The following is a 1,004,437-nucleotide window of genomic DNA, read 5'->3' on the forward strand; positions in this document are numbered from 1 at the left end:
CACTGCTGGGGTCGGGCTGGGTATCGGTTGGCGGGTGGTGAGCAATTGTATCCTCTCCCCTTGTTATTTCACTAATTGTTATTATCATTGGTGGTAGCAGTAGTGGTTTTGTGTTATACCTTAGTTGCGGGACTGCTCTTATCTCAACCCGTGGGAGTTACATTCTTCCCATTCTCCTCCCCATCCCTCCGGGAGCGGGGGGAGGAAGAAGGGGGGCGGGGGGGGAGTGAGCGAGCGGCTGTGTGGTTCTGAGTTACCGGCTGGGCTCAAACCACGACAGTTCTTTTTGGCGCCCAACGTGGGGCTCGAAAGGTTGAGATAACGACAGATCTGACCAGAGTGTGTTTAATCATATTTGTGATAAGCATTCATTGTTACTACTCGTCACAATGGTGATTATTTGGCTCTCAGACGTGTTGCGCTTGATCTCAGAGTTTCAGCATGTTGTACCTTACTTACAGCCACTATTTGCTGTTTTAGTGTTTATCGGCTGGGGGGCCTGGGCTAAGGTTCTTGTTTCACTGTACTTCATGGTAATGACTTGTAATACAATAGACTCATTGATCATGAAACTGGTCTGGTTTGTGCTTCCAGCGTGGCCATCACCACTATACATTGGGAGGTATATAATGAAATATTTTAGCAATTGCATATCTTTTTTTTTCTCCTCGGGGGGTAAACTTACGAAGGAAGCATTCTCTTCCTCCCCCCGCTCCCGGAACTGTCGTGGTTTGAGCCCAGCCAGTAACTCAGAACCACACAGCCGCTCGCTCACTCCCCCCCCGTCCCCCTTCTTCCTCCCCCCACTCCCGGAGGGATGGGGAGGAGAATGGGAAGAATGTAACTCCCACGGGTTGAGATAAGAGCAGTCCCGCAACTAAGGTATAACACAAAACCACTACTGCTACCACCAATGATAATAACAATTAGTGAAATAACAAGGGGAGAGGATACAATTGCTCACCACCCGCCAACCGATACCCAGCCCGACCCCAGCAGTGATCTGGGCCTTCCGGGTAACTCCCCCCGGTTTATATACTGGGCATGACGTGCTGTGGTATGGAATACCCCTTTGGCTAGTTTGGGTCAGGTGTCCTGTCTCTGTTTCCTCCCGGCTTCCCCTCCTCCCTGGCAAAGCGTGAGACTGAGAAAGTCCTTGGTTGGAATAAACATTACTTAGCAACAACTAAAAACATCGGTGTTATCAGCGTTGTTCCCAGGCTGAAAGTTAAAAAACACAGCACTGCACCAGCTACTAAGCAGGAGAAAAATGACTGCTATAGCTGAACCCAGGACAGATACAGAAGAGTATTTAGGTTTGGTTTCGGTTTTTGTTTTGTTTTGTTTTTTATTTTCAAGACACTTAAAAAAATGGTTAAGGGTTCTATTAATAGTTTCATTGAGCATCTGGCTCCAATATAATTATAATAGCCTTTGCTAAGAAGTTTGCAATTTGTAATGTTTTGATGTGACTTAATTGGTTAAATTCACTCTAATGACTGTACATTACAATGAAGACAAATCCTTCTCATATTTAAGTGCCACATACTATTACAAACAAATCTGTAGTAGTTTGGAAGATTAATTTCAGGAGATTAGCAGTTCAGTTCAAGCGTTCACATTCCTCGCTGGAGATGTTTTGATCAGACATGAGAACAGCTAGTGTATTTTCATGCCCTTTTAACTCTTCGGAATCACATTTCTACTGTCCATATTTATTTTGGTGCACTGCCATTTCAGAACTGATTTTCCTTACATTGATATTCAACAAAAACTCACGTGAAGTGTGACTTTGGTGAAAACAAATTCACTAGAAAGTGTGCAAACTGACATAACATCATGGCGGGGCTTTGAGACCACCTAAGAGCTGTGCGCACATGGAAACTCTCTAAGCTTGCAAGCAGTGTTAGCACTTTGTAGAGATCTCCTGTTCTGGGCTTGAAGTCATTCCTACAGAACACATGTAAAATGTGAGCAGTTTTTAATCTCGTCCATCTTGAAATACGAACAAAGGTGAGAATGAAGTTAAAACAGTACCTGCCAAACTGTCCTGATGTAGAATATGTCCTGCAGCCGCTGCTATCAAAATGCAATATACACTATGTTTTGCCATTAAAAGGAGTTTATTACTTAGCAGCCCACAGACACATTCTGCTTTGCACTTAATAAACTTGCTGCCTTTTAGGATTAGCAAAAAGAGCTTGTTTTTCCACTTAAAAAGTACTGCTAATCAGTGAGCCCAGAGAGAAAGGATTGTAAACTGAAAGGATTGAAGGATGGAAGTTTATTTCTGAAAAAGGAAAGGGAAAGAGCAAGATAGATTCAATAGAATCCTTCTGACCAGTTCAAACTGAAACTGGCCTTTTATTAAGTTTGTCTTCCAGTGAACGTATTATATCATGCCTTTGTCTGAGAAGAACCCACCACTACCAGGAACATTCTGCAGGACATTGGTGCTGTTGGACTGCACCAGAGTATCCCCTTGGACCTGCTCCTTGTTGCAACGGCTGAAGGCAAAAATGACCAGGGTATTTATATGAGGTCTAACCAAACACACGATTCTTAAAGAACAATTCAAGAACCTTAATATGATACTGTTCTGGTGAACCAGGGCAAATATTGCAAATAGAGAAAACTATGAATTTGAGAATGAAAGCTCTTGGCTTGGAGAAAAAATAAGAAATTCAGTTTTAAGGAGAATGAGTAACACTGTAAATTGAAGCAGGCTTGTCTCTATGAAAAAGTAGGAAAGTATGTTTTATTAAAAATGCTGCTTTTTCATGTTAGAACATGCAATCTGGGCTGTGTCAACATGCTGCCTGCCTAATCGGAGAATAAGAAGAGCTGGTAGCAGTGAGATAAAATATAAGCCAAGGCAATGTGGTCTTTTTTGTTTGTTTCTTAGTTTTTTTCTTTTAATAGTGTCTCTACCTCAAGGGTTTTTTTATTCCTAGGCATTAAGCAACCTCATACTCTTTCTCAGATTTGTAGTAAATTGGATCATTCATTTAGGAACTATAAAACAACAGGAGATTAATCCAGATGGCAGAAGGAGTTTCAGCAAAGACATTCCTCTTGAATATTGAGATATGTTGGACCCAAGAAGTTTTGGAGCGCTATTGGCCCAAAAACCTGTGAACTTTTTCCAATTTATTGCAGATGCAGTCATTGCAGAATGGAAAGGGCAGGGAAAGTGGGCATAAAACCTCAGTAAAGCTCCCACATGCAGCAGGTACACGGAACATTTTCCTGATCTGCAGTGGAAGGAAATTTCTGTGTTGCACATCTGAGACTCTCACTAATCTTTAAAGCCCTTTTGAGGGAAACAGGATATCACCTGGATGTCTTTGTGAAATGTTGGAATTGACTCTGTTGGGCTTTGGCTCAGAGTAAGAGGATCCTCACTGCATGTACTATAGCCAAACGTGGAACCAGTTAGACTAGGGAAAAAAAAAAAGGTGGGGGGGGGGAAGGAGGAGGAGAGACATATGATTAAATTCCAGAAACCAAATGTTCATGTCCAGCATATTTTGACATATTTTCCCATCATCTGGGAACTGTCCAAAAAGAGCATAAAAATGAGCTAAGCTCTATTCATTTAGTACCTTTTTAATTTCTCTAACTGGTACATTTGCATGCCAGAGACGCTGCAAATAGTTTCCAAGTTATAGGTACTGTTAGGAAATAAAGGGAAAGATTTAAATTGTTTGCAAATTGCAGCATCTCTTTTCTGTAAACTTCAGACTATGCTTTCAGCTCTATGATCTAGTTTCTTTTCTGCATTTACCAGCTTGTCAGCAATAAAAAACTAAAATGAAGAATCATAATAACACAAACATGAGCAACTTCATTCTCAAATGCAATTACAATAACTCAAAGCTGAAGAGCTGGAGCAAAACAAGTTACATGGTTTAAGTACTAATACTTTTTCACTGTTAATACTCAAAAAGAAGAGTTGAGGGGAAAGAAGTTTTGAAACCCCTGTTCAGCCTCTAGCAAACCACAGTCTGGCAAGCCTGTATTTTCTGGTACATTACATGACCTCAAGTCAGTGGCAGTCCAATGACAGCAGAGATCAGAGAAGTCCAGTGGCAACAGAATCAACAGGCAGCGCAAATCTATGTATACATTCATGTTACACATTCTTAAACATGAGGTTGAGAAAAGTAATTTTTTGGTGATCAAAAGACAAAGAAAACTGTTAAAATACCTGTATTTTCACCTGCGATTTTGCAAAAATATCCTTTATTTAATGTGAACAGAATAGGTTAGATTTTTTCCCTTCAAATTAAGGCCAGCTGTTGCTAACCCTGCTGTGTCCCTACTTTTTTTTTTCTCCCAGTATTTTCTTCCTGACAACTTCTGTCAAAGAATTACTGAAGAAAGCAATATGGACGTACAAAAAAGTGACAGAACCAGGTGTTTAGCTGAGGATAAGTATAATTTTCTTTCTGCTCCCAAACAGGATGAACTTTCTCAAGCAGATGTAGTGTTAAAAACCCAAATAAATATTTATCATTTGATTACCAAGCAGTGGTGGTCCTTTGTACCTGTTTTCAGGAGATGTGGGAAGCCATCTGCTGTCTGTAACACTCACATGAGTAGTGTAACAAGTTTTATCTGTGGATACCAAAGCACAAGACAGAAATTCAAAAGATAAGGCACATATCAGTTTTGGCATGCACAGCTAGTGAATTTTCTCATTCCAGCAAGAAGGGAGGTGACATCAACATCAGTCCAAAGTAAAATCATGGCTAAAATCATGAATCAACACAAGATTCAACTGACAGACAGCGAAGGATGTAATTAACACCATCAACACAGTTTTATGGAAAACATCTTTGAGGATCTATGGTTTGTTGAATGAAGAAAACTGCAGATGTGTAGCGTAGGGTACACAGACCTTCCTCAATTGCTCACTTTAGCTTTGCAGCATGTTCTGATAAAAACTGGCTCATATAAACGGATTTGACTTGACAGGCTGACAGATTTCAAGAATACAACCTTAATAAAGATCCATAATTGACATCACATTGTTTCTAGTGATTTCTTTTTGCATGGAAATATATTAGATCTGATACAACTGAGTTGTTTTCACCAGTGATCCAAAAGTACCTTAAAAAACTTTGATGATCAAACTGTCAGATGACAAAAATGGGTAGAATGAAAATATTGATACAGACAAGTTGTCATAGAGAACAACAGAGACAATCTGAGAAGCTGGCCATGAGATTTTAATTTTAGTAGGTTAGTACAAAGCCCTGTATCTAAACAGACTACAGAACAAACTTAGAAGATGACAGTCTCCTTCCTGGAACAGCAACCCAGGGAAGGCTCTGCCACAATGTCCAGAAATTGGTCCTCTTGGAGGTCCCAGTAACATAATGTAACAGAAAAACATGCCTATAGCAGAAAGAGGAATGTATGACAGTGACATTGAGCTATGTGTTACTAATTCCTTAGCAAAGATTGGAAATGCAGAAAAGAGTTTCCACAAAGTCCTGAGAGACAAAGAGTACACCTTGCACTTGAAAGGCCTAAATGAAGACTGAAAGGTGATGTGATCATAATGTACAAGTACTTCCCTAGGGGGAACAAGAAGGTCCTGAAGTGCTATTTAATCTAGCAAGGAAGAGTGTAACTTGGATCACCTGATGGAAGCTGAAGAAATTAAAATGGGGATTAAAATACAACTTTTCATCATGAGAGTGATTAATCACTGAAGCACATTGTGAATGAAAGCAACCGAGCCTCCATCCCTGGATGTCTTCATGACTGGGTGCCCTTCAGGAGCACACATGAATGCAGCAAAGCATTAAGCTTCGAAAGTGGCTAACTTGGTGGCATAGCCTGAGCCATAGCCAGGGTAGTACAAGAAAGGCTCTTGCCACTGTCCAGACTGTGAGAAGAGGCCCAAGCTCAGCTCCAGGAGTAGGAACAATCCCTCACACCTGCTGGTGATAGACTAGGGCACAGCTTTGATTTTCCCCTTGACCAGGACCCTGCCCACAGTTTCCTGCCAGCAGCACTCACTCAGAAACAACTTTGGAGAGAAAAGTCACAGTCCCACGCAGAGTAGGGCTGTGCATGTTCTCCCTGTCTGTCAGGTCTTCCCCTCCCTGGCAACTGAAAGGAGGAAAAAATTGATGGCTGTTTACATTGCAAGTTTAGCCAGACATGGCTCCCTCTGGGACCATCCCTCCTACTCTGATGGCTCAGGTCCAAGAGGACCTCAAAGCTGCCATTCCACTTTAGGGGCCGGAACACCTTATTATGGCTCCAGTGCTTTATAAACACAGAACAAAAGGCAGAGTCCCTTAGCCTTGGAAATTAAATAGCACAGATGCAATAGATGCAAATTTCTTGGCAAGTGGAAATAAGCGTTCCCATATTTCTGTAGTATTCACATGGATCTGCTCTAGATGCCAATTAAAACAGCACAACAACTAGCAAATTAAATATGTCAGAAGCATAAGGATAAACATTGCACAGGGAAAAGGGTAAGCATGACAGCATAAACCCTACTGCCCTTCTCAAGGTGAGAAAGAAAAGGGAAACTGCATGGACACAAAGGTCTCTGAAACAAAGCCCTGCAGTTTGAGCCAGCTGAGGCTGTGTGATTCATGGCGTTAATGATCCTGACTTCTGGGAAGATCTGGCATCTTGTGCGAGAGTTGCAACAGCCAGCTGGACAAGGATGAGCTCTGGCAGCAACAGCGGCACGTGCTACAGATGGAAATGATTAATGCTAAGAGGAGGTTCAAGGATTAAACGTGTTTATATTAACCTGCACTGCACTGTTTCAGATTTCCACCCCTCTACTCCCTTGGTTAATACCTCCTTGACAAGGTTTCCCTGTGTTGCTCTCCAGGAGGAGGTGCAGGGGCTAGACCTGATCCTGCATAAACAGTGTCTTAGCAAAAGCATAGCGAGAGTCTCCAGGGTCAGCTTTCAGTCACAGTGGCTCCAATCCTGGCCCTGGCAGTAAGTCAGAGCAATCTAGGCTTGTTCTAATCTGTAACAGTCAGTCAGGACCCACTGACCAGCAGAGATTTGACATCTGTATGAAACACTTCCCCATCCCACTCTTATACATCTTTCCAATGCTCCTTCTCCTTGGAGTTCTGCACTAATAGGGGTACGCTGACAGTCCTTCAAAGGCCCACCTTGCTTAATATAGCGGACAAACAGAGGGATCAGGCATGAATGTATTTTGCTTTTTCAAGAATTCTGCCTGAGGAGTGGAAGGCAGCAATGGCCTCTTTCCTCTTCCACAGACAGGCTGCACTGTGAAGATTTGTCTGCAGCATAGGAAGAGATTGGGAAAGCTGCAATCTCTGAAGCACCTAGAGTTTTGCTTACAGAAATTCAATTTTTGGTCAGCAGTTCTTTGCTAATGCAACAACTCTTGCTGTCGTGCCATGCATACTAGTGGGAGTTTGTAGCCTCTATATATAAGCTGGAGAACAGGAAAAACACACGTTTGCCACCTTATAAAACTGGAAAAGCCTTCAAAAGATAAAGAGGTTAGCAATCTCTTTACCCTGGGAAGTAGGAATATTTGTAAATTCATGTTTAATTTCTCTCTTCTTTTGTTTCACAAAAGCTCAAATTGTTATCTACTTTAGGCACACAGCAGAAGTTCTGCAGACGGAAGAAGAAAGCTGTTGCAACATAAAAAGGATACCACGCAATGCCTCCCAGACACCTAGCTCTAGCCTTAATCCATGTAAATGAAGTTAGCAGGGGCAGCACTGTGTCAGGTTTGCCTGGAATAATGCTTGAAGATGCCATATGCCACCTCTCTTGCCACTCAGAAAAGCACAATGCTGTCCACACTCATTCCTGGGCCAAGACACACGATGCACAAAAATGGCGTGTTCTCTTGAAGATAGGTGAATGCTGAACTCCTGCTTCCAGATCTCTGTATGAGAACAACCTTGCTTCATACATATGATTATATATGATTCAGTGAGAGCCCCAAATGTAACAGGTTAAAAACAGTGATCAGTTATACAGATACCAGTCATTTACATCTCATAATTCCTGAACTTCTAAGCAGATGACAAATCTAATGATATTAATACCGACATCTGATTTTTTCCCTCCATTGAATTGACCAGGTTCACCAACACCACTCCAAAGGCAAATCCAGGTCTGTGCCAGAAATGAAATGTCAGCCAGCCTGCTTTTCCATAAATGTGATATCAACACATTTTTCACAATCTGAAGTATGAGAAACCTTACCCAGGCAACAATTATCCAGAGTGCCTGTGTCTGCTGTATGCAGAGAGCATCAATGCTTGTCGGCAGGTAGGTGACACGCTCTTCCAAGGGAGGCATCACCAAGCTCTGTAGCTCTTTCCTCAGAGACAGGCTGAGCATCCAGATTCACCGGAGAGAGACAAAACCCTGAGTTCCTGAAGAAAAGCTCTGCTGCTACGTTTACATGTGACATTTAATATATTACATAAAATCCATTGAGCCTCAATAAATGAAACCAGGTGATTATGGACTTACCAAACATTCCCCTTTATTGTGCACACAGATTGGTACAATGTATTTCTTCCTTTTCCAGTGTTATGATACAACAGCATTTGGTAATGCAGGTTTGCCTCCAAGTACTGTGAAAACTAAGTATCTGCCGTTACCTAGTTCCTGGTAATAGTGTTAGCATCTGGCCATTCAAAAAATATCTCTGAAATAAGCAAAAGCAATAAGTAAATACAGGAGTCACTTATCAGTACAATACCCCAAAGGAGATATTAGAAAGCATTTGGGGCAATAAACATGCATTTATGACTGTACAGCACCTAGCATGAGATTTTTGAATCCTGATTAGGCTGAAACACATATACACTGCCACCTACAATAACATTAATTCTAAGGAATTCAAACACAGGCTGATCACATTCTGCGATGGAAATTGCTCTGTGCAGCTCAGACATGCAGACCACCTCCCTGTCCCAGCACAGCAAGGCCAGGACGAGACCACAAGAGGCAAAAAAATTCCTTTGTCACCCCATTTCAACCCCAGTCAAACAGAGGCTGGCTTAAGGCCTAAAACCTGACATTTAAAACCCTTCCCAAACCCTACTGTCGCATTTACAATTACAGCTGGGGTTTTGCTGACTGCTTTATAGGATGTGTCACACAGTGCAACTGCTTTCCCATCTCTCCAGGGGCTCAGGAGTGGCGAGGCCATGTTGCACTTTAAACCAAGTAATCCAACAGAAAACATTAGCCCACAGTAGCGAAAGGCAAGACAGGAAACCTTCAGACAAGGGCTTTCATGGTGCAGCATGGGCAGGCAGTGCAGTTAATGCCAAAATACCCCAGAATTAGATGTGCTCTTTAGATTTTTCCATGGCCAGTTCCCACCTTCCTTGTCGAGCACCTGCAGGAGGGCAGTCCCTTCATGTGAACACCCTTGCTGAACATAGCTGTCCTCAACCCACACACATACACCCTCCTGAAGAGCAGCCAATAATTGGGAATGACATAACAGAAAAGAGGCTAAAATTACTTATAAAAATAAATAGGATTTCTTTAAAAATGAAAGGAAGAAAGCCCTTCTTGGTCAGGCATCGGGAAATACAGGTACATTATTATTTGCGCTGATCTCTACCTCCACTAATAACATTTCTAACAGCAAACTACTTAAAGGTTGAGCAGAAGAAAAATGAAGCAAACAAACAGAAGGTAAGTAAATACAGCTATTAATCTAAACTCTTTCAAAAGCACAAGCTTTCTGTCTTGAAAAAAACAATGTCCCTTCCATCTCTGGTTTGAAAACGAAAGCCGTAACATACTACACTAAGAAAACCAAATTACAGACCAAAAGACAGTTGAAAAATTCTCATTGAAGATTTATATACCAGCCAAGACAGGGATGCATCTGGAAGAGCAAGGTGATCTACAGACTTCCTTTTATCACCCCATTACCATCTGGTAATTTCACGTCAGAACATGAAGCACCATGCCTGAGCCTGCCTATGTGTTCCTGTTGTACCTAAGGGAGGGTGACAGCTTCCACAGGGTCACAAGTCTTTCCAAGCTCTGCGGCTGACCCAAAGCCGGGCTAACTGAAATCTCCACATCTATTATTCTTAGGAGAAAATCCTGAGAGACTTGCTTTGAGACACGTTATTCATCAGGATGTCTGAGAATCTCTTCAAATCAGAGTGATTTTTTCATGCATTTAATACAAACTACACTGTAGCAGCTGAGTGCTTTCAGACCTCAGTTACACTAAAAAAAAAAAGATGGTGGAATAAGGTTGAAAGGAAATATGATTTTGTGCAGGACAGGCCAAAACTCACAGCGGGATTTTGCCTTTGGAAAACTGAAAGAGAAAGTTGCGTGCAAGGGCAATTGTCTCATCATTATGTTTCCAAGGATTTCCTTAGAAGAAAATCTTGTTGTTTCAATAAAGTAAAAGACAGCATGATTTATTTTCACAGCACATAGTGTCTGATATCTGGGCTAGGAAGCCCTTGAATCTTTATTCTGTCTGTGCCCACCACTTCACCAACAGCATCAGAGAGGGGGGTGCAGGTGAATTGTGGTGGAGGAGATGCAGTCCAGCACTCCAGATGGCAGGCAGTCTTCCTTTCTTTTTGTGCAGTTTTCTTCTCAGGGCTACTTTTCTCAAGGTACTGTCAGACTAAGGCAAATACTATATAGAGCTGTAAGGCAGAGGAAAGCAAAGGCTTCGTAGGGGCAACGTTTTGAATAAGATGCAGAATAAGGCAGAAAATAAGACGTATATTTAACTGAAGCCTGAATTATGCAGTAATACAAAGAGGGCAAAACAATGCCAAAAATATTTTCATTTTTGAGTATTTGACTTTGAAATCTTTTCATATGTTTTGGTATATAGTCCTAAATGTTTTGTTAATGGGATTTCTAAATGTTGCTTATTTCTATATAATTTTCCAGCCCCTCAGAAACGGTTAGCCACCAGCTCCTCAGCAATTCCTGAGATTTTAATGAGATTTCTTTATAGATTCAACCTTTTGACTAATTGCAGTCTTTTGCCACTTGAGTTGACAAGGTAACTGAAAGTAGTCGTAGATCCCTGCCTCTGTGGATCAGAGAAGGAACAAAATTAAACAATTTGTGAATAAACTTAACAGAAGGGTGGTGGAGAGGCCCAGGAGGTGATGGTGCTATTTCAGAAAGGCAATGAGCTGAAGGCGACAGAAATGCTTTTGCTTTCCTTTCCCCACAAAGCGGTCTATCTCCTGAGAGGATGCTTGCTTTCATCTGCTGACAGAAACTTGCATCAACAATTTCTCATGGGATCACCTTCCCTGCAGTCCTTCTGCTGTGCTTGCACCCAAGAGATCTTTCCTGGTTTGTGTTTGTGCTGTTCTAGTCTCGCAGCTACTGGAAACTTCCTTGTGTGTCACAGGAGTTATTCCCCAGCAGAGTGATTTATTTTTCATACATGAAACTTTCTGGTGGTTTTTAAGGCATTTATTTTTTGTGCTCCCATGTTCTCGTGCTGATTTTCCCTTGAAATTATGGCTGAGAATATTATTCTGTCATTTTTCCATCCCAGTACATCAGGTCTTTTCACCAAAGTCGTTGCTGCACTATATAAATCCTAGGCAGTACACTGCCCTTTGACATACTGCATCCATCACTGCTTGAAGGCACACTTCTGAGGTGGATTCCCATTTCGGCATGAGGAAGCAGTGAAGGTATTACTCCACCTTTAAACACGCATATTTGGGCACAGGCAGCCCCACGTGAAGCAGTGGATTCAAGAGCTCCACTCTTCTTTCTGGATTGTCCTGGTCGCCACTGGTTGACACAAAACACATGCAGACCCCAAAGGTGCAGGCTGGTCATACAGAGATTTAAAGGGTAGAGAGTACGAAAATAAATGCATAACCAGCATTTATACACCAACTCCCAAGCCTTGCCCTAATGTGAATCCTGGTGCACACAACCAAGAGCTGTGCTGGCCCCCAGGTAAGCAGCTTGATTTTAAGAACAGATGCCTAATGAATGAAGTCCATCTCCATTCACATGCCAGTAATGGTCTGTACTTTTCTTTCCCTGTGGACAGTACACAGAAATACATTAATATTTATTTAAACCCTAGAGGTTATGGAAATTTTTCAGTAAAAAGAAAACAAACAAAAAACCAAATCAAAAGCCTTACATAGCATAAGAAACACAGACTTTACAAATACAAAACATTACCACAACTGACAGGAAAAGAACAGGATTATCAAAAGCAACATGTCATTTTCCATTTAAAAAGACTACCATCAATAAAACCAGTTCTTCTCCCTGCCTGCAAGCTCCCTCAGAGGCAGACTCTGTCATTTCACATTGAGCTTGGAGCTGTGGCTAAAAATGCTAAAAGAAGATTGAAGAGTTACCTGGAGTAAGCTAAACAAATTGCAGTATGAAGCCTGGTGGGTATCTAAACATCATAGGCTCCTTTGAAAAATCCCGTGCTATATTAGTAGAGTGGCAGGCAAGTCTGCTTCTCATGTTATTGCTCTGAATTGTCTAAGTTTTTAAAGGGCATTGACGAGGAATATATTTCGCCCAGGACCTAACAATCAAGTACCCTTTGGTGGTGATTATTGAGCTCACAGCAAAATATCATTCTTGTTAATGAGCACACACTGAATCATAAGTTAACAGCAGTGACCGTGTGTTAAACCTAGTCTGAACTAATATACATGTATTTGTAGATTGCAATATACAGTTGTTTCTCAGCATGAGAACTGCAGTGTATTACAACACGTGTATTGCAGTGACTAACATTTTCTTTAAACTGTTACTCCTAAGGCCATATACATTTCCTACAGTTTCACACAATACTAGATTTGCAGCCTACAGATATTTGACATTCTATTTGATGTATATATCTAAAAACCATATCTTTAGTTAAAATAGAGTTCTGTTCAATAGACATGGAAGTGTAATTTGTTTATGTGGACAGGGAAGGCTGTAATTTAAGCCCTCTTTAATCTATCTGTGTGTAAGGGCCTTGATATAACATGAAGAAATGCTTAACAATCACAAGAGACTTGTTTCCCTAGAAAAACTCAGGCATGTGCAAAATAATTGCAGCTGAGCATCATGAACAAACTGCTGATAAATGATTTAATCTTGATTAAAATACCAAAAAAAAAAAAAAAAAAAAGGAAAAAGCTAACAATGGAATGCTTGTTTTTAAAAGAAAAGAAAGGAAAAGAATTCCTTTCCCACCTACTATTCCACCCATTTCAATTGACTATGAATGTCTCTCATGGAAAACAACACTGGAGAAAAACGGATCCAAAGAGATGAAATACCAGCCACAAAGACAGAACACTGTATCAACTAAAGAGAGAAGCATTGCACCATGCCAATGCTTTGTGCAGCAGGCAGTACTCCCCACAGGCTTTGTCTAGAAAGCTGACTTACTTGATAAGGCTAATCACATCATTCTTTGTTTCTAATACTTTCAGGATGCTGCACAGGTTGGAAATGTAATACAGCAACCGGTAGCTTGTGAAAGGGCTGTAAACCTGAGTGGAAAGGTTAGAAGACATTTATTTCCATCTTTTCTAAACTGAATTCCAGCCAAAGCGCTGTTGGGAACTGGATGATAGTGGGAAATTTGTATTGTATTGACAAGCCAACAGCCAGAATTGAGTTTTTTACTGACCTGGAAGCCAGTTTGAAACTGAGACATCAAATGCTCTATCATCAAATTTTCAATTGTGCTAGCATTAAAAGTAAACTTTTTATTACAACTCTCCAGCTCTCTGCACCCACTCCAGATAGAAATAAACTCATTAGTCAAAACTGGAAACAGTGATAAAAATGTATAAAGGGAGGGAACAACAGTACACCCATAAACAGAATCTGTATTCCAAAGGGAGAAATAAAACAGGAAGAAATAACGAATTCTATGGAAACAATGAGAAAACAAAGATAATTAAAACCAAAACTCTTTACCATGATGATGCCCATGTAATAGCTTCCCTACAGGAAAATAAAGGAACTATCATTTGAATATCCATGTATGGGGGAAGAAAGTTGTATTTCTCTTGGCTCCAGACATAAGTGACAAGTGGTTGGTTGTTCGGTGCTTTTTGTTTGTTGGTTTGCCGTTCTCCTCCCTCCCCACCCCCCCTTTTAATCCAGATGAGCACCAAAAAGATTTGACCTCAGTTGCCATAACATGAGAAACATTCTGGTATCATTGATTGCCAGTCATTAAAGAAATATTACATTGGCAAATACCCCTATGGCCCTTCAGCAGTTTCTTTTCCAGGCAGACTGAAACGTATACGGACTTCCAAATATTTTGAGTCTGTGCAGAAGGATTAGTCGCAGTTTTGTGGAAACTGCTTTTGTTGAATGTTACTTTTGCAGAACAAGTAATGCCTTTTATAACACCAAGATCAGGTATAAGCATCTGGTCAGCTGAGAGGTGAACACCTTATACCCAGAGTAGGTAAATGAATGACAAAACCTGCTTGCTTCCAATGAGCAGACCACTGAGCACCACAAACCACCTCCCTGCCACGTAGTTTGAGCCCATGAGCTCTCAGCAAGGCATCCAACAGAGGCAGGATCACCGCTACCTTCACTGCCCCAGCAGATTCTGACTGTGCTGCCTAGCCTTCGGGTAAGGTGGTGATTTTTCTAGAGAGGGAAACATCTGCCTTGTCTATCTGTTCAGCTAAGACAGTAACTGTATCAATTTCTGTTTTATTACTCCTTTCCTACAAGTGCTTTTAAGTGGAAACATCATTGCCTGGCCCACGCAGCAGTTTTCTGCTCACCCTGCACTTCTACAGCTCTTCCACCACCCGAGCTCCAATACTCATTACCTCGTAACTTCCCCTCCAGTGATATAACTGTACATAGTGCAGAGACTGAGCTGCCTATTTTGAGAGGTAAAATACAAATAACTACCAATAGTTACACCTTTCTTCTTGCCCATTGGGAATATTTTCCAATTGCCAGGTCTTGTGGGTTTTTTTCTACAGTTAAAAAAGCTTTTCAGGAATAATACCACACCATAGCCAGACTACTAGCAGACTGAATCCCTCCCCTGATCCTGTGGGCAGTGACTGACAGATCTATGCCTGCCTTTCCATCTCTCCAGAAACCCTTCCAGCTGGATCGTTGGCAGGCAAACTCACCCCAACATCCTGCCACCTCCCAGTGAAAACCAGAAAGGCAGCTGAAGGCACAGGCTGCAGATGTAACTACTGCTGTAGGGATGCAAAATATCCCATTTCAAGGCTAATCTAAAAACCCCACCATGCTGTGCATGGAAATTTGCCAGTGCTTTAAGAGCAGGAGGCTTCCCGAGGAGATTTCAGAGAGCATATAACCATGCGTGCCAGGGTGTATTTAAACCTTGCTTCCTTTTCTTTTATATTCTATGATTGTTAATAGTGAACCTAAGATTTAAATGCTGGGCACACAAGGCCTCTGGTGGGAAGCAAAGCCTTTGCAGATAAAACAGCTTAAGCCAACAGTTTCCTTTCCTGCAAGCCTCATCTGAACCACCAGCTGTGTCTGCCAGAGAGAGTGTTGCCTTAAATCCCTCTCCAGACATTAAGGTGAGGCTGGCAACAAGACACATCTCCTCTGAACAAGGCTCTTGGAGCCTCTCTCATGCCCTTGGCCTTTTCTGTTGTGCTCATATCTGTAACTGTTCATGTCACTGAAATGAAATGTCCCAAACCTGTAGAATCTTTACCAGGCTTCATCTTTGCCCCTTTCTTTGCTCTCTCCACAACACAACTGATGAGCAAGTCCCTGGAAGTCCCACCTGCCCCTAGCAGCAGCATTAAGCTGTTCCCCTGCTTGCAGAAACAACATACTGCATTTGTCCTCTGAGAAACATGATTTACTAAGATTTTAGCACACAGCTGAGAAGTACTTAATCCTATATGTTATCTTTAATTAAAGTCTGAAAGACATCAACCTAAACTTTAAGGCTTTGGATGCTGCCTAGAGCAGGCTGGCTGAGAGTTTTCACAATTTTCACATTTTGACCAAATTGTTGGAGAAAGAAGAGATGAGAGGAGAAGGAGGGGAGGGAAGGAAGGGTGGGGAGATGGAGGAGGAAAGGGGAGAAAAACAACAAACAACCCTCCACATGATCTTTTGGTATTCTTCAGACTCTAAAAGAAGCACTTTTTATGAGTTCAGCAATGCTGCTCAGGTTAAGATACATACTCAAAACAGCTTAAAATTGATGCAGATTACAATAAAAGCTGTTTCTCTCTGTTAAGGACACCTATAAAACAGTTTATCTGTTTGAATCACCGCAGCCTTTACGAAGAATTTTTCTGATGGCATGAGGGAAGACAACAAGCCTACCTCCCCCAGACAAACTACTAAAACTAGCAGACAAACACTAAATTTAAACACAACCCATTCTTCCTCTCTTGGAAGGATTTGATGAAGTTTTTCAATATTGTGTCTGCATTTATAGGCGCAGAATTGAATATATACCATTTTATTGTGCTGTTTTTCCTTTTCTCTAAGGAACAATGCTGGGCTGAGGAAGCATCACACATTAAAGTATTATGCAGTCCTTGTCACTGTCAATATTCAAGTATTATTTCATACTGTTTTCTTAGCAACTCCTGGTGAGATTCAGAAACAGTTTGCACATAGGATTACTAATTAAGTTCAGTCTCATTCTTCAGCCTCCCCCAAGCCCACGATACAAAATTTAGTTTTACTTTGAATTTAGAAGACTGACTAATCATGTAAGATACCTATTGGTCATCTATGGAAAAGGCAGCACTTAGCTAGAGTTTCTAAAAGAGAATTGCTGCCTTTTGCCCTTTTGCACAGCTTTGTTTCAAGACAGGACTATTCTGTAGACAGGGAGACAAACAAAGCTTCTAATGCACACAGTCCCAAATCACATAGCCTTCAGTCCCAAAGAAAGCACCAGCAGGTTTCGAAAGAGTCCTTCAGGAGGACTGCTAACCATCAGGAGGTAAAAGATGCTTGACCTAGTATTCATAGTATGCAGCTGTGATAAAGGTGCACCTTAAAGTGCTGCCTTAATCTAAGTTTTCATATCTTGGCACTGAGCAAATGCCCTTAAGTCCAAGGAAATTGATGATAACACAGATCTCTTTCTGGAAAAACTTGGCTAGCACAAATATCTTTTCACAGACCAGGTAGTTATCAGCCTCCAGGCTGTATTTTTCAGTCCCAGAATACTTGCTGTTAACATTCATCCCCTACTAACAGTATCAAAGCATCTCAAGACAGAAGAAAAGCACTGCTATATCCTCTCACATTTACCAATTTTCAGGTTTAGGATCTTTTTTCAAAAGCTTTTGTAGGTAAGAATAGAGAGTTCCAAGTGAGGAAATATTTCTGTGCAGCCTTTAAGAAGAGCACATCTGGAACAGAGGGGGAGAAAAGCAAACCTCTAATAGATCAGTTGCATGTCAGAATCTGCCAGCAGTGTGACTCATTCTGTCCTCATTTCTACTGTAATAAATTATTGCTTCTCTAGGCTTGAATTTTCTCACTTGCTGTTGCACTACAGCACTGCATGAAATAACCCAGCGCTGAGCACTGCACCGCAGGAGTGCCACGTGCAGTTAATCATTAGCAATATGATTTTGGCAAAGAATGGAGAAGGGTGATGCAAAGTATGAATAAAGAAATATTAAACAAATAAACACCAAGCAGCAGCAGGTGAATCAGAAACAAATGGCATGGCATAATTGCAGTACCCTATTTTACACCAAGTCCTCGGCTTGAGTCCAGCCTGGTTTTGTTAATATTATTACCATCAAGCAGCCACTCATTTTCCTCTGTCTAAACATGGTAGTGACCATGGTCTTTGAGATGGAAGGTCCAGATTTTCAAGCACAGAGAGCATGCCTCTGTGCAAGTAAGCAGCAAGTAAGGTAAGGAAAAGAGGCAGAGTATCACTCTGTCTCTATTCACCCCTTCTTCACAATAGGCCTTTCTCTTTTGCATTTCTGTTTTCCTTAATCAGCTTCACTACCATCCTCTCTACATCCTTCCCTTTCTCTCAACCTTTAGGTGCAAAATCTAAAAGTAATTTCCTAGAAGACACAGCTGGATGCTGTGAAGTATCAGTGAATGATAGAGTTCCCCCAAACACCTGAGATCACCTTGAGCTCCAATGTGGGTAAGAAGAGAATCATAGAATAGTTAGGGTTGGAAAGGACCTTAAGATCATCTAGTTCCTGAATAGTGATGGAAAAAGAAAGGAGGCTTATGGTGTGAAAAGGACTAACTGGAAGACTTGTCTTGCTGGGCTTTTCTAGAGTAGTTTTTCCTGAGATTGGAGGAAGTCCTCAGGGACTTGCTGCTGGGTTTTTTCCTTGCTGAAAGGAGAAATTAAAAACTCAGATTCAAAACCCAAATCAGCTCCCACCTCAAACCCCTGTGCCTCCTTTAAACTGACCAAACTTGTCCAGTGCAAGTGTCATCTGGAAGATGCTCACTGAAAGTCAAGAGCTGATGCAAGAAATACGTATTCATTAATATGAAATAATATATATTTGTTACAGAGTAAAATGACTGTTTTTAGAGCTGCTTAAACAGAACACACTTGTTTTCTTCCATTCTAGCAGATGTAGCCTGTAATTCAGATGGAAAACAAAAAGTGACAAAAGGATCATGACTTCTAATCAATAGCAATTTAAAAAGCAAGAGCAGTCTCTGTGGTGTGACTGCCCGTAAGTACTGGGCAGGCTGCAAAGACAAGAACCTTGTCTCAAATAAAAGGGCAAACTAAGATAAATCTTACTAGTCATCTCCATCACACTGGCTTGTGTCCTCGCATCTCTAGAGCTAAAAATGCATGATGTCAGATTGCTAAAAGTATCTGCAAAAAGCTGCTATTTAGATAATAAAAACAGGTGTACTGTTTTAGGTGGTAGCACAGTAACCCTGGCTTCCTGGAAACATACTTGGACAAAAGGTTGTACCTGTCTGTCACCCTGATACTTGTATTTCTGTGTATTCACCAGCAAATGACCTAAGGCCTTGACCTGGAAACTCCAGGTTTCAGGAAGCTCTTTGGCTGTACCAGACACTTCAGGCTGCACATGCACATGTGGCAAAGAAAGGAGAAAATGGGGAGCAGGGGAAGCAGCAGTCAGGCAGGGATAAGCAGGCACTGCAGTTCAGAAGCACTGCCTTGCCTGCATAGAGGCTGACCTGGTGACTTGGTATTTATACAATCTTTTCACTAGATAACTGAAACATAAACAGTGTGCTATCATTTGGTGAATTGTTTGTTCAAAAAATCTCACACTGAAACAAACTGTCTGCTCCTCAGCTGCTTGTCTGATGGCCTGAATGGTAAATAGTGTTTAAGAAAAAAATAGGCATGTTGGTGTTACAAATCAGATAAGAGTTTTGAGTCCTTTTTAAGAACAACCTATTAAAAACCAGCACATAAATGATGACATATGAATAATATTCTAGGTAGGGTTTTTAAAGTATATTCAGACATGGTCCCGAAAGGTGATGCTGGTTTTCAAGATACCTTACAAGAGGTTTAGTCTGAGAGGATGGGAGGGGTCATTCATGCAAAGTAATAGCAATCATAAATCTACAAACCAGAATTTGCTGGGGGAGGAGGGTAGGCCTGAAATATTTCTATCCAGATATAAATGCAGATAGTTTTAAGACAGATTCTTATTCCAAGGTAGAAATACTGGAAAGATATTACTAGAGTATGTGGTGCTAGAAATAACATGAAAAATCTGACAGATTTCTATCCATATTTAAATCCCTCACAGGATAGAGTTAATATTGTCAAAATCTCATCTAGCAGAAAAAAACCCTAAGTTGTAAAGTGGTTTTGGAGATACAAACGTGGATTTTGTTTCTGTTTTGAAACCTTCCAGCTTTATTAACTTAAACTGAACTGTATTGTAAAATGCAGTATTTCCCCAGCTATTTTATTTTAAAGGATTGACCTGTTGCTTATGCAGGACCAGTGGAGCCACGCTAATTTTCAGTACTTTGCTCACAGGGAACTAATAGTGATAGTCTGGTATTACTGCAGACTTTTCTGCCCTATTCTCAAGCCGCTATAGACACAAACTTCTAATTAACAACCAAAAGCAATAGACAAGACTTTAAAGACAGTCTGATTGTCCAGGTAGTTTGTAATTATACATTTATACAATCCCTCAAACCCTGGGTACAGAAAGGCTTGGGCTAACAGAGGATAAGATTATTGGTCCTCACACAAAGCACCCATGCCACTGGGAGCCTCTGCCTTGCATCTCTGCTTGGTGTCTGCAACATGGGTATTACACTATGTTTTTCATCAGCACCACTTGAGCAGAGGAGCAGATACCTGCCAGAGTGCTCTTATCCCTCTGTTTAACAGACAAGGCATGACTATACCACTTAGGATGGGAAACGCTTGGCCCTGACCTTGCCGTGACATCCTAACAAAGCGAGGAGCACACCAAGTGCTGGCTTATCTTGCTACTTGATTCTCAGTCGCCAACAGTACTCTACAGCTTACCTGCTCTTTCATCAGAAAATGCAAGAACATTGCATCGGAGGGTCAGTACTCAATCCCCAGGAGGTCAGTCTACAAGCTAGATTTTTTCCAACTGATTCTGAAAACTAATCTCCCTCACCCTCAAGAGTATATAATTTGTGGCAAATGAGGGACTGATGGCATTTAAAATGAAACTATTTCAGGGCCTTTCCCTGCAATGCTGTTTGTTTATTTGCATGGCACTAGGGATATGCCAGATGTTCTAAAAAGTCACCAAAACCTCATCTCCCTTTCAGTTTTGTAAATAGCAGCTAATCCATTTACACTCCTTGTCAAGATTGTTTCTTCAACTTGGTATTTTAAAGCTCCTGGCCCAATCATGTCATGGGCCTGAGGATGCTTTCCTAACACAGACAATAAATAATAATAACTGAAGCACTGGGATTTCAGGGATATATAACTACTGTGAAAGTGAGATCTGGAGCAAGCTGCAGACCTGTCCAGACAATTTACAGTCTCATCAGAAAACACAGACATGACACCAGCGAGCTGGCTGATAAACGATACATGACAGCTACAGATACTGATTTTCCTACAAACAATACCATTAAAAATAGCCTTGGAAGTACACCACTGTGTGAACCTGGGTGAATGCCAATAGGAAAGTGATAGGTCTCTCTGTGCTTCAGCAAGTGATCAAGTAAAGCCTCGCACACCCACAAAAATTGTAGCAAGTTACTTTTGGAGAAGGTAAATCTGATATGCATCAGCAAAGAGAGAGGCAGCAATCTGAAGCCTGGATGCTGTCAATGACAGGAGGAGGGAATGGCTTCTATTGGGATTTGTGAATAGCAAAGTACTGTGTGAAGTGGAATTCAAAAGCAACAGCAAGGTGACCCCAGTCTCCTCTCTGGAGAGGAAATCAGATTGACAAGCATGAAAATAAACTACTTGGGTTGCTATGAGCAGATTAATTAAATCTGGAACTCTGAGCTCTGTCTTTTAATTGTCCCTATAGTTAAAAATGAATTTTGCTTCCCTGGTGCCTGTTCCTGGACCACTTATTCCAGGGCTCCCTCTTGGCTCTGCAAACTCAAACTCACTACACTGTTACATGCAACTAGAATCACTGTTGTAGAAAGACAATTATAGGGAAGCTACCACAATGTTGATTTCCATTCTCTAGTTCTGTTGCGCTATTTCTCTTCAGATGGCCAAGCTACCTACTTGTTATCTAGTAACATACCCACAAAAAATGAACATGTTCATAACCATTTAGCTTGGAAATAACATAAATAGAAGAGAATTAAAAGCAGCAGAGGTGGCTTTTTTTTCCTCCAATGTCAGCGCCATCTCCAATTGTCTTGACCTTGCACTTTCTGTACGCCATGTCTCTAAAGAGATTCCACTGGGAATTAGGGATGTGCAAGGTTATGACCTGATAGTCAACACATCTTTGGCTTTGTAACTGAACACTATAAGATCAGCAGAAAGACAAGAACGAAAGTTAAAAGAGAAATGAGGCTATTCTTCAGTAAGAGTGTTTTGGGAACAGTGTCAGAACCATTCTTGTTTGCAAGTGAAATTCTTTCCAGATCCTGGAACAAAAAATGGCTATGAAGGATGCATTCCAATTCCTATCACTTGGGCACAACAGTACCAGAGCTCAAACTAGGGTCTTACTGCCCCAGTCAATAAACCCAGAGCTGATCAGAACAAGTCACAGCTCTCCTCTAGCCCAGGCATCATTTCAGTAGGGATCCAGGTCTTGAGGTCAGCATGTGGCTGTGACATGGCACCAGGCTGGGGAAGATGGGCACACATTAATCTTCAGGTACTTCAGCTGCAAACTCATGTGCAAATTAATGATATCCATGTGAACATTCATATTTCAGTTTATTTAATGAGAAAACTAGAGACTGGCTGGGGGGATTTTACATGTAACTGACCCCATTCTTTTGCTTTCAATTTAAATTACGAAGTTGGAGGAAAAGACCTTCTGTTGGCGTTTTCTACCAGTAGAACGTTTAGTGGGATATTAAAAAACCCAACAATTCTAGTAATGTTTCCTTTCTTTAAAAGTCAGCCTTCTATAAATAGTATGGCTTAGTCACTTTAGCAGTAATACCTGCATGACACAGAAGAGCCTGCAACCTTGTTCTTTTACAGTTTCCAGCTCAGTTGTCTTGATCTTGTGCTGTGTTTCTTAAAGTCGAGATAGCCATTCAGCCCTGGTAAAAAGACAAACATGAATTTGTAGCTACAAATTCATTTTTAGTTCTTTATCTTCTTCTGCCATATTATGTCTGTATTAGTCAGGAGCGTTAGATTAGCTTCAGAATTAGCAGTAAGAACACCTCTCAGATCTGTGAGCACTTTACAAGTACAGCTATTTCTATTCTACAATTGGGGTCATAAATTCAGCTGGGGTGACTTTCCTACCACATCAACATAAGCAACTAACAGAATTTGAATTAAAGTCTGCCTCTGTATTTTACACTACCAAAGGATTCCCTCAATGTGCTTCAGTGTTGTAGGATCTGTATTTGTCAGTTGATTTAATTTCCTAATGGCAAGCCCTCATGGCCATCACAGACACAAGAGCAGAAGGCACAGCCCTACATTGGGTGCACTGCTTCTGCAGGTAATGAAGAAACAGCATAGGAATACTTCCCACTTACCTCTAGGAAGCATCTGCTTTTTGCAAAAGTGCAGCCACATGTTCTTCCTTTCCTTCCCAGTTTCCACAATGAGATAAAAGTCATCGTCTTCTCTGAAAGTTCTCTGATGCTTTGAAGTCAGCATCTTCTCTGAAAATTACACCCCTGTCAGCCAGGTGGAGGTAGAGTTGGCTCAGGCACTCAGCGGTAGGAGCTGGGCAGGCAGAAGTACATCATTTTAAGCAATACCAAAATTCTTTGGTGTTGAGTAAATTCAAACTTTATTTTCCATGGGTGCACCTGTGCTCTGTGTAATGAGAGGGCTGGCAGGAACTCAGGCAACAATTTACGAAGAGTTGAGGTAGCCTGCAGGGGCTGAGAGCTGCTCTGCCCCAACACCACCCATACTTGTTCAGATTTCAAAAGGGTCTCCAACTAAATCCCAACTCTCCAGAGGCAACACACTTTACTCATCAACCTCCTGTTTAACAGTATTATCCTCACACTTCACTTACATTTCAGTAATTTCTAGGCTCCTGTTGTACTGGGGAGTGAAGACTCATGGAACAGGCAAAGATCTTTTCTCCTGCAACCTTGTAACATATAAGACAAGACAAAGTCATTAAAGAGAGAAAACAGATGGGCGATTTATCAACATGTTAAATGCTCTTTCTCCCCAAAGTGCACTCCTCTCACTGCCAATTCTCTTCTTTCAGATCTACCTAACCTCCTGAGGGAGCATGTTTTTGCTTCCGTTTCCTCTAAACTGACTTGCATTAGCCAGCCAACATCCTTCTGGAGCTGCCTTGCCATCAAGCTGCCCAAGTCAGAGCTGCTCTGCAAACACTCATCTATTCAGGTGGATATTCAAGCTCAGGATAATTCCCTCTATTTAAGCAACATAGCTTATCTCTTCGTGAGAGAGAGACAAACAGACTACCCTGAGTTAACATGGTTATTTACATGATGCTCTACAGTTCACTGTAGAGCAGTTGACATGAGGAGCTTGTTCATGGTTACATAGGAGCTAACATCCCCCTGACAGGGGCTCAGAAAAAACACACTGTTCCTAGGAGCAGAAGGCCAACCCCACATAACAAAGGTTTGCCAAGAAACCCATTGTGTAACTAGGCAATGCCAGAGTTTCTGGGTAGGGTGCTTTTATTATCATGCTCAGTCAAGCAGAACTGGCGCTGTGACAAGTGCTTCTAAAAGAGCATTAAACACTACACAGGTGAGAATAAATGCGATTCTCAACTGATGTAGCTGTACCATCAAGAACACCTAGTCAGAAGTGTAGTAGCGACAGCACATGTTTATTAATATAGCGTATTTCACTGTAAGGAACCAAACAATGTTGGTAACTCTGCACTGTACCTAAAATAAACCACATCCAGATTTGTAGAGTTACGTGGTTACACCTACAAAACTCTGCTAATTCAGATTTGGCTTGTTAGTTGTGAGGCTAGAATTTGGAAGCTTTCAAATGTTACCTAGTATTTATATTAAATGCCTTTAAAATGCATTCCTTGAATTTCAGATAATCCCCTCCCAATGAAGACCATTATTACAATAGCAGCACTTTATAGTACTTTATGTCAATGTCCATACATACTTTCCCATAATGGGTGCACACACACACAGAGTATCCATTAAAAAAAGAAATATGCATGTATACTTCTAGGTATCCAACGTGATCCAGGATGGTGTCCTTATAAGGATGTATAAAATCATGTTTCAGACATATTATAAAATATATGAAATTTGGGGAAAAAAAAAAAAAGAGTGGACAATTCCCTTCCTTTCTTCAAGCATTTTCCAAATTGCAGGTCTCTTATCAGGTGCAGTGAACAGTAAATCTACATTATAAACATGCAGGCATTGAACAACTCCTAGTGGCAGGAAAAACTCACCTGCCCGTGAAATGCATTAATACAGAAGATCTGTCTCTTAGTGAACAGCAACTACCTTTCACAGACTGTAACAGACTGGAATGATCATATTTGAATTTGTTTAGTTTTCATAAAACTGAGAATGAAAAAGAAAATTGAAGGCTTTGAATTCACTTTCATTTATTTCACATCTAAGAACATCTAATTATTCAAATGAAGTAAATCACTCATGCTGCAAATCTGGGCCACGAGGGAACTCTATTTTGGTGTGAGGGGGCTGAATAAATAGGAGGAGTTTTGTTTCAAGTGTTTTGTGGGAGCTGCCATCACCTTTCTTTGCCAGTGAAAGTTGCTACTTACATAGTGGACTGACAGATGTCATTTCTTTCTGGCCTTATTGTCCTTTACATTTTCACTATTAACGTGTTTGTCTACTTTTAATCAACAGCACTGTCTTGTCTTCTTGCTAAGGCCGCTCCTTGTAAGATTTTTCTGGTTTTGGGGAATGGGCAATGTAACCAATTCAGCAGGATGCTACCTTCAAAATGCTAACATTAGATGACCATCTTTGTTATTTCTGCAAGGCTTCACAGAATTTTACAACTGAAATTCACATGAATAAAAATCCCAACCAGACAACAGACGATAACAGTCCCATGGGCATTGCACAATTCCCTTTTCTATGCAGGAGACTGATAAAATCAGCTTTCATGCTTCATTTTATATTTATTAATCCAGAACACTCTTCAGTCGATTGCTTTTATTTTTCTTGGTACAGAGGACTTCAAGTGGCAGAAAAACAACAAAAGGAATTCAGCATAAAAAACCAGGTGTCCTCAAACAGCAGTGGAATTCTGCCTCATGGAGAGCAAAGCAGCCCTATTCTGAATTTGCCTGGCTCCTTGAGGTGCCCGTCCCTGGAATCAATTTAAAACCACAGGTTATTTTCTATTATTGGCCTCCGACACCTGAAGCACTGCCTGGAGGAGGGAGGCAGGATGAATGCCAGCCAATTCTCAGCAAGGCTCTCATGCCTGTTTTGCTTCCCCAACTTCATCCTCTGCTTTCCTTAAACATCCACCGTGCCTCTCTATCTCAGTGCTTTTGGGCAGTGCCTCTGTCTTACCATGTCTTTGGATACAGTAGTGATGGGAGCATCCTGAGGAGGAGACGAGCTGCGGTCCTTCCTCTTTTTAAAGAGAGGGTCGAAGACTAAATCCCAACTCTCCAGGCATGCTTGCAGCCTCATTACAATGTACTAGACACAATGGCTGGAATAAGATTTTGCAATAATATGGACACTTAGCAATGGGGACAGGGTAAGATCTAAACATCTGAGAATTTAGCAGATTTATGGAGGGAAATAAATAAATGGGAGAGTGGCAAGTAGAGAGAAAAAGAAAAGAAGTTGAGGTATCCCAGCAGTTTACTTCTCATAACAACATTCTCCTTGTTAAATCTCAATCATCAGAAGTGCATGGATGCTCTGGCCTCTTCTAAAGAGATCTCCCATGCTGCAGCTGAAAGCAGCACACTTGCAAATCTCTGATGTTCACCTTTCCAACAGAAATATGCTCTATACATGCATCAGATGCTGATAGACTCTGATTTATTCAGAGAGGCAAATATTAATGAAAACCGCTAAAAACCCACTTTTATGCCTTCACTGGAGGAAGCATTTTCAATGCGTTCCTTCCAACACGAGAGAAATCTCATCTGACCTAGTTTCCTTCCCTGTTTGTTACCTCCTGGCTGTCTCATCTGAGGTTCCACCTGCTGTTTCTCCATCTGCCAGCCTTTTTTAGATCAGAGGAACCTTCTGAGTTGCACGTTAAATGTCAGGCAGGCTTGAGAAAAGTTGTTTATGTCTGTACTTAAACAGATGATATTTTCCATTAAAAATGCAGCATGGAGACACTAAAGGCTAAGATGTCATTTGTTTTTGGTTACTGTAACTCAAGAGCAAGTCTGCTTATGTGGAAACTGATGCTATTTGTTCAGACCTGTGTATATTCAAGCAGAATAATGATGTCCTGTGAAAACCATTATTAATGTCTTTCCTAGCAATATTGAAAGCCTTAAGATGGGGCCAGAAAGTATCAGATAATTTAGTCAAAGTCACTAGAAGCACTGTGTGGACTGAAATCAAACCCCAAACCAGTAGCAGGGAACCATCTATCTTCTCTCACTTACCTCATTACCTATTCCAGAGCAGAACACAAAGATTTAGTTTGCATTAATATGTCATTAAATATCAATTACCTGAAAGCGTAATTACCTCTAAGGTTGCAATACCTAGGGACAACTACTCCATTCAAACCAAACATTTGAGGTATGCTGCACCAAAGCCCAGTGAGGACTTAGCTGTAGGGTTTTATGGTAATCTTTGTTTTTCTGCTACTTTCATTCCTCTTACATATTCTGCAAAGAGACCTTAATCATCTGATCTTTGCTATCTCTGAGTTCTATGCAGACTTAAGAGAGGTACCAGGAATCATCCACACCCACGTAAGTCAACAAAAACACTCCCTTTATTTTCAGTCAGTTAGGGATCAGAGCCCTGGAACATCACCTCCATTGCGCACCATCTATCCGACAAAAAAAGTACCGTACAGCCGGAGACTTAAGAAACTTTAGAAGCAAGAGTTACAGCAGTTATTTTCTCCCTAAAAAGCATATAGAAAAGAACTGGAAACTCATCACGTCGGTAGACTGCCACACATAATTTGTACGAGAAGATCAAACGCGTACTGGAGCTATGGGTGTCCTAAAACACTCATGTGAAGCCAGTAGGAATCTTGCCAGATTTCAGTGAACTTTGGATCAAATCTTAGAGGCAATTAAGTAGTTCTACTTGATATATTAAGGTTTTATGACTATGTGTAGGCAGCCATTCTGTATCTGTCTTCCATTGTGCTCCTGGAATAATTTCGGGGATTAAACGGATGGCCCTGAATCTTTGAGTCTCCCGGTGCTTGGAGGCAGAGGGCTCTACACCAGGTTTGCTACAGCTGGTTGACCTGCTGTCCACATGTGATGCTTCCATATGACAACCACTGAGCCTAGGCTGCCCATACTATGAAAGCCAGAATGAGTAAAATCTGTGCTTCCTGAAGAGATGCAGGCATGTTACTTTTCCTCGAGTTCAGGACATTTTATTTTACCTTAACTTGCCTATACCTGTCTCTAGGGAATGAATGAAAGTCTTGTAGCAGGGAGGGCATTTCTTGCCTTATCCCTCAAATACAACGATTTTAAGTCATTATACCAAAGGCATCTAAAACAAGTATTAACACTATGATTTACAATAATAAAACCATTATTACTGTGTGTCTAATTAGGAACCATTCTAAGACCAATTAAAGCTGTCAAAATAGAACAAAAAAGCAACATGTGTTTTTTTTTCCCTGGAGGACTGGAGAGAATCATTATTAACTCATAATTTGAGGACCAGAAGATTGTTTTTAGTTTGAGTTGAAATCTAGGCTCCTAAGGAAGAAAGTGCTCTGAGCTATATTCCTCTCTGGCAGGCATTGCTTAAGTAAATGTGATCACAACAGTAGGAGCATTTTTTAATACCCAGGGCAGACACTTCAAAAATCTGAATACAGCAATATCTATTCAGTTCAGCTGTAGTAGCCAACAGAATTCTGTCACTTGCAATTCATGTGTCAGTATTCATTGCACTGCAGGAAACAAGACAAAATTGCACTTAGTTTACCTGGAAAAGATGGTCAGACAGCCCTTAAGGAATCTAATTAAAATGCAACTTGTTATCAGAGCAGTGCATCTCACTGTGCTGCCATAGTAACCAGGGGTCCCATGGACTTTTGGGGCCATCTGAGGCCATGTTTGCAGGAGGCACGAGAACTAAACTGATTGCCTGTGGTACATTTTAAATGACCTGAAAACTCTGAATGATTTGCTGATGTTAACCTATGAAAGAAAATAATTAACTCCTACAAGCTTAGATAATGGACCAGTCTCAGGAGTCAATTTATTCTTATTACTGTTTTTTTTATGACATACTGCTCCCCGCAGCTTATTTAAGAAGCACACGACTTATCTGCAGCATGTGAGCAACCAAACAGTTTTAATTTGATTCCCTAATAGAGAAACAACAGAGCCATCAAGACCTGTGGGCTGGGGAAGGTAACATGAACAACAGAAATATGTATTCTACTTAGGCTGCTATTTCCAGTGCTATTTCTTGAAGTATCAGGCACCTGACTGCTCTCAGTTGTTGCTTTTGGTGGATGAGTCCCCACTAGCATGCTGGGAAAGAAAAGCACACTACAGTGCTGGGCTTTTCTTCCTGAAAACTTCTACTAGAACAAGAGATCCTTAAACAGTGTTAATAATTACACAAGGAGTATCTTACATTATGCCTTGTCCTAATATTAATTTTCCATGTATGCAATCAATAGATTTGCCACTGAGGCATTAAGATGAATTTTAACAGTAGAGATGTCCAGGTCAAGAGATTCTTTTGACACACCACCTGTGAAGAAGACTGGAAATTGTTAGTGTTTTTTTTCAGGTTGTCATGAAACATTTCTGCAAAAGAGCAGTGGACTTTGATGAAAATATCTGCAAGTTGTTTGAAATGATCAAGGAGGGTTTTAACTGCTTTGAAAAAAGAGCTTGATAGCAATTTTTCAGAAATAAATGAAATTCCTTAGAAATACGGGTTGGGACTGGGGGATGACATGAGAAATTGGAAGCACTGGTTCCACAATGTTCATGTGATTTTGGCTCACCGTGCTACACCATCAGCTCCCATTGTATACAGCTAGGATGGGTACATACCTGGAAAGATCTATTCCACATTGGGCATGCTAATATGAGGAAGGTTGCAGAAAGCCAGCTCATTTCAAGAACAAGTTGGGAGTTCACCCTCTGGGGATCTGGGTCTCTTTTGTAAATACCAGTGACACACATTATGTGGTTATGCTTAAGTTTCCACATTTACAAAACCAGACAATGGTATTTACCTGTTTCAAGATCCGTGCCCTAGAATACTGGAAAGACTAGATGTAAGCAAAGTTCAAAATCCTACTCTGGATTAGAGAAACCTAAACAAAAAAATACTATATCATTCAGTTAGAGGCAACATTTGATTCAAAATAACAGATAATAAAACATGAGAGAAGTAAAAACATCTCACATTTAAATCTTTTGGGTTGGAAAGAATTTTTTCTGGATGGAAAAATATCCAGGCAATATAATAACTAAAATTACAATGTCTAAAAACAGACAGTAAATTGTACTTTTGCTAAATAGATCTTCATACAAGACAAATTGATTGCAACTAATTTATCACTCTTCTGTATAGCCCAGTGCTTTTACAACCATGAAATAGTAATTCTTCAAAGGGCCCTGGTACTCTCAATTCTTCACCTTGTTTTTTGTACAGAATGGACTTCCCTTTGCTGGTTTTGTTCTTCCAGTTCCTTCACAGGAATACATTAACAGGGGCTTTTGGAGAGGAAAGAAGGTGGTGTAAATCATCACTAATTTAGGAGTTCCTTTTTAATGGGTTATATTTTATTTGCTTCAGTTGAACACAGTATTTACAGACACAGGTTAATAAAACATCACAAAACAATAGAATTTCAACAGCTAATATTTATAGGTGCATAGTTCATGCTCAATTACTTTTTTTTAATATGTATAATACATACACATATATATAAAGCTCTCACAATAAGTCATCTCTGCACAGAAAGAATAGTCATAGGAAACAAATAAAAATTTTATCATAAACAATATCAAATTACTGACAGCCTATCAACAAAACATGTACAGAATTAGAAATAAGCAGTAGACACTTAGGTGTTTTTATTTAATATTTTCTTTTTTAACTTTTAAACTTGAAGCCACAATATCCACAGCACAACAATGACCCTGCCAACCAGCTTTCATTTCAGCAGGAGGGAGATGCTGAAATGAGGCGGATGCAGTCACAGATACTCCAATCATTGCTGATGGAAGACTTCAAAATACACTGTAAAAACTGTAAAAAAATTTTACGACTGGGCACATTGGAACTCAGCACTTGTACAGGATGGGATGTCTTTAGCAGTCAGTAGATTTCAGGAGATACAAAGGAAGGAAAGGACTCTCATGCTTCAGGTTCATAGTCTTGATACTCTTCCTAATGAGGAGAGCAGAAATCAGTGCTACTAGTACTTTAGATAAATGCGTCCTACCTTCACTGCTTGTTCTAGTCCTAGTGGATTCAATACCAAAATATTTTCATGTGATCAGGATCCTGCCATTTATTATTATTTTGTCACATCTTCCAGATACTGTGGCTGCAGTATTTGCAGGAGAATTAGGCTTTTACAGTGATTAACACATCATTCAGCTGATGCTGCCAGGAACTCACAAGGCTACCCATGGCAATTCCCTTGGAGAGGGAAGACTACCTCTGAGCTGAAGAGCACACCAGCTACTGCAGATACTCGTATGAGTCAGTAGATCATTTAAATATGCTTTTAACTACAGTTACATGATCAGCCCCCATAATTTCAGTGATATTCAAGGTGTCAGCGATGAAACATGCCTTTAAGCCTTTTACTGGATCATGGCCTAAATGTTTTATATCTCTGATTTTCAGCCTAATTATCTGTACTACTGTAAAACTGCCACTCCAACTACCAATGCATCATGCCAGACACTGTAGTAAGATTTTAGGTAGCAGGTTCATGAAGAACAACAAAATAATTTACTCATATAATTGCATGAACTTAAGAGTATAATAGTGAACTACTGTGTTTTGCAAAGCATGATGCTTTGAAAAGCGGCCAAGCTATTAAAACAATCTAGGAAGATAAGATGCGATTTTTCCCATACACCCTATCAAACTTCAGGAAAAGATACAAGTTTACTGCAGATTACTCAGAAACCCAGCCACAAGTGTTTCAAAACATACATAATATTTTCTTGATAATGAGGTAAACTTCCTCACTATCAAGAAAGCAACAGATTTTTTGATTCCCAGATCTTGGCCAAAGAAACCATGTTCCTGCTGTGCCCTTGCAGCTCACAGCATCAGCCTGTGCCAGGCAAATGTAACTTAAGTGTGCAGTTCCCTCCTATGCCCTTCTCCTACATGCATTCACAGCAAATACCACAACAGATTTACCTCTGGAGGCATTTCATAAGCCTCATTCTCAGGATCCACAGCAACATCGGTATTATTCACCATTCCCTCCTGCAGGAAACCTTCTTCATTCTACATTTAAAACAGGGAAAGAAAAGTGATAGACTGTAACTGCTTGCCTCGTCATTGCTCCCCATCAGTGGTTGACTTCTTGGCCTGTCCTTTGGTTGAGGGATGTTGCCAGGGGTTGTGAAGAGCTCCACAGAGAATTTCTCCATGTTCCACATGGGTATCCATGGGAATTACTATTATCATCTTTCCAAATAGCTGAAGTGCTGATATCCCATTTCTCTCTTGCCATGGACAGGCCAAGAAGTCAATCTGAGCAAAAGAACAGTACCATCACCAACTTGCTGAATATCTTTGGAAAATATTTTAATCCCACATAAAATGTTTTGGTTAAGTCATGAACCAAACCAAAACAAATTTTGTTTTGCTCCTTAAGAGACATAGTCCCAAACAAATTGTTTAAGTAGGTTATCACATTAATTTCTGTTTAACTACTTGGGGGAATACAGTCACAGGCACACAAAAAGAATTGTAAAAGCGGGCAGAAAGAATTGGGTAGTATCAAGACACACAAATGAAATAGTAATTCAATTGGATATTTTTAATGTTAGTAATTCAATTTTTTTAATGTTATAGGTACTTCAATTCTCTCATAAATCATTGTTTATTGCCCATTGTTTTAGCCCTTTCACAGTAAATTTCAAAGTAGCCAAAAAAGGGAGAACTACTAGACTATTGCATGCTGGTTTTTAGCTTCAGTTTTAGAACCTAACTATATTGAGAAAAGGTTTTTTCCTTTAATGGGTCACACCTCTATGTGCTTTATTATGTCAACCGGCATGTTACTCTGTAGTCAGTATTAGCTAGTTAAGTATGTTACTCTGTATGCAGTATTAGCATACGATACACTATCTGATACCCGGCTTCTTACACTCTCTTCTGTTACTGACCATTATATACAAGCGCTTCCAATTTTAATAGCAACTTCTATAAATGCCTCTTGGAATTAATGAGACTGCAACGGTGTAAGGAATAACTTGCTAAGTAAGTTTACTTAAGTGTTGTCCTAGAACTATAGATACTATTTACAATTAGAAACAAATGCAAATTACAAAGGAAAAAAAAAAAAAACCACACACACAACACAAAACTCTAACCAAACCAAAAAACCCCAAACCATCCCAAACGGGCAAATTCCTGTAGTAGTTGTTACTACAGAAGTTCACAGAGAAGAAACATTAGCTTTGCCAGAACAAACACTGCTGGAGTTCATCCTGAACTGTAAGAAAATTGGTATGAAAACAGGTAGATTAACCCAGTGAAACTATTGTGACCATGCTGATTCACACCAGTTGATCATCTAGACAAAAATGCACTAAAAAATCATTACAGACACTCAGGAAGAAATTCACTTTAAAAACCCTGCAGGCTGGTAGCATAGACATAAGTACAAAATTAAGTAAGTCACAAACTAGACTAATGAGGTAATTCTTCAAAGTCTACAATTGATAGGATTGTGATGATAATTAAATTTAGCATATAGATAAGCTGAAAATAAGAGAAGCTAAACCTGAAACTTACCTCTGCAAGTTTAACACCAAATAGAAAATAATACACACAACAGGTGGCACTAAGCCCTCTTTACCTTCACAGAGTATTTATCATGCTTCTGCTGTTCACTGTTTGCCATGTATCAGCTCCCTCTGTGGTTTAACCAGGTGACCTTAGTCATAATACTCTGCTCCTCACCTGCTGCATCTCTCCATGCACAAATTGTGACTTTATCTGCCAGATACAAATCCTGTTCTTCCTTCATTTGGTCACCTCTCCTGGCACTGATGCATGTGCATGTGCACGTGTTTTTCACCTTCATAGTCCATGATGTGCAGAATTCATTTCCATAGTGGGGATTCTTCTCTCTAGCTCTTACTTCAGACTTTAAAAGGTCGAGTGTGAAGTTCTTTGGTACCATTGCTTCTCACTGGGGCCATATATGTTTTTTCCTCTACATGTAAACAGTATAATACTTGCGGAGTTAATGCCTACTATTCTGCCAAGCTGTCTCCATGCAGGGGCCTGCTATCAACTAACACTCTGCCCTGCTCTGTGGCATAGATAACATGGACAAATTCCAAAACGCAGCCAGGGACACCAATGAATAAGGTTGCCAATATCTTTACTTAGGCATGTGTCTTCCAGAAGAAATAGTAATTTTCGGTGTTAAATATGACAGGTAACTTTTCAAGCATGAAATTATCAGAAAAACTGGGCCTAATTACAATTCTGCTGCAGCTTATCAAAACACTCAAGCTCCTCAGATTATTTGATGTGCAATATTTAATATCTAGCTTCTAAACAAATTTTTAGGCGTATTTATGCCTATTTATTTTTATGACAAGTAATATCAATCCTTATCAACTTTGACTGAAATAGCTAAATAATGTGTACAAAGCAAACTTGAAAGCTGTTACCGTGCACTTGATCGAACATATCGGCTCTAAGGACCTACAGCTCCAGTCTACTGCTCTCCTATTTGATCCAAAATATAATTTAATTTCTGCTTCCCCCTATCATTAAGGAACAGCTTTGGCTATCAATCACTACACCAAGAAAAACTGCACCCAAAATCAGTCTTGAGGTTGCACAAGGAAGAAAGCATGCAGTTTAATGTTAACTGTAGCAGGAGAACAGATGGCAAGTGAAATTGCCATGACCATTATTTACAACGAAGAAAAAGATTTGCCAGACAGATTTCAAAGAGCTTCAAAGCTCGTACACTGTTTGTTAGGAGCCTCTGCCAAGGGTCTGGACTGTCCAGTGGGATTACAGAGACACAATGCCTAAAAAAGGCTGAATTTATCCTCTTCCCAAGTTCCTTCAACAAGTTCAGGATGGAAATTCCTCTACAGCTTCAATCACACCACCAGTGTTTTTTCAAATGAAACAAACCAAAATCCATATCAAACCATCAAGGGGACTGTTCTCCTGAGAAAGACGTATCACCTTTGTCCAGCTGGTAACAGTAACAGAAACATCACCTTTCATGTTGATGTCACTGCAGTTCAGACAAGAATGACATTACTCAAGGTCACATTTGTTACTTTAAATGTATAGCACAGGTGACTGCATCACTTTCAATGCTGGTGCATTCTGCTTCTGATGTACTGTCCCTCTGAAGTATCACAAAAGTACACCCCCCCCCCCAGTAACAAAGAGCCATTAAAGGTACACCTTATATCATTATTTATCTCCCTTAAAAGAAATGCAATTTTACATTCTCATGATCAATAACTCCATAACCTAATTCAATTATGGAAGAGGAAAAACACCCAATAGACCAATTCTTGTCTTAGTATGAAAGACACATTTTTCTCTTGAAGCTGCCACCTCTATTCTTAAACCATTTAGGAGAGCATTTCCAGAGGGAAAGCTTTTTATTAGTTCTGAAAAGCTAAATGTAAGATTGTCAGAGATTAAGTCAGTTCTTTATTGAGGAGAATGAGCTCTTTTGCAGGGAAAACACTTTAAGAAGGGAAAAATACAACTCACACAATAAACAAGGTGTTAGAAGAATGGCAAGGTGAGGATGTATACTTGTCCCCTGAAGATTGCCTTCAGAAAAATCAAATACCCACCTCTATCTCAGTTTGGAGCATGGTCACTCAGGGTGAGACCTGTATTTCTACATCTCCAGAGAGCCTCATGCCCTCAGACCCCATGTTATGGAAAGCAAGCTTTTGCGGCTAGCCAGAGCAGAGCACACAATGCTGCCATGCCCAAGTACCCTGAGCGGTGTTAGTTTGTACAATCAGCACTCCTGCCTGCCTTAACCAAGCTTTGTCACTATCAGGCTTGCACACCCAAGACCTACGTGCTATCAAGCCACCTTACAAGCAGACCCACACCTCCCTGGGAATGAATGGCTACGGTTTATGCCCGCCCTCCATCCCAAAGCATTCTGTGCTCTCATTTTGTCAAGCAATTTGTGTCATTTTATAAACAAAGGGGAGGAAGTGTCCCATCACTGCAAAGTGCTACATCTGCATGACCCTAGGGTCCAGTTCTGACTCAAGGAACAGGTACATAACAACTGGTATAAAAGAGCGTCAAAAATGTGAAGCAGAACTTATTTGCTGCAATGGCTCCAAAATGTTGGTGACAACTCCTTTACTATGACAATGAATCCTGCTGTGTGCATGACACTGTGAAATGACCCACTTTAGCAATGGAAAGTGATCAAACTAATCAAGAAGTATTCCTGAAGGCCTGGTCCTGTTTAAATTATAGAGTATTTACCAAAACTTCAGGCCTATTTCTTTTACCAGGAAAATGTCACCAAGTAGGTTTCTCTTATTTCAGTGTTTTTGGTGAAAATCGCACCCCATTCTCTCCCTTCACCTTCTTTTCCACCTCAGAACACTTGGTGGAAGGGGATAGACAGTTTAAGATTCCCTACACATATGGAAAACAGACCAAGCGGTCCGCTCATGGTACCACACCTGTGTCAGCACCATGCAGCAAAATAGTCACCTTCAGGAGAGTGCATTCAGTCTTCTTGGTTACATGACTGTGAATGTCAAGTTATTGCCATTAGAAATTAATTATTTTATCTCAAGTCACAAACAAAAGCAACTTCAAAAGGAAGCATTGTAATTTTGCAGTTTTATAATTTACTACCTCTCTGGCTAGTAGCATGTTTTAACTTTCCATTACGAATGTCAAAGGAGTCTTACAGTCACGTATATTCTCATGATTACTGGAGACTAATTTCTTCTAGAGTGATTTCATTCTATGATTCTATGTTCCGAGATAAATAAACCAGGCTACTGAAGTGTTAGCTCTTAAAACATTTATACTTGCGAGAGCAGATCACTCTGGAAGTAATTTCCACTAATCACAGAGGTTAGAAGGCACCTCCAGAGATTCTCTAGTCCAACCTTCCAGCTCAGAGCAAGGTCACCTGTGCCTGGCTGGGTCTGACCATCTCTACAGATGGAGACTCCACAATCTCACTGGATAACCGGGTCCAGTGTTTGACTACTTGCACAGTGAAAAAACTTTTTCTTACATTTAAATGGAGTCTCCTGTGTTTCAATCCGTGTCCAATGCCTCCTGCCATTTCACTGGGCACTGCTGAAGAGTCTGGTTCTCTCTCTTTTACCACTCTTGCCAGGTATTTATACACATTGATAAGTTCCCCCCATAAACTTTCACATTCACGCTGTTTTGCAATTGCTGCATTTCTGTCTGTTCTTGAGACCTCTGTGTAACTTCTCATACAGATATTGTGGGAGGATTTTTTATCTAGTAGGAAGCTCTACGTCCCCAATTAATTCAATACATAAAAATACGCTAATGCTTGCCTTTAACACATAACAATGTAACATGAGAAATCGCAGTTAATTTCAACAAAATAATTATAAACTCAACGAACACTGGTTGCACTACATCACTTGCCAGTCTGTATTGAGTGTTTTATAATTATTGACTAGCTATGAACCAAAAGAAAAGGCACTATGGAAAAAGCAGTGAACTAGAAGAGGTAAAAAATCTGGTTCACAAGATAATTTTGGTATACCTCTTTTGTAAAGACCTTTAAAATCCCTTTTGGAAAGTCCTTTGAGACCCCTAACTAAATATTTCATGCAAAGCATTTTTAATTTAGTCCAGTTGTACGTACATACCAGCTGGTACCTGGGGGAGCTTGAAATAAAAAATAAAATCAAAGAAATGCATCCAATAGCATTGTTACCTTGCAAAATTACCATGTTGTCATGGTTTAAGCAATGCACCAGCTACTAAGAAGGAGAAAAATTACTTGCTACTGCTGAACCCAGGACACGTGCTGACAAGATTACAGTAAGGGTAGTATTGCCTTGTACTGTACTTCCAAGTCCTGTTGCACACCAAGGACAGAACCGGCGGAGAGGTGGGATGCAATGCTTGCTGAACAAGCCCAAACAGTGCTTTCTCAACTTAACAGGAGAAAGGACAACCCCATCAGGGAATTTGGCGTTCCCCAAGCCGATCAACTGGTCTGAGTAGCTCATCTGGAGAAGCAGCCATGCCTGCTTCCTGCCTGCCTGCCAGCCATGGTCACGTACATCTCTGCAAGCCCATAAGTCTTGACATCTTCTAGAGAATTATTGAATTTGTTGTTGTTACAGTCTAGATAATTGTACTACTAATCTGCTTTTATTGCCACATCATCATTTAGAGAGAAATTGATTATCCCTAAAGCTGTTGGTCTCATGCCTGTTATTGCATCCCAAACCTATAACTCACCAGGGCTGTCTTAAGCCCTTACAACTGGTAACTGAATATCCCTCCAGCCTGACTAAGCCCATTTTATTTTGGTATGTAAAAACCCTGTAAGAACTTTCTTCAGGGACTGTCATTATATGGCGGAGCTTGAAGAAAAATTTTGGGATTTATTTTGTATACCCTCAAGTGCAGCTGTTATACATACTGTCCAAACTCACCTCTTGCTACAAGCTGAATAACAATTTGCTGTGCCAATGGAATTAGAATTCCCCTTTGAAAAGAAAATAATTTGTATTCTTTCTCATCCACCAAGTATCGGAATACTTAGGGGCTGGATATCGGACCTAAGTGAACAAATACCTGTCATTTTTATTTGGTAATTTATTTTTTACAGGTATTTTGACCATAAAGTCCAATTTACCCAATGGGAGACAAATACTTGAACAGAACAGCAAACTTCCAACAACATGCAAAACAAAGATATACTAAAAGGCCTCAGTTTATTTACCTCTCTAGTCCTAAGGTACAAAACACATGGAGCTAACTGGTTATCACCAAGCTGCCAGGTCAGCTTAGTATGCTCTAAAGCTCCTGATCAGTTATTACAATAGTCAGGGCCTCCAAGCCTCATGTGCGAATGACAAAGCATGAGCATCAGTCTAGTGGTTTTACTCCAAAGAGAGGAGACATATCTATTCACCAGCTAGAAAGAAGTAAACTGTTTTAACTGTTACTAAGCTGAACACCTAAGTGAATGAAATGAAGAGAAATCATTGTGTGTGAAGGAAACTAGCTGTTCCAGTGCACAACTCATTTAGAGTACCAATAATGAAGTGGGACTAGAGCCCTCCTTCTCCTTAAATGGACAATGGAAGTGAAGAAGAAACATTTAATTTAACAAATATCAGTGTGATAGCACAAATTCTATGGAAGGCCAACACAGTGCCTGCAAGTGCTACAGGCTGCATTTTGATTCATGTTTTTATGCCCTTCAGCTGGCAATATCTGCAAGTGAAGCAGGTAAAGACTGAGGCCTATGGAGAGAGAAAAAAATGTGAAGACTGTCTAAATGTCGGTGCTTATAGGTTCATCTTGGTGTCTATAAATAGGTGGAAATTTTTGCTGTTTACAACAATTTATCAAGTATTGTAAATGCCTAGAAAATAAAATTTCAATACAACATAGATTGTGTATATTTTTGTTTTCTTCCTTTAAAACTCCCTGTTTAGTATTACTTGTATACTGTTATGCTCTGTACAGAGTATAACAGGAACATTTCCGTGAGCAATCAACTTTCCTCAAACTCAGATTCATCTTTCTCATTAACCAGGCTGGTAAAGTACCTAATTAGAGCTGCTGGTATGTTGTTATTTGATGATAAATGGCTGTGGATTACATGAAGAACCTGCCCATTGCCCAGGTCAGACCAGCAAGTCATACAAATTCTAAAATGATGGACATCTGCATTAATTACAGGTGACTTAAAAGAACAGGTTGCCTAGGGGCTGAGTCAATGTGCCATCAGTAACAGATGTAAATGCACCCAGAACACAGTCCTTTCAGCTTCATCTTTTTCAGCTTCCAAAATCTACGGTGACATTGATAACTCCACAGGTAGAGAAAGAAAAAGCTGGAGCTTACCATTTAGAAAGACTTCAGTAATTGCTAATTGAAAAATAGTGGTAGCGATTCTATGGTAACTAAACTTCACACCAGAGGGATGTCACATCCATGCCTCACTTGACATTCTCCTGAACAAGGTAGAGAAGCATAGGTCAATAAAACTATTTCAGGGTAATCGATCTACTGGTCTAATCCAGCCCAAGGGTGCCTTCCCCTGAGTACAGAATTCAGCCTTACACAATGCACTTTGCTAGGGATGTTGGGAGATCCCAAAGATCAACAGCAGGAGTGATCACATCCTAAAACAGAGAGTAAAGATAAAGGAACCTAGGAATGCACAAGTGAACTAGGTTCATATAATCCTAAAGGAATCACCTGAACTAGAAGTCTTTAAGAACTGCCTGGCCCTATGTGTGTCAGGAGCAGCATGGGATTAGCTAAACCCATCTGTCGCCCTGCAGCAATGGAGGATTCCCCAATCTGTATGAACCTATCACCAAGAACAAACTCCAAGGATGATACCTGAGCTTTGTCTTCATTAAATAAACCTAGAACATAAATATACATGATCTTGTCTGATCACATTAACTAAAACAATGGTATACATCAGCTTTGCCATAAGCATAGAAACTAGCCACCTTGTTCAGATTTGGCTGCATTAAGTCAGTAAAGGTGATTTTAAACAGAATGGTTCAAGACAAAGCTGCAAAGTTATTTCACCATACTTTATTTAAAACTGTTTGAATATCATAATCACATTCCAACATTATATAACTTTTTAACGCAGATGGACTCCAGAAGAAGTTACTGTATAGACTCCATGAGTATATATTCTCTTTCCTTAGAGACAAAATTAAAGGAGGAAAATAAGTTCCCCATAAAAGAATTTTCCATTCAAACACAAACAGTGCATTCAAGGCTGTATTATCTAAAAGAGCAATCTCTAAACCATACTTATTTCTCTTAGTCTTAAAAAACAGTCTCCTATACAGAACTGCAGGACCAGCTACCCTCTAGCACCATGAACAGCACAAGTTCCCACTCCATTACACATAGCCCCAGAGACAGCACATGGTTCAGTTCTCTACCCCCTCTCCTGTGAGCGTATTCACAAGGCAATGAATAACTTCACTCATTTCCAAGGAAGTTTCAAAACAAAGAGCTCTACAGGTAGTGGAAAGAAGGAATGCAATGGATAAGCTAACGCAATCAGTATTAACTCATTTGCTTTTATTCTCTAGCACGTTGAGCTGTGGGCTGACAGGAGAGCTAGTGGCAGCACGGTCACCTCCAAAGGCTGTAACTGATTGACAGGATGTGCTGTTAGTGAAGTGGTTACCCTCCAGTTATTATAAGTGAGCACCTCTTTAAAGCACTCCTTCAATTTCAACCTATTACAACACTACCTAGCTTTAAAATATGTTTCTATTTAAAATACATACAACTTTAAAATATGTTTCTTCCAAGGAAGAAACCAGCACTTGCTCTGAAAAACACCTACAATAATTTTTTGAACTATAGAGGTTTCAGGAATATTTCCTGCAATTGTGATCTATTCAGCAGATCAAATACTACAAAAGACTAGAGAGTCAGACTGCATTTTAAAATTTATATTCCTCAGCTATTCCCTCTTCACCTAGAACAAGTATACAGCTATTCAGAGCTTTCACTTGCATCGGGAAAGATTAGCATGAAACACAAACATCACAAATATCTCTTCAGTTTATTCTCCTGTAGAAGAAGAAATGATTCTTTTGAACTAAGTGGAAAGAAATACTTAATAAAGTTTGCTTAGTAAGGTTTAGGAGAGGAGACTTTTAAGGGACTACTACCTAAATACACAATACCTGAGTATCTGTGCTTTCTTTCCTACCTCCTCTGGCAATGTTACCATTATCTTTGCTCTTCATTTCTGACTTAGACGAAGTAAAGCACCAGGCTGAAATCTGCTGTCCTCTACACTGCATGAGAGTGGAGTTCAAAGCAAAACCACCTTTCCCAGGCCAAATTCTGCTCTTAACTGTATGCCATGATAAGCCTGGTTTAACTCTTCACCTCACTAAGCCATTTTTGTACTCATACCTGTACCACTGAAAGCAGCTTGTCTCTTTTGAAACATCTGCTGCTGTCCCAAAACGGCATAAAAGTACCATAGAAATCTTCACTACTTCTTCATATATGGAAAATTGTAAGAGTGCAAGTTTGGATGACCTTGAGGAGTCACCTCTGCTTTAGGCAGGTTCAGCTTTCCCTAAATCATTCCCAACAGATGTCTGGGGAAAAGACACCTTAAAAGCCTCCAGTGACAAAAATTCCACAGCATACCCAGGCAATCTAAACCCTGCACTTAATTACTGTTACTATTAGCATCTTTCCTGGTGTCTAACCTCGATCTCCTTCAGCACGATTTAGCTTCAATATCTCTAGTCCTGTTCCCAGCAGACACAGTCCCCTTTCTCTCTGTAGAAAGGGTTTGATACTGGAAAAAACTGTTACACTAACTCATTCCAGTCTTCTGTGGACTAACCCAGCTTGTTCTGTCCACACAACACATTTAGAAAAAACCTGCTGAGCATCCACTAACCTGTACCTCATCTATGAAAGCTGCACACAAGGTTAAGTCTTAGCTAGAGTTGGGATGTGGCTACTTGGTGTTTGAAGCAGTCAAGTAGGGCAGAGACTGCTTGCTCATCAAGCTGGTGGAGGAAAAGGAGGACAAGCCCCAGTGGTGTCTAATGTGAGAAAACTACCTGAACCAGTGTGGGCTCACAATCTCCTCAGCCATAGATTAAGCTTCAAAGGAGAATTGTTACTGCACCATCTTAACCAGAAAGAGCCTTCTATTAATAAACTCTGTCAAACCACCTGAAATTAAAATGCAGAGCTGCTTTTAAAGGATCAAAGCAGCATAGAATGATAGTTGACAGAACTGTCAGAATGGCACTTTCCTTCCAGTACTTTCTTATTATTAATCACAGTAGCTCCGAAAACTTCACCAGCTAAGCAACGGTTATGCCCTCTGCAACTGGGAATGCACTGGAGTCACAGCAAAGCAATCAATATGAACTGCTACAATTCACAAGAAGCTGTTGGCCCCCACAGCCACAAGAAGCACAATGAAAGGGAAATGTCCTCTTCACATCTGTTTTTATGACTGAGAGAGGGGACTCTAACCGTACTCTCCATTAATATTTAAGCATATGACAGAAAAAAATGAGGCATACGAGACCATAGAGGTAGTGCACAAAAAAAATAGTTGAGGTAAAACATTCATTCTGTTCACTAAATCCACAAGGGTAAGTAAAACCACATTTCTGTCAGTAAGTTTTGAGTGAACTACTGCTTAGCAATTGCACTCATTATACCCTCTACTTTGGGGATAAATAGAACAAAACAAACCTACTTTTCTTCAAATTCATGGCATAACAGTCAGCTACATGTGATTTACAGATATGCAGATGAAGTTGTGAAAGAATAATTTCATGCATGTCATGCCAGAGAGAATGATTATCAAGATTCCTTCTATAGAGATGAGGGTGCTCAGTTAAAACAGAAGAGGAATTGAAAGTACACACATGGGAAATCAATTACAGTTGCTACAGCTCTTTCTCCTACAAGCCACATTCGCAGTTCCTGCAATAAACATTGATATGCTGCCCAGAGCAATATAACATGTTAAGCATTTATGTTCTCACTATGATGGAGTTCTTTCATATTTTCAGTACTGAGGATGATGCAAAAAGACTGGCGGGATGATTCCATCCTTTGGAAAGGGATGTGCATTTATGATATGACTCCCTGTAGTTTGAAAACAACACAAAAGCCTATCTGTTACCAGCCATAAAGATGTTTCTCTACACATGCTACTTGCTGAACATTTAGATAAGAATAAGAGCCAGATCTTGAGATCACCCATGCAGATCTGAACACAAGCAATTCACTTGCATGACTGCCACAGCTGGGTGTCCAAGTGTTTACAAATGCTCAAGCAATATCAGTTAGACACCCACTGGTGAATTTATTTGCAAATGCCATTTTAGAAATGAGCCATACTAGAAAATACTTATGTGGAAGACAAAGCTAGAAGTAAATGTAGTTTGCCATGAACAAACAAACTGAATGAAATTCAGCAGTATGCTATATCATCATCTTTTAATCATCATTTCCAAATCATTTTACTTCAGTTATCTTGTGATAAGTATTTGTGCATTCCCATCACAGGAGTAATTCAATGGCTGTCATTAAAGTATGATTTTTTTTTAGCGGTTTAGCACAAAGCCAGTTGACATGTTTACTATTTCACAATAAGCATTGTTCAATGAGCAGTTTCAATGAGGAAACCATACTACTGAAAATATCAGTGATTTCTGTTATACATGTGTATCATTTCTGTAAGAGCAGGCAACAACCAACTGGTTCTTATTCTTTGGTTTAGTTGCTCATCTGCCAAGAATTATCCAAGAAAGGCAGTGATATTAGAAATTGCAACAGCAACTGCTCTAATGTTATTAATCTCTCTCTTACACTTGAAACATTCAAAACATATATGTAAAGTGTGGATGTTTAGTGGGATACATTTACATAAACAGAAGACACTTTTGCCAGGATGTGCCCTGGACCATCTAGCATCCTCAAAAAGCCATTTACAGAGTAATAGCTAGTACCACAAGTATTCAGAAACTTTTCTGAATGGATTCTTGCAGAAAAGGAATTCAACACATTCTTTGCAACAACGACAACAAATGTGTACCATATGTAAGCAATCTGATAAGAGAAGCTTAAAATAACATTACTAATGAAAGCTTAAAAGCTGATCTACTTGAACTTGAATTATTTTTACACGTTTAAATTCAGATAAGCCCTGATTCAGCAAATGATTTTCAAGCATACACTTAAGCATGTAGTTAGTTCATTAGAAGTCAAAGCTTTTATGTAGGCTTAATACTAAAATAACACTGTAGTGAATCAAGAACTAACTTCAGAAATCCAAAGTGTTTCAAGTGCCAAAGAACAAACTATTTAATATGATAAGGTATGACATCTTCGAAATCTGATGTAAACTCTTTTTATCCAGCGAGATAGTCTCAGCATTTATCCATCTGTAATTTACCAAATTAAATCAGTGACAAGAAAACTTTTATTGTACTCTCAATGCAATAGGAGCATTAAGATTCACATATAAAGGGAAAGCATTCAAGCAAAGTGTGTTCCCAATACATGTTCCAATAACCCCATGGAAACCAAAATTTATGTAAGGCAAAGCAAACTTTGGAGACAATATTCCCACAACAAGTATTCACTGCAGAAACAGAATCCCTTTAGCATCAAAGTTACTTTTTTTTTTTTTTCATACTGCTGCTGATTACCCTGTGCAAAAGAAAAATGCTCCAGTGCTTTGTGTTGTGTGGGTGATGCTCCCATTTCCCAACTGAATTAGGCCCAACATTTATAGCAGGGGTGAAGTATTCTGAATTGGCTTGTATCGGTACAATGACTCAGTGATCACTGCACAAGTGGGAGGACTTCAAGCATTTAACATTGCTTCTCATAATTCTTTCTGTCACCAATGCAAATGTTAGAGAATTTAAATTCATTTTTATCTTGTCGTTTTAAAATCCTAAAATGGACCTTTGATCATTCAACAGCCTGTTAAGTATTTAGCAGTCAGGAAGAAAAGATTTTTTTCCCTCATCCATGATTGTTTAACTGGTTTCAAATCTAATACTAATTCCTTCATATGAATACAATGTATCACCACTTGCCCATTTCTCCAGGGGGAAAAAAAAAAAAAAATAAATTAAAAATTGATCTGTCTCCTAAACTTTAATGAAAAGACAGAATTAATAATAAACAGACAGAAGATGGGGTTGTGAACCCCATGAGCTACACAATCTGAATGCACAGAACATATGTACATCTTGGGGGCTTCTATGAAATAAATTTTAATTACTGTGTCCCCTTTCAAAGCCAAGTGCCTTGCAAATAGTGGCTGGAGACACTCAACTCATTGCATGAGAATTAAGACTATCCTCTTCAAAGGTATAAGGTGCTAGTTCTGTAGGCCCCAATACCCTAAAGCACTTGAACATGTTAATCCCATTGAAGTGCATGGGATTGTTTTTCATCATAAGATTAATCACACACTATGGGGATATGTATGGTTAACCAATGACCTGAAATTAAACACCTGGGAGCACTGAGATGTAACCAGCCCTGGTGCTTAGGCTTGCCTCTGTTAGCAGCCTCTGAGAGATGGCTCCTCCACCCTCTCACAAAAACCTTCTCCCGTGCTTGTTAGTCTGCCTGTGATATTTGATATTAATGACTCATCTACATTGTAAATCACCAGTTCAGACTTTTCATTAATCACCTGAAGCACGCTGGCCACTGTAGTTTGCTCAAAGTCCCTGCTCTATGAATAATTCAGGCTTCAGCGCTATGAACACTGGGAAGGAGTTTGTGGTCAGGCCTTGCATTTCAGCAATGAATTTGTAACATCACAGAAAATATCTTATGGTCAGAATCCTTTTTATTTCAGCTCACTGTTGGATACCTCCTGGATATTTTTTACCAGCCAAAATCTTGCCTTCAAAGAGTAACTGTTAAATTGCATGGCTGGCCAGGCAGTCACCAGTGGTGCATTCCCAGTGATGTGCTTGCACAGAAAATTAGTCCTGCACCGCAGCCCAGCCTACCTTTCCTGTAGAAAAAGCACTGACTAGCCTGTTCAACAGAATGAAAAACCCAGAGTAAATAATGAATGCACTGTACTGCACATTGATTTTTTTTTTTCCAGTGAAGAAAAAAAATCTCCTTCAAAATATTCTGCAGAAGGCACTATAAGTTTTCTAGGAAAGAAAAAGCCACTGAGAAGAGCTACAGGTTGTGGGGAGGAGAGTTGACTTCTAATGGACTATTGACACTTCCTCCTGCATCCCTGCCACCACTAGGTTAGTTTCACAGCTCCTTCTTTATATCTCAATCAACTAACTGTTTCTTAATTATTTCTGTAACATTCAAACATTTTTATTAACACTAACTACAAAGTAACTTGGCCTCATACTCTAGATCAAAACAGGGTTCACACAAATTAACTGTGGCAAAGCGCACTGTCAGTGAAAAACTAACAATGTGTAACTGATTTAAATTTGTCCACTGCCCACCCATCTGTTAACCCCATCAGTTTGTTCTCTGATAAAATATCAAAACTGCTGCCAATCATGCAGACAATCCAAGAGGTTTTATCACAGAGACTAACAGAATAACTCTCCCTTCTAACTTCTTACACAGATAAGCGTACCATTTGATATAGAGATTAGAGCTCAGGCACAGTGGCACAAGAAACCTGATGGCTATTTAAATGATGCACCCAGGCTGTACCACTCCTTGACATATCACTTTGTTAAAATACACATTTTCTAGGCATCTAGAACTGCATTTTTGGCAGGTATATGTCAGAGCGTTGTGCTGACTTCAGACTCCACGATTGATCACTTATCTACCCTGATAGATCACTTATCTACCAAGACTGTAACTTACCCCCAATCTTGCAACTCTCGAAGCAAAATTCATCAAGGCTACAAATCTTCTTGGAGAGGCTTTTATACATTTCTAACCGAACACTCAGCTATAGTATTTAATTAACTGTAATATAAAACACTGATAATATTTCAGAGGAAGATGGGTCAATCATATAGTCACAGTGTCATCTGAATTCTCCCAGTACATACACATTAAAGAGTAGAGATGGTCCTGATTAGGCATAACTGTTCAACTACACTGTGTGAAGGCAGATAATTCTGGTAGGGACTCAGTTCTGAATGATCTCACTTGTTTTTCTGAAAGACAGAAGCTGCTCCACAGCAGCTGATGGAGATTTGGCTGTACACAAAGCAAAATTAAATGTATTAGCTGGTTTCTACAGTGAATATATCAGTGGAAAATGACACAAAACCACAGGAACACTATTAACATAAACCCCAAAGTTTGCATTAATGAATATGCAGAGAGAGGTCCATAAAAAAAAAAACAAACAACCCACAAACCCACAGGTAAATATTTTCTTGATATTATAAAGCTGATGAACCTCTCCAATGTTGAAGGAAAAGTAACTTCAAGTAATACAAGTTTAATGATGAGAGCGATCCTAGGAGAGGAAACACGCTTATTTTATCCATCTGTGAGGGCTCATGCTGCAGCTGTTCATCACTTCCTGAGCTTTGCTCTGTGAAAAATAACAATCATGTAGAAGTCTAGTCTCCCCCTTCTCTGTATCCACAACTGAAACATATTTAAATATTAGGTTTTGGGCTTGTGTGGCCTAGTAACAACTCTTGTGTCCATCATAACTGCTTTTCATTGAGACTGTTCTAAATGGGTTTATTTTGTTTATAATCTGGTGAGAAATTTCCGCCTCTAGATTATAAAATGGAACTTTTAAAGTGCTAATGTTTGTCTGAGAAGTTTCAGATATACATTTCTTTGTGAGGGATGCAGATTTGATAACAATGGGCCGGGAAAACATAGGTGTCCAAAACCTAGCAGAAAAAATTTCTTCAACCACAAAGACTTTCTCAGATATTTCTGACTACCATTAATACTCATTCCTTTTGCTTCCTTCATACCATCAAGGCAAAATGTTTGCAGGTTATTCTGAAAGCTTTACAGCACCAGCTCAGTTGTCACTCTGCAATGAGCAGCTATCAATGTTTAATTTTAGGAATATTTCCCTGTTGTGTGACAGGAAAGAAAAATGGAAATAACTTACCTTCTGAATATACAAAAATAATAGGAATATATTAAAAAATATCAGCACAGTAGCCCAGACATCAACTGAAAAAGCTTGTTTGCATCTTTCGGGGCACCAGTTCCCAAGGAGATGGTTAGCTTCGGCTCAAGTGGTCTGCTTCAGCCAAGCCAAAGGCACAGATCTTCGTGAATGGCTCTCTCTACAAAGGGGAAAGCTTCTTCCCTGACTGTGGCTGCCAGATTGAACCCACAAAACCCTATAACACCACTGAGACTACCAGTCTAAGCAACTAATTCCCTAGCACTTGAGTCTTGGAAGCACAACTCTTAATTTCTTTCCACAGGACAACTGTCTACAGCTAGCCTAAAAGAAGCATTCATTCCTCCTTTTTCCTGCCTAAATAAATACCTTTCTGGCACAGATATGGCTGAGCACAGAAAACCTACTTTCATACATGATACATATGAGCGATACATTTTGCTGTCAGACAACCGCCTGAGACCTGAGCTCACGGCAGCAAGGGGCAGCCCAGAGCTGACAAAACTCCCAGCCCAGCTGAGCTCATGTCTCAGGCAGCTTTGGTTTTGGGCTTGAAATACATTTTCAAGTTTCCCCTTCTGCTTTTGGTTTTTAACACTTTAGGATCACAAACTGCAAACCCAGCAGCCACGTGCTGCCCACCATTCAAAGTCACAGCTGCTCCCATGAATGGCCCCTCAGCAAGGACCTCACCATCCCCATCTCACTGTGCTTTTGGCAGGCTAGTCTGCACTGACCTGTTGCAATGAACAGTCTCCTACCACTACATGGGAAGTGATGAAGCTAATCTTCACATCCCCGAAGGACCACCTACCCTGCTCCAAGTCCTATGGTCACTGCTGGGAGGCTGTCAGTGCAACTCCTCCAGCATGCTGGCCTGCTAGTTGAAGACTACCAAAATGCAGTACTGACCAGACCTGCAGTATCACTCAACACTCCAGCTTCGGGAAGATCAATGCTGCTGCTCCACCACTTTGATGCTACGTTTTATCTGATCTAGAGACTTGAAATGTCTGAGAACTATCCAATAGGTGTTTAAGTGCCCCAGCATGGTAAGAGTACTTATCAAAATACTAAAGGAGCTTTCCAGTTCAAACAAAACAACTTTTTATCCCCTTCCACAATACACTTTGCTTTAGTCATGGCAATCTGGTGCTGCTCAATAGCCTATATTTAACCAATTGCAAATTAAAAGTTGTCTTTCCAAATGGGAGTTTAACAAAGTAATGAACTCTAGCTGCTAAGTTTGCCAAAATGTTGAGTGAACTCACCCTGCCGAAATCCAAAACAGAGCTTCCAGTGGAAATTTTTGCTGGATTAGTTGTAAATATTGGGATCATGGAATCAGTCTGCCATTATTGATGTATCTATACCAGCACCAACTCTCGTAATTCAGTTCTTCTACCAGTATAGTGTACTCTGAAAAACTTCCTTTAACTAAAACTTTTTTAATTTATTTATTTTTTTCACTATAAAAGCTGCGTTGACATTTGCAATGAAGTTCTTCAGAGAGCTATACCGGTATCTGCCTGCCTTCTAAATATAATCTTTCCTTCTAAATATAATCTTTCCTACCATAACCTCTCATGGTACACACAGTCTGTTCAAGCTTTCCATACATTCAGTGATAGACTTAACTCTGTGTTTGCCAGGTTGGGGATAGTATAGATGTGCCAGCACTTCTCAGACAACATTTCTTTCCTTTCCCATGAATTATTTAAACTGTGTAGTTAGTTGTTTTCTCCCAGTGCCACCTGACTTTTAAGAAAGATCCCATTTTGAAGTTTGCAAAGTTCACAAGCAAAATCCACCCTTTGACACCTGCTCTTTACAAACTGCACTGAAGGCACTGGCTCCCAGTCCCTCCCATGGACAACCTCTCTGCTTCCCCGACCACCTCTTGAAGTTCACTTGAACTATGGAGTGATGAGCTTTGCACTGCTACAAAGCCAAATAATCCCAGAGGCTTGCCATGGGCATGAAGTCAATGGCATGCCATGTTTACTTACAAATTCTGTTTTCTACAGGATGCTTTGGAGGGAAAAGCTGAAAATTAAGTGCTCACAGCTGATACAAAGCAGTGCCTTATGAGTACAAACAAATCTTTGTACACATGCAGAGGTACTTTAGGTACCATGTTGTGACATTAGCAGATGTGTCCATAACACAATCTCTGCTTTGAAAAAAATTAGGATTTTTTTTTTTTTTGTGAGAGAAGAAAAAAGTAAAAATTCAGGTAATGTTTTTCAAAAGGCTATATTAGAGATACCAAGATAAGCAAAGTGTTCAAAAAAATCATGCAACACCATCTGCTCTCCTTTATCCTCTAATGTCTACCAGCATTGCCAGTGTTGCCAACATTAGTCACCCTCCTCATGCTATTGGGTGTTTTCCTTAACGCTATCAGCTCCCATAATTAAAATTACACAATTGCATTTTATTTAACATACATAACAAAAAACCAATCACCTGATGCCTGAGAAAACCGGTGCAAGCTAGAAGCTCAGAAAAGCAAGTTAAAACTATTTAGTCAGATTTGGACTGATAAAATTTATTACGGTAGTAAGTATACTCCAGGGGCTACTTTTCAAAGTTGCTCAGCTTTCACAAGGGTACCAAAGCGATAACCAGACTTAAAATCCAGGGTAGCGTACTGAATCTCTCAAAAATCTGGTTTTAACTATGACCACAGAATATTGGGAAAATCCTGTTGTAAGGCCCATTTTTATATTCGCCTAGCTCTTGACAGAGAAATCAATTGAACTCTCTACCTTTGGAAGCCAGGAAATGCTCAAACACTGAATCGCACATCAATCACAAGTCTCATTCCCTCCTCATCCAAGCACAGCTCGCGTTAGCGTCTAGGAGAAAAGAGTGAAAGCTCTGCCTCTCCTGCCAACTTTACACTGTCAGGATTACATGCTACTCAGCTGCTTCACACAGTTTTTATTTTTATGTAAAGTGAAGACGGTTTTTGCTATTCTGAAACAGAAAGTATGTCACTGCCACTGCCTGCTGACACTAGGGTGCAGCTCACAAGCAGCGCTGTAGGCACTGGAGAGGTACCAGCCCACACTTGGCTGGCAGGTGGTGAAGGGCAGCCCAAGGCAGTGCTGCTCACAGGGGCTTTTCATCTGACTCAGCAAGACTGAGATGGGACCTGAGTGATTTGGGTCCCTTTAGGTGTAGCCAGTACCTGGAAAATTGTCCACTGCATCCGCGGCATAGGTACCAACCAAGACCTCAGCCCCAGCATTTGCCTTTAAGAAGATCTAAGATCTTTAACTCTATCATCCTGCTTGTCTGTTTGAAGTGGAAACTGGGTGCTGCAACACGTAAAACTACTCGATTCTCTGCATGCTAAGTTATAGCCTGCATCTTTGCAGAATACTCCATGACTAATATCTGACTCATGTAAGGCCTGTATCACCAACAACATTCATCACAGCCAGAAAACAGAGTACTTGCCCTCAGGTTAGAAGCTATTTTGATGCTTCATATGTTAATGAAGAAATACGCACAAGCCTAGGTAGTTGGTGTAACCAGGCTTGAAGGAACACAATGTGACCATCATACCCAGAACCCTCACTCAGCCCAAGCACAAGGAAGTTTAAACTAACGATACCCACCAGCTCAACATATTTTAACAACAGCATCCCAGTGTCCTAATCCCACTCAGGATTTTTGCATACCTGCATACTTTGTATGCTTGAGTACTTTGCCTGCTTGAGTTCATGTACCCACACAGAAGAATGAATCCAAGCACACGCATGGCCCTTTATAGAAACCAAGTCCTGGTGTTTCTTGCATCTTGTGGGATGCAATTTTCAGAGTTGCATGTCTTTTGCTTTCTATATTTTCCAATATTAACTAGTCAAGTTTGTAGTTTCCTTACAATTGGTACAGGTCCTGTCTCCCCTTCCCCCAAGTTTTTCTCCTAGAAAACCAGGATTTCAGAACATTTAAATGTTTCTTTCAAAGTTATCTGACTTTCTCCTTTCCTGATGAGACTCTGGCCTCAATAAAACAAAGCCATTCCTCCCCCGCATTTAAAACCACTGAGCTCATTAACTACTTAATGAATTTTGTGCTTTCCTGCTGCACAAGCTGCAAGCCTCAGCCTATTTTCCATGTATCAACTTTTTTTTGGTTGTAATTTTTATTACCCAGTTTTGTGCATGGAGATTTCCTGGGTGCCGTGTGGACCAAGCCATGTTTTTTCACAGTGGGAAATGAAGAAATTGATAGAACAGCAGTATTAAAACATTTATTTGATATGCCGAATAAAACTTACAGCACCAAACCCAGAAGTTCCTAATTATATTACACTAGATTATGAAAGAATGAGATTATTAAGAATGAGAAGAAAGAGGAGAGGCCCACAAGATGATATGCTTAGTTGATTGCTGCCTGCTACTGCCAGTACAGCTCTTAGGGGGAGAGCAGGCATACGACTGACACATGCAGGAATCCATCTTTTTAAGTTTCTACAAATCAGACCAAATGACCACCTCGGCAGCATTCAACAGTTGCTATTAATAGCAGTCACCAACACATGTTCAGAAGGCATCTTTGAACTAACTAGTGAGCTCCCACAATGCAATAAGCTTCCTAAGAAGAAAGCCAGCATCTATTATAGCAGCACTTTCTCAAGTTTATATTTCACCTGATCAAAACCACATAAGGCTAGCGTGCTTGGCCTTAAGCAAAAAGCCCAGCTCCAAAGCCACCGGCATTTCCAAAATCCCAGTCAGTTTTGGATCAAGCTTTGTGGTTCCAAATTTTTCAGGACTAGAGCCATCACTTGCTTCTTAGACTTATACTCTTGGATGCTTAAAAATTATAACAAGAAGCAAAATATGAGGACATCAGCCTTATCACATCTTACCTGCATCATGTGGACTCCTCCAGCATTACCAAAACTCTCAATTTGCATGGCCACGGAAAGTGCAGTTGAAAGTCATCATATTGGAAGCAGTAATATTGGAAAGGACCATCATTTCAGAAAAGAGTCCTACAGCACCTGTAGACAAAGCCACTGGCAGCATCTTTCTCCACATCCCCAAGACTTCAGTTACCCTGTAGTGAACCATGGAGAAACCTCATCCTTTGTTCTAGGAGGGAGAGAAGAGGAGGAAGCTGAGGAAGTGGTTTTTAAGAGTAATCATGTGCACTGGGCCTAGCTGAGATGGAGCTAATTTTCCCCACAGCAGGCCTCGTAATGTTGTGCTTTGCAGTGGTGGCTAGAACAGTGTTGATAACACGCCAGTGTTTTGGCTACTGCTGAGCTCTCCGGCATTGCCCCTTGTCCAGCAGGTTGGGGATGGGAAAGATCTTAGGAGAGAACACAGCCAAGGACAGCTGACTCAAACTGACCAAAGGGATATTTCACACCATATGACATCTGCTCAGCAATAAAATTTGCAATATTATTTACAACATTTGTCTTCTGGATCAACCACTATGCGTCCTGAAGCCTTGCTTCCTGGGAAATCTGGACACTGCCTGCTGATGGGAAATAGAGAATAAAATCTTTTCTTTTTGTTGGCTTCTGCATGGGACCTTCGCTTTTGCTTTATTAAACTGCCTTTATCTTGACCCATGAGTTTTTTTCCCATCTTATTTTCTCCCTCCATCCTGCTAAGAAGTGCAGTGATAGAGCAGCTTGGCGGGCACCTGGTATCTAGCCAAGGTCAACCCACTGCACCATGTAAGCAGAGTCCACATATTACTAGCAAATAGCTACAGAAGAACTGTAAGAAAAGCCAAGAATGAATTACTGTTAGAGGCAAAAAAACAAACACACCCCCCCCCCCCGAACAAAAAACAACAACAAAAAAAAAAAACCCAAAAAGTCCTGGTTCTTTGTAGCAACTTTTCCTGAGACCAGAAATCAAGCCAGACATCCTGTTCTTGATGGCAAAGTGAGAATAATTATGGATCCTATATAGCCATTTCCCAGCAACACCTATATGAAGATGAAGAATATCCTTCTTTTCTCCTATCAACCTCAAAAAAAACCAAACCTATTACTAAAAGAAATTCATCCTGGCATTCACACATCTACAGTATTGCTCAAAGAAGTAGTGTGGATTTATTTTTCTTTTTCTTCATTAAAACAATATTTAAATATGGAAAATAATTCTTTTTGTTATTTGACATCTATGAACTTGGTATAAAAACAAAGAATGGCACATGTAAACAAAATGCAAAGATAGCGGTTGAAACACTCTCAAGATCTTACTATGCAAAATAAACATGAAAGGAAGGAACTAGCAAAAGCTATCATTACCAATCCTACTTCCACGGTCTAATGAAAGGAAATGTCTTGTGCTAGCTTTGGTGAAACTATTAGGTTCTTGGTTTTTGATTATTCTGTTCCTCTGGAGTTTCTGATGGGAAATATGCGAACTAAGTGAGGAAACAGATCTCTCAACTACTCAAAACCAATAATGAAATAAGAGGAAGAAAAACCAAAACCCTAAGAAGACAGTTTCAGACACCTTCTTACACTCAAGCCCTCCTCCCATCACTTCCATGTAATGCTTAATGTATTTTTTTTTTTTAGTGTTACCATTATGATAACAACTATGTTACCTATGAGCCCCAAATTACTGGGGGACTCCATCTTCACTTTATCACCTTTTGGCAAATAGATCACTCACAATAAAACGTCCAGGACAGGAATGACTTTTGGGAAGAGCAGTGCACAATATCCACCATATAGTTAAAGTCAAACAGTCTATACACCTCTGTCAACCACAGCCATGAATTTTAGAGTTCTGAATGCTCTGATGTTCACCTCTGCATAAGTCTTCAAATTCCTTATGACAGCATGCCAAACTCTTTCATTTTAAATAGAGAAGGCAGAAACATACTACAAGCTCTACAGGTGGGGCAATAGGGCTTGTAAAATCTTCACTGATTCAGTGCAAAGCCACAGGAATTTTACGACCTAACAGAACCATTCATCTACTTCTCTAGCAGCCTCTGTCCACGGATCCAAATTTCAAAGCAGCTCCAAAATGCATCCCAGGCATTTTAAACTCAAGAGTTAAAAATTAATTTTGCTTAGCAACATGCCCTTAAGGTATCTTACTTTCATGGAAGTTGTTTCACAGTGATCCTTTTCATTATAGAAACAGCTTGTGTTTAGTATCAGCAATGTCATTTACAACTGGTACTGGGAGAACCCAGAAAAAGCTTCACTTGATCCATTCAACCATGAATTTTCTTTCCTGCTTCTTACAGTAATCCTTAACTGAATGTCACTCTCCCCATTTCTACCAGAACAATAATTCATGCATATTACTTACTGTTTACAGTACAATATGTTAATTTCTGATTTTCTCTTGACATCCTGGGAGGATACGGAGACTTCACTGCAGGGGTCACCAACTGCCAATATCAATTACCATAGATTTGTGGAGCTTCTCTTGACTACGTGCTTGTCTGCCACCAGGAGGGTTACTGTGCATTATTATCAGTTTCTCTGACTGCTCGTTTCCAAGAGCAAAACATCTAATCGTTAATTACATCCTCAAAATTCACCAGCTTCCTAACTATAATTCACCTAAAGATGCCTTGACAAAGCCCTCACATGTTGTGTCTTCCCCAGTTTCATCCTATGAATAAGTGTCCTTTGAACTCCTTTGCCTTCTATGGAGCAAACCTACCTGTGTGTGCTTCACATACAATGCGCTGTCCCAGTCCTCAGCAGGGAAAAGGGACATGAATCTTACACAGAGAAAAAACAAACAAACAAAAAAAGGATCATTTAAACAGGTTTTTGGTGGGAGCCATATGAAAGTTTGTATATCACTCAAAAAATGCTGTTCAGGATGGGGTTTAAAATTTCCCCCATCTCCTCCCCACCCAAAACATAAAAGAAGCCTTAAACTGTTTTTTAAGCCACATTCTCCGCACCAGATACCTTGCTGGGTGGTGTTTGCTGATCACTTTGTATGCTGCTACTGCTTTTTGCCTGTTGAATGAATGTTTTTGTTTTTTCACATGCTGTTCTTCTTTGGAATAATGCAGATTGCTTCCCCAGTATATGCTGCTCCCATTATTATCTTAGCCACAGGTTGTGTACAGCTATTTTGGCTGCATCTCCTCATTATTGAGTGTAGGTTACAAGCTCTGCTATTCATTCAGCCCCATGCTGATCTTTCAAACACAGAAACATAGCTCCCCAATTACTGATCTGCAGTTTTTCATTGCAGGAAGTATGCTATCTATCATTCTTTCTGTAATCCCCAGCATCTCTGTTCATTGCCCTTACAAGAAAAAAGTAGATAAGGTGGAGAGCACACAACAGTACTGGCATCTCTTCTCTTCAAATGACTAAGTTGGTTTATTTTCTTTTCCTGCAGGAAAATCTGAAGCTGAATCCTCGAAGTGTAGTTAAGTGTATTAACTGCCATTTGTGAGCTCCTCCTCGGGAAATCTGGCAAGCATGCCACCAAAGCAAAGTCCCAGGACAAGACTTCACTAGGTAGCTGATGCCAAGTTCAAGTGATTCACAGCAGGGTTATGCTGGCAGAACATGTGATCCCAGATTTTAGTGGTGCAGTGATTTCTCCATCAGTTACCAGCAGGGGTTACAACTCACTTGGACATTCAGAGAAAAGTTTTCTAGCACACATTGTAGCCAATTTTCACTTCCCTGCTATTCCCAATCTAACACTCAGGTTTTCTTTTTTTAGTCAGAATCCTTAGGTGTTTCTCATGTTGTTCATAGAAATCACTGAGAACCATAATAAAATCACTTCCTTGCAGAATTGTGTATCATTATTTATTTTAATAGGGAACAACTTGATTGAAACATGAAAGGTGCTGACCTCTCAGCTAAGGTACAGAGAAATTAAGGCAACATAGTGAACAAGACATCTCCTGAATTTCCCAAATAGAGATAATTCCTTTTGCTTTAGTGACTATAGCTACAGCCTTTAGAAAAATCTTGTATTTTTAAATCTTATCTGCTTTCTCTCAGTCACTCTGTAATGGTAAAATTATTAGTATTTAATATTTGAGGTATCAGGCTAAGAAGTTTATCCTATCCAAAAGAACATTCCCTTTGGCTAAAAGCAAACAGTCGGTGGTGGTTTCCAACTCTCCACATCTGAGCTAGGGCAATACTTTGGTATGCCACTCCTATGGGCTCCACCAAGAGCCATCTCCTCACATTGTCATGTTATTTACTGTTTGATGCCTTCTGAGAACTGCGGTGGTTAGCAAGTTACTTGAGGAGTCCATCCCTCTCAGGGATGGGTACCTGGCTTTGCTAACACTGAAATAATAATTTTTCCTTGCCTCTGTTTTTGTGTAACAGTCTATAGGTTGGGTATCTGCAATCGCTTGGCAGAGCATGAGGATGCAGAGGAGATGCCCAATGTTCTCTCATTGTGAGTGACCACAGTAAATAAAGCTTCTGTCTGACCTGTCCTAATTAGTACTTGCGTGGTTATGCACTTGGAATCCCCAGACTCTCCAACAACTCTGTATCAAGTGTATTTTGAGCACAACACAATTGTGTCTTTCTCAGAGGCTCAAACAAAACTAGTTCCCTTATTTCATCTCCTTTTCCCCAAAGCAGCAATAATATCAGTGCTGCATTGTAGTTGGTAGAACAGTATGTCTTACAAATTTAAACAGTGAGAAGCAGCATTCCCAACAACATACTACATAATGCAAGACTCTGAGATTTACTATGTTATTCACAAGTCTTAACATACTGTACTCATCTATTCACATAGTACTGAATCTTTCTTTTTAGAGAAGTCTCCTACATGCACCATGCTAACGAAGATGACATTTACAAGTTTTACCATCAGCCTTTTTTCTCCTCAACTAATTTTGTCATGGTAGGAGTATGTCACTTATTTATGGCACGCATTTGGGTGGAGTGTGGGGTTTTAATCACCAGCTTGAGGAATTTTTGTTGGACTTTTCAGCCAAGTTTGTGTTCAAGAGTGGTTCAGAATTAGTAACACTGAGGAGCCCAATTTCTGAAGAAGCACTTGAGAAAAACGTATTTGAGGGCACTTCTAATTAATCTGAAACCTGAAGATAGAGTCCTAATTACGGGTCACTCAATTGCCTTGGACAGTGTCCCAATTTTTAATGCTAAACTGACATCACTTATTGCTGCTCAGAAGGCAACAAAGTAATTAGTTGATGTTCTTTAGAACACAACAGGACAACCAGCAGTTTATGTTTCCTTTACCTGGAAATAATCAGAATTAGAGAGTTATCAGCAAATAAGGCTTTACTGAATTGCTTTCTCCACTGCCAAGAATAGGCTCCCACTGCACAGAGAGTTGATGAGAGAGAACTGCATCATTAAAAAGCTAAAAAGAGTATATTATTCCACTTCTCAAGCAAACACTGCTTCTCCCCTTCCATAGCCTTAGAGATAGAATAAGAACATCACATTTAAAGGCAACCTTCCTTCTGGTTGCTTCAGAGAAGGGAGTAAAATAACCAGGACAAGCCTACATGAACAAACTAGAAAAACCCAACACCCCAAAATAATAAAAAAAACCTCACCTAGATGCGAAATACCATGTTTTTCAAAAGTCTGGTTACCCTCCTACCAAATTTCCTATTGAATTCTTGACCAGATCTTCAGGTAGACTAGAACAAGCACCAGTGAAAGTCAACTGACAACCACAGAGAGTTGCATGGTGTGCTGGCACTTCATAAACAATAAATTAGATACCTAGGGTGGGGATTTGAGAACAGCACCACATGGGCTCTAAAGCTGCTCTCATGGAAGATATCAGTAAGTCTCCCACTGAGCGCACTGGTAATTGACATAGGTCAACACTATACACAGCTGAAAATCCTGGGCCTGGATGGAAGCAGAATCACCAGCAGTAAACCACTAGATTAAATCTTGTCTGACAAGGTTGCTTTTTCCACACAAAACTGCAAAATTAGTGGATTAAGGGGTCACAGTGGGATTAATACCATTAGACTTGAATGAAGCAGCTGGTGTTGTACCTCAGCATCTTAATTAAAAGTTAATTGAAATCTATTTGAATAAAACAAGGCCTTGTGAATTAAAACTGAAAGGCTGAAAAGAAAAAACAATGACAAATGACAGTGTTTCAGTTTGAGGGAAGGTTGCCTCATCAGTTAATAAAGGAATTTTTTTAAACATCTTCCTTAAAGATCTCCAACAGCAAATGCGGCATACTAGTCACAAATTTAGAAGTGGTAATGAAGTGTAAATAATTCTGAATACTGGGCAGCAGAACAGGAGCCCAAAAGTCTAGAAACTGAATCTCAAGCACAAAACCTCCAGAATTTATCCCAGAAACCATACCTGTATTTGTTCACAAGCCTAAAGTTTCACTTTTTAAAGAAGTACTATTTCTAGCAGGTAATCTTGAAAACATGAGCCAAGTGTAACTGCTACATACATGTGTACTCAAAAACACAGAAACATCCAAATGACAGCTCAGAGATGCCACTTCTCCACTTCTGGCTGTTAAGTCTGAAACCTAACAACAACAGTTTAAAGGTCAGCGCAATTAGCTATCTCAGTAGGTCTCCCTACAAAAGAAGAATCCAGCTAATGCCCATACATACCCACAAAGGTAGATTCTCTGTCTCACCAAAATTTCCAACACCAGCTGTGATGATGCTCTCTGTAGAGAGACACTGCTTAGTCTTTTTTTACTTTTTAAATAAGCAGATGTCCGAATTATTGCACCGCAGCGTTCCTGAGACAGTAGTAGTTGCACGCAATTTATCTTGTACTAAAGTGGTACATCTGTTTATGGAATTTATTTTTTTTAAAATAAAGTATAAAATAACTTAAGGCTTATCATGCAGAAATAGCCAATATGAATTTCTATCTTTACATTTTATTCTTTATCTTTACAATGCCTATTTTTAAAGTATCCAGGAGAAGCTGCAGTAACACTAATCCATCACAAAATACTCCAGAACACTTGTACAAACACAATTCTTATAATCATTTCAACTGCATTCACCATTTATTTACATTCTATTATCATACATATTAAAAACCACTGCAAATATGCATGCAGTAATGTATTTGCCAGAGTATTTGCACAGTTTCTTCAGAAAGGCTTTATGAACTTGGAAGACTTTCTATCCAAGAGCAGGAACATTATGCATAATCAGTGACTAAATGCAGAGTACAAATAACAAATTGCAAAGGACAGAGCAACGAATAGGCTGGAACAGCCAAATAATTTTGAATAATAGACAAATTCATGGAAATTTAAATCTGTTCACACATGATTTGTGGACACAAAAGCTGAAATTTCTTTTCTGCATAACAAAGTTTCAAAATAAGCATGAGAAAGTGCACTATTGGAAAAAGAGGGCTACTAGGACAAAGATGGATAAATTATCAGGATTATCCTCCTCTCCCCCCAGGTTCTTATAATCATTCAATCTATGACAACAAAACCACATCTCTACTGAATAAGTTATATAAAAATGGAGGACCTCCCTTTCTCTCCCATTTTATTACAATGTGAGTATTTTACAGGAAGTATAAATAAAAACTGAAACCCAGTTAATATCAAAAATATCAGTATGAGCTGAAAGAGCTCAGATTTGACTTTTTATCATCAACTTGACCTTTACCTGTTAAACAGCACAGAGACAATGAGGAATGATAGGTCAGCCATCTTCACAGATGAAAACTAAAGGACATCAAATAAAATCACCAGTGCCATAATAAAAACCTTACTGTAGGATATGGCAGCTGCAGAGGGTTACATGCATGCCTTCAAATAACTGCTGGACAAGTTGAGGGGTATCACAGAGAAACATAGCAGCTTTTATAAAGCCTACTGGCACCTCTGAGTTAGGAAGTCCCTCAATTGCAAATCCCTGTTGGCAAGAGGAGAATATTGTGGAGTTAGATCATGCCATGCATGTCCTGCATCTTTGAGATGAGATTCTCATGCCACACTGACATTGATAGCTCTTCGTAGGTTCTTACATCTGATCCGTTTATAAGCAAAAGGACTAAACCACTCAATGCTAATTCCCAAGGTGGAGGAGAGTGGATAGTTGTTGTAGCAACTACTCATGCTCCTAGGAAATCAATGTAACTCCACAAAGAAGGAAGAGTTTTCTCTCAGGCAGTAGGCAGCAGGAAGGGAAAAAACACGAAGTGTCCAGTAACGGCTCCCTTTTACAAAGCAATGTGTTCATATAGCTTACATGTGTGGAATGTAAAGTATAAGAACACAGAATGTGTCAAAGGCCATTTCTGTCCTCTGTAGATATGAAAACAGATATGACAATTAATAGTCTTATGGCTTGTACAGTACCTCCAGTATATGACTGATTCCAGTATATTGGAAGGAAGTTCTCAAGAAAGTAGGGACTGCTTGGCTGTTATTTTTCCTGATACTTACTATATCTCTTTGGAGGTGAATATCCCTGTAAATATTCATACTGTTCCTTTACTTGAGAGTCAATAACACTTAGATAAATGTCCTTAAGTGCTTTTCTAAATTTTTACTTTAAGATCATTGTCTACTCAAGCTAATGGCAACTGAAATTACAAACAGTGCAACCACCAAGTGAGAAAAATACTCTCTTTGGGGGTAGAGAAGTTACAGAACACCCATCACCAAGCTTTGTTTTTCTTTCAAAATTCTTCCACTTGCCCTCCAAGGAGGAAAATTATTTCTGCCTAATACTGAATGCTCACTGCTGTCATTCCCAGGAACTATTTGGGTATTTATAATCAGGAGTTACATTGTTTGCTCTTTTATAGCAACACATGTTGCCTGCCAAGTATGAAACATGTCTCATGTTATAAAGCATCATTCTAGACAGAGGGATGTCTCAGCCTATCGTATTCCAAACTGAATATGCCTTTGCTCTCACCTGGTTCACCTCAACAAAGTCAAAAAAACCCAAGCCCAAACAAACCCCCAAACCCAACAGCAGCTACACAGAATAGTTTCCAAACCACAGCTGATATTCTTACGCATTCATTTTTAGACATTTCGCACCCAAGAAACAGATAAGGCTATATCAACACATGAAGTTCCAGCCATTTGGGTCTGGTTTAGCTCAAACAGAACTTAAACGTTTCCTTTTAGTTCAGCAGACAGTGTATAAGGCCAAAACTAATTCTTTTTTCTTCCAAAATCCACAAAAATATTAGCACCATAAAAAACTTCAAACACTTCAGTGGTGCTTATAATTTCAAGCAGCACGATGAACAATTTGAATCTATGCTGCAGATCTAGCCTGACGCTGAACACTCTGAAGCAGAATTACCAAAAGATGCAGCTCTGAGTCTGAACAACTCATCTCAATGTCACGTTTGAATTTCATTCTGGTCTGTGAGACTCCCCCCTGCCTGTGGTTTAGAAGCTTTTAAGTAGGAGTGCTGTTCAAAGAGATTGCTACCAAGCTTTGTTTTCCTGTTACTGTAATCTTTACTTAGATTACTTTCCTGTTACTTAATTTTTAAAAAGCTGTAGACAAACAATCGTCACCCAAATACAATTTTAATTAGTTTAAACTTAACGGGACAAGCGATTCATTAGGGTTGGGCTGTGCTTGACTAGACAGATGGCATCAAGACTTCTTTCACTGTTCAGAAACTGTTGACAGCACAGTTTCCAAAATGCTTTAGGAGTGCTGGCAAATTTTAACCAGTGTAAATATTGCTGATAAAGCCCCAGTGAATGTTAAGACATCTAAACACTACCTATAGGTGCCTAAATCAATACTGAGGCAGTGAATCTATGCTTACATATATGCCTATGTTTGCAGACAATTGGCCAGTTCAGGTTCCCACCTCTGACATCAACATTACTAATTGAACTAATTAATGTAGCTTATAATTTTCTCCCAAACAGCAAGAGAAATCCAAGCTTCCTGCCTTGCATTTCCAACAGACTAGAAGCATCTGTTCTGAAGATGAAAAGTGACATTTGGCTTTTAAGTTCTTTGAAGCAATCTGCATGCTCTTCAGCGTGTAAGGAATAATGATTTTTGTTAGTTTGAGGATCTTATTCTAGGAGCTACATTTCTGTTGCATTTTTTTCTTGGGTAGAATATGAAAAACTCCCAAAGCAAAAAGTAGTACATGTCCAAAGCCTGGAGAACTTTATTCCTCCATCCATCCAAACTACACTCTTCGGGATACAGTATGACTTCAGACAGACAACAACACAGGACTTTTCACCACAGATTACTAAAACCCATGTCATATTCTACATACGAGATTTTACTTTGGTTCATACTGGCTTGGAGGGGAGCACTGTGGGTGCTTGGAAGACAATCCCATGTGCTTGGGTAATGCCATTTTGATGTGTCTGGTCCAAGTTAGAGATACAGAAAGAGAAGTATCAACATATCAGCTTCAGGCCAACACTGGCCTGTGTGCATCCTTCCCTCAATGTGACCCATTAAGGCACAAGGTATCCTCCTTCCCAGACACACGAGAGGATTCACCCTCCATAAGGGGGGGAGGGGAGGGAAGCAAAAAGATAGCATAGTTCTAAATTATTATTACTTGCTATAGAGTTAAAAAGTCTGTGTACACAGTAGGAAATATGCTGGTCTTTCATAAGGGAAAATATGTTAAAAGGCAGTACATGCCATCACTGACCACAGCACATACAATAGACTAAATGCATATTGATACAGTAATACTTCAGGTAAGCAAACACATGACAGTGAATCATCCGTCCAATAGCCCAACTAATAGCATCTGTGTTATTAATTTTTTTTTTTATTGTGAAACACTTCTGTGCAATGCCTGAGTATTATTTCGTATATTCACAGCTAAAGAACCAGTTTCTCTCTGACAAGAACATTCTACTCCCTGGCTTTTGTACTACTTAATCTTTTTACTAATATAATCATACTAGTTCTGATTACCAAGAAGTGGAATATTCAGTAAGAAATCTGGCCATGCATGAAATTATCTCAGATTCTCAGATGTTCAGTCTCCACACAGTCTCGAAAAACAAATGTTTTTTAACAAATGTTAAAACACTGTTTATATGGCATAATTAAGTACTCAAAGATCAGAACAATCTTGAATAAAAAGCAGACCATAAAGCAAACATCAAGTAAATGGAACACAAGTTTTTCCATTGAGTAGGTTTGACTGACAACATCATCCCTTCCCGTCTTGCCCCATCCTTCCTTGCTGTACTCACCCTCAGAGTGTTAGTCCACGCTGAGGTGGCTGAGAAAACAGCAAGATAAAAACTTACTGTCAAAGGCAGTAAGAAAACTCAATTGCCACCTCTGTCCAGCTGCCACCATACCAACCTTATCCTGTTGTCCCTAATAAATTCTGGTTTCTTTAAAATCTTGCCAATCTGGAAGATATACCAGGTTGCTCAAAGAAACAATGGTAGATTGAATGGACAGTTGGCAGGCTCAAAACACTCCTTCTTCATGCAGCCAATAACACCTATCATAGGGATTAATTTAACAGACCCCAACACCATTCTTGCATGGTAAGAATATGATGTTATTTGCTGCTCTGTACTATTTGTGTTATCCACCTATTGCTTGATGTCTCTGGAAGATCACCTGCCCAGATAACTAATGTTCACTCCACAGTAAAGGAGAGGAAGGCTACACTAAAGATGCTACGCAAGAACAATGCAAAGAACAAGAAAATATTTTCATGTCACATTTTAAAGCCAGAAAAATTACACATCCATTTAGTTCCACTCTCTAGAGACTTCTTTTTAACCGTTACTCAGTAACATCTAGTGGCGTAACTCCCGGGTTTTTTGTTTGTCAAGGACAATTACTATAATTTCTCTCTCATAACCATCATCTGGAAAAGTTGTAGAAGATGATTAATGAAAATTTGAACGCTGCAGCATTGATCCAACAGTAAAAGCAGAAATGAGTCACAACTGTTCTGAGCACGGTGTCCCCAAAAAAAATGGTAAAAACTCTGTATAGAAATATCCCACAAACTGACTTTGCTTAACAAAACTATGCACTCCTTGTAGCCAGTCTAGAGACATGACTGTAAAAGCATATTATTAATGAGAACAACTACAAAACAATGTACTATTGTAGAATCATAGAATAGTTAGGGTTGTAAAGGACCTTAAGATCATCTAGTTCCAACCCCTCTGCCATGCCATTGCTAAATATTCCAGTTCCACTTCAACAGTTACATACATACCTGTGTACATAGTTTAGTTTACTTTATGTTATCAATATGCCCATTCACTTTTGCTTGTTTATCCTGCAATCACCTGTCAAATATTGAAACTCTTCCTCGCTTCTTGAGCAGCCCCAGTGGCTGCAGTTCAGTTTACCTGTGCACCAAAGCACTACTAAGTGGCTGAAGAACAGAAGATTCTTATCCTTGATGCACTTCTAGTTTTAACATTAATTTATTATAGCATTTAAGCCTAATACTCCTGGACAGAGGTGATCACGAGAAGTATACACTCAAGCACAAACATGTTTTTTTGGCAAACAATTCTTTCTGACTCCCACCTCACTGGCAAATCTGTGTCCCAAGGCATCCCAATGCTAGCCCACAGAGCATGCAAGTGTTGGACTCTGGTCTCCTGCCCTTTGATTTTGGGACTGAAGTATGCTTCTTGAAAGCCACAGTTCAATTCTTGGTCAGGCTCCCTCACTCCTCAAATTGTGCAGCTTGGATCCTACTAGCAGACCTTCCAAACTTCTGAAAGTCACTCTCTCTGAAACAAGTGAGGAAACTTCATGCCTCATTGTGAGGAAGATAGCTCCTCTGATGCAAAGATAGATGAGATCCCTGCACTTCTTTGCCTCCATCTCTCAAATCAGTCCTGAAACTGATTTGAGACTAGAGACGGTGGCACATGCAGAATGACATTTTGTCAAGGCACAGTGTGTTCTTCTAACAAAGACAGCCAGTGATCAACAGACAGTTGAGTGTTTTGAAAGACAGGCCACAATGTCTGGATACGAGCCAGCCAAATGTGTTCCTCCCCTCCAGAAGAGATTTAAAACAAACAAACAAACAAGAGAGCAAGCAAAAAACCCCACAATCCAATGCATCTCGGATATCACAATCTTAAATAACATGACAGTCTTAAAATAAGGGACATAACAGATGAGATACTGCAACACAGAAGCTCTTCATTAGTATACTACATACAGTAGCTTGAAACACACTCATGATTTTAATAGCTATGTTGAAGTGATTTTTGCAAGCAGTGGACAGTTCATGTCAAAACAAAAATTACGAATTATTTCAAGTTTTCTTCCCTCTAAAGAATCTTTAGTAAATGCTATGACAGGTGTGGTTTTCTCCCTGAATGCTAGATATATTCAGCTAAATGTAAAAAAAAAAAAAAAAACAAAAAACAACCCCAAAATAAAAACTCAACCTAAGATCTTACTTCTCTTGGACCACTGCTATATTTTAATACAGATATTTCTAGCCAAACTGCATCTTCATTTCTCCTGTACAGCCACTCTGGATAAAAGTCATGTCCCTGTTTACACCTAGGCAAGCAAGGTAGCCTTTGATAGATTTAAATCGGTGAAACTGAGTATTCGTATAATAAAAAGCCTAGTTTGACTTGTACACTGATGATTCGTAAGAAAAGCAGGAAAGCATTAATCCAGTTCTAATCTCCTACCAGTCTACCTGGGAGGTCAGGGGCAGGAAGTGATTAAAACTGTGGTATACACACAACAAACAGTCCTGAAACAGTAAAAATGGATGAGAGACAACATTTAGAAGGAAATTCTTTATACTGTCTTGAAATTGTTGGCATTTCCTTTGGTTGTCAGAATTGCACCCAATGATGGACAGTCACTCCCCTTGCCATCCTAGTATTGGTAGGCACTAATCTGCCCTTCACAAGGTGGTCATCTTTACTTCCTCAGGATGGCTACAGAGATCATGACAACAGAATGGGGAAGATAATGGTGCAATATGATGTTGCATTAGACTGATGAAATAGCTGGTCAAATACTATGCACCCATGCAAACCAAAAGGACAGCTCTCTTCCACAGGGCAGACGAGTGTTTGCAAGGCAGACTCACCTGAAGTGCAGTATGAACAGATTTTAAACCACTAGAAATTTTAGAAGGTATTCTGATTTTTTTAAACTTAGACAATTAATGAACACCTAACAAAGCACATAGCTGTAGATTTTTCTTAAGCTCATTAATCTTTGAAAATTATTTTCTCTTTCCTTCATGCATGCAAACCCATTCAAATACCAGATCCTCAGAATGTGACTCCACTGAACCTAAGATAGCACTTTCTTTCTCCTTAGCGTAAGGGGTACTGATTAGGTGAGCAAGTGACATACCAGCAACACAAAATTTAGCAACACTCAAACCCCCTCCGCTTTTGTAAACTAAGTCAGAACATGCAAAAGCTCCAGTTTTAAGTGTTAAGATGTGCTATTCAAAAACAGTCAACACTGATCAAGTTCTGCTCCAAATAAGTCTCCTGGCAATTATCAATAAGATCAGCATTAGGACTGATGCAGAACGGTTATAAAAAAGCAACTAAAACGTAATCTCTTCCTCCCATAGGCTTCACGTTCATTACTGATGTTTACCAAAAAGGCAAAAGGGTGTAAGAGTAAGGTAGAAGCATTGCACATCGTGTATCATAGGCTGAACCTGTTTTCTTCCATGTTCCCAGCAGCACAGAGATTTCTGGAGGGGGAGTTCTGTGTCAACATCCCATAGCCCAAGGAAACAGGATTAAGAGGTTGCCTCCTAGTGCTTGAATGTTAGGGGAATAAAAAAGCTGCCATCTTTCATACACAGCCAGTGTTTCACCCCTCTTCCTCATTCCCTGACCATCAGATCTCTTCTATCCAGTCCTTCCATCCTTCCTGAACCCAACTGATCCACACCATCTGCTTTGTCTACACAAAATACACTTTTGCTAACTAGAGGATGCAGAGAAAAACCTCAGAGCATTTCAGAGATGTCAATAGTAGGCGAGAGAGAAGCCTACTGTTGGCTACTATATGTCCTAGAACAACAACGCATGCTCCTAGATTTGAAACTACTTCTGTCCTCCCTCTTCTGCCCCTAAAGCATAGCTTTGTAGTAACTCTTCTCTTACCACAGGCTAATATGGATAAGGAGTAGCAGGGGCACTAAGGAGCATATGACCATGAATGCCAAGCCCTGCCTAGAAAGAGTTACTGTAAACACTGTTGAGCAGACTTGCTCACATTCACGTAAATGATTCAGGTGCTTTCAAAACAAAGGAAGAGTGCCAGCATGATCTCTCTCTCTCAGGTTAAAAACCCAAGTCAGTATTTAAAAACCTAAAGACTTGAAGCACTGTAATACCACAGACACCTCTGACCACGTCCTACACCAGTTCATCTTCCTCCTGGAATTAAGAATACCTTTGAGAGAACATCCACAGTTATGATCAGTCTTTGTCTAAATTTGCAGATTTCCAGAACATGAACAGATCCTGACATGAGATGAAGATTAATTTTCTTTCCGATTTCTCCCTGAGGAGAGGAGCATCATGGAACTGATCAAGGTTGCACAGAGATGGCAGTGACATAGTGGTAGCACACATTCTAGAGCTGCAGGGAGAAGCGGTGACAGAGTTAAAAAGAAAACTTTAGCTGCCAACTAACCTTGTAATCCATCTGAAGTAACAGAGTTACGTAGTTGGCTTTGTAACAATTAGCACAAAAAATACCCTACCTGGCTAACAAGATTTACCAGCAGAAACAAGCAGCCTTCAACAGCATTTTGTCAATGAACGCTGCCAGGTCAGGCTTAGCACCATCTGTCCTGGTCAAAACAGTTACTCTTTTCTCAGGCCAACTTTAAATCCTAGAAGGACAGACAAAATTTGAAATAATTGAAAGTCCTTAACAGTCTGTAGAACACGCTAACTTGTAGATGACACCTTGAAGAGCTACACTTATCCGTTTTATTGCAAGTACAACTGATAGTCCTCCATGTTCTCTTCTCATAGCCTGCACATGAGTATCAATTACCAAGTGTGATTCTCCTTCAGGAGGCTAGCAAAGGCTTCTGTTTAGTTGCTTCCCTTCCCATTATGTACCACACAAAAACTAGAGGCATAAAACTGAGCTAAGGAACAAAGAAGACAGGAAAACATGAATAAGCAAATCCACTATCCTCATCTTAATGGTCATCAAGGCATTTATATGACTCCAAACAGATTCCAAAGCAAGGCCTGAGCTTCCCTTTTTAAACCAGTTCCATGCCTTCTCCCAGCCTCCCCTATTTCCCAGTTTGGACAACAGCAGATAATTACAGCAGTCCAAGCAGCCGTGTTTTAAAGCATACATCTGAAATGAAGCTCAGGGAAAAATCTGCAGAGAGAACCAAAACTTAAAAACCCCATCTCATAGATGCATAGATGGTGTGTAGGAGGTGGAAAGAAGCACTGCTAAATCTGTTACCTTTCCTGTGAATGATGAGCACACCACTCCTTCCAAAAATAGGCTATGAAGGAAACGTTATGCTGCTGACTGTGAAAAGCAAGTTCACTACTCTGGTGTAGACAGCAGGTCAGCTGTATGTGAACACATGCTCTTCTTCAACACTACTGGAATAGCTACTACTTATTTATTTTTAAAAAGTAAATACATGACATTTATTGGAAATAATGATGATTGAGAAAAAAAAAAAATCCTCATTTCGAGAAGCTGTTTTATAAATTCTAAGCTAACAAAAGGAAACAATTGACATAAAGCTCCTAGCAGAAGTTTCCGTCTTCCACCTGTTTGTCTGACAACCCTGTGCTACACTCGCAACAGTCATCACTAATTCCTCCTGCCCTTGCTCTTTAAATTTCTGCTGTACAAATACGTGCTCCTGACGGGGCAGTACATAGCCTGTCTCCATGCTGTGGACAAGGAAGAGCATTTAGCTGCTAAATGCACTGGTCCAGCACCATCAAACACAGCAAATGCACTTCCAAAAAATTTCTAAGACCATGGTATGATGAAGGAGGGGGGAAATCTTTCTTCCACCTAAGGATCCATATGAAACACATTCATATTTACATCACCTTTCAGTGACTTTACTCTTGACCTGTTAGAATAATTTTCTCCAAAGAGGGAAATTAATTCAGGCCCCAGGGCTGTTTGAGCTCTGATCTTTCTCTACAAAATCATTTACATACAGTATGTCTAGCTGAACTCTGTCAGTTACTGTCTCGAGGGATTTGAAAGATGAAATATTGCATGCACAAAATTAAAAGTGACCCAACCATTAAAACTGAGAATCTGAAAAGAAGCATTTGTTCAGATGAACTACTTAAAGCATTAGCTAAGTCAGACAGGGATTAAACAAGCATCTTGGAGCACAATTCTTACATGGCTGAGATATGCTGGGTGTAATGAACTGAAGTCTTCGATGCCACAGTGTAATGTTATTATTTTTAATTGACACAAGTGTATTCATTAGGCAAAGCATAAGTGTTTCATGCACACATTATCATCTACAAACTGCATTAGGGACATAAATTCTACCAAACTGGCCAGAGACCGCATACATGCTTAGAATTCAAGCACACATTTCAACACCTTTAAAGTATTAACTGATTATAAGTTATTAGCTTAATTAATTATACTTCTACTAGAAGCAATCAGAAGCTTGCAGTCAGTTCTCAATACTAGAACTGCTAACAATTTTCACAGCTTCCAGCCTCCTTCCTAAAGGCTCACACAAAATTAAGAGTAGCTCTAAGTCTTAAAAGCATTCTCTACCCTAGCTCAGTTGCTCTTGTAATTTCCTTCCCCAAGGACATTTTGCATTTCTGGCTGTAAATGTAATTTTCTTTGGATGTGGTAGTTTGTTTCAACCACTGGCATCTTCCCTTCTTCAGCCTGAATTTCTAACTCCCTATTAGAAATACTGTCTCTATAGATAAGAACACATTTCTCATGAGTGACACTCACCCTGACACCCTAACTGAATTTTTTCACACCACTCCAGGGCAATACATGTCTGTTTAGACCAGAGTGCAACCTTTGGGCCCTGAAACCATCGCAGAGAATTCGTAAGAAAAGAAACCTCCACATATCTTCTTCACATATGATAATAGCACATGAAGAAATGACTACATTTCACAATGAAAAAGTATAGCAAAGGCCTGCCAAAAAAAAGCCCAGAGCCTTTGCTTTGTCCCACAACTCCAGAGAAGAACTACACATGGCTGACATAATACTGGCGGAGTACCTGCTGCAATAGGCGATGCCCCTTCCACACAGAATGGGGTGGGAGGCGGGACAAAGGGATTAAACAGTTCAAAGGCACAAATCCTGCTTTATGCACTTGTGAAGGAAGCACTGTTACAGACAGCTCCTCATTCTGTTTGTAGCTAACCTACTAAGCAGTGCAAAAGAAGCTCTTTATTGGCTGCGTTTCTTCATCTTGAGCTTCATTTTGACTTTTCTGACCCAAGCCTGGCAAGCCTCCTGAGCACATGCTAATAAAGCACAAGCAAACAGCTCTGAAAGCAAACACCAGGAGCTTGGAGGGCAATCAATATGTCCAACACATTTCAATATCAGGTTCTCTGCCTGCTTCAATCTTGCAAAAAGCATGGATTTTTAGAGGACAACTTTAACAGCTTACACCTCCAGTTTCCTCACAGGGAATATTTTACATTAGACAAGTCACTGGCAAAAAAAAAAAAAAGGTTTGCAGTCTAAATTTGCAGATGTATTTTTGAGACATTCAACATAGCTTTCTCCTGTAACAAATTCTAGTCTCCAGATATATCATGGAAGCTTTTGAAACTTTTTGAGACAAGTACTTCAGAATTGAAAAATTATTACTAATAATCCTTACACTTAACTTTTTCTAAGGGACAGATTTAACACAGCTGAAAGCAGGTAAGAGCCAGACACTTTAATGACAATCTACTGTAAAAAAGATGGGTCATCTCTTTTGTTATGTGCTACCAGCTTTGAAGGAGTCCCAGACACCCACAGCTATTTACAAGCTTTTATCTATTAACTCACAGATTCTTCAGGAAGTTGTGTCAGTGGTCAAAATAGCCATCAAAATGATGTATATCATATGCCACTGCTATTTGCCAGTTATCACTAGCCCACTTCCTTTCTACTAATAGTAATAACAGCACTGCCAATGTATTGGGTTTACATGGCAAGGTTTTGGTAGCAAGGGAGCTACAGGGGTGACTTCTGCAAGAAGTTGCTCTAAGTTTTCTCTATGCCCAAGAAAGCCAATGCCAGCTGGCTCCAAGACAGACCCACTGCTGGCCAAGGCCAAGCCCATCAGTGATGGTGATAGTGCCTCTGGAACAACATATTTAAGAAGGGGGAAAACGTGCTGCAGAGGAGAAACTGCAGCTGTAGAGAGGAGCGAGAATATGTAAAAGAAACAGCCCAGCAGACACCAAGGTCACTGCAGAAGGAGGGCAAGAGGTGCTCCAGGTGCTGGAGCAGAGGTTCCCCTGCAGCCCATGATGAGGCAGGCTGTCTCCCTGCAGCCCATGGAGGTCCACAGTGGAGCAGATATCCACCTGCAGCCCATGGAGGACCCCATGCCAGAGCAAGGGGACATCCAAAGAAGTCTGACCCCATGGGAAGCCTGTGTTGGAGCAGGCTCTTGGCAAACCCTGTGTCCCCACGGAAAGAGAAGCCTGCGCTGGAGCAGGTTTGCTGCAGGACTTGTGACCCATGGGGGACCCATGCTGGAGTAGCCTGTTCCTGAAGGACTGCACCCCATGGAAGGGACCCACACTGGAGCAGTCTGTTCCTAAGGATGCATCCCATGGAAGGGACCCATGCTGGAGCAGTTTGCAAACAACTGCAGCCTATGGGAAGGACCCATGGAAAAGTTGGAGAAGTTCATGGAGGACTGTCCTGTGGGAGGGACCCCATGCTGGAGCAGGGTAAGAGTGTGAGGAGAAAGGAGTGGCAGAGGCAATGTGTGATGAACAGACCACAAGCCCCATTCCCCTGCACCACTGAGGGTAGGAGGTAGAGAATTCAGGAATGAAGTTCAACCCAGAGAGGGGTGGGGGGAAAGTGGTTTTAAGATTTGAGTTTATTTCTCATTATCCTACTCTGATTTGATTGGTAATAAGCTAACTTCCCCAAGTCAGGTCTGTTTGCCCATGATGGTAATTGGCAAATGATCTCTCCCTGTCCTTATCTCAACCCATGAGCCTTTTGTTATATTTTCTCTCCCCTGTCCAACTGAGAAAGGGAGTGATAGAGCAGCTTTGGTGGGCACCTGGTGTCCAGCAAGGGACAACCCACCACAGCCAGTAATTAGATAATCCTAATAAAAACATTCTGCTTTCTTTTTTTCTTCTTCCCTCTTCTCTTAACCTACACGTGAGATTTATTTGTTTTCTTAGGAGATGACATTGGATTGATATTCTGGAAATGCAGATTAATCTATTTCTCCACAGAGAAGTATTTCCTCCACACTTCAGTCCTGAATCATTTTGAAGTTTATATAACCCTCATTGCCATATCAATCCAGGACCTCAATTTGCCACTCATACCTATTAAGCATCCCATTGCAGTGCATTGCTGAACAGAGACTGGCAGACACAAACACACATTGCAGTGCTTTGCCAAATTGTCACTTTAGCACCATAAACTTTCATTGCTAGCTAAAAACCTCCCAGCTGCAATGTTTGGCTTTTACAGTATCAGCAAATGGTACCAGCTATCATCACAAACCCTTGAAAGATAATGACTTCCAGATAGGCACTGAATGAATCACGTTTAAGGTCTTTACCTTCCAAGGCTTATCCACTTCATCTGGGCCAGCAGAGGAAAGGAATACTGAACCACAGCAGAAGATGCTAAGGACATCATTATTGTAACCCAGTAATGTTACCAAGCTTACAAAACCTGTACCTTAAGTTCCACAAAAATGCCACTATCAAGTTTGCCCAACTATCATGGATTACATAAAACTATTTCCCATGTGAAACAGCCAAATCTTTCACACAACAGTGGGCAAGAACAGGAATAGTTGGCATGAATATGAATCACCTCTAAAGGAACTTAAACATATTCCTCTCAGCAGGCAGCACCTTACTGAATATTTAACATGGGATTGGCAACTATTTAGACTAAGGAAAAAGCAAATACATTTCTGAGTACTGCATGAAATTCCACAGATGGATGCATAGGAAAGACTGGAACACAGTGAAATGGAACTGGTCCCACGTAAGCCTAGGAGACTTGCATAATAATAGAATCATAGAATGGTTAGGGTTGGAAAAGGACCTTAAGATCATCCAGTTCCAACACCCCTGCCATGGGCAGGGACACCTCACACTAGACCAAGGGAGACAAGCACATTCAATTTAAGGATGGGAGTACTTAAATTCTTCAAGGTCAAAGCTGAATCTGTGGTTGAGCAATTGCTAGAAAACAAAGAGCAATATGATGCTACCCAAAAGCTACTCAACTTAATTTCTCCACAGGTAATTAGGAATACATTATGGTCAGAAGTAGCGAAGGCAGCAGGTAGACCTGGAACATCAGTCTGAGCTAAAATGTTATCTCACAGCATGAGAGTTATTAGGAAACCAGGATATTTCACAAGACCTTTACATTAAACTCATATTTGTTCCTGAATTAATGAAGAGCAATAACCTCCAGGATATTTGGATAACTCCGCACAAGTTTTCTTCCCTTGTGACTCAACTCAAGTTCTGTTTGAATCACAGATGTCAATGTTTGGAAATGCTTTGGTCTTCCTTTAAATACTGCTGTTTTGCCCTCTGAGAAAAAAATACTGACAACATGCCCCACAGCAGAAAAGGCATTTTCTCTGCTAACCAGGGAGGCCAAACACAAGTTGCAATTCAAAATCTTCCCATCACTTCAACACTCTCTTCAACAAACACAGAAATGCTAGCACTACTACCTGGAGTCATCCATCTTTCACAATCTGTTTTTTTCCCCAAGTATTGTTACTTACTCTGCATATTCATCTCTATCTTCTCCAGCCTAATTTTAAATATTTCAAATAGTGGTAGTTAGAGTGAAATACAGTTGAGCTTCTCATGTCCAGAAGCGCTACGAGAATGTGCACATAACTGCTGAGAAGCGACAGGTAAGATTTTATCATAAAGGAATAGAAAGGTAGAAGAAAACCATTGTATGTCCTTGCTGGCTTTCTGACTTCTGTGGCCTTCCTATTTACCAATCTATTTTCTGCAGGCATAATTAGCATATTCCACCAAATAAAATTGCTTGTAAACATTAGAGTCTTTCATGCACCCTATACTGTTCCTTTACAGTGACACTATGCAGTATCAACATATACTAAGCTACATACATGGGACTTGTCCATGTGAAACACCAAAGGAAAACAGATCTGTATTAATGGAACTGCTTCCACTGTAATTGTTGAATTTATTTTGGAAACAAATTACAAATCACTGAACCAAAGCCACTTGCATTCCAATAAGGAGCATTCATACAGGATTGTAATGCAGTTTCACAAGTCTACTGACATTCATACCTCTGTACAACCTAGATGATTCCTGAGCTTTCCCATCCAAAAAATATGTGCACTGTCATGAAGGAGAGATTTTACTGTGTACAGAAAGCAGATTCAAATCCTTAATATTGCCTGCCTAAGGATGCCTTATGATTTATAATGAATCAGTGTTTCCTGTTTTAAGAACATGGATTAGCTTTACAAAAGGGATCTGTTACAGATGTTTTAATACAATACACCACCATTAATTCTGAGACTAGTAAGAAAAGACCTAGCAAAATACATGAGTCCAGCTACACTACATCAGTCCAGCTACACTACAATCAAAGAGACATGTCACGTCACTTGACAGTCCCACTTCCTTTGTGAATTCAAAGAAACAGCTAATAAATGCTTTCTCTTAAGAGGGGTCTTCTGTTATTCAGCTCTTGAGTAATGTGGATCTCTACTAATGGAGAATCTCTCTCCTCATGCTTCCACTCTCAATCCATCTACATACATTAAAAAAACGAAACAGTGCTAACCGCTGCTGAACGTTTGTTCTGTTCTGCAGCAGTCACTCATACATTATGCACAGATGAAGAAATAGAATGGTACGAGAAAAAGTAAAACCTATCTCAAACTACATGCTCTTCATATATTATGATTTAAATAGAAATTTGAAAGCAACTATTGTCTGGTTGATGTTCAGTTGTGACTACCTGAGAAGGCCTTCTCCTATACATAATCTAGAACTCTCTGCCTTCCTTAAGGCAGGTTTACTGTCTGCTGTTTATCTTACCAGAAACTGCAGCCGCAAGCTTTCTAAGCCACTACTGTAATTGCTCCTACAGACCAAACAAGCATGTCACATCAGAACCATGGTTGGGCTCACCCTGAAACAACCAAAAATCCCATCCCTGTGTACTGCACCACATGGCAGGACTGGCACTGCTTGGCTCAAGTATAGAGGGTTAGACCTTTAGCTGCTTGGCAGTCTTGCTAGGGGTCTAGATTACACATATTTAATAATAAACTTATCCATTCTCTACTGTGACTTTACATTACAGCTATAAACAGCAAGATGAAGTTGAAGAGGGCAATGAGATGTTGCTGCACCCCAGCAGCCTACTTGCTCTATGGTGTCTGCAGAAAAGCATCAACTCTGGAAGTTAACTGAATGAAGGCTATTTCAGCACTCGCCATGCCAAAATCTTATTAAAATTTCTTTGCTTAATTCAAGGCTTGACTTTTTCCTCATAATAAGTTCTAGGGGAAATGAATAAACCTGCTTATTTCAACAAAAGAACAACAGTGTAAGTCTCATGTAACTTGCACTTACTGTCCTGCTTTTTTGTTGGGGTCTATTAACCTTTTTGGACATCAGCTGGCTAATAGCACAAAATGTAATGGAAAGGTGGAAAAACCTCTCTAATTCCCTTTCTGAAGGAGGAAATTGGTTATCTCTGCTCTATAGCTTTTCCTTTGTGTTCTTCTGAGCTAAACTTTTCAAGCTTAATTGACTCACCTACAGAAAAGCAGATGGGGAATAGCGATCCTTCAACAAGGCAAGCATCCTGTACAGAATACTAAGCACAATGATAGTCAGAAAACTTCATATTCTATCAAAATGCATGGTTCCACCTAAATTCAAATTTTGCCATGATTAGACCTATTTCTGGAACCTTATTCATAAAAAAGTACATTAAAATAGAGTTTTAATATTTTCAAGAGTTTTCCATGTGGCACGTCAGTATTAGAGCAGAGTAGGAAATAAAATATGCAATATATATCTCAAAAAGATAAAAAGAGACAAAATGAGAAAACGCCTCTTTGAGCTTTTTCAAGTACTAAGGAAGGAATTTATACTGTATGAAAGTAGCAAGGGGACTATTAAAACAGGGATGGGGACTTTAATGTTTGGCATATAAACTTCGGGAACTGCTACCCAAGATAACTTCAGTACAAGCCAAACGTCAATCCTAAGTTTCTGGTTATTTCGGCATAAGATTTCTATAGAAAGATTTTAAATGCAGATAGTTTAGAAAAATCAAAATGTAAAGCAACTGAAACAAAAGATTTCAATATTCATTTGGGGTTTTTTTGGTTTGGAGTTTTTAGCTATATGTGATAATTAAAACTTCTTTGGGAACACTCTCAAGAATCAGTCTGCAACAAGACAAAACAGAAATCTTTGAAAGATGAGATATCACTCTCATTTCAAAAATGGCTGTCTCCTAAAGCAGGAAACAAACCTCCATGCTACCACTGAAAGAGAGACACATTTTCAGAGGCACTTACAGGGCTTGCATCCCTTCTCACAGTAAGACTGCCCAAACAAACAAATAGCTGCTGGCTGAAGCACACAGTGATGCTTGGTGCCTTAATCAAAACTGAGTTTCTTTCATCAAAATTAAAAGGTGTTTCATCATGTCTGTATTCTCAGCAGTGCACAATGTCTCATGGATCTTCCCTGTAAAAAGGATGAAAAGGGTCCTACATATTGGTATATTTGATTATGGTGATTCTCCAAAGTCGATTTGCTGTGATTCTAAGCAACATATAATGGCTCATGGAAAAACTGATTCCGGCCGAGAAAAGTAGTAAGACAAGAAATAATCTACACCTGTGGGGTCCACTGCACTGGATGTTTATGCTAGGACAGTGTTTGAACCCTAAGAATTCCCATGAAGTACAAGCTGGGAGAGACAGAAGATACAACAAAATTGCCTTGCTTTCATTCTATGTTAATTTTCATATTAAATGCAGTTAGCAAGGGCTTTTAGTTAGATAATGTTTTCTATGGAAAAAAAACATGCTTAATGCCTAAATTGAGTCTTTCCACTTGCAGTCATCTTTTCCTCTGAAAGCTTGGTAATTAAACCAATGAGCTGTATTACCTGCTCTCTATTACCTATCTACATGTTAGCTATTACTGTTAATTTTATGCCTGTGTTTAAAGTGCTATTTACTGTAAACGTGTTAAACTAAGACAGTTTAGAAAGAAAAAGGATTTACAAGAATAGATACAAAACATGACCCATATAGATCTCAAACATGGTAAGGACAAGGCCTACTCCTCTGTTTAGTAAGGTCTACAGCATACAAAATCTGTCTAACTATATCTTTGCATGGTACCCAAAGTACCTTGAGTTTTCAACTTGACTGGGGATTTTGGTGCTGTAACAGTATGAATAAAATTATTCACCATAGAAATCATAGAACTTACCAACTAATTCATGAAATGCTAAAGAACCAAATGACATTAATTTAGTGAAGTTAAGAACTTAAATTAGTTAATTACCTACCTGAAAATAATAAACTTTGTAATCCGTATTTTGTTCTAAGGAAATATTATACACTAGATATTCACTAGTTCATACTTCTCCATACTATCTGTATCTATATGTTTATGCTGAGCTGAAAATAGAATATTCAAAGGATTTCACAGCTTTCTTAACTTGGGAAAAAACATTTTCTACATGAAAAACAATTATCATTAATCTTCCTTTAAAAAAAAATCAATTCATTTAGAAGCACACTTACACTGTATACAGAAATAAAACATGCACAGGTGCAGAATACATTTAAAATAAATGTTTTGTCTGTATAACCCAATACGTCAGCTTATCATCTTCTCTTAACAGAGAGAAGAATGCACGAAAAAGAGAAGCAACTGCTTCTCTGCTTCCAGGAAGAGTCCCACTGATTACAAATAACAGTATTATTATGAGGTTTTAAAATTAGACTCAAATTTACCAGTAATTTATTAAAAGCTATTAATTTTTAATAGGCTGTATGATAAACGGTAGTATGCCTTAGAAATAATTTGTGAGTAGATGCATGCTGGCAGTGCATAAAAAATTCTGGAATCCAAATAATTTTAAGAATTGTTTTGTCATTTATTAACAGGCTATTTGCAGTTTGTTAAACCCTTTTATAATTAATTCAAGCCTACTAACCACCACTATCCTTGCTGCATCAAGCAATGAGTTTCTGCAAAAGCATAAATGCCCTGGGCAGTCCTCTGACGGGCACTATCAAGTGGGTCCTGCGGGTCTCTAGTCTCAGCTGTCACTCTGCACTGCCTTTTCACACCAGTTGTGGAGTGGGTAGGTGACAGTCTGGCATGACAGCAGCCCTCTAGCCTCTTCTCAGTTGGGTGGTTAAACCTGTGCTTCATGGTCCAAAGCACGCTGGTATTAAAGGCTGCAACCTCAGGCAAGCTTCTCAAGAAAGCATTTCAGCAAGAATCAGCTTAGCATTTCCTTTGCATAAATACTGTTGTATCCTCGGGTAAAGAAACACTACCACTGTTTTCAAGTAGTTGAAAGCCAAAACCAGTCATACTGCAAGATTGCAGGCTTTCACAAAGACAAACAGATCACTAATAGCAGACCCCAGCAATGACCACCAGTTTAGATGGGCTTCCAGACATGTTCGGAAGCAGGTGATCCCAGCAAGAAGCAGGGAGCTGGACTCTATCCTTATTGTCGCTTCAACTTGAGGTATTCTATGATTCTATATTTATTCCACAGTCTCTGATGCTGTAATTAATGGCAAAGAAGAAAACTCCTCCAGTTGCATGGAGGCTGAATTTATAGCAATTCACAGAATAATTCAGGTTGGCAGGTGCCTCAGGAGGTCACTCTTCGCTACATTCAGCTGGAGGATTTGGACTCGATTATATTCAAACTAAGTCCATATGAACTGGAAGAAATAATTTGTCACAAGTTTAGAAGCCAACTAAAATAACAGATTATTGGCTAATGCCTTTCAGCCTTCCATGGAAAGATAGCCTGTAATCATACTTCTATCCACTTTCACTGGGTATGCTTCATTTGCAATTCCCTGTCAAACCCCATAACTTGCTTACACTGTGTAAGCAAGGCAAGTGTTCCTCTTGCATATGGGATACACAGCCATTTGCTTTAGAACAATTCCAAGTACATGCCCATAGGAAGAACAACCTGCCAAAGGCACTGGCTAGCCATGATGAAGCTCAAGGAACAAATCTAGTCACGGTCTCTTATTCCCAGTTTAGGGAAAGCTAGAGATATCACAGCCCTAAGATACATGACCTTACAGCAATAAAATACACAATGTTACATTGATACTTTGACAGTATGCCTCACTGACACCTTCCCTCAGTTCAGAAAGACTCGCCCTATTTCCTACCAGGGGGAATACCTGTGTCCCACTGGTATTCTGAGTGCACATACCTGGTTCTCACCCACCTGTCAGTTTACCAAGAAAATCCAAGCAAAAAGAAAAAATATCTATCTCCTGTGCCTCTTAACTGCACAGGAATACAAAAATACTAGGTTTTACAGTACCTTTACAATGTTCAATTTTGATGTTCAATTTCTGAAATGGCTACTAATCTTCTGCAAAACCAGCGAGGGACAGAGATGCAGAGCAGTCTGCTAGAAGCTGTAGATACTAGTGAACTAGATGGCCATACTGCACAGGTGACTGAGACTGTCAAGTCTAAAAATACCAGTATCAAGAATCAAATGAATGGCTTTGCATATCTAACAAACAAAGCACCAGTTCAGAATAATGATGCTATTTATAGGGTTGTGGAATAATATGCATGTACATTATGGATGTTCTTTAATTTCACAGATGTGATTTTATTCTGTTAACAGCCATCATTACTCATATTTAAGCTATGCAATATACAGAACAGAATTAAGTGAAAGTCATCAGATATTTACTTCATACTTTATAATTATAAGGATCTATACGTATATATTAACATTAAAAAAGAGTAGGTATAGTCCATACTAAAGCAGGTCATTGCCTGTTACAGCAGTGACGAACCTTATGACACTGAGTTTGAAGAGCTATGAACAGAAAAGAATATTCTTAGCATAGAAATATGGAAGAGCTTTAGCAGAAACTAAGGATATAGACTACTGTGACCATGCTTGTTACCATACTCTTGTATCTCCTGGAAGTTCATTAGATACTCGATTTTGTAGATCTTCAACATCGCTTTTATAAAGGACCACGGCCTCATCAAAAGCAACATTTTACTTACAACTGAACAAAAAAAGGACTTAAAAGACCCCAGGAAAACTGCAAAACTGCTTTGAAAGAGAATAAAACTGCTTGTGAGATGTTTTCAAGACCAATCCACCACAGTGGAGTGAATGCCTACCAACAATGTCATACCATGTTTTCCCCCAAACTAAAGCACAGATAGGATTTGTCAGACAGACAGGAATGCACTTCAATAAGAGATAAAGAAGAGTTCTTAAGGATTCAATTTTAACAACTCCTCTGGACATTAACTGGAAATAAGAGACACTATAGAACTTCTTCATGCTAAATCCATATGACACCCATATTTTTGTGCAAATACTAATATTCTTCATAACCCTTTTTTTTTTTTCTTAACATTTAAATATTCATTCAGAAAACAGCACAAGAGGGTGCTATTTGTCTCTACTGGGTCATTTTTGTTTCAAACAGCACTATACACACTTTGGAAAGCATCATTCCCACCAGCTATGTGGGGTCACTTTTCACCTAGGGTAAGTGCAAGAATATAACTACAGTGTATCGGCAACCAAAAAATGTAGTAACACTTTTTATTGTGCAAATACTTAACATTCACCTTGGTGCTGGAATAAAAATATCCACAGAATGTTTTAAGATGAGCTAGAGCAAATTTAATCTGAAGAGTTCAGAATAGTTTGGAGGCATACTCGAATTCATGTCACTATATTAATGGAAGATAGTGACTCTGAAGCTAGATCTTGACTTTAGATGCTATGTATTCTAACCAGTCATTGGATTGGTACACAATCCCGTCTGCTCTTCATCTACAGAGGATATAAATTGTGCTGTTAAACCTGAGATTTTCTGTTTGACCTTTCAGCTGTAGCAGCTTGCTTTTCAATCCTGAATTATTTGGAAAAATAATTATCTTCCCATTCAATTGTACAGTGATCCGACAGCTGCTGGCCCGTACCAGAGGCTGCTGAGTTCAGAATCACCACTAGATTACACTGTAAAACACAATCCAGATTCAATAAAACTTTTCAGAATAGTAAAGGTCCATGCTTAATCCTACTCAAGTTCTCAAATCCTGCAAGTCACTCAAAATGCAAGCAATAAACAGCAGGTGTTTTCTTTGTTGCTCATTTGTCTAGCATTACACAAATCATCCTGCAGTCATACCACTGGACAGACACAAAAGAAAACACTCCGTCCGCCCTTCAGTTCAGGAAGATGACTTATCTTCCACTTCACCTGGAAAAGACTGTAAATAAACAAACCTGTTTGGCCAACTGATCCTTCTTTACCAAGCCAGTGGCTGCAGCAATGTTTCCTGCTCCTTCCACTGTCTTCTGGGCCACTGCTGTCACTCCTGTCACCACAGCTCCCCCAACATTAGACACTTGCTCTTTGGTCTTCTCAGCCACTGAGGAGAAGCAGAAGATGGAAGAACACATTATTATTACAGCTCTGGCAGCTGTAAGTTTTTCAGAGAATTGTATCTATCACTGACAACCCAGCCTTAAGAGCAATAAGGCCATTATACTTTGTGTAGCCCAAGTGGATCCTAAGAAATGACACTATCCATCAGGTAACAGCAGAGCAACAGAAGTAAAAATAAGCCTTATTTGTGGCTCAATTTATTTCATGTGAAAGACGTTCGACATTTTTATTCATGTCTAGCTGTACTTCAGGGAAGAGAAGTCATTACTTAAGGGCCCTTATTATGCCCAACTCACTGTGTAACATATAGTAATTGCCTTCAATATACCCCAGTTTGGAAATGCATTCCAATTAGACCACTAAACACTTGCTCCATGTTACAGGGCATGGAAGAAGATTTTTTTTACATTACTCAAAAGCCATTGATTATTATTTCATTATTTCTTAAAATATACTTGATTAATAAGCAGAGCTGCTGTTGTTCAATCAGAGAATTTCAAATACAACCTTTCGTCTGATTCTCTGAGATTTTTGCCCCATTGCTGATGTGTCCATCTATAACACACTAATCTACAAAAAGATTGAATGCCAAAGACGTCAAAGCAAACTGGATTAATAGCTAACTTCTAAGCCCCGGGGAAACAACAACTCATTTAGCCTACATATATATCAGCAGTTGCCATTCTACCTCTCAGAATATCACTGGGTTCTTTCTGCTCATTCATCCCCAAGGGCTCTTTCTGATAGCAGCTTGCACTATAGTGAAACCACTCTAAGAAAAGAGATGGGATGACTTCATGCCTTACACAGGCAAATTTTTGGCATAAAGCACATTTACTCCTGTAAACAAGGGACTGTTCTTCAAAAACATACAGCATATAATTTTGTAATTCTAACTAATCCTATGCTTTCCTTCAGCCCAAATCCCATCTGATCCATAAAATGTATTCATAGCTCTATTTTCACCCTTTAATGAGCACAGGATAGGATGCTGCTTGGCAGATAGTTCACCCTTTTAGAGACTTCTTTGTGACATACAAAAACAAGTCTTTCTCAGGTAAATTTTATTTCTTTAATCCCTTACATAAGGGGTATTAGCTGTCCATATCGCATGGCATGCAGCACAGATTGCTATGATTGACATTAAATTACAACAATTAGGAAAAAGCTAGAAAGGTAAACAATGTGCCTACTATGCGACCTAAATAATAAGTATTTGCTGACTGAAAATGGAGGCAGATCATTTAACACTCATTCTAACTCTACAAAGTTAGTAAACAATTATCTCCAATATGACCAAAACCAGGAGCTTTTGTTATAGAGTGGGACAACAGACTACATACATTGCTTGAAATTAGAAACAGTCTGTTCCAAATACCTTCCATCCTAATAAGATACAAATTCACAAGAAATGTCATTGTATCCATTCAGCATTCTATTGCCATGCTTTTTCCAGAAAAAAAGAATAATCAAAAGTAGGTTTTGCTGAAAAGCAAATGTTGCCCTCAGGGAAGGTTTGACATAATGCTAGCATGAGCAGAAAGATACCCATTAAGATGCCCCATTTGATTATTAGCAGCTACAGACCATGAAAAGCTCTGGATTCTAGACATAAAGTTTATACTGGAAGTTTTTCACTAGTTCTTGCAAACACATATCTTTAGATGTGTGACCCAGTAACACATCATGTCTTCCAAAAAGTGTTAAGCTCTAATTGTGCACAGTCTTTCAGAAACAAATGGAGTAACATTATGAGACAAACTTGTTAACACTTTCGTGTTATTAAGCATGGTAACACAAAATCTCAGAGCTATGTAATAAAAGTAGCATCTTGCAAAAATATATTTTAAAGTTGTAATCTACAAGAAACCTAAGAAAAAAAAAAGAAAAAGAGAGATGTGTTTTGGGTAAGTTTTAGTATTGCCTTTTATTTTCCTCCATCTCTTTCCTTTTCTGGAAGAGAAGACAAAATCAACAGAAGATATATAAATGAGGATCCTTTTTACATAAATTTTATTCCATTAGTTTTCTTGTATAGAAGAGACATACACTGTTTTGAAAACTCCTTTTTCTAAAATACATTGAATGTCAGAACAGTTACAAGAGAGAAATTCAGCAGGCTTGATGCTGACAAAGGATCACACGCTCAGCTGCTCTTAAGCAGACTCTTCCCTTCTCATAAAATGATAAGGCATGGTTGCACTGTGTTCATTGTCAATAGTCATAAATAATTTTATTATCTCAAGATCTTAAACTGCACCTCAAAAGCAAAATATCAAGAAATAGAGTGAAATTGAGTGCACTGTGGATGCTGCAATATAAAACACCTAATTCCTGAAACCATTATTAAACTCGCATTTCTCAGACTATCTTGTCATTGCAAGTATAGCCACCTACCAAGAGCAACTACCCAGTAGCTGCCATTTCCACTATTACAATGTTCGGGGAAGGCTGTCTGAAGTCTATTTTCTCCTCCCAGAAACACATTACCCTAGGAAAGGCTCAGTACATGCAAACAAAACAAAAAAGCAAAGAATCAGGTGGCTAACACCGTTACTGGCACAAGAAGATACCTAAAAAAAAAAAGTAGCAACAAAAGCAGTATATTTAAGACTACTTCTATTTCAGACTGTCATGGTTTAACCGCAGCCAGCACTTTCTGGGGCTGGGTTGTAAAGAGAGGCTCCAGGTGGGGCTGAGGCGTAAAGTACATTTTTCACATCTTGTCCTGCCCAAGCTGGCCCAACTGCTGCTGCATGAACCATCTCCAGTTTAATTTGTTCAAAAGCTTGCTGCCACTCAGGGCCCCCATTCAAAGTCATTGTTCTTCCAGGTCACTTGATAGAGAGGGCTTACGATCAGACAATTGCCTGGAATATGCATTGTCAAAACACATACACCACAACACCTAACAAAGCTTGTGTTTCTTTTTTATTAGTTGGTGGAGACATTGTTGTTATCTTGTTGATCACATCTGTGGGATCTGATGACATCCATCTTGCTATCTTATTCCCAAAACCTGGATCTCCTGTGCAAGTCCCTTGTCCTTACTTTGCTTTATGGAAAAAACAGCTTTCACAAGAACCTTGATTATTTTTTTCCCCTATTCAAAAACTTCCTCATGTCATCAGTATACTGCAGGTGTTATGGAGTTTCACCCAGTTCCAGTGCAGTCTGGATCAGTCCATGGCAGATGGTACGTCTGCGTTTCCACCCCTGGAGCAGTCGACCCCAAGCATACTGGACATCTCTCTATATGAAAGCAAACTGCGTCCTGCACTCTGCTGCCAAAGGGATCAAGAAAAACACACTGACAATGTCTCAGTTGTTGCATACCATTTGGCAACCTTTGACTCCAGTTTCTATTGGAGTTTTAGCACATCTAGTACAGCAGCACTCAACTACACTGTAACTTTATTCAGGCCTCAATAGTCCACTGTTAGCCTCTACTCTCTGTCAGATTTTTTTTGCACTGGGTGAATGAGCCTTACTGATCACTCCTTGACTCTCCAGCTGCCACATCAACTTATGGATAGCAACAAGGAGTATCAACTTGTGAGACATTGTCACCAGTGCACTGCCACAGTAGCAATTGGCACCTGCTGGTCTTCAACCCACAGCAACCCCACCACAGATGGATCTTCTGAGAGACCAGGCAAGCTAGACAGCTGGCTAACCTCTGTACTGAAAGCAGCTATTCCGAAAGCCCACCAGTACTCTTTTCTGTGCTCTTGACTGTGCAAAGCACTGCCCAGCAATAACTAAACCATCCCTGTGCTACCAACACTGTTTCCAGCACAAATCCAAAACACAGCTCCCTATAGCTACTATGAAGAAAATTAACTCTATCCCAACCAAAGCCAGCATGCAGACACAGCATAAGAAAGCTGACAGAGGAGGTACCATAAAAGATCAATCATACACTGCTTCAGGAATCAGAGCTACGGAGATAAATCCAGCCAACTATATACATAGCACAGATTTTCAAAAGCACTCATACCAGTGAGTGTCTTCTTTCCTGTCTCTAAGGAATACCTGAACACCATCAAAGCCCCTATTACCCGAGTGATTCTGTAAATAAGCTCCAGCCTGGTGACCCTTCAGCTCTAAAAACCTAGTGACAGGACAAGAAAAAATAAAATAGGTTCCCAGTCTTATGTATTTTATTGCTTACACTTCGCAGTAACGGGGAAAAGCATTAAGTGCGTGCAAACAAATCAGTTCAGAACACAGGGGGTTGATACAAAGTAATTAAATTAATTCTGAACGCCAGGTTGTTTAATGATCTTAAACCATTAAGTCTTTATAAAGTTGATGTCTGCTTTGCATCATGTGCTGAGAAACAGAGTAAATCAGCTTCTGCAGAGCTCTGCTGTGCTCTGTCCATCTATGCAGAGACTGCCCATTCCAGTAAATGATCCTGGGATGGTGTACAATGACCATGCAAGGCTAACTTTGAAATTGAAGTTCTAATACTGACTATAAGCACTGTGTAAAAATTATTAGCATTGAAGCTTTCTTTTCCCTACTTACTATAGACAAAAAGGGTCAATGATACCAATGTGAAACCTTTGGAGCAATTCAAAATGAGAACTAGTTGTTTTCAATTTTGAACAACAAAAGTAGGTGAAAACCACAGGATTTCTCTGAATTAATGAAATTACCCTTATTGCATTAAATATACTTTTGAATATGTATTTCAGACAATAAGGTTGCTTTAGGTACTTGAATTCATTTACAAAGAGGCCATAAATACATTGGGGGGTATTTAATTCATACAGTTTACTGTGAGATCTTGATGAAGTCAAAACAAACACAAAAGGAATACCAATGACTAAGAATGTTAGGAACTACAAGAATGATCAGATAAAAGAATTGAGTAAAACCCTTGACTATAGGTCATAGCTGTTGATATTGTGCCTTGACTTGGCTTCAGGAATGGTTGAAGTATCAAGGGCTTTTTGGCCCTGATCTCTTGTACAAACCAGTGTTTTACTTTGATTATCAGGAGATGTACTGTAAATATTTCATCTTTGATACTGCACATTTCTGAACACGTATCCCTTGGAGATAAGCAAGATGAATGAATTATGCATTCAAAATCAAAGGCCAGTAGACACATTAATTATGCAGGCAAGTCAGATAGACAAGCTATCACCGTATAAAACCAACAAGCAAAACTTCTTCATCTTCAGAAGTTCTGAGAAAGGGTGACCTGACAAAAACATGCTCACCATATTCCTGTGAATCACAGCCTGGTAACCTCATTTTACAGTGTCTTGATGCCACTAAACCTGGTACAATCCAGTCATGCTTTGTTTAAAGAAAGAAACATCTCAATCTATTATTTCCAGCTTTGGAAAGCAACTGACCGAAAAGTGTATTAGCTGTTCAGCACAGCTGGGAGGCATGTCACCTTCCAGACCCCTCACCAGCAAAGGGTTTTAAAAGGCAAACTATTCAAGAATAGCAAAAATAGCAAGACCTTAGAACTTTGACAGCAAGAAAGGACTGAATGCACAGCTCTGAACACACACGCATTTTGACCTGCGATTCCAGTTTGCCTTTCACTGTCTCCAACCTCTTGAGTCATTTTTATTGAAATAACAAAAAGTGTTATTTCACCTCAGGTTTCACATGGTATTAACAGCCTAGTTCATCATAAGACCACTAAAACTGGTGAACTCCTAGTCCTATGAGACAGGTAGGTCTTTATGAGCACTCTAAAAGGCAGCTTTGTCACAGGATCTTTAATAGAGTTAATTTAAATGGGTTTGATTTTTAAGACATCATCACTAGCATTTTTCAGTGTCTTCATATCTCTTAGGTCACTATAATGAACCTAAATCTGGTTTGACCTACCTTCCTGGCTTGCCAGAACAACTTTTCATAGACTTGCATTTATTTATTTTTAAAATGTGCACAAACAATTCCTCTGTTCTTACACCACCAAGCCCATACCCCTTCTCTTTAGAAACCATGCTCTCTGGATTTTGCACTAAGTCTCCTCATTGACACATTTCAACCTGCATGCCCTCTATCTATTTTACATTTTCCTCCAAAAGCCAAACTTCTTTGAAACAGTTTAATAGGCCAGAAGGAAGCAAACTGTGGCACTGAACCCGTTATTCCCAAACTTCAGGTGTTTCACTTTGTGCCATTCATTTCCTAAAGTAGGTGAGGAGCAACCACTGTTTTGCCCAAAAATTGCAGTAACCACTCTCAATGTTCTATTCATAGGTGGTGCATATTCTACATATTCTACAGCAGAAAATTACATGTTCTGTTCAATGCACTATGGTCAGCTGAGGCTTTCCTGCACTCTGTGGAGATCAAAGATATTAATTTTACCACTTACCACAAATTACTGGTTACTGGTTTCAGTTCATACCTAAAACGATCCCTGCAAATCAATTTAAAATGCAAATTAAATTCAGTGTAGAAATGCTAAAGTGAACATACATGCCCGGCATCAACTTGCAAGTTTGAAAGTGCTGTTGCTACTGAGTTAGGCAATTGTGAAAAACATTTCAAAACCCTTATAACTGTGACAAATTCAAATCAGTTTATCTAAAACTGAAATTTCTCTCCTATAAGCCATTTCCCTTATATCTTCCCACCTAACCAGCTCCAGTGGGACACACTGATGAATCACAAGAATCTTTTAGGAATAGAGAGGGTGATGGGGCATATCCACACAGCAGTGGCAACATGACTGTGGGTGCAGCAAGCACACCCTACCTGAAACTGCACTATGTGTGTGTTGCTGGAAACAGACCCCAGGCTGGGATGAAGAACCACTAAAAGCACAGGTGATACTTGGGTATTAAGTTCACATGGAATTCTCTGCAGCCACAGATGTACCAGTTTAAAGCCTTCTCAATCAGTGCTGCCAGCTTATGAGCAAAGACACATTTTCCTCACTGGGACAGGTGGACCCCATCGGGCCCTAACACACATTATGTTTCAAAGACTCTAGTGTGATTATAAAAAAATCAAAGTTCTGGCAGAGGCACCAGCTCTGGAGCCAGGTATTAACGTCTTGGGCACACCTGCTTCTTCTAAAGTCTTTCCCTGTTACTAGAAGGATTGAGAAAAATACTATCTGTGCTCCTAAACCTTGTAGCAGTCTTCTCAGGACCATGAAATTTCTTTTGATCAACTTCGCATTCTGGTTGCAACATCATTAGCATCCACATGAAAGATTAGGGGTGGGTCTGAAGGTTGTACTATGCTCATCAGTCACCTGGTGACATCCCCAGTTAGGGCTCTAGAGAGGCAGAAACCTCCCTGAACAGAAGGTCTGGTCTTCAAACGGGTGCCTTCATTCTGCTCAGAAGAGTCACCAACGACTACAATGACTATAACTCGCCACCTTTTCATCTTGGCGTTGCTCTTGCACATGGGTTTAGCTGATGTGCCCTTGGTGAGGCTGATTACACAGGCTCCTCCTATCTTACCATGTGCTTTGTCCACCTACCCAGAGCCTCCTACCTACTCTGCAATGACAGCTGAGAGGGTTCCTCTTACAGCTCCGTGCGATAACCTGCTTCCACCCTCCCTGCCCCCAGAACGCTGCTGTGTTCCTCCCAGCACAAAACCGATCCCGGACGCACCTCTGATACAGTCCTGCTGAGCTCGCTGGTGTGCGCCTACCGGCAACACGGACAGGCCAGGGTCTGCGGCTGCCGGGAAGGCACCAGCCGGTGTAAATCACACCCGAGGCTGGGTGCAGGCTCCGCCCCTCGCTGGCTCGTCCAATCAGCGGGCCCGGGCTCACCCGCGCAGGGAACGCCCCCTGCCGGGGCTCAGTCCCTCCCTGCCCGTATGCGATCACCTTGATCCGCTAAGGTCGATGTAGCTACTCTACACCATAGGTACTCTACACCATAGCTACACAGCAGCCAGCGTGGCAGTAGCTTGGGTGTCGCCACAGGGGCTGCAGCTCTCAGCTGTGATTGTGCAGCTGCGCGTTAATGGCTGCAGAGGCAACACTCCATCCTGCATCCCAGCTTCACTGGGGACAGCCTAGATGACTCAAGCATGGACCTGCTGCTGATCTCATCTGCCCTAATTGAAAACACTCCCTGTGGTTTTAATTTATACCCATCTCTTACCGTCCCTACTGTAAGAAGGAACCTCCTCCTCCATTATTTTCCCCCTTTCAGTTGTTGCAGTGATTCCTGCAGCCCCTGTCCGACTATGAGCTCTTAACTCAGGAGATAAAAGTTGTCCTGACACATGCCCAAGTCCTTCCCCACTTTGACTTCCACAGTCCTCCTCTAGTGGCATTTCTCTGCTCCAGACTCCACTTTTCTGCCTCCTCAGATCACAACGAGACAAACCTGGGCACCCAAGCCAGGCTTTCAGTTTCTATAAGTCAAAGTTTTTCATAGAAAAAAAAAAGACAGACTTCACTTTTTGAATGCCAACTAATTTATAACTTTCCAACACAGAATATTTCACCTTTGGCAATAAACAAACAACAGAAAGACCCAAAGTTATTTCCTTCTGTTTAGGCATCTGGTTTCATTAATCTCCTGGCTCATACCTGTACAACTTGACTGATTCAGGCTATCCCTCAAAAATCCTTCTCACATAAAAACAAGTATGTTAAATTAACATAGCTGATTACAAAACAGTTTATGCATTTTGACAAGATGAATGTTGCTTTCTGCCTCTCCATTTTCTGTGTTTTTCTATCTTTCATAAATTGGAGTGCTCTCAAAAAAATACACAGACTTTTTAACAGCTAAATGGTTGGTTAATCAAATGTAGGGAAGCAGTTGAAATCAAGAGATAATTGTCTTACCTGTTGTGACACCATGAACAACTCCTTCTTTGGTCCTGGAACCTAAACAAAGAACAACATTAGGTTGAAAAGACATGTTCTTAAGTACTGGTACAGACTAGATGGACGATGAAGAGGGATGAATATATAGATTATATACAGCTATATACAGTATTTTCTAAGATTATTAAAAATTATAGAGAAATCCAATTTAAGGGAAAGGGCAAAACCATCAATAAAGAGCAACTGTATGAATGTTTACTGCCTGTGGAAAGGTGAATACTACTGGAAATACTTCTGCAGTTTATTTCTTGTATCTACTGACTTCCTTGACATTTTCTTAATAGCTGTGTGAATTAAACCTCCCACTTTGCAAACTCACATGGATGATTCTGGACAGAAACCATGTTAATGTCCTAAGGAGGCTCACACATGCCTTTGCAGAAGATCAGAGCCAAGTTTCCAGAAGATCCTTACGATTTCATCTTACAACTCTTCTCCAGATCTCAGTTTGTAAGGGTTAACAACTGTTACTGAACTACAGAAAAACCTAGAGGTTAAAATCATGGGGACCTGGTAGTGCTAGCCAGATTCAGACCAAATTTAATCTGAAAGGGAAACATTAAACAGTAGGTAGGATTCAAACATGAAAATGCTACCAGGGTCAAACCCAAGGTCTGCTGCATCCAGCTTCCTCCTTGTCAGAGGCACATGTGGCAACTTACATAAAGATTCTGCACACAGCAAACTAGACCTGGTACTAGTACTAGACTGACACCTGTGTAAGCAATGTAACTCTGACACTCTAAAGACCAAACAGATTTCTGGAACACTCATGTAAAAATACCATGACTTTCTACCATGCTGCATGAAAGGAAACAATTGCTCATGTATTCAATGGGAAAGGAAACAAATTAGCACATACCGCTGTTAAAAACACAACTCCATGTCTTTTTCGTTACCAGAGATCTACTTGTCCTCATCAGGTTTTATAATTTGGTTACATTTCAGGGATTAGTAACCATTTGTGGACTACGATGCTTAACAATGTGCAATTAAGCATTACAGAGACAGAGTTTATGCCCTAGTACGACAGAGATAAAATGACTTTTCTTTTTTACTCCCAACACAGAGATTGCCTTATTTCTAATGCAATTTTTTGGTCTGTTATTCAGTATTTGAGACATTGTAATTTATACTTCTGAATTTACACTTCAAACATCTATATAATTTTAGATTAACATTATGTGTAAATTCATATACAAACTCATATAAGCATAAATATATTAGAAGAAAATGTATGAGCAGAAATATATCAAAAGAAAGGAACCTTGCCCACAATTCTTTATAATAATACAGTTAAGCTCTGAAATAGAATATAAGTTCATCCATCAATATGTCCCACTTGCTACTCGTGACAATTTACGGAACTTCATCCATGTATTTATGGCACCATCTGATTGATTACAGCACTGAAAAGGCTCTGTTACCCATGAGCAAGAGCAGAATAATAATCCACGAAAAATAAGAGGGGAAAAAATGCTGCATCAAGTAAAATGAGGTGTTCCTTTAACTAATCTCTTAATGAAGAGATTAAACACCTGAGAAGTCTTCTCCTCCCTTTATTCTGATTTTCTCTTTTAAAAAAAATCTTGTTTTCTCTCACTGAAAATACTCACCATTGAAAGAATAATCCATTTTATTAAATCCAAGGTGTTAATGTCAAAGGACTCGGTTTAGGACTTTGGTTCTCAATCTTGTGGCACCATGAGCCCTGAAGAGGCAAAGAACTTTGAACACATACTGGAATCCAAGCAGATGATAGTTCTACTAACTTCTAGAAAGAGCCTAACCACCATTTCAGGCTTACTGTGTGTCTACCAGAATACTTAATACTAAGCATATGCTTTTAAATGCATTGTTAGACCTGGCCAATATCTCGTTCATCTTGTTGAAGTTCTTGTCTGCAAGCCAATCTATTAAACACATGGAAACCTGTGAATCACAAATAAAAAGGAAACCTGTGAATTCCCAAGTTCCCTGGGGCAGGTAAGAGATGGATGGTACAACAGAACTCCCTGATAACCTCTGAAATGCATCTATCTCCAGAGGACATATTCCCTTACTTCCAGAGGGAAGTAAGTCGATTCTTACTTCACCTACCCCGACATAACACTGCCATAACCACAACTAATACAGAAATGCTCATCTCTGTTAATGTAAGAGAGGCTTTTCTTCAATGAAAGCTTGGCTCACAGACACATACAGAACAGAGATATGTATAGCCAAATCCATTAATTGGCAAACAACCAGCGAAGTGGTGGTCCAGACCTTACAGCATATGTTAGAGCTCGATACTATTTGCCCCACTACTGCACGCTTGCATGGAAGTAGCTGTTTCTGCAGTCACAGCTACAACAGGACCTGTAAGTACATTAGGATCTGCCAGAACAGGCCTATAAATGAAAACAGTTGAATTTAGTAGGACGACTTCTGGCTGGCAATGAAGGAAAGCTGGTCATCCACACTGTTTTTGAGAGAAACTAGCTGTCTGGCATTCTGGCATTTCCAAAACATCAATAATCTTGCTTATTGTACCCTACATAACAAGGGGAACAGAAGAATCAGAATAGGGATAATATAAAGACCAAGGAACCTGACAGTGACCTACACTAATTGGGTGATGAAGGAGCAATACTAGTACATGGCAATGCTACTTTTCCAAGCTATAATACACATTTGTGTGAGGGGAGGGAGAAGCCAAAACCAGAATTTTTGCCTTTCTGAAATTATGAAAAAATACAATAGACTCCCTTCATTTCATTTTTTATCATCATCACACTCATTATGCCAAAAATCTCAACAGTTTGGCAATACATTCATTTCTGGTTTTTTTGAGAGATGAACACATTATTCCAATCAAGCCATCCCTGAGATTCCATTTGCTTAGTCAGAGCTGGGTAAAGACAAGGACACATAAGCACAAACTAGGGGAAGGAGAAACCATTGTCTAAGGAAAACACTTCTCTCATGTGCTGAAGCCCATTATTCCACCAAATGGACCTTGAGCCTCTTGACTACTTCACTAGCTTTTCTACTACCAAAGAAAACAAGAAACCTTATGAAAAGAGAGCAGCAGAGGAATTTGGATGGTCTTGCCAAATAGGTCATGATTGCACTGTTCTACTCAAAGGCCATGTGCCAGCTAAGCACAAGGAGTAGTAAACAACTCATCCGCTAGTCACCCTGCTCCTGATGAACTATTCCTTTGTTCTGCTAGGGTGTAACACATCAAAAGTGACTGGAAACTTCCATTCCTGAGCACTGAACATGCACTCATGAGTCAATTGACCAAAAACTTCAACTTCCTGGTAGTACACACAGACCTCAGAGGAGCTCTTGAGAAGTACAACACTAAGAACTAGCAAGAGCTTCTCACTCTTACTGTCAGGTCCTGGTTTCAAAATGAGCGGGGGTAAGTATTACCACTTGTTTCCACACAGCTCTTGAAGAATACATAGAGACACAGTTTTAAAAGGAATGCTACATGATGCAGCACAGGAGCGCTGAGCCTCAATCCTCCTTTCTAATCAATGATCAGGCCATTGCTTGACATCAAGAAAGGACTTCATGCTGTGCTTGCATGAGTCAAGACAGAGCCACTGATTTCAGCTGGCCAATGCTGAAATAAATCAGCAGAAGAATTTTGCGGGGCGAGACGGGGAACCACACCTGAAAGCATAAAAACACACTATAGACTATATTGAACAGTATTTTGGGTATTAAAAAGCAGGGCAAAGACAGTGGACTGAGGGAAGAAAGAACAGACTAGTTAAAACAACCACTTTCCATCCCTCCCAAGCAGCAGCTTTTGTTAATAGAACTCTTACCAGGTAGAATTGTATGTTACAATCTTTCACGTAATAGGTAACAGTGGCCTGGACAGAAGGGTCCAGATGTTTTCCATATTTCCTTAAATTCCACTGATTTCAATGGGAGACCTTTATCACAAAAGGGATCTGGACCAAAGATTTTACATAGTTTTAATTCTCCAACAGCAGTGGAAGGCTGAATATTATGGAGCTGACTGTTGAAACCAAAAATGATGGACAGGTTGCTCTCAGCCCAATGTTGTTAGGTTCTTTTTTGCAAGATGTCAGGCAGCTTTTACAGCATGATCTGGCTGTGAAACTTGCATTTGAAAACCCAGCTATAGAGATAGGGAGGGAGAAACCTTCAGGAGCATTAATGCAGTGTGCTGCTCCTCTCCTCTGCCCATAAAGTGGTTTCACCCCCTTTTGCACTGCAACAATTATCAGCCTGCAGAACCAAGAGACCATCACACCAGCCTTTGCTAACACTGTTCAGCAGAAGAGCTACCCCTGCTGTGTATTTGGGAATTAGACAGAGAGATAGTCAGCTCCTCGTTTTTTTCCTTACCCTACTTGATCCTGTTGAAACCAGCTAGGAAAACCAGGGCTCCCTACAAGCAAGCATGGGCAGGCATACACCCAGACACATGAGCTCCTGGAGACACCTTGCAAACAAAGGCTTCCAACTTGCATGACTGAAACTGTGCATACAGCTCTTTCCCCGTGAAAAGCAGGCATCTGCTGTGGGAAAGATCCTTCACCATTATCAAAGCCATATGCACTGGTCCCTATCATGGCTCAGAGTTCTGCTGTCCTTCCTATTTATTCTTGAAATACATAACAAGCCTGCCCTCCAAAGTTCAGCCTCAGCAAAATCATCTCTGAAGACAACAAGGAAATCTATTGCCTCTGGGAGCAGAACTAGGTTCAAATATTATTACAGTCTGGAGAACAGGTCTCCCACAAAGATTAATTCAGCACACAATGTAAGTTTCTAATACAAAGAAATCAATGACCCCAGAAGCATGGCCAGGAACTACAATAAACCAAAATTTTAAAAAAAGAAAGCCCTACCTCTGAAAAAAATAACTCCAACATCAAGCACAATGTACAGTGAAAGAACATCTATTTTGATATACTGAAAATGAGCAGATGCTCGTTTTAAAATAGCCTCATCTTACAATTAGTTTTCAAAATGACTGCCATCTCTGTTGGCAAGCGCACCAAGCTTTGCTAAGACTCAGCAGCAGCAAAGTGTATTCAAAATGAGTAGCCCAAACTATCTGGAGCAGGAATAATTTGTTACAGACTGGCACTAGCCTGCACGGGCAGAGGGAATCCTGAAAAGACATTGGAATTTCAGAGACTTCAGTGCTCCCATTTAAAAAAAATGCCTCTGGTTTTCAGCTCAGTTTAACTTCTCTTTGATGTCTGTGCGCATCTCCCCAGGTAAACACAGTCCATTACAGAATTGACCTGCTACAAAATCATCAAAAAAAGAAAGAACCTACAGAAAATAGTACCTTTTCCCCCCCATTCTTTTATAGACAAACTTTATTTGATTAATAGAGAAAATGATCCTTAATTTTTTTTTTAATGACTATTCATATGGTCTTGGCAGATTATTTTCCTGTGAATTTTTCATGGCAGCATTTGCAAGTTAGTCCTCTAAAGCCCGATACTTGCCAAGTGAAGATGATGACTGTGCAATCAAAGTACCGATTTGGGACTTGAAAGTAATTTTATCCCTGGTTCTGTGCAAGACTCTTGTCTGTCCTAGATAAGTCACTTAACAACTGCTTTGCTACCTTGGGGTCTGATTGCCCTACCTCATTAACTGTAGTGGCTCTTCCTTGAGAAGCCATGGAAAATATCTGCTAGGGATATGCAATAGTAAGTACAGAACGTGAATTTAATTTCCAAAGATGAGGAGATGACACTTTGCCATATAAAATGTTACTGTCGACATGCCAAGCAGTCAGGATGGCTTATGCTCAGTTCTTGAACTAATCTCTCAAGTTTCTTCTCTTAAAATATTACTTAAACCCCATATGTTCTATGGGATGCTATGAAGCTACCTTCCATTTCAGCTTTTACATGGTTTTTTTTATTTATTTTTACTGCACCATCAACCCCTTCAGCCTTAACCTAGCAAACCTCTTGAATAGAGCGCCAGCTAGCAACCTGTACTGCAAGGCACTTCCTGCAACATGACCTTGTTCGGTACGGCTTTACAGATGTGGCTCCACTCCGCAGAGCAGTAATGCATGGCCGGCACAATGCAGTGATGAAAGAGCCAACATTTGGCTTCAAAGAACTGGAGCTCAGGAGGGCACAACTCTCCTCTTGTTCGTTTTACAATGGTCTCCTATGACCCATTACATATGTGGGGGGTTTTGCAGACTAGGTCTGATGAGGATCCAGTTGTGAATATCAGGGCACACCAAGTAGCAGCGTGATCCCTGCTGCCCACCTACCCACATAGAGGACGCCCTCTTTCGTCTTCCCTGCCGCCTCTGCCACACCCTGCTTGGTCTTTTCTGCTGCTGCTACGACTCCCTCCTTTGCCTTGGAAAGTCCTTTCATGAACACATCCATGGCTGAAGAATTTCTTCACGCAGCTCTAGAGACAAAAAAAAGACAGGACACTTTCAGCGAGATTTTTTTCAGCTTTTTATCCTGAAATGGAAGAAAATTCTATTCAAACCAAATGGGATCACAATTACTTTAAAATTGTATTATTTCTACACCCACGTTACGTAGCTTTCATCCTCATCTTTATTACCAATACACAAGCACCTCTCTGCATGTGAGGCTGCTCTCAGTATTTCAAATAGAAAGAACAGTTAAATAAGTAGAAAGAAAAGGAGTATGATTACGTGATCACCCACATTTTCTCACATGCTGCTGTAAACAGCAAGTTAAACACCACTTCCAGAGCAGTTCCCTCAATCCAAGCAAAGCTTGGGGATCCTGTTTCCACAGAATCCTACAGAGAGGTTGCCAATAACACAGTTCTGATTAGAAAATTGATTCATTGATACAAGTCCTTTCGTTGCCTACCAAGGCATCATTTCCTCCAAAGAACAGTTCTGTTCATGTGGTGATTGCAAGATTTAGCCCTGTGATTTGATGATACTCCACCTCTCATCCAGAAGAAAATGCCAGCTTAAGGAAACACTAGCAACTTAAGAAAAAAACAACCCACAAAACACAAAACCTACCAAAAAAAAAAAAAAAAAAACCCCAAACAAAACAAACAAATAAACTACAAGACCTCCAAACCCTCCTAAATGACAGATGTTCACTTGTTATAAGAAAATGTCATTACAATGCAGAAGGACTGGAGCAAATAGAGAATGCTGCTTTTCCAGTAGTCCAGCATTTTGTGCACAGTCCACACTGCTCTTCTGGAAATTGAGTTTTCCCAAATGGGATCTTAGCACGTATCGGGACTGAGAAGAGGTTTTACTAAAAAGCAAGAGCAAGAATGCAGGATTTTAGAAGCACTGCACTGAAGCTGCCAAGTGAGTTCTGTGGCAGCTATACAACCCAGCGCTACACTGAAACTACTAAAACAGTAATTAAAACAAAGAAGTCGGTGCCCTTTCAACAAGTCCATTATCAATAGTCCTTTCTCTCCCTCCACCCACACAGAAAGAAGCGCTGCCTGTTATTTTATGTTCTCTGCTGGAGGCCGAGTAGGAGGAACGGATATCTAGGAAGGCATCTGGGCTGCCGCAGCTTTCTACTAACTCATGACGAGCATGTGAAGAAAGGCAACGTTTGTGCTCCAGCCAAACTGCCCACGGTACCTGTCACCCTGGGGCTGGGGGGTGCCTCATCCACATGGGGGAAAAGGGGGCAGGCCCTCCGCCCTGCGGGACCCTTCGGCTCCTCCACCAAGAGGGTCCCTAGCCCTGTCCCCAGCCCCGGGCGGGGGCACCCGGGGGCCGCGGGCGGGCGACATGAATGTGCATCAGCTAACATACAGGCACCCGCAGAGGGAGGGAGGGAGGGAGGGAGGGAGCGTGCAGAGCTGGGTGACCACATATATGCACACACATAAAGACGGGTACCTACCGGGGAGGGCGGGAGAGGCGGCCGTCTGGGCACCCGCGGGCTCCGGCTGACATGCCGTCGGCACAAGGCGGCCTCAGCGCCCGGCTTCCCCTCCCTCCCCTGTGCCCACAAGAGGACGTTCAACAGGAAATACTTGTATTTTAGATATACATTTAATTATATGTATATATACATACACATACACGCACCCCCTTGGGCTACACAGGCACAGAAAGCCCAGCCCTCGGCAGCACCGACGCGGAGCGGAGCTGTTCCTCCCCGCCGCACCGCTCCCCTCCGAGCCCGGAGCTCCCCGAGGGGCCGCCGCCGCTTCTCCCCGCTACCGCAGCGGAGCGTTCCCTGCACCCCCGGCACTACCGGAGACGGCACCTGCCCCGCCCGGCCCCGCACTTACCGCCGGGCTCCTCCGCCAGCGACGACCGACCCGTTCGGAGGAGGCGTGGGGCGGCGAGAGGCGGAGGGCGAGGCACGGAGGGCCCGAGGGGAGATGCCGCTTCTCAGCACATCCCCGAGGGGGTGAACGGGCCGGGTCTGCTGATGCCTACCCCGGCGGCAGCCCCGCAGGCGGCGAGTGTGAGGGAGAGGAAAGGACGAGGGGTGGAGAGATGATGCGCCACGGGAGGGAGGGGCGGAGGGAGGCAGGGAGGGTCCCACCACACTCCCCACCTTCTCCCGGCCCACCCGCTGCCGGGGTTTGCGCAGCCCACCAGTCACGTCCGGCGGGGGAGCGCGGTGGAGGGCGTGGTAAATGGGGGGCGCCTGTTCCATCGGCTCATACCAGGAGAGGAACAAGAGTAAAAGGGAGACCGGACGACTTGGTTCTCCTGCGACTGTGCACACCCGCCACTCCCTCAAAGGGCTAGAGCACCGCATCTTGGAAGAAGTGTGGAGGAAGGTGGTGGTGGTGGCAGCAGTACGCCTGTGGTTCACTTCACCTTTCACTTCACCAAAGCCTTAGAAAATCTCCCCAAGCATCTAATTGTTTTTCTTCTACTTCCAAATCTTCAGGCCTAAGTGACTGTAGTTCAATGTGACTGTTCTCACAAGATTCATAGACTCACAGAATGGTTTGGGTTGGAAGGCACCTTAAAGCTCATCTAGTTCCAACCCCCTGCCACGAACAGGGACACCTTCCACTAGATTGGGTTGCTCAAAGTCCCATCCAACCCGGCCTTGAACACTTCCAGGGATGGGGCAGCCACAGCTTCTCTGAGCACCCTGTGTCAGCGTCTCACCACCCTCACAGTGAAGAATTTCTGCCTAATACCTAATCTAAATCTACCCTCTTTCAGTTCATGATCCCAGCTTATTTTTAAGGATGGGAGGTGATGGTCTTGCACCTGTAATTTGAGTCTTAACCCTATTGCACACGCTAAAGAAATTTCATCCCAAATCAGGAATACTATGAGAAGCTCCACCTCACTCCTGCCAGATTTGCCCAACCCCTACATCTCTGCTAGCATCCTCCACCATACACTCCATGGCCACTGCTATTCAAGTCTTAATCTAATGCATAGAAGTCACTTTTTCTGCAGAAAGGGCGAGCTATCAAACTTCTCTATTTTGGTAGCTGAATTTCAGCATGAAAAGCCAACACCAGTAGGAGACAAGGCATTAGAACAGATGGACCTTCAGCCTGAGTACATAAGTTCCAGTGCTGTATAAAATCCTGCAAGACCTACAGAAACAGTTTTGGTTTTATTGCACTCCAGAAGGAGAAACAGAACACGGTATAGATGAGATATAAGCATGTGAGCTGCAAGGAATATCTTTCATCCATCATCCCATGCAAACAGATGATGTATCCCTGGTTTTGTTTTCATTCTGAACAAGTATTGCAGAGTCTTCCTCTTATCAGATTTCTTCATAAGCCTTGATATTTCTATACTGTTCGGTAAACTTTCTTTTGCTTCATGGCACTACTAGTTTTAATCAACCAAGCATTCATCAATATATTTTATTTCTTTGTGTAAGTAGGTGCAGACTGAGAATACAAATCATGCCCTCATAATTCTGCCCCCAAGAAAAGTCCAGGAATTAAATAACATAAGGTGCTTCACCTCATTCACCCCCTGCAGCACATTCATTACCAATGCAAGATCTAGATATGGTATTTCTATTTCCTCCTAATTTGGGAGAGAGGAAAATAGGTATACTTTCAGACAGTAAATCCAAGTGAATAATATTCTTTGCCCATTTTGTTAAGTGGCCCAGCAATTTATATACCTCAGTAGTTAAATTGGCTCATTGAAGCCATTCCCTCAATCATTCTCTACCACCTAGGCCAGTAAACTTAGATCCCAAATTAGAATTAAAGCAAATATTGCAGTCCTTATATAAATATTATCTTTTGGATTTAAAGAAACCTTTTGTTTCTCTAGCATGTAAGCTACTATGAGCATGAAATGTTGCTTTTTATTATGCTGACATAAATCTGGATAGTCTTATTTTATTTAATTATCTTAGCAATAACAGAGAATCTAGTGTGATATATATCCTTGTATATTTATGGCTCTAATTCTGAAAACTTTACAAAGAGGAGCTCAGATGTTTGCAGCTCCTAGCTTTTGCAAGGGTTCTTTTTTTTGCCTTGTGCTTATCAAAGACAGGCATTATGTTGTGCTGTTAAACAAAGTAACAGCTTGTTGGTTAATAAAATCACGCAGCTAGAAATAGAGAGGTAAAAGCAAGAAGGATCAGTTGCCACAGCAGAAATAAAGTTTAAGATTTCAGCTGTAGTATTCAAACTAGGCAGCTGTTAACTTCTAAATCAGAGGGTAAAAGGCACAGAAGGGAAAAAGAAATCGAGTATGAATGTTGACACAAAAAATTCTTCATTCTGAAAATGGATGGGACTTAAATAGAAAACAGAATTAAGTATGGTAGGGAATTAACATTGCATCTCCAAGGTAATTCCTATTTAAACCACATTGTCTACAACAGCTGGGTAGATTTTTTTATGTTGTCTCCTCAGTACTACTGATATCACAGTAAGTTCTCCCCTGAAGCCCTTCCTGTCAGAAGAAAGGATAGCAAGTGGATTGCCCGGTGATCATGTTCAAAACAAATCTTTATTTAATGACACTGTTTACTTTGCATTAGCATCTAGAGCAAAAATCCATTAAGTAGTAATAAAAACTTATTCAATCCATCTTGCATTGCAAGCTAACTTATTGGTTTATTCACCAGTGATCAAGTACATGTACTTTATCACTATGAAAAGAAAAATTATTGGTAATTGAACAATGTTGCAGAGCAAAACTCATGAGAATTTACTGTCTTCGGGTTAAAAAAATGAAATGTAAAACTCTTCAGGTGGAAAGAGTGGAAAGGTGTTCCCCTTGAACACTACATACTAAATGGAAAGCTTTCCCCTGTTTATTCAGGGAGTGACTCACAAAGGCTCTCTGCTTTACCACAGAAATGATAGGTGATGTTACTCAGAAGAAAGGTACCTTTGAAAGCCCGAAAAGCTGCAGTATGAAAGGAATCTGTCTTAGGACATCTATTCACAGGTAACATTGATTATTCCACTGCAGGGTCTTTCTACTGAATGCAGATAATCTGAAAATGGTCTTAATTTGATAAATCCATTGACTGTGTGAAACAGTGTGATTTTTATGCAAATATATTTCAGTCTTTATATTTCCCACAGAACGATTTACTATATGCATTGCTTTAAAGACAAGTGGGAGTTCAGACCATTCTAATTGACTCTTGCATCACAATGTTTGCATTTCTGTTCCCACCTAGCTCTCTCTGTGGGCCATGGCTGTCCGTTATTGACCATGCTGTAACTACCTGTGTGCATGAGCAATTTCTGAGAATACAAAAAAAAGCTCAGTTTCAAAAAAAGGTAAATATGATCTCTCATTTGCTTACAGGTAAGCTGAGGTTTAGTGTATCATTATCTTAATACTTAGCATGTTCGTAAGTGTTGTAATGTGACACCCCAGAGCATGCATGTGCCTCAAGTGCATGGCGTCTCAGTGATGCTAACTCAACTGAAAATGAAGCACATGTGTTAAAGCCTTCGTACAATCAAGTTGCAAGTTATCATTTCAGAGTTAGTTTTTCACTGAAGCATTCTGCTTATTTATTTAAAATTCATGTCCATTATTATGTAGCAGTTGCCTTTTCCAAATCATTCCTATCGAAAACATTGCTGGTTGTGAACTGTTTTGGTAGATATAACTGGGTGCTTACTGTGGGCTGGGTCACTGTATCCACTGTCATGCCATGCAACCATTGGCAAGAGACACAAATAGAGCTGAAGCAGGTTTGTTTGAAATTCAGATTGACATTCTTGATGTCTTTGTTCACAGAATCCTTCATCTCAGATCAAAACCAGAGCACGGACAGAACACTTCACAGAGATAGACCTCCATGACCAGACCTAGCTCTAGCCTTTATTCTTGAGGCTTCTCCTCTGCTTCTGATTTACCTGCTCGTCTCTGGCATGAGGTTCTTTCTCAGATATCTCATTTCTCTGCAGTTCCAGCCCTTGCATTTGACATAGATCAGACAACCGGTCTAGTCCTTCCTGCTCTCAGCTCAGGTGCACACAACATAGCATGTACCATATCCTTTCTGCAAACTACAGGCCAAGCCATGATCAGCTTCAGGCCAGAACATGTCCAGTGCAGGTGGACCATGGAGGAAGGAGGGCTTCTTCCCTAAGTCTTAACATTTGAATGAATTAAGCTGGAACTGAAAACATACAAAAAAACCCCCACAGGTTTATCTCAACTGAGGTTGCTAAACCTCAAATTCCTCCTTCCAAACATGAACAGTATAAACTTTCTCAAAAGAAAAGTTCACCAGAATATTTTAGCATACCTAAAACATAAGGTTTTTCCCCAAAAACTACTCAGGCATAGCTCAGCTATTTTGGTTGATTTTGTATATGTATATGTACATGTACATGTACGTGTATATATGAGAGAATATTTACAAGGTATAAATATTAAAAATGTTTGAATTGAGACAGGCATATGTGCCAAAATACCATGTTGGAGTTATGTACACACATACAAGTGTATATGTCTACATGTATTTAAAGAAGATTGATGTATGTCACTGACATGGTAAATATCAGCCCAACTACACTAATGTTGACATAACTCTAGCCTTCTAAAGAAGGTTTTCTCAGCCTTATACCACCTCTGTTAGAAGCAAAACCTGCCAGACCTTCCCCTCCTTTACTTGCAGTCAAAGCTGAAGTTACAGACACATCACATCTTTTATAAGCAACAATAACATTTCATAAATTAATTTATCTGGGCTAGAAATCCAGTGCTGAAGGGCAAAGCAATTCTCTCTGTTGCACCTGGGACCTTAAGCAAAGCTGTACTCTGAAAAGCAACAGCTGAAGTGCCAAGGAGGCCATCTGGCAGCATGTTTCTACTCAGAGACACCCAGTACATCAGATGAGGCTGACCTAAGGGTGCCTGGCAAAATCAGCGTTGATTATTCTTTAAAATGTTTCCTGTTACACTGTATCAATGGGTTGACTGGAACTAAAAAACAGAATCATCTTCCTCACATGTGATGCAACATGTTAGCGGTATCTCATATAACTGAAAATGCTAATAACACTGGAAAAGTGGGAATCACCATACAGGGTCAGGTCTGATGCCTGTCTTGTCCCAGATCCTGTTTGAGTGAGAGGCCAGCACCGGATGTCTCCAAGGTCAATGATAAGACTGCATGCTCTGACGTAGCCTGCTGCAAATATAGGTATCTGAGCCAGTGCAGGCACAGCACATTAATTACCTGGATGGCAGCGTTTCTCAAGAGATACACCAGGAAGGCAGCAGCTTTAATTAGATACTAAAGTTAGTCACCAGCAAACTATTCAAACAAATGCAAAACCCGGACAGGAGCATACTTCATTCTATCAAACTGTCTTCTTTCTATAATTTCTAAGGGAAAGTATATATCACACAAAAGAAAAGTGGCAATTTTCATACAGACGACACTTTTGCCATCAGAGTTATTAATAAACCAGAGGTGATAATCCTATTAGCAATCCAAACACATGACTGCATCTTCACACAAACAAATTTTTGTTTGTCATGTTGCTTGTGAACAAGTTTGCTTTCTTGCTAGAAGTCTGCTATCTGATATATTTAGTAAACAGAAGCTCTATGTATCTGAAGTTCACCAACATATGCTACACAAATAAGAGATTCCCTTTTTGAACATTCAGCATGTGGAAAAGAATATATATAAACACTGTTATACAGAACAAGTAGAAAAAGAGTAGCTTGCTGTATTATGTTTTGACATATTAACCACACGAGAAAACTAAAGTCTTCTCTGGGGAAGGCAACATTGTTCTTTTCTCATTTCTCTGATCCCAACATGCAAGCTTCCCAGCTAAGCAGGTCCCTTAGATACTGTTTGCTGGTGCCATTCCAATCACCAAAGAGTCATGACATGGTCATCAGTTGCCAGCACTTTTTTGTAACACCAACTACCGGTCCAATTCAACTCCCGTTCATGTTAACATTAAACCAACCATTAACTCAGGGGAACCAAGAATAACAAAGGAAATATCTATAGAAGAACATTATTATCCATTCTGGTTCCTTTAGCTCCATTACTTATTACACATAATCCCTTATTGGAATCTTATCATAGTGCAATCTCCAACCCACAGGCCTGTACCTTTTTGTTTATGTTTTATTGCCACAAATCATTTAGGCACTTGTCTTGATCTAGAATTCTTAATTTTAAGGTAACACCTGGGATATTAAGATTTATCTATATGCAACACTAAGCAGGGCACAGAGTGACTGCAGGGAGCCGTTTCAGATTTTTTCACAACGGGATGTAGGCTCAGGCTTGGGCAATGTAGGCAACCAAGAGAAAAAAAAGAAATTATTTTTCCTCATATTCATGCATAGAGTAAATATATCTGTAAATTTAATTTAACTTAAATTACCATTCCAGTTACAGACTCAAGCACAGATCTTGGGAAAAAAACCAACAAAACTACCTTAGAAACATTCAATTTCTGCTAGGCCTTCCAATTTGTTTCAACTCACAAGCAGTTTGAAGCATTAACATTTGCAGTGATGCCCAGGAGGCAGGAGAAAAAGACTTGAAAGATCACTTAAGTAAGGGACAAGTCAGGTAAGGGACAAAGGGAGGACAAAGCAGCAAACATGGCAGTAGTCACAATGAAAGGCCATAGTCAAACTCAAGTCAAATTTGTGTAGGCATCTCAATGAGGCGTTGCCCAGAAAGGAAACATAAGCAGTCCGTGGGCTAAGCAGAGATTTCTGCAGAATGTCTTTTCATGGATGAAGATTGATGGGGAGAGGTCATGAAATGTTTTCAAGCACTAATGGTCAATGGCACAGATACTTGGCAGAAGGGAAGCAAGAACTGGCATGCTGGCAGCAGACGGAAGGTGGTCAGTTAGGTAAGGACAGGGCACAGGGAGCCTTGAGGTGTGCTGTCCAGGACAAAGAAGGGACAGTGGTGACACACAAAAAGAGACATGACATGGTGAAAGCCATGTGCTAGGGAAATTATTTCTCAAGCAGTTTATTGAAGTGATACTGGAAAAAGATTGTATTTGTCAAAGTCAGCATAGAAGCTGAATTTGCCAAAGCCTACAAGCTGTCAGGTGATCAGATCATTTTAAATGCCCCAAGCCAGCACTATCAGAGTTACAGTAATCACATCCTCCTCTACTAGGATAAAAGTGCGTAAGGCCCAGCAGTAGGAGTGCTTGCTTCCCAGGCTGCTAGTACCACCAGTGACTCTAAGGTAACTCACGGGCAGACTGAGAAGATATTCAGATTTTAATGATTGGGTGAATGAAGCCAATCACACAAAGCAGCTGAGCAAGTGTCCAGATTTTCAGCATTGTTGCCCGTAACAGCCCAAAATTAGTTGCCCCCCCCAAACAGGGCTACTGATTTGGTTTATCTAAATAGGGGTTTTTTTCATTTAGACAGTTAAGGCTTTGCATTATCTTGAAGGCATACTTGGTACCCAATGTTGTGGCTCAGACCTCTCAGTAGTCCCTCCCCTATGTGCTCTGTGTAAGAAATACAAATGATCTTGCCTGAAACAGCTGAATCTCCTTTTAAAAAAGAAGTAGTCAGTTCCATTTATCTCCAGGAAGAACATCCTGAAAGACTGGCCTGCTTTCATATCAGGCATCTGCTTTTTCCCTTAGGCCAAAATACATATTTTCTTTGGTGTTTTGAAACACAGATGCAGAACTTGTGTGGAGTCAGTGTCTATCTGCTCCTTATGGTCCTAATCTACAGGAGATATTAAAAATCTTTCAAAGTTAAATTTGTTTTCCCTAGCAGTATGTTTTTGCATTCACCTCCCATTAGCACTCAACTGCTGATGAATGTCCCATTGTGCTTGATGTTTTACAGCCATGATCAGACAATATTCTTTGCTCAAAAGGGCTTATTATCTCAGTTTCATGGCAAGATACAAACAGGGGAATAAAGCACAGATTAAGAATGTGAGAAGGATTAGTGAGAATGAAACAGGTGAACCATGCACAGTATGCCAATAATCACAGATCACTGCATTCCTAGGTACCAAGTGCTCTGTGAAATGAGAGTTTAGCAAACCTGTGGCTTGTTTAAACAGTGAACTTAGAATACGGAGTAGCTTGTTTCTCTTCAGCTTTCACTGTAATCTTCTCTGCTGTTTGCAGCCAAGGTCCTCTTGTGTTCAACCTGTGGCTTACACACCACAAGATGCTGCCTTTGTTGCTGCAATTTCAAGCTTCTCTGAAAGCGACTGATCCTATTTGCTGTACAATTAAAAGATTTCTGGTTATGCCATTGCTCAAAAATGTCTGTGTCAAGATGCATTGAACTTTATGCATCCTTTTATATATCACGCACAAACCCAACTCGATATCCTCTTCCTGTCCATGCCATCAGGCATAGTGCTGTTCTGGTTAGGAGCAGCAGAAGCGATCTGCTATTGTCCATAATCAGGGCCCTCTCAAAGGTAACAGTTTATATATTTTGGCTACAACCTACTTTAAGCTTTTGTATAGAAACTGTTAATAAAGTGTTTTAAATGTTTCAATTAATTGCTAATAATTATTATTTACTGCTAATGTCTAACCAAACAGTAGATTATTTGTGCCTATGGTATACGTTCATCATACTATCCTAACCATGTTACTAGGTACGTAATGAAACTCCCTCCAAATATTAAACTTTTTTAGAACTACTTGAAATGGGCATAAATTGGAATGGTAAAGAATTTCCTCTTGCTGTTCATGAGCCAAATACAGCTTTCATTATTCTATGACTAGCTTGAATGCTCTGCTGAAGGCATTCCCCATCATCAGCGAACTTGTGTGCCAATTTGAAATGTGTCTGATGACATACTTTTAAACTGATCATCAGCTTCCTAAGTGAACTTTAATGTTCTTCACTTAAAATCAGCATGCTGAACGCTTAAAGAAATGGTATTATATTTCCATTGAGTGATTTTAAAAGATTGTGTTTCAGTCACTACTACTTTTGTCTATTGTGAATAATATAGCATTCACTCTGTGGGGTTCATCTATGCACTGAAGTACTGACAGCACCAGTGAGAAAATAAGACCTTGACACTTCATTAAGCCATCTATCTGACAAGAGGATTTCCAGTGCCTTTTAACATTTTCCACAAGTCAGCTGTATTGCTCTGATCCAGCATCTTCTCAACACATTATAATTTTGCAGTTTTGACACATCTAGTGGGTAGTTACCAAAAACCACCCTTATGTGTTTTTGACTTCAGTGATCTCTCTTTGACTTTAGCTGTCTGACTTGAGCTACCATTTAGTCCAGCTCAGTGGAAGACTGATTCCTGGCAGGGACCATAGAACTAACTTAAAGCCAAAGCTTTGAGGTGGATCTGTCTTATCCTTTTCCATAAAGAAGCTCCCTTAAAGAAGATCAAAATGTCCAAAAAGCCAGGTATGATCTGAGTGAAATATAAGCAAATATACACAATTTACTAGTGAAGCACAATTAGATTAGCCCAACAAATTAACCTAACAGAAAATAGTAGTTTATACTTGACTTTTTCCCTGATTACCCTGTCTTGGCAGCAATTTTTGCTTCCAGATTTGCTTTGAGATTAACTCGCTGACCTTCTGAGCTGCAGCAAGCAAAAACTGCACATTCCTCTTTGGTCCTTTGGAAGTTGTTCATCCCCACCTGAGGCCAGCCAGCTGCTCCCTGCTCTTCAGTGCAATTCCACCAGCTGTGTGAGCTGCAGGCTCCTGGCTGCAGACGGTGCTGTATGGCCCTGCCATAGGACCTTCTCTTTCTTGACACTCAGCAGCTCCACAGAAGAGGTTGCAATCTCTTTCTGCCTTCTATAATGTCTTCCTGAAGGTCTTCCTGTTACATGTGACGGACCCCTGCTTTCCTGGACATGGCTGAACACCAGCCTGTCGATGGGAACTTAATTCCTTATTTTTGCTTTGCTTATGTGTGCAGCTTTTGCTTTGCCCATTAAACTGTCTTTATCTCAACCCACAAGTTTTTGCACTTTAACCCTTCTGATTCTGTCCCGTGTTCCACTGAGGGAGAGTAAGTGGTTATGAGGTGAGGAGCTGCCCGCCAACGTTAAACCATGACACTAAGGCAAATCTTGGCAAGACTAACATGCAGGAGGCAAGTAAGCTGAAGCCTTGATCTACTTGCTTGCCTTGCAGCTTCCCAGGCTATCTCGCTCGCTCCAGCAGACTGAGGTCTTTCTACATGTGCCTGTGCAGACATGTCGGTGAGAAAAACACATTTGATCTTCACCAGAGTCTTCGCTAGAAAAAATAAGCCTATCTTTGTGGACTTATGCAGGTAGGGTTGTGGACTCAGGGTTTTATTTATCTTTCTCTCTTCTTACAATTACAAAGGAATACTGTGACAAGATCCTCCTGTTCTATTGCTCAATTCTACTCTACTGTTTCTACCTTGAATGCTAAGTGCATTCCTCTCTCACGAAGCCCTGTGCTCTCAAGCAGCTCTAGCCCTCACAGTTTTCTCCCTCTGTCATACAAGGCTGTCTGTGTGAAATCTGTAATCACAATAGCAGATGAAAAAAGTTTCAAACCCTGTATTATAGTTTAGACAGGCTATGCCATTAGCACCTGGGTCAATGTTCCATGACAAAATATGTAATTTTCTTTGTGCATGTTCAGACCATCACAATCTTCAGTGAGGGATTTCGATTCAATATCTGAGCTTTGTAGTGTCTCCAGATTTACAAGGGTGCACATAACACAGATGCTTCTCTGCAACAAAGCTCTTTCTGAACAGGGCGTGATACTTAAACGAACAAACATTTTGGATCTCAGAGTAGTATAAAGAGGCTGTATGAATATTTGCACAGTGAATGAGAATAGCATCATGGCTCTAAGGGCACTAATAGCCTTAACTGCCCAGAGTAACCCCATCTGGGGTCCCCACCTGTGCACAACATCACCCATACCCTCCTATTTAAGCTTGGCTCCAGACCCCAAAGCCTTGCCTGAGCTCAATATGAGGGAGCAGCAGGAGCAAAGGCTGCCCCACACACCATGAGTGGGGTGCAGGGTGGCTCCATCATGGACAGAGATCTTGCTGACCAGCAAGTTAAGGCTGGTGGCAGCAACAGGCTCCTGCCAGTCCCACGGCAACCATAACGGCACAAAGGGACAAGGGTGGCCTGGGTCGCTCCATCAGGAGTCTGGGGTGAGGACTAGGCAGAGATGCTCGGTGGGGTCAGGTGAGGCTGTTTAAACCCATATCCTATCTCACAACTGGTCTTGATGCCACTAAAGTCAGCTGAAATTCCAAGGGGGAGTTGTGGACTTTAAAGTTAGGACACCATAATGTAATGACACGATGTATAGACTTGATAATTTTATGGGGGGGAGAAGTGTAAATCTCTGTGAAACAGAACTGAAATAGCATTATCTCTGTAGGAAACTAAAAACAAAAGGAGAAACTACATACTGTCACAGAGTAACTTTCTTTACACTGAATTTACAACTCAAGCTAGAGTAATCTGAAGGTATATTATTGCATTAACATAATCACTGCTCTAATGTCAAAAGTCTCATTTATTTTGTATACAGGAGACTGGTCACAGCCCAGGTTAACCAGGCTAGGGTTAGAGGAGAGGGAACTGTCATGATCTGGATGTTTTAGAAACACAAGCAATTTTGAACAGAGCAATTCTACCTGATGAAATTAAATGAGTAATGAAAATAATGGTAACATGAGCCTGCCACCAATCACTGTAATTTATTTTATACAGAAATATATTTAGTAAATAATTCCCTCACTTCCATGTCTACAAGACCCCTATATTCTTCATCCAGTCCTGCAATTTTTAATTACTTTCTGTATCTTATGAAGGGTAAGAGTTCAAAACCCCCATGGAAACATACTACTACAACAGAGCAGCTTGTACTTGTGAGGCTTCCCCTACTTCTTCTCTTTGAGTAAAGAGGCGCTTCATTCCTCTTTTATCAACACAGAGTTCACCATAGAAAGTGGGGAATAAAACCACTGAAATATAACCTGGTCAAATGAGGGGTCTCCAGCCACCTTCCAGCCTCTCCACCAGTTTGCCAGTGGCCCTAAGAAAGAGATCCAGCCCTCGGGCTAGGAAAGCCATGATGCTTTGCTGTGTGGAGACCTCATAGCAGCCATCTAATGTCTGAAAGGGGCCTACAAGGATGCTGGAGAGGGACTCTTCATCAGGGACTGTAGCAATAGGACAAGGGGTAACAGGTTGAAACTTAAACAGGGGAAGTTCAGGTTGGATATAAGGAAGAAGTTCTTTACTGTGAGGGTGGTGAGGCACTGGAATGGGTTGCCCAAAGAAGCAGTGAATGCTCCATCCCTGGCAGTGTTCAAGGCCAGGTTGTACAGAGCCTTGGGCAACATGATCTAGGGTGAGGCTTCCCTGTCCATGGCCAGGGGGGTTGGAACTAGATGATCTTAAGGTCCTTTCCAACCCAAGCCATTCTATGATTCTATGATTCTATGATTCTATGATTCTATGCACTGGCATCACATACCTGATCCGGATGACAGTGAGACTGAATGCTGTGGCACATCAAAGGGAGTATACACACAGGTTCTGCGTATTAACTAAATTTATTACGTGCCTGCCACTGTGGGTTACTCAACATCATGATGCACCTTCAGTCAGGTGTTCCCATATTCTTTTATATTCTTTTATATACCCTACAACATCTACCTGTGGGGCTTTAGGAAGGCTATAGCCTGCTGGTTTGGATATGCATAATTTGTTGCACAGCAACAGCTACCATCCCAAAGTACAGCTATCTTTTCCACCCCTCCATCTCACAAATTTATCAGGTAGGACTGACTGAAACTCAGCAAATGTAGCTGGCAGCGGCAATCCAACAGAGAAGATGTAGAAATTGAAACAAGGCTCACAGAGAGAATTGTATTATTGCAGAGAGTGAGCATAGCTCACACAGAATCGTAAGCAAGCATCTTAGGCCCTGACCTGCCACATAACAGTAAAATGCGCTGCTTGGTTCAAGCAGTTTGAAAAGCCAGGAATAAGCTGTCATCATTCATTTTACTATGTGTTGTAAATTCGAAAGCCTGTATTTCCCAGCAGATCACACAACCCGTTTTATAGAACCATGGAGCTTCCCAGGAAGCCGTACAAACTTTGTCCTCTCCTGTTCTGCTACATTTTCTTTTGATTTTCACCAGCAATGCATGCCATTGGACAGTGAGTCCTTTTACAAGAAATGAATCCACTAAATCCCCCTGCCTCCAATAGGTGGAGATACCCCTGGTTAACGGCCTGGCGTACTGGCAAGGCTTGCGCTGGACCACACCACACACTGATGTATTTTTCCCCTGTTACATCCAGCCTGTTACTCACAGTACAGACTCTGCTCTGCACTGTGTTACCAGTTTGTTGCATCCATATTAAAGGCTAGATTGCATGAATTCTTCATCATTGTACTCCAAATCCATGAACAAAAGGGAAATGCACCTTATATGCAAAACTAAGAACTTATTTTTAGTTTGATTGAACTCTAAGGAATTTAGTGAAATAACTAATTTTAGTCCAGTTAAAATGATACTTACACAGTTCAAATGAAATACTGTTAAAATTACATATACACAAACTTTCTAGAACCTATCCCTTTCTCTGGTGCTGTGCTCACCCTTGCACTGCCCCTTTGGATATGAAGGTTTATTCAGGGAGTTACAGCACAGTCAGTACCTTCTCTCTGGGAGGAGTAGGATGTTAATTCTTCCTTCTCAACCCAGGACCTGTAGCTGGGGTAATTTTTGTACTTGGTAGGAGCACCTACATCTGCTCTTTCTTCCTTGGCCTGTGGTACTATGTTACAGCCACATTTAAGTGTTTAACATATGCTATATAATAAATCTTTGTTCTCTTCCCTTACCACTAGAACTGGTTTTACGCAGCTGCCAAGGTTGCTTTCCTTTGATAATCTATTTATAAACTATTTATAGCAATTGACCAGTGCTGAGCTGTTCATAGTCATGGGTCCACTGATATGATCCCTTGCCTGTGCTTTAAAGCTCCTGCTTTGACCCCACGCCTGTGATCCTCTAAGATGCATTTTATTTAAGGGTCATTCTACATATAATAACTGCTTGCTATCGCTGTATGTTAAATACAGATAACAGTAAGTGTTACATCACAGAATTGTACAAAGCTAAGCAAACACTAAACCAAGGTCAGTAATAGTTACCTGGTTGTTAACTAATTAGTTGCAATGAAACAAGTTAGAACAAAGCTTTAAGGAAACCAAAAGAAGTCCAAACCTTCAATAAATGCTTTTTGGTACAAACAGAGAAAGGAAGAGAAGCATCTACCTCATACCCTTCCTCTGGAAAAAAAAAAAAGAGTTAGAGGAGATAGAAGAAATCAAAGTGCTTAGAGCTCTGGCGCCCCCCAGAGGTGGAAAGACACTTGCACATGCAGTAGGATCAGCTGGAGAAAGACATTTTGCAGATGTTGAAAGAGCAAGACAGGATTTCTCTATTAAAATTAGATTGGAAGAGCTTAAAATTATGTATAAAAGTTACAGTGCCTTTCTCACCTGGGATATTCACTGCAATACAATATATGATGTCCAGGTCACCCCTCTCCCAGGCCAGGAAGGAGCTGTTGGCTTCTCTGTTGTTTCTAGGTCTCTCAAAGATCCTGGTGCTTATGACCCATCAACATGACTTCCAATGAAACCCTAGGGCTTTCCATAATAGATTTTTCTTGTTCCCCTCAGGAAGTGAAATGGTGGATTAGGGTTTAATCTTGAAGGGCAGATCAGGCCCTGCTGACTCCAAATTCTTCCAGTGATCCAGTCTGAAATGGGTTTATGTTGGGCACTCCAAGTGGTTGGGTTCCCAAAGCCCCTTTGCTGCTCCAGTGCCAAATTTGAACAGTGCAGTTGTTTGATGCTTGGAAAATGTCTTTCCCTTTTCTTTTGTGGTGTCTGAATATTATGTAGAGTGCTTGAGCAAATCTCAGTGCCTTCCTGGCAAGGCTTGGGGAGGCTGCCTGATCTTTTCATAAGCATTTAAAGGCACTCTAGAAAATAGATCAGACAGGCCCATATTTCTGTACCTCCTGTAGAAACAATGTGCTAGATGTCATACTGTGGTCTTACAATCCTCAGTTGCTAAAAGAGCTGGTAGCAGGTCCTGTCGTTCAGCTACGCATGATAACACACATCAGGTTCAATGCACCGCCATTATAGCTCTGTAGCAGAGCTGACAGAAGAAAGGAAAAAGGTTTCACAGAAAGCTTTGAAATTCAAAATACTTAGAAATCCAATCCTTACAAAGTGGAGAAATTTTACGTTCAGTATTTGTTTTATTTTGGTTTGGTTTCTGAGGGATTTTTATTTTGAAAGCTTTTTCTCGGTTATTCAACTTGTTTCTCTTCGTTTTTATGTCACTTTCATCTTTTCACCACTAGTGACTGGCATGGTGACGAAAAACACACTTTATTAATTTGGGGATTTTCTAACAACAACAAACCCCCAAACATTTTGCTGAAGTAAGACTTTATTACTAGTTTGGGGTTTGGTTTTTTGTTTGTTTGTTTGTTTGTTTGAGGTTGTTTGTTTGTTTGGGTTTTAAAGAAAGAAACCTCTTCTGTAGATTTACAGGCATACTCCTGGGTATTCAATCTGAAATGTGAACAAAACAAAGAAGCCAAGGTAAGAAGTAAGAAACCACCCTGATACACTTGATACAAAGTTTTCCACCTCTTCCATTTGAAATCAGTTGCTGGTGACCATTAATTCTTGCTGTTACCCTCTTCGATCCTCTCCTAACCTCCAGTTTTCCTGTTATCCATACAGCTAAGAGACACCATTCAAATCCAAGCCCTCAGGTAGCACTGATTTTGTCATGGCTACTACACATGAGTATACATTCTTATATTTAGATTTAGTAGTCACTCCTAAAGCTCATTATTTTCTAAATAAGGCTTCTTCAGGCTCCAGCCCAACTCTAAACTCCAGCTGCAGCAGCCCTTGCATAACACATTAGTCAAACCTCCTTCGCTTTTTGGTTCCAAGGAAAAAATTAGACACTACAAAAAATCTACAATTGCTCAAATTGGAGATTACACACAGAGGTTCCTGTTTGCCTTTCTTTTGTTTTTCTCCCAGGGCATGTCAAGACTGCTAACTAATTTTCTAGGAATAGAACTCATCACATGGGCCAGAGAAAAGTCTCTCAAACCTCTTTTTCATATGATAGGGAAAGCTTCTCCGAAAATAGCAGAGTCCTCTCTCCTAGAGCTTGGAAAAACATTGTTCTGTGGCAAGATCAGAGGACTTTGAAAAGCCTTCAATATAGACAAGTTTCACATCTTAATCAAGTTTTCCAGGAAAACAAAGCATGGCTCCAGATAGTAGCAATCCACACAGTAGCTGAAGGCGAGGCTTTAAGTCTGGGTGGAAATAATATTTTTGAAACTCTTGTGTCAAAGGCTGCAATGAAGAGTAAATTTCAGCTGGTTTGGGATATATTTTCTGCCAAATCCATGTCTTTCCCAATAGCTATTCACTATTTTCTGACTGGAAAAATAAAACATGATGTCAGTGGACATATCTGGAGATAATTTGCCCTACCTTCAAATGTCGAATCTTAAGGAATATAGATCCCCAAGAATCTTTATAAGTAGAGGAAACAGGAGAATAATGTGATCAAGCAAATCCTATAAAAGAAACTGAGCACGTTAAATCAAAACCAGAGTTGGAAATTGGCTCCGGCCAGTCATTGCAAATAAGATTAATTTCTTCTATAGGCATTCTGCATCCTCAGGTCCTCTACCAAGACTATTCGTATAAAAACCTGCTTATAGATCCAGCCAGACAGAACATCTCTCTGCCACAGGATTGCTCCTCTCTAGAGAGAGCTACTTTTACAGATCCCCCTGCAATGTGCAGCTAACTGGTTCAGTTCTGGGACTCAATTTACCCCTGGGTCACTTCCTGAAGGAAGTTAAAACGCTACCATATCCTGACACAATGCATCTCAAGTCACAGAGATGCCAGTTGGGAAACACCAGACAAATCAAATTTCTTTCCCTACTGAACTAGAACCTCATTATCAATCCAAAGATCACTACAAAAAACTGGAGACTGACACATTTATTCCTATGCAATTCATACACACACCCTATGAACAGTGACAAGTTCTAGTTATGTATCCCACTAAACCTGGACAAATTTCAAGCACAGGAGCAAAAATTAGGAGACAGAATTATGGATAAACTTAGATTTAGATTTATGTATACTGAAATGTTTACAACTGTATTATCACCTCCCATTTTAGATTTTCAAATCCCCCTGGCAGAGTCTGGCACCAGGCCGCAGCTGATGTGTAATGGAAGAATTTCATAGCTATCTGTGCGCTATCAGTTGCAACACTGGGGCCTCAGAGCTGGAGAACAGAAACCACAATTCTGTATATAAAATGATGAAAATGAAATCAACCCACAGACACCTCAATTGAGCAAAACACAGAAAAACAAATCATCATGAGCAGAATGCCTGTGGTCTTAGGAAATCACATGCAGATTTTTTATAGCAGATTTTTATCTTGATTGTATCCATTAGGACTTGCTCTTTGCATACCTTGCACAATTTTTCTTCAGCTTAAAAAACAGCAAATGGCTTCTCACTGCCCCTTAAAGGAGGTGTGACTCTCACTCCAGACTGAGCTGCTTGGGAGGGGGAAGAAATCTATTTTCCCATGAAATGCATATCTACAAGAAAAGTGATAAAAGAGTGTGGTTGTAGGAAGCCAAGTCTGTATATTTGCCATGGAAACAGCAGTTACAAGAAACACGGTGATGGGAAGAATATCAACTATCATTTCAGTCTGATTTTTCCAACATGCAGTCATACCAAACTGTAGGCTGCTCCTCATGCAACTTGATAGACTCACCAATGTTATTATCTTCGCAATTATGGGTCATTTCTGGCTGCTACTTTTGAAATGTCCTAGGTATCCTTTAGTATATTTAGGAAATACAAGGAGTGACACGGAAAGGAGAAAGCAAGTGTACAAAGGGTTGTCACTGCACTCTGGGCTCTGACCTCATTTTTGTGAGGCCAGCAGTAGCCCTGATGCATGTTTCATTTACCCATTTACCTGTTTCTTTACATCCTGGCATTGGAGGACAGTATAAGGAAGGAGAGGGATTTCTTTGGAGACCTCCTGGACACGAAGCAGTGGAGGTCTTATTCTAGTGTTCTACTTTTGGAGGTTTTTTGTTTCATTTTTATCTGGAAAGGCTTGAAATTAAAAGCACCTCCAAGCTCTAAGAAAGCTTAATCAAAGTTGCAAATCCTAATTATAGTATAGGGGTCCACTTACAGAACTGTAACTACTTCTGTGATTGCCAACTCTCCGTTCTTTGTCTCTTACTTATTTCCTTTTCTTTGAAGCCCTGTTCCTCTTCAGTCACCTATCTTTCCTTTCATTATTCTCTTCTTTTTGCTACCAAAGGTGTAGTGGAAACATCCCAATCTTCCTTCTCCTCCTTACCGATGTGAACAAAACCCCAGCCAAACCAAGAAGCCATTTTTGCCAAAGGAAAGAGGTGCGCATGTTGAATGCCATCTGTTAGCAATAGACTGCAAACCAGATGATTGACACTCAGCAGCACTTGATGACCTGCCCATAGTAAGAAATCAAAAGGGTTTGACTGATTCCAGAGTTGAAGTAAGTGCTGCTCTTCCAGTCACTTGCAGCACTGCTGTTCAGAAGGGTTGATCACGCTTTATGGAGCCACCTTCCTCTGTGAGAAAGCAGCCCAGCACAAATATGAATGTTTGCTACAAACAGAGGAAATTTTTGCTGTTGTCACAGCCCTGGCTTCCTTCTCGTTTCCACAGAATATTATTGATCAATACAGTAGGGAATGAGCTAGCATGGGAGCTTTTTGGAGCTTATCTCTAACAGCACCAGTTTGTTTTTCACAGGGTGTTGCTAAAAAAGCTTTGTCACTAGCAGATATGCATGGGAATTTCACACTATCAGACAGATGAAAAGTGCATCCAGGAAGTTTCTGTCCTTCAGAAATGATTTCTTAGTCCCCAGCTTGCCACCTTCTCCTGAAGAGAGATTTCTGGGGCTAGCTAAGCTTTTCTTAGTGTTGCATTTGAGGGCTGTATAAGGAACTGTTGCTTTCCTGTCTTTTGCTGATTTCTTGGCGTTTGGAAATGGTTTCGTCTCCAGAATAGTGTGAGCATTCCCTAAGCTAAACAGTCTTTTAGCATCATCTCTTAGAGACCACTGAAAGAGGTCACAATGCTCACCCAAAAGCAATGTCTCCATCACCCTTGGGAAGCAGTACAGGGAAGGAAATGGCCAAGGTTAGAGCTCCACACCAAGTTATTTCTTTTGTTCTAGGAAAATCCTAGTGTTCCTTGGTATACTTGCATGTGAAAATCATTTCTAGAAAGGAAATGCTAGGAACAGCTTGAAGGTGTTTTTTTGAAAGTAACCCAGACCACTGTCAGTTCCCACTTACCTGATGTCAGCTTTGCTCTATGGATAGGCTGAAGTTAGAGAAGAGCAGAGAGCAACCTCCTTCATTGTCTGCCACAGTTCCCACATAAAAGATGTTCTCAATACATAAATGTTTCTGAAGGCTAAAATCTTGCCCTCAGGCAAAGGAAAATAATATATTGGAATACACTAAAATCACAGTTATTACATGATACTTCAGCAAAGGTATATTCAAATACCGTAGGGCATTTTGTTTTCTTCATTTGATCAAGAGTGATGCTGATGAAGAAACATGACTCTCTGCCTTAGCTGGACCCAGATTGCATCTGAGTCATCAAAACTGATAAGAATTCATGAGACCCATGCAAACTTCACATAGTGGCCTTTACCTGGAAAATCCCTCTGTTGCTATGGCCTTTTTACGCAAAGTAATGATTTTTCCTATTACTACTGTTCTAAGTAAAGTAAGATTCAGTGGAGTTATTTTTTGAGAAGGACAGAGTAGTCTGTATTATGAGATCAAAACAAACCTAAAGAAATCTGATTGATTCACTAAATCTTATTTTAGATGTAAAAATTGAACTACCTGGAATGACTTTTCTGGAGAAATAATCCTGTCTAAGTACACAATGGTTATAACCAGTACATATTGTGTGCTTTTAATTCATGCTTACCAGCCATATACATTGGATAAGACCTACTGACTAAAAAAAAATAAACAACAAAAAAACCAAACCAAAATTAAAAAATATGGTATTTCAGAATTGCTCAGAAACCTTCAATATGCTTTTGAAGCTTACAGGGGAAACATTATGACAAGAACAGGAGACTTTCTCTTCTGATACAGAGGGGTATTAGAGCTCTTCATATAATTTGATGAGAATTGTCTGCGTCATTGCAGAGTGACTACAGAAGTGATTTCTTCTTCCCAATCCTGATGTGCTTAGTTTCATTTCTTTAGTGCTGCCCTATCCCATCTGAGAGAGGAAAACAAAGTGGCTTTTTCACTGCACCAACTCAGCTGGTACTAAAAGGCACTGCAAGCAGTGTGAGAACTTATCACAAATATGGATGTATTTCATCTGGGGCAAGGGAAAGCCAAATTCTCCCAGCAGTAGGCATGCCAGTGGCATAAAATGCTATCCAATAACTCTCATTTTTTATCATACCACTTGTGAAACTAGGTGCTTAGCAGACATACAGCCCATGGTCTGGGCAGCATTTTACAGCTGTTGTCACAGCTGCTGGCATAGGTAGAGAAGATGATCTGGCTGTGCAGTCCTTGGCCCAGATAGTTCTGGGGTGCCTAACCCCTATGGATTTGAACTCTCTGACTAAGACTGGGGAAAGCTTTACTATTGGTAAACCCCAAAGAGTGAGGATGATAGAGGGCTGTGAGACAGACCATGGCTGTGTAGCCAAGGTGAGGTTGTAGAAGCTATTAAATAACTTGGAGAATCAGCAGTAGCCCTGCCAAAGTAGCTGTGCAGCCAGATAACTGCCGAAGAGATCAAACCTGGCTCTCCCTTTACAGTGCTTGGGGAGAGTTGAAAGCCCCTGAAGATTGTTCAAGTTGTTCAATGGGATGAGCAGGGATTTGTCTGAAGTCAAAAGTGTTGAGTGTGTGCCATTAGCAGATGCTAAATATAAAAGTGTTTCTAAAGTCGCAGCCTTAGGTCAGCTTATTCAGGCTTCAGTAAGGTGCTTGCCTGATTTGGAGAGCCACAGCTGTGACCCTGAAAATAAATACTGTTCTTTCTTCCACTGTACCAAATAGGATAATTTTATGTGAGCAGAAGTGTACGGCTCTTTTATGCAACGTAGCCTGATTTCAATCTGATTGCAATGCCCCTCAAGGGGGCAGTTACATCTTGAAGACTCTATTTCCACCTCCCAGGAAACTTCTTTTACCATCCTGTGCTTTCATGGAAGACTCTCCATGTCCCCTGCTGAATGTGCCACCATACATAAAATTTAAGATTCATTGGGTGAAAGAATATATGTACAACAGCAAGCATGAGTGTAAACTCCAGGATGGGCACTTAATATAGACTGGGAACTTGAAATTCAGCTTCTGCTTCAAGGTCAACTTTTAAATTTTACAATAAAAGCCCACATGACCAGCACAACATGCAGGGATTTCAGTAACACTGATGCACAGTAATGCAAAAAATGTGGCACCTATGGATGTATGCATAAGGGTTTAAGCAGCATGTTAAGTGGGAGTTTTCAGGATAATTTTGAACCCATTTCTACCTAAGTTTCACTAAATGCATCCAACTGCTTATCTTTCCTCAGGTACAATTTGCACTGAGACAAGCGGCATTTGGATATGAGCTAATGCTGAAATATGATCTAGAATGAGCTTCGGATTCGGGTCCGGCAAGCAGCAATCTGAAAATGGATATCCTGAGTTTCTTACAGTCCCAAAATTGTATTACTAGATAAAAACAGCTTCAAACCATTTTATCTTTTAATCAACAGCCCAGACATGTACTAATAAAATCATAAACAATTAAGATTAAACTTTCATTTTTGACTATTCAGACAGGGAAATAAACACTGTTGTAATGAAATCTACCAACCATCAAAAACCAGACTCTTTGACACTGCTCTTCTCTGCACTGGTGGAAATCTGCAGTGGCCTCCTTGTCTTTAGAGGCAGAATTAACACTTGCAGTGGAATAACTCTAAGCAGAATCAAAGCTTTGTTTGTTATAAGGCACTCTGACTGTATAAATAAACACAGTATTCTGCTGCTGTGATTTTTCTTCTTTAAAGCCATCTTTCATGTAATTTGTAAATATGGTCAACACTAATTTACCCCTCATTTTTCCTTGCAATTTCTAAATACATGGGATGGCAAATGCTAATTCAGGTAAAGGTACTAATTCAAAATCTCAAATATAGAGCTGAAAAAGAGAAGCACTCACATGAAGTAGCTTATATTAGAGCTTTTAAATGAGACTGCTCATCAGACTTTCTCCTGTGTCCTACAATCAAAGCACATTTACAGATTTTCACTATGAATAAGAAACAGAAAGGGGAAACAAAGTCTACAAAAGGAAGCACAACTGCATTTCTTTTCTAACATGTATCACAAAATTGAATCTGTTTTACTTCCATAGAAGCCTACACTTTACTGAGACAATAAAATAGAAAAATAAAATCATACCAAACAGAAATCCCAACCCTTTAGCATGGCATTAAAGATCAGGCTATCACCTGGAAGCTGAAAGCAAGGTGCTGTTATCCAAATCTTTCAAAACAGGAAGAGCCATCACAGAGATTTACTTGACTGCAATAAGAACTAGTGGTTTATCTCCATGTTTGTTTGGTTGTTCTTCTTTTCTTTTCTTCAAATATGAAGCATGACCAGAAGATGCTGCTCCGTTCCCGGGTGTGTAAGGTTGCTTTCATAGATGCATTGTCCCTAGTCCTTAGTACAGCACTTGTGTCAGTCACTAGAGGCTTTCTGAACAGGTTGAAGATACCCTCTCTGATCTTTTTGGTTCCTGACAGGTCTATTCTGTTACTGCTTTGTCCCTACTTTAAAATGTCATGTTACATTTCTCTATGCAATTTCTTCAGCAATTTTCTTCTCCCTTTCTTTCCCTGCAACAAGAAACTAACTCTTCTTAGTTCTCAGGTTCTTGTCTAGTTGAGTTTTGAATATCTCCAGGCATGGAGATCCCACAACCTCTCTGGGTAACCTGCTCTAGTATTCATCTACTCTTCTGGAGTGAAAAAATGTCTTTATACTGAATATCCAAGATCTTTTCTGCATGCAAAGTTACCAGTATTATGTTTAGGTTGCAATTAATATTGTTTTATAATAATAATAATTGTAATTAATTAATTGACAAATTATACAATAAAAGAGAAGGAATGGACTCAGTGTTTCAGGATATTCCTTTCAGTCTTGCCTATGGGTAGGATTCAGATAGCAGATTTAGAGATATGGATGTAGAGGTCCATAAATATAGATTTGCATGTGAACTAGGTGTCTGAACTCCAATTGCAGTCAATGGGGACCTAGGATGGGATTTAGTTGCCCCTATGTAAGCTTTTAACGTCATTTGAAATGCCCTCAAGTATCCTGCCCCAAAAGGGCACGTGCCTTCATTAGATCATATGCCACCTCTGCCAGGCTCAAATTTGTGTTTGTTGTACCCTAATCTAAAATAAGACCCGGCATCTGTGGGCAATGCTATAGAAATAGTTTATACACATCGTTGCATGAATTATAGAAATGGGATGAGGCATAAATCGCCAATGACCTGTAGGTAAATGATTACATTCGAAGCCTTGTGGTACAACAATGAATACCTTGATACAACCATGAACCTTTTCTGTGTCATCTCCCCACTTCTGGCAGCAGTGTGCTTAAACATTCAAACAAAAAGAGAAGACACAGCAAACTTTCAGCTTTATGTAACATACCAGCCTTGCCAACTTTTTCAATAACAAGGTCATAAGTACAAATTATCCAAAGGGCACATGTGACAAGTCACTTCTGTTCTCTGTACACGTACATGTGAAAGGAAAATTACCTAATAATTTCAGGTTTTATCCCTCAGGATTACTTTGCAGTACATATTTTTCCACATTTCTATTGTGCCATTAATCTTTATCCTGTGCCTTCTGCAGAAACTTCTTTTTTCCTTCCACAAAGGCTGCCAGGCTCCCACTCTCTAAAGGGTCACAGGTTGCAGAGGAATCCACAGAAACAGGAAACCAGGCTTCCTCAGTCAGTTTTGAAACACCAAAACCTGTTTCCTTTCTACAAAAATAAAGCCTGTCAGGGCGTCCTCTTGGTAGGCTCACTGTATGAGCAGCAGCTTAGGAGAAGGGAGAAGTTACTGGATTTCTTACTGGGGAAATAAATGTGAGATAACTTACAGCTTTTACAAACCAGCAGAATGAAGGAGATAATGTTCTTGCTGCTTTTATTGCACTTACAGAGTGGCAGCTTTGGATTTAATACTCCAGGAAAGCTATGGGCAACAGGCCAGAGTGGTGAAACCCAGACAAGTCACTCAGACTTGACGCCCTCTCTGACCACAATTGTGGGGTCACCCCATTCTGAGATCCAAGCTGCTGAAGTGAGTGCCTCACAGGGACCTCCTTTTGCATCTTCTGGCAAGACTTTAGGAATGAAAGCAGTGAAGAAATCTTCCAATCCTTCAACCTCTACTCCTGCAAGCCTGACAAATAGATATAGTGATGGTGACTCTGACAAAAATAAGATAGGAAGCTCATCTAGCAGCAAAGGGACATCTCTACAGAGCAATTCTAGAGAGGTCCCCCTTCAGCACGAGGTCACTACAAGCCAGGATACAGCTACACAGAGAAGATCTCTCAAGCAGCCATCTCACAGCACTGGTATCACCAGCAGTCAACAGGATGACAACTCCAAAGCATCCAGCTTTGAAACTACCAGAGGAAAGTAAGGAAAGTTACATGTTTTTTCTTTTCTCCTATGTACTGCTTAGGAATAGTTATTTTCCTGTTCCCAGTGAAATAATTGGCAGAAGTCTTAGTAATTTCAGTAAAATTGTTTTCTGAACTGAAAGACCATCTAAAACAAGTAAGGGACCAAACCTGCAGTATTTACTCAGTCAAAACCATATACTTGTAACAGACTAAGTGCAGCTGTATTTTATTCCTCAGGGTAGTTATCTCAAAACCAACAGGAAAGTCATTATAATATATGGGTAGGAAAGGATTACAATAGATGTCTCCCTGTTTTATTCATAGTACTTTTGTAGGGTTTTTTTTTCTTTAATTTATTTTTTCTTGTGAGCAAAAGAAATTACAAATGCACTTTTTCATTTTGACTCTATTAAAAATGATGGCGTTTGTAAACTTCTCCACTAACTTAAAAATACAGGCAATTAAGTGTACAAAATGCATCCATGTCTGACAATTTGAAACATCTTATTCTGTGATAAAAGCTTATGAAAAGTGGAGTTGCAGGTGGATGTGCATTCAGAATTGTATAACTTAGTACATACTAGCTATGTGTAACAGAGTGTATCAAATTGTGCTGTCTAGTTTTATAGCTCTGGAGCACTCATTTATTTTCTTTGCTCCCCAGTGTCTTCACTTCTCAACGGGGATGTTGATACTGACTTTGGAGATGTTGCAAGGTTCACTTAATTGCTGATACATATTCAGATGCTGGTAGAAAATTAAAGACACAAAGGATTGGTTGTTTTCCATAGTATTTACAGAGAGTGGGCTTTCAGAATATAGATTTCTTCTTTTCATGGTACTTGTCCAAATGTTAGCATCCAAAAGGAGGAAAAACTCTTTTGCCTAAATTCACACAAGAGAATAAATCACCCCTTTGAAATACTCCTACAATTATCTTGCTATGTGTGGCTGAGAGCTAACGTTCCTTCAACTCAGAGAAAAGATTACCCTTGACCTGAGCATGTTTTGGATCACACATATGTGAAATAACACACAAACACCCAAAGGAAAGGAGTCCTTTGCCTCCGCTTGCAAGAAGTACACCAGCAAGGAGCTGTGTTTCCCAGAGAGCTTTCCTAGCATATTCCTGCAGCTGTAAATGTCATCTGTTACTACACCTTACTTTGGTGTTTGGCAGTGTCTCAGTTAACCTGAGTTAAATGGGTTCTGTTTGCATGTGGGAGCTGATAACTGCATCTCCATTAAAATAGGTCCTAACGTATGTTAACCTTAGAGCCTTTAACTTTCTCAGCTTTTTTCAAGAATAGTGTTTCAGTGAAATTAATCGTCAGAGAATTGTCAGGTATTGTTTCCACCTTTTACATAAAATTTAAATACAAAGAAAGCAAAAAATTAGTCTCTGGTGAATGAGGTCTTATATTTTATTTATAATAATGGGATGTGGTTGGAACTGCAGAGAGGCAAAATAAGCAAATCTTGGATTGGCTAGCACTGTATTTCATGAGTGGATGAGGAGCAACCTGCTGTGCAACACATGTAAAGATCTTTTTTTTTAATCAAAGTTGCAGGAATGTGTAGCAGCATGAAACCCCAGCATAAAACAGAATGCTGAATCCCCACTCTTTTCACAAACTGCTGGGCTACGTAGCCTCTCTCTAGCAAATGCCTACAGTTCTGGTGTGGCTTGATACTTTTCACATCAAGATTCTTGTGTTACAAGCCTTGTCTTCCTACTGCATTTAAGTGCTTATACAATCAGCTAAGGTGTTTTGAGCTTTTCTTCCAGTTTTGCCACTGACTTGGACTGTGATTTAAGTAAGTCATTTCACTATTCTGTCCCCCTTTCCCTATGAATTAGACCTGGATGAACAATACAGATGCTTGTGACTGATGTTTTTCCAGTGAACTCATGAAAAAATGCCAAGTCTAGTGTGCCCAGTGTTATCAGTCACTGCTGTGAAACACCTGGAAAGCTGCTGCTGAGAAACTATGCATAAGAACACAAGCATTTTTATTGATTATGTGCAGGTGCCATTTCTAGCATATATTTTCATTAAAAAAAAAAAAAGCATTTTATTGCAAATAAAGTGAAAACGATGCTGTAAAACTTCCAATAAAGACATATGGGTTTCTTCAGGTTTACTCATTTAATGCCTGAGCTCAGCAAGAATGACTCAATAGCAGATTTCAGTTGTAAAGCGTACTACCTCTGAAGAAATTTGGAAACACAATTTGCTTTTGAATTTACTTTGAATTAGAGCAACTCTTTGCTTTTAGTCTGTATTCCAACCTGAATTTTTGAGTGACCTTGTAGGCACTGCATGACTCTGTAAACCTTTATGGCAAACCATTGTGCTAACACATGTGCAGAAATGGTGACGTTACAAGGCTCCATATAAAAGGAACAATAGAGAGAAGTTGAGGAGAGACAAGAGGAAGGAAAACAAAACAAAAATGAGCATTTGTTTTTCAATATATTTATAATTTTTAGAATAGCAATACATATACTTTGTTGGAGAGTCTCCAGGGCTATGAGATTACCCACAAGGTACAGTATACGCCCATTGTACAAGCTTAACTACCCAAATACCCATTTTTGAAGGAGGTTGTGTGCCTTACTGGCTAAATTACAAGGTAATTTCTTTGCTATCTCTACCCTAGATTATCTGAGGACAGTATTATGTACACATATCATGTTCATACTAGAACCAGATTAGAAAAAAAGTTCTTCTGATTCCCTCTATTTTTGCAAAATTCTCAGGAAAGTGCCAGAAGAGCATGATTTGGAAAGATTTAACAGATTTTCAAAGCCTGCACCTGAAGAATATTTCTGACAACCACCCAGTGTGGCAGGCAGGACACACCCAAGGTAGGGGAGCTGGCATCATCCCAGAGCCCAAATCGATAGGTGCAGCTGGGGTGATGCTGCAGTGCCAAGATCAAGCTGGGAAGGCAAATCAGTGAGTCAGGATCAGGCCTGGTGATGGTGACCAGGGTAAGCCACATCCCAGTGGTCACTAGTGATGGGGCAAGGTCAAACTTAGGCCAGGATGTCAGCTTGCCATTAAGGATTGGCACAGGCAAAATGTAATCCTGGGGTGAACTTCAGTGCGGCCTCTGAGCCCATGGGCAGGGTGTATGGATGGAGACCTCAGGTCAGGCTGGTTAGGGTGAAGAAAACCCACAAGCGCCATTAGGGTCCTGGCAAGTTTCCATTTGACTGTATTGAAAGAAATGCACTATTAGGACTGTCAGAATAAATTAATAAATTTTTCGCCTACTGAAACAGAACCATATTTGCAAAAGACCATGACTTTATTTTAAAAACCCATCTCAGGTTGGCTTTTCAGGTTCCAGCAGAACTTCTGGGGGCAGGGACATACTGCAACAGGCAGAGGTATAGTCAGTAGGGCTAACGGCTCCAGATTATAAATTCTGTTGTTAATAAAACTTGACTTTGAGCCTCTCTGTATCACATCCCAGTGTCATATTTTAAGTGCTAAATATTGGGCATATCCTTATCTCTAAAACCACTAAACTCTTCCTTATTCTTTGCTGGAATGAAAATGCTATGAAATCCTATTCTTTTGCAGTGAGGTGGAACAAGTTTATAGTTAACTTTAGAATAGGTATAAAAGGACATAATTTATAGATTCTGTAGTTACCTGCTCTCAAACTATTTCAGAAGAGTGGTTTCACTGGTGAAGTATCCCCACTTCCGGGAGGTCCTGCACCCAAGCTTTCAAAAGAGTAAGGAAACTTCATAGGAAGCACATGTGGAATGGCCTGAGCTGAAGGAAAACTCCTTTCTTTACTCCTAGTAATAACTTTGACTTAAGCTCTGAAATGTAAGGCTTATGTCTCCACAAACAAATATGCATTTTATTTTTTTTTTTAAATTATTATTATTTCTGCCTATCTTCAAATTTTGATGCTATCCATATCAATGAATAAAGGAATGCTGGAAAACTAGAGCTGTGTTTCAGCAGTAGAGAAAGAGTTTTTCCAAAGTTCAGAGACATTAAATGTGAGCACCAATTTGGTGTCAAATAAGAAAATTAATGATACATTCTTTTCAATTGAGTTTATGTGAGATACGGGGCTTTTAGCCTGTGGAGAGAGACAATTGAAGTATTTCAGTGTATAAAGCATCTTAAATAACATTGGTGATATGGTGCAAGTCTGAGGCAGAATCCTGAGACTAGCACACTCGTCCTTCCATTCTGAATCCAGTTTTATTAATTACTATTCAAGGCAGCTCCTGAATACATGAGACATTCACTCAGGCTGTAAATTAACCACACTATCTCCATGTTGTTGGATGGCTTTACATTAGTCTTTTCTTTTCGTATGTGTATATTACACATTTTCCAATTATCCTGAATCCACTGAGGGTCTTCACAGACTTCCTCTGCCGCTACTTTGGGTAGTGGTGAGCTGATGGTGTTTTATTACTAAGCACAGAAGGGTTTGAGAATGTCAGCACCAGGGACAGATTTCCTCAGCTGTCACATGTGCTAGGACTGCTGAAATATTTCATTCTCATGACCAGACCTCTGCATTTCTCCCTGGAAATTGCTTTTTCCTGTATCAGGTTGGTAGAATTTCTATTGTACTGACAAATTAAAATGAATGGGTAAGCTCAGCAGATGGTTCAAATACACAGGGTATGTAAAAACCTGATTTAACTGCCCAGTTAATGCAAGGTTCACAGTCTCCTTTCACCATGTCACTTTTTAATGGAGCAGAGGACAATTCTTGAATTGATTTCTTAAGACTTTTGCATCACTGTGCATTTACAATAAATACAATCATGCATGGCTTAGGTTTCTGCCTCACTAGGTATGTTCACTATGACCTGGAAGGAGGAACCCCTTACACTGGTACTTAGGTTGCCTTGGTGGCTAAGCGTCAGAGGATGTTCGACAAGCAGTGCTTGCTTTGCCCTCACAATGTTGTATTCCAGCCTTGCAGAAGACCTCTGGAATGAGCCCCTTTTATCCAGCAACCTGGATAAAACTTCTGATGAACTTCTGATGCTTGGCTGTAAGCCCACAATCTAGTTTTCCTGCACATGCTGAATGCACTGCTACTCCCGTTACAGTCCTAAAAACCAAATCATTCAGCCAAGTGCTGGTATTCACTACTTCATTGGTATTTCATCCACAGAATAAATGAGGCAATGGGCATAACCATGCAGTTCCATAATGATGCATACGGCACCAAGAAAATGTTGCTCTAAAGAGAATTTTAATGCAAGTATTTAGAGATTGGTGCTGTTTTCTGCTGAGCACAGAAGTAAAACAATTAACAGGTGACAAAGACTGCTGGTGTGAAGTAGCAAAACACCTTATCACATCGTGCACATGAGGTACTGCAGCACACTGTACTGCAGCAGTACCTTAGGTACAGGTATAGGGCAAGAGCTGCAAAAGGTTTGTGCAATTCATAGACTTTTCGTTTATATTATGCTATTATACCTTATGTATTGTGGAAATATTTTCCACTGCTGTTGTCTCATGCACAGAATGAATTAAAGGATCTGTCTGCTCCAATGTGGTGATCACTTTTCAAGAGGTTCCAGTGCTGGGGTGGGAAAGAGTCATTGCTGGAGATGGTTTACCCAGTTTGGGCTGCCTCCCAGAGGGACCAGTAGGTGTTTTGTCTTTCAGAGAGAGAAGAATTGGTAAAAAAACATCCTACAATACTGTACTGTAGGTGATAAACTAATAATTTCTGAAAACCAGGCAAAAATTCAGGAAACAGCAAGATCCAAAGTTCTGGTTCTCTGAGACAGCTTTTCAGCACTGATGGCTTGGCAGAGTCATGACTGACTGTTTTCAGTAGCACAGGAAACAGCACTGGGAAGAAAAAAAGAAATCACATCAACACCCAGGTTGCTTCTGAGACACTCACAAAGTACTCATAAAAGATAAAAAGCCCAACATCTTTTCCTCTTAGCCTCCTCAGAGTCTGGTCATTTAGGTTTTCTGTGATCAGGCACCACTATACAGATGACTTCTGAAATTTTTTAATGTGGGTAATAAAGGTTTCCATTCATCTCATCACACTAAATATTTCACTGATGCTCACACTTACCTTTGCTCTTGCTCTTTGTTTCGTCTGCCATGGGAACAATGAGGATTAGGAACAGAGTGTTTTCCATACCTATTAATGTCTCTTCAGCCCTCTGCATAGTTTAGAATTACTGTAACTGGAGACAGTGTTAGGATTTACCTCCCAGTCACTGCAAAAATTCAACCCTTTCCAGCCTTTCCTTTAAGGTACACCAGAAACATCTGCTCAAGTCTGCCCAGAAAATATGCATTCTTGCAAATCTCAATATAATTGACATTTTAGAAAACTGACACTTTCCTTTTGTCACTTATAAAGGCTTTCTTTTTTGGTATTTCTCAAAGTAGAGAAGCCATCACTAACGTACTGCAATATCCTTATCTGTAGATTACAAAAGGACTAACAAACCAATGAAAATGAGTACCACTGAAGGTCATCTGAGAAGCACTGACAGTAAACTAGCCCAGAACTACCTTGATGAATTTTCTACTCTGGGTCAATTAGGTGATGGAAAATAAATGTATATTCCAGAGCAGAAAATGCAGAGTTAATACCCTTTTAAAGAGCAGTTTGTCTGGGTTTTCATATGTGTTTTACTGGATGATTCTCAAAGTAGATTAATGGATATCTTCTCAAATGTCTAAATTCCAGCTGAAGGCAAGTTTGGTTATTTTGAAGGGCTCTGAACACAGAAAGGGAGATAAGGTCTGAAAGAGCTGATCTGGTTCAAAATGAGACAACTTTTTAAATGCTAAAATAGATTGGTGAAGTGCTGGATTAGTGAAAATTGTGAATTAGTTTTTGCAGCTCAAGGTAGGACATACAATTGATCATAACAGTAAATAAAAACTTGGATGAGACAAAGAGGCTGTTCACAGTCCAAGGCTTCAGCACTGTATATACAAAAAAAGGAAATGAATGATGAGAGTAGAATTTGTGTTTTGTAATGGACAGGACAAAATGTCGGGACCCTGAGTCCCGAAAAAAAAGCATTAAACAAATAGTACGATTCCCTCCATCTCATACTTCAGTGTCAACAAGTCAGCTGTTTCTCAGGGCTAAAAACATATCCTGTAACATATTTACCACCACGTACTATATTATATTACGTATCAAATGCCCTTTTCAGAGGCTGTCTGAGTTTTCCATTCCAAACAGCATGTAAAACAGGTTTCCCAATCTGGTTTGTGATCTGTCCCTAGTGAGTAGTGAATTTTTATTTCAGCTGAGATTCATGTATGAGATTTCAGAGCAAAGGAAGCTAGGCAGTGAACCTAAAAAATTAACTGATTGTGGTTCAGATTTATAATTTCTCTTATTTTTGCTTATATTTTTGAAAGATGACTGATGTTTATTTCAAGATACAGAATTTACCATATCACTAGTATCAAAAAGGTAAGAGGTCTCTGTAGTCACCTAGTGGAGTTCAAAGGAAGTTGTTAAAACCACAACATCATCTCCCGTGCAATAGCAATAAAACCTTGTGAGAGTTCTTGCTATCCTTATAATCTAAGTGTTTACACTATGTCAACCAGCATTATCTCTCATCATCCAAACCTGGCAGGTAGTTTAAAGCAAATTGAAAATATATCACAGCAATGTACTTTTATACTAACAAAATTCAGGGCTGATACTCCAATCTTTTTGTAATGCTCTTTCAGACTGGGAAAAATCCTAGCTTAAAAAATAAAAAAGAAAAAAATGGATTTCTTCCATACCGTATCATTATATGGTTTTACGTTTGAATGCACTTAACTGACTGTATTCAGAACAACAACCATATCACCCAAAGGAAATAGAAATATAAGCAAAGAACATAGGTTCACAGAACCATAGAATCACTCAGATTGGAAGGAATGTCTGGAGGTCACTGGTCCAAACTCCTACTCACTGCAAGTCCAGTTGTGAGATCAGACCAGGTTGCTCGGTCAGGTACTGAGCTCCATGCTCTGGGCTGGTTGTCTGGGCCCTGCTCCAGTGCCTGGCTGTCCCCATGGGGAACAAGTTTCTCATACTCAGGCTGAACCTCTCTTGTTTCAATATGGGTCTCTTGCCTCATCCTCCTGCCATGTACTGCTGGGAATAGCCTAGCTCCAACTTCTTCATAGAGTTTGGGGGACTGGTGTTTGGGGGTCTTCCCCATCCTGAACAAGCCCCTGTCCTTCAGCCTCTCCTCACAAGGCATCTACTGGCTTCAACTGCTCATAGCATCTTTCTACATCCCCCTTGCTGAGGTGTAAAGGACAATACAAAATGCAAACGAGTGTAGAGTTGAGATTAGTAGTTCAGAAACTATTCTGCAAAGCATGAATAAACTGCGTACAATGTGAATGAGGCAAAACCAGCAACCTGTGCATGGAGTTTAGCAACAACTTCAGCTCTGGGTCCTTTTATACTCCTTGAGCAACACAATAATTTCATTACCATGATTCAGTGATGTTCAGCTGGGCTGATTCAATAGCATTTCTATTAAAAGCCAGGTAATCTAATTTACTCACGGATAAAACTAACTGATTTTCAGATATAATATGAAAGGGGCAAAACAAAATCTATACCCTTTGTGGCCTGACTGCCACTGGTGTTCCTGTGGAGTGTTTGAGGGCCTCTTACAAGTGGAAGCAAGCGTGTACATGTATACCTGATAATCTATAGTTGGCAGTTTTTGTGAGGGTTTGTTTGTGGTTCTTTTCCTTGGCATGTGTTTTTCTTTACTGTGAGGGTGGTGAGACATTGGCACAGGTTGCCCATAGAAATTGTGACTGCCCCATCCCTGGCAGTGTTCAAGGCCAGGTTGGATGCGATTTTGAGTAACCTGGTCTAGTGGAAGGTGTCCTTGCCCGTGGCAGGGGGATTGGAACTGGATGATCTGTAAGGTCCCTTCCAACCCAAACCATTCAGTGAGCCTGTGATGTATCTGAAGAGTTTACAGTGGCAATGTGCTGTGGAAGGAGTCCTTGCAGTCTCATTAACTTCCACTCACCCTCTCACCCTAAGGAAGTTAAAATTTTTCAGTGTAAGTGTAAATTGTACTTTACTTTTCAGCAACCATTGGTACCACAGCATCGAGAGGACTGTTTCAAAGCCTGCGGAGGTTAAATGGAAATATTTCCATTGACTGCAAATGTATTCGTAGCAGTCCTGTCATAGACCAGACAACTTTATCAGTAAGCAGCCACAGCACTCCTTTGGAGTTAAACAAATTTATGGTTTTCTTTTGCCGCCCTCCTTCCTGCAGGCCCCCTGCTCTCCCCCAGCACCCCCTGGGAGCCCAGCAGAAGGCGGCGGGGCTCTCCTAGACCGCTGGTGCAGGTCAGCCGTACGAAGGGATGAAGCTGTACCCGAATGTACACGGCCCGGCCCGCCAAGCAGCCGTGAGCAGGGTGGCTGTCGCGACAGAACCGTGGTTGTCCCCACGATTTGCTGTCGCCGCGGAGCTATAGGCGCGTTAACCGCCTCCACCGGCTCCCCGCCTCAGCGGGGAACGGCCGCCACCTGCCGGCCCTGCCCGGCATTGCCTCACCTCAGCCCGCCCCGCCTCACAGCGCCTCACGACACCGCCCCTCTCCCTCCTCCTCCGCGCCGCCACCGCCTCACGGCACCCGGCGTTGACCCGCCGCGCTCTGGGGCCGTGGGAGGTCTTAACCAGGCGCCAGCTGCCGGCACCGGCAGCGGGTGGCTCCCGCATGGTGCTGGCAGCCCGTGGGGCGGGAGGGGAGGACGGGGTGAGCCTGCTGACGCCTGTCTGGGTGCGGCGGGCAGCTCAGACCGGGCGCCCAGGCTGCCACCAAAGAAAGCATGCTAATTCCCCTGCTAATTGCGAATTAGGCGAGGGTTTTAAGAGTGCCAGCAACATGCCAGCGAAGCAAAGATGAATCATGGAATATGAGTTTAGAGGCTCTTGAGTGTTCCCTGAATCACAAGGCAAGGATAGACCTAAGAGCAAGCGCTTATACGGCTCCTTCAAGTGGGGTATTTTTCACAGTATAAAGTCAGGGCCAGCTTCAGAAAGCTGCACAGTAAATTAAGAAGCAGATTTGCTTTTTATGACAGCTTAAACAAGAATAAGTCAGTAACTACTGCTGAGGCATTACCTACTATTCCTCTCCTAGCTGTGCACCACAGGACAGGTTTCTGTAGGCCACATGGTTTCATTTTGTGAATGGGTAGTTGCATTTTGCAGGGAATCACATCCCTTTGAAGTTGCAAGATGTTGCCCAGTAATTAACACCATATACCATTTCTATATATATGTATCTCCATATCATGAGGCTGATATAAATTGCTGAGGATGACTCAGTTGAACACAAGGAAAAACTACAGTAATCTGCCTTACCTTGTCAGAAAGAAGGGTTTTTTTCCAGTTGAGGGAAACACACATATTATTGCTACACACTCACGTACACTGGGCACTGGTTTTCTGTCATGGACACACTGCAGGCAGTCCTTGCTTACAATTGCAAGGTACTTCCATCTCATGGTTACCTCCAGGCTGCACCTTTTCTATTTCCTGGGCAACTGTGGAAATGAAGAAATGCTTTACGGGAATGTTTCCTCTGTGAGAAGGCCGGTATGAGAAGAATCATAGAATCATAAGATAGTTAGGGTTGGAAAGGACGCTACTGGAGAGGGTATTGACGCAAAATCTGCATAAGAGGTACAGGACATGTAGGGTCCCAAAAGCTAAGGATAGGCTTAAGGGCACTGTCTGCGTCCTGCTAATGCCCTGCCAGCAGTAGGTGCTTGGCTCCAGCTGTGTGGGCAGGCTCTGTGGCCCATTAGCTACTCAACACTTTGAATTTGCAATGGCTTCAAACCCCAGAGGACTCAGGCCTGCCAAGACTGCAGACTAGACATGCTTACTGGCTGCAAAAGATGCTGTTCTTCCTGCTATGCCCCACTTCTCAGATATGGTCAAACCGCACTTGATGGAGGGTTTGGGTAGCGGTATTTTGGTTTGAGCTGGAAACACTGCGGCAAATGTAACAAGCAAAGAGGCTGTTTCAAAAGCCTGAGGACTCAAAGTACTCTCCCACACCTGCTAGTAGTGAGTTTTCTGGGCCAACACATGCAAGAGGAGGATGAAATCTGTCACATGGGCTTTATGCCAGTTACGGACTTGCACCGCTTTCTCCAGGCTGCATTTCTGTTGTATGTTGTGAGGATTTTGTTTTGTTTTTAAATACGGCTTTCCTGATTGAAATCAGTCTCAATGCAAAAGAAATGCCTGTTCCTGCAGCTCTCAACAAAACCTGCATGTTAAAAGCCTGTGTTGCTGCTCTGGAATATATTATTCCATGGAGGGTAAAGAGGATTTTCAGGTTTAAAGTCCTGTTATGCAAATCAGCTGTCTTCTGTTCTGCCTTTGCATTAACACAGCCTGTCATAGTTCTTCTGCCGTGTTTCATCTGCTATTTTCAAATCTACATTTTTTCAGGCAATTTGATTTCAAAATTATATTTACATTCTTAACATCTCTTAATGAGCTTATTTCATTGGTAGCGTAAACCTTATTATGAGTCACACCAGGGGCTCTTTTGCTATGAATATTTCCTCCAATTTAACCTGATCAAAGATTGCTGGGCCATGCAAAAACCACAGCTTCAGACATTGCACTTATGTAGCTTAAGAATGAGTTAAATACTTTAAATAGAAACAGTCTGCTCAAGTTGAGTTAAATTTTTGGTAGACACCAGAGGCTGAGTTCAGACTACCTTTAAAACCAAGAGCAGTCCTTAACGGATACATTTGGGATGTATTGTACCATGTTTTCCTTTGGAGGGCATCTCCAAAGGTGCAAGTTCCAACAGCTGCTTCCTTGAAGCTAGCCACCCTCAGTAATAATGGCAAATAGTGGATTTGTATTGTGAATATTAAAGAGTGGATTTTTTTTTTTTTTAAACTGGACTCTGTATTCCAGGGCTTTCATGTATTTTACAACTGCTTTTTTGTCTGTTTTCACTGTTTTATCTTCACATTGACCACATTTGCTCAGATGTAAAATGTCATTCAATTACCAAAAGTTCTACCCCAACCATGTGTGCTGCAGAAAGGTTGTCACTGACAACACTGTTATATATCTTCTGCTTCATCCCTTTCTGTGGTGAGCTGTCAGGTCTGCACGCGAGGGTAAAGCGCAGGCTAGGGAGCCACAAACTCAAGTCCTAACCTCATTTCTGCTCCTCGTAGCTCACATTTTAAAATCTGACTCCTATATTTGCATTCTTGATTTGCAGGGGTGGTATGCTTAGCACTCAGCTGCCCAAGGTGTTAGCTGTTAGGCCTTCTCTTTTCAGACAGATAATGTGCAGCAGTAAAAGAGGTGTGGTACCGCAAACTGCTTGAGGTGGTATTATCACTTCAGATGTCTTCTGATCAGATCTGGTATGCCATGAGTTAATTGCTAGGAGTTATTCAGGAATTTAGATGTTAACATTCTCTGTACTGAGTTTAAATCATAAGCAGACCATCATGCTTGCTTAAAGCTCCTCCTTAATAGACCACTGCCAGTCTAGCCCAGCATCACTTCCTGCATTTGCTAAGAAATGTTTAGCATCACATTTACAGGCTAAAAGATTATTTATTTGTTTTAATCTCTATGCTGCATTTCCAAGAAAAAAGTAGTTTTTAGTCTTGGATATGAATATACAGAACTCTCACTACAGTTGTGAAACGGGAGAACCCTCATGCCTTTAGTGAGAAGGGAGCTCAGTGGTAATTCTCTGAACAACCTCACCTAAAACTTCCACCCACATTCATGGGCCAGGGCTCCACTTAAGCCCGGGCTTAAGCCTGTTCTCTTTCTATAAGGTCTTGTCACTAACAGTCCTCTTGGAGTTGGTTTGTTGCCTAGTCTTTGTTTGATAATTGCTGGGCTGCTACTTGATCTGTTCCTGTCATTCAGCTGCTGCTTGCCTGTCTTTGACGCTGTAGTACTGTATGCAGCTGGTGAGGTCAGTGTTAGCTCATGTGGTTGATTGCTCTCCTCCTTCTATTAGGGAGAAACCCTGGTCTTGCTGTTCCCTGATGCTCAGCAAGGAAGCTCCATGGAAGAGCTATCTTGTTGTGCTTGTGAGGGAGCTAAGTGTCCTGCCATGTCCTGCTCCTACTGAACACTTAGCAAGAGGGGGTGCCTATCCTCACTTGGTGCTGCAGAGGTGTGCTGGAAGGGATGGAGCTACAATTTCTTTCTCTCTCCCTGACTGTTGGCAGTGTTTAGCTGCAAATATCACTGTTATTTAGTTACCCCTGCTAGTCTCTGTATGACATAGAAGACCGTCAAGGACCTATATGTCCCAACTAGAGGGGTGGTGTAAGTAACTTTACTATCCCTCTTCAAAACTCAGAAGGCTTAAGCCTTTTTATTCTGCCAATTTTATGTGTCTCAGACTTGCTGAGAGTTGCTTCTGGCTTCCACAGAGGTAGTGAGAAGAGTACTTAATCTTTAAGCTTATGCTTGAGAGCTGCATTTAATTTTTGTCAAATATTTATTCATGGAGTCTCTAATTTATAGACATAGACAAAAGGCAATAGCTAGAGGAAACAGACCATAGAGGAAGCATCAGAAAAAAGCACAGCCTTTTTATACCCAATTTAAAAAGAAATATTATCCTAATGAAAACTCTCAAGGAAGTGGAGAGTGAGTGAGCAAAATCAGATCAAAGAGACTCAACAAAATCCCATTTTATATGGAACACATTATTAATCAATTAAACGATATGTGTTGTGTGAGGGAGCACCACAGTACTGGCAGCAGAAATACTGAGACGTTCAGCCTGTTGGCCTTAGCATCTTCCTAGCTTATCCTGCTGTTTTCTCAGGAATCATTTTCCAAGTAAAGCATTTCTGTATTTAATATGAGTGCACTGGTAAGATCTCAGTAGACAAAAACAATATCACTTAAGGATAGATGCTGGTATATTTTATGTTTTGTACTGTTGTTCTTGTTTGAAGCAGTGTAAATCTGTACTAACGCCACATAAACAAGTGGAACTAATCTGGTCTTAATTGTATTTTGATTTCCACTGTAAGGAGCCCATAGCAAGATACTGATTTCAGGGCTAAACATATATTTCCTTACTGGATTATGGAACACTAACAAAACTACTACAACTGAAAGCAAAGTTTAGCAGCAAAACATGACCCAGGAAGAAAAACGTGAAGTTCTCATACACTAATATTGGTACTTCATAGTTCACTGTCCCTACAACTGAAATGTTTTGTCACTAACTTGCCAAGTAAAAAATGAAATCTGTTTCAGCATGGACAAGGGAATAATGTATAACCCTAAGAAAGGCTGCACTAAGATGGGAAAAGAAAATCACTACTAGACCAAATAGACATTTGTTCCACCATCAGAAATGCAATAATACTTTCTTCAGGATGGCATCCAGTCTGCATGGGAGGGCCTTCCTGAGACAGTGGTAATAGATACAAATTTATGTTTTAAAAAAATCAACAAACCAATAGCACCTTAATAGCATATTCTTTCATTAAATCCCTTAACTGCTTTTAAAAATCCACTTTGGCTTCCCAAACTTCCAAATATGGCACAATCTACGTTTGTGGAAACATTACTCTGAGCCTTTTTTTTTTTTTTTTAATTTAAACCTATTTTGTTTTGATGCCTTTTTGTCATAATAAGATAGACCAAATAATGAATGCCATGACTTCCCATCCCTCCTGCTCTTCATCTTCTATTTTTACCTTTCTTTTCACCTCTTTAGAATGTAGGAATGAACCTGAATTCCGTTTTTAAACTGTGGACTAACCATAAACTCCTATACACCAACAAGGAGTTGATGTACTGAAACAGTGGTGATTTCTGTTTGTCCTCTAGTCCTTGCCTAATAATTTCATGCATTTGATTCACTTGTTTAGTTCTTGTGTGCAACTAAATTTGCATATTCAAAGAACTAATCACAATGATTCCAAGACCTTTTTCCTGATGATAGTTAGTTTAGGTAGTCATACTGTATGTATAAGCTGTCTTTATTTGTGTCTGACTCTGCATTATAAGACCCTTTTCTGACACTTAATTACTTGGAAATTCAATATCATGAGATTTTTGCAATTCTTCAAGATCAGCTTTAGGTTTACTACACAAAATGATTGTCATCTCCCTATTCACCTACTCTCCCCCTCATTAATATCTTAATATAATGTCCATTACATATACATATGGGATTCTGCTGATAAACTCTTTCTTGAGAAAGCTAACTGGTCTTTCACCTCTCTGATTTGTGCCTTATTAATCTATAACAGGTCTATCCTCTTACTATATGACAGATTGCTTTTTTTCCCTCTAATGGCGTTTGCTGAGCAACCTTGCCAAAAGCCTCTGAAAATCACCCCTTTATCTACCTGCTTCTGATTCAAAGAATGCTAATAGATGTCTGTGGCATAATTTCTCTGTACACATCTCTCCTGAGCCATTATTCAGTTTATAATTTGTACTTATTTCTGTTCTTTACTGTAGCTTCTACCAAGTTGCCTTGTTTCAAAATATGATTTAGAAGTTTTCTGTTTCTTGCAACCTCCTTAGAATCCTTTTTCAAAGCCCAAACCTGGCCTGGCAATCACCAGTTCCTACATCCTGTGTTGCAGTGGTCAAGAGTTTGATCATTTCGTACATGACTTCCTTCTCTGGGTTGATAGCCAGTGGCACAGACCAGCATGGTACTATGGCACATTATTGCTGTGTGTGGCTTTGACCTCAAAGTGCGCTGCAAAGCACAGTCTACATGTACTCGTGCTGGGGAAAGGGAGGAAAAGTAGAAGTGTCTATCCATAAAGTGAAAGGTATGGGGGGTTAAAAATGTTACTAGCCAATCCTTTGAATTCTAGATAAACAGTTTCTGTAACCTGAAATGCAGATGTGTTTTAAGACCTGTCATTACTACAGTCTAGAAGAGCTTCTTTGTACTTGGTGCTCCAAGAAAAATTTAGATTTGCAATATAAATATATGTAGAGTTGGAGAAATGATTGTCTATTTATTTTCTTTGTTGTTAATGGGTAGCCGAAGCACAAAGACTAATTGCCCAAGACTACATTGGCAGTGTGAAACAGAACTTAATGTTTGGAACTTTGTCTGATTCCTAAATTATGGGTTTAAATTTCCCCTTTAAATATTATTTATCATCTTATTGTGGAAAATGTTGTTTGTACTTTTAATTATATTTGCCTTCTGTATCTTGCAGAAACTGGTGTGCTTATGTCCATACCAGACTCATACCTACAGTGGTAGTGGACAACCTGGAAACCTTCTCATCAGGCAGAGCGAAGCCTTGGACTTGGTGTATTGGATCCTGTGCTCAAAGGTGTGTAGAACTAGGAAGAAAGAGTACTTGCAAGTATGTTATCACCAGCTGCATACTTCATACAAGCATGACTTTAGAAATGAAAATGAAAACAAAAGGGAGCATATTAGCATGTTTCCAGGACTCATCTTCACATGTCCTTATAGCAAGTATAAAAGCTCATGACTTGTCCCTATAGCAAGTGTAAAAGCGCGTGACTCAGCATGCCTTCACTCTTGTACCCTCTGATCAGTTCAAAGTTTTCAAGTAAGCCTGCTCCACTCTTCCAGAGTACTGCAAGTGAAGGTGCACATGTACAAAGCTTTAAAGTGCAAGGAGATCATTTCTGCGCAGTTTTCCAAGCTTCTGCTCTTTTGAAGCAAAAGGCTTCCCCTGAGAGGCATAAATATTTTTGTTATTATCTCTCTGCTGTGTGCTTATTTCTGGCACGGCTTTGGTTAGGCAGTGAACCTAGAAAGTAATTGGCCTGGATACAACTTGTAAATAATGACTCTACTAAACATATTCAGATTGTCCTTTGTGGTTTGGGTGCCCCATTATATTCTCCAAACTTCAGATTTCAGTAGTAAGTGAAATTGGTTTTCAGGGCACGTGCCTGGAAAATGGCAATCCAAACCAGCACCAACAGAACAGAGGTTGTAATATATTTTTCCCTTGAAAAATTTCAAAAGCCGCTTACGAATCAGTTTGGCTGGTCTGAGATTTGTCCTCTAGATGGTATGGCAGCACATGCCTAAAGTTTTGAGGTGAAAACAGGAATAGAGTATCCTTAGTATTTGGTGACTCTGAAATATAATCAATTGTTTTTCAAATTGTATTTTCTAATTTGATATAGAAGATTCTCAATAACTCCAATATTTTTTTCTTTATTATTTCTTTTTCTGGTAGGAAAATTAGCTCCTTATACTGCTTCTGTAAATAAGTCTCTCCTATATAAATTTCTGAGGCTTCCCTGCATGGAGAGTTATGTTTGAAATCATTATTCTTGATTAACTCCTTTCATGGACACTTCATTCTTATAAATGCATTCAGAAATAGATTATGGTAATGCAGAATAAAGTAGTTAGTTTGATCATAAAATAAGACCATGCATATAGCAAAATAACTAAGAACTCTGTTGATTTCAGTTCACCTTAATCTTTTCTGAGTTCTTGCTGCTGAAAAAGCCATTTCTCAGAGGCAAAGCTCATTGGGGACACAACAGCCAGCTGCTGTGAGTGTTTTAATATACCTAATATTACATCCCTTGTGAAGGGGTGACAAGATTAACTACAGCGTAAAACATGGTGTCAATTTGTGATTCGTTTGGGATTAAATTTTTTTGTCCGACAGCCTTCAAATTTGTTCCCCTTTCTGGAATGATTTAGACAGGGACTGCATGTCCAAAACAGTTCTGTAACCATTTTATCATTGTACTTTCTGAGATTTGAGGTGTTCTTCATGTTAGTGTTTATCAACTAGCAGAACTGTGTGAATATTTTGGTTTTTTAATTCAAACTTTGTATTTAACATGTTAAAAGAGGCAAGTAGATTTTTCAGTCATTGGTTTCTTTTATATGCCCTAGCGCAGTGTGTTCATTCTAAACTGACTTCTCTGTGAAGTTAAGAAAGCTAAAAGAATTGATGGGGTAGCCAAGACATTCAGAATGTGTCGGAACACATAAACAAAACTGCTGCTGCCACTGCAGTTACATACCGTAACAGTAATAACTGAGGCATCCTAATTACATAGCCATATCCTCCTTTCATCGACTTCCAGAGTGGAAATTTACATGCTTTATTGGATTAATGTTTGTGTAATCTTGTTTAAAATAATCAGAATGGAAGGCTTCCAGTGCACACTAAATGCAAACTGGCATGGTATAAATTCATTGTGCATGTTTTTTTAAGTGATTTCAAAGAAAACGGTATATCACGATTGTATTTTGACTCATTCTGACCACAGATATTAACAGTAATATCTTCCATAAAAAGTTAGCATTATTTGATTCCTGAATAAAATATTCAGGAAAGAAGTCTGACAGCACTAGATAGACATCAGGTTCCTTTCAAATCTCTGCAGATGGTCTGAAGGCTGCAATATTAAAACTGTGATTGCTATTGAAACACCAAACCCTAGTCAGGCTAGTCAGGCTTCACTTTCAGTTTCAAGCAGTTAGTGAAAGGATATACTTGACATGTAAGATAACATAATGTAGTTACACAGGTATCCTACAACTCCTGTTTGGTCACCTAAACAAGCTTTAAAATGTTCTTGTTTTGCAGGTCCCAGACAACAACACACCAAGCCTACAGAATCAAACATAAAATAGTAACATCACTGGAGTGGAAGTGCTGTCCTGGGTACAGTGGGCAAAACTGTCAACCCAAAGGTATGTAGAGCTGTAAGGATTTGAAACTATTCACTTCAACAAAAGACAAAAAAAAAGCAATCTGACTTGTGAGCAAATACCTCTGCTGAAAATCAACACAGTCCCTCCTGTTAATTTCAAATCAGGAGAGATGCACAGTAAATTAAAATGCTTTGGGATTTTGAGTCTTACCTGCACATGAATTTCCAGAGTAGCTAAGCAGAATGTCCTTTCTTTTCTTCCCCTCTAAATAAAACTCTAACATCTTTAGTCCTATTCTATTTTGCTAAAATATGGAGCTTGCATACAGTGTGTTTGGTGTTTCTAATTTTGACCCTTTAGTTCTTGAATATTGCAGTGATGGAGATGTTAAACCCAGGTCCTCTATTGAACTGTAAAATTCTGTTGCTGTAATTTTCTGTAAAATTCATCTGCACCACCGTGACTTTTTTGGCTTTCAGTTTCAGGCTCTAAGAATGTATTTTAGATATGATAAAATAACATATAAACATTGTCTCCCTCTGAATTCAGTAGGACATTTGTTGTTCATTTTAACAGTGACTGAATTTTACTAGGTATTACACATGATCCCTGTATAATTGTGCCCTTTTTTGACAGAATAGAGCATTTTACCTCTGCCCTGGTGATCAAACATATGGCAATGTACCGTAGTTTAATGTCTGTATAATAGCTATTTCTTTGCTGCTGGCCTTAAGCAGGCCTTGAAAAATAAGATGTGGCGTCAGCATACATATTTTAAATGAATGAATATTGCAAGAAAGACCATTAGATGTGGTAGGGAATTCAATCAGCAGTGGTAAAGTAGAGGCTGTGATTAAAAATTAATGTAGAAGAATGAAGAGAAATCACTGTTATTCACATCCAGGAGGGAAATTTCAATGTTGAAGAGGCAGAACCACAGCAGGCACAGAATTCTCTTCTGTGCAGCTGAGCGTGGAGCCAGATATTAACACAGGACACAGTCAGCAAGGCTGTCCAGTGAGCATGGATCAGATGTTTTAAAGGTTTGCTTTTGAAAAATTTAAACATTAACAAAAATATATTTAAAAATGTTTATTGAAGGGGGAGGCTTCAGTTGATAAAATTGAAATGGCATCAAAACAACAGGGAAGCATTGACCAGGAAAAAAAGCTGTATAACTCAATTTGTAGTGGCATCTGTGTAAAAATAAGAATAAAGGAAAATGTGTTGTCAAGTGTTACAGGAGCAGGCTTGAAATTACATCTCCTGGGTTCTGTTTTCAAACCTCTTCTGGCTTGCTGAATAATTTGGGGAAGCCACTTATAATCTGCATACCCAGGTTTACCCATCTAGAAAATTGAGATGACACTTATCTCACAGGGGCACTGGGATATTTAATTAATTAATGCTTGTAGAAGTGCTTAAACAGATTGGGATGAAAGGTGTTATGTCAGAAAGGCTCTTCTTCCTCTCTTCTGGAATCATGCCTCCCATGAGGAGCAGACCACCAGCACAAGCTCTGCTGTATTATCAATTCCCATGAAGGGAAGTCAGCTAATGAACTTGAACAGCTGGGAGCCCAATAGTCTTGTCTTCAGGCACTTCGTTTCTACAACAGCAGGGGGAGAGACGTTGTAAGCTCTGACGGGGGCTCTCCAGAGGCTCTGAGCTCTCCGCTTGGCCTCTCTGCACTTGATCTTCTCAACAACAGAACTCTTATTGACGGGTTTCTGTGCCAAGGGAACTGGGGTATTCTGACAATATGGTTTAGATCCCGGGAAGGCACTTTTACTGGGATGTGCATTGCTTGTAGCAAACGCTAATTCGAAATGCGTTCTGGTTTAGCTTCTCTCTCAAACCAAGTGAAATCATACATAACTATCTCAGTCTGACAGTCTAGGCAGAAGGAAACACTTGTCACCATCTGATAGTTATTACAAGACATCTGTAAACTATATTTGGTAGCCTCATCGTAACTTCTTAGCTACAGATGCTTCTCACAGTAATGTAGTAGTGGGTGAGACAGAGGAGCCTCTGGGAAGACACATGTTCAGATCACTGTTTCTAACTTTACCTCCCATGCGGCAACACGTGACCAAATTGGACAAGAAATAGATCCTAGTCCAGCATGGACAATGCAACTTTTTAAGAAGGGAAAAATACAGACATAATTTCTTCCAAGTCTCGAAACGGTACAGTACAGATTATTCGACAAATAAAACATCATTGTTTTGATTTGGGAATATCAAATGCCTCACTGGGAGCAAAACTGCTAAAATGAAAGGGTTTGTAATTTCTGAGTTGGAAAGTTCATGATGTCATTTTTACTAAACACAGCTCTACTTTAACTTTTCATCCTTAAACCAGAGAAAATGATGTGCATGTAGTAATGTCTGAAGGGAAGAAATCCCAGTTCGCTCATCTACATGTGTTCTCTTAACACTATGTTATGTCAAAAATGGTTTCAAGAACTGGAAGATGCATCTTCAAATATAGATCATACTGTGTTCGAATTCAGCTTTTCTGTGGACTGAGGCTGAGGTGACTTAATGTGTATGAATTCATTTCCATCTGCCTTGGCTGTGGTTTAGACAAACAGCTGGTTCTCAGAGTTGCTGACAATGCCATAGCCATTGTTAGCACTGAATTCTCTCTCATGGTAGTGATGTCAATTCTCCAGCAGATGGCTGTAAAATATTCCACACAGGAGTGAGTGCTACCCTCTGCTTGGGGTGAGCTGCAGACACAAAAGGTAGCAATTCCCCTTGAAACACAGGGAATGGTAGAAAACTACCAAATTCCCCACAGGGATTCCCCTTCAACCACTCCTGCTTCATCAAAAATATATTGAGAGAAAAAGATCCAATTTCCATATTTTTAATATTGTCTGAAATCATTTTGCACGCTTTGTTTAAAAATACATGGGTCAATAAATTATACATCTAGGCCAATATATTCAATAATAGGAGCCTAATGTTAAATTCCTGTGCATGTTACCTGATATTCAGAAGTGCTGAGGACCCTGAAGCCCCTGGAGAAATTGGAAGAACTCATCATTCAGCACTTTGAATTGCTGCCTTTTTTTTGTTGTTGGTGGTGTTGCTTTGTTACTGTAAATGGCACTTAAAAGGTGGGTCTAGTAGTCTATTTTTTGTTTTATCTTTCCTTTTGTCTTAAAATGAATATAGAAGATCCAGTTTTTAAAAGGTCTCAAATGCAAATAATTTTATGGCTATTTCTACCTTAAAGAGTACATATATTAGAGTTTCAGTCTTGTGCTCCCATCACATCTGCTGCTCTTCAGCATCTAGGATGGGGAATCTCAGCCGAGGGACTAAGAAGTACATAAGACTTAATCACCATATGATGTGTCAGAGCAGTTCCTTTGGAAACAGACTGAGCCGCCCTGGAAGAATGATGTAGTAGAAGCTATATTGCTGGTGACTCTCCTGAATTTGTTTCACAAATGAAATCCTGAATTTCTAACGCTGCCTAAGAAGTACCTTGCCTATACAGTGGTGAAATTTAATAACTGTACAATATGCTTTATTGTCTTGTAGGAATTTTGTGTGTGTGTTTATCACTGGCTACTGTTCTTGCCGCTTTTAGACATGGCATAATGCACTCTTGGCTTTCTCCATTATTGGCATGCTCCAACAGAGTGATACTATGTCCTGGATCTTACAGGGATTAAGTTATCTGAACAGTTTAAACATTAGTAAACCAAGCACACAGTGATAAGTATACATATCCTTGAAGCTCCAAAAGTGAATAAAACTAAGATTTTTGGGTATTACACAATGAGAAGCTGTGAGTGGGGCAATTGATTTAATAGGGAGGATGAAAGATAAGACAGTATAAAAAAACCCTGGTGCCTCTAGCACTAATACATTTAGAGCAACAGAAAGATCGGTAAATGAAAGAATAAAAGAACATCGATCAGCTGGTCTTTATCACAGGCAAGTAACTGACTCCCTTGTCATAGATTATATCATCACATCACCGTCTGATAAATCCTGTGTAATGAATTAGGCTGAATGCAAGTATTTAACTCCTGTCAATAACTATGCCACAGAAGGATAACTGAAGCTATTGAAATGATAACTATTTGAGGATTTTGTATTTATCAGTTAATTTAAATAAATTCTATGAAATTTTCAGTCCATAAATTCAGTGACATTTCCTTTGAGTTTGTGTGCTAATTGGTACTCCCCGCCGCCCTTAATTTACAACATAAACCACCTTACAGCATCCTTAAATGTAATCTATTGATCCTCATATATACTGCTAAGAGGCTGATGAAACAAAGGGAATTTCTTGATTCAGCATTTTATTCTGTTTCCTTGGAAACTCACATTATGGCCAAACTAGTTTTACTATTTGAACTGGAAAATAATGTCACCATACCAAAGTTATTCTGCTTGTACTGTCCTAAAGACTGAAATTCACAAAAGTGGAATTCCTTAGATGTGTTCCAGCTGGAACAACTTTCACTTCAAAATGCTTCATGAACTGAGCAAGCACGTAAAAATTGGTATGAATTTACACTAGAAAATATACAACCTACTTTGTACGTACATTTTTTGGTTGGTTTTTTTTTCTGTAACAATAATGAAATCAAAACAACAGAATTAAGCTTAATGGCTGGAGAAGTAAGTCAGGAAGGTGGAAATATCAGTTCAGTTCCAGCTATCCTGTCAGTTATTCTCTACTCATTGTGAGTGAAGGTACTTTATTTTTCTGGACCTCAGTTTTCCCAACTGTAATATTGAAATAATAATAGTGCTAGTCTAGCTTTTTGCAAATTGCTGTGGAATCTTTGGGCTGAGATGTAAAATAAGATCAGTAAATCCCATGTGTTGTTTCCAGAGGAAATATTTAAAAACTTAATCCCTTTGTGAAGCTTTTAAATATATGTACCAGTTGCAAATCTCAGATGATATTTGTTGGATGTTGGAATTTGATTATGGTTTGAAATGTTTTTGTTTTCCAGGTGCTGTAACAATGTAATATGCCCATTGTCTTTTGTGGGAAGATTTATATGGTTGAATCTGTAATCTGTCAAAAAAAAAAAAAAAATTATGTTTCAACATACCTAATTCTGTAGCTATAAAAAAAGAATAATTAATTTTACAGCTGACAATCACTGTTTTGTCTTTGTACTACTGTTATATTGATCTAAAATATTTCTCTAGGATTTTTTAGCCCTGGAGATTTCAAAATTCTGTTCATTGTAGAGCAAGTTTTGACACTTTAGTGTTAACACCAATCCTCGGTTATAGATGGACTAAGCAGATAACAAGAATCACTGCAAATTACTAGGCTTTGGTAAGGTTGTTCCAGAATAGAGAGAGAAAGCAGTTGTTGTGGAATTGTGATTGTCATGTTCAATGTTTCACTCACATCCTTTCCTTTTTCTCCCTCTTTTAGCTCAAGAACAACAATCACTTATACACAGCAACCAGGCTGAAAGCAGCAGAACTGTCAGTGAGAGATCACCAGGAGCTCCTCAGGACCCCTGTGGGCCAGGTCAGCTGTTATAATTACTATCACATCTAGCCCAACCACTGACCACGACTCACTAAGATCACTGCAAAAACAATTTGGGAAAAATCGCTGTGTGCTGAAGGGACCTGAATGAACTGTTAGAGTTTCTAGTCATGGTTCAGTGGTATGTTTCTCTGGTAAAGATAGGCAGAAGAAACTGAATTTAAAGGTACCAGTAACTTAGCATTTATAGTGTCTTGTGACTAAAGAAAAACCAGGAAAGTCATTCTGCATGGAAATATTTAAACTATTCTATTAGAGTAAAAGAGACGAATTACTAGAAAAAAAGAAAGGAAAAAACCCCAACAATCCAACAACACAGCCAAAAAAAACCCAAACCAAACCCAAACCCAAATCAAATCGAGGAGTACCATAGACCAGCTTTGGGCATAAAAGAAAATGTTGTGACGTTAATTGTATTATCTGAATATATGATTGTTGTTACATATTACAAAAAATGGTGCTTTATTCCAAGCTAGTACAATCGTGCTTCAAACATTAGCAAATGCAGCGTAGGTGTGTTTTGAGCTACTCCATCTAGGATGATCAAATAGCTAAGCAACATAAGGGTAGTTTACAACTTTATGCAGACGTTTGAGACTGTTTCTTATTATACTGTTTATTTGCTCACTACTGTGTTTACTTCAACCTATCTAGACTGTAAGGATTTGGAACATGTCAGTGTTTTCTTGCAAGGGTATGTACAGACCTCAGCATTGTAAGAGCTGGCTAGTAACAATGATGCTTTTATTCAAATAGTGATCTACATTGAGAAGTTACCTTAAGTGACTGTTGCATGAAAAGCTTCTCTACTTCTTAGTCTCTAGAATTGTTGGGTGTGCTCACTTCCCTTTATATTTATTTTCCATTACCATTTGTATGATTTAAAGTTTACCAGCACAAATGTTCCAGAAAATTAATTTCATAGTTGCTTGCATAAGTATTCATGGGAATGGAATTTTATTCATGTCAGGTGTGTTTGCACACTCACTAAACTGGGAGCAGAAACAATCATGGTTTATCAGACCATTCCAAGTAACCGTAAATTCAAATATTAAGCATTCACTAAAAGGAACCATGAAAAGGTATCCATGATTTAGAGGTAGGCAAGTAGTTGTCAGTCTATACTATATTCCAGTCTGCACCACCTGGAGGTGTGTATGCCTTTGAGGGTATAGAGATGTTGGTAATGCAAAATTATTTACAAAGCCTGTGTACTCAGTGAACCGCCAACAATCAGCATACCATGTTTAAATAACAGCAAAAGAAATATGTGAAACATTTGAATAAGGAAGTTTGAAAAAAAATATTCTCTGCTTATGAAGTAATCCCCAGCAGAGAGTGAGACTGCATTTGTCAGGTAAATTTTTGGTGGCAAATTAGATGCAAGTGATTTGGCAGCATTCTTAGACACTGTCAACCCATGTAGTTTACATGGGAAAGGAGCCAGCAGATGGACAAGATTTGAAAGGCAATGTAAAGGAGGCATGTTCCTCGAACTTTCTTACTACTTCCCTTTTCTCTTGAATCTGTCGATGTTTTGATTATGGATGTCTACACTGGCTTTTTGTATAATCATCAGCTGTTACACACTATGGTGTAATTGTCGCTCACGCAGTTGGCCTATATTCAAAAAGATTTTATGGAACCATATAATAAGAAGAGTTATGTTCTCAGGTCTGTGTGTTGTAGTCGTCAATATACTGTTCTGGTGCTGGGATATTCATGCGTGCTGGGAGAACGGGATGTTGGAATTGAGACTGTCACAGGCTTTTATGGAGACAGTACACATCTGTGTGCTTATGTCCATATATGTGTAGAGGGAGGAGAAGAACTCCATGTTAATTACTTTTCAGTTCTTTTTAAATCAAATGGGGTCAATTTAGGAGGAGAAATACCTGTTCTGGCAGCGAACCCTGTGAACACAGCCTGGGGCCCGGGCCAGGGCCAGAGCCAGGACTGACTGCCCTGGTCTGTTGTTCCATCAGCAGCTGCCAGGACTCTACAAGCCAGATTCTGTTTCCAGCTCCTACTGTGCAGCCATTCCACTTAAAAACCTCACTTTCAGGCTCATCTGTGCATTTTGACTTCCCCCTTCAGTAGGAACTGACAGAAACTGAACTGAAGAAAGCATTGCACCCTGCGGGTTATTTACCAGTTTGGGTGACTATGCATGAGCCAGTAAAGAATTCAAATCACTTTCTCATAATAACAATTCAAACAGGAGCAGAAGTGTCCAGACTGTCTGTCTGTCACAGAATCACAAAGCAGTATTATGATGAAGAGTATTCAGACAAAAAAGGTCCGTCAATGGCTTGTCTCCACAGTGCCCCTGGGGAGAATTGCCAGACTCTAAACTAGGTGGTTGAGTTATAAACACAATTTTGTGTCTGTTAAGTAGACACCATGGGCAAAGTAAACAGCTGGACACGCTAACATTCTAACCTAAACCAGCCAGCCTTATTCACCAGCTTTTACCACTTACGGATTTCACAACCAACATGCCTTTACAGGAGAGCATTCTTATTGGCATGCTTCATCTGCACTGAGTGAATTTTCAGGATTTTCCCAAATGCTGTTGAGTTAGATATGATACATGTATTTGTTACATACTAGAATTCTGAAGAATAAAAATTAGGTCAGAAGAATATGCTTTTTTATATATAACTTGCCTTTTTTTTTTTTTTGTTGTTGTAGTTTTTATACTCCTGTTCTTGCACACTGATGCCATAATGAAAAATGACACAAGGTCAATAGCAATACTATTGCTATTGTATTGTAAATATACTGTAAATTTATACTAATAAATATTTGTATGTCCTGCTAAAGAATCTCTTGCCTAGCAGTTTATTAAGTCATAGTATGGCCGTGGTCATGTAGGGTAATATATCATGTGTCTAAGGTAGGACATTTAGGCTGAATTTTTAGGAAGTGAAGAGATTTTGTAGCTTTGCTTACAGTAATTGGAGCATTTAATTTTGATTCAGCATCTTCTGAAAATCCCAGACTAAGTCCCATTCCTGTCAGCTGTCAAACTTAGATGGCTAGCTGAAGTCATGTAGAGTCTTAATTTGTGAGACCAAGGCCTTCATCACCACTACCTATCTGAAAAGCATACCTACCTTAAAACCAGGCCTCTTTATACCCGAAGAGACTACAAGTGTCAGGATCAGTTTGGGCAGGTTTTAAAATAAACTAGACTTCACAGGTTGAGCTTTTTTTCTGAATGGCAGACTAATGATTGTTCCAAAGTAATTTATCTATTAGCTGTTTTATTGCTGTTTTGAAGAAGCCTTTATTGTGACCCCAACACTGAAAAGATGTATTCCTTCAGACACAAGCCTTGTAAATTCGTGAAGTTCTGTTATAAATAGTAAGTAAAAATCAACATTTTTGTGATTGTGTTAAAGGAGATAAACTAAATGAGAATTAACTGAATATACTTTTGGGTACTAGGTGGAGGAAAAATGGCATTGTGCTGCTTAAAATATGCTAACCATTCAACATGCTCTTGGAGAACTATAAATACTTTATAATGGATACAGATGCTTCAGTAATTAGTTACTGCTGTGCTTCTGAATGTCACTAATACATGATACATGACAGAAATCGGGATGATTCACTCAAGACTAAAAATTCAGAAACTTTTCACCCCACTTCCAGCTAATGTGTCTCAAATCAATTACACTTTCTCCCCCCAAGTATTTTAAAGGTTTGTGGGTTGTTTTTTTTTCTTTTCATTTTGTTCTCTGACCAAGCATTTACACAAAAAATGAACGAGAGGATTAGCAGCCAGGAGATGAAACTGACTTTTCTACAGAAGAAGGTTGACAGCATTTCTGCTGCGATGAATGATGTGAGCAAGATGCTTTCTTCTGTGGAAGGCAAAATCAATGAAGATAAGGGCAGAGACTTCCAGTCTTTTCTGAAAGGTAAGAAAAATAAATTAATGTAATCATTCATGCAGTTAAATGTGCCAGAAAAAAATAAACGCTAAAAACATTCATAGACTATCCTATTCTATTTCTCAACATTTATAGGGAGAATTCTCTTGGTTTCATACCATGGTGGAGGGATTTGTTTATTTTGGCATTTGTTATGGTGTCTTTTGTAGTGACAAAAAATTTACATTCTTGGGCACTACATCATCTACATGATAACTTAAGCCACAATCAAGACATTTTCATTTACTTAGAGCTTCTGCAAATATTCTTATCTTTGGTTTTTATTTATATGACATATGCTGCTAAAGGACATAGTATTTGCTTTGCTACCAAGTCTAAGTAATATTCTTTAATACATAATTCACATATGCAGTGGGAAATGTATAAAGAATTCTGTGGTTGTTGTATTTATAACATGGCAAACATCCTGATGAATAATTTGCCTCTGATCATATTAGGCTACCTTTGATAAAGATCTCATGTGTGGTAGATAAGAAAGGCATGGCCAGGGATCAGGAGGTTGGGCAAACTCTCACTATTAGAATTATGCATCCATTCTTTGTGAATCCTGCAGCTGTTTGTTTCCCAACTACAAATGGTGCTTAACAAACAGATTAAGACTGATGCTTTCATTTCCTTGATATACAATATTTTTCTCATTTTCCAGAATTTTTCCCCAAACTGTTTGTATTATACACTTTAGAATCCAGAGGACTTCCTGTTGTTTAAGAATAAAATGAGGGAGCTGGAGCTTCTTACATTGAGATAAAAATAAACCAAACAATAAGCGCTTTTGTATGTCCCTCAAATTTACCAAGTGTGGTCCTATTTCTTCTGTGTTCAGTCCTCTGTCTTCTGAGTTGCTTGTGCCACATGCTAGATGGCTCTCTTGTACCCTGGATCAAGCCGACCTCATCTCTCACTTAGGTGACCTGCTTTCACCTCTCCATATATTGCCAGATGACATTCTTAACCCTTAGGCATACATTTAATTTGTCTTTGAATATATCGCATTTCCCTTCTGCTTTCTCTTCATTCGTTTTTATATTCCACTCGTTCTAGCTGTCATTTCCATTCTATTCCAAGAGCATTCTTTTGCTGCATTCTGTACTTCTGCTTCTTCATTCCCTTTCTATATTTAAGCGTCCAAGTTCTAATTAAAATGTGCAGTACAAAAACCCCAGTTATTTCACACTTCTCTGCAAATGTGTTTCAAGCCTTTATTGGTTTTATTTGCGATGATATATATTGTACCTGCTTAGATAAAATCTCCAGTTGCTGGCCCTTTTTTGATTTATGTTCTCCATCTATCTCCTAATCAAATTACTCTAATGAAAATACTGCTATCAACTACTTTCCTTGACTCTAATTGTGGGTACTCCAATACAGGTTATTCTTGGCTTGTATGCAGGTAAACAGCAGGAATGAGCAGAGGAGAGAGAGAACAAGGTTAGAGTTTCTGTTGGCTTGTATATGTAATGTCAAAGGGCAACTGCAGTTTCTGTCCAGGGAGTATCAGTCAGCCGTACTCCAGGTGGGCAAAGAGCATCCTAAAGTAGCAGAATCTCGAAGTTTTCATGCTGTCCTCTAACCTGGTACAGATGTGCAGTATAGGCACACCACACTTGCTAAAAATTACTCTAGGAGCTCACCTAAAGCAAAACACAACTTTCCCCACTACCACTGCCATCCTGAAGCAACATGCTTTTGAAGCACAGTTAAGTCTGTAGTGGCTTCACACTATTCAGACTTCTTCCTACTTCCGCTACTTTTCCATTTTCTTACTATGGTGCCCGGGTCCTTTGCTCATATCCATTAATCACTATTTTTCTTATCAGAGAAATTCTTATGGCTGCCCGCTTTGTATCAGGGTTCGTTAGGAGTGAGGTCTGGTTTTGTGAACAAACAATTCAATACCATTCACCAAGTTGTTTTTTCTTGGTTTCATCTGTAAATAGACTTTGGTCCCACAAACCTGTCATCTGTTTGTACAGGGCCACACTCACTGAAGTAACTGATATGCTCCTCTAATTGGATTGGTGAAACCTGCATTTTTAAAAATTGTTTTCAGTGTGCAGGAGACTGTTCCTACTTTCTATTTAGAGAAAATAATTTGATGTTTCCTTTTAATTTAGTAAACTCTGCTTACTTCTCGCTAGTCTTTCTTCCTCCTTTCGCTCCACATCAAGCCCTTTTATAGACTCCTTTCCTCTTCGTTATTAAAATGTACACTCCTTTGAAAATGAACTCAACAATGGAGTGTTAATCACTTACAAGTCAGAAATGTCATTTGCAGCTGGATATATGACCTTAACTCAGTCTCCTGTGTACATACATTTATTTTGCACATTATTCTTCAAATAATTGAATCTGCAAAGGGAGTATATGTTGACACAGAGTAATTACACACTTTGAATTTCAGCCAGGGAGTTAAAATTAAAATTTATAATCTCATAAAAAGTGCAAGAGATCTTTAATGTTCACAGGTAATTTGGACCTTTCTATTTCAAAACGAGCAACAGAGAAATTGAGTTACATCCACGAATGTACTTGTGTATTCTCAGCTCAAGCTTAAGAATATACCCAATTGTCACCTACAGCACAAGTTTGGATCAGGTCTTTCTGTGGAAGAGCGTGCTCCCACAGCCCCTAGTGAACTTTGAAATACCAATTGCTTGCCACATACCTAGATGTCCTAGCCAGCAAGTAAGGGAAAGAAGCAGTCTGTTTTATCAAGTTCCACTCCCTTGATAACAAAACCACCTGAAAACCAGAGCTAAGCTCTGTTCCAAATGTGAGCCAACTAAATAGAGTAGGAATGGGAGAGAACAAGGCTGGCAGTTTCTTGACTGTCACAGAAAGAAAACGCCAGTATAGATCCTGTGGAAGACCTCTTGCAGCAGGATGGTCTGTTATCAAGATTTGTTGCTGAGATGGAGAAATTTAATTAATTCCTCACAGAAGGTGTAGAGTAACCTTGTTTCTTTCCACAGCCATTAAACTTTTCTTCACAGCTCATTGTGTCCTTTAAAGCGCAGAACATTTTTCAGCATCATAAAGCAACCTGTCCAAGTCATTAATTACAATGCTTTCTCTACATGTCAATTATTTTACTCTGCATTCATATATTGGTTCTTCCTCTCAGCTGCCAGGACATCCTTATTCTCAAGTGTCTTTTCTTACTGTTTTTCCTTCACTGAAGTTCACTGACAAAGCTCTTTGTGTAAGTGTGCACATTCATGTGTATACATCTGTCCAGGCATTTGCTTGTTGTTGAGGTTGTAAAAAGTAAAATAAAGGCAATCTCAGAAGTATTATCTCTTCGTTATTTTGTTTATACTTCATGTAAAAATTGCTGTGGCATCTGTGACCATAGTTGACAGTAATTGAGTTTATTGCTTAGGAAACTTCATGCTATATTTCTGAAGTGGCTCTTTTCTGGGCTAGCAAATTTACTACACCTGCCTGTTGTATCCTGCCTTGAAAAAAAGCAACCACTATGTGAACAAGTGACAGATTTATCCCCTAAGAATCATGGGTGTTTACTGTCCATTTTACCAGAAATAATGAAGACTGAGACTCATAGTTCATAAAAAGCAAATATAATCAACTACTTTATCTCTATTTCCAGCTGGAAACACACACAATTCAAATGGATCTCCTGAATAGAAGTAGTACTGGGCTTCTCTCTAGCTTGCTGGACAAAACCAATTTTATTTGGAATCCTTTTGCACCCTTGGAGCCCAAAGTTGTGCTGGGTTTCATGGGTCTGATTTCCTGTCATTTTACAGCTCTTGCTGAGAATGTATTTTAACATAAGGTTTCAGAACATGCCTTGGTGTTTTAGAGATGAAACAATAAAATCCAGGGTATAGATGTAATTGAGAGGAAAATAGAGGAAGGCAACAGAGAATTTCTGCCTTTACCAATACAGTTTTAATCAGAGAACTGGTGGTCACCAAAGCATTGTAGAGGTTGAAGGCTTTAGCCATTATATCAAAAGCTGGCTGCAAGTGTTCATAGGGTTTAGAAAAAACGTGCAAAGGATGTTTTAGCTGGGCATAGGGGTACCTTTGAAAAACCAATCAAACCCACTCATCTAATCTCACACCAGAGCAGAACTCCTTCTCTAATTAACTGAAATATGTTACGCAACACTCTTGATGAACACTGTTTTATGACTGTCTTATCAAAACACATCTCCCATATAGCCTTAGATAGGTTATTATTCACAGGAGCAGATTTCCCACAGGTTCACCTCTGCCCAGTGCTTTTCAGGATCAGTATTCCTAAGAGCTATTTAAAGAGTTGTAGTATGCAAGACTAACTAAAGATGTGTACCTTCAAAATGTCTGCCTTTGGCAGCAGTTGTCATGTTACTAACTTTAGATATTCAGTGAGGCTATTCTTATTTGCTTCTTTCTGACTATAGCATGTTGTATGATCACTTAGCACATACAATAGGAAGGTAATCTCTTCTTTCACTTCTTGACCATAATGTTGACACAGCGTTTTTTTCCTTAGTTTCCCAGTGGAGAAAGAACATATCATTTTCTCATGAGCAAGCCACAAAAGCACACAGAACTCCTCATTTCAGTGCTCAGAAACAGCTTAGCCAGGAGATCAAAGTTGATACCACATGCAGAGTCTGAGTTTGCAATTTCAAAATAATAGCAAAACTCCCACTGATTTCAGAGAAACAGGGATGAGTCTTTAAATACTGTTATCCATTCCCTACGTTTCTCAACTTTAAATTTTGCTCTATGGGTTGGTAAATAGGGGCAGGGATGTGTGTGTTTCTCTTCTGTAAAGCATTGTGTTTGCTCACATTGTAGAAAAGAAATTAGATACTGCTAGAAGAATTGGTTTAATTGTTTCCATATTTCTCCTTTGATTGTTTCCATTTTTCTCCTTTTTCCCAAAGGTCTCAAATCCAGAAGTATTAGTGAATTAGTCAAAGACATTGTCAGAGAACACTTTAAAGTAATTCAAGGTGAAATGCAAGAGAACATGGCTCAGATTTTCAAGACGGTATCTAGTTTGTCAGATGATCTTGAAAACACAAAAGAATTAGCCAAGCATCTGAATGAAACCCAGCAAAAATTTGCTCAGGAGAAAGAAAATGGTCCAACAAAGCTTGACATTCTGGAGCTAAAGAGTCATATGGTGCAGATGAAAGAGGAAATGACCCTCACTTGTGACAAACCTATAAAAGCTTTACAGGAAAAGCAGAAATCCTTGGAGAATAATGTGGAGCGTCAACAGTCAATGAGTGTCATTTATTATGAATCTTTAAACAGGACTCTTATTGAAATGAAAGATGCTCATGAACAATTGTTATCAGTTGAACAGTCTTCAAGTCAAAACTTCCCTTCAGCAGATAAAGTCATGGAGTACAATGTTACAGAGTACATGTTCACACTGCATGAGAAAGTAAAGAAACAAGGAATGATGGTGCTGCAGATCTATGATGACTTAAGAGTCCAAGATAGCAAGATCAGCAACCTCAGTATGGCACTGGAAAATCAGAGAGACTCTGTTCTGGGGGTCTGTGATGACATGTTGTCAGAGAATAGGAGGGATTTCCAAACACAGCTGACAGCAGCTCAAGAGAATGTGCTTATCCTAAACAAAAGTCTCTCTGACCTTGTCCTTCCATTGGACAATAAGATGGACAAAATGAATGAGCAAATTAATGATTTGTGTTATGATATGGAGATCCTGCAACCTTTGATTGAACAAGGGGTACCTTTTAGTCTCACTTCAGAGTATGAACAACAAATTCAAGCTGAAGAAATCAACAAGAAGCTTGAAAACCTCACTACTGTCGTTAACAGAATGAGTTCTGCGATTAAGGAGCTTTCCAAAACTCAGGAAGGACTTAAAAATGAATCTCAAGCTTATCAGGAAATGTTTGAGAGTCGTGTTAATGAATGCTCCATGGAAATAGAAGATGGATTAAACAAGACCATGATAGTGATAAACAGTGCTATTGACTCTATTCAAGATAACTATGTACTGAAAGACACGCTACGTGCTCTAAGAAATGAGACTGAAGTCTGCTGCGGCAGAGCTGAGAAACTGGACAGCCTCCTGGCTTTCATTCCCCAGTTTCAACAGTTGAATGAATCCCTCCAGATGCTGCTCATTGGCAAGAAGTATGAGTTTTCTTTACATGTAGCACCATCCCTTTCTGATCTTCCATACAAGGAGTCTGACAAAGTTATCCTCCACAATTTCAGAAGACTTTTCTATATTTTAAATGATACATCATCAAAAGTGGACGATCAACAACAAGATATCATCCGCCTGGAAGAAAAGCTACTTGACTCTGTGGAGGAATCAAAGGACCATGAGATTCGCCTTCTGAATGTGGAGTCAAAGATTTCCAAGTTTTTGGCAAACAACTGTGTCTCACTGAAAAAACCCAAAGCTGCCTCGACAGAGAAAGAACAAGTGGTCTCACTTCAGCTCCAGACACTGAGTTCCAGGATCAAGGCCCTGGAAGCCAAGTCAATCCGCTTCTCAAATATCATTCCACTTCTGAACAAGACTGCTCATGAGGCCTGGGGGCTGTGTCATGATACCAACAGCAGCATCCAAAAAGTGAATATGAGTATACCTGTGCTAATTAAACTTGCTCAGCCAGATATTCCCCTCCTGCAGAGAGGCCTCAAAGAGCTCATTGAATCTGTGCTTGAAGTAAGAGCAGGAACTATCTTGACAAATTTAACCCAGCACGTTGACATATCAGTTGCAAATGCTATGAACAACATCACCAAACTTCAGAAGCAGGCGAAACCAGTTGTGAAGAAACCAGTCGCAGTGAAAAAAGGAGCAGCAAATGTCACCATGAGTCTGGCAAGCCGAAGTCAGAGAAACACGGATAGTACTATACATCCAGGTAATGCATTTTACTCTACTAAAAATTAGGGTCTTTGTAATAAAGGCCTATGTAACCATTGTGATGAACTGAGGTGCAGAACTTGATTGAAGGTGAATAAAAAGTACAAAAGAGAGTTTCAGAGGAACTTGAGGTTACTCTAGTCTCTTGCTTATAAAAGATGATGCACTAAGGCATCTAGAAGCGTCATTTAATTTTCCTTAATAAATTCACATCTGATCAGTTTAAGATATATGTGCATGCGCACACACTCAGCTGAGTACCTGACCTTTCAAACATAACTGTCAATTTAGACAAAGTCTAAACTACAAGAATTTTGTGCCTGCATCTCAGTTAGCAATTTCATGCAAGCTGGGAGAGTAAGCTGGAGTTGTGTCAGTACTTTGCAATATCAGTGGGGACGAACAGTATAAAAAACCTGAAGCAAGTGAATACACTAAATCACTGAAATGAGGCTTTTGCCAGTTCCTTCAGTAATTCATTGAGACTATTGTTGCAGTTACAATTACAACAGTGTATTCTTGCAGAATCAGGAGCCCGGCCAATAAAGTAGGTTTGACTTGAGTCCATCCAGAGAACATCTCAGCTATGTAAGAGCTGCCATTCTTAAAAAAGACATTTTGAGTGGGATTTGCTTCTGAACTTCAATTCAAACATCGTCATACGAAATGAATTCATATGGATGAAGTCACAGAAATACAAGCTCTGAGTTACAAATTTTGGAATCAGACGAGTGAAAATCAGTAGCACAAGCTAACGTTTTATGGAAATATAATTTCTGGCAAAATACAGAAAATGATGAGTGATTAAGTGACTAGAAATCCTCAAAGGACTCTAATTCACGTTAAAATAAGTGAGACGAATCCTAAATGACAGCGAGATATACAGATACTTTTGAAGACCTAGATTTAAATCTTTTCTGTAAAGTATGCTTAAACTTACGAACATTTCTGAAACTATATTTGCTCCCTATTGTAAGCAGATGTAGGGGTAGTAAGAGCTACCACTCTTGTTCATGTGATAAAACCATAGGCAATCTCCTTTTCCCTCTCCATGCCTCTTCTCTCCCTTTCCTTCCCTCCTTCTTTCATCTCCTCCTGTCCTAGGTTCAGCACTTTTAAATAATGAATCGAAAGGATCCTTGTTAAAGTCTCAGTCCCATGAGTAGCTTGGCTTCCTCTGAAAGCCACCCCTACTGAAGGATTTCAGTCCTTGGTCATTGTTTCAGTTAACAGAGAACAGACAGATATTCCAACAGGCAGTTATGCTTAAGAATACACCAAGATTTGCCAAATTCTTATTAAAAAATAATTTGAATATTTTGATATTAAAAATAGCAATTCTTTCTCAGTGTCGTGGTTTGAGCCCAGCCGGTAACTCAGAACCACACAGCCGCTCGCTCACTCCCCCCCCCCTTCTTCCTCCCCCCGCTCCCGGAGGGATGGGGAGGAGAATGGGAAGAATGTAACTCCCACGGGTTGAGATAAGAGCAGTCCCGCAACTAAGGTATAACACAGAACCACTACTGCTACCACCAATGATAATAACGATTAGTGAAATAACAAGGGGAGAGGATACAATTGCTCACCACCCGCCGACCGATACCCAGCCTGACCCGAGCAGTGATCTGGGCCTTCCGGGTAACTCCCCCCGGTTTATATACTGGGCATGACGTGCTGTGGTATGGAATACCCCTTTGGCTAGTTTGGGTCAGGTGTCCTGTCTCTGCTTCCTCCCGGCTTCCCCTCCTCCCTGGCAAAGCATGAGACTGAGAAAGTCCTTGGTTGGAATAAACATTACTTAGCAACAACTAAAAACATCGGTGTTATCAGTGTTGTTCCCAGGCTGAAAGTTAAAAAACACAGCACTGCACCAGCTACTAAGCAGGAGCAAAATGACTGCTATAGCTGAACCCAGGACAGTATCCACCCCTTATTCCATACCATTCACGTCATGCTCAGATCCCACATCTCTCAGCACACCATCACCCCTGTCCCATATATACACATATATATACACCCACACCCACACACAGAGAAAGATATCGTTCCCTAGTCCATGGACCAATCCCTGTAAAATTGCTGAACTCATCCAGTCCATGATGTCAGGCTCCATCTCTTGTAATAGTCTTTCAGGGCAGGAGGGACGGTACATAGTGTTGGGTTGTTGCCTGCTGATGATACCGCCAAACTCATCTGGTCACTGCTGAGCTCGTCTGGTTTCCTCAAAATTCATTCTTTGTTGAGGTGATGATCGGAGGGAAGTCAGGGTCAATGGCTGGTGACCTGAAGATATCTAGCTGGTGGGTTATAAAAGTGTTATAGAGCAGGCAACAGCGTACAATTGAGTTCATTGGCTGTTTTCCCCCAAAATCAAATCCCCTTGAGGTACACATCGGACTTCCCCATCTTCCCGCATTACCCACCAAGTATATCCAGGTCCCTGAGCAAAAGCAACCCCACGAGTGGGTTTGCCTTTACCTGAAGCAGGAATAACCCAGACTGTCTTCCCCAACAAATTCTTTATGTGTACCACAGGAACTTTATCCCCCTCTACAGTACGTAAAAGTTCTGATTGGGCTGGGCCAGCCCTGTTGGCAGATCCCCTACTGTTGACCAACCAGGTGGCTTTTGGTAAATGTGTATCCCAGTGTTTGAAAGTCCCACCACCCATTGCTCTCAGTGTAGTTTTTAACAGCCCATTGTACCGTTCGATTTTCCCAGAGGCTGGTGCATGGTAGGGGATGTGGTATACCCACTCAATGCCATGCTCTTTGGCCCAAGTGTCTATGAGGTTGTTCCGGAAATGAGTCCCATTGTCTGACTCAATTCTCTCTGGGGTGCCGTGTCGCCACAAGACTTGTTTCTCAAGGCCCAGGATAGTGTTCCGGGCAGTGGCATGGGACACAGCGTATGTTTCCAGCCAGCCGGTGGTTGCTTCCACCATGGTAAGCACATAGCGCTTGCCCTGGCGGGTTGGTGGGAGTGTGATATAGTCAATCTGCCAGGCCTCCCCATATTTGTACTTCAGCCATCGTCCTCCATACCAGAGAGGCTTTAACCGCTTGGCTTGCTTAATTGCAGCACATGTTTCACATTCGTGAATAACCTGGGCAATAGTGTCCATCGTTAAGTCCACCCCTCGATCACGAGCCCATCTATATGTTGCATCTCTGCCTTGATGGCCTGAGGTGTCATGGGCCCACCGGGCTAAAAATAATTCACCCTTATGTTGCCAATCCAAGTCCATCTGAGCCACTTTAATCTTAGCAGCTTTATCCACTTGCTGGTTATTCTGGTGTTCCTCAGTGGCCCGACTCTTGGGTACACGAGCATCTACGTGGCGTACCTTCACCACCAGGTTCTGCACCCGAGCAGCGATATCTTGCCACAATGCAGCAGCCCAGATGAGTTTACTTCTGCATTGCCAGTTGCTCTGCTTCCATTGCTGCAACCACCCCCACAGGGCATTTGCCACCATCCATGAGTCAGTATAGAGATAAAGTACTGGCCATTTTTCTCGTTCAGCAATGTCCAAGGGCAGCTGGATGGCTTTCACCTCTGCAAATTGACTCGATTCACCCTCTCCCTCAGCAGTTTCTGCAACTTGTCACAGGGGACTCCACACAGCTGCCTTCCATCTCCGATGCTTTCCCACAATACGGCAGGACCCATCAGTAAACAAGGCATATTGCTTTTCACTCTCTGACAGTTCATTATATGGTGGGGCCTCTTCAGCACGCGTCACCTCCTCTTCTGGTGACATCCCAAAATCTTTGCCCTCTGGCCAGTCCATGATGACTTCTAGAATTCCTGGACGACTGGGATTTCCTATTCGAGCTCGTTGTGTAATTAGTGCGGCCCACTTACTCCATGTAGCATCAGTTGCATGATGTGTAGAGGAGACCCTGCCTTTGAACATCCAGCCCAGCACAGGCAACCGGGGTGCCAGGAGGAGCTGCGCTTCAGTTCCAATCACTTCTGAGGCAGCTCGAACCCCTTCATAGGCTGCCAGTATCTCTTTTTCAGTGGGAGTGTAGCTGGCCTCGGATCCTTTATATCCCCGACTCCAAAAGCCAAGGGGTCGACCTCGAGTCTCCCCTGGAGCTTTCTGCCAGAGGCTCCAGGTAGGACCATTCTCCCCAGCTGCGGTATAGAGCACATTTTTCACATCTGGCCCGGCCCGGACTGGTCCAAGGGCTACTGCATGAACTATTTCTCGTTTAATTTGTTCAAAGGCTTGTTGTTGCTCAGGGCCCCATTTGAAATCATTCTTCTTCCGGGTCACGTGGTAGAGAGGGCTTACAATCAGACTGTAATTTGGGATGTGCATTCTCCAGAACCCCACGACACCTAAGAAAGCTTGTGTTTCTTTCTTGTTAGTTGGTGGAGACATTGCTGTTATCTTGTTGATCACGTCTGTGGGGATCTGGCGGCATCCATCTTGCCATTTTATTCCCAAAAATTGAATCTCCTGTGCAGGTCCCTTGACCTTATTCCGTTTTATGGCAAAACCGGCCTTCAGCAGGATTTGGATTATTTTCCTCCCTTTCTCAAAAACTTCTTCCGCTGTATCACCCCACACGATGATGTCATCAATGTATTGCAGGTGTTCTGGAGCTTGCCCCTGTTCCAGTGCAGTCTGGATCAATCCATGGCAGATGGTAGGGCTGTGTTTCCACCCCTGGGGCAGTCGGTTCCAAGTGTACTGGACGCCCCTCCAAGTGAAAGCAAACTGTGGCCTGCATTCTGCTGCCAAAGGGATTGAGAAAAATGCATTGGCAATGTCAATTGTGGCATACCACTTGGCTGCCTTTGACTCCAGTTCATACTGAAGTTCTAACATGTCCGGTACGGCAGCACTCAATGGTGGTGTGACTTCGTTCAGGCCACGATAGTCTACTGTTAATCTCCACTCTCCATTAGACTTTTGCACTGGCAATATGGGGCTATTAAAGGGTGAGCGGGTCCTGCTGATCACTCCTTGGCTCTCCAGTCTGCGGATCAGCTTATGGATGGGAATCAAGGAGTCTCGGTTGGTGCGATATTGCCGCCGGTGCACTGTTGTGGTCGCAATTGGCACTTGTTGTTCTTCGACCTTCAGCAACCCCACAACCGAAGGATCCTCTGAGAGACCGGGTAAGGTGGACAGCTGCTTAATTTCCTCTGTCTCCAAGGCAGCGATACCAAAAGCCCATCTATACCCTTTTGGGTCTTTGAAATACCCTCTCCTGAGATAGTCTATGCCAAGGATGCATGGAGCCTCTGGACCAGTTACAATGGGGTGCTTTTGCCACTTCCTCCCAGTCAGGCTGATTTCAGCTTCCAGCATAGTTAACGCTTGGGATCCTCCTGTCACTCCAGAAATAGAAATGGGTTTCACCCCTTGATACGTTGATGGCATCAGAGTACACTGTGCACCGGTATCTACTAGAGCCTTATACTTCTGTGGGACTGATGTGCCAGGCCATCTGATCCACACAGTCCAGTAAACCCAATTATCCCTCTCCTCCACCTGGCTGGAGGCAGGGCCCCTCTAATAGTGATCACAAAATTCTCCACTTCTGTCTTGTAGAAAGGGATTAGTATTCCTTATCACAGGAGCTGGAGTAAAATCAGCTCTTTCGCTCCATCTGGGAAACTGCTCGCCAGAGACTGGAGCAGCAGCTTTCCTGGGAGGATCATCCTTGACCATTGTTCTCCTCTTCAGTTCACGCACCCGTTGCTCCAGAGCTGAAGTAGGTTTTCCATCCCACTTTCTCATGTCTTCTCCATGATCCCGCAGGTAAAACCATAGGGTGGCCCGTGGCGTGTACCTCGTATATTTTCTTTCTCGAGCAGTAGGGCGCCTTCTGTTAATAGCTGAGACATGGGTTGGTACGCGTGGAGAGCTGGATAGATCGGATAAATCGTCTCTCAATTGTTTGAACTCCTGGGACAGTTTTTCCACAGCTGAAATGATGGAAGGGGTGAGATTGTCTTCGAACTCTCGGAGTTGACGAATCAGGAAATCCACTGTTGGTGATACTCCGTCATTCCAGGTCATTGATGCCAATGTGTGGGCATATGATGATGGCGCACTCCGTGTAAGTTTCCGCCACATGAGTCGTGTACATTCGACTTCATCTGGGTCTACGGATGTGTTCCTGGTATCCGGCCTACGATAGATCATCTCTATAATGGCTGATTCCCTCAGGGACTGGATGCCTTTCTCTATCGTGGTCCAGTTGGCTGAGCGATTCGTAATATCGTCTTTGTAGGGAAACCTTTCCTTCACAGCTGCCAGGAGCCGCCTCCAAAGACTGAGGGCTCGCTTCTCTCTTGCAATCGCTTTGTCAATTCCTCCTTCCTTAGCAAGTGATCCCAGCTGCTTGGCTTCCCTACCTTCTAGTTCATGACCGTCGGCCCCATTGTCCCAGCACCGGAGCAACCAGGTGACAATGTGCTCCCCTGGAAGACGGGTGAAATCTTTTCGCATATTCCGTAGTTCGGTTGAGGTCCGGGGTCGAGAAGTGACCTCTTCTTCTTCTTCCTCTTCCTCTGACCCACGTAGTAGTAACTCTTGTTCAGGTGCTGTTGCATATAGTAATGGCACTGGGTCTTCATCTTTCTTCGCTTCGCGGGTTGCTCTTTGTGCCTTTCGTCTGCTTTTGCTTACAGGGGCAACAGACATTGTCACAAACTGGACATTTGGTTTAGCTGCAGTGTTTGTCACTGTGGTTGGAGTGGCTGCAGTGTCTGCCACTAGGATTGGAGTGGTTGCGATGTCTGTTGCTGGGGTTGGTGCAGCTGTTGTGCTTGGGAGTTGAGTAACACCAACAGCTGCATTATCTGTTGCTGTCGGGGTTTGAGTAGCTACTGTGCTTGTCACTGGGGTTGGTGTAGCTGCAGTGCTTGGAGTAGCCATATTGTCTGTTGCTGTCGGGGTTTGAATAGCTACTGTGCATGTCACTGGGGTTGGTGTAGCTGTGGTGCTTGGAGTAGCTATATTGTCTGTTGCTGTGCCATCAGATCCAGAGACATTTTTTTCCCTTTGAAGGTGCTGGATAGTGTTGAGCAGGGCTCTGTAGGCATAGGCCAAGCCCCAGCACGTTGCCAAAATTTGTCCCTCTCTGGTATAACCAGGACGACAGCACACCTCGTTTAAGTGTTTTACTAGTTTTTCCGGATGTTGCACTTGTTCAGTGGTGAAGTTCCAAAGCACTGGAGGGGCGCACTGGCCTAGGTACTTGCCCATACTATCCCACACACCCTGCCACTCATAACTGTCCAGCCTCAGGGAAAATCTCCTGGTGGTCCTCCTATATCGTCGTCTAACCCTAGACCAGATTCGAACCTGATACTGCTGAATTTTTGACATTAAACGAAATAGGATGTTCCTACGACGGGATGGCCGTGGGTAAAACACACTCCGTATGTTTGCCAACATGCTGATCCCCAGCACAATCAGCAGGCAGGTTTCAAGGGTACTCAAAGGCCATCTAAAACCTTCAGAACTCTCAATTGCTGTTGCAAATAGGCTGGTGGGGGAACGGGGGGTGAAAGAGAATGCTTCCTTCGTAAGTTTACCCCCCGAGGAGAAAAAAAAAGATATGCAATTGCTAAAATATTTCATTATATACCTCCCAATGTATAGTGGTGATGGCCACGCTGGAAGCACAAACCAGACCAGTTTCATGATCAATGAGTCTATTGTATTACAAGTCATTACCATGAAGTACAGTGAAACAAGAACCTTAGCCCAGGCCCCCCAGCCGATAAACGCTAAAACAGCAAATAGTGGCTGTAAGTAAGGTACAACATGCTGAAACTCTGAGATCAAGCGCAACACGTCTGAGAGCCAAATAATCACCATTGTGACGAGTAGTAACAATGAATGCTTATCACAAATATGATTAAACACACTCTGGTCAGATCTGTCATCTCAACCTTTCGAGCCCCACGTTGGGCGCCAAAAAGAACTGTCGTGGTTTGAGCCCAGCCGGTAACTCAGAACCACACAGCCGCTCGCTCACTCCCCCCCCCCCCCCTTCTTCCTCCCCCCGCTCCCGGAGGGATGGGGAGGAGAATGGGAAGAATGTAACTCCCACGGGTTGAGATAAGAGCAGTCCCGCAACTAAGGTATAACACAGAACCACTACTGCTACCACCAATGATAATAACGATTAGTGAAATAACAAGGGGAGAGGATACAATTGCTCACCACCCGCCGACCGATACCCAGCCCGACCCGAGCAGTGATCTGGGCCTTCCGGGTAACTCCCCCCGGTTTATATACTGGGCATGACGTGCTGTGGTATGGAATACCCCTTTGGCTAGTTTGGGTCAGGTGTCCTGTCTCTGCTTCCTCCCGGCTTCCCCTCCTCCCTGGCAAAGCATGAGACTGAGAAAGTCCTTGGTTGGAATAAGCATTACTTAGCAACAACTAAAAACATCGGTGTTATCAGCGTTGTTCCCAGGCTGAAAGTTAAAAAACACAGCACTGCACCAGCTACTAAGCAGGAGAAAAATGACTGCTATAGCTGAACCCAGGACACTCAGTCATTTCTGTTTTCTGGCTGTTCCTGCCACTGCACAGGATGCAAATTCAAAACCCTTGGTCACAATTAAAATTAAGGGAAAAATGAGACAAGTTGCCTTAAATCTTTCCTGAGTCTCCTACTTTGTTGGAAAATGTCACTAGTGCTACCTGCCTGGAGCACAGGAAGCTGCCACCTGCTCTGGTTTTTTTACTCCACATTAATGAATTAATTTATTTCCTATTTATTATTTATCTCATGCTGAATTTTAATAAATAACTCACTTGATAACATTGGACGTATGCTCACTCTTACAGAAAGTGCAGATCTTTGCAGATGTTGAAAAGCCCTATTTTTAAGCAACATTTCTACATTGTAATATTTGTGCAGACTTTTTCATCAGTAATGAGCATTTGCACTCAGTGATATTTCATGACTAGCAAATTCATACATCACATTACTGTAAGTTAAAGAAGTAAGACCATTATTCTAATTAACAAGTATCTGTCTTCTGCCTGGGTATATTTTACTTCTCCAGGAAAGCTTTTTCTCTGAAGTTCCAGGAGACCACCCAGAGATGGTATGGTCTCCTGCTGATTCTACTAAAGTTTCTAGAAGAAACCCTAAGGCGTAACTGGCTAATTATAAAATGTGTTTGATCTCAGATTGTCTTTTTTAATTCAAAAAGATTAGAGTAAAATTCTAGAAAGAGGTGAATGACAATTCTGATTGATTCCAATATGTTCAATATTTGATCCTGCTGTAGCAGATTGGGATTTTCATTGGCTTTAATGTGTTCAGGATTTGGCCCTGAGGTAATACTTTCCTTAGTAGTTATTTGAAATCAAGGGGAAACAATGCAAGTTTGCATTGCATGTGCAGGGACATACAGTTTTGGAGACTTCCCATATTGTGGAATGGACAAAAAAAGAGGTGTATGTCAGCTAAAGGCTGCAATATGTGTGTGAGGGACAGAAAATCTAACACTTTTCCTGATACTGAACAGTATTGGCAACCCGGAATGAACAAAAAAGTGATGGTCTTAAGACAGATTCAAGCATCTAACAAAGGGGAGATGACAGCTTTTAAAGAAACAATATACAGTAAGATTTTTATTAGTCTTGGTTATGGATTATGTCTGTTCTTACCTTCCAATGCACTATTCTACTGCAGAAATGTGTGATGCAGAATGAGGGCAGCTTTGCTCAGTTCCATTTTCCCCTTGCCATTTAGTGCTGTGTCTGTTCTTTAGAGAATATAGATGCTGCCGTGCAAAGGTGAATGCACTCGCTTATTGCCTGTCTTGTACTAGTTGTGGTTTGGTTTTTTTCAGAGTTGCCATCAACATGAATAGCTGACAGTGTAGCTGTGCTATATTTATGTATATAATATGTAATAACATTTTATGTTCATGAAGCTCCACCTGGGGACGGATAAGGAACTGCCGGAGAGTGTATGGGTCAGAATTAAAGGATGGGCAGGGACAGGTGACATTATAGTGGGGGTCTGTTATAGGCTGCCTGACCAGGAAGACAGTAGATGAGGCCCTGTATAGACAGATAGGAGCAGCCTCACATTCACAAGCCGTGGTCCTTATGGGGGACTTGAACCACACCGATATATGTTGGAGCGACAACATAGCAGGGTGTAAGTAACCCAGGAAGTTCCTGGAATGTGTTGGTGATAGGACAAAGGAGCCAGCAAAAAGAGGGGCTGTGCTTGTTCTTACCATCAAGGAGGGGCTGGTGGGGAATGTGAAGCTCAAGGGCAGCCTTGGCTGCAGTGACCATGAAATGATGGAGTTCAAGATCCTTAGGGCAGTGAGGAAGGTGTGTAGCAAGCTTCAGGAGAGTGGACTTTGGCCTCTTCAGGGATCTGCTTGGTACAGTACCATGGGATAAAGACCTGAAAGAAGAGGGACCCAAGAAAGCTGGTTAATATTCAAGGATCACCTCCTCCAAGCTCAGGTGTGACACAGGAAGTCAGGCAAGAGTGCCAGGAGGCCTTTATGGAGGAATAAGTAGCTCCTGGACAAACTCAAACACAAGATGGAAGCGTACAGTTGGTGGAAGCAAGGGCAGGTAGCCTAGGAGGAATACAGAGAAATTGTATGAGCAGCCAGAGCTCACATTAGAAAACCTAAAGTCCTCATAGAATCTAGCCAGGGATATCAAGGGCAACAAGAAAAGCTTATGTACGTATGTCAGGGATAAAAAGAAGACTAGAGAAAAGGTGGGCTCTTTGCAGAAGGAAACAGAAGACCTGGTTACCCGAGACATAATTTTTGGCCTTGGCCTCCACTGGCAAATGCTCCAGCCATACTGCCCAATTCACAGAAGGCAAAGCTGGGGAAGGGGAGAATGCAGAACCGCCTGCTATAGGAGAAGATCAGGTCTGAGACTATCTAAGGAACCTGAAGGTGCACATGAAGGTCCATGGGTCCTGATGAGATGTGTCTGCAGGTCCTGTGGAACTGGCAAATGACGTGGCTCAGCCACTATCTGTGTGGTGCTTTTTTGCACCATAAACACCCTGCACAGCATTTATAACTGAATTCCCTGTCAGGGCCCCAAATGTACCGATACCCTTACTTGCCCTGGGCATACTGACCTAGCCCTGACACTGCACACCCTGCCCATGGGCCTGGGATCAGCTCAAGCCAAAATCCCAGGCCTTTTCATTCATGCTGGGCTGTGACTAACTCTGGTTACCATGATCAACCTGCTATGCTTTGCTTGTCACCACTCCAGGTGAGGCACCAGCCCTGCTGTCGCCCTTAGTCGGCGGGTGCCAGCCCCAGTGGGGCTGCCTCTCTCCCACTGCTCCCTGGGACTCCTTGCATCTAGGCTATTGGGGATGCTCATCATTTTTGTTACTGTCAGACTTGAGAACGCTAAGCCAGAGGTGATTAATAATTGTAGGCTGACAACCAGTCTGACCCTGTGTGAGCCTGTGGTTAGTAAGCTCCCAGGCTCTTCCAATCTCCCAGGGCTTCCTGAAAGACAGTTACAGATAACTGAATATTGAAAAATGTTGGCAAGTTACTTCCTGTTCAGACATTTCCAAATTGAACCACTGGAGTCGCTTCTTTCCGTAAAGAGACCATTGAATTTCTAAATATTTGGTTTGCTTCTAAACAACACCCCAGTAGATACTGACAGAGGTTCCTTATTTGTTTGAAGATCTATTTGTACAGCAGTGTATTTCCCAAAAGAGCTTCTGGCTGCTTGCCCTCCCAAGGAGTAGCAAAACTCGGCATTAACTGGCTCTCCTCACTCCTACCATACTGAGTGTAAATAGGAACTGCATTCAGTTTATTCTCTGCTATTAATAGCTGCAATTTAAGCCTTTAATTTAATTTATAAAGTCTCTCTCTTTTACCCATCTACACTACTAAGTTGTGAAGATTAATTGAAAATAGGATATGTACTATAGTAGGAAATCCTTTCCTAATCTGAACCTCTTGGCATCTTTACCCGAAGCAGAAAATAAGTACATAGTGTCTCAGGATGCCCTTCAGCAAGGAGAAGGAAAACAAAAATACTGGGCAGAGGGACAGCCATAGCAAGAAATGACAGCAAGAACATGCCATTGTAAGATTACACGGAAGTTACACAGAGATTACCTGCTCAGTGGAGATCAAGGGCATTTGCCTCTTTCTCTGAAAACCCTTGCACAAACCTCCTCACAGCTTCTCCTATTTTTACCAAATGGAGCACGCTCACCAGCTGCTGCTAAGCAATGCTGCACTGGAAGTGTTAATTTATTGTAGGTAAAACTATGTCTGAATTTGATTTAACGCCAAGGATAAGTTCACCCAAACTTATCCCTCAGCAGACTGTTAAAACACTGGTCTCAATCCCATTATCATTTCCTTTTTGTGTTCTTTTTCCTGTTTCTTAGATTTACTTCTTGTTTATGATAAGCAGAGGCCAATTAGCAGAGAGGCTGCAGTGTATTAGCAGAGAGGCTGCAGTGTTCTTACACAAAGCTTTTGTATTTTGGGAATATGATACAGTCACCACAATCAGCTGTTTTCCTTCCTTTTCTGCTTTCCTTTCACACTTGGTAAACATGTGGATGCTTGGTAAATATGACAGAAATGTTGTGGATGCTTGGTAAATATGAGTGAAAAATAAGGTCAATAAAGTGTGCAGCAAAACTATTATCTGAGAAGAAAAACATTATTTCCTCATGTCCAGTTGCCTGTACTGTGACCCCAGTCATCACAGTCCTAAATTGCTTTATTTCAGGTGTTATGGGATGGGAATTATTTTCTGTGAAAAGAATTACTGTTGTTTTTTTAAGTCCATATGCTCCATCAGTGCAGATTCAAGTGTCACTGTACAATGTGCTTTAGCATTCTGCTCGCTGAACTGAAATTTCTCATGGAAATAGTTTGCTTTAACGCAACAGTCTGTGAAATGTCTCGATGGGAATCTGAAGATAAGTATGAGTATTACTGAGATATCTATGTGAAGATCCATGTCAATATTTCTCTGGCAATAAGTAGAACCTTTTATAAAAGGCTTTTCAGTTCCCACCTACCAACCTAGATTTGCCACCACAGGACTGTGTGGAGCATTCTTTCCAGAGCTCTGATGGTAGTTCCTGGGAAAGAAAAGGTTTGTTTTCTAAAATATATTACTTTTATTTGATCAAAGCAAGAGACAGAAAAAAAATGTATGGATGGAGAATGCTTTGTGCTCAGAATTTTTCATAGAGATATTTAATTTTTAACATGGCTTGAATGTTCTTCCCCCCCCACGGCTATGACAACATATTGTGCAATTACACTCAGTAGTTACTGTCTCAGAGCTCAGCAGCATTGGACTGACAGATTTCTCCATATCAGCTGGGTGTGATCTGTATATGTAATATCTTTCCTTTTATGACATATACTTGACCCTCTGAGATGAGCATAACTCAGCATTTTTAGGTAATTCTTGGAGGTTATAGGTATATCTTGGAGGTATATATAGGTATATAATTCTATAGGTATATAGTTCTATAGGTATATCTTGGAGGCTGTCTATCTGAGGGTATGCTGTGTTCAGGCAAAGAGGGAGGCTGAACTAGCAAAGGGTCTGAAGAGCCTGGACAGAATATGAAGTTGGCCTTCACACAGCAGAAATTCCACTGGTTTTATGAGTTGACAAAGAGGCTTTCCAAAATACTGAAAACTTGGGGAGTGTCACTGTAATGACGTTGCAGCTGAAGTTGTTGACTTTCCTCCCTCTCTATCACAGGGCAATATTCAGCTTGTGTCAGCTCCCCGTGCCAGAACGGAGGAACCTGTATCAATGACAGGCAGAGCTTTATTTGTGCTTGTCGCCACCCCTTTGGAGGAGCCAACTGCAGCACGAAGCTGGTGAACGACAATTCTCTGAGTGTCGGCAAGTACAGAATTTAGTAGCACAATATGCTAGCAGTACGGGCCTCTGCCTCAGGGCCTAATTAGAGAGCATTTGCTGGTCAAAAGTCTCACATTTCACTTTAATGAGTGCCAACTCAAGTAGTAGTGTCCTGTGTTTTGGTGCTGAAGGCATCAATCCCCAGGGTGATTTGTGATCTCTTTCTTTAATATGACCAGATGATGGGATTAAATTGGACTGGGACCAGTCATAATAGCTGGAAAGCTCCCTGGTGAATTACACAGAGTGGGAGAGTGTGCAATAGATGTATTTGAACATGGTATCATGAAATTTGAAGGGAGAGGTGAAATCACATCACTGGGGGATACTAGCTTCAGTACAGTCATAAATGCTGTATAAATACAAGTAGCTACCATGATGCATGGGACTATGGCCTCAAGGAGTCATTTTAGGCATGCCTCTGATTTTCATCAGCAAAGGATGCAGTCCTTGAAAGATATTTCAAAAAAGAAAAGTGGAAACCGTGCTTATTCAATCTAGAAAACAAATAAGTCATCTACATCCAAGCCACATGGAATGTGAATTTTATGCAGCTTTTAGCAGCCATTTGGCTGATTCCTACTCATGACAGCATGTGAATAGTGAATAAAATCATTTGTACGGTGGCAGGGAATCATAGTGTGCAGGCGCAGCTTGAGGAGAAAAACATATACTTATTTCCTCATTAAACGTCAGGAGTGCTAAAACTCTTTAGTGTCTGTGTAAGATTTGTGGAGAAAATTCTTGGCTTCAGCACACGTAGGAACAATGAAAGAGATCCCGGGGTGGGAAAAACTTGGGGGGGGGGCGGAAAGAAAGGAAAGAAAAATAGCAGCTCCCTTAATGATAACATAGTATAGACAAACATAAAGTTCCCTTGCTGTTGCTAAAATTATTCTTTTGTGGATACACCTAGCACTAATTGTGAAGAAAATTACTTTTTATACAATACGGAAAAACTCTGTGTTTATGCAGAAATACGATGGTTCAGTTGCTCAAGCTACTGAATGATGTGACTTCAGAAAAGCTGCTTTTGATCTTCTGGCTGGTCCAAGTTACCTTTATACAATGTAACATTACTTGAAATTTTTCTTTATTCTTTTCCAGATTTTTCAAAAGGATCATACAGATATGCACCTATGGTGGCTTTTTTTGCTTCTCATACATATGGAATGACGATTCCAGGACCCATCAGATTTAACAATCTCGATGTCAACTATGGAGCCTCATTTGCCCCAGCAACTGGGAAGTTCCATGTTCCATATCTGGGGGTCTATGTTTTTGAATATACCATTGAATCATTTAGTCCACATGCCTCTGGCTATCTGGTCGTTGATGGAATAGACAAACTCACTTTTCAGGCTGAAAATATTAATAGTAACAAGTACACTGACAGAGTAATTACTGGAAATGCTTTATTAGAGTTAAATTATGGTCAAGAAGTTTGGCTCAGACTGGCAACTGGCTCTATACCAGCCAAGTATCCACCAGTAACTACCTTTAGTGGTTACTTGTTGTATCGTACCTAAGTCTGTCGTAAATGTAAACACTTAACACCAAACAAAGCAACCTGCTTCGTGAATTTATCTTTGCCTTGAAATACTTTAACAACCATTAAGTTTCTCAAAGTAACCAATGTGATGGTGTTTAAATGCTGATTCTCCAAGAAGTTGCTCGGTTGTAGTCATTTGCACATCTAGAGAGTGTCATTTGCACATCTAGAGAGTCCACAGGTTGGAGATGGGGGAAAAAAATAAGCATTTTCCTTATATAAGCATGACTGGGAAGCACTAATCTAATTATGTTCTACATTCACATTGCATAAAAAAAAACTTACACAAGGTTGCTGAGAATCAGTTCTCAAGACAAATCAAAGCTGGTTTTGATTATTCCTTTATAACCTAAATGCATACCAAAGATGATGGGTAGATTTTGATGACTCAGATGATGGGTAAATACTTAGCTCATTGTATCAAGTGATAATTATGTGTATATATTCTGTTTGGGAAAAATATATTCCTTTTTCGTTTTGCCTGACATTATCTACCACATAGAATCATAGAAGCATAGATTGCATATGATACAGAATGCATACCTTGAGATGTCAGTGTTTAATTGACTCATGATTTTTAATGTAACCAGTATAGTAACAAACTGCTTTTTTATCTAGCAGAAAAACCAAGAGGGAATACTTAGAAGCTGTGTGTTGGTATAGATTAGAAATAAGGTGCATATTTTTAGCAGTGAATATAGTGGATTTGGTGGAGTCTTTCTGTTGCTTGAAGCATTTACACCACAGCTGGGTTTTCCTTAGGCGGTAGGTTTTTGGGCAAACATGGTTATATTTGCTTCACACAAATTTTAGCGTGTAAACTCTGGCCTATAAAGTATGCAAGATTAAATGAGATAATCATAGTAATTTCTAAGTTTGAGCTCTATAAATCTGTGGTTTTGGTTTGTTTCTGCATTATACCCACTAACTACCGAGGCAAGATGAACTTCAGTTGGCATAAACAGGAATGTGATTCCTAAGCACTAATGCAATAAAAAGAAAAAAAAAACAGTAGTTCATGCTATGGCTGCCTGAAGAAATAAACCCTCAGGTTTGCATCCTTATCAGATATAAAGCCCTGGGTTGCTGCAGTTTCTTGATATCCCATTGACTGGTGTGACTGACAAGGTTTGTTTCTGGTTATTGCCTTTGTTAATGCTAATTGATCGAGTTTTACACCTCTGTGTTTGTCTCCCTCCCTTTTCTTATCCTCCCAGCTGAAAAAACAAACTTTCTCACACTCCACATGTCCTTACCGATTAGTGCCACTGACTAGGTTTGTTCTCATCACTAGCTCCCTTACTGCGTGTTAGGTAGGTTTGTCTCTGCCTGTTCTTTTTTATGGCTCCTTTGGCCAGCTATCCTTAAAGGTACAGACACTCTCCTTCCGTGGCCTTCCACCTAGTTATTATTAATCAGTGTGCTCCAGTGATTTATGCCAATTTTTTGAAGCCCAGAGTATTTTGAAGCTCCCTGAATTATTTTGTTTTCCACTATCAGGAACTTCAGCTCTCAGTATTATTCTATGTACCTTACCAGATCTTAAGACGAGTGTCAGTGAAATGACTGAATTCTCCCATGCTGTATATTGATGAGAGAATCCACAATATCTTTCATCAGGTGTATAAAACTACATGTTGTTCAAAACTGAAATGTGCATTCTCCACCAGGAGCATTGGAAGTGAAGTGTGTCTGTGTGCGTGTGCGTGTGCATGTGTGCACTGGCTACAGAAGCATGCAGCACTGAACAGCATTCTCCCAGCTTCAGGGGGGCATCCTACCATGGCTTGTGGATAAGCACAGCAACTGAGAACTGATGAAAGCTTTCAATCCAAGCCCATTTTCTAAGGCCCTAAATCCACCAATTAATTGTTAAGACATCTTGCAGCACACAAATAGTTCTTAAAATATCCTGTGTTTCCTTGAGGGAGCTGAAAAAAACAGAGCCTCTACTCTAACAGTCAACTGCAAATCTTGTTAACAGGTTGGGATATTTTGCTGCTGTTTGTATTTTTCTTTGAGGCCAGAAATTATTTCTTTTTTGTACCTCATGGGTTCTTAATGTACCATGAACCCTGAATGAGTGTGCTACCGACCTTTCTCCTGTTGCATACCATATTTTTCTGTAAACACTCAAAATCTTTGATATGACACTAACTCAGCCTACCGTATCATTGAATTTTATCAAAATAATGACCACAAGCCCATGTCCCTCCTTGAATGATTTTGTCATTTTAATGTGTTTAGTTCTTTTTATTCCTGCTGTGGCTATGGCTAAATGGCATGAAAATTACTCTGCAGATGAAATTCAAATGACCCACCAGAGACTGCATCTCTGTTTTAATGTGACTTTCTTCGCCCTTGCTGTCCTTGCCACTAAATTCTTCAAGCTGAGTCCTCATCTTCACAGGTGCTATTATCCCCCGGCAGCTGGATACTTTCTATGTCATTGTACTGGTTTTCTTTCCTCTTTTCTTTCTCCTCTTTTCTCACAAAACTCAAAATTCATTGGTGTAGAATAAAAATTCTGATTAAAGCCACATCTGTAGGAGTAACACATACAAAAATACTTTCCCGAATAGAAAATGGTACTGGAGCTAATTCTCATTCTACTATTAAAAATACGGAAGAAATAATATTTTAAAAATATAATAAATGTACACTGCCCTTTTTATACAATAATCCATTCAAATCTTTCTCTAGATGTACAAAAACTAAGTATACTTGGCTTTGTCTATTGTTAAAAACTAAAATGCAGATTCTTCACTGTGAAGATAGGTTTGCATTGGCCACTGTGGTTTATTTATGGACCTGTGTCTATGCACCAGGGCTGCCTGGACTAATGAAGCAAACAATACTGAAAAATAACTGAGGATCAATAAAATCAGTCAGCCTACCCATTATGCAGAATAGACAGCAATCAGCCTGAACTCCCAGGAGAACTTTTCAGGCATCAAGCAGGAAAGATAGTTCCCAAGGCACCTTGTCACCCCTCTGCTTTCATTTTCATGCTCTGATTTGCATTCCCTAATGATAGCAGGCAGCAAATCTGAATGTTCATCTCTACCCACAGCCCTTGTGAGGGACCACAAAGCCATTCTGAGCCTTTGTACTCCAGAGTGCACCGTGCTTTCTTTATTTGGGTGACTCAATAACCATGGCAACATTTTGTCTGGTTTGGCTTTGACAAGCCCATCCAATTTATTCCAGAGCTTGCATTGTCATTTCCTTACCTGTACCAACCAAGTTATCACTGAACATATTCCCCAGCCCCTCACATACTTAGCATTCATGCTGAGATCAGCAGTTTGTTTTCCTCACATACCTTTTCTAGCTGAACAGCCAGCACAACCCTGCTTTGCTCCAGCTCATGCCAAACTTCCCTGCTGACACATGCCTCCCTGATGCTGACTTATTGGTACTGCCGTCTGTCCATACATCTGGGATATTTTTGTTCAATTATTTTTTTATCTCTGAGATAATAACATCTACATTGGCAGCAAGCAAGAAGCAAGCCATCATTTCTGAATTCAGCCGTTTACCTGAAAGCATCTGTTAGAAACAACAGTGCAGCTAAGCTCCACAAAATCAGTGGGTATCAGATGATTAAGTACTTTTGACAGTGGGTTAATAAGTGCACTGAGACATTTGCAAAACTGAATCTTCTTAGCAGTTAAATTCGGGCGGGTAAACAAAAGAGTGCAAACCAATGCAAAATAAAATAAGAAAAAAACCCCAACCACTTTAGACATTTCCAAAGAACAAAAATGTATACCATGTCTTTATACATCTTTCACTGGTGCCTGCTACTTGACGCAGGAACTATTGCCTAACAACTCCATGGATTTCATTAACCCCTTCAGACCATCAGCTGTATTACAGACACAGCAAGGTCTACATTTTTTCATCCAGTTTTTATTTGCTTAATCCATACTTCTTTCTATGCTCATCTGACTGCTAGAAAGCCTGAGTGTTATACTCCTGTTCCGATGCAAGAGTCTTATCAAAAGCAGAAGAGGGCAATCTTCTTTAATTATTGTGGACGGAGTTTTTGTGCTTACTATATCTTCCTGGTGTAACCACATTTTCAGCAGAGTTCTGTAAGAAGTGCAAGTATTTGTCATGACTTTACATTTAAAATGCACAGTTGAAGTCCCTTTGTAGACATTTTCTCTTTGCAAAGCTGCCATTCTCCCTTTTCATATGATAGCAGTGATGGCAAGAGAGTTGTCAAGAGTAAGAAATAATGAAACACTGTCTTTAGGATAGGACTTCAGTTAAGAGTGCTTGGTAAGAAAATTTTATCAGCAAGCTGCTTCCTAACTGAAGTTGCTATAGATATGTTACAACCAACACACTGGCTCGTAATGAACTTACTTGCCCTGCTTCCCCACCCTCAGAAATCTGTGGTGGCTGCTAGCTGAAAACGCTCTTCTGCATTCACATATTACATGTAAACAAACTAAAGTGTTTCTGAAAATATTTATTGTGGTAGTTGCGGCTGAAGATTCTTATCTTGGAAAAAGCAAGTTGCAAACAAAACAGACCATGGCTGTTTACAAACAGTGTACAAGTACTTCCAGAAAGCTTGCTATTCAGATCTGCAGGAGTTGGGAGATACCATACAAATGATCTGAAGTGCCCAGAAGTTCTTTATAAATACCAAAAGCCTTTTGAAAGCTCTTTGAACCCATTGTTGGAAACCAGTATATCGCGCATTCGTACAGATTTAGTGTGATGAAGGCTTGTATGTCTCAAATAAATTTGACAGTAAACATCTGCTAGAGCATCTTTCCTTCTTTTCTGATGGCAAAGTCAAGAATGGTGGCAATTAAAACAAAATTACTGGACATGTTTAGACTGAGAATTATCCTCAGCTCTATCTGACTCTTTTGACTCCTCTGCAAATTGCTTTGGAAGGGAACAAAAAAAAAAGGTTCAGCCATCCATTGCTAGGCTACTTATTGCTACTTACTGAAGTGAAAAAATACACATGAGAAAACTGTTTACAATTACTTCCTGACAAAACAAGTGCTATTACCAGCTTATACAAGCAAGAGGCAATTTTCAGGCTCAGCGTTTAGACACATTCTAGAAAAACGGTAGGCCTCAAGTACCATTTTTGTCAGTAATTTCTAGGGTCTAAGTAAGTTGATCACTCTTACCTTGGCACCAACACCTGGGCATTGCTAGAGCTTGTTAATAGGTACACACGATCGTAATTCATTTAATTCTGGAAAAACAGGAACTATGCTTACAGGAAGAGGAGACAGATCTCACTCAATGGAAACTGTAGAAAGCCATCAGCAATGCACTAAATACAGCCTATCTTGGCCAAAAAGGTCATCCCTTTACATATTGAATTTTTTGTGTGAGCTAAACAGAAATATTAGGAGAGCTGTGAGGAACTCGTAGCATCTAGAGTAGAAGATGCAGATCTCCTTCTACCCTTCAATTCGTGTGTGGGCTCATCTTGTTTGCTTCGACTTCGACTTACCTACTACACATGGCCATTTTCCCCAAAGGAAGTTCATATGCTTAAATAGCTGTGAAGGAAAGGCACAGATGCATAAGCCAGGGCAATAACACAGGCCATGTTTGTACCTAGTAAAGCATAAAATAAATTTATACCCTTTTGCTAGTTTGATGTACCTTACAAACAACCACAGATTAAACAGTCTGCGGGTTGCCTTTTGTCCAGCAAACGTCTGCAAAATTAAGCAATTGAAAGCTTTAAAGAAAATGCATTAATAACAATACATATGCCTTCCTGAAGAAGAATGAAGAGAAAAACAAACTAAAGCTAAGATATTTTAATGCACTCGAGCAATAAGGGAGAACGTTCATCAACAAATAGGATGCCCAGCTGAGAGAGGTTGTATGAAAGGTGAGCTTTTATAGTGGTCTCCCCTACGATGCAGAAAGGTTTAATTTTGAATTATTTCCAAATAGAAAACAACTTTCCTCATGGAGTTGTTGTCTAGGAAACCAATTTTCATCTTTTGCTGTGTGAAGTAGATTTTTTTGCAGGACTTCACCTCTGTGGTGTGACATGAACCTTATTTGGTGGGTGTGTGGCGTTACCACCCAAGTACAAATCCTCACTAGAAATTTCAGTGGCAGCTGAGAGGCTGAACCTCTGCTCCTGCAAAGCATTGTGCCAGGTGCACTCAGTACATGTTCTTCAGACTTTCACAGCACCTGAGTGTGTTCACTGTGACTCTGAGCTGAAGCACAGCCCTGACTTTTCTCAGCCTTTCCTATCTCCTATCCTGCATTTCTTTCTATTTGCCCGCTGGTTTTGAGAATGACCAGGCTGAGGTGACATTGGAAATTGTTTCTGATGCAATATCCTTGCAGCACACTTCTTCTGAGCCATAAAATAAGCCCAAATTTTTTTTTTTTTTGCTTTCCACTTATTATTAGTTTGCCAAGTCCTACGGAAACCCCAATTACCGTTGTTTTAGTTCTGTTATAGTACACTACAAAACTCCCAAAAGCTTGTGTGTAAGAAGGAATAGACTATTCTTTCAATGTATTTGTGCACAAACACAGTAACTCATTGTTGCCTGTGTGTGAATTCTTTTTTGCAATGATAGGAGAAGCTGTTGGGGAAAAATTACTTTACAACCAGGTCATACACACTTTTGTTAGAGGAGAAGGTGCACAAGGCTGAGAAGCTGTCTAGTAGTCCGTTGTTTTAAACTTCATGCCACTTCATGCCACACTTTTCATTTTTACAGATGTATATACAATCTGACCACTCATGTGGTATCTTGTTTCATGTCTCTGCAGATTATACTTTCTGAGGTTGTTTTCCCAGGGACTATTCAGGAGACAACATAGGTGTGTCAAAGGCCCTGTTCAGGCAGGGAAAAATAATCAACCTGTTATAAAAATAGTTGGAGATTCTTTCAGGTTAAGATATACTGTTGGTCACCCAGCTATGCTGTAGCCAACAGATAGACCTTGGTCTATGTTTTGAAGCAGGTTCAAAGATACGAAGGTGGAAGAGGACAGTTAAACCCAGAGAATAATTAAAAACATTGCAGGAAGAGTTAGTCAGGAAGTGGTATGTGAATTTGCCGCCTGGCATATAGGGAAGTCTTGTAGAGCTTTCTACCACTGCTGAGAGTCAGGTGAAAAATTCGCTTCTGTGCTGATCAGAAAAAACTTCCTATTTACTGAAAACAGAGAATAAATGGCAAGACATACAGATCTGTAAAAATTAAAAGTAAAAAAAAAAAAGAGAAGATTTAATTAAAGCACTTAGGCACAATAAAGCCTTGATGTCCACCTGAAAGCAGAATTTCTTCTGCTATTGAAAATGGAGAAGAAAACCTATTGATGGAAACAGCTTTATGTTCCCATCCGAATCTGAGTGGATTTGAGTAGCGTGCTTGCTTTGTTACTGGGAAGTACATGGTTAAGCTGGGGGCATCTTGGGCAATCTCCCCTCTTATTGTGTCATCTTCAAGTATTAGATCAAAACTGGGGTATAATTTACAAAGGTACGTAACAAGCCAAACTCCATCTTGTGCATTAACGTATACGTACAGAGCTTCCCTTGGCTTATGAGCACTGATAAAAATAAACTGATGGAGTGAAGTGTCTATCTCATGTCAAATTACCTGATGTCAGCTGCATGCAATTCTGATTACACTTTGGCAATAACTTACTATGGAAAAAATTAAATTCTTATCTGAATGGGAATTGTTCAGTCAAATTTAAGCCAAGTAATATCTATTACAAAAATATTTAAGAAAATAATGAGATTACATTTTGCAATTAAAAATCCCAAGATAACCTTTAAAAACTGTAGCAAAAAATGTCCAGTAATTTTTCAGTATATATTGAGGGAAGCTAAAAATAGGGAGTTGATTTTGTAGCTTTTTAGCCTGCTAATTCTATTGAACTTGTTGGAGGGAGGAAGGATCTTCTTCCTGCACACAGAGAGATGTGCTCATGGCAATATTAGTGTGTCAAAGTTTTCAAAATCTCAGGTTTAGGTGCTTATAACAATGAATGACTACTGAACTGTATGTGTGTCATTCTTCCTGTCTGATGGAATAGAGCTATATGGAGCAACATGTGCATAGCAGGTACTTTACTGCAATGATGTTGAAAAGAGAAAGGTGTTTGACAGAAGTAAATTAACATTTACAGCAGGTATATACAAAGTTGAAGTATCAAAGAAGTAGCAGTGCCTGACAGTACTGACAGGTTAAGAGCCATGTTCCTGCTCAAGTCAGATTTTCTTTCTAGTATCCTGTTGTGTTTGTACCTTTTCACCTTCAGGCTGCTCTAAGATATGATCGTGAGCCTCACAGCCTGCAACCAGTGTGATTATTATGAACAGCAATGTCTGTTCGCTGTCTATGAAGAGTGTGACCAACACTTGTGAATGCTGGTAACTTTCTCCTAAGCCGAGTGCTCTAGAATCACAGAATCATAGAATAGTTAGGGCTGGAAAGGACCTTAAGATCTTCTAGTTCCAACCCCCCTGCCATGGGCGACTATGATGAAATGTTGCCTATAACCAGTTACAGTGCTGTCTTTGTGAACTGGGTAGCTCTTGCTTCTCATCTATTGACTCAAATAACAATGTCTGGTGATAAAAGGACTGTCTTAGTGTAATCTTTCATCACCATCCATTTCACTACCTTTCTTCCCACAATTATTTTCAGAAGTGCTGGCAATGACGGCTTGGTTATGCAGCCACTTCTCAGCCAACACCTTTAATGAGAAATGTTTATTTGGATTTTCATCTTTCCACAGCATGGTGATTATCCTCTGCAGAGTTGCAGCATCAGCCATGTACTCACATGTGCTGAGAACAGCATGCGGCAAGTGCTGCTGTTGTTGGACCTGTCTCTTGAACCTGACAGAATTGATCACAGCAGTTCACCTCAGAAGTGGCCAGTACTTCTGCAGTATTTCAATCTTTCTGTAGTGAATCCTAGATATTTTCATGCTGTTAACTTGCTTTTGTTTTCGGCCAGTTCACTCCAGACACACTGTGAAATCTCGAGTGCTCAATTTTTACATCCATGCTGCCCTGATCTTCTATGTTTCTTTGGAGCAGACAGCATTCTGTACAGTTTCCACCATCATTCTTGTGCTGAGGATTCACTGGTTTATTTATCAAATGCTTGGGAATTTGCTTTCAAATCCTATTAATTCTATAACCCAGGAGTGTAAAAGAAATTGCCTAGGGAATGGCACCTTTCTCTACCAGTTCAGTGTACGTTTTTAAGGGTGTGTTGTGTGATCTCTGATCTTTGATCCATTTTTTCTTATGACCTTTACAACATGATTGTGTTCCCATGCGCCTATTTAGGATCAGGTCTGTGAACATATCGCTTCAGTCACTCCCATGAAGCTGACTTATGTGGGCCTTAAAAAATTAAGCTCTCCTTTTGGGGTAACTTTCCTTCAAGGCTGCACCCTTTTCCCTTCCCCACTTCTCTGGCTGACGTGTCCCTTTCTGTGACAATTGCAATTTCCATCTCACCAGCCTGGGCTCGGGGATACCCAGCTTGAAAGCAGTGGGAACAGGAACAATTTCTAGATGGTAGATTTTACATGGAACCAGAATGTGTCTCAAACACCCAGAGCTGAAGAGAGATAAGAGACTTCAATGTCTCTCAGCATAAAAACTAACTTTCAGTAAAGCTACACTTACTGGTAACTGCAGAGACCCTAGCTCCTAATCTAGTGTCATATATGGCTTTACACATTTTGATTGTGAGAAGTAATTTAGAATATATTGAATGATTCTGCTTTCCTCTTCTCCTGGGATCGCTTTGGTGTCTGATACTTTCTTGTTAGAGTGGGACTATTTGCTACAGCATTTAAAACAGTGAGTTTGAACCTGTGTATTCCTCTGGAGTCCCCAAAACATTTGAAGACAACACTTTAAAATTCAGAGAGGCTTTTCTCAAATACATAGATACAAAAATGCTTTCACAGAAATAGTTGCAATCTTTTGTAAAAATCCCCTCATCTTCACACCTTGTTGCATTACAAGACATTCTCCTTGCAGCTAGCAGATCTAAATTGCCCATATTGAAGTCACAAAGCTTCACTTTATTCTCTGAGGAGTTGTGAACCCAATTTGTCTACAAAACTATCCAGATTGTTGAACTGCTATAATCTTTCAGAAAATAGTGACATTTTGCTCTGGAAACTCTCTCTTATTTAATCATATGTTGCCAGTTTTACATGAATTGCCAGATATTTCTGCAAATCTAAAATCCTCCAAATTCAGTGTCTTTATTGTACATGTGTCCTCATGATCCTTTTATCCCACTATATGGAATGAGTTTGGGATTTGCAGCTGCTAATTTGATAATTATTGTATTATGCAGACATACAGAAGGGTAACAATTCAAGACTTAAAGACAAATCCAATGAAAACAAAAGGAAAGCATCTTGATTTGCCTGGCCTCTCTTTCCTTCATACTAATACCATCTAAAACATTTTTTCCCATTAAGATTAAAACAAGCAGCTTGATTCTTAAGGATAGCAATTATTTTTGAGTGCTCTGGTGAGTATAATTACACTGTCAAGAGTTCACTTATGTTCCTCTGATAGCCATGTGGCTCTGTTAGAGATTTCCAATTTCTCTCTCCTACAGGATCTGTGCCCTTTAAACAGTTTTAACGTTGGTACCAATCTAATAATACATTTGTGCTCGTGCCGTGATGAGTTGCACGCCACCTGCCCACAACCGTAACTTAGCGCTGAGCAGATAAGTATGACAGACTGTTCCCCAGAGGCTCCTACTCTCTGCTTCCTAACAGGTGGCTACGTGGCAGGATCCAAGCCTGGGAGTGTCACCGGAAAATGAAAGTGGGAGGGGGAGAAAAGGAGAAACTATGGTGAGAATGTACAACAACAACAACAACAAAACCCGCAACAGCCTAGGTGTGACATGCATCCTGATAACGATGAAAGAAAGTGCATACCAGAGTGAGAGAAGTCAGCATTAAGGGAAATGCCTCACAGGGAAATGAAAGAAGATGTACTGCGAGCTGAAGTCTGCCGTACTGCTGGAGAAGAGCACCCCAAACTGGAAAGCAGCAAGTGACAAAAGAAAAGCGATATTTAAGGAGAGTGAAACAGAGGAGAAAAACACAGAAAAAAGCACTGTTAAGAAAAAAAAGGAAATATAGGGGGAAAATGATTGCAGGCAGTGATTTGTAAACTGGCATTCGTAGGATCTGTGTGATTTCCAGAGGGGTAAAGCTCTGCTCAAGGTACACTTCAAAATGGCTCAAGGTATACTTCAAAATAGATTCAGTTCTTCTCAAGGAAGGGGGAATGAGTCCAGCTGGTGAGCAAGATAAAACAAAGAGCAAGAGAGACACTGAGAATATATTTTAGTGCTACCACTGATTTTCTTTCTGTGTAACTTGGAGCCTTTTTCTTTCTGCATAACTTTAGCTAGGCAATGCTATTTTACTCAGACAGCACACCCCTTTGACCAAAATTAAGCATTTATATTGGGTTTGCTGGTTTAATGCCGTGAGAAGAACTGAAAGATTTTTATCATGAGCAGAGCATGTTTTCATACAGTCCTGATTTTTTAAAGCCAGATCAATTTGTCCTTGTGCTAGTCTGTAGGAACCTATTACAGATCATTACTGCTTAATTCCTTTCCTGCTATTATATGTTATAGCTTGTGTTATGTGAAGCAGGAGAGGAAAAGACAAGGAAAGTCTTGAGGGGAGGAGGAGTGGAAAAAGATGGTGTTCCGTACATGTAGAGCTTGCAAAAAGATGAAACACCATGGAGCCCATGAAGGTTGCTCTGAAATGGGGAAACTTGGTGAGAGGATCAGCCCTCCTGCTCTGCTTTGTCCACTGCAATTTATCACTTCCAGGGAAAGAACATCCCTCTGCCTGGGAGATATAGGGAAGACCTGTTCTGAATCAGAAGCAAGAGCACTTCTTTGGAAGTGCTTTGGAGGGGAGAGATGACATTCCCTTTGGGAGCTCAGAGTTGTCTGATCTTCTCTTCCCACTGTCCTGTAAAATGAAAATCTGTCCAAGAAACCCTGAAACCAGCAAAGGAAACATGAAGACCCAGTAAGAGCATGTCCTGCTCCCTGGTGAGAGGATGTCCTGCTCCCTGATCCAAGGGGACAGGAGAGTCACTGCACAGCAGATTTGGGAGTGTGTGGCCTGGGAAAGAGCTGATGGCTGACGTGCCTGGGGAAAGCTTGGATGTACCTTCTGTTTGTGTGGTTTGAGAGATCCTTGAAGCCACAATTACTTGGCTGAAGGTATATTGACTTTGATTGTTAAAGATATGGAAGGAATAGACTGGGGACAGAAATGAACACAAAGAATGTGTTTTGGACCACTGTCTCCATTTTGCTTTTTATCCCTTTTATTAGTTATTGCTGTTGTAATGCAACTTGCAATTTGTGGGTTAATCTTTCCCTGTGTGCCATTCTCTCTTTGTGCTCTGACTTACTTTTGTAACGTGTGTCTTTGGTGATGCTATAAGTGTCAACTATATAATGAATTTTTCCTGCTGTTCTTTCCAAAAGCTCAAGAAATCATCAGATGGTCTGAGTCGACACTGTTAACTGACTTCAAAAGAGGTAAAGCAAAACTGGCGTGAGGAGCTGGCATGGCAGGGGGTGGAGGGAAGAGGAACTTCCGCTACCATTACAGCATAAAATTAATAATGATAGATATGATTCTGTTTCTCATTTTTTGAGCAATGCTGTTGAATCAGAATAGATACTATGAAAGGTTTCCATTTTGCAGTCTCCTATGATATGAAACTTTGTTGACAGAAAGATGATTTATTTGCTTTTCCAGCATCTCTGTAAAGTTCATGCTTGTCACATGGTGAAACCTTCCTGATTCACTTGATCTCTGTAGAAAAATGCATCTCCTTTTCCTGTTTTTCTCATAAGATCAATACATGGATCCCTTCCAGCTCCAGATACTCTATGATTCTATGATTTTATTCCTTCCCCCAACTCCATTGCAAGTGATACAGGATAAGCATGGGATTAAAAATTAAAACAAAAAAGTGAAAACCTATGTTTGTTGACTGCCTGGTTGTGGTGACTAAAGTCTACTCAGACCCACTGTAAAGTGCAGAGGTTGCAGCAAGATGCATAGAATTTGGCTCCTTACACGCAGCACAAGAGCAAAGTATTGTCTGATTTTATCAGATTAAGCAAGAGACAGAGAAAGAAGCAAAAGTCAGTGTGAAATTGGGGTGAGTGTATGAATGCTTTTCCTTGAAAACAGTCTATTTAAAGTTGATAAACCAGTCCCTCCCTGTGGCTTGACTTGTTTTAGGAAATTGCTTTCACATTTAGGGTGAGAATTCTCAAGACTCAAAAATTGCACTGTACTTGCAGAAAAATCATTAATCGGGGGGTTTTAGTTGATTGGGGTTTTCTTGGTGATTTTTTTGGGGGGAAGAGGGGTATGTGTGAATTTTATTTGCCTGATTTTCTAACTCTCAGATCTTTTGCCTGAAAAATCAGAGATAGGAACGTGTTGGGGGGGAGGGGGGCTTGGGGATGGACGGGTGGAGATTGGTGTGTTATGTCAGTTTTGAGTAAATGTGAAACATTTCATGTGAACCCTGGCTATGTGATCTGTACCTTCAAGAAAGAATCCTGTGAGACTCTTGGAAACTTAACACTCTCTTTGTACTGGATGCTGGGTTTCTGTGCCTTAGCTGGTAAGTTGTGGTCTTCATAAACCATGTCCTGAATAGGCTTGCCCATCCTTTTTTCTTCTGACATAGCATTACAACTGTCATGTTGCTGTTTTATGTGAGTGCAACAATTACCTATTATGAAATTTAGGGATATGGCAATAATAAAACATTAGAAGAATCAGTAAGTGTGCATGTGCAAAAAATCATATGATCCTTTTGTTACTGGATCTTAAGTATTGAAAGCCCAGTGCTGTATCCTGCCCAGCTAACACTTTGCATTTAAATGTAACTCACAGTTAGTGACAGATGCTGAAATAAATACACAAATAGGGGGGTGAAGGTATTAGTTTATATACAGTCATTTATCTTCTGATAGCATGAGCAAAGCTTAAGTCAGATACAGTTAAATGAACTGAAGCTTTAACAGTGCCTTTTGAACGGCTTGAATTAACAAAATCAATCCTCATAAATTAAACTATCATTGATCTATGATACAATTAACTTTTATAATCAAAATACACTATTGGTGCATGCAGTGTAACCGTACTTGTTCCAACACTGAATTTTAACCACTGCTGGCTAACTGCTCCTGCCGTGTTGTGTAAGGCTCCCATCTGGCATGGGAGATGCTAACATTATGATACGGTATTTCTTTTCTATTTTTCAATTTAGGCTGACATCTGCTGGTCTCCACAAATGGCAGGCAACCCTGATGAATGCAAACCAATTTGAGGCAGTGGCTCTTTCATTTTTTCCCTTTGTCATTTTTCCATAGCTGGGAAAGGCAACCAAGCCACTTAATTACAAAGGAAATTCACGTAGAATAATAACTCTCTGGAAGAAGAAAAGCGGGAACAATACCATGTAAAAGAAAATGAGTTTGACATGATAAATTACATACAAGCACACCCAGTGTGCTGTGTGAGTACTCAAAGGAGCCAATAACAGCTACTATATATTGGCCAATTAGACCTACATAAAAAAGGTGTTATTTAAGGGCACGACACTGTGGGTCATAATGAGGAGGCTGTGGATGGGAGGGGGTTCTCTCTTTTGCGCTCTCAATAAGGCTAAAGAGAGGCAGAGTGGCACCACATTGAGCAATCAGCACTAGACCTGTGAGCAGGTATATGGCATTGGTCGCAAAAGTCTTGGCGTTGGGTGGGGTGAGAGGTTCCTCTAGGAACTACCAGCACTGCAAGCGCTACATGTATCTGGCCAGAAGGAGCAACAGAAATGAGAGGCTGTTCTCCACTGCCATGATTAAATAAACTAAGGGACACCTCTGTGTTCCCAGCTTGCCTCTGACTGCAATTTTAGAACAACGAGTTAATTGGCATCTTATGCTGACTGCAGCACTCCTTTCAGCTAGTTTCAAGGCCATTCAAGTGTATCTTCACTAGTCCATACTTCACTTGTGTGGGCTTCAAATTGCCTTATATCCTTGTTGTCATTTTGGATAGGAATCCATTCACAACCACCTGTACACCTACTGTTTTCCCCCTGTGATGTGGAAATCCTGAGGAATACCTGTCATCTCTGAATGAACTGTGAGTCTGTGAAGGTACTGATGCTTGAGTTACAATGCATTTACTGATTCCCTGGAGGTAGTTTGTTGTGCACTTTTTTGTCCAAATCATTTGCAGCATATTTTGTTCTTGATACCTTTCACTTCCAGCTCTTTATTTGAGACTGCTGGTGTTCCTGCCTAGCTCAGCAGTTGTGTTTCCCACTCCAGTTGCATCACTTTATCTTTCGCAAGATACTTCCTAAGCAGAGGAAGAAAGAAGGGAAGCTTTATGCAATAGAAGCCAGTCCTGTATTGCCAGGGTGTTTCTAGTGTAGGTTACTGACACTAACTGCTGCCCATGCCACCTACAGGCTGCCTGGCCTTCAGTAGGAGATGCATGAGAGTCCGAGTATTACCTTGTTCTTTCCGTGGTGGCTAACCCTGCTTTTCAGCAGGATGATTACACTCTGTCAGCTGTCTCAGCTAACACCCTAGGACATTTCAACACCTAAGTCACTGTGCAGCTTTGTAGGGTGTAGAATATACTGGGTGCTAGTTGTGATAACTCACGACACTGACATTTCTCCTTTGGAAACTGGGTTAAAGCCTCCACTTTCTTACTTAGAGCTTACTTTCTTACTGCAACTTGCAAGAGCCAAGAGAGCCTGAGCCATTGTTGCAGGAGAGCCCTTCCAAAAGGTCTGCCTCAGCTGGCAAGGTGCTGAGATGCAGCCAGATAGCGCACAGGGCACAAGAGAAAGAAAAGGCAGATAAGATCTAGGTTTCATTGTCTTCTTCTGCTCTTCTTCCATCACATTACATCTCATAAGCACTAAGGATTCTCCAGCTGATCCTGCCCAGAAAAGCAGAAAATCTACCTGGTTTTGGGAGGAATGAGCAGAGAAATGTAAACAGTTTATACATGCTACTAGTATTTCAGCCAGGAATCTGAAGTCAAGTTGATTTTTGGCACAGGTTTAGTGATAGTTACTAATTACAATTAACCATTATTGTCTGTTAAGTGCTGACAGACATGAAAGGAGACAGTACCACCCCCAAGCATGATAACAATCAAATAAATCAGCAGCTGTTGCGAATAATCTCGATTCCCTATGCTGAGGTGTAGACTTGGGTTTGATGAAAATCCTGCAGATAGCACTTGGTTAGCACTGCTGTCATTTAAGAGCCAGGAGAGTCTCTTACGTTTCTCTTGCTGTGATAATTCTGCAGCACTTACAAGAATAAAAAGTGTCAATGGTTTGGATCCTGGCTCTGAGAATGTGTTCAGGGAGATAGACAAGCTAGCTAGCTAGGTGAGCTTTTTTTCCCCTCTTAGTAGTCCAAATTATATTAGTTACATGAACTAGAAAACTACAGGACTGAAGCTGGCACAAAAGTTGTCTCGATTTTTCTAAGATAGAACTTTAAATCCTCTTTATAAAAATGATGTAAAAAGTAATAGTGAACTATAAATCAGGTCCCATGGCAATATCGATATAAGCATTAAGAAAATCCTCAAACTATCTCAAGCCTTTAAATGACTTCTTACACAGCAGTTTGGACTGCTATGTAAGTAACTGTAGTGACACTTGGTGCTTCTTCAGGTTAAAGTCCTCTGAGTATTCCTAACATCTCTGAATTACAGTTCAGATTGCTCAGCATAGTTGCTTCCAAGTGAAAATGAATACATTTACCACTGAAGTGCATCCTACTCCTGGTGTTCCCTCACTCTTGGATTCTGCAGACGCCCTGTTTCTATCAGTTGGTTAATAGTGACATTAATATACTGACAGATATACCCAAGTATGACGCAGTTCACTAGAGCTGATGGGGAAATGTGCTCAGACCTACACTTGCAAAACGTAGCTGTTTTATAACTTTCATGATTGCTGTTCTTGAGAACTTCACCTCTCTGAGAGTGCTGATAGACAATTTTCTCTTCCATTCATTCCTCTGCTTATCATAATAGATACTTTCAGCACAGATCAGTGAACTGTAAATCTGAACAGACTCCTCAGCACTTCATAGAGTAGAAGAGAAGCATCAGAGAATTCAAATTTGTAACAAAGCTGAAATCAATTGTAGCACAGATATCTTGCTAAGGTGGATTTCATGTTCCGGATCTTCAATCTCAGAGCCAAAGTTTTATATCTGCCAACTGCTATGCTGTAAATGGAGTGATACATAGAATGGACCTCTGAAATTCTCATTTAAATGGACTCCTGTAAATGCAGAGTGATGTTTAGTGAGTTGGGCATCCTGCATTTAATTAATGGCGGAGCGTATAATCGCCATGTATGTACACAACAGGACTTCTGTGTATGTATAAGGTACATCAGACTAATGGTGCACCGAAAAATTTTTTAAGAGTTTAGCCAAAAGCCAAACCAGCTGTTCCCCAGCTGTGTTGCATCTTAGGTCATTAATGGAAAACTTTTTTGTGGATTTGACTTCATTACAGTTTCAAGACACAGAGCATGATACACTTAAGATAGCACTACAGTGTGAAGTCTTTTACAATTAGGTCACTGCTTTTTAATGCTACCCACTTTTGCCATTTGATTATGTGATTGCTGTGGCTTTTCTTGTGAAAGCTGAGGTAGGTAATCTCACATTTATGAAAACTGTATAGTACTGCCTAAGCATTTAGGCTATGCCGTGGTAACATCTAATTTTGTGTCGTCATAGGCATTCAGCTTGCATAAATGCTGCTCCTTATACTAATTCTTTAATAGTGGCATCACTCCTAATGAACAAGACCTGTAGATACTAATTTTCCTGGACTTTGAGTGTAATCAGGTCTAGAGGATTCCAGCTGACCAGGATCTCATTCGAACTGCCAACACAGGTTTATACTCTGGTCTCCTACAGAAATGAGCACAGACGGGAGGCAAATCTGCAGCAGTTCAGCTGTGTAGGGCTTTTTTTCAGATATTCAAATGACAACAAGAATCATCTTTATGTCCTGTTAGTATTTCCTTATGAAGCAACCAATTTGTTTCTGTTGGAGCTTGTTAGGTGAAAAACTCACTGGTCTGAAGTGAAGATTATAATCTCTGAAGGCTTTTCAGAGAGCTGAGATGAGCACAAAGTTGGTCAGTCCTGAACTTGAAAAAAGAGAGACAGATGGAAATTGCTGGACCCAGCTACAAAGATGACCTTTCAGTAAAGTCAAGTCAAAGAAAGCACTCCCAACAGTTTGGAGAGAAGAAGGGAAAACTCATATTTCACAGCAATGTCATGAAGACATTCAAAGCGGTAGTATGGTTTCTTGTCTGAAAGTCCTCTTTTTACAGACAATATAACCTTCCAGATCAGCTTCTAGCGACTTTAAAACTTCTGGTCTAATTTCCCACAGCCGCCTTCTTTGCCCCATTTATGCCAGTAGAAGTTTTGAACCATTTTAGAACAACTCACATGGTAACACTTCATGTCCAGTTTGCCTCTTGTGACCAAGTTTAAGATGCTGGTGGAGCTTAATGCATAGGCAATAGGGTGCAAACCATCAGAGATTCAAATGGTGACCTGACAGAGCAATCCTGGGGAAGCTGTAACAGAGATAGAGAGTAAGATGTGGACCTACTCGTGCAACATCACTCAGGGCAGCATAGGCTGAGTGAAGCTGCGTGATCTGTCCACTGCTCCTGTGGCTTCTAGCAGTGAGACAACAGTGGGATGTAAATTGGTGGGGCTGCTCAAAGTCATGCTGGGATAGCTGGTCACAGCCTGATGAGCTCCGAGGATTTGGGGGCTGCAGGGTGGCTGCAAATCCTCCATAAGCCTTAGCAGCGAAGACCTCAGGCCAAAAAGCTTTGGTGTTGCTGTAAATTCTCTCTCTGTTCCCATTCATCTCCCTCAAGAATGCTTAAGCAGCAAAGCTTAAGCTTAATCAAATTATGTGAGCCAGTAAACTTCACTGCATTTCTTGTTGCCTTACCACAATGACATGCTTCTAAAATATTTTACTTAAAATGGAGCCAAGGATTTATAATTCTTCTAGCATAGTTTCTCCTCTTCACCTCCTGAACTTGCTACTCTGCAACCCAGATGGACTCAGGATTGCTTGGTGTGTACATCTGTGAGGAACATTATGATCTGCACAGCTTTCGCATGACCTCAAGCTTCAGGAGGAATGTCAGGATCAGACCCTGAATATCTGAATTAAAGGCTTAACTTTGAAAAGCTCACCATCGAAGTGGTCAGAAGGTCTGTGGGGTGCACAAAGCGGGCTATTGTGTACTTAGACTCCTGCATTAGTTTTCCATTTGTTTCCAGCAACCATTGCTGAAAGAAGGTGCTTGTGTTGCAGGTGACAGCATGAAAAATAAGCTGGAATGAGGAGTAAAGAAGTGAAACTCCCTGTTAAAAGCTCTGTTTTGCAGAAGCAGGCCTTTCTAACTCATTCCTACAGCTTTACAGTAACGAGAGAACAGTGAGCTTTCTCTCTTGTGGTAACTAAGCACACCGAGTTCCCTCACTGTTGCAGTGCCTGCAATCCTTTCTGTCTTTTCCAAGTGACACGTGTAATGATTGTAAAGCCCTAAGAGAGCTAGGGCTTTGATTCTATAGATATCAATGTTGCTCTTGGAGGCACATCTCTCTTAATCCCAGCCTGTGCTTCCCATCTCGAGTGCAGAAGGAAAGGCTCACACCTCAAGGCAATGTGGCTCTGAGGCATCTTCATGATTAACACAGAAACTTTTAATTTACAGAACTGGCATATTAACTCCAGTGGCCTAAAAGAATAAATGAGTAATACTTTATAGGATTGTTCATTCAACAACAGGAATGCTTTCCCAAAGATCTCCTTTTAATTGAAGCCATTTGTCATTTTCAATGTAGAATGTATTCATTAGAAGGCAGCACCTCGAAGGGGACTGGAGAGCTCAGGAGATTAGTAACATGTACAAAGTCTTTTGCCTCCAGCTTGCCAATTTCAAATCTGGCCATGTCATTATTGATCAGAAGAAGTCATTACAGGCTGACAGATGTTTGGCTGCTTATATAGAAGTGACCTTATCATATTAGTCAAATTCTTTGTTAAGAGATATGTCCCTACGTGCACACTCAAAAAAATCCTCATTAGCACCTGACTGGTAGTCCTTGCAGCATCAGTAAGAATAGGGCAAAATAAGAATGGAGGCATTTTTGAGCCACTTGAAGGTTGATTGAAACATTTTCAAAGTTATCTCATGATGCGTTTTGAAATTTCCAAGTTGATTCTGTGGTGCATAATTTAAAATCAATGCTTCTTATACTATTTGCCACACTTTGATCAGTATGAGATTTTTTTTTTTTAAGAATCTGAGAACTGAGATTCCTTTTTTTTTTAGAATCATCAATATGTGTAGTAACAGCAAAACATGTTCTTAGCAAAAAATGCTTCTGAAATAACTAAAAAAAAAAAGTACTGCATACATTTTATCCAGTAAATTTCAGAGTAAGGCCCAAAATATTCTTAGTCCTGAGCTGTGTGTATTTTGCAGATTTTGCTGACTGATACTTAGGAGAGAGGAGATTCCATCAGGAGTCTTACAAAATCACCATGGGCACTCTAGGTCAGACTGTGGTAGCTCATATTTATCATTTAAATTAAACCCCTGCTCTATGGACCATGAAGGCCACCAATGGTGAAAGCAGAAATCTCCCTTTACAAGGTTCCATTACCTCTTCAGCACCACCCTTGTCTTTTAAAATCACCCAGGGCGATCACTTAGGAGAGTGTACACAGGAATTTTCAAATTCAGGCTCTTAGAGGGATCGCTTTCCCATGTCCTTTTGAAGATCCTATGAGGAAGATAATTCAGCTTGTAATGGAACTTCCTCTGCTGTCCCCCATGGGGGCTCAAGGGGTTTTAACCAAGTGAAGGGGAGAGCTGGGGCTATGACAGAGATGAGAACATCTGCACAAATAATCTATGTGGGAGAAATACCCCATTCCTTCTCTGAAGTGGAGGAAAGAAAATGACAGAAATCCGGTGGGAGCTCAATTTGACATAGGGAAGAAAAGGTTGTTTTTTGTGAGCTTTGCAGCCCGTGCTGCAAATTGAGTTTGAGACAGAAAAACTGCTTTGGGGTGTTCATACTTTTTTACATCTCTAGGAATAAATACCAAAGCTGGGTTGATGATAACTTTTTTGGCAGGAAAAGCGCAGGTGACATTGTTCTGTATTGCAAACAGCAGGTAAAGTGTCTCTCGATCAGCAAGGCAGGTAGGCAGAATTTCTGCTCTTGTGTTTTTGATTCCAAGCCAAATTCTGCCTTTAGGGGACTGAATTAGGTTTTTCCCTGAGTTAAACTTGCCTCCCCACAGGCGGTTTGCGCAGGGTCTTCTTTAACCAATTATAACCTCTCACAAGGGTCTTATAGGGTCCTGAGTGCATTAAATAATGCTTTTGGGCTGGGCTGGATTCCTCTGAAAAACATGTTTTTCACACATCTTGCATATGCTTTAAGCAATTCCAGCATGTGACTTTGGCTCTTTCTGTCTCAAGAACATTTGTTGTAAAATGCCGCAAGTATATGGGAAGGTGTGCCAAGGCTTTTGTACACCTTCAGCCATTCTCAAGGTGATGAGAATATAAGGCTGCCTACACAACTGACTTAAAAATGGCAATTTAGCCTTTTCAGAGCAGAGAACAGCACATACCATTCAAGTTTTGGGCAAAAAGATAAGATAATGTGGTGTATTTTAGAGTTAAGGATTATGGATTAAATTGTTGGGGAAAAAAGAATAAAGAAAAAGGATGAGCAAATATATGTCACAACACTTCAGCCGCCAAAAGTGGCTGATTTGATTTTTCTTAACCTGCCCAATATACCATTTCTTTAAAGTCTAAATAATATTGGGTCTGCAAGAAGCAGTATTTCAGCACGTGTATTGTAAAATCTAGCTTGCCTTCAGGTAACATCAGCTCTAAGTAATGTGACCACCTGCTTGTGTCTCAGTAATATTGACGGCACCAGCCCAGAGCAGACCTATGGATTTCATAAGTGTCTAAAAGGGAGAATAAAAAGACAGATGTTTCAATGTATTTTAATGAAAAACAGATAGAATCAACAGGCAGCTCTAAATTAGTTATTGTGGTGATGAATACTGCATTATGGACCTGCATATGTGCCTCAGGCTTTTACAGGCTTGTAATTACATTAGGAGATATTGCTTCGACCTAGACATAACTGTACAGGTTATTTACTATGATTCCTTGGCTTGAGATAAATGAAACCCAATGAAAACTCTTTCAAGTACTGTATACCAAATATGTATGTGAGAACATACAGAACAGAGATGTCTGATGACAAAAGAACAAAGACTGCAGTAGAAAGCCATTTGGGGGTGGATCTGTGAATGGGAATATTGATGGCTTCATGAAGTTAATTTTATTTCTCTTTCTCTGATGGTGTAGCTCAACTGGAGTTTGTTCTGCCAGTCTGTGCCACCAGCTTTCCTGAAGGCAGCATGTCCTGATGGACTCAGGGAACTTAGCCTCTTTCAAGGCAGCAAGGCCAAATTAATTTAAATCACAGAATTCACTTCAGAATATCCTGGCTAGCTTTTCTAAGTGGGCTCAAAGCCTTCACACAGCCTAGAAAAGCTGCTTAGCTGGGATGTTGCAATGAAGTAATTGGGCAGGAACTCTCTAAACTGTTTTAAAATAATCATGAGTGTTCCTAAAGCAGATGGAAGACTCCAAGTGGTAGAGCAGGGCTGTATCAGAAGGCTAAAGGGTCAAGACACTTGATTTTTTAAGACTTCCTCTCTATTTGCATGAATTTTGTTTCTTCCTTGCATAAAAAAAAGAAACAATACCTAAAAACAAAACCATAAACAAAAGGCTAATCATTTTCCAAGGTCAAAATCAAGGACTTTAAAAGTCTTCTGAAAATATAGTACTGCTATATCAAAAGACATTTAGAGAAAGATGGTATAAGGACAAATAATTTAAAAGAAAGTATAAGGAGTTAACAAATACAGCTTTTTTAGTATTGTTTCAGCTAGACCCAATGGTCAGGCAAAGGCAGCCGTGCAGTAAATTAAAACAAACAGTGGATGTGAAAGATAACAGTTTCAAGGGGAGATAAAAAATAAGAAACCTGTAGCACAGCTTGGAAGACACAGCTATTAAAGCAAAGATAATATTTGAAGCTATAGGTAGATAGTGTGCTGCAGGAGATACCGACACACAGAAGGGAAAACAAAGCTTTCTGACCAAATTGCCTTTCACCAAAAAAACCCACCCCAAAACAAACTGTGAGAGTTAATATACTGGTTAGCTTCACTTGCATTTCTCATTAGCTTCCCACCAGGTTTCCTTTTCAGATCAAAAAATACACTATGTATCCAAAATGTAAGCAGCTAATTTTATTTTCTTGGTAATTTCTTTACATTGCCGCAGGGCCTCCAAAGGACAAGTCAGAGAAAGATGTAAAGCCTGTGTAGCTTGAGATACAACTTGTTGAGGCTCTGAAACAGTTGTCAGTATGACAAAGCTGGGCTTTGCAGGGCAAGCAAAGGGAGAGGCCAAAGGAAGTGGTATCATGCCACTTGCTGCTTTGGACACTGCTGGTTTAGCTTGTTTCTCCCCCAGCCACTCCCAAGAGCCTCCAGTATCATGGGGACACTGCCCCTTCGGCAGGCACTATCCTTACTCCTCAATGGTTCCTAGGGGAAAGCCAACAAGAAAGCTTGGGCTGGACGTCTCCAGGACATACACAGCAGAGTGTTCTTTGGGCATAGAGACACTTCCTTGAACCATGGCTGCGAACAACTAATCACTCTTTAATCTTACTAACCTATTTGCCTCAGCCGTATGTTGGGGTTAAAATTCCTGCTGATAAGATTAAGTGCTGTCTTGGACTGGGGCCTACATAAATAATAATGCTATTTCCACAGTTGCACTCATTAGAATGAAATGTAAAAAAGGATGCCAGTCTTCCTACTGTGGGACGTCAGCCAGCTGCTAATTGTTTGTGATCAGAAAGAAGTTCTCTTTTTGCCATCCTTTAGGGGTTTTATGTGTGTTGATATAATTACATTTTACTCTTGCACTGAATTCAACTGTATTTATCTACAATATTTGAGCTAGTTTTTTACCTTTTGAATGCTGGATACTGCATGTGGACTCAAGGTTGTTTTAAGAACATGTTTTTTCTTTAGCTTTCTTATAAGGTTGTATTTTCAATCTGAGTGGCATTCTTTCTGAATAGCAAAGAAAGTCACACCTCAGATTTAATCCTGTCATTATAAAGCTGACGTGTTTTCTCCATTGTCACACCATTTGCGGCTCATTGCTCCTTTCTGCTGACAAGCAATCCATTATATTAATATGAGAATGAGAAGTACGATGACATTGTTCTAGTAATCTTTATTTTAAAAATTCATCAGCAAACACCAGAGAAACAGAGTGGCAAATTCTGTTATTTTACTGAATAGTAAGAAGTAGCAGCTGTTAGAGTCTGCACACTGAAACTGTGGCTTTAATCTTTGGAGGTGTTCTGTCACCAGCTTAGGCACAAAAAACCTGAAGCACAAGCCGAATTTCAGGCACACCTGTGACTGTCCTGGAGTTACTAAATGCTTTGCTTGCTTTAGACATATGTTGGCAGACTGAGGAGACCCTTGGATGCAACCAGCAAAGTCTGGAAAGTCTTCCAAGGCAGACCATGTATCAAGATAATACACTCAGGCAGCATTTTAAAACTAAATGTTGAAACTAAACCGCTCATTTTTCCTTCAAATCAGAAAAAGGAACCCATAAGAGACCAAAGACTAGCTTTCCAAGTAACAAGTCTCTCTTGTAGAATGACATAGGTGTGCCTGAAACCACTTTTGACGTAAAGTGTATGATAATGTGTAATACAGTAATATTAACATTTCCAGCACTTTTCAGCTGTTGTAATGCTTATTTTTAAAAAGCCTATTTCCTTGTAAATCTCACTGCTGGGGGATGGGAGAAGGGTGGAACGGAGGAGTACTGACTTCTCCCATTTCATTAAAGGTATGCAGAGATTGCTTTGAAAATCCTAACTGAATGGCTATAATTGCAAGAAGAGTCTGGCAGACTGGGGAGCAGTGTTTTGCCAAAGGAGCTATGTAGGGCATGCCTGCATATATGTCAAATAAGACTTGTCTGTGATGCCGTTCTCAGTTGCATGTGTCATGAGTTATCTTCACTGTTCCCAAGTCTTGCATTGTTAAGATAGAAATGCAAATTTCCTGATGTATTCTGGAGGTCTATGGAGGGAAGAAAGTGAGGAAGAGAATCAAAGAGCATATATTATTGGTGACAGCAACTGTACTAAGTGAGAGATGCAAGCATGAACTGAAGATCTGTTTAATGAGAGCATGTGAGGGAAAGCAGCCTACCATGCACACTAAACCTGCGCCTGCGGCAGGGCATGGGGGGATACACTGGAGAAAGAATAATATTTCTGATACTGCAATCCTCATATGCCAAGCAAGCAGTGCCCACTTGAGCTGGCATGGTCAGAAGCCCCTCTACTCCTCTTATTCCTCTTGGTACACTCCTTCTCTAGGGCAGAGGTGCTCTGTCCCTTTCCCAAATCTCTGCAATGCTCCTGTTCTCCAATACTAATGCTGAAAAGATCAAAGCTTGATGCCACTTTGACATCATGAAATGAATTTCTTATAACTGTAATTACATATTTTTTCAGTTCTTTGTTATTATATCTTCTAATATTTTCAGGATGAAATATTTTCTTTATTCAGGAAAGAGCTTCCAAGTAAAGTAATTTTTTTCCCAGAATATATCTTTCCTAAGGATTTAAAAATCACCATGTTTCATTGTAACCATTATTGAAGCCAAGACAGATTTTGAATTACTTGAAGCCTTTGCCAAGTAATATTTTCACTCATTTGCCAGGTCTAGTTCAGACTTGTAGCAAGACAGCAGCAGAACAGATCTTGTATTGTACATTCATCCCTGCCAGTCTTATGCAAGACTTGTAAACAAGAGTGTGTGTCCTCATCTTGGCCTGTAACTTCATTTCTCTGCTGGTTTAGTTTATTTTTGTTATGTTATTATCACAGGCCTGCTTTTTCTTTTTCCCTAGAGGCTCAAAAACCATACTGAAGCAACACAATAACACAGTACTGCTGTTCTTATCCTAGTTACTTTTGGAAATGCTCAGTACCACTGTTCTGCAATTATCTTCCTAATGTAAAATTTCCAGACCTCTTAGTTTATACATTTATGCAACATATATATCTATACACATGTCCCTCCCTCCTGACCCCTTTAATAATTCTTTGTATTTAACTAGTATTCACATTCGTTCATCTATGATTAAGGTGATCTTCTATGATCAATACAGTCTTCAGGTGAACATTTTACATACGCTGTCTTATTAATGTTGCTCCACAGAGGTCTTGACTTTGTATTCTCTACTCTGTTGCATTTAAGACTCCTTCAAAATATCCTGAAATCTTAAGATTACCAAAATTATCTGCATAAGGATTGTTATCATGAGTGAGAGGGAAACCTAGATGTATAGCACATACTGCCTTTCTCTGTATTAGGAATATTGCTTAAATAATTGGTTTCTCTAATTCCAAGTAGAAGCAGAAAATTTGGTGTTTGAATGTACCAAATGTGTTTGAATGTGTTTGGTGTTTGAATGTACTAAATGCACCTCCAAAGCAGGAAGGCTTAAACGTTTTAGAATCAGGCCAGCAAATGCTGCCCGGACGTAGGGACTTTCAAAAACACAGATGGGAGTTCTAGTGGATGATAGCACCCCCTAGAAGGATGAAAGGTATGCTAGAAAGGTATGATACCATCATACCTTTGAAAACCTTTACCTTGAAATTAACTATCAGAAACTTACATCATCAATGCTTATGCTTCCATGCTCAATATTTGTGATGTGCTGAAACAAATTGTTTTTGTCCTGTAGAAAAACATAAAAATATTAATGAATAGGTTTATGAATACATGCAATCCACTCATGTCACTCATATTGCATGTTATCTGAATGTCTCACCCCATGAGCCTGGAGTCCAAGAATGTGCTGATATTTTTAACAGCACAGTACCATCAAAGAAGGTCTACAACAAAATAAAAAATGTTATTGAATTTGTATGTGTAATTATGTATGACTAACTTTAGAAATTTAGGTAAGCAGATTATAAATCACACCAAAAAGAGACTAATACATCAATCCTCTTTAAATTTAATTTCAAAAATTTCTAGTGACACTTTGCCTTCAGAACAGGTATGATTTCAGAACAAGAATGATAGTACATGTTGGTGAAAGCTTTTTTTCCCCCTCTAGTGAGAAAAGTAATTTCTGAGATTCTATTTGACAGCACTTCTGACAAAAAGAAAAAAAAAGAAGACAGTTCAGTTGAAATGAATTAGTATTTCATACAGAGAAACAATACAATCATTTTATCAGGAGACTTTGAAAAATAAAAGGCATGCTGTGCAGGAAGGAACAGCTGCTTAGATGAGCAGGTTTTTGAGGAGCAGTCATTCGTTTAAAAACTGTGGACTTAAATGAGCACGTTTCTCTTAGTCTGAATAGAAATGAGTTTGTGTATTTTGTAAAGTTTGTAACACATACAAACAGTGAAATCATTAGATGATCATAGAAAAAGGCTCACATAAAAAACTATATAATTTTTATCCACTTGTCCAATCCCAGAAAGCTCATACTTCACACTCAGCTAACACTAAACTAATGTGAGGGTTCTGATAAGATGAAATGTGTTCCCACAAGCATCCTACTGCTCAGAAAATCTGCAAATATCTTTGGCATTTGATAAGACTGTTGGAATTTTTCTGCTTTTCAGCATGACTGCCTCTTGGATGGGACTGCCGGGCTGGGTTTGTTTCTGAGACAAGTAACCACAAATTCAACTGTTTCTTCAAGTCTAGTGAAAGACTTAGTACATGTCCTTAGTGGATCTAATTACTACTTAAATTTCCTTTATAGTAATTGAAAACAGGAAGCAAGAAAGGTTGTTACATCTCACTAATGAGTTACCTGAGATGAAAGACGTGGGGAAAAAGATGATATCAGACTAGCAGGACTGAGGAATTATTTTTCTGTGTTATACACATATTCCCTCATCACTGAAGACATCAGGGGTCCAGTAACAAAGCGGTTCTACAGTACACTGACAGAGCCAGAGACCTCTAGGCATGCATCCAAGGCTTTCCAGATAAACTTGCAAAAGCAAAAGGAAATCCAATAGCACAACTGATAAGCTGGAGAAAAGGAGGTTTGTCTCCAGCCACCTTCTGACCAAGAGGATGGACACAGGTAGAAAGAAGGGGCTAGCTAACTGCCAGCCAGCAGTGCCAGCAGCTGCGGAGCACCCCTTGAAATGTTCATAGCTAGCTGCAGCTCTGCTTCCACAGGGAACTCCCTACACTCTTCCTACTTAGAACAGCTGCAGTGCATTACTGGAAAATTCACATTTTACAAAAAACCAATATCCATATAAGGTGCCTATGGGCACTTTCTCCTCCATAAGCATGCAACTGGATTAGGATGACCGTAGGGGTGATGATTTGAATTGCCTCTTGCCAACAGCAGAATGTCTGATGGCATTAGTTTTGATACAGTTTAGAAAAGAAAAACTGTTTACACAAATCATTTTCCAGACAGTGCATAAAAATCTTTTAAATGATGAGATGCTGTGAATATGGTTGCTAACTGGAAAATAAAAAGGTAAATAAATTTATAATCCTCTTTTAATGTGGAAGTAAATGAATTTGAATAGAAATGCCTTCCCAGCTAAGGAATTCTCCCCTTCCTAATTAGCAATCACAAATCTGTCTATCAATTCCATATATAAAATAAATGTCAAGCTAGAAAGCAGTTAGTAGTTTCCACTCTTCTCTCTTTTGTGCATTTGTAATTTGAATGCAGGAATCCTTTTGTGTGAAAATCACTAAAATCATCATCAACATATTTTATTTTTAACACAGGTATAAACCTATGTCCACAGAAACCACAGTTTTGGTATTCAGTTATGATGTGTGTCAAGAACTCCAGCTATTCTGCAGAGTATTACTGGAAGAATCAATTATCAGTCACTTCTTCTTTTTTTACTACATTTTACCTTAATCAGAAGCTGATGGCTCCTACTATGGACATGGAGGAAGGATAAATCTGCAAAACAAATAACCCTCATTTGAATTCTTCACTTGTAACAACATATTTGTGGATCTACTTCACTCCTTCCCTTTTGGGAAAGGCATATTACAGAATGTGACAGCTCCCGTGCATTGACTATGAGCAAATTTGGACTACAAAGCTTGGGAAGATGGAAGTACCAAGTTCAGATGGGGTCAGTCTTGCAAACCGCAAAGCTACCCGGCCCAGGTTGAGCAAAGCACATGCTTAACTATGGGCAACTTCAGAGTCACATGGCAGATAAGAAAGTAAATTTTGAACTTAAAATTTTATCACCCATTGAAGTGCTATTTTGGAGAAAGTCCAGAATTTCTTCACCTTGAAGGAATGAGCACTCCACATGACCTGCTTAGGTCTGAATCCAAACCTGATGAAGGCACGGTAACAGTGTCTCACTGTTAATGAACACTGTTCTCTCCATCAGCCCTTGAATTGAGCCCTTTTATGTCAGCAATTTTTCTTAGCTTTCCTGAACATTTTATAGCTTGAACTTGAAAAATGATAAAATTTCAACACCTTTTTATTAATCTCACCTCTTAACTAAAATCTCCTAAAAATTCCACAATATTATTCCATTACTTCAATGAACTGTTTCTTTCCTCTTATCTAGGTCTTCATTAATGCATAATCCCTCATACCTCTTCACCTTTTTTCTGTTCTGGTGACTGATATAACAGTGTACTAACCCTGACATTATAAAATTCTTGTTAATTTGATTATCCCCCTCATTTATCAGTGGACCTGCTTTTCCCTGCTTCTTCTGTTATGCCCATTCCATTAAATCAGGCTTTTATTATCATTCCTAGCTTTGTTAGATAGCCATAACTCATTTCCTTTCTCCACCTCTTGCACTGTTCTTTTTCCCCCCTCTCATTTCAGGTGTGTCTCTTCCATTCAGCTCTCTGTGAAGCAATGGTACACGCCTATTTTAGCCAGCCACCTGTGATATGGTGGTTCTTTCCCTTTCTTTGGGCAGTTCTGAAAGTATGGAGAAGATACGAGGTGTGCCCTGGACACCTTCCTCTGTAGACCTCCCTCAGTCTTCATCCTATCTCATCTCCCCTTGGAAAGACCCAGAGCACATCAGCCTCAGGAGTAAGCTCTTTCTACTGTTGACGAAGTGTGAGCTCAATTCATTTTGACCACTGAAAAGGAGTTCACACTATAAACCAAGAACTGCAAAGATGAAGTTACAGAAGAGGTGCATTTATGCTGGAGGGAGGAAAGAAGAAATTCCCAAGTATTTCAGTATTTTGCCACTATTTTTGGCATCCAAGTTTGGTGGCGCATTACGAGTTGCTGCGCAAGTTTCTTCTATGAAACCCCTTCTCATTCAAGTAAAACTGTGAAACTGCCATTAGTTTCAACATGAGAGGAAGGTCTTGTCGGCTTTGCTACTGATGGAGCCACAACTGGAAAGCTTGCACTCTTCCTTCAGCTCTGCCACCACACCAACAAGCAGGTACAATGTTCTGTCTTCCTACACCCTGTTATTTCATACACCCTTTCTGGTAAGTGCATGGTGGAGGTTTTGTCTTGTGATATGTTTTTGCTGAATACTGGTGATAGGTGCTGTATAACATACATGGTGCAGAACTGCAGAATCACTGCATATTGCTCCCTTCACTGCTGAGGATTCTTTGCTGTTAACCTGAGTGGTCAGACACAAATCCAAAAGGGAGCCCAGCCTATACCACTCAAACGAAATCTCCTTTTACCCTCCGCTGATCTCCTACATCTGAAAGATTTCCAGCCAAGGTGCTGCCAGTCTGTGCTCACAGGAGGGAGGGAATTATATAGCTTAACATCATTTATATTCTTTCACATAATCTCCATTTGCGCAAGCAGAACACTGGGATTAGAGTAAAAACACAGAAGTAGTCCCAAAAGAAATGATATAAGCAATTCTGTTGTTTATTTCCCTAGAGTCCTCATCATGTTAAAACCTCTCAATCTCTAAAACTGGTAGCTGGAGAGGAACAAATCACAACTGAGAGAAGTAAAACAAACCCCACATCTGAAATGGCAGAAAAACCCGCAAGTATACAGGTGTATCAGCTGGATCTGTGTCAGCCTCTTCTACTTAAATATGTATAACTGGCAAAGATTTTTGAGTGTTGTGCTTCTCTAGAGAATTGCCCTCAGTCAAGTTACTGGCTAAAAACCAAGTAGGCAAATGCTGGTTCCTTTAACTTTTGTAAAGAAAAAAGAATTTAGCCATTCCAAAGCAGTCGCTCTACTTTCTGCTGCATTTTTCTTTGTTCATTAATACTTTTCTACGGCAAGAACCCAAAAATCAAAAACATGTGCGAGGTGCTATACAGCTAAATAAGAAGGCACAGTCTGCAGTCCTTGGCTCCAGCCCATGCCACCCCTCCATGCAGACCCATGCTCTTCAGGCACAGGCATCCACCTTCACAATCGTGTTAGATTGTAGCTTAACCTGAGGGAAGCTTGCAAGAGGCTTGGACAAATATGAGGTAAAAATTTAACCTGGAGGTTGGGATTAATGATAAATATACAAATATTGGATGCCTAAACTGGTGTAAGGGTGCTACACTGATTTCTGGCTGGCATCTCATTCCAGAAGCTCATTCCCAGGAAGGCATTGGCAACCACAAATTTACCTGACCTGTGGCTATGTGGATTGTAGAGAACAAGGAGTCATCCTGTGTATTTTTTCTGTACTTGGAAAAAGACACGGGAAACATGATAACCTTCTCCCTACCATACTCTGTCTCTTCTAAGCATTTTCATACTGACAGCTGGAAATGCAGACCAGAGACACTTAAAAGCTCATCAGCCCTGGAGTTCTCTTATTTTCACTGCAACAACTGCCCATTTACCTCCTCAAATGCAAGGATGTTGCAGGGAAAAGATGCACAAAATAAATAATAGCCCCCTCCCCAGATTTGAAAACACTGTGAAGCTGATGTTCCTATAATAATTATATCCATTGTTCAGAATAGGGTAATTTAGAATATGCAGAGAGCTTGTAAACACACAGACATTGGTTGTCATGGGGAATATACTTCCAACTCTCATTCCTAGTAAACTCAGTTTTATAATGAAGTGTGCTATTCTACACATTATATCACCAGGATCAGACAACAATTTTGTTTTCTATAATCCTGTCAATAGACCTCAACCATATAGAGAAAAACTTGCTGTCGAAGAGGTTGCCTGAGGAAGTGGCAAATGCGCCATCCCTGGCAGTGTTCAAAGCCAGGTTGGACAGAGCCTTGGGCGACACAGTCTAGTGTGAGGTGTCCCTGCCCATGGCAGGGGGGTTGGAACTAGGTGATCTTGAGGTCCTTTCCAACCCTAACTATTCTATGATTCTGGAGAGTACCATAAACCATGACACGGCTGCATGCCGCTTATAACAGGATCAGTATTTGTTTAATCCTCTCACTGTGATTTTTCCCCCTCTTTCATTCTCTTTTTTTTTAAAGCCCCACTCACATACCTGCTGGGGCACTGCACCAGACAAGGAAGGGGCTCTATTTGCAAATAAAATATTTCCTTTCAGACCTGCCGTTAACAAGTCCCACATCTCTCCTTGACTTCCTATGTCCAGCATAGGTCTTAGTCTTACCTAAATTACCTTGTCTTGCCAGTGTAGATGGGTGTCTAATAAGCTATCCTAACCTAGATTTTTTTGAGAGTTATGTATTATTTCTAAACAGATGTGACAAGATAAAATGTAATCACTGTAGCATTGTTGAGATCCACTGGGATAAATGTCTGTAACCCACCACTCATATCAGAAGAGCATGACTGCAAAAAGGAAAAAAAATAAAGACTATTTGCCTTTTTCTTCGATTACTGTGGAAACATTGACACACAGCTGTTCTTTTTCATTATGCTGCAGCAGGCAGCGGAGTATTCATTGTTGAGCAAAATAATTGCAGGGGGGAAAAAAGGAGAGATGAAGAGAGAAGAAAGACTTGTCTATTTAAGATAATTTGTTTAGAACTGAGAAATCTGTAATCCTCCCATCCCTACCTATTGTTCACTTGCTCTATATTTCCTTCCCCATAGCTGAATATAAGCTTACAGTTTTTTTCATCAGAGAAAACCATGAGGTTTATTAATTTGGCATTTATGGTGTGCATTCTTCTGTGCCCTCTGTCAGACTGCATTGGCATATTACTTGGCTACTCAGAAGCAATATTTGGCAAGGAATGAAGTGGGGGCAGAGAGGGGAATTGACTTTTTCAACCCATGACTATGCAACCACATCTGGAATTGTGGGATGCCTACAATAAATCCCATCTTATTATCCTGAATATGAAATGTAACCCAGCTAATGACCATATGGAGCAGATTAATGTGAGCAGAGTTTAATTTGGTGAAGACAGGGAAAAAAGGAAATTTCTAGCTTAATTGTCTAGGGCAGAAATACATCAACAGACAGTATAACAGGAGGACCACATTTAAAGCCCCTCCCATCAAATGTTTTGATGGCATATAACACCCAAGGCAGCTCTGAAAATGTCTGGCACTGCTAACATACTTGTAACATGGGTTTGCTTTTAAACGCATTTTGGCTAACAGTTTTGAAAATGATTAGTTATTAGGAATATCTTGATTTTTCTGTGTGTCCAAATTGAAACACCTCCAAAGGGGATGACATGTAGATGGCTGTGTACATGGCTGTGTTTATTATATAATTACTGCAAGGCAGAGCAAAGTACACTCTCACAAACTCGAGGCACCCTGGGTTTGCTCGGAGGACGGTATAGCATGAGCCAAATGACAAAGTAAATCCAGATGCTCCTTGTTCCTGAGTGATATTCCAGAAATGTTGTCTCATCTGGACAGCAGTCCTTCATCACCTTAGCAGCTGTAAAAGCAACTTTAAAACACCATCTTCAGCCTGCGCAAGCAGTGGTCTGTCATGTAGTGTGCGTCATTGGTTTTGATTCTCTATCCAACCCAGGCAATTCCTTTGATTGCTACTGCAGCCTTCAGAAGCCATTTGTTTTCTTATATATTCAAATTAGTCCTAGTGGATGATTGCTGCATGAAAGCCTGTGGAATGTGTTTTTCCTGTAAAAGCAGTAGTTTTTAACTGATTTTTTTTCCATAGCACTGAAAGATCCCAGCTGCTGTGGACCTTGTGAAATACGCTGTACAAACACATGGCAAAAGGCATTTCTTTTTCAGGGAAAGCTTTCTGTCTGAGAAGCAAAGCAGGAGAAAAGTGATATGTACAGTTCTAGAGAGCAAGTGAATATAATGTTAAGACAGGTTTCACAGTAAATCTGAGGTTTTTTTACTGCCTTTTTTCATTATCAAGTAAACATAACTATGAAACTAATGAAACCTGAAACATTTCAGATTTTTGGTTTTGTTTTTACCTCTGACCCTTGAATCTTTCAAAATGCAGGAAACAACACGGAATTTCTTTGTATCCCTGACAGCTTTCCTTCAGCCTAACTGTCATTCTAGCTATGAAGTAATTTTCTGTGTTGTCACATATATAACATTGGATGGCTTGGATTATGTATAGCAAAATGTAATTAAAGATACATACTGCACAGGAGAGGTAGAGCCACCAAGGAAAAGAAGATTTGCCAACCCCGAAATGTGGATTAAGGAAGAAGGAGGTTTGCAGACACTTGAATACATTAGTTTTCCTAACAGCTTACATAGCAATTCAGAGACTTCTGTTGTGTAGAGTGTAGTTAGAGCCTTCCTTGACCTGAAATCAAGAAGAACGGATGCATCTGTGTGGAATCAGAGGAGATGGTATTTTATTTTGAACTCAAAATACAAATTATGTAGGCTTGAAAAGAATAGCTGATAGACTGTAGCCAAAGATTAAAGTGGCTCGGTCACTGAGGAAAAAACATGTTCCATCTTGTCTTTTGGGACTGCAGTTAAGTGAAAATTAAATGGTCGATGAGATTATTTTCCCAAACCTGATTGTTTACAGTGCTTGTTGGACTTTTTTTGCCTTAGACTCACGATGAACTAGATCTGGGAATAAGATAGAAATGTCACTCCAGTATTTTCTGTGAGCTGTGGAGTCTCAGCTCTTAAACCAGCCTCAGTGGTTTCACAATGAGCAAAACCGTCTGTAACAGAAGAAAAATATTATTTAGGAGGTATGCTGGAATAGGGCGGTATGTTGTCTGTTACTCTCCATTGTAACTGTCTGTCCATCAACTTGCATATTCTATGCATCTTTTGCACTTCTGTAGATGTGTGAAAACACCACAAGCAACTGTATACTTAGCTGGTAAGATCATTAAATAAATGCAAAGGCACAGAGGGAAATACACTCCATTACAGTGTGATGATTGTTATGATTAATTTACTTAAATCTCAGTTGCTTTACTTAGAGGTATATTACACTTACAAACAAACAAACAAACAGAAGGGGAGAAGATGAGCTGATCAGCAGATTCAGTGTGGCAGCACAAATATTTACCCCAGTCCAGAGGCTACCGAGCAGGTGATATTATATTACTGAGCAGCGAATACACAGAACAAGTCACAGAAAAGCATATAATTTTGATAGAGAATCATGGAATCATAGAATTGTGCGGTCTCATGAGAGCAGAGCAGAGGGGCAAGATCACTTCCTTTGACCTGCTGGTCATGCTTCTTTTGATGCAGCTGAGGACACGATTGGCTTTCTGGGCTGCGAGCGCACACTGAAGCCGGCTCATGTTCAGTTTCTCATCTACCAACACCCCCAAGTCCTTCTCCACAGGGCTGCTCTGAATCTCTTCTCTGCCCAACCTGTAGCTGTGCCTGAGATTGCCCTGACTCAGGTGTAGGACCTTGCACTTGGCTTGGTTGAACTTCACCTGATGGGCATTGGCCCACCTCATGGGCGTGTCCAGGTCCCTCTGGATCCCATCCCTTCCCTCCAGCGTATCAACTGAAACACACAGCTTGGTGTCATCGGCAAACTTGCTGAGGATGCAGTCAATCTCACTGTCCATGTCACTGACAAAGATGTTGAACAGGATCAGTCCCAACACCAACCCCTACCTGCAATGGGAAACCCTGTATTTCCTTCTGAGGCTAGAAAGACATTGTTTCCATCAAATGAATACATATTCCACCATTGCTGCAGCATCAAAAGGAGCCCAAAAGACATCTGATCTTTGGTAGAACTTCAGGTACATGAATCACTGCTTTTGCTCACTGGAATCAACTTCATTTAATCTTAATACTAATGAATTATTTCTTTGCAGCCTTGTTTCACCACACAGGCACAGGTCTGCTTCCAGCTCTGGCCGGAGGCTTTGCATGCCCTTGGAGGGCTGATTCTTTCTGAAGCCTTATGCATGCTGGCTTGCCTCATTTCCACTCACCGCCCAGCCATTTTCCCAGCTGCTTTTGTTCAACGGGGGTAGCTGTCCCAGTGCAGTGGGACAGAACAGTCCACGCTGGTTGGTCATGTGATAAAGAAGGATCCTTGCAAGCATTGTGATATTTCGTGTTACATTGCTGAAGTGTCTTAGTCATGAGGTAGGTGTGTTTTCTACATGCTGAAAACCCTTGCCTTGATTTTATACAAACCCACATGACATAACACTGTTTTTCCTGGGTACATTGACATTTATGTGTAGAGCTTAGGGGATGAAAAAGAAAAAAGTACAGCCACCCTGAAGTTCAATGAAACTTCGCATTTTGTCCTGTCAACTGCACATGCATAAGTGATTTTCTTGTGAATAAAGACTAAGGGTTTTTCAAAATTCAGGGATTATTATGCAGACTGAGCTTTCTTTCAACCCACTGTTTGTTGGGAACGTGAGAGCAATGAACTTTACACCCCGCAATAAACCCACATGGGCTCTTTTCACCTGATTCTGCAAACATGGGCCTGTTGCACAGATCTGGCAACTTCTCTTTAGTTATTTTATTTTGGCAGAAGTTTGCAAGCTCTAGCTGGTGGGACAGTATAGTGAGAATCCATGAAAGGCAAGGGGATTGATTTAGCCAGGATTTCTGGTGGGGCCATAAGGTGTCCTCTCCTCAGCTTCGTTCCTGTCCTAAGAAGTAGCACAGCAGCTGAAGCCTGGTCCTGCTGCCACTGCATCCTCTCTGGGGAGTTTGATGGTGCTTCCCAGACCTTATACACTGACACTGAGCTCTTTGGCAGCAGAGGCAGAGGGTCCTCTGCTGTACCACTCACAACCCCAGTCTGCCAAAGCTCTGTGAGTGGGAGAGAGCAGAAAAGTTCCTGCCTAGAGCAGTGAAATTCAGACCTGGCTCCTCCTGCTTTCGTTTGTCCAGTAGGAGGGATGTCTAAGGCAGCCTTGCATGCAACAACCCTTTCCAACACCCTTCTTCCATTGGCAGTATCATGCTGGCACACAGTCCTGTGTTCAGGCAGATCAGCATGAGTAGCTTTAATCTATGAGACATGTTTTAAAAACACATACATGGATTATATACTGGAAAATGCAACATATTTTTACTGAACTGAATAGCCTGGGTGTCTTGATAGCACACGAGATCATTATGCCTAGCTTATCAGAATAATTACGCTGTCAGTGACCTTGACTAAGAAGGTCAGATCCTTTTTACTCATCTCCCAGTTCAGTGTTATCTTTTTCATGCAGCTTACATTGGCACTTAAGTAATCCATACAATGCAATTAGCAGGGAATGGCCATGAGTCTTAAGTTGGAAAGTGAGGAAAAAAGGTAGGGTTTCTCTAGTACATACTTGACTATTCAGTAATTAGCTCCTGTTGTATCATTAACATCAGATAAGCATCCCAGAAAGTGAAGACTAGCTGACAGCATACACAGACCACTCAGCGCTAGTTGACATACAGGTTATTTTATCTGCAAAACTTTCTGTCTGTTCACATAATGATTTGTTTTACTATGTGCTTCATAACCTCTGGTGTTATAAAAGCTATGGAGGGATTCTTGCAATCTTCCTTTTTTTTAAGAATAACGCAAACCCTTCTGCTATTAACTGTTAATTCATACTGTGGCATGAAAATACTCTGAACATGCTGTTTACAAGAGCTGATTGATCATGTTTTACTTTTTTTTTTTAGAGAAACTAGGGTGTAAAGGCTGGGCTTTAACTATAGTAAATGCTGTATAACACTGTGTACTCTGAAAAATCACGTGCTATATCGATCAAATGAGACCTCTATGGTGAAAGACCTCTACGGTGCTTCAGTTTCTTTGCTGTATAACAGATACAATCATCCCCTTATCTCACAAAGAGTGCAATGAAAATTAATTAATTTTTGCAATGCACCCAGGTATTAGAGCAATGAGATTCCAGCCCTCATCCCTGCAACTTTCTGTAATATCTGATTCCTTTCCCTCTCACTGATTCTTATTGTGATCTTAGCATTCACCCCTTAAATGAAGGCACTTGTTCAAAAGTCCAGGCAAAAATTAAGAATAAAAGTGCTGTCTAACATCAAACATTTCTTCTATGCAGGGTAAAGACTTTCACTTTCATCTTTTTTTTAACCATCTTTTCTGAATGAAATGAACATATTCTATCCACTATAAATGGACTGAAAACTTTTATCTTTTTCAAAAAACTTCTCCTCCTCCTCTTCTATTTTACAGCAAAGGTAGTTGTTAAATTCAACTTCAGGTCAAAAAATCCCATTTCGTTCCTGAAAGAAGTTAAAAATGGCCACAGCTGAGTATCTAGTCCTGCTCTGCAGTAAAATAAGTGCTGTGAATCAGTTCAGCTGAGACATTTAAACAGGGTCCTGCTTCAAGTGATAGGAAGATTTTGGGGCTTGCTTTAGGGTTAACTCATAGGAGAGTTTCTATTTTATCGCTTGAGGGCTACAGTGACCTGACCAAATGATGACAAGAAAAGGCTTGTTATTTTTCTTCTTTCTTTTTCTCAGCAGGTGTAGTTGTACTATTCCTTCCACTTATTTCATGGAGAAAAGGTCTGGCTAAGTGGACTGGCTTTAGCATTCATAGTCCTGTGCTATTTAAGAACCATAACAAATCCCAGGTGGAAGGAAACAGAATGACCAGGCCTGGAAGAAATATGGCACCTTTTTTTCAGTTTGTGATGCCTGGAAAAAATCATGAGATCAGCTTAATTCCAATGGATATAGTGATTTTTTGTTTGTATGTTTATATTGTTTTTAATGGAAATTGAGTTTTAGTGTTGTTTTTTCAAAAAGCTATAATGTTTTGATTGCTATCTTTACCTGCAACACATACTGTGAGACTTTCATTAACAGTATATGCCAGCTGAAAGAGATCTTGTTTTTCTTCATTGTTTCTTAACTGCTGTGCAGGAAAAATATCTTCTATCTGCTGTGTGATGGGCTAGTCAGAGTAGACCTTGCTTTTTGTCCACATGTGCCTTTGCCCTCTGCAAGCAAGGCCCAAGAGGAGATGCAAGAGACCTGGGAAGAGGCTCCTATGACTGCTGTCAGCATCCAGAAAGCACAACTACAAGCAGCCAAGCGCTTTACCTTGCTTATTTTAGTGTTCCTTACTCACGTAGAAGGGCTGAAGCAGCAGTGCAGAGGTAAACCTAAAGAGTGATGAACAGAAAATAGCTTCTTCAGTCGAGCAGAGAGAGAGCAAGAAAGAGGTGGTGAGTTCCCTGCTTTTGCATGGGCTGGGTTGTAACTGCACCAAAATGACTAAAGAAAATAGCAAATAGTCACTCTTTCCTAAAGATGCTTTTTGTATTTTTCATATGTATAAAACTGTTCTCAGTTTTGCTTGTTTGTGCAGCTGCCATGCAGGCTTGTGCTTATATTTTGCCTAACTGTTAAATTGGTATGCTGGGGAGATGTGAAATTTCACACTATAGTCTTGACTTGATCCATAATTACCAATTAAGGGAATGTGAAATCGAAATGCATTCTTATCTAGGGGAACTAAAATGAGAATACATAAGAAAACTAGAAGAAAGATACAGTGAAAAGTGTTGCCCCTTAACATTTTATCTCTATAAACTGTTTCTGAAATACAACAGATAAATCTAGGTATGGGGAAGCCAGCTTAGAGAACAGCTGTGCATTAAGAACTGCGTAAGCTCCTTTCTCTGCAGAAGCAATTACGAAGTCTTTCCTGTGAAGTTAATACTATTAATATAGATATTGGAGATTCAAAAGGCTAGATCTAGAAAAAGAAGTGCTTTGTGTCTATGCAACTACTCTACTCAAAGCACTTGTTAATCAAATATTCACAAGACAAAGAAGTTGTGAGTTCACACGTTTTGGATTACAGGTATTTTGACTGGTCTCATACCCCATAATCCAAAGGAATCAAAAGATTGCTATTCTTGAATTCAATCACATACCTATACAAAATATGTTTGCCATGCCATGTAGATCCTCATACTCATTTGTATCCATCACTATACATAATGTTCAAGCAAGCTCTGTGCTTCAGGATCTCCTTACCTAGCCCATGACTCCTTCCTGCAGAAGAGCTATCTTAGCATTCAGAATCTTGATGGATTTCCTTTCGCCTCCACGCTTGGTTTGTCCTCCCTCCCCATGGAGTGTGCAGTGGCTAATGAAATCTAAGCTAAAGGATGTGTATTGCCTTCTGCAGACATGTTTGCAGAAAACCGACAACAAAAGGATGTTCACTAGCTCTTTCTAAAACCTTCTTCTTACTGTTCTTTTTTTCGGATGTGCAATGCTTCCACCTATTAAAATTTGTTTTGAAGATGGATGGGCTTAGGTTATGAAACTCGATATTCCTCAAAATTAAGTGAATGAATTAGTGTAAAAAGAGGTATTTTCTGCTGAGATGTGTATTGTATCATATTGACAGTGTTACTGTTTACAGAAAGGTACAAATTTTCTCTCCCCCCCCCTTTATTTTTTCCAAGGATATGTGAGGTCCAAGAAGTCAGCAAATCAAGTGTTGTAGTGCATATCTTCCTATATTCTGTCAAAGACTTCTCAGACCTCAGAATTACTGTATTGCTGTGTTGTAGCAGCTGCCGTATCACTGATGCCTAAAGGTAGAGGTACGCTAGACCACACTAGGCAGGCAAACTGGGACTTATGTTTCCAGTGATTCAGTTTCAGCTTCTGAGCATCTTAAGAAAATACAAACTAGTCTGTAAGTTCTAGGCAACATATTGTGTGTGATAACATCCACTCCTACTTGTTGTGCTACAATCTACTTCCCATACAAGTGTTTCTTCGGCCTAGCAAATGTACGATGTCTGTGCTTTCTACATAATTAAATATGTACATGTTGGTATAATTATTTCGTCCTATTTTTTTAAGGTGAATTTCAGGAAAGTCAGCTTTATTTAATAAAAAACAAATTATATAGTTAAAAAAAGACCATTTGTTTTACTGTTTTCGTTTGAAGCCTGTGGATACACAGTCAGAAACAAAAAATAAACCTTATCATGAAAGATATACCCAGGGAATGATTACTTTCAGGTTTCTGAAATAAAGGGCCCGTCATGTGAATCTGAGGGGTTACCAATGTCAGCAAGCTCATGTCTCAGCCCCCTCATAGGACACAGGGAGTGTGAGTTAGGGAGACACGTTACCCCTGCTGCCAGATTGCCATTCCAGAGGCTGGAAGAGAGTTTAGGTAGGAGCTAAACAGAAACCATGAGACTTTCCTACCAGGTGGCTGCGCATGTTGAAAATACTGGCTCTAAAAATCAAGCTCCCTGTTTCAGGTGACAAATGGCTCATAAAACAGAGCATCAAACATCTGCCTGTGCTAGTGATCTGTTAAACTAATATGCGAAAATATATTCTTTTCTGTAGCCACCAAAAATAAAATGAGAACACGTGCTCAAAAGTAACTGCTTTTACTAAACCTGGAATTATCTCTGAGTTGGTATGAAAGTACTTTAACTTCTCTGCTATTTCATGTCACTTTGAGATGCCAAAAATGAATATGCTACTAGCTCAGTGGGAGTGAACTTGCCATTTTCTGCTCATTTTGAAGAGGCAGGCCACATCAGGAATAATAGACAGCTTTATATCTACTGCCGATGCTCCTGCTAAAAATGTTATTCTCATTTTGAAACTGTGATGCATTTGTCTGTATTTTAGCAACACATACTAAACCATGCTTCTGATGACAAGCACATATGCGGACAGAAACCTGTGAAATAAACCCATGGGTTTTTATTTTTTCTTTTAATGTGAAAGACTGCTCAAGCTGGAGAATATCCAACCATTAATTATCACAGATACCTTAAGTGACAAAGCTGCTGATCCCTTCCCCACTCCTTCACTGGCTTCTTGCTGTAGGGAGGTAAATGTTGTTTTTAATGTCTCTACAGCCTTCAAGTTCTTCAGTGGCGTATGGCTTAATTATATAGGACAGTTGGAAAGTGTGAATTACTGTTCAATAGTACAAGATTTCAAACATGTGAAGCCGCATCTCTCAAGATTTAATTTGCATTTTCAGAGCTCTGTAAGCTGACTTGAATTATGGCTATGAATGTATCCTGTGTGATCATCCATATTCTATATATTGGAACAAGAGTCCTTTGTGGATCTAAATGTGAAACTTCAACATGAAGTGAATTTAAGTGATTCTTGGGAGAGCCTTTCTGCAAGCATTTTTTTTAGACTCTGCTCAGGTATTTTGTCTGTTGATAGGTAATTGCAGAAACCTGAATAAGTTAACATAGAAATATTTGAGCATTAAAAATAAAATCTGGTTATTAACTAGCCTTAATTGATACAACAGCGAGCTCAGTGGAGCTCTCTACAATTTCACATTGTGAAAATTTTGCCGTTTGTTGGTGGATCTGTCTTTTTCCTGGAGTTTTCGCGATTCTATCCCCCTCCTCCTGCAGAAAACTTAGTTTGTTTCCCCTGCTTATTGCTTATTAAAAGCAACATGAAAAATGAATAGCAAAAGGGTCAAATTATTCTGAGTAATCAAGAAAACTAGTTATGAATTTTAATATTTCCTTTTAAGAGTAATTATCCATTAGAATAAAAATGCCTGGAGAAAAAGTGGATTTTCTCTTCATTTGACATCCCTAGATTGGGATATCTTTTTAAAAAAGAAGATATTGCTTCAGCAAAAGCTAGTTTTAACACAGACTTTCTAGATTCGATTTTAATACCTAATCTAGTAAACTATGAGAGTTCATGCGATATATTTAGAATAGTGCCTTTTAACTAGTGAATTTAAAAATATCAGATGTAACATTTTGTTCTTCGCTATGTGAAGGATCAAATGCTGTTTCTTATTCTAGCTGAAACAGTTATCAGAAAGGTGAAGTCATCTACCATGGTCAATAAAGACTTGTAAGAACTGATTATCTGAACTCAAGAGTCAGCAGTACTTAGGAAAAAGTACCATGTGAGATGACTTTAGCTAACACAGGAGCCTTTCCTGAGCTTGGGAACAAGAAGCATATTCTGGGTTTGGCTGTGATAGAGTTAATTTTTTTCCTAGTAGCTGGTGCAGTGCTGTGTTTTGGCTTTAGTCTGAGAACAACGATGGTAACACACCGACGTTTTAGTTCCTAAGTAGCACTTAGCCTGATCAAGGATTTTTCAGTCTCATGCTCTGCCAGTGAGGAGGGGCAGAAGAAGTCGGGCGGAAGCAGAGACAGGACACCTGACCCAAACTAGCCAAAGGGGTATTCCATACCACAGCACATCATGCCTAGTATATAAACTGGGGGAGTCACCCAGAAGGGCAGATCACTGCTTGGATCGGGCTGGATGTCAGCCAGCGGGTGGTAAGCAATTGTATTATGCATCACTGCTGTTTGTTGGGGTTCATTCCTCTTTCTGTTTATTATTATGTTAGTATTTTACTTTAATCTCAATTATTAAACTGTTCTTATCTCAACCCATGGGTCTTACCTTTTTCTAATTCTCCTCCCCATCCCTCTGTGGGGGGAGAGGAGTGAGCGAGCAGTACTTGGTTACCACCTGAGGTTAAACCACAGCAAAGCATCGTACCAAACTCAGAAATATGTTTTGCAGTTCAGAAAGGATGATCTAACTATGTCGCTTAGTTGAAACATTTCACTATCCCTGGGCATTATATGGCAAATACATTTTTAATATTGTTATGTGACCCTATTCATCAGTGAGTTTTGACAGGGGGAGAGCATTTTTAAGATATTTGGTGTTTGTCCCTGTAGAACAAATGCAAAATCTCCTTTGTATCATGCAGACACTGCCATACGTCATGTTGTCACTACACTATTTCTTGTGTGTTGACTTCTCTAGGAGGGTGGAAGAGATGTAAATTTGAAATTCCCCTCACCCTTTGGACCGAGCCAGTGCTGTGACAGCTACCTGAAGAGCGTGGGCTTGGAGAGTCAAAATAGAGCCACAGGAAGTAAAAAGGATTTGAAGCTTCCTTTATGTAGATACCCAGGTGCCTGCTCACTTCTATCCAGCAATGCAGTTAGGCTCAGGGTGATTATTCTTATACTTTTCAATACTGAATACTGTGCTACTGAAAGAACTGTATTAAGGAAATTTTTGGTTTATCACATGCTTAGATGATAATATCTACAGTTAGGGCTAACATGGTCCTCTATTGACTGGTAGACTGATTTCTGAATGTTTCAGGGAAGAGTAAAATAAATCTAAGCTATCTAAATGCATATTCAGTGAATGCTACATGAATGTTCCTACTCTTACATGAATAGGATGAAGCAGCCTAAGGAAGGAGCTGAGTGTACTTTGGCAGAAGGGATGTAGCAAGTGCATACAGCTTTCTTCCTTTTTGATACTGTTCCCTGTAGCAAAGAATTGTCTCAAGTGGAATGTAGACTCCCTCTTCTGCATCAGCTTGCAACTGGACCCAAGCATTTACTACAAACCTAGTTCTTCCTCAGCTCACACTTTTCAGCTGCAGACACAAAGTACTTCCCAAAAGCAATCTCCCTCAGCTTTGGTCTCTAATGAAAACCTGATTTCAGTAAAGCAAATAAAATCTTATGAGCTTTGCTGTTGCTAACTACTCATTGCAGAAGATTTCCAAGACTCTGAAAAGAAAGTCTTAGAATAAACAGCTTAAAAGTTAACTTTATAATGTAAGCTACACAAATCTCTGTTTCATCACAGAAGAAAGTAAACCATGAGTCTGCTCAGATTACAAAGGGTTTGGTTTCCTTTCTGATATGTCAGTGTACAGTAACTCCTACCAGTGTGGAATATAGTTACAACCCTGTGCTGCTCATGAAAACAAGGATAATGCTCAGCAGAGAGATGACAAGACTTATAATAGACCCTTCACTTTTTCTCATAATGATCTTTGCTGGTAGTGAGGGATTTTATTATTGTTAATGCTTCTGCAAACACACATGCTCCGATAACACACATCAGCAGTGTATAGGTACAGTGATCACAGGAAGAAACAAGAATAGCTGTAGACTTGCATCTTCCATGTCCAACCTCCTCCCATGCGCAGGGCTTCCTTGCAGCCTCCCAGCACCCTGATGCTGACAGTCATCCTGTCTGCAAACATCCATCTGCATCTTTTTTAAGCTGCCTCCTGTTGCTGGAGATCTGACGGACAGCCTCTGGCTATGCTTGGGGTCATGCTTGAGGCAGCGCTGTTGTACAGTCTCCAAGTTTGGTCTCTGGGAGAGCCCTGGGGAAGCTGATATGATGATAAAGATGGAATTTTTAAGGTTTTTTCCCCCTCCTTGGAGAGTGCTGGGAGTCATCTTGCTCTAGGAAGTCCAGGAGTGACTGACATTGTGAAGGAAGAGACTTTGGTTCAAAATGTGAGGTCTTCTAGGCCCACTGCGATGCTCCCAGACTGCTCTTGGGTAAGTTCAGAGTCAGGCAGCTCACAACAGCTCTCACTGAGCTCATTCTTATGGATCAGTACTTTATTGAGGGCTCTGCCTCTGATACTGTAGTCATTCGCTTTGGTTGTCCCGGCTAAACTGCCTCGTAGAGGTGGAGTGCGCACATCTGGATTTATCTTTTACGGGCTTGTTACCAGGTACAAGGACTTCCAAAACCTCTGTGTATCCCGATGCCTTCTTTTGATAGATAGCAGTGAAACAGATTAATAGTTGGCAATAGGAAAAAATGTCCCGGGGAAAACAAGCTAGGCTAAATTTCTTATTTTCCAACTCCTGGTAAAACTTCCAAAACTTTTTGTACCATTACTTCAAATTGTTCAGTCTGTATGGTGGGATATTTCCAACCCATTAGCAAGTGGGACCACCTGAGATGATAGTGATGATTTGATACTTGGCTGACTATATTTTATGCTGTTTTCTACCCCTGTAGCAGATCAAGAAGAGTAAAATCATAGTAATTTTACCTTTTACTGCTACTTTAATCAATGCAAAATTGCCAGTTATAATACTATTTTAAACATATATTGCTTCTTGTTTAATTAAAAATACAAAAAGCTTTGCGAAGATAAGGCAGTATCTTCACAATTTTAAATAGAGGTATGAATAAGCTAAGTGTATGAAGGTTGCTGCCAGTCCTGGTAGAAGATTCAGGTGCAGAGACCAGAGCTCCTGACCCTTGTTTGTGCTTGCAACTGCAAATCACCCTGCAGCCATCTGCACCCATTAGCTCAACTGTGTAAATATAAAATGGAGTGTAAACGGGTTAAGTGAAATGCAGGTCTGTCTCCTCATGTGCTTGCAATAACAATAGAAGTGGTTGACTGCATTTTCTGCAAATGCGCTTGCTCTCATTTATGTACGTTCTCATATTGACTTGGCGATATTTGGCAATTGATGCTGTTTTGCTAGAAAGAGGAAATACAAAAATGCCCTGTCAAGTGTCATCTGATTTACAATGGGATAGTTCATCAATGAAGACAAGCTGTGGGCTTTATGAAAAGCAGAGTATTGAGTGGAATGAATTCCAAGGATAAGCATGCATTCAGTTTGTGAGTTCTGTATCTAAGTCATAAATATGGTATAACAATTTAAGTTTCCCTTCTGAATTAATCTGATTTGGCTCTGAAACAGTACTGATCGTTATGATCTTTTTGTTTTCTTTCTCCCCGGTGCCCACATGGACACTGGCTGTATTGCCATTTTTGCTATGCAATTATCTACTGGCATTAATCACTGCACTCTGAAACAGTTCACCATGAATTCACACATACTGTGAATTGCTTAGGTGGTAAACCCATATGCAGTTACAACAAATATCTGATGCTGTTTATGAGTGCTTAAATACACACAGCTATTGACAGTGTATTTTAATGCATATATTACTATTGATGCTTATTCTATTCCATCGTAATTAAGTTCTACAATTAATTTTAATTATTACTAACCTTGCATTAACTTGCTGCACACCACAGGCATATAAAATAAATACATATAGATGGGTAGTTCTCTGAAAAATAATTGACTTGAGCTTTCAATAGAGTGAGTGACTTGAAAGGAATAAAGAAAACACTTTTTTTTGTTATTAATCTACAGTGATGTATGTAACACGTGACAGTTTAACATACATACAGCTTAAAAGGAGACACCTGGCGCATGGTCCAACCCTGCTTGTGTTATAGTAAATGCTGTTCTTTTGTGAGCTGGTATCTGCAAGATTTATTTTAATGTAGACAAAGCAGTACATAGAAGCAGCGGCTATTTAAGATTATTTAAGGTTAGCTGAGAAATAAAGTTCACTGGCAAAGGTGGGACATTAAGAGCTAAAGGAAATATGGCTGTACTTGGCTTTTGTTAATGAGGCAATTGTTTTAAGTGCAGAGGCCATCCCTGAAGAAGCATCAAATTGAAAAAGAAGATGGAAAACAAAAGGCAAGGTTAAATGTGCAGCTTCAGTATTTATAAACCAGAATAAAAGCAGCTCCTGCTTTGCCCAGGAATGGGAGGATATACCATGGCTATTTTTTTCCTGCAGTTACTCCTGCTCCTTCCAGGCAGGCACAAAGGATACTTCAGTGGGTTAGAACTAAGGGGAGCTGTTATGGGTGAACATGACGAAGGCTCCAAAACCACAGCAGAGGTGATGAAGGAAGATGTATCATCTCTCTTGCTCCTTCTAAGCACCAGCTGACTCAGCTTAACTGGTACTGTACTGGAGACAGTAAGATGTAATATCTCAGTTGTTTAAGTTATTCTTGTGTAGACTCAGGAAGCCCATGTATAATGTAATCATGCTGTTGATTCAAAAAAAGGAAAGATGAAACACCATTCAGAGATTCTTCTTACATCTGCCTGAATATTCCTAAAAAAAAAAAAAAAAAAAAAAATTGCAGTATCTTTCTTCTTAAATTTCTTCATGCTTCTTAATTTGCATGTCAAATAAAATCTCAGCTACTAATTTTGATGACACTGGAAGTGTTTAGCTCTGTAGACAATCACTATAAGTTGTCATATATGATCAGATAACCATTGACAAAATACCTAACCATGTGCTTTGTAGTCTAATGTGCAATGATTTTCTCATGAAATTAAGACAATTCAAGATCCTACAAAAACTGTGTCTTTTGTTTGGGAATGGGTTACGTTCAATGCTGGAAAATGAGAGTTGGGTCAGGGAATCTGACTGAGGTTCCTTCTCCCTGTGCCCCTAAGACCTCTTTATCCTTAAGACACCAACACATGCCACAGAGTAATTTAATCAAAAGTGCTCCATATCTTTATGGGTACATAATGGAACTGCCTGGGCTTTCATTATAACTGGACTTTCAAGATTATCTTTCTGAACCAGCCTAAACATTATGCTGGAGTTGCAGACATGTCCATCTCGATCTTAGCACTATTTTTCCCTTTCTTTTTTTTTTTTATTCCCCTCCCTCTGAATAGAATTTGAGTATTTGTAAACTGCCATTTGTTACATTGCAGCATGAAGGCAGAGAGAGCAGAGTATGTGCATGCGTTTTGCCTAGAAGGGGGTATGTCTTTAAGCTATGGGGAATGTACATACTGCATTTTCATGTTTGGCACAATGGTAGGCATCATGCTTTAGAGCTTAGTTTCCAATCCTTCTACTACTTGGTAAGGTGGAGCGATCCATACTGAAGAGATTTTTTTCAGCAATATATTAGCAAATACGAAAGAAACCACCTCTTTATTGTTGACATTTATTTTCCCCAGTGGAATGACATCCTGTTTTTATGACAAAACAACAGGAAGGTGCAAAGTTGGCCTTGTCAACTCTGATAGAAGATTTGATTGAATGCACAGTAGCAAAAAATAATTAAATACTTAGGCTTTCTTTTCTAGGGGTTTTTTTTTGTTTGTATCATAGAACATAATTTCACTTTTCTGTATATTATGGTTAGCAGACAGAACTAAACATCTCAGATGTGTGATGTTATTACCGGCTGTTGCTTATAAACATGGGTTTGAATTAGTTTGATGTGCTGACATAGTGCTTGTTGGAAATACTTCCATTCTAAAGAAAAAGACATTGTTCAGGAAGGTTTGGGGTTTTTTGTTATGGGGTTTTTTTTAATAAGTGGGATTCAAGTGTATGTATGTGTCATGTATCATTTAAGAAGAAATGAGGACATTCTATGGAAAGGTCATGTACGAGTTCTACGTTATTTAAAAAGTAAGCTTGAACTGTTTCTCCTTAGGGTTTGGTAACAGAAAAGCTACCAAAGCGAGAGCTTTTCCAGTTACCAGGGTTTCCTGAAGGGCCTCCTTGTCTTTGGCCCTTGCTCCTCTGATCATGTGGTCACTTTCCTGTTGCCCTGTGGCTCGAGGTCTCATGGAAGAGCCTGCTGCATGGGGCAGGGGTGTTCCTCTCACTAGTTACCCACAGATGTAAGATTTTGCCATTTGTTCAGATGTGAATACACTGAAAAAGCTGCAAAGGCCCAACATGAAATTTTGAGGATCTCTGTTTTGAGGATTGGCCCCAGGTGCTGCTTTCAACCTACACCCGAGGGTGAAGGAAGAAGCAAACAGTGAGAAACTGCACTCAGACACTCTTGTATTATGCGAGTGTTTGGAGAGGGTGGCAAGTACTGAGAGCACAACCAGGACAAAGCAGGTCTCCAGCCCCATCGGCTTACTGAGACCCTCCTCTCCTCTCCATCCAAGCACTTGTTCATGCACCCAGCCTGGCCTCTCCCACAGGGAGAGGAGATGTTCGGGTCAAAGAGATGGTGTTTGGTTTCCCAGGAGGTAGACAAACTCGAATATCTGGTTCTGCCATGGTTCACATGGCCTGTTCACTAAAGAGATCAAAACATATTTATTTCTGTCACAAGACTGATGGATTCCTGCGGCTGTATGTCAGCAGAGCATGGATGAGCTCTCTGACCACTGCATTCACCTCAGCCACACCAAAACTTCAACACCCGTCATCATTCCTTTTGTGAAAACAGTCTTCTCGCTATCCCTATTAATTAGTTTGTAATGATCAGACACATCAAATATTCTTGAATATTTGTTATTTTTTTTATTAAATCATCTCAGATTTTCAGGCATCCAGGTGGAACTGTGAAACAAGATGCTCAACTCAAAGTTACACTATAAATCACGGTTTGATTCAGTGAAGGGTTTAAGCTATGTCTAGCTGCAGCTATAACTGATCGGTGAATCACTACCCCTTGTCATCAACCATTTCAGTGTTGCTTGGGCTCCATGACTGAAGAAAAAAAGTTTATGAGAAATTTAGAAACTTCTTATCCCTTGTTCCTAACCAATTGTAATTAACTGCGTAGCTACTATTCTAATGTTCAAATGGTTTTATTTGTTCATTTTCTCTTCCTTTCTCCAGATTTTTTGTCAGCTTGTGAACAGGCTGGTTAGTACACAGCTGTTTCCCCACAGCTCTCTACCACATCACAGCTCTGTCATGTGTTAGGGTGACTGGTATTGAGTCATATTTTCTTCTACTGTACCTACAGTTTTTCTACCGTAATCATCTTCACTCATATTCTGTCCTTCATTTTCTTTATTCAAATAATACCTAAAGGAGGTCTACAAGAAAGATGGAGAGAGACTCTTCATCAGGGATTGTAGCGATAGGACAAGGGGTAATGGGTTTAAACTTCAACAGGGAAAGTTCAGAGGTAAATGCAATGTTTGAACTCTGATGCCAGATCCACTGATTCTGATCTGTCCTTTGGCTGATGACTTTATCTGGCAATCCTCCTTTTACAGGGGCACATTTGACATCTTGGATGGTTTGCAGACAAATGCCTGTCATGATAAAGGTGCTCCAGAGTGCTGCAGCACTTACAGAGGAGCCAGAGTGCTGAGCAGGTCAGGGCCACCTTGGGGTCTCAACACTCAATGTGTATTTAGCATTCAGGTGAAAATTGGGCATCCACAATCCTTTGGAAAAAATTAAAAAAAAAAAAAAGTCTGAGGAAGGGATCCTCTGAAAGCAAAAGCCGATATTGCTTGCAACAGCTCGGAAGTGAATATTACAAGAAAGAACTGGAGTTTACGTACATGCCACCCACCCTCCCATTCAGGATCCAAGGTGTGACCCTTTTTCAGGAGTTTATTCCAAAATGTGACATTAGTCTGATATGTCTTTGAAGTTGGCTCTGCTTTGAGCAGGGCTTGGACCAGATGACCTCCTGAGATCCCTTCTGACCTAAATTTTTCCTGTCCAGTGGGAACTGGGTGGAGGGACGTAGCACAACATTGCCTGGTTTCCAATGGCTTGTGATTAAAGCAGCCACATGTGAGAGGCTCGAGTTCATGTTCCTGTTCTGCCTGTTTCACAGAAACATGAATCCCTAAGACTTACTCCTCACAAGACTGGACAAACAAGCTACTAGATACTCTGGAGGGCTGAAATCCCCCTTGGTGCCATCTTCTGGAGGTCTTTACCTGAACATACCTCGAGAAAGAAGTGGGCTGACTCCATAGGTTACTGCACTTGCCTGCAGATGTAAAAGACCAGGCTAATAAATGTGGAGTTATTTGCACAGTGTAGACTGGTAAGAACACAAAATAGCTTCAAGGTTACTGTACTGACCTAAATGTCAGTCAGCTGGGTTGAGCAGAGGTCTGAATATGATTCTCTGACCCTCTGGCTCAACCCTCTCACTGCACTAGTAGATGTTTTGGCACTTGCCATGCCTTCAAACTGCTTTCTAGCAATCTGGGCAGCATTCCTATATATGCAGTTGACCTCATACCAATGTCAAAACTGTATTTACAAGCAGGCCACAGTAGCAGCCAGCCCAGTACTGCAGGATAGAAGCAATCTCTGAACAAAGCTGAAAGCTGCTCTCATTTTTTTGCTGCAAATCTGGCCCTTGGCATGACCACAGTGAAGCCCTGGAGGCTTTCTGCCTGGTTTTATTTCTCAAGAAAATCTTACTCTACAATCAGTGTCAGGAGGCTTTCTTCTACAAATACTGCAATAATAGGCAAAAATGAGTTTTCCAACCTATGCTGAACATCATCTCTACTCTAAGTGCTGAGTAAATACTAGAATCTGAGCTTCTAGAAATTTATCCTATGGTAGGTCAGAGCATATTCCCACAATATGATAAAAAAGATACAGATAATTTTATGTAAAACTCTGAACTTCTACACACGTGCACACATAACTTTTTATTGATGTAATGGGTGTTTTATTGCAAAGGACTTTTTTTTGCCTCTGGCTTGTAGAAATAAAACACTTCAGTGTGCATTTCAAATTATGCAGTTTAATCATAAATCAATGGACTAACTTATATACATGTAGAAATAGTCTTTTTAGGCATTTATTAGAATAAAAAGAAGTGTTCTGCAAAAAGAGCTTCAGCCCCCAGCCCAACTTCTGTGTGTAGTTAGATTAATGTAAGAGGAATTGAAATAAGTGAGTCTGGATCACGTCCAAGGAATGATTAGATTGCAGTGGACCTAACATTGAAGTCAAAGGTAATTTTCCAATCGATTTTGGTAGATACAGGATATTGGAGCCAAAAAGGGTGCTGCAAATCCTGACATTATTTCTATTATTAGTGCCGTGTTGAGGACATACCTGCTTCAGATTTCCCGACCTATTTGCTAACTCTCAAGTCCCAATTGCTTTAAAGGGTTTTACCCCATGTCTTGTTGAGGGTTTCTGAAGCTGTGCCGGGGCATTGTGAAGGTGCAGGCAGCAGACTAGGTAGAAGCTTTCTTGCAGGGGGCATGACTGGACTTGGGCTTCAAGGGCTGAAAGTCTAACACAACATTGTCCTAGTAGGCCAGTCATGAAACTCAGATCTCTATAGCCAAACCTGTTATTCTATGAAAGCACGTTAAATATCTGATCAGTCTTTTGATAAAACAACCTAGGTATTCCTGCACTAGAGGATATCGATGGTGTTATTTTTCTTGCTGTGAAGAGAACCCGCATGGTCCTTTTAGATAATTGGGTTGCTGGGTTTTTTATGCTAATTAAATTGAAAACATTTTGAAGTGAAGTCAGTCATTCTCCACTGGCAAAGTGCCATCCTGAATGGTGCAGGGGCAGATGCATTCACAGCTCTCTTCACTGGCTATAGTACACAGTGAGGGACAGAAAAAAAGATCCGTGAAAAATGGACAGTTCAGTGGAGACATAAGCAATAGCAACATTAGACCAATAAAATCAACAGTATGATTTTTATGTACAGCTGTAATTATTTTCTGCTAAAGAGGGTGCTGGAGGAGGATAAAGCACAGCAACTCCCATTGCCAGCAGCCCGCGTACCAGAACGCCTGCCTCCTCCTCTCTGCCTCTCGCACAACACACATCAAATAATTGCATTAGCACTTCTGTTGCCTTTCTTCTCCCACCCTCTTCTTTCACACTATTTGAAAGCTAAAGCAGAGTGGTGTTGATAGTTGAGCCTAACAGCGAGTTTTGTTTGAACACAGCATATACTATCATTGATAATTTGGAAATTTCTGCATGCATTTGGAAGGCAAGTTTAAGTAATTTTTAAAGGCACATTTCTCCATTTGGAAATAATAAATTATTTGTTCTGCTTAGAGCTTCTGAGAGCGTGTGTTTGTCGAAAAGCTAGGTGGTGAAAGTTGTAACAGGATATAAATATGCCTCTGCTCACAGGGATATGCTCTATGTGTTTGTAGATTTAGAATACGTATAGTTTAAAAAAAAAAGTAAATTGTACCTTGCTACCTCTTTTTTATTAAAAAGGCATTATTGTAGGAGAACAAATTTTAGTATTTCCTCTTTATTGCCACCTCTACAACCGTGGGAGCAATTGTTAAGGAATGTCAGTTCAGTAACTCTAGGTGCTTTTTGCAGACAACTGCTGTTTCTTCTCAACATGTTTTTAACACTATCTAGATCAGGCTCTAAATATGTGTAATTAACTTTCTCTTTTTAAAGCTATTAGACTGTAATTGTCCTCCCATTTGGATTTTATGTTCTAGCTATTAATGATATAGATGCTTTAAAATGCACAGCTCCAAGCCTTGCTCTATTCCTTATAGCTAAAGCCTAAATTTCATTTTTGGCGAAGAGACAGGGAGAAACTCTTGAGACTGTAAATATAACCACCATCATTACATAGGAGATGTGTTTAGTACTGTGGTTATAGATAATTCACCCACTGATATGACTTCAGTGCTGCTCCCATTAAAATTATTGGGACCTTTGCCATTAAGTTCAGCAGGTACAAGTTTGTGTTCTTCACTTAAGTAGTAGCAAAATACAAGTTTATTTGCTCATGAACTTCCATAGCAAGCTTTCTCTTTCACTGAGTCAGTACATCTCTTCTACAGGGACTAAAATTTTGTGGTCTTATGTAGTACAGATGATTGATAGTCATAAGTTCTAAAAAAAATCTATGTGCATCGGTTGGTATTTTCAGAGGTCCTAATTTTTACAAAAGGAACATCTCACATAGACTGAAAAGAAAGTGTGGTTTTAAAGAGTACACCTATTTAGGATTAAATATTTGAGGAAGTCTGTAGGAGTTAGTATCCAATTTCCAGTATTTTAATAGGATTTAGGTCCCTAGCTCCTATACACTCTCCAGAATCTCTCAGACTTTTCAATGAAAACCAGAATCCTGCAGGGCTAAAACACAGACTAAGTGACAATTTCTGCCTGAAACAATCCTATATATAATCACTTCGAACAGGATCATGTCAAAAAGAAACCACAGGTTTGTGTAAAAACGCCTTATACATACGATATAGAAAAAACACTTTGTCTTGCCCTAGCGGTTTTTTTTAAATTATAATTTAATGAATAGAATTATCTAATATATTTTTTTTCTCAAAGATTAATTCAGTATCTTAGAATTAACTAAAGGATATATGATTCCTTAGGTTTCACAGCAGGTATACAAATGTTTATTGAAGGGAGAAGTATTCAGGGACATAAATCCATGCTGCTTGTTGAGGCATAACTTACTGTTGCCCTTGGGAGAGAAAGACACACTGCATTTGTGTGTGTCTTTGTTAATGAACACATATTTAATATACTGGCACATTTCATTAGCTACATCGCTTGGGTTTTAATTTTCCATTTTTATTTAATGTCCATTGCAAAGGCACTTAATTGTTTAGGGTCTAGGCACAGATGACTTAAAGTGACCTGAAAAACTCTGATCATTAGGTAGAACTGGTGACAAATATCTGTGTTTATTTCATAACTACTCTGTACATGTATCTCAGAAGGAGCCTGTTTATTATCTGTATGTGATTCAAAGATCGTCATGGTAGATATAAAATTATACTCAGGGGAGGAGTAAATAGGGATGTAAAAGTCAGGAAATGTTGTGACATGTTAATTATTATCTCTATATATTAGTGAAATAAGTTTTGTGTTTTGAACAGTTTTTCCCATTGATTTAGCTGTGAAGTGTATGTGTTTGGCAATATTTGGGCACTGCTAAACTCCACAAATTCCTGGTACTTTTCTACCCACATCCTTTGTGCTGCTGCATTCCCTAATGCTTTTGAAATCCACGCTACTGAAAATTCAGCTGTTTAATGTCAGTTATCACGTTTATGTGACTATAAATAGCATAAATAATTAAATTACCCAAGATGAAGTTAACAGACCTTTCTGGTGTCATCCTTCAGGTCATTTAAACTGATCACTAACTGGGAAAGAAACTTCTACAGGAGAAGAGCAGTAGGGAGCTGGTGCCTTTTGCTGAATGCCAGACATGTCCCGTTAACCACAGATCCTCTTCTCCAGATGCATGTTTCCTAGAAAGGGATATGTGCTTCAGGGACCTGAGCCAAAATATGAGCCTGTTCAAATATTCAGCACATGAGGAAACACTGAACATTTCTATATTTGGGGAAGTGCGATGGGAAGTGTGCTGGTTTTGACTTCTCATACTGCCTGTGATAGAGTTATGCTTTATGGGTGTTTGTGATCATAACAATAATACTGTGTAATAGTAGAGTATGTAGTAGAGTAAAAAATATCCCTTAGGATGTAAGCCAAAGCCCAATAAATTCATTAAGCAGGCCAGACATCCAGCCACTACCAGCAGACCTGGCTGTTAAACCAGAATCACAATGTGGGCTTCAGCAACTGTCCATTAATAGAAACTAGAATATTTTTAGAAACTGACTTTGAAATCAGATGTTTGAATAAAGAAAATGCCCTCTCTTCCATAAATACTAAGTATGAAGCTAGGCATAATAGACATGAATGTGAAAATGGATGCATCTTAGCATGTCTTTGCATCTCAGTTTGATTGCACATTGTGAGAGCCTGTGGCTTGATGCCTTCTCTCCTGGAGCCTCATGATCACACAAGCCAGTGCAAAATCTGATGAAACGAAGCTGCCCCTGTCACAATAACAGTCTGAAGTGAAAGCTTTCTTCTAACCCCAGCTCAGCAAGGGACTTCCAGTGTGAGACTGGTAGTCCACATCAGCTTTCCAGCTGCAGCATCAGATAGGGCACAGGAGTGTACTCACCGAGTATTCAGACATACCATATTGTAGTAGCCCATAAACAATCCACCTCCTGGATTAAAATAATCAGATTTTTAGTTAATGCTTTAATTTTTCCTTGTGTCATCTTTACTGTATAGGCGCTCAAGGTCTGCCACAGGTTGGTTAAGTGTGACTGGTAAAGATCTAAGAACTCATTGTGCTTTTTCCTCTGTTCGAGGAAATACAGAGCTAGTATTTTATATGAAGACCGAATCCTTTGCCTTTCTGAAAAAGCACTGGTACAGCTTTCCAAATTCTTGCCAGTGTGACCACTACATAGCTCATATACAAAGATAACACACTGAGAGTACTCAGAAGTTATTGCATATTTATTTCCGGTATGTTTTTCCAGGTAGATTCCTCCTACTGAAGATCAAACTGAAAGGCTGTGTGGAAGAACATTAGTAACTGAATAAGCTTATACATTTTTCTGGGTGTTGCCAGAATAATATAAAATACATGACATATTCTTCTGGTTTTGATATTAATTATTCTTTTTTTGGCCAGTAATTGAAGTTTAACTATATGCTCTTACTAACAGATTGCTTTTTGGGTTTTTTTTGTAATTTATCAAGCTAAAGAAGTAGAGAAACAAATGTTTTCTCCTCTGTAAAGTCAGTATCAATTGATGGGTGCATGAAGAATGGGCATTTCAGGAAAGAAGCTAGAGCTGCAGCAGGAGTGAAAGGGAGAATTTGGGAAGGGCCTGATGGAAAGCTGGCATTGCTCTACCTGGTTGAACAGTACCAAGCAAAATCTGTGGCGCGGAGTGCCTGTGACAGTTGTGACAATGGACTGCAGGGCCCTTAATCAATCTGGAAGCCTTTTCATTTAATTGTCTTTTAGGTGTTACATTGCATAATGTACGGGTGCACCTTATACATTTCCATGTATTAATGTATACACGTGGACATCCTACATAGCTCTGCATCATCTCAGATGATGCCTACCTCTTTTTTTTTGTCTTGCGTGTGGTCTTTTGTCTGCAAAGCAGAGAAGGTGCTGCTCAGTAAACGTATGACCAAAACTTTCATAATTCCACGCTAACTGAACAACTTTAGGTGCCATTTTAGGCCTAAGGCAAACCTGATTAATGAGACTTAAATGCAGAATTTGCTCAGCCCCTCAGGTTCAGTGGTACTCCTGCTGTGATGATGCATTAGAGTCACAGATATGATAAAATGAGGCATACATTATTCTTTTTTAATCCCCTATTTTCTGGTACAGAATACCACCCTCAGACTATGTTTTCAATGCCAATACTCAATCTATTTAAAATAGAAATACATTTTTCCTTTTCAGCAGGTTTCCTTCCTATTCCCATTTTATACAATGGATAAATAACAAGGCTGAAAAGAATGCTTGTCAACTTCAATTTTGCCAAACATGTAAATGTTATAAAAATAACCTTTACAAAAATCCCCAGACAAACCAAAATATTTGCACAATTTAAGGACAAAGATTACAAAGCTGAACAGACAAATTACATACAAATAAACCCTGGTAGCCTAGAGAACCAAAATACTTCGTTATGGGGATCCTCTAAGCGAAAGAGCTCAGAATGAAAAGTAAAACTGACTTTATGCAGAATTCTGCTGTCCATATATAAAGGCATGCAAGTACACCAGGCAGCAGCATTGGATGCTTTTATTAACTGCTGTTTGTGAAAATACAATACTCGAGTCCTTTGGAGTCCTTCAGATTTATGTATCCATGTGGAGCTTCAGGGATTACAATGGAGAACCGGGAGTTTGCTCACGTACTGCAGGATTGGATCCTGAGCCAATATACACAGATTTTACTGGGAAAATATCCCTCTGAGTTAGGACTGTTTTTTCACCAAGACAATTTTGCCTATGAAACATCGAAATAAGTACATATGCTTATACAAAACTGCATTCTCCAGTTATGGCATATTTCTATAGGGACATATAAACAAACTATACTGCTAAGTTCATATTAGACCTGAGATTTTTACTATTTTGATTATACCAATAACAGTACAGCATGAAGCTTGCATATTGATAGTGCTTAAAATCAAACTAGCTGAAAAAATATATTCACAAAGCTGGGTTGTTAAAGAGAAATCTTTCTGCTGCCCTTCAGTGGTAGTTACACATTCACTGGCATCACAATTTCCAGCAGCGAACAGTGACAATATATGCATTAAATGTTTGAATCTGAAAAGAAATAGCAAAGCCAAAATAGATTAACTAACTGCACTGTTTTAACAGACTAAATGAGGAGAAAAGCAAGGACATGGAGATTGATCTTTTTTTAATGCCAAACTGGATATTTTTCATCAAAGGTAAATTCATGTCAGTTATCTCACTATAGAGATAGTCAAATAACCTTCTTTGTTCAATTTAATAAACTAAATTTTGAGAGCGTAAGGAGCATTTATCTTTTTGAATGAATAGAAATTCTGTATTTCTAATTGCAATTGTTCTTTATGGCCTCAGTAGTGAAGGTGATTATAGTCCTAAAAAGTGGTGTCATTTGTGTCATTGGCACTGAGGGAGCCCAGAGACAGAGACTATAAATCAATTTACAGCCTGTTTAAAAGCAGGGGACAAAACCCATGAACATTAATTTAAAAACTGCTTCAGATTACTATTCTTTTATGATTAACTAAAGTGGACTTCAACTTCCTTTGAGATTTCAGTGTTAGCATGATAAAATTCATTGCTTTTAACAAATGGACCAGTTTCAGTGACAGAATTTATTCAGTACATTGCACATGCACAGCACTATACAGCAAGTGGAAGGTCACTTGATTAATCCTTGCTCTAAAGGTGTAAGTGGATATGATTGTATGCAATACAAAACCAATACATATTGATTACCGTGACAATGCTCCACTGAACAGATGTTTCTTGAAAAGAGAGTGGAAGCAGTTTGGTACAGGAGGTCTCCTTTGCCCTATCCAGTAATGGTAAGGTAAACCAGGACCTTACCAGAGTGCTTCATGGTTTCTGTGGTGTAGCAACAGCCCCAATGCCAACCTGTCACAAATAGCATTGTCAGAGAAAAACCTGTAGTGAAGTTCATATAGCCATACATCCTCTGGACCTCCCAGGATGCCCCACAGTACCCCAGTGCAAAGGCTGGGTTACTCTCCCAGAATGTGGTCGTGAATCACTGCTTGGCATACATAGCTGTCCTCCCAGAACCGGTTCCTTTGAGGCTCTTAAAATGCTCATACAAGACAGACGTGAGTCTGCATTACCCCAAAAGGGCTGTTTATGGCCAGCTTCAAACTCCATGCAGTTACGGTCACCCATGCAGACAACCTCCAAGTGTCTGGTCTGTTGAATAAGACAGACTAGCCAAGGACTTGTCTCAGGAATACAGAGATGCCTGTTTGGTGAAGGGCTGAGGCCTTGAAGAAGGTTACGCGGGGATGCATGCTCAACCCTAATGGACATGGCTGTTGAAACTGATTTGCTCTCACAGGCCTCAGCTCCCCCTCTGCCTGCTCTGTGGTGGATCCACACTGGCATGTGGAGGGGGAAATGACACAAGTGTGAAAAAAACACATCCCTCCTATTTATGGGGAAGTAGGCAGCATCAAGTACAGGGAATCATGTGAAATTGCTGGTCAGGCAACAAGAGACGAACACAAACTGAGCGGGAATGGAAAGAAAAGAAGAAAAGATAGATGATGCAAGGGAATCAGACATGTCAGTTGTCGTGACTTTCAGGACATCTATTTCTCCGTTAATGAGAATGTCTTGTTCCTGGTGAATCTGCAAATCCCTGACTCTAGAATTTCCTCTTAAGGCTTCATTTTGCTAGCAAAAAAGTAATAAAGACTTTGCTGTCATATGAGGAGGCTTTCCACTGAGGTCACTGGGGCCATTCCAGTAGGAAACTGGTGGGAGACGAGAATCAGGTTATGTGTGCTTGAGCAGGTCCAGGGCGTGGTGGCCACAAGTGTTCCTGCTCCCATAGCTATCTGCTGGGGTCTCAGCTAGCAAAACTACTTCAAAACAGGTATTTATTACTTGAGGCGTAAGCTTATTACAATGTTTGGGGCATCTTCCCCCCAGCTCACTAGAATGCAATTTAGTGTTGGAAAAGCTGACATAATTCCATACAACCTCTAGCTGCTGGCTGTTCATCTGCCTGTGTTATTGGGCTGATCAAAGCCTTGATGTGGAAGCATGACTTGTGAGTGTGTCTGGAGGTGCAGCTTAATCACAAGGGCTCGCCTTTCCACACAACAGCAAGCAGCCAGGAGAGCTTATAGAAATGTGCTGGAGAGTCAGAATTAACCATTAGAAGGCTCTGGGAATCTTCTGTGGAATACAAGGAAGAAGGAGGGTGAGAGACAGAGTTAAAAAATCATGCAAGACTCTTGTGAGAACCCTGATTCAGCAAAATATGTATTTCTCTAACTTTGGGGCTGTCTCAGCTTAATAAAGTGGTTAAGCAGACCCATAATTTTACTTACGGCAAGTATCTTAGCCTGCACATATTGTTGAGCACATGCTTAAATGCTTTTCTGGGTTGTGAACCAGCTCTCAGTAAAATGATCTGGTTACTGCATATTCATTTGAAATTCCCAAATTGCGTAGGTACTTCCAACAATGAACATCTGCTCCGGAGGTGGTGTCACATGAGATATTTGGCCTTTTTAATGTGGATGACAAGTTACTAAAAACCTGTTTCTCTCCATTTAGCATCATTGTGGTACTACTGTGTGCTGTGCACACCGAAGTTTCCTCTGTGACTGTAGAACATTTTATCTGGTTTAGGTTTATTACCTGGCTGAAGAGGAAACAGAAATGCTTTTAGGCTTGGTTGTTACATTTCATAGAACAGTCTCATGAACATGTTGAACAGATTGACAGGAGTATATTTAAATATAATTAGATACAGTGAACTCACTTGTTTGAAGGTTTAGCTTTGGTAAAGACATATTTATAAGCATTCAGTTTCCTGACAATTTCGTTACAAATGTGACACAGACACAACTGCTTCTGCACTCTCACACAATTCTTATTTAGAATTTCAGCAGAACCTCATTGTTGCTGCTAAGTTGTAGCTGTATTTTGTGAAAATGTGTTTTACTCAAAATTCTTCAAAACTCTCATTGACTCCATTCTGATCTGCATTTCTCTGTATAAGCCTAATAGTTAAAATTTCTTCAGGTTCTTTGGTTTCACATGAGCAATGATGTTACAGAATGAAGAACACACTTCGTCCCTCTGGAGACTTAAATCTGCAAAGTTAATGTGTTTCTTCAGTGCATCATGCTGTGCATGGGGCTTTTTGCAGCATGAAGGCACAGGGCATATATCTGTAGTCCATCACATATTTCACTCAAATGATGTCCTTACTAAGGCAAGATAGTTCACTTTGGTACACGAGGCAGGAGGCATCCTGTGTAAATTGGCAAGAAAAAACATACTATGAAAACTCTATCATATTATTCCTGAAGTATTAGTTGCAGAGAACACGGTTATTCCTGTTTTACCTTTTTTTTCTGAACTGAATAACGAGCTTAATTACATTTAAATGCCACATAACTGACCTCTGCCCTGACCCAATATTCCAGGGGAACCATTCCTGCTCTTACAGTGGTGCGGGTGGACCTGCCTTTGCATGGAGACCAAGACTACAGAGTTCCCTTCCTAGGACCGGCAACGCACTGGGTTGGCGACAGAGCAACTGGAAAATAACTACAAAACGCAGACCAGAAAACAGGACGAGGAAGTGAAATCAAGACTGCTCCACCACCCTGCGGGAAAGGGGGAGAAATGAATGCAAATCCCCGAGCAGATGCTGGGTGTAAACACACCGGAGCGGCGCTGAACTCCTCACTGGGAGACTCAGACCTCCCCCACAACCAGTCCCCCGTGCTTGCCTCCCGCCAGAGGAGAGCGGGAAGCCGCACGGCCCGGCCCGGCCCGGCCCGGCCCCGCGCTGGTGCTGAGCCCGGCGGGGTGCGGTCCCCCGTGGTGTCCCGGGCCGCCACCTCCCCGCTCCCGCAGTGGCGGGGGCACCGCGGAGAAGAGAGACACGGCACCACCAGGCACGGGGGGAGGGGGGGGGGAGGGCGCGCAGCACGCTCCGCGACACGCATATATATATACATACATACATATACACCCATGCACACACGACCCACCAGCGCGCCGTGCGCACGGACACACACGCAGAAGCCGCTCCGCATCGCGCCGCGAGCACACGCGCACCGCACCGGCACACGCGCGGAAGCACCGCCCCGGCCCGCCCCCTCCCTCCGCCCGCCGCGCACACACACACCACGCACACGCCCGGCTGCAACATGACTGACTGACGAACGGACGGACGGACAGGGACGCCGGGCTCTGGACGGATTATTCACCCCGCGCCAGGGACACGCAGGAAATCACCCACCCCGCGGGCCGGGGGAGGGGGCAGGAGGATCCCCAGCCCTCGCCGGTGGACGGTGAGCGCCCCGGGTGCCGGAGGAGCTTGGCCAGGTAACATACCTCCCAGGCAGCACCGCCGGGCTGAGCGGGCAGCCGGCCCAGGCCGCGGGGCGCCGCGGGGTACCCCGGTGGCCGGCTGGCGGGAGGGGGCAGGGGCCGCCTCGCTTCGCCACCCAGGTGCTGAGGGGATGCGGGCGGGTGTCGCCCCGGGGCGCGGGCGACCCTCCCCCCTTGCCTGGCCTCGCCTTCCCCGCCGGCGGGGCGGCGGCTCCCGGCCGCCCTGCGCCGACCCGCGGCGCGGCTGCAGTGGTGGTGGCAGCGGCAGCGGAGGATCGGGGCTGCCGGTGCCGCAGCTCCGCGCTGATCCCCGGGAGCCGCGCTCTGGTAGCGGCGGGGATTAACGCGGGTGGCTGGCGGGGGGGACACCGGCACCGGTGTCTTTGTGGTGGGGCGGGCAGGGGCTGGGCGCCCGCAGGTGTCAGCTGGGGCCGGCCCAGCCCCGGCAGCGGGGCCGCGATGCCGTAGGGGGAGGCCCGGTGGCGCTGTGGGGCTCGGCCTGTGCCGGGCGCACCGGGGGGGCTGGTGTCGCCGTGGCTGCACCTCTCTCTGGGAGCCGGCTCCGGCCTCGCTGCTGCAGGTGAAGGGAGGGGAAATCTGATCCGTTTTTTGTTTGCTTTCGGCGTTTCTCCCTCCCCCTTCTCTCCCGTGTTTATTAAGCAAGGTGCAATTAACCTGTGGGGATGTCAGAGTGAAGCGGTGGCAGAAATGTCAGTGAGTAGGGCTGGGGCACTGGCTGTCGGTCGTGTGTGGCCTTTGCAGTGGAGTTGGGTTTGGAGACAGGAGGTGGAGGGTGCTGCCCGTGTTTTCCAAAATCACATGGCACGCGTAAAAAGTGGAGCAGATGGCGATGGTTGTGCTTATTATGGAAGAGGTTCATGAAAATCCTGTATTTCCTTTAGATAGTTTTCGTGTTGCTTCTCCTGGCTGAAAGAGGGGATCTTTCACTTTTGGCAAGGAAAAGTGTTGCTGCGAGTTGGCTTGTAAAGGAACGGGGTGGTTCTGCTTTTTCTCGGAGAAGGAAACCCCCCACAGCTTTATATCTCCGTCTCGCCTTTGAGATTGACAACAGTGTCTTGGCACAGAGAGAAACTGCAGTATGCTTTATTTTCTTATTGCACACCTTTATAGTTGAATGTAACTAGAAGGGAGACTCAGAGTCTCTTCTTATCCTTTTCTATGCCAGATGTGTTTTTCTATCTAGTATATATTGCACTTGAAGTGTTAAACTCTCAGGGGGCACGGAGGTGGGGATGTGAGGCAAGGTCTGCTAGTTACTTCAAACAATTCTCCTTGCGCATACTTAAGAAGGAGAGAAAGGAACATGTTGTAAAAGCAGCTGAGGAATATATAAAAGTGAAATATTAATGAACTGAAAAAGCTCAGATAGCAAAGACATTGTGCCTAATCATTTGGGAGGGTTCTTGTCCGTTTTACAACTCCTCATTGTTATTGTGTGCCTGTAGTACAAATGCAGTTGGTATAAAGGACAGCAGTATTTGTATTTATACAGCTAGAAGTAGTAATAGTACATAATTTTTTTTTCTGGAGGTGTCCTAATCTCTGCAGTGGCTTGCTTTAGCCATGATTTTTGAGGCTGCTGTAAGACAGAGAATTATCGCAGAAACACAAAAATATTTCAAGAATGTTTTCTTAGAAATGGAAATGGGAAGGGCTGACTCAGACCTGGAATAACCCAGAGAAATAACTAGAGCCTTAGAAAGTCCTCCTAGAGACACGATGATAATTTATTTCACCCTGAAGTTATTATTCATCTCTAGTATCCCAAATGAAGTGCAGCATCCCCTAAATGGGCAGGACTGTCCCAGGAGAAGGTATTACATGGCTGTCCATGAGCTGCTGAAAGCGTGTAGTACAAACAAGGGATATTTTCTGCAAATAGGGGTTCCTTTATCCGTTGGAGTCCAGAATGCAGTGGTCCCTGTAGTTTGAAGACTTCCCCAGTTTGGCTTGGAAGGATACTGAGTGCAGCAGCTTGGTGAGGAAATCTAGTTCAGTGGGAAAGTTGTCTGTCAGCCCACAAGGTGAAGTCCTGTGACCCTGGCTGTAATCCCTGGCAGGACTTTTTGGAATAGCTCGTGCATATTGGTTTTAGTGAGGCCTGCCTTCTGAAGAGTTTGGGGTAGGCCCCAGCAGGCGGGATAGACCTGCGGAGCTGTACCAGAAGGAGGAGCTGGAACAGTACATAGCGTATGTACCATGTCTGGGTTACAAGAGATAGCGTTTGGTGTGTAAGTCTGTTAGTCACAGAAGATGCTGAAAAAGCATCTTGTATCTTCAGATCTAAGCATATGGATGCATGAGTGCATGATCTCTCATGCTGCGTAAGCTGCATGTGGTTGAATTTCTCCTCTTGAGTCAAGCCTAATGCCTCACTTAAGCCTTTGTAGTTAATAGCTGGACATTGAACAACTTAAATTTGGCAATGTCTTTCTTCACTAGATAGTGTTTCACAAATTGCAAGAGAGAAGTAGAGATGTTTGCTCCACCTGGACAAATTCTCACTCCTCCATGAAGGTTCATGGAAGATACTATGGCTTGGTTGGATTAGCCCATCTGGAGTATTTGGAAGGTCAGAACTGCATAAGGGCAATGTATGGTTTTTATGTTTTGTGAATTGTACAGATACAAGTACTACTGAAAAGTATTTTGTCAAAATAATAGTAGATTTTGAAAAATATACAAAATCTGTACGTTCTGAGGACATGACATTTTCACTGAGGTCGAGTTCCTGGATTGTTTTCACTGTACTTCTGGAGGTGTCCTAATGTAAGGAGGCTGCGTAATTACCAGGTGTTACAGATCTTTGAGGCAAGGCAAGAGGTGAAAGCTGCACAATTGTTTTTCTGAGGTTGATTAATACAAGTAAAGCATCAGAGGAAATAGCATTTGTATGTCGGTGAAAGGATAGATGGAAAAGAAACCTTATGGACACTTCACGACAGATTAAAATCATTGCACATTATATTTTTGGAATATCTACCAGCTTGTTAGGGGGAAGAACTGAATTAAACCCTCTGTCTTGCCAAAATTACTGCTTGTTACAAGATTTGGTGCCTCACGTCTTCCCCTTGTGAGTAGTTTTGCTGCAATTGGAGGGGGGGAAATAAAAGGAAGCATATACATAAATAATGGCAAGTAGGGGCTGGGTTTGTTTCCTGAGAAACAAATATGCAGCTTAAGGTTTTTCTCCCATTGTTGCATTTATTTGGCAGATTTCTGCAGTGATAGTAAACTGGGTTTAGTTGGTAAGTATGCTTTTGTATCAGACTTCAGCTATTGAATATGCTGTCTCTGTGAGATGGCATGTAAAATACAGAATTTGTAAGCATTTAAAAACTTGTACTGTGATTTTTACTTCTAACATTTCCTGTATATTCCTATACTTGAGCAAGGGCCTATAACTTTGAGGTTATGGAAGATGAAGCCATATATTTTACATGCAATTGTATTAAACCTCTATAGCTGTTTGCTAGTTAAGCATGTTGATACTTGTACTTGCTACTTTTTGGCTTGTTCTCACTGCCCTACCTGACACAGTGTATCACTTAGAAAATATAAATACATTGGCGACTGAAGACTGTAGTATCATTAATCCACTGTATGGCAACAAAATGTTAATGTTTCCTATGAAGTCTACTGCTTTTACCTGAAAAGTGATCTATCCCATACAGGTTAGTTGGTTTGTAATAAAATGTAAGGGAAAAGAAACCACAGGCAAACAATAAGTAAAAGCAGAAAAGTTCTGGATGTGGAAAAGGCAAGTTTTTAAAATGTGCACTGTAGTGTGTTGCAAGTGTTTTGTAATTCTGCACAAAAACCAACCAACCAAACAAAAAACCAACACAACAAACCAAACAACCCCAAACTCAACAACCAACCCCCCCAAGCTAACCAAAAACTTCGAGAAACAAAACCAACCTCAAATATGCTGTCGAGGTGTGTTATAAGACCTGAATGATTATGGGTTTGTATACAAATGTTCTGTGTTGACTGTAGATGACCATATTTTTTTGCCCTGTTTATTGCTAGGAAAGTCCCTGTGAGTGTTGAGGTATGAATGTCCAACTATTTTCTTCATAGTTGGGAAATTGAAGCGGCGTTGTGTTGAAGTCACACAGTTGATTTGTGATAAAGATAGTTGAACTGGAATATGCATCCCAAGTACCATGGTCTTATCTTAATGACTTAACTGCATTAGTATAGTTATTTTGATAACTTAGCATAGATGTGGAAACTTCCTACAGCTTCACTTGCAGGATTTGGGTGTGCAGTTAGGCAGCATTTTCTCTATAAAGACTAATTAGTAGCAGATTTTATTTTATTTTCTTTTTCAGTTGAGGAGAAGCAGCTTTTCCTGGATTTTCTTTAGCTGCTGAGTTTGAGAGAAAGTAGTTCAGCACTCCTAGAATGTAATGACACTTTTACATTATTTAAGGAAATACCACTTAATTTTTTATAATGCTCTAACATATCAGGAATTTGAGATCCAGTTCAGTTAGTAATGCTTTTGAGGGTCACAGCTGTCTTCCAGTGTGAAGAACCAGTTGTGACAGACTGGTAGGAAGCTTTAAAAAAATACTTTTTCCCTATACATTTTGGTGCAAATGATTGCCTCTGAAAATGTATTGATTTGTTCTAGTGCATTTCCAGCTCTAGCTTTCTTCTCAGTTTTTGCTTCTTTCACTCTTGTTTTTGGGCCTCTTTCCTGCTCCTTCTTTGATGTGCCATCTTGATGTGATCTCTTAAAATGTTTCCATGTGAAAATAGCAGCTTTCAAGTGATTTACTGATTTTGTGTAGTACAGTGAGATTTAGATTTGGGTGAGAGTATAGTACAGAAATATTCAACAGGTTTTTCACTTGTGTGTTGTTTGTGACATAGCCTAAAACCTTGTCATTGGAAGCAGAACCTGTGAAGCAATGACATCTGTGCATATGTCACCTTCTGGTGATGTTAACCTGTCATTGTTAGCCATGCCAGCAAAATCTGAGACCCTGAGAAAGGCAGAGTCACCTGGTACAGCCAGAATGTGGTAGAAAGGGTGTTTTGTGTGAGGTGGTAATAGCAGCTTCTGCCCCCTCTGCTGGTTACCAAATACACCAGCATTTTGCGCTTTGCATTTTGTTCTATGTAGTAGGTAGTAGTTCCAAATTCTTCAGTGTCTTCTAGCTATATTTAGTGCAGTGCCAATCAGGGGTGTGCGTGGTATATTCTGAACTCCCCTGGTGTATTTATTTATTCATTAAAGAGGTTTTGTGGGTGGTTTTTTTTTTGGTTTTTTTTTTTGTTTGTTTGTTTTACTATATGACTGGTGAGGGGAGAGTTTTGCTGTCACTTCTCAGAGAAGTTTTGGCCATTTAAGCCAGTGGCAGAACTGCTGCTGATTTGAATAGGAGCCTTGGTGACTGTTTTAACAGGTTTTACAACTTCAAAATATGCAGGCTGGGTTCTTGATGGCCAGCTTGTGGCACAAGTACAGTGGAAATAGAATAACACTCCTGCCAAAAAAAAAAAGATTGCCTTTCATTTTCTGTATTAATTGTCACCACACATATTACTTTAGTCTGTGCAAGAAAAACAATATTTATTCTGCTGTTAACACAGAACCTTTAAATAAGAATCTATATATTGAAAGAATGAAAATGCTAACAGGCTAATTTAATTTGTAGTATTCAGAAATATTAATAAACTGCCTTGGTAAGCAGATTCTCCTAATGATATATTAATGTTTTTTCCCCTCTATTGCTGAAGAGAGGTGACTGGCAGAAAATGGCAATAGGGAAAATGATGTGGCTTTCTCTATATTTATTTAAAGTGACACTGCAAGTTCATATACATTCTGTAAGATTCACAGACCTCTCAAATACCTTGAGGGCAGATCATGCCTTCAGCTGTGAGTGCATGGTATCAATTGTGCATAAGATGACAAAGTAGCTGTAGATAATAAATATCAATACATAGTAATTTTCTAGAATTAATACCGGAAACAAGTATTGTTGGGACACACAGCATCTGTGGGAAATGGCATTTAGAAATTAATATCATGTGACTCAAATATTAGTTTTGATATGCATGCGGAAGTGCAGATATTGTGGTATAATCACTTGTTGCATGACTACTTGCCTATTTGGGGAAAACACCTCATGTAGTATGTGAAGGCACACCTGTAGCCTGTGAAGGCATTCTAATTGCTCCACCTACCTTCCTTGTGTTAGAGGTTAGTGAGCTGCCAAGGATCCTGGGGTGGGAGAACCAGGTAGGTATCTTCTATTCTCATTTGGCTTTCCTGTTTTCCAACAGAAAAGTAGATGTGGCACAAGGAATGCGGTGTGCGCAGGTGACAATAGACTTTGCCCTCGCTATAAGTAGCGAAATAATGTGGTTTTGTTTTCCATGAGTTGTCTGATTTTTGTAGCTATAGTTAGTACAGTAATTCTACTGTGGGTAGAAGACTCGAGCATCCTAATTTGTTGGTGTTTTGAACCCATTTTTTTTAATATAGCAGCTATAAGCTTTGTGAGAAATGTTGGACCTGTAAGCTAGTGGCAAAACTGTTGCTGATTTTAATGAAGCCTTTATTATACCCTTGTATTTTAGTATTTGTTAACTTGCTCTGTACAGCATTTGTTTTTGTCAAGAACTGATTTTTAGAAGTTACCAAGCATGTACTGTTTTGATGTCTTTTGTTACATCATCATGTTTTTAGTACCTCTAAAAATTAGGTCATCAAAATATTTCTCATGGCGAGTTGAGAAGAATAGGAATTTTAGAATGGTCAAGACACTGCAAATTCAATTGACGTGAATAAGTTCAGTGTGTCTGAAAAAAACTTGTACTTACAGGCACCTATTCTATACTAATGGAAATTATGCCAGGGCACAATATCAGGTGGGAAACAAGGCATTCGGAATTTTTATGAAGTCCAGGTGGAGCAGAGGTTAAAAAGACCAGAGGTGTTAAAATGATGACCTGGATTTTAAATTTGCAGAAGTCAATAATGGGAAAGTGAAGGAAAAATATAAGATTTGGGAAAGCTGTGTTTCAAAATAAAATTGAGAAGAGTTGTGGAAAACATGCACATGGAGTAGATGAAGAAGAAGGAAAAGGAATATAGAGAAATTAGTTTGTTAGCTGTTAACAGTTGACACTACAAATGGCTTCTTTTTATCTGCTAATCTTAATTTCATAGCTAGCAAACTCGGGCATCTGCTGAGATGGGGAAGAAAAAGACAGAGGAGAGGTGGTAGGGAATTAAAGAAAAATCAGCTTCCAGCTCCATGCCTTTGTTCTGCTCTGCCACCGTTAGAAGACATTTAGGGATTAGTCACATTAGCCACAAAGTAATCTCTATCCTCTCTAAACCCTCATCTTAACATCCTGATCTTGCTCAAATATGTTTTTGGTGGCTGACTGTCTGTGGCAGGGTCTCAGCAAATTTCACACCATTCTTTAGTATTTGCTCGCGGCCCTTAATACCGGAGTAATGTACAATTGTCTGCTAACAGCTGTTAATGATAAGTTTTGTTATAGATTAAACTTCTAAGTGACAGAAATCAGTACCAGAAGCTACAAGGCTGTTTTAGGCTGTCAGATCTGCGGCTCTGCTAAACTTGTGTGTATTTTTAATGTACAGAAAAGTTAGTTTGAGCTTTTTTCATTTAATGTTTCACATGAGCTAAAAATGTGCAAACAGCCACCTTCTGTAGCATAGCTGAGGGCCTAATAGCTTGATTATGCATCTGAATCTTCTTTGTCAAGAGATGCGTTTCATTTATATCTATAATGGTTGCAAATTAAGAGTGTTAGAAGATGAAGACAGCTAGGGCGTTAATAAGATGTGAATGAGGCTTTAGCTAACCCATCCTGTGAGTCGCTTACAGGGATACATAATATCTCCTAGACACCATAGGGATCAATTTAATAGGGTAAAAATTGAATACATACATGCATACATATATATAAAATACAAATATCCTTTGAGAAAGTTGGAAGGTAAGCTGTGGTGTTTTCAGTTCAAAGCTATGCTCTATTCTACATGTGGAACAGTGAATGCTTTGGAAAAAAAGGATTTCTTTCATTTACTTGCTCTAGTACAGTAATCCAGAAATCTAGAAATCCAAACATAATTTCACAGCTTTTAAAAATCTACTCTCAGATCTCTAAATACTTAATAACTGGTGGGGAAAGAATAACAAAACAAAAAAATACTACTCATCCTGGTTTTAAGGAGATGAATATGTTGTGGGCAAGATGATTCTGAAAGCCGTATATTAGCAATACACATGATATTGTAGCTTTAGTTTAAGAGGGCCTTAGGATGATACTGTTTATTGAAGAAGGTAAGCAAGAAGTTGTTATTGGAAGAATTTCAAAGTGTCTGTTTTCTCGTGCTTTCATTTGAATGTGACTGAGGTCCTACCGTGTAGCTACTTTATTATGATTCTGTATGCTTTGAAAATAGTCGAGGGGAAAAAAGGTACATATAAACAAAGAAATTCTGTACTCACATTGATTCCTTTTCCCTTCTGGTTTGCAATTGACCAGGACAGTGCCTGTGACTTCCAAAATGCTGAATTTGAACATCAGAGAAATTGTAAAACACTTACACAGCACTATATCTTTATGCAGCATTTTCTAAATATAGACTAAGTCCTTGTCATAAAGAGTTTGTATATTAAAACAAGACTAGACTTGAGATGACACAGAGCAGCTTGAGAGAGGCATGAGAGCTATTGGTGAGGAAGTGTGAGGAACTGAACAGCTGTTTCAAGTAAAGGATTTGAGGAAAGCTGGAAAGCTTGAAAGAACAGTGAAGGTGGCCAACCCCCACCCCAATTAAAACAAACCAACCAACCAAAAAGCCCAAACCAAACCAAAAGCCAAACACAAAAATACCCCAAACACAAAACGGGACTTTGAACTCCTTTTGTTGTTCAGGTTTTTGTTACCAGTTTTTAGAAACCACTATTTCTTTCTAATTTAGATAGTAAAACTGGTAACTGTGAAATCTATGGAGATTTTTTTTTTTTTTAGTAATAAATAATGAAGGAATTAAAAGCTGTTAACAAATGAACACTTATAGGTCTAGATCCTCAGCTAGTCTTATAGTACTGCTTTCTCCAGTGGAGCCAAATACTCCTATTTGGCCTTGTGTTTGTTAGGCTGAGCAGTGACTGCTGAGTGAAAAAGGACGGACGAGGCAGGCAATGCAATAGCTTTTGAACTACAGTGCCTTTAGCACCTCTCCCTTGGTATATTGTTGGTTCTCCTCCATTCCTATTGAAACTGTTTTTGTGTTTTGGAATTTGAAAATGGAGCTCATAATCCTTTGGTAAATTGTGTTGCTTGGAGGATAGATGAAAATACAATATGGTGCAAACAGCTTATCCTGATTTTCTATGGAAACAATACTTGCTATCCTATTATCCCAGTATATTGTTTGTACGTTAATCTGCACTAGGTATTTTTGAATTTCTTAGTTGCTTTCAGCAATATCTGACAAAAGGATGGAAGTCTTAAAACTTTTTAATTAAAGCTTTAATAAGTTTTGAGAAATCAGAGGAATAGGGGGAGAAACTCATGTAAGAGAAAAGCTGCCTGGTGAGCTCATTCTCTGATCTGCATCAGACAGTCAACTTAGGAGAGGAGTCTTGTACGTACTGTGGCTGCAGGGAGCTTCTTAGACATTAAAATGAGCTAACCATAACATGCAAATCTGTAGGTAACCAGGCCTTGTTAGATCTGGTGCTCATAATGATATGTGAGAAAAAAGCCCGAGTGGTTTTCTTGTTTGGGTTCTCTTTTTTTCTTTTTTTCTTTCTCCACACTCCCCCCTCCCCCCCCCCCGGTCTTCCTCCTTCCCCCTATGTTATTTTTATATCATCTTTTCCAAAAGCATAGGGTGAGCACTTATTCAGGGTGTTGGACTGATGCCTGCTTGATGAGAATTGATTTGTTTAAGCCTGTATGCTATATCCCTTTACACCACCTGAAGATTTGGCTTGCTTTCTGTTAAACATCTCTTTGGTAGCTCTGGTTTAAGGAGGTAGGTTAAAAAGAAGTAGGAGAAAACTTCAGATAGAGGCATCTGTGCAATACCAAATCACTTACCAATTAGTAGTGAATAAAAAAAATCCATATTTTTGTATTCAAATAGTGTGAAATCCTACCATAGTATCTGAAGTGGTTTGTTGCTCTAGTAGAAAATGAGCCTAGAAATAAAGCAAGGGAGTTCGTGTAAAAAGAAGCTTAACAGGCATATGGAACGGTAAGTTTCAGTACTTCAGTCTTTATATTAAGATTTAGAAAGTATGTTTCTGAACTGTAGCTGATCACAATTTATGGAAGAGAACATACACAATAAATACTGAAGAGAGTGACTGTGAAAAATAATGAAATGGTGTGAGTGTTTGGCACAATAACAAAAGCAAAAACCTTTTCATGTGGTTATTTATTTTGGAACAGATTTTGGGCAGGACACTAAAGTGGTTAGTCAAGAGCATTTTTATACATAAAATGAACTCTGTTTGCTCTGTCATACGGGTGTGCATTGCCATGTTCCTGTAAAACCATGTGCTGAGCTTGTATGAAGACCTGTTTATTGGAGTAAAAATTTCAGTAGAGATAAACTGATACACAGGGTACAACAAAGCGACTCAAGGGTGAAGCATCCTTTTTAGTCTGGGATTCTTGCTTTGGCACCATGATAGTTTTGTCTGTGTTAGTTGAGCTTCAGTCAGTGCTGGTTGCACTTCAGTTGTACTCTGGTTACAGTATATGTGTATTAGATTTATTTTAATTTATCAATTATGAATGATTGTTATTCAGGAAAGTTGTTTCATGAGCTACTTTATTATCTTGAATACTGCAGATGTATAATACTTAGAGGTTTACCAGGGGGATTTAATGAATCTGTGACAATAGAAACAATTACAGGGGTAGTGGAAAGAATCCTTGAAAGTATTATATTTATTTCCCTGGAGTTAATCTTTACATATCAAAGTAAATTAACCAGAATACGCTGCTTAGATGTCTCCTGAATTCCCAAGTCACAAGCTATTATGAGCAAAATGTGATTCTTTTTATTCCTTGTCCTACAATCCTTACTCAAAGTATGCGTCTGGTGAAGTCAATATAACTGAACAAAGTAATAGTCTACATACACTTGTGGTATTAAGGGAAAGACATCAGTCATTGTGATATGCATAGGTGAAATTATTATTTCAGGAGATATTTTGCTATGATTTTTTTTCTTTTTCTCTCTGTTAACTAGATTTTTGCCATTAGTTAATTAATGCATGAAAAATGAACAGGTGTTTTTGCTGTAATGAATGCTAGGTCTTAGCCTGTCATATCATCCTCGGAAGATTATTAGAAAGGGTGCAATAGTTTGTCATGAATATAGTTTTCAAAATCAATTGAAGAACCATGGAGACATGTACTGTGCTAGAATGGAGTGTTCGCATGCCTCGCTTTGTCCATTTGATGCCCTGAAGGTTTTCCTGCTGAGTGGCATTTACTGGAGAGGTCAGATTAGATGGAAATTGAAATAATGTCCTGGCTGGAGATGAAACAGAGTATATTTCGTATTTGTTTATTTGGCTATGAGTAGATAGAGAGATGAATTTCAGTGTAATCCTCAAACTGTTCACTATGTTGCCCTAATCTCTACAGCTACATCTGATTACAAAAGAAAAAAAGGTCACCGGTAAGCTTTAAAAGTTTCTGCCATCTGTCTTGGTGCTTACCCTTCGTTCACCGTAAGGATGTATTGTGAGCAGCTTGACAGGCTCCCTGTGTATTGCAGCTTTTTATTCTGTTTTTACCTTCTGTCTCTCTTTTGGGTCTGTCTGTTCAAATGGAGCAGCATGTGGGTTTTCTGTTTCACCAGAACAATGCACATTCTCAGATCCTTTGGTTTGGTTGCTCAGCCTAGCAGCTTTGGATTTGGGACCTTCTTTTTATACTGTACCTGAAATAACAGCTTGCACAGTGAATTTTTCACAACGAAGAGGTCTCCTTGGTCTATTCCAGCGAGAGGAACTGTGTGCTTTCCAGCTCCTTCATCCTTGGGATCTTAGTGCTCATGGGCTAGTTTTACCCTGCATGCCTTTTTTAGCTGACTGCATCTCCAAATCCCTGCCATGTAAGTGACTGTACCCTTTAGTTAGCTTTCTGGATGGTGCTCATCCTTTATCCTTGTCTGACACTTCACTGTTTCTATCTGTTGGGAAGATCCTGCTAGACTTGAAACCACAGGAGGAGTGGGATGGCATATACTTCCAGCAAAACAATAGCTTTCTAGCAGCTCCTGGCCAACTTTATGGTGTGTAGTTGAAAGGAATATGATTACTTGTGATTGCTGTGGAAGAACAGGCTGCCGTCTTTTCCAGAGCTGAGTGAGGTATACAAAATTCACAACAATGTTTTCCATGCTGAAGTATCTCATTCATCTAAATCACATTTTGTCAATGTCCTGAGTGTAATAAACAATATGTCATTAAAGGTAGTCATGACCTCCATGGGCTTTTGAGAAAATGTTATCATTACTGGACAGTTGGGTTAATCTGTCCCTCAATCCAGAAGTAATTCAGGCTGTTACGGTGGTTTCAGCACTCTTCCCTAGAAAGCACAGACCAGGAGAGTGATAGATACCAAGAAAATAACCTACGGATAAAAAATCTGAGAGCTAATCCCTGTATTTTTAATTATTCAATGAATAATTTATTAGAATATTTGAAATATTTGAAGTGTCTTTAAAACACCATTTCAGCAACCTTGCTTCTTTGGATTTTTCTTTCAGATTTCTTCAGTTCATGATAAAGGTTTCAAGTATGTTGTTGTTTCCCCCCTGGACTGTATTGTAATGAAGTATTAGTTTGAGACATGAAATTGTTGATGTCGCTGTTTGGGTGCAGTAAGGCATAGGTACCTGAGGCAGATGTGTGGGCTGGCTGCATTTTAGGAATGACCGCATTTTAGGAATGGCCGCACCAGATCGGAAGTCCTGTATTCACAAAGCATCCTCCAATTAAAAGTATTTACAGTTGTGGAAATTAAGAACTGAAAGTCTTCATAAGAGCTAGTTACATCCACTGTGCCCAAGATAATGCAAATTGCATAAGCTGACAGTATTACACTGTGAGCTAAGGGAATGCTGCTGATCTTTTTGTTTTTTGAACTTTGAAGGGAGATCTTTTCTATGTATCAAGTGGTGGCAACAATTTCTTGGCAGCTGAGTTAATTTCAGGTTCTATAACATGACTTCAGATTAACATTAGATTTCTAGTTGCTCGTGATATTTTAGCCTCTCGACTCTCTTCATAGGAAGAAAAAAAAATCCTCTCTTTGAGGTATTTGGGTTTTAAATCTGATCTCCCCTACTTTCTTACATAGCATGTGTGTGTCACAATTTAACCCCTTAACAGATAATGGTATGAAAAGCACTGTGGCCATGACTAGTATCAGTTCTTAAACTTTCAAATTCTAGATGAAGAAAAAGGTTGTTAGTGTATATATAATAAGAGAAATTCAATTTCAAAGAGTGATCTGTGCTGCTTAATAAGATGAACTTGCTTGTACAGGGTTCATTTTAATAAGCTAAATGAAACATTGCATAAGTAAGAAGCAAAGATTTAGGTCACCTTTAAACTACATTAGAAAAACAGTGACTTACTGAATTAGTGGGTAATCAATCCCCATTTCATACAGCATATAAGGCTACAATATGTCTCTGCATGGGGGAGTAGTGAGCAGAAATAAAGGAGGTGTTTTGCTTGCTGTATATTTTGTTAGCGAGACTGCTTGCTGGAATGAGTCAGTTTGGTGTCTTACATTGAAAAATACAATATCAGCTTGACATTGAAGAAAACGAGGGAAGCATATCCAAGAATCACAAAATATTTTACCCTGAGGGGTTAAAAAAGCTCTGCTTGTTCGAGTTAACAGGAAAAAAAAAAAAAAGGAACTTGGTAAATAGAAATACAAAAACGCAAGTGCAGGTAAGAGGAAGCTTCTTGAAATAGGGTGGTGTTTAGTTACACTTTAGTTGGAAGTACAAGAAGAGCTTCTATAAAATCTGGACTCTGAGAATGAAGGAACCAATATGTATAGATTGTTATATAGGAGGTCTGAAATGATGCTCATCTTGGTTATTCTGTCCCTAAAATCCGAGAGCAATAGAGTCGTTCCTGGGGTGCACAGCATCACGTGGTAAATTTGATTTTAAGACTCTGGATGGATTAAAAAAGTGATTATTTTCAGAGTCTGCAGTCTAGGTATTTTCTGTTTAGCACTAAAATATTCTTAATATGGAAGCCTTTTTCTTGCTCATGCTGATTACTCTGCCCATTAATTATTTTTTTTTTTTTTTTTTACAGCTTAGAGTGGGAAAATGATCTAGCCTCTTCCATCTTCACGTTCTTGCACACTGGGACAGACTTAATAAGAAAGTTGATGGAGAGAGGTTAATTATTTTAATTGGTTTCCATGGGACTTGGAAAAAAATAAAATATGGATACCGTTCATTTTCTCGTAGAAAATGTTTTCTGTAAGCCTATATATTGAATTAGATTTGGCTTAAAATCTTTCTGGAGGAACTTATTTTGATACAGCCAAAGGGATAGGATGGCCCAAGTTTTTGGGGTAAAAAGAGAGATCGGGGACCTGAAAAGTGCTTCCCTCCACCCTTGGCAGTAAATGTCACCCCCCAGGCCACTGCAGAAGCAGCATCTATGTTTTATGCCGGACTACGTTCAAGAGGAGGGGTTCAGCTGCTAGGTCTGCGATCACTGCTGGAGCAGCTGTTCTGTGTCTCACCCAGGTGATGGGCCAGATGGAAGTGTCCCATGTGCCTGGTATGGCCCACAGGCTGTCCTCTGGATGGTCCACATGGCGAGCCAGTGTTCATAGCTCTCACGGTAGGCTTCTCCCGCTAGTGTTAAGTGCATTTTCTATAAGCTTGCAATTCTGTGGTGTAAGAGTACACTGAAAGTCTTGCTTTCTTGAGAATACTGAATGAAAAAGATCAGGCATTTTTCTAAGTGAGTAATTGAGCGATTATGGGCTTTGCTAACTAGAAACTTAGGTTTCTTTCTCCCCACCCTCTAACTACAACTGCAGCTGCTTTCCTTGTTATCTGCTGGCCTTTTGCCTTTTACATCTGTGGATGTGTGCAGTTACAGTCACCCCCTATGCTACGTTAGCAGTCTGTGCCAGGAGGAGCCCTCAGAGACCATGGCTTAGCGCTGCTTAGGCTTTGCTGTACAAGCCTGTTGTTAGACAAAGCTTCACATTGAATTCACATTTTCATTATGAAAACGTGCGTCTAATTGGTTCTTTCAGCTAACTGAAATGAAAGATGGGTGGCATCTGTTTAATAAAGTCTGTCATCATCTGGAGATTAAAGGGGGAAGTATTTATGCTTTCCTGTATCTTAGTGTATTGGTTCAGTATTTCTTTAGGGCTTTGATGCTGACCTGGAGTTTTATAAGACACTTTATGCAGTCACTACATGGCTTGAAACTGTTATGAACATGTTTCCACACTGATATTTTCTTGGACTCTAGTGGATATCTAAATACTTGACCCATAAATTTGAACCCTCAGAAAGTGAGAGTGAGCTTTACCAGTCTTTTGTCTGAACTGTCTGCAACAAAGACCCTAATTTAACCAGGTTTCTCTCATTTATTTGCACCATGATTCCCTGTATTTTTATGACTTCAGTGTATGATATTTTTTCTTTAGTTCTTTCTTGGATATAGTACTTCTCCAAAGAAATCTTTATGCTAAGAGTTCTTTTCAAACACATTGACACAAGCTGAAAAAGTCTGTAGATAGTTGAGGCGTACCATATGTTGTCCACCACTTTGCTGCAGCTGGATTCTGCAGAAGATTGTTGTGGTAGCATTTCATAGGGTGAAGTGTATGGAGGACATATGACATGTTTCTTGGCTAACTATGAACTTCTGATTTTCTTGTGTATAGTACAGGCATAATGCTTTTTTAATACAGGTTTTGTGTGTGTGTGTATATGACAAAGTTGATTTTATACTGTAGTATAGTAGAGTTGTATCATAAGGTATAATTAGGCAAGCTATAATTAAACTACTATTGAGTTATGTACTTTAGGATGATACATTATTTCCTTTTGGATCGAGGCCATTTCTTTCATGTGGTTTCCATGTCTGTGATTTCTTGTTCTTCAAAATATGATTAAAGACTCAGCAGACTTACACAGTTAATGACATAGTGGGAAGTTCAATATTTTAATTACTTTGAGGTGTAAAGACCCCCCCCATTTATTTATTAAAAATGTTATTTAATATTTAATCTGTGCTAATGCAATCTTACAAAAATGAAACCATGAAATACAGCATCTCTGGTGAAGCTGAAGCTTAGATCTAGGATATTGCAAGTAAAGGGCGTGTTCAGAGGCTGTCCTTTGTGCACCAGCTGAAACTACTGGATGCCATGTCACAGTAACATTATAATGGGAGCAATGGTTGCTGATCGAGAGGTCACTCGTAAACGTTTTGGTGACTGAAGGATTTGGAGGGAGTGCCCGGTTCTAAGGACTGTCCTTGTTTCTGCCCAGTCAGCTGTGATAGACAAATTCCTGGACTGGTTTGGATCAACTGCTTCAATACCATGTTTTTGGTTACAGTGAAAGATTAGAGGGATTCTCAGGACATTGACAGTGCCTGCATCGGAAATGGGAATGTGCCCTCATGTAAAACCATGGATGATTAGGGACAGCATGAAGAGGTAGAGAGGGACCTGCAGTAAGGGCCTGTGAGGAGGGAATGGAGAAATCTGGTGTCTAGGAAAGAGTGATGTTCTATGTATATGTGTGCAGGTTGTGTGCCAGGAGCTTGACAGTGTCTTAGAGGATGACAATATTACTGCTGACCTTGAATGATGCTCCATTTGCCATATGACAGCTGGATGGCTGCAGCTTTTTGGAATGAACCTGTTCTACTGCGAACCAGCAGAGCTTGCAGAGAAAAGGCAGCAACCTCAGTCAGTGTCAGATGGACAGAATGTTGCTTAGTTTCTCTTTTTTTTTTTTTTTTTCTCTGAAAAAAAAAAAAAAAAACCTGAGCAAACATAACATACACTGTGTTTGTGCATACATGCTGTGTAAACTGTACATATTTACATAAGGTCCCATCCTTTTGCATACATGATTTCTATAATAAAGTTGTTTGCTACTGCCTGGTGAAAATTGTTTTGTCATCTGTTTAACAAAATGTTATTTTTGTCAAGAGATTTCTGCAGTAGTGATGGTCTTAAAAATTGGTTTAAATATCTTTGATTTTTTTTTTTTTTTTTAAGTTCCTTTTTCCCTGTGAACTATGTTATAAGTAAAGGTAAGGTGGGTTAAAACCTAATGACAAATCTGTTCTGCTATAAGACTATATAATGCTTTATTAAAACTAATAGCATATATTTTCAACTACTTTTAAAACCTTTTCTATCTTCTTACCATAGTAATAACATAATAACATTTACTGCTTACACAGTGCTTGACCTTTCCAGAAGCACTTTACAAATGCTAATTAATTGTTTTCTGAGGTTGAAAAAGCTGCACAGTGCAAAATGTGGGCGGGAGCAGTGGGGACAGCCAGGCCAGGAGAGCAGAGTGCTTCTTGCTACACCTCATTATTTCCTGTTGTGAAGACTATTGTCAGAGGTACCAGCCGCCTTTCATCATCCTTCCCTCTTGATAGCTCTTATCTCAAGGAGTCCACCCTGTGTATTTCTTAACGAATCTCTCCTCTGACAATACATCGTGAAGTTTTGCCTCCTACATACTTTTAGGCCCACTGGGGTTTTCACTGGAAAACCGCTAGTATGGCTATATTTTTCTTGTATGCCTCTGACTAGGGGTGATTAGCATTTGTGTGGTACCTTCCAAATAGTGATCTTGAGGAATTTAATAAAATTGTCATTTCCCTATTTTGCATATATATAAAATTTAAAGCTCAGAGAAGTCAGAACTGGAAATAGCATATTGGTCTCCTGTCAAATAACTTCTCTTTAAGTGAACAAATAAAATTGACTTAATATAGAAAGCAGAAATGCTTTGAATTATGAAAAAGAACAAGATCATAGGACCTAAGAAGTGAAATATATTTTTCATCCCATGCTTAAGTCAGAGGAAAGGAAAAGTCAATATCCATGCATGTTGAATTGGGTTCATGGTAAGATAGTGCATACACCTGAGAATTTGCGTAGAAAAGACTGCTATAATTGTTAATTTCATGAGCAGATTGATTAGCAACGTCCAAGTAAGCTGAGTACCAACAGCAAAAAAATATTGCCAGTCCACAGCCATCACCATTGCAGGTGGACGTGGGTTGATATTTACCAGCAGAGGAACTGGCACAAATCTGTGTTTAAATCCCAGTTTTGTTACAAAGCACATTAATCTTTGCTCCTGAGTCCTTCAGAAGGACTGAAACATTCCTTCCGGTGCTCTCTTTTGCTGGTACGTCAAAACCACTGCTGTTGGGAATTTTCCTTACCTCCAGCTGCCAATTATAGGCATAACTTTAGTGTTGTGCTCCTCTGCCTTAGGTGAGGTATGATCATAATATGTGCCCTGGGCTCCCACAGCCCTCTGAGCTTCTGCAGTAGTGGCCTGGACTGAGGTCTGCCAAGTTCAAGTGCACTTTTCTTTGTGCCTCTTGGCCCGTCCTGTCCAAGGGAGAGCAGGATGTCATTTCTGGTGATCCCACAGGGGCTCGGAGTTGAAAAATCGAATAGGAAAGGGAAGAAGGTGTTAAGAGGAGGCAGATGAAATTGGGAAACGAAGGTTCATGTTCAAATGTGTCAGACCTTTTTTTTTTTTTTTTTTTTTTTAACCTGGTATTAGGTTTTTGTAGAGCAATGTCTGCTGCAGTTTCACGAAATGGTATCAGCATTTGAATATAAAAAAATATCTGCTTTGCTTTTTATTTAGTTGGGTTTTTTGATCTTCCAGAAATGGAAGGTTGATTAGCTGATGATTATGATAAATGATTATGTCCCAAGAAGTCAAACGGGCTTGGCTGAGTTGATGATTATTTTATCATCTTTGTTAGCTAAGAATAATCAGTCCAATATGTTATTGCCTCTCTTTGCTGTCTTTCACTGCACATCTTAGTTAAAGTTTGGACTTTCTATTAAGCTTTTTCCAAAGAACACAGATACAGCTGAAATGGATCGGTCCATGGCCTGTTTAATCACAGTAGAGAGGGAAGGGCTCCAGGGGAAGTTGCAGGTGTGACTCTTACAGAGGCATTGCTTTTATTCCTTGCACTTCTTGAGATTTGCTAAAGTCCTCAAAGTTGAGATTTAACAAAATATTGGCATAGGATGTTGACATTAAATATTATACTTATCAGCATTGTCTTCTCCATAAAATCAAACACAGTTTTTGATTCATTCCAAATTCTAGCTTTGCAAGTGGTAATGGGCCAGGGATCTGCAATCCTTGGTACCCCTCAAGAATTGAGAGCTGGGAACATAAATCACTGTGGTGTGAAACATCTATGAATGTGCTAAAATCCCACAGAATTACAATATTTGAACACCATCTGCAGCATGTCAATTAACCTTAAATGGCAGAGGGATACATATATATTTCTTTCAAAATAAAAAAAGATTACTAGACCCTAACAGCTTTATCAGAATAAAATACTGTAATGTGTGTGTCTATTTGTGCTCTTACTGCAAGAGGCAGCTAAGAATGGATAAATATCTGTTGTTAGAGGCACCTTGTCGTAGTAAAAATCATTACCACCTAGAAAGCTAATGTATATGCACAAATTAGTTGTAAGTAAAAGCTCACTCTTCAAGCTCACAAACCTCATTTTGTCTTTTAGGTTTTAATTTTAGTACACATCACTGCTTAATTATGCTCTCCACTTCCTTTCAAGTCCTCTCCATTTTTGTGTGTGCAGCTTTCTCTATGATGTTACATACTAATGTTTAGGATTTTTTTTGGGAAAATAGGACTGAAGCAGCTGATACAATATTTTATTTTTTTTTTTTAAAGGACAGACCTGAATAGGTGTAACTAAACACCTGGTTTGACACCTCAGTAGGCAGAAATTCCACGTTTGTTCTTGTATCTCATTGCACTGTCTTGGGTGACACTTGGTTAACATGTTATGTGAACTGATCAGTGGTGAAGTTCTTAAGCTGATACTTAGATTGCTCACTTAATGCATTGTTTATATGAATGCTAGCAATTCAGTATCACACATAGGCCTATGATTAGAGTCTCCTCTTGATACAGAGAAACAACTCTGCTTTGTTTTCTATCTACTTATACTGAGAAACTTAGCTTGGAAACAGGATTTTCTTTCTTTTCTTGGCAGCTTAGAACTTGTAGGAATGGTAAATCCTGTGATCAAAGCAGGAAGTCTGAGGTTTTTTGAAAATGTGAGATCCTGATTGCTGTTTAGTGAGAAAGCTGAATTTCTGTATTAGCTAACAGGAAATAAAAAAAAAAAAAAGTGACATGATGCTGAGATCTCATAATTACAAGCTCAAGGTTTTTAATATCTGAATATTAGGTCTGATTTGTTTGCAGAAGATCAAAGTAGTGTTGTGAACAGTAGCCCTAGTAGCTTTTCAGAGGTTAAGGTGTCCGTGCAGCCTAAAAAAATATATTCTAGAATAGCAGACTATCAGAGATCTCAGAAAACATGCTTAGGCTATTGCATATGCAAGTAAAGTTATGCTTTCTAGTACCTAAGTAGGTATGGTGTCAACTATCACTAGTCAATCAGAGGTCACTTGGAATGCCTCGGGTAGTGAGAAGACTCATAATGGGTAAAATTTTGATTTCAAATTTAGGCTAGTATGAGACTCTGCCAACAACAGTAGGGTTGTTCTATATTTATATTGAAATAGATGATTATCTAATTGGTTGAATGAAAGATACAGACTAGAAACCACTGAACTGGAAGATGTTTGGCTTTATTAAGGATGTTGAAATCCATATTAAATACTCAAAATTGAATGAATAAAGACAGACAAATGATAGGAACAGCCTGTTTTTTATAGCCATATGGATGTTACTCTCAGTATAATGCTAAGGTAGATGCTTTTATCTGTATTGGAACATTCTTTGCGGAAGCATTGAACACTGTATACCCAAGCAATTTTTACAATTTAAATTCTGGCACGTATTCGATCAGAAAATGTCACTGCAGACTCCCTGCCGGAGGTCAGAGTTAAATATTGGAGTTGGATTCTAACAGGGCCAGATAATATAATAGCCCAAAACAGCATTAGTAGTCATGCAAGCTAAGATAAAGGTTATCATGGTTTGCTTTATAAGCTGATTGCTGTAGGGACCTGTGGCGCTGCTTCCCTCCTCTCCTCACTTTAGAACAGCACAAGAGCTAGTGGCATTAAAGGGATAAAAAGGTTCTCTTATAGTTGAATCATCTTTGTAAAAAGAAAGACAGTGGACTTAAAGGTTCAGTGGTCTCAAGCTAGTGAATGTTACATCACTTCATCTATACCAGTGAGATGCTTGCAACGCAGAGGTGTTGCATGAGGGTTGGCACAGCACTATGGGGAGGTAAGTGCTGTGCCTAACTATTGCCAAAAATGTTATTAGAGTGAAGTAATGAGAACAGCTTCATATGAGTTAGAGAATTTGGAAGTGGATTAGGAATTTGGAAGTGGAACTCTTAATCTCCTTGTCAGTACAGATGGATACCTCGATAGGGAGAATCTGGTAAGCTTTTGGGAAAAGATGTCTAGAACTGCCATACTGAGACTATTATTATAGATAAGCAGAGCTGAACAGCTTTAATCTGTTTGTTTGCTACTGAAAGAGTACACACAAGGAAACATGGAATAAAATTAAATGTAAAATGTTTCTTGTTTTAGCATACTTTTATAATAAAATTTGCAGTCAATTAGTGATACGAGAGAAGGTGGCAGAGTACATGAGCCAGCTACAGTTAACTGGGGGGGGAAAATGTCTGCTGCTTAGCGTTTGTTTATTCAGGACTAGCTGCAGTTTCAAGTACGTTCTCTGTTGATTATGAATGAATATTGAACAGAAGGTACCAGGTTTTGTTTTTTTTTTTGAGAGAGAGGTTATTAGCTGATGCTCAAACACACTGATTAAGTAGCTGGGTATATGCTGAAATGTATTATACTCTGATAACCAGTCTGGGTATGTAGATGATTTCACTATAGTGACATCTTCAATGCTGAGCGGGGAGCTGCTAACCTGAAATACAACCTTGTCACTCAAAATATTTCTTCGCCTAGTTTGTTTCCCTCTCTATATTACATCACTACTTCCCCCCCCCACGTTTTGTTGTGGTTTCTTTGTTTTATTAAAAAAAAAAAAAAAGTAGAGGATTGTAGAGGGACTTAAGGTTTTTCTTTCCTCATTCTTACACCTTTTTTAATCCTGTAGTCACAAAAAAACCCCAATAGTTACAAAAGCTAGGAATGTGCAGATGCCTTAAACCTGCCAATAACAGGACTTCCTTCTCCCCTTGTCAACCTCAATTTGTGGAGCAAAACCCAGTCCCCTCATCTAATTGAATATCTAACTCCTTTTTCATGCTGAAGATTACTGTAATTCTCATGTTCTGAAATTGGTCTAGCGGTCTGTTACGGGACATGGTAAATGACTCCCTGTGTAGCTGTGATTGATCTCTCGGAGAGTGTAGGTTGTCTGATGCCATTGTGAAATGTCAGGAACAATGCACAGAAATCAGGGTTTCAGTAAGGATTTTTACTTATGTCTTTGAAATTGCACAGACCTTTGAAATCTGATTGCTTAAATTAGAGGCAGTGAAGACAGAAGGAATTCTTAAAGTGTGGCTGCATTGGTACACATCAGTCCTCCAATAATGTCAACATTTGCACTTCTCTTAGATTTGTGAAAACTTGTTGGAAATAATGATTAAAAAACCCAAACCAAACAAACTTAAAAAATTGGAAAGCTTTTCAAGCTCCTTAGGCCTCCTCAGGAAGGGAGAAACTGATTGTTTCATCCAAGAAGAACAGTGAAGTCACTTTAACAAAAGTATTGCATAGCTTCGGAAAGAACAAAACAGGTGTATTTATGTACTGTGCTAGGTATTCCTAGGTATGTATTTTTTACATCAGAAACATCTTTTACTACGGAAGCTGTGGTATTAATGTTGGAAAAAGCCTAAGTAGAACTTCTGTTAGTTATTTGAATAGGTGATGGTGTGCTCCGGTGTGCTCTTTACGCTAAATCTTTTCAAATAAAGAAGAGCAAGTCAGGTATCTTAGCTGAAGGCTTGTGCAGGAGGTGCCTACCAGCAGGTTATTTGGAATTTAATAACGATGGTTCCTATGCTTTCTATGCAAAAGAGCTCATCCCTTGGAAATTATATTGATGTGAGAGGGGCTGGAGAGTTCTCTTCTAACCTGATCAGAGGTTAAAATTACTGCACGGTTGCCAAATTTGGAAACAGCTTAGTGTTCGAACAGTAAAAACAGTTATTACTATACAAGTTCATCGGCAGGAAGGAGGCCTGCCTGCCTTGTAGTGGCTCATGATACCTGAATTCAGCATGAAGGAATTGCCACTTGTGGAGAAACAAACTGGCTTCTAGAAAATGGGTACAGCTGTTTAAAAACTCTGGCTAGGACTGGTTTGACCAGAATCAATTATGATAAAACATTGTAGCATTGCAGATAAAGAATAACTTGGGAATAGCTGAACAACCTCCTGGAAATGATGTCTTCTGCATAAGCCTTCCTAATCTCGTGTCAGTAAATGCAGACTCTGAGCTTCTATCTCTCTGGGGCTATGCTGTTTTACGACAGCTACAACATTAGAATAATTCTGATACTTTTCAGCCAGGAGAGCAATGGCAGTGAGTTTGCTGGTGGTGTTTTAGCTTTACTGAACTGAAAGTGTGGCTTCAGACAGAAAGCTTATGGGAAAGAGGGGGCTTCTTGCCATCTCTGCTGTGTGTATGGGCCGTTGTGAGGTGAGGAACAGGTGAGAACAGCATTTCTGCTAGTGTTACTAGTGGAAGATGAGTGTACACAGTAGAAAACTTGTTCTGTGTTACCTGCTTGGAGGAGAAAGCAGAGTTTTATCACAGATTCATAAAATGGTTAGGGTTGAAAGGGATCTTAAGATCATCCAGTTCCAACCCCCCTGCCATGGGCAGAGACACCTTCCACTAAACTACGTTGCTCAAAGCCCCCTCCAGCCTGACCCAGGTAAGGGGGAGCCGCAGCTTCTCTTGGAAACCTGTTCCAGTGCCTCACCACCCTCACAGTGCAGAATTTTTCCCTAACATCTAATCTAAATCTCCCCTCTTTCAGTTTAAAGCTATCCCCCCTTGTATCACTATATGCCCTTGTAAAAAGTCCCTCTCCAAACCCTTTAGGTACTGGGAGGCTGCCCTAAGGTCTCCCCAGAGCCTTCTGTTCTCCAGGCTGAACAAGCCCAACTCTTAGCCTGTCTTCGTAGGAGAGGTGCTCCGGCCTATGGTTTTGTGTCACTGCCATCTTGGCTTACAAGGCAGTGAGTGAGCTGTTCCCATGAGCTATTACAGTGTTACAGTGCAGAACTGTGTGCAGTTGCCACAGATCCTATTTGCACTGGTTATCTAGTGTGCGGGTTCATCTGACTAGTAATACAGTAAAACATTTACAGCGTATAGAAGTACTGCATTTGGATCTCCATCGCTGACCAGCAGAACTGACACACAACCACAAGAATAGTTGCAAGCAGTCAGGCTTTCTCCCTGGCTGACAGTTAAATGGATTTTATTTTATTTTTAATAGCTCTGGTGAGTTGCATAAGATCACTTTGTGTACTTGAAGTTAATCATTGGTGAAGTGCTTTGTTGGATCAAAATCAGCGTTTCACTTCCTCAAAGGATCCCACCTCTATTTATCATGATCTGTTTTTTAGGCTTTAGATAATTTCTGATCTAAGTGGGATATGTTTTGTTGTTGGGTTTTGTTTTGTTTTTTAATAAATAAAACCAAAGAATTGAAAGTGCCAGGCATTTGCTAATAGTTTATTTCAGATTATGTTTACTTATGTACAAGCAGAAAAATCCTAGCCCCAGGGATTTGCAGCCTAATAGGAGGCAATGGGAAACAGGGAGGCAGTGTTCAGTGGGCCAGGCCTGGGAAAGGAGCCCAAGGACTGCTGGAGTAAGATCACAGTTATTCAAGCATATACGCATCTTGATTCAGTTATTTTGATGTAACAAAAAAACTGTTCACCAAGCTGAAAGAAAACACACTGAAATGTAAAATCACCTTTTTGGAACTTCTTGCTTCAATGATTTTTGTATGAAGTAAGAAATATTCAAAGTTAGTCCCAAATTGACAGTGTTTATACTATCTGTTGCTCCTCTCTCTTGCAGAAGCATATTCTTAGTGCTCTTCATGAAAGCTGGTATTTTCATGGAAAAGAAACGTACCATGGAGAGCAGCAGGATGGCCAGAGACTCCTTGACTGGCATTGGACAACAGTATTAAATGAGAAACTGTTTAGAATGCCACTGAAATATGGACTTGTATCTCTTTATAATCCCATAATGAAAGTAAAATCAGACATATATATCGGAGTGGTGCATTCAGTTGACAAGCGTGGCTTGTCAGAAAACACATAAAATAGAAAAATATTTTAATGAGCCATAATTCTTTCCTGGGAATATTTGGCTTTAGAGTAGAGGTAAGCATAAATAAAATATTCTTAGAATAATCTACATGATGCTAAGATAGTGAGCTCAGTGGACTTTCAAGGATTAATCTCTTTGGAGGATACTACATACATATATTTGGAGATAAAAATACTTACAGTGTCTGGCTGATTTTTAGGAGCTGTCCTATTGTCAAAAGCACAAATCTGCAAAATTAGAGCATTCAAACCAAGAAAGCCACTGTCTGACTCAGAATATTGCGTGAACTATAGACTGCACAGGCTCTGGTTTTTTTTTCTTTGTTTCATTCCGATCTGTGGAATGCTTTACACCAAAGACCCAAGGTGTGTAATGCTGGAAAAGGGTCTGAGAGCTTGGACAGCAGCAGGCAGTGACTGTAGTAGTCTCGGAGCTGGTGGAAGACAGACATTTTCATCAGTTACTTGAAAATTATTTTAGGTTGAAATAAAAAAAAAAAAAAAGACTTTTTTTTTTATAGAAATGAAGGCAGATCAGCAGTCCTTTCAGTCTTCAGATTTAAACCATTAGTATTTTCTTGGACAGGTATTTTCTGCAAATAATAATAACATTTTGACTTCGGAATGCATTACTTGGAGTAAGTTTAAGTGGAAATTTTCATCCCACATCTGTGGCATATTCTTTTCTGTTCATTATTTCCAAAACTAGTTAGTCCATATAAGATAAAATTGTATAGAGTGCTTCTGATTTTATACCAATGTGTGAAGACAGAACAGGGAGTGACAGGGCTAATTATAGCTTCTCATGCTTACTCATCCACATACATTTGCATTTACAAGTGTGAAATTCAAGCTGTTGTATGTGCATCTCATTGCACCCAAAGATGTATGTGCACAGAAATATTAAATACGTGCTAGAGATACTTGGGAAATTTTGGAAGAAAAAAAAATCAGGAGAAAGAATGCATTGCAAAATCACTCACTGATTTTCTCTGTGGCAAATCAAAAAGCAAAAAGCATGGGCTGTTGGGGAGGATGAAGTTCACATGCTTCTTTCTGCTTTTTGTTTGAAGATAGAGTTTCGAAAAGCTGGCATCTTCTTCTCAATTGGGTGTTTTGTTGTAGTTGTTTTTTTAATGCGTCCCACAATTTATAATAAAGCGCAGTATTTTTATTTTATTATAGATTGGCAGTCAGTAAGAATTTGGAATGCCCAGTTTACTATGACTATGTGCTAGTACAGATACTGCTTGCATAAAAAGTTGATGAATAGCAGATTTAATTAAATCTAATTGAGCGATTGTATCCTACTATTGTGTCTTGAGTATAGCCCATTTTTACGAGTCGTTTAACAAGCATTTGCTCTCTCTCAGAAGGTTTTTAATCTTTTTTACACCTGTATAAATATGCTGTGTAAGGCCTTTGAACTGTACTCTACAGAGAGAGAGAAGCAGTGAGATGAGTGCACTTTCTACAAGCACATTCTCTATGCAGTGCAGGACCAGACCTTTGCAGAGCAATTGCTAGATTCTGATCATGCCTGAATTGTACTCAGCATGAATGTTGTCATCCTGAGGGTATCTGTCCCCTCCTTGAAGTAGTGGATTGGATCACATCTGTAAGCATATGTAGCCAGTATCGAGATTGAGAGAACTCTCAAAATGCAATTGAGAGTGATTTGTAATCCCCTTCCTGGGATCTATTTCTGACTTACTTTTCTCATATTCATTTAGTTTAAAGCTGTGTCTGTTACATTATGTTGTTTTTTCTTCAAATGCCTTTTCTCAGCTTCTCAGCTTTTTAAGATGAGTGAAAGCCTAATGTCATATTGTGACCTTCCAGCTTGCTGTGTAGTACTCCAAATCAATCGCAAAGATGTATATGTTCTATCAAATACATATTTAAAATGCAGTCTGAACATAGAGATGCAATGGTGAAACGGAACAGAATCAATAAAAAATCAGCTACATTCTTGCTGTTTAGCCGCATTGTGTTTCAATGCTGAGGTAAGAGAAAGCAAGGGTCCTAGTTTACAAAGGGGAGGCAGGAGCATGGTGGCTGTTAAAATATTCCCTCTGCAGAGCCCAGCTTGTGTTAAATATCCAGTTCATTGCCCTGTAACTCCAAACCTGTTCCTTTGCAGGATTCTTTCCCCTTCAAGAAGCATTTGCATCAAATGATGTCAGTTCTATTTGGTACGGTACACTGAGGTGTGGGGATTGATCAAGTGTAGCTAATCATACAAATTTGATAGCATGGTAATGGATGCACCAGGCTTCTCAAACATCACTATAGTATTTCTATTTCACTGAAATGTCTTGATACAATTGAAAGGCATGTGTTTGAAAGGAAGATCCTCCAATTCCCTGTAATACTTTGGTGGGGTTAAACCAATTCTCCATTTCCAACTTGACAAAAAATGTTTTTGTGACCAGCACTTTAGTCATGGGGCTACTAACCCTCCTTCACAGAAAGAAAGTGAATGTTAAAGGTGCTGTCACAGTAGGTACATCTTTTCATATACTCAGAGGTGGAGTATTGTTCATCTGCTGTTTAAACATTCATTTTAATTGATGCATATATTCAAAGGCATTCATGGGCCTTATTTCAATATACTGACAACTGGTGCCTTCCTGCATTCTGTGTTGAGAGGAAAATTGCTTCAAATGTGATAAACTTATGTCTTCCTAATGACAGCTATAAAAAGTAGTTTGTAAATAGGAATGAACATGCCAAATAAATAATCTTACCTTTTAATGCAAACCCACCATGGGCACCTCTGTGTGTGTGTGAAGAAAAGGCTAGGTCAGAGGGTGTAGGATCCAGCATGCTGATAATAAGTTGTAGTGCTTCCAGAACCAATACAGTGTTTAGTTCAGACATCTATCTGTACGCTACTGTTGGATTTGGGTGTATTTAGTTGTTTAAAGTCTCATGAACAGCAACCTGTAGTTGGCACCACCTGTCAGCTTTTCAGTGACCAGTATAAACTAAGCCGATGCTCCTAGTTTGCTTCTTTGCATGCAGGCAAGCTTGTGCTGTTTAACTTCTCTATTGGCAACTGCTCTTAGTACCTATTTAACAGAACCATCTTGTGTCAGAGGCTTCTTTTTCTAATGCATATTACATGATGATGGTTGAGAATCCTTCACATTGCACTAGTTGTCAACAAAATACCTTTGAATACTGGAGCATTTTTAAGAAAGAAAAGAATGCCTTAGAATTAGAATTTCTGTAACTTCCCCCGCCCCCCCCCCCCCCCCCCCAAGCAATTGCAGTAAAAACCCTAAAAGCATAGATCTAGAATAAAAACCCAAACAAAAAATAGTGGAAAAACATGGCTGAAAGAAGAAAGGCAAAGCATTGAAGACATGTTTGCAGGACTCAGAATTGGCCTTGTTTTGGTTCTGTTGTTCTGATTGATTGAAAATAATCTGCAAATAAGTATTCAAAACCATAAATGGAAACATGAATATACCGATTATTCTTAAAGATTCAGTAAAAGTGTATGGAAGTTTTATTAAAGCACTGCTGGCAGTGACATGCACAGTGACCTTCACAGTGAAGTTTCATTACAGCAGTACAGTGTTCAAAAACCACATAGGTGAGGCCCTCAGTGATACAGTTTAGTGGTGGTCTTGGCAGTCGTAGGGTAATGGTTGGACTTGATGATCTTAAAGGTCTTTTCCAACCTAGTTGATTCTATAGTTCTGTGAAAACAGGAGGAGAAAGATGTATTTTCAGGATATTTTCCTGTAGTTTTGGAACCTTTTTTGCCATACTTCCCACAGTAATGTGATAAAAGATTTCAGACATCTCTGCTTGAGACAGATCTTTCTTGTGCCATCTGCCTGCCATCCTCAGCATGGGCCAAGGGGAGCTGAAGCTTTGGCAAGAGTAGGCTTTTTTTTCCCTGTGACTTTCTCTGGCAAATGGCCTTCAGGAAAATAGCCTTCATTTGTGCTTTAGACCCAGAGCCAGCACATAATCCATCAAATGCATCTGTTATCAAAGTGCGGTGGAAAGTAGGGAAGAAGGGAAGAAAACAGCTGAAAAAAGTGGAGGGTTTTTTGTTTTAGTGTGTGTGGAGTGTTTTTCTGTTGTTGGTTTTTTAATATATATAAAACAAAATCAAAATGTTTCTTTTCTTTGTGGTGTCCCTTTTTCTCTAGAGAGCTTATTTCCCTAAAGCACAAAGGTAATTGTTTTGGAAAACTACCAGGTATCATGTAATAAACCAGTTTCTTTATCCATTATGACTATTGGAAATTTCTGTTTCAAGGTGTAAAAAGGAAAGCTATGGAAAACTTAAAATTAGAGGCGATAGAGGAATTAATTTCCCTAATAGCTTTCCAGAAATTTAATTTTTCAATGAAATTATATTCAAGCATTTAAAAATATACATTTCTTTCCTTCAAATCCTGGGAGCAGAACTGCTCAGGGCAGTTCTTTAATCCGTTCCTGTAGAGGAAGCACAAGAAGTGAGTCACAAAATCAGACTCTGAAGATGAAAATCTTTCCTGTGCTCATCCCTAAAGGATGGAACGCTTGTAAGAAGTATCACAAAGGCTCATATTTTGGTTCTTTACACTGTGTTTAAGGAGATAAATACTGTTCTCTGAGGTAGCATGACCAGATACTGGCCTAAATAGGGAATGACATGAAAATTTATGAAGTCTTCCCCTTCTCCTCCTCCTCTTGGAACTACTCACAGTACTATTGAGAGTGTAAGGTAAATGTAGGATAAGATTTGACAGCCACTCAAATTATGATGCTTGATAATCGCAAGGATCTGTGTGTTCTAGGTTTGGCTACTGCTGGCTGCCTAGTTATTATATCTGTAATGCGATTAGTGGTGACAGGGCAGCCTTCCTCTATGCAGAGAAGTTGTGTTTGCAAAACAGCACAGGTCAGCTTGCAAAAATCTCTGCTGCAGAATATATGTGAAGGAGAGAAAGGTCTTTGTGTAGCCTTGCGGTTACAGGAAAGAGATGGGGGGAGCAGTGTGAAAGCTTCCTGCAACAGTTTGGAAATGTGTAAAGGTTCAAATGTTATCCTTTACTCATCTCACTAGAGCACAAATTTTAGCCATTTGCTCTGAAAGGAAGGAAGGAATAATTTGTTTGAAATGCTGCGGAAATGGTAGAGTTCCCTTACATGTACACAGGTGTTTCCTGGACAGAATGTGATATATCCATATATTAGCATATAGGTTTGCGTATGTTTGGGCATTCTCTGGCGCCAAATAGGTCAATGAGCTTTTCTTTGGCTTACAGTTGGAGAAGTAATGAGCAGATTTTCAGCTATAGTGTACACTGATTATTTCTAACGCTAGTATTACTTAATTTGTTACAAAGCAGTTCTTTGACACAGTGTGTAAAGATGGACAGGAATGCTTTGTGTAAGGGTGGCAAATTAGCAGCAAAGAATATTGATCTTTAGTGGTTTTGACAAAGCTTTACTTAAGTCATTCCCTAGAGGTGAGGATGAACAAACCATTTGAGACATTTTAAAACTAAACTGGGCAAAATTATAACAAGACAGCGTACTGCCACTATGTTGTTGACTGTTGACCATTATTACATGTTGCAGCCATGATTAAAGTTACTTAAATTCCTCGGATGTCCGTGCTGCCACCAGGGCATGATCCTCTGCCATCATCTTTGTTGTGTGACTGTTCCTTACCATAGCTGCATCATAAGTAAGCCTGTGGAGAATCCACTTTGCTTTCTCTCGTTAGTTTTCAACTAGTTAAATTCTCCGATTTGATTTATTCTGTCCCCTAATACCACCAGGCCAGCAGGGAAGTTCGAGGGGGAAGTGAGACCCAGCTGGGTGGGGAGAGGAGGCCAGAGCCCATTTGCCGCAGTGGCAGGATGGGTTGAAGTGTTTAACAACTGTTTGCTGAGGCATTTGGCAGGCCTGAAAACAAACAAAAAGAAGAAAAAACCAAAACATTGTATTTTGTTTCTATTGTTCAGAAAGGAAATATTTAAGAAGGAAACAAATAAAGAAAAATGTATATAAATAAAAAAAGTATGTCAGTACTGAAAGCAAGGAACAGATTCATACTGCTAGATTTGGTCTGCAATCACTATTCCTTTTTGAATATTACTGAGGCACACACATTTATGACTGATAAGCTTGCTTAATGGAAAGCAGTGTGTCTGGATAGCAGTGTGACAGCCAGGAGTTTCCAGCTGATGCAGAATATGCTGGTGCACCAGCTAAGTAGTGTAAATTGCTTAGAATACAGGTTGTACCCCCACTCCAGATGCTATTCTGACTCCCTCTGCAGTTCCAGACTGGACTGCATTGGTCCAGTGCTGGTCTTTAAACCCACTCCTTCAGCTGGCCTCATGTGAAGGATTACAGCAGAGGAATGTGAGGCTCCATGGAATTTCCTTTTTTAAGACCTCGGGGCTTGTCTGACCCCTGCTTTTGTGTTTCAGGGCATTGCCAAGCACCTAACTCTTCTTCTGTGTGACTGCTGCATTGCTGCCAGGTAGAATTCCATTTTTCTCCTTTAAGGACTCTGTTTCGACAACCCAATGAGTTTGTATAAAACATATTTAACTCTTAGTAAACAAGCCCTTGAGCTAGCTCATGTATTTTTCCAGTTAATTTAGTACTTTACTAAGCACAGCTACACTGTCCATTTTTAAATCTGGTATGCATGCTGCATCTTTTTCTGTCCATACAGCACATTTGAAAAGGGTTTTGCTAATTACAGTTCAATAGTTCAGACCTATTGTATGTTGAGATCACCCTAATTGCATTCTTGGATATACATGGAGCTTGATGATGGTGCTTATGAATTTGTTTCATTGAAATTGCTACCTCTCATCCATGGAAATGTGTTTTCTCTGAAACACAGCTGCTTTATGATTTGCTATGATAAATGTCAATTGATGAATGCTCAGTCAGGGTCTCTTGTTTGAATCGTATTACAGATTTCAAATTAAAAGTTGTAAATAATTTTTTTTTTTTTTTGGGTATATGGCTGGTACAAAGCATGGAGAAAAACAGGTTTTGGAAAATATGTAAAAGATTCCACAGATTGACAGACAAAACTCTTAACATTGTGTTTTTAGCATGAGAGTGAGTCTTATGTTAATGATTAAAACAAACACCAGTGACTCCTTTACTAATGGATTGAAGTGATACACTTAATATGTACTTTATGTTCACTGATGTGTGAAAAATCTTTGTGTTTCCAGCTTTTGTGAATATATCTAGGAAGGAGGTGATTTGTGGTCCTGCTACATGCAGTTCTATTGCAAGTCAAAACTGCAGCTGCCATGTAATTTCAGCAAACAAAAAATCTCCAAGTAAAGATTAAAAGCAGTTTCCATCTGTGGAAATACAGTAAATCCTGAACTGTGAGAAGCCTAGGCCACAGTTCTAGTAACCAGGTCTTGAAATCATTATGCTTTAGCCAGAAATGGCAGCTTTCTGGAGTAGATTTTTATTTGTGTCCATGTATTAGCTGATATGTGTAACTTCATTTTGAATGGACAATATAGCTGATGAATGTGAGGTCCACACTGCCTCTCAGTCAGGTCTTTACAGCTTTATTTGCACTAGGAGCCTTGTAGTGGGAATACAAATGCACCATGTTCAATTTGAAAACTTACGATGTAGCAGTTCTCACCTGTCAGTCCAGTTCATGACTTCAGTAGCTGTCAGTGTAAGATCTGCTGGAATAATATAAAAGGTGTATTTCAACACCAGGTTCATTTAGAAAGGACAGGACAGTGAATTTGTACATACGTGTATTGAAACTCTCCTGGGGCCAGGCTCTTATCTTCATTTAACTTGCCTTAGTGCCATAATCCGTTAGAACCAACTTCATGGATACATGTACAATGAGTGATACTTTGCACTGAGAAGTGGAAAAGAGCAAGGATTGTCTTCCATTTCTTAAATATGTATACAGCACACACAGTTTTGCTGGTCTAAGTATCATTCTATGTACATATGGATCTAATTTAAGATTATTTTTTATTAGGTGAACACCTATTGCTCTGCATATTGGAACCTGTTGACTTCAAAAAGTATAATTGCATGTAAAAATGCCATGTGACCCTTTCCACTAAATTTTATTTGAGATTTTTTCTCCCTTTTAGAAAACATCTTTTCAGTAAAAAGGGTGTTTTATCCCAGCCTGTGTGCTGATGGTGCTGTTTTGAGTTTAATAGGAGTTTGTGTAGTATGTGTATTTAGAATGTGTGTATTTTTATGAATGCTGGCAGTTCTTACCTGTTGTGTAATGAGCACTGTGTATTTTAAAGATTGGATGAGAGAGTTGCTAGGTTTTAAGAATGAGGTGGAATATTTCTGTTACTATTTGGTGCAGCAATTCCTTATGCTTCTGTGCATCATATACACCTGTCTGTTCTGACTCTTCATTTATTGTAGAATTTGTTTCTTCTGAAAATACTTGTCAGATAAACTAAGTCTAATGTGCTGTTACACAGGTGGGGCTTTCAACAAATAATCAGTCTTTGGCTTCTAGATGTCTTATTCGTTGAGAGCTGTAGGAGTTGTACTAAGGTACTAAAACAAAAAGTCTGAAGTCTAATTGATGTTTAGTTTGGAGGCTGAACTATAAAGAAAATACATAAAAAAAAACCCAAAAAACCAAAAAACAAAACAAACAAAACAAAAAAACAAACCCCCCCAAAAAAACAACACACCACACAAAAAAAAAAACCCCAAAACCACCCCCACAAACCAAAAAAGACAATTGGCTTGGCCAACAAGGATTATTGCTTCAGTATACAGCAGACTGAAATAAACTAGTTTAGTTTAAAAATGGTTTTGTTAAGAAACAAGATCAATTTATTTTATTCAGTTTTTTTGATATTTTTCAAGAAAAAGAAAAGATTTAAGATTCCCTGGAGTTTGCAGGAAAAGGTAGGACTGTTGATACTTATCTTTGCCCTTAGGCATCCTGACTGGCATTTGTGAGGTAGGTGATTCTGGGATCACTCACTTCAGAGTGAGATACGGAGCTATGGTGTGAGGTTATGCTGTTTTAATAACCTTTTAATACCATTTTAATAATGCCTTCTGTGCCCCTAAAATTGATCAGATTGCTGTGGATTTCAGAAAGTGGATCAGGCCTTGTTTCTGTGGTCTAACCTATACAGATGTAAAAGTGCAGTGTTCAGTTAAATTTGTGCAAGCTCCCTGTAAGTGCTGCGATTTGTGCACAGGCAGCTGAAAGGGGGTGGATTGGAGATAGATGAACTTCCAAAAATATAGTGAGGCAAACAAAAGTCTGCCTCTGCATTTCTCTGTTAGCATAAAGGTTTTCCTCTCTCAAATCCTCTAGTCTTTGTCTCTTCAAATATTCCTAACTCTCCTTTCTGTAAGCTCAGTTTTGTCTACAAAACTAATTTTTTCCCTTATCATATTTTGATTTCTTTTTTTCCTCAGTCCTCTTCCTCAGGGCTCTTGTAGGATTCTTAGCTGTAACCTCTCTTGCTACTTCTGCTGTTTATGCTTCCTGTCTTGCGATTGCTGACTGTGCTTCTGGTGCTTACTCTTCAATTTCTACAAACCTATCTGGCACCACCCAGGAGAACCTTTGAATGGCTAGAGCTGAAACCCGGTTGAACTGTGGACATAAAGAGATCATAGTTGGTGGTACTTGTTCAAGAAACACAGTTTTTAATTGCAATAAAAAAAAAACAGGCACCAAACCCAAACCACCCTAAATAATTGTATACACTAATTTGCATGGACCAGACATGCTGCAGCATAATTTTCTATGTCCTGCTGCTTCATTTTTTATATTTTGCTTTAAAAAGTGCTTAAATTTAAGACTCTGCAGCTAAGGCCATGCAATGATTATTTTATGTAAAAAATGAAGATACAGTAATTTATTTTTGCCTGTTTAAATCCACAGTGTATTGACTTCCTGTCCCAGAATGCATTTCCTTTATCAATAACTATTCTGGGAAGAAAGACCTCTTATTTTATTTGCTTATGGAAGAGGCCAAACATTATATATCGACCCATTCCTTCATTCAAACTACAGTTGTAATTCGGTAGTGAGGTTTGTAATGGACTAAATGAGCTGTCTGAACTTTCAACTTCCCAAAAAGGATTCAGAAAGCTTTTCCCTAGTTTTTAGAAGAAAGAAAATACTAAAATATTGAGACCTGCATCTACTTTGCTGCACAAGAAGTAAATTTAACTTAGGAGATCCACACACAGACATGTACATACAGTTGCTGAATTTTTACTCTTATTTTTAACAATGAATTTGATTCTAAAAATTTCTAAGTTTGTGAAATCTTCCCCCAAATTCCAAAATGGAAAATTGCTTTTAGCTCTATCACTGTTTCAATGCTTGACCATCAGTGAGAACCTAGTAACCTTTGTCTCAATTTATCCTTCTGTAATGTCATTATCTGTAAGGTGGGTGTGTGGTTTAGGTAACACTTACAAACCACTTGGGTTATGTGGATCAGAAGATTCTGAGAAGTCTGTGAATAGATGATGATTTTTTTTGGGGTGGAGGTAAGGTTTTGGTATTCCTCAGGCCTTGTGCAGGTTTTCTAAGTGTGGTGGGTTGTTGTGTGTTTGTTTTTTTGTTTTTTTTTTTGTTTTTTTTTTTTTTGTAATAGTCTTATTGGAGGTTCTTTATGCTTGCAAAGTTCAAGACTGGTAACTGCAATATGTGTCTGTTCACTAACTGCACTGAGATTCTGTTGATGGCACAACTGCAGCACTGGTCTTCAGGTCTCTTGACGCAAGTCCTTCTGTTTAAAAGCCCTCAGGGAAGAAGTATACCTAGGAATACTGCCTAGAAGAGTTAATTTGTTCAGGATTTTGAAAGTAGGGCAATTTTTCCTTAGTATGCTACTTCCAAGACTTGTTCTGTTGTTGGTTTACCTTTCATATATGGGAGAGTCTGCTTTTGAGAGGCAAAAAAGTTCTTGAGAATTAAAAAAGATAATTTTTTGTAACATGGAATTTCGATCAGGAATACATAGGGAGGTGGCAAAAGGTAGTACCAGCAGTGGTAACTTTGAAAATCTTGGAGTAAACAAGAGTCTTGCTCACATTTTTTTAATGTTTGATTAAACAGATAGGAAGGATTTCCTGGTAGAGTTATCTGGGTAGTAAAAAAATATAAACCTCCAACATCAGGTGTAATCAGGATTTTGAAACTCTGATATTAGCCGTCTTCTTGATTATATGGTGGAGGTAAATTTATGAAGCTGACACTGGATGTCCGTAGGTGGTCTGACTTGCCATAGGCACAGCATCTATGTATATGTGAAGCATGTAGACATATTATATTAGAAAGGACAGGTCAATTACAGTGTTTTCCCTAGGTTTCAGTGAGGGCATTTCATGTGTAGATCATTATGCCAATTATCCTCCTTCCAGAGACAGGGAAGGTGAAGCCCAGGGACATTGTTACCTGCCTAAAGTCATGAGAGTCCGCTGGCAGGAACTGACTCCGTGTCTCATAAATCTCTTGTCCATGTTATGTCCACAATAAGACATTTGTATCGAACTGTTTTCTTAAGAAACTCTGAAAGTGCTGCTCTATTGTTATAGGCACTACATTTCAGAAAGCTTTCAAATGTTTTTAAGTATTATAATTGTCTATATTCAGAGAAAAGAGGAAAAATCCAGAGACATTTTTTTCTGGCACTGAGAAAGGTATTCACACCCAGATGCAAAATCCTATCCCAAGACAAATTTTACAGCTCAATTATTAACCCCTGGAAAAGAATTCATAATGGAAGTGTTGACAGTTCCTTAATTACAGTGATTCTAATAGAACCTGTAATAATAAGGTAGCACTAAAGTTGGTTGAGCTGCTGTCTCAGCAGGCTCACAAAAATCCCTTTCTGCGTGGAAATGTGGTATAATGCCGTTCAAGGGTGACTTGCATTGCTGTTCTCAGTGAGCGTGTTGGCTGATGTATGAAATGGCGTTTTCTTATCATTATGGCCTGCTGCTGGAAGTATGTCTTAACACGTTTTCAGTTATTTGTGCTTCTTGAGAAGAAAAACGATTTTATTCTTAGAATAGATAAACCCCAGTGTTATTCTAGGCAATTGAGGAAGAATTAGCAGTGTTAGAAATGGAAATTATTCTTTTTTGTTAAAAAGATCTTTAAGACAAGCTTTACTTTGAAGTAAAGTTATATGTTTATGAAGTAAAGTTAAAGTATTTCAGTTATGTATAGGTTATAGTGGCAGAGTCTTCACAGCAATACTTGCCCACATGGTACGGATGTATCAGTGACCCAATTTTTCAAGCTCCGTCCGTTTTCCATTCTGCTGTGTTGTAAGCTGAAGATTTTTTTTTTTTTTTTTTTGTACTTTAGACTATAGAAAATAATTAATGAAGTTAAAGTTGGTGAGAGCAGGGACCAGGAACTGGCATTGCATGTCTGGTGCTGAAAGTTCATCTGGGGAACAAATCCTTTCTTGGATAAGTTGCCATCCAAAAGCGAGCCCTGGGTTGTACTGATTACTGTAGGTAGACCATAGTTGTTTTCAGTCTCTAGGAAGAGCTGATATTTGAACTTTTTTCTGGGTTGTGAACACATTGCCAGTACAAATATCTGATAATGCCAAGCCAGACATCTTAGTAAGGATATTCAAGAATTAGATTTGCTAGCACATAAAAATGTATACATGAACAACTAGCTCTTTCATGTGATTATTAGCTGTTATATTTGTTTCTAAAAATATTTCATTTTGGGTTAGTGATGAAACCTCTCTTGTCATTGTCCATTTAAGAATGGATCTAGTGGCGTTTTAACTGTCAGTCTCATCTGCAACAAGACTTTTGGAGTAGGAAAAGAAGATTGCTACTAAAACCAAACATTATCTGTGTTTCTCTATGATTTTTTTTTTTTTAAAACATACTTTCAATATGGGATGAAAATACACCTTTTTAGAATCATTTTTTATAGTAAAGGGGCATTTGAGCTAAGTCATGATAGTGTTTGTGCGTCTTCAAGGAGCTAATCTTAAAAATAACAGCTTTTCTGATGGCTGTTCAGGCAATGATATTGATCACTTTAGTGCTTCTGAGACATACACTGCGCTTCAAAAGCATTCATCCATGACATTATGAGAATACTTGGGGTAAATAGTCATGTTTAAAATTAACTGCAGTTTTATTTTTCAAGTGATGTAGCATCAGGAAAAATAAACAAGTCTTCACTAATATTAAAAAAATGAGTTTTATTTGATATTTATCCATTATAGGGTTTTGACTGGCATTACTCCAGTTCTAAAAAGTGGGCAAAATTGTATTTTTTTTTCCTGAAAGTAAGCAGTTAAATACTAACTGAAACACAGTTCAATTTCTTTTGCTTTCGTAGAGATGGAATGAACAAGATGCTTTTTGAAGGTGGATTCATAAACATGGCTGTAATGTCTAATAATGCAAAGTCTCTTTTATCTTATAAATTAAGACAAATTCCAGTGTCTAGTTTTGATGCTATTGGATGTCGTCTTCTGCTATGTTAATTTGGGGGTGAAAAAATGCATAGAAGATGGTTAATAAAGATTTAAGGCCTGAAGCCATAGGGTTGCATTCTTATAGACAGTTGCTTCTTTAGATCAAGTCTTTGAGAAACCCCCTGAAAAACCACCTTCAGTAGGTATCAATAAGCTACCTTTGACTTGCAACCACTTTTATGCTATTATAAAAGCCAGTGGGAAAACCATGTTTACCCTGGGCTCTAGCCTTGGAGCACTGTGTGCAGTTTGTTGTTGCTAACCTAAATAACAGTATTGATTTTTAGGTGCTAGGGAGTTTGTGTGCCTGCACAGTTCAATTTGATAGTAGTCAGTCATTTCTAGTGCTTTGATACTGATATCATCAAAATTACAGTTCAGATAGAGACATCAGAGTAAAAGCTATGCTGTGCCCTACAACCACTTAAAGACAACTGCTATAGTTTTCTCTGTTTGCCATGTATTGATGGTTGTGGTAGCGTGATGGGTACTATTTAAAGCTTACCCTATAAAACCAGCACCAAAGAAAGATATTGCAGAAATCCACTTCTTTTGTCACTTTATCAGCAGACAAGCTGTTGTGGTAATGCAGTGGGACAAAATGTCTTGTTCTTTCGTGCTGAATTACAGCAATAAAAATGCAAGAATAGTTCTCTCTCAATTTCTTTCAGTACTTCTAATTAAAATACCTCTGTTATTTTAAAATATTTATTTTGAGATGTTGACGATGATCTGTGAGCTGGTAAGGTTCTTAATTTATGAAACCAGTTTGGCTGTTACATCATCTTCTTGAACTTAATGGATTCAAATTCCAGATTATTTTCCCACGCATTCTGTTCTGAGTTGCTCATTTTCTGTTACTGAGTTATTTTACTTCAGCCAGAGAAGGTGGCTGAAATAGAACTAGAAGAAAAATAGCAAAAATTATTAATGTCCAGGTGATAAGGATATGTTTAAAATATTTAGTACAAAAAATTAGAGGGTTTTTTGGCTATTGTCGTTTTTAGAATCTGTGTGAGGCAGAGTGAGGGAGTTACCTCTAATGAGTGCAGCTGCCTACATGTGTTTTAGATTCCATCTGTGGAACAACTGAATTTCTGCATGGCTCACCAGACCAAACTGCAGCCAAAAACCTCATACTTTCTGAGGCTTTTGACTCAGTTCCTGGCAGTCATAGCCACTGTTAGACTAGCAAGTGCTGGTTTTGAGTCAAAAGATATTGGTGTATTTTATTGTCTTCCAGGTAACAGAAAGATAGAACTATTGAATAATTAACATCTGCGCTTCAAGTAGAGTTCAGTGTGCCTGGGCTTGCAAAGCATGGGCAGAAAACAAAGCTGCTCCTGGTTTTGAAGTGGAAGTGATGATAACAACACATTAACCTTAAATGATGTGGGGAGATGGGCAAGCAAGGTAAAATTGGGTATAATTCACCCTTCCTTGTATAAAACAGTATGAGTCGTGCACTCTGTTATTGTATGTCCTGTTGTGCCTCAGGCAGTTCTGATTGTGAATTGTGGACTGTGTTTACAGGTGAAGTTTCATAGGATCCTTATTGCTGAATCCTGTCAAGTTGATGTCATTTCAGTTGATGTTTAGTATTATCTTCTTTTGGCACGGCTGTACAGCTATCCTCTCTTGGGAGCATTGTTGCTGTTCACACCTTTTGCCATCACTGCATCCCTTCTATTAAGCTCAGATGTTTGTCAGCAAAATGAATACTTCTTACTTCCTCATAGTGCGGTTGCTTATATTTTCAGTAGGGCTTGATTTGATCTTTTAGTGATGAAATTAAGACTTATAACTTAATGCGTTACACTTTCCAATTGGCTTTTCCCATACAGTTTAAAGCCAGGTTATCTGAATAGGAGTTTGTGGGTGGAATTTTATTTCTCTCAATTATTTCTACCTCCCTCAAATAAAGAGACAAAATAGTTCATGTAGCCCAAAATAGGGCATCAGGGAATTAATGCCAGCCTCTCTTCTAGTTTTTGCCTTCCTATTAGGTATTGTGTTCCTGTACAGCCCATTCCTAAAGGGGGGAATGACTGAAGTCCTGACCAACCTTAGAAAGCCTTCCTTTCTCTCATTCAACATTGTCTTTTACTTACGTCTGTCAACAGCAACTCTTGAAACTATTCAGCAGTCTTAGTTGTGTAAAAATATAGATTTTTATGGTGTCTTATTCAAGTCTTCCACTTGATCTGTCTTATTTCAGCAGTCCTGTTCACAACATTGAGATTTGGTATTTTCATAATCTCCACAGAAGCAGTATGGGCTGCTAATGTTATGTTATACTGGTATTGCCTGGATACAGTCCATATTGCCCTGAAATTTCAGTGTCTCAAGGGATTACTTTTGTTTTGGTACAGTGTCTTCTGCATTTATTACCTTTCCAGAAGCTCATTGTGCTGCTTTGTTTTAGCCTCAGCTTCAGAAACTGCAGGGGGAAACCTGGGTTTGTGCTATTCAGTCAGTTCTGTCATTTCTGCTTCTGTCTGTCACAGCTTGAGGATTATAGCTGTCACTTTGCCTATTCCCTTTTGAAGCTTTTGGAGGTCTTTTAGATGTTGCAGGCTGAAGCTGGTGAGTTGTTTTGGAGCAGGGCGTGGTGCAAAAGAGTTCTGCTGGGGCAATGGTCAGGTGTTGGGGCCAGACCAGGACAGCTATGCAGGTGTGTGCCTTGCAATGCTGTCCCCAGCTTGAAAACTTCACACAACATAAACTAACCTGAAGAGAAGAAGGTCAGAGCAGGAGTTGCGGGGACAGGGAGGAATAAAAACACAGATTCACCTCTTCTTTCAAACAACAGTTTATTCTGCCACAGCACCTTTAGATTGCAGATGACATGTATGAATTGGCTGATCAGAAGTAGGATTAGCACTCCATGATTTACGATTGCCATGCAACTTCAGTTGGTCTGGATTAAAGCAACAGAGTTACATGTACTGCAAGTATAGGTACATGTAACAGCTATAAAATCAGCTACTCCTGTAGCTGGTGTTAAGCTTCTGGATTTATACCAGTATATTTGGTGTGGAAATTCCCAGAAATGCTTTATTTTTGTGGGCCGAAAGTTTTGTATTGGGCTGTAATACTCTATCTGTAAAACTTTATATTAAATAACTTAATATATTTTCAGTACAACCTGAATTGCCTATCCAGCCATATCTCCTGCATATCTTCAGGAATACTTTGATAGTTTGGCTCAACTTCTATTTTTAGTAACTTTGTAACCTCACTTTCCTTGTATTTTCCATTTGAAATTCCTCTGTATTTTGATCCTTGTATTCTGATAGCCATCTTCCTGAGCAAAGTTTAAAGTCTGAATAGTTGGCTGCTTTCTCCATTTCATGGGTGTGTCTGCCTTTTGTTTGTACCTTTCTTCAGATCCTCTGTATAAAAGGAGATTCTTAAAGCTGCAGTCACAGTGTATAAAGATGAGACCATAACAGGTAATGTAAGCTATCGGCCTGAACATTGCAAATATTTCCTTGCATACAGTTTCCTCAAATCAGATAGGAGCGGATGCGTGAAAGTGCCCTGTGCATTGCATGCCTATGAAGTATTTGTATAAGAATAAAAGTAACTTTAAAGAGGCATGCCAGCATTCGAGCACTAGAGCTTTGACCTGCTAATGACTTCCTCATACAATAAATTGTGGAACGCTAAATGCTGAGTAAGAGGAAAACGTCTATTTTGTAATTCACTGCAAGACTATAAGGAAAATGGAACCCTTAGTGACAGGAGCAGTAAGATGCTGAATATTGTTTTCATCTCGTGAAAGCAGATGAAACACAGTAGGGCTAATCCCTAGCATCCACTATGTCCATGTGCTCTTGTGTCAAATTAGATGATTCATCTGCTTAAATAAACACAGGAGTGTCTTGCATGCTGAAGAATGGGTGGTGGTAGAGGACAGAAGTAGTAACAAGTTCAAGTAAACATGAAATAATTGACATTCATATATTTCAAATTGGTTAGCACACGATTAAGCAGTTTTTTGGTGGGCATATTTTGGTTTTAGAGTTTTTTTACAGACTTTCAGGACAGATTGTAAGTTCAATGCTGTTATCCAGAGAGTAAAAAATTTTTATCAAAACAAAGATAACTGAAAATATTTACTTTCTCTGGAGGTTAGACTGTTATTGCCAGCTAACCCAGAGAGTGTGAGATGTCCTTTATGATGTAAAGACCATCCCTTATAGCACCATAATTTCTTGCATGTCTTTGCATGACACATCTTGTCATGCAAAATTAGTTAGCAAAAATATGCCACAGTGAATATTACCTCTGTCTTATTTGGTCTGTTGAATGACTTTGGGTCCTAGCTACATATTCAGAATGGAAAAAATACAAATATAGAGTGAACAGCTTAAAATATGGGCCAAGGAAATGTGCCAAAATACTGATACTTGGTGGTACAGCAACTTGTATGTGGTTAGTGCATGATGATGAACAGTGCAAGCGCTTCTCAAGTTATGCCTTATTATCCAAATAAAGTGCTATATTCCCTTAGTCAGCAGTTCCCGTTACAATTGTGCCATATGTTCTCAGCAAACAGCAGATGCATGGTCTAACGATTAGCAACAGAACTTTCCCACTTGAGGGTTTGGGATAGTACTAAAATAATCCATAATTAGCATTCCATTCGTAAGGCAGTTTTAGTTGTAGGTGCTACTTGTCCTCACTGTTTGCTGTGCCTATTTGTGTTTCAGAAGGGTTTGCCACTTAAAGATTTTGGAGCTCATCCTGACCCATTGCTTGCTCTGAACTACTGAAGGAGTTGATAAAGGATTCAAATAACTGAACTTGAGAGAGAACCAAAAGTCTTGATATATAATGAACTTGTACAATAACAACTTGTACTTAAGCAATAACTCAAACGGGGAAACAAGTGGCAGAAAGGTGTTGATATGGTAAAATTATTGCTTAAAAAAAAGTAGAAATGTTTCATACATATTTTTCTGCAAAGCTACTGTGTTGTATTGACAAAATCTGTATAGAAGTCTTGAGAAATATGTTGCTAGCCATTATGAATAGTGTTCCTCTTCTGTTGACATTACAGAGGGAATATTCACTGTGGCATATTTTTGCTAACTAATTTTGCATGACAAGATGTGTACATCACAGCAAGAAATTATGGTGCTATAAGGGATGGTCTTTACATCATCTAGTTCCTCCAAAGGACTTCTTGCTTGTATACATATATAACCAACATCGATTGATTGACATGTTCGTACATAGCTTATTGGGAGTGTGCTGGCTTCATTAAATATACCCAAAATCTGTAAAGGATGGTATTTCAGACCGCCTTCTGACCAGTTCATTTCTAGTCAATGACCAGAGAGGTCTCAAGCCCTAACACTACTTCAGCTGGATTTGCCTCCTATGTCTCTGCATCCTCTTATTCACTGGGTTCTGTGGCAGATACACCTGCTCTGACAAAAGCCCATGAAAGCTTCCCCCCACAGATAAGAGCCTGGGAAAACTTCCTGCATGTGCAGCTCTTGTCCAACCCATGTGGTGGCAGTCAGGAGGGACAGGGTCGAGGTAGCTGAGGTCCTGAGCCAGTGAGGGGCTACATGAGCATATTTGGCCAGGGTATAAACAGGGCCCCACTGGAGAGCCCTTTTGAGTCAGTCCTCGTCAGGGCAGTGGGTCTGCAGTTGAGGACTCTTCCCTTGGGTCAGGATGCCAGCCAAGGTAACTGCTGGAGGTTGAAAGCCCTCCTTTTAATAGGTGAGTGATTTCACACTTCGGATCGTTTGCCATAAACTAAAAGAATCAGCAATGTAGTGACAAATCTGTGTGACATCCCAAATCTGTAGTCTATGTTAGTGGAGCTTTAATTGAGTTTGAGCAATACATTTCAGTTAGCCTCAACTTATTGCTTCTGAGACAGGTTCCTGTGCCCCTGTGTTTGAGTCAGGTAGTCTTCCATTCTATACAGTGGAAAGTCACAGCTGTTACAGTGATGGGCTCCCAAATGCCTGCTTTGATTTGTAGTAAAACTTAAATTGGCTAAAAGTTGATCAAAGACATGATTACAATACGTGTAACCTTGGCTGAGGAGGAGAATGTGTGTTCTTTGTGAGTGAAGAGGGATAGAGTAATAGGAACAAAGGAGGTGTTTTGTCAGTGGAACTAGTAAAATGTAAAATTTTATGTTGGTCTGTGCAGTCATTCTTGCACCATACTCTAAGAGATGAATCTAGGACAGAAACTGAGACCTGACCTTAGGGATCTGAGAGAATATTTATTTAATATTGTAGCAGGGTGAAGAAAATCTAATATAACATGAAAGGAGAGGGTGTGGCATTTGAATTTGTCTAACTCAAGATGTGAGAGCAGCCTCACTTGGTCCTGTGGGACTAGTTATAGGAATGTTATTCATGGGAAGTGTAGGAAGCATCTGATTTTGTGACTGTGCTTTAAATGCTGCTGATGCAGTCCTTGTTTTCTGCTTCTTTGGAGAACCCTGAAGAATTCACATGAATGTGATTTCTCTTTGGTTGGGAGGTACTTTGAAACATCCCTGTGCAGAGTAACTTGCCTCTATCTTTGAACGTTCATTTGCTATTACATTTAGCTTGGACCTGGTTTCACATAAAATGCTAATTGTTGGAGATGTCGTAGTGCACAGGGACAGCATTGCTCGCTCTGCATGTCCTACAATGCCCTGTCCCTGCCCCCCAGCCTTGATGGAGCTGTGGCTGTATAGTCAGAGAAATGTGTCTCCTCCTCTTCCAAGTCTTACCGCATTTCCTCCTTCTCTTGTCTCTGGAGAATGTCCTCCTGCAGGTAGCAGTTGTGCAAGTGCCTCAGGTACTTCTTCATCAAGTTGGGATTTTCCTTCAGCCGACAGATCAACTCATAGTTCTTGCAGGAGCAGTCTTCCTGGCAGCATGTCCCTGGAGGAGCTGAGGGTGTCTTGCCCATCTCCTGAAAATGACAGGGCAGGGAGATTGATGAAAGAGGCAGGAGCCTCATCGGGCTGAGACATCTCTGGCTGGGCTTGGCGTCTTCTGGAGAAACTCGGGTTTGGCTGGGCTTTCCTGGGCAGCAGGATGTGCGAAAAAGACCTCAGGCGGCTCTGTCTTGTTCCTCTCATGGGTCAGCCTGCCTTCATTTCCTCCTCTGTGGCTGAGACCCACCTCTGCCTCCTGTGGTTGGTCAAAGGGCGGGGGAAGAGGCAGAGGACATTTGGTGCTTGCCCAGGCTTTCTTCTCCACGCGGGCTGTTAGTCCTTGTCCTACGCATTGGCCCACGGCTTTGGTGGGTCCTGGCTCCTAGCCACGTGGTAGCATCCCACCTACCTGACCCCCACCACTCACCTCTCTCTGGTGTCTCTTGGCTTTTCTGCAAAGGCAGCATATAAGCAAAACCCCGCTGAGCAGCAGGCACAGGCGTGACCAGCTCAAAAAGGTCACCTCCAGGGCCCCCAGGGTCCCAGTCAGTTGGGTGGAGGAGAGCTGAAGCGGCTCCTCGGGGCAGGGCCGATAAGAACACTGGCTCCCTGTGCCAATGCCCTGGTCCTGGCGAGGCACATCCCCCATGATGGTGGCCCAGGCAGGACGGCTGGAAAGGCTGAGGCTGCCAGGGAGGAGATTGGCCATGCAGAGAGCAAGGACCAGGGAGTGCCCCAGGCTGAGCATCGCGCTGCTCCCTGATGAACTGCAATCTCTGCACCAACAATCTCACACCATCACCCTGATGGGAGCTCAGCCAGTCAGGAGCGGTGCTGGGGTGATGGCGTCAGCTGTTGCCCCTCTCCATGCTGTCAACAAATGCACTGTGATATCATAAGGCCTTTATCTAGAACCCAGTAGGCAGGGAAGGTCAAGGCAAAGATGGAGGGTACAAGCATTAGGGTGTCTCGGCTCACTGCTTTGACTCCCCATTGAGGGAGTGGGCCTGAGCTCCAGGGGCTTTGGGCTGTGCTCCCCAGTGCTTAGCAAGGAGGAGCTGTGCCAGGGCAGGGGCATTGGCTGGGTACTTGCATGTCGGTGGCTGCCTGTTAGATAATTTGGTCTTTTTTTTCTGAAGGTGAATAATCATAGAATCATAGAATTGTTTGGGTTAGAAGGGACCTTTAAGATCGTCTGCTTCTGACCCGCCTGCCATAGGCAGGGACACCTCCTACTAGACCAGGTTTCTCAAAGCCCCATCCAACCTGGCCTTGAACATTTCCAGGGATGGGGCATCCACAACTTCTCTGGGCACCCGGTGCCAGTGTCTCATCACCTTTACAATAAAGGTTTGTTTTTTTTTTTTTTCTCTAATATTTAATCTAAATCTCCCCTCTGTCAGTTTGTCCTGTCACTACGTGCCCTTGTAAAACGTTCCTGTCCAGACCTCTTGTAGGCCCCCTTTAGGTACTGGAAGGCTGCTCTAAGGTCTCCGCAGAGATAAGACCTTAAGGTCTTATCCAGGCTGAACAAGCCCAACTCTCTCAGCCTGTCTTCATAGAAGTGTTCCAGCCCTCTGATCATCTTCATGGCCCTCTTCTGGACTCACTTGAGCAGATCCACGTCCCTCTTGTGTTGGACGCCCCAGAGCTGAATGCAGTATTCCAGGTGGGGTCTTAGGAGAGCAGAGTAGAGGGAGACAATCCTCTCCCTTGGCCTGCCTGAAATCACTCACGAAAGAATCATGATTCTTTTGATGCAGTCCATCATATAGTTGGCTTTCTGGGCTGCAAGTACACATTGCTGGATCATGTTGACCTTCTCGTCAACCGATGCCCTCAAGTTGTTCTCCTCAGGGTTTCTCTCAATCCAGTCTCTACCCAGCCTATACTTGTTCTTGGGATTGCCCTGACCCAGGTGCAGGACATTATACTTGACCTTGTTGAACTTCATGAGGTTGGCACTGGCCTCTCCATCCTGTCAAGGTCCCTTTGGATGGCAACCCTCTCCTCTAGCATGTCAGCTGTACCACGCAGCTTGGTGGTGTTGGCAAACTTGCTGAGGGCACATTCAGCAATCCCACTGTCCATGTCACCGACAAAGATGTTAAATGGCACCAGTCCCAATACCAGCCCCTGAGGGACACCACTCATCCCTGGCCTCTACTTGGACATCAAGCTGTTTACCACAACTCTGAGTGTGGCCATCCAGCCAATTCCTAATCCACCAAGTGGTCCATCTGTCAAATCCATGCCTCTCTAATTTAGAGACAAGGATGTCATGTGGGACAGTGTCAAATGCCTTGCACAAGTCCAGGTAGTCATAGAGGCATCTGTCACTCTTCTGTCATCCACCAACACCCTGGCTCCATCATAGAAGGCCACCAAATAATCTAAGAACAATCAAATAAAGTTATAGAACAAAGAATAATCAAACAACACGTTCCATTTCTGGAAAATGAACTCATGAAAATAGAAGGAGAGCTGAAAATATGCAAAGAGATTCGCTGTTGAGCAAGTATGTTCATTTTGGGTATTAATAAGAGTTTTTATTTACAGAAACTGGTAATTACATTGGCTTAAGTGTCTCCATTTTGGCTTTTAACTTACTAGTTTGTGCTGGTTTGAAAACTTCATTATGTAACAAACAAAAAGATCAAGGAGTACATGAAAACTAGAATATATGGAGATTAGTAGATCTTTTTGTATTCAGATGTAATTGTGTGGTGCTTTGGGAATACATTCACTTGTTGTGCTATGGTGTAGGAGGACCTGTTTCAGCAGCCATGTTAAGCAGTTCTAACCAGAAGATGTTTTCCTTCCTACTGTGCAGAGTCTGAATTGTGTCACTGGCTTATTTTCATTTTTACGTTGCTCATTAAGGGACTTTTCCAGAGCTACATGTCTCAAAATCAGTTTTGGGGCACCTCTGTGGGTTACTTGGAATTGACAGTAGCTTATAGGGTCTCTTTCTTTGTGGGGTTATTCCAGCAGACTTTGTGCAGCTGACAGCTTTTAGATGCCTTTCCATACTTCTTTGTAGCTCTGGGAATTGGGCAGACTTGCAGAATCACAGAATGGTTTGGGTTGGAAGGGACCTTAAAGATCATCTAGTTCCAACCTCCCCTGCCATGGGCAGGGACACCTTCCACTAGACCAGGTTGTTCAAAGCCCCATCCAATCTAGCCTTGAACACTTGCAAAGATGGGACATCCACAGCTTCTTTGGGTAACCTGTTCCAGTGTCTCACTACCCTCATCATAAAAAATTTCTTCCTTATGTCCAATTTAAACCTAACCTTTTTTAGTTTAAAACGGGTGCTGCTTGTTCTGTCACTAAAGGCCCTGGTGAAAAGTCTTTCTCTTTAAACCACCTTTAAGCATTGAAAGGCCTCAGTAAAGTCTCCCTGGAGCATTCTCTTCTCCAGGCTGAACAAGCCCAACTCTCAGCTTTTCCTCATAGGAGAGGTGCTCCAGCCTTTGGATCATTTTTGTGGCCCTACTCTGTCCATTGTTGCACCCACCAGTACCCCTGAGCCCTTCTCTGCAGGGCTGCCCTTCATCCATCCATCCATCCCCCATTTTGTGTTGGTATTGGGGGTTGTCCTGACCCAGCTGCAGGTCCTTGCACTTAGCCTTGTTGAACTCCGTTGTGAGTACTAACATAGTAAATGAGATCATGCAGCTTAATTTACTGAATTTTCCTTTCGTTTTACTAATCTCTTCCCCCCCAGCTTTCTTCAGACTTACCAGTGCTACTAAAAGCAGCCAATATATGCTTGGGTAAAATGAGCAATGTGCAAAACTACTTACCTCAAAAGAGCATAACTAAATCAGCAAAACCTCAGATCTGTAGTCAGAGGTCAGTGATATGTAAATGTTGATATTTCATAAGTATATATGTAGAAATGGAGTAATATGTACTTCCAAATCCATTTTTTTTTACCTGAAATTATTACATATTTATGTGCAAACTGCTTACTTAAGAGGTAATTGGGAAATACCCAGGCTCTTTTTTTAGACACCTCTTTTATGCATTCAAAACTGTGTTTAAAAAACTTGGGAAAGCATGGAGACATGCGTTATTTAGGTGTCTTTTAATCCAAGTTTTATGTTCACATGCAGATGTGTGAAATCTGCTTTTGTGCCTCTGATTTTTGGAACTGAGAACCATATTGTATCTTGGTTTTGCATTTCTTAGATCTTCTTAATTGTGGCTGCATAGCAATTAGGATTGTGCATAAACTTAAGAAAATAATATATTCATTCGTTCTTACTGTGTAAAATGTACTGAGAATTCATTTCAGCTTTTACAATAACCCTAAAAGGCATTCAGAATAGAGGGCAATTTGGTTTACAGTTAGCATATAGCTAATTTTACCCTTTAAAGTTTCACTATTCTGTCTTTTATTATGAAATGGTAAGACACAGGATGTCCAAATCATCCAGTGAAGGGGAGCTAAATTATATCCTTGTGCACCAATCCAGCAAAGCACTCAGCATTGTGCTGATGTCCCATTGAAGTCAATGGGGCCACTCATGTTTTGAAAGTTAAGTATATGCTTTTAAGTGTTTTACTGAATAGCGATGAGATTATTCTCAAAGTCAAGCAGGTGCTTAAGTGCTTGACAGAATTGAATTAGTTAGCATCTATGAGTTAGCACAAGAAAACGTGAACCTTTCAGCATGCTTGTTCAGAAGGTCCTTTTTGTGAGTTCCAATAGAGTTTGACTATTCTGAGATGATCAAATAATAAGAATGACATTATCTGAGATAATGTCATTACGCAATGTGTCAGTAAACTCTTCTGTGTGATATCTTTAAAAAAAATAAAAGTCAGGATGACTTTAGGACTCTTCCTCATTTGAGCATGGTTTTATCACCCAACTTATATTTTTCCATCTTTGCTTCTTTTATTATCTTCTTTTTCTTAAATTATTTTGCATTTTCTAGCTGCTTTTTCTTTAACGGTCTGTTTTAGACATTTATCTTCCTCTCTAGGTTGAGAAGAGACTTTAATTTCTTCTTTGAGTTTCTAAGCAGTTCAGTATTTCAATAGGCATCTCCTGTTAGGATGCTGCCTTACAAGTTCTCTATATTTCTCTGCCTTGAGATAGGTCTCCAAACTGCCCACACTGAATTGACACGGAAGATTATTTCTGTCATCGTTTCTCTATTGCTGTTGGCATCCTTGCTCACCAATTTTCTGTATCTTTTTTTATTTGCTGCACTTTTTTATGTGTTGAAAATTGTTGGAGGAAAAATGTGGGTTACATGTTGTAAAGAAAGAGCAATTTTATCTTCCTACCAAACTTGTAGGTATGGTATAGACATCTCTGCTCTCTGTTGTCCCAACCAGGAGGCAGAGTACAAATGAATTGTACCCTGCAAAGAAGTGAGGTTTTTGATTTGACTTCCAGGACTGACTTAAAAAACTAGCTTTTATAAAAATGCCTTCACAGGTGTCCCTGATTTTTCAGAAAGTTAGAATAGTTTTGAGAGTTAGATTTGATGGTAAAGGGCAGCAAATGATACCAACTTGGACATAATGATGGAGTTTGATTAAAGACCATCTAAAGCTGTACAGCTTTTTTTAGTTAACAATGTCAAGGCACATGAGGGACATCCGGGAATGTACAGTAAAAGTGGTACCTGATAAGATTAACTATCACCTTAATATCAGTTTTGGGGATAATCGTTAGAAACTGTTGAAAATGGTGGTGGAAGGAGGTTCAAGTTAACAGGTAATTGCTGCAGTTGTGAGAGGCAATATGGTAAGACAATAAACTTTAGAACAAAAAGCAGGTGTAAAAGATTATCAGTTGAGTATGTCAACTGCAAGAACTGTTTTCACCCATTTTGGGCATATGTGTACACTTGTTGCCCAAGAAAGCTGAATTAAACGAATCTAGTAATTTGTTCATAGCAGCCACCATAAAGCTCTCCTTTCCTGGAAACACTCTCCTTTAATGTAATCAGTATTCCTCCTTGCCTGTTGTTATTCCCAAAGGATTGCTTTTCACCATTCCCTGCCTCCTTCACCTTTTCTTGCTACAACATCTTTTCTGTTAACGGGGATGCCTGGAAGAAGTATTTGTCTGGGAAGCAGATTTAATATTTGATTCTTAAGAAATCACATGAGATCTAAGGATCGGAATCCTAAATGTAAAGTTAAAATATCTAGTAGGTTAAAATGTTCCTGGTATAAATACATCATAATTCTCTGATAATTTTCTTCAACCTTCTATCTAGTTGTCTCAAGCTGCTCTTAAAGGACAAAACTAAATGCCTGACTATGATCCATGTGTTAAATGAGAGGCATAGGTTCTCATGGGTCACTTGGTAACAGAGCAAATCATTGCTAAGTAGGGGCAATACAGCTGATAGCTTCAGAGGGCTTTACTCTTCCACCTAACATCTGGATATTTATTTAGTACTTGGGGTAAACAGAAACTGTGATACCAGTTCCATGGTACAAGTACCAGATAAAAAAATAACCATCTTCTGTAAACGTTTCTGTGTTGGACTTTGGCTTGAATCCTAACATTAAGGGAAGTCTGTGTTGTTATTTTGTGCCTACAAGCTGTTGATTTCCATTAGGTGTTTATTTTTCTAGGACTCCTATGAACTTCCATGCTGTTGTTTTTTCTGGTTAGGCAGTTTTGAGTTTGCAAGCTGGTTTATTCTTCTCCTTTCTGTGCTTGCCTTGTGGGCTTCAGTTTTATGCTTAGACCTTCTTAAACTTCAGTTTTCAAATCAAAATGCATGTCTTTACTATGTGTGTGTGTATGCGATTCTAGACATTACTGCTATGGCGCTTGATTGTCCTAAAGTGTGCTGTACTTACTGCCACAGAAATGTGAGCCATTGTGTTTTAATGTTTAACAACTTGCAATCAGAATTTGAGTATATGAGCATATTCAGTTGTCTTGAGTTTTCTTCTCTGTTATTGTTTTTATTAGTAAGATGACAGATTGAAATGAGTCTGGTTAATGTAGAAATAATTGTATTTTCAATATAGCAAAAGAGGAATTGCCTGGCTCTTTGTTAAGATTCATAGAAGTCTTAAGTAGAATGTGATAAATACTGTGATTATTTCTAAATGTAATATGGTTGATTTCTAAAAATGTATTCTTGTAAGTGATGTACAGTAGAGTACATTAACAGAAAAAGAAACTAAAGCAATTAGTTTGCAATTAAAATAATAAAATTACATATATTGGTGGTGGTGATTATGAACATATTTAGTATTCGGCCCCACGAGGCATGCGTCTTATGTGTGCTAAAGCCTACAGGGAACAGGAATCATGTGGTTCTCTTTCATTAGTTTAGTAAGCTGTGAGTACCTTGCCTGGCAGTCAGTCTAAGGCTTATTGGTTCATTTTGCACCACCACACTTGTTTCAGGGCATGAGTTGAGAATTGTACTTCTCTTCTTTTGAGCTTATGGGAATTTGGAAAAGAGCATTCTTGCTCCTGTTGCCGTTTAATGATATATTTTTTTTGTGGTAACGTAGTCAACAGTTACTACAGTGATGTACTACAATTACCTTATTATTATTCAAAGACCAATCTGTAAATTAGTCTGCCTGATATTAGGCAGAGCTTTCACAGTTTGTTTTTATGAATGTTATTAGCCACACTAATTATATTGTATTTTTTAAAATCCTTTCACTGCATCCCCTGGAAGACTTCTTATTGCCCCATCCTTTGCACTGTGAGAATGTAAGGTACACCATTGGTTCCTCTATCTCAGTACTGTTTTCAACAGCAGCTCTAAGCGGACACTTAGAAGTAGGAACGGAGCACAGGTGTAAGGATTTTTAGAACTGCATGATTAATTTGTTAGGGTTCTATGTATATATGATTTTCATTATAATCTATTAAGGGATTTTGTATTTGGTCAGCATTAAAAAAAAAAAAAAAGATGCAAACAAAATCCTGCTTCCATCCACTTGAACTGCGATCTGTGTACTAGGAGTGATTAGATCATACACGTCCAAGTGTTGCTTTTGCAAGAGTTAAAGAATTACAGATGGGGTAACTGAGGCTTGTAGGGACGAAAGGCCACATGGTTTAAATCAGCATGATTCAGTTCAGTGAAGCTGGATGAATTTGCAACAGATGAGGATTTGGTCCATTTTAATGCAGTTAAGGTCACACATTCGGCTGGTGACAGAGGTAAAAAATGACCCCAGCCCTTGTCACTGTGGTTGCCATATACACAGCAGAAGCAGGCAGCACCTGGGACTGAAAAGCAGCCAAACTGGAAGATGTGCAGGAAGCTTTAGCATAAAAAATGAATTGCTGATGACACTGAAGTTGTGATTCTGGAAGATAAGAGGAATAGACACAGGAGAGCACAGATCAAAGACTTGCTGTTCTGCTGGGACCGTGTAGCACTGAGACAGTTATGAGGTGGTTGCTTGAGGTGAGCAAGAGGTACGCATTTGTAATACTTCAAAAGACAGATTTTAGAAGGAGCACATTAAAGCAGAACTTGAATTCACTACTGACTGCACAAATCAACCGGATCATGCTCTAGAGAAGCTTACGATGTCTTATGAGCCAGCAGAATATTTAAAGTTGTTTGGGTTTTTTCTTTTTTTCCTTTTTTTTTTTTTTTTTTTTTAAGTGGGTTTTTTTTTTTTTTTTTTTTTTGTTTTTGTGGGGGAGCTGATAGAGATGCTTTGCATGCCTGTGGGAGTTATAGCCAATATAGGTGCTTTGCTTCATGCTACTGACAAATTTTATGCAGTGAACATCATGGGTGCAGAGTTAAGGTGTGTTATTCCCTGTATGTTTCTCATGAGAGTACCAGCTGGTTTGTGCAGCAGTGATCTGTTCCACTTGAATTCCAGAGCAAACAGCTGTCAAGGAGGCTCTCCTTCTCCTACCATCCTGGGCTGAGGCAAATGCTAGGTCTGCTGTTTTCCATTGTGCAAATGAGTCAGTGCTCTAGTGGGCATGTTACACTCATCTTTCCTGCATGAAGAAAAGAAGATCCTTGATTCTTTCGAGATGGCTTTTTGGTTAAAATAGAATACAGCTGAAAGTCAAATCGCTGTCTATATATGAACACATCCCCAGTTACTAAATTAGTAATTACTATTTAGTTACTATGAGAAATTACTATTTAATGTGAAGTCCAACCATAATTATTTTCCTGAAAGCCTTAATTGAACAGGATTTTCTGCTACCTAAGCATCATAAAAACACCACCATGTGCATCATGAGTGGGGGTGAGATGAGAGAAAAATGTGAGGGAAGAAGGATGCCATTTGATCCTGTTGACTGCTACCTAGTCACCAGACTGCTATATCAGTCAATGTCTTTTTGTCCTGTTATGGTATAATTTCCACGTGCACTCAGGTACCTTTGTAAGTCCACTTCTCTGGTTGAAAGTGAATAATTTATTACTTATATTACCCAACATTTGGGGGGAAAAAAAAAAAGCAGAGGGGATGCTGTGACGTTTGATTCACAAAGCAAGCTTATAGTCTTCGATGCTTTATTTCCAGGTTATTATTTATACTTCTAACTGTTTCTAATTAACCTATAAGTATTGTGTATATCAGTGTAAGAAATGCACTGTACACTTCTCCAGAATTCAGATAAGTGGTAGAAGTGAGAGATATGGTTTCTTCTGTTTCTTTTGTTCCTTCTCTGTTAAAAAACTAACAAAACATGCGAAAATGTGAATGTGACTACTGCTTCACTGTGGTATGGTCCTTGCCCTGTTTCTGACCTTTTTGTGTCTGATGGTTGAATAAATGAAAGTTAGTAGTTTATCTTCTTCGCACAGTCAGCTTTTTGGCAGTAGATGATCCCAGCTCTATTCTTGAAGAATAACTGGCTGCTGGGTGTATGTAGAGACTACCAGCAAGATTGTTTCACTTCTGTCCTGGTATTTCCTATATTATACGGAAGTGCTTTGAGATAATCTTTGGTGTGATACAGAGGCATTGGAAGTAGGGAATGATTTAAATGTAGGTAGGAGAGAACTATGTCCTCGAGGTTTTTCGAAACCATTTTTCCTCATTCTCTTTTAGTAAACCCACAGTTTACCTAACACGAATGGGATGAATTTGCATACCCATTGATAACGAATGAAAGAATGAGTTATGTGTGACCTGTCTCATGCTAACGTTTGCCTTTTGCTGATTTAAAGTCAAAAGAAGATATATAGATAACCTGTCTCCAGTTTTCTTCTTTGAATGCTTGTTGCACTTCCCATTTCATCCCAGCTATTCAACTGGGAATAGCAGTTCACAGAATCATAGAATAGTTTGCCTTAGAAGGATCCTTCAAAGGTCATCTAGTCCAACCCCTGTGCAATGAGTAGGGGCATCTTGAACTAGAGCAGGTTGCTCAGAACCACATCCAGCCTGGCCTTGGATGTCTCCAGGGATGGTGCATCTACCGCCTCTCTGGGCAACATGTGTCAGTGTTTTACCACCCTCACTGTAAAAAATTTCTTCCTCACATCCAGCCTGAATCTCCCTCTTTTAGTTTAAAACCATCACCCCTTGTCCTGTCGCAACAGGCCTTGCTAAAGCTTCTCTCTCAGTCTTTATTATCAACCCCTTTTAAGAACTGAAAGGCCACAATAAGGTCTCTCTGGAGTCTTATCTTCTCCAGACTGAGCAACCCCAACTATCTCAGCGTCTTCTCACAGGAGAGGTGCTGTCTTTGGCTGGTACAAGACCAGTGAAAATGGGAGATGGGGTTTGAGGTGTGCGTGGCATCAAATTTCTCTATTGCAAATTTATCTGCCTGCTTCCTCTTGTTTCCTGAAAGCACGAGAGCATTTGAAAATAAAGAGGTCCAGGCTGCAGGACACAGGAAACTGAATTCATGTCTTGCCTGATGATACCTCAGTGCTTGGATTGTGTTATTTTTTTCCAGATATATAAAAGCTGCTTTGCCCTATCAGTTTTCAGTATAGAGGGAAAAAGTCTGCAGAGTTATACTTCCATTCATGTGTAGACACACATAGTTTTTTAAAGGCCTAGCTCCATATGTTGGGTAGTTTTCTTTTGTTTATAAAAACTATTGAGAAAAAAATAAACTCCAAGTAAGTGCAGACATGGTAGTAGCTTACAAAATTTTGCACCAAAAAGACAGCTGTGGCTGCTGTTCCACAAAATGCATTCGTGAGCTCTGTACCATGCTGCAAGGCTTACATGCACAAGGAAAGAAAAAAGGAAGAGTGTTATTCACAAAAGCAAATGGACCTGTTATATAGTGGAAGGAATTTCACTCATTTCATTTGCAAAACCAAATTGCTTCAGTGTCAATAATCCCACCTTTTTTAGCTTCTGCCTTCTGTACAGGCATTTGACTTAGCTTGTATTTTCAGTAAGGGCCTATTAATGCAATCACATTATCACTGATAACATTTAAAGCCCTAAGAACTTATATGCAGGTGTTTCTTTGCTTGCCTTTGTTTTAGATGTAAAACAATATTTTAATGGCTTTTTAGGCTTATGTCCTCCTTGTCTACAGGATTGCTTATAAAACCAAGTCACAAATGTCCTAGAGAGACAAATAGTATTGGAATAGAATTGAAACAATATTGATGAAAGTAATGCTTAAATGCTGAGGACAATATAGTGCTGGAATCTGACTGATGGAAGTTTTACGATTTGTGTGGGAGCCACAGGCTTTGTTAGTGATTGGGCTAAAGGACCGTGCCTTACAAAAGCATTAGCTGCATTAGGACTTCTGTCGACTCACCAAAAATTAAAAATATTTATTTTCTCATGTTTTTGTGGATATTTGTAGTATCCTGGGGTAAATTTCACTTCTCTCTAGGTCTGGAGCCAGCCCGCCTATAAAGACTATGTCTATCACATGGTCTTTGCTGCCTGTCATATGGTAGCACTCACTTGAGGGATGGAGTATGTTTGCAGTTTAAGATTCACATGTTAGTTCTGTGTGTTTTGCTTTGTTATATGGTTCTTGAGTCAAATCATTAGAGAAAACGTTATCATCTTCTTTAAACTATGAGTGTGGCCTAAAAATCGTACTGCTGTGAAGGAGAGAGGTAAGGAGCAGGCGAGTATTGATGTTCTGCTCTGATTTAAGGTTGGGGCCTTTCATCTCTCAGTTTAAACTTAGATAGCTAATTCAGTTTTGTTCTTTGTGTGGAAGATATTGTTTGATGTTTCTAGGAGGTGCATCTTTACGGAGAGCATCCTCAGGAAAGCTTTGTTTAGAAAGTGTTAAGAGATAGTAGCAGGCTGGGTATTTATAAAGGGAGTTTGTACTGGCCTATGCATTACAGTTCTCTATTTAATGAACGTATATTAGCTTTGGGTATACACACGTAATTACGATAATGGAAAAAGTCACAAATAATTTGGAGTCCTAAATTTTGCCTGAAAGGCAATGAGAAATATAACAAGCTCTGACTCTTGCTTTTTCACACTTGCAGTCAATGAAAGAGGAGATCCACGGCTCCATCTGCTGGAGTTCGCACCCACCAGCAAGAGTTGCTCTTCACTGAATGCACTGCACTCCGGCACACTTGTGTGAGTAACTGCTTGGCAGAAGCTGGAATAAGAAATACTGGGGTTTATTTTTTAGGTGCTGGAGTAGATTTCTCTGGAGTCATTGGTGTAATGTTTTTGACAATTTTAGCTGTTTTAACATTTGTGGTGGTTGGTGTTTTTTTGTCGTTTTTTTCCTGCTGATACATTCACTATGTGAAAGTTGAGTAGTTTCTTTCTTTTGACTAGATACACTAATATATAAAGTATAGATGTGTTTGTATAATTCTTTCCCTGGAAATTTATGTATTTTTATACTCATACAACTGCTGTAGGCAAGATAAAGGCCTAATATTGTGTAGTTGGATGGTTCTTCCAAAGATGATCTGTGTGGGTCAAAAATAAGCCCCAAGAATAAAAAACTTGGTCTTTTTGTTTTCTCTGGCAATTAAATACATGACTTTAAGATATTTCTGAGATTAATTTGCATTTTTCAACATCTTGGTGCAGACCAGTGTGAAAGGAAACTGTTGTCATTTAACTGATTTTTAAATTTGCTTATAAGAAGAAAAATGTCTTGTTTGCATTTTGCCTGTTTCTCATTTGCATTGGTTTCAGCACAGGAGCTCAGGAAACTGTGAGCTAGGGAAGTAGGGAAGATGCTGAAATAATCCACCATTACTTTGGCTGCAATTAAATGTTTTCAAAATAGTTTACTTATTTTTCTTTAGTGTATCAGACTTTGTCTTGTTGTGCATCAAAAATCCATTCCCATAAAAGCAAAACTTGAATGTCTGTCTATTGCAGCACTGAGTAAACACTTCGGTTTCATCAGTAACTGGATTTCAGAATGAAAAAGTATTGCAAAGTAGCGGTTTGTGTATTTGACCAAGAATCAGACCTCTGTACAGAATACTGTGTAGGCTATTTTTTGACTGTTCACATTGTGATAATGATGCAAAATACATTTTGTCCTAAACAAGGAGCCTGATCTAACTGAAACTTTCATAGACTGCCACTTTTCCTTGATCCTTCTTTTTTATTTGACCACTTGTTAGTATTCTAAAAGCCCCAATAATTTATTTTAAAACACACAGAACTTTGTATTAGGTCCTAGATTGGTTGTGTAGGATTAGAATTGTTGTCCAGTTTAAGTGTGAAAGAGTTGTCTGGAATGGCATAATAGCATTGCAAAGGTGTTTTTCTCTGCTGTTCTGTTTTTCCTCTGTTACAGCTTTTAAGAATGATGCTAGCAAGGGTGAGGATGTTAGATAGCAGGAAATTAGTGGGTTTGTAGAAAATAGGCAGCTGGAGTGAATTTCGCTTTGTAAGGGTTACTTCTATAAAGTGGAAAGCACAATTAATTACATTAAATGTGGAGACTGAAAGGAAACACCTCCTATTTTGCTCGTAATAGGACATATATGCAGTTTATAACGCCTCTGCAATAAGCAAAAAAATTAATGAAAGATTTTATTTCTTTAATATCTGAGGGTATAATAGTTTGAAATACATACTATTTTTCCTGTGTTGCAAGTAGAATTGTTATTTCTACTCAGTGATAAGCATTGGCAGTTTTACACTACAGAATGTTTATGCGTGTGTGTATATGTAAAATAGTATATACAAATAATCAAAATTAATACAATATTCAAAGTATTTGAACTGTATATGCACATAAGCATTCATATATGCATATATACGTGTATCTGTACATGGATGTGTAGGTTTTAAGAAATGTCCTCTAATAGTTATTGCAGACCTGTAATGAAAAGTATGTTATAATTACTTCATATTTTATAGGTGAGGATTTCTACTGCTTAGTCAATAAGAGAAATGTTGACAGTTTGTGCTCTTTCTTCAAGATGCAAGGGAAGAATGACTGAATAAATACCATTTTGTAAGCTGCAGTTAGAAATAATGTATTCTATTAAAAATCGTGACCACCTGGAAAGCTAAGGCCATGTGTATTCTTAGGAATATTGTTAGGAATAATCTCTATTATTATTTAGACACAGCCTTTGTGTTTCCAGTGAAGGTTAATATGTGCTTTTTGTTCAGTTTTCTTCTTCCTTCTGCTCTCAACTTGGAGAATTTCATGATTATAAACCAGGATGGTTTGTTCTGCAGTGAACTGACAGGGTGTGGGCAGGAGGGCAAATGATGGGAGCAAATGTTTTGCCTGAGCATAAAGTGGCTATAGTGATTTGATTTATTTTAAAAATATTTTACTCATCTATTGCAGTTGTAAAACTGCATTTGAAAGTCTTTTTTTAGCAGTTATGATGTCTCCTTAAAATACAAGAAAGAGCTCTTAGAATTTCTAGTCTTGTGTTGTGTGTATGTGCATATATATACATGTCAGCATGCCTATAAGTAGACATTCACAACAGCAAAAAACCCACAACAGAATAGGTCTGAAGGTGGTTAAAGAACTGAGAGGTTTGTACAGGGAGGGTGAAGAGGATGGCATGCATCTTTCCAAAGCCCATTTTGTAGACAGATGAACAAGCTGCTATAACATAAGCCCCTGTGTGAGTTCACAGGGCCTCAGCTTCTCTGTGCTGTTGCCTCTGCTGTTGCTCTTAACAGTGGTGTAAATGCAAACTACCTTATGTGTCAGTGAAATGGAACAACCAGTTGTGCATCAGTTTGGTGGATGTAAAGTTACTCTGATAATCTGTGTGTGTCTGTACCATCAGTTCAGTCCCAATCATACTGAATTCAAATTTCGGTTTCAGTCGCAGGACCTGACTATTTGTCTAGGTTGGGGTTTAGCATGTCACCAGAGATCACCAATGACTTATAGGAATTAGTGACTGTTCTCAAGCTATTTCTCTCATCTTAAACTACTGAATTGCTTATTGATCCACAGTGTTTGTGAATATTGTGGCTGTTTGGCAATGCATGTTCAGGCTGGAGCTGTGCTAGCTTTTTTAAAAAACCCCATGTTAACAACACAGAAAGTACAGTCCAATGTTTAGTCAGAAACAGACTCTGAACTTACTTGTTACCCTTTCTTTCACAGTAATGTAACATATATGTACTTTCATTAACACTTAAATATTCTTTTCCCAGTTGTATTTTAATATGTGTGTATATATATACACTGCATAAGTATATATATTGTTCATAGATATTTGTTGTAGTTGATCATGAGATGAATGAATTTGTTGGAACTTGACATACAAACATTGTTTGGGTAAATGACCTGATTTTTATTCCTACGTGCTGAACACCTGCAGCTCACGAAGTTGTACTCAGGCATTATACCTACAGCCTTTCTCATTCCTGTAACTATATATCACGTGTTTTTATTCCTCCCTCTGTGATCCTGTCTCTCACAGTGGAGGTTTATATAATGAGAACAAAAAGGAGATAAAAACTGATATATCTGCTGTGCTGATCGAAATAAGTCTTTGTTGCTTAAATATTTATTAAAAAAACAAAGCGAAGAGTGGGTGTATGAAACACTTTTCACTAATTTCAAACAAACTGCAAAAATAGTTAATTATGGGCAAGTAGGTTACAAAAGGATTTCAGAGAAGTGTTCAAATGAAACATTTAAGTTCATATCTAGAAACATGTCACCATATTTTGACAGTAAATTCCTAGCACTTATAGTTCCTTAGGAAGAATTTTTTGTGGTGCATATTTTAGCTTGGCTGCAATGCCAGCACTTTCTTTGCTGTAAAGTGATACATACTGCCTTTAGCAGGAGCACATAAAGGAATTAAAAATTCAACTGAAAATTCAGTGGAGATTTGAATATTTCAATCTTTTCTTGCAAAAATCTGGGTATTTAGGGATGCAAAATAATGTGTGTTCTACTTAGATCATGAAAAATCAAGTCTCTTAATAAAGCTCACAGTTTATAAGATGACTTGTCCCAAGAACTTGCATAAACAAGGGCATTTGTCTATCTTTTGGCATGTGGATTTTATGCTCTTAACCAGGGTGATCTGCATTGTATAATATATATATTTTATATATATAATAATAATATAATACTATATATATGTAATATATAGAATTTTTTCATCCACATCATTGCTCAGCTGCTGGGTTTTCAGTGCTGTCTACTGAATATCACTTTGAAACTCTGAAAGTCTTCAGTAATGCATATGCAACAACTTGCAGGTGTACATAAAATTAATGTTGTATTTAGGCCGACTTAAAGCCTGTTCAAGTGGACTTTGAGGCTGAGTAACTTTTTTTTTTCCCCTTCTCATCCCAGATTAATTTATTGGCTGTGAAGAGCCACGGACACTTTGTGCCCTGATGGGGGACTCAGGATCCAGACGATCAACTCTAGTATCTCGATTGCCAATATTCAGGAGAAGTGTTAGCCGGAGACATGACTCTCTTCCCTCCTCACCTTCTTCTGCTAATGCCATTGGTGCCCACACATCCTCCCCATCCAGCACTAACTCCAGCTCAGGGAGCACCGGCAAACGCCGAAGTATCTTCCGCACACCTTCCATTAGCTTCCATAACAAGAAAGGGAGTGAGCAGAAGCCTGACTCTGCTAGTCAAAATGTTAACGTCTCAAATGGTGCCCAGTCCTCTCTCAGCACTTTTGAAAAACTGAGCTTGGAGGAACAAATTAAAAGCAGAGGAAGACATTCAGTTGGCTTTGGCAGCTCACGTAGCAAGAAGATAACAAGGTCTTTGACAGACGATTTTGAAAAGGGAAAGGAGCCCTCAGCTAATAAGAATGTCTTTATAAATTGCATAAGCTCTGGGAAGAATGAGGGTGATGATTCAGGCTTTGCAGAGGAGCAGAGCCGATACTCTGTCAAACATTCCACGCGGAAACTTCTCCCAAAATCTTTCTCATCGCACTACAAATTTTCTAAACCAGTACCGGAGAGTCAGTCAGTTTCCTCTGTGCAGCAGTCCAGGTGTTTGCTAGAGATTAAATCGTATGTAGAAAGTGAACCTGTGATCACCAAGTCCTCTCCTCCGTGTTCAGCCGAGACGACAGAGTGCATGGGAAGCTCCTTACAGTCCCCACTGCTCTCAGCTGACCTTACAGCTGCCCAGACCCCCTCTGACTTTCTTGCCCTAACAGAGGATTCTGTTTCAGAGGTTGATGCTCTGGCCAGCAGCGGGACTGGGGTGCTGCTTACAGAGGATTTTGGCCACAATGTCTCTACCTCTCAGATCTTTAATCCTGCTGCTGCTCCTGCGGAGGAAATGGATATTGTACAAAGTACTGGCCATTCTACTGGTGTATCTCCTGTGAGTCATGCAAGCTCATGTAGTGTTGAATCTAATCCCTTATTCAAAACCTCAGATCCTAATCAAACAGAAGTATTGTTGCAGGCCAATGAACTACGTATCAACGATGCCAGGCACATAGGAGAAATTAACTCTGCAAACGCACATTTAGAAAACTTTGCGTTACAGCGTAGAGAAGAATCAGTGATACCCTCTTCAAAGGCACAGGAGTTGGGTGGGAATGGAGATGAAAGCACACCATCCAAGCACACAGGCGAGACAATTCCTGTAATGGACTCTCAAATTGTTCCATGTTCTGAACCTCAGCCCTTTAAACCACAACAGGGTTATGAAACAAACCGTTCTAAAGGTATGTCGTGGTCTTTTCACTGTTGGGCTTGGTGTTCTTTTTTTTTGTCCTCAGTTCATCTGTAAGAATTGTTTGGTCATAAAAGTGTTTTTGCAGAGTTGCGAGTGCTAGTTAGGAAGTTCAAAAGTTATGAATTGTGTCCTCCTCCCAAAATTGTAGGAATTAAAAGTCTATGATTTTTGAGTTTGTGTTTTACAGTTTGCAAACACCCATCAGTGGTATTTGTTGTAGCTATGCTTTCCTGTGGTAGAAAATGAATTAAGAAAGAGAACATTGATCCTTGCCTCTTGATGAAGGCTGAAGCTGGGATATTTTTGAGGCATGCCTGTTTTGGACTTGAGCCAAAGGGTTGCATTGTTTGAGATAAAACATCGCCAGAAAAATAAACCTTTTAGTCCAGTTATGATAAATAATACAGTTTATCTTATATCGATTGGGTTTTGAAATTTCCCAATTTTTGCTTACTCTATCTAACTGATGATATAAAAGAGCTTGAAGTGGATGTTTCTGTGGCAGAGTATGAAAGATCCTGTTTCTCCTTCCATCTGAAATAACATTGTGCAAGTTCTCATTATGAAATCAATGAAACATAGAGAGTTAATTACCATCCTAATTTCACACTGGATCTTTAGTTTATGAAAAAACATTTGGAAATATTAACAAGATTAAGTGGAAAGGCTGTGCCTAGAAATCCCATTCTAGCGAGATGCAGATGAATAAAGGCACCAGGCCCTTGAGTAAAGGACGCCTGTCTGAAGACATTTCTCTCTGACAGTTTATTTTCTCAAGCTAGCCTAAAGACTGATGCTTCCTTGCATAACCCTGAGGTTGTATCTGGTGGGTCAAAATTTTTGAGACTTAACATGTCTGCATCTATAGTATTTGTATTAGAAGATGGTTGAGAGTAAATTTATATGAATTCATACCCATCTTTTTGCTTGGATATTTATAATCTACATGTCTTTATATAGGCATGTAGATTATAAGCAATCAAAAGCAATCTTGTTTTTTGAATCATTTGTCACTGCAAGGCTTGGTTGGATATCTTGTTCATAAATAGCAATATAAAGTAAAATTAACCCACTAAATTAGCTTTCACTAGAAGGGACCTCTCTCCCTCAGACCTTAGTCAATTGGGAGAAAAAACATTTCCATTTATGTATGTTACTGGTCTTATGTATGTTACTGGTCCTGAGCACTCAGTTGGTCTTCCTTGGAACATTGGCTCATCTGTAAATGAGCTCATCCTTTCAAATCTGTTATTAGAGTGTACTCCAGAGCAGCAAGCGAGCGGCTGAGTGATGTTTAGAAATACACAGTGCATTTGAAACTCATTCATCAGCAGTTGTATATTTAATCTGCATTTCTGGAAGGCAGCTAACTGGAGTTGAAACTGTGACAGAGGGATTTTTGTAAATGGGATTAATGTTCACAGAAACACTAGAGCCAAGACTGCACTATATAAAAATCATGATTAATTGTTAGGGTTCTATAGTGCTGTTCAAAGTGCAATTTCTTTTTCTCTTGTATGGTGAAGAATGTATTTAAAATTAGAAACTGGCCAAGCAAAGGAACCATTGGAAAAAGATACACAATCCTGCCATATGAAATTATACAAATATACAAAAAACTTATCATGGCATTCAGTAAAATATGGTTATAAATAGTTATATCTGTTACAAACAAATTGGTTTGAATATTTAGTCTTGCTAAAATAGTATTTAAAACCAGATGTGAATGCAAAATATTTCCATGCATTTTCTTTGGTAATAGTTATTTTCTCTTCCATAGCTGGTATCACAGCTGATATCATTATAGATAGCATTGTGAATGTGACATTAGTGTATGAGCAGGTTTGATGTGCCATATATTTCTTAGTATAGAAATAATTTATGTAATACCTTTTTGTATTTTTGTGACACAGATTTTTTTGAAAAGCCTTACAAAAAATGTCAGTTCTCTTGCAAAAGGCAAAAGAAGATGTTCTGTATTGCATTTATTATGCTATTAGGCTTCTCTCTTTCCTCATCTCTAAATTTGCCCTAACACCTCAAAATGTAATTTTTCTCCTCTTTTCCAATGTGTTACTGTTTCACTGGAGTTGGATACTGGGATTCAGCCTGCTGCCTGCAGGCTGGATTTGGAGGATGTGGATACAGAGCTGAGCTAGAAAAGCCAAATAGAACCTGAAACCAATGTGCATCCCTGTCCTGTACAGTGGTAACACAGCTATGACTTGGCCGTAAAAGCCTGAACTTGCCTTGGGACGCAGGGTAAGGCAGGTTGGGTTTTGGCACCAGTGAACCAGTGACAGTTTCTCTGGTGGATTTAACTGGACAGTGGTATGGAATTATCCTAGAACAAGGGGAGAAAGGAAAGGTCCTTCAGGAGCAGCGAAGGTCCTTCTGGATTCTGTGAGGAGCCATGGACTGGGCTGCAGTGCACTGAATATGCTTGTCACTGGAGGCTCAACAGCAAACTGGTGGCCCAGGTGACACTTTTATCTAGGTGATCAGGATCTGCTTTCTATAGAACATCTCTTACGCAATTGCATTTCAATGTAAACATTTAAAGCAAAGCAGTGTTCTCATTAAGAAAATAGCTGTAGAGAGTAGCTCTCTCTAATGATTGCTGGTTGCTTCTCTATTTGTAGTTGATCTTGCCAATAGCTTCAGTCCATACCGAGAAGGCAGATTTGTTGAGAAGCGACTGAGATCCTCTTCAGAAGGTACTGCTGGAGGCAGTCGGCTGATCATAAAACCGAAGGCTGGAAATACAGAAGAGCTTAACAGCCTACGGAAGCAGAGAGCAAGCTCATCCTCTTCAAAAATGAACAGCATGGTAAGTTTTATTCCCATATGTGTACATTTTTGTTTTTCTGTGGTTGGAGTAACTTTAATGAGAAGAAGCAATTTTAAAAGCAGTGGATGGTAATAAACGTGTGTGTGGGGGGACACTACATACATTTGGAAGTCTCAGGCTTCCAAAATATGTGATCCAGGCTCAACTATAAATATTGAAAGCATTTTTGTATTTTAGGGTGTGACATTGTGAAAAGTTTGCATACTTTGTGAAGAGATTCTTGTTGTCATGCTTTGCTTATTTGCCTGACAGAAATATAGTGGGAGAGGGAACTGCAGCAAAATTCAGTATGACTATTTCTGAGGATAAATACAGTGGGCTACTCTGTAGAAACATTGCGTTACCATGTTAGTTATTTCATGGACTCGTGTGGTATGAGTGAGATGAGAAGTCGGGTAGAGAGGAAGTTGTCTGCAAGGAGGCTCACTTGAAAGGTCAGAGTGGTCCCTTTTGAATCTGGTGACAAGTTTGGATGCTTTCACTCTGGAGAGAAGGCAAGGAGGAGAGGAAAAGATCTTCTCTGAGAACCCTTGAGGGTCCCAAGGACTGGAAAAGCTAAGAGAGATCAGATAATTGCAGAAGATTACTTTTGAAACCTTTCCTAGTGAAACACTAATAAAATTGTTGACTGACAAGTTTGTGCTTTCCTATAGCCAATGAGAACAAACATTTTAAGATCAATGTCATTTATACTTATGCATGTGCTTTCCAATGAGAGAGATAAAAAAGATTCTAAGATTGGACATTTACAGCAATGGCATCCACTCTAGCTTATAGGAATCATTAAAATAAACTTTATGGCCAGTATTAGTTTGAAATATTTTATTCAACATGCTAGCTGGAAAAAAGAGGATTCATTTTTTATTCTTACCTGAAAACAGAAAGCAAAAAGCTCTTACCCTTGCCTAGAGTTGCTAAACAGATGTATAAATAAAGGGGCTTTTCCTTTTCCAGGTATGCTTAATAGACATTGTTACAACGATGCAGGACCAAACATATCCCTGAGAGACTCTGATGTGAACACAACTGCCTTTTTGAGGAGAGGATTTTTGCAGTTTTTCAGAGATGTGAAACTGATTGGTGCAAACTAATGTTAGATTTCCAGTTACGTTCTCTTCTAGTGTAGTTCTACAGGCTAATACTAAAACTCAACAGCTCATACCATAACTTAGAGAACTTCTATGACTTCATGTTGCTTTGTATGTCACTAAATGTAACATCATCTCTCACCCAAGAAGCTAATGAAGGCTAAAATTGTCTTCCTCTGTGAGATTTGCCCATACTAATTCCTGGTTGGTCATTTAAAATTGTTCCCCAGAGAAAGATGTGATTTAGTGTGAAATCCCCATATGGAAACTGTGGCAAGAAGTTGGAGTTTGAGGGTTTCTCAAGAGGATGTGAAATTTATCTTTGGTCTGGCCAGATCTTGCCCCTGTGTCTGAATGTATTATCTAAATGTTCCTTTGTGGCTGGGCTCACAAATGCTGCTGTGGGCGGCAGGAGAAAATTACATCAGTACCAAGCAAATTCTTACTATGTATGGCTAATGCGCAACACATTTTCCGGTATACCAGTGTCCTGCAGCAATGTTCACTAAAAACACTCAGCAGAAATGGAATTACTTAATGACTTTTACAGAAACGCTTGCTTGTACACTCACTTTGTGTAACTTGGGCAGATTGGATTCAATAACAGGAGGATTCTCTTCTTAGCAGTATCAGATTGTGCAGATTTATCAGTATTCACTGATTAATGTTGTACTACCTGAAAGGGCAGGAGGCAAATTAATTTTAGGAAGAATAAGATTTTACACATATGCCTTTTTTGTTTCTAGATTGTTGACAATTTGTCAGATGAAGTAGTACAGTAAGGCAACATTTATTTCAACAAAACCCCTTGAATCTTTACAAACTTTTATTTTATCCACTGGATTATTACACCCAGAGATACAGCATAGAAATCAAGAGGTAGAATTTTAATAGTAAAAAAAAAATAATTGTGCTATTAAGGTATATATTTATAGCGTATTTCTCTGTTTTTGCAGGAAGTTCACATTGAAGTAGCGGTGAATAACATTTTTAAAAGCCAGAAAGAATATGATGACATTTAAAGATGCTGTTTCATGTAGGCATACAGAGCATTATGCAGATGTAGTTCCCATCCTAAAAAGCTGGTTAACCCTGGCTCAAGCCTATAAAACTTACTTGGGTTTTTAGACCCAAGCTAATATGCAGGTCTCTGCATTCATTTAAATTAGCTTGGGTTTTAGGACCCAAGCTAATATGCAGGTCTCTGCATTCATTTAAATTCTGGGCTAGGATGATGGCATAGCACTTCATTCTGTTTAGCCCTGTATTAATGATGGGACTAGGAAGGTGACAATACAGTAACAACAGGAAGTAAGCAAAGTGTGCATGGGGGGTAGGTGGTGATTTGAGTCTCTGATTCTTCATGTTTTGTGTATGAAATCCATGTGATTTCCCCCCCCCCCATTAGCAAGCTTGTCCACAAATTGGCAAGTTTCTGTTGCAAAATGTTTGTGCTGTTTGTTTTTGTAAGAAAAATGCTACATGAAAGTATTTGTTTCTTTAGTAGAAAGTGTGGTATAAGAAGTAGTAAACAAAACCAAACCAACACTATCCACCCTTCAACAACTAAAAAGTAAAAGAATAAGCTGAGTTCCCTGGAAGGAAAAGGAATTAGAATTGAAGAAATTGGAATATTTTTAACAATACATATCTGGTCAGGAAAAAGGTTCTTTCCAAATACTTGACACAATCAATTAATCTTTAACACTGCAGCAGCAGATTGTTGCAAGTGAATGATTCTAATGATGAATAAATACTAGATTTAGAATTGGAGTTACTAAAAAGATTATTATTAAAAATCCTAACCTAACTTTATTGTGTGTCTAGAAAATCACTCTCTATGGCTATCTGTATTAACTTTGTTCAATTTTGGAAGAAAATGAGCCAAAGGCATTTAAGGGATCACAAGTTCACAGGCAATTGCTGAGGCCTCCCTGCTGAGGGACAGCATTGCTGTTCAGTTCTGCTCTGCAGCACTGAGTGGCAGCAGCTGTGGATGCTGGTTTTCTGTCATCATCCAGATGTTGTGTTAGGCTGAAGAAGCTTAGTAACATGGAACATGCCCTTTCCTCACAAACTGAAGAAAGTCCTCCAAGATCCTGTTTGCTTGCTTTCTTCTGTTGGCAGGCAGCGTGGGCTCCTTCTGCTGAGGGGCTAGCTGGAGTGAGGAGCCAGAACTGAGGGGATGCTAGACTTTCACAGGAGATGAGAAGCAGGAAAAAAAATGAGCACTGAGAAACTGTTCTTCCTCCTAAACAACTTGATCAGCAGAGTATTTTTGGCATGATTGGCAGTGGTTTTTTTTTTTTGAAGGTGATAGGTAAAAGCTTAGGTGGATCTTCTTAACACTGAGAATATGTGTCAAACCTACAAATCAGTCACCACCTCCTGCACGAGTGACATTAACTCACTTGTGAGATGCTGAAAGTAATTTACAATCTGGACAAGAGCAATGCTACTCATAAATGAGATATAGGGAAAGAAAAAAGTCTTGCAAAATAACTCTGAAATTGTGCCAGTTTTGTAGAAAAGTAAAGAATGAACTGAAAGAGACAGTTGAGATTAACCACTTAGATTATTATTTCTGTGTGTTTTTCATTAGAATAGTTTCAAATCCGTCATTCTTGCAGTGACTGATTTCTGCCACAAGATGACACCATTTCACTAAAAATGGTTTTAGACTTTAGTATTACACAGAAGGTGAAAACTGCAATTCAGAACACGTTTTTGGAACAGTTTAATGTTGATTAGCCTCTGCAGTATAATAGACCCTTTTCAAATGAACATACTTGATACTGATGCAATTTAAAGAGATTCATAGAAAAAAAATTTTATATATATATATATATGTATATATATATATATATACACACATATATATATATATAAAAAAACTCTGGTCATTCAAATGTTCCAACTATGAAGTCATCAATTAGAACTCTAAATATTTAGACATAACAGATTAGTTAACTAGTCTCATAAGATTGATAGAGGCTATGATCTCTCTGTTCTCCATCTAGGTGGTGGTTCTTTTCCAATGTACAGGAAAGGCAAAAAGAAATTAAAAATGCAAAACAGCATGGTAAAAGACCGCGATGGCCTGAGATATGCAGCTTTGCAAGACCAATGAAAAGAAAATAAATCTGGGTAGTTGAAATGTGGGAAAGAATTATAATAACCGTATTGAAAAAAATACGACCAGACCCCCATATCACTGTAAGTAACTTCTTTAAGGGATCAGGAGACAGGACAGTAGGAAAAAAGAGTTAATGAGTTGTAGTACTTAGAATTAACAGTAGAAATTGAGGTGAGAGCAACAAAATTATCACTTCTCATAGCAGTGGCTAATATGGAAAGATGACAATCCTAAATATGACCTTTACTAGCACTAAAGAGGAAATATAAAAAAATAAGAAAAATTGCCCTTTTTTTTTTTTTCCCTTAAGTTGCTAATAGAAATTTTGAAATGCTAGCCAATTAGCTTTAAAACCAGATAGTCATGAAGGATGATATGAATGAAAGTAGCTGTATGTTACCACAAGTTAAAAAAACTTCAGAGGATTGTTGGAGCTCCTAGACCACCCTGCCCAACTTCAAGACATGAGCTGCACTGTGCTGTTGAGTAATATGATGGCATATATGCAGCAGAATGAGACTTCCCGCTTACATTTGGCTTTCAAAGACCTGCCTTTCTGTCTCTCTGATTATTTACAAAAAAAAACAAACTCCAAAACTGTCTGACTTTTTGACTGCTCCCTTACCCACACCTGGCTATCAGCAAATGTGCTACCTTACTAAAGGAAACTTAATTTTTCAGCTTTTTCCTGTCTCAGTGGGTGAACACTATCACTGTCCTTTTTGTTCTGCAGGACTGCAGTTCCGTGGGCACTCTCTCGAGCATAGCTTTTTCTTCGGTTTCTCATATTCAATCTTTTCTACATGTTGGTTGTTTTTCATTTTTTTTTTTTTATATTCAGCTACAAGTTTTCATCCTTGCAGGAGAAAATTTTTACGCTTGCCCTCAGTGCTGCATCGTCGTCTCCTGTTGCCTAGAGCAGGGCAGCCTTGCCTACTTGTGTCAGTCCAATTAGAGCTGCACAACCGATTTTTCCAGATTGTTGCTCTGTGACTGTGTCATTTCTTTCTTTGTATCTTTCCCATGGTTCCAATATATTAGATAAGACTGCTTGTTGCTAGCTAAAGGACTTTCATGGCCTAAGGTCATCTCAGTTTTTTTCCGTCAGCTTTAACAGTGATACAAGTCTTCATTGTCCACTCGTCAAACTGTCAAATAGTTGCATTCATATTTTCTCCCATGCTGCCTATCATGCACTAGAGTAACTGCAGTTACCACAAAACTTCCTTCATTTCCTTTCTCAATTTTCTTCTTTTTGCCTTCACTACAAGTAACAACACAATACTGAACAAAGATAACTTTTCAAGATGCATGTGGTTACTGTATTACTGAGGGTTTTTTGCTTATCCCTCCAATGTTGACACTTAAGCAAAATCCCGTTTTCCTCAAAGTTGTATTATGCTGATTATGTGGGGATGCTTTGAGTACCTAACATTTCAGTAAGAATATTTACAGTATAAATTAAGAAAAGTATACGCAAACCCCAGCGTCGGAATACAGGGTAGTATTTTATGGGCTATTTGCAGGGTTCAATTTGATAATGGGAGGGTTGAATGTCAGTTGAACATTAAATTTGCAAAATTAATAATTGACTAAGTGTAGGGAGGGACATCTGAAACTTTGAGAAGACATAATGAAGGTAAATAACTGACACAGAAATAGAGATGCTAGTGAAAGAGAGATTAACTGCAAGTATTTGAGATTCCTAGTGTACCTCTGGAGGGAGCAGAAAGACAAAACATAGGTCATTTTAACAGAAATGTGTTATGGCCCCTGCTTGGAATGTCTGTTTCTGATAATTATCTAATTAGCAACTGGTGTCTCAATTTTAGTTAATGTCCTGGATATTCTGTGCAACTGTACCTCAGTTTTGATACGTAGGTGATTTGGAGTGACTTGGCAATTAATAGTTGGATTTCTAGTGTACTTCAGAAATGTTACTTGCAACGATGGAGCAAACCACTGTATTCCAATCTATTTGAATAGATTTAGTGTGTGATATCGTACGTCGTGAAGCAGTATCCGAATCTGCAACTCATGAAAGTATGATGAGTGCTTTTCACGGATGACTGTTTTTAATGCTTCCTGAGTAGTCTTATTATCAAGCACCAGTTCTAACCTAGTTACTACATCATGAGAGAAATAACAGAATCCTTGTCCCTATGGACTTAAATGTACATGAATAAGGGCTAAAATGTTTTTTATGTTCCTTTTTTCTGTTCTGAAAACTGTGATATTTTGCTGGTGTCTGACGAAGCACTAAGTATGGGTAAAACTAGGTTGACTGCTAGTCTAGGGAGGGTTGAAGTGATTTTCACATTTTCTCCAGGTTGCTTTAATATTTTCTCCTGCTCTTTTCTCCTTGGGTATGGACTTGAGCTTCTGCTTCATAATTTCTGACGGTCTACACTGAGGCCATTTGGAAACTGAGGTTTTTATGCCGTCTGTGGCCAACACATAAGGTGGAAGATGCTTTTGAAAATAAATGAGTTGAATGGTTTATGAGTTACAGTGGGTGACCAGTAGACTTAGAATTGAAGGTGGTTGTTTTTATGACCTGTAAATGTGATCTGTGGAGCTTTGAGAAAACCCTGTGGGGTACATCTTCATCTACAGATTGGAGATACATTAATGATTAATACCTTAACAGCACGTAAGCTTCTGTCTTGACAGAATTCAGTGAAGTGAATGAAAGCAATGAATGAAATGTTATGGAGAGGATTTGAGTGCTCAGGGTTTCAATTCAGGTTCAAAAACATCCCTTAACAAAACAGCCTTTTTCTGATCTATCAAAACTGTTATAAAAATATGAACCAGGTAAGCAAAATACATACACTCCTTCCATGTCCTGTGCACAACCTTCTTTAGAAATAACAAGGTTTTGTTTTCTTTGAATAACTACAACCTGTTGTTTACTAGCTATACACTTATTATTCCTGGTGTTTGGATGTTCACAAAAGTTTTTTCATAGTTAAAATAGACGTTACATTTTGTTCTGTCGCTGAATTATGAGCTTTCTGCTTAATTCAAATTTCTCTCTGCTGTGGTGGGCTTCTCAAGGGAGAATATTTAGCAACATCAATTCTTACTGGGCTATTCAAACAAACCCTATAAGACAGTGGTTCACCCTTCATGTGAAGTGGACTTGGCAGCATTCATTTAGAACTAGCTTTGTACTAACGTAACAAAATTTTCCCTTAACAATGAGTTTGGCTCATTTTGCTCCTTGGTGGAAAGAAACTGTGGAAGCACTTTAAAGCAAGAACTGTCAGGACTATTTTGATAGTATAAGGCTGAACAGTGCTATCGAAATAGGAATAAACTGCTGATTGTAGGTAAGTAGTAATTTACGTTTTATATTCTTAACTTAGCATGGAGAAATCGCCTTTTTCACACCATTAGCATAAAAAAAAAGGAAACAGCAAATTGGGATTTAAGCATTTTGTCTGTGATTTTTAGGTCAAGTAAACTAGATGATTTTCAGCTAAATACCCTATGGGAAATTAATGTTGGTAGTGTAATATACATCTCTTAACATATTAAGAGCTTGTGAAAAATCAGATTGCAGTTGTTGGACAATTTGAATTAATTCTTGAGATCAAGTAACTTGCCGCGATTGAGAGACGGGACGCAGCTTGATGCAAGCAAGATGTCGTTTTATTACAGTTATCCATATACATTTATACTTGTCTCTACCTAGCGTGTCTCATACTGATTGGTCTATCTTTTACAGAAGGCACACACTGATTGGCTAACTAACATAAGACAAACTATTAATCAAGCATTTATCTCCCCCCAGCAACATCTTTTCTTACACAAAGAGTTAGCTCCTATCCATCAAGGTTGGCTACTCCCTTCTGTCTCGACCTTTCCAACCCGTGATTGATAAATAAACACTGGGCCATTCTTTCTCAGCCAAGCTTTTATCCTTATCTTATTCCTCCCATGGTTTACGACCGACAAGTTCCAACATGTCTCCTTCTATCAGCTGAACAGCACTGGGAGTCCTGCTGAGAGTAGGCAAATCCTGTCCCACATCTCACCCTTCCTGTTGCACAAAAAGAATTTTTTTCATGGAACGTTCTATCAATCTCTGTAGACACTGCAACAGACAGGGTAAAAGGATTAACAGGAGAACAAAGACAGCCAAGGCGTAAACAATTGTCTTTACCAAACTCCTTAACCATCCTGATAGCCCCCATCCTCCAAGGAGTTTATCTAACCAATCCCAACTATCGTCTTGTCGGAGTTTAAAGACTCCTTTTTTAAGCTGTTGAATACTGGCATGGATTGATTCTGAGTGATCGGAGAGATTCATACAACACATGCCTTCAAAATCTTCACAGCCATGGCCTTGCGCTAAAAGCAAAAAGTCTATAGCATCTCTATTCTGCAATGTAGCATGGCAAACACTATCTACATCTAATAAAAGACCAGATAATGCATTGCTAGTAGCATTAGTTTGTTTAGCAAGCCAGCAACCAAGTTTATCTAGAGTCGCTAATGCTCTCCCAGCGGCAAGCCCAGGTATCAGAACAGAGGTAACAAAGCGTTGACTAAAAGACCAAAACTCCGCGCTATCATCGCAATCAGGGGTATATGCATGAATGCCACGCTTCGCTCTATGAGAAAGACGGTGTTGTAAAATCATAGATGTATTAGGAGTTAGGACAGAAAGGCGTCCGAGGCTACACGGACCTCCTTCGACCTTTTATACACTAAATGAGACCAGTCTACACAACTATGTAAATAACGGCTATTTCCTAACAATTCGTGCCCTGTGACAACTAAGACTTTTGCTCCATCAATTTCCTTTTCTAAACAGTCATCGCACCAGCGTTTGGCAGGCGTCGCTCGGCGCCACCATTCCTTTTCACAAGTATAGCATATACACAAGACTCAAGGGTCACAAGTTTTACATAAGGTACAAACGACTTCTGCAGTTGATATTTCTTTACACTGATTCATATAGTCCTTCCTTGCTTGCGGTGTTCAATTCATGTTGTCCTGGCTCTTCTCAGGAGATTCACCGATTTGTTGCTCGAAAGGGTGGTCTGGAGGATGATCGGAGTCAATAACAATTGCGCCAGGGATTTTAGATCATGTGGAGTCATGACATAAGTATCAAAGACAGAAGATAGTAAGCTCGCAAAATACAGGGAAGAAAGCCCATGTTCGGTAACAGTGCGGTGCAGCTCCTTAACTACTGGAAAAGACAAAGCCTCCCACTGTGCCCCCCGGCCTTGATATATTACGGGGGCTACAATCGTCTTAGCAATTTCCAGATCTCCCTCCTTCAAGGCTTGTCGTCTTATGTTAACCCAAACATCGCGTGGGTCAGGGGGGTAGAGGTCTGGCTCTTTTTCAGGGTCCATTGGTCCTGGATCAAAGGGATATTCCTCTGGGGAGTAACCCGCGGCACAGACCTCCAAAGGCCTGGGGTTTTTTCGGTCCTCCGATGACAGCGGAGGTATCGTGGGAGAGTGTGCTGCTCTCTCCGCTACATCTTTGTGGCTTTTTTCCTGGACTTTCAAAGCCTCAAAAATGCTTCTCCACCAAGGGAGCATGCGCTGCGCCTCGGCGTTCCCAGTTGTCGCTGCATCCCATAATTTCACCCCCACATCGTCCCAAAGTTCCTTCGTAAAAATACTAGATGCAGTCACAGTGGGTATTTTCACCTGTACCCATTTAAGCATTGCTTTAAGGTCATGACCAGGAATATTTTTCCCATGCTTTCGCAGGAGAGCTTTCATAAGCTCATATACATCTCTCTCTGGGGAAGATTCTTGATTTCCCATGTTTCCCACAGCTCACCTCTCTACTCCGGAGGGATTTCAGGCCGGCCGGCTCCTGCTTCCTTTCAGCAGCTCATTCAAAGTTCTGTGGGACTCGCAGCAAGCCGCTCAGCTAGGCGGTTCGTCGACCCATCACGTCGGGGTCACCAATTTGCCGCGATTGAGAGACGGGACGCAGCTTGATGCAAGCAAGATGTCGTTTTATTACAGTTATCCATATACATTTATACTTGTCTCTACCTAGCGTGTCTCATACTGATTGGTCTATCTTTTACAGAAGGCACACACTGATTGGCTAACTAACATAAGACAAACTATTAATCAAGCATTTATCTCCCCCCAGCAACATCTTTTCTTACACAAAGAGTTAGCTCCTATCCATCAAGGTTGGCTACTCCCTTCTGTCTCGACCTTTCCAACCCGTGATTGATAAATAAACACTGGGCCATTCTTTCTCAGCCAAGCTTTTATCCTTATCTTATTCCTCCCATGGTTTACGACCGACAAGTTCCAACATGTCTCCTTCTATCAGCTGAACAGCACTGGGAGTCCTGCTGAGAGTAGGCAAATCCTGTCCCACAGTAACTAACAGAAATTAATTTAAATGTGACTTAATACTTATGCTAAAATGTTCTATGCACTTCTTTAACGACATAATTATTATAGACCAAAAAAGGGTAAACTATTATTCTAGCATTGGTGTAATTATTCTGATTTAATAGAGTTTATGTTATTACAGGTTGAAGGTAGAGTCATTAGCAATTTTAAATCCCAGAGTAATCATGGTAGTGGATAGATATGTTGGTGACATAGTGAAAATAGGACAAAATTAGTTCTTTTAGTTATGTGGGTTAACCCCAGTGGGCAACTCATCACCAGGCAGCTGCTCACTCCTTATGGTGGGATGGGGAAGAGAATCGGAAGGGTAAAAGTGCATGTGGGCTACAAAAATCTGCATGTCCCAACATACATACCACCTCCAAAGAAACAACTTATCTGTGGCCAAGACCTTTACTTTCTGCTCAGTGCCTGTCATGTGGAGATATGAGAGAGGTCAGGATTTACCAAAGATTAAACAATCCTATGACAAATCTAATCAATACTCCTTACCGAGTGTCACAATATGTTAATCACTAGGAGAAGAACAGAATCACCGTGGCTGGAAGACTCCTCTGGAGACTGTCTGGTCCAACACTTCTGCTCAAAGCAGGGTTAACTTGAAAGAGGTAGTATATCAGGTAGTACTGATGTACTCTGTGCTTGCATACTGGTATCCCTTTCTCATTTTAGAAGGGTCTCATTGTAGAAGGGTCACATAGATCGGGGAAACCCGAGAGTTGTTATTGATGGAGACAGTAACTACACTTGAATTTTAAGTAAGAGGGGTCTTTATGCAATGAATAATATTCTTAAGTGGAAAAATCTTCCTCTACAGTACTGGTAACAGAAAGTACTTCTTAAGGAAAAAAAAAAAAAAAGGTATATTATTTTAATTGAATTCCTTCTATGCACTGGAAGATTATTGTCATGTCTTTTATCTTGGAAGATGCCCTTAGTACTTGCAGTATTTTTGCAGCTGTGGTACATCTTCTCAGGTTAGCATATGCAAATAATATGCACAATAGGAAAACAGAAATCACTAGGTGACTTCTCTAAGGGAGACCATTAATGGAGAGCTGAAGTTGAAATTTATAACTAATGAATACAAATTAAACAGTATCTTGGGCTTTTCATCACATAGGTCAGATGATGCACAGATAGTTTGCATTCACTTGTTTTTTATGAAAATAAAAATTGAAAATTGCCCCGGTCTTGTTCATAGAGTGACAAGTTTAGCTCCTGTCCTGTTTTTGTGCACATCATTTCCTGCTGTGTAGGTCCCTCAGATAGTCTGTCCAAGAATGTTCTGCAGTGTTTACCCATAAGCTGCCTATTTGTATTATTTTGCTTATGTGGGAATAAACTCAGAATAAATACAGTATTTTTTTCCCCCAAGGCTATAGCAGTTCAGGGTAGGATGCTTCTTCCAGGCAGGCCTTTGATCCCTTTGATAAAAAGAAGGTAATGGAGTGAGAAATGAAATGCTGTACAGTCACTTGTTTGGTCATTATATTTGCAGTCCTTGTCCTTGCGCCAGTGTGTTGCTGGAGGCAATGCTGGGTGAACCCTGGGTTAAAGATGTGGCAGTGGTTGGAAAACTAGCTGCAGACCCCAAAAGCTTGCCGTTTAGAACAAGAGCGTTTTCTGATTTAAAGTCAAATATATGCTAGCCTACTAAAGACTCAGGATCACATTTTGCGTGCTGTATTATGGATTGATAGATGGAAACTAGCTTTGGGAATGCTTATCTAGATTAATTCACCTTTTGATGGGGGAATAGGCAAAAATATATAATCCAGGAAGGGAATGAAATGTTGAAACACATTTTGTTGCCTCGGAGATCATTTTGTGCATTCATAGTTTTCATTCAGTAAGACTAATAAAATTTATTGAAACAACACAGGCCTGGTGAATAGCTGAAGATGCCTCTTTTTTTTTTTTTTTTTTTTTTGAATTTTCATAACTCACGGAATAGATGCTTTCATTAAAAAAACAACACAGAGCTCCCCAGGCAATACAAACCTTTCTGAAATTAGAAGACTTTAATTTCAGGAGAGGAATGTGTATTTTTGTGTTTGAATTTTTGATAAAGAAACAAACATTTTGCAGTTTTGTGTTTTGAGAAGATTTATTGATTTTTGAAGAATATTAGTATTAGATAATTGTCTAAGATTTATAGTTACATCTGGATAGCTGTTACAATTTGGAGCTGGTTGGCAGCCAGAGGAACGTAGGTACTTGACACGTAGTAGTTGGTAATAGCTGGAGCAATTCCTTGCAGGACACTTAAAAAATGCAGTATTTGATACTGAAGAAAACCTGGGGAGGGGAGTTAAAAAGTTCAGTAACAGCCTGCTTCTGGATCTTGAACATCTGCAATAGGATGGGGAGTTTTAATCAATGTAAGGCTAATGGATCATTCACCAAAGTATTTCTGTTGCTCATATGGATATCTTGGACCCAAAGAAGGGCTTCAATTTGTCTTTATTTATTTCTTTATTTTTAATTCATATGTATGTTTTAAGTTACTTCCACATACTCACCCTGTTAAGTCTGGCCTTGTAAAACAAGCAGCACTGTAGCAGAACTCAGCATTGTCTCCTAAAAATGACTCCTACATGATTGTTCACTAGATAAGTTTTTGGAATATATCAAATGAAATGAGGTTAGTTTTGACTGCTCCAGAAATCAGAAGTTTGCATTTGCATGAGAAGTCTTCTTGTCATGTTTTTTTGGCATGTTGTAGCTGATGAAAGTAAAACCTACCAGTTTTGATTTAGTTACTCTAACCTGAAATGATCAGATTTGAAGTGTTTGGAATATATTTTAAAGATATTATCCCGAATTAAGCATCATGAAACTTGTGTCGTGCAAAGTAAAATGAGTAAATAGTGGGAAGGAACACTTAGTTAAATGAAATTGTTGTTACGATTCTGCAGACTTGGCAGACTGTTACCCTGGCAGACTTTTGTCTTTATAAATTTGCCAACTGTTGGGATCTTGCTCCTTACTGAAGTGGAAGAAGTAGGAGTGGGGAAAGTGAGGACCTGATCCAGAGAGGGAGCGTGGAGGATAAAGAAAGGGTAGGACTTCCTGGAGGATAGGCTATGTTCCCGCTAGAAAATGGGGAGGATTATGAAGTGCTGATAATAAGTGGGGTAGGGTTTAAGGTGATAAAACTGGATTAAGTGTGGGATGGACTTCATGGCAGGTAATGTGGAAAATGAAGCAATGAAGCATTGAGAAGGAAAGAAGTTTAGAGCAAATCTGGGGCTAGTGGAGCTCTGAAAGTTGGGAGGATGGGAAGTAGGTCAATGGAAGAAGCTGGAAAGAGGGGAGAGGCTTTTTATACTTTTGTAAATCAGGCAAGAATTGAAGGAGAAACTGGGAACTGAGCAGATCAAGAGCTTACAGAACTAGTTGCCAAGAAAAGTTGTAACCTTTCTGTTACATGAAATATTGTAATCCAGGAATATTCCCTCTAAGGGACATTGTTCAGAAGAAAATAACACAGCCTGTAAAATATGCATTGTTGGCAACAACCTGTCAGGCATTTCAGCTAAAAGAGGGAAGTAATGCAGTTTTCCTGTTGTAAGTGTGGCAGTATGCACAGTAGTATAAGTCTCTTCATATTTTCATTAGTCACAGTTTAATGGAGGAGTTCTCCAGATGAGAGTAAGAAGCTGTCATTTTTCTCTATACTCGTTAAGGACAGATGTGACATAGAAAGCACTTTGATCATGTTATCAAAGCTGTACTTTTTCTTTTGAGAGACTTTACATTCTTTGAGCCTGTAAAAAGGGGAAACAAAGAAAAGGAAAATGAATATTTTTGCATCTTGATTCATAGAGATTTATGCTTATTACTTCCATTCATGTTAGCTCTGACCGAAGTTAAATCATAACGTATCCCCAGCGCTAACATTTTCCCTAATTTGTTAATTCAAGTCTTTATACAAGATACTATACAACATACATTTTCTCCTTTCTGAAGTGACAATTATGTGCTCTTTTTGCAATAAACCACAATATTTCTTTTTCTGTATCTTTCGCCTTTCACCTGGTACAACTGTTTTCACAGTCGTTGCTTAGACCTGACCATTGTGTTTGTTATTTTGCAAGCATATAACATGCGAAACATATATATATATTTTTTTCTTTTACACCATGACTAAGGCTTATGTGATGACTTATTTCCTTAAATGATTTGGCATTCATCAGGGCAGTATTTAAAAATAAAATTGTGATACATGAAAATGAATTTATGAATTTTCAGAACAAGGCTGAAGGTGTATTAAGTAGATCGAGACCAAGTGGGGGGAAAAAACCCAGTCAATACAGACCACAAACTGTTTTATGGACAGAATTATATCCAGGAGAGCATATACCTGCAGATAGAAAAGTAAGCTCCTGAAATGAATCTGTGTCTAATGTGTTGATATTTCTAAGGGAATTATGAAAAGATCTGGTGTCACCTGTTTATTCAGACTGCACTTCTACTGTTTGAACTCTATGCTTCAAGGCTTCTGCTGGTCAGAAAATGCCATGGTCAAAAACAATAAAGCAACAGCTGGATCAACTGGCCTTGGTTTTGTTCATTGTAGCCATGGCACCACACTGTAGGGAGTGGTGTGGGGATATATGAATTGCTAGTTGAGGGTGGCAAGCAGAGAAAACATCTTTTTTGGAATGGTTGTTAACTTTTGTGAAACTACAGCCTTGTGCTGGAGATTAGAGATTGGCTGCTGCTGGTGATATCATAGTGATGCAAAGGTTTTCTTAAATGCCTAATTAATATGCCTTGTTCACACCTACATTATTAAACTGATCACTAGAGATAAGCAGTCAGGACAATTTCCTCCTCTCAGCCCTTCCCACCCCCCCATGCCAGACAATAAGTAACTTTTGGGAAACTGTTGCTTTCCCTATGGCTTGAGATACTGTTCTTTGTATTCCCCATTCCTTTGCCAGAGGAAGTGTGCATGCAATTGTTAAAGATTACTTGGAAAGAAAAATTAATGAAGGAAATTAAGACAGAGTTATGACTGGGCTTCACATGCTGCTTGCTCCCAGGCACATGTTAAGGATGTGTATTTGATGTCACTTAATGTAATTTAGTTCTCAGTGAACTATGAAGTAATTTGTAGGTTAACTTGTTTTTACACTGAATCACTTCTAAAGTTTACTACTGAAAGAAGAGGTAAAAAAAAGAGGATTATTTTCTATGATTTGATAACAGTAAGAAATTTTGTATGTCTTTTAAACAAAAAAGAATCATCATCAGTGACAGAACTATCTCAATTTCAGAGACAAGCTGTCAAGCTATTCATACTGCTTTTCAGGTTTATAAGAGCAGAAGGGAAGCAGAAGTAAAGTTAATTCGTTCAAACAGTACAGTTTAGTAATGGGAGATAATTAGAACTTGTGCATGTACATGAACCAGCATGTTTCTGAATTCTTGTGAATGTGTAAATTCATAAATATGCATGTAATTTATTTTTTTTATCTTGGTACTTATAAAGTAAGAAAATGATGGAAAAGTCAAATCTCCTTACTTTTCTGTGCTGAGATGCAAAATCAGGAGTAAAATAACCCATTGAGAAGTGAGTAGTGACCTACAAAGCTTATTTGTGCAACTGAAATCTTCAGAACAGGCAGATTTAGGATGGAGGTTTGTGCATGTCAGATTCTTCATCGCCTGTATTAGGCACTGATAAGATGAGACATTGAATCTCAGCATGTTAGTGTCTTTGTGAGGTTTTTATTTCAAAGAGATACAGATACATGAATAAAAATCTTGAACTTAAGTGAAAGGAATAGCCAGTCATTCAACCATGGTTCATGAATCACAGCAGTTCTTGTTTTAATAACATGAGTTGGGAAACTGGATGCCAAACTATTCTGAACTTGATGCTTTAAGTGGACTCAGCTGCCTACTGGAAAGACCTACAGGTGGAAGAGAATAGAACCAAAGCAGCAATGCTATGCTTACTAACACAAGAAAGAAAGGCACTATTAATGCATAGGTTTGCTCTCAGATAGCATTCACCATTCTATACAGTCTGCATAACAAAGGCAATTGTGGCATTATTAAATGGTGTGAAGTGATACACTGATTTCTGGAGGCATGTTTATTGCTGCGCTGTAGGAGGTCTGTAAGGTCTATTAACTAGAGAAGTTCAAAGATATCTGTTGTTGTTCAATATTTATTTAAAAAATATTCCATGCCGCAGGCTGTCTGATAAAAGGTTTTAGGATCCTCTGTTGTCCCTGTAATGCACATTTGAGTTTGTTTAATGGAGCTCTCCTTTTTGGAGCTAGTGCATGAAACTGCCAAAACTACATTGTTCATGAGCCTGATTGTTGTCGTGAGGAAAGAAAAGCCAATGTTCCTACGATTAAGTAAAAACTTCTTCATGATCAGATGCTTTAATCATTACTACATGTTTTAATAGTTGGTGAACAAACTCATCATTCCATCTCTATGTTGTGATGGCAAGCAGTATTTGTTTACCAAAAATAGGACAAACACTGCAGAGTCTGTCCAGAGCTTTGTTCAAGCTTGGAATTGTTTGGCCAATAACAAAGGAAATTTCTGGTTTTATTCATACTATATATTTCAAAGGTAGAAAGATGCAGCTTCAGGCAACATTTTTATATAGCTGAACTGCAAGTTATTTTCATATTCAAGTTGAGCAGAAAGGATTAGCAGATCCTAACATGAACTAGCATTTAATTTCAGACCCCTGTTGCATTTTAATAAAGTGTTGCTACACACAGGCTTTGCTCACTAAAAGCCACATACTAATAGGTATTTGCAGGGAATGGTCATACTTTGAAATACAAACAATATTAATGTAGGGAAGACTGAAGTCATAAAAGTTTTTACTCTTATGGTTGGCTTCACAATGAAGATGAATTTGAATAGGATTATGTATGAAATGATATTTTTGAGTATAAATTAAAAGGATATACATCTGTATAGAAGAACAAATTGTCTGTGTTACTGCCTGAGATACTGTCTATTTTAGCATTTTTTTTCCTTAGACAAACTATTGGAAATTATTTTTACCAACAGTATTTCTAGATCAAAACAAAGACTACTTTGTTCTTTCCTGTACTTGTGTTTACTAACGTAAGAGATAGTGCTGTGTCCAAGCAGAAGACAAATATCAATGACGAAACTTGAGAGATGGTGCAATCACAGAATAAAGAACAGAGCATTTGCTTGTGTATATGCAAGAGGTGTTATCAAACAGCTTACTGGTGCATGCGTAGGCACAGGTTTCAACAGGAAAAAAACAAGACTGACATTTCTAGAGCTGGAAGGGACCATTGGATCCTCTGACTAGACCTTTTGTGCAGGACATGTCATAAAAGCCAACCAGTTATCTCTGGGTCAAGATCAATGAATTCCATTGGAGAGTTGGAACAGCTGAGCTTTCATGTGCTTCATTCCTAAACTAGTGGTAACTGTATCTTTACTTCTAGCCATTAGCCCTCAGTTTGTCTTCTGTACCTAGAATTAATGGCATCTTTTAGTACCTGTCACTTTTCTGTCTATTAAAGGTACTTCTAAATTGTAGACAAAGCTATCTTCTTGGGGGGTTTTTGGTTGTGGGTTTGGGGGGTTTTTGTTTTTGGGTTGTGGGTTTTTTTGTTTTTTTTTCCTTCAGTTGAAAAGATTGAGGTTTTCACATATCTGACTTGACAGAATATTTTGAGTCTGTGGGATTTATGTCTTTTTTACTCAGCTGCATGAATTTTTTTGGGGTGGGTGAGTTAAGCAAAAGTAAAAACAGAATCTGTTTGATTCCAACAAGACAATAATAATAATATAGTAATAATAAATAATACCCTGTTGAGCATTTGTGAAAATAACTTGTACAGAAACACAAAAATCACCACCTCATTCGTGTCTTAATGTTGTATATATAATTGATAGCTACAGTAGCAGTGAATACCATAATTCTGTAGGGTAAAATACACTGTACCTCCCAAGAAGATGAATTCTTTGCTGCAAAGTATCTTGACATTGCTTGTGCAAATGACGTGAATATCTAGTCTCTCATAAAGCATTTTGCTCAGTGAAGAGAATAGCTCTTTCAAAATTTGTGCATAGTTGGCAATTTTCCACTGTGCTGTTTCCTATAAAGCTGACGTGACTATTTATGTATTAAAGAAAATAAAGTGTAGGCAGCAACATATATTTTGTGTTATCAGTTGTATTCACTGGAGTCCTGTTGTTGCTTAGTGGGATGACATATGAAATTATTCCAATGTGTTATGGGAAATAATTGACTTTGGATTTTCTTTGTTGCAGCTAATCTGCTGTTCTTAATGGTTTTTATCTGTCTGAGGGCTACATGTATATTCTCTGAAAGGGCTGCTGATCACAACCACTTGCTTGTCTGTCAGCCTTTAAACGAATGTTCTTCATCCGTTAATTCATCTATCATCCACTGCATTGAATTCCACAGACATGAAGAGATATTTGTTCTTGTCAAAAGATATGCTGCACCACGGTGCAGAAAGATGTGAGCAGTACAGGTAATGTATTTTATTAGTCTAATTGAAATAGAGGAAAAAAATGAACAAGCTTTTGGCACATAAATCCTTTTCAGGGCCTGTTCCTTAGGTAATAAGTAATTATCCTGGAAGAAGTGTTTGTGTCCAGGGAACATGTCTGTTTTTCCTAGCTATAAAATTGGTCCAGTAAAAGATGTTATTTCTGCTAATAAACCTTGCCTCCCTAGATCTTTAGTCAATCACGATTGCAACAATTCTGCAAATGTATTTTTTCAGCAGCTCCTGATTTCTCTTCTCCCTGCTTTTACGTACCTTCAGCTGACACATGCAGAATGTAAGGTATCTAATTTTCACACATGTAAAAGCCTGGAAAAGCAGTAATACATGAGAAAAGTTAAAAATATACCTGATTAATCAACTTTTTTATATAGCTACTTTTTACAAAGGTGGTGTGATTGCTCATCTCCCACTGCATCTATTCACTGCAAATCCATATTTCTTCATAGTTATTTTATTGATTTTTCTTTTTTGGTGGTGGTGGGGAGGCACTTTTCTTAATTTGGCAGTTTTCATCATTTACATTTTAAGGTGAAAGCTGGCAAGATTTATTGGGTCCTAAGCTCACAAGGGGGATACTTGTGTCACTTCCACATGCTTGTCGTGTTATTTTCTCTACACTTGTTAACTTGAACTGTCAACGTATAAAGTGCTCTTTTAACATTTGCACATGAGGTGCTGCAGGAGATGACATAAGCTAATAGAAGGTGTTCATGGTAACAGAAAATCTCATTTGTAGATAGTGGAAGTGAAGAGCTCAGGGACTTGCACTTTGATTACGTTATAATTAACAATGCTTTGTATATCTTAGTGTGATAGCTGCAGACACTGCTGCTGTCTCACTGATCCCATCTCATAGGGTCCTTTCTCCTAAGACATCTGGGGAGCTGAGAACAATTGAGCAGGTACGCAACCTAGCTGGTCTTGATTGCAAGTTTCTCTGCTAATCGCAGGCACATCAGTCATGATTAAGAATAGAAAACCAGTTTTCAGCCTTATATGCTGGCTGTGGATTTGATGGTTGCAAGACTGTGCTTTAAAATCATTCCTTTTTATTTAGCAAGAGTAGAAAAATTAAGTAGATATCCACAGGAATAAATGCTAAGAGGCTACACAGACAGAAAGCTTATATCATATTGCCGTATAAAAGGATGGCAAGATAAACCTTTTATGGCTTCTGAGATGAAGCTTTCTGCACCAGATGTTGTTGAGAACCTGTGGGCTATTTGATTTTATTGTGCTGTTTCTTATTTCCTCTTTAGAGAGCAAAGAAATTATCTGAATTTCTTGCTGTGCTTGGATGCCATTCCTTCCCATCCCTTCCTTATCCCCTTATACTTGGCACTTGTGAGGCCACACCTAGAATACTGTGTTCAGTTCTCAGCCCCTCACTACAAGAAAGACATTGAAGTGCTGGAGTGGGTCCAGAAAAGGGCAACAAAGCGGGTGAAGGGTCTGGAGAATAACTCTTACGCGAACGGCTGAAGGAACTGGATTTTTTTAGTCTAAAGAAGAGAAGGCTTAGGAGGGACTTTATTGCTCTCTACAACTACCTGAAAGGAGGTTGTAATGAGGTGGGGGTCGGTCTCCCAAGTAACAAGTGATAGGACAAGAGGTAATGGCCTCAGGTTGTGCCAGGGGAGGTTTAGACTGAATATTAGGAAAAACTTCTTCAAGGAAAGGGTGATCAGGTATTGTTAACAGGATTGCCCAGGAAAGTGGTGGAATCATCATCCCTGGAGGTGTTCAAAAGCAGTGTAGATGAGGCTCTCGGTGACATGGTTTAGTGGTGGTCTTGGCAGTCCTGGGGTAACTGTTGGGCTTGATGATCTGAAAGGTCTTTTCCAACCCAGTTGATTCTATGATTCCCTTAAAAAGGAAGGCTTGTGAAGGGGGTGAGTAGGGATGTTCCTGTTTGGTAGCTGCAATAACCTGGCACTTGCTTTGGTTTGCCCTAGTGGCAAGTTGGTTTAGTTCTCTCCCTCTGGGAATTCAGGAGGGTCCCCCTTTTTAAAATAACAAAGCTTGTGTTAATGTGCAAGCCCATTTGAGAGCTTGCTTGCTGTCTCTTCAAGGTCTGTGTCAGCTGCACGCATTTTCCTTCCCGGACATATAAGATCACTAAACCTGATGGTTTTTCCATGCTAAAGGACTGCTCATGCTTTTAATTTCTTGTAGGCCTTCAGACAGTAAAGTGTTTCCCTGGCTACTTTTCCTTTATTGTGTTTCCTAAAGACTTCGTAAATCTGGTCGTAACCAAGTGTTTCAAGGGATTCGCATGAACAGCTTCATTCCCTCAGAGCCATCTTATAACTAGCAAGCAGAATTGATCATATTTTGCATAGCTTCCCAGCATTTCTCATTTATATACTGAAGATTACATCTCTGATTTTTTACTGAGCAAGTCTTTGAGCCTAGAGCTAAAGGAAGAGAAACTTCAGCTAACTCTTAAGAATGTTTTGTACTAACTCTAGTGTAACAAATAAATTACTTATATATTATTTCTATTGCAAATGAATTCATGTCCTAGCACTGGACATTTGTTGTTTGTGATCCTGTATAACATATTCCTGGCAGGACCTATTTGTAAAATTTAACTTGAACTTATGTTTAATTTCCCTGGTGCTTTTTGTAGTAAGTGGAGATAACTTACAGTGGCTAATTACAACCTCCCTTCAAAACCACATGTAAATTTTTCTCACTGTTCTCCCTTGCCGGCTGTTGAGAGGACCTAAACAGATTAGCCTCATGGGCTCTTTTGAGAGTCTGGCTCACTATTAATGCATTTGACCCAGTTTTGTTAATTGTTCTCTGTGATGGCAAATCATGTGCCATGTGGATCCAGCCCAGTTTTTGAGTGTACCACATGGTTACTCATTTGAACTGATGGGTTTTGTCCCCTTGACTCTCTGTACTTTTGGTTTAGTTGGATTCTTAAGCATCTGCAAGGTGTTTTGGTACTTGTTATGTAAATGAGGCAGGTTTTTAGCTTCATCTGATCTAAGCTATTTGATACTGTTTGAGGTTCCATTAGAGAGTCCGTATGCAATAGTTCCCATTTTGTTGAGCGAGTATTGGTTTAACATAGCTAAATAAATACTCTGTCATATTTTACAGTGGTCTTTTTCCTATAAATACTGACTGGTGCTGCTATATATAATAGATGTGAGGAGGCTCGCTTTTTTTTTTTTTTTTTTTTTTTTATTTGGTGCCCTGCTTTGGATCTGTGTTTTCTCTAGAAATGTTTTGGGTTGTATTAATTTTTTTAAAATTTTACTTGTTTATTTGCTAGGAGATTTTGCATCCTACAGTCTTCTTAGCCTCGTTGCTAAATGTTTTCAAAAGGTTATCCAAAAAATCCTGGCTAGAAGGGTATCGGAGGGTACCACAAACAGTACAGCAAGCCAGTGAAAATAGTTTCAGGTTTTTGTTTGATTTGCTGTCCTTTGAGGTCTTTTGATAACGGGATAAACTCATGGAGAGGAGATGGAAGACAACTTTAGTAAAGAGCAGTCATGCAGAAATTCCAGTGTCCAGCGCTAGGGTGTTATTCATCATGAGTAGACACGGTAAAAGCAGCATTTTGGTTAACTACAAGCACAATAGTAGTTGAACTGCTACTTTAAACTGTGAAACAACCCCCCATGTTGCAGCAGATTATTTTTTTCAGGAAGGTTTTCTGCCCTTTAGTCTGTGATACTTGAAATCAGGAGGCCATGTTTATACCCCCAAATACATTTGAATTTAGCAATCTAAAAAGTGTGTAGTTACTGCACACTTAGATACTGTTCATCTTGGCCTCACCCATCTCAGTTGATCTCAAGCAGCTGAGGTCCGTTATCTATCAGACACATAAATATTTCATTGCAGACTTGCAAGAAGAAACCAGGACTGACTTCTACAACTGGTGCTCTGAAATTCATAGACTGATTAGCATTTTTTAATAAGACTTCAGACTGCATGTCAAGGAGATGTAGTTGTTGATGTTATCTAAAATAAGATTTTGTAACCTTGGAAAAAATATATCCTCCCTTTTTATTTCCTAGAGCATCAAATTATACAGAATATATGACATTTTGTCATAGGATTGTATTTTTTTTTATTGGAACAGGAATAATGTATTGGGGAACGACTAATAGAATCAATTGAAATTTTGCATGAAGAAAGACAGGGTATAAACAGTTGGGTATAACCAAAAATCATACCATTATTCTTCATGGCATTCAAATATAAGTTGCACTGTCAAATAGTGGAAAACACCTGCAGTTTAAATTACTTCCTTTATGCTCCATTTAATCCTTTTTCTTAGTATGGGGTTTTTATTTCAATTCCAGAAAAAAAAAAAAAAAAAGTATAAATTTAGTCAAAGGCTTCTTTTTAATGAGTTTAGGTTTTTTTCCAATTCTTATATGAATTGAAGGAATACTGTACCCTCTTATTGTATGATCATGGAAATGAAGACCTGAGAAATGAGTGGAATAAATGTGTGTGTAAATAAAACTTTAATGTCATCGACTTAAAAATGTCAGTCACTAAGCTCATAGATTACTTTTTGCCTGAGAAAGGCAGGGGGGGAAGGCATTCAAACCAGCACTTCAAGCCCCTTTTTTTCTTAACATCCTCTCTAGCAAAAAAGGGTCAGGAAAAGCAAAGAAGTAGCATTGCTCCCAAAAATGCCTGCGGCAGTACAAGAATTTTCTTTTTTTCATTTTTGCAAAAACACCAACAAGACTTGTTATGGTAAATGCTCCTACTGCTGGAAAAAGAATCTGATATGAAATATGTTTGCTGTGTCATTGGCCCCTCACAGAGGGTTGAAAAAGGGTGCAACAGGAATAGGAAGGTGATTACTGGGACTGAAAGCAGGTATTAAAGTATCTTTTTAAGGCAGAAGGAATTTTATCTCCATTTAGCCAAGAAGCTGTGAAAGTACAGGTGGAAGTACAAAGAATATGGAAATAACAGGTAGAGACAACAGCTTAATATTTAAAAAGCAGATATTACTCTTTTGTTATCTGCTTCCCTTTGTTGATTGATGTATTAGGGTAATTTGGTTTGCTGCCTTTGGGATTTATTTCTAAATACATGTGTATTGTATAGCACTATATCACATACTTCAATGTTCCTGCTTACTGATTCCAGGGTAAAATCTGTTTTAGGCTTGATACACTACATTTCACCCATTATATTCTCAAGAAAGACAAATGACTCTAGCTTTGTGCAAGCTGACAACTCATAAATAGGACCTTTAGGAATTAGAGGCTCCTTCCTTGTAATGGTATAAGCGCTGTGTTGGAAGAAGGTTCAACAGTGCATTCCAATTACAAATAAAGGTGTTAAAAAAACCCCAAAGCCAAGCCAACCCGGAAAATGTACATGGATGCATTTTCTGCATAGCTGGCTACCCCAGTAATACTCACAGCATTACATATAGTTACAGTTCACTGAAAGCGTAATGCAGATGTTTGTCTCCTTAACAGAAATATATACATTATAAATAGGAAGCTTAATGTTGTAAGAAGGAAGTGATAGCCTGGTATTAAATTATTCCATTCCTTTTTGGAAAATCCTGTAATCACTATGCCTTTAAATTCTCCTTAGTCACAGTTTCTCATTTGGAACTTTCCATCACGTTCGTTAATGGAATATCATATGTCATGCTGATGTTTATTTTCCATTTGTTTTCTGTGTCCAGGACTGATGGAAAGCACCGTTTATCCAATCTGTTTTACCTGCAGACTCTTTATAGTCACGTCATTGCCTTTGAATCTGTACAAAGCTTGTGGCATGCTTGGAATGCTGTACAAATTTTAAAATATTTGTGATATTTTCATCTGGATTTATGGGTAGTACAGGTTTGTTTACCATAATAGAAAGTAGTTCTTCATAATGCTAGTTATGCTGTATGTACATATGGTGTAATATAGCATGAACGTCTTTGTTTTTTTTCTGAGATACCGTGGTGAAGGGGTAGTAATAAAACTTGGATGTATTTTTTGAGTTTACGTTTCTTGAAGAAGGACTTTGATTTGCTGTGCCTGGAAGTGTAGTTTGTGAAAAGATCAGGAGCTGTTACCTCTCTCTGTGAGGCTCTCCCTTGGCCTTTCTCATAGATTTGCTGCATAGCTTGAACTAAGTTATTTAAATGTCTTCTTTTTTTGCCCCATCTGAAAAATAAAAAAAGTAATAGAGTCATCTTTCTGGCTGTGAAGATGCTGATGTAATGAGGGATTATCTCCCTAGAAGCATAAAGTGATGAAAGATATTTTACTGGAGGGTTCTTAATCTGCCCCTCTCAGTTTAGTGTCTGAATGTATGCAAGAACTAAAGGCTTGTACGAGTTCTGGATTTTGCTGTAATGAATAGAATCAGAAGCAGCTGTGTATACATGCATGACAAAGGGCAGATTTATGCTTGTAATTCTGAGGTTAGTGACTTCATGTTATATTCTTCAGTTTATTATTCTACACATTTCTGGTGATTTTGAGACTGGAAATATACTTCAAAATGTTGATTCAACAAGTAAAGTTACTATTACATTGTTCAGAATTAATTTTCCATTCATTAAAAATGTCATAGTTAGTTTATAGTTATAAATTTGTTGTATGAGGCTATTGACATTTCAGTCCAATGACATTTTCCAAAAGCAAAGTAATTTTTTTCCTGTTAGCCTTACAAACAGTAAACAGAAATCTCCTTTTTATTTTAGTAAAACATTTATTTCAAGTATTAATACCTCTTGGGTGGAGAGATATATGCGATTTGTTTAAGGAAAATCTCAGATTTCCTTAGTCTGGGAAAACAAATGTCTTTGTATGCCCTTCCTGTTGCATTTAAAAACAACCAGCTATTTACCCAGCCAACCCTGTTCCCCTAGTTTTTATCATAGTGCAAAACTCCATTAACTTGACTTGCTTTATTGCATTTATATTACTAGAGAAAAAAAGAGGTTTGTGGTGCATTGACTGGCCAAGCGCATCCAATCTTAGGTTGAAAATGAAAACTCTAACTCCAGTTAGCCTGCAGGCATGGCTGAACTGTTACGATGAACCTAAGCTTTTTATCTGGAGCAGAAAATTACATGTATGCAGAGTAAATTTGATAACGCACACCTGTAAGAGAAATTTAGCGAAGTACCAGGAAGATTAACTAATAGTCTATTTCTTTGGCAATTAGAGGCTTCTAACTAGCTTAGACATGCTAGAGTCAAAGGTACAGTTTTTGAGTGCACCTGTTTTTTGGTATTTAGAATTATCTGCTATTAGGTTTTGTATTTCTTGTTCTCTGTATAAATACAATACTAGAATTTGCCATTAATCCTGAAGGTGCTATATTAAAGCCTTGTATATTCACCTTCAGATATACAACAATTCCGATGTATAAAAAAACTTGGCGTGAGAATGGATATTCTGTTTTGCTAAGAAAAACAAGGCCTTGCCTGATAGGTGTGTCCAGAGAAGCTGTTTGAAGGAGGCATCTGAAGCCTGTTGCATTTTATACTTCAGATGTGGTTTGACAGTGTAGCTTGCTGGGACATCTGGGACAGTGATGTTCAGTGGGATCATTAGAAACATTCAGTTGAATTTGGTTAAAATATTATAATATGAAATTTTACACCCCCCCTCCCCGAATGAGTTTTGCTTTTCTGGAAACCTAGTGTAATTTTGGCTACCTATCAAATATGAGTAGGGAGGCAGCTATCCATGGTAGGGGACCAAAATTCTTTGGTTTTAGCATAACTAAAACCCAAACATCCCCCCATCCCCGCTTTTGGACTGATTAGGAGCCTGCATGAAAAATGCATAGGGATCAAACTTTTTTCCCACTTGAATTGAGATCAGTAGTGATGCTTCTATAAGCAGTACCTTAGGGGCAAGTACGTGTGGTGAATTCGGCTATTTTCTTTTGTGATACTAAGTTTAATTTGTTTATCTTTAGGTAATTTTACCTATGGACATGAAATAATGGTATCCAAGTTGTACTAAAATAAACAGGCAGAATGGAGCACTTAAATTTCTCACTGCAGTGTATAGATCTACAGGGGTTAGTCTTGCCTTTTATATATTTATTTATAAAAAGAAAGTGAATTTTAAAAAAGAGAGAAAAACCCCTTGAATTTCTCCATGGAGGTTGGAGAATAATTTACTGTTAATTCTGTTTATTCACTGAGAAGTGCAGGACCCATTATAACTTGCAGTTTTATACGTGTTTACTTGCTGTTTTGTGTTCATATGTTGTTTTTAATCAATATGGTTGCCCATTCTAATAAATTTTAGGTGTGTGAGTGTCTGTGCCATAGCTGCAGGAGACAGTGATTTAAGGTTTTACTTACTGCTTTAATACAACCCTTGATCAAGTTAACGAAACTCTGTATCACCAGGGGAGCAATCTTCTCTGGCTGGGCTCTGCTCTAATCTCATAGATCAGCACAGACTGCAGAACTGTGGACGAGAAACCCGAGGTTGGATTTGCAGTGCTGAGAGTATATTATACTGTGAGGTACCTAGTTTTTCACTCACTAGCATAATAATAAAACACACTTTTATAGATTAAGAGATATTGATGCCAAGTTCTATATAGCCTGTCTCAGGTAAATAAAATGCTACAAAAATATTGATGCTTCAGGCACAAATAATGAAATACTGTTTCAGTTACATTAAACTTGGTCTAGTAGAAAAAAACACCTTGCTGCTGGGCAATGTGAGCCCTTGGACGTTGTATGTCCTCTGCTTATATTCAGAAGAAGAATCTGAATATGAAAAGCCAGGCCCTATCCTTATTTGCATTAAGGAGGGTGCAGGATGTGTATTAAGAAATGCTTTCTGATGATAAGGTTGTTTAAAAACAGAGGTAGTTTGATTGAGGGGTATGGTGGAATCTCCATCACTGGAAATCTCTAAGAACAAATTGGATAAGCAGTGGATAGGAATTATATACCTGTATTTCCTACTGCCCTGGGGTATAGACTTGACTCAGTAACTGCTTTTATCCTGCTTTAGTCTGAGTTACATGCTGTGTGCTCTGTGGGCAGTGTGAAGCTTCGGCATGACTTGCCAGCAGGTAAGGTTGATGTATGTAGAAGGAGCAAAAGTCAAAGCAGGCAGAATTTTCAACAGTCATTTCTTTATTCTCTGCATGTGTCACAGGAGTGGAGGAGGAAGAAAAACCTGTTGTTAGAGGAGCCAACACCAGCGAATCAGCAAGAACCTGAAGTATGCATTTGAAGGCACTATTAGATCACCATTAACTGAAAGCATCTTTCCTGTTTGGTAGCAGTCATTGCTATTAAGTCATTGGGCTCGTATCTTCTGTCTGAGTGAGATTATAGGGTGCGTATTTGTGTGTGGAGTTTACATTAGTTCGTATGTGCATACATGTATATTGAATTATGTGAATTTATCATGAGTTCAAATGTCCAGAAATAACACCTGTCATAATGTGTGTCTTTGCATCAGGGTTGCTCAGGAAAAGTACTTTAGAAATGTCTTAGAGTTTTGTTTTGTTTAGTTTTGTGGGTTTTTTTTTTTTTTTGTTTGTTTGTTGTGGTGGTGTGTTTTTTTTTGGGTGTTTTTTTTTTTTTTTTTTTTTTTTTTTGAAACATTAGCAACCAGTGTGTTTTTATAAACTTCCTTCGGTTACACGTGCCAGGGTGTGCTAACATACCAGCAAACTGGTGGAAAACTAAGTTTTGTCCACCAAACTGATATAATCCCATTCTCTTTTTCCCGGAGCAAAATTTTCTGTTTTGAGGCTTCAGATGTTTCAGGTAGTACTGGCAGGATCAGTCCTCTTAAATTTCACTAACTTCCTCTGCCTTTAGTGCATCCTGTTGGCTACTGCAGAGCCTTGAGACAACCAGCAGTAACAAAATCTAAGTGGAGTGACTTTGTGGGATTGAAGCAATCTGAAAAAACCCGAGTGTGAAAAAATGATTTTATAGTTTTCTTAATGAAGGGGAAAGGTGGTAACTGTATTGGTTTAAACCCTCCCACCCCCATACGCAAAGTATTGCTGTGTAATGTTATTCTCTTTGTTATCTAGAATTGTCTGAAAGTTCTGCAGCAATAAATTTATCAAGCAGCTTCATTTTAGATAGTTGAAAGAATGTATTAGTATTCACTGAATGTATTATCTGCAGTTTAGAAGAAAAATATCCAGTATTTTAAGATGGGAGATAGCTCTGCTAAGGATGTCCCGTCATTCCCCCCATTTACCACTTCATTTTCTATGCCTTTTCTCTTTCTACCCTTGATTAAATACTGTGCCGTGGTGCTCATGAGAATAATTGGGATGAGCAGAAGCATTACTAACAGGAAAAAATTGCAGCCTCCAGCAAGTACTTTTTCTTATTAGTCAATGTGCCACCTTATGAGAATGTGATTAATTTCAGATCAGAACTTCACTTTAATGATGTGCTGATGTAATACTGTATGTGGGTCATTTGTTCCCCCAGCCCCAAAACATCTGCTGGGCATTGAGGCAGTGCTTATCTTATTTTTATATCTGCAATGACCACTGGTGAAAATATAGCTTTTCATACTAGTGTTGTATCTTCACTGGGGAGTATATCTTGGTCTGAAGCCTGATGCTATGGAACTAGTAGTAATACAATAGTTGGAGGTTTTTCTTATTTGAATCAAAACACAGTGAGAAGCCCATTTTGATAGAACTGTGTTCATGAGGAGAATCTGCTCTAGCATAGGAGTGGAAGAGACCTTGGATTTCTTTTTTTACAGTGCTATGTCAGTAAAAGCCCCTGGGAGGTGGCAAAAAACAATATTTCTGCCTCCTTGTTATTGTAGGGCATATCCCAAATTATCTGGATCTTGAGATGAAAAATGAAAGCAGAGCAAAGCATTGATGCTTACAAAGCTTTGCTTTGGTCGAGTGTTAATGTTGGTGCTAGGACTGGATGGTAATAACACCAGCTGAATCAAAACTCAAACTTTTTCAAATGATTCTATATGGTCAAATTGGTGGGGAAATTGAAGGCACCTCTGTCCTCATTATAACAACTGTGGACAAAGGTTGTCTGTAAAAAAGGCAAAAGATCCAGTTCCTAATGGTACGAAATTGTTATGTGTTCGTGTAGGTTTTGCTTAGTATGTCTATGATTTCACGTTTGAAAATCAGGAACTTGTGTTCGTGCTGCTTATAAAAAACATCTAAAATTAATAGAACAAAACAACAACAAAAAACAAACCTTCAAAACCAAACCAAAAAAACCTAGCATGGGAAATGTCGCAGTGATAGTCAGGAAAGAAAAGCATATGCTTATGGTTGTATCAGACTGTCAGGAATTTGGGGAAACAAGGATTGAATATCCAGTGAAAGTGAAATGGGGATAAGAAAATCATGAATTTTGTTGGTTTTAAAAGGAAGTATATTTCACTGAATTTGCGTGATAGTTTTAGCTACTGGGAGTTTAATGAAAGTGTTCATCAGTGTCTTGCACCAAAAAATCTTTTTCACTAAGCTTTTGTTTTAATTCTAAAGAGTGGGAAGAGCACTTCGACTTTCACAGTAAAATTCTTACATGGAGCTCCCATTTGATGTGAGCCCATGTGAGGCCAGGGAACAGATTTCCCTAAAAGTGGAAGTAAAGGTCCCATGTAAAATGTCTAGGAGAGGCAATGATGCCAAGATGCTCACTTACAGATCTTCAGAATAAGTGATTAGAAATAATCACACTTGTGCTGAGCTGTTAGTGTCACGTTTCTGCTACCCACTTAGTCCTTAACAGTAGAACTATTTTTCATTGGAGACTGGGGCAGTCATTTTATTAGTAAAGTGAATAAATTCAAGTGTTGTATCTTGGTCTTGTTCCTGTTTCCTGTTAGTGAATGTATAGTTCCAGTCCAAAAACCCTTCCTGAAATCTGATTAACCTTGCATTTTAAGGTGGTAGAGCACAACTTCTACATTCTGAAAGCCAACTTCTGTTTAGAAAAGTTTCATGTCTCCTATCTGTGGATAAAGAGTAGTTGAAAATATTCTTGGGACACTGATTAGTTTGCAAGTCTGGGATGGCAGGACATACTGAGAGGTGTTGCATGTAAACTTATGACTGCTTTGTTGTCAAGCAACTGATTCAATGAGTTTTGTAAGAAATGAGTAAGTCACCTAGTGCCAGTGCATCACCTTTGGATAAATTTGCAGGGCACCTACTACATCATGGACTTTTTGTAATGTGAGCTCTGAATATACCCTGTGGACAGACCACAAATTACTTGGATTTCACATAGAGAGTTTTGCTGTTCATTAGAATTTACTATCCAGAGACTGAAATCAAGCTTTGAAATTAATTAGAGAAACCTATCATCTTTAGGGTTTTGTTGCTAACTTTAATTCTTGAAATTTAGTAGTGCCAGTAATGACCCCCGTATGTGTCAGCATAAAACATAATCCTATGATATAGTATCAGCAGATGCAAACAGGTTTGAAATCTTTCTTCAGCAGTATTACAATAAGAAACTGTTGTGTCATAAAGTAATTTCATAACTCATGGATTTGGAAGTCTAACTCTGGATAGGAGACTGTTTTTTCAGTCATTAAAAAATATTCTGTACATCACACAACCACAGTGTGTAGAATGGAGAATGTGCTTTGGTCATTTATTTGAATGTTGTGTGAATGAACCTCTCCTTCTGTACAGTGTCTTCAGGGAAATAGTTACATTTCACTTCTATATATAATTTCTGTGTGTTGACCCCCAGCCATGAGCTGGGAACCAAGAAAGTTTAATATCCCCCTGACTAGAAGTCAGGCTTTCGTAGGCTTTACACACAAGTAGATAGGGAAAGACTTCTTTTAGTTCTAAGCACATTATGCAGTTGATGATTAAAAAAAAGTAAAAGAAGAAAAAGTGTAATATAAAGAGTCTAGTGACAGTAAGTGAAAGAATATGATGAATATTTGATATCCAGAAGACTGCAAATTCTTTCTTGGACATCGAGGGGGCAATTTTGGTAAGAAATCCTATCTAACTTGCCTTAATAAATTCCAAGAAAATCTCTGGGCTTCTACAGATGAGAATCTCTGCTTGAACATGTATTTAATACAAGAGCTGCCTGTGGAAGGAACTCTAATATTACCTTATCAGTACTGGAAAATTATTGTATGTGATAAACAGTGATATGCTTATTTTGCTATTTTCAGTCAAGCTTATTTGCCTGATACTGCTTTTGGAAATACCTTATCTCTTGTTTGTGACATTTTGTGCTTCTGATGTTTTCCTGTTGTTTTATATCTTACTAGCTTAATTTAAAATACTGAATAAGTAGGTCTCTTTTCTCTATAAGCCTTATTCATGTAGATTCTTGTAGAATCACAGGATCATTCAGGTTGTAAGCGACCTTGGGAGGTTGCTAGTCCATCCTCCAGCTCACAGCAGGGCCAGGTGTGAGAGCAGACCAGGTTGCTTGGATCTTGAAAACCTCTGAGGCTGGAGACTGCACAGCCTCAAGGAACTGTTTCAGTACCTGGCAGTCCTCCTGGGGAATGAATTTGTCATTATATCCAGTCTGAACCTCTTATATCACTGTATGTCTCTGTTATCGTTTGTACTTGTGCCATGCACTGCTGTGAAGGGGCTGGTTGTCTTCTATATACCGATCTCAACACTAATGGCAGGTGTTTTTAGCTCCTCCCAGAGCCTTTTTCTTCTACTTCCATTTGTATTACATCATGTGAAGGGCTGTATTATCAGCTAAAAGCAGCAAAAATTATTAGTTAGACTGTAGAGATTAAATTAGGAGTTATTTTCTGAATGCACAGACAGTCTATGAATAGAGATATTTTGATACGGAATGTAAGTATGTCCAAATATTCAAATGAGATCTTTAGCAACTTTCTTTTTGTCCATTGCTGACTTATAATACTGGAAGATTGCTTATGTCAGAGGCTGTTATTTTCTCTGGCCTGAGTGGAAGGAGTTCCAGGTGTGCAGAAATGAATCTGAAGACGTAATTTTTCTTTGCTTTGTGCTGGAGTTGAAACCATCAGCTAGTAATAGAAACTATCAATGTTTCTAGTACTGTGTATCACATGAAACAAGACAGTGTTCACTATCCTTAACAATAATTCTTTGTTGATAATGGAATAGAGAAACTTAGGATATTTATGTGGTATAATGCATAACCATATATCATCCTCACAATGTATATGGATACAAAAAGTTGTTACGATTGTTATACTTCCTTTTTTATATCAGTAAGAGAAGAACTGATGAACTTGCACAGTGTCTTCTTTCATAGTACCTGCAAATCACCAGGAGCGGGCCACAGTCCCGTAGCAAGATTACACACAGTTTAAGAGCTCCCATGAAGAAATAAGCAGTGAGACAAGTGATTGTCCATCACAAGCTAAATGCATTTTGTTCTGAGGATTTAAAAAATCCTTTTGGCCTTTTTTTTTTTTTTTTTTTTTTTAATTCACTTTTTAAAAGTGTTTGGTTTTTTTTTTTTTTTTTTTTTATGTGAAGCTTTTAAATATAACGTTTATGTATAAAGGGCGGAAGGCAGTACCGTGTCATCCTGTTATTTTTAGCTTGAAAAGAAAGCATGTGTGTTTGGTTGAGTTCCAAGTATAAGAGAGAATGCACGCAGAGTTACTTTAAAAATATGCCAGAAAGTTATCAGGTCTGCAAGTGATAACAGCAATAATGATGTACTTCTTAAATTCTGGGTAGCATTAATATTTAAATTCATATACGTTTCCATTACAGTTTAAATTTATGATACAGAACCCTGAGGCAAAAATTAAAGGCACTTCTACACCATTTGTCTCTTTCAGAAATCCATGATGTCTGTTGATTATTGTGTCTGTAACTTAATTTTTGATTACCTGATTTTCTTAACACAAACGGACTGCCAACTGAAATTCAAAGTAGTTATTTTGGCAAATGCAGCAAAATTAGGATCTATAGGCTTTCTGCAGACTCAGTGCCTTTCCACAAGAAACTTATTTTCCCCTCTCAGCCACTCGGTGGCAGTAGGCATCTTTTGTAGCGATGAACGCTGAAGTAAAACGTGCTTGTGCTTCAGAGTAGAAGACTGCTCGATTTCTTGTGTAGTATGATAGCTAAGCCTTTTGACTAAAACATAACTTACGTTTTCTTTATTTTATACAACTAACGGTGTGATAATATTTTGGAAGCATTTAGGAAAAGCATACACTCTGCAGCACAGAAAAACGTGTTGAGACATGAGGAGGAAAGCAAGTAAGGTGCTCTGGTTTCTCAGCATGTAAGGCCTGTGGGCAAGGAAGCCTCTTTAAGCTTTTTATTTCTGATGATGCCACTGTCATAACCAGGGAGCAGTAACCGTGCAATGCTGCGAAATTGGCAGCGTGACATCCTTGGGATTAGGAGTATCTGAGATCGCTGACAAGTAAAGAAGCCTGACAGGTAAATTGCCATGGCGAGTCACATTCCCGCACTGATGCTCTGCAGGGTCAGGTTCCAGCCTTCAACATCAGAGTCATATGGTATGGCCTACGGGGCAGAGATGCCTAAAGGCACTGGGCAACAAGTAGGCTAAGCAGTTGTCCTTGTGATGTGGAGAAATGCTGTGAGGGAAGTGATGGACAGGCCAGCACAGCACACTTTCACTTTGCCTCTGTAAGCAGCAGGAGGCTAGAAAAGAAATTTTCAGCTTTTCGAGTAGCAGAGTTAAAGTATCCAGTTGTTCAAAGTTGTTGCTCGGTAGAAATGTAAGTCCTGTATGGAAGGGAAAATAACATCCTACTGTATTGCTGCATAACAGAGGTTATGTTTGGTTTCCTGTTTATTATAAATCGTCTCCAGGCACTTCAGAAAAGAACGATTTAATAGCACACAGACATTCTAGAAATGAAAGAGCTAAATATGTGATATGACACAATTAAAAAAAAAAAAAAAAAAAACAAACCCCAACCCCAAAACAAAACTTGCTAATTTTAATGTAATATTGCACTAAATTAACATTATTTCCATTATTTTTAGTGTATGAACACTGGCTTGAACACCGGATTGAAAGATGCACTTGGCGTTCTGCATAGTCATAGGATGCTGCAAGTAAAAGAAGCCATTATGGCTTGAGCAGTTACAGTTCTTCATTTTCCACCTGGCTCTTTGTATGGTTGGGAAAGCAGAATATGATGTGTGGCTGCTCCTTGGTCACAAAAGTTTACATCAGACTATTAAGATAAATTACCTTAAAGAAATTTATTATAACACTTCTAGTGGTAACTTGTGGAAGTTCTGAACTGAATACTTATTCTGTGTGTCCCCATAATATTGCGGTAAAGTAGAAGAGGGATGCAGCAGAGAGATGGGGTTTGTGGTCTCTTTCGCTGTCCCTGCTGACTCTCCTGCTGAATGTGAATGGGAAAAAATCAGTTAGAGTCATTTGTTCTGAGACTTACTATTTGAAAAAACTAGACAGACATGGAGCAGAAGTGGAGACAGTACCTTCAGGTTGAAGAGACTACCTGATGTTATGAAGCAGGAAGTGCAGAAAGCATCAAAGCTCACGCTTTCTCAGTTGACTGATGTTCCTTTAGGTTATGCTGCCTTTCAGATGTAATGTTTGAGTCCTTCTAGTTTACAGATTTATGACACTTAAAAAATCAAAGCAAAATACAATCAAATATCAAGTTTTTCCTCTCATTCATATCCAAATGATATAAAGATCCAATTTCAATATTAGTTATAGTAAGTTAGAAGGCTTTTGCAAGCAAAACCAAAGCAATTCATATACTGGCTCTGATTGCCCTGAAAATGCCTTTTTTAAAGGAGAGTGTCATTGAGTAAAAGCAGGTTATTACTTGCTTTTTTTCCAAGCAAGTAATCTTGCTTGGAAATCTACTTGGAAATCTTGCATGAAATCTACTTTTCTTTGGACACTTATCCCAATCCATGCAGAAAGTTGAGCATATGAAGGATGCTGCTTTCATCAATGCAAGTATATTTTCCATTGGGAAATATTCAAAGGTATAAGTCTAAATGCTGGATTTTTATGGCCCATAAACCATGGGTCTATTAATGTAACCTTATAAAACAGTTAGAATAGATAATTTTGGAGACCGGTTTTATACATGGCAAGTACATGTGTATTGGTAGCTTTCCTCTGCTTTATATTTGGTAAATGACACAAGAATCTTTAGTGTCATATTGTACTTCCATAGACAGTACATGGAAAATTTTACAGATGAACAGTTATGGCTCTGTTTGTAGGTGGTACCTGAAGAACACTGAGTGATACATTTTTGCACAGAATTTTTTTTTTTTTTTTTTTGACATTCAATGTTTACATTCCCATAGATGAAACTGGACTTTTTGCCAGGAATCAGAATGGCAAACGTTCATTGACACACTTGTATTATCAAATTTTGCAGTGCTAACCTTCTGTGTATTCTGAGGGAAAGGAAAACAAAAAACCTATTACATCTTTGCAGTTCATACTTCCATGGGCAGTCTGAATCTTCATCTTGAAGAAGGAAGAACATGCTGACAAATTATTTGGAGTATAGAAAGGTTCTTGCCTTGGGGCTGAAGTGGAGGATTGGAGCTGAGACCAGTGCAAGCTCATCACATCTGTGATGAAGCACTGCCCAGGTAGTGACCAGTGGAAGGAAAATTAAGAGTATTAACTTTTGTTCTCTGTAAGAACAGATGAAAACTGTAATTAGTTCATGGCGCTTATATTTGTAAGCTGTTACGGGTTTTTTTGGTGTTCTGGCCTAGTATTTTGAAATGTCTGCCTCTTGCACTCCTAAATCTCTGCCAGTCGGGTACCAGAGCTATTTTAGGAGGTTAATTCATAACTAACTGTTCATTTTTCAGGACCATTCCCTAGACTTCTTATTACCTGTCATTGGACTTTAAATGAACTCAGTTCAGTGGTGAGTCAGAGCAGGAGGAGGATCCTGAAATTGTGTTTGTGGCAATGAGCACTGCTGAAGCAGATGAGCTGGTGTGCTGTATATGTATTCATATGTGTTTGTTTCAACTATCACATGTTTTTATAAATAATATAGCCATAGCTTTTACACCTAACTTTTAACTCAGTAGATCTCTGACTACAATAATTTGTATATAGTTCTCTGACAACTTAGGATGTTTGTTTGGCTGAAGCCAATACAGATTTAAAGAAAAAGCCCTTCCTTCTCTTAGTGACAGCTGGCTACCTATGATTATGCTGGTACACCCTTATTGTTTCAGGAGCTGTAAGGACAGATAGGGGTTTAGTGGCTAGTGTGGCAGTGCAGAGAAACCTGTTTAAGAACCTCTAGCAAATTAAGAACTCTTTTTTTCAGCCAGTTCCTCTGGGTGGGTGTTTATTCTAATTACAATGCAATAAAATTAAGCAATTGCCTGGCATGGCTGAATAAGGGAGGAGCAGAAATGTAAGACTCTGTGTTCTGGTCCAAGCAGTGCAGCCGTCTCATTCGTTGAAGTAACTTCACCTGTCTCTAATTTATCTCGTAAAAACAATAGCATGTTGAGTTAGTCTATATTAACTAGTGTATGGAAAGTAATCATAGAATATTCACTGTTTGATGGTGTAGCAAGCAAGTGAGTTTTATGAGCGCTGGAATTAGGAACACCTGACTTGCAAGGGGATTTATGTTTTGGGACAGGCAGATCAATGTCATTATGAAAGAAGGATGCAGGGTTCAGCTGAAACTTCTTGCAGTAGAGGAGAAAAGGGTAGTTCATACCTGCCATTGTAAGGTGTAAGCTTGTACAGCACTTTTGCTCACAGAAGGTGCAGTGCTTGAATATCATTCTTCCATCCAAGCACCTGTTGGTGCTTAGCTTCTGTATTTTGCCTTTTCTGTTCAAGTCAGTTAATGTTGGTGTAGAGGTTCAAAATTTCCTGGGAAAAGAACAAAAAAGTTTGAGCTTAGTCAGTGGGATGACATCAATCTTATTCTTTAGGAAAGCAGGATAACAAGTTGTCATTTGTAAAAATGCATGCATGCTTCCATTGCAGAGCTGGGAATAATAGTACTGTGTAGTAGTGAACACCAGAACAGCATTTACATGTGCTGGCTTTATCGCAATGAGTATATTCGCTTTATGACTCCACTAAATAGAGAACCAAAACTAATTTTTCGTTACTGCAGTCTATACATACAGAATTAAGGCTGTATGTATACAGCCATACCAGAAAAGGTATGTGCTTTGATATTTGATCAAATTTCTTTTGCTCAGCACATCCAATAGATTCTAATCTTTACATAAATTCTACTGTATGTTTCTAAATACTTCTTTCCTCATTACGTTTCTCTAATCTTACACTAAAAGCAAGAGCAGCTACAAAAGGCGCTTACATGCAGAAAAGCTATCGTAAAAATAGGGATATTGATCAAGAAAGACCATGTCACTCTGTTTTGGATGTGTGATGACTGCTAATCCTTGTAAAAAGTGTTATTAGAACTTACTGACCGAAGTGAGATTAGAATCTGCGTGAAAATCAAGGCAGAAGAAAGTAGTTCTAATGTAACTAATGTTGGTATAGTACAAGTACCGTAGAAGTACTATACTCTATAGTACAAGTGCTTCTTCATTCTAGTAAACAATTGAAAATAATGGCAATGTGCCATCTTTAAGACAGTAGATATTTACTGCGTAATACTTCAGTTTATTCTGTAAGGTCCTGACTACGTAAACATTGAGGGCTTTTCTCATTTAAGAGTCCAAGTTCTTCTTAGCATAAATTTGAGCATTAAGTTTATGTGTTGTTGTATGCTGAATAACGTATTGTGGTAAATATTCTCCAGGTGAGTTTATTGTGATAGCCCTACTGAAGCTTAGTCCACAAGCATCCAGTTTATTCACATTGTGGGATCAAAACCTGTCCTCAGCATTGAGCAAGTCTGGATTTTTGTGGTATCGACAGTTTGGAGTAGGAATGAAACAGCAACATTTTGTTAACTGAACCTGTAAATGCCACTATCCTATTCAAAACAGAAAACTCTTTTACCTGTTTCTGAAAGAAAATTGTAACTGTACTCAAGAAACTTACCCTGTGATGTGTGTATTGCTGATTCTTTTTAAATCTAAACTTTAAACCTAGAGGCTACATTATTTTAGGCCTCTTAACAGTGCGCCCTGAGCACCTAACCGTTAACAAATAATGAGAGCATTGTTTTAGTGAAAGAGACAAAAAGCCCAAACTGGAGCGCATTAGATTATTAAATTAAAAATTAATTCCAGTTAGTGCTGGGGCAACTGCTTTCTACCCTACTGAATTAGGCAGCTGGGAATTAATGGCAAATGAAAATCATTCTAATGACAGTCTTTTTTGTTAAGGATTTGAGAAAGTTTCTGACAGTGTCGCCATGGCCTCAGAGTTTCTATTGCTCTCTATGTTGAAGATGTATAAATGTTGATTAGTGGGAAAAAGTCTTTGGAGTATTTTCTAGTGGAGCTCAGTCTTTCCTGACTATCTGAGGTCTAAGTTGTTAGTGCAATAAGCTATCCATCCCTGTTTGTTCAAATAGCAGACTTGTCACATGCTCAGGATGAAGAGTTCTGTGATTTGATATACGATATCTAATGGCAAACAAGAGAGCCTTTAAAAAGTAAGTTGCTGATTACCTGAGTGCATATTTTCAGTCATCGTCCTTTTAAACAAAAAATGTGCTATTTCTTTACTATTCTTTTTTATATGCATATTATTTCTGTTAGATTTATAGGAAGAATGGGTATTGTCAAAGAAATACTGCAGATGCCATTTAAACTGCAAAGCCACACAGTGAGCAGAAATAAATGGAAACACAATTGGGGGTAAAAGACCTGTAAGCAGGGTGAAAAACAGGTTTTGTACTTTGCTCTGTGGCAAATCCAGCACATAGTTTTTTAGTATACTGCTTTCTTCTGAAGTACCAGATACTGATCCAATTTCTATATCATGTGTGTAACATTATTTGGGCTCCGTATGTATGAATATATATACTATATATATACTATATATATAGTATATGTTATATGTAACATTGCTATTCAAGCTTTCACTGGTTATAATGCATCAGCAATTACATTTTCCTGATCTGATAAACCTGACATCAGTCTGACTTGTAAACAGCTGTTATTGACTCAGATTACTGAAGGATTGAATGTCCTGCTAGCAAGTAACCATCTGTGATGTAGTTAACATTACTAAGGGTTATATTGTACCAAAAATGGACTGTAAGTTCATTGCCTTATAGAGGGAATCATCTTCAGTTTCTTTGGGCTCTGAAGCAGTAACAAAACTAGTGCTATTGTTGGGGAAGGCTAAACAGAGAATGGTGCCCAAAAGCTTACGGACTAGCCTAATTGTCTTCCCTGGCCTTAGTGTTGTGTTCTCTGGTATTTCCACTGCATTCCTATAGAGAAATCATCCCCTTAGTAGCGTGCTGACTTCACTGACAAAGGTGAAGGGGAGGTCAATGCTGTGACACAGCCAGATTCTGTTATCCCTAGTTGTGGTTGGCATGGTGACTGGCAGCTGAATGTACAGGTTTGGTTGTTTCTGAATTTGGACATAAAAGCCAGGTGACCTCCGATACCAATATACGATTCTGTTCTTCAGATGGGCATGTGTGGTGAACCAAATTCTTGTGTTCAGTTTAAGCACATGTGTAAGTCATGGGAAAGAACTGGACAATCGTTCCTTAGATATTCATCCTGTTTTTCCAGTCTGTTGTCTAGGGGGCTAAATATTTGTTAGAAAAAAATGCACATGTGGATACTGAAAGGGACAGTTGTTTTAAGCATCAAAGAGTTTTGAAAGTTCAGGGGAGAAGTAATGAAGGCTGTAAAATGTATGCATTACAGAATTTCCAGCAAGTGGTTGTTTTTTCTCAGTCTCTGCAGGATTTAGATACCTCTTCACAACAGAATGTTGTATTTGGTATTGCTGATGTTAAAGCTTGGTGCACAGGTTGCCTTGATTCCTCAAGTTCCCAATTCACTGCCCATTCAACTGCAATAACCAAAAAAATCTGTCTTCTGGACCAGTAACTGCCATTACAGTTATTCTTTTAAAAAACAGAACAAAAAAAAAAAAGAAAGTATACAGTATGCACTAGTGGAAAAAATGACGTTTGAGCAGAAGCCTTTCTCCAAGGATTATTTAAAACCCTGTTTACCAGAACAACTGTAGGCCAAAGTTGCCATGGAAACTGAAAGAATTCAAATAATATTAGCAATGGCATATCTATTATGATATTGCATTAACGATGGTATAGTAAAGGGTCTCTTGTGGTTTCATTTACAGAGCTCACTTTTTAGTGATTTATCACCAATATTACAGGCTACAAATTAGAATTAGAAACAGAAGGTTCAGCCTTGAATTGGCTAATAATAATATTGGGAGGGAAAAAGTATTAAATTTTCCTGTTACTAGACAAAAAAATTTTATTAATTTAATCATATGCCTAGGAGAGTTTTGAGGGTTTCGTATGTAGCAAGTTATTAGTCTTAGAAATAAAATAATAATCAAGTCATATAACAGATGATCTTCATTTGGCATGCAAAATTGCTGATTCCAACAATGTAGATGATACAACTAGAACTGAGACATTTTGAGCAGGTGATATTAGCAAGAAGAATCGATCAGTTCTTGAGCTTGGTGCCATATACGTACCTTTTCCTGCATTGTATTTCAGATATACTGAAACTACATGCTAAACAATGTTAGTCCTGTTTGGCGAAATAGGGCTTGAATTCGGCTGTCTCTGCCAGATGAATGTGGCTGGTGCTAGATGGTGGCAGAAGGAGAATTGTTCTGATGTGGTTTGTCAGAAAAGTAATATTCTTTAAAGACATTGCCATGGTTTGCCCCTTAGGAGTGGGAGTGGTAGTGGTTTATCAAGATCATAAATGCTAAGGTGGTTCTTGTATTCCCTGAATTTAAATGTATGGTTTTTTTTTTTGGCAGGCAGATCCTCAGTAGTTCTATGGTTGTAGCCTTTCCTTACCTGCTCCACCCTGCTGCCTCTTCCCCCACACCCCTGTCCTACTGGCCAAGAAAAGGCAAAAATGAAATTGAAGAGTGATTAGGTGTCATAAAGCAATTTTTAACCCTTTAAATGTTGGCTGAAGCATTAACTTGGGTGCTGTCAGGACACAGGCAGAAGCTTCTAGCTGCCAGAGTATAATTGCCAAAAGATTTAGCCCTGAGTTATGTGTTTAATGTGAGTAGTTTAGAAGAATTTACCTGACCAATCCATGTGTTGAATAACCTGTTGCACTTACATTTCTAAGCTTCACATAATTGTCTAAATGATATCATATATAAATGCAGCATAGAGATACTCGAGGAGCTTTTTCTGTGTTTGGCAGAAAAATCTGGCACATGAGATGTAGAAAACTTTCCCAAAGCTATGTGGTGATAATGACTACACTAGAACACTTGTTTAGCACTTTGCCTACTACAAAAGCTGTAAAAACATTAACTAATCCACAAAGCAAATTAAGTGTTGCAGATGTATCTCTCTGCTGGGAGGAAAGCATATGTGTGTATGAGCGAGGGGAAAAAATCTATTAAGGAGGCTTAATTTGGGCATTTTAAGCTTTATTGCATTTCTTTGTATTTTCATAGTTTCTTAACAGAGGATTTTTTTCTTTTTTCTAGGGTTCTGTTAATGAAGTTATAGATTGATGTATGAAAAATGTATACACCTTTTTCTTTTTGAACACAGAAAATCCAATTGTCTGGATTCTGCTTACAACCAAAGTGAATCTGAGCATTCTATTTGAATTGAAAGAATGGCAAACAGTCAGCAAAGTGCCCCTTTGTCTGAAATGATGCCATTTTTTCTTTTATTCACAGACTCAAACCTCAAGCCTTCTGATGCATATAAGCTTGCGCATGTTTTAAATGTAGCTTTTTAAATTGATGTTCTATTGGCAGATACTGAATTCAAGGTCCTTTCCAACCCTAACTATTCTATGATTCTATGAAGGTTAGGTGATTTCTGTCTTTATCAGCTTTGTCAAGAGCTGATTTTTATCTGGGGTTGACTTGAAGCTGGATTTATTAGATTACTTTAACAGATGCTTAAAGTACACTAAATTTTAAATGCTGAGGGCACGTGTTGCCTCCCAATATTCTAAGAGCTGTTTGTCTGCGCAGCTGGCTTGCGTGTTGCAAGTGGGTGCATGCACATACATGTATGTGTATATAATTACAGGAATTCAGGATGGCTGTGATGGGGCTTGTTAGGAGACTGCCAAAGGAGGCCAGTTTCATTGGGGTGCGAGTACCAGTGATGGTGGTGGTCTTCACCATCTCCCTCCCTGAGACTGTGGGGGCCAAGCTCCTGAACTCTCTGGTGCTGAAAACTGGAGCTAAAGTGTGCTGCTTCTTCATTCCCCATCTTTGCTCACTCATCCTTGGTGGTTTTGTGCCTCTCAGCCTCCTCCCCAAAAGGAAGGGGACTTTATCTGCCTCTTCTACATATCATCTTATTTTTGGGACCAGGACTCGTTCTGGTTCCATCACATAGCTTTCCTGCCTGCCATACTGCTACACCACCTTTGTTGTCATCCTGCTGGGGTTTTTTTTTCCTTGCATGTTTTCCTGTACGTCATTTGTGCAAATATGCCATCATTCTCCAAGTCTTTGGAGTTGCATGTTATTTGTGTATTTTGTGCTTAGCAGTCCTATAAAATACTTCTATGTTTTTACCAGTTATGCTATTCATGGCACTGTTATGTAACAAAAACTGGCTATTGCCCCTTCATTTTAGTATGCATATGTCTGAGTTCAAGGCAAGCAAATACAAAGCGTAGCTTTGGTTACTCCTGAAAAGATAAATCCATTGGCATTCATAGGTGCTATCTTAGAGGCAGATTACACTATGGCAGTATGACTGATGCTGCCAGCCATCCTCACCACTGCTGTAGTGTTTGGGTGGCTCAATAGCAGCAAATGTATTCAAGACCAGCTGGCAGCCTCTACAGCTGCTATGTAGAAAGAGAAGCCATTGTAGGTGTGTGGTGGAAGGTGGGCTGGTGATCTCTGGGTGTCGAAGTACCCTACCGTATGATCCCTATGAATCCCATCCAAGTGGCAGGAAAGCTGATTAACATGGGGAGGGTGAACACTAGTGAACAATGTGATTATTTGCTTGAATGCTTTTCCTGTGGATTTCTGAAGACAGATGCCACTCCCCCCTGTCATCTGACCCTGACTGACTCTCTGGCTGGATAGGAGCATGGTCAGCCCCTGTTCCTGCCACCGGTGGTGCTTAAGCTTTGCTGTATTACACTTCTGTGGCTTTTGCAAGCTGACCGTATTTTGGCAGAATGAACCCTGTGTGGGTGAGTGCAAACTGAGATCTGTTGTGAGAGTCCATTAGTTATAATCACTCAGGCAAAAGGAGCATCCCTTCAGACATTGATTTAATGCACGGAGAGAATTGAAAGGGCAGAAACAAGAATAGGATATAAAATACTGCACTTCACTTACACAGCCAAGAGTGTGCATGCAAAACATAGTTTGAAGAATAGTATGATGGATCTGTGTTCTGTAGTTAGACACTTCACTGATAATTTTCTGTCTTTAGTTCCTAAAGGCGTATTAATTTAGAATATAAATGGATTTCCACATGTTAGCTGCAGAAAATGTTCTTACCAAAAGTTACAAGATTTATTTTTTCCTTTCTAAAATCTCTAGTTTATTCAAGTATTCAAGTAGGGAATAATGCTTTTTGGGTGGTGCTATTGAGGAAAAGAGAATGCTTTTAAGCTGATCTTGGTATATGAAAGGCGTCTGTAAGCTTTACATTTGATACAGAGATTTTTATGCTGTTGGCAGGGATTCTATGTTTTTAAAGGTTTTTCTGTTGCTGGGCTTCATGTACTTTCATTTTCCCTTTGAAGTATGTGGGAGAGTGCAGAAGGGGAAATACTTCATTGTGTCCATGAATTATTCAGGTATGGTTCTAGGAGTTAACATTACTTTAAATAGCTCAAGGTCTTTCTTTTTCCTTGAGTATCTCTGTTTTCATTCTTATGCTGATTGTATGCCATGTTCCTTTGCTGAATATAATTTTGATGAAGTACTACTATCTTTTGACAATCTCTAGAAAGCATTTCAGACTTGAAATAAGTATTTAATTCTGATCTTTTCCAGCATCAGATATGCAGTGACCCAGAGTAGTACAGGTGAATTGGCATATATATGACTTTACAAAAGAATCAAATTATTCTCCTCAGAGTGTTTCCCATGTGCTCTTGCAAAAGCATCTCAAATATCTCCTCTCTCCCCATTTCTACAGTGAAAGAAAAGAGGAATCCATAATATTAAATACTAGCACGCTATTATACATGCAATATTAGGCTGGTTTTTTCCTGAGAGGGATTTTATAAACCACATTTAGTACATCATTTCAAGGTATGGGGAGGCATGAACACTAAGTCCTTATATTTTGAAGAAAACAAAGACAAAAATGAAGATATGAATAGCTGTATTCAGAAAATTAGAAGAGTATCACAGAGGAAGATGATCAGAAAGATGTCTAGAGGTTAATATGCGGAGAAAGGAAAGCAAAACAGAACCTGAAGCATTTTTTTGAAAAGTGTTTAAAGTTTTGCTCTTGTAATTCTAAAAATATGTTTGAAAATCTGGTGATTGCTTGATCAAAGGATACATTAAAGATTAGAATGTCAATATGTTCAAGTTCATGATAGTAAGGTTATATCAGTGTATGTATAACCCTAATTAGCTTTCAGTGACATCTGTGAATACTGTCGTCAGCCACCTATGTGTCTGATAAATGTTTATGAGCTGAGCAATTGCAAACATGTCATTGCTTCAATTTTGTAGCTTCATTGAGTTGCTCACTGGACCTCAAGTTCTCAAGGGCCTTGAACAATCTCTCAGCAATAGTCAAGGTTTTGTTGCAGTATCCCTACACCGTAATGAAATGCAAATCTCAGTCACCTGTGTAAGAGAACCCTGAAAACCACTGGAAAATGCCAGGTGCCAGTGGCAACCTCTGTGTGGATACACAAAAGCACTGGTTAAAAAAAAAAAAAAGTCTGCATCCCAAACCAAAATTTGTCAGGGCTAAATCTCCTTCAAGATACCAGCATAGAAAATGAAAAAGAAACAGAAGCAATTGAGCATCATATTCACTAGGGACTGCATGTTAATTAGAATAAAATTACAAAATAGTGTATGCAACTCTCCAAAGATGCTGGTTACAACAGAGAACCTGTGTCTGCTGCCTTTAGGAATTTGCTGTTACTTGATTATTTCAGTGGTATGAGAGCAAGACTTCTAGAATAAAAGTGTGTGAAAACATCAAGAAATTAATCTTTTGATTGGTGCCATTGATTGCTGGCTGTTTCGAATGTGCAGATTTGTCACCTAAACCCAATTATTCATGAGTTGTAAATATTCAGTTCTACATGGCTTTACCCTGCTTTGTTTATATGTATTGTGCGATTGATATGATTTTGCTAAGTCCATGTTGGAGTTGAATTGCATTGCTTAACAAAATCATATGCCTTAGTGTATTTATATATTCATGTGCATGTTTTATTGTCATTTTTTGATATCAGAGTAGCCAATTTTTAGAGTGTACTACAATTCCATAAGCAGTAATTTCACTAGGTATTTGTATGTGTGAGTTGGTTATTTAGAATAATAATTAAAACCCCCACATAGTAAAGGGGCTTCATAAAGAAATGTTATGTGCTTTTTGTTTAAGCCTAATAGTAGATTTAAGACCTGTTATGTTGGGCATTTTATATGTATTTACTACTAAAGTTGTTTTTATTTATTCCAGTTTTCAACCTTATGTTAAATGATGTAGACTCTGAGCTGGGACAGGTCTAAAAATAATGAAATACCTGAGTATTCTGGAAAAGGACTTCATGTGTTCATTTATTATGCATTAGATTTCCTTTGAGTGATTATAGGAAGGGAAGCTGGGATGAAATAGAGATAGGAAGGGAGATAAGGTAGGAAGGGATTCCCCCTTAAGCAAATCTGAGTAAATTTACTATCCAGATACACACTGTCTGGCTGGGAGGAACTGAATGTCTAATACATCTCTATCCCTCTAATGTTTCAGCTGTTTCTGAACTATAGCTGTGCAAATCACTGCATATTTTTCGATAATAAAACGTTTCTTAGGTCGTATTTGTTATGAATGTTTGGGCCTATACATATCTAAAATGAGTACCATTGAGTTCAGTGAACTTTTGATTAGGATACATGGTGGTTGGATGAAAAATAGCAATTTATACATCTCATTGATGAAAGAATTTTAAATATAAAATTTGTTACTGAAAAGTTACTGATGCCTTGAAATCTGCTGCTGCAGCCATTATCAGTTGTCAAAAGCAGCCTGGACTGTTGTACAAATTAGTGCTTTTTATTCTGAATTAGTAATGTTTAAAATATCACTGTTAAACACTTGTTTAAATGGAAACTTGTTTAAATAATTGACTTCAGCAAGTCAAAGGTGGAAATCGTTACAGGTAAACTGGGGCTGCAGCCTGTTGTGACCAGGAAAAACTGAGAGACGTGGGCAAATGATTGACTAAGTAAGTGTATTCACATGGTCTTCTCACAGGCTATGATCAACTGGAAGGAAAAAAGGCACCTTCATGTTAATTTTGGGTCCATTATAAAGGCAAACCAGTGGTAGAAGTCAAGCAGACACTAGAAGTAGGAAATACATCATAAGGCTTCAAAGGGACTATTACAGAGTCAATAAAGAGGTTTTTGCTGCACAGTTTCTGCCTCCTGGAATAATAAATGATATGTCACCATAAATAGACAACAAATGTTTTCTTGGGACCTTGATTGAAACGTGTTTCTTTTTCTTTGTGTAGCAAAGCCTTGAAAATACTCACTTTGAATGCTCCTTAGAGCTTGAGCTCTCTTTTATTTTCCTTTATTTTTAATTAAATTAGTTGCGTTATTCTTCAAGGAATGCAGCAGCAGTGGTGAGGAGGAGGATGGGGACAAGGTCAAGAGATATTAAAAGGAAATTACAGTTGCTATTAATTCTCATAGCAACAAAGGACTACTGGATCTTGGTGAGGAGGCAGAGGGCAGAGAGCATTGGCGTGCACTCAGAGAAATACTGTGCTGTTCTATGGCATTAGGCAGGTCATTCTACGAGCCTTTTTCTCTCATATTTTCTAATTATGTGTTTTCAGAAAAGGTTAGAATAGTTTGGTTTTGGTTTTTTTTTTGTTTTTTTTTTTTTTTTTTTCCTGTTTAGGATAGCCCAGGGAACCTAAGTAACGCTCTGATTTTGTGTGCTTTTGTGCTTTTTTGTGCATTCATTAGTTGATTTCTGCGTTGTATCTGGGGAAGGATTTCACTGGCAGAGGTGGGTGATGAGCATGGGAAAGCAGCTGGACTGACATTACTGACACCCTTGGCAGGTAGAGCAGCTTCCTCTGCCAAGCCCTCATTCTTGCCATGATGGGCAGTAGCTGCTTTAATTTTTTTTGTTGCCCATTCTGTGATTTGATCCTTTATGAAGAACAAGTGAACTCGGGGAAAGAGAGAGACAGTTTCCCTGGTGAGGTACTTTCAAGAATAGACCTGGGGGAGTTTTTCTTTATCAGTTCAGCTTGCCTACTGTTGTTGGTGCAGTCAAAGAGGCTGTAGGAAAGGGGAGGAAAAGGGGTCATAAGTATGTTGGGAAGGCAGTTGGGAGCCCTCAGCTCAGGTGAACAAGCAGAGATGTTGCTGTGAGGAATAGGGTGCATATCAACCATGCAGGACAGAGGATAGATGAAGCATGGTTTGCCTCTACTCTGAAAGTCACTGGAAGTGAAGACCTTCCTGAAAGGCAATAATGAGAGGACAGTTGTATATAAACTTTTTCCTTTTGGTCCATCTTAGTGAAGTTTCACCAAAACTTAGAAAACTGCAGTTCTGTTTGTGTTTTCTTTGGGTGTTTCCCCCCCAAATAAAATAGAATTTGTTTTTTGACAAAGGCTGCGAATTACTACATTTTCACAGGCAAACTCCTAAGATTTCAAACTATGCGTAAGTTACTGCACAGGATGTAGGAGATGCTCAATTAACATGAAATCACTCCAATAGTAAGGACTATTGGTATGGCTCATCAAAGGATGCTTAGCATTAATATCTATGTGGGTTCAGTTGGTCAGCTGTAATACAGATGATAATTTTAAGGTAAAGAACAGACCTTTGTACTTCAAACATTTTAAACATTTTATCTTTTGCCTTTACTGTCTTGAAAACCTTTTAGCTGTTGCTTAAAATTTTCAGAGATTGTTCTTCTGGGCTTTGTCACCAAAATGCTTTTCTTAAATTAATAAAACAATATACAAACAAAGTACATTTCTCTGATATACGCTTTGATCAATCTCAAGTGCTGTCTAAATTTAAAAAGGAAGCAAAACCCCCCAAAGTCGTCTTTTGTTTTGTTTTGTTTCCTTATGTCATCTGCTCTTAACTTGCCGTAATCATTGATTTTTCTTCCAAAACACAGCTGGTAATAACACTTGAACTGAAGATACTTCAGTCGTCAGGCAGTGCTCTTGGAATTTGTGAAAAAGAACAGAGAACAGATCTTATAAGTGTCTTGCTGTTACTATTTTGAAAGATATTTAGGTACTAAAGGATACGAAATGAGATTTTCGATCTTCAGTGCTTCTTCACTAGCTCCAACAGCGATTCAAAAGTTACTTAAGTTTTAGGTTATCTGTAACATTGAGCAATATGTGTTCTTCCACTTCAATTTAGTATGGAACACTCTTTTTCTTTAATTTTTTTTTTTAGTAAGCTAGTTTTAGTTTGGGTTTGTTTAAGTGTTAACACAAATCTGGACTAGGAAGGCTTGTGCCTACATAAGTATCAAGTACAGTAACCTAATATACTGCACCCACATATTGAGATATATATTTTCATGTTTTATTTCTATGCTTTTGTACTAAGTAGTAATATATAATTTGATTATTGAAAGTCTACATTTTGTCAGCATGAGTGAAAGAAACAGTCACTATGAAGAAGGCTTGTCAGTAGCTCTGAGTTAAGATAGAGGGAATAAGATGTGTGTGCTTGATGTCATTGTAATGTTCGTGTGATATATATTTTCCTTCTGTAAAATACTGCTCACTACTTGTGTGCAGGTCTCAGTACTTGACAGTTGTCACTTTCTGTGCTTGACATCTGTAAATAACAGCATTAATAGCGGGTTCTGTGTCTCAGCAGAGGTTTTCTCATGCTACTGGTAAGTCAGGGAAAGAATGCAAGAAAATGTCCTGATGTTGCCTATGTGTTGTTTGTGAAAGAGTGGAAAACAGACTGAAGAAATAATTATTCAAAAGGGTTGAATAAGCATAAGTAGTGAGTGTGAATAAGAATTATGGGGAGAAAATGCTTCAAAGAATTACAATTACATAAAATACAGTTGTAATTGAAGTCAGGGAGTGCTTTTACAAGTTTAATATATACTACTCTTATATTTCTCTGCTTTCGGTACAGCAGATTGCTATATAGATATCTCCCAGGAAGCTTAATACTTTGGGATGATCACCTGGCCTCTTTTGCACTGAATTCCTAAATGTGTCCCCCTTTAACCCTTGGATAAATATAACAGTAAATCTCTCTTCGGAGTATATTGGTAAGGGCAGGCAGAGCTTAGAATTCAAAAATTTAGTTCTGATGCTTCTATGTTGTGTTAAAAATAAAATTTTTGTGGTTCATAAAAAGTTATGATTAAACTTTGATATACACAAGCCAATCATCGAACAGTACTAAAAAAAAAAAAAAAATCAAGTTATATAGATGGTATTACTTGTACTTCTGTGGGGTTTTTTTATTTTTTTTATTAAATATTTGAGATCTTGTGAAAACAGAGAATGGTGACTACTGCATTTATGCATTTCTACTTGGACAGTTGCTTCGTACAATTTCTCACTGGTCCAGTGTCAGTAGAAAAATTTTCTCTAGCTCCTGCTTAAATGTATTTCCCAGATCTGATTGCTTATTATTTCGTGCAGAACAGTTTGGTTCAGTTTGGTTAACACATCTGTCTAAATGCCCTTTTTTTTTTTTTTTTTTTTTTTTTTTTTTCAAATTTTTATTTTTAATCAGGATGTTTTGAATAACTTGGGTTCCTGTGAGTTGGATGAAGATGACCTCATGCTTGACTTGGAGTTCCTAGAAGAACAACATCACCATCGTTCTGGTAAGTCAGATAAATACTGAATATCTTCAGCGAGGTGTAGTTATTCTTGAAATATAAAGTAAATGTATTCAGTACAATTACTTGGAAATAAAAAATTATTCTTGGGAGGGGAAGAGCAGTATGCATTTTGCAGCGTTATTTCCAAAGGCATTTGCCATTTAACAGAAAGATGCGCTTTACGCCACATTTGAACTTTGTATGGTCAGTTATGAAATTGAAGTGATTTTTACAGCTATAGAATTCCTGCACCCATCTAGTTTTCTGCATACTTAAAATGACTGCTGCCTGCCCCAGGTGGTTACTGAAAATAGGTGATCCTATGTTGTGTGCGCCAGAATAACATGTTTCCAATGAAGAAGATTTGATTTGAGACAGGAATGTTACTTGATCCTTTCTCTCATAGTTGGTTAAGGCGCTGTTGCACTGCTGTGATGAATAGCAATAACCAAGGTCAACTCGCAGTGTTTTCAGGATGATTTTATAATAGGTTTGCACAAGGTCTTGGTAAGTCTGGCAGTTGCAATGGGGAATCCTGCATTTCCTTTGGCTGTGACATGGGATGGTGTAGGGTGTAGTTTGTGAACAGGAAAGCTCCTGCTAGCTCTATAGGGTTTGGAGGGACTTAAAATGTATGTGAGATTTGTACTTGATCACAGTTAGAGCTCTGAGTTTGTACTCTCTTCTGATACTCTGCTATGGCCATGACATGCTTTTAGGCAGGAGTAATTCTCACCCTCTTTTACCTGCTGTTTTCTGACCCTCCTTTCTCCATTCACCATACAGGTACCTGCTACAGGTACCCACTATAGTAGGTACATATAGTGCACATTCATGCAGACTTGTGTGGAAGCAGGGTTTATGAGACATGTGCCTGCTGTCTTCTGTTCTGGTCCCTCCTTTGATGCAAATTTAGCAGTGGTTACAGATAAACTGCTTGAATTATGCTCATGTTTCAGCTGTTCTGTGTATGATAATTCTGTGAATATATCTGAATTATCTCTATGATAATTTTATTTAACCACTGTTCTGTGCTTTTAAAACCTGTTTGCATATCTGCTGAGAGGATATTTGTTCCATTTTATTTGGTTAAAAGCAAAGTAGCCAGAGAGAATGGAGTGCTGTAGCAGCAATATGTGTGTGATCATAGTTCCCTAAATTACTTGGAGCTAGGATACAACAAACTACCTGCACAGCAAAGGCCTTTTCTAAACAGTACTGAATAGTGCTGTTAACTGGTTACAGAGAGTCAACTCATGGGTGAAGGAATGTGGCTCAAAAAGCTTCAGAAACAAACATTACATTTTATGAGGAATCATAGTTTTTAGATTTGTTCATTCCCTGGACCTATTGGAAATAAATTAACTGGCAGAAACATTTTCCATAAATAAAGTTCCCTAACATGTCGCACTTGGCCTCACTAGTGTTTTCCTCCTTTTTTATATTTCTAAATCACTTAATTAAAAGTGATGGAAAAGTTATGTCCAGTATATTATAAAGGTATGTAGCAGCTTCTGAAACAGCTATGATTGTAGTGCCTAAATGACATTATACTTGATAGAAAATTAATTAAGATGGAGATGTGATATGACACATAATCTTTCTACTCTTGGCTCATAATTGAGAACAAATGAAATGCTTTTAAAACAGAAGTATCTACATTGTCGTTTAAAGAATAGTAACCATTTCTGTTCTGAGCGTAACGTAGAGGCACACATTGCAATACGCATGTTATCTTTGAACACGGGTGTTTATCTTATTAATATTTGCTCTTAGATATATTTATTTGCTGGTGGGTCTAGCTGCAAAAAAATTAGGATTTGCCTAGTTGTCACTGTTGTTTTTGAGTCATTCATTTGGAAGAAGGAGTTGGAAGGACAGAGCCACAGTATAAATTGGCACAGTTTCACCAAATAAAGCTGTTATCTTTGTACTGGGTTAGGATCTGGCACAAAATGGTTAGATGTGGCTGGTTGTAAGTCATCATCTTTATTCATGTTAAGATATTGAGATCATGTTAAAATATTGAGGCTTAATTTTCAGTCTTTTGGCATTTACCTATCACTAAAGTACGTAAAACCCTAGAGTTAGATACTGACACCTAAATGTTTTTGACAAATTGCTTTTCTGATTGCTATATTAAGCTGTGGCCTGCTTCCAGGATTTACGACTTTTATGACAAAAATTCTTTTTAGTAATTCCAAATTAATCCATTCTCTGTTTTCACTTCTGGGCTTGTTTGTTTTCTCTAATTGGCCTCTCTATTCGTACCTAAATAGAATTCTTCTAAACTTCCTCAATTATAATACGTTATCAAATATTATTGATGTGATTTTTATAAGAACAGGAACACGGAAATGATCAAGTGATCATGTCCAAGATATACAACTAGTTCGATGCAGAGCTTTAAACTTTTGTAAACTCACCAGGTAGGAAGTGATCATATTTCTGGGCATGCATATATAAGCTATTGCAGATAACTGAGAAGCAATATATGTTTTTTAAAAGATCTGTAATCTTGCCCCTTCATAAACAAGAAGAAAACAGAATACTCACTGAGGATGAGCCAGTACTGTTATGGTAGAATTTATATTCTAATTGAATTTGAATAAAACTAAGGGGCTATTTAATTCTTTCAGTTTGTGACCAACCTGAAGAGTAGATGATGTTCTATAGTATTTGCTAGTGGCCAGTTTGTTGGATTCTTTGTAAAGGCCTCTTTAAGACAATGGGCTTCATAGTTTACCTATGGCTTGCTTCACCAAAAATCAGTAAAGACAATCCCAGACATACAGACTTGTGAGCCTCCTCTTCCCTGTTGGTACATGCTGTCCATCATATATAGTATTCAGCTTGGTGTTATGTCAGCTTTACATATTTAAGCAGTTTTGTAGCAATATTTGTTTACGTTCCTAAAAAGTTTCTTATGTTTCTTTAGTACTTGAAAGGGATCTGTGTAGCTCACATTCACGTGTATTGTACTGAACTCAACTGGGAGCTAATGCATGTGCTTCTAGATTTGTTATGGAAATGGAAGTCTTATAAGTATAAAAATATAACACAAAATGCTGCTTTTTGCGTGGAAACCTTAAAATTATTCTCTTCTGGAAGTCAAAGTTATCAACAGTACTATGACTATTTATAGCATAATGAAAATGCTGTTGAAATTTTACATACTGATGCTGATTATATTAATACTGATTATATATATTATACTGAATATATATGATTATATATAACGCTGATTATAGCATTTATTTGGTTAAGGCCATCAGTCCTAGAACCATGTTACTCCACTTGTGCTTCACTTTGGCTCTTTATAAGGAATTCTGTGGGTAATTGTTGCAGGGGAAAATATTCGGAGAGAAGCTTCATTCAGTATTTTAACAAATACGTTGAAATAGGAAGAGTTGTAATTGGAAAAGAATTCAGGTCTTTGGTTGTTATGGAGGGATAACTAATGAATGGGCAAGTTCCTACTCTTCAAGAGCCTCTGAAAATCTGTAAGATAGCAAATGACATGATTTGGTATTAGCCCTCGTATTCTTTGACTTGAATATTACAAACTATTTCTTGGTTGTGAGGCTGTATGCAGCAAGCTGTATCACTGAAACAGCAATTCTGAAGTGTAGTGCCACAGTCAATAAATACAGTTGATGGGTTGGTTAATGGCGAATTGAGAAAGTCTCTTAACTGCCATTAGGAGCTCCAGATTTTTAGAGACTCTTGTTAGTTAAGGCCTGATTTACAATAGCTTCTGCTTCTAACTACTGTGGTTAAAAAGTACAGTATTAGCTAGGGTGAGCATATACCTTTTTTACTTTCTACTGAAGTCGACGATATAATAATAATTTAACAAAATAATTATATTGATTTACCATTATTTTAGTGATCATTTATGAATGGAAAAATAAGACACTACTGGAAGGATTTCTGGGAGAAATGGCTGCTAAGGAGCGAGTTTTAAAAGAGGAGCTAGGAGCCAATTGACAGGCAAGGAGACTTTCTTCTGGAAAGTGGAATGCAGTATTAATTAAAATATAGAGTTAGAAAGGAGAAAGAGGCAAAGATCTGTTATCACTTTCATCTTTTATGATCCTTTTTTTTTTTAATTTATTTATTACTCCAACCCATTTTTTATTCCTGTTTTTGTTCTGTCCTCTCAGCTTGGCCCTAATGAGCTTTTTGTCCTCCAGCAGCATCCTCATGAAATGTGTTTCCTGCAAAAGGGCACTGTGAACCTTGATAAGTCCTAGAAAATTAAAAAATATCTCTAACTTTTTGTATAACTATACTATTGAAAATAAGGAGATACCTGCAAACATCTTGTAGATGGCTCTAATTTGAATGTAGACTTCTGTGCTCTGCTGTGCTCTCCATGCAGCTTTAAAAGTCTGGAACTCCCTCATTTCTGATCTCTTCATAAGTGAGTTTACTGCATTAACCTACTACTTTTGCTTCTGTTTTAAAGGCTATTGCTGAGAGAAAGAATGTAAGACAAATATTTTATTATCCCACCTGACACAATTGCTTTTAAATTTAATAAAATAATATTTATCTAGTACTCAGTGAATGGAGAGCACTACTGCATACAAATGCAAAGTATTAACTTGATTCACTGAGGTTTTTGCATACTGTTCTTAAGCTGGAATGTTTAAAACTAAGCATAATATTACATACATGATGAGCCTTGAGTGTACTTTTTTATTACTTTAAGTAAATTAGACTTTTAAAATATGCTACAGTGTTGATTTCCTGTTGTAAAATAATGAAGTTAGTGGTTTCTGTAGCAGGAAACCATTGCTGGTTTATAGAAAGTGACAGCATTAATTTGATCTCATTCGTTTCCCTTTTCTCAGGTGAAACGTGACTTAGTTGATTCCAAGTATTGATTATGTATAAGGAAGACCTGTATATTCAGTGATGTAAGCAGTGGGGAATTTATTCAAGTAATGCCCATTCATGTGGGTGAGTTGTGCACTTGTGTTGTGCCATAGCCTATTGAAAAACCAAATACTTAATTTTGTAAGGTTAGTGGTGTCATTAAATGATGACTGCAGTAAATAGGAGCCTTTTCTTAAAGTTCACAAAGCCATAGCTATCCAAAGTCTTTTTTAAATTTCTTAACTATTTGCCATAGTGTCATAAAACTGGTGCCCTTTTATCTTTCTACAAAGATGTGTATGTATAGCTGGGATTTGTACCAAGTGGTCCAGCTGAATTCAGGGGGTCTACTCCAGCTACTAGATATTAAGCACACGCATGTGTCATCTCCACATCAGCCTCTGCACTCCATAGTGACTATTCACTGATTATCTGGGTACCGTGACTGGCCTGCTGCATCCATCATGTGGTGGCTTGGATGCTTGCTGAATAGTTTTGAATAATGTAGCTGGCTATAATTTTTAGAAGAGATTTGTCTTTGGATGGAGCTTAAGCCATTTTGGATTTAATGCCTCAGCCTCATCTGTAAAGCAGTGATCCAACATAAATGTAAAGCATAGTTATTTCACCCAGCATATTTCAGAAATTATTTGTCTTATTTGCTTATTTGGGAAAAAATGAAGTAAAAGTGGAAATATGAAAGGGCATTTTAGCATCCATCTAATTATTGTTCAACTCCTAAAAAAAAACATTTTCAGAGATAGGGCACATTTTGTTCAAACCTAAGACTATCTCTGTTAGAAGCTTTTGAAGTGTCTGCTTAATTCTGTATGTAGTAATACATGTTTTGGTACTTGTTTAAGGCTTAGCAATGAAAAAGAGTATATGTGACTTGAGAAAATGACACAGTGGCAGTGGCTTTTATGTACCCTATATATATTTTCCTCTGTTACTGGATGTTGAGAAAGAAGGGCCTGTTCTTAGTGTAGCTTTTTGTTAATATAACTGAAAGGAATGAGCATGTGAAGTTCTGATGTTAGTAGTATCACTCTTACAATGTAATGCTTGCTTGTATATATCTAATAAAAAATAGAAAAGTAGTTGTTAAACAGATGCTCTTTATGTTGAAACTGTGATGCTCCGGTGTGGTATCGGCTTAGAACCGTCAGCAATGAGCAGGGAGAGGCACGTTTTAGTGAATTGGTTGGAAACTGTGGGCTCTAACCTTTGTCACGTGTTTTTTATTTAGTGCACATTAGTAAGACCCAAAACATGTGTGTTGGCCTAGAGTACCCTGTGACCACACAACTGTTTAGTTTTCTTAGTTTAAAAAAATGTATTATTAATTTGACAGATTACTGTATGCAAACTTCCAAGAGCAAGGTAGAAACCTCATTTTGTTTTTTGAGGTGGATGCACAACTTATGCTTATTTAAATGTCAAATTAGTTATCAGATTATGATTTTTTTAGTAACATAATTACATTACATACTAGCAGCCTTGCAAATAAAAATGCAGTACACTTCTTTTTTAGAAAGTAAAAGTCAGGAGTTTTTATTGTATTTCTTTTAAAGCCAGATAGCCTGCAGATCAATTGCATCAGTAGCCAGTCAAACTAAAGTGTTGGTGTAATGACCCAGTGATATTAATTAGGTAGTTGCTGAGTTATTTTGAATGTGATGTACAAGCTGTGTGAAAATTCTGTGGTGGGTTTGGAGCTCCTCCTGTGCCTATTAATTAAATGCACTAATTATTTTTATTATTTTTTTTTAATGGAGGGTAGGACTGCTGAGCAAAACCCATTTGGTGTTTTGGGTGGGTTTTTTTGAACAGGAGTGGAAGAAATACAAATGCTATTAAGGAAATGTACAGAAAAATTCAGTGCTGATACTGGGTCATTAACACAGGTAGTTAAAAACTGTAAAACAGAAATAAATTTGCTTGCTTTTGAAATGTTAAAGATCTAAATGCAATAAGAGAATAGAAAAAACATGTTGTATTTATAAATTATACTACTTTGGCAGCAAAACACCAAAAGCCAGCTCCTCACGGTGAATCAGCTGGCATTCACTGAAACCAAAAGTGTGTTAGCATGCCCAAAGCAGGGGCCTTGCAGTCTGCCTTTGGCTCATGGATCAGCCCTCAGCCAGCCAAAGGGTCGCTCTTGTTGGAAGCCTGGAGTCAGCATCAAGTTCTATGGAGGACAGTGTGGGCAGCAAGCTCTGGCACTAGCACTGCTGTTGTTTGGGTAGATGGTATCTCATTTTGTGAGACAGTGGCACTGGCACAAAAACTCAAAAGGGGCAAATACCAGTTGCTGAATATTTTTCCTGACATTTCTGGCAAAACAGACCTGCTCCCAGGCAGACGTTGTCTCTGAGAGTCTGCAAAGTGCCCATGTAGTCCATTCATGTTTGTCAGTGCAAGGAGAACAGATTTTTTCAGTGTTTTTAATTTGCCTTTAAATAGAGAATAGGAAAAAAAACCAAACCCAAACCATCCTAACTATATTTTTGTCAGACAACTGTTTAGAAACAGAGACGATACTTAAGTGATTTGAATGTATTGCTTTACTCATGAATGTATCTTTGGCAACAAATTATGTTTCTGTGTTAAAAAAAAATGACATATTTTGATTTTTTTATCAAAAATCAAACACCCAGCTCCTTGAGTTCTTTTGAAAGCTTCACCATTCCCAAATGCCACCTTTAGAGGTGTGTATGTTACAGAACAGGTTAAATTAGGGCAGCATCCCTTTGGTTTTCTGCTTAAAATGTTTAATATTTCAGTTTATATTTACAGGTTTTGAAGAAAATAGACATTGGGATGTTAAAGTAACAAAGAGATCTGTGTCTCTGCCAAAAAGGAGGTTCACAGATTATTTAGCTCAACAGCATCTTGCATTGTCACTATGGATTTTGGACAATAAGATAATAAAACCACAGTGAGCAGTACTAATGATGAATGTAACAAAAACTGATGTGTGACTTAGCTATATTACTTATACCACTATATAATGTCCTGATAACAGTGTGGCTGGCCTCATTTCAGGTGTACATCCGACTTCCAGTGTGGCTATGAAATACAGAGTGGAAAGTCACATGCGTCTAGTTTCTCCATAACTAGAAAAACTAGAAACAGAGGGGTTTTTGTATTTTCAGAACAACCTATTCTACTAGGCTACACTTTTCTCCTGAAGCATTGTTTAATAAATCTTACACAGTAATGAAGTAACTTAAGGTCTCTAGGGAAATGAAGTAAAACTTGCACTCAGCTGTTCTAACCATGATCTACGGCTTCTGAAAGAGCACTGGCTATGGAGAAAAGGAAAGGGATTTTTCCAGGCTTTGCAGTGAAAGAACAGGTAGCATTATTAAATGAGAAGAGCGTATTAGTGTTACTCAAAAATTGCATGCTTGTGGCTTGGTATGTTATTAGGAGTCTTGAAGCTTAAGTTTCTGAAAATAAGGAGAAGAAATAATGACTAGAAAAGTTGTTACTATTAAATTGGAATGAAACTAAATAGAAATCCTAGGCTAATATGAGGTTAGTCCTTCAGCATCCTAGAGCAACCTGGTCCATATTCTGGAAAAGAAGTACTGAGAGTCCTATTTTTGTTCTCTGATTTATATAGATGGATGGTGTAATCTTATTCCAATTTTAACTGAAGAAAACCCCACAACCCAGAACTGCTACCAATTTAACTTAGAACTCTTTTAGTGTATTTTACCTGAAAAGTTGAGTTGCAAACCAGCCTAGTTGATAAGCTGCAGGAGGCATGTAAGGCTAGCTTCTAGCTGTGCATCTCTCAGAATATATTTAAAATATGTCTTAGATGCTACAGATAATTGGCCTGTTCTGTGTGTTCTCAGTGAATAAAGGAGAATATTCTGTTTCCTGAGAAAATTAGTATTTTTAGCTCTTTTTGGTGTGAAAAGGTGTGAAGAACTGATAATGTTCAAATGGTCGGTATGTTGGGTTCCTTTCTGGCTGATACAAATTTTATTAATGATATGTACTTGTAAGTCATATTCACTTAAATGGAGCAGTTAGAAGATCAGCATCACAGGACATCACATCATAATTTAGATGCCAAGAGATTTTTCCTTCATAAATAGACAAAAAGGGCAAAAGAGCACAGTCCTCAAATCCAGGGTCATAAAAGAATACTGTGAGTGAGATGCATTTGTATGGAATGATTAGAATCAGAGTCTGTATCTCCATTTCCTGCTCTTTCATAATTATAGTGTGACGTTTAGTTACAAATCCTCATTCATATTGGTATGCTCAGCCATCATTTACTAAAAGAACCAGGACAGTAATTAAATTAGGTATACTGTCTTTCTACATTCCTTTGATTTTATACATACATTGAGATGAAACATCATTAATATCTGCAGGCAGAAAAGAAATGCAATAATAAACATTATGACAGATCAAAGCGTACCATCATATTTAAAGCAATTCTGCATTTTCAGATGGCAAAGTTGAAGTAGCATGCCAAATGCTGCTTTTCTGTCGTGCTTTGTGAGTTTACAAAGATCTGGACAGGATGTCTTGCCAAAATGGAAATGTGATGAGAACTTGAGAAGAGCATGCTGTTTCTTCTCAGTTTTCTGTGAGTACAACCAGGAGATTTAGGGACTAAGAGGAACAATTATGAGCTCACAATTACCCTGCATAACAGCTGTAACTCAGTTTATATAAATACAGTTGCATCTTCCATATAACTTCTGCAATGGTCCTAATTCAAGATCAGACAAACTGTGTGTGTCTAGAAAGTTTAAGTGATGACTTTTGACATTTTGAAGTATTTTTCTCTGGCATCTTTGTAGGTCCATTCTTAGGCTAAGAATGAAAGGGTAGTCTGGTAGTTAAAGGTAAGAGTCTAGGTCTCCTGGGTTTAGCTGTGATCTTTGAAGCATATTTCTGGTATTACTGTAGGCTAATCACTTAACTTTCTTATAGTATGTAGAAAGGGGTACTCCTGTAGTCACAGGGTTAAAGTTCGAGAGAACTCAGGATGTTGGGATGGAGCTGTATTAATGACTAGAGTCACTACAGTCTTTAGAAGCAAATTATATTATATTTTGTGATACTTCATATGTCATTCCAGGAAGTGGAGCTGACACTACCATTACTGTTGCTGGTTACTGTTGTTACTCCTTCTGTTATTTTTGATTTCTGCTGAAAAAATGCCGAAGCAAAACTCAAGTTTCTTCATAATGGGAGGAAAAGATATTACAAAAGCCTATCATACTCATCAACTAAAGCGTGGGCTCAAAAATAAATTAATTCTTAAATCTTACCAAAATTGTACCTACTGTCCATTATTAATCAAAGTTTGGGTCATACCTGCTGTAGCGTTTGAAAATATTAGTTGGCTTTATTGTTGTATGCCTTGTACCTGAGTTTCTTGTGATGAGAGACCTTGTTGTCCCTTCTTTTGTCCCTATGAGGATTCTATCAAATATGTAATATCGTTTGGATCTTGTAGATTTTTATTTCTGTTTTTACTTCCAGCTTCCCTTGAGGGGGAAGGAATACACACACACACACACACACACACACACACACACACACACACACACACACACAAAAAAAACCCATGCAGGTAGGTAGGCCCTGAGATTTGTTGCAGCCTAGTTTCAGCTTTAGGAGGGGGGTCAATTGGTAGCAAGTGCTTCAGAGGTAGGTCAGGGGTACGCAGGATTCCTGAGAATGTTTTGGCCTCTCAGGGACCCCCAGAAGAAGTTTGTGCTTTTGGATTGTATAGCTTAGCTAGTTTTCTGTAGTATGTTTGTAAAGAAGGAAATTGTACACCTTTTCGTCAAAGGAACAATTTGAGATAAACTCTAAAAGTTGACCTTGAAGAAATTTTCTGGTTTTACTTTCTGTACTTAGGTTTTCCTTAGAATTGTTCAATCTGACCCAAAGTGAAGAATGCCTGGCCATCATCTTCTCACACACCTGATTTCAAAGTTCTTTCATGAAACCCTTACCGTAGGGAACAGCTTTAAAATGAAAGGTTGTCGAAGCACCTACTTGTTGCCACTCCAGTAGCTTCTGCAAAAGACGCCACCTTCATTATACCTTCTGAAGATGAATAACACCAGTATTACTAGTATTACTGGGGTTTGGTTTTGTTTTCTTCGTCCCCCCCTTCTCCCCTCCCTCCATTTCTATAATGTTGCAGTATCTTTAGGAGAGAGAGTCTATTTCCAGTTAAAATTTAAAGGAAAACTTGGGTGCAGTTGAAAACATTCAGAATGCACTTTTGAGGACAAGCAACAAGTGGTCTATTGCAGGATGGATAACATAAATACTGATGGATCTGCAAGTGGAGAGTTATGCACAAATTGATGTTACACTGAATCTATGGATATCCATACCATTTTCCTCTTTTCACACAACTAAGTATTTATCAGTTTGATATTTAAAGTGTTGCTGAACCATGCATTACTCTGAAAAGTTGATTGCCAATAGACGTTTCTCAACTTCCAAGAACATAGCCTGATGAATGGGTAATTCGAGAGCTCCTTGAATCTTGCTCCAGGAAAAGCTTCTCTTTCACCACAAACAGCAGTCAAAGCTGAAATTCTTTCACATCTGCACAAAAAAAAAAAAAAAAAAAAAAAAAAAAAAAGGAAAAATCAGTATCTTCCAGCAGGCAGCACAATGTGTACTGGGGATAAGAGATTGCAGTTTGCTGTGGTGAGTAGCATGGTGTGAAGATCACTTAAGCTGCCATTAAAATACGCACTTGCTAAAGCAGAGGATTATCACGAGTGGTTAGAGGGGCTGGGATGCGGGCAGGTTGCTGGACAGCCAGAGGGGCTGTGTTGGTAACTCGAGGGATCCACAAGTGTGGCTGTGAATCCGGAGAGTGGAGAGGCCTGTGCTTGCGCTAGTGACTTTTGGTCTCCACCACTTCAAGAGGAGGAGAAGACCTGGCTGGCTGTGCATCTGTTTTATGTAGGTGTCCTGTACACCGGTGCTGTTGCAGGCAGTGTCTTGTCTGTGCAGTCTGTGTGTCCGGCCATGTCAGTGTCCTGGGTATGTCTGTGAAGCTGCAAATGGGCAAGTAGCAGCAGCGTCATTCAGGCTGGAGCACAGACATCTCAACTGTGTCCCTGTGGCTGGGAAGGAGAGATCTCCCCCGCCCTGGAGACAGCAGCCCCATGCAGCATCCCTCCTCCCATGGTGCTGTGTGTATGTGCTGAAAGTAGCATGTACATAAATGTATGTACCTAGTAGTAGTATGTACGTAAATGTAAAACATACCTGACAAACCAAAAGCATTTCTTTGAGCTGTTTCAGTGTTTTAAACGCTTTCTTCACACCTAACTTTTGAGAACTAGTGACAGGTTTTGTTTGTAACACAGTAACTGCTGAATCTGCAAGAGTGAGAAATAAAACAGAAAATTGATGGTAAATGAGTGTAGTACTTTTTGGTTAGAGGATGGATAATGCCCTCATTTTCTCTTCGCTCTCTAAATGTTTCCAGCTCCACAAACACAAACACTTCGCATATGTTTGGGTTGTTGGGTTTTTTTTTTGGTGGTGCTTTTGCAAAGGTTAAGGAAAGCAGAGAGGCCCTAGAGCCTGAGAAACATTTGTGAAAAAAAGAAAAACAAAATAAAGTGTTGGTAGTATACTTCTCTTTATTATAATAGGTTGTGATTTTCCTGACTGTCAAAAGCACAAGCAACATGATTAACCTATTCAAGATCTTCCTGAGTTGACCGTTTCTTTTTTTTCCATGGTTTTTCTTCATAAAAAATCAATTTACTGTAAAAATACACTACTTTGGAAGTTGAAAAGCAGGCGGTAGATAAAATGAAAGTACAGCTGTGTTGTAATATTATTTTTGTGCTTTTTCCCAAAACGGTTAATTTCACAGAAAACAGTTTTGACAAGCCTTTGTATTTCTAATGCATTTTTCTCTATGAATAAAACACAAAACCCCTCTTATTTCTAAGATTCATTGTCATTGTTTTCTTCCCTACTCAATTTTTAATTTGTTTGTTTGGAGATTTTTGCAGGATCAGGAGTTCAGGAAAAGATATTCTTTATGCTTCTTAATATTACTGACATGATGTAAATTATGTTTTTTAGCATAGAATGAGACAGATATATTACTTAACCATCTTATTGTCAATGTGTATTAGATTAAATGCAAATAGCTCCTGGTTCTGAGGATTTTCAATCAAAGCCCTTCAGTCTGCAAGTAGAGCACACCTGTAATCACAGATGCAATGCACAGAGCTGTGCTGTTACTCTCATGCAGAAACTGGTGACTAGCACTGCGCATCAGGAAGGGCTGGTTTTGGCTGTGGAAGGAAGCTCACCAGGCAAAAATTGCCTTGTACTAAGATGTTGACTCTTGTACCATGATCCTTGAGTTATCACTGGTAGAAAATAGCAGGGGTAAATAGTAAGGGCAAAAGAAATGAATAGAGCTAAGCAGGAAAAATGGCATGGGAAAATTGCACTTTTAGCTTTTCGGAAAAATAACGTATTTTGGAATGAAGTTCCTTTCAATTTCCTTTAGAATGATACATGGCAAGCAGCTTAAAAGAATTTTTCAAACTCTCCCAGGTTTCGGATATCAGCAGAAATATTATTCTGTTCCTCTATTCTGAAGAGAAATCAACAGGTTGAACGAAGTCCAGGTGTATGGCCTTCAGGCTGCAGAGATCATAAGCAGGAGCTCTGTAGTACAAGCATGCTTGCAGTGTGTGCTGTTCCGTTTGCTCTCCACAGCAAACAGAGTATGTGTAGGAAGTGGGGCAAAGGTAAGTTACATGGTATGTCTAGACTCACAATAGCCTGCACTCTTATTTAAATTGCAAGAAAAGCTCCTGAGGATTTTTACTCTTGGCATACTGGAGAAATGACCCATTGAATCAGCTCAGTAGCAGGTGCTTGAAGGGTGGCAAAGGGAACACAGTGAGCCCAGAAGAGGTAACAGAAAAAGCTGTGCTTTCTGCTAGTGTGAGAATTTATATTTCCCAGATTTTGTAACTGTAAGTAAAAGAAGACACTTTCAGTTGTATAACTTCTTAAATACAAGCGAGGTCGTTTTGGTCACCCCCACCCCCTCACTTCCCCAGTCACATTTAGCATGTCATTTCTTTCTTCTTTCCTGACAAGCTTTCTGTACTTTCCTGGAAGATGCAGGAGCCTATGTTATTGTAGATGACATTTGGATTTATTATGATTGCAACTCTACCCTATAAAATCAGTTACTTCTTTTGCAAGTTCAGCTCATTTTAGAAGTGTTGTGCAAAAAACTCCTTACTTTTTCATCTTTAGTCCTTCTCTTGACCTAGTTCTGCTTGCTTCCTATTAGAAACTATTTTGATGGGCTTCCTTCTGCTTTACATTCTTGTACCTCAATATGAGACTTGAATGATATGGACAGATTGCATCTTTTCAACCTTCAGTTACTTCTTGATTTCAGGTAACTGTGTTCAGGTGACAGCATATAGTGAAATCATAGGTCAAAGATGGCAAATCTTGCTTGTGTCCAAGCTTAAAAGTCCGCACAACCAAGACAGATATTTACTAATGTAGTAGTGGAGAATGTTGGCTCCCAGAAGACTATTTTGTTTCTTATGTTGTTAGAATATAATCACTGTGATTATTTAATAACTCTAGTTGTATTTATAAACGATAGGTTAGGCGTACTGGAGTCAGCAGATCTTACAGATTGGCCTACTTTCTAATTATGCGTGGGGATGAATTTTCCCTATGTTTATTGCTCCAAAAATATATTTGAAATTTTGATATCATTAGGATGTAGGTCACTGCCTTTACTGTTCTATTCAAATCCCCGTCTGTATCAAGGATGATTCAGCATGTTTTACATTTACCACTTATCACTTTGATTTGTTTTTTGAAGCTCATTATAGGTTCAGATCTCTTGTGTGTCCTTACTCATTTGTATATATGCACATTCACTAGTTTGTGGGGAAACACATTACTAGCGTATCAAAGAGCACTTAGACATCTTTCCTTTGGGAAATGGCAGTTTTTCAGTGCTTCAGGAATTTGCTATGAAAGCATCTCAGCAGAGCATTAAGTTCTTATTTAGCCTAAGGCACATAACTATCCCCACTGAAGTCAGTGGGATCATACACTTCAGATTTAAGCCCATTCATAAGTGACCTTGGTCCTAGGAGCTTCAAGTCAGTTCATATAGTGTGCCCTGTGAGACTGAATTTTATAGCTCTTCAGTTGCCATCATTTGCCTTAAATATAATTATATTGTGGCTAAAAGTAAGTATATAGCATATGCTTGTATATAATATATATATAAATATATAAAATATAGCATATTGTGGCTCTATGTAAGTACAGAATTACTAACATATATGGTAGAAGACTAAACTGTGTAGCCCAGCTGAGGAAATGCATACCTACAGATATGAGGTATGGACTCATTTCTTCTGAATTGTAGTACTAATGGTGGCATAGTTTAGAGGAACAAAAGGTCATATTATTAAATGAGTAATGATTACTTTTCTAAAATAAATTTGGGGATGCTGGTTGGCTGTTTAATTTCATGTGTTTTCTAGGCATGGACATGAAAGAAAAAGATTTGAAGGTACCACAAAATTTTTGTTATATGGCAAAGAAAATTAGTACTTGTGCTTTGGTAGCAAAGGACAATATGCTTATTTCAATTGAATTAATGTTAATATCTTTTCAAGACAAAAAACCTTCAGAAGGTACTCTAGTGAGGATTAGTCCATACAAACTCTGCTATTTTCCCAAAAGAATGAGGGCATCATTCCTGCCTCATTCTTAATCACTCAAGCAGTGTAGAAATAGTTAATATGAAGACTACTCCTAACAAAATATTTTCTTTAAACAAAAAATTTATTTAACTGCTATTTTTCAGTAGTCTGAGGAGACCTTGAAAACAATACGTAGGGAGAGGAAGAAAACCCACAACAAAAATAACTTATTCAAGATTAATTTAGATGAGGTTCATTTAAAATCTCAGCCTGCCTTTTAACCATCTAGACTCCTGTTTAAGAATTGATATGCAATTAGTTCTTTAAGTAAGAACAGATTAGAAGTAGATTAGGTCCATCACTATCTCTCTTTTTAAATAAATTGATTTTGTTTCTCTTGCAAAAATGTATTGTCTAATTATTCTGCATCTAACAGAAGAAATTGTTGAGCCCTATGTCAGTTATTTTTGTAGTAATTTCTACTGGAATTTCTTAAAGTCAGCCTAGAAAGTGCTATGATCTGGGTTTCTCCTGAAGAGAAGCTTTGTCCTTCTTGGCAGCCCTTATCACGTATGTAGATTCCTACTTAACTAAATTAATCTGAATAGGGAATTCTTAACAGGGATATTTGATTTTTTTCTTACCTAAACCAAAGACTATGATCTCAGTTTTATTTCTGAACTTTGTATCTTGGGCATGTATTTTCCAATAAATTTTCCCAGTAGCTGACTAAAACTGTGCTCCTGTTTTCTTCTCTATGTGCTCTACTCGTATTTTCAAAAGATTATTTTGAGCACAGGATTTTTACAGATTTTCCATCTCTGACATGACCTATATGAACATCTAGAATACCTCCACTGGGAAAAAAGAATCAAAACCCAGTGAAAGACTTAAATGAGTTTATTGTGAAAGAGCTTGTGTGTTGTAGAATCGAATCACAATTTCTGGAAAGAACAGCTTTGTCTCAGCAAGCAGAGGCTGGATGTAGTGAGTTTTAATGGTATCTGTCTACCAAAGTAAGCGGTCTGTGCTGTTAAATGCTTTAACCTCTAGTCCTTACACTTCTCATTACGTACCAAGTAATCAAATCACTTATGGAGGTATCACGCGCTGATTAAAGTGGGTTTATGGATTTATGGAGCACTCGGCCTTCAAGTGTAAGATGTTATGGTTTAATAAAAATCATAATACTGTCCGTGTTTTCTTCATCTGATGCAGTTCAGTATACACGGTACGTATGGCTGCAAAAATAAAACAAGTTAGGAATAGACTACTTAGAAGAGGGAAAAGATGTATGAAGCCATTGTTCTTTAGGTTGTCAGCAACGTGGTGAGCTCTGATTTCTCACATGCTGATGCATGACTTGGTCTTCTCAGTAGTTTTGTTTGGTTGGTTTGTTTTTTTTCCTTGATATTCATATGCATCATTCTGTGTCGTCCAGACTGCAAGAATAAGCTATTTATGCCTTTCAGTGTACCTGTTTTTCAAATAATAGCCAGTGTGCTGTCTGAGCAAAGGATAGGATTTAGAAATACTTTTCTGGGGAGTGTTTTGTAGTCTTTCACCTTAGAATTTAATGTAGTAGCTTAAAAGGGTCTAATTGTATTTTCCATAGCAAATACCATAGGGAGTATTACACTGTATTTATTGTATAGTTTTGGACTCTTTCCTGTGATTTTTTGTTTTGTTTTATTTTCCAAAACCCTTTTCCTTGACTGGTACACATTCTGAAAAATTATCATGTACTATCCTGAGAAGATTTAAGTATGTTTGTGTAAGAAAACATTACAGAAACAAGACTTCTTGAATGCTGAAAATACTTAAACCTCCTTATTTATTGTTTTAATTATTGAGGTTGTAGCAATACACTGCTGCCAGGTCACTACTGATTACTACTTCTACAGTTTGTCACCTGAAAATAAGAGTAAAAGCAGTTCACATATTCTGGAGGTGACACAGTAGAAGTTTTAAAAAGGGAGTTCTTGTGAACACTGTGAGAATTACTCAGTTTCTAATGAAGAAGTGTAACCTTGAACTTGACTCATTTTCAAGGACCAAGTTTTCTCTTCCTGTTAATGTAGCAAATGGGTTTTGTGGTTGTCATCTAGGGATCTTGTCATGCCCAGTAGCACTTGCTGAGTATCTGGAGAGTAGTTTGGAAGGGAACATAATATTTAATACATTATTTATGTTAAATGGTTTGGTTTTTTCAACATTTTTGGTATAATGAAATCTTGCATCGGTAAGATAGTGATAAACTTTCTTAGACGCATATTGGCTTTGAGAACAACAACAAATGTTTTGTATTCTCCATATAATTTTAAAAGCAGATCTACTTTAAAGAAATATTTGTATTAGGAACTTGGTTTCAATTTCCAAATGAATGCAGAATTGTGCTTTGCTTTTGAAAGTATCCCCAGCAAACTGATGGTAAAGATCTAATTTGCTCCAGTTTTAAAATGCAAAACATTAGTTTTGTTATTGTATCAGACTGTCCTTCTTGTGCTTTTGTTTGGTGTTTTATCATGCTAGAGTTGATTCAGCTGTAATGAAACTGTGAAGGGGCAAGGATAACCTGAATTTCACAGATTCATATTTTCTAGTGTAGGCTTGCTGGTTTCCTTAGAGATGTAGTATGTTATATACACTAAAACAAATGGATGTAAATATCATTGAGAGTTTTAATTTAGTTGAGTACTGTAATTTTTAATAGGCGACTATTGAGTCAGATGAAAGAATTCCCTTCCAGTGACTTTGGAAAGTGACATTTGATTCATGTTCCTCTTCATATTTATACCCAGCAGAGAACTGTCTGGTAACGTGAGATCTTGTATATCCTTCACATAATTCAGAGAGATTCTAATAGCTTCAATATCTATTCTATTCTAAAAGCTTCTAATAGATTCAAGGGTATTGTGCAGATTTGTGGATTCCCTATAGTATCTCTGGTTCAGAAATCAGTAATTATGCTGACAGAAAAATGTTGTAGGTTTAGTTGTTGGATTTCTGGGTTTTGAGAAGGAAAAAATTAAACAGTGGGTGAAAACGGGAGAAATATTTTTGTTAGTTTTAATTTTGTTTTTATTTTTTATCTGGATACAGGTAGAGGCTGTGTAAACATGAACAAATAAGAATTAATATATTTTTAAACTAGTTTTACTTGAGAAATATCCTAAATTAAACCAGCACTAACTTTCTACTTATGTTAGTCTTTTGTATTCGGAATAGTTTCTTTTCTGGTATGTTTTATGGTCTTCCCAGAAACTGTAATGGAATTAAAGCCCTACTCTGGACAAGCAGAAATAAATCATACAGTTTACAGGAAAAGTGTGTAGTATCAATTCAGGAAATTAGAGATCTGTTTCTATCTGTGCTACAGATTGTCTATATAATCCTTTGCAAGATAGTATATTTTATTTACTCATCAGTCTTCATCTCATGTAAGAATCCTCTTGAGATGCATTCTTTATTTCATAGGTGTTTATATACTGTGATTCCAAGTGCTATAATATATCTTGCAGTTAATAACTTACAGTAAGTGTTTTGCAAATACGATTCTGATACCAACTGGATTGAGAAATGCAAGTGATGTTTACTCTTAGCAAAACAGAAAGTAAATAGCTTTAAAATTGACAATGATGAAATAAAATGCTCTACAGGGAGCTCAGTCTCCTGATTGACAGTGAAGAGAAGAAACAGGAGGTTCCGATCTGAAGTGCCAGGAATAAGGATCATCAAGAGCTCCATCTGCTGGCTGTGATGATTAGCCTGGACTGAAGAAGCGGCTGGTCCAAGGGCTCCAGTGCTCTGTGCTGTCATTCTGCCTCTGGCAGATCTGTAGGTGTGCTCTCATCAGATTGTGCTAACATGTAAAATATATTTAGTTCACATGCATTTATTCTGTACACACGTCCATATTTTAACTGAAGCTCTTCATCTTGTAGAATCTCAAAACATTTTGTGGCATCACAAGCAATATTAATGGGATTGTATCTCTAATTGTATTCTTAGTTTAAAACTCAATTTGGAAAGCAGACTACAAGGAGGGAAAAAAACTCTGCAAACCACCAAGATGACAAAACTGAACCTCGTTCATCATCAACACTTACCAGTGCACCCCATATACCCAGTTGTAGATTGGATGGTTTTGTGGCTTCCTGGATCTTGTGGCTGTAGACTTCTCCTCTGTACTGTTCCCCGGCGTCCAACAGTATTGAGGGTTTAGATGTGTCTGCTGCAGAAATTACTAATTATGATACGGATAACATCTGTTTATTTGTAGAAGTGTAAAAATATTTTCTTTCAAAACTAGAAGAAAATACAGACATTTTGAAAGAACACATAATTGACCATTCCTACTTGTGTGAAAAATATTTTGACATTTTTCGTCCAGCCATCAAAAATAGATTTTATGAGCCAGTATAAATCACTTTACTTATGGAAAAAATCAGTAGTGTTGATGAACTAAGCGTCTGTCTTTCTATGCTGTAACTATGAAGGCACAGTACTGCCTTTCATGGTATCAGGACAGGGAGCCAGTGCTGCTCTTGAAGAAGCAGAACCAGTCCCTGAGTCACAGGTGTTTCCTGCTCTTCCAGTGGTTTCTCATCTAAATACTGGTTAGGCCTAATGCGATCTACGTTGTGGCGGGAATAGCAACCTGAAAATTGATCAGTTAAATGCAGTCATACCAGTGTACAGGCAAATTGTATGAAACTTTCTGTGAGAAGTTTCAAATATCACTCAACAAAAATCAAGGGCAGAATGGTAAGTTTTTACACATAATTCAGCATTGTGTACTGATCATTTTAATGCGTTATTCACTTCGAGGAGGTCATAGTTTCCTCAGTACATCACAGACCTTAAGCTGGAAAACCAAATTTCAAAGCCGCTACTAAACGTTTTCTGAGCCTCAGCTTGAAGTATCAAACGTGTTTGTTTAAAATATAAACCACTTATTCTTAAATCATACTGATCACCATAGTAACCTACATTCACTGTATTTCCTATGAAGTTATTTAAAGTTACTTAGCTGGAAGAAATAAATGTTGTCAATTATTGATACATGAATGCAGCTTAATTGTATTCATTTGAAACATTTTTATAGAATGAATATTTCTTCATGCATTGTAGTTTCATGTCATTGTCATAATTAGTGTCAGTCATGTAGGTGAACTGTAATTTTGAAAGGGTGTTTTCCCTTGGTTTTTTTCTTCTTTTTTCTTCCATGTCCCTCTTACCCCATGATTTGTGCTCAGCATTTTAAAATTATTTCAGGAGATTTTTTTGGTCAATGGGTAATTGCAATCTTGCTTCTACTAGAGACACTTGAATTTGTTTTTTCTTCATGTATCTGCCCATGTGGGGTCTGCCTTGGTTGTGCATATGACTTGCAGGAATTTCCCATATTTGAAGGACATGGAAACATGCCTTTCTCTGTATGTTTTACTATTGCTAGCTACTTAGAATCATGTTTCTACTCAATGATTTAGTTAATATTGAGAACTGTCCTGTTGGTAAGAATGTGTCCCCTTGACTGTGATGTTAGTGAATTAGTTCCTGAGCCTCTGCAGTTTAGAACTTGGCATTTTAGGACAAATCAAGGTCAATGGCAATTTACCTTAAGATGTAGTTCAGACATTTTTCTGCCTGGGCAGATTAATAGTGGTGATCTTGCAAGCTATTCCAAGTAAGCTGTTGGTGCTATTCACTCAGTCTTTGGTTTGTTCCAGGCAGAAGCTAAGTCCTTAGGACTTTAGATCTGTCTTAACTGCAGTCCTTGGTTAGTATTAATAGCAGCTGTTTTGAGTGTCTAGGTTGACATGCAGAAAAGTATCAGTTTTTCCTGCGATGTCTCCCAGTGTCCTCAGAGCATGAGTGCCCACAACTTAAAACTGTTACTTCTCGCCTGGTCACTCTCTCTCCCTTTTCCTCTCAGTCACTGCCAAGGGCTCAAATTCATATTGCCCAAATCTACATTTGAACCATCAAGGACTCTTCTACGCTCTGTGGCTGTTGAGCACCACTGCTTGTCATGAGACATACTTCAGATGTTACCATTTCTCTGCATAGGCTATGAAGGAGTTTAAACAACTAACCCAGGTGTAGATAACTGCTGACATGAATCCTACATGTTGTTTTTGTGGATTCTGTCTTGGTTGCTTAAAACAGATTTAAGGGCTCAATCACTATTTTGCTTGCAAATGCAACTGGGTTGTATTTGAGAAGTGCTAGTTACCTCTTAGGTTCTGTGGTAAAGCTGTAGTCACACGCAAGCAAATCCCTATCTGCAGAATCTCAGTTCTCCTGTTTGTCTTTTATTTTTCTGGTAGTCCATCATTGATGTGGTCTCGTAAAGCCTGATCAGAAAGCCTCTTGAGGTTGCTGGGAAGGTTTCCTTGATCCTGATTTTTCAATGGCTTTTGCATGTGCACTTGATTAATCAAACTGTTGCTTATTTGTCTAATTAATTAAACCCAGTGGTGTTTGAAGGCTCAAAACGCAATGGAATAAACAGTTTATAATTGACTGAAATGGGAATTCCATTTGAAGAACTGCTGGAGAATCAAGTTCACTATGTAATCTTAAAATGCAGAGTACTTCTGTTGTTTATGTTTGCAGCTCCTGTTCATTATGCTGAAATTGAGCTGAAAATTGTTTCCTTTTGCTGCCATTAATTTTAATTTTTGAATTCAAAGCAAATTAAGTTGCTAACTTCAACAGCTATAGAGATGACTTCCTAAATACGAGAGAAACTCAATCTCTAGCTATGCTTAACAAGCCTCATTTTACTTGGTTATTTTCAAATACCTGCAGTGAAAGCCAATTTTTCTTTTTTTTTTTTTTTTTTGAAGAATTTGTTGTGATTGCTCCAACTAGTATAAACTGCCTGTTAACAGCTGTAGGCAAATGACCCTAACACTTACTGCTGAAATTTTACATGACAGCTATACCTCTTTCATTGCTAATCACTTCACCGGTAGCATTCAGATCACCTGGTAGGGTTGGATAACACAGAAGTTGCAGATGGAAAGAGCTAATTACCTCATCTGGTGTGTTGCCCTGGGTTCAGCTACAGCAGTCATTTTTTTTCTCCTTCTTAGTAGGTGGTGCAGTGCTGTGTTTTTGACTTTCAGCCTGGGAACAACGCTGGTAACACCGATGTTTTTAGTTGTTGCTAAGTAATGTTTACTCAGACCAAGGACTTTCTCAGTCTCATGCTCTGCCAGGGAGGAGGGGTAGTCGGGAGGAAGCAGAGACAGGACACCTGACCCAAACTGGCCAAAGTGGTATTCCATACCATGTCACGTCATGCCCAGTATGTAAACCAAGGGGAGTTACCTGGAAGGCCAAGATCGCTGCTCAGGTCGGGCTGGGTAGCGGTCGGCGGGTGGTGAGCAATTGTATCCTCTCCTCTTGTTATTTCACTAATCATTATTATTGGTGGCAGCAGTAGTGGTTTTGTATTATACCTTAGTTACTGGACTGTTCTTATCTCAACCCGTGAGAGTTACATTCTTCCGATTCTCCTCCCCATCCCTCCGGGAGTGGGGGGTGGAGGAAGGAGGGGAGTGAGCGAGCGCCTGCATGGTTCCGAGTTACTGGCTGGGCTTAAACCATGGCACGTGTTAATTTTTGTTTGTTTTTCTTCTTCCTTTTTCCTGCCAGTACAGGATGTTTCCTATGGTGTGTTTCCTATCAGCTTTCCATTACTTCAGTTATGAGACTGTGCCAATGCAACTCTCAGGTTGCCTTGAGAGTTTTCCGTGTTTCAGCTTTTTCCTTATTTTGATTTGTATCTAGCATTCATAGAGCTGAGTGATGCCTGAAGTGATGCAGAGGAAAAACAGACGGTGAGATGAGTGAACAGATGTGCTTAAGAGTTGCACCGTTACGTTTCTTACCTTTGTGACCCTGATTCTTAAACAAAATAACATTTTTTGTGATTGTCTATAACAGACTCTTTAAACTTAATGGATGCAAATATTGTCGTATTCATTTTCATTCATGGTTTCTGTGAAGCAATATGGAAAATGTCCAGGTAAATACCATTTTATTCAGTAAGTTAGCTTCTGTTACATATTATCATTCTAATCTGCTCACTTTTATACAAAACTAAAGGTCCAGACTTTTAAAATTTTGTTGCATCTTTTACTTCATTAGTGGAGGAAAGAATATGAAAAAGAGGAAGTCGACTATTTTTCTCTGTGGTCATAATAAACAGTTTTTTAAATCAACAGAACTGCGAGCTGCATCTGATTTTTATTAGCATTGATTCATTAGAGTAAAAAGAAAACCAGAGACTAGGTTAAGCATTCTAATGTTGCCGTAAGGGAAAAGAAAGAGGTTATAGTAATAAATGGAGCATATTTTCTCTAGAATAATTGTGAGAATAGATGGTGGGCCTCGTGAGACACTCCCATACATGGTCATGCTGAGATGGTGCTTTCAGTAAATACGTATGTCAGTCCCCAGAATAATACAAATAGTCTTACATCTTTTGGTGTTTAAATAGAACTCTCAAAGAAGGTGAATATTTGGGCTTTGGTCAGTTAAATTTACACTTTTCAGATCCACACTTAGCCTTTGCTTTTCTATGTTTGACCATACATGAATGCTTATGAGGTACCTAAATACAAACTTTAATAGTACCAATTTCAATAGTTTGGTTTTGGTGCTTATGTAGCTCTTAAAAGATAACTTGTTCTTCTCAGCCTTACTGTTACTAAATGAAGTGTATTTCCCAAAGTGTTCCACGTTTACATGGGGAATAAATAACAACAGAACTCAATTGACTATTTCATAATTGGAGAAAAGTTTAGACACCTGCATATCTCATGAAGGTGGAGATCCCAGGAGAATGTATTAAAGGTAAGAAACATCAGCACTCTTCCATGGCTAAAGGTGAAGATGTGTAGCTGAGTAGTGTAAATTCCTCACCTGTGCCTGTGTGCAAAGGATCACACGCTCTCAGCTCATTGTTCCTTCAAGACTGTGTTAGTTAATGTGCTTTTGGCTTAGTGGCCTCTTTGAGGTAGAAATCATTTTTATTCATTTGCCATAATCCTTAGCATCCACTGTTTTGCTATGCTCATGATGAAAGCTACTGTTATGAAATAATAAAATAAATCATAAAATAAATAATAATATCCTGAAATAAGAAATAATTATTTCTGTTCTACATGTATCTGTTTTTATCATCTTTGTTGTGAGAGAGAATTTAGATGTACCTGATGGATTTTCATTGGCAACTAGACTGTGGAAAAGCTAAATCCTAACAAAACAGTAAAGTAAGATTCCTTCCAGATGATCCAGAGCAAAAGAGTTGTATCTATTATGTGCTTATGTGAAGTTTATAGTGGGAAGGCAAAAGTTTTATCTAAGGTTTTACCTTGCTGCTTATATGACAAATTGTACCAGTTTAAGTATATTGGTTTAGAAACTGGTGGAGCATAACTGCTGTCATGCATGGACACAAACTCTTCCCTTGGTTTAACAGTGTCTCACTGTTTTATTTTAAATTAATTATCACATCTGTTGTTGGAGTTGTTTTTCATACATAGCCATTTGCACAGTTTTATCCTTTACTCATTAGCAAAATAAGTTGCAACACCTTTTAATAAATTACCTGAACAGATTTTGGCAGTATGTATTTCTCCAAAGTCAATTAATTTTAACTGTAACAGCAGCCTCAGTCATATAAGACTCTGATAGTCTCTGAAAATTTCAGAGAAGCTGGAAAATAAGTGATATAGCTCTACTATGTGCAGCATAGTGTTATGATAGCATTCAGTTGTTGAGTGAGTACTCAATAAGAGTCTCAGAGGCTTTAAGGAAAGAGTTTTGGGGCTGTGCAGTGAACTGCAGGTAGCTAGATCTGTCATGTGTATCTTCATATGGTGTTTCTTAACATGCTTTGTTACAGTGCTTCGAATGGGTAGGATGACTGTAGAGGACATAAGCCTAATTGGGAGGAGGAAGAAAGTCTCTGAACAGTTATATCGATGACAGTTCTGTCAGAAAACATGAAAGACTATTCCTCTGGTACTTAATTAAGCCTTGAGTCTTTGTAACGAAAACAGCAAACAATTAATTAATGATTAAAATTAACTGCGTGTCCTTTGTATAGTAATTTATATGCATAATTAATGCTGTAGCATTTTAAGGTGTTAGCTGTCCTTTACAGAGGTGGGTAATAAATGGCGGCTTCAGAGCGTGTTCTCGAAATTTGAATTACTGTTTACTCCAAAAAACTCTTAGTGCTAAGAGGATAACTGGAAGCAAGTGAGCCCCCCTTTCAATCTTGTATGTGAGTGAATAGGCATTGATCTTGCACAAGGACTCCATTAGGCTATTTCTGTTTCTAGTATGTGGATGCTTTATTCTGCTTGTGTTCCCAAGGTACCAAGAGGATTGACCTTGAAGGCTTAGAGAAGTTGTGAATGCCCCATCCCTGGAAGGGTTCAAGACTTTGCTTTTAGCAACCTGGTCCCCCTAATGGCAGGGACATTAGCAGATGTCCCTGCCCATGGCAGAGGGTTTGGAACTAGATGATCTTTGAAGTCCTTTCCAATTCTAACCATTCTATGATTAAAGACCCATGTTGAACTATACATATATGTAAGATACTAGGGCTCAATTTGAGTTATCCCAGTTTTCCTCAGTTAAGGATCTGTGTCCTGGTTTTAAAATGTATTGTTGTTCTTCACATTGTTGTGCTTCGCAAGACCTACCTGACCTTGGAGCACAAGTCTTATTTTATAAAAAGAGTTGGTTACTTCAGGTTCTTCCTTTGACTTTCAGTGAGATACAAGCTCCCAGGAGGCCAATGGACTCTTGAAATCAGACAAAACTCCGGAGTCCAAGAAGAGCTAGATGTTGTCTTTCATAGTTGTTAAAACTTTTGGATCTACTAAAGCTTGGTTCACTTAATCCCTACAGCCTAAGCAAAGCAACATGCAGACCTCTGTTAAAAACTTGGGCTTTAGCTTTACCTTTTTGCGCAATGGACAAAATGAGAGGCTGGAATTCATGAGCGCAATGCACTGATCTGCCTACTAGAGTTTTTACTGAATCAGTGATGGTTTTAGAAGTGATGACCATTTTCTATTATGTTTAGCCTCTTCATCTGCATTCCAGTTTTGTCTGAAAAAGGTTGTCTCACAGGTTACTCAAAATGCATATCCAGTTTAACTGTGATATCTTGTATGCTTAACTACTTTTAAAATTCCATACAGCTTAAAATAGTCTTTGAAAACAGTTTTTTGTTTTACAAAGCAATATGCTTTTATGCTCCTGTAAATACAGAGCAAGCAATACTGCAAGCATTGATTGGAAATATGAAGATGTAAAGGAACGCTGTGATTCAGTGGCTATAAAGTGCTTGAATGGAATATGTGAATCGAGGAAAGCACCAATTCAGCGGCAATAAAGTACTTGAAATGCGCGAATTAAGGCCACAAGGAAAAATTACTCCAGAAGTATGCTTTGGTAGGAGTTGGGAATTTTTAATTATTTCTTAATGAACCTATGGCTGTAGTCTACCTACATTTGGGATAATAAGGAGTTACATTATATATAATTCAGTAGAGAGGTGATAATTTGTTTCATTAAAATTGATTTGTGAGTACAGGGAATTCCTATATATAGATGTTATAATCAAAAGGCCAGAATAACATGATAACCTGGGAGTTTCTGGTCTGGATTACAACTATGTCTGTTCTCATCCATTCTCCTGTTTTTACCTGGGATAATTTAGCAATAGAGAAGAGAAACTCATCTTTTTGTAGAAAAGATCTTGCAGAATTTAAATGTTTCCTTTATAATATGGCATGTGCTCGATGTTTTTACCTAAACCCACAAGAATATAGCACAAAAGGCCAAATTTCTCTCTCATGAATTTCTGTACCCTGACTGTATTCTTAAGCATTAGGAAAAACTTGTGTAGTTTGGTTATCTGATATATTACAAAATACAGAGAAATTGTATCCTATTCTTCTGTGCTCTCATCCCCACATCCCCTACAGCCCCTCCTTAAAAATTTTTGTTCACGTGTACCTGAAGCCAGTGAAGTCCGAAAAATGTTGATGGGATGGTTTATGGTCTTGAGCTGTGACCCTGGACCACAAAGAGTGTGTTGTAGGTGGAATAATTCTGACTGTGTTTATTTGCTTATGTGTCAGTAATTTTAATGTTTACCCACATGTTATATAATTATTTCAAAATCTTTTATGATACTGTTAATTTCAACAGTAATTAGCAACCTGGTAACAAGGTAATCATGTCTATGGAGGCTGTGGTTTTTAAGTGAATGCTTATCAGTATGCCTAAAAAGCCACACCAATGAAAACAAAATCCAAAACAAGTATTGCATTTAGAGCAATTAAAGATTTAGTCATATCACTGTAAAATCAACACAGCAAGTTACTAGGAAGTTGAATGATAATCGCTCTCTATCCAGTACCCAATTAATAAAGGTTAATCAGATTCTTAAACAGCAAATTCTTCTACAAACTGTACCTCTGCCATCATCCCCATTATGTATATCAGGGTCATGGCCCTGCCTGCCTATGCCTTTGCTAGACCCTATGGGATTCTTTTGCAGTGTAAGGTTTCCATGCTATGTGCACTCTGTATCAGAGAGACAATGGTACATATCTGAAGCCTGTAAGAAATTTATATGTTTAAAATATTAGAAAAAGAATTAAAATTTAAGGTGTGATCATGTTTTTTTGGGGTTTTTTTTTCTTAGCGAGTCAGAATGCTTTTTAGTAGTAACTCTAATGATTGGATATGGGCCCTGAGAGCTTGTTTCTGAATTAACTGAATATTGGGTGAATTTTAAGGGCACAAATAAATGGGTAAACCGTTTTTTTTTTCTCTTTCTTCTTCTTTTTTTTCATGCTTTTAGAAACTATTCCTCATGTTCATATAGAAAAGTAGTCCACAGCACTCCACAGAAATGAGCATTTGTTTGCTTATTTTTATTCAGCATACAAAATGCATTGCCTGCACTTTCGGTGTTCTTTTTACCTCACTAATATTAGTAAGATTTTGCAGTTGATTTGATTAGGAACTGGAGTTTTCTGAAATAACTGCCCACTTGAATGTGCACCTTAATATAGAGTGTAAGCCACTTAAGTGGATTGCTTACGTCTTCATCACTGATTACTAGGTTCTTAAAAATGCAAAGTTAGTACTGTGTTAATGTAAATTTTACTATGTAAAATTTTTCAAGTTGTCTACTGTTGTTGAATATTCCTATCCTAATAGCATTTACTAATTTATGTACATGACAAAGCATTCCTGCAAATTATATGCAAGGGTAATCTCTATTATACTGGACTTAGCTTTTTCACATTGTAGTAATAGTAACTAAACTGTGAAAATACCTCTCAAGGGAATGCGGTTCCATAGTCAAAACTGTGAAATACCTGTTTAACAGCACAGTAATAGTTTACCTGCAAACAGAGCTTGTAATGTTGGAAGTACTTATGTTTTCTCTATGGAAATATTTCTAAGATATTCCATCCAGATTGATTTGAGCCCTTGCCTTTGTTGTTTGCTCAGTGAAAAACTGGAAAATCTGTTTTAAGCAGGTAGTCAAGTTTTCCTAAAAATGAAGAGCAGAGACACTCTAACTGGAAAGGGAAAGGTCTTCTATTTATTAGATAGGTAGAGAAGCAGGAGGAATTGAGTGTCCCCTGCTTGCATATACAGACATATGCAGGCTAAAAGGGAGCAAGTGGCCGAAGCCTTCCATCAGGACTGGTGTTTTGCAGCTTACCAGTTCACTTACCTGAAAAGTTGATGGCACATGGGAGGGAGGAAGTGAACCACCTGAGTATGCAATAAATTATTTACTTTTTGTCGTGAATATTCTAAGAAACACACACAATATGCATTAGCCAAGCCTTTTCCCAAACTAACTTTACAGCAGTGAGGTTTCTCATGTGCCTATTTCTCCTTATCCCTTTAACATTAAGGAGAGGTTAACTGGGCTCTTCAGTTTTCCTTTTAACATGTTATTCTTTGATGTGTGGTAGTGTCTGTGGTATGCTATTAACAGGAGCGCCCAGTATTAGCCTTCTAATGGCAATGTGCATACATGAATGTAGACTGTATATACAATTCCTGGAAATTTTTACTTTTAAAAAGCTTTCCTGTTCAGTCTTTTAAGTAGAACTTCTAAAAACTTGCAGATGTTTAAGCTATGGTATAGCTATTATTCTATATATTCTATAGCTATTTCTGAATTTTTGTTTCACATTCATCATTAATAGTGAAAAGGTAGTGCTGATAAGCTTAAAATTCTGTATATTGTTGTCATCCATACTTCGTCAACACGGAGACCTTCGTGAGAGAGCAGGGCTTTGCTGGCAGGAATCATAACAAAGTATGGCCAACTTCAAATACTCAAAAAATAATTCAGTTTATAAATGCTGAAGAATTTTTATGTTTTCTTTGACTTCCAGTTTCAGTGATATACTGCAGTCATGTTTTCAGACTTGGCTCACAACTTCAGGTAAGCCTGTAGAAACAAGGAAGAGCTAAACTGAGCTTTCGCTCAAAGATGGATGTAATAAGGCAGCTCAGTACTTCTATTTCCTCCAAAGGTGCCTCAGGAAACACCGTTGATGTAAAGTAAGAGTTGACCCCTTATTTGCCTTTGCTCAACCAGGCAGAGATATTTCCTGAAGCCCTTGTCACTATGGCCCTGGCAGGTGGCTCATGGGGCTGGGGCTGCCTGGCATTAATGTGCTGGCAGGAGCACGCAGTAACCACTTGGAGCCTTCTTCCATCTCAGAGTCTAGGCACTGCACATCAAGCTGAGCATCACCTCAGTGTGTGGTGGGGCCCACAGTCCTTTTTGATCCCCATTATTTTCTGGGATTTCTATTTGGATAAATCTGGAGTAGTGTTGAGATCCTGGATGTAGATGCTTTTCTGTTTTGTTTTGGTTTGGTTTTTTTGTTTGGTTTTTTTTAGTATGAGCCTAAACTAACACTTGTGAAGCTCTGTGTGAGTACCTGAATAAATGCACTGTTTTTGTAAAAAGAAAAGAAAACATTCAGTTTCTGACAGTAGAAGTGATACTTGTTTGGTATTAAGAACTTGGGGAAACAAAAGCATTTATTTTCATGCCTTACATTCACTAGAAAATTGGTCAGGGTCTCAAGAGGTTTTTCTCCCTTTCTTTTCAGTGGCTCTAGCAAGCAGAACACCATTCCTGTTGAAATTTCAAAGCAAGAAGCTGGTGACTGGAAGGTAGTGCTAAACCAGTAGTTTCTTGAATCATGGTTAATTAGATGAGACATTTACTGTGGAGCCCATCAAGGGAACCCTCTTTTGTTTGACAAGCTCTTTTTAAAATCAGGTCACCATAAAGTTCTTAACTGTGAGGGTGGTGAGACACTGGGACAGGTTGCCATCCCTGGAAGTCTTCAAGGCTAGCTTGGAAGGAGGTTTGGGTAACTTAGTGTTGTGGAAGGTGTCCCTGCCCATGGCAGGGGGGTTGGAACTAGATGATCTTTAAGGTCCCTTCCAACCTAAACTATTCTAAGATTCTGTGATTTCCTGCAGTTTTATTTTTACTTGTTTGGAAGACATGGTATCAGTGTATGTTTCTGCCAAATTCATACAAGATGGCTGCATTTTTGCCATCTTTCAAGGATGTGTCTCTGGTTTGTACCTGTATGACTATGCAAGTGCCCTCCAAATGCTTTTGACCAGGTTGGTTTTAGTAGTAGTGTCTTGGCCAAAAAAACATTTATTGTGATGTTTCATTGTCCTATGAGAAACTATAAACCACAAAATGGTTGTTACTTCCCTTGTTTTCCATGTGTCGGTAAGGCAGAGCCTGGAGATTGCCTAATGAATTGCTGTGTGCTGAACTTCAAACTGGTTTTGATTAGTTTATTTAGAAATATTACTTCATTCTTGTCATATTCATGACAAGTTAGATATTCCATAAACAAGGAAGAGAGACCAGAGCTAATGCATTTGGTAATTGACTGTACAGCCCTCTGTATATCAACAGAAAGACCTCGTCACTGCTAACCTTCACAGCAGGCTCCACATCTTCATGTTAATAGTCTTTAAATGAGTTACGGGAAACTCCTACTGGGAACATCTACTGGCCACATTAGCTACATCCTGGACTTTACATAAGGAGTTTTTTTTTTTTTTTTATATATATGTACACTTTGTATATACCTTTTTAATGTATTTCCTTATTATTTAGAGGCATAAATGGATGGCTTTAATATAATGTGCTGTTTCTGCACAAAGAAGACTGGAGACTGTATGTTATCTCACAGTTTCCTTCTGGTTTACTAACATTTCTCTTGCTCTCAGCATGTTCTTGCAACTAGAAGACAAGCTACCTCCTCTGGCTTCTTCAGGACTATGCCAACATCAGAAAATTGCTGAGAGTAACTTATGTGTGAACCCCAGAACTGGTTAAAACTTCCTTCCCCTTAGGTTTTAGCTGTTAGGTCAGACACCAAGCTGAGGACTGTTATTTCCACCTGATACAACTGGAAATCCTGACTTCCACCATCCTGAAAAGACGCTACTTGTTGGCTGCTTCTTTAAATTTTTTATAAGTAAAATAGCTAATATAGTTGCCTAAGGAAGGAAAGTTTCACGTACCCCACAATAAATGTATGTCTTTGAGATCATCATGGTCAACATTGATCCCACAATGATCCTGACTCTCAAACTTAGTTTTCAGTCCATAGCTACATGTTACATCCTTGACTTTCAAGGGACTGAGGAAGAGTGCTGGTCCTTCTGTCATTCTTGACCTTCTTTGGGAGGCACAAAGGGGCTATGTATATCCTCTAAAGCTGCAATGAACCATACTTTACTGTGCAATCTTTGCTTCCTTCTCTATCAGAAGGAATCATGGTTCTGTAAAGTAATCATTCCTTTCTTTCATGTTTGTGGCCTGACATCATTAATACTGACAGCACAGCTCTGGGAATCATTTGCTAGTTAGATTGAACAGTCTCTCTGCTGTCTCAGCATTGACAGGTTGCAGAATGTTTAATGTATTGCTTCATATTAAAAACACATTTCAGCAACAAACCCATTAGTACATTTAAAAATCAAAATAGATGCTCAGAATTCAGAAGTAGTATCAATATAAAATTTTAATGTATTGCTCTTTTATAGCACTTTTCATCTCTGGGTAGCAGTTCTGTATATAAGCGTTGCTATCCAGATTGCTTGTATAGTTGTACAGAGGCAGACATGGAACAGTAGTCAAATGAAACCTTGGTCAAGTGTTTAATCCCAGGGGATTATAGCTATCTTGTAACAGTATTTTATGCTTTACCTTGTTATACTAGGCAGTAACTCTGAAACCAGAGCTAATAAAGAGAAACAGAACATATCGAAGAAAACTAAAAGCATACAGTGAGAAAACTTTGTTGAGTAGAAAATGTATTGCCTGCTTTTTATATCTAAATGTGTGGTGATGGCCTATGTGCAGTAACTTTAGCACATTTTACGCATGGCATCTCACATCTGAGTGGTGTTGTTATATATATATATTTATTGCAGACATATAAAGGTATATTTTGATTGAAATAGGAGTTTCAATCTTCACTCTTTCAAATGCAATAATGTTACTTTAGATAGCTGATTTTCCAGCTTTTTTATGCTATTGAGCATGTAAAGCATCTAGCTGGTTCAGATGCCACTGATGGATACAAATTAATCATACAGGACAATTATAAGAGGTGTTTTTAAGGAGGATGATGTGTTAAGTATGTTTCCTTCAATTTTAGGGTCTTTTATATTTTGAATGTTATCTTAACTGTAGGTTAAATGCAGCATATAACATTCATATTTAAGATTTTGTCAGAAGTGAAGTTTTATTTTTATTAATACATATGATATTTAAAGTATTGGATAACTTCCAAATAATTCTTGCTTTTAAATTGGAGGGCTTTCAGCAAATGTCAAGTGTTAATCTTAGGCATGCTCTTAAATTCCAACCAGCTAAGAGCATAATCGTTCACTAAAGTTAAGTAAATTACCTTCTTGTACACAGTGGCTTAAAGAACTAGTTGGAAGGAAGTTCCAGAATAGGTGGTCCTGCACTCCAAAATGCAAGTAAATGCTCTGTGTAGCAAAAATCACATTACTCGCCTTCCCTTTGAAGAGCCAAGGATAACCGTTGTGCCTTAGTGTCTAGAGTATTCTTGAAATTAATGGGACTCCTTCCAGTGAGTGCTAGGATTTGAAATTAGGTTGTAAAGGTGATGGCTGTCGACATTTGGATGAGAATGGAGGAGTGCCATTATGTGTGCTATAGTTTAGAAATTTGGAAGCAAATTTATCCAGCTTTGCTATGTAGGTTACAATTTTTCTGCAGCCTGGATTTTTGTGTGTGTGTGATTTTTGTATGCCCCATCCTTTAGAAGCAAGCTACATAAATATGTAGGAAAGGGAAAAGTTCTTTGGAAACTAGCAGTGGACACTGGTTAATATAAGTGGTTTTATTTAAGGCCAGATTCTATGGTATTAATTGTAGGTAAAAGATGTCTCCAGAATCACGGAGGATTAAAAAAGTGGTTTCTCTTTATTTTTAGGTATGTCTAGAAATCTGGTCCATTTGCACCTCTCTAAATTTGAAAAGGATGTGATGTACTTGACTGGTTCCTCGAATGCCTCTGGCATGACATCTGAAGTAGAGATTGAAGATTTCCCAAGGGAAGATGGAATGTGGGGCTGTGAATGTGTTCTCACTATTTAAATAGTCATTAGGCCAGATTTTGCTGGATTCACAGATGCACCATCAGTCTTCCATATTCATGAACGCTCTTTATCTGCTTTGAGAAATGGTGCAATTTCAGAATTGAGCTTTCATCCTTTTGCTTCTATTTAACCAGTTCACCTTGGGTTCGGAAATCCTGAGGTTGATTAATCCAAAGGAAGTTCCAGGTGAATTTAGCCATTTACTTTTTATCTTCAGTTTGAGAGTTATCCTGTGAAAATCAGTAATGTGTGTGTTACTCCTATTTCCTGCGCTGGTTTAGAACATAATGACTTTTTCTCTGGAACAGGTTTTTGAGTTATCTTCCTGTCAACACCTACAGAATTTTCCCATATCCTCTTCTGTGTTCATAAAATTTATAGCCTAGGTGATCACCTGCTGGAGTACAGGAGAAGGAGCATGTAGTTCTTTGCTACTGGGGGAGACGAGGCAGAAAAAGATTCACTGCAGGTTCCAAATTATGTGTTAAATAAAGCACCATCCTTCCTCTCCTAAAAACTTTTATAGTATTTCATCCAGGAAAAACAACAGTATTAAAACCCGGGCCATCCCTCAGCATTTGCAATTCTCTTTCTAATATTACCAGTGTAGAGTATTGCAGTTTAAGAGGTGCAGTAAATCTACCTGACCACTAAATGGCACTCTTTCCATTTTAGATTCAAAACCAGAGGAAAGGTGCTGAATTCAAGGTAGAGCGATAATATGCATATTTTCTTATTATCTAGTCTCCAAATCGTTGGTTACCGATAAAAGAAAAATGACTTATTTATTCATTCTTTGCTTTGCAGTTGTTCTGACTTGTAGAATCTGAAGACACCCTGATTAATTTGTAGCGGCTTGGGTATAGATGTTGCATTGGTTTGTAGGTTTGGATCACTGCATTCTGTGGGGAACTTCATGGGTAACACAAAAGAGAAGGAGAAGCAACTGCATTTCTTTGTAAATTAGGGTTTTTTTTAATTTTTTTTATTTAATGTTAGGAATTTGAATTACTCCTCATTGGTAAGCTTTCTGATGTGTAATAAGCTTAGGGTATGCAGGCCTGGATGGAGACCACTTGCCTCTGGCTATTCTGTTTCCAGTTCCAGTCTATCTGCATGTTTTTTCATACGGTCCTGCGGTATGTCTGAAAAATATATTTCAGACATATTTTCGCACAGGTGACCTATGCAGAGGGAAATGTTTTTGGACGAAATTAAAACCATGTAGTTTTATATCTAATTGTCTGATACGTGATTCCTCTTTCACTCTATTGAGCTCCGTGGGGCTGCAATGTAAATGTCAGAATCTGATTTGACAGTTACAGGAAGGGGAAGATTCAGATAACTTTCTTAAGGAAAACAGCCTCCAAAATATCTCTATACATTTTAATGTTATTTTTCTTGCCATGACCACTTATGTAATTCAAAACACTGGCTTACAGGTATCCTTACAGATCAGGATAACTGAAGCGTGTATGTTGCACCATCGTTACAAGGGTGACCTTGTTGCAACCAACTTTTGTGACTTTCATAGTTAGAATAGGGGCTTCAGTGCATCAAGTCTGTCTCCTAAATAACAAAGTGATTATACTATGCATAGTTACGCTTGTAATGAACCTTAAAATATATACTTGACTAACACACATCTTTCAGAAAGTTATTAGTCTTAATTTTAAACATGTCTAGAGACAGCCAGCCACCAACTGTATGCTTGTTTGTTTGCTGGTTGCTTGTTTGGGTTTTTTTCCCCCAGTAGTTTAATTGCTTTTAAGGCTACAGTTTGACTTTCATTAATACCTTTCTCTGTTTCTTTAGAGATCTGAGATTTTCTCCCATGCAATATCACATACAGCATAATGAACACACACTGTTCAGTCATGTTTTTGAGAAGATGAGGTGGTAACCAAGTTGAGCCTGGCTTCAGGGACTTCATAGTCACCGATTCTGTATTTATACAGGCCAGGGCTTGTGTTGGACATTTTTGCAGAGGCAGCACATTGAGTTGCTGGTTTGCTGTGAACCAAAACTGCATTTCAGAGGTGTACAGATAGTTTGCATTCTTTTTCTATGTGTATAATCCTGCATTGGGCTCCATTCAAACACTGCTCAAATCATCCAGTTTAATGGCTCTTCAGGACTGCTAAGCTTGCCTGACCTGCTTGTCATTTTGACCCTGACCCTTTTTGTCAGCTGTCATCTATTCCTGTTTCAATTTATTTGTCTTGAAAGTAAAATACATTGCCCACAAAACTGGGTTAGATTTCAAGCCTTAATGATTTTTTTAGAATATTTGATCCTTTTATAGGAAATGTGAAATGGCATCAGTGTAATGATCAATTGTTTTATTGCTTTTCAGACAGATGCATATATTTTACTTGGCATGTGCTTTATCTGCAGCATAGCAGTCTGTACTTCTGAAAATCAATTGGAAAAATTGTGCTTTTATTATGACCATTAATTGGAAGAACTCGGCACATCACTTATGAACCTGTCACAGCAGTGGCCTCTGCTCTTCAAAGTTTTGCATCAGGACCAGAACACTGAACTTTTGGAAGAACCACAGGATGTACCTGTCTCAGATCAAATGACCACATTAGTTTCATTTTGCCTTGAAATCTAGTAAATTATATGCAACAAACACAAAGCATAGCAAAATCTGAAAGCTATATAAATAGGCAGAATTTAAAAGTGCAGGCACATGGACACAAAATCATGTTCTGTTTCCCATTTTCCTCTGTGGCACAGGAGGCTTCATACTATTCTCTGTCCACAACTGTCACTGACCTTTCTTGCCACCTAGCTAACTCGTGAACACTATTTCCCTGGTATTACATGGAAAACTGTGTGAACAGCCTAGGAAATTCCTTTGCTGGTTGTCTTCTGGTGTCCATCTTTTGCTTGCTTATGAAACACACCAGTGAAGAGCCTTCATTTTCCAATCCTGTGAACATACAAGTGCTCTTCCTTCACACACAGGTTTAGCTGGTGTCCAGCCATAGATGCGTGTATTCTGTCTCATCCCAGGATTTAACCTGCTGTTCCTTAAGGCCTCTTCATTTCCTCTCTTGGTTCAGAAGTATATCAGTAGATTATTATAATGCTGCTGGCCTGTCCCTTTGCTGCTGGAGTGTTGAGTGGTAAGACGGTGATGCTATGCCCACTTTCCTCATTTCTTCACTGCTTTGTGGTTACACTGAAGCAGTCGGAGCAGTAGCCAGCTGTTTGCTTATGCATGTTGCTGCACAAGGTTGTTAGGTGACTGCAGAGACATTTAAGTTGAATTTTCTTTCCTGTAGGATCCTGTATGAGTGTGTGGGCCAGGCTGCAGCCTAGCCCAGGAAAGGTCTGTAATTACTCCAGACAGAGTCTGAAGAATAAAGTGGAATTGACTTTCCCCAATATAAGTTTATTCTTATTTTCTGAAGAGATTGATTTCATTTGGTATGTGTTGTTGTTAGATTTATTAAATAGTACCAGAAAACTGATTTTATACAATTTTAGCCCTAAGAAAAACAAACCAAAACCTCAATACCACTTAAGCACATAGCGATCTTGAAGTTTCTCAGGGGAGATGTGCAAATATTGGAGTTAACTAAGCAAGCTTCCAGAATTGGGGCAGATTCAATCACTAAACAAAAACAATGACAGCAAAATTTCCTCAAGAGGATTTTTTGTTGTTGTTGTTTCAAAAAAGAAGTCCATCACCTTAGAGAGGCAAAGGTCTGAAATATATTGTTTGCGTTTTATAATAAATATGGAAGATGTGTTCCCCAAGAAAAGAGAGGTAGAGCATTTTTGTTATGGATTCTCTAATCATGTCGATGTCTGGTGTAAATTTCTAATATACTGTATTTAAGTGACTTTCACAGAGTCAGGAGCAGCTGTGACAAATGTGGTGCTGTAGGGACTGTTTACTGGGTTGCTTGTCACTGAGGCTGACAAAGGCTGTCATTCTGCAACTGTGAAGACATGCAGCTCTACTCGCAGCTATACCTTGTGCTCCTGCTAGTGGGTGCTAATGCGGTTATAACAGAAAACCAAATAGCCTTGTACTGTTGCAAAACAATAATACCTCACATAATTTTCCTGTTGAGCTCTTGTTAGAAACTGCAAGGAGAGCTGACATTCTGATTTTATTTAATAATTTCTCTTGGGAAACTATGCTTTTGGAGGTTTATCTGTGTATTAATTGTTTAATTTCTTGTGACTACAGCCATTCAATACAAACAACAATAAATTAATCTTGCTTGCCTGTCAGTCTTTATTTCACCTAGGCCAAGAATAATAGTTGAAGCCAAGAGACTATGCTCCTGAAAACGTTTGCTATTGAGTTTTGACAGTTTTACTTGTGGTGAATGACAGTCGAGGATATTGTTGTTAGAGTAGTCATTCCTTCAGGGGCTTGTATTGTGCCTACAGAAATGCCCTGCAGGTCTTTTTATATTCCTCCTTTTAAGATGCCAGTGTCATAGTCGCTCTTGTTTCTCTCAAAGGCATCACATAGCTTAAATAGAAACCCAAACGTGATCAAAACAGAACTAAAACTATTATTCTCTTGGCTAAAAAGGGAACTTGGAGGCAGCCAGCTGTTGCAGCTGGTGAAATCCTTATTGGGATTTCCTCCATGTCCTTTAGGAAGAGAGATAAGGGTTTCCCAGTTTCTGGTACCTTATGGCTATTACCAGGGGGTGGTTTTATCTTCCATCTGAAATTGGCAGTTTCAGCAATACCTCTTACATTCTTACTGGAAAAGCGAATGTTTTGGCTTTTCAGTTTTCTTCCATCATCTGGGACTGTGGTGTTTTTCTTTCGTATTTCCTGGTGAGAAGTCCTGAAGGCAGCCTTACGCTTTGTGGTTCCATTGGTAAGTCAGAGGACCAAAGGGTCTGAGAGCTCAGGCTTGCATACAGGCCTAGAATGGCAGATGTGCTACCAGCAGAGGAGGTCTGGATGAGCCTCCTTTGCCCCATGAACCTACCTGCAGCTATTTTCTATGGTGAATTAATTTAACCAGTTATCTTCAAAGCCTCTTCGTGAATATACGGATGAACTTACTTGGACCACATGGTGATTATTACTGTGTATCCTAGATTGAATGACTAAGCCTCCACATTTTAGTCTAACGGATATTCATAGTGTTCAATTATGAGACTTCCTGCAATTTGGAAGAATTAGACATGATTGTTGGGACTCAGATCATTAGTCTTTCATCATAAACTTTCCCTGATTTATGCATGTGTTCTTCATTCATGTCCGTATCACAAAACAAGTCACAGACTACAGTGCTAAAAATACAAGTCTGAGACATCACTCTGACTGATAGTGTTGCCAAAAGCTAATAAGAGTTAGTTTAGAAATCCTAACGTTAACACTAAACCAATGCTTTCTGATATTGAGAAGCAATATATACCTACTGGATTTAGAATATGCTTTTATTTTTAAAGGTTGGTTTTTTTTGATGTAGAAAACGTGTAAGCTGCTTGGAACAATATTTGTGTTAAGTAGTTCACTGTGAATAAGAAAGTATTTTAGAAGTAGCCTCAGTCATAAATAGATATACTTAGAATGTTTTAGGTGTACAGTAGTTACAGCTGAAAAGCTAATCTACTTCTAAGAATGTAATTACAGTTTCACCTGGTGTTGCCACAGTGATTCATCATTGCAGGAACTGCAACAAGGAGTGGTTGTTCATGGAGAGGTTAGCAGGGTGGCCAGAGATATGAAATAGGAAACAATTATATATAACAATATAAGGGAACAAATGCAAATGCAGATTCTGCAGGTTCTAAAAGAGGTAACTAGCAAAGCATCTAAAAGAAGTCTGTAAAATCCTGACTGGAAGTGGAGAGGGAATTGTGCGTTGTCTTTTCCAGTACTAAAATTGGGAGAGTCAAATGAAACCAGCTGGTGAGAAGTTTAAAATGGGCTAATACGAGTATTTCTTCATTTAAGCTATAGTTTAGCTTTCTAACTCGACAGGACGTGGTGGATGCTACAGTTTCATGCAAGAATGGAAGTAATTGAACTAATTCGTAAAATCTATAATAATCATTACTGAACACGGACACAACCCCTCTGTTTAAGCAAGTCTGCAAGTCACTGTAAGCTGAGTGAGGCTCTTTGAGAAGACTCTGAACAGGAGTTAAGGTAAATACCCTGTCCTTCTCAAGAGAGAGCAAGCTACAGCTGTTCTATCAATACAGTGTACTTGTCAGAAAATGTACAAGAAGTGGGTCACCGGTGTCATCATTATCTAGGTGATCATTTTAGCAATCAGTTTTTCCATCACTTACCATGTCTGTAGGGTCTTTAGGTGATCAGAGCATACGTTTCCATTCAGTACCAACACTAATGGCAACATTCCAGTAAACATTACCATTAAAAGAAGCACCATTTGCTGCTTTTTACAATTTAATTTCTTATACATAGAGTATAAGTCAGTAGGCCCAAATTTCACACGTGGCTATTACTATAAAAGTGGCTTGTGACAAGCTTGGGATACAGAAGCAAGGGTGTAGATAATCACTGCAGAAATGCTGCAGTGTTAGAAGAATTCCATGGCTCCTGCTATGTACCACATTATGTACCCTTCACCTTTGGGTGCCAGGGTGAATAGCACAAAGAAGATATGTGGGTGCAGCCTTTGCGAATACTATGAAAGAGCTAGGAAACATAAGAACCTGATATCAAGTAATTCATTTGCCCATAATGGGCCTATAATTGTTGCTATTACAAAATTTCTGATTGTGTCTATGCTGTGTTTAAGAATTGGGCCTGTGGTTTTATTGCAGAATCATTACAGCAAATCCTTTGGGGACTGTGAGTGTGTAGTCTCATTCTCTTAAGTATTCATTTGGCCAATATTGTGAAATGTAGCTGTTTCTAAGGGACAAGAGGCCCTAGAATAACTGTTGAACTAATAATAAAATAGAGATCCATTTAGTTTCCTTTTTCCCCTCAAAGATCATCATCAAATCTAGAATCAAGCATCAGGAAAATTAGGCTTTTTTATTTTCTTCTTCTTATTATTATTAGGCTTTTTTAAAAGTAGATGGGCAAAAATGGCTTTCATGCGAAGTACCTTGACCTTTTGTGTTGCTTTAAAGAGACCGAAAGTCTCCTTGGGCTTTAGGGTTTAATAACAAATTATTAAAAGACTTTGTTGTGTTTCTGGGCTTGAGAAAGAGGGTACGGAACTGAAATCATATACTTGAATTTGCTGAAGTGTTTCGTGCTGTTTGGGATTCAGGAAGAAACAGGTCTGAATACTGGTTCCTTTCTGAGCCCGCTGAGTGGTCCAAGAATATCAGGTGATGTATCTATGCGGAGATGAAGGGATTAGCATGGTGATTAACCATGGTTCTTACTAACATACCAGAATTAATAAACTACATTTCAAGATCCTCTCTTATAAACTATTTCTAATGTCAGAAGATTTCCTGAGAAAATAGCTTGTAGTTACGTGTTTCACATCTTCCTTTTTCTTTCCTCAGCTCTTCAGTTGTCTTCAAAAGTAGATTAATCTACAAAAGAAATTTACAGTAGATCCTCTATTCCTGTCTCGCTTGAAACAGTTTTGTCCTGTGTTTCCCTTATCTCAAGAGCCTGCATATGGCTTGCAGCTTTAGTCCTTTTCAGAGCACCTCAGAGGGTGCCTCATTTCTTGATTTTCATCATGGCAGAGCTGTGTTTAGGAAACTGTACCAAAATGTAAATGCTTGCACTGAGAAGTGGTGCTCTGGAGTAATGAAAACGTTATCTTCTGGCTTTCAGTAGTAAAAGGAATATGTGATTGGATACTTTGGATCCAGACATTGCTCCAAATTCTTCAGTCCCCTGTTTCCTACAGTGGCAGTTGATGGATACTTCAGGGGAAAGCATTTAGTGCCTTCCATGCTCCTGGCTGGCTGCCTAGGTTTTTTATAGCAAAGCAGAAGGGGTTTTGGTGTAAACCAGCAGTTGTTTCCAGATTTCATCTGTCTCTTGAATGATGAGAGCTGATTATTTTAAACTTTACAGGCACAAGTGTAAATACTTTGAATTGTCAGAATAAGTGCTCAGCTTTTTAAAATTCAGAAATATTTCTCTGTTTTTGTCTCCCTTTGTCATGAATCCCTTATGCTTCATTGCACACTGCATATGAACATTTCCCTTCTGTTTTCTCTAAGCAGGTAGTACTTGCTGATAATTTCATATAACCATCACTTGCATCTTGTGTCAAGGGAGACTTTATTTACTTGATAGTGAGTGGTGATAACCAGATTTTTTCTCTCCATTAAAAAAAAAAAAAAAAAAAAAGGTGTAAAATTAACAGTGTTTGAAATAGACACTGTAAATTACACCCCTAGAGCTTAAAAATCTTTTTATTCTCTGGAGACATACGTTTTATTCAGTAGCTGTTGAAGGCTTTCTACTGTCCTACTATTTAGGGAATTAAGATTTTTTTCAGTGGTTGGTTCAAAGTAGAAGAAAACTGCTTAATTAGTCATTCCCATTGTTCTTAAAAGAAACAGCAAAGGGGAAAAATAAAATAATAAAAAAAAGAAGCTAATGTTTTTCTTTTACAGATGTAGAGATCTGTTTTGATAGTGAATGATGTTCTGGGACTGGTTAAACTGACTAGGGTAAATCCAAGCCAGCGCTCCTAGTGATTAATTATGGGGTACTTTTAAAACACTTGGCAATGGAAGAAAACAAACCGTATGCACCATTAAAGTGTAAATTGAAGAATCTGGGGAGAAATTATGCAACTTCAAAAGCAGTACAGATCTGTCATAATGGTGTTATGTTTGTTTTCTCCTTCTATAGAGTTTCCTTTATATGACTTGTAGTTAATATATAGTGTCTTTTATTTCATGAAGAAAATTATGTTCCTTTAATGATAATACATAGTAACTGTATTCCTCCAATTGCATTATTTCACTACAGCTATTAGCTTGTTCATATAATGGTTGAATTGTGAATAAAGGAGATGCAATGGTACTGGAAAAAAAGCATCTCATATGCAAATTACTTCTTTTTTCAGGAGATATTCAGTGTGCAATACATTCTGAGATACTAAATAATGGTCTCTTAAAGAAATTTCTGCAGGTGGTATAAAATTAGCTGATTGGTTTCTTCATGTTGATACCTTGTACAGTTTTTTCTACACTTCCAGAGGTATGCGGTAGCAAGTGTGATAATGAACCTCTACCTACAATGTGTACTTTATGTTTGTGTGCTATTGTAAAAATGTAGCAGATAGATGGGAAATTTTCTTCACTGGTTTCTTTACTGGAACAGTGGATATTGTGTAAGGCTTTCAATGCTGTCTCCTGTAAGATCCCTATAGACAGGCTGTTGATGTATGGGCTGGGTGAGCAGAGTGAGGTGGATTGAAAACTGGCTAAATGGCTGGACCCAGAGGGTGGTGGGCATTGACTTAACTTGCACACTCGCGTCAGGAATAATGCAATAGGCTTTTCCAAACACCAGCTCAGATGATTGAAAATTCTGCTTTTCTTTATTTTCCTTAACAATTCATGTGGTAAAGCTAAACTTATAAAGTTTTTGCTGGTTGTTAAAGTGCAAGTTGGACACATGAGAGGATTTGTGGTTAAAAGGGGTAATCCCTTAGTGTAATTGTTTGCTTTTCTGAGACTTGTAGTATTTTGAGGATCAAGGAGATTAGGATTAATGAAGACTATGATAAGCAGACATCACTAATGGGCTTTTTGGGGGGTAATATAAGCCACTTGTAGATAAAAAATGGTGTACAAAAGAAACTACCCTTAAAGAGAAGTGTAAAATAAAAACCATCTCCTTAATTAAAACAGTGCCCATCACCATCAATGTTAAAGTTGAGAGTCCACATTCAAGCACATTCTCATTATTTCAGTGCAAGCTATGAACAGATAATAAGAGAATACACTCCAGTAGGTGAAAATTACTTGTTGCTGTGTTGTCGCTATTTCATGACATTTTAGTTAATTATACTGTCCCATAATGACTTATCACTATATGCACAGAGACTTGAGATAAAAAGGAGGAACTGTAGTAGTTTTCAAAAGCCAGACCAAAGAGTATCACAGTCTAGAATGGGAGGATAATAAATTCTGTGAGCTCAGATCACTGGATGACCACTGGGTTTGTCTTCAGCTGTAAATTAGGGGATTATACAACTCCTATATAGCATTAATTATTAAACAAAAGTAATTTCACAGTTTTATTCTTTCATGAAATTTCTGTAAACGGTAGGAGACTAGCAGTGTTTTGTTACTTGTGATTTCCTATTTTATCTTTCTTTGTAATTGCCCTGATGGACAGTGACTGATTTAGGGTAAATCCTACCCTGTGATGCTTCTATAGTCACCAGACCTTTTATGAGTTCTAAAGTAACGACTAGATATTCAAGTGGTACAACAGGTCCTGTGGGATGGGGAGGAGAATCAGTAAAAGGTAAAACCCATGGGTTGAAATAAGAACAGTTTAATAATTGAAATAAAGTAAAATTCTGTAACGATAATAATGACGAAAAGGCAAAAGAGAGAGAGGAATAAAATCCAAGAAAGAAGTGATGCAGTTGCTAACCACCTGCTGACTGATTCCCACCCAGTCTTCAAGCAGCGATTGGTGGCTTCTGACCAAGTCCCCCCAGCTTATACACTGAGCATGACATGCTGTGGTATGGAACATCCCTTTGGCTAGTTTGGGTCAGGTGTCCTGTCTCTGCTTTTCTCACTGGCAGAGCATGAGAGACTAAAAAGTCCTTGACTGGGGTAAGCACTACTGAGCAATAACTAAAACATTGGTATGTTATCAGCATGGTTCTCAGACTAAAGCCAAAACACAGCACCAGCTACTAGGAAGAAAATTAACTCTATCCCAGCCAAAACCAGGACATGCCCTTTGACAAACCTATGTTTTTACAATACTTTGACTGTAAATCAAGAGTCAGATAAACATAAATGCTATTATTTGTACATTTTCAGTTACTGGTTGTAATCAGAAGGTACTATTTTTACATTACGTGGTGCCCACCAAAAAGCACCTTGGTACTAGATGGTCTGCTAGTTGTCCGTAACATAGTAGGGTTAAAAATCACATAAAGTTATTTTTTTCCTTATTTACTCTTTCTAGTTCAGTGTATTTTGCATTAGTTTCCTCCTTAATTTGTTATGCATGAAGCTATAATGTATAACCTACATGCATACCTGTAGGCAATATATCAAGTTCTCTTTGGGTGTGACCATGTTTTGGAGCTGGGTGTCTATGATAGTGACAAAGTTTTGAGTAATGTTGATTCCAAAGAAAAATAAAGGTAAGGTTTCACTGTTGGTCATCTTATGTGTCTTAGTCACTTAGCACAATGTGCACGTCAGTATTTAAATTACCAGCAAAAACAATGCTCGAGTACATTAAATGTAATTACAACTACTCACAAAAAGATTTTCTTCCTGCCAGCATGGCTCTGGGATTTGTGCTGCTTTGCTGAATGGCTCAGAATTGCTCTGAAAACAAAAAGACCTTTGCACTTTTCCAAACTTTGTCTAAACATCTAACCCTGTTCTGACGTGTCCTTAAAATCTACTAAATAGCTACTTTAAAGCACCAGTTATCATTCCAGGGTGTTCATCAGGCATGCAGTATATCTTGTTGATGTCTGTTGAATTCAAACTGAATGTAATTTGAGTGTTGAGAGTAAAACACTACAGTTAGTTGTTCTTGACCCAGTCAAGGCAAGATGGATGAAGTTTTATTCTATTTTACTCTTACAAGAGGAGCATAGGCTATGAAAAAGGTACATTGTCTGTGGGCAATGTGGAGGTACATGATTGTGGAGGGTGGAAGATAGGAAAGTCTTCAGGAAAAAGTTTTCCATTGATAAGTAAATGTCAAAGTTCAATGTTCTCAGCTGTCACCATCTTGCATAAATGTATGTGCTTGTAAAGTAGGTTCTTTCTGGTTTTGAATTGCTGAGAGCTTGTTTCGATCAAATTGTTTTACAGGATGTTACATCTATGTTATTGGCTGTGTATGTGCATGTGTACACGCTATAAAATAGTTCTGTATGTTATACATATAAAATATCATGTGACTTTCTTCTCAAAAGATAGGTCACCATATTTCTTTTTGTTTATATTTGACATATAATAGTACCATAAATGTATATTATAAGAAGCTGCTGTGCTTTGTTCAATACAACCAGCTCTTAATTCCAACTTCTGTCTGGTTCATAAAGGTACGCTTTGGTTGTAAATGAATTCTATACCTTCAAAATCTGTAAGAGTGGTGACTGCTAAGTGCTAAATTACTAGTGACACTTGCAATTTAGAATTTAGATTAGATATAACTTTTAAGAAATATAATTGTCTGTTTGGAGGTCAAGAACTTTTGGGTATTCATTTATTAGTGCTAATTGAGCCAGATGCTCAGCTGAAATACATGATCATTCTTCAAGCTCTAACTATCGTCTAAGTCATATCATCCAGCACAGTAATACATAGATAATTTATATTAACAGAAATTATAAATCAGTATATTAGATATCACTCCTAGGCCATTTGGATTTGGCTTTTTTGGGTTAAAGTGAGATGTAATGGTTGAAGACAAATTGCTAATCACCTTTTCTCAAATCTATTGTCTTACAAAGTCTGAAATTTTGTAAGGAGTTTTGTCTGAAAAACATCCATAGTTTCCATTCTTATTTTCAGTTAGTGATGAAAAAGGAAAAAAGTGCATCATGTGCTGGTGTAATTTATGGAAATGAGTCATTTTAGGCTCAGACATACTGATGAGCTCAAGCACATTAACATCAGATCAGGTAAAATTTCAGGAAATACAAAAACCAACAAAGTTTTCATTTCAGGTGACCACAGTACAGTCTGATTAATCTTTTGTATTTTTGTTTTATGGCAGTATGACTATTTTTTTTTTTTCTTTAGACATTTAAAATACAAACTGAGTACACTCTTTAACACCGAGATTTTTTTTATCTTTGCAGTTTGCCGGGAAGACTCATACCAGTCGATAGTCTCATGTGCTGCTGTAGTACTTACCCCTGTAGAGCCAGCAGTGGATACAAGGAAAAAAGAACAGACAATAATGCCTGATGTGTCTAAACAGTGAGTTATTCAAATAACATGATCTTTTACAAGTACAGTCTAAACACTAGTCCAGATTCTTTCTTGTGGATATGCATATACACCTCCTTTCTGTTTCACCAGTGGTTGCACAGGTGTTCCCAAAAGGAGAAATTGGCCTGAGGCTAGGCTGCTGCTTTTGTTCATTAGCCTACCGTTTTTCCCAAGCCTTTTGGTAATGAGGTACATAGAGGGAATGGGCATTTATACGCTGATAAATTGACTTTTTAACAGGCTTAAGATTCTTTTTATTATTAACAAGCTTAAGCTGATTCTTTTTATTTAAATAGTCCTTTCATTCTTGCACAGTTTTTCTAGTCAGTAGTTGCTTTTTAGAAAGAACATAATTCCAAAATGCTCTGCTCATCTAAGATATTTCAGTATTTTTCAGTGACTCTTTTACTCCTGTGATATGAGATTAGATGGCATCTTCAGAAGTGTGGTAGTGATCTTCCAAGGAAATGATATTTAATTAAATAGACTGTAATTTGATATCTTCCATTAGATGAGAATCATGACCACAGCATGCACAGTAACATTTGTCTTGCAATACCAGGAAGGATGTTGTTTCTTAACAATTGAATCCTTGGAGAATGAAAAGAACTTTTTTTAATTAAAAAAAAAAGACCATAACGGTAATACTTTATCACAACACAAACTTGGGATTCTGTGTATTTTAAAGTGTGGAAGGTAATTCAGACATGACAATGGATAATATAATATGAACCCAGGACAGACATCATTATTGGTCTTACCGTTTATGTTTAGTTTTTGCTTCTCTGGGTATATACAAATTTAGGTTTGAACTTGTCTATAAAGTTCTGGCTTTCATGCCTATTACTGTAAGAAAATGAGAATGTCTTCTTAACCAACCTCCCCCCTCTCCCCCCCCCCAAAAAAAAAACCACCCCCAAAAAAAACCCCAAACACAAAAAGCCAAACCCCATGGATGGATTATATTCTATTAGATTAGATGTGACTTTGGTACAGATCTATGGATTAAATCTGTACCTGACTATAGTGTCTTTTTCAATCTGGTGATAAACCCATTTAGTCTACCTGTACTTAAAATTTAACACTTAACAATTTAATATTGCCTATCATCTAGGTATTATTACAATAACTTAGTGTTTGAAATACTATCAGCATCTAGTTGTTTCAATGTTTCCATCAGATGGCTTTCCGAACACTAAGGGGCTAGAAAGGCAATGGGCTGTGAAATACTGTGCTGAAATCCAGAATAATTTTTGTGGTTAGTTCAAACAGCATAGTATGTTCTTACTTTCTCTAGCACTAAAAGGCAAACCTGCACTGTTGTTTGATTGGATTTTTCCTTTACTATCAGCAGTTTCAGCTTTTCATAATCCCTTATGAATTCAAGGTAAGGAAACGCCTGTATCTGTTTAGCATGTGCTTGAAAGCTGAATGATGCCATCTCCTAGATTTTTTTTTTTTCCTTCACCTTATTGGTAATAGCAAGTATATTAATCTGCTTTCTGCTGTGCTTGTTTTTTTAAATTCTTTTTCTTTACAACTTGACAAGTAAGATCTTCTAAGCACATAGACTTAAATAATGCTTGTCTTATGCACTCAGAGGTCTCAGAAACATGCTCTAACCTTTGCCACTCTTCCAATTTTCACATCTAAAAATATGACTCGTGGCTCTGGAATTTTTCTAAAATGAAACAAGCTTGTGCTTAAACAGAGTAAATATATTAAAACTTCTTCACATGAAAGAGAATCATTGTATTTAGTATCTTTAAACCAGCATTTCTTACAAATGTATTGGAAATTTCCAGCAAGATGTTTCTGCTTAAACTTTTGCATGTTGTTAGAACAGGAATTCAGTAAATATTGTAGAAAACTTCAAACGTATTGGTGGGGGGTGAAAGCGTACAGCACCAAGAAAATCTCAAGCATTGTGAAACATCAGCGTACCTTTCACTTCTCTCATTTCACCATGTGTTTTCTACATAGCCAATTTTAATGGAGGTAAACCAGATTCCAATTCTTTTGGCTAAATATCCCAGTATCATCTGTCTACAAAGTAAACACCAAGCAAGAGGAGGCCCTCCACACATCTTGAATTCCATTGACTTGAGTGCAGAGTCCATTTTTGGGCTGATCTGCACAGGTGAATTATAGTTATTGGTATTTGTAATTACCTTTCTGGGAAATAACATCGACGCTTTGATTTTTATGCTTATCTTTGTCTACCTGAATGGTTTTGACTTACATGTCCCAAAACTGTGCATATCATAGAGGACTGAGCAGTGGCCAGCCATTGAGGTCTCATAAAGAGAAGCTGCTGCCTTCAGGGCCTTGGGGAGAGTATGTTTAATATAACTAATGGTTTCTAAAACTACATAAGGAAGAAATGTGCAATCCAAACCAGATAAAATACAAATTAATGATAATAAGATGTTAAACAGTTACAAATAACTAAAAATTATTATATTGTAAACCACAGTGGAATTATATTCAAGACCTTCAGGACACAAAAATCTGTGAAGCTTGGGTGGTGGTGAGGGACAGCCTTGAATGTGAATTTCATAATATTTGACTAATGATGTTATTTTATTTTGGAAAGAAACTGTTTAGTGGCTTTAAATAATGTACTGTATTTGCTTAATATAATTTTATCATAAGCAGCAAAGAATTGTGCCAGAAGTGGTAGCAGCAAAGCTTAACAATTCTTTGAAGTGTTAGTGATTAGATGTTATCAGAATTGGAGGAATAAAAGGCCAATTTTTTTCCCCTGTATATTTTCTTGGAAGCTCAGTACATTTCATCAGGAAGCAATTCCTAGTGATATCTAGGTAATTGCTAACTCTTGTGTGCTTGTGCACTGAGCAAAATCCGTACATCAGTCATTCAGCAGGAATGCACTTGGCTGACTTGTGTAATAGCCACAAAATAAGCAAAGAAGGCTCTGGCCAAGCAAACGTAATATCTTTAGCCGCCTGGGAGTGACATCCCCATCATAAGAAGTATGAAAGAACCTATTTGGTGAAGCTATAGCACCTTCAAGAGGAAGATGAAATCCTTGCTAGGTGCTTTGGTCATTATTCTGTAGTGCCTTGAAGGCTGGTAGAGTCAAACAAAATGGGTTTGCTTTTCTATAAATACATATTTTGGAATGAAGGAATGTTTTTTATAGGAGAACAATGCACAAGACTTCTTATTTTCTGCACTTGGCAAAGCATGCTTTTGGGTGGCAAGAGCTTTGCAGCTTTTGTCCTTCCACTCCACAACAGACTGTGATTCAGAGAAATACATAGTCTGAATGTCAGTGCGAGGTCAGGAAGAAAAACAAGAAATGTGAGCTCTACCTTACTTTTTCCTCTGGGCCCTCCACTTTGTCTAGGATGTTGCGTTAACTTTGTTATATTTTGTAGAAATGTAAGACTTAAAAACCTGATGCTGTCTTAACAGTTCAAGTTATCAAGGTGTCTTTCTGTTGCTGTAGTGATAAATCAGTCAGTTGCTCTCAAAGGTGCCCAGATGCTAAACCAATTTGAACATTTTAAACAATGTATTCTGTTTGCATAATTTTAGTCCTTCCTATCTGAATTCAAATATAAATTAATTAGCTGCCAGGACAGAGCAATAATATGAGGAATCCTCCTTTCCATTTCAAGTTCTTTACAAGGAAGCATGGGAAAGGAGGCGTAGTCCAGGGAACTGCATATTATGCTTTGAAACAACTTAGGTTCAGGTTCTCTGGCCAAATAATCAGCTGAAAGCTCACACTACAAGAGGCATTGTGGAAAAAGAACTTTCTCAGACACACGTCTCTGAGCAGACAATGTTCTGCTGCTGTATGGTGTTGGTATGTAAACACGGAAAACCATTCATGTGCTACTAGTGCTTGGAAGAAGTATAGTGAATTTGGGTGCATAATTTTTAATTTATGGGCTTTAAAGTTAGTCAGGTGCCTAGGTATCTGATTGTTATCTTTGGATATGACTGCCCTGCAGTTCAGAATAGTGGTGGCAACATGTAGCCCTCTGAGCTGGCCAATTTAAAGCTGGTTTGTGCATTTTTACTGCAGCTGCCATCATCTTTCTGACTTTATTTTATTTTATTATTTGCTCCTTAATTGTTTTTGGAGAGCTACAGAGCACGTTATGTCATGAGGCAGACACAGTAATTTGGCACCTGTTTTCCATGTCAGAAATATTTTCCTGAGCTTTAGGGGAGATTTCCAGATGGAGATCCTAGGTAAATGATAGGACAAAGGGTAACGATTTTAAACTAAAAGAGGGTAGATTCAGACTGGATAGAAGGAAGAAAGTTTTTATGATGAGGGTGGTGAAACACTGGAACAGGTTGCCCAGGGGTGTGGTAGGCAGCCCATCCCTGGAAACATTCAAGGTCAGGTTGAACAGGGCTCTGGGCAAACAGACCTAGTAGATGTCCCTGCAGGAGGTTTAGGCTAGATGATCTTTAAAGGTCCCTTCCAACCCAAATCATTCTATGACTCTATTCTATGATTCTAAATACTACAGCTCTTACAGTTGTTCAGACTTTTAAGAATCGAACCAGATTTTTGTTCTGGTAAATGCATGAATGCAGTTATGTAGTGAGTCTTTTCAATATTCTATCTGTGCCAAAGCTGTTTAAATTGTACCTTGCAACTATAGTTACCTGAGCAAGATTCTTATGCATGAGTTCAAATACATGAGAAGGCTCCTTGGAGTCACAGTGATTAGCCTGGGTGCTTACTGATAGGGAAACGGGGTGGTGAGTGGGAGCATTATAGCTTTAATGCTATTCTGTACTGCACTCACTGTTTAGTACAGATACTCAGTTTGGCACCCAGGAAGGTGCTGATGCATCTATATCTTATATTTGCTAGCTGCAGTAAGTATATTCCAAAATTTGGGACACTGGTAGTCCTTCTTGATGAAGACACAGGTAGTCCTTCTTGACTCTTGCAAACTTCCCTAATTCCTTTCAAAAGGAATTAAAGCCAAGCTGATTATATATTACTTTTCATTTATTTCAGTTGCAGATTTTCTTTTCCTTTTTTTCTCTCTCCCTCTTTTCTTTTTTTTTTTTTTTCCCCTTCTGTATTTTGATAAATCTCAGGGAAGAAATCAGAATTTTTTTTCCTTCAGAGCAACAGTGGTGGTGCTTTACTTCTTTCATTTTTAGTTCTCCTTAGTGGTGACATGAAGCGTGGTCTCTAATACAACCAGGTTGTCAGGTGGTGGTACCCCACTTCAAGAATTGTGTCTGCTTTGACAGTCCATTCAATAAGGCATGTTTTGGTAATGTGAAAAATGAAGGCTTTTCAGACTTGTTTGGACAACCCAATAAAAGATGATTGAACTGTTTCAGTTTCCTGGATAATTGGCATGATGCACTATGAAAGCATGTGTCACTCTCTGCGTAATAGGGAGAGTATAGGGATGCCCAGCGTTGCTCTGGAATGACATTGGTTTGAAAGCTGTGGTTCCAGCCTAGCTGAAAAAGAAAAGACACATCAGCTGAATTATGGTATACTTCTCACCCTAATGTTTTAGTGATAGATAAGATGTAGTTGAGGTAGAATTTATATCCATTTCTTTAAAGCAGGTACTTTGAAATTGAGGGAATATAAGCAATATGCTTATGCTGTCAGTGGTCAAATGCACTATTAAAATTGCTTCCTGGGCTAGTAGGTATCAAATATGTTTCTGTAGGGGCCAGGTGCATTCCCAGAATTGCTCGGCATGTGGGTGCTGGAGGTCCTCCTCAGGGAACCAGCCAGGCCTGAGTTTCCTGAGGGCGCAGTCCAGAACAGTGGGGCATGCACGTGTGGATCCAGGTCCCGCACATCCCCTCCACAGGCTAAGTCCTCTGCTTTGTTGCACCATGTCTGCTCCCAGCACCCCTGAGGAGCAAAGCCATCCCTCCTCCTGGCCTACTTGTGCTCCTTGTGGGATCCTGCAGCCATCCTCCTTTACGGTCCTTTGCTAGTGGGTGTGTGGCCCTTTCTCTGTGTAGATTTAGGGGTGGCTAAACCACATTGATGTGTCTTACGTGGTAGGAAATTTTGGTGTGCTGTCTCATTCTATGGACTTTAGACATGAGTGCTGCCTGTCTTTCAATGGACAGGGCAAATGCAGTTATTACTGGTGGGGACCATAACCTGCCTTTCGTGTGACAGGCCACCTGCAAAGCCTGGAAATCAAAGTAAAAGTCTTTGGGAAAGTAATTTCCAAAATACAGTAAGAAATTTGATTTGCTTTAGACCTTAGAGAACAAATGGGTTTTGCATGTTAGATATGTCTATACTTAACTAGGGTATATAAAAGTCTTCTGAAGAAACATGGCATGAACTGAATATATCTTAGTAATAGATGTCAGTTTCCTTTGATAAAGTTACACTTAATAAAAGAAAGGTGGTTTTATTTTTGAAAAAGTGAACATTTATTTGAAAAATATTTTCTGCTTAGTTTTTGAATCTTTAATCTTTGTATTGGCAAGGATAGCATGTTAAAAATACGTAACTGGCTATCACTGAAAAGAATTAATAAATGGCAAAGAATTAATAAATACCCAAAACATTATCAGGGTAAAAGATAACAAATTAACTCTTTGTTTAAAAGGCACTACTAAGCTCTTACATTTGATTAAAAGGTCATTTTTGATTATTCTGATTCCCTGTCCCTCTGCAATAAAATGGAGAAAAAACAAACCATAGCCCATGGCCATAACAATTCAATGGTTTCTTTGTACATCCTGTATTGCTTTTTGCACGTAATAGGAAAATGAGTTATTTTGCTGCACTCATGTCTTCTCTGAAATGGGAACCGTTTCAGAAAATAGGAAAAAAATAATATTTACAATTCTTGTATTGTCTGCTATTCCCTAACCCTAACTAGCTGAAACTCTTACCTGACATTGCGTCTTGTCTAAGCTGCTCAAATTGGTAGCCTATTTCTGCTTGCTTTGAGGTAAAACAAAACAATAAACCAGACCAATGTTTCTATTTTTCTTTTTTCCTGTATGTCCACTTTGAGAATGATTTTGCATAATTATAGAACAACAGTTGTGCAAAGGAAATATAATTGCACTGCAAAGTGAATATAGAAGAAACTTTCTGTCTGTTTATAGAACTGGGATGTCATCAGTTCTCATGTTCATTCTCAGTCATGGCAAGCAGCGATTTATAGGAAAGATTGACAGGAAAACAATCTACATAAGTGTGTTAAATATCTTGGGCAATTGTCCAAAAGATTAAGAAGTTCTCTACAGCTTCTTTTAATCTTTAGTTGCAAATGTTGAATAAGCTGTCTTTTGAGAGCCACTAATTGTTCGTAATTATAGCAATATTTTCAATAGTTTGTATTCAACTCCTGTTTTTTCCTCTATGGTGGTGAATAAGGCAAGAGGCAGAGGAATCTGTGGAGGAAAGGTGTTACGTAGATTTTATCTATAGCACTTTATTTGCAAATAAACTCATTGTTTGAAATGCTTCCTTTTCAGCTCTGCGAATAGGATTAGTTTTTAATGAGCAATTGACCATAAGTGTTTCAGTCATTGCCCTTAAAGTATTACTGATGTGACTGAACTTAACTTCAGGAAAAGATATAGGGACAGAATGTTAAGCAACGTGCTTAATGAGATCACTTCAAATCAAAGCATGCAGGATTAAGAAGACTAGCATTTTCAAGGTGAGATAATTGCTTTAATTCAAAAGACTAGTGCATTACATCATCATTTAACTAATCTTTATTAACAAAAGAAAATTCAGGAAATAAAAATGTGTAGGAATAATACAGCTTTGCTGAAAGTGATGTGTCTGAGCTTCAAATGATGAAAATTCATATAGAACTTTTGGAGTCAAAATAGTTATTGCAATTTACATTGGCACAGAGCATGACCAAAGCTGACTTGAAGCATTGGACTGTACAAATGAAGGACAATGTAATTATAGTTACCTGGAATACAAATTTCCCCTGCTTCAGCAGCAAGCAATAGACAACATAACTGCATCAACGATTGCAATTTGACTAGACCTGAAGTCATTATAAGAAAAACATTGTCAACACATCACAGTTACATTTAGAAAATGGCTCTGGTTTAGCCTGAAGCAATAATAAAAGATCACTTTGTTCCGTTCACATCCCTCAACTTATATACCTTTATGATACCATAAAATCATTCTGGTTTTGGCCTTTAGAGTAAGATTATCCATTTATTTATCTGACCTGAGACTTTTTTTTTATTCCTAAATTAAATTCAAATCTGTGAATCCCCACAGAATCATAGAATAGTTAAGGCTGAAAAGGACCTTAAGATTATCTTAGTTCCATCCCCCCCCACATGGGCAGGGACACCTCACCCAAGACCATGTCACCCAAGGCTCTGTCCAACCTGGCCTTGGACGCTGCCAGAGATGGAGCAGTTAACATGCATGCATCCTTCTTTTTTTGTTCTCTGTGAATCATCATGTTCTCCACAGGATGCTTCTGCAACAGTGGAAGCTTTGGTCATCTGATTTCCTCATCCTTCACATCCAGAAATTTCCCCAAAAGAAATACGTCAAGAAAAGTAGTTTTGCAGTATTTAGTTAGAGATTTTATTTGAAAAGATGCTACTTGTCACCCAGATAGATATATAAAGGCAGGTATTTAAGATACATTTGCTTCAAGAGCAGACATTTTATCCTCCGTGTACTGTGGTGTCTAGAAGTTTCTGCTTAATTTACATTACTGAGAAGTATGAGTCAGACCACCAATATCAACCTAATCCCAAAGTGGCAGCAACTAAGAACTCTTCTAAGCTAATGGCCTTGAGTAATCATTGCAAAATATTCTTGGCATATGCATTGTAATTAGAGCAATGAACCATAAGACACAGTTATGACTAGATAGGACATTTGTTTGAATTTGAATTTTGTGCTGAGATTTTTATTGTGTGTTGAAATGGGAATGATTGCATTTATATCAAGACTCCTTAAACTCTGAAGCAAGTCTAAAAGGAGATTTAGCTGAAAAGTAAAATCTCACCTGGTTCCTTGAAAAGGATGATTACTGTACACAATGCAGGCAGAGGTGGTTGAGAAGCTCTAGGATACTGAGCCACTGAAACGAGCTTAGGCAATTGAATATCATTATTTTATCTGGAGATCCACATCTGAAGAATTGCTGTTCTGAACAGTAGCATTAGTCACTTACAGGGTTCGTTACTCTAATAAAATTATGGTGGTTTCCATTATTCTGTGTGGCAGCTGCCTAACCCCTGTAGAGCCCACCTGTTGTCTGCAAGGATGACTGTACAAATCCAGTCAGGCATAATGCCTTTCTGAGCCAGGGTTACAGTTGGGCATGTAGATAATGACTCACACATTTACCTGGGGTTTAAAAAAAAAAGAAGAGTTCCCTATGGAAAACAGACTTCATTTTCATCCAGCCTAAATTCATGTCCTACACAGACACTCAGAACAAGCATCATTACTCCCTCAGCTTCATATATGAAAGAAGATCTAAAGTTTTCATTTGGCGTTTATTATTTAGCATGAAATGAAACCTCAAAACAAATGCTGTGGTCTTACTGTCTGGTCTTTTGCCTCATTTTTAAAAAGCCTTTTTTGTGATAGTCTAAGTTAGTTCATATGCACTTATGTTGTATAGTGGTTGTTAAATTTGTATTTCAATAATCAATTCTTGTAGCATACTGTGGCAATTGGGAAGGCAATGTTAAATTCCATTGTTAACCTTGATGCCCGGTTTTGCCTAATGACAATTTACAGTCACTGTGGGACTTTACTGTAAGAATATGCTTTTAAAGTATAGAACAGAGAGCTTTGGGAGAAAGCCTATTTCACTCAAATGGGGAGACAGAGAGAAGTGCCAGGTGTGCCCATTTATTCCTTTTTCTTGTATGCTAATATGTCCAAAATTTTAAAAGGATACAGAAGTTACAGTGCTGTAAAATTGGGGCAAAAAACCATTAAAGTTCACTTCTTTGACTCAAGCTTGCACAAAATTAAGTGGAAATACTTAGTCTTAGGTAACCATGCCAGAAAGAGAATTATACTTTCTGGTATGTAAAAGCATTGGCTGTTGCTATACCATAATTAAAGTTCTGTTATGAGCCACAGCCAGTGGTTGTATTTTATCATCTTACAAGGAAATGAAGGCAGGTTTGGGTCTGTACTTTTGTGTAGCAGAAACATCAGGCTGTGATAGCATTCTCTAAATACTAAAGAGATGGGTGGTGGTGGTGGTGAAGAAGGCACCAGGGGATAATTTGTTTTGTAATTTAGAAGTCTGTGGTGTTTGTATTAAAGTACAACTTCAGTTCCTACAAATTGGATTTCAAAGCATAATTGCAGCTCAAATATAAAAATTAATCAACTATGTTATTACTTGTGAACAATTAAAGCATCATAAAATGGAAAACAAATATGAAGGAAATACGCTTGTACGTGTAATGGTGGGATTGTGAAGCACTTAATTTGGTTAGACAAATGCCTTGTAGATTAAAACTAGAAAAAACAGATCAAGTACGTAGCAGAGATGTATTTGCTTCATTTTCACAGTAATTTAATAATATCTCTGAAGCATAACAAAGAACAGCATTTCTTGGTAATTTCTTACTGTCACTGGAAAGTGGGGGAAAGAAGGGATGTCGGGGGAAAACTACGTAGATTTGCATTTATGATTGCATGGTATAGCTAGTGGACTATGTTGTGCTATTTTATAGTTCCTGTATGCTTCCAGTGAAAACATAATCAAGTGTTCTTTTTAATCTGGTCAGTGAAAAACCATATTGACGTGATGATGCTGTTATTGATTTTATTGAAGGGTTTTCTAAACCATGTATTTCACAGAACATTCATAAAAAATGTGGCTGTATCAGAGTTAGCGTTGTTAGAAAATATACTACTCTGAGTCCCATTATCATGACTTAAATAGAAATACCATTGAAGGAAACTACGTTCTATCAGCATAATGCTTAAAAATATAGAAAATGCTTCATAGTGCTTCAAGTTGAGATATTACCTGCATCCGAGAGAGAACGAGTTATGTGAAGAAATATATGTACCTGCATGCTATTTTTTGCCTGCCATCAGTGGGATTTCACTCTTTGTTTGTAAAACTAAATGGGGAGAGATGCTCCAGAAGTACACATAATTTAAATCTTAGTATTTCTAAGATCAAGATTTGCTCTGTTTTGCGGAGTAAAAAAGAGATAATATTGCTCTTTCTTTTTCTCCTCTTTCCGCTCCTGCCTTTTTCCAGTCAATACAGTGGCTGTGTCAGCCACCATATTAGAGACATAAGACACCTACAGCACACACAAAAAAGCAAGCTGGAAAATGGGGAGGTAGGAAGCAGAGGAGATAAAAGTTAAAGGACACTGTATCAACACGTTAAGAAACATGCAGCATCAGTGCAGCTGGATTGAGTCATAAATTTGCAATTATACTGCAATAAAGTTAAGCTGTAAAGACAAAATACTGTACCAAGCAACAGTGATTTAAAATAGCTGAATGCTGCAAAAATTATCCTTACAGTTATGAAGTAAGTACAAATAAAATTTCTTTGCCCTATGCTCCAGGAGCAGTGTTAAACTCTCTAATACTGAGGAAATTGACTGGCCAAGCTGCTTTTATCAGTAGTAGCCACAGTAGCCACCATGTAAAAAGTTCACTGATGTTTGTGAGGAAAAAATATTTTTTGTTTTTCTTTTCCCGTGCCATACCTCTAAGTATTTCATGTGCTTCCTGCACCAGGTTGATTTAGTATGTTGTGGATATGGTAGGATTTTACTCCAATTGTTTTGATTACAAATTGTTTTGCTTTTGGTATTTTAATCCTGTCTTTCTCATTACACAATAGGCTAGTTGTTGCACATGAAAAATATTTGCAGCTGCTACATTGATTAAATATGTAACAGCATGTACTGCGAATATATTCACCTGTTTAGATTTAGAGCTTCAATCAGAGCAGCCACAACATCAGCTTGTGTACAGTTTTAATAAACATCTCCAAAAAAGAGAAACAGAGAAAGATAAAGAGGCCAGTGCTTGCATTGTAACTGTAAGGTGACTTTTTCAGAAGCATGTACATATACACCAAAGTATGACATAGATTACAAGTTGGAGCTCTCTCCCTTTTTTGATCTTATATCAGCTGTTTCATATGTTCAGCAAATCCCCCAGATCCCTGGAGGATTCCTGTCATGAGCAAGACAAGTAGTAGTAAGAAAATATGGATAAGAGCTGTTGGGGAAAAATCTAGGGAAGCACAGGCAGCGGAAAAAGAGGAGTAGGTCTGAGGTAAACTTTCCCATGTTTTAATCAGTCATGCTTATAACCTGTACTCTTGGTAAAACTCTATCTATCTGTTGTTTGTTTATACAGAAAACCTATAGGGTATTCACCCAAAAGCAAGGTAATGTGCGTCTAACTTGTACTGACCTACTCCTCTATCCCCAGACATTTATTCAAAGCTTTTAATATTGATTTTTCAGGAGTATTTCAGTCCCACTCCCAATTATCTTTTTATTATACCCTTTTGTATAAAATAGAATTTTAGTGCCCAGGTTTCTGTTTTAGAAGAGACTGAGTTGAGAAGGACTTATCTCTCCTGGCAGTAGCAGGTGCAGAGGTGATAGAGACCTCAAGTCAGAGCCACAGAGTTTACAGGCAGAACAAAAGGAAGAGAAGTCCTTTTCGGCAGATGAGCCAAGTGGTAAGGCAATGCCAAGTTATTTTGCCCAACAATTCCACTATATTAATGTGGCTGTATTTTGAGCCTTATTATTGTTACTTCATTTTAATCTTAATCTAATCTTGTTTTATTTTTCTGTTCCTTATCTGGACCTGAATAAATAGAAGTGACTGATATTTTTGACTGGAAAATTTTAGATGTTCTAGATAAACATATTCAGAGATACAGTCTAGATAAACGTTATATTAATTATTTATTTTCGATTCTTATAAAATGTTTTACAGTACTCTAAAATGTGCTACGTACCTCCATAGGTAAGTAAAAACCTCTTCATTTTCTTGTTCAAGAAATAGTGCACTGTCATGGATGAGCTAGAAAATAGCATTTATGGATCAGTGAGAAAGCACAAGTGTTCAGAAGTAAAATTATTACTTTACTTTCTAAATCCTATGCTGGTGCTGTGGGAGCAAATGTACATTAAAAGAGCATATAAAACCTATTTTACTTTAATATCAGATGGAGTAATTCAAGTAGTTGTATAATAATAAATACTATTTGTAATTGTTTTCAAGTTCTCCACTCTTCAACTGTCCTGCAGTTTAAAATTATACCTTGCCATTGATATTCAGAGAATACAGTACTAATACAAACCAGATTATTTTCTTTAAGAAAGCTTAAGTAGGCAAATCATCATTCTTCATTTATTCTTCCAGAAGTCACTTCTGTTTTTCAAAGATGTCACCTAAAAGCAGGAATACCTTTTGAGAACTTGGAATTCAGTCCAAGTATGTTACAGCAATTAATCACAAAGCAGAGCCGTAGTTCAGAAAGGAGTCATATCCCTATTCAGGTACAGAGTTTTAACATGAGCTCTAGCAAGGCTTGTTTATCCTCCTATTTAAAGTCAAAATGCCTAAAAATCACCTGTTCAAAACAACATTTAATGCTTCCAGCTTTGTCTTATCTACATACTTATTGCTGAATTATTTTTTTTTTAATGTGATACTACATAATAAAATACACTAAATGCTTTAAATTCCAAATTATTGAAAGCAAACTTGAATTTATAGTGAATGCCTGATAAACTTCAGGGAATCCATAATTTAGATAGCAATAGAACATGCTGACTCCAGCTACAATAATAGATTATACTTGAAAAGGCAACAATTAAATACATAGAATAGGTTTGGTTTCTATGGGAACAGTTAAAGAAAGGTTTTTTAGCATTACAAACAGTGTGTATACAAGGGAAATTATGTTCTTCTGAGTCAAAGAAGCTGTGAAAGCTTTCCAAGGAAAAGACTAGATAATATGAAATGTTTGAAGCAAAAGCTTTTAAGTATCTTTCTACAATATGTAAATGTTTTTGTGTTCCCTCTTGCTGTTTTCCCCCTGTTTTTCTGCCACTGATTTTTGGAGTTAGATATTTTGAGTTGTGTGGCAAAAGATGCTTTGTAAATAGGATTAGTGGTTGAAAGAGCAATGTGGATGAGTTGTTGTATTTCTGGGGCCATTTATAAGAGATTTAATCCTATCTCATAAATCTTACTTAGATCAAGGCATCTGTACTGTAGCTTCACACTTTCTTTTGCATAGTTTTTTCATTATTCTCTTAACCTGGAAATAACAAATGCACAAGCTAGAGGAGGAAGAAGTTGAGAAAATTACCAGTTCTGTGTTTCCCTAAAGCTTAAGTCCTTTCAAATAGGATTGCACAGTCACATTATATATGTTATACTTAATAATATTGCTGAATATTATCATTTGTATCTCAATTTTTGTATTTGTCAAGAGAATAAATGTTAGACAGGAGGAATACTTAATAACATCAAGTTTGCAGTAGACCAAATATTAGATAAAAGCATTTAAAGTATCCTCTATACTTAATCTAAACCAAGAGGTTTTGTATATCTATTGAGGAAACTTTAAAAGCTTAGTCGTCAGGAATGCTCAGTCCTGTACTAAAACTTCACAATCTTCAAGAATTGGGAACACCTGAAATTTGGTCCCTTGGAGTAAAGGAAACTGTAGCTGAAGCCAATTAAGCACACTTGCTTTCATGATATGACAATGAATTTAAAAAGGAGAAGGTTCTTTGATTGCTTTTGAAAGAAATAAACTGTCCTAAAAATGTATTATCACCTATTATTTAAATATCTATTAAACAATACTGTGTTATTTCCATGTATCTCTTTCAAACTGCAGAAATGGGAATGTGTTGATGTTGAACTATAACCCAACAGTCATGTAAACTCTGCTAAATGTCGTCTAATTTTCTGTGCTTACTTATAAAGTGAGAGTGCCTACCTTTTGATGCAAAGTGCCATACAGATTGTTATTTTTAGTACTGAAGTAAGAGTACAGTACATTGATAAATACATCTTCAGGGGCACTAAGGCAATATACTTTGAAGTTGCCTTTGTTTTGGATGTAGTATTTACTATGAGATTGATATGAAGCATTTTTCACAGTTGTATATGAGAAAAAAGAAAGACTCTGTATTGTGGAAGATGATTCTCTATCGTTATTGAGAGACCCAGCATTGACATATGTGTGTGCAATCATGAGTGAGGGGGAAGTCTCTAGATACATACTAATTTTTGCTTGTTTGGAACCTTTACTGTGCCTGTGTATGCAGTTCCTGTTTTCTTACATGTCACCTTTAAAAAATGAGGAAGTGGAGGAGCCACAGTGTTATAAACTGAAATTTTATAAATAGTATCTTGCAGCCACAGTGTTATGAACTAAAATTTTCTGGATTTTTTTTTTTTTTTTTTTTTTTTTTAATTAGAGGAAGAAAACACATCTCTTTACAACTGATTTTTCACTTTCACCCACATTCATATGTTTAGAGCATTTAATAACCTTAAATTTCTCAGTCCAACTCCAAATTTCTGTCAACAATGAACAAATAGAAAACCACTAGGGTGAGATAATGACGGGTACAATTGAGCTTAGTGGCCTTCTCTATTTCTCAAATACTCATTGACCTTGGCATCCTTCTCCATGAGGAAGGAGGATTTGGGGGCTGTGAAGCTAGTAACTTGTGTTACAGATGGTTTTGTGCTGATCTCTGTTAGTAGTCCTCTGTGAAACTCCAACTGAGCACCGCTGCAGAGGCCGTACACTGCAAACCTTTAGCTGCCATGATTATTATGTGCTGCTTCATTACTAGCCTGAGCCTGTTCAAAGCTGTATTGAAAAGCTGATGAAATTGCCTTTAACGGGAATTGAGACAAACCTGTTGTGCTGCCTGCAGGCAAATTGCTAACAGAACTGAAATGAGCTTAGGGCTCAGCATTATCTGTTTGAAATACTTTTGTCTGAGCCCTGTTTCCCATCATCTAGCCTGGAGGTATCACTGATAGGGAGCAGGGTGGTGAGTACAGGCACTGCTTAGCCCAGCTGTGTCACAGCCTATGCATGGCTGGGAGGAATGGGCACTGAGGTACTTTCTCTGGCAGGAGAACAGTTTTTGTAGCATTGACAGAAAGTAAGGGCTGTTTTTCTTTGCTTCTTAACAGCTGCTTCAAAGATGACCACAGAATATGTCAAAAAAAGTAATAAAAGACAGACAGGAAGTCTAGCTTTAGACAAGCAAAGATAATGAGTACTGTTTTATAGATTGCTTTCCTCGAAGAGAAAGGTAACTCAGGCTTAGCCATGGCTAAGGCTTCATAAATGGAGTTACAGGTACTCCAGTGATTTTAGGCAGTCAATATATCATAAAATGATTACTTTTTTTTCGATGAAGTAAAAGCGGCCTTGCATCCGTTATTCTTATAGATGGCATTGGCCTGATTTATGACATTTACTTGTTTTCTTAAACAACCTTTGCAAAGTAAGAAAAGGGTAAAACAAATCTTTCAGAAAGCTTACTTCTGTGCACTGTTTTTACTAGCAGTGCCTATACAGGAAGCATACTTCTGTGAAAAGTCTTGTAGAGTTGTTCTGATGGGACCAGCTAATATTATTTTTTTAATCTTGTCTTAAAAATAGGTATTTTTCATACATGTGCTTGTGTGCTAGAGTTACTTTTCTATGCTGCAGATAGCTTAAAGTCAGCCTGCCTTAGGTGAAGGAAGCAATTTTCCTTATTTCTGAACTAATTTTGCTTTGACCCTGAATACTGTCTAAAATATTTTCCAAATACATCCTTCTTATTGTATGTAATGAAGTAAAGTCAGTAGTAAATAGTCAAAACTAATAGCAGAGATTATAAATGAGTTTACTTAATAATACGTCAAACTTTTGTGTGATCATCTTCAAACCGGTAGCTATTCGAGGCAGGCAAAATTTCAAATCTATTAGGGAGTAGGTATAAGCAAAGTATCTTTGGGGGTCTTTAGCTGACCATATGCGAGGTTCATAAGGGTCAATTTCGTTGCCTACATTTTCTTTACACCAGGATAAAACCAGAATTATGACACAAGCTTAGGGAACTCCTGATAATGCAGAAAAAATTTCATCTACTCATTTGCTGCATTTTCACTGGAGAGAATGGGGATAAATACTTCACCCAAAATTAAATGCCTGTGCCATCCGCATTGGATTCCTGTGTACCTTGCCAATAAATCAGGCTGTCCAAGGCAATTCTATTGCTTATCCTCAGAGGTGTCTTGTCTCATACCCAGTGCAGCTGCAGAGAGATTTCTTGAAGAATTAAAATATGCAACTGTGCCTTTAAGTGTCAGTGGTTCAATACAATGCCGTGACAAGAAACCTAAAGTGGCTGCTGATCAACCTCCCTTGGACTCTAGAAACAATTAACTTGGTACTTTCTTGTTCATTTGTTAGTTTTACTGAAAAATTGAGTATTTTAGCTTGAATGGAATGCTACCTAAATTGATTTGAGTATGTCTGCATATCACTGTTGGCATAAGTTAATAGTTACATACTACCAACTAGGTACCTGGAATAGATAGCAGATTAATTAATTATTTTTAACAAATCTTTTTTGGTTGATACAGTTGATCAGTGTTTGAGATGCTTTTATCAGGTATGATTTAGATTTTTTTTTTTTTTTTGTCTTTTATTTTGTAGCCTTATTTTTATAGATTCTTCACTGATGCTGGAGGGAAAAAGTTTGATGTTTTAAATCCATTATACTGATTAATGTATCGTGTAAATGTTCTTCATTGTTGATGGTGAATGGAAGAACACATGCTAATTTGTTCAGTCATCATGATTTCGTTACAAGAGGAGTTAACTGTAGATCATTTTGATAGAGCTGCTATGTTTTGTGAGCTATCTAATCTTGAATCTGTACTTGCTTACATTAGGACATTCTTTTCTAACAGACGTGTTTATTTTGTGATCAGGATAGCTGCTGAAAAAAGGCACTTTGCCCCTGTCTGTCCTATGAATGCTGATGAGCAGAAAGGAGGTTTGCTGTCTTGCTGTCTACTCCTCAGGTTTCTTGAGGTTATGAATCCCATTGTATATTGATGACACAGGGATAAACTTGTTCATTCAAGCACACCTATGAAAAATTCATGTCTGTTCTAAAGATCTGTCACCTTGAATGCATTCTGGTGCCTGTATGAGCACATCACATCACATATTGGTCAAAGGCTGTATTTTTTTTAAATTTAGTTCACAATGGCTTTATCCATCTGCCAAAGCAAAAATAAAGAAAAACTTTGTGTCAGTCAAAATTTGTAGGGAAACTTTGATTGAAGATCATGCCTATCCTGAGGTTGCTGCTTCCTCCAGATAGTAATGAATTAAGGTAGTTAAAAGTAGGAACTTTAAACCATGAGTTATATAGCTAGAGAAGTATAACATGTGGCAGCTGTTATACTGTCTTCAAAAGACTAATTACAATCTCCCTTGCCATTTCTTATATTAATGCAAATACAGTGGTAAAGCAGTTGAACAGTTGAGATTCGCTTTGTAGACTCTAATTTCCTGATGTTAAAAGGTCTTTGTATTTAATGATAAAATGCTGGATGCTGCATTATGCTGAGTGGTTTTGCCCAGCAATTTGTACTGCCCAAGAGTATTGCTGATGCTCTGACTTCCAAAAACTAGGAGAGAACATGTGTTCTCATACATATGTATGCTTATAAAATAGGGGCCTTTAGCATGTATGAATAATACCTTTTGAAATCAAATAGCATTGAGTTTCGACTCCCGTCTTGGAAATTGTGTGTTTTTGTTTTTAGTTTGGTTTCCTTCCCCTTTTCCCCCCTGAAAATGCAATGGCTTTGTGAATTAGAACATTAAGAAGTCAACAAAAGTTCATGGGAGTCAGTTGGATTCATATAGCTTTGGTGCTCAAATCCCTCCTGAAAAGTAAGAAAAAAGATATAGAAGATTTGAAAATGCTCTTCTGTATTACTCCCATGTTTGAAAGTAACAGATTTTGTTGTATTGAGTTTTGTAGAAATTATAATTTACCATAAATGCACTTTTATCTGGAGTCTGAAAGTGTCATAATAGAGTTGATCTATTTTAAAAATTCAACTGTGGTGCTGTGAATATCCACATACTTATTCAAATTTAAGCAAATGATGGGTCCATTGAAATTTAAGCCTTTGCATAAGTCTTTGGCAAGCTTGTGCTATTTTATCTAGTGTTCTTTCATTCAGTAAAGCAAACTGGGATGATATATGTCTGTGAAATGTAAATATAAGTACTTTTGCATGGCAATATTTAAAGAACTTTAGGAAAATAAGTACTGAAAATGGAAAGAAAAACAGAAATTGAAGATAAAAGCATTTTTATTTCCACAGAACTAGCCAGAAATATTCAGTTGGAAGATATAAAGGACAAAGCTGTAATTCAAACAGGTAAAGGTCATGCCCTTGTAAAGACTGGACTCTCTTAATTTTGAATAATTTAAACTATTTCTTCTTTTGAGGCAAAGATTATAGAGTGAAAAAATCTATTCTACAGTCTTAACCATTAAAAAGAAATTTGGTGATCTCTTACCTTTTCTGTCCTTCATTACGTGCACATTTAAAATTCACTTCAGATATTAATCACACTTATAAATCCATTTGCAACCATAGTGATTTCACTGAGTAAGACTGAAATCTTTCAGGGTAATGGAGTCCTAAGTAAGTATTAGTTATTATATAAGTAAGATCTTACTTCTTCCAGGTGGGGATGCTTTATCTGGATCTTCTTCTGATGGATAAAGATTTCAAATAACACTTTTAAAAAGTAAAGAAGTTATTCCTAGTATTCTAGTTGAATCAGGTAGTAGCTCTAAACATTGTACAGAAGCTTTCCCAGACAAGTGTTACCTTCTGCAAGCTCCAAACCTTGTTCATTGTGCTTTGACATATGGACTGCACTAAAACCTTCTAGCACTGAGGAAGTCTTGAAGTCTATCAGTGCATTTAGGGAAAGATTACTACATACTTGCACTGTTTTCTTAAAACTGTCAGTGGCGTTTTGAGTTTGTGCAGCATCTACTTACACCACAGATATTGTCAGCTATGGATGATAAAAAGCGAGGTTCGTGCTTTCCTTATTCCACCATTGCATTCATCCCACCCTGGCCTTGAAATTAGGATACAACCTACATCTACTTGCTTCAGCATCACTCAGGAACAGAAACCTAAATCAGACAACTGAGGGAGAGGAGTGAATGTCTGGAGCAAGGGAATTCGAAGCAGACACTTGTTGAAGCATAACTGTTATCAGTAGGATAAAAGTTTATTTTTTTTACAGCGAATCTGCTTTGGGAGCTTTTTGCCCTCACAGTCCAAATCCCTATTCAGGCACTATGTAGCTGATTTATAGCTTTGAGTTTCAAGGAGATGCTTTGGTGAGGACATGGTAACAGATGTGTTTTAAGTCGGTTAATATGTTTTCAGGCTACAAGGTGTAGCAACAGTTATTTACAGTATTTACTGTTCTGAAACATTTATTTTCATGGATTTTGAGCTGCTGAGAAATTCTGTAGAGAATTTACCATGCTACAGTAGATGCTAGTGAGAAGTGGGATTTTTGTAAGAAACCATCATTGTCAAAGTCAGCACCCTTGAATAACAAAACAGAATAACCATTAGATCTCTTCACATCTTTTCTTTATATTTCCTATGTAAAACTAATCCTTCTGTGACAATCATTGAAACAAATCTCAGTGCATTAGGAATGACCATTAAAATAAATCTCAACTATGAAAAAATCTCAATAATCATGAAAATAGGTCTATGCTCATTAGGAACTTTGGTATACAGGCTTATTACAGAAGATGGGACAATTTTTACAAGAATAATCAGTGAAAGCAGACGCCTTATCTAGCTGCTGAATATCCTTATCTGTACTTAGCTCCTTATCTGTACTTAGCTACCTGCTGAATTCTGGATTAAATGTATTTGTTAGTCCTATGTGAACCGATGGTACTGCAGCTGAACCCAGCAGTGTTCCCTTTGCTGATTTTTTGTGCTGCTGTTTCGAAGAGAACCACAGAATTGTCAAGTGAGGCCAAGTGTGTGGATACAATTCTGTACAGAGGAAACTCAAAAGTTGCATGTGTATTTGCTTTTATAAAAAGCAAATAGTGGAAACATTCACCTTTTCTATTAAAAAAAAAATACTAATACTGACAATTTAGGGGTACATCTATGAAATTAAATTCTTCAATTTTAAAAATTCTATTACATCAAAATCCTAAAGTATCTTTTAGTTATTCTAGACGAAAATCTTCTCTGAAATACAGTCAGTCTCTGTATTCATCGTGCAGTAAGTTCACTTCTGCCTCATATGGACTTGAACTGTTGGTCATTGTTTTGTTCTTCAAATAAAAGGAAATTGGGCTATGGGAATTGAAATCAGTGGCTCAGCTGAATGGGAGTTACCCGTGCGTACCTGTGGGCAGAGTATGAACCATTTATGTTTAATTAAATGTAGTAGTCTGAGTGCAAACCAGATCTAATCTCTGTTTATTACAGGGCAGGAATGAGGAAATCTAGTTAAGCAACAGAATAGCAGAACTATAGGGGATCTAAGGAGCTGGAGGTATTGTTAGATGTCTAACACTAGAGCTTCATCTACACTGGGAATAAATTGTATAGATGACTTTAATTAATGCTGAGTTGTAGATTCCAGTTCCAATGAATTTCTAAAATTAATGAAACACTGTTTTGGGAAAGAATGGCTCTATACAAAAAGCATCAGCCAAAGAGAGAATGCCTTTGTATTAACTCAGTTTTAAGATAAGCATTTAAAACGGTACTAGATATTGCAAGGGGTTTAAAAGCTTAATATCTTCCTTTAATATCTATTTGACTTTGTGGTAAGACTTTCTTGGAAACTCAGATTGTATATATAACTTATAAAAGCATAATTTTATGCACCGTTTTTTTCTAAAGGGCGCAACAGGGAATGCGATGCCATCTTTTTCTCATTAAATTATAGTGATGCTTTTAACCCAAATAATTCAATCTTTTTCAGGTTCAAGGCTGATTTTTTTCAGAACAAAATCCAGATTTTATTCTGAAATCTCATAATCTGTATTTGGCGTATCCTAGGAATGTAACCTGAGGGAATACTTCTTCCTACTGATCTCAGATGATATAGAAACTAATCTGTACCCTTAATGTTAAAGATAATCCTTCTGGGTTTCCTCGAAGGAATCTTCTATGGCATCCTATTAGGAAGATAATGAAAGATCCAAGTTTTTATTACTCAGAGCTATTTTGGCAGTAATAAATATGCTTTTTTAAAGAAAAAGTTGCTAAAAAGCCAAGTTCTGTGGCTTAAAATAGCCTATTCTTCATCTGTCTGCACTGTGCTTCAGGATATACAGACAAACCAAAAAGCAATCCCAACAGAAATGGTTTGTTATTAGGCCAGAGACACCACCACCTCCTTCCCTCCCACCCACACCCCCCTTAGTTGTTAGGCCATCAGTCGCTTAATTTGCTGAACTCCCTAGTGTACTTGATTTACTCAATTAACTGCAGAAAAATCATTGTAATGAAGTCTTGGGATTTTGCAGGGGTGAGATATGGCTGCTTTTATTCTAACGTCCTCTGAAATGGATTTCACTTTAGTCTGTATTTCCCCTTCTAAAATACCAGTGGTACAGGAGCTATGGCTTTTACATTGTCTTTGCCATATTTTGTGAAGGTTAGATCTACTGCTTTTACTACTTTTTTTCTGTATAGGTTCATTTATGATAACCTACTCAAAACCAGTAGAATTTGCTAAAATGTCGCTGCACAAGGAAATACAAATATATAAGGTCATTTATAAAATTGAAATATGGTTGGGAGCAAAAGGGATACCAGAACATTGATTGTATACATTGTTGTATTCATTTAATACTTTGCTTAAACGTGGGTTGCTGGTTTGGGGTTTCTTTTTGTAACACATTACCATTGACCAGCTAGAAATGAACGTCTTTTTTGGGGTTGGTTGGTTTGTTTGTTGGGGTTTTTTAATCCAGAAATCATGAGGTGCTAGCTGAAGCAAAATGATTATGTTGATATTCTTCAAACTTGTTCTAATGAACTCATGCTGTTTGAAGCCCAACAATATTGCTTTAAATCTCAATTTTCTCACTGTTGTGAGCATTTTATTATAAACACATTAAGGAAAAAAAAAAATCGCTTGGATTCTATCACCATGTGAGAAGAGAGTTTTCTTAAACTGTTCCCTTTGAAAGATTTTAGTATTCTTAGTATGCAGTAGTGTGCAAGATCAGAGGAGCAGAGAAGTAATTTGCCAACATAGCAAAATATAAAAGCCTCGTTAGTTTTGCATAGGATTTTTAGATGGAATATGACACCTATAAAAATGTTATATTGGAAAAAACTGCTTTCAGATGCTTTTTAGTGTCCTCTGTCCAGTCAATGGAAGTTGGTTCTTATGATGCAATGCCTTTAGCTTGTTTACCTGCTTGCGTGAGGATATCGTGCATTTGCTGTAGGGCTGCTCAATTCATCAGAATTTTGAGGGAAAAGTTTTGAGGAAATCCAGTATATCCTTTCCAGTCTTTTAGAATGATCTATTTAACCCATCTCTAGAGAAAAATCTTCTCCTTTCTCCAGAATTATTTGGCTTTGCTTTTTTTTTTTTTTTTTTTTTTTTTGTTTGTTTGTTTGTTTGCTGAGGAGGGTGATGTATGTTTAGGATGTTCAAAGCCAAAGTGATGATGAACAATGTAAGCAGATGGAATCTCTGGAAAACTGTGTATCTTTTGTTCTGATTTGTGACTAACATCTAACATAAAATTAATATTTCCAAGTTTCTATATCTTGAATTTAGAAGTTGTGTGTATGATGAAATGATACATCATGTAAAGAACAGCTTCTATCCTTTTAGATGCCAGGCATACATATGCCTACGCACATAAAACTCTTCGATGTAAATTCTGCTTTTGGTTCAGATCTATGTAATGCAGTGGAAACTCTTGAAGATACACGTGAGTGACTGAGAACTGAAATTGGTCTCTCTTTTTTACTTTATGAAAGTAATATAAAAATCATCTCCTGTGCAGTAATCAGAATTTCGTATCAAAACGTAAGCTCATATGGATATATTTGACCTTAGGGAATATCAACAAAAATTAACATCAGACAAGATAAATAAAACATTACTTTTTTCACTGTCAAATCTGTGATTGGGCAAGAAGCTTCATTTTGTTATTGAAACATTTTATTGCTCTTAAATTTGTATTTGTATCATATATTATACAGCATTCGTATGTTGCCTCAGTATTTCCGTAGTACTGCAAAGTTCTATAAATGAAAAAAATATGTTATTGCCAGGCAATTTAATGTTACTTCAATGAACTGTAGTGCACATTGCCATGTGCAATTGATATTACTTGGTATAGTTAAGCAAAAATGAATGAAAAGTCCCAACATTAGTCATAAACATTAGTCACAACATCAACATTAGTCACATTAGTCATCACTGAGTTCTCAATATCCACTTCTAACTTGACTATTTTCAATGTCTTCTCATTTGCAAGTACATAGCTGGATCTTTACCTTCAGATGTCAAAACTTTAGTGAAGTTGAGAATTAGCTTGTTTTCATATTGGCTAGTTATTCATCTCTCTTGTGTTTGCATGGGCCCTGGTTCCTTTTCACAGACCTCTTGTTCAAAGTTATGTCAATCACAGATGTATGTGTATTTACCTTTATGGATGTCCTAAATCTCAGTTTTGCCACCAGATCACATTGTCCATCATAAATGTAGTTTGTGTAAACTCTTTGCTTGCACTTCAGCCTACATTCATAGTAACAGCAACTGTTGCTGCCACCCACCAACTTTTCACATTTAAAGCCTAGGTTTGGAGACGTGGCAGTCTTAGGTACTAGAATCCCATATACAGTGACTTAGGTGCCCATTTGTCCAGCTTCACTCTCCCAGCCGTACCTCTTAGCTCTCATCTGAGCAGGACATATTGCCAAAATTTAAGATTGTGTGAAATTTATTTACAAATATGTGTTTTATGAATATGAACAGATTACATGTTAAGTAAGCCAATTTATGTGTCTTGAAGGAGTGTAATGCTACTTGCGCATCTGTCCAGAATTTCTCAGTTGATGTTTTGTCCTTTGAAGGCATCACATGTTTTAGAAAGTCAAATCTTTTTAGCAGAACTTATGTCATTACAGCAGTGTGATGTTCTCTGTGGTTATACTGGTCTTATCTGTTAATCTTGGTGTAGGTTTTCCCAGAAGGGAATAAGGTAGACTTAGCTCGTACAGGTCATCTTCATGTCACTGGGCATAAAAGGTGTTACAGGGCATGTCTGGAGCATGGGGGTGGAAGTGCACATGTACTAGACATATGTAACTTGTGCTTTTGTCCTGGTAGGCCTTCCTTGAGACAGCAGCATTCTTACCAGAGCTTCTGCTGTAGCAGGTACGTGAAGAAGACTGATGCTGTGAAATTGCACCAGCTGTTGTTAAGTTTGCAGTAAAGACCCCAGTGGTTAAAATGGTTGTGACTGTAGAACTTTTTACTTTTGAGTTGGTATTTATCATACACTGGTATTTGAAGTCTTTAATGGTGATTAAATATAATCCTGTTTTACAAATTTATATTGACACAATTTACAAAGAATGCCTGTTTGGTGGGACCAAAGGATTCCAGTGAGGAAATAATGGAACCAACAAGAATGAGTTTTTCCTGACTTTATTACAATGGTTAAATTAGGAAAATGGTTACAGGGTGTTCAGGTTACTTACTAGGTTATATGCTTACCGACCCCGTTAAGGACCCGATGATCAAGAGACCAGCTCCAAGATACATCATAGCAGGAGAGGTGGCAGGTACTACTTTGGCGGGTGCCCCCGCAGAGGCAACATGGACCTCGGTGGTAGTGAGATCTGCCTTCCTGCCTCTCACGAGTCCTGGGCTTTTATTAGTTAAAAAGTGCTGACCTGTCTTGGCTCAGGGGGCCAGCTTGTGCCAAGAGGAGTGGCCTAGTGGCCTATTTGGCACTAGTTTGAGTCTGTGTTCTAGAGCACAGAGGGTCTTTTAGGGGTCAGCAACTTCCGGTTACTTCCCTTCCCTCTTCTTCATCACTATCTTCATTCCAGTGTCTTCATCACCTCTAAGTGTCCTTGGCTGCCTTTTAGGGACAGCAGTTGGCTAAGGCAATTGGTTACAACATCCCCGACTGATGAAAATGATGAATTCAGCACAGCTAGTTTCTTCTTCATAGTTACAAAGTTACACTTACAAGGTAGAAAGGCTCCGGATGTACTCCTACAAGGCAAAAAGGCTCGGGATGGGCCGTCATGGACCATTAACTATTGTGTCTCCAGACACAATGCCAATTTTGTTGCTTTGCTTAAAGATCAACATACTGGCTTGCATGTTTCAAAATATCCTGTGTGAAAGCATAAACACTTCTCCCTGAACTGTAATCTCAATTCATGATAGGAGTCAGATGGAGGTGTGCATTCCTTGCCGAATGATAGGATGGATTCCCAGAGAAGCCTAGGAAATTAATTATACTGGGCAGCAACCATCCGTATTGGGTATGGAAGCTAAATTTGTAGCAAATGTTGAAGGATGCAGATGCTGTGGACAAGTGGATGAGAGCAGTTGCGGTAGCTGGGTTGCAGTGATGCAGGAGGTGCTTGGGGACAGCACAGCAGTACATTGAAACAGTAGGCACACTGGCAGAGCTCTGGGAGCAGTGTTGATAACTTTGCAAATCCTAAACCTGTTGACTTGGACATACTGTGGTTTTTGTTCTTTGTTTTTGGTTTTCCCCCAGTAATGACTTCTGTTAGAATTATTTTAAAATACAACCCCCCAAAAAAACCAAACAAACCAAACAAACAAGCAGAACACCAAAAGCAAACCAAACCCCCAAACATTGTATAAGTGGGGTAGCATTTCAGGAAGTAAAAATACTTTCGAAGTCAACAGCCATCCCTTTCCCCCGAGTAAAGTGTTTTGTCTATACCTTTATATTTTTTAAAGCTTTGCCTCAAGGAATCAATGCTCTGCATCTGCAGTAATGTCAGATTTCTGTGGTTTATTAATCTCACAGTAGGCTGGAATTTAAACAGTTTTCTTATGGTACTCTCCTCTGTGTTACCATGTAGTTCTTAATAGTAAGGAGGCAAGCTACAAGCTTTAGTGCTGGAAAAGAGAAGAATATTGAAGGCTTCTGTCATGTTTTTTTAAACAGAGTTTTCAGTTACTTGAGCTTGCCGAAAGGAAGAGAGTAACAAAAAATACCTCAAGAACTGGAGAATGTCCACAGTTAAGCAGTGCTTTCATTATTATTATATTATTATTAATTTGATCTGTTTCAAGTACTTTTGTAATTTCTGTGCAGTCAGTCAACAACTTGAGGGACAAATTTCGAGTGAAAGGTTGTCTACTTTCATGATGTGGCTTTTATAAATACCTGTGTCCCATCTCTTCACATGACACTATGTGCTGTTTCATACAGCACTTCATGTCACAAAATAACAGTTTCGTGTCTAAGTTGCCAGCTGGGTTCTTCTTGCTCCTATCCACATGTCACTTCATGGTATCAACAATATACTTAAGTTTTGCCTTACCTCTACACCTAAAATACACCTGTGAAATACAAATTAGAATGCAGAAAAACCCAAAATGTGGGCAAAGAAGGGGAAAAGCTTTGTTAATGGAGACTTGTTTAAAAACATATCTTGGAGAGAAAGTATAGGCTAGCCAACTTTCTATTTTCTCTGTGAATTAATGAGCAGTGATTAGACCAACTGAGGTTCTAGTGAAAATACTGCTACTTTTTAACTGTATTCTCAAGTACATTTGTATATATTGCTTTAAACTATCTGGTGTTCACATTCAAATTTCTGCGTTGAACATGGCACAGAAATCACTTGCTGAGTATGAATGGAATTTGCAACACCAGTTTTGTCAGTTAAATGTGCCTTCAGCCATCTTATCAGCATGAATGTCGTACTTAAATACTGCAAAAAGGGGTTTCCAGTCTACTCCAATGTGGCTTTTGAAGGCCCTGCTTCTGGAGTATACAGTGATCATACAGGAAGTATTTTGTCTTTATTAATGATGAGGCAGCATGTCAAGATTTAGGACTCTGTCTCTCCTTTGAAATCGGCTGGTATAATCTTTTCAGAACAGGCATTGGAGCTTCATGATGATGTTTTGCTGACAGGCAGGGTACACAACAAAACAACCACACAGTAGCTGTATAACATGCAGAGCTTATTAAACAAGCATGCTAAAGAGAATAAGCACACTAAAGCAAACAAGCACACTAATGAGAATCGGGTATATATCTCTCTCTCTATAGTAAATAAGTACAATAAAGAAAATCATATATATATATAGGTACAGAGGAAAATTAGCAATGCATCAAATCATTACTGCAGAGATTAAGAGGAAATACATCACCAGTTACCACCGCATCATCGTCCAGGCCCACACTTCAAGCTGGGAAGCCCCATTGCAGCCAATGCCAGCACTCTCAGATAATCAGGAAAATTCCTATGCGGTGCATTCACTCATAGGTGAGGCTTCGATATGGCTACAAGAGGGTCCTGCTTTTATACCCTAAGAAAAACAACTAGCTTTATGCAAGATCTGTAATTGTTTACTCATGGGGCTGTGCAGTTTCTCATGATCTCACTGTTGCCTGCACCGAGGGTGTTGGCCAGGCACCCATGTGCGGACAAGTATGAAGGCCATAGAACAGCTGCACACCTATGTTTTCACTCCTCTTTCCAACAAACAGTCATGATGAACACAAACATACTCTACAGAATACACTTTGACAGAAAAACATACTTTGTTATATCTCTCAGTCATGAGAGGGAATCAGCTTTCTGCTAGGTTCCCATCCATCCAGATGTGCATCCTGGATTCAGTCTCCAGTGATGATCTATCAAGGAATCTTCTTACATCACAGAGAGGGAGAGAGGAAAAAACCCCACACAATTACAATAGAGTGGATCCTGTTTTCATGATGATTTGTTATTTTATGCAAAGGACTAATGTTTTAGTCTTATATGCTGCATTCATTTAATTGCAAAGAGCAGAGCCAAAGTCTGAGGTCAGATTGCAAGTTGAGAGATAACAAGCTAAAACTCAGTTTCTGGATTCTCAAGTGCTGGATAAAATATATTTTTACCCTACTTAAGGAAAATAAAGCTTTACACCTGTTAGGTATGTGATGACTTCTCTTATTGGCTCCTTTGATAGGAAATGTTAGAAAAGCATCTGTGGTTTTTGGAGAATTTATACAGAGTGAAGTTAAAACATGGATATTACCTCTTTTCTTGCCTTTTCTCTGCAGAAATAAGTGTGGTGGGTATTTTTTTTTATGGTCCATAGATCTTACTCAATGTGAAGGCTAATGCATTCTTGAATATGTCTTCCATCAGAGAAACTGGTGGTATAAGCGAGAGACTCATTAAACGTATCTATTTGTAGTTGCACACACAAAAAAGTCCTTAATTGCCTCCCTGCATGTGGACAAGAGCTTAAAAAGAAGCAAAATATAAAAGATTAAAAGAGCATAATACATATTCAGAAGATGAAAAGATATGACCTAAATGGTAAAAAAAAAAAAAAAAAAAAAAAAAAAAGGAGGGAAAAACTTGACGTGAAGAAGAGAAAAGCTTGAAGTCTCTTTGTGTTTCTCCTAAGTTAAGTAGGAGAACTTTGAAGATGACAGTAATGTTCCATTGTGTTTCATCTTTTTCATAATAACTTATTTTGAAATCTGGAATGAGTGTATCACCTAATAATGTTTTTTAGGACTACATAAGTTGTAATACACAGCACATTATAAGCAAGATTTTCCTCTACCTTTTTGCTATAATGAATAAAGTTACTATCCTGTTTGACTTTGAATAATTATGATTGGATCTGTGCTTAGGTGAGGCATCTGTTCAGAAAAGGGAGATTGATGCTGGTGATTTAGCAAGTGGTGTTCTACAACTTAGTTGCAAACTGAAATCTTCAGGGCTCAGAGTCATGAGGTGCTTGGTTTTTAATGAGGTGTAAAATCATCATTCTGACCATTTGTGGTCATTAAAGATCCCATGATGCTTTTGGTGAAAAACGCTACCATCCTGGCTGAACTGAATTTTGGGCAGTTCCACAGTGAATCCCTCGTGTGAGCTGCTTTGATGTTGCTTAGTTCATAGGTTTCAGCCCAAAGGTGATGGCAGCCAAGTGGTACAGCACGGAGACAAGTGGTACGCATGCAGCCAAGTGGTACAGCATGCTTCATGTTTGCTACTCAGTTAGGAAGTTCCTGGATTCATTTAGAAAAAATGTTTTTGCTAGATAGAGAATACAGTTTTAACAGCAGTACAGGCAGCATGAATTTACATATGCTGGGCAAATGGTTGACCTGTTCTGATTAAAAATCACATTCTTTGAAATGGTGACCATATTTCTGACAATGGTCATGCACCACACATGCTGTCTGATGACGTGTGTGATAATCTCAGTCAAGGAGCTGGAAAGAGCTTGTATTTTGCAAATGCAAGAAGTTGCTGGAAAAATCTTGACTAATGGTTCAAAACCAGCATTTGTTGGGTTTTTACATCTTTGTAATAATGGTGTGTATCTTTGGGGTGAATGGGTTTTGATATTAACTGGAAATCCTTTTTCTTGATACAGCACCAAACAACATCTTCATATTTACAGGTTGCTCAGAAGGTCCCTAGAAACCATCAATAACCTTTTCTAGTTGTTAGGTATTTTTATTATGCATGCTGATGTGTGTGTGCACATAGGAACACCTGCATTACCATTGTATGCTGAAATTTTTGTGGAGGGTTTTATACTTAATTTTGTGTCTATCTTTGTAAGCATGTGGGTAACGATGGATCTGCTTGTTTTCAAGAAGTTTGGTGACAGTGCTTTCAGTAATTCAGCCTTGGCAGGAAGAGTCTGAGCTCCATCTCACAGCCTGTGTCTAGGCAGAGGGACAGGAGAAGTTAGAGTCCCCTGGCCATCAGGACTGGAAACTGATGACTGGAATCTACCCTGGCAGTTTCCAGCCATTGCTTTGCTTTGCTTTGCTTTCTGTGGAGACCGGGATACAGGGGGTACATGGGATGATTGGCAGCTATAAACTCTGGCACACGACATTCAAACCAAAGGTGGTTTTTTCAAATACATCTCATGCCAACAAAACACAAAATGTTCTTTACTCATTCACAAACAGGTTTAAAGCTGGGGAGAAGTGATTTGATAACTTGAGAATGCCACCTTCATCTGACTTGGGTTGAGGTGAAATGGTTGACCAAATGTTAGGAGGAAAAGGGTTTGTTTCATTGTGAACTGTTGAGGACAACAAATCTCTTTCACTTATGACACCTCTGGTCTTCAAGCAAAATGTTCAGAATCCCCTTTTTGTAGATGGCATCTCTCTTCATCTAAAAGCAAATAGAGAGCACAGACACCTGTCTTGGACCATATGAACAGTGCCCATATTAGATCTCCGAAAAAGATGAGTTGCCTGAACCCCAGGTTGCAAAAGGAGGCTGTAAGAATGTGTGCAGCCTGAACGGAGGGAACACCTGTAGCATTCCTGAGAAAGATTTCCATTTTAAGGATGCAGTTTAAACATGAGGTTGCTTAGGTTGGCCTTTGAATTGCTAGCTATGGGTAAGGCATGGCGTGTTTTGTTCTTAGCACATCCTGGTATCTACCTCAAGCTCTAGCTCCTGCCTGTCGTGTGTGTGATGTGTGACATTTCACTTGCCATCCAAGTTCTTCCTGTCTTACCTTGTTATCACCATCTGGACTGCAACAAGATGTAAGCCTGCTTTCTGGCTAAGAAGACATTTGTGTATGAAATTCAGGCTTTAAATGGGGAGTGAGCTTAAATCTTTATCTTTGCCCCATGTGCTGTTTGACCAGGATGCAATGGAAGAGGAATAAAACTTTTGTGTATCTAGCATTAATATTTCTGGCATGAGTTTCTTTTATCAATATCATTAGCATCTTAATACAGAACTGCTTTTACAGACATTGTGCTTTACTTAAAAAGATTTTAACAAAACAGCAGATGAAAAGTCTCATGTTTAATTGTATTGCTCTGTGAAACTCTTCAGCTTTTGTTGCTATCACTTGGACCTTTCACCTCTGTTTCAAGCAAAAATAATTTCAGGTTCTCTGAAATAAGTTACATGAAGAAATCATTATTATTTCATTCAGATGTTTCGAAGCCAGATTTTAGATGTTGAGGTGCTGACATGAGCGCTTTCGATGAGCTGCAGCAGCTGTTGTGCAGTTGCTGCTCCTTAGCTAATGCTTTGAGACCAGCAGATTATTTATATTTCATCAACATTTAATTAGCCCACAGTACCTATGTCTTACTAATGACAGATGGCTGCAGTGAACTTGATGATTCTCTGGCGTTTAAAATTTTGTTATTTTAAACCTGTTTTTCTTCCTTTTAATATGACATTCTGGTGTGTTTCGTTTTATTTTAATCAGCCTTTGGATACTTGAAGAAGAAAGTAAGCCTCATCATGGCATTGGAAATCATAAAATGCTGTAGGAGTGCAGCAACTGTATATTCTTTAACATGATGTCTCAAAAAAGCCTTTCCCAACAGGTTATGGTGTGGACACATGCTGAATCATGTGAATGATAGGAAATGCAAAGACAGTCAGGCATTTTGAGTGTGTTGTTTCAAAAGTCAGGTTACCTTTGAAGTACTAGAAAGCAAATCTGACCAAAATACTTGTTTAAAGGATCATTTTAATTATGTCTATAGTCTTTTGATGGCATTTTGATGGTACTGTTCCTCAGCCTGCCAGAAAAATCTCAAAAAACCCCCATACATTATATCCACACATATTTTGTTCATTTACTCTTCAGGTCTGTGAAGTCAATTAAGTCCAAAGGGAATCATACGCATTACCACAAATGCGTATTTGTGGTACCAAAATTTACGCATTATCACAAATACTAAATCTGGGTGGTTTTACAAGGGCAATGAAAAAGAAGAGGTGTTGTAACATTTGATTTTTATTTTCATACCCTAGCTCAACTTTACAGTGGTGCCATCAACAAAAAATACCAATAAATTCTATACACTAAAAGATTGTCTCTTTAGATATGGTCCATGGTATCTACATGGTTAAACTGATGACTGGTGACTCCTTCATGATGAAAACCTAACTTTTAAAAAACACTCAAAGTGAGGTCAGTACATCTTTCTCAGTGTTACGGGGCCAACAAGAGCACTGACCCTATCCCAGGAAATAAGATAATTTGTCAACAAGTTTGTAAGTTTTGTAAGAGCTCTGTCTCCGGTAAAGCTAAAAGATGCTGGAAGGACAAAAAACATTTTGAGTGAGTAAAGGTTGGAAAGACATATGTTGCCCTTACCTCTACCTGTTGGAGTCTGTCAGTCAGTTCATTTAATGTTCTTCTTTCATGACTGAAATGGTTCACCTGGGAAGTCAGTAGTGGAAATATCCTCATAAACCCAGAGCTTGCCTGACTGCCCTCTGCCATACATCACCTCCTGGTTGTAAGAAGGGGGAATATACCTGAGGTGGAAGGAAGAAACTGAAAGAAAAGCTGACTTATAAACCTGCATCAGGTATAATGGATTACTGAGAATGAAGGTATATGTTAAACCAGTTGTTTGTCATTTCTGAATGCAGGTGTGAAAACCAGGTGATGGCTGTGTTTTCTTATATTATACCTGAGGTTTGGGAAACAATGAGATTTGAAAAGAAACTAATATGTTACTTTAACCACCACAGAACTCCTTACCTGGAGCAGCACAGGACAGCACTAGTGTTTGGGTCTGCCGCAACGGTATTGAACTATTGTATTTCCCAAGTATGAGGCCAGACACAAATCTTGTGTTTTGGGAGGATGACTATTTTCATTCTGAGAATTCCACGGGAGGACCATTTTACTCACTGGTAAATTGCAAGTAACATTCATGGCTGAAAATTTCTATTTTCAGCCATAAAAAAAGGGAGGAAACAAAGATTAATATATTCTGGATTAGATTTTTTTGTTTTCTTTTGTGTGCATTTTTATAAAAGGTTGAGCTGTATTTCTTTGTAGAACTCTTAGAGCCATTCTTTTATCTACTAAAATATCATTATGTGAACTGATGACTCCATGCCTTGGGGGATATTGCCACATAAAAATTCCATTCTTGTGAAATTAATCTCTGTAAAATTGGATGGTAAACATAAGCAGTAAAGCTCTTAAGGAAAATCTGTTGACTTTAGCAACTACATATGCCATTTCAGTGTGCCAAAGGATGATTGCAGCTCAAAGGTATTATTTATATGTAGAAATATATCACTTTCTCTGTTTAAAACTCTTGACTAACACAGTATTTGTATATATTGGCTTTTGGTAGCCACAGCTTGAAGGGTCTCGTCTCCTCTTTCTATTTGCAATTTTCAGTTCATAATGTAATTAATTTTTCACAGTTTTATTTTGAAAAGTATTTTACATTAAAAAATAATATTATTTTTGGGGATGAAAAAAATATCAGCTTCTACACTATCAGTTATTACCGTCTGCATGATGCCATGCAAGAATGTAAAAGTGAAACGAGACTAGTGAGTAGGACTTAATTTCTTACATTCAAGTCTTGCCTCTCAAATTTATCTGTTAGTTTCGCTACTCACACATTAGTCTGTACAATTAATACTACTGCGATATTAGATGTAACTGTGTGAATCCTTGTGTGTCTGACAGAATCTGTATTTTCAGGTACTCAGAAGAAATTGCATTGAGATGATCTGTGTGATATTGCAAATGATGAGGAAGGATATTCCAGTAAATAACAAGTGATTCAGTTTGTAATTCTACTTTAAAAAAATCTGAAAGCAGCCTCACAATAGCCATTATTTCTGAATTAAAGTGTTTGTGCTAAGTTTGAGTGTGGAGAAGAAACTTTTTCAAGTTATTTGTATCATAGTGTTTGAAGAGAATATCGTATGTCACAATAAGTTGGTGTCTTTTTTGGACATGAACTAAGAAATGAAAGAACAATGCTTTTGAAACAACTACACAAAATTATACAACTCTTAAAAAGTAAAGCACACTTTTTTCATCTATTTCTTTATCACCATATTAAATCTCCTTTCTGACAGCTAAAAGGAAATTACTGTGATTTAGGGAGTGAATCTTTATCAGTAGTTGACAGGTAGAAAAAAATGATAAGGCCATACAAACAGTTATTTATAATAGCATTTAGCTGGAAAGTGGCAACCACTCAGCATTTGATTTATGTAATTTTCCAGGGACCTTCTGCAGTCCGTCAGGCACTTTTTATGAGCCTGTTACTGAAGCATGAAAATTTTCTTGCTCACTGCGGAAAGAACGAGATAAATACAAAACTGGATACTGTTGTGTAACACATAATACAATTACAGATTCTTACCCTGCTTAGAAATGATAATTCCTTCATAAAGTCAAGTTGGTACTTAACCATTCTAGCCCCCCCCCCCTTTTTTTCTTTTTTTCTTAAAATGCACACATTGGCTAAACTCTGCTTGCAGAACTTAGTCTACTAAAATGGGAGCTTGGCGTAGGTGTTGAGGATATGCCTGGTAGAGATTGTGCAGTGGAATGAACTTCACTCTCTTTACCATAGCTTTTTGTGTTCCTGAGGAATTCCTCGTCATATCACTAGATTCTTTTATTTAGCTGGTGTTTAGGGTGGAAAAATGAATGTCCCATCTCTATCATATGTTTCTGAGAAACATTGGTAAAATTGATTCTTTGAGAAATCTAAAACTGTTCTGTGCCATGTTATGTTGCTTTCTAGCCAGGATGACAATTGGAAAAGCCAAAACATGGTGAGGCTGTCTTTTCTTTTTGCTGGTGTTCCTGACAAGTACTGAGACAGAAAGCACCAACTTGAGTCTTAAGTAGAAAATCACCTTATGTCAGAATTCTACTGTTTTGAGAAGATAGGAAAAAAGAGCTAAATTTTTAGAGGTTTGGCTGAACAAGCTGCTGGGATCTCTTCTGCTCTCATGTTTACTTCCTTTCCATTTGCAGGTGACTGTACAAAACTAGTATTTTGTTTGCGCTGCTTTTCTCCAGCAGCTGAGCAAAACTGCTTCATTTTGCAGGTATCCAGTCAAAAGTGGGTGGACTGTCAAAACCATCAGCAGCCTGAAAGGGTGATTGGTGGATGCTGACTTGTGGGGTACTAGATAGCTGGCAGAGGTAGTCCAGAGTTACATCAAATGCATCCCTGGGGGGTTCTCTAACAGGGAATATGTTTTAATATCAGTAAAATGCATACAGTTTCAAATCCTATAATGGTGTGAATACATACAAGTCAGAGAGATGATACCAAGCTACTTCAGCGGAGGACCTGTCCTGGCAAGGATTAAATCCTTAGAAATGAATTGCTGAAAGTTGAAGACAAAAATTAATCGTTCAGTAATCATAGCCAAAGAGGACTCATTATGAATTAGCTTTCTGTCAACAAACTTGTGTTTTCCATATTTTTCCTGCTAATTTACACCCTCCACCAACTCCTTTTGTCTGTGAGCAGCTCATTATACAGTAATAGTAAATTAATATAACATTGCCCAAAAAGGTTTACTGAAGAAGACAGCTTTGCTGCAAGAATTGCACACTTTAAAGACATGAGGCCTTAGATCAACATTATTGTGCCTCACAAGAAAGCAATAGCATCCTGAAAAACAATTGTTATTGTTGCATGAAGGATATAGGAGAAAATTGCATTTGACCTTTGCCTTTGCATACAGATCTCGACTAAATGTGGTCACTGTCACTGCAGGTTTCTTTTATTTGTTTGTTAAAGCCTTCCTCTGCTGTGCCAGCGCAACTGATGATTTTACAGTGCCTTCCCTAGCAAGTACCAGTTAATCATAAGATGCTTAGATTTAGAGTTAGGTTTTTTCCTAAGTCTCTTAGTACAGAAATTTAATAGGGGTTTCAATGCTTCAAGGAAGAAATGTTAAGTAGGCTCATAGCTGAGTTCCTCATTATATTACCTTATGCTTAGCTGCTCAGATGAAATGAATAATAATTTTCTGCCTTGGCTGGATTAGCTCTGCAGAAGCACCATAAGCATCCAGCCAGGCGATTCTGCATGTGAAACTGTTTTTAATACATCCATTTGAATGCCAGTTTAATGTGGTTTACTAAAATGTTGCCATCACACATTAAATGGCATATCTTTTATCATTTTTTTTTTAATTAATTTTAAGCTCACTATGTGTTAGGGTGTATATATGTAACTAATGATTCGTGGAGGTGTACATCTCTGTTGCACAATATGCATCGGTTGTTTGAATAATTAGTTAGAAGCACTGAATGTAGACTATGAAATAGAAATACTCAAGTGGAAATCCTAATCTGCTGCAATAATTTAAAGAAAGGGCTTGTCATTGCCACTTGTAAATCTCAAACAGACTGTTATCTTGCAAAGCCACAACAGCATAAAATTTAGCTCAGTGAAATAGAGGTACTTTTCTAATATCCTGGTTTTGTCAGCTATGGAGATTGGCATTTTAGAAATAATAATTAAAAAAGGCACCAAAAATTTAGTTACGGAGAAGAATTTCTTCTGAAGTGCATAGTATTTTAAGCAGGGCTTTAAGGAGATCTAAAGCTAGAAAATGAGGTGGGAAAGCTCTAGATGCCTTGGTATTACCAGTGGAGAAGACTTTTATTTATATCAAAATAACCAGAAAAAAAAAGTAATATCTCCTCTTATTCCCTCCACCCACCACAATATATTTCCTGCCTCTCAGTTATGTGGCTCTTCTGGGAGTGAAATTTTCAAGATTTTTTTCTGGAGTTGGGTATTTCTCTTTAATACCTCAGTCTCACTTTTTGGCTTTAGCAGCCAGAACTCAGAAAACAGAGCAATATGGAGTGGTGTAACAAACTTATCCCGCCTGATCAAAACTCCAGAACTTTCTCACCTATGTTATTTTTGACCCCCGTGCAGGATTGGACTGTGCTGGAGGAAATGGCCCTGTCTTTGTCATCAACTATGAGTTGACTCTGGCTGTATTCTTTTTTCCATATTTTAAGATTACATCTTCTTGTTCACTATCATGTTAGAGATCCTTTGGACTTGAGACAGAGGGAAGTGTTTGTCATTTCTTAACATCTTAGCATGTTATTGCCAATTCATCATGTTGCATGGCATCCTATGACGCGATGATGAAGATCAAACATTACTTGTCAGAGTCCTATGACAAACCAGTGCTAAATTATTGAGTCTCGGTTGGCAGCAGTTAGTAGTAGAGAAAGGTTTTGAGTCATCAATTTCAAAACCTAAGGGTATTAAAAGAAGGCATTCCTTGCCAGGGGAAATGGTGAAATAAATCATTATGTCAACTCTGCTGGCTTATGTGGCACGTTGATTTGCTTTTCTGTCTGTCTCTGTTCCCTGCCCCCATCCCATCCCCCCACCTCCCGCTTTCCTTAATCCATGATTTATTTCGTTGGTATTTTACTGTTCTCAGATGTTCATGAGTAATTATCATGCTAATAATAGCATGATTGCTTTCTGAGATTCTTATGGCTGCAATCTATTTTACCTTTTCTCTGATCGAAAGTCATGTTGGAAGGAGTTAAATTAATAAATTACAGGATTTATAGATGCCAGGAAGAATCCAGGTTTGGCTCTCTTGAATGGTTTTGTTCACGTCACCATCATGAGCTAGGTAAGGTTTCCAGTGTCAGTTGGAGAATGGCAAGGGATGTCCATTTTGAACATGGGATTTATGTGGCAGATTTTAGAGTTGTTTTTCGGCTACTTTTATCTGTGTAATACAGTATAATTTTGCTTTCTGTGAACTTCAGTAAATATTTAGTGGTTCTGCTGAATATTCTTCCCATTAAACTCACTTGGAAAGAGATTTGGGAAAAATGACTACATTAAGTATGCAGAGAAAAGCAAAGAGAGCCACGGTTTTCTTTTTGTTTTTTTCTATTTTTGTGTATGGTCATGAAAGAATTGAAGGTACTCCCCTGGGCTAGGAAAGCATTTTGCTTCTCTGAATGGGGGCAGTTGCTTGGATTCAGCGAGGGCTCTGTCACTGATACCAGCTGAGCATTAGTCAACTTGTTGCAAGGTTAGCCAAAAAACCTGGCCATATTAAAATACAATTTATATCTACAAATATTTCAGGTCTAGGACATGTCAGATTTTTTTTTTTTTTTTCAGTTCAGCCTGCTAAATTTTTGCCACTGTTTAAGAATTACAGATTTATTTGCAATTTTTTTTTTAATACTGTGGCTTGACCTTATTATTCCTGTGGTATGATATATTAAACTAATTTCTGTAGAAGTCTAAGCATTTTGCTTTTTAAAAGTAGTAGTTTATCATGGTTATGAAACAAGCTACACTATAGATTAAAAATTCACTTTTTCACATTTGAGATAATAACTACTGTATCTCTCAAACAGATCCAGTGTTTATCTGGCAGTTCATTTTTTTGTAAAAAGAGTAAAATTGTGTTCACATTTACAATTTTAAACCTGTAAAATAAATTATATAATAGCTGATATATTTTATTACTATTTTTATTTTTGAAAGGATTCAGGTAATTACAGATTTAAATATGACAAAAGTGAAAGTTTTATTCAATTAGGTTTCTATGTCTTTATTATTTTTCTGTTGTTCATGCAACCTAGCGATATTCCATCAGAGTGTAAATTAATCTAATATTCAACACTTTATACTTGTTTTAAGTATATAAATATAAGACAATTATCTGGGATTATTGCGATGGTTACATATGGCATATGTGCCCATAATAACCAGTAGAGTAACCAAATACCTGAATTAATATCCACTTTTGGCAATTCAGCACAGAACATAACCGATTGAATGCTTAACCCTTAATTTTTATCTATTTTTTTGAACTTGCATAGTAGAAATCATTACAGATACAAGGATGTAAGAAAGACAGATGGGAAAAGTAGTGATGAGGTAAGCAGATGGCCAAGAGGATAAGTGGCTTTGGGTTTTTCCAATCTGGAATTTTAGTTTAATATAATTTTGTTTCTGGAAAGAATACGAAGTCTGTGGAGCCTGAAGTGTCTGTAGTCTCTTAGTGATGGACAGTATCAGTCAGTGGTAGTTCCAGCAGGGAATTAATGGAGTGCTAAAGGCAGTAGGGAAAGAAGAACTACTGGTGAAGTGAGAAGTATCTGGGTATTCAGAACTATGTTCATATCCACAAAAAATAAGTGGGAAGAATTTAGGTACTTCAGTCTATGTATAACAAGATATCAAAAATATCCCCGAGCTCAGTCTCAGAGTCAGAGAATAATTTAGGTGGGAAGGGGTCTCTGGAGCTGTCTAGTCTAAGCAGAGGAGGTCCATTTGGAGCAGATTGCTCCAGGCCTTGTCCATTTGAGTTGTATCTCCGAGGATGGAGGTCTGACAGCCTCTCTGAAGCCCTCTCTAAAGTGTTTGACAACCCTTATGAGGATTTTTTTTTCTGTATATCTAATAGGAATTTATTATGTTTTGCATCTGCATGTTATTCTCCATCATCTCTGCACCTGGCATTAGGTAGTTTTAGACAGCAATGAGACACTTTCTAAGGGTGAACAAACCCTGTTCTCTCAGCTTCCCCTCGTAGATAATGGTATTCCAGCCCCTGGTTCCGGTGGACATCCACTGGCCTCACTTCAGTAAATACGTCTATCTTACGGTCAGAAGCTCAGAATTGGGTGTAGTACAACAGTGGTGGTCTCACCATTGCTGAAGGGATGGGAGGAGTTGCTTCCCTCAACCTGCTGGCTTCACTGTTGCAGCTTGGTATGTGGTTGGCCTTCCTCAGTCTGGAGCATGCTCTGACTACTGTTTACTTGTTGTCCAGCAGGACCCTAAGATTCTTTCCTGCAAAGCTGCTTTCTGTCTAGTCAGTGCCCACTCTGTATTGGTGCATGGTCTAATTATGGAGGTAGGAAAATAGCTGTATTACTGCTTCCTCCCTCCAGCTTGCACTTATTTGACAAAATAAATGATGGAGTGTGTTCTTGTCATTTAGATGCCTGAATACAATGTGAAAATTATGAGTGTCAATCTGACAATTGTAATCTGTAACAGAGCAGCTGTTGGGCAATGTGCATTGCAGTCTTGGAGTTTTGGATGTCTCTGCCATCCCAGATTTAATACAGTCTTCTGTGAATGTTTCTCATAGGTTTCTTAGGGGTTCCTGTTCTGAGCCTGTTCTACTTTTAGGCAACCTGTTTTTCTCCCCCCATTTTATAATAACTTTAGGTGCCCAAGTTAGGGCTGTGGTTTCTGCTGCAGGAGCTGGGTTCTCAGCATCTGTTACCATGTTCAATGTCACAACCTTTAACTATCTTTTGTATCTCACCACAAGTGACTGGATCACTCTGCATAATTTACTTGACATGTTTAGCTTGTTTTTCTGGATTAATGCTTGTGAAGAGAGTGCAACTTAAATGAGCTATCTGAATAGCCTCAAAGAATGGCTTTGTCAGGTATTTTTGAAATCTCAGGCTTAATTATATAAAATCCATACCTCATTCAAAATGTGTGCTATTTTGCCAAGTTATTCTTACTCCTTTTGTTATGGCTTATATTTCTTTTACTACATTAAAGTAATGCAGTAACCTCTGCAAGGTAAACTCCGCATGCTTGCAAGCTGAAGATCATAATCTAGCATAGCATGTTTCCTGAGACTTTACTGACTGTATAAAGAGTAAATGATTCTTTTCCTCTAGTAAGACAGGTCACTGCCCAGTATTCCTCACAAAAATATGTCTTAATGTCACCTCTTTGTATAAACATATAGTCTGGATATTTCATTCTTTGTTCTTTACAATTATGTAGCTATGCAAGTACGTATGTAGAACTATCACAGGAAAAGAATATATTCAAAATCCAGTTGTTGCCATTGCTAGTGGAAAATAAGTCAGAGCTGACTGTCAGACTAACAACCTGACGTGACAAGAATTACTGTGTTTTTTAGATACTGACAATTTATATTTAATCACTACTTACATGGATAAACTGACTACCTTAGATCAGGTTCGTTGGTGTGTGGTTGGTTGGCTGGTTTGAGTGGGGTTTTTTTAGCTTTAGTTTAAAGTTATGGTGTAATATAATGTAGGTATGTAAATGCCAAGGTTAGAGTTATGAAGTGATAAAAGACGACTGAGATTTTGTAGGCGTCTTGTTAGACAATTCTGGGCATGCTAAAATGTTTTGCTATTGCATATTAAACTATTGACTTTTAGATGATTTTTCATGGGCAATTTTTGAATTTTTTAGTTTTTGTTTTGGATATAAGCAAGTTGTAAGAACAGATCCAAACCAGGAGCCATTTATTTTCCTGATTTTCTGTTCCTAAGGAGAGCTGAAATATAAAGGGATCTCTAAGATTCATTTGGATTGGGAGGTAGAGGAATAAGCAGAAATAAGCTTTTGTATAAAGGGAAGGGGAAGATTGATTTGCGGAGAGAGTAATGTTAAGGTAGAGTTTCTTAAAAAAAAAAAAAAAAAAGAGGAAGAGTGAAAGAATATATGAACAATTGCTGCTTTTTGTGTCCTCTAAAATGCAGCTCTAACCAGATAAATAGAGTCCTGAGGAAATGTAGAGCCTTCCAGCAACAGGTGCCAGAAGGACTGGCATTTATCTAAGCAGTCCCTAGTTTGAATGTAGTAGGCAACCAAAGCTTCTCAAAATGGAATCCACAGCCAAGGGAGAGTCAGAGGCAGATGGTGGGGTTAGCATGTAGAAGTAAGTTGTTTTTAAAAAAAGGTGACTTCCTGGGAAGGATGCTCTGCAGCTATGTCCCATCTCCATGTGGAGGGGGCAACTGCGTACACATCATCCCCGTCCTCCCCTATGTGCCATGGTTTTTGTGGAAAGCAAACTGAAGCACAAAGGCTGGTGTGCTCCAGTACTGACTGCAGATCACCTCTGGCCTGCAGTTTATGCTTAACGTATGCATCTCACTTAACCTGAATGGTCACCGGTTAAGAGACAGTCCACGTGTCAGCTACAACATGTATTTGGTCAGTTTTTATGATTTATTTCCATCTTTGGTTGCAGATTAAATGTATCACTGAGGGGAGTCTGAAAAAAAAGTATGCTTAAAAGAAGTTAATTTAGCAGATCTGAAGATCTACTGCAGGAAAAATACTAACCTGGGAAAGAGGAAAAATGTCTTACCTTGTCTTGGAGACTGAACTACATTCAGAAGAGTTTTCTGTATCCAAAACCAGCTTGTATTCTGTGCTGTAGCTTTTCTGGAAAAAAAATAAAAAAATAAAAAAATTAGTAAATAGTAATGCTGTTTCATCATGCTGCCTATCAGGTTTTTTAGGAACAACAGAATTTGTGAACAACAGAATACCATTAATATGGTATGTTGTGACAGCTCTTACCAGTACTTTGCATTGATTGAAATGAATCTTTGCAACAGGATCGTTCAAAACTGGCCAGCACAAGGGGATGTTTTGATGAACAAGTACCCTAGGCAACAAAGGCTCGTTATGTTAGTAAATTTACTTGTTATATGGTATTAGTGAAAATTGTGTTTAATTTGTCGATCTTTTCCTCATTCTTCTTAGTCTGGCTTAAGACATACATTACATGCAAGTATCATGTGCAAACTGCTTGTTTTTAGTATCAGCCAGGCTTACATCCTGCCAACAGAGGGGTTTTGTGATTAAAAAATCAATGCCAGAAATGTCTGGTGTAAAAGTCTCTTTGAAAAGTTGAGTAAAAGTCCCTATAATTTTCTGAAATGCTTTTAAAGTCAGATATTGAAATAAAATAATAAAATGTATATTACAGTTGCTAGAGGTAATGTTTCCCAAAATGCCTGAAAGTACAAGAAACCAGGTGAGTCTGCTTCAAATACTTGAGTTGTTTTATACCATGTTAGGTTTCTTTGCACACAGTGAAGTGTAGAGTGCAGACATAGCCTAGATCCCAATTGATTGTAATTAAGTAAGAAATTTTGGAGTGTATGATTACAGTATATACGTAGCTGTATGTACCTTGTGGTGGAATGAGAGATTGCAAAAGTATCCAAGCTTCTAGGTGTATGTGAATGCTATTTACTACCCTACTTAAGTACTTCTGGAAACAGAAGATCCATCTTCAGAGTTTTAAAAATTCGTTTTCCTGGTCAGTCTTATTGAAACTTCATGGAACTTGGATCCATTAAAAAGGCTGATTTTAAAAAATGCTGCCTTTTACTACTTTTAGTGTGGGCAAGGAGTTAGGATAATTTTTAGATTTTGACCTGGGACCTGTATTTTTTAGGCACCAAAATATTTTTAAGTCTGTCATAAGCCACAGGAGACAGACTCAGTTGGTGTCTCAGCCACTTAAACTTTGCTCTTGAACTGTTTGTGTTTACAGATGCAGTGCTCAAGAGTAACACAGCCTGTCACTGTGCTCCACATCCCTTGAAGTGATTTGTCTCAATTGTGGAAATAAAAACCTGTACGATTGAAGGCAGGACATACTCCGCAGAGCTTTTTGGTTTATAAAATCATTCTCCCTCCAGGCAGTTTAGGGGAAAGTGACTCCAGCACACCATGGGGCACAATGCTTACAGGCATTTGCGTGGCATCTTGTTGAATGCTCTGAGTGATCCCTTCATGGGATAGTGAGATTGTTGTAAGTATGCTCTAAAAAATGGGAAAAGAGCCCAGTGATTACAAATTGCACCAGAAATACCAGTTCATTACTAAGGGATGGATTTTAATAAAGATCATAGAAATTATTAAGCAGTCTTTTGAATGAATGCTTGTGTTATGTATTAGATTTGAAAAGGATCATAGAATCATAGAATGGTTTGGGTTGGAAAGGACCTTTAAAGATCATTTAGTTCCTACCCTCCTGCCATGGACAGGAACACCTTCTACTAGACCCTGTTACTCAAACCCCTGTCCAGCCTGGCCTTGAACACTTCGAGGGATGGGGCAGCCGCAACTTCTCTGGGCAACCTGTCCCAGTGCCTCACTATCCTTATAATAAAGAATTTCTTCCTTATAACTAATCTAAGTCTACCCTCTTTCAGTTTAAAACCATTCCACCTTGTCCTATCACTGCATTCGCTTGTAAAAAGTCCCTGTCCAGATTCCTTGTTGGCCCCCTGGAAGGCTGCTATAAGGTCTCCCCAGAGCCTTCTCTTCTCCAGACTGAACAAGCTCAACTCTCTCAGCCTGTCTTCATAGGAAAGGTGCTCCAGCGTTATACAATTTCTTGAAAGTATGATAGGTAATATAGTGTCTGTGGGATTTTATTTTTTTTCCTTTTGTATATAATGACACAATTTAAGTTTAGCTGTCAGATCACATTAGATTCTCTGAAATATTCTGTAGTTTTAGATGAAAACAAGTCTTCACACAGCAGAAAGAAAGTGAGAAGAGCATTTATGCCAGTCAAGCTTACAGACATTGTACTTTCTCTTGCACGTTTTCTTCCCCCTTTCTCTCACCCTCTCCCCTTCTTTCTCCTCATTGCTGGAAACAATTGCATCAATAATAGGAAAACTGTTGAGTTAGACTTCATGCACCATGATGAAGTTTTTTGATGCAGATAGGGCTCAGTTGCTTTAGTTTCTCACTTGTGACAATCTTTAGTAAAAACCTGATAAATCAAGTTGAAGCTGGAAAGCAAGCATGTAAAGCAAGATACTAAAATAGACTTCCTTCTTGAATAATGGCCTTGGGGATTACTTTTTTTTATAATTTGAAGGGCAGTTTGAAGTTTAGAGAAACATCTTTTTCTAACTGTAGCTGAAATGAGATTGGAAGTGCTTCAGGATCACCAGCTGTACAGGGATGCTTTGAATGAAGCACAGACAGCTGGACAGACTACCCCCATAGCTCCTCACATGTGATGTCTTTTAAGCCAAGCGGTGTCCTCAGGGTTACCCCTTCAAAGTATGAATTCAGAACATAGCGTTTGTGCAGCTGGGGAACACTTTTATTCACATCTCTTTGCTTACCTGAGAGATTTGTACGTTCCCTAAAAGTGTTTGCTATAACAGCACTGTGATGAACAGTTTCTGTCACTTCAGCAAACAGATCGGTTAGGCCACAGAGAGAGATACAGTCTTGACAGACCTTGGGAACACAGGGAAAATACCTGCTAGTTGGCACAATCAGATCCTTTACAAATTGTGTATGTCTCACTTTATAGAATAATTTTTTTACGTGCCTATGGGAATATAATTTCCAAGAAAGATGGTTTTAACAGTGTGTAGAAAGGCAGTAAACTTCACCATAGGCAAGAAAATAACCCACTAACTGTTGGCACAGTTCTAACAAGGAGCTTCTAAGCTCACACTCATTTAAAGCTAAGCTTTCATTTTTCGTAGTCATGTTTGTGTAATTTCTACCCAGGAGACTGTAATGGGCTAAGGCGTATCATTCTACATTTTTGGAGAATACAAATGTTAACTTTCATATATACAGGTCAGCAGTGCTTATTTATCGCTGAATTGGTGGTTGATTCCTCACTATTAGAAGTTTCAGATAGAGAATAGCTGTAGAAAATTCAGTCATCAATGATAAACTTTTCAAGCCCTTACTGGGTGGTATTAATTAAGTTGAAGAAAGAGCCTGAGGATCACATAGTAAATAGGTTCTGTCACTTTATAGTACCAATCACACAATGTTAAAGTCTGTGTTAGCAATGTTAAGGACCTTCATGGCATGAAATGAGTTTGTCTATTGGGCATGGAAGGAAATGTTTCTGTGTGCTGCTAGTGGTGTTCAAATTTCAGCTTTTTTGGCCTGCAAGCTTCACTTCTGCAACTGAGAAGTTTTATTGTAACTATCTTCAGTTACAATACTGAAGATAGTATTGTACTGGGCACAGGCTGCCCCAATGCTCAAACCAGTTTTCCAGTAAAAGCATTTGCAAGACTCTAGAGATGGAGGAATCACTTTTCCTTAAATCTCTGGCCCCGATACAATCAAAAACCTTAGTATTTTACTTTCGCTCTGACAGAAATAACATAATTCACTGTTATTTCATGCTTACCAGTTTTAAAAGCAGAAACAGTGGTGTGGTCAGCACTGAGGTAAAGACACATGAGGAGAGGTTAACATTACATTAAGACTGAGTACTCTAGATTTAAACCAGTGAACTGTCAGGTTGTTTAGTTCTGTTTCTGGATTTGCTCCGCATTATAAATGATTATAAATTTACGTTTGCCTTTACTTGCCTTCATCGTGTATACTTAAACTGAGAGCTCACAAGTAAAGTTTTCCTCTAAATAATACAATTTTATGGCTTCCATGTGGTGGGCTGATACATCTTTTTTTTTTTTTGCACAGTGATATCAAATTTATCTTCACTCTAAGAGTTCCAGTTTAAATACTTGAGTTATCTAACTCTCATCATTTTGTGCAAAACTCAATGTTCCTCATTACAGCATTTGAATGAACAGTTTAGAAATCTTGAGTATGACATGATTGCATTATTATGCTTTGGTTACTTGGCGGTTTAAAACTATTTTCCTACAATTTGGAATTAAAGCCTTTATTGGCAGATGTGGAAATAAGGCTAAGGTGTATATCCCTAGAATATTTTGCTTCTGTGTAAAGCTTTTAATGGTTTCTCTTGGCATTTTTAAAAATAAAATGCAATTTTAGTAACAAGAATTACTTCCAACTGAAAATTACCTTTTTTTTTTTTTTTTTTAGTAAAAAGAAATAGCTATTTCTTTTTTTTTTTTTTTCCAAAGGATTTGCAAGAAAATTGGCTCAGAGCTGTAATTCTTTTTCCATTTGATCGAATCCATTTTGCCTTCAAGTACAGCTTAGAAAAATTTCTTTGCCCTTCTGTTTTTTCTTCTTAATGAAGACTGTGGAGATAAATTGAGTAGATGAAGAATGCTTTCATTGCAGTGGCTTTAAAGGTATAAATCTGCAGCAAAGAGCCAAATTCTTGGCTTCTCTGCATGTTTAAAATACCTATATTGCATATTCAAGGTTGGAACATACATGTGCATAGGCATATCTACCTATGTAAGCTTATTTGGTTACATCAATCCTTTCTGGGCATTGTACTGCTTGCAGGAGTTTCTACCTGGTTCCCTGTCCCTAGTGCAATCCCCTTTCTCTTTTTATGTTTGAGGAAGCTGTGAATAGCTTTTATAGAAAAGAAGTTTTGAATTTTGCACAACATATTTCATTTAGTGGACTGTCCTTCTACTTGTGAATCTGGGAAGTGATTACACGCTAATCTGGAGAGGGACCTTCCAGGATGAATCCCATGACATAATGACATATTTTTGGACAATTCCAAGTAGATAATCTCCTGTATTTCCTATTTTCTTAAACATTCCCTCTCCCTGATGCATCAGGTGGCGGTTTCTCCAAGTAGCATTTAGTAAGCCTGCCAGCTATAATTGCCTCTCACATCTTCTGGGAACAAAAATGAATACTGTACTTCTCTCTTTCCATTGCCATTTTTAAGAGAAAGGCAGATATTCAGGTAACATTTATAAAAACGCAGTAGTTTTGAGGACTATGAGTCCTGTGGCATCAGCTCTATAAAGATGAAAAGCCACAAACAGTTGTTTTGGACTGTCAAGGGCATCTGCATAGAATCTGATGAAAAATCAAAGGGAGATGATTTCACAAACTGCATCAGAGTTCAGGCGAGCTTCTCCTGACTTTATTCAATGCCAGAGAGCATTTTTAACATTGTTCACTGCACAATGCTTCTTTGCCACCAATATCATGTAGCTTTTGAAGATATATACACTCATTTTTGATATTGCCATGTCTGTAGATGTCAGATGGTTGATATGAGTAAAATAGCATGAAACAATTCATATAATTTTCAGATCAAGCATAAATGTTGATTTTTGTCTTTATTTACAAAGACTGAGTTAATGTTTAAAACAAAAAAAAGGGGGGGTGGGGGGAGGGATAAAAACCCCAGAGCTTAATTTACTTTATGCCACATCAATTTCTAAGTTATAAGCTCTGTCTGTTTATTTTTTTGACCTTCTTTAGATGCATTCCTGATCCAGCTTATCAGGAAATATGTCCCCCTTGCTGTCCCAGTTAATTTATCTCCCTGAAATGTATACTAGCCTTTTTGTTGGAGTTTTATAGGACCTCCGTTTAAATTCATTTACCTATCCACAGAACTCTATCACTGTAACTCTGGGCATGGTTTGCCAAATTAAATGAAGAAATGCCATGTCTCACAAATACGTTTTGTATCTCTTTTGGTGATCTTCTCCTGTAGTTGCATTGTCTGTAACTCCTTGGCTCAGTAAAGTAAAAAAATCAAGCTTAAACAGGGTAGATTTAGGTTAGATATAAGGAAGAAATCCTTTGCAGTGAGAGTGGTGAGGCACTGGAACAGGTTACCCAGAGAGGTTGTGGATGCCTCATCTGTGGCAGTGTTCAGGTCCAGGTTGGACGGGGCCTTGGGCAACCTGGTCTAGCGTGAGGCGTCCCTGCTCATGGTGGGGGCAGGGGTGGGGGGTGTGGAACTATATGATCTTAAGATCTTTCCAACCCAAACCATTCTGTGATTCTAAATTCCTTCATCATCTGTTTCTGGATGACTCAATATTTACACTATATTATAAAGTCTCTCCACTGCTTGAATGTTATATTCTATATTAACCTATAAAGTGAACAACTTTACATGACAAAAACATCTAAATTGGATTAATGTATGAAGCCTGTTAATAGCTCTGAACTGAGACCAGACCCAGTGGTAATCAGTTGCTTTGTGATAATATTAAGTTTGTGACTGACTCTAAATCACATCAAATGGTGTTTCAACTGCTGGAGCAATTGAAATGTTGGATGTAGCATTCCTTACAGGAATGAAAGCATGAGGCTTCTTTTGATGGATTCAGCATTCTGTGACAACATATCAGAAAGCTGTAGTCAGGAGACAGTTTTCAAGGTTTTTTTGATGTTCTTTTTGTATATTTTTGGCTCTATTAATACTTGACGCTTAGTTTCTTACTACTAACTTCATTCTCAATAAACTGATACAATTTTTTTCAAACTAGTTTGTAAGATTTTTGTAGGGGCTATAAGCAGCTGTTCATAGACTTCCTCTTAACATGGATTTGACTTGTTGATTACATGTGAAATTTAATATTTAGTTTGCAGAAGCAGCATATTGATTTTTTTTTTTTAATTTCTATTTAGTACTGGAAAGGTCAGAGTGATAATAAATAAGCTTACAGAATTTCATGTGTGCAAGGAGGTAATTGTTGAAATGAGTTTCATGGAATTAACAACCTAGTTATACTCAATCTTTGTTTCTCATATTAGAACTTATTTCATTCTTCCATTTGACATGGAAGATTTCACAGCTTTGTTCAAAGACTGAAGCTGCCAAAACTTGCTTTCCAAAAGTATACTTTGTCTACCCCTAAATTCTGTTGACTAGCAGAGGAGGACAGTGTCTGCTATGTAAGTGTAGGTGCTATGGATCTTCTGTATTGTGAATGTTTTGGAAGTCCACATAGACTGGTCTATTTTGGTCAAAAGTCCAGAAATCCTCACCATGTACTTTCTCCACCTGAACAGCTCTACCACCTGCAAATGCAATTTTCAGTAGGAAAAAAGGTGTATGTGTATCTGGTCAAGATGGATTGATGTACAAGATGGGAAATAGAACAAAAAACCCCATGTACTTGCTGGTTTGTTCCCTCCTCCCCCTCCTAGTACTCTTTCCCATTGAAGCCAGCATAAGTTGTGCAGAATTTTTTGTAATAAAGTAAAATGAGCCTTAAAGTCATTACTGGTGATCATGAGGCACTGCTGTGTTTATCTTGAATTCTCTAAGTTTTCTAATGAGCAGAACAAGCACCTTTTTTGAGAGATTGTTTACCTAATAAAGATTAATGGCTTGATTCTATTCAGTGAAGAGTACAATATTTTGCCTGCTTTTGCAGTGAACCATAGCATGATTTTATGCCTGTCAGGCAGCCGGTTTGAGTGTATCTTATGTAACATATTCGTGGATGCGAATTCTGGAACAACCCCAATGTGCGTGGGAAAATTACTTCAGTAATCACCACCTCAAATGAAGAGGTTCTAAAGTAGGCCTTGGTGTTCATTGTATCTTAAAATTTTATTCTAGTTCAAAAATATTGTTCATAGAATCATAGAATAGTTAGGATTGGAAAGGACCTTAAGATCATCTAGTTCCACCCCCCCTGCCATGGGCAGGGGCACATCGCACTAAACCATGTCACTGAAGACTCCACCCAACCTGGCCTTGAATACTGCCAGGGATGGAGCATTCACAACTTCCTTGGGCAACCCGTGCCAGTGCCTCACCACCCTCATAGTAAAGAACGTCTTAGAATCATAGAATAGTTAGGGTTGGAAAGGACCTTAAGATCATCTAGTTCCAACCCCCCTGCCATGGGCAGGGACACCTGACCCCAGACCATGTCTCCAAGGGCTCTGTCTGGCCTGGCCTTGAACACCGCCAGGGGTGCAGCATTTACCACTTCTTTGGGCAACCTGTTCTAGTGCCTCACTACCCTCACTGTAAAGAACTTCTTCCTTATATCTAATCTAAACTTCCCCTGTGTAAGTTTGAACCCATTAGCCATTGTCCTATCACTACAGTCCCTAAGGAAGAGTCCCTCCCCAGCATCCTTATAAGCCCCCTTCAGATACTGGAAGGCTGCTCTGAGGTCTCCACGCAGCCTTCTCTTCTCCAGGCTGAACAGCCCCAACTTTCTCAGCCTGTCTTCATACAGGAGGTGCTCCAGCCCCCTTATCATCCTTGTGGCCCTCCTCTGGACTTGCTCCAGCAGCTCCATGTCCTTTTTTTGTTGAGGACACCAGAACTGTACATGATACTCCAAGTGAGGTCTCACAAGAGCAGAGTAGAGGGGCAGGATCACCTGCTTTGACCTGCTGGTCACGCTTCTTTTGATGCAGCCCAGGATATGGTTGGTTTCTGGGCTGTGAGCGCACACTGCTGGCTCATGTTCAGCTTCTCATCAACCAACACCCCCAAGTCCTTCTCCACAGGGCTGCTCTGAATCTCTTCTCTGCTCAACCTGTAGCAGTGCCTGGGATTGCCCCGACCCAGGTGTTCTTATTTTCCTTTCTCTTGCCTGTTGAAAATAAAAGGAAAATTCAGGGGACTATAAGACCTTTTAATAGAATAATTATCAAACACTAAACTCCAAGAATATTTTAATACAACTGTTTAAACAGTTGAACTGCTACAGCATAACTCAAATGTTTTGTTTATTTTTTCTTGTAATCTTATAACACAAAGTGCAGCAGAGAAAGACCAGCACTGTCTGGTTATTTCATCTTACAAGTCTTCAATTTGTCAGTAAACAGTGCTGAATTCTGCCATTTTCTTGTATACTGGCAATTAAATCGGAGGCCATGTGACAATGTTTCTGATGCCTTTTGCTCCCTCTAGGGACTAGGATCGTTGCTTGAACTACTGCTTACCCAGCTTATCCTCTCTTGATGTGTGAACTGCAGTTTTAAGGCGTGATGATGACCAGATTGATGAACCTGATAGCATTCACTGAAGTAATTCAGGTTTCATAGGATAGTTACTAGGAGGCTAGCTTCGTCTTCACTAGCTCTCCAAAGGCTCCAGTTTTGAATGAAAAATAGGAAGATTGCCGGGAATGTTCAGTTGGCATTTGATCTTTGGCAGGAATTGTGATCAAGGGAGACATTCTCTGTCAGTTCACTCTAATTATGTATTTCCTAACATTTCAAATTTTTTTGCTTCTAAGCTTAGCAGTGCCTCTTCACTTAGACATCTTCAAAAGAGCTGAAAATTAGTAAAAAGTATACTGCATGCCCCAAAACTGAAATATGAAAGGAAGATAGGGAGAAGTTTTGCTGTACTTTAAATGCAATTTATATTTTATAAGAAAATGCATTAAATGAAAGTTCGCTTCCTGGTTTTGGTAATAGTTTTGTAGCAGGTTATGAAGCTTAAAAAACCCCCATGTACTCGTAAAATGCCTGTGTTAAGAGATCTTTGAGGAAGTTTCACAAGACTGTATGGGGCCTTCTTTGTCAGTTTTTACATTTGTATGAAAATGCATTTGATAAATTAAGAGATGGAATTTTTAAAACCAAGATGATTATTGTAGTTGCAAAGGAAAAAGCAAACATAAAAAGGTAAAGATTATCACAACAGATGAAAACCAAAATGAAATACAGGGCAAAAGTGGAAGAAAGGATGAAAAAATGTACAAGTAATTTTAAAATTCCCTGGACACATTTCTCTGTCATTCAAAGCTTTGAATGCATGAAGCAAAAGAAGAAAATTTGAAAGAAAGGTACACTCTGTAGGATGCCAATAGAAAGCACATATCACAGCAGATATCCCTTTCACAAAGACTTACTCAAAACCAGATGAAGTGTGCACTGGAATCAGTGCTGCCCTCTTACCCAGGCTGGTAGCTTAAAAGTAAACTGGGTAAATCCTGCATTAGGACTGTATTAATATTGTGTCTCACAGTTCAAACTTGTGAAGTTCAAACTTTAGTCTGTAACCTTGTGAACTCTTTTTGATGTGTTTAATGACACATTAACAATTCAATTTAATTACACTGATCTTTATCCAGGTTTAATATAAGTCTATGTATACAGTTTACAGTTTGAGATAGAAAGAAAATCCATGAAAGTTATGACTGAAGTCTTAAATAGAGGGAAGTATTATGAAATTTATAAAATAGCTGTCAGGTGAATTCTTAATTCAGTAGATATAATGGTAAAGTCTTACTGTATGCAGTAGTCAGACTTCTAAAAACTTTTGAAAATCTTGGCTTGTATTCAAAGAAATTGGTTTACATATATCTGAGTTTATGTACATGTTGTGTATTTATATATTTAATAACTGAATTATATATGCAAAGTGCATATGAATTTCCCCTATACTGTGCTGTTAGTGATGCCATGGAAATGTATCTTGATCTGTTTCCGGAGCATAGCACCAGGCCATCAGCCAGCTGGGAAAAGTCTCAGGAGAATTATTCCCATGGAAAGACTGGTGCTGCTTAATCCACCAGATACAAACCACTGTCAGAAAATCTTTTCACCTGCTTTTTATTCAGGGACAAAGAAAAGATAAAGTTAGCAATTCTTTCACTCCACCCCACCCCCCAAGATTTCAGTAATTGTTATTGTTCGTTTATTGTTACAGGAGATACTGTAATCTCCTTGAAACAGGGATTGTCTTCATGTGTGCTGTGATCAGGCAGAGCAGGTTTTACTTGACACACTGCCAGCAGTAGCATGGCTTTATTAATTAAGTAATCTTTTCAAGGCAGTATTTGTACTACTCAGTGTTATTACACGTGTGCACATTACTGTCCAAATTTATTAAGAAGTAAATTTGAGGAGGGAAAAAAGGAAGACATTTTATATTTTATGGAGCTTGAATCTAGAAGAAATTTAAACATCACTGAGAGAATATTTCACTAGAAACGTACACGTAATATCTCCTGGGGAGGACTAGTTGACAAATGTGATTTGGGATTTCCCCCTGACCTTTGCCATGAGTCTTCAGTTAGCTACTGTTAAATTTAGATTTAAAGAATTTGCAGTTTGCGAAAGAATGGCAATATTTATCTTTGTCAACTAGGAAACATAGGCAAATGCTATTTCATGAAGGAATTATTTATTACATTTATGTCAAGGGCATGGGTCCAATTAAATTAGTTAGAAGGTCTTTTCACTGTTAATTTATCTGTACTAGATCATATGAGAGAAACAAGAATTGCGAGATGTAAGATACATTAGGCTACAACAACATAAAGTAATACAGTACCCTACTTTTTACTGTATGTAAAGGCTTTTGAGGGGCACAGTGGTTCACAGATTGATGTTGAACAAAAAGGTGAACGTTAGAAAGAGCAAATTTGGTTGAGTAAGTGTAGAAGAATGAATATGACTTCAGTGCCACTCTAAAGGTGGGAGGAAACGAGTAATTCTCTTGGAATATTGAAGTTACCCACACAGAAAAAAGCAAAAAATAATAATACAAAAATGAAACACAGGCAAGAAAACCCATTATGACTGACTAGTGAAAGAGATGGGAAAAATATTTGGTAGTAATGGCATGCAGAGTAGAGATTATTTTGACATACCATATTAAACATGGTGCTTTCCCTAAACTAGAAATGATACATTACCCGCTATTTATGAAATTGCTAGGAAGAGTAGGATGTTTATATAGGCAGTATGCTGTTTGAAATGAGGAAAATGCGATGCTGTAGTGGATTATGTAAATAATGGAGATAGTATTTCAATATAGAGGTGACTAAATCAGTCTAATAATTGCAAAACAGTATTGATTTTCTTTGCTGAAAGATAAGCTTGCAAAGTAATTCTTCTTTGTTTACTAAATGTGGAGGCTCATGAGGGGAGGTAGTTGTGTGGATTGTGCTTATATCAACCAAGGTAAATGAAGCAATAAAATTTATACTCCCATTGTTATTTTTAGCAGTGTACTTTAATGGCATTGGTATTTTAGTCCTTATGTTACCAACTTTTCTGTAAATGTTTGTAAATGCAAGGGTAGAGGAAATTATTGTTTTATATTAATAAAAGAAGACTGATTACCTCATCAGAATATTCTTTTTTGACAAATTAGTTTTCACATAAACGCTATCGTGAGAAGAATTGGTATTATCCATGTCTGCTTTCTGACCAGAAAGTCAGCTTTTCTTCACTGTTACTTTCCTGTAATGCTGAATTTTCTGAAGGGGTGGAATCCAGCACCACCACCGACAGAATTCTTCTCAAAGATACGATATAAATCTTGGTTTTTGCTCCAGCAAAAGAGTTGGGTCAGGTTGATGGTCAATGTTAAACTGATAGTTATTAGGTTATGCTGGAGTAGAACTACTCATGCACATAACTGTACTGCAGGGAAAACACACTTCTTTTTGAAGCAGTTGCATGCGTGTATCTCCTTGCCATAAATTTATGCATGTGTGAGACACATACCTGTGTGGAGAAACTCTGGCAGTCATAGTATTGTACTCCAGCAGTCCCAGAATCATATAAGGTCTTCTAGATTCATATTTGGTTGTCACAGTTTACAAAAAGCCATGTATCACTCTAGGCTGCTGAGAGCTTAATGATCCCTTGCTACTTGTAATATTAGGAAGCTTCAGCCAGATTAATTTGCAGCTTTCAGTTCTCTTTGCTGAGGAGTAAGCCCTTGAGGCTTTAGTTGCACTGCAAGAAATTAAAGCTATAGTTATGTTGTTGTGCTTGTCAGTTTGCTTTCTTTTATCTAAAAAGTGAGAGACAGTCCTTGAGTACAGACTAGAATATAAACTTCCCAATGCACTTGAGTGAGACCAAATACAATTGTGAGTCATTGACTTGAAGGGAATTTGCCAAAATTGCAAATGAGATCTATTAGAAACAAAGTATTTCCCGCTGAAAAAGTCTGTAGCTTTTTGCAGCTGTCAGTGAGGGCTACAAGCACTGAATGTATTTGAATTCAATCGAAATATCTTAATAGATATGTGTCAAAGTGAAGGAAATTGTGAGAACAAATTTCCCTTCCATTTCTTCATCATAGTGTATCTTTTTAACTAAATATCAGGAGGAGGACACACTCTTTATATTTCTGCATCTTATCTAGAAATTAGTACTTAATTTTATGAAACGTGATAGGGATTTGGTTGTGTAAATAAGTCAATGCACACTTACATAATTTTCAGTGAAAAGTCTTGGTTAGATCTTGTGGGTTAAGATGCAATTTTCTATATCCTTTTAATGCTATCCTTATTCTCCAGTTCAAGAAAACCAAATAGAAAATTCTCGCATAGATTAAGCCTTTATGCCGTCTTTCACTCCCACTGTGTGCATACACAAGATTTCTGAATAGTGATGAGATTTTATGTTATAGGTTATGACTACAAAATACAGCAGAATTTCATTCCTTAGAATGTCAGAAATATGACATTTGATCTGTTTTTTTTCCAGTTTACATATATTTGTTTTATTTTGTTACTGCTCATGCAATAACCCCGATATGTTGAATTTCATTTTTACTGTATTTGGCAAAAATAAGCCAAGGCCAACAGTATAAATCATGTGAAAAAATCCATTTTGATCATATAGTACAGATAATAAATAATTCAGAGATTCTCCGAGCTAGCTGGGATCAGTAGGTCACAGTGTCTGACCTCTTCCTTAAAATAAGCACAAGAATTTAATTCAAGTACTCTTTTATTAGGAATATTATAGCTATGTATACTTATAACCAACTTTAATGGATTTGCTACTCCAATCAAAGCGGATCAGATCACTTTTCCTTATGTAATGAAGCCATATGCAAAAAAGGTAGGAGTTTATTTCAATAATGAGAAAGCTTCAGACTATTTCTGGAGTAAAATGTACACTATGAAGGGCTTGAGGAAGGCAAGATAATTAGCAATACTCTGCTTAGGGAAGAAAGTGCTGAGGGAGGTCACTAGTAACAGCATCAAGGGTCATAATTTCTCAAGCACTTTGAATTAAAAATCCTAGTTTCAGAGTAGCTTATGCATTTAATATTTTAGAAGCAATTAACTCCTAATGAGATTTAGGATAAGCATCTAATTGGCTTAAATTGTACTATATATGAAAATTAATTACTTAAGACACCTTCTAAATTTTACCCGTCGTTTCTTACAGCCTGTGCTCTGGGAATTGTGAAGATCACAAGTGGTCAGGTCCTATGTTTTGTGTGTCTTTAAATAAAAAAGAGAGCAAAAGTCCTTTTCAATTTTATTGTAGCGGTTCTGGCACAAGTGATTCCCCCTCCAAGTCCTCACCATTTCATGGGGCAAAATGCTCTTCCATCTTTCTGTCTTTCATTTAGATAAACTACAAGACAAAATAATCAGAGAGACCAGAGTGGAGTTTTTTGAACACTGCGAGTAGCCCAACCTCAATTATTATTTCTTTTTCAGCTTGAGCTCTGTAGGTTAGCAAATGTTCCCTGATGCTATATTTTCATCCTGTCTCACTGACGTCTTCCTCCATCCCATTTCCAGCCTATCCCAAAGCAAAGACTGGAGAACACACTTTTTGAAGTCTGATGGCTGAATGGCTGCTGTGGATTGATGTTCTTTGAATTTGTATCTGAATTGGACTATCTAAACCAATCTTGGAAGTGCAGAATAACTAATCAGCTCATATAAAATTATTTTACTTACTTAATTTCAGCATCATGAATTACACACAGCAACATGTAATTTACACACAGTAATATATTTGAAATGTTAAAATAATGTTTCCTTGATTAGAGTATTAGAAACCGACAGGAAAATGATGGATTTCTGATGCATTTCTGATTTTGCTTGTTTTGGGAAGATAACTGAAAAGCTTCATGATACTATAAACATTGCTGTGACTGACAAGTATGTGAGGAGCTCCAACAAGATTAATTACCTGAATTACATATGGCTATGTCAATGCAGATACTCTAATACTTTGCAGACGACTGAACTGTTTATGGGATTAGCTTTATAATTATATATATATAATTATAGCATTATATATTTTTATGTATATAGATAATTATAGCATTATGTAGCATAAACAATGTCAAAACCAGAAGAGTACAATTTCTCAGAGGACCTGGGGATTAGGTTCAGAATTTTTCCAAGTCCTTTTATATGTAATGCCATCCATTTATCACCTTGATAGATTTCCAGTTGGTTGTTGAACTACATAGTCTCTGTTGACATCAGTGTAAAATCTATTAAATTTTCAAACTTTTTTGCTAAGAAGGAACATTTAGACCTTAAGGATGTTAAAAGCCTATAATGTTGTCTTTTCATAGGAGATTAAATCCAAAGAAACCTTGTGTCTTGTGGAAAACAAAAAGTAAATAAAAGAAGCAGGAAAAACCATCATATAAAAAGTGCTTCGGCAGCCTTCTCTTTTTCTGTATTTACTTCCCAAAATCAATCACTCCGTGAATGTAGTCCTAACTTGAAGTTGCCTGGCTTGGATTGCCTCCCTATTAATTTAGAATATCTTTAACTAGTCTCAGTTACTCTCTCCTTTCTGTATAGCTCCAGGACTAAGGACTTCACAATACAAACTTCCTCCCACCTGTGTCAATGATTGCATTTTGAAGCACAAATCTTTCCTCCTCCTATTTTTTAAAATGCTGCTATCAGCTAGTACTTATTCACTGTGCTAGTACTTATTTCACCTTGGATAAATGAGAAGTAACAAGACCTTAGTTCAGGTATGCTTCTGTTCAAGTCCGGAAATTATTTTTTCCCCTATATGATCAGTGATTGATATTTTTAGAGGCAATAAGGGGATTATGCCTATGCAAGTTGTACTTTGCTATTCAATTTCAGGTTGCTACTGTCAATCTTTTAACTTACTCTGTACCATCCTTCATCTTACCAATTTTTCTTCAATTATTTATGAAATTATTATTTTCATGTTTCAATACTGTTCTCCTATATGCTGAATCTCCTTTTTCTAAAAAAACTTAGAAGTAATTCCTACCTCTCCTAGTCTGTATTTCTAACACATCAAACAGTTAAATTTATTTACTGTGAATATAGGGTCTAAAAAGGGTGTGCTTATCAATATCATAGAACAGGGGCTTAGCCTTTACCTGAAGTGAGCTCTCAAGTAGTCATTAGTCTTTGTGATGGATGTTAGATTACATGTTAGGATATGGTTACATGAACAAATGCAGATAACCTTTTGTCATATGTAAGCAAACATTCCATGTGTATGTGAAACCCATTGTGGCTTTTTCCTGTGGAGAACTGGAATACAGTATAACATAGTAGTGATGTGTTCATCTACTTGAGTAGCCCTTATTCTTTCTACTCTCAGCCTTATCTTCCTTGTTTTATTCCTCTGTGGTATATGTGCACTGAGCCTATAATTTCATTGATTCAACAACTATTATTTATTTACCTGTATGGTTCCATGTACATTTTTATGTATTAAGAGCCACGTATGCCTGAAAATACAACAATAATATCATCTCTGCTGCCACACAGGTTAAAAAGGATAACATTACACTGCCTGTTGCCTGTCACCTTCGTGAAGTATTGTTCTGCCAGTGGCCATTGATTTTTGTGAATTATTTGGGACTTAGGGAGAGTAGTGATTTGGGAAATGTCAAGACACCAATCACAAGGTGTTATGGAGTAGTTTTGTTCACAACTAGTGATCATTTTTACCAGTAAAACATTTTTATTGTGTAGTCTTATACTGCTGTCAACTGCTGAAAGGTGTGACTGTGGAACATAGGTCTGAACATAGACTAGGCACACTGTATCAGCAAGTCTACATTTGGCTTTAACTAGCACCTGCAGCCACAGAGATTATTGTGGTATTGCTTTTGAAAGGGCTTACCGCATACCGTATGCATTTAAAAATGCTGATGAAAATCTGCGAGCATGAGGGAAAAATTTTAAAAGGTAAAGCTGACATTTTGTTGTGTAACACAGGTTTGAATTGTGACAATATTGTTATTATCTCTACAGCCCAGCAGCGAGAGCTTTAAGAATGGAGTGCTAAAGCACCATTAGTCCAGAAAAAAAAGAAACCACCATAATCATAAGAATGTGATGCTACTTTTTAAGGAGATAGAATGGAATCTAGTTTGGGGTTTTTATGATTCCTATTCTATATTTTTCCTTTGCATTTTACTTCCTTATTTGCTTAATAACTCTGTATTGTAAACAGATTGATAACTAAAGCAGAATTCTAGGTATTTCAGGCTACACTACAGCACCTCTTTCCTCTCTAAGTGCTGTTGGCAGCAGCAAGTTACTTATTGAAGCCCTGACAGGAGACAATCCTTCTGTGCAAAAGTTCCTGTAGCAAAAGTGGATCACACTCAACCCTAGTAAACTCACACCTTTTATAGAGCTGAGAAATAAATTAGGTCAGTTTGTGGCTCTCTAGACACTATTAAATAGTTGATTGTTACTTTTTAAGTGAGTAAAGTGATATGGAGAAGCTCAATAAGTGACTTCTCCAAAATCATTTAGCAAGTAAGTTCTTTAAGAAGAACCTGTATCTTTGAGTCCTAATAATGCGTACAGTGTCATACTGTGTGTTTGAGAGGAAATGCTGCCAGCAGTTGAAGTTCTCTGGTACTGTTTCCAAGAGACAAAGAACATAGAAACAGAAGAGTAGGCAGAGAATAACATTGATAAAATAAGATTATTCAGATCAATATTAGCTTCATAGTTTGTGTGTGTCCAGGAGAATACAGAAATCAACGATGGAAGTTAAAATCAGAATATCACTTGTTTATGACTTAATTTTTTAGTAGTATTTTCAAAGCCTCATGTTATTAGTAGGTAGCTGGGGAAGACATACTGTTTCATCTTTGAGAACAAGGACTTGGTGCCTAAAGGTATCAAAAACCTGAATAAGATAAGAGGGAGAAGTATTTGGCAATTAACTTAGAAGTGATATGGAATAAATTTGTGATGGAATGAATTAGCCAATGCAAGGGTTTTCTGAATGCTGGAAACAGCTCTTTTACAAGCACACTATTTTCTGAACATCTTTAAAAATCTCTTTCGGAACTCAACAACTCATTAAGTAGATGTCAGCTTTAAGGTTCAAAAAGCTTGGCATGTGAAATTCAGCTTGGAATAGAAAATCTACAGCAGTTTTCCTGGCAGATGCTCCCAGCAACATCACAGAAAACTTCCACAGTATACGGGATGGGGTTTTAACACAGGTTGTAACACAACTGTGTTAATTTCTACTTGCTGTTCTCTAGTCATCTGGCATTAGGGCAAGTTAAGAAAGAAGGAGTCAGTTCACATGAAGAGATAAGTAAATCTTGACAAAAGCAACTAAGTTAGAGCAGAGACAGTATGAAACTACTCATGCAGTAGCAATCTGGGTTGAAAAGGATATTGAGCTCTATTGATTTTTTGCAGATACCTTTTTTTTTTTTTTTTTTTAATAGTTTTAGTGATGTGAAAGCCATGGGAGAAGACTATAAGACATTGAATCCGTGATAATTTTCAGACAGACATAATGTTCAGTTTGCCTGGTTATTCTCATGGAGTGTTCTAGACATTAGTGAAATTAGAAGGCAAAGGTTATGTGCTACATTCTCAACCCAAATTTCTCAGACTTTCAACAAGACAGTGACTTATTCTGTATACATCATCTTTATGAATGTTGTGAAGAATGAAAATGCTTGTTGTTCTTTGTTTAAATGAGAAATCTCTGTGTTTTTCTTAACCTTTACCATGGATTTCTAGTGTTCCAAATTCTTAATGTGATGATAACAGACTGCCTCAATACTGCTATCTGTAATATCCTGTAATGCTGTTTACCAAATGGAAGCCCTTTTTTTGCATAACACATAAGTTACTGAATCTAAGAATTGACTTTTTGACTTTTTCTATGGTCCTGGGAAGCAAATGCAAGATCTCTGCTGCTGATCTCATGTGTAAATGGTGAATTATAATTCTTGTTTGAGGACAATTTTTGTTGTCCTTATACTGTATCAGGTCACACACAGAATGCCTTATCAAAGATAAGGTATGAAACAAGCAGACAAGATCAAGATAAAAGAGTTCACAGCAAGCGGAGTGTCTGTATTCTGGCACTGGGATAGCTGTAAATGACTCAGTTCAGTAGCTGCTAGCTGTGTAGCTACCACACCTGGAGTCTTATGGTAGGAGGAGGGAATATACGACCTGTATTAGCTCCATCTGGTGTCATTTGCATGGCCCATTTCCATTTCACCACTGCTTTCTCCAGTTCATTCCTTGTTAAAGATTTATTAGGTATTTACTCAGCTTTTGTGTTATGCAGCCCATGCTAAGGTCTATATGATACTATATTTAACAAGTTTAAAATCTGACATACATATACGCAACCAACATGCAGCTATTTCATTATGCATTTATGTAATTTCTCATTTAAAATTTTATATTAGTTGAATAGGTATATTGTGATATATTCATGCCACACTGCTTCTAAGATACGATTTTTTCAACCAAGTGCTAAAGGAATGAATGTCTTCTAAATTGGCCTACGTGACAGTGGAGACAAGATGAATTGCAGTCTCTTCAGGCTTTGAACTGTGAAGCTTGTAGGTATTTACACAGTACTTGATAAATGATTTAGTAAAAACATTGCACTCTCTATTGTGAATCTACTGATAATATTTTCACGGTTTAAAGAATGTTTAACATCTCTTGCATTTGAGTGCATTGTTTTCTATTAATTCCAGCAGAATTTAGAAGATAACTATGACTTTTCTACAGAATTGACAAACCACCCGTAGAACTGAATAACATTATTATGATAACGGTCAGAAAAAATGTAGAGGAAGAAATCCATTTGGGACAGTGACTAGGGAGATGTAGGTACCTGAATAGTTTAAAAAAGTGTAAATAGAACTCCTGGGCACTTCCACTATTCACAAAATCTTTATTTAATTTGTGATGCCCAACTTTAAGCCTCTAGGCATGCTCAAAGGCAGTTAATTTTGACTTGATTTGTTCTGCATCTGGCTCCTTTTTTTTAGCTCCTTTGGGATTCACAGAATAGGCATTGTCCTGACTTCCTCACCTGTGGAACTAGATGTTAGAAAGATGCTAACAGTGTTCTTTCAAAGAGCCACTGAAAAAATGCAAAGGAGCAGTTTCAGGTTTTGCCATCTCTGTTTCTTATTACAGTATCTTTCAACTTGATAGAAGCATTTCTACCAGTTTCTTTGCTCAGTGTTTTGGTAGTCTCATAATATTTCTCCGCTTGTACACGCTGGTTTTCTTCTGGAAAAGAAAGCCGTAACTGACCTGACAGAAAATTTTGGAAAAGATGAGTAATAGGCTTCTGCTTCATCCAGTGGGTCAACGACTTGAAAACTGTATTTGGGAAACCTTCATTTCAGTCCTTCTGGCATAGAGAACGTGAAGCCCTACATCCAAGGATTGCTCTTTGACTTCAGTTAGTATTTTGAGGATATTTCATTCCCTTTTGTTGGAACTCTTCCATTTAAAATGGTCAGAAAATGAGTAGAGCAATCAATGCTTTCTGAAAAGCTCTGGAGCTTTGTGGTTGAATCAGGAGGAGGAGTAGAGACAGGTGGTCAGACTCCACCAGGCAGAGGACAGATTTGAGTCCAGGACTTCTAAATGTTCTCCCAAGTTCTTATTAATAGGTTTTGGAAGAGAGGCTTAGCACCTCACAGATTTCTTTGTCCACTACTGTGTATGAGTACCTACCATAATGTTTCTCTAATGTTTTCAAGTGCTTTCTACCTTAACAGCTTTTCACTAAAGAAGCCATTTAAATGAGTGTTTTCCAAACAGGAGGAAGTGATTCTTGCTGTTGCTGTGATACGTGCAGTTTAAGAACACCATCTGTATTCTGTTGCTACCTGATACAAATTATCGTTTGTTTAATTTAGCTTTTTTCTCATGTCATTTATTTCTACAAACGGAGGTAGCAGCTTTACCGGTAGATAATGGGAAGTTATTAACTTGCTTCACCTTACATTCCCAGAACCACATGCTGCTATTTCTTGTAATAACCTTGGCTTCAGTTATGTGGCCCTTTGTGGGATCTTTCGAGTGTGTTATATAATTATATTGTGACTACAGAATGAATGCAGACTGTCATTGCATTACCCTGCTAATCTAGTATGGTGATTGGGGTGTTGTTTATATGATACTTCCCTGCTTTTCTCATCTGATAAAATTTTGTTTAAAATTAACTATTTCCTTTTTATGCAACACTAATGGATTCTGCTCCGCTACACAGCCAGTGTAGGAGTAAGGAGATGTCTGTGAATTTGCTAAAACATGAGTGGTAACATTGATGGAAATAATACTAATTTCCAGGTTTTAAGGAAACACTACCAGCAGCAGTCAACAAAAATATGAACCATTCATGGGAATTTCTTCAGTGGTTTTAATGGGGCGGTTTAAAATCAAAATTTTTCTGAAAAGTTTTAACCTAATATAAGTAATTTTTGAAGACACTGCAAAAGAAAATAGAGATCTATTTTCTTCGTAATTATTGTATACAGTATTATTTGTTGTATTCTTAACATTGCAGATTTCTTTTGTAAATTCTGAAGTAAATTAAATATAGCATAAATAATTCAAAAAATAAAACTTTGGGGAGAGGCTGAGAATGTAAAACCGAAGAACATATTCACTGCAGGAATTTAAATTCTCTTTCTTAACACTTAGTGCCGAGTTTGGATCCTTTCAAGATAACTCTCGTAATTGGCAGATTATGGGACTCTGTGTAAGAAGATGGCAGTAAATGCAATTTGCCATCTGTGGGCAAGTTTTTTTTGTGGCGACATACCTGTATCAAAAATGGATCTGTATCATCATGCTGTGTTTTGAAGTAAATGTCCAAATTTTCCAGTAATGCAAATCAGCCTCTTAAAATGAAAATTAATGAAGTTTGGCTAATTAAGCCATGTGAGATCTGACCCTGTTTTTCAAGATGTCCCTTATTGTTCATAAAAGTGACTCATTAGTAATTTTTAAGAAGGATATGTTAGTGATTGTTAAAAATAAATTAGTTTCTGGAAGGTGGAAAGTTGAAAAAAAATTAAGACCTAGTACCATTAACAGATGGAGACCTATTTGTAGATAGTAACTTTCTGATAATTATGGTGGATCACAAGTAATATATGCCACTACTCTGTTTTCCAGTGTTTGACAGCAGTGGTTACAAATTCTTTGGTATGTCTTACAGAAGCTCAGCATGCAGCTTTCTTCTCATTGCACTGCAACATGCATATTTCGTACCATGAAAATGTTGCTTGACCTAACCTTTCTTATGTTGCTCTGAAGCACTTCAGTACAATGAAGATTGTATCTGTCAGAGATGAAGGAAATACTTTTACAGATTGGCATAATTGACTCATTGGTTTATTAACTCAAAGGTATTTAGAGGATGCCACAAATATTTATGATGTCCTTGAGTGTTTGATTTTACACTGGATCTGTAAATTAGCTGAAAGATGTGTAAAAATTCATAGTCAGACAGCTCCCTCTTTGTTACACACATAAAGTGGCTCAGGAGCATAAATTATTCCTGTTGAGGTCAATCATAATTTATGCTATTTTGCTTCTGCATCTGCTATTCTGAGGAAGAAGAATATAAAGAACATTTGCATTTGAGGAAAAATTTCCCTTTTCACATTGAACTTCATTCACTTTGGGAAATCTGTTGTTACAAATGATAATCTGAAGAGCTTCATTTTACATTGGCAGGTCACAGAGGAAAAGTGCTTCAAGTTGTATTTTTGAAAAAGCTGAAAAAATGACCACAGCCTGGAAAATAGAACCTTAGAGACCTGCAGAGATGTTATTATTGAGGATGTGTTCTGTGCATTCACTGTGTACAAGTGTGAAGTAAAATGTGTGACAGTAAAAGATGGCCACTAGATGTCTAAGTTAACCTTTGTTTTTTCAGTGTCACATCATAAAACAGTAAAGAAATTCCGAAGGACAGTGTATGGAGCAACTTGAGTGCAATCATACTGCATGACTGATTTCCCACCAAAGTCTGTGTGGAATTGAAAGACTTGCTTATGCCTTGGGAAGTCTTACCTGAGCTTGAGGTCCTCCTCTGTTTGCATTTGATAGTGGTTAAACTGGATCCACCCTTTGAAACAGTTAGGGAGAGTAGTGATCTAATAACATTATTCTGAAGTTTTTAGCTTTTTCTTGGGCTATAATATTCTAAATGTAGGGAAGGCCCGTGCAATTTGCAAACACTACCTACTTGGTGGATTTCATTAAAATGAAAACAGATTTCCCACTTCCAGTGATGTGATATAAAGTACTATGACAAAATTGCTAAGGAACATATTACTGTGATTTTGCTGAGAATATGATAATTGTTGTTTCATGGTACTGGATAGAAGGGATGGGAAAGCAACAGAATCTGATCTTGTCCTGTTGAAAGCCCTCAGACTGCCTCTACTGAGATACTTGCTAGTGAATTGTGTATTACTTTGTGATGGCATGATTGGAAAGCTCTGGAATCTTTTATTTTTCTTCTTTTCTTTTCTTTCCTTTTTTTTTTTTTTTTTTTAATTAATAGAAATCCATCCTGTCAGATATTTTCATCTAGTAGTTTTAGAATTACTACCATCCCTGAGAGTATAAGTACTTCTAAGCAGCTAGATAGGTGATAGGAGGTATCCATATGTTATCTGAAAATTCTGATTTAAAACAGCTAAAACTAGCAAATGGTTGTTTAAACTAACTAAAATCCTGGCAGTCTATAGCTACAAAAAGGAAGCATGTACAAAAATCCTGGTTTTATATTCCTTTGTATGTTGAGGAATGGATTCTATCATAATTAGTCTCACAGGGATGTCAGTTGTCCAGTATATATCACATGCATATGAAAGCAAAATAATCCTTTAGAAAAAAAAGAATTTCAGGCCAGCTCCATTTTCTGTTCTATGATACGTAGGTGAAAACTAGAATCTTGTCATCAAAGTTGAATTTTGGTGCCAGGAATTGCTTCTGTCTTCATGATGACAACAAACACATTTTAAAACTTCATTGTCTTTTTAGTTTTCACACTGTAGGCGTTCTTAGCTCAGTAGAAGAATTTTTTTTTTATTAATATACCTGAAGTATACTTCCTAAGGAATACCTGAAGTATTTTAACTACATACGTTGATGATAACTTGCATGGATTAAAGGTTTAATGGGGTTATAATTTCCCTAGTTTGTTGCCTGTAATTCTTTGCCTAATCATCCTTGCTTTATTTAGGCAAATAATCTATATTATTAGGATGTCTACCATGAATAAAACTAGCAGATAAGAACTGTAGTAATGGAGGTAGGAATCAAGAAAATAAAGTGAGAGAGTTAGGCTATTCATACTAAATGGTATTTCCTGTCTCTTATGGCTTGAGGACAACGACATTTTATCTGAGGTTCCGCACATTACATGCTAATATAATAATAGCTCAAACCCTGAAGTCGTTTAAACATTTTTCTTAATTTCAACTCTTTCTGATATTTAGCACTAAATAAATGTTGACTGTGCAGCCATTATGAGGAAAAGAATTCAATTTTTCTTTTTGTCACTTTTAAACTAAAAATATGTCTGTGACCAAAGTGGTCAATTTAGGCAAGTATAAACAGATTATTTGGAAGGCCCAGTGGCTGTCTTATCTCCAGCCCTTTTTTCTATCTTTATTTCCTTAAAAAAAAAAAAAAAAAAAGGGAGAATGGAAAGGAAAAATAAAATATCAGCTTACATTATTAAAATTCACCTGTTTTGAAATATAGTGAGACTATATAGTGGTTTATATTAGAAATGGGCTTTGTTAGTTCAAATTCAACAAACAAGATATTTCACTGTTAAATTGCTATTCTAATATCTAGCTTCAAAAGCTTATTTAATGTCAATCCAAGAAGGAAGAAACAGACTCTTATCTTCCCCAACCCCTTGCTTTTGTTTAGCCCATTTTTTCTCATCTAGTTAGCTCTCCTAGGTAGCATACGCTATATGTCATTCTCAGTACTATTTTATAACATGCTTTCTCTAGATTAGCAAAATTATTTGGAAGCAAAATGAATAATAATCATCTTTCTGGTATCCATTTTTCTGGGCAGATGTGCTATCTCAGCATAAAGAAAGAGAGCAGTAGGTAATATGAACTGTTGAAATGTACCAGGATACCAGTAATAACGTTATGTTTAATGTACAGGAATGAATGAGTCAGTCTATATTTTTACTTTTACATAGAAGTTGTTTCATATTAATACTTGTGATCAGGCAACTGTGCCTGGTGCCTAATCTCCCTTTATAAAGAAATTAGGCAGCCTGCGAAGTGCTAAACAAGAAATACTGAACTCCTTAAGCTGCAGAAACAAGCAACTCTGTGGTATAATAATAATTTCTGAAGCTAGTAACATCTCTAATGAAGGATGAGCTTTTGCAGAGATGGAAAAATTTTGCATTTAAAATTCTCTTCTGTTTTATTTTTAAAAGGCAGTTTATGTCTGAAGAAGTGTCATTTACTGCAGAATGCCAAAACAAAAGGATGCAAATTATACCAGAGTTTACCATTTTCATCATAAATGTTGTTACTGCTTGTAGAATGAAGATTTTGCTCTTATTTGCACTCTTTTTTACATATATTTGTGATGTTCAGCATGTTTGATCATGGGTTTCTTCCAAATTTCATTTTCTTTCTCCATAAATAATAAACAATGATAATGAAGTGAAATGCTTTTTCTGTTCTGTACTCTAATTGAGTATAGCATATAATGGCATCTATTATAATGCATTACAGGAATCACTTCAAATAATATATATGATATTCCACTGTTTTAAAAGATGCACTGGAACAAAAATTGTCTATGTTACTAGCTTTAGGCTGGTTTTGGGGAGAAAAAAAAAGAGAAAAGAAAACAGAAGAAATTATGCATTTGAATACTGCTGCCTGGAATAATTTTTGCATTTTTCTTGCTATTTAGAGAAGAGAATTTAATTCACAAACATAAATTGTTGCTTCTTTTTATTAAATTTCCTTAATTCAAAATGTCATATTTGATTCTGTTCTTGATGTTTTCTGCTGTTTAGTACTCAGTGTCTGCATCGTATCTGGATATTTACTGTTTTGAAGCTCAAATTAAATGAGATTCTAAAGAGAAATGTCTTTAGATTATATTTAATTCACAAGATTATTTGTATACCAATATTAAAACTCAGTAGATTTTACTTTGCAATAAACAGTTTGTGTTGCAAATACTGTAAGACTTGTAGAAATATAAGAAAAGGTAACAGAAGAAATTTGAGGACTTTTAGGGCAGTATTTCAGAATAACTATGGCATGCAACAACTTCTGTTATTTTTAAACATTTTCAGTCACATAGACCTATTTTTTCACAATAAGAAAAACCCCCACAATCTTGGTCTGTCTTTTTAATGATTCACGCTCTTGATTTTAAATTTTTTATTTTTAAAAACTAAAGAATGCCAAAATCCATATAGTGCTTTCCAGGCTGTTAATACTTCAGACTTGGAATATAGAATGTGTCCTCTTTCAACATACCCCAGGACAGATGGAACAGAGTGATTCCAGCTTTGCAAAGCTGTAATTTTTTATCGTTTCTTTGAATGGTTGTTTCTTAGGTACTTTCCTAAAGCAATAATTTTACTAATGCCAACTGAAAATTGCTGTTTAATTTTAGCGTTACATTTTCTGACCTTTTTAGTTGATCACACAGGAATTGTAAGTGCAGTGTCTTCTGCACAGTAGGTTATTGCATTACTGCCTGTGGTATCCGTCTCTTCTAATATTGTTTCTCTTATGATCGTTGCTATCACAATCTCATTTCCCCCCACAGCTTACCAGCTCTATAAGGGGCTCAGTTACTATTGGAAGTGGTAGGGGGATGAGGTATTCCCCAATAGCTATAAAAGTTTTCCTGAAGCACTGGGGTCTAAAGCTATGGTGTATGTTTTGGAACTGTAGATCAGGAGAAACCTCTTTAGTTCATAAAGCTGGGCTGGCAGAGCTGAAAGACAGGGTGCTTTACCAGAGGTTTAGCAGAACGACTTTTTGCAGCTGGAGGGGGAAAGAGTAGAAATTGGCTTCTGATGAGTCTGTCTGGAGTAGATCTGTGTAATCTAGGTGTAATGCTGTCCATGTGGCTGATGGCAGCATCACCCTTCCCACTGCGCAGCAAAGGAAAAAATCATTGGCTTTGAATATGAAGAACCAAGTTTCAAGTCACTTGAGCAATATGAGCTCTTATCTTTCCTTTGATGTGCCACAGACACTTGAGAAACTTGTTATTACTCTTGTTCAGTTTTACTAAACCATGTTTTTTTGCCCTCATTATATCTTAGTAATGGTACACAAATTTTGTGAAGGCACAGAAGAGAATGTTGAGATGGGTAAATAAATAGTCCCCATAACCCTTCAAATGCTGCACTTTACCTGGTCCTGGACTTTTTATGGCTGACCCCAAATGTGGAGGAGAAGGGAAATAAAGTTTTTTGATCTAAAGAAAGTTAAAGATTGTCCAAAAGACAGCAAAAGTCTGATTTTCATGGTTCTCAATAGAATGGGTAGAGGAGGATGGACATTAAAAAGCAGATCAGGATGTGATATACAGAGATGTTAACATGACTGTAGCCTTTTAACATGCAATAAAATGATACACCACCATAAATTTCTAACTGTGAAACATTTGGCTTTATATCATCGTTTTCATGAAGGCTTTTTTTAAAACAAAAGTAAACCATGATTAAGCCACTTGGTTCAATTAGTATTGTTTGTCTAACAGTATGAATTCTAACTTAGGTGGATATTAATCTTGTTTTTTTAAAGGTTTTTTGTTGTTATACAGGCATGAGTCAGAAATTGTGTTAGGCAGCTTAATTCAAATTTTTGTTGCTTTTTGATAAGCAGCTGAAGAACTGAAACTGCTCTGTAAGATCAGTTCTCATGTAACTTTCCAGTGCCGTTTTGCCACAAACTGTTGATACAACTCACTCTGTGCTTCTTGCTGTTTAATTTCGTTTTATTGTAGAAAGGCACTTGATGCCATTTAGGAAACTAGCAAAGAGATCTGCCAAAAAAGCACTTGTTGCACCATATGGCATTTAAAATCAAAATTGAGCTCTGTAATAAGTGTGAGACCCTTCCTGGGTTTAATTTATTTCCTCTGCCAGGTTTAGTGCCATGAATTTTCTGTATCTGAATTATATTCTCTGTGCTGGTGGCTAGTAAACCTTTTCTATTTTCTACAAATAAGTTGGTAAGTAGATAATTCATTGTTTGAGCCTACTTTTTACCCCTGTTTGTAGAAAACAAAGGAAAGGTGTGCTGAATAAATTGTGTTATATATAAAGCTTAAAATTGCTATTGAAAGCACTTACCAGCTTCACAAGTGTACATGACCATGTTAGCTGAGGTAAGAGTGCTTCACAGAAAAATAAATATATGGCTTACATCCTAGGCCCTAGACTTTGGTAAGCCACATTACATAATGTGGCTTACATAAAACTAATTGTCTGCTTTTCCTTTTGTGAAAACCCTGTCACTTGACTGGTGACAGATAGGTAACAGATTGTATTTATAATCCATAATGGAACAGAGTTTTCTGAGCACATTTTGAGCTGTGTCTCTTAACCAATATGCGAAAGATAATGTTAAGGTAATGCACCATGCCATGTCAGTAATTATGGAGCCTAATTCAGTAACTACAGAACCTAGCACAACAAGATGTTAATTGCACCGCAGGCCAGTGATCATAAAAATTCATCCTTTACCCCATGCTTACTGTAGCTGTTTTCAATTACAGAATTGGTTTGCCAGGTATAGCAGGGGCTTGATCTCAGTGACTGGTGTGTTCCTACTGATTCTGAATTCTTCTGTGTAAGGAGCCTTAATAGAACTTATGTGAAGTGAAATCATCACATTTATACGTCATATGTCTGAGTGTGTGCCTGTGTGAATGTGTCAATTTTGAAAAGCCACAACTGTGTGATGGAATGTGTAAGATGTATATGATTGGCATATGACAGAAAGATATATTTCCTTAAGTGTTTGACCTTTACACAAAAAGTTTCAGGCCAGTTGGAAGAGAAAGTCCAGAAAAATTCACAAGAAGAAATACCCGAACCACATGTTTTCATATAAAAGTTAATTGTAAGTCTGTATATGGAGTAAGTTCATAATAAAATCAGTAGCTTTCCTTCCACCTCACATTCTGCCCCTGCTCTGTCCTGAAATATGTGCGTACTACTGTTAATACATTTTAATAGAGATGTAGAAGTATTTTGACTAAAAGCATTACTGCAACTAGTAATGTCAGAATTCAGTTTGCTTTTATCATTCTGTCTTCCAGGTGCCCCTTCCTCAGTTATGTAAGTGTGTGCATTCATTGATTTATGCCAGCTGGTAAAACTGGCACGGCTACATGAACTCAATTTGGGCTTGACTTAGACATTATCGAGACTAAAAATTCTAGTATATTAAAGCTGTGATCAGAAAGAAGCATACTATTTGGATTTTAAAGGCACTGCAGATGTTTTCTTTGCCATAGTCTCTGCTGTCCTGCTCTCTGTGTAGGAAATTCCAAGATGGAAGGTAGCTCTCAGCAGTGCTGTTGCTTTACCTACTGAACATCATAGGATATGGCATCATTTCGGCAAGCTTTTTACAGTTCTGTGGCAAGATCCTTCTAGTGCTTTTCTCCAGTCAATTTAACGTTTATGGGACTGAATTTATTGCCAGTTTACAGGATGCATCTAGAAAATCTGTCCAGTACTCTTGTGTTATTTGAAGCGCTTCTTTCCAAGTAATAGAGCTCAGTAGCACTGAATTATAGGGAGAAAGCACAGTCAGAACTAGGAAACTTAGTTGTGTGCATTTTGTGCATATATAACTGCCTGAAAATTTTGTAGTCAATTTGTTCTTTTTCTTTGAGCCCACAGAATCTATACAAACAGAAATTGGAGCATTCTCTGGTGGCACTAACAGGAAATACTTGTTGGGCTGTAAAAGTTTGGAGAAATCCAAGGTGACCTTTATCAAATGACACCAAATGTTCCAGGATTGTGATTCCCTCTCTAAGCCATTGCCTGGGACCATAGAAGATGAATGACTCAGCCAAGGTTAGGACTGTTGTATGAGTCAATTAATAAGGGGTTTAGCAATAATCCATTCCACCACTTCTAGAAAATAGTCAGGTTTACCCTATAAGTCAAAATGGAGAATAAGCACTGACACCTGCAGGCACTAAAAGACTAGTACTAGGAGCCCAGGAAGATTTACAAGGTTGGATGCAGAGGTTTTTTTTCATGTCAGTGGTACTTGGGATATCTGTCTAGCTAAACCTCAGTAGAATTACTATTGCCTGAAGTTCTTCCAATATTAGACATGATTCTGAGTTTGCCACAGTGTAAATAAAGAGTAAACCAACTAATCTCATGTGAACAGATTAATAAAAACAATGGCAAGGCTAGGAACAGGTTGATTAAGTTTGTAATAATGAGGTTACAAGCTGTGATGGCATGTTTCAGGAGCTAACTTTCTCATGTGTGATAGCTCTTTTAAATCAACTGTGAGCAAGTTAACCAAATTGCTTCTGTGCAGAACTGCAGATGTTCCAACATGTCATATCAAAAAGTAATATCACAAGCATTCAATTCAGATCCCTGTAACTGCTCAAAAACCTAAACCATTTTGTTAGTTGTTGCTGTGCAGGTCCCAAGCTGTTACAAAAAGCCATCTGAGTTGGGTTGCTTTGAGGCAATTACTGTAGAGGATATAATGTTTAATATAAAGTTTATATAACTGGGGTAGATGAAGTTGGTACTTAACAGAAGATATCCCAAATGTGTCATGTAGACTCCAGGAGACTGGTCAGATTTCTACAATAATTGGAGAAGATTTATAGGTCATTGTGATAAGTTTTATTAATATAATGGCGGGTGTATTTGAAAGAAAAAACTTACTGATAAGTAACATGGTTCTTTACCATGCATTTCCTTATTCATAAAGAAGATAAGTTTACAATATCCACAGTGGCACCTTTAAGAACCTAGAAATCAAAGACAAAAAATTATTCCAAAGCAATTTGGAAACAGGACTAGTAATTCCTTCCAAGAACTGATTTTCAGATTTCTTGTGGGAAGGTGGATCGTCTTTTGCAATGTAAAGCAGAGATAAAGAAGTATTTTGCAGTACTCCATAAGTCCTGTAAAACACTGATCTCTAGAAGAGAATTTTTAGACACTTGATTTCCATTTCTAATAAGAATTAATTGCAGCCTTTGAGAGTCTTCTCCTTTTGCATTGATGTTGAATTTAAGAGGGAAATGCAGTGAAAGCTGAGCTTTAGGAGAAATGCTTAATGGTTGGTGTCCTGGATGCTTTGGCTTTATTTCCAACAGTTCTTTCCAGTTATGAACAGCCACTTTCTTTACTGGCAATTTTTCATAATCCTCTAGCTCATGACGGGGAAAAATATAAGAAAAGGGAATGGCATGTCACAGTTGTGGATTTTTTTTCTGTAACACATCCTTACAAGTGGGAACATCTGACCCTGGTTTCAAACTGTGGTAAGGAAAAATACTGGAGAAGAAGCGCGAACAAGGGTCAAGAATCAAAAAAGAATCCATAGTAATCAGCTAATGAGCTCTCCTGTTGGAGTATTGCCTAGAATTCAACTCAGTGTTCCATTTCATAGTGTAAACTTTGAAAGAAAGACTGCTGATGAGAGGTTGGGATTTTTGGGGAGTGTGGTGGTGATCTTTTCTGACTCTTGCAACATTCCTACAAAACTGATCCCAAGCAATTTGGTTTTTTGTCTCTATGCCTTGTCCCACCCAGTTTACCCATTGCTGAATTACACAACAATTTTGTACTGCAATACCGGTGATTTAAAACTTGAAGCTGATCATCACCATACTTTTTTTTTTTTTTTTCTTCTGTCCTTGGGATGAAATAGCTGCATAAATTTTTACTATAATTACTACATTAATAATATGGATATAATCACAGCAGTTACATGTCTTTAAAACATTGGTAGGAAAATCCTTTTGAAGCTTCTGCAATTTTGCTGCTGATGGAAACTTACTTCTGGTCAGCTTCTTACAGAAATTGTGTTACTGTAGATACCTCGTTATAAATTGCTGTGTAGGTTTTTTATTACCTTGTTTAGATTACGGGGGTTTTTTTCTATTTGAAGATAAATTGCCAAACTTTCTGAAATGTGAAATTGCAAGGTAACGTAAGAGAAGCATTTTTTATGCATGTTCTGTAAAATCTCTCCCCTGTGACATTATTGATATTATTGATCCATGAAGCAGAAAAATAAGAAGGCTTGATTAACACAACAGCAAGAAGCTACAGATTAGCTGAATATTGCAGTAAATATCTGTGTTAAAGTTATGAACTGACATCAGACCAAAATGGGTAGTCTTTCTCTTTTGTCTGAAAACAGCTCATTGGGGGACCCTGGTTAGACATGACAGTCACAAATCAGTCTTAAATTGAATTTCTTTCTCAATCCAGTTAGACAAATCAGCTACTGATCAAGTAATTGTTTAAAATTAATACACAACCCTTCATCCAAACTGATTGTGAAATACTTATGTTCCTAAGGAATCCTTCAAGCCAAAGCTCCGAGGCTGAATGATACTTTTGTTTAACTGGACCTGTGTAGTCTCCAGCCTCCATTTTCAGCTGAATTCACCCATATAGAGGAAACTTGTCTTTTATTTTTTTGTTACGAAAACTTTTTTTTTTCCCCCCACAAACTAGTACTGTAACTGCTTACAAATGGTACTTCTGAAGAGAGCTGCTATGAATATAGTGTGGACTTGACAGATTAGCTCTTACTTTCTTCTCTGCACGTCTTTCCTTGCACTGAATCAAGCTTTAAAAAATGTTCACAGTTGCTAAAAAAACTTGTGCACTGCCAAATTTACATGCACTGTATTCTTCCATATGAATAGGCCCCTGTATAGGATGAACAGTTCAAACACCTACAGTCGTAGTAAATCATCTCTTTTTTCTTGGCTATATTGGTGTATTATCTGTCATTCTGTCTGTGTTTGAGTAAATGGTCAATTTCTTTCTTTTTCATTGTTAAAATTTGAGAAAATTACCCTTCCTGATATGTAATATAAATGGATCCTTATTACTTTTATTCTTGGAGCATTATGCATCATTTCACACTAAATCAGCTGCATGGAAATGTTGAGGGGGGGGAAAACTGAAAAAAAAATTCTAATTTGATGGTTCATTTCCTGAAATTACGATGTTTGTCAGAGGTAATAATGATCACCGGTGTATGCATTTCTCAACTCAGAAATAAGCCAGGACATCTGAAGACATGAGGGTTAATCTAGGATAAAATAGATTTACTCAGTTTTAATGCAGAAGTATCAGGGCTGATCAGAGATGAAGCCTGATAGAAGTTTTATTTTCATGTCATGAGATTTGATTGTGTCATGTGTCTAGAGGCATGTAATACACATATCTTAAGTGGCTGTGTAAGGGCTTTTATATAGTAGGTGCTTGCATTTTACTGTATGGCACACAGGGTTTCACTGTTCATTTCCTACATATGCAATAAGCAGCAACATAGTTCAGGTTGTGCATTCACAGTGCTGACAAGGCAGGGAGAGGACTTGAAGAATTTTGCATTTCACTTTTTTTTTTTTTTTTTTTAAAAGAAATAAATACTGGCAACCCATTTTCTTGGGTGAAGAAATATTATTTGAGTTTATTCAGAGAATGAACTCAAACTGGGAGCTGACGAGAACCCCCACACCTATAAAGCTGCAGTTGGTATGGCAGGATGGGCAGGAAGGGCACTGTACCTCTGCTGGCTGGGCCAGGGGGGCAGTGGTATCTACCTGGCTGAAGTCTGTGTCCCCAGCTGATGGAGCTTCCCAAACAGAGCTCCAGTGGGAACATGCTGCCATCCAGTTGCCAGGCTGTGGGGTGTGCCCTACTTCTATGCCAGTAGCAGGTACCAGCAGCAAGCATGTCTCTCCAAGGGAGAGGAAGTCCTACACTTGGGTCAGAGCTCCAGGAGGATGGGAGTAGGCTGAGGAATATCAGGGAGTGTAAGGGAGAGACTGTTGGAACTGCATCCTGTCTTCCCTTAGGCAGGGCAACAGGCAGACAGGATGTATGATATGGAGGATTCCCTATCCTTTGTCCTCCTGGCTGAATGCAGTGATAGGGGGTGATGGCAATGAGTTCCTGCCTGGCGTGACAGGGGTGTCCCCTCTGTGACTGCCCCACCTGCCCAGGTGCCCTTGCATAAAAGCTATGAGATTCCACAAGTGGAAGGAAACAATGAGGATGACGGTCCATCTGTGTTGGAGGTGTCACCAAGGTGATGCCCTGCATCAAAACCACTTCCATTAAGAAAAAAAAAAAAGACAAGTTATTGCCACAGAAGATTTCTGAAGGGAACAGAATGCCCAATTTGCTTACCTGACCCACTTCTTAGGAAAGTCTGCTGCCTACCTGGGTCCTGGGTTGAAGGTGTGATGAGAAAGCTTAGTACCCTGGTATGGCCCTCATTATTATCCATTATTGCTTTCTTATCTAGGCAGCAACGAAATTGCAATGAAAAGTCTAAGGGCAATCAAAAGAGACTTCAGGGCCTTGGGATGGCTGGTTAAGGGATCAGGAGCACAAGCAGTGTTTTCTTCTATCTTTCCAATTGAAGGTAATGATGTTGGAAGAAACAGGCAGACCCAGCTGATAAATACCTGTCTCTGTGACTGGTGTCACTGTCAGTATTTGGGGGTTTTTGATAATGAGATGGCCTACATGACACCAGGTTTGCTACCCACAGATGGGATGTGTCATTGTCAAAGGGGGAGAAGGATCTTCACACAAGTATTAGCAGGAGTCATTGAGAGAGCTTTAAACTAGATTTGAAGAATGAAAGGGATAAAACCAGGCTCACAAGCAATAAACCATGGGGTGGCATGCCAGTATTTGAGGGATGGTGTGCTAGTGAGGTCCTTCAGTCTGCTCCACGATGTTCTGAGTAACACAGGAGCATGTTTGGATGTCTCAATATAGGAAGGACATCAGACTATTACAGTGTACCCAGAGGAGGACAACCAAGGTGGTGAAAGTCTTGAACCCAATACTTGTGAGGAATGGCTAAGGCCACTTGATTCATTCAGCTTAGAGAAGAGAAGGCTGAGGGGTGACCTCATCGCAGCCTACAACTTCCTCAAGGGGGGAAGTGGAGGAGCTGATCTCTCTCTGGAGCACTCTTGAGACTCATGAAACCCATAGCAGCAGTTTACACTACCGGAGCTACCCTCTTGTCAGGCTGTGCATGCATATCTGATAGGATTAGATGCCATAAAAGTAATGCTCATGCTATTGACTAAAATTTAGGCTTTGTAGAGGTAAACACCCTGTAAAAATGTTTGTACGGTCGAGGAGACAGCTTCCAGTTTAGGAAATAGGAACATTTTTGTCCGGGAAAGAAGACAAAATATCTCTTTCTGCAAAAAGCAGGAAATGGAGCTGAGCAAAGAGCTGGAAGCTCTGAAGAGGATTCTCTGCTTACTCCAGTGGCCTTACACTAGTCCAAAGCAGAAATTTAGTTCACACAATTAAATTGCTTTTCCGTATCACCAGAGCAATGTTGATGGCAAGAACATAGCAGATTCCGTTCATGGGTTGCCTGGAATTTTTCAGTGTATGTTTAGTCTGAGTCAAAAGTTAGCTCCAACTTTTTAATTACATCACTGGAATGCTTTTAATTACACAGACTAGAACACTTGCTTCTCAAGTGAAAAATGAGCTAATTCAAGTAGTATTAAACAATTGCTGTTAGAACTGAGCAATAAAAGACAGAAAAATGAAATAGTAGACTATTTCAGGGGTTGTGTATTTGATAATGGTTCACCTCTCTTCCAAGAAGGCATACAAAGTTAATGTTGGCCTGACTGATAAAACTGACCTGAAGTTAAGCTTTGTGGAAAGATGACCCTTTTAAGCGCAGACAGCCATGTAGATTTGGGAGAATTGCAGTCCATCAGAATGCGTTCTGATGAAAATTGTTCATACAAAGAGGCGTGACCATGCCTGTTCACAGAGCATTGCTGAAAGAGGCGTGGAGGTCACCATGAGGAAGCCATTTCTTGTACTTTGTCAGCAGGTCAACCTGGTTATTGCCCCATGAGTCTCACTTTGGGAGAACTGCAACAGCTTTGCCAAGCTTGCCTCAGTTTCAGAGATACCTGCCACATGTGCTAACTGCAGCAGTAGCTTACCCAGTTCTTTGTCTTACAGATTTTCACATTTTACATGCATTCTATGCATTTTAGAGTAACAACAAATTCACATCCTACTTCCTGCTGTTTCCTTTTCCTCATGACTGCTTTCTTTTTGGCATAGCAAGCCCTTCTGGTGCACAATACTTAGAAGGCAATTTACATGCCAGAGGACAAAGATTTCACAATTTGAATTTCTCAGCTAGGTACTTTATACAGAAGAGCATGTTTGGCACATTTTCCATAGGGAGCCAACCAAAGCCTGCTGTCTGCTGTACATTATTATAATGGGAAGTATCCCTTCATGTGATCTTTTATATTTATTTTATAAGCTAACATTATGAAGGCTGAAACTCTGTCATTGCTATTTATGCTGTATTTGTGCTTTTGAATAAAAAAGAAAAGCATCTGCATAGAAAAGGCTTATGGGAACTGTTCATACACCAAGATTTCTCATCTTGGGGTATGAAATGTGTTATATAAAAAGCATCAAGAAATCTTAATCCTGTTTATGCTTCAGAAGCTCCCTCTGGGCTTTAAATTTTTCCAACAGTGGAGACTGAACTCTTATGAAAACATTAACAGTTAGAAAAGATTTTCATGTTAAGTGAAAGAAAATAATTGGATTTTATTCAGAATGAGATTCTATAGAGCGGCTTATATCATGTATTGCTTTTATGCCCTTTCACTACAAGGATTTAAAAAGACAGGTGTAAATGTCAGTTCTGCGAACAAACACTGTGTGGCAGAGTCTTCTATTAAGTTCTTCATCAAATGAATATATTAATAATGCAATTAGGAATGCAACAGCAATTAACTGTTTATTGAAGTTTCTAAGGTTATTACCAAATATGTATTTCTTCTCTTCCCCCATATTATTTCTATTTTTTAAAAAAAAGTAGTCTTCTGCCCATTTTGCCCCATTTGCAAGAATAATGTGTAACCTGTAATCCATTCTTTTGTTTCTACTGTGCAGGAGGGTATTCAAAGAAAACAAACAAATGCATGATTGAGTCTAGATACGAGCTAAAATATTACAACATACTTGGAAGATTAATGTGATTGGTGTAATCTGAAAAAAAATAACAGAGGAATGATAGAGAAGGAATGCCTAATGTTTAAAGTCAGTAGCATACTTTTAATATGTCAAGTATTTTGTTTCTTGAATTCAGAACATTGTAACAGTTGTATAGATGCTACTATTTTTAGTATGTAAGTTACAAGTTATTATAAAGCTGGTCTGGGAAAGAGTGAGTCACAGAGATTGCATCTTAATTAACTTCATAGGCAGGAGAATTAATTTAGAATTCTTACAAGCAGTTTGACATAAGCATAAAAATTTTGGTAAATTAATTAGCAGGAAGGGTGAGAGTTTCAGGCTCCGGTTTCAGGAGTCATTTTCAAACACTGTAGCCCAGATAAACTTACAGCTAGATTAAAATAAAGCTTTATCCCTTCCCAAAGGCAGCTTTCTTGATGCGTGAGTGCATCATAGCAGTCTTTATCTGTGGAAGAACTGCTTTAGAAGAACCTTAACTGACAGCTTGGTAAAAAGAGTAATTCCTCGTATAGTTCAAATCTCCATTTTCCTAATTCATGCCTTTTTTTTTTTTTTAAATGTAGTACCTAATTATGTATTTCAGAACTTGTAGTTTTTCTAGACTAAAGTTTCTTTTGTAATTTCTCTGGAATATATAGTGAAATCAGGCAAATCTGGGAGTGACAGTTTCATAAAAGCAATAAATCTGGATAAATTAGTGCTGAAGATAACTTCAGGATCTTACCAGGAATTCTTCCCTCTTCTATTATTTTTTTTTTTTTTCCGTAAGGAATGAAAAGATACGAGAATGCTAGTTAAACTCTCCCCTAGTTTGTTTTTACATACAAACACAAAAGAGCACAAAGAAATTCTGTGGACCAGTTTTCACTAATTAACTTGCTTGTCTCATTGAAATGCTTTGGTTTCTTTTTCAAGGTCTGTCACCATACTACTTCAAGTCAGCTTTGACAAGAAGCATAATCTGTTTGTGCCTTGGTTTTCTGTCTGTATGTGGGTGACAATAATTCATCATTTTTCTTGACTGTCAGTCAGGACTTGCCTGCAGCTGTATACTTACATTGTAGTTGTCACTTGGGCTGCTTGGGACTATATAATATCAAACGTGATGCTAAACTGAAGCTGAACCTTAAATACTTACATTTAGTCTGCTTTACCCTTTCACTTACGTGTGCTTGGACTGCAGGACCAGGGTATGTAGCTTGCAAAGCAGGGTCATTATTCTCTCTTCATAGATTTTGGTGGTCACGAGTGATAAAGTGAGTGTTGTTCCAGTTGCCACTCATCACTGGGTACTCGATATTTTGCACATATTTACAGTTTTGTTCTGTTGCTCTGCAAAGCTGTCATTCTCTGTTAGATGCAGTAAATAGCTCTTACTGTAAATTTAACTTCTCAGTTATTGATTTTCTTTTGCATGAACGGTTCACCATGTATTTATCTATTTGTTAGTGCTTTGGAGAGGATTTTTATTTCAGTTTCTATGCTCCACTTCCTTATGAAATGCCTGTCTTAATGTTTACTTGTCTTTCCAGTCAGTATTTGTTCTAGGAAACAGTATTGAGTAGTGGATTGGTGGTGTAGTTCTTCAGCTTTGGCATTTGGTAGGATTTTCAAAGCACAGCAGTAAGAGGTGTTATCATCGTAAGTTTGGAAAGAATATCCAAACAAGAAGTATTTCCTGGTTTTTGCATTCAGGCCACAAATAGACTCTGTTGTTGTCCTTTGTTGTTGCTTTGAAGCAATTTTCCCTAAAGAGCAGGAAAAAATATCACATCTTCAAACAGTATTTATATTTTCTTATGACTGTATTGCCCCAGTGAGTTCTAATTCAGAAGCCCCTTCCCATCCCTTTGTCCATTTGCAAGGTTTCATCTCTTGAAAACAAGTGAAATGAGGGATCTATACAGAACTGTTAGAAAACACTAGCAAGGCAAACTGTTCTTGAATGGCTTTGGATAGGATCAAGGAAGCAAATGAATAATAAAGCTTTTGCCCAGGTGCAGTCACCTAGAACCACTGAAATCATTCTTTGCCATCTGTCTTTCATTACTGGGATGTGTTTGGAAGCATAGTTTGGGGGATTCACAGCACAAAATGAGGTGATAACTTCTATACCCTCTGCTTTCACATGGAAGTCCTTGGGAAAGGGAGGTTGTTTTTTTGGTTTTTTGTTTGTTTTTTTTTTTGGGGGGGGGGGGAGTGTGTTTGGTTTTTTTATTATATGCTCTTTCTTTTGTTCTGCATGATTTTGCCTGAGCCCCTACGTTGTTGCTGTGGTGGCTGAGAGCTTTCTCCTGCTCTCAACTACCTAAGCACGGATATGTATGACAGGAGACTTTATCTGTCAAGAAACAGCGTTAATTACCAGTGAATTAATTTCCAGTGAATACAATGTATTGAGATGGTGCCATGTTACAAGGTAAAACCCATACCTTTTCGTAAGTGAAACTTGTTTTTCTCACCTAAAAAGTTCCCTACAAAGCAGTAGCCTTTGTCATATCAGGTGGATCCCAGCATTCTGCTACACAAAGCTCCTCTTATGCATCTAAATCTTTATCCTAATTCCTACAACCATGAAATAGAGGGAGGCAATAAAAACATTTTAGTGGGAATACATTTCTAAAATGTGGTTCAAAAATATATCTGGATTAGTTCATTCCTAGAGCAGGAACAGCTCTTATGCTTTTTAGCTGGGATGGGTTCACCCTTTCCCTACCTCCCCTGCCCTGAGGCCACTCCTAGTTGTGGTGTGCTGTGGTGTTGGGTTTGGCACTGGCAAGTCCACGAGTAAAATGTTTGGGAAATACTTGACCAAGCTGACCTGCTAATGTTCTGGTAGGGATGGATGCTACAATCCCCAGTGGAAGAGCTGCCTCTACTCTTCAGGTTTCTTAGTAGAAGATAGCTCTTTTTTTGAAAAGTCCCCTGCTCTAACTCTGCTTTGTGACATCAAATACCAATGGCATGTTAACTGAAAATGGTTTTTTTTTTCCACTTAGATGCTGAAATTTGAAATTCAGTGGGGAGAATCAGAATAGACCACAATTGAAGTTACACAAGTAGTTTGATAAGATGTGAAATGCCTCAGCAGAATATGAAATTACTTTTGATCTCCTTCTGAGTTGGAACATGCACAGAGATAGACTGTTGGGACACAGGTGAAATAGTGTCACCTGGGCTGGGAAGAGGATGTACTGTCAACAGTACCTTCCTGTATGTTCACTCTACTTATGTATTATTACCAACATTGGGACATATGACTGCCATGAAATTTACTGCTCCCGTAGCCAGTAGTGCTAATAAGAGGCCCAGTAATTTCACATTTAAGGAATAGTTTAGCATGATGATAAAATGCGTCAACTTAAGCAGGGATATAATGTAGAATTCTTGCCAATATTAACAAAATATTTCTCATATAAGAGCAGTAGCTCCAGGTATTATTTCTAATTGATGTTTCTACATTTCTGCTCTTAAACTGGACAACGTGGACAATGTACTGTTCAAAAACTTGAAGACATTTTTGCTAGTTTAGAAAAACAGATTTGCATTTCAGTATCAAATAGGTTTATGTCTTTTAACTTATGTGTACTGTAGTAAGCAGTGCAACTGTTCAAAGCTTTAATTGTTTTTGCTGCCAATATCAAGAATAAAAGAAGGAGCATGTACCGGATACTCACTAAATGACAAAACTGCTGGCTACCACATATCTCTAATACTCATTTTGCACCTGTTTCTATTGATAACCTTATGGCCTATAAATAAAAGCACTTTCAGGTTGGTTTAGTTTGGTTAAATTCTGGGAATCTGGTGGATGAAGAGTATGTATGTATTTTCCAACATTCCACAGCTTTTGCTGGTTTCAGAGAGAAGTATAGAGAGATATATATAGAGACAGGCATAAACATATCAGTCAAGGCGCAGAACTGCTATTTTGTCATCTTGGTTATTCCTTGCCATTTTCAACTATAGCTACTCACAATGTGTCTTGAAGTACTGGAATTTAATGCTGATTAAAATGCCAATTTTTTTTTTTTTTTTAAAGGTATAACACATACCAAATTGAAAATAAAGCAATGAAGTATAGAATGTTCAGCCTGTTGTTTTAGATGATGCTGTGGGAAAAAAATGTCATCTACACAAACAACATTACCAGTTGTCTCACTTTATCAGCCAAGCAAGATAAAAACAAGGAACAGTAGAGACTAATATACACCATCTTAAATTTTCTTTCTTAAAACTTTTGCTTGTTTCTGTGTCTGCCTCAACAATTATATCGATACAGCAGTCTCTGTAGTAAATATCTAAGTGACTTCTCTGTTTCGTGTTCTGAAGGGATGATCATTTTATTCTTGTGTATCTTAATCATCCTTGTAGGATCCACAGGGTTCCTCTCTTGGAACTCCTCAGTTGGTAGTGAACTGATCACCATTTGTAAAAGTAGGCTTCTACAGCATGAGAATTGCAATTATTTCCTTGGTTATCCTCACTTGGTTTGCTTTAAAAATTAATTTAATATTCCGGTGTCTTCTGCTTCACATTTTCACATTTTCTCTTTATTATGACTGTGGCAAGAGCACATGACTTATGACAAGCAAGTTGTGATGTAAAAAACTCTTAGAAGCTTATCCTGAGGAGCAAGATAAAGATCTCCTACTTTTGACCATGCATTTTGGACTGCCTTGCAAGTGCAAATCAGAGGTCCAGTAGGTTTGGATTGGCTCTTCCCTGTTTTCTGACACATGCGTAAAGGTGTTAATCATCTGTCTCACAGTGTTTGCCTTCATTTAAATGAGTTACTTCATTTGTCTCAGTTGTGAAGGGATTTATTCAGGAGTCAGCTTCATAGGGTTAATGAATTCTGACTGTATTTTCTGTTTTCTCAAAGTAATTTATAATATTACACGACTTACAAAGTAATTTAGAAGAGATTTTTGTGTAAACTATGCTCTCACCCAGAAATTTCTGTTTCCTTGTCTTTTTCCTACATTGCATTTGTTCTTGAAAATTAAACATAAAGACTTGACAAATGATGTTGTGTAAAAAAAAAATGCAGGCTGCTGCCCATCGGTTCGTTTTGTCTGATGGATGATACTAAAATTTCAAAATGCTGCTTCTAGAACTAATAAAAATGTCTCTAAGGGAAAACTTATTTATTTAATTATCTGCAGCCACATTTTGTGGGCAAACATTGTTTTTCCATATGACCCTGGCCAAGCTGAAAATTTATTTCAGCAAAAGATAGACAGTGGTTCTATTAAGAAGAAGAAAAACTTGGAGTCTGTGCTTGGAGTTTTGTTGAAACCTTCATACTAGTGATGGTTAAAGGTTCTTCTAAATCAGTGTGTTCTTAGGTTAGCTTGACTGTGCTTAATTACATCAATTTATTATCCTGGCTGCATGAAGCCTTCCAGTAGAAGAAAGGTAGTGGCTTTGTTGGGTGTGTGTGTGAGATAATCTCCTTCCTTGTGGAAACACCTCTGTAGTACTTTTGAGAGTTTGCTGCCAGATGTTAAAGTGTGGCAGATGCAGGTACACAGACTGCAGGAGAAGGGATATTAGGATGAAGAAGTAGTGAGATTGAATCAAAAAATTCTGAAGGCATGTCTCCCTGCTCCTCTATATTGCGTGAGAGAAATATGAACAATTCCTGGCCACTCAAACAAATAAAAATGTGTTCTGCATGCCACAGGTCTTCCCTGTCGGAAGCTTTGACCACACTTTACATCAACTTGCTATTTTAACGAATAAAAGAATTTTGTAGTTAGGTGATAAAAATCTCCCTAAATGGCTAGATGCAGACTCAAAGGCATGACATTTCAATTTCTGGGGCCTAAGAACTGTAGATTTAAGTGAATGCAGCCAGCTTCCCTATGGCTTTGTGACATCAAGATTTTTTTTTAAGAGCCAGTTTGATATCTGGCTCATTTTCCTTTATCGACTCCCCACAATCAAGTGAAAAACAGTGCGTATTTGTCAAATATGTAATATTTGTCAGTCCTTTTAGAAAAAAATGAACTTTATCGCTTTTTGACCACTGCACTTCACTATATTTACCAGAATGAGATTATCTCTCTTGGGAGATGTCACAGAAAGGAAGACTTTTATCATTTTTACCATCTTTGAACAGAGCGATATTTGCATTCTGGGCTTTGTTTAATAGACAATTGAGCAAAGATAGTGATCGGTGTTTATGTGGCTTAGCCTGAATAGAAACCTTCCCATTTGCTACCAGCCAGTGTTATCTGGTTTTAAATGTCAAATATCCCTCAGTGTGAACAAAAGAGAAGATAAGATAGGATTCACATAGGCCCATGCTGGAAACAGAGTTATGGCTCCAGGAGGTGGGTATTCACACCTCTGTGCAAGCTTTAAGAAGGACACCCACCCAAATGACCTACAGAGAGCACCTCTGAACAGAGTCTGTAATACTGTATATTGTATTGAAGTCCTGACATTAGTCTTAGCGCTGAGACACTCCAGACTAATACCTAATTATAGCCCAGAGAAAGCCTCTTTATTCCTAGGCATGTTGTCTGCTTGTCTTTTTATTACAGTTGTTATCAAAACATCTTATTGCTTGTTCAGATTCATAAGACGAAGTTCTTTTCTAAAAAAATTCCAAACACCTCAATACAGAAAAAGAAAGAAAAAAACCAAAAAAGAAAAAAACCCACAAAACCCCCCACATTATCACAACAATTATGGGGTTTTTTATTCAAGTGACAAAAAAAAGAAAAAAGGAAAATGTTCTGGTAATAGCAAGCAAATTTCTTGTTCATCCTTCTGTTACCCCCTCCTAATTAATCGTGCCTCTTTCTCTTGTGCAAGTGTCCAATGTGTAGTTGCGTGACATCTTCCCTGTTGATGCATGCACACCCTGAATTTTTTTGTTCCTAAATTTTTTCATGTCAGATTTAGAGAACAACAGCCTGGCCAGTAATATGTATGCTAATGCAAGTGTCTGATGGATTTCTGGTCCCTGAAGGCAACAGCAGGAAGATGGCCTTGCATTAGCAACACAGAAGATTCAGAGTCATAAGTCAAGCGATACTAAAATTCCAAGATTGTGCAATGTGTATATGTGCACAGGTGTATCTTTTGAGTTCTTTGTCTTCTACTTTCAAAATCTATAGGGTGTGCTTAGATCAAACTTTCAAGCTGCATCTGGCAACAGTAAGGGCCAGAAATCGACACTTTGTGGTTTTTTATTTAAAAAAAATTCAACTTATCCCAAAATCTGGAGTGTTATTGCCAAGTGGCTTGAAAATAAATGAGTTGGCATGTCCAGTTTTAATCTCAGTCTAGATGGAGCTTTGGACGGCAAGTTTTAACACACTCCAACAATTACTAGGGCTGCATGTTATTACTGCTCTCCTGGCAAAAAGGTACCAAAACTAGTAACTAAAAGTATTAATTGTTCTTTTATGTAATGTATCTGTAATGTTTCACAGAAGAAATGCTATGAAATTTATTATAAAATAGTAATCTTACTAAATTCTTAATAATTTCCTTAAAGCAACATTTACAAGTGTGTTTTTCCATTGTCATATTTATTGCAACCTTGAATGAATTAATGGTAAAGGTTATAACAGTACTGTTAAGTTAAAAGAAATTATGTTCTGAATATTGCTGTTATTTACTGCTTAAAATTTGAATATGTGCAGTGCAAAGAATTCAGACATCAAATGTTAAATTCAAATCCTGGACCAAATATTTCCAGTGAGATGCACCTTTTCTAAACTTGCATAGTTTTGCATGATATTGCTCTGCATGTTATTCTTAACCTGAAACAAGGCTCACATTGCAAACTAGATGCAATTACAGTAACTCTAAATATTCAGGTAATTCAAGCAGAGTCCTAAAAGGAGAGAATTAACAACCAGAGAGTAAACGACTGAAATAAACATTTAATTTTGATGTGACAAACTTAAAACACAAAGCTAAAAGGTAGTTGACCTAATGTCATGGAAGTAAAGAGAGAGATGGAGCATTGTAGAGAGAATAAAGCTTCCCATGGGACATGGCTCATGGGCACTTACTTATCAATTAACTCTGCATCAACACAGAAATATTGTAAGCAGCAAGCAGCTCAGTGCTAGTATTGAAGTTTTAGTGCACTGGTGTATGAATAAAGATTTAGAGATACTTAATTATGATTCAGAGATTTGAGCTTTGGTACGTCATAGTCAACCAAACCAAACATCTCCTTTTTATGTGCCTCTGGCTGCAGTTTGCTGAATTTTAGATTGACTTTTTCATAGCAGGTCACATTATGGGGGAGAGGAGGGAGGAGGAATGTTTTCTTCTGTATAAGAGGGCAATAGAGAAACACTGCTGCAGTGCTTTAGTGAAACTAAATATTCTGATTATTTTTTAATCAGTTATTTTCAATCAAAAAGAAAATTTTGAAGGACATTGAAGACCATACTGGCAAAGGCAGAGAAATTCCCTGTAGGTGGGCTAGTTCCACCAAATGATACAATAGCATGTTTCCATGGTGTCACTTAGTGATTGATTATGTCATGTAAGAACAAAGCAATTAGGTTAATTTACACATTAATTAGTTTATTGCTTTCTTTTTGTTTGGTCTCTAATGCCTTTGTTTAAAAAATCAAGCATGTGCTTTTGGAGGGATTTAATTTCACTAATTAATATCTGAGTGCATACATTTCAAGACTTGCCTTGCAAGTGAGACTCATCTGAATGAATACAAGCCTTCTGGTAGTTTGAGAGGACACTCACAAGGAAATAACACCTGAAGGGTCCCATGACCCTTTCATCTTCAAGTATACTTAGGAATTTGTTCTTAGTAAGTTATTGGCCTCTGTTTATGCCAGTGGCAGTTTTTGTAAGTTGATGCATTGACCTGTGCAGTGTTCGGGGGAGAAGTGGAGGCTTTGAGCCTCTGGAAGGAAGGTGAGTTGTTCATGAGGTTTCTTCGTGCATGGAAGCTCTCAGTCTCTTATGTTCATTTCAAGGCAACATACATCTGGATATGAGCTATTTATTTGACGTGGGTACCTGGTACTCTTCATAGACAAGATCCAGCTAACAGTTTAGCTTAAAGTGTTAGAGCTACAGTTCTTGGGCAGTTGTTGCGGATGAAGTGATACACTTCACTCGTAAGAGAGAAGTAGTAATATATTTATTGATATAAACCAGCGATTTAAAAAATTTTAATGGTAAATGTGACAGTAGTGTAACAAGATTAAATGACAAGGTATACTTGAGTATTTACTGCATATCGAAAACTGACAGGGAGACCCTCACACTGAGTCATGAGTTCCAGAAAGGACCCCCTTGCTTTCTAAACTCTTCCTTAGAGAGGAGTCTAGGTGTGGCTGGATCCAGACTTAGTCCATGGTTTATGTCTTAATATCACTTAGCTTCAAAGTTGAGCATACTGTTAATCACTTACATAGTATCTGATACAATAAGGATTTTCCTAACCTTGGGGAATAACCTTGAGAGGTGTCCCTACTCATGGGGAGACCCTGGTGTTCAGCCACTGCCATGCAGGAGAGCTGAGCCGGCCCTGGGCTGGCCCCTATTTGTGGAGTAAGATGGTTGACTCATAGTCATATTTGCATACCAGCTGTATTTTGGGTTGGTGTATGCTCAACTAGCCTTCAGCTGTTGAGCAAGACTTATGACCCTCAGCTCTTGAGTAAGATTTGTGGCCCTTAACTAGTGTGTTCTTAGCTGTCTTCCCAGAGTCCAGCATAGGCCAGATGCAGCCATCACGACCACCACTGGCTATTGCTTGAGCAGAAAAGGGGGTGGGGGAGAAGCAAACTGCCACAGTAGCTTTTATGAAGTTACTCTAAAAGGAAGTTTTTTTCTTCTGTTCTATACACTTCATTTACGATCAGTTTTGGCTGGAGCCCAGCAGGTGTATATTATTTAACTGTGGGAAAAATATGTCTTATTTTGTGTCTAAGTCTGTCCAGAACTGTTAATCATGAAACAACAGGTTTCACATCAGTGAATGGACCGAACAAGATTTCTTTTTCACTTCTTGCTTGAAAACACTGCTCTTTCTTATAAGTTCAACAACTTCTCTAGATATATGGTTTAACTTTTAGGTTGTCTTTTGTGGAGTCAGGAGTTGGACTCAGTGATCCCCATGGGTCCCTTCCAACACAAGATGTTCTATGAGTCTTCGTGATAATATGAAACAAATGTATGTATGCACATCCACTACTCAGCTAGCATGAACACACACTATTTGCAGCTGCTGTGCCAGGAATAGCATGAAGCTGTTTGTCAGCAAACTTCACTAAATAACTAGTGTATTTAATTAGCATTGATGCTACATTTGTGTTGTTTTGTTACTTTTCTTTAAAGCAGACTTTTGAAGTCACTGTGGCTGTTCATATGTTTGTAAGTGGAGTTGGAAATTTTTGCAAAAGATTAATTCCATAATGTTTTTTAAAAACCTTGAGAAGAATTAAATTTAAGCATTAAAAAAACCCCAAACCTCTAGCGTATTGCTGTCTTTTAGGAATGGATATATAATAGCATGCATATTCTGGATTTCTTTATAAATTATGTCCTTGGATCCATTACATGCTTTCATTTTTTGGTCATAAAAGAGAATTTAACATAAAAGCTCTTCTAACAATAACATTAGGTTCCAACTATTTTATGTGATAATGAAATAGGATGGGTTTTAAAGTTGCAGTTTCTTCCTGAGATATTAATCAAATTCCCTACATAAAGTAGATGGAAGGTATCCTCTGAATTTAAACACAAGTCTTTCCTATTCATTATTCTTAAACTGTTAGAGGGCAATGAGAAGGGATACATTTGTTTAATCATACACTTTCACCAAAAGGAAGGTCCATTATGTTGATTCCATTATAGAGTATTGAATGTTGTCTTCATTCAGAAAGCTGTGTTTGTAATTACTGATTATTTCAGTGATTATATTATGTTACTGATTAAATATTTCATTGTGTGAAAATGTACAGAGCTAATAATAAATTTTAGGATTACTAGTTGGAATTTTCTGAACGCAACAGAGTTTTAACTACATAATTATTGTACAGGCATTCCTTAACTCTTAACTGCTCAGCTTTGCTGATATTTTAGTCCTCTTTCTTCTAATCCCCAGCATTTAGCTGCCATCTAATCCTGTAAGCATGTGCATTTTTGCTAGTGGAGGAATATGTATGACTATAGTATTATAACCTATAGGATGATAATTGATGTGTATGTATCTGTTAAAGTTAAGTTAAAAAGACTCAAATTCTCTACCAAACTCTCAGTGCCAAGACAGCCTCATTTGCTTTTCCTGCTTTGTCCATAATGCTTTATTTCCTACTGCACTATGAGTGCTTGAAATTGGAAGATGGCTGAGGCTTATTCAAGTAGCTACTTTTTTGGATGTTATCTGATTCCTGTATGGTGTTACATTATCTTATTTGCACCACATTTAAATTTTTCTAATAGATCCCAGGAGGAAGAAAAGGACTGAAATCTCAAGTGTTGTGTTTTTGTGTGCTCGAGCTCTTGACTCGTGTAGAATTTAGAGAAACGAAATAAAAGTTTGACATGCCTTCAGCTGTACTTTTCCAGCAGCTGAAAATAGAGGGCCTTATTTTTTTTTTTTTTTTTTTTTTAGGTTTGATTCCATATTTCAAGATCACCAGGTTCTAGCCCAAAGGAAATCTTTATGGCTGTGATATAAACCTTTAAAAGAAAAGGGGTTATAATGGAAAAGGCTGGCAGTTTCTTAACTTACAGCAGCACTAGCCATTAGAGTTTGTGTGCACATTTGTGTGTGGGTGCATAGTTTGCTAGTGACAGATAGCGAACATCATTCTTCTGAAGGCTGACCTTGGAAAATCATAGCATCAGAGTGGCAATAAATGATACATAGTTCTAAAAGCTGTAAAATGTCAAACACTATGTACCTTATAACATGGTGCAATTTAATATTCTGAGATGTCACTCTTAGAACTTCTGAATTATTCTCTGTTAGAACAGAAGTAATGTTAAGAAATTGTGTAAGACAGAGAGGGATGTACATTGTGATGCCAAAGAATGCTAATATGGGTAATTAGCCAAGTGCTTATGTTCTGGTTACCTTTTTAACTTTTCAGTATTGCAAAGGCTGCATTTTCAGAACTGAGGAGTTTGGCAATTTTTATCCTCATTGAACAGAGCTTGAGAATATTTAGGCACCTAGCAGTACATTATTTGATATACCCTTTGGAATATTTAGGAACAGGCTTTTAAAAGTCATTGCCTCAGTCGTGCTAAATATGGGGGAACGCCTTTCTTTTTTTCCCAAATGTGTCCATATATTTCAGTTGTAAACTGTTTGGGATAGACCATGTCTCTTACTAAGTGGGATTAGTAAGAGATTACTTGGAGATTATTATTCAGTCTGGGATGACTGTAGGGTTTGACTGTAACATACATCATTGTAAGAAAGCCACAGAGTGCTTTGAACTGAATTTTGGAAGTGTTTGAGGTAGGCAGATTTTTCTCTAAAAATCAGAAGTAATTGCTCTTATGTGTCTTATATAGTCCCACTGAGGGACCTTTCTCAAAATAGTAATTAGTGATTTTTCTAAAAGAGGATCCCTTTCATCTATTTGCTGTTGGTAAGAAAAAATAAAATTCTGGATGGGAAAAGCGTGGATTGAAGGCTGTCTAGATTTGTACGGAAAAGGATTTCAGGACATAACCTGAATGACATTTTTCTAGTGCAGAAGGACATGTGTTTCCTGGTGGGCGAAGTTATGAACAAATAAAATGTGGGGTTTTTTTCTGAAATACTTATGAAGATCAAGTGTATATGTGCTTATATAGGAGTGTGTATATGAATTTTATAACTACACAGATGTAAAAATACATATGTCTGTATATACACATGGCGATTTATGTATGAATATGTACACATACAGTTGCACACTCAAACACTGAAAATAAGGGATTTAAGGCTTTTTCTAAAACCACGCTTTAGAAGATAAGACCTCAGGGAAGAAAGAGTTCAGCTTTTCCCATAGAGGCTGGGGTATTTTGCTCTGCTTGCAGAGCCTTCCTGATGCCTACAGTGTTATGTGGATTCTCTTCTGTTAAGCTGGTATCAAGAAGTGCAGACTCTGTGGGACCAATTGTATTAGGTTAGGCTAATTCTGCTATAGCAATGTCTTGAGCACTGCTGATGAAAACTAAGAAGATTAAACTCCACATAATCTGGGGATCTTTGTGTAACTAAGTTCAAATTACCATAAGCTCTTCAAATCATTGATGTGAGGATCAGTAAGAAAGGAAGAATAACTCAAACTAGCTCAAGTTGCAAATCTTTGGTTCTTTTTTCTTTTTTGTATATCTATATAATAATATAGGTATAAAATTTTATACATATATATTATTTTTTTTCCCCCAGTAAAAAACTTCAAAGATGCTTTGTTCTTGTTCTGCCTTCTTAAGGGAAAGAAACTTTGAAAGGAGCTGCACAATGGTGTTTCTTCCTCAGTTAGGTAACATGCAGTTGCATTGAATTTATGGAGGCTATTAAAACGCTAAAGGTCAATGATTGATTGTTGTAATGCTACACCTCCATTTCAGTAAAGATTGCTTTTGAAATAGAACTCTTAATGGCACTACTATTTTGCTAAATGTGGATAGTGTAGCTTCTGATTTTTGTATTCATTAGAAATGAAGAAATACATTCATGGTGTTCAGTGGATATGTCCACATATAAAGGAAACAAGCCAGCAAGCTCAAAGTACCATCAAATTGCACAGGTTTTCACCCTATTTAATATTTACAAATTTGTAACAAATTTTCTGTGGATTTTCAGACCTTATGCTGGCAGTAATTTTTACTGACACTAAGATTGCTTTTCTCTTTTGTCATTTGTGGTCCCCTTAGATGTAGCATGCAGCTGATTAGTAAGTATTCCAAGGGCTTTATGTTGACATCACTTGAGTGACTTGAATTACCCTGTTTCCTTATGACATTGATCTAGAGGACTGGGCAGAGTTTTAAGTGTGTTATAAGGCGTTGTCTGATCTTCATCAAACAGAATATGAGAGCCACTTGTTATCTGGGAAGTGAAGCCTGTAATACCTGGCAGAAAATTAAGAGTAGCTTTTTCTCAGCTGTGCTTTGCCACTGCTTCCCCAGTTCATTTTAGACCTTACTTTGAAATAGGCTGGCTCTTCTCTTGCCTAGGTGTCTGGGTGGGTTTCACGTCTCAAGCTTGGAGCTTTGTGGCTCCATAGCCATGCTTAGAGAATGCGGTGACATCCACGTGAGATGGTTCTGTAGTGCACATTTGCACCAGTGACAGATCCTCCAGAATGGAGCAGTTCCATCCAACTTGCCTATGCTGACAACTGAACCATGCCAGGGAGTCATTTGAAAGAGTGATAGCTAGGTTGCCTCACAACATTTTTAGAAGCGCTTTAACACTGACTGAATTCCAGTGCCCAGGGACATTTTCAGTAGGGACATTAAAGTAGGGACATAGTCTAAGCATGTGTGTATGTCAGGCAAATTTAGAGCTCAAACAGGAGCCATATATTTAAAACTGACCAAATTACTTTTCTGCAATATTTTACGTTGATAATATTATAGAATTAATATAGATATTTTGAGGCTTTTTATCTGCAGTTTCAGAAGTTTGTCACAGATAACATTTGCTTCTGAAATGTTTTTATTACAGTGAACACATCTTTGGAAGGTAGGTGGGGTTGGTCATCTGTAAGGAGCTCCTGCACTACCAGTTGATGAACTAGCCCCTTCTCCAAATTCAGAGGTAAAGAGGCATTTTATTACTAAGGGGAGACGTGTAATTTTAGTAAGAATTCTTTTTTCCCCCCTTGCTAAATCTCTACTGCTGCTTTGAGATGAATTGCAGTGGATTACCGTAATAATACTGTAATAGACCACCTGGACGTTGTTAATAATGAACTTGATGAAATATCAGTGCTGGAATGAATTTAAAATGAGCTTTTCTCTGCTGTGAGTAGAAGGATTTGTACCAGACAATGAAGAGATTTTCTGTCACAGATTAGTTAAATTCTATTCAGCTAGTTCAGAGGTACTACATGATCTGAATGCTCATTATATACCAACTCTGCATCACCGTTTTTCAGTAGCAATTGAGTTAGATTTTAAACTCTTATGACCGTGAGTGGCAATATGTTATTATGGTGCTTTTTATACTTTAATACAAGGTTCTGTATTTGAAAAGATGGTAATTTTGTACATTGAGCAGTGTGATATTGACATAAAGCCTGCTGAAGTAATTGAAAGTATTGTCTGAAGTTGAAATTCAGTTTTGCTGTGTTTCCAGTGAATGTATAGCTTATATGTAAACACTGTACCTCTTTCATGTAAGAGAGGATGGTAGTTCTCCAAGACTACTTCTTGTTTCATTGTCACTGAGGCAGTAGGGTATTGCTGTTGATACCAGGTTCTTCTCCCTGATAATGTCCTTTCTCAGTGCCAGGATGCCTGTTCAGGAGCATGAGGAAAATGAAACTTTGCAGGGACTTGGAAAGTGAACATGTGGCATATTCTAAGGAATAATTTGTCTCCCAGCCTGCAGGCATTGAGCAGGAATAAAGAGGACCTTGTTGTTTCATGTTAATTTAAATAAAGTGCCTTTCAGGCTACATAAATCTTACTTAAGTGTAGATTCCAATAGTTTGAATATACCTTTTTTAATAAATTCCTAAAAGTGGCCTGCGTTATAAAATTTCAGTTAAAAGTTGTTTTCTCTTTGCATGATCTATACCTGAGGCGACTTTAATAAAGGCTATGAGTCAGCAGTGGCTTCATATCCTTCAGTCTAAAGCATCTTTATCATCCACCTCACATTATTATTTTGAAGGATGCAAAATATTCTACTCAATATATTAAATATATTGAAAGTTGTTTCAATATATTTAAACAATTAAATTGTTTAAATTAAATTACTAATTTCATTGTTTTATGAGAGTCTTGAAAAGCCTGGATTAGAAAATTTTTAGTTCCTTTGGCAATCATGAGCCATCTGTTCATAGCCATGATCTTTGTGGTGCATTCTTTTGTCTAACATGTTGTCCTGGTGCACATAACATAGCTTGCAAAATATAAAAATGAACAATCTATAAAAGATAATTCTTGTAGCCTCATTTCTAATTTGTTAGTATGCCTTGGGAATTGTTTGTCTGGAGAGATCACATTAATCCCTTTTTGTATGTGTATCCACAGGAAAATGTCCTGTGGAAAAATATTCTTTGTCCTGCCAAAATATGGCCATGCATAAAATTCAGGATGAGGTTTGTGTTGCATGAAAATTCAAATGGAACAGAAAATTGGAACTATACATTAATTGAATAATAATTGTCACTTTCTTCACCACTTATGCTAACATCTTTAATTTTAGTGAATTAATTTATTATGAATATGGGTGTCACGCATTGCTGTTACAACACTTGTAATTTAGCAGTAATTAGCATACTACTATTGCAAAGTGCTATCACATTCTCAGATTTATTCTCCATTCAGATTTGTCCTTTTTCCCTGTTTGTCAATGAGAAAATAGGTGCAACATTAAGGTTGTGCATGCTTTAAAGCTGCAGAAGTCATTATAGTGTACTTAGTCACATTTTGTTCCACCAAAATGACAAGTAATCTCTATTTATATTATTTTTCTACGATTAAAGTTTTGGCTGATTTTGTCTGATTGAATCTATGACCTCTAGAACATAGATGCACACGGGTGGGAAGGGACCTCTGCAGGTTTCTGTTCCAAGCCCTTGCCCAAAGCAAATCCAATTAGAACAGGTTACTCAGAGGCTTGCCCCATCATGTTGTGAATATCTCCAAGGATGGGTGTCCTACATCCTACAAGGATGGGTGTCCTGTTCCTGTTTTACCAATAATAAATAAAAAAAATAAATAAATAATGTTCTTCCATCTGTTCACAATTTCGCATATTCCAGCTTCTGTCCATTGCCTTTCATTCTATTGCTGTGCATTCCTAAGGATAACCTAGCTCCATCATCTCTGCATCCTCCCAGTGGGGACATTGCTCTGGTCAGCAATGAGATTCCCTTTGCATTCTCTTTTGAAGACTGAGCAAAATTGCCTCTCAGCCTCTCCTCATTTAACATGCACTCCAGGCCTCTCAGCTTCTTGTTGGTCTTCACTGGACTTGCTTGAGCGTGGCAAAGTTTTATAGATATCTTGCTCTGATATTAAAGGAAGATGGTATATATGCATTAATATAATGGTATTCTGTTACCTCCAAAGTCCATCAAATTTTTTTTGAATCTCTCTGTTGTCTTTAAGGATTCTTAACCACAACTTAATGTTGTTTTGCTTCATGTTCTGCTTAAGCAGTTTCAATGGTAACTAAACTTCAGTGAGTACAGATTGATTACTTTTCAAATTCCATTTTATAGAAGAGTGTGTTCATCTTATGTCACTGGGCTAGCCCAGAAGGAGTATTTCTTTGGTGGTTTTCTTTTTCTTGTGAGTTCTAAGTCAAAGCATATGGAAGAACGTGGTTTAGCTTTTGAAAGTACACAAGAGAGTTTTTGGTTTTGGTTTTGTTTTATAAAACTGAACTGAAATAAAATATACCTACAGCAGTTTTGCCCATAGGATATTTTGTTTTAAGAAAATGGCTTTTTTAAGGGTGTGAGATAGAGCATGGTTTTCATTCCTGTAGAAAATGGTATGTTTATAAATGAATATTTTATTGCTAACACCATATGGCCGCATGTACATTTTAAAGGCCATTCATGCCATCAGGCTCAAAAAGTGAAGTGTAATGTGTTTTTAAACTCAGAAGAACTGAAAGCCAAAAATTAAGTTAGTTTTCATATTTCAGTGTTGATCTTTGTGTTTTCTCTTGTAAGGAACCTATCTCTGAAGCTGTCGAAGGAGGTAGACCAAGGAGAAGCCAGGTATCCTCGTGTTAGCCAGCTGGCTGGCAGCCCATCTGTGGAGCGGCCTTTTACTGGTCTGGAAGAGGGTGGAGGCATTGAATCTTTGCCCTTCAGATTGATGCTGCAAGATTGCACAGCTGTAAAGACGTTGCTTCTGAAAATGAAGAGGGTACTTCAAGAGGTAATCACCCAGTCATTTGTTAAATTAATAGCTTTCAGCATTAATGAGCTAAGCGGCAGAAAAGGGTCAGAAAAGTTTATCGACTTGATGTCTTAATATGGCTTGAATATATGGAATTGGTGCAGAAGTATAAATATTAGTACCTCAACATGGTGGAGGTAAGAAAGCTTATACTACAACAGAATTTAACTGATAACCACCATCTTGGTGTGCTGAGTATGAAGCTTCTCTTTAGCTTTTAGCAAAAAGAGGATGGAGGAGAAGTACTAGATCAAAATAAATTGTGTTGGTTACCTTTAGTATTTTAGAACTTTTCATTTTTCTCACTACAGTTGTTAATCAGTATGAAGTCATATGCAATTAGTTCAGAGGAGAGATGCAAAGAAAAAAAATGTTCTTTTATGTTGCAGTACTAAACTTAAAGGTTACCAGCCTGAGTTTGTAAATGACTGTTGAAATAGGATTTCTTAGGCCATTCTAACAATTTCAGGAGTCTTGACTAGTCCTGTCCTGCTGTGTTCTCCTGCTTCCCTCATGGGCTGCAGGTGTTGCTTTGAAAATTTTATTTTGCATCCAGTTCCCCTTAGTATTTTAGAAGAAATAAACTTATTATTGGGTTGGGTTGGTTTAGGTTGTGGGTTTTTTTTAACACTTCCCAGCTGTGGAGCTTTGACATTTTTTTTACAAGCTTTCATTCTCGTGTTAGTGAACTGCTATGTGCTTTGTCTGTCTTTGAGATCTACAAGATTTTTATTTTTTTTTTTAAGCTATATGGTTCATAGGATTACAGAATAATGTAGGTTTAGGGAGGCCACTTGAGGTCCAGCCCCTCTACTCAAAGCAAAGTCATCTTAGAACAGGTTACTGAAGGCCTTGTCTACTTGAGTTTTTGGTACCTTAGTAGGGTTTCTGCATCATCTCTGGGTAGCACTTCCAATATTTGACTACATCGTTGTAATTTTTTTGCCTAAGATATAATCAGAATTTCCCTTGTTGCAACTTCCTGGTATGATGAAGTGCTTGTCACTTAAATGAAACTTTGTGGGTTGGTTTTTTTTTTTGTTTGTTTGTTTTTGTGCTTTGTTTTTTTTTTTTTTTGTTGTTGTTGTTGTTTGGTCTCCTAGGACATTTGTTTGGGGTTTTTTTCTTTTTTTAATGCTCCCTTTTTAATCATCTGTATATAAATTCAACCAGTTGTTGTCCTGTCTGACAAGGTTTGTCAAAGTTTTAGCCTTAATATTTATCCATTAGTCCTCTTAAATAGCATGTTTTTTGCTCTATGGCAAGCCTCATGCCTTCCAGTTTCCTTCAGTTCACTAGCAGGTTTATGTATGCTGTTGGGCTTCTTAATGGACTTCTGTTTTGCTGAAACTGAAATTGAAATCATCATCAGTTCCTGCTTATGCAATGTCAGAATATAGAGTGCATATAAAGCTGCTTTTCTGCTGAAAAGGATTTGTAACCTTATTATATATGAAATAAATAATAAGAATTATAATAAGAATAATAAGAATTATAAGAATAATAAGAATTATAATATTACATGACATAGCAGTTGTAACATTGAGCTGCATTGAGAGCATGCTCTGTTGCTTCTAGTGTGAAAAATTCTATGTTTTGAGCAGAAAAGTTCTTTCTTACCATGATGGTAAGCATAATAATGTTGTTTTTAACTTACCATAAGCTTGTGTAAGAATATACTGTGATTTTTTTTTATGTGGAGATATGTTGTACCTTATAGTACTTTGCCTTGAAAAACATTTACCTGGTGATCTCCACAAAAGGAACATAAGGTATTTCATGCCACTCACTGGAATTTCATGTCCAGTTACTAATACATCCTTATGTAACTTATATTTATTTTATTTTTTCATCTTAATCATTCATTTACTTACTTGTTCCTTTGTACCATGTAATTTCCATCTCCCCATCTGACTGTAACGCAGTGTGATTCTGTCCTTTACTTTTCTTCTTGCCTTGCCTTCCTCGTGAAATCAAAATGGACTTTTTTTAATTCTACAGGTGGATGTTATATGCAATGCACATATATATGTGCTGTTATTTACTTCCCTGTTTTTTGGCACCTTTGAGATGGAATATTCTAGTAGTAGTACACATTGTTCTAGTATACAGCTAAACAAAACTTACATGGCTAGAATGAAATGACCAATCTGATTATTGAAAACTTTTGCTACCTCGAGTTATTTGTATTTTGTTTTTTAGTGAGTGACTTGTATAATATCAGGAATTGCAAAGATACGTAGAATGCCGTAAAACAATATGGGAGTATACTTTTTAGTAGTCCTATCTGAGAAATAGCTGACATGTCGTGCAATCTCCCAGTTCTACTGATATAAGTACACATACTCATTCTTGAAACAAAAAATTTTTTTTCAAGGTCATGTTAAACTACACGATTTTCATACCTCCATAAGGAGTTAACAAACCCATCCACTGTACAGTGGGCAGCAGCCATGGTGTAATTGCAGGAAAGTGAAAGAGCAGTAACAACAAAATATTCGCAAACAATATATTCTTTAAACCACATGAAAATATTAGGAATTATTCCAAAACCAGAATATGATTTAAAAGACCATAAGTAGCTAGTTTGAACAACCAAAGAGAAGATGACCTTGAAATATATTACAAATTTATATTGGAATGACACAACTTGATTATCTTTAGAAACTCAGACTTTGATACATTTATGTCACTTTTAAATTATTAGCAAAGATTCCAAGAAAATATAATTCCATCAAATTGATCTATTGTGTTGAAGAGTCTGATAAATAAGTCATCTGAGCATATTTGGCAGACAGTTTCCATGGAGAAGGTACCCTACTTCCATTGTAACTAGATGTGATTTCTGCATCCAAAAATCACTTCCGCCCAAATCAATATTATAAATCAAACTCACAACAGTACTGAATTAAAAGACATAAAAGAAACCCATTTTCCTTACCATGCAATTCTCACATTTTTTTGATGTAGTGGAACGTAGGCTCTGGCAGGCTTATATGGTATAGAAGTGAAATATTGTTTGGCTATAACAGTATAAAATATTTATTAAAATAACATGTCGCATGTTTTCGCACAGTTTAAAAATATGCAAAGCATACCGTCTACATGGGGAAAAATTACACCTGAATTATCAGGAAAAAAGCTGCGGTATTTCTGTTTTATAGCTGATGTTACCCGTAGAAGAAGAAATTACAGTTGTCTACACCTCTTTATTGAAAAATAACATGTTAATTGAGTTAAAATATTAGCCCTGTTATTCAATATAATCATAGAATCATAGAATAGTAAGGGTTGGAAAGGACCTTAAGATCATCTAGTTCCAACCCCCCTGCCATGGGCAGGGACACCTTGCACTGAATCATGTGGTCCAAGGCTCTGTCCAACCTGGCCTTGAACACCGCCAGGGATGGAGCATCCACAACCTCCCTGGGCAATCCATTCCAGTGCTTCACCACCCTCACTGTAAAGAACTTCTTCCTTATATCTAATCTAAACTTCCTCTGTTTAAGTTTGAACCCATTACCCCTTGTCCTACCACTACCATCCCTAAGGAAGAGTCCCTCCCCAGCATCCTTGTAGGCCCCCTTCAGGTACTGGAAGGCTGCTATGAGGTCTCCACACAGCCTTCTCTTCTCCAGGCTGAACAGCCCCAACTTTCTCAGCCTGTCTTCATACAGGAGGTGCTCCAGCCCCCTGATCATCCTTGTGGCCCTCCTCTGGACTTGCTCCAGCAGCTCCATGTCCTTTTTATGTTGAGGACATCAGAACTGTACGCAGTACTCCAAGTGAGGTCTCACAGGAGCAGAGTAGAGGGGCAGGATCGCCTCCTTTGACCTGCTGGTCACGCTTCTTTTGATGCAGCCCAGGATATGGTTGGCTTTCTGGGCTGCAAGCGTGCACTGCTGGCTCATGTTCAGCTTCTCATCAACCAACACCCCCAAGTCCTTCTCCACAGGGCTGCTCTGAATCTCTTCTTCGCCCAACCTGTAGCAGTGCCTGGGATAATCCTTCTATTTAAGCACTGAGCACTGCTTCTAAGGAATAATTTAATTATGATCTGCCAAAATTTAATAGTAGCTAGTAAAATATACTTCTTTTTGTTGTTGCAGTTGCTTGTAATGGAACAGTCTAAATGGAAAAACTGCATACAATATATTCTGTACTGTGCTGCAGAGTTATATAGTTGTGAGTTTAGCTTGTTATTAGTCTTATCGGGAAAAGGGAAATTAAAAACATGGCAGTAACTTGCAAGATTGAGAATGTTATTAGGTAATGTATTTAGTAAAAGACTAATGAATGATCGTTCAATTAAGAGAATTAATTACCATTTCACTTTCAGTGAAAAAGCCTTGAAAATGTTTACTAATAATTCTTTATAGCTTTGGCTATGCCAGTCTCATAAGGCAGATTGTTCCCTAATGTTTTGAGAATCTCATTGAACAAAGATGAAGAGAGCCTGGAGGACCCTGGCACGTGAGGAAACTCAGCGATCCACTAGAAATCAATCCAGAAAGTATGTCTCACTCTATTTGGCAGCTTTTTCTGTTGGATGTTCCATTCCTAACAAACAAATGTGCAATAAATGGAGTAATCAAGACTTGGGGGCTGCAAAGTTTCATGAAAAAGCATTACCAGAGGTTAGCAGCACAGGCAGCTTGATAAAAGCCACTTCACCATATAAGACAATACAAGCTGTCGTGTAGCCTGTCTGTGATTTACAAGTAGTTCTTGGTCTTCCTTTTCGCTCCATCTTGCTTACGTTTATTGAACTGGTTGGTTTTTGTTTTTTTTTTTCTCAAAGTCTACTTGGTGTTGACCTTTTTCTCAGTAATAACTCCTCTCATTCAAAAACAAACAAACAAAAAACAAACAAGAAAAGGAAAATAAAATGGGGAGTGAGTTGGCTGAGGGTAGGTTTGCCCTCTCCTAAGAAGTGAATTCATCACTGTCCGACTTCAGACAGGCCTTTCTGCTTTGAGCCAGTCTTAAACTCAGAATCTGTGTCATCTTTCCTCTCCTATATGCCGTGCTGTGCTTTGTACATTTTATTACGTTTCTGGCCACTAATTGATTGCATATAGTCAATGAGCTTCTAAAAATTAGACTGTAGCTTCTTCCTCACTTATTGCTATCAACAATAATGAATATATAATGCCTCTTTCCCAAACAATATATGGACTTTCCTGTACTCTTCCAGATGAGACTGAAATTATTTCCATCCATTAACATTTTATGGTTTGAGTTATAGCTTACCGAGGCAGTGTTGCAGGCTGGCTAATTGAGAGAACATTTAAGGGCTTTGCCTTTGTGGAAATCATTGGTAGAACACTTTAGGCAGAGACATATGAGGAAAACTTGCATGGTTTTGGTATTGTGCCTGGCAAAAAAAAAGAGTCTTTATGCTGAAATAAACGTAGTGGAAAAAATACAGCTATTTTGGGAAGGAATCCATTTAGTCAGTGGTGTAATGGGGTTTTGTTCAAACTTTAGATATTGAGCTGAATGTCCCAGTAAAAACAAAATCTTATCCACATTCAGGCTTATTTCTACAGGTCACATTTCCCCTGTATTCTTTATGAAATATATAGGTTATCAACTACATAAGTCTACTTTCAGATATTTTTATGAGGCTATTAGAAGTGACCTTACTGGTTGCTGATCTAGACAATTAAGATACGTTGCCTATATGTTTGTGTAATTTAGAACATAAATTATTCAGTGCATGGCCATGCTGCTTTCACAGCTCTGCAAAACACCATGCAGGCTGTGGATTTAGAAATTGAAGCTAATTACTACAATTAGCAATAGGGATAAGTCATTCTGGGCATGTATTGCATACTGTGTTTTACTAATTAATCATTTATTTTACTGTGGGAAATTGCAGCTCTCTGTGGCTGTCATTAAAACTTAATGTGTCCAATACAGTGTTTTTAGATTACACTCGAAAAAATGACAGTGGCCATGAGAGTTGCCTGAGACTTGGGGGACAAAGTGAGACCACTCTGTCTGCAATTAGTCTGTCAGATATCACTGGCTACATTACTTCTCCCCATGCATCTTTCACCTCATCAGTAAAATATGCATAATTACAGAGTCTTCTTTTATGCTGTACTTGCAATCTACTAATGGAAAGTACTAAGAGAAAGCTACATGTTGTTTGCTGTATTTTGTAGCCTGATTGCTCAGCAATATGGAATTGGCTTTAAACTATGTTTTTTAAAGATGTTACAGCATTTTCAGTAGTCCACTATGAAATGTATTGTGTTTACTAATATTGTCTGTTAGCCACTTAGGAAGCAATTGCAAGTTTAATACACTGTAAAATACTGCACGTTTTCTTCCTTTAGGTAACTTTTTAATTAACCACTGTAGCATTACTGATTTATTCAACAACTCTGCATTTAACGCAGTCCCTTTTATCAAGTAATTCGTGCTAGAAATTGGTAATTCCTTCATTTCATGGTGTGTTGACACCCATAAATTTAAATAATTAATAATAAAAATGTACTAGGTTTAGTAATAGTATTTAACTTTATTGAATTGAATTTCTTTTTCGCTTGGAAATACACACTGGTATGCCCTTGCCCAGCTGCTTGCAAAGAGAGAGCAGAACACCCTATTGTCACACTGCTTGTGTATTTTCTAGTAGAATATCTCAGTTTAACAGAGAATATTGGGAGACAGTGGATATAATCAGCGGTTCTCTTTGGCAGCGAAGATATTTTATTCTAAGATTATTCATTATTAGGTGTTTAATAGGAAAAAACAAACGCTGGATTCCTTTGCTCTACAGGATCTTCATACTTTACAGCAGGTGCTCCTGAGAATGTGTTCATTTGCTAACATTCCATGAGTATTTAACAAGTGTGAGGTTACGGGCTGGGACTGGCACACAGCTCTGGGGTCTTGAGAAGTCACACTAAGCTCAACAGAAAGATATGAAAAGATCCGACTCAGTTGTCAGGTCATGTCACTGACTGCACTCACAATGAAGTTCTTTGCAGGCCACATTCAGAGTATTTTTGAGCCACACTTTGAAATTATCAGTCTCAAATTAATACGCTTATTTTTTAATGCTAAAAAAATGAAATATTTCTCTTCTCCATTTATGTTCTGTTTGTTCTGATGGCTTAATTTTTGTAGACTACATATGTCTATGTACTGCAGCCTTATTGAAACCAGATCAACATGAAACACCATCCTTCCACATGTAGTATTGATCTACATGTCTACTTCATGTATCCAGAAGCCAAGTGATTAGCTTCTTTCTTACATCTCCTGTGGTTGCCTGAATGAAATGTTTTCATACAACAGTGTCCTGGGTTCAGCTATAGCAGTCATTTTTCTCCTTCTTAGTAGCTGGTGCAGTGCTGTGTTTTTTAACTTTCGGCCTGGGAACAACACTGATAACACCGATGTTTTTAGTTGTTGCTAAGTAATGTTTATTCCAACCAAGGACTTTCTCAGTCTCATGCTTTGCCAGGGAGGAGGGGAAGCCGGGAGGAAGCAGAGACAGGACACCTGACCCAAACTAGCCAAAGGGGTATTCCATACCACAGCACGTCATGCCCAGTATATAAACCGGGGGGAGTTACCCGGAAGGCCCAGATCACTGCTGGGGTCGGGCTGGGTATCGGTCGGCGGGTGGTGAGCAATTGTATCCTCTCCCCTTGTTATTTCACTAATCATTATTATCACTGGTGGTAGCAGTAGTGGTTTTGTGTTATACCTTAGTTGCGGGACTGCTCTTATCTCAACCCGTGGGAGTTAACATTCTTCCGATTCTCCTCCCCATCCCTCCGGGAGCGGGGGGAGAAAGGGGGGGAGTGAGCGAGCAGCTGTGTGGTTCTGAGTTACCGGCTGGGCTCAAACCACGACAAACAGTGTGGCATGCTCCAGGTCAGCACAGGTTTGCATAGCATGCTGCCCCAGCCTCCTCAACATCCAAGTCTTAACAGCACTTTGCAGAGAAGCATTAAAAATAGCAATTAATGTGTAATGTCTCAACATCAGCAGTTTTGTGCAATTGGCTACAATTAATTTGTGCCTGAAGACCATAAAATTATAACAGCTACAAAACTGGAACCATTTTCCCATTTAGTACTTCCATGGTTTTGATCAGTTGCTGCAGGTCAGTCAGCTAAGTCCCACCTGACGCTCCTTGGCTGTGGAGCTCATCACACCAATTACATTTTCTGATAAATCTGCAAATACTGAAAATTGTATTGCAAAATAATGAGCAAGCAATGGAAGAAATCCAGAATGTCTGTACAAGTCTGTAGAAGGAATTGATTATAGTCAGTTGTTAGAGCTCATGAGTAATTTTGAGCTAAATGACACATTTAGTGCAGAAGGTAGATGGAAGAGTTTGTGATAAGAAAACAAACAATACTGCCAGATCTAACAAATTTTGCAATGAGTTATCCAGTTCTTTTAACAAAAAGCAATTGGAAATAGGAGTGGGATCAAGATGAGTGCACAACACCAAAGCTGCACGGCAATTGAATTTCCTGCAAATTTACTGGGGTTTTAGATATGAAAATACCAACTCGTCAAATAGTTTTGTAACTTATGAAGGAGCATTTAGTATAAGGTTTATACCTGGTGCCACTGCCTTAAAGTCCAGTAGATTAAAAAACCAATTTCTCAACGTCTGAAGTTTCACAGTCCTGTATTCCTGCTATATTAAGACTTTTTCTTCTTCATGATAGGTTTCCGAGATTTTCTGACACAGAAAAATAACAGAAAAATAATCTGGTTAGATAAAGATAAAGCAGTTAAATAGATAGGTTTAGATAGATAAAGCAGTAAAACTGATGATATGCAACTGTTGCCATAACCGGCTGAACAAGGAGAGTAAAAATGTAATAGGTAAGAATGTACGTCTAGTATTCAGGTAGCAGAGTGCCAACCGTGGATATAGTTACCCATTTCAATGTTTGTATATGATCATATACATGATTTGGCAGGATTTAAATTTAATCAATTAATTATCCTTTACCCATAATCAGCCAGAATTTATGAAACAAGTGCTAGTGTAGTCACAGGAGAAATTCTCACTGTTCACAGCACGGATTTTGGCACAGCTCTGTGCTGCAGATTTATTTAATTTTTCTCTGCACAATGCATGCCATTAATTTGCAGCCCAGTATCAGAACAGTGCTGATCATTTTCCTAGTAGAAGAGAAGATAACTTTTGATATAGCATGCTTACATAAATTCATTATTTTTGCCAAAATAATGGTGCTGATTTTGTGCAGTCTGGGTCCACTTAAATTCATGATGTGTGTTTTCTTCAGAAGAGGAAATGGGTTTTTTTGAAAAGGATTTAGAAATCACACATTATGGACATATCCTACACCTGGTTTTGTAATTGTCCAGAGCCGGTTGGTAGACACATGTATTTTTTATGGACAAGTGGTTTATGTAAAGAAATATTGCTTATGTCCAATGATCTGTATATCTCTTCTTCATATAACTAACTAATATAAATACAGCAGTTCTCTGCCTTTGGTCAGAGCCTCAGCTGGGTGTGAAATAACGTAGGTCCTTTTAATCCAGCTGGTACTTGGTGCCTTCTCAGAAAGCTGCTCTATTTGTCTTAATTTCTCCTTTGGTTTTCGCATCCACGGTGAATTTCCCTTACAGAGACAGTAATTGTCCATATGATTAAGAGCTCATGGATTCAAAACGCAAAGTTAGCTCATGCCTAGGATTTTTTTTTTTAATTTAATTTTAATTTAAATTGAAAACTTTCCTCTGTTTTCACTCCTGGACTCAGTAAATAATTTTGGGAAGTTGTCAGGTAAAAGCAACATCCTTATTTACAAGCTTAAAAGAGAGAATTCTTCATTATATCAATAGTTCTTATGTCAAATCTGTGTGAAGATAATCTTGATAGGAACAAAGATATGTGCAGAAATAACTGATGCTGCCTCAGTGGAAACTGAGCATGTCATAAAGCAGCTAAGCAAGAATACAATTTGACAACTTACCTCTTTTAGCCAGGATAGAGAGAACTAGAATGAAAGGCTACGTTTCCATTACTTGCCATCCCATGCAAAATCTCTTCTAAAAATAGTTCTTCACTTTTGATTTAAACTATATTATAAATTTAGATCAGTGATGAAATAAATCCTTGAATCTCCAGTGTACAGCCATGTCAGCCTGTCTCACCCGTGTAGACCTTTGCTGCTATTCTGGCAATCGCACAGAGAAAGCAAGCGGTGTTTGTTAGTCCTTTTAGTATAAGAATGAGCTTTTCTTCTGATCTCCAGTCTCCAACCCCACTTTTTTTCTGTTTACGCTTTGTTATGCAGCTTTGGATCAGATGGTTTCTTAAATTTTTATGCCTAGTCTATCCGATATTTAGTTTCTCATTCTCACTGCTATGGAGTAATGATTGCTTTCAAAATAAGACTACATGGTGCATGTAGAGAGAGACAGTTTAGTGTGTCTGTATGTTTTATAGATTAAAGAATAACCACTTTTTTATAGATTAAAAATAATCTAGAATCTTTTCTAGATTATAGATATTTTTGTTTTATTTTTATATGTATGGATTAAAAATAACCACTGAACATCTCAGCAAATCAGAGTTATCAACTATTTGGTCCCACTCCTTTGGGACCTTTCCTGATTTGCCCCACCAGAAGGGAGAACTTTGTACTTGTTTTGTGTAGGCTACTTTGACATTTAAAAGGCTGTTAGTTCTTTTGGAGTATGCCAACTGAACACTCAAGGTAAAGTTTAAGATAAGCCAGGATAAAAATACTGCTAATCATAATGACCTTTGTAAAATCAATCAACTTCATAAGTATATGATAATTAGTTCTTTTTCTCATTAAAGATCTCTTTCAAAGCTCATTGAGGCAATGGAGATCTCTGCATTGATGTTAGTGAGCTTTGGATAACTCCCTGAATGAATGAGACAGTGACATCAAAATGAATTTGTGTTCGTAGTTTCTATTAGTATGTGGTTGTCATTATAATTTGCATTCTGGTGGTGACAGACTGCCTTTTTTCATTGCAATTGTGTGTGCGTGTCTGTGAGTAAAATGTGGGTATATAGCTATAAATTACTTACATATTTTTACAATAAATCAGTTAGGAAGATACATCTGGCTTTGTAATATCCACATGAGCAAATAGTTCTTACAGATGTACCTAAAATAAGTCCAGTCTCTGGCTAATTACACAGATGGTGGTATTGAATTTGCTGCTATAACCTGAAAACGTACTATAAACCTGTAATGTGATTCCAAATAGAAAGTCTTCTTAAAATCTGTGTTTCTTAGACTGATGTTTAGATACTGATCTTTCGTACCCTGCATCATTACGTGTGTGATTGGACTGTTCTTTCACAACTGATTTTTCTAATGAATATGAACTTTCATATCTTTATTTTGACTTCGTGATTGACTCCTTCTTAGAATCATAGAATCATAGAATCGTAAGGGTTGGAAAGGACCTTAAGATCATCTAGTTCCAACCCCCCTGCCATGGGCAGGGACACCTTGCCCTAAACCATGTGGCTCAAGGCTCTGTCCAACCTGGCCTTGAACACCGCCAGTGATGGAGCATCCACAACCTCCCTGGGCAACCCATTCCAGTGCTTCACCACCCTCACTGTAAAGAACTTCTTCCTTATATCTAATCTAAACTTCCTCTGTTTAAGTTTGAACCCATTACCCCTTGTCCTACCACTACAGTCCCTAAGGAAGAGTCCCTCCCCAGCATCCTTATAGACCCCCTTCAGGTACTGGAAGGCTGCTATGAGGTCACCACGCAGCCTTCTCTTCTCCAGGCTGAACAGCCCCAACTTTCTCAGCCTGTCTTCATATGGGAGGTGCTCCAGCCCTCTTATCATCCTCGTGGCCCTCCTCTGGACTTGCTCCAACAGCTCCATGTCCTTTTTATGTTGAGGACACCAGAACTGTACGCAGTACTCCAAGTGAGGTCTCACAAGAGCAGAGTAGAGGGGCAGGATCACCTCCTTCGACCTGCTGGTCACGCTTCTTTTGATGCAGCCCAAGATACGGTTGGCTTTCTGGGCTGCAAGCGCACACTGCCGGCTCATGTTAAGCTTCTCGTCAACCAAGACCCCCAAGTCCTTTTCTGCAGGGCTGCTCTGAATCTCTTCTCTGCCCAGTCTGTAGCAGTGCCTGGGGTTGCCCCGACCCAGATGTAGGACCTTGCACTTGCCTTGGTTAAACTTCATAAGGTTGGCATCGGCCCACCTCACAAGCGTGTCAGGGTCCCTCTGGATGGCATCCCTTCTCTCCAGCGTATCAACCGAACCACACAGCTTGGTGTCATCGGCAAAATTGCTGAGGGCGCACTCAATCCCACTGTCCATGTCACCGACAAAGATGTTGAACAGGACCGGTCCCAACACCGATCCCTGAGGGACACCACTCGTTACAGGTTTCCAACTGGACATCGAGCCATTTACCACAACTCTTTGCGTGCGGCCATCGAGCCAGTTTTTTATCCACCGAGTGGTCCATCTATCAAATTGATGTCTCTCCAATTTAGAGACAAGGATGTCATGTGGGACAGTGTCGAATGCTTTGCACAAGTCCAGGTAGATGATGTCAACTGCTCTGCCGCTGTCCATCAATTCCGTGGCTCCATCATAGAAGGCCACCAAATTGGTCAGGCAGGATTTCCCCTTAGTGAAGCCATGTTGGCTGTCACCAACCACCTCGTTGTTTTTCATGTGCCTTAGCATGTTTTCCAGGAGAAACTGTTCCAAGATTTTGCCAGGCACAGAGGTGAGGCTGACTGGTCTGTAGTTCCCCGGGTCTTCCACCTTCCCCTTCTTGAAAATGGGGGTTATATTACCCTTCTTCCAGTCATCGGGAACTTCACCTGACTGCCAGGATTTTTCGAATATGATGGACAGTGGCTTAGCAACTTCATTCGCCAGCTCCTTCAGGACCCGTGGATGGATTTCATCAGGTCCCATGGACTTGTGCACGTTCAGGTTCTTAAGATGGTCTCAAACCTGATCCTCTCCTACAGTGGGCCTAAGGTCTTCATTTTCACAGTCCCTGCATTTGCTTTCCAAGACTTGGGTTGTGTGGTCAGAGCATTTGCTGGTGAAGACTGAGGCAAAGAAGTCATTAAGAACCTCAGCCTTCTCCAAATCCATGGTAGCCAGTTCTCCTGATAGCTTCTGGAGAGGGCCTACATTGTCCCTAGCCTGTCTTTTATTTGCTACGTATCTATAGAATCCTTTCCTGTTATCTTTTACATCCCTTGCCAAACTTAATTCTAGCTGGGCCTTAGCTTTCCTAACGTGGTCCCTAGCTTCTCGGGCAATGTTCCTGTATTCTTCCCAGGCCGCCTGTCCTTGCTTCCACCTTCTATAAGCTTCTTTTTTCCCTCTAAGTTTCCTCAGCAGCTCCTTGTCCATCAATGGAGGTCTCCTGGCCCTCCTGCTGCACTTTCTTCTAGTCGGGATGCAACACTCTTGAGCATGTAGCAGGTGATCCTTGAATACCGACCAGCAGTCTTGGGCCCCCCTGCCCTCTAGGACTGTATCCCATGAAACCTTACTAAGGAGGCTCCTGAAGAGGCCAAAGTCTGCTTTCTTGAAGTCCAGGGCAGTGAGCTTGCTGCACGCTCTTCTCACTGTCCTGAGGATCTCAAACTCAACCATCTCGTGATCACTAGAGCCAAGGCTGCCCTGGAGCGTTACATTTCCAACCAGTCCCTCCCTGTTGGTGAGCACAAGGTCCAGCATGGCACCTCTCCTCGTCGGCTCCTCTACTGCTTGAAAGAGGAAGTTGTCTTCCACACAATCGAGGAACCTCCTGGATTGCTTGTGCCAGGCCGTACCGTCCCTCCAACAGATGTCAGGATGGTTGAAGTCCCCCATGAGGACCAGGGCCTGCGAGCGTGAGGCTGCTCCTATCTGTCTGTAGAGCACTTCATCCACAGAGTCCTCTTGATCAGGCGGCCTGTAACAGATCCCCACTGTAATGTCCCCCGTTGCTGTTTTCCCTTTGATCCTGACCCACAAACACTCTGTTACCTTCTCACACCAGACAGAGTTCCATACTCTCTAGCCTATCACTGACATAGATAGCAACACCCCCTCCCCGTCTGCCTGGCCTGTCTTTTCTAAACAGCCCGTAACCTTCCATTCCGACATTCCAGTCATAGGAGCCATCCCACCATGTTTCTGTGATACCAATGACATCATATTCCCGTAGCCTTGCACACATCTCTAATTCCTCTTGCTTGTTCCCCATACTACGGGCGTTTGTATAGAGGCACCTTAGCCGAGCTCCAAATGAAGCCGACTCAATGGCTGGGGCAGCTGGAACATCTCTACATCACTCCAAGCACTTATTACAGGTGCTGGCAACTGACCAGGAATGTTGGGATGGATCAATGCTCCCCTCCCCCAACACATCTAGTTTAAAGCTTTCCTGACCAGCCTGGCAAGCCTCCTACCAAAACAGCTCTTCCCCTTCTTTGTCAGACCAGCTCCACCAGCCTCCAGTAGATCTGGCCTCCCAAATGGAGCCCCATGTTCTAAATAGCCAAACCCCTGACTATGGCACCAGCTTTCTAACCATTTATTAACCTGCCAGACACGCCTAGCTTTTTTAAGGTCCTTCTTAGTTGTGTCTTTTTTCATTGAGTGCCATTATGCTTTGTCAGTACATTTCATAAGTGTATTTTGTCTTGCAGTTCTGTAGGCTATATTTTACCATTTACTGTAGTTTGCTCATACAATACAATATCCGAGTGTTGCCTTGTTTATATAGTCATATAACTGGCTTTTTTTCCCCACAACTTTAGCATCTTTCTGTTTATCTTATGGTTATTGCACATTTTGGCAGCTTCTTGGACTATTTATTGGGGAAGTTGGATTAAAATATAATTGTTTACTATTTATATCTTAGCTTTTCTGGAAATATAATTAGGTAGTATTATTTGGATAAATTATTTTCTGGTATTCTAGTCACTTTAGGACTTGCATTACATGCAACTTAATTGGCTAGAATTAGGAAGAATTAGTATACAATAGTATACTAGTATTAGAATTAACATTGATAATATTATCATTATTTTGATATTTATTATCGAATACATTCTTATTTTGATAATCATATATACATTGTATTACACTTTATTATATATAATTAGCTTATTGTATTAGTATTTCCATCTGAGTGCTGTAGAGGGTCTTAAGCATTTTTTAGTATTATTTAAAGATAGAAAAAAATGAGTTGCTCAAATGCCAAGTTTCTGTTGTATCCTCAGGCAAACTTGGAGGAACTGAGATTTTGGTAGTTTGACAGAGTAAGTGTCTTATGAAATATGTTTCCATCATGGCTGAAAGAAGGCACCCTGAGCGTGTAGTATGGTGGCAGAATCACCCCAGGTCTTCAAAGCCAGTGTATTGTTCACATTTGTTCGTGTAATAGGACCAGGCTATATATAGATATATAGGTAGTCTTCAAGAGCATGTTATCTTTGTGCTGAATTTCATCTTCAAAAATGTCATTTAGTTTTGTCTGTGCCATGGTTAAAATTTAGAACTCCATTCCATTTTCTATGTAGTAAAGGTAAAAATGAGCCTTTTTGGCATGCTGGGAAGTGAAACGTGTTCTTCTGGAGCTGCTTCAATGTGTCAGAATAATCAAAATTTATATAGCCATAAACTAATTTTTCATTCATATCTTATTTTTGGGAAATGCAATACCAGCGGTGATAGCTCTATTCATGTGTGTGTCATTCAGGAAGGCATTCTGTGGAAGTCACACCAAAAAAAACCCCATCATTGCATCTATCTTGGTTTTAATCTTAAATTGCAATTTCTTGCCCTGATCTGGAATGTAGTTGCACAAACAAGAGGGCATGGAGCAAAGACACAAAAATAGGAATAGAAGAGTCGTGAAATATGAGCTAAGTGTGCACAATAAAAATGCTTCACTGAAAGGGTGGTTGTTTGCACTCGTCTGCCAGCCTGACAGGTCTGCTTCTGTGTTTGGTATTGCCGAAGCAAGTAATTTATCCTGACAGTAACTTTGCTAGTGCTGCAAGAATCCTATTTCACGAAGATTAACACCTTCTCCCTTGTTTCTAAGAACAAATATGCTTTATTTCTTGTTTCTAGAACTTATCATCTGTCTTACTGGTCTTGCTGTGGTTTGTGTGCGGACACTTCCGCAAGCGTTTTTCATGAACTCCAGAAAGAAGACCTAGGAACTGAGCTTTTTAGCTTTCTTAAATATTTTTGTTTGTTTGTTTGGGTTTTTTTGTTTTTTTGACAAGGCAACATTGCATCATGTCAGGGCTGGGCCTCTGGTCTGCTGCCCCAATTACTTCTAGTGTTAAAAGTTTTATCACTTCAGCATATCAAGAACTAGGGGGTTTTTTGCCTTAATACTGTCTCTTGTTGTAAGAGAGTGAGCTCCAACCACGAGAGAAAGCAAGGAGACAAAGGCTTAGGGTAGCCACTATTCCAGATGGCTTTTTGAGCAGTAACGGAAAGTGTTCATATCCTGTCAACTGTAATTCTTAAATTGTCCTTTAAGTATGCTTTGGCCTGTGACATTATTTGAGCTCTTCTTGTTCATCACCACTATGGTAACAAGTTGACTCACCTGTTTTAAAGGAAAAATAAAGTCTTAGGAGGAGTGAATAAGGGGGGAAAAAAAAAAATCTTTATATATCATACAGGATTTATTCTGTGTTAGGAGGGGTGTTGGTAGTGAGATTGTGAGAATTAACTTAAAAGAAGGTGTGGGGTTTTTCTTCCTATGTTAGGTTTTAAAGCACAGCTTTGCTTAGTAAGGTTTCTGCCCAGCAGAACACATTGATAGCTTGTAACCCTGGCAGTTAAGAGAGGGCATTGTGTACTGCTGGATCCCAGAGAAGAGGCTGCTTGTATGGAAGCACAGTGTTTAGTTTCACACCATCATTGGCAAAGCTGAAATTAAAACAATGACATAAAGAAAAACTAGGCTAAATTTTTAAGTAAACTCAACACAAACTGTAATTTGTGTAGTTTGCTGATTTTTATGTGGATTCATTCCAAGATTTCTTAATTTTCACTGAAAACAACAAATCTGAAATCTGCCATTCTTCTCCATTTCAAATAGTAGTCTGCTTCATGTCATTGTTTTGCAGCATAAGCAATCAAATAATGACTAGCACAGTTTTTGCTGTGAATGCCTGAATTCCTGTTTTCTACTTGAGTCCGACACATAGCAGCTCAATTGTGGATTGCTCATGATGTACAGGCCTTCACAAAACAGATGAAGTCAGTCTGGGAACTTGAATTTGCATTTAGCTGCTCTTCTGCTAAACATTTTCTTCCTCCCCCCCATTTTTTTTTTTTTTTTTTTTCTTTAAACAAATAAAAAGAAGACCTAGTTTAAATTTTGAGAGCTAGGGAGCTCAACAGCTTGACAGAGTTTTCACATATGAGGCCTCTGTCAGCACCAGAAACTTCTGTGTCTCTGTGCAGCACAGATGTGCTATGTTTATAGCTCCATTATTTCACATACGAACAGGAAATAGTGCAGTCATCAGTTTTAGTTTGTAAGTCTGCCTATTGCAGTTGTTTTGTCTTTGACTAAGACCACGAAAACATCCTTGGCTGTGAAAATTAAAAAGCTTTGGTTTTGCTGTTGTCATTTGATTGATTATAACACAGAAGTGGTTCAGTACAAGTTAGCACAGGCTATTTCTATTTACAAAATCAATCTTTACCTATAACTAGAATAGGTACTGGCATGATTTAATGCAATTTTAAGACTTTCTCAAGCCAAAACAATTCCAGAAGTTAGATGTTTGCAAAGGTAAGTTCACAATGAGTTTCATGAACAGCAGCGTGGCTTTTCACTTGTACTTCCAGTGCATATAGATGATGCTGTTCTTGATCTACATTTGTCATCTGTGCTTTAAACTTTCCTTTCTCTCCTCCCCCAGCCTATGAATGCTCCTAGATGTTGTGAATATTTGTGAATATTTTGTGATCAGTGCAAGATACCAATGTTTTCCTTTTACTCCATCCAGAGATGGATTAATTCATAGTACATTTCTGCTGCGGTGCATCACCAGCCTCTCGCTCTGCGTATGCATAAGAATTTTTGTAATACCCATCTTTTTCAGTGATCGTCTGATATATGAAAAGTCAGTTCAGGTGTTTCCATTAACCATAATAGGTGCCAGTTGAAAGAAGACGCCAAAAGAGTCTTTCCATCTCCTTTTAAATAAATTTTACAGGGTTTCATATAGAATGATAAGCCTTTGTTAAGTTATTGTTAGGGGTTTTTTTATCTATCCTCTAAAAATTAATAGGTTAATGTACGGTTACTATAGAATTTTGCAGGACTTGAAAGATCTATTAAAAAAATTATAATTTTCTGTGGAACCCTGTACGTTAGCTTTGTTGTGTTTTCACCTTCATTGTTAAAAGGCAGTTAAAAGAAACAGATCTATCACTAAGGTCATACAGCTCTGTGTTTAGGGTACATAAATGCTTTTATGCCTAACAATGCTATACCCTGTAAAATCATTAAAGTTTTTAGGTTTTGCAAGCCATGTTGCCAAAATGTTCATATAGTTTTGTATACAAATGGCAATGTTGATTGCTTTTCAAGACAAAACTGAAGTGATTTGAAGTGCAGGCATATATAGAGAATGAGTTTTAGGAGTAGAAAGAAGGTTGTCTTCAGTTCCAGTAAAAGTGAGTTAAAAACTGGTATATATATTCTGAATTAATGTATAGCTTTAAAAGAAATCATACCTTTAAGACCAATCTTCAGGAATTATAGTACTACCTGAAAAATTTGCTGGTTTTTTTATTTGTCTTTGTGTACTTTTAGGTTTTTTTAATAGGATGTGCTTAATCAGATGCTGATTATAAGAAGCAATAGACCTAGGAATAAAAGGGAATCACAGCTTTGGAAAGAAAGAAGAAAAATTTATAGCATGCAGAGAACAAAAGGCTTTGCAGATTACCTGAGATTACCTCTGAGCTAATTTCTTGGTGAGAATAAAGGGGGTTTTGTGTGAAGTTTGGTAGGAGAGGAACAAATTGCGTTAAACTTTCAAGAGGCATTTCTGAGTAAACAGTTTTACATGCTTAGCAGCTGTTAAACTATGTCCACTGTTAAACGCCTGAAGGGAACTGAAGCGGTTTTTTTAGAAACAATATACAGAATAGCAGGAGTTTGGTTGTTTATTCTGCTGAGCTCCTGCTTCTTTCTGTTTCAAAACTTTTAGCAAATGTTTCCTGTAGTCTTAGTTTTTCATTCTGAAAAAGATGATAGAAGTCCAGGAGATTTTCTCTCATATAAAATAGATTTTGTTCTATCCCAAGACTACAGCGGATGAATTGGGATAGCATCAGTCTTTCAGCATGTGTCAACACAAGGAGCAGCTGGTAACTGCTCTTAGAGGAAATCCAAGGAAGAAATGATGCTTCATTTCCTGCCTTGTTCTTTTGGGCAAGGGAAGATCAGGAAAGACAAGGAAACTAGTACAGTTCTTCCAAAAGGGAATTTCATTTCCTGCCTTGTGCCTGTTCTGTTGCACTGACAGCAATTTGGGAAAACTAAACCTCTGCCTTCTCTCGATGTACAGTTTCAACACTTCTGTTGCAGGAAGGGAGAATCCACTGGGCAAACACCAAGGGAGTCATTAGACCAGAGCAATTTCTGGGTAGGACAAGTAAGGCTGGAGGAAGAAATAATTTATTCTACGTGGCTGGGAGCACACCAGCATATTCTGACCTCCTTCTGTGCTTCCTTTTTACTAAAAAGCCTTTCTGTATTTTCAAATTAGGCAACATTTCCTAGCTTTGTGCAAATGCATAGAACAAGAATGACTGCTTTTTTGAATTTACCTTTGAATGTGTAATATAAATATGCCTGTATGCTTTACAATGTCTCTGTGAATGATCTCATATTTGTCACATGCAGGTTTACAGTTAAATATTGAAGAATATGTGAACTAGAATAGACAACTAACTAGACATTTCTTCCTACAAGGAGGCCTAGTGTTTATGAGCCACTTATGCCTTAGTTGTATTGTCAAAGGATAAACCTTTTCAAATGGTGAACTTGTTTGCTGCCTGATGCTCACACAGATGTTCTCTGGTACTTAGAATTGCATTTGCAGATTGCAGAGCCAAGCAAGTTTCACAGCACGACAGACCAAACTCTAAACACCATTGCTAAACATGAGGGAAAGATGAAATTATCCTTTTAAAAATTTCTGTCAGTCATTATATATGACAGCAAGCTTCAACTTTAAACTGGAACTTAATGGAATAAAAATAAAACTGAATATATTGAAACTCTCTTTACCTGGAATACTATTTTTTAAAAGTTATAAGAAAAACCTAGAGGTGGCAAAATACGTAATTTTCAGTCTGGAGTAAGATTGATAGCATTAAAATGTGTCTTATCATGCCAAAAATAATCTTTATGCTAATGGACAATCATTATAATATTGCCTATAGGTAATTAGAAATTATGAAAGAGGGCAGGAGACCTTCAGTTCACATTAATAAAGTAGTACAGTGGGGAAAGATAGAGAATAGCTAATGTGTACTGCTGTCTGGCAGACAATATGAAAATTATTGAAAGGATATTTAATTTTGATACTAAGTCAAACTTGTGGTAGGAAACAGAAGACAAACCTTTTATTCCTTCCTATGATCTGTTTTTTTATGGTATGTTCAAGAATAGTAAAGGCTATTCTTATAGCTGCTTCCATCACTGAGAAGAGTCTCCCAAAGATGGAGGGACATTTGGGTTTGGTTTTGAATATGATACACAGTACTGTCCATTTATTAGAGAGAATGGAGAGGAAAATACCTAATTGTGTGTGGAGAAAGAGAATGTTATAGCACTTGATAGGAGTGGTAAAGTGTGGAAAACAGAAAATCAGATATATTCATCACTATCAGACTCTAAAGAATAAGCACTTCCTGGAGCAGTTTGCTGATATGCACATGGGAAGGAAATAAGAATACAAGAACTGAGAGATTTTTTTTTTTTTTTTTTTTAAGCAGTATTAAGGTATAATAGGAATGGTGGAACCATTTGTTTATATTCAGATATAATACACTGAATTCTGGGAAACACAATGTTAGGGGTAGCGGTATGTCCTCCAACTTTCTCATGTGATTTCTTTAAGTAAAAAAATAACATAGGATTGAGTGACAATGGCATTTTGAGTTCATCCATCTGTGAGAAATGCTGTACCAGTGCCACTTTCAGTCTGTGATCCTGCTGGAACTCTGACAGGTTTGGATGGAACTGGTTTACTATAACCAAGAATATATAAACTTGAACAAACACCATGGTTGTTCAGCCACCTTCGATTACTTCTGGAAATCCAGAAATTCTGTAATTCTGGAGCATAAGGTGGAGCAGCACGTATGTGTATATGGATTGAAGGGGAACTGAGAGTGAGATGAGAATTTGTGCTTTATTTTCAGAATTCCATACACAGCAAGAAGTAAAAAATGAAAAGATGAAGACAGAGGCATGATGAATAATGTAATATAAGCCTTAGTAAGGATTATTCTTTTTGATTAGCTATTCTTAAGGTTTCTCTTGAAGGTTGGCAGTGTCATAGTCTCCCATGTGGGTTCAGTTTTGATGAGAGCTTGCGAGGTGCACCTCCTAAGGTGGCAAAACCTCACTCCAAGTTCAGGGTGTTTTAGGGGAAGAAGCCTTTCTTCCTACAAAATTTCTTGCAGACTTCTACCTTAACATAAGCTGCACTTTTTGAAGTTATGTACACTAGCAAGGCATAGAGTAAATATTTTTGAATATTGAAAGGGCTTGATTCAGTTCCTTTACTACTGATGTTGAGTGCCATTTAGTATGCCTTGCGGTAATCTCTTCTAGCTTCTAGCTTCAGACCTGAAGAGCTTGGGTCTCCTATAGGTCTCACGTCATATCTGATGGCCTATGCATATGACTTAAATACCTTAGAATATCTCAGAGATACTTACATTAAGGCAAGTGAACTGCTTCCAGAATGTCATATCAGAAACCAAACAGGTCAAGATAACTGCAACCTACCATGTTTGAATTTTTATAGCACTGTAGAGAGCCTCAGAATATAAAAGTGGAGGAATGTTTGCTCTAAATGTGTGTGGTGTGGCACATCTACTCCCATGGAAGAGTCCTATGTGGAGGTATGTATTCTATTTCCCATATAAAAAAAAACAAAACAAACAAAAAAAAACCACGCAGGGGGGAAAACTGTTTTCCTTTATGCTACTTTAATTCTTGCAGCCTTTCTTTTTAAGGAAAAGATCTTGAACAGAAGTTAAAAAAAACAAAACAAAACAACCCAAACCAAAAACCACAAGCAAAAAAATTAAATCCATCTTATGTGAAAGTCTCCTTGCCTTTTAGAAAAGAAAGCCTAAATTTCCGTTTTTCAGCATTGTTAAGCATGCATTAAAATAATGCAGTTACAAGATTTAATGGCAGTATCAAGCCCACACAGCTTGGCTGTATTTTTCAGAAGAAACTTTTCATGTGAGGCAGGAATGACACTAAAATAGTACATCTAACAGTACCACCAGTGCTTTTCTGCTAGGTTTAATCTCCAAAGTTGTGGGCTGCTGCGTTTGAAGCTCAAATTTCAGCTAGAGTGTATATTAGATTTAGTGAGCTGTTTGATTTCATTACAAGGCATAGGTCTGCTTCATTTCTGTGACTGCACAATCCACCTCCCTTTGCAGAGAGCATTCCTGTGGGAATCAGAGTGTTCGTACAATGCTGAAAAATTAAACCTTCCATTTGATGCTCCTTTTATTGAGGCTTTGCGAGAGGATGTTGAAATACCTTCTGTGTAACAGTCAGCTGGAGTAAAGTATTATCCATCAGTGAAGGTATAATGATTATGTGAATACATATTTATCGCTGTATCTGGTGACAAGCTCCAGTGAAGCTCGGAGCATTCCTCGTGGTTACCCAAGGAATTGTTATTACATTTCCTGTTAGACTTTGATGCTATTTTTTTGTCTAACACTTGTTTTTATCAGTTTCTCTGTACGCCAAGTGAGGAGCACTACTCTTAGCAAGTTAATCCTCCTTTCTGTGTAGGAGATGTAACGTCCTCAGAGCAGCTCTCTACATACTGAAAAAATACAAAGCTCTCTAAAAGAACTGTTAACACCAAACTGGAAAGTGCAGTGGCCACAGCTTGTGTACATGAAACTGAGCTTGTTTTAATCTTGAAGTAGCTTGTAATGTAGCTGCCACACCATTAAGCACAATGTGAGCTTCAAAAGCTGCTGGAGACTTTGAATAGGCTTTAAGGCAGCCTTAGCACTGATGCAGAATTCAGGCTACTCCGGCCTCCTTGCTTGCAATGCCCAAATTAGCTCATTGGATGCTGGGGGGGAGGTGTCCTGCTGAGCAACTGGGATTTCGGTACAGTATTCCCTATGGCTTCAGTGCTGTGTTGGCTTAAGTAACCTCCCTTTTCATTTTTGGAAAGAAATATGAAAACGAATTATACAAACTCATTGGAGTTGTTTCAGTTCTGTTATTTTTATCCGTGTTGAACGGTGTTACTCGCAATGCAGCTGGTGCTCCTCACCTCACATTGGTCTGTGTTTCTGCAGAGCTCTGGCAATGTATGTTGCTGATTCCTCCTCTCCAAGACTTTTTTTTTTTTTTTTTTAAGAACATTAAGCCTACTAGCTTTTACTTTGGATAGACTGCTATTAACAATTTCCTATGTATTGGTACTAAGATCATTTTAATGTTCATAAACTCTTTAGCCTCTAAAGCTATTAATTCCATAATGGGTAAATTGCCTCATCATTTCTTTCTGAGGCAACAATGTTGTCCCAGCTGTGTGATCTTTTCAGTATATTCCCAAAGAAAGAAAAAAAAAATAATAAAGCAACAAGGTCAAAAACCCTCCAGGATTTCCCACTAGCAATTACATTCATCATAGGCAGCTCTCCGGTGGCCTCTTGGCCTCACTAATTGCCTCTAGTGCAAAGTAATTTTATGTCTGAAATAGCTTATATGCCTCTAGCTTGGGTGAAGGCCAGAAATCAGGCCAAAAGTTATAACTGATAAATCGTCACAAAATCCAAGCTAGTGAAGAAGTAAATTGGCTTGTCCCATTCGCTGCCTGTCACATCTGAATCTCCTGTCTTCTTTTTTTTTTTTTTTATTTCTTAGTATGAGTTAGTGGTTTTAAACCAACCAGTTGGCATTCTGCAAAGGCACATGTTTTCCCAGCTGCTGTCTGTGAGCTGGGATGCGTTTGTGTTTCCGAGTACTGGTGCTATTCAGAGGGAGCCAGGGGCAACCTGCCCTCTTCCAGGTACCGCAGCCTAGCAAGTAAGCATCAGAACATGACATACAACATACTAATATGTTATTCCTAAGGGTGGTATGTCTCCTGACAAAGTTCTCTGTTACAGAATGCCCTGCTTCCCTCAGCAGTGAGGAAAACTAGATTCTTGCCATAAAAATAGGGTATTAGGCAATGTTGATCCGCATCATACCTTCTGTGTGTACATATATACATATGCACATACCCACATGTGATCTGTCACTCCTATTCTTTAGTGAACATGGGAAACATTACTTTTTTTGGCAATGATTTTTCACAGTCTTTAAAAGCATTAAAAGAAATTTAATGCCCTGGTTTTCATTGTATTTTATTAATAAAGAAACAAGTGTGGACCACTAACAGTCTTCCTTTCTAATTTCCTCCTCCCTTCCCTTCCCTATCCCCATGCCTGATAGCTACCTGAAAGAACTAACAATCTGAGGAGTAACAGTTTCTGGAATGATGCAGATTATGGGGTTTCCCCTAATACAGATCAATCCCTAAAGTGGTTTTGTTGCCCTCCTCCTTCTCCCCCACCCCCACCTTTTTCTTTCCTTCTTCTTATAAACTAGATCTGTCTCGCAGCTTGTACTATCCATGAAGGCAAGATGGCTATCCTGAACAGTTTATTTTTTAATATTTCAGGATAACAGCTTCTGGAAGGTAATACAGTGTTTTCGCATAAATCAAGTAAAACTGTGAGCGTTTGGCAATGACATTTCCCTGTATATGTGTATAGAAAAGCTTTTTTTATCCTCTGTCTGGATGCTATGGGTATAAATTACTATAAATTATAAGATGCTGTGTTTCTGTGATGGCATAATTTATTCTTGATCCTGAAAAATAAGTATAATTTTAATTCATTTTTAGTGTTATGCTAGGATAGCACATCTTTACGAAAGAGGGCTTGTCTGCTGAAATGAAGGATGCGTTTTATGTTCAGCTTTCCAGAAGTGTCCTTTGCTATCATTCAGTGTGACATAATAATAGCTTGGATGTCTTTTGCTTTGCCTATACCATTTGCAGTATGGGAAAATTAAGAAATCATGGGTTTAGTGTTGTTTGTCAAGAAGTCCTGAAACTTTCTCTTGCTTTATACTATAAGTAAACTATGCACATATTTTACTATGCACGTTAAACTATGCATATAGTTTTTTTTAAATTTATTCTGAGAATTGGACCCAAACCAGTCTCCCAATTCCAATTTTGAAATTGTGCAGGGGCTAGGATGTTGATCTGAAAGCTGTAACTGGACCAGGCTCTCTGAAGATAGGTTCAAGTGCTGAAGTCAAAGCCAGGCTCTTTGCTGGGGGAAGGAGCTGGCATAAGGTTGGATGAGGTTCTGAGCCTCTTGGTGCCAGCTCACCTCTTCTGTTTGTGCCTGCTTGTAATGAACACTCTCCTTTAACCTGAATCATTCCAGCAGCCAGATGGCATTGGTTGATTAGAGTAAGTGTATACTATTAGCATTGGGTAGTATATTGGGTAATGGCAGCAGTCGGTCCAAGCCGGTCCATCAAATTCATCAGAAGTAAAATTTTTAGTAGCTTCTCTTAATGACATGAACATGTTACTAATTTAATCTGTTTCTCTTATCTTTTAATTTCTGATCTGATTTCTTACTTCACTGAATTATAAATGTCACAGTGATAGGAAAATGCTTTTTAATTTCAGCTTGTCTGTTGACAATAAAACCTATATACTGATTAGGTCCCAAAGACCCGTTTTAGTTTGTTTTCTAAATTACTGACAGTCAGAGTTGAATGTCGTACTGAGTTTAACTTAAAACAGTCTATTCCACTGTCTTTTTGAGATAGGAGGATGGAAAGTCAAATCACTGGTGACAGAGTAAGCTAGACTTGGAAACAGTACTCAAACCCTGGCTTATTTTCACATTTCTTCTCTGGAATTCATGGAGTTACATAGAGCATGATCTAAACCACTATGGAGGTCAATTAAATGCTCTTTTCCAGCTATATGACCGCATGTATATTTCACGCAATTCTCGAAAATGCTTTTGTTTAAAGTAGCATGTGAGCAGATTTTAAAACCTTTTGTAAATCTATGGGATGCAAACACTTGCTTAGGTTGAATTTGACTAAGGAGGCAGTGATGTTAGTAATTATTTTACTCTCATTCTGAAACAGGGATCTCAGTTCATGATTTTGTGCAGGAAAGGCCTGCCCTCTAACCAAGAATCTGTTTATATGAATATCAATACTGTAAGCATCTTGTTTAAACTTCAACCTATAGGAATTAGAGTAACACAACGAAGAAAGGAAGGACTACTTATCAGTTTAATTATCTATCTAGAGTCTTTTATTTTCTTTTTCTCTTCTTTAATGTTCAGAAAGTCAGTAGTGAAGCATCTTTTTGGGGAAAACATTGTCCAAAATTATGATGAATGTGTTAATACAGGCAAATCTGCCCATCTCTTAAAAATTGAGAGTGCTCTCTGAAGATGTCAAAATATGACAGCATTGCCGTCACACCACTGACTGCACGTTGGTATTAAGCATTTGTAAGTGTTACATATGAAGAGTTGCCTGTAATGTACTGGTGCAAAACTGATAGTTGTTAACCTGGAACTGGAGAGAGTTACATGCGGACTGTGAAACCCCCCAGAAAATCAGGAAAAATTTGTGCTAGCCAGCCACTCTTTACAATAGGATATACAAGAAAGAAACCAAACCCTATTTTGATTAGAACTCAAAATAGATTAAACTCAGGCGAGGTTGGACAGAGCCTTGGGTGACATGATCTAGTGTGAGGCGTCCTTGCCCATGGGAGGGGTGTTGGAACTAAATGATCTTAAGGTCCTTTCCAACCCTAATTATTCTATGATTCTATCTTGTCTATCCTGAGGTTAATGTTGAAGGTAATAAAAAGTTTTCTTTAGTATGATGCTAATATTCAGGCTAAAAGTGACCCTTCTTTTTTTAGACATGAAATGCTTCTCATTTGTGTTTCTCAAATAACTATTACTTATGTCAGGAATTAAAAACAGTTATGTAACTCCCCTGCAAAAGAGGAGACAGATATGGAGGCCTTTCTCTTTTGCCAGAAATGTATAAAAGTGATCTCTGCAGTCTGGTTCTCAGCAGAGCTACATGCATCAGTCTGTTAACCCAATCTGGAGAATGCCTCAGGCTTGTCAGAGACTTCCCTGATTCCCAAGCAGTGCAGCTTCATGCTGAACTGCCAAAATAGTGACAGTTCTAAACTATGTTTTCCCAAACAAGCCAAACTAGGCTTGCAACAGTGCACAATCATGTCCCCATATTACCATGGTGCCATTTGGTGGCATGGAGATGAAGTTATCTTGGCATGCCCCTCCAGGACTGAGAGATGTGATTTCTTGAAGTTATTTTTAGCTGTGGCAAGTATGAATGAGTGAACATGGTGTAGTGATTAGGCAGCATTATTATTATTATTATTATTATTGTTGTTGTTGTTGTTGTTATTATTATTATTAGAAAGAAGATTTATTTTAATTTCTGGATTTGTTTTAAAGAATGTAGGGTTCAGATCTATCCTGGCTATTGTTGACTGTTCAACAAAAGAATAAAATTAAAGTGTGTCCGCATAAAGTAAAAGAGAAATTTGATGCAGATGTGTAATTAAGCATATTACTTACTTATAGGAACATTTACTGGCCCTTCAATAAATAATTTTTATCTAAATTTCATGCAGTCAAATCCAAAATCCAAAGCACAAAATCTTCGTCTGTTTTGAGATGTAATTGGATGACACTCAAAACAGTTTAATAATGTAGCTCTTGTTGACAATGAGAAAAAACGGCTTCATTCAAGGTTAGCAGATTTAACTTCAATATCAATAAGCACTTCAAATTTCTGAATTGATTTAAAATAGAAGAACAGTAATATTTGACATATATGTCATGTATGTCAAAGTATGACAAACATGTTTAAAACTTGTGTATTTGTATCAGTGTGCATGTATATATTAATGTGCATTATATATGTACATGTGTGTGCTCAAGCAAACTTACTTATGTTACAAAATATGGAACAGGGCAAGGTGTATACTGTTGCCTCTGTAGTCGATGTATTAGAAACTCGCATTTTGCCTCTAAATTCATTATCCATTTTAAGTAGGTAACTTTGTAACTGCGAATATTGCTAACTTGTTTGTATTGCGTACTTGAGTTTGGATTATGTAGGCATATTTTAAATCAAGCGCATGCCCTGCCAAATGGGTAGTACAGTTTGCCAGTCGTGTGGAAAAGCAAAATTCTCTGTTTGATTAGGTGCTGACAGATATTTACATATATATTTCATCATTTCCAAATATGTTCATATAGTTGTAAGCACTTCTATTTTTATAAAGCTATCTCTTACTGATCATGCAGAACTGTTAATGGTCCAGATTCAAAGAAACTTAAATCATTTAAGAGTGACTAGGGAATTTTGTTGATGAAATGCTAAACTGGAGTCTAGCAAATGTTGTCTATCATATTATAAGGTTGCCAGAATGCTGCTCTTGCTCATGCAAGGTCTTGCTCAAGGTTGGGAAATGAAACATGTCTTCTCCTAACTGTACTCAAGGGTCTCTCTCGTGCGTTTTCTGTAGTTGTGTTTGCCAAACACCAGTAAAACTGGGTCTCCTCAACAGTCCCACTGATGATCTTTTTAGTAAGCAATGACAGAAAGTGGTAGCAGTGGCGCGTCTCATTTCGCAACAGCAGGGTGGGAGGGATCCTGAAAGCCTGTGATAACATCCTTCTTGTACCCAAGGAAATTCAGACCTGCTTCTGGCAATTGAGCAAGTACTCACGAAGGCAGGAGGCAAATGGTTTCTGTGCCTCCCTTCAACATTGTTCCTCAGTGCAGAGAAGTATGCAAGATTTATTGGTTCAGGGAGAGAGAAAAAAAAAAAAAACAACCAGCATTGAGCACCATTGGGTGTGATTTTGCATTGGTCTAAGAAGGAAATTACCCTTTTTTTTTTTTTTTTTTTTTTTCCCCCTCCTAGATCCAGGGACAATCTCTGTATTTAATGCTATGATTTTTAAGTAAATTATGTTCTTAGGAATGACTAATCAAATAAAATACTGAAGTAATTTAATGCATTGCAGGAATTATTTTGGATTGCTGTGCTAGGTTGATGTGGAAAGCAGACAGCTGGCTTTAAGTAAAACACTAATATACTGGTATTGGAAGTTAAACCTTTTTCAGTGAGATGAATAACAAAAAGAAAAAAAATACCTCAGAATTCTAATTTAGAAGAACAATTGTAAGTTCCCTGTTTCCTAAGCAGGGATCATAGAAAATGTTATTTTGGTCTGTCTTGCCTTTCGGTTTTCCCTTGGCACTTAGCAAACTGCAGGTCATGTATTATGAACACAGTCTAATACCTAAGCTAGGATCTTAGCTTCATTAACTTCCACCTAAGGAGAGATGCTTCTTGCTGATAGGCTTATTCATTTGGCAGTTTCATCAATTCTGTGAGAATTACTGCTTTTTCTTTGCATCTGAGGGATTAAATTGGTCACTGAAATTGAATCTCAGGTTCCTAAAGAAGTGAAAAAGATTCCATAATGTGCAGTTTCTATATTAACCAGCAGAGATTTTGTCATAGCCTTTATTTTGATGTAATGGTGTTATACAGGTTTTGAGAAATGGACAACCCACAGGACTTAAGGTTTCAAGTAAATATAATTAAGAAAATAAAGTAATATATGCATACCAACCTACTGAAGAGTATCCTCACTTCTCCTTGCCAGGAAGAGTAAGAATCTGTCAGTTCTCCCCTTCTTTTTTATAATACCCATAAGCTTCTCCATGATCAAATGTGAATCTCCACAGTAGTTTCTTTCTGTTCCTCCAATACAGACTAGTTTTGTGGGCAAGTTATATGAAACCTGACAGCGCTGTCTGGAAACCATCCTGCAATGTGCTAACTACAAATGTGTAGAGGATGTCAGTGGAATTTCTAGAAATACTTGGCATCAACCAGCACAGAAAAGAAGCAGAAAGCCTCCCTTTGTTTGGCTCCTGAATACCCTTGTGCTAAACCCTGTGATTCAAAACTTACAGTTCCTTTTACCCATCTGATGTGTCCTATCAAGGGAACCTGTTTAGTCCACAGTTCCTACAAGTGCTTTCTATGGAAGCAATTGTTCTTATTTTCACTGATTTTCCCCTCTTATTCTGAAGCTGATCAGTTTTAAGATCAAGTTTCTTATGTCCCTCAAAGCTGCTGGGAGCAGCTTTACTTTCCCCATCCTTCCCTCCTCCTGTCCTACCTGTTTTGTTCTCATAACCTGGAGGCATTTACTCCTCTCATGTATAGTTTTTCCCTCTTCTATTGATCTTTGATTATATCAGTGATTGAGGTTACTAAGGTCACCATCCTTCACCAAAGACTGACATGAGCAGGCATTGTTAGATGTCCACTGAAAGAGACTTATGTTGCTGATAGAAAGGAAATTTCCTTTTGCTCTTTTGGAATGCTCTGTCTTTTCTCCAAATAAGGTTTCTAGTGAGGATAAGGCATTTTCTTTATGTGAATTATGGAATGTTTATGGCATTTACGCGACTAAAGTTACATTGCCATACAGCTGTAGCATATTTGGATGTCCTAAAGGAAAAGAGTAGTCTAATTACAATTACATCATTCACTCTGCGCTCTTCTTTCGAGAACATTATAAGGCTTTAGTCTTGACAGTTCAAGACTGAGAGGAAATGAAAGCTGACCTGACTAGGAATTGGGGTCTATTTCTGTAACTAGTAAAAACTGGGGAGTCTTATGTGAGTATTGTACTTGAACAGAACAATCAAAAATAAATAACCATAAGCTACGTGCCCTAGGATGTACAATATGTAGCAGAAGTACAGCGATAAGAGATTTATATGTCGAAGCCAGATTATAAATGTGACGTGACTGTGCTTATGTAACAGGAAAAATGAACTGGAGTGTTCATTATTCTTCTAAGGCAGAGTCAAGGCAATGTCACATTATACATTACCTTTGTCCCATTATTCTTTTGGTATATGAATTATGGAAGTTTTATAACATACAACTGCATATTGTCATGCATTTTGATGATGTATTTTTTTAATGTTTGTATATGTTGTACATATTCTATAAATTGTCTGTAGGCTGCAGGTGTCTGAGAACACTTACTGTTCCTGGGCTTACACCAGTGAAAAACTAAAAATTAAATATAACCAGTTGCTAATAAAGTTGAGCATAGGATTATTTCACTCTTTATTAAAAAAAGGAATTTTCAAAAGAAGGCAGAATTTCAAAGCCTCATTCCTTTTCTATCTTCATGTGCACAAGTTTGTGGCTAAATATGTTAGGGACTAATCTTTTCATTCTGTTTTTATAGACCTCATATAATAATGTTGTGGTCCACTGTACCGTTGCTGCTCCTCCAGTGCATATGACAAAAGATCTTTGCCAACATGCATTTGTAGCCTTCAGTTCTAAAATTAGTTTTCAAGGCTGGTGTCTTGAAGTATACTGGTGAAAATGAGTTCTGATTCAGTTGATGAATTACTGAAAGTACACTTCTGCGCTTTGATTTCTTTAAACTTCATCATTGTAATGTTTAGTTTTCACACATTATGCTCTTTAAATAGTGCCTTTAATTTTAATTTTTCATTAGGGCACATTCAATCCCACTGTCCATGTCGCTGACAAAGATGTTGAACATCCTTGTCTCCAAGCTGGAGAGACAAATTTGATGGATGGACCACTCGGTGGATAAGGAATTGGGTGGATGACCACACGCAGAGAGTTGCAGTCAACGGCTTAATGTCCAACTAGAGATGGGTAACAATGGTGTCCCTCAGGGGTTGGTGTTGGGATTGATCCTGTTCAACATTTTTGTCGGCGACATGGACAGTGGGATTGAGTGGACCTTCAGCAAGTTTGCCGACAACACCAAGCTGTGTGGTTTGGTTGATACACTGGAGGGAAGGGATACCATCCAGAGGGACCTTGACATGCCTGAGAGGTGGGCAAATGCCAACCTCATGAAATTCGACATAGCAAAGTGCAAGGTCCTGCACCCCCAGGTCCTTTTCCACTGAGCAGCTTTCCAGCCACTCTTCCCCAAGCCTGTAACATTGCATGGGGTTATTGTGGCCCAAACACAGGACCCGGCACTTTGCCTTGTAGAACCTCATACCACTGGCCACAGCCCATTCATCCAGCCTGTCCAGATCCCTCTGCAGAGCCTCCCTATCCTTCAGCAGATCAACACTCCCAGCCAGCTTGGTGTCATCTGCAAATTTACTGAGGGTGCACTCAATTTTCTCATCCAGATTATCAGTGAAGATATTAAACAACACTGGCCTTAATACTGAGTCCTAAGGGACACCACTAGTGACTGGTTGCCAACTAGGTGATACCATTTACCACCAGTCTTTTGGCTTAGCTGTCCAGCCAGTTTCCGACCCAGTAAAGAATACACCTGTCCAGGCCATGAGCAGCCAATTTCTCCAGGAGAATGCTGTGGGAGACAGTGTGAAATGTTTTACTCAAGTCCAAATAGGCAATGTCTTCATCAACCAGGCTGGTCACCTTGTTGTAGGAGATCAGGTTGGTCAGGACCTGACCTTCATGAACCCATGCTGGCTGAGCTTGATCCCAACATTTTCCTGCACGTGCCTTATGGTCTGAGGTTCATCTGCTCCATGACCTTCCCCGGTCAGGCTGACAGGCCTGTAGTTTCCAGGGTCTTCCTTCCTGCCTTTTTTGTAGAGAGTTGCCATGTTGGCCAACCTCCAATCCCCTGGGACTTGCCCACTAGACCAGGACTGCTGATAGATGATGGAGAGATTGGCTTAGCAAGCTCCTCCATCAGCTCCTTCAGCACTCTTGGGTGTCACCCATCTGGCCCCATAGATGTCTATACATCTAAGTGGAGCAGAAAGACCTCATCCTCAGTCACTAGGTTTCCCCTAGTGGCCCTCTTTTTATTGCTATTATATTTGAAAAAGTACTTTTTATTATCTTTTATGGCAGTGGCCAGATTTAGCTGCATCTGTGCCTTCGCCTTTCTAACTTTCTCTCTACATAGCCTAACAACGTCCTTGTACTTTTCATGGGGCAACAATCCCTTCTTCTACAGGTGATAAATTCTCTCTTTTTTCCTGAGTTCAAGCAGTATCCCCATGTTCAGCCACGCTGGTTTCTTCCCCGCTGGTTTTATTTTTGGCACATGGGGACTGCCTGCTCCTGCGCCTTAAGGATTTCATTCTTGAAGAGTATCCGTCCTTCCTGAATCCCTTTGTCCTTCAGTAATGTTTCCCAAGGAATTCTGCCAACCAACATCCTAAACAGGCCAAAGTCAGCCCTCCGGAAGTCTACGGTGGAGGTTTTGCTAACCCTCTTCCTGACTTCTCCACGAACTGAAAATGCAGTCATTTGTGATCACTTTGCCCAAGATGGTCTCCAACCATCACATCACCCACCAGTCCTTCTCTGTTTGTGAACAGTAAATCTAGCCAGGCATCTCTCCTAGTTGGCTCACTAACTAGCTGGGTTAAGAAGTTATCTTCTGGGTTAGGAAGTTATCTTCCAAACCCTCCAAGAACCTCCTGGATTGTTTCTTCTCTGCTGTGTTGTACTTCCAGCAGACATCTGTTAGGTTGAAGTCCCCCAAGAGAACAAGGGCAAGTGATCGTGAAACTTTTCCCAGTTATTTGAAGAACACATCATCTGTAGCTTCATCCTGGCTAGGTGGTCTGTAACAGACTCCTACTAGCATGTCTGCTTGGTTGGTCTTCCCCCTGATCTTCACCCACAAACATTCAGCCTTCTCACTCACAATACTGAATTCAAGGCAGTGGATGCATGTATTTTCACTCCTCTCTCACAGCTGCTGTGCAGCTTTTTTTGCCCTTTCTTTAATATGAGTCACCAGCACCCTTGTTGATGGTCTCAACTTTGGTCAGCAGCAGGACACCATCTGGAAATGGTTCTGTTTGGCATGGGGGAGGCAGCTTCTGGTGTCTTCTCACAGAAGCCCCCTGAAGCCCCTTCTCCCTGCAACCAAAACCTTGCCACATAAACCAAATACAAGTATTAAAAATTGGCATATACAGTGGAGGGATATACCGTATTAATAACGATATTAACAGCTACAAATAGTTGGGGACAAAGCTGTTTAATGAAAAGAATGAATGCTTTACTCCCTGTAAGCCTTTGTTTTCATAAGGAACTTTACTGCAACATAGAAATTTCTGGAACTTGATTTCCTTTCCTACTTCTATTCTGCCTTTTCTTTTTAGCCCTTTCTTGTCTTCCCTATGAATTTATTGTCAAGTTTTTCATTTAGGTACTTTAGTCAGACTCCTACTCTTGACCTCGTATCAAGAGATCCCTAAACATGAGACAGTGATGGAATTGCTTGTGTGTAGTGTTGGACTAAGTACTCACAACGGTGGGATTTTATGCAATTTGATAGGGTACTCCTTGTTGCATGCCTATATGCTGAATTGTGCTGCATTTATTTCTGATACACTAATGTTGCCTATTGAGTGGGGAATTTTGATGAAATAGAAGCTTCTAAATGGCTTTGGCATTGTTGAGAAAGGAAGATTTTTGAGATTTGTTAAAAAAGCTCTGACTGAAAGCATCTGTCGTAGCTAAAATATTTGTGCTTTTGATTTGTGTCAAAGACACCTAAAACCTGAATACATGTTCCTCTCGGGCCATGCTTGAAATTCAAAATTTCAAGACATGCTTAAGACTGGCATCTGCAATTGAGACTTGAAAAAAATAATTGAATTGAAAAAATAAGACTGCTATTGAAAACAATGTAGAGAGAGCCTCCAGCGCATTAGAACCTCCTGTGATGAAAGCTATTTGCTTTCATTTTTTCCTGTTATGTCAGTACATTTATTATGCCTACTTGCATCATGTCAAGAAGTCAATAGTATTTGTAGTTTTTATATGTTGTAGTGTATTAGTGTAGTAAGTTTTTATTTGGGTTCTTTGAATAGGTTGTGCTCTAATGTTTAAGTACTGTTAGTGTCTAAACAAAGAGAGATTTCTAAAAAAATCAAAAATGGGTGGGAATGAGGGAAAAGTATGAGCAAAGGCTCTGCTACATCTATGACCCAGAGTGCTTGGAACAGGGATCTGACCATCTCTGGGGAGAAGAGCAGGAGGTTTACAATTTACAAGAAACAGGTGCTGGAGGAGACTGCCAGGCACTAAGAGGAATCATGCAGAATGTCATGCTAAAGCCTGAGAAAATTAGTGATTGTGATATTATGCAGTATCAATTTGGAAAGAGCTTAAGCTAACTAATCGCCCTTTACAAATTAAAGTTGCACATTTCATGTTAACTTTACAAGTCTGTAGATTTGCTGAGATGAGAATTAGCATGATCCTCCTTTACTGCTTTTGTAGGTTATATCTTTGAGTTTGGGATCTGAAAATTTGTCAGTCCTTAAAACTTCTTCACCATATGTGCCACAGAAAAATACAACGTATCATTAACTTTCCCTAACTACTTCTCAAGCAAGCTACTTTGTGAGCTGAGCAGGAGATGAATGGGTTGTAGTGCTTTATAATCCCTTACCTTTGCTGCTTTTTTCTCCATGACAATTCACAGGTAGATATCAGTGATTTGGTCTTTCTACTCAGAGTGCCAGCAGTAACTTTAGTAATCATATTTAAATTTTCAAATTCAGTACAAAACATCCCAGAATCTCACAGAAAACTCTAATGCCCTACTGAGATAATAGGATATGAAAGTATATTATCATTATAGCTGGGTAGTTAACCTGTACTGATGCTGTATTCCTCATTTTTTCCACCCAGCCTCTTAGAGTTTGCATTAGTTCTCTTTTATTGTTTCTTAATTTAGCCTGTAATCTCTGTGAAATAAGTTGTCAGGGAGGAAGTGTTTGTATTACAACAATGTGTTTGCTTTGCTTTTATTGTTTATTTTTGTTGTAAGCTCTTTGTTTATGGTCTGTGAGCAAGTGATTAAAGCCGATAAGGATGAAAAGATTGTGCAGGTGAAGCTCAAATTTGAGACTGGCAAATAGGAAATTAGTGCCTGCATTCAGCCAAGGAGTCTTTAACTTTTGGACCATCTATTTATCTTACTGTCACAGACTGTAGTGAAAATCAATTAATTGGTACTAGGCTTAATTTTTTTTTTAATATATATATATATCCACACATTATTTATTTATTTATTTTATAGTGCCACAGTTAGCCCTGTCTTCATCAACAGGATAACAGGTAAACAAGTAGGGTAAGAGTTACTGGGTTTGAGTCTCTGGAATGCTTACAGGCAAGAACCAATAAATACTTTTTAGCTAAGAAGCAAACTGAAATCAGGACAAAACCAATAGGGCAGCAAAGCCTTCCCTGAAGCCTATGCTTTGTGCTGGTTCACTTCAGACTGCTTGCTATGAAGACTGACTGGATTAACTTGGATGTTTTCCCCCTTGACTTCTTTTGGTTCTGAAGAAAGCCCTGTAAATTCTCAGTAGTCAGCAAAAAATACAGGAAAAAGTCTACAGATACTTTCATTTTGATTGCAGACTGCCATTAATGTTTCTCAGTTTCTTTCTTTCCCTATAGCTACCACTAAAGGGGCAGTTCATCTTGACTGCTTTTTGCTGAAGTAGATTTCAAGGCAGTGAAATATAAACTTCATCCTAAACAAAAAAAAAGTATTCATATCCTGCACGTCTGTTATATAGGCGAATTCAAAGAGATGTCTGCACTTAACAATATGTATGCAATGCCTTGCATAAATGGCACATGCTCTAGCCCACTCTTCATGGAGATGCTAAAGATATTGTGACAAACATTTCAGGGGAAAGAAGGAAAAGGGACAGAAGAGTGTCGTTATAAGGAAATAGAGGTTTATAGGCAAGCTATAAAGCTATGAGATCTCTCAAGCCTGGCCTTATTAATTTTGCCCACATTTGGATATTGAAGAACATTGTCAGATAGTTAAGAACTAGATGATCTTAAGGTCCTTTCCAACCCTAACCATTCTATGATTCTATGATTCTATGTCTGTAACTTTCAATCCCTTTTTTTTTGGTGAATGGTGGTTCTGTAGGAAGATCAGGGAGTAGTAGGACAAAACCGCTGTTTGCTGCTACCAATCTGAGGGTCACCAATATTAAGGCACAGGGGAACTTCAGTATACTGCTGCCTTTCCCAGGGCTACCCTTCAAACTACAGTCTCTACTGAAGGCAGCATTAGTGTCTTTCCATATGAACCTACAAGGAGTTGTTGTAGCATTTCATCTTCAGAGAATTTCCTCTTAAGTTCTCAGCTGTGCATTAGAAAATGCATCAGATAAGGATGGGTAACTGCTGGCAGATAACAGTGCACGCATCTTGCTTCTAACATCTGTGTACATGTTGTATGTGATTCTCAGAAATTCCCTGCATCTCCTGCCTGCCCTCTCACAGCAGGTGCTCACGTTTGTAATTAATTCCGCTACATCAGTTGTGTTTGCTGACTGCTGAAACCTGAAGTTATTTTGTTAATACATGATGGCCCTGAATATTTTCCTTCTAAATAGGTGTGGTGTGTGCTACTACAGTTCTAGGTCATATGTGAGTCCGTATAACCTAGGTGCAATTTCATGCTAAGGGCTTTTTTTCTGCTTCCGTGAAGTTCTCCTTATGGTTCAATTCATGTGAAACATTTTTTTTTCACTTCCTGGTAGAAACTATTTTGTATTTTTGTACAGCAAATGGACAGTTTCCTCTCACTGACAGCTCACAGCTCTTCCTTTGTGGGTTTAGTAACACCCGGTAGAACTTTAGTAGTGCAATGAGCTAAATTGTATGGTTTTTGCTTTGATGGGTTACTGCTTTAGGTAGACTGCCAACATTTTCCCAGGGAATTTGAAAAAGTGTAGAGAAATTGGACTTTAAAGTGGTTTATACCTCAGCAAGATTTTTTGAGACAAAGAAAAGTCATTTCTTCAGTTCAAGGCTGTGTTCTGCACTAAATACAAAAGACCTGCAGAGAAGAGGATGTGCATGAAAGCTTTGAATAAAAGGTCACAGGAATTCTTTATAACAAAAAAACATCAGGCAGGGTGCCTGTAGGTGTCTTGTGTGTACTCATAGGCCTAATCTTGGAAACAATTAAGTGCAGACATATGAGTAACTTTAATTGTGTACCTGACAAATCAATAAGAAAAATTGAAATCTTTCTGCATTTGTAAGATCTTTAGCTTAGAATTTCCCTTTCAGCTGTTAGAACAAAACCACGTCAATGAAATGTGGGGGATTTGTGTAATATAAGTTTAGTATTATCCTGCAAGACACTGAAGAGCTCTTTGACATAAAACTTGTGCTTTTTGTTTTGTGCTCTTAATAGAGTTATTTTGCTAAACACCAGTACCTGGACAAGTAATTATCATAGTTCCTGTTTTCTGTTCCTTTCTGTGCTACAGTTTTTGGTCTTAAATTAACAATTAATTTGCTTTTTGCTTTTGAAGAAAATATTGTCTTCCATGTTCATATGTGTTACAAGGTGGTTTGCGCATAAGATCAATACTTTAACTGAGAGGAAAAACAAAAAGTGGGCTCGCCAGGAAATGAAATTGATCTGTAATTACCCAGTTAATTGTCTATGCATTGCACTGGGCACTGTAAACTGTCTCACAAGTCATCATATTTTACCTGGTTTATCATCTATTTTACAGAATGCTCCTGCAGGAAAGTGAAACATTTCTTTTGCTTTGTTTGAATGTCAGTGGATAGTGAAGCATGCATACTTGAGTATATGGATTGAGAGTAGATAGATAGACAGATAGACAGCCAGCCAGCCATAGGTTTTTTTTGTTAGTCAAAAAAATTGCTGTTCAAGGTGAAAACCAGTAGTTACATGCATTAATGTAGTCTGTTTAATTTGGTTTGGCTTTCTTTGTATTAATTTGTAAGCACATCAAATTATTTTATCCTTTCTATCACTAGTGACTTGGGCTCTTTTCAATGCTTCATGTTTATTTTATTTTGGCTTTTTTTTTTTTTTTTTTTTTATTGGCAGGTATAGCAGGACTACAGTTGCATGTAAAAACCCTGCTAGAGCACACACATGGAACTGTACAAGGAATCTGCTGTTATTAACCAGGAATAGCAAGACCTTTCTCTGTTGTTGTATAGGTTTCTTCTATTTTGGCCTCAGACTGTATTTTGTGTAGCACACTGTGAAGTTGGAGAACAAACCAAATAATAGTGAGGGTGCTGTATTGCATTATTTCTTATTCTTTTGGGGTTTGGTTTTGTTCTGTTTTTTTCAGAGAGGAGAAAATGTGCGTTACCTTCTACCTCCCTTTTCCTAAGAATGCCTTTCTTTTGACTTCCTTCTCTTTGTTCAGCCCATTTTGAGATCCTCCCTTGTTCTTATTCTCCAGTCTCTCCACTTGCTCCAGTCAGCCCACTATATTTCAATTAGCTTTTGATAGACAACCAAATGTAAATACTTCTTCCTACTTGTCCTCAACCTCTTCCTTGTCTTGTCACAGGACAAGCCTTCTTTAATGTCTTATGTCTTAAGTGAAGACAACCTCAGGACCACTTTAATGGTTTCTTTCAGATTTCCTAGGAGTTCTCTTAGACTGTGCTTAGAATTCTGCTTCTCCAATAGTCCTACTCTTTCTGAAGCCCACTCTCCATCTCCTTTGCTCAGAATCCTTCACTTTCTAGCGACTACTTCCTAGCCCAAACTTATAATAAGTACTCCGTTTCTCCTATTTTATACCTGTCAACCACAGAAGTCAAGACATTCTTCTTCAGATCTTGTCCTCTTCGGCATCAGTGGGTATTTGGCTCCTTTGCTTCTGACCCTGTAGTGGTTTCTTCAGTAATGAACGTCTTGCTCTCTCACCAGCACACTGTTGGTTGCCATCAGTCAGTTTTGCGTCCTTTTCTTTTTCATTTGCACCTCATTGAATTATCTTATCTGACTACATTAGTCTGTCACATAAAAGATTAACTCAGAACTTTCGTAATCTTCTTCAGACATGTTTTGTTTTGTTCCAGCTAAATCTGAGTGAGTCCAGAGATAAACCCCCTGTGTAGTCACTTATAATGTTGTTTATTGCCCTTTTATCAGTCTAACAATACCTTGCAATGTATCTCTGAAATTGATTATGTGAACTGTTATAGTTTCTTCTGGAATCAAGTACACCATTAGGATGCTACTGTATTTGGCTTCCTGATTTTCCACTCTCTCACGAAAATATTCCAGTAAAATGCCTTAGTTGTCAGTTCTGAGTGATTCTTCAGTTCAGGAGCACATCTTGACACAGTAAGCAGTTCAGGCATCAGCTGAATTGAGGCTGTAATAAAGACTGTCTTTTGATTATTACATACAGAAATATATTAATTTGTTTTTCTTAAAATTAAATTTACACAATCTGCAGAATTATTAATTGAAATCAGATACCAAAACTGTTGTTGACAGTACGCCACTGAGACTTTTTTCAGGAACTGAGACAATCCTTTAGTAAGCTGTAGAACTTTATTTCTGTATAACACAGTTCTTTTCACATCAGATAAATTATCTTTTGAAGGCTTCTGTCTTCCAAGTTTGTGTTGCTCAATGGAAACTAACTGCAACTGATGTTTCTTCTTATGGGAGCTCCCATATGTGGCAAACAAGTGGATTTCCACAAAAACCATGTGTCAGAATGCTGACTGAAACCACCACAGTAGAGAAAATTATCAGATACAATTATTTTTCCCCATTGCCTGAAAAGTCTTCATCCTTCATTTAACTGAGTGAAAATCCTGTCATATGAGGCTTTAGTCATACCAAGTCTTGCTCTGAATATATACATTATTATAGGATTGAATAGCTAATGAATTATACAGCATGCTGTTGTTCCACATAAGTGTTTCAGCCCTTGTGTAATCATGCTTATGAGTTTTGCTAAGTATAAGTGACAATAGATACTTTGTAAAGGCCACAGGGATAGATAGTTATTGAAAATTAAAAAAAGCATCTGATCAGACTGTTGATCACTGCAGGATCACTGAAGGTGACAGAAAGACGCATCCAGACATTGGTGATATAAATTCCTGCTAACACCATTTTTTAAATGCAGTGATAATTCACTGTGTGAAAATGGTCTTCTGTATCCCCTGGCAACCAGAAACAAAATGTATCTCTTCTTGTCTGGTGGCCTTCTAGAACACATCTGAAAATTCATTTGTTTTCACAAGACAATCATGCAACATTAGAAGCCCACTCCCACCCATTCTTAATAAAGAATTCTTCATAAAGAATTAACATAAAGCAGGCCTCTGGAGTTAGTGTTATTAATCAAGATTTTTTTCTAGCTCTTGATCGAGTTGTAGGGCTTTTTTTTTTTTTTTTTAAATGATGTGAGTTATTTCAGATTCCATTTTTGACTCTTTCATGCATGAGAAATAATACTGTATTTTATGCAAATTACTCTTAATGTTTAATATACAGTTAAAATCTGAGAGATGTATGACTTTTGTCCTCAGAATTTCTCATATTTCTATAGCAACACAATATCATATTATTTTATTGTTTGACATACTGTTAACTTCTATTCTTTAGTCTGTTTAGGATAAAGAAAACAAAGACTCCATGTTTCACAAAACGTGAAAATAAAGAACATTTCTTTAAAACATAATATGTCAAATGACTGGTGTGTCTTTGTGTAGGTAGCTGAAACTCAGTAAGTCAAATGCTCATGTCAAAATAAGCAGAAAAGACACAGGTTCTTTTTTTTCAGGCTTGTTTTTCAGCAATCACACCCTGTTCTCTTTCCTCCCAGTGTCTAGCAATTGACACTATTTTTAGTAATTATTCTGATAATAATCACTCAGCAGACTTTAAGCTGAATTGTTCTACAGTACTCTTAGCTGGAGAATTACATGATTTTGTGCAGAAGACTTTGACCTTTTCAAATCTCCGGTTTCCATATTTTGCTTTATAAATTCAAAGCATGAGAAAAAAAATTGGGATTTGTCCAGAAGAGGTGCTTACTGCACAGTTACAATTTGGATTTACAGAGCAATGGGTTTCTTCCAGTTTTAAAATAGAGTTTAGTTGTATTTCACACTGGCAATTGTGTGAAAAATTTTCATATGGGAGGTTAGACCGGAACAGATTATTCACTGTGTATCTCCATGTCCTAACTAGCTGTACAGTAGCTCCCTGCCTGGACAGTCCATAGTGGAGGGATAGTTTAGTCCTGGAGGAACCGTCTGACTTTAGCTCACAGGTTAATTTAGCCTTGCCTTCTACAAAGGCTGTAAGGTGAATGTTAAATTTATGCACCTGAGGCACAAATGTAAGTGAGAAGAATCAGAAGAAAGCCCTGTTTCTCTTGAAAAGTATTTAAATGATCATGAAAATTGAAATTTATATTCGTTTTCTACTATGAACCATTAATCAGCTTTAATTATAGATGTATTCAATTGAGACAGCAGAAGTGATCATACTACTTTAAATAGAAAATAAAGTTATTGATGCTGTTTTGATGTTCATGTATTTTTACATTTTTTTCTCCACTTAATTTTTCCTTGTCTTTTTCCTTTGGTGTTGATTTCATAAACTGAACTTTATTAATTGTGATTCACTTCAGGCCCCGATTATACATGACAGGGCATGTCAGTACCCTTCATCTGCTTGAAATGGCTTGAAAAATGGGAACATCAATCGCTGAAATCTGTCACTGTTGGGTATAAGTCACTGCTCTGTAAATCTGGTGAAGGCCTATGCTTGTCTTTTTGAAAATTCAGAATATTAGGACATCCTGTGTTCAAGGAAATACTCTCCTTTTTTGCTAATTTTTTTGAAAATGTTCAGTAATTTTGCCTCTCAGTGGAATAAGTGGAAATATTGTGCGTTTTTTTTTTTTTCCTTTTCTGAATGTTTAAGATAGCTTAGGTATCCATGTGGACTCAGGACGTCAGGTATGCATTTGTAGGCATTTGGAATCCAGTGCTGTTGTCTACGGGCAGAGAGGTATCTTCTCAGCCTCTGGCAGTCATTGAAGAACAGTTTACTTTTACTTGTTTAAGCTTCAGTCTTCCCCTGAAAAGACTTTAGCAGTATCAATAGTTAAGATTTATGATTTCTTTCTTACTTTTACTATGTGTATGTAATACATGTATCTGACCTAGATTCAGTTTGTGTTTGGTGGGATGGTTCCATTTTGGCATAGTCCAATCACAGTTCATGAAGAATAGCATTGGCGTTGCATACAGAACTCTTCAGATTTCAAGCCTGGTTGGCTTTAGTTCCTGGTTTTGGGATGATAGACATCTTATTTTCTAAAATAACACAGTCTGACTTTCAGGCAATTAGTCTTGGTTTTCACATGCTCCCAATATAAGCATTTACTAGTGACATTAAAAAAGTATTTTTTTTTTTCTTTTGTTTTAGGGAACTTGTGGTAAATAGACGGAAATAATAGTGTTCATCATTTTGTAGTTTGTGTGATGTTGTAGAAATCCTCTGAAAAATATATGCCTGCAAGTAGCTTTCCAAACCACAGTATTCTTACTTAAATTTAAGTTCAGGTACTTGCCTGTAATAACCTGTCAGAAACATTCAGCAAGAATCCTATGAAAATCATTGTTATTCTTCATGAAAACCATATTAAAATGATGAAGATTTTCTATTGGATTTTTGTGTGCATCTGTTAAAAAGCTACAGACTGGCATTTTTTTTCCTGCTTACTAGTTACAGTACTCTGTAACTTTGCAGAAAACAAGCAAATTAAAAGTGATGTACAACCCATTTATATTCACTGTTAATGTATCATCTTAAAGAGCCATCAGTAAAAGTTGCAAATTCTTATTTTGAAAAAGTGTATTAATGTGGTTTTATTTAACGTAAGATTTTCCAGAACTCCTGGTACTGAACTCTGTGCCTCTGGCTATGATGGGTTAAAACTGCTGCTGGGCACCCATCCATCGCCCTTCTAATACAGAAATCAATTAGACTTTATACTACTGAAGGACAAGCATAGCTGAGTGAAAGAAATGGAGCCATTAGACTAGAAAGGATTGAAACCTGACAGCAGAATTTTCTTCTGATGGTATGTGCGCAGCTTCCAGACCCTTTGCAACATCCCGTGTTGCAATATGAGTGTCATATGTTAAAAAAAAATATTGAGAAGTTGAGACGTTTTTAAAAGCCATCATCATGTGCTCTGATTGAAGCAGAGCTAGTGGCAAAAGAAGTATGTGGCCATTAATTGAAAGGTATAATGAAATAGGCATGGACAATGTTGATTTTAGCATTCCCTCAATATTGATTTTTTGTTTTGAATATGTTCCGCAAGTATGTTTTTGCATCTGCAGTGTATGTGCTAAAAGTTTCTCATATTTGATCTGTTTGTTTACTGTATTCCAGTGCAAACTCTTTGCCAAAAAACATTTATCTTTTTTCTCAGAGAAATGCCTTTCCAAGATTCTCCTCTCTATACAGTATCTGATGAAAGCAAATAGAAAATTGTCCCAACTTTAAAAGTTATGGGAAAGCAGACTGATGAAATTTTTATATTGAACTTAGGACCCCTGAAAGGTTGGGAGCAGCAGAAAGGTTGTAAGAGCTAGAGTATGAAAGGAGCAATGTGAGCCAGGCTTTTCAGCCAAGCTTTGCTGATGGGCATCACTTAAACCCAGATGTACCGCCTGCAGATCCTATGATCTCTCAGGGTGTTCTTGTATATCCTTTTGGATATAAATTCCTGTTGAAGTTGTTGGGGGGTTTAGGAAGAAGTTGGGGAACTGGCTTTTGCTTGTAACTCAGATGACAGCTTATGCCTAAGGCGAGAGTCCCATGCAGTTTCCTGTGAATAAGCTTGCCTGTGTAAACAGCTGATGCAGTGACAACCACACGGCCTCCCTGCAGCAGCCAAGTGCTGTTAGCACCTGCCATCACCTCTGTGGTGCTTAGGAGTGGAGGATGTAACAATGATGCCAAGAGAAACTTTTGTTTTTACCATAACTGAGCCTACAGAGATTCTTGTAAGCAGTAGCAGCTGCCGAGAACTAAAATCGTAGTGGCGGATTCAAGGGGAAGGGAAAAGAAGCAGATAAAAGAAACTTAATGGAGAGAGGTTGCCGTCAGATAAGCCAGGCTGCCAACTGCTTTGTGGCATAGCATGAATATGGATAAACTCCTAGCTTGTAGTATGAGGCTAGGAGTTTGCTGACGTGTCCTCATTTGCTTTGACTCTTGCTGATTTATTTTTGTAGTAGTTCTACCAAAGCTGTTTCAAGGAATACTGATTTATCACATAGTGGTTGATCCTATACTTTAACCTTGCTTTGTAGAATTACCAAACTAGGAAATAAATATATAAATGCATATAAATATATATAAAAATATATAAATACAATAGCAGAGGTGCACGTAAGAATAATTCCAAAGAAAACAGACAGTACTTTTTTGTAACTTATTTTTTCATTAGAAAAGCTCTCTATATTTCATTGTAGTTAAATGAATGTGAAAGGTGTGTTCAATTTTTCTTCCTGGTCCCCCTATTAATGTTGAAGGGTAGGAAGAAATTATACCCATTTGTATTCTTGGACGTCATCTAAATGAAAAATGAATATTTTATTGCTAATGGCTTTATAAAATGCTATTCCGATATCTCAGCAAGTTTAATATACAATTTCATTGCAAAACCCAAAAATGAAAACAAAATGCTCATCTGAATGCTCTAAAAATAATGATAATGCAATGCCTAAGTACTACAACAGGCAACTCCTAAGTCCTCCATTCCTTTGCAAGTTGCATCAGTTTCTTAAGCAGTGCAGTTTGGCCTCACCAGACTGTACAGAGCTTGGGGCTGAGAAGCTGTGTCAAAATGGAGGTTCACTGTTGTAATACCTGAGGTATTTTTCAGACAAGCAGTATGTGACCAGCTTCACTATGTATCTTTTCAGTAGCAAACCGGTTGTATGGCTATTATGTCACAGCAACTACATAAAGAGATTCCTTCGGTCAATTTTTTGTGTGTATTTTTATATAAAATATATGTATATGAATATATTGTGATGTATATACTATGTATTCTTTTTATATATTACATGTATTTTAATATATGATATATATCAGCCTATATATATAGGCTGAAGGGGATGGGCATTGACTAAAGGAAGGGAGAAGGGTAGAGAAGGTGGGAAGGCTTTCAGGTCCAGGTGGACAGCACAACAGGAATACTGTTGGTGGTGAGATGGGTGTGGGAGTGGGAAGTACAGTGAGTAGAATAAGTTGTGCAAGTACCCTAAAAGGTAAAAAAGAGCAGACAATCTTGACATATCCTGATTTGAGCTGGTGGGAGGAGAAGTAAATATTAGACTAGAGAATGGATGGGCAAGTAGAGCTAGAAAGACTGTGGAGAGCTTACTGCAGTTGGGGTAGTTTCTACTGAACCCTCTGCCGTGGTTGGAGTTGAAGTTCCTGTCATGCCTTACCCTTCTTGATCTTTCCTTTAAGAATGAAAGCTGCTGTATGAAGGTAGAAACTCAGTGCACCACGTATTTAGAAAAGCAGGGAATATTTGTTCTGCCTTGACCAAGTCCCCTTCGGAACCTAAATCAAAAAGCGGCCTTAGCATGCTTTAAAGCTGTGTCTATGGTAATCAGAATTTCTACATTTCAGGAGCTGAAATATTGCCTTGTATTACACAAAGGGATTCAACTTCTTAAAACCATTAAAGAACATTACTATTAAAAACACCATGAAGCAAATAGCATGGCAAAACTTACTTTAAAAATGTTTACCTTTGATGTCTAACAGCATCATACAGAAGAAGTGCTGAAGCCAGGAAAAGCATATTTCTAATTGTAAAAATTCTGCTTTTCTTGCAGCAGGGGGTGGGTGGAGAGAGAAGGGAATCTGTCTTCCTTGATTTAGCAGCAGACACATCCAGATGTTTAAAATGTTTCCTTTAAGCTGTTATTGGAGAATTCAAGACAGTTTTGAGCACGAAGCCTCTGCATCTAAACAAGTTAAAATACCCTGTCAGAAGTGGTTGCATACCGAAATTGTAAAAACCCGTCTGAGAACTGATGAAGAAGTGAGAATAATTGCAGTCACAACATTTAGAAAGTGCAAAGTGGCTTGTTAAAACCTCAGTGAAATGCGTAGCAATTGAAGGCATCTGAATCTTTTTGAGAAACACAGAAAAATTAAACATAGCCTCACATAAAAACACCAGTTTGAAAATCTGACAATGTTGTTGATGCTTGCAAAGTAAGATGAAGGTAGAAAACAGCCGGACAATTGAGCAGGAAATTATTAATGAAAATCAGTCCGGCTTCATTTTGTTCAGATTTAAAAAATAAATTTTATTAATATTATGAAACATTTTCTTCATTTAGATTAAAACAATGTGGCATGGAAACTGTAGGCAGAAAACTGACCACAGTGTTGCAAGAGATATCACCTGTATGCCTATGTACTTATGGGCAAAGGGATGTACTGAACAGTAAAGCATGTGTAGTGTTTTGGACATGAGTTTAGCGTATGAAAAAATGTGTACCTTAAAGAAAAACATTCATTAATAGCAAGTGTAAATAGATCTTTGTCTTGAAGGAATTGTGTCTTGTAGACTAAAAAAGATGTTACATAGGCTGTAAGGAGATGATGAACATCAGAGCTTCATGGCGAACAGTTAATTGTATGAGTATGTGAGCATAGGAATTGTTTTTCTGAAATTGGCACCTAAATCCATGCTTGGCTTCAACAGTGGCCATCTGTGGATAGTTCAGAGGAACTTACAGAACAACCTGTTTTCAGGAGCATTTTTTTCCTAACACATCAAAACAGTTATTTCCACATATCCAGAAGCATATAAATGTATATCCTGTGTGTGTTTTTGTCCTCTTTAGTAGAACTGTAGGTGCATCTACTGTTTGTATTAATATCTGATCCTGTTTGGCTCCAGCTTATAGCTTGGTCCCAGTATGTTTTGATATGTAATGATGCAGAACATGCATGGATGTGTAAGGGAGGGAGAGGAGGCAATTCTGTTATCAGATTTGAAACTTCTGAGTTTAATTAGCTGTTTGCTTCTTTTCGAAGTGTTTTATTTGTAAAGGCAGAAAAACAATGGATCTGTATACAGGGAAGATATAGGAGTTTGAGAGAGCCCAGAGACACTTTGCTGAAAAACACTTCTTTGACTGAATGCAGACATTTTCTTCCACATTCAGGCTATGGCTGTAGTACGGAGTCTCAGTCTGGTTACTGTTAGTTTGCAATAGAAGCTGTGGAGAAAGAAAATATCTTTGTGACAAGTAAGAAAAAAGCCATCACTGAACATACTGTATGAGATAACCGTCATATTTGCTACAAAACTGAAAGCAGTTTGAGAAAAAAAAAAAGTGTATATTTCAACCTGAAAGATCTCCTGAAGAAAAGCAATTGAAATAGGCAGCCTGGAGATTAAAATCCCAGGAGAGTACTTGGTTCTCTCAATTGGCTGCTGAAAGAGCAGAAAAAGCTGGTGTTATATGATATTATTAGGGAAGAATATACAATAACAAAATGTCATGGCTGGATAGTATAGTCAATGAAGTACGAAAGAAACAATAGAAACTGAGGGAGGGAGTAGAGTTTTGCTCAAGGAAATCAGTTCTCCACTGTGTTGTCAACAAAGCAGTTGAGTCTGTGAAAGCAATCCCCTGGTTTTCATTAGGATAAAAATATGACTGGAGTTGCATTTAATATAATGTGTCATAGTAGCAATCCCAACTCACACAGTGAGAGTCGTTGATGATCTTCTGGTATTCTCCACAAAGAGATGTTAACCCCAAAGTCATTGTCCAAATTACTTTTGAAATTACATTCTGCTTGCAGATAGAAGTGAAGGGGGTTTTTAGAGATTAACTCGAGTTGAATTTGCTGTTTGGGAAGGTAAAAAAAGTGATTTTCTCCCACATATTAATGGATCCTTTATCCAACCTCTGTGTGCCAGGAAGCTATCTGACCAAGGAAACTTGTGTCTCTGTTTATTATGAGTCTTGTAAAGGAATAAAGACAAACTGGAAGACAAACTGCAATGAAAAATCAAGGTGAAAAAAAAAGAGCAGAAAGGAGGATATATTTAGTATTAAATAAATCTATTAGTTATATAGTGATATATATGTCATTTTCTATAATGAGAAAATGACATATGCGTATAAAAAAGACTGTTTTTTCCCTCTATAGGTACTCAATTGTAAACCAGCAACCTTTAATTCTTGAGCCCCTGTTAAGAGGCTTAGTTCAGCTTTCTACTTTGTTTACAAATTTTAAAACATATTTATTAATGTGCTCTCCTCATGCCAGCTACTAGGTATTTTCTATGTTAGGTATTTTCATGTTGCCATTTTTAGAAACTGGAAAGCAGGTAATAGTAATTTGTGCCTGATACTTTAGTATTCTTACACTTCTGCATTTACTATAAGGAGAGGAGGAAGATAGCTTAGTAAACTTAAATATTTGAGTAAATTAAATATATACTAAATTAAAAAATGTGAAAATATAATCTGAGTCTAAACTATTTCAAACACCATAGCCCTGCAGCAAACCATGGACTGTCTATGTTGCTTTCTGGTAATGGGCTTTATAATTAATCTAGCCTAATTAAAAGGCTAAAAGAGCATCTTTCCAGCTATTTTTCAAATTATAAACAAATAACAGTCAACAAAATATCCTTCATCCCGATCCCTCCTCGCTGAAAAAAAAAAAGTTACTGTGCAAAATATTACATTTAATGTGTTTGCTCAGAGTTCCTGAGAACTCAGAGTTTTCTAAAATAAACAGTACTGGACATACAAATGCTGGTAAGTGACAGATCAGGTGAAATTTCCCATTGGCATTTCACAGCTCAGGTGATTAGCTTTGCTTACATGGTAAGAGGAATTGAGGCTGATCTGTCCACCCATACACTAAGTGCTGGTTGAGAATCAGTAGGTAATTGAACCACTAAAAACATGGCTATCCACACCTCACGTACTGACATAAAAAGAGGTGGTAAGAAGCAGCTGTGATTTATGCTTCACCCCTGTGATGTGAGCTCTGATAACGCAGGTTAGATGCAAGAACCATGCAGCCTTCTAAGCTATGAGAAAAGCAATCTCTAGGCAATGGACCAGGCAAACACTGGAAAATAGTAATTAAATGTCTCAGCTGATAACCCCCGTATTAAGACAGGCTGAGAAGGTTGGGGCTGTTCAGCCTGGAGAAAAGAAGGCTACATGGAGACCTCAGAGCAGCCTTCCAGTATCTGAAGGGCGCCTATAAAAATGCTGGGGAGGGACTCTTCCTTATGGACTGTAGTGGTAGGACAAGGGGAACGGGTTCAAACTTAAACAGGGGAAGTTTAGATTAGATACAAGGAAGAAGTTCTTTACAGTGAGGGTGGTGAGGCACTGGAACAGGTTGCCCGAGGAAGTTGTGAAAGCTCCATCCCTGGCGGTGTTCAAGGCCAGGTTGGATGGAGTCTTCAGTGACATGGTTTAGGGCGAGGTGTCCCTGCCCATGGCAGGGGGGTTGGAACTAGATGACCTTAAGGTCCTTTCCAACCCTAACTATCCTATGATTCTATAATTGCCCATATTAGTAATAATAATTAACTATGCCTACTAATAAAAGACACATGAAATAGATTTATAAATAACCACCTGGATTGTATTCTAAGATGTTATAAAATATGCCTAAACACATTTTAAGGAGTCACTTCCATTCTTAGTAAGACTGGAGATGTTGAGGGAAATTAGTCAAGCATGGTGGGAGGTGAAAGCTCATTTCATGTGTCTACATTTTTTTCTTATCATTACTAATTTTTATTTTTCTGACATCAATTGTTTATAGTAATTTTATTTGCAGAAAGAGAAAAAACTCTTCATGACAGTAAGTAATACAGAAACTGCAGAAACCACAGTACTGTAGAAGTGCATAGAGGAGCATTGCACACTCTGGATGTAAATGGAGTGCTTGGACTTGTGAGTTCCTAATTTCTATCTTTGTTTTTAACAGCCCTTCCTAGCTTTTAGCAAATCACTTCCCCTTCTTTTTCACTTTAATTGATAAAGTGGGATAATAATATTTAAGCACAATATTTCATAAAGATGCTATGCAGACTCATTAATAAATCCATTTGCAAGTTTTTGATTACCTTCAGTATATCAAAATGTCACTACAGAGCTTTCTGACTGCACTTCTACTCCACTTCTAGGTTATAAAATGATACTTAGTGACATCATGTATGATACAACTAAAACTGTCACCCTGAAAGTCAATTCAGCACTCATCCACTACTTAGAAAAAGCTATAAAGAACACAGATTGTCTTTTCTTTTCTTCAGTTATTATAAAGATTTATTTGATCTCTAGCTCAAATATCCAGTGGAGGTTTTCTCTGTCGGTATTAACTTCTTAGATCAATAAATTGCGATACTGATCTTCAGAGAAGTCAACTATCATTGCAGTGTTTACCCTTGTTGAAAAGCAGTGGTAACAAATTAAATTGGCTTCTGTCAGTGGATAATATACAGTGGATGGTCCATATTTTATGGTACAATTAACAAAGATTGATACATAGGCCCCTTCCTAGAGAAGATCAGATTAAAGACAAGAGTTTATAGTGAGAAAAAAAAAAAAAAATGAGGTGAAGTGGTTATGTTTTTATTTAAAGAACAGTTGCTGAAGACTGGAAGATGACTTGTTTTCAAAGGAGTGTGCATTTATATATACTTGATCTTCTGTATTGCTGGAAAAACACTGGCTACATTCTCTAATCTGCTGTTAGGCAATTTACGTCACTATGTAGGCTTATGAAACATTCTGTTTCGAGGTAGATATACCAAGTGGAAGAAAACAAAACAAAACCAAGCCTGTGACTACTTTAAAACAGCTTCAGAAAGAGCTGCTTTCTCTTTCATCCAGCTAAAATGGTGGCAATCTGTACTCAAGCAGGATCCTGATCCTGGATCTCCAAATAGGATGCAGAAGTGGAAAAACTTTTTCTCTTAGACTTGTTTTCTTCCTTTGCCTTGTTATCCAGAAATTTCCTGATAATTAATCACATTTTTAACATTGCTTTCTAGGGATAAATTATTAGCACTGTCCAGAGTGATGACATGATACCCATTCAGTGGCACAAAGAGGATGATGTACATTTAGGCTTATCAGCTCTGGAAATCAGAAGAAAACTTGAGCATTGATCATTATAATTGTGGGACAACTGTCAGAAAAATTCTAATAATGTCCATTTTCTGGATTTTAACAGCTGCACCAAATTAAAAACTGCCTAAAAGCACAGAAAGAAAAGTTCACAGGGTTGTTTTCTACATGAACAAGATGGTAATTTCTAAACTGTTGTTCTGAGAAATACTTGAATTGCTTGGTATTCAGACATTTTAAAAATGGAGTTTAGGTGATTAAAGCTTTGCAAATTGTCTGCCCTCCAAAACACTCAGAGGTTTCCAGCAACGCAGGGAAAAGGCTCAGTCTACAAAACGCAGCTGTGGTATCACTGTGCATCAAAAATACATTTTAAAATGTTACACTTGCACAGCAAAGTACTGCAAAATTAGGAGAAGTCCTGATTTACCTAATTTTGCCTAATATATATCATTATGATACAAATTATGTTTAACATCTACTATGACTTATAAGATATGATTATAGCCTAATGGTGTAGCATCTTCTGGTTAATTTATAACTAAAATCTGCCAGTTTTAAGCCAGACTGTGTGGCTGCTTTCATGAGAACAGGCTTATTCAGGCAACATCAAATAAAAAGTTCTCATTGGACTCACAGTGATAGTTGGGGTTTTTTTGGTATTTATATATTTTTTATATGTACTTTTTGTGTGTAAAGCTTGATTATGACAAATACCTTAGGGATGGCAAATTTAGGTGGAAGGTGTGATGTTATTTGGAATTGTTTATACGTCCCCTCAGGAGGACAAGTGACAACATCTCTCAAAGCAGTGATTAGTTTGGAAAGGGGTTTTTTAATAGCTCAAGGAACAACCCTTTTGGTACTGTCTCACTCAATTCTCCACTATAATAAACTGTATGTCACTGGATTTAATTAATTTACACTGGCAGAGAACCTGCTCTGCATTCTTTAGAGAGGAAAATTACTGAAGTTGTTGGAGGGGGCACTGATGCTATAGATACATGGACAGCTGTAGCCACACACAGGCTTTTCTGCCAATGCTCCTATCTGGCCAGACTCAAACCGTTTGCAGTCCAGAAGCGATATAGTCATGGTGCTCCTACTAATATAGCCCACCTCTCAGCAGCCTTTCTAGTTCAGGCACAGTGCCAAATCAGCGTGGCATCCAGACCTGGGCTGGTTTGTGTCCAGTCATCATAGAAAAGTGAATGTTTTTCTGAGGCCATCATGTGGCTGTGCCCTGAGGCATTTTGTCAAAAGCAACTTCCTCATCCTCAGGGCTGTTCGACCTTTCTTGGACTCCAGCTATCACTGAAGAACTTGCAGCTCGTGTAGCTTACAGGTACCAATCCAGTTTGCAGAGTTTCATACTGAGACTGCTTCAATGCTTAAAAGATTGGACTGCCTTCGTACACACTTCTAATTGCAAATTAGGGTGCTTGATTTGGTTTGGAAAGCAGCTACTTGATTCTCCTTCTCCCCACACCCACCCTTCCCTTCCCCCCACGACCATGGTTTTTCTGTTCTGTGTAAATTAAAAGACAAATTGTCCTCAGCTGAACTGTTGGCTTTTAAGGCAGGACATTCTTACAGAGGAGGTCTCCAGTTTTGTGTGCACTTTGAGTTTAATCTGAGAGACCTGTATTTCACTTCCTTCTGGTAAATATCAGCCAGTTGCCTTAATGATCCAGTGCAGGAATCTGTGTTAAAATTTGTTATGTTTCTAAATGCTAGAGCAATGGATTCAACAAAGATAGTGGCTTTCTGACATGTTATAATCTCTCTTATTCCTCAACTACTTCTGTGTGTTCCATGGGTTGTAAACTACCTGTCTCTTTCTTTCTCTGTGGAAGTAATTACCATGCCCCCTTCCTTTCTCGTATACTTACATCCCTTTCACTTAGCAAGCAACTTGTTTTTTCTTTCAGGTATGGTGTAACTGATACCTATCTAATTAAACTCTGTGGTTTTCTCAGTAGGTATTAACTTTGAAGTCCATGCCCTCTACTTGAGATCTGACATAAGGATTTTGTAAAAATTTCATCTCAGTTTTAATCCTGTACCAGTTGGTTCAATAAAATATGGTATCTCTGCTTAAAAATCTGATGAATGACCTGTTAGAACTTCATGGGTGCAGTGGTGTTCTTCACTTGCAGAATTTGAACTTCCTGAAGGGGTCATAATAGATTTATAGTGGTATGAAACCAGACAGCTGATTAGTTAATTGCAGAAGTTCAATTCATTAAATCATTCTCCACTGCAATGCCGTAGTGTGAAAAGGAAATTAATTTCTAGCCCATGCAAACTTGGTTTGGGTTTGTTGTTTTTTTTTTTTTTATATTCTCCATTACATCATTTCTGGTTTATTGTTTATTGTTTTTGTTGGCAGATATTTTTCATTTTAGCACTTAAGGACTTATTTCCTAAGATTTATCATATATTCTAGTTATCTCCAGAACAATCCTGGTATTGTTTGTGCATTTTTTTTAATCCAGATTTTGTTCTTCTATTATTACTACCATTCCAAATTATTAAGATTTTCCACACACTTCATGTCTGTCACATGTAAAAATAATGACCAAACTAACCAAGAGATTTCTGAAATATTACTTAAAAAAGAGACCAGTCTTTCAAGCATTTTGACTGGATAGGTCCATTGAAATATACTGACTTATTTTTAGTATCAACTTTGCAGTTCCCTATTTCTTTTCGTATATTAGTGTTCATTTCTAAGATGTATTGACTCACGTGGAAGAGATATTTTTTCAAACTTTGGTCCAAATACTTTGCTGCAGTATATTGCTTTCCTGTTAAATTTGCCTTCTAACTTTACTATTGAGACATCCCCAAAATAATAATAATAATTAAACTTATAATAAATAACCAATAATAACCAATAATAATTAAAATTGTGTATCACTTGTTCATATGAACAAACCTTTTGTGTTCTCAGTTAATCTCTTGTATTACTCTTTTGTAGACACAGTGTCTTTGCTATTTGTGTATATGTTTCAGTCTTTGAATGGAGAGCTCATTAAAAATAAAGAAAATGCAACGTACTTAGCCATTAGTGAAATATTTTTGCTAATTAAAGGTAAATACAGTACAGATTGCAGTTGTTTTGTCAATCTAATTCTGTTGAATTTTCAGTGTTGGTTTTGAGCTTTTTTTTTTAATCCCAAAATGTAAAAAGATGTTTGTAGAACTTGATTGAAAATGCAAACACCTGTGTGCTTTTCTTTCAGAGTACAGACATGAGTCCAGCTAGTAGCACCACCTCACTCCCTGTTAGCCCTCTTCCTGAGGAGCCATTATTTTTCAAGGTACAGTTAATTAATTTCATAATAAATATTGTATATGATTTTTGGCTTATCATATTATCTGGTGTACTATGAAGTGTTATTATTACTGCTTCCTTTTCTTTAAATTACTTTGATATCATCAGATATTCTTTTATGTATATATAACATGCAATTTTCAAGACATACGTAGAGTAAAACGTCATTGGTTTTAAGAGGATTATTTTTCCAGCAAACCAGAGCTCTAAACCATTATTTGTAAGACTGTGTTTGATACACTTTGATATGTGCATTCCTGTATATGTGCGTAGGTCATTTTTCATCAACAGATTTCTCTTTATTTCAAGTGCATGTTTTAATTAAACAATGATTAGTTACCACAAAGATGCTGGAGTCATTAAAGATACATCAAAAACCAGTTTTGGCATAAGCCACTGGCCTTTTACTGTAGTTCATTTTAATAATGGTGGGACAATATACACAACTTGGTAAGATTTATGCTGTGAGGAACAAGTGGCCCTATGTCACTTTTTCGCCTGACTTTATGGTATCCGGCCCTGGAACACAGAATGGCCTTAGACACAGTCTGACTCTTGGAAGAGGTCTCCTGAGGCCATCCAGGTATTTGGAGCCATGGCTACAAGCAAAGCAGTCATCTTGCCAATTTGCTGAGAGAAGGAAGAGGAACTTGGGTTTTCAGCACTATTGTCTCAAACGTGTGTCATAATATGGACAGTTACACTGACAGGAACATCCCTTTTAAAATTTCCCCTTTCCCCATGAAGTTGCCATGTGCTGTATGAAAACAATCTATAGCTTGGGTTGCAATTTCAATCTCTTAGTGATGACGCTGAATTAAAGCTGAGGAAGTAGAATTAATGAAGATTGATGATGCAAAGTTGCGTCTCTCCTGCACATGCCTCTAGTGCAGGAAATACCAGCCTTTCAGACCTGTCCAGCCCCATAAAAAAAAAAAAAAAAGTTTGGTTTTTTTTTGTTTCTTTTTCTCATATTTTTTATGTCTGAGCAAGAGTTATACCCTGCAGTTCATAACCAGCTAGCTAGCCAGCTGATTCCTGCTATTAGAATGTTAAGGACTGTGCTTGCTCAGTGGTTTTCTTGGTGAAGGTACAGATGGGTATATCCATGGTCAGCTATTCACTGATCCTCCTTCCTCTTTGGAGGTTTAATGTTTTCAAGACCCCTAGCTCACAGTTAGATTTGGCTGAAATGGACCAATGCTGTGCCAAGATACTAAAGCAAACATGTATTTTTCCCTTGGGAAACCACATTAAATGCACATTGAAGTTTATTCAATATTATAAGGTAGATTTGGTAGTTGTTGTTTCTCCCTGTACCTGGGAAACCACCAAGATACATCACATACAGAGAAATGGGCTGCTCAGCTCAGATGAAATTGTAAGAGGTAAGGAAATATAACTTAAAATAGTGACAATAAACTCTCATACTTAAATTCTCAGCTGAGGTATGCAAACACTGCTCTGTTTGCATCAGGAGCACTCTGACAAATACACTGTAGTGTATTTGGTTTTGCCCTTATTTAATTTTAAAAGAAATGTTCCTTCTATAGCTCAAAATGGGTTGTAAATGACTTCTTTGAAGTGGAATAGTTGCTCTAATAAAAAAATGAAGGTACTTCTTCATATTAAAAGTCTCCTTCCTTTATATTTTACAGTAGAAAATGATGCAAGAAACTGAAAAAAAAGGCAGGAGGCATTATTTAATCTTTCATTTTCATTCAATTTTCAAAACAGGAAATATTTTCTATTGGAATTCAAGCAAAATGGAAGCTAGAGCAGGAAAAAGTCAAATAGATCTCACAGCCAATGCCCTTAAGTAGAAATAAAAGTCATATAAAATGTGGCCGTTTCTGTTATTTCTTCCTGACTCACTCTAAGAGACAGCAATATTTTTCCAGTAGTAATGTGAATGACTGGTTTTACAAGCCATAACCCTCTCAAAATGCAGTCAATCTATAATACTGGCTTTTCATGATGGGATGATGCATTTCCCTTAGCAACATGATAATAACCTTTCCTGCCGTCTTCTTGTAGAAATGAAGATTGAAAAAGAAATTCTATTCTGTGGTTTGGAAAACACAGATGTAACGAAGCAGAGCAGTATAAATGCTCTGTCTCTTTGGTGTAGTTGAAGATCTCATAGCTAGTGAGCTTTTATATTAGACTGTGAAATGAAACCAAGCCCCTGTTCTCAATCATACCTGGTTTTACACCAAGAGAGAGAACTGTCCTTTCTTGGATTTTATCAATTCATCTTCAAGAAAGTCTGCATTTCTGCATAAAGAAGGAATGCAAATTTTGTCATCGTACTCTTATTGCATCTAACTTTACAAAAGCAGATGCCTATCATTTTCAATCCCATAGGATATGTTCTCTTTAAATATAAAACAGAACCTAAGCTAGTTCAAGAACATTTCAAGATTTTGAGTTTAATCTAAGGAAAGTTGGAAGCAAGATTCACATGGGAGTGCTTGCATGTTCCATCTCAGCTTTGGTAACACTGAACTCAGCTACCATTTTCACAATACGTTGTGACACGGAGCATTGCTAGGAAGATCCAAATCATTTGAGGTGTAATGGTTTAAGCCCTGCCAGTAACTCAGCACAACACAGCCATTCGCTCACCCCTCTGCGCCTTTCCCCTCTCTGGGTGGGATGAGGAGGAGATTCAGAAGAATGTAAACCCCACAAGTTTAGATAAGAACAGTCCAAAAACTAAAGTACAATATAATACTAACACTACTACTAGTACTATTACTACTGCTACTACTAGGGAAATGACAAGGAAAGAGATATAAAACTATAAGGGGAAAAAAACCCAAACCAAACCAACAAACAACACAACAAACAGCAGTAATGCACAGTGCAATTGCTCACCACCCAGACTGACCTGAGCAGCAATCGGTCCCTTCTGCGTGACTCCCCCCAGTTTGTATACTGGGCATGACGTGCTGTGGTATGGAATACCCCTTTGGCTAATTTGGGTCAGGTTTCCTGTTTCTGCTCCCTTCTGGCTTATTGTGCCCCTCCTCACTGGCGGAGCATGAGAGACTGAAAAGTCCTTGATCAGAGTAGGCACTACTTAGTAACAACTAAAACATCAGTGTGTTATTAGTATTGTTCTTGGACTAAAGCTAAAACACCAGGTACTAGGAAGAAAATTAACTCTATTCCAGCCAAAACCAGGACATAAGGCCATAGTCAAGCATATTTGGCGGAAAGTCTTTTCCAGTACAGCAAGGGATATTCTACCTGGGTCCATGGTATACCATTATTTTAATGGAATCATTATGTTTTATTTATGTGAAGACAGTACATTTAGAGGAGTGTCAGTGATACCTAGCAAAAAGAATAGAAAACCTTAGTAAGAAATAAGGGTAGCCAACTCCCATGTGATTTAATCCAAAAAAGCAAACCAGCAAACCCAAGAAAATGAAAACATAAACGTATTGTTAATACCATTCAGCAAACTTTGCTCCGTAAGTGTTGTAAATAGTGAAATAGCAGTGGAATTTGGTTTTGCTTGAGGAAAGAACAACTTCGCACAATAGCCACAAGTACAACCAATTTTTCATGTGGCTTCATGTTTCCTTCTCCCTGTGGAGTTAGCAACACACATGCATTTGGAGCAGTCTTACCCATCCTTGCTCTTCAGAAGCTTAGAAAATTCCTATTCAGGCATGTGTGCAGACAGTGCATGTTTGAAAAGCTTTTCTAAGCCAATTTTTGATAAAACACTCATAGGCATTTCTTTTTAGTGAGGGTTATTTTTGTGTCAAATTCCAGCTTTCAGTCCTCTGCTGTTTTCCGTCGTTAAAGCTATTTAAAAAAGCAAGATCTTTTCCTGTACAATGGGTAAAGTTTACTACTTGTCTCACAAAAGAACATCATCTTTGTTGGTGGTTTCGCACTTAAACATTTCTGTAGGGAGCGTTTTCATTTGAACAGAAGTTTATCCTTCTGTCCCTGTGTAATATTTCTTGAGGAATTAGAGCCTTATCTTGGGAAAAAAGTTAAGTCAGCTGAAAAAATTCAGAATTACGAATCTGAAATACAACAGAGCAGAATGGCATTTGTCGTGCAACCTTAACTCAAGTGTTATTCTACGTTATAACAGCAAAACTGTAGCTGGCTCAAATGTGGGTGACTTTTCATTATGAAAACTTATCATGCTCCTAAGCTGTAATTAAAAATAATCTTGCTTTTTATTTAGAAGATCAGTGAAGGTGGGGGCATTTCTGCAAGGTCAACTTACTAAGCAGTATCTCATCATTTTTTAGAACCTGTTCCTTTCTCCTACTCATTACACTGTGCTTTATTGTAATAGTATTTTATTATTTTTTAAGTTATTCTAAAATCCAGTGACAGATACTTTTAGGAGGGGATCTATGACAGCCATTTAGTACATAAGATATCTAATATTACCTAATGTCCTGGGTTCAGCTATAGCAGTCATTTTTCTCCTTCTTAGTAGCTGGTGCAGTGCTGTGTTTTTGACTTTCAGCCTGGGAACAACGCTGATAACACTGATGTTTTCAGTTGTTGCTAAGTAACGTTTACTCCGACCAAGGACTTTCTCAGTCTCATGCTCTGCCAGGGAGGAGGGGAAGCTGGGAGGAAGCAGAGACAGGACACCTGACCCAAACTAGCCAAAGGGATATTCCATAGCACAGCACGTCATGCCCAGTATATAAACTGGAGGGAGTTACCCGGAAGGCCCAGATCACTGCTCAGGTCAGGCTGGGTATCGGTTGGCGGATGGTGAGCAATTGTATCCTCTCCCCTTGTTATTTCCCTTATTATTATTATTATTATTATTATTATTATTATTATTATTATTGGTGGTGGTAGCAGTAGTGGTTTTGTATTATACCTTAGTTATTGGACTGTTCTTATCTCAACCCATGGGAGTTACATTTTTTTGATTCTCCCCCCATCCCTCTGGGAGTGGGGGGGAGGAAGAAGGGAGTGAGCGAGCGGCTGCATGGTTCTGAGTTACTGGCTGGGCTTAAGCCATGACAACTAATTATTCATTATCTGTTATAATGAGCACCAGTCTCACTGGTTATTAGCCACAATCAAGTTGTAAATAGTAGCCATAATAGTAATTTATTATAGCAATGTTTAATTGCATTTCAATTCTGTTATTAATCTCAACCATGCTTTACTAATTGGTATTTAACATAAGAAAAAATCCTTACATTCTTTCATTTCTACTTTGAGGGAGCTGAGAATTTCCTTCAGCTGTGTTTTGACTTCTGTAATTAATACTCTTGATGCTAATTCTCTCAGTAAGAAATGGAAGTGCCAGTACAAGTAGTAGAAGTTAACAGTCCTTAGCAGTGTTACCACTGCTGTAGGTCTAATAAGATACAGATCTATACTCTTAGGTCTATCCTGATAATTCTGCCATTCATCCTTGTAGCTCTTCAGGCTCTGTAAACTCACATTTTTGCAGTCACTAACGGTATGGCTCTCCGGCAGCTCATGATATTTATGCATAGAACTTTTACTGCAGATGTTTAGGATAAACAATATGACAGTCACAGTGAGGATTGCTGGTTAGCCAAAGAGACTTATCTTTGAGAGTCTGACTTTACATAATCTAGCTGAAGAATGAGGCCTTGTCCTAACTTAGTCAACAATCATGGCAATAAACTGGGCCTATACTTCAAAAAGTTTCTCATGCTAGTTGACATATAGTCAGCCCATTTACCCTCTCTATTTAAATGCACTATTTCCAATATTTTAAGTAGTTGCTGGCACTTCTTTGAATAAGATTATTGTAATGTATTGTTTCTTTTTTGGTTTCAAAACAGACTCAAAAATAATCACTTAGACGTTATGACCAATGGGCAGGTACAGGTTAGGGTTCAATGATCCTCTCTTGTGGGCTGGAGGCCTCATTAGCTCTTGTCCCTCTCATTCCACCTCCACCTGAATTTCTGCTTCCACTGAGCAGTATGTAAGCTCTGAAGACTCTGAGGGTTTGGGGCTTTGTTTGTTGCAGAAGTATTTTTGGTATTTCTACTAAAGGAAATAGAGTTATAGAAGTATGATTCACTCAACCCCACCTCTCCTAATCTGCCACCCCAATCTCCAGTTTGTTTTAAACCAGTCTCTCATCATTCTTCAGTAGTTTAATCTATTCCTCCTACTCTACTTTTATTTTCTGTATCAGTATTTGCTTTCTCTATGACTTGTTATGTCTTATTGGTGTAGCACAGACTTTCAAAAGTCACATCATCACAGGGGCTTTCTATCTTTGATGAAAACCTTCAATTTTGTGATTTCTGAGAAAAGACTTCAGTGTCTGCTTTGTTTGCAGTCTTTGTCATCATAGTATGAGATCTAGAAAAGCACTGAGTTTATTCTGAAGGTAGGAGTGAGAAGTAGGTATCTTGGGTCCTGTTGCAAGAAGCATTGGTGCATCTGTTCACTCTCTTTTCCTTTTTCTGAGTAGCTCCGTGCACACTTTTCCTAAGGAACAGGCTCTGCCAGCAAGTCTGAGTAGAACCACATCACCTGTTTCATGAGTAATATTTACATCAGCTCATCCGGCAGGGTGTGGATGTGGCTGTGAAGTTCTGTCTAAGCTTTGACTGATATGAAGTGGATTGACAAAAAATAGAGCTTAATGGAAGAAAAAATTTAAAAAAGTATATATACTTGCCCAGCTTTCCCCTGATCTAGTAATTTCTTCAGGTCTTAGTTTATCTTGGCCTGTAACTGGGTCTGGGAAACCGGTGGTCTCTCTTGCAACATGCTCTCCATGTCTGCCATTGATTCTGAGTTCTTGCTCCCATTGAAAATACACTATGTTTATGGCCAAATTTGAACACATCTTTATGTACCTTGTGTGTGTCCACTGAAAAAGCTGTCCTGTACAACCTGGAACCAGAAATATCAACCTCTTCCTGTAGGTTTTAAAAGGAGGAGATACAGAAGACAATGGAGCTACTGTATAATCTGAAAATACTGCTATACGATTTTAGGAATATTGTGTATGAGTTAATAATTCAGGTAATGTTACTGCTTAGCCACTTTGAGTTATTAGAATCATAGAATAGTAAGGGTTGGAAAGGACCTTAAGATGATCTAGTTCCAACCCCCCTGCCATGGGCAGGGACACCACACTAAACCGTGTGGCCCAAGGCTCTGTCCAACCTGGCCTTGAACACCACCAGGGATGGAGCATCCACAACCTCCCTGGGCAACCCATTCCAGTGCTTCACCACCCTCACTGTAAAGAACTTCTTCCTTATATCTAATCTAAACTTCCCCTGTTTAAGTTTGAACCCATTACCCCTTGTCCTACCACTACAGCCCCTAAGGAAGAGTCCCTCCCCAGCATCCTTATAGACCTCCTTCAGATACTGGAAGGCTGCTATGAGGTCTCCATGCTGAACAGCCCCAACTTTTGCAGCCTGTCTTCATATGGGAGGTGCTCCAGCCCTCTTATCATCCTCGTGGCCCTCCTCTGGACTCGCTCCAACAGCTCCATGTCCTTTTCATGTTGAGGACACCAGAACTGTACACAATACTCCAAGCGAGGTCTCACAAGAGCAGAGTAGAGGGGCAGGATCACCTCCTTTGACCTGCTGGTCACGCTTCTTTTGATGCAGCCCAAGATACGGTCGGCTTTCTGGGCTGCAGGCGTGCACTGCCGGCTCATGTTCAGCTTCTCATCAACCAACACCCCCAAGTCCTTCTCCACAGGGCTGCTCTGAATCTCTTCTCCACCCAACCTGTCGCAGTGCCTGGGATTGCTCCGACCCAGGTGTAGGACCTTACACTTGGCTTGGTTAAACTTCATAAGGTTGGCATCGGCCCACCTCACAAGCGTGTCAAGGTCCCTCTGGATGGCATCCCTTCTCTCCAGCGTATCAACCGAACCACACAGCTTGGTGTCGTCGGCAAACTTGCTGAGGGCGCACTCAATCCCACTGTCCATGTCGCCGACAAAGATGTTGAACAGGACCGGTCCCAACAGCGATCCCTGAGGGACACCACTCGTTACAGGTTTCCAACTGGACATTGAGCCATTTACCACAACTCTTTGCATGCGGCCATCGAGCCAGTTCTTTATCCACTGAGTGGTCCATTTATCAAATTGATGTCTCTCCAATTTAGAGACAAGGATGTCATGCGGGACAGTGTCGAACGCTTTGCACAAGTCCAGGTAGATGATGTCAACTGCTCTGCCCCTGTCCATCAGTTCTGTGGCTCCATCATAGAAGGCCACCAAATTGGTCAGGCAGGATTTCCCCTTAGTGAAGCCATGTTGGCTGTCACCAACCACCTCGTTGTTTTTCATGTGCCTTAGCATGCTTTCCAGGAGGAACTGCTCCAAGATTTTGCCAGGCACAGAGGTGAGGCTGACTGGTCTGTAGTTCCTAGGGCCTTCCACCTTCCCCTTCTTGAAAATGGGGGTTATATTACCCTTCTTCCAGTCAGCAGGAACTTCACTTGACTGCCAGGATTTTTCAAATATGATAGACTTCCTTAAATAAAAGTACTTGATCTATCTCTCTTAGGGGAAATTTGGTGAGCAAAAAGAAAGAAACAGATTAAATAAGCAATCTCCTAAGGCAGAGTAAAGACCAGGATAGTGTAATGAAATGTTAAAACCAGACAGTAGAAGGGAGTAAACATCAAGAATCCCTCAATGGATATTCTGTTTGGAATGACTGATTTATAGTTAAGAATTTATCACGCAGACAAAAGCAGACTTGAGTCCAGGCTTCATGTATGGAGAAGACAGACAGATATTTACATGTTCTGAGCACAAGATGGTATTTCCTGAGATTTCCATTTCCTTCAGGGCTTGCAGCTTGAAGTTTAGCCTGAGAACAAAATAATTCAAGAAAGAAATGCAGGAACAATCAAGAAAACTTGTTTGACCTCAGAAGTAGAGTTGTCCTGGTACAAGGACATTTAACAAGATTTTATTTATTTATTTACTTTTAATTTTATGCAGGAAGCATAGCTACAACACCTATAATTTGCCAGTGTCACTGATATAATTACAAAAACAGGAATGAGACTGGGAACTACACCTGTTTTGCCTAATTTCTTTCTGCCTCTATGCCTTCATCATAGCTGCCTTTCTTTCACAAATTTTGTGAACATGAATTCTCTTTTAGTATGTTTTCATTAATTGGTTGAAACTTTGTTCACAGGGTGAGGGTTAGTTCAGTATTTCAAATTTGATGCTTTTAATGTTATAAATTCAGTTATTTTATCAGTGAGCCACATACAGAAAAATGATTGTCTGAATAAAATCTCCAAAAGCATCCAGAAACAGAGATGATACATCAGCAAATGCATGCAAAAAGATCATCATTACCATTTTTCCTTTAACGAGGTTTCCAGAATAACTTAGGAATTAATCAGTACTACAAGGACAAATATTAGGTTCATTCAGGTTTCTTCCTTCAGGCAGACACACGATCACACAATGAATTTTGATACGTACCTACAGGGTGTTTTTTCCTTGCTGAGTACTCTATATCTAAAAAGTCATAATACTTGTAGCATTATAGTTTGCCGAAAACGTACTATCACCAAGACTATGAAAAGAGATTTTCTTGAAGCTCCATGGGAGGATCTTGATATCCCCAGTAAAAGCACTTAAAGCTCTTCGTCCTAATCATCTCAATACAGACAGTAACTCCTCCTAAGTTCCCTTGGCTAGGGACCAATAGGCATAAGTAAATCTGAGGGAGGACATTGGCATTTGGAAAATATTAAGAACGTTCTTTTACTGAGCAGAATTATGCCAAGAGTGAAATTGTGATTAAATCAATGGCACAGTGCCCATTGACTACAGTGGCATGTGCCCTTAGGTCATGGATAGCACGGATTATGTCACAGGCATTGATTACTTCAGAAGTGAAAATATAAATCTGTACTCACCTGTTTAACCCCATCAGTTATTTTAGAGGTGAATATGTAAATCTGTATTGACCATTGCAACTCGAGTATTTTCTGTGGTTGCACTCTTGTAAATTAGATAAAATTGGAGTGTTTTAATAAATTTCATTGCATATAATTAAAATCTAGAACTGTTTGCAATGCAAGACTATATTTAATAATAATGATTCAGTTCCAGTTTGTCTTAGAACAATAGATATTTTCTTCCTAGTATAAATTAAAGAAACTGGGGACTTGGAAATGGGTTTCCTACATCTCAGACCAATATTCTCACAGTAGCAGGTGGTCTCTCTCTCTTTCTGGCCAGTGATTGCGTTTTTCACCTAGAAAACCTCGAAAGACACTTGCATAGAAACTTAACATGTTTTGGAAAAAAGCCTTTCAGCTTCATCAAGTAAAAGTTTTCAAATGGAAAACTTCTGTTAAAAAGGTCCCTGACTCTTTTATTAAAATATGTATAAACAACTTTTCCAAAGTTCACATAAGTGATGTTAATGACCCAGACATATGTTTTCAAATGTAATTTCTTACTGTAGGAAATACAGGGTTTGGCATTTTGAAATTCTTGAGTTGGATGTCTCAAAAGTACAACACTAAAAATAATTTATTTTTATAATGCTCTCCTAGAGGTTAGAAAGATGGATATTTTGGTGAATAATTTAGACAGCCATCCAGGTGAGTGGGGTATGTGTTCTGTTAATTTTTATCATCTGAAATTTAAGGCAAGCTTTAATTGCAGAAACACAGACACCTTATACTACTTAAGAAACCCATGTATGTCCTGCATTTCTTCCAGCTGTGTTTTTAGTAGAGAAGACAAAGCACTGAGAGATGATTGATACTGCTTTGCTGGTTTTATTTTTGTTGTATTCCTGTTTTGGTTTTGTGGGGTTTTTTTTTGTTTGTTTGTTTTTTTAATTTATGACTTTTCCCTTTGAGTTTGTTCCTGGATCACACTGTGTCTCCTAGTAAGTTATAATCTCCCTTATAAGCAACATGTTTATGTTGGGTTGCTTAATTTTGCTGAGGAAACTGTCTTGTCTGGGAAGCTTTGATTGTGTGATACAACTGGTTTAGATGTCTTATAATGTTTGATTGGAACTTTCCAAATGCTGTTCCTCTTCCCACCAAACTCTGTATGGTTGTAAAGTTAAAGCTAGTTCTGTGTTGAAAACAAACAAACAAAAAACCCTTTCCCTTCATTTAAATATTAGAAGTATAATATGGTTTTGGTATTATTGTTTCTGAAAGGTGTGATGTACTCTGATTTTAAGTCGTAGTATGTGCATTGCATTTACTCTCTGCCTTTTCCTTGCTTCCAGTACAGTTCAGTACACTGATCGGTAATGAAATGTGTTATATATTTGTGTGTTTAAGATGACCTTTTTCATGCCTTATCATTTGTTCAAGAATCATCAACTTGTATTTTGCCTCTTTCACACAAATGTATATAAAGCACGACAAGTAAAAGAATATGTTTTCTGAGGGGTTCTTAAATGTGGCTGAATGATCTAGCTTTTAATAGTAGTCTGGGAAAGCTGTGTCTCATTGCATGTGTAGAATGAGGAATCTTTTTATTTTGGCTTCTTCATTTTTCAGAGATTAATAAGAGTCCTGAAAGGCACTGGGGATGGAGATAATGGATAGTGTCAGTTTTATTTCTTTTTAAAATGTTGGCTGTGGGTGTGTTGTATTGTTGTCATGGGGAGCATGTATAAGAAAATGCCATTGCTACTTTCAAGTAGCATACAGAAAACTGTGATAATTTTAAAAAATAATGCATTTTTTAGATAATATACATCTCTAAACACTTTTTCAATTAACCCATGTGGATATTATTCACTTATAAATAACTTTTTTTCCTCTTAGATTTGATATCTTCAAGCAAGGATGAATGCTTCTCATCTATACATGAGAAGGAATAACACAGTTATAATTTGGATAATGTTTTCTAAATGTTTTAAATGTTCAGCTATGAGGGGAAGGACTGCACACTTATGGGTAGTCTTCTGGTAGATTTTAGCATTTTAAAAGGGAGTTCTAAAAGATTAGATTAAGGCTAATAAGGGCATAGTGGAAAAAAGTTCTCTTCACGTACATGACAAATCATGGACACATCTGATTCCATGATCCATTTGCAGATCCATAACTGTAAATCTTGATATTTTTCTCATAAAAGGCAGCCTTCCTTTTGGGGGGGAAGTAATTTAACTTAGGATCTGGCTTTGTAGTGAATTCCTAACAGTTTGATCTTGGTATGAGCAGAGAATAATGAATACTTATGTCCAAATAGTTGTAGGTTTTGAGGGGATTTAGTTTAACAAGGACATCATGGATCAGGATATAGGAACAACAAATGGATAGATATCCTAAGTATAGAACTGAGGATTTGAAAAGGGATAGGAGAAGTCCTTTTCCACTGATACTGAGTAGTTCAGTTCCTAGACACCACATTATAAAGTTCATTGCATTCAGCAGCATGGTTGCCCTTTGTTAGGAATGACAGGGACCTCCTCTCCCTCCCAGCCAGTTCTTTACTTTTGTGGTATTTATTCTTAGCAGTATTGTATAGTCTCAATCCTAATTTGATTAAAGTCACCTTAGAACAAGCTTTTTATCCCCAAATGGTTCTGTTCTGGTATCCAATTATTTCTGTTGCTTGAAATCAACATTACCATTTGCTGTAGTTGTTATATTTCTCGATGTCATCAGTAACCAAGAAAGAAATGAACAAGTACAAGTCACTTTTTTTTTCTTTTTTTTTTTTTTTAATTTTTTTTTTCCCTTCCCCATCCATGTGGTTTGATCCTTCTAAAACAGAATGAAGTTCCATTCTTACGTGAAAGGGAGAAGCACATAATGCTCCATTTGACTGTACAGCGCAAGTCTTTGTTTCCGGTGTTTCTAACAAAATGCTTAAATAGTTTATTTCAATAAATCAGTGAATAGCACAGTAAAGTTCAGGGAAAAAAAAAACAAACCACAACATCTTATCTAAAACTCAACAAAGGGAAGATTGGATCTGAGGAATGAAGAGTTGTTTGCAAGGCCAGTTAACTATCAAGTTTTCACACGTAACGTCAAACAAATACTATTGCTAAAGTTTTTTTCTTTACCTCTCACTAAAACACCTAGAGCCTCACCTCTTTCACAGGCTGCTGTCTGCATCAAATTTAAAATGCTTAGGAAAAATGTGCTAACTGAAAATCTTCAGGGTATAATTATGTATCTTATAAAAATAGATGCAATAAAAACATGAAGAAAACTAGGAAGAAAACTGGTGACAGTGAATGTTTAAAATAGTTAATTTGACATGCCAGTGTTAAAGGATGTAGGAATTTCACACACAGAAAAAAGTTACGATTTTTTTACTACTATGAGAGAAAAATTTTAAAGACGTTAAATATTGTTTTCATGCTGGTATTGCATCTGTTAAGTAAGATGAAATTGGAATACTGTTTGAGAAGGGAACTAGGAATATAACGTTGACTTATTGTTTCTGAGTGATTGTTTGGATTACTATAGGTCAGTTTTCTTCGACAAAATTTTAAACCTTTTTGACATAAGTGTTCCTGTGCTTGCAAGCTCAATAGATCGTCTTTCTGCAAGCAGTGCTGGATGTGCATTTGCTGCTCTGTGGATAGTGTGCTCAGAGTTTGTCAAACTTGACTGCTTGACGCTAGTTCTCGTCTCAATAATGGAATTAAATTTGGGTTCCTGTCCCATGGAAGGGTCAAATGTTTTGGGACATTCTTATGGTAAGCACAGCTATGAAACATGTAGATCATATGCTGTGTTATTTGGCCCATGCTAGTTATAAGCAGCGAAGCCTTCAGCTGTGCTAAGGCATTTGTCATAATTGGAAATGACCAGAATGGTACTTGTGGCTTCTTAGTATCTGCATTATTTTGCTTTATTCTCTGCTATATTCTTGAGGGCACTCCTTCAATTGCAAGTTTCTGCATTTGATGTTCATTGCCATGCTTATAAACACTTTGAATGAATAATATATACAGGCCTTTAGGTTATTAATTCTTTAAGCCTTTTGCTTCAGTATCCTCTTTTGGATATCTTTATCCTCTCTGTCCTTACAGCCACAGAATGGTTGATTCCAGTACTCTTCAACTGATTTCCATAATTATTTTCAGTGATATGTGAGGATGAATGCAAATTTATTAGCAAAATGATTATTCCTTATCATTACAAGAAAAAAAACCCCCACAGAATTATCTGTCCATAAACTAAACCAACTTTATTATTGAGTTTAATCTATTTTATAAAGTGGTATGCACCTCTTGGACAGGAATAGGTCCTTAGAGTATATGAAATTTGTTGGGGAAGAAATCACAAATGTTACAAATCTGTCTTTTTTTTTTTTTTTTTTTTTTAACCAGCAGTGCAATCATATAAATGCTACTCATATCACCTAGATATCTTCAGCACGCAAATATAAGGGGGCTGAGCATCATAAAAATTAATTCTGAAGCACTGAGGGTCTTGCAAACACTAATCCGTATGATACTTCTATAGGATGAAGAGGCATTGTTATCTTCCTCTCACAGAAAGAGGCTTGAGGTGTTTCCACTGTGTTGGTAATACTGCACACTGTCCTGGTTTCAGACTGGGGAACTGATGCTGCATTTCCTGATTTCAGTTTCTAGCTTTTCATTTTTCCTCACCAACTTGTTTCTTACTTAAAAGGCTAATCTTCCCACTCAAAACAAGAATTCTGCAACTCCTTTGCTACCCAAACCAGGGAGCAAAGCCTGCTCTGCAAACACATCTCTCTGTTTGCAATCACATGTAGGAAATTATCATTTCCCTTCAGATAAAGAAGTGGTATCTGAGGAATATTTATTATAAGATGATTTTCAATTCAATACAGCATTAAACAGAGAAGTAATTAGTAGCATGTCATGCATCAGTTCTCTGTGTGATATTAAAAATTCTCTGTATATAGGAATAGATAGTTTGGAAAAACTTTTTCAAGTTTGCATCATATTATTTAATGGAAAATATAGACTTAAATATTCCTTTGTTTAGTTCTTTTTGTTATTTTCTATCTACAGAGTCTTTCTCATGTCATGGAAATGAGTTGTTTGAGCTTTTTACTCTTGTATGTTGTTTCCTTTCTGAAAGTCTGTATATAAGGGCTTTAAGTGCAGAAATACAAATGGCAGGCATTTGCTTAAAAAAAAAAAACATTTAGTCACTCTTCTGCCACAAGCAACTGAGATATAAGTGTCCATTTGTATTCAGGTGCTTCTCTAATATTTTTATAAACTTTCTTGTGGTTTGTGGAAATCATAATTGAGCACCTGTTCATAGGAACGTCTTGCACACCTCTGTGAATCATTCCAAGCAGCAGTGGAGGCAAGCTTCATGATGCATTTAGCTTGATAGACTATTCCCAGAAATAAGTGTGTGCATCACCAGGGAAAAGATTAAGTTAAATTGGTTTATGATTATGATTTAAAGTGTATCAAATGTTCTTTTGTGATATATCTAGGAGGTTGCTATTTGACTGTCCAATTGCAGCAGCTTCATCCTTTCCAGCCCTATTGGCAAGGTGAAAAATATAACTAAACATGATGTTGCGAACTGGAGTGCAGACGATTACTTTGTCAGGTGCTTATATGCCTCTGGCTTCAGGTAATTTGTCAGGAGAAAGGTAAGAAAGGTATGACTGCAAACAAAGGTGGCATTTAATGTCAGTGCAAGCCTAATGGTAGAGGAACACGTAGTCAAGAAGCAGTGATTTGAGTTAACTGAAGCAACAGGTCAGAAGCAAATGAAGTGCCTGCTTTATGTGTTTGGGGAGCTTGGTATGGTGATTCTGTAGCCTCTTGCAGGCAATAGGTTTGGGACTTCTTATCTGGGGCTTCTTATTTCACCCAGCAAGTGCCAAAGGAAGTCTGAGCCTTGCAGTTCCAGTCTTTCTGGGCAGTTTTTGCAGAAGGTGTCCAATTCAAGATGGGCAAATGGATGGACAGATGGATGGGTAATATCAGATGGACCATGCCACTTCTCTCCACTTCTTCCAAAACATAGTATGTGCACTATGAAACACCAATTACCTATAGTTTGGACCAGTGACCATCCTAGTCAACATGGTTAATCTTCTACTTTGTACCTGCATTAAATGAATCTGAAGGCAGATAAATGTAGAAGGGATACTTTTAACCTGACTTTTCTACATTACAAAACTTAGAGTGCTGCCAGGGAAATTCATCACAGGGTTCAGCTGAAAAGATAACCCTGCAGATATGCAATATACACCATCTGTGCTGTGCTATCTTTCAGCCATAGCAGCTTAGGCTTAATGGTTAAAGGAAGTTGCCTATGAATCCTTTAGCTTAAGGAAGTACACAATCTGTAAATGAACCAAGTAACATCTTGATTCCATGGTATGTGGGTGTTACAGGGGTGAGGGGTAAAAAAAACCCTCAGTCATGCTGTGACTAATGGAGCATTAGAGCAAACCCAGGCATTTGACAGCATAACCAAAATGTTGTCAACCAAGATGTTTAGTGGAATTAGCCAATTGTTAAGTTAAATCAACAGAAGCCATCTTTCTTTGCGCTGCGTAAGTTCAGTGTATCAGGTGGCTCTTTCCATCTGTTTTTTCCATTGTTGTTGTTTCACCCTCCTCTATCTTAAATAACAGCATGTTCATCATTTTGCCCTCTTGACTCAGTCTTGTCTCTGTGATATCAACTCTTACAAAACAAAATTATTGGACAAAATATCACATGGCTAACATCAGAAAATCTCTCCTTTATAAATATTTTACCTAAAAAGGGGTTCAAATACAGTCTGTGATGTGACAGTTGATGTTAATTCTTTCCTTTAAATAAAAATGCTTTTATAGTATATAACGAGAAACACTGCTAATGTAGATAGAGGGGAGGATTTCTTTTGTGCCACTGCAAAAAGGTGTCCTGAAACATATGAGCATCTTACAAAGTTTTACTGTGCCATACCAGCTTCTCATAGATTGTCTCCTACTTTTTCCCAGTACTTTAGGCAATGGAATTTTAAAAAGTAAGAATGTGAGGGCTTACTGAGATTTTTACAAGGAGCTGATTCTATTTCCTGCTGTGATTCTTTCGGCAGCAGTGTAGCCTTATCCCTAGGGGTGTCATTGAGAGTCTGCTGCAGAGCAAGTTGATCTTCTTACACTGTTGTTCAACAGAGGAACATGCTCAATGCATTTGATAAATTATAATAGAAATTTCTGATATTAAAACCATTTGGCATGAAAATTAGAATTTACAGGTATTATGGTGGTAGAAACAAAACAACAGTAATGCAACATACTCAAAGAAATACCTTACAGAAATTACACTTTTTTAAGCTACAACTCTAGTTGTAAAACTATGTAAAAGCACTGAATAAAAGTCTGATAGGTAAAATGACTACAAGAGAGATTTAAAAAGGTATGAACCTGAGTCAGTTACCTGGGAATAAGACAAAGTTACAGTCCTAGCAAAATTATATACTTGTAAGGATAATATTGTTTGCATGACAGCTAACATCTCATTATGAAGAGTCAACTGTCCAATGCCTATTGACATTAAAATCCAGTCTAAAAGTCCATATTGTTAACTATTTCAACTATCTGAAGAAGGATTCAGCGTTAATGTATTTGCATAACTTCCTACAATTTTTTTTTATTTATTTTTATTTTAGGCATATCAACTGTTAGCTATACGCCAAATGGGAGCATTGTAAGATGAAGCCTGTAAGCTGAGAATAGACATATTCAGATGGGCAGAGTATATAGTCAGCAGGAGAAAAGATGTATCACCAAGTCATATTGGCTAACATGATGCTCAGCAGGTGGTGGATATAAGTTAAGGGTGGCAGAGCAGTGGAACAGGCTGCCCAGGGAGGTTGTGGAGTCTCCCTCTCTGGAGACATTCAAAACCTGCCTGGACATCCTGTGTAACCTACTCTAGGTGGCCCTGCCTTGCCAGGGGGGTTGGACTAGATGATCTGCAGAGGTTCCTTCCAACCCTAACTATTCTGTAATTTCTGATTTGTTATTTGTATGCTGTCGTGGTTTAAGCCCTGTAGTCCCACTTGGTTTAACCTGCTATACTACTTGTCTTGTCAGGGGATTGGAAGAGGTCTGTATTTATCAAATTGCAAATGATCAACAATTATCCAGGAAAAGTAAATATACATTATTTTAAGGAGAGATCTCTTGCATCCCTGAAGCACATCAAAATATCTCATACCATGCAGTTGGGAAATTTAGTTTTAATAATTAATTGTCTTGAATTGTTTGACTTGAAGTAATTTCTTTGAATTTTATTCACTTAACAGATTCAGGCACATTTCGTGATGGTCAGAGCTGTGTGATTCTCTCCTTGCTGAGCTCTATTAAACAGTTGATTCTTGGTATGTGAGCAAGGATCGACAGTTTTGTAAAAGACCTGTACTGTTTTTCCACAGAAGTGGAATATGGCTTCCATAAGGATCATGGATCAATACCGTCCATTATAATTTGAACTGAGAAGACTTGATAACCCAGAATAGAATTTGATAAACCAAAATAATCTTGTTTTAGCCAAAAAAAAGTTGTTCTGAGAAGTAATGGAAAATACATCTGAGTAGCAGATGACCTACAGAATGAATTTTATGCTTGTCAATCTTTATTACATGTGTGAAATTCTTAAAGAGTATCTAAAAAAAAAAAAAAGCAGCACTGCAACAATGTGTGTATATATATAATATGTATATATGTAGTACAGATTGGCAGGGCTGCCATGCTCTGTTATGCAGGCATGGAGTTGTTGGGTGGCTTTCTCAAGGTCATGAACCACCCAGGAGGTGTGAACTTCCTTAGTTCTTTCCTTTAACAAGTCAATTATTATTCTTCACTTAAGGGAAAAAAAAAAAGAAGTTTGAAAAGTTTCTAATGCAAAGTAAGTAAAATCAAAAAGTGCAGCATGGAACTGTGACTTAATCAAACAGCTTGTCAGTGACAGATGCAGATCTCATGAACTTCCATTTTGCTAATTGGTGCTTCTCTGCCTTTATCTCTTCTTGAATTTGGTGTAATCTCAAGCTTCCAGAAGAAGCAGTCATGTTTCCAGTCTCACTTCTCTTTTGCCATTGCACCTATTTGAATGCGAGATTCCTGTTTTGATTTGGCTCTGCTTGCTTGCATACAGGTGGGAAATGAGCTGGGTTGAAGAAGGGACAGGACCTGGTCTCTTGGCACAGGTCTCTTGCTCATTCTAATAAGTTATTAATTGAACTGTAAGCCCAAGACAAGTGATTAACAGTAAGTGACAGACTATTATTAGTCAAAGTAACCTTCCTTTTTCCTCATGCGACTAGCTAGAGAAAAATGATCTGAATGAAAGAGCTTTCAGTAAATCTGTAGGTGACAATGATCTGGTCTGGTCAAGAACACATAGTCATCCAGCTTTGACTGGAATATGTTCCCACTGGGAGGATAGCCAATGGAGAGCAAAGATGCCAGGAATGGGGACCTACTTTCTCAGATAATCAGATTTTGGTACATAAAGAGAAAGCCCACAAGACTTACCTGTAATGGGTGTCAGGACTGGAATGCGCAGCAGGAATTCAGCTTTGCACCACTGTCACAGAGCAAATTCAATTTCTTAAGAGAGTGTAGGAGATAGTGGAGTGTTATGTGAGATGGCTAATGCTTTTCTGTGCAAGAAAGCAGAGCAATTTTTACTAAAGTCCATATAAACAAACAAGTATTATTCTGCTTTTGAGAAGGGCCCATTCTGGAGGCAGGGGGAGGTCACTGGTGCCTTTGGGAGAGCCAGCCAGGCTGGACCAGGGTGAGGAGCTGCCACTGCCTCCTCACTCCAGGAGCAGATGAGAGAGGCAGCGGGGATCTGGGGGCTGCACAGGGAACCCAGGTTACTGTAGTGAGGGTGGCCAGCTGGGTCCCACAGGCAGTCTTGGGCCCTGGGCGAAGCTCACTGTGGACAGTGAGCAGGACTGCTCATGACAGGCCAGCAAAGCAGCAAAGGTATCTCCCATGGCATGGGGGCAGCTGAGAAGTGGCTGTGGTTTTGTTCAGTTCTCCCTAGAAAAGTCAGAAGTTTTCTCTACTTGAAAAGTTAAGTGTTCTTGTTTTAATCCTAGCAGAGCCTTTGAGTTGGCTGAGTTAAAGACCCTTCAGACAGCTTTATGGAATTTTTAGAAAGCTTAATATAAAGTTTTATTTTACTATGAAATTTACTAGGAGGCTCACTTGGGAACCAATTTCACCCTGATATATACCCACCCACAGATACAGGTATATATTTGTTACAGAAATACTTACTGTAAACAGGCTGTCAATTCCTTGGCTGCTTTTTTTAAATAAAAAAAAAAATTACACCTGCTCTTGTTCAGAGCTGCATCTGTGTAGCTCTCGATGACAGCAGCCTACTCATCTTCTTTCTGCTTTGTTTCATGAGAGAAAAGGGCAATAAAGGAAAAAGCTGGGGGAAAAGTAAATCAAATGTCAATCAAAGGTTCTTACCAAGTGCCTCAGAAGAAGAAAGGACTGCATTTACCTGTGATTTTTCAAAAGTAGCACTGGATTTTTGTTTCTTTTTCTGGGTGGACAAAAGTGAGAAGATTGCAGGGATGGGAATTTCCATTTGTGGTTCACAAAAATGTGCTTAAATTCCAAACAGTGCAAGTCTTGTGCTATGCTAGTAGTTTACTTACAGAGAAAGATGGCCTTGGGTTTAAGGTACAAAAGTGAAAATTGTAGGATGCAGAACTTCTGTCTCAGACGCTACACATCTTCCTTGGGGAGATAATATAGATGATTTAAATTCTATCTGCAGAACTGCCAGAGTACATTTATTCTTTATAGTGGCATAGTGAGACTAATTTTATTAATCCTTTGAAGTGCTTAGAGGGCAGCTGTGGTAGATGTGCAAAATATTAGTACTTGCAAATGTTCTAGACACCAAAATACATAAGAATAGGGGAGTGGACATGATGCTGCAGGCTGCATACTGAAAACCATGGGAGTGCTAATTGATAACAAGAATATTAATTCACATCAGATAGTCCACACTGGCATCTGGCTGTTTGACTGTTATAAATGTTATGATTTAATTACTGTTACTTGACAGGTCTGAGGATGTTCTACAGACTGGTAAGATTAGATCTGGTGTGCATGAAGGGGATGGGCAATATCTTGCCTAATACATCTATGTCTTAGTTTTTCCCCATTATGAGTATAGCAGAGCTTCAGAAAGATTGACACTTTACATGAAACATGTTGGAATCACCTTGCTTTTGTTCTTTTTAATATCACACATATGATGAGATTAAAAAGGTCTGCCTATTTGAGAGTTTCAATGAAAATTAGGTTCCCCTTTAAGTAGCATTGTCCCCTAATGAATAAGTTTGGATCAAGAGAGCTCCTATAAATAAGATGAACAAAGTTTTTAAAAGGCTGCTAATTTCAAAATTTTGTTTATTAAGTTGTTAGTTAGTAACCTATTACACCATGTACATGAAGTGTGAAATTTTAGTATAAAAGTCTTTTTATCATTGAATTCTAAGCAATGTTGCATTACCCTTTTTTCTTTCTTTTCTATTTTTCTTCTAGACTTTTTCTTCTTTTTCTTCTATTATTTTCTTTTTTCTTCTAGGCTATTCCCCCTCCTCTCATATCACAAGAGGAAAAAAAATGCTTCTTTAATGTTTAACAGAGAATAAAACTGAAATTCATATAATAATGAAAATTCTATTAAGAAAATTACTGTTTTCATCCCCCCCATTTTCCTGTCACCCAGGTGGATGAGAAGCTAGGAACAGGCAGAGGGGTAAAGATATCACATAATGGCAAGTATGCCATGGTTTCATCTTTCTAAGAACTCCATAGAAACAAACAAACAAAACCAAACCCAAAACAAAACCTCAAACCTGTAAGAGTTGGTCCTCTTTGTTTGCGGTAGAAAATAAACTTAGAGCTGATGCTTTGCTCAGAATTAAAAAGAAGATATAACTTCTGTGTGAAAAGCAAGAATATACTAGACAGATGAAATTGCCTGTGAGAGAGCTAGATCCATGTTCAAATTCTGTTACAACGCTATTTTCCTGCTCCTAAATCTGTGTGTAAGATTTCTGTACCTATTAGAGCATGATAATAATGTTTCAGTTAATCAGTCAAAATTCAATTTTAGTAAAACAATTAAGATGGAGGGGAAAAAAAAAAGAACTTTAAATGTGTCACAATAGAAAGATTACAGGTATGATGTGATGGTCCACCTCATAAGGCATGAACGTTTTTTTGGGAACAGGAAAACGATAACCAGCAGGAAAGCCACATGGCAAAGAGTAGTAGAAGATCAATTGGTGGTAATCACCAAATGGCTGATGAGCCATACCCCACCTGCAAGAAAGTCCAAACAGGGAGAGAAGAAGCCAAATCAAAGGTTTGCTCGTTAGCCACTTTGTATGGAAATGGCATGGTGCAGCAGTTCAGTAATGCTAGTTTGACTGACTTATATGTGATGGACTCACAGGAGGAAGGTTAGTTTTCTGATGCAAAGTTCAGTCTATACTGGAAAGTAGCTGGCTTTCTAGTGCCAAATTCCCCTCTCTCCAGGCTCTGTTATACAGGGACTGGAAGACTCTGGGCTAGGGGACTCCTGCAAACAGCAAGGACTAGATTTGGAGAGAGGAGCTTGTAAAAGACTGCTGGATGGGTTGGAGGGCAGTGTCCCTCACAATTATTATGTGGAGGCAGTTATACTGTGGTCATTTCCATGGAAAAGGCCTTGGCCATGTAGGAGATGATCCTGTGCTAGGAGCAGGATCATTCCAGCTGGGGGTTGTGCTAGCATGAGAAAAGTACTTCCTGAGCTGCAGGTTCTTTCTTGGATGCTCTTGTTGCCACTATTTCATTATTATTATTTGGAGTATGCCACCTACTTATCATTTTGGGAAATTATAGGTTGTTCAAAATTCAAGCCAACTTTTGTTTGTTCCTGAAGAGACAAGGTAGCTCCAGAACTGAAGATGGCCAACCCTGATCTAAGCAATCAAGGTTAAAGGACAAAGATTACTTGAAGGCAGTAGCTTTTTTTTTTTTCCCCTGGGTAGATAAACTGCATACTTGCAGCTGTCTTTTTCAATTCCATGTGGTGATGCTAAGGGAGGAAAAATTCTGTCTTGCCATTATATTCACATCAGCTTGCATCTATTTAGTCTTTCCAGCAGAGAAAGATGCCAGATAATATTTCCTTCGCATTTTGTCCATTCCCACTCAAATTGTTTGGGATATTTTTTCCCTACTAAGAGGGTAAGGATTTTTCTTAAACTCTTTCATTTAATTCTTCAGAAAAACAATTTAGTTCAGTGTCCCTTTCCAGGAGCTTTTGCAGTCAGTTTCTGCAGAAATATTTGTTTTCTCTTTCTTTTGGGAAAGCATTATATTTGAATTGTGAAATTCTGCCTGTGCAAAAAGGGATGCATCAGCAGTGTCTAAAAAAAAAAGTTCTGTCTGATCAAATGAAAATCACTAAACTGTTTTCTAACCTGAAAATGTTCTTCTCCATCACTGGATTTTCCATGGGGGAGAAGGGAATAGAGAGACAGAAGATTAACTGGGTGTTTAAAGTAAAGTGTGCAGTTCAATGCTAAGATAAATCAGGAGAATACAGCTGCGGGTGAAGTTTCAAGGTTGTCAGAAATAAAAGAAATAGCTCATTTTCTCACTGTTTTCCTGTCCCCATCTGTCAGCTTCCCTCCAGCCCCCTAAAGTCTCTGTAAAGTGAAAAAGCCTAGACAGAAATGGTTTACTCATTTAGGAATTACATTCTTTCTTAAATGTGGCTCTTCCAGATGTATTTATGTTGTTACTCAAAGTCATCTGGTTTTAGCTAAAGTTCTTTAAAGTGTCCACTGATGTAAGCGCCTTCGTTTTTGTTACTTAGCGTAAGACATGAAAAAGGATGTTATTTTGAGTGTGCAATATCAATACTTTCTTCAAGTCTGGTTTCTTAAGAATTGCTGGTATCTAAAACTAAAGATTCCTTAAATGCCACTGATACGCATCTCCTGTACGAAAAGAAATGCTGCTCTTCAGAGCAGTTAATGCCTGCTCTAGTACATAATAAAGCTTTGTATGGAAGTTTAATGTTTGAAAATTACAAATAGAGCAACCAGCTAGGGTGCTTAAAATTAAAATGTCAAGAGTTTGTTGCATTTTAGTTATCCTATGCCTTTTTCTCGGGGGGCTGGTCTGCAAAGACATATTTTCAAAGGCTTCCAAAGTATTTCTACTAGTTACTATAAAATCCATTACTCATTTGAATGTACAAAAGTGCTTAATATCAGTTAAAAGCATTCACTGTGCTATGTTGATGACAATTAAAATAGAAAAAACTTAGTATAGTTATGGTATATATTTATAGAAATTTAATCTTTATTATAAAAAGTAGTTGCACAATTTACACAGCATGTGGAGAAACAGAGTTGCCTGAAAAAAAGAATTTGCGTATTGTACACAGTTTGTAAAATCCACACCCAAACATACAAAGAGGTGAAGAAGATACATGCTTATTTAATACATGAAATACATGTCTAAAGAAGTACCCTCACAATCTGCCTTCTGTTTGGAAAGCTTGAAGTCCTTATTCACTGTAGTTTATATGTTTTTCCTGTTTCCTAAGGCCACCACAGTATATAAATTGTTCTCAAATTTTACTGAATAAATTTATCAGCTGAAATAGAAGACATGGCTAGAAATGTCCATATCAGCTTGGTTTGTCTGACAGTATATTGATTTTTATAGCAGTTCACCCAAATGTATTAATCAAGTAACCTTTAATTTTCATGAAAAGTTCTGATGCCTTGCTTAAAACATAAGTTTTTAGCATGTGGTCTTTGGAGATACTTTGACATACTGCATTTCTCGAATTAATAAATATTTTGAAAAATGGAACTTCAACTGGAACAACTTCCTTTTATGTTCTTAAAAATATGTCTAATGTACACATGTGCTTATCTTTGCACATATGCTTGGGTTCATTAGTGCTTACCTCTGGCATTTTCATTGCTGGAGAAATAAAATTCAAGAGTCAACTCAGAAACTAAAAATATTTTTCACATTTATAATATAGTAATATTGTGATTGTAAGTGGTGTAGTAATAGCAGTCATTTCCTTTAAAAAAACCCAGAGATTATGTAGCATTCCTTTTTTATACAGCCATGCAAAATTCAGAAGAAAATGTGATAATCTACCATCTTTACTTCCAATGTCTTTATCTAGGAGTGCTATTGTACTAACAGCTTTAAAAAATAAAATAAAAGAGGAGCTAAAGTGGTGTCATAACCTCATATATGTAGGAAAATCATTTCAACAAACATCACGTTTAAAATGAATAGCCATCACATGTCAACTAGTTGATTAGGATATTGTGCATCTGCTAAGTGAGTGTACAGTGATGAATGTCTGCTGAAAGAAAGCATAGACCTGTGATCCCCAAAGGAATGTTTGATGAATATCAAGACCATTCTATTTGTACTTGAAAGATAAATCTGTTTAACCTTTCTGATGGGGATAAAGCTGCAACCTAATATTTTAAAAAAAAGATACAAGTTCCTTTTTAATTGGTGAAAAGTTACATAATTCATAGGTCTTTGCGATACAATATTATTTAATTTGAGTAATGCATAACATGCGTTACACCCTGGAACATCATTATACAGATAAAAGTCTGTCAAATCATCATTCATTTCTAGACATTTCCAAAACCAAAAATTAGATTAAAGTGCTTGGCTTAACAGTCTAAATGAGCATAAAATGTTTTCATTTCATCCTTATTAGAGTCAGGTAACTGACTACAAAAACCAGATTTTTGCCATTTTTGCCTTTTTTCAAAATGGTATCATTAGAGGTTAATTCCTGTTGCATTTGTTCACATATGGCAGACTGGCATCTTTGTATTCTGATCCTTTGTTTATTATGATTTTAATAGCGAAGGTTATGTATTAATGCATTTTGGGAAGTTGAAATTAGAAATATAATCTCAATCTATAAATGGTTATTGTGTAGCTGAATTATAAAGTGGGGAGTTTTACATGTACTTTGAGAAAGAGTTTAGCTGTAGCTCTAATAAGATCAAAGTTTTATGCTTGGTCATAAAGTTGGAATTTTTAGAAATTAGTTGTCATCTAGTATGTCTGACTAGCAGGATGTAATCCAGAGCATCCCTCACTGTGAGGTGACACTGCGCTGAATCTGTTCTGCATAATATTCTCCCTCAAAGGTTTACAGAAACTCATTCCACATACAGCATGAGTAAGTCGCTGAATCCTTCTCACATTCTGATGAGGAGTACCTTCTCAAAAAAACAAGCTTTACAAGGTAAAACCTCCTAGATCCATGCTGAAACAACCAGAAACTTTGTTCGCCTGACTTTCTGGACCAAAATTCTGTATCTTTGTTAATATCTTATCCTTTTTATTACAATAAAAGTTATCACACTTTTTGTGTGAGGGAAAACAAACAATTGTACCACCCTCCAGTGCGGGCTTTGAGATCTGGAATCCCTAAATACCAAGGCATGTCGTCTCCCCCGCTTACTGTTTTTGAGGTTATTTCTGGTTTTGGAACCTGGATTCACATGGATTTTGGTTTTGGACAGAGTAATAATAGTCCTTTTCTTTAGTACCAGGCTTTCCTGGCTTTCAGCAGTGGAAAGGTTGAAAAGGGGATAAAATGAGATATAGTTCCTTTCTTGGTTCCTAGGCTGCACATCTCAGTGTTATCATGTGACTAGCTAGTGGCTCTTCAGCCATTCTATGTTTAAAAATAAACCAGATATCATGTTAGCATAGTTTTGCTTGCATTAAAAGAAAAAAAAAAAAGTAATATTTTATTTTCTATCATCATGAGGATTTTTATGGACAGAATGTTTTTGTCAGTGCAAAAATAATAACTGGTATCTAATTTTGATTATTTTACGAAGCTTAGAGTAAATTTTTACTGTTTTCTGTCAAATCTATCACAGGATATACACATTCCTCCATTAAATTACATTCATTATGATTACCATCCTGTTTCTACTCAAACAGGAACCATGCAAAGTTATAAAACACTTATCAAATCTTAACTAGTGAAGCTTGTATGAGGTGGTGATCCATCCTTTCTGTCTTAAGAGAACAAGCACAATGCATGGCTATTTTAAGATATGGGTTGAATTGAAGAGACATAGGTGAAGTGTTCTGCCAGGCATGTGTGGGCTGTCTTTTATCTGAATTCAGAGACTGAAAATGATACAGGAATAATGTATTGTGATCATAGCATTGTCTGGGGAACAGAAAAACAGACTAAGAAGTATTAGGTGTATTTGCCTATTTGATTTGCCATCAAACCCCACTTTTTTCACCTAGTATCCAGAGGTATGGCCTCCTCGCTTCCTCATTTGCTCTGGCCCTTTATTTTCTATCTGTAATTCTCAGCTTCCCATGGTGGAAAATGATCCTTAACTTATGTTCCTGTCCAGATGCACTGTCTACTCAGGGTCCAGTAGATCTTTATGTTTTTCTAACTCATTAAAGTCTTGTCTCTTACAGTCTCTAACATCAAACTCTCCTGTCTTTTCTGTCTTTTCAGTGATTTGAGTCTTTTTTTTCCTGCTGGAGCAGCAGTTTTCCAATGGGCTGCCTCTTTAAAAATTATTGAATACTCAGATTTTTCCAACTGGGGGCATTTCTTGATGTAACCCTGACTTCATTCCTTGAGCAATTATTTCTTCTAGATGATTTCCATAGGATTGCTTTTCTTTCTGAGGCAAGAATGAAAGATGAATACTGCATCCCATCTTTCAGCAAATTATTTTTTTACCCTTCAAAAGTTTGGACATTTGATAAAACATTGATTTTTGGTTCTCGTACAAGAATATCGTATTATGTTTATGCATAATATGGCACTATTTACTGAATCTGTTCTGGTGTTGATTATTATAAATTATACCAGAAAAAAATAAGTTCAGATTTTCTGTGGCATCTCTTTTGTCCCTTTTAATTGTATTTTTTATCAAAAGCCACAAATTTTTCTCCTGCTATTTTTGGTATCTTGCTCTAGCTTAATTTTTCTCTTATGATTTTCCTTATCTTTATTCTATCACATTATCTTCTTTCCTTTGTGTCTTATTTAATCCATTCTTCTATTTCATTACTTATTTACTGCCCTTTTTTCACAGCTTGTCCTCCCTTCCCGTGACTGAGGGGTTTGTTTGTTCCACCCTAGACACAAGCTCAGGCATTTCATTAGGATTTCTGGGGAGCTGGGTCTGATAAGCAGTGGGGAAAGCATCACTTTCAACATAAGATTAACCCTTTCTCAACCCAAGTTCAACCAGCAGATAATGGCAGGCTCTGGAAGCCCCTGATTAAGAAACTGTATCAACCTCGACTGAGTTAATGTGTAGGTAGCCTTTGGCAACTGCTCATGGAGCTGATGAAGGATTTAGGGTATAGAAGCAGCTACCCTGATACAGCATGCAGTCCTGCATGAGGGAGCATCATCCCTGTGGGATACACAAGACCCAGTAAGCATATTGGATGTCCAGAGAAAAATAATATTGATCTCTGTCTAATCGTATGACTAACAATATGGAATACCTTCAGGTAGGATAGGTAAGAATCAGTAGATGAAATGAGGGGATAAGAGTAAATTAGAAGGGCAATCCTTACTTATGCATCTTTTGTCACCTATATCCAATAAGGAACTGTTTAGACACTTTTTCTTTGGTAGAATTGTAGGATTTCAGTTACAGCCACTGGAAAGGATTCTATACTTGATGTCTGCATTCAAATGCATAAACTTGTGTATAATGGGATATGCTCTCTAGAAATAAGCTGGTTTATATATATTGTTCAGTTGTGTCATATATATTGAATATATATTGGCACCTTCTTTGGCATTGAGAAAGGTGATTCAGCCAGCAAACTACTTGTGCAGCAAATGATCAGCAAGTAGTTCTTTTGCTAATATTAGAATTTGATTTACTTTTGGTGACTAGAAGTTTAATGCCTTTTGATCTCATTCATACTTATTGAATATATACTACTTTGCTTTTAATGGACTGTATTACAAAGTCTAATAGCATTCCCAGAGCATTTTACAGTAGTTGATTTGTACCAGTGCAAAATGATTTTCCTTCTTGTGAGGTTTAGTAGAAAATTGACAATAGGGTTAAATAATTTATCTGGTGTTTTATGAAGACTGAAATAATTTCATCCTTTTGTTGACAGGTTTGGCTACATACCAACAACATTAAAACTTGTAGGGATGAGAGTAAAAAATTATAAACCAGCCGGGCAATAAGATGCCTAGCAGAACACACATAGCTCCTGTAGAGAGTAAAATAGGGTTTGCCTAGATCGATCCTTATGATGCCATAAACCATTGTGTCTCTCCCATATGCTGCTGCTTTTCATTGCATCAAGAAAATCTATGCCTCTCTTTTAATGGAGAAGTTCTGCTCTGGGATTTTCATTCTATTTGATATCTCTGCAAAATCAGTCTTTTCCTGTTCTCTGAAGTCTAATCTCATCCCTCTGCAGGATATAAAAAATTACTACTCACTGCCATAGGTGTATAACACAGGCTCACTAATTTGCATAGTCCCATTTTCATAACACCTTGTAGTAGGTACTAAGCCTATTTTTACCAGTAGGGAAAATATGTAGGGCAAATCCTCCATATCCATACAACTATGGAAATATATAGAGGATGAGAATCTAGTTCCATGAATATTGTGGCAATGGTCTTTTGGAGGAGGGGGTGGAAGGTGAATTCTGTGCAAAAGTAATAATTTTGTTAGTAATAACACATGCAGCACTGTTCACCTGGGCAAGATCTGTTTCTGTGTACATGGAAAGAAGGCTGTGCAGCATTGTTACTAGTACTGCATCTGGATACTACACCTGTATCTATCACATGTACAGGCAAACTTGTTTAACCTTAAAAATTCTCAAGTTTTCAACAGCAACAACAACAAAAAGATGAAGTTCATGACTTCTGCTTGATTCTGTTTTACTTAAGCTTATTAAAATGACAGTTTTCTAATGTTTTGCAGTTTGGTCCAAAGTGTGAGCATGTCCCATATACTGAGTGTAACTGGCTTCTTATTATAGATTACAGATATGTTAATGTTTTCATAGTCTGGTTCTTGTTTTATGTATGTCAGACAGAAGAAACAAAGCAGTGTATCATTATACTATAGATGAAATATTCTTCAGAGGCACCTTTTAACGTGATAAAACTTTCTGTGAAAATGAGTAATTTGATCAACAATGACAGTAAATTCTGATGTTTGCTTCGAAGATTTAACCTGTGAGATAGTGCTTAATACCATCTTTAAAGATCAGGACTTCATTAGGACAGGTGTTTAATCATATTTATAGAAAGGGAAGTCATCTCTATCCCTAGTTTATAGCCATAATTAAACTCCTCATCTCCAATTTGAAAGGTGCTGAAGGACAGTATCTCTAGGACTTCAATGTTTTCCAAGTTATTTTGTAATTGTTGTCATAGGATTTTCACACATCTATATTCCTTGGGGGGGAAATAGTCAGATGAAACCATGTGTATTCCCCCAGCATTTTCACACTCAGATGATTTTTCTCTAGTAATTATAGTTAAAACTTCTGCTCTTTTACTGTAAAATAAGCCATTTTTTTTTAGGGATAGCATTTGGCTTTCATAAGACAAAGTTAATGCCAGTGGTGCATAAATAGAGCAGCAGCTGAGAAAGAATAGTTAAGTCTAAATTTTGCTTGCTTTTCTGTCAGACCAAAGGCCTTTGAATGACAAGTGTTCAAAGCATTGACAATAGCAGATACACTCTTAGGAAGAGCTTTACCAGTACTCAGTGTCCGTCAGAGTTAACCCTGAGAGCCATCATCTTTCATTCAGATTTTCATCTTATCTCCAGTTGAGAAACTTAACTAAGATAGATATAACCCTTTCTACCACTTATGTCAACAATTGAGAAGGTAATCGTTCTGTGTAATTTGAATTGAGCAAGACGACAAGAACTTTTAAGCATGAAAACACATAATTAGCTGCACAAGAGGCAATGAACTCAATGCTAACAGCTGTTAAACATATATATGCTAGCAAAATCTGAGTCCAGATTTTGCTTCAGGTTATCAGATTTTTAAAATCAGATAACCTGATTTTAAATCAGGTTAATAGGCGTAATCTGCTTTTTTTAGGTACATAAATATGTATAATATTTTAGGCTTATTTTGCTGATTGGTTTTCTTTAGTTCCCCTAGTTTCATCTCTACCTTGTTACTGCTTTTTGTGTGTGGGTCTGATGCTTGGGTTTGACCTTTTGTAAAAAATGCTTGTAGAAAGATTGTGAAGTATAGGACAACAAGTACTTTTTCTATAAAGGTGGGGGGCTGAGATCATGCACATCTTTGAAATGGGAGTCACGAAGACTGAATTTGACAGAAAGATTGATACATATCAGTGATGTTATTTGGATAAGTCATTTGTCATGAACAGGCTATGCTGATGAAAAATTTAGGTTTATTTTTTCATAAGAGGAGAATAATATGATTGATACCATAGCTTTTATTATGTATTTCAAAAAGACATGGTTAAGAAAATTTGAGTGAGCTACAGTAAGTAAAGTGCTAATAACATAACTAAGGACTTTGTTACCATAGTTAAAAAATGTTATGATTGGCTAATAAAGCTAAACAGAACTTGACAAAGTTCAATTATAATTTGTTTTAAATCAGTTGGACTGTGTTTATTTTAATAAAAACTTATTTTGTTAAAAATAAATGTTTGATACAACTGGTCCAAATACAGCAGAAGTCACCATAATTTTCAGTGATTCTGGCTATTCACAGTATCCTGAAGATTTTTATGTGCATGTTCTTAAAGTTGGAGCCCTGTTTGGATTTTCCTATGTCAGGTACCACAAAACTGAAGATTGAAATTTTAAGTTTATTTTGAAAGTGTAGCTCACATGTTTCTGCACACACATATATAGTTCTGAATATCTGAAGAATCCTATTGCTATTAGTTTTTAAAACAAAACAAACACATGTTTTTTGTGTATGTAGCCAAGTACTTCAGCAACAGCTTTTGTTGTTAGTACTGACAGCGAGTGGTAGAAATGTGACTGTATTCTTTCCACAGACAAATTGATGTAAATAGAATATTCAGTGATGACAAGGAACAACATTAACATCATTTAAAGATTCAGTGGCCAGTTCAATAGGGATTTTCAAAGTATTCTTTTCACAAGTATACAGATTCTTTTCCTACTCTGTCTTTATTGTGTAATTTACAAAACATCTAAACAACAGGTTCGTTGTACAGCTAATGCTTACAATTCTTACAAATGGGTTCTACTGTATAGCCTTATAAAAAGAAAATGGAAGGTATACAAATGAGTATTGCAATATTTCAGGGAACATTTTTAAAATGTTTTTAAGCTGGTATTATGTGACAACAATACAAAAAACATACTTAGTAAAAGAAGGAAACTTTTCTGAGTATTTGAACTATAATACAGAAGAAAACAAGTGTCTTCAGTTGCATGCAGTATTTCCCCACCTTTTTTCATTCTTACAAAAAAAACCCCAAAACACCCAAACTCCAGAATCTTCTTTGTCTCCCCTCCCACCCTTCCCAAAAGATTTATTCTGATAAGTGATAAGCTAATCCCCTTGCTGAAGAAAACTATGAAATAGGTCTTACTCCAGGCCAAACATAACTTTTTAGTATGTTGAATGGCTTTTCAAGCAAAAGGACAAAAACAGTCTTTAATTTTGTGTTACTGAATGCAGTTATACTTCAAGTTCAGAGAGGATCAGCTCAACATAGCAAAGCAGAATTGCTCTCAATGTCACTTTTGTCTTACTGCCTTGCTCGAGATTTGATTCTTAACCCCAGTTCCACTCCACAGCTCTTAGAAAGCTGTAAATAATAAATATGTGAAAGTGCCAAATTACTGCCATCTTGCATTGTTTTCAGTCTTCAAGATGTGCAGAATGATCACTCTATGGATTACCAAAGTTGTAGGTAGCTTTATCCTAGATACATAAACAATGTGATATTGAACAGATTTTACTTGAATAGATGAATTTGCTGTATCTCGCATTGCTGAAATTACCTTCTGTTTTCTGTAGCTCCAATAAATCCACTGTGTACAATCGTCAAATGGCTATGCGGAATCCTGCTCAAATCCTCCCACCTAGATATGAAAGGGTGCTGGTATAGTGTGGTGGGTTTGATTTGTTTCTATTTTCACTCTTTCACAGCTTAAGCTGCAGAAAATATTTCTCCTTACATTGAGCTATTAAAATATAACGTCATCCCCAGATCACATGTTGGACTAGATATTCCAATTCAGTTGCTAAGGATACTGTTGAGCCTCAAGAAGATTATGTACAAGAGGGAGAAACATACAAATAATAACTGATTGGGAAATCAATATTAATCACTCCTAAAATAACACCCAGAAAAATCCCTCCACCTGTTCCAATGATTGAAAATAGACCCAGGAATCTTATTGGTAAATATTTTCAGTTTTGTTGGTAATGGTTCACCCTAGCCACTCTCAAGTAATTGGAAATCTTTTGGTAATATAAAGTTTTAGGTTTAGAACTGGTGTGGTTTTGGGAAAGTACAGCCCTTAATTATGCCTGACCCAGGTGAAATATAAGGAAAAGAAGGATTAAGGGGTGTGAGACCAATAACAAGCAAAAGAGAGAACTGAGTCCCATGGACTTGTGCACATTCAGGTTCTTAAGATGATCTCGAACCTGATCCTCTCCTACGGTGGGCCCAAGGTCTTCATTCTCACAGTCCCTGCATCTGCCTTCCAAGACTTGGGCAGTGTGGTCAGAGCACTTGCTGGTGAAGACTGAGGCAAAGAAGTCATTGAGAACTTCAGCCTTCTCCAGATCCAGAGTAGCCACTTCTCCCATTAGCTTCTGGAGAGAGCCCACATTATCCCTAGTCTGTCTTTTGTTTGTGGCATACCTGTAGAAGCCTTTCCTGTTATTTTTCACATCCCTGGCCAGAATCAATACTACACATATTCAAATCACAACTAATCAGGAATGTAGGGCTGTGTTGGTTTTGGCTGGGGTAGAGTTAATTTTCTTCATAGTAACTAGTATGGGGCCATGGTTTGGATTCGTGCTGAAAACGCTATAGTTAACAGATGTTTTCATTACTGCTGAGCAGTGCTTATACAGAATCAAAGTCTCTTCTGCTTCTGACACTGTCTAGCCAGTGGGTAGGTTGGGGGTGCACAATGAGTTGGGAGAGGACACAGCCAGGACAGCTGACCCCAACTGACCAAAGGAATATTCCATACCATGTGATGTCCTCCTCAGTAATAAAAGCTTGGCAGAAGGAGGAAGAAGTGAGGATATTTGCAGTTATGCCATTTGTCTTCCCAAATACCCATTACGTGTGGTGTAGCCCTGCTTTCCTGGAGATGGCTGATCACCAGTCTGTAGGTGAGAACTAGTGAATGTATTCCTTGTTGTGCTTTGATTGTGCGTCTGCAGCTTTTGCTTTACTGTCTTTTAACTGTCTTTATCTCAACCCATGAGTTTTCTCACTTTTTACCCTTCTGATCCTTTCCCCCATCCCACTGCAGGGTAGTGAGCAAGTGGCTGTGTGGCGCATAGTTGCTGGCTGGGGTTGAACCACAAGGGCTTAGAAAGATTTACTGTTGCTTAAAGAGAAAGAGTGTGTAATTAAAATGATGATAAAATAGTCATGATTGTAATAAATTATTGAGGTTACAGAGATTAGACCTTAAACTACTGTGAAATGATGAAGAGACCTTGAATGTGAGTATGTTCTAGGCCTTTAAATGTTAAAAAGTGAGTCCTAGAATTAAATCCTTTCTTTAGCGGGACTTTTGCAGACTGAACAAAACTCTTAAGACAATTTTCCATTTCTTTCCATCCAAATCTGCTATCCTTTTACCTGTTGTTTACCTGCAACTTAGAATTGACAAGAAAGATGTGAAAATACATTTGCTAATCTGGGGGATGACTGGGGGAAAAGAGGCCCACATATTTCTGAAGAAATTCCAGTTACCAATTAACATTTTCATTATAATATTTGAGTCATAGTTAATTTGCATTAGGATTTATTATCTGAGCAAACCTGACCTGTTAAACTTTCTAAATCTGTTACTGTCAGCTAATGTCATGATTACAGGAAGAGTATGAGGTGTGCCATAGCAACATGGCTGTTCCACCAAATATTTAACTTCAAATCACCGTTCTGCTGTTTATCACTGAATTATTAGACATGATAAATTATTTTATGCAAGCCACTCTCATGTCCACCTTTTTAATACTTTCCTTGTCATTATAAGTGCTTTTAGCCTTATGGGCTAATGAAAGGTTCTTGTATCAAGTCTGATTACCGCTCTAATGTTTTCCAGGCATGCTTGGTGAAGAGCTTGGCATATGAAACAATTTCCTGCAGTAATAAAACTAATTAAAGCAGGCAGTCATCACCACATCACTCTTTGATGAATTATAATGAGCTCATTTATCTATCCGGTCTCATTCACCACATCTATTGGCTAAGCTTCTCTGGGGGTATGTCAGGATAGAATACTTCCCCAGGAAAAAATGGACAGCATCTAGTCTCCCTTTTTTTTTTTTTTTTTTTTTTTCCTTTTTTGACAAAGAACCAGGAGACAGCAGAGGTCTGCTGTAAGTGGAATATGCTTTTTAATAATCGAACTGGGAAAGGGTAAGTAACTAAGACCCTGTAACGGTGGCAAAGGAAGAATCATGCAGGAACTTAACTAGGTCTAATATTGCACTGCAATTGACAGCATAATTAATGCTTCTGTGGCATACACAATTCATTTAAAATATGACTTTAAAAAATTGTTCTAATAACTGGATCGCTGGGAAACTGCCTAAAGAAAATAACATTTCTTCTTTGGCTGAACTTCTTGGCATTTTTCTTTGTTTCTTCAAAATGAGAAGAGAAGAAACAGGTGGTAAGGTTAGGCTTCCCAATTCCATAATGACAAATATTAAAGAATTAAATGGTAAGATTTGAGTGGAAAGAGTTGATTCATATGAATACCCATATAGAAGAACCACCTATTTTTCTCAGATTGTAACCCTGTAACTTTCCCCATCTATAAAAGGTCAAGTTTAGTAATAGCTAATGACAGCTACCCACTGGAGTTAACTCTTATTAGCATTTGGATGCTTTTAATTCAAGTCTCACAGGCATAATTACAATGTTATTACCAGGCAAATTAATTTCTAGTTTATTCATTTAATGTATTTTAATATTAATAAAAAGTTCTGCAAAATGTATGCTCCCATCATATGCAAAGAAGGTGAGCAAATATGCTGTTTCAAAGCAGAAGCAGCAGCCATACTCAATAGTTTTTCTTCACTGTCTTCTGTGTTACAGACTTATTGCTTTTTTCTCATTTGTAACAAAGAATCTTGAATGATACCCTATTTGAAACAGGAATTCATTTTAATGCAAACTACTGAGGTTTTGTTTCATTTTCTTGTAGAGAGAAAAAGTGTAGGCTGCTCTAAAATCTCAACAAGGAGGTGACCAGGGCAGCTGCAGTAAATGCAGGTGGCCTGGGTTCAAGTCCCTGTTGTGAGTATGAGGAAGCACATGCATCTCTATCCACCTCCCCAGGGTGATCTCAGCCCCTGAGCTCATGGGGAGGCAGCAGTGCAGGGTAATGGCTGTTCTTCCAGCTCAATGGTATAAAAACATTTTACCCCTCTAAGGTGCTTCAAAATGGAATAATTTTTATGCAGAAAGGTCAAGGGCTTTTTCTAATGAACTGAAGGCTTTAAAGTGAGAAAATATGTGTTATAAAATCCCCAACTGGCATCAGATCTAAAGAAAAAGCAGTAATCTGCCACTTGGTTACAAAGAAGCAAACAAAAGATGTCTTTGCTTCATGGCTATTGTTGTTTCCCATGGTATCTTTGTATTATTACAGGGTTTGGTTTTTTTTACAGAGGAAAATTGCATAGAGGCTCTCTGCCAGATTTACAGTGCTCCTCAATACATTTCTACTTCATTTTAAGGAGAAAAACCTGATGTAGTTCAGGTTTCTTCTGTAAGACTTTGTGTTCTTGAAATATTCCAATTTAAAACATACAGTGGAGGGGGATCTTCATATTATTTTATGCACAGAATTTTATTCCTACTTGTCTTAGTGCAGTGAGGTCTCTCTGTACGTGGTAGCTCAAACAGGAAGAGAATTTCTGTATTAGCATGTTTATTATGCTGGTGAGTGTTACACCAATTAGACTGTACTGTTTTCTGTACTGGCCAAACTAGGTAGGTTATTTATAGTTGGTACTGTATTGTTCTAAGAGACTTAAATTTTGTAGTATCTTTGTAACTGTCTTGTGACAGCATAACTATCTTCTGATAGCAGACATTTGTTTGTCTCTTACCTGACAAAGCCATTTTAATTTTACTTTCGCTTAAAAACTCCTCAAGATAAAGATATCTTTTTCTCTTATAATGATCATAATGTCAGTCCAGAAATTAGATTTTTCTATATGTATGCAAAGTTGGTGGTATTTCAAGATTGATATAGCTGCACAAAAACTACCAGCAGAATTTCACATTGGTTGAACAAAGATTTACCCTCAAATAAAAAAACATATTTTCATTTAAGGTTAGTAAATGTTTGGGTATGCAGTTTGTGAGGGAGTCAGTCTGAATGATAGTCTAGTTGAGTCTTTTTAGATTTTTTTAATTTTTTTTCTATGACTGCCTAGCTTAAACACTGTCACACAAGATTCAGAATGCTTTTGTAGAGAATATAAACTGGTGGAGACGTAACCACTTGAGGAAAAAAAAAGCAAAATATTTCATTGAAAGCATCAAAATAATGAGTAGCATTAATAATTTCAATAAAAAATAAACATAGCCAATTCTATTTTTTGAAAGATACATATTGAAAATTACATTCTTCCATTACCCTGAATTATTCTCATATTTATTTATATAAACGAGAAGCCTAATGACTGACTTTGTACATCTGTACTCAGTGTGAAGTATGTTCACTGTAATTCAGAATCTACTTTTTCCTACGTGATGTAAGGAAGGGATAAAACCTCAGTGTTTCTAGACAAGAAATGGGTGTTCAAGATCTCAGTATGTTGGAGGGGATATGTCAATAATTTGCAAAATTGCTCATTTACAGAAACAAATCCAACTGTTTTGCAAGTGCTATAAAACCAGGAAGCAATCTTCATATATTATATGTGCAAATTTTACATAAAATGTAGCAAGATGTTTTGAAATATCAGAATGAATTACTGATTTGCCCACCAGCCGTGCATCATTTTATTTGCTCCTACTTTATTTAAAAGGACAGTGATACTATATAGTATGTTTATTGATATATTTGACACTCTATAAGGATTAGCAAATTGCAAATATTATATATAGTTTGAGAGGATATAATGTTCTCCACAATAGCCCCTACACTGTTCCTTTTTATATCATTATGGTACTTCTGTGGTCTTATTTTATCTGAATATGAGGGTGTTGCAGATTTAGGGAACCTTTTGGAATAAATGGAGTTAAAACTGGTATGAAAGTGCTCTAAGAATTTACAACAAAAACAGAGGGTTTTTTTTTTTTTAATAATTTGAATATGCCCACAGGTAAAGATGTCATTAGGCATTAACCCAATATTGGTGTTTACTTTGTGTGTCAGGTGGGGACTCAGGAAAGTCCTTTTTCATAGGCACAAAGCTCAGGAAACCTGTCACTTGTCAGTTCTTCTGGGTGCTCAACTACAATACTTACCTCCCTTTTGTATGTCTGAATTTCCTACTCTGAATAAAAAAAAAAAAAAGGGCCTCTTCATATGGAAATGTTTGGAATCTACAGCCGAAAAGAAGCCATAGTTGAAAATATTGTATATGTGGGAATTTGTAGGGGAAAAGGGAAATAAGGAAGCAGTTTGTCATCTGTTAAAGTGTAACAAAATTACCAGATTCCCTATATTTGAAAATGTATGGTTGTTTCAATATGCACGCTATTCTTTTATTAATACAGGAACACAAATATTGCAGAAAGTGAAATAAACATGCTTTGGGACATGTAGTTTATATTATGTATTTTAAATTTTGTTTAAAAAATCATTTTCAGTCTATTCATCCTTTAATAGTTCCTCAGTTAAGGGCTTCAGTGGGATCTGTGACCTTTCGAAGATACTGATTTCTTAAAATTATGAGTCAGTGCTCCAGAATTTATTCTCTCTGGAAAGAAATTGTTTCAGATTGGGCACACAAAACTAGAATTTTACTGGATTTTATGCTTTTTTTGAAATTGTCAATCTTGGCACTAGTTTGATTTAATTCAAAATGTCAGAACTCCAAAACGTTTAGGTTGGTTGCTGAAATTACAAAGGTATTTAAACCAGGATGCAAAAATTGACACACCATAGGATGATTAGCAGAATTAAGGTAATGGGAAAATTTTTAGGCATCTTTTTAAGTAATGAAATAAATATTGGTTCCTATGAACATTTACCAAAGAAGGTGCAGAGCCTTTGTTGTCTACTTAACAGTAGGCTTATTTTCATGCTTTCATTTTGGTGGGCATCTTAAACTTGATGCTTGAACTTAAGGTAGTGTAAGTACAGTCAAAATCAAAATTTTATTCAAAACTGAAAATGGACATGTGCTTGGCTTTAAAATACAACTATTCTTTATGTATCATAGTGTGCTCAACATATATGAGGTAATAGGCAGTTTCTAAATCAGCTTTTTTCCCAGTCTACCTACCAGAATAGAGGTGGTGTTTAGAATTAGTAATTTTGGTCTTTTAATATCATGATATATTAGTGGCCAAATAAAACTTTAGAATCCGAAATAGCGAGGGAAAGACTTAGGTTAATCTGGGGTAAACTTTTGATTTTCAAAGTATATTTTTTGTCCTCTGCTGTTTTACTAGTCTATATGCTCTTTTGACACATCTTTCCTTAGAATTTGCATTTGTCTCTGTAACATATTTCCCCTTCTAAACAAAGATAAGGCATGTGATATATCAAGAAATTCTAAATTCTGTCTCATGAAGACATCTTGCCTATATAAATTGAAGAATTTGCAGCATTTTTCCCTATTTACTCAATTTCTTAAAAACCTGGCAGAGAACAGGGTACTCTGCCACCATGAGCTTTCATGATGTTCTCAGTTATTCTCCAGACCTGCACTAAATGGTATTTAATGGGAACTTGTATATCATTGTGAATTCTCTGTTTGTTATTTTCATGCATTATCCATGCATACAAGCATTTGTATATTAGATTCTAGAAACTTTCCTGGAATTACACATTATTTTCATAACTGTAACTTCAGCCAGGGCTGGCTGGATCTCTTCCCCTTTCTTAATCTCTTGAGAGCATTTAGTAAGATTACTTCTGCCAGTTCTATATGTTTGGAAGACCTAAAAATTTGTTTGTTTTCTCCCTGAATCATTCTGGTCAACCTAGAATTATTTTTATTCAGATCCTAAAGAAAATCTTGACATGGTTTTAAAAATAGTAAGTGGGAAATGTAAAAATATGTTTTTGTCTTTTGCTGTGCACAAGAGGTGGTTTTGTCACATTTTTCCCCACAACTGGAACAGCTAAAATCATATTTTTTAAGGCTACCGTTCTGTTTGAAATCTTCTTTTTTTTATAATTCCAGGAAGCAGGAGAAGGGACTATTTTAAAGCATAAATGTTGAATTTGGCATAAAATAATGAAAACGGTGTCACATTTTCAAGCTAATAGTAGAAGACTACAGTGGATTCAGGGGAGACCTCAGTTTGGTAGCCTGTGCTGTGTTGGAGCCAGAAGGAAAGTTGCTGTTTACGTCCTCCCAGGGGAGCCAGGATCTGATTTGGACTTTTCTCCTTCCATTTAGAGAAGTGAGGCTTTGTGTAGGACATTATCCTCTGAATATGGAAAAAAATGCATTTACTGACTTGGTGGTAATGAAACATTTAAAAAATGCAGCAGTTGGCAGATATTTTTACTTCTTGGCCTATCTGGTTTTATCATGCTGCTTGCCAGAAAGAAACTGTGACGTACCAGTGAAAAAGTTGCTGTATTTTAATTGTGAGTGAAATTATGTCTGTATGAAGTTATAGACCTTATGGGTGTTTTTTCATGTGAATTGGCCTATATGTATTACATGATTAAGGTTGTTTGGATGTAAGAATGGAAAGCGGTTTTGCTGATTTGGTACTGGGGCAAAAAACCCAGACACAAATAGGATATTTTTTTCCCTGATTGAGATTTAATAGGAGAATATTACATTGATAAACTTCATGGTTACGATTTAATGTAAAAACAAAATAAGCAGGGCCAAAATACTAAAATAAACAAACAAAAACCCACACCCCAATTATAAACAGTTTTCTTTAAATTATTAAGTGGTATGAGGTCTTCCAGAGAATTTCCAATGCTGAAAGATAGTTGTTGTGTAAGAAAGAATTTCTGGCAAATGAGGTTATTGTAAAAAAAGTAAATAAATGATCTGTGTTTGTTTCTACACAAGTAAATACACCAGCAGAATGGGAGGGGACTAGTCTGAGAAGTCTTGAAATGTCAGTTGAAGATATCTGAGAATAATAATGGAATAATATAGGATAAGAAATCTCTTGCACCAGCTACTCATTCAATTATGCTAAAGAAATATGCTAAAGAAATTGCTACAAGAAATTGTTGAACTGCTAACTCTTGCCTGTAGTCTGTTGTTTAAATCATCTTATTAGCAAAATGACAAATGGAAATAAGATGACAGTTTTTGTTGTGGGGTTTTTTTGTTGTTGTTGGGTTTTCATTGGTTTTGGTTTTGTTTTTTTTTAAAGTTCTCTTAATTTGACTTTGTTAGCAGCTACATTAGTAAAACTGTTCTGGAAAAATAGATTTACTTGGCCCATGAATTAATATAATAAATGGGGAAGAGCAGACCTGACTTTGAGATTTTAATCATACCTCAGAAGTCTCGTAGAAGGGTCATCAGCATGTGAATAAGGATGATCTGGTTTATGTGGTTAACTCAATTTCCAAAAAGCTTTCAACAGGACCCTTTATCAAAGGCTTTTAAAAAATAAGAGGATGAGTGGGAAAGTCTTCTCTTGGATTAATGGCAGATTAAGTATTGAGTACAAAGGATGTAAGTAGTCATTTATTAAAAGAAGAATTATATTTCCAGAATGGTCCAGAATAATCAGAATTAAAATGAAGTGTTGAAGAAAGATCTCATCATACCAAATGATTTAAAGATGAAAGGCAGTTGGGATTCAGTATCGGCAGACACAGAGGAATACACAGGGGGAAGAACAGGCCTATTTTTCTGAATCAGAAAAGAGAATTTTTAGACCCTTTGTGTAGCTCCCTGAAAACACCAGCTGAGTAATTATCCAAATATAAAAAAAAAAAAAAACCAAAAAAAAACAAAAAAACAAACCCACATATTTGAGTAGTTGTTCTTGACAGTTCTTGCAGGGCTCTTAACAAATTAGGTACAGGGACATTGTTCCCAAAGTTTGTTTATTTTGAAGTTTGTCACGCTTGATTTTAGGTTTATGCAAGGGTTTGTGATTGAATTTTTCCCCTTCTACTGAAGAATGTGGAAAACACGGGGGGTTTCTGTGTGTCTGAGCCCTTAATTTCTAAGTAATTATTCAAAATAATTCTTAATGCAAACCAAAATATCATAACCGATTGTGTGAATGGATGGCTGAGCCACTGATAAGAGTGCTGTATAAAATCCTGGTTATCTGGTTTGAATGAGTGATATAGTGCAACTAGAAAAGGTGGATCAAAGGTTTTGATCAGAGATACAGGGTGGTTTCTACAAGAAAGGAGGTATTCCTGAGCTTCAAACAGATGATGGGAGTCGCGCAGTAAGTGTACAGACTTTGTAAAACCATGGGAGATATGGAGAAGATGAATAGGAAATATTCCTCTCTTTTCTTAAGGCAGGAACAATAACGTTGTTCAGTAGGAGGTTTGAAACAAAAGGAGGGTTTGGGGGATCGGGTTTTCTTTTTCTTGGTTAGTTTTCTTTTCATGAAGGTATAACTGGTTTAGAGATATCACCAAAAGAGGCATGGTACTGTGTATATGAATTCTGTCTCATGAAGAGCCATAAGGAGGGAGTAAATAGGGTAGTTAGTTATATTAGGAAAAATACATTTGTATGTTTTTTACCCATTTTCACTCCTGTCTGCTTTTCACAATTTCTGTATGTTAGAAATACACTTTGCTCTTCATGTGGCATGATCGTTCATTTTATGTTTTGCAGTTTATTAATCAAACTTCATTCCTTTAAACTCCATGCTTTTTATTATTGCTCCTGAAAAGAGCAAAATTCAGCTGATGAAGAAAAAAAATATAGAAAACCAAGCATTAATTTGCTCGATTCATATGTCACAGTTAACTGACAGTTGGATCACTATGAAGAAAGCATTTACTTAGCTCTGTATTTGTAAATGGCTAAGGCTAAAGTTGCACAGCCTTACGTAATCTTTGAGTGTTACCTTCATAGTAAAATATCAGTTGAATTCTAGTATTCAAAAGAATATAGCTGCCTGAAATTGTTTCATTAAAATATTTTACACATACCATGTAATTGAACTTTGGTAGAATATGGTATAGTATCACATAAGATTTTATGGGGATTAATCATCCTGTGCTTCCCAAACTCCATTTGATTTCATGATCAAGAGATGAAATATAGACTTGTTCCTTTAGACATGTCATTTAAATGCTGTAGCTGCATTGAAAGATGCACGATGTCTGTTTCTGACATGACCCTAGCTTCCAAAGCTGGTTCAGGATTTTATTCATTTGTTTTGTCCCTACTAGAAAGATACCCTGTAGTAAGGCTCTGCTTGTGTTCAGTGAAGGTGGCCATAGGAGATCACTCTGACTTGCCATGTTTTGCTTTAGTGGGAGTTTCTGAAGTGTGGGCTTGCCCTTGTGCTATGATTGAGCAACAGCTGGCATGGCGGTGTGACCTGAGAAGCAGGCAAGTTCAGTGTGACCACTGCCTGAAGTCAGTGGTTGCTCTCTGGGAGCATTGTCAGGATTCAAGCCAAGACTAGCTGGACTGGCACAGCACCAAAACAACTGATGAGCCAAATTAAAAAAAACAATGTGCTTTGCACATGTGAAGAATTGCAGCCAGCCAATTAATTTCTCTCTTAGTGTGATTGAAAGGAATTGATATGACAGATACAAATTGATACAGTATGTAGAGCTAGAATGAACACAAAAAGGGAAAAATAAAACCCTGGAAAGACATACTGTGTACATACTGTAACATGGTATAAATACATACAGTCATAGAAACATGGAATAGTTTGGGTTGGAAGGGGCTTTAAAAATCATCTAGTTCCAACCCCTCTGCTGTGGCCAAGGACACCCTCCACTAGACCAGGTTGCTCAAAGCCCCATCCAACCTGGCCTTGAACTCTGCCAGGGATGGGGCAGCCACAACTTCTCTGGGCAACCTGTTCCAGTGTCTCATCACCCTCATAGTGAAGAGGTTTTTTTCTAATGTCCAATCTAAATCTCCCCTCCGTCAGCTTAAAGCCATTTCTACTTGTCCTATTATGGTATGCCCTTGTAAAAAGTCCCTCTCCAGATTTCTTGTAGCCCCTTTAGGTACTGGAAGACTCCTCCAGGCTGAACAAGCCCAACTCTCTCAGGCTGTCTTTGTAGGAGAGGTGCTCCAGCCCTCTGATCATCTTCATGGCCCTCCTCTGGCCTCTCTCGAGCAGGTCCACGTCCCTCTTATGTTGTGGGCCCCAGATCTGAATGCAGTACTCCAGGTGGGGTCTCACAAGAGCATAGTAGAGCTCTGCCCTCGACCTACTTACTGGCTGTGTTCCTTTTGATGCAGCCCAGGGTAGCCTCCCCTGGCTAGTTTAGTTTAAATCCTTCTTCAACAGCTTGGCAAGCCTGGGACCTAAGACTGATGACTTCATTTTGACTCTTGAAACAACACAGTCTCAGGTTCTCTGCCTCATGTTAAGGTTATTAAAACTTTCATTAAAACAATAATAACAATAACGTATAAAACTAGGTGGTAAATGCTCCATCCCTGGCAGTGTTCAAGGCCAGGTTGGACAGAGCCTTGGGCGACACAGTCTAGTGTTAGGTGTCCCCACCCATGGCAGGGGGGTTGGAACTAGATGATCTTAAAGTCCTTTCTGACCAAAACCATTCTATGATTTTATGATTCATGATCTGACAAAATCCTGGTTCTGAAAATAGTCAATATCGCGAAATCTACTAACATAAATAGTATCAGATATGTAGATGCTCTTCCTTTTAATAAAACTGTGTTAATGTGATGCATGTTAACACAAGTGGGGGCTCAGTTTGGAGAGAAGTAATGATGCTTCTCTATAAATTACCAGTAAGATCTACAAAAGTACTTGGTGTTCTTCAGATGCCAGTGGTATAGAGCAAACTGTAAAATATATCCTGTACATAGGCTAGACTCTGTACATAGTCTAGACTCCTACACTGCTGGTATAAAAATCCTGTACATGCTAAAATAACCTGTGTTTTCTCTGAATGTTATAGATAGTTATTGAGAAACTTATTAATTTTGCTGTATAAATCTGCTGTATAACTTAGAGGAAGCTTCAACTATTATGGCATTTATGTAGCTTTCTGGACCTGATATTCAGTTTTCAATTTCTTAGTTTGATGTGTTTAGAGGATAATATTTTTTTAGACACTACATCCTCAGTAATTGCTAATTTTTGCATTACCCTAAGTTGGTAAAGAATCTGCTTAGCATCTGAAATTCAGCACATTTATCAAATGAGTTTTATAATATTCTAATATTATAGTACTATTTTGGCAGCATATTCTGTTTAATATTAAAGTAAAATTGCAGTAAATTTATCTTCCATAATACTTGGTTAATTCTGTTTATAGCACTTTGATTACAGTAAGCACGAAATGCCCATTTGTCTGAAGTATGAAGAGGTATAAAGCAAGTTTTCAAAATGAAAATGATTATGTTTTTTCCACTTATGCATAACCTGCTGCAGCTGTCTTCACACACACAGTACCATTTGTCATCCTGTGACCTGATCTGATGAGAAACAGATTTGCTATTATGTTAAGCATATTCCCAGATGGACAGAATTAAACTAAAATAGGAAAATACTGGTACTAAGATATAGCAATCACTTTTATAGCCTACGACTGAAAATAAGTAAAAGGGTGATAATTGGAAGAAGTAGAAAGATGATGATTTGAAAAATACTCTGACCATGAGCATGTACAGTAATAACAGTCGATCCATAGGGAATATATAGCTAAATTCTCTGTGATGGTGGTGGTTTGGTTTTTTTATAGTATCAGAGAATATAAGCAAGGAAAATATGTTAGACATTTTGCACCAGCAGCTTTATGAAGTATACTTAGAATTTAGATTACAACTTTCTTACTATCTCCATTTAATAGAAGAAAGTAGTTTTATTTTATCTACTTTTTCTTTCTTTTTTATTTACAGATCATGCAGTGTCTAACAGGTTTTTTTTTAAGAATGAGCTGTTAGTTGACTTTTTATCTAGTATTTCCAGAGTCTTGGATAAGCCTGCAATGGACATGTGTACTGCAATGGAAAGCAGAATTCTTAGAACCAAATATTCGTAAAATAATGAGAATATCATTATAATATGTAATAGTATATCTAATATGCAATACATTCTTATTAAATTTAACAAAATGGCTTCAAAGCTACAATGTATACAGGTAGCTTATAAGAACATGCTTAGAGCATATGATTGAATTATTTGGACTGATATTTTCCTAGCATCCATATTCTCATTGGACTGATAGATAGTCTTGATAAAATATAACCATATAAACTCGTTTTCCAGAAAGATAAGGAGTATCTGTCGATAGTGGTTTAGTAAATAGAAATGGTAGATGCTATCTAGCAGACTTTTAAATCTATGGTCATCTGGTTCAGCTATATTTATACATAAATTCATTTTTCTCTTGCATTCTATAGATATTATGAGAAATATGTTTGCATACAGTGTCGTGGTTTGAGCCCAGCCGGTAACTTGGAACCACGCAGCCGCTCGCTCACTCCCCCCCTTCTTTCTCCCCCCGCTCCCGGAGGGATGGGGAGGAGAATCGGAAGAATGTAACTCCCACGGGTTGAGATAAGAGCAGTCCAGTAACTAAGGTATAATACAAAACCACTACTGCTACCACCAATGATAATAACGATAAGGGAAATAACAAGGGGAGAGGATACAATTGCTCACCACCCGCCGAACGATACCCAGCCCGACCCGAGCAGTGATCTAGGCCTTCCGGGTAACTCCCCCCGGTTTATATACTGGGCATGATGTGCTGTGGTATGGAATACCCCTTTGGCTAGTTTGGGTCAGGTGTCCTGTCCCTGCTGCCTCCCGGCTTCCCCTCTTCCCTGGCAAAGCATGAGACTGAGAAAGTCCTTGGTCGGAGTAAATATTACTTAGCAACAACTAAAAACATCAGTGTTATCAGCGTTGTTCCCAGGTTGAAAGTTAAAAAACTCAGCAGTGCACCAGCTACTAAGAAGGAGAAAAATGACTGCTATAGCTGAACCCAGGACATACAGGATCATGCACAACATTACAAATAAGTTTGTTTCTCTGAAAATAGTAATACATAGATCAAGTATCCACTGGAGTGTGGGCATAGTGAAAAGCCTGACTCATGCAGCCCCAGAGTATTCAAAATACTTTTTTTTGAGGAAAAATGTTTCTTCCAGATTTGTAATTACAGTGTAGACTTGGAATGCACTGATAGCAAGCTCTGCTAAAAACAGGCCATCCTTTTCAAGTCCCTTCCTCTTTGATGTGGTGTTGTGACAATTCCTTAGAAAGGAATTCTGGTTTTCAGGTAGGTTTGGGTTATTTTGTTTTGTTTACCATAAATCCCTGTTGGACCTGTTATTTCCTATTCCCCATTCATCTTGAGAAGCCTCTACAAATTTCTTGGTCTTTCCATAGCAGCCTTGCACTGTATTACAGTGTGACAGTAGAAAATGGAACATTTCAGGCCTCCTGAGGAGTAAAGGTGATCTGTTCCTGAATTCACATTCTCTGGTAGGCATTGCATTCCCAGTTCTATGCTGTGTTCAACAAGGAAAAAAGAGTGCTCTGCTGCTTTCAAACACAGTGTAGAGTAAAGTGGATGGAATGTAGAGTATGTTTGTTATTCTATTTTTACTAAACAATAACGTAAAACCTAGGGCATTGCTAGCATTCGCCTTTTACTAGATAATTCTGGGTAAATCCTGCATGTGCACTGATGTACAGCAAGTTGCAAGAAAGATCCTATTTTAAGGTCATTCTTTGCTGAGATGCTTGGGTGCAGATGAAGTCTTCTCTTTGGTGGCAAAAGCATGAAGGGTGGGGGTCCATCCCTCATAGTCTCAAGTATCCCAGCACAATGGGTCCCCCAGAAACTGCAGTATGTGCTTTTGATAAGATGCCATGGTCTGCACAGGAGCTTATAATGCAGCATATTGATTTACAAGGGTCATGTCCCAGTGGCAAGTGTTAATCAGAATTTCTCTGATCTGCGGCAAGACAAGAGAAAATAATTACCTTAGCCCTAGATATTTTTTCTCCAAACTGTAATGACAGTTACAGTCTGTATTGTATGAGAGAATTGTTGCGTGGAATATTGAAGCTGAATGCCTGGAAAACTGTGCTGGGCAAAAGGGGTCAGTCCCTTGCGTGGGGTGGAAGATCCAGCTGGGTGCGTGACTGCTTTTTGCCGTGACAAATGCACCACGATTTTTAAGTCTTTGGAAGCTTTGGGAGGCAAAACCATTCTTCAAGCTCTCAGTAGGCCAAGGGAGGCCTGCATTGCTTCTTAGAAAATACCTGGTGCCAAAGCTCAACTCAGAAAACTTTCCTGCTCTAGTTACCATACACATTACAGCGTGCATGCTGTGCATGGTTTCTCCAAGTTGTTTTTTGTAATAGTCTTGGCTATAGGACCTTGCTGTTTTCCTTCTTCCACTCTATATTCTGCTAACTTTTTTTTAAGTTTAAAAGGGGAAAATTGGGAGATAACAACGTGAATGCATGCTGACCAAAAGAACTCTGAATAATATAAAACTATAAATTGATGTATGATAGCTAATGCCACATAATTTGCAACGCCTTTTTTTTTTTTTTTTTTTAATACCTCACTTTCAGAAAAATAATAGTGAAGGTCTTGATACTTTAAGACACATTTTTATAAGCAGGTATTATGCTAACAAAAATGTTAAATTTGTACTAATAACATATCCTGTGCTGGGGGCTGTGTGCTGGGATGTGCTAGTATTTTATTTTCAGTTAACATTCCTAAACAGCAATCTATTAGTAGATAGTAAGAGTGAAATGTCACTATACCATATAGCAAATAAAAATTTCTGTGTTTCTCTAAAAGAGATAGTGCAAGTTATGCCTTTTTCCTAAATTTGAGTCTTTCAGGAGATCTGTACATAGTACTGAAGTACTGTGTAAACAGGTTCATTACCCACCTGCCAGAAATGGCATATCTCATTTCACTGCAGTTGTAAATATTTGAGGGTTTATGTGTGAGTATCTTGGTTTTATTTCCAGTTCTGTTAGAATGGATGATGAGCAATATTATTATTTGGAAAGGTATTTATTACAGCCAAACATTTAACTGAGGAAAATGGACTTCACACTCTACTGTTTTGCCTCATGTTTGTGAGTTCATTTAGAGTTACAAGCCCATTAGCAATGAAAGAGTTCAAGTTTATCACGATCATTATACCCTTTTGAACCCCTAGGCTCTTTGTGGTCTGAATTTCTGTGCTTTTATACTTACCTGATAGCTGGAGGTCCAATTTTATTATTTTTAAACAAATGTTGTGTAAATGTATTTCCAACGGTTTTTTGTTTTGTATGGCTTAGGGTTTTTTGTTGTTGCTGTTTTGGGGTTTTCTGTTTGTTTGGGGTTGGTTTGTTTTTAAATAATGATACTCCAAACCAGTAAAATTCCCAAACTTTGTAAATATGTCTCTATGCTAGAAGGATGTAAAGATACAATTCTTCATTTACAGTTGTACAACCAGCTAGTTGGCTGGTTCATTTGTTAGGGTTTTATTCTTCAACAGTTCAAGCATTTAATCTGAGTTTCTCCTCCTAGATATTTATCAGAACAACACAAAAATGTGATCAACATTTTGTCTTCAAATAAGGTGTTTAAACTGACATGAACTCATGAAATTGCCTGGGGACAGCTTGCAGGCTCCCTCATGAACCTAGGTTTGGCTACAGTCTTAGCTATTACGTTAATTTTTCATGCAAGTCAAATTGAGTTTTAGTCAATGCTTATGTCTCTAAGTGGTACTTATTTTCTTTTCTCCACCCAGTTAATACCAGAATTGCTGTTGTTTTGACTGATGTGAGACAAAAAGATGTATGCATGAGAAAGGTGCTTTACTTTTCCTGTGAATGTCTGTTATGCTTTCTTCTTCTTCCTTTCCAAGATCAAGAGCTCCACAATAGCGCTTCTGAATTGATATTTCTCTAATGCTGTTTTGTATGAGTGAAATTAGAACACTTCATAATCATTCCTTAACTGAAAAAGAATGATCTGATAGAATCTTCAGTAAAAAAGGCTTAAAAGATGCAGAAAACAATGAAATGGGCTTCTGTGCAGGGATCTAATCACATTTCTGTGTAATGACTTTGGATGCATTAATTTGTTTATGCAGCAACTTAGAATATGTTATTGAAAATACCACACATGACAAAGCTTCAACTATTATGGCATTTGTGTAGCTTTCTGGACCTGACATTCAGTTTTCAATTTCTTAGTTTGATGTGTTTAGAGGATGATATTTTTGTCACATGACAAAGGAGAATGGAGTTTCATTACTTGAATGTAATTATCTCACTCTATGTGAAACAGCCTTTTCTTGTCAAGAGCAAAGTAAAAGTGCTAAGCCTATTATAACATCTCTTTTGATGTGTTTTGTAGGATGGAATAAAAGATGAATGCTCAGTGCTGAAGCTGCAGCTGAAGGAGAGAGATGAACTCATAGCCCAACTTCGTGAGGAGCTGGTAAGCAGGAGAAGCAATTGGTTTTGGCTGTTGGTGGTTTTCAGTGGTTTGTTCTGGTTTTGGTTTTGGGGTTTTTTTTTTTGTTTGTTTGGTTGGTTTTTTTTGGTGGCTTTGTTTGGTTGTGGTTTTTTTCTTTTAAATTAATTTACCTGATACTGTCATTCCAGACCAGAAACTAGAGATACAATCTCACACCTGCTACAGAATAGCTAGCCTCGGGCTATGTTAATTATTCAGATAAACACTGAGAACACTGACTGTACATTTTTAGGAACGTGCCAGCCTCTGAAGTGGCTGCTATCTAGATGCACTGCTAGTAGAAGTTTCCTTGAAAAGATTGTGTTGACAGTTGTCTCACAGTATCAGAGACAGAGAAATAGCACAGCACTCTATGCATATGACAGAAATCTTGAAGGGCCATGCACATGTCCTGATGAATTGTGACCACTTCTCCCATGGGAGCTTTTCACTTGTTCAGTAGAAAATGAAATACTTTTATTCTCCTTAATAGATGTCTTTAAATAAAATACTAAATATTCTTATACTTGCTAAGCCTTTCCTTAGTGTATGAGCTACTAATGCTTGAGTACTGCTATTTTAAGGATAGACAGAATAGCCTTAAGTGACTGAGATTAAATATGATATAGCAATTAACAAACACATGAATATGCATTTTATTTTCTTCTTAAGGCTGCACTAACATAATTTTTAAATTCCATTTTTGGTTGAACATGATTTAAACATGTATGTCTTCAGTATTTTTAAAGGAGAGATTTTTCCACCTCCTCTCACAAACAGATAACTTAGACTTTGCAGAGAAAGCATGTAGGGTCATCACATTCAGGAAGACATTCAGCACATACACTGTTTGCATGGAAGGTGTAGGTGTGCAGGCACCTAACATTTTGTATAAGCACCCTTTGGGAGGAGAAGTTGTTTCCGTATTTGCATCTTAATTATCTGATCTAGCTCAGGGACTTTTTATGCCTTACTGTCTCATGCCTAGTGGCTAGCTCAGAATTTGGACAGAATGAATTCAGGTCCATCCATTACTGCATCTTTTATGAACTAACCAAAACCACCAGCACAAATAGCTAAGTTTCAAGTTGCATGGGAAAAATGTAATACTGCTCAAGGATGAAAGATTTCTGTGCCGTATTAACATCTGCAAAATAAATACAGGTCATCAATATTCTTTGTTTCATATTTGGCTACATTAAGGAATGATGTATTATGTAATTATTATCTAAAATTAAATGACAAAATGGGACACAGGGAACATCAAGCTTCTGCACAGTCCTAGAGCATTAATTTTACATCAGTCTAGTTCAGAACATACGCTATTTAGCTGGTCGACAATTTTGTCAGTGTAAAATTATCCTGTGTTGATATAGTGAGCTGTAGCTCATTTGCTGTTAACTGTTGTCAAAGTTCATCTGTATATATGTCAGTTGCAGAAAAAAGTCCCACGGGGAATTTAGTTCTTGTACCTCATAAGAGACAGAAAAGTGCATCTTTCTAGGGCCATGAAATAAGCATTTCCATATGATTGGAAGTAAGTATCAGTGATTTAATCTATGATTTACTGACTTAAGTGTTGATACTCTAGGACTTATAAAATAGAGTTCAGGTGGGATCCTTGAGACCACATTAAGTCAATTGAAATTTAGTTATGAGGGGACTCAGTATGTCTCATTTACTCCTATTGAACTAAATAAAGCCAGACTGGTAGATGAACATGTAGTAGGTGCGCACAGGATTGGAACAAATGGTTTTGTGCGTGAGGTGTGCAAGTATGGAGTCAATATGCTAGCTTTGGCCATCTGTGTATTTTTTTAATCTCTACCATGTATTTTCCTACAGTACTATTTATCTATAAAAAGTTGGGGGTGTTGTTTCTTTGTTTAGGGATGTGATGTTGTAAGACCTGCCAGGATTTCTAGAGCAGGTAGAATTAAAGTGACAGGAAAGTAAAAGAGCTCACTAAAAACACACTTTGAACTTGTGCCAGAACATTTTGACAATCTTTTGGAAACAAAGTGACTGTATCATTTTGTCAGTATCCACTGGATCTCTAAATTGAAGTTGACTTATTGAAGGACCTGAACAATCTAACAAGGGAAGTACCTGCTCAGCTTAGGCTTTTCTTAAGTTAGGCAGCTATGGAGGAGCTCTTTACAACTGTGGTTTTGATCTTGAGCATCTAAAAGTCTCAATATACTTAGCACCTGTTGTTTCCCTGATGCCTGTTATGAGCCTGTATGAGGCTGAGGATGCAACTTGAAGTCCTCTGAAGAGCAGCAGGGCTTCAGTCTCTCTGGCCACCACCTCTTGCACTGCACATCCAGTGTTCTTTTCATGGAAGACCCCTCCACAGCAGTGCTACTAAATACTGAGGCCTACCGAAAGATACACCCAGGGTTCCCTCTGTAGTTTGCTCTGGGGCCTTTTGCAGGGCCACTCTGGGTGCTGGGCAGTCATCGTGATCCCTTTTCTGTGTTTCTCTGCCCTCCCAATGGGAGCTTCATGCAGTTTGCTTCTCATTGCTTAAGGTGAAGGAGCTGCATGGGGTGGATGATTCAAGAAAAGTAAGCGCTGGGTTTAGAGCTGTTAAAAATTAAGTACACTTCAAGTACAGCATAGAAGATGCTGATAAAAATGTTTTCTTCGCTAGTAAAAATCATCTAAAAATTGAATCAAAACATGCTTTAGTATTCTGCAAATCCTACAGTTATTGTTTGTAAGACTGTAAATATTTGTAAAGTGGAAGTTTACAAAAGATTAGTAGAACAGTAATTTTTGGGTAATGAAACTGTATACCTTTTCACTTAGCTACAGTATATTATAGACATGATGGATAACTTGGATGGAGTACTTGATGGATAACTACCATTTTTATTCTCGTATCTTAGGGCAATCCATGTTCCATTGTCATTCTGAATATGGAAATATAACAGTTGTAAATACTGCCTTTCTGTCTTGAAATCATGACATCATGATGTTAATTCAGAGGTAGCACTTTAACACAAGTATCTATTTGAATGGGAGTCAGTTTTGTACTTCCTGACAGAGGTGTATGGAAATATGCAGTTTCCTTCAGTTAAGTTGGGTGCTTGCACGTAGATTTTAAACCCTTGGTTAATTAGTTTTTCCACAGGACTCTACCACTAACTTAAAGTGAGCTTCAGGTAAATTTTGGCTCTTGAGGAACTTTTGTTTCTTTACTTTTTCTAGAATTTTCTACTAGTCTTCCCCTTCCCCCTTTATCTCATTAAAAAAAAAAAAAAAGGAAGAAGAAACTTTTAAGAAAGCATTTCTACCACATTTGAGTGCATTATGAAGGAAAACTTGAACAGAGCTGAGTGTGGAAAATGTCAATGGAGTGTGAGCTGACTTGCTTCAGAGCACCTGCAACTGTTCTCTTTCCTAATTGCTATCTATCCCTTGAAGGGAGAAAAGGGTAAATCTTTAAGGAATGAAACCAGGGATTTAGATGTTCAGCTACAGGACCCAGGTAGAAAGGATAAAATGCAAGGAGCCCTCACCTCTGAGCAAACAAAAAAGTTATAAAAGTAGTCCCTCACCAATCTTTTTATTTGTTCTCTTTTTAGTGATAATTTTGGATTGACCCCTTGGTCACCAGAAATGTGTCTGTCTGTCTTTGGAAGGATAAATATAGGTAGACAGAGCAGTGGAATTAATTATTCTCTCATCTCCTGAAAAATACCTGCTTCAGAAACTGGCAGAGAGTTTGGCTTCCAAGATGTCAGGTGCTCAGAAGTGCTCTAAAGCTGCTTGGGAATGGGGAACTTGAGCAGTAACTTCAAATTTGAGTTCATGGCATTGCTTTGCTTTAAAGCTGCACTCGTGTGAAAATACTCTCTTATCCAGAAAATCAAAGAAAGAAAGTGAATCTATTCTGCAGTGTTGGGTAAAAGGTTTGCTTTTGGTAAAAGTACTTGCTTCCTCTTGTTCTCTCTCTCCCCACCCCCTAAAATAAACAAAATGAGTCTCAATTTTCATTGGGCTCAGATTTTTGAAACCTCAGCTGTCTCCTACCTGCCTCTACCGACAACTGGCATCTTCATGTGCATTTTTCCAAATAAATCTTTTTCCATTGCAGTGTGAGCATTTTAGAATGACTTTAAGCATAAAATATTTTCATGGTATAGTGGCAAAAATAACTGAGCGCTGCTTACATTAACATTTATTCTACTGCTGTCCTTTGTACAGCGGTATTCACACTGAAAAATGAGTGTTAACAACATTATCCTTTCAACCTAGATTTCCCTGTGTAACTTGAGTGTGTGTTGTGCCATCAAAATAAAAAATGTAGTGAGGTGGTTGGGTGGATTACAAGTGGAACTGGAGGCAAAGTTGGGTTAAGAAACTAATCCTCCTTATAGCGCAGCTGTTTGAGATATTTTTCTGCTGTGGAGGTGGCTCTTTATCAAATGTTAGACATTTTGCATTATGGAGTAGCTGGATACAGTGCTAGCTTTACCTTAAGATGTAGGAATTAATGCTTTAGGACTAGAAACTCTGGAATCAGCTCAACAAAACATTTCCTAAATATAGTGTATTCCTGCAGGGTAGAATGATGGCAAGCTTAGCTCTTTTCTGTAGGTTTATTTTAGTAATGGGCAATTAGCCAGTTGCTGCAGTTTTGAAGTTTCATGAAGATGAGTACTTGTTATCCAGCTTTGAAGTATAACAGAAAGCCTGAGATGCACTTGAATCCTCCTGATGAACGGTTTACTCTTGGGTTAAGTGTAAAAGTCACCTCAAAATGTATTTATGCCAACATAGATGCCTTGGATTGTACAGTCTTCAAATGAAAACTTTTGTTTTAACAGGTCAGGTGTGAGATTTTGGCAAAATAAATTGGTGAACTTGTGGTGAATATCATTTTTTGAATTGTTAGGAAAAATCCAGATTTTGTTCAGTCTACTTTCAAAATTTTAAAAAAGTTGTCCTTGAAGATTTAAAGAAATCAGGTAATTCACATTCAAAAATAGTAATTAGGCCTTATATTTAAAAAAATAATAAATAGATTAATCTTTACACTGATTACCCACTTCCGCTACATTCTGCTGGTTTGTAGTTTTATTTCATGTTGGCTCTTTTATGAGGGGATATTACAGACCCATGGATGATTTACATAAGAACAGGCAGTTGTAAGTACTTTCAAATCCGTTTTCTTCCTCATATTTAAGAAACATTAAGAGCAGAAGAGAAATAGATTAGGTATACTTAAACATTATTAAAGCATCAGGCTTCTTTCTCCCTTTTTTACAGGAGAATTAATTGCATGTATTCCAGAAAAGGCTTATCTGAGCTGTAATTACTCTCTCAATCAGTTCCACAAGACAGACATGGAGTGTGGAAGTGGCAATATCCTATGACACACAATGGGGATTAGGCTCCAATTCCCTTGATGAGAAGCTGCTAGTCAGATAGAATCTTTAATTTTCCTTGGCACTTCTGGAGGTGATTCTGCGTATGAAGTTAAGTCCCTATCACAAACTATTGTCATATCGTGGTGTTTGGCATAGATAAACAATTATGTCACTGCCATAGAGTAGTGTCTTCCTGGTCTCAATGAGATTCTGCTCCTGAGTGCTTCATAAAAATAACATTGCAGAAATAAGCAAATCTGAAATGCAAGATTTGTCCAAAGCCTCCCTTGAGATACAGTGCTGAGGCTTACACTCCCGTAATAATAATGCACCGTACATGCTTGTCTTTGGCAGCAGTGTCACTTGTAGACTGCTGCCTTTATGAGCAGTAACCTGTGTTCTTGGCGTTCTGTGGAGTTAAGATGCTGTGCCTCACCTGAGGAGCTAACTGTAGCAGTCCTCACTTAAGACTTGCAAAGGGAGTTTTCATGGTGCAAACCAGGATTTGTACCGAGGCTTCTTGAGTAATTGAGGCAAAGGAAAATCTGTGGTGTTTTATAAGTGTCTAGGAATAAAAGATATGAGGAAGGTAGCAAAGAGCCAGTGGCATTTTTGTATAGTTTTAATTGCTCAAAATACTGGACTTTTTAAATTCAGTTTGCATTTTTCGTATATACATATACAAAGATGTGTGCACACATATATATGAATATGTATATAGATACACAGAAACATGCATGCATTCGCGCACACACACACACACACACAAGCTTTCTCTTTTATTCAGTATGCTTCTTGGTAATTACTTTCCACTCAAAAATTACTAACTCTTTTTTAAAGAATATTGTAGAAGGAAAATTGGCTAAAAATATGGACATCTACTGTTGCTTGACACAGCGCTATGTTCCTGATACTGGATGAATTCTCAAAAAAGTACTTAATTTTGAGCTTGCATGAAAAAGACTGCTGTCAGTATCATCTAAAGACATGCTATTGCATTACATGTGTTTATAAGAGCAAAATGAGTGATGTTGCTAGAAAAACAAATACACATATGCTGGAAAGCTTGTTTTGCTTCAGTTTAATTTGTATGACTTAATGGTTTCAGCATGTTGCTAAAGGCATCTGTGTGACATATTTTTACTGTAGTCATCTGATGGGGATGAGTTTCAGATTAATAAATGCTTTATACTCAGCTCTGCGCAGCAATGTATAATCAATCAACTGATACTGTTGTTTCTTCCAATTATTAATTTTCTGGCTGGGGAGAGATTTTTGCTGTTGAAGATGTGGGGATATCTGTCAGTACAGTTCACTATGGATCTAATATAAGAATAATGTTTTGCTTGCTCTTTTCCATTTCCCCTCCCAGCCCCGCCCCCCCAGTTATAATTCAGTGTCTTGTCCAGTTTTCTTTGCTGTACCTGGGCACAATTCACAGGAAAATCTGTGTGTACGCACTGCTGTAGCAAACATCACTAATGAAGAATTATCTCTATTTTAATAGCAAAAAGCTATTTTTGTTTTCAATCTTGTGAAGTTCTGTAAGGAAAGTGTTATGCAATTTCAGTCCTTAATGAATAGTGTTTTTTCCTTCACTCACAGTATAGTCCACCATTTAAATACATTAAATATTTTTGTCTATAAAGGAGAATCTTTTAGAGAAGAAAGATAATAAACATTCATTTGAAAATATTAATGTAAGTACTGGGAAACTCTTCTTATGACAGCGAGAGCCTGGACTGCAATCTCTGTCCTTTCCTGAATAAGTAACCTAACAAGAAATTAGCTGTTTTAAGTTATTTGTTAGATCTCACTAACATTGCTTCACAGAAATTGACTCCATGGATTCTCTCCAAGTTTTGTATGTTGGTTTTTTCTTTCTTCCCGTCCTCTTATTACTTAATTTCAGTTTGTATGCAAGGAAAAAATGTTACTTGAGGTACAAGAGATTTCAGAGGTTTTATTTAACCTCTTTTTCAAAGACTGAAAGTGTTCTCACTGAAGATGCTTTTTATACTCTGGTATGATGAATATTGCATGAGTCAAAGGGTGCTCAAACACTCAGGTGCTGTGCTTTCCTTGAGACACAGTCTTTAGTGATTTTAAGTTGTGTTTACAGCTGGGACATGTATGTGAAGTTTTACTGTAACATAGTAAAGTTTACTGTAACTTTCATAGAAGGTACTGTTGTATGTCTCATTTGTCTATGTGAAGTCTTAGCTCTGAAATAGGGAAAATATTTCTGTTACTTCTTCCAGGTTTTGGGTAACAAAAACGTCCTTTTCCATGGCTGTTTTAAATTGATTTGGTCTGGAGGCTGGGAAGTGAAGGTAGTAGAGACATCAAAGTGAGAAATTTTCCCATGCTTGAGATAAGTGAATTAAATAGAATAAAGCATTATTGATCTTCTGCATCCAAGTAGCTAATCAGCATCTTGGATGTCCTGTGTTTTCACTAGAATGGACAAGAAGGATGCTGATGCTAGATAGCTACTGGAATACTGGAAATGTTGCCATTTATTTCAGAGCACTTACATAAATTCCCTTTCCTTCCTCTCCTTTGGGTTTCGTTGTTTGGCTTGTTTGGGGATAATTTTTTTTTTTTTTATTTTTTTTTTGAGGACAATAGAAATCGGACAGCAAGACACAGGTTTTGCTCACAGAGCCAAGCCTCCTTCTTCTATCCAGCTGTTTAATGCTCCACTTTGGGTCTTTCTTTGATGTTTTGATTACCTGTATCTATCTTCATCTTTTGAAATATTGTTCCCTCTTATTTTCTTTAGAAACCACACACAGTGTGCGCTTCTAATGTGTCATGCATGTTTTATCCATTGTATGAGAAGTTTGACTTGATGCCCGATTCTGATTTTTGGCTGGAGGCTGCTGCTATTTGCAAGCTCCGTCATTCAGATTTATGTTCAGCTGTAATATCTTTGACTCTGGATGAGATTTCACTGGTGTCCCAATATAACAAGGGGATGGTTCTATGGCAAAGCTTTCAGAAATTACCTGCTTATTACTCTGTATTTAAACTGGGGGTTTGATGAAATAGGCAGTGGTCTGTACAAATGCTTTGTCATTTTTTAGGGAGGAGGCAGATGATTGAAGCTCATTCATGCTGCATGGTAGTAAAAAGTGTCATGTGGGATATCATAGATAAACAGCGTATTACAAGACTATATACTAAAGTCTGACTAGTGTCCTAGCAGAAAGCTAGCTTGCAAATTTCTACTTTCATTGGTAATTTTTTTCAAAAAATATTGTTTAAGTAATCTCTTTTCATATATTGGCTCCTTTGGTAGTTTAACCAGATGAGCTTTTTATGCACCTTTGAATCTGGATTTAGAAGAAGATAAAAAGGTAACATATGGTCATCATTAGAAAATCAAGTAAAAACTAATGAACTTACTGACTTTTAACCAAATATTACATCTAAATTACAAGGAGAAAGTTGCTACTGGTTAATAGTAGATTAACTTAATCTCACACATTATACATTTATTTGGCTTGTCTGGGGTTTTTAATTCTGAATATTTTTCTTTTTTCGTTAGGTTGTTCTGTATGGCTGTAAAATAAAAGCCATGAACTGTTTCTTGCTTTTCTTTGTTGAGTTCAGAGTATAGTGCAAATATATCTTAGGTTTGGTCGTGGTTTTGTGTGTGTGTCCAAGGTATTGTTTATGAATTATTCAGTATGTTTGAAATGTACTTAACATATTTTGGAGTTTTCTAGTAATAATGCAAGACATTTATCTTACATTTCCCAATTTGACTTACAGATTATATTGTTTTTCCCCAAGGGAGCTCTTGTGATTTACCAGAAGCATAATAGAGTTTGCAGGCTTTAGTATTTATCAGAATTCACCGATTATCAACACAGGACTTTATAAAACCAGACTTACTCACAGTGTGATATTTGTGTTCCAGTTTACAAATGAAGCTTTCACCAAACAATACTAGTTGGTCAATAGGATGCTCTATTATTACAGATTTGGAAAGAACAAAGGGAGCTATTGTGCTGCCAGTATGGTAATGAGGACGAAAAAAACCCTTTCTTTTATGTAAACTTGCTTCAGTCTGGTTGGTGTGCTTGTGGAGGAGTTCAGGTTGATAGTCTGGAAAAGTAAAAAGTGATACAATTAAAGGATGATCTACAGCAGCAGGAGAGCTCATTTAATTTTTCAGCTGAACTGTGTTTTTCATTTTCAAAAGCAGAATGATAGATTGTGAAGGGAAGAGGGAAGGATGGTACAGAGATAACAGGATTTTTAAATTGTCACTAGATCCACCTTTTAAGACCACTGCAAACATAGGTGTGCCCAGCCTATAGAGTTTGCTTTGCAAATGATCCTCACTTAGCCAATGTGAATGAGGAAGTTTAGATCAGTTTCTGGAACTTTGTAGCATCTATTTTGTCATGTTTTGTTTAATTTATGGAAATGGAATTCAGTTCTTAAGGGTTCTTTCCACATACATGAAGTCCCTAATAAGGAGTTTAATGAAACAGGGAGACTGGTCTGATAGGGAATACATAAAATTCAGCATGGGAAGAAGTAGACACAGCCAAGACCTAGGAGTGATTGTGTTGCCAGAGTTGTTGATAGAGGCAGTCAATTGAACTGCAATTCTGACTACGAATAGCAATGAACTCCAAATGTTTTAAGCTTGGACCGTTCCATCATTTGCCGCGCACTATTTGCTCAATTACTGTGTTCAGGTGAACATGAATCCCTATCCAGAGCCTACTGAGACAAAAAAAAAAAAAACCCAAACAACCAAAACGAACAAAACAAACAACAAACAAAAAAACCCCAGCCATTGCCCGGTAAGACCAGTTGTAGAGCATGAGACATAGGGCAGTTTATTAGCTCTCTCATCTTCCAGCAGGTTTATATAGCAGATTCTAAAGTCCGAGTCATTCGATGTTCTTTTTTTTTTTTTACCTCTTTGTCATCTCACTATTTATTGGAACACTATCCTATGTAGTCACTAATATTCTGTAGGTGTTAGCATAAAGGCTGGAAATAGTGTTTAAAAAATGTACCAAAATAACACACACAAATAAAAACTGTGTGTAGCCTACCAGGAAGGCTTCTAATTAGAGACTGCTAGAACAAAAGCAGGTAACTTCAAATGAATGGTAATTTAGGTAAGAAGGACCTCAGGGGTATGCTCAAGTCCTGCATCCTAGCTCAAAGCAGGGTTCGAGTCAAAGTTAGACCATGTTGTCCAGGGCCTTTTCTAGCCATGTGTTGAAATTCCTGAGACCAGATACTCTGCAGCCTCCTTGGATGACCTATCTAGCCAGTCCTGTGAAGGTTATTTTTTTTTTGTGTCCAGTAGGAGTTTCTCACTGCAATATGTGCTGTTGCTCTTGGCTTTTCTCTGTTCCCATCTGAGAAAGAGCTGTCTGCTTCTTCTCCATGCCCTGTTCAGTAGCGGAAGAAAGCAAATAGATCGCACTTCAGCCTTCCTGTCTCCAGACTAAACAAACCCAGTTCCCTTGGCTTCTCCTTGTATGTCATTTGATCCACCATCTTAGTGGCCTTCACCCTCTCCAGATTGCATCCACCTCTCATTCAGTCTCCACAGTACTGATAAAAGGGTGGGGGAAGAGTTCCAGCCATTTGCTGGTTGTGTCCTTGATATCGTAGCCCAGAGTACTGTTAAAAAACTGGTCTTAGAGTCTGAGCATAAATCATATTATTATTTAATATGATAATCAAATTCAATTATAATAAAATTATTATTTACATTATTTTAAGGAGTGCTGAGCTAATTAAAAATATGATCCTTCTGTCATGTGGGTGTTACCAAAAAATCTAGCTAGTTATCAGACTCCTAGCCTGTCTTTTAATAATATTAGATGTCAAACTACTATTTAAGAAACTGTAAAATACAGATTCAGACCAGGGCAAGGAATTGCAACCATGTACGATGTATTGCTGAATAATATTTTCGTGTCTATGGATGTGGTGCATACACTGTTTTTTCACTTGGGAAAGACGCCTGAATCTAGGTTCGTATTCAACTGTGAGACCACGGCATTAATGTCTCTCAGAAACAACCATCACAAACACCTTTTCTACCAGGTGCTATAGGTTTTCCTTCTCTAAATAGATTAATGCATGTAAAAATAAATGAGCCAATCACAGAAAAAGGAAGACTCGGACAGACCTGTATTCTCCTATGAATACTGCTTTCCTTGTGGAAAGGGTTGAATACAATGTATTATGATTGTTAGGTATACTGTTATGTAAAACAGTATTTCTAACATTTGCTGTCAGTCTGGAAATATAACTAAATCCTAATAGTATATTGGCTTATTCTTTCAATGCAGATAAGTTCAGTATTAAGATCTGCTTTAAAAAACGCCTACTGAAATGATCAATGGCATGTCAGAGAAAATTTGAGTAAAGAGAGCTTAAATAATGAGAAAGGAGTTCTGCTTCAAGCAGGCATACATCAGTTGTATTGATTTTGTATTTGTGCAGATTTTAATTACAATTGTATTTTTAGCTCTAATTAACCATCCAGAGGCCTTTGGCAAGGGATAAGTATAGATTAAAAAAATAAACCTGTTTATCACAAGCATCAAATATTGTGTCTTAATTTTGTTCTCTTGTGTGTTTTCCTACACTGTTTTGTTGATATAACTGAAGCCTGGCTTGAGAATTATCACCTGACATGAAAGGGTCAGGTCCAACCTGCTTCATTTGTTCATTTTATCTTTCATCAGGTTGCTTAGGCTGTACAAAAAGTGGACAAATGGTGATTTGGTGATTCATATGCCTGCCCAGTAGAAGCAGGATTCAACTCATTTTATATGTTAGCAATCATCTAGTAGATAGTAAGGACTTTAACTCACTGTGGGTTTTAGCTAGATTTCATTTTATATGATTTACAGATTAAATACTTTGGTGTTTCTACTGTCTAGTAGTCTTTCTCTTAAAATGTGAGAAACTTTCCCATGGAGAAGCTTTTGGGTTGTGGTGTGGGGTTTGGGATATTTGTTGTTGTTGTTGTTGTTGTTGTTTTGTTTGCTTTTCTTTGTCTCAAGTGTAAAAGTTAATATTTTTTTTTTATCTGGCATGATATAAAAGCACATCCCATGATAATAGAATTTATCAACACAAGGAAGTTTGTTTAGAAAGGTAAGAAAGTTATTCATCTCTCTCTGGAGAGCTGCTGACCAGGTAGCTACTAGTACACAGGAAGAGGCTTTTGTGTGAGGTAATTTTGGGAATGCTTTTCAGGCTTCTATGTGTACGTACACTAGTGTTCACTAAAAGAGTCAACATAAAATATTAACGAAAGTTTGCTCCTTTAGTTTGCTGATTGCCTCTTCATAACTGTGTTGTACCATATGTTAGACCTATAGAACAACATCTTTAAAGGGGTCTTAAGGGCCTCTCAAGTTACATGAGTTTAGCTCTGTAAATATCTTAGTGTTTCTTGATCTGCTTTCTTGGTAATTACTTTAGACTGCAGAATTAGAAATGTTTATTGGTGAAGATGTTAAAGAAGTGTCAAACCCAATTACTTAACATTTTGTTATGACTTTCACCCCCCCTTTTTTTTTTTAGAGCTGTATTATTCATTAGCATCTCTTTCTTTCATGGTGCTAGAGTCCTTGTGCTTTTATACACTGATGTGAGTAAATAAAACACAAAATAATACTCCAGAGGCCTGTAATGTTGCTGGTTTCCCAGTAGGTACTCAGTGAAGTAGTCGCTGAATTGTACTATAAATAGTGCTGTACTTCTCAGAAGGCGTGGGAATAGAATTTTGTACTTACGACTAATTAATGCAATTGAGAATAATCACGTACAAGGAGACAACTTTCACAGCTCATCTGTTTTTATGCTAAAGTAAGTGAAAATAACTGTCCTTCCTTTCTCTGTGAAGTGTTGCTGCTTTGGTTTTTCATATGTAATTATTATGAGAGATTTGCATGGACAAGCTTAAGGTTCTTTGCTGTTCAAAAAAAAAAAAAAAACTAAATTCCAAATGTTGGCTGTACATCAACATGTACATCGGACTTGATTCTCTATTGTGTCTGCTTTGAACTTAGATACGGTATAGAAAACAAGTTGATAGCATCCCATTCATAGCTTGGGGTCAGAGCCATGTACTCTGTTATTCTGTTGTAGGACTCAAAGTAATAATGCAGTCATTTTCTTTGGGGCTGGCACAAGGGAATGAGAAGCTGTTTTCTGTTTCTTGCATGAGGTTGGGAAGCCTCTTAAATCATGCCATGAAAACTCTCATGTGCAGGCTTCATTCCTGGCAACAGTCTTTGGTTGCATTAATACCCACATATGTTGTTTAGCAGAGGCAAGAAGCCTGTTATAGAAATAGGCAAATAAACAAAGCAAAATCTCAGTGAAAGCTTGTGTATCATAATCACAATTAAACCATTTTATAATTAAAAAAAAAAAAAAAGACAAAAAAACCCCACATTGTAATGTTTTGTGACTTAGTTTTTTCTCTGCAAAACTTCAGTGTGAAATGATAAGCAGAAAGAAAGCTCTAATTTCTGCTCATAATGATTTTTCTGTCAGTAAGGGCTAGGTCTTCAGCAGGTGCCCATGAGTGTAGCTACTTGATGTGCTGATGACCTGTGCTGATTTACAGCAAATTCTGTCATTGTATGTTTAGAGGGGAAAAGTGTAAGTATCAATTTTGTAGAAGAATAATAGAATGCTTCATTTACTTAATAACATGCTTTTGATGGACAGGTATATTAATGTAGTACCTCACATGTAAAGACTGTTGGCAGCTAACTTCATTCATTAGATCAGATTGTGTCTTTTGATTTAAAGATGATTTGTGTACTGTGCTGGGAATAGAAGAGTGCACAAAAGGCCAGTGTTAACTAAGTTGCATGTCTCCTTTTGTGATGAATGGTGTGACCTCTTTAATCAAATAAGCAAAAGAACAAGATGTTATTTTTAACGTTAGGCTGGAAGTGAAGAAAGAAAAAGGTTGACAATGCCATGTACAATCTCACACGCACAGAATACCTCCCACTCTTATTCGTTTAGAAAATTGAAAACTAATCTTACTGAAGTAAATAGCACTAGTGTCTCTCAGACTTCTGCTGTGGTTTAAGCCCAAACTCAGAACCACGCAGCCACTCACTCTGCCCCACTTCTTCCTCTGCCCGCTCCCAGAGGGATGGGGAGGAGAATCAAAAGAATGTAACTCCCACGGATTGAGATAAGAACAGTCCAGTAACTAAGGTATAATACAAAACCACTATTGCTACCACTAATAATAATAATGATAAAGGAAATAACAAAGGGAGAGGATACAATTGCTCACCACCCGCCGACCGATACCCAGCCCAAACCGAGCAGTGATCTGGGCCTTCCGGGTAACTCCCCCCAGTTTATACACTGGGCATGATGTGCCATGGTATGGAATACCCCCTTGGCTAGTTTGGGTCAGGTGTCCTGCCCCTGCTGCCTCCTGGCTTCCCCTCCTCCCTGGCAAAGCATGAGACTGAGAAAGTCCTTGGTCGGAGTAAATATTACTTAGCAACAACTAAAAACATCGATGTTATCAGCATTGTTCCCAGGCTGAAAGTCAAAAACACAGCACTGCACCAGCTACTAAGAAGGAGAAAAAATTACTGCTGTAGCTGAACCCAGGACAACTTCACATAGTAAAAATGGAAAAAAAACCCCAAAAACTAAACCACCACAACCAAAAAACAGGAGAATAATTTTGAAGACTTACTAATATTTTTGTTTTCTGAGACTTTTTTGGTTTATGGTAGCTGAAGTACACAATAGCGGTTATGAGTGCAATCTCAAAATCAACCAGAATGGCAGATGGCCTTTAGGGAAGTTTTGAAAAAATTGGGTTTGAATGCTAGAGAAAATTTCCCTTGTATTCACAAGGTCGTCTGTTGAAGGTGATTATTACTGTCCTTGTCACTGCAACTGCTATGGATCCTGTAATATTTTTGTCACAAAGAGGAATCAGAAATGCATTAAAACACATCTAAGATTTAATAAAACTTAGGTAGGAAATTACTTTGAGTGTTTTTTAGGCACTAACATCAGCTTAAAGGGATGTTTCTGTTGTACTGTTGGGTTAAAAAAAAAAAAAGGTTTACCAAGTCAGAACATGTTAGCTTTGACAGAGGAGTTACCAAAAAGCTGCATCTGGCATGACGTTTGTTTTTATGAAAAGAGATTGAACACTACTCATTACAAACTCTCTTGATGATGAGATAGAATTACATACATTTGTATCCACGGAGGTTTGGGGGAGAATGAAAAAAGAACATTTGTGCTCTTTTGTCACTCTTTTTCCCGTGGTCATCCAAAGGAGGCTCGCTACTAAAACTCAGTTATTGTCTTAATGAATTTGGACGCATAATTTTTATTGCTTAAAAAAAAAAAAAAAAAAAATTCTTTTTTTTTTCCTCTTTGGGGCACAGGTAGTTAAAGCACCAAGACCAGAGCACGGTTTTACAGTTTAATAGATAGGTCATTTTTTGTATATATACAGAATATACTGTAACAGGTACCTAGAGAAATATAAAGCCAGCTTTGTAAGGAGAGATCTGCAACATGGTGTCACAGGGGTTTAAAACAGTACATTACCCTTTAAGCTTTAGAAGATGGAGTTCCAAATGATCATCTGAGAAGCCCCTATGGTCTATTTAACACAAGTTATTTTTAATAGTTCTTTAAAAAGTATGGCTGAACATACCAGGCCATTCTTTTAAAATACTGTTAAAAATAACGATAAGCTCTATTTAAACCACTGAGGGGAACCTCTCTTCTTCAGCAGGAATGAAAGCTCAGCGGTTCTAGACTTTTTGTGAGCAGTTCCACAAGGGTTTAATACTTCTCTGCAGATAACTTGTGAAAGTGAGAAGTTTTTTTCTGTCCCTGATGCCAGGATCCTTAGATTCTACAAATTTTAGTGCAACTTTTTATGTAGTAAATAATTTTTGTTGTTGTTTTTTTTGGGGGTTTTTTTTTGTGTGTATGTGTGTTTTGATTTTTGTTGTTGTTATTGTTGTTTTGAGGGATATGGAAGAGTTTATTTTCATTTCAAGTAGGACCAGAAAGAACTGATGCTTAATTTGGTCTCCTTTGTAAGGCCATCTGTTACACACCGGGCTTTTTTCTTTCTCTCTCTCTCTCTCTTTTTTTAAAGGACTTTTATAACATTTCTGGGAGTATGGCAAGGTTTTAAATCTGTTCAATTGAAAATCCGGAAGAATACCCCCAGGTCAGTAAGGCAGGTCTAGCTACTTGAAGTATCTTTGGTTTCCCTTCTATGGCCAAAGTAACACTCAGTATCAGTTTAAAATTGTCTTGAAGGTCTCAAATGAAAAAAAACTTTAAATTTGTCTTATTTCAAGACAGAAGTAATTTCTTAGTCAGAAATTGAGTTAAATTCAAAATCAAAGTCAAGGAAATGCATTTGTGGTTTCTGCTTGAAGCTGTTTGAAACTTTCAGAATTAACCTTAGTATCACTTTTTTTTCCTCATCTTAACCTTTTTTTTTAAACTATAAGCAAGGTTAAAATTGCTGTTTATTTGAACAGTTATTTACAGCCGGGGAAGTTCTCTGCATTACATATGTCATGAGTCTGTAGATGTCTGTTGTTTCTGTACTGCTTAGTACTGCTTATCTGCATGAGTAGGAATGGATCTGAAGATTATAGCAGTTGGTTCCAATGATCCAGTGTGTACTCTGTGCGATTTCATGGGCTTTTATGTTTGGTCATTTGGATTGGACCCCCATTAGGAATAGAAGCATACAGAGTGTGTTCCTCAAATACATGGTTTTGTTTGATTTGAAAGGAGCTGAGTTTGTGCACTCAGAGACTGTGATCTGGTATGAATCAAAAGTTCATAGGGTTTCAAAATGTAAACTCCCTTATCTGAACTCAAATGTCTGTATGGATGCTCACCTAGATGGATTCAGGTTTTGGTGACTTGTTTTGAGGGATTCAGTTAAATGGGTTGCACATGATTTTTGCATCTGGAAGTGTGACCTAGTATGTATCGTGGAATAAAGTGGAAGTGAACTTCTTGTTACACTAACTGTGATGCTTCTGTGGTTCCTCTATAAAGATTTAAAGACTACCATCTTTCACTCTAATCTTGGAGCTATGATATGAATTAAATATATTCAAGAGCCACCTTAGATGAGCAGCTATATAGTGTCGTATGTGGTTGTATTTCATTTTTAAGACCATCTGAAATGCATTGTTTGCACAAATTTAACATGTGATGTCTGGTAAGTACTAAAAATGTTATTTCTTTGGTATTTGGAGAAAACTTTGTTAGTGTTAAATCTCCTTCTTTCTCTAAGAAGTGACTGAAATGTACACTTGAATTTCACGTTTTGCTGCTTTTTGGTGACTGCAAATCACTGAAAGATGCACGGGTTGCAGGTGGAAAAATCATTATTCCTCCCTTTCAGTGCTTAATCAATTTATAAAAATCTTGCTAGTTCCATTATTGTAGCATTTATGCCATTGTGGTATCATCAGTATAGATCTAAAGAGAAAATAGGCTCTTGAGTGCAGGGTGATAGCATAAAATTTTGCTGTTAATGAATGAACTAGCACAGAATTCATTTAATTCTCTGTGATTATCTCTGAATGATTCATCATATTAAAAACCTCTGCAATTCTGCAATTTCAAGCAAGCAGATACCAGTTGCTTCTAGAAGTTCATGACAAAACTTCTGTTATGTTAGTTTAGGTCAGATTTGTCCCATGTCGTTATGGATACAAAGAAAACAAATTTGCTGTGGAAGAGGTTTATGCTCCTTTTTTTTTATGATTATTGGGCTTTGCTCCCATTTAAACTCCATTTCCTGCAGATAGCTCTGTCATCTATCTCACTGAATGTTGTTTCTCATTGTACATTTCCTCTAAATACATTTATTAAATAGATCATTTGTGTCTGTTTTGTTTACATTTCTCAAAAGTTCAAAGCAAAAATCCAATTTCTGTATTATTCTGAGTGCATAGAATGTGTTACTGTACAGAATAAATTTTTGGATCTGTGTGTTCAAATTATAAGCAACAATAATGAAAACATCCAAATCCTCGAATAGCTGAACATTGCTTAGTTCTGATAGAGGATGTTTAAAAAATGAGGTGTCCAAGTGTAAATGTCTGTCTTCAATCTTTAAGTCACAGAATGAACAATCTCTTAAAGATAAAACACAATAATTTTAGGCAAGTCATTGAGTCTCTTGCAGACATTATATATACAAGAAGTTAGGGGAAATGAATCATCTGGCAGTTAGGTTTATTCCACTTGGGTAACTTGGACTGAACCTCTAGGCATCTAAAGAGCTGCTTTTTAAGTCAGGCTCTTACTGCACTATTCATAGCTCTGGAATGGGAGGTCACACTCTAAGACGGTTAAGCTAAATCCTTGAGCACTTTCTCGAACATCAGAAACCTTCAGTTACGAAGAAAGTGAAATCACTACTGTGTTAGGACTTGGTTGTCCTGTTTATTACTAAATGGTATACATATCACTTGTAAGGCCTACATATTCTTTAGTCCTTACTGATAATTAGAGGAAGAGATGTTTTGGGAAATGCTTCAAAATACAGTCATTTTCATATCTCACATGCATTAGAAATACTGGCATAGTTCTGATGTTCTTATTTTTGAAGTGACATTACAAGAACTCATATAAACCTTTATCAAATTCAACATAATCTTAAAAAATGTCCTTCGGATAAGATTTTTCATGTTTTCCAAGATTTTGCAGTTGTCAGAACACTTGTGTGGTTACATGTTATTTCTTTTTCTAGAAGGTTGAGGGAAATTGAAAGTTTTCCGCTTAGTCTGACATGAATTCCAGACTGTTGTAGGATTTTTATTTTTTTTTTTTATGCTTTCCAGGGTTATTAATTGATTGTTTGTTCTCAGGCCATAAGTATGATTATAGAGGCATTATCACCATAGAGTGCTTTTCTGTCCTGTTCTTTGAAGCTATTATTTTGAATAGTCCTTCACTGAAACAACTTGAGTGAAGCCATAAATGGATATATTTTTTTGAAAGGTTGGGAAAGACATCAGTGTAACACATAGTACCTGACATTAAGCACTGTCACAAGCAGGGAATCTATGATTTTTCAATTAACATTAAATGGGAAACTGTTAATGACAATTGCTATTAAATAAGTATAGTGGTCCTACACTACTGCAAAAATGAGTTAGTGGGATAGAAAATTATCTTTCCATTAAGTGGTATTTTCCATTAAGCCACCTGTTACAAAACAGAGCTGACTATCCTTACTGTTCCAATGTTTAAATCAAAATGTAAAACTTAAGCTGTTTGCTTTGAGGTTACAGATGTATTTATTTTTCTTTATAAGTGGGAAGCAGCTTATTTTGAAAGCTTTGAACTGACTGTTTCATTATGAGTGAACATTACCAAGATGTACCCGTACCTGGAGAGGTACTGTAGATATTCTTTGACCAAACTCCATAAGTTGAAGGGCCACAATTATGGAATTAAAGAATAGTCTTCATGCATTGTGCAGATGTACTCATCTAGTTAGGTCAATTCAAGTCCAGATTGGTGTATCCTTAAACCCTTTGAGATGTGTTTTGCAATATAGAAGCTATTGTTACTTTGAAACTTTGTTGCGCTCCTACAGTTTCTTCTCTACAAAATCATTAAACTTAATTTTATATAATACAAATCCTACTTTGGATCCATTTACCACTGTTCAAAGGCTCTTATGCCAGCAGAGCTTGCTCTTTGAGCGGAGTGGTGTTTGTAGCAGTTTGTTGTGCTGTGAGTGTGCAGAACTCGCTAAAGAGTAGGTCTGAAAGATGGAGCTGCTGAATGTAGATGTCTTCTACCTACAGCAGCAAACTAATACATGGTATAAAACCAACTATTGTTCCTTTATAATCCACATATATATATAAGCTGTGCAGATGCAGGTTCTGTCACCAGGGGCTGCCGCCTTCTCTCTCAATGGTACAAGCTGTGTAAGTGTTAGGCATCCAAATGAAGCAGTTAGCTTTTCTGCCAGTGTAAATGCAGTTGCAACAACGGCCACAATATGCAATATGCAGGTTTGTCTGCTTCAGTAAGAAGTTGCTTTCCTAAGTAACACGCTGTGTAGGTGAGGAACAGCTTGGTTGCAGCTGAAAAGCTGCTAAATTTTTAACCTTGAAGTCTTGTATCTCTTCTGATGTTCCCATTGACTGAGATGTCAAATGGGATTTCAAATGGAGCTGATAACTAATGTAACAAGTAAAGGAAGTAGAATGATTTTTTACACTGTTTGCCCAGTAACATTTCTAGTTCTCTGTGCATTAAGAGATATTTCCATTTGTGTCTATTCATAGCACAGGAGTACAGGTTGTTTATAGGACTTAAATGCTTTCAGTAGCTGTTTTCTGCTAGTTCAGAGGAAGAACATTTGTTAGCACTTAAAAAAAAAGAAATTTTAAAGGAGAGTTTTAAAGATTAAGTACCTTAAGTATACTCTACACAAAGAATTTGTGTGGGAATTGCTGATGTATGACAATTAATGTAGTTAATTGATAAATATTAGCATACAGTTATATAATACTCAAATACTGTGTCCGGTTTTGGGCTCCTCACTGCAAGAAAGGTATTGAGGTTCTGTAGCGTGTCCAAAGAAAGGCAATGAAGCTGGTGAAGGGTCTAGATACCAAATCCTATGAGGAGCAGCTGAGGGAACCGGGGTTGTTTAGCCTGGAGAAAAGGAGGCTCAGGGAAGACCTTGTCAATCTCTACTCTACTTCTATCTGAAAGGAGGTTGCAGCATGGTGTCAGTCTCTTCTTCCAATTGACAAGTGATAGAACAAGAGGAAACGGCGTCAGGTTGCACCAGGGAAGGTTTAGATTGAATATTAGGAAAAATTTCTTTACCAAAAGGGTTGTCAAGCACTGGAACAGGGAAGTGGTATTGTCCCTGGAGGTATTTAAGATGTGAAGATGTGCCACTTAAGAACATGGTTTAGTGTTGGACTTGGCAGTGTTAGGTTTATGGTTCTAGATGATGAGTTTAAGGGCGTTTTCCAACCTAAATGATTCTATAAGGGAAAGAATACATTGGAAGTCAAGATACAGTTGATCAGTATTGGAAATAAAGATCTTGTTCTTGATTGTGGTTTGTAGTGATGAATGCATGTAATTTTTTCTTTTTTCCTCCATTTTCCTTGGAAGTCATTTCAGGGAACTGTCCACTAATGATACTATTTGGTAATCAGATTGATTTTGCTAAAGAGGTATTTGAACACCACCTTGTTGTCTTACAAGGATAACGAAGTTGCTTCTTTGTGGGGAAGAACAATTTCTAAGATCATGAATGAGACAGCAAATATATTTTGCCACTGAGTTTTGAAACAGAAGGAAGTTGTAATGTGTATGTTTCTGCATACTTGAATTTCTTACATCTTCATAACTCTCATGTTTTTTTGTAATGTAAAGGGAATAAACATTTTGATGTTCAAGGCCTCATTATCGTAGAACAAACAAAATAGCCTGCTTTGTCACATATAAATGTGAACATTTTGCTCTACTAGTTTATTTCTCTTTTGAAGTGGAAGTACCTATTTCCAAACACACTTTAATTATAGAATGAAAGTAAGACTATATTTTCATAATATAGGCTACATGTAAAATCCTATCTTCCAGATGAATAGCCTAACATGAACCCCTTTAAACAGTTATCTATAAAATGACTATTTATAACGATATTAAAAGAAAATGATGCTTTTCATATTGTCAGTTAATGACTTTGGTGATCCCTCTTTATTAAAGACACAAATTTTTTGGTTTGGTTTTCAAAAAGCATTAGTGGTGTTGTCAGTATGTTAAAGCCACAGCTGATCTCTAAGACACTGCCAGAGTCAATTATTGAAAAAAGGATTTTTTCTTTCTTTTTTTTTTTTAAGTGACTTGAATAATTCATGACCTTAAAACTAGGCATGTGTTTAAGTGCTTGGCCAGAACTTAGGCTTTAATTTTCCTGAAATTTCATTATGAGCTATATTGCCTGCCCCATTGTAATGCTTGCAGCTTTCTCCATAACATCATAAAAATCAATTATTTCTAAAAATATGAGAACTGTCATCAGCTGGTTCAACATAACTCTTTGTCACATACATAGTCCTATTTCTGATCAGTAGCAGATGACTTAGGAAAGACCCTACACTACTACTTTTCCTAGCATTGCTTCACATTGTACAGTAATTTGCTGACTTTGAGCATTCTGATTTGAAATTTTATCTTTGTTACATAAATACTGATGGATTTTATATTTTTTTTCTTGGCAAAATCCACTGAATATATTTTTTTAATCAGTTACACTTTGTACATCTACGATATGCTCTATCTGTGAGTGGCGTTATTTAGCAACATGTGTGCAGAAATTCCCTCTTTTCCATTATGCTTCCCACCTGAGCATTCCTCAGAATTCTTGAATGGTAGGAAACAGCAGAGGGTGAAAAATAGTATCCCAATTCCTCAAAATGTATGCTTGGTTTCTGTAGGTATCACACTTCTGCCAGTCGATTTTACTGAATCTGACCACAGAATTTGCTTCTGTGAAGGATATTTATATATATTATGTATATACATAGTTATATTTGTACACATTTAATATATACATATGTATACACATTTATATATTATGCATGTTTTCCTTCTTCCTTTTCAATTTGAGGGCTAATAACTGAACAGCGTCAATCTGAACATAGTGGAAAACTGATGCAACAAAAATCATGAGTTTGCTCTCACATCAAAGAGCTGATCCATGTGCTCACATAAGTGCTAGATGGGATGCAAGAGATGCAGTGGAAATGAACAGCTGGACAGTGGGTGTTTGAGGGAGGGAGTAAGGATAGGTAAGGATGCCTTTTATAGGTTAGGTGTAGCGTGAAGTTCAACCATCAGTCTGGATAGTAAAAACTTCAAATTTCTAGAGGAATAAGTTCTTTCCTCCCATATGCACATATATGTGTAGCCAGTATTATGACTTTTTATAAACGGGCCATTGACAATTCAGCCAAATTATCTTATGGCAAGATGCTCCTATGCTCAGAAGTCTTCAAATAATGGCATTTCTTTAAGACCCTGGATACTAAAGAAATTGTCTTTTTATTGAGGTCACCTTTCAACATCTCCAGTATTGTCTCAGTTGAATATATGATTTTTATTTCCCATGTTCATCCCCCACCCCTTCAAATTTGTTTCCAGATATATTCTTGGAAAGTGTCTACCAAAATAAATTACAAAACCCCTCAACATTCCTGGTAATTTTTGCCTAAGATAAAAAGAAAATAGACTTATGATGAGTTTAGGTAATGTATATTTCTATATTTTGGGGGTAATAGACTTAAATATGAACAAAATGCATTTACTAGAATAGTGCTGAGGTATTAGTATTTTATAGGCTGTATAAAAAAATCTAATTAGCTCCTTTGGTTTGGATCCTTCTAATATACTGTTAACCTAGATGTGGATATTTGTTTATTTGTATACATATGCAATTTTTTTAAAATATTATTTTACCCAAATCCTATCAATGTTCAGCATGACTAAGTTGTGTCACTTCCCATTTCCTTGCTCCCATTAATGTGGAATTAAGAAATTAACAGCAACTCCATGGGTAATGATATGTACTAACATGTCTCATAAGTATTCATATGTTCTCCCAACACATTTTTAATCTTCCTTCAGCTCTGTAGATGAGAATGAAATTTGCATATCAGTATTATCAATTCACTGTGATATGTCTCATAGGCCGATTAGGCTGTGCATTTAAATTAAACTTGGAAATGTCTATTGTACTTTGGAATGACAATGTTAGGTGTTTAAAACCAATATTGCTCATATCAGGGTTTGTGACTCCTTTTGCCCTCCTCCTCACAAGCTTGCTGGAGGTCTCCTGGGCCATCCCTAGTGGAGCAGGGAGCTGATTCCCACTCCTTTCCAGAGCTTTCTTCCTCTCCTCATACTATAGAAAGGCAAGGGTGATAAGCTAGCCAGTAAGGGGTACTGAAGCTTTCTCATGAAGAATAGATGCTTTCCATGTTTGGGTGTATGTTTGTTTGACAAGCCACTTCTGCAGTAGCTTTCAATGAACGACTTCATGTCTGAAAGGGCTTTTCAACCATGAAAAGGAAAGTTAGCATGAAGACAATGCTTTTCTTCAAAAAACATATTCCATACGTGCCAAACAATAGCCTTCCATGTAATTAAAAATTAATTTATTAATCTCTTGAACAGAAATAAAAGCCCAATGACAATCAGAGCTTTTATTTTAAAAGGGAGAAAGTGCAGTATTCCCATTATTCTGTGGGACTTTCTACCGAATGTACAAACTGCTTAAGTACTTTGGCACTTGGCAGTGTCCTGATACTTCAGGATAAAGGGGGATTTTCTTCACAGGAGTTTATTCTGTGGGATGCAGTTCTAAAGCTGTAAATCTGTGTGTGTTTTTGTTTAAAAAGCATGTTGGCCAGTTTTACATGAGTTTTATTAGGAATTGCTAGTTTCTTGAGATTTTCTGGGAAAAACTTTCTTAGTCAGCAAAGCTGCTCTAGAGCAAAATAGAGAACATTACTCTTCGATGGATATACTTCTAGTAAAATATTAGAGTATAAGTTGTAGAATATGAACTTTTTTCAGAAAACTTTCTCTGTGTGTTTTCTGTTCCACAAGACAAAATAGAAGATAAATTAATACACTACTTTTGCAGATATCTCAAGATAACTGAAGACATATTTCTTCCATAGCATTGTCCAGTCTTTCACATGTACATTTATCAATGTTGGCAGGTTCTCAGTTTCTTCTGCCAGAAAATACCGTTTTATGCACAATAACATTGCTGCAAAATATAAATTCAAGTCATACTCCACCAAATCCACCCTTTGTAAGCAACACTTCAGAGTTACATGCGACATGTAATTTTTTGATACACAAGTCGGTTTTACATTTTCAAATGCTTATCCCTATGTGTTCCACCAATTTGGGTCATCAGTGTAGGGTAGGAAAAGATACAGTCGACTCTAGAACAAAGTTTAAGTGAGATTTTGGCATATGTTCGTTGTTAAACACATGCTTTATTACTTTGCTAACCTGGAATAATCAAGAAGTAATATTGGTAGGAACTCAATTGTATTGATTAAAAGAAAAAAAAAAAGGCAGCAAACATATGAGCAGTCATACCGATGGATGAGAAGCCACTAACTCAAAGAGCGCTTTCTAGCTATAGTAACAGGAGTTCAGCTCTGTGTGCAACTGTCTTGCAGATCTGAAGTCTCAGTATGGAATAAAATAAACTGTTTTCTTGGCATGTGGGCAACCTTTAAAAGCTACATTACCTTTTAAATATTATTTTTATTCCAGTATCTTTGGAAAAAAATCATAGGAAAATTTTCAGAGCAATCGTTCATGGTCATCTATGGACAAGGCTTTGGTTGAATTTTAAAGATGCCAGTGTCTCCAGGAAGTCTCTGACACAGTTTATTTCTAGGGAAAGAAATGGTCATTTTTCTTTTAGTACTTTTTCTTTCCTAGCATTTACATGGCCACTGAGAAGAGTGCTACTGATGTTGAAACACACTTTAACTGTGAAAAGCAGAACAAAATCACTTATAATTAACATTTCCTAGGTGTTTGTTAAGCGTAATAACAGAGTTGAAGCATTTGATTTAAAATGCAATTTGTGTTGTTTTTTGGTTTTGTTTCTTTTTAATTATTTTTGCCTTGAAAACTGTAAATTGTGGATTCATTCTAGGGATTCTTTTTTTTCTCTCAACTTGATGTAGTATATTCTTGTAACAAAATTTAAATCCTACTTTTACAGGCACTTGATCTAATTCATTGTTGCCAGAGTAACACAAAATTCTGACTTCAGTATTTGGCAGGCAAACAAAGGAGGAATTGACTGTCAAGTATGTTGTGTTTGAGTATGATTATTGTGGATCTTTATTTTGTAGTTTGTTGGGTGGTTTTGTGCCTCTCTGGATTGTAACTACTGTCTGCTTGAATGAAAGACTGTAATCAGTTGAAAATGTTGTAGATATTAGAGCTGTGCCTTCCAACATCTTGTATTCACAAAGTACTTTGCTTTTTCACAGTTTCTAGTTCTCACTGTGAAATTACAGTGTTTGTTTGAAATTGTACATATGGCATATGGTTTGCATAAACTTTCATATGAGCACTTTAATGATTGTCACTTCATAACTGTGTTAAAGATCAAGCCAAGTATTTGGCACCAGGTTTTCACTTCTAAAATCCTTTAAGCTATTTTTTAGAACATTAAAAACCATTTTAGTTTGACGTTGGATCTGTTCATTTTGAATTTGTTTTTCTTCTGAGTCTGAAGGAGTGATTTTTGAAATATTGTTGTGGAAAATAGACATTATGTTATAGCAGGTACTCTCCAGTTTGCAAACGTTAATCCAGCAGACTCCTCTAAATCCAGAGTCATATCAAACAGCAAGGAGTTGAAAGTAGCAGGTTCTGGGCTTGCTTTCATCCATCAGTAGATGTTAACAGTTGTCTTGTGTTTTTTTATCACAAGGATGTTGGAGTAGTAATCAGCTTTCAAGTAGCATGACTTTCTCAATTGCACGGCCCTTTGGTGAAATTGCCAACTGCAATCATGCAAGATTGAAATACGTCAGGGAAGGAGGGAGGTAATTAAAATGAATTTAGAGAAATAAAAATGGAAATGTGTTTTATTAGCATGTATTTAAAAATTCTGATTTTTTTTTATGTTAAAGGTGGAGAGTTTCTCATTGTTCTAGCAGCAATAAGAAAAACTTTGGTTTGTGGGTGGGTTTTTTTTTTCCTCTTTTTAGTTGAAGCAACTTCTAATAGAGAGATTTGGTTGATGTAGTAGTAATTTCCCAGTTTCCAGTAAGCTAAGCTGCACTAACCCAAACAGAATGAATCTGAAACCTGCTTATTTCAATAAAATTAAATTAAGCATTTGCTGCCTGCCTTCATGTAGATCCTGTGCTAGGAAAAAAGTAACTAAGAGGCTCCAGTTCACCCTGGGGTGGAACTCTGTCCATTATGGACCATTCTTATAGTGGAATCTCTTTGCCCATGCCCATGAGACAGCTTGTTACCAGAAGGCTTCAGTAAGCACAAAGATCTTGTTTTTCATTTTGGTGATGTTGTCTGGATGTTTTGGCTCTTGCAGAAGATTTCTAAGGTCAATTGTAACTACAAAAATATTAGAAGAGCTTGGAATCAATGAAAATTAGCTTTCTAATTCACTGTAGACCATTGTCATTGTTAGTAAGAGTTACCAGTTTATCTAGTTGGAGCATGTGCCTTATGTATGCTTTGTTTATAAGCAATCACATCTATAGCTTACAGTTTTTAAAAGAACAGCCAAAAAATGATGAACAAAGAAGGTAGCTAGTTACTACGCACAATGTTTTTGCCATTTCAATATTCTAGCTGACCTTGTTGCTTTCTAGATGGGTAACCTGAAGTTTCAACTTCAATTACATTTAGTTTTCACACTTTTTACATCTGATATATAGCCATACTGTAGTTTTTCTCTCCATTATTAATCTCTCAAGACATTCCAAAAGGTATTGTTACTTAATAATTCATAAAGTGTCATTTCTTTCTCCTTTTATACGTTGCCATTGTCAAGAACAATACAATCATTGAACTATTGTTGGAGGGGATTTTTTTTTTTTTTTCCCAGGATTGCTTCATAGCTAGAAAATGCATGCTTGTTTGTTTGTTGTAGTTGTTTGGTTTTGTTCCAATTATTCATCTCTATGTACTGTTTCTGTTTGGACAAAATACCTGCTAAAAATGGTGCTTTATGACAAAATAGTTAATAACTTCTCCTAATTCTCACTTTCTCACAATTGGAAAAACTCCAGTACATATAATGAAGGATAAAATATAGGAGAAACCTAATTGCACATTAGACCAGAAGGCTTCAAATCTATGTATTCAGCAAAGGCTAGAACTGGTTGTTCACTTTTTCTCTGTAACACTGACTGACTGATTGTGCTCTTTAAAGACCCAAAGCTTAAGTGACAATGTGCTCTGAGTAAAATGTGGGGAAGTTTGTAACCATTTTGTAGCTGCATTTAGTTTAGTAACATGAAATATCAGTTATTCTCTAAGGTATTGTGTAGTTGTAGATCATAAACTTTTAGCTTAAATTAAACATCACAGCTGGTTGCCTTAATTTGTTGCATTATAGCACAAATGTTTAAACAGCTTGACTAAAATGAACCATACTGCAAATTCAAAAGAAGATCAAAGGCCGTTGCACATGATGCCTAGTGATTTGCAAATTTCCTTTTTTTGGATATATAAAATGTAGTCTCTGGAACTTAGAGGACTAGAATTTGACAGGGTAGAACAGATTAGCAAAGGATGTTCAATCAGTTTTGCTTTAAAATAATATGATATAATAAATAAGTCCAAAATAGCATAGTTGTCTCAAATTTTCAGAAGGAAATTAAAACCAGAATATCTTCTGGATAGCCACATCTTCTGGGTTCATTCATACATGCTTATATAGAAATATGTATTCCATATAATTAATAATCCTAACTTCTAATCCATTTATCCCATTAAACTTGATTGCTTTTTAAGAACATATGATGGCTGCTCATACATATTTAGGGGATTTCTTAGTTGAACAAGAGGAATGTAGGCATCTAGAGATATCTGATTTGTAGCTGTATTCCTACTTGACTGAGAAAATGTCATTCTGTATTCAAAAATACAGACGGAGCATTCACAACTTCCTTGGGCAACGCATTCCGGTGCCTCAGTACCCTCACAGTAAAGAACTTCTTCCTTATATCTAACCTAAAGTTCCCCTGTTTAAGTTTAAACCCATTACCCCTTGTCCTATCACTACAGTCCCTAATGAAGAGTTCCTCCCCAGCATCCTTGTAGGCCCCCTTCAGATACTAGAAGGCTGCTGTGGGGCCTCCACGCAGCCTTCTCTTCTCCAGGTTGAACAGCCCCATCTTTCTCAGCCTGTCTTCATATGGGAGGTGCTCCAGCAGACCTGGAATACAAAGCAGCTGCCATTGCTCCCTATCTGTTCCATGTGAGTCTAGTGTTAAGACTTTCTATCTATGTAATAAAAAACATTGAACTGAGCTATCGCAAAGAAAATTAAGATAGTCTGGGCACACTTCAAAATACAGTATGTTTTAATACTGAGTGCTGGGATTCTCTGTAGACTTTATTTTTAATATGCAACCAAAATCCCTATATCTGGTAACTTATCTGTAGCCATACTTAGTGTACCTACCTGTATATGAGTTTGAAAAGCGCAATCCAGCAGTTTTTACTCACTATGCAGTAGGTAATTATAACTGGTATGTGGTTTAGGAGTTTGATCTTGTTCATACCAAAGATAACGACTTGTCCTTCATGGTGAAGAAATGCTAGCAGAAATCTGTTGGTTCAATTTGCTTGTCTGTGGTGTTTTTTGTTTGGCTGCCAACTTGCTTGTCTGGGAGAAAATGGGGGGCTGTGCTAGTGTTATTTCTTACAAGAAATGTATTATTACACATTTATATGATTCCAGATTATTATTTTTTTTTAATCTGGTGAAGTTGTTCTATGATCTTCCTTCACCAAATATTAAGGTTTTAATCATGACTTTCTTATCGTATGGTCTTCTAATCTAAACTGTCAGTGCTCTTGCATTCTGGTACCTGTATTGATCTACTGAGATATCCCAGTTCATACAGCAATTCTTTATTGCAAAGCAAAGTCCATACAAGTATTGTTGCTGATAAGATTTTTGCAGTTAGTATCTAGTGTTCTTGGTGAATACCTGGAATACCTTTATATATTTAGTTAATAAGCAATGACTGTATCTCCTTCATTACCATCTTCCACAGTTCCCTGAATTTTCAGATGCTTATTTAAACCATTTTTTTAAAGCTTTTTTTTTTCCTGTAACATTAAAAAGGCTTTTTTTTTTCTTTGCTACTTTTATACTTTCTGCTTGCCCATTTCTTCACTCTTGCAAAACCAAGTATGGATTTTCTTTTTCCCCAGATATGTCATCTTATATGGAGTTTAAGAAAACATTAAAATCCTGTGATTAGATAGTTAATGCTCTGTAATAATGCATAGAAGGAATAATTATTGTGAGACTAAATCCCTGTGACTGTAAAGCCTCTCCTTCTTATATTGCAAGTGCTTGCAAGTTTATCCTTCCACTTTAATACTGACATGGTATTAGAGATATAGTACTTAAATTAGTTCATCACCTGTGTAAAATTAAGTATAGCTTTTTTCCTGTTTTGCACCTGAAACTCCAGTGATGATGTAGTGATTCTAGTTGATAACATTTGGATTCACACTGTGGTGCCCAAGATCAAATGTGATACAAATTCAGTATTTATAATATATCAACTTTAATTGCCTTCAACCATTGTAGATTCAAGACTTTTTGTCATGACATGAATTAATGACCGAAGGCAGTGCTGCAATAAAACATTTTCATTGTTTCTTTCCATCATTTTAATCATAGAAATCTTAACTGAAAGCTACTTTATTGATAAGAAAGAAAAGGTACATTGATCAACTGAAGTAATTATTTGATTAGCTTCAGTCCATAAAAAAAAAGTTACATACTTGTAATAGTATCTGCTAAATATTTATGTAAATAAAAATAGATTGTTATGCTCACTGGAATTAGGGTTGTTGGTTGTTTGATTTTTGTTTGTTTGGGTTTTTTGGGGGGGAGGTCACAAAGTACCTGTTCTCCAATCTCAAGGTTATGGTTTTCCTAATATTTTAAAAGATATGCTTAACTTCCCATAACTTAATTTCATGTTTTCATGTTTATTTTTAAGTGCCTCTTAGTCTGCATTTATGCTTCAGGTTTTCATTTAATTTAGTTTTACTTGACAAGTTGACAGAAATGATTCTTGTTCATTGGCTTCTGAAAACTTAATTCAGTTAGTGACAGTATGTTGTGCTGTGAATATGAATATGTATATATTATTTTAACCTCATGCTATGGAAAGTAAAGTGCTTAACTCACTTTTCTCCTCTTTTTTTCATTTAAGGGCATGAATTTATCAGACAGCCAAGTTTTGAAGACTAATTGTTTTGAGGTTTTTCCCTTTTTTTTTTTTTTCCTCACTTTAAAGTTAGGCTTCTGGGTCCTTACCTTGAAAATTGCATAAGTCATCAAATAGAATTGCTATTTATGAGTCTCATGGAAGTTAATAAAAGTCATTGGGTGATTCCAGAGTTTGAAAAATGGATTATTTATGGGCTTAATTACTTAATCCAGAGTTGCACGCAATTAAAAAACAACAACAAACAACCAAATAAACAAAAAACATACACCCAAAACAACAAAACCTAAAAATGACCAAAACACCCTCAAAAAACTGCACAAGGATGTAATCTGTTAAAGTACTTTAGAAGCCTCAGTGCAGGCCTAGATGCTTTGGAAAAATAGACATCCTAATCAAGAAGAATAGTTTAATCAACAGTAATTAATACAAAATTAATTTAAATTCTTTAAAAACCTATCTCTGAGGCTGAGCATCAGAATTTCCTGTGCCGATAGTAAGGAAATGTGATAGGGAACAGTCTTTTTTTTTTTTTTAGTAATAGGGTAAGGTGCTCACTAAAATTTTTATTTAAGTTATTAGTAACAACATTATGTAGTCTTTGAACTATGAGCAAACCCACTAACCATATATATGAATTTCAATTTAATATAATCACTTTACAATGAAGAGAGCCCTATTGTTCAAGGAGCTCTGTCCCAAGGAGATGTGTAAAAGCTATTTCTAAAAGAAATATTGAAAAGCAAGGTTATCCTATTATCATTTAGTTCTGCCACACGTTTTTTAATAAGCCAGTTATTACACTAAGTGAAAATCTCAAATCCGCTGTTTTTATAGGATAAAATTAAGAAGTAGCTAAATCATAATATTGTTTATATGACTAAATTATGGAAATATAATTACAAAACCTTGAAGGAAAATGAAGGCTGCAAAATAAAGTACTCCCATGGGAAGTACCGTAGTGAAGACTGCCTTTGTTTCTGCTTGTGTTTTATCACTTGGCAGTGATAAAATTTCCAGTTACATTAGCCACCTTTCTACCTCCCCTCTCCCCATCCCAGCCCACAAGAGAGGGAGAAATTAATCTTCTGATGACAGTTTATTGCTTTAAATGTAGTCATTGTTTGTTATGCAGTTCAGATTTTGTTTCCTTTTTTCAGCTAAACACAGAGTTTATTTCCTTGTTAGCTAAATCCTTGGAATAGCATGTTTAAGCCTTGGAAATCGCCACCTTCCTTCCAGAAGCTGCTGCAGAAGTATGAAGGCCTTAGAAATCAATCAAAAAGTTGTATTTTACATGGATTAATTTTGACAACACATTATAATTTTTTTTTTAAAGTCCAAGACAAAATATCTTGTGAGAAAAACACTAATTTAGATAAAGTTCAACTTGAGCGAAGCTACTGCTGAGGGAAAACTATCCCTTCTGAGAGACAGCAAACATTGCCCAGCAGTTTGTAAGATTCTTGCTATTAAGGAACAAATAAGAGGGAAATACATTTGTATGGTGGAGTTCAATTAAAATAACAAACCTGGATTTAGAAAATTATAGTAAAAATTGTCTGCCAGATAAAAAAAAAAAAAAAAAGCTACAAAACTACTACAATATAAATGATCTTTTGGTTTTTTTATTGCAGTGTGTGAAATAATGTCTGACTGTACTTGATTGCCACCATACAGGTGGGAAAGCATGTTTTAAGAAACATGTTCCTAATACCACATCAGTATGAAAAAGTTTCACAGTAGATTAAAAGGTCTAGACAACTTAATTTTGTGACATTCTGAATTGTTTAAATACTAATATTTGTTCAAGCGTGCAGGAAGATGTTGATGTTTTTCCCCAGATTTTTCACAGATTTTTTAATTTGATATTGCAGTGAAGCGTTCTGTCATTTGTGCTTCTGACTAAAACATGATGGTTGTGCTCATGGTTCACATTTGCAACAGAAGTCTGAAGGATATAGGCGATTTTGAAACTTGCATTTTGGACAGAGAATGAAACGATAAGCTGGATATGCTAACCTGGCAGATTGTAATGACGCAGCACACTTGAGGAAATCAGAATTATTGTTCTTTGTAGAGTAGCATCCTGGTACTACTGCTCACTAACCATAAGGAACAGAAATTCAGAGATGGATAAAGAAACCATCTGTGTAAAGCAGTCAGCAGAAACACAAGAGCAGACATAACAGAGGGGAGTATATGAACTACATGACCTATACTGCAAGGCAATTTGGTAAGAATCATTGGTATAGAACACTGAATTTCTGGTGACTACCTTTTTGAACTGCAAAATGAATGAAAATGTAAGAGGAAAGGGTACGTGAGAGAAGTACAGTTGTCCTGGGTTCAGCTATAGCAGTCATTTTTCTCCTTCTTAGTGGCTGGTGCAGTGCTGTGTTTTTGACTTTCAGCCTGGGAACAACGCTGATAATACCGATGTTTTTAGTTGTTGCTAAGTAATGTTTACTCCGACCAAGGACTTTCTCAGTCTCATGCTCTGCCAGGGAAGAGGGGAAGCCGAGAGGAAGCAGAGACAGGACACCTGACCCAAACTAGCCAAGGGGGTATTCCATAGCACAGCACGTCATGCCCAGTATATAAACGGGAGGGAGTTACCCGGAAGGCCCTGATCGCTGCTTGGGTCGGGCTGGGTATCGGTTGGCGGATGGTGAGCAATTGTATCCTCTCCCCTTGTTATTTCCCTTGTTATTATTATTATTGGTGGTAGCAGTAGTGGTTTTGTATTATACCTTAGTTACTGGACTGTTCTTATCTCAATCCATGGGAGTTACATTCTTTTGATTCTCCTCCCCATCCCTCTGGGAGCAGGGGGAGGAAGAAGTGGGGAGTGAGCGAGTGGCTGCGTGGTTCTGAGTTACCGGCTGGGCTCAAACCACGACAACAGTGCAGCACAGCTCCGTCTCTCCCTTTTGACCTTGGATCTCTCATGTCCTATTTAAAGATTTCTCTGGAAAGGCAGCATCAAAGCCGATGCGATTTGGATTTGGAACATTATTTTTTCTTTTTTTGCAAATGCATTGCTAAAAATGTGTGTTAAATTAAATTCGTAATCTTTTGGCTTTTCTTAGAGTGCAAGAGATACTTACACTCTATCACATATAACTTAAGTAATTGAGACTGTTGTAACAAAGATTTAGTCTCTACTTCCTATCAGCAGGCAATGTCCATCCACTTTCTGGGGAGCCAGCTTCAGTATGTGTAGTGTTTGTTCTGGAAGACAAATGTTGCAAATAATGAATGCCCCCCTTCCTCTTCCTTTCTCTTTGCTTTTATTGCTGAGCAGACGTCGTATGATATGGAATATCCCCTTGGCTGGTTTGAGTCAGCTGTCCTGGCTGTGTCCCCTCCCAAGATCTTGCCCATCCTCAGCCTTCCCAGTCTGCCCAGCTTCCCTAAAAAGCCTGAGCTGTGCAGGCTGCTTTGCTGAATGCAGAGGAGTTCTGGAGGCAGGGAAAGTGTAAGAAAGTAGGGTGAAGACCAGCAGTGTGGAAGAGGCTATACTGCTGTGTTGTTGATGTGACTGTGAAGTCCTGTATTCTTGATGATTTTGTGGAGTCCCAGCTACAGAAACAGACCTAGTTGCAGAGTAGCTGCCTTGAGTTCGGCCAGACAGAGGAATAGAAATGCCCTATGTGAGGCAACAGTTGTAAGATAAAGCATAAAGTGAGGGGCATCATCCTGCCCTCTGGAGATTGCTGACCTTGACTTAAAAGTCTAGATGCACACTTAGGATATAATATAATACAAAGCTAATGTACACAGCTTGCAAGTTATTCTGTGATGGAGAAAATGGGTGCTCTCCTTGCTGTGAGGAGCAAAACTGAAAAGATGCTATGTGTTTGTATTTTCATGCACCAGAATGTTCTAAGGTCATAAAAGTATCGGTTCAAAGATAACTTTTGTAGTGAAATGAATTCCATTTTTGTCATTCCTGTGACATATTTGCTACTTTAGTAAGAACTCTGCAAAGGGTGTCAACCCTAGCACTTTAGTGTCCGATTGTTGTGACTGTTCCTGAAACTGAAGTTGTTGTAATGAGGAGAGACCTTGGATTTAAGGGTCACACATATGGGAAACTGAAGTCTAAAGGGAAGAGCAAAATCTCTCAGTAGCAGAGAAAGAACAAAGGTTATTAGTAATTCTGTAGCAGAGAGAGAAAGAGCCAGGAACAGGTACAAGTAAGGAAGGAATAGGTCTACAAGGAGAAAACATGAGTGGAAGAAAAGAATGGAAAAGAGTAATTTCAAATCTAGTGCAGATGAAAAGAGACAAGAGGAGATGAACTCAGCTGAATCGAACTGATAATTTTGTGTCAGAAATTTAGCTTTGTAGCATTTACATCCTATTCGTAATTATCTTCACCATAAAGAAGTTGCATGGGCATTTGAGTTTGATTTTTGTTGTTTTGTTTGTGGGGTTGTGGGGTTTTTTTTCTTTTTCTTTTCCCTATGAAAGTTTTTGTATCGTATCAGTGGAATAGACTGTACTATTTGGTCACTATCTTTAACCAGGTAAGGGTTACACATACTACACCGGCCTAAAAAAGCAAAGCTTCGGGTGTACCACCTGGGTTTGAGAGACTAACTGTTGAGCTAAAGGTGGTCTTCTGAATATAGTCCTATTATAACTCATTTTGATATCCACTGACAAACTAATAATCTCTTCATGTTGCCTGTTTCTTTTGTTCTGTGTGTTGTGTGTAAGTTCGTTGACTAAGTCTCTGTATGGTGCAGTTTCCTTCTACTTAAAAGTCTACGTAGTGACTGCCATCAGGATCAGTAAATCAATAAGACAATAAATGACACATTCATTGTAGTCTGAACAGCAGGTAAAACTTTGCAGATGAGTGGAGCTGAGCTGAATATATATGATCAGATGCCATGGAAGATCTCTGAAGGGCCTAAGGAAAAAAAGCTAAAACTAGGATGTAAATGAAATGCACTTAGAAGACCATAAATGAGGAAAACTCATCTATTTGCAATGTCTACTGTACTCCCTGTGATAGAATTGGAAACTTAGGTTGCCAAAAACAATTAAGTCTTTCAGAGATTGGGTGCAGTTTTGGCACTTCAAAAAATAGTTGCTGTCTTTCTTCACTTTTTCTTGTGTGCAAATTCTGATAGGAAAGCAAATGCTGTTTCTGTAAGTGATGCTGGAAAAGTCAGTGTGTACAGAATAAACGGAGCATCCCTATCTAAAAATGCTGAATGCTGCATTACTTTTCAAGAAGCTTGCCACTCATTTGACATAGAGTGATGCTTGTGCATAACAAGACAATATTGTCTGCAGTAGCTCTTGAACATACAGCTAGGATAACCTGAAAGTTTAAGACAACCTACTTCAGAAATTCTGTGGAACTCATGAAAAGCTCAGCTATTTTTTTAATAGAGGACAAGATATATCTACCATTTCTGATAATACCTATACTTTAAAATTACATTTGGTCAAGTAATTCTGTTTTATTTTCTGCTTTTGTATTTCATGTTTTATGTAATTTGGAAATAGACATGTGATGGCCTACTGTAAATGTATCCTTGAATTCAGAGGAATGAGGCTTTTGTTCCCGTGAAGGGAATAACATATCATAAATGCTCAATATGTGAAAACAGGCAGATGTTTTGTGATTATCAAATATGCAACAACCAAAACCAGTTTTTCTGTATACACTTTGAGATTTCAGTGATGTTCTGAGCTGTTGGTATGTTGAGTCAGTTTGATTTTTTCAAGAAAATATATAGGGAACCAGGAAACAAAACAGATTGATGGGGGTGGGGAGAAGGAGGTAAGGGAGGAGGGAGGGGTGTCTTTGGTCAGATTTCAGTTCTTTGAAAATCATTTAATGAACAGAGCAAAATCAGATTTTTTCCTCACTAGATTTTATTAAAGCATCAATAGGCAAAAATTGGCTGAGCTTTTTGCACAGCTTACTCTTTATGATTGTAGGTGCTTTTTATGTTATAGTGATTCCTAAATCCACAGATATCTTGTTACAGAGGATACTGCAGGATATTTCTGGAGAAAACAGAAATCTGAACCAAGTAGCAGTAGTGTGGTGTAAAGGCATAGGTTGTTACCCTACCGCAAGGTCTCACGAGTAAATTCTAAATTGCTTTTGCCAGTAGCTTTTGGATGCACCCTTAGTGGGTCTTGTAGAGTCTCTTCACTTGTGTGTTAATAAAACACCCATTTCTTTAGCATGTTTTGTAACTTTGGTTCGGTTTGAAATTTTGGAAGTTATGGCTCCCAGTTGAATGCAAAGAGTTGTAGGTTGAAAGTTGTTTGGGTTGTTTTTTGTTGTGGGTTTTTTTGTTGGTATGGGGTTTTTTTGTTTTTCTTTTGGGGGAGGGCATTGTTGGTTTTGGTTTGGTTTTGGTTTTTTAGATTAAACAGATGTTTGTTGTTGTATTTTAAAAATGCTAACCAGAACTTAGTCCCTGGATAATGTTGAGTGGTTGCTAAATGTTTATAACCCAAGATCAAACCATCCAGTAAGCTATTTGATGTAGTAATAACAGTATTAGTTTATATATAGACTTTTTTTTTTTTCTTTCAACATTTTGCATTGGTAAAATCACCCATGGGCTTGTAACATTGACTTTCACTGTATGTTGCTTGTTAATTCTGGTTACTGAAGTACTGGGTCAGAGCAAGGGTCTATCCAGCCCTTTCTGTCTCCGGTGGTGGCCATACTCAACCACTTACAGAAGAGCTGGTACACAAAAGCATGTGACATTTTCCTCAATGCTCTCCTAGTCTATCATTTTGCAGCTCAAGGGAGCTTCTGAACTGCTTGTTACCTGTTTATTTGTTAACACCCAAAGGATCTCTGCTGCTCACTTGTCCAATCCAATTTTACAGTGTTTGTAGTTTTATACCTCTGTTGTTCTACTTCAGCCATTCATTGCGTCTTTTAACATGCCTAGTTTGAAAGTGCTTTTGTTTCAAAGCTGTCATTATTGGTTTACACTTACAGATCAGAGGGAGCCCCTGGTCTACAACCAATAGACAGGATTCAGCTCTCTTTTTCTGCATCTTTGTAAAATGCTAGAGCATGTAGCATGTACTGAGAAATGAGGCAACTTCCTAGGCAACACTGGCTTGTCTAAAAGCAGCATTTATAAACAAATGTGGTTTTGGCAGTAGGAACACATTATGAGCTGAGATAGCACTGTGGCAGCATTAAAGAACACTTGTAAAAATTTTAGCAAAACAACTTTATTAACAATAGTGTACCGACAGGCTGATTATGAGCCAATAAAGAGGAATTATGTGGTAGATTGAATTTATGTTAAGGTAGAAACTGACTGTTAATGCTTCTCAAGTGTCATAGGTTCACCTTCATCTCTTTTTCACTTCTTTTGAGGCAGAACTAGAATTTATTCGTCTTTTGTCTGGAAAACTCTATAAGATAGTATCAGGGTGTCTCCTTAGACTTGTATAACATAGTTGTTATGCTTTTATAAAAATATTATTGTTTGAGATGTTATTTCCCCTCTTCAACCAGTTTTGTGTGACAGCTGCTTATGGTCATGATTAGAAGTCATCTTTTTGGTTCTGTTACAGCAGTAATCTCGGGATCATAGCAACATGGTTTGCTTATGACGTATGCCAGTGGGAAATAGAGATCTAGTTCCCCATTTCCTTAAATGGTGAGAAATTGTATTTTTTAAAGGAATATAAAAAGGACAGACCTCTTTTCAATACTCTTTCCTGAAGATCCCGTAATGATTCTAGAAATAGCAATTAAAAACTTATTTTAGATTCTTTGTGCTAGAGCTTCTTTGTGCATGTGCATTATAAAAAACCTAGAATATAGTGGTTACTTTCCTTGTACAGTGTAAGAATCGTAGTATTTTTGCAGGTGCTTGGAAAAGTACAACTTTTAGGCAGCAACGAAAATATTTTGCTACATATTTCATTACTTTCATCAATTGAAATCAAAATGTCAGCGCCAGAAATGCTTGACTACATTTCAGCATCCTAATGATTTGCTATAGAATTTGTAACAGCTACACAGCTTTCATGAAGTCAAACTCCCATCATTGGGAAAGTTTCTGAATTAATTACAGAAATGCTTGAAAGAAGAGTTGACTGATTCGCTTTTCTCCCATCTTGTGCTGGAATGTTACTGTGTTGTAGTCTGTCTAGTATTAGCAAAATTATGAAGGATAGTTTCGATTGCTTTGGTATTGTAAAAGTCAAAACTATTCTGCTTAGACAGAGCAGTACAAAGCTGCAGAACATTAGCCATGAGTCTTGGTTAGATGTGCAAAAGTATTTGCAATATCATGATAATGCTTATTGAAGTGTATTGGTTTTGTCTTATTGAATTAATTATGATATACTTGATATTTAATTTTCAGTATTTCTACTGAGGTGAGTGGATAAGAGCAAAGGGCATGAGTGATAAACCTAAATTCATAGTAAAAAGTTATCTACTTTAATCATTTTCCAGTGTCAGTTACTGGCAAAGCCCATGCCGTGGCTTTTGATGAAAGCAGGTTCATAAAGGGTGAAAGTGCCTTTTGGTCCTTGCTTAAGCAAGTAATTGCCTATGAAAAAGTCCTTACAGTGCATCTGAGAGCCTGCTGTAGTGACTAAAACTTTTTCACAAGTGATACTGCTACATCCTATTCTGTTCATGTCTTTCAGGCTTTCACTGAAGTTCTCTGTTTCTCTGTAATTCTCCAAGCCTCACTTTCCCATACAGTCCTTAAACATTCTTCTGGATTCCTGAACGTTACCTGGGCTGAAGGCACTGTGTGGTGTGGCTGGGCTCGGCTGAAGGCACTGCACAGCAGTCTGCCAGCTGCCTGTCTGGCTGGTTTTAAGCTTGAAGGTCATGCTGAAGCCCCTTGCCAGCTGAGGCCCTTGCATCCATCCAGTGATTTTCATGAAGCTTATAAAACCTTTTATTTTCTAACTCTGTTACTTAGATTAGTTAGTATTGACTGTTGTAATAAGGGAGGATGTACAGGATAAGGATAGATGGACAGGCAGGATGATCTCTTCCAGTATGTGCATGTGAGTACTTACCCTTGATGGGCTGCATATGAATGCAGGGCAAAAGCAAGTCACGTATTTGTCCTGTTCTGGAAGTGCTAAACCCAGAATGATGGTTCTATCCAAAATACTTGCCAAAATGTACAAATAATTTACTGAATAATTGACATAATGTCACAGTGGGAATGACTCAAAGCATGACAGCTGTGGGTTGTTTTCAGGATTGCTGGGCATATGTACAGTGGTACAGGGGATCATACATTGTTGCTATCAGTGAATAAGACTTCAGCCTATTTGTTGCGAAGATTGATACAATTTGCTTTCCATGGTGGCAGCAGTTATTTAATGTGATTATTTTTCTTTATTCATTTTACCAACATATGATCAAAATCTGCCCCATGCAGTTGCTGGAGCAACTTGAAAAAGACCCTTTCATTATGTATGTACTGTATGCTTCTAATGCCACAACTGTGAAACTCGATCCTCAGGACAGCAATCTGTATAATTGTTGTAAACACTTAGCTATGTAAGTTTTAATTAATGCCAGAAGCCTTCAATAAACATCAGTTGCAATTTGGAATGTGAGGGGTTGATGATTCCTGCACTCTGCCTAATGCACGTGCTGTTAAATCTCTGTGCAAAGTGGCTGGCACTGACATTAATCACATCCCACGAATACCCCTGTGTGTGGAGGGAAAGGAACCCGCAAACCAACAGATGAAACGTTTGACAGGCAATGCACTTAAACATCTCCACTTAGAGGCCTAAAGGACAAAGTGCATAATGTCAGCATTTCATGTGGTAGGGGAGAAAAACATAACAAAAAGTCAATGAGTGCTTTTGATACTTTCAAAAGTTAAGAAAACTTCCCCAAGTAAAGCTTGATATGAAATGTGCTGCAGAATCATCTGTTTGTTATTACTATAGGGTTTTCATAACACTGTTACTTTTTGTATTGTATTTGTTTAGCCAGAGAGTTATTCCTTCAATGAATACTGGTAGTCAGCAAAAAAAAAAAAAGAAAAAAAAACCAAACCACCACGGAAGAAGTTATGGGGAGAAAAAAACAACCAAACAAAACAACACAAACCAACTGTTTCAAAACAGACATTTTGGAACAGAGTTTGAAATTCTGTTGTGTACCTATGCAGAACCTGGCAGCATTTAAAATCATGTACACCATGAAAGTGATAAATGCGGTTGCTTTAAAAAGGGACAAAGGAAGAAAACCCGCAAGGTTATAAACTGTGTGCTTGCTTTGTTTACCAAACTTGATAGGTTTGTGTTCATTTTCCTGTTCTGTGTTTGTGTGTATCAGCACAACTCTGCCAGCTGAGTCATGAGCGTATCAATGAGAGGCAATGATGTGGCAGTATATTTTAATGAAAGTAGAAGTGCAGGAATAATCTATCTAATCCATTTTGTCCTATAGGCTCTTGGAAGAGGTAATTCTTGCTAGTCCATGCTACTCTTGTGAGACAAGTATTTGAAACAAATATGTTTATATCTTTGTGTAAGGTGTAGGATAATATTTTTCTAATTTGCAGTTGTTTCTAAAAAAAGCCTGAATGCTGGTTTGCTTGGCTTATAAGCAGTTTGAGACTTTACATGTTTCATTTCCATTTTTAGCTAGTAAACTTAGGGAAAGCACAATGTAAATGAGGTAAAACCTTGTTCTTGATGAAGTATCTTACAGCTGATGGGTTAACAATTACAGTCTAAAAGAACAGTAACCAGTTTCACATCTTGAAAGAGGCTATTAGTACTGTCAGTTAAGTAAAGGAGAACTCAATTGGAGAGAATGTCAATGCCATATCTGTGGTGTCCATTTAGGAAAAAAAAGCTGAAATATTGTGAATAGAAGGTGTGCAAGTGGGATCTTTTGAACATGAATGTGTAGTCCTGCTTTACAGTAATCTTGCACAAAATTGACCTGAATACTCCTTACTGTTGTGGAATCTGAGAAGGTAACTGAGCCTGGAAATAAAGCTGTTGAACTTTAACGGTTTGAGGAAAACTGCTTTCCTGCATAGAGCAAGAGACTTGGACTGTGGATCTGTGCAGCAGTCTATAACTGCACGTGGCTTCATGTGTGACCTTGAAAAATAAATCACCTATTGATCATTTTTCTTCAAATATTTGTGGGAGAATCAAGTCAATAGCACTATTTTTGTGTGTGTGTGTTTTGCTGCTGTAAGGCTGAAGGTCCTATATCACAATTTCTGAATTAGCGAACTGGGGTAATATTGTCTCCTAGGCTTGTCTGTTGGGTGTCTTATATTTTGGTACAGGATTGTATTTGTCTAGGTGGTCATACTAGTGCTGTAGTAGTGATAATCTAAGGACACGGGTAGAAGGAGAGCTAATTCTTCTTTAGACAAGCTAGTATAAGACTTTGGGCATCTGGATGCAACCATAACAAAAATTAAGATTAAAACCATTGTTTAGTAATAACTGTACTTGTAGAGAGAATTTCTGTATGAATGACTATGCTTGATGTGTCAGCCTTTTTATGACTGTACTACTGCTTGTTTTTACTTCCCTTTCAATAACCTTCTTAGGGTTTTGTTTTGTTCTTGTTATTGTTGCTGGAGGGTTAAGTTGACATCTATTGTTATGGCCGTATTATTCATAACATCGGCCATATAAATTTTTTATTATATTGCATTATTCAAAGCATGCATGACCACATCTGGGTCGTATATGAATGTGTGAATTGTTTGGGATTTTTTTGAGTGGCGTCTTTTTTTTTTATTTCCGTTTGTTTGTTTGTTTGCTTGTTTTAATTTTAGAGATGTAATGACTAGAGAAAGTTTCTTTGTACTTTCAGTTATGTGTGTACATAAACTCATGTCTTTAAAGTAGGCTTGATTTATTATGGGAAACACAATCAGTAGGGAAATGACTACTTGCCATACAGCCTTACTGCATAATTGAACAATAATAACAAATAGTAACTATGTATTGCTTTAAAATATAAATTCTAAATTTTTAATACTGCCTGGAAATTGAGTCTTACTTTTTGTTGATGCAACAGGTAAAACAGGAGATAATGAATCAAAATACATTTGTTGTGTTTTCTTGTCTTTTTTTAAATTCCCCTAATCCAAGAAATACAATGTCATGTTTTAATGTAGCAGAAACAGATACCTACCACTGTTTAATACTGTATCTTAAAATATCTTCCAAAAATGCTTTTGAAAAATAAAGGTAAAAAGTCAGATGTGTTTGCAAAATCCTTATCCTGAATTTCTGTGGTGGTCTTATCCCCCTATAAACATTTATTTTTAATTTTGCAATACATACACAGGTGTTAATGATAATATTTAGTATGCAATGTGGTCCAGTCGAATAAATGGGAGTAAGAAGATACGATTTTTAAGGTTCTTTTCTTGGTGCCGGCACTCAGCAGTGGGCTAGGAGATTCACTTTTTTGTGTGTTTTCTGTTTCTGATTCTGTGCTTTCAAAGCTTGAAGTCTCATTTTTATTGGTAATGTCATGTAGCACTCAGCAAAATGGAAGAGTTTTTCTCTTGTAGAACTTGAGGATGGAAAGTTTAAGAAAATACTTGGGATTGTAAGGATTTCAAACTTTTTAAAAAGTAACAGTAATAACTCTCTCTGGCTATGATCTAGTAAATGTTTCTTTGCATTACTGTGAGTAGGATTAGCTGGTATGACTATACTGGGGCTTGTAATTCTATTAAGATGTGAAATCTTTTTCACTTTCAAAGAGTTATGAAGTGATTACACTTTTAGAAGTTGGGATTTTTTTCATTAAATGTATTCAGACTTGGCAGTAACTAATTATTAAAGTATTGCAAAGTGCTTGGGGACAGGCTTGTCCTTGGCTTTCTTGATCCACATACGAGTACTGTGTCCTAATAGAAATGAAAGCAGAAGTGACATCATTTTTCATCCCAGATACCAGTCTTTCCATATGCATGGGACTTTGCCTTTGTATTTTACAGAAAAATTATAATGTAATAACTGAAAAACTAATTTGGTTTGTGTAAGAGTCCCATGTGAAAACTATTAAATGTTCACTGAAATTCCATGGGGTTTTGTTTTTTGTCATTCACAGTGATTGGACAGAACTATAACCCTCAATGAAACCTCTATTTGTGTATACTTGGGTTCATTCCCACCACGTTCCCCCTGTTTTTTACCCAGTGATGGGCTAGTCACACCCATTTGCCACTGTGATTGCAGAGTAATGCATCTAATTTTGTTGTGGCTTTTTGGCATCTTAGTACTTTATCTATCGAGTGTTGAATCACAGTGTAGCTGCTTTCCTATCCAGTGTTCAGGAGACAGCTGGGCTTCACAAAGCATTTTCAAGTGTGATGTGATTCAGCTATGATGTATATGTTATGTTTTTTTCCCAAACTGAGACTCAAACCAAGAGGGACTCAATTTCTATGGAAATAGCTGTCATATAGTCAATTCTGTAGCTTACTGTAGTCTGTAAATTAGGTAGAATAGATGCTGGAGAGCAGGTTTTTATGCTACTTATTATCCCTCTGGCCTCATTGCCTAACTGCTGCTGTTGATTAAGTTTAATCCCAAAGCACACCAGAATTAAAAGACTTTGCATTTTTAAAATTCTTCCGAAGAAAAGCTTTTTTTCTCCCCAGTTCTGTTGCAAACATAAGTTGTTATTCACAGTGGGGTAAGTGCCTGAAGCAAGGGAAACAATCATACAGAAATTGTAAATCTGACTGCAGTGCTGATTCTGACAGTTAAAGGCTGTTTTGGATGTATGCTGAGAAAAAACCCAAATAAAAAAGATACATCTTCATAAAGTTGTACAATAATCTGTCCAGACTACAGGAGAGAAAAAAAAAATAAAATGTTGTCACCTAGACAAAATAGGTTCTTTAGTGACAAAAGCCATGGCAGCATTGCCTAACAGACTTACGATTCTTCCAAAACAGCTGCAACAGTAAGTTTTGCTTTTTGATTTAGTATGACTGTTCAAGGTAACATTCAAGCAAAAATTCTTGAAATTTGCAATTAAACAAAGCACCACAAATGGTCACTGTGCTGTCATTGATAGGGAATTGGCTAAGAGAATGGTCACAAAAAATAACTTTGAAGTGTTCACAGCCAAAGCTATGAAAATTTTTCTAACACTCTTCTGTTCAGAGAAGGAACATTGTGAAAAAAGTCTTATGTTTCAAGATGTATTACCCTATACTGACTCCCTAAATACAAGAAGTCTTGTAGTAACTATTTTGTCTAGTAGCTGTCTTTTGGCAGTGAAAGTCCATTTTTCACTTACTATTTTATATTTCGCTTATCTATTATATCTGTAATGTTTTTACATGCATGTGATTGGCTGAGGCCTGTTATCTTCCTATTTCAACACCTTTTTCTGACTTATTACTATGTTTGTAATAAGTATACCATTAGTGACACTCTTCTATACTAGCAGTTGTTTGAGATACAAGCTACATGTGAACTTATTCCCATGTGAAGGAATAGCTTTATTGATCATAGAATCACGGCTTAATGCTTTTCACTAAGGCTGTTGAAATACTTCAATGAGTAGTATCAGTAATATAAGCAACTGCAAATGATGGAGAAAAGGTCCTTCCACATAGTTTTTTATCTCTCTCTCCCTGCTACACACAGATAGTATGTGAGAGGGAAGGATTGCAATGAATGTTGCTAGCAATGCTGCTATGAGTTATATGACTTAAAAATCACCAATGGCTCTTCTTGCCTTTTTACTAATCAGGACGAACCCAAGGAATGTGAATTTTTCATGCTCTTATCCCTGTCACCTTGCATCTTTACTCTTAATGCTATTCATTTTAATAAGAGGGAATAACAACACAATGAACAGTAAGAAAAACTGTTCATTTATATTCTATCTAAAAAAGCCATCTAGAAGTACTTCGTCTGATCCAAAAAATCTAAAACTATATTAAAAATAAATTATTTTGTCCCTTTTTGGTATTTAGGGAGGCAAAGGTGGCAGCTGTTTTGTTTACCTAGAAAAGAAGAAGGATAACGAAGCATCTGTATGCTACCTAATATCTTATAGAGAAGGTGGACCCCACTCCTCTCAGATGTGGGAGTAGAAGAGGAAGATGGGACGTCTTAACCTTTTGTGATTCTATGAAATATCTCAAAAGAAAAATGGTGTCATTAAGGAAGCACCTTATACCATGTTTTGACTTTCTCAAATTCCTTATATTTCAACATAGACTTAAAGCTTTCAGAAGCTTTTTGGTAGTTAGGGAGAAAGTGATAGCGTGCAGCATATGCAGTTAGCTGTATGAAGACTGGGTCATGCGTGGAAAAAGTCACTAATTATTCAGTTTCACTAGGAAGCCTTTGAAAAAAAGTTAACTGGTGTTTTAAAATAGCAGGAAAGTCTGAAGTAAGTTTTAGTACTTCAAAAATTGCTTGAAAATGTTACTTTACAATAGTAACTGTTTCTAGGAGAAATGTTGTGATGGCAGTTGAGGGCTGCTATGGGAATATACATCCAGCTAACTTTCTTTGTTATGAATTAATGTTAAGGTGGGCTACTTGCCTTGTGCAGATCTTTTATTTGGCTGTTTTGCTGTAATTGAGAAAAAAGGTCAGGTTTTATTTCCCAAAGTCCTTTTGAAGTATCTGGGCAGCTGGAAGTTTGTCTGTCTTTCCCATTTGTAGTAGCTTAATAAAAAGTAAATAAAACGGATTGTCTTCCTTTTCAGACTGCCTTTTCATGCCATAGGCTGCTGCAGTCGTGGCAGCACTGCTGGGTTGTTACCTGTTCCAATGCCAAAGATCTTAGCAACTGTGCAGGCTCAGACTATCAAACAGCATCTGAAAAGTTGAGATAGTGGAGATGGGGTCGTTTAGGTGTTGTCATCTTCCTGCTGTTTACACGCTTTTGGCCAAAAATCACTTAATGTAGTGATATGCATCTTGCCTTGAAATGAATATTTGTTTTTTTAAATATGTTGAGATAATTGTAAAGGAAAACAGAACTCAGACAACAGCTGAAAATAGTATTTCTATGTCTTTATTTCAGTGAAAACTGAGATTCATTCAACTTGAGATTCAATTAACTTGAAATTCACTTTACACAAATTCTGTTTTACTGTAATGCATACTTGTCTGTAACATTAACACGTGCTTTTGTAGGTCTTGAGGAATTTGAGTAAAAGTATTTTGCATGGATATAGCTGAACATAAAACTGAATCAGTAGATGCGAAAACATGTATCAGTGCAGTAAAGGACTGTGTTTTCCATTCATGGAACTTTCCTTTTTGTGTGCCTTGTCCTGCTTTATCCTGCATAGTTACAGTTGTTTCATCATATACTTTCTTCTGGAAAATTACATAGTATATGTAAGGGCTTGATGAGGATCAACGTTTCTACTTAGAGATGAGTTTTAAATGAAGTATCAAAATACTGTTTTTGGGTGAAGCATAATTAAATTAGAGCAGCCAGATTTCTTTGCTCAAGCCTGTCACAGAGATTCCATGCTGCACTTCCAAAAGTGGAAGGTACAGAGGGACAAGCATAGGAAAAGTAGATATCAGTACAATACCCAAGAAATGTTTAGGCTTTGCTAACATGTTTGCATTGTGCAAATGGGGGAAATCATCTCAGTGTTGTGATCTGCGGTGGAGTTTTAATGTTCCTTAATGTTTCTTTAAAAAATAAAAATAAAAAATTAGTTTATTTGGCTGCTGTAATGGTGCTGGTGTTTGCACAAGTCACTGCTACTGCTGAGTGTTTTGTACCTGTACTTGTATCTCTTCTGGAAGAAGACTGCTTTGAATTACACTCCAGTGACATCCCTCTTGTGGGCCCAGCTCTACCACATAATTGGACTGTGCCAGTCCACTGTCTAAGAGCAGGATAAGTTGATAAAAGCAAATAACAGTAAGGAAAAATCTCCCAGTGAGAACGGCGCCATAATAAATCTATTTCTGAACAGTTGTCTGTGCATGATATTTGAACTTATCTGGGTATTTGTAGTGGCAAAGCGCAATGAGGAAAAGCATGACTTAGCTATGATATGTTATTTTGTTTTACAGGAAAAGGCTCAGTGCTTTCAGAAGGCTCTTGCTTCTCAAGCAGATAAATCCACGCAGACAGAACTCGTAGGCCATGATGTAAGTAGCTGTATCGAACAGTATTTTTTATCGTCTTTGTGGGTGTTCAGACTTCTGTCAGCCTGTTTGCCTCTGCTGCTGTGTCCATGCATTGATTTAGTGAGATTTACTGGAATACCATTCATCCTTTGCTCTTAAATGATTCTAAAATACCTTCTGAAACATGAGAAGATAATTACAACTACCTGCCAGCATGCCAATGCCCTATTAATTTTATGCTTTACAAAGACCTGAGAATTAGCGTAAGTGAATGTGGAGGATATGTATTAGAGCATTGGTTTGGGTTTTTTTTCAGTATTCATTTACACACTTATTGACAATTTAATGAGGTTATTGTGTTTATAATCACTGTACGCTGTCCAAACAATATTTGAAGTTTGGAAGATATTGGGATAAATACAATTTTGCCAAGTGATGTTAAAATTCTGTTTCCTGAAGAGCATCTGTCAGAATTTCTGCTAGAAGGTGAATTGATAGTATGGTATCCTGATACAAGAACATAGTCAAGGACGATTCTTTAACTCTAGAAATAATGGGGGGTTCCCCCCCTCCTCCCTTTTTTTTTTTTTTTTTAATGAAAGTATTCTGTCTGTGGGACATTGGTTGAATATGTGTAAGAGATTCACTTGTTTATATGAGCCTTCTTGAATAATCTTCAATTATGAATGCCGCGATGTGGAATATTTAGCCCAGTTCTATTCTGTGATTTAAGCAAAATCTAACGATACTTCTTACTGGCAAAATAAAGCTGTGGTTCTGCATGCATATATATCGACACACTGCTTCAGATTTATAATAAAAACACTGGAATTAAAACAGGTTTTGAAATCTTCCTTTCAGCATGTTTTGTATCAGTGGATCATTAAAGTTTTGTCTTCTGAGCCTTTGGGTAGTCTTCTGAAGGTAGAACCATAAAAAATTCCCATTTTAATCTGGAAAGTTCTTGACTCAATCTACACTTTTTTTTTTTTTTTTTCCCCAGACTGTCTTTAACTGATTGAAGCCAGGAGTACTTTTTTTTTTAAAGTAAAATACATTGGACAAAAATGCAGTTATAATTATCTTCATATGTATTACTCAACACTTGTTGGTTGTGAGTTTTTGTTTTCTTTGTTTTCTTTTGAGTACCTTTTTTTAGGGCAAGTAAGTCAGTACTTTATTCAATGTACCTGTCTGCACTAATTTCTTGTTCATGGGTTGCCAGATAGGAACTCATGTTCTGCTGTGTCTGTGAAATAATGTCTGTTGGAATTTACTGAAACTGTGGGGTGTATATGTTAATGGTGAAAATCCCATGATATTAAAAAATACCTAAAAATGTTTTTCTATGTTGTAATGCTGTATCCCTTCTGGGGCTAATTATCCTTAACAGCTACTTTATTTCATCTCAGATGAAATAAATAAGGGGTGGTTGGTTTTTTATTTGTTTGTTTAGTTTTGGGGGTTGTTGCTTTTGTTTTTAAACAAGTGATTTATACATTTGGTTGTTCTCTCCCAAATTAAATATGTGGTATCTCATGCTGCAGACATCCATGCTGTTAACTGTTTTTTTGTTTGTTTGCTTGCTTGCTTGTTTTTTCCAGTCCAGGTTTGGTTGAGAGTTTGGAGGGGTTAGGGGGTGCGTACCTTCTACTCAGTAAAGTAGATGATTGACAATTCTGCAATAAAATTAGAACCCCTTTCCCTGATCAGATACAGTTTTCTGATTGAGATCTGAGTATTAAGATAAGAATAATTTTTAAAATTTGGGTTTTTTTTAGCAGCATTCTCTTCAACATTAGTGGAACACATTTTTCAACCTTCCCTGGCAAAATGCCTCCCGGGAAGATTGAAAAATGTCATGGTTGCAATCATATATTTTCTTATATAGGGTGATTCAATGAAAGAGCAAAAAGAAATGTGGAATGTTTTTGTATGGAACAACACATGCACCTGTATTTATCTTGTACAGAGTACTTGTGAAAATTGCATTACAAGGAATTGTTTACAAAGTTGAACTGATCTACAGGAATAAGACATGCTTACTATGACCATCATGAAAGGAATTTAGTGGAGCAGAATGTGCAAATAAGTTAGCACTTTTCATGATATTCTTAAAGACTTTGGTCATTTATTAGATTATGTAGCTTTTCTTCAAAGGAATGCTGTTACAGGTAATGATAGATTCAACTGTGTTTCTGTTGAAACCAAGTGGTAATTACATTTGTATTTGTTGCTTTTGTGTGAGATTTTAAAAAGCAAGTTGTAACCTTGGTAAATATTATTTGTACATTGTTTTATTCAGGATGTGCCTAAGTGTTTATAAGTACAAGAATAATGTGCTGATGTGAAATTAGGTTTAATAGAAAACCACAAAACATATCAGATGATACAAGATATAATTTTCACCCTATTAGTCCCACATTCTTAGAATAGCATACATTAAATAGTTAAGATATCTAGTTTAACAGGTAAGCAGAAAAATTAAGTTCATTCCATCACCACTACAGATTTGCTGCTATAATTAAAAAAAACCCCAAAAACCTAACAAAATAATCACCTGGTTTTTTTTTCTTAATGCAACTTTAGAAACTAACAATAATCAAAAAGAAGTGTTATTGGGTAGTTGCATAGCATTATTTTATCAGTGTTATACAAATATGGATATACACTTCAGAATGTAGTATTTTAGAAATCCTTAAGTTAGTCCTTTCGTGAATAGTTTGTTTTGTATTCTTTCATATTTTTTTGTTTCACTGTATAAATTTAATATGTACGTATTTCACAAAAGAAAAACCCCTGGACAGGTTAGCCCCCCCAAAAGAAAGCAATGCTCTGTTTTGTTTGACTTCTGGACAATGTCTCCAGTAGTTGAAAGACTACGCTTTAGCCTTAAAATCATTTAGATGTGTTGTTAAAAGTAAATGGAAGTTCTGATTTTGACTTAGATGAGGAATGAATTCTTTTGTCCGTAGGGTGTACAGTAATGAGAAAAGGCTAGAGGCTAGTCTGTATTTAGGAAGGAATGGATGAAAAAGGAAGAAATGCAATCTTTCAAAGGAAAGAAATGTTCTTGCCTCTGTGGAGCTGCTCTGAAAAAGTTTAAACAGTGTTGACTGGGAGCTTGAGGTAAGTATTTGAAGGAATGGAAGTTAATATAGTGTATTTTATGTTAGTGGATATAACATAACTACAGTCAGGTTCTGGCTATCAAAATGATCAGCAAAGTTTGGATCATACAGTCTTCTGCAATAGCTGTAAATTGTTGGATAATACTTCTGATTTCTCCGTTTTCTCCCATGCTGCACACTGAGATTTTTCAACTGAAATTGCTTTAGAGCACTGTAATAGCAAGTGCAAGCTAAAGTCTGTAGGAGTAAAACTAATGTTTCTCATAAATAACTGTTTGAACTGTAAAGCACATGGCTTAATCTCTTTTCTGTATTAAAATGACATAACTAATATGAAGCCTAATTATGGAATTAAAACCTAAATTTTAAAATAGGTTTTGATAAGGAGGAAAAAGGTCTTCCATGATGAGAAATGCTACAGTTGCCTTAAGTGATTAACATGACCACTTTGCTACTTGGCTAAATTGAAAGTAAAATATCAAGCTAGCTGCTGTGCACATTCAAGGGAAAACATTAGAAAGTAATCCTGAGGTTTCTTAGAAAGCTACTTACTTTCTGCTGCAAAATCTCAAGGGATCTCCACCTTATGATTGTCCTAAATTTATTCCATTTTCCGATACGTGTACTGAGACTCATTTAAAACATGTTGCGAGTCTTCCAGAAAGAGCCATGTGTGCAACAGATTGATGTGGGAGGCTGCTAAATGGTAAATGATTAATGTGTCTTAAATAATCAATGGCATTTTAGCCTCCTTCACCTTCCTTTGTTTACAAAGCTTTGTTTTATTGAGAGATCAAGGAATAATTTCTTCCATGTCGATCAGGTTACTAAAATGGACTAGAAGATTAATAGATACAGCCAACTAGCATTGTGACTGATCACAAGATCACGTTAAGCAATACAACTCTAGTAATGGCTGCTAGCTAAATAGGTAGCCCGAAATATCATGCAGGCATCACACAAACACTCTGCAGCATGTGCCATTGCTAATGAGTTTTCATTCAAATATGTCTCAAAAACAGAATTAAACAATCACAGTATGATTCTCTATTTCTGCGACCAAAAGAAGTCTGACTCAGCACTGCTATGTCAATCTTTGTCAGTCTGTGGATGAAAAGAATTTGTACTTACTTTTATCCTGCAGAGAGCAGAAATTCCTAAGAGCTGACATGATTTCTGCAATGTTTTTTCTGTCTTTTCCTTGTGCTGATATTATAGGTTTCACACCTTGGAACTGCTATTCTCTTTGTTCTTTGTCTTCCATACTGAGAGTAAACAGGTTTTGGACTGATCCGTAACTCATTCTCCAATTAATGAGAATCCTTTTCAGTTTAGGGGTCCTTACATTTTGTATTATGCTTTTGGAGTCTCACACAACAAACTTGTCTTGTATGGCTTCCAATCTGTTTACTGTTTGATTTGCATAGCTACAACTTCATCTAGCAATCATTCTCTCTTTTTATGTCCAATTTTTATTTTCAGTAGACAATTTCAAAATACAGTTTCGAAATCTACTTGTGTTTTAGGATGTCCTACTTTTACAAATTATGTCAAACTTTTCACCCATTAATAGCGAAATATTATGCAAAGAGTTTTTTGGGTTTAATGATTGCCTCCCACTGACCCTTACCAAATGTACTGCCTCACCATCAAACCCATAGGCATTTGCTTTTGAATTCCATTTAGCCATGAAGTCATGAACATGAATGAGTTATTACACCTATTACTGCTCAGTAGGGGGATAAACTGTTCAAGTTACCTGGACTTGCCAGAGGATGCTTGTTTGTGCTTGGTGTTTGGTGTCTGTGGTGCTATACAAAAAGCAGTACAGGTTTTCACATAAACAGACTTCAAAGTAACTGGCTTCTGAAACTTTCTGTATAAAAAGACAGCCTTCCACTTATCACTTTTAATTCTGTGGCTGATTATCAACAGGTATTATGTATTTAATTTTTGCCACCTCTAGGAATAAAGGACAGTAAATTTACATTCTATAGTGGTGCTCAATTAGAATGAATGATCTTCCACTTTGATTTGTGGAATGCAAGTTGACTTCTGGCTGCTTGTAAAAATCTGCATGCTGTTTAAATATTTGTAGTAATGTATGGCTTAACAATATAATAGCTGAGTTTCCTCATAGAACAGAACCTAATATAACGGTGTAGCATCTGTATCTTTAAAAACATTATTTTCCTGTCAGATGCTCTGCAGTAACAGTGCAATTTTTTTCTTGCCTTTTTTCCATCTTTCTACTTATTCTATATTTCTCTGTCATAAGCTTCTTTGTATCTGTAGTTATGCTGTTGCTATCTTGCTTTCAAAGTGCAATAAATATTGCACAGACCTACTGTAACTAGCTTTTGCTTAGATGTCTGGGGGTGGGGGAGAGAAGAAGGGAAAGAAGGAAAGGAGTGCATTTAGTTACTACCAAATATTCATCCTAGAAGTTCTTTTTATGAAGATAGTACTTTTCCCACTTTTTCTGCTTTCGCTCCATCATTGTCTTCTCCTTAGAGTTCTCTTAAAGTTTGCTTTTTCACTGAAGCATATTCATCCAGACATTTGATCTCATTTCTTATTTTTATTTTAATTTCTGGGTAGTGCTTTTAAGGGAGTATGACTTACCAAAATATTGTGGTGGTAGTGTATTTTCAGCATGTTAGAGTTACATTGTTTCTGTCATAAAGATGCTACCAGGCAGTTCATGACGTCTCTAAGTATTAATTAAATGAGCAGAATTAATAACATGTTTTTAGTACATCCACTCTGATCTATTACGCTAAAGGTGGAAAGAAGCAGGGCACTGACAAATACAATGTTTCAGTAGTTTTTATTTAGTTGAAATTAAAAAGCCATCCTTGTCCCACTAGATTATACCTTGCTGACTCTGTTCATGCATTGCGCTGAATGCTAGCAGTGTCCTATTGTAATGCCAGAGAATGGTTTGGGAATATCATAGCAGCACTGAAATCTTGTGAATTTTGTTCAAAAGAATGAACTGAGAATTTAGTAAAGTGCATCCAATAACAGAAATTCTCAAATCTAGCAATGTTTTGGCTTTGAGTATATTTTCTTAAAAATAATAAAAGCTTGGATTCACCTTGGAAAGAACAACAAGCAAAACTCGGACATGAGGCATGGATAACTACTGTAATATAATGTGTATGGTTTTTGTTGTATTAGTACATTTAGAATGAATGCTTTTTGATGCAGAATGATCTACTTTCAGGTTGTGTGCATGCTGCAGGTAGATTCTCTTTATTAGCATAAACAAGCTCACTCTGGTGACCTTTCTCCTGTACAAACATGACATCTGTTGTACATAACTGTTTTCTAACTAGAACTGTGTCATGTGCAAGCTGACAAGTCATATTTCTGGTTTTGTGTGTGTTGCTGCTTAATTCCTCATTATGTTGATCGTTAGTGTGAAAGAAGCTTTATTATTACGTGATGCCTGCATGACTGCATACAGCAGAAATGATCATTTTTCATTAACTTTGTGTTGCCATCAAACCATGCATCTCTAAGATTTCATTTCATTTCTTTTTTCTTTTTTCTTTTCTTTCTTTTTTTTTTGTTTGTTTGGTTTTTTTGTTTGTTTTTTTTTTTTTTTTTAAGGCCCTGTGGAATTCTTCATGTTCTGAAGGCTTAGTTTACAAACCTGTCAGCATCTCATTGGTTCCATCATTATTAAATTAAAACCCAACATCTGGACACTCTTCACTTATGGATTTAATTAAATATTGCTGTATATGACATGAGCTGCAAGTTATCGTTACTGGCAAAATTCTACTACTTAACATGATATTTGTATTAGCGACCGTCAAACCACTTTTTTGGCAGTAATATTTTCATTATAATATAGTTCTATGAATAAATTATTAGTAAGCTATTGCAAAATTATTATCTGAAATAAACCTCAATTATTCTTACCATTTTGTGCACTTAGTCATCCATTGGTGATTCACAAGTAAGAAAATCCTTCAGTGGTGCTTGTCTCTGAGATTGAAAAAATAAGTCTTCAAGATCTGGAAACCTAAGGAAACTATTAGTTTTAAGAACCTGTGGCTTTTTTGTCTTTCAGTAATAATTCTTTTGCACCGCTTGTGAATGCAGGGTCAGCATCTTTCAATATGTGATCTGTTTGATGAATGTTCATAATGATGTATGTGTTTCTTATGTGTGATTGAAGAAACATTTCTGCAGGGGATTTGATAAGCTTTTACAAGGTCAGAATTTAACCCCAGGAAATGAGACAGCTGATCCTAAAAACATACACTCTGATTTTTGTGGGTTTTTTTTTTTTTACTCTATTAGGATCATAGGTTTATTCTGCTTTTTATCTTGTTTTCTGAGTACTTAAGCTTCTAAGAGACATTGCTAAGACAGCACTAATGCGAGCAAAGTAAATACTGTGTTTGCTGGATGTGACTCTGCTCCTTGAGTGGATAACTGTTGTTGTCCAAAGCTGAGTGGGGCGGAAGAAAGGAGGAGGTTTGATGCAATTCCTGTTTTATGGCTTTATTAAGCAAGAAATCTGAAGGAAACTGGAGAGTTCACCACAAACTCTGTCACCACTATTAGTTGCTTCAGTGTTCCCTTACCCAGGATTGGCTTAATTTCCCTGAGGATGTACTCTACACCCACCCTTACCAGGTAAGATGAGAAGGTGCTTGCGCGAGCAGTATTCTTAAACCTTTCCTGCTAATACCTGTTCCCTTACCAGGTAAGATAAGAAGATGTTTGTGCCAGCAGTATTCTTAAACCTTTCCTGCTAATACCTGTTCTTCCTAACAAGAGGTGATACTCGAATGGCATTACTATGCTAATTCAATCAGACCTCATAGTATATAATAATAACAGTTATTCAACTGGAGAAACAGTTTGGCACCTGTAGCTTTAATTTCAAACAGAAGACATGCTACTCTCATTTAAAAATAACATTACACCAGTTACTCTTAAATGAATATGAACTGAAAATCAAAACAATCAACAAAATATTCATGCAGGTCTTTTAAGTGAAAGACCATGAACCTTCTTCACAGGCGATGTTGCATTATGTGGCTGATTCTTTACCACTTAACATGGTGGTTAATCAGTGTTTATCAATGTTATATCATCTTTCCTTCTTTTGTCGGTAACAGACATCTTCACCATCCTCTCTCACCCTTTTGGTCAAGCTTCCTGAAACCTCTTTTCTTGTATAATTGTATAGTTCTTACTGTATTTGTTGGGAGTATCTTGATAAAACAATCAAGTAGCAAATACATAATTTAAAGAAACAACAGAAATGAGCATGTACGTGTTATCCTTTTGAACTTTACCTTTCGTGCTGAATTTATCTGTTGCCATTCTCCCATCGCTTCCTTGGGACTAGAAAATCCATTTTGTAATCATTGACGAGAATAGAAATGTCTACCTATTGCTGTCTGTCATGCTTTGTTTTTTCATCACTGTCTTTATTATGGTAATATTTTCAGTCCTTGTAGGATGCTGGTACCTGAAAAAGGATAGAGAAAACATTTTTCATTGTGATGCTTTGGCACAGATATCTGTATTTTTCTTAAGAAATACGTATTGGGAATATGAAAAAAACCCTGTGTGAAGTCAGTGATAGAAGAAGATTGGAAGGAAAAAGAAAACATTTTCAGCATTCCGATGAGAAAAAAACTAGTTTCACTTCCTAAATGAACAAGCTTTTTACCTGTTTCCCCTAAGTCTGTGAAAGTATACTTAAAGTATTGAAACTGCTAGTGTATTTCTAAACCTGTTGCCTGATGGAGGTATTGCTAGCAGCTGTCCTTTCAGTGCAAAACTGAACATGGCCCTTTGAATTTGGGGGTAAAGAGCATAAGAGTTGGGATTTTAACTTCCCCATGAAATTACCCATAATTTCCAATACTTTTTTCACAATTTTTTTGTTTTACTTTCATTTTTCTGTAATTTTATAAAACTATATGAAACAATAAGAAATCACTCAGGTTTGGTTTTTTGCTCATGTAGCATTTGAGTGGTCTGGAAAAAAATCATGATTGACAAGTATTATTCAGACTTCAAGGGGACACAATCAGTGTGAGCTAAGACCACACTTTATATGTGTAAGCAAGAACTTACTGGTAGTTTAATTAAGGTCTTAGCAGTCTGATAACAATTTTTCTTTTTAATTGTTCCAGTTACCATGATACTAGTACATCTAGTTCAAACAGTCAAAAGTTAAAGGTACATAAAGTTCCTAGTACATACCTCTTTCTTTGATGTATTCCTCACTCTTGCATAGCTTCTCATGATCTGAAGGTCAATGGCTTCAGGTCAGTTGTGGGACTGGTAGCATTACAGTAAATCTGGTATCGCGACTCCTTGGCAAGAGCCTATTACATTGCTGATTTCTTTCTCCTTGTTTTAGAATTCAGGTGGGCTCTTTCTGATATGTTTATTAACATGTTGTACACCTTGCTTTTTATCATTGCTTTCAAATTCACGTGACATTTTTATTATCCTTACAACTGGTTTTACTATGCTCCAAAGTTTTCTTTCGTTTGCTGGTGAGTAACAGACCATTGCTGAGTTGTTCATAGTCCCAGGGCCTCTAATGCCATCCAGTATCTGTAATTATTTGTATTGCTCGTTATTGGAAGATCACTCTTCACAGAGTAAGTGTTTGTTACTGGTATCTGTAAGATAGAAACATATAGCTGACAAAGCCACCCCTGCACCACCGCCACTACCGAAACCTTGCCACGTAAGCTCGCTATAAGGTGTTAACGCCACACAACAGCACAAGAACAGCTAGTGCAAAAAAGGTAATACTAACCTGGGAATTAGATAACTGCTCTTTAGAACTAAAGTAAATATCCAGGCAGGCCAGAAAACAAACAAATCTCGATGCCCATGTTGTTAGCTTGACCCAAAGCCTGTGTCTTGTTTATAACTAATGGCAACACCATGTTGATTGGGATACAATAGTAAACAAGCATTGGCAAAATATTTTGCTCTAATTCTGAGCATTGACACTAAACAAGTGCAGTTTTTTGTTTTAACTAGCACACATTCTTCTTTCTCCATTTGATGCCTTGGGAGTGGTACCAGATAACCTGAGTTTGCCTTCTGTTCTTTTCTCCAGGGAGTGCAGTGCTGTTTGGTATAGCATAGGAGGGAAAAAAGTAGAAATTGAGTCCCTGGATTTCAAATTAACAAAAGTGCAAAAAAGCTGGAGAAAATAGAGCAAATTTTCTGTGTTAAATATTGAGAGGTTGTGAAGGAACATGACTGATTATAAGAGTTATAAGCAGCCAGAGAGGAAGACAAGTCTCAAAAAGCCTGGGATGCAATAGAGAGGCAGAAAGGTTACATTCTGCTTCAATTGAATTGAATTTCATTTGTCAGTGCTTTTTTCTTTTTTTTTTTTAACAATCTTCTGAAGCAATTTCAGTATGAAAACATACAGAACAGTGTGAATACTGGTATATAAAGAATTCTGCTGTACCTCAATATGCATTTGGGCCAATAAAGAGTTCCTATAGCTTACAATATTTATAATGGGTCTCTCAAATAATTTGCAACATAATCATTGAGACTGTTATGGACATAGGTGCATGATGAAAGGCTGGAAATTTTGTTGTTCTTAAATAGTTAAGAGGTAAGTGGCTTATCTTCTGGAGCTGAGTTTACCCAGTGTTAACCAGTGTTTTTTTAGGTTTATGTACACTCTTTGGGCATTTAGATTATGATTTAAACTTCAGTGTGCTTTAGACTTTTATGTAAGTGTTAAAACTGAAATAGCTTAGGAGGATAAAGATAGCATATAATATATGACCTATGTTATACCAATAACAGAAACAGAAAATTTCCCTTTCAGTCCCAATCCCTGACCTATTACTGATGCTTTCTCAATGGAAGTGGAGTGAGAACTATATCCAGGCTTTATACTCTGCCTTCATTTCAATACAGTGTTCTTTCAGTATTCATTTATTCATTTTTAGTAATGGAAGTTTCTACTTCTGAAGAGTCAAAAGAATGATAAAGCATTAATGATAAAACAGCAAGAAGCATGAAGGGAAAGGATTATAAATGAGATTTGGGGAATAATAATATGTTTCTTTTGTAGTATACAAAAAGGCATTAAATTGAAAACAGAATCTACTGAATGCCAGCACTAAAAAGAAATAAAGCTCTGTTTGATTACTAGCAAATGCACTGCAAAAAAACTTGCAAAGATATATTTTTGTGTGTGCATGCATTAAATCATGATGAAGTTGAAGGCACATGAGTTGAATACCATCTTACAACTTTATATTCAGTACCAATTTCATTGCTTTCAGGTGCTTTTAATGTTAACTATCAAGGTGAAATTAAGTGATAGCTTTGTATTTGATACTAAAATAGGGTGGCTTGATCTATATTGTGTAATGGTGCATACATACTATTGAATATTTGGAGAGAAATGCCAATGCCTTGACTGACATAATAGTATGTTTTAAGCAAAGAATGAGGAAAGCACAACTGAATGAGGAACAAATGATATATGGAGTAGTATCTTCGTAAATATATTAAATATATGAAACGATTTGAAGTGCAAAAGTCAGACACGAGCTTCCCAATGTGCAATTATTAAAAAGTGTCCATATAAATATATATTTGTGCCTCTGTGCACATCTGTATTTCACCTTCCAGTCTGTTAAGTAATCGAGGATAAAAGGTTAATGTGGAGACAACTCTACTACTGGAGTCCTGTCAGGTTATGAATAAATTCTGCGAAGAGAACCCCTAAGAAATTACCAAATTTCAGGTATTGCAGAAATAAGGACAACATGAAGACAGGCAAGTTTTGCTGGTTGGAGTGGAATTTTGCAAAAGGACCAGTTCAGGCCATAACATGGATATCTTCTCTGGTGCCTGGAACACCTCCTCTTCTTTCTTCACTGACCTTGATGTTTGCAGGACTTTTTCCTCAGCATTTTTTCCTTTGCTCCTCTGCTCTCTGGTGTTTTGCCCTTTCTTAAATATGTTTTTACAGAGGTGCTTCCAGCTTTACTGATGCTCACTGTGTCATTTGTGGACCCACTGCAACAGTGGAACCACTGCAGAGCTGGCTGGAAGTATCTGTGTCTAGCATGGGGCAGCCCCTTATCTCATCTCACAGAGGCCACCCTGCAGCCTTCCTGCTTCTAACACCTTACCACATAAACCCATTGCAAAGGCAGGTAAAAGCAAAACATAACACCACAGCTGACCTGAATGGTGTGCTTTAATAGTCTTCTAATTGTTTTTCATGTTAGGAAAATGCTTCCCTGGACTTACAGATCTGTTAATATGTGAGGGAGGAGTATTATGAAACGGTTGATTAGATGTCTGAATTTAGTTATATTGCAAATTCAGAAACTAATGAAATGCAGCATAACTAATGCTCCAAAATATCTGGATACACTGAGATTGGTCACCAGAGATTGGTGTTAGTTGATGACTACTGTTAATTCACCATTGGAGCGAGAGAGACAATGTTGGCAGCACTTCCACTGGTGCCTCATGCCAAGAAACTTTTTTTTGCTACAGGATCTGGGCATTGCATTGAGTGTGTCAGAGAGATGGTCCAAGCCTCAGAAAGTTTTACAAATAACATCACTTCTGTTTAATTATGTTCTCAGAACAATTAACCTTCATGAATTACACAAAAAAATTAGTTTTGCTTGCAAGCTGGCTGAAAAATCAATACATCGATTGGCAGAATATGTTAAATAGCACTAATACTGGAATTCTCTTCTGGTAGTATAGAGTGAAGAGCAAGTGTTTGGAGTAGGGGTAATTTGGGTGTATGAGGGACTGCGTTCAGTTTGTTTGGGAGAAGATGATCTTTGATGTCAATGAAAAGGCCTATTTAAAAAAATATGGAAACCAGTATGTACTCCATGTTCTTTGGGGATAGTCTTCCCCTATTCTCATTCAAAATAATCTAGCAATCAAATTTTGTATTAACAGGGCAAAATTAAAGGTAGCATTTTTGAAAGAAGGCAATATTGTCCTTGTATTGGCAGTGGATTACTGTTGTATTTAATATTACTCCTCTGGAAAATCCTTGACCAACTGGTGTGCTACACCTTTATTATCCTGAGTATATAGTGATTCTTCATCGCATTTTCTGATAAATCCATACAGTACTTAAAAGTGTGCAAGCCTGATGTCAGCCAAATAGGAGTTGAACAGCAGGTAGAATTTGCCTTTCAAATTTGGGCCGGAAGGTCTGTGGTAGCCATTTTACAAGCATCTGTCAAACACAGGCAATTTAATTTGGGGGGGCGGGGGGGAACCCCAAACAACTACTTGGCAAAATAATAATACAGGAATTTTCTACAGAAATTTGAACAGAATATTTGTACATGTATTTCTTATATCTGTTCTTGTATTGCTAGTGAAGTAAATTTTCAGATCTTCAGAAGAGTTCTGGTGTGAACTCAACAGTAACTTAAATAGCAAAACCTTTAAAAATTTCCTTGTTATGAAACTCCTGCATGCAATGTGACTGATCTGACTGATCAAATAACACAGACAAGTAGTGTGAAAGACAAAACATGAACAAAACTAGTGAAAATACGAAGGATAAAAACTTCATGGATCCAGCAGAGTACATCAATGTCTGTCCAGTATTTTACTTTTTAATATTTCCCTTTGCAACAAATATCCATGGAGAGGAATAGGTCTGTCTTCTGAAGGTCTTTATAACTCAATGCTTTCTTCTGATATTGGCTAGTAGTAGAGAAAAGGCAAAAGAAAAAACACGTGTAAAGGGATGTTGTTAGTAAACTGCCCAATTTACCAAATGAGATTTGAGATTATCAACCTGAAGACTGATAATTGCCGATAGATCTATTTTTATAAGTTTATTTCCCTTGTGATTCTCTATCCTGCCTACATCCCTAAAGGGATATGTTGTGGTCTGAGTTTAGTTTGATTATTCTTCTTTATGATATTAATGTGCTTCTCATCAACTCTAATGGTGATAAAACCAGTAGCCAGTGTTCTTAAATTTTTAATAGGTGTTTAATAGTAATTCACTATTACTGTAGTTCTTTCTTCATTGAACATGCTTATGCTGAGAAGCACATTAAGTGGCTAATATGTGTATGGGGCATATATGGCCAAAAGAAGGTGCCAGATGTTTGAATCTAAGAGCTTTTTCTACTCTTTTAAGTAGGAAAGGAAGAAATTAGGCATCTGACTCCATCCCTAAACCCCAAGTTTTTCTGTTTTCCTCTTTCAAATCTCTTGTTGCTGTGTCTGCAAATTTCTCTTGCTGTTGGGAATATTTAAAATTCTGTTAGTGGTGGGGCTTTTGTTCTGGCTCATTATTTTCTCCTGCTGTTGCTCCTTTGCTCATTTCCTTTTATCTTGCTGTATTGGTTTTATTCTTTCTCCACATTACAGTCCCATTTGGCTCATCCTCTCTTTTCTTTTCTATAAAACATCATTTTTATCACCTATAATGCACGCTTCTAAAACTTCAACAATAAGAGAAACCAGAAAGTCACGCTTTCTTTTTTAACTTCGGGTTTTTCTTGGTCTTTTTCTTATTTTTTGGCAGAAGGGAAGATGTAAAAAGCCATCTAAGGCAAACTACTCATACAGAATAATTCTCAGGGACTAGGAAGTCATATTTTCCCCATAGGTCCAAATGCTACCTGCTATGTCCAAAATCTGTGAAAATAATGTAATTTTCAATTCTGAAAATATTAAGGTGATTTTATATATATATTTTTAATGTCTAAAAATTCTATTTGTTTATTCCATCTTATATCAAGTAAGAAATTCCTGTAAAACTTTACCCCACTCTTTGGTTTTCTTGAACTATTTGTAACAGGTTCTGGTTGGCAAATGTTAAGAGAGCCTTACTGTATACTGTCAGCTTGGACTGCGTAGAGAACAGCTATTTTCAGCTGACCATGCAGATGTACAATTTAATTAAAATACTGTTAAATTCTTTTGGGCATCTACAGAAAACTTCTTAGACTGCCAGAAGGCTTACTTTGCATTAGTGCTTTCTGTATGTTTATCATGTCATGCAGTCATGGAAGATCCTAGCATAGTAAATTGGAAGATGCAAAGAGAGCACTGACATGATATATTCCTCTTTCATACTGCTAGTACAGTTCAGCAGAGATCTCAGAATCCTTGTTGTTGCACAATATCCGTAAAATTCTTGAAGACAACTTTAAAAATTCTAGGTGAGCTACTGTTATAGGAAAGACAGGAGAGTTTAATATTTTGATAATATTGGGCAGCTTTCCTTCTGCTGAAGACACTAATTTCAGCTTTATTTCTATCCCACATTGTTGCTTCCCCCTGCCCTTTGGTTCTAAGTAATGCAAGTAATGTGGTGCTTTGCTTTTGATAAATTTAATTAATCTATGATTAGTACCAGTATTTCTGCATAAGCACAAAAAACATGTTCAAAGACTTGAGGCCATGTGCTCATAAAATATTCATTTTGTTCTTGTATTAATTTGAGTAGATTATTCCAAGACTGAATAAAAATCTTATTAAATACACCTGGGAAAGCATACCCAGTGAAGGTTTTGCATGGCAAAATTTCACCTCCTTTTCAAGGGAGGCCTTTTAAAAGCCAGGTTAAAGAAACCAATGAACTATCCTGTTGTCTAGAGAGTTCTGGCCCAGAGGAAGCATGCTCCTACTTCAGATTTTTTTTGCCATCAGACAAAGAGAAAAATTCTATGGAAGTATTTATGGTGTTCAATTCAATATCTATAGCCAGGAGAAACTCTGTTTTGATTGAAGAACAAGGAGCTGTGGACAGCCTGACTCTACTTCCATGTTCAATTTGGGATGCCAGAACATTATATTGAACTATCCTGAGGCATTAGGGTGCGTCACTCAAAACCTTTTCTGCACATTTTCTTTGTATTTGAGTTTTCTTTTGCACATACTATATTTTAAGATTTTTCCTTTTTGTTAAATGCATTGTCAAAACTGATTAATTATAACCACAAAAGTAATGTGACTTGTTATTCTGTAACCCCTCATTGCATAAATTTGCTCTACTATGTGTGTGTGAGTAAGAGATGATGTTTCAAATAACTAGTGGGGGAACCTCCCACAGTACTTGACAATTAGTCACCTCTCACAAGACTGAAGTCTCGGTCAGTTCTCACAGGTTAACAAATACGTTATTTCTTGAAAAGGTCTGCTGCCTATAGCATTTTCTTTCAATAGGGGCAAGGGGGAAGGCATTGAGGAGGGGAGCAGGGACGAAGACTGTACAAATATACCTCATAAAAAGTTATTTTTCTTTTTTTTCATATTTTTTCTATCTTTGAAATGTTCTCTGGAAACTAACAGTGCTTTTACAATTCTATTCTTGTAAACTTGCCTCACTGACCCGTTACAATTCTATACTTCCCTAATCTCTGTTCCTTCCTGTGTTTTGGGTTTTTTTTCTTCCTTTAGTTCCCAGACTTCTTCCTTGTCTTCACTTTGGTTTCCATGCCACTTCTATGCTCATTTGTGAACAGGCATCTTCTCTATCTGCAATTCTCATTCTTGCTTGAAATCTTTCCTTGAAATGTATCTCTCTCTTTTTTTTTTTTTCCTTCGTAGTCATATTGATAGTACAAATTGAGTAACTTGGAGTGCAAGTTTATATGGAGATACCAGTGAAGTCAAGAGAGAGAACTTTTCCAACTGGAAAAAAGTTATTGCTTACTTTTTACTAACATGTTTTATCTTACCCAAGATCTCTATCAGTTGCTGCAAAATAGGTAGTATGCCCATGTTAAGAAAATAAGTTAAATCAAGGATTGCCATGAAATCAATAGCCATTTTATCTTGTTTTGTCTCAAAAGTGTATTCTTAACCTCTTGGTTATTGTTGAGTTACCACATCAGCTGCAGATTTCCTGAATACATACTGAAGGAGCACATTATTGTTACTGATGCAAGTAAGCTTCAATTTGTGCATAGGCAATTCAGAAATAATAATTATATGTAAATATCCAGACTTTCTCCTACTCTTTACTATCATTTTCCCCTACTCTGTCTTTACAAGCCAACATCTGACTACGCAGTCAGTGTCTGTGGCAATAATTTTGCCTATATTTAGCAACTAGAGAATCCATATGACAGACTGCACTTAAATTATAATCTTTATAATATCTTTACAGTAGAAGTTTCTGGAGGAAATGTGTTAAATCAGTACTGCTTTGGTTCTCACTCTATGGGGAAAAGCTCTGCAAGTTAGTTCCATTTTTGATAACTGTATACCTTTCTTACTTTCCAAAGTAATCAAATAATATGTGATTATAAGAAGCAATGTGCTGATGTTAGATAGCTATGCTTGACACCCTCTTAATTTCAAAGGAAGCTAAATTTACTGAGGTAGGAATTGGCCATTACAACTCTAGATTTTCCAGGTTGACTGATAGCCATGCTTAAAGTTTGTTGTCCAAATTATTTATGATGCCTTTAGATAGGCAAAGTTGGCAAACCGATTTATGATTGTACATCATTATACACTTACTCAGGATTACAATTTCATCACAGCTGTAAATGGAAACAAAATCCAAATCACAATAACACCATGTCAAAGGATCTCTAAGGCTAATATGATATTAATGCAAAATTTCCAAAGTGCTTTTTTTTTTTCTCATATTAATAACATTGCCTTTTCAAAAGGGTTGAGTTACTTCCAGCAACAAATATTAAGTTCAGTAACTCAACATCTTACTGTAGTTTTCTTGTTTCAGGAAAACAATTAGTTTGAGCAGTATAATACACTTCCACCAGTGGGCTCAAAGGTTGCACTAAATGAATATTTAATATCCAAGGCCTTCGTTTAACAAAACTTAAACATGACAAAACTTGAACCACCATCTCCAAAAATAATTAAACTGGTTTCTAAACCAAATCAGCACTGATACTTGTTGGTGAACAGGGTCAGATCAGTACACAGATCCTTCTCTCCACTGAAGATTTTGCAGACACAAGGAGTCTATTAAGAGACACCTTAATATGCTAAATTTTGTAGCATGTCAATCCAAATACAGAGAAGTATTTAAGTACCAACTGCAATTAACATCCTCCAAAAACCTAAATATGGTTTGTGGATTTGGATCAAGGTAACTGTTGGAATTTCAAAACCTTTGTAATGTAAATGACCCAGACACAACTTGTTATGCAAATATGAGAGGTTGATAGGTCTTGTAGAGGAAATAAAAATTATTTTAAACTTTTGTGTGCATTTTTGGTGTTGTTTACTCTTTTTAATAGAGCATTTTTCATTAGTGCGTGTCCTTTTTCCACTCTTTTATTCTCAATTAGCATAAAGTAGAGGTTTTCCAGTGTGGACTTTTTGTATGTGAGATGTGCCAAAACCTTTATCTTGTACTAATGAGTATTAATTGCTATGTCACTATCTATGAATGCATGAAATTATTATGTCCTAGAAGTAAGGAGTTTCCACTGTATTTGCCTGGGAAAGGGTTGTACCATTGCTAGAATAGTAGAGAAATCTGTTCTGTCTTTAAAAGTTCCGGATAGGCACCTTTTTGGTCACCTTTTCTCGGATATCTCCTGTTTTAGCATGCTGAATTCTGGGCTCCTGATCTGTGCAAATCAATAGCACTCCACTGGGGTGTTCCAGTCCATCATAAACAATGTGCATTGCAGCGTCTTTTGCATGGCACGATCTGTTCTTTTGTGTATTTTCTTTTACCATGAAAGTTTCTGAAATGATGGTGAAGTATGTAGGTCTCTCTGTTTAAAAAAAGAAAAAAAATAAATTGATGCTGACTTCATTTAGTCTATTACTTGAGCAAGTGTGATTCAAAGTTAATCTTCACTTGCATATGCTATTACAAACACTAATTAATCCTATTTGCAAAGACGAATTATGATTAATGCATATCCTTAAAATATACACCTAATTACACAGCATATAATCTCTAAATTTGTATAAATAGAAGTTACAATTTTTAACATTGTAGATAATAAGCAATTTTCTGAATTTACATTTGCATGTGCTAATTAAGGACTGCTTCATTTTATTTACATTGACATACAGGTTTTGTTCTCATTACTCAAGTTAGTGCTTTATGAACAGAAGAAAATAACATGCCGGGTTTGGCACAGGTCCAAAATATACATCTTAAACCTGACTTTGCATCTAGATTTATCTTTTGATGAATTGAACTAGTTAGTTCTATTTTATTTAACAGTTACTATTGATTTAATTAAATTTATCTGCACATAAAGGGAAGGGAAATTTTCTAAATTTTTTTTTTTCTTTTTATTGTTTTGATGAATACTTCCTTTTTATTCTCGGGAAGCTAAACCCTTATGCAGTAATAAACTCGATCGTGGTGTACAGATAATGCATGGGTCAGTATGCAATATAAGAAATTTCTTGTGCTAACAGTAATAATAAATATATTTTTAAAATACTCCTTTTGTCTATTCTTATATACAAGCAGAATTTGAAATCTGGGCAATCTAAAATTCTGAAAGAGAATAAAATGTCTTGCAGGCTTTAATTTTGGTTTTCTTTTCAGAGGCAGATTAAAGGTACATATGCACATTGTGGTGAAATATGTAATTTTTATAATGTAGTAGATTAAGCAAAGCATTAATTGTCAACCATAATAAGCTAAAAATAAAATTTAGCAGCTCTTATTGTTATAGTTGTTCTATTACAAACTACCTCTTTCTAAATTAAAGTAAAACCCATAGCTGAAACCCAGTTATTATCTTGTATTTAAATCCATTCACTGCTTTCAAATAATTTAAATTTTTTTGGTTTCTTACCATGAGTCAAAAAATGTTATTTATAAACATTTATTAACAGTAGTCAAAAAATACTTCATTTCAACCATCTCATAAAATAATGGCCATTAACAGTAATTGGTGATTATGTGCTGCTTAGTGAAATATTTGTTGTTTTTTTTATTGTACATACCTGCGATTAAAATTAAAAAAAAAAAAAAAAAAACCAAAAAAGCAAAACAAAACAACAAACAGTTGTATTTGGGCAAGACTTACAAATACATTTGATCTCAGACATCTTAAAACTGTTATGGTTGTTATATTTTCTACAATACTAGTGTGATTTTCTAATTTAAATAAATAGAGGATTCCAGAGCACACAGGATCTTGACATGGCTTCCAGAAGCCATACAAGGTTCTCTCAAATTAGTCAAATGATTGGGTTTTGTTTGCATTTCTTTCAGAAAACTTGAACACAATTCTCTACTTGTAAATATTCGTCATTAGTTGCATCATTTTTCACTTTCACAGCCTATTTCTTCCCTCATAAGTTCAGAAATCAAGCCCTTTGCTTTTAACCTCATCTTAATTCTCCAGATACACAAAAAACATGTAAATCCAAATTCACATGTTGTGATACTGCTGCGTCACTGAAATTTCTGCAGTTTTCTGTACAGTTGCCAACCTCACATAACATGTATCATTTCCTCAAAGTCCTAGCTTAAAAAGAGATGGACCTTATTCACAAAAACAAATTTGATTTTTAAGTACTGACAGCTATTACCCTAAAATTTGTGTATTTTTGTCTGTTTAAAAACTAAAAAAAAAAAGATTTTTTAAAAAGTCTTCACATGGTATGATAAACAGAACAACCTTCTTTTCACTAGGATTCAGTTTAAATAAGTTACAGTATTCAGTAGGTCATGGTTTCTCCATTATTCTTAAAACTTAAACTATGTAATTTATGCATTGTTGTTCTTAAAATAACATTGCTATTGAACTTCAAGGACTGTCTGCAAGATGTGATCCAACAGTAATTTATGTCATAAAGTTTGCCAGGGATTTAAGAGAGCTGGAAGCAATCACTGCTAAGGCAGTTTGAGTCTCCATGTATGTCCTCATTCGTGGTATTCACTTGTGCTGTCATAATTACTTGAATGTCACATTGAAACATTTCATCTACTTCAAGACCTTAAGAAAGCAGAGTGATTGCCGTAGCAACACCAGTTATCTGCAGGGAGGGATTCTGAATTACCGCCAGGCCCTGGATTGCTACAGCAGGTTTCCACCTTAGCTGTTTCTCACTCTTGCTGAAAGTTCAGATAACATCAGCATGGTTGCATGCACCAGGCAAATTTTAGTAACAAGTCACTTTAGCTTGTATGGAGGTGGGTGAAAGTCTAGAAACTATCTCTTGTTCAGAGAATTTGATGGAATCTGGATAGCTTACGGAGAAGAAACTGTGTTAGAAACTGTTCAACATGGATCTCTAAGCTAGGAGATTCTACGAATACTTTCTGTGTATCAGTCGTTTTGCAGCTTGGGTACTGCATATAAGCAGTGGTGAAGTTTAGATGGTTAATTAAAGCTAAGTGGACAGGAGAAAAATGTCAGTAATTCTTTATTAATAGGAAGCTGGGAAGCAAGAAGATTTATTACTAAGAGCAGCCTTCTGTGATCCAGAGCTGAGATTACTTGAGAAGGATCACCCCTGGGATTCAGTTCCATCTCAGAGCAGACTTGTGTTCTCCTGCTGCCCCTTTCAGTGATGCTGAACTTCTCACTCGTATTATGAACCTATTTTAACTGCAAAAAGTGAACAATTTTCTGCTGACTGTCTCAGTTCAAGAGCTGTTTTAATGCTAAGGCTGTCACTGTAAAGGCGATATTGTGAAATAGGGAAGAGTAGGTGATTACAGGGAAGCCTGACTCCTCGCTGAAGATGTGATTCACTCCAGCTAAGCCTGCCAGTGGCCGTTTGCCACAGAATTTACATTAGCTCTCACCTGGCAACCTGGTAAGCCAGTTCAGGAAGGTATTGACTTCTGTATTGGGTTAGTTATTGCTGGCCGAGCTCTTGACCTGGCTCCCTGTGTTGTCAGAGACATGCCAGTACCATTAAGAAAGGAGAAGCATGAGGCCCCACAATACCATTGCTGTAGGCTGCAGCTGGCTGGTGTACCACTTCAGGTCTCCATGAAAACACAGAGCCCAGGGACAACATAGTGTGGCTTTTCCATTTTCCCCACAGTGGACAGTTAGACACATATTGTCTTGGGGAGCTCACCATGCCAGTAACCTAGGTTGCAATCGCCACTGCTTGAATAAGAGTGTGTAGGGCTGCAGGACAAGACTGGAGCCTGAGCATTGACTGACTTTTTGTGCTGTGGAGGAGTAGTATTTGGCAGCTGTAAAGAGCTTAACTCAAGCTTAACCTGATGCTGTGTTGATCCAACAGGTTTTTAAATGTCGGGACAGAAGAGTCATGACCTTGGCATAGGAATTCAAGGAGATAAGTGGAAATCGGTTTAAATTTTAAGTATGGTACAAATAGCCCGAGTTAAGGCCATGGCAAGAGCATGTGCATGCTCATGTTTGTGCATGGGTGGGCATATATTCTTGTTTTAAATCCTTGAGTAACCAATCTCAAAGTTTCACATAACGTAGTAAGTTGATAGATTTCCGTGGAAGTGAAACTACTAATTTTGTAAGTGTGTTTTCAGTTGGGTCATTAAAAATAGTTCAGTTGCCATTTGTACCATAGTGATAAACCCCTGAAACTATTGAAGGGGTTTAAGGGAAGCCTTAAAAATGTCGTTTTATGTTTGCTAAGAAAATTTGATGCTATTACTGTTAGGCTGGCAAGAGATAAATATCTGTTCATCAATATTTTGTTTAGACAAATTTATCTTAATGTTTTCAGAAGCACCAATCCTTAAAAATATTCCTCAAACCGAACTGAAGTGTCTTTGTGCTCTATTCTTAATCTAGTATCCTGCAAACCTCCAAGCACAGGAGTAAGATGTTTATATAGTATATTAGCTCCAAATGTTAATTTCTTTCTTCTCTTCATCTATTCATTCAGCTGTTACTAGATCTTACTGGTTGAATTGAATATTTTTCTTTGTTTAGTGTGAAGGAAGGAAAGGAAGAGAAGAACTACAGTAATAACGGTGTAGTTCTGAACTACACTTGTGACGCTCCAGCAGGAAGATGCTAACTGAAGTGGTTTCTGCTTTCTGTGGAGCATTGAATGTAGTGATCATGTACCCACAGTGTGAGTCAGTTGACATGGTGATGGGGGTCCACCTGCACCATCCAGATCTCTAGAGCTGCATTCAAGGGGTGGAGGGATGTAAGAGCCCACTGGCTTCTCTTTCAGTGCAGCTTGTCCCTGCAGCAGTTTAGCTGGGGCAAAAGTAAAAACTGTACCTTGAGTTCTGAAAGGGAAAACAAGGACTGAAGCAAGCTGACAGTCAGCTTCCTAGCAGTCTGCAGAGCGGGTCTGTCAGTGGTCAGACACATGAGTGCTTCATGGGCAGGATCAAGAGCCAGTGTTGCCAAGTGGCACCATGGGAAAGAAATCTTTCACTGTAGTCAGAAGTTTTTCTGGTGAGTGGTCATAAGCAGAATATTCTCACGTGTGGCAGGTCTTGGAGAAACATGCTGGTATACCTGGAGTGCCTCGAGAATGTGTCTCATGCTAGTACAGACCTTCCTCGAGAGGGATGCTTCAAGCATGGTCCTAGAGAACAATGCTGCAAATGTTGAGTGCTACCGAGGGACGGAACTAGTGACACACTAGCAGGTGGCAGCCCGTGTTCTTGATGATGTAATCAATGATGAAAATACGTAAAGAATTATTCCCTTTCTGTTATGGGCAGCTGTTGAATCTAAGGATGGTGACATTATAATTCTGAGAAATGCAAACATTAAAAGTTCTCTGAAAAGTGTGGTGCTTAAAAAAACAATCTTCATGTACCACCAGGCGAAAGCAACAACAACAAAACCCAACAAAACCCCCTAGCGTTATTTGTGGTCAGGAAAAATAAATAAAAAAAGATAAAGTATCAGGAGAGAGCTTTCATATGGAAACCAGTTGCAGTTCAGTCTTATCAAGAGCATTTCTCTTCATCTCAAAATGATACAGAAGCCTAAATTAGCATATACAAGCAGAAGTAGTCTATGCCTGGGTTGTAGGTGCTATTACAAAAGCACAATGTGTATGAAAATTTGTATTTTACCATTTGAACAGAATTACCGCTCCAATCAATTCATAGCTTTTGGAAAAATGCAGGAGTAGTTTCACATGTCATTTAGGTACTTCTTGAAGATAAAATGCTGTAATATTTTACAACTCTGAAGGGAGCAATGAATTGATGACATCTTAATGTTGATATTTTTGCTTTTTCAGTGTCATTGCCATATTATGTGCATATGTAGTTGTAATGTTACATAACATCACCCAGCATTTTGAGTATTGTTATGGAATTTCTGCTTTAGCTTTCTGTACCTACTTTTTCTTTTTTTTTTTTTTTTTTTACCCACAGCATGATTGAGCATGAGGCTTTTGAATTAGTTACAAGAAAGCCTGTTTTTTGACCTCATGTTTCCGTCGATGTTCTGAATGATCTCACCTAGGGCATTTTTCCTTTCTGTACCTTGGTTTCCTTATTTGCCATTTATTGAAGTGCTTTGAATTCTCTGAGTATCAAGAATTATTCCTTATAAGGAAAATGTACCAGCTTTTTTTTGTTAATATTTGCATAAAATATTTAAATTTGCAATACTGCATTTTTGATTTATACCTGTTTAGCAGAGGTAACAAGTATGATGGTTTCGTATCAATGTTTCAGAGTAAATATGAGTGTTCATAATAGAAAAGCCATTAGCTAATCTGATTGTTATTAACAGTTTAAATAGATGATTTTAAAACCCTTATCTGTCTCTACCTAGCTTGAAAAGTCATACAGTGAGATTCTTAGTGGATCATAAATTGGCATAGTTTAAATGCCATTGCTTTTAATTTTATATGCTGCTACTATTAAACCGTGAAATGTACGTGCTCAGAAATCGGTCTGCTGTTTAGTGAATGGCACTGGACTGTATCTGACACTACCACTACTGTCTGTTAAGATTTGTCTGTAACATGCCCATACTGTAAGAAGAGAGAATTACTGAATTTTGTAAGTAATGTGTTATATAAATGAATTAATATAATTGCTTCTGTGCCAGGTTGTTTGAACAAATCGGAACTTTTCTCAGAACAAAACCAAGAGAACTCCTGAGTTCTGAAAAGGATAGTATTTTTAAAACGCAGGAATGGAAGGATCAAGATTATTCTTTTTGTTCCTTCTGTTTGAGCTGGAATGTATCAGAGATTTGCATTCTTTAAGCAGGTTTTGGTGGGTGTTTTTTCTGTCTTTTTGTTGTTTGGTTTGGGGGGGGGCAGTTCATGGCACTACATTTTCAGATCTTTGCAATATGTTTTTTTATTTTCTGCCTCATAGGTAAAGTATTTATTTTTCTAATAAATCTGGAGGATTTTCATCTGAAAGTACATTCTATGATGCTGAGATTAGATCAAGTTAATACTGATTTCTGAGACAGAATTCACCTATTCTTACAGAAAAATTAGAGTAGATTTCTAAAGGTAGAACTTACTCTGAGTAAAATTACTATGTAGTTTTGGAGGCTTAATTTTTTAGTCTTTTCATTACTGAGTAAGCTGTTTCATAGCAAAACAAGAAATCTGCATATTTTTCTCCAATAAGAGCTGTACATGCGCAGAAATAACTTTTGCATTATTCACCAAAAAGCTCCATTGACATCTGTGACAACCATCCCTTGATTAAGCATGAATCACAGTTAAAAGCACATGTGGAGAATTTTAGATAATGTTGTTTAGAAGAGTTGCATTTTTGTGTGTGGTGTTATTTTACTGAAGGTGCATGGGAGCAGGGCATAGAACCATAGTGCAGCTTGTTCTGCTGTAGCATGTTATGATAGGATTAACTTCTACTGCAGTCTATGCTATTTTGATTAATACATCACAAAGTATGGGCCAGCTGGATAGCAACCTACCCTGTGTGCCTTATGATGTTTCCAAATTCATCATTCTTTGTGTGTAATGCGTCGCATTTTCCCTGTGGGCTGCCATAACCTACTATACCATAGCAAGGTTGAGCTTCTAAAATATCAGACTTTAATGAAAAACTGAAATACAACTCAGACAAAATTTGCTTCTAACCAGTGAGTTCCACTGTCTTTTGTTACAAACGATTGGTCAATTGGCTTACACTTCTGCCTTCCACTCTTCTGTTGGATTTGATGTAAAGGTGTGCAATTTTATTTGTCTAACATATTAGCAAAATAAACCAACATGTTAATTAAGTACTCTCTGATTGCAGATAGACATGTTTTTAGGTTACTTTGTAAATGTTTCAGGACACTGACTAATTTTGCAAGCCATCCTATGGTGATATTTGGGTTTCTTTTTCCTCTTGAAGCGTAGAAGGATTCATTGTCTCCAAACATGCCCAGCTCGGGCTGTACCTTTCTCAACTAGTCCACGATACAATTATTGCAGTAAAATTCAAGTACTGTAAAACCTGAAGCCTGCACTTATATCCTTATTGCCTGCTTCCTTTCAAGAAGACATTATATAGGGAATGGTAGAGGACTTGATCCCAAGGAAAGTATGGTTTATTATGAGAAAGAAAATTATTTCTGTGTAGTTTAAAAATAATTTATTGTCGTATATATCTTAATGTAACAGCCAGTATAGTGAGAAGTCTAGCATTTGCTTAAAATGCTATCTCCCAAAAAATGTCTTGTTTCATTAGAACAAGTGGTGACTCCAAAACTGACCTGTGCAATAACATTGCTGGGAATAAAGAAAATGCTGTGGAAGGCAGCAACCTCCTATTTCTCTTTCTTCACTTGCCTTCATAGTTTGCTGTTGCCTTTATTTTTTCAGTGTGATACCTGGTGGATACATGAAGCTTGCAGGCTTGCTTTCATGATATAGCTCAAGCAAGCCATTTTGCTGAGGTAGGAGATTGTTTAAATTGTGAGGGATGTGCTGAATGATAGATAACAGGAATTATCATACTAAGTGTCCCCTATGGACAGTGCTAGAAATAGTGATACCCAAAACCAGCTTGGGCTGTTTTACATGTCTTATGTCTCTTTTGCAATACTCAGTAGTAGAGAATTGATAAGTACCATACGGTTAGTCCTTTGGATGACTGATCAAGTCTGGGGTTTCAGTTTTAAATTAATTGTGACAAAATTGTCTTTTCTTATGAAGGAAAAAAAAAATTTATTTGCCCTTTTTTTTTTTTTTAAACCATTGCCATCTTGTGTCTCATTCTGTTATAAAAGGATATAAGAAAATGTGCCAACATGAATGCATGCTTCAACAATAAGTAGTACCTAACTTATTTTTGTGTCATTTTTACAGAAGTATTAATTCCTATAAAGTGTTTTTGGTTACTTTTCTCAGCTGATATAGAGTTACCAAGACTAGCTGAAAATACAGACAGAAATGTGTTTTTGTGGTTAAGCATTTGGAAAAGACAAGGTAAAATAGTAGCAGTTAACTGTATATTGGCAGTATAAAAATTGCTTTGCAGAAAAAATGATATATTTCATAGCTATCTTTATGTTTGTACATCTAAAAATGCACACTAAGTTTATGGCAGGATACTGCATCATTAATGTTTAATAGAGAAATAAACCTAGGTGTCATCATCATAACAATGCTATAATCTTTGGATCTGAGTAATGTGTCTCATGTGGGTGGGCATGAATGGCAAGTAAGATGGGATAAAATACGCAGCTTTTTGTAAGGCACTATGGGGGATTGGTGAAGATCTGGCTGCAATTTCTGAAACCCAGGATAGTAATGTCCTAGAAAATCAGTGTTACGCCATAAAAGAGGCAGCAATATTAACAGAAAATAAAAGGAATTTTTTTAATTTTTTTTTTACTTCTGCATTAGGAAAAAAAGCTACAAAGAAACTCCTCTATAAACACCTTAAAGAATTATTTTCTATGCTATATTAATTTGTTTAGTTAGATCCAGTAACGTGTATTCTGTAAGGAACAAACCAAAAAAATTTAACTGATTCACCATATAAAAAGACAAAAATTTTGATTCATGCTGGTTTGTATTAGGTCTGTAGATTGTATGGAGACACACAGAGAGCCTGTCTGCGTATCGGAATAGTTCACTTCATTCCCATACTGCTAGAATCCTACTCAATAAGCATAAGCAGCAGCAACAAAGTTTTTCTTGAAATTTCATTAGCTGATGATACCAATACAAATTTCTGGTTGTGATAGGAATTTGAGTGCTAAACTGCTGGTCTACACTGTATTTGTTTGATTTTGGTTTTGGGATTCTTTTTTTTTTGACTGTACCCTGAGAGTCTTGATACCCCAGAGACTGATAATCACAAATCAATCTGTCCAAATAGGTTAGAGGTTAGCTAAAGCAGCCGGTATTTTTCTAGACTTTTTTCCTTTATGCAGCTTGTGAAATGCTACCGAATTTTGTAGGGAGACTTTTCAACGTATTCCATGCTAGAAACCAAGGAGTAGTCTCTGCTATAGAGCACCACCCTACTTGACTGGTTTTGGAATTGCTTTTGTGGATTTTGCAGTTTTAATATTTAAGAGGGAGGTGTTTAGCTATTGGTTCCATTTTCAGTCTTAGATTTTCCAGTGCATTGTTAATGCTACTTTGCATTTATATGGAAACATAAATCTAATGCCTTTTGTACATATAAAGTTTAGCTCATCTCCCTTAGAGGTGCTAACTAGCATTTTTTCATTCTCATTTTGGTAATTCTTATCAGCATAGGCCCACTTTTCTTTTTATCTGTCTAGCACTTAAATATCTTCCCACGTATTGCATCATTTGCAGATTTAATTAATGGCTTCTTCATTTAATGACTACTTGTAGAAGTCTGCAATTTTAACACTCATCCAGCCACTAGTGGAGTAGGCTTTTCATCTACACTAGATGGAATTCCGTTACAATCAATTTTACTTATAGTTTGTCACTGATTGTGATTCATCTAGTGATACTTTCAAGCCAAGTTAGTTTAATTTTGTTGTTAAACTTCCTGACATGATTTACCAGTCACATTAGATTTCTTATTAAATGTAATAAAATGTGTCAGATCAAGAACATGAGTAGTTCGAAAGATTTTTACATCTTTTTATGTGACTTGTGAAAAGTAAACATTTTACAAGCATCAAGTAAAAAAGAAAAGAATTAGAAAAATCTCGTTTTGAAGACAGAAGCCTTAACAAAAAAGTCTAAGGTCTGGTGACCCTGAACACTGCCTTAACACTGCCTTAGGAGTATTCAAAGTGTATATCCCAATTTATACAATTTAAATGTACCGTGAATAAAAGCAGCATTGTCTTCTGTATTAATGACAAAAATAGTACTGGAGAAAGAAGAGCACGTAAGTTCATTGACTGTTGTTTTTATATTTATCGACTGATATTTTTATAAATTATATTTACATTTAAGTACTTTTTGGGCTCTTTGTAGTTGTCATTAACTTGAAAGTTTCAAGTAACTAGAAGGTCTAATGGCCTAAACTGCTTTAATTTTAATTTGATGAATAAAGAGATTAAATTCGGTTAATAAATGTAATAAACAAGTAGACTCTTGTTTGGCCATCTGTAAAATTTTCCAGTCTGTTTTTGCTGTCTTAACACTAATAACCCAAGTATATTTAGCTAAGAAAATACAGGAAGAGGAAGAATCTCACTCAAATGCTTTTTTCCTCTGTAGGTATTATGGCTTGCTACAGCCTAATAATTCCTAGAATTTGTAGGGTTTTTTCTTCTTCTCTGAATAAGAGGTCTGATTTTAAAAAAATAGGTCCTGAGGATCCTGCATCTGTGTTGTTATTAAAATATTTTCTCTCCTCTGCTTTTTTTAAAAAGCCAAAGCTTTGTAAATTTGAAACAGTTAGCAGTATCTCTCCATCTTGAAGAGATATGTTAAATGTTTGTCTTTAAGAAATTTGATTATCCAATTAGGTTTTTAAGAAAACTTACATGAGTTGATGTTGTATACATATCCTTGCTCGTTAAGGTAACCGCTTAATAAGCCCAGAGAGGTAGGAGAGGTCTCCAAGAAAGAGTCTGTAATTCAATAATGTATTTAATATATTTGTAAGCTGTGTTCATTTGGTAGAAACATGAGCTAAACAGAACTGCATATACTCTTTGGAGTTCTGATGAGTTGGATTGGGCACACTAAACTGTCTATCCTAAGGCAAGAAGGGAAATTTGTAAAAGAGGTAGAAATGTAGCCATAATACTTTAAAATGTTATCCTGCTCTTAAGAGAGAACCATCATCTACGCCATTTACTGTAGTGGATAATTAACCAAGATGTACCATCCAAAGAAGAGAAAATATCTGCTTTTTAGTTTTCCTTCAGGCACTATGTCTATTTACCTTCCATTTGCATACTGTGAACTTCTGTCCCCGAAACATAGCTGGATATGAAATAGCTATTTTTGACCGTATCATGCTTAGAGATCTGTGCCAATACTAGGTGATTTGGGATTTGCCAGTGAAGAAATTCTCTTCAATACATTGAAACAGTAGTAGCTGTTTAAACACTTACTGTAAAAACTACTGTGTCCTCCTGTCCTGGTGATCCAGAAGTGTAAAGCATTGCTAGCATGATAGTCTGGGATCACAGTGCTGCAAATTCTATATGTGACTTTAAAAAAATCAAGTAATTTGAAAAAGCAAAACAACCAGCAACAAATATAGTAACTAGTCAAAATTTTTCATTTTGCCTCGGTTGTACCTGAATTTGTAAGAATATAAAACTTTGTAAGTACTTTCACAGTTAATACCTATCAGAAATGTCTAAAATCTATTAAAAAGATTTAAAGTATAGTTTATTGGGCAATAATGATGAAAGTAGAAGATATTTATTTTAGTTTCCTGGAAAAAGTGTTGAAGCATGGGTTTGGCTTGCAGCTGGATCCCAGCTTATATTGAACCCTCATCCCTGAAGCAGGGTCCGTCCTTAGTGCTCTTGATGTTTCTACAATTTCCTTGTCATGCCTTTTCCTAGGTGTGCCCTAGATTTGTCAGCACAGTATATCTCACAAAACCCCACGTAGATGCAGGGCTTGTTGCAATTCTTGATATCACCTTCTAGTGGACTAGTAGGCATTCTGTGATACGGAGTTAAGAGTGCAGTCTTTTAGTACGATGCATCTTGCATCCAAACAGAGATCTCTTTAATAATAAAAAACTATAATTGCATTTCCACATGTTCTATTAATGTATTGTGAAATATGCTGGCAGTGGTGTGTCAAGCATAAGAGCTCATGAAAGTGGCATTCCTTCAGCATGTTTTTGGAAAGGGGTCTTTATTTCATTGTGTCTTGTCCCATTTCATTAATAGATTTCAAATTAAAAAGCAGAGTAAAATACAAGATAACTACTAGAGAAGGATTTGAACTGAACTGAAAGCTTTATTGTTTTGTTGGGGGGAGGAAGAGTGGTGCTTCTTTAATGCTTGCATTTGAGCTATGAATTCTTTAGCAGCTACAAAATAGCTTACCAAAAATATCATCACACACAAGCACAGCTTATATTTATTTATTAAATACTTTTCACTGCAGAAACCACATCTTGCAGTGTAATAGTATAAAATCTTTTTTATTTGTTTGTTCTTCATGCATGCAAATAGTTGTTGGATTATTTATATGGGTACAGAAAACGAAGGCAGAAAGCTTCAGTCCCAGTGAGTGTAATGTGCATTGTCTCCCAAAAGATCTGGAAATGATGTTATTAGCTCTAGAAAGATAGAGTTTGGTCTAGGAGAAATGCTTTTAAAGTATCACAGCAAATTATTTAAGCATCTAAAAGTCTTTAATAAACATTATTAATATGTTAGAAGCAATTATTAGCATAAGCAATAGGAAGATGATAAAGTCCAGACAGAATAGTAACTAAGGTCAAGGCTTACTTTACAGTTATTTTGGAATAGAGAAAAATGAAATGCATTATTTTTAAGGCAGGTAGACTTAATTACTTGAATTGTATACCATGAAACGAAAGGAATGATCAGATGATTAGTATGTTTTGCAGGAAGGCTGAGCATTTTACGTAAGTTATTTTAAATTGGAATTTACTTATGAATGGGGTTAAAATAATTATTTATTCTTTCAATTCAGTTTCTCCAGATTATTCGTTTGCTTGTTTTTTTCAGATCTTATAGTGCTAGCAGAGGAACACTCTATTCAGTGCTCCTTTTAACCCTGCTATACATAGTGCAATGCTGTTGTAATTTAGTGTTGTAGTTGGGTGGCAGGACATTTATAAAATTTATGCTTCAGCTGTAAATATGGAGAAATAATGTACAAGCAGCGGTGATGGAGAAGGGCTGAATTTTCCAAATCATGCACATGGGAGTGATAATTAAAACTCTCAACAGGGAAAAGAACAGAAGAGCGGGAGGTCAGATACAAACCTGTGTTGCTCTGTTAGAGACAACAGAGTGGTGCCAGCCTCTGCCAAGTAATGCTCCATTACTGGCTGCAAGAGAAGGACAAGGACAGAAGAATGTGGAGAACCATAAAACTGTCCTTCACCTGAAGGAATGTGAAGGAAGTTCCTTGTGGTTTTTATTATACAAGACTTTCCAAAATGCGATCTTTTTTATCCTGTAATTTTTGCTCAATTTGGTCTGTTTGTCCCATAGCGTCAGCTGCTTTCTGTTGAGGGATGTGTGGGGGTGTATATGTGTGAATATGCCTGTGTGTGCATCCATCCTGCTGGGAGAGCAGATAGGTATATCTGCAAGAAAAATTGTCCATAAGCACATAAACATTCTTGTGTCATGAGTACTGTGTGTTTGTAAAGGACTGCATCATCTGAAGTTGAAAATTATAGTTTAGGAGGTAAATGAGGCAATTATTTCATTTCAGACGTGTTTCAAAATAAATTATCACCTATTAGTTGTGAGCTAGCAAACATTATTTTTATTCTTCAATATGTATTATAACATGGAATTAAAAATAAACCTCAGTCTCAAAGAGGGAGCGCTTCATAGGCCGGTACTTGTCAGCCTTGTTCTCCTTGAAGATGCCAGTGTAAACTGCTGTGTAAATGTTATTCTTTGCAAACCATATCATTCTTTTGCATCCTATCCCCATTTGAGGACTGAAGCCTCGAATCCTTACACGATAGGTGTGATCTCATTATCTGAATTCTTTATTTTTTATTAAATAATGCTGTATTAACATGATAAATTTCATGGCACATCATTGGATTGAATTGGTGCTTGACACATCTAAGGAAGGTGTGAAAAACAGAGGTGTCTCTTTGTAGCCAGGTACTACAGTTCAGAAAACCATGAAAGTATTGGTTTCAGTGACTTGATGAATCCTTTCCAAATCCTATTCTTAAGTAAGGCAAGTTTGAGGATGTGTTTAACTAGGGAATGATTAGATACTTTTATTTGAATTTTTCCATTTTCCATTCAAGTGGAAGACAAGATTTACCTTTTTTCAGTGTTTTTAAGGTATTTTGTCAATTCTAATAGTTTATTGGCCTGGGGGAGGAAATCACTAGCAAGAGGTGTCTCCAAATAATGTGAAGCAAAACATAGAGGGTTAGATGAAAGGAAATTTGTGCATGTGAAACACACAAACATTATTACAGATGGGTAAATAGAGGTAAATTACTCATCCTAGATCACTGACAGATGAAGAGGGTTCTTTATTTCTAACAAGTTCTTATCTCTAGCCTATACATCGTGGGATGTTCTCATAATCAAAATAGTCTTTCATAAGCATGTAATGAAAGCTTTGTGGAAGTTATGTACATTTCATTTAAGCTGGTAGAGAAATCAGGATTCTTTAGAAAAGGAACATTTATGATAAATTGCTAATGAGGTTGGCAGTAAGTGCGATTACTATTTAGAGAACATGATCCGTACTGAGAGCTTTAAAAAAAAAAAAGTGTGAAAAAGATATTTAGCTATCTGTGAAACAAAGGCTATGTTACTATAATTTGAGTAACTTCAACACTTGCTTTGATTTTTCTTTGATAACATACACTTAAACTTCTCATGAATGATTGTCTATAGCATGACTCAATCTTTTCTAACTGATGCTCTCTTTTTTTTCTCATTAAGAATATAAGTTATTTTGTGCCAAGCTAAATAATAATTGTGGCACATGTCAGAAATAATTTGAAATAAAAAATGAAGTTTTTTTTCCTTTTTTTCCAAAGTCTAACTGTGCAGAAGTGAGTAATCCCATCTGTGTTATTTAATCTTCGTAAGTGGGGATAAATTTCTTGTCAAATCATGTCTCTATTCATGAGCCATGCCTATTTTTAGTGTAGAATGCTGCAGTCTGTATTTTTTTCACCCTACATCTTTTTTTTTTTTTAATTAAAATGCTACCATAATGGAACCAAACCCCATCTCTTTTACCACTGCCCATATATGTTAGAGAGATAATTTGTTAGACTTCCATCTCAATGTACATATGCAGTTGTCCATTTTAAGAAATCTCCTTTTTCCTGTCAACTAAATGAAGTCTCACTTGTTAGTGGGGATATATGATCTCATCCTCAGGTCCTGAAAAAAATTGTAATCAATGGACTTCATAGTAATTCTTTAAATATTTTATATAACAATGGACATCTACTTTAGAAAAGATTGCTGGAGCGGCATACCTGAGGCACCATTTGTGGGATCTCATGATGTTGTTCAAGCTCTTTTTCTGTTTATAGCTGCGAGATGTTCTCTTATGAAGTTGCTGATCATATTGAAATTTACAGTGGCTTTATGTGCAGGTAACTGATCCCAGTAAAGTCATGAGGCTAAAGCACACCTATACTACAAACACACAGTGAATCAGGAATACACAAGCATTCCTGAAACTCTTCATCTTCTGAGTGGAACATGTTTTGTTTAAGTGTTTATGTAGTAAAATTGAGTAGTGTAGTTCAGTTATGGATTGATAGACGATTTTTTTTAATCAGTTCTGGCAAAATCCTAAGATAACATGGAAGGTTACGTTGTTGAATTTTCTGACAGAGAGTCAGCAAATGAACACTGCAACTGTGCCTAACATTCTGAAGAGACAGTTATGTGTCATGTCCTTCATCAAGGAACTCAGCAATCAGTTAGGAAAAGCAGTATTTTCTCTCTTTTGTTTAATGAATTTAGGATTGAGAAAATCGTACATACCAAAGGCGGGGAGGGAAAAGTTTGAGATCCAGTGATGGGTTAAACATTTATTCTGTTAGATACTTTTAATTGCAGCTGCCATCAGAGAAAGAAAGAGCATCGAAGGGAACATCAAAGGTGAGGTGTCAGAGTGGTGTCACGCTGGAGTGAGGATGACTTGAGGTGCTGATGTGTCTCAATTTAAGAATCAATTTTGATGATGGTTCCGATTTTTGAGGTCTGTTTCTTTGCTGTGACTTGTTCTTCGCACTGTGCAAACACATTTTAAGATGTCTTTTGTGTGTAGGGGAAATATCAGTGAAAGAATGCCTAAAAGGAGCAGGAGTAGGAATTCAAATTCAAGGCTGAGAAGGATCCATTAATGTGAATCAGGGTTTCATCACAGACTTTAAATTAAAGACAGATTGTATTGTTCTAGTAATGAACAAAGGAATATAAATTGGTTGCATTTAACGATTAAAGCTGCTGAATTGTTTAGAAAGATCATGGGAGGATAACTTTCAGACATGTTTGCAGTTACCTCTAAAAGCCTAGTGAAGGAATTTGTCTTTCAGCACTCTACAGTGTGGGTATTTACACATGTTGTGGATGCCAGTTGGTTTACCTGAGCAGAAAGGGACATAGTCCAAGAATAATGGGAAAATACAGGAGAGCTCTCTAATACTTCTATTTCAGTCTGTATTTTTACCAAGCCAACGGGATGTGTTTCTACAATGGCTTTGAAGATATGTGTGTCTGTAATTCTCATAGTAAATGATCAAGCCACTGCTGATATCAGTGTTAAACTGGTCTGAAGTTTGACTGCAAGAAAGTAGGAGAACAGACGGATATAACAATTATAGATCTTTCTATCAGCATTTCTTTTTGCTAGCTATTACATGGATACTTTTAGAAATGCTGCCATCTCTTTTTCTTCATGGTAGTTTATAAAGGTACTTATCAAAGAAAAAAAGGTTGGTTTTTTCCTTCATATGGAAAAGATTGGGTTTATTTTGTGCAAAACTTGGAAAAAAAGGGGACGCTAAAAGTGCTGTAGTGTTTCAAATTCCTAGGACACATAGCATGAGAGTATTCAAAGTGTAGGTTGCCCTCTTAAAAATAAAACACTGTATTTATGGTTGACTTTTTTGTTCTTTTTACAGCTGGAGTCAGAATACACAGTACTTGTTATTTCTTTCATAGACAAAGTAATTTAATGCTACTTTCTCATGAATGAAAGATAATTTTTTAATAACTATTAAAACAGTGCGAGGATATTATCTGATATTTTTCTCAGACCTAGAGCACTTAAAGGATGGCAGCTTTCTGTTACTAGCCAACAATGGAGCTGATTTAGCACAAATATTAGAAAAGCGTGAGTTGCAGCTCTTAATTCCAGTGAGCATCTCTTGCAAAGAATGGGGGGAATAGAGAGAGAGAGAGAGTAAAATTCCAAAGTTAAGGCTCCAAGAACTTTAAAAAAACCCAAAAAAGTAACATAAAGCTTACTGTGAGACACTTGAGTGTCACTTACTTGTGGTTGCCTACATTCTGGAGGATTTCTTTTATATTCTGTGACCAGAAAAGTCCTGTATGTTTTTAAGACTTTTTTTTTCTTTCTTTCCTCGGGAAAGAAGTTGTAGGTAGGAATGTGTCCTTAAGTTGTTTTTGTCAGTTATGTAAACACAGAAGTTGAGAGGTGTCAGAGGTGTTTTTCAGAGTTGCAAGTATCTGACTTGCTAGAATAATTTTTTCTATTACATTTGGTATTGGATGAAAATCCAGAATGGCTTAATACTGGGGCAGTAATGGTCTAGTATTTATATAAAATCATGAGCAGTAGACTATAGAAAAGCTCTTGCAGGAGGAGGAGAAGACTAGAACTGAAGAGTTCTCATGTCATTATGCAAGAAGTCCCTAGGTAGGGAAGGTGCCATGGACTGCAGTGCATTGTTTTGACATGACAGCTAACAGGTGTTCCATTTCCATTTGTTTTCATAGAAGAAAAATAAAATCTGTGGGTCTGTCACAAATGAAGCAGAACTGATGCTGCCAGCATAAAATTTCTGTTTAAAAAATTAAATCCCAGCTGCTGTGTAGCTAAGGGTTAGATAATTTGCTTCAGTACAGAGGAAATATAGGTTAAAACAACAACAGTGAAATTTATATAAGATCCTGAAAATGAAGAGCTTGAGTTAATTTAAAAATGAGAACCTTAGAATATACTTTAGATAAAGTACCGTATGTTGATGAAATAGATGCCTAATACAGTATTTTAAGTATGTAAGATGTAGATTTTTTTTCTAAATCAATCTTTGTGTGCTTTCTAGAAATTTTGCTGCAAATGTATAGGCAGATTGTCTTTACTGTCTTTTAATAAGTTTTATACATAGAGAAGCCATGTCATGTATTGGTATTAATTTTTTAAATGCTTAACAGAAAATTAATATGTTAGTCTTGTATGCATATGCCTACCTATATTGTATTTTATTTTTCATGTATGTATGTGATGAAAAATTGGTTTATATTATTTGAAATCAAACTTGCTATCTAGTTTTAAAATTTTAAAATAGTTTATGCAAACCATATAGTATACTTCTGGTATCCATTTAATTTTCCAGGCTTTTCCTAGAAACCATGCACACCTACACAGATATTTCTTATCAACTAACAAGCAATTTTATAAGGTTGTGATTATAAAACTTCCTCAAGGCTTTCTGCCTTTTGACTTTCAGCTGCATAAATTGTGGGTTGTTTGCTATCCTGGACTTTGATTTTAGCATGCAAACTAGGCTGTTTGTTTCTACTGGAGGAATTCTAAAATGCCAATGCCAGATGCTGCAGCATCCCCCCACACTCCTCCTGTGGGCCAGTGTATACAATGAATTATCTTTGTTGTTCCAGCTTCAAAAATGATTGGCCTGAGCACTTCAAGTTCTTGCATTACTGTATTATAAAAGAGACCATCATTCTCCTTTATTTTACACCAGTTCCATGCTGTTGTGCCTTCATTAACTTTGGTGAAGACCTACCAGCCCCTAGTTGTTTACACCATGAGGATATCAGGCTACAGTGGGGGTTTTGAGAGTTTGTTGTTGGTTGGTTTGGTTTTTTTTTTCGCATAATATGGTATTATAATAGTTTATGATGCGGAAATCTTGAAATTTTCAGGTAATTCCAAGATTGGGTTATGAGACTGGGATATGTGGGAGACAAAATATGCTGATAAAAAATTGCATGTGTAAATTGCACTTGTGTGTGTTTGTGATCTCTGGAAGAACATGGTACACATCTGTTGGACTCTGCTCGTGTTGTCCCTTCAAATAACTCTGTATTTTGCTTCCTCCTCTGTGGCAAAGAATCTACGTGAACCAAACTGTCCCAATACTTGCAACTAAGGAAGTGCCATGAAGCTGACAAAATTTTACCTTGGCCCATTAGATTCTTTAGCAGAAAAATATCTGTCTTTGTGAACAACTTGATTTTAAGACTGCAGGAATGTCTGCATAAATATGATTATTTGCATTTGTTTGTATGAAAGCTTTGCATGTAGCTATAGCAGCAACTTGTGAAACCCTCATCTTGTTTAAAAGCCCAGTAGTTTTTCTGTTGGAGCTTGCCGTCTCTAAAGCAAGATAAAATCACAACTCTATGGCCAAATCTATAGTTCTGTTCACCCAAAAGCAGTAAATAACACATGGAGATGAGCAGTTTGCTATCAACAGATGAGTTGCTTAAAGTCCTAATTTTCTGTTATTACTTTTTGTTCCTGATATGAGCCTGAAGAGTTACTTACCTAGCCACTTATATGACTTTTTTTTTTTTTTTTTTTTTTTGCTGTGCTTTGTAACGCTGATTATATAAATGGCAAGAAGCAATAAAGCTGTTGTAGAGTTGTGCTGGGGGTCATAGTTTTGGAGGCCTGGCAGGATAGTGATGGCAGTGTAGAATTATCAGGGAACTCATCCCTGTTCTGACAAGCTCACTGGCTTTGCCAGGGCTGAGGAGCAGGAGCCGTCTCATTCATGGCCACTGTCACCACCTGCAGCTGTGTCTCCTCCTCAGAAACTTCTGAAGAGAAGCAGGCTATGCTCACATATCACCTCTGTATTCTGATTTTTGTGAACTCATACACTTTCCACCATGAGCAATTGGCAGAGTATCTCCTCTTGATTGTTGATAATTGTCTGACTCTAACAAGAATTTTAATAAAGGATGGCAATTAGAATTATGATCCCTTAATACCATTCTTATTTAAATTTATTACAATAATTACCATGTGATTAATAAAATATGTTAGTACATTCATTGAAATCACCACTCTGCTATCACACAGTATTGTAGTTAAACACAGTAAATGCTTCTAATTAGTTGTAATTGAATAACATACATTAATTTTTATTATATCACCCATATGATGTTTAATAATATACTGGGCTATTAGCTGCTATGAAATATATGGGGAGCATTATGTTATATAGTTATCGTAATTTGAGCATTTTATGGGAAAGACTTGACCAACTGTTTCAAACAGACAATATTCTCCTCCACCATATTTGGCCTATGTTAAAAGTATTCCAGGAGAAATGCTCTAAAATTAAGTTAGGAAGCTAATTATTTTGTAGATAATAATCACTTCAGCTGTATGTAAATAGTTTGTTGTTTAATTGCATCTCACTTTTAAAACCTATGTTTAAAGTTTACCAAAGCTACAAAAAATACTGGATATATATATTTTCATATGTGCAAAGGTCTATGGGGATGTTTGTGTGCAAGCATGTTGGACAGGTTAAACTGAGATGCATACTGGCAAGTATGTAATGTCATCTTAAGTATTTCTGACCACTCTCCAGAGTTTCTTGTGGATATTAAAGCAAAAATGGCATGGAATGGTTTGGGTTGAAAGGGACCTTAAAGATCACCTGGTTCCAACTCCCCTGCCATGGGCAGCGACGCCTTCCGCTAGACCAGCTACCTCAAAGACCCATCCAACTTGGCCTTATATATAGTCACCTATTTTAAAATATTTAAATATTTATTTTAATTTAAATATTTATATATTATATGTTGAAAATATTCATGTTAAAAAAAAAAAAAAAAACTCGAAGCAATTTACAGAGCAATCTCCTCCCCGCCCCATGGCCAGGTACACTCTTTAACCACTGACATCCTCCAGGTTTTTTACAAATGTAACTAAATTCTAAAATGACACTTTTTACTGTGTAGATATATAAACAGAATCAGAGTCTTCTATAGGTTTGTTGATTATATCTCAGATACTGTTTAAAATCCTTCTACCTGTTTTTACAAATTTTTTGCAATAAATGTGTCCTCAGTTGAACATCCCCGAATCAGCAGTTTGAAGCTATTCTCTGACTTCTTACATCATAAGAAATAGTGAGCCTTGACTACATCCCAGTTCCAAACATCACAGTGGAATATTTCATTACGTAAGTTTACTTAAACATAAATTAAAATTCAAATTTTTAATACCTACAATACCTTTTCTGTCCTTTTAAAAAACACATTTATCGTTCTGTAAAGTATTTGACTCTATGTGGAACAGCAAATAGTTGGGAGCATAAAGATACAGGTAATGGAATTAAGCAGGATGAGTTTGTCATGGGTAGGTTGCCATCTGTTGATAATGCAGTGACCAACAGTATATAATTAAAATTTTTCTATCACAGCATCTTCACTTTTTATGCATTTCCACATCCCAAACATCAATATTTTTAGATTATTACAGTGAAGTTATAGATATTTGGGAGTATTGTTAGCACTGGCAAAACCCCTAAGTCTTGTACCCCAGCTGGAATAAGAAGTTAGTGGAATATGTAACAGCTGTTTAGTTAGTGGAATATGTAACAGCTGTTTAGCTGTTTGAAAAGAAAAAAAAATCTTGTTCTCCCTCCTCCAGAAAATGTCGTTGGAAAATGCGGACTTTTGGTTCTGGTGTGCTGAGTTGAGAATATCATAGAATTCACCTGAGATTTTGCGTATTTGTTGATTTTTGATGTTCAAACACAAGCAGAAAATCTGAAATATGATGGGCAATGACCTTGATCTCAGAAACAGTTGTAAACAGCACCAGCAGGAACCGGTAAGTCCAATTCCAACTGTGGGCTGTTACTGCATTTTGATATGTGGGAGGACGGGAGCACCAGGGGCACACAACTCAGAAGCTGAGGCGTTTAAACACTGTTTTACACTTGAGAAACAGCAGGAAAGAATCTCTTTTGGCCATTTGCCCTTTCACGTTTTCCATTATCTTCCACATAAACCAGAAAGCTTAGGACAGTTGGTTGCTGTGAAAATGCCCAGTTATCAGTTTCCAGCTTGGTGATATGTCAAAGCAATTCCATCTCACTATCTCTAATTTCTCTCAAGCAAATATTTTAAGAATATTTTTTAAATGCAACTATTAAAAAAAAAAAGGAGTAAATGGTATCAAACTTCATGGATATTCTGATACTTCTACTTTCTGGAGAAGAAAAGGGAAGTGAAAGAGGTGAGAGTAGAAAAAGAAATTAGTTTCAAATTACTTAAAAAAAAAATATATAAAAAAAAGGTAATGGAGTGGGGGTGTCCAGGGATGGAAGGAATTTGTCAACATGCTAAGTGTCAATTTTATGGGAGAGGAATGTTTTCCAAGAGTCTTTTATGCTCAGTATGTTGCTGGGTCCAGCTGTACAGTTGAAACAAATCTTAGCGGGCAAACAAGGGAAGAGTTGGTTCTGAAGAACACCCCCAGCTTCTGGCATCATTTGTAGGCAGATCTGTAGCCTTTTAAGACCCCTTATCCTACCTGCAATCTCTCAGTGGCTGACAGAATCTAGCCATCACTCCCCAGTCCTACAGGTAATTACTAAGATGTAAAGGTCATCTAGTGGATTGTCTGTTCTTGTCATCCCCAATCCTCTCTATTTTGGTGTTTAACATCACTTCAGTGGCTAGTGTCATTAAAAACCACTTTCTTCAGAACTAGGAGACTAAGATATAGGTATGAGATCTTGCCTCCAGTAGTGCCACCAGGAAAGTTTCTGTTGATTTCAGAAAAGCTGTGTTTGTTCTTGGACATAAGTGAGTACTGAGAATGTTATCAAAGAAACACAAACAAACAAACAAAACCCCCACAGATCTGATTATGGGAAAATCTTACAGCTCATTTATTTTTTTAAGCAAGTAATAGTTTTATAAAGACCTTTTTAAAATGTTTCTCCATGTTAACATTTCTTCAGAGTGATCTGTGAAAGTACTGTTGTGAAGCTGTACAGAATATTTAAAGAGAAAATTACTCTTCATCCCAGTTCTTTTTTTTTTTTACTGCCAGTTTTTACTGTTGAGATTCTGTTTTTCCTTTGTACACATCCCAGTTCAGAAAGGTTTTTATTTCTCTTGCACCGCTTTTAATTGGAATATTCAGGTATATGGAAGTACAAACTTAGCTGACAAAGTTTTCTTCAACTATTTCCAAGTAGGGCACATTGTAGAAGTGTGAGCTGTTGTTTGGTGTTTTTTTGGTTATAGTCTTCCATATTATGTTCTTCCTACAGTCTCCGCCTATCTTAGCAAGAACTAATTATTTGAAGGCTTAAAGACTGCTGCTGCCAAATGGTCTCACAGTAAGTGACTGGGTATAGAAATGAAACAGAACGCTAAACCTTGGGGATTCACCTGGCCTCGTTTGCAAGCCAGGTTGGTTCCCACAGTGTCAAATAACAATTAAAGGAATTTGAGTTGGAAGGTGACTCTTTAGAGAGGTCAAACTACAAAACAAGTTTCAGTATTGAACTACAATAACTTTGCTAGAAAAAGAGCATAATAAAAAAAAAAGCAGAGCGAAAGTGTTAGTACATGGGATGATTAAAAGTTTTAAGTACCATACATAAGATGTTTGCTTATTACTTAAAAGGTTAGTTGTTAATACTTGTTTGTTACAGTTTCCCTAGGGGCTTGATCATATGATTGATCCTCTGTGTGTGTATAACTTCATACCTTAGAAGAGCTCCAAGATGAGAACCTTATTTCCACTTTTGTAAACATGTAATGTGTATGTTGTCTCATTAAACACAAAGGACCATAGGCATTTATGTATCAGTGTAATGAATGCAAGTGTCTCCTTTTATCTTCCATCAAAAGGTCTCAAACCATTCTTATGTCCTTGGCTAATCAACGCTTAACTGAAAATTTCAAAGAGCTGAACTTGTCCGTCCTGTGCAGTCTGACTGCATCTTGCAGACTATCTGAACACTCTGGAGACTTTCTCCAGGATGTTCTCCTGGGTCTGGACGTCACATTCCTCTTTTCTTTACCCTTGCTTTGCTCTAGTTATTAGCACTTTGTAGATCTCACCTTCTTTACTGTGAGGGTGGTGAGACACTGGAACAGGTTGCCCAGAGAAGCTGTGGCTGCCCCATCCCTGGAAGTGTTCAAGGCCAGGCTGGATGGGTCTTCGAGCAACTTGGTCTAGTGTAATGTGTCCCTGCCCATGGCAGTGCAGTTGGAACCAGATGATCTTTGAGGTCCCTTCCAACACAAACCATTCTATGATTCTTTGTCAGACTATGAAAGGGCAAAATAATTTGTTGTGAGTTTTAAGTACAGATTGAGTTCAAACTGCATACGAGCTTTGAGAAACAGTTTAATATTTTTTCTTGTGTATTCTAAATTGTAAGGATTTTTCTATTTAACTTCTGGAAACATCAATTGAATAAGATGGAATTCATTCCGGGATTAGAGCCATTTAGTATTGGACCAGCACTAGTTGTAAGGTGAGTAAGGTTGTTAAATATACTACTGATGCCAAAGTTTTCTTTAAGCACTGCATGTCATCCACATTGAACTTCTGCTCTGCTTAAATATTCAAACTTTTTATTACATATTTAGACATAAAAGTTCAACATACAGGCAGGAGAGATAGCCTTGAGCTGCCACCAGGAGCTGAAAAGGTTTTCCTGACAGAAGCTGACTGGTAAGCAGTCAAATATGCAAAATGATAAGTCTACTTTTAAGATTTTGGTGGAAAGCAGGTGAAGCTGTGCTTAAGTCTTTTCCATATGCAAGGAAAAATTATACAAGATATTCTACATTAATATGCTTCCAGAATACTGTGATGATCTATTAAAAGAAATCAACCTTATTTTAAAGTGAAGAGTATTACCTACTTCCATCATAACAGTTCTTACCTTTATAACTTCAAGATGTATTTTCTGCCTGACTAAAGTCATCTTGGCTGATGTTTGTCTGTGCACCTGCATTACTCTATGCCTGCATCTCCACTTCAAAAAACAAAGTTATTTTAAAACAGGCTGTTACTATCCATGATAGTCACTACTGATGCACACCCTCTTGCTTTTGAAAAAAAAAGGAGAGATTTGAAGTTTAATGTTACTGTTTACTACATCATGTATAGTCCAGTGGACAATATAAATTGCTCACTATTCCAGAAAGCTTCTCACTTCTGACTGTGTTGTGTTGACTGCATTAGGCCAGACACTGTCAACCCTAACCCAAACCTTCAGTGTAGAATAAGGGGACAGAACTTGCCAGTTGAAAGGTTGCTTGAATGAAAACATGTGTTTTGGAAAAGAACATCCCTGTCCAAGGTAGGTAGTTTATTCACTGAAAAATTCAGGTCCTGCTGATTATCTGCTAGCTCTAGGCAGGGCAACAGGAGTTGGCCCACACATCTTCAGAGGAAACCATAGCTAAACAAAAACATTCCTTAATCCATTTAACCCCAAATGGGTATTAAGGTGTGTGTGTTTTTCTTTCTTGCTGCTGTTTCCAAAGTACATGCTAATAAGGCATCTAGAGGTCCTGGTTCAGTAAGCAATTACCAGGGCATGAGCACACACATCAAGTGCATAATATGTTTCTCACAGTATGATAATTTTAGTATAATACAATAAGTAATAATTTAAAACCCCAACAAAAATCTGATTTCTAGGGAGATCTTCTGAAGAGGATCAAGCCTTATTCAGAAATTCTATGATAGGGTGTACAGAAAAGCAATGAAAACCATTTAATTTTAAGATTTCATACTGTGATGGCCCTTAAGTTACAGGATTTATGAACAGGAGAGGGAGAAGGATGAAGAGCAGGAGAACTCCTATTGAATTCAGTAGTGATGACATGGTAAATTTGAGGCTGAAATGAGTAAATGAGACGAAGAATAATGTTTAGCATAAAGGTTATTCATCGTGCCATACATATTTTAATAGCTCCCAGTTGTTCCACAAATCTAATTAATGGAAGTAAGTGGTTGATTTTTGATTTTAAATTACTGTAAAGAAATGTCCTACTTGCAGACAAATTTAAGGGTCCCTTAAAAAACAAATTCTGCATAACATTATGCTTCTTTGAAAGTATTGGGCATAAATAAGGATAAAGGTCAATATGCTCAGAAGACAATAGCTGAAAGACAAAAGAGGTTGTCTTCGGGAGAATTCGGAGGCTGCTGTGTAAACAATCTGTGCAATTTAAGTATCCACAGAATCCCTTGCAGGAAAAAAAACCCAAACAACTAACCAAACAGTTTTGATACCTAAATATACCTTTTGATACTTAAATGTACCTTTTGATACCTAAATATAAAGATTTTGGTTGGAGGTCAAAACAGTAGGACTCATTACAGTTTCAGCGCTTTACTCATTGGTGCAATGGAGTTTATTTAGGCAACAAGAAGAGCAACTGAGTATCGTATGATTCAAAGTTTCACTCAAACTTAATGTTTTATTTAGCCTTTAGCTACGATAACCACAGACAAACCCTATGAAACGTTATTTGTTCCCGTAGAGTACCATTAATTTTCTTTTAATCTTTCTCTGCCCCAGGAAACGTTTCAATTGAATTTTGCTCTTCATGCAAGGAATCAAGAATACCAAGAGCCAAGCTCATTTCCTTTCATTTTCCCTTTATTTCCATATTTTTAATAGATTCGTGACCCATGGTGCTAATACTGGAGTTACTGTAAGAACATGTGAAATTAAAAATATGTATTTATTGCGCCCATCTGCTAAATTCCCAACATCTTTCTAGAGTTTATTGAATTTGCTAACATCAGATCTTGATTTCACAGTTCAGTCTAGTGGCATCTTCCTGACCTGAGATTTTGTGTTCTGTGCCCTTCCCATTGCCGCTGTCCTTCTTTCACTGTTTTACTCATCCTGTCAGGCTTCCATTGATTCCTTGTGCCACTCTCCACATTTTTATTGCCCAAGAACTGCCTCCTGTTCTCCTTTTAACTTCATCAAATTGTTTTAACCCTCTCTCCAGCTTTGGCCTCACAGTTGACCAATGCTTTTTTTTTTTTTTTTTTTTTTTTTTTTTTAAATTCAGTTTTCTTTCCTGCTTTTCCCCAGTCCATGAGTTGCTATTCCAGTAGGGTTTGGGGGTTTTTAGTTTAAATTTTATTACTTTTGCCTACACCCCAGGTTGAGGAAAGGTGTTTCATTTCTATTAGCAGGAACTTGCAGAAACTTGGGTGTTTTTGGGAGACAGAATGGAAGAAGATATTTTACTCAATAGCAAATACTGAATAACTCTTCATTTAATACCCCATTTCACTGTTGCATCTTCAGCATCCCAATAAGATCTCTCTCTTAGACAGATTGAAGCAGCTGTTTGACACAGAATAATACCACAGCAGAGCTGAACAACTATTTCTTTGAAGTAGGCTTTGGATTGGTAATGATTATAAAATCAGGATCTCTGCTGAAAGATAACACCTCTAGCAATCTCAACCCTGAGATACTGGTTCAGAATTAACTCAGAGGGAAGTGTACCATCTGTTGCTAAAACCTAACACTAAGAGCTCAAGCAATTTCTAGCTTAAAGGGAAAACATGGACCTGAACCTAGCCAATTAAGGGAAGTGGGGAGAGGGATGGAAAGAAAAACTTAAAAATAGCTTTTGGTCCTTCGCTTCTGTCTGGTGCTGGCAGACAGTAGAGACAGTGGAGAGAACTGACACTGCAGGGAAAACAAAGTGCACAGAAAGTTCCATCGAGTAAACAAATGGGAAAGGACAAATACTTTTTATTTGCTATTTGATTTAGAATAACCGTACTCTACTATGTAAAGATTCTCCAGGCTCACTTATGATGTTTAAACTTTCTGCTCCTTCGATGCTTGATAATCAGGACTAATTTCTGTGCCAAAAATGCATCTCTGGATAACTTGTTTACTTCAAGACTGCTCATCAGCCAAACCTAACAAAAGAGTCAAAATTTCTTGCTGGTGCTTCTTTACATTAATAGTTTGGTTTACCTCTAATTTTTTAATTGAACAGTTTAGGTGCTCTAGAAAAGAAACCAGAATGTTCTTTTGAACCTTGTTTTCAGTTCTGCTGGGGGGGGAGGGGGGGGGGAGCAAAACCAAAACCCAAACAAAAACCCATCAAAAAAGACAAAGTAAGAGCTGGAGGCCTCAGCTGCTTGAAATAAAATACAGTGCTCCAGCTTGCTTGCCCATGCAACGTCTTAAGATAATGCAGTGATAAATCTTGTGTAACTGTGGAACCTGGGTAAATGCAGATCTGACCTTTTGTTTACAGGGTATCAAGGGAAATCTTCATGAGACCACAGAAGTGTTTGAAAAGGTTTAGAAACATTACGAGATCGTAAAATGTGTCCCCTGAGGATAAGTTTGACAGCAAAGATCTGACACTGTTTCTCAATGAGCAGTATCCTTTCTGTAGAGACTTGAACAAGCCATTTGGCAGTGATGTTTGAGAAGCATTTTCAATGCAATTCAGTAATACAATTCAGGGGAAAACCTGATCTGTGCTGTTATAATTAAACAGGATTTTAATGTTACTAAAATATTGACATGAAAATATTTACTGGATGTACAGATATTGATGCTGGTACAATACAAGATAAGCTAGAAAAGATAACATTTTCATTTTGGAAGAAAATGAGTCAAATTAGGCTATCTTTTATACCTCTTCTGACTTTCACTGGTTATGATTGTTTGTCTGGTTATAGTTAAAAGCAAGGACATAAATCAGCTTGATTAAAAGTCCGGATTGTGTTTTGTTACATAAAATGAATTTATTGATTAAACAAATGCAGAAAAATATTCTAAGCAAGAGAGAACCCTTTTTTGCTGAATTCCAGGCAGAAAAGATTTAAGTTTGTTCTGTTGCCTGGAAGGAAGTGCCATAAAGAACAGAATAGCAGCAGTATGTTGGGAGTCAGGTTTTGGATTAAAACCTTGCTTTTGGTTTAGGTTTTTTGTTTTGTTTTGCTTTTCAATTTAGAAACTCTTGGTTGGTTTTTTTTGTTTTGGTTTGTTTCTGATCTGTATAAAGGTACTAATTATGTATACATCCACTAATTGTCTAGTTAACCATAAGCCAGCAATGTGCCCTTGCCATAGTGAAGCTAATGGTGTCCTGGGTCACCTTACACAAATTATTGACTAGGTCAGGGGAGGGGATCCTTCCAATCTGCTCAGCACTGGTGAGGCCACACCAGGAGTGCTGGTACCAGTTCTGTGCTCTCCAGTACAAGAGGGACTGAAGAGTGTCCAGTGAAGCCTCACCAAGATGATAAAGGGGCTAGAGCATCTCTCCTATGAGGAAAGACTAAGAGATCGGGGAATGTTTGGCCTAGAGAAGGCTCAGGGGGAACCTGATCAATGTGTATAAGTGCCTGAAAGGATAGTACAAAGACGATGTAGCTGGGCTCTTTTTGGTTGTGCCTAGTGACATCACCAGAGGCAGTGGGCACAACCTAAAACACAGGAGGTTCCTTCTGAACATCAGGAAACACTTTTTTACTGTGAGAGTGACAGAGCACTGGCACAGGCTGCCCAGGAGGTTGTGGCGTCTGCATCCTTGGAGATATGCAAAATTTGCCTGGACATGGTTCTGTGCAACTGGCTCTAGGTGGCCCTGCTTGAGGAGAGGAGTTGGATAAGATGACATCCAGAGATCCTTTCCACTCTGTTTTTCTGTAATGAATGCATAATTAATACATACACAGAAAACATGCCTGTTAGATGTATCCTCGTATGCCTTCTTACGTTCACAGGGAAATACATTTCCTCTCTGTTTCAATAGGGAATTATATCTAAAGTTTTATTCTACTATTTAATCATAACTCCATTCTTACATATGCAGTCGTTATAATAATTCTATTTAATATTTTGCATGTTTGTTAGAAGCCTACTAGCATTGCCTATAGTCTTAATCCTATTATAGTGTGATATGCTCGTAGTACTTTGTGTGTGTCTGTTTCCATTCCTCATACATATGAATAATATTCCATACATGTTACATATATGGTGCGTACATATATGCACACAGAGAATATGATTTCAGAAGTATATATATGTGTCCATAAGTATGTATGCGTGAAAATGTAAGCACTTTTCTTAAATGTCATGATCAGTGGGAGAGACCTGAGATAACCCAAATAATAAATATACCCACAAAACCCCTGCATGTGTGAATTGAAGGAGAGAGGCAGGGAAATGAGGTTGTGCAGATTCCAAAGCCAAGACTGCTGCCAACAGTTGTAAGGAGACACTGTTTTAGACAGTCTTTAGTGTCTAAGTTTACTAGATTTGATAAATGCAAAAATTTGAATTTGTAACTATACTGGCTGTTACATGAAGGATATGGTTTTTGTCATGTGAATTATACTGATCCTATTTATCAGCACTTAACTATCCTTTTGCTGTGTTTAATTTATTAATGTACAAATTAACCTGGTACTTCATTATTAACAGAAAATAGTTCTAGTAAATACTCAAACATTACAACTTAGTATTGGAAGTGTGCTACAACTAGGACATATCCGAGGTCACATTAAGACCTGGCTGCAAAGAGCATCTAGATGCTAACTGGCTTGAAAATTAGTCATCATGGTGATAAGCTTATGTTTAGGTAGTCTCTGATGGATTCAGGTCTACATTTTGTAGCAGGGGAAAAAGCTCAACAGAAGTTAAAAGACTGCACTTACTCCAAGTCCCATTTACGTAAGGTCTTCTGATGTTCTTGGTTATACAAAGAGACTCATTCTTGGTGGATTAAACTATATAAACAGTATTATAACTGTAGAAATACTCCAGCATTCAGCAGTGCTGCAGCTGGATTTGTTTTTTTGTTTCAACTTTTTTCTCCTGGAACTATTGTTCCATTGCATGCATGTATGGCATGGTCACTTTGGCATCCCGGCTCTTCCAACAGGTTGCTACAGCAACAAGCTTCTGCAGGGAGAAGATTATCTGGCAAACAGTATCATGCCTGTTTACTGTGGAGCTGTGGAAACAGAAGTTAATAAACTTTTAACATTGCAAATTAGCAAGCATCTGGGGTTGCTGTCTCTGTCACCCTTGTAGGATCAGGGTACCATGATATTTTATAAAATGGAAATAAAATGTATATTCCTCTGACATCAACATGCATTTTAAAAAAAAGGCAATTGAAGAAAAAATAAAATCCTATTCTCTGATTTAACCCAAGTTTCAACCTCATTTGCTTTAACTTACAATCTCAGAATCTCTATCATGTGGAACAAATGGAAGCTTCTTTAGACTGGGTAGGTGTGGCTATGGGAGGGAGAGTGGCACAGCTGAAGGCACCTTCCAGGGTGGGCAGACAGGAGAATAAATATCTCAATATATTGGTCTGACCCTTCTGCCAGTGTTGATTCATTCCTCAGAAAAACAGCTGGCATAGTGCAGTTCCCATGTTCTGTAGTGTAAACTACATGCAGAAAGGATCGCTGCCTGCCATCCCTCTTTCCAAGAAAGTGAGCTGAAGCTTGGGATTATTCACGCTATTAAAAACATAGAAAGTTTCTATTATGTATGATTGCAGTTTTCTCTTTAAGAGCTGCATTTGTGATAACTGAAACTAAAATACTAAAAGAATACAGAAAATCTCAGTTATATTCTTTGGGAATGGTATTCTCCATACTTACCTAGAAAATTTATTTTTTCCATATAGAGTTCATATAGTAGTAAAAAAAATTTAAACATTTTTTAAAAAATCACTGTAGTGCTAATATGCTTCTCTGGAATCAAAACTTGTTTTAACCCAGTCATAGGTCGCATTCATTGTCCGGTTGGTGATTTTGAGTGCCTATTGTAATTATTTTTTTGGTTCGAGTCCCCAGTTTTCCCTTTAGCTCTGTAGGTGTTTTAGGTACCCAGTATGTCCTTTATTTAGTTCACCCATTATCCACACTGGTGTTTGCCTTTTTAATGTTGACAGCAAAGACGTCAGCTAAAAGCCAGGTTTGTTTTGTGAATATGTATGTATTTTTAAACACTGCCGTTTTCAAAATGGCTGGACCTCTTCATATGACTGACATACTTCGATATGGATTGCAAAAGGAATTGTAGAGTAAGCAATAGACCTTTTTTTTTTTTTTTTTTTTGTGGTAGAGCAAGATAGAGGACTTCATTTTTGAGATAAAATGGGAGGAGAAATAAGGAACATCACGGTATCTGTCACTCCTTCTACATGATGCTTCTGTCCCAGAATTATCAGAACTGGTGTTGCTCACAGACAAGACTTATAAATCGTTGTCTAATAATGAAAAATTTCAGCATAAGCAAACAGCAGTTTACACCTTTCATCATGAAGATGTAAGTGTCACGCATACTGGATTGTAAAAGTAATCCTCTTGTATTCTTGTATTTTCATTTCCAAACTGAGACATGATATTTTTCCTTTTTTTTTTTTTTTTTTTTAAATGAGAAAAAAGCATTTTAAGGAACAGAAGAAAAATCTAACCCATTTTAAAATTCAGTGAACCCACTTCCCACTTTAAAATTCAGCGTTCAAAATCATATACTTATGAGCTGATGTAAATTCATAACACTTAAAAATATTTGGCACAAATTAGCATTCTTCTCATTTTCCCACTGAATAACAAGTACAAGCAGTTCTTTCTGCCTGCCTATTTCAACAGGGAGTTAGCAGTATCACTCTAGACAGGCTGAGTAACATGATTTTATTTTTTTTAATCCACACTTAGAGTTATTTAACAAAACCCTTTTATGAACAGGTTCCAGTTGTAATTAGTTACTGGAAAAATAGTGTCTTCTTGAAACAGGTGTTTTAAAACAAAAGAAATCAAGTATTCAAGCAAATATCTAAAATACTGTCCAGGCTGAGCAACTTAATATGTATTTTTGGCATTTCCACTTAATGTTAAATTACTTGTCTCAAGATCTGCACAGGTATAAACTTAAAGATAGGAAAGTTTTATGTGGTATGGCAAACTGGGGTTTGCCAGATCTGTGTTAACGTCTCAAATTTGCTGTAGACTTCCTGTGTGATTTAGTATTTCTGGGCTTCATTCTAGCTATGTCTATTTATGAAAATGGCGTATTAGTGATTTTTTTCTTCCATTCTTTGAATGTCTTGTTTATTCTCAGTAATATACTTTGATGAGATGTGGTATTTTCCTTTGGGCTGAGGGTGATAGAGTAATGATAAACTGCACCTCAGTCTGTGAAATTGCACAGAAGTGGAACAGTCTATATTATTTAATTGTTGGACATTAAGTTTTTTGGTTTTATTAATAAAGTGCTCTGTTTTTCAAATGACTTGGGCACTGTCATAAATAGTGTCAAGACAATGTCTCTTAATATGCAGTGTAACATGAACCTTTCTTAGGTTACCCTTAGTAGAATCTCACTGCCCTGAAAAGGCACACCAATATTTTTTAAAAATTAGTGCTTCCTAAGCTTAATTGTTTAAGGTTGTTCTAGTTAATCTTAAAATACATTGTGAAATATTCTAAGCTCCATTTTTTCCTAGGTGTTGTAATAGAAGTTAAAAAAAAAAAAACAAAAAACCCAAAAAAATCTGTTAAATCAGATTAAAATCAATTTATTTTTTTTTTTTCCTTTATAGTTCGTTTGCTTTAAAATATGACACTGGAAGAGCTGGGTAATATCATAGTCTCTGTTTCATAAACACAGACCATTTGAATTCTGTCCCAATTTGTGTGACAGACCTGACATCTCTGATTGATAGATTTGGAGCATGGAGAATGCAGGAACTGACATTATAGCATTCCTCACTATGGCAGTGAGGAATGGAGTAATGGCAGTGCTATCGTTAAGCTACGCACATACTTCTTGTCTTGATTTTTTTTTTTTTTTCTGATAAGTTTACCCAAGTGCCTTGAGGGGTGAGATGGGGATGTTTCTGGTGAAATAACTCCAGTATTTACCTGAATACTGTGTTTCTGATATGGCCTTCATAGAAGATGTTTCAAACAACACATGGAATCCATGCACAGGAGAATTAATGTGTGCTGATGTTGATGCAGTCAAAAAGAGATTGATTCAAATGGATTCAGAACTTTGCTTAAACAGGGCTTTTGACATTTTCTGGATTCCTTTTTTACAGCTGAAATATTACTAAAATATGGATTGTCGTTGTTTTGCTGGAAGACTTACAGAAGATAGCTACTTACAAGTTATACTCTTGTTCAATGTTTCAGTAATGCAGGTCACATCAGTTAAAAATGCACTGTAGACACAGCAGGCTGTTGCAGATGCTTCTTCTCCCTGATCTAACTATCCCTTTCATGCAGTATGTATCTTGGTGAGTAGGTGAATATAGCTGTACAGGTAACTCAAACTTAATGGAAGAAAAGCCATAAGTAGGTCAGGACAAAGGATAAGAAGAAAAAGGATGTGTAACCCAAAACTACATGCATAGGATTTTCTGACATTTTAATTCGGTCCAACTTTCAGACATAGCAAAGGACTATTTTAGGTACGTGGGGAACTACATGCTGTCATAGGTGTGACTTTTAGTGAACATGGGAACAAAGCACATGCAAGACTAGCACATAAATGTGGGGGTTTTTTTAATAGGATATAAAAGTCTTTTTACAGTGTGGATGTGATTTTTTCAGCATAAAAGAGGCTTGCAAAAGGTATCACAATTCAGTCTTTACATTTTGATTAAAATTTCCTTTGATATTATCCATAATATCCTCAAGACTGGTTATTACTTCACAGATTGTTTTTTACATTAATGGAAGACCAACTCTGAAGAAGATATGGGGCTCCATTATGGGAAAATAGTCAAGATTAAGCTGATACACAAGATCAAAAAATTGTATGATGACCAGGTAGATTTGCTGAAAGGAGTCAGATAAGCAAATTCCTGTGTTGCCCAGCTGGTAGGATCCTAAGAAGTCTTGTCAAGTTTGCACCTCATCAAGGAATGGCCATTAGTTGGATGTACCATACTGATTACATAAATCAGCTGTGATTTGTTATTGTGGTAGCTTACAGTGTGGCTCGTAATGTTAATCCACAGAGCGCGACATCCAAAAGATTGATTAGCCCAAGTCTTTCCATGAGAAGCCTTGGTTCCTCATGGCCTGCTGGAAGCAGTTGTTTCCCATGGGGTGGCCATGGGTATATTACAAAGCATTTATTACTGGATGTTTTTAAGGTGACCGCTGGCTGTATCAATGCAAAAAGTTCTTCTGTTTGCTTATTGGAGGAAATGATAACAGTTGCTTGGAAAATAAAAGCAGGCAGTAGTATACTATTAGCTAATTGGTAAATACTCATACAGAACCGCTTGCTAGTCAGCATATCAAACGCTAAGTACAAATGTAAATTAAGAAGAAAAGATTAAAATGTAATTTAATTTCTTTTCAAAGTGAAGAGTACTTTGATTCATTAGCATATCAATTTTAATAATGTTAAATGATGATTTCAATGTCGCTTGCATTATATAATATATACGTAAGTATGAAGATACGTTCATATTTTACCAATGTCTTTTACCAATAAGTATTATCGATAATGTCTGAAATATCTGAGAGGAAAGCTGTTGTTAGTCCATTATTGTACCTTCAAATGTAATTTATTAAAATCACATCATTTATATTGTGGTGTAACTTACCTGTTTCATCACCATGAAGCTGACTGCCATCAATTTCCTGGTTTTGTCCTTTTACAGGCCTACTATGTAGTCTACAGAAAATGACTTAATATATTCCTGTGCTTAAATTTACAACCTATAAAAGTGAAAATGGAAATTTATGTTCAGACTTAAATGTAAGTAGCTTATACAGAAAACATATGGATAAATCAGGAAGTAAATTCTAGTTAATTTCCTTGTTCATCTCAGCACTGTTTCTCGTATGAGTTTCATTAAATGGTGCAAACTGTACAACTAGGGAATTAGATGATGCTTTTGCAAAGAGTTTGCATTAAAATTTTACTGAAGATGCTGTAAAAATTAACAGAGATTTGAGTGTCCAAATCTGTAGAAAACTTTTAAAATTTCAGCTGCAATATTTTTTTCTTCTACCATTACCTTTGTAAAACCTGTTTTACCCCCCTCCTTCAGCTCCAAATCTTAGTGTGGGATTGGGAGATTAAATAGATCTGCTATGAGTGAATAAACCGGAGAGACAGGAATAGTTACAAACTCCAGTCTGGAGCGGGGAGGAAGGCTATTGACTTGGAACTGGTAGGAATATCCTGATAAAACTTTCTAAAATTACTTTCTAATTATTTATATGCAAAGGAACAGCTAGAGCAGTAGAGCGAGACATGATTCTTTCCTGCTTTTTATGGTAGTCACCCATGAAGTGGGAGATCAAGATTCAGTTTTCTGTTCGAACGAATATTCATTTACATATTCAATGAGCTCTCAGGAAAAACTAGGACTCACCTTGGAGTATCCTGTAGCTGTGTCCCAGGGGACTTCTGTGCAATGTGGGTGGCAGAAAAGCTGGGGTCTGTCTCAAGGCAACGTATCTGGAGCCATGCTCTTATTTCCCAAGGAAGTGTTGATCCCTCAGCTATTGTCTAGATAGATGAAGCTTTTTGGGTTTGGGTTTTTTAGTGGGTTTTTTTTTTTTCCCCCCTTAAATTGAGAGATTCTTAGCTGGCATAAACTTCCTGGGAAGCAAGACCTCAGCACATGTAAGACTTGCTTGGGGAGACAAGCACCTCAACCACAAATATCCTCCCCCTTCCTTCCCTAAACTTTTAATGGTGAGCACAATGTCATATGGTCAGGGATATCCCTTAGGTCAGTTTGGGTCAGCTGTCCTCACTGTCCCCCCTCCCAGCTTCTTGTGCACCCTCAGCCTACTTGTTAAGAGGAGAGAGAAAGCCTAGACACTTTTCAGTGACAGCCAGAACACCAGTGTTTTAGCCACAAATGCAAAGTACAGCACTGTAAAGGGCTGCCTCCATCCCAGCCAGACCCAGCACTTCTTTCCATGCTGGTGTTTTTTCCCTTTTGAATCACAAAGCTGACAGCAATTCCATCTCAAGGAGCCTTCTCTCTGGCTGTCATTTCACCCTTTCTATATCTCTACAGATTTTCTCACTGGTCTATTTTAGCCACCTGAGTTAAGGTAATACAGTTGGGCCATATCAGAGCCAGGGTCCTTGTTCACAAGTACTAAAGCCCCTGGGTTGTGTGGGTGCAGGAAAGGAGGTCCCAGAGGTGTTACAGAGAGAGGGGATCACACAGGTTTGTTGGAGTTAGCCTCGCTGCAAATCAGTCTGCCACCCATTCTCTACAAAAGTTTTAAAAATTTAATGAAGATAGGATTAAATCATCCCTAGTCTTAACAGCTGGGTGCTTTATTCATTATAGGACACAGCAACTTTCTCTTGGGGAAAAATACAACTGTTTATTTCTCATCATGCAGAGCTTGTAGTTCCTTAAAGTGTATAATTTTCAGTTCTCTAAATAAAACATTAGTTATTATACCAAAAAAAAAAAAAAATCACTATTTTCAGGTATCCCTATGCCATTATGCAAGCATGCAAATAAGCCTTCTCAGCTGGAACATATGAGGTATAAAGAATAACTGTGCTTCTGCTTCTGCTCTGTGGGGTCAGAAATTGATAGGTAGACTGTTGAACTCCATAGATGCTTCCAGTTCCAAAACCATCTGCTGTGTCTTCTGAAATCCATCCAAAAAAAGAGAAGAAAAAGCAATGCATCTGCTCAAGGAATTCTCTAAGAAGTGGGCAGGAATATTATTCTCCACTCTTTTCTTCCCAGGTAGATGTAGCAAGAGGAGCTCTATGTGTTTGTTGTATGCAATAAGACATGTTGCTTTTGTAGTGGCTTTGGATGTGTTCTTATGCTCAGGCAATGCACCTTTACTCTCTTCCTAGCCCACTTCAAGTTTCTGAATATTTTTCCTTTCATATTTTGAATTTCAAATAAGTCAAGACTAGATCTTAGTGAGTTTGGTTTTAGGCAGCACAAGAGGGGAAAAACAGGGTAAAATTTAAGCTACAGTTCAGTTGTCAAAACAAAGTAAAGTAATAGAAGTGATATGCTAAGCACTTTTTTGATGATTACTGCAGAATGATTGACCATGTAATAATGTGGGTTTCAGTAGCCTTCACAAACTCCACAGAGTGTATAGTTTTCACATTACCACAGTGGAGGCTGAGACCTGCATGCAGTTGTCCTGAGGCACAGGCATCGGTACAGCTCTGTCAGGTGAGCCAGAAAAAAGCCTGCCTCTGGCAAAACCAGTGGGGATACTGCCGAGCTTTTTTCAACTTGGAAGTCATTCTGCATAACTTAGAGTAAACACAGAGGGATAATTTAGAGATGAAAATTAATGCAGACATGAAAAATTATAAATGAGAATCCAAAGCTTTGGTGATGTTTGACATTCAAGTTTCAGTTCCTGTGTACACAGAAACATCTGTATATAGTATATCAGGCAGATTACAGAGGTGATCTCCATGGCAAGCTCAGTGGCTTTTATTTTTTTTAGTTGATTTGAAGATGTTCATTGTCCATGATTTGCAAGTGTTCAGTGGTTAGTTAGAAATTTGAATTAATGAAAGGTGTTCTGTTAAAGGGTGTCTTATCAGTACATTACTTGCCGGTTTCATTTTTTCATTCCCCACCCTATCTTTTTTTAGATCTGATTGATCTTAGCGAATTACCCTCAATGAAATTATCTCTGAATTATAAGACTGTAAGTGTGCTCTTAAAGTTTTAAGTTCAAGTATCAGCTCTTGTGATAAATCTCAGAAGATATTCAGAGCTCAAGTAATTTATCAAAGTGCATATATTTTGACTAGTACCACAGAAATAGGAGGACAGAAGCAGAGATTCAGGAGAGGAGGAACAAACTAGACTGAAAAACAATTAATTGTTTTCATATCACTGACACTGATTTAAGTTTTGTCATTAGGAGAATGAACTTTATTAGCCGAGTAAGTAGGACATTAGAAAGCTTACTTAGGTTTTAACTGGATTTTAACCTCAGCAGGTGATACTTATAAAGCTAAAAATAATTTATTTTAATAGAAGTTATTTAGCCTAAAATACAGGTTCTGTAACACTTTGTATGAATTGTGTTCAAGTTAAAGTGGAACGTTAGGTAGAACTTTAAAAAACCTTCAGAAAATTGAATTTGCAGGACTGTCTATTTTTACTCCCCTGTGGTAGTGCTTGAGCGGTATTTGGGTGTTCCAGGAAAAGTGATAAATGCAGATAAATTTTGTATTCTTCTGCTCAAAATAATAAAAGTAACATAAAAGTAGACATTTTCTTTGAAACTCATACCTTGTTCTGACGATTACTAGGTTATAAGAGAAAGTGATTGCCCATTGTACTGTTTGTAGGGGCTGCAGACAGGTGATCTGTAGTGCAGTGCAGGACATACATTTTTGCTCCCTGGAAATTATATTGTCACATTATAAATTAGCAGAAATTGGTTTTTAAGTTAAAAAACAATGCAAGATAAAAATTCTAAAATAACCTAAAATCACAGTCTGTGACTTTTTTCTCTAATAGTTGTCTGTCTTTTCCTTAAAAATTCATACATATTTTTTCATTCTGAAGAGCTTTTCAAAGAGTATTTCATAGAACAATCAAAAGCTTTTCTTATGTAGATTGTCAAAAATTCCTATTACTGCCTTTTACGAAGACAGATGTTAGTGGAAGCCCAACATTTTTGCTGAGAAGTTACTGTTCAGGTCCATTATTTTTAATACTCTGTGACTCCTTTTCAGCCAGGGAAATATGACTAATTCTCAATGGTGACTGTACACCAGTAATTTACAGTGTAAGTGCTTGATAATTCAGCTCAGCCAAAGGAATGCCTACTGTCCTTGGATCGAGATTTCAAAGTGAAGGCCAGCAGCCTGCCCCATTCAGCAAATGAAGTAGCCGTGTATCAGTGTGTTTCTGGTTGTGGTCCTGGGAGCTGACGTGAAGAAGAAATTTTTTTTTATTCCTTCCCACTGGTGAAAAATCAGAACTGTTGGCTGGTACTTGTCCTTTAAAAAGATATTTCTCTGTATGAAAGACTTCGACTATTTGCAGAACATTGGATGTCTCTCTACCGAGAGGAACCAAATTTAAAATATATTTTGGTTTTCCGTATCAACTCAAGCTAAAAACGATTTTAGAAATGAAGCTCATAAAAAATAACTGCCTTATTTTCTATATAGCTGACCCTCCACACTATAAATGCACAATGATCTAATTTAGAAATAAAAATTGAACCAGACAGCTTTAAACAGTAAAATATTTCAAACTGAGGGAAAGATAGCATGTTTATTTTTTTATTGGGGAAAAAACCAAAAACCAAAACAATAGTAGTAAAAGTTCACACTAACGATATTTGCGTGCATCCTTCTTTACCTAATGTCATGTCTGCTGTGTTCAAAGTACTCTGGTGGTTTCAGAAATCTCCCAGGTTCCTGGGAGACTAAAATTTACAATAGGTAATAAAATTTGTGGCACAAGTTGAACTTTTCATGGCCATCTGTCTTTGCCCATCTTCAGTTTAGAATATCAGTACATAATTATACTATATTGAGATTCTAAGTGATACCTCATCTCAAAGGTAGTTTGAAGGATAATAATGTTATATCAACCATCAGTCGAAGTGCTAGCATTTTTTTGGTAGTGGCTGTATGAGACAGTTAAGTGGATATTTAGGAATGGGATTATACAAAAAATCTTCATATGTAGAAGCTACAGACTTGCATCATATATAGTACTTTACATCAAGACTGTGATTGTAATGGTCACATTGTGGTTTTTTTATTTTAGTTTGATGGGTTTTTTTTTCTATGGGTCATGACAAATATTAATCCATTTAAACAGTGCCTATTATTTTAATTAATATATGGTAAGTTCTTCAGTTAACAAAGTGTGAATGGAAATCTTTCCTGGAGCTCTAGTGAAAGATAGAAAATATCTTCATCTACAAGCCAGATATGTTCCAAGGCTTGGGCTACACCGAGCAGCTCTCTTTATCTGTGCTATGGAAATAGTTAGTTGCTCTTCCATAGCTGAGGACGTTCCTTAGCTGCCAATCCTCAGGGAATTGTGTAGGGAAGATTTCAAAGATTTCACCTTTCTCTTCCACTAGAAAGATACTTGCTGTTACAGGAAGCACTAACTGTGATGAGCTGTGATCATCTAAAGTAGGTTTCTATCAACAGCCTTGAAAGAGGCTACTGGATCTTACAAGGTTTGCTCTTCAAGGGAAGTAATTTTTGAGATGTGGATTACTGCCTCAGTTCAAGCTGGAAAGCACTCTGGTCTTGTAGTGGCTTGAGGTTGTAACATTAATTTTATAACTAGATAATAATATTATAACTAGCTTGTGTCATTTTTTGTCACTGTACTGGTTTGAATATTAATGTTCAATGCATGATTACAGTTTTCTTCCCCAACACCTTAAGCCAGAGTATGCTTGATGCTCTAGCTGAATTTGCAAATTTATGTTTAAAATACTATTTAAAAATTCCATTTTAAAAGCATTGATTTCTCTTACTGTAATTTGCAATTTGATATGCCCATAAGAAAAAGAAAAACCCAGAAGTTTATCTTCATTGAATGCTATTTTCCTAATTGACTGTTTTCCAATAGTGTTCAAAGGAAACCATGGATCAACCATTCATATGGTGTAAACTATTAGGGCTGGACTGGTTTCATGTTGCTTCATTAGTGGTTTCTTCTTGTCTTTTCCTTCTCTTGCCCATCTGCAATAAACCAGTAAACTATAATTTTGCAAAGGTGAGATTTTGGGGATCCAAAGCATCTTTTGAACTTCCAACCATATCCTTTAAAGGGGCGATTATGTAGTTTCATAGCAGATCTAACATATTTAAAAAAAAAACAAACCACCACCACCAAACAAAAAAACCTCCTTAGTTAGCCTTTGTGCATTTTCAGATGAATGACTAATCCTTATTTTATATAGGGTTGAAGTACAACTTCATCTAAAAATCAAACAAAATGAAACTTTGAGGAAAAATAAATCTAGAGCTGAAATGTGTGGTCAAGACAAATTTTCCTTTGAAAAATGAAATGTTTTGGGCATGGTGTTCATGCAAAATAAGTTGGACAAATAGTATTTTGAAGAAGTTAGATTTTTATTTTGGGGTATATTTCAAGTCTTGAATTTGGATTGTTTAGATCCCTATTTATTTGCCTTGCTTTTGAATAGAAATTTATCTACTACCTATCAAGGACAATTTTTTATCTTTATGTTTTACCATTAACTAAAGCCATGAGGAGACTTAAAAATGTGTACTAATTGCTTTTTTTATTTTTTTCCTCGTCAACCGTATGATTTCTTTTACCATAGTGTAGCACTGGTATTGCTCAAAGAGAAAATTAGGTTTTTCTGGGGCTCTCATTTACCTTTGCCCGCCATTTGAAACAGTGCCCTCTGGCTAAAAGATTAGCCAAGGGAATCTATATTTCATCTTCACGTTCCTTCATTAGGATAGTGAAAAAGGTCATTAATTTCCAATTCCTGTTGATAGGCGTCATACAGGTGAGACTCTGTAAAGGCGGTGTAAGAAATTTCTACTCCAAACCTCTGACATTTTATCATTTATCTAGTGATAAGTTTGAAGTTCTTGAGTTCTTTTTCCTTCCAGACAGCCATTGGGGAATATAGAAGGTTTGATGCTGCTATGACAAAGTCAATCAGTTTATGACAGCTGGAGGAGTTATTAATTGTATTGTCATTTTGCTCTTCAGCAGAAGTTGCAGCTAGGTATATGATCTCATTCTTGAACAGTTTTTAGAAAAGCATGTAGAAAATAAATGTTTATTATTTTTTGTTGATAGGTATGAGTGGCAAGATAGATATTTTCTCTTTCTTCCTGGTTAAATAGATACCATATGTATTTGTGCATGCATAATATTATTAAATTTCTAATCAGATTTCATCATCTTTTTCCTGTCTTAAGCAATCCTAAAAGCTTGCTGATTTGTATGAAACCTGCAGTTTTCCAAAAGATAAAGAATCATTTTGCCTCCTTTCCAAGGCCTCAGAAATAATCCATGCAGTACTTTGAAAATGTTAGGTAGAAACAGGCCATAGGCATTTAGAAACCTCTTGCAAATGGAATTAATTTTTGTTGTTTTATGATGGTAAACTGTTTTGTATTTTGTTGTCGTTGTTAGGTACTAGACTAATTCTTGTCTGCATATTCCAGTAATATATAATGATGATCATATCAGGGCACATTATTAGAATATGCGTGTATATTTAATATGCCTGGATTACAAAGGTTAATGACACATTATTATGTTTAGTGTGTGAATGTTCAGAAATAGCATTTCAACAGCTGTACTAAAAGATTATTACTACTTCAAATTTGGTTAGAACTGATGGAATTAGAGTTCTTGCAACCTTAACCGAGTCCCATAATGCTATTCTGTAGTAAATGCTCCCAAAAATAATGGCTTTATCACAACAATGCTGTATGCCTGTTTCACATAGAGAAAGCTGAGGCAAAGAGATGTTAACACTTTGAATTGTCAAAAATGCATAAATTTTGTATGTGGATTTTTTTTTTTTTTTTTTGCCTTTTTTGTTTTTCTGTTCTTTGGTTTTAGTTTTGTAATTTTCAAAACATGGATCCAACTGAGTTAATTGGCAATCCTGAGCATTCCATTCTGCATTTAGAAACTTGATGGTGGCAGCAAAGACCTGATTATATAGGTACTCTTCAGTAACTTCATTGTCTCAGTTATTTCACATCTTCCCATTTCAACTTAACAAAGATATGTATAGATACTTTCAGTTATTATACAGATGTTATCATTGACTGGGCAGAACCTACCCTAGGCACTGAATCAGAGACACTATACGGAAAAATGCATGATTATCAGGTTCTGTGTTATGATTCACCCCAATGTGCTGTGTATTCAGACTATACCAAATACCTAAACTTCAGTGTCTCCTCTCTTGAAAATGTTTGACTTTGTAACTTCAGTGATTTCTGATGAAACTTTTTATTTCATCAAGGAACAAGATAGAGATTTTCTTGGAGTAAAGAAATTTCATAGGTGGTTGCTGAGACTAAAGAAAGTCGGTTTTGTCCCAGAATAGTGATTCCAGTAGCTGTAGGTTCTTCTTTTAATCTTCCCTTCAGCTTCACAGCTTTAGCCTGCATCTGATTTCTTACATCCTTATCTACTGCGTTTACATGCATATTCCTCTACTTTGATTCTTGCCTTCTCTCTCTGTATGTTTCTTTCCTTGCACTCTGGATCCTGTGGCCTTTCTTCTGGCATTCCCCTCAGTTACTTGTCTTTAAACCAAGAGCATTTTAATTTTCCACAGAATAAGAGGATAATTGGGGGTTGGAAGCATGTTAAGAACTGGACATCTGGTGGGAGGAGTAAGTGCCAGTGAAGTCCTGCTCAGCTGCCTGCGGCATTGTAGGCACATTTGGGACGTTAGAAAGTAGGGTTTGTTTTGTGCATAGGAAAAAAATTCAGAAAATATAGGCTCCACATACCAACATGTCTACCACGAAGCTGTGTGAAGAAGACTTTTCAGTAATTTACTGAAGTTTAGATTCCTTTCTGTAGGAAAGACAAAGGACATACTCAAGAACTGGAGAAAAGAATTCTCAAACCTCCTCCAACTCTGAGGCACTAAAACTTTGAAGTGAATTATATTATTTGGGGAACTCTATCTTAGAGTGATTTTCTTTGATGCCAACTTAGCAAACTTATTTCAACTTTAGATTTTTAAAAAGTCAGCTTGAGGGGGTGGGAAATATCAACCCAGACAGTTTAAAATTTATCAAGCAACTTTTATCTTGGCAAGTGTTCAGCAACCAGAACAATATATAGAACTGAACTTAATCCCAAAGGTTAGAAAATAAAAATAAAAAGCTTGTATTAAATACACAGTAACTCTTTAGTTGCAGTAATTCCAGAAGAGAATGATAAAAAATGCTTCTCAGTTTCTTCCCCAATATTATCAAAGTTTTAAAGATATTCCTGTGCAGGATAAGTGGCTTAAAATAACAATCTTTTTCACTAGCTGATATTTTGTTTGTGATTGGAGCTGGGCTTTGCTCTTTCCCAAACTCTTCTAAAGGAACATACATGATTTCAGAGATGTGTTTCTTCCTATATTTCAGTGACAGGTTGGGAATGGCTTGAGATCACTGGCATTCATGAGAAACCTGTTGACATCTGAATCTACCCCTTTGTTCTGACTCGTATCCTGTTTTATAAAACCCTAGTGAACTCAGTGGAAGTTACGTGTTATCACAATGCCCTCAGACCAAAATTGATTTCGGTCTCTACAGAAAGATAGCTCAATGATTCACACTTTGATAATGATGTTACTGTGCATGGACGTAGTCAATCTGACAGATGTTTAAGAAAGATAATGATAACTAGGAAAAGCAGGGATTATTTAATAAAAGAAAAATAAATTCTTTAAGCATGAAGGCTATTCAGTTTTGGTACGTGACATTGAACATCTCTATGGGAACACAGATATCAGTGACAATGTTTTGGGCAATTTAACCACTTTCTTTAACCCTTCCTAAAATTGGATGTCAGCATGTCCTGGTTTCAGCTGGGATTTCTTCTTAGTGTTTGGTACAGTGCTGTGTTTTGGATTTAGTCTGAGAATAATGTTGACAGCAAACTGATGTTTTAGTTGTTGCTAGGTAGTGCTTATCCTAACTCAAGGGCTTTTCAGTCTCATGCTCTGCCAGTGAGGAGTGTCACAAAAAGCCAGGAGGGAGCACAGTCAAGACAGCTGACCCAAACTGGCCAAAGGGGTATTCCATACCACAGCACGTCATGCTCAGTGTATAAATTGGGGGGATTTGTTTGGGAGCCACTGATCACTACTCAGGGACCAGCCGGGCATTGGTTAGCAGGTGGTGAGCAATCATATTGCATCACTGTTATTTCTTGAGTTCTTGTCATCTCTCTTTCCTTTGCTTCACTATTATTATATTTTACTTTATTTCACTTACAAAACTGTTCTTATCTCAACCTTTGAATTTTTAACTTTTTCCAATTCTCCTGCCTATCCTGGGGGAAGGGGGTGGGGGACATAAGGGTGGGGGATAAGGGACAGCACAGACTGAGTGAGTGGCTGCATGGTACTTAGTTGCTGTCTGGGGTTAAACCATGACACAGCAATACTCTCATGTTCTCAGTAAAAGGAAAGTCAAGCATGAGAGGGAGGGGTTACCATGTAAAAGCCAGCCAGTGAAGGTTGAGAAGTGAGGCATGATTTTCTGTTTCACATATGCAACAGGAGTCTTAAAGACCATCACCTTCAAAAAAGGTAAACTATTCTCCGGTAGAGTAACAGATCGTTTGGCCAAACAAGGTCAAGAACCTCTCCACTGCATATCAGGAAGGCCCATAATAGAGCACATCTTCACTCAGTTACCAGTCAAGAGGTGAGTGTTCCAAGGGGAAAAAAATGTGCAATTACTCCTGCTAATTTCAACTGTGTGCATGATTTGTAATTCAGAGGAATACTTTCTGGCTTTACTGCCATAGCAGATTGGCTTCTTTCTCTTGCTAACTAGGACATTTCAGTTCCTCTACATAGACATCTACAGTTAGATCAATAGTAAAGAAAACAGTTCATAATTAACCTGATGAAGATTTAAAAGATGAATCAAAGCACTTTGAATCAAACCTGTTGACCTTCACAGGTGTCTAAACCTGCAATCTAATCATTAGAGAAACTTATTCTCATTCAAACCCTTTACATTTACATACAAGGCTGACTGAGTTTATAGAGCTCATTCAGAGGAATCAGCTGAGAAAAAAGCTTAAATAGAGACAAACACACACAGACCTTTACTTAAGCTGACTTCTCTGTTTATTGAGTATTCACTGTAATCGGAGTATAGTCTGAATTATCATTTCTTATTTCAGAGAGAATTGACAAGCTGTAGTGAAGTAATAAACTTAAAATTAAGATCCATGCCCCTGTGTGCCACTGAAATTCTCCTGTTGCTTTTTTACAGTCAACTCCGAGCTTCCTTCCAAAAGTGTGGTGCGTGCATATGATATTCATTGTCTCCACAGAGATAGTCAACTAACTCCCAAATGCAGAGAATTCTGTTGCAGTTTGTGTTTGAGAGTTTGTTTTGCCTTAAGAAAAAAAAAAAAAAAGGTGTATTTTTTTCACAAATGCATCTTTTGCTCTTGTCAGTCTATGACTAATTACTATGACTTCCAGCAGTTTTGCCACAGTATTCTGCTGGGACCAAGTGAGGGATCTGATCAGCTGCAGCCAATAATTAGGGCAAAGCAAGTTAGCTAGCAGTGTATGTTTGCCATACTGTATGCAAATCAGATTCATGGAATATGCCTGGATAATGCAAGTAAAATGTATGAAGCATAAATAAAAAGAAAAATATCAACAGAAAGCTATATCCAACACTGAATGAATATGCATAGTGATATGTGAAATTATATTCCTCACTAAAAAGAAAGAAAAAGCTATTTTTCTTACTTTCAGGGGTATGTGTGGCTTTAAAAATATTTTACTGCATAACAACAGCATACAGAATTTGGTGCAGGTACTGCTTAAATGTGTTAAAAAAGCAGCCTAACCTGAAAGGGATGTGTATCGTATACTCAGTTCAAAGTTGGGTTTTTTTAATCCTTGTAGTATTCACGTAGTACTCATGAACATACGTCATCAAAATTTGACCACCATAGAAAGCAGAGATTTTTTATTTTTTTTTTCCTTCTGTGGTGATCTTTATAGGCTAAATAACACTAAAACTATCTACTGAGCTGTGTTATCTTGATTTTCTTGAGAGCTCTGCAAGTGTGTAGGTGAATGTGCTTTGCCTGTGCCTTTTAAATTACAAGCATTAAGCTTAATCACTTGCTCTTTCAAGTCATTTGCAATCATCTGCTTTTTTAATATTTATGCTTTTTTTATGCATGCTGTGAAAAGATTACTTTCTCTCACATATGTAATTATATTTAAATGATATAATGGTTATGACACAAATCAGAAAAGCAGCAACTTGTTTGGGGGAAGTATATGAATGGGGGAGGTAGGTCTAACTGTCATAGTGCCATCTTTGATGAGCGATCCCTTTAATTAGTCATTAGCTGACTTTCCCAGACAGTTTCCCAGTGATGATTGTGTAAATAGCATTATGGGAGAAGGTGATGCATGACAAAAAGGAAAATCTAACTTACAGTGTCACTCAGAGCTGTTTTTAAATGGATGATTTACAGTCTCATGTCTCCTATTGCGTTCTTCAGCCAATTTTTCTCCCCCTTGGCTGAGACTTCCCTCAGCAACAAGTTAGCAGTCTGTATTGTTATATGCTTGTTGCTTTTTGTTTGTTTTGCTTCTTGGCAGATAAAAAAGTTTTCATAGCATTTGTTTTAATTAAAAAAATGCAAAACTGACTATCAAAAATGAACTATATAATAATAATCTTGGCCTCTTCACTGACTCAGTTTTTCATTCAAGTGTATTTTCTTGGTCTAGAAAAATCTATACATATATATGTTTTCATATAGCTGCATGTAACGTCATTTTAAGAACTATGCTGGATTACAGTCCTAAGCAATGTGATCTTGAGCTTTTTAAGGAAAAATAAAAAATAATACAAGAGCTTGGGAGTAAGAACATTTTCTCTGTGTCTTCATATCATCTGGCTGTGCTGGTTGAATAAAATGTTCTTCCTAGGAATTGGAAGGCTTTCAACCTAAGCTCTAAAACTAGTGTCTCTTTCCCTCCTATTTTGCTATGGATACTGAATTTTTGATTGTTTTCTTCAGACAAGCAAGAACTTCGGCTTAACAGAGGAATTTCTTTGCCACAGTTATGCTGCTGTATCCTGCAGACTTACAAATAACTGCAAACTGGCATTGGCTTTCTGCCTATTTCATAGTGTAAACCACCTCTTCTCCCTGAAGAGTTCTATAAATGTAGTAAAACCCTGTCACAAATTCTGAAGTCTTGCTATCATTGTTTCCTTTGTATCTTCCACCATTTTTTAGCAAGCTTCTGTTTTTGTCTTTCCATGGGTAGTGAATTATTCCCTCATGGGTTATGATGCTAATACCTTAAATTTTGTCTTGAAATTTCTTGGGGTTGGTGACATCCAATCCCAATAGCTCTATGATAAAATCATGAGAAGTTAATTTAAATAGTGTTTTTTTTCCTTGAAACCCTCTAAAACAGTCAATACTTTGACATTTTTAAAGTGGAGCTAGCACTCAAGTAGGCATTCTTTTAATAATGTATTTTTCATGTAAATACTATAATTTGGTGGGAAAATATCAGCAATATCTCCTACTTACATGCTTTCTCAATCTTGTACATTTTATATCAATTTGTATAGTAACTGTCAAAAACTAAAATTACTAAGTGTAAATTAAAGCAAAGCTATTTGAGTTGACATTCATACATTAGTCTTTGTAGCTGAATATAGAATAGTGAAGTGGCCACTTTAATTTATCTGTTTACATTGAGAAACATCTTAATCCGTAATATTCTCTCTCCATAAAAAATTATTATTTTTTAGTATTTGTCATGCTCAATATGACACAATAATTACTTTTTATGGTTTGTGGATTTTGGTGTATCTGTCTTCAAAAAATACACTATTATATAGTTCAGTGATTTATATGTGTCATTTTAAAAATATGTGGTAAAAAATAGCATATAAATTTAAAATTTAGTTTGTTTTTTTTTTTTTTCTGAGTTTAACATAATGTAATCATTTGATACTCTGATTTAACTGGTTTGAGTTGTCAAAAAAAAAAAAAATTCATTATTTTCCATCACGGAGAATTTCTCACTTACATTTGAATATTCCTTCCGTCATCTAAAAGAAATGAGCAAATCAGGTGATAGCTGTTCTTACAGTGTAGTCATATTATAAAACATTTCTGAAGGTTAATCCAGAGAAATGTTTTGCTTTGTTTGAAGTCAAAATATTTTTAAGATCAGGAAAAAAACCCACTTTATTGATGTTAGATATGGATAATTAATCATTGGGGTTGTCTTTTAAATATATTATGATCTACTATTTCTAATCTCATTTATACGTAGTTAGTTTCTTTCCTTCAAATTCATCTACAGGGGTACTGAAATAGGTTTGTTGGTTTCAGGGTCTGTACTATGCTGAAATTTTGGAATTGTCTCTTGCTGAAGATATATTTATCTTAATCTTTTTTCTCCTTTTGAATTTTATTCGTGTTTCATAAATACACATGAGAGAGCACCCTTCATTCATTCACACTGATCATAATGAATTAAAAAAAAAAATCTAATCTGAGACCAAATTTGAAATGAGATTGTCTTGAGAAACTACTGTGGAAACGGACGAATCAGCTTACGGTCCGAAACAAGCACAAATTTAAATACCCTGGAATTTGAGAGTGTTGTGGAACTTGAATAATGCATGTGCTGAAAATGATGTCTGATGCGAGGCGATATACAGGAAACAAGTATTGTAATTGTATTGTTCCTTTTAATGGAAGCATGACTTACACTGCAGAGAAAACATGGTCCCTGTGGCTTTGCACTGGTTTCATTAATTTGTTTACTCTCTGTATGCGTTTTGTGGCAGAAGTTTTCCATAACATTACGTTTTAGAGCCAGATGTTTGCAAAAGGTAGAATATTTCATCTGGCAAAGACTGAGATAACCAGTGGATGACTGTTAGTCTGCATGGACACTTTTCTTAGCAACAGCTTCTGTGACAGCTGCTTGTCTGTATGTTTGCTACTGACATAGACCAGTCAAGTCTTCAGGCTCCATCTCCCCCTTTCCTCTGTTTTCCTACCATGATAATACTATTATGGGGGGTAGGAGAGCTACTACAGCTACTACCCCTTGTCTTATCACTACATGCCTTTGTAAAAAGTCCATCTCCAGATTCTTATAGGCTCCCTTGAGGTATTGGAAGCCCGCTCTAAGGTCTCTCTGGAACCTTCTCTTCTCCAGACTGAACAGCCCCAGGTCTCTTGGCCTGTCTTTATAGGAGAGGTGTTCCAGCCCTCTGATCATCTTCATGGCCCTCCTCTGGCTTTGCTCCAATAGGTCCACGTCCTTGTTATGTTGGTGGCCACAAAGCTGAGTGTGGTACTCCAGGTGGGATCTCACAAGAGTGGAGCAGAGGGGGAGAATTGCCTCTCTCAGCCTGCTGGTCACGCTTCTTTTGATGCGAAAGCCCACCATATGGTTGGCTTTCTGGGCTGCAAGCGCGCACTGCCAGGTCACGCTGAGTTTCTCATCAACCAACACCCCAAGTCCTTCTCCTCAGGGTTTCTCTCAATCTGTTATCTGCCTGGCCTGTAGTTGTGCTTGGGATTGCCCCAACCCCGGTGCAGGATCTTGCACTTGGCCTTGCTGAACTTCATGAGGTTCACATGGGCCCACCTCTCTTGCCAGCCAAGTGTTTTGTGCCCTGAACCATGGCTGGGGTTAAGGTGTCTAGGCTAGCCAATCTTCTGCTGGTTTCATTTCCTATCAGATTGCTACCTACTATACTTATCTCTGAAGCTAGCCCTGACCTTAGGTAATAACTTTCATAGGACAGGTCATGAATATAAGTTGCTTGGTTTTGAATAAAAGATAGTGCAGAGGATCTACAGGGTCAAAAAATACATTAAGTTATGTAAGGCTTTTAACATGCTTTTTCTAAATCACATTGTAAACATGATTTCGACATTTTGGACTGAGATTAATGAACTAATTATCTTCAGTCATTATGTGCAATGTGCTGGAAGTCCTCAAATGAGTTTTTGCCTTAGATCCCTTTGAGTGTCTGTTTCACGTGTTTGGCAGGATTGGCTTTCTACAGCTCTTTCAAGCTGGAAACCAGCTATTCAGCTGTTGTGGAGATGATTTCTGAGGTGTGATCCCTTGAGTTTTCTAAATATGTCCCAGTCATGATTGATGCTTCCTTCCTATGCCCTTGAAAGCAATTCGTTCAGCACAAAATGCATAGTGAACAACACGGCATAAAAATTACAAGCCAAATTTTGGCCAGATTAGCCTTGCTTCTAAATTTAACAAGTTTGTAGCAGATAGCTATGTTTCTAGATAAACATCCAATACGGTGTGGTTTTCTCATTTTTTGAGAGATGTTTCACATTTCAGAGTCTGTCCAATCCACTCACTCATTTCTTCTGTCACCTATTCCATAACTTGTGTCCCCTTTATTCCTAGAGAAACACAAACTGTACCAGCCTGGAAGGAGCTACACTTGCAAATATTTCTTTTAAAGACATTTTCCCATTACTTTTTAAAACATCATTAGTATTCTCTTGTGATAATTACCTTACCTTTTCTTACTGCTCCCAATGGTATGTTTTGAGCCAGTTGGGAAAAAACAATTATTTTCATTGTAGTCACATAAGAATTTACACCCACATCCCCTTTTTCCCTCTTCCTCCACAATTCAGTTAGCTTCAAAGTGCTTTAATTAGTTCAGAAAAATTACTTCAGGTAAATATTATCAGGTAACCTTACCCACTTGGAAGACCTGGTGAGTTTTCCAGTGTGGCAGATTTGTCACTGTATTGCAGTGGGAACTTTAGCCTAATTCTGAGCTTTTGCGGGACTTGCTGTCCTTCATTAGAACTGAGCAAGTTCAAACCCAAAAGGAGTTTTTCAGCATCTGGAAGGTCCAGACCTAGATATCGTTGAAAGTAATTTCCAAGGGAAAGCATACTGAGGAGCTAGGCTTCAATTTTTGGCACAGCACATTCCACGCTGCAGTGGAATGCAAGGTAGCCATATCTGCATCTCAAGGTGCTTTTCTTTATTTATTTAAATGGAAGAATATAGTTATAACACTTTTATTGATTGTGTGGGTGGTTTTGGACAGCGTGAAATGCAATAGTTGGCCTCTGTGTAAGGTAGTTTGTGTGTAGCAGTAGAAAAACACTTTCAGAATTGTATCAGTATTGGGAAAAGTCAATGTACTTCAATTCAGCTTCTGTTGTAAAGGGGAAATATGTTTTTCCCAGGAACTGTTTTCTGTCACTGTTCAGCTTTTTTTCCAGAAGGAAATTAGTAAGTACCTGGATATAAATTCATCTGGAACCCACAGAGGAGTGAAAATTGCCAGATACAGGGAAGGGTGGAGCATGCATGGGTAAAATTGTTAGAAATAGTAGAAGAAATGTACTGAAGAACTGGCCTGCTACTATTTATATTTTCCACAGGCATGTCCATAAAAGGATACAGTCAGCATTTATTTTGAGTAGCTATTACTGATTTGTTATGTATATAATATAATTGCATATATTTGTACATTTTCAAAAGTGAAACTGCAGAAAAAAGCACCCTAATTATGATGAAACTTTACAGTTGTGTCTTTATATAGGGTAGATTTCAGCTACATGCTTAAAGAATCAGCAATACTTTAGGGTACTATCTCTTTATAAAGGAAATTAAGAAAACTTATTTTTACCTTGTTTGTTTATTCCAAGTAAATGTCAATACTTACTTTCTCTATTCTCAGGAAAAAAAAGATGATCTGCATAGAAAAAATATGCTCCTGCTTTCACACTATAAGTAGAGGAATATAACTTTAAAATAAATTCACTAAATGCATGCACTAAATAAAATCAGTAGGATATCGAAGAGCAAATTCTCAAAGTATCAGAGAATAAAATCTTATTGGGAGACTAGATTCCTCCTTCCCCCCCCTCCAAGTATGGCTTTGGTCCCTGAAGAAAAAAACATGGTTCTATTTCTTCCTCCTTTGTCCCAACAACAAGACCATGCCAGTCTCACATGCACTCAGTTACATTCATAGTAGTGGAGGGACTGTGGAGTCTGGGGTGTGCTTTTTCTCCTCCTAAAAGAAGAGGGTAGGCAATTCCTCTGTCACCCGCTTCATCTAGACCATGGGTTAAAAGAAAGATAATAATTCTTGTTAGAGATTCCTTGGAAAGCACAAATAGTTACACTGACTGTCTCATGATTCTTGTTCATGACCAGCTAGTGTCATGCTGATGTTCATGCATTTTGCTACATGTACACAAATAGATAAAAATCTTGCCATATTTTCCAACTGCTGTCTTCACCAGCCCCAAAAGGCAGCCCTAGGGGGTGCAGCATTTAACAGAACACAGCCTCTGATTTGACCTCAGTTGCTGTGAGCTGTGTCAAGCTGCTTCAGAGAAAGGTATGAGTGCAGTAAGGGAAGCAGGGGTGAGCAGTGTAATTAACCGTGCCTCCCTTTCAGCCACTGGGCTGAAGACAGAGCTGCAGATGGCTCCAGGGCAAGTTGCATCTAGGATCTATCTTTACTGATGTCAGAGAACACATGAAGCAGGGCAGGGAACTGCCTTTTATTATCCATCTTTGGATTTCTATTCAAAAAAGTATACAGCATCCGATACATTAAATCTAGCTGGTCAATTATTTCTAGGTATTGCTTGGGGACTACAAGGTATCATTTTGCATTTTAGGGCATTCCTACACAGCATTATCTGAGTATACAGGCACTTGAATGGGCTTGGGTAGCCTCTGTGTGGAGCTGATGAAACTGCTGAGGTACTCATGCTAGTTCATTTCAAAGTACCTTGAGTGGGAATGAGCTTCAATTAAAGCACTGAGTGCTGAGTTTTTTATATTGTGGGCTTGGAAATGAAACTCCTTTCTTCCTTTCCTCCCTAAAAACCCCAGCATCAATAGACAATGGGGTAGCTGATCAAAGTTTCCAGGGAAAGCTGCTTTTATAACTGAAATATGTGGACCTCTAAGAGAACAGTGTGTACAAAACCGCAGAGATTATTTAGCAAGGAGTAGTTATGTGTAATCTTGGGCACTGTGCTTTTCCTACTTGGGAAACAGCAGGACTGGAATCTATTTAACTATGTAGAAAACACTGTACACCATATTCTGTTACCCTTATGCATGCTCTTTAGTATTTCTTCCTAGTTAAATTCTTTCAGGCTTTAATTATTTTTGCTCAATATACATTGATCAGTAGGGTGATAAAAATATATTTGTGTCAGTGGTCTCCTACGTGCTACCACTTTTATGCTTATATTAGGGAGTGAAGTATCCTTTTTGTGTTACTTAACCAAAGCAGAGAGCAAGTTCTGTGGCATTATTTCCTTTTAGTGTAGCGTTCCATTATTAGTAGGTCTGTGAAAGTTTATTGTCATCGTGGAATGACTGGAAAGCTATTGATGGCAGAAAAAATGTGAAGGGGGATTTGGAATCACTGCCTCAACAATTCTAAATGCACCAAAAGGAAATATGTCCCCTTGCTAATGACTACGTAGGACATCACTGGTGTAGACCACTGTAAATGCTGATTATTTCAGTTAGCTTTTGGTGTTTAGACTAAGTTTTCAGTTTCTTCTTTTCTTTTAGAGGTAGAGTTCAGTTTAAACTAGCCAAAAGAAAAGCCACAACAGTGTAGAAGACTGAGGCAGAATTCTGCATTTCCATGCAAAATGTGCATCAGGAAACAAACCTGCTTCATTTCTAGGCTTATCAGTTTGTATCTGTTAAATGAGTGAAGCATAAGCCCTTAGCTTTATGCTGTTACTTAAATTTCCAATCTTCCTTCTGTATGAGCAGCTAGTCACATTCATGGTCATCGCTGCTTGAAATATCATCTCTGTACATATATGCCTGACCTATTTCATTTTAGAACAGATTGTTTTCCTTCACGCTTGCTATATAAATGTCCTAATGAAAGAGACATCATTTTAATTCTAAAGACTATGACATTAGAATGAGCAAAATATGAGTCAGTCTTGGGAAAAAGTATCTTCAGTTTTCATTTGTCTGCTAAAGCAGCTCACTAGAAGACCTATCTTATTCTTGTAAAGGTTAAAATTTACTTTTAAGAATCAGGTGTTTTGAAGGCTGTTTTGTGGATGTGGTAACTCCAGTAAAAATTTACTGAGCAAACTCTTCTGGGGCCTTACTGCACCCTGCTCATTCTGTTTGACTATAAGCTGCTACTACTACATGAAACCTGCTGATTCCTGAGCTATTCTGTCACACAGTATCTAGAGGTTGTGATTGGAGCCTGATCAGATCTACTAATCAGGATCAGGTTTCATACCACCCAAAATCAAGATTTAAATTCAGCCAGGACTCTTATATTACCAGTATGTGTTTTTTCTTTATTATCTGGACTTTCTAGCACTGTTGTCTTTAGATTTTTAGGTCAAAATGTGTGTTCAACTCAGGTTTTTTTCTGATGCATGTTGTCCTCTAATAGGAACAATGTACAGCAGGCACCTTAGCAGGCAAAGGGTAGCTCACAGTGTATTTAGAGGACTGGTGTGTTGCAGCAAGGAAATGGAGAGAATACCTCAGGTATATTTTCCTTTTTTCCTACACTTCCTTTTTTTCTTACTTCCCCGCTGCTACTCCTTTCAGCCTGACCTCAGCCCAGAACTGAGAAGTATAGCTGTTGAGCAAATGTGGAAGAAAGCAAGTACCAATCCATTTGTTCATACAGAGTTTAATTTATAAAAGGAAAAGTCATTTTGAATTGACAGTTTTTATTTACCTTATATTCCCACTGCTGCTAAGAACTTCCATGTTCTGTGATAAAGGTAGCTAACAGGCTTGAAACACATGCCATGTTGTCAGTGAGCATTTGGAAACACATTTGTAACCGTGTTGGCCCTAGCAGACTAATGCAGTGTTTCTAGCTTCTACCCAGGTGCTGAACTAAAACCATCAGTTAACAGGTAGCTATTTGAGGGCGAGAGGTGTGCTGATGGGCTGTTACTAAGGCAAATGCAATTCGAGACAGTTTTAGTGATTTGTCACAGGTGTATTAGATAGCTTGTGTGTTTTTCCAATAAAATGTGAAAATTTGTGGCTGTTAGCTTGGAAACTTCAATTTGAATTATTGACCAAGAGTTAAGGAATCATACATAGCCTGCGTCAAAATATTTTTTTATCACTCATATGCCACCCTCCCAACATGTTTCTTCAACAGGAGGGGAGGGAGGAATTAAAAGGGATTTTGAGTTAAAACAGCAGCAAAATAACAAAAACTTGCATTACAAGTTATTAAAACTACAAACAAGAATTCAAATTGACTATCTAATTAGTTCTTGGAATTCACTGCTGAGTACTGTACAAAAAATCTAAGGTGTAGTTAGACTATTAGATTAGCAATCTAATTTGGCAGTATAATTTTGCAGCAATATATAGTGAGAATTCAGGGCAACAATTCAGTGGTTCAGCTGGTAGAATTCTTGGGTAGCAGCCAGCTTTGCTTATAACCTTGATTACACCCTTCGTTCTCCGCCCCCTCCCCTACTCCTGCTTTTCTCCTGAGGATGATCAGCCTATTTTTCTACTACTTATTTTAAAAGGAAATTATTATGAAATTTCAGAAGTTAAATGACTCGATAATTCAGTACCATTCCCAAACAAATATGAGTAATTCATGAGGCAGAGGAAGAATAATATATTAATAAATTACTTAGATGAAGTAAAGGACTTGAATTTAAACACTGTGTTCCACTAAGACAGAAATTTTTTTCCTCAGTTATATGAAATGAATACATAAAGCTCTGCTGGAAAAGAGCCTTTTGAAGCCCTCATTATTCTTTCGATGTTGCGGGTTGTAGAATCCTATGTATTGTTTTCCAGCCTGAAGAATTGGTTCATTGTGCTTATACACCAAAAAGGTAGTAAGTATTCTGCATATCCTACAGTCCTCATAAATTTACTGCTATTGGTATCAAAATGTAGGCTGGCCAGGGGTAGCCTTACCTCTTAATACCCTTCTAATGTATTTGTAGCCATATGTTTTTTTCAGGAAGGGTGATAGAACACCTTCTTATGTAAAACACATGAAAATAATCACATATTTAGGAATTACTTCTAATTCAAGTCTGTTTTACTTTATCTAAAGGTGAACTGAAGTGCTGAGTCTACAAACTATTCTCTTTTTTGAGAAACACTAAAGGGTGCTTCAGTTTGCTGTAATTACTTAAGAGAATAAACCAATGCTGAGGCAATTTAAATCATCAGTTTATATTACAGATAATTTTAAATCCAAGTGACTTCCTCTGGGAGCTAGGATTTAGGAACAGTAGTAGAATTATGATTTTGAACATTTCATTTATTTGTAGGAATTTTTATGTGGTTTTTTTAATCTTTGTTTCATACATAAACCTTGTGGCTTTTCCCAGGCCCAAAATTACCTGATGAATGCCTTAGTTAAGGAGGCAAATGCACATTCAAAGAAATTCTCAGATTTTGCCCAGAATAGGACAGTAGGGCTTTTAGGTATATTTCTACCCAAAAGTGGGTAGAAACAGTCATTCTAAACAATGAAGAGCACTATCTAACTGATCTTTTCATATTTTTAGTACTACTTTTAGCAAACATGCTTTATGGTATAGGAGTTCAACCTGTTGCTTGTTTTGAGTCCAAATGTCTTTGCTGCTGGTAGTGTTATCATGGTGGTTCCCAAAATGTTTTCAGTGCTGTACAGACACACACACTTTCCTGCTCTAGAATATTTGCAGTGTCACAGTACTGTAAAATCTCACTGTGGAAAACCATGGAAGAGTTAATCTACTTTCAGTGGCTGCTATTACACAATTGCTAATGCTACAGTGTCCTAAAGAGCTAGTTCAAACTTTGTCCTCTAAAATGAGGTATTTATTTATGTGGAAATATTTTTATAAGCTGTACTGGAATAGCTGGTCTCAGATATTTGCTCAGTGGCCTCCAAATCTCAACTGGAAAATGAAGACATTTTTCCAGCTTTAATAGTCTTTTCTCACCCTTCATTAAATCTGCTAACAAGATGTATCACAAATGGTGGAAGATGCATGTTGTATAGATTAATAATTCCCATCTTAAGGTTTGAGTTCTGTTTCTGAAATTAAGGTCTTTGCTGTTTTTCTCACATCACTTGTGAAAATCAGCTTCAAATTTCTCAGAAGGTCTCCCTTTTCTTTCCCCTCCCCCCTCCCCCCAATAATAATAAACCCCTCAGAATTCTTTACGTGCAAATATATAGAAATCCAGCATTTTGATGATAGGTCCTGTTACTGTGCTTGCCATCTGTGTCTCTCCCTTGAAGTAGTTTATTATTTGAGGTGACACCAATCTTGGCACCAAGAAGATCATCTGCTGACCATGCTACTGCACTAGTAGCTTTTGATGGCCTCCTCCCTTCAAGTAAACTCCATTCCTAATGATGTGATTTTACAACCTGTTATTCATTAAGCAATCTAAATCCTATTTCAGTCCACATAAGTGTGCCACAGAAAATCAAAAAATACGTCAAGCAATAGTTAAACACATTCAGTTTGAAAAATACATTGTCTGTTAGAAGAGATGCAGTTCAGCCCTTTACAGAGCTAGAATTTTAGATGAAGAGACACTTAAAATCTGTACAGCTGTGTCAAGATTGAAGGAAAAAGTGCATGATCAATCTTCCTTCTTAGTTTGAAATGAGAAGTATAATTCATCGCTACAGGTGGGATTGTATCAAAATAAGCTTCAGGCAGAATAAACTTCCTCGAGAAAATAGCTAGTTTGTTAGCCTGTTTATAATTGGTTTTGTGACATATTTTTTATCAGAATCCAAAATGCTAAGCCTTAGGAAAGGCAATGTGAAATATTTTCTTAAGGCTAATCTAAGACCAGTTGGTCTCCCCAGCAATTGTATGCTTTCAAAATATGGTGTTGGAATGAGCATTCAACTTTAGTCTTATTCAGGTTGGTTTGATACATTTCTAGTGGTTAGTTTTTGCTGCTTACTTGCATATTACTTACACACTAGGAATCTCCCAGGAATGGGCAGATATAGTTGACGTATTTGCTATCTGCTATCATGATGTACCTTCACCATGGTGTATTTCATAAGGTGTATGTATTTCATGAAGGTGTATTTCATAAGCTAGAAATGAGAAAATTGTTCCTGTCTAGCATTAGTAGATTTGACAAGTGGCTTTCTGCCTCTTGCAGAAGTAGGTTCAATAGTTTATTAAAAAATAAATTTTATGTTTTTCTAACAACCTCATAGTGCTGTTGGGATGGAAGTCCATAGGTGCTGTTTAGGTGCATGTGCCTCATGGCATTATCTTAGCATGTTGGATAATTTGTGGATACCCTGTTCCTCTGTGGAGGTAAATAGGTAACTAACACAGGACCAAAGGCAGTGGCAAAGCTGGGAGGTGTAAGGACATGTCACACTGATCTTCATGAATCTTCTACAATTTTACTTCTTACTCTCTCTTTCAAGAAGTAGGAGACGTTAAGACCTAACAGCTCACACAAAAATGAGCCCCCTCTGCAGCAAACAGCTAGCAGAAGACAGTTACAATGAAGATGTTACAGTCTGCATGTGCACATCTGGAAAGCACAATAAAGGCAATGGTGGCAGGTCATAAAAATGCCTTTCTGGCACTTCCGCGGACTTTAAAGTCTTTAGTTTGAAATTAAACTGTATGTAGAATATTTATAGTACAAACACCTTCTGATGATTTTGAGAGTCATTTTTGAAGGCCAGAAAGTAAGTAATATTTCTTGAGCTAACTATTTTATCAGAATTAAGTTTTTATATTGCCATTAACTTTACACTTGTCATTCAGAGTGTTAGGGAAAATAGATTTGTTTGCCCACTTTTCCTGTGACAGTTCTGAATTTCATTAAGGTCCCTATACCTTCTCTTCTCAACACATAAACTTGGAGCTTAGATCTTTCTGCTAACTGTACAAGGACTTGGAACACAGACACTGAGGAGAAAAGTCTGAAAGAGAGTGTGACTCCCCCCCCACCCTTTTCCAGATGAGAACAGAGTAAGAACAAATAGAGAAAATATTATTAAATCTGTGAAATCAATATTATAGTCTTACTTGGAATACTCTAATACTGATGTTTAGTGATGTAAGCATCAAAAAGATGACTGGAGGAAGGAGATCACAGAGGTAATCACAGAGATCACAGAGTATCTTTCAGTTCTACTGAAAGATAAGAAATTCACAAAGTAAGGAATTTGCTTAAAATAATCACAATATAAACCTTACTGAAGTTAAAGTTAGAAAAAAACATTTCAAGCATTTCCTTTTTTTAATATGAAATACATTTTCTGTTTCCTGACAAAATTTTTGAAATTTGATGTTAAAAATGACATATTTAAAATATGCTGTCTTTGGGGAATAAAAAAGCAATGTTTCGGTCCCAAAACTTTAAAACACTTTAATTTCTTTAAAAGTATTAATCTCTCCAGATATAAGAATATTACAATTACATGCTATATATGATACCATAAGGTTCAATTATTATATAAAGTTCATTATAATGTTGCTCTGTAAACCAGTGTTGCTTTTATATGCCATCATTATTCTGTTCTTTAGCAACAATGAACTTTATAGTTCATCTAAAAAGATGCCAGACAAATATTTCTGCAACGTAATGTGACATTAGCCCATTTCAGTCAGTAAAGCTTACAATATTTTGAGTTGAAGGTCTGGCTGCACAGGACTGAAGTACAGCTCTCTACCAAAATATTTTCTATATTGTAAACAAAACAAATTTTTATTTCTAAACATTTTTGTGTCTGCTCAGATTTCACCTGAGCAGTTCATCTAACTGTATTAGCTTTTCTTTTGTCTCCAGTCTTTTTATTTGTTTTACATAGCTGCCACCCCAAAATATCTGCTCCTACATGAACATGCATCTTACACACTCACCCCCCTCCTGTTTCATTTTATGCTGTAGCACTGAGTTCATAGAATCATAGAGTGGGTTGCATTGGAAGGGACCTTAAAGATAATTTATTTCCAAAAGATCTTACAGACTATGAGAAATATTGCTGCAACATTAGGTTAGAAACCATGGACAGTCTTTAAATGATGAAGCATTCACTTGGAAAGAAGTCTCTCTTCTGAAAACAGTGTAAGCGTTGTGGTGTTTCGGGTATTCTTGTTCATTTGTAGATGGTGGGGGGAAAAAAAAAGCTGTCAATGAAATAAAATTAATTTTTAATTATTCCAATATAATTAAATACAAGTTTGCATGTACCAGCTTGTGGCAACACATGTTTCTATTTTCAAGTGCTTTGGTATTGTTAAGGCCTAAGAAGTGTTGATCAGGGTTTATTTTGTGTAATTTAATGATAAAAATGACACCTGTAAATATGGTGCTAATGAAAAGCTGTTATTAGATAAGACCAGTATTCTGAATGCCAAAAACTGATTTTCAGTAAGCTCCTGTGCTAGTTTTGTGGCATAGAGGCTTAAAACTGAACAAAATTCCCTTGTTTTCATCTATTTCAATTTGAGAGTGTTAAGCTTTAATGCTTCCTGCTTTTTGAAAGTAAGAGTTGTTGGCCTTTGAGATGCAAGAAGATCAGCAAGACATACCCTCTACTTACACCTTAGGCTCTGATCTGGTTATCTTGTTTCTTAACTGGGCACTTGCAGAGTACGCAATGTGCTCAAAGTCCATGGTAATGACTCCTCTGCATTCAGAACTGGAGATAGAAATGGAATGTAGTGGCGGTGAGGTGTATCTCTTTTGTGGGAATACCTGCCAAAATTTCCATCCTAGTTTAACTCAAAACTACTGAAATTTAAAAGGCAGCATTAAAAAATACATCTTGAATGAATCAATTAGCAAGGTATTTATTCAATTACCATTCAGAACTGTGAATTGTTTTCAGCAAGTTTAGATTTCTATGAATCCTTGGAAGCCATGAATAAAATAATTATTTGCAGTTTCAAAGCAAATACCTGTTTGTTTTGATTATTATTACACCTATAACACTATATCTGCTGTTTAGCATCTGAAAGGTCATTATGCATACAAAGATTTCAGAATAAAATTACTATTCTTCCAAATGTAATTCACAAAAAATCCAAATTTTCTAAACATAAATAAGTTTCTATTAAAAAAAAATTGCAGTGTTTTTTTTTATATTTATATATCAATCTGTATGGTATCATCATGAGCCAAATTTAGAGACTGCCCGTTGGTCTTTTCCAGTATATGCAACATTTATTGCAAATGAAATGCCAAGCTTGATGACTATCATGTGGTGCCCAGAATGAGGTTGGTGTCTATCATGTGTATGGATCTTCTCCAGGTAATAAAAATCTTCCCAGAAAATAAAATCCTTCCTGTAATTATTATGGCATTTATCTCTCTCTTTTACAGGGCTCTTGCATCTCTATTGGAAACTGTAAAGACCAGTTGCTAAATGGATCAAACTCATGCCTGTTTTGACTTGGCTGGTAGACGGGTTATAGCAGAGGAAATCATAGAATCATAGGATGGCTTGGTTTGGAAGGGACCTTAAAGATCATCTAGTTCCAGCTCCCCAGCCATGGGCAGGGACACCTTCCACTAGACCAGATTGCTCAAAGCCCCATCCAACCTGGTCTTCAACAGTGCCAGGGATGGGGCAGCCACAGCTTCTCAGAGAAACCTGTTCCAGTGTCTCACCACCCTCATAGTGAAGACTTCTTCTTAATATCTGATCTAAATCTGCCCTCTGTCAGTTTAAAGCCACTACCCCTTGTCCTATCACTACATGCCTTTGTAAAAAGTCCCTCTCCAGATTTCTTGTAGGCTCACTTTAGGTATTGTAAGGCTGCTATAAGGTCTCCCTAGAGCCTTCTCTTCTCCAGGCTGAAGAACCCCAGCTCTCTTGGCCTGTCTTCATAGGAGAGGTGTTCCAGCCCTCTGATAATCTTCATGGCCCTCCTCTGGCCTTGCTTCAATAGTTTCACATCCTTATGTTGATGGCCCCAGAGCTAAACGTAGTACTCCAGGTGGATCTCCTGAGAGCAGAGTAGAGGGGGAGAATCACCTTCCTTGACCTAATACAGACATATAATTTAATATTCTTTAATGGTGCTTAGGAAATGGAAACTTTTTTTCAAGATGCGGTTGTGTAGTCTTAGAAATGCAGTTAATTAACAGTTATTGCTTCCAAGTGTATATAGTTATTTAAAAAGTCAATTTAAATGTTAATACATCTTTCAATAATGTAAAGTATTTAAATATGTCTATACCTGATACAGAAGATAATTTGAAGTGTGGCTAAAATGGCTGAGGCTTTACATCTGCAAGGCAGGATGAATGAAGTCTCTCTGTGCCACAGACTGACTTTTACTTCCACTGACTACTCCAATTCAGAATAAAGTGACCCCACATTACTGAAACTTATTATTAACCAAGATATTGCTAGTTACAGAAACTGAACTGAAATTATTCTGCTCAAAAGCTTTTAGGTCAGAATGATGTATAATTAGCTTATACATATATAGAAATCATATTAATAACAGTTAAAGTTTTGAAGATAAACTGTCACTCTTGTAAGTATGCCAGGATTTCAGGATGGAAATTTTTTTTTTAGAAGTAAATAGTTTATACTATCTGAAATCTGGCCCACATCAAATTAGCAATAAAACATAAATATACACTGTCTTTGTATATATGCATTTTTATTTGTAATACCTATATGTGTATTTGTAGTGTAGCATACGTCTGTAGATACACATACATGTAAAAATGTGAGGTATAATTGCATAGACAGAAAAATATTATCTGCAAACATCCCTACGTTTATAATATGTGAATAAGATGTATGTCTGAGTCCATAGAAATTTTACAGTTCTGGTGTAAATTGTTTCTTCTTGTAGACAATTACACAGAAACCATACTGTATATTTTAGCTGCCCTGACAAGTGCTGGTATGGCCTAGCATTATGTATGGGCCCATTTGGATGTGTGTGTGTATGTATTTATTCGTATATAAAGGTCTTCCAGTAACAATGAAGTTTCAGAGGTTGAATTACAAACCCTTAGTATTATTAACTTGACCAATTTTCTGCTTAATATATCACTTCCTTGGCAGATGTTGGCTGGTTCTCTAATGTGTTTCATCAAATATACAGAAGCTGTGGTGTTGCTGAGTAAATGTAATTTATCTTTTCCACTTTGGAATCTTAGTATCACATTCTTATAGCTGTTGTTCAGTCCCCTCAGTCTAAAGTATGAGTAATGTCTTGAATTCTGTTCAGTAATATTTGCATAACTAACTCTAAATATTTAGGACTCTTCAAGGTGAAGGTAGGGCCCTGGCTGGATTAGTTTAGTGTTATGTAGTTGCACCCGTTAGGGTGGAGATAAAAGGCCAGTTATGCTTTCTCCTGGTTGGATGTATTATTCAATAATTGGATGAATTAGTATTTGTTGAATATTATGGGCCTCAGCAGAACTTATGCCAGACATAAACTTTTCAGGTGTCATGATATTTATCATGATCATCATTTCTTCTTTGTAATCCTAATGAAATGGGCATGAGGAGATGTGCACACAAACTGAGTTTAGAATTCTCACTGACGCAGTCTTCCATGTTTAAACTATACAGTTTGGTTTGGGAGCAAAAATATTCACATTTCAGAACGGCTGCGAAATTTTGTTTTCTGGCTGATGGCGTTGCCACAGCCTAGCAATTCAGTGGAGGCCCTCCGCCTGCTTCTCCACCATTGCACGAGTCCAGTTAAAAAGCAACATCTCAAAATCCTAGATAGACACCCCCTCCAATTTTAATTTCAGTCTGTAAAAACAACTTCAAATTATAATTTGGATACAATTATAATGCTCCAATTATTGCCCTAAGGCTTAAATAGAGAGATTTTAAAATGCAGTGTACCGCCCAAGCTGTTATGCTCGCAGTCCAAAAGCAATGTTTCTGCTTAATTCCATTTCTTCTGCATTTAGTAGAAGATAAATAAGTAATTGCCTAGCTTGTAGAGTTGCATTGTTCATGTTGCTACATAATATTGATGGTTTGAAATTTTTATAGAACTGGTACTTGTAAGAGTATCATTTTTATTTCACATTTTCTATTATCTCAAGTTCTATACATTTTGTATTGCCACATTTTGCTCTGTTTATTTTTCAAACTCTTGGTTTTGCACAATTCAGTAGCTCAGCCGAATACCACAAATGTATTCTTAAAAACAGTACCAGCAGTGCTAGGTGAACATTAGTTAGAAGAATAAACTTTCTTTTGTCTTTTCCAGTTTAAAGGTCTTCTGGTTACAGGTTTTTTTGTTTGTTTGTTTGTTTTTTTCTCTCCACTGGAATAAATGTAAAGCTGAGTGTTTTTACTACACAGTATTGTGGAAATGATGGAATATGCAGTAAAATTGCAAATTAACACTGGATGAAACCCAGACTCTGATACAGTAGAGGGAGATTAGAAATGATTTGTTTGGTCTCTGTGGGAAAGTGTGCCAGATGTCCCTCTGTTTAAACAATCCCTGGTGATTAACCCCTGAAACAGTACCCTCTGTAGCTAAGGAATGCTGCTTGCCTGCCCTCAGCACACAGGCAGAGTACAGGAGCTTCTGGGGGCTTGCCTCAGATGTAAAGGATATACCCCCATAAATGTAAATTTTCAACAAAATATATATAATGTGTGAAAACATCAGGTTTAGGTAAAGGGCATAGCCTTCTAGGTTATGGTGTCTTACTTCCAGACTGTGTAATGGTGCAGTCCAATACAATCAAGCAATGCAGTTTTACTGTGTGCAGTCTGCTTTTTGTTGACTAATGGGCCAATTATTTCAAAACAGGAACCATTTGCAAAGTAAGGGAAAGTGATTTTTAACAGATTAAGTTTAACTTAATTGAAGTTTCTGTAACATGTCTTTATAGTACGATTTATACATGAATGTGTATGTAATCAGACACATTGAATGTCCACAGACTAGAAAATTATCTGAAATTAGTGCTGAGATTGTGCGTTAGTGGCTTAAAAGAATGGAATTGCCATAAGAAGAGCTAGGCATGCTGCTGGTGTACGTTGGCATAAGCCTAGTAAAGTCAGAGGATCTGCTAGCTTTAAGACTTGGCTTTAGTTTTGTCCTCTTGGCCTGTCTAACTCGCTGAAGACAATAGTTGCATGACAATAATTATTTCAGTAGTTAATAAATCACCACCTTTTTTTAGCAGTTTGCAGAGCGAGGACCTTGCTTTCTTGTGTAGTACTCTATATCAATGTTTGGGTTTTTTAATACAAGAGAACAAGAACAGTTATCTTGATTGGCAAAGTATTAGTAGCTGCTAACAAGACATGGCAAGGGGCTTGGTACATGTCAGTGAGAGAGCTACCTGCTTACCCCTGAGTTTGTGTGTGTGTCTGCCTCTTACTTGTAAGTGGGCTTTTATCCAGAAATGTTACGTATATTATGTGTTTTAGTCAAGGTAGCTTCATTGACTGGCTAAAATTAAGCATCTTTAATTTGCTTATAGCTACAATGCAAAAGCTGCTCCTGTGTAACAGTTAGCTGCATCCCAACAAGAACTGCACCTTTTATGGAGCAGGAACTATCGTGCAGCCTTTGAGAGGGCACAGAGGCAATGGACATAAGTGCAGTGTTTCTGCCCTGCTGCTTGATTTCCTAAGGTGAGCAGTCAGATCCACGTATACCACAGGAAGGCATAAGTGTGTATATGTATATATTTTTCACTTTGTGGTTGTTAATAGGAGACTGTTCCCCACCATTAATGTTGGGAGTCCATCATGCTGCACAAATATTCGTTGTGGCCATTCTAGAGATCATGAGTGGCAATGACTTGGACCTAAGTTGAGCTGACATTTTGACCCAGATTTAGCTGATTAGGGAAATATTTCCATTTCAAATTTGGCATGTGCTGTAGGCTACCAGGAAAACTAAGGCACAGATTCCCAGAGGGTGGGGGTTTTGAATTGGATGTGTGTTCAAATGTACGCTTATGTAACTATGCCACTGCTAAATCACCCACCCATTCCTTTGCTTGACTATTAAATAGTCAAAAGAAGTCATTGCTCCTTAATTTTGTCTTTATTTCCACTGCTAAACTTGAAAATTTAGTACAAATAAGCTTTATTCAAGAAATATTATAGTTGTGATTTTTCCATACCTAGCCGTCAGTGCATTTAAAGACATAATAAAGTTTAAAGTGCTTTCTGGATAGTAAAGGGTAGAACTATGGTGTTTATGAACCCAGGTAAGCATGAAGTTTCCTCGTCATCCAAGAGATTTGACATTGGACCGTGTGACTAAAGATCGGGAAAGCTCTTCCAAAGAGGGGTTGTGCTCTGCCTTGTCAACATTGCTGCTGCATAAGATAATGATTAAAAAACTCTGTGGAAGCACACTAATAGTTTTTCTTGTAAAAATTAACTGGAGCGTTGCGTATAATTCTATGTAGGAACTTAGATACTTGAAATACTGTTTGCATTATATTTCCTGGCTGTTTGTAAATAACTGCTTAGTAAAAGGTAGCTTTTGGCTACCAACTGCTTGCTTACTTCTCTCGAGGAGTTTAGCATCAGAAGTTAATACTGAAAACTGGCTGAAACAAAACCCAAACCAAAAAAACCCAACAACCTAAACAGCATGGCGTGTTTATTAAAGAATATAATCACAAGGTTTAGCTCGTCCCTGCTTAAATGATTGTCAGCTTAACTAAATAGTCTAATTAGACTAGCTGCATAATAAATAATAAACACGCTATCTTGAAAAGCTTCTATGAAAGTATTTCCTTCAGCTATTGCACAATTTAATTGCCAAAATTGTATTTTTTTTTATTTTTAAAAAGTAACATTTTTATTGCATATATATTCACAAAATATAGACATGATGGACATGGAGCGAAGAAGAAATATCATGACAAGATTTGGATGTGGTCTGTTGTTTCAAATAACCCAACATTTCTAAAAGAAAATAACCTCCAAACTATACATCATATATCACATATACATGTGATTACATATGCATCATAAAACTTAGTCTTGGAAAAAGAATTAAAACGAGATGGCTTTACTGCATTTTAATATATCTTTATTATTTAGATTTATCTTGTTTCCATAATGATAATTTTACTCTCAAGTAATTCATCAGGGTTTAGATTTGATTATTTCAAAACTAATGTTTGGCTGGCTTCTTCTAAAGTCCTTTTACATTTTTTTCAGTACTTTTTTATCCAGTCATCCATCTTGATTGTGTAATGAAGCTGTAAAAGCTGTAACTATACCAATATTTAAGCTTGAATCGAACTTCTCATTATATCAATCTTATTTTTTTAATCAGCCTCCGAGATTCTCCCATGATAAGTTAATCTCTGAAATTGTAAATGATACATCATGACCAGGGTTTCATTTCTGGCAGATGTGTATGTATGGAATTAGGTTTTTTAACAAGGAATTCTGTAATAATAATGGTACTTTGTACCTGCCTCTTTTTATGCCAATCTTTCTACCTGGTATCTTGACTGAAATCGCTGGGGGAAGACACCATTTAGCAGGTCTCATCAAGATATTTTTTATGGGAAGAGAAATTTTCATAGCTAGAAAATTTCATGAAAAATAAATTTTTATAAATTGCATTTATAATTGGTTATGAATATTTTGAAATTTGTACTTCTGAAACAAAAATCATTAGTGGTGAATCAGTAGGTACCATCCATCTTTGTAAAACTTGGTCATTCAGTTTAAGGGCTTTTAATGAGCTCTGCTGTTTGTAGCATAGCTTACTTGCTGGGGGCTGGGTGAGCTACAAATGTAAAATAAACTGTTGGGTTTTTTGGGTTTTTTTCCCATTACTACTAAAGAAGTTGGAAATATCTTAACTTCTTTGTTGCCTGTTCCTGGGAGTTGCTCCTGTTGGGATGTAAAATGGACATAATTTCTATGAAAAGAATATTCATAGGTACTACAAGGAGCCAGTTCTCATGGTTAAGAGCTCAACTCAAGATAGAAGCAGTGGTATGTTCAGAGTATGGCCTGTAGTCTTAAAATTCACATCTACATGTGAGAGCACGTAATTACCCTAGCAGCACCAGCAGCATGCTAACTAGCATTGGAAATTACATGGAGACTTTAGGCTTTGTGGATATCACAGAAATGTCTAAAATTAATTTGAACGTTGTAGCTGTTTTCATTAGGTTCATTTCCTTTTCCCCCCACATATGGTTAAATGTGTTCTTTTCTCTTTTCCAGTGTAATCTTCAAACATGTTAGAGTTTGATTCACTGTCTCTGCTTGTTCTACGTGTTACTTGCACCTTTAAATCACGTGTATAGTATTGTGCTGTACATCTTTGTGTTTCCTTCTTTTCCAGCCAGTTTGGTCATGGGAGAGTGGACACCAGTGGCATACTTAACAAAAGACTCTTTATCCAATTGTTATATTGTACAGCCAGCAAAAGAGGTGGAAGACCTTCAGGAAGCTCTGTCAGGGTAAAAGGAGTTGCTATTTATGCAGACCAGTGCAAGTGTAATTGCAGGCATCGTGGGTTGCAGTGGCTGCATCTTCACAAGAGTCAGTCACCAGGATGGTGTCAGCATGTTTTGCAGATCACCTTCCCACTCCTCTTTTTTCTTGCAAACGTTTTTGTACTCTGCTGAGTGGCTGTGCACTGATCCCCTTGCCTCACCTCTGCCTCAGTCACCATTCTAGGGCTTCTCCAAGGCAAGGAAGCATGGCCGTGGAATAGAAAGCCATTATTCTAATGTAGCAGTAAAGTAACATGTTGAAGTAAACTCTTAAAACTCCTGTGCAAGTGGGATGTTTGATCTTTGAGGAACAAACTCTTGAGTTGTACCTGCTGTACCTGCTTTTTACATTATTATTATTATTATATTTTCTGTTCCTCTCTCGAAGAGGCTTTACAGTCTACTTTCCCCTTCTGTAGGTCGTCATACACTTTCCCCTGTTCCACTGAGAACGTAACATGATGACATGACGCCTTGTGACCTGCAGAGTGTGTCAGAGAGTTTTAGAAACAGAAAGGAAGCGTATACTTCGGTCCTGGTATTACTGTTTTTCGTCAGTGCATGAGAAAGCTTTTAATGTAGATTTCTTTGCAAAATGGGATTGGAGAACACTTATTTCTCACTATTTCCACTACAGGCTGATGGCTTATGACTGTGAGCTGCTTTTTTTTCTGTTTTTGCTAATGTGCTGGCAACTCACTTGGAAGAAGTGCTGTCCAGATTAATTTGTTTTGATTATTCTGCTTCTTATCAAGATATTTTTCCCACCAGTCACTTTCAGTTGGGGAAGGAAAAAACTATAATCATTAGTGCTGCAGGAAGATGCAGCTATACGATGTCTGCTATATGATGTTTCTCAAGTTTCATTGTCCTAAGCTAGCCAGTTTCAGGAAGCAAAGTACCATTACTCATGACAAAGGCAGCAATGTTTCCAAGAATTTTCTGGAGAAAGGGGAGTATTCCTCTTTGACTTGTCAAATGCCTTTTTACAGGAGTAGCCATCCCATCTCTGTATGTCTACTGAGGTATCCAGCACAACTTTTCAGATGCTTTGTAGTGACTCCACACAGCAGAAAGCTTCTGGGGTTCAGGGTACAGAGTCTTGAAGAAATAAGTCAGAGAAGCTGAAATGTTTAGCAAGGAAATTGATAGAAAAATTGAAAAAAGGAGAGGGAGAGAGATCAGTTATAGGATTTGCACTAGAGAGAATCGAAGAACAAGATCTAAGAAAGCTTTTATTGGGGGTGAGGAGAGGTTTGCCATCACACCCCTTCTGGTAAGGTGGAGGAGCATGTTAAGTCTGGGTAAGGTATGTGAAGCTTGAAAAAGAGGGAATGCTCAGCACTCCCAAGAACTGAGAGGTAGACTTGAGGACAAAAGATTAATACAATTAATACTGGTGACATGTAAGTTACAGAAAACCATGGGATGTATAGATGGGCAGTTTATGATGAGTATTGGTCTAGAGGCAGGAATGACAGCTTTAAGAAATGTGTCCAGAGCTTAGCTTCACGTAAAGAGCCTTCTTTATTTCCATTACGATACGGACATGGAATTTGAGAGATTTCTACTGGTCATTGTAATTGCACTGGTGTGTTTTGTTACTTTTTAAAGTTTTAGTAATTTAATAGTAAGTGATCTGTATAATAAACTGCAGCCATAGTGAAAATATAAATACAATTGGCACAAAAGCCAGCCGTCCTGTTGGATGCTGTGCTCAGGAGAAAGAAGTACTCCGAAACTGCACTAATTTACATAAATCTACCCTGGTTTAATTTTGTCTTTTAATAAGATGGTTTATAGGATATCTAAAGGAAGGTGGGAAAATATGGAGGAAAGTAGGATTAAAAATCAGTAGTTTGGCACTGCTCAGAACTGGAGTTTCTACGGGAGTTTCTGTATCAATATGAATAAGGTGGCCTTAAATGAGTAAAATAAGGATGAAAAGAGCAATTGTCTACATACTGCTCCCATTAGAACAAGTCTGCAGACTTGTTTCCTTGCAGGTGTTTCGTTCAATTTGGTGAGATGTATTTGGAGAGAGATTTTAGATTTGATTCACCTTCCTTCTTGATGGGTTTTATAATACTGGCTTTTAAGGTAATGAATATAAAATAGGTCATATTTACTTTCTTGATTTTCCGTTTTATATAGAAGGATGAAAGAATTGATTTATCGTCGGCAGTATATAAATTCTAGCATTTTGCTGCAAATTATTCTGTGCTTATTCTGGATAACACCGAAGCAGACTGATGTTCTGATGTTCTGAATCCTTTTTTTTTTTTTTTTCTTTAGTATTAGTCAGTGTCCCCTTCTTCATGGAGTGTTTGTTTGATTAAACACTGCACTTAAAAACAATATGCAATTCTTGCTATGATTTTGTCCTTGTTTTTGCTTTAAAATTAGAGAAAAGATCACTGAATTGCAATGTATTGCACTCTACAAAGAAATACTCTAGGAAAGGTCTAAATGTAACATCTAATTTATTGTTATGAGTTTAGCAGGAAGGGACATGCTTTGGTATTTATTAGTTACTAGCTACAAAAAAAAAAAAAAAAAAAAAAAAGAAAAAACCAGAAATCCGTCTTCTGCATATCTGAGCCTGAGAGCTGAAACTACAGTCTCTTGTAAAGTCAGATGTTTGGCGCACTAACCATCTCCAAACTGGTGAAACTGGCTAAAGAGAATCTTATAACCAAGTACAATGAACTGCCAACATATAGAAGTAAGGTGAAAAGATCTGCAGAGTTGTTATTTAAGATTTGGGTGAAGTTTCATTAATTTGAGATTTGTTTAAGTTTTTAATGCATTATAGACAGACATTTTGCACTCTAAATTTGATATTTTTATTCCATCTTTGGTAAGTACAGTTCCATTTCCCCGTGGTAGTATCTAACCCGGCTGGACTTCAGTCCTCCAACTGTCGATTACAGGAAATAGAAATACCATACTCAGTAAAAAGTTTTAGAAGTGAGAATAGATTAGTAATTCTAACTAATTTAGGTTATAGAGTACATTTGTCAGTTTAAATTCACTTACCCTTAATTCTCTTACTCCAGTTTTTATACAATTCAAACTACTAATCAAATATTTAAAAAATGAGACATTTGCTCAGTTTTTGAGAAAAGAACCCTTGATAAGGCAGAGACTAGTGAAGCAGTCTAGCTCATCTTGCTGCAAATGTGAGGTTCATTGGTAAACTGATGAATGTATTGTTGATTCTTATTCTACGTTGGTACTGAGATTTAAAGCCAAATTAATCCTTTTCTGAATAATGAAATTTTAATGACACGGGTTGACTCTTCATATTTCTTCTAGTAGTTTAACAGCACTAACATTCAAAAGGCCTTTAAAATTAACACCCTTTTTAAAACAAATGGCAGAAATACCAGCGTAGAAATGGGTCTTTCAAACAGTGTACTCACAGACTGAGGAAAAAAAGCAAGAGATTGAAAATATGTTTTCTATGTAGTCTCAGTGACTGGAATGACAAGCAGCAGGTCAGGTTCATGAACTTTTTAGGACAAAGGCAGGGAATTTGAAACCAGTTGGCTGACACATCACAAATGATGTTAGACTGAAAGGAAAAAAAAAGATGCTATTCAACATTTGTGGGTGAGGAGGGAGTGAAACTGACATCACATGCTCTATCCTCGTAGTCAATAATCATACATGTTAGTTTCCCAGTAAATGTGGTTTGTGATGCGCTGTGGTGTTGTGTATGTGAAAATGAGTTTCTGCATTACTATCACAGACTTTTATTTTTTTTGAACTGTATGCAAGTAAACTTGCTCTATAAATCACACATTAGATTTATGTTTGATCCAGAAGGCTAGATAATGGTCCCTCTCTTTTTTTTTTTTCTTTTTCTGATTTCTTATTAACTCTACCTTGTCCTTTGAAACAAGTGTGTTTAAGAAGATACAATTTTCCTCTCTTTACAGGAGGATTTGAAAATTCTAGATCCAAGCACAAGTAGCTGTAGTAAATATTTAATAGTGCTGTGAAAGACTGCAAATCCTGTTCATCTGAACAGAAGAAATTTTCATCTGAAAGCCTCCAATCCTGCTTCCAGATGCTGTCAGTCATGAATACACACTGTCTGTATTTTACAGTTTGTCCATGAGGTGGCAAACGCTGTTGATCCTTGGCTTGCCACAGAGAGATATAGCATGTCAGTGCTGCTGCTATTTCTTATGATCAGTATGGTAGTTTGTAACAACCTTTCTGATGTTTTGCAATAAAGGTGTTTTACATTTGCCAGTAAGTAGCAGCATGGTGATTTCTCGTCTGAAATAGCTGGTCTAAAAGGTTATGGTCCCTGGCTTTTTTCTTATGCTCGTTACCAGGTCCTGTTTCAGCTACAGTGACAATAACCACACATAATTTAAATGATGTGGTACAAGGAGCAGTGAGATGCTGGAACAGGGTGGAGCTAGGAAAAATTTCATCAGAGTTTTTTAGAAATAATCTGCTGTAAAAGAAATTGTGTGGATTTATACCTTAGTTTCCTTGGAAAAAAAATGTATCAGTTGATCAGTTCGGTTTCTCTTTTTTCCCTTTTAGCAGTTGCCTTGGTAATCTGCAGTGATTTCACCCATTTTGTACTGTCCTTAATAATGGCAGTCCTGTCAGAGAGACCAGGAGTTCAGTATTTTCTTGCAGTTGGTTGGAGGAGTCTCTGGAAAAAAACAATTCACTATCACCAGTTTTCTACTCGCATAAATAATGAATGTCATGTAGGTAAAGGATAAGTAGGTGACATGTCATAAACAGTATCACTCTGTGAAGACTATCCCTTTGTCTGGTGACATTGTGAGAAATTATACAGGCAACGTGAACTAGTGGACTGGATCATTCAGGTCAACGGCACAAGGACGAGCCCTTTGATCAGCATCTTCTTGTCGGTGGGGTGGGGTGGAAGGATCCTGTGAGAGAATTGCTAGGTATTTTAAGACTTACATCCAACCTTTCACCATGTAAGAGCAAAGTATCTTTTTTATTGCTAACAAAACAAAACAAAAAAAAACAAACCACCAAACCCCCCCCCCCACCAAAAAAAAAAAAAAAAAAAAAAAGAAAGAAAGAAAAGAACCACAGGAGGGTTACAAATCAAAACCATGACCACTGATTATAGGCTGTATTGGCAAGGATAGTATTTGTGGCTGCACTACATGGACAGAACAGTTGGAGCTTCTGTGCAGGATTGAGGTCCTGGCGGCAAACTACTAACTACCAACCTGTACTAGCATTTAGGAGAAGCTCAAAGAGTAGTTTCTGTGTTTGGCATATGTGGAGGATGCTTAGCTGTTCTTCACAGATCTCCCCAATAGGATGTATACAAAAGAAGCCTCCTTTGGTTTTTCACATTTATAGAATTTAGAAATCTGTGGAGATTGTTCCTCACTGGTATACAATTAACTATGAACTTTCTTAGGTTAAGAATATGTTACTAAAACAAAGTCTTCCTTTAATTAACTATAAGCTCCCAGGAATCTCTGACATTTAGCCTGCTTAATAGCATTTCTTTTATTTTTGTCCTTTAAAGCAGGTCTGCTACTGGCATTTGCATAAGGTCCGTTTGTTCTTGTATTTGGTTTGTTAAGTGTTTATGAAGCTTCATATTTAAAGAGTACTTAGGTAATAAAGTCATATATGCACCTTAAAAATCAATAATTACAAAAGTAAACAATCCTCTTCTTCCCAGGTTCTCCTGCTCATCAGCACTGGGCTACAATGTTCTTAACTTGGGATCTGTACTGTTGTCTTTTATAAAGCAAAAATCAATAATGGTGCTTAGTTATTTTGTGACAGTCTACATTTGCCTGGTTTATTATCTGCGTGTTGCAAATGAGGAAGTGGAGAGCAGCTCTGTGGCTTGCCCAGGTTTGTACCCGATATCTGGCAGTTTTGCACATTTTCTGACTTGAGATGAAACCGTTAGACCACTTTACCTCTCTCTGGGGAAATGCATGGAGACGATGCACTGATCATGCAGAAATAGAAGTTTTGCTGTTAACATCAGTGGGTCAGAATTTCTCTCAAGCTGCTTGGATTTTCTTCCACCTTGTTTGTCTCTAATGAGTCTTCGTGTTTACTGGCAGGAAGGATATATGTGTATGCAGAAGTTTATTGAAATAAAGGGCAGCTGCTAGCAGTTTCATAATAAAGAGACGGAGAAAGCGGAAGGTAAAACTGAAAGCCAAATTACTTTGATCAGGACCATGATTTACTGCCTCTTTTCATGCATAAGTATTTCTTGATTTTTCAAGACTGCCCCAGAAAGTATTTTTCTAGAATTGAATGAGTAGAATTATTTTTTATTTGCTAGTAAACATGTATCCCAAATGGAGGAGAAACACATTTATTCTTGTTACTGAGATAGTGTAATTTTAGGTAAGGGATTAGGCTCTTTCTGTATTAATCTTAGTAGGCCATATCTGACTGGGAATTTTGAAGTCTGAATTTACTGGCTTATGGTTCTCATAGTAAATAATAATGAACTTTTTTTTTTTTCCTGTTGTTTTAAGTGAGTGCAAATGAAGGAAAAACAAAATACAGAATTTAAGAGATGTAGTCTGACAGTTGTATTTTACATGAAATTATTAAGATGGTCACTTGCTTTACTACTACTTTTTTATCCTGTCTGTAGATAAGAGTTTTCAGTGCTTTGTATTCTCTAGTTATTGTCGCTTTAGTTATTATACTATCATCCAGTAATGCCATATTTAGACAAAAGAAAAGTGGCTTCAATAATGTTAAAATTTTACATTTAATGCAGAAGGGAGCTAATCGCTTAGGGTCTCATTTCTAAAGAAAAACTAAACTTTGAGTGGAAAAAAGTAGAGATTCTGGTTGTTCTGTTACTTAAATCCTACTAAATCTGCTTTTCCGTAATAATTTGTGAGAGATCCACACTTAAAACTACAACTACTTTGCTTCTGAAAATGCTTCTACAGCCTTAAATTCTTGCTGGTGACAAGGATATTGTAGGGGTTGCAGCTTTATGATTCTTGCTGGGGAACAGAATGGGGAACAGAGTCTCCTCCAGTGAGTCAGGCCTAAGCATGTTCAGAAACACTCCTATGGCTTCTGTGGAGTCACGGGGACAAGTTCTAATGCTTCTCATCAGGTTTATGCCTCTGGCCTCACCTTTGACTATGACCCTAGTTACAGGAATTAAGTCTTTTGAAATCCTTTGCCTTCCTATAGAGAACTTTGTCCTGTATTTTCACAGAAGAACATTGGCTCTCTTAAACAGAATGTTCGATGAGCTCTTTCAGAAGGCATTGGATCATGCTTTCTCTCCTTAGTAGCTGCATTTTTAACCATCAATTTTGGTACTTGAGATTTGGGCTATGATTATGTCTTGCATGGACAAGTTCAATTTGTTGGGAACAGAACATTTCCCACTGTTCTTTGTGTCAGTTTGTCTAATATAGAATAAAAATTGTTGAAAAATATCCTCAAACTTATGATTTTGAAAGCTCTAGTTCCCAGCTCCTCAAGTAATTTACCATTTATTTTAAAATTATCATCAGTTGGAAATAGGAAATGGAGCTACTTCTGTGACAGACTGATTGAAATGTTTTGTCCAGATAACCACTTTATGCCTATAATATATCTGCATCAGTCCATAGACTCTATTTGCTCTGTTCTGAAAAACAGTTCTTTAGCATAGTTATCAAAGGAAGAAATCACTTTGTGCAATGAGCTCTTACCATTATTTAGATAATTGTGCTTGATAGTTATATTTGTGTATTGTATGTGGTATGGTGCCCATCTAATTTTGGATTACTGTCTCTGGGAGGAATATACATAAAAAAAGAGATAGATGTTCTACTGAAAATTTTGTACACTTGATTATTTTATTTTTTTCAGAGAGCTGTTTTTTTTTAATTTTAAAGAAAAAAACATATTTCACAATCTCTTACTCTCAGAAAATGCAAATTACAAATATGCCACTGTGATTTTGAATTACAACGTAGTTTTCATGGTAGTCAATTCATCATTATGTTGAAATAACAGAGCATTTTACCTCTTGAAGACTAGCACTATACCTAAACGTTCAAGATCGCTCTGTCTTGGATGGATTTTATTTTTAACATACATAGTGTTTTCATTTAGCTAATTAGCAGTCATCTTTCTCTTTTCCCTTTCCTTTAGTTTCTTTGATAAAACTTGCCTGGGGATTCATTAAATCTTAATTCACAATGCAAATCTTAACTCTGCTAATTCCCTGCAGTGTAGCCCGTCGTTGATACTTTGTAGATCTGTCTTTCTGTGAAGTAATTGCCTATCTTCTGCCTCCTTTAATACTCATGCTAGCCTGGGCATTTCCAGAGAGCACAATTCATAATTCTCCCCCTGAAAAACTAACATGCTCAAAAGAACCAGAGATAAACTTTATACTTGAGTTGTGGGTTTGTTTAAAAACATACACCATCATGTAAAAGCTGTGTGCAGCCTGTGCAGTGTGTTAAGCATATTACCTAGAGGTCCAGCCCAGGAAAAAAAATTAAGAATATGCTTAATCACCTAATTTTCAAAGCATGAATAATTTTTTTCAGTGTCAATGATATTACCAGTGCCTAAAAGCAAGTGGTGATGTCCTGTGAAGGTTCTGAAAACATTTCTGGTGTTTTATGACTGAAAATAATCTCATAAATAAAATCACATTAAAAACTAGCAGCAAACTAGTTGAAGGAATTCTCCTTGCATTTCAAGCATTGTTGGCTTTCTACCTGGTTTAGAAATATGGGAGGAAGGCCTTCTTCCTAGGAAGTGGCTTCAGGATGAAAAGCCAGTTCTGCAAAGGCTGAAATAAATGAGAATAAATAAAAAAATAAGATAAACTCATGCTGTTTAATGGAACCATAAAGGCTTTTCTTGACAAAGTTTTGCATTCATTTATATGGTAAGATTTCCGATAGCTTCCATGGCATTGGGATGGAATGCCATAATATTGTTTAAGCCTTAATATTGTTTAAGCATATAAAGGAAGCATATCTTATTTTTAAGCATTCACGATGTGGGTGTAATTAATAATGCTGCAAGAGCCTTTATCACAAACTTTGTTCTCTCAAAACATATTTGTCACTGTGACATCACCTTTCAAAGGTGAAGTGAAAGTGAATTGCTTAATGAAACAGTAATTTTTAGAGAAGTCCCTCTATCCAGAGATGTCCCTTTGGAGTTCAGGAATAATAACTGGGTAAGGACTGTGATTTTATATAAATTATTGAAATTAACACCTTATTGAAACTCTGAAGCACAATATACTCATATGTTAGTTAGAGGACACTTTTTTTGTAAAATGTTAATTAGGTCATTTGCAAAAATAGAGTATTAAAGCACCATTAGTTTTTCTTGCACTTGACTGACTTCTGTAGTAACGACTGTTTTTTCCATGTCAAATATTTGAATTTAAAGTGCTAAATTAGTTAATTATTCTTTTTAAAAAATTACAAAAAGCAGCTTATTTTTCATAAGCATACACACATGCTACCACCCAGAAAAAGTATACAAATTGTTTCTGGTGGTCCCAACAGATGGCATAACCAGTTGACAAGTGTAAATGCAGTGAGCAGTGTACATCACTAGAAGTGTAAATTTGTCTTTACCACTGTTCTACTTCTTTTCTGTTTAAATCAAAAAAAACCCAAGTCAAAACTCTGTTCTGATAAAAAAATGTTATTTTTGAGCCACGTCTTAAAGTGTTTGTTAAAACTTATCTTTGTGAAACAACAACATCTGTTTGCTGCAGTTACTGGTGCTTCTGTTTTGAGAAGCACTGCTGGTCTTGACCATTTGGGAATTTATTACATTTGTTGTGAAACCTGCCTTTCTGATTAACTGCTTATGTTCACTCCATTTAGGATCTCTGAAGAGGCTTAAATGGGAGTCCTTATGTGTGATTTTAGGCTCTTATAAGCAGGGAAGTAATGTGTGGCGGGTCTTTTACAGTCTGAATTGCTGACCACTATGAAATGCTCTGCCATTGTATGATCGATCACTTCGCTACTGAGGAGAAAATAACACACTTTCTTCTCCCTCTTTGAAACCTCTAGGAGCTTGATCATAGAGTAGCCCTGGGTTCTGCAAAAAAATCCAAAACATTGGGGCACAATTATTGTATAGGAAATAATGGACGCTCCCCACTTTTCTCCTCTTTTCTCTCTTTTCTCCTCAAGGATTGCATGTTGCCCATATGTATTGTGTGTTCAAAAAATTATTTACAAACATCAGTGTGTTATGACTATGCATTTCCATCACGTTACTCACATTATTCTGAACTCAGTGTATCTGAAAAATTACTGCAGCGATCACAGATAAGTCTATGTAATTAAATGGATCCTATCAGAAAGTGGGGAAAACAAGGTATTATTTTCAAAATAATATTTGAGAAGTACTGGAAAACTGTATAATCCCTTCTACATGGGTGAGCAAGGCAAATGTTTGAAAGACGGAAAATTTAAGTGTGTGAAGACCATGGAGAATTTACACTCTTATCCACTATTGCCATCTAAGAGTGGGAATCAGCATCAGCTTACTGATTTCAGATATTTCTAACGTGTGCCTGGATATAGTGGCTGCTATGGGAGGTTGCTAAAAATGTTCTAGGTGCAACACAGAACAAGAGTTCCATTTCCATTTCTGACTGGAACTGGACAGTACAGATGTACTCAAAATTGCATGTAAAAATATATATTCAGAACTTAAAATATGTATAGGGTGAATACAATTGGTTATATCTTGCCTGATCACATGACTATTTACTGTAGCACTAGTATACACTTTGTCTTTTCCTCTGCGAATCAGAGCATTTGCATCTTACAGGTGGTATTTCAATATTGCATTCATTGCACTGCTCTTTATTGTAAACTGACTGCCATCTGGAATTTTTCTTGCCTGGGAATCTCTAAACACAGCTTGGTTAATTAGTTTAAGACTTTAGGACACATTCTTTGGACTCCTTTAGAAACAGATAATACTTTGTCTGTTTGTATTACATTTGATAGCAGGAAAAAGAGAACTAGCACTTTCTTCTCTTTCATTATCACGATAAAGGTCAATTAAAAAAAACCTCTTTAAAGCAAAGTTTGTTTCAAAGACCCCCCAATCCAAATGTATTTATGTTTTATGGCAGGTGTTTCAGCAGTTATTACTAATTGGAAAATTAGATGCTGTTGCTATAGCAGCATCTTTATTCGCTAATTGGTTTTGGCACATTTTAACTAGCACTAGCTCAGCTAAACACAAAGCTATTCAAGTGAGACATGTTAAGGTTTGTGTGGAAGTGGTGAGCCGGTGCTGTGAGTCAGTACATTAACCTTCCACCTCTGTGGCCCTGGGCACAAACCGGCATCTCTCTGGGAGCACAGGCAAGACCTTGGTGGCCTCATCCATGTTAGTAAAGCACAAGAAAACAGGAAATTGGTGAAATTCTGAGCTAACCCTTCAATTCTCATTCTTCTTTTCTATTTTGAGTGTATCAGTTGCTGCAGGGTCAACAAACTCATGTGATTTTCCTTTTCACACTGCTTTCCAGCTTGCTTGATCTCCTCTCCAATTGCAAGTACATTGATGCTTATATATTGGGTGGGTGATGTGTGTGTTTGCTGATCTCTGAACCTTTGAACTTGTCTTTCCTTGACATGTCTTGTGCTTTATCCTTTGGTTCCTGCAGTGAATATTTGTTGGGGCTTGTGGCATTGTGCCAACATGTGAAATATTTATTTTCTGGGAAATGTAGTTTTTCCTTTGAGTGCTTCTTTGCATCTGCTCACAGTAGGATGGAGCTCTACTGACTTGCTGCAAACTAGAGGATTTTCATACTTTAAGTGCCTTATGCCTTTATTGAGCTTTGAAAGGTATGCAAAAGTTGGGTGTTATGCAAACTTGTTATGCAAACACTTGTTATGCAAAAGTTGGTTTTGTTTTTTCTTTTTTTTCATCTCTACCTGATATGGATTTTGTGAAGAATTTGAAGTCTTGGAGGTTAGTAGGCTTTGAAAATGAGCAGCAGTTTCAAATCTCATTGCTTCCTCCTGCCCTACCCCTGCATTTTAGATGGCTTTCCTGTCCACCCTTCCTTCTGTGACTTTAGGTACCATGAGGAGGGGAGAGAAGACTTGCTTAATAGTAACTACGATTCCTTGACAGGTGTTGTCTCTTCACCATTCATTCTCTGCCTTTTGTCTGTTAGGATCTTTTTGAGTTTCTGAAAAAGAAGTTAAAGAGCATCTCAAAGCAAGGATAGTCTGAAATATTTCCCTGCTATATGTCTGACCGAGGAAGACATAGTGGCAAGTGTGAGTGTGCACTATATATTCGGCTGGAGGAAAAAAAATATTCCTGTTTTGTAGGCTTGGGTACATAAGCCACAATTTTGTGAGAAATGAGAAGTTTCATTCTTTCGCAAAGATTGTAAGTTGCTCAAAATACAGTTAGACCTATGCCTATTCTAGCTGTGAACTAATTATGAGGTTAGGTGTCAAAATACTGAAGTGCTGGGTGCCGCAAAATTGCTAATACGTTTTCATTCTAAAGTAAGATTCTTAGTGGGTAGTGAAATAAACCATTTAGATCCTATGGATTTAACTTAAAAACAAACAAACAAACAAACAAACCAGTTCTATAAAGATGGGATCTCTATTTGGAGGTCTGTCATTTGAGCAGTGGATGATCTGTAAATGAGGATTTGATTTCTAAATGTGATATTAGTTACTAATCATGCCTTGGCAGCTTTTAAAATAGGTTTTTTTGTATTTTAATTTTTCTGTTTGTTTATAATTTAATGTTGATATAACACTTGTTTTAATTATATGCATAGTCTGATTAAGAAGTACTCATAGGTACAAGTTCTTTGATGGGATGACAAATATCCAGTTGGTCCTGTTGTGAGAAACTTTTGAGTTCTAATGCATAGAACACATTCAGAGTTAAAGGAATTGGGGTTTTTCTCTGATTTCCCTTTAAATGTCAGTTTAAATGTTTGTTAATTTGGCAGACAGAAAAAATATGCCCTTAACTGCCAGACAAGCTGCTGCATGTATACTTCATGCTTTTGATAATATCTCCTTCTTACTATAGTAGACATTCTCTAAATGGAGAGGGCAAACATTTTGAAAACCCGTGTTTGTCATTATCTTTGCAACTATCACTCTAGGACGTTTTTGCCTGTCATCATTAGTTCTTAATAGCTGGTGTCCTTTCTTTGACACTAACATAGCCTCAAGGCTATGTAAAAAAAGAAAAAAAAAAAACGCCTCATAATAATAAAGAAAAGTCAAGGTGACTCTCATCAGTGATACAGAAAACAAACAGATGCTACTGTCACTTTTGTGCTACTTCAGAAAACTTTGGGAAGGTATCAAATCCCATGTGTATAGGTACGTGTAACTAAAACTCCCCTCACCAAGAGACCCCTTGTAATATCTTGCCTTGTTTGAATTCTATTGTGTTTAATAACCTCCTTTCCTCCTTTCCTCCTTTCCTTTAATAACCTCTTTAATAAGAACTAGTTATTCTTTTTTCATATCTAATTTCATCTGTTGTGTAGTAGAATTGTAACTGTGATTTGGGACTTTATGAAGTGTCAATTAGAAGACCAGACACAGCTTGAACGTATCTCCAGACAAACACACGGCTGTGTAAGATGTTTCTGTGAATTGGCTGTAATCAAACAAGAATTTCAAAGACCCCCAAACCTAAACTAAACTGTCTTCAGCAGTTCCGTTTTCAAAGTATAAATGTCACCTGCCTTATTTTTATTCATGTTTGGACCTGTGTTTATTAGAAGCAATTTCCACATAGCTACTAGCATCATCCATATGCTGTAGCTGAGATCTTCTTGACTTTGACATTGCTATTGATTCTAATAAAGCAGACATTTAGTCCATCAACTTTTCATCTCCCCTCTCTCCCACTGCCAAGTTTTCTCTTGTTTTACATCTCATTGATAAACTACTTAGTAAAATAGATATTTTTTTTTCATAGCCTACTGTCCATTCAGTAAAAGGTTAGAATTTATTACGGTATATGCACTACCGGTAAAACTAATTATAATAATGAATTTTAATGCATTACGTGGTAAAAAGACTTTCCTATATTGGGACTGCATAAAAATATTAGTTCAGTTGCAAAGTGTGGGAGGGAAGAAATATTTGGAGCCAAGTTAGGTTTTGTTATGCCACGCACCCTTTGTATGAGGCATGAAGCATTGTATTCTTAGGAAATATGCATTAACATGATGTCAGGGCATCTAACAAGGAACAAAGGCAAGTGACTGAGCTGCATTCAGAATGTTTTAATGTAGTTACATGTCGTTCACTTGTTTTGAAAACACTTTGGTGTAAGAAGTTGGAAAAAATAATGTTCAACTGATTATTTCTAGGAGAATTTTGAGGAAGAGACAGGACTAAATGGAATAGAGAGAATGTTTCTGGAAGGTGTGTCACCCCTTGCCAATGAGGAAAGTATAAAATAAAATAGCAACAGAAATAGTCAGGTAGTAATACCACCTCACAGAGTAATTCCCTGCAGCCACATAAAAGGTTGTGTTGGGTTTTCCGCAATTAACTCCTTAAACAGCAAAAGAAACTGTTGAATAAGTGTTCTGAAAGGCTTCTGTAACAAGATTATAGCTAGCCCTGTATTACATAGAATGATAGAATCATAGAATAGTTTGGGTTAGAAGAGACCTTTGTAGGCCATCTAGACCAATCCCCAAGCAGGGACATCTTCAACTAGATCAGGTTGCTCAGAGCCCTGTCCAGCCTGACCTTGAATGTTTCCAGGGATGGGGCATCCACCACCTCTCTGGGCAACCTGTCCCAGTATTTCACCACTCTCACGTGAAATTTTTTTTCCTTCTATCTAGTCTTAATCTATCCTCTTTTAGTTTAAAACCATTATCCTTTGTCCTATCACAACAGGCCTTGCTAAAAAGCCTGTACCCATCTTTCTTATCAGCCTCCTTTAAGTATTGAAGGGCTGCAATAAGGTCGCTGTGGAGTCTTCTCCAGGCTAAACAACCCCAACTCCCTCCGTCTTTCCTCATAGGAGATGTCTTCCATCCCTCTGATCATTTTTTCAGCCCTCTTCTGGACGTGCTCCAACATGTCCGTGTGCTGAGGACTCCAGAGCTGAACAGAGTACTCCAGGTGGGGTCTCACCAGAGCAGAACAGAGGGGCAGAATCATGTCCCTTGACCTGATGGCCACGCTTCTTTTGATGCAGTCCAGGACATGGCTGGCTTTCTGGGCTGCAAGGACATGTTGCTGGCTCATGTCCAGCTTTTCATTCACCAGTACCCTGAAGTCCTTCCTTGCAGGGCTACTCTTAGTCTCTTCATCCCCTGGCCTGTGTTTATACCATGGGTTGCCCCAACCCAGGATCTTGCACTTGGCCTTGTTGAACCCCATGAGGTTCACATGGGCCCGCTTCTCAAGCTTGTCCAGGTCCCTCTGGATGGCAACCTGTCCCTCAGGCATGTTGACTGCACCACTCAGCTTGGTGGTGTCTGCAAAATGTGCTGAGGGTGCACTTGGTCCCACTGCCCAAGTCATTGATGAAGATATCTAACAGTACTGGTCCCAGTACTGCCGCCTAATAGACACCAATCATCACTGATCTCCACCTGGGCATGCTGAGGTGAGCATAAGTCAAATTAACTTTTATATATATGATTATTAACATATATATATAAACTAAATGAAAACAAAGACAATAAACAGTTAACAAAGCTAAATCTAATAGCAAGCTTCCACAATTGACCATCTACTCAACAAAGAATCATATTGTATCGATTCAAAAGCTCAGATGCTGGAAAAAGTGGATCAAAGCATGAACACATCAATCAGACTATGGTTTAGATATGGGAATCATAAAAAAAATTTTGTGGCTTTAAGTTGCCTGCTGGGTTGGGGTTTTTTTGGGTTTGTTTGGGGTTTTTGGTTGGGTGGGTTTTTTTGGGGGGGGGTGTTTTGTTTTGTTGGGGTTTTTTTTTAATTTGTTGTTTTTGTGGGGGTTTTGTTGTGGGTTTTTTTAATTATTATTGTTATTTGTAAGGTTCAATTGGCAAGACACTCTAATCTTTTTAAGGGAAAAGAAGACAGGAAAGATAACTGTCTTCAGGAGATGAGAAATTAAGACGTTTCCTATCAGGTGATTTGAAGTTAAAATCTAGAGCTTGTCACATAGCCTGTAAAACAAAATGAGCTGTATCCAGAAACATGTCCCTTTTCTTCTATGGTATGTGTTTTATTTATATTTTAGTTTGTTTTTGAAAAAAAGTTGAATCAACAGCCTGAAAAAAAGAAGTCATCTGCTTGAAGGTGATACAAGTTAACGTATTTCTCAGCAGCAAAATCATTCTCAAATAACAGTTTGCTTCAGCTCTTGGACTTAAGAGGAGAGCTTGTGTCCAATCAATTTTTATTTTTCCTATCGAGTAAGGACAATAATGTTTTCTCCCTCTCTGTCTACCTCATCCCCATGCCCCTGCAGTGTTTTGTTGTAATGTGAACATTTACTTGTTAGGTCCAGGAGTACTCATACCATTTCACAAGGGCCATCAAGCATTGATCCGATGACAGTGGCTGTCACACTGACTGAGATTTTTTTATCTTCTAATAACCATTCATTTTCTTCCTTGCCAGTCAGTCACCTTTTCTTGTGTAAAATCATGTGAAATGTTTTTTTTTAGATATGGATTTTTCAACTATAATCCTCATTTTTGTGACTGAGCCATCAAATTAGTCTAATAACTCATGTTATTTGTGTTATCATATTATTTGTGTTACCTACTCGTGTTATTTGTGACAGATAAAATCAAAATGAACTCAGTTAAACAAGAGAGTTTTTTAAATGTTGTCATACAGCTTGAGGACTGTGACTGACTTCATGTGGACAACTAATATATATATATTTTATATATATGTGTGTGTGTGTGTGTGTGTAAAGCTCCTCACTGTATTTGAGCTGGCACAAGAAGAAAGCACTTTTGGATGTGGAAGATTTCCAGTGACTTTTGGTCAGACCTGTAATGTAATCACATCAAAACCTGCAGTAGTAATCACATTCAAGGTGATTTGTACAAACATCGTATTCACCCCTTAAAAATAAGAAAATGAGTTTGTTTTGCTGGGATATTTCAAACAGAGGCCATCACAGGAAACAGTATACAGATCTGTGAAAGTATTTGCTTAATGTGGCAAAGCAAATGTTGCAGGTTTTCAGTTTCTAAGCATGTGAATAGGTTTGCAGTTTGCAATAAGGAGAAGGTCCAAATTTCACACATTCATTTTTCAGTGTCATTTATCTCTTTTTAGCATGAACACAGTTTTTATGAAAGCATAGGAGGGGAGTTTTTTAGAATTAAATGAGCTCTAGTGTAAATATGAGCTGAAAAGTTCTAGTGTAAAAGCTCTAGTGTAAATATGAGCGATAAACATGTGCTTCAGCATTAGATTCTGACTCTAAATTATACTGGAATGTGAATCCTTAGACATTCAGTTAATCTGCATGCAAACATTTACTGCAGTGTTATATTCTGATATAATCACCCCATGGTCTCTGCCCTTTATTGAAATTTTAATTTAGGGGTGATTAAGTCAGAATTCATTGTTGACACCTGCTTTGAGTAGGAGGGGGGACTAGGTGACCAGCTGAGGTCTCTTCCAAGCAGAACTGTGCTGATTCCATGATCTCAGAATTGTGGAATAGTTTAGGTTGGAAGGGACCTTCTAAGGTCATCTAGTTCAACGCCTCTGCAATGAGCAGGGACATCTTCATCTAGATCATGTTGCTCAGAACCACATCCAGCCTGGCCTTGAATGTCTCCAGGGATGGTGCATCCACCACCTTTCTGGGAAACCTGTTCCGGTATTTGACCACCCTTATTGTAAAAAATTTCTCCCGCATGTGTAACCTTAATCTCCCCTCTCTTAGTTTAAAACCATTACCCCTTATCCTATTACAACAGGCCCTGCTAAAAAATCTCCCTATCTTTCTTACATGCCCATTTACATACCCAGCAAAAAGTATTTTCCTGACATTAAATAAATTTAAATGGGTGTATTAAATAAATTTAAATGGGTTTTTCTTTTGTCTGTGACACACTGTCTAATGTATGTGACAATTTATTGCATAGAAGGCTTCTAATTGTCCTTAAAATATATGCCAAATTGACTTGCTATATAATGCAATTAATTCCTTTTTTTGTTGCTGTTTCTAGCGGGATCTTTATGTTTCTCATATGTAGCAGGACAGCTTTTGGCAGTGTCAAGCCACAACAGGCAGGAACAGGAGGTGATAAGGATGTGAGAAGGGGTGGAAGTTGACTAAGTACTGAGGCTGCCCAGCAGCCTCAGTATGAATTTCCAACGCAAAGCCCTAAAATAGAAACACTTCTACTGAAGTGAGTACAGTTAATAGGTTATAATTGAAAGATGGCATAGGCAATAGTGCCCAAGAGACTTGGAAGACAAGTTCATGAAAGACTTAAATGAACAAAGCAGGGTGGCTTTAAAACAACTTGTACAAGCCTAAAGGCAGGGATAGGTAAATTAGAGTTCTAAGTCCAGTCCCCTGAGACAATAAAGAATCGGGTCATAAAGTGATTAAGAAAAGAATGTAACATAACATCTGTAGCACCACTGAGATGACTGCAAATGAGTTAATATTTTTCCATTTAATTTTTGTTATTATATTTACAAATAATTGTTTTTTAAATGGAAGAACAGTATTTCAACTGTTTAGGCATGCAGGAATTCACAATTTATAAGTACTTTCTACCTAAACAATTTGAGCAGATTGTTGTTGATAGTAAGATAGTTGTAAGGAGGCATTCAATTAACAAATGCAAACTAGCTCTGCAGCAACATTAGTTGTATTATCTATTTGAAACAATTATTCTATTGCTATCGCATAAGGGCTATAGGTAACCAGAAAGACTGTTACTGCCTTGTCTGATTGTATCTAGATCTAACATGGTGCGTACAGTTTGGCCTTATGAGATTGCAACTGTGGTGTGAAACTGTATTTTAGGATCTTTCACTTATATGTGGAAACAGATTGCTGAAAAGTGCATGTAAATGTTGATTCAGAGTTGAAAAATGTGCCAAGAGACTGCTAGTAAAATATTTACTGATAACTTTAAGATGGAAATATGTCTTCCTTATTGAGCAATAACTTCAGTTTGGAAGATATTTGGAGGAGGAACATATTTATATTAATATATCTGTAGACTATGGAGCCACATTTGCTCTTGAGGCTATTTTCTGTTAGTAATTTTGTTCATGCCTGGCATAGCTTTCCAAAAAAAAAAAAAAAAAAAAAAAAAAAGAAGGAAGAAAATAAATATGTGTGATTGCTGTGCTATCATCTTCAGTTGCACATAGCTTTAAATATTTGGAGTTTTATGAAAGTCTTGTGATATTTCAGGTCACTATAGGAACAAAATAATTTTTTTCTTATTTCTTTAAGGTAAAATACATTGCAATCTGAAATCTAATAAAGTAAAAAGACACATGATAAAGAGTTTTTCATCGGAGGGATTGTAAAAACTGAATGTTGGCTTTTATTAAGGTTGGATAATGCTATTAATAAGATTAAGTTGTAAACAATTGCTGATGAAAAGTAGTTCGGGGGGTTATTTGCTTGGGGTTTTTTTTAACATTGTCTAAGCACATCTTTTTAAAAGGAAAAAGTGTTTCTGTTCTTCTTGAGTTTTGCTTTAAAGCTTTGGTCTTTCTCTTAAATGCTACTACTTTGACTACAATTTTTCATTTATACTTATGCAAATGATTATTCTTCCAAAGTATCAAACTCTCCACCTCTCTGTATTCAAATGATCATTTCTTCAACTTACTGAAATGAGCCCAAAGGATCGATGGTTTCTGCATAAGTAGAAATGGTGTCAGCACTTAGTTTTAAATGGAAATTTTTTAAAATGAGAAACAGAATGAAGGCTAAAAGGCAGTATATGAATTTCAGGTAGAAAACAGGGTATAACTAACACAGTCCCATTGCATGAGCTTACACGAAAATAGGTGATGTGACAAAGAGAAGGTTTTTCCACTAGAACAGTAAAAATCTTAAAAACAGAATCAATGAGTTTGCATGGCCAGAAATGAAGAAACCTACAGCAGGCATCTCAGGCATTTATGGAAAAATAAGTGATGAGAGATCAGTACCAAGGTGAAAAGTTGAGTAGGGACTCGTGGTAAAATCAGCTGTCACAAGGCGCTTTCTAAATGCGGTTGGAAGAGGCAGTACTTATGTCAAGGGGGCCATGGATCATATCGTGGTAAGGAGGAAATACTTGAAAGCTAGATATAGGTCTTCAGTTGTGCAAGGGCTTTTGAGATGTTTGTGCTCAGGGTGGTTGAGAGTGCACAGTAAAATGTCAAGATGGTGTTAATAAGTTTCTCGCACCAAACCTGAAACTTTGGGGAAAGGACACGAAGTTTGGCAAAAATCTGCATGTTTTAAAATACGGTGGCACTGTGACATACTAATGTCATTATACTGAAATAAATATTTTTTACAACCACTTGAGTGACATTGTGTTGGAAAAGTAGATCCAAAGCAACCTTTACTGAACTCGCTATTGAACTCAGAGTAGCAGCATGCTACTCTGCGCATCATTTAATTGATATACTTACCAAGTGAAGTGCTGCATGATACAAGCTATCATGTCAAAGCACATCTTACCATTTTCATATTTGCTCTGATTATGTAAGAAACACATTCTGCATTTGCAGGAAAATGTGGTGTAGTGATCTAGCAAGTTTTTCTGTCTCTGGGAAATCTTAACGTATCAGTGGTATTATGCCATCATGTATTGATCAGGAATTATATTTCGCAACTCTTGTGAGATCAGTTGAACATTTTTTATGTGATAATAACCGAGACTTCAGTATAGTCTGTCATTTAAGACTGTGCTCTGAGGAATGCTCTGAAATATTCTGAGGTATCAGTCTAATTTCTATCATGAGGAAAAGAGATATGTTCATCTTCAAATTTCATGTCAAAGTATCATGCATTTTGTCTAGGGAAAATATTGCCTGCACAAGTAGCCTCTTTAAAAATCATAATCAAGAGGTGGGGGTGGGCAGCATGGTTTTGGTTTCTTGTTTGTTTATGTGTTTGGTGGTGGCTGTTTCATGTTTGATTTTTTTTTTTTTTAAATTAGCGGCTTTTTAACCATGTAATAGGTGGGTTTGTGCTCTAAGAGAAAAGAGGGCATTTATTGGAAAAACATTCATTTGATGGATAGTGAGCTCTTTTTTATTTGTTTCTGGCATTGATTGATCTGTTGTCAATACACATCTTTGTGGAGATTCTTCATAGAAAGTGACACAAAAAGAAGAGCAATATTTATGTAGTTATACTGCAGAGGGGGTATTCGGTACAGCTGAATGATTTGATAATTTCGTATATTGCAGCACTCAGACTTCCAAGCTGCTCAAGGTGAACCCAGAGGACTTCAGTCACTCTATGCAGTTAATAACAGGTGAACTCTAAAGTTATGAGTTCAGAGAGATGTAGGAAATGTATGCAATTGCTAAAGTATTTTTACTGAAAGGCTCATTTGAACAGCAAACTAATACATACTCGGATGTTTTGCTTCACTGAATAGGTTGCGTTATAAACCCTTTTCATTTGGACTTACTTGCTGCTGTTGTCCTAGAATGGATACAGCCATAAATATTTAGCCTGGCTGGTGTTTGTGGTCATTACTTTAAAAAATTGACAGTAACTGGTTTTGTTCATTGTGAGGATGTGAGAAATAAAATAGCTGTGGGAACTAAATGCCACATTCCCTTGCAGAGTTCATTGGAGCTTCCAGTGAATACGTGACTTCTAATAGAAACTGTGTCATACTCTCACCTTGAAAAGATTAAAAATTGATAGTGTTTTCAAAAATAACTGAGTTTTGTAAATTTCTGATTGCATTTCTGAAAGCTAAGTGAAAAGAAGTGACTGAATGACTGAAGGAATGTAAACAAAACAACAGTGTATCTGCTTGTCTGGTGCATAAAATCCACATTCTCTTTAGGGATGTCTTGGGTAATCAAACATTCCTGTATTAACAATGAGGGAACGTTGGGGATCTATTATATAGCAGCAGAAAAGATAAAATAGAAGCCTCTGATTTTTTCCTTCTGAGAAAAATGAGACTGTAGCACTGAATCGCATGACACAGGAATGTATAGAAAAAATTAGTCTTTGCCCTGCTTTTAAAGGGAACATATCTCCTAAGGAATCTATCCTAAGCATGAGTTTACTAGCTGGTTAGTGCTTATTTCAGCTTCTGATGCTGTGGTAAATATTAAATGAATATGGCTACAGAAAGTGCTTTAGCTAACTTTTTTTTTGTGGGTTTTTTTTTTATTCCAATGAACGTGCTTTGCATCTACAGGCAGAAGGTGCTGACTGGTTTAGCACTTCAATCCTAAAGGGTGAGCTCTGGCCCTCCCATGCCAGCAAGCACTTCGGAGTGAATTCTAAAAACTTGTGTGTTTTTTTGTGCCATAGGATGTAAGAAGTAGGCAGAAATTAAGACCCAAGCAGATGTATTTTCTCATTATATGAAGTTCACGTGCAAAACAGTCCTAAAAACTGTACTTCCCGTGTTGGTCCCCTGAATAGGCCAGGTATTATAAATCAGGCATCCTGATAGCTTCACTTTTAGAGGCTTCTGGATCTTGATCGATTCTTTCTTGGCAGCTAAGCTCTGACTGTTTTCTCCTCACGTGTATTCAAAGGTGAAATTTAGGGACTGCCCATTTTTAAACCTTCCCTTCAGAAGGTATCTGATCACAGACAGCAACTTTTTTTTTCTGTTTCCTTATGCTGGCACATCAATTGGCTGCTGCTGAAGTGTAACTTACTGTGCTCATTAGACTGTTTTGGTATTTTTTAGAGGCATATCAAGAATATAACTTTTTAAATTTATTGAATGTTAAATGAATTAGCAGAGAGAGATTTATTTACATATGTTAAGTCAAAAAGGTCTTTGGAACTGATTGAAATAATTTGGAAAGGTAAAAAATGCAATCATGGTGAAAACTTTTTCCCTGCTTCTCATCAGTGACAGCATGGACTTTGTTGGGATTTTAGCATCAAAAAATTAAGTGGCATTGACCTGATACAAGCAGAGTGATGAACCAAAAAGAAAATGTTTGCACAATGATCCTGAAATGTTGAATCTGCACCGTGCATTCACGTAATAAAGGTTTAGAAGATGCCGTTGTTAGCATGTTTTATGTACCCTCTAAAAGAACTTCAAAACATTTTAAATGGAAATGAGTTACATACATTTGAAATATATGGAGATGCTTAACATTTATCAGTGTCCTGTGGTGAACCTAATGTGTGCAACAGTATTTAAAGGTGAATCCAAATTCAAATTTTGCTGTATACTAAGAGCAGTATTTTGAGAGAAGTTATTTTGTATGTGATCTCTTAGTTAAAATTATGCAGCAGAAAGGTAGGGGAGGGTAAGCCACTTAAAAGTTTCAGATGAGCGTGCTAACTTTTATAAATCAACTTAGTAACTACAAGATAATGCATCATCTAGAATGCCCTCTGCATTATTAATAGTAATATTTTATCCTTGTGTAACACTCTACACTTCTAGGAATCACGGGGCACTTGGAAAACTTAATATGGTATTTACCACTGAAGCTATCATGGAAACCTAAACACCTTTAGGATTAAGTGTTATACCACACAGAGAAGATGGGGGGCGGGGGGAGAAACATGTTTGATTGAAACTATGGAACTACTAGATGTTCTATCAGAGCCTGGATTTTCCACAGAGAATGTCTGAAATTTGGCTAAAAGATAAAGGCATATACCCTTTTCCCCCGGAAGGCTATTTACTCTGGAAATCAGAAATATGAGTAAGTAATGCATCAAATTCATTGGCACCTTGGTTTTCAGAGCATTGTGTCATTACAAATACATTATTTAATTGCTGTATTAGTGGTAATAGTAACTGACAATGAATAACTGAATTCCCAATTCTATGGCTGATGGATTTGTGTAAGTTAAGGCTGTTTAAGTGTTTTAAATGTGTTCTTTTTGATTCTATGGAGCGGGATGTGAATGTAGATACTACACATCCAAAGCACATAAAAAGAAGTACTTTTGGCTAAATAATTAAGTAGTCAGCTAGCCATCCTCAGACCAATTTACTTGTGCTTTTTGGTTTTATATCTGACTTCACAAATCATTTTAATGTCTTTAAATGATGAGCTGAAAACCTACTTTTAGGAGGTACCTTCATAAAAGGTACTACTGTGTACCTCAAATTTTTCTAGAAAGCTGCCTTTGAGCAAAGCAGAATAACATAAAGTTGAAGGAATGGGAAGGCTGTAGGATTGCCCTTGTGCAATATGTGGTCGTCAATACTTCTAGATTTGCTGTATATGATTATGTGTATTCTTAGTATTTCAAATAACTGTTTTGTTTCCAAAAGACTTGAGAGCACTGAAAGTAATTGGTAAAGCCTTAGCAGTCAGTCAAGAGCTGGTTTAAGTGCCAAACATGCAATTAGATTTGGTACACAAACCAACTTGTCCTTTGAGTACTTTGAGAAATTATCTGGACATAAAGGTGGTGCTTTGGCAGTGCTGAAATAACTGCACAAATAACTGTGGGGTTAGTGATTAGTGCTCTTGCAGGGCCTTGGAAGAAAGGGCTTTGAGTTCACTGCTTCCTTGCACTGTAGTCCTGGTAAATAGATGTGCTTACTGCCTTTTCCTGGCAGTGTATGCAGCCTTGGAAACCAGGAGGCAGCTAGTGGGTTTTTTGCTGCCTCAGCACAAGTCAACCCCAGTTTGGTCCCTTGGCTATTTGTTATAGTGACTGTGACCTCTTACTATAGTTCCAGGGAGGAGTTAGTCTCAAAGTGAGAAGCTTGCCGTGTAGTGAAACAAATAGCTTCTGCGAAGCTACCCCACATTGCAAGCCGTAGTCTCAGTGACACAGCCATGGCATCTGAAGTGATTAATAATCCTAATTATGCTGATTTTCCTTAAATAAAGTTGTATGGGAGCAGTGGTGTAAAAATGGTTTCTCTATGGGGCTTTCTAGATATGCATATATATGGTTCACTATTCCTAAGTAAAGGAAAATGGAATTTCACAAGATCTGAAAGAGAAAAGGATCTCAAAAACAAATGCATGGGTTCTGAATGCCTGGTAAATCAATTTCTAGCCTTGAATTCAAAAAGATAGTGGAAGTCAAAATGACTTCAAAGGAAGCCAAGCTCCACTTAAGTCTCATAAGTTTCAGGTGTTTGATTATGATTTGTTTCAGTTTGTTTGGATTTTTTTAAAGGCAGTCAGTGCAATCTAAATATTACTGTAATTAGACATCCTTGACCACCCAGTCCAAATGACCAGTATGCCGTTTTACATGGGGAAGGAGGATGCAGCCTTGGACACAAACTCAAAGTGAAGCTCTGATTCATGAGATAGATTCAGAATGAGACAACATACTTTGTTTTAACACTGCTTTTCAAATTTTATACACTAGACATTCTCTTTACTGGTCATCCTCTTTATCTCTTTCTGTTATTAGTTTGTTTTTTTGGGTTTGGGCTGATTTGGGTAGGGAGAGGAGGAGAATGGGGATAGGGGATTGCATTGGGAAGAGGTTTGCCTGCAGATCGCAACCGGTATGACTTACTTGGCATTTGATTCACATTTTCCTTACATGCACAGTTGGTATTTCAGAGATGTGTGGTAATTGCTGGCATAATATACAAAAGATGAAGCACAGTACTGCAAGAGCATACTGTGTATGCTGATTAGGTTTTTAACAAAGCTGCTCCTATCATGTGTGATCAAATTGACCCAGTGAGGGCTTGTTAAAGAATTTTGGAGAGGAGATGAGAAGGAAGTGGCAGGAACCAAACTGCATTGCACTTGCTCTCCTTCCTACCTGTTTGAAATGTACTTTACCTTGAAACAGTGACAGTATCAGTTAAGATACTGGGTGTAATTGAGCCTTCTTATTTTCCTAAAGGAGTTTGTTTTAATATATACTCTGTACATTGTCTCTTCCATCAAATTTAATTTCTGACAAGTGTGAGCATGCCTGTCTTATTCTGATACTTTTTTTTCCCCAGTCTTCTCTCTCTCTCTTTTCTCTCTTTTTGGTTCATTGTGTCCACTGATGGGTGGATTACTCATAGAATGTTCTTCACTATAATTTATGTTTACCTGAAAATAGGAACTGCAGTTCTTCAGTAATAACAAGCTCCTCTATCTAAAGTCTCTATTTCATTTCACTGCCTTCATTTTCTCATGTCTTGTCATTTTTTTCATTTGCTGCTGCTGTTAATCTGACATCCTTTGCTCCAAAAAAAAAAAAAATGTGTTTTATTTACAGGGCACAGCATTTGGAAGTGCTCCTGTACCTTCTCGCAGGCAATTATGTGAGTCTCTCAAATTCCGCTCTGTGTTGTAAAGATGACTATGTGTTCATGTGCTGTAGCATGGCATGCCGATATAGAGTTAATGCCCTGAGGTCAATATTCAACCACTGGTGTTGTATATTGCCTGAAATGTGTTTGTAGCTAACAGCTTCTATTGACCCCTTCTTTACTTCTTTGTTGTGTTTTGTTCAACGCATCATAAATTGGGGCTGCGCTGTGCACTATAGAGTTGCAAGAAGGGAAGAAAGTATTATAATGACTCAAAGTCTGGAGGGGAATATGTGTAATATCCTCAGATCACTTGTTCAACATATTAATGAGTGGCATTGTTAAAAGATTTTTTTCTTTCCCATTCGTCAAATTAATTTCTCCATTGTGCAAACAAAAAAGAATCTGGATGTCATGCAATTAAAAAATTGAAAATTAAACAATATGGTGTAAAGCAGATGTTACCAAGACCAGCTGTATTTCTTGCAAGACTTTCCTTCTAACTAATTTTAAGAACAAGTCCATCCTCTGAGTTGGGGAGGAAAGGGAACATTCATTCAATTTTTTTCCCTAAATCCATTGGAAATATTGACAATAGATATTTCTTTTAAATTAAAATAAAATTCCCCCTGTTTTCCACCCAGAATCCCAAGAAATCACAAATAAAGGCTTGCATTCTAATTCAAGATGATCTCCCTGCTACTATAACAGTGTGCGCGTGTGAGTGTATACATTGAATACATAGATTCTCAGAATACCATCAGACTTTGAGATGAGGACTTACATTTCTTGAGTCTATTTCTGTCTCTCTCCTCCTACCTTGAGTTAACTGTCCGTCCTAAAGACATTGGTGTCTTCCATATGCATATAATAAGCTACAACCATACACTGCATTATTGTAATTACTATGCGCTGCATCACACTGCTGAATGTCAAATAGATTCATCATAATACAGCATTACAGGCTTATTCATAAAGTACAGTGCAGTTTTGAACGAAGCTTCATTGTTGGCAGTCTTGAAACATGTTGCTTGCATAAATTCACCAGTGCTGCTCTTGTGTATTCATAGGAAAAGATATAGCGTTTGTCTATAAGTGTGAGTCTTGGAAAAGCAACAAAAAGTATGATCTGTATATGACTCGCCTTTTTTTTGTGCAATTATCTAAGATGTTCCTATTCTACTGGATGTACCTAAGGGGAGAAAAAATATCACTGTTCATGAAATATAATTGTGCTCCTATTACAGTTATTTAAGGTATGGTGGAAAGAATTAATATTGCCATTGAACCCTTCAGAAAAATAATGCCGAAGTTATTTTTATTCAATATGTATGACACTTCGCAGTCTGCTAAGATGAAATTTCAAATTGCTGCCTGCTTACTTTCATTTATATTAATCCTGCAACTGATTAATACATTATTCTACATGATTAGCAACATCAGTGAAGACTTTGGAAGCACATGGACACGATAACATGCTTTAACGTGCTTTGTTATAAATGATCAGAATGGTGCCACTGTTGACAGCTTCCTTCCTAGTACGGAGCCCTCATTTGAGATGAGTGATGAAGTGTCTGGGATTTGAACATAAGGGAAGGTGTGAGAAGGCCAGAATAAGTTTTATGTGGCAAAGACCAGGTAAAATTTGTGTACCTAAATGAAGATGCAGAACTGTAAAGTAAACAGAAGACTGAATAATGGTTGGGTTAAATATGTGGATGAATAGGTTGGAAGAAGTGGTCAGAATCTCCATAATCAGCTGATGAAATAACGGTAAAATTAACATCACTGAAATGGCAAGAAGGGAGAAGTAGGTTTAAAACTGCACATGTAGAATGTGTCAGTGGCTTAACTGTGAAGCAAATAGAAGCAAAAGAAACACATCAGTAATGGAATCAATAACATCAGGGAAGGTGAAATTATTTCAGCCAGCTGTCTTCTGCTTTTATGTGTACTAGGAGGTAAAGACTATATGGAACTATGAATATGTTGTGGTAAAGTTCTTCTAACAGGAAGCTAAAATTGGAGCTTGAACATCCTACGCTTGTCTACTAGTCATGGGTGGTAACTTTTCTGGATCTTACAAAGCATTGAGCATTATTATTGTTCATGTACAAAAATGGCAAATGAAGGTGTCTAGGAACCCAGAGCAGGAATGCTATTGAACAAATGCTGTACACTGTCACATAGAAACTGAAAGGTAGGCTGTGTTTTCTTCTAATCGATGTTGCCCGTGACCCTACAGTAACTCTACTGCAGTAGAATAGTCAAGACTAATTTGATCTGAGTTCACACAAGATGGTCTAAACTACTGGGGACTTGTGGCTGCTTCACCTTCAGAGTGAACAGGGTAGGTTCACTGGTGGTGGTGTGAGTCACCGAGAAGTCACACACCTCTGGGCATCCAAGGATGTCATAGACATTGAGTGGCATCTGCACCTATGCTGTGTTACAACATTTCCTCTTGTAACCCAGGGTTCAGAGAAGCTGCTGGTGAGATGTGACAAAGTAATGGGTGGTTGAGGCTGAGGTGCTGTTTATATAACATTTTAAAATAACAAGCTTCTACTGATGGGGCATTTTAATATTCTAGTTATAAACTATGAGGCACTGATTACAAGCATAACTAATAAATTCCAATGTGGAGTTAAGATTCCTTTCCACGACATAAAAACTTGCCTTTTGAAATAGACTGAGTTGCAACTTCATTTCTGTTTTACAACGAAGACACTAACAGAAGTGGAAATAAAGGAATGTACAATCAAAATGAAACAGAAATGTGAAATCATCTGTAATTAGCCACACAGATGCAAAGGCAGAGGACAAACCTGATGGGGAGTCCAAAGTGAACAGAAACGTTGTCAGAAGTCCATACTGACAGGTATATGACTCACCCTTGGTCATTAGAGTACTGCTGTTCTAAGAACAAAATACAGATTTACAAAATACAGTTATGACTAAATAAAATTTATCAAAATAAAATGCAGCTACAGAGTTTTGGGCAGAATTGCAACATAATTGCCCTGGGGAGAGAAAAGCTGTCATATTTTCTCTTGTCATTTGTCCATTACATGGAGGAGAAGCATCAATACACCAGTGAAATTGGTATATTGTACAATTTAAATGCTGGAATATTTTATTTACATATTACATGAAGAAAAATAAACTCTACAATTGTGAAAAATACACGTTCACTGCAAGCTTTCTTTTAAACTGCACTTTTGTCCTGCAAAAACACATACTAGAGTCAGGATTTTAAGTTTATATCCTCTATTAAACCATTAGATTAAGCTGGTGGGCCTTGCACCAGATGACAAAGCTTTTAAATCTATGATACTTTTTACCAGTACTTTATTCCAAATATTTTCCTTGTTTAAGCTGAAGTGTCCTCAAAATATAAGTAATTGCTGATTGAAGGTGACAGTGGGCAGTACTTTTTAAGAAGATGTATTATCATTTACATATCGTTTGGGGAATTAAAAATGCTTACCAGTTTTGATTAGTGCTACCTAGGAGAAGAAATCAATGAGAAGAAATATTATAGACACAGCCTTGCTATAGTACATGTTCCTGAAACACAGTAGAATCTCAACAAAAATCAATACAGTTATGTGGTACCTGACAATCAACTTTACAGGCAGAACAAATTGGATCAGACACTTGAAATAGCTGTATTTATATCCAAAGAATTTCATACCAAGTAATGATAAGAAAAGTGCCAAAATCTAAGACAGTTAAACTAACCTTTAGGCAGGGATTGTATACAATGGGGAATTTAATAACATGTTAAAACAAAGTTAAAGTTAAATCCTTAATATGTTCATAAATGACTAATGTTATAATCTCACAAGCAAAGTTTAATTACTTGGGGCAAATATAAATACTTCAGAGTTTTAAATTTAGCTATAGTGTTTGCTTGGGTTTTTGTTTGTTTGTTTGTTTTTTAAGGCATAAATTACAGCAGAAAATATGTAGAGCAGAAATTACAAGGGTCAAATTCCTAGCTTAGATAGTTGAAGTGATAAAACAATCTTAAAGAAGTGCTTGCCCACTGTCAAGATATTTCCAAGGAGGGGATGGCTTCTTTGGTCAACCAGAGGGAGAAAAGGAAAGTAGATACAGTACTGTGAAGTTAACCATTTTCTTGAATCATGGTGCATTGTGGAGGAAGAAACCATTTTCATGGAAGGTGTTTTCTCATATAGAGAAAAACCTAAGGTTGTAATGGTAAATGTGGAAGCTGCAAATGAAAAGATTTAAAATGTCTACTTGCAGAATTTTGAAGCAATTTAGAAATTAGTAGCCTAATCTACTAGGAAAAAATAGATTTTCTTAGGAAAAAGTACTGGCAGTCATTTAATTGTAGATTTGATCAAAATATATGGAGTCAAAAGATGTAAGTAGTAGTTTGGTTAAAATAATGCCTAAAAAAAAGCATATTAAAAATATATACACATTTGTGAAGTCCAACGATGGTATTTTCTGAAAATGTTTTTCTACCAGAATTCTTTTTTATATATGATAAAAATTGTGAGCATAGGAAAATAATTGGTGTATTTTTAATTTTATAAGGAAAACACAGAGAAGGGTGCAAAACTCTAGCCCTAACCATAGGCTACATACGAGTTCTCCAGACTTGTATCTCCAGACATCTGACTAAGAAAATGAGTCTTAATCTCACACAGGGTCACCAATCTCAGTGATGGGTTTCGAAGTCTATAGTAAAACTGGTATCAGGTTTTTGATGGGTTTCAGCTTGAAATTATGCAAATACCTATTTCATTTTTCAGAATAACAGTAAAAGTATTTGTATGATAAAATTTACAATGACAACATTATTCAGGTTACTCAACCTAACTAGATTGGAGGCTTTAGGACAACTTGAGGGGTTTAACCAGGCATGTGCAGCAGGATGGCGGATAATTGAAAACAGCAGTGTAAATAATTGGGTGATGAAAAGGTAAAGAATTAAACTTTGAAAATGAAAATATTTTGTGTGCGTGTCAGAATATGCAGTTTTAGTCAGCTCTAGGAAAAGCGCTATCTTGTGTAGGAGAGTCGCAACAATAGCTTTGCTTCATTCCTCAAGGGTGGTAAAAATGCTCCACCTGAACATAAGGAAGGATGTGTTTACTGTGAGGGTGGTTGAGCATTGGAATAGGTTGCCCAGGGAGGTTGTGGTGTCTCCTTCCCTGGAGGTATTCAAGATCTGTCTGTATGGAATCCTGAGCAATGTGCTCTAGGTGACTCTCCTTGAGCAGGAAATTGAACTAGATGACTTTTGGTGGTACCTTCCAACCTCAGCCATTCTGTAACTTGTTCTCTAGATGCTTCAACACCTTTGTTGCCCTTCTCTGTAGTAGTATATATATGTAGTAAAACAGAACCTGGTCCAGAGTGAAGTGGTTGGTGCTAATACAAAGGAGGAAAAGTTGACTTTGTCTATAATTTCAGAATTTAAAATTATAGTTGTGCAGCAATGAATCTGAATAACTCAGTCTCCTAACTCAGTAGGACTCTGCACAGGTAAGATTTTTTGCGAGTTCAGGAACCTTACTATCTGCAAGCCAATCTTGGATAGATTCTCTCTTGAAGATTTTGACTGAAGTTACAGTTTTGGTGGAGGTAAATTATGATTTCTTAAGTTATTAATTTTCTTACCAGGGGTGTTTAAATGTTTACAGTGTGATGTCCAGTGTGATGTCCATAGATTCAGTTACTGTCTGGCTGGAGCTTAGAAATATATCTGACTAACTGTAAAAGATTTACAATCAGGTTTTAATGAAGTAATTCACTCTCAAAAAATTTAGCATTAGCAATAGAAATAAATTATGTAAATAGTAATAATCCTTAGTATCTATTGTTTTACATTTTTGCCTCATAATTATTCATTGTGATATTTCTAAAAATGGCCTCATCTGACAGTCACCTCCTAAATTTAATTTAAAAATGTATTAAAAAATTATCCATTTAATTGAGTAATCTTTTGATCAATTTTTTAAACTCAGTAATATGTTCTTAGTAATTTAGGTTTATTCTATTGTAATTACAAGTTATAGTCCTGTTAACTCCAGTGGATGTAAGATCATATTCTGGTTTTGCAAACTAAGAAAATATGTATTCTGACAATAGTTTTATTAATATATTTTTATTTTTAAGTCTTTCATTTTTAGGGAAAGAATTCTAATTCTTTTCACAGCAGCTCCTGCTTTCAGTCCTGTTTCTATGGAAACAAACATTAGCACAGTGAAAGTTTTAAAAAAGTGATTATTTTAAAACATTGGAGACTGGAGAATTCATTTAAGCAAATTTGGAATCCACTCAAAAAAACATGGAGCTTAGATATGGAACAGAAATAAAAAAGTTTTTATATTATAGCTTAGTATGTGGGTTTTGTCTTTGTTCCTTAATTCCATGATTTGAAGGAAGGATTTCTTCTTAAAAAAATAAAAAAGAATTTTTATTGCATTTAGATTGTGCTAGTACAGAACTCCCCAAGAGGGCTATTACACTGAGGAATGTGTTTCTGTACATAAGAGCACTGAGGAATTCAGAAAAATTAGTTTTTGTTTTCATCAGCTTGTGCTTAATGAGGGAGAACAGTATATGTTAGACTGGTGTGTACAATGGTACATTAAAAATCTTGAGTTTAGTTTGCATACTACACCTGAATATGGAAGAAGAGGTAAAACAGATACATTGTTGCATCTTGGCTATCTTATCTTTGAGGGCAGAAAAACCACCGTGGCCCTAATTTTATTAAAAATCAGATACTGTTTCTTGTTTAAGCCTATCAGGGTGAGATTCACCAAATTCAGACACAATCACTTTTTCCTGTCCTGCTTAGCATTCATGGACCTGCTTATACCTTAATCCATGGAGACTACAGCAGCCATGAGTTCGAGGAATTGCTTGTTCTGTTTGTTGATTCTGCTTTCACTGCCATTAAAGTGTGTAAAAGTGTGATACATTCTTTTACACTTCTCTTGAAAGTTAAAGGATTAAAACTAAGGGATTTTGTTGAAATTAGATAGGCTCTTGTTACATCAATTTTAAAGCACTGGACAATTTTAAAAAGAAAGCATTCTTCTCTGGGCTTCTTGAACTACCTCAAGTAGGTGTAGTTGTATGTTTTTTGGAAATTCTGTCTTCAAAACATCTGTAAAATATAATTCATTATTATAAAAGTGTTTTAAAGTAATTTCTATATTAATCTCTTGGTTTCAAGTTTTTCAAATGAGATTGACTTTTCAAAGTAACTTTTCAAAGAAAAACAACACTTTTTTGTTTTTTTGTTCTTTAACCTAACAAAAAGATTAACAAGGTAAATAATTCTTCAATTAAAGTAATATTTAATTTTAAGACTAACAAAATATTTCTGATTGATCTGATCTTTCTCATTTATGCATCAAATTGAAAAGTTCCTTACATACCTAACTCTTATTTTGATTAATGAAATTGAATCTCTGATAGATCTCCATCAGGAGGAGTAAACTCAGTGATTCATTTATTCTGAATAAATTGCCTATCAAAGTAATTCTATTTCTTATTAGTGAATTATCTAAAATCTGACAGTGATTTTTTTTTTATATAACTCTTTTGGAATTGTAATGAATTGTCAGTATGGGCATATGATAGCTTTTGCTTTGTCAGTGGAGTAATCTCCCTGATTCAGTACTTCCCCTTTTGCCTACTGTAATATTGCTGCTGTTGCTAGACTCTTCCACACAAAAAGCCCTTCTTTTTCTCCAGGTGACCATCTACTGTGCTATAATAATAGAGATACATACTTTCAAATGGCCTATTGTTAAATTTTGTTGTGTTCAATTATTGTAAATATCCTGTTGATCACATAGTTATAATATCTTTATGTAAGAAAGGCATCAGGAAAAGGAAGAAAAATGATTTGCAGAAAATTGATGCTTTAGCTCTTCAATGAGTACAGTAGGAAAGTAGAGTATCTCATGAGTCAAGATAAAGCTTCCAGTGAAAGAAACTGTGGTAGAGAAAGGATGCATTAGAATGAACATGAACAATGAACATCATCAGCTGAGAAAACATAAAACCTGCAGCTAAAAGTCTCTCTCTCAGGACCTTTGAGTTTCTGAGACTTCCAGGCTTTGGGTACAGGTCTCCCCATTGATGCTGGGAAAAACTTAAGTGAAATAGTCTCAGGCAGAATTTAAATAAAGAAAATATTTACCCATGTTCTTCTTTTAGAGTATGTGCAGCCATGAAAAAAGTGTTATTCCATGGCATGAGGAATTGTAACATCATTTTCTGATGAAGACTTAAAGCCTACACACTCGTATTTTAGTTACCTTTGTTGACATTCAGCACTTGAAATTATGGATACTGTATTTGCTTTTTGATTCATCATTGTAACGGGTAATGCTTTTCTCTCATATATAGTCAAATTAAAACCTATTGTATTAATTGTTTTGGTCAGTACTCCTGTCTTCAGAAGATTAATGAAATTTGGGACTGCTGAAAAAGGTTATTTAAATTACTGAATGGCTTAATGGGCAAGTCAGTATTAAAAAGTTTTCAAGCTATTCATATTAGAGTATGTTAAACGCAGTGGAGAAATTCTGTGAAACTACATTTAGTGGCATACTGCTGGTTTTTGCAGTATGCAAAAATAGCATACTGGACTAGAGAGATCATGTGACATAACCACAGATGTGTATAGGCTGAATAATGAACAATGACATTTGTGCCTCTTCTGATATAGCTATTAAACTATTAACAGTTTTCTGTATTGTGTTTAAATCCATTAGATTAAAAGACACTGACTTTAATCAACTCCAAGTACAGAAGGCATGATTTCTTTTCCAGATTTCCAATCTAAGATTAGGCATGTGCGATTATTGCAACCACTTGTGCATTTTATCAGCAGTGGAAAAAGCAGACTGACAGACATTTTACTTCAGATGGTTGAAAAGAGCTAAAAACTGGAATAAAAGTATTCACCATTTCTTTATGCCATACAAGCATGCTTGCAAAATACCCTTTACTGTTCTGTCCCTCAGACATAACACAGTCTATACCTTTCTAGAGAGAAGCTAGACAGATAATCTACTCTGTTTTTCCCTCTCCTTTTCCTTTTGTTGTTAATTTTGTCGTTTTCCCATAAATCCCGTGGATTTTTATATGCTTCATAGACCATTAATTAGAATTACTTGTTTTTAATGTGACAAAGCAAGATACTGCTAATGCTTGAATTATTCATGGTTATTTATCAAGTTCGCCCATAGGAGCTATAAATACAATTAAGGTGGTATGGTTTCTTAAAAGTGAACACTTGGTAAGTAATTTTAAGTAACAATGTATACAATACTTTATATGAGTATATCAAATCAATATATTTAAGTTCATTCTTCTTTCAGTTATATTTCTAATAAGCTTTCCCTCCTTTTAATCTATTCATTCCTAATATTTGAAAAGCATCTACTGCTTTACTTTTATAGAAAAGTCAATTCATTTTTGTCATTTGGTCATACTGCTGAAGCTCAAACACACAGGTGGAGAATGAGAGGTTTTTATGTGCTTTGTTAGTCATCTATTGTTGGGAAAAAATATCTGCTGAATGTTTTCTGGAAGCTATTTCAAGCATTTGTTATAAGAAAATACAATAAAAGCAGTACTCACTACAAAACCTTGTTAAGCTTTTATATAAAGCAGCAATACTTTTTACATGCCTTCTCTTCAAAAGGCTAATAATTGCCTTAGTTTTGTTATTAAAACAGCATATTATATAAAGTTTGCTGCTTCCAGAAATTTATTTTTAAAATAGTTTATATTTGTTGACATTGCTTACGTATCTGATCCTTGGGATTTTCAAAGACCATAATTCCAAAGAAAAAAGATGTAAAAATTAATGTAGTAAAAAATCCTCTACCATATGTAATAAAGATATACTGGGATTTTATTACTTATCTTAAAATTACAGATTTGGCAGTGAAATATCTTTTGTACTAACAGTGTACCTGAAGAACCCCTTTGGTAATTCCCTAGTAGAAAGAATTGGTCTGTTTCCCTTGTGAGTTCCTTTTGTCACTGTCATTCTTCTGTCACAGTCTCCTGCCAGCTCTCTTAACTCTGGGAATGACTCTGCTTGGACTGGAGAACCAGAAGGTAGAAATGCTTTGTGGCTTGTATTGTATAGGTAATGGAGTCTCTCTCTCCTTCTCTAACAAAAGGGTGCAGTATTCCATGTTTATAAAAACTATAAAGAATTTACAGTTATAAAACTATAAGAAGTGTTAACGGAGACCATTATTTGTTAGCATAGTGAGTACATGCATAATTTTGGCTTATGCTAGCATTTAATATTTTAGTCATCAGATTATCATTATTACCTCTGAGTTGCTTATATTTAGTTTTTATGTGTAGGTTTAGACACTGAAATTAAGGAATTGGGCACTAAGCTAACTGAAGCATGATTCCAAACAAGAAAAATGCCATCATCCCCTCAAACAGAAGTGTTTGAATGACAAGCATAGGCAGGAATACAGAGACATGTAGTTTACTAGCTAGATACAGAAACAGTCCAGAAGTGTGAATTCATGTCTTCTGTTACTGCTTCCAGGAAGGCTGAGGCTAGATCAGCTTGCAGTAGTTGTGGATTTAAGTACAGAACAATCTGCAGTGTTCCAGTGTCAGCATGTGTCCCTACCTGCTTCTGGGTTGTCCTTTCAATGCAGCCTATGCTATCTGACTTTGTTGTATCTCCTATGACATCAACAATAGTTCCTCATGTGAAAGGCTTTATTATTCTATTTAATTCATAATATCTTTTCAAAAATGAAATAAAAATCTGCAGAGGTTGGGAAGAGAGACAATACTGGGGATCAGCTTGGTCTGTGCTTGTCACTAGCTAGTGTTTTGTAAGCCTTGCTAGCTTACAGTTTGTGTCTGAATTTCCACTCTTTGAACTACTTGTTTTATAGGTAAAACCTTGTCAACAGAGATCTTCAGCATGTTGTGATTTTTTTCCCTTTTTTTCTTTTTTTTTTTTTTTTTTTATTCTCACTGGGTCTTGCAGAAAGCTGTTAAAGTTTGAATTCATTTGGGTGTTGGCTATCTTGGCCATGTGCAGCATATCTGCTAGCATCAGCTTCGCCTACTCACTCCTACCTGAATGAATTATGAAAAGCATAATATATACTCAGTCTTCATTAGGAAGGGTAAAGGAGTCCTCCTATGAAGAACACACAGTTTGAGGCCAAACAGGTGGGAATTTTTGCTTTTCTGCTAGCAGGCAGGACCAGTCTTGAGAAGGAAAATTGTTGCCAGGTGATGAACTCTGAACTTGGGGTGACTTTATGAACAAGATCTGTTTCTTCACACTGGTAGCTCTCAACTGGCATGTATGGTGGTGCCCGCACACTGGATAATATTTTTGCTTACCAGTTTATGGCCGTAAGCAAAACTACGGTGAAGTTGTTATTTTAGCTTCATTGACTATGTCAATCCTTCCTTGCATAATGATGTGAGCATATACTGGGCTCAGTAGGAGAAAGCTCAGCTGAAGATTTCTGTTCATCTGTTCGGGTTTCTTGGCTGTGGAAATTTCAAAGAATGAAGTTAATTTTACTGGACAAAAGATGGTACAGCTAAGCTGCTGTCACCTAACTGTAAGCACCTGTAGTTTGCCTTTCAGCAACAGTCACTGTTCGTAAGTTGGAAATTATATTTAAAATGTTTTTATCTAACACATGCCTAATGAAAGCCTTTCGCCATTTATTCTTTGGATTACAATGGAAATAGTATTCTGATATTTTTCAATTTTTACGTACACAAAGTATTCTTTTTTGTGATGCATCTTTGACCTTACAAAACAATTAATAGTCACTTATATTAAAAAAATAAACTGAGTGAATTAAAACAAAATAAACCAACTGCTACTCTAGGTGGGGAACAATATGTCTGGACTTTAGCATAATATGAAAGAGTGTATGAAAAAGAGCAGTACTTCCTTTCTTCTTTTTCTCAGATCACCCACACTGAGACAATAGGAAGGTGTTGCAGATTTTAACTTTAAATTGTCAACATCCTCATGTGGCATGAATTAGTAATACAGGTGTAGTGACTAGATGCTAGCAATAGCAGTCATAGGTTTACTTTTTCTCTACTGGTGGCCCTTGGCTCTCAAGCATCCTATGGGAGCAGAACACATAGAACACACTTCTGTGTGCCAAATGTATGTCATTGCCATAAGCATAGGAAGCCTTGATACAGATTCTGCATTCATGTTTACATTGAGCTATAAAGTACAAACAGAACCACTGCAGGAAGCAGGCTCAGAATGTTGTTTCTTAATGGACTTACAAAGCCATGGAAGAAAGATTCCCAAAAAATACTTAACTAAATAATTATAGGATGAGGTGTTATGTTGCTGTAGTTTTTCAAGTATACTGTTTAAGCAGTTGCCCTACTTCTGAATTCGGCTGAAAATCAAGGAAAGGTAAATCTGGAGTAATTCTTCATGTTCCTTACTTTGTAACTAACTTTGAGGACTGATTTGGGGTTTTTCTTACCTTAAAAAACAACAGACAAAAAGCAATTTAAATACTGCAATTTATCTTGGATGGATGACGTATTTAAAGAAGCTGAAAGCAAGTAATTCGAGCATGTAGCAATTAACATTCTGATCCCACTAAGGGATTTGCATATGCTCACCCTCACCATTCAAATGTGGTTCTTAGCAGGTATGAGGTCTAGTTTCTAGTTTCATTTGAAAAAGAAAAATGTTACACTTTCCTGTGTTGGTTTGGTGTGAAATGGCAAGAGATTGTACAAAACTGTTTCTAGTACATCCAGGTTTTGGTGGACAAACATTTCGCTACATAGTAAATCTACAAGATTTCCTTCGGAAAGGCACAAAAGAAGTCATGACCCAGTGACACATCAAACCTTATCCTTAGCCTAAATAATATGAATCAAATATTACATTATTTATATAAAACCTTATGATTGCTGATGATGTGGAGTCCCACCCCAAGCACAGTGTGTTTTCCCTGTTCTGTTTTTATTAATGCTTGTTGGAAAAGAATCAATGGCACCAGAGGGACTCTGTTGCACTTAACTGATTTCCTCGATGTCATTACAGCTGTAGTACAAGTAGATTTTGCCAAGTGTGTGGTGTGAAATGGCCCTTTGATCCCCTGGAACATGGATCAAAATATCAAGAAATGCAAAAGGCAGGTTTGACTTCTTTTTCTGCCCACCCCCCCCCACCCCCCCCCCCCGCCCCCCAGAATCCTGCAGCCATATAGTTATATTTTCAGTGTGTATGCTTTAGAATACCTTATTGAACAGCATGATCCTGCATTGCTCCTTCACAGACATCTCCTAGTGAGAAATAAGCTGTGGACAAAGTGTGCTGGTGATGCTAAGGTACAAAGCTGTTTTCCTTAAAAAAAAAGGAAGTCCAGAACTGGTTATACATAATCGATGTGAAGTTGTTAACTTGGATTTTAGGCAGTAACTGAACCTTAATTATGAAACAGTAAAGAAGCAGTAGTCTGAGAATGCACAGTTGTAAAGAAAAGGTATAAAATAATAAAAGTTACATAGCCACTTTGGGGAAAACCAGTTCCAGGTGCATATAGTCCATACACTTTTGCCCATTTCCACACCCCCCCCCCCCAAATGACTGGTTTAGATAAGAATGAGCTTTAGACATATTAATTCCTAAGTATCTATGTTTACTTTCTGGTGTCATTAGTGGATTTCAGACTTTTTCAAATTATATATATGGGAGAAAAAACCTCTTTGCATTACAAAATACTCCTTTACCTTTATTGCCAATTAAGAGAACATGCTGGATTCTATTTCTTCTTCTTGTTAGAGAGCATTATTTACCAAATAACTGAGCTGTTTTGATGTAGAAATCTACCAACCAAATTAATATTGAAGTTACAAAGGGTTCTTTTCTCAGAAGCGGCATCATCTTTCTAATACTGACTTTCTAATAAAACTTTGAAGTTACAAGCTTCCTTTTGTTCGTAATATGTCAATAACAACATATGCCAAATGTAGTCTTCCCTACAACTCTGCACTTGTGATACAGAGTTTACATGAAATTGCACTGCCTTGCAGCATTTAGCTTAATTTTGAAATTGAGCTCATGTATTTCAGCCATTCAGGTTAGTCTTGCTTGAGAGAGATACAGCGTCTCGGAGTAGAGTAAAATTAGGAAATTTTTAAACAAAACAAATACTTTAAGTGATACTTTTTGGATATCTGAAGATGAAGTAGTAAATAATTTCAGTTCAGATACTGCTTCCTTTCATTCACCCTTTTATTTCTCTGGCTACACTTTAAGTGAACAACTAAGCCTTTCTGGAAGGGCACTGATGGCTATCTGGAACAATTTTAAAGCTATTATTGAAGAGAATATGTTTACTTTGACATCCCTAAGACAAAGTATACTTAATAATTGCATTTAAAAGTAACTTGCTGCCATGCCATCATGTGATTGCAGTGTTTTCTTGACTTCTAGGTTAACTCATCAGGGTTATGTAACAAAGAATAAAAAATATTTGTTACATTTTCTCTGTATTTTGGTATTGAAATAAAAACAACAACAGCAACAACAATGGTTGGGAATCGGTCTATGGATTGTGAGGTTTGACTATGCAGAATATGTCCAAAAAAAAAAAAAGTATAAATAGAAAACAGTTCAGGTGATTTTGGGTTGGTTTCCCCCTTCCACTCCCCCCTCCCCCTCCCCAGTAGTTTAAAATGGCTTAAATTAAGTTCATAGAGCTAGTGGGGTTGTGCTTGTGTTACTGTGATAGTCAACAGTCAATGCTAGAATTAGTATCTGTCAGTCACCTACTGACTATTGTCCAGGTACCTTTCAAGCAGTGTTCAGCATCTCTAAAATGTGTATCTGCTGTATCAGAACACATATTGCAATAAAATTAATTGTTTAATTAAAGCATAAATGTGTAGCTTATTACAAAATAAATATCAACAAACATATATACTGCATTTAGAAACAGTGCAATTAGTACTATTACTCTAATAAGGCTTTCTGAATATATGCAAGCACTATTATCATAGCACTTAAAGTAACTTGCAGTGGCTGACTATTGCTTATGATATTTCTTAATGTAGTACCAGAACTTTTCATTTAGATTCGCAATACATGTTTATGCAAGCCCTCAAAATAGTGTTGTTTGGAGTAAAACATGTATTTTTAGATAATATCTTCACTTGAAATAGAGAAATCCAGAAAAAATATGCCTTAAAACTTAGTTCAAGGTGATTTTATTTTTTTTTAAGTACTTCAGTCTGAGCAGAAAATGAAGAACTATCGGGCCAGTGACCTCCTAAGATGAAAAGGAAGGAAGGAAAAAATCAGAATGCAAAATATTCTCCAGATATTTTGACCGTTTACTTTCCCTGTCACCCTTACAAGTGCTTTCAAAATGACACATAATTACTGTTTTTATTCCCTTTCTGGTACGACTTGACATTAATGTATTTGAAGATACAGCACATTATATGCTAATCATTCAGAGTCAGTAGTGAAAATAAAGAAATCAGATTGGCGGAATTTAACATTGGTTTATACAGTTCGAAAAAGTGTAGATGTGTAAATACATTTTGTGGAAGAAATAACTTTCCACATTCTTGTTATCTGCATTATTCTGCTAGGTCAAATTATTTTAGTGGGCAGGCCAAATTGTTTTAGTAAGCATTGGAAAGATATGCGGTTAATTAAAACAATTAGAAAAGCTATAAGGAAAGTGTATATCTGTTTACTCTTGCTGTCATTACCATAAGAACTTCTATGGTTTCAATGGTAATTTTTTCAGAAGAGGGAGTTATATCAGGAAATGTAGCCAGTACCAATGCCACATCACCTGTTGCCAAAAACAAGCCAGTAAGTCTTGACCAGTAGTCTTCTAGTCTTTGCAAGAAATGAATTACCATTTTACATTTCGAATACTAAAATGAGAGGTGAAACCATGGTGTTGCCATAATGTTATCCTTCTTGCAAGTCACTGGACAAACCGACAGATTCAGGCTCTTTTAAGATTACGTTATGCTTCATCTTGATCTAAACTGAACATAGCTTAAACCATGCCCTTTTAGTTAAGGTGAAAGGGAAGATAAGAGGCAAAATGCCATTTTTAATTCCCTTCAGTCCAGATCTGCATGATGTGCTTTTGGCTCCACAGCTGGCTTGTCTTGCGAGGCCAAATCTTCTGCCCCGTAGAAGCAGCTGGTGAGGTTATAAATCAGCACATCTGAACATTTTCCTCCAAAAACTAAGATTTCATTGTTTAACTTGCTGCTTCAGTCAGCCAGCTGCCTCACTACATTTACCAAAAGTTACGTAAATTTGAGTCCCACTAAAGTAGCTTAAGATGTTTATCTAAAGCTTATACATGCAAACTTATAGCTACACATGGTGATGGAGATCTTGCAAGCATAAAGACAGGCTTTGGGATCACCTCTTATTCTCTAAAGAAAAATTCCTTAGAGAACTATTTATTTTCATGTGAATGGTGGCAGACCTGTTTATCATCATTCAAGGAAATGTGTCTCTAAATTTTACAGTGCAGTCTTCCACTTAAGATTTTTTTGGGCCAAGTTTAGAAAGAGAATCTCCTCGATTTGGGCAAATACTGGATTATTTCACATTATCACAGGCTTTTTTCCTTCTTGATCACCAGCTGTGGCTCAGAAAACAATGCAAGTCCTTGTAGGTAAGCGGAATCAGGCCTCAGAATAAAATAATTGAATACATCATGTGGTTTTACATTCCCGGCTGAAATCAGTGGTATATATGTAAATCTGTGAAACCAGAGACATTTGTTACAATACTATTTCCAACACATATTTTGCAAAGGCTTTGGGGTAATTCACATTACAAAATTTTGCATGCTAGTTTCATCTCGAGATCCTGATGTCAAAAGTATTAAATGCTTCTTTGTGCTTCAGGCTAACATTAACAGCATTTTTCAGACTTCACATAAATTTTCCTTATTTCTTTTTTTTTTTTTTTTTAAATCAGGTAGCCTCGGAGAATTTAATTTTGCTTTTAATTTTGTATGTCCATTGTAAATTTAAGTGAATAGAAGTATAAACTATAATTTTCTTCATGACAAAATTTAAGCACTTAGCTTTGTTGCTTTTCCTGGACACTGAAATGCTGGTCTACCAATATTAATTATTTTAACATTTGTTCCATTGTCATTAATTTAATGATCTTAGCTTTACGAGGGTTTTGCATTTTTTTTTTGTCAATTACAATTGTTCCTTGATTGTTTGCATCTGTGGGTGTTATTTTACAATGTTTGACATTTACAAATATACGTTTCATAAGTTTGAAGTCACCTACTTGCTTAAGATCAACTGTGGTTTATAATAGGTAGTCTGGTTAGGCTTTGTCATCTTTTTGCAAATTGGAATAAACTTCTGATTTTAATCAAGTTATTATTTATAGGATAGCTATTAATACACAGTTTATATAATGACAGCAATGGGGTGAGAACCATTCTCTACCCTGATTACTGAATGAGTTGAAGGAGAGATAAAATTCTTGTCCTTCTGATTTAGATGGAGTTGCACCAAATCTAACACAATGTACAGTTGTAAATAATTCCTTTGAAGTATGAACAATAACAATTTTAAATAAAATAATTTAAATACAATTATAGATGAGGCTTAACAACTTCAAACTATATTACTGTGTTTGTATGACTTCTCTGAGAAGTCTATCAACGTAAGAAATAATTTTGGTACTTTCCCATTCCCTTATAAATCATTTGATATAATTGGATGCCATTAAGCATGCATTAACCTGTGGTCATTTAATAGGATGAAAGGGAGAAAAAGGCGGAAAGACCATCTTTCGTATTCTTGATGTAGATCTGTCTTATAGAATACTTGGCCCGCATATAGTGTGTGTGTAAGCAGTTGTCATGCCACATTGTATAAGTTGAAATCTTACATTAAGTGTTACAAATAAACAATTTATATAAAGTGGACTTAAGTCTCTGGTGAAAGAAATATTTCTGGTAGCCAGTGAAGTAAGCATACTAACTTTCAAGCCAGAGTATTTTGTATTCTCATGAAAGTTTCCATTCTTGGTGTGACTTATTCCAAAACAAGCTTTCCGTTGTATACAGAATGGTAATATATAGAGAAATATTTATTACACCATAAATAGAGAGTATCAACTTTGCAGTTACTAAATATTGGATTGGATTTGAACCTTTAACAAATTTTAGAAATATACATTCACCTATAACGTTTACCTGTTTAAGTCTTTCAGTACCTTTGTTGCTGCTGTTATTAGTAGGGAACTGGGCACTGCTGTGAGGGCTGTATTCTGAGACTAGGACACCAGGCAAATATCAAAACCTTAAGTAATTATTTATGCTCAACTGCTACTGTTTGCACTTTTCTGGATGAGTGTTATCACTGTGTGTGGATCTATTCTGGCTCACTGAGACCAGCATGAACTATTTCCTGACTGACTGCATGTCATCTGGTTATTTCTAACAGTTGCAGTCTGGAAATCATCTTAGTTTTACTATTTTTGTACCAAAGAGCTACTACAAAACACTTTGCTTCCTCCCCTAAGTCATTTTGGTATGTCCGAGTGTAATGCAGACTGAAAAAAGGCATGACTAGTTCATTTGCTGCATCCACCTTCTAACTTTCATGTATATTCCTCTTTCAAGTTCTTTAAATATCAGTATTCTCAGTTTTAGGTGTGCACTGGTTTTCCCTTAGTCCCTGCAAAACCCAAGAAATTTAATAGATACACATTTTTTCAAACATAACAGACCTCACATACTCAGTAATATTTTGGCCATTCACCTATTGTCTTCTGTTTGCTTCAGGTTTGTATTATATTTTTATTTTATTTGTTTGTGGTTTAAACCAGAAACTCCTCAAGGCATGAATTCAAACTAGAAAATGTCTAGGCAATTCTGCAGTGCTACATCCATAATGTTTTAAATTCATTTAATTATAATAACTAACCAAACCTCTCATACCATTCCCTTTGAATGAAGCACAAGGGAGGTAGTGTCTCTCAGGAGGTGATCGTAGAATATTCTGCTTATTTAAAAGGAAGTTGTTTGCAGTCTTTCTCATAAAACCTATAAATACAAAAAGAATATAGGCTATAAGGAAAAATTATGTTTGAAGTAGCATACTTTATTGTTCTTTTTAATGCTGCCTTCTAAGAAATAACTGGTTTATATTTTCGAAAACCTCAGTGTCTGAGGAACATCATTACATGTGATGCATGAACTTTAATACAATAAAATTGTGGGTTCTGATATAATACAATCATTAGGTGATATTCAGATAGCATTGCTTAAGTGCTCAAAGGCTTCAAAGTCAATGCCAATCATTTGATCCTGGAGTGAACTTAGCTGATAAACTGTTGTGTACTTCATCTGTGGAAAGCAATACAGGTTGCCAGCACTATTGATTGTAGTGCTGAAAAGCAGAAAGATAATCTCTCAGGGGAGCTTGCCTTTCTAAATATCAACTTGAGCATTAAAATTGCACCTTTATTTAATATTAGTTTTGAAGGGAAATGGAGAGTGGCGTTTATTCCCTGTTTGAAACAAGGTACCATGTCATAGGTGGTACCATATACAACAACAGCATTCTAAGCCTATGAAGGGTTTCACAGACACAGTAAATTTCAAATCAAAGTCAACTGCTATGAGTTTATTTAGACATACAACAGTTTATGTGAGTGGAATGGTAACTGGTACTTCTGAGGCAGAGGAGATATTAGTAGCAAACTGGTGCAATAAGATGTTTAGAATCTAAGGCAAAAAGAGACGAGAAAATAATGTATGCTGTGTTCACTATGAAGGAAGGAAGGAGACATGTTATAATTGTGTATTATTATGTATTGTTGGGGTTCTAGAAGAAAGGGAAAGAGGCATATTTGGAAGTATTTACTCCAATAATTGAGGAAAAGGTTCAACTAATTATGTACGTATTGCTTTACACACAGGCAACACTCATAATCTAGCTATTCTTCAGGCATGTTGATTCTCACAGAAGATGCTTTTGATGGTGTTCTTAGTCACAAAAGTGAACTGCTTGAATTACAGAAGGCTCTGGGAAGATTTCTTTGAAGATTGATCATCTTCTGGTGCTAGCTGTAACTTTTGAATTACTTTTGGTATAAGTGCTAGGGTAGGATAGGATGTGGCATCCAGGGTGTCCAGTCACTAACGGTGTATTACAGTAAATTCGTGTGTGTTATTCAGGTGGTTATTATAAAATACTATTCAGATTCCCTATAGGTGTGCTTTAGACAGATGAATGTAGCACTTCCAGGACCAGAAGTACTTGATGTTAATTGTGTGTTATTTACATAAAGCTACATAATTTTCACTTTTAAAATTATGGTGTAGGGTGGCAAAACTGTAAATGGCATCTGAATTTAACATGTTTTTCACTTCCAAATGTTAGTTTGTAGAGCCAGAGGTTAAGTACAGGTACGTTTATTCCCATTTTGTAGTAGCTTTTATCAGTGCTGATTTCTCAGACAGTGAATGCCGCAAAGTGCTTTTTAATTGGAAGATATGTTATGTTCTAGACTGATCATGGTAACGTGATTTGTACTTCTCTGCTCTCACAGAGCAATTCCTATGAAGGATTAAGCATCTCCAACAAGTTGTTAAACCTGCAGAGTTTATGACATTCCTTACCCCTATGTAGTAATCCAATTAGTCCATCCGTAGCAATGATAGATAAATGAACAGCTGTATTCTGTGTGCCCTGCTCCTGCTGTGCTCTAGGATGCAGTTTTGCAGCTTCATATGTAGACACAGCGTGTGTTTTTAAAAGCATCCCTAATATTTGTTTCCTTTGTTCCATGATTTTCCTAAGCACATTAAGAAAATTTGCTCTCACAGACTAGATTTTTAGGAGAAAGTTATTCCCAGACTATATATATAACCTCATAATTTGATTACATGTGGTGAATAAAGCAAACCACACATGGAGCGGGAGGGATAAGGAGCTGTGGAAAACAGTGTCTAAAACGACTCTGAGCAGTTTCCCATGTCCAGAAATAAAACAGCTCACCAACTTGTTCAGTTATGTATTAAAGTGTTAAGTCATGGTAATAGGCACCTTAATAATACACACAGTGCCAGACATTGCCTGTAGAATAACAAGGGCACGAAAGAAGAAGAAAGTAGGGCTAAATGGCATAGTCGGAGCCCAGGGGTGAGCTGTTTCACTTTGAGGCTGCTATCTTCATGCACATGGAGAACTCTGTCTCACTAATGAAGGAGTGAAAGTTCAGCCCTCTACAATTATAAAGTGATGATAATTTTGTATTATCTAACTTTCAGAATGTTGTAGCCTTCTGGATGAAGCTTTTTATTACATTTTATCAAATTTACTATAGGTGGTGGTAGTGTTAAGGGATTAAAAATGTTTCACTATAAAAGAAGTAAAAAATTTGGGGACGAGATACTGTATCATAATGAACAATGAGAAACAAACAAAAGACTTCTCATCTGTGTTTTAAATTATAGTGTTGTATCTTACCAAACAAAATTAAGACAATGCTGCAATATTTTTATAATAATTAGAATCCTGTTGAATTTTCACATTAATTGGAAAGCTCTAGAACCAAGTTTCTCAGAGCTAGCACAAGAAAACTGAAGTTTTTCTTTGCTGAAGTCAGTCCTGAGACACAATCATGACGGATGAAAGGCTGGGACGTTAAGCTGACTGACTACCTGATGCCAGAAGAGGCGTGTGAGCTAGTGTCTGGTCCTCACAACACACAGTGCTCTCGGAGGTGGAAATGGAGCCTGTGCTTGGGTCTCCCGACACAAGAAGGTTTCAGGGTGGTGCAGCTGCTCTCACTGCTTTCTCTGGGGAAATTAGGAACACTGCCATTTTTTTTACTTCATAGTCCTTAAATACTAAGGGCATCAAGAGCCTAAGTAAGCACTGACCACATGAACTCAGTCTTGCTTCGTGTGCAGCAATGTATCTAGAATCCCCTGGTATTTTTAAGACTCAAAAACCCACATCTGAATACAGTGGTTTTGTTCCTAGTAGCAATGTAGTTGAGAGATTTTGCCTTCTCTTATTTATTTGTTCTGTGATTAACTAGTCCCTAGGAATAGTTTAATGATTCTTGGTCTTGATGCTTTCCATGGAAGCATCCATTAATAAATCCATTAATTTATTCATTTATTTGTTTAAAATAAGATCATGGGCTTGGAAGTACCAAACCTCAGTGTACTGACAGTATCTTTTCATTAATAAAAATGACTCTGCTAGCACTCTAATCAAATTCTGAATATAAATATTCTCTAATATACAGTATATATTTCAATTTTTCAAACTGACTATTCAAGCCATGCAACAGCTCAAGCTATTGCAGACAAGTTTCACATACAAAATCACATTTGTAGGAGTTTAAGTACCAAATCTAGCAAGTACTTCAGAGTCTGACTGGTTGCTGGTTGGTGTACAAGTGCTCTAAAGCCTTGCAGAACTTGCAAAGTACTAACAACATGGCTTCTTGCCTGGAGGTTCAGAACTTTTTATGTACTGATTTGATTTCAAAACCATATAATGGCTTCATCATAAATCCAGGAAGTAATATGATAAAGTAATTATAATATTTGCAAACCAATAATTTTCAGTGACAGCATCTCTTTGACCTGTTAAAAAAAAATCAATTATATTCAGGATGGGTGTAATAAATTTCTTATAAAATATTGAAAATAATAATTAATTATGGTAATTACTATAAAACTTATCCAATTACATAGAAGAAGTTACTGTAATGAGTTCTGGGCTTGAACCGTAAATAATCTTTCCATATCAGGGTAAAAAAAGCCCATAAATATAACCTTTTTTATTCCATAGTCTTAAAAGAGGATTGTTGAAATATAATAAATTCTTGTATGTAATCTGACAAAATTCAGAACTGGAAAAGCATTCTGTATAGGTATCTCTGATTTCTTCATGTCTTCACTACTTTCTGTGAGAGATTTAATTAACTTTTGTTACGTTGATCCCTATAATTTTACAACACTTTTTTTTTTTTTTATTCCTGCTTTTGTGCAGTAATTCTAGGCTCCCTAAGTTGCACCCACCATGTCAAGTTTCCAGAATAACATTTTCTTCCCCTGCTTGCACAGATGGAGCGCCATGCAGGCATGTGCTGAGGCACAAGCAGGTATACGCATTCACTAGTAGCACGTTGTACCTCTCTTAAGAGGTATGTTACACCAGTTAGTTCCTGGCCATAGTAGGAAAATGTTTGCACTATAAATTGCAAGAAATTGAACTTAGAATTGATCTTTATTTTTAATGTCATTATACTGCAATTCCTTCTATGTGCTGGTTTTTGGGAGTGTATACCTGTCTTGAGCAACGTGGTGAGAGAACATAAAGTAGACTCTACTAATCTGTATGCTGCATTGACCAAATTTGAACAAATCCACTGCTGAAAAGTCTGACACATTTGTATTATCTCAGACACACAATGGACTGTGTTTTTTAAGTATATCTGTTCAACAGAGGTCTTAATTTTCCCCTATCACTTTTAAAAACAAGCTACGGTAACCAGAGGACAGAGAAGGGGAGCTGGTCATAGTCATATTCATGCGGTTTCTACACATAATCGATGTATGGCTTCTTCATTATGGGTCAGCAGAAAAGCCAGCCTATGTCTGGCATGTCTCCCTTAAATGTAGAAGTGGGCATTTTTATTCTTCCTTCTTTATGGTGCCACAGAGCAATTTGGTATTTCGCACAGACCTGAGGGTAGGAAAATATCAGTCATTACAGTTCTGAGTGGCTATCATGTAAGCGAAGTATAGAAACAGGTAGAGAGAATAATTCCTGAAGCTTACTCTTTTGAGGCTTTTCTTCATATGACTTGTAAAATTTGTAATTATTTCAAGTTTCAATATTTCCACCCTTGTTTTTACTAGCAATGGAAGATGCTTAAAAAAAAAAAAAAAGTTAAATACTTAATACTTAGATACTTAAAAGAAAGATTGTTCAAGCACAGTTAGCATTTAGTTTTGGTTCCAGAAGTTCCCTTCCATTTTGCTCAAAGAATTTGGCATCTATAAGCATTTGACAGCTAACAAGAAGCTCCTTATACATAATATTTTGTTTGTACAATTCATTTTTGCAATGTTTTAAATAGGAGAGACAGCAATATATATCAGTTAGTTTTGGTGAAGAGAGCAACAGAAAGATCAATGCATGATTTTAAAATGAAAACCACCACTGCGAAATGTTTAGGGCAGCTTTCAGAGACCCACCAAAAGGTTACTTACCTGTTGCCTTCATGGGTCGTTGCTCTTACTGTGAAGATATTCACAGCAGTTTGAAGTGCTGAAATCTGATTTTATTTCATTGATGCACTAGTTACATGAACAATCTAGTACTCCTTAAGTCCCTGCATGGTCCACCTGATTGTTTCTTTCATTCCTCTTGGTTTCTTTGCAGTATTATAAGGCATAACCATTTTGAGCAGGAGATTTTTCAGATGTTCTGTGGGTCATGGTATAGTGAAGGAATGCCATTTTTTGTATATTCTAATTTTCTGTGTCTTAGAGAGGAAAGTGAAAGCTTATCCATCAAGCTATTGACTGGCCCACAGTGGTCCTGTTCAAATATTTTCTTAGGTCCTAGGAGTAATTATTTCCGTGTTTACTAGGTTTTTTTACAGAAGGAGTCCTTTACAGAAGGAGTCTAGACAGTATCACATTTAAAAAAAAGTAAAGTGACGCTGTAGGGTGTACATGAATGACTGCTGCTTTTGGACTACTGTACACTTGGAAGACTGTGTTTGTTTTATGAGGAAAAGCTGTATGCCAAATATTTTGAAACTGAGCTTACTGGCATGCACTACCACTTTAACTATGATGTTTGTTGGATTGGATTATGCTTCTTGACCTCCTGCTAAAATGCAAAGATATGTTGTAGCAATGGAGTACCAAAACCAGCCTACAGAAGTTAATGATGCTTTAGATAGATTGTCCATCCTTTTATTCAGCTAATCCTCTGTCCTGCTTTTCCTGTCACCTTTTTAATTATGAGGCCAATGAAAACGGGAAGGTTTTGTTTGGGTTTTTTGTTTGTTCGTTCATTTGTTTTTATCATGAGCTTTGAGACAGATAAAAGACCAAGACAGAAATATTTTGTTGGTCAAGGTTGCTTCCAAAGTTGTTAGCATTCCACAGAAAAGCAGAAATTAAAGTATGTGGCACAGCCTTGTAGTGCGATGTCTCAAATCAGACTCATGGTCTCACCCATTTTTTTTACTGAACATTGCTTACTTGCATTGGCAGCATTCCATATGGTTAATATATGAGCCAATTCACAGATCTTTCTTCCTCTATTACTTTTTATTTGCTAGGAATAATGTGCCTGCACATCCTTAGTACTTGGCACAATTCTGTTCTTCTTTTAATCCTAGACAAGAAAACCAAGCTGAAATCACAATTAGATATTAATATCCTTGAATACTGGGCATGGTAAAGTGATTCATTAGTTTTATCTTGGAAAATTGAGATGTTTATTCATTAGTCACAACTTCATGAATGAATTGTTTAATGAGAAATTAATCTTTTTTATTATTTTGAGGAGTAATTGTTTGACATTCTTTCCTCTTGGTTTAAATCCAGCTCTTCTAAGTACAAGAGAAAGTACAAGAGAAACTTGGAATTCTTTCATAAGAGCAACTAGTTGCACTAAAATCAACTACATCTTTTGCGTGTGTATTCTTAGTAATTTATAGGGAGAGGGCAGAGTATTTTCACATGTGCACCTAACAGTAGAACCCAATTATATTGCAGTAGAATCTAATCATACTGTAACATAAGAGTTTTTAATTCTTTGGCTAAAATACACATACAGAAATTAGTTGTATCAAGAATCCTGTTTACAGTGTTGGTGTGAGAGCCTTATGTTATTTGAAGTCACAGATTGATTTAGCAGTCAGTATTTGTAAGCTTAGCCCCACCCCGCGTACAAGTCAACCTGATTGTTACAGGGGATCTGAGGACCTAATTTCTTCAATTCTGAACTGCTTTCTGCAGTGAGTTTTTCTAAATAAGAGCATATATATGTCAGCTTGGCCTTTGATATCTCCAATATCTCACTACCTGTGATAGTAACTTCGTCTTTTTCCGTTTTCCTTTTTCCTTTCTCCTTTTTCCTTTTTCTTTTTTTGGATTTTCCTTTTTTTTTTTTTTTTTCTCTTTGTTCTATACAAACACCCACTATTCTTTACAGGCAACAGGGCTGTGCAAAAATAGCCCTCCAGTCAGAAGTTTCATCACATCATCCACAAATAGTCAACCCTCATGTCACACTTTCTCCTACTTGCTTGTAGCCTTCAGATTGCCTTGATCTGGCTTATGTTGTCACTGAGTTGGGTTTAACATGTTACAAGATCAGCTTTTCTCAGTCCCTTGCCTACCAGCTATTTGTCTGAGTGTCTACAAGGCCTCCAACTGATTGTGCAGGGCATATTTGTGACTTGCTATGTGCTGCATTGAGAACCATCAAATTTGTTTGTTTATTTGATTATCCTAAGTGGATAATTCATCCTTAGAAATTTTTTCCATGTCCCATCATAATATCTTTTCCAGGATGAGGTGCCCTTGTTATTTGGTTGTTCCTCACACAGTAAACTTTTCCATATTTTGGTAGTCCTTGTTACACATCTCTGGATTTTCTCAATTTCTTAAAATTTCCAGTGTATCTTTTGTTGAGCACTGCTGATTGTTGAACTGATGTTCCATAGAGCTACAGATCGTAATCCAGAGATGATTTTACTTCGCCACTTTGTGCCCCTCCACTCAACCTTGTAATGTTCTGCAATTCTTAACAGTCAGCGTTTGCCCTCTGTAATCCGAATAATGAGGTACCATTGGTAAACTGTCAGCCAACCTACTCCTCTCAAGCAGAAAACGTTTATTCTGATATACACCAATTCTAGACTTTCTGCTATTTCTAATTACTTCCATAGTACAGACATCAACATCTGTGGGTCCCCAAATCTGTCGCATCTTTTTACCATTCAAGTTACATTTATCATCCTTCAGTCCTTAGATGGCAAGGTTGTTTTAAGCATCACATTACATCCTACTAGTAGTAATCTAGCAGTTTCATCCCTGAGGTCCTTGAGGATCATTAGGCAAACAGTTTGGTCCTAACAGCTGATATTTCCCCTCTTCTGCATAATATATTCATAATATGTCCATGTTTTCTGAATTTTAGACTCCAACTTACTGGACTATTTATCTGTTCAGGGTTCTTTTGTTGTTGTTTGGATTTGGGGGCAGGCGGAAGGGGTCAAAACAGAAAACCTGTTTCTGGTGTGTCACATGTCCTTACTGAATAGTCATAGTGTTGCCTGATTCCTCCTCTCCTTACTCCAGTAAGATGAGTTATTCCTATTGAAAGGAGCTTCATGGTTAGATCCTGCTGGAGAATTGTGTAGTCCTTTTTTGGGAGAGGCAGTGCTGTATTAGTTATTCCAAATACTTCAGAAATTAAAACTGTCAGCAGATTTTATTGATCGCGTATAATATGAAAATTTCACTGAGCATACTTTTTTGATGAGGTTTTGTGTCTTCTAGAGGCTTTTAAAACTGCATTTGATGTATTACTATCAGAGATTATAGACCTGATGCTGCAGTTTTGGGTTTCTTGCATATTACATTTTGATAGGTTGTAGGTGTTGAAACTTTTTCCCTAATACAGAAAATGGTGTATTCAAATTTTATCTTTGCTGGTGCTAAATAAAACAACCTGAACAATGTTTTCACAGTGAAAATTCAATGTCAAGCCTTTACCTTTATTTGGATAGCTTTGTTGAGGCTAGAAGACAATCACAAACATGAAAATACCTGATCTTGGATGTATTTCTTTTTGATGTTTATTTTTCCCTTAAGTCAGAGGGAGAAGAGTTTTCCTATTTTGAGACCACAGAAGAAGAGGAGAAACGGCTTTAAACATTTTAAGTGTTTCTGTCAGTTTTTTGAAAACAAAACAACAACAAAACAAAAAAAACCAAAAAGAAAACCAACAAAAACAAACAAAAAACAACCCCCACACAAAAAAAAACCAACCAAACAAAACCCCCCAAAACAAGCAAACAAACAAAACAAAAAAACCAAAACAAAACAATGAAAATTTCTGTTGGATTAAAAGCTTATTTATTTCCATAGGAGTTTATCAGTTATCTCAAAGTATTTAGATTCAAATTCTCATTACAAGGTTTGAAAGGTTCACAAACAGAAACACGTAATAATACCAACAAGGATAACCAGGAGCTACTCTACAAACTGTAAAAATAAATGTTTATCTTTTAGCTTTATAAAGTTACTTAAAAATAGTAACTTTAAAACAAAAAGGATGCATTTCTATGTAGGACTAAGTAGACTATATTTTTTACTATATTTTAGACTTCTAATTCAGCATTTTAGTTACATTGCTGAAGTAAATTTACTAATATGGATGTCTAAATTATCTAAATGTCAGAATATTTTCTGTAATATGTAATATGTTGTAAACAAAGTCTGCTTGTACTAAATATGTATATGAATTGCTTTTTACTTAACAAAAAACAAATACAATGGTTTGGGTTGGAAGAGACCTTAGGGCTTATCTAGTTCCAAAACCCCTGCAATGGGCAGGGACACCTCCCGCTAGACCAGGTTGCTAGGAAAAGAATTTCTTCCCAGTATCTAAATCTCTCCTCTGTCACCTTAAAACCATTCCCCCTTGTCCTATCACTACATGCCCTTGTAAAAAGTCCCTCTCCAGATTTCTTGTAGGTCCCCTTTAGCTATTGGAAAGCTGCCCTTAGGTCTCCCCAGAGCCGCCTTCTCCAGGATGAACAAGCCCAACTCTCTCAGCCTGTCTTCATAGGAAAGGTGCTCCAGCCCTCCGATCATCTTTGTGGCCCTCCTCTGGCTTTGCTCCAACATGTCCACATCCTTCTTATTTTGGGGCCTCAGAGCTGAACGCAGTACTCCAGGTGATTCGTTTCAACTTGTTTTAGAACTCAAGAAACTTGCAGTTAATTTTCAGTCCTATCTTATAAAGGACTATTTTATTCTAGTAGGAATAAAATGAATGTATAGAATGTAATTTAAAAGCAAGTAATATAAAGCATTTCCTGTAACCTTGATTCTCTACCTATTGCTGTACAAAAAATTATCTGAAGCAAGCTAGAAAAACAGATAAAACAGAAAACAAGTGGTCTGATAGGCTAAAAATAACATTATTAAATATTTTTATTTTAATATGTTCTCATAATTATTAAAGTAAGATTTAAAAGTTTTTATAAAACCTTTTGAAATTCATCTTTTAGCAAAATGAAACATTTTGCAGAATGCGTTGTGGCTTGATAACATGTAGCCCTTTTTGCTGAACTAAAAATTTTCTGAACTTTCAAACCACATTTAAGCAACTTTTTTCACTCAATAAATCATCAAGGATAGTTGTATCACAGAGAAATTGTCTCTCTATGGTCGTGTCTAACCAGCCATTCACGTCAGGAAAAACATCTTTGCTAAACAGCTGCATAAGTGTTTGGGATACTGTTCTTACCAGAGGAATTGTCCAAGTGTGCATGTTTTTAAAACATACCATTAAGCTTGGATTGATAGACTGGGAAGAGAATTTTGAATACCATATAATACACAATCGGCTGTCACGGCATGTCAGCCACTTACTTGTTTACCAAAGCACCATTTAAATGAAAACACATTTTGTTACAAATGATAGAGCATAAGGAAAGTACTCTTTTCAAACTAACCTATAAGCTAGACAAGAATTATAAGCCGTTGAATATTCCCTGGATATTTGTTTGAGAAGATATTAGTAAGAGTTGTGCTACTTATTATTTCTGTAACTTTTTTTAACATAGTATTGGGGAAAAAATCTTTTTGAAAATAATTTCTTCTGCAGTTTCTTCTTACGATTTGCATTTCCAATTCTGTTTTTAAAGTGGAGCAAATCCTTTCTTTCCGTTTGCTCACTAATTAAGTTTGAAAATATTTTTTCCTTTTCAAATGTGAGTTTGTGCTGCTGAAATTCCTTGAATCAATAAATGCTGCTGCTTAACCATCTCGTCTTAAGAGAGCCTCGGCACACCTTGCCATTTCCCTGCCATCTTACTGTCCTAGTCTCGTCTGGGAATCAATCAGGCAAATTCTTGAGTCCATTGAATCTATTTGTGTTTGTTACTTGGGGGGAAAACTAATATGAAATGGCAGATCTGGCTGGCCGAGGGTTGCTGTTGAAGTAGGGAGAGCATCCAATTAACCAGTAAAGTTTCTGAACAGAGCTGGACAAATCATTCCCAAAGAAACCCAGAAGTACACAAAGCTCAGCTGAAATTTAGTTCAGCAAAGTTGAAAGGCACAGTAATGACCCAGTTTTCAATGAAGGCAGGCCATGAACACCTGAAATTAGACAATGTCATACCTGGCTATATTTCAGATCATGGCAGATGGTGCCAGAACTTTGAAGCTTTCTGGATGCAACTTAGGCAATTCTGGCTAAAAGACAAAACCTTAAAAACTATTTGAAAACTACACAAATTTGGGGAAAGTTAGTACAGGAGTTTTCCAACTTTATCATATCTCTGTACATACATCTGAGTGGAAAATTAGTCTAGGCATGTCCTGCCATCCTTTGTCATTTGGAGACATTCCTACTAGACTTTGAACTCTGCATTTTGAACTCCTCTCCGGTTTTGAGTAAATTGCAATTTTCTATCATTTTGGTTTTTTAGGCAAATATGAAGTAAAACTTAATGACAGCTGCTGTGGCTTCACTTCATAAAAGCTTACCATAGAAACCCTAACAAAAGTCTCGAAATGTGACTAGGCTTTTAGGATTCTAGTATTTGGCCTTTTTGTGACTCTAGGTGCGAGAATGATATGAGGTTGAGTCATACAATTGTTTTGTCTCTGACATTTATAATGCACAATCAGTTGTTTTGCTACTCGTGGAAGTTTCCTTCTTCAGGTGTCTAGCTTTAGGATTGTCTGTATCACATGCTAACATAGCTCTAAACCAGCTTTCTCACCAAAGTTATTCTTGGTCTAATTTGCTACCCTCTTAGCAGCTTTGCAGCAGGGTTAAAACGGTATTTATGACTGTGGGCTACTGATCCAAATATCCTGCAATCCATACCCTTTCTAAGAAAAGAAGCTGCAACTACAGGTGTTTTCTCCTTAATCACTGATACTCTTGGTAGGTCAGCGATGCTCATAGATATTTTGGATCTCAGGTGGGGTAAGGGATACTTGTGTCCCTCTCATGGACATGAGAAGAAACATATTTTTCCTTCACAGCTGCCAGGAGCCGCCTCCAGAGGCTGAGGGCTCACTTCTCTCTTGCAATCACTTTGTCAGTTCCTCCTTCCCTAGCAAGTGATCCCAGCTGCTTGGCTTCCCTGCCTTCTAGTTCATGACCGTCGGCCCCATTGTCCCAGCATCGGAGCAACCAGGTGACAATGTGCTCCCCTGGAAGACGGGTGAAATCTTTTCGCATATTCCGCCGCTCAGTTGAGGTCCAGGGTCGAGAAGTCACCTCTTCTTCTTCTTCCTCTTCCTCTGATCGACGTAGTAGTAACTCTTGTTCAGATGCTGTTCCGTGTAGTAATGGCATTGGGTCTTCATCTTTCTTCGCTTCACGGGTTGCTCTTTGTGCCTCTCGTTTGCTTTTGCTTACAGGGGCAACAGACATTGTCACAATCTGGCCATTTGGTGTAGCTGCAGTGTTTGTCACTGTGGTTGGAGTGGCTTGCAGTGTCTGCCCCTAGGATTGGAGTGGCTGCAGTGTCTGCCACTAGGATTGGAGTGGTTGCAATGTCTATTGCCGGGGTTAGTGCAGCTGTTGTGCTTGGGAGTTGAGTAACACCAACAGCTGCATTGTCTGTTGCTGTCGGGGTTTGAGTAGCTACTGTGCTTGTCACTGGGGTTGGTGTAGCTGCGGTGCTTGGAGTAGCGGCATTGTTTGTTGCTGTTGGGGTTTGAGTAGCTGCTGTGCTTGTCACTGGGGTTGGTGTAGCTGCTGTATTTGGAGTAGTTGTGTTGTCTGTTGTGATCAGGGTTTGAGTAGCTGTTGTGCTTGTCACTGGGGTTGATGTAGCTGCTGTACTTGGAGCAGCTGTGTTGTCTGTTGTGGTCAGGGTTTGAGTAGCTGCTGTGCTTGTAGTTGGAGTAGCTGCATTGTCTGTTGCTTTGCCATCAGATCCAGAGACAATTTTTTCCCTGTGAAGGTGCTGGATAGCGTTGAGCAGGGCTCCGTAGGCGTAGGCCAAGCCCCAGCACGTTGCAGCGAGTTGTCCCTCTCTGGTATAAACAGAACGACAGCACACCTCGTTTAAGTGTTTTACTAGTTTTTCTGGATGTTGCACTTGGTCAGTGGTGAAATTCCAAAGCACTGGAGGGGCCCGCTGGCCTAGATACTTGCCCATACTATCCCACACACCCTGCCACTCATGACTGTCCAGCCTCAGGGAAAATCTCCTGGTGGTCCTCCTATATCGTCGTCTAACCCTAGACCAGATTTGAACCCAATACTGCTTAACTTTTGAGATTAAACGAAATAGGATGTTCCCAGGACAGGATGGCCGTGGGTAAAACACACTCCGTATATGTGCCAACATGCTGATCCCCAGCACAATCAGCAGGCAGGTCTCAAGGGTATTCAAAGGCCATCCAAAACCTTCAGAACTCTCAACTGCTGTTGCAGATAGGCTGGTGGGGGAATGGGGAGTGTAAGGGAGTGCCTCCTTTGTAGGTTGACCCCCCAAGGAGAAAAAAAAAGATATGCAATTGCTAAGAAATTTCATTATACACCTCCCAAAGTATAGAGGTGATGGCCACGCTGGAAGCACAAACCAGACAGGTTTCATGATCAATGAGTCTATTGTATGACAAGTCATTACCATGAAGTACAGTGAAACAAGAACCTTAGCCCAGGCCCCCCAGCCAATAAACACTAAAACAGCAAATAGTGGCTGTAAGTAAGGTACAACATGCTGAAACTCTGAGATCAAGCGCAACAAGTCTGAGAGCCAAATAATCACCATTGTGACGAGTAGTAACGAGTGCTTATCACAAATATGATTAAACACACTCTGGTCAGATCTGTCGTTATCTCAACCCTTCGTGCCCCACGTTGGGCGCCACAAAGAATTGTCATGGTTTGAGCCCAGCTGGTAACTCAAAACCACGCAGCCACTCACTTCCTCCCTCCCTTCTTCCTCTGCCAGCTCCTGGAGGGATGGGGAGGAGAATTGAAAGAATGTAACTCCCACGGGTTGAGATAAGAGCAATCCCGCAACTAAGGTATCATACAAAACCACTACTCCTACTACCAATGATAATAATGATTAGTGAAATAACAAGGGGAGAGGATACAATTGCTCACCACCCGCCGACCAATACCCAGCCCGACCTGAGCAGTGATCTGGGCCTTCCGGGTAACTCCCCCTGGTTTATATACTGGGCATGACGTGCTGTGGTATGGAATACCCCTTTGGCTAGTTTGGGTCAGGTGTCTTGTCTCTGCTTCCTCCCGGCTTCCCCTGCTCCCTGGCAAAGCATGAGACTAAGAAAGTCCTCGGTCGGAGTAAACATTACTTAGCAACAACTAAAAACATCGGTGTTACCAGTGTTGTTCCCAGGCTGAAAGTTAAAAAAAAAAAAAACCACAGCACTGCACCAGCTACTAAGAAGGAGAAAAATGACTGCTATAGCTGAACCCAGGACACCTTCTACCTACAACAAGTCTAAATACCTTATCAGTCCTGCTATCTCCATGGGAAATTCAAAACTTCTTGCTCTCACAAGTGGAGTTCCATATTGCAAACAGACATCCGTGGGGCTAGCTGATATATAAAATAAGGGAGAGTGGGGGGAAAGAAGGAAAAAAGAAAAAACAGAAAAAAGGATAATAAAAAATTGCCTCCTAACATTGCAAAGACAGTTGACATTTTTCCCTATAAGCGAAAAGCCAGCTGAAGAGAGAAAGTCTTGCTTGGGTTAGAAAAACTAGAAAAATGCTCAAAAAGAATTATTCCTTCTCGTTGAATATATACTTCGTCATGACAAAGCTGTCATTTCAGAAGGTTAGGTTGCTTCTCATATGAGTTTTTGCTTGATATAAATGCACAATTTCATTTTTCTCACCAGGAGATAGAGAGATTATTGTTGATGTATAATTGGATATAGTAAAAACTTGTTTTAAAGATTGCATATAAGTAAAAAAAAAAGAAAATATGGAAGAAACACTAACTAAAGATGCTACCATAGTGTTCTCTCAATTATGCATTCACCACCCTTGGCACTTGAATGCATCAAACTTTCATTGGAAAAATATATAAATATATATAAATACATAAAATATATAAAATATATATTTTTTTGGTTTTTGCCATGGGTGCACTTGAAGAAAGAAGTGTGTTTGCAAATTGCTCTGAAGGTGGTGAACTTCAGATGTCTTCAGACCTTTTTTAGCAAATAAGTCATACTATAACAAGTCAAGTAACCAGTTTTTTGTGTTAGGGACAGTGTTACTCCTTCCTTATGCTTTCATTCCTCTTGTTACAGATGAACACTCAGTAAATGAAAATCATCTCCAGTAATTGTGTTGGTCTCATGAAGACCTTAAAAGTTGCAGAATAAAATGTAGAAATTGAGCTGGAATTCAGTGGGAGCTTTAATAGGTGGAGAAATTGTATGGATGGATCTTCCCATACAATTTGTTGGTTTTCCTGGCTGATATTTTGTCTCCTTGAACAAAGGGATCAGCTGTATGGCAGGGTTGCTGTGGCTTCTGTAATGTAAGATCCTGCTGGGACTGTACAGGTGTCATGGTTTTAAAGTAACGCTGCTAGCATGCTCTAAGTGTGCAATATATTCTCTATGTGCCACAGTTCATAAAACTGACAGCATCTTCAAGGGTGGAAATGACATTTAGCTCAAACTCTTGGACATTGCCAATTTCTGTAACTTTCATGTTGAAAACTCCTCTGCTTAGCCACGAGGCAGAATAGAAGAATTAGCAAGATGGTACAAATCAAAGTATACATATTGCCATAATTCTTGGATGATTTTCAGTAGGAAATTTAGAAGTAAAAACTCAAGTACCTGTCAGAGTGTGCATGTGCATTTTTGCAAATCTGTGCCACCTATTATTCAGTAAGTGCTATTAATTATTTTCTTGAAAGGAAAGCCTTCAAAAGGAAAGCCTCAAACCCAGACTGCTTTTTCTCAAGTCCAGACTTGGAAGATAAATTCTAAGAATTTGTGTGTGTGTATTAGTACAAAAGAAAATGTACCCATAAATACCAAAATATGGCCTTCTAGGTCAGTAAAATAAGTGAGCTAATTGTACAACATGCTGTTGTACATAAAATCATGCAGTTTGACATTTTTAACTAATTGTCATGTTCTGACCTCCTCCGTGGAGGACATGGGGTGTACACATGTAAATTGAAATGCTAGAATGATTATGGAATTATTTAAAATAATTCTGTGTTGCTATTGAATAGATGTTTTCTACTATAGCAGTATGCTGCTGTAAAATCTTCTGGAGGATGTCTGCAAAAAGAAATGTTTTCAGTTTTGCCAGCAAGGGTTTCTTGTTTTTATTTGTGATATCATTATTCTTTTTTTATTGTTAAAGAACATAGAACTGTAACTGGTCTATAACCATCCTTATTACATATGATTAACACAAGATCTATGACCAATACAATATCAAAAAATCCTGATATATTTTCATATCTTGAGAATAATAATTAGGATTTTAAGCTATAGCAAGGATGGATAAATCTGGGAAGCAGAAAGCGCTTCCAGAAGGTATTACGTACACTGAGATATTCAAAGTAAGATTTCTTTTTCTTTATTTTCTAATTTTTTTTTCCTGTTCACTATCCTCAGAGAGCAATGTGAGACACATTTTATTTCTGAGCAGTATCTTTTTATTTACATCTGCTCAACTCATTAGCACAGTAAAAAACCACACGATCTTGTACTAAAGCTGATGAAATAATTGCTGCAAGCTGAATGTTTAGACACATTGTACAAGTTAAATGTGCAAAATTCACCCATTAGGATCCCTTCTGCTCCCAATTTGTCTTTTACTCCCATTTAGGAATTTTCTTTAGAACAAACAAAATAAAATCCTTTAAGCACTAATTCTTCAAGGTGTTGAGTCCATTGAGATGGCAAACACCCCTTGCTTACCCTGAAATCATCTCTCAGAAGTTCACGTTTGTCCAGGATGATATGCTGGAGTCTCCTATATGCACAATAATCAGTAAGGCATTGTGATATTTTTCCGTTATTGTTCTCTTTCTCACCACCACTACTTATTTTAATTTTTTAAAATGTATTTGCATTACATGAGATATTTTGTCTATGGCAGAGACTTGGTTTCTTTTTATATATTTGCACATAATTGATAATGGTCAACAAGCTTTAATGGGCTTTTGGAGTACATAGTTCACATTTCTCGCAAGTAGGTCTGCAGTAGGTCCACACCACTGTGGAAGCTAGAAGAGGTCTATTCTCCTGCAGCTTTCCCTTTCTTCCCTGAGGAGCTTAGTATAAGCCACAAGCATAGCATGTTATAGACTGTAGCAGTCTGCAATAGCTCCTAACTGGTACTCTAGCTTAGGTTTATCAGGGTACCTAGCTGCATCCTTCATGATTTTCACATGCTTTAACTGCTGAAAATTTCGAAGTGGTTTCAAAGAATTTTTTGTATTTAACACAGATGAGGGTCTACCCACACTGAAAAATCCTAAATTTCCTAAAAAAAGGTATTCATCATCCCTTGCACTACAAGGAGGACTTGGTGTATACTGGGATCTGTATGGAATCCTACTAGCAATTTTCTTAGCCCTTTCATTTCTACTCAGTCTTATTTTTGATGGTATAACTTCTTTTGTTTCTTTTATATTATAACAGCAACAGTTTGGGATAAACCAGTGATACATATGATTCTACATATTTATCCTCTGGGTTGCTGGAAGATGAAATATTAGATATCATTTTGCAATTATGCTCCTGTCAAGTTTAGGTTTTATCTGGTGAGAAGCAATATAGTATTTCAATGGGAAAGTATGTGCTAGTAGGTTAAGTGGGTGGAGGGAGTAATTCTGATGAAACAAAATCTGTATAAAAGTCTATGTAAAATTAATTTATCATCTTGAATAGCTGCTGCAGTGTACCAATGAATTTAGGGAGCAGCCTTGAGGTTTCAAGCAGAAATGACAGGGAGTTTGTTCTTTGCCCAAAACTTCAAAGTAATGCGAATCACTATCCTGATAAAACAGCTAAGCAAACTTTAAGTTTCAGATACGGTTTTAATACAGTGATGTCAGCAGACTCTGTGGCTTCCAACAGTGACTTGTAAAAGATGCCAAATGCAGGTGCTTGCCGAAATAGTGTGTAAAGGACAATGTTTGCCTGCTTCTCTTGCCATTTTTTGAGGGTACCTGGCACTCAACTCTTGTTTTACAGGACAGTTGGATTGCTGTTGTGTTTTGCTGAGAACATGACTGTGCATAGCTAAAGGATATCTTGTGCATGAATCTCTGATGCCCAAAGAACTCCTACTTTTCTATAAAAAGGCAAATTAAAGGAGGATCTGTGTTTGGAAGTGAGTTTGGAAAGGAGGACTTTTCCAGTCAGCAAATAACTGAAAATAAATGGATTGAGTACTTCAAACCAGTATGTATGTCTACTCATGGATTAAGGTACTTGAGCCTGATATATGTGAGGAGTTATTCTGCGGACTCTGATCCCTTGCTTTGAAAATTAAATGTAAAAGTTTCATTCTTGGTCTCAAGGTTGAATACAAATCCTCATGAGCCTGTCCATGTTAAATTGTGTACTGTCACTCTCCCCAGGCATTTAAAACTTTCAGCGAGGCCAAACTCACAAATCCCTTCCCTTAACCTCCTGTTTCTGTGGTGTTGCTACGTGTGGAGTTAACCCCCATAAAAATTTACTAATGTGAATCTTTTCCCAGTCTTTTTATATATCTCCCTCTCTTACAGTGTCATATAAAATTTGTTGACAAAAGATTAAATGCACAGAACTTGCACACTGGTTAACCATTAAAGGAATAATTAATTGTAATTATTCCCTTTCATGCCAAAAGGCTTATTATACATGCTTCATTGGAGAGATAATATGAATTGGTTTACCAAATGTTAAATGTCTATTTAGGGCTATATCTTTAATTTAGAGGTTTGTTATAAAGTATCAGGAAATCTATTTATATCAAGAAAGCATTTATAAGCATTCATTTTGCAACAATTCTTATGGAAGTTTTCCAAGTGGGTATTGGATGTTTCCAGACAAAATCATTTTTATCCCCCCACAATGAAGAGATATAGCTAAGACATTGTGAACTGTTCAAATTAAAACATGCCAAGAAATATATGATGTTCATTAAGGAAACTGTATGAAAAATAAGGAGAAAAACAAATTGTCTTTCTAAAACAGGAAACAACATCGTTTTGAGACACAATACCAACAGAGAAATCAGTCTCTTACTGTTTTCAAATCCTTTTGACCCAAAAGGTGGGTAAAGGTCCTCCTCACTTTCTCCTTGGAGCAGCCAGTCCTGTTGCTGGGTGGCTCTCCCCTGATCCTCTGTTTTTTTCTTTTGTCTTTTTGTTTTTTCCTCCTTATGGTTTGGTACTTTTGTATGTCAGTGTTTGCCTTTTAAATCTTAATCTCTTTTTAATCTCTTGTTTCTTAAAGAGGAAAAAGTGCCTTCTAGGTCTTTCTTCAGACTACCAAAACCAGTGATTAAGTGACATAACTTCTCTTGAGTGAATTTCAACAGCAGACAAAAAGATGTGCCAGCCACTGTAGAGTATTGATTTATCCATGTGGGAATATGAGATAGGTCCTCATGCAAAGCATGGGAGAATAGAGGAATTAATGGAGACTTCTCTAAGTTATTGCTTGGTTTCATCTTTTATTGAAATTGTAACAAAATGTAAGGTGGAAACCAAAGCCTGGGAATGTGATGTGTATTTAAATGATGGTGGGTTTACCTGTGGTTGCATTGTCAGTCCAGGATGGAGCCTGACTGTACAGGTAGCCAAGCAAACTGTGACAGAGCTTTGGGTGATTTCCACAGGACCTCTTGCATTGAGCAGTTTGCTGATATTGAATCTTGATTCTGGTGTTGGTTTGTACTTAAGATTATTTTTATTCATAATATGGGATCAACCCTGTTATCAATCCTCAGCAGACTTCTCAAAAAGAATTTTTAGTTTCAGTCATAGGCAACTTGTTAAATGCCATTGGTTTAGGGTTTTCCTTCTGTCCTTAGCAGTATCAAATTAGCAGTACAAGGCATTTAACTTCTATCAGTTAACCATGGCTTCACTCACCTACCATCAAAATTTTAGCAGAATCTCTATTTGAATCTACTGTCAAGTTTCCCAATGTTAATGAAAACATTAGGAAGAAGTAGGATAAGGACTTTACTGCCTGCATCAGTAGATTCAACTGCTGTGTCATGCTGGTGCCTTGTACTTCAGATGTTATTACTATGGCCTTCACTTCTTTGATTTATATGTGACTTTAGAACATAACTTTTTGCATGAATCTAGGTTTTAGTTCTGTGCTTTATTTTAGATGTGTTTTCTTGGTGATGGAAAGCTGTGATGATGCACTATGGAGAACAGTAGCATAAAAGAATCAACTTGCGGTGATTCCAACATTTCACTTCTTTGAACCATCTGTTGACTGCATGCTATGTAGCAATTTTGCTTTGAAATGTGAGATTTCAGTCTAGAATCTAATTTTTGCTGATGTAGAAAGTAATTTAAATTAATTTGAAAATAATATTAATGATTTTTCAGATAAATCAGCTGAATAACAGGAAAAATGAATACTATTTTTCATCATTATATGGTTGATTTAATTGTATTTGGTTTCTCAGTTTCATTCATTTGTTATGCTTTTCAAATTATACTAGTAAAACATACAAATCAAAAACCTTAAATGATAGTTTCCTTCAAAAAAAAAAAATAAAATTCATAAGGAAGATCCAAACTCAGTTCTTAGTAAATAGAGGTATATAATTGTTTATAATGAACTTATGTTCATTTGTTTGTCAGCTTATAGGACCCATATCATAAGTCTTACGTTTATTTCCAAATTGTCATAGTTAGGTAGTGTTCAGAAATGAAAATTATTTGTGTATACACAAAATATACAATATATATGCACAAAATATTCAATATATATACGATGTATATAGTATATACGTACAGTAACGTGATATTAACAGAGGACGTACAGATTATATTGGTAAACAGAAGTAACAAACAAATTTTTCACTTTTTGCACATATACTGGCAATGTTTTATTATATTTGGGCTAGTATTTTCCTCATTAAGAAATTGATATTGTCAGAAAATTATTCAAAAGATTCAGCAATCCAAGTAATATTAACATATTTAATTTCTCATGAACCTGTATTCTAACAACAACCCGAAAAAACCCAACCCAAAAACGCCAAAACCAACATAATAGGAGCCCAGCCCTTATAATTGTATTTCTATTTGTGAATCCAGAAATGCAGTCCCTCAGCTTCTTTCATATTGAGCACTGCTGGTGCATAAGAATGCATCCCCCCATGGCCAGTAATCTGACTCTTTACAGTAAGAGAGAAGGAAAAGAAAAAAAAAAAAAATATATATATATATAAAACAAATAACAACAGCAGATCCTTATAATGTAACCACTTTTATATCTCTTTCTGTGAATGCCTTTCAGCAATGATTACCTCTTGGCAATTGAGTCTACTTCTTAGTTGGGCCAAAGTATCAGAAAATTTGTAAATCAGATTTTAGTGTATCAGAGGTAATTAAACTGCTATATATAAATGACAGATTAAAATTGGTGGTTTACTGCAGTTTTATTTTGCTGGCTATATATCACTTGCAAGGCTGAATATGGGAACTGTGGACAGTCTTGCTACTGCTTAATGTTGCCCTTCTTTGTTGCCAACAGTTATTAGAGGTCACCTCCCTTTGCTGCCTCCTCTCCCTGCTCCACCGAACTGCAGCAGATCCCTTCCCTTCAGATACATTATGGCCTTTTTCAGGGGTAGGGAGCCTAAGCACATCAGTGAAGAACAAGAAAGCTACAGGAACCTTCTAAGGAGTGTTTTGGATGAAGAATACATTTGGGGAACCAAATTCACATAAGGGCAAATAACACCCAGATTAGGCTTTCTGAAAGCAGATGGATCACACCACTCTTGTTTAGCTCCCCTTGGGTACCACACTGAATGAGACCGAGCTTGGTGTGACCCATGCTTCTCTTACCTCTCCATTTATTTGTTCCTCACAAAATAGTGGGACTAAAACAGAAGATATAGTCAGGGGTGAAGTTTTAGTGGAGGTGGGTTTTATGTATTTGTGGGTTTTATATGTATATTTGTATATACGCACACCATCTATCCTTCTTTGGAATTTTAAGAAAAACTGTAAATGGTTCTTCTCCAGTGATTGCAAAAGCGTTAAACATCTCACTCCATGTGTTCATAACCTAATGTAATGTGAAAGGTCCAGATACTCCACAACAAAAACCCAATTGCACTCTGGTGACAGTGGCAGTACTTGTTTTCGCAGTCTGTAATACTCTAATAATGGAGGGTAATATCAACCAAAATGTTACACCTAAGAAGACCAGTCTTTCTTTCCTTCAGTTATGAGTGGAAAGTAACCAAATATCAGTATGAGGTCTGTAAAGATGATCAGTTTAGTTTAAAGGTCTCAGAATTGATTTGGAGGAAGCATTTAATTTTTCAGCATATTCATGAAGTTTTCTAGTTGTTCATCTTTCTTTGTTATATGTGTTTTAATATCATTCTCATTCCTTCTTTTTTTTTTTCTTCTTTCTTTTTCCTTCCATCCATCCATTGTCACGTATTGTGTTCTCGATTACAGTCTGTGTAATCATTACCACCGTGTGAAGGCAATTCCCCACATCACCAGGTATTGTGTCATGTTCCTGGAAACGTGTGCTTTCAAACCTTTTTAGTGTTGTACATGATAGAAAATTTCTTTTAGATTAACCTCTTTTCTTCCTCTCTTTCTTTTCCACTGGATATGAACCAACATTTCTGCACAAAAGTGATTTTTAAAATTAATTAATATTTTTTAAAAATACATATTATGTACAGATTGCTATATGGCTAGCTGGTGTTTTGTTGGGGTTTGGAGTTGGTTTTTTTTTGAGAAAGTAGCAAGATCCTGTAGATGCTCATTTACATGCAAGTTTAGATAAGTTTCTAATGATGTTTCTGAACATCACTGGCTTGTAGCTTGATTACTTTTCTACTTTGGCAGAAGAAAAATTCATTAAAGAGCTGTTGCAAGTAAACTGTTGTTAGTGATAGTGGAAAACCATGTCTTTACAACCTGTTTTTTAGGAATTCAAATTAATGTAATTAATGAAATGAGTTCATAAGCATATGCAAATTTATTATACATTTTATACATTCTATATTTATATACATTTATTATGCCAGTCCTTTCTATTTAACATTTGTTTTGGAATAACATAAAGTCTTTGTGACTTCCTAACCTGCAGTGTACCTAGAGGTATAACTTTTCCTGAATTAAAAAAAAAAAACCAAAAAACTTGACAATTAAAACATGACCATTTCTAGGCTCTTAAGACATCTCTCAGCTTTTCCATTCTTATCTCCAGTGTCTCTGCTACAACTTTAACAGCATAATAATTTTCCTATGTAAACATAATTAGCTTAATAATTAGTTCCTCTTTTGCTAGGACAGTAAGAGCTGTTTTATCTGTTCCCTCAACTTCAGACTGTAAAATGCTGATAAATATTAGGAAGTCAAAAAGGGGAGTGGCAATTAAAAAGTAATACTCTGAAATAACTGGATTTATGCATACAACTTTTTATTGTATTGAGTGATAAGATTTAAAGCTGCTAAGCTTCAGATCAGTACCTCATACACAAGCTTACATATTGATATTCAGAATGTATGTTGCCATAAATAAGATGTGGTCCCTAAATAGCTGCAAGCTGCAGCTTTGTAGCATGCAAACTGCAAGGTACATCATTGTGAGGTCAAACCTAAATGAACTGTCATTGCTTCCTTGTAATGTTCCAACCTGTATAATTACATTACCTTAATGGATTTTCCCTACTTATTAGTAAGGTAAAAGATGTGGGATATAAAATTAGCAGTTAATTGCCTCAGTTAAGCCAATGAATAAGGATCATGGTTCAATTGTGGTAATCACGTGGGTTAATAGCTTTGTTATGGTACCTGCTGTAGAATCACATTTAGCAAAAGCATAAATGTAATTCAATTTAAAATAATTAAAAATTGATTTCTTTAGAACCGTGAGATTCCTAGAGAAGTAAGAACTAGAAACATTGAGATAACTAGAGATATGTATAATGGGTGGACGAATAATTGTACCACTGAGTCTAATCCCACTGCTAAGCTAGGTGATTTTGCAGCATTCTTCTATTCAAATTAGTAGAGACAATTCCGCATTATAAACAGTATTTGGGTTACAAAAGCACACATTATACCTGTCATGTACTTAAAAGAAGATTTAAATCTGTGAATTTACACATTCCACTTTTACTAGGGTTTTATAATCTCAAGATCTCCTGAAGTTCAAGGAGCTCCTTTTTGATTTATGAGGACCATATAATTCCAGCACCTATTTGATTTTTGATTTTTTCTTTTAAATTTTTTTAAGTGTAACCTTTAGTCTGTTAGTCAAAGTTCAGTTAATTATAGGCATTGAAAATCATTTGGAAAGTGAAGATATATGATAATGGAAGAGGAGAACAGGATCTGAATGCAATATGCAGGTCTGTATTTTGCTTCTGGGAACAGTCTGAGAACAAACAGCTAAGCTGATCTTGTAGCACTGCTTACAGCAGTAATAAAATCTACAAAATAATTCTGCCTATTTTCTGCATTATATGTTGCTAGCAAATAAGTAGCGAAATTTACACAAAAGTGTTATTATACTGTATTGTTCATGAATTTGCAGTGAGATAAAAAGTGTTTAACTACTGTTATTTAAATTCCAACTCTGGTAATCTAAGCCTTCTCCAATCATATTAGTTAGAATTATAGTATTTATCACAAATATCCCATAGAATAGGCTAGCACTTTTTAGATGTAATCAGTATTAAATGAGGCTATGCAAGAGGTACTATTTGTATCTGGCCTGTGCTAGTGAATGTATTTTTTTTTGTATTTTCTGTTGTAAAGCCTTTGGTGACATCTTGGCAATTTGACCTACCTCGCTGAGATTCTATGGATATGGTTGTTGGCATTTAAATATTCTACACTTTTATCAGTGCTGATTTTATTTTGTTTCTAAGACGTATAATAAACACGTTTGTTCATAAGAATGGAATGCCATGCTATTAATACTACACTTTTTCATTAGACAGTATATTGTTGATATTTCACGTTGCATACAAATGTTATTCTGTGATGAAACTGAGATTTCAAAGCGTTTTTTCAGGCAGATCATTAAAAATCTGCCAGAGATTTTCTTATGAGGGTGTTTTGGATTTATGCAGAACATATTAAATTCTTTAAAAAAAATAAGCCCACAAAGACTTAAGTTAAAGGAGATCTCTGCAGTTCCACTCATGAAGCAGCTGAAACTCTATACAGTTGTAATTTTGTGGAAAACCAAGAAAACAAATCTATCTGTAATTTCATTTTATAAAGAAAATATTACTTGAGTTTCTCTGAAAATGTGCTTGTGGGTGAATTTGAAATGCACAGGGAGTATGAATGCTTAATGAAATTAAGCACAGACACTGAATCGTGGTGATCAGATGTTCTCTGTTGACAAGTAGTATCCTTTAAAAAGACTAATTTTTGTAACTCAGTCTCTTTTGTTTCAGATTTCATTGAAACAATTCATTTTAGGCCCACCACTGTAATGGACAAATGCCAGAGGACAGAAGCAAAGGGCATCATGTTCCAGTAAATCAAAACAATAGATAAATGATATTCAAAGTCAATTTAAATGCCAGTCTTGTTTTCAAGTCTAGTCAGAGGCCTTTAGAGATCATAATTGGTGTTTGTCAGCACAGACTGGGAAGAGGAACGTGTCCCCATTTGCTTGGTACATGCTGCTGCCCTGTGCTGCTGCAGTTGGGTCAGCTGAACTTCACACAGCTTTTGACTCTCTTGCTGTTTTTTACAGTTCTAATTTCAAGCAGTTTATTAAAAAAGGGTAAATTTCTCATGTCTCAATGTATTCCTGTGAGCCTTTGATAATTGGAATAATCACTTTTTCCATTTCCACTCTTCTAAGCTATTTAAGGAGATACTACAGGAGGCTGAGGCAGTGAATGTTTTCTTCTTTCCAGCCATATGTTTGTCATGTAGTATAACTGCAAATCAAAGCTAGACAGCGTGCCAATTACTACTTCCAAAATGTGTCCCTCCCACAGAAGTTATTTTATGCATACTGCGAAGTAGCCATTGAAATTTTTTTTCCGCTTGAGAACAACTCCACATGCACGACACCACATGAGGTCTTAAAGTATGGGCAAGGATGCCTATGTCCATGGCCCACGTCCTCCTGCTTCCCAAGGGGACATTCTGGCTTTCGGTAAGAATTTACATTTTAAGAATAGTGTCATGGGTTATTGTGGCTTGCAATTTCAGGTCATTTCCTGAAAGAGGGGGTGAGTGATTTCAGGCAGCATCAATATGAATAAAACTGCATTTCAGGAAAATGTACTGCCTTCTGACATTCTGACCACGCACAATATTCACAGAGTGCTGATGGGCCTTTGAAATTGTCCATATTTATGGCTTTCAAAAATAGCAATTCTTTTTTATTTTGGTTTTGTTTCATTCTTAAACATGATTTCTTTATTTTTTTGTTTTAGATATTTCATCCAGGAAAACATGTGCTTCAACTAGCTTGTCTAACCAAGCCCTCATTACTTCCTCAAGGATTTTAATGTATATTTATCATTGAATCATTTGGGTTTGAAAAGACCCTTAGCAAGTTGGAGGGAAATCAATGAGAGTTGTAACAGTTAAATGTAGTCAAATATATTTGTCAGAAATTAACTGAGGAATATGACAGGGAGCAACCATGATGGATAAAAAACTGTTACTGGTAATCCACTTGACCTGCATAGGATATAAAGAGATTGTAAGCATAAGGACCAAAACGGAAGTTGTTATTAAATCATGGCTATAGGAGGATTTTAGGTAGAATCAAGATCTCAACACCCATACTGTTTACTCTCTTCCTCCTTCCAGCTCTACTCCTCTCCTTGGTTGCACGTAGCTCAAGTGGCCAGCCTCACTTTAAATGCAGTTTCTTGTTTTAGTCAATTGCTGGTCTTTGTAATGCCAGTTCAGGACTAATGTGATTTTTACATCTTCAGGGGGCTCGGGGGAGTATTCTTTTAATATATATATAAAAACTTTGATTAAGATTATGCAAAGAACCATGGAGGAATATTATTTAGGTCTAAATGGGAGTTCAGCCAAGCTGCCAGGATTAAAAGGCAGGAATAAGACCAACATAGGAGTGTTGTAACAGCACTATAGGCACCAATACTACTAGTCCATGCAAATCTGTCTTAGTGGGCTTAGTAGTCAAGACCAGATGTGGTTGGTTGTTTTTTATCAGAGTTGTAAAACAGTCTTTTATGGGGAGCAGAAAAGAAAGGCAAACATAATGGTGTAATTTTAAAGATTTACTGAACTGTGCAAATTTACAGTGAAAGCTGTAGATTTACAGGACACTCAGCAGTAAAGAATGCAATGGGAATGGCTGGTTGTTTCAAATATTTAGCATTTTTTTAAGTTCTTCAGTCAACCAAGTTCTTAAGAAAATGTTCTGAGCTTTTAGAAGGACAGTGAAAATGTTGCTTTTATGTGAAGCAAAATATGCTGAGATACAAACAAAAATGTAATATGCAGTAAGTACAATAGGCTATTTATCAGAAGAATGAGAAAGAATCACTTTCAATATGAAGTAAATGCATTATACACAGCAGTGGTACTGAAACCATGCACTTCTCAAAATAGGTTTACACTTTCAGATTAGAAAAATTAGTTGAAAGTGTGTTGGGAAATGTAAAATTTTCCCTGGGAGCTTAATGGCTTATTTGCATAAAACATAAAACATTCAGGCAAACCTGAGATTGGCTTTTAAACTATACACCAAAGAAAACATACACTTCACTCTTATATTGTTTTAACAAAATCTTTAATTGACCTCACAGTGTGGTGGTGGTGTTAAAATGTGTGTGATATAGTTAGGTTATGACATGAACTGTTTAGTAAGGTGTTAAGAAATAAATAACAGATGTGCTAATAAACAGTGAATCAATCTATACAGTGTAAAACAGTTAAGTGTCCTGATGCACTACAGTGTATCATTTTTCAGTTAAATTCATGTTCTAATTTAAGAACAACGATAAGACATTAGTAAGAGTCATATCAATTGCATTAATAGCTTACAACTTTATTAGAATATGTGTGAGTAATAAGGAAATATTTTATTACTAAAATTTGTTATTTGCATTCTTGGGAGCAATTTAGAATTGCAGAGCTTGATGGCATACTGATTCCTCTGTTAATTCTGGTCCAAATGAACTTGTGCTTCTCTGTGTTGTCGTTTAGATATTTCAGGAAGTCAGGTAATCTAAAGCCGTAGGCAAAGATTTCCAAAGACAATTCCAAAGCCATTGGAAACAAATGCCTACCTTTTGCCTCCTTAGTTGGAGACATATTCCTCATGCCTTTCTCTCACTTTTGGTTATTTATATGTATTTCTTTCCTCTTTTACGTCACCTGGAGGGAAGAGTCATAGCTTTACACAGTTCAAACTTTGCCTTGCCCGTTTGCTGTACTGTAAAAGAGATAGAGGTCATGTACACTTTCAAAAGAGATCAGAAGGGTTTCACACCCTTACTGGGATATATAAATTTGTAAGTAATGATACTATTTTTTTGAATTATTTGAGTCAGAGGTGACACATTGAACGTACACACTAAACTTTCTACACCTTCAGAACTGAGTTGCAGTGAATTGGTTTCGTTCTTGTCTTGAGCTAACATTTACATATTCACAAAACCACCATCTCTCTTGATGCAATTTTCAATTTCAATAGCAAGTGAGGACTAGAAATAAAAATAAATTAATAAACAAGTATTAGAGGCAAGAAACAAAGTTTTGTTGCAAAGATAGCTGGGAAAGCTTCATCCAGGTTTTAACCAGTGCTAATGCCAAAATGTCCAACGAGAAAATTTATGTCAAATACACTGCTCAAGTCAAACAGCTCTCTTGAAATTAGTCTTGATGGCAACACTGTGAAGACCTGGGGGAGTAATTTTGTAGCCATATAAAGTTGTTTATGGGTCTGTAATTAGACAGCAATCAGTCAGTACTTGACATTTTAACACATCGAATGACTGCAATGCAGAAGTACCAACTTCAACCATAAATCCCTCATTAAATTTCCAGTAAAACAGGATTACTGACTGTTATGACTGCCAACATGCATTTTGTTTTAAATAGTAATCAGGAAAGTGATTGTAGTTAATTCTAAAAATATGCATCTTTCTTCTATCCTTTTTTTTTTTTTTTTTTTTTAAGTTTTTAGCTGTTGTATGATACAAATAAAGTAGAACGAGGTCAGGGAGCTTTCTCCTTAGAAATACAACATAGTTCTGTGCCAGTTAAAATCTTTAGCTTCAAATATAAAGAAAAATTAAGATGTGATGTGGAGTGAAACTACAATGGTGAAAGATTAATTAGCTAATATTTGTGAAGCTCCAAAGATAAATCAGGCTATGCAGTGTGTGTGTGTATGTGTTTAATATTGCTGCAACAGGGTTGCTAAAATGCACAGTTGAAAGTCAGTTGGGGCGTTGAATTTTTTCCCAATTAACTCACATAATCTGAAATCTTCTCTATTGGAAGGACTTTGCAACTAGGCAGGTAAACTTGCATGATAATCTCCTTGGCACTAGTGGATCAATACCACCCAATTAGTTTAGCCCACACTTTTCACAGTCTATTAATGCCTCTACATGTCTCATCACACTAAATCCTTTTGGAGGAACTGAATAGTGAATCATTCTTCATTTGCAGTTCCTTGTCTATGGTAGACAGAAATTGAGTGGTTTAGGGGCAGTAATGACCAGTGAAGGAAAACTCCTTTTGTAGAGTGCCCAGTGTCTGGAGCTAAATGTCTCTGCCTAAGCAGATCCCAAACTGTGGACTTCTAGATAGAATAGCTGCATCAGTGTGCGTGGACCTTTTAGTATACAAATCAGAAATGTCAGATGCATCAAATAAAGTGCCAATCCAGTATAAACTCACCGTTTGACTCAAATAATCTTGACAGGTTAGTTTTACCTGGGAAGCCTTATGTGGGTTCAGGCATGGTCTGACCTTACCTGGCAAAAAGCTAGCAAAAAGACTATTAAACTACCTTTTCTTCAGTGTTGTGCATTCTACCTAAAATATGGTGTTGGACTCATGTCAGGTGTTTACCAAATTTACATTACTAGGGGATCTGGGAGTCATCATTGTTGTTAACAGTAACAGACCTATAGCCAATCTGTTCAGGGACCAGAAAGGGAGTCTTAAGAATGGGACTTGGAGGTAACACCAAGCTTACGCCAGCCATTTTGTTAGATGTAGATAATCAAGGTAAAAGGATAAGCATCTTCTCAAAAGTCCTTAGCAGAATAAGTGACATTTCATTACACGTTTTTAAAATCGTCTCTTTTTAAAAAATAAATTGCGCTCTTTCTTGGAAGACACTTTGTCAGTAGTATTTTGTCATATTCGTTTAGTAGGACATGCAAAAACTTCAAACTTTACCTAGTCCTTTCCTTTTTAGCCGTCTCTGGTATAAACAGATTCAATATGAAAGAGGCCTGGTTTCTCCATCTGATTTAGCAGCCCTGTAACATCATCTGCTTTGCTTCGTAAGACTTCTCATACCAACAACTTCCTACAGGCAACTCTGGGATTTTAGTGCTTCCTAATCTTTTTTCAGATCTACTTCATTGCTCATCAGCTACAAACCTATGTCTGTCTTTTATTCAGATCTGAGGTTGGATGGGGCTTTGAGCAACCTGGTCTAGTGGAAGGTGTCCTTGGCCATGGCAGGGGGTTGGAACTAGATGATCTTTAACGTTCTTTCCAATAAAAACCATTCTATGATTCTATGAGTTTGCCTCTTTTGCTACCATTGGTTTATCTGTGAAAGCAAGGTTTGATTTAATAATACTAATAGTAATAGTAGTCATAATAATAATTGGACAGAGAATCTGTCCTCCCACTTAACAAATAGTAGCCCAAACCTCTAGACAAAGAAGCCATAAAAGGAATATGCAGTTCTGAATATTGACCCAGCAATAGATCTGTTTCTCAAAACCCACAAACTTCATATTTTAAGTATTTTAATAAAATTTCTGTAATCTATGTTGTTTACAGCTTTATAATGAGTCTTTCCCATAAATCTGAAGAATACATACTCTGAATTTTTCACTTAAATATATCTAAGTAGTAGCAATCTATTCTGAGAGAGATAATATCTTTTTTTTTTTTTTTTTAATTAATTTCACTAGTGTATCTTGTAGCTGTTTACTGGACGTTTCACTATTGTTCTTGTGGCCATATTTTTAGCCTTATTACAGAATTTCCCAAAGGCATGCTTTACTATTATCTTTGTGCGTCTATATTTACTTCGTATTGAAGTATTAGAGTTTCTTTGCCATTTAGCAGAATTCCCTCTTTCTCCTCTCTCACTCACACAGTTGTGAAAGAGAGACTTGTTAATTTTCTGGTCTATGAAAGAGGAAGAAACAATTGATACTGCTTCCAGGTTTTGTTTAAACATCTCTTGTGCCTCCTTCTCAAAGAAGTGATAACGAGACATTAAATCAGAAAACATAATTTTGAATAATGCCTTCTTTATCTTTGGGGAATATTTTATTCAAGTATAGACCTGTATCTACTTCAGAATCTCCACTGGAATTTCTGTCCCATCATGCAGCTGCAGTTTTAGACACAAATAAGGAATGTGTTATAACTAAGGTTTAGAGGGCTATTCCTTTACTGTGTGCATATGTACATGCTGCTTAGCATACAATGGGAAATATGTTTGCACATCTCTTGATGAGGCTAGACCTCTGCTTCCCAACATCTTACCATTTACATTTTGATAGAAATTCAAATTGTAGTGGTAGTGAAACAGCTCTGTTTCATTTTGAGGTCCAAAATACCAGGTGGAGGGTGTGCAGAAAGCCTAGCCCCATGACAGTGTTGTACTACCTAGTGAAACCACAGGAACTGCAAAACAGCTGGGCAGTAGTGCATTCATGAGGAATACCCTTCCTCCAGTGGTGCCTTGCTCCTCTCTGAGGAACCATCCATCAGGGTTCCTCAAGCCAAGACTTGCACCTTCTATGTGAAACCAGCAGAGCTTGGTTGCTATTGTAGTTGTACACTACAGCAGTAGTGAATTTTGTAAACTAGGACACATGTGAATATTTCAGTTACTTTTCTGTTGATGTCAGAGAAGGAAGCTCCAGGTTGCTGCATGATAAATAATGAAGATCTGTGATTTATTTACTATTTATACGGTCTCTATTTGTCTGAAGTAAGAGCGTGAGTAAGAAGTCCTAAGTCACCATAAAATTTTCCTTACCTCATCACAGATAAACTATTGAAACAGCGTAGCTTTTTGCATAAGGATGGTTTGCAAAATTTTAGTCTCTAGTTCTCTCTGTGGAGCTGTGCTGTGCTGCCACACTCAGAAATGATGGAAATATGCTATCAAGCTCCTTTTGCAAAACAGATTGGAGAGTTCTGTTTTAATTCTGCTGTAAGGCCCGGGAATGCCTTCAAATGTAATGTGACTTAGTATGCCAAATATGAGTTATATTCTTTGATTTTCACATTTTTAAGAACTCTGGTTTTGATGTACAGTAAAAAATGAAATAATGTATCTGCTTTTTAATTATTAGTCAGATGTTGTAGTCTGATGTTATAGGAACATGTGTTCATCTTCTCTGCTGGTAAAAAGGCAAGGGGATAGTTGAAGGGTAAATTTATGATCAGGGAAATTCTGATTTCATCATTTCAGAGAGCAGACTACGTTTCTGCTGAACACCAAGCCTCTGTCTTCCTGGAGCTGTGCCATTTCATTTCAATAATCCACTGAAACTCTCAATGTACATCTATGCTCTATACCACAGATCTGTAACTGGCCATAACAGGCAAACTTGGATGTGATCCTAGATTTTCTGATTTTTGTGTCTAAGGGTTATTTCATGTTGAACTCCTGTTACTGGAATCCAGAAGGAGGCATGTTTTCCAAGAACTCAGAAATACTAAGAAAAGTTATTCTACCTGATTTTATTTTTAAATAAATGCAATAAGTTAATTCTAAATAAACATTTCTGTAGTTTTCACTTGTCTGTTAATAAAGACAGTATTTGCTGTTTACCTATGGAATTTAGTTATAATTTTGTTATACTCATAGCATAAGTTATGTTAAGAATATTTCTCTTGCCCTTCTTGTTATTCCTGTGCTTTTGCAACTATTTTTGGGCAATAATACATGGTCACAATGTAAATCAGCAGGTTCTGTAATCTACTATGTTTTTTTAATATTTGAATTATATTTATAGGTTTTGGTGGTGGTGTTGAGAGATATAATGTAGGAATGTGGTTGGAGAGTGTTTTTCTCCGTATTTGTTTGGATTTTCCAACTTAGATATTTGTAAAAAATTGTCTTGTAAACCTCTATCTATCATTGGGAACTTGGATTCTGTAAGAAAGAAAAACTTCATGTTTTTTGCCTAAGTTTGTGGTTTGTCACTTAGTTTCAGCTTAGGCAATTTTCTGATAGTAAATAACAGCCATCATCATAGTGATGCTTCAGCTGAATATCTTGAGACTGGATCTGAGCTCTTGAATGGTTTTGTTTATTTTTCCTGATTGAACTTCTTACTCAAAAGATATTTTGCTGCTGTAGGCTGATAGTCTGCAATCTCTGATAGTACAGAGAACTTATAATTGCCAGGAAAGAGTCCCTTCTTTTCAAAGGTTCTTAAGAGCACATTTGTTATCGTTGTCACAATTAGTATATGCTAGTGTTTCTTCTGGATAAAATAAATTTGGATCTAATACTGATCTAAAGCTACAGTGCGTATACTGCCTCTCTGCAAAGTGATGACTTTGTCAAGTATTTTTCAGTGCAGTTACTTTGAACTACTCCTTTATTTCTATTTCTAAATAGATTTAGAAGTACATTTAGATTTACCGCGTTGTCTGTTTGCACTGCCTAGCCCCATCACACAGAAGTGATGAATGCCTGCAGTTGAAACGCTGCCTGAGAGGTCCCGAGGCATGTGTGGTGGCATGCAGGGAGGTGTTCTGATAAACACTGGTGGCACCTAGTGGGCAAAGAAGGTGGCAGATGAGAAGGGGCCACCAAAGTCTTACTTCCATGTAAACTCCCTGGGGAGATCGGCAGGCCATGTTTCCATCCCTTACCATTGACCCAAGAGAAAATGGTTTTCTCCCCATCAAATATTCTCTGTATTCTTAATGCAGTTCTGTTGCTACTGTAGTCCCACTTAATTCATGCTTGCTGTATTCTCTGTGTCCCAAAGTCTGCATGACATTATACCATAAATGCTTCAGCCTCTGTTAAATCTTAATGAGAAGCAAAACTGGCTTGAATTAGGCAGGTCTGACTATATCAATATTTTAGCAGTGTAATTTATAACTATATGTAAAAAGAGACTTGTAATTCAGAGGATTATCCACTCCTGTGTAAGGGGGGGGGGGGGGAATCTCATTATAACATTTTAATGCCTTTCAAGGCTTTCTGAAATGGAGTTCTCCCTTGGTTATACTTGCAATCAGAAGGATTTTTTAAAATATTTTTATTTTATTTCTGTTTCATCTCCAACCTCTGTAGAAAAGCCCTCTGGACCAGTGGAATGAAACTAGGAGAAACTGGTAGGTAGTTCCTGAAATTAAGGAGCAAATTGTAATGCTACTCGACGTCTCTAGAAGGAACTAAGAGTCTGTTAAGGCTCCCTTGTTCCCCGAGATTTACTTTTAATGGTGGGACTTGCTTCTGTTTTCTCTCTTATTGACAAGTTTTTCACAGCACAGTAAGGCTAATTCATCTCTCGTGCCTGGTAAGGTCATAGCTATAATGTTTTCAGCAATGTTTTCTTATCTCCCCTCAGCCCCTTGCTCAGGGATTGTGACCAAAAAACCCAACAAACAGCAACCGCAAAACGATTTGTATTTGTGTAACAGTTGCTGCCCTAAGTTATATTTTGAACATATAATACAACTTTTATATGTCGTATACTTCTATCACAACAAGTATAACACTTGTCAGACAATAAATGTGACATAGTTAAGTCTACCTATAACTTTTCTTTATTGTGTTTTCCTACAGTTTGTAATGTTTTGGAAAATACTTGCTCACACTCCTGTAATCTGTCCAGAATTTTCACTAGTGTTATGAAAAGTATTTTTAGTGAAAATGCCAAAGGGCACACATGCACCCAGAGTTTTGTAATCTGAGGCCTGCCAGGTCTAGGCTTGTTTACAGCCATCTTATCAAAATCTGATGAACTAGCAAAGAGGGAAAACGAATTTTCTGCATTTTCTTCTCTGAAAACGTCAGCTCCATGTACTGTCTAGAGGTCATCAATTAATTTTATAGGGAACCAACAAAAAAACTGGTGAGTTCAAAGGTTGAAAAAAGTAATCCCTGTCTTGGTTGCTTTTCATCCAGTTATGCCCCAATATTAAGCATGTTTTTAGAAAAGAGCTGTCCCACAACTGTTAATTCTGAGTGGCTTCAGAAAGCAGACTCAAAACACTGTGTCTTTAACACTGTACCCATCTTTCCAAACTATGAGTAATGAAACTGTCACTACTTATGGCAATTGTTGTGGCATCTTGTGGCCATCTCTTGGCTTTCACCTTTGTGGTTGATTTACCATGCTTTTGAGCACTGAAGTCTCAGTGAAAGCACAATAGTCCTGGAAAGGCAGAAATTTTACATTCAAAAGAATAAAAGTTTTTAAACTGGACCTAGGCAGAAGTTCTACGATGTCTACAGTATTGGTCTTCCATAGTTTGTAAGACTGCAGTTTGGCATTTGGCTGGGAACAAGGACAAGCATTATGAAATGCTTCTTACAAAGCCAGCTCCCTGACTGACCTTTCAGACTTTATCAGTAGTACAATGGACATACTCTCATGAAATCTGCAATAAATTGCAAATTTTCACTTTCAGATTTCTATTTCCATGCAACTCCAATTAAAAAAACCCAAACTTGTTTACAAGTGCAATTGTCATCAAGCAGCATCTGCAATCCCAGTAAGAATGAGAGATAGGGATCATTATTTTTTCATGCAATTTGAAAAAAAAAAAAGAATGGTTCTTTCTTTGAAAACCTGTTTCTATCACAATTCAAATCAGCTGTTTACAAAGGAGGGATGTGATCTAAACTCAGCACAGAAAGCTTCAATCCTGTCTCTGAGTCTTTCTTTCCCGAGTAAGTAAAAAGAATCTATGTGAACAGAATTTTCAGCAGGTGTGTGTCTCTGGAAGTGCTTTGATTTGATGCAGTAGGCATGAAACAGTAAACAGTCATACAAAGCAACATAACAAAAGCACAGTATGATTCAGATTTCTGGTCCTGGAGACTCAGTGATCCATTTTCCAGCTTTAGTTCACAAGGTATTGTTTCTCCTGCCTTATTTCATTCGTAAATTTCAACTTGAAATAAACCCATAAAAACATCACAGAGTTTGGCTGAATACATCAGATCTGTTAATCAGAATGACAACTTTTCTAAAGTACTTCCCAGGGCTTCTAAAATCTCTTTACAGGCCAGCTCCCTTCTCCTATTCCTGTGTTAATGAAAGAGTAGTGTTCTTGCGTATTCTTTATCTTCCTCAACTAATAGCATGTCAGGTGAGAAAAACTATTAAAAATGGCATCTGTGAATGAGTTAGTTATATCTACCCATCTAGAAGCTGCAGGACCAAAAATATTCCACATAATCATGCTGCAGTTGTAATGATTATTTCAGGAGCTAATGCTGTTAGCATAGCTAACCAAATAGCATAGCTAACCAAAATACCAAAAGCAGCTGCGTTATGGACTTTGATTATTTTCAGTGTCTTGAGTTTTTGAACACTCACTTCTCCTTTATTGACCTATCCATTTTGTAGGATTATTGTTACCTTATAAAATTACAAATTCTCTGTTCAATGAGTGAGTATTAATGGTATTACTAATGAATATCTTTTTAGGAGCTGAAAATCTGCTGTCTTGCAAGTTAGCATATTAGAATAATTTATGAGACAATTGACCATCTGCTAGTTTTATTCTATGATATTGGCTGGTCATATCAATAAAGGTAAATATTGCCTCCAATTGAAAAGGCTGTCATTCACAGTGTAATTAAATTTTTATTGTTTGTGCTCTCTGTACAGCCCCACAGCTTCTCTTAGAGCTTCTATTAAGAAAACAAGATCAATTACTCAGTATAAGTGTTCTTATTTTTAATAAGAGAATGTTAAGCTATGAATCTTACATGCTGAAAACTGTGCTGTAATATCTTGGCTCTCTAGTAGTTGAATTAATAAACATACATTTGCTCATTTTGTCAGAGCAAGTTTATTGGCATAATGAAATAATGTTTTACTGATGAATGAAACTCTCCAAATCTTCAGCTTGATTAATTTCCTAGCATGAAAATGAAGTGGATTTCTTTTATCAAACAAGTTATTCTAAGGTGAATTTAATGTGAGGGTTTTTTCCATTAATATGTTTCCATAGAATTATTTTCCTTGTTTTCATCTTGCAATTAGCTCTCTGGAATATTGCAGTTGTAAGCTTTTTCAAGTTTTTAAAATTAGGTGGTCATATTTTCTGTTTGATATTTTATGTGAATTGATTCCAATTGTTCACAACACACTGAAATGTTGCCAAAAATTGTAGAGTTAGTTTAGTTACATTTACTCCAAATTGTCTTTGCTGCAGATAGTTCTTAAACATCAATAAAATATTGCATTTTATATTTTGGATGATGCATGCTATGTTCCCAGGTTAGAACTCCTTTAATGTAGAGGTGAAACAAAAGTGGATTTTCATGTCAAAGTACTAAAATGCTTCATGAGTCTTGGTTTGTACAGGTAAACCATAAGCACAGGTGGTTTTTAGTACAAATCTGTGATAAATTTCATTAAGTAGTAATTCAAATTATTGTTATTCCTCTGTATGTCATTTTCTCTCTCCCATTTCCTCAATCTGTTTCATATTTGGAGACCTGAAGAAGTTAAAGAACTCTAATTTATCAATATTTTTTTTCAGAACCCTAAAGGGAAGTTTGCTTTTGTTACTCATTTCTGGGAACACCTGTGCACTGTTGAGTTTAATTGGGCTACAGCTGGTGCCACTGTTGTATGGAGCGAACAGGGATTTGCAGCCTGACTGGAAATCTTGACATTGTGTGTCATTGTCTGTTTCCTAAGCTGTTACTGTACTTACATAAGTTAGAAGGTGTTCTAATTTTGGGGAGATTGCATTCTTTGTCAACCAGTATAGGTGGTGTAGGAAGATCAGTGCTATGAATGGTAAGCATATTGCACACTAGCACAGAACAAGTCTGCTCAACAGCCATCGAATTTAACTTCTGTTTGGAGTAGTTAGGTGGTCATCTTAAGAATGCTGTAATGAGGAATCACTGATCAGCATCTTAAAATCATAGAATGATTGCAGTTGGAAAGGACCTTAAGATCATCCAGTTCCAACCCCCCTGCCATGGGCAGGGATGCCTCACCCCAAGACCATGTCACCCAAGGCTCTGTCCAACCTGGCCTTGAACACTGCCAGGGATGGAGCATTTACCACTACTTTGGGCAACCTGTTCCAGTGCCTCACCACCCTCACAGTAAAGAACTTCTTCCTTATATCTAACCTGAACTTCCCCTGTTTAAGGTTAAACCAATTACCCCTTGTCCTATCACTATAGTCCCTAATGAAGAGTCCCTCTCCAGCATCCCTGTAGGCCCCCTTCAGATACTGGAAGGCTGCTATGAGGTCTCCACACAGCCTTCTCTTCTCCAGGCTGAACAGCCCCAACTTCCTCAGCCTGTCTTCACACAGGAGGTGCTCCAGCCCACTTATCATCCTCCTGGCCCTCCTCTGGGACTTGCTCCAACAGCTCCATGTCCTTTTTATGTTGAGGACACCAGAACTGCACACAGTCCTGCAACTGGGGTCTCACGAGAGCAGAGTAGAGGGACAGGATCACCTCCTTGGACCTGCTGGTCACGCTCCTTTTGATGCAGCCCAGGACACAGTTGGCTTTCTGGGCTGCAAGCGCACACTGCCGGCTCATGTTAAGCTTCTCGTCAACCAACACCCCCAAGTCCTTCTCTGCAGGCCAGACACTTTTTCTGCTTTAAAATTATGATTGAAAGCAAGCTACCTATCTTCTGTCCTAAAGAGGTTCTAGTTGAATGGATAAAGGAAGGGAGGAAATAAGATGGAACTATGCACCAAATATGCTGATCAGAAATAAGAAAAATTTGAAAACAAATACAGTTTATGGTAGATTTTTAGCTATGGAACATATGAAGTTTAGAAATGGCAATAAATCAAGTAATATTGAACTTAAAATATAAGAATTCTTCTGCTTAAGGGCTGAATAAAAAACTGAGTGCAGAAATCAAGGTATCATTGACTGTGTATAAAAGATGACATATTGTTCTTTTTCTTACACACCTTTCATAGCTGGGCTAGCTATTTTATACACAGTAATATATCAGGGCTTGAAGAAATTGCAGATAGTGGCCCAACTAATAAATCAAGCTTACCAACTTTTGTGGTTATGTTAAAAGCAGTTCAAAGCACATGGTACACCGAAGTGCCCCTTCACAAAGAAGAGAGCATCTGTGGTGTGGTGGCTGGTACGTCATAAAGCAGTGGGTCTAGCTACCACCTCTGGTCTGCTGAAGAGCAAAGGCTTAGCTTGTACAGCTGAAAAAAAATCAGAATAAAATTCCTATGGTGGCCCTGAGTTACCATGGACGGACTTAGCCGGTGGCACTTTTCGAGGACATGCTGCCAAATGATCAGCTGCTTCCTGTAGGAGACCTGCCATCTGGAGCTTAGAGAGTGATCCTTTTGATAGACATCTCTGGCAGTGAGCAGTTTGCCATATGTGGTTTTTCCTCTTTTCCTTTTTGGGTTTGGTTTTGGTTTTGGTTTTTTTCGCCTGAAGTTTTGGAAGATTTTATACAGCAAACTTCATGGAGATATGTTAAAAGATTTCTCCTCTCTTTGGGTTGACAGTGGGGGAAGTTATCTAGTTAACTGTTTGAGATTCAGCCTTAAAAAACTGACGTTCAAAGTTAGAAATTGTGGCAGAGAACTGAGGGTCATGTCAGAGACTAGCACCCAGAAAGTATGTGATCTGATTGGGAAGTGAACTGATTGTATTTTGGATAGGAAGCTATTAAGAAGGATTTTGTTTGGTGTGTGTTTAAAGACTGAAGAGAAAGAACTTGAAACATGATTAAATCCTCTGTTGAGCTGCAACTGCCAAAGAAAGCAATGAACTTGGGAATGATTTAGACAGGCTGGGCTTCAAGATGGATAGATCAGTTTCCAGTTCCATGTAGAGAAATATAAAATAACAATATCATGGGATAAAGGACTTAAAAGGGAACATGCACTCACTAGCCTGAAGTTAATAAATATTGAGCAGGATGTCAACCTAGAGATTGGAGTAGATGCAATTGAAAAATCCTTGTGATAGAGAGCAAAGAGTAACGAGGCTGCATTTTCCTTGTGGGTCTAACTGCCAGCTCAAAGTAAGATCTAATACAGATTGTTTGTGAATCAACTTACTCCTAGCAGAGCAGAATTATGTTTGAAGAGTTACACGGAGTACAAAGATATAGAAGAGTAAGAGGGAAAGCATGATACTTTATGAAGTAATTTCATGTGACCTTTTCCTACAGTTTAGTTGAAACTCAGTTTATTTTGAAAGGGCTCCTGGGGCATTGCAGGGTCCACATGGTGGCCACCTCGCTGTGTGGCCAGGCAGTAGATTATTCATGCCATTCTGCAAAAGCACGATTGGCTCCCTGGGAGTTTCTGCTCCAGTTCTCTTAGTTGTTGTAATAAACTCTCTTAAGGCAATACAGTCCAGAAACATACTCTCAAGCAGCAGGTGAATGTCTAGGAAGAGCTGGACCTTTTAAAATCAGTCATGGGCTTGTAAGTGAGGGCTAGAAGCAGGAGAGCAGAGCATTTCAGTGGATGCTGTGGTGAATTGGCTGTCCATGACTATTTCGCCCCTGATTTGCTTTATGACATTGCTTTACACTTTTGTATCTGGCTTTGTATCATCTTGGCTACCAAACTGGCAGTTATTCAAATAAAGATGGCTCCTTTCCATGACTTGCACAAGTTCTACAACAATAAGACTCTGCTCTTGCTCAAGATGTGTACATACTACTTTCATTTACAGAATCTTTCTGTAAAGCCAGCTATTTGTTTCACAATGGTATCAAGGAGTTTACAAAGTTTGTGCTGAAGGAATAACACTGAATTAAATTAAAAGCTTTATTTTATCTGGCTTTCATTTCATACATAGCTCTCATTGTTTGTAGTACAGGAAAATGATAAATAATTGCTGCAGTTAATTAAAAATACAAGCACAATTGAATTATTCTATTGAATTATTCCATTTTCTGGAAGCACTATTTATTTTGTACAAGCTTCAAAACAAGAGAGATAATTTCTTTTATATAAAGGTGTACATAAGTTACTAGGAAACAAGAGAATTCATCATGACCTTGTTTTCCTCTTTGAGGGCTTCAAACTATAAACTCTTAGACTTTTTGGTGATATGGGGGCGTGGCATAGCAAAAGAGCAAGTGGGTAGTTACAGATCATAACTCACTGAGGAAATAACTTGTGTCACATGAGGGAAACTGTACAATGCTGAAATACAGGTGATGGTTTTGGAGGGTTTTTTTAACGAAGTTTTTGGTGAAAACAGAAAATAGTATGCATCTTAAATGTCTTTCCACCATGTGGTCTAACATGTAAGATATGAGAAATGCCACTTCAAGAGTATTTCCCCTGAATTTCTGTCTGGATCTATCTGCCTGTGCCAGAATAGGGGTCAAAGGTGCTTCTACCCAAAGCCACCATCAGTGATGTAATTGTCGTACTGCGATGTCAAATTTCACCATTATTCCTTTGGCTGTGGTTGCTGCAGTTTTAAGAGATTGCCAACACTTATTACCCACCCTCTGTGGAAGGTGCAGGAGTAGTGGATAGAAACATATGTCTAGACTGCCTACCCCCTCAAATAGTTGTTTTTGTGCTCTAACTGTGAGCTGCAGCCATTGAGCCCAATGAATGTGCTCGTTCCTGCTGCCTCTGTGGCAGATGCAGTGATTTTTGACAGCAGTGGCAAGCAGGGCCAGTGTAGTCAGGGGGAGGCATTTTTGTGGCATTTTGATGTGGTCTGCAGGAGGAAAAAATTCTCATGCCTGCCTTTCTTGCTCGTGTTAAGAGCAGCAGTTACTAACTCATTCATATACAATCACAAAGAAAAGCCAGAGTAGAAATCTACATGGTATCCTTTAAGTCTGGAGGCTGGTGAAGCATATTTGGGAACTATGTGTTCGTGATTGCCCAGGGTCTTATACCCTGCCCAAAGCATTAGGTCTTCGCCAGAGTCAGAGGTGGGATGGTGGGTTGCCACAAATTTGCCTGTTTCCTTCTGTGTTCTCTTGTTCAGAAGCAGCAGGCAGGAAACTTGGAAAGTCTGTATGGTAGAAACAAACTGCATGGCAATTAAAAAGAAAAGCAAAAGATCTGAATTCACCAAGGTACCAAATGAAAGTAAAAGTGATCATGTATTTTTCTTTTTTTTTTTTTCTTTTTCCCAAATACTGAAAGTCTTCTTTCAGAAGAGATAGACTGCTGGTAAACTTAGTATTAGGCCTGCAGCAGATTAAATCAAAACAAATCAAAGTACCAGAACTACGGACACTGAAAGCTAGTTGAGGGTGATTAATATTACTGTTTCTGGATCTGTCAAAAATAGCAAATAGTGAAAACACGTATTTCCAAGCTGCAATGTAAATATATTTTGTCAAAGGTTAATTCAATCTGAAAACAATTCATGCTCTTTTCCTATGCATCTTCTTGCATAATACCAGCTTCCCATTTGCACTGTTAGAAAGTTTTGCAGCCACTTTACCAACAGGGTGTTTTAGATTTATCAGTTAATTAAGTGGCTCTCACCATAAAATGTATCTGGTCACAGATGTGGATATATGTGTTGGGTTAACCCTGGCTGGACGGCAGGTGCCCATCAAAGCCACTCTATCACTCCCCTCCTCAACTGGACAAGGGAGAGAAAATGTAACGAAAGGCTCATGGAGAGATCACTCACCAATTATCATCATGGTCAAAACAGACTCGATTTGGGGAAATTAGTTTTCCTGTATTACAAATCAAATCAGAGTGGAATAATGAGAAATAAAGCCAAATAAAACACTTTCCACCCACCCCTCTCTTCTTCCCAGGCTTCACTTTACTAACCTGTTTCCTCTACCTCCTCCCCTTCCTGAGCAGTGCAGGGGGATGGGGAAGTAGAGGTTGTGATCAATTCATCACATGTTGTCTCTGCTGCTCCTACCTGCTCAGGAGGATGGAGCCCTTTCCTCTCTCTGGCTGCAATTGCTCCTGCACAGTGACTTTTTCTCCTTCTTAAATCTGTTATCCCAGAGACGGTACCACTGTAGCTGATGGGCTCGGCCTTGGCCTTGGACCCGGCTGGTGCTATCTCTGTCAGACATAGGGGAGGCTTCTAGCAGCTTCTCACAGAAGCCACCCCTGTGGCCTCCCCACTATCAAAACCTTGCCACAAAACCCAATACAGCATACAGAAAAAACCAACCAAACAAACAAACTTTTAAAATTTGAATAGCTGAAAAATAAGAAAAGAATTTATTTTTATCTCAAAGATAATTTCTGACTGAAAGGATTTGTCTGGGAAAGTTATCACAGAGATGAAATTTGGAATGGAAGCTGGAACTTAAAAGTAACAACTGGCTTGTGTTATAATATCTGTTGTATATATTTTATATATATATAGTTTGTTAGGTGTAGTTTACAGATTTTCATTTCTTATACTAAGTTTCTAACTTGTTTTATCCCAGCACTGTAGTTGCTTGATAAGAAAGGCTTTACCTTTTGTCAACTTTTCATCAGTTTTTCTTTTCCCTTTAAGCTGATACAGTAGGTGCAGTGTTCAAGTTGTTAAGCTAAGTAAAATAAAAAACCCATTTGTGCTATGAACCTCCTGTAAATATCTTGCTAGTGTTCTCTTCCCTCAGAATTACTAATAAGAAAAAGCTTCTATGTTGGTCTTACAAGACAGATTTTGTAACGTCTGTTTTCTTTATGCGTATAGCTCACACCTACCATTGCAAAACAGACATTCTTCACTGTTATTTGTTGATGCTTAAAAGTTCAGTGAATAATTCAGCCCCTTTCCTTTACCCTTCTTGCTTTGCTGCACACCTATTGAGCTCTCAGAGCAGAGTCATATCACTAAATTCCGACTTCCTTTACAGCTCCAATTTCATGCTTGGCCTTTCCTAAGATACATACCAGCAAAATATAAATAACTGAAAGACAGAAAATATCTGTACAAATTGTCTTAGCAAACCTCATTTGTGTGTGATAAGCCTTTCCCATCCCTCCTAAATTAGAATGGATTGTTAAAAAGAGTCTGCATTTTTTTGATCAGGCAAACACTGTTGTGTTACAACTATGTCCACCAGTATGTGGGTGAGAGTTCAAAATACAATGAAGTTGCAGAGCACTGTGAGCACTGTAAGCACTGTCTTTAAAGGTTGTGAGCATATCACTGTGTATGTACATAAATAAAGCAGAAATGGAAAGAGAGTCCTGCATTTAGGAGGCTTATGATGATTACCGGCAGGTATGTAGTCTGCAAGTGTGCCTCTAACTTTTCCATTGTGACAAAATATGAACAAGCTTACCTTACCTTTAATTGTCACCAGTTTCTGTAACTTGTTAATTCACATACTCTTTAGTTCACTAAAAACTAAGTATGTTATGTGCTGAAGGTTGAGCAGGGGAAGCAATGTTTTTGAACCTTCTGTACAGAGGAGTTGTCCATGTTGGAAAAGTAAGGACTGTTTTAGTAAACATAACGTGAAAAGTGGTTCATTCCTCAGTGTAGTCTAGGCAGTCATATCTAGTCTTACACCAGAAGGCAGAGATTTATCCTTGGATGCCAGAAACATTTCAGAACCTGAGTACCCTTGCAGTCAGTGAGATCTAGATTCCTGTACAAGTGCAGGTTTAGTTCTCATAGAAAGGTAGATGTTAGGATTAACCACAACCATTTGAAACAATTCCACATGGAAGGGTTTGTTGTCCTCAGCGAATAATAAAATGTGTTCATCATTTTGCTACTTAACATTGCCTTAATTATGAGTGTTTATTAGGAGTGATTGCCTGCAGTGATTAAATAAAGAAAGGAATATACTTCAATACTGGAAGAGATTATTCTAAAACTTATTTCCTGCGGGCTTCCTTGCTATTAGTTTTGTTTCAGTGGAGAAATCATTTGGACTTTTCTGAATCTGAAGAACTTCTGCTTTTTCTCAGTCACCAACTTATGAGATAAACATTTCACAGTTGGAGTTGTTCAGGGAAAAAGAGAATATCTTTTTTGAAAGAGCTATTTGTATGTGAAAAATCAATATAATAGTAATATATGAGAAAATAGAAGCACTCAAAGTGTAACTTAAAATATTTTTTCTGCACTGATGAAACCAATGTGATTTGATTCTCCTAAATAAGCAAAAACTCTGGCTGCAGACAAGCTGCCCATAATGACTGATTTGTGAGAAGTTCTGTTGTTTTCCTGAGTGTTCACTGCTATGAGACCTTGGCTGCAGAATTATTTGCTAGACCTCAAGGTATATTTAAGTATGCTTTTTGTTCCTCATATGAAAAAAATATTGTTGACAAAAGTTGCTGCTTTAGAAAAAATTTTCCCCACAGTTGCAATTTAACTACTAGCAGTGTAACTACTATCAGTATGCCCCAAGAGATAATTTTTTCAGATTTTCTTAATGGAAAGACTCAGGCAGGGTAAGATAAAGTATGAAGATAAAGCTTATTTATTTAGTGTATTAGTTCACAAAGTTTAGATGTGCTTATTTAGTAATAAAGTGTATTTAATATTCCTGAAAATGATTGTTTCAGTTTGCCAGTCGTTTTTTTCAGTGAGACCTTCATTTGACAAATGTCTGTCTTGTATATTGCAATGAATAATTGAATTGATACTTAGATAAAAAAGAAGTCAGGATTACATAAAAGATAGGTACATGATGCTATGAGCTATTACATAAGCACTTCTAAAAATTTAAATTTTTGCTCAGATACTTTAGGCTACAAATGGGAACAGCTATACTTTCATTTTGTATTTTGTTGTTTGGTTGTTGTTTTTTCTTTCCCAGACTCTTAGTATCATTGTCTGAATATTATCTATTATTAAAGCTTGCTTGCTGCTTCTCTGAGTAATGTACTCATTTGTGGATGGCAGTGCTAAGATATTAGTCCTTTAGAGCTCTCCAAAGTGGAAAAAATATTTCAGATAATGTTCCAAAATTTTTCAAATTTTCTGATCATCTGGGCATATCTTGCATGTACTGTTGGGCTGGTATATTATTATGTTTGGGCTGTTTTTAAAGAGTATTTTAGTGCAAAGTGACTTTATACATCACTCACATTACCTAATTATATTCTGCTGTTCATATCTCATCAAGTATGCAAGTTGTTGGGACAGCAGTTCCAAGTTTTAGCAGATGGAAGCCACTATTTTTAAATCTATAAATAGTTAATTTGCTGTCATTCTTTATTCCTCCAGAGGTAGAAGAAATAAAAGAAAGTCAGTTGATGTAGTAATAAAAAGAAATTTGCAAGGTTTTTGCACTGGCTGTTGCTACTGGTTTTGTGTGATTGATCTTTTCAGCCATTTTTTGTTTAATGACATCAGGGGAAGCATAATGCAATCGCTGTTCAAAGAGTTGTTTAAAATTATTATCCTCCAAACAATACGAGCTTTTTGGAGAACAACATTATCATAATGATCTCCTTGCTTCTCATGATTTGTTTCATGTTATTGACCTTAATGCCTGTCTGTGTATGAGTCAGTGGAAAACATATGCCTGCAAGAAAAACTTTGTATACATTTATAAGTGTAACTTTCAGTAATGCAGTTACACTTACATGCTTTAACTAGTCTGTGGTTGTGCCATACTTGTGCTGACTGCAAAACACTGCCACAGTAGGAGGCACATTTTTTAGTAACATCACAATGTGGCATCCCTGTAATAGCACACTTCCACAGACTACCAAAAGTAATGCTGCATCTTCTACACTGTTAATCAAAGAGCACACACAGGTATCCTATTTGCTGGTAGCCAGGAAGCCTGTGTCATGATCACTGATGAAACAAGAACTTGTTTTCCATGTGCAAATGAACCTCAGTCATACTATTTTCTTCCTAATTTAAGAATTTGAAAGAGTTTCTTAGATATATGAAGGTGGCAGTGGCCAGTTGTCCTGGATTCAGCTGTAGCAGTCATTTTTCTTCTTCTTAGTAGCTGGTGCAGTGCTGTGTTTTCAACTTTAGCCTGAGAACGCTGATAACACTGATGTTTTTAGTTGGTACTAAGTAATGCTTACTCCAATCAAGGACCTTTTAGTCTCATGCTCTGAGGAGGGGCACAGGAAGCCAGGAGGAAGCAGAGACAGGACACCTGACCCAAACTAGCTGAAGGGATATTCCATAGCACAGCACGTCATGCCCAGTATATAAACTGGGGGGAGTTACCCGGAAGGCCCAGATCGCTGCTCAAGTTGGGCTGTGTATCAGTCGGCGGATGGCGAACAAATGTATTCTCTCCCCTTGTTATTTCCCTTATCATTATTATTATTGGTGGTAGCAGTAGTGTTTTTGTGTTATACCTTTGTTACTGGACTGTTCTTATCTCAGTCTGTGGGAGTTACATTCTTTCGATTCTCCTCCCCATCCCTCCAGGAGCTAGCAGAGGAAGAAGGGAGGGAGGGAGTGAGCGGCTGCGTGGTTCTGATTTACTGACTGGGCTTAAACCACGACACCAGTACATATACTAATTTAATTTTTTTTACACATTTTCTGTGTAGAAATAGGCTTGTTTCAATTACATTCCTTTTTCACATCTCTTCAGAATTTGTTGATTCTGTTACAGGAGGGGAAGTCTCTGGCATGAAAAAGTAACTATCCTGATTTCCTTTGGCAGCTTACATGCAGTCAAACATAGATGCAACGATTGCGTTTAGACTCAATAAAAAAGTTCCAGTTTTGGTCCCCAGTTTCTGCTCTGGGATGCAGAACATCTGATACCTGCTCCTGTTGAACCACATCCTTATGCCTTTCATCAGATGGTCTGAAGGATTTCATTCCACACCAGTCAGGATTTGATCCTTGGTGCATGTATCAGTTTCTTGATAACATCTGCCTATAACAAGTTGCCTACCACTGAGGTTTGCATACCAATACATATACTTTTCAGTATCTTTCCTTCTAGAAGGAGCTGTTTAATAAAGCAAAGCACAAATAAATGACCTACTGGCAGAGTCCAACTTGGCTTCTGTACTCTGTGAGAAAGAGATTTCTCATTAATTCATCAGATTCATACCCTCCATCCCACTCACAAGCTGCTCACTTGTTACAGTAAGTCATTAAATGAACCTAAATTTTATTGTGTTTGTTTTCCTGTATAAGCTGTGCAAGTTTAAAGACAATCTCCTGAGTTAAATTCTGATGAGTACTTGCAAATTTGCTGCAGATTCAGTAAGAGGTGCTTTACTGACTCAGTTGATGCCTTTATTTACTTAAGAACAATAAAATCTCATGGAAGAGATAGGTATGAGGGCCAAAAAGGAAGTATTGCAACAGGCACAGAAGTACTAGTTTGTTAGCTAATACACACTTTCAAATATATGAGGCTTTATAGACCTTCCGCTGCAGTTGGTTCAGTTTGGAATGAAGCCATTAGCGTGACTTGGTAATCCATGCTGTCCATAGGAACAGTGTTACAGTAATGATACTAATTTTGAAACATGTCATTTTGTATCATTTGCTTCAGAAATGCTGTTTTTCTCATTGGACTCAAGGTAGCATAGGATATTATTTAGTAAGTACCTTTCATTAACTACTTCTGTCAGATTTGATATTTACTGCGGCCAGGTAATAGAAGGTATAAGGAAGAAAAGACTCTCATGTGATATGTTGATCTGTCCATAAACAATACATGTACGAGGACCTAAGCATCTAAAACCAGAAAAGATATTTTTTCTTCTGGTAAGTTGCCAATAATTGTAATTTAAGTGGTTAAAGCACTTGTGATATTTAGCACCTTGTGTTAACAATGAACAAAGTCATTTAAGCTGTACTGAAGGGCGGACTTTAAAGGTTAATATCTTCTGCATTCAGCTTTGACCAAGATACAGTATTCAGAGAAGTGAGTATTTATTAATTAAAAAGATTTGTTGGCAGGTGCAATGGGATTTAAAAAAAAAAAAAATTGGGAAGAATTTTTTTCTTGCTTTTTCTTCTCTGTTACAATTTGTACTGAGACTGATGGTGAATAATTGAGGTCAGATTTCCAGATTTGTTCAGCACTGACCTAAATCAGCTCCAACTAAAATTGCTGTGAATTCTAACCATGTTTTAAGACAAAGATGGTTCTGCTCAGTCCTATATGTATGGTTTGGGGTGGAGGTAGGATGTGTGTCCATGAATGGAGTGATCTTTATTATTTTTTTTAGTTCCTCAAATTAATTTAAACCATTAAAATCAATTTAAACCAGTAAAATATGTAGAATTTCATTTTAAAGAGGAAAAAGAGAATTAAAATTCCAGTTAGCAAAGAGGGTGCATTCTTAGCAGCATCTTAGAAGCATAGAATCACAGAATGGCTATGGTTGGAAAGGACCTTAGTTCCGAACCCTCTGCCATGGGTAGGGACACCTTCCACTACACCAGGTTACTCAAGTCCCTGTCCCACCTGCCTTTTATAACTCCACAGCATGTCCCACTGCCAGGGGGTGGAGCATTCATAACTACCTTGGGCAGCCTGTTCCAGTGTTTCACCACTTACAGTAAAGAATTTATTCCTTATATCTAACCTGAATTTCCCCTGTTTAAGTTTAAACCCATTACCCCTTGTCTTTATGGTCCCTGATGATGTCCCTCTCTGGCATCCTTGTAGGCCCCTTTCAGATATTGGAAGGCTGCTGTGAGGTCTCCATGCAGCCGCCTCTTCTCTAGGCCGACCAGCCCCAACTTTCTCAGCCAGTCTTCATCCAGGAGGTGCTCCAGCACCTTTATCATCCTTGTGGCCCTCATACTTAGCATAAATCCTCCTGTCATAGCACATGTTAACAGCGTCAAAGCAAATAGAGATGTTTACTTGCAACTGCATCAGTTGTCAGGGCTCATCATTTATGATAGAAACAGTTTCACTTACAGTTAAAACTAAAGGTAATACTGTTAAAGGAGGTGTTGAGGATACTGAAGGCCACTCACCTGAGAGACAGGTATTGATGCATTTCACTGTCTGCCTGCCATCTAAGCTACACAGTGTGTCCTTATTTCCTTCTAAAAAAGTTACATGCATTTGGAATAATGAGTATTCCCTGCTGGGGTCTCTCCTAAGTTAGTATACTAGAAGAAACAGATACTTATTGATTTCATTACTTTTTCCCTAATTATTAACCTGGTCTCTTAACTGCAAATGGTAACTGACTCAACTTCTGGTTTTCCAAGTGACAGTGAACTCTACTACTACTCCACTCCTGAGGTGAATTCACTACAGCAGGTCTCCGAAATGCATTAGAAAAAATGATGCTTTACAGATTGTGTCATCTGACACATACTGTTTCAATTTTCTGACAGGATTTTTGAAGGAAGCCATGGAAGTTTGGTGTAGTTGCTGCTTTGAAAATCTGGCCTTAGAAAGGGTTTACATAATCAAGTGATCTGGAAGCAGTACTTCTGATTTAATTCATGGACAATAGAATACATATGGGGGGAGGGTAAGCTTTGAAGCATGTGACTTTGAAAATTCCCCTTTATTTAGGATCAAAGATTAGATAAATGTAGTAGTTCTACTTCTGGGTTTCTTCTGTCTTTGAGATAATTTAACCTGTTCATGTAAATCCTGTGGATCTCTACTGTTTCTTGTTGTTTACAAACATACAGTACTTAAGAGAGAATGGAATGAGTAATTATTCATGAAGTTTATAATATTTGAGATGATGATATCTCTGTCTGTGGTGCATAATATCTTGCTTCAAAATAATCCTAGTATATTCAGTGGAAATAAACCTGAGAAATAATCTCTGCTGTAACTGCACTGAGGATTTCTGATTTGAGGGACTATAGCAGTTTTACATGCTGTAGAAACATTAAAAAGCTGTTCAATCTAAGGAGTCAAAATAAGAAATGTTATTTGATTGCCTAGTTCTCCATAGTTCTCCAGATTTGGCTGTTAGGATCCAAACTTATACACACAATATTTATTTTTCTTTCTATTTTATATTAATACAAGTATGTCTGCCTTTTTTTGATTTCAGATTGTGATTTCCAAGGAGATTTCCGTAGTGTCTGTGCATCAAGCCTGGCAGTCTGCTGTTGGGTTCAGCAGGCTTTTTCATTCACCCATCACATTTGCTGAGATCTCAAGCTCATGGGTTGTTTTTGAAACAGAATGTTTCTATTCATACATGGAAATAGGTGGAAATAGAGCACCAGTCATTATTTGAAAGAGAAGGTATTTGGATGTTAGGTCTGTTTGTGCATTTTACTGGAGCATCTCTAATTCAAACCTTGTGAATGTGAAGCTGAAGCTGAAGTGTTGAACTGCAAGACTAAGCATAGCTGAGCAGAAAATATTTCCATATTCATTACACAACAGAAAATAAATTATGCTACCTCATTAAAAGAAAAAAGAGTATTTCAGCTGAAAACCAAAGGCATATAATGTTTGCGGAAGAAACCTTTTGTTTTCAGTCTTCTAAGAAAAAAATCAAAGGAAACAAATACTTTTGTTAAAAAAAAAAAAATCAAATCCAAGTTTTCCTCTAAAAAAGCTTCCAAGATATTCATTAGCCTTCATTCTTATTCCTTCCTTCCCACTGGCAGTGCCTTAAGAGACTCACTTAATCTCTTTGTCTCCTTTCCCCTTCTTTAAAGACAGAGTGGTAAGATTTAATTGTATCAAAGTATTGCGAGGAATCAAGAAACAGCTGAAAGGAAGGATCTTTGAAAGCAATAAATAGTATAACATGTCTTTAAATGTCTTCATAAAGTAAAAAGCTCAAGTTTCAAACCAACAAATTAAATTGTTTAGTTCATTTTCTTCTGATGGCATAGGCTCAGTTAAAGCATACCAAAGAAAGCTGTGTGGGAATGGTATTGAAATAAAAAAAAAAAATTAAAAAAAAAAAATGTAGTTAGGAGGATGAGTGGAGTGAATGCATAGAGGTGGAAATTAATGAATGCTTTCCAGTGGCACAGGCTGTAACCATGTCATGGTGTTGGGCTATAGTAATGTAAATGGTAAGACAGCATGATTGTAGCAGTTGTAGTTCTGCTAATTGTTTGCATTCGTGGCTTAATGATGCTAGAAAGAAATGGTACATTTCTCAGTAAAATAGATCTAACTGACACTTAAGCCAGCATTATGTTCAGCTCTGAACCAAGTGACTGCGAGCTGTATGTAGCCTGCTTTGCAAGTGTTTGAAGCAATGCTAACCTTTGAGATTCACTGAGGGAAATGGAGTGTTATTCTCTTGATTTAAAACGTATTACAACTGTTCACATGCTAAGCAACATATGCATTAGAAAGACTGCTGTAGGCCCGCCGGAAAGTTGCATCTCTTACACATTAATATTTCCAAGTACCTTTCTGAACATACCGGTGCAGTTTGTTCTCACGGGACTTGCTGTTGTCAGGTCCCTGGGCTTAGTTTAATGGGAAAAAGGAAGCTTTAAAGATAAAATCTGCTAATGAGGGTAAGGAGTTCCATTTCAAATGTCTCTAAAAAAAAAAAAAAAAAAATGGGTAGGAACATGGAATGGAAAATGAGTTATTGAACTGTTATTGAACATAGTGCCCTGGAAAAGGCTGGTGATGCCCACAAAGTCCAAATCCCGCGTACAGGATAGATCTCTGTCAGTCTCAAACCCTGTAGTAAAAGACTCACAGTGGAACCTTTAACATGCCCCTAGGTAAGAGGACAATAATACTGCTAGTGGCCCATGTGTCAGTGTCTGTGTCTGCATTAAGTAAAACTGCCCTTTATAACCCCACAGCATGTACCAAAGCCCTGGTGATGTTGCTGAACTAATGGGAGAAAAGGAGTCTCTGCTTTCCCCAAAACTAGCAATTGGTTTGACTAAAGTATGAGAGCAGATACGCATCAAGTACCTCAGAAATGTTAGTACCACTAACTCATACCAATTTACCCTGCTTTACATTCCATTTGCCATTCTAGCAGTTGTAGCAATTGAAGGTAAACCGTGCACCAAAAAGGGAAAAGGTATTTGTTCCTAGCACTGACAAGTTTCCCTGTGCAGATGCAGGAGAAATAAAGATGCATGCAAATCACACAGTAAAAATGTGATACAGACTTTCAGTGTCCTTCCCTAAGTTTTTCAAGCTCCAGCTTAAAACAACTGATTTTCCTGCCCTGCTGCGCTGTAGGAGGACAGTTCCAAAACTTCTTTCTCCTATTTTGTAATCTAAACATATTGCAAGACTAACTGGTTTTAACACATTGAAAATCAGACTGTGTATAGACATAGTCCATGAAAGTATTTGATGGACTGTAGTGACAGGACAAGGGGTAATGGGTTTAAACCAAAACAGCGGAAGTTCTGGTTAGATATAAGGAAGAATTTCTTTACTGTGAGAGTGGTGAGGCACTGGATCAGGCTGACCAAAGAAGTGGTAAATGCTCCATCCTCGACAGCGTTCAAGGCCAGGTTGGACAGAGCCTTGGGTGACATGGTCTAGAGTGAGGCATCCCTGCCTATAGCAGGAGGGTTGGAACAAGATGATCTTAAGGTCCTTTCCAACCCTAACCATTCTGTGATTCTATGATTCTATGATACTTGTCCACTGCCATGTTACTTGCAGTTATCATCTGCTCATAGCAACTGTATACAGTAAAAGGGAATATATATGTATATGATAACATATAGCTGTATTATAAATAATAATGCTAATAGTAGTGCAACCTCTTTCATGCACAGAACCTGCCAGTGTAGTACACTAGTACGTTATCAGCACATATAATGCAACAGACATTATCTTTCTGATTTTCCACACCTAGATCTTGTGTGCAGACCAAGAACACTTTTCTTGTTTTTTTGAAGTTGAAGGCAGTGTTTGTTGTTAGTGTGTACTAGCAAACTTTTGAAATCTTGTCCCGCTTTTCCCACTGCATACACATGAGAAGAGAACCAAGGATCGGTTCTTAAGATTTAAATTCTCACCAGATCCCATGGTGGGATTTCAGGATGGGGATTGCTGCTGATACCAGCTCACCTTGATTTGTGTAGCGTTTTTAACTGTGTGTAGTTTTGACAGTCCTTCTGAAGGGTGAGAAATGGCTCCATATTCGCACTTTTAACATTCATTATGGAGAAGCTAGAAGCCTGTGGTTTTCAATTGCCTTTCTAACAGTGGTCAGATGATGACGACAATCTGTTTAACAAACTGGCATATAAGATAGCTTTCTCCGTATGTCACACATTTGCCATTCCATCTGCTGAGTGGTAAAGCCAGCAGAAGCCCAGCCTGACCAGCCCCAGGGTGATCTTCTTGTCTTCCAAAAAACACCAGAGAAAGTGACGAACTCATTTAAACTTTAACATATTTTATTTCACTCAGTGCTTCCTGTCATTCTTGATACTATGTAATATAAAGCTAATAGGTGTAAATCAAGTATTTGAGGTAAGCATTGTTTTTTACTCTTTGTCTTTAAAGAAGGAAATATATGAGAATATGATGCACCTTACCAATGATTTATAATAGGTACAATAAGCTAGTACTTTTTCTTTTTTAGGTCAATTAGAATTAGTGAAGAAGAGTCAGACTCTCAATATTAGAAGAGGATGGCTCTGTTACCGGCATAAGCAGTAGCAGGACCAGACAAATGGAAGCTTGTCTTGAACAAAATATAGAAAAATATGAAGAGAAATAAAGCAAAACACCAGTTTGCCAAACCACACTTTTAACAGGCACTTTGCATCTAAAATAAGGTGGAAAACTTTGACAAGAATTGATGTGAATGTATTTTTCTAACTAAGCAAAAAAACCCCCTACCTGATAAGCTGCTGTAAAATTGGCAATTAATGTTGGGGGGTTTCAGAACTTCCTTGGTATATGGTTCAGTTATGATTTTAAGAGTGTTACACAAAATGTGGTATTGTTTACTGCCAAATGCAAATAAGGCTATGCTGAACAGTCAAAATTGGGTTAATCATACCGTTTGACAGTGAACTTACACATTTTTGTATGCAGTGTTCATCACAGTCATTAATGAAGATAACTAGTAAAAACTTTGTCATAACTAGGGCTTCCAGTAAAGATGCCTTCTAGCCTTGGAGACAGGTAAGAAGATCTTAACCAGGTGTTCTCACTTTTTTAGCTATCACCTAGCTACAAAACTGTACAAGCACAGCAATAAAATGAAGGTTTAGTTTATAGCTGTATTCAGGAGCAAACACTTTCAGATTGGATCATGGAAACTTGTGCTTTAAGGAAAAGGTTTTTTAGTTAGGTAGAAGCCTCCTACAAAATCCATTCAGTTTTTGAGAATTATTTAAAGAGTTAGAGATCATAGTGGCGAAACACTGATTTATTTGATGTTCTGTTTATAAGATGTTCTCAAAGATGGGATCACTAGCTGCAAAATTGTTATTTGCATCCTTAATGGAGATGGTCTTCATTAAGTTTTAACATTTTAGTTTTATGGTGTGAATAGAAGGGTGCATACAAGCACAACACAATTCAGTTTGAATTTTTTATTTGCTCTAGAAGAAGTCTCCAAGTAGTATGTACAAAATTATGCATCGTGCAGTCCAGCCGATATGGCCAAAGCTCTTTTATTATCAAATGATAAGCAGGCAGGTAGTGAGAAGTCCTTGGTGGATGTATTATCCTTTGGAGGGGCATCTGTGTATGGTGTCGCTAACATGCCCTGATCTAATGTCAGAAATACAGGTACACGATAGAGAAGTTCACTTTTCTGCTTGGTGAAGCTCCTGTTCTCTTTCTGTAGACATGGAATAGGACAACAATTCAGTCTGAGTCCATAGTCCCTTAAGACGATGCAGTTTCTCTAGCTCAACTGTTTTGGTTGGTTATTTTGGTTGTGGTTTTGTTTTTTTTTTTTAATATGAGAATAAATACATTAATTCTTGAGCCAAAATGTATCCTTTGACAGGCACAATCGTGGAACGTGTTAGCCACTCAAATCTCAGTGTCATGAAGACGTTATAAGAGCTTCAAGTAAAAAGGCGCTGTCAGAAGATGAAGTAGTGCAATTTCCTTCTGTTGAAGGAAAGGAACTTCACACGGCTGCATCCCTGCAGTGATATGCTGGTTTTGAACTTCAGTTTGCTGTGCTGTTTCCAGTTTTTTAATGGCTCTTGTGGAAATCTTCAAGCAGTAAGAGCTTCTCTTCTGTTGCTAACCAAAGTACTTGAAACCTAACCCTCATGAAGCACTGTAGAGAACAGAGGAATGAGTTAAGGTTTTTTTTTTTTACAAGAGAGCAGGTGTCACTGAAGCAGAGTAAATATGGTTGTACAGTGCTACTCCTGTAGGAAAAACTGGGATACACTGTGTACAACCTGGTAAAAAAGAGAGATTTCAGCTTTTGATTACTTATTTTACTCATAAACCTCTCTATTTTGTACTCCACGTTAAAATGTAAATTAAGAGTTAACAACAATCAAGGACACTTTTTAATTTTCATGTTTCATTACTTCTAACTGGTTCCTTACTTAGAGAGGTCCCTTTTTAAATGAAGATGCCAGTTATTATTCTTCTGATACCCTTTTTTGTACCTGCTGTCCTCAAATACAGCTACATCCCTTTTATTTTCTTTTGTTTATGTCTGACCTTTGTTAGAAGAAAGAAATCTTGATGCCAAGCTATTGATAGACTGAAAAAAAAAACCCAACGCAAAGGTAGATTGTATGGGAGCATGTCAAGGAAGAGAAGGGGAAGGGAAGAATGCTGTCCAGTGCTCATTCAAATCCTCTTCAGGGATTTGAAATCACCTATGTTTAGGAAGTTGTCCTAAATGAACTCTGATCTCTCTCAGGGTGGTTATATAGTGTATCTAGCCCTAGTTTCTGCAGCTAATCTCACTGGTTTGCTGTGCTAACCGTGGGTATAGTGCAAAAGAAGAACAAAGCTTTTGGCTGCTATCTGTTTTGATATACCAAGTTGTGTTTGCTGGGCAAGTAATTTATTGTATGAGCATTGTTCCTGTGGTCATATGAAGGTCAGTGAGTGTGTTGCAGGAACTCTAAACAATGCACAGTGACCGGAGTGGCAGTGGCTGTCTCACTCCAACACTCCTGGTTACAGGTAATCTGAATGTTGTAAACTCACTGCACTCTAAAAATTACGGGTGTGTGCAAGGCACAATTGAAGAGAGAAAATAAATACCTTTATTGTCTGGATTTCTCTTTTTCATGCTGGAATTAATATATTAACTCCAAATTTTCATAGTTTTGGTGCATTACATTGTGCAAGTGTTTGAACATTTTATGTATAATGTAATCTCTGATCAGAGGAGATAGAGAGATGTCAATATCTTAAGGTCCTTTCCAACCCTAACCATTCTGTAATTCTACAAATATAAGGAGGAAATTCTTTACTGTGAGGGTGGTGAGGCACTGGAACAGGCTGCCCAAAGAAGTAGTAAATGCTCCATCCCTGGCAGTGTTCAAGGCCCGGCTGGATATAGCCTTGGGTGATGTGGTCTAGTGTGAGGTATCCCTGCCTATGGCAGGTAGGGTTGGAACAAGATGATCTTAAGGTCCTTTCTAACCCTAACCATTCTACGATTCTATAGAATATGGGTAGATTCAAGCATTTTATATAGAATTTACTTAAATTTCGACAAATTCTGAGGTGGGAAATGTGACATCATAGAGCAATACTCAGTGTGCACCTCAGTTGGAAATGAATAATATTGTTTTTTTCCATACTGGTGTCTTCCTCGAATTATAACACTGTGTTCTTCCAGGTTATGGAGATATACAGAAGGCTAAAGGCATGTAGGACTGGTGTGATGTATTGCCCCATGTTTCCCTGGGGAAGATTATGATGTATAAGGGTACCTGTGTGCTGCAAGTGGCCCCATGTGGACAAGTCTTTCTCAGCATGAAACTACATGACAGGCTGTTCTAGCAGTGATTATTATCTAGTAATTGTATTACATAGAATATTGTATTATGTTATCAGTGATTATATTATCTTGAGTATTACCTCAGAGCAGAGAATTTTAATTCCCTCTCTGCAGATCCCGAAGTTACTGAAGTCTTTTAAAAGAGCCTGTGTTCGCACTTTCATATTCTTCATCAAAAATACATACATAGCAGATTTTCTGAAAATCATTTTGGGTTTTTGGGAGTAGGAAATTGTGATCAGAAGAGTCCACTGCGTATCGCAATTCGAGTTCCATTTAAGCTGTTTGTAGAAAGCTTGATAAATAACATTAACACGTAGAAGTTTGTATGGGAGAGATTAGTGTTTTAGGACTAATCACACAAAACTGGAATACTAAATTGTTCACTTCTTCACAAATAAGGATTGGATTTTGTAATTTTGCTGTATTTTGCTTACTCTGAAAGTTTATTTAAAATCTCATATTTCTGTATATGAGAATATATATTCTATGTACAAACTTGGGGTTTTGTCCAATACACCTCCATAGTGATATGCCTTTTTATGTGATAAAAATGTTCTTTGTCCAGAAACTGTTTCAACACCTTCTTATTTGCCTTTGTAGCCTAAAGTGTACTCTTTTTGACTCTCCTGGGAGGAAACCTAGCTTTTTTTAAATACGGTGAAAATTAATATTTCCCTAATTTTTTCAGTTTCCACTTCCCATGTTAGACATAAGAGTCATCGTGTATTATGGGGTGACCTACTTTCAGGCTTTCCTGTTGATTCTTTTCTGTGGTCTGTTTCAAACACGTTCGGGTTTGCGTTTTTGTCATTAAGAAAGGAAAAAGAGGGTATATAGGTGGCTGTTAACTCTTGGGAAGGTAATGCCTGTATTCTAGTCACTATTTCAGCACATTTTCAAGTTTTTTAATGAAGAAATACCAACAGGAAAAAATGATGGGTCTTATCGCATAATATTGTGTAGCCCTGTGGTTATGACCCTTGCTCAGATATGGGACTACACATTCATTCTTTTTAATATAAAGATTCAAATCTGTTTTGTCTCAAGCTGGAGCTATTTGATACTCTCCATTATTCTCAGAACAAATACTTTGTGCTGAACAAAAGAACTGTCTGAAAGTTATCTTCTCCTGAAGTGATATGTAGGGTTGTTTTGTTTGGTTTTAAATTTAAACCACTTTTTTCCCTTTCTCCAAGGTTAAAGGATGAGTATTGTTTCTGATAGGGACTCTCATACGCTGCAATGTCTCAGATAAATAAGGTTACCATGAAGATAAACACTTTATACATTGTTCAAAATTTCCTGAGATATTTACATCTCATTTCACCAAGTGTGCGGCTAAATTCTTGATGTGTTTTGAAATTACGATGAGAGAAATGGAGAAGTTAAGACTTCCTAATGTAAGTTTCACTAGGTAGAAAAAATGAAATCAGAGTGACAGGTGGCAAACTTTTGACAGATTTTGTGGTATAGTGTTTAAAAGAAATATTTGGAGCATTTTCTCTTAGACATATTTTAACTTATTTGAGAATGTTTTATATTCTTGAACCTTAGTGTTTCTTTTGCTAATTATAGTTAGTTCATTTTTTATAGCTAGTTCAAAAGAAATATTCTGTTATGTTAGTCTCCTCTTTACTGGAAGAAAGGAAGGTTGGCTATGTGCATTCATCGTACATAACATACTTGTGTACATTTGTTGTGCTCTACTGCTCAAATGCATAAAGATTCCAGCTGCATACAGGAATAGATTGTATGTAATATAATACCTGCTATAACATAATATATGTGATGGTTTGCATAAACTCATTTTATGCCGGAAAAGAGATTTTTAGAAATTCCATGGCTGCTTCTGTCATTTTGGTCTCTTCACCAGTGGCTTAAAACCTCATCCTAGCATTTATGCAAATATCACATTCAGTACTTGCTCTGCAATCATAACTTGTGACCTTAGGCTTTAATCTTCATATAGAGTCCTTAGTGTTCACATTATTCATGTCTGCCATCATTGCAAAGTCATCCAAATTGTATTTATTGAGTTTATATGTGCCATAGTGTACTGACAGTTTTATGGATGAAATTAATCAGACCATCTAAAGATAAGTTTGTTACTTGCCACTTTCCTTTCATCCCTCCACCCCATTATAATTAATGGGCTTTTTTTCTTACAGCAGGCTGACATAATTTTAATGATGTTTCTTCAGTGCAAACTTTAATTATGTTTTATAATCTATGATACGTTATACTTTCTCCTTCCTTGTGCTAACAGGGTGATAATCTGGAAAATGATACTTCTCTCCAGGCTTGTGCCGATGAGGAGTGATGAAAAATATAGGCATAAGCTGTTTTTCTCTTAACAGGAATGTCACCAGTTAATGTAGCTTTACTTGCTCTCAAGCTGATGATATTCTTGAAAAAATTGAATTGCATTTTTACAAGTAGCATGTTCAGAAGTGAGTGGGAAATAACATACAAAGGCTTACTATATTTAATTACTGTAACTATACCACATAAAATACAAAAAACTACCGTTTTGCTGCTTTGTTAATCATACTGCATGTTTTCAGAAGTAGCATTTTAACATTCATGTTGTTCTGAACATTAAATGTTTTCCAGCATGATGACAAGAAAAGGCATCTCAGCTGATTTGGTGTCATCTTGGGTTCATGAAAGCCAGTGATGTAGAAAAAGTTTGCTACCGAGTGTAGTGGGCCTAGATTTATAGTTTAATTCTAGACAGCTTAAGCGTGTTAGGTTAGTCAAAGTTCACTTTGCTATGAATGAACTTTTTATGCGAAAGTATAAGATCAGATTTAGCTAAATTGGTGGTCTTTAGGAGTATTCCCAGGAATTTGAGTTTTGTGTCCTTTCTCAGTCTCACCCGGTTTTGGAAAGCAAAATTTTGGGGGCAATATGTAGCAGCAGGACTACTAAACAATCTATGCTCAAATAGTTCAGATACTGTGATTTACAAGCCAAAGTTAAATCTCTGTTACCTAATGCCCAGCTGAACAGCCCAGCTGCAGAATGCCCATTATTTGCTAAATGCGAAGTATTCCACATTTAAGGGAGGGTCATTTTGTTAGATTTTATAAAGGGATACAGCTCACATGAAATCTGGCTCATATTAAAATCATTTAGTTAATGTTAAAGCACTACTAGGATTTAATTTCTCTTTTCAGAAAATAGGCACTTTGTGAGCATTGCATCAAAGTTCTGCAGTGTCTTTTGCCTTGAGGGATATGCAGGAAGATGTCAAATTAGGCCACTTTTACCTATTTATCTATTTAAAATCAAAACACTTGTGTTCACACAGTTGTGAGACCAAAAATATGTCAAACTTCATATACAGGGTCTAAAATAAAGGTGGAGAGATGATCCAGATAAATAAAATACAATTTTCCATTCATAAAAATAGAGGTATATATCATATTTTTACAATTCTGCACTGAGACTTTAGTAAGGTAATCTCATTCCATACCATTGCATTTAAAATTCTTCTCTTACATAAATGAAGAAGGGTGGCTGCTCCACCTCTATATTGTGAAAAAGAGTTTCTGATAAATGATTTAGGCTTCAGATTTTTAATGAGTGATGAAGATAGGAAGAGATTTTTTGAAATTACTAAGTATATGCATTTTTTAACTTGTTTTTCTCTCTCCACTACATTTGACTGATCTTACCCTGTCTTTTCTTTCTCTCTTTCTCCTTTATTTCTTTCTCACTGATACCTGGCTTCAGTCCATCTTGTGATCCCTTTTTATTTATTTTCACTGACTCCTGTTGCCCTTACTTTTTACTTTTCCTTGCACCTATTTATGTGACCATTTGCATTCTTTGCAAGGAAAAGTGGTGTTTTTTATATGCCTGGAATATCAAATGCAGAAAACTTTACTTTCCATTCCAAACTGAGAGAATAAGAGTAAATTTTCTGCAGAATAAAACTTCTGAATATTTTTATTCACAAATCAAAAAAGTTTTAATTTTATTATGCTTTTTCACATTTATATTATTCTAAAATCATCACAGGGTTACACTTATACCCTTTTTTGATTGCTGTGAAAGATGTCTAAATGATGGTTTAGATTATCAGAATTAATCAGGAAAAAATACATTATCAGACAAAGGAATCTGATTTATTTTTACTTATTCTGATAACAATTTAATGTAATCAATATATTGCCCTTAAAAAATTTCATTAGGGTTGAGTTGCATTTAACCTTTTTACCAGTAACTTCTCTGTTGCAAAAATTATAACTGGCTATAAAGAACGGTGAAGAAAATCCATGCCCCCTATTCTTGCTGGTTTTCCTGAGACATCCACCCTTCTCAAAGGTGTTTTGGATAAATTTAGCGCAGTAATACAGAAGTAAAAGATGTAACTTATCTGGTCTTATAGGCATCTGGGCTGTCAACACAGGATCACTTCTTTTACTATATTATCTGAGGCTTTACTCTGTTCTTAAAATTGATTTTATTTTCTTACAGCAGTCAGCAAGAGTTAGTTGCAAATAGCTTAGTCAGTCTTTCCTTAAACTCTTCACAGAATGTTGAAGAATTAGAAGTGGAAATTAATAAACTTCTGCAGCTGACATTTTCTCTTTTTTTTTTTTTAATACTTTTTACTTTTTTTTTTCTCTTCTGTCTGTAAAGCACTGAAAATTTTGCTGTTGAAATTGTTGAAAGGAAGTTGAATTACAATGTGATTTAAAACTTGTGGACCAGATTAAAAAATACACTGGACAGTCTTTATAGCCCTTGGCTGTGCATGTCTCTAAGATATGAATACAGCTTTAATTGCCATGTTCATAACTATAAGATGGATCAGTGGGGTGGGAACAGCTCAAATTGTCATTAAGGAAAATAGTGGCTATGTAACTACTGATACTTGTGCTAATCTAATTAATCTTAAAACAATATACACTCAGCACAATGTTTCAGTTGACCATTTCATAAGAATTCCATAGGAAAGACTGCATTCTCTGTAATGCTTGCATGGGCTGGGAATAGAATCATAGAATCATGGAATAGTTAGGGTTGGAAAGGACCTTAAGATCATCTAGTTCCAGCCCCCCTGCCATGGGCAGGGACACCTCGCACTAAACCATGTTGCCCAAGGCTCTGTCCAACCTGGCCTTGAACACCACCAGGGATGGAGCATTCACAACTTCCTTGGCCAACCCATTCCAATGCCTCACCACCTCACAGTAAAGGACTTCTTCCTTATATCTAATCTAAACTTCCCCTGTTAAAGTTTGAAGCCATTACCCCTTGTCCTACCACTACAGTCCCTAAGGAAGAGTCCCTCCCCAGCATCCTTGTAGGCCCCCTTCAGATACTGGAAGGCTGCTATGAGGTCTCCACGCAGCCTTCTCTTCTCCAGGCTGAACAGCCCCAACTTTCTCAGCCTGTCTTCATATGGGAGGTGCTTCATCCCCCTTATCATCCTCGTGGCCCTCCTCTGGACTCGCTCCAACAGCTCCATGTCCTTTTTATGTTGAGGACACCAGAACTGTACACAATACTCAAAGTGAGGTCTCACGAGAGCAGAGTAGAGGGGCAGGATAATTACCAGAGTGTGAGAGTTGGAGGGTTATGTATGTATGATTGTTTGCTTTTTTACAACTGGCAGAAAAAGATTATCTTATTTGCTGTACTATCTATGTTTTCTTTTCAAGAGAGCTTTCATTGTTCCTACATAAGTCACTTTGTCATGAATGGAGTGATGCACTTCACTCATAAGACAGAACAATATGTTTAGAGAAATAAAACAGTGATATACAAAGTTTGATAGTAAATGCAACAGTGGTTTAATGAGATTAGATAGCAAAGTATACTTGAGTATTTACTATATAGAGAACAGGATCAGACAAAACTGTCAGAGAGACCCTCCTATTGAGTCATGAGGTTCAGAGAGGACCTTCTTGCTCTCTAGAATACTTTGTGAATGGAGTTCAAGTGTTCATAGATCCAGACTTTGTCAAGGGTTTATGTCTAAATATGTATACAATCAATCCTTTATGTCACTTAGATTTCTAAGTTTCACTGTGCCAAATAAGTTTCCAATTCACTTACTGAGTATCTGATGCAATAAAAATTCTCTCAACCTTGAGAACTAACCTTGAGAGGTGTCCCTACTTAAGGGTCAGTCCTGGCGTGCAGCCCATTACTGCTCAGGTGAGCTCAATGGACCCTGAGCTGTCCACTATTTACAGAGTAAGATGATTGACTTGTAGTCATATTTACATACCAGCCATATTTTGGTTGGTGCACTCTCAACTAGCCCTCAGCTGTTGAGCAAGATTTATAGCCCTTACCTATTGTGGTGTTATCTTTCTCCCCAGAGTCCAGCTTAAGCCAGATGCAGCCATCAGGACCATCACTGGAGGGTATTGCTTAAGCAGAAAAGAGAAATTGGGGGAGCACACTGCCACACTTTTTTCTTATAGTAGTAATAATTTTCAATTTACTGCACATTTTCTTGTGAGACCTATCATCTGCATATTATGACAGTTAAGGAGACACTTTCAGTTCACTTCTTAACCCTGCCTAACTAAGGAAGATAATTAATCTGCTTCTTGAAAGGTTTTCCGTTGTTCCACTGTATTTGGAAATTATGTCACCACCCTAGATGCTCACATGTAAGGAGTAAAAACCCAAACCAAGACCAAGTTTTGTGGCACAGGTACATTCGTCTTTTATGTTCCTTCACTTCTCATAATTACTTCTTGGTAAGACCTTTTGTCTTTAAGTAGGCTTTAATTCATTTTAATAAATCTTTGCTGCTGTGGCACTCCAACACGAGCAATCACACCTCACTGCAGACAGGAATTTTACGCCATAAGACTATTTCTTACTTCAGACAAATCATATCCATTACTTCACATTTTTACTTTCCAGTTCAATAACATGCTTGGAGGAACCCAAGCGTGTCTGACAGGTATGATCTTTTTCTCATCAATCTAGGCTGGCTGACCCTTACTTCACTGCATGTTGTATATAATCCTTTTCTCTTATCAGTGTGTCGTCACAGCTGAAGACAGATCATTTCTTCATCTTGTTGGGTTTTTTCTTACCTATGGGGACATCTGCATATATTGGCTGTCTCCTGAAATTCGTTCAGCATTGCATGAATGACAAAACCATCCACCAAATGTTTACCTGTTTCCCTCAAGAATTTCTGGGCCTATGCCCTTCTAATTATTTCAGTGTGTCTTTCAGGTCTTGGTTACCAGCATACTGACCTATTTAATTGATTTCAAAGTATTAAATATTTAGTCTATGCCTGAGGTCATGCCCCATTATCAAGTGTTTTTTTACCCTGTAGTAAAGAAAATAGTAACTAAGGCCCTTCCTTGTCAGAAAGATACCTCTCTCAGGGATGACCTCCAGCTTTCACTGTTTAAAAAATAGGCAGAGACTTCATGCAGTTTGATTTCATCTGTCACCATGATGTCACTCTTTTCCCTCAATGGTTCCACTGTCTCTTCATTGACCTGTTCATATCCTATGTATTTTAAAGACTTGCCTGCAGTTCATCGTTAATTTCTGTGCTATTTTTATTTCTGACTGCTTTTATTCCTCCTCATCCATGCTGAGATTCTAATTTATTTTTTGTTTGTATCTCTTTCACTCAGCCTTCTTCACTGATATTTATAAGTTCCAGTAAGACATTTTCTTGGTCCTTTTGTCAATCTGCCTTTCCAGCCAAATGTCACAGAGCTGTGGCATTGCAGCAATGTGTTATTTACTTTCTAACTCCTATAATCAGTGTCAATACTATCTGTATGTTCAATTAATCATTCTCAGTTCCTCCCATTTTACTTACTCTTACTCTTCTGCCTCATTCTGTTTACTTCCATATGGTTTTAACTGTACCGAGCCTTGATAGTATATGTCTTCTCCCTAACCTAACTTCTTTTTTAATCAAATTTGCGTTGCTGAGATTCTTCTTTGCCTTGAATCACACCTATTCTGTCACTTACTTTCTATTCCCTTGCAATTTGATGTGTAAGTTGAATTTAGTCACGTTTCAGATAGTCTAGTATATTGTGCCCCCGGTCTTATTACTTCAAATAGATGCAATCTAGGCTCTCTATTTCTCTAGATAATTTAAATTTTATACTGCTATCATTTCAACCTTTTAAAATGCTATTTTATTAGTACAGTCATTTCATAGTCCAGTTGTTCTTTCTGCCAAGAATAAGGCCAACAATCTATCCCTATAACCAACTTGCCATCTGAAGCATATTCATCCATCATCCACACTAGTTCTTGCCTGCCCTCATTTCTCTGCTGTTCTTTTCTCAAGGACTTCTAAGCCGTCTCTGATAAACCAGACTTTTTATTTGTTGATAGCTGTGTAGCATATACCTGTATTCTGATTTTCTGGAATATGATGCTGAATATCTTCCAAACAGTTTTTGTTATCACATTGTAAAGAGAACTTGCAGTTTTTCAATTGGGAAGTCAACATACCTCTGTGGAGTGGGAATGCTATTATTAGCTACTCTTCAGAAGACCTAGACTATCGGTGATAACACAGGTGGAAACCCAGATCATCTTACATTCTAGAGAATACAAGAATAACTCTCTATTCAATGTCCAACAACTCTTTTTCACATAGAAAATGTAATGATAAGCATAGCTACCTATTCAGATGTTTCCCTCTGTGATACCTATTTAGGATATGCATCTCAGTGCTTGGACTTCTGTGAACCAGGGCCCACACGTTATAAGCACCTAAGATCGCAGTGATTGATGAACTTAAAAAAAATTTTGAAAGTTTTATCAGCTACCAGTGTTGCTGCAGCCAAATAGGCCTCAACTAATCCATTTGTTTAGCTTTACAAGAAGCACTTTCTCCTGACTTTCTCTCTACATCAGAAATCACAAAGCTACACATTTATTCTCTAAAGAGTAATCCTTAGTACTGTACTTCGGTTCTGTTCCTGTTCTGTTGACAGATTACCATCTGACACAGGATTGCTTGCATGTCAGTACTTAACATGGCTGTCCTCCAATTTACTGGTCTCTCCCGTTGCACTTTTTTTAACATTCAAGTTTATGAGGTCTTTAAGGCATAAACCATTTCAGTTTTTTTTTTTTGTAGAATCAGGTGATGCTTTCCTCTGATTTGTTCTCATAAAAGTATTAAAGGTTAAGGGTAAATTTTGCAGTTTTACAAAGGGGTGGCAAATGGAAAGTCTTAAATAAAGGGTTGTGCATCTAGTATTGTTAGTGAAATCATGCTGCAATGTCAACTTTTGGTTTGTGGCATTTCGCTGTCATTATAATAGTTTAATTACCTGAGACTATCAGTTGCAATTAAGACAAACCCAAATGCTACAACAAAACTATGAACCATCTATAGCCAATATTATAATCACTAGAAATTGCTGTAACAATTGCTGTCATACTGACTAAGTGCAGGCTGGTAATACCCATGTCATGGTATAACTCCAGTGGGAAGCTCAGCCTCCTCCAGCTGCTCACTCACCCCACCCCACCCTGGTGGGATGGGGGAGGGAATTGGAAGGCGAAAGTGAGGAAATTCATGGGTTGAGATAAGGACAGTTCAATAGGTAAAGTAAAAGCTGCACATGCACAAGCAAAGCACAATAAGGAATTCATTCACTGGTTCCCATGGGCAGGCAGGTGTTCAGCCATCTCCAGGAAAGCAGGCCATCATCACACGTACCAGTTCCTGGGGAAGACAAATGCCACAATTCCTCCTTCTTCCCCACAGCTTTTGTTGCTGAGTACAATGTCATATGGTCAAGGACATCCCTTTGCTCAATTGGAGTCAGCTGTTTGGCTCTGTCCCCTCCCAGCTTCTTGTCCACCCTCAGCTTACTCACTAGAAGCATAGTGTAAGAAGCAGAAGTGGCCTTGATTCTGTGTAAGCACTGCTCAGCAATAACTGAAACATTCCTGTTATATTGACACTGTTTTGGTCACAGATCCGAAAAACAGCACCATGCTAGTGACTGTGAAGAAATTTAACTCTATCCCAGCCAAAACTAGTACAACCTGGGAAAATGTTTGTGGTGGTTTAATAGGGTCCTAGCTGCAGAGCTCTGGCTTGTTAAGAATAAGTTGGGCTCCGTAGTGTGTCAGAGGCTTTGCACTAAGAGCCAAGGGAAATAAGAGAGAGGCTTCAGTCTAACAGATAGATTTCTAGAGCTCAAAGGTGAGCATCTTCTGTAGCAAAGATGTAGCATCAGATGCTCCCATTATAAAATAAATGTAATAATGGACTTTGAAGTTTGAACTGACTCTTGGTTGATTTACTTATAAGGCATACTTTTAAGTAGAATTGAACCATGATATTTACTGATTATTAGCACTTTTTCTAAGTATGGGTACACCAGCAGGCAGGATGTTAAGTCCTATGAGGAGAATATATGCTTTACAAGACTCAGAATGGGCTTATTATTTAGTATGGCTGTATTTCATGAATGTTTCACGCTAACCGAAGGATATGCTTGTGTGCAAACATAATAGGAACACCTCTGCCTGAACAGGTTTCCTTATGATTTTAGAATAGCCCTTTATTTTGTATAACTCAGATGCGAGGTTTAAAGAACCAGAAGTGCTATTTACACATTTGCTACACTGTCTGTTCCTCTGCAACCACTGGCAATGCTTCATGCTTTGAAATGAACTTACCTGTGTTCATTTCCCTGCTGCCATTGCTTAAGATGATCTCTGTGTTTAGCACTAACAGAACAGCTAAATGGGGGTCTACACTTAGTTATGCAAGGGTGTAAGGGATGTAACCTTTATAAAACAGTGATGGAACTTTTTTCTGGTGTCAAAAATTGTTTCTATTGTTTCCAGTTTGGCTTGTCTATAATCAGCATCACCCCAGGACTCTTCTTCTTTCACCTCTCTTTTAAAGTTGCAATTTCTATACTTGTGTGGGGATCTAAGTGCAATACTTGAGTATAGTTGTTCTGATTTATAAAGCCCAGCAAATATGAATCTTTTTTGTTCAGTTTTTAACAAAAATTTAAATTGTCTCTGCTTTCCATTCAATTGGTGAAATATATTAGTCTTGCGGACAGGAAAAAAATTGAATGTTTTTGTCAAAATGATGCTTAAATGTTAGTTCATTGTAATAAAAAGCCAAAAAAAAAGCTTTTTTTTTTTTTTTTTATTAGGCTAAATAGGTGAAGTCAGAATACTTGTGCTTTAATGGATCACATTAACACAGCGCATCAAAGAAAAATTTGGGATGGAGAGGGGCACAGCTAAGCTTTCAGTTTAGTTTGCACCAAAGAAGTGAAACATATTGAAATTCGATATATGTTTAAGATGAAGTGTTATTGCTTATAGGCCATTGCAGAGCACGCCTTTGAGAGATTGCTGGGAGTAAAGAAAGGTACTGCCTAAATGACAAGTTAGAAGAACTGTCAGGCTGCAGTGAGTCATCATTTAGAATAAATGAATTTGGCATGTATATTTTATATAATTTTAAAGCAATAGTGGAAGGAAATTATGTTTCATATATAGTATTTCCCAGTCATCCTAAATAGCCCTGCCTTTGTTATAGGCACAATAAATTTGCTGAATTGCAATTAATTTAACTTTCCACAGAAGGAAATTGTTCATCTGGGCTATTCTTTATACTTAACACCTATCTGCCTCATTTATGTAACAAAAAACTGACTCAGTAGGACTTTAGTTGCAGCTAGAAGGCAAAACTGAACATTTCTTTGTGTCTCATATTTAATTTCATAAAATAACACTCTAATGAAGCCCTTATCAAGAAAGTGAATAATTTTTTTTAACATTTTGACCAATATTGGTAGGAATAAACAAAAGTGTATGTATGTCAGATAACATCTGGGCTAAAAATAGTTAAGAATCATGCTCTGATGCATCTTATTAAGGACAGTAGCTGTAACATTGGTTTCAGGAAGTGTACAAGATCAGGTAAAGTGTCAGAACACAGAAGATACTAGAATAATTTTTTTTTTTTTCTGTTTTGTTTTGCTAAACAGATTATTTAACATTTTATAAATTATTCATTTAGAGAAAGCTGCCCACAAAAAAAGTTCAATTTTAGGAAAACCTGGTAGTTCAGAATTAATTTTACACATACTTCACATCAGCATTATTAAAATAGACAAACTTTCTCCGTTTGAGTGTAGTTACTCTTTAGGCTGGATTTAATATGTATTTGTTTTATTTTTGCAAGTCTTCTCTTTAGAAATGATGATAATCAAGCACCAATTCTTGTTTATCAACAGCTTCATTTTCAAATTGTCCATGTGGCAATACTGTATTGCAGATAATGAATAGGAATTCTTTTTCATTTGAGAAGCTCAACACTAAAAAATATTCTGTATGTTTGTTTAAAAACCTGCTGATACTTCATGCATACAACTTAAACAACTTAGTCCATCAAATTATGGCCAAAGCTTACTTCTGATCAATAAGAATGCAGAAAAATCATTAAAAAGATAAATTATGATTACTGTGTTTGGGAATAATCTTTGACACGTTAAAATGTACAATGCATTCTTTTTTTATTTTTTCCCAAAATAAGAAAAGATTGTTAATTAGATAAATTAAAGTTTTGTTGAAAAATCTTTTTCTTTTGAAACTGTTATTGAAAATATTGTAAAATATTTCTTAATCTTAGGTAAAAATCTTTTCAATCATACTAGTATTTTGTGTCAAATTTTAATTCAAGTTTTTCTTTGAAAACATGTCAGATATACATCTTTAAATCAGCATAAATGCAATTAATACTAATACTTACAAGTAATTATAAAAAGTACATTTTTTAGCAGCAAGACTTTCATTAACTTGAAAAGTTAGTCTTTGGCATGTTGTCAGCATTGAAAGAAATTGCAGTAAATACTTGACTGTAAGTGGCATGAATACAGAAGCAACGACAGAAATAACTGTATATAGTTAAAAAAAAGACTGTGGCCTCAGACAGATGGTGGTACAAACATAGTTTTCCCAACCTTGAATGTACTTCTCTGTGTTGTAGAACTTTCCTTTCTATACTCTGAACCACTGCTTATCTCTTTTTTCAACTTTAAGCAACTTTTTTCCCTTCTTTAGGCACAGCTGTAGAAGCCAAAAGCTCTTGTTAGTTGATTGAGGTATTTTCTTGTCAATTTAGAGAGTCTTTGAACAAGATGCAAATTCCTCTTTTTCTTAATCAGCACAATAAATTGTTTCTTCTCTACATCTCCCCATGTCCCCATCCTCCTTTGCTCAACTCTACAGAGTGTTTTGAAGTACTGAAGTGTTTCTGTATCTCATGTGTTTAGGAAAAAAAAGATAGTTTGCATACATATGAAAACTTTTCTAATGCACCTGGAACACAACATTATGGCAGTTCATCCAATTAAATTCTCCCTTGCCTTCTCAGAGAACAGAAAACTGTAGTCAGTTACGGTGACCATCATTATTCCTGTAACCGCTTTCCCAAAAAATGGTCAATATGCTGTTCCTCCATTGGCAAGTAGATGGAAGTGAAAGAATGGGTAGAGTTTTACTTTGCGGTGATTTCCCATAGGGCTGGCATGCACTGTGTCGGTATGTGTAGTCGCATACCAGAGAATCTTGCATTATTTCCAAGGGAGAATAAAGCTCCAAATTTTAAGCTAACTGACTGAATAATGGAAAGTCTGGGATAGGTAGCAAGGCATTTGTTATTTACATTCTATCCTTCATAAAATAATGCAGAAGTCTTTTTTTTTAAAGGGTTTTTCTTTTGCAGATGTTTCTGTTGCAGCACCTCTTTTTCACATGTACTAGAAATACTGTGTTTCTGTTAGTTGTGGGTTTAAATGCAGCATGATTACTTCAGCCTTTTGTATCAGATTTTTATCCCTGAAATACAAAAGGCATGCTCTGGCTTGATAAGAAGAAATAATCTTCTTATAAGAATAAGAATGTTCGTGCCCTGCATCAAACTCATTGGAAGGCAATAATCAACACAGAAAAACTTAAAGACATGCCAGTCATTGCCCTAAATCCAACATGCAGTCACTGGGCTCAGTCCTGCAAATTGTTACTCCAGACTGAGATTAACAGGTGAGATACCACAGTGTCAAGCACACTACCAAAAAACTCAGCACATATTTATGACAGAAGTCTTCACAAAGGAGTGTTCGTTTGTTAGACAGGTAAGAGCCTTTCCAGTGCATCTAACACAAACTTCAAAGTGCAGTAGCTTGGGGTGCTGAGAGAAATAGGAAGCTGTAATGGATTTACTGCTTAAAATATGGACAGTGTGAGGGAAACCTCAAGAAGGAGAAAATTAAGGAATTATAAAATATGCCAGGGAGCCCCAGGCTTAAAAGGTAATCTGGATAAAGTGTATTTTAAAAGAAAGGATACATGAGAGGGAACTTGCCTGAGAGCTGTCATTGTGTTGGAGATGGCACAAACACAGAAGCTCCTGGAAAGTTGCTCAGGACCTTGATGGAGAAAAGGCAGTAAGCTAATGAAAAGATTTGAGAGAATAACTGTACACAGAAGTAACATTTATTTTCACTTCTGAGACAGAAGATTCTTAGAGGCAGGATTATTTTAAATACAGTCAGCATAGAGTAAATCAGTTCAAATAGTCAGCAGTAATGGTAATTATTATGCCATGTCTGGTTTAATATTGAGTAATAAAAGTGGCATATTTTATAATCATCTTCACACAAATACTTTTTCAGGATTTACAGTAATGACTATCTGTATTTAGATGTTCTCCTTTGTTAGAATATGTGTTTATTCACTTAGCTAATTTTCCTTTTCGTAATATTTGGACAATTTGTGACTTTACCAACTTGTGTATTTTTAACTTCAGGGTTTCTCACAGTCTATCTTGAGGCAAATTATGATAATTGGACTTTTTATAGGGCTATGTTGCTACAAATTTTCAAAGAGTAAAATGTCTGCTAAAGGATTGACACTGAAGCTAACAGAAGATCCCTGCGGCGGAAGTGAAACGCTTAGTCCAGACCAACTGTTGATGTTTTCAGGAGAGGACATGGATAGTCAGTATAAACTTCAAGTGTTGGTCCTGACTATCAAGAGATAAATGTATGCCAATTTTTTGATGGATAGTTTCTCAGCTCTCTAGTGGTCATGGAGATGAACGTGAGGGTTACCTGACCCACAGATGTGTAAAAATCTTGATGGTGGGGGTGCCAGGATTCTACAATACACAAGGACCTAGGGGGCTGGGCTTCTGAGAATTTCCTTATTATTCCTTATTACGAATTACTACAAAATTACTACTAGTAAATATATATGTATACACACTATAATTCACTACAAAACTACTACTAGGAAAGCAAATAGAGATATATTTAAAGTTATTACAGAATTCCAATGAGTGAAACAACTATACTTCATAGAATCATAGAATGGTTTGGGTTGGAAAGGACCTTAAAGATCACCTAGATCCAACCCCCTGCCATGGGCAGGGACACCACCCACTAGACTAAGTTGCTCAAGGCCCCATCCAACCTGGCCTTTCATATGCTTGAATCTACTTCTGAATCTTTACCTGTATGTGCACGTATATTATGTGAGGTATTACTAGTGTAACATTCACAGAAAAGTCTCACTTCAAAGATGACCCATGTCACAGAGTCCTCAGTCTGCCAGGTGTCCCCAGCTAGAGTCTAGGCTATGTCTGGGTGATCTTGTGCAGAGAAGCTCATTTCAGGCAGATAGCAGTTTACTTTTTATCCCTTTTGGTGTAAAAGGGTGTAAGGCATCAGTTCCCAGAATAACTGTTGCTGACTCCTGTTTTCCTGGAAGGTCAGTTCCTTATCACTCTTTCTTTGTCCTGCACCCATCAAGGTTTATGTCCTACATCCATCAAGGTTTCTTTGTCGTGCCAACTACTGCCCATCAAGAAGGTTTCAGCAGAGCTTATCAGGGTTGTCTGGGGGGTCCTGTCTAAGGAAATGTCCTTCTTTGTCAGTATGTTTACAGGGTAGTCTTTGTGGCAGCTCTGTCAAGTTCTTATATTATACTTTGAAATAGGAGTAAACTTTGCAATTCAGAAATAAAATGCAACACCACATTCAGGGAAATGTTTTACTTAAGATATTTATTTTTAATGTTTGTTGCTGTTCTTTCAGGTGTCCAAATTTATCTATGTGTAGAAAACCTACACCAGGCCTTCTGAAGCACCCACTGCCTTAGTGTGCTGTTTGCTTGAGAAAAGTGCTAGCTGAATATTCAGAAAAGATACCCAATACATGGCCCCCTCTATATTAGTCTTTTATTTGCAATTCTTTGTATTTTTATGGGGGCGTTTTTGTGTGTTTTGGGGGCTTTTGGGGAAGAACGGTTGATTTGGGAGGTTGGGGGGGGGAGTTTGTTTGATTTTTTGGTGGGTCTGGTTGTTTGGGGGTTTTTTTGGTGTGTTTTTTGTGTTTGGTTGGTTGGTTGGCTTTTGTGGCCTACATTAATGCATTCATCTTTTCTATGGAAGCACAATCATTCAACACTTGGGTTACCAATATAAAGCCTTTTCTGCAAGAGTTAGTAGAAGAGCTTCAGAATGAGCAGTACTGAGTAATACTGGATTGAGGTGACATGGAAAAGGCGGCTTGCTTCTTTAGCTATGAACTCAGTCATTTCAGACTACTAAAATAGTGATCCATACACTGATCTGTTGGAAAGCAGGTAGATGGTGTGTATGCACATGTATGAAAAACAGATTCATCTAGCTTTCCTTCCCCAGCTATTCCTATCTCAATTTCTGGTGCTTCAGCTTCAGAAAGTCTGGATATTCAGTCACTTTGCACTTTGTACAACATTCAGTTGGCAAGGTCACATAGCAAATGGCAGCTGGGTGGAAAATCTGATTTTCTTTTATGTTAAGCTTCCCTATCTGTTCTTCAAACAGGAATGATAGATCTACCCTTTGCAGGATGCTTTCACATCTTCAAATATTTTTGAAGAGGTGGGTATTAGTTGTGGTAAAAAAATGTTACTGGATTATAATTCAGTTGAATTCTTGGACCCCTTTAGTCTGTGTGCTATGTTGGGTTTTTATTTTGTTGATGTGCTATTAAAAATGGATTGGATTGTGTAGAGATAAATTTTGAAGTCTTAATCTAGTGTCTGATGCTGTGAATAAATGCTCTAAAGAATGAAATGAAAAAAAGGGTGCAAATACCACCAGAAAGCTTTGTTTTGATTTTAGTCTCAAAGTAGTTGCAGGATTGTAGGGGTTTTTTTCTTTATTTTTTTTTTTATGATAAAGTAATATGCCTGGCAGTACACCCAAGCCAGGGTTATTTTTTGAGAGGGAAGGCAACACAGGAAAACTCTTATTCAGAATCAATTTGCTTTGGTTGGAGGATATAAAATAGGTTGAAAACATTATGTTTACAAGAATTAATGGAAGATCTTCCAGTCATTAGAAAGGTAGTCTGATTCACTCAAGGAACAGCACAGTTCTCAGAAAGCAAAATTCTCTGTATAATAGTTATGAAAAATGAAATACTAAAAACTGGTGAAAAATTGCACTTATACAGAGGAAGAAGGGACTTGAGAACTGAAGTATAATAAAGGAGCAAGATTTTTGCATTTTCATGGATGTGTAAAAGCAGTGGTAAAAAGTGATTTAGAGTTTCACTCATGTTTGTGTGTCTTTCATGACAGGATCAGTTATGTTTTGTATGAATAGGAAAATGGAGCTTACAGGTGGTGGGGGGGTGGGGTTCTGACACACAGATCCAAGGCCTCTTTCCTATTACTTGTTAAGAGAAGAGAGTCTTGAGAAAAAACTTAACATTATTGATACTTTTATTAGAATAAGGGAAACTTGCAAGTTGGAAATGTGAAGTGAGACAAATTCCAGAAAGCTGATGTGAGATGATGAGATACAGTGCATGCAGGAGAGAAGACTACAGGAATGGAATACTGCCTCCATTTTTTGCAAAGCCTGGAGTATATGTTAAAAGCTATTTGCCATTTTCACAGTGCAGTGCTCACTCAGCTGGACACATCCTGATGATTCACCTTTGCCAGAGGAAGTACGTGTTAGTTTTTTAATTTTTTTCTACTGAGAAAGAAGTAGAACATCTATAATTTCCTAAGTGCAAAATTAAATAAAATGACATAATAAAATTTTATAACATTGAAGAACCGCTAAAGTGTATACCAGATTTAGTATCCTGACTTATAATTAGCTGTACCTTATTCCACTGAAGTCAATAGTGCTACAGAAACAAGAGTTAAAGGTGCCAGAGTAAAATAGGATCTACTTTTCTAATGAAGGTCTTGATCTGCTTCCACAGAAGACAACAAATGTACTCTTAACTTTCATGAGTCCATAACTGCCATCCCATTTCACAAATATCTCATTCTAATTAGGATTCTTACCATGAGCAGGTGTAGAAGACTTTTTTCTATTTAAACTCGTGGACTGGACTAGTAGCTGATAGAAGTTGATGTGCTTCCTTTGGAAAGTGAAGATACACACCAACCGAGAAGATCTTGGAGTCAGGCTTCTAGAATTGCTCATGAGAAACACTGTCTCCTGATGCATGAGAGGACAATGCTAAATAGTGCTGCAGCTTTTTTCTTATCCTCCCCACCCGTACTCCATGGAGGAAGAAAGTTCACTTAGTGAAAGCATAAGTGGCTTCACCCAGATGGAGTAAAGGGAAGAGTTGATTAAGTCCTCCTGCCTATGCACTCATTAATCAAGCACTTTGAAAGTACATCTTAACCAGTGCCTTATATAGTAGATTGGAAACAATGGGGAGTCACAATTAATTTGTTCTGTTCCTAGATGATCTAATGACTTGCAGAGTACTCTGGGTGAGTCGGATTCTCTTTCTGCCTGCTTTTCCCTAATGAAGAGTGTGTAATATTTACCCAATCATTAGAAACCTGGTAAGATGCCTTCTCAAACAGTTTTTTGCCACATTTTAACTTAAATTGCAATTTATTATGCTTAGTTTACCATGAACAAAATGAAACTGAAGCTTAGTTAAAGAAAAAGGGAACATTTACAAATATGAAACTAGCAGTCTTCAGGAAGAAATCAAAAGTAGTTGGCTAGTATATTGCTTTATCTGTTTTAAGAATATGTGTCAAAAATATGAAGATAAGCAGTTGCAAGAAAAGTACAAGAGATTTCAGTCTTCACTGGTACACAGAAGGGTTTTGGTGGAAAGACTACCTAGAAGAAGGTATGCTGTGTGCAAGTATAAATTGGGAGAGCAGTAGCTGGAGAGCAGCCCTGCAGAAAGGGACCTGGGGGTGCTGGTCCGCTGCAGGCTCAATGTGAGTCAGCAGTGTGCCCTGGCAACCAGGAGGGCAAACTGCATCCTGGGATGCATCAAACCAGTATAACCAGCTGGTCAAAAGTGATGATTATCTCACTGTGTTCAGAACTGATGCAGCCTCACTTTGAGTACTGTGTGCAGTTCTGGGGCCCACAATTTAGGAAGGTCCTTGAATGCATCCAAAGGAGAGTAACAAAGCCCATGAAAGGGCTGGAAGGTATGCCCTGTGAGTAGTGCCTGAGAACTCTGGGTTTGTCTAGTTTGGAGAAAAGGACCCCATTGCTCTCTGCAGCTTCCTGAGTAGAAGTGGGAATGGAGGTGCTGAGCTCTTCTTCCTGGTATCCAGTGATAGGACGAATGGGGATGGTCCAAAGCTGCACCAGGGAAGGTACAGACTGGATGTTAGGAAGCATTTCTTTATCAAGAGGGTGGTCAAACATTCGAACAGGCTTCCTTGAGAGGTAGTAATTTCCCCAAGGCCTGTCAGTGTTTAAGGGGCATTTGGAGAATGCCCTTAACAACATGCTTTAACTTTTGGTCAGCCTTGAAGTGGTCAGGCAATTGGACTAGATGATCGTTGTCGGTCTCTTTCGACTGAAATATTCTGTTCCATTCCATATAAAGTTGCAGCATTAAAAGGGTCTCTTCCTTGACAACCAAGATAACCAATGTGTACATTATAAATAGCAGAATCAGCTTTAAATCTCTTGCTCATGAAATACAATATTAGCAGCACAGTGTTTTCCTTGATATAATACAGATATGGGTGTACTTTTAGATGGACAAGAAACAACAGTTCACGGTAGCATCATTTTTCTTCAGTCTACAGATGGCTCAGTTTTACTGAGACTGATATTACAGGGAAGGCTAAAAAGGACTACTTAATGCAGTGCAGGTAGCAGACTTTCTTTATTCCAGCTTTATAGAAGTGGGGGCGGAGAATAGGAAATGATAGCAACCCAATAATCAGTTTATCAGCTTTACTGTCATCACTAAATGTCACTGTCATCAGAAAATATTGTTCCAGAATACTTTAGAGGACAAAAGGATGATTTGACAAGCTCAGAAAAGCTATGGATTATAGAGTAAATGGAAGAATATGGGAAGAAGTCAATTTGCATATCTGAATCGTAACAGATTTATAGCTTAAATATTTCTGTATATTAACTAATAAATTTGCCCCCTTTTTGCTTGCAACTTTGTTACAAAATTATAGGGAAAAGTGAAGCTATATTTCCATGAAGTCATTGAGCTATTCTGAAAATACATTTTTAATGTATGAGGAAGAAGATATGCATGGTAGCGAGCTACTATCATGCCTAGTAAGCTGAGCATGATAGTGTGCTACTCTTTAGTTGTTCCTCTACAGTTTCATATTTTCCAGTGACTCTTAGCAGTGCAGTAAGAAGTAGTATGTTTGCCTTTTATTTGGTGTTTTGGAAGCAGTTTTATTTGCCACAGTTGTTCAAATGAGTGGAACCATTCCACTCAAACACATATCACAATTAGTACATTAAATAACTTTATTTCACTACAAATATATGTTCTGCTTTTCCCCAAATGCCATTCACTGAAAAGTTAATTTTTATGTTATTTTTTTGTTCTAATGTTTTTTTATGGCAAGGGTTGTGTTTAGAAAGGAAACAAAGGAGACTAGCAAGAGCTCTTAACACAAATCTGCAAGCACTAGTCCAAACAGATGGTAGTGGGGATACTGAATAAAATGTTAGGTGTAAGTCATTTCTGTGTGCAATAATGAGCATTTCAACTGTGGAGAGCAGTTTTCAGTTCCCCTGCCTGTTTTAAGCAGGTAGCTTAGCTCAACTGCAAGAGCACTAGAATCGTGGATTTCACCGTGTCATTAGGAGCTGATCTGCTCTAAAAAGTCATGTCATAAATGCATGCTGTACCAGTGAAGTTGAAACAAGTTAAAGGTGTGCTCAAAGTGGAGTACATCAGACAATGTTTAATTAAATTTGCTTTGAAATAGTTCTTTGAGCAAGAGACACCATTGTTTTTGCAGACTAACTATATTTACAAGTAAAATTATTTGGCTATTAATGGTTCCTGGACTCTTATCATTTGCTGTTTTCCTTTGAGCTTTCTTTCACTTTGTATCAGCAGTAAAAAAAGTCTATTGACTTCTCATAGTTCCTTTCCAGTAATGCGTTAGCAAGTTTTGGTTACTAGTAACAGCAGCTTTTTAAAGTGCCAGAAGGCGGTTTGGGAACTAAGGGCATAATAATGGTACACTTTCTGCAATCATTAGATACAGAAATTGCTACAGTGTATTCTCTTCTTTTCCTACGTAATCACATGCACACCAATAAATAAACAGGGAGTGGGAAAAGCCATAGGTGAACTCTTCTGGCATGATAAGTAAATGATTTATTATACAAGTAAATGTTAACAAAGAGAGTTTTAGGGCTTTTGAGTCAGCCCTGTTTTTCAGCTTACTTATCGAACATGGAATTCAGTCAAATGTCAATTTATATAAACAGCTTAAAAAATTATCTATATGAAGGACAGGGAATTGCAGGTTTCTTTTCCTGTATTACAGAGGAATCAAAAGATTTTGCCTTCTTTAAGAGCTGTCACTAGCAGAAGTTTAAATTGGAAGAACTGAACTCAATCATATGACAGAACAGTGGTTCAGCACACTTAGGCAAGTTGTAAGTTTTCTATATCTTTTTCTGATTTTTTTTCTCCATCAATTAGAAGCAATAGCAGGAGTTCCAAATTTTGAAACCAGTTCATGTAGTTTTAGGAAGAACATACATTTTGGTTTGGTTTTCTGTGAAGAAAAAAATCAGCAAAAGTTCCCAGTTCAACCATTCTTAATACCACTCTGTAATCTTAAGCACATAAGTAGTCTTGCTGAAGTCAACGACAGTTGCTAAAATGCTTCAAATTAGGACTGGTTTAAGTGCTTTTCTGGATGAGAACAAGTCATTACTAAACTGCATCACATCATATCCATCAAAAAACCCCAGTAAATCTTCATTATTTTTATGGCAAAGGACACCTTAAATAAAAGACCCATGTTGACCATTAAAAACAATAAGCAACTGTTAATTATAATAATTTTGTATGCAATTTTATTTAATTTCATTCAAATAATTCAGCAATCTGCAGAAAGAACAAATGTTCAATCTTTATTTTGACTGCTTTTGCTTGAAAAGTTCCTCATTTGTAGTAGTAAGAACCTGTGGCCAAATATCAGTATACATAATTTTAAGAATTAATCATGGATCAGAAAAGAACTAATGCTGGTTAAACAAATAATATGTTTTCAGAAGAATGAAAGTAAATGAGCACAGCAGCTCAGGAAAAATGGTCTGACTTTGTGAAAGTCATTACAAAAAATACCTACGAAAAGAGTTTACATAATAGCAGCTGATGTGGTGCAACTCAGCATCTTGACAGAAGTGGGGATTTAGTTGGGGGAAGAAGGATCAGAAGATGGTACAAGAAGCATGCTATTTTCTCAGCAAATGATCCAACGTCATATAAAAGCCCTGTGAGAAGGAGAACTTGACAAAATGTCAGTGAACAGATTCAGCAAATGTTCAGTTCATGAAGGTAAATAAAATTCAGTGAATACATTGAGGTCAAAGAGACAAGCCAACTTTATAAAAATAAAAATATTCCACTCGATATTTTTATTTAAAAAATAAGTGTAAAATAACATTTTTTGTGGGGTTTGGGTTGGGGTTTTTTTTTTAATGTTAATTAAAAAAAAAAAAGCTTCCTTCCCCTTTCCCCCCTGCCGTATTTTACTGCCATGAGAAATGAATGGCTTAGGACATATCAAATTAATGTGTTCTAAAAGACAGTAATAAATCATAAATTAAATTTAATCTTAAATTATTTTGTTTTGTTTTGTCTTCAGCTAAGGAGACAAATTCAGTTTAGACGTATTGTGGCCTTCTCTATTAAGTAGTCTGCAGATGTGTTTTCTTCTCTGCTTTCCCAAAATGCTGCTTTTAGTACCAGAATTGCATGGTCACAGAATAGTTTATAAAACCGCATAGTCAAACCAGTGTCTATATTTAATTACTTAATGGCCTGTTTATTTCTTACAAGAAAACAGATCCCTCTTCATGTTTTCCGTGTTCATTACCTTCATTACCTTTGAAAGGATAATTTTTCAATAGATGCCTGAGATAACTATAAATATGAACATTACAGTTACGTATATGGATATCTCCATAAAATCTGTGGAATTCATTGAGGTTTTCGATCTAGTAATAAATTGTGTTTAATAAATTGCTTATTTGCACATCTTACAGATTTAGATTTGCTGCCAGCAGCTTGCCTGCTCTTTCACCTTGCTAATAATATTTTTGTTTTAAATGGCAAAAGACTGCATTTAGTCTTCCCATTAAGCAGATGGTTTATTATTTTAATTTTCTTTAGAAATATTCTTGGTGCTTTGCACACCTACTTTCTCTCCAATGTCAGTCATCTGCTCTTTTTCACTTCCTCACCTGTTTACCATAATCTTTGTCTAGCGACATGTTCCTAGTGCAACATATGCCCTTCATGTTTTCCAGATGACATTCAGAAATAGCACTGACCTGGTATTTTGAAATCATAAATGTGTATTTTCCTTTTTCTGTATAGAGTCTAGTTTTAATAACTTCTAATAAGGAAAGTACATTAGCAGTGATGATAAACAGACAGTGGTTTGATTTCACACTTAAAAATTTTTTATACCCCTTAGGAGTTAAAGGAGAGCTGAGGCTGGGAAATTGGAAAATAAGTGATTGTAGCTTTCTTTAGCATAGAGGTATTAAAAATCTGGAGCATCCCTAAATACACTTGAATCTGTAAGTTCAAAAGATGATACTTTTCTGGAGAACAATGATGAAGAAGATGAAGAATTTAGGACAACAGTAGTAAGACCTGCCAAACATTTGGACAAATAAACAGGAAAAAAAAAATCTGGAAATTTTTCCTCTGTACTAAAGGCTTCCATCTTTCTAGGGAAGTCAGTCTTGACTTTCCTGAAAGTGCTTGTAGCTGTTTTTAATGCCCCAGAAATGTCTTCCTCCTCAGTTGCAGACTAAATCAAATTCACAAATCAAGCTCTTTTTTTGACCACCAGCTCAACTGACATTTACTTCCAGTTGCCAAACTCAAGCTGCAGTACTCCTGGTCTTGTTTTCCTAATCATTTAACTACTTTAGTTTGAGCAAGACCAGCCTGGTTGAATGAATTTAGCTCTTAATTCTATTGGAAGATATCAATTCTCTAACTAGGAGAACTCTATAAATGAACTTTATAAATGAGAACTCTATAAATGAGAGAATCCCTCTTTCTCTGTCCTAGCTCTTTTTCCACCTATATTGAATTAGATGTTCAAGCATTTGCCTAATTGACAGATTGATACATTTCTGCTCATGCATAGGCCTACACAGACTTTAAAATAGTGAGTAACTTTAATCTTATAATTAAATAAGGTAAAAGGAAACAGTATTTTGCACAATTATAGTTACATATAGAAAGATACAGGTAAATTTGCATCCTATTAGTTTTGAGTGGGGCTGGAGCCTGAACGGGGTACTGATAAGAATCATACAGAGCAGCAATTGATTACTGCTCAAAATCTCATGGCTAATCAAGCTGCCAAGGCAGTGTTTAAACCCTCATTCCAGTCCATTGTTTTTCTTCTGAAAACCCATTCCCCAACAGCCAAGCCTCTGCGACAAATCTCTGTCTTTGAACTGTTATCTTTTAACACAAGCTGTTTGGAGAGCAAGACTAGGTTTCAGTGAAACTTTAGAGCTCAGTTTTTGAGTTGAGATGAAACCCCTAAACTAGAATGAGATTTCCACTAAAAATCTGCTATTAAGTCTCATTTTTAATCCCAAATGCCAAATGCAGTGCAAGCCTAGAATTATCACTCTTCTTGTTCCCTTTTCCCCCTACCCCTGCATTAATTTCATTCATTTTGTTGTTTTCTTAATCACTCATTTACTCAGCATTCTACTGGGGACTTCTCTGAACCACAGAGTTCCTTCAAAATAACATTTGGTAATCCTGCAGATTAGCCTTACAGGAGACACAGGATCCATTAATGTTTGCCCCAAATATACACATTTTTAAAGGACAGTCCAAGAAAAATGTATCTGTGATTTTCTGAGCAGCAGTTTCTGACAGTTGTGTGTATTTTCCAGGGTATTTTAAGAACAAAATGCATCTATATGAAAAGCACAGTATTTCAACTGTACACTTGGAAGTTCTGTGCAGTGTATCTGGTGATAACTTGCTGTCACATTGATCTTTACAGATAAATTCTGTACTCCAAACTCTATATGAAGAGCTATAAGAACAATGGATTGAATTGTGCTATCTGCGTAATTGCAGCTTCTGGTACACAATGCAGATGCAATCCTTTTGTTACAGTACAAAAGATTTTTAATCTAAAATCACATACAGTCTCTGAACAGCTCGGCACCAATGCATTGTTCATAGGTCTTGATTCTAGATAGGAGATGCTTATGGACACTGACATAATTTGAATGTTTCCCGCAAAATTAACATTTATGATCATAGAAGATCAGCTCTTTATCTTGAAGCTGTGATTACCATCTTGTCATGTTTTTGTTCTTCTTTTCCATTCGTTCACTTTTCCATTATTGATAACACAAGATCACCTCCTCCTAGCGTAAGTCCATTATGATGTCCCCAAGTGTTTCTTCATAAGTTCTCTGTGTCTTACTGTTTGTGAGTGCTGCCATAGCAGTACTTACGCACTTTCCTACATTATATGTCAACTATACAGATGCCAATCTAAAACACTAAAACACTTGCTTTCCACTCTCCTGGACAATCCCTTACTTTCTGTATGTCTCTTAAATGTGTTCCTATTGCTTTTAATTTCCACTTCACACTCAATACATGAAATCACATCCTCAATTGAGTCTTACCCTTTACACCACCCTTCTGAAAATTAATTTAAAATTAAACTAACTTGTCTTCCATTTTGGCTTTTCTGATTTTTGTAATGTGTGAATCTACTATTTCAAATTTTTACAAGGTGGTTGGCCACCTTGTAAGTGGATGACAAGGCAGTCATCCACTTTCAGGAGAGGTGAAAGTGAAAAACCTTTTCGTCATTTCAAGGAAAAGAAAAACAAAATCACTTCTGCAAACAGCTTCAGCAACAAACTGCCTGGAATTAGCATGCTGGAGCTTGCTGTGAAACAGAGCCCCCATCATGGCAGTGTGTCACTGAAGCTACTTGATAGTCAGAGGTCACAGATCTCAGTTGCCAGAAGACAGTCGCCACTGAGTGTTCTTATGGAAAGGGGTTCTGCTTTGACAGATTGAATGTGGATTCAAAAATCACAGCATGACTATAAAAAAAGTATTTTTACCAAATGTTTCTAACATGGGAAGCTGCAATGTACACGTAAATATGAGGGACTAATGTGCAGTCTGTCTGGTAAAACCCTGGGATTTTTAAATAAAAATTTTCTTTATAATGACATACAGGAAGAAACCTAGAACTGCTTTCAGCAAGTATCATAGCTTCATAAAATAATAATTTCCAGATCTTTGATAATTACTGGGAATAAAGTGTCTCTGGTATGTACATATATGCATGTACACATGCATACATATATAAAAATAACATTTTGTTCAGTGCATTTCTGTTCTCACATGTAGGACTCCTGTTTTTATGGTTGCATCTGAAATGTGCTGTTTTAACACCACCCTACTGGGATAATTCCCTGTTTGGAGTACTTAATATCAAACGTGATATCAAACATTATCTCCTTTTTTTTCAGTTGGCACTCTTTTTTTCACTTGTTTAAGCAAGGACAATAAATAAACAACTGAGCATACAACAGTGAGGAGAAAGTGTCAGATGTAATTGGAATTTAAGAAAAAAAAGTAATAAAAGAATTATCTGGTAATTGTTAGCCATCTCGCCAGTAGGAATCCAAAATATTCATCATATCTGAATAAGTGACATAAGCTTAGCAGCTCGACTATATCATTGGCAGTATTCATCCCATAAAATATATCAGATCATAGGTGACATCTATTGTCTATGGAGCCGGTACATATGATGATTCTTCTTCTTTGGGTCTTTGTCAGCTGCTATCAAGATTGTTTCCCGCTCTGCATATTACAGGAGTGCACACACATTTCTCTGTGTAAACACACACCTCAGAGCATTCAAACAAAAACAAAACAAAGAGGGATAAGGAGAAAACCTTTATTTATATAATCCAGTACAAATCACCATGCCAATGATTGACTTCTTTATCAATAGTATTAGGTAGGATGTTAAAGGAAAAAAAACCCAACATGTTGTTCTGCATTTGTTCCATGTACCTGAAATGAAATCTTAGAGCAGAAAACTCTGCCTCTTTGCTCCAGGTGGTTCATATTTAAGGCCTGTATTACAGAATTAATTGTTAAATTGAGACAAAATTCTACCTGCTTGTATGGCAATATTTGTATTTGGATTTTGTCTTGAACTTCCTTATCTCTTCTTCCTTCTTCCCTCTTCCATCAAAGCAAATGAAAGAAATTCTGTGGATGCAAGTCCTGGTGTTTGAGCAGATGGTGGTTGGCAATGACCTTAAGATAGCTTAATACAGGACAAGACTGACTGTAGTTTTTTCTGCAAATTACAAACATGTATATAGCTGTTACTGGCTAGTAAGAAAGGCCTTGAATCAAGACCCTCAGATGTGACAGGTAGGGTACAGGGATAAGCTCCTTCTTTATATGCTCTGTGAAGCCTGATGAAGTTTTGGAATTGTTAGAAGTTTTCACAAGCTTTGGTCTTCAAACTGTAGGAAATGTTACCACAAAATTGTGGCGCAGATAGATTGTTATCTCTTAGCTTGGTGGAGCTTCATGATTCCACTGGAGCTATACAAGATAATTTCTTGTGAGGCTTTTAAATAGATTGGGAAATGAAAATAAAGATTTAATCAGAAAATATCACTAGTCCAGTGATTTCTCATGAAGGCAACTATTTGTTTTCAAATGTGGAATGGTTAAATTACTTTTTTTCTATTTTACATCTGAGGCCTAAACATGTACTATCTAATTTGTTTGTTTTATCTCTTTTTGCCATTGTTATTGTACAGTATGCTTAATGCAGTGGGATCGATATGATTTACGTTGTATTTGTTCCTAATAATCTGTCTGTAATCACAGAACAATGAATGCAGGTGGAAATTATACTAAAAGAGAAAGAAGTGATCATTTTGGTGTAAGCATTAGAGCTAAATAGAGTGCATTTGAAGAGTGTGAAGTACTCCATATTCATGTGCACTAATGCAAATTGAAGGATCATTTTTCACAAAACGCCTTTGTGATAAATGATTATTTGCCATAAGCAAAAAATCTAGTCTTCTGGATTTTCCACACAAAGAGCTATGAATTTTCCAGTGTGTTCATCCTCCTCAGCCCAGCCCCATATATTTCAGCCTAACCTCATATAAACTCAAGGTGTAATCTCCCAAAATAAACATTACATATCACACAATATCATTACTGGCAAGAATACACTTAAATGCGCATTTTTAATAATCTCTCCAATGAAAAACATGTATACCTACCAGTAGTCACCACATTAAATGCTGAATTTAAGATATTAAAAAACACACTAAAATTAATGAAATGGGCATTTCTAATTCCGCTGAACTTATTTTACTGCTCTTTCACCTTGACCTCACAGCTTATTATTTTTAGTGCATGTATTTCCTAAGCTTTTTTTTTTGTTCAGCAGCTTTGTGTTACATAGAAAACAATTGTTTCTTTCAGTAGCATTATTATTGTGTTGTTATGAGTATGATGTTTTATCACTTGAGAAGCTCTTTCAGCAGGTTCTGAGTTTGTACCTTTCTGCCACCTTTCATCAGAAAAGCTTGCTAGTTTTTTATCTCTGTGTTTACAACCAGTGTTTCAGGTTTCACAGCTCCATGCCATTGAAACTTTTTCTCACGGTTGTGTGTTGGAGCAGCATTGAGCAGAAACACCATCGACATTTGTGTGAGCTATTGTTATCAGCCTTTGCAGAATACTGAACGTTTTTCAGTTTGGCTTTTTTTTTTGTGGGGGGATAATGTGGTGTTTCATATGATAAGCTGAGGAATTTTATGTGTAATAGATGCTGTTGTCTTTCACCATCCCAAAAATATCAATCAGCAGGTTTATCCATAGATTGAAAATAATTTACCAACCTGTTTAGTCACTGCCTTCTCTTTTTGTAGTATGAATTTCCGTAATGCCCATTCTGTAATGCACATCATCGGCTGTATTTCCAAAGAACATGTTTCATGATCTCTTATTAATGAGCATTTTTATGTATAAGTAGTGGTAATGTAATACTATTTTCTCATCTAGAGTTCTCGTTTATAAATGACATTGCCACAGTTCTTGGTGTGTTCTGTATTTTCCATTGTAATTTCTTATATGTCTTATAGTCTTATATAAGAAAAAAAGTTACTTTTGAACTTCTGTGTTACTTTTGAACTAGAGACTTATTTTCTTTCTGTAGAAGCAGTGGAACAAAGGCTACATGCTGCTTAATTTTTGTTAAGGAAATTTTGTAGTTAACACACTTCAACAATTGAACTGGATGAATCAATTCAGCTTTGGAAACTTGGAAAGAAAATTCTGAGAAACAGTGGAAAAACTGTTCCAGGTGCCCCATGTCTATTTTTGTCATTTAAAAAGCAGAATTCTAACAGTTTTTTTCAATAGGACTGTGTTATACCTCTGGTACTAAAGTAATCCCAAAGCAACTTCATGTTCCCAAGAGTTTCATCCCTCAATGAGTTTTGCCTTGTGTGTCTGAGTCTTACCTCTGAGTCTTGATGTGCGTGTTTGATGGTGTGTTTGAACTGACTTACTTCCTGGAGTTACTGTGACTGATTTTGCCTGCAAGAGCTGTTTTCAATGTGGAGATGGCATCTTTGGGCAACTTATTCCTTCTGTGTGGCTCCATTTGCATGGCACAGGGAATTAAATCCTTTTTTTCTTTTTTTTAATAATAATTAAAAAATAATAATGTTTACATATAGTGGCAAATGAAATTTCTTCTGAAGAAAAATCAGTCTTCCCGTTATCAACCCATCAGTTTACAAATTGTTTGTACCAGTGACATTGCTCATTGTTATAGACATGAGCTATATTTTTTCTGTTTTGAATCTGTTTCTCTTGGAGTCCAAAGAGGACAAGTATGTGTGGGAACAGGGGAGGAGCTGGAGCCTAATACTCTGTTTACACCAAATAATACCTTACTGAATATGTAGTCTCATTTACCTTAATGACATTCATTGATACAGTAAAGAAGTTAAAAATTACTATAAAAAAGATTTTTACATAGCGGAAGATACGTATAATAAAAGTGTTATTGGTCTGTGAATGATATCAAAGAATAAAAGCCAGTCATATGATGGTGGTTAGAAACAACAGTACGCGAAGACAGCTTTGAACATAATAATTTAGAATTTATTTTGGACCATGAACAATAAGTCACATTAGCAGGAATTCATGTCTGTGCTGTTATGGGCCACTAAAACAGTCTATCTTTTTATGTATATATCTCCAGCAAGAAATAGATGTTAATATGCCACATATGTGGGTGATAAAAACATAAAATTTGAAAGGGAAAGGTTTGGCTTTTTCTTGAATAGACATTTACGATGGAACAGATGGATTTGATTCATTATTTCATGAAACTTTAAAAAGCTTTTAGTCTTTAGACCAGTCATAAGGCATAGCTGGTGTCTAATGCAAGTTATAGTTCTATTAGGTGAACAAAATGTGAAAAGAAATTTCTCAGGTTTTTCCTCATCTCTCTGTTGTGTGAACCATTTTTTTTTTGGCTTTGTTGGTGTTCTTGGTTTACAGAAGAAGGGAAGTGTACAAAGTTCTGCTTTTATGGTATTGATAGTGGAAAAATCACTTCTTTTCCAAAAGCAACATAGAGAAGTTACATAAATCAGCTTAGAGGAGATTTTCAGCTACAGAAAATCAGAGAGCTAACCCAAGCAGGGCAATATAGATAGGGGCTTCTTGCAATGCCCGACTGTTTCTAGTTAATCGTGCTGTGCTGGTTCCAAACTGCAGGGGCTGCAAGCACTAAGGGTTTGCTTATTAGTACTTGCTAAGTCTTTCATGGCTTTCCTCCAGTAACATCCAGTGGAATGGATACTAGTAAGGCGGATGAAAAAGTCTATAGTCAAGGAATTACATGCTAAAATAGAAATAAATAAGTGAACAAAAGCAGAAAATGATGGCAAAGATTCCCCTGGATTGTTATTCAAGCATATAAGGAGTAGTATTGATGTTAATCTCCTTCAAGGGAATGACTGCAATTTATGCACTTAGAATGAGCTGAACTTTAGTTATGCACATCAGAATTCTGCATGGGAGGAAAAGTAACATTTCCCAAACTGGTGAGAAGGCAAAAGCTTGCCACTAAAATTAGAAACAATGAAGCAAACATTTCTCTTCCATTCTACTCTTTCCGACTTTTTATACCTTCCCCCACTTCCTACTTTGAATTTTTTTTTTTTTTTTTTTCCTCAATGTTCAATATCAACAATGCTTTCCTTCTGGCTTCCAAAATGTTATTCTTCACATTATGCAGATCAAGAAAAAGCAAGTGCAGAGCTTGAGATGCACGTTTGATAGTTCTTTCTAAAAATAGGTGGTCTCTATGGCAATATTTCACAGTGCCCTTGAAGGTGAAAATTCAGTTTTGCTAAGCAGAAGTCTTTCAGCAAAAATGATGGATCTCACTTCTGTAAGGAGATTGCTATTGTCAAAGCTGTATATTCAAAAAATCAAAAGAATTTGGAGAACTATATCTTTAAAAATTCAGGAACTAGGCAAACTCTTCCCTTAGAAACTGTTGCATGTTACTGCTTCATTACCTTGATACTATTCTTTGTTTCCTTTTATTCAGCTCTAAAAAATTGCATAGTTTGATTTTCTTAATTTATTATAAAGATCTTTATGAACTGTGTAATCTATTATAGAAATGAAGCACTGAAACAACTCTCCTTATAACTTCAAGCTGCTTGTGTTTTTAGAAGGTGTCTCAGTATTGACAACCTGTATATGGAATTTGTTGTAATGAGCACCCTTTCTTCGTATCTCTAATCAGAAGCAATTTTACTTCCATCTGATCTGGTTCTGTTATCATGATTCACTTGAAAAAAATGCATGTTTAGCTTTAGTCAGGGCTGAAAGATTGGTACCTTCATTGCATTCCAAACAAATATAGCTTTTCGGTGTGATGTTTCGTATGTATATTTACTTACTTTGCTATACTACTTTATACTCTTCTTTTGGTTTCTGGCAGAGCTACCATGGGAAAAAAAAAATCTCAGAGCTATATGTCTTTAGTGGACATCAGAGTATTTCCTCTGTTAAGTCAGGTTTTCAAAATCAGAGTCACCTGTGTACTTGGATTATCTTTCCCATCTTACCTACAACTATATAAGAGGCTCATGCAAATCAGATACTGCAATGCATATGTCATCCCTAAATATGAGCTTTCAGGGACCGGATTTGTTTCCTTTATGCAGTGATTAGTTATCTACTCGTTGGACACTAGTGCGTGTGGCAATATAAACCAGAACCCAACTTTGAAGATTCACGGGGGGCTTATAATGCATAAAGCTGCAGAGATGATGGCCAAAGGGGTTATTTTTTCTGTCCTGATTTTAAATTAGGTAATAGCCAACAGGAATAATATAGAAAATGTGACCATATGGGATTTTAAAGAAGGATTGTTACAGAAGTATAGGTATCATTCAAATGATTATCAGAGAAAAGGGAGGAATGGGGAGGACTACAAAATAGGCTTGTAGATATCAAATTTAAAATTACTTTTCTGTTGAATGATTGACTTGGAACAAAGAATATATGTAAAAAACCCCATGATATCGACAACACTAATATGAAAATGTGTTACATACAGTCCATTAAATCAACAGACTGAAATTTCGCATGTTTAGTTTCCTGGTGCATGAGCAAACAGGCTGACAGCAATCATACAACAAGAATATGAGAAATTTCAAAATTGTACAGAGGTACAAGTGCTCTAGAAGTAGAATACATTAATTTTATCAATGTTTTTAGCTCTAATAAAATAGTCTAACACCTGTGATGATGCCAACAAATTAACACTGTAAGAATAAGAAAAAACTGTTTATGACAACAGTTTAGCATACTAAATATCCTTTGGAGTCCTTATACCTCTATTTGTTGCTCTGTGGTATAGTCTTCATTAAAATTTGGCAGGCTAATTTCATTACTAGATATACAGCCATTTGAAATTGTGGACATATACCATGAAAAAGTAAGAAAGACCCCTGTTTTCAGCAAATTACATTATAAGTCCAAAGTAAAGCATTTGTTATTCTCAATTCTTATACTGTGGGAATTGCTAAGATTAGTACTGGTGGAATTTTAAATTATGTTTTTGTAGTCACAGAGTTTTGTAGCCTGATGTGTGTGTGCAAGACGTGAAACACCAAAGTGACAGAGCTGCAATACTTGACGTATATTCTATTGTGGGTCTCATATAGGCAATAAACAAATAAGGAATTTTATATCACCTTATCAACTGTATGTCCCTTAGTGTTTTTCCTTAGAAGACACTAAGAGCTTTGTAGAATAAGGAGGAACTGGAGGGGAGGAGAAAGAAACAAACAAATCTGGTTATGTACTGATTTTTAGTGTGCAATATATACGTACATATATGTATAGAACATGTGTAATGTTGATAATGTTAGTCTTTGTGAATTCTTGGATACTTTCCTAATAGTAACCATTGGAAAGCCCTAAGATTCATGCATATGATGCGCAATGTCAAGTCATGTCACATCACTACCTAGCGTATCAGAGCCTCATAACTTCAGGAGTAATCTGTATTTGCATGTGGTCCTGCTATACTGAATTACTTTAGCAAAAGCTTGCCCTAAGAATCTCTCCAGTCCTGTCATCATTCAATAAAACTTCTCAAGTATGTGCTATTTAAGTCATTATGAAGACCCATAAAATCATATAAAAACTGTTTAAATCAAATGTGGCAAACTAATGTGAGTTGATTGTTTTATATTTGCATCAATTTTAGCTTTATTTTGCATGAGCATTACATGATTAGATTTTGTGGTGGGAAATGTATTAAATTAGACAGAGACTTATCATGAGAACATTAGAACCTGCAAAGATAATTTACAATGCTTCTCCTGTTATTTTTTGTTTTAGAAATAAAATTCAGAAGAATCTATAAGTAGATTCTGTTTAATAAAGTGTTTCCTAGAGGGTCAGAAAACTGTTCATTGGAACTTTCAGTTGCTTCAGAGCAACTTAAGAATTTGATTCATAGAACTAATTAAGGACTCGCCAACAAAGTTTAAGTTGACAAGCAGGTATTCTTTATTATGGCACCGGGGAACACGGGGGATAGCTCCTCCTAGCATGTCCCGTCCGAGCATTAAACAAACTGTGATTATATCATCGTTAATTATACATATTCATTGTATTACATGCATATTTATGAAGTTACTTATACGTTATATCATATTTCTAGATTATTGTTCCCGCATGCGCACTCTATTATGGTAGTGGTCTTTGGGACCCCTCGTGGTTGTTTCTTCATCATCTTCCTCTTCATCACCTTGTCCTTTGGCTGAACTTCAAGTTTTGAAGGTCCCGTTGTCAAGCCAACTACCACTAGTCCAGTTCTAGCTGGTCATCATGAAACATTCACCTAAGATACTTTTTCACTGTCATCTATTACAATATCTTATTTTTTCAATGTCATCTACTACAATATCCTATTTTTTCAATGTCATCTATTACAAGGGCACAAAGTCGAACTGAATTTAACTCTTTACAGAAAATTTGTACTTCTTTATCTCAGAATTACTTTCTCTGTTAATGAGGAAGTTGTTGCATGATTTTCCTTGGTCTAGACTAAAAAAGGTACTTTTAAATGAATTTTATTTGGGTTCGTTCTTTTGTGTGTCATATGCTTGATTCATGTTCTGAACATTAGTATTGACAGAACACATTGTAGATATTTACAAAAAATCACATCAAAAGGTTGTGAAAGGGAATGTATTTACTTTTTGTATGTATATTACATCTCTTCCCTGCAGCACTTCAAATCCCAAGAGTGTTTTCCTCTCCATTATGAATCATTTTGATATCCACTGAACACTGAAACTGCTTTTCAGATTAAGAATAAAAAACACATTTTTAAGGCAACAAATCAGGAAAACAAAGGCCTATGCACAGTGCTTACATTGCTGCAAGACTTTTTTCTTCTATGAGGAAAAAACTCACTGAGTAAGGAATGGAAGGCTTATGAGAAGTTTATTTGCTCTGTTATTATTCACAATGATAAAGCAAGGAAACTGTGAGTTCTGAAATGCTACTATCAAATCTAAAAGACATTAGTTTGCCAGTTGGGGTGCTGAAAATACACTTCAGAGCCATTCAGGTTGTACTAAATGGCTCTGGTAATAAATCTGTAAGTAATATACTTCAGTGAAATATAGTTTGAAAATACCTCTAAAGGAATTATTTCGTGCTGATAGTCTGCTGTCTTTCTTTAATTTTCAAAGACTGCACAAGTCAGGTCCTTCTCTGAATGTTATTACTGTGTTCAAGTAAAAGAAATAGGATTTATAGACACATCAAAATATACACCTAATTATTCATTGCAAGTGATCAACATGCCCAGTGAAGATCAGCTTTCAGCATATTTTTGTGAATCATGTAAATAGCTTAGCTCTGCAAAGCATATTCATTGATGGCTTTATGAACAGACACAGAGATAGAAAAAAAGTTCTGTTGAATTATTAATACTAATAAATTTTCCATTTATGTGTATGTGTCATCATCCACCTTTCCTTCCTTCCTTCCTTCCGCCCTTCCTTTCTTCCTTCCTTCCACCCTTCCTTCCACCCTTCCTTCCTTCCTTCCTTCCTTCCTTCCTTCCTTCCTTCCTTCCTTCCTTCCTTCCTTCCTTCCTTCCTTCCTTCCTTCCTTCCTTCCGCCCTTGCCCCTTGTTCACTGTCTGGCTTTCTGTCTGTCTTTCTCTCTCTCCTTCCTTCTCTCTCTCTCTCTTTTTTTTTTTTCTGTCTATCCCTGACGTGCCACCATCTTGGGAGAGGGGCTCAGTTGTGCCCTGTGGTAGGTTGGTTGGAGCACCAGCTGAGGCAGCCCCAGCCTCTCCTCACCCTGTAGTGTCCCTCCCCCCCAAAACCTGGACACCTGCAGTTAATGCAGGCAAGCAGAAAGGTTATTCAAAACAGGGTACGTTTAAGTTTCATTTCCTTCTCCTTTGCTTCTTCCCATGAAATAGTGTAGATAGATAAAGCCCTTCATGCAGGGTGCAGCAAGCCCCTTTAGACTTCGCAGTGATGTAGCCGCCTTAGAACAAAATTTGTCAGCTGGTGAAAAGCATAAAACCGGGGGATTGCTGATTCAAAGATGCATGTTCCTTAATTAAATTGCAGAATGCGATGTAATGTAATCTTTACTAATGCTTTGTTAGTAATGCATTATTATAAGACTGAAAATGGCAAACACCGCACATCACTTACTTAAATTGACCATTTTATTACACAGCATAAGCTACCTGGGACTTCTTTTTGTGAGGTTTTCTGAATGAGATCATTATGGAATATTGATTAGTCGTAAGAATTACAATATGTTTCTCATTACTGCTTGACTGAATAAAATAAAGAAAATAGTAAAATAAGTTGCTCTAAGTTCTAATCTGTCTTGCTGTTCCCTTGAAAATTCAGAGGTTGAGTTTGACTTTTCCTTGGCAAATTGAACCATAATGTTAAACTGGGAATTTGAATGTTGCTTTTCATCATGAATATTAGGAGTGCTATATGGGCTCAAAGCTCTTAGTTTTGAACAATTTTGGATCCAGATTTAATTTTGACTCCCACAAGGTGGTAAGTTTGCAGTTTTACTGTTTAAAATACAGAGTTTTATACAAAGTCTGCCATTAAAATCCACGTTGTTTTCTTTGAAGACTCTTGACTATGCTGCTGTACAACAGTCTTATCAACAGAATGAGACAATTTGTGCCCTTGCTGAGAAAGAAAGGGGCTGAAAATATAATATAGCTGTTTCAGAAATGAAGCTTAAAGTATTATCTATAATGCGATGTACAGTATAATGCTAACTAAATTAGTATTTCATAAAACAGTTGGGTGACATTTTTAATATACTTCAAAAAATAAGTTATGTGATATGGTCTGCAATTTGTCATGGGACTGCTACAAAATTTGACTTGTTAGTCTACATTCTTCCTTTTTCCAATGTTTTATTGTTTCCAACATTTTGTAGTCTGGGCAGTTTCAAAGAGCCAAATGTCTTGCTTTAAATCACTTGTCGATTTTAACGCTAATGAATTTCGTGTCTTCAAGAGGGAAAAGGGTGGATTTTGGTTTTTGGCTGTAAGAGGAAATGTTGACCACAGGGAGTTGCTCATAAACCGCACCAATCTAAACAACTCCCCATCCTATGTAATGTGGGTGACAGAGAATCTCAGTGGCTATGATTGTCATTATTCAGACATTGAATAGTTGCAGCCCTAGGACCAGGCCTTCTTTCTAGCTTAAACAGAACCTCTGAAGTAAATAGGTATACTCTACCTTAGTAGCACAACTAAGAGTTTTAAGATCTGAAATATCTAGAGATGTCTGTTTTTAAAGACATGATATGCCCAAACCCCTGTGTTGCATCCTAAACATTTCACATCTTTTTTTATGAAACTGTTTTTTTCCATACAAAACTTGGCAAACTGACTGCCATGTGCTGTAAAAATCACAGAACTGCGACAATTTTCAATGAAATGACAATCCCAAATTTATATTCAGAGTACAATAGGTGATTTTGCTCTAAGTTAAACATAATCTTTTCCTGTTCCATTGCAGTATGGGATGAGGGAGAAGGAAGAAACAAAGACCTCAGACTTACAGCAACCCACTGAGGTCCTGACCCAAAGCCCACTGAAATCGAGTTAAGTTTTTCCCATTTGTTTCAGTAAGGAAGGACTAAATTAGCTTGAATGTGAACAAGCAGCTTGACGAATAAAGCTAAGAAAATGAAAATGGCTTTCTGTCAAAATTAATTGGCTTTCTTTTTTATTTTTATTAAAACAAAACAAAACAAAGAACGTCTCACCAAAAACCAAACATGAAAGAATAACATGAAAAACTGTTTACTTTAAGACTCTGTAGCACTTAGTCTCTAAAATGAATTTAAATACTACATCATTACATTTGATTGGAACTTTTGAAAAGACCAAATACTATGAGCTCCCTTTCAAAAAGAGTCAACTGGAGTTACACAGACTTACTGAAATTGCAAAAGGTCCCTCATAATTCCTCCAGACATTTTTTAACGTATGAGAACAAAACTTTAACAAAGCTCAAACTTCAATCATTAGAGAGATCTTCTGAGGTTTTTCTACTTTTGCGTAATGAATTTTAGTGAGGATATTATTTCCATTGAAATTCAGACTGCCATCCTGTTGCATTATAATGGTACATTTTGGCAAGAATACCAGAGCTTAATTTGAGAGGAGGAATAGTATTTTGGTTATTTCCAGTAATCACTCAGTCTTACTTGGGATATATCACAGCAGGATCAGAATAGCAATATGAGCTTATCTTTTAAAATGTCTAATATATTAATATACTATTAATGAGCCCTCTTTCCAGCAGGGACCTAATGTGCTCTGGAACTCCCTACACACTAAAAAATTTAGAAATAAATCCCAATTGCTAAGGGCCTAATTCAGAGCTCTCTAAAGTTAGTGAGTCAATTTATAAATTCCTTGGTAAGAAACTACTGAGTTATATCATTTTAGAGCAGAACTGGAGCCTAAGAAGCAGCTTAAAAATTTTGTATAACTGGACCTGGAAATATAAACTAGATTTTTTCTACATGTTTTTTAAAGTTAATGTATATGTTAGTTAGCAGTGCCAGTGAGGAAAGCCAGAAGTTACTCATTTCAGACAGGAATGCAATCCTGAATGAATGAGGAGACAGTAAAAGTAGATATGAATTTATATGAATCAGACCACTAGTGGGATGTATATACTGACTTCAGAGAGCTTTAATTTGGGTCTCAGACAACAGTATCAGAAAACTTATAGCTTAAACATGTGATATTAAAATAAGCCTGTAGGATTGTTTTGAAAACGATATGTGCAATGGATATAAGGATATATGTATGGAATGCATATGTCTTATACAGTAGTTCTTTACAACCTCAAGAAACCATTCTGTTGCCTTTTGTGCAGAATTCAGAGACTTGAAATAAAAATGAGGACCAAAGGATTCTTGTATTGTGGCAATTTCTCCACTGTAGTGTCTGAGCTTCCATCGTAATGGAGAATGTGGGAGGTGAATAAGGATTTCTGCTTTGCATCCTTGCTTGAAAGCTCAAAACCTATGATTGTGTACTTAATGATCTGCCTTAAAATATACTCTGATAAAAATATCTGCCCCTAAAATCTGAATATATATATTTCACTGTATATAATGAAGAAGAAAAAGAATTTCTTCCTTCTAAATTATCTGACATCCTATCTATAAAGCCAGTGACAGTAAATTCTCACTTGATATTTCTGGGAGTTGGCAGCTTTCATATTTCCCATTACTCAAATGATATCGGGGGGTGGTGGTGGTGAAAAAATCACCACCAAAAAAAACCCTAAAAAAAGGCTTTTAAGTGTATTCCTTAAAGCCTCAATCAAAAGTAAGAGTCGTGTAGGTATAAGCTAGACTAGAGAAATAGTAGAGAAACTGCTCTTTGTAAGCAGCTAGCACAAGTGTATACAAAAGACTTGAATCCTAGCTAAGTTTTATTTCCAGGGATAATGTTCTGGAGACCTTACAAGGGCTCTCTTTAAAACAGAGAGTTTCATCTGAAAGCCACAGCTACCATTTATCTTCTGTACAGCTTTATATTACCATCTGCAATCATTTGTCTAAATTCAAAGTCTCCTCCCAGAAATCTGTAAAGAAAAGAAAGGTTTAATTATAAAAGAGGCTTTGCCTGGGTCCTTACATCACTTGATTGCGAACAATGTGAATAAGCAAAAATAGAAATATCGAAGTAATTCAAAGTTGTAAAATTTTTGGAAAAGCGTTTTTCAATATATATAACAGGACAAAGAAGTGCAATTGATTTATTTGTCCTATATTAAATAGTGTGTCTAAGAATAACATTAAAGGTGATAAAGTATAACCTGATAAAGACTCTGTTACATTTTGAAAATAAGCAAATGCCTGCCACACCAGAACAGGTGGAATTCAGGTATTGCAGTATGAAAGTTCATTAATAATTTCATTATCTTTTTTTTTATTAACAAATTGTGAACCTTTTATTGGCTTTGTGTAAAAGCAGCTATCTTTTACAAGGACAGAAGGGGTAAGAGCCATATGCTTCTGGACTGGAATCCAGAAAACCTGAGTCAGTCCTGGGGTTGAAAAATCCTTCTGTAAAATGTGGAAATCATCAGTCCTCTGTCTGTCATACGCCTATAAGCCGATAATTGTTTCTGTTCTCCACATCTTGACAAAACAGAACTAGGAACAAGAGTTTCAGAGATGAACGCAGCAAATCCAGCAGCCAAGCAGGCTGGACGGAGGTGGCAGTGGTGTTGCACTTGGAATATGAAGGTTGCAGTTATGCACAGGGGCAACTCTGGTACTGGAGATGGGTGCTGTGTCTTCAGGAGTGTTGCTAACCCAAGTGCTGATGGTGCATTTGCTAGCATCACAGTGCAATAGAAGCAGAATTACTGCTCATCTGTCAGGTAGAGAAGGAGATGGACCCACACCAAACTTTTTTGCATAACCCATTTTCACTTGCCACATTGCTGCCCTTTCATTAATAAAAGAGAGAGAGAGATCTATGTCTCCCTCATCCTCTTTGGCTGATTGTTCCGGCTGCTTTCCTTGGGTGAATAAAAAGCATTTATACAACCACGCAGGGAGCTTGATCAGAGAACTGTGCCGGCTGAAAAATAAGTTTCTACATATAGAGAGATTTGAAAGTCATAGTTTTCAGCCGTGCTAGCTTCCTTATCTAATTCACTGTGTAGTGACTCAAACCCTGACACTGGCACAAGGGAATAAGCAGGCAGGGATGGCTGGGAGTGAGGGCACCTCCCCAGAGCAGCAGGAAACATTTATGCAAAGTTAAACAGTACAGATGACAAAGGTAAAAGGCTTATTGGGGTAAATTTTACACACATGGGGTTGTTCACCATATCGGCTACCGTAGCAGTGGCTATTTTATTTGCTATAATTTTAAAAAATGTGTTTCCTGATAGAAATGATCTGCAGAGAACCCCAAGGTAGAAGTTTAAATAATGGTCTGTGGATATTATAACCTTTTTAGTATGAGCTTGAGGTGATTCCCTACAATGTAGGCAGCCTGCTGCCTCAAGTTTGAGAAGGAAACAGTAACGACCGCAGTTAAACATGGCAATATACACTCTGAATAGAGATACAGCTGTTGAATGAGGCATTTCAGAAACAGGCTTTAGAATACTGTGCATTTGCTATAATTCACATGCAAAACATTGGCAAGACGGGGATATTAGGTTTTTTAATGCCACACCCCTATAAATTATTTTTTCTCATACCTCATTTCCTTGCCTTCCCCTGGTAATTTGTAAGAACTGGAAATCACCTATAATTAGCAAATTCTACTAAGAATACTAGTTAAAGGCTTTGCTGACACAGTACAAATGGAGAGTAGCACATATTTTTCTTTTATATGTCTTTTTCTGATCTAGCATTTATTTTTGCTAAGAAGTCAAGCTGTTGTAGCTTTCTACTAGTAATAGCCATAAATGTTAAGAATGAAGTGAAAATGGCTTAGAAAATTACAGTATGTTTTTTTCTCCAAGAGAATGCAATAACGTATAATAGGTATTGTTTATGGCATTGCGGACTGGTTAAATTTAGTGTGCTTTTTATATCATGTCTACACTGGCTATATAAATCAAAGATGGGCAAATTCAGCCAGTACATCATGTCAACATTTCTAGCAACATTATGGGAATATTACCTGTGCAGTCTATAAGTTTCCTATTGGGCCATATATATTTTGATAAGACCATAGACATAAGCCCAAATATGTTGACACATACATAAACATGGATTTAGTCTGATCTGACCTGTTCTTACACTTCTTGTGGGTGAGGAATTATCTGTTTTATCTTTCTTTTTCCTTTCTGCTTTTTGGTATCTATGCAAGTTCTTTCCTTCTCTGCATTTCTGAGATTTATTATAGGCAACATTATTATCAAACAATTCAATATTAAAATCTCCATGGAAGGAATTAGAAATATTTTCATTAAATAGGATCTTAAATAAAAATCATTAATATTCTTCTGTGTAAATATGTATATCTAAACATCAAAGGAGAAAAGTTTCTACATTGTACTGTAGGTATAAGTTTTAATTTTATTCTTTTTTATGTGGATGTACAAGTCTGCTTGATCTTATTTTACAGTGATACTGTGAGATTTAAATGCTATTAAAATAAAGCTTAGTTACCGTTATTAGCTAAAAAAAAAAAAAAAAAAAAAGATTCTTTTACCAGACCCTTCAGGAGGATGTGGTTTAATATTAATGAAAACTTATATTGAGACATTCTGGTTGCAGATTCTGGTAATGATGTGTGTTGAACTTATAGGATAAATTTCGTTAAATCCGTTATTAAGACTTCAAAACAATGGTGCTCTATCTTGAAATGAAAAGTGTTACATGTGGACTATTTTTCAATAAAATAATTTCTGAAGAGAAAGGAGAACCTACATTTCTGCTCCTTAGAAGCAGTTTAATTTTACATGGGTATGTGATGTATTTTTGTTCCCATATAAACCTTGGTATTCATGTACACTTACAGCATCTTTAGGTACTAAAAGGAGAGTGCTTTTCTTTTCACATAGCAGCCGCTTCCTATTTATTTTCTAACACATACTTTTCTGCATTTAATGGGAAGATGTCTGAAAAGTTAAGATCCCCATTTCAATTCAAAACCAGTTTGCTAAGGAGTCAGTCTCCAAGGATGAGTGCATGTATTTCCCGCTTTCTAAGGCAGGATATTTCATGGAAACGGAATCATGCAGTGCCTCATCACAGGTCAAGCTTGCAGAAAGGATATGACTCTGGCTTTGATAATCTCCTCTTTTGACACCAGCATTCAAATTCATTTGGAGCTCAGAGCAGTTCTGTGCGCTCCAGCCTGGCACTCAGGCATACTCAGTGCTTTCTGTTGGCATTATTCAGCATATTGTCACTGTGACTGTACAACAAACTGATTCTTGGCATAGAAGCAGCTGCTGTAAGTTCTTCTTCCTTGTAGGTGCATCTCCAGGAAAATGAACCTGGGGGAAAAGAGAAGGACATGCAAGAGAAATATGAAGCAGGTGCTGCTTGAGCCTGATTTTTCTCAAAGCAGCAACATAATGTGCACTAAGAAGCAACTGTTTGTAGTAAAATAAAAAACAAAAAAAGGGCTGTGTTGCAGGGTTGGGATAATCTGCATTTTGTTTCCCTCCCCAGCACTACATGGGCAGCGTATCAGCACGAGAGTTCATCTGCTAAGAAGTGTGTAATTATTCCTACATGAAAAGCCAGAAGTCAGCTGTTAACCTGTTTGGCCTGGGGAGGTGAACTCTTGAGACTGCTCTGACAGGGTGGCTTTGTGCTGCTTATTGCATGTGGCAGGTAGCAGTTGGTGGGTGTCCTACTGTTTGCCAGTCTTCCTGAGGTTACTAGTGGCTCTGCATGCAATTGCTCAGCCAGTTGCAGGGAAAAGTAATCGTGGGATTATCCTGGCAGCAATAAACTAGATATATGTTAGGATAAATATGCTCAGTTGTGCTCCAGTGCCCAAGAAACACTTGATTAATCATTTTTACTCCTGGTTGATATGGAAATGTTTGTGAATTGGGGTTTTCAAAATTTCTGCTTGATATTCCTAGTGAGAAAAGGGTTCTTTTTCTGCACACCTAGCAGTATAGGCATTAGCATACTTGGTTTGTTTAATCTGTGTTTCTACAGCTGAGGAAGGCTTTTACTTTGAGACCATAGAAGAGAACTGCCAAATGGGTGCCTAAGCATCTTGCAGATCACAACAGAGATTGTTTGAGTGACTGAAAGGTATATTACATGCAGTAGCTGGACACCTGGAGGCAGCAAAGTGATTATATGCCCTGAATTATAATGGTTTTCATTGTTTCCTGCAAGGTTTATGGAAGTGAGGAGAGATATTTGCCAATGGCTGAGAGTCAGCAATCCAGAGGTGAGATGGGCAGCTTGTAAGATATCCTCTCCTAAATAATGATCACCTAGGATGCATTGTAAGCGTAGCCTACATAGCCTACTTTGGGTGTGCTGTTGGGATATTCTGGGGAGTTTTTTGTGTGTGCTTTATAGGCTTTTATGAGTTGGTGGTTGTCAGTCGAATGTGAGGCTATATTTACCAATCCCCAGCGTGTGTGAGAGTGTGTGCGCGCATATTGTTTTCCTTCATTGTCCTCCTTCATGAATTTCAAACATTGCCTGTCTTTTTTCTTTCAGTGTACAGTGAATTGGAGTGTCTGGTATGTTGACTTAGACAGCTTTGTTGTTTATGTGCAAAGTTTTGTTATCTTGCTTCTAGGGCTTTCATGAGTTTTAAGCATGGTGCTTTTTTAGCTACATTGGCTAAAAATTTAGCCAATTTAAGGGTTGTGGCCTCTCAACCAATAGGCAGGTTCTTTGCTTGTGGATTACATTGAATGGATCCTTTATAGGTAAATCACAGTTTTAAAACCATTCTGTTTTGGCTGAGGGGGAAAAACACTAAGAACATTTCCAACAATAATAACACTATAAAATGGAGGAGTTCAACTTCTTAAGGATTTGAGCTTACAGCAGAAAGCCTGATGGTCAGGTCAGAGATCTCTCCTCTTGAGAGTGGCTTGAGAGCTTTTTGTTGCTGGGGTGCATGGCTACAAGCCAGTGCTTAAGCTGGTCAAAGGACCCACCTCCTGGGGGAAAAAAAAAAAAAAAGTGTTCCTGGTCAGATTTAGCTGTAAGCTCTTCTGGTCTTATTTAGGACCAGCATACTGGGCCAACAGGCTTCAGAGCTTCAGCCCTGGTGATAGGGTGTAAATAGGAAGTAGGAAATGAGTTGCAGGTGTATGTAACTTCCTAAACCTTTGTTCAGCCTTTTGCTTCTCACCTGTGCTCTCTGATCTCAGACCAGCAAATACCTTCACAGAATCCCAGGGTGGTTGAGGTTGGTGTGTTATCTTGTCCAAACCCCCTGCTCAAGCAGGGTTATCTAGAACTGGTTGTCCAGGACCATGTTCAGACATGTTTTGATGGCCTTTTCCAAGGATGGAGGCTCCAAAACCTCCCTGGGCAACCTGTGCCAGTGCTTGGTAATGCTCACAGTGAAAAAGTGTTTCCTGATGTTTGGAGGGAACCTCCTGTATTTCAGTTTGTGCCCATTGCCTCTGGTCCTGTCACGGGGCACCACTGAAAAGAGCCTGGCTATGTCCTTTTTCACCCTCCCTTCAAGTATTTGTACACATGGACAAGATCCCCCTGAGCCTTTTCTTCTCTGAGCTAAACAGTCCCAGGTCTTTCAGCCTTTCCTTACAGGAGACATGTTCCAGTCCTCTAATTGTCCTTGTGGCTCTGTTGAACTCTCTCCAGTATGTCCTGTACTGGGGAGCCCAGAACTGGGCGCAGTATTCCAGGTGTGCCCTCACCAGTGCTGGAAGGATTGCCTCCCTCACTCTGGTAGCAATTTTGTCTCATGCAGATGAAGATACCATTTGCCTTCTTTACAGCAAGGGCACATGACTGGCTCCCATTCAACCTGGTGTCCACCAGGACCCACAGGTAGCTGCTTTCCAACCAGTTGTCCCCCAGCATGTACTGGTGCATAATGTTGTTCTTCCTTAGGTGCAGGGCTTTGCACTTCCCCTTGTTGAGCTTCATGAGGTTCCTGTTGGCTCATTCCCCCAGCCTGTCAAGGTCCCTCTGAATGGTAGCATGACCCTCTGGCATATCAGCCACTCCTCCCAGTTTAATGGTCATTGGCAGACTTGCTGAGGATGCACTCCACCCCATCATCCAGATTGTTAATGAAGATGTTAAATAGGAATGGACCCAGTATTGATCCCTGAGGAATATCTTGTATTTCTAAAACATGTCTTTGGTATATAGCTCTAACCAAACAGATATTCATCTTTCAAGACTGCTAATTAGAAGAAATGTTGGTTTTTTTCTGAAACTGTATTAAAAAGCCTTTTTAAAAAAAAAACCAATGTGTTTGAACAAATTACTTTGGTTATGAATTATTTAAAGTAACTTATACCATTAATATGGCAAGAGGGAGGCATAAAAGGCTGCCATCACAACAGCATGTGGTGCTCAGACAAGACTAAAACGCACTGGTCCCTAATTTATATAGTAGTAAATATCCTTCAGGCACATGCTTAATTTCATGCCTGCTCAAGACAATGTAATAAAGGCAGTGGAAGTTTTGCTAGTGGATTCAAGGGGATCATGATTTCCCGTAAGCCTTTCAGAATTGTGGAGTTCCATTAAAATGGTGTTTAATGAAATGAAATGGCAAACAGCAGAGGTGGAACTGATATTTATGTCACAAGAAGTCTAAAACTCTCATTTTGGAATCATAGAATGGTTTGGGTTGGAAGGGACCTTAAAGGTCCCTCAAACCCCTTGCCACTAGACCAGGTTGCCCAAAGCCTTATCCAGCCTGGCCTTGAACACTTCCATCTTCTATGAGCAACCTTCTCCAGTGCCTCACCACCCTCACACTGAAGAACTTCTTCCCAGTATCTAATCCAAATCTACCCTCTGTCAGTCTAAAGGAAGCCCTGAGATGCTGGGCTTCCTGGGAAGTGCAGGAGCACCCCACCAGGTCTGCTGGAGTTATCCTGGAGCTGGCAGAACCTGCATTAGGGAGGTTGGCACAGTGCTAGGGCATGAGGCTGCTGCTGTACCACCTGCCCATTGCAAGACCTGGGCTCTTCTGGTGCCTGGGGCACCCCAGGGCCCACTGCAGAAATAATGGAGAACTGCCTGTACTTGGCCATCCTGAAGAGACCTACAAAACAGGCACTACATTATAATTATGTGCAGCTTTCACACACTTTCCTACATACAACCTCCCTCCAAAGCTGTGCCTCTCACCCCCACTCCCCAGCGCAAAGGGTCTTTTGGGATGGGATGTCCCATTTTAGCAACTATTATGCAGCAACTGTCATAAGTCAGCAATATTATGTTAATTTGCAGCTGAAAAGCCTATAAACCCAAGTGAGCATATCATCTTCTATTACTTTTTTCAAGTGAGAGACCCACTGTATGGGCTGTAAAGAAAATGTGAAATTTTACCTTTAGAGAGAAAGGGTATGTTGCAACAGGTAAATGCCTCCCTATGTGCATTATTACAGAAAGTTGGAGGTATAAGTATGAAATGTAATCTTGCTTACCTTCCTTAGGCTAGGCAAATGAATAGAGAAGCAGAAACCAACACAGGTATTTCAGGGGTTTTACCAAAATTTTTGATGTTGTTTTTCCTAGAAGGAAATGCAAAATAAGAAATTCTAGTGGGTTTTTATTTATGTTTTTGTTTCCTTTTGTTTGTTTTCCCTTGCTAAGTTTGTGTAACATAGTTTTGCTGAAAGAAATAAGGAGCTGATATGCTGAATATTTTGAAATAGCTGCATTAGTTTTTTGCATGTTTCCAGGGAAGATGGAATAGAAGGTTATTTTTCCAAATAATATGATCTTGGTACTACAAGGTTTTTGTGAAGTGTTGGATTCTTTGTCATTTTGCAGGCTGTTTTGGGCTCCTTATGGTTATGCGTCCTGTATAATCATTTACAAAAGTGAATAGGACATTCAAATCATATATATAACTACATACATGACCAGAACTTTCTCCAGACAGGGAGAATTCCAAACCCAACCAGCACTTTCTCTGTGAATTGCCTATTCCTAAATGTCTTAGACATTAGTCTTTTTTAGAGACTCTTTATCTCCTAGCATATTTTTGGAGCAGTTTTTTCAGCAGATACTGGTTATTTTCTTTTGTTCAAATACTAGTCTTGGATTTGTTACCAAAATATAGCAACACTTCCAGTAAGGATCTGGATTGCATTGTTATAAAAATATTTTAGTGGATGATGAAGAAATAGAATACATTCTCTGTTACTTTAAGCCTTCTAAGTTATGCTTTTTTGGATTACATGATTTCACCAAGAGAAATCTAAGGTTTCTACTGTAAAGAACGTCAGATAAGATGATTATAATGGGTTTTTCTGGCCTTAAAATACATGAAATAAATGAAATAGTTTTACTTTGTTAAGAGTTGACTTTCCTGAACACTGAATAGTATATCTTGTAGTGAACACCATGCTACAGTAGCTGCTTTGAAGAGAGCTGAACTGAATGGACCCTTATTAGATGTACAGTAAAGATGCTATGAAATATTTTTCTTCTTTTGTGTAAGCCACTGGTGTAGGCGGAAAGAGGTTATTTTATGTACTTATCTGATGGGCTATCTTACCTATGTGAAACTTGGTTTCTTTGAAATTACACAGTAAGGAAAATTTTCTATCACTATCAACTATACACAATTTTGAAATGACAGAAGATAGGTTTCTGGATTTTTTTAGAACTTGAGGGGAATTATATTATTCAACTACAAACTAACTGTTTTGTTAAAGTAATCTCTCTTTCATGTAAATCAGTTGTATGGATTCCTTATGGGGGTCACATTTCCTCTGCAACTACTTATACTGTTGGGGATGAGTCCCTTTCCTCTCCCTGACAAGATTTTGTTACTGTAAATATATTTGATATTGACAGATGGAGAGCAGAGAATATAATTTACATGCACCAATTCCATTCCAACAAAACCAATACGTTCTCGAGTTGTTGATTTTATAGGGGGAAAAAGAAGGTTATTCCTTACTCCAAGAGAATCCTATTTGTACTTTCTCTATTTCTAAGACTGTCAATGCCTAAAAAAACCCCTAGGCATGGAATGATTCACTCAGCATAGATTTATAACCATCATAGATAGTAAGATCTTTGAAGAAAATATTTTAAGGAAATTTTTTCTATTGTGAGTGAAATCCAATTGACTGAATATTGTCCTATGGTGCAAGGTTCATACAGGGATTTTTTCTCACTGAATCCTACAGCAAGGAGCCAATATATTTTTGGAATAGTAATGCTTTATCCTGTCATAGGAGTCTAAACTATTTCTACATTAAACTGACCAGTTAAGGCTAGGGATTGATTGTGGGTATGATATAATGTTTTTGTCTAACTACAAAAAAGACTGCATAATGGAAATTTACTTTAGGGATAAAAAAAATATGGCTATTCTGTGCTACTATATTCCTAAAACAGGTGTCCTCATATGTATATTAAAATAAAAAGACTATTTTCTCTTTCTCTTCAAGGATGTCTTGATCTTATCCATCTTGTCATAAAAATAAAAAGTCAAGTCAATTAAAGGGCAATTAGGGTTTCTTTTCTTTTCATCAGGATAAAATTTGCCCTTTTTGTTAGTCCTTTGATTTCTCCTTTTCAGACTGTATACCATGCTGAGGGATAGTGTCACTGATTAACATGACAGTTGTTGAATATCCTTGCCAATATATGCAATTTGCCCTGCTGTATGTGTAAGTTCAGCCTCTATTGATTTCAAAAATAAGGATGCTAATTTATGAAACTCACTTTAATGGAAGGATTTGTTATTGTTAAAGAATGTAATGTAAAAAGGTGAGCATTGGCCAAATACAATTCATCTGGGGTTTTGTGTGTCTTTTTATGGAAAAGCAAGCAGTGCCTTTTTCAGAAGGCACACAGTCATTAGAAATCTGATTTATGACATTCACTAATTGAAAGTGAGACAATAAGCCCTGAACTTTGAGATAAGTATATAAGTTTCTTTTTTTCACAGAAGGTAAGATAATAAAAGTATGCAGAGACACAATAGAGATTTGAGTTCCTATAGGTACACCTGATAAATCAAAAGCCTGATATGCCAACGTATTTAAGTTTCTTATCTTAAAGATAACAGGAATACATCCGTAACCATAACGTCTAATGCTTACCTCCACTTACATGCATTCCTCCACTTTTAAATGAGAATCTATAACTATTTAGTGTGGACACAAATTTTTTTCTTACTTTTCCTAAAAGTATGTCTCAGGTATAGAGCTATATAGTATATAAGCAATTGAACATTTCACATTTAAATCTTTTTGAAACTACTACTTCTGCGACAACTGTATTCTGGTTAGTTATCTAACTGAATACATAGTCATATGAATTTCATTTTACATACAGAATTTCTGGTACTATAGGAAAGGCATTAGAGTAGGAAAATAAATAACTGTATAATAAGAAACTTGGTAAAGCCTAAACATGTATATAATAGAAGTTAGTTGTCAAAAGTAACTGCTACCTACAAGGCAGTTTTAATTCAGATGATCTACAGATATGATAAGGTTTTGGTGACCACATGTCAGGCCTGAGGCTAAAATGGACTTCACAGATTTCAGGCAGCTGGTCATCAAAAAAATAAATAAGGCTCAAGGCAGAGTTCTTCAAACAACTTACTTATTATGTCTACATGGCACATCAAATGTTGTACAGAAATTCTGTTTGGGCTTGCAAAGCCAGAATACCTGTGTTAGCATAGCAATAAACGTCAGCTGAGTAGCACACTCTGTCAGAAGGGCTAATTAACACTTATGCAGTTTTCCTGCTTATAATTCCAGAGCAAGCTCCCTTAGTGCTTCCTCAGGACCTTTGTGTCATACTTCACTGCCCACGCTGCATGAACCGTGGTCTTTTGAACCAACCTTGGTGTTCCTATGGATCCGCTTCTCCATTTTCTATCAGTTTATTTTGCATCACTTATGCAAAAGAGGACCTTAATTATAGATGCATATGACTTTCTATATGACTGTGGCTAAAAGTGTGGAACAAGTGGCCCTTAATTCTTGGATTGCGCAGAGACAGTGAGACCCAAAATGCTGGGTGAACATGGGGATCCAGTCTCCTTGAATGGAGCCTAGAAAGTCCATGAGCAAGTCAGACTTGGACACCATATTCTAGACTCTACTGCCTGTAACCAAAGGTGTAGACTGTGTGTAACAAGAGCTTAATAAAGGTATTTTCCTTATCATTAATAAGCTGTAATAGCTATGGCTGCCAAAAAAGGCTGGTGGGATGGGAGGTCAGTAAAAAAAAGATGCCAAAGGCATCAAGAGAGACAGAGGTGTTATGAAAATTGCTGGAGGTGGGTAAGATAGTCTTTGTTAAACATTGGATGTTTCCAAGATAAGGGATTTAACAGATTTTTAAAATGGGAATATAAGCCCTTTGCATCTTTCTTACCATTTTATCCCCAGGTCCAAAATAAGAAAAGTCCATCTGGTAAAAATTGGCTTTTCTGTATTGACTTTCAGATTTTGGGGAAGTCTTAGATGCAGACTGAGTAAAATAAGATTTTTTATATCACGTAGCATGTCTTACTGTAATAGTAGTAGTCATATAACTGAAAAACCCCACTATTTAGTAGTGTTTTGTTTTCATTAGTATTTTTATAGTTATTTAGAATTTTTAGCCATAGGGTATAATAAGGTGTATTCAGTATCATCTAAATGAATTTTGTAGCATTTTTGAAGAATATAACCAATACTGGTGAACAGCTCCAAAGTTCCAAAGAATTAATTTGGAAGGCATGGTAAACAGCTGTAATATGCAAAATTTTCTCCTAGCTTTACTAATGAGAAAAATCTTTGATTTAACCTTTGAAATGCAGTATTGAGAATGCAGAGTACTGATTTACTGAAAGTTACTAGAGATTAATGGGAAATTCTTCACGGCTTTTTTCCTACTTTATAAAACAACATTACATCCTTTTATACCTTCTGGCCTTTACTGTGCATTATTACTTATGTAAATGAAATTTTCCAAGGATAATTCTATGCTGTGAGAAGATGAATATCTTATTTAAGCCTTCTGTGGGTTACTTATTACACTGTAACACCACTACCATAAAATCGTTTTAAGACATTAGCTCACCACCATAGTTTGCTTGTATTCAACTGGCTTGTTGGTTAAAAGGGCATTATGGGGAAAAGGCATGCATTTTAGCATGTCATAATTTTTGCTTTCAGTAAGTAAATAAAGGTGTTTGAAAGGCAGAAAGAGAAATGCTTCTGATTTATATTGACTGCATCCGTTTTGGAGTGGATGATGGAAGAGCTTGCAAACTGATCAGCAGCAGGTTCTTACCCATAACCTGTTGATACTAGTCCATGCCTTATTTTGACACACTGGACTTTATTTCTTTTATGTGTTGCATGTTGCCAGAAGGCAGTAAGTTCAATAAGTGCAGATTTAGGTTGTAAAAGCTACTCTCGTGGTCTGGGTGCTACTGAAATCAATAAGAGTGGGTGTTTTTTAAGAGACTTGGATGAAGAACAATTACCTGCTGCAGCTGAATTACATTTTGTATTGGATCATCTCTAGGCTGGAAGCTGGTAAGCATAAAAGTGAGGAGGTGTAGAAATTAAGGAGCTGACATAGTGGCAGATGTGGCATACCATAGTACTGAGTTAACATGTTTTGGTAAATTAGATCTGCACTTAAATAAACTGTTGTAATTATGAAAGGCATCTGAAGGGATATAAATTCAAAAGCATGATGCAGGGCTTAATCTTTTCCATCTTTTGTAGAAATATAGAGCTATAGCACTGTCGTGGTTTAAGTCCAGCCAGTAACTCAGAACCACACAGCCGCTTGCTCACTCCTCCCCCTTCTTCCTCCCCCTGCTCCCTGAGGGGTGGGGAGGAGAATCAAAAGAATGTAACTCCCAAGGGTTGAGATAAGAGCAGTCCGGTAACTAAGGTATAATACAAAACCACTACTGCTACCACCAACAATAATAATGATAAGGGAAATAACAAGGGGAGAGATTACAATTGCTGACCACCCACCAACTGATACCCAGCCCGATCTGAGCAGCGATCTCGGCCTTCCGGGTAACTCCCCCCAGTTTATATACTGGGCATGATGTGCTGTGGTATGGAACACCCCTTTGGCTAGTTTGGGCCAGGTGTCCTGCCTCTGCTTCCTCCCGGCTTCTCCTCATCCCTTGCAGAGCATGAGACTGAGAAAGTCCTTGGTCGGAGTAAACATTACTTAGCAACAACTAAAAACATCGGTGTTATCAGCATTGTTCCTAGGCTGAAAATCGAAAACACAGCACTGCACCAGCTACTAAGACAGAGAAAAAATGACTACTATAGCTAAACCCAGGACAAACACCTTGTTTTGTTTCTGGAATTCTTTGTCTTGCTTTATATTTTATGAATTCTCGGCTAGGCTGCAAATGGAGGCAGTCCTGCAGAAGGTGCTACAGTCCAGTTGAGACCTGAAAAGGGCCAAGTGAGCTATGCTGGGCGATATAGGTAACTTTACATTGGAGAACACATTTTACACGTTCTTCATATACTTGCGAACACAAAATAATTAAGTGGTAGAAAACTTGAGGGAATCCAGCAAGTCTTTGGGTTTCTGTCAGAATAATTACTCTCTCTAGAGTGCACTTCCATTAACACTTTTGAAGGTAAAAATCCTTTGGGATGGTAAAACCTCGTTCTTCAAATGCACCATTGCTGGCTGGTTGTCAGGGTGCCCTAGGTGCATTGGTGAGAGAGTATTTGGTTTTATTCTCTATGCCTGCTGTCAGAATAATGTATTTAAGAAAGTTGCTCTACTTGGAAGAATTATATTATAGGCATCTAAGACTCCCACATGCCTCTGGGCACAGGCATCTTAAAAATCTGCACCCTTTCTGGGGTGTTTTTGTAATTCATGTATTTTTCTGTCATTTTATATCACTATTTTATCACAAGACAGTCAGCAACAATATCCATTTTTGAATGTCCTGCAGCAGTGTTGTCTTCTTGTTCTCTCTTGTCATATTTCACTCAGTGGGTTTGAAAATAGGAAGTGATGAATGGCTGGTTTCTTAATAACATGTCCCATTCTAGAGCTTTCTATAAGAGTAGTCAGTTTTCATTACTTTCAAGTGGGTCATTGAGGGGTTTTGGGTTTTTTTTTCATAATATAAGAAAAAGTTGCCAGAATGAAATTACAAAGAGGAATCCTCAAAAAAAAAAAGCAAACCATGGAAAAAATGTTTTAAGAATATTAAATTCCTGGTTTTAGTTCCCTCTTAATGCATTAAGCACTCGAGTGGAATAATGAAAATAATCAAACCTGAAATATTTAGATCTTTCTCATATTCATGTACCTTAAAACACTGGTGATGATGATACAAAGCTATATCAAAATTTTACAGCCAATTAGATTTTAATAGAAATTTTTCTTTCTTTCTTTCTTTCGGAGAAATAGGCTTAAGCAAGAAAACCTGCACTTTTTTGTTTAATCTGATTAGGAAATTCAAATCCAGGTGTTTTCTTAAACTTTAAGACATTTTTTAAACAAGAAAGGAGGCTTTTTTTTTCCTCCTAGATATTTAAAATGGACTACTTTTGAAATGAAATTTCAGAGACACATTTGCATCGTAATTACAGCCCATTTCCTGGGTCCACATTTAGGCAGACTGTAGGTTGGCATTTGGGGATTTCTGGGGCAGAGAAGTTGTTGGTTCTAGCTGAGCTACTGAAAAAAGAAAAGGGAAAGAGATTAATGGATTTTTTGCTTCAGCAGTCACCAGCTGGCAGATCAGCTTCTTGGAGCACTGCCAAGCAGCAGTTTACAGCAGCCCTGCAGCTGCTCTAGGCTAGGCTGGAACATGACTGGCATGAAGCCAGCTTCAGCTTTGGACAAGGACTCAGCCTTTAAATTGGCAAACAGATGCGTTGGGATTGTAGTTTTGCTCGCTTGCATCTAACGCTCATAGAATGCAGTTGGTACCTAAGAATCCACTGCAGAAAATTTTGCATGAAACATTTACAGGAAAATAAGGAAAAATAGGTTAAAAATAAAAGTTTGAGTTTGTCCAAAGCATTTTTTTTTTTTGGTGGTGCTGCATGGTTTTTACTTTTATGCATTTCAATCTCAAATAGTTTTCTTAGTCTGACCAGATCATAAGGATCCTAAATAACTGTAAAATGGGTGAGCAAGGAAACTCGGTTGGATTATATACTTTCAAGCTAAGCTGTCTGAATTCAGCAAATGAACAACATACAATTTTATTCAACCCTGTATGTTGTGATTTTTATAAAAATGTTTGAATTATAGCATTGGACTTTTTGTTGACAATATTTAGAGGAGAGAATAATGCCACTCAGGGGAAGGAGAGAGGATTTCTTGTTGATTTGGACTCCATTCTGACCACTGTTCTCTCTTTTCCTGATTAAGAGCTATTCTTCAGTAATTTGTCATAGATAGTGTTGTTTTTTGGTGGTTTCTGTTAAAATTTCTGTTAATTTCATGTCTAACTATGCATCTGATAGAATGAGTCTGTCTTTCCCTGTTAACCACCTCTGTCCTATTGCTAGAGAGAGGCTCAAACCACTCTCTTAGAATACTGATGGCAAATTCTAAATTTCTAATGATGTTTTAAAATCTAGGTAAATTAATTCTTAATTTGTCACCACCTGGTATTTGTTTAATTATTCAATATAAGAGGAATTTCATGAGTTACAGCTTTACAAAACTAAGACATTCCCTAACCAATAATAATACTATATATTATTAAATAATTATTGATACATACACACACACTCTCTCCCCGCATTGACCAGCAAGCATAAGCGAATATTTTGGAGGCCTAGAAATCCAACATGTATTTTCTAAAATGAAAATATTTCATGTGAACTACAACCTTAATAAGGAAGAGGAAAGAAACATCACAGTGCCAGATAGTCAAAACAGAGCATTTCATCAAGATCAAGGTAAAAAAGCAATACAAAAACTCAGCTAATTATGTCTTGTAACTTTTACTGGTACCTAGTCTCAGCAACATGCCTTGCTTTGAAAATGGTTCTGTACTTCTCATTTTCAAGACCAGATGATTTTTCTGTATTTACTGTAAAACCTACCTTGTAGGTTTAACTTGTTGCATAAGATTTTTTTTCCTACAAGTTTTTATTTTTTATTCTATTTCAAGAGGCAAAAGTAACTGCTAAGCCGTTCTTAAGACAATAAGACAACTGGTATGCAAGACCTCCTGCAGTGGTCATGCTTCTCAGTGGAAGCATGACCTTGGCCTCTTTAGCCAAGGCTACAAAATTCTGCAGCAACATGTTTAAATTCCAATTATTCACATGTCATAGTGCTTATGACTGAGTAATCTCACTGAATTAAGATAAGAAAAAGAATAGTTGCAGATTAAGCAGAAAAATTATACGCTTTCGCTGGCACTTCAGTAGCATCTGGAAGAAGAGAAATGGTTCTTAATTCCCAGACTTTTTACTGAGCAGTGTATACCACCACAAAAACCTCTGAGGTGTATACAGATATATACTGATCAGAGTGCAGTATCAGTATTTATTTTGTGAGTGTTGGGGGAGGAGGTTATGATTCATCTTAAACATATTATAATGTTTTCCATTAGTTTAACTTTAATTCTCAGACAAAGAGTTGAAGCAAATAATCAAACAAACTATAAGCACATAGAAGAAAACGAGATGAACAAGAGCCAACATGGATTACAAATCACATCAATTGCCAAGCCAATCTAATTCCATACAACAGCACATTAACAGGCCTTCTAGCTAGAAGAAAAGCTGTAGATGTCAGATTTCTTGCTTTTAGTAAGGCTTTTGATACAATTTTATAAATGTGTTGTGACGTGAGTGATTTAGGGTCACTGAAAGAATGACCATTGAATGTATTAGTAAGAGTAGTTTTAATACGAATTTATAAAAGCATGAATTAACAGAATTTGATGCCAAGGTTCACTCTATTATTTGTTACATGGATGATGCATACAAAGGAAAATCAAGATAAAATTGAGCTTAACATGATTGACACAGAGACCAAAGACACAGAGAGTAAGGGAGACCCTCCTGTTGAGTCATGAGGTTTGGAGTGGACTTCCTTGCTTTCTAAACTCCTGATGGAGCCTGGTAGCCTAGGTTTGGCTGAATTCAATCTTAGTCTTAGACCTGGACAACAGTTTATGTCTAATGGAAGAAATGCAGGTAATAAGAAAGTCATCCTGTTGAGACATGAGGTTCGGAACAGACCCTCTTGCTTTCTAAACTCCTGACAGAGCCTAGGTGCAGCTAGTTCTAGTCTCAGTCTCAGACTTGGTCAACAGTTGATATCTAAAGGGTTACAAGTGTACCAATTCATTACAGATGGGATTTTTACATGGCTTTCACCTAGCAGCAGCCTGTGTTTTTAAGGTGAATCTTGACATTTATAAAGTGAATCAATAAGATTTACTATACTTGGTATAGCAATTTTATACACACTTACACAGGCATGCACACAAAGACAGATAAAGGTAAATGTGTTAAAAATTCCTCTATTTCAGTGAAATATTCACGTCAAATGTCCCAGCACTTCTCAACAGTCGAGGGTTGAGCCTCGAGGAATGAGGGGACTTCAGCCCAGGTCCCGTTTTCAGTTCAATACTATTTTACTACCTGGATGATGGACTAAAAAATATTCTTATTAAATTTACAACTTACATGAAGTTGGATGGGACAGAAAACTTGTTAATGGATAAAAGGGGAATTCACAATGATCTTGAAGCACTAGAGAAAAGATCAGAAGAAAAATTATTAAATTAAACAGAGGCAAATGCGGAATTATGTCTATGTGACAATAATCAGCTGAACAACTTAGTAATAATTGTGTAGAAAAAAATCTTGGAAATATTTTGGACAACCAGATGAACATGAGTGAACAATTTCATGTTGTTGCCAAATAAAATTACTAACCTCATACTGGAGTAAATTAAAAAGAAGCAGGTGAAGAAGTCCTTCATAGAATTAAAAGTGCTTCTTCTGCTTCCTGGTGGTAGGAGATTACCTTAAGTACCATACTCTTGGGCCATCTACTTCAGGAAAAAAATGTGTAATTACTGAAGAGAATCTATAGAGAAGACAAGAGGTAATGACTTGGAGTCTAGAAGATGAATCCTATGAGAAAAGACCAATGTGGTTTTTTTCATTCTAGAGAAAGAAGATTAAGGGGTAGCTTGTCTTCAAAGACATAAACAGGTATTCAGAGATCAAACAGCAATTCTTCTTCTTAATTTCCATGATAGGGAGAGATAGAAGGAATAGACATGCACCCAGAGAAGCTCAGTTTAGACATTAAGAAGACCTTTTTTCTAAAAGTAAAGGTAATGTAGTGGAAAAGGTTGATTGAGGAAGCGGTACAGATTATATAAATGAAGATCCTTAACCGCTGGTTAAAAAAAATAACGTCAGAAACAACAGAGGGTAAAGCTGATGCTAAGCAGAAGTGTAGCATAGACTAGATGTCCCATCATGAGTTTCAGGTCAGTTCTATGATATCAATCTTTAGGTTGTCAAAGGGCATAGGGGTGTGACCTCCTGGTAACTCCAGAAATATTCCCTTACAACAAATGCAGGGATTTTTGGCAGGGAATTGAATTTAACACTCTTGTCTCAGTAGGAAGATTTTACTTACTGTCACAGAAATAAATGAATAAAAAAAAAGATTGAACTTATAGACAGGTCTCCCCAACAATTATCCCATAGGAATCAAATTGAATTTCATCTCAACATCTATGTGCTGTAGACATGAAATATAAGTGATGTTTTCCAGAAGTGTTCTGCTCCCATCTATGAGTCTGAATCAGCACTGAATTAAGAGGGAAAAATATTACTCCAGAACTAATAATTTTTGAAGATGCCATCTCTGATGCCTTAAACACGCTGTAATACTTGTATCCAAACCTGTGTATGAATATGTGTAGAAGCGTGACCAGCCTACCTACATTAAAACAAGGATGTAAGCTGTGAACATTGACTGTATCATTGTTCTGTGTTGTTTAAAATAGAAATGCATGTGATTGTCCTGAAACAATATATCCAAGTTTGCTATGGAATCATGGAAACACCCTGATATGTTTTTGGCAAAGTGTTGTTGTAAGACTTGGGAGTATTTTTGATTTTCTCAGCCTTGTTCTGCAACATCAGAGCCCATATAGCGATGTAAATGTCAAGACACTGCAGTTATGTCCTCTTAAAGTTCTGTTGCAGGAAACCTGTATGGAGTAAATTTGGACTTTGGTTGCAAATGGGCTAGGTGTTTTAACCAGTGCCTGGAAAAGCATGACAGCAATGAATTAAGGTCAAATGTGTATTCCAAAATAACTTTTAAAATAAAGTACAATTGATGCTATTATTAAAATCCTTCTTCACATAACTGCAGCTTAGTTATCGTAATCTGACTAGTTAAAAAAAGAAAAAAAAAAATAAAGCAGAGGTGCATTAATTGCAGTCTAAGTTAAAGATTTCTTTGAAACATCGTATGGATATGTCACAGTCACTGCTTGGCTAGTGCCATTCTTCAGCCAAAAGCACATTTACTTGTGAGCTGAGTTCCTGGGCATCACCGCTAGAAGCTACTTACAGTCAATCCTGGAACAGGAAGAATTCTGCTTAGACTGCATTAGCATTTTCCCCTCAATGCTTTATTTTATTTTATTTTATACACTGAGAGTATATTTTTTAAATGAGTGAAGGTCCCCCAACCCCATCATCTCCGCAGCTAGATGTTCTGTGGAGGACAAAACAAAGCAGCATGCTAAGTACACACTGGAAATTTACAGTGATCTGACTTGCCATGTAGATAATTTCCTTCTTTAAACAAATACAAATGATGCATGCTCAGACGGCATCAGAAGTTGCTAACATGCTGCAATCCTTCTTACACTGTAATTTTTCCAGGCAGCTAAAATAAAACTGTTGCTCAGCTCTGGCAGAGCATTTTGGCATGTATTTTACTGTAGTAGATGACACAACACCTAGATTCAAGGGACAGTGAAAATGGCTATAAGTGAACGTCCTTTCCAACCCTAACTATCCTATGATTCTATGATTTTATGTTCTGACCTTAACCAAGGTATGAAGATACTCACAAAAGATGCTTTTTACATTTTGTAAGTATTTGAGAGTATTAAGAGGTGAACTCAATGCAATCACAATTCTTGTTTCATCATGTGAAATCCTTTTGAAAATCTGTTTTCAATTCACATTTATTTTGTTCTGAAAAAAAATTCTTCCCCTTTAATTTAAACTATTTCTTTATAGAAAATGCCAGAATTGTTACCTAATATTTTACAATATTAGTTCTGTTAAATATGAATGAACAATACTTCTATTTTTTGCTAGCAGTGCTTTGAGAGTTTTACCAGCATTTAAGATTCATCCTTCATTTTAAATCTGCCAGGGCTATGTGCTGTACATCCGTGGTAAGGAGTGTTTTATATACTCTACACCATTTTCCTATTATATTATATGACTAATACTTTTGTTTTGTTTTGTTTTGTTTCCCCAGGCTACATATCCAAACAGAATGGTGAGCCAAAGTCTCAGCACAAGGGACAGAAAGTCAGCACATACTCCCACCGAGGACCCTTTTAGATACTCAACAAGCAACCAGGCAATGGCCTATGAAAGCAAGAGCTGTCAGCTGTCTAATTTGTGTCTGAGCAGCCTCCTAAAAGAGAATGAGATCGTGGAAGTCATCAAGCATACTAGAGGCACATACGAAACCCTCACTTCAGAGGTCACTCAGAATGGTTTGGCCACCATGGCACCAAGTACAGCAAAGCCAGCATCCAAGGCAGACAGCTACCCAGTGTTCTCAGGAACTCCAAAAGACCAAACTGCTGTACCTCGGCAGCATACCACTTTCACAGGGAGACTTGGACAGCCTCCAAGGGGACCCATCTCTTTACACATGTACAGCAGAAAAAATGTTTTCCTCCACCACAATTTACACACAGCAGAGCTACAGACTTTAGGTCAACAAGATGGGTAACGAGAGTTGTTTAAAGAGGAACATAAGCTCACCTAGAACTCAGTCTTCAGTTCTGATCTGCTGCTACTTCCACCTGAAAAAAAATAAAGTGAAAAATTAATGTTGTCTGTAGGTTCTATACTTTCCCATCAGGGACTGTGGCAAAAGGGTGAATTTTAATTAAATAGTTAAATTAAATTAAAAAAGTTAAATAACTAGTTTAACTTGTCATGCAAAAGTCACCATGGGTATAAAAAATGGGACCATTTGGCTGGCATTTCTAGTCCAATATTGAGTAATTTATTTTTTTGTTTTCCTCTATAAGCCACTATCTTTTCCTGAATTTCTAGAAGGTGATCTTAAATAATACTGTGTATGTTTAATAATGTTACTGTTAAAGTAGATGTGAGGAATGAATAGATAAGTAATTAGTAAACCCTCTTGGATTTCATAGAGACTAGGAAAATAAGGAGTCAGAAATCTTTGAGGACCCTCTTTTTACGCTTTTTTTTTTAATAAAATGAAATTTGCTCACTTGTAGAGGTGTGTTACCACCTCCTGCTGTATGTATTTTATGAATGCCTCATGTCACAAGTAGAGGAAGTGACTGATTTTCTAACAGCAAGGTTCATAGAGGCTCACCAGGTATTTAAGTCGGTAGTTCAGTAACTGGGTTCCAAACTGAGCATATCAGCTTGGTTCCTCAACCTTCCCTCCCCTCTCCCCACCTTTATTTAACTATATTTGTTTGAGTATTTTTGTTCTATGAGGACATGTTAAGTTGTGGTGGTGTTTGTGCTTTACAGGCACTGTATCAGTCATGACACAATGTGAAGTTCTATGCTATGATGTAATGCATCATGTATTTTACTTCCCAAACCAAAAAATGGGTGAAAGACTAAAGAGAAATTGTCTTATTACCCAGTTCCAATTACCAATTAGTTATAATTTCTGTAGATCATACCATCTGCACAACCTGACTTATACCAACTCAGCCCATTTGCTTGTCTTGGCATATCACGCACAAGTGAGCTGAATCTAATGCTACCTGACGTGCAGCATGCTTGTCTCACAGCAATATGAAATCATCTGGTCACACCATAGAACCTGTAGACTTGTCAGTAGCAAAAGATCCTGTTTTCCCCTTTCAGAGGGCTTGAAAACGGGAATCTCAAGTCAAGTTACTCGAGACATGTGGCATATACTAAACATGACACTTAGTTTATAACCTTACTAATGGAGGGTAATCTGAATGATAATAGGACATATAGTTAATAGTTTATAAATAATCCTGCACATTTAAGTACAATTGGGGCAGATCTGAGACGAGACACCTCTCTATTTAACTGGTGATTAATATGAAAGACAAGGGTGCAGCACATTCTCACACAAGGAAGCAAATCAGTGTGACTTAACTGAGGTAGCATATAATGGAAAATGAAGCTTCTGTAGCCACTAAAAATGTTGTAGCATGTAAAAGGTAAGTCACTGTCGTGGTTTCAGCATATGCCACATAGTTACATAGGGCATATAAAATGAATTAATGCTACAAATTTTATCTGATTAACTACCTAATATTCAGATTAATACAAGCACTGATTAGATTAATAAAAAAAAATAGACTATGAGCTTGGCAGATATTCTGCAAAGCCATTTAAGCAACCTGCATTTTCAGGATTCTATTTATTGAGATTAGGTTAGTGTAAATTTTATGACATTATCTGATGTTGAAGAGAGCAAGTTTTGTCTAAATGTTCTGTAGTGATAATTTTGGGTATCCAGAGCTGGACACAGAAGAATCAAGACAAACATTTGCCAAACTCCTTTGTGTTTGTGTGTGTGTTGCTACTGCCAAAACAGAACATGCAAAAATTGCAAACAGAGCTTGACTGATTCAACTATGGGTGTTCAAGACTCCCAGTCCTGCATTGAAACTCATAGTTTAAAGTCTACCAAAAAGATAAAAATACTAGTAACAGAATTCGTCTACTAAGAATCATGTGTTCTGAGCAATCTCTTAACGTCATGGTAGATTGAAAGGACCGTTGGTTCTTAGTAACAATGCAAGTCTTGATCATCTCAAGATTTGATGTGTGCAATTATATTTCAGATCTGTAAATAAATTAACATACACTGTAATCAAGGAATTTTTTTTTTCCGGGATACAAATGTACTATACTACATTAACCCCCCCCCCAAAAAAAAAAAAAAAACCAAAAACCAACAAAACCAACAAACAAACAAAAACAAAAAAAACAGAAAAAAACCCTCTTCAATTTTAACTTATGTTCTATATCTGTTGTTTTGGTTGGTCTTTTTTTTCCTGGAAAAATGGACCTTTGGATTACACTTTATTAAAAAAAAAAAAATCCATCTATACATTTCAAAAAGAACATTTTAAATGCTACTATTTTCTTGGAGAATCTTTTATAAAGCTGAATCTTAAACTGGGGAAAACAGTTCAGTTAAAGTAAGGGATATTTTTAAAAATGTCATCTTGAAGCTGTTTTGTATCAGTATTTTCAGCACTGTTATATTATTTGTAATACTAAGTGTAAATCTCACCCAGAGAAGGGTATTAGCCACATGTTAATGTACAGTACGGCAGTAACTGTAAAACAGAGGTGCTTTCTTTGATCCTCTTCTGTATATAGTAAATCATAAAGTAACAGCATGCAGACATTCTTGCAGTGAATTGATTCCTTTGTACTAAAAATCTCTAGTTTTTTAAGAGTTCCATGTATAAAATGATTTATACATTTCTCCAAGGCTGTACATATCCAAAGACATGACAGCGGGGGAAAAGGCACCTTTTATTTTTTCCACAGATATACCTTTTTTCCATTTTTTATGTGTTTCTGTATCACAAAGCATAACTAGAATTTCTACTGAAAATTACTTCTTATTAATTCCATATCTTTAAGTGTGTAAGAGAACATCTTAAGGAGGAGGAAGTCCCCAAAGAAAAGCTGTTTTTATTTGAAGCAATGCCTCATTATTTGAAGCAATCACTTGGCAAAACATTAGATCTGTGCCCTAAATATTTTTTTGTAATTTAATAGAGCCACACCTGAAATGGTATATCATCTCTGGACTTATCTTTACTTCCTCTACTAGAGTGCTTCTACAGGATTTGTTTATAAGATAAAATAACATGCTAGGGCGAGCCCTGGTCATAAATTATTGAGAAGGAAGGAAAGCACCTGTCCAGTAATGTTCTTATTTTGGCTTTCAGAGCAGTGGGAAGGGTTTTTTTGGTATACCTTGTGCACACAAATGAAGTTCAAGCTGTCTGCTTGTGCATGCTTGGAGGGAGAAGTCTTATAACAAAACTCTCCCCTGTTTAGGCTATTTAGCAGTATCTGAAAGCATCAAGCAACATAAATTTCTGCCACCTTTTCAAGACAGGCAGACCCTCAATGCATAAAATGAAACAGCCAGAATAGATTGTTTTTTCTCCATCTATACTGTTATATTTAACTTTATTGCTTTTCATTCCAAAATACGTACATCCACCTAAATGTTAGAAGGGCTTTCCTTTATTTGTCTTTTTTCTGAAAATTTTGACAGAGAGTATATCCAGACTAGGATGTTCACATGAGATTTGGATAAGCATTTGGATAAGCAGCTTACCTAGGCTGCTCATGTTTGTCCTCTCAGTTCATTGCAGTCACTGCCTAAATATTGGCGTTTTTCCTTTTCCTAAAAGCCAGTTTGGAAGTAGTGATTTCTGTCTGTGCTTATTTGTTGTATACTGTTAAATACACAGTATACTCTGCAAAATAATCAAAATAGGCTATTACAAATCAGTACTGTGGTTTATATGCTATAACTGTTCTGGCATATTTCCACAGGTTTAATTGGTATGACATTGACTTCAATTTGACTATACTGTGTTAAATCACTTGACTATTGGGATTGGCCTTTAATCCAACTAGCCTCAGTTTATGCCTAGATCTCTGAATTCGGAAATCTTTCCTGGTTTACAAAACAGACAAGAAAATATTTGACCTAGCAAAAATGCCAGTTCACAATCTATAATGAATGTACTTGGGGTTTGTTTGTTTTGGTTTTTTTACTTCCTTCACATTCAAAAGCAAAAATAACCCCTGCAAAACTCTTTATACATCTATGTAGGTCATAAATGAAGTCCAGTGGAATAACAGTGACCTCTAACACAAATTTGAAAGAAATACCTGGAGCAAAAAATCCATGGGAGTATGTTTACAGACATTTGTAGTGGTTTGAAAGCATAACTTATGTATCTGAGCACATTAATGAAATATATCCTATGACATCTTTTCTTCCACTCTCGCTAATGATGATTTCTTTTCTGGAGGAGAATTTGCTGTTTAAAGCTTGTTCCAGGTGAAGTAGGCATTATAGAGTGAGAAAGTACATTGAAAGTAACAGTAGAGGTCTTCTCGCAGCTTGGAGAAACACACAGCATTATTTCCAGGATTTTAATGTTCTTCAGTCAGCAAGAAGTTAGCAGAGATCCCTCAGGAAAACATACTCAGATCATGCAGGCCATGGCTGCCTTTAAATGGAGTTTAGTCTAATGTCTTATGTAAGGCACTTCTAAGATCATTTGGAAATTTCAGCAGATGCAGAATGTATCTTGCTGATTTATTTATTTATTTATTTAGATGAAAATGCCATGTGCTGTTTTTAACCTAGTAAATTCTGTTTGGGTCTTGCTTCCTCACTGATGATTTGTCCAGGCTGTGAGAGTGTATCCACTGTGATGCATATTTTACTAACACTATCTAACAAAAAAAAAAAAAAAAAGAGAAAAAAATACCTTAATTGGTATGAATTTCCTATAAATCTGAGATTCTCAATAGCTATGACTGTCACTTCCATTTTGTACAGCTGTGAAATGCTTTTGGATTTGCCATTTTTGTTACTTTCATTAGCAGCAAATCATTACCCTAGTTATGTTTTGGGTTTGGGTATTTTTTCCCCTCAAACTGTACTTGAAACACACAGGGAGGACTGTTGAGGATTTCTGCAGAAGTAATCCTGGTCCTATGAAAGCAGGGCAACAGTAAGTTTACCTGAAGGTATCTGTATGATTCCCAGGGATGGAAAACCTATTCTGATTGATCTTAACTATGAAAGATTTGTGAAAATCTGATAAATATCTGTTGGTTTTCCAAATCCATATAGAGATTATAGAGCAGAAAATACTCCACTGTGAAGATTTTTCTAGTGCACAAATAATACCTCCTTATATTTTGCATTGTGACCCTCGCTCTTGTGTCTCTAGATTTCAGAAACATTCTCTTCAGGTATAAACTTGTGCTGACTATGTAGACAGGTTGCACCACGGTGTCCTTTCTGCTTTAAGAAGGCCCACTGGATTTTTTTAATATCTGATTATCAAAATATTGAGTATTTTCTCTCAGAACTGTTGTGCTACTGCTAAAGTAGTATGCACTACATTCATAGAAAAAAAAACCCACTCCCTAACTGAAGGCTTCAACTCTATTGGTGAGTTGTCATTACAGCTGGTTTACATATACCCCAAAAGACTGCCAAACTTAATTAAGCACCTATATAAACAAATATATTGCCTGATTTGATCCTGCTTTTATCACACTGAAAAAGACGTTGTTCTAAATGTATATGGATATAAACAGTAGTAGTAGAATTTTAATTTGTTTTTTATTTTCCATTATGTTGAAGCACTTTATATGAGGGCTTAATATGAACTACAAATTAGCTTGTGTTCTTTTTCTTACCTAAACTGGATTTCAACAGGGTTTTAAATTCTCTGCTTAACTTTAAGCATGTGAATAATCCCATCAAAGTAAAACAATCAAATCCTGCTTCTTTGAAAAGATAATAAAAAATAATATTTTTTCTAACAATTTCATTCATGTTTGTTGTTTGAAACTTATGATATATAAAAAGTATTTTTACTTAATCTACATATAAATACTCTTCAAAAACTCCAGAGAAGTAGAAAAGATAAAAAACAGCCTTCTGCTCAAGTCCCTTCTCCAGCAATACCATCAGCCTTTGTTTTCTGAATTATTAATTTAAAGAAAAAAATCTTCCTATTTCTTTCCCATGGTTAAGAGTGTGAAAAAAAAAAAAAAATGTTTTTGTACATACTCTACAGATTTTGTGTACGGATGATCAATATTATAGGGAGAATATAAGCAGTCAAAGTCCTTAATCAGTGATGTATCTGATGTTGTTTAAGCAAGAGGGTCAACAGTATATAAAAGTATATGTAAATGAAGAATAGATGTTTTGTAGCTGGGAAAAATCTAATGGAAGGGTAATGGGAGACAGACTGATAGCTCTTTTTCTGTTGCGGGGGTGGTTGTGCCTAGCCTTTTTCTGTGAAATACGCTGAAGTAATATTTAAAAAATAAATCTCTTGGAACAACAAGAAATGAGATAAAATGATCACATAACACCATAAAACATGGATAAGGGTACTTCAGTATTTTGATAAAACAGCATCTGAGTGAACGTACATCTTTTTATTACCATGGTAGTATCTTTGTCTGAAGGATAAGTGAAACAACACAATTGCATTGTAACAGAAATAATTCAGACAAAAAAAAAAAAAAAAAAGATTGTATCTCTGAAGCCTTGCACTTTGTGTAGTCATTTCTGACTATCTGAAGTAGGCTTGTAGAATTGTATTTCATGCAGCATGGTAATGCCCTTATGCAACGTATTGGCATACTCTAAACAATATGGAAACATTGAAGAGAGTCATGACCCAGAACCTACATTGAGCTGCATTTAGTTTATAGGGTCATGGGTTTGATTTTCCTTTCCAATGAAGGACAACGGTTCTTATGAGAAAACTTTTGCATAAATATCTCCAAAAACAGTTTGGCCTATGTGAAATTCAAACTGATTTAAAATTAGGCCAACTTTATTTTTAAATAGTACATATTCTTTAATTCTGCTAATGGCCATTAGAGTGCTTTAGGCTTTTTTTTTTTTTTTTTTTAAACTGAATTGTTCTCCTTTATGTATTAAAATTGGACATCATATCTGATAGTTTTCTTATTGTGTACTTTTTCATGAGTACCTTGCTGGCTTTTTTTTTAAACTACTGACCACTATAAATATTGAAGGGCCAGTAAGTCATTATGTTTTGTATTATATAATGCTAAACATCCATTTAATTTCAATAACAGTACACTGCACTGTTATATACTATTGAAAGCAATTTTTAAAATGTGATTGGCAATACCATACAGATTACTTGAATTAGAAGCTTTAAAAGAGTAACAACGATGAGAAAAGGAGGAAAATAATACTCACTTGAAGATTAAGTTTAAATAATGCACTTGAAGATTAAGTTTAAATAATGCACTGTTGAAGATTATTGAAAAGAGTAAGTTGTACACAAGACAATGGAAATCTTTTTCACTGAACGTAGGATTTTGGGATTTAATTGATATAGATGGTAACTTAAATTTAAAACAAAAGATATTAGAATATTTTTTCTAAGAGATAACACACTTAAACATAACACAAAAAACACTTAAAGATAACACAAGGTACCTTACTTCCAGATATGTTCCAAAAAGAAACCTCTAAGATATATCTAGGTTCTGATTGGCATTTTAGTGGTTTTACCCTACAAAGCCATAAATTAATTAAATTCTTTTTCTTATTTAACAGGCAAATATTATTTAATATTTTAAAATGTTCCAGGCATAATCCTTACCTTTGATTTTATTATCACAGTACCCCATTTTTTTAATTGTTTTGAGGTTTTGTGATGTGTGCAATAAGAACCTGATTGTTTCAAATTCAGTCTTTGTGCACTGATTGAAAAAAAATACTTAGCCTTTGGAGACAAATGCTGTTGTCTTTGAAGAATATCAAGCAGCATTATGTTGGGTTTTTTAATCAGATTAACTGATTTCTGTGGGTTACTTTGAAGAGTTATGACAGTTCATAAAACAGTACTATGGAATTCTATTGGTATTATTTAATTGACATTTGCTCATATTTCTAGTTGGCATATTTTATTTTTACTTTTGATGGAAAAATTAAATATTATTTTTGAATATGTAACAGAATTTTGATTTTAAACTTTGCTGTAGAGGTGCATATTCAGATACTTCCATATTTGAAGTGGACATAAAGGGCTCTTACACTTTTTCTTTCCTTTCTGCCAAAAGAGAATTGGTTAATAAAAATCCTATGTTATTCTATGAGCCTGTGTTGTTTTTTTCTTTGAAATATCTTACATTTCTTTGACTTTTGTTCATAATTTTTTGGTGAAATACATGTTGTACTGTAATAAACACAAATACTTCTATGACAATGCTATTAGCAATCTGTCAAAATCAAGATGTATTATTTTTTTCCTAGGTTCTTTAGTCACTTGGTGAGAACTGTATATTGAAGCTATTTGATACTGTGCTAATTATTAAGTATAAACACCTCTTCAGAACTCATAGAATGGTTTGGGTTGGAGGGAACCTTCAAGATCATCTAGTTCCAACCACCCTGCTATGGGCAGGGACACCCTCCACTAAGCCAGATTGCTCAAAGCCCCATCCAGCCTGGCCTTGAACACTTCTAGTGATGGGGTAGCCACAGCTTCTCTGAGAAACCTGTTCCAGTATCTCACCACCCTCATAATGAAGAATTTCTTCCTTATATCTAATCTAAATCTACCCTCTTCCAGTTTAAAACCATTCCCCCTTGTCCTATCACTACATACCCTTGTAAAAAGTCCCTGTCCAGATTTCTCACAGGCCCCGTTTAGGTGTTAGAAGACTTTAATAAGGTGTCCTTCTGTTCTCCAGGCTGAATAGCCTAACTGTCTCAGCCTGTCTTCATAGGAGAGGTGCTCTAGCCCTCTCATCATCTTCACAGCCACCGTCTGGAGGCACTTGAGCAGGTCCACATCTTCTTGTGTCAGTGGCTCCAGAGCTGAACACAGTACTCCAGGTGGGGTCTCACAAGAGTGAAGCAGAGGGGGAGAATCACCTCACTCAACCTGCTGGTCATGCTACTTCTGATGCAGCCCAGCATACGGTTGGCTTTCTGGGCTGCAAGCATACATTGCCAGATCATGCTGAGCTTCTCGTCAACCAACACCCCCAAGTCCTTCTCCTCAGGGCTGCTCTCAATCCATTCTCCAGCACCCTGTAGTTGTACTTTGGATTGCCCTGACCCAGGTGCAAGTCGTTGCACTTGGCATTGTTGAACTTTAGGATGTTTGCACTGACCCATCTCTTAGGCCTGTCAAGGTACCTCTGGATGGCATCCCTTCCATTCCAGTGTGTCAACCACACCACACAGCTTGGTGTCATTGGCAAAGGTTGAGGGTGCACTCGATCCCTCTGTCCATGTCACCAGTAAAGATGTTAAACAGTGCCGGTTCCTCTGCGGAACACCACCCATCACTGATCTCCACTTGGACCTTGAGCCAAATGTGACCATCCAGCCAATTCCTTATTCCCTGAGTGGTCCATCTGTCAAATCCATGCCTCACCAATTTAGAGACAAAGGACGTCATGTGGGCCAGTGTCAAATGCCTTGCACAAGTCCAGGAAGATGACATCAGTTGCTCTTCGCTTATCCACCAACCCCATGGCCCCATCATAGAAGGCCACTAAATTTGTCAGGCACAGTTTGCCTTAGTGAAGCTGTGTTGGCTGTTACCAGTCAGCTCTTTATTGTCCATGTGCCTTAGCATAGTTTCCAGGAGTTCCTGCTCCATGATATTGCCAGGCACTGAGGTGAGACTGACCACCCTGTAGTTCCCTAGTCTTCCTTTTTCCCCCTTTTAAAAATGGGTGTTATATTTGCCCTTTTCCAGTCAGTGGCGACTTCACCAGACTGCCATGACTTTCAAATACGATGTATAATGACTTGGCAATTTCATCTGCCAGTTCCTGCAGGACCTGCGGATGCATCTCATCAGGTCCCACGGACTTGTGCATCTTCAGGTTCTTTAGATGGTGTCAAGCCTGATGTTATCCTAAAGCAGGTGGTTCTTCATTCTCCCATTCACCACCTTTGCTTCTGTAACTTGAGTGGCTTGGCTGGAGCACTTGCCAGTGAAGACTGAGGCAAAAAAATTGTTGAATACCTCAGCATTCTCCATGTCCCAGGTATATTCAAAAATCCTACTGTGTGCTGGAAAAAGACCCACATTTCCATTCTGCTTTGGTATTTTGCAAATTCGTTATTACACTTCCTCCTGCGTACCAAAGTAATTTTACATCCACAACATTTCTCAGTTCCCTACTCCACTTCCCACTTGTTCTTAGTGTGAAAATAGTAATTTCCATAATTAAAAGTAGGTATAATTTTATTTTTTTCTTCTCTTCAGCTGCTTGTTCTGCTATATTCTTTTACTTATATTATGTGTATGTTTGTGTATTGTCCATCACAGTGTTTCAAGTAAGATTATAAAACTCCTCTACTACACATTTTTCATGTAGTGTATTTAAATGAGTGTCTTAACCTTCAAAGGCCAAAATCATTAATATTACTTTGATTCAAATACAGAAGAAAAAAGCAAATTATCACATTTGTAAGGCTATAAAGTATTTGTGATCACTAACAGTGCTCTATTAATAAAAGAAGTATGAAGACCAAAGTGATTGCTGATCCTGTCATAACTGATTGATAGTCTAGCAGCCAGCAAAGTTCTATTTTAGTTTATTCCTGCATGTAAATAATTCCTATGGGCTGAATTCTTAGTCCAGCAGGTTTATTTGGTTTGTGTTTGGTTTTTTCTTCATTGCTAGCAACACACCATTTTCAGTCCCAATTTTTAACGTCTCAGCTTGGCTTCCAATTCTTCACCTAGGAATGGCTGCAGCTCATTTCACAGTACTTACATGTCGATTACCCTGCTAGTAATGCTGTTAAAAATGTGTCGTACTCTAAGCTGTTTCTTACTGTTACTATACACTGTTCAGTAGCTGCTCCATTTTGGTAGTGTACATAGTAGTTCTTTCTAGCACTTGAGTGCCTTGCAGGAATATGAAGCTTAATAAGTTATTTGACTTTATGTAGATATGTATATATGCTAAGGAAAAATAAAACTGACATAAATTATTATTATGTAAGTAGAAAAATAATTTTTAATCTATGACAGTATTATACCTGCATAATAATATAAGTATTATACAGTAATTATACCTGTAGACCTGTATATCTGTACAGAACACTGATATTTTTCTGTGAATTTAAATTACTGTATTGTCAGCCTTCTATTCAATGAGGCTAAAGGAATGTCAAATTAGATGCAAGTGTAATGAAGAGGAAGTTTCTTTGAAATTTGCACAGGTTATAAAAAGTGTTTGGGAGCTAAGAAAACTTCCCCGCCTGACAGCACTTCTATGAAGCTTGACTTTGTCCAAAGCGATGGACGGCTTAGTCTTTGTATCGTGATAATCTGTAAAGTACCCAAGGATTTTTTCATGGTTGTTATATGCATTACCTTAGTTTCCTGTACATTTTTCCCATGTTTTATGGAACAATAGGACAGGAATTTATTTACTATTGCATAAATATCTCAAAAACTACAGGGTACTCAGAGTGAAACAGTATTCAGCAGATAGCAAAGTAATCCCTCAGTTGTTTGGTAGGTATTGATATTTACAATGTTTTATGTTGTAATAACTCTAAAAATATTATTAATATTGTTGCTTTAGAAAACCACATGTAAGAGAATGAGCTAAGTATTAATTCATAGTTTTGAATGGAAAAAATACTACTATAAGATAAAAGGAAATTGATCTCAAAGATTTTTCAAGTGTTGGAAAGCAGTAATAATCAGCATAGTTCTTTGAGTTCACCTCTTTTAATGACATATGTGAAATACTTCAAGAATTAAATTTCATTCAGAAAAATCCTGTATATAATGACTCAATGCAAGTTAAATTATTTGTGTGCATAATTAAACCTACATGCACTCTTTCGACCAATCTCTGATGTTACACAAAGCACTATTTTAGAGGAATCATCATGCATCCATCTCTACGCTGCTGCATAACACAGATGTGTGCTCCTGTTAACAACACCAGCTAAATACAGGTTCTGCTTTAAATTACAGCAGTCATTTTAATAATTGTCTTCTTTCTTTCTCTCTTTCCTTTTTTTTTTTTAAGTTTTCTTTTACACTTTGTTACAAATTTCTATCTGTAATGTAAAGTATTCTAACCCTTTAAGACACTGATAACTTTAACAACTGTTTCACCTGTGCCTGATTTAATTATCAGGTCATAATGTAAGTACCAGTACTTAAAGGGTGAGGGTAAAAATACCATTGTTGTTATCTTTGCTGGTATCAAGGGTCTTGGTCAAGTAGCATTCAGAAGAGGCTAAAAAAAGTATTTTATGCAGAAACAATATAAAGAGATAGTAACGCTGTGGTCTGAATTACCTTTTATCTTGCTGGTCATTTGGGTTTGGTTTTTTTTTTTTAATTATAGTAGTTTATGCTTGTTACTTGATTCGAGGGTAAAAAATTGAGATTTGACGGCACAAATGATGAAAATGTTGCAACTAGCAAAGGAATGCTACAGTAAACCAGCTGAAAGTGTGTTTTCGTAAGTCATTATGGTCCTACATTTTAATACTGAAATTTTTATTACTGGGAGATGGTTATGTTATGGAGTCCAGTATTTTTGCACCCATTAAATAAGACTGGGTTGGTTTTGGTTTAATCCCTTAGTTCATTATGCTTATCGACTTGTTATTCATATTGGTCTATTATTACTTGCCTGTCACCTTCCTTCTATTGAACTGATTTTCATTTTGAGGCATGACTAATGCCTAATGAAGTCAATGGAGTACTTCTGTTACTTAGTGTAGCTTAATGGAGAGAACTTTAGCTACAAATTAAGACTGTGTGAATTTGTGTTCCTAATTCTGTTTATAAACAGGTGTGTAGAGCTGGGGTAGTTATTTCATCTATGTTGCTGTTCTCAGTTTTGACTTCTCTCTTTTTCAGCCTATATAATAGCTTCAGGACACAAATTCTTGACCTCTAAGAGCCAAGTGTGAAAAATGTCCAAATCTGTGGCTGCTCTAGCACCCATGGGCATGTGCACACATACATACAAAATCTAATTTAAAATTTTATAGTTAAACCCTTGTGGACCTGCTGTTACTATACCTTTTAGAAGACTTTCTGCTCTTGTGCTGTAAAGATACAATTCCTCACAGCTCCATTTGAATTTAAATAGATTTCTTTTTTAACAGACCAAACTAGATGAGAAGCAAAAGACTATGATAGGATCTTGGAGAGGAAGGAAAAGAAGCTAAAACTAACAAGAGCAAACAGAAAACTATTGGTTTCAACAGGGAGAACTTCCTAACTGAGGAATTCCCTATGCCCTCCACCTTGCTTCATTAGAGTAAGGTGAGCTAAGGTTTCTCAGTTACTTAGCCGCACCAGGGCTTAAAGAAGTATTCACTAGAGAAACATCCAATAAGATGCATATAAGTAATTTTCTTTACTAGTTTCTATGGTAACACACCACTACATAAAGCCAGGAATAAAGAACATCCATATAATGCAATGTTAGTTCAAGCATGTGAACACTGTCACTGTTCATCTGATGCATAAAGACAACAGAAAACTGCAATATATAGTGGGAGAAATCTAACTGCAAAATTATGAGCTTGAATCTTGGAACCATAACACTGAATTGTATTGCTCTGACAGTGCAATTTGTGTGGAGTGGGAGATGGTGGTGCTGGATATTGACCCACACCATTTCCCAAAAATCTTATACTCTGCTACAGAAGTAATGAAAGCAAAATAAACAACTTCTTTTGCTGTGAAAGACCTTTCAACTCATGACTGGTGGAAAAACTGATAGAATGGTAAAGGCCAACAAATCATGCAAAGTTACTGGGGTCCTTTTGTAGAGGTCCATTTGTAAAGGACACATTCAAATTAATGCCAATGGAACTTTGGCAGGTCTGACTTTGCTATGAGGTTCTTAAGTTGAAAGGCAGACTCCAAGGATAAAATCCCTAATTAGGATCTGGAGTATATGTTTGAAACCTGAAAAACCCTCCCAGGTTGTATCTTAAAAAAGAACTTCCTTTTGTAGTTCTCAAAAGGTAGCACTGGCTCAGTGACCAAGAGACTCTTGATACTTTCTTCTAAGGCTGAACTGCTTGGAGACACCTTGCCCTTCTCCTTTCAGCAGTGACAGAGATTTGGTTTTTGTATATAAATTTAGTTTCCTTAAATTGCTAATACCCTACCTTTATTTCTTAGCAGTTACATATTATTCATCTTGATGCCTCAAGACCTCGATGTTTTATTTCAGTGCCAGCTTTGCCAAAATGCTTCACTGTTTTATTTAACCCCAGCTCTCTTTCCCCATCCACTTTGATCATCTCCCTTGTTTGCTTCTAATTCCCTCTGAAAATATTTTTTTTTTTTTTTTTTTTTTTGGTTAGTCATTGTGGAAATGTTATTGGGCTTGATTTAGATGTCCGGAGGAGTCAGGCTTACCAGTACTTTCTGTACACCTGTTTTGTTCAAATTCCTTTGGAAAATCTGGGAAGGCAGAGCTCTGACTGCCTTCAAAGAGGTGTAATAAGTTTGGCCTGTACAAACTGTGGGTGGCGAGGGTCATGCATACTAAGACTGTATATACACTGTCACTTTTGCTTTCTACCAAGGCTTTTCCCCTTCCCTCCTTGTTTGGTTGTTTGGAGTTTTTTGGTTTTGGGTTTTTTTAATGGCTTTTCACTTTCATGCTCTGTGGATATATAGTAATGAAAAAAGATCTAATATATCTTCAACTGGTAGATATGCCAGCCCCTTTTGCTTAGGGTCCTACGAGCAAAAATAGGACACAACAGGCTATAAAGGCAGAAAGTGGGTACATGAGCTGGGAGCCTATAAGTAACTGGGGAATATGTGTGGTCTGTTATCCTGCAGTTAGAGGACTACTAGGAATCATGGATCTTATTGTATTCTCGCTGTTCATGAGGCCTTGTGGTAGTGAAGATGTAGACAATTAATCTTTGTAACATTCAGGCTACAATTTAGAAATTTAAGTCTCAAAAAAACCCAACAAAACCCACCAAAAAAACCCAAAACCCAACAAAAACATTAGCATCCATGAAATACGTAAGTGTTCTGCACAACTCTTCTTTAAAGCTTTCAGTTCTCATTTTAGACCAGAATTCCCATGAAACTTGATTTCCCCTCCACCCCTTTATTTCTGGTTTAACACATTTTAAAGTCATGTCACAATCAGAATAGCATTCTTTCAACTTCTGATATTTGAGTTTCCTGGTTATAATGGATTCCCCTTTGAGTGCTTATGTTAATACGTTGAGGCTTTATATAGAAAGGCTCACGCACTTCTCATAAAAGGCAAGCTTGCATTCTTCACTCTAACTTGAGTAATGTAACTCACGTAGAACCTTCTAGTGTAGTTATATCTGGCTTTACTTCAAATACTAGCTGAAGCAGTATTATATTGTAATATGAATTATCATATGACATGAATCTTAATATAAAACCATAGGCCAAATTCTGTGTGTTAAAAAAATCAATTCTAACTTCTGCACTACTTCAAGCTTAGAGTTCCTGTGATCTAGAAACATTGTCTACGAGCTCGTGCATGCTAGGTGCTTTCACAGTACAAGTATTTTGAAGATGGGGAGGAATGGGTACAACCAGGAATGAAAAGACTGACAATAACATATTAGTGCTCCTTGCTTGTATTTAAGAAGTCAGATTGGAGAGGATGTTGGACTGGCTCTGACAATTGCTAGGTTTTGGCTTTTGGGTTTTTTTTGTTGGTTTGTTGGTTTTTTGGTTTGTTTTTTTTTTTTTTTTTTTTAGCAAAACATTTTGAAGCACTAATGCAAACTGAAGTATCGAAATATCTTTAGTCCTCCTCCTTATTCTGGAAAAAACAGAACCCACGTGCAGCACACTACAACAGATTGGCAGGACCATTTAGGGACAGGTACCTGTCCACAAAAAATGAGCTTTTATAATAAAACTCTATCAAAGATTTTCCACATCAATATGAGAACATGGAAATTTGAGGCTTGTATTAAGAAACGTTCTAAAATAATTAGTTTTCCTTATTTCTCAAGGCTAGGTGAATACATAGAAATAATAATTTCCTGCAATATTCAACTATACAGGGTTTCCTATGCTGGCTAGGAGAGGGGTAGGTTCGGTAAATGTCTTCCACTTGGGGAGAAGTTATATATCTTAGTACTTCTCAAAGAAATGTCTCCCTCTGTTAACTGCTTCCAATATTTTAATGTCTTGTTTCTTTTTGCATTCTGCAGTTATCATCCTAAACTTAAGAGTAACTTGTACTCATACAAAATCCTGAGAGGGACTGCTCCTATAGCCTGTTCTCTAGAAATTACTCTGCTGAAGACACTTGTCATGCATCTCTTCTGCTGTTTCTGAGATGACCCTGCTAGACCTATGCCTGATTGCAGCTGGATTACAAAATAATTATATAAAATTATAAAATTTATATGCAGCTAGCTTATAAAATCAGTGAAGAACTTGGACAGTGGAAGCTAACAGCCAGGAGACTGAGAGTTGCTTTTTTGCCATGGATCTCTTCTCTCTTTCCCATTTCATGCTGGAACATCCCCTCTGTCTTGCACTTCCCAATTCTCCAAGCTTAAATTCCTGTCCTTCACAAGGATAGGCCTGGAAAATCAGGCACAGAGGCAACAGGTTGTCTTTTCTCTAAGAAGTCAAAAGCTCTGCCTTAGTGGGGCTCAGCTAACTTTGTTATAAAATATCCTTTCCAAGCTCAAATAGTTTTGTGGTATTGTGGTTTTTCAAAGCCCTCCAGTGCCACATGTTCTGTATGAAGTACCAAAAAGAACATTTAAATTGCTGTATACTTATGGCAACAGATGCAAACTGAATCATATTGTCTTTATCTAGACCTCAGAGCTAAACTGTTTCTGGGGTCAGAATCAGCCAGCCCTTAATGCTAGACTGCCCAAATGAGGAATATTCTTTTCTTATGAAATAAAAAAAATGAAGTGTTTTAGGTCTGGCTACTTCGGGACAAACCCGTGATTTACTTAGCTCACACTTCAACTATGCACTGATGTGGTTCTAAAGCCTTTCAAGAAGTTGCTTCCATATAAACTCAAAGTCTGTACTTTAGACTAGACACGAAACCATCCCAGGCTTAAAAATTGTCTTCCTCTCTTTAAGGGTCTCATTTTAATAGATGTCATTAAAGTTTAGCTTAATCAATTGCTGTAGGAGTCTTACTGAATAAATAGGTGGTAAACCCACGGGAATACAAATGGAACATATACCCTGACCCACATGGAATGTGTACTCTGACATTGGTCCAATGGTAGTAGACAAATTCACATTCTGCCTTTTGAAATAGCTGAAGCTTTTCCACAGCAGCACAGGCATGTGGCCACTGGGTCATATCATATTTGTCAGAGCTGCCATATGAGTATTTAATTTATCCAGGTGGTTTTAGCCTTCTGTCTTCTAACATAATAGAAGACCATCGCAGACTTCATGCAGTTCGCAAACATCACTTCTACATGTAGTATAACTTCATGGGCGCCAAGCCTTGAGCTCATAAAAGACTACATTCATTTTATGCTATATCACTGAAACCATGATATTTTTCAGAGTGTAAAGCCTCCTGGTGGTAAATATATAACTGTGTGGGCTTTAGATATGTGTAATTAAAATATAACACATAGGAAAACAAGAGCTAGAGTCACTTCCTGTTTGGAAGGCATGTCATAAAGGATGCTGGTTCCTTATTTTACTTTCTGTGATTATTACAGGCAACTGAGAAAGTGGATTAATACTTGAAGTATTTATAGAGCAGAAAAATAGTCATAGAAATTTCTTAAGCTACTTTAAATATTTATGGATATAATGACAATTTCCACCTGTCACCCTAAAAATGGTACCAATGATTGCTCAAGATCTGTAGTACTTGAAATTGTCTGGCACCCTGAGAAAGGTGGGGCAGGGAAAGAAGCTGGGGTTTTTTTCTTTCCTATGTAGATTAAAAAGATTGTGTGTACAATTGTACATATGTGATAAAAGCAGAAAGTGATGTTCATGATGCCTTAGGAAAGAAGGCTCTGATCTTTTAAAAATAAAAAACAAAAAACAAACAAAAAAAAAACCCCACTTTAAACTCTATAAGAATGTCTTTCTAAAACATCTCTTGTATTTTGAGTCAAAATAACTAATTTACAAGACAACCTGGGGAGCCTATTAATGTTTAATCTTCTGGGGAAGGGGTGTAATATGTGTAGAGAAATGGCTGCAAAAGCATTATTTGAACTTCTTGTCTGATGCATTACTCTACAGCGTAAAGCTGCTGTCACAGAATTGCTTGATCATCACCATTATCACTGGTATTGAATGGTGCGAGACAGACTGGGGGCTCTCTAAGCAGTTTTTTATGTATCGGAGAAGCAAAGGACTTCAGCAGTCCCTAGATGAGGTGCCCCGAGGGTTACCATTACAGCCACTCTTTCACTGGCTCTGTTACTGCACTGTGAATGTGTACTGAAAGACTGGCAGCTGCATCTGTGTCTGGATTTAGTGTAGCTACATAATTGTGCTGCTTTTTAGTACTAATAGCAGAAAATGGTATCATCCTTCAAAACAAGTACCTGGCAATCACTTATGTAAGGTCTGGAGATGCCTGGGGCTCTTTGGCCCTACATTTGTCTTCTAACAAAAATTGTAGTTTCCTTGATAAATTAGTACCATCCAAGTGGATTCTACTGTCTTAAGGCCGTGGCCATTGCTCTTCTAGTATGCTGCCTCTGCATTTTTAGGAAAGATGGTTGTGATTCTGGGCAGTCTAAAGACCTTTCTTCAGTGTGGTGGCAGATTTAAGAATTTAACACTTTATTGTGGTATGTGGAGGACTAAGTAAGATGGTGAAAGTTAATTGAAATACAAGCTTTTTGAAGAAACTTCTCCTAAACTAAGGAGGAAAAGAAAGCTTGTATTTCAGTAAGTTATCTGCAAGCTAAACAAATGAAACACTCAAAATATAACACTTTTAGTCAAAATTACCATGTATTTATGCTTTTTTTTGATGAACAATACAAACTCTGGCACAGAAATGTTGTAAATGCCTGCTGCAACACTTTGTTCACCTCTCTGTCATCAACCTCTTTCTCAGGACTTGCCTAGATTTTAGAGTCAGCCAGAAAACAGGCTGGATAAGCTGAGTGAAATAAGTTACAACATTGGACTGAGGGGAAACTGTAAGGTTAACTTAAAGGACAAGTTTATCAAAGTTCCATAAGCTGGTGCTGTTTGCCAAGGGGAACCACACCCCTGTCTCCTGACCATCAAGGCATAATTTTTTTTTTTTTTTTTTTTACTGATCTAACCAAGGCAAAGGCTTTTGTAGTGGTGTTTGGTGTGTGTTTGTTGGTTTGGTTGCGGTAATTTTTTTTTTATTTATTTATTTATTTATTTTCTGTTGGTTGGGTTTTTTGGGTGGTTTTTTTGGGTGGGGGTTTTTTTTTATTTTTTTTTTTTTTTAAATCCTCTTTCCCTGCTCTTTTGGGAAGAACTGGGATATACTGTTTATCATAACCCAGGGGAATTTCACCACTGCTTTGGAAAGCTCGCAAGAGGAAAAATGTGCTTTTCTCTTAGTCAACTTCTGTCAGGGATGTCCTGCAATCTCAGAATAGGAATGTCTGTGATTTGGTGGCATTGTTCAGGCTGAAAGAATAGGAATGAAAAAAAAATAATAATAGAAAGATTTTCAAGCTAAACTGATTGTAAGAATCAGCCTTTACAAGTTCAATGTGAAATTAACCAATTTCTTCTTTAAGAAATAAGCATGGTGAAAAAGATATTCATTCTTAAAGCTTCTCATTTTCATGTAAATGAAAATGTTGAATAACTTTCTTTAAATGTTTTAATGCATTAGCAAAAACAAAGCTCTTCGTCTCCTCATCCTGTAGTGTTTTGAAGATAGTTAAGTTCTCCTAAGTAACACTTGACCCTCATAGTACCAATGCGCAGAGTGAGAAGGGATAAAAAGGGACTGAAAATCTGTGATCTTGGTGTCCCAGCATAACCAGCTTTGTAAGTGTGGTTTACCAGGAAAGTTTTTAACTTTCAAACAAGCAAAAGGAAAACCCAAGCAAAGCTCTGCCTCCTTAGTTTTCTTTGGAAAACTTTTCCTTCTGGTCTTGTTAGCTGTTGATCGATGGAATAGAAGATTAAGTGGGTCACAATTACTTCTTTGTGCTTCTCGACATTCACAAAAACAAACAAACAAACAACTGGAAAGTCACATGCTTATTTAAGGAGAAAAAGTGGCAAGCTTTCATGACTACAGCATTACAAAGGCTGGCTGCAGTATGGCTTGGCAGAAACAGAGTAACAAATTTCTCTATAGGGAAAGAGTAACTCCCTTAAGTGTAGCTGCCATGCATTATATATATAAAATTGTCATTTACTTCATCTAACTTGATTAGTAAATTATTGCTAGCCACATATATTACCATAGCAGCTATTATCACAGTTTAACCTTGCACTTAGTTAAACTCATAATATAATTCTAGGAAACAACTCAGTCTAACAAACACAAACATCAGTTATTTTCCTTGAGCCAATTTTAGGGCAAGTGGTGTATTGCAATAACCTGGAGATTAACCTTGAGTTGTTCCTTAAATACAGTTCTACTAAATAAACTTCTTAAGGTTGACTTTTTTCCCCTGCTAGTATTCTCATAAACAACACAGGAATAAGGTTAATTCCTGGTTTACTTTTAAGTAGAATGCTTAAATATGTGCCTAATTTATGTGAGTAGTTTTAGACAATTAATGTCAAGAAAGACTTGTGTGTTCTGGTGAAGCCTTTTGTCCACTAATTGCATTTTGAAAAATGGAATTTATAACCTAGCCTGAACAGGTTTTCTGAGGTTACCCAGTGGCTGTAGCATAAATCAGGATTTGAAACTGTATTACTTAAATCCAAGTGCTATGCTTCTAAAAGCATCTTCTCTTAACTTTCTTGTCTAATATCTGCACTTGAAGTGGTGTGAAGGCAACTACTATACAAAGTGTGTGGGTGGAAGTTATAATCTGGAAATTTCCCTGTTTTATTCATGAAAATCCAAAGGATTTGTCTAAATCCTTAGAGGGGGTTTTTTGGGTTGTGGTGATTTGTTTGTTTTTTGGTTTTGTTTTTGTTTTTAGATAGATCTTTATCTTTGCTGCCTTGTGTGTGCAAACATGTAAGGCTTTCTAAGTGGCTACAGAGATATTTGTTGAAACTGATTTTTCTAATTTTTCAACAGTGGAAATCAAAAAATTAAACTTCAATGAAAATATGGAGCTTTGACAGTAAACATGAACAGAAGTTAATTTAACATGCTTTTTGGAATGAAGTAAAGAATGTATCAAAATTCTGCTTTCAGATTGGAAAACCATGGGAGTTGGTTTTGGTATTTAATTTTGTTTCCAAATTGAGACACCTTGACTATTGAGTATAACAGGTGGGGAGCCTGAAAACAGGTGGTTTTCTATGGGTGCAAAAACAAGGGCTCAGTACCTTCAGGGGCAGTTTTGTGCTTGCAGTCATCTGCACCCTCAGTTTAGCATGATGTCTGGATCCCAGGTCACTATTTTTGTCACAGCTGTCACTGTGTTTAACAAACTGATTTATGCTTTTTGGAGAAAAGAAAATTGGTACTGGTAGCCTGTCCTATAGGCAGTGGAATCATGTGACTAGGTAGAAATCCTTTTCTCTGAGAGGTCCTGAAACTGTTCAGTGATCAAAAACTGCAGTGCGTGGTCAAGAAATAATATTGATAATAGGATTACAGAAATGAAGGTAAGATGGCACTTGAAAAATATTGGCTTTTCCCAACTGAATATATCAAAGTATAGCTATATCAGTATTATTGTAAAATGAGATCAACATCTAATGGAAGAATTGGGCTCCTAATTTCTAAATATTAGTCTGCAGCAATTCTTGATCCCGCTTTGTCAGTTTTAATCTTTGATGGGAAAGAACTCTTCAAAGGATGTCCATAATGGAAATAATGGTGGTGGCATAAAAATAAAAGCAGTCTGCTATACCGGGAGGAGAAAGAGTTGTACTTGCCCTTGTCTCTTATTTGCTGCTGTGTAGAATTACAAGGATGTTGTTTGCCAATAATCTGGCTGACAGTGACCTTTTGAAGGTTATTTCTTCCCAGCCGGTAGAAAGCCCAAACAAAGAGAAATATACACTTCCTTCTTAATTTGTAAGGACATCTGCCAGATTTCTAGCTTGAGAGAAAGAAATTGAGAAAAGAAGTGGTTGGGCACAAAAGCGAAGTACTAAGCATCAAAATACAAGGCAGGGCTTCCAGAAAGAAGGGTGGATACTTTTAAGATGGTGAGCAGATAAGGCATCTTCGAAGGTTACCCTTCATTAGCCCATTAGTAGTGTTGAAAAGTGCTTTCTCTTTGTGTCAGGACTGTATTGTGCTTTTCCTTTCATCTTTCTAGGTATTGATAAGCCCTACAAAAAAATACTTTCTGCTCTGTGCCAGTAGGTATGTGATTATACTGACAGCATGTCAGCTTGCACTGTGTTGTAAGGAGTAATACATATCAGTTTCTCCAGTCTATCACTATCAAAAAACTGTAACCTATTCTGTGTGACTTTGCAGCATAGGACTGTGTTATCTTTTCCAAGCTGAGTGTTTTGAGTTAGGATCGTGTGTGTTCTAGGTGACTAACCATTCTGGGTATCATACTCCATGCAAGGGCCATCTGGAAAAGTTATCCCCCTCCAAGCATGTGACTAATGGCAGAGCAGTAGCACATCTTTCTGCCTCAGTTGGATTACAGAACTACACTATGCAGGAAAAAGAAGAGTCTTCCAAGTTTCGAATGCTTCACAAGTGATGCTCTGTAGTGCATCATAGTTTGTATACTGAGAGCTGTTTAAGCAATGATACAAGATCAGCGCAGGCTAAACTTAAACATTTGGAGACATGTTTTTTCTGACTTGATGCTATACCTGAACTATTGTTTTATCCTGAACCAGTTCATAGCAAGTTTCTGTAATGGTCACAATTTGTATAACCCAAAATTATGAAGGCCAATTTTAATACTTTGACTTGCATCAACTAAGGGTGCAAGTACATATACATACAGTACTGAAGTGAGACCTAAGCAATCATCTTTCAGTGTCTGGGGAGTCAGGTGAACTATAATTCCTGAACTTTTTCTAAAAAACAACTGGACTTGCAGGTCGGGTTTTTTTGGGGTTTTTTTTGGTCTGCTTTTCAGCCTGTAACAAAATGGGCTGAATAAAAACTAATTGAAAGTTTAGTACAAATGAAGAGTGGCTAGAAAACCAATCCCCTACACAAAAAAAAGTTTAAGTTTAAATGCAGCCTTCTAATAAAGTATTAATTCTCATGTACAGGCATCTTGCTTATCTTGCTCACCCTCCCTCCTCTCCCAGTCTCCAAAGCAAAGCAAAAGAGAATCCAAGTATAAAGATCTTACTACTGCATTATACCTTTCAGTAGATATCTCAGTTCATAGAGGAGGTCTACTGGTTTTATGCATTGGGCTACGTAGTACTTCAGAAAGGCAAGCACATCCTTCCTTTACCCCAGAGGGCATGTACTCACACTTCTGCTATTTGCTAAGGAAAAGGATCATTCTTTATGGTTAATAAAGTTATGCTTCTTTGGGGGCAAATTCTTGTGATTTTTGCCACTTCTTTAATTAAAGCCAAATTTTAACTGGATTCAACTATTAATTGCTTTGAATTTTAACCCTTGCTTCATTCCTGGAGTTTAATGCTAGTCCTGGAAAAAACTGCCACCTGTCCTGCTCTGCAGTGCAGCCTAGCAATCCTGGCTCTCATCTGGAAGTTTTCCTGGACCCAAATGCTTCCCTTGGAAAGTGCACTGAAATGACAATCTTATCTGCAAAGTGTTGAGTCTGGGGGAGGGAAACCCAACATATATCAAGAGTTAACAACTCACCTGACTGTCAATATTGTTCTTTTTCTGACTAAGAGAAGTAGAGAAATTCAAGATAAGATCACTTTGGAGAAGATTATCTGTATTGAGGATCTGTAAATCACTATAACATATTTCAGATTCCTTATACAAGGAATCCATGGCACTGAAAATGTGATCCATACCTCATATGGGTTAACATCAGTTACGTTGGTGTATAATGTGGAGTAATACTAATTCTAAAAATTATATAATCATATTTTTTCTATGTCTCAAAATGCACAGCCTGTATGAGGATATAGTGGAAACCTTTTCCAGGAATGAAGTACATGAGCCTGTCTTGTGGGAGGGGTGTGTGTGTTTGGGGGTGGGGTTTTTTTTGTTTCAAACAGGGCTGCCAGAACCTGTAAATGGACACAAATTGAGAATAGACTTATCAATGGAAAATAAGTCTCTCTTGATCATTAAACCATGCTTACAAAGTCCCTAAATCAGTGAATACTGTCACTGGGATTGGTATGTAAAATAGGCAGGACATTGTCTTGGTGAATCTCCTACTGTTTCCCACAAATCCACTTCTGGCTGTTGCCAGAGATGGTGTTACTTGAATCTAATATTGCTACCTATGCTTTAAGAGTTCAGCCTGTTGCTGCTCTTTCCACTTCCTTCCCATCCCTTTGGCCATCCCTCAACACACCTTGAACAGAGGTTGCATTTGGGAAGGTGTTCAATATTTTTGATCCTTGATGGGATCAGAAAGTCGAACAATAACTACTGCTACATGTTTTGCCCTTGTACCAAAACTTAAGATTTAGTTGATTTTTTTCCTGGTGAGGACAAAGACTCTGAGCCAAGCCCCAGGAAAGGCTATCTCCTGACTTCAATGAAGATTCTACACTTCATGCAGCGCTTTGGGACTAATCGTATTTAGCAGGCCTCCTTCAGTAAGAGTAGTGTTTCAGGGACATCTAGGAGATATTCTAGAGGCACAGAGTTAGCCCTTAAGGAAAATAATAATTGAAATACTCCTTTTTAAAGATTTTGTATGAGTGGAGATAGAAGATGATGCATTGTTTTTAATGAAATGTTGAATGTAATTTTCAGCACCAGAAGCTACTTTTCACTTACAGCAGATCAGAAGTGTGTCAAATGCAGGAGCCTAAGGGCAACCTCTAATTACATGTGGCATGGTTTCAGTTACCCACAATATCCTTTGACAACTAGGATGTCAAGACTGGGGCTACAGATATAAGACCCGAAGTCATTAAGTATTTTTGCAACTTTAATTTTTCAAACAACAACAGGAAATCTTAGCAGTGGGGGTCTGGCAGAGTGCTCCTTCTGTGCTGAAAACTGTGCTAGTAAAAATGATGCTACTTAGTTTGTGACTGTAAAGCTTAGCTTGCCACCTCAGGAGGGAAAGTCAGAGGCCAAATCTCATTCACTGCATTAAGAATGCTGTAAAGAAGTTAAATCAACAATAGATATAAATTACCCACAAATGCTTTATGAACACGATTTTTTCGGGAGACCTATAAATGTTAAACCTATTCACCTCTGGCTCGTATTTTGCACAAAAAGATAAATAGTTGAAGCACCTTATTTTTCTATTATATTACACTGAACAGAGTTTGTTCCCAATTGCAGCAGATGACTACATCCTTCATCTACCTAGTGTCATTTCAGGCAATATTTTCTAAAAGCATAATTAATGCTATTTCCATGGTGTTTTGGGTTTGGTTTTTTTTTAATAGTAGGTGATAAGACACAAAAAAGTAGCAATGGCAGCATGCAATATCACCATTACACTTAAATTCATACCAATATACCCCTTACTCCCCAAATATTCAAGTAGAACTAATTTAGGAAGGAGGAGGTTGGAATCTGAGCTGGGACAATTGTTTAGCTTACATGAATTAAAATTCATGAAAATGTGAATAAGTTGTTCTTCTTAAATAATTCTATGCTAAGTATACAGACCTGCTAAGTATACAAACCTGTGCCCTTGGAGAACTGTTTTCAAGTGATCTGCTCTTTTAAATGTATTCCAAAGCAGAGGCCAAAAAAGACATTTTTACACAGGGAACTTCTCCATGAACTTGGAGACCTCTGAAAGAATTGATATACATCCCTACTATGTCCTTATTAGATGGCACTAAGACTGTTTGAAACACTGGTTTTAGCAAGCTCAGATTGTGTAGGGGTGTTTTATTCATACAATTTCCATTTTCTGCTAACAAGAAATTGCTCTGAACTTCTATTCTTCCCCTAACAAAAGAACTGTTGTCTATAAAATATTGCAAATAGCTTTAAGGGAAAAGATAACTAGACAATTTCGTGCTGCCCCAAGGAGACAATGATGTTCTACATTTCCTTTTGCCCTAAGCTACTATATTCACCAATACAATTCTTCTGGTAAGAATGGAGGAAGGTATCACCATGAAATACTCTGTGGGTGGTCTAAGAATGCTAATAGTAATTTTGATTCTGCCTTGTCATGCAAGAGCTAGCCTGCATGTAACAGTGATTGTTACATGAGTATTGCTTTGCCAAGCGTTTGAGATTCTTTTTTACCAATAATAGTAATTGGAGGTGCTCATCCTTGTGAAAATAGCTTATAAGCCTGTTAAATTGGGCAACCAATGCTGGAGCCTTTACCAATGTGTTTCTACCACTCTGACTGCATACACATTGTGAACACTAGTAAGGGTTATTAGAGCATACAACAAAGGGCAGAATGCATGGTGTTCCATCAAGTACTCTCTAATCATCTTCTCATTGTAGAAAGAAGCTGCAATACAGAGAAAACAAGCTTCACTGGGAAGTAAGCCACAACTGAATTCCATCAGATGTGTCTACTTCGGTATTTTTAGGCTATTTTAGTATGAGTTGTTTAATCTCTTGTTACTCCAATGTTCACTTAACATTATTTATTGTTTCAATAATGAGCAGAATAATTCTGCTTAGATATTACTACCAAGTATGTTAATGTATAGATTTACACAAGGTTTAGTAGATGGAGTCACTTCACGCTAAGTTGAAGTGTATTCTCAGGATGACTCATCACTTGGAAGGCAAAAGGAGGAAATTATTGATTAGGCAGCCAAGTACATGAGATTGCCACTTCTTTAAACAGATGTCTTCACACCTCCCACGTAGTAAGACAATTCTGTTTGTGTTAAACAAACAACTTCAAGGATTCCTGTAAAGGAAAACAATTTTCCAGTAAGATGGGGCAATGACAGTTACCAAGTCAATTTATAGCCCCTGGAGGCATTCAGAAATGAAGAATAGCTATGAAATGTGACACACTAGCTGGTGGTTTCTTCTAATGGATGCAACCAAAGACCATATTCCCATTAGCAGAACAGCAGAAATTCTGAGAGGCTGTCAGGAACATAGCAATAGCAGGTCATCTGGCTAAAGGAAGAGAGCAAGTTTTTGGATTTAATTCTGGGAGATGTCTGAGATGGCTGAGCCAAACTCAGTGTTGCCACAAAGGGATGGTGTAAGTATTCCAACCTGTACTACGAGATAGAAGGTCCCTAACTCTTTCCTGTGTCAGCTTCAGCACTTGACTGACCTCTTGATCAGCCAGTTCTGCTCAATAAACCTGCAAAGAACATGAACTATCTGTGTCTTTCGGAAACACTTTTCTATCACTTTAAGCCAATCCAGTTCACTGAAGAAAGTGCTGAGTTTAGACAACTGAAGCACTGTGAGGGCACAACTTCATGGAAGAAGAAAATGGTGGAATTGCCTTTTTTTGACAGCAGTGAACCTTTAGTTTGGCACAGCTTTCTTATAATCGTTGGATTAATTGGATTAATTTGGATAAAATTTTAAATTTTATTTTATTGTTCTGGAGCTTCTTATACTGGTTGGCTTCTCTTCTGGCTATAGCATGCTTGATCTTGAGGGGAAGGGATGACAAAATATTTCTCAGTATCACTTCTCTCTCTACATGCGCTGTAGCAGGTGGTCTATAAAAGATGTCTTTTACAAAACATGCTAATATTTACCTTTCAATTTGCTGGAAAGCTTAAAGCCAAACACTAGGGAGCACTATACAATTTTCTAAACTAAAGATCTGAAGGAAAAAACCTTTATTCCAACAATCCTCCTGCTTTAGGGTTAAATTTTTAGTGTCACGTGTGAAGGCAGGTACCTGACTTGTCAGTAATAGAGATTTATGTGCTCTGTGCCCACATACTGCCATAGTGAATGGATATATTTATCTCATTTGTAATCTGCAGTTAGAGACAATCATTACTTCCAAAGACATTGTCTCTGGGAATCTGAAATTCTAGAGGGTTTGGGAAAGTGTTTGGGGTTTTTTTTTTTTGGTGGCTTATTCTTTTGGTGAGAGTTTGTAGCTACATATTGTACATCTATGACAAATCTGTCTGTATAAAAAGTTTTAAGTTTTATGTATAAATTTTAAAGACTTTGCAGAGGAGTGTTGTCATGGTTTAAGTCCTGCTGGGGCTCAGAAGTCAGAACTCAGAACCACGCAGCTGCTCACTCACTACCCCTGCTTCTTTCTCCCCCTGCTCCCAGGGGGATGGGAAGGAGAATCAAAAGAATGTAAATCCCACGGGTTGAGATAAGAACAGTCCAGTAAATAAGGCATAATACAAAACCACTGCTGCTACCACTAATAATAATAATGATAAGGGAAACAAGAGGGGGAGAGAATACAATTGCTCACCACCTGCCGACCGATACCCAGCCTGACCCGAGCAGCAGTCTGGGCCTTCCGGGTGACTCCCCCCAGTTTATATACCGGGCATGATATGCTGTGGTATGGAATATCCCTTTGGTTAGTTTGGGTCAGGTGTCCTGTCTCTGCTTCCTCCCGGCTTCCCCTCCTCCCTGGCAGAGCATGAGACTGAGAAAGACCTTGATTGGAGTAAACATCACTTAGCAACAACTGAAACATCGGTGTGTTATCAGTGTTGTTCCCAGGCTGAAAGCCAAAAACACAGCATTGCACCAGATACTAAGAAGGAGAAAAATGACTGCTATAGCTGAACCCAAGACGAGTATATATACTGTTTTGAGGTATGCAAGTTGGGGCAATGTAAAGGGGGGATTAAAAGGGCAGATGGAGATAGTATTACAGAGAGAAGAATGAAAGACAGGGTGTACTGTCCTGAAAATATTTAAAGATCTGTGGTGCCTCTCATCTGAATTGGTAACACCCATTGCAGTAACAGTAATCTGGGGACGGAACATGACCATCAAGCTCACTTATGTTATAAAAATGTCTTGCAACTAAGCAACATTATGAAATAACATTGTTTAATGTCTAGGTTCTGGCATATATAGCAGTATAATAGTGAGAATAGTGGATAATCCTGATTTCATAAAATAGCACATGGATATAGCAGAGGTCCCATAGTAATTCCAAGATGTAGTTCAAACAAATAATAAAATGCAGTAGAATAATATTGATCAAGGTGAAGATAATAGAAATCTGACAATGTAGGCCAATTTATTTGGGTTCAGATTTCAGTCCAGATACCTTTTCCGTTCAATGCTACTTTGGATGTCCCTCAGTATTTATCAAAAATATAAGCTCCAATTCTGATTGACACACGGAAACATACATACTTTGCTTTTTCAGTATTCTTTTTCTTTATAGCTGATGTTTGAGGGAGAACCGACATTAATCACAGTCTAAATGTTACCTTACTATTAGTCATCTTTATTTTCATCACATTTCCCTCCCCTAGTGGTGATTTATCTTTGATAGACATCTACTATTGATACACAAGGGTGTGATTGTTTCACTCAATCCTGGGAGGTTTTGTGTGTGTGTTTTTCTTGTTTTGTTTTGGGTTTTTGTTTGTTTTTATTGTAATACAAAACTTGTAAAAACAAAAGGCTAGCATGTGATCCTGTTCTCTTCATGTAGGCTGTAGCTGCACTTGTATCTCACTATTTGAGATTAGTTTCAGTTCATGATCAATTTAAACTTGCAATGATATAAAGCATTAGCTTTTTAAGAAATAATACAGAAGTATCCTCCTTTAACTTATTTCTGTTTATACTTTTGTGCCCCTTAGGTTCACAAGGATTGACCTTTGATTATGTGTCCAGTTAGTTCCCTTGGTTTCTTGCACAGACAAGAAGAGCTGTTGCAAATTTTTGCGCTTTTTCTTCCCAGACATAAGAGTTTGCATTATTGCACGTTGTTCTGCAAGTCTTAACCACAAAATATAAAAATGCTGAACTGTCATACCAGTTCTGTAGGTTTTGGTTGTTTGGTTTTGCGTCTGTTTGGGGGGTTTTTATGGGGGTTTTGTTTGTTTGTGGGGTTTTTTTGTTTGTTTGTTTGGGTTTTTTTTGTTTTTGTTTTTTCTAACTGATTATCTCTTAATAATGGCCTCTACCCTTCTGGTGTGTTCTCCTTAAGGAAAGTTACTCCTTTTTCTTGCAGGTTTCAGTCACTTGTTGGCTGAGGTTCAATGCTAGGGTCCCCATTGCTCAGTCCTCCTACTCATTTTAATTACTATGGGACATTTCATTCCCTGCTCCTACACAAGGCTATTAAACAAAACCAGCTTGGCTCATCCTTCATCAGCTATAAAAACCACTAAATCAGCGGTCCCCCCAGTCATTCACCACACAAAATACATAATGTGCACTTGTTTCTGTAAGCTACCTTCTGTAATTTTCACTTTTATTTGTTTTCTTCTAAGTATGTTTTCTTCTATGTGTTGTTTTTAACCCTCCCCTTAGTCATGCACCTCAATCTGCCTACTCTTGCTCTCATTCCCACTCTGATCAAACTGCGCTAGGATTCATTTTACTTCTCCATTTGCTGCACTGTTGCTGCCCAAATGCAGAAGACTCTGAAGATGGACCTGAAAAGGCAATGCAGAAAACAAGGAAGGAAAAAAAACCCACCCCCGACTCCTAAACAATAACAAAAACCTGGCAAAGCAAAGACGTTAGTATATATTATCAATGCTTTCAGAATATTTTAAAAAAATCCAATCTAGTCCTTTTTCATCTCATAGAATTTTTAAATTTTGTCAGACCTGAAACAAAAGTGGCTGTAGGTCACTGATTTAAAGACCTTTATTCCTTTATTTTTAAAAAAGGAACATAATTCTGTAAGCAGTTTATGCATGGTGAAAGAGGGTATCTTTTTGCATTTGTAAGTATTATAGAATGTTATCTGAAAGAAGTATTACAGGAAACAAACAAAAGTCCAAAACCTATTCTCTGCTACAACCCCATAATTACAGAGTAATTCCACAGAACAGAGTGAATTTTTTTTTTTTTTAATTTTTATTTTTTGGCATTGATGCCTCTGAAATCCAATACAGAAACATCATAGATACCTATTCCCACCCAGTTCCACAGAAACAAATACCTGTTTCCACCCCATTTGTTCCTTAGAACATGTAATAGGTAAAAAACTTTGTATACAGAATTCATAATCTTTTTTTCAGATTACTAAATGGAATTAAGTACAATATTAATACAAATCACATTTTTTATATGAAAATAATCTATGGACTTTCACTAAATTTGTCTTAGAAGATGTACTTTTTTATTTTTATATAACCTCTAAGTTTCCTCCAATTCATTAATGTTTTACTTAAAAACCTTCTTTGACACTATATTCACTGCTAGTTATCATCCCTTTCTATGTGGTGTTATTCAATACAATAGCTTTTCAGACTCTCCATTTTCATATAAATCTGAAAGGTGTTTTTATCTTATGCTTATGAAATGTAATCTCTCTTTGGTAACATACTAACTCCAGGCACCTCAAGATGGAAAATGGCATCTCTCTTCCACCCATTAATATTCGTACTAATTCTCCTCAGGACATACATTAAAACTTTTCCAAAATATAAAAATAGTTAAAACAAACCATAAAAATCCAAGCCTCCAAACCTCTCTTCTTCACAGATTATTTCAGACTCATCTACTTTGCAAACACTATTCTGAATGAGTATGTGAAGATCATTTTCTTTAAACTTCTAATTTTCTCTCTAAAAGATTTCAAATTTAGTGTAAGGGCAGTGTTTTCTGATACAAAGTTGACCATCAGCTAAAAGCAGGACTGTTACTTTTATTGCCACTTCTTTTCTCTCAGCAGAGTAGAAAGATGGGATTAATACTTTACAACAATGACAAAATCCTATCCTAGCTAGACTATAAATTCTTTGCCATTCTAAATGCCATTTAAGTTATCACATCTCCATATTGTGCATATAAATTGCACATAAATCCTTCAAAAACTCATGCACATATTAGAAAGGATGTTGATCTGCTTCAAATGCAAGGTGACTAAATGGAATTAAAAATGTCATTACTTCTTGGCACCTGCTCCTGAGATTATAGCCTCTTGACCACAAAGCGATATCACATCAATTAAATTGTCCAGGTTTCACGTAAAAAGACTAAGTGCTAAATGAACATGGGGTGTGGGGGAAAAGAGGGAAACTAGGTGTTGCAATTCATGTGAAAGAGACTGGATTAAGCTAACACAAGAGTTTCTCCTAGAGTTTGGAAATGAGAAGTTAATGAAACAATGGAGAAAAGTAATTAAAGAAAATTTGTACCTTCTAGGGCTCTTTCTCACCTTCTGAGATAACCATTTCTTCTCATTTATGACCAGCTTGCTCTTTTAAAAATAGGAATCTATGGCATCTACTGTAACTGGTATGACTGGCAAACGTTTTATTCCTCTATCTCTCTTTCACTATATTTTGAGTCCTACCAACTGTTTTATTTCTACTTAGTCACTGCAGATGTAACTGTTTTCCAATTTCTCTGCTCTGTCCTAACCCATGGAAAGAGACTTGATGGCTACAAAAAATAAAAAAGCGTGTCCTTGAGGGTCACACAAAGATCTTGCTTGGCTCTTCATTACTGGTGGAGATGGGCGATAACAAAATTATCTGGATTTCATGGCCAGGAATTAGTGGTCACATTTCTAACTAACAAATAAGGATAGGAAACAAAATCTAATACCTACCATAATACTTCAGAACTTAAGTAAGTGTCCTATGATTGGCACCATGATACATAAGTAGAATTCTCCCCATAGACCTTGACAAAATGCTACTTCACTTAATGCTTCTATGGATAAAGCTATCTTGATTCTTAAAAAAGGGCTTTTAAGGGGTGTTCTTTGAGGATGAACCTGATACTCATAGCATCATATTGAATTTTAATTGAATCTGTTTTAACATCCTGTTGTTGATTTGAGACAGTTTTGTTGCAGTTATTTGGACTATCGTGCTTAGTTTATTCACCTAGAGGTATATTTCCATCAATTACTTCATAGTGTAGAATACAGCATATAAGGTATTTTGCGGCATTACAAGTGCTTTATTGTATAAGAAACAAAGTCAATTTAAATAAACTGCACCAAAGGTTCTTTCAATAAATTCAGTACATAGTTCAATGAATAATGCCTTGCTGAAGGTGTTTCTAGACACGAACATCAGCTAATTTTACCCACTGTCACTTATTTATAAAATAGTGTTTGTTTCTTACAAAAGTGCAGAAACCCCAGCAGTTTTCTGCAGTGAATGTGTTGGGGCTGAATAAACTTCAGCTACCTGATTGTTTTAGTCTGAATGAAACATGTCATGAATTCTTGCAGCCATCATGCACCAGTCCATGGCTGGGGGGTTGGAACTAGGTGATCTTAAGGTCCTTTCCAACCCTTACTATTCTATGATTCTATGATTTCCTACCACAATATGCATATTTAATACACATAATCCTTTTTGATTAGTAAACTGTGTTTCTTGAGTTTATGAAATTGGGAGTTCTATCCCTTCACAAAAATGGATGTACATTTTTGTGTAAAATTTGCAGTAAAATTCATCTGCTCTTTTCTACTGCAGGAATAAACTTAAAAAAACAAAAAACAAAAAAACCCAAAAAACCCCAAAACAAACCATACACACAACAAAAAAAAACAAACCAAAAACCCACAAAAAAAACCCCCAAAACCAACATAAACTCACCCCACTCCCAAAAACCTAAAATAAACTTATTACTTCTTATGCTATTTCCCTCCCACCCTAATTTACCTCCCACAAAATGACATCAGCTGGCCAGAGAAACTTTAACTGCAGTGAAACCTAATAATAAAGCCACAGTACTTTGGAGGGAGGGGTTTAATTCTTACTGGTTTTGATTCTGTAACTACCAGTCAAAAGAACAGGATACAGGAATTTACAGGAATGTAAATGTATGAAGCTGAGTGTGTTTGAACAGGAAGATTGAATGATGTAGTAGCTCGCTGATCTGAGTTATTCCATTGATATGACGTAGTCCCACCTGATGAATAAAGGCCTAATCATCTGATGTATACTTTGAAAGAAAATATACTTAATGGGATGAACTTTTGCTTTCCAGCACGACACTGGAGGACTGTGTCTATATTAGTAAATATTTTAGCTGTGTATAAATAGATAGCCTCTAGCTTCCATGAACACCTATAGCAGTGACAAACTGTCTCATCTATTAAAGAGATGATGAGGACAAAAAACAGTAAGGCATTTTCTAATTTTTTTTTAAATTCCACAAACCAAAACCAGGCTGAAACTCTCCTCCAGGTCTATCGCAGTGTATTCTGACTACTGCTAGAAACATTGGCAACAACACCTGTATCGCAAAATCATGAGATTGTTAGAGTTGGAAGGGACCTCTGGAGAACATTTAGTCCACTCCACCACCACCAAGGTAGGGCCACCTAGAGCAAGTTACACAGGAATGTGTCCAGGTGGGAGACTCCACAACCTCTCTGGGCAGCCTGTTCCAGTGGTCTGCGACCCTCAATGTAAAGTTCGTCCTGATGTTGAGGTGAAACTTCTTGTGGTTTATTTTATGGCCATTGTTACTTGTCCTGTTGCTGGGCACCACTGAAAAGAGTCCGGCGCCATCCTCCTGGCGCCTGCCTTTGAGATATTTATATGCATCTGAAAGATGAGATATTTATGAGATCCCCTCTCAGTCTTCTCCAGGCTAAACAGGCACAGCTCCCACAATCTCTTATCGTAAGAGAAATGCTCCAAACCCCTGGTCATCCTCGTGGCCCTCTGCTGGACCCTTTCCAGTACCTCTTTGTCTGTCTTGTACTGAGGAGCCCAGAACTGGACACAGTACTCCAGATGTGGCCTTACCAGGGTCAAAGTAGGTGGGGAGGATCACCTCCCTCAACCTCCTGGCCACACTCCTCCTGATACACTCCAGTATACTATTGGCCCTTCTGACTGCAAAGGCACACTGCTGGCTCATAATCAACTTATCTACCAATACTCCCAAGTCCTTCTCAGCTAAAATACCCTCTAGTAGGTCAGCTCCCAACATGTACCATTACTTGGGGTTCTTCCTCCCCAGGTGCAGTACCCTACACTTGCACTTGTTGAACCTCGTTACGTTGCTCTCCACCCAGTTCTCCAGCCTATCAAGTTTCCACTCAATGACAGCACAGCCTTCAGGTGTATCAGCCACTTTCCCGAGCTTCATATCACCAGCAGGCTTGCTGAGAGTACACTAGCCCTTCAACCACGTCATTGATATACAGCTTGAATAAGATTGGACCCAGTATTGATCCTTGGGGAACACCACTGACTACAGGCCTCTAATTGGATTCTACTCTGCTGATCTCAACCCTCCGAGCTCTGCCTTTCAGCTAGTTTTTGATCTCGCTGTCCACTCATTTAACCCATGTTTCCCAAGCTTTCATAAGGTTGTTATGGGAGACAGTGTCAAAAGCCTTGCTGGAATCGAGGTAGATGACATCCACTGCTCTCCCCTCATTGACCCATCCTGCCATGTCATTATGGAAGGCTATTATATTGGTCAAGCAAGATTTACCCTTGGTGATTCCATGCTGACTACTCCTGATGCCATTCTCTCCTACATGCTTGGTGATGACCTGCGGAATGACCTGTTTCATCACCCTTCCAGGGGTGGAGGTGAGGCTGACTGGCCAGTAGTTTCCTGGATCCTTCTTCCTGCCCTTTTTGAAGATGGGAGTAACATTGGCCTTCCTCCAACCATTGGGCACCTCTCCCATTCGCCATGATTTTTCAAAGATGATGGAAAGCAGGAGAGCAACATCTCCCAGCTCCCTCAGCACCCACGGGTGTATCCCAAAGGGTCCATGGATTTATGGGTGTTAAGTCTGTCTAGCCTATACCTAACCCAGCCCTCTACAAACAGAGGGGAGTCTTCCTTTCTCCAGCCTTCTTCTCTTCCTAAGGTCTTTAAAAAAAATTTAAAAAGGTGCTGACTGAAATTATCTAATATATCAGTCTGGATTCTTCTGGCACTATATACTTCTGTTCCTAATGTGCTTTGCAATTTACTATGCCTAGACCACGTTTTCCTCCTCCTATTCCCTGCACAGCATGCCCTTCCTTTGTGCCTTCTGCAAGGGGATGAAAGCACCATTCATGTAACGTTTTCTTTTCAGAATGTTTTTGCTCTGTAGTGCTAACTCTGAAAAAAGTATGCAATTTTTGAACAGTGAGCATAAAATAAGCCCTGGTTTTGTTCTCAGATTTAACAAACAAACAAACAAAACACCAAAGAGTCAATAATTCTTTTTCCTTAACTCTAGTGGCAGCCTGTCATTTCAAATTTTTACTAGTTGAATGATGAATTGTGTCTGCTGTACTAAAATATATTCTTGCATGCTGTTGGTTGGAATGTAGCTGACAATAACAGCATTTTGATCTACCAAGTTTTCAAAAAAAGTAACCTTTTTAACATTTGTTACCTTAAGCAGAGCAGCTGCTTGAAGTTTAACTTGGAAGATGCTTTATTGATTGGTTCTGTGTTATGGACTTACTTGCTTTAACTGTGGGAATTAAAATATTAATAAAACTATTAAATGCCTTGCACCTTTAAAAAAACCTAACCTTTTAGTATTTTTAATCAATCAAAATTGCCCATCAAATGCCTACAGCAAAAGGTCTAAATCCTACACGTGATGAATAGTTACTATTGAGAATAAATATATCAAAATAAGGTTATTTGGTATGATTGCAGTTTTGAACAGAGTAGGAAATACCAACTCTTTATTTAAAGACAATACATATCGCTACTGAAATAAAAATTTTATTTCATGCATCTTTCATTTGAAATAACTTTGTAGATGTCTTCTGAGATCCAATAGGTGTAAATGTTTCAAAATTTACAGTGTAGGGAACATGATGTTGGTACACTGTAAGGTGAAAACTATAAGCTCATGGTTTAAAAGCATATAGATGACTTGCAGAATACATTACAATATTCAAACTGAGATAAGAAAAGATAGATAGGTTTGCAATCATCATAAGTTTCATATATTTCATGGGTTATTTAATCTGCTCTGTATAGTTTCCAATTTCAGTGCTAATAATACCACATTCTGTTCTGAAACTTTTCATTTGTTGAGTGGTTTCTATTGCTTCTTTATTAGCGTATTTTTTCTTTTCTCCTTTTCTAGTTAACTTTCATTTACCTGTGGTTTATACCATTTTCTTCCATCTAGAATGGAAATATTTCATCTATGCTGCGTTCACAATCACCATCTTCATTAGTAATCCTGAGAACAGCATTACTAATGGATTCATTATCATTTTTGTGACTTAAAAGCAAGTTCTTTATCTGCTGAGATGAAATTTTCCTCATGTGCGTTTTGAGACCCTTGATTTTCTTTCTTTATAATCTTTGTAGACAACTCTTCCTCACAATCTATGAGGAAGACTACTAATGATTATGTTGTTAAGATTCTCTTTATTCCTCGTGATACTTCCTTCTGTTGTTCTGTTGCTTGTCTGTCGATATATGCTTGTGGTGGAAAAAAAATCATAGAATCATAGAATCAACCAGGTTGGGAAAGACCTTCAAGATCATCAAGTCCAACCTTTACCCCAGCACTGCCAAGGCCACCACTAAACCATGTCACTAAGGGCCTCGTCTACACGGTTTGTGAACACTTCCAGGGATGGTGACTGCAGCACTGCCCTGGGCAGCCTGTTCCAATGCCTGACCACTCTGTGGGGAAGGAATTGTTCCTAATATCCAGTCTAAATCTCCCCTGGTGCAACTTGAGGCCGTTTCGTCTAGTCCTATAGCTTGTTACTTAGGAGAAGAGACTGACCCCCACCTTATACAACTTCTTTTCAGGTAGTTATAGAGAGCGATAAGGTCCCCCCTGAGCCTTCTCTTCTCCAGACTAAACACCCCAGTTCCTCAGCCATTCCTCCTCTATCACTTTTTTTTATTACCATAGTTAACTGCTTACCTTCACTTTGAGCTGTGTATTTCACTCATAACGTCTTTGAGATCAGCAAAAGAAATGTTCTACCAAAACAAAATATTTCTTTTACAATATGTATTCACTATCATCATCTCATGCACTGATACATAATTTACGTATTTCAAAGTATTCTTTAAGGTACCTTATACAAAATCTGAAGTTTTACCTATTTGTATTGGTACAGCTCTATTGACTTCGAGTAACTTATAACAATGGAACTGACCAAGATGTTTCAGTGCATGTGTACTTTGTACTTTGTTTAGTACTTATACATAGACTTATCATAGGTACTTCACTAGAAGAACAATTTCAACTTCATGACCTGGTCCTCACTCTTTGTTTGAATACAGCTGTGGATAGAGATGCATTTATACACAGATTTAAAGAAAAACCAACAACTATAATTGCCTTTAGTCTAACAAATCTCATAGAGAAAATATTCTTGTTTCTTCTTGACCAAATCAGACAGCTGAATTAAAAAAAAAAAAAAAAGTGTATTTTAAGTATGTTTCTTAAAATCAAAAGACCAGGTGCTTAGTGTAAGTTGGCCACTAACTTAACTGAAAAAAAGAATTGGTTCCTAACTAAAGATATAAGACCAGAGAATGATTTCAATATGTATTGCCTAAAAGCCCCCTATCCAGCCCCAAGCCCTAGTAAATTTGCGACATACAAGCACGTAAATTTTTAAAAGACGTTGTAATGCTGGATAGTAGTGTATTTCAAATTTATAAGCACAGCATAATCACTAAGAAAATACTCTAAGGTCCATAAAGTATTGAATGTAGTCAAATAAAATAACTTCTTATACAAAGAATTGTTGGAAATGTGAGCCTCTGTTCTATGAGAACATGAGATATTCAAAGCCTGTCTGTCAGCCTGACACAAATATGATTTCATTAATTGACTATTATTATATATTTGGTAGAACGTCTGACTAGAAAATCATTCTAGATGATTTGTATAAAATCAGATTAAATTAAATCCTCATTAATCAGTCATTCTCATAAAAGTATATGCTTGGCTTTTAGTACTCGGAAAGAGCAGAGTCAAATGGTATTCTTTGATGTGCTTTCATTTTGAGTAAGATGAAACATATCATTTCTAACTTACTTTATTTTAAAAGACATATTGCAGAAGATGTGATGACTTGTCAATCAATCCAAATCCTGAAATGTAACAAATCAGATACTTTTCTGCTGTGACTAGCACAGAATCATCGTGAGGAGTTCAAGAGAAGATTTACTTGTTAGTTTGTCTTTATTTGGATATTTTGGTGGTTTGTTAGCATGGCAGTTAAGAAATTTGAGGGGTTAAAAAGACTCTAAAGGGAGAAAATAAAACTTTATTGTTGGATACATTACATAACATCCAAAGTAAATTAATCAGTTAAATAAAAGTTTAGAAGCAAACACAGGACTAGTTACTCTAGTTCTGGCTTCCCACTCATTTGATGATCAGCAACCTCTTCCTCTGATGGTAAGAAGGGACATCAGATCTGTGCAAAGATGAGCAGTTACCCATTTCTTCCCCTTTTCTGGACTTCTTCCCCTTTTCTGGACAGGATTTTTCCCTCCTGCTGAAGTAAAGATTTTATCTCTGCTCTTCTTGAACCTGTGTAATTGCCTTACTGATAGGAACTGTAGGACACCAAAGATGCAGAGCAACAGGAACAAGTAATAAGAGGGTCTTATCTAACTATTTTTCTTCTAGATTATTTAGTAGCTCTTTTTAAGCCACAATCCCTACAGTCATAGTCATTGATCACAAAAAGTAAGCTTGAGCTTGTTTGCCCCTCCCATGTATATTTCTGAGTTTTTCTACATTAAATTTAGCTCATGAAATTTCATATACTTTCTCTGTCGCTGAACTCTGATTGTTCCCAATAAGAATTTCTCCAATTACCTCGGCTAAATTCAGATCAAGATGATGTGACATACAGTAGGAAGAAGATTGTTTCTCTTTGAACTTCTGCTCTCAGTGCAATGAACAATTTTTGCTAACAGGGCAAAGTCCTGAACTGCACACACCAGGAGCAGACATAAAATAAAATCTCATCTGACCTATGCTATGTTGGGAAAAATCCCAGGTCAATCACCTTTTTTATGTGGTATTTTATATGCAGATTTGAACATCACTACCACTGCTGATACTTCATTGCTTCTGGATTATTCTTAATGCAGCATTTAGCTTAGATTCTAACCAGACTGCTTTTTTGACTCCTCTTATTCCCTGCTTATAGCAACAACAAAGTCATTCATGGACCTGTCGAGTGTTATGCCTGATCCTTTTGATTTTATTAGATCACACTTATTTTTCTAAGCTAGGACTATATGATTTGAAGTTCACCTTCTCTGTCAGAATGCTGCAGGTATATATCTTTACACACATATGCACTTGCTCACTCTTTAAACTTGGAGGTGGGGAAGTGCCCTGTCCTATTCGTGCAAAAAAATAACATCTCTATTAGCAACAGAGAAGGACTGGTACCTACTGAAACCCTAGCATGTGTTGTCTTCAGAGATGACAATGGTAATATCATAAATGAGAGGTTTTGTAACTGAGGTTCCGTGATGTCATTTTCCACTTGTGGATTTAGATAGTAAATGAAGTCAGTTTATTCAAAACATAGTCCTGTGACATGAGAACAAAGTTTATCTGTTAATTTTTTTTTAATGTAAACTCCTTTTTGTTGTACTGCTAGGTCCTTGCCTAGATTACTGTTCTCTACCAGCAGTCAATTATGACCTTAATATAAACTTCAGAATAGATCAGAGTCTGTATCAATTTAGCTCAATCAGGAAAAAGATTTAGTGACTTCAGTGAATATCATACCTGAGACAGAATTTATTTTATGCTTATTTTGAATTGTTTGAATTCATGAGACATGCAAAATTAATTCTAAAGCAGAAGACTGCTAAAAGGTAATTACATAAAAAACAAGGTATGCAAGTTGGGTAGTTGTTATCAAATTCAAGTCTCAAATGTAGGAAATTCTACTGAAGATGGATATGCAACTGAGGAAAGTTAGAAAGGAAAAAAACCAAAGGTATGCAATTTACCTTTCCAATTCTTCGTTTCGGTCACAGTTTTGTGGATCATTGAAGTCAGTAGCATTTCATAGTTGATTTTGAACTTTTTGTAGTTGTTACAGTTGTACTTTGAACTGGTAATACCATGAAAGTTTGTGTGCACTAATCATGAACCATGAGATATTAAAAAAAAAGGGAAGGGGATCAAATATAAATTTTGTAGAGGAAGTCAAGACTTTGGGTTAAATGGTCAACACCTTTTTCAGAGTAATCTGAAATAGAATTAGAATAGAAGAAAACAGTGATAAGAAAACATGCTCAAGAGAAAATTATATAAGTAAAATTATGCAAAACTAGGCTATGCAAAGTATTGCACTTAGGTGATAACACACATCTTATGGCCAAGAATTCAATAGCAAATTTGCATAGCAGATAACGTCACAAGGACATTTCTATCTTCAACAAAACTGAGTTTTAAATTCATAAACATATCATGTTAACAGAAGAAATTAATTGAAATATAGATGAAAAATGTAAGTAAAACATCCTGGGATCTGTAATTTCCAAAATAAATTACAACAGTTTCTTAGAGACATATTAGAGAACTGTATGGAACAAATAAAGGTCATGGCATTAATGATTCAAAGTAGAAATCAATTTCTAACCATAATACAGCTCCAGTTCATGAGTAATCAAGAACAATATTCTTACACTAAAAAAAAAAAAAAAAAAAAGAAAAAGTGGAAAAAAATTTTTCTAATACAAAAAATTCTATCGTAAAGTATAAATCTTAACACCACTCAAGTACAAGCTTGGCAACTGAATTAAATGCAATTTCTGCCTTTCGAACTTTCCCAAACTGACACTGCTTTGCTGGTAAGAATACTTCTATCTATATATGCAAAAGCACCAATGGAGTTGGACTTCTAGCATGGATGTCAAGGCACTCCTGCTAATCAAATATAAAAAAAGTGATACGCATTTCAAACTGGATTATTCCAAAGGCCTTAAATGAAGCCATCAGATACACTCTTTTAAGTCAGCTATGTGCCTTTGCAGACCTACCTTGAGAAACCTTTCTGTCAGGACTTATTAAGAAAGCATTTGGCACCACTGAATACTTTTGCCAGTTTAGGACTTTACTCTCCCAATCTTTTCTGACACAAGATGACCCTCTTTCTGGTGACTTAGGCTTGTACGCCTTTTCTCCACTATAGTTACCCACAAAGACAATGTTGAGAGAAAATTACTGAGGCGTGTGTATTTGTGTATGTATTTGTGGATGAGCTATAGCATCTAAACACATGATGGATGCCTCTAATCAGAAGGCAGGGAAATCAGTAAAATCATACTTGTTGCCTATATGCATGATCACTTCACTATTGCAGATGCATTTAAAATTTAGAAAAAGCGATCGTTCTTTTTATGTACATACACTGGTGGGCTGCAGGAAGAAAATTATTTGAAAAGGCTGAGAAACATAAACATACTGTGGAAACAAAGTAATAGTACCACAATAATGAACAACAAAAATATGAAAGGTGTCATTGTAAGAATAGAAATTTAACAAAGGGAAAATTTAGAACTATGATTAATTGCTGTCTGAATTCTCAGCTGAATGTTAACGAAATGTCTTGACACTGAAAACTAATTTTCCAGAACTACTATCTCTGCATTTTGGGGTTTGGTTAGTTGTGGGGTTTTTATTTCCAGAATGCAGGGAAAAGAGCTGCTATGCCTTGTCAAGATTATATCCTCTCTAATCTTTTACAACATCCTCTCTCTGCCATGGAAGTCACCTGGAAGCTTCTGTGGCTTTGAAGACAGGGAGACACCTGGTAGTTGTAACAAGCTATGGCAATGCAATGACAACAGTAAATAACCTTCCGTTAAGCCCAGTTTCTGGGCCCCTGCTGTAGGGAAGGCATTTATTTCAAAAAGTAAAACCTCTTAAAGTCTTGAAGAGCAATCTTCCTCTATTTGCTACCTCAGTTTTCCCTGTAAGGCTAAGACAATTATTTTTTTACCTCTGACTACCCTAGATAACTCTTCTTTTTTGCTATTTCATTTAAATGCACAACCAAAGAAATCCAACCTCATTTAAAATATAACGTTTCATGCTATTGCTGTCCATAGTAGAGGTAAGCAATAGCATAACTTCTTGTTATTCCACATACGAGGATTTCCTTCTTTATTCTGCTTTTTGAAATGGCAGTTTATTGATGTATTTCATAGCTCCTAGGAAACAAACTCTCTAACAACTAAAGTCAACAGAAGTCAAAGCCTACTGGAATTTTCCTGTGGATAGAGTCAGTTCATCAGTTAACTGACAATAAACACAGAATTCAGTCAGTAGTTCATTTGGCACTCATGCGCACGTTTAACACGATCTCACAGCCTAATGAAGGGTTGCTCTGCCATTATGAAACACGGTTGTGCAAACTGGTAAATGTCTATATGCATAATATGAGGAATTTTCAGTGCATCTTTCACTTAAAAATCAATTAACCAATTCTTGATAGATACATGATTGGGGAGAATAGTTAGAAGGAAAATCTGGACTACAAATTAAAGCAACTGGATAAAATTTGTAGAAGGGGAAGCTTTCTAAAAATTGTAGAAAGGGAAGCTGGGGCTTGAATTTCTTTTGACCCATTTTATACTTGCTGTTTGTGCTGCATGAGTAAGGAAATCTGTGTGTCAAACCTGATTTTTCTATAGTTTGTGATAAAAGTAGCTGAATGTAGGTTGATGGGGGACGGGGAGAAGAGGGCGAAACCTCTGCAGCAATTAGTGTAGGTTAGTGGTATGAGGCAAACCCAATGTAGTAAGGAACAGGTTCTTGAAACAAAGTTAGTGAGCACTGAAGAAGCTACTCTGGACACAAGTAGCAAGAAACACCAACTATGCTGTTTTAAAGTACGTGAAATGTAGATTACTGTAGTAAGTGAGAAAGTCTTTCTTGTGCCATTCATCTCCTCCACAGCTTTTAAAGGAAATTATACCTTCTGCACTGTAATTCCTAGGATGTAATTACAATAAAAAGACTAATGTTCTAAAAGTTGGAAAAGTGTTTTGAATTTTACATCAGAATCGAGGTGGCAACAGCATTCTTCTCAGTAAGCATTCATTGCCTCAAAGGGTCACAGGACTGAGTAGTTTCAAATTGACAAAAATAGCAAGAATTTCTTAATAGGCAAGCACTGTCCTGTACACGTGACTTTTTCTGTCCTTTGTCAACTTGTAACTTCAGCATTCCGATACTAGAAAAAAATGTGATGTATTAAGCTTTAGTAATACCACAGTATTACATCCAAACTCAACACGGAAAGGTCGTATTCATGCTAGCAGGACAACCTGTCTTTAAGGGGACCTCAGAGTTGTCCCATAAGATATTCAATTTGAGGGGGGAAGGAAATTACATGAGAGATTTGGCTCTCATCTTCCCAAAAATATTTCTTGTTAAATTCTGAAAGACGGTATGAGGAGAGACGACAATGGACCCTACACAATTCAATGTGAATCAAGCACAAGCCTCTTTATTGTTCCCACAATCCCTCTATATACAGAGTTATGTGTCTCTACATGCGGTCACGCGCCTTTTGATTGGTAAAAGCCCTCTTGCACAAGGCAATCACGCGGCTCGGTAAGTGTCCCCGTTGGTTCATCTAATTCCTGGTGTTCTTCCCATGTATCTGACTGCAGATGTTTTCTTCCTCTTATCTTCTTCTTGGTATGCGGCTGCATGCTTAGAAGAGGCCCTCATATGGCTGGCTCATCACATGTCCACTGTTCTCCAAATACGACCCCACAATGGTACAATACTTATGCAGCAACTCCTTAGAGGCATGCTTCTGCTTTAGAGAGTAGGATTTTTACAGCCCCATTTCACAACAGAAATTCTTCACCTATTGTAAAGGTATTGGATTTGCTACCAGAGTACAAGTAAAGGTTTGTCACCCTAGTATCAGTTCCTCTCTGACATATAGAATCATAGAATCATAGAATAGTTAGGGTTGGAAAGGACTTTAAGATCATCTATTTCCAATCCCCCTGCCATGGGCGGGGACACCTCGCACTAAACCATGCCGCCCAAGGCTCTGTCCAACCTGGCCTTGAACACCACCAGGGATGGAGCAGTCACAACTTCCTTGGGCAACCCATTCCAATGCCTCACCACCCTCACTGTAAAGAACTTCTTCCTTATATCTAATCTGAACTTCCTCTGTTTAAGTTTGAACCCATTACCCCTTGTCCTACCACTACAGTCCCTAATGAAGAGTCCCTCCCCAGCATCCTTGTAGGCCCCCTTCAGATACTGGAAGGCTGCTATGAGGTCTCCACGCAGCCTTCTCTTCTCCAGGCTGAACTGCCCCAACTTTCTCAGCCTGTCTTCATACAGGAGGTGCTCTAGCCCTCTTATCATCCTCGTGGCCCTCCTCTGGGCTTGCTCCAACAGCTCCATGTCCTTTTTATGTTGAGGAGACCAGAACTGTACACAATGTCCTTGCTGAAATCTCTCCCATGTGTACTAACCTAGAAATCCTTTGGAAAATGCAAACAAGTGAATACAGATCTTCTGAGATCCAAGTGCTCTCTTATCATGTGTGAACAAAATGGGTCACTTTGCTTCTCTTCAAGTGTAATGTATATCATCCTAATAATGTGCTTTAGTCTCCTGTCATGAGAAGAAATTTTCACAAGTCTGCTTGGCTTCTAATATGCCATTGGTTTTGCTGCTTCACCTATGTGCTTGCCCATAATAACAATGAAAAACTAGCGTGATCTGTTCCACAAGTAGCAAGGCTCACAGGTTCTTTTTTATCTTACAATATATATTTTGCAATATAAATTAGGATAGTGAGAAAATTACATTCCTTAGTGAGGTTTTAGAAATAGTTAAATGCCCATTTGTAAAGTGTGGAATAATTCTCTCTTAATTTCAAGTATAGAAAAGACATGATAGATTTCGTTTAATGATCCAAAACCTGCAAAGTGTATTAGTCACCAACTATCCAGGTTAATGTCTTGATTCATTATAATAACAATTGCTGTTCACACTACTAAGACCGAGAATCCTTTCTACTGTTGTAGCATTTCTGTTGTAAACCACATTGCTCAAAGGTTTATGGCTTGGTTACTTACAGATGGCCTTCAGCCAAAAAATATCTTGTAGAGATTGCTTACAGAGGTACAAAGAGAGGTACAAAGAGAGGTTTATTTTTTCTGGTCTTCCAGCTACAGAGAAAAATGACAAGAGTACAGGGGTGTGTTCAGAAGCAGTGTAACAATAGGTCTATGTAAGTGGTGTCAGTAGTAAAAAATCTGAGGCTTTGCCATTTGAGGAAATACTTTGCAATAAACTTGTGAGATTGGAGATTAAAATCTTCAGTAGCCTATTCTTCATGTCACCATTAGGAATGCCTCGTTTGCTTTGTTCCTCATCAGGGTTAAGTAAGTTCCTGCATAACATTAAAAATCACCATATTATTGTAGGTCAATGGCTGGATTTTCGGGAAAAGGGAAGGAGAGTAGTTGGCACTGAGGAGATGTTGTGCAAAATGGACATTAAAAAGATTTCGTGCTGTATGATTCTGAACCTGTTTGGTATTGGCACACTAAGAAAACCTGAATCCTTCTTCCCTCTGTTGCTCGGTTTGAGTGTTCATTTCTGTTTATCTGCTTGTCTTTTATTTTAATTAGCCCTTTAAGGTGGAGAATATCTTTGCAGTGAGTCTAGGAAACATCAAATTCAATGAGGTTCTGTTCTCTCATTCAACTGTGTTGACATGGTAGTTATTGAACAAAAAAACAAACAACGTATGTTGCTCTGGTTATGTTGCTGAGAACAGCAATATACTGACATAATGAAATAGAAACCATTAGCCAAAGCTTCTCAGAGATCCACTTATACATAGGTGTTGCATGTTGAGCCAGTTTTGGGGCAGGCAAGACAATGGGATTCTCTCTCTCTTTTTGTGTCTTCACATAGGTGATGAGCATGTGCTATATATAATCTGAAGCATTTCACACTACTTGGCAACCTGACAGAATAACAAAGAGGGGGATTGCATAGCTTATTGTCAGCAACCCACATGCACTGGTTAGGCGTAAGAATTGATGAGGAATTATTTGTGCCTATAATATTCAACCAGTTTTCTGGTGTGCTTGTATAGAAGTTTGCTTTGATGTCACAACATGCTCCTTTGCTGCAAGAACTCCTTGTGATGCCTCTAGCTCCCAGGATAATGGTCCTCCCAAACACTGGTTCATACATACTCTCAAGAAAATGAGACAAATTTCTTCAGTTCAAGGTAAATGTCCCATAACAAGACTACATTTTCTACTCCTTTTCTGCACTTGAACTTTTCAAATTTTGGGCAATCCTGTTTTCTATCCTCTTCTTTTGTTACTTCTTGATGTTGGTGATCTGTCACATCAGATCCCAAATGACCGGTTTTGTGCCATGGTCTTGTTTGGAATTGTACCTTCTATTTTAACTTCTTAATAGGAAAAGTAGGACTTTTCAAAAAGCAAAATAGAAAATAGACTACATGCTCCTTATTCTTGGGTGAATCAAACAGCTGGCTGCTGTATGTGCATTTGAAACCTCCCTTTATTCAAATGGTTTAACAAGGGGATGAGGGGTTGATTATGCCTGTATTTATCCAAATGTTATGTACAGAAAATATGACTTTTTTTTCCCAGTCTACAAAAGGTATCTCAGAACCAGTCAGTAGAAGCCTACCAAATGATATTTTCCTTCTGAAAGACTTTTTTTCTAGCTGAATCCTAGTATTACTATTAACTGGCTATTAAGTGCTGTGGGACATGAAATATGTCACTGTAGAATATTTATGCCAGTATGATATAATACTCTGGTCAGCTCATGTTACAGTTTAATAAAAAAGCCACCTAGATATTTATATGGAACTGATTTTAATAAATATATTATGCATAATATATATTTTACCTTGTTAGTCTCAAGGTGAGCTGAAACTGTCTTGGCAGCACAATTTAGCAATTATAATATGCTTCTATTAACACGTGCTCAGTAATGCAACTTCCTGAAATTAATGACTTTTATTTGTATGTTTTTAAACATCTTAGGGGGAGTTGATACTATTCATCACTCTGAAATACTGAAGCCTGTTACTGTACTGTTGCTGTTCTGCTGGGCACTATCTCCTGATCTTAGGGACAGAAGGAGACTATATAATAATGCAACCTTTTTCCAAATAAATTTCTCCCATGAGTTCTTATGTTACTCCAGAACACAGGGTTGGAGTTGTGACAGAGTGCATATGCAAATACTGAATACTGAAACTTCTGTGGCTGAGTTAGACATTTGCTTGCTGCCACTGCCCAGGTCAGCAGAACTTCTAAACTGAACTTTCCTCCTATGTTATAGAAAAAGGGATGCTCGTAGGGTCATCCTTGCAGTCTGCAGTAGGTGAATTATTTCACCTTAGGTGTATAAGCACAGGTCTTCCTCTGGGATGCTAGAAGTGAGGTGTCTGCTGGTGCCTGGGAGAAAGGTATCAGTAAGAATTCCTAACAATAGGCATGTCAAGGAAAAATACGAATTTATGGTACAACTTTGATTCGCAACAAATAGACCAAGTTTGGGAGAATTCTGTTTACAGGATCAGATGCAGCTTTCCCTCCTAGGTTTCCTTTCCTTTTATATAGCACTACAGAGTTATAAGGATTATATAATTACAGTAAGTAGGATGGTACTTAGTAGCTTTTGCTTTGTTTCAGAAGCCTAACATAGTGGTAACAGCAAGGACGGATTTCCTTGTTTTCCATCTATCAGAAATCAGTTACTCTAAAATGTCCAAATGGTCTCTTCAAAGAATCTGCTTAAGAGCAAAAACCCCAAAGTTGTTTGTGATTATACAGAAACTGCTAAGTATGGACCATTAGTGATACTGCTGTAGCTGAACACAGACTTCTGGCTTCACAAAACAAAACTGTTACTAGAAATATTCAAAAGTAAGCATCAATTTACTGCTAACAGGAGATAAGGGTTGTAATATAACAGTGTAGCAGGAATTTGTTGGATTTAAAGATCTTGTTTAAAATTTCCAGACTCGGACAGCACCAGCAAGAGATGTAGCCCATTAAATACCACGGTCTTCCTGCCAGATTTGTCTTGTGTGCTCTGAATAAAAGATGCGTGTGGCAGCGGAAGTGCTGTACGGGACGGTGAGGGTGGAAGCAATAATAATAATATTATTGTGCAAAAATTGACCTGTGTGAACTGAAACTGTAAATGTCCAATGTGGGGGTCTTGGCTTTGTCCTGCTGAACAAACAGCTACCCATCCAGGGGACAGATTCTGCTTCTCCTGAAATAGCAGTAGTACCAGTGAACTTACTGGCAAGAAAAGGAGGTAAGAAAACACCAAAGCAAGCTATGGATAAAACCCAAAACTGTCCCAGTTTAGTCCAGTGTTTTACTAACAGGAATTGTGAAACATGCCTACGTAGTTCTCCCTGCTATTCTTGGAAGATCAGTCATATTCAATTATACGGTGAGATTTTGGCATGAAACATAGGGGATTTTTAAAAAGTCAGAAATATTTTCACTCAAGACTTAGAGACCAGAGTTTTTCATCAAAAAGAGAAAATAAAAAAGTCTTGGATATAGATGTCTGGGCATTCCAAATCTGCATATTGAGATTTGGTCACTGAGGCTAGAGTCTGAAACAGTTGTGAGACATCTTAGCTCTTTCAAAGTATCATAGACCAAACAGTTGGCATGGTAGACACTGTATATTCAAAATCTGGAAGGCATCTGACAGCACATCACATAAACTATAACAGCTAAACTGAGAATGTGATATTCACATAGTTTACAATGTGCCAGTGGAAAATAAGACTATACCATTCTGAGACTGTGAATAACACAGACATTTTTAAATATTAAGGCACCGCTAACCAGTACAACAAAACCGGATTTAAGCATGGTGATGCTGGTTTTGCCTAAAAAGGCAGGCCAAAAAGGGATGACAATGGCCATAGAAAAGATTGTATCTGTGAGCTTACATCAAACTCTTGTCATTTCAGGGAGCTATTCTTGCTTATTCTTTGTTTTGATCAGGTTAGCACAAGTTAAAGACCTGTGACTTCAACTGTGAATTTTTTTCCTTACCTTTTTCCCCTCTTAGAAGACTTAGAAGACAAAGTCTATGACCTCTATCTTGATTTGTTTTGTTATCTTGGATATTAAAACAGTTATTCACTATTGCCATCTGCATCACAGATCTCTAAATGTGCTGGATACAATCCACTTATCACTTACCTGGGAAGTACATAAAGTAGAAAAAAAGTTGTGGAAGAATACTTGGCTTCAGCAGAATCTCTGCAAGGTTGCTTATTGCTCAGTCAGTGAAACCAGAAGACTATAACATACAGGGCTCATTAAGCAGCCTTTGGGGGCAGGCTGAGGGAAGGATACTAAAGTGTGATGTTCTTTATGCCAAAATCATAGAATCATAGAATAGAATCATAGAATAGTAAGGGTTGGAAAGGACTTTAACTAGTTCCAACCCCCCTGCCATGGGCAGGGACACCTCGCACTAAACCGTGTGGCCCAAGGCTCTGTCCAACCTGGCCTTGAACACCACCAGGGATGGAGCATCCACAACCTCCCTGGGCAACCCATTCCCGTGCTTCACCACCCTCACTGTAAAGAACTTCTTCCTTATATCTAATCTAAACTTCTCCTGTTCAAGTCTGAAGCCATTACCCCTTGTCCTACCACTACAGTTCCTAAGGAAGAGTCCCTCCCCAGCATCCTTGTAGGCCCCCTTCAGATACTGGAAGGCTGCTATGAGGTCTCCACGCAGCCTTCTCTTCTCCAGGCTGAACTGCCCCAACTTTCTCAGCCTGTCTTCATACGAGAGGTGCTCCAACCCTCTTATCATCCTTGTGGCCCTCCTCTGGGCTTGCTCCAACAGCTCCATGTCCTTTTTGTGCTGAGGACATCAGAACTGTACGCAGTACTCCAAGTGAGGTCTCACAAGAGCAGAGTAGAGGGGCAGGATCACCTCCTTTGACCTGCTGGTCATGCTTCTTTTGATGCAGCCCAGGATATGGTTGGCTTTCTGGGCTGCAAGCGCACACTGCCGGTTCATGTCAAGCTTCTCGTCAACCAACACTCCCAAGTCCTTCTCAGCAGGGTTGCTTTGAATCTCTTCCCTGCCCAACCTGTAGCAGTGCCTGGGATTGCCCCGACCCAGGTGTAGGACCTTGCACTTGGCTTGGTTAAACTTCATAAGGTTGGTATCGGCCCACCTCACAAGCGTGTCAAGGTCCCTCTGGATGGCATCCCTTCCCTCCAGCGTATCAACCGAACCACACAACTTGGTGTCGTCAGGAAACTTGCTGAGGGCGCACTCAATCCCACTGTCCATGTCACCAACAAAGATGTCGAACCGGACCGGTCCCAACACTGATCCCCTGAGGGACACCACTCGTTACAGGTTTCCAACTGGACATCGAGCCATTTACCACGACTCTTTGCATGTGGCCATCGAGCCAGTTCTTTGTCCACCGAGTGGTCCATCTATCAAATCGATGTCTCTCCAATTTAGAGACAAGGATGTCGTGCAGGACAGTGTCGAATGCTTTGCACAAATCCAGGTAGATGATGTCAACTGCTCTGCCCTTGTCCATCAGTTCTGTGGCTCCATCATAGAAGGCCACCAAATTGGTCAGGCAGGATTTCCCCTTAGTGAAGCCATGTTGGCTGTCACCAAACACCTCGTTGTTTTTCATGTGCCTTAGCATGTTTTCCAGGAGAATCTGCTCCAAGATTTTGCCAGGCATAGAGGTGAGACTGACTGGTCTGTAGTTCCCTAGGTCTTCCACCTTCCCCTTCTTGAAAATGGGGGTTATATTACCCTTCTTCCAGTCACCGGGAACTTCACCTGACTGCCAGGATTTTTCGAATATGATGGACAGTGGTTTAGCAACTTCATTCGCCAGCCTCTTCAGGACCCGTGGATGGATTTCATCAGGTCCCATGGACCTGTGCACGTTCAGGTTCTTAAGATGGTCTCGAACCTGATCCTCTCCTACAGTGGGCCTAAGGTCTTCGTTTTCACAGTCCCTGCATTTGCTTTCCAAGACTTTCATCGTGTGGTCAGAGCATTTGCTAGTGAAGACTGAGGCAAAGAAGTCATTAAGAACCTCAGCCTTCTCCAAATCCAGGGTAGCCAGTTCTCCTGATAGCTTCCGGAGAGGGCCCACGTTGTCCCTAGTCTGTCTTTTATTTGCTATGTATCTATAGAATCCTCTCCTGTTATCTTTGACATCCCTTGCCAAACTTAATTCTAGCTGGGCCTTAGCTTTCCTAACCTGGTCCCTAGCTTCCTGGGCAATGCTCCTATGTTCTTCTTAGGCCGACTGTCCTCGCTTCCACCCTCTATAAGCTTCTTTTTTCCCTCTAAGTTTCCTCAGCAGCTCCTTGTGCATCCATGGAGGTCTCCTGGCCCTCCTGCTGCACTTTCTTCTAGTCGGGATGCAACACTCCTGAGCACGTAGCAGGTGATCCTTGAATATCAACCAGCACTCTTGGGCCCCCCTGCCCTCTAGGACTATATCCCATGGAACCTTACTAAGCAGGTTCCTGAAGAGGCCAAAGTCTGCTTTCTTGAAGTCCAGGGCAGTGAGTTTCAACACTTGAAATGCTGCCCCTTAATAGGGGAAGAAATTAAAACAAAACAAAAGTTAGTGTGTTCCCTCACACACCAGTGAAAAGAAAGCTTTATCAGGAATTTCATACAGAAAGCTGCCATGCATCTGCATTATTGATGATTATTTGATGCATGATCAATTTTTATAGCATACTGATGACCTGCACTACATTATCTCATGTTATGTGCAGTAACTGAGGGCTACAGTATCTGAGAAGGCCTTACCCTTGGCTATCTCTGCCCTTTCTTTTCTTCTGGTGGACCTGTTCTCTTTATTAGGTTTTTCTTGAAAGCTTGTTTTCTCAATGGAAATTCTGTCTTGATTAATTCTAATATTTTAAGTCAAATTATAAATGAATGATTAACACCGAAAGTTTGAATTAGAGCAGAGCCAGGAGGCTCAGCAACAGGACTTCTTTTTATTCAATAGGTTGTACAGGTAACAAAAACACCCAACAAAGTTATATGGTATTCTCTTTCCTACTACTTCTAGGGGTTTTTCTCCAGCTTCCCATTTAATGAAATCTATTAGCCTGAGCCTCAAAGAAAACAAAAAAGGGGAGGAGGAGGGATGACAATGCCTGAAATTTCTTTGTACTCCTTAGTGTTGGGGAATGTAAAGGAAAAATAAGTAAACTGTCTGTCTTTCAGTGGTGTATGGTCTAGGCGCCACATCTAGCCCCTTCTTTCATCTTGAAAACAAGGTCTCTATCACCTTTCTTTGCATCTTTTTCCAGATATGCATTCAGTCTGAAATTTGAGAGCAAATTGTATGTTCACTAGGAAATAATATAATAGGAATATGCTTGATTCTGCTGCCCAAATAATTAAGGAAAAAGGGTAGCCTGAATTACAAATGCAAAAATTGGAGAATCTGCAGATATATTCTTATTAAGATTTTAGATGAATGAAACAAGAAATCTAAGCAGAAAATTAATTTTTGTTTCTACTCTTGAAATGTTATTACATCATCTTTTCGTAATTAGTGAAAATCATTTGCAGTGTGGTATCCAGAAATAGTCCTGGTATACATATGTGAATCTAGAAAGAAATACACACATGAGTTGTGATAATTTGAGTTATTAGGTTAGCTTTTAGCCTGAGAAATGTAGCAGGTGCTTATTCTTAATGGTTTGAACACAGAAGTGAATGGCTGATGAATGGGTGAGCTACACTTGTACTAACTAGCAGCAGAGTGGGAAAACCTCTTCTGAGGTCTGTCTCCCATATTTATGCCACTTTGGTGAAGCTTCATCTCGGAAAACCCAAATAAAGCCTTCTCCTCAGTTCAGTTAGGTAAACATAAATATTTGTATGATTGAGTGCCTAAATTACAGGGATAACCAAAGAAAGATCCACTCTGGGAAAGATTGTTTTATTTTCCTGTTTCTCTGTCATGTTTTTCGCATTTTGCACAAGAGCAGCAACTGTTCAATAACTGAACGTTAAGATGCTCTATTTCCCTCTTTAGTAGAAGGAAAGAGCTGCTCTATTTTGTAATGCAAATAAGCTGGAAATCATAATTCTGCCTTGCTCTCATAAGTGCAAATACTCTCAAATATTCTTTTAAAATATCCAGTAACATAAAGAAAAAAAATGTACTTTTTTCATCACAATAATTAAGTTATTCTTCTTGCTACCTATGTCTTTTATTTTCTGAAATAAAATTCTGAAATATTTTATGAAATTGTACCTAATTCCTTTTTCTTTTTCCCCCTAAAAAGATATTTTCAAACCTCAATCTTAAAATGTGCAGTTAATCCAATATATTCTCCATATATTATTGCATCCATCATTGCTGCTATGTGAATTAAAAAAAAAAACAACCAAACAAAAAAAAACAACAAAAAAACCCCCCAAACCAAACAACAAAAAGCTGTAAACCCAAATTTCAATTTTTCCATCTTGGGCTGCATTTTGTGTGTAGATAGAATAATTCCAGTAAGTGCAAGCATAGCAACATTATTGGCAAACTGTGGTTTTTTTCTTCCCTTTCAGGCAGTATTGCTCTTAAAAGCTTCCGTTTATATCAGTGTGCTTTTTTTAGAGGAATGGATTCTACTGTCCATTACTCATTTTGTCATTCAAAGGCAGACCAAGCTTTTGCAACACTCTGAGACAAATATTAAGCAGAATTTGACTATCTTTTTATATCTATCTTTTTAAAAAGCAATAGTCTGCCAATACTAAGAGAGCTGCAGTAAACTGCGAAACCACATGCCAGAGGTGAGAACTCTTTAAAGACTCTTTTTTTTCTAGAGTTGACTAATTTGAGAACAGAACAATATAAGACAAATGCAGATACTGCTGTGATCCTTGACTGTAACTACATGCCTAATAACTCTTTGAAATCACAGTATCCTCAGACAGTGATGCTAGGTGAAATAGTGTGAAAACGTACATAACATTTCCACATTTAAAGTCCTCGAGTATCCTTAAAAATCTAACTATAAAAACACATTCCTGATTTTAATATCTATTTGAATACCTCTATTTCATCAAATATGCATTTAGAATTGTATAAAGCATATTTTCCATGAGTTCTCTGGAACAAATTTTAAAGATGAAAAATGGTTAATATTTATTTTACATACAGGCATGGTAAAAAGGGAGCAACATGCTCACTTCTCGGGTGAAAATGTCTGTTACTTTGTATTTAACCCTTGTAAATGTTCATTTCTTGCAATAAAAAGACATCTTGCTCTACCTTGAGAATAGCGATCTCTGTTCTAAAGCTGGCTAGACATTATTCTATCACTTTCTAGATCTGACTAACTGCTAGGATATTTTCTTGGTTTATTCCTTTCCCTCAGCTGGGATCTGTTGTGTTGGCTATAGAGGAAAATAGATTGCTAGTATTATTTCCATCTGGATATTTAAATTAACCAACCTGTGTTGGGAAAATGATACTTCTGCTTTTGAGAGTTAGGAGGAAACGGAATTTAAACTTTGCATCTGATAAACAGAAGTTTGTAACCCAATTCATCATATTTGTCCCCAGGACAACAGCAGTCCAACAAGACAGTTTGCAAGGAGACTAATAGATTGCGTGAAAGTGTAGCCCCAGGCAAGAAGGTATGGGAGAGAAGCTCATGTCCCATGCATTTCTTTTGGCTGGTCCCATTAGTAAGTGGTGTTATCTTTGTGGTTAACATAATTCCCCAAAGAATCATGGACTGGAGAGTCAGAACTGCCCATCCATCAATTTGTTATGTCTTGTGTTCAACTACAACACAGATATTTAGTATCTGCACACTCTGAAGATTTCATTCATATCTGCATTTAACCCACAAATTCATCAATCGCTTCTTAAAATGCTGTAAGCTGTGAATTTTTCAAATCTATTTATTTCTATTCTTTTGCAAGAGATATACACTGTTCCCTGAAGTTTTGAAACAATAAGTACTTTCCTGAAGGCTGCACCCCAACCACATTTTCCCTACTTCTTCTGGGAATGAGGATATAATAGTATAAAGCTTACACTTCAGCAAGGATCTAACACTGTGATGTTAGAAGCAAAACCCACAGTTGTTTCCAGCTCTTAGTGCACATATATACACACAGTTGCACACACACACACACACACACATATGTATAGGCTTATATATATATTATATGTCTGCATATCTCTCTGTGCACTCTTATCTCCATGGCCCTTCAGCTGGAAAAGTTTCCTTGAAAAGATTCATTATTTACTTTCCAAACATTGCTGCAGTTTGATCTTGGCTCGTCAGTTCTTAGACAGATTTGACTGTAATGCTCAGAAATTAAATCTCTGCCAAAACTACATTCTAAATGTAACTGACAGCTGCTTTATTTCCAAACCCTGTCCATTAAAGAACTCTTGAGAAAAACAAGCAAATTTAAAACTAAACTGTGAGAGAAATTAACTTACCTTGGCAAAAACTTGGAAACACTTAATAAACAGTGAAGAGAGAGATTGATTCTGCAGGGACACCAGGAATAGTGATCTCTCTTTAAGAATGTTAGTAATAAAAGGGATTGTTGGTTTGAAAAATTCTCTTGATTTTTTATATTCGGGATGCTAATAACTAACTTCATTATCTCATCTGACTTCAGAGTAGTGGTCAAGCTGCAATGAGTCCTTCTCCTGGGAGAGGCAAGCTAGTTGTTTTTGTCCAGTATGTCTAGCTGGTTCTGAATGGCAATACTTAAAAGGTTATTTTGGTCATATGTTATAGCTAGAAGTTACATAACGTGGGGTTTGGGGGTTTTTTTGCATTTCATTAAGGCAAGGTTTTTCTTGTTCATTTGTTAAGAGCACCTATACCATCCTAAAGAAGTCTGCAAGTCTCACGATTGTCTACCAAATGTTCCAAACTTTGGGTTGCAAAAAAGAATAAATGGCCTAAAATAACATTCCCCAGCCTGACATCATTGCACTTACATAAGAATTCACTTTTTTCTTATTGGACACTTCCAATTTTCTCCAGAGACCTTCCTCATCCAGAACCAGGGATTACTGTGTAGATAAGCATAAGAAAAATTTCCAGAGCAGTCAGGGAAAATAGCTGTCTGGCATCACCAAGTATAAATGCAGAAACATTAACTTGTTTAATCCCACCCATTCTTGCTTTCTGTCCATTTTTTGAGACACATTTTTACCCGCTGATAAGTTTTTTTGGTTTATGGTTTATCTGCTACTTCACAGTGAATGTAGAGGCTCATTAAACAAACTGATTTAAAAAATGAGATCAAAGACATACCTATTCTGCTTGGAGATTAGAGAGTTTAGCACCAATCATGCTGCTTCTAGGTCTGAAGAGCAGTGTGGATTCAATGAGAATGATTCCATGTCATGAGTTGATATTTTCTCCAGACACATTATGATAGAGGTATATCCACAGTATGATGTGGATATAACCGCTGAATAAGTGGAAAAGTAGAGGTCTTCAAACAGTAGTCGTGTGCCCAGCACAGAGGCAATGTAGGACTTACTTTGAAAGCAGCAGTATAGTGACTAAGCGCCCTTCTCAGCGTTTTGTCCCAGTGACTAAGCATGCATTTGTCAGTAGATTAATGCTATATGCTGTTTGAAAGTAGGACTTCAGTTCTCTTTTTCATAGTTGCTTTACAAGAACATTATCTAGGACTCAGGTAACAAACTTTAGAATCAAAACTTGATACATACACTAACCTCAAACTTTGGAAGGCATCTGGACCAAAACTTTGAAGCTGGAGTCAGTACATTTAAAACACATCACCTATTTCAACTCCAAAAGAGCCAGAGATTAAAAAATTAATGACTCCTAAATTTCAACCCTAAACATTTTCAAATAGCTCTAGCCTCACTGCTGGTAGTACTGTCATATTTTTCTGTCTTGATTTTCTACAAGCACATAAAAGACTGGTTCCCTTCATGCCTAAAAAGGCTTCAGTTTTGATACGATTGAGTATTATAGTTTACACTTAAAAAGAGTTGCTATCTAGAAAAAAGTTCTTTTCTTCCCTTGTCACTTTCTGCCTCATGGATCTTAACACAGTAATCATTACAAGAGGATATAGGTCATTTAAGAGAGAAAGAGGAGTATCCTTCACTGCTTTCTCTACTCATACAATAGCCACGCTTAATGTCTTTCTACATGACTGTAAGAGACCCCATTGTTCTCTACCAGAGGAAATTCTCAAGTCCCTGTTGGGTGGATTGTAGTGATGTAAGCGATTTCCATAGTGATTTTGATGATGGTAGATGTTTTCCATAATTTATTATTAAGAGAAAAGGGGAAAACAATAGTAGAAAAAAGGGTGTTTATGATACCATACTCTCAGACACATAACTGGGTACGAGAATCCTATCTTCCATTTACAACTCCAAGGCTTCTTCAGAAACTTTACTCTTAAAAAGTCATTTAACTTATAGCTCTGCTCTTGCACTAATTTGAGAACTTTTCTCTGTTTTTCTCTACTGAGAAAGCTTTTAATCACAAAATACATGTGAGCTCTTCTTTCATATAGCCAAAGTAAGAAAAGAGATTTATTATCACTACCTTTTCTCTCTCCTGTCCAGCCCCCCCCCCTCCACCCCTAGTTTTTAATGGGTCTTTAACCCCACTATAAAACATACAGTCTTGTTCTGTTTCATGCTTATGACTTATGGATTTTCTTTTGATGTTTTTGTCAGTGTTGCTGGCAAATTTTTTACTTATATCCTTTAGTCCAACTTGAAATTAATGAGCAGTTCTAGAGCAAAAATCCATTTACCCTGTGCTGAAGCAGTCTACCAATCTTGGGAAGAATTCCTCTGAGAAAAGAGAGTTGTTTTCTTCCTCTCTATCTGCAGAGGACCACCACGGTTGTGTTCATGCACTTAAGTAAAACATAGCTCATTCTTCCCTTTCCAAGCACCAAGTAGCATCATCACCAGAGCAGTGTGCCTAGGATTGTAGGTTTTGTTGGGGTTTTTTTGCTTTTGGTCTACTTTGTTAAGACTGGCAGCAGGCTTTAGACAGCTGTTCTAATGCCTTTTACAGTCCCATTTCTCACAAGAAGTCCTAGCTGACTCGGGATCAACAGCAAAGCCCTTGAGGAAACGCAATGCCCTGGGTCTGACAGCAGATGCAGCTGAGACTGAATGGTCAACTGGTCTCAGCTGTGCATCAAATGCTGCCAGCACCCTGAAGTGAGAACTGGTAATGTCTCTTTGGGCAATATTTACTGCTGAATTTGTTACTTATATTTAAGAGAAAAGGACAGTTTGTATCTTCTGTGTAAACAACGTCACTTCTCCAAACACAGCACTTTTGTTGGTGATGTTTTCTGTGAATAGAAAGAAACTGAAGCACCTTTGCTCAGGCTGAGAAGGGTCATTAATATATCTGTAGGCTGACACGGGAATTAGCTATTTAAAAAAAAAAAAGCCGATCCATCTGACAGAAACTGTAAGAGAGCAGCAGCATTTTAAAGGTAGGCAATTCAGGTTTAATGGAAGAACTGAGCTGAGGTGTTTCGATAACGAGATACACTATGTTTTGCAGCTTGTGTAGTTTGGGTTGGTGTCTGTTGAAATTTGTAAATCTGTGGAATTAATCATAACTAAGTTTCCTTGCTTCTTAGATGTCCTTAACATACCAACTTTGATTGTACAAATCTTTTTAAAGGATATCACAGGAGGAAGAAAAGTGGCTTGTATTTCAGCCCCTGATCAGAAGGGCAGATCAGAGACAGTGTTTTGCTAGCAGGCACTACTGGAATTTCAGGAGCACCATGGGGCAAGCCTCCAGGTAGTGGTAGGATGACATGCAGCCATGATCCGTTTTACCACAGAGAAATGTGCTAATATTTAGATTTTACATTTGGGAGAAATCAGCTTTGGGCACCAGTAATACTGATGTTCCTGCAGTAGCAATTGTCATGCTCTCAAGAAAAGTGCTAAAAAGGAATCATAGCATACCAGGTTGGAAGGGACCTCGAGGATCATCTGATCCAACCCTTCTAGGTGAGCCTTTTTACTGGTTGGCACATCTAACATTTATATGAGTGTCCTAGGTTCAGCAGTAGCAGTTATTTTTTCTCCTTTTTAGTAGCTGGCGCAGTGGTGTGTTTTTGACTTTCAGCCTGGGAACAATGCTGGTAACACCGATGTTTTCAGTTGTTGCTAAGTAATGTTTACTCTGACCAAGCACTTTCTCAGTCTCATGATCTGCCAGGGAGGAGGAGAAGCTGGGAGGAAGCAGAGACAGAACACCTGACCCAAACTAGCCAAAGGGGTATTCCATACCATAGCATGTCATGCCCAGTATATAAACTGGGGAGAGTCACCCGGAAGGCCCAGATCGCTGCTCGGGTCAGGCTGGGTATCGGTCACCAGGTGGTGAGCAATTGTATCCTCTCCCCTTGTTATTTCCCTTATCATTATTATCATTGGTGGTAGCAGTAGTAGTTTTTTATTATACCTTAGTTACTGGACTGTTCTTATCTCAACCTGTGGGATTTACATTCTTTCGATTCTCCTCCCCATTCCTCCAGGAGCAGGGGGAGGAAGAAGTGGGGGGAGTGAGCGAGCAGCTGCGTGGTTCCAGGTTGCCAGCTGGGCTTTAACTGTGACAATGAGGAAGCAGTCCTCCATGCACTCCAGGAACACGCGGGCCAGATGAACTGGAGGGAAAAAAATATGTTCAAATGTTATTGTCACTTCTCTGCACCTCTATGCTGAGTTGAGTTAAAGTAATGGAAAGATAATATTAAAAGTTGACCTTGCAAAGCTGAGATGAGGGCTTTCAGAGTGTAGTAACAGATGTTTCTTTAGTCCTTGCATCTTTACCCTTGCTCAGGGTTCAACAGCATCTTAGGTATCTTAGTGGCCTGAGGATATGGAACAGGAAAATGGCCATATTTTGCAAATATTATGCTGCTGAAAGGAATTTTTTCTGGTTAGCTTTCTAGGCTGGCTTGGGAAACCTGATGAAGGAGGAGACCAAATTCTAGTCTGATAACTTTTCGGCATCACCTTTCAGCTGAAAGTGTGTAAACACAGGCTATCTTTCCCCCATGTATGTTAGGCCCTATTCTTGCCATTACTTGTTCTTTTCAGTGTTTACAATAATACTTAACAGTTGCTGCAATTTACCATCATCTGTTTAATGTTTTTATTCATGTTTGGATGGTAAACAGATTCACAGGCCTATCTTGTGGATTAGTTGATTTCTAAACATCCCTGATGAACTCTCTTTAGAATTCTGTTTAACAGAGCCATAATTACTCAGCTTCTGTGTGCATCTACAGCACCTTGCAGGCTGCTGAAACTCTGACATAACCCAAGACACAGGAAGACCTACAAGGTTTTAATTCCTGCTAAAGTAGTATTATGTAGTTTTCAAATGAGGTAATTTCTGAGCAGAAAACAATTTATAATAGTAGCCATGGCTTATTGCTTTAAAAAAGGAATATGACACGTAGCTTAAAGGAGAGTAGGACCCCAGTCACTTAAATAGAAAATGAAATAAATGTAATACTTGTCTTGCTTTCTTTACTATTCTGTGGCAAAACTCTTCCATCTTCTCATCTGGAAGATAGGGATAACAATACTTTCTTCCTTTAGTGGTATTTTGGGAGTTATAAATAAACAACCTGGATGTAGACTTTTTGGTTGGTAATATTTTCCTATGAACACATGCTTGTTTTGCTACAGCTCTTGTTCACAACACTAAGAAAATGAGCTTCTAATTTATCACCATCAAACTCTCCAGAAGTGGAAGTCATAATCGGTACATTTTTATGTGGGATGCTCTCCTTCAAGAGTTTGAATGCTGTTAACAGAGCGTACTCATCCAGAATGCAAGTCAGTGCTTTTGCTGGCAGTGACACTAGATCTTGGGAAAGAAGTTGACAGTTCATGAGATCCCAGAGGTTGTGAGTTAAGGATATACTTTTGAAACCATACTTAAGCATCTGATTATATTTTAGACAACTGCATACTTTTAAAAATCATATTAATAAATTCTGCTTGAACCTGCACTGGTTAGAGCATAACAATGTCTTAAATGTAGGCTGTTTTAAACTTCAAAAATTTTATTTTCATTTTTATTTAGACAAACAAAAAGAAACTACAAAAATGTCCCTGTAAGGACCACATAACCAGTTTTATTTCTTGTAATCAATAACTATTTACATATCTAAAGGAATAACCATAGAAAAAACCCAGATCTGATTCACTTTTGCAGTAATGCAAGTTCAGAAAGCAGGAGTTGTGTGAGGAGGTAGTAGTGTAAATGGCATATTTTAAAAGAGTCAACACCTGAGTTTAGTCTTGCTTATAGTGGTTGAAATTTAAAACATCCTTGTGAAATTGAAGATGCCTGATTCTCTGTTATGTAAGGCCATATCAGGGACATTTTACCAGTTGTCAAAGCAGTTTAGTTTGGATTGGGTGCTTTCAGAATGGATACATTTCTAAGGAAGGAGAATGTAAACATAAGAAGGCACAGGATTCTTGTGTCTTCTGTGATATGGTTACTAAATACCTTACCATCTTTTAAAAACAAGGGATTATTAGAACCAACTACATTATGTTACAAAATAGATTAAACCAAAACATTAAACTGAATATAAGAATATATTTGCAATGCAAATGTAAACAATAAGTCGCTAATGTGTAAATTTACAGTGAAATCTTATAACTGAAGACATGTTGAATATAGTATCTGTAGACAATTTGAGAATTAAAAAATTACTTTTTTTCTTTGAAATGGTTACAAAAATTTTTTACTTCTAAAATTTCTTATTTTGAGTATAATGCATTTGAATATAACTCATGGTACATAAGGTATTATAATTCCTTTGGTTTTGCATTTGGCTTCTTTTCTTTCTATATAAAAGGGTCTGGGAAGGGTAAATAAAGGTGCATGGAAATTATTGTCTGGAGTGGAAAATGAACCACAAACCAAAAAATCATTCACAATATCATTCACAAAAAAAAATCATTCACAAAGAAAAAGGTGGGGAACAAGTTATTTCAATAATTTTTATTACCTCAGGGTCTTACAAAGCAACCCACAAACTATACTATTATGCACATGCTTTGTCATTACATATTTTGTTAGAAACATGTCATTATTCCTTCCCCTAACATGAAAAATAGAAAGCCAAAGTGGAAAGTGCACTTGTACCATGGATTATAAAGTATCCTCTTGATTCTCACTTCTGCCTTTGCAATGGGAATACAACCCTGTGAGGGTTCTTCATTTACACAGAAAATCCTCTTGTATATTAATGAATAAATTTCTTGTAAACTGCGGAGACTGAGTCATCTTTTTGAAAAACATTTCCACACATGACTGCATGCCAGAATAACAATTGGAAGGTGCAGTTCCATGTTATGTCCTTGATTGGCAATATCTCAGTGGACAGTTTTGGTCCAGTTCAACAGCTTTCCCAAAACAGCAGGTCATTTTTCCTTGAAGTCTAAAAAGATTAAATGATATAAAATACTCCACTGTATAAAGATGAAAGAATAAAAATGACTTTCGATCTGTTTCATCTTTATTTGATCTTTGCTTCTTTAAATTTTTAGTCGGCAACTTTTAAAAGACTAGCTCAGAGATTCACACCTAATTAATGCCCAGTTAAACATCGTTTAAAATGTGATTTGTTTGTTTGTTTGTTTGTTTCCTTGCAGGGCAATTCTAAGGCCATATTTTCAGCTACACTTATATTGGCATAAACTGCCCCTTTGTCTAAAAGGGGTAGTTTCTCTTTGGAGTTTTGGTCTGCATAAGTAAATAAGTAAATAAATCTGTCTGGTTTAGATTTGAGCACACATCATTTCCCTGAGCCATTTCATTTGGTAAGCACAGTAGTATTAATGTGCAGAGGCAGAACAGGGTTGCTTCCTTAGGAGACAGTGTCATGGGCAACACATCTCATGCAAGTTGGGGAATTTTACTTGAACTGTCACCAATCAACACAAATTTCTGATCACTTATTTTGTTACTGCTGAAAAGAACACAACCTCTTAACACAAACCACTTGGGTGAAGACCTATCCTTCCCCTCTGAGGCTCAACTAGCCATATTTTTGCCACAGAAAGGTGAGAACTAGGATATTTTTTTGCCTCCCACACATGTTTTCCTGCCCTGCATTGAGCAGTTCAATCAGCTGAGCGGAAGAACAGAGGGTATTTTTTTTCCTGCTGGAATTTTCATAGGGATTGCAAAAGGCACATTGTTGTCACCCTAAAGTTTCCCATCGTGATTTCAAGCCTTCACTTCAAAGCACGAGAAATTTCCAGCATAATGAAAAGCACTGTATTTTTGTCCCCTAAAAGCAGGCTGAATTATTTTAAATGAAACTTGAAGAAAGAAGAAGTCAGCCTGAGGTAGGCACACAACATAGAAAATTTCAGTCTGAGTAGCTTAAGTTTGTCTGCTGTTGTTTCTAGGTTAATCTCTGCCACAAAGGATGCAACCTGTGTATACATAATTAATTTAGGGGCAAAATACACAGACTTATAAACTCTTTATGTTCCTACATATCCTGAATCTAGTTTATTGAAATTAAATTCTTACTGTGGGAAGTTTCCAACAATATTAGCTGGGGGGGGGGGGGAGTGTGGTCTAGGAAGATCCTGTAATCATCAAAGTGCAATCTCAGTTTATAATGCACACTGATATGTGGCTTGATAGCAGGATGAGCCAAGTTTTCAAGTAATTAGTAGACACAGCTGAAGGTGAACTTCAGGTGCTGAGAAGTTTCAAAATCTGGCAGCAATTATCAAAATAAAGATTGATAATACATTGGAAATCTTTTATTTCACTTTTTTTTTTTTAAACACTATGCAAACGTTTCATTCACCATCAGTGGTACATCATTCACAACAACAGGTTCATTATGTGGAATTAGAAAGAAATAAGACCAGTAAAAATACTATTAATTCCTTATGGATGTATTAAAAAGTGCAAAATAATTATCAAATCTTCAGCCTATTACTTTATATCACTTTTTATATATATAAAAATTCCAACATCTAATTGAAAAAAGAGCCACGTAAGTGCTTTAGCCAAAGTAACAGAAGGAAATTTAGTGTTAAGTATTCATAATCAAATACCTAAAGGGACTACTTAACATTATCATACTGTACAATATTTAATCAAAGTTATGGTTCCCACAGCAATTTTAATTAATTTTTTTATTGTATACAGGTAACACTTCTGAACTACTGTGTTTGCCATTGTTATGTATTCAAATGACCAAGCAAGGCAATATTGAAAACTACTTGAAGGCCAGTGTGAAACAGAACTAAACTGAGGGTCCAGAACCAGCACTACCTATTTGTGCAATTATTACCATGCATTTGCAATAGTACATTGGCAGATCCTAAAGTCAGCCTACGATAATCTCACTCCCCCCACACCCCTCCCCCTTGCTTCTATTTACATGGTATTGCATTTAATAAAAATATTGTATAGTATGAACTATATATTTTATAAAATTATTTATGATCTATGGAAATAATGAGTAAAAAAGCCCACCATCCCAAAATACAAGATTTAATCAAAAGAGCAGTCAATCCTAGCATGCTTGTTTTCCCTAGAGCTGGTTCCAGTATCATGAAAGATAACTTTGATTCATCTGGGGTTTTTTCGATTGTTTCAAACTGATATCTAGTTAAAGGAGAAGAAAATAATTAAATAAAGTTTTGGACCTCAGGGTTCTAAAGAAAGCTTGGAAGTTTGAACCTTAAAAGCTCATGAAACCATAGATGCATGACAGGTAAGTATTATACCATAATATAAACCTTAATATATATATCCACCTATATGTGGATATATAATTATATAGGTAATGAAAATTGAGTGTAAATACATTTTCCAATATTTGAATGTTTGTGGTACTGCAGAGTGATTAACAACCACTGGATTCTGCATAGTACATATCAGGTTTAGAAAATGTGAACTAATATTCTCTTCAGATTCAACTTCTCTGGTAATTGGCAATTCTGTTCTCTCTGACTTCCTCATGATTTATTTCTTAACAGCTCAACTGTTTAATTTGAAATCAACGCTCTTTTAAAGACTATCTTACATATCTTAATTATCTTTTTCCTACTACATACAGCTTTTTAACTTACTTTTAAAGCATCAAGATAGGCAGCTATTGAAAAATTGCTAATTTCTGGCTAGAGTGTTAGGGGAGCTGGTCTTTACTGAGGCATGGTTGCAATATGTAGATATTCCTAGTTAACCTGTTCAAGAAGAGTCGCTTCAAAATGTTTTGAGGGGAACCAGAGGGAAAGAATTCAGATTTCTCCCTGTCCTGATAAAAGGTTTGGTTTACAGCAAATTTCTGGGTTTCCCAGTCTCCAGCTGATAGGATATGTGGATTACAAAGTTGGCCGATATCCAACATATGATTTGCAGTTTATTAGTGTCCACAAGGTCACAAAGGGATAATCTGTCCTGCTGAAGTGCTCTTTCTAAGTGAAGAGGAGCAGGAATTAACATGTTCAGGGTAGAAAAAGGTACTTTTTACCTTTTTTGCTGTTTGTTATCAATGAGTAGTTGGCACCTATGTTGTGGTGGGGTTCTTCTGTTGGAACTTCTCAGGAAGTAGCTTCACAGCAAGGAAAGCTGTAGTCATTTCATTGTAGATTGCTTTGGAAAGCTGCTAACTTTAACTGCTGATTTTTAAAGCTAGAGAGGTTTGCTCTTCATTAAGCTGTGAAACAGTTACTCAAGTTAATACTTGTAGTTACCTCTGCTGAAGTCATTGTGTAAAATTCAGTAACAGGGATGCAATTTACTGATTATAACAAACTAATATTGTCCTAGGACTTGTTAAAACTCTTCTTATAAAAAAATGCACTAAATGAGTAAGAAGCAATTTCCAATTGCCTACTGGAATAACTTGCAGATTGTTTTATGTTGTAACTTAACTGTGTGTGTTATTAAAAGAACTAAATAGCTATTGGTAAAGTAAAGAAAATCTAAGCTTCAGAGTCAGGCAGCGTTCAGTTGATGTGAGGTTAAGAAATTGAGGTTTTCTTATACAAATAATACTAATAAAAATAAAGCTAATAAAAATATTAAGGTTTGTTCTGTGTTACTATTGGTCTGGAAATAGAGGTCATCTGTTATGGTATCTGGTTTGGACCTTAAAAGATTATTCTTCAGATTACATTAACTGGAGAAAAAGCTGAGCCTTCAGCAGGGGCTGTGCAAGAATCATCTAAAGCAGGAATTAGTTCACTGCTGCTGTGAATCTCCTGAGTCAGGAGGAGAATTCAGCCCTTAAACAACTCATGCTTTGGTAACCCCTAAATGGTGCTTTGACTCCATTTATATCCTTTTGTGTTCCTATCCACAAAGGTTTTCAAACCTACCTAAGTCACTAACTAGACGCTGTCCATCATCATCTATTCAACATTACTTCTTGTAGTCCATATACGTCAAACTCTGTACCTCTTGGCCTGATAAAAACAGAGCAGTTTCATAACCCCATGAAAATGAGTGGCAGTTATGAAGAATTGGAGAGAGTTACTTAGCAGAACTTCCTGGTGGAACTTTTAGTTGCTAGTGGCGAAAATTTCAGTATCCTTTTAGGGTCAGAGTTTGCCCTGCTGTCAGCCTGCACACTGTCAGGGTATGCAGTGGGGTTGTTGCTGGCTTTACTGCCAATAAGCTCACTGTGGTGTTGGAGAAGTGCACCAGATTTATGTCTTGCTGTCTTTTTTTTTTTTTTTTTTTTTTTAAGATGCCATACTTATGTCTACATTTTGGAAGCAGGAAATCATGTACTCTCCCTCTCTTTGAATTTCCTTGTTTTTCAGCTTAACTCCAAATGTATGCTACTGTTGCATGTACTTCTCCTCTGTGTCTTTGATCCTTTTATATTTGCTCCATTAAAGTTATCTTTAGATTTGTTTGTTTGTCTTTGACTCTAACATCAGTCAGCAGCATTGCCTTTGATGGCTGGATCAGTCTGACATTTGTCTGTGAAAATACAGTGATGTTTCCACAGGGAGGCACCAGTCTTCTGATTTGCTTTTCTAAGTTATATAGCCCCTTGCTGGGCAACATTACAGAGGACATGCAGCAATCTCTAGCTGCAGCACTGGTTTCTTGGTTTATGAAAAACAGAATGGTTTAGGAATTCTGGACTTATTGGAAAGGCGAATCCAAATTTCAGTAGATTTTTTTTCCTTCCTCTGATTTTCTTGAAAGGTGAAGTCTTATTTTGTTAGTAGCTAAGATGTAATGACTTCTGACAAATATTGCTTGCAGATTTACCATAGCTGTTCTGGGTGAATGTTATCCACTGACTCCAAGTCAGTGAGTTACTGAAGACTAAAGAAATAATTTGAATACTCTAGTATTCAAAATGGAGAGGATCCTTGACTGTTTTCTAGTGTGCCTGCCTGCCCACTTGCATAGATATAACCCATAGATGTATCAAAAAGACATATTAGGGTTAGAAGCAAAATGATCACAAAGCATTTCCTAGATGCTTTTTAAAAAAATAATTGTATCTCAGCAGCAGTCTCTGTGTCCATGCTTCACTAATAGAGTAAGTGCTGTACACAATAATCTTATCTACTTAAAGTCATAAAGAGAACATTAACAGACTGTTCCATTGTAATATAGCAATATCCCATGGCACTGTTCACTTTTAAAAAATCATCAGCTTTTTTGTGATATGCAGATAAGTATTTTAAACAGTCAAGAAGATATTCAGTATCTTTTGCTATTTTAGACTGCTCTTTAGCATCCATGGGAAACAAAGGCAGGGAAAGGAGGGGAGGGATTGGGGGGGGTACAATCAACTTTGGACAATAACATGTTATTTTCTTGCTAGGTTTCAGGAACAGATAATTTCTTATTTACAAATCCATGCTTCAGGCATAATTCAATAAAACATATAAAGCTTTTGCAGCCTTGTGAGAATCTGTAGTGCAGAAACTGGGTACATTTTTATTGAACCTATCTTTTAGAAATTTATTGAGTAACAGCCATGAGGTTCTGTTTCAGCTTCAGAGTAGTGTTACGGTTTTATTATAACAACATCTAATCGTAATGCTCTGTTTAAAGTTGTTCAGACATTTGTGCTCTATCTCCTCTATTCAGAAGCTTTGTTACAAAGTCAGAGGTCTGAAGCTTGTGATAAAATGGGCTTTAAAAAATCTCTGATCAGGGACAAAGGTTGATGTATTCTGAAAATGATGGATTATCCATCTTTCTCCCCTCTCTTCTAATTTTAAGATTTTAATTCATCCATCAATTTATATACACCTAGGTTTTGTGCCTTCACACATTAGTCTGTGTCATTTACTTTTTGTTCCCAACAGTTAAGGCACCATTTCAAATTTTCTCCATCTTCTCAAGTATCTTCGATTTTTAGAGTTGTGGAGTTTTTGGTTTGGTTTTGGTTTTTTTTTTTTTTGTTTATTTTTGTTTTTTTTTTTTTTGTGGTGTTTTTTTTTTGTGTGGTTTTTTTTTTTTTTTTTTTTTTTTTGCTGTCCATGCTGAATTACTAGAGAATAGACATTAAGGTGTACCAAGAGGGAGAGGAGACAAGTAAGACCAGGAATTTTTAGGTTTCTGAAGAACATTCTATAGGGATCTGAATTTGGAGTTGTGGGCAACAAGACCACAGTTGCTTCTGCTGGCATTTCTTTTTGGAGATAGGAAATGTTTGTTCCTGGAAATTCATGCCACTAATAACTGATTTTTTTTAATCAGATTTATTTTGAAGAATGTATCCAAAATGTGTTGTTAGGTTGTTTGTTTTTTTTTTTTTTTCTTCTGTAAAATCGGGGAGGGAAGCTCATTCTGGTACACAGAAAGCTTGGTACTTGTTATAAAAACGCTGCAAAATACTTATAGATAAAACCAGTATTCCTTTGGGTATGTTTGCATCTAAGTTTAGCAATAGAACTCAGGAAGTATGACCAGGAGTTGAGAAAGAAATAAAATGAGAAGTAAAACAGCAATAAGGATATCTCTATAGTTTTAACACAGAATAATTTTATAATATTTTTGAGTTCAAAAGTGATTTGATATTCCATTCATGGATTCTTGGTAAGTTCTTTTTCTTAAGGCAAATGCTATGCCAATATTCGTTCTAGAAAATTATTTAAATATAACATCTTTTTCAGTTTTAGTTCTGTTTATTTAATACATGTTTAATGGACAACGGTAAGTTATTTAAAGACATTATTTTAAGCTATTGCTTCTTATCTCTTACTTCATTAAAAGGCAACATTGCTATTGCTATTTCTGAAAATGCAGTGACTGATGGCTTAGGTACCTCGGTGCAAGCTGAAATTTTGCTGCTACGTTTCAAGATTAGCTCTCCTTCTGGGATGAACACTAAGATAAAAGATATACAGTCTGACAGTGAAACCGAATGGTTATATAAAGATAGTCAATAAAGCTGTGAAGAAAACCTGTCGTAGATTTGGCTAGTTTAATGGCATAGCTATTAGAAAATAACTAGTCTAAATCATGTACATTGGCCAGTTAGTCTGTCTAGAGGCATCCTCATATACAAAACAGTTCCAGACAAATATAGCTATGATCTCTCTGCTGAAAACAAAATCCTTGAACCAGTTCTCTTGTCCAGCTGGAGAGAAATTCGTAATTTGCTCACATAAGTAGGCACACATGTTGATTTTGGAAATCTGCCTCTAATTAGCAGGTGTTTAATATTCCAAATGTATTTGTTCAGGTACCCACAAGCAAGCAAGCAAGCTTCCACTGCTACTCTGTGTGCAAGGAAATTCTCATCCATAGGTTAGTAATGGAAAGTGAATTGAATTACAAATAGATGCTGAAAGAGCAGCTGATGTCCTGAAAAGCAAGTCTTGTAGCTATTCCACAGTCTCATTAATTAAAAAAAAAAAAGGAAAATTAATAAAAATGCAGAATAAGTTTGGCCTCTTTCTAGGACAGAGGAAAACATAACAAATTATAGAGCCAGTCCCTGGTGATATAACCTCAGAGCTATTCTTATCTGTGCAGACTACTAGTGGAACAAAAGGAGAATAGTGTAACTGTGGACTAGTACTAGATAGGCTGAGCTTTTATTACTCTTCCTCTTCCCATGGCAGGATAGTGTGTCATATCAAAGATATTTTAAATTTACAGTAATAGATAACCTGCCAGCAGTGGGGATAGGTATGCATGCTCTTCATCCGTGTTCCAGCAGACGATTAATGCAATGTATTTTAAAGAATATAGTCTACACTTTATAAACCATGCTTCAGTGGTTAAAAGCCACTTCAAAAGTTTTGACAAAATTAAAAAAAAAAAAAAGAAAAAAAAGAAAAGAAAAAACAAAAATGCACCCAACCAGTAGATATACCATTATATGTATTGTGGCATAGCATTTCATCATAATTCTCCAGTTTAGGGGGATCACTGCATCACTGCACAAAACACTTCTGAAAAGAAGGGGGAGAACACAACCTTAAAGTGACAATATTTGAGCACCAAATCAATAATTGCTAATCACTGTATTTGCTTTAATGCTTTGGTAGAAGAAAGTGACAATCCATCTTTCACATAAACTAATTATTCCAAATAACATTATTCCTGAGAAAAATCTCAGAAAATTTTTGTTTTGGCGACTTGTTTGATGGTGTCTTATTTAAGTCTTCAGTTGCTTATTTAATTGTTTTTTCTAGGCTTTTACCTGATATTACAGGTCAAAATGATTGATCAGACATGATTAAAATTTATTACCAAAACCCACACCAAGCTTAAATTTAATATAACTGTTCCATACCATTTCATATAACTACTAGGCACAAGTGAATTGTGGGCATAAATTAATGAAGAAAGAAGAGATTATTGTAACAGATGAAAAATCGACAGTAAGCTAAATAAACCTGGACAATAGGTATTTCCTCTTATTCCTATGTTACAAATAAAAGATATATCATCTGCAACTACATTTGATCTAGTATTCTTTGCTGAGATAAGATCCTCCCATTGTATCTGAAATGCCTGAAATTCAGTCCATGTTACTCATGTTAGCTAAGATTTGTTAAAATTTTGTAAAAAGGGGGCAAACTTCGTAGGTGAATGGCCACCCCCAAGCTGAGGTTTCAGCATTCATTTACTTCAATTCCAAACCTTAAGTAACTCTGTAATCTTCTGTTTAAGTGAAAGTCAGGTGTGTGTAAAATCCTCTATAATATTGACACCTGTGACTTACAGCTATAGAAGTGAAAGTCATATTGCACATCTTCTCCGTGTTGCTAACACACCAGAGATCATCTGCAGTGAACAGAGAGGTTCTTACCATGTAAACAATCATCTGCTCATCTTGAAGCAGATGGATCCTGTCCTACTGAAATTGCCACGCTTTCTGCAAATGACAGAGCCCTCATGTTTCCACATGTTGGATTGCTCCCGATGGAGGAAGGCAAACAGATTCTGTTTCTGCCGATGCTGGCACTGTTTCCATTCCATTTTGCATGGAACATAATAGTAGATATGTTGTACTTGGAAGTATCATGACCTGTCCCACATACCCCTTTAAAAATTATGTGGTGTTTAGAAAAGAATAACAGGTTTTAAATATTAACGATTAATTTAGATTTAGAAAGCTGAAAGTGCTGGGTTTGTTTCATTGATACAAGAAAGTGTCAAAAGGGAAACAGAAAATCTTCCAGCACATCAAAACTGTTATCAGGAATTTGTGTCATTTCTGCATTTGGGATAAAACATAACATTCTTAATCTGTAGACAGAGGATTTATGTAAGGAGGTAAACCAGGAGGTTTAAGAACAGGTCAAGCAAACATCTGCCCACGGTGTCCTAGGTATGCACTTCATCTTGCCTCAAACAAGGAAGATGAACTAGGTAATCCTAGTAGATGCCTTTAAACCCAGAGCATCTTTGATTCTCACATTGACAGATACTTCCCTGGAAAGATTTTATGTTTGAAAGAATTAGTATAATGAAACACAAAGGAAGGTGTTACCCTTTAAATGATAAAGCTGTTTAAAGGACAGCCTTATTCACTGGAAAAGATTTTGGAAGGCCTCTAATTCTTTACTTTTGCCCACCACCATACTGCTCTGCTAATTTGCACAAGTTGTTTTTAATGTTATTTTTTCCCCAGTAACACACTTCCAGGTTTCTGACCCAGCTATAGTCTCAGTCAGAAGCATGGTTGGTACTGAAAAATGAAGAGTCTATTTCTCTACAGGCATTAGGTGACTTTTCACTACTGAAAAGTCTCTTGGAATGGTCATACTGATAATTTTTTTAAAAATCAGTGAATGTTGTCTTTGGCAGACAAGTATTCTGGTTTGTTTGGGAAAGCTGGATTTTCATAAAAGTCAGTGGAAAATTCACCTTTAATTTTAAAACTGTTGGGCAACTTCTTTCAGTTTGTTTTCATTCTTCTGAAATGAACTGGGCCTTACTTCAGGAGAGTTTTCTTGGCCCTGATGTAGGTCTATGATTTACTCATACAAGTTTGAAACAAAAAGTAGCTTTGAATCTAATACTATTTTATAAGTAAGAACAAGATGAAGTTTCTAATTTGTGAATCTTTAGGACAGTATCTTTTTTTTTTTCCCAACTGAAACATTTTTTTCAGTAACTCCACAGGTATGAAAACATTCAGAAAATCTGATTTATTTCATTATATCATAACAAAGTGAGTATTTTCAGATAATTAGCTCCAGGCTTTGTTTCAGAAGAGAAGTGAAACTGTGCTGGGAAATAACCAGGCCCTTCATCATACTTTAGTTTGACTTGACTCATTTGGAATGAGTCTTTCAGACTTTGGGAGTATAATGGATTTTCTTTTAATTACTCTACTGAAGCACCCACCTCTACACCTAGGCCTCCTTTTCATGGGTTTTTGGGTTTGGTTTGTTGTTGGTTTTTTAGTTTTAATTTCTTTCACATTCCTAATGAAGATCTGTGGATGCTAGGGCCCACTGCACAGCAACTGATATTGAGAAGTATTGCTATACCTCTAATTGTTAACAACTGATGTAGCCTAACATGAAGAAAGTGTCCCAGGAGACTTTGTTGCTGTCCAAGCTCTGCTCAGCAGAAAACCTGTGCTGAAGTTAAGTGTTTTTAAGCCACCTGTATCTTTTCTAGATTTTAGGCCATTTGCAAGCAGCCTGTAAGGAATTATTTCAGCCAACAGGGATTAGACTCTCCCAGCTGTCCTTCATCAGTATGCAAGAGGAATGACATTACAAGAGATGATACAAAGGCCACTGTAATTAGAATATTCAGAAGTAATCCTTGTTATGCTGCTTAGCCAGGTTTATTGATGCTTATAGAAAGGAAATTAAAGCCGCACCAAAACCTTACAGAGCACAGCACAGTCAGCAAGGGAAGAGTTTATGCAAGGTGATGAAAATAAGTTGCAGTACCTGATTTCTTTCTTGGAACTTATCAAATGGCCAAGCTTAGCGATGAAACCTGAATTTCTTTACTTTGTCAGTGATTGCTGCTTTCATTTTACAGCATCATTTTTGTGGCTGATGCTTTGGAAACAAATAAGGAAAAATAAGGGAACAGTCTCTTGCTGCAGAGGCAGTGTATGTTAATAGTTAAAAGCCATACCAACACATGAAAAAGTGGTTTTCATTTCCACTTTCTGTGTAGAGGTAATGCATGTCCTGGTACATCTCACCATTGTATTCTCAAACTAAAACCATCCATGTTTTGTTATCTTTATCTGTGTGTGAAATAGCTATATTTTGGGATCATGATGTGTATTGTGATATTACATTCTTTCCCTCATTTTGGTTATTATTAAATTCCCAATACATAGTTTTATCACTGAGCTAAGACTCCCAAAACCATAATTTTTCCAGTGCTGTGACAAGATAATAAAGCCAAATTGTCAGTTCTTATATTTATTTTTATTGTCTCAGAAACGGTGCTACTCTAGAATATGCAAGATTTAAACTGATTTGAGGTGAAAGGCTGAGTATAACCTGACTGTTTGTTGCTTTCTCTTTATGCATCTCACCATCTGGTTGCAATTGTTAAATCTTTTGCCTTCCCTTCATACTTGGTACTCTATCTCTGAGGAGCATTTGAAGATTGTACTCCTGTTTTCCTTTGTTAACATGTCCAAGGGTGCAACTGCCAGGACTAAACAAGCATTGTTAATGCTCCAATGGAAATTGTACTTAATGAGAGCATAGGCACCACATAGTCCTAACATGCCTTTTGCAGACTATCACTCTGGGTGCCACCTCGTGGCTTCACAGGCTTGTAGTGATTGCAGGTTTGCCTGTACCTTGGCATGATGGGTACCCTTGGAGCTTTTTCCTAGCCTGATCATTTATAGAAGGGTATGAAAATCATGGATTTTGGAGGACCTTGTTACCCCTCTTCTTTCCATGTATATTTTATATAATATTAATACCCAAATGCTACTACAGTAATAATGATAGAGCTTTTTCATTTTGGATGTTTGTCAGTGCTTTATCTAAACCATATATTGTTCTCACACCATGGCTATTTGCTGATGATAGAATATGACAATGAAAAGTTTCTTCCCTCCTCTTGTCTATTTTTCTGTATTTCTAGGCTTTCTCAACAGTAGCTTTTTAGAAAGCTGTTTTGAGCTTCTTGCTTAAACTTTTTCATTACACTTTAGATTCATTTTCATCAGGTGCCAAGAAACACCTAGGGCTGGTAAAGAACAGAATATCTGGGTTGTGGGTTAGTTTGTTTGTTTGCTTGTTTTTCTCTTCCCCAGAGCAAAAGATGCCATCTTGGAAAATTTGTAGTAAAATGGTCAGAATCCTTAAGCTTTTTGCCTTACACATGCTTTGTGACCTACTAACAATTTTAGCTATTTTGTTTTTTTGTTTTTATACTTCATTACCATTGTCAGTTTATATCTCTGTGACACTGATACTATATGGCTGAGTCATACTCGGACTCCCTGAATTCTCTGTGTGCTCTGGAGCCCTGTTTGAGTCATACAGTAAAGACTTTGTTATACTAGTAATACAGCTCTACTGGGCTGCTGGACTTCAGTTCTTTGAGGAGAAAAGGCTTTTGTGGTTTTGTCCTTGATTACCTCATAGTAAAAGAAAATTTTGTATAAAACTATTTGCTTTGAAAAAAAAAAAAATAATCTTGATTCTTATCAGTCACAAATCTTTTTGCAGATGTGAAATAAGTGTATATATCATACAGGAGAAAATTTACCTTAACAAAAATGCCTGCTTCATACTGTATTGCCAACAGAGAACTTCAAGGCTATTAGATATAATATACAGTGCAACCGATACAAAGTTGTGATATGAGGCTTATTGTTTCAAATAAACTTTCAGAACCTTTTATTGCCATGCAAAAACAGAATCCAAGAAGAACAGATGGTTTAGATGTTTATTTGCTATTAAGTTTTCTAGACTTTTGAACATGTAGACATTTGCAGATACTAGCCCACCTAGTCATCTGAGGGAATATGAAGCTTGGTTTTGTTTTATTATGTCTATCAGATACATATAAGCTGGGATAACATGTCCAATACTCACTCAATTTCTTACATGTGGGGTTGCTGATTGTGGAAAAGATTTTACAGAAATGCATTTCAAAGAAGATTATCTAAACTGCTACCAGGTATAGGTGTTTTCAGAAAAGAGATACCATTCAGTGCTGTACATAGCTCTTAATTGTCTAATTAAATTGTTAATATATTTTTAGCCTGGCATCTTTATTATTTTAAGATCACATAAATGCAGCTTGCTTTATCTGAAGGAGTTTTCAGAGCAGATGTATTCCTATGGACATAAAGACATACATTGAATTCTCTTCTTATGTTGTAAAAAAATAAGTTTTGTTTGAAGTTACCAAGTCTTTTGCCAGTTTACATAATTCATTTACCAGCAGAAAAAATTTCAAGTTAAGACAAAAGTGTCGTTATTTTCTGCTGAATAAGAGTAAAAAAAGATCTATGGTAATAGTTACAGTTTAAAAATCTTTGGTTTATAGCATATGAATAAAATTATGTGCAGAAGAGCCTAGTTTTCTCAAATAAATTGCCATCAATGATTCAGAGGGATATATGAATAAATTATGCCTAATTAGCATCACATTTATGGTTATTAAGCATGTTTCTTAACATTAAACATTAGAACTAAGTAATTTTAAACAACAATCTGTTTTTGCACATTAACTCATGGTATTCTTTCTGTAACTAATATTATTCTGTTAATCTTCCAGGCAAGATAATAAAGTAAAAAAATGAAGATGTCTATTTATGAATCCATCACCAAAGAAAAGCAAAATGCTAATGAGTATCAAGGAAACTGGTAATTAAAGAGTATTGTGGGTGATATGGTATTCAGCCTCTGAAAGGTTGAACAAAGAAAAGACTGAGATATACAAACATTAACGTAAGCTTGCTCCTGTTGGTATTTAACATTCCATGTCTGAGTTATGTGAAATGTTTGCTATGTGGCATTTTAATAATGTATAAATGACACTCATTTCCCAGCCATGTTGTAAATTATCCTGTATATAAAATAGTTTAGGTTGGTAAAGACCTTTAGGATCATTGAGTCCAACAGTAAACCCAGCACTGCCAAGTTCACCACTAAACTGTGTCCCTGAGTGCCACATCTACATGTCTTTTAAATACTTCCAGGGGTGGTGACTCCACTGCTTCCCTGGGCAGCCTGTTCCAGACTGCCATCATGATATCTGACGTCTTGGCTTTCCCTCAATTCTTACCCATAAACACTCAACCCTATCATCATCATTAAGCTCTAGACAATCAGAATACTAACACATAGAGCTACCTTACCACCTCTCCTTCCTTGCTTATCCCTTCTGAAGAGTTTATAGCCATTCATTGCAGTACTCCAATTGTGTGAGTCATTCCACCATGCTTCCATGATGGCAACTATGTCAGCTTTCCTGCTGCACAATGGCTTCCAGTTCCACCTGTTTGTTGCTCATGCTGCGTGCTTTGGTGTACATGTATTTCAGTTGGGCTATTGCTCCTGCCACCTTTTTTTGGATAGAAGCCCTAGTTCCTACGTGACCATTTTCAGCCAGTTCCACGGTTTCTAATCTGTCAATAACCCTTGTGTCTTTGCTGTTGCATGGATCTCCATCCCCTAACTCCACTGAGATGGCAGACCAAGGGACCTTGCTAGCACACCATCCTATACCCTGCTGCCCCCAGAGTTATCTCTAGCGAGTCTGGTTTTATCTCTTTTCTAGTTTAAAGCACTTTCATTGAGCCCTGCTAACTCCTGTGCAAAGATCCTTTTTCCTCTTTGAGACAGGTGTACCCTGTCAGTTGTCAGCATGCCTGGTGCTGTCTAAACGGACCCATGATCAAAACTCCCCAAATTCTGCTGGTGGTACCATGCTCAGAGCCAGATATTGATCTGCTAGCTCTTCCTGTTTCTTCATTTATCATTCTCTGCAACTGGAAGGATAGAGGAGAACACTACTTGACTTCCTGATCCCTTAACCAGTTGTCCCAGGGCCCTGAAGTCTCTCTTGATTGCTCTTCGACTTCTTGTTGCAACTTCATCACTACCTACCTGAAAAAATCAATAATGGATAATCTTGGAATCACACCGGGGTAGGAGGCTTTCTCTTCACATCTTGAACCCAAGCCCCAGGGAGGCAGCAGACATCTCTAAGAAGTGGGATATATCATGTGAGAATTCTAAATATCAGCTGTTGGTCTACCTCAAAAGGATCCATTTCCCTGCCTGGATGGTGCAATGTAACCAGCTGGGGATATGGCCAGGAAGCCTGTGAATCACTGATGTATTGAGGATGCCTGGTTTGTTGTTTTCAGTACAAAAATCTTGTGGTGATTGGTTTTAGCTCCATGGGACCACCTGAGTAACATTGCTTCCAAATGCTTCAGAGTTCATTGAGAGCAGGTGGAATTGAGCATATTGAACAGAAATTGTTTCTTGTTAGGGAAATAATTAGTCCAACATGTAGATGGCGGGGAATTTTTTCAATGTTGCTAGTGTTGTTAAAATACTTAATTAAATTATCCATAGAAAGATATTTGGTTTGCATTACACCTTCAGGTAAGTAATTTGCATACATTATGCATTTATATATCGGTGGAGACATGATAGATCATTTCTTCCAACTTTTAAAGTTTTCAAAACTTTGATTGCTATGTACCCTTGATGTCAGTCATTTGCTCATTCAGGATACAGTGATATGGTCACTTCTGAGCTGGACTGTTTTGATCGTATTTATCTTGCATTGCTTTCTTTGTAGTTGTTAAGTAATTTAACTTGATTTGTTTATAAAGTTTTGAATAGGCTAAGTTATAGTCAAGATCTTCTCTTTAAACAAAATACCTTTGGACAGTGTTTTGGTGCAGAGAATGCGCTGGCAGTAGAATCCTAAACTGAAAATATCTCTTTCCCCGTATACCCATTCTTCCCTAAAATCTAGTTCATTTCACCTCTCAGTACAAGCGCTGTTAATCAGCATGTAAAGGAAAATCTGCAATGGATATAAATAATCACTGTTTTTCTTATTAAAAGATGAAAAACATCTTTTCAGCTTAGGTATAACCTAATTGATGTTCATCCGCACAAGGCTGTTCAGTAAAATTGCAAAAGCTGTATTGAAGGCATGTACCTCACCTATAAAAACACACAATACAAAAAAACCACCAAAACCCCAGCCCCTTTAGAGTTTTGAAAAGGAACACAAGACTAAATCTTTTGACATCATTGCTGTGAACTTGTGGTTCTGTTGGAGGAGAGTCTAATTTTGCAGTGGAGTTCAGCAAGCAGAATTTGACCCCACACATTTTCTTTCCCAATCAAAAGGAAGAAGAAGTAGGAAAAGAACAAAGTAAGAATTGGAAACTGGTGTAATAATTAGCTTAAAGAATTGCAACAACAAAATCCTTTTGCGACTGCAGCTTATCACACCTTAAAGACTGTTGATTTTTCTAAGGAGTCTGATATTCAACAGCCTGAGGCTGGTAAAGTCATTGGATTTCTCTCCATTCCCTATTGATAGACCCATAAGATAACAATGTAAAAGCTGAAAAGACCTGTCCGTTCAGGTCGTTCATCTCTGTGCTCATTCAATGCTCCTCCTTGCTGTGCATTTTTAACACTTTGCAAAGGCCAGGATTCAGTGTCTCACCAAACCCTATTGAAAAATTATTCTGGAGTCTAATACATATAATCAGTTGTACAGCTGTATGCGGATCATAGTGACAAAGGCCCGATTCTGACCTGTCTTTAATTTAATAATGAACCCCTTGCTTTGAACTATTTTTATCAATGTTCATGAGAGAAGAGTCAGAACAATTCAAATGTATTACATTTTTAAATAAGATTGAATTGTATTTAATTCAATAATGTTGTTGTATTTATTCATTCCAAAAGTTTGTTTGAATGCAGCATCCTTAGGCAAATTCTTCACAGTACAATCAGGTCTTTTGTTTAGTTAGTGTCTGTTGGTTTTTTGAGGAATATGGTTTTAAAGAAAAAAAATCAGTTGCAATATTATTGATTGTATAGTAGAGGGATCCTGTGAGGATTAACAGCTCGTTTTTACATACAAGTCAGGTTTAAGGACATGTTTTTCCTCATTATTCTGAGTGGCTCAAATCAGCAAGTGTGTCATCGTTGTCATCATTATCATTATTATTTCACAGAAAAGATCACATCGAACGGCAGAAAAAAGGTCAACTATTTCATTTCCTCTACAGTGAGACTCCAAGTGCTTCCACAATTTTCCTTCAAAACAAAGTGGGTGTTAGTTTAAAACTTCCATTCTCTGCAGGTCATTCTGTATAAACATTAATCCTTATGTTTCAGAAGAAAATACTGTTTATATCTGTGATGCTTTGATCATAAGCTTAAATGGATAAACATTATAAAATGCCTTTACAATGCCTGGATCTTCAATAAAAAGTTAAATCTGGTTGGAGATGACCCCACATTAATACACAGCTGGTTAAAGAAATTGGCTTCATGAAAAGAAAAGAAGGCAATGGATTTTACCTGCTAGGATATTGAGTAAATAACAAGTTAACACTTTTTTTAAAATGTAAAATACTTTCTGACCAGTCTAAAAGTAAAAGATGAGGATAAAGTTATTCTAGCAGAGTTCTTTGGAGAACTAAGATGCTCACAGAGCCAAGGTGATCCAGCAAGATGTCGTGGTTTGAGCCCAGCCGGTAACTCAGAACCACACAGCCGCTCGCTCACTCCCCCCCCCCCCCCGCTTCTTCCTCCCCCCGCTCCCGGAGGGATGGGGAGGAGAATGGGAAGAATGTAACTCCCACGGGTTGAGATAAGAGCAGTCCCACAACTAAGGTATAACACAAAACCACTACTGCTACCACCAATGATAATAACGATTAGTGAAATAACAAGGGGAGAGGATACAATTGCTCACCACCCGCCGACCGATACCCAGCCCGACCCGAGCAGTGATCTGGTTCTTCCGGGTAACTCCCCCCGGTTTATATACTGGGCATGACGTGCTGTGGTATGGAATACCCCTTTGGCTAGTTTGGGTCAGGTGTCCTGTCTCTGCTTCCTCCCGGCTTCCCCTCCTCCCTGGCAAAGCATGAGACTGAGAAAGTCCTTGGTTGGAATAAACATTACTTAGCAACAACTAAAAACATCGGTGTTATCAGCGTTGTTCCCAGGCTGAAAGTTAAAAAACACAGCACTGCACCAGCTACTAAGCAGGAGAAAAATGACTGCTATAGCTGAACCCAGGACAGTATCCACCCCTTATTCCATACCATTCACGTCATGCTCAGATCCCACATCTCTCAGCACACCATCACCCCTGTCCCATATATACACATATATATACACCCACACCCACACACAGAGAAAGATATCGTTCCCTAGTCCATGGACCAATCCCTGTAAAATTGCTGAACTCATCCAGTCCATGATGTCAGGCTCCATCTCTTGTAATAGTCTTTCAGGGCAGGAGGGACGGTACATAGTGTTGGGTTGTTGCCTGCTGATGATACCGCCAAACTCATCTGGTCACTGCTGAGCTCGTCTGGTTTCCTCAAAATTCATTCTTTGTTGAGGTGGTGATCGGAGGGAAGTCAGGGTCAATGGCTGGTGACCTGAAGATATCTAGCTGGTGGGCTATAAAAGTGTTATAGAGCAGGCAACAGCATACAATTGAGTTCATTGGCTGTTTTCCCCCAAAATCAAATCCCCTTGAGGTACACATCGGACTTCCCCATCTTCCCGCACTACCCACCAAGTATATCCAGGTCCCTGAGCAAAAGCAACCCCACGAGTGGGTTTGCCTTTACCTGAAGCAGGAATAACCCAGACTGTCTTCCCCAACAAATTCTTTATGTGCACCACAGGAACTTTATCCCCCTCTACAGTACGTAAAAGTTCTGATTGGGCTGGGCCAGCCCTGTTGGCAGATCCCCTACTGTTGACCAACCAGGTGGCTTTTGGTAAATGTGTATCCCAGTGTTTGAAAGTCCCACCACCCATTGCTCTCAGTGTAGTTTTTAACAGCCCATTGTACCGTTCGATTTTCCCAGAGGCTGGTGCATGGTAGGGGATGTGGTATACCCACTCAATGCCATGCTCTTTGGCCCAAGTGTCTATGAGGTTGTTCCGGAAATGAGTCCCATTGTCTGACTCAATTCTCTCTGGGGTGCCGTGTCGCCACAAGACTTGTTTCTCAAGGCCCAGGATAGTGTTCCGGGCAGTGGCGTGGGACACAGCGTATGTTTCCAGCCAGCCGGTGGTTGCTTCCACCATGGTAAGCACATAGCGCTTGCCCTGGCGGGTTGGTGGGAGTGTGATATAGTCAATCTGCCAGGCCTCCCCATATTTGTACTTCAGCCATCGTCCTCCATACCAGAGAGGCTTTAACCGCTTGGCTTGCTTAATTGCAGCACATGTTTCACATTCGTGAATAACCTGGGCAATAGTGTCCATCGTTAAGTCCACCCCTCGATCACGAGCCCATCTATATGTTGCATCTCTGCCTTGATGGCCTGAGGTGTCATGGGCCCACCGGGCTAAAAATAATTCACCCTTATGTTGCCAATCCAAGTCCATCTGAGCCACTTTAATCTTAGCAGCTTTATCCACTTGCTGGTTATTCTGGTGTTCCTCAGTGGCCCGACTCTTGGGTACACGAGCATCTACGTGGCGTACCTTCACCACCAGGTTCTGCACCCGAGCAGCGATATCTTGCCACAATGCAGCAGCCCAGATGGGTTTACTTCTGCGTTGCCAGTTGCTCTGCTTCCATTGCTGCAACCACCCCCACAGGGCATTTGCCACCATCCATGAGTCAGTATAGAGATAAAGTACTGGCCATTTTTCTCGTTCAGCAATGTCCAAGGCCAGCTGGATGGCTTTCACCTCTGCAAATTGACTCGATTCACCCTCTCCCTCAGCAGTTTCTGCAACTTGTCGCAGGGGACTCCACACAGGTGCCTTCCATCTCCGATGCTTTCCCACAATACGGCAGGACCCATCAGTAAACAAGGCATATTGCTTTTCACTCTCTGACAGTTCATTATATGGTGGGGCCTCTTCAGCACGCGTCACCTCCTCTTCTGGTGACATCCCAAAATCTTTGCCCTCTGGCCAGTCCATGATGACTTCTAGAGTTCCTGGACGACTGGGATTTCCTATTCGAGCTCGTTGTGTAATTAGTGCGGCCCACTTACTCCATGTAGCATCAGTTGCATGATGTGTAGAGGAGACCCTGCCTTTGAACATCCAGCCCAGCACAGGCAACCGGGGTGCCAGGAGGAGCTGCGCTTCAGTTCCAATCACTTCTGAGGCAGCTCGAACCCCTTCATAGGCTGCCAGTATCTCTTTTTCAGTGGGAGTGTAGCTGGCCTCGGATCCTTTATATCCCCGACTCCAAAAGCCAAGGGGTCGACCTCGAGTCTCCCCTGGAGCTTTCTGCCAGAGGCTCCAGGTAGGACCATTCTCCCCAGCTGCGGTATAGAGCACATTTTTCACATCTGGCCCGGCCCGGACTGGTCCAAGGGCTACTGCATGAACTATTTCTCGTTTAATTTGTTCAAAGGCTTGTTGTTGCTCAGGGCCCCATTTGAAATCATTCTTCTTCCGGGTCACGTGGTAGAGAGGGCTTACAATCAGACTGTAATTTGGGATGTGCATTCTCCAGAACCCCACAACACCTAAGAAAGCTTGTGTTTCTTTCTTGTTAGTTGGTGGAGACATTGCTGTTATCTTGTTGATCACGTCTGTGGGGATCTGGCGGCGTCCATCTTGCCATTTTATTCCCAAAAATTGAATCTCCTGTGCAGGTCCCTTGACCTTATTCCGTTTTATGGCAAAACCGGCCTTCAGCAGGATTTGGATTATTTTCCTCCCTTTCTCAAAAACTTCTTCCGCTGTGTCACCCCACACGATGATGTCATCAATGTATTGCAGGTGTTCTGGAGCTTGCCCCTGTTCCAGTGCAGTCTGGATCAATCCATGGCAGATGGTAGGGCTGTGTTTCCACCCCTGGGGCAATCGGTTCCAAGTGTACTGGACGCCCCTCCAAGTGAAAGCAAACTGTGGCCTGCATTCTGCTGCCAAAGGGATTGAGAAAAATGCATTGGCAATGTCAATTGTGGCATACCACTTGGCTGCCTTTGACTCCAGTTCATACTGAAGTTCTAACATGTCCGGTACGGCAGCACTCAATGGTGGTGTGACTTCGTTCAGGCCACGATAGTCTACTGTTAATCTCCACTCTCCATTAGACTTTTGCACTGGCCATATGGGGCTATTAAAGGGTGAGCGGGTCCTGCTGATCACTCCTTGGCTCTCCAGTCTGCGGATCAGCTTATGGATGGGAATCAAGGAGTCTCGGTTGGTGCGATATTGCCGCCGGTGCACTGTTGTGGTCGCAATTGGCACTTGTTGTTCTTCGACCTTCAGCAACCCCACAACAGAAGGATCCTCTGAGAGACCGGGTAAGGTGGACAGCTGCTTAATTTCCTCTGTCTCCAAGGCAGCGATACCAAAAGCCCATCTATACCCTTTTGGGTCTTTGAAATACCCTCTCCTGAGATAGTCTATGCCAAGGATGCATGGAGCCCCTGGACCAGTTACAATGGGGTGCTTTTGCCACTTCCTCCCAGTCAGGCTGATTTCAGCTTCCAGCATAGTTAACGCTTGGGATCCTCCTGTCACTCCAGAAATAGAAATGGGTTTCACCCCTTGATACCTTGATGGCATCAGAGTACACTGTGCACCGGTATCTACTAGAGCCTTATACTTCTGTGGGACTGATGTGCCAGGCCATCTGATCCACACAGTCCAGTAAACCCGATTATCCCTCTCCTCCACCTGGCTGGAGGCAGGGCCCCTCTAATAGTGATCACAAAATTCTCCACTTCTGTCTTGTAGAAAGGGATTAGTATTCCTTATCACAGGAGCTGGAGTAAAATCAGCTCTTTCGCTCCATCTGGGAAACTGCTCGCCAGAGACTGGAGCAGCAGCTTTCCTGGGAGGATCATCCTTGACCATTGTTCTCCTCTTCAGTTCACGCATCCGTTGCTCCAGAGCTGAAGTAGGTTTTCCATCCCACTTTCTCATGTCTTCTCCATGATCCCGCAGGTAAAACCATAGGGTGGCCCGTGGCGTGTACCTCATATATTTTCTTTCTCGAGCAGTAGGGCGCCTTCTGTTGATAGCTGAGACATGGGTTGGTACGCGTGGAGAGCTGGATAGATCGGATAAATCGTCTCTCAATTGTTTGAACTCCTGGGACAGTTTTTCCACAGCTGAAATGATGGAAGGGGTGAGATTGTCTTCGAACTCTCGGAGTTGACGAATCAGGCAATCCACTGTTGGTGATACTCCGTCATTCCAGGTCATTGATGCCAATGTGTGGGCATATGATGATGGCGCACTCCGTGTAAGTTTCCGCCACATGGGTCGTGTACATTCGACTTCATCTGGGTCTACGGATGTGTTCCTGGAATCCGGCCTACGATAGATCATCTCTATAATGGCTGATTCCCTCAGGGACTGGATGCCTTTCTCTATCGTGGTCCAGTTGGCTGAGCGATTCGTAATATCGTCTTTGTAGGGAAACCTTTCCTTCACAGCTGCCAGGAGCCGCCTCCAAAGACTGAGGGCTCGCTTCTCTCTTGCAATCGCTTTGTCAATTCCTCCTTCCTTAGCAAGTGATCCCAGCTGCTTGGCTTCCCTACCTTCTAGTTCATGACCGTCGGCCCCATTGTCCCAGCACCGGAGCAACCAGGTGACAATGTGCTCCCCTGGAAGACGGGTGAAATCTTTTCGCATATTCCGTAGTTCGGTTGAGGTCCGGGGTCGAGAAGTGACCTCTTCTTCTTCTTCCTCTTCCTCTGACCCACGTAGTAGTAACTCTTGTTCAGGTGCTGTTGCATATAGTAATGGCACTGGGTCTTCATCTTTCTTCGCTTCGCGGGTTGCTCTTTGTGCCTTTCGTCTGCTTTTGCTTACAGGGGCAACAGACATTGTCACAAACTGGACATTTGGTTTAGCTGCAGTGTTTGTCACTGTGGTTGGAGTGGCTGCAGTGTCTGCCACTAGGATTGGAGTGGTTGCAATGTCTATTGCTGGGGTTGGTGCAGCTGTTGTGCTTGGGAGTTGAGTAACACCAACAGCTGCATTATCTGTTGCTGTCAGGGTTTGAGTAGCTACTGTGCTTGTCACTGGGGTTGGTGTAGCTGCAGTGCTTGGAGTAGCCATATTGTCTGTTGCTGTCGGGGTTTGAATAGCTACTGTGCATGTCACTGGGGTTGGTGTAGCTGTGGTGCTTGGAGTAGCTATATTGTCTGTTGCTGTCGGAGTTTGAGTAGCTGCTGTGCTTGTCACTGGGGTTGGTGTGGCTGCGGTGCTTGGAGTAGCCACATTGTCTGTTGCTGTCGGGGTTTGAGTAGCTGTTGTGCTTGTCACTGGGGTTGGTGTAACTGCTGTATTTGAAGTTGGAGTAGTTGCATTGTCTGTTGTGGTCAGGGTTTGAGTAGCTGTTGTGCTTGTCACTGGGGTTGATGTAGCTGCTGTACTTGGAGTAGCTGTGTTGACTGTTGTGGTCAGGGTCTGAGTAGCTGCTGTGCTTGTAGTTGGCATAGCTGCGTTGTCTGTCGCTTTGCCATCAGATCCAGAGACATTTTTTTCCCTTTGAAGGTGCTGGATAGTGTTGAGCAGGGCTCTGTAGGCATAGGCCAAGCCCCAGCACGTTGCCAAAATTTGTCCCTCTCTGGTATAACCAGGACGACAGCACACCTCGTTTAAGTGTTTTACTAGTTTTTCCGGATGTTGCACTTGGTCAGTGGTGAAGTTCCAAAGCACTGGAGGGGCCCACTGGCCTAGGTACTTGCCCATACTATCCCACACACCCTGCCACTCATAACTGTCCAGCCTCAGGGAAAATCTCCTGGTGGTCCTCCTATATCGTCGTCTAACCCTAGACCAGATTCGAACCTGATACTGCTGAATTTTTGACATTAAACGAAATAGGATGTTCCTACGACGGGATGGCCGTGGGTAAAACACACTCCGTATGTTTGCCAACATGCTGATCCCCAGCACAATCAGCAGGCAGGTTTCAAGGGTACTCAAAGGCCATCTAAAACCTTCAGAACTCTCAATTGCTGTTGCAAATAGGCTGGTGGGGGAACGGGGGGTGAAAGAGAATGCTTCCTTCGTAAGTTTACCCCCCGAGGAGAAAAAAAAAGATATGCAATTGCTAAAATATTTCATTATATACCTCCCAATGTATAGTGGTGATGGCCACGCTGGAAGCACAAACCAG

The 1,004,437-nt window shown here is 37.8% G+C and overlaps 3 protein-coding genes across 7 annotated transcripts; 2 read left to right on the forward strand and 1 right to left on the reverse strand.

Annotated features, from left to right (window-relative positions):
- Positions 1-30,592: 30,592 nt before the first annotated feature.
- SNCA (synuclein alpha) lies at positions 30,593-101,292 on the reverse strand. The gene is made up of 6 exons (XM_030491938.2): positions 100,969-101,292; positions 98,969-99,114; positions 92,641-92,682; positions 83,666-83,811; positions 32,218-32,307; positions 30,593-31,224 (listed from the first exon to the last, which is right to left on the reverse strand). Exons 2-6 carry the CDS (start codon positions 99,087-99,089, stop codon positions 31,192-31,194), a joined length of 432 nt encoding a protein of 143 aa, XP_030347798.1. The 5' UTR covers positions 99,090-99,114; positions 100,969-101,292; the 3' UTR covers positions 30,593-31,191.
- A 24,246-nt stretch (positions 101,293-125,538) lies between these two features.
- Positions 125,539-177,526, forward strand: MMRN1 (multimerin 1). Its single transcript, XM_030491939.1, has 8 exons — positions 125,539-126,065; positions 142,328-142,447; positions 144,713-144,819; positions 150,211-150,309; positions 154,086-154,259; positions 159,196-161,175; positions 174,943-175,089; positions 176,215-177,526. The coding sequence occupies exons 1-8, from the start codon at positions 125,539-125,541 to the stop codon at positions 176,634-176,636; spliced, it is 3,576 nt and encodes a 1,191-aa protein (XP_030347799.1). The 3' UTR covers positions 176,637-177,526.
- A 62,545-nt stretch (positions 177,527-240,071) lies between these two features.
- Positions 240,072-924,364, forward strand: CCSER1 (coiled-coil serine rich protein 1). Of its 5 annotated transcripts, XM_030492382.2 has the most exons (12): positions 240,072-240,282; positions 298,819-298,915; positions 303,111-304,466; positions 307,120-307,307; positions 358,610-358,703; positions 406,080-406,200; positions 505,050-505,260; positions 561,039-561,116; positions 612,152-612,235; positions 660,819-660,896; positions 776,972-777,017; positions 915,696-915,880. In XM_030492382.2, exons 3-12 carry the CDS (start codon positions 303,155-303,157, stop codon positions 915,779-915,781), a joined length of 2,298 nt encoding a protein of 765 aa, XP_030348242.1. In that variant the 5' UTR covers positions 240,072-240,282; positions 298,819-298,915; positions 303,111-303,154; the 3' UTR covers positions 915,782-915,880. The 5 variants fall into 5 exon arrangements, with proteins under 5 accessions (XP_030348242.1, XP_030348239.1, XP_030348243.1 ...); XM_030492379.1 differs by lacking the exon at positions 776,972-777,017 and having other exon boundaries at positions 915,696-924,364; XM_030492383.1 differs by lacking the exons at positions 776,972-777,017; positions 915,696-915,880 and adding an exon at positions 667,625-667,841.
- The last annotated feature ends 80,073 nt before the right edge of the window (positions 924,365-1,004,437 follow it).

This window comes from Strigops habroptila, chromosome 7 (assembly GCF_004027225.2).
Source record: "Strigops habroptila isolate Jane chromosome 7, bStrHab1.2.pri, whole genome shotgun sequence".
In the NCBI taxonomy this organism is placed as follows: domain Eukaryota; kingdom Metazoa; phylum Chordata; class Aves; order Psittaciformes; family Psittacidae; genus Strigops; species Strigops habroptila.

Bases quoted from the DNA above. Each gene is read 5' to 3' on its own strand.
- CCSER1 (XM_030492379.1), top strand. From the start codon at position 303,155: ATGGGGGACTCAGGATCCAGACGATCAACTCTAGTATCTCGATTGCCA. The intron at 612,236-660,818 runs GTAAGCAGGAGA...TTTGTTTTACAG, and splicing joins CCCAACTTCGTGAGGAGCTG to GAAAAGGCTCAGTGCTTTCA. The intron at 660,897-915,695 runs GTAAGTAGCTGT...TTGTTTCCCCAG, and splicing joins CAGAACTCGTAGGCCATGAT to GCTACATATCCAAACAGAAT.
- MMRN1 (XM_030491939.1), top strand. From the start codon at position 125,539: ATGAAGGAGATAATGTTCTTGCTGCTTTTATTGCACTTACAGAGTGGC. The intron at 161,176-174,942 runs GTAATGCATTTT...TCTCTATCACAG, and splicing joins GGATAGTACTATACATCCAG to GGCAATATTCAGCTTGTGTC. The intron at 175,090-176,214 runs GCAAGTACAGAA...ATTCTTTTCCAG, and splicing joins CGACAATTCTCTGAGTGTCG to ATTTTTCAAAAGGATCATAC.
- SNCA (XM_030491938.2), bottom strand. From the start codon at position 99,089: ATGGATGTGTTCATGAAAGGACTTTCCAAGGCAAAGGAGGGAGTCGTA. The intron at 83,812-92,640 runs GTAAGACAATTA...GCTTCTCCTCAG, and splicing joins TGTTCATGGTGTCACAACAG to TGGCTGAGAAGACCAAAGAG. The intron at 31,225-32,217 runs GTAAATCTGTTG...TCTCCTCATTAG, and splicing joins CTTATGAAATGCCTCCAGAG to GAAGAGTATCAAGACTATGA.